The 1,153,433-nt window shown below is 41.7% G+C and overlaps 5 protein-coding genes, 1 non-coding gene and 6 pseudogenes across 24 annotated transcripts; 5 read left to right on the top strand and 7 right to left on the bottom strand.

Annotated features, from left to right (window-relative positions):
• Window positions 1-76,497: 76,497 nt before the first annotated feature.
• Window positions 76,498-76,959, bottom strand: LOC133773451 (MICOS complex subunit MIC10-like). Its single transcript, XM_062210794.1, has one exon. The coding sequence runs from the start codon at window positions 76,942-76,944 to the stop codon at window positions 76,498-76,500; it is 447 nt and encodes a 148-aa protein (XP_062066778.1). The 5' UTR covers window positions 76,945-76,959.
• A 101,869-nt stretch (window positions 76,960-178,828) lies between these two features.
• On the bottom strand, window positions 178,829-185,965 carry ZBTB18 (zinc finger and BTB domain containing 18). Of its 5 annotated transcripts, XM_062210716.1 has the most exons (3): window positions 184,508-185,077; window positions 183,167-183,250; window positions 178,829-180,792 (listed from the first exon to the last, which is right to left on the bottom strand). In XM_062210716.1, the coding sequence occupies exons 2-3, from the start codon at window positions 183,177-183,179 to the stop codon at window positions 179,210-179,212; spliced, it is 1,596 nt and encodes a 531-aa protein (XP_062066700.1). In that variant the 5' UTR covers window positions 183,180-183,250; window positions 184,508-185,077; the 3' UTR covers window positions 178,829-179,209. The 5 variants fall into 5 exon arrangements, with proteins under 5 accessions (XP_062066700.1, XP_062066702.1, XP_062066701.1 ...); XM_062210718.1 differs by lacking the exons at window positions 183,167-183,250; window positions 184,508-185,077 and adding an exon at window positions 185,874-185,965; XM_062210717.1 differs by lacking the exons at window positions 183,167-183,250; window positions 184,508-185,077 and adding an exon at window positions 185,680-185,765.
• Window positions 185,966-373,151: 187,186 nt separating this feature from the next.
• Window positions 373,152-373,315, bottom strand: LOC133774059 (U1 spliceosomal RNA). The gene has a single exon (XR_009868036.1). It is a non-coding gene; the product is annotated as a U1 spliceosomal RNA (small nuclear RNA).
• Window positions 373,316-389,383: 16,068 nt separating this feature from the next.
• On the top strand, window positions 389,384-698,682 carry AKT3 (AKT serine/threonine kinase 3). Its single transcript, XM_062210714.1, has 14 exons — window positions 389,384-389,574; window positions 401,435-401,592; window positions 544,498-544,623; window positions 587,137-587,248; window positions 593,545-593,689; window positions 602,056-602,187; window positions 622,759-622,824; window positions 624,127-624,195; window positions 641,986-642,108; window positions 654,700-654,828; window positions 667,385-667,599; window positions 674,135-674,222; window positions 688,741-688,843; window positions 695,169-698,682. Exons 2-14 carry the CDS (start codon window positions 401,547-401,549, stop codon window positions 695,252-695,254), a joined length of 1,440 nt encoding a protein of 479 aa, XP_062066698.1. The 5' UTR covers window positions 389,384-389,574; window positions 401,435-401,546; the 3' UTR covers window positions 695,255-698,682.
• On the top strand, window positions 421,387-440,724 carry LOC133773830 (protein LSM14 homolog A-like; annotated as a pseudogene).
• On the bottom strand, window positions 553,597-554,277 carry LOC133773829 (cyclin-C-like; annotated as a pseudogene).
• On the bottom strand, window positions 584,621-585,969 carry LOC133773828 (cytochrome c oxidase subunit 4 isoform 1, mitochondrial-like; annotated as a pseudogene).
• Window positions 677,317-677,481, bottom strand: LOC133774080 (U2 spliceosomal RNA; annotated as a pseudogene).
• Window positions 698,683-699,968: 1,286 nt separating the features above from the next.
• On the bottom strand, window positions 699,969-972,907 carry SDCCAG8 (SHH signaling and ciliogenesis regulator SDCCAG8). Of its 7 annotated transcripts, none has more exons than XM_062210712.1 (18): window positions 972,086-972,264; window positions 959,846-959,998; window positions 958,537-958,622; window positions 954,493-954,606; window positions 950,824-950,949; window positions 931,365-931,429; window positions 931,122-931,235; window positions 926,001-926,189; window positions 918,570-918,708; window positions 904,878-905,030; window positions 890,575-890,709; window positions 884,502-884,618; window positions 831,132-831,274; window positions 796,113-796,240; window positions 793,896-794,004; window positions 780,562-780,693; window positions 779,556-779,614; window positions 699,969-700,657 (listed from the first exon to the last, which is right to left on the bottom strand). In XM_062210712.1, the coding sequence occupies exons 1-17, from the start codon at window positions 972,150-972,152 to the stop codon at window positions 779,587-779,589; spliced, it is 1,998 nt and encodes a 665-aa protein (XP_062066696.1). In that variant the 5' UTR covers window positions 972,153-972,264; the 3' UTR covers window positions 699,969-700,657; window positions 779,556-779,586. The 7 variants fall into 7 exon arrangements, with proteins under 7 accessions (XP_062066696.1, XP_062066695.1, XP_062066691.1 ...); XM_062210707.1 differs by lacking the exons at window positions 779,556-779,614; window positions 972,086-972,264 and adding exons at window positions 711,050-711,176; window positions 972,789-972,907 and having other exon boundaries at window positions 699,970-700,657; XM_062210706.1 differs by lacking the exon at window positions 779,556-779,614 and adding an exon at window positions 711,050-711,176 and having other exon boundaries at window positions 699,970-700,657.
• On the top strand, window positions 782,592-782,937 carry LOC133773826 (large ribosomal subunit protein eL34-like; annotated as a pseudogene).
• LOC133774089 (U4 spliceosomal RNA) lies at window positions 784,146-784,208 on the top strand (annotated as a pseudogene).
• Window positions 972,908-972,994: 87 nt separating the features above from the next.
• On the top strand, window positions 972,995-1,119,853 carry CEP170 (centrosomal protein 170). Of its 9 annotated transcripts, none has more exons than XM_062210698.1 (20): window positions 972,995-973,297; window positions 1,004,555-1,004,700; window positions 1,005,542-1,005,631; window positions 1,021,667-1,021,748; window positions 1,032,431-1,032,486; window positions 1,032,578-1,032,740; window positions 1,034,121-1,034,258; window positions 1,047,693-1,048,172; window positions 1,054,419-1,054,582; window positions 1,054,769-1,055,062; window positions 1,066,090-1,066,239; window positions 1,070,182-1,070,308; window positions 1,074,146-1,075,978; window positions 1,082,916-1,083,042; window positions 1,099,862-1,100,039; window positions 1,102,501-1,102,668; window positions 1,106,660-1,106,748; window positions 1,114,573-1,114,666; window positions 1,115,557-1,115,608; window positions 1,117,539-1,119,853. In XM_062210698.1, exons 2-20 carry the CDS (start codon window positions 1,004,596-1,004,598, stop codon window positions 1,117,826-1,117,828), a joined length of 4,680 nt encoding a protein of 1,559 aa, XP_062066682.1. In that variant the 5' UTR covers window positions 972,995-973,297; window positions 1,004,555-1,004,595; the 3' UTR covers window positions 1,117,829-1,119,853. The 9 variants fall into 9 exon arrangements, with proteins under 9 accessions (XP_062066682.1, XP_062066681.1, XP_062066680.1 ...); XM_062210697.1 differs by having other exon boundaries at window positions 1,082,808-1,083,042; window positions 1,099,862-1,100,009; XM_062210696.1 differs by having other exon boundaries at window positions 1,082,808-1,083,042.
• Window positions 1,119,854-1,153,433: the final 33,580 nt, after the last annotated feature.

Genomic DNA, 1,153,433 nt, shown 5'->3' with positions numbered 1-1,153,433 from the left:
CCCTAAGGCCCGTGCAGCTTTGCCAGGAAACCCAGCCTTAGACACACCTGCCCAGCCTAGGGTGTGGGCGGCTTTGTTCTGAGAGAGACTTTGCAAGGTGGTTCTGTAAGCAGTGGCAGCACTTCAGGTGAGGACAATAGCCCCACACCCCTCTCCTCTGTGCGCACTGCACTGCTGCTGTGGGTGAAGGCCGAGCCTGCAGGCTCTGCCCGGGCTTTCAGCACCTGATGGAGTATTTCTCTGTCTCTCTCTGTCTCTCTCTCTCTCTCTCTCACACACACACACACACACACACACGCACAGCGTATACAAACCGAATATCCTCTGAGTGCCTGAAGATTATGTTGCTGGCTTTTTCTAAAAAAAAAAAAAAAAGAAAGATTCATTTGTATTTATTTTAGAAAGTTAGAGAGAGAGAGAGATCTTCTATCTACTTGTTTACTCCCCAAATAGCTGCAACAGCTAGGGCTGGGCCAGACCAAAGCCAGGAGCCAGGAGCTTCTTCCAAGTCTCCCACATGGGCAGCAGGGGCCCAAGCACCTGGGCCATCTTCTGCTGCTTTCCCAGGTGCATCAGCAGGAAGCTGGATCAGAAGTGGAGCAGCCGGGACTTGAACTGGCACCCACATGGGATGCCAGTGTTGCAGGCGACAGCTTTACCAGCTATGCCACAACACTGGTCCCGAGATGCTAGCTTTTCAATCAACCTGAATAGGGCCAAGGCTCCTACAAAGCCATAAGTCCGTGGCCATTTTATGTAACTGGTCTGTGAAATGGAGAAACTACCTCTCAGGGTAGCAAGGATTAGGCGCACTAATGCATAGCAGGCATCTAGCAGAGTGTCCAGGTCACAGCAAGATGGCAGCTGCTAGGAAAATCTACTGAAGGCTCATCTTACTAAGTCCTGGACTGCTGGGAGTTGGCAGCTCTGTAGCTGGTAGGTGCCAAATAGACCCTCTGTCCCAACTGAAGAATGTTTTACTCCTAGCTGGCCCGTGTTAAGTGTGAACACACACGCACACACACACAGAGGCTTCCAGCTCTGTACACTGCTCGTGGTGACAACCCTTGATGCCATGGCCTGTGCTTCACTTGCTCCTGGGGTCTGGCCACTCTTGCACGCTCAGCCCGACTCCTCTCTTTAGCACTTCATGGCCCACTTTTTTGTTCTCTCCATTGGACTTGGTGGTTCCCTACTGGTCTTTATTAAATTCTCGAGCACCTGAGACTTCTACTTGCCATGGGCATCATGCATTGATTAGTGGACAACACTGTGTCAGAGGGAGTGTAGCTCACAGGCTAAGAACACAGGATTTAAATTCAGTCAGAAATGGGTTCCAGTTCTACCACCCGTGAAACTGGATGCCAAGTTGTTTGGCCTGCTTGGATCCCAGTTTTCTGAACAGTGAAATGTGGGAAAAGCTAGCATCTAAGAGTTCTTAGAATGAAATTAGCAAGATATATGAACATTTGTAGAGCATGTAATAGATATCCCATAAATATAAGGTTTTATTAATTTTATCAGTAGCTTCATTAGTTTCTTTTATTAATGTAGTGCTAAAAATAAAACATGACAGGACTGGTGGTTTGGGATTTACATGAAGAAAGTGTCAGCTCATTATCTATGCAGCAGCCCAGGGTGCACCTGAGGCTCATCCTTACTGTTAAGGTGGGTACTGAGAAAAGATGGGGAAACGCCCTCCACTCTGGCCAAGAAGGAGGGACAAGGCCTTGTTACTCACAGGGACTTACCACTTTGTCCGGAACTCGAATGTTGCCTTGCAGCCAGTTCTGCTTTCTGAGATGCTTGACTGAATACTGTTTGTTAGGTTTTGGGGAAAGACATCAGATTCCTGCACGGTCAATAGAACTACTATTACACAAAGGAGGAAACCCACAGCAGGGCTCTGGATGTCATCCATGAGCATTTCTCCTTCTCTGTTAAAATTGTGTCTCTTGGGACAGGCCTTTGTCCCTGTGGTTAAGACGCCCGCATCCCCCATCAGAATACCTGGGTTTGACATTCCACCCTTGCTCCTGACCCCAGCTTTCTGCTAATCCAGACACCAGGAGTCTGTAGTGAAGGCTCAAATAATGGGGTTCTTGCCACCCACACGGGAGACCTGGATTCCAGCTAGGCACCAGCCCAGACCCTGCTGTTGCAGGCATTTGGGGAGTGAACAAGTGGATGGGAGCTCCCTGTCTCTTTCTCTGTATCACGACTCTTGGGATCATGTATGAACGCATGGTGGAGGAACTGTTTTTGCAAACACACTTTACCAGAAGAGGCTTCAGATGCCCTGTAGTCAGCACTGACTCGCTCCATGGACAAGGGGACCCTGACTGAGTAGCTGGCCACCTGCCTCCACCAGGACCCTGGTCTCTAAGACCACTACCCAAGAGTATTTTTGGGTAATGGGCCTGAAACAACACATGAACAACCAATGACGCAGTGACTTTCCCGCAGAAGGCCTTCCTGCTCCCCAGCTCAAAAATTTTGTATGAGAAGCACTAAAGACAGAAGGGGAAGGCACAGCTTTGTAAAAACAGATCTTGTGTGTTAGTTTTCTTTTATAAGAGGGTTGAGAAAGAGGATTGGTTGGGGTCAAGGGAAACCTATTTTAAAAAGTTTACTTATTGGGGCTGGAGCTGTAACATAGTAGGCAAGATGCTGCTTGCAATGCCAGCATCCCATATGGGCATGGGTTCAAGTCCCGGCTGCTCTACTTCTGATCTAGCTCTCTGCTAATGGCCTGGGAAAGCAGCGGAAGATGGCCCAAGTGCTTGGGCCCCTGCACCCATGTGGGAGACTCAGAAGAATCTCCTGGCCCTTGGCTTTGTATCTGCCCAGCTCCAGTCATTATGGCCATTTGGGGAGTGAACCAGCAGATGGAAGACCCCTCTCTTTGTCTCTTCCTCTCTCTGTAACTCTGCTTCTCAGATAAATAAATCTTTAAAAATTTTTACTTATTTACTTATTAGAGAGCGAGAGAGAGAGGAGAGAGAGACTGAAGGAGGGAAGGAGGAAGGGACAGATCCATTTGTTGGTTCACTCTCTAAGTGACTCAGATGACTGCAGTGACCAGGGCTGGACTAAGCCGAAGCCAGAAGCCACTAACTCCATCAGGTCTCCTATGTCAGTGACAGCAGCCCAAGCACTTGGGCCATCTTCTGCTGCCTTTCCAGGTGCATTAGCAGGGAGCTACATCAGAAGTGGAATAGCCAGGGCTCGAACCAGTGCTCTGCTATGGGATGCCAGCATCACAGGTGGTGGCTTAACCTGCTGTATCACAACACTGGCCCCATGGTTTGTCTTGTATTATCATGATGTTCAATGCCCTCCTCACTTTATAATCACCAATTTTCACCAGGATAAAAAGATGAAATTGTATCTCTCATACAGATGGTCTTTTCCCTTCTTGTTAGAAAAGAAAAGTCAAATCATACAGAAAGAAAAACAAGGAAGAAGGAAAGATGTTCACTCAAGGGCAGAAACCACAGGGAACATTTGGATGAACACCTTCCAGGACACCTCTCCATGCATCTTAGATGCTTTCTTTGTCTTATACTGTATTTTGGAGGCATCTTTCTCTGTCAAAATATATAAATCTTCGGCACATTTTTTCTTTACTTTCTTTTCCTTTTAATAGCCTTCAATGACATTCCATTGTGTGAATAACTCAGCCAACTTCCTCCTGGTAGACACACTGGGTTGTTTCCAACTTCCTGTTTTAAAGATTTATTTATTTGAAAGGCAGAGTCTCACACACACACACACACACACGCACACATACAGAGAGAGAGAAGGAAAGAGGGAGGGAGGGAGAGAGAGCCCAACTGCTGGTTTACTCCCCAAATGGCTGCAACAGCCAGGTCTGGGCCAGGCCAAAACCAAGACTAAGTACTCCATTTTGGTTTTCCATGTGGGTGGCAGAAACTACTTGGGCCACCTTCTGCAGCTGTCCCAGGTGCATTGGCAGGGAGCTGGATTGAAAGTGGAGCAGCCCGGTTTCGAACTGATGCTCCAATGTGGAACAGAACGCTGGCGTTGCAAATGGCCATTAATGCTGGCCCCATCCAACTTCCTGCTGTTGGGTAAGGTCAGACACGGAGGCTACTCTCTGGGTGTGTTCCAGGCAGCTCTTGTCCTGCCGGCTGAACCTTTCATCACCTATGGCATCATCATCTGGGAAATCCCAAAGCACCGTTGGCCAATAGTCCCCACCCCTCCATGCCCAGTGGGAAAACTGTGAAAAAGGCTCCCAGACTTGATATCCACCAAATCGGCTCTGGTCATTCCACCCACGGTACAGGGAAGAGGGCTTGCTTACTTATTTTTGTTTTTCTAGGAAAACTCAGCAATGCTCTTATATTGTTCTTGGCATCAATTCTTTGTGCCTCTTCAGAGCCCTTCTGGTAACAGCAATTCACAGGGAATTACCCGTCTCCTGCAGGATTCAGCTCATGCCATCCTAGGTGTGAGTGTGGGTAACAGCCAGCCCATACTTCCCTGTCTTCTCTCCTCGGCTCCGCTGGCTCCCACAGACTCTGGGTTCCAGGCTTGCAGCCCACTGGGGTTGGCAGGAAATCGCTCCCAAGACTGAGCAGTCTGCAGCAGGGAGAAGGCGCTGCGTTATCTCGGCGGCCTTAAACATCTCCTTTCCTTTGGGGCAAAGGTTTGAAATAATAAACGTCCATGTTATTATGTGTGCGCTTGCTTTTTCTTCAATTTCCTCTCATTTTGTCCCGTGGGTGAACTTCTTAGGGTGAATTCTCTTTGCTAAAGCCTGCTGCTGGGTTTAGAATGCTTCACTATTATTAACCTGTTCGACAGCTGAGGACGCTGAAGCGCCCAGAAGCTACGTGACCCGCCCAGGATCAAGTGGCAGCGCCCGGCAGAGTCCTGGGGCTCGCGCTGCAGGCAGAGCCGCCCGCGGGGCACGCAGCCGTGAGGGAGCCGGCTCGGGTTACAGGGCAGAATCGCAAGCTGGGGGCTGCTCTTTCTCTCAGTTCTATGGCAAAAACAGCCGTGGAAGGAGGTAGATCGGAGCCCGGGCGGTTCCGTTTTGGAGGGTCCCTAGCGGCAGAGTCTGGTGACGGGCGGTGACATTTTCATTAAGTCTGAGGCCGTCGCGGGTGGATTAGGAGGCCCCAGTAAGTAACAGAATAGTTCCCGGTGGCCCTCCACTGACAACGCTATGTACCCAAGGGTACCAGCTGTTCAGCTTAAGTTATAGGGGAAGAGGGGGCGGAGCCGGCAGGAAGGAAACTAACCCAGAGGACAAGTCAGGCTTGGGCCCTCCCTTAGATGGTTTTATTTATTCCTCTTATCGATTCCAAATGCAATCAACAACTTCCGCTTCTCGCCTTGTCCTCCTTTGGGTTGAGGAAATAAGATGCTCAGAGCTGCTAAGTAGAAAGCAGCTACTATCTGGGGGAGATAGGATTTTAGCTCATTTGATGATGAAGTTGCTCACTGCCCATGGGTGAGGCTGAGCTTTGCACCAGGTCTCTCTAGAGGGAGAAGGCTCCTGAGCTCGGAGCACTGCTTCATCTCCCACACGTTGTGGGCCCTCCTTGCTCCCTTTCTCGTGTATAGGTCATCATCAGAGGAGAGCAATGTGAGAAGTTGGCGTCTTTCTTTGAAACTCTTAGTTGAGTCTTCCTCCAGGCTGCGACTGGCTCAGGCACCATTTTGGCCGCAGTCCCGCAGAGTTTCATTTTCACGTTTTTATTGGGAAATCAAAATCTAGGGAATTAGAGCCTTTCCATATTGATCTTCCAGGGGCAAGTGAGAATTACATTCTGTACAGCCCCAAGAAAGTGCCACCTTGAGTGGTGACAAGGCTGACGTTGGCGATGACGTGGAGCACGGGGAGGTGGTCTCTGTGCTATTTGTCGAAGTGACAAAAACAAGAACGAGTTCTTGATCCACATAAAGTGATTTCTGCCATTAAAATTTGCCCTTGTTTTGGTTTTAGTTGAAAGTTGAGAGAGAGAAGCGAGAAGAACTTTGGGAAGCAAGGATTGTTAAGTGTCTCCTTGAAGCATGTAGGGAACGAGCCCCCTCCCCCCACCCTGGCCTGGTGTTTCAGTACTGGGCCGAGATTCAGCCAGAGTTCTGCATGATCCACTCACTTTGAGGCCCTGCTGTCACTTGTGGGCTCAGATCTTGCTCTGCCAACTTACTACCTGGATGGCCGTTTGCAGATTATTTAATTTCCTGAACCTAGTGTTTTCATCTCTAAAGAGGGGATAATAATAGAAATCACTACCTGAGGTCACCGCGGGGATTGATGGAACAAATATTAGCGGGCTGCCCAACTGAATAAATGGAGATAACCCTTGTGAAGCGCATGGGTTTGATAAGACGGTCACACACGCAGGCATTCGGGGTGGAGGGCACAGTTGAGGGGTGCTCTGATGATTCTGCCTTTATTTCCTTTCTTCCGCTCCATCAGGGTAGATGCCTTAGAGGTGACTGTGGCTAAAACCCCTGTCATGCCCCTACAAAGCTGCCTTTTGGGAAAAGACATTCTGTGAGTTAATATCCGGAAACAATTGGCTCTTCTCTCCCTGCCTCCTCTCTCCCATCCTCTTGAGCACCTGTAAAATGTCCTATCTTTTCCCTTTTCCATATGCAAGCTAATTGCTCACATCAGCCAAAGCCCGGGAAGTGATCCTGGCAGAAAATGAACAGGTGAGGAGCAGGCACTTTGGGATGGGAAGTGTGGGCAGCCCCGGGGGTGGGGGTAGGGGCTGTGTCGAACTGCAGGACACCTGGACGTGTCCCTCAGCCCCCCAGCTTTGAGGTAACCCACGGAGTCGGCCTCCCTGGGCCCTTCTGCTAGTTGTGTAGCTTCCCTGTTGCAAGTAGCTGAACAACTGCTTTGAAGATGAAAAGCCCTGGGAGCACGCTCAGTAGCATGATTATTGCCGCGTCGCCTGTGTCGCTATGCAGAGGAATCACATCCCAGCACTGTGCCTGCTCTGGAGTGAGTGAAAGGCAAACTCCGCCGGAAACACCGCGTGCCAAAGAGAAGCGAATGAAATGCAGGGGGCGGGAGGAAGGGGTAGCGGTGGGGGCGGTGGGGCCGCCTCTGCTTTGAAATCCTGCCACGGAAAGTTCTCTCCACTGGATCCTCTCCCAACCTGCCCGGAGTACAACAACTGGACGTGGCATGTGACAGGCGCTGCGGACAGATCCCGTTTCACACACGCAGCTGTAATATCTGGCGCGCAGGTGTCTGGCTCTGCTCGCCAGCTGCTCTGCGGAGGGGGCGGGGCCGGCGAGGCCTCCCACAGGCTGCCGCCCAGAGCAAGGAGGGGGCTGGACGTTTCTGGCCCTGGCTAAGTAAGTGTTCAGCATTAACGTCAGTGCCAGGATCTACCAGGCGCCTGCTTCGCAGGGTCCCCCAGGACAGGGCTGCGGCTTCAGGGGCGTGGGGCGAATCTCCGAGCAGGCTGGTGGGGGCCCAGGAAGCCCAGACAGAAAGGTGCTGAGTTAAGGGCTATGGAGCCACAAGGCCGTTGAGACAGGTCCCAGCTCTACCTCTGGGCCCTGGGAAACCTTTTTAGCCATTCTGGGCCTCAGTCTCCCGATCTATAAAATGGAGCAGGTCACACCTGATCCGCTGTCCTTAGGACTCCATAAGACGTTATGTAAAGCACTGAGGGCAGTGGGTCCCAGTGGGGAAGGCAGAGCGGCGACAGGGACTCTCCTGGCTCCAGGACCAGAGGCCTGCACCCCGTCATTCAGCTGTGGCCCAGGGATCACCAGCATGCAGGCACAGTCATTGGCTTCCTGCTTTTTTCCCGATCTTGGGAGGAAGAAGGGAGGCTCTTTAGGACACTCCAGTCACAGAAGAAAGGGGGACAGGAATTAGGGCGTGGACGCCCTGGCCAGGCTGTTGGTCACACATACCCTTTGCCGTTCTGGCGCCGTGTGCCTGGGATGCTTCCCTGGTGGCCCTTCTCCCCGCTGGACCCTCCGCCTTGCCCACTGTGCTGTCCCCAGCACAGACTCTGCACACAGTGAAGCCTTGAGAAATGGCTTGGAAAGGCAGAAGGGGCCACCCAGAGGCTGTGCTCAGCGCCTCCACTGCTTCTGGACCCACTTGAAAGAGAGGGACTATGAGCATTCAAAGAATAGATGCGGGGTCACATATGCAACCCTGGGTCCCCTCCCCGGTCCCCAGACCTGTCCCCTCCTCTCTCTCCCTCCACTTCTCCCCAGCTTCGTTGCCTCTTGGCCACTTGCAGGTCCCCCTCTCCTCCTGGCTGCCTTCTCCAGCCACACCTCCTTGCCTGTTGTTCCTTGTCCCTCCTGAGTCTGGGAGGAGGGAGTGCCCGGGTCAGGGCAAGTTTGCAGGAGGAAGAGAAGCCTAGGGAACCCAGGGCCAGAACCACGCCGAGCTCGGGACCTTGGACCTGGGGATGAATGATTGTCTTTCTGGGCTTGCTTTTGGGATGTTGCAACTTTGTTGAAGGGGCGCCCTCTGCCCGTGTCCCTCATATGATTGCTTTTGAAGAAATCTTGACAGTACCATCTCTATGAAGGAGAGTGTTCCCCTGTAGCTAATGCAGGCAGGCAGGGGTGCTCTCTCGATCGTCTTTCCCCTTGGGGGGCCCTGCTAAGCCAGAGCACCCCTCCCCCCCACCACAGGAGGCCCTCTCAGCTTCCCCTCTCCAGTCATGCTGCTTTCCGCCTTGACAGTCCAAGGAAGCTGATGTTGATACACCACTTCTTATGTGCCAGGCCCTGTGCTAACCACCCATCATCAGGAAGTCATTGAACTTGGTGCTGGCGCTCTTCCCACTTCACAGATCACACCACTGAGGAACTGGGACAGTCCGTCTTTCCCAACATCACACTGTCAGTCAGTAGCACAGCTGGAGCGTGCATCATGGACTGTGGATCCCCAAACCTGTGACCTTCCTGTGCCCTTCAGTACCACTGAGCAGCCTGGGTGATAAACTCCTGGCCAAGACCTCTGGGATGCACCCTTTCTTTCCAAGTGACAGTGTCTTCTTGGAGAAGAGTGCCTCTCATTTGCTCGGCCATTCACCCAACAGGTTGATATTAGGAACTTGGAGTTTACTTGGCTCTGTTCTAGCAGGTGGAGATAAACTTGATGGACAGAGTCTCCTCTCTCAAAAAGTTCAATGACTTCCTGATGATAGGTGGTTATCATATGATGCAGAGGCCAAGGTCAAATGGATATGCACACAATCTAATTAGTGGGTTGGTTATAGCAGTGTTTCATGCAGTGAAGGAAAAGTGAGCTATACTGGGAGATGCTTGTCAGGAAGAATCAAGGAAGGCTTCCCTGAAGAGGTGGTGTTTCCATCTTGGCTGATGACTTCAGGCCAGCATACAGAGCAGGAGAGGCCCAGGTTATCCCGATTCAGCTGGATGTTGGTGGACAGGCCTCCCACAGGTCCCCTATGCAGCTCTAAAAGGAGTTAGCAAGCAGGTTCCCAGACACCCAAGGAGGAGAGCCACACTCCAGAGTAGAATCAGCACGAGCTTGGCATGAGCTGGGCCCTGGACAGGATGGCCGCTGCTTCTGTTTGGGTCTGTATTTTTCCTGGTGCCTTAGGGACAGTCTCGGTGACCCTCCTCGGCCAGTCCACCAGCAATGGAAAATCACTTGTTGAAAACATAAACAGAGCATATAATAATTGGCAAGAACAGGCAGCTAATCACCATTCTCTCTCCCCTTGCCCTTCCTCTGATCCTGTTTATGAGACACAGTCTCCATGTTTCCGTCACATGTTTGCTTTTCTCCTGAAAACAGACAGTACAACGCCTGAATGCTTGCGGCCTTCTCCAGGTCAATTCTCCCTTTGGGCAGAGGCAGTGGCCCAGACAGGCCTCCATGGAGAGAGCCAGAGCCCCCCGATGCTAAGACAGACCCCAGAGAAAGGAGGCGAAGGGCAAGCCTTCTCCAGTCTCTCCTCCTTCCTTGAAAACTTTTGGAAGCTTGAGAACCCTCCTCATCCTCCTCCTCACCCCAACAACCAATAAGGCTGCAAAGAGTCCTTTCCTACCGCATGGAGAACTCCAGGTACTTGGGGCAAGGTGGACATCAGCTGTCCACTGATTTTGTTCCCATCCAAGACACGCCCCAGCCAGAGGGCAGATGGGATGCTTCTTTGGGGGTACTCAGGGCTACAGAAGAGAAAACGGTGCTATCCCTTCCACACAACTCCAGAAAAAGAGCAGTAGCTTTCTACTTTGTCCTTCCTCAGCTGGGTGTGCCCCAGGGGTCTGGCCCACAGACCAAACCAGGATGTCCCGCACCCGGGAAAGTAACAACTGCTCCTCTCCCTGAAGAGCCTGGGACCCTTGGTCTGTAGGTTCTGGACTTCCAGGCAGCCAACTCTCTGGCTGAGTGACAATGAGGCCCCTGGAAGGAAACAGGGAGGCTCGGGTTGGGGCACAGGCTCTCAGTGGCTAGAAGACCTAGCAGACTTAGGTTGTTCGCACACAAGGCGGTTCTTCCGCTGACTGGCTTTGCTCACATGATGCAACCACAACCAGACGAGCTGCTGTGTTCATCCTGGAGTCGGTGGCTCCGTTCTCGAGTGCAGCTGTAGTCAGATCCCCCGTCTTCTCTAGGTGGCTTCCCTCTTCAGCTGTTAGCAATCTTTTTCACCCTAGTAGCCTCAAGAGCCGCATCTTTCCTGTTGTCTTGGTTCATTTTATGTTGTTGTCGTGCAAGTCCACAGACTGTGGGATTTATTAAGAAAGCACACTTATTTCTCACAGTTCTGGAGATTGGGGATTCCGATACTGAGGGGCCAGCATCCGGTGAGGGCCTTCTTTGTGCCATCCCATGGTGGAAGGCAGAAAGGCAAGACAGCATGGGGGGTGTGGAGGAGACAGAACCACACTTTTTTTTTTTTAAAAAAAGATTTATTTATTTATTTGAAATGCAGAGTTACAGAGAGGCAGAGACAGATGGGGGTGGGGGGAGGGAGGTCTTTCATCTGCTGGTTCACTCCCCAAATGGGCACAATGGCTGGAGCTGCACCAATCCAAAGCCAAGAGCCAGGAGCTTCTTTTGGGTCTCCCACACGGGTGCAAGGGTCCAAGCACTGGGGCCTTTCCCAAGCCATAGCAGAGAGCTGGTTCAGAAGTGGAGCAGCTGGGACTCGAACCAGCACCCATATGGGATTTTGGCACTGTGTACAGCAGCTTTACCCGTTACACTTCAGTGCCTGCCCCCACACTTATTTTTATAACAAACATGCAGTTACTAAAACAAACCCGCTCCTGTGATAACAATGTTAATGCTAATTAACATTATTCATGAAGGGACAGTCTAATCAGCCATTAGTGTCCAGCCCCTCAACACTATTGCACTGGGGATCAATTTCCAACAGAGGAACTCTGGGGGACACATTCAGACAAAAAGCACCTCTGATGGTCAATGTGGGATGGCCGCTGCTTCTGTTTGGGTCTACATAAACCTTGAAACTGGAAGAGCTGATGGGAGGGAAAGAATTACTTTTTTTTTTTTTTTTTTTTTTTGCTATCCATACCCGGCCAATACAGTTCATGATCTGCATTAGGCAGGAAGAGCTCTGGAAGTCTATTTTCAGATCCTTATGTCTTCTAAGTATGTGTGTGTGTGTGTGTGTGTTTAAGCTTTTAGTTTGGCAAGTAATAATCCCAAACACCACACACAGTGGTACCCTTGGACTGACACGAAATGCCCCATTCCCTGGCATTTTCCAGCTCCCAGTGGGGAGAGGTCCATAAGAGGTTTTGTTTTTTGCACAGTCCCTTTGGAAATGAAGATTTGGAATTTTGAAATTGACCCGCTCCTTTCCCGAGAAAAGTGGGGTGGACCACTGTGCAGATTCTATGTCAAGGGAAGATGTTGAACACATCCAGATGCTGAAAGCCTCTTCTAGAAGCAGACTTTGTGATGCATTGAGATCACTGGAGAGCTCTTTCTTTTTGCTTAGGAAAGTTAAGAAGAGCTACTATCTATTGAAATACAGGTGGAGTTGATGTATAATCAACTCCCAGTAATAGACAGATCTGCACAATTATTATCAGTTCTCTGAGAGGTGTCACAGGTACCAGCAGTTTTTTTTTTTTTCAGTTCAATGAAAATTGAGCCAAAGTCCATAATTTTTTCAATAGACTCTATTTTTGAGAGCAGTTTTAGGTTCACAAGAAAAATAAGCAGAAAGCACAGAGATTTTGCAAATGCTCCACTCTGCCTACACTTCCGGAGCTTCTCCCACTACCAACATTCCCCTCAAGAGCAGAACTTCTGCTACAACTGATGAACCTATATGGACACATCATTATCAGTGGAGGCCCCAGCATCACTGACTATTAGCTCTCGCTGTGCTGTTCACAGCTTCAGAGATCAGTCCCCTCCCCCTCCCATGATTGCCCCTGGGTGTTGGTGATTGTCACTGTGTCTTCAAGGCCACCATGTACTCTTCTGCAGGACAGCTGTTGTTCCTGGGTTCAGATCAGGAAAAGGCGCCTTCCAGCTTTGCTCTTAAAACTTTTATGTATCTATTATGAGAGAGAGAGAGAGATTGTCTCCTTCCCATGGGTTCACTCCCCAAAATGCTTGGGACTTCCAGGAGTTAGAAGCTCAATCCAGGTCTCCTACAGAGTTGGCAGGGACCCAACCACTTGAGCCACACCTGCTGCTTCCCGAGGTCTGCCTTATCAGGAATCTGGAATCTGGAGCAGAGCTGGAACTTGGCCCCAGACACTCTGATATAGGATGTGGGCATCTTAACCAGTGCGTCAAATGCCCTCACCCCACCTCTGGCTTCTTTTTTTTGTTAAGATTTATTTATGTATTTGAAAGGCACAGTTACAGAGAGGCAAAGAGAGAGAAACAGAGAGAGAGAGAGAGAGAGAGAGAGAGAGATCTTCCATCTGCTGGTTCACTCCCCAGATGGCCACAATGGCCGGAGCCACACCAATCTGAAGCCAGGACCCAGGAACTTCTTCCAGGTCTCCCACGCAAGTTCAGGGCCCCAAGGAAGTGGGGCAGCCGGCACTTGAACCAGTGCCCATATGGGATGCTGGCACTGCAGGTGGTGGTTTTAGCCACTATGCTATAGCACTGGCTCCAGGAGAAATAAGCTGGCTTCTGATCTTGACCAAAAACTCTTAGAGCTTGCAGGATGTGCACCTGCTCTGTGACTCCAGCCCTGCTGAGCTTCCTTCCCGTGTTGCAGATAATTGAGAATTGATTATACAACCTTAACAACAGGTCTATTTGGAGGCCTGGGGTTCTCAGCTCCGTCTCTGGATTTCTGTGAAAAAGTTCGATTAGGGTAAAAACGTTAAGCAGAAATGTGAATGCAGGAAGACAGAAGTGGATGGGGGCATGCCCAGGTCATGATGCAACACCCAAGCAAGGAAAAGAGGAAATATTGGGACAGCCTTGATCCACAGAGTTTGTAGACAGGAGACCAGAGCAGTAACAGTTTTATTGACAGCTGTGTCCAAAGTCCTGTTGACACAAAGCCTCACAAATTGGGGCCCTTGACCAAGGTTATCCGGAGGAAAAAAGCAGTTCCTCATTAACAGGCCAAGGCGGGCCTATTACTGCTCTGAGCCAAAGCCTACTCCTCAGCCTCCCCATGCCTCTTTAGTAACGTGCCATTTGGGTTATTAAAGTCTGCAGTTTTCTCATTGCAATTACTTCTGTTTTTACTGGAACAGCCACTAGGAAGGACAAATTTTGTGCTACTTTTGGGCCTCATGGAGTTTTGGGGTAGCAGAGAGTATTTTCTGAGAGTCTCTAACAAGATTTCTAGTAAAGTTTAATGACACAAAAAAAGAGGTACAGGGCCTGAGTCATAGCACTTACCACCGGCAGAGCCTTGGTTGTTGTTGAAGGCAGCAGGAATTGCACAGTGCCAGGGGGACTGGAGGGAGGGACACACAACATGTGCATGCTCCCCCCTCCCACTGCCATAGCCCAGATCTCTCCTGCAGGCTGGGACTGTTGCCTCTGCTTCATCCATGTCTCCCTCTTTCTGTTCCCAATCTGCCCTTCGAGTAGCCAGATTTCTCTTGTTAAGATGTTGCTTTGGAAGCGAGGGTTTGGTACTCCACTTCTGTGGAGTGCCTGGTTTGAGTCCTGGCTCCTCTGCTTCTGATCCAGCTTCTTGCTGATGCACGTGTCGGGAGGCAGGAGATGGTGCAAGTGCCTGGGTCCCTGCCACCCACGTGGGAGACCCAGATTGAGTTCCTGACTCCTGGCTTGGCGCTGGCCCAGTCCTGGCTGCTGAGTGCATTTGGGGAGTGGGCCAGCAGTTAAAGGTTCTCTTTGTGTTTCTCTCTGTATCTGTGTCTCTCTTCCTTCCAAATAAAATGGAAATAAATAAATCTGTTTTTAAAGCATTGCTCTGAGCCTGTCACTCCCCTCCTCATTTGACTGTTAGTTTCCAGCAGCAATTTTTATATTCTGTAAGGATCAATGGGTATTCCAAGAAAAAGGGTTTTGAAACCAAATGAAATGCAGGATTTTTTCTGTGGCAGGACTTTTTGGTGCTTTATGAGCTCACAAACATTGTGAAGGTTTGAGCATGTCTCCGGCACTTACTTGCCTGGGATCCTGACAGGGAACAGATGGCTCCTTCAAAGGGGTAGTTGCAGGGACTATTAACAAAAGTGGAGGGGCCGGCGCTGTGGTGGCGCTGTGGTGCAGCGGGTTAACGCCCTGGCCTGAGGCGCCGGCATCCCTTATGGGCACCGGTCCTTGTCCCTGCTGCTCCTCTTCCCATCCAGCTCTCTGCTGTGGCCTGGGAAAGCAGTAGAAGATGGCCCAAGTCCTTGGGCCCTGCACCCATGTGGGAGACCTGGAGGAGGCTCCTGGCTTTGGATTGGTGCAGCTCCGGCCATTGTGGCCATCTGGGGAGTGAACCAGCGGATGGAAGACCTGTCTCTCTCTTTCTCTACCTCTCTCTGTAACTCTGTCTTTCAAATAAATAAAATAAATATTTAAAAAAAAGTGGAGGCAGAGGAAGGACACCAGCAAGTGGAGGATCAAGCACCCCTGGGGCAAGTCAAGGAGGGGAGAGATCAGAGCCCAGGATGGGCAGGGGCTTGGGAAAGGCAAGCGGAAGCCTCCTTCAGGAGCCGAGCAGCACAGGGTAGATACACTGGCCCCTTCTTCGTCTCATGCTCAGGTCACCTGTCAATCCCTCGCACCTTTTCTACCCACTCCAAACCCAAGGGACACAGGAGCCCAGGTCATACAGTTCTCCCAGGGGACAGGGCAGAGCAAGAAGGGTGGGCAGTAGGAGTCAGCTCCCCCCTCACCCCATGCAGCAACGGCCAACGTCCTGGTAGAACACTATCTAGGTAGCATGGACATAAGCCATGGACCCCAGGGCTGGGCCTCCCAGACCCTACACTCTTGGCTCATACCAGGTGGGCCACAGCTTTGTTCCCCGCTCCTGTGTTACCCACGCCCACCACTAGGTGACCCTGGGACTTATTCTGGGCTTCAGGTCTCAGCCTGTGGCTCTGGTCATTCTCTGTGCAGAGACCCCGTTGTCTGCGACTCCTTGGCTCAGTGCTCCCCCGCTTTGTCCTCTCCTCTGGGGGATTTCTCTGGCCACCCCTACCTGCGACCCTCCCTGGGGTCGCTCACACGGACCCCAGTTTCCAAGTTAGAACAGACACTGTCTGAACAATAAAAAAGAGTTTGTGTGGCTTCCCGAAGCGAGAGACAATCTGATAGATGCCGTATTTGTGTGTTTGTATCTATCAGGAGGCCTGGACAGTGTCAGTGGCTTACGAGGATGGAATATTTGAGATGAGGCTTGCCTTGGGGGACGCTGAAGCCTTGACCGTGGAGCTTCCAGCACTTTCCACCCAGGTTACCAGTGCTGTGCTTGCACTGGGACCCCACTTCCTCGCTCAAGTTCCACCTGGTCTCCAGGAGAAGCTCCGTGACCCTCGTCACTTTCTCCTTGTCCTGACTGTAGCCATGGCGTGCACGTGAGGAGTGGGCTCCAGCGGGGCGGGGGGCGGCTTGGGAAGAAGGGACGAGGTTTCTGTTTGGAGAATCATTTTTCTGGAGACCAGGCAGGCAGGCAGGCTGTGTGCAGGGGGCCGGCCAGGCAGAGTGGGAGGGCAATGTTCCAATCACAGGGAGTTCAGCCGGCCTGGCCGGGCGGCCCTGGGCTCTCACCTGCCTCTCGCTGGATCAGCAGCGCTCTTTCACAGCCAGCCCACTCTCCATAGCATTCTGTCCCCTCGGCTGAGTGTCAGTCGGACGACAGGCCACCGGACCTCTGGCCACTGCCTCTCCGCTCAGCAGGAGGCTGCTTGCAGGAGGCTGTGACGTTTTGTGGGAATTGAGGATTCAAGAATGTTAGTCTCCCTTTCCCAGTAACTTGTGTCAACACTCTGGCTTCTACTCCAATAATCCCCACATTATCTGAGCTTTTCCAGGCCATCAGATTGGTGGATGTGCAGCGGTTGGTGAGTGTACAGTGATTGGCAGGTGTGCAGTGACTGGAAGGTATGCAGTGACTGGTGGGTGTACAGTGACTGGCAGGTGTGCAGTGGTTGGTGGGTGTACAGTAACTGGCAGGTGTGCAGTGACTGGCGGGTGTGCAGTGGTTGGTGGGTGTGCAGTGATTGGTGAGTGTACAGTGATCGGTGAGTGTACAGTGATTGGTGGATGTGCAGTGACTGGAAGGTGTGCAGTGACTGGTGGGTATGCAGTGACTGGCAGGTATACAGTGACTGGTGGGTGTGCAGTGGTTGGTGTGTGTACAGTGATTGGCAGGTGTGCAGTGACTGGTGAGTGTGCAGTGATTGGTGGGTGTATAGTGACTGGAAGGTGTGCAGTGACTGGTGGGTATGCAGTGACTGGCAGGTGTGCAGTGGTTGGTGAGTGTACAGTGATTGACAGGTGTGCAGTGGTTGGTGGGTGTACAGTGACTGGCAGGTGTGCAGTGACTGGTGGGTGTGCAGTGATCGGTGAGTGTACAGTGACTGGTGAGTGTACAGTGACTGGCAGGTGTGCAGTGGTTGGTGTGTGTACAGTGATTGGCAGGTGTGCAGTGACTGGTGAGTGTGCAGTGATTGGTGGGTGTATAGTGACTGGCTGATGTGCAGTGACTGGTGGATGTGCAGTGACTGGCAGGTGTGCAGTGGTTGGTGAGTGTACAGTGATTGACAGGTGTGCAGTGACTGGTGGGTGTGCAGTGGTTGGGTGTACAGTGATTGGCAGGTGTGCAGTGGTTGGTGGGTGTACAGTGATTGACAGGTGTGCAGTGACTGTGGGTGTGCAGTGGTTGGCACATGCACAGAGCACCGTTGAGCTGCCACAGAACAGCTGAAAGGACCCTTGCCACCCAAGGCCCTATCCCTTTGAGGTAAAGGTCGGCCACAGGCTTCAGATTTTGAGGGAATTCACGAAAAGAATCGCATCCCTTACCACGTCAAGCTTTGTGAGACTCCAGGCCTTCAACTCCTCTCGGCTGTTTAGGGCCTCTTGTCTGAACCCCAGTCTTGCCGCATCTGAGGGAAGACCCCTGGCTCTGTAGTGAATTCACAGTGTCTGTGTGAGTGGCTGGGTGTTGGGGGAGAGACAAGGGTAACCCACAACACCTGGTATAGTCCCAGGGACTGACGTGCCACGTTGAGTCTCAATGTGAGTCCTTGCTACTTCTCCAGCTCCTCTCCAGTGCCTTCCTTCCCTTCAGATGAGGTGAGAGGAGATAAAGAGACCGGGCAGGGAGGGGCCGCCTGGAAGCACTTCTGCCTTCCTGCCCAGCAGGGCACCCTGGGACAGAGGAGAGAGGGGAAGGTGGGCAGGCTCTCTGCAGTGCACCTGCTTCCATTCTGGAATTCGCGAAGGGTTTGGGAACTTCTGTATCCTCCTCCATCGTCCTCACAAACCCCTGGTGGCGGGCCTGGGGATAGCAGGACAGCCAGGTGGCTCTTCCTGCACCTGGGCGGCGGCTCCCAATAGGGAGTTGACGCTCTCCTCCCCTCTTTGGATACCTGGCAGGGAGCCCTGGACCCACGCACCGGGCAGCCCCTCTTGCCTGGCCTGGCCACCTGCACAGCTTTCTCTCCTGGAGCTGGTACTGGGCCAGTCCAGCCCAGCCCAGCCCTCTCGGCACCGGAAGCCTTGTCTCCTCCTTCCGCCCCCTGCCCTCAGGACAAGCCCAGTTTCCACAGCACTGGGCCTGCCTCATCAGCCCCTCTCCCTTCCCTTTCCCCTTTTCCCAGCGCAGCATTAGCGCCTTCATCCAGGGAAAACCCTAACGAAACACCGTCTCCCTGGGCTGCGGGTTAAAGGCCGGCAGAGTCCGGGTTGGCTGCGTCCCGGCATCCCTGGTACTGCGCCAGATGGGCGGGAGAGCAGCAAGGAGGCCATTGCTGCAGCGCGTCCCCATCCCTTTTCAGTTCAGCACGCGCCTCGAGGGTCACCGTGTTTACAAGGCTCAGAGCTCAGAACTTCCGGGACCCCCGAACTCACTGGTGGCGCAGCAAGGCCGCTGATGGCGCGAGATGCGCGCGCTGGGAAACAAGAGCCTCCGTTTCTCTTTGCTGCGTGGCGGCATCTCCCTTCCTTGCCCAGCAAGTCCAGCGGTGCAGGGAGCTGGCCTTTCCATTCTCCCTCCAGAGACGCTCGCAGGCTGGCTCTGGCCTCCGTCTTGCGTTTGACACAGAATCTCCCCGAGGCAAACTGCCTGCAGTGGGATGGGGGGGAGCGACAGTGCCACAGCGCAGCCTGGAGCGTCCTCTGGCGCGCAGGCCCCGAGGAGGCTGTCTCTCAACTCCACCCCGCCCCAGGCTCACAAAGGCACACACTGTGGTCCCCTGACAGATCGGGGCGTTCTGATAGGCACCTGTGACAGTGGGCACTTTGTGCTTCTCCCTCTGCACACTTGGCAGGTGGAGTCAATAGCCACCTAGTCTCCTGGGATCGGTGCCTTGGTTCATCCCAGCCACACCGGAGCCTCCGCACCCCGCACTGCCCAGGGATTCGCCTTCAAGGGCAGGGTCAGCACCACCCCTGGGCTGGGGAGGGACAAGGGGCAAGGCTCTGAAGTCACCACAGGGTGGACTGAAACAGGAGGAAGAGATGGATATACATGGCCCCAACCTTCGTGAGTGTAAACAAAGAATAAAAGAAGAGCCTTGGACGTGAAAATGGGGCTTTGATTTAGTTTGATTATTTGGCGAAGAACTATTGACCAGGCAGAGATGAGCATCCTCCCTGGGACACGCGTACTTGCTCTATGTGAAAGAGGGCAAATGCGGCGGTGCCGATGTCTGAGAGCCAGGAGCCATGGTTTCTGGATCTCCTCCCAGCCTGCCATCCTCTCTGCTGCTTCCCCAGCTTCACCTGCCCACGTGCTCCCGAAAGCACTGCGTGGCGTAGACTTGTACGTTAGGTAAGAAGCTGTATCGTTGCGCGTTCCTGCTACCGACGCCCGGCCCACATTGAAACCTCGGATCTTTGGGGGAAGTCATTCAAATTTAAAGCTCAAAGGAAAACAACATTGGTGTTAAGACCTTTTTGAGAATTTCGGTACTCACTCATCCCATAATAATTAGATCTTCCCAGCTACTGAGGTCGTGGCGGGGAGGCTGGAAATCCCTCCCCTGGGATGGCACTGGGGGACACACACCCCCAACCTGCTGCCCCAGCAGTCTCATCCCAGCTGTCTCCGGCTGGAGAGGGAGCAGCTTCCCGGTACGCTGCTGTGTTTGTACTAATGAACCAGGGGCCAACTTGTTGGAGTCCCTGGCGTGCACAGATCCCTGAAAGAGGTACGCAGGTGCAGAGGTCTGTTGATTTCCACAGGAGGTCTCTCTCTAGACCCCTGCACAGGATCACCTGGGATCCCCCACAAGAACCCTGAGAGGCTCACAGAGCCAGCACACCTGTCCCGGTTTGCAAAGGAGGCCACCCAGGGCGGCTGGAACCCCCAGGTCTGAGACCCCTTCCTGAGTCAGCACAGAGTTGCCTGGAGGATCCTGATCGCCTTTGCACGCCACCCGCCCTGGGATGCAAGGCCGAGGCAGGCACAGACGCACACTGCAAACACAGCAGAGAAGCCATCGAGGGCAGCTATGCGGAGAAGTGTCTCGGAGACAGTGTCGGGCCACCCGAGGGCTAGTGGCATCATTGCAACAGATCGTTTGCATGAAAAGTCACCCCCCTCCTCCTTCCGTGCACTGCTTGGACTGAGTGCCTCCCTCCTGGGTCAGAGACAGGAAGGCCCAGCAAAGCAGGCATCTGTGCGGTGGCATTCCTGAGCTCGCACTGGCCACCTCCTCGCTCAGGCCCTGCGCCACCCGATCCTTTCCTCTCCCCTCGGGCTCAGATGACACAGGCATGACTTTCTGACGTCGCTCCTTGTGGCACGTTAGCTACTGGTTCCCGATGGATTTTCCCCCCATTAAAGATCTTGGCAGCGGTTATGGGCTCTAGTTTCTGTTTTTAGAAACAGTGAAAACAACTTGAAAGGACAACCCTTCTCTGATAAGGGCCCCACCCGATAAACGTCAGCTTCCCTGGGCGGCCTGCTGCAGGGGACAATGTGGGAGAACTCTGCACTGTTGGGGGGCAGGGTCCCTGAAGTCACGCCCCTTCCTCTGTGAGATGTGGGGGGCCCTCCTCTCCAACCATCTTGCCTAAGCTCGGGAACCTTGTGGCCCAAGGTCTGTATATGTACACATTGGCGTATACATATTGGTGTATATTAGATACACGGGTATATACACTGCAGTGTATGTATGCACACGTGCACTGATACACCTATGCACACATATATCCTCTTGCACACACACATGTACATACATGCAGACACACACCTGTATGCACGTGTCTGTTTTATTAATACTTATTGTGCACCTTGCTATGGATTGTGCCAAACACTTTACTTACTTTGGTCTCTTGCCAACTCTGCTGGAAACAGGGATGGACCATTCTAGAGACGAGGAAATGGTGGGGAGGAGATGTTCGTTAGCTACCCAGGCTCTGTGGCTAGAAAAGAGCAGAGCAGGGATTGACTGCAGTGCCTCCTCATGCCAAGGCCTGGGCTCTGCCCTGTGCTGTTCCTTAGCCTTGCCCTGCCCAGTGTGCGTCTGGTTGAAACCCTTCAGGCCACCAGGCAAGCACAGGCGTGGATTCCCTTTGGGGTAAACCAATGTGGCCACATTCTTGCTCTTTTCCCAGACCTGGAATTTTTTTTCCTTCCTACTCTCTAATGTTATCAAAACAAACAGAGAGCACGGTTTATGGTGCATGGGGTTCAATGTGACTTAATATATAGACCGCACATATTCCTCGGGAATCCATTAAGTTTAATCGAGTGCAGGCTGTAGACCACGTCTGAGGAAGGGCCCGGGTTCATCCGCAGGTCACGTGGCAGAAATGAGTGAGTCACTCGTCAATGGCACAGCCAGGACGGGATTACCCTGCAGCTTCCTTCCTAAAAAGGACAGAGATTCCAACTGCTGCATGAATAACAAAGCCCTTAATGTCCCACTGGCCGGTGGGGGCCAGGCCAGCGAGCAAAGGAACCGCAGCAGCTGTTTTTTTCCAGAGTGCTGAAGGCTGCAATCTTAGCCCAGCTCAGCTGTCACGGTGAACCCTTGTGGGGTCTGGCCGGCCGAGCACAGATGGCCCTGGGCCATCGGTCCCACCCCTGGAAAACCACAATTGGAATCTATGTCCTGTGGGCCAGGGTCTCCCAGCGTGCACTGTGGCCAGCTCCCTGCCCAGGGAGCATTGCTCTTTTACTGGAAGTGCAGTGACACTTGTTGGCATGCTTCGGGCACAGAATGACAATAGGTGAAACCGCACAGGGTGACAACCCTTTGGTGTCTTCTCTATGCCTCGCTTTCTCTCTCCTGCTTTTCGTGCTGAACTCCCCTTGAGTCTGTCTTTTGAAATGTTGGCTAAGCAGTAGGCAAATAGTACAGGCTGAGTAATCATCATACAATGCACCTCCTTGTTACCTAAGCTAAGGCAGGGGGATGCAAAAGCCTGCATCTACGTGAGGGTCACCCCCATCCCAGCTCCTGGTTCTTCCCTACATGAAGTGTAAGCCTCTGAAACACTTAGATTTCACATTCATTGTGATCACCTGATGAGCTCCTTCTTCTTCTGATGAGGAAGGGCAAAGGGTCAATAGCACAGCAAAAGAATCCTAAGAAGAGGGGGATTGGGATCAGACAGGCATAGAGGTTAAGAATGTGAGCTCTGGAAGCAACACGCAGGGCTTGGAAGTCTAAGTCGGATGCTTTCTTAGGAGATCGTGGGCAAGTCCCATAAGCAGTCTGAACCTCAGCTTTCTCATCTGTGAAGTGGGAACAGGAATACTGAGCCTCCCGGGGTGGTGGTGCTTACCTGAGGTGACATGGGGTGCCCTGTCGTTAGCAAGAGTTCAGGGAGCCGGAGCTCCATTTCTCTTTCTCCCGGCAGGAAGTATTGATATTTCCCAGCTAGAGTGCAGCTAGTGCTTGGACAGGCTCTGGCAGGCTGTGGAAGGCAAGCTGGCTGCCCAGTGGAATGTGCTCCCATTCTAGGGCCTCTCCATGTTAATGGGACTGATTGTGTCAAAGCTGATGGCGCCTTTGGGTCCTGGCCAGCAGGCAGAGGCAGGAGGGCCTCTTTCATGCTTATGAATGACTGCCTGGGTTTCGTGAGCTTCTTTGTCCGTGTTCAAGGGAATGGGGTCAGTGCCCCTTCCCTAGAAACCGAGCGTTCACATCGATGCCCCTTAAAGAGACTGCTTTGTTGTTCCTGCTGTTGTTTTACCTACACTTTCTTTAGATTGACCTCCTTTTCTGCACAGGATCTGCTACAGTAATTGGTCCCCTGATCCAGTGTTTCTGAAAGGAGCCTTTGGTGACTTGCCAAATAAGCAATTCTCGCCCTGGGGGGCAGTCTCCTGTGCCGGACCTGAAGCCTTACAGAGCACGGGGCACTGACCACCGTCCTCTCCACAGACAGAGAGAATCCCGAGTCTGCCTTCCCCTGAGGCAAGAGGCAAACACCATCTCCCCGCGGCTGCCGCCCCGCAAGGCTGCTGGTCCAGGATCAACAAACATGTTGACTTACAGTAAGCCCTCTTGGCTCCCCTGTCTCCTGCTCCTGCCCAGTGCCTGGGACTGGGACATGGAATTAGAATGTGGCCCAGCACACGGTGAAGCCATTGTGTTCTGAAGCCAGCGTACAGGACCTGATGCTCCAGCGGGTTGGATGGGGTTCGCTAGCGACCACAGAGTGCTTGGGGGTTATTTCTTGACATGGATTTCACCACATCAAATGACCTGCAAATGGGCACTGGGATCCCAAATGGAAGATGAACGAGAGAGAGAGGGAGAGAGAGAGAGGGAGAGAGAGAGAGGGAGAGAATGTGTGTGTGCAATCTGGAAGAGTACAGACCAAAATGTTAGCGCGAATTACATTTCTGGGGTGGCATTGGAGTTCTGTTTTAGTTTGCTGCTTAGCTGTACTTCCTAAAATTTTTCCTAAGGTCATATTTTGTTTTTGTCTTTAAAAAAAAAAAAAAGAAAATTTGTGTTTTAAAGTGAAGATTACTAAAACAGCGGTGCATAGATACATCACTCTTTCCTCCAACATGACTCAACTGCTGACAGTCTTTCCTTTTTTTCAGGTATAAATCATTATTTGCTCGGTTGGTGAGTGCTATTTACAAGGCTATTTTAAACTAACAAGCTTATTTTGGAAGGTTATGATAGACTTAGAGGGAATTACAGGATCGGAGTTGGGCAATGTTTTGGAAGCAGAGCGTGTTTTGATGGACGCGGAATGACTAAGTGCCTCTCTGGCTGAGAGGAAGCAGGAGCAAGCCACGTTAGGTTGACAACGGGTCCGAGTAATCACTGCGTTGATATGTCAGTTACAAATTCAACGCGTGGGTCATGCCTCTCTTTACCCTTCTGTTCCCCAGGTTGGCTCTGGGAGGAGCCTGGCTTGATTAGCAGCCTTTGTGCTTGCAAGCCTGTGTGCAAGGTCCTCCCTCGCATTTGTAACAAAAAGGAGGAGGCAAGCCAGGTGACTTTCTGGCCAAGCAGAACTCTGGCACCGCCTGTCCCTGGGGAGGCGCTAAACGCTCCCTGACCTGCAGCACAGCCTGCAGAAGAAAGAGGGCGCTGTGGTTGGAAGTCCCAGTTCTGCCCCAAGACCATGGCTGGGACAGCACCCATTCCTTCTGCTCCATGGCTTCTTCTCTGGCCAGGAGCAATGGGACTTGCTCACCCAGTGTTTCATGGTGTGCTTACTTGCTTGCCTCCCATACCCCAGAGAGACACAGACACCACTGCTGAGGGCTTCTGTGCACAGGCTGGGTGTTGTGGAGGCCCTGCTAGATGGTTGACTCGTGAGCTGGCCCTGGGCGCATGTCCAAGTGGGGCAGCTAGGTGTCTGTTGTGCAGGTAAGGGTTGATCGACCATGGCACTGGGCGGGCAGGGTGAGAGCTCCAGCATGGGAAGGACTGGGGAGATGTTGAGAGAATCTGGCAAACTCCAGGTCCATGCAGAGAATTGGTTCTTCTCCACCGTGTGGATTTGGTGAAGATTTCATAGATGTAGGGCCAGGATTATGACTGATGGGGCTTCCAGAATATCCTGGAGCTAACCCAAAGAAGAGCAGCTGGAGAGGGCTCTCTGGATGGCTAGACGGGGAGCCTTTGCTATTCGAATAGCAAATGATGGTTTGTGTGAAAGCACGTGGGCATCAGGTTACTGATAGGTGCGGCAAGTGGCTTTGTAAGGTGCAGCCAATGGGGCAGCTTGGGATCCAGTGCTGGGAAGAATCATGACTCTGATGCTAAAGGGAACATTTAATGTCAGGCACTGAGAAATCTCAATCAACCATGGAGTTGGTGCCAATAGCTGGCCCGATGCAGCCTGCTGGTGGAGCTTTGCCTTATGCGGTGGGGGTTTCCATCAGAGTCGTTTATGAATTGTTCTGGGTGCTGTGAGCTAAGCCAGTTGGTAATCAAGCACCATCTTCTTCCTGACTTACCCGGCAGGGTCACAGACAGCCAATATTGGAAAATAAATCCTAGTTTGGGCCGTTACGGGGGTGGAATTTGTGGTAAGTCAGACGTAAATCTCTGAAAGTCTATCTTTGTCTATTTAGCTGCTTCTTCTCAGAGAATACAAATTGATAGGGCAATGTTTAAACTCATTGATGACTAATGTTTAAAATCATTGATAAAAGACACTGTTTTCGAGGGCTCCCTTCAAACATTTTAGAAGAGCTAACCGTCTTAGATAAACACACATGGACAGAACTCTGCTGGTTGCCGTGGGATGGGGGTGGCGTGAGGAGATAAAGCTACATGAGGTCTCAGCTCCTGGTACTAACACTTACCTGCTCAAATAAACTGAACATGACAGGCAGCTTACACATATACATATATATTCCTTTAATTTCCAACTTTCTCAAAAGGGGAGATCACATTTCTTGCTGTCCCCCCTGCACCGTGTATTCAAAGCACAAATCTGAGAACTCTGATTTTTTAATCCTGCCGATCAAATGAAATACGTAACTTGGGCAGATCAGTAATAGGCAGTCAATAGCCCATCTTCAGTTCTCTTCTTGATTAAAATGGTAGTGGCATTCAATGCCATTGACTGCTTTTGACTTCTTGCTAAGCGATCACCTTTGTGTTCTCTCTCCTTTTGGGTTCCCAGGCCCTCACCTTTCTAAGGCTCTCCCTGGCTCTTCTGCCAGTCTTATAAGGTCACTGTTTCCCCCAGGGACCCATTCTCACTGTTTCTTTTCTCACCCTGGATGCCATCTCCAAATAAGCTCATATGCTCCCATCACTTCAAGCCCGAGTTACAGATACCACGACTGAGAAATCTGCCCGTAACACACCGACTTCTCCATGGACAAGCACCTAGAGCTCCTGAGCACCAGGAGGCATTGCACGGGAGAGCATTATCGCAGCAGGGGGAGGGGTGGTTGCATGGGTATGCAGTAGGGAAGCAGTGGGTTAGGAGCCTTTTGTGTCCAGGTGAGAGGTAAGGAGATGCCATGCACATCCTGAGCTATGGCACATTTACTTTATCCGTTATACCCCTAGCCACAATATCTCCAGTTACATGTTATATGTCTGCCCCTGTACTAGGCCATGAGCTATTTGAGAGGAAGGACGATGCTTTCATCTTTGTAACTTTAGTTGACAGTAAATATCGTAGCATAAGTTGCTTATCCCAATGGGGCAGCAGTGGAACTGGGGAAGAGGGAAGACGTTGACCAGCTGGATGTAGAGCCTGGGGGGCAGGGAGGAGTTGAGCACCCTGGGCATCAAGGCAGGATGGCTGGGGATAGTGAGACAGAAAAAGCAGACAGAGTAAGGGAGCAGTGCGGCCAACATGTTGGGTCTGCGATGCAGAGAGACTGTGGCACAGTGGAGTCGGGGTGTGGACATGCTCGGGAGGCAGGTGGAAGCACAAAACTGGGCTGGTCCACTGTGGGTTATTCCTGAAAGTGAAAGTAATGCAACTGGACATTTAATAGATGAGTGATGGCATCTCAGGTGTATGAAAGTCCTTAAAACCTACTTAGTTCAGGGGCCGATGTTGTGGCCTAGTGGGTAAAGCTGTGGTCTGCAAAGCTGGTGTCCCATAAGGGCACTGGTTCATATCCCAGCTGCTCTGCTTCTGATCCAGTTCCTGCTAATGCCCAGGTAAAAGCGGCAAAAGATGATTCAAGTATCTGGACCCCTGCCGCCCCTGTGGGAGACCCTGGTGAAGCTCCTGAGCCCTGGCTTCAGGTTGGCTCAGTCCTGGCTGAGACTGGTGTTGCCATCCGCACAGCAAACCAGAGGATGGAAGATCTCTCTTTTTCTGTCTCTCCCCCACCTCCCCATAACTCTAACTCTCAAATATATAATCTCAAAACAAACAAACAAACAAACAAACCCCACTTAGTTCACTTGTTTATTGACCCCCCCTTTTTTTTTTAAAGATTTATTTATTTCTTTGAAAGTCAGAGTTATGCAGAGAGAGAGAGAGAGAGAGAGCTCTTCCATCTGCTGGTTCACTCCCCAGTTGGCCACAACAGCCAGAGCTGTGCCGATCCAAAGCCAGGAGCCAGGAGTTTCTTCTGGGTCTCCCATGCAGGTGCAGGGGCCCAAGGACTTGGGCCATATTGTTACTGCTTTCCTAGGCCATAGCAGAGAGCTGGATCAGAAGTGGAGCAGCCGGGTCTTGAATCAGCGTCCATATAGAATGCCAGGTGCGTCAGCTCAGGGCGTTAACCCACTGCGCCGGCCCCTTATTGAACCTTTCTACAACTTTCCCACTGGCCTTCCAGCACTTCAATCTCAGTAAGCCTTGAGCTCTCCCTGTAGTTAGAATATTTTTCCTTTTTGGTTCTCTTTCAAAGACTTCAAAGTATCTTTTACTTCCAGTTTTAGGTTTCTCTGGCCTTTTTGTAAAAAATCATAACAGGTTTTTATCAGTCATTCATTGACAGAAATCTTTTCTTGAACATTTATTCACCTGGCTTGGGTGCCCATCATTTTACTACTGGGTAGTTCTAAACCCTGCAAGAGAAGCTTTAACTGGAAGATAAAGGTAAGAACTGGCTCAGCTCGCAATGACCACCTCTTCAATGGCTCTGGATTTGCTGACTCTGGAAGCAGACTTCCTGGGTGAGGGAGGCCCTTCCCTGCACCCCCTACCAGCTGAGAGAACGTGGGCAGGTTACTTCATCATTTAGAACTTTGGTTCTTTCCAGTAACTGGAGAGATTGGCCATATTAATCTCATAGGGTGGCTGGGAGGATCGGATGTGAAAGGCTTAACCGCCCTCGGCTGAGGAATACGGCATCGTGGATGTGAGCTCTTGCCATGTCCATCCCGGGCACACAGAGCACAGCCTTACCAGGAGAAGCATCGCAGGAGGAAAGATGCAGAAGCGGCGCTCGCCTCCTCTCACGACAAAGAAAGGAAATGACAGCGATCATGAGGGCTACATGTGAAGGGGAGGAAGCTTCAGCCAGGAGCTGAGTCGCTCTGCTGACAGTTCTCCGCGGGAGAGAATGACGGGAAGACAGAGTTTCCGGTATTTACAAGTGGGAATGTTTCCATCGTCATTGTGGGGCCTCTTTTCAATAGTTTGGCTAATTAGGTGATGATTAAATTGCGTTGCCCCTGTATGTTTGCACTTTCTTCTCGTGCAGGATATTAACTGCCTGAAAAGCTGTAGATGAGTTATGCGTCCTGAAAACGTGTAGGTAAATTGTGAAAGAATTCTTTGATACTTCGTGCGTAGGAAGCACTCGAATGAACTGAGTGGTAAACTGTTTTATAAAGCTAATAATAATAACAACAACAGCTTACATGTTTGAGCACTTCCTGTGTACTTCCCGTAATTATCTCATTCAAGCCTGTGAAGCCAGCACGTTCTTATTTCCAATTAAACGCTGAAGAGACTGATGTCTTGAGAGCAACGAATCCTTGGTGTCGTCGCAATCTCTCTGGCATTCCTTTGTTTGCGTGTTTGTGTGTTTGTTGGTGGGTATTTTTAGGACACAACGCACCTGCAGGAGAACTGATGGAAATGACTTTCAATGGATCTCTAAATAGACGTGACTGCTCAACCATCAGGAGGGACAGCATATGGCTCAGCCAAAGATAGGAGCCGTGGAGATGGTGTGGTGACTTCCAGAATGGGATGGGCTGGGAAGAGGTGAAGAATAGGAAGAAGGAGGAAGGAGTGAGTTGAAGCCACCTGTGAAAGCAAACTCACAGAGAGTCCTCGGCAGAGCAATTTCAGGTAAGCCTGAATGATGCTGGCCTTGTCTTCACCTAAGACGAGACTGAGTCCATTATAAACTGACCCCAGTCAGCCCATCCAGCCTCGGCTTGTATTGTTTTCTGCTCTGAAGGCCTGCTTTCCCGACACAGAAAACCACGTTCTGTTGCCGAAACAGCCCACTTCTTCACACATGTCTGGTTTCACATGTGGCATGCCCTGCCTCTGAAATGCCCTTGTTCCCAGCCCCATGGGGATAGTTCATAAAGCCCCCGCTTAGTCTGTGTCCACTCCTTTGCCAAACACTCAACACGGATGACCGCAACTCCCTTTACCAGTTCTGCAGAAGGAGAAACAGTACCGCCAAGGCTAGATAATGAACACAAGCTTACAGTTAGCTCCAGGACTAGAGTGTAGCTCTTTCTGACTTTCGAGGCTATCGCTTTCTCCTTTACCCGTTCCAGTCAGTATCCCAGGCGTAGCCCTCATGCCATTTCCTCCGTGAAGCTTAATAGAATTCCCAGGTAACGGCATACTCTTCTATAGTCCAGGGTACTCTGTATCCATCCACAGAAACAGTACTTATCCAGCTGTATTCTAATGAGATATCTACATGGCTTCTCCAGAATGGGAATTATATTTGTACAGAGAGGGGTGTATCTTTCTACGTCTTTATTATAATATCTTACCTCTCCTCCATCTTCCAAGCAAGCTCTCCACATTGCTTGCCATATCATGTGCCTTTAATAAATTACAGAGCTGCTTTGCAAAACTGAAAACTCCCTCCTCTTTGCTGGATTATGGATTCTGCATCTAAGTATGTTCTCTGTCTGTATCCCGCACTAGAACAATGAGCATTAACCAGATGGTTGGCCATGGATGCGTCCATCCTTGGAGCCCAAAGCCTGTTTCCCAAGCCAGTGTGCTGGAAATGATCAGAGACCACACCAGACCCTTGGCTGTCTTCTCTGTGGCCCCAAGGATAGCAGCAGCACCAACTCTGAAGATAACATGAAGCTGCATCACTCACCAGGATGTGGCCTGCCTGCAGAAGGCCTCGGTTTTCCTGAGCCACACTCATCTCACAGCATTTGCTGTGCCCCTTCACATCCACGTTACTCAGCACAGACAAAGGTCAAGTGCTCCTTTAGTGGCTGCTCTGGCCAAGGCCTTTTCCAAGTGTTTGTTGTGGCCAAATGCCCAAGCCCCAGCATTAATCTGCAGTTTGTGTTCAAATATAAGCAGAGTCATGGCCGGCACCGTGGCTTAACAGGCTAATCCTCCGCCTTGCGGTGCCGGCACACTGGGTTCTAGTCCCGGTCGGGGCGCCGGATTCTATCCCGGTTGCTTCTCTTCCAGGCCAGCTCTCTGCTATGGCCCGGGAAGGCAGTGGAGGATGGCCCAAGTCCTTGGGCCCTGCACCCGCATGGGAGACCAGGAGAAGCACCTGGCTCCTGGCTTCGGATCAGGGCGATGCGCAGGCCGCAGCGGCCATTGGAGGGTGAAGCAACGGCAAAAAGGAAGACCTTTCTCTGTCTCTCTCTCTCACTATCCACTCTGCCTGTCCAAAAAAAATAATAATAAAAAAAAACCCCACAAATATAAGCAGAGTCACTTAACTTCTGGGAGTGTCACTCACACTTGTCAATAGTTATCCAGCTCGGTCAGTCTTTGGCCTACCTTCATTTAGACTCCTATCTCTCCTCCTTTGGTAGATGGAGTGACTGATTTCCAGAATACTTCTCTAGGATTGAAAGTAATTGCCAGTGGATTGAACACGCCTCCCTCACTGTAGGGGTTAACGCATCTTCCCTGGTGACTGTCCGTGCTGAGTTGTGTTCAACAGGTGGAGAGCTGCCATTCCATAACAGCAGTGCAACAACACTTTGATCCAATCAAAACTGTGTGACATTGGACACTCTGAGTCCCAACGAGGCATTATCACTTGTGTCTTGGGCATATTGTGTAACCTCAATAAGTCGTTTAGCTTTGATTTTCAAGAGTTGTTCTACAAGGCACATAAATTTCACATCACATGTGCTTCTTTTTGCTAGAGTGACCATCCACCCTGTTTACGCCAATTTCTCCAAGTTTATTTTTTTTAAGATTTATTTATTTGAAAGTCAGAGTTACACAGAGAGAGGAGAGGCAGAGAAAGAGAGAGGTCTTCCATCCACTGGTTCACTCCCTAATTGGCTGCAACGGCCAGAGCTGTGCCAATCCAAAGCCAGGAGCCAGGTGCTTCTTCCGGGTCTCCCATTTGGGTGCAGGGGCCCAAGGACTTGGGCCATCTTCCACTGCTTTCCCATGCCATAGCAGAGAGCTGGATGAGAAGTGGAGCAGCCGGGTCTCGAACCAGCGGCCATATGGGATGCCAGCATTTCATGTCAGGGCATTAATCTGCTGTGCCACAGTGCCGGCCTGTCCCCAAGTTTACATATTAGGGTTTGTATTTGTCACAGACAGAGGTGTTCACATTTGGAAGGTTAAGGCTTTCTCATCCTGCTCATAAGATGCAAGTCCAGCTGTGCCTTAACTGTAGCAAGGAAGTATGTTGTGCCGTGCTCCTGGACCTGGGAAGAAGGTTGGCCGAGCGAGGGCAGGCAGCAAGGCGGATGTGTGCAAACACTTGGGAATCTGGTGCAGTCAGCCGACCTGGGGCACGGGCAGGCAGGCAGGCTGCTCTTGGAGAGTTAGATCTACCTAACCACCACCCCTGTCACTGGGCACGGCAGGCCCGCCCCAGAGACGCTCACCCAGAGCCACTTCAGAGCAGCCTCCAGGAGGTGCTGCACTTTTTTCTGGCTATAGACATTATGTAAATGCTAACAGAAGAGCCATTAGCTGATTGACAGATGAGTATAAATTAGCTTGTATGATTATGTGATTAATACCTATTGTGAACCGGCAGAATCTAAAGAGAATAGAATCTGATGAAATGACACTAAATATTTTGCTTACGCCATTTAACAGGCTTTTAGGTTGATGTGTGCCATCTCATTTTGTTGGGGTTTCTTTAATTATTTTGTCACATGGAAAGAAATAATGATGAAGGGGAGGGGAAACCAATCTTCCATTAACCTAGACTCATTGTATACATGTCTCAACCCCTAAGGTTGAGACAACTCTGAAAAGCAACCCCTTAGGATGTGGCTGTGGTCCCCACCTCACAGGTGAAATGATGGGTCTTGGACTAGCCGAGCAAACTGTCGGAGGTGGCAGAACAGAACCAACAGCCAGGATGGACTCCGAATCTCATCGTCTTTCCACAGAGTCAGCCTTCCACTGGTGATGAGAAATTTATAGGAAAAATGTGATCTGTTCTTGGATACATTGTAAGAATTCATGATGGCTGTGAAAATGATGACAAGAGGAGAATGGTGATGGCCATTTCCGATACTGAGCACCAGGCACCTGGCTAAACTTTGCGCATTTATGACTTTATTTAATCCTTATAGGATGCCAGTGAAGTAGGTGTTATGTACTTCTTCATGTCAGTGAGAAAATCAAGGCTCAGAGACAGTTACAGAGTGGTTGTGCAGGTATTGGAGCCCAGTCTATGCCCCTGGCCCTTGGTCTGCTGGACCCAAGCATAGATGGCATCTCCCAGCAAGAGCTGGACGCCAGCAGGTCTTGAAGTTCAACTTCTGGGATGGAGCTGGTGTAGAGCCTTACTCATTCTCCAGCAGGATTTCAACTCAGAAAGAAAAATTCTGGATAATTTGATATTAAAATAAATGCTAGCATTAAATTATCTAAAATAATGAAATACTAACTGGAAACATCAGTTTTAACTGAATTATTTTTGTAAGTACAGATTGGTGGTCACATTTAGCTAATTTAATGACTTGATATTGAGATGAGGAAAAACTACTCTTGTTAATGTCTGTTATAGGAAAAAATTGAATACCCAGTGGACAGTGCAAGACTTGAGTGTTGAGGGTGGGGTCTGTGAAGAGAAATCCAAGGGCACTGAAATGCAATGTGTCTCTTTCCAAAACTGCCAAAACCAAATCCAGAATATTTTGCTCGGGGAAAGCAAATCAGTGCTGAAATTAAAAAAATACTATAACATTGACTTTGCTTAAGTGACGTCAAAAATTGATCCAGGAATCTTAGTCATCAGCAAAATTAGGAAATAGGGGAACTTCTCTTCCATTCTTCGCTATTCTGGTGTTCCGAGGTGGGGGTTCCAGGGCTGCTTCTGGAGACCCCCGAAGCGTCGATGTGGGGAGCTTGGGCCCTTGGTCCAGGCGTCTTCTCCCCCTCTCCACATACTGAACCCCTGTCTTGGAGACAGTCTTCCAGTCAATTCATCAGATAAGCAAATCCATACAGATACTTAGTGACCGGTTACTAAACTTTAAAATAGGACTTGCTTCAACCACTGGACATGCTTCCAATGCTGAATATTTTTTTAAAAAAAGTTTATATATTTGACATGCAGAGTGATGGAGAGACAGAGAGAGATTTTGCATCTGCTTGTTCTTTCCCCAGATGCCCTCAACAGCCAGGGCTGGGCCAGGTTGAAGCCAGGAACTGGAATTCCATCTGGGTTTCCCATGTGGGGGACCGGTGAGCATTTCAGAGAATAGGGCAAGGAGCAAAGGGGCTATTTAGGAAGCGGGAAACTCCTTACTGGGATGCTCTGCATGGGCCTGGATGGGTCCCCAGGGAGGGACTGTGCAGCGGGCATGAGCAGGGACAGTGTCGATTCCCACCTGTACCTAGCCCTGGCCTCAGAGAAGTCACCTTGCTGACCCCAGTCTTCTTTCCCCTGAAGAGTTCATGTCAGAACTTGTTTGGATATGGGCTATGGTTTGTTTCCCCACATTCCTGCAGGAGTTTAACCTCCAAAGTCATATATCAATGGTATTAAATGGTATTCAAATGGATGAATAAATCTTTAAAAAAAATAAATAAATACACCGGTGGGAACTTAACTCAATTATGGTGTATTTTTTTTAAGATTTATTTATTTATTTGCAAGGCAGAGTCACAAAGAGGCAGAGGCAGTGGGGTGGGAGGGAGAGAGAGAGAGATCCTCCATCTGCTGGCTCACTCCCTAGATGGCTGCAACGGCCAGAGCTGCGCCGATCCAGAGCCAGAAGCCAGGAGCTTCTTCTTGGTCTCCCATGTGGGTGCAGGGGCCCAAGGACTTGTACTGCTTTCCCAGGTCATAGCAGAGAGCTGGATCAGAACTAGAGCAGCCGGGACTCGAACCAGTGCCTATATGGGATGCTGGCGTCGCAGGCCTAGCCCACTATGCCACAGTGCTGGCCCCAATTATCATGTTTTGAATGGAGTTTCCATGACACTTAGTAGCTTTATAAGCAGCAGGAGAGAGACATGAACAAGAGACACAGACACATATGTGCACTGCATGTCTCTTGCCACGGAAGAGCAGAAAAGAGGCCGTCCACCATGCAGTACAGCCAAGGGGGACCCTGACAGGGGCCTGGGCCATGCTATTTGGACTTTTAGCCTCCAAGTCTGTGAGCTGAATTAATCTCTTTCATGTACCCAGTTAGTCTGCCCCAGGTGTTTTGTTATAGTAATGGTAGAATGGGTGAATACAGAACTGTAAGGAAAAATCCCTATTCTTTGCTCCAAATCCCTGAACTTCTGGGAGTTCTGGGAGCTACGAGTGCATCCTACCCCACAGGGAGCCAGCAGCTCGCTCATGCAGGTACCGATGCATGTCACCAACACTAGTGAGGAGGAGAGCGTTTGGAACTCATTCATTCCCCAACAGGTTTTCGTATGTATCTTCAGGGCTCAACCGTATCCTCTGGATAACCCCATGTCCATATGGCGGCTGCCAGACTTGGTCCTTCCATCCGAATGTGCTGTCTCTCATTTTGTATGCACCTCTCTATATCGTTGCGTGGAATGAAATATGTATACATTCTTATCATCCACTTGTGAATGAAGCCAACGCACATGTGGACCAGGAATTGAAGCTGTCAGATTTGTAGGGATACCCTGAGCCATATTTAAGTCCCCTTTACAAGAAGCATGACGAGGTGGGTGTTTGGTGCAGTGGGGAAATTGCCACTTGAGTCTCCCACATCCCACATCAGTGTCTCCTCCGCTCCCAGTCCAGCTCCCTGCTAATGCACATTGGAAGGCAGCAGACAGCCCAAGCACTTGGGGCCCTGCTACCCATGTGGGAGATTCAGATTGGATTCCTGTCTCTTGCCTTTGGCCTGACCCAGCCCTGGCAGTTGTGGGCATTTAGGGAGTGAAACAGCAGATGGACAATCTCTCTCCTTTTCTCTCACTGTCTCTTTTTGTTTCTCTACCTTTCAAATAAAAATGAAAATAGGCAAATTAAAAAACTTTAAATTGAATGATGGAGGCTTTGCTTAAAAAGAAAAAAGGAAAAGAAACATGGTGATATGATGGGAGATCATTTACCGCCCGGGGTCTCTAGGAAATCTTTGTTTGGATCTCCTTCTCCTAACTGTACAGGATAAGTGACCACCTAGGCATCCGTGTGCTTTTCTTCCCTGACGGTCTTTGTAGCCAGGTACTTATTTTCTACACTTAACACTTTTAGAACCCTCTACTGCAGCCCTCTGACAAATATTAGCGTTCTGAATGCCACAAATGCATGTGAGCTTTGAATTCTTCAGTATTTGCAAATAAGGTTGAAAGATTGCTTACCCCAAGGGAAGGGGGCATCAATTGTGTGGAAAACTGGGGCACAACAGCATTAGGGGATCTGATCCCAGAGTCCCTGGAGCAGGGAAGCAGGTAAATCAGAGCCCAGTCTGTGCCCAGTGTTGGCCACGCTACCCTGTCACTGGGGTTGGGAGGCAGCTGAAGCCAGGTGGGCGAGGAGCAGAGCGGCTGTGATCTCTCTAAGGTAGCCAGATGGCAGGGAGCAGCCTGCTGGGTATGGTAATGGCCAACCGAGGCATGGGCACTTTTTGCTGGAATTCACTCTCTGTTTTCAGGGCGCCAGGTGACATGGGTCATCTTCCGCTTCAAGCCAAGTTACAGGACAACAGGAGAAAGCCACCACCTGGCCGAGACACCTTGGTGAACAGCTCTCACATGGACTGAGCTGCAAGTTGGTCCTCAGAAAACAAAACTCTTTCTTGTCTGTTCCTAAAGGGCTCTTCCTGTCCAGGCCTGTGCAGGAGCTTGGCCGGCTTCCGGCCTTTGCCGGCTGAACTTGAAAGTTCATTTTGCCTGCTCAACTCTTTGTCTGACCCTGAAAGGTCTCACGGTGGTGTTCGGCAGCCCGTAACTCTACCCCCACCCCACCATGCCCAACCCTCTGCCCTCCTGCCCACCTCACCGTTTCCCTGTGTGCTGCTGATTTAAGGAATGCTAGCAGCAATGCATTTAGCAGGGATTGAGCAAAATGACTTTACAGAGAGAGACACCTGCCTAGAAAAGAGACAGGCAGGCGGTCAGTTCAGAGTGAACGGTACTGCCTGACAGCAGGCTACCCCAGCCGGGGGGTGGGGGAGTGGGGGGGGGGTGTGTGAGCGGGGGCACGGGTAGGCTCTGTGATTTGAGCCAGGACGGGAAGGGTCTGGGTGAGATCTTCCTGACAGCTTGATCGCCCTTCACAAACAGAGACATACCACTTCTCCACAGCCAGGTTACTTCCCAGTGATTGGCAGGTGCTATAAATAGCATCAGAACCAAGGAACTGGAAGAGGATCTTTGGGTTGCTTAGCCCACCTCCTTGCACACCTTCTAGGGAACTGAGGTGGTGTGTGTGTGAGTAGTTGGTGTTTCTATTGGAATTCCCTCTTCTCCTCCCCCCCCCACCCCCTCCCTCTGCCGGTGGATTTTATTAATATTTGCATATGTATAGGGTACTCCCCCATCCTCTTCTACCACTGCCAGTAATTTGAGAAAGCCCCTGGAATGTGCAAATCTCAGCAGAAAAGAACGAAGACTTTTCATTTTCAGCCTACCTGAACTCCTGGGCAGCAGTTGTACAAGGATGAGATTGGGAACTTGCACCTAGAAGTCTTGACTCTTGGTCCTGTGAGGCAGCTCTTTGCTTGTTGCAAATACATCTTTAGGCATCTGCAAGCCAAATATCCTCGTGGGGCTAAGGTGAAGAGTCTTTGTAGGTGTTAATCAATCTAAGACTAATGCTAACAATGGGGACGATCTGAGGACCCCTTGGATAGTGCCCCGTGTGGGGCCAAGGAGAATTGTTAGGGGCAGAAGGGATCTGGAAACAGGAGAACTGCAGGACAGGAAAAGTCTTGCAAGGAGGACCAGGGTGCAAAGGCGAGTCTCATGTCTGCAGCACACATGTAGCTGGGCTCTGACCCAGGGAGGGGCCCAGGCAATGGACAAGAACGGGCGGAGCGGCCCTGTGTTAAAGCTGAAGAAGGAGGAACACGCAGAGTGGATGCAGGTGACGAGCTGGGGAGCCAGGTTATGGCCTGGGAGAAAGTTCTCAGCTAAGCAGCTCCTGCGGGAGCCCAGAGCCCTGCCCTGGCTCATGTCAACTGCCAGCTAAACAAGGCAGGCAGTGGACAGGTACCAGGAGATTTTAGGGACATTGAGAAGGTGGGAGCAGACCCACAAGGAGGCAGGTGAGGTCTCAGCAAAGAGATGAAGGTGCTGAAATATATGGAGATCCTTATCCGCCTATTCTTCCTGCCTCTCCCCGCCTCGCTCCCCTCCCCAAACTCTGTGCTACTGTGACTTCTCTTCCCCACCAACTTCCTGTTTACGCTCATGGTAAGCTGGCTTCTCCTTTTGACTTTTGGAGCTGGGAGTCTAGAATGAGGTGGCTCTCAGGACCCCTGGAGGCAAACTGCATGCTGCCTCATTCTGCCCAGCCCTGGCTTGGCTCTGGCAGGCAGGAGAAGGCCAGCTGGCAAGAGGTCTCTAGGGCCTGTCTATCTGACAGTCTCTTCTCCTATACACAATTCTATCAGTTCATTTATACTAGAGTGTAAATGACTGAAAAGTCGTCCACATTCTGGAAGGTTGATATTTTAAGAAGTACAGGTAGCGTTATATGAAAAGGCCCAAACACTTGTGTGTAGGGTTAGGCACATTCAAGGTGATCCTTACAGCTGAATATTGACCTAGGTGGGAGGGGGTGAGTTTTAACCCTATATGGAGGCAGTAGGGTTATGGTGTATGGGGTGGTGGAACTGGATTGGCAGGCAGATTACCTGGTTTCAGTTCTGAGCTGTGAATCGAGCAGTTTGGCAAAGGTGGATGCCATTTAAGAATTTTCTGATTCTTGAAGTCACTAACTCTCATCGCATAGGAACCCATCACCATGAACTGGAAGACTCCTAAATGCCAGGTCAGGCGCCACTTGGACAGTCATCCCCAAGGAGAAACCAGGGCCTTCCATAACAATGGCGCACACATACCTGACTTGGTAAACACCGGGGTAGGGGGGTGGAGGGGCCACCCCTGCGGCCCCAGCACGGACCCCCAGCCCAAACCCGGCCTCTGGGGTGGCATCTGTGATGTAAAGCTGGAAACCTGATCCTGTCCCTGGGAACAGAATGGGAAACCAGACTGAACAGGAATTAGCCTTCGCCAGCTGCCCCTGTAATTACATTAAACTAATTCCTTGCACTCGATAAAAGCAGTTGTCTTTGCAAATCCTTCTCAGATCCCGCCTATTGCAAACACAATATAAACAGATCCCACCAGGTGAGAGGGTCTTTCTCGCTGGGCCTCGGTGGCCCCTGGCTGGGATGGGGTTCAGGTCTGAGCGCTCAGAAAGCTGCCCTATTAGCATAAGATGCTGTGACTCATTCCCTCACAGATTGTAAATCAGACTAACAGTGGATTTTAATGAATTATATTAATTTTAGGGGAAACAACAAAACTGAAAAGTCTGCAGTGCTTCATTTACTGAGAAACTGAAATGTCTTTTATTTTTAGCAAGAGCCATAAAAACATCTCTTACCGAAATAATGTAAAAACCAAAGGAAGGGTTGTATTACTCAGCGTGATCGCGCCCTTTAAAAGCCTTTGACATTTTCTTTATTTTTGTAAGTTTTTTAAAGCAAAAAAAAATATGCCATATTCCATACACATCCATACATGCGTGCACTGTGGCAGACCCCTCAGGAGCGCTGCTCACTACTGACTGCAATTCAGGACAAGGTGTTTCTACCTGAGAGCCTCTCCAAGGGGAATTCACTACTGAGTTATCACAAAGAATTTGCAATTAGTTTGCTTCATTCGAAAGACTGCTCCATGGTAAGAAACTCTCCTTAATTCGCCTACACCCGCACAATTCACTTCCTGTTTATTGTTCATTTGCGTTTAGTCATTCCCTCTAGATGACAGAGGTGCCTGGCACCTGTGCGGGAGCTCGGGGCACTGAGGTGTACTGAGCTTTAGGCTGGAAGGGAAGGGAACAGGGCTCAGCATGGGTGAGCGGCACAAGAGGATTGTGAGGCAAGTGGGGAGCCCCTGGGAGAGGCAACACCGGCTTCCTAGAGGGCGACATGGAGGAAAGCCGACAGTGAAGGACGTTGTGGATTTGTTAACCAGAGGAGGGTACCTCAAAAAATCATGGGATTAGATTTAAAGGAAGGTAAGCTTATAGCCTGGGAAAGCAGCAGAGGATAGCCCAAGTCCTCGGGCCCCTGCACCCACGTGGGAGACCCGGAAGAAGCTCCTGGTTTCTGGCTTCGGATCGGTGCAGCTCCAGCCCTTGCGGCCATTTGGAGAGTGAACCAGCCAATGGAAGACCTCTCTCTCTCTCTCTCTCTCTCTCTCTCTCTCTCTCTCTCCTCTCTCTAACTCTCTGCCTTTCAAATGAATTAAAAAAAAGTAAGCTTGTTTTCATACAAAATTTTTTTTGAAAACTATACATTTTTCATAGTGCACATTTCTTCTCTCTTTATTTGTTATTTTTCATTTTAGCTGAAAGGCAGAGAGGTCTGAGAGCGGCAGAGAGGCAGATGGCGAGAGAGCTTCCATCTGCTGGTTCCACAGATGTCTGCAATAGCCAGGGCTGGGCCACGCCAAAGCCAAGAGCGGAGAGCCCAGACTCCCACGTGGATGGTGGGGTCCCCCAGTTCTTGAGCCGTCTCATGCTGCCTCTCAGAGTGTGCATTACCACAAAGGTGGATCAGAAGTAGGGGAGCCAGGACTCAAACCATGCATTCCTGTATGGGCTTTGGGCATCCCGAGCAGTGCCTGACCTGCCTCATCCAGTGCCTGCCCCGTAGGAATTCCTCTTCCTTTCAGCATCCTAGAGGGTCTCCTTCCCATCACTTTGAGATACTGGTTAGTCTCCTGATCATTTGTAGCGATTTTTCATTCCCAGCTGCTACCCCAGGCTGCATCTGGGCCACCTGATTGGTGTCCTCCCTTGCCCTGGACATGGATGTAAACACAAGGCCTCGAACAGAGGACTGGGTGGTCCCACCACCCTCACTCCACGGAGGGACTCAACAGTCACCAAGCTGTTTGGATCATGCAACTCCTCAGTGAAATATTTTTGAATATGCACAAGTATATAAACATTTACTTATTTGTGATTTTATACATGTCCTGCCATGTATAGATGATATGATATGATACAAGATGATATGATGATATGATATATATTGATGGTATAGGAACAATACAATCCATAGGCTAATGCAAAATGTTCAAGTGTAAATCCAATACATCTCAATAAACCAGAAGCAATGAATGACTATATATAAGTTGTTATGGTAGAGAAACAAATTACCCTCAAAAACTTACAACAACGTGGAGCAGGTGTTTAGCCTAGCAGTTAAGACATTCACATCCCACATCCGAGCACCTGGCCTCGATTTCTGGCTCCGGCTCCTGTCTCCAGCTTCCCACTAAGGCAGACCCAGGGAAGCAGCAGTGATGGCGCAGGTATTTCAGGCAATTGTAGATCTGGATTGCGTTTCTGGCTCCTGGATTCAGTCTCGATCCAGCCACAGCCACAGCCCTTGTGGACATTTTGGGAGTGAACCAGCAAGTGGGAGTTTTCTCTGTTTCTCTCTTAGTCTCTCTGCCTCTCAAAAAATCAAATAAATGAAACTTGAAACCACAAAAATGTATTACCTCTCAGTTTCTGTGTGTCAGGAATCTGGGCATGGATTAGCTGGGTGTCTCTGAATCAAGATCTCTTACGAGGTTCAAAGGACCATGCGGGACTGCCAGGCCATCAGAGGACTTGGGATTGTGGTAGGTAGGGGGGTACTCAGGTGATGGGTGATGATGGGTGATAACTCAGTCCCTGGCCATGTGGTCTTCCCATGGGATTACCTTATGATATTCCATGATGATGATTTCAAGAGAGAATAAGAGAGAGAATCAAAGGCACAAGTCACAATTTGACCGCAGGAGTGAGCCCACAGCCAAGGCTAAGGTCATGGGCCTATGACCTGGGCTATCACAGGGCCCTGTGCTTTGAAGGGCCCTCTACATTTGATTTAATGCTCTGTTGTGTCATCTTGGAATTCTTAATACTATTTTTTAAAAGATTTATTTATTTATTTGGAAGACAGAGCTACAAAGAGGCAGAGAAAGAGATCTTCTATCTGCTGGTCACTCCCCATTGGTCACAATGGCCAGAACTGAGCCAATCCAAAACCAGGAGCCAGGAGCTTCTTCCAGGTCTTCCATGCAGTTGTAGGGGTCTAAGGACTTGCGCCATCTTTTATTGCTTTCCCAGGCCATAGCAGAGAGCTGGATGGGAAGTGGAGCAGCTGGGACTCGAAACAGCATCCATATGGGATGCCGGCACTGCAGGCAGCAGCTCTACCCACTTCGCCACAGCGTGGGCCCCTAGTTAAACATTTACCAGCTCACAACCAGATTTCACCTTGCTTCAGGATGCAATGAGGACATTCCGAGGGACAGGGCTCAGCCAAAATGATGGGGGAAAAAAAAAAAAAGACAGCCCACAAACATAACAAGTATCTAAACTCTTAAAACTTGTGGTGTAGAGGCTGCCTTGTAATGACCCCTGTGCTCCAGACTCCGGTAACTATGAGTCCCTTTCACCCCAAATTATTGGACTAGGGGTGATGCATCCTCTGACATAGATCAATCACATTCTCTCTCTCTTGGCATTTCAAACCAGGACTCAGTAATTTTTTTTTTCAAGGTGACAGAATGAGGGGTAAACATTGTGGTGCAGCAAGTTAACCCACTGCCTGTGATGCAAGCATCCCATATCAGAGCACCGGTTCTAGTCCCTGATGCTTTGCTTCTGATCCAGCTCCCTGCTAACATGCCTAGGAAAGCAGCAGAAGATGGCCCAAGTCCTTGGTCCTTGCCACCCACGTGAGAGATCTGGATGGAGTTCCAGGCTCCTGGACCCCAATCCTAGCTGTTGCAGCCATTTAGGGAGTGAATCATCAGAACGAAGATCTCTCTCTGTCTCTCTATCTCTCTCTCTCTCATTTTGCCTTTCAAATAAATAAACAAATCATTAAAACTATGTATAGTATAATGATCACAAGTATTTGTTTCTCCTCCATTTAGACACTCCAATAGAATGCAAAGGAATCGGTTCACAAATATGAAGATATTTATCAAGGGGTGAGGTGTTTCAGTATTCTTCTGGAATATAAGGAGAATCTGGAAATCTATTGACAGGCAAAACAGAGGGAGGAAGCAGACAAAGGGGCTAATTTGCCCAACAGAGGCCTGGGGAGTCTCCCACTGAATGACAGTACCAGTTGTTCCTCCCCTTTCCTCTTCAGCCTCCCTAGGATGGCAGCCCATTTCTGTATCCATGAGCAAATAAAGGAGGGCCCAGCCCAAGGAGAATTAGGATCCTGATGGTAGACATCAATGTCTCAGAGTGAAGAATGTCCCATTCTTGCACTGGGAATCCCCCCAGCTCCAAATCTGGTACCCTACCTGGTCAGCTCCTCCTTTGCTTATTTTATAAGTGCACTCTGCCATCTGTTGAACCCTAATCACATCTACAAGTTTCCCAAAGAGTCTACTTATGAAAGAGCAAGACAACAGACAGCCATGTGGAATGGCAATGAAAATCCACCTAGCTACCCAGAAATGAATCAAGCCATTCCTCCGCCCTTCATTAGAAAGGGCAAGCAAAGTTAAGCAGACCTCAGAACACAGCGAGTAATGTGAAAATAAGATGACGTGCATGGAAACACAGTGAACTGGCTCTGCCAATAAATCAACAAAATAAATAAGAACACAAATGTTTGGTGGTCTCCTACGGGAGAGATGAAAAGTATCACATTCATATAACAAGAACAGCATGCTTTGAGAAAGGAATGGGCCAAGGGAGATACACTGCAGATGAGAAACAGTTTGGTGTGTCAAACGCAGGACTGATTGCCAAAGCGAGCTTCTAACCCTGGGTGGCCACTATCCCCAGGTGGGATAGGATTCGGGGATGTTTGAAAAGTAGGGAGCTGGACTTGCTATCTTCCCCATGTAGAAGCAGCAACACAGAAAACTGACCTCCAGAGTTATACAAAAGAACAGAACGAACAGCGAACGCAGAGAAGCCAGCAGAGCAAGACCATGGCCTGGGTTCCTGATGCCCTTCCAATTCCCATTTATTTTTTTATTTTTGACAGGCAGAGTGGACAGTGAGAGAGAGAGACAGAGAGAAAGGTCTGGTTCACCCTCCAATGGCCGCCACGGCCGGCGCACCGCGCTGATCCGATGGCAGGAGCCAGGTGCTTATCTTGGTCTCCCATGGGGTGCAGGGCCCAAGGACTTGGGCCATCCTCCACTGCACTCCTGGGCCACAGCAGAGAGCTGGCCTGGAAGAGGGGCAACCAGGACAGAATCCGGTGCTCCGACTGGGACTAGAACCTGGTGTGCCGGTGCCGCAAGGTGGAGGATTAACCTATTGAGCCGCGGTGCCGGCCCCGATTCCCATTTTGTCTTCTTGGCCAGGCCCCCTTCCCTCTGGCTTTTGTGAGATTTCCCAGTAACATTTTAATAAATTCCCCTCTTGGTTCAAACTAGGTCAAGTTGGTTTCTGTCAAAAGACAAAGGAATCTTAACTCAGACAAAGAGGTTGAGAAACTGGAAGGCGATCAAGTCTCAAGTCCCTTGGGATCAAGTGCAAGTGCACAGAGGGTCAGAAGAAGAATCGACTCCAGCGAGAATCGTGTGCCCTTGTTCTTGTAGTTAAAATTTTCTAAATATTACACTGACATTCAAATTATAAAGTTGGACGGCAGATGCCCCACATGCCGTGTTTCCTGCATTTACATTTATTTTCTTAACATCTTGAAAGAAAGATGGAGCTTAGCCTGCCAAATCTCTAAGCACCTTATAATAACCTATTCAGACATCATATGGAAGGATGAATTTAGCCATTTCACACATTAATACAGTGGGAAACAAACTAACCTCCCTTTTCATGTATCCAAGGCAGACTGGGAATTTTAAATGCAACTGTAGATTTACCTGAAAATAATATATTTTTATCCTTTAAGGCAGACTTGAGAGAAAGACAAAGACAAACAAACAAACAAGCAACAACAACAAAAGAACTTGAGAGAACGAATGAGAGACAAAGAACCCTTAACTGGCGATCTGAGTGGGAGACCATTATATCAGCCTCTACTTCTTTTCCTTCCTCCCCAGTCTGTTTTCCCCAAACGTCCCTTCCTTCTCATTGTCCTCTGGAGGGCATTGGGACTGAGGTGAGCGAGAGCAGATGAGAAGGGAACTGGTTATACTCTGAGATGGGGCGCTCACACAGGGCCCTGGTAGGGTTCCACTACAGAAGAGAAACATGGCTTTGGTGGGAAGGGGTGAGAAGGAAGAGGCAGGAAGAAAATGGAGACCTCACAAAAGCAAAGACACAAGTACTGGGGGAGATGGGTTTCCTCATCCCCCCAACCAGCTTTGTCTTTTTGCAAGGCACCGGTCATTTGGTTTCCTTCGTTGTTCTTTTGTTTGTATTTCGGGTTTCAGACAAGTTGCCTTCTCAACCTAGCCATGGTCCACGAATCTGTTGTTTAACCCAAATCCAATTGAGTGTCGCAGGAAAGAGAAGAGGAAACATCTCACACCCAAGTGGCCCACACCGTAAACAAAGAGGAGGCTCGCTCTGCCAGCTCTTGGCTCCAGCTACGCCCAGCGGGAAGCTGACGCCCTGCGCCAGGGTGAGGGCGGCCGCCGAAGCAGATGCTGGGCAACTGAGAACTATTGATTTCAGAAGCTCAAATTCCTCGGGGTGGCCGCCCGCCTCCTCCTTTGCCGGGAGGGTGGAGGTAGCTGGGAGCTGTGTCGCCCGCCGCTGGCTGCCAGCACAGCTCGAACTGGGAGAGCTGTCCCCAGTCGCTGGCTCCGGGCAGGAGGTTTGTTAGCACTCAGCATTGTCTACTTATGAAGATTTATGGAGAAGCCGGCACACATTAGGCTTTGAAACAGAACCCAGGTGAGCTCTCTGCCCCACACCGAGGATTCGGGAAGGCAGTTTGGATGATCAAGAATGATTTCCTCTCCTCTCTGGTGCCCGCTGGTCTTCCAACCCTGGGCCTGGCCCAGGAGGCAATGCGAGGGCGAGGCATCGCTTTCTGGCGATCCTGACTCTTCTTCAGAGAGAAAGAGAGAGACTGGCACTTTTTGTGGCATCTCACACGGAGGGGGAAAGGCCAAGATAAATGGATAGTTTCAAGGTCATTAGCTTCCTGAGTTCCCAGTTCACTTTCTCTGCCAGAGCACTGCTTCGAGAGGTTATAAATGTTTCGCGGGTGGACCAGGGGAGCCCAGTGTTGGATCTGGGGCCCTGGGCCCTGCTGCCAGTGGCAACTCTGAACTCTGGGGCTGTGTGGTGTGCCTACTCTCCCTGCACACGCTTGCCCTGGAAGAGCTCGGGGCATGCCATGTGGAGTCGGGTCTCTTGGAAAGCTCTGGAGCCTGCATCACAGGCAACCGGGCTTTGCGGAAGAGACCTGGGACAGACAGGCCAGGGAGGAGCTCAGATATGCTCCACTGGCCTTGGCTTTCTCACCTTAGAGGGGAAAAAAGGCATAAATAAGAAATGAAGCCTGTAAAAAGAAGAGGAGGTAGAGTCGGCAGCCTGGCGACGGGTCAGGTGGAGGTCAGGAAGGGGGCTGGCATGGAGGAGGTGGTCGCCCCATCCTTACTGCACTGCATGGCGTTCTGATTGTGATTTTTGCACATTGCCCATAGCTTAGCAGAGACCCCATTATTATCTCTTTTGGTGGGTGTAGAATAGGTGGTGTTATCCCAGCGGCTTGGTCATTGTATCCATGTATCTATATCTACAGTTTCCTCCCAAGATGCCTTCATCCCAGAGTAGAACAGTAACAGTCCATGAACCTGCATTGAACATCATTGTCACCAGAGTCCAGAGTTTCCATTAAGGTTCACGGTTGGTGTAAGCCATTCAGTGTGTTTGGACAAATGCACAGTAATGTGTATCTACCACTATAGTATCATATGGAGTATTTTTCCCAACCCTCAAAATCCTCAGCATTTGGGATGAATAATTATATTTACATAGTTACATCTGTAATTTACAATTCATCTTTGAATAGAGTCCATCCTTTTGTTTTGCATGATTTCTCTGGGTTATAGACTTGCAAGTTCAATGACTAGGTCAACAATAGAGATCCTCCACAGTCCTTATTAAGGACCACCACTTGGCTCTCCAAGAAACGGGACCCAAAGCCTGGGTCTCAGGATTGGTAGCAATGCACAGGAGAAGGAGCTTCCTCTCTCACAGTCGACTTTGGCGTTTATTGGTTTTCATTTGCTCTTGCGAGGGCTGCTCCCTCCGTGCCTTCTTTGCTTCCTCTGTATTCCCCGCGACACTCATTTGTCCAGCCGCCTTCATGTATGTCCTGTTTTCTCACCTAGTGAAGCATCTAGCACACTGTGCGCTTGGCAAATGGCTCTCCCCCGCACACCTGCCGCCCAATAAAATGCCTGGAGGGGTGCTTGCTGCCGGCCAGTTAAACAAGCATTCTGAGGCTTGACCTCCAACACTCAGGATTTCCGGCCAGGAAGGCTCCCTGGCTTCTGCTACGTGCTGAGCCCGGGTGGCTGCCAAACTCAGCCTCTCAGGGGTCTGTTAGTGGGGGGTGATGGAGGCAGAAGAGGAGGCACTAACCACAGTCCGTGGATTCAGGGGGTTCAGGGAAGCAAGAATGGCATGATTTCCGGAGGGATCTGACTCCCCTGGGGTTGGCTGCTCAGAAGACTCTGGGGGCCAGGTAACCCCTGTGGATGGCCATCGTTCCCTGTACCTAAGACCCAGGTGCCCTGCTGCCATGGGACCAACAAGAAGGGGTGGGTCTCTGTGCTTTCCCTGTACATTGAAAAGTGCACCTGTGTAGGTTTCTCTTGGGGGAGGGAGGGTGTGGAGTTGGGGAGCTTGGAGGGAGCGCCCAGACCAGAGCCTTCTCTCCAGGCTGTGCCCTCCCGGGGGTCTGCACCCTCTAGGAGCATCTCTGACACAGAGGTGATCAGTGTGGGAGTCCAGCAATGAGCAGGCACTGAGGAAATCAAAAGGAGACAACAAAAAATACCTAGGAATAGCACTCTGGGCCTCTCAGTACCTGTAGTGAGTAGCCATGGAGAGCTTGGGTCTGGAATGGGAGGATTGTGGTACCCACGAAAGGGCAACCTGAGCAATGTAACTTGGGGGTGCTTTATGGAAAAAACAGCCAGCTGGAGCCCCCACAGTAGCTGGAAAGGACCTGCAGAGCTGCCTCTGGAGCCGGCCCGTCGCCTTCCCTGTGAGAATCCCATCAGATCTGCCCACGTACTCCATGCCCACGCAGGGCGGGCGGCAGACGAGGCTGTGATTGCCAGCTCCTGAAGCAGCACTGGACAGCAAGCAGTGTGCCTACTGGGTCTCTTCGTGCACGAGATCTCCATGGAGAAAAAGCTGAGTGGCCTGCACCAGTGTCGTGGGAGCTTCCCTGGAAACCTGGGCCGGAAACAGGCCTACTGCCCCCGCCCTGGCTTCTCCCGCTTCCCTCTGATGGAACACTGACGACCACTTTTTGTCTGTGCTTTTACAGGACCGAATTGGAGAATTTCAGTCATGTAAAGAAGACCTTTTTCAACATTGGGGAGCAGAAAGAATATGAGCCTTTGGCAGCGGCGGATTCGGGAATCCCTCTCCCAGGAGAGATTTTTTTTTTTTTAAAGAACAGATCAGTCCTGTGTTCTGGACATACTCCCCAGCCACTGAGCACCCGCCTAGCGCCATGCTGTTCACAGAGCACACTGGCAGGACCTCAATTGGTTCTCAGAATACTTTCACAGCCATGGCTGTGAAGCAGCTATGCTTTGTCCAGGACCACACGGCCAGTGCCACGCCCAGACAAGATGGGAACACCCAACGCTTCCATTCAGCAGTCAACACTATGGCTGGGTCCCTGAGACTGTGGTGGCCTGGGTGTCATTTGTCATCACTAAGTCACTCAAGCCCTAATGTGGCTAACGTACTGTGTTCACATGTAGAATCTCACAGCAAGCCGGGACGTGGTGCTAGCCTCGTCCCCATTCTTCAGATGAGCAAATTGAGGTAGCGAGGAAATCGTGACAGATTCAAAGTTGCCCAGCCGGTAAGTTGCAGAGGTGGGATTGGATCCCAGAGGGCTGTCTTGTGTTGGTCACCACACGTGTCCAGGCAGAGGGGGAGATGCCTGGCGGGTCTGCCTGCTTGTCCAGGGCTGGGTGCAGAGTGTGCCTCCATGAGTCTCCAACAGCGGGGAAACATGTCACCCGCATAGGCATGAGTCTTGCCCACAGGGGCCTTTGTGACCTTCAGTCCCAAACTCCCCAGATCAGAGAGGAGCTGCCGTGTCGGAAGCTGAGCCACAGTGAGTGGGATTGCGCTGGGGAGTGTGGCCCTGCCCAGCCCAGCCAACAGCCGGTCTCCCAATGGGCAGGGAGCCTTGGAAGCAGCAGCCACAAGATGTGCTCGTGGCTTGGCTTTATGGCTTTTTTAAAAAAAATTTATTTGACAGGTAGAGTTATAAACAGTGAGAGAGAGAGAGAGAGAAACAGAGAGAAAGGTCTTCCTTCCGTTGGTTCACTCCCCAAATGGCCACTACAGCTGGCACTGTGCCGACCCGAGGCCAGGAGCCAGGAGCTTCTTCCTGGTCTCCCATGTGGGTGCAGGGCCCAAGCACTTGGGCCATCCTCCACTGCACTCCTGGGCCACAGCGGAGAGCTGGACTGGAAGAGGAGCAATCGGGACTAGAACCCGGTGCCCATGTGGGATGCCAACACTGCAGGCAGAGGATTAGCCAAGTGAGCCACGGTGCCGGTCCCGGCTTTATGGGCGTTGTGCAGGCTGTCGAGGGTGGGGTCCTGGAGCTGTGTGTGGGTCTGTGTGGTACCCCCGAGAGAGAACAGCAGGCAGAAGCTATTCCTGACCATTGCCTCCAGAGGCAGCCCTCAGCCAGCCACAGTGGAGGGGCTCTCGCAGCCAAAATAAAAGCAAAGACTTTTGCATTCTCCTTCTCAACTACTCACTGGGGGCTGGGAGCCGCCATCCCCCAAATGTCAGAGAGGGCCAGGGTCTGGAGAGCTGCTGGAGGAAGCCACTTGGCCCTTGCAGCAGAAGGTAAGTTGGCACGGCTCCGCCAGGCCTGGGCTGCACAGGTAACACGCATGACTGCTCCCGGCAGCAGCATGGGCTCTGACACCAGGCCCAGGGAGGCCTGGCGGCTCGGAGATTGGGGATTGGTGCCGAGAACCCGGGAGTTGGACAATTGGACTGCTCACAGTTGGGCCACTCCGGGCTGCTACTAGTTCCGGATTTTGCTGGATGCTGTTTCTCTTTTCAGACTCCACAGCGCCTTTCTCTTCCCTTCTGTTTCCATCCTGATTCTATACAAAGAAGTCCAAGCTTCCCCCCTTCCCCAAATCCAGGCAGTTAACTCATTCATTTATTAACTCATCCATTAACCAGTCAAGATTAATCATCCCATCGTTTGCTGACCCTTGTCTATAGGCCAGGCCTGGGCCAGGCACAGTACACATAGCCCAATTAGGAGGAAGACATGGCATCTCACCTCTGGAAGCTTCTCTACTTACTCTAGAGAGGTCAAAAGCCAAACATCAGCTTCAGCCAGAAGATCATTAAGCAAGGGTCTCTGAACCACGGTCGCTGTCAGAACCAGAAGAGAAGGCTGACTCTGCTTACCTAGCAGTCCCTGGGACAACTATCCCTGGTCATCATCCCATGATGCGGCCATCCTCCTACCTCCCCGTGTCTTCAGAGAGGAGCAGCGGTCGACACTGGAGCAGACTGGAGAGTGGTTCCCTGGCTGGCCTGGTGATCCCACCTGAGGTCTTTGCAGCTTTCCTAATTCACCCGAGGACTTCAGAGAAAAGACATTGTAGAAGGACAGCCCAGCCAGGCCCCACCAGGAGGAGGAATGCAGGCAGGGATGATAGCAACTGCCCAGGAGGAGGAATTCTTTAGAAAGCAATGTCCTTAATGACAGCATGGCTGTGTCTGCTCCACCCCAGGGATTTTGCAGCCACTCTCTGTGATCTTGGCATGAGCGTGCAAGGTGGGCACTGTTTTCTCCCCTCTTCACATGCAGCAAGCTGAAGCCAGAGAGGGTGAATACCCCAGGCCTCATCTCACAGCAAGCTAGACACCTAGCACGCATTTGAACTCACGCGGCAGACGTTCTCCAAAAATAGACAGGAGGCGCTGGTCGGCTGTTCGGCTGATGGTTATGTAACTACAGCCCCAAGATTTGGGCAGAGTCGCAACAAAGAATTTCCAAGCAGGAATTCTTGATGAAAGACAATGCTGCGGGTTTTGTTGTTGTTGGTTCTGGTTTCTGGTCATTTATTTAAGGAGAGGGAATGGCGAGCCAGAGCTTGGTCCTTTGTTCCTGCAGGGCTCTGGGTGAGAGGCTTTCCCGGGGTTACTTCTGTGGGTTGGCTGAGCACTCACAGGGCAAGGACCTGAAGAAGGAACAGGGGACTAACGACAGGGATGGAGGGGGCGCCTTCCTCTGCACACACACACGGATGGAAGCGGGCTACTGAACGGGGGTGAGAGACGGGCACGGGAGCCTGCGCAGCTCCACCGTGTGCTGCGAGCTGGTCTTGGAGGGAAGGAGGCGGCAGGGTGTGTCCTGTTCACAGACGTCAGCCTTTTAGTTCTTGAGGGGAACTCTGCAGACATTCGGCCCTCTCTCTTGCTCTGCACGTGGAGAGTCGGGGAGGTAAAGTGACACAGAGGTGATTGAAGGCAAAGTTGGGCCTTGGCTCTGCTTGGAACTCAACTCTCTTCCAAGGGCTGTTTCTGTCGTCCTGTGCTCCAGACCAGAGGCCAGCCCCTCTTTCGATGAAAGGTCAAATAGTAAGAGTGCAAGGCTTTGTGCACCATAGAGCACCTGGGCCACCGCCCAGCTCTGCTGTTGTAACCCCAAAACTTGTTCCAATAAAACTTTATTTAAGCAAAATGGGTGGCAGGGTCCAATCTGGTCCACAAGCCATAGCAATCCAGTCTCCCACACGGGTGGCAGGAACCCAGTTCTTTGAGCCATCACTGCTCCCTCCTAGGGTCTCTGTTGGTGGGAACCTGGGGTGAGGAGCCAGAGTTGGGATATGAACCAAGGTGCTCTGGATTGTTCTCTTCTTCAAACACATCCCCTGTGGCAAGAAAATAGTCATAGTTAGAACCAGGGATCAGCAGTTTGCAAGACAGAACTTCTTCCAAAATTCAGGGCATCAGAGAGCAGCCAAGGACTTACACTGCACCCTTAAAAGAGCAAAAAGAGGGGCTGCCGCCGTGGCGTAATGGGTTAAGCCTTCACCTATGGCGTCAGCATCCCATATGGGTGCCAGTTTGTGTCCTGGCTGCTCCTCTTCCAATCCAACTCCCTGCTATGGCCTGGGAGGGTAATAGAAGGTGACCCAAGTCCTTGGGCCCCTGCACCCACGTGGGAGACCTAGAAGAAGCTCCTGGCTTCAGATCGGCACAGCTCTGGCTGTTGTGGCCATTTAGTGAGTGAACCAGTGAATGGAAGACCTTTCTTTCTGTCTCTCCCTCCTATGTCTGTAACTCTGCCTCTCAGATAAATAAATAAATAAAATCTTAAGGAAAAAAAAAAAGAAGTAAGATGCCAGCTTTGTGAACTTGAACCAAAGGAGATCATTCGAGCAAAGAAAGCGTGAAGAGAGATAGCTCTGACAATTAGTACTTCTCAGCTCAGGAAGGGTCACTAATTAGGGGCGAGGTCCGATTCCGAGGCACGGGAATGCTGTCAACTTTCCAATTACCTCTAGCAAACTGCTTCTTCATTTTAGAAGGGGTTCAGATTGCAGTTGATTGAAGAACTAAAGCAAATCAATAATCATTGCCCAGAACCATCTCCTGCACCCTTCCAAGGGAAAATAGAGTTAAAAAAATTCTCAGACCACAGCTTGCAGGTGCCTGGCCATGTTGCAAGTCAGCCCTGGGCGAGAGGACAGAAGAGCAGTCAGGGGCAGAGACGGCAGCGGGCGTGGTATGAAGCCAAGAAGCCCTTTACCCAGCACCACTGTGTATTAAATAAGCGACAGGGACCCTTGAAGCCCCCACAGTGATAGGTTTCTGTGAGTCTTTCAGTTTGGAATCTCAGGTTCCTCAATGGGACAAATCTCTAAAGCAGTACTTTCCTTACATGTCATCTTTTTATAAAGAAAAAAAAAGTGTTTTCTTATTGGAGAGAGAGAGAAAGTTCCCCTCTGCTGGGTATTTTGGAGTTGATGACCAGGTTCCTGAGACGCACCACATGACAGACAGAATAGTTTTGTAGATAGGGTCAAAACAAACAATTCCACATGACTGCCCCGAGAGCGCGATGGAGAAGGGGCTGCCACTGCCGATCACTACCATTGCGAGCACCTGCTGCTGAACTGAGTTTGTGAGTCGGCTTCTCCCCAGGAGCAGTGATCTCTCTGCTGCAAGCCCGGGAGTCCATTCTGCTCGCGATCCATCTCTGGCACTCAAACCTTATCTGCTCCCCGTCTCCTCCGTCTTGGAACATTTTGGCCTCTCCAAGAGGCAATTAAAAAATGGTTGCTTGGCCCCATTAGGTTATCTTAACTTAATTTTTGGATTCTGTGAAATGAATTTTGAATGCTAGGAGCAGATTCCTTTTTATCCAAGTAGAAAGAACATGGAAACATTTCTGCCATGCCCTTCACATTTGATTGATACTTTTCACTTGGAAAGCTAATTATATCTGATGTGAAGGAAAAATGGAATTCAGAAATATGGGTGTTCTTTTTGTGAATTTTTCACTCTGAAAATTCTGGTCATCTGTTCAATTTTCTCATGCCTCAGTTTACTCGTCTATACTCCTGGCCGTCCATGAAGAGCGAGCCGTGGAAGCAACTCTTTACAAACCATGTTCTTACAGACTCTCAGCCAAGGAAGGGCCTCAAGGTCACCCTGGCTGACCCTTCTCTCATCCCAGGAATGCTCTCCACTGTGTCCTTGACAGGTGCACTCGGTTCCAGAGTGAGTTCTTCTAGGGGCTGGAACCGTCCATGCTCACGACAATCCTTTCATTTCTAAGTCTAATTGCTAGAACATTCTTCCTTCTACTCCTACACCATTCCACAATATCTACCTGATGGTTTCAGTTCTGACTTTTGAAGCAAAGGAAAACAAAGGCAATCAGTCCCACGTGTCAACTCTCAGGTCTGATTTCTCTTAGAGCCACACAATTGTCCCTCAGGAGCCTCTGAGGATTGGTTCAAGGTTCCCTCCAGATCCCGAAATCCACAGATGCTCATGTCTCTTGTATAAAATGGCACAGGATTTGAACATAACCTACGCACATCCTCCCGCATACTTTAAATCATCTGTAGATTACTTATAATAGCTAATGCAATGTAAATTCTATGCAAATAGTCATTATACTGTATTGTGTAGGGAATAATGACAAGAAACAAAGGTCTGAACATGTTCAGTACAGATGCAATATTTGTTCCAAATATTTTCAAGTCATAGTTGGCTGGATCTGCTGATGCAGAACGCGTGGTACCGACAGCCAAGTGTATTTCTTGTGCAGGGTATGCTGTAGAAGAGTATTTTGAGAACAAGAAATGTATCATCACATTTGTGCCGGTCACCCCTGTTATCAGTGAACTCCCAATCAAACAAACGGCGAAGGGACAGGAAGCCTTTTGCAAACGCTTGTTCCATACGTTTGGCATCTGAGACACCGACAACCCAATTTGTGTGCCACACATCACTAAGCCTTACCTGAATGCTGACTTTTCTCTCCTCTGCAATGTTTGCATAGCTAATGATATGGCTGCATATCAAGTCTGACCGGTGAGCAAAGGATAGAAAAAATTTGCAAAAGACTTGGAGATGAGACACTTTATGTTTATAAATGTTAGCACACCGGGAGACCACAGCACTAGTAAGGAGAGGATTTTATTTAAGCCCTTACCTTAGGGGTGGGAGGAAGTGTCATTTATTTATTTGTTCAGCAAATAATTGCTGAGTAGCTATCAGGTTCTGGATGTTTGTGTTACATCAGAGCACAAACACATACAAATTCTTGTTCTTCTAAAGCTTACATTGTGATGAGGGGATTTTAAAAAGCATGTTAGAACATTATAATAAGTAAGTAATCCGCATTGTAGGTTAAAAGGTGAAAAACCAAAATGGGGGGGAGGACAGAGAGCAAGTGTAGGGGCAGAAATACTGGGAAAGAGAAGGAGAAAGTTGCTATTGTAAAGAGGGCATCTGGGTGGGCTTCATGGAGGAAGACAATTGAATGACGAGACTTACTAGGAAAGACTAGGGAGGTAGGAGGAAAACCAAGAGAAAGTAAAACATAGATCTGCTATCTTGAGTGTTTCTTTTTTTTAAGAATTATCCATCTATGGCCGGCGCCATGGCTCAATAAGCTAATCCTCCGCCTTGTGGCGCCGGTCAAAAAAAAAAAAAAAAAAAAAAAAGAATTATCCATCTATTTTTTTTTTTTTTTTTTACAGGCCGAGTGGACAGTGAGAGAGAGAGACAGAGAGAAAGGTCTTCCTTTTTTGCCGTTGGTTCACCCTCCAATGGCCGCTATGGCCGGCGCTGCGCTGATCTGAAGCCAGGAGCCAGGTGCTTCTCCTGGTCTCCCATACGGGTACAGGGCCCAAGGACTTGGGCCATCCTCCACTGCACTCCCGGACCATAGCAGAGAGCTGGCCTGGAAGAGGGGCAACTGGGACAGAATCTGGCGCCCCGACTGGGACTAGAACCCGGGGTGCCGGCACCGCAGGCGGAGGATTAGCCTATTGAGCCACGGCGCCGGCCAACTTATCCATCTATTTGAAAGTCAGAGTTACACAGAGAGAGGAGAGGCAGAGAGAGAGAGAGGTCCTCCATCCTCTGTTTTACTCCCCAAATGGCCACAATGGTTGGAGCTGTGCTCATCTGAAGCCAGGAGCGTGGATCCTCCAGGTCCTCCCATGCGGGTGCAGGGTGCAAGGACTTGGGCCATCCTTCAGTGCCCTCTCAGGCCACAGCAGAGATCTGGATCGGAAGAGGAGCAGCTGGGACTTGAACCGGTGCCCATATGGGATGCTGGCACTTGACCCGCCACACCACACTGCCAGCCCGTCTTGAGTGTTTTCAAAGTCACGGTAGACACTATGGAGCATTACCTTTAAATGCTAAATGTGCTCCAGTCGTTGTGAACCATAGCTTTGAGAAAGGAGATCTTGTCTGACTGTGAGTGCAGCCATTCTTGTTGACAGAGGCAGTAGCTTTCCGCTTGTGCCTGCAAGTGAGGCCCAGAAGGTAGCAAAGCCACAGGGTGACTTGTGAAACTCTGGAAGCTTGTAAGAGGCAAATCTGCAAGATGAGAGCCACGCCCAGATGAGCTGTGGTTTCCGTGTTCTTTATTTATTTGAAAGTCAGAGTTACAGAGAAAGATAGGTCTTCCATCCACTGGTTCACCCCCCAGCTGTCCATAATCACCAGAGCTAGGCCAGGCCAAAGCCAGGAGCCAGGAGCTTCTTCCAGGGCTCCTACGTGGGTGCAGGGGCCCAAGCACCTGGGCCATCTTCTACTGCTTTCCCAGGCCATAGCAGAGAGCTGGATGGGAAGTGGAGCAGCCGGGACTAGAACCGGCACCCATATGGAAAGCTGGCACCACAGGTGGCTGCTTTACCCACTGCGCCACAGTGCCGGCCCCTCTCTAACACTTTTGATCTTGAAGATTTGGGACAAACTGATTTCAGCCATTAGGTATGAGGTGCTTAGGGAATCTCTGAAAATATTTGAGAATTGAAACATTTAATTTGCCTGACAGAAAACTATAAAATTTAAATTCATAAATATTTAATTTGCAGAAATGGTATTTTGATGACTTCTTTAATTGCTAAACTTAGTCTCCTCATCTTTCTGTATCCCCTGGGGGTTGTTTCCGCAATCCTTGAAATACTAAGATCTGAGGATGCTAAGTCCCTTAAAGAGAATGGTGTATCCTTTGCATATAACCCACATTGTGCCTTCCACAGACTTTTTTTTTTTTAAGATTTATTTATGTATTTATTTGAGAGGTAGAGTTACAGACAGAGAGAGGGAAACACAGAGAGAAAGGTCTTCCATCTGCTGGTTCACTCCCCAAATGGCCACAACAGCCGGAGCTGGGCCCATCAGAAGCTAGGGGCCAGGAACTTCTTTCTGGGTCTCCCACATGGGTGCAGGGGCCCACACACTTGGGCCATCTTCCACTGCTTTCCCAGGCCATCAGCAGGGAGCGGGATTGGAGGTGGAGCAGCCAGGACTCGAACCAGTGTGCATATGGGATGCTGGCACTGCAGGCAGTGGCTTAGCCTGCTATGCCACAGCGCCAGCCCCTTCCACAGACTTTCAATCATCTCTCCACTAGTGATAATACCCAAAACAATGTAAGTGCTATGAAAATCACCTACAATTGACAAGGACATGGTTAGAAATGTGGGAATCATGTTTGGGGAAGAATGACAAGAAAAGAGTTAAAGACTGAAGCAATTTTTTTTCCATTGCACAGTTCATTGAATCTTCAGATGCAGACCTTACAGACACGGAGAGCTAACTATACTCAAAAAGTGATCCTGGGGGCTGGTGCTGTGGCACATCGGGTAAAGCCGCCTCCTGTAGTGCCAGCATCCCATATGGGCTCCGGTTCGAGTCCTGGCTGCTCCACTTCCGATCCAGCTCCCTGCTAATGCACCTGGAAAAGCAGCGGAAGATGGTCCAGGTGCTTGGGCCCCTGCACCCACGTGGGAGACCTGGAAGAAGCTCCTGGCTCCTGGCTTCAGCCCTACCAAGCTCTGGCCGTTGCGGCCATTTGGGGAATGAACAACCAGATGGAAGATTCTCTCTCTCTCTCTAACTTTCAAATAAATAGGCAAATATTTTGATGAAAAAAAAAAAAGATCCTATACTTGAGAACAATGGCATCCATGAAGCTTATATCTGCAAGAATTCCTAAGGAGGTACAAGCACTGCCAGGAATCAACCACCAATCATAATTGTTACTCATAGCCAACAAAATTTCAAAAGCAAAATTATAATTTTAAAATATATTTTTATAGCAAAAAAAAAATACCCTCTGAATTTCATGTGGGCTGTGAGTACATTTTAATGTGTGCGACATGGAGTGAGGACAGAGCCTCCATAAGCAGGGGCGTCAAGGGCTGATCTGCCAGATGTCCGGGCACGAGCACCCATCGCGTTCCACAGACACATGAAGACAAAAGAGCCGTTCCCACGTGGGCTGTCCAGCAAAGCGCTCAGGTTCCCGTGCTGCCCCCCGCAGAGCTCCGGCTCCCGTGGGCGTGGCCGCCCTGCCCACCCGCATCCCTCCCCTTTCCACAACACGGCCTCCGCCCTTTTCTTCAGTAGCTCCTCTCAGAACACATTCTCCCCCCAGCAATCCTTTCCAGGATGCTACAGTAGCAGAGTTCCCCAAGGCTCTCGCTGATGGATGGGCTTTGAAACACTCTTTCTTTCTGGAAATATTTATATTTGATCCCTTCTGGACAGACGGCACATAACTAGAGCTTATCACGTTGCTGGAAATTATGGGCAGAGTCTGGGAGACAGGCAGCCCGGGTCGGCCGAGCCCTGAGAGCGAGCAGAGATGAATATCCATTTGCACTCTGCTGTCCTCAACCCCTGATCACCGTAAATAACGCTTGGAAAAGATCGGGGTGCATCACGAGCTATGACACGGTGCGCCGGTTCTGGTTGCTGCGTCTCCAGCAGTGATTTATCATTCTCTGCAGTGACACAAATCATGGGATTTGCTTGACACTCTGGGATGTATGATGCTCTGGCCCTAACAGTGATGAATCTGTCTTTATATTATAACAGTGTTAACCTGAGCTACACCTCACCTCCTGCACCTGTTGGAAATGCACTGAAAATGCATTTTTATGAATGTCCTCGGTTTAACCAGTGTTATAATAATAATAATAAAAATTTTTGTTGCTTTTTGAGGAGTAAACTTGTAGATGTTTTTTCTCCATTTTTGCCTCACCTGTTATCCTTTGAGCACAGATAATAAACTGAGCAGGAGATGGGGATGCACTTGGCTTGTTCCCATGACCAGCATCCTCTGAGCTACAGAGTGCAAGAAGACCTTGGTGGTTTGCTCTGTAAGGATCTGAACACCAGCATGAGTCTCCCAGCTCTCCCCTGGGGTCCTCGTCTGAAGGCTGTGTGAGCTTCTGTGGACAAGTGTTTGTGTCTCTGCAGACCCACACTCGTCCCAGCGGACAGGCAGGCGATTGAACCCAACCCTTGGAAGGCAATCGTCTTCTCCGGAACTTCAGAAGATCTGTGGGGATCTACCGTGAAAATGCTCTGTCTGTTTGGACCACATTCCCTGCTGTGAAGTGGGAGGGCTACGTAAAATATAACAACAACTAAAAAGAAAAGTAAATGTCTGAAGGGTGGGCGTGTGGCCCAGCAGTCGAGACACACCACGGAGGACACCCACGTCCCAGATCCGAGTGGCTGGATTCCAGCCCTGGCTCCACTCCAGCTTTCCAGCTTCCTGGGAGGCAGCAAGTGATGGTCCAAGGACCTTGGTCCCTGTCACCCATGTGGGACATCTGGATTGAGTGCTGGGCCCCTGGCTTCAGGCTGGCCCAGCCCTGCCAGTTGCAGGCATTTGGGGAGAGACCCAACAGATGGAAGATCTGTCTCTCTGTCTCTGTGCTTTCCAAATAAACAAATAAATAAATAAATATTTTAATTTTTTTTTTTTTGAGAATTTGATCATTCCTGTCTGGAATGAACTTCTGACTTATTTTCAAATTAATTGCTTGCTTCATTCATATCAGGAACCCATGGATCTTGAATTAAGAAATAGTATTGGAGTTGCAATTCTTCATATTTAAATAGGTAACTTCAAAAAGAAGCTACTGCCTGGTAGACTAAAGAACGTATTTTTAAAGTGTTTGTCCCAGATTCTCAGTTTTTTGAAGATTCAGTCATGCTGGCACCTGGAGAAGCAGCGAGGAAGGTGGCTTTCCCGGCAGGATCCCCTGGGATCAGAGCCCGCCCCCGCCTGGCCTCAGGCTCGCCTCACCTGATGCCCTCTCGCTCTCCTTGCTCGCGCACAGATTGTCCCTATTTTCAAATGCCTGTCATCGAGCTATGATGACAAATTTGCTTGTGATAATGCGCCGAAGCAACATGCATTTCCGCTGAAGCTTCCTGGAACCAACTCTTGCTGCACCACGGAGCCTACAGAGGCGCCGAGGGCGGGATAGCAGGTGACTGAATCTGGGCACGAGTGGAGGGGGGAAGGTTGGGGTCCCACAGTCACCTAAGAAGACCCCATCTCGATCTTTCTCAATCTTATAGGTCGACTTCAGAGTCACTCTCCCAACAACAGAAATTTCACAAGTCTTATCAAAAGGGACTTTGATCTGCTCATTTCAAAGCCAGATGAGGAGAAATGACAATGGATTTTGCACACATACTAGTCCTTTGTCACATACAGTGGGTTACGGATACCCTCCTGGAGCCTTGGCTAACATCACTCTTTGCTGCATTCTAGTTTTTTATTAACATCTCTGATGCAGCCTAACATAACTCCTAATACTTTATATAACTATGAAATTCAACACTCCACCTTCATTGGATAGTTCCTCTCTTCCAAAGCCTCATCTTCCTTATACTCACTTTATATTACAACCACATTAATTGCTATTTTATGCACATACACAGGCAGACTTCTTCACAACTTTCCTTCTTGGTAACTTCCAAGTGCACTGGTTGACAGCATCCTCAATTAGCAGAGTCATTTCCATATCCTGGACATATACATTGATCAGAAAAGATGACAATTTATTTTTAGACAGACGCAGACTGCATAATTTAAATATATTTCCCATTTGGCAAAAATGGTGTTGTAGCTAATGTATGTACAATATTTCCAAAAACATTGGTACTTTCCCATAAATATCTTCCATATTTTTTTCAGTGAGTAATAAAAAAGGTTGAGGTGGGATGTGTTTTATCCCACCACATTATATCATTCCTATTTTTCCTCTTTGTTGGATGGCAATCAGGGGCCCTGATGCCAAGCTTTGGAAGCAACAGCATCTGGCTCCTTGGCAGATCCTGCAGGCAGACTTGCTGCCAGCCTCTAAGCTGTGTCTGGGTCTGTTGCATGGTTTGGCTGCAGATGGACTCTCTGGGTTGCCTCGTGCTTCTGGAAGCCAGTCCTGGCTTTCCTTTGATTCTGAGGACTTTACTCATTTTTATTCATTTTGTGAAGATGGGCCCATCCAAATGCTTTATGAAACTAACACTGGAGAACATTAATGGATCAAATTTCGCCTTTGAAAAGGCAGGGGTCGGCGTGTGTCGGGGGCAGGAGACACGGTATGCTGAAGACGGGTCTACACACATGGGTGCCTCTTCCCATGAACTTCTCAGCTAAGGAGCTTGGAAGGAGGCCTGCTTCATGGTCTGGGCTCTTCCTCCCCCAGGATGAGGCTGCGTGGTTACCTGGACAGACAGACACACGGGAGAGCTCAGACTGCCTCTGGTCAGGAAGACCTCCGATTCCTTTTGTCTTTTCAAGAAATCAGACCCTGAGGAAATGAAGACAAATGATGGGGGTCCTCTCATCTTCTCGCCTGTGCCATATTATTGTTCACATGAGTATGGGTTACTCCATGGCCAGAAAGGAGAGTGAACATTAGGTCTTAATTTAGTCTAAACACAGGGACATCAAAGCCAGATCATTTCCATCAATGTTTCCTGGGGCTCTGGCCTCCACGGAAAGGCGTTCTAATTTTCTTAGAATTATGAAATCCTATCACTGTTCGTCTTGTTTATCATTCTGATCTGTTAAAAAAAAAAAAAAACCACACATACCCGTGCTTTCACTAAAATATACTTTTTGTTCTTAGGGTTACTACAAGAATTTCCTGATATTCTTGAGCACATTCACTCCACAGAATCCTTTGTTGGCAGCTGTGTACGGAACACCTATGATTTATCAAACACCAAATCCCACCTCCATGGGGCTTACTTTCTACTAGGGGAAGATGGAAAATGAAATGGTTATCAAATCAATTAGCAGATAATTTTAGATACTGATAGAACTGTTAGAAAAGTAAAGCCAAGTGATCTGATGAAGAATACTTGTGGGGTAAGAGCAGAGCTGAGATGGGTCAGTCCTACTTCTGGGAATATAACCAGAGCTGCACCCCCACATGCAGTGCACCATCATTCGCAAAAGCCAAGATACACAACAATCGAAGCATTTGTCTATGGATAAGGAAAATGGATAACTTGTTAATGGATAAGGAAAACACGGTCTACATAAATGCAATGGAATATTATTCAACCTTAAAAAAGAAGGCGATTCTGCCATTTGGGACAACATAGATGAACATGAAGGACATTATGTGAAGTGACACAGAAAGACAAACGTTGATTGCTGTCATTTATGTAGGAAATGTAAACAGAACAGAGAGAAACAGGGAATAGAAAGATGATTACCAGCGGCTGGTTGGAGAGCAGAAGAAATGGGAGATCTAAGGTCAAAGGATACGAACTTGCTATTACGAGATGGATAAATTCTGGAAACCTAATGCAGACATGCTGACCGGAGTCAGCAACGACGGACTGCGTAGGGGCAGCTCGCCAAGAGGGCAGACCTTGAGCTGTTTTCTTCACACACAAATGCAAAAGTTGACTAGTGAGGTGCCAGGCACGTTAACGTCATTAACCACGGCAAGACTTTCACGAGGAAGCTATGTATTAAACAACACGTCGTACACCTCGAGTACGTACAGTATTGATGTGGCGACTTTGCCTCCATGGAACCGGGGCTGGGGTGGAGGAGGTTGGCCCAGAGAGGATTCTGCAGAGAAGTGAGGCTAGACCCAGGCCCTAAAGGAAGAAAAGCAGCCAGCTCTGATCTGGGAGGACAGCGGTCCGGGAAGAGGGAGTAGCAGAGAGAAAGTATTACTGGGGGGATAACCGCAGCGCCTAGGAAACCCGGGCAACATTAGACACTACAAGAGAGGGCAAAGGGGAGAGCGCTAGGGGTCCTGTTACAGAGGGCGGCATCCCGCGGCGTGCTGTGCGCCTGTGCGTCCAGGGCAGGGACTCAGAGCTCATTCTAGAGTGAAGGGAAGCCCTCAGCCGTTCTCAATAGCCTTTACAATATAATTAAATGATACAAAAACTCACCTTGGGGCAGGCAGTATGATGCAGCAAGTAAAGCCACCACTTGGGACACCTGTGCCGCGTATTGGAGTACTGGGTTCAAGTCCTGGCTCTTCGACTTCGAATCCAGCTCCCTGCTAATGTGAGCTGGCAGATGAAGGTCTCCCTCCACCCCACCCCCACCATAACTCTACCTTTTAAATAAATTATTAATAAAAAAAAAAAAGAATGGTGACTACCGAGGCTGGGGAAAGTTAGGGTGAATAGGTACTGTGGTACAGCTACATGGGAGAAAGCAGTGCCGGTGCTCCATTGCATACGAGGGTAACTATAGATGACAATACTGCACTGAATCTTTTTTTCAAAGCTAGAAGAGACAATTTTGAATGTTTCTACTGGAAAGAGGTGATACATATTTGGAAAGATCATTATCTCTTCCCTGAACTGAACATTGCACAATGCATGGATAGAGACATCACGTGGTTCCCCTGAGATAGGTACAATTTTTATGAATCAGTTGGGAATGAAAATTTTAAGAGGTCACTTTGGTTAGTTTACAGCGGAATTAAGAATAGCAGTAGAGAATTAGTTGTAAATTTGTTAACAGTAGTGCAAGAGACGGTTTCAGATACCAACACGAGCAGTTCTACAGCTATTGAGCGTTACTCTGTGTCGGGCACTGGGACTGCTTTGCCTTCGGTGATGGTCACAAACCCCTGACTTGGGAATGATCGTTACCATCTAACAGGGAAGAAACCAGGGGGTTTCACCACATACATCTGATTCAGGGGGGCATGCCACCGCCTCATGCTATGAAACCAAACCAGAGTAGAAACACGGGATTTTTTTTTTTGGGGGGGGGGGTTGCCTTGGAATGGAGTCAGCTATCAAAGGCTTACGTGTCCACGGAATGAGCAAAGGTCTTTCACAAAGCTCTATTTGGGGTTGAAAAAAGAACAAACCCGAGCCCACACTGTGGTGTAGCAGGTAAAGCTGCCACCTGCAGTGCCAGCATCCCATTTGGGCACCAGTTTGAGTCCCAGCTACCACTTTCAATCCAGCTCAAATGTCAAGTGATGGCTACTTTTATACTGCTTCCCAATTCTGCTATCTTGTCACTTTCCGTAATGGCAGAATTTGTTCTAGTCAACTGATATATGTCATCATCAGAACCCCTCGGTGGGTCTGAATCAGCTAATCTAATTCATGTAAAGTCCTCATGACTACTGAGCAAGCAGAGCCCTCCACCAAGACACCGCCGTGTGCATTTGGACTCAAGTGGCCAAATCCTTTGAATAAAACAATCAGAAGTTTCTTCCTTTTAGTCAAATATGTTATGGACTCATCATTACAACTTACTATTGAAGGAGGTATACTTAGTTCTCATCTATGTTTGTCAATTTTCATCACAAAAAACAAATAAATAAAACAATAAATAAAACAAATACTCGAGAGAAATGACTTAAGGAAGAAGGTTTATTTTGGCTTACAGTTTTTGGGGTTCACAGTCCAAGATTAGACAAGAGCAATAACAATTACTTCTCTAACAAAAATACTACAAAACAAAAAAAGAGGGATGGTTTTGATGAATTTAACTCCCGTTACAAGAATTCAGACTTTCTAGAATATTTAACTTTCTGGCCTCAAATCTAACAGCTTCTGGACTTCTCCTTTTTCAAATGAGATTCTTTGAAAACCTGTATTTGAGTTACAGCGATTAGGATCAAGTCCAGAAGAGGGGTCTGGGCAGAGAGGGCCCTGTCAGGGCTTGCAGTAACCCAGAAGCTGTTTCTTTACTTTGATGGCAGCCTGCTGCTGGGCTACAGCACACTGAGCCACATTCCAGTGTTCTGGAGACATCCTTGCGACACAGTTTATTATGGTGAATCTTTCGGAGTCATTTGGTCTCCTGACACGTTCACTTACATAGGGTGACGACGGGCTTGAGCTGGCTGAACCTTCCTAATACAAACAAGGCAGAGTCTGTGGAATGTGGGAAAGATTTCCATCTCAACCTAACCACCAGCAAAGACTGGAGCAAAAGGTCAGAGTATGTTCCCACTAGCCCACTGCAGTGGTCTTAGTAAATGTTAAGAAACATCTGCAACTTTTCTTCTTGCTCCATCTGAAAGTTCCATTGGCTTCGTGATTTCATGAGTCCCAGACAATGCTCTGAGGACTCTGCTTCCCCCGTGCCTCTCTGGTGCTGCTGTTTTTATTCTATACCCAGCATACTAGTAACGTTGGCAATGCAGTGGGGATCCTGGCTCCCTTTGCTTCTTCAAAACCCTCCTAAAAACATCATCAAACTGCTCCATGGCTCCTGGCTCCTTCTCGTGTCACGAGCCTACCGACCCCCAGGTTCTCCTCCCACCCAGCGATGACTTTGGCACCATGGCTCACCGATCCTTTCTCCCACAGTCCTCGTTCCTGAGCTTCTTCCTCCACATTGGTGATCCAGCCACACCCTGGCCTCCTAGTTCCCTGATCTCCTTTGCTCGAACAATCTTGTCCTCTAGAAACCAGATACATCCTCTCTCTGCCGTGCCTTAGTCTTTGTCATCAACAACTAGTGCACAGCCGCCCGGATCTCAGTTTGGTGACCGTAGAGCTTTGCTGTTGATTTTCTGTTACCTCCTACAGCAGGACTATGACACTAGCGTGACCGATGGACAGCTGACACACTTCCCTCTTCTCCCAATTCATTATCGCTTCACCCTTACCACCCCGCCCACCCCCCTTCCCCATGTATATATTCTCCCTTCCTTCTTGGCTTAGATTCCTGGCCCAGCATACACATATTCTTTTGCAAATGCCCTTAAGAACTGTGCCTCTGTTTCTCCATCACAGTACTTGCTTAACCTACTTATCCACTTATTGTTCGCTGGAATTCGAGAACTGAACATAGCTGAACTGGAACCTCTGCTTGCTTGCTTGCTTTCTTTCTTTCTTTCTTTCTTTTTTTTTTTTGACAGGCAGAGTTACACAGAGAGAAAGGTCTTCCTTTTCTGTTGGTTCACCCCCCAAATGGCTGCTACGGCCAGCACGCTGCGCCAATCTGAAGCCAGGAGCCAGGTGCTTCCTCCTGGTCTCCCATGCGGGTGCAGGGCCCAAGCACTTGGGCCATCCTCCACTGCCTTCCCGGGCCACAGCAGAGAGCTGGACTGGAAGAGGAGCAACCAGGACAGAACCAGCGCCCCAACTGGGACTAGAACATGGAGTGCCGGTGCCACAGGCGGAAGATTAGCTTAGTGAGCCGCGGCGCCTGTCCCTCTGCTTTCTTTTTAAATGGATTTGTGCCTGCTTCTGTTGAAGACCAGCTCCTCCGCTGATGGTCTAAACCTCATTCCCTGTGCTCTTCCTAAGGACTTTGCACCTGCAATTATTTCCTCATTCTCTTCCTTCCCTCATTTCTCGCGGCCTCCTATTCATTTCCATCAGCAAACAAGCATGCATCAAAATCATCCATGTTAAAAACAAAGTCTCTTGATTCCTCTTCCCAGTCCAACTCCAACCTTGATTCTGTGCTTCCCCTGATAGGAAGATCTTTGAAGTGATGATTATCCCTCATTGTCTCCATTTCTTCTCCCAGTCTCTCCTAAAGCCGGTGCAATCAAGCTATTCTGTTGCACTGAAATAGCTTTGATCCTGGCTGCTGATGCCAGAGCCAGGTATCAGTTCTCTGCCCACCTCCCCTGGGTAGCATTCACTTGAGTCACCACCCCCGTTCCGGGACTGCTTTCTCCTCTGGACTTCCAGATGCTCTGGTAGCCTGGTTGTCCTCTGACATCGTTGGCTCTAAGGCTATTCCTCTTCACTTCTCTCCAAATATGTGGATGCCAGGACTCTTGTTTTTGACTTTCTAGTCTAACTACATTCTCCCCAGGCAATCCCATCCAGTCCTGTAGATTTAAGATATATTTTCGTGCCATTTATTTATCCAGCCCTCACAATCCTCTGGGCTCCTTTGAGACTCCCATGCTCAGGGGCCAACTTAACACCCCCACCGAGATGACAAGTAGGCGTCTCCGAGTCAACAGTGTTAATATTGAACCTTTTATTTTTTTTCTTCCCCTTGATCACTTTCTCCCCATTTCAACTGAACCTTACCCCTTTCAGTGGATATCATTACTGTCCACCCAACTGCTCAGACTCAGAGTCACTACTGATTCTTCTCATTTCTTTGAAATCTGCAACCAATTCATGAATAAGTCCCATTGGTGCTACTTCCAAAATATATACCCAAACTGACCACATCTCCACTGGAGCACTGGATGTAGTCTCAATTGCCATCAGCTCTCATCATCTCTCTGTTGCTCCTGTTTCTCTGCCTCCCTTCTTTCCCTCTATTGTCCATCTTGCACAGGGCTAAAGCATAATGCAAATTATGTGACTCTCTTGCCCAAAGGCCTCTGGTACCTTCTAATTAGGCTTAAATGACCACCGTGATCTGGATCCTGCCTCCTCCTCAAACCTTCCCCGGGACCCTCTCCCCATTAACTCTCTTCATGTGCCAACTTTATTGTCCTTTCAGTCCTATTCATTATCATGGTCTCTGTCTACCATAGCAAAATAGTATAATGTTTAATCAAAATAATGTACCTCTTTAACATAATTATTATCATCATCAATGCTTACACTCACAAAAACACCAAAAAAAAAAAAAAAAAAAGGCCCAGTGCCTTACCATAATGCTCAGGAAGAAATAGCAATAGATCATCAATGTGACTGCATGCATACAATTGGTATTCTTATTTCTGCATGGTTAATTGGCAGGAACAGGTGTCTGGAGCGCACAGCCTGCCTCTTTGAGAGCATTTACTTGGGTCTAAAGTTCCACTCAGTGTGGATCCTATGAGAAGGCTCCATCAAAGTGTGATCCAGAATGGGAGAGCTCTATGGCCTCTCAGGGACTTTGCTCACTTTTCGAGGTGCCTGGGACTTGGGAGTGAGGCCTAGGAGAGCAAGCACCTGATGATGGCACTCCCTCGGGTGTGAGACAACAGCACCTATGCCCAGGGACACCTGCAAATGGTGCTGGGTGACCAATCTCCAGGAACCACCCCGGGGGCAAGGCCAGTGTGAGCGATGCTGAAAGATAGGAAAATGGTATCATTTGGCAAGAAACACATTCATCAGAGCCTAAGAATGCTAAGAAATTTGAACTGAAGAACCAGGGGTAATGGCAAAGGCATTCAAAGAATCCCTTTGCACTGGGAGTATACACAGGAGGAAATCCTATCTGGGGGGGGAAGTGAGTCAGAGCTCACAACACTGGAGAAGGAGGACAAGCAGGTTCTAGAAGAGACTTGGTCATTTATATCCTTAGGCTTTCAAAAAAAAATTCTCAGATTATGTTTTTCGTGGTCCATTGTTAAATCTAGGAAAGTATCTCAGGAAGATTCTTTGGGCAGACCCTTCTGGGAGGCAGGAACAAGTCCGGGAGCTTGCAATGCAGGCCAGCCACTCTGGACAGCACTGGGAGGGCCTCTGGGGGGCGTTTCCGACATACCCAGGGCCCTTCTGGGGAGCTGGCAGCAGTTCAAGAACTATGCCTTATTCCATCTTGTTAGAATATAAACCAATGCTGGATATGGTACATTTAGGCAGGTGGTCTGTAGTTTACATGCTACTTAAAATTCCTGAAGCCACCTACAGTCAATGCTTGAAATAAATTGTGGGAAACCACTTGAATAATCTTGCAAACATCCATGTGAGGCTTAAACAATGGTCATCTAAAAGACCAAGAAAGGCCGCCAGGAGCCAGTGTGCACTTTACCTGGGAGGCCCCAAGGAGCTGTATGAGGAAGAGACTGAGAAATCACCTGCCTGGGTTTCAGGAAAATCCCATTTATTCTATTCTCTCTCCTTAAACTTTCACTCATCCAAATCACAAACTGAATCTCAGAAATTGAGGAAGAGGGACAGGCATTTGGCCTGGTTGGTAAGACAGAGGTTAAGATGCACGCCATACCCATCTCAGAGTGCTTGGTCCAGTTCCCGACTCCAGCTCTCTGTTAATGTAGAATGCAGGAGACCAGGGGAGGCTCAAGGAATTGGGTTCCTGCCACTCATGCGGAGACCTGGACTGAGTTCCCGAACCCTGGCCCTGGCCCTGGCCCAGCCCTGACCTTTCATCTGGGGAATGAAACAGCAGATGGGAGCTCTCTAGCTGTCTGTCTCTCCGCCTCTTGAATAAACAATTTTTTAACAATTAAAAAAAGAGCCGGCACCATGGCTCAATAGGCTAATCCTTCGCCTGCGGCACCGGCACCCCAGGTTCTAGCCCGGGTCGGGGCGCCGGATTCTGTCCCGGTTGCCCCTCTTCCAGGCCAGCTCTCTGCTGTGGCCCGGGAGTGCAGTGGTGGATGGCCCAAGTGCTTGGGCCCTGCACCCGCATGGGAGACCAGGAGAAGCACCTGGCTCCTGCCTTCAGATCAGTGCGGTGCGCCGGCCGCAGCGCGCCAGCCATGGCAGCCATTGGAGAGTGAACCAACAGCAAAGGAAGACCTTTCTCTCTGTCTCTCTCTCTCTCTCACCGTCCACTATGCCTGTCAAAAAAAAATTAAAAAAAGAAGAAACTGGGGAAGAATACCTTTTCATTATTCACAAGGTGGCCAACTAAAGCAGCACTCTCATAGGCAGTGGTTTGTCCTTACCAAAGCTATGCTGAAATTTGGTTGCCAATGTAGTGGTATAGGGAGGCGGGGACCTGTAAGAGGTTGTTAGGCTGTTAAGAGGGATTAATGGCCTTCTCTCGAGGCTGGATCAGTTCTTGAGAGAGGGTTGTTATAAAGCATCCACCTGCCTCGTCTCCTCCCTTCTGCAAGTGCCTGCTTGCCCTGGGGCTTTTCTGCCCTGCCTGGAGCTGCACGGCGCTCTCCCCAGAAGCTGCGCAGATGCTGAAACCGGCCCAGCCTCCAGAAACGTGAGCCAAAGCAAACCTCTCTTCTTTCTAACTTACCCAGTCTTGGGTGTTTTGTGACAGCCACAGAAAACAAGCAAGACAAATACCTGTGGGAACAATGGGGAGTTCTATTTTAAGAATCAACTCCAGGCCGGCTCAATAGGCTAATCCTCTGCCTTGCAGTGCGGGTACACTGGGTTCTAGTCCCGGCTGGGGCGCCGGATCTATCCCGGTTGCCCCTCTTCCAGGCCAGCTCTCTGCTATGGCCCAGGAAGGCAGTGGAGGATGGCCCAAGTGCTTGGGCCTTGCACCCGCATGGGAGACCAGGAGAAGCACCTGGCTCCTGGCTTCGGATCAGCGAGATGCGCCTGGAGGGTGAACCAACGGCAAAAAGGAAGACCTTTCTCTCTGTCTCTCTTTCTCACTATCCACTCTGCCTGTCAAAAAAAAAAAAAAAAGAATCAACTCCAAATATACCAATCCCTTCCTGCTGTGGAGGGCCCCGTTGTGACTCTCTCACGCGAGCCCTCCATGGGCTTGAAGGAGGGAAGGGTCCTGAAGCCACTGCTCATCTTCTTACCAGGGAGGTGGCAAACGAATCGTAAAGGAAAACAAACAAACCAACAGGTAGCGCCTGCCCTGTCCTTCCCTCACCACTGCTTAGCAAGGGGCCGTTGGATGCCGCCTCTCCAAGCCTCCTGGTTAGAATGTCCACGGTGCCTCATACGATTTCCAGGGACGCCAGGAAGCTGTGCATTACTCAAATGGGTTCAGACTCTTGATGTACACTACCACCTCAAAGGACTATTTGCAACGTGATTTAGTAGTGTTGGTTTCATAGTTTTTTCAGAAGTCACTTTCACATTCTTTGCAGCCCACCCTTGTGGAGACTCAGGGATCCAGAGAAGGAAGGGAGACTGCAAGTGGGAAGCTTGGATCAGCAAACCAGCGAGGGCAGTCCTGGGGTTATGCAGCTGGGAGGCATGCAAGGCACTCAGGGGTCACACAGCAGAATAAGGAGGGGTGTCTGAGTCAGCCTCAGGGGGCTCTAAATGAAATGCTTTGGGAGGAACACCTGAGTTTGCAAGGACAGATAGACGTTAGCCAAGAGAAGAGGAGTACACACCCTCCCATACCAGCACGACAGGGAGCCGGCAGGGAGCAAGGCCACTTCAGCAATGTGGCTGAAAGCAAGGGTGGGAAGGGCATGAGAACAGGGAGACAATGAGATGGGCAGGTGAGCGGGACAAGGACCAATGACGAAGCCTCTTCCAGGATATACTAAGGATGTTGCTACCTACTCTGAAGGCTGTGGGGAACTTGGCATGGTCTGGTGGGAATGTATGGTGGAAATTTTATTCTGGTAGCCATATTGAGGACAGAATGGAGAGGAGCAAGCCTATGGGGTTAGGATGCGGATGGGGGTATGGGATCGAAAGATACTTCATCAATAGAATAAAACAGAATTGATGACCCACTACATATAAAGAGACCAAAGGAGAAGGAGTTGGGAGTGATGCCCATGTTTCTGCTTCAGAGAAACCCAAACTTGCTTATAAATGCAACAGAGAATTGATATGTTTTAAAGGTGACAAATCAAGTGTCAGTGGTAAACTCAAACTATCTTTGTTCAAGTCTATTCTAGACTTGACTTTTAATCAAGAGACAGGGCTTTAAGCATCCAAGTGGAATCTGGATTGCAGAGTTGAGTTATGACGGCTCAGTGTTCTCAGGGTCTATTACAATTCCCATTGACATGGGGTGTGACCTCGACCACACAAAAGATGAGGATCCCAAGCTTAGAGATTCCATCGCCATTGCCATTTGAGCAAGAGATATAAATATGAATGTCGGGCCACTCCAATGCATGAAAGGCTTTCAAAATGCCCGAGAGCTCCAGAGTGCACAGAGCCTCCCATAAGCACAATGAATGAGAATGAAGGCAGCCGCTAGCAGAGGCCACCCACCAGCGGCTTGATTGCTGTAACCAGGAATGACGGGTCTCCCTGGAACTATTGACACTGGATGGCATTGTCATTTTTAGCACATGCTAACGCTGTGATTGTGAAAGGAATTGTCTCTGCTAAGCCGGCGCCAGACTATTTATGGGCAGCCGGGCTCCCCCCACATTCTTCTGCCATGGCCATAGGTAAGAAAAAAATGGAAAATGGCTGCTTGGTTGCCACACATTTCCCCATAAATTCCCTGTCTGTGCTTAATTAACCGAGGAAGAAATATGCTTCTGAGGCCTCTTTTTGGAAGGCCTTGAGCGTAAGTTCAGCACAGGCCCCTACCTTCCTATTCATTCCCTTATCTTCTGGCAAACCTTGGGCCACAGTCTTTGCTCAGGCCACCCACAACACCGTAGGCCAAAGGACAGCACTTAGCCCTGGTGACAGTTCTTTTCCCAACTCCACAGAGACATAGAATCCCTTGCTTTAGTGTATAGAATGCAAATAGCAGACAATGATGTCATTGTCCCTATTGAGAAGCATACAACACACACACGTACACATGTGTACACACGCATGCACAATCGCTCCCACAGTCTGCGCTCTAGGAAGTGGGCTCCAAAACTGTATTTGTGCCCATCTTTCCAGTATTGCATAGTTAAGAACACTGAGTGTGAAGAGTATGGTGAGGCTGTCGTGGCTGTAGGTCCTACTGGTGATCCTACTGGTTTCTCATCTTGTAGCCAAGTAGATAGACAGGCAGGGAGAGACTGAGGGCTGAGAGGTAAGAGGGTGATAAGTCAGCACAGTCTCTGGGGCAGGCCAGGGAAAAAGACTTTGGGTTCCAGTAAGTTTATGCTTTTGCTACTGCTCTAAGGAGTGCGCAAGATCTTCAACAAGCAGCCAGATATGGCAGCGTTAGTCACATTAGCCAGGAGATGGGAACAAGCTGTTCATCAGCACATGGCTGGATACACAGAATGTGGTATATATACACGCAATGGAATAGTATTCAGCCATAAAAAGGAATTCAGTTCTATCACACGCTACAGCATGGATAAACTATGATGACATTATGCTAAGAGCAAAGGGACAAATATTGTATGACTCCACTTATATGAGATACCTAAATAGGTAAATTCAGAACCACACAAAGGACAGAGATTATCATGGGCTGGAGGAAGAGGAGTTATTGCTTAAAGGGTATGGAGTTTCTACTTAGAATGATGAAAATTTCTATGTTTGGATGTCAAAGGTACATATTATGAAAGTACTTAATGTCACCCAATGTACTTCTTTTTTTTTTTTCTGACAGGCAGAGTGGACAGTGAAAGAGAGAGACAGAGAGAAAGGTCTTCCTTTGACATTGGTTCACCCTCCAATGGCCGCCGCGGCCGGTGCACTGTGGCTGGCACACCGTGCTGCTCCGAAGCCAGGAGCCAGGTGCTTATCCTGGTCTCCCATGGGGTGCAGGGCCCAAGAACCTGGGCCATCCTCCATTGCACTCCCGGGCCACAGCAGAGAACTGGCCTGGAAGAGGGGCAACCGGGACAGAATCCGGTGCCCCGACCAGGACTAGAACCTGGGGTGCCGGCGCTGCAGGTGGAAGATTAGCCTAGTGAGCCATGGCGCCAGCCACTCAATGTACTTCTAAAAATGGCTAAGATGGGAAAAAAAAAGAAAGTGACCAGAGTGGTACCACTTAGCTTTAATTATTTGGAATCAGTTCTTTGTGCTTTGTGTCTCTAAATTCTAACAAAATATCAGACTTCTCTCGACAAAGGGGACAGAGTGTGCAAAGCATGAACTGGGTGCAGGCATAGACCTGAACATTTCAGATTGGTGCATAGTATCACCAGGAGAGAGGGAAGAGGGTAGGAGCTGGGATTCAAATAAAGACACTAAGAAATTTCAGTGTTTAAAAAGGAAAGAATTAGCAGTGACAATGACAGTGATAAAAAAAAGAAGTGAATTTGGAAACTAGCTTGGAGTAACACTGGAAACTCTGTACGTGGCACCAGATGCATCTGACCCGTACATTTTCTTTGCTCAGTTCCTTGGGAAGTTGAAGATCTTGTTTTTCCTTTCAAACATCCAGTGCCAGTTTTAAAAACGCCACTGGGCAGTGGCTGTTTTAGTCTCCCCTAAACATTCACTCTTAGAGATCACATTATGTATTCAACACGGCCAACCCAGTTTTCTCTGGAAGTTCATCATGGATGAGCCCTCTGAACTTGGGAGACATTGCTAAGGAACTGCTCAAGATCATCTGCTTGGCCAACAAACTGTAATCATGTAGGGAAAAAAAATCCTCAATATGAAAAATGTGTTCCGGCCGACGACGTGGGTTAACAGGCTAATCCTCCGTCTTGCAGCGCCGGCACACCGGGTTCTAGTCCTGGTTGGGGCGCCGGATTCTATCCCGGTTGCCCCTCTTCCAGGCCAGCTCTCTGCTATGGCCCGGGAAGGCAGTGGAGGATGGCCCAAGTCCTTGGGCCCTGCACCCGCATGGGAGACCAGGAGAAGTGCCTGGCTCCTGTCTTCGGATCAGCACGATGCGCTGGCCGCAGTGGCCATTGGAGGGTGAACCAACGGCAAAGGAAGACCTTTCTCTCTGTCTCTCTCTCTCACTATCCACTCTGCCTGTCAAAAAAAAAAAAAAAAAAAAAGAAAGAAAAGAAAAGAAAAGAAAAATGTGTTCCAAACTATGGCTGTTTTCAGTGGTGCTCTTGGAGATGGTATCAAGGAAAAATAAAGTGCTAAGGACTGGGAGGAAGTACCTGATGCATCTTCAGAAGAGTAGTGAGCCCTGTATATATTAAATTCATGAAGTTGTATTCCTTAAACAAAATAAAAAGAATTGTAAAGAAAAATAGTGGTGAGCCCTCCAGCTAAACAGCCAACCAATTCAGCCTGCAGGGATACAGTGCTGAATGTTAACATAAATACTATGGGGTCACTGTTGTGGCGTTGCTGGCGAGGCCCATGCCTGAGACACTGGCTTCCCATATGGGTGCAGGTTCGTATCCCAGCTGCTCCACTTCCTACCCGACTTCCTGCTAATGGCCTGGGAAAGGAGCAGGGGATGGCCCAATTACTGGGCCCCGCCACTCACATGGGAGACCTGGATGAAGCTCCTGACTTTTGGTTTCGGCCTGGACCAGCCCAGGCTGTTGTGGCCTTCTGGGGAGTGAACCAACGGATGGAGGACAGACTTCTCTCTCTCTCTCTCTCTGCAACTCTGACTTTCAAAATACATACATGTGTGTGGGGGTGGGTGGGTGTGTATGTGGGTATAAACACAGCAAAAAGCAACAACTAAGACACAGGATAGGCATACACTGAAATCTAACAAAATTCAATCCAATACATTCTCAGTGGCTAACCGCTGTGCCTTACTCCTACAAATGTCCACTACCTGCCAGAAGGCAGTCAGAGAGGCAATAAATGTGGATGTCTCCGGGATGCTGGCTCCTGCTGAAGACGTTGGTTTGGGTGGAAAGGGCAACAGTGCCGTCAGGCAGAGTCAGGGGACAGAGAACTCCGGGAGAGCAGGGAGCCGGCTCTGCCCACTCAAGTGCATGGCTCCAGAGCTGGAGGCCAAGTTGGAAGGCATTCCAGTGCAGGCAAGTACAGGAGGAACACCCCTAAATTGCCCGCAGGCTCTCAGAGACACAACGCAAAGGGGTTTTGGAGGTGGCCCCTACTCCAACTGAGCTTGAGAAAACCCCTGCGTGAGCAGAAGCCCCCGTTTACACACAGACCCTTTGGGCTGGCAGTTGCAGCTGCGCTACCACAGTCCCGGGCAGCCCTGCCTGCTGGCCTGCTCTGCGCAAGGCTCAGGCGTCCGTTTGTTTCCATGGCCACGGCCACTGCTGCTGCTGCTGTTTCTCAGCTGCCTGACGCAAGGCTGTGTGTTTGAAGTCGAGCACAGTGTGTCTTTGAGGTGGCTCTGTGGCCCATTCATTGCAGCTGTCCCACTTGTGCTGGACAGCGCAGCTGCCGGGCCCCCTGCACACATCCTGCCCACAAAGCCCAGCACGGGCCACATGCCCTTGGCTTCGGAGCGGCTGCCCAAGCCACACCCTGCCATCTCCCGTGACTCGGCTCCCATGTCCGGCGCTGGCAGTCACCCTGCTGCTGGTTACTTAGCGTTACCTGGGCCAAGGTCATGAGTCTCATGTTCACGTGGGCTGGTTACTTATACCCATGTGTTCCGTGACTCCAGAGGGCTCAGCTCACCAGGGTTCTTGTAAATGGAGTCTCTGATCAGTCCCAGTGGAGACTGGACAAGACAGCACGGCTGAATCAACAGACAGGCATCACGTTTGCTATAGTTACTCAGAACTGGCTCTCGTGAACAGTGGGGTAGTGGAAGCCCCACTGTGTACTAGACAGTGCGGTGGCCAGATGAGCTCTGATGCTGAATTTTAAAGGCAACCTTCCCTCAATTAAAGGTTTTGCCACAGATGTCAGTAGTATAAAACCATATAGTCCGTGAAAACCACTGGTTATGTGGGGCATTTCATTGAAGAGGGCTGGAAATGGAGCTCAGGTTTTTTGTGTGTTGTTTATTTGCCCCAATCTAGCATATTGTGCTGAACTTATAAAGTAGACAAAAACTCTGTCTAGTGCAGACTTCAGGACATGGGCTGTTCCTCCAGGACAGACTTGTACCTACAGTGTATCAAGTTCAAAACACTTCCCACAGGTTCTGACCAAATTCTTAAATCAAGCTAGCTTCTAGACCACTTGTGTCTTACAGCCTGCTGAATAAAATAATATTTCTATTAACTTAATATTCAATCCTGCTGTATATAAGCACAGACTGAAACAGGAGGTCAGCCAGCTGATGAACGAGGTGAAATAGTTAATGAGGAAGCCATATTAATTAAAAAAATATCATTTTGGTGAAACTTGACCCTTACTTTCAAGGAGCTCACAGCATAAGGGGGAAGGTTGATAAATCACTGATAATTACAACTCTCAATTTGAGTTTTTCTGGTCTTTGCAGGGACTTAAAAATTAATACTTGAGTTATCAAACTTAAAAATGTGCCCCCTCAAAAGTCTAATTTTCCCTTATGTTCTTAGGTTCAAGTTAAAAAAATTGCTATTCCATTTATACATCCAATACATTTTTATAGCCACTTTCAAGAAATATTTATCTTCTTATTAAATCCCCTTAAAATTTTTTTTTTGGCTTCCTATTTAACTATTTCTCTTAAGACCATCTCCTTACAATTTCCAGAGAGAAAATACAAAACAAGAAACAGGCTGGTTTCGGACACAGCAGAGCGCTGGAGTTGGAAGCGTGGCGGCAGCTCTGGGGCGCCGCGGTGTTCCTGAGGAGCGAGCGGGGTTCCTCCCTCCCTCCGGGGCGCTCTCGGTGTGCGGCACTGCTCCTGCTCTTTGCCGTATTTCCCATGCAGGAGGTAGGGCGCCTGGAAGTCGTGCTGACAGTTGGAATAGGCCATGCCCAGGCCTATGCCAGAACCGAAGGCTAAAGGCCACGACTTTCTTTTAAAGAAGGTAAGTGAGAAAACGACTCCTAATCCAAAACCAGTACCTATCTTCACGACCGCATCCGCCATGCACTGGTCCCACTTCCTGCCGATGTCTGACTTGGACGTGTTCCCCACCCGCGGCTCCATCTTCCCTTACGGCTGGCCCCCAGACTCTCTCCCCTTAAATGTTTTAAACTTTTATAAAGACTTATTCATTTATTTGAAAGTCAGAGCTACAGAGAGAAAGAGAGAGAGAGAGAGCCCGAGAGAGATTTTGTATCTGCTGGTTCACTCCCTAGAAGGCAGCAACTGCCAGGGCCTGGCCAAGCCAAAGCCAAGAGCCAGGAGCTTCATCCAGGTCTCCCACATGGGTGCAGGGGCCTAAGCGCTTGGGTCATCCTCTGCTGCTTTCCCAGGCACATTACCAGGGAGCTGGATCGAAGTGGAACAGCCAGAACCTGAACCATCACTCATTTGCATTGCTGTACCAGCTATGCCACAACATTGGCCCCTTTTCTATAAAAATAATATACTCAATTTTTAAATGCTTCAATTATCTGGTATATAAGCAAGAGTTTCCCAAGTACCCACATTACTCTCTTTAAAAAAAATATTTATTATTTATTTATTTATTTGAAAAGCAGAGTTACAGAGAGGCAGAGGTGGAGAGTAAGAGAGAGAGACAGAGAGAGAGAGAGAGAGAGAGAGAGAGAGTCTTCCAAATGGCCACAATGGCCAGAGCTGGACCAACCTGAAGCCAGGAGCCAGGAGCTTCTTCCTGGTCTCCCACAAGGCTACAGGGGCCCAAGCACCTGGGCCATCTTCTACTGCTTTCCCAGGCCATAGCAGAGAGCTGGATCAGAATTAGAGCAGCCGGGACTCAAACCAGCGTCCATATGGGATGTTGGTACTGCAGGTGGCAGCTTGACTGCTATGCCACAGCTCAAGCCCCCACATTATTCTCCTAGATCTAGTAAAACCATATACCTTTTTAAAATCTTTCCATGTTATGCCGGTGCCGCGGCTCACTAGGCTAATCCTCTGCCTTGCGGCGCCGGCACACCGGGTTCTAGTCCCGGTTGGGGCACCGATCCTGTCCCGGTTGCCCCTCTTCCAGGCCAGCTCTCTGCTGTGGCCAGGGAGTGCAGTGGAGGATGGCCCAAGTGCTTGGGCCCTGCACCCCATGGGAGACCAGGATAAGCACCTGGCTCCTGCCATCGGATCAGTGCGGTGCGCCGGCCGCAGCGCGCCTACCGCGGCGGCCATTGGAGGGTGAACCAACGGCAAAAGAAAGACCTTTCTCTCTGTCTCTCTCTCACTGTCCACTCTGCCTGTCAAAAATAAAAATTAAAAAATAAATAAATAAATAAAATCTTTCCATGTTGTTTGCAACTTTAATGTTCTCTTATATTTTTAAATTAAAATCATGTCAATTTAACTAACTTAATTTTGCATTTTAAGTTAAAATGTGAAAATAGAATGATATTCTATTACATATTGAACTGTCCTCACTCCTTTTGAATTTCCAAGTATTCAAATATATCCATATTAATCCCAAATTTACCTAAAAATCTTAATATTGGATTGATTTTTTTAACATGTAAATATGCGAGGCTATGTGTTCCCAGAGCTTAAAGAAAACCACCAACTTACCCCTTAAAGAAACGATTTTGCCATCACATTCCAAGCAAGTATACTGAAGTTTCCTGAAGAGCTAAGACAGCCCTGGGACAAGATTCTTGATGCTACTTTGATGAGGGACAATGAGGTCTCTTGATTGACATGTAAAGAGGACACCAAAACTTGACAACTTGCTTGGTCTCTTGTCCATGTTACAGGATATAAATTCTACCATTACTTACTTTTCTGTCCATTCCCTGAAATCTGTGATCCCCACCAGGCTGTAACTACCTTCGTCAGTGGGATTTGTCTTTCTTTGACACTTGAGCACTGTACACATCATCTTATTGGATTCTGGATATTTCTGTCTTTCCCTGCCTGACCCTGTGTACACAAGCTAAATCATGCTCCTGGCCCCAATATGCCGTATGAAAGACACGTGCAGAGACGCCCTGGATAAGGGTACCTAGCTCAGCTTCATGAAGAGGAGCTGGCAAAGCGAGAATGGAAAGCTCTTGGTTAAATCTGTGTCTTATAGACAGCATCCTGACAGCAGCAGAGACAAATAATTTGACAACACTGAAGGCAGGAAGGTGGCGGCGAAACTCCTGGTCAGAGATGATGTCCGGCTGTGAGAAGTTACACACAAAAGAGGAAGGAAAATGGTGATGGTTGGTGATAGCTGGAAGGGAACAGAAAAGGAATCCACTAAGTAAGCGTCAAACACAGCTGAGCTTTGCCTGAAAGTTTCAACAAGTATCTGGAGGTAGATTTTCCATGTTGACACTTGAAGCAAGAACAGGAATTTCTGAATGACAGTAGTATCAGGGTTGGGTAGGAGGACAAAGCTGTGGTTTGGTGATGAACATCCAGGAGCCGGCCTTGTGTTTGCTCTCTCCCTGAAGGCCACCTCCTCTAGCTTCAGGATCACCCCTTCAGGAGGGACCCCCCTGCCCTCCCAGGCTCAGGACTACATCTTTCTGCAGACCCTCACAGCTCTCTAGACTTCCTCCAATCACATATCCAGTGTGTAATCAGGTCGTTTATTCATGTAGTTATTTGGACAGCATCCATCTCTCCCATTCCCTGAGAACCGGGATCATGCCTGTTTTGTTCATTGATAAATCCCCAGCACCTCGTGTTGTCCCACGGCTAGAAAGTACTCAATGGCTATCTGCTGAATGAGAAGACGAGAGCATGAAATGCTATACGAATGAACGGTACAGACGATCCAACATGCTCCTTTTAATGTGCGTTACATACCTGTAAGCGTGTGTGGAGCACTATGTGGTACTGATTGAGACTTTCAGGCTCTGATGTCATATATACTGCGTGAACTCAATTCATTTAACCCCATAAGGCTTTAGTTTTCTCATCTGTAAATGAGAATAATTATAGTCCAATGTACAAACGTATGTTTGGTGGTATTTTAAATAAGACAGGATTACACATGAAATACTTTTAGGCAAAGCAAAACTAGTTACTCACTGTTGCATTTTTTCCTACTTTGTCTTTTCTATAAAGGCATGGAAGGCAGGCAAGGGCATCAGTTTAAATGCTACGGTTAGGAGGAAGTAGCTCAGAGCTGGGTAGCCATTAGGCTCGGGCTCCCAGGCAACTCTTAGAACAATATGTGCAGCTCTTAATATAAGAAGAAGAAAACTAACTCCTTTGTGAATTACATTAAAATAATAATTAAAAGTAATTCTAGGGGCCCTGCGCTGTGGCTTAGCAGGTAATCTGCTGCCTGCCGTGCTGCCATCCCTTATGAGCGCCGGTTCGAGTCCTGGCTGCTCTAATTCCGATCCAGCTCTCTGCTATGGCCTGGGAAAGCAATAGAAGATGGCCCAAGTCATTGGGTCTCTGCACCCACGTGGGAGACCTGGAGGAAGCTCCTGGCTTTGGATCTGTGCAGCTCCTGCTGTTGCAGCCAATTGGGGAGTGAACCAGCTGATGGAAAAACCTCTCTCTCCCTCTCTGCCTCTGGCTCTCTGTAATCCTGCCTTTCAAATAAATAAGTAAATCTTAAAAAAAAAATTAATTCTAAGTCTGAAACATTTTAATTGGTATTATAATGTAGGACTTATGAATAATTTAACTCTAATGTTTCATTTAAACATTTACCACATACATTCAGCATCACAATTACTTTGGATGTTATGTTTGAGAAATACAAATAGAGGAAAATAAATAATTTTTTATCACTGGAGAATTCCAATTCCAAGATTTCCATGAAAATTTCCATTTTCAAATTTATTATTAGGTCTAAGATAGTTCTATTTATGGTAACATTTTTAAAATACAAATTATAGACATGTTTGGTATCACTAGGGACCTCTGACTCCTATCCTTAGAGTTAAGATAGCCTTTTAAGTTTATTGCCAGATTTATGATTTTATGATGCTCTGATTTATAGTAACTGCAAAAGTTACCATAAAGCATTGTTTCTTATCATAATCATCTTTGAATGTTTATTTATGATCATGTTAATGTTGTACTTTAATATTCTTGTGCCTCTGACAATTTCATGACCTGGGGACACCCGCTCTGCCAATAATTCCTGGCCTTCTGAAAGTAACTCCTCTCATCAGTTTGTATTCAGTTGATCCTATTACCTTGTTTAAGACTGTAATAAGGGGCTGTGAGGTTTCTTAAATTAAGCATGACTATGCCAATGACTAAGTCCATAAAATATTTCCAGGAATCACGACAAACATGGAAAGTAAATTGGAATCTGAAACCACTGGCTACACCATTGTTTTTTTATTTTAATATTTATTTTATTTATTTGAAAGGCAGGATTACAGAGACAGGTAGAGACAGAGAGAAAGAGAGAGGTCTTCCATCCACTGATTCACGCCCCAAATGACTGTGACGGCCAGAGCTGGGCTGATCCAAAGCCAGGAGCCAGGCACTTCTTCCAGGTCTCCCATGTGGGTGCAGGGGCCCAAGCAGTTGGAGCATCTTATGCTGCTCTCCCAGGTGAATTAACAGGGAGCTGGATTGGAAGTGGAGCAGCCAGGACTCGAACAAGCACTCATATGGGATCCCAGCGCCACAGGCTGGGGCTTTAACTGGCTGTGCCACAATGCTGGCACCTGCATCATAGTTTTGAGAGCTGACATTTTAGAGCTTTGTTTTAGTGACAGGAGGAAAGAAGGTCACACTGGAGCCAGGGTACCCAGGGGGCCCAAGGGCTCCTTGATGGCTCAATTTTAGTGTCTGTTGAGCACCAGTCCCACTCCATCTACACCTATCCACAGAGCCCTTCCTCACAGACAAGGGGTCCTGCTCAGTGCAAAAGTTCTGGAAAGTTCTGCAGGGACTCTACAGAGGCCCAGGTGTGAATGAAAACCCATGATCCTCCCCAATTGCCTTGATGACAAAGCAAACAGAACTTAAAATTCAGGATGTTCCCTCACTCTGCATTTTCAGTGAAAGGAGAAAGGCAGCGTGTTTGCCATTTTCTCCCAAGTGTGGGCTTTCCACAGATACGGCATGGGGTTCGCTTTCTTATATATGTGTGTGTTTAGTCATACTGAAGAGGAGTTGGGTTTTGAAATGTCAAAGCACTGGCCTCTAGCGAGTGGGCGTGGTTCCCACCTGCACAGCACAGACTCTCCGGGCAACAGGGCTCCTCGAAATGCGTGTGTTGAGCTGGAATCCCTGCTTGTTGTCTCTCACGCCTCGCCTCGGAGGAAACTGGTGCCTCTGCAGATTCCTTCATAAATAAGCAACAAAACTCCTCATCACCTGCTGGGTTTGAAAGGGAGGTGTGACCTTGAGCCTAAGGTCAGCTTCTGCAGCCTGCCTCCTTCCCATGAGACTCCTTCCGTGTGCCCCATCCAAGCTCTGGGTACCGGGTCCAGAAGCAGGTGGACTAGACGCACAATCAATCAAAGGAGGCAGCAGCCGCCACTCCCCTCGGCATGGAGGCCGGATTGACAGGCTGAGCTGTGGGCCGGAGATTCAAAGTCTGCATTTTAATCCCTGCTGTGCTTTGCGTGACCCGAGGTGAGCCTCTTCACATTCATTCTACTTCAGTGTCCGCTTCTGTAGCTGTGGAGGCCTTGGGCGCCGCAGCTGGTAAATGTTAGCAACGTGTTGCTGTTGAGCTGACGGACGGGAACCCCTCAAAGCCCTGTCACTCTCTTCCTAGAGAATGGGGAATATTTCTAAGACATGCATCCATCCAATGATTTGTTAGATCCTCCACCTAATGCCTCGTTCTGTTTCTAAACAAAGCCTTCCTAACCTCACTCCTTCACACTGGGAACCTCTGGCCAGGCAGTGCACACGCTGTAGTTGGCATTGGCCACTGGGGATGGGCTGGAACCCCAATATGGGAGACGCTGAATGAAGTGGACGGGAAACTGGGAAGGTCCAAGACAGAAGAGAGGCAGAAGCTCTTAATGTCTATGCGACACCATGGGAACAGACCTGTGACACTTAGAGTAAGACAGACCTGGGTTCGAAGCCCCATCAGCCCAGGCTACAGGGGCTCAAGGTCTTAGGAATTCCATGACTCTTCGAGTCAGGCAGATCTTGATTCAAACCCCCACGCGGCGTTCACTTAACTGCCCCACACCTCGTCTTACCCATCAATAAGATGCAGGTGGCAATAGTGCCTACAGCAGAGCAATGCTGTGAAGATGGAGACATAAGTGCCTGCCCAATCTTAGTACACAGTTGGCATAAGCAATTATGGGTATGATTAGTACTGTGCTCCACCTGCTGCTACTGCTAAATGTAGAAGGGGTTTGTTTCTTATATCCGACTTTGTCCCGTATTTGTTTTGAAGCCACAGTCGGGATCTATCTGGGAGACGGAGATCTGGGTTTATTTGCGTTCTTTACGGCACTTTGGGAAGTTGCCTCCCCTGTGTGTTTCAGGGTGACCCCAATTCCAATAAAGCATCCGCTCCGGCCCTAACTAGTTTCCTCTGAGGAAGAGGCACTGAGTGCACACAAAGCAGCCTCTGGAAGCAGCTGGGCATAAACTCACACATGTGCTATGGATGGAGCATACGTGTCTGGGTGACCTGCAGGGAGAAAGCCCACGATGCCATGGCATTGTCTGCTCCCCTCTCTGAGTTCCCAGCTCTCCAAAGGCAGGCAGCCTGCTTTGCACGGGTTTCAGGGAGGCAGTGCCCGTAAAGAGCTCGGCCTAGTGGCAGACAGTTCTGATGAAATAGTACCTTCTCAAAATTCAGGTGCTGCAGCAGAATTACGACGTTCGTGACATTGGCGATACTTCAGTTCTTAGCATTTGGCTTCTAGGAGGCACTCAATAAATGTTTGTCAAACATGCAAATGTCTGTGGAGACCATTTGAGCCTAAAAGCAGAGAACGATGGGGAACATTCCCTGTTGTCTGAAATTCCAGGAAATGTTGTGGCTCAATCTAGGGAGAAGGCTCCCATCACGTAAGACCAAAGAGCAAACACACAGGCGAGTTCTCCCAGCATCCCCTATGGCACCCAGCGTCTGAGACTTCTGACAGTGTTCACTCTCAGCAAGGTGAGAGTCCAAAACTTGTTTTACTTTCTAACGAACATGGCTCTTCTTTGTCTGTTAATGTTACACTGAACCAGTATCACGTTCCACTTTTTATAAGTCAAATATGGTCAGCTATGGACATTATAAGAGTGGAAGTGACTTTCACAAACATCTGAACATCTGTTGCACTGAAATAAGGGAAGCAATTGATGCCTGACATAGATGGATTTCAATATCTATTTTGCCAAATAAGAACCCTGCAAGATTCCAACAGCTCCCATTCTAAATTCACTAAGTTTTGACTAAAAGGAACCGCATTTCCTTTTTGCCAACAGCCTGTACACATATTTTTAAAGATGTTAACCATGGGGCCGGCACTGTGGTGCTGACATTCCATATGGGCACCGGTTCAAGTCCCGGATGCTCCACTCCTGATCCAACTCTCTACTATGGCCTGGGAAAGCAGTGGAAGATGGCCCAAGTCCTCGGGCCCCTGCACCCATGTGGGAGACCTGGAAAGAAGCTCCTGGCTCCTGGCTCTGGATCAGTGCAGCTCTGCCTGTTGCAGCCATCTGGTAAGTGAACCAGTGGATGGAAGACCTCGCTCTCTCTCTGCCTCTGCCTCTCTGTAACTCTGCCTTTTGAATAAAGTAATTAAATCTTTAAAAATAAATAAAGATGTTAACCTTAGTTTGGTGATTCATTGTTTTCTTGGGCTTTCTCTGGGAACTCTGTTATCACTGAACAAAAAAATAATCATTTAACAAAGACCCCCCCCCAAGCTGCCAACAGAGCTTATTGTAGGCCATGCACTGTTCTAAGCAATTCATACATATTAACTCAGTTACCATCCTGACAATGCTAATGAGATAGGTGTTAGTATTATTACTATGCACATTATACACAGGTGAGAAGTGAGACTCAGAGAAGCTAAGAAAAGTTTGCTTAAAGTCACACAGCCATTAAATAACAGTGGCAAGGTACACATATTCTCATCACCATATTGTCACTTCACTCCAAATATGGCTACTAAAATAATTACTTAAGAAGGTATGTACAACTTTTCTCCAAAGACCTTCTTAACCTAATCTTCCCCTACTTCTTGGCTGTTAGTGTGGGTTTTTTTTTCTTTAATCTTCTGTGAATGGTGTGGGGCGTTATCGTACCTATGCTTTTACAAGCTTCTGAAACCACTGTGTCCCTTTTTAAAGATGTTCATAAACAATTAAATAACAATTTCAACTCCCAAAATAGATGTGCCTAAGAGACATTGTATGGTTCAGGCCTTTGTAATTATTTGTTCTCTCTCTTCCTTCTCTAAAGGTGTTGGTTTTCAGGGTACTTAGGGAGAATCATGTTAAACTATGTGTTTACTTAGCTGACTGGATACATTCATTCCATGGTTTCTGTCTACATTTACAGTCCAAGATTTCCAATGTTGCTATTGAGCATTTAAATGGACTCTTGGTGAATACATTTAGATATGGGAAAGTTTGCATTTAACACAGATGCAAATCATTGTTTGGAAGATTGCATTTTAGCCTGTGGTGAGGGATAAACTCAAATAGCAGCAATAGCACAAAAGAAAAATTTCCAAATTTGTGGGCTGGTTGCAAATGCTGGAAGCTTAACTTAAGAGACAAGAAGCAACCGAGGTAGTCATCAAAACTCTTTGTTTGCCTTTAACGGCAACCCTAGCCTCTACCAGAATAAAGAGTCGATCTAATCAAGCCATGAAGCTTCCAGAACACCAGCCCCTGCATTTAACAAGACACCAATTTCTGAACAGCTTAATTGAATTAACGAGAAGATTATTCACTTGGCAGAATGTTGTGTGTGTGGTGGGGGGTGGTAGTTGTTGATCACAGAACAGACAGATTCAGGCACAATTGGCCACTGCTGTCAATTTAATTAGTAGTAGAAATCCTGTCTTCAATAATTCTTCCTTTCGGTATTTGGTGTTAAAAGAAGTATCAATCATCCTTGGTCTCTTTGGTTGAGTGCGTAACTTCCTTCTCTGCTTTTCTAAGTTATCATGCTCTTTTCTCTCCCATTCACTCATTCTCTCACTCAACAATGAGCACCTGCTCTGTAGTGAGGCCCTGAAGATGCAAGATGAAGCAGAGTCTTAAATGGTAGAAACATTGAAGGTCATCTAGATGCCCGTGAAGGAGACCTCACCACTTTTCCTTCAAAGAGATTTCCTCCATGTGTCATCTTCAGTTTTATTTTGAAAATATACAAATAACAACTTATTAAAATGTAAATGTCACAATCCAAGGATTTGAGAAACAATTGTTTAAACCTCTGGTCTGGGACTCTTAAAATTATGTTTCCTGTGATGCTATGAGTTATATATTTTTTTCTAGATTGTGTTTTCACGCAGTAGACAGCAGAGCTGGGGCTTTTTATTCACTTCATCCCGCAGCTGAAGAGGCTGGCCGCACAGGCTGCTGAGCTGGTGGGGCCAGAAGGACTCAATGACCAGGTCCAGCTTTCAAGTCCCCCAATTCCCAACTCTCACCTGAGTTTCACCACTATGATGTCATAATTTTGGGTCTCAGAAGCCATCAGGCATCTCTTTTTTTTTTTTTTTTTGGACAGGCAGAGTGGATAGTGAGAGACAGAGAGACAGAGAGAAAGGTCTTCCTTTTTGCTGTTGGTTCACCCTCCAATGGCTGCTGCGGCCAGCGCATCACACTGATCCGAAGCCAGGAGCCAGGTGCTTCTCCTTGTCTCCTATGTGGGTGCAGGGCCCAAGGACTTGGGCCATCCTCCACTGCACTCCCAGGCCATAGCAGAGAGCTGGCCTGGAAGAGGGGCAACTGGGATAGAATCCGGCGCCCCAACCGGGACTAGAACCCGGTGTGCCGGCGCTGCAAGGCGGAGGATTAGGCTGTTGAGCCACGGCGCCGGCCAGGCATCTCTTTTAAATGAGCAATATAAAGGACAGCAAGACTGGGACAGAAGCATGTGGGGTGCAGGTGAGGAGAAGGAACCTGGAAAGGGGAGGAGCTAGAAGAGCTATCAAGAGTCAGGCTCTGCAACCCACCGTCAGCCTGTGCAGGAGCCTCCTACTCTGAGATGTTTAGAAAAGAGGACAGCAAAAGATGTGTGGGTTCCCCTCTTTTGTTTCAGGAAAGGGGCTGTCTCTTCTGATCCTGGTGATGTTGCTAGCGCCCCTTGTGTGAAGACCCACTGGTGACATCTGCTTCTTTCCTAGCCATCGCACACATGAGCATGGGGGTAGCTCTTTACAATAATAGATGCATGCAAAGGATCTTCAAAAACTTTGTAGCAATGCATATTATGAAAAAACCATGCAAGGATTTCCAAAAGTTTGCACCAAAAAAAAAAAAAAAAAACCCTCAACTTTTTTTTTCTTTTTTAAATTTGAAAGGCAGACGGGGGTGGGGGGTGGAGAGAGAGAGAGCGAGCAAGAGCGCGCGAGAGTGAGTGAGAGCGAGCTCCCATTCTCTGGTTCACTCCCCCAAACACCTGCAATAGACAGAACTGGGCTGAGTCGAAGCCAGGAGCCAAGGAATTCAATTGAGGTCTTCCACAAAAGTGGCAGGAGCCCAACTACTTGAGCTATCATCACTTCTGCCTCCCGGTCTGCATCAGTAGGAAGCTGGAGTCACCCACTGATGACAGCCACGCACTCTCACGTGGGACACAGGCATCTTACCTGGTATCCTAGCCACTAGGCTAATCATCCACACCCCCCCCCAATAAGCTTATCTTTTAATTCCATTTTATATGAACTTTTGTATTTGATTAAGCAGAGCTTAGTCCATCAATTTCTCAACAAACCAGGCATGAAAGTTGCACCTCTGTGATGCTCTCTCAAGGATACTGCAATAGCCTCCTATGTTTGTACCTGCAAAAACAATTGTATGCATGCCGTCTTGATAGCAGCCCTATTAGTTTTTGATCCATAATTTCGATGTCTGCAAGCAGCCATGTTCTCCTACTCAGTGGTCCTCAGCTGCAATGCACATTGCTAAAATGAACACCTTTATTTGTAAATAGTAATTGATGCGAGTAATGTGCTTCAAAATAGAATTTATGATTTAGAGGACAAGCTATGCACTTACAACATTCCAGAAGTGTCATAATTAAGCTGTTAAGAGAATGTGATGTGGGAGAATGGCTTATATGGCAGGATGTATAACATTCGCTGTAGCCATAGAATTCTGTCAGATGTTCAAAGTGCAGCATGAGTATCAGCATGTGCAAGTGATTTATGCAACAGCATCCGTCCTTTAAGCAGAGGATGCTCTAGTGGTCCATGGCTGTTTACAAACCATGCATTAGTGGCAAGCAACACCAGCAGTCATTTGTTGTGATTATGATTGTCACAGGTTTGGGAGGTCGGCAGGCTCAGGTTGACAGTTCTCACTCTAGGTCGCTTGTGGCTCTCATCAGACCTGGGACTGGGGCTAGAGTCCTCTTGGAGGCTTCTGCACTCACAGGCTGGCAGGTGATGTCCACTGTCTGCTGGCGTGGTAAGCACATGTTTTCATTCTCATACTTTGACATGGGGGGCCACGCTGGCACTAGAGGGCATGCCCCTCCCAGAGCCACCTAAATCCTAGAGAGGGTAAGTGACTGTCATAGGCAAGCCAGCCAACGCAGAGCCTGTGCCCCAACGACCTCTTCAGTTGGTCTCTCATAGCCAGGGCCACTCTCAACCTGCTCTAATGACCCGGCAACCAGGTACCAGGTACCAGGCAACAAGAGACAAGCCCTGCAAGCATTGCCCCTCGAACCTCAAACAAGCCACTCCTAAGCCTGCTCACCCTGCCTGCCCTATTCTTTCCCAGAGAAACCACAATAAAGGCCTTTGCCCACATTTCTACTCACTCTGTCCTGTCTCCTGACTGATCGGGGGCCTCCCTGTGTGGCCCTGCCCATGGTGTAGGACACCCTCCACTTCCAAGGACCCGTGAGAATAGAAACTTCCTCCTTCATAAGAATCATTTCTGGCCCCAAGAGCCTGCATCCCAGAGAGAGAGAGAGAGAGAGAGAGAGATGAATAGAAGCAGCCTTACCCTTGTAGCTGAGTCTCTGCATGCCCTCTCTCCCATTCTTGGTGCCAAAGTACTTCCTGCCATGTTGGAAACCCATCCCCCACAAGATGGATTTCATTCATCATCAGTCCACAGACCCTGAAATAACTGATGATCCGGTTCAAGAGCAGCTTTGTGCGGTTCAGATATTTCCACAGGTGGGGTCTTGGCTCAACCTTCCAGGTGATGTTTTTCTCATTTACCTTTCACTATGTCATCACGACAATGCATGTATTCCTAAAAAGTGTAGCTTTTTTGATGTTTGATGACTCCTGACCCTGAGCTCTTGTGGCCTTAAATAGTACTACATTATTTAAAGTATTCCGAAATTGGGATTGGCATTAGCATGCAGGGGTTTAAGCCACTGCTTGTGATGCCTGCATCCCATATCAGAGCACCAGTTTGAGTCCCGGCTACTTTGCTTCTGATCCAGCTCCCTGACAATGTGCCTGGGAAAGCAGCAGAGGATGGCCCAAGAGCTTGGGCCCCTGTTACCCACGTGAGCGAACTGGATGGAGTTCCTGGCTCCTGGTTCCTGGCTCCAGGCTTCAGCCTGGCGCAGTCCCTGCTTCTGCAGCTATCTGAGGCTTGAACCAGCAGACGGAAGATCTGTGTAAGTGTGTGTGTGTATGTATGTGTGTGTGTGTATCTGTCTCTCTCTCTCTCTGTCACTTTGCCTTTCAAATAAATAAGCAAATCTTTTCTAAAAACTTCAAAATTATTTTAATTGTGAAACTTTATTTTTGCCTTCTTGTCAAGTAGCTTCTTAACACAATTTGGAGAAAAGTATTCATGTAGAGAACTGACTATGGGCCAACATTAAAAACAAAAGTATTTAAAAATCAATTAAAATTTAAAAATTAGGCTGTGTCAAGTGTGGAATGTGGTTATTAGGATTTTGGCTACAGTGTGACTTGACTGACAAGAATTTATGTTTTCCTAATCTAATTGTTGCTTTTATTTTCATTAATTTATTTGGGAGAACAGATTTGAAGCTAATAGTAGAGAGAGCATTCAGTCTCCTAACTGATGCATAAGTGATTGTTTCAAAATTCTTTTTATAAAATATTTATTTATTTGAAAGACAAAGTGTCAGAGGAGAGAGAGAGAGAGAGAGAGAGAGATCTTCCATAGGCTAGTTCACTCCCCCAAATGGCTGCAACTGCTAGGGCTGCACCAGGCTGAAGCCAGGAGCCAGGAACTCCGTCCCGCTCTCCCACATAGGCAACAGGGACTCAAGCACTTGGGTCACCCTCTGCTGCATTCCCAGGTGCATTAGCAGGGAGCTGGATCAGAAGCAGAGCAGCTGGGACTCGAACCAGTGCTCACAGGGACTGCAGACATCACAAGCAGCAGCTGGACCATCCTCACCATAATACCAGCCCCATAACTCAAAATTCTTGATGGCCTCTTTTAAGACCATAGCTAGAAGTCCCTCACCCCACTGCAGCTGGGCCTCACCGACAGACACGGGAAAAGGTGGAGCTTTTTAGCAATACCGCGGTACTCAGTTTAACAAAAGGATTGTTTTCAAATGGACACGTGCTGAAGTCTTCAACCCTGCAGGAAATGTTCAGATCCTTGTAGGGGGAATGGCTCTCCTCTTGGCAGCATGCTTTAGGGAAGAACAATTCGAGAAGGATCAGCGATGTGGACGGCACCAAAGGAAGTGAAAGGAGAAAGCTGTCTGGCAGCTCCAGGAAGGAGCACAACCATGCTCAGCTGGCTGGGCTGGGGCACCCTCCTCCTCCTCACGGCACGCTTGGAGGAGCTCAGAACACATCTGTCTTTTCTTCATTCAGCAAAACAATGAGTTCCTTTAGCCTTTCTTTATTTGAAACTGTCTTCATTTGCATTCCTGAGACATCTTTCTCCCTGTTTGCACTTAAATCGTGAAGACCAGCCCTAGTCTAGATAGTACTGATTCTCTCATGGTTTGCGCTTGCTCTGCCTGTTCAGGCACAGAGCATCCGGCTCCTGGTTTCCACTGCAAGGCTCCCGGCTGGGCTGAGTTTTGTCTTTAACCCATGGGACACTCTACTCCCTGCAAAACAGCCATATCCACTTCCACATCTCTTCTTGTACTTATGCATACAGCTTCTGTCCCCAACTTTTAAAATACTGTAAATTACAGAGTAATTTAGAGAAATTGATTCTACATTCTACTTTGCATTAGAGGAGTGTGTGTGTGTGTGTGTGTGGTTACATTTCCTAATTAATTAAAAATCCTACTGGCAAGGACTGTTTATGACTTGCTGGGTTTTGCATAGTGTTCAGTCAAGAGCTTTGCAAAAAACTTTATCAGCAGTACAGAATGTTGTGTCTACTACATGTCCATCATGCCACGGTGCAGTCATTACTTAGACTTTTCCGTCTCCCTAACTTGACTGTATTTCAGGTGACTTTGCATATACAATAACCGGCTCTTAGGACATGGGCAGAAAATAGGCCTGAATGAGTGGTTGCTTGAATAGGCCTCTGTTGGGTGCATAGAATGTCTTTTGCAGAAGAAATGCAAACTTAGGTTAATTCTTGCAGTTTTGCTTTTAGGCTGTCTTACATATGATTACATGGCTATGCGAAGTTCACTTATCCAAGTCAATAAAATGTTCAGGAAGGATTTCATTGACCAATAACGAAAGAGGGAAGGGCGGGAGGGGGAGGGCCTGTTCTACGTGACCACGAGCCCTCCCAGCCCTGCCAGACGCTGCAAGATTGTGAGCACGAAAATATCCACAGAAAGACATCGCTCTGTGCTCCTTGTTTTCCAAATAACAGCGCCAGACTGCTTTGGAAGAGGTCGTGAGCTGCTCGGAGGAGGCAGCGGATTTGTAACAGCTGAGGAGGTGGAGAAGCGAGCTAGGGAGAGCTGCGAGACCTCGGGAGACAGGGCTGAGACGCCAGAACTGAAAACCCAGCGCTCAGGGGCCATGCCTCGGCCACGCTGCAGTGCCTGGCTGAGCCTCACTTTGCACATTAGAGAAACTGGGGGGTGGGGGTGGGTTTGAGTTGTCCTGGTTCTGTATGAGCCAAAGTGAACGACAAATGGCATCCTTTAACACCTGTGTTCTTCTCAGTACCGCAGTGGGAAGGCGTGCAGCGTGTGTTCCCAGCAGGCAACTGTAGGGATCCCAGGCCACAAGCCATTCCTTCATCACAGGGACATTGTCTGAATTCCTTGTGAAAGTGGCTTACTTGTGCCCAGAGCAGGGTGTGCATGTGTGAGGACGAGTGAGGTGAAGGGAGGTCCTGGGTATTTGGACCATGATCCGTGCCTACTCAAGAGGACCGCTCTTAACACTGTTCCATTCACGATGTGGTCACTCGGTAATTTTCCAAACCCTATGGTATTTTAAGCACAAACATTTCTGAAACATTGCCTGCCCTTACTTCTTTCAAAAACTAAGGGAAGGGGGCTGGCACTGTGGCGCAGTGGTTTAAGGCCCTGGCCTGAAACGCCAGCATCCCATATGGGCGCTGGTTCTAGTCCTGGCTGCTCCACTTCCGATCCATCTCTCTGCTATGGCCTGGGAAAGCAGTGGAAGATGGCCCAAATCCTCAGGCCCCTATACCCATGTGGGAAACCCAGAAGAAGCCCCTGGCTCCTGGCTTCGGATCAGCGCAGCTCTGGCCATTGCAGCAAATTGGGGAGTGAACCATCAGATGGAAGACCTCTCTCTCTCTGCCTTTCCTTCTCTTTCTATATAATTCTGACTTTCAAATAAATTTAAAAAAAAAAAAAAACCTAAAGGAAGAATGACCTGCACCCATTTAATGGTCCATCCAGTGTGCTCTTCCTTCTCCTTTTTTTTTTTTTTAAAAGAGGTATTTATTTATTTGAAAGGCAGGGGCCAGCGCTGTGGTATAGCAGGTTAAGCCACCACTTGCAGTGCCAGCATCCCATATGGGCGCTGGTTCGAGTCCCAGTTGCTCCACTTCCGATCCATCTCTCTGCTGTGGCCTGGGAAAGCAGTAGAAGATGGCCCAAGTCCCTGGGCCCCTGCACCCACGTGGGAGACCCAGAAGAAACTCCTGGCTCCTGGCTTTGGATCGGCCCAGCTCCGGCCATTTCGCCCAATTGGGGAGTGAACCAACGAATGGAAGACCTCTCTCTCTCTCTCTCTCTCTCTCTCTCTCTCTGCCTCTCCTTCTCTCTCTGGGTAACTCTGACTTTCAAATAAATAAATAAAAACAGAAAGGCAGAGTTACCCAGAGAGAGAAAGAGAGGCAGAGAGAGAGAGAAGTCTTCCATTTTCTGGTTTATTCCCCAATTGGCTGCAATGGCCGGGATCAGGCCAGGCTGAAGCCAGGAGCCAGGAGCTTCTTCAGGGTCTCCCAAGTGGGTGCAGGGGCCAAAGCACTTGGGACATCTTCCACTGCTTTTCCTGGCCATAGCAGAGAGCTGGATTGGAGGTGGAACAGCTGGGACTCGAAACGGCACCCATATAGGATGCTGGCACTGCAGGTGGCGGCTTTACCCATTAGGCCACAGCACTGGCCCCTTTCCATCTCCTTTTGATGGATCCCACAGTGTCCGGGACAGGCATGCATTTTGCTGTGGTTGTCTTGTTTTTAAACTTTCTTAAAATACGAGTGAAGGCAAAGTGATCAACAGATTCAAAGAGAGGGAGATGCAGTTAACACTGAAGCTGTTGCTTTTTGGGGGCACTCACAAGTCTAAAATAAGCATCTTAAGTGCCATTTGCCTGGAAAAGAGAGTAGCAGGGGGACAGATGTTTCTCATTATTTTTGTTCAGAGACACCATTGCTGCTGTGACTTGTCACTCTCTGAGAGGGCCACCGGTGCTGAGTGGAACAGCTGTGTGGCACCTGGGGACTTCCACCAAAGCCCAGGAAAGGTGACAATAGGCTGCTTTTGTTTATTTATTTATTTATTTTTAATTTGTATACTGTCTTTTAGAATGAAGATATTGAGCAATATTGGTTCTTGATGTTGGATTTCTCATGTCCTGAGGTTAACCTCACATTCCTCTCTTTTTGAGCCAGTACCTCCGTCTTGCTCTTAGTAGGTAGAAGCTTTGTCAAAAGCTGAAAACTGAGCAGGGGAAATAGGCAAAGATGGGGTCGGAGGTCAACCTTGCCCCTCTTTGAGTCTGAGGCACACCTGCTACCTCTTGTTTCTGTATGCCACAGGCCCACCCAGTCCTGCAGGATTTTACGGCACACTAGCACCTTCAGACAGAAGAGTGACTCTCAGGGTTTCTTACAGGGTGAGGCTGTGAGCATCTTTTTCCTGGTCTCCACAAGCCCACCCTTGAGACCCAGATCAAGCTACCAACAGTCCAGGAAAGGCTGCATTCTTGTGTGTGTCGGGCAGGATTTCCTGCAAGGGGTCAAGAAAACATACTTTCCCATTGTCTTCGTTTAAACTGTACAAAGTCCTGGTGTCGGAGTGGGGACCCTGTTTGTCGCTGCCATGGTAACAAGGGAGCTGGACAGGTCACTCTTTGGCACTATACGCAAACCTCAGGGGGCCACCGTCACAATAAAGGTGAACAAGAAGACAAGGTGTCTCTGAGCCTGGCCCTGGATTTTCCAGACTCCACAGCTCACCCATACATCTCGGGAGTAAAATCGGAAAATACAGCTGGAACCGAATGGAAGCCACAAATATGCTCCAATCCACTGGAGGTGCAGTTCAGTGTATTAGCACTCTTGTTAATAGCATTTTTGCAATCCATCTCCTTATAGACAATAGGAAAGACTATCAATTTATAGGGAAAAGGGAGGAGGGGTCAGGAAGAATCCTGTGAATCTTGAAATAGCCTCCATTTCTTGTCTATAAGAGAATAAGTTCCAAAGAGGTTAGCCACGGGGAGTAAACAGATGGATTAATGATCTGGAATGTGGGATGCCAGTCCCAGGTTCAGTACATTGAGTTAGCGACAATAAAAATGATATCAGGAGCAGCAGGCAGGAAATCTTGCATCTGACGCTGAAGCTCGACAGATGTGAAGCTCTGCCCACCACAACCTGAGCTGCGTGCTTCCTGCACTGCAGGTAGCTGTCTGCTGGATCGCCCTCATTATCAGCCACGGACTCCCTATTCCCCTAGTGCCCTTTGTGCAGCTTGCACTGCCATGACTGTCGATGGCCATTTAGAGATGAACATCCACAGTGAACACCTAGGACCACCTGCTAGGTCAGTGTTTCCCAGAACGGCTTCAATTAGGAAGCTATGTTTCAGGGGCTTATTTCCTTATGTCTCAGAACAACCCATTGCCCATGGTCCTACGTGCTTAGTAGAAGTCAACGCTTATCAGAATACTGATTGAGAGGGCTTATAACAGGTTGCAGGTGAAAGCAAGTGAAAGAGAAAAGCGTTCTCAGAGGAGTAGCACATAGATTTTTGACAAAGAACTTGCCCAGCCTTTAGCAAGAGTCAATGGTGGCAATCTGGCAAGCAAACAAGCAAACAAGGACAATGGAATAGGTCACGGGTGTAAGGATCTTTTCATGGTGTTGTGGCAGCTGGGTGTGTCCCAGATTGGAGAGGAAGATAAACCATGTGCCACTTGATTGCCAATGGGACCCTGTGACATGTTTCTGTTAATAGAGTCAGCAGAGGCTGGCGCCGCGGCTCACTAGGCTAATCCTCTGCCTAGTCCCGGTCGGGGCACTGGATTCTGTCCCAGTTGCTCCTCTTCCAGTCCAGCTCTCTGCTGTGGCCCGGGAGTGCAGTGGAGAATGGCCCAAGTGCTTGGGCCCTGTACCCGCATGGGAGACCAGGAGGAAGCACCTGGCTCCTGGCTTTGGATTGGTGCAGTGTGCCGGCTGCAACGCACCTGCCATAGTGGCCACTTGGTGAACCAACTGAAAAAGGAAGACCTTTCTCTTTGTCTCTCTCTCTCTCACTGTCTAACTCTGCCTGACAAAAAATAAAGAAATAAATAAGAGAGTCAGCAGAAGGAAGTTATGAGGCCAAAAACCATTCACAGATAAAGCCAAAGGTTAGCAGTAAGTTAACTCCAGGCCATAGAACCCACCTCTATACCATTAGGGTGGAGAAGAACTTATTTCTTATTCTCATGAACACTTTCAGAAGTACTGGATACATTAGGTAGTGATAAATCAACTCCAAGCAATTTTATACACACACCCTCCTAGAGTGGTATCTGGGAATAATGACTAGCAGCACTTAAGAAACTGAGTGGGATGCCCACATGCCAGTATCTGGGACCTAGATTCAAGTCCTGGCTCTGTTTCTGATCCCAGCTTCCTATTAATATGTACCCTAGGAATCAGCAAGTGAAGGCTCAAGTCATTGAGTTCCTGCCACCCACATGAGAGACCCAGATTGAATCTGTGGCTCCTGGCTTCAGTCTGACCCGCCCTGAGTGCTGCAGGCATTTGGGGAATGCACCAGCAGATGGAAGATCTCTGTCTCTGTCTTTCAAGTAAATAAAATCTACTGGCCGGCGCCGTGGCTTAACAGGCTAATCCTCCGCCTAGTGGCGCTGGCACACCGGGTTCTAGTCCCGGTTGGGGCGCCGGATTCTATCCCGGTTGCCCCTCTTCCAGGCCAGCTCTCTGCTATGGCCCGGGAAGGCAGTGCAGGATGGCCCAAGTCCTTGGGCCCTGCACCCGCATGGGAGACCAGGAGAGGCACCTGGCTCCTGGCTTCAGATCAGCATGATGCGCCGGCCGCAGCGGCCATTGGAGGGTGAACCAATGGCAAAAAGGAAGACCTTTCTCTCTGTCTCTCTCTCTCACTATCCACTCTCCCTGTTAAAAAAAAAAAATCTACTAAAAATTAAATTTTTTAAAAAAATCTTTTTTAAAAAGCCAATTAGATCTTTTAAAAAATTAACATACGCAATTAGAAGTCAGGATAACAACCACCCTTATTTAGGAGTGGGTGTTAGTGATTGTAAGAGACTTTGGGGTGCTGTAAACTTTTTGGTTTGGGTGCCGGATGCACAAGGATACTCAGTTTTGCTGGCCTGATGTGCTCATAGATAATATAAAATTGGACTTGCTAGTATATTAGAATATCTCTACCAAAACTTTCCCAGCTAGTGGTGAAGACTGCAAACAAGCTATTTTTTTCATGATTGCATTCATTCACTCCTTCCATAAATTTTGAATGAGCACACACTATGGGGCTGCCATTGTTAGATAATTGCTCTGAGATTTAGATAGTAGTAGGGAAGATTAGTGAGTAATTTCTACCTCACATGGTTATCACAAGAAATAACCAACTCTTGTGGGGACAAAAAGATTGAAACTCACAAAGGAGTCCCATGTAGTGGGGAAAAGAGAAGAAACCAAATGAATATAGTAAGGTTTCCCAAGGGATATGTCAAGGAGCCTTAGGAGAGTTTTATTTTTCTTTGATTTCTCTTGTTGTTGCTTTGATAATTGCTTTCATTTTAAAAAATAGTGTTTACTACAACCATGTTATTATGGCATCATTTTGCTTCAAACAAGTGCAGAGTGGCAAGGGAGAGATGCTATTATACAAAGTCAAGTAAGGCAAAAAAAAAAAAAAAAAAAGGAAGAAAGAAAAGAAAAACCACCATGGCATGGCACTGAGGTTAGTTTCCAATAGATAATAATTAAACGAAATATCCCCCAACATCTCTCTCTTTTTACACAGGTCCAAGTTCAATGGGAGCAAATGTCATGGAAAAGCAACACAAGATAAGTTCTCAGCATCTTGGTTTCTACTTTCACTATTCAACATCATGGGGTACAAAAGCCACAGCGTTCCTGTGTGGCCCTGGTCCTCCCAGTGGAAACACAAAGCCAACCAAACTGTCCGTCCCCTCAACACATCAGGCAGGGTAGCTGTTTCTAGTTGGAACCTTACCAACATGCAACTTTGGTTCAACAGAAAAACTTTGTTCTCATACATCTCTCAAAGTGGCTTGTAATATTGCTAGGGAAAAGAATCCACACACAACTGTGAAATCATATGTTCTGGAAAACAGTCAAAAGACTTAAAGTTTGGAACAGAAAAGGAATATAAAACAATATCTCTGTCAAATAGAGGCATCTACTCCAGAATCACGAGCGTTTCTTTCAATCATTTGTAAAGGTCATGGAGGAGTTGGCTAATCAGCGGTTTCCCTTGAAGATAGTTTTTGACATCTTTCAATGCAGCTGGCTCTTGGTTTTTGTCCATTAGGTGCACACTGATGCTATCAGAGAATTCCTATTTCTTATCCCCTTTTGGAAACCTCAAAGGCCACTGACATCTCCAAAACTGTAAGTGTCTTTGCCAAACAAAAGTTTGACTTGGACACAAAATCTGGATACTGGGCTTAGGGAGCACATGCTATGCTTGGCTTCAATGCACCTAGTTTGATAAAGAAAGAAACACAACATACCATCATGTCCCATTGCTTTTGATATCGGCATGCACTCACGTCTAAGACTTAGCCAACAATTTTGAAACCGTGTCCAGTGCTGCTTAACCTTTGTCAATTTCATCAGCATCATAGCCTTGAACTATCCATTAACTATCTTAGAGAGGATACAACTCTCTTCCTTAACCTGTGTAAGTTCAGTGACTTTCCAAATGGCAGGCCTTGAAGCAGTTGGTTGAATCTCAAGCAGGAGGTGTTGTATGGTTGTTCAGTTGGTTGTATTGAGAAAGAAGGAAATTATCTCCTAGGCTTGACTGGCTTGCTGGTTAATTTTTCTGTAATAATTACATCAATCTGTGCACTCAAGGCCCTACTGTCTTGGTTATGGGTGCTGCCGTCCTGGAGGCAGAAAACAAGGGCAGACACTTACGTAAATGCGCAGAGTACTGCTGTAGTTGAAGTCAACAGGGCCAGCTCGTATCGGTGTGTGAAAGAAAAAAATCCGCTGGGTAGTAGCCTCTACTTTTTTAAAAAAGACTTTATTTATTTATTTGACAGGTAGAGTTACAGACAGTGAGAGGGAGAGACAGAGAGAAAGGTCTTCCATGTGCTGTTTCACTCCCCAAATGGTTGCAACATCTGGAGCTGTGGCAATCCGAAGCCAGGAGCCAGGAGGTTCCTCTGGGTCTCCCACACGGCTGCAGGGGCCCGAGCACCTGGGCCATCTTTTACCGCTTTCCCAGGCCATAGCAGAGAGCTGGATCAGAAGAGAAGCAGCCAGCGCCACAGGCAGAAGATTAACCTACTGTGCCACAGCACCAGCCCCAAGTGTGCTGGCCTCTAAAATGACCCTCTATGTCCTTATGAAGTCCCCACTTACAATAAATAGGGTGATCAGTGTGACTAATAGGGTACTACAGAAACGATATGTGCAATTTCTGAGACTAGCTCGTGACAGATGTTTGGCTTCCTTGTTCACTTCTGTTGATTCTTGTTAGCTCCCATCTTTATTTTTAAAGAAATATTTATGGGGGTCGGCATTGTGGTATAGCAAGATAAGCTGCCACCTACAGTGCCGGCATCCCATATGGGCGCCGGTTGAGTCCCAGCTGTTCCACTTCCAATCCAGCTCCCTACTAATGCACCTAGGAAAGCAGCAGAAGATGGCTCAAGTCCTTGAGCCCCTGTACCCACATGGGGGAGCCTGAAGAAGCTTCTGGCTCCTGGCTTCAGCCTGGCCTGATCCCGGCCATTGCAGCCGTTTGGGGAATGAGCCAGCAGATGGAAGATCTCTCTCTCTCTCTTTCTCTCTCTGTGTGTGTGTGTCTCCCTCTACATATAACACTGAGTTTCAAATAAATCTTTAAAAAATTTTATTTATTGATTTTTAGATTTTATTTCAGAGACAGAGAGAGATTAATCACCCATTCACTGGTTCACACTCCAAATGGCTACAAAACCCGGAATGGGCCGCATAGAAACCAGGAGCCAAGAACCCCATCTGGGTCTCCCATGTGAGCTGTAGGGACCCAAGTATTTGAGCCATCACCTGCTGTCTCCACGGGTATGCATTAGCCAGAGGCTGAAATGGAGCTGTGACTTAAATCTAGGCACTCAAATATGGGATGCAAGTGTCTCAAGTGACATTTTAACTACAGCACCCAACACTCACACCCCAGCTTCCATTTCTAAGGTGTATTATTTTATAACATTACTGCACAACTCAGGAGGTCTGTCCTTTCTGAGCCCTGCAGTTCCCAGTCGTGTTTCTGGTATCCACTAGAAGGAAATCAGAGAAACCAGCAAAAGAGTTGGAGAAAAACCAGAGGCTCCCACAGTGACTGAGGATGCTCAGGGACCCTGTCCAGTGACACAGAATCATGGAATTTCTTCTATGTGTTTTGAGTTGGGGTGAAAAATTTATTTCAAATAAGCACTGCGATTAAGAGTTTGGACCAGGATTTTATTAAACCTACTTTTTATGTAAAATAGGAAAAAAATGTTATCTGGATATGAGGTAAATAATTTTGAATCTTTCTCTCAGCCTGAATGATAATGAGATGTATTCAAGCTTCCCGTCTGACTTCCTTTATTAATTAGCAGGGACATCTGCATTACCACAGGATCATTAATTTATGATCTAGTGGGTCTTTTCCACCTCTAACTTTGCTGATGAAAGAGAATGAAGCAAAAAGGAGCTGTTTGATCAAGACTTCTCCCACAGATTTAAAAGATGGCCCTGAATAACATGAAAGATATTGATTTTGCTGTTGACTGGTTTGTTGTGAGGTAAACATATTAACCAAAAATGGAGGCATTGATGTCACAATTTTTATTGCTGCTTCCTAAATCACTGACACGGAAGCACACTATCAGTCTTTACATTCTAAATAAAATCCGACATCAGTTATGGAAATCCAAGGTGCACCATTGCTTGCAACTAAGATCACAGCTTCCTCTGGGGACCATCAGAAAACATAATTGAAATGACAGCTTTGTCGGATGTACTTCCTGCGGCCACGTCCGCGGCCTTCACGTTTCTCTCCTTCTCTGTCTCTGCTGGAGTGGTAGTGAGTTTTCCTGGTACGTGTTCTGGAGGCAGAGTCAGTCACTGATTCCAAATAGAACCCTCCAAAACAGAAAGCAGCACATACCACAGATGGGTTAGCTTCCTGCTGCTGCTGGAACGGATGAGTACAAACCGCATGGCTTAAAATACATGGATTGTCTTTCTTCCAGAGGGCCAAAGTCTGGCCCAGGCCTTGTTGGACCAAAAGCGTGGTGTCTTCGGGGCTCTCTGTTCCCTTCTGAAGGTTTTAATGGAGAACTCGTTTCCTGGACTCGGGCAGCTCCCAGAGGCGGCTGCCTTCCTCTGCTCATGACCCCCCTTTCCCACGTGCAAAGCCAAGCACCATGAGTCCTCATTCCCCATCACTCTGACCTTCTCCTGGACTCACATCTCCTGTTGACTCTTCTGCCTTCTGCTTCCTCTTTTTTTTTTTTTTTTTTTTTTTAAGATTATTTGAAAGGCAGAGTTACAGAAAGAGAGGGAGGGTCAGAAAAAGAGACAGATGTCTTCCATCCACTGGTTTACCCCCCAAATGACCACAAGTGCCAGGGCTGAGCCAGGCCAAAGCCAGGAGCCAGGACTTCAGCGAGATCTCCCATATGGGTGCAGAGGCCACGCACTTGGGCCATCCTCCATTGCTTTCCCAGGCACATTAGCAGGGAGCTGGATTGAAAGTGGAGCAGCTGGGACTCAAATGGGTGCCCGTATGGGATGTCAGCACTGCAGGTGGTGGTTTAAACCACCAGCCCCTCCTGCCTCCACTTTTTAAGGACTCACGATTACACTGGGCTACCTGGAAAGTCTAGGGCCCTTCTTCCCATCTCAGGACCCTTAACAAAATCATATCTGCAAAATCTCTTTGCTATGGATGGTAATATAGTCAGCAGGGAGGCCGGCGCTGGCATCCTCTGCCTGTGGTACTGGCATCACATATAGGTGCTGGTTCTAGTCCCGGTTGCTCATCTTCCAGTCCAGTTCTCTGCTATAGCAGTGGAGGATGGCCCAAGTGTTTGGGCTCCTACACCTGCATGGGAGACCAGGAAGGAGCACCTGGCTCCTGGCTTCGGATTGGTGCAACTCTGGCTGTTGCGGCCATCTGGGGAGTGAACCTACAGAGGGAAGACCTTTCTCTCTGTCTCTCTCTCTCTCTCACTGTCTATAGCTCTACCTGTCAAAAAAAAAAAATCTTTAAAAAAAAATATAGTCATCAGGTTAGAGATTAGGATGCAGACATTTTGGAAGGACATTATTATGCCTACAACAACAGGTTTTAGGACCTCTAAAATTAATTCTCTTCAGGCCAGGTAAAGCCACCTCCTGCAGTGCGCGCATCCCATATGGGCACCGGTTCATCCCGGCTGCTCTTCTTCCGATCCAGCTCTCTGCTGTGGCCTGAGAAAGCAGTAGAAGACAGCCCAAGTTCTTGGGCACCTGCACCTGCATGGGAGGCCCAGAAGAAGCTCCTGGTTCCTGGCTTCGGATCAGCGCAGCTCCAGCCGTTGCGGCCAATTGGGGAGACAACCAGCGGATGGAAGACCTCTTTCTCTCCCTCTGCCTCTCCTTCTCTTTCTGTGTAACTCTGACTTTCAAATAAATAAATAAACCTTAAAAAATTATATTCTTTAGGATGTGGTGCATTCTTCCTCCTGGAATACCGTACTTTGTAAGTTTGAAGAAGCAAATCAATTCCTCCAAGTCCATACCCACTGAAATATCATACAGACAGGCCAAGGCAGTCAACAGTGGGAATATCTGCTTCCTTTGCTGTGAACTTCCTGGTGATCTAACCACAAAAGGAAGACCAGGGAACGAACAATTCATGACACAGCTCCACAGAGGGTCTATGAGTTTCCAGTGTTCTTATTTCTGCTCTTTTTAAGAGTCCACCAAGGTGTCAACCACTAGTCCTATAAATTTTACTGATATATGTATATATAAGCTTTATATATACATATAAATTTTCACTTTTAAGAATATTTGATCCATAAGGAAGAAATGTATGTCTTAAATTTGTTACACATGGAAGAAAAAGGGAGGACAGCATGATTTCTTTCCATTTGCCATTGCTCTAGCCTCTTTCCAAGAGGCAGGAACATTATGCGTCCACGTTTTGGAGACTATTAACCATTTTCTTCCCAACTGTTATTATTTATGAAAATGAACAAATAATCCATATCTTAGCTATGTCCCTTTCCTACAAATCTTGCAATGTGTTTTCTTATTCTAATCCATGTTTTCTTATTTGCAGGAACTATATATATAACATATATATTAATTGATATTTTTAGAATAACTCTGACAGTACGGTATGTGCTAGTAATGTAAAACATATATGAAACTCATCCAATTTTGATCAGATTAAGGAAAACAGTGGAAATGAAATAGCTACAATTACAAAGAGAACATGTTAAACTAGCCAAAAGTTTCTGTCAAATATATATTCCATATGTGAATTTCATCTATCTGGAAGTGCTACCTGGAATTCCAACCATGAAATGAGATGAAATAGTAGCCATTTGGGTATCTTAAATAGAAACCAGGGCAAAAGTGAGTAAAGGAAGATTTATTTCTCTGCTGGGCAAATGGCACAGATTTCCTTTTGATGGTCGACTGTTTCTAACAGTCCAGCCCCACCCTTGATCAGCACCATCCACAAAGTTCCCATGGGGTAAGCGTAAGACACGTGCAGCCCACATTTTCCCAGCTATTCAAGCATCTTGAGCAAATGAGAAGGGAAAACAACAGGATTTTTTTTTTTCAAATCTTACAGGTGGTTTCAGTGGCTTAATGTGTTTGTCTAATTGCTCAAGTGTTACCTACGCAATATTAAGAGCAAAACTCTTATGTAAAGTTTCTTAATCAGCTTCCAAACGCTGCCTGCACCCTATTTAGCATAAAGCTCCTTTTCTGCATGCAAAAGCTGAAATACGCCGTGTTCTTGTGTTACCCTTTGCCATCCAGTCTCAAGAAGCTGGGTCTGACAAGCATAGCATTTAAAAAAAAAAAGAAAAAGAAAAAGAAAAAGAAGAAGAAGAAGAAAGAAAGAACCAGGCAGCGGACTGGCACCAGCTGTTGCTAATAAAACAACTGCAGCCCCCGCCTCGGTAGCTTCCTCCTCGAAATTCACATCCCGCGGTGGTGGCAGTAATTGGAAGGGGGTTACTAGGGGCATTTCTCTCTCAAGGGAGCCAATAAGAAAATTAATATTAATGCAATATCTGCTCCTTCAGACGAGAGTGGGTAAGATGAAATGATTTAAGGAAGGCTTGATCAATCGTGCCATTTCTTGGCAAGAAAATGTTGCTTTTGCATTTAAGAAAGAACATCTGGGGAGAATCACGGTGGTTAACAGCATCGTGAGGGGCTGGCAACCCCAAATCCCCCTCCTTGATAGGGTTAGCCCCCCCAACCCCCCCCCCCCATGCTCTGGGACTTCTGGTTCCACTGGGGGCAAAACTTTGAAATGCTTTGCTTAAAAGTCTGCGCTCATGTTTCGGCACCCGTGCGGCGCCCCTGCTGCTGCTGCTGCTGCTCACTGATTTATTAGCAGAGTCCGGGGAGGCATTCAGGTTTGCTGGTCAGCCTGTCTGATTCTGAAGAAAGGGCGGCTGCCCCCAGAGCTTTTTTGACTCTGTGACCCCGCGTCTGGCCCACGAAGGTCTTTCTGCTCCCAGGGTGGCTGGAGACAAGTTTGCAGCCAAGAGCTCTTTGCGGCTGTGTGGACAGTTTAGCTGAACCTTTCAAAGTCTGGCGGAGTCAAGAGGTTGCTGCTTGCTGATGACCAGGCACCGGCGAGGCTGCACAAAGGGACCTTGCATTTGGGCAGATAGGCGCAGATTTCTTAAGACATTAAGTATGTCGAGGTTTTGCTACTGAAAGCACAAGTGGAGCCTTGTGTGGGAGACAAAGATGTGTGGCTTCAGGGAGGGGGTGGGGACCCTCTGATCCCTCCACTGTTCTCTCTGAATAGTGACGGGCCCAGCATGGAGACATTTGTGACCTGCATCCCCCTTGCCAGATGCCAGACGGCCATTAGTTAACCAGAGAAGTGACCTTTGCGGTGACATTCCCACCACCCGTTCACTTCCCCAAGGAGGCTCTTGGGGAGTCGGCGCTGGGGCTACAGAGCAAGGTGGGGCTCATCAGGAGAAAATCAGCACAGAAACAATTTTGGAGGGTTACAGGAAGGCAAAGGCATGCAACTCCAAGTCAAAATAAAGAGAAGGTGGGCTCCCGAAGAATCTTCCAGCTTCGTGTGTTGCAAAGATTATAGTCTCATCCTAGCAACAGCCCAAGGGATACCTCCCATGAAAGAGTGTCCACTCATATAGAATATTTCCCCCAAGTCCTCCTGTTGATTTGTTAGACTTTAGTTGTCCAAACGCCCTACCACCCTTTAAGACAATGGGGTCCATCCTAAATCTACTCCATAAGTATCCCTGGCAGAACAACCTGGGAATCAGCGGTTGAAAGATCCTCAAAAAAGTTCATGGAAAAATGTGTGTTATGAAAAAAACTATGCATGAATTTTGAAAATTGTTTGCACCAAAGCAAACTTACTTCTTAATTCCATTTTCCAAAAACTTCTTTCTGAAGTCCCCTCATATTATTCCCAGCCTTCCCTTCCATTTGTCCTTCTTCTATACCTTTTGAATATGTTACTATTTCATGTTGTATTTCTGCAAAGTAAAAAAAAAAATCACCAGCATTATCAAGGAGCACTTTTCTATGCACATTTGCACATCATGTGGTCCTTTTGTATAAAAAGAATTTGCTTGTTTTCCCTTTTAGAAAGTCCCTTTCATAACGGACAGAGGCCCCCATGCCTAAAACTGTACTTGGCGTATCATCGATGCTTAATAGATATTTGAGTGAATAAATAAAGATTTATTTTCCACCCTTTAAGAGCAAAGACCCTAAGAAGATACCGTTTGGATGACCAAAAGCGAGAAGATTGACAGTTCTTAACGAGGCTGTAAAACATTGGCCAAGATTCATTTCATAAGAGGATCATTGATTTGATTGCTATTGTTCCATTTCTGGACCACAGGCAGGTGAGATGCTTCAAGGCCCTTCACAGGGACATGCATCCATACACGTGGTTTCTAAAGAAACACTATTCTACTCTTTAGTACATTATGTTATTGCTATGGAAACAGCGATATTTTAAAGAACACTGGAACTTTCCAAATACAGTATTTATTCTTCTTGTGCTAGCAAAATAACGTGTTTCGCCTAAGAACTTGTTAGGTGGCCTGCAGCTAAATATAAAGAGACAGATTCTCATCATGTGTGAGTCTCTGGAAAAATTTGGACCACCAGCTTTTCAAGATACATTTTAAAATAAACTCAGTGCAAAACTCCCTTCAATGAAACACTTAATATGTTAGATTTGTTTCTGAGTTAGAGAAACTATTTATACTTGAACCCAGAAACACCCTGTCTAGGTTACAAGCTGGCATTGCCTTTGGATTTTTCAGAGGACCAACTTTACTTATGACTTTTGTGTTTACTTTGTCCATGTTCAGCTGGCCAGTGGTCCTGGCTTTCCTAGGTTGATGTCCCATATTAAAGAACAGAGTATGCAACAAAACCTGGACCCACACCTAGGCTGTGGTAGTGTGAGAGAAGAGGAGCCAAACAGGATCAGATGAATGATACCACAGGCTCACCCAACTCCAGTTCACACACATGGAAGTCCACTATCAATTGATAATACTCACTGGTTGGAAAGAACGGGCCATCAAAGAAGGAGGTACCTTTCTCTGAAGGGAGGAGAGAACTTCCACTTTGACTATGACCTTGTCTCAATAAGATCAGAGTTGGCGAACTCAAAAGGCTTCCATAGCCTTGGCAACTCATGACAAGAGCCTAGGGTGATTACTGATGCCATAAACAAGAGTGTCAATTTGTTAAGTCAACAACAGGAGTCACTGTGCACTTACTCCTCATGTAAGATCTCTGTCCTTAAAGTGTTGTACATTGTGGATTAATGCTATAACTAGTACTCAAACAGTACTTTACACTTTGTGTTTCTGTGTGGGTGCAAACTGTTGAAATCTTTACTTAATATATGCTAAATTGATCTTCTGTATATAAAGATAATTGAAAATGAATCTTGATGTGGATGGAAGGAGAGAGGGAGCGGGAGAGGGGAGGTTGCAGATGGGAGGAAAGTTATGGGGGTGGAAGCCATTGTGATCCATAAACTGTACTTTGAAAATTTATATTTATTAAATAAAAGTTTAAAAAATACTCACTGCTACAGTTTTGCCTTCCATATTCATCTGTTTCTAAAGCAAACCTAGGTAGATGCATTTTTTTAAGATTTTTTTTTTGAAAGGCAGAACAATAAGGAGAGGAAGATTTTCCATTTGCTGATTCACTCCTAAAATGGCCAGGTCTGGGCCATACCAAAGCCAGAAGCCAGGAGCCCCATCTTGGTCTCCCACATAGATGGCAGGGGCCTGAGAACTTGGGCCATTTTCCATTGCCCTCCCAGGTACATTAGCAGGGAGCTGGAACAAGCACTCTGATATGGGAAGCCAGCATTGTAAGCAGTGGCTTAACCAGCTGCACCATAGCACAAGGGCTCTTAGAGCTCTCAGCAACTGAAAGATATTACAACCATGTTTCCATGAACATAGTTCACTTTAACCAAACATATTTCCAGTTAGTAATTTAATTTAGGGGAAAAATATACACTCATCTGACGAAATATGCTGCTCACATTATGATAATTTTTGATGATATGTTGTCTTCCATGCAAGAGCACAAAGGGATTTCTAACTAAAAAAATACTTGCAGGGCTGTTGCTGTGGTGTAGCAGGTTAAGCAGCCACCTGCAGTGCCAGCATCCCATGGGGCATCGGTTCAAGTCCTTGCTGCTCCACTTCTGATCCAGCTCCCTGATTGTGCACCTGGGAAAGAAGCAGAAATGGCCCAAGTCCTTGGGTTCCTGCACCTGCGTGGGAGACCTGGAAGAAGCTTCTGGATCCTGGCTTAGGACCAGCCCAGCTCTAGCCATTGTGGTCATTTGGGGAGTAAACCAGTGGATGGACGATCTCTCTCTCTGTGTGTGTGTGTGTGTGTATGTGACTCTCCCTCTGTGTCTTTCTGTAACTCTGTCTTTCAAATAAATCAGTAAACCTTTAAAGGAAAAAAAACTTGTAATCTATAAGGATATAGTTAAACAGTGTATTTTATGGATAGGTAATAATAACCAATTACATTATTTGCAGAAGATTTTATACTGCTTTGATGACATATCTAAAAAATACAAAACTCAGGGGCCGGTGCTGTGGCACAGTGGATTAACGCCCTGGCCTGAACTGCCGGCATCCCATATGGGTGCCGGTTCTAGTCCCGGCCACTCCACTTCCCATCCAGCTCTCTGCTATGGCCTGGGAAAGCAGTAGAAGATAGCCCAGGTCCTTGGGCCCCTGCACCCATGTGGGAGATCCAGAAGAAGCTCCTGGCTCCTGTCTTTGGATCGGTGCAGCTCCAGCCTTTGCAGCCAATTGGGGAGTGAACCATCGGATGGAGGACATCTCTCTCTCTCTCTTTGCCTCTCCTCTCTCTGTGTAACTCTGACTTTGAAATAAATAAATAAGTCTTTAAAAAAATACAAAACTCATATTCCATCTACACATAATGAATGGTAAGGGTATGGAATATGTTTCCCATTCTCCTCTTCTGTGCCTCCCCTACCATAGCCAATGCACTCTCCGCCAATTCTTACTGGTCCCCAACATTTCCCACACCGCACTCCAAGTATACCGCATCCAGCAGGAGGACTTGGTTTATTAGTTTAAAGTTATTTGCTTTCCTCGAGTTAGGCTGTTTCCAAGTGTAACAATGCATTCACCTAATGGCGCACCAAAGTTTACTTACACATTTCCTTTCTATTATTTTTTTTAATGTTCACTATAAAAAAAATCCTTGAAAATTCACTTATTTGCCATTTTTAATAGAATCAGATGCAACCAAATACCCAATACAGTAACCTTCAGAGAGAGAAGATTTGCTGAAAATCCTCCCTCTCTCTAGTCAGAAAAAATACTACCCATGCAGTGCCCAAAGCCTCCCTCCACCCCACGATGAGGCTCCGTCCTTGGTGCTTACTGAATTCTATCACTGATTGCATCTCTTCTGCCTGCTCCATGACCAGGCTCCATCATGTTTCCTCCATCTGTCTTCTCTCTTCTTGTCTCCTTCCCCTGGATCCTCCTGCACTCAGATTTCCGGAGGAGATCTCCCTCCCGGTCTGGCTCCGTCGCAAACACGTGACTCCTGATGTCAGCTGGGCCCCCAGCAGCTCCTCTGCAGAACCCCTCGTTGGCTTTCCTCCCCCACTTCATCAGGTCTCCTAAATCCTCCCCAGGACTCTGTCTCCACCCTGGCTCCCTTGACTCAGCAGATGCCAACCTGTCACGGAGAGCACAGATGCCAATAGGTGAGGATGACCGCCCCAGCCGCCCTGACTCCTGCTCGCACCTCTGCATGTTCTAGTTCTTGGCTTGGCCTCGCCTCCGCCTCCACAATGCCCATCCCTCCCCTCGGCCCTGTGGCCCTCATCTAATCCAGGACCCTCTGCCGTTACTTTCCTGCTCTCCCCCAACACACTTTTAAAAATCTTTTCTTGGACGAATTCCCTTAAACCCAGAAATAAGACCAAGAGTATTACTCACAAAAATACACTAACAAGCAAGCAACTATAAAAACCCAAAAAACAAGAACATAATGTGAGGCCTTCCAGAGAGCCTGGAGTTTCCTATAAATGTATGGGCTTCATCCCAATTCTGAGTACCTTCCCTCTTGCTCCCTGTGCCAAGGGTAAAATTCTGTCTACCTCTGTACCTCCAAACCCTGCCCACACTCTAAACTCCACATCAAATGTATTTTCCCTTCCCATTATCCCCAAATGCAAGTCATGACCTGCTTGCTTGGACATTGGCAGCAACCTGTGCCCCGCTTACTGACTCAATCTTTTTCCTCTTTCTTGTGTCATAAGTATGTGTATGTCTGATCCTCTAACAGCTGAAAGTTAAATAGGTTTATATGTGACTTATCTTTGTATTCCCAAAAGGGTTCAACATGTGATTATACAAGGGGTCTTCAAAAAGTGTACTGAAAATGTGTGAAAAAAGCTATGCATAGACATCAAAAAAATTTACAACAAAATGAACTTAGTTTTTAAATTTCATTTTTTCATTAACTTTTTGGAATACCCTGGCATATAGTAGATGCTTTCTCAGTCATGCCTATTGAAAATTTTTATTTATCTTTTTTGTTTGAAAGGTGGAGGTCAAGACAGACAGAGACAGAGATATCTTTCACCCATGGGTTTACTCCCACAACAGCTAGGGCTGGGCCAGCCTGAAGCCCAAAACCCGGGACTCAATCCTGCCACATGGATGGCAGGGACCAGAATATTTCAGCCTTCATCTGCTGTCTCCCAGGGAGCATATTAACAGGAAGCTGCAAATGGGAGAGGAGCCTGGACTGGAACCCAAGCACTCCCATCTAGGAGGCCGGTATTCCAAGCAGCAATTTAACCGCTGCACCAAACTCCGGACCCAGTTATGTCCACTTTGGAGAGGGAAAGCCTCTGAGGTACCAGGGTCTTAGTGACATGCCTAAATCACCAGGTTTGCAAATGGCAAAGTTGCCACTAATTTCAGGGTTCTTTCAACTCCTTATGCACGATCCTGTGTTCTTGAAATGCTTGCTTCAATTGGATTACAATTTACCAATTTTGTGGTCCAGGGTAAGTTTCTTTGAATGCCTAAAGGCTTTTCAAATACATTTATTTCATATTGCACATAGTGGGAGCTAAATGGACCTTTGAATACATAAGTGAATACGTTTTGGATGATGACATCTATAAAGCTTAAATTTGTTAAGGGTAAAAATCAGAAGTGTTTTGGTGTGAAGAAACACAATAGGAGGGGTGGTACTGCCCCTGCCAGCAGCATGCACACGGAGTCCGTTTTAGCCTTGCAGCAGACCTGGGGACCTCTTGTGCAAAGAAGAGTTGCCCCTGGACCCAAACACGGCATCCCATTCTTTTTCTTATGCTACATTTCCATGTTTAGGATTTTGACAATCTAACACATTTTTAAAATTATAATGTGAATGTCATTTATTTTGAAATCTAGCTGTCAAATTCTGACGCTGAAGGTCAAAGATAATACTAACAGACATAAGGAGAATATTAAGAGATGATTTACTTCTGCTCCTAAACTGTCTACCAAGGAACCATCGACAAATGTTGAGCTGATCAAGAACATGTTCTGTTCTTACTTTCTCTAAGGTCAATTGAAATAGAAATTCTAATATGTGTACAGTTGGGAACAAGTCCGCTAAAGAGAATCTGGGTGCCTTTGTTGCTTTCCAGGTTATTTACAGTAATTGATGTTCACCTGGATCTAAGTTCTATTATATTTGACAAGGATGGGATTATGTAAAAGCCTCACAGCGCCACAGGTATTGTGGGGAGATCAAAGTGCATCCCCTGGGTAATAAGTAGTTTGCAAGTGCTGAGGAATGTACGCTTTGTGACAGGATGGGACACTTGGTGATGCTGATGGGACTGGGGAAAACATTCACTTGAACCCAGAAGAAGGGTCTATTATTCCAAGAATGTAAGAACTCTATTGCACCTTAAAAACAAACAAGAAAAAGAGGCTTAGGAGCAGATAACCACACTCATACAAGAAAAGGAGAGTTTTAGCCCTCAGCAGAATTTTTCAGTAATTGCCTCTCTGAAAAGGCTCTAACTAGAGTAATCACAAAAAGGTAAACTTAATGACATAAAGAAGTGATTGAGCACATTTAGGTGGGACAACCAAAGCCTGGATGTATTTGTTTTTCATTCCCCACTGAAAAGCAGGAGCTGTGTTTCATATCTGTGGGAAGGAGCCACAGGACTGAATACAGAGATTAAAATACATCATAATTGCTTTAGTCAAATGAACAGACTTTATATATAAAAGGGACCTATGAGCATAATTGAGAAAGATTTTGCATGGAAATGAAGCATCAGTCACAACTCTAGTTCCTAACCACCTTACCTAACTTGTCTCCCCACACTGGATATTTTAATCTCTAATTTATTAAAAAGCAAAATGTTGGAATGTTGGATAGATGGAAATCATTTGTCAGATCACGAAGTCCTCATAACATTTCTCAGCCTTAATAACACATCTGCTCTTAGAATGTGGTCTCTTGATAATAGCTGTCTGAAAGTGCCTGAATTTAGGGATTATTTGAGACAACAGATTTCCTTCTATTTGGAATTGAATGAGGCATCTGCTCCCTCACCGTTAGCTTTGTGTGATGGTCTCAAGGCATTCATAAAAGGGCAGATCATTTTGAATATTATGAGGAGAAAAAAGACCTCTGTTGACACTATGAGATTCAGAAAGAGGAATTAAGAACCTTTAAGGGTAGTATTTTATGTGGAGAAATATTATTCTGTAGTTTATTTTCCCATCTGGGGAGAATGTGGGGCCTACAGCTAATGGAGTGATACAGTCCTCCAACACCAACAATTTAGGGGAAACTTTGATAGGACATTAAGCAGAAATACACAAAATTTTATCTGATTTGGTCCAGTATAACCAAGAGAACTCAGTGGAGATGGACAACCATGACCATTCCCAAGACCATATGCCAAATTAAGTGTCCAACTGCATGACTAGACTAAACAGAATGAAAAATAATACATCAAAATTACTTTTTCTATTTCCCTTCCAAGAGAGGCTAGTCTAAAAGATGGAACCATAACAGAATCGTCATGGAGTTCAAGGGTAAACTCCATATAGAAAGAAATGCCCGTCAAGAGCCCCAGCATCTTTGAAGGTTTTGACTAATAAGGAAAAAACAGCATCAGGTTCTTCTAAGCACATTTCATTATAAAAGTTGCCATTTATAGCTGAGCAAGTTCATAGTTAAGTGACAGTGTTGTCCTTTTATTTCCACACACACCCACAAAAATATTCTTTACATTTAGAAAGAAGTAAAAGGAAAATTTGCATATTGTCATCCTACAGATAGCTTCACAGATGGCATTAATGGATATGTGACAACGAGATAACATTTTTGCTTATAGAACCACACTCTTATGAATCAGTCCACATTACAAACATATATACAAATAAGATATATTAAATAAATGGATTCTGAAAAAGGCTAGATTCTCAGATTGTGTAACTGTGTGAATATGAATATAATAATTAAGCATACAACTTGGGCCTTGCCTGAAAAAATACAGCTGACCACATAGGACAACACCTAATTGTTTTCAATTATCAACAGGTGTAATAAGACACACCTCCCCAGGTGTCTTCTTTTTCTCAGGGTGTCCTTATGCCTTGATCTTCCTGTTACTTTTGGCACCACTGATTACTCAGCTCTTGGAAACATTTTTGCTTTTGGGTTTTCTTTATTTCCTAATTTTCATTTATTTTTCTGTTTATTTGTTTATGCATTTGAGACAGAGAGAGCATGCCCATCTGTTGGTTCGCTCCCAGATGGCCTGCAACAGTTGGAGCTGGGGCTGGGCTTGGGACAAGCCAGTAGCTGGATCTTACATTTGAGTGGCAGGAACCCTATTATTTGAGCCATCACCATTGCCTCTCAGGGTATGCAATGGCCAGAAGCTGGACTCAGAAGCCAGAGCCAGGTATTAAACCCAGATATTCTGAACTGGGATGCAGATCCCTCAACCACTAGTTCAACAGCAAACCCCTGCCTTTGGGTTTTCTGCTGCACTATTACCTCTTGGTATCTCTTGGACAATTCTTTTCTTGAATCCAGATTCTCTTTCTCTCAGAAGGATTTCTAAGTGGACCTGTTTGGAGGGTCAGCCACTCCATGGGGGTGGACAGGGGAGGATACTGGATATGTGTGGAATCTTTTCCAATTGTCCCAATGATTGGAACGTGCTACTGGCATTTGATGGAGGGAGATGGTGGAAAGGGAGAGGAGCAAGAACCAAAATTGTTCTGTGGGATACACAGGACAGTTTCATATGACAAAGATGGTAAAGACCCAATATGCCCAAATGTAGGCAACACTAAACTCTTGGGGAACACTGAGTGGTGAGAAAAATTCTTGCTCTTCCGTGCACTGGTGTTGAGCCGTGCTCTTGTGCCACTAAGGTCAAATCTCCCCTACATACATAAGACTGTGCCTAGCGTGGCTCTCCCACATTGCCATTCTTCAGTGCTGCCACCAGTCCTCAGCAAGCCAGTTGCTGTTAAAGATCTCATGGGTGGTTCAGGCTGAAATCCACCCAGAAGCTGGAAGATGTCTCTTTTTTTTTTCTGCTTCTTTTTTATTTCTCCCTACATCCAAAGGATTGGGTTCCACCAGTTTTCTTTCTTGTTCTCTTCCTGTGCCACAGCTGCTCCTTAGCAGACGCTGCTTCTCTTTGTCCACATCTATCCTAACTGCCTTCTCTACAGGAAATCCCTTGCCCTTTCCACCCACCTACACACAGCAACTATCATCACTTTATGGAACGTCCCTCACCAGGTTCAATCTCCCCCAGGGTGAATCCTGCGGGCTTGATCTCCCTGCCTTCTCATCCCGCCTTCAATGACTCGCAGATCTCTTTCCCGCATTTCACCTTTCACCTTGTGCCGTCCCCCAGCCTCCGCTTTCTGTCCCAGCCACACTTCTCTTTTTGAGAGAATTAAGTGAATCTTCCCTACCTTTCTGGTGATCACCAATGCTAAGTTCAGGTGCTCTCCTTCCCCACTTGAAGTCTCTTCAGTGAAGCCATCTCCCAGCCTGAAAAAATTAGGAAAGACCAGTGATACCCATCCATATTTAACACTTTGACATCTTGCTCATTATTAGCTTTGTAACAACTGGGATTTTTAAAAAATATTGCATTGAAATATTCTTCACCTTGAGCACTATGTTTTTGGTACACCCTTAAATTTGTAGCAGAGACAAATGCGCCCCTTGCCTCACCCTCGTCCTGCCCTGCTATGTGATTTCCTGTCTTCTCACTCTACTCCCCCCTGAAACGTGTCCCTGATCAAGACTCATGGTGCTCATCGGTCTGCAGTTTTAGCAGCGATCTGACCCTTGTCTGCTTTCAAGTATACGCAGGCACACGCTGCCATGGGAGAGTGATAGTCATTGGGAGGTTTGTGGTATTTGGCTTCCCTGTGGGACCAAGGCTCCTATGCTGTGCTCTTCACAGGGCTAAATACTGCACCCTCCCCTCGCTGGAGCTCAACAAAGATCCATGAGCATCCCAGAATACGGGGGTTGGACAGTGATTGATGCCTCAGATTATGCAATAATAGGAAGTCAACTGTAGAGAACAAAAGAGAAACAAATGAATGAAAGAAACCTCCTCACATCATTCCGCTATTACCTTGTTGTGAAAAGTATCTTGGCTAGGTTAGGTTTAGCTCATCAAGAATCCTGGAAGGGGCAGACATTTGGCCTAGCGGTTAAGACAGTGAAGATGCTACATCCAATGTTGGAGTGCCTGGGTTTAAGTCTTCTGCTCCAGCTTCCTGTTAATGCAGATCCTGGAAGGCAGCAAGTGATGGCTCAAGTAATGGTTCCTATATTGAGTTCCTGGCTCCTGGCTTTGAGCTCAGCCCAGAGCAGGCTGCTGCAGGCATTTGGGGAGTGAATCAGCATATGGTAGCGCTCTCTCTCTCTCTCTCTCTCTCTTTCTCACACACACACACACACACACACAATTTATTTAAAAAAAAAAAATCCTGGGAGAACATAGACAGAGAAGTAAAATGGACATGAGCTCTGGGACGGGGCTGTGGTCACGCGGGAGTGAGTCGCAGCACCCCTGGCTCGGTCTGGGCTGCCGCTCACCTGCTGCCCCACGGCTGCCAATCCCCAGTGCTCAGGACCTCCTGATTCCACTTCCTTCACAGTGAAGAAGAGTCGGCCCAGATCCTGCTACCCCAGGGTGAGAACACAGCGCCATCAGATTGCAAGGTTAAGCATTTCTGAAGCCTGTGGAGAATGAATTCACTTCATCTCACTGGAGAGAGAAGCCAGAGCCTGGTGGAAGATTAGCCCAAGTGAAGCCGGAGGTGGGACTTTGGGAAGGGCACAGGACTTGCTGACACCATCATGAAAATGAGTGCAGTCAGGTCTTGGGACTCTTGAACTTCAGACTTCTGGAAGTTCTGTTCTCTGTCCTCCCACCGGCACATTGTTGAGCTCTGATAATCAGAGAGGGGGCAGCGGGGCAGCTGGGCCAGGTCTGTGTCCCTCCTCCTCCTCCTCACTTTGTTTTCTCTATTTCCCCTTCCTCCTCTTACTCACTTCCTTTCTCTCTCTCTACTTCCCCCTCCTTTCCCAAACAAATCCCCTACCTCACACCCAATATGATTTATAGCCCCAACAGGAGAGCAAAAATCAAGCAAACTCGATGGCAGTAAGTGATTCCTCTGGATGTATACTTTCCCAATTAATTTCCACATCTGATAGGTTTTATGGAAAGCAAACACATAAATTACACATGGGCTGTTCCTGGCCCTTCTAAAATACAATCATTTCTCTAAGATTTGATTGTTTTGAACATTAAACAGGCATTCATAAGAAGAGTCTTTTCCAGCTAAAGAGGAAGAGGAAAAGGGATGTAAGTAAACATAAACTCTCTGGTTTTGTCATGTTCTGATTGGGTTATTCCAAAGTGGCATTACACATCCCTCCTTCATACAAGGTAGCAGGGTTAGACACGCTCCTTCCAGGCCATGAAGGCTGCTGGGGGCAGGGCCTGAGCTGTGTAGGCAGCTGTCCCTGGGTCTCTGGCTCCTCTCCTGCCCAGCAAGGTCTCTCCCTGAGCCATTAGTTCTCTGGATCTATTGGCATCAATAGAGTTTCTTGCACAAATATTTTAATTCACTGAACAAGAGATCTCCTATTTTAAAAATAACAGGTAAGCATTCTTGTACTGTCAATATTTGAAAAGCCGAGAAGGAAGACATTTGAAAATCATTATCTATCTGTCCAAACAATGTTTTATGTTTTCTGACCTCTAAATGACAACATTTAAAGCAACCAGTGTGAAGCATGGATAGCAGTTTGGCGAGCTCGGATGTTGTAATAAAACATATGGAATGTGTTTTATAGAAACATAAATAATATGTATATAGAAAAAGGAGGAAGGAGGAGCATACAGCCTGGGGAGACTGCATGGGAGTTTCAGAAACATCCAAGAGCAATGTAAGGCAGTGTTTTCTTTGCTGGAGCTGCCCTAGCAGATCACCAGCAATTGGGTGGCTTAGAACTGCAGAAGCGTATTTGCTCACAATTCCGGAGGACAGAAGTCCCAAAGCAGCATCACTGGGCCAAAATCACGGTGTTGACAACTGCCTGTTCCTCCATGGGTTCCAGGAAGACCCCAGCCCCTGCCTTTTCCAGCGTCAGGTGGCTGCCGCCACGGGTTGTCTTGTGTCTGCATCTCCCGGGGTGTGCCTGCATGGTCACACCGCCTCGGCCTCGGCCTCTGTGTGGAGTCTCCCTCCCCTCTTATCAGGACACTTGCTATTACATGTAGTGGCCACCAGGATAATCTCTCTATCTCAAGATCCTCAACGTAATCCCATCTACAAAGTCCCTTTCCCCATCAAGTGTCCCGTTAATGGGTTAGGATCTGAGCCTGTCATGGCCCAGCACGCATCCTACTATGGGAGGCTGGGACTCAGGATGAGCTTGGGGAAAACACAAGGACGACAGGCACAGCTCACAGAGGGAGATGACGGACAAAGAAGACATAGGCTGATTGCTGAAGGATGGAAAAAATGGAACCACTTGCTTTCAGTTTGTTTCCAGTTTCTCCCAAACACAAACGGACTTCACATTTGAAATGGCTGAGCATACACCATTGACAGACAATTAAAGATGAAGTTGAATGAGGAAACACTAAGTGTCCATAGAGCCATTTTTTGTGAAATCAGATCTGCATATGCGACTCAAAAAAGTGCCACTTGTGATCTCACGATTCCAGTGCCAGAAAACTTACGGTATTGCATCATTTTGCATTTTTAGGCCATGGGTTTGGGTCACTTTTTCAAAGAATCTGTCTCTTCCCTCAGCATCCCGTGAACTCCACAGGGTAAGGATTATTTTCCTTTTAGTCCTGGCACAGTCCTTGGTATAGTTCTTTATATTTTTTTAACTTCATAAGGAAAGAAGGAAGGGAGAAAAAACAGGGAGACAAGAGAGAAGATGAAACTAAAAGAGGTATGAGAAGACAGACACACAAATGTCTCCATTTTCAAAAAGAGGGGATAAGGGGCTGGCATCAGGGTGCAGGGGGTTAAGCCACCACTTGCAACAAGAAGACCAGCTTGAGTTCCTAGTTCCTGCCTCTGGCCTGAACCAGTCCTCGCTGCTGTAAGCCTTTGGGAGAAATGTAACCAGTAGTAGATGGACCATCACTCTCTCTATGTCTCTCTCTGTGTGTTTCTCCCCCTCTGCCACTATGCATTCCAAATAAATAAATAAATCTTTTTTAAAAAGATGAGGTGATAAGAACTCATGGAAAAACTAAAAATTGGTAAACCCCATGTTTAATCCAGATAAAAATCTCGAATGAATATGAAATAGAAAGCATTTGTAACATCAGATCACATCAAGCTTAGAACAGATCTATAAAAACACTTGAAGTTAGGTTTCCCCACACCTACTGTATGAGCACAGGATGAATGTAGATATAGGTGAAACAAATAAAAATGAAAACCTAAAGCTCTAAGCCTACTATGAGCTTAATTTGAGTTACCATTATGCCCCAGTCCCAGGAAAATGTGGTCACCATCTAACGCTCCCATCCTAGGTGCAGAGTGGCCCAATCATGGGCATAATAGAAACTGGGAAACACGGCAGAGTGGAAGGAATATGAATCAAGTCAACCTTGGTGATGTGAGAAAGTTATTTAAAATGTCTCAGGCTGTCTTTGCTTACCTATGTGATACATGCCCAAAAGGGTTATTACAAGAATTAAAATAAAGAATGAAGGGCCAGGCACACAGAAAGGTTTAAATATTGAGTTCACGTCCTCCTTTCATTTCTAGTGCAATCTGTACAAGATCAATAATGGATGACCAGTGAGTTCAGTTCTGGTCACTACAGTTTAAGGAACACAATGACAAACTACAGATATAGCCAGAGAAAGGAAACTAGATGGTTAATTAGCTAGAAACTACATCTTAATGTAATAATATCTTAGTTTTCCATAACATGGCAATTTTCAGAATTTGATCCCCCAAAACAATACCACCAGCTCAGCAGACAAGTGTCATTATGCCATTTTAAAAAAAAAAATTAGAAAGTCAGAGACAGGGACAGAGAATTCCTGTCCACTGGTTCACTCCTCTAAAGCCCACCACAGCCTCTAACTGGGGCCAAAGCCAGGAGCCAGAGCCAGGCATCAAACCCAGGCACTCTGATATGGGATGTGGGCGTCCTTACCAGCTCCTTAACAAAACACTCACCCAACATGCCATTTTTACCTGGATCTATAAATGACAAGGGTGATTATGTGGCCCTCTAAAGAGCACATCATTCATAATCACAAAGCTGATGCTCAAAAGCAAGTTGAGCAAGTCCTAGACCAACCCCCTTTTTTTTTCTCTCTCTCTCTTTTTGTTGCATGGCCTCCCTTATAAGCCATGGTAAATGGAACTGGGGAATATTATTCTGGAGATGCCTACAGGAAGACGTGGTAACTGTCTTACAATACCAGGATTGCCCAGCCCTAAAGGGACTATTCTGCCCAAAGTACAGACCACGATGAGTTGGGGGAAGTTCCAGCCAGACTTTGGCTCAGCATCAGGGACATGCGTGGAGCACGTCGGGGTAGGTGGTCCTAGACTTAGTGAGGTATTCAGGGATATAGAAAAGGGAAGTCTGCACTGGAATATCAGCTCAATTAGATCCACTGGTTCATTCCATTGTTCAATACACAACTAATTAGCAAAACACGGTGTTAGGCATCATGAGAGACAAAGATGCTGTCCCCGACTGTGTGTATCACCTCAAATGCCCCACAGTACTGGAAATCATATGAGGATTTGACATTTTTATTGAAACAGATTTTCAAGGCATTTGGGGAAAAACAATTGGCACCAACAGTGGAGACTTCAACGACTGACAGAGTAAGGTTCATACCCACCTCCATGTTGCTTTATTTTTCAGTGTTGAGTGGACATCTGAACAAGTGTGCACTGTCCTGTGAGGGCTGCGTTCATCTTTCTAAACTGGCAAGTGACAACGTGACAGGGTGACAAGTGTTTTCTGTCCCTCCGTCTTCTTTCTTAGGGAAACTTATTCTGGTACCATCTAGAATGCTAACTGTAATTGTTGGGGGAGATCAGGTCAGTTTAAATCTCTGTGCCTTTGAAAAATGTTAAATGTAACCATGTGCTATTCTAAAGCATTTCAATATTTGCATTTCTAATTCCTATAAATTATAAGCATTTATTTTGTGAAACTTGGAAAGATCACTATTTGTCTCGAATTATACCAGTTCTGCCGGCATCACACCAGAACACAGAATTGCGGAACATATGAGATAGAAACCTGACACTCAGTTCTCTGCGATGTGTTAAACAGAGAAAAAAAATTGTATTGCTGTATAAAAAGCTGGATAGTCAGTTTCAAATCTCAAATTAGAAGAACAAATCAATAAAGAAAACAATGAGAAAGGTACACTCCAATCAGAGCCTCTGAAGTGAGTCCAAGGGGGCCTAGGAGAGAGCTTCGTAATGAAATAAAAGCAAACACTCTTAGACTGCTGTTGGATTTGTAACCTCAATTAAAAATGGATTTTGCTCAAATCCTTGGCTCATATGTTTCTTTTGAAATAGCATGTTGAAGTAAGTATGTTTTGGGTGTTAGGAAATTTTGTTACAGTTTTTTCTTTCTTAAAACACACACACACACACACACACGACTATAGCACTTAATGGCACATGGTGAATAATGTTTTCTGTGGTTTTCTGTGACCAAAAAGAAAAGGACAATGATCATCTTTTCCGGCAAACCAGTTTGTTTGTTTTTTTTTTTTGTTTTTTTTTGTTTTTTTTTTTTTAATTTGACAGATAGAGTTAGTGAGAAGGAGAGACAGAGAAAGGTCTTCCTTCCGTTGGTTCACCCCGCAAATGGCAGCTATGGCTGGCGCCGCACTGATCTGAAGCCAGGAGCCAGGTGCCTCCTCCTGATCTCCCATGCGAGTGCAGGGCCCAAACACTTGGGCCATCCTCCGCTGCCTTCCTGGGCCACAGCAGAGAGCTGGACTGGAAGAGGAGCAGCTGGGACCGGGACTAGAACCCAGCGCCCATATGGGATGCCGGCGCCGCAGGCAGAGGATTAACCAAGTGAGCCACGGTATGCCCCACCCCACCCCCACCCCCGCCGCAAACCAGTTTTAAAAGCTAGATCTACTAGTCCACAAGCAATTTCCAAACCTGATTTCCCACGTTTTTTCATGTCAAAATAATGGTGCCCCTAGTGAAAGCAAGTCATGAGAGCCTCAAGAAGTCACCCTTAAAAGCGGCAGGCATTCGGCACAGCTGTCGGGATGCCTGAATTCCACATCTGAATCCCCGGGTTTCAGCCCTGGCTCTGCTCCTGATTCCAGCTTCCCGCTCATGCGCACTTGGGGGGACAGCAGATGAGGAGATAAGTAATGAGGAGGGAAACCAGGAATTCCAGAGATTAGCTACATTAGACAAGATTCCTAGACTTCTAAAGGGAAAAAAGCCTGCTAGGATACCCAGGGGCTACAGAGGAACTTGAGTGCCACTGTTTTACGGCACAGCCACCTTTCTGTTGATTAATGTCAATGAGGGGGCCCCAAGTGCTTGGGTCCCTGCCACTCATATGGGAGTCCTGGCTCTTGGTTTCCATCTGGTAACAGCCCTGGCTGTTTCAGGCATTTGGAGAATGAACAAGCAGACGGGAGATCTCTGTCTTTCTCTCTCTCTCTCTCTCCTCTCTGTAACTCTGCCATTCAAATAACCAAGTCAATCTATAAAAAAATGAGAGTTGCTATGGCAGGAGTGTGCTTGCGGGGAGGCAGTCAGCGTACCGGGAGAAGGGGAGCTGGAGAATGGTGAGGAGGCTGACTTCGAGTTGGCTCCTGATGCCGGACAGCACTCAGAAATGAAGGCTGAGGCATGGATACAAGAAAGGAGAGCCACAGAAGCATCATGGCAGCATATGTCGCGTTGGGGAGAGCGTGATTTCCACTCACAAGGAGCTCTTCCGGGTGTGCTGAGGTGTGCTGACGGAGGAGACACTGGCCGAGGTTATGCCTGTGCTCGCCCAAGCTTCCGCCAGCAAATGATGTTTTCCAGAATCTCTCCGGGGGACATCATATAATTGGGGCCCAGTACTTCTAATGTGCTAGGGAAGTGTCTTAGTTCCCCATACTGTGATGTTCCTGCAATATCTGAGTTCGGTGGCTGTAACAGACTCTCCCCTCGACCCAGGGACCATGATCTTGCTCACATGGGCACAGATGTAGCTAGGAGTCATCAACCATGCCTGCCCGCCTCCCCTTTATTTCCCTTCTCCCTCCTTCCTCTCTGCTCTCTTTTCCACAAGCAAATATCAAGCAGTTTCGCTCATTCTTTAGTTCTGGATTCTCTACAGTTGTTCAAGCATGTCTGAAATGCATGCTGGTGATAAGAATCTTATAAATACAAAATATTGACCATGCAGTGTTTATTGAGACTAGAAGGTGGTTTTCTAATTTTTAATTTTTGTTTATTTGTTTGCTTTATTTTATTTAAGAGACAGAGACAGACAAAGATCTTTCCTCCACTAGTTCACTTAGTTCACTCCCCAAATGCGTGCAGCAGCCCGGGCTGGGCAAGGAGCCTGTAACTCAACCTGAGTCTCTCACATAGGTGTTAGGAGCCCAATCACTTGGGCCATCTTCTGCTGCTTTCCCAAGGAGTGTGGGGGAGAAACTGGTATCCCACAATGGAGTTTCAGTTCAAGTCTTAGCTACTCCTCTTCTGATCCAGCTTCCTGCTAATTCACACATGGGAGGCACCAAATGATGGCTCAAGTGCATGGGTTCCTGCCACCCATGTGGAAGACCCAGACAGAGTTCTTGGCTCCGGGTTTCCACCTGGCCCAATTCTGGCTATTTCAGGTATTTAGGAAATGAACAGGCAGATGGAAGATCTCTCTCTGTGTTTCTGTCTCTGTCTCTCTCTACTTTACAAGGATAATGAAAATAATTTTTTAAAAGATTTACTTATTTGAGAGGCAGAGTTAGAGAGAGAGGGAGAGACAGAGAGAAAGGTCTTCCATCTGCTGGTTCACTCCCCAAATGGCCTCAATGAGTAGAGCTGAGCTGATCCAAAGCCAGGGGCCAGGAGCCAGGAGCTTCTTCTGGGTCTCCCTCATGGGTGAAAGGGCTCAAGTACTTGGGCCATCTTCTACTGCTTTCCCAGGCCATTGGTACGGAGCTAGATCAGAAGTGGATCAGCCAAGACTTGAACCAGTGTCCATATGGGATGCTGGCACCACAGGTGGAGGCTTAACCTACTACGCATAGTGCCAGCCCCCAAAATAATTTTTTAAAAAATTTCAAAGCATCTTCTGTGGGGAAATTATAGTTTACATGATTATGAAATGTTCTTCCAAGAGAAACTTCAGTAAAGGGGGCAAAATGACTGTGATTGACAGGCAAAATATCAAAAGGGTGGAAGCCTGAATTACCTACTCACTGGCGCCAAATTCTGACTTTAAAAAGAGGGCTCTTGGGGCCGGTACTGTGGCACAGTGGGTAAAGCCACCGCCTGCAGTGCTGCTATCCTTTATGGGTGTCAGTTCAAGTCCTGGCTACTCCACTTCTGATCCAGTTCTCTGTTATGGCTTGGGAAAGCAGCAGAAGATGGCCCAAAGTGCTTGGGCCCCTACACCCTCATGGGAGACCTGGAAGAAGCTCCAGGCTCCTGGCTTCAGATAGTCTCAGCTCTGGCTGTTGTAGCCATTTGGGGAGTGAACCAGGGGATGGAAGACCTCTCTCTGTAACTCCACCTTTTAAATAAATAAATAAGTCTTAAAAAAAAAAAAAGGAAGGCTCCTTTCACAGTCTCAATGTCCCATTTCCTGGACTCAGAGAGCTGGAAGGACCTTGGTATTCACTGGTCCCAGCAGCTGGTTTTACAAGGGGGACCTAAGACCTCCAGAGAAGGAGGTAATTGAGATCCCCAGTGAGCAAGTACCAGCTCCAGGGCTGCAAGGGGGTCTCTTAATCCAGTTTGATGCTTTTTTCTATAACATTGCATCTTCTCTCGACAGAAATGGAACCTGCATCAAAAGCCCCCAAGAGATGCCATGTGGGCTTTGTTTTTTGTTGTTTTTTTTTTTTTAAGTGTGATGCATTTTTTTCATTCCACTTTGAGAAAAACGCTGCCAAACTGTTCTCTAGGGAGTGGAGCTTCTATAAGGGGAAGAAGGCTTTCAGGCATGGAGATCACAATGCATAATCACTCCTTTAACACCTAGACTGCATCCCCAAGGCCACCATCGCCCTGGGGAAGGCGATCAGATGGAAAGCTTGTGAGCCAGGTGAGGGGGAGAAGACACCGAGGAGAGCTGAGCAGCGTAGCAGCCAAGGGATGCTGGAGTAGAATTGAAAAGTGAGCACGACTAGAGAATGGAAGAATACAAGCAGAAGAGGAGCCAGAAGCTGAGAGCAGCTCAACCTCGCGTAAACATAACCCCATCTGTACATGTATGAAATATCTCTTACACCATGAAGAACCCTGGGAAGAACTAGATAGAAACTTTTCAGCTGTGCTAGATGGGTTGAAATCCAGCATGTATCATTAAATTAATTTTTTTTTAATTTTTTAAAAATTCATTAAACCCTTGGGGAGAAAGGGACAGTGTAAAGAATAAAGGAGTCCGGGTGGGATCAGACAGAAATAAACCCATCGAGATGAGCAGAATTGAAACAGAACACAGGGACGGACAAGCTCAGGTGCTCGGTGCCCAGCTCAGAGGTGAAATGCTGATCAGGTTCCTTAAGACAGAAAAATTCTCAGGTTTTCTGCTTTTGTTCTAGAATAATCCTTTATCTTACCAAAAGGCTGCTTTGAATCAACCTAAGCCTATAAGATGAGTCTACATAGTCTACTTGGTATACCAAAGTTCCCGATATGACTTTGGAGACTTTATTTTCTAGATACTACTAGAGATTACAATATGTAGTATTGTTCTTCACCTACAGTAGGTGCTGGACAGATATTGACTTGGAAGCCATCCAATTGTGTGTTAATGGACTTATCATAGTATATGGGTAAGGCTGCTACTTCTATGTGCATATTCAGGAAGATCTTCATGTGTTTTCTTGTCTAAACACAGCCTCAGTGTCTAAGAAATCTGATGAAATCTCACATCTAATTGGTTTTGTTTTTCTTTCCTTTTTCGCCCATATTGACAAGAATCTTTTCAGCTGTTCCTAGGAATAACGCCGTTTGACACTTCTGAAGTTTTTCTCTGTGCCACCTGAGCACAAAACAATGCAATGATGGAAAAGATCACATTCTTTTCTTTGATTCATATTTCTTCTGAGAGCAAGCCCTCGGAGTGTGTGTGTAACCCCAGCGACAAACCCAAAGACAGTGCCACGAGGTCTCACTGAAGGGTCATTCTTAAATCTTTGTCTCTGACTGCAGACCGTCTGCATCCCTCCACAGACAACTGCCAACTGCCTGCTGCTGAGAGCGAGCTCTGAAATTACAAGAGCCTGTGTGTTCCTCAGACTTCCAGAGTGTTCCAGGGAGAGGCCTTGGAGTGTGATTTTCGCTAGAAGAGCAGTTCCAAGTTCTAACCAATTTTTCAGCTATGACTTCTTCAAAAGAGAGCATCTAAAAAAACAAAATCATTTCTACGCACACGAAAATGCATTCAGCAGAAAAACATTAAAATTTAAAAATTGTGTCCTGCTGGGTGTTTTGTTTCCATTATACATTTGACGAACTCATCAACGCCGTAGGTGGCTTCAGGCTGAGACAAGCAAAGTTCTGAGAGTTCTAAAGTGACCACACACTCTGACATTGAGGGATTTTCTAGGGAAAAAAAATTTGAAGAGGGCATCATATTTCATCCACAAGAAATAGGATGCTAGGCAAATTTTTTTCTTTGTCCTTTGAGATTCATGTACAATAAATTCCACTTCGTCTCTTTTATTTCGAACATGTACTTCTGAATAGAAAATTTCCAATTTTCAAATATAGCCTTTTAAACAGTCCTTGCCACGGTATTATTATTATTAACTTCAAATCCAAGAAACAATGCTTCCATCTTGTTTATTCGGAGGAACTTAAGTCTGGACTATCCCTGAAAACACCGCTCTGTTTTATAATCTGTTCGAATCAAAGTGCTTAGAATTCAGTATCACCAAGCAGCAAATGACCTTTTTAAATACACCTAATTTACTACGTCCATTAGGTTTATGGTAATAAATAAAACCTCTGCAACGCCTCATAATAACAATAATGCCTTTCAAATGATTCTGCACTTAATGGCCAATTTCAGAGCATTAAATGTTGTTAACAATCAATTTACTGGATATTATTGTGCTTCCGTTTATAAATATCAAATTATATAGGTCAGGATGTTACCTTTGCAGGCTGACTGCAGGGTTTATACTGGCGTTCTGTGGACTGATTGCTGCACATTTTTATCATGATGGTTTGAGAAAAGAAGAAAAATCAAATCACAATCTCAGCCACTCCGTAAGCTTTTGCACACGCACACGTCTAACTTTTCCCCCCTCAGGATCAGGTAATTAAAAGGGTATTGATGCAAGAGAAGCCGAGCACCACATGGCTTGGCAAAGTGATTCCATAAAGTTCTGTCCTGTAGCTGTGGATACAACTCAAGCTGGTCATGTGCAGAACTCCAGCGTGTGGAGCCCACTACCCCTCGGCACAGCCAAATGTTTCAGCAGCTGCCCTTTTGTCCTGTTTCTTAAATAAACAAAGAACAGATACAAATTAATGACCTAAATTTATGGCAAAACACACTGCCTTCCCAGAGCAAATAGCCTTAAAAGAACAGATGCTAAAATAACATTTCTTACTCACAGACCCCCAGAGAAGATACTTGTGTGCACACGTTGGTTTATATTCTATAGAAACTAATCATTTGGAGAAATGTAATCGCATTGTGCAATGTCACGCTTCTCCCGATGTCACGCGCTTTCAGGCGTGGGCAGAGGGCACCCATGGCCTCTTGTTGAGAGATCTGCTGCCCCATTTTTCCTATCCAGGGGTCTCCATCATTTTATTTCACTTTTGCATCTTATGTGGTTTTTTTTTCTTTCTTTCTTTTTTCTCCTCTTTTTTTTTTTTTTTTTTCCAAAAAAGATCACAAGATCATTTTTGCAGGGTTTGAAACAATACCTAGTGATTGGGTTTGGTTGACATCGTTGCTTCTAGGGTTTCTAAGGAATGTCAGGAATGTCAGGAAATCTTTGCTTTACTCAGAACCACAGGCTGGAGTTTTAGGAAATTGGGGTTGTTTCTGTCAAACTCAGTTCAGAATTTGCTTTCTGCTTTACCCCCCAACCCGTTGTTGTTGTTGTTGTTGTTGTTGTTGTTTTTAGCCAGCGCCAAATACGCATAACAAAATCCGATAGGAACAATGAAGACCTCGATGCTGACTTTGCATCCAGGGATTTAGCTGTGAGCTTCATAATTTATGGCACCTGGGTGCGAAGCTAGGTCACCTCCAGGCAGGCATTAGAATGAAAAGGTACAGTATGTTCATCGGCCACACGTTGTGCATCCTCCCTCTCCCACACTGTACAATATTTCCCATCTTATTCAATAATTTAATATACATTTTCTTGTCAAGCTTCTTGGCGGCAGGCTGTGCTGCTCGCAAGATGGACTGAGAATGCCACAGGTGGGCTGATTAGCGGGTGGCATTTCTGAATTCTAACAAGCTGTTAGCATTATGTCTGTTTGCTTTAGGTACAGATGTGAAATGATTTGACAGTAGATTTCAAAAGTGTGTGAGTACATTTTTGTATGTCAAACTATGGAAATAGGCTTTTTTTAATTTCACACATTGATGGTATGTATTGTATTTATTAAGTTCAGAAAGTATACGCCACTGACATAGCATAAAAATTAAAAAGCAGTATCCGTAATGTATAAAGTGAACAGATTGAATAAACACCCCACCCCCAGTTAATCAGAAAGTCTTATCTCGTGCTTCAGAGAAAGTCAGAGGTTGGAATATCTTAGCCAGGAAATAAGAGTCTTTGAAAAGTTTGTTTTAATTGGTTTTATAGTGTGATGGTGGTTTTTTTTTTTTTTTTTTAGGAGAAAAAAAAGAAGCAAAAGGGAAAACAACGACCACACGCAACAAATGGCGTGTGGAACACTTGCCAGTCACATTAAGTGACATCTGCCCTTGTCTAAAATTTCAAAGGTGATTTCAGGATTTATAGAGGAAAGTCTGCTTGACATACAAAAAAAAGCAACTCAAAATACATCTTAGAAATATGAATTTTGGGGTATGCTCAGGCTACAATACAGGCGTGAAATCAGAGACTCTCAGTGTTGGAGACACACTGGCTGGCATGGAAAGGTCATTCCAGATGGCCTGGGGGGAGGAGGCCTTTCTTTCTGGGCATGGGTCAGCCAAGGTGGGGGAGGAGATCCAAGGGGGCTATTCGTGTTCAGGCTGGAGGGGACATCTGCAGAGGACTGGGACGGCACCGCCCTTCCCCGTGCATTCTCCTCGCTGCGCGAGTCATTCCCTCTCCACCCATGGGAGACAATTCCAGGCGCTACAGATGGAAGTATGCCTCGGTCCTTTTCAAGGAGGATCTGCAACGTCCCTCAGTTACATGCCAGTGGGTCAGGAGAACCTGGGCAGAGAAAATACCCCCCCTATTAATCCCAGTGTATGCCCAGGAAGCTCCGCATGGAAATCAGGCAGTGTGAGAAACAGGGAACCCTGGGAGACACTGAGTCAGAATTCTGCCATGATCGGACCCCAGAGGCAGAGCCTTTGCCAGTCAGCATGTCCACCATCATTGCAGCAAGGTCAGGCGGCATGGAAGGGGCTCGGATTTCACCTCCATCATTACCATGGACGTGAAAAGCGCGAAACGATCTTAAAGGACAGCTAATACAACACTCTGGTTTTACGGATGAAAAACGGTGCTTAGAGAAGGACTGGGTCCAGTTGGTTTATAAGCAGAGCTCCCTTTTGTTCATCCCAGCAAAGCCGTGAGGTGAGCTGAGAAAGCTGGTGAGGAAACAGCCTTGGCATGAGCATCGTGCTCCTGACCACAGAACTGTGTTTCTAAATTCCAAGTCCACTGTCGCAAAGTGATCTCAAAGGGGTCTTCCTCTTTTTAGAAAAACAAACTTAGGTGAGCATCCCAGCCCATGGGAGCCACGTTCCAGTGGGAGAGACCAACAGCAAACAAACCAAGTTCTTGTGCTATATTTCAGAAGGTGAGGGCTCCAGAGGAAAATGAAGCCACCAAGAGTGATCGAAGCGTGGAGGGGGTGTCACAACCGTGGTCAGGGAAGCCCTTCCTGGAGGAAGAGTGGCCGCAAAAAGCCACACAGAGATGGACTGGGGACCGGCGTCCCAGGGAGAGGGAACCAGGGCAGAGTCCCGAGGTGGGAGCAGCCCAGTAAGATCCAGGAACAGGGAGTCAGAGTGGCTGGGACAGCAGGAGCTGCGGAAGAGTGGTTGTGAGGCTGCCTGAGGGAGGGGGTGGGTGGGACACAGGGTCCCAGGCCATTGCAGAGATGAGAAGCATTTCCAAGTCTTACGGTTGCAACGAGTCTTTGTATTCTTAAAAGTAGAGCATCCCAAATTCCACACAACAAGCTTCCAAGGCAGCGTTTAGAGCTCAACTCGTGTACAAATGGGAGGCTGCTTTCAAATATCAAACAGGCCAGAAACAGCATTGGGGTTTGGGTTCAAGCACTTTGCACATAAGGCTGGAACACTGTGTTGTACAATATGCGTCTTTTTACTTTTAAAAAAATGGTTTCTAGGGGCCGGCGCTGCAGCATAACTGATAACGCCACTGCCTGCCATGCTGGCATCCCATATGAGCACCAGTTCGAGTCCCAGCTACCCCACTTCCAATCCACTTTCCTGTTAGTGTACCTGGGAAAGCAGTGGAAGATAGGCCAAGTCCTTGGGGCCCTGCAATTGCATGGGAGATGCAAAAGGAACTCCAGGCCCCTGGCTTCAGATCAGCCAAGCTTGGGCCATTGCAGCCATTTGGGGAGTGAACCAGCAGATAGAAGACCTCTCTCTCTCTCTCTCTCTCTCTGCCTCTGTAACTCTGTCTTTCAAATAAATAAATCTTTTTTAAAAATAGTTTCTATTTATTTATTTTCACTTTTATTTGAAAGTTAGACAAAGACAGACAGACAGAGATCTTCCATCTGTAAGTCCCTCCCCAAATGCTTGCCACAGACAGGGCTAGGCCAGGCTGAAGCTAGGAGCCTAGAATTCAGTCTGGCTCTCCCACATAGTTGGCAGAGACCTAAGTACTTGGACCATCCTTTACTGCTTTCTAAGGTGCAAATTAGCAGGAAACTAGATCAGAAGAGGAAAAGCTTGGGTACAAACTAGGTATTTGGATACAGGATGCAAGAGTTTGAATCACTGGGTCAAACACCCACCTTGGTTCTTTTGACCTTTGCCACGCTTTTCCCTAGTGTGTTACGGCTCCTACTCTTACCACGTAAGGGTGTGCTCTGTCTTCATTTCCATCCATTTCAGCAATAAACAACTTATAAAATCATAATAATCTATTTCTTAGACCTTACAGACTATGTTTTCCTATCTTTTTAATTAGTTTTTTTCTTTTTTAAAGATTTACTTATTTATGTGAAAGGCAGAGTTATTGAGAGAAAGAAGGAGAATAAGAGAGAGATCTTCCATCTGCTGGTTCACTCACCAGATGGATGCAATTGCCAGCACTGGGCCAGACCGGAGCCAGGAGCTCCATCTGCATCGCCCACGTGGGTGGCAGGAGCCCAAGGGCTTGGACCATCTTCCACTGCGTTCCCAGGTGCATTAGCTGGATTGGAAGTGTAGCAGCAGGGACTCAAACTGGGGCCCATATTGCATGCCAGTGCTGGAGGTATTGGTTTTACCTGCTCTACCACAACACTGGCGCCTAATAAATTTTTTTTCATAATAAACCTTTGGCTAATAAAATAATGCCTTACATGTGCATGTAAGGCATATATTCTACAATCTCAAATATAGTAGTAATAAGAAAAAGGGTGTATATCATGGAAGCCACACGGAGATCCTTGATGACCCAACCCAACTTGAGGCTGCCCCAGTCCTCAGGGTCTGACATGTAGTAGGTGCTTCACCAAAATCTGTTAACTGCTGAGAAGCGTTTTCATCAGAGAAAGAAAGTGGCTAGCTCAGGAACATTGTTTTTAATGTTATCTTCAGTTGGAATGTGGGTTATTTCCTCCTCCAGCACACAACCTACTTCCAGGAATAGCACATTCGGGAGGAAGGTGGCGCCATTCTCGCAGGGCTGGGAGTTAGCAAAGACCTGTCTCTCCTGGGTCAGCATCTTGGGAGGGGGCTCAGGCGCACAAAACCCACTGGTGTGATTCCTGCGTGCTGGGCTTTGATGTATCCCACCATCCAGGGGCGCTTAAGAAGTCAGCGTCCACAAACACTGCTTGACCCCTTGCGTTTGTCCAGCTGCTTCGGGTTGTCCTAGCAGCCCCTCCCCAGTCCACCCCACCCCCAACACCACTACAGCCCAGCTGCTCTGGCTGCCAGTGTGTGCCTGACATCATCCACCCTCACAGTTGGTGCCTGTGTACCCAGCAAGTCCCCCTGAGCACTTGAAATTCATTCCTCCCCACCTGCAACATCACCGTATACTCTATCTTTAAAACACTGGAGTCAGGAAGGTAGGTACCAGTCCACATTTAATTATTTTCAGCACCAGGCCAAAAAAAAAAAAAAAAAAATGTTGCCCTTCAAAAGCAACATGGATGTTCGCAAAGAACATTTCTTTATTGCAACCTGCCCGTCCCTGAGCAGAAAGAGAAGGCTGCTGGTTTGTCATGTGGAGGCCCCGCACTTGAGTGATGCGTTTGGAGAGATGATGGATTTGCGCTGATCCATCCCTACTCCCAGCTTGCCTGGTCCCCCCTGTGACCAATGGCAGGCATTTGCGAGACAGCTGGCAGGGTGAGGGGTGCAGGCTGGGCTGTGCTACGAGCTCACTGGCCTCTGCACGGATCAAAGCCTCATTAGCATCCCGCTCTCACCAAATCAACTTATTGGCTCAGACAATCTGTATTGCTTTAAACCTTTAGACAGTTACAAAATTTATTTGTCAACGAGGCAGGGTTAGGATTTGATTTTTGACAGTTCCCTTCCAAAGACAAAAAAAAAAAAAGAAAAGAAAAGTACTTCTTCCCCAAAACATACGGATTGCATGTGTTGTAATTCTGGTTTTTAGGCAAAAATACAAATGAAACATTATTTCCCAAAGCATCAAAATAATAACATTGGGTTATAAAATATGACAATTCGACCACGAGAAAATATCTTGCCTGGAAGATCTGGTGGCAAACCACTCAAAATATGGCATTTCGTTTTGTGTTGTCTCCAGAATTTTCTGAAAGATTTATAAGGTTTTAGAATTTGCGGTGTGGCGGTGCATGTGTCCTGGTCTATGGGATACCAGTGCTCAGTGGAGAACAAAAAGACACTGAGTTCTGATTGAGATTGTACCCCTGGCTGGTGTGTTCTTTTACTTCTCTGTCTCCTAAATTTAACAAACAAAAAATGAGAATTATAACAGCCCGTCGTGCAGCCTTTGGGGAAAGAGGAGAAAGAAGAATTTTTTAACATCTGAGGAACTCCTTACAAAATTTGTGGGTGTAGCTACAGCGTAAGGAGCATTGCCTTTGTTTTTAAGGGGAAATTTGCTGGGGATGTGGTAAACTTTACATCCTGCCTGGGGACGTTCGCCCATTCTGGTGACTCTCAGCGTGGGCTGTCCAGCCTGCTGGAAATAGCAGAGGCACCAACCTCTGCTAGCATCCTCCCGTTCCCATTGCGCTGTTGCCTGGAAGGCGAGGAAGGCAGCAGCCTGTTTTGCAGTTGGAGCCTGATGCTAGCTGTGTGGTTCCAGGTACCAGGAGTCCAGAAAAGATGCAGGCTTTGTGACTTCCCAGCTTCCAAGGAGGCTGTGGCCACGATGTTGGCCGAGGGGCTGGCACCACAGCAAAGCCTGAAAGGGCTGTGCCTGCTGGCCCCTGCAGTGACAGGGTCTACCTGTCTAACTGGCCGAGACATTAACCCTGGCGTGGCCAGATGCTGGCTTTGGTGGTGTTCAATATTCAATAGTGGGAGAGGAAGGAAGAACAATTGTTTAGTTGGATCGTGGAAAACTATGGAAACACCTTTTTCGGAAAAATAGGCTTAAAAAAGGCTCCTTTGAGGGGAGTGTGAACAGGAAGCAGCTGTTGAGTGGAGGGGATAATGGATGGAGAGTCTGGTGAGCAGCTCGGAGGCGATGGCTCCGTGGTCCTGGGCAGGGGTGAGCATGCTCCTGCCAGGGAGAAGGGCAATCAATCAAGGCAGGGATGCCAACCACTGGGTTTGCAGGGAGGATTTGCTTCTCAGTGGGTTGCGTTTTCTCACTCATAATTCTCTTCAGTGGAGAAGAGAGATTAGAAAGGGAAACTTGAGGACTATTTATATCATGGCAAGCAGGGGCGGGTCGCATAGAATGAAACACTTCCTATATTAAAGCTAACTTCTCACAGAGAGATGTCTACCTTCTCTTCTTTTGGGGGCATGCAATTTCCTGACCAACCTATAATGGCTACACAATGAACACACAGTTGTTCACATGGTGTAATATTAAAACAGGAGCAGCTGGCTCCAGGAGTCTTTAGATGTTTCCTGAGCCTGGATGCTTCAGAGTTTACACCCTGGCATGACTGTCCTTCAGAGAGTGACTCCTTGTGTAGCATTTTATGCAAATGTAATAGTATGTGCACAGGCGTTTTAGCATTTTAATAGGTTAAAATCTTTCACTTGGGGTGGGCATTTGGCCCAGTGGTTAAGATGCCAATTGGGAAGCCAGTATCCCATATTAAAGTGCCTGGGTTCAGGTCCTGGCTCCATTTCTGATTCCTGCTTCCTGCTCTTGTGCACCTGAGAGGCAGCAAGTGATGGCTCAGATGCTTGGGTCCAATGACCCATGTGGGAGACTGGCATGGAGTTCTCACCTCCTGGCTTTGGCCTGATGCAGCTCTAACTGTTGTGAGCATCTCAGGAGTGAACCAGTAGTAGAAGATATGTCTGTCTGTCTGTCTGTCTGTCTATCTCTCACTCTCTGTCTCTGTGCCTTTCAAGTGAGTAAAAATATGAATAAAAATTAAAAAAAAAATTCATGGCCAGCGTTGTGGCACAGCAGGTTAAGCTGCTGCTTGAGATACCCACGTCCCATATGGGCACCACTTCGAGTCCCAGCTGCTCCACTTCCGATCCAGCTCCCTGCTAATGCACCTGGGAAAGCAGAGGAGGATGGCCCAAGTACCTGGGCCCCTGTTCCCACAATGGAGACTCAGATGGAGCACCTGGCTCCTGGCTTCAGCCTGGCTCAGCCTTGCCCATTGCAAGCATTTGGGGATTGAAGCAATGGATGAAAGATTTCTCTCTGTAACTCTGCCTTTCAAGTAAATAAATAAATCTTAAAAGAAAGAAATCTTTCCCTTGAGTATCATAAATTAGATTTTTTTAGATGCCTTACCTTGTATCGGTTACATTTCTATTAGACTAATAAATCAGTTCATTTCTTAATAAGACATGTATATGCATTTTTAGTGAATAGCATGCTTTCATATTCAGGTTCAATATGTTGCTACTGTTAGGTTGAGTTTTTTAAAAACTCCTATACATTTTACTAAAAACAGTTTACCGGAAGAAAAGTCAGTTTTAACCTAATTGTGATTAAAAAAAAAAAATCACCTGCCAGGAATTAGTTACAGTAGCATAAGAATTTGAAAGGATAGCCAGCAAGAGGAAACCCCAAATACACAAAATTTCGCCTTCAAAATGCAGACATCCTTTCGTGCAGCGGCCTTCCCAGGCTGGGTATGTCACAGTTAATGGAGAAAGGAAGGATCTGGAGACAACCTGGCGCTCTGTGAGTTGGGGAGGGGAGCAGCGCTGGACCCCGTGGGGTGACAGCCTCCTCTTGACACTGATACAGAAAGAAGGGTCATAGCCATGCCAGGACAGTGACAGCAGGGGCAGATGCCACCCCCCCTGGCACATGCCACTTGACTTCATGCCTAAAGATCACAAAACAGAGCCGTAGGAAAACAGAAGAATTCCATTAGCCAGAGCGCTCTTCCTCTGGGGGAGCTGAGCAGGCTTTCACCTGCCAAAGTTCCATGAGTAATGAACGCGCCCCGGAAAATCATGGGTTGCACAGTTTTCAACCACCCTACAAGGCTTCTCTATGCCTACCAGCAGTTTCCGGTGTATGCTTCCCTGTTCCTCCCACTGCCATACTGAACTGGCAGCTTGGAGAGCCGGACTTCTTTCCTGGAGGGCTTGCTTCCCACAGCGAGAAGAGCTGCATTAAACGTTTAGGAGAGAAAAGGAGAGAGAAAGGAAAACAGGCACAACGCCGCCAGTGGAGATGCAGAGGAAGAGGACATGTGGGACATTGAGGTTAGGCCCTGCAAAGCCAGGGACGGGACAGTGGGCAGTGACGATAGCGACCTTCTCCAGGAGAGATCCCTGACTTACTCAGGGAGAGCACATAGAAGGGAAACACGCAAGCACAAGGGAGAAGATCCCCAAGCGAAGCGTGACTGTGGCACCAAGACAGAAATTCCAGGGACACAAAGCCTGAAAATGTGAAGGACAACAGGGAAATCCCAAAGGCACGGTGATCTAGATATCTAAACAGGTAAGCTGGCAACCCAAGGAACAATGGAAGAAGCAATCAAAAGGAACTTAAATCTTTTTTATTTATTTACTTTCGGGGCAGAGTTACAGACAGTGAGAGGGAGAGACAGAGAGAATGGTCTTCCATCTACTGGTTCACTCCTCAAATGGTCGCAATGGCCAGAGCTGGGCCAATCCGAAGCCAGGAGCCAGGAGCTTCTTCTGGGTCTCCCACATGGGTACAGGGGCCCAAGCATTTGGGCCATCTTCTGCTGCTTTCCCAGGCCATAGCAGAGAGCTGGATCAGAACAGGAGCAGCTAGGACATGAACTAGTGCCCATATAGGATGCTGACACCACAGGTGGAGGTTTATCCCACTATGCCACAACACTGACCCCAAGGAACTTAAATATTAATTAATTAATCTAAATTCTTGGACAATATCATCCTCAGCTTACCTGAACTTGTGGATAATTCAGGGATAACTGGGAAACCCCTGACAGTCCCACTAAGCACAGATAACTGAACATAATTGGCTCTTTCCTTGGAAACAAAGGGATTCTCCTTGATGCTGAGTCCTCATGAATTTCTATTCTTATTTTTCACTAGAAACCCATTTTCTCCAGTTGCATGCAGTATGGTAGGGTATGGGTTCTGGAATCACACAAACTCAGGTTCAAATACTCATTCTTTACTAGTTGTAGGACTTGTTTTCTTAAAACTCACCTTTCCAAGGGGGATAATAATAATAACTTATTCATAGGATTGTTGTGAGGACACAATGAGATAGCAGATGTCAATCACTTATGCACAGTGTCTGGCACACAGTAAGCACTCAATAAATCCTGGTTGTTTATTTTTACTGCAATTTCCATTCTGCACAAGGAGATATAAAAGATCAATCCACTAATCTGCATATATTTACCCTAACATTTATTTCTGTTATAAGCTTGTTTAGTTGGGTTCCATTGTCTCTGCCTTTAAAATAGAATAAAGGGGCTGGTGCTATGGGGTAGTGGTTGAGCTGCCATCTGCAGGACGGCGTCCCATATGGGCACTGGTTCAAGTCCCGGCTGCTCCACTTCTGATCCAGCTCCTTGCTAATACACCTGGGAAAGCAGCAGCAGATGGTCCAAGTGCTTGGGGCTCTGCACCCATGTGGAGACCCAGATGAAGTTCCTGGCTATTATGGCTGTTTGGGAGTGAACCAGTGGATGGAAGGTCTCTCTGTCTCTCTCTGTTGCTCCCTCTCGCTCTCTCTGTAATTCTGACTTTCAAATAAAATAAATAAATCTTTTTTAAAAAATAGAATATACAGGAAGATAGGGTAGGCAGATCAGGAGAGGAGGGGCAATTTGACCAACAGAGGATTCCAGAGGGGGAGGCTGATTTAATTAAATTTCGTTGAAGATTCTGATACAATCAATGGACAAAGTCACATTTGTACATTTGCTGCTATAGTCCTAATCATCAAATGGAAATCCACTATCACCTCCTATTTTCTTGTCTCCCAACAATGAAGTTATCGTTTTTAAAATAACTGCACTTGTAGCCAGCTATTTCAGTTAAATTATTCTTATTTTTAATTATTTATTTATTTTCATTTTATTTGAAAGAGAAACAAAGAAATAGAGAAGGAGAGAGACATCTTCCATCTGCCCCTCTCCAGCCAGGACTGGGCCACACTGAAGCCAGGAGCCTAGAACTCCATGCAGGCCTCCCATGTGGGTGTTTGGGGCTCAGGTACCTGAGCCAACAACTGCTACCTCCCAGGGTGCACATTTGCAGGAAGCTGGAATCAGGAGCGGAGGCAGGACTCCAACCCAAGCACTCTGATGTGAGTTGGGGGCACCCCAAGTGGCCTCTTAACTGCTGCACCAAACACTCACCCCCTCCCTCAAATTAATTTTTGAAACATTGATTGCCCTTATATTACTTTCAAAAAATTACACAAAAAAGGTAAGCAAAGAACTCCAAATTTTTTATGAGCTACCGAATCAGAGTTGTCTCTGAGCAGCCAGGATTCCCCTCTCCCCACTAAGTGCAACTGCCAGGGACTGGAGCATAGCATGGGTGTGGCCAATATGGGCCAAGAGACCCAGAGTCAGCTGGAGCTGTGGCGCAGCGGGTTAGGCCGCCACCTGCAGTGCCAGCATCCCACATGGATGCCAGTTCAAGTTCTGGCTGCTCCAATACCAATCCAGCTGTCTGCTATGGCCTGGGAAAGCAGTAGAAGATGGTCCAAGTCCTTGGGCCCCTGCACCCGTGTGGGAGACCCAGAAGAAGCTCCTGACTCCTGGCTTTGGATCAGCACAGCTCTGGCCTAATGTGGCTAATTGGGGAGTGAACCAGCGAATGGATGACCTCTCTCTCTGCCTTTGCCTCTCCTTCTATGTGTAACTCTGACTTTCAAATAAATAAATAAAAATCTTAAAAGAGAGAGAGAGAGACCCAGAGTCAGGGCAGTGAGCTGGAAGCTTGTGGATGGACTGAGAGATGGTTGACACTCAGTGCCCAGACGTGTGCCATAGGAAACTGACTTCCCTCAGACAGGAACTCAGGAAAACTGCTTGAGTGAGCTTCAGAAAACCTAGATGTTTGCAGCCCCCATTTTATGTTCCTTTCAGACAACAGTATTTACCAACCCAGAGACGTGGAAGGTGCTACCAGGGGCTTACACCACCCCAGCTCTCAGGTGCACCTTCCTGCTCCTGCACCGGCCCTACTTAGCACCGAGGAGTTGACAACATCACAGCCCCACATGGCAATGACAGCAGCCTGATTAATACTGATTAGCACAGCAGATGGAAAACTGCAGGCAAAACCTCCCATCGAAGGAGTCTACCACAAAATCGCTTGACGAGACAGAAGGATGGTTAGCTCCCACCGAATTATTCCTTCCTGCGTGGAACAAAATTGCTGAATGTCTACTCACCCCTCCTGATAACTGCACAGACCTCCAGCGCCTTCCACTTGTGGGGTCTGCCTTGGGGCGGTGCACTGCGCGCTCCTCTTTCCACGCACGGATGTGCCTGTGTCCCTGGGACAGGGACTCCACAGGTATTCTACTTGGCAGCTCCTCCTCCCAAGGGAGGCGAACACTTGGACTTCTGCTGCGGGAACACGCACTTTACGCCTACCACCAGAATGTGGTTTGGTTTTTGTTTTACTTTTTTTTTTTAATCATTTGGGTTGTTTTGCTCCATCCCTGCTTTTTGTTGTTTAATTTCGTTTACAGTGCAAATACCCCAAGCAGACGCTAACCATTAATTGTGGAAAACAGAGCCAGCGTCTCTTTTTATTCCCTCCTTCCCCTCCGGCCCAGCTCAGCAAGGAACAGAAAGGGCTGGCCCTGGTCCCTCGCTGCTGCCGGAAGGAGAGCGGGTCCCTCGCCCGCTCCGTGTGCTGCAGGACACTGGGCCCACGAGGGCCTGGCGCACGGGCTGCGCCAGACAGACAAGGGCGCCAGCGCCAAGGCTGCCCAAGGCGAGGATCTGCCGGGTCCGCGGAGCCTTCCATGCTGAGCAGGCCGCCAGTCCGCGCCCGCCTCTTCAAACGCTCCCCACGCCAAGGGAGCCCCCTCCAGCAACTGTGCTTAATTAACCTGTCTGAGAAGCCAGGAAACGCCCTCGGCAGACTAGTCCACAAGGATTGCAGTCCGGTACACTCTTCTGAGTAACAATTGTTCTGTGGAGACTGTCCGCTCCGCCCCACCAGAACTGGGGCCGGGGCTGTGGCGCAGGGGTAACGTCGCCCGCCGCCTGTGACTCCAGCATCCCCTTGGGGCGCCCGTTGGCGTCCCGGCTGCTCCACTTCCAACCCAGCTCTCTGCTGTGGCCTGGGAAAGCAGTGGAAGATGGCCCAGGTCCTTGAGCCCCTGCACCCGTGTGGGAAGACCCGGAAGAGGCTTCTGGCTCCTGGCTTCCGATTGGCTCAGCTCCAGCCCTTGCGGCCATTTGGGGAGTGAACCAGCAAATGGAAGCCTCTCTGTCCCTCTCCCTCCCACCCTCCCTCTGTCCCCCTCGGCCCCTCTCTCCCTCCCTCCCTCTCCCCTTCTTTCCCCCCTTTCTCCCCCCTCCTTCTCTCTCTGCCTTTCAAATAAATAAATAAATATTTAAAAAGCACACACACACACACACAAAAGCTGGTTGCCGTAAAGTGGCCTTGGGTGAAGACAGAGGGCTCAGCCAGAACGCAGGGCAGAGGACTTGAAGTTCCAGCCTTCCCTCCTCACCACCGGCCTCTCCTCGTGCCCACCGGCAATGGGTGTCCCGTTGGCAAGGAATTCATGGGACTGTTATAAGGACCTAGAAGACCACAAGAGAGAAAGCGCGGTGTGAGCGGCGAGGCCCTTGACTACTTTAACACTGCACAGGTATGTTCCCCTCGATGTGAACAACAGCCGGCGGAGACGGGTGGGTTACGGGTGCGGGGCAGCGGCTCAGGCCATCCCTGCTTGACCGCTATGACCCGAGCTTTGGCTAACCTTGGCCTCACACAGAGTGAGAGCACCAAGCTTGGCCCGTGAAAAACAGTGCAATGTGGGTTCATCTTAACTAGGAAGATTCGGTCCGCTCGCGATTACAGGAGAGAGCTTGGGTTGAAAGCCTTTCTCTGTGCCTTGCTGTTTGACACTGGTGGGGCAGGCGACTTCACCTTAGGAAGCCTCCGTTTCCGCGGTTGCACAATGACAGAGATAACGACACGGCTCTTCACTGTCCGGTCATAACAGTTGAAAGACAGGATGCCCGTGAAACAGTTTTCCCAGTGCACAGCCCGTGGTCACGACAGTAAATGTCACCCAAGCTTTGCACCCGGGCGCTCATTGCACTATGTATAAATAGGGACTACATAAATATATGTTACATAAAAATTTGTAGGCATGATGTGAATTGGTAGCATGCAGTCATTTATTTGAGCTAGTTTTTATTTTTTAAATATGTATTTGAAAGGCAGAATTAGAGAGAGGGGGAGAAACAGAGAGGTCTCCCATCCTCTGGTTCACTCCCCAGTCGCAATGGCCAGGGCCAGCCAAGGCTGAAGCCGGGAGCCTGGAGCTGTTTCCGGGTCTCCGACGTGGGTGCAGAGGCCCAAGTACTTGGGTCATCTGCTGCTGCTTTCCTAGGGAGCTGGATCAGAAGTGGAGCCGGCAGGCATCGGTTTGGCCTGCTCTAAACACAACACCAGCCCCTTGAGCTACTTTTTCAAGCCATCCAATTCTGCATTCAAATGCTATCATCTCCGTAAAACCTTGCTTAACCCAGTCCCAAACCCTGATCCCCAGGTTGTACAAATCAAAGAATTGGGGTCAGGACCAGCTTCATTGGAATTTGAACTGTGCAGTCATAAAAGGCTCACACTAACAAAGGCCCCCACGCACAGTTGGCTGTTCCGCTGTCTTTTTGAATGCAGGACCCTGCATTTTCAGTTTGCACTGGGTCCTGAACATTGCATAACTGTTCCAGGCTACAATATTTGGGTATTGCCTCAATTCTGTCTTGTAAATATTATCATTGGTTAGCAAACCTTTTAGAACACACAGTTTGCCCTCAGTATTCAGAATTCCGTAATTGTGAACTTGCCTACTTGCTCCATTTGAGTCACCCCCAAATCAATGCTCACAGTGATTTCACTGTCACCCACAGACATGTGCAGGGTGGTGAGAAATTTGAATTGCCTGATGTTCATGTCCCCAGCTGAAGTGGAACAAAGCGACTCTGCCTTCTCGCTTCAGCCCTTGTGCCACTGCCCATAAACAAGTGACCTTCTCAGTACCTACTTAGTGCCACATTTTTCACATTTTTGTGCTTTTTGTTGGTGACTTTGCTGTTTACAGTGCCGTGCTGTCTTGCACTGGTACATGCTGCCTTACGGAGGAAATATGTGTGCCAGACAAGGTTCATTCAGGCATGAGTTATATAATGGTGTTGGTCATGAGCTCAATGTTAATGAATATTCAACATATACTAAATAAAGTGTTCATAAACAGAAACATATCCCCTAAGCAGATGTGTGGCACGGTGGGTTAAGCCACTGTTTGGGATGCCCACATCCCATATGGGAGTCTTTTCTCTGATCCAGCATCCTGTTAAGGCACCTGGAAGGCAGCAGATGATGGCCCAAGTATTTGGGTCCTTGCCATTCACTTGGGGGACTAGGATGAAGTTCCTGGCTCCTGGCTTTGCCCTGACTCAACAACCCCAGCTGCTGTGGGTATTAGGGGAATGAACTGGAGAATGGAAGATCTCTCTGTCTCCTTCTGTCTCTCTCTGTCTCTCTCTCAAATAAATAAATAAGTCTTTAAAAACAAACAAACAAAAACGTATTAAAACAAGGTTATGTACTGGTTGTGACCAGAGACTTACAGGAACCTAATCCTGGTGTTGTTGTTGTTGTTTTTAAGATGTATTTATTTATTTGAAAGGCAGAGTTACAGAGAAGGCAAGGCACAGGCAGAGAGAAAGAGAGAGGTATCTTCCATCCATTGGTAAACCACTCCCCAAATGGCTGCAATGGCCAGGGCTGGGTCAGGCTGAAGCCAGGAGCCACGACTTCATCCAGGTCTCCAGTGTGGGCACAGGGGCCCAAGGACTTGGGCTATCTTCCCTTGCTTTCCTAGGCATAGCAAGGAGCTGGATTGGGAGTAGAGCTGCCAGGACTTGAAGTGGTGCCCACCTGGGATACTGGCACTGCAGGCAGCAGCTTTACCTGCCACACCACAGCACCAGTCCCAGAACCTAACCCTGTTTTCCCCAGAAGTTCAGTATTCGCACACTTAATATAGTATTCACAGCGGCTTTATAGAACATAACTACCCCTTATAACAAGAACTGTTTGTAACTCCTTTGAGGGCAATGACCCTGTTTTAGCTATTTCCTCATTTTCCGATGGTCACTTTTGTCAAGCGCTGTAGACCTATTGGTATTCCAAAAACATTAACTGAATTAAGTAATGATTGTCCTTGAAGAAGCATGAGCAGCTGCTTGGTGACTCTGAGATTCCTTTGCTTGTTTCATATGAAATCAAAGCACCCTTGTGATTCTGTGGTTCTGTGAAGATTGCTCTATTCTGCAACAGTTGTTGACCACTCAGTTTATTCCTTGATACAGTGAGCAAGCTCACGAGCAATGGACTGATACTGCCAACTGCTTCAGGCAAAATTCTGAAGACCTAGACATGAAATGTGTTGGAAGAAAGTTGTCATGAAGTCCTACAAGGATGTGTAGACAACCAAGGGATCTCTATTTTGAAGAAAATTCTGGGTATAGGAGATATTCTTTCAGAATCCTCTCAAATGAACCATGTATAGGTTAGCTGGAATAAACAGCCTAGCCATAAATGGCAACTACTATTTAGGATAAAAGTTAAAGAATTTTAAAATAAGTAACCTACTTAGTATCTGCTTAAGACAGATGAGATTGGGATCCTAGGCCAGCAGAGCACTAGCGTCTGCCAATTACAGAAATGGGTGAAATGATTGTCTCAGTCATTAAAGATGATGATGGCAAAGCCCATTTGTTCATAGGTAACCTATGGTAACACACAGGTAAGCATGTTCCCTAAATACGAAACATGTTCATTCTCTACTTCCTCAGTCCAAACCCTTCTACTATGACCTGTCATGGTGGGGCAGGCATTGTGACACAGTTGGTTAAGCTGTGGCTTGCAGCACAAGCATCCTTCTCAGAGTGCTAGTTTGAATCCTGGTCACTCTGCTTCTGATCCAGCTTCCTGCTAATGCACCTGGGAAGCCAATGGATGATGGCCCAAGTGTTTGGATTCCTTCCTGCCACTCATATGGGAGACCCAGCTGAAGTTCTGTTTGGGGCCTGGCCTGGCCGTGGCTGTTGGGAACCAGCGGATAGAACTCCCCTCACCCCCTGTCTCTCTCTCCCTCTCTGATACTCTGCCTTTCGAGTAAATAAATCTTTGGGAAAAAAAGATCGTCCCCCTTGGGAGGAAATAAGGCAGTGAGGAATGACAGAGGTATCCAACAGGGTCAAAATGAATGAGGAAGCAGAGGTCTTTGGTGAGTGAGGAGAGCAGAAGGCTTTGGCACATGACACCTGGCTGCAGTTGCTCCTCCCCTTCGCCATTCCTCTCAGCGTCCACATTCATGCACTTCACCCAGCAGCTGGCTCTGTCTCTCCTCCTTAGTCTACCCCTCCTGCTATGAAAGCATGTCCACAGCTCAGGTGGCTTCTCCAGGTGTGGCCTTCTTCATAAGCAATCTGCCTGGGCCATTAGGAAAACGATTAAGGCTGAGTCAGACCTGTCCCCAAGAAAAGCAAAGTTCACAGTTGGTAGACAACCCACAGATGAAGCAGATGTAAGAGCATAGCAGGTCATGAAGAAGCTAATGATATGTCCTGACAGCTGATGACTACAGTGTGTACGACAATGTGTCTTTTGAGAAGAGAAATGAAAAGACCCTCAGCACTGTTGGTGATGTGTCACTTTGGGTTTGGCTAGGAAATGGCAGTAAGCTTATGTGAATGGAAAGACAGGTGAGAAAGTCCATAACAGCCTGGCGAGGGCGAAGAGTGGGTAACACATGAGGACCTATAAATAGCACACTTGGGTTAAAGTACAGAGGGTGAAGCTGAATGTGGAATGGGAGGAGAGACTGAAACCTGGGTTATTTAGTGGAGTTCCATGATAAAGTTCCCAGGAATGAGACAGGAAAGAGGAAGAGTTCCAGCAGGCAACAGGGATCCACTGATTGCCTCCCAGCAGGAGAATTAGAGGCACAATTGGAAAAAATGAAAGCAACAGTGGAGTGTAGATGCTTGGAGAAAGATGCCAACAGAGAAGCCAGCGAGGAGGCTGGGTGACCACGCACAGCAGGGAGGATTCAGGAGGTGGGCACCAGCGGGAAGATAAGAAGATTTGGTCTGCAGTCTTGGAAACTTAAGTAGATGGGGGCGGGGAGTACTGGGAAAAGGCAGACTCAGAGCTGGGGCTTTGAGCAGCAGAGACTAGGAAGTGGAGGTGGCTACAAGCGAGGTGAGGAGACGGCTCTGGCATGTGGTGTTTAAGATGCCGGAAGCATCTGAGAATTGGCAGAGTCTAGATATGACTTCATCTGAATTGCATTTCAGATATTAACGCGCCAACTGTTCTGGTTTTCTTTCTTTGTTACCTACCAATATTTCTCAAAGAAAGTATGCCCAAGCCTTGATTTCTCAGCCCTGGGATCATGTAGACAGAGTTCAGCCCAGATCTGATAGACTCCAAGGGGGTATTGTACCACCTTTAAACATTAGGTTACTTGGCCGGCACTGCGGCTCACTTGGCTAATCTTCTGCCTGCGGCGCTGGCACCCCGGGTTCTAGTCCCGGTTGGGGCACTAGATTCTGTCCCAGTTGCTCCTCTTCCAGTCCAGCTCTCTGCTGTGGCCCGGGAGTGCAGTGGAGGATGGCCCAAGTGTTTGGGTCCTGCACCTGCATGGGAGACCAGGAGGAAGCACCTGGCTCCTGGCTTCGGATTGGCGCAGCGCACCTGCCGCAGTGCACCAGCCGTCGCGGCCATTTGGGGGGTGAACCAACGGAAAAGGAAGACCTTTCTCTCTGTCTCTCTCTCTCACTGTCTAACTCTGCCTGTCCAAAAAAAAAAAAAAAAAAATAGGCTACATATGAAATTAGTAAAATCTTTATCTCATCCTTTTGCTCCTCCCACGTCGCCAGTCTTTCCCTTCTAATTTAGTACACACAGGAACACACATTATTGTTTCTACTATTCCCAGCCCATCACTAGCAACTGTGAAGAACAGAGATGGAGGAGAATAAGACACTGCTGTCTTCCCAGGAGCTCCAATCTGGTGAGGACTCCAATGGCTGACTGTGTCTGTGATTACTGGGTATCCACTATGCACCAAACACTGAGTGAGGAGGCACTGGGAGGCAAAATTGCCTAGTGGTTAGGCCGTATGCCACCATGGTTGGTGTTCAGGCCATGGAGCCAATTGGCTGTGCTCCAAGTTTACTCTACTGCTTATTCATGTGGGAATTCAAATTGTCAGAGGTCCTGACACCTCACTTTTCCTATCTGTAAAATAGGAGTAATAATTATTGCATGGAACATTATAAAGATAAAATAAGTTAATAAATATAATCTATCACATTATGTGTACTCAGTAAATGTTAGCTATTTTTGTTAGCAGTACTCTCATTAATAAAATATCATTTAATCTTTGTAACAGTTCTGCAAAATCCATTTTATTTTTCCCCATTCATGAATGAGGGGCTCAAGATGCAGACAGAATAGATGATTCACCCCAGGTTGACATGAAATGAAGAAACCACAGTGCGAATGCAGCTAAGTCCAGTTCTTAAGCAACAGCACGGCAGTACCATTTGTTACAGGGTAAAGAAGGATGTTGTAAATCTCAATCTGATCTATCATCCTTGATACAGGAGATAATTTTAAAATAGCTAATAATGAAGCAATCAATAATGATTAGACCTACTAATATAATTCCATAATTTAAGCTTAGCTCACAAATAACCATTTAACATTATTTGATTGTGATAATCAATTAGATTGGCCAGGTATTTTCCTCTTTTATTTTGTGAAATATCCCTGGAGACATGGCTTATTGAAAAAATTAGTTTCCAATTTCCTATGGCTGAAACTAGTTTGCTATAATTAATAAATAAACTGATGGATTTTTAGAAGATGTGAAGTTATAGTCAGGCATCAGATAGCTCTGTGTGGATGTTAACAAGAGATATACATGCACCAAGGCACGCAAGGTCAGCAATGAGGCTGCAAGGATGAGGTGTTCTGTTTTGTTTAAGATTTGTTTATTTATTTGAAAGGCAGAGTTACAGAGAGAGAGAGAAGGAGACGTACACAGAAAGAGAAGGGTGAGTTCTGTGTTGCACAAAAATGAATCATATTAGAAGGGCTGCTACTTCCTGCCCATCAAGTCAATGTAATGGAGCCCAGGCCAGGCCAGCTTTTCTTGCACAATCCATAGCACTTTCCCATTCCTCCTTAGAGGTTCCTTTCTAGCGCTCCTTTCAATCTGCCATCTGGTCAACCTCTAAGGGCTAAGCTTGGATCAGCCTCTTGCTCAAGCTAGGTCAGGTAAAATGTTTGCCTGGAATGGCCTCAAATCACATAATTCAAAGAGAAAATATCAACCTTAGCCAAAAAAAGGACAGGCTGAGGTCAGCATAAATATAGCTGTAGGAAGCATCAAGACAGAGAGACTAAAGTGAGACTACAAATGAAAAATGGGGGGTAAATCTGGGGTCAAAAGGATTTGGCATTGTCCAAGAAAGAGAATATTGTGAGTGTTACTAGGAAAATGCTCCTTATGTGCAAGAGAATTCCAGGCCCATTCTCGTTGGATGCTAGCCTGGGGCTGGAAAAGAGGGTAGCTATTCATCCATGTGTCTTCTCTTTACTAAACTGTAAGCCTTTGGAAAGGCAGATATCTTGTCATTTTCATGTGTACCATAGAGTCTGACATATGCTAAATACTTAGCAAACTTTTATTAAGTTGATGAAGGAATGGTGAATAGAGTTGAGAATGCTATCCCTAGCATTACTGTTACCTCAACCCCTGATACTCAAGACTGTGCTAAGCACTCCACAGAAATATTTATTTTGCTTATTTATTTTCATTCTGTTTGAAAGACAAAGAGACAAGGAGGCAGGTGGAGAGAGATTTTTATCCTCTGCTTTACTCCTCAACTACTCACAACAGGCAGGGCTGAGACAGGCCAAAGCCAGGAGCCCAGAACTCAGTTCATCTCTCCCATGTGGGTGGCAGGGACCCAAGTACTTGCACCTGATGTCTCCCAGGGTGCACATTAGCAGGAAGTTGGATCAGAAGCAGAGTAGCCAGGACTTGAACCAGACACTTTAAAATGGGATGTAGTTGTTCAAAGTCGTACCTTAACCACTGTGTCTAATGCCTACCACACACATTTTTAATTTAATCCTCATAAAAAGGTTATGAGGCAGATGCTCTTCTTAAAAAAAAATATATTTGAAAGGCAGAGTTACAGAGGGAGGAGAAGGAGGAGGAGGAGAGAGAGAAAGAGAGAGAGAGAGAGCTCTTCCATTTGCTAGTTCACTCCCCAAATGATCGCAAAGGCTGGGGCTGGGCCAGGCCAAAGCCAGGAGCCAGAAGCTTCTTCCAGATCTCCCATGTGGGTGACAAGAGCCCAAGTACTACAGCCATCCTTCACTTCTTTCCCAGGCCTTTAGCAAAAAGCTGGATCAGAAGTGGAGCAGCTGGGAGTTGAACCTGTGCCTGTATGGGATGCTGACACTGAAGGTGGCAGCTTAACCCACTGCACAACAGTACCAGCTCCAAGGCAGATACTCTTCCTAGCTCATTTTACAAATAAACAAACTAAGGCTTAGAGAAGTTACAAAACTGCTAACAAGTGGCAGAAACAGCAATTCTGTTAACCACCACCCCCCCCACCCCCCCCGCCGCCGCCCCATGAACTTGATGGCTTGGTCCTACTGTTTTGAAAGCACAACCTTGTTTGAACCTGAATTGGATTCCAAAGGTTGTGTAAGAGACACCCCTCTCCTCCCATGCAACCTCACCATCCAAACTGAGTTCATTGCCCCTCTCATGTCCTCTCTGGGCATGTGTTCACCAGTATGCTGAGTGTGTTGTCAAATAACCAAGGATCTGTTCTGGTGAGCATTTTGACAGCAAGGATCCTTGTTCGCTTATGCTCTCCTGTTGTGAACAAGCACAACGCCTGGAATATCATAAGCGCTAAATAAATGTTTGTGGGGTTGATTAATTATTGGACTTTGAATCAATGAGAGCCATTTAGAGGATCATGCTCAGTGGAGACTGCTTTGCATTTGACCCAGGGATCCCTCCTGTATGGGCTGAATGGTACAAGAGATAAGCTACCTTTGAGGCTGGGTTTATTGCCCTCTTGAGTGAAATGCTGGCCCTGAGCTGTCAAGAGCAGTGATTTTAGGTGTGTGGCTGTTGATTACCCCATAAGCTTCCTTTTTAAGTCAAAAGTCCCGCCTGGCACTGGAAATGAGAGATCAGTTATGAGGTGTTAACAGAAGCTCTGGGCCTCCAAGGAAGCATGGTTGGGAAGCCAGGAGAAATAGGGAACATAGTGCTACCAATTTAAAAATTAAAATAGTAAAATAGGGCCGGCGCCGTGGCTCAACAGGCTAATCCTCCGCCTAGCGGCGCCAGCATACCGGGTTCTAGTCCTGGTTGCCCCTCTTCCAGGCCAGCTCTCTGCTATGGCCCAGGAGTGCAGTGGAGGATGGCCCAAGTGCTTGGGCTCTGTACCCCATGGGAGACCAGGATAAGCACCTGGCTCCTGGCTTCGGATCAGCGCAGTACGCTGGCCACAGCGCACTGGCCGTGGCGGCCATTGGAGGGTGAACCAATGGCAAAAGGAAGACCTTTCTCTCTGTCTCTCTCTCTCTCTCTCACTGTCCACTCTGCCTGTCAAAAAATAAATAAATAAATAAATATAAAATAGTAAAATAAAGGAAGAAGTTTTAAACCACCAATTAAGGCTTTTAGTAAAAGATTAAAACAGATGATCCTGGAGTAGTCCAATTTTTTTTTTTTTAGTCCAAATTTTTTTAAAGATTTATTTATTTTAAAGTCAGAGTTACACAGAGAGGAAAGGGGGGGGGGGGATCTTCCATCCAATGGTTCACTCCCTAATTGGCTGCAACGGCCAGAGCTGTGCTGATCCGAAGGCAGGAGCCAGGAGCTTCTTCCTGGTCTCCCACATGAATGCAGGGGCCCAAGGACTTGGTCCATCTTCTACTGCTTTCCCAGGCCATAGCAGAGAGCTGGATTGGAAGTGGAGCAGCCGAGTCTTGAACCGGCACCCATATGGGATGCAGTCGCTTCAGGCCAGGATGTTAACCTGCTGCACCACAGCGCCGGCCCCATCAGTTCAAATTTTGTATTCCTCTTATTATCTTTGTTACATAGAGCAAATTACTGATGGCCTCAGTTATCTTGTCTGTGAAATGGTGCTGATGTCCGCCTCATGTGGTAAAGCAGTAGATAATGCATGCGAAGCATTTAAAACAGCACCAGTTTCACAGTCAAAACTTGATAAGAGATTGTTGTTTTTCAAACAATTACTGTTTATTAGCTCACTTAATATTTGTTCAGCACCTGCTGTGGGCCAGGCACTATGCTTCACCCTTGCACATGGAAGGGTGCACACAGAAACAAGATCTGTGTCCTCATAGCACAGGTGCCTCCCCTCTGCATCCAGGACCTCCCCACTTTGAACTCAGCCATGTAACGGGCATGACCAGTGGGATGTTGTTAGCCAACGTGAGGCATGCAGGGCCGTGAAAAATTCCCGTGCATTGTCCGGTCTGGCTGCTCATAGAACCTCTGCTGCTTCCTCCACCATGTAAAGAAGCCCACACCAGCCTGCTGGAAGGTGAGACACACATGGCCCGGTTGCTGCTGTCTCCCTCCCTGCATGACAGTGGCCAGCTTCTAACACGTGAGTGAGGCCATCCTGGGATCACTGCTCCATTCAACACACTGGCTGACCTCAGCTACAGCCGAGAGCCCAGCAGGGATCAGCTGCTCAGGCCTAGACCAGAATAACTACGCAGCCGCTCTTAGAATGTGAGCTCACTAAATGGTGGTTGCTTTGAACAATTAGCGCATGGTTGGTTTCTTTAAAAAAAAAAAAAAAGATTTATTTTATTTATTTGAAAGAGTTACAGAGAGAGGTGGAGAGAGAGAGAGAGAGAGGTCTTCTATCTGCTGGTTCACTCCCCAGATGGCCACAATGGCTGGAGCTGGATTGATCTGAAGCCAGGAGCCAGGAGCTTCTTCCAGGTCTCCCACATGGGTGCAGGGGCCCAAGGACTTAGGCCATCTTCCACTGCTTTTTCAAGCACATTAACAGGAAGCTGGATCAGAAGCAGAGCAGCCGGGACTCAAACCAGTGGTCATGTGGGATGCTGGTGCCGCAGGCCGGGGCTTTAACCCACTGCACCACAGTGTTGGCCCCTGGGTGGTTTCTTACACAGCCAAAGCTAACTGATACATGCTTACAGCCCAGCACAGGGGTTAATAGGCTTTTTCTGTAATGGGCCAAACAGTAAATATTTGGGATCTGCAAATTATGAGGTCTTTCTTGAAACTACTCAATTCTGCTGTTGTGACCCAAAAGGAGCCAGAGAGAATATCAAAATGAGTGGTCAGCACTGGACTTGGCCTGAGGGCCATTGTATGACAACCCCTGCTCTAGCACTCCATTCACACCAGAGAGAAATGTGTGCAGATACACTACGACAGCACCAGTGCAGGCCAGGCTCATCCTGCTCGCTGTGCCATTAGAAAGAACAGGGAGAGAACCTGTCCCAGCCTGGTGATTCAGGAAGTGTCTCAGCTAGCTCCCCCTACAAGCAGACCTTGAGATAAGGGTTCGAGGACAAGCAGCCTACGGAGGAGGTGATCTGTACTGGGAAAGGTGAGACAGAGAAGAAAACCAATAGGGAGCAAGTTCAGCAACTTAGCTATGGGCAGGTGAGACTTGGTGACATTCACAGTGTTTAGAAGCTTCATTGGAATAGGGATGTTCCGGTTTCCAGTGGAAAACGGGTTGGTTTTGTCAGGATTTGTGGACTAGCAAGGAATACTTATGGTGCTGTTGTCTCAAGGAAGCCAGTGTCTTAGGGACTCAATTTTCCTCCCTTAGGAAGGTCAGATAATCAAAGGATCCCAATGAAATGACCCAAGACCCATTTTCCCATCATTTCTATCCATTCAACATTTCCAGGGCTCCCACATGTGCCAGCAATTGCTCGTGGGACTGGGGGGCTGACATGAGCTAAGCATGATGCCCCCAGATAGAGAGACTCTGAGGAGTGGGCGGATCCCACGTGGCAAAGCCCTCCTGGTCACATGGAACTGTTGGCCCTGGAGATAAACTCGTGTGTCTGGGGAATGGTGATGCTTTAAGGAAGTCACTGGGACAGAGTCTAGGCAAAGAAAGACGGGGGAGAGATAAGGCCAGGAAGGCAATAATGATAGCAATAATAAAGAATATTTACGTGGCATTTACGGTTTACAAAGCACTTTTCTGTAATTTTTTCATTTAATCTTCACAACAGCCCTTTGAGAAGTAAACAGAAAGGCACTTTCCCCACATGGGTAGCTCTGGGAAAACAGCTCTCCCCAAACAGCAATATATTCAAAAGGAATCAAGTAAGAAATCTACCCATATTATGCTACATATTCATTAGACATGTCTGCTTGAATAGCGGTTGACAGCTTTTTGCCTAGTTTGGGGGTACTGTAATTTATCCTGTTTAGCCCAAGCAATGCTCCACAGTCTGTCTTCCAAGTTCCCAGCACCACCAACTGCGCTCTGAATGTAGAGGCACCATCCGCCCCCAGCCCTCACTGCTCCCCGTCTGCTTCCCAAGCCGGGACACAGCTACACCCCTTCCTGTTCCTTTGCTAACCGATCACCGCCAGTGTGGACATCAAGAACTGACCACTTCGGCCGGCACCGCGGCTCAATAGGCTAATCCTCCGCCTGCGGTGCTGGCACCCCGAGTTCTAGTCCTGGTCGGGGCGCCGGATTCTGTCCCAGTTGCTCCTCTTCCAGGCCAGCTCTCTTCTGTGGCCCGGGAGTACAGTGGAGGATGGCCCAAGTGCTTGGGCCCTGCACTCGCATAGGAGACCAGGAGAAGCACCTGGCTCCTGGCTTCGGATCAGCATGATGCGCCGGCCGTGGCGGCCATTGGAGGGTGAACCAACGGCAAAGGAAGACCTTTCTCTCTGTCTCTCTTTCTCACTGTCCAATCTGCCTGTCAAAAAAAAAAAAAAAAGAACTGACCACTATGACTGGAAAACTCACTTAAGTGGAGCCCTAACCATCTCTAACGATGAACTTCGTTCTTAAAGAACTCCCTTCTTTACGACCATGGTTCACTTGTCCACCCGTCCATTCAGTAAGTGTACTGAGTGCTCAATACATGCAAGACTCACTGATAGACCTTGTAAAGGACTCAGAAATGACCAGCTATGCTCAAGGTGCTTGGAGTCTACGCAGAAACATAAAATCAACATATAAGTCACTAATGTGTATGGAAGTGAGAGAGGGTAGCTAGTCCCCGCATTCCTTAACAGTCAGTTATTAAGCACCAATTATGGGAGAGGAACAAAACAATGTCAGGTTCTGTACTATTTGCTGCCTTATTTAATCCTCACTATATACAGGTGGATGCTCTTAGCTCCATTTTACAAATGAGGAAAGCCACTCTCCTTACTGCCTTCCAATGTGAAAGATTTCTTTGTTCGTGTTGGGGTTTTTTGGTTTTTGTTGTTGTTCAGGTTTTGAAGTTTGGATAGGATTTTAACATTTAAATCAAGGGGTATTTAACGTGAAGCTAATGAAACTTAACCTTCTGGGTTCCTGGCTCCTGTGGGTCCCTTTCCAGGTCCCAGGAGGGGGCACAGAAATGTGTTCACATCTTTGTGTTCTTTTGTGAAATGTCTATTCCTTTTCTTAAAGAGGCTGTTTCCAATTACGTGCACTTCAGGTCTCACAAAGCCTACATAGGCCCCAGTGTTGCAGGATGCATGGAAGGGCATCAGAGAGAAAACCATTGAGCCCAGGCAGTGAAGAGAGACAGACATGGGAGGGAGGAGATGTGTTCTTCCCGCCCACTTCCTGGCCCCAAATCCCAGGCTCTTCTGCACCTGCCTCCCCCTTTCCTCCACTCGGCCACAGGGCTAGAGGGGTCCCTCCTGCACCCATGTTCTCTCCTCCATCGTTCCCTTTCCCTCCTGGACCTGGATCTGCACCTGCTCCATCTCCACCAGCCCCTGCCAACAGGATGTGCTCACCAGGCCACCATGAAAACGAAAGGAGGAGGGAAGGGTCTCATACCTCCATCTGTGTTTCCTACCAAGGTCCCCAATGCCACGATCACCTCCTGCCTGCACTCCTTGAAAGTGCTTCTTAACGAAGCTCCCTTCCTTGCAGCCATTGCCCCAAACTGCAGATAGAACAATCTTCCTAAAATGCAGAGCTGTTCAGATTACCCTCAGGATCTCAGGATTCCTGGCAGATCTCTTGGGACTTTTGTAACCTGGACCCACCCCTTCCTGTTGTTACTTTTGCAGGCTGGGACCTCCCAGGGTCTGCCCATCCTCCCTTGCCTAAGGGCCTTTTCCTGGCCTACTCCTCTCATTCCCCTCTTTACCCTGTACCCACCCTCCCTTCCCTAGCTCCCTCCCGTGCCTGCTCCCGCAGCCTTCAGTGGTTTCGATAAACTGCTTTTCCAAGAAGCCCTAACTCCAGGGACAGGCTTAAGGGCCACAGCTTTGCATGCCCACAGCATCCTGGCTACAAACCCCTCCACCCTTCTAAAGCACCAGGGCTTTGTCTGCCGTGGTTGGGTCCACAGAGGGGACCCCATGCTTGGAACAGGGAGGAATTCAAGGATGCCTGTTGAATGACGTGAATGAGAGAGCGAATGGATCTAGATGACCCTGTGCATCATGTGCCAGGCTTGGGAGTCTGTGCTTTCTTCTTGTTGTTCCTTTTTTTTTTCCCCCTAAGATTTATTTATTTACTTGAGAGGCAGAGGCAGAAGAAAGGTCTTCCATCCGGTGGTTCACTCCACAAATGGCCACAGCAGCCAGAGCTGGGCTGATCTGAAACCAGGGGCCAGGAGCTTCTGCTGGATCTCCCACACAGGTGCAGGGTCCCAAGCACTTAGGCCGTCCTCTACCGCTTTCCCAGGCCATAGCAGAGAGCTGGGTCGGACGTGGAGCAGCCAGGACTTGAACTGGTGCCCATATGGCTTAACCTACTGTGCCACAGTGGAGGCCCCTGTACTTTCCTCTGTGAGCAACCTGGAGCCCCCGCAGGATTTGGAACAAGGGAAGTGCTGATGTCAGCCGTGCTTTCAGAAGTTTGCCGGTGTTCCCAGGAAACCCAGTCTGGAGGCTCTTGCAATGGTCTGCCAAAAGGCAAGGCACATGACACTGGGGAACAGGCAGGGCAAAGGCAGACAAAGGAGAAATAATGCAGACATCATGCTGACAGTTCCCATCAACTGGTTAGATTGGGCTTAGAACAAGTGGGGGCATGAGCAGAGCAGAAGACACGGTTATGGGTGGCTCTGGAAGTCAGTTCTGTAATGCCCAAGAGCCCCCCTCAACACAAACAGAGCTTATAGTCAGGAACTTTACAGAACCCTTAGCTTTTGCATGGAACTTCCCTGACAGCGGTCCTCTGCAATTTTAGATCTAAGGCGTCACAATTCTGTTCCCAGACCCTTATGTGGAGAGCAGATCTTCACGTAGGGTTCGGTTATCATTGTTGTTTGTTTTTGTCGTTGTTATTCACTCAAACAGAAAAACTATAATAGTGACAACGGTTTGCTTTGGTATTGCTTCACACTCATAGGGCAGGATTTAAACAATATCTGTGGCAGAGGACGGTGGTGGGTTTAGCTTGTTGCTTTGATTGGCAGTCTTAACAGCTCTCCTCTCAGCCTATGTCTGTGGAGCTACCTTCCCCGCTCACCTTCCCTGGACAGCTGCAGTGACCACCGCTAGACCACAGCTGGCCGGGGCACAGCAGCTGCCTTGCTGGCCAGAGACTGAAGCACAGTCGGGGGGCCCGGCAAGCTCCCCACAGGGTGGAATCAGCCAGGAGCTTGCGGCTTCCCCACTGTTTCCCACCGAAGGCAACCTTCAGGGCCCCAGGTTAATCTGAACACGATTTGTCATCCTCCAGGGTAGCCTCACTGGGGTTCCTGTGCTCAGCAGCTTCACGGAGCTCAATATTGCAGGAGCACTTATCCCTGTCGGACAAGCTGTTACTGACGGAAGCAGGAGGGCTGAGGAGGGAAACAGTTTCTCCAGGTTGAGGCGGACCAGGTTGTACTCACAGGTCCTGGTGCAGGACGCACACGTCTGTGATGGTCTTGGTGAAGAGTGTAGATGAGGGGGTCAGACCACCTGGAAAAAAACAGCTTTGCCACCTACCAGTATTATGGCCTTGGATATAACACTCTACGCTTTCTACACCTCCATTTCCTCATCTGTGAAATGTGTATCATAAGAGTAACTGTACCTAGGGTTATTGTGAGTGTTAGAGGAATTGATTTACATTAAGGCACTTCCTTAGGGGCCGGTGTTGTGGTGCAGTCGGTTAAGCTGCTGTATGCAATGCCGGCATCCCGTATGGGCACCAGTTAGTCCCAGCTGCTCCACTTCCAATCTTGTTCCCTGCTAATGGACTGGGAAAGCAGCGAAAGATGGCCAAAGCCCTTGGGCTCCTGTTCCCACATGGGAGACCTGAATGGAGTTCCAGGCTCCTGCTTTCAGCCTAGCCCAGCCCTGGCCATTGCAGCCTTTTGGGAAATGAACCAGCAGGTAGAAGATTTCTCTCTCTGTGTCTCTCTCTGTAACTCTGCCTTTTGAATGAATGAATGAATAAAATAAACAAACAAATAAATAAATTTAAAAAAGAAAAGCAGGTTCATAGCCCCCATCACACTGCAAACCTTGGCTGGTGTGAGTTTTCAGAGCTGCACTCCCTGTGTAGAGTAGAGGAGAAATTCTCATAGCCGTGGAGCTCCACAGCAACTCCCTAGGGGTCCTCGTCCCCAGGAACTGCCTCTCCGGATAGTCTTTTTTTTTTTACATTCTCGAGTAGATGCATTATTATTATTATTATTTTTTTTTTTTTTTTTGGACAGGCAGAGTGGACAGTGAGAGAGACAGAAAGGTCTTCCTTTGCCGTTGGTTCACCTTCCAATGGCCGCTGCGGCCAGCGCACTGTGCTGATCCAAAGCCAGGAGCCAGGTGCTTCTCCTGGTCTCCCTTGGGGTGCAGGGCCCAAGAACCTGGGCCATCCTCCACTGCACTCCCGGGCCACAGCAGAGAGCTGGCCTGGAAGAGGGGCAACCGGGACAGAATCTGGCGCCCCGGGACTAGAACCCGGGGTGCCGGCGCCGCAGCCAGAGGATTAGCCTAGTGAGCTGCGGCGCATTATTAACACCTGCGTAGCTCGGCTTCCTCCCCTAGAAGATGACAGTGAGGATCACAGGCTCCTAGTCTGGGTCCCTGTGTAGAATAAATGAGATGCTGCACAGTGTACTGTCAGCCGCCCTTGATATTTTCTATTACCCAAGTATGGTGGGTGAAAAAGATTTGGAAGGCACAGAAATGTGAAATTAAGAAAACAAAAATCAGCCATGTCACCTGTCAACATTGGAGCCCACGGCTTAGCTTCATGCTAGCCAGCAGCAGCTGCCCAGCCACGAGCCTGAGGGGCGAGTGGATACTGCATGCACTTGGGAACTGGGCACACCTGAACCTGCCTCCCTGAATGGTCACTCCAGGGAGTGGCCTCCTCCCACACAAGTCACTTAATATTCACCCAGGGGCCGGCACTGTGGCACAGCGGGTTAAGTCGCCACCTGTAGTGCCGGCATCCCGTATGGACGCCAGTTTGAGTCCTGGCCACTCCACTTCTGATCCAGCTCTCTGCTGTGGCCTGGGAAAGCAGTACAAGATGGTGCAAGTCCTTGGGCCCCTGCACCTATGTGGGAGACCCTGATGAAGCTCCTGGCTTCAGTCTGGCCCAGCTCCAACCATTGTGGCCATTTGGGGAGTGAACCAGAGGATGGAAGACATCTCTCTCTCTCTGTCTCTCTCCCTCTCTCTCTGTAACTCTGCCTTTCAAATAAAATAATGTTTAAAAAAAAAAAAAAGTTGAAATTCTCAGATCTCCTATTCCTCACCCATCAGGATGAAAGGGAAACAGCAGCTTTCTAACGCGACCACTCACAAGAGATGTTCTATTGTGACACACAGTAGGGTCGCAACAGGCACCTTCTAGCAACCAGCGGGAGAGGCAGCAGCTGAGCAGCATTGATGCTGCAGGGGCAGCACGGGCCCCGAAGGGCAGTCAGAGGGCTTGTGCAGGCCTCCGCGGGCCAGAGCGCTTTCACCCTCGCCGCCCATCACTCCCACGCCAGTGCCCACTCCCTCTTCTGCAGACCCTGCGCTCCCGAAGAAAGCGGGCTGTGGGTGGCGCAGAAGCCCCGGGAGTGCTGAGGCTCAATCATGGCGGGCACCTGGGTGGAGGGCTGCTGAGCACCGGGCACCGAGCCAAGCCCTTTCTCGCTTCCTGCTCACCTCCAAAAGAGGGGGCAGTGGGGACTTGTTGCTGTCCTCGCCAGCTCCCTGAGCTTCCGAGGGTGGGAGACCACAGAGAGGCTGCAGACAGACAGACAGACAGACTGGCAGGGCCAGCCTAGTCTCCACCAGACCGGTTTCCTCCCAGTCCCACTTGGAACCCAGGAACTCCACACTGCTGAGAAAGTGACAGGAAAGAAGGCAGCCGGCAGTGCTGGCGACTGGACTGGGGAAAGCTACAGCAAGCAGGTGGCCAGGTCCCTACCCTCTGAAACAACGGTAGGCCCAAGCCCCCATGCTCTTTTCAGCAGGCCAAAGCAAGGCCACCTCGGCTCAGAACGGGCCAAATTTCACTTAAATGTTATCTGATCCCTTGATGCCCAGAGGAGCTGAACCAGGCCTGAGATTGCTCGCTGGGCGCAGTCCTCACGGCACCAGGGAAGTCTGACTCCTGGGAGAGGCCTGCAAGCTGGCTGTGGGCAGCCCCCGCGCATGCCCCTGCCCGGAAAGAATCATACGGCAGCTCCCACCACCAGGTCACAGGCCGCTCTGATCTCTCCTGCTCTCCTGTGAGCCACAGGTGCTAGGGGCTGAGCCAGCTCCTGTGCAGTGCTGACTGGAACCAGAGAGCAGAAGGAGCATTGGAAAAAACCAAGCCTCATCTTGCAATCACTGACCAGCTGTGTGATCTTAGGCCTGTGTCAGCCTCTCTGGGTCTTGGTTTCCCTACCTGTATAATGGGACTCTTGGTGTGAGAATCTAAGGTCCCTTAGGGCTCTAAAATCCCTCTTTGAGCTTCCTCAATTTGGAATCAGCACATGAGACCAAAGGAGCTGGCTACCGAGTCTCCTAGACTGAGCAGTAAACACCCTGTGTGGCATGCTGGGATACTCCTGAAATGTGAAAGTAAATCCGCTGGCTGAAAACCATACCGTGAAAGTTCTAGAATCACTTGCGATTTAAAGAAGCAGTGAATTGGATTATTTTGAAAAAGGGAGGGCAATGTTGAAATGCCCTAAATTCCCTTTCATCTTTTGTTTAAAAGTCATTTTTTACTTTTCTTTCTTTTTTTTTTATTTCTTTTTATTTATTTATTTTTTTTGACAGGCAGAGTTAGACAGTGAGAGAGAGAGACAGAGAGAAAGGTCTTCCTATCCATTGGTTCACCCCCCAAATGGCTGCTACAGCTGGTGCGCTGCGTCGATCCGAAGCCAGGAGCCAGGTGCTTCCTCCTGGTCTCCCATGCGGGTGCAGGGCCCAAGCACTTGGGCCATCCTCTGCTGCCCTCCCAGCCCATAGCAGAGAGCTGGACTAGAAGAGGGGCAACCGGGACAGAATCCGGTGCCCCAACCAGAACTAGAGCCAGGTGAGCCGCGGCACCGGCCTTTTATTTTTAATTGTTTGAAAGGCAGAAAAACAGAGACAGATGCATGGAGACAGGTGTTCCATTCACTAGTTTACTTCCTAAAAGGCCCACAACAGCCAGGGCTGGACCAGGCTGAGGCCAGGAGCCCGGAACTCAACATGGGCCTCTCGGGTGGATGGCAGGGACCCAAGCACTTGAGCCATCACCGCTGCCTCCTAGATGCACATTAGCAGGAAGCTGGATCAGAAGCAGAGGAGCCGAAGTTCAAACTCAAGCACTGAAATGGGATGTAAGTGTTCCAAGCTGCACAACACACCCTCCCCTGCCCTCCTTATTTATTTATTTATTTTTAACTTGAATTTTCACAGGAGGATTTTTTTTTTAATAATTCTTTTTTTTTTTTTTTTTTTTGACAGGCAGAGTGGATAGTGAGAGAGAGAGAGAGAGAGAGAGAGAGAGAAAGGTCTTCCTTTGCCGTTGGTTCACCCTCCAATGGCCACTGCGGCCGGCGCATCTCGCTGATCCGAAGCCAGGAGCCAGGTGCTTCTCCCAGTCTCCCATGTGGGTGCAGGGCCCAAAGACCTGGGCCATCCTCCACTGCACTCCCGGGCCATAGCAGAGAGCTGGTCTGGAAGAGGGGCAACCGGGATAGAATCCGGCACCCCAACCGGGACTAGAACCCGGTGTGCCGGCGCCGCAAGACGGAGGATTAGCCTGTTAAGCCACGGCGCCGGCCCACAGGAGGATTTAACAGGCTTCAAAGACAGAAACCCAAGGCCAGCTCTGTGGCATAGCAGGCTAAGCCTCCACCTGGGGTGCCAGCATCCCATATGGGCACTGATTTATGTCCTGGCTGCTATACTTCCAATCCAGCTCTCTGCTATGGGCTGGGAAAGCAGTAGAGGATGGCCCAAGTGCTTGGGCCCCTGCCCCCACATGGGAGACCCAGAAGAAGCTCCTGGCTCCTGGCTTCAGATCAGCCCAGCTCCAGCTGTTGTAGCCATTTGAGGAGTGAACCAGCAGATGGGAGACCTCTCTCTCCTCTCCCTCTCTCTGTAACTCTGCCTCTCAAATAAATAAATAAAATCTTAAAAAAACAAAAAACCTGTCAGAAACCAGGTTGGCACCCTGGTTCTTGGGGAAGTTTACTCTCTGAATTCGGTTTCTTCATCTGTGAAATGGGTATTAATAGCTATCTCAGTACATTGTTGGAGAGCCTAGCGTTAACATAGAACAAGGCAGACCACACCTGAACCAAACGCCAGGTGTTTTGTGCTCTGCTCAGAGCAAGACAGCGGACACACGTACTTGCCTTTTTCCCTCTTCCTGGGCCTCCGGGATAGGGACAACCTCTTATGCTTGGCAAGCCCTTCAGTGCCTTGCACAAAACTTGGTGGAATAAACGAATTCATCAATTAGACAAATTGCTTTTGTTTTTCCCTGAGGTCCTGCCTTCCAGAGTTCACACCATTTCACATCTCGTTGTTTCTTCCTTCTATCACCCTCACAATGTCTTGGGGCAGTGGGTTTCAATCAGCCCCTCAGGACGGTGTCTGCAGGTCGCAGAGGCTGAAGAGGATTGCGCGGTTTGCATCCCCTGTGAGAACACTCAGGTTCACCCAAGTGTCCCCGCTAGGAAGTGTGAGAAGGTGGATGACAGAGGCCCTCGCCACTGCGGAAAAGCAAGCCAAGCGTCCCCCCTGTTAGAGCGGAATGTGGTGTGGAAGCCTCACACTTCATGCACGTCCAGTCCTGGAAAATCAGGCTGAACTCCTGAAATATCATTGTGAGTAAATCAGAGTGAAGCTTCCCAGGCCAAGAGCAATGAGAAGAGTTGGGAAAGTGGCAGAAAGAAAGAGGGTGGCGGGGGGGGGGGGGGGGGGGGCTGGGGGGCCCTCTGCTTTGTCGAGGAGGCTCAGGCGTCTGTCCCACCTGCTGGGCCCCTTCCTGCATTTCCCTGTCGGCCCCTTTGGCTGTCCTCCTGCGCCTCACCTGTGCAAAGTCGGAAAGCAACTGCATGGCATCAGTGTGTCCGGAAACTAGCAAGGAGGGGGACTTCTACACACAGAATCTGTAACCTGCGGGAGGTGCTAGCTGGAGCTGGCTCAGTGCTCCCGGAGCGCAACAAGGCCTAGCCCGCTGGAGATGGCTGCTGAGCGAGAAGACACAGGCACGCAGAAAGAGAGAAGTAAACACAGCGAGGACTACGCGAAGCAAGCACTCCAGAGTCCCCTCGGGGTGCTGAGTCCACCCATGTCCCAAGGCCTGTGTCACTGAGCAGTAACAAGCGAGAGCAGATCTGCTGCAGGCCCCGGGACGGCGGAGAGGACAACTTGTGGGCCGTTCCCAGGGGAGCCAGGCCACAGGTGGGCTGCAGCCAGCTGCCCCGGAAGCAGATGGGCAGCTGAAGCATGGGGGAAGTACCAGCAGGGCAGGGGGGTGGCTGAGAAGAGGCGGAGAAGGTGAGTGCATGCCGGGCGCCCACATGGTGCCCCACACTGGTCGTCATTTGGCTCTCAAAATCCGCATAAAGTCAGTTCTCTGGAGGGAAACAGTGGGGCTCAGAGAAAACAGGGAACGTAAAGGACAAGAAGCTGGGGAACCGGAGCCTGGCGATTTGAACGCAGGTTTCCCCAGTCCCCAAACCAGCATTCCCAGGGCTGCCTCCTGGGAAAACTTAACTTGGGGGACACAGACCATCCACCGTGACCCGTCTGCCCCCAATCTGCAGCTCGCTGTCCCACAACCAAGCATGTCCTGCTAACTTGTTTTCCCAAGCAGTCAGCCACCCCCTCCTGATAGTCACCCCACTTCCACCTCCCGGGCACCTTCCAGGGAACAAGCAGAGAGCACTCTCTGGGGGACTGGTGTGTGGCACAGTGAGCAAAGCTGCCTCCTGGGCCATCGGCATCCCATATTGGAGGGCCATGATCCAGCTCTCTGCTGATGCATCTGGGAAGGCAGAAGATGGTCAAAGCCCTTGGGCCCCTGCCACCCACATGGGAGACCCAGAAGAGGCTCCTGGCTCCTGGCTTCCAGCTGGCCCGGCCCTGGTCCGGCCCTGGCTGTTGTGACCATCTGGGGAGTGAGCCAGCAGATGGAAGATTTCTCTCTCTCTTTCTTCTCTGTCTCTGTCTCTGTCTCTGTCTCTATCTCTATCTCTATCTCCCTGTCTCTTTTCTGCTCTGCTTTTCAAATAAATAACTTTTTAAAAAAGATTTATTTATTTATTTGAAAGGCAAAATTACAGAGAAGCAGAGAGAAAGAAATCTTCCATCTGCTGGTTCACTCCCCAGATGGTTGCAACAGCTGGAGCCATGCCAATCCAAAGCCAGGAGCTTCTTCTGGGTCTCCCACACAGGTGCAGGGGCCCAAGGAGTTGGGCCATCTTCTGCTTTCCCAGGCTATAGCAGAGAGCTGGATCGGAACTGGAGCAGCCAGGACTCGAACAGGCACCCATATAGGATGCCAGCACTACAGACTGGGGCTTTAACCCGCTGTGCTACAGTGCCAGCCCCTAAAATAACTCTTAAAAAAAAGAGAGAGAGAGAGAGAATGTTCTGTCTGGAACACACGGAAACACTGCCGGCTTGCTCTGGGATGTGCTCCTGATTCCCCAGGACCTGGCCCTGCTGATCACTCTCGCGTATCTCTTGCTATCTCCCCTTCTGTAGTGGGGTGGCTTACGGCCCCCCAAAAGATATGTCCTCAACCTTCACACCAAGGTCCTTACATGTGGCCTTGGAAAAGGTTCTTTGCAGGTGTAATTAGGTGAAGGATCTTGGGTGATCTGGGTGGGCCCTAAATCCAATGACAATATGCAATAATCAATCTACCCCATCAGCGTGTTCCTACCCCTCTGCACCCTACTCAAATTGGCCTTCCCCTGGAAGGAACACACAGATAGATGGAAACTACCCCAATCCCAGACTTCCTGGTAAAATCTCCCTCTTCTGCATTTCGGCCTCTCACAACTGCCCTAAACTACCACCGTCTTAGAGGCTGGATTGAGGTTTCTGCATGGCTCCTATGCTCACCAGAGCATCGTTTCCCGCTTCCCGGGTCCCAGTGACAGGCGTGTGGATGAGTGTGCTGTGTAGGCCAGGGCAGAGTCCTTCCCTGGGGATTAACGCGCAACTGCTCAGAGGGCGCCCTGCTCTTCCTTCCGCTGGCACTCGCGGGATGAGGCCAGCCTACTGTAGTCTTCGTCCATGCCCAATCCCCCCATCACACGATGAAAGCCCATTTTCAGCAGGAAGTACAGAAGCAAACCCAAGACAATGAGTGAGATGGGGTGGAGGGAGGGGCAGAGGAGTCCTTGTATCCAGTCATCCCAAGGCCATTGCCACCCCCAGACTTCCAGGTTAATAATTCCCCTCTTGGAGAGAGTGCTTGATGCAGTGGTTAAGCCTCTCCTGGCTGGCCTGCATCCCATATCTGCTTCCAATTCTCCTGCTACTGTGCACCCTGAGAGGCAGTGGTGATGGCTCAACTACCTGGATCCCTGCCTCCTGTGTGGAAACCTGGCTGGAGTCCTGAGCTCCTGGCTTCGGCCTGGAGCCTTTGAGGAGTGAACCAACAGATGGATCATCTCTTTCCCTCTCCCCCTCTCTCTCTGTTTTACAGATAGATAAAAAATAAATAAATAAAAAATTTTAAAAATTCCCTTCTCTTTTCAAGCTAGTCTGAGTCCATTTGCTTCACCCGTGACCGTAAGGGCCCTAGCACAGATGCGCCCACTGCTTGCAAGGCAGCAACTCACCAGTTCTCATGGCTGCCAGTGTCTGTATTTCAGTGAGGAATCAGGGCTCAAGGGAGTCCCTCAAGTGCCCACGCTCACAGCATGGGGTGAGAGGCAGGCAGAGGGGAAGAGCAACAAAAGCTGGAAGAGAGGCAACTTCTTCGGTTGTCCCCAAAGTGCCCCAGATGCAAACCACAACCATCTGAGCTCAAACAGCAACGATAAAATCCAGCGCACCTGAAATGCCCATCTTGGTTTCCCACAGAGCCTGTGACACCCCAAGTCAGTGCTCCTCCACTTTGACCTTGAGGACCTCACTCCAATCAGCAGCTCCACTCGATTTCCTTTTTGTCTTTGTTCTGATCATTTGGCATCTTGAGTGACAGGAGCAGGAGTGCCCCAGGAACCACGAGCCAGTCGTCGTGCGTCTGCTGTTTGACCCAAGCTGTGTGCTTCTCTTCCCTCTGCAGGGGACAGCCAGGTCTCCGCGGGGCTCCGTGTGTCCTTCCAAGAGACAGCGCATGTCTAGACTGCAGCACCGGAAGTACCTGTGAGGGCTGACGCTGCTGCATTTGTAGCCAGTGCCGTGGCCGGATACCATTAGGGGCAAGGCTCCGAGGGCCTCATCCTCACCAGCCAAACCCGGTGCTCCTGGCCCCTCCAAGCTCTCACCTCATGAATTCCCGTGTCCCTAGGTGAAGAACATAAAGTGTTGCAGCTGCTGTGAATGTAGAGCTCTTGGTTGAACCAGAGTCCCTAAGGAGGAGAAAGGGGAACCGTCTCCTCTGTGACTGTGTTCTGTTGTGCAGTCACCCCCCACCCTCTCCAGGGCTTTTGGATCAGGCGGGGATAACAGAGGTGAGCTGAGCCAGGCAGGGCGTTCAGAGAACATGCTGCGAGATGCTGGCGGTAAGGCAGGGAGAGGGGATGACCTACGTCAAAGGAATATTTGACAGTACTTGAAAAAAACATGTATTATTCCACTTAACCGTTTGGCTAAGGGTTAGGAATAAACTGCTCTTACACCACAAGGAGAACATATTTTTCTCACTTGGGAATAAGTAGATTTTCTCCTAGTTTCCCTTTTCATCTAGAAGCAGGATGCTGCCCTATTATTTTGTCTCCTCAGCATCAGCCCTGTTTTCGGGGAATGATCTCCCCCTCTCCTAGGAACCGCTCGCCTGCCTCCCACCCTCTCCGCAGACACTGGCCCCTCTGCATGTACATGGCGCCACAGGAGACACTGCCTGTGGGGCCGGCGGCCTTTGCCCTTGGCACTGGCCAATGGTGCCGAGGTGGGCACCTGATCCAGACAGCCAATCAGAACCTTCCCCCAGGATTTAGGAACTGCAACTGACAAAAAGAAGTCAGTTTCTCCCCGGGTGTCTGAAAATGAAGACATGTAAATGCAGAAGCAGTTGGCAGCCCCGATCCACCATGTGGACTGAGGAATAGAAAATGCCAATCAGCAGAAAGAGAAGCAGAGGCAAGGAGAGGAGAGCAAATCCAGACAGCCTGTGGGCTCCTCGTTCTAGCAGATCCAAGGCCTAGCCACATTCCTCTTTTGGAGTCCATTGAGTCCAAGTAGCCTTATAATAAAATTCTTCTTTGGCTTAAACTAGCTTATGTTGGATTTCTCTTCCTTGCAACCAAAAGAGTTTGAACTAATGCGAGCACATAGCCCTGTTTCAGTCTTGCTTACATGCTCAGCTTGAATTCCTCAACCGTTTTACTTTGTGCCTTCAGAGCAGGAAGAAAAGTGAAAGTATTTGAGGTTAGACTGTACACATTTTCATCTGCAGTCATCCTCTTGGACTGTTCTGGTTTTGCTCACAGAATACGCGGGTATACTTGTCCTCCACGCTGGGACAGATCAAGGACATGCTAGAAACCTAAGGAACCATAAGTCACGGGTCTGGCTGTCAGTGGTTGATGACGGGGTATTTTGGGATCGTCCGTGAACATTTGGTCTTCCCCTGAAGTCCTTTTGCAAGTGTGACACGTTCTCTTTGGATGATCCACCTAAATTAAAGGATCTCTGATCTTTAGCTCTATTAACAATTGTCTGGACGCTCAGACCCTGTGACCCACGCCCATACGCCATGGTCTTTGGTGTAGTTCTTCCTGCAGAAACGGCCTACCTACCAGAATTAGCCTTCTCACTTGCAAGGCCCTGTGGTAGAAGGAGCGGACCAGACAGAAAATCACTGCAGGACTGACAGGGATGACGCCTTAGCTAGGAGCCCTCTCCGCCTGTTCATTGCTGGTTAAAATATTCAGCAGCAACAACAGAGGTGGTACTGTTCCCATCCACTTCCTTAAAAGTAGAGATTCAGAGCTAAGAATATATATATGGAACGAAATAAATTCATGCCTTACATGTATTTAGAATCTCTTGGGCTTCTACTAAAACATAACAGTTATCCCAAACCCACTGGACGTGACCACAGAACAGGAGGCATGTGTCTGGTCCATAGCCACTATGTGTAGACATAAATGTAGCTGCAGGTCAGCACAAATGCTGCCCACTCCTGCCCATACCCTCCCTTATCAGCACCAGTGTGCCTTTGGTCACAGGCAGCCTCAGCAGAGCAGTGCATCCATCCCCATTGCTACTCTAATTGGAAAATATTTCCTTGCTCCCAGTCCATGTTCGGTTAGCATTTCAGTTAAACAGGTTAAAAAAAAAAATACCCGAAAATGTAGAGCTGGAAAGAACCTCAGAGTCGGTTGGCCCAAAAGGTTTATTTTAAAGATGCAGAAGTCCAGTCACTTGGTCAAGGCTGCACAGCCAGTTAGCCGAGGGCTGCACCACCTTGGCACCCAGCTCCAGGCTCTTAGAAACAAGCACTCTGCAGAATGCTCCCTATGCCCTCCTTCTGCCCCTTGCTGCTCCTGGACAGCTCCGCACGTGTCGCGGCTGTGCGTGTCCAAGAAATCAAGCGCAGTGGCTTTTCTGCACCTTCCAGGGAGAATTGCAAAGCCCTGGGGGCCCGTGTGGCGGGTTTACAAAGGCCTGCAGTCGGAGCCCTGCCCGCAGGGATGCGGTCCAGACGCCCTCACGTGCCTCCAGCGCACGCAAGCCTCACACGGCCACAGTGGCCGCCACGCAGCCGCAGAGCCGAGCGCCTGAGGCTTTCCCCGGCCCCCAGCACCACATTCAAAGCACACCTAGCGATGCCACTGCCGAGAAGCCCCGTCTGAAGGGAAAGGCAGCTGCTGCAGGGCCGGGAGACAGCAGCCGGGTCTTTCTCCTCTCATCCAGGGCTTCCTCCCCGGGGCCAGTTACCGTGGCGGAGCAGAAGCCAGCAATGAAATTGCAGGGCACACCGAAGTCAAACTGACACATAACTGCACTCAGAAGGGAGGGCCCAATTGCTAGGCAGCTTGAGTGAGAATGTGAGAAAATCGTGGGGTTTCGCAGAGCAGGTGGAATTGAGCACAAACAACAGGGGTGGCTTGCTGATCACTCGAGATGGCACCTTGCTTCCCTGGGAGGAAGGGCAGGTTTTTCTTTTTTGGAAAGGGCATTGTGCAGACGGTCTAAACTTGTCAAAGTTGAAGATGGACAACAAACTGACGTCATGTGTCCTCCGGCCTCTGCTTCCCAGGTGAGGAATAGAGGTGTAGCTGAGCAACACCGGAAGCCGAGACCCACCTAAATAGAAGGACTGCGTGTTAGTGAGTCCACTTAGGTCTCTAAAGGTGAGCGTGATTCCAGTAGATTCACACACACACACACACACAGTTCTCCTCGCCTTGCCCCTGACCCTCTAGTGAACAATAGGTGTACCCAGGACAGGTGGAGTTTAGGGCTGCCGTCAAGGGGAGTGTGGGGAGGATTTCTTGATCCTGTTGTTTTGCTCTCTGGGTATGGTTTACATGTCAGTTGCTACCTGAACAGAGGTGGCAATTCCATCCAGGCTGGCTAAGAGAAGAAAACTGTTCTCACTCTGGTTCTATAAATTACCCGTATTCTCACTTTAATATCAAGCATGATATGTATTAGAGTGCATGGTTTTGGCTAGAATTGATTTGGAAGGCTGTCAAATAAAACACAAAATAGAAAAATAAATCCAAAGTAAAATTTATGACATGATTTTACTCCCATTACATTCCACTTAACAAATGCATATGTTTTACAATATCTTTAATAATAATTATTAAACATAGTAAAATACTTCCAAACTTGGCTCATTGCATAATTGTACTTTGGGTGAAAAAAAAATTATCTGAAGCCTTGTCAATATGCCACTTCCTCCTCCCCCAGCTTTTAACAGAAGCAGCCTCCAGTGGAATAATCCAAGCTGTGTTCAAGAAGTTGGCAAGTAGGTCCAATTAAATGTGGTTTTACTGTATTCTGGCGTTTGCATATCTAGTTTGCCAAGAAGTAATCTTTCACAAAAAAAAAAAAAAGGAAAAAAATCTGTACTGGCCCAGACACAGCCTGGATGGTGCAATGCATCACATAAGTTTACCCCATGAGTAAGATCATCTTTTTTTCTTAAATTGCTGTGGCAAATGTATCATCCATCCATCATATTCCTATGTGGATTGCAAAACACCATCCTTTATGGAGCTTCTTGCATTCATACATGACAAACTGAAATTCATCTTAATAGCTCTGTTTATTTTAATTATTAAACTCAAAGGGGGTTAGCTTTTAGCCACCTGAGCTTGATGTATTTATTCAGGTGTCCTCCAGTCAGATTATCTGAATGAGGCTATAAATGATCCTATTGACTATTAAAGCTCCGGTTCTCAAAGCTGCAGTCATACACATTCACAAACCTGGGAACCTGACCCTCAGGGAGAGAACTGCTTCTCCGAGCTTTGCAAATGAGATGCTGGGCAGGCCTTTGCTGATGTTTTACACACTCCTGATCCCTTATGGAAGAGCTGACTCGCGTAGCCCCTTCCAGCGAGCCAACAACGCTCTACGTGAACAATCAGCCGTATCCAAAGTCCAGATGGAAAGCTGTCAACAAAGGGACTCCTTCCGCTCTGCCTAGTGCATGATTCATCCCTGGCATGAAGACAGGCCCGGAGATGGCCTCAGCACCTTGACTCCCATAGGTGAGCCAGAAGAGGAGCCCAGGTGCCCACTCCCCCGGTCAGAAAAATACTGCAAACCGCACAACCTGGCCCTTGTTACCAACCATCATGAGCTCATTAAAAACACATGCAGAAATGGTTAAACAAAATCCTCTAAACCTTTTACAAAATTGCCAGTCTATTAGAAGGACTGAGCTCACAGCAAACTCTCCCTTCCAATGTGTGCAATGGAGCAGCTAATGTCCTTTGGACTCTCGTCTATGGCATCAAGCAGAGGGAAGTTTGGGAGGGGGGGAGATGGAGAGCTTGTTTGTTTTTGGTTCTTGTTGTTGTTTTTTTTTTTTTTTAACTTTTAAAAAAATCAAACTATTAAATACATCAACCAAAAGAACTGTTTTACCAAACATGTATTGTTAAAGTCATTACCTTAAAAGAAAACTTATGAAAATTATAAAATAAAAAGGAAGAGTTGTGTCGTTATAGCAAGGGGAAAAGAAGGGAACAAAAAATAGATGACTGTGGCCCGAATGCTTTTGTGAAGTGGCATCGCATCAAAGCGCGCAGGGGACACGCTGAATGGGGATTCTGAAGCCATCCAGCACTTGGCCTTGTTTTGTGAAAAAGTTGGATCATAACTTTGATCAGTGCGGCACTTACTCAAAGTCTCCTTCTAAGCGGCAGTGCACCTAGCAGCATCGCCCTCCCCCGTGAACTCTCCCACGTGCATCTTCCTCCACAGGGCTCTATTCCCTATGGTACTACATGGCCATGGGTTTGCCTTGGACCACAACGTGGCTCTCACCACACATAAAACAGCACCAAGATGACGTGAGGCCTGAGGCTGAGATGCTCTGAGCGTCGATCTGGCACGTGCCACCTGCTCCTGGTGAGATCAGAGTGCAGCGTTTAAACCTCTGGGGAAATCATTTTAGCCTCTGTGCTTCCCTGGGGGCTGAGCTGGTTCATTATTATTGTGTCTATTAATCAAACTAGTGGTTTTTTTGGTATACATATAGTATAAGAGGGAACATAAACCAAAGCTTTCAGTGTTGGTTTCTTCAGACTTAAGACAAAAAAAAAAAAAAAAAAGTCTATATCCAGTTTAGGCTTTTGGAGTAGGTTAAACAGAGATCTGAAAGGGCTTTGAGAAGTATATCCAAAGGAACTGAAAGTCTCATATATGTTATATGAGATTCCCATAGCTCGACACCTACACACCTGAGAACATGCAATCTTTTTCATTATTATGGTACTCTGATTTTTCACAATTCATAACACTTGAAACTGAAATAAAGCGATACCAATTAGTGCTCAGGGAATGTAAATCATAAAAATTCCACATTGGAAAAAAATCCACATTGGGAGGAAAGCTTTATGATATGGAAAAACTTCCTCTTTGCTATTAAAAAGATAATGACTATGATTATAGTGGTGCCACTGCAGATTTATATAGCACCTTTTCCCTGAGAGCTTACTGCTTTGCACACTCCTTTTCGTGGCATTCTAAGGCAAAAGGTCGGATGGGTATTGCTATTATTCTGGCCTTGCAGGTGGAGAAATGCAGGCAGCAGGGTAGGCTTCCTCCAGTGTTGCATTGACAGATCTTCCCCAACTTTCTCTGGAGCCTTCTTTCGAGTAGATGATGCTGAGAGGTGAGAAACAGTCCAAGAAACCCAGGCCAATGTTCAGATAAAGTGGGAGCATGTTCACGTCTCTCATTTCAGCAGCAGAGGGGTTTTGAGGTCCCTGTTTGGATACCTTCAGCCATGCGTCCGTGTTTTCTCTCTGCCTCCTGCTTGTCCAGCCACAACTCTGACAGCCCTGCAGTTTTGAGCCTGCAAGGAGCAGTGCCTCGTTGTGGTTGAACAAATAACATGTTTTGGAAACCCAAGCAACCCTTTCGTAGCTGGGAGCAGAGAGCGAGCGAGCGTGTCAGTCAGTAGGAGCCTGCCAGGGTTTCAGCTCTTGGTGAGGGGGAATGAGAGAGACCAAAGCTTGTGCCCCTCTGACACGAGCAGAGAACAGTGTGCCGCACGTACTTCTTAAACAGCTTATAAGGTCAAAGTCATGGAAAGGAATAGGATCGCTCGTGTTTTAGATTCCGTTCGTCAACATATATAGCAGACAATGGCAAGTGTAATCAAGGTAGCTATGTATTTGCATAACGCAAATTCTCTCTCTCTGACATAACCAGAATGTTGATTTCCAATTCACACTTGATGGAAGATGTGCACCGGCAAGCAATGCAACCTCTGCATGCCTCTAAAGACAGAGAAACCTCTGAAACAATAGACTCCTAGGGTTTGGGGAGTATCTGCAGGACCTTTGGGCCTCTTCGCTGGCCCACGCCCAGCCTTGCCCCTGCTCTCTCACGTTTAGGATGGATGAACTGTAAGTCACTTTTGAACCTTGCAGCCCTAAGTTTTTGCGATTTTAGATTAGTGTCTATGTGGAAAGACGGGTGATGCAGCCAAGTATGATGGGAGAATATCAGACACTCATCACAGGCCTTCAAATAATGGAGAGTAATTGGGTCATTCCAACCATTCCATTGTTTATAATTTGAATAACAAAATTAGTTCATTATTTCAAAAGCAACCAGTCCAGAATGCAAACTTTCAAATTCAGGATACAGATGTAAGCTTGGAATTGCTTTGTTTATAAGGCGTAAAAGTGATGTTATTTTAGGAGGGATTAAAAAAAGGCTATACATAGCACTAGACATAAATAACAATATGAGGATCAATTGCCTCGTTCTTCCAAGGTGTTATCTGACTGACTTTGAAACAGAAACACTTCCATCATTTAAAATCCTTCCATGCTGGTCATGCCTCCAAACCGCCTGTTGTATTTTGACTAAAATATCACTTTTACAGCAAGATAAGCACCTTTACCAAGCAAAATGAGTACATGATGACAAGCCCTGCCTCCCTCCCCCTTTGCACAGATTCTGGGACTGCTGTGAGGCATCCCTCAAGTAAAATAACATATAAATAGAACGTGAGAAACCACCGAGCTTCCTAGACTTCACACTTACTATGAAAAGCAAAACTTCATTGTGCCCCAACATACCCCTTAACACGTTGTGTTGTTTTTTTTCCTTTGAACCTAAGAATTTCAAAGTCGTAATGAGTCCCTGGAAACGCCTCAGTTCCTTCCTCGGCACCCTCAGGCCGCCCTCAGTGGATCCATGTGGCTTGTTGGTGAGAGTGGAAAGCAGGGCCAATCACAAATGTACTTTTCATTTCCAATTTGTTTCCTTTTTTTTTTTTTTTTCAAAATGGTAGAAAGTCAGACACAAAAACAAGTTGGCTGCAAAAGTCAGTTGTGCAATGGTGTCAAAATCACTCAATGCGGCAAATTTACCCTCCTGTAGTAAACAAAAGGGCATTGAGAGAAATACAGAGCAGACTATCAAGAATGGTTTTAGCTTGAGTCTCAACAAAAATCAGAACCCTAAAGGAATAGCACATTTGCCAGACTGCAGGATTTTTGCTATTTTTTTCTGCTTTTTTGTTCTTTTGGTTTTTGGTTTTTGTTTATTCAGCTGCAAAATCTAAAATCTGGGGGTTTTGGAGCAATCCAGAAATTTTACATTAAGACCTTTCAGATAATAACTTCTTTCGATATAAACCTGTATCATTTCTCCCTCCTGTCACATGTTTAAGAATGAGACCCTCTTTCTCAAAGCCAGATGTTATAGAAATAACTTTATATACTTGATTTTCTTGGGATGTGATCCTATGCTCAGATTTCTTCTAGTTGATGAGGATTTTAAGTGATACAGAGAAATCATAATTAGAAAAAATTGACTTTTTAAAATATTAAATACAAATAGATGGCACAAATGTCTATGGTTCACATCAGTGAATACTTCTCTTAAACGTTTTAATTATCTGTTATTATACTATTACACTTTCCCAAAAATTGTCCAAATAGACATTCTTTGGAAGTATTGCTATCTGTCTAGTTAAACATGTAATTGATATTGCAATATTACCAAACAGCTCATTTACGTGACTTTGTCCCAAAGCAATGACCCACAAGAAGAAGGTGTGTACATTTTGGGTGTATTTCTTAAAAACCAAATTTTAAGAAATTCAGATGAAGAACCTAAATGCTCCTACTTTAACCAAAGATCATTTCAGAACATTAGACATACAAAAATGGGAAGACCTCCGATAATCCTCTCAAAGTGAAATTGCATCAAGTATGCTTTCTTTAAATGAAATGAACGTGTCCCTTTTCATAGTTTTAGGTAATATAAAGTTTTAAATTATACATGATAAGAGATTCATTCTTTTAAGCTCTGTCACATCTCCTAAGTTAGCTCTGTTTGGCATAGCACACACAAAATGGGTTATGCCATTCTTTTAAGTCCAATACGTAGGCATTATGTATTGAAACAGCAGATTTATTCTCTCCTGTCAATGTTTACCAATATTCAAATACATTTTCCCACACTCCGTATCATACTACAAATGTACTTATTACAAACTAGAGTAGCTGGAGCATTATGACTTTGTAAAATTCCAATATAGTCCTACTAAGCATGCATGTTGACACCTAATAGCAGCTGCTTGATTTAATGATTAACTACAGACATGATAACAGCTGTAAAGGAGTCATTTCCGTGAATGGACTCTCGGGCGTCACGCTGCCTCTCAAAGCCACTCCAAGTATCCTCGCTGAAACTATTACTGACTAATGTGCTATGTGTTAAAGTCAGAATGGGTTTTCACTGCTCTCTTGCCAAACTGACTAGAGAGAAATCTTCCTACAGCAAATTGCAAGCTTAACTGCAAACCCATTCCTGAAGATTAGAAAAGGAGATACCTTATTTAGGAACAAATGCCCCCAAATTCAAGAAAATGTACGGAATGGTTTTTGTAGACTACCCTTCAGCCAAATGAAAGTGACTTGCTCACCTCAGCCTAGGGATTGTAATATAAACAGTATGATAGTAAGTATTAGAATAGAACCAGGAAAGTTAACTAGAGAATTCATAGAATTCATCCTTCTGCCCAAAAACGCTGCTTTCAGGTACTCGAATATTTTAGGGAAAAACTGTTCTCTGTTCTGAATCATCTGCATATTTAATCCAACAATGCATTTAGTGTAAGCAGAGACATGGTAAGGTATTTGGACTCAGAGACCTTTGCAAGCCATTGTCGCCTTACTGTGATGTCACCCTTTCTCATCGCTTTAAATTTGGAGCTCAGCTTCCTTCACTTACAAAAGTTAATTACTAAAGACTTTATAAGGGGTTGGTTTGCAAAAATACCAAAAATTTAATTTCCAAAGTGTCTCCGATAAATGGATCCCTAGTTCTAAAAAACCCTCCAGTGTCATCAGCAAGATCTGGCTGATTTAGTTGCCCATTTATAATATAAAGAAAATTAAGCAGGGGTCGGGAGGGCCAGAAACAAAACGTGTCTTTTAATGGAACTAAGGCGACGGAGTCAAAAGAGAAGTGATTCTGCATTTCAGAACAAAGGATCACATCTAAAGATAGTTCGCCGTGTTTCCGTAGGCAAAGGGTAGAAAAATCTTAACATAAGGGACAAAATCCTGTCGGTGTAATAAACTTGGACCGGAGCCAAAGTGAAATTCTGAAAAGCTATTTTTGCTTTAAAATAATAAAGTTATCGCTTTTATTTTTCAGAATGGTGTTACCTGCAGGATTGGAATGGCACCTGCCTTTCCCGAAAAGGAGGGGCTTTTCTGTCCCACACGTCCACATCCAAGTTCGTACCTAACTCCATTCCTCCCACCTGAGCTGTGGTGTCAGACCCAGCAACAGTTACAACCAAAAGTGAGATCCCTATCTACAAATCCACGTCCAGAGTTCTCCGAGCTTCCCTTCGAGAGGCACGTCAAAGTTTTCATCATTATGTTAGAAATTAGAGAATGTTTTCAGCTTTACAGGAATAAAACGGTCATGCAAGGCATGGAGTTTTGAGATTTTAAAGCCTCTTTTAAAAAAAAAAAGCCTCTCATCTGATCCAATGAGATTTCTTAAGTCAACTTTTTATGTGGTTTGTGTGTGTGTTTTATACAACACTTGTAAGCTTAAGATTTGTCAAATGATATCTTACTTCTTGGGTTCAAAAACTATTTTCTTTGAGGGTAGTTCAAACCAAAAGATTTATTTGGGAAATGAATTTTAATGTGAACTATTATCGAATTTGAACATCGTGGTCACCTTTTCCTAACGTTCCAATCTGTTTACAGATGCTCGTGCTCAGTTTGTTAAAGCAAGTTTTTTTTTTACTTGATTCACCTATTAATCTCATAGCATAATTAACTAGAAAGGAAATGCAAGACCAGTATCCGTAACATTTTACGGTTCTTAGATAGCCTGAATGGGATACCTAGTGCACAGGGCTAGGCCCACAGCCATTCAGGGTATAATTGTATGTACTAGAAACAGGTGTTTTCAAGGGTAAATGAAACCACATGTATCAAAATACACTTATGTATCAGCCAGATGTCAAAGGAGGGGTCCATTTTAACGGCTTCCAACATGACCATGTGACAAATTAATTTTTTTGAAGTGTAGCAAATAAGTGATTTCTTCATGTCACTTATCAAATGTAGTAATTTTTGCTAATTCTGTGCTAGTTTCACAAAGAACATTCTAAGAAGTTATTTCTCCTGAACCACATATCAAGTATTGTTCTTCTAAGTATATCCAGATAGGCTTAAGATAATGCTCCACATTTAAAATTAGACGGTCAGGGGAGCTAAATTAGAAAGTGACCTCTCTGTATTTCCAGGAAGCTTTGGGATACTTTCATCAATTACTAGATACTGAAAACACAAGGCCGGCTGCCCTCCGCCTCCATCCTTCTCTCATCAAGCTTGGAACTGCTCAAGAAATTATTTGGTGGGGGTCACACATCCCCCTTTCATGTGGAACCATGCTTAACTGAGTTGCACGTAGTAGAAACTGTTTCAACAAGGTAGAATTCGAAATTATTTTTGACTGTGCTTTACGGTAAAATCTTTGGAAGCTCTAGACCTCGTACCTCAGCTTTTGTACAGGAGTTAGTAGTAATATGAACCTCACTACAGGACACGATCTAGACGTATTTTGATAGTCTGGATGTTTGAAACCTCTCTCGGGCCAGCCAGGGCCTAGCCCTGCTGGCCTCTTCCGCCCCTCTGTGACAAGCCCTCTACAGTTCTACCCACATGTGAGTGCTCCATCAATTCCTCAAGTTCAACCAGCAGTGTCCGTCACTCAGACATGGACCCACGAGACAAGTCTCGAGTCCTGACAGTCAAAAAGTAGGGAAGTTCTTTCAGTGGTGCATGTATGTTAACATTTTAAAATTAAAACTTGAGGACTAAAACCTGGGGACTTTCAAGTTCCACCCAGCAACAAAAGGGGTGTACACAGCTAACCTTGACAATCGAATGCCTGCTAACTCAATTGCCAGCATTCCAGTCATTAGCCAAGCAGTCTTCCAAATTAAGACATCCGGTCTCCTTCAATTTTCCACTTAAACCAGAACACAGGAGAATACATTGGACCAATCAGCTTAGGATATAATTACACATGAAAGGTGACTTATGGATTAATAGGAGGTATAGAAACAGCGCTGTGATGAAAAACCTATGGTGTCACTTGGAAGTTTCGTGGAATCACAAGTTTGTGGGGAATTACTTCGGCGTTCTGGATGGAGATTGTAGAAAATGGGTCATTTAAAAAAAATCCTTAAATGACAAGAATGTTTGCCCATTCCCACTTGGGTAATTTAAGGCGTTTTAACAATTTCATCGACTCTGAATAGATTTGGTGTTAAAATACAGGTGCCATGCCCTATACCCATATTTAGACTCCATGAAATACATGACCACAACACAAAAAACACACAAGGGATTCTCAGTTCATATAATTTATTGCAGTTAGCACACAGTTTAAAAATTCACCAACACACCAATAGTACAAAACTAAACAGCATTATAAGTTATTCCCCCCTCAGGAAAATAAAACATACTATGATTGTCAAAGCTAGATGTCAGTCTAAGTTTTAGAACAAAGGAAGAATGTGAAACTAAGAAAAGGAAAAAGCAATCACTCACAATGACCACAAAAAAGAAAATCCAAAAGAAAGTCCGTTTTCTCACAGACATTGATTGTCTTCTCTAAATTAATAAAAATTATTTTTAACATAAACTGTATTTAAAAAAAAAAACTAGAAACTCTTCAAGTAACTAAAGATAATGCTCCAAGGCCATTTTCACAGCTTTTTTTGTTTGTTTGTTTGCTTTAAATGCCATTACAGCCAAATTAATACACATTTGACCAAATATTTTCAAAACAGTCCAGCAACACACAATGGAGTTTTCCATTCAGTATCTTAAGCACAAAAATAGGCTATGTTTACAGTAGTTAAGGCGATCAAATTTTAAACAAAAGCAATTAAAAAAAAAAAAAGGGAAAAACAGCAAACGTTTTCCATGCTACTCCCATAGACCTTATTTGTAAGTGCAAGACAGGAAAACAAACACTGTGCAAAATGCTTCTGCCCTGTGTGCTGGTCATTACAACCACACGCTGGGCCGCAGCCTCTGCTGCCGCGATACACATAGTCTACTAACCCCCTTCCCCATGTCAATCAAGGCAGCCCAGTCCTTTCAGCCTGGGGCTTTTTTTCAGTCCATAGAATCTTTTCATGAGTTTTTTTTTTTTTTTTTTTAAGGGGGGGGTGAGGGAGAGGAAGGGAGGGAGGGTAAGGAAGAAGGGGAGAAAAAGAAAAAAAAAGAGAATGACCTATTGTCAATTTGTGCAGTAGTTATTCTAAAAATGCTCAACCGGGTAAATGTGTACACCTAAACTTTGAGCTGGCATGGGTTTTGTGCAATTAGAAGTTTGTTATAAATGCACACTGCACATGCAAATCTTTAAGCCGTTTGTAAACATTTATATTTTCCTTGTTATATAGCAAAGTTATCAATTTGCAGCTTAAGTTTTTATTCAGCTTAACAGTTTCAACTTAAAGACAGTGGGAAAGTCAATTTAAATTATATAAAATAAAAATAAAAACAGTGCATTTACGTTCTTCATAACACCAGTTTTTTTCCAAATGGTGCTATTTTTCTAAGGAAATTAAATAATTTTAAACTCACTCATTAAAGTTATACAATGCAAACAAAGACAAAAAAATACATTGAAACTCATGCATTTCTGTAGCGTTAATATTTACTTTTCAAGCCTCAACTAAGAGCATCAACACAACCTGTCAAGTTCTGTGACCCCCCCCCAGCCCACGTAATCAATTACAGTATACAAGAACAGTAATTCACATTTTTAAACACACAGTTCAACACTGCTGAAGCTGCAATATCCTTGTCATCCAAGCAAACCTTCACAAAGACAGTGTCCCAGTGATCCCAGTGTACTTTCAGAATTGCTCTCATTGGGAACTGTCAGAAAACCAGAAGTTGCCACAGAAAAGTTGAAAGTCAACTGCTTGTTTAAAAATAGATAATCCAGCATTTCAGAAATTTTCCATTTGGGTCTAAAAGCATTCAGGTTTCCAACAGCCAGAAAAGATTCATGCAATTCGAGACATATAAAGAGGCTAATAAAACTGGAGGGAATTTCTACTTTAAAAAAAAAAAAAAAAAATCTGCTGTGTGTGGGGGGGGGCGGGGAAGAGCTCAAAAGACAATGCAGTGTTGACAAAATGAAGCCATATGAGAGCATTTTGTGATAGGACGATTTGTTTAGAAGGTTCTCACTGGCTTATTTCCCTACCCCCTCAAAACAAAAACACCTCCCTATTCTCGGACTTCCTCTAAAGTTTCTTTTATCAGAATGCTAAATTAGTGAGATTCTCATGCTATTCTAAAGTGCAAAAACAAGTTAATATCCCAACTTTTTAGTTCCAGGAAACAAGACTGCTTTTAGACCGTACCACAACTATATAGAGATCTATTTATATATATGTATATATATGTATATATATATATTATTTATATATCTATAAAATTATTTCCAAAGTTCTTGAGAGCTATCTTCTAAGGTCCAGTCTCTGACAGTAGGCAAGCTCAGTGCTTCGCTTTTGACGGACAAGGAGTTCACCAACTCACAGTGGAACTTGCGAATGTGTCTGTACAGGTCTCCCGACTGCGTGAACCTGCGCTCGCACCACTTGCAGGCGTGCGGCTTCTCGCGGGTGTGCACCACGGCGTGGCGGCTCAGGTTGTGCGAGTACTGGAAGCTCTTGCCGCACTGGGTGCACGTGTAGGGCTTCTCCCCCGAGTGAGTCCTCTCGTGGCGCTTGAGCGTGTACATGCAGGAGAAAGTCTTCCCACACAGCGAGCACGTGGGCACGTTGACATCGGTGGCGGGCTTGCTGCGGATGCCGTCCTGCTCGCGGAAGTGGGTGCTCAGGTGGATCTGCAGGATGTGGGGGCTGGGGAAGACTTTGTTGCACAGAGGGCACATGAAGATCTGGCCCGCGGGGCTCAGGATGTTGGAGACGTAGGGGAGCAGACTGCTCTCCATGCCCCCTTCCACCTGGACTCGCTCGCTCTCCGGGGTCATCATTTCGTCGTCGCTGGCTTTGTCCTCCCGGTCCAGCTCCCGCAGGACCGAGTCTTCCCTCAGAGGAGCCAGATGGGCCGGCTCATACTGTACCCTGTTATTAGTGCTCACACTCTCCTTCACAGTGCTATGTTCCATGTCATAGTCATTAGTGCCAACATCACTCTCATCACAGGAAGCCTCTTTCTCCACCTTCACCTGCACCAGGTTGCTTCTCAGCACGTCCTGTGAAGAGAAATAAGAGCTGTTCAGATTTTCAACTCCTGAAAGGCTGGACTTGACAGACAGGTCCAGCACACAGTCAACATCTGCCGAATCCCTCACGGAGGTGACAGACCTCTGGGACAAAGACTCTGTTGAGCTGCAGGGGCTGGCTACTGTTTTTCCAGCTGCTGTGGCGTGTGGCTCTGCCTCTCCGCCAGCCTGGGGGATGCCTGCTGAGTCTGAGGGCAATCGCATCCACATGTTCCCAGGCTCGGCCGCCAAGTCCCTTTTGCTGGGCAGGATGTTCAATTTTTCATCTTCTCCGTCGTCTTCATCACTGGGCAAATCGCCTGCCAAGTGGCTGCTGCCATCGGAGAGACTCTCAACTTTGTCCGAACAACTTGAAGCATCTTCTTCCTTTTTGGTGCTGTCTGCCTCCGTGGTGGCTTTCTCTTTCAGCTTCTTTTTGCAGACTTTGACGATGTCATACATGTGGAGGTAACTGGCAGCTGCCAGCACGTCTTCAATGGGCAAGTCTTTGAACTGGAGTTTCCCTTCATACATGAATTCAAGCAGGAGAGCGAACGCGGGGGCTGTGACAATGTCGCTGTTCAGATGAACAATGTCCCTTTTGTCCAGCTGGTCCTTGTAAAAGAGGTGGAAATACATGCTGCATGAAGCCAGCACAGCTCGGTGCGCTCGGAACTGGGCATCTCCCACCAGAACAGTGCAGTCACAAAGAAAGCCCTGGTGCCTCTGCTCGCTCAGACACTGCAGCAAATGTCTGCTGTGGTCTGGAAACTCCATACTGTCTTCATAACCTGGGAAGAGAGGAATTTCTCATTAGAGCTGGGTCAGGAATAACTTTTCAGCGCTCTCGTCCCCATATAAAAAAACACACATAATTCTGCTTTGGCTGCCGAGGTCCATGTCCCTGAATTTTAATCAGGCTCGTGACCCGAGGACTACCAGATCACGCTCCCCAGACCTAAATGCGAGAAGAGAAATGTGCTCGCACTTTGCGAACTTCCCTACTCAGGCCAAACAGCCTCTGACACGTCTCCTTCTCCACCTGCCTGGACTTTTAGTCAAGCTCTAGAAACCTTCATTTAACTACGGCCTCGCACTGAGAAATGTAGACTCCTTTCAGAAGGAATGTAACTCCACTCACCAAAGTTCGTCCCATACAACCACTTTAATTTCAAAGGGGAACACACAATGAACAAAGATTCTGAAAGATTTTTAAAAAAAAAAAAAAAGCTCTGTTCAACCATCCTTTGTTATTTTATTACTTTTGATACTTGACTGTACTTAGAAAGCACAGTTTACACGCACACACATTGAGCTGAATCAAGAAAAAAATGAAATCGCATAATTAGTCCAGAAATTAGCAAACAACTTACTTTTAAAGTCAGAGTGTTACAACAACAAAAGCCCTGTGTATAAAAACAGATGTTCATGCCTTAAGAGTTGCAGGTACAGCACACATGTACGAGATCAGAAGGAACTACACCAACAGATGGAAAACATCATCTTTACTATGAACAAATCCCAAGATTTCAAAAAATGAACTGAGAAGAAAAATGCTTCTATTTCTTTGCAGAATCCCTTACTTCTGGACTATGAGCAGCCAGAGGGGCTTTATTTAACTCTGAAAATTCTCTCATCTAAACTTTGATCTGTGGCAAGGTAGAATGAGTCCCGTATTACAATGAATTCAAACTTTTAAAAAATAAAGGCATGCCACGCTTAAATGAAACTCAAAAACTTTACAGGTTTACCTTAAAAAAAAAACAAAACAAAACAGAAAAAAGCCTTTCTAGAAAAAGAGAAACTATTTTCTATTTTTTTCCCCTGGCTCTGCCTTACCTCCACAACAGAAAATACTTTGTTTCAACATAACTTGATATATTTTGTTTTCTCATCAGCTTCTATTCTTTCAAATATGCATCCTTGCCCTTGTTTCCTGGTGAGGGGAGGAGGAGGGAGAGGAAAGGCGGAGACGGCCGGCCCAAGGGTCACAGCTCAACCTCAACGGGGAAACTCCTCAAAAATAAAGAAAACCTGACTTCCCCTTTCCTGCAACCAGCAGCAGCACCATCCGACTCGGCAAGTGCATTTTGGGAATGGGTACACTTTAGGTTAATATTCACAAATTACTTCCCTGCTTCCATACTTTGCCCAAGATGGATTCAAGAACTTTCATCCTAACCCCAAATATGCTCTGCAAGATGTCACTGCTAGAACACACCAAGATTTACAATACAATCACTCTAAGTGCCCCACAGCTAACATCAATCCTAATCCTTGAGAGGGCTAAAAATAAAGATTGGAGGGCAGCTCACAAGGTAGCCGTGATCAAATTAGGAGGCTGAGAGGACAGAGAGGGACGAAGAAGGAAGCTTATAAACATCTGATCCAGCTGACTGTGGCCATATGGCAGCTGCTGCCCAGATAAAGAGATTAAGAATAGAGGAGTGCGATTACAGCTGTCTGGCCAATTCAGGCAGCTCAAATCTACAAGTTCTAAATTAGTCGCTAACACAAAAACTCCTGCAAATAATTATTGTTATGCTGAAATAAAAGATCTCTTAAATATATATTTGAAAGAGAAATGAGGAAACCAGTCAAACTATTCTCCTGGGGACAAAAGTTTTTTTTTCCCCCTTCTTAAAAAACCCTCGGTTTCAAAAGCACTACAGCTGTATGTTTCAGTACTGCTGCAGAACGTTGGCAGAATAAAGTTTCACAGTGGAATTAATCACACAACAATCCAGCTCTTAACTAGAATAATCTGCTCCTGTAAGTTTCAATGCTGGATTCCAGTTTCCTATATCTCTCCCTCCTCCCCCCACCCTCAAAAAGCAAAAGGAATCTCAATAGCAGTGAACAACGACAAAAAAAAAAAAAAGGCATTTAAATCCAAAGTGATCTCCAAAAGCAGTATTTCAAAGCCTTTCTTAACATTTCAAAACTTCAAACATTTGTGTATCAAAGTTATTTACTCAAGTAAAAGGGAAAAAAAAATTAAAACAAACAAGCCCAAGACTTTCAGCTCCAGTAAGATGTTCATTTAATACTCAGTTTCATATATTATTCCTAAACTGGGTTAGAAAAGTAATGTGATTTTTTAAAATCAAATAAACAAAACACCAAAACAGAAATATGTTCAATCTAATCTCTTGCTACTCCTACCTTTAGGACACATAAACCTGATTAAGTTCTTTCCTCTGAGTCTTGCTGGCTCCAGGTCTGTTACATCGGTGGAAAAAAAGCAGACTAAGAGAGACAGATGCAAAGTGGAGATGATGTTAGAGAGGAATGAGATACCTTCTCCACCACAGATCCGCACACACTAACTCCCTGTCTGTGTGTTAGAATAAAAGGCTGAGGGATGGCAGGCTGTCAGCTGCTCTGACATCATGTTCAGATGGAAATGCTACCTCCAGCTGTGCTCCTTTTAATGCCATATGCTACTCCTCTACACTCCTGCCACCAGCTTTTTCTTAGGAGAACTTTTCTCTTCTGTTAGTATAAACAAAATACTTCAAAGTCTTCCTTTTTTCCCCCCAAACTTTCTAACAGAAGAAATTGAAAAACTCAGCATATGGAGTTCTCCTGTATTTATGGAATAGCAACACTTCTGTCGTAAGTTGGTGGACTGGCTCACACACTGCCGGCACACTCAAGCCACGGTGCTATTCAGGAAACCCAGACACACTTTTATCCAACTGCAACGTCTGGTTTCACAGGCAGTTTGGGGGCATTTTTGACATCTCCCGTCCCACCCCAACATTATCACGGCACTTTCTTTTTTTCCTGCTGGGGCCATGGTCTGCACAGCTCAGAAATGCTGGCAAGAGCCACTCACGGCCATCACTCCGGGCCCGGCTCACCTCCTGAATCTGCTCTTACTTGAACTACTTATCTAACAACGACCTGCTCAGTGCAGTTTCTCACCCCGCCACGGTCGATGCAAATTTCAAGGCTCACTATCAACAAGCTGAAACTGCACTTTCCGCAGTCCTGGAAAGTACTGCAGTTCAGGGAGACGCGTGAACACACGGAGAGCACTGGCCACCGATCACTGAAAATGAATGCTGCACCTGCCTATCTGATCTTTCTGCTCCGAAAAGGCAGAACCTTGGCTTCCCCCTTGATCTACGGCCCATAACAATCTCTCTCTCTTTCTGGGTCACTCTGTAATGTTCATGATCACAAGAAAATCTTGGGGGTGCGGTGGGGGGGGGGGGGCGTGGAGAGTCAGGTCTAGTAAGTTTGGGAACTTTTTGGCTGCAGTGGGTCTTGGCAAACGGCTGATGAAACTGTACTGTAACCCGGGCCGGGCTGACCGGTGCCCTGCAAGGTGCTACGCCATCTCCACGGCCTCGTGGGAGGGTGAGGAGCAGCACAGGAGCTGGGGCCCGAGGCGCAGGCGGCCCAGCCCCGGGGACACCCGCTCGGCGCTCCCCACGAGTTAAAGAGTAACAAAAACCCGACTCCTCCGTCCTGTCTCGCTCGCCCAAAGTCACACACCTAACTTTCTCCAACTTGGCGGGGAATGACATAATGACGAACGCCTAGTTCACGACACACTCCTCGGAGACAGCTTCCCTCCGCAGCCACGCGGCCTCTGCTCCGACAAACACCCTGGGCCCCGCTCCGATACATCGGGCGTTAATCACCCCACTTTCCCAGCGGGGTAGGGGGGCGAGTGACACTTTAACGAGCCCCGAGCACCGCCCTGGGCCAGCGGCTCCCACTCCACAAATCAACGCCTTCCCTTCTCGCGGCGGACCCACAGACGTTCTGTGAGGCTGGGGCGGTGGGTGGTGGGGGGAAAGAGTTTGTCTTAGGAGAGGGGGCAGGGGTGACGAGTTTGGGGGTGGAGGGGGCTGGGGAGAAATGCAAATCTCGACGTAGTCCGCCGTGCATTAAGACGCTCGGGGAAAGAGGAAGGTTAAAAACCACAGGGAAGGAGGAGGTGGAGGGCGTAGAGCCGGTGCAGCAGGAAAACACCTTAAACAACAGCCGAGAAAACAGACCCGGGTCACGGCAACAACAAAAGAAAAGTCGTAAGAAGCAGCCGGGGGAGGCGGTGGTTGCCAGCGCTGCCCCGACGCCGCGGCGCGCGAGCCCCCGGGGCCTCCAGGCAACTGCACCAGCCTGGGGCGCGCGGGGAGTGGGGCGGGGGGGGGCCTTCCCCGCCGCCCCCTCCCCCCGGGCGCCACTGCAGCTGCACCGGTCCCCGGAGCCGCGGCCGTCCCGGGCGCCACTGCAGCTGCGGCGGCTCCCAAGCCCCCTCCCCCAGCCCGCCGCCCTCCGCACCCGAGAGGCGCCACCGCAGCTGCACCGGCCGGGAGCCCGCCCCGCGCCGCAGCTGCACCGGCCCGGGCTGGGTGGGGGGGTGGTGCTGGTGAGGGGGGGTGGGTGGCGCGGCACGGAGCCTACGAGTCCGCACCCCGCCCGACCCCGCAGCTGCGGCGGCCCCGTCCCCGCGCCCGCGCCTCCCGCAGCTGCGCCGCCCCCCGCCGCCCCAACAGCTCCAACCACACAAACTAACTCCGCTGGCGGGGGGCGCCCCCGGCCCGGCCCGCCCTCCGCCCGCACTGCCCTGCCCAGCCGGCGAGGGCCGCACAGCTGGCGCCCCCCGCCCGCCAGGGGGGCCGGGGCGCGGAGGGGGCGCCGGGTCAGGGGCCGGGACTCACACGGAGCGGCCCTAAGTCACCGCGTCCCCGCCGCCGCCGCCGCGTCCGCCGCCTCCTCCCGGCCGCCGCCGCCGCCGCCGCCGGACTTGGTGGGCTTCCTCCTCCTCGTGCCCCCCTCCCTCCCGGCCCCCCCCACCCCCCAGCCCCGGCTCCGTCGCCCGCTCCCCCCCGCCCCCTCCCTCCCTCCCACCCACCCCCGCTGGCAGCCGGAGGAGCGCGGCGGAGCGAAGAGGGCCCCACTCTCAACGGCTCCCCATGGCAGCAGCCCAGCGGCGGCCGCAGCCTGCCAGACACAGCGAGGGAGCGAGCGAGGGAGCGAGCGCGGAGCCGCCGGGCCGGGGTGGGGGGGCGGGGAGGGGGGGCGGCGCGGGGGAGGGGAGGGGGCGGGAGGACGCACCACGCACGCACGCGGCGGCGCCGGCCAGATGTTCCCCCCCCTCGGCCCGCCCCTCTCCTCCCCAGCCCCCTCCCTCCGGGCGTGGGGCTTCTGCGATTGACCGAAAGCGGCTGGACCGGTGCTCCCCGCCCGCCCCCAGTCCTCCGGCTGCTCCAATAGAAAGCCGGCTTCTCAGGAGGGCGGAGGGCGTGGCAGGTAGTCGTCGGACTGACATGAGGAGCTAGCCAATGAGAAGGGCGAGCCGGAGCTGCTGCCCGCGTGTGCCAATCGCAGGCAGCAACTGTTGGGGTGGGCGGGGCCCTGGTGGGGCGGGGGCCGGGAGCGGAGCGGCGCGGGGCGGAGTCCGCGGGCGCGGCGGCGCCGGTGGCAGCGGCGCCCCTCTGGGTGACTTGGCCGTGAGAAAGTGAAAGGAGCCCGCAGGCGGTGGCGACAGCTGCGCTGGGAGGGGCTTGTTTCCAAGCTCCGAGGCCCCGCGCACCCTGGGGTTGCGGAGTGCGAGGTGCCGACCGCAAACGCACTCTGAGGAGTGGCAGGGGAGCGGGTCGGCCCTGCGGTGTCCCGCGCGTCCCGGTGCCCAGCGGGGCGCAGAGGACGCCGCAGCGCCGAGCGGCAGTGTTCTGGGCGGCGTTCTCCTCCCGTCGCGGGCCGGCTCCCGGCGGGCCGGAGCGCCTGCCATTCTCGCGGAGCCCAGGTGTACTTAGGCAGTCCCAAGTGGCCACATCGCATAGTCTCCCTGTGAGGTCGATCGTTGTAGGTGCCCCAGCCTGAGTGCACAGTCGGTTGCGCAGCAAGCCACAACTTTAAAAGTACTGAGGGAAGAGGCAAGACTGTTGTGTAATTTTTTTTTCCCGAATAAACTTTCACTCGGTAGTTTGCAATTAAACTCTGTTCATCGTGGCCACAAAGAAAGGTAGAAAGTTTTCTGTCCTGGGGATATTGGAATCTTGAAGCAAGAAATACAGGTTAAAAAAAAAAAAGTTGGCTAACAGGTGGTGGTGGGGAAACAGGGTTCTAGAAAGCTGTGAGGAAGTGAGGAAGGCAGTCCGCGAGTGCCTGTCTAATGAAACGTGTTTATTCTTGGCTAGCTGAACCCGGACTGGCAAGCCTGTTGCTCACCAACTTGCCAGGGGACCTTTCAACCGGGCAAAACGTGCTTTCGCTTTGTTCCAGGTCAGATGAGCAAAGGAAAGTTAAGAGTGTTGTGTGGGCACATTAGCCATGTGCAACTGCTAATGACGTTTAAAACACACACACACACACTCAAAATTTCCTGGAACTGAAATACCGTTGGAATATCCTGTTAGAAACAGCAGGGAGCCTCTCTACTCTTGGCTCAACCTATGCCCTGGTGCTGGATCCCTGAGGTCAGGGCCACCCCGTGGTAGCTAGAGCTTTTCATTCCGTGAAATCTGGTGTTGCACCCCTACCTTTCCTCAACTCTAGGTTTGTCAAGCCTTTTAATAGAAGGCCCACTTTTAGGCAGACCTGTTTCAGGTGAGAGGAATTGATAAATGTTCTTGATGAATGAAACACACACACACACACCCAAGATGTCAAACGGAGGGCATGTTTCACCAACAAATTTAGGAAAATAGAAAAAGAAGAGATGGCACACTCGAGGCTGTTTCCCACCTATTAAAAGCTAAGCATCTCTGGATGAATAAACTTAAAAGATAGTGTTAGGATATCAAACAACACATTCGTGAGAACATAAGAAAATTCATACTATCCATAAAAAGCGTAGGCATCCAGCCATATGGTATGGAGGGCAAAGCCACAGCTCTGACAAAAGGTTTTATGGACTGAACCTGAAAGTAGAGTAACAGCCCGAGATGTGCAGGGCTGGGAGGACACTATATGTCAAAAGTTACTGCTCTCTTGTACTAGGATCCATTTGACCAGGAAATAGACGTGAAATGGGTATTTTAGGAAGCAAGCCTGTCCCTTGATGGCTTTACCTGTCATATCCCTGGTCCTTGGTGTGATTGCATTTTCCCTGCCCTATTTTTTACTTTGAAATTTCTGTGTTTGATACTCTATTTTAGACTGTCTCGTAAACTTACTGTACAAGTGATACTTTGAGTCCTCTCTGGAAAGCCATCAACCTACAAGTTGTAAATAGAATAAGGCTGCTGTCCCTATTTTCATTCAGCACCTGTTGGAACCAAGGAAGGTAAAAAAGAGTCTAAACACCTGCCTCAAGTAGGTGCCTCAGAGGAGGGGCTGTGTACCTCTGCAGTTGCCCTAAGCAGACTCCCATGATAGAAGGCTACTTGACAGGAGGTTTAGTTCTTTTTTGAGAGCCAATAACCTTTTTTTTCCCCCTCTTACATTGAAAAAAAAAATAGTGAAATAGGTACAGATACTGATCTATTGAAAAATATAACACTGCTTTCTCTGTGGAGGACTCCTGGTCCTGTACACTTCGAGTTAATAGTAATCCCTACTTTTCTGGGACTCCTGAGATTAAAAACTATACAAGTCAATCTAACCACTCATGTTTAAGTTTCTTGCCAGGGAACAAGTTCCGTGTTTTACTTACACGCATGTTGACCCAATAACAATTTAATAGTATAAGATGTTGACAGACTAACTAAAATTATATTTGATGAGCAACCCTGTAAAATGTCTGACTTTTAAAATGTGAATCACAGGCCAAATCTGTGAAAAGCACCAGTGTGTTTATTAAACTTGATGCAATAGACCATGTTGAAAAAGTTATCTGTGAAATTAATTTTTGAATATTGGCTTTGCTGATAAACTTGCTTACTTCCTGTATAATTGGAACTTTTTTCATAACAATTTAGAGAGGCAAATGATAATAGATCACATATTCCAAGGTCTGATATTCATAATACAATAACTATAAATTGTGAGTAGAGATCACTTCATTTTTAATCTAGAGAGAAAAACACACTAAAATCAAAAGTTTCTTCAAGCTTCTATTAAGCCTACTCACTTCCAATGTCATACAGAAAATTCCATTAACTTATTTAGATTTTCCTATCTTTCTTTCTCTTGTGGCTTTTAGAAATGAACAGGTTGAAGTGGCCTAAAAAGAGGAGGAGACACAGAAACACAGCTGAGACAATGATAAAAAAAGTAAATGAACAAACTGGAACGCACACAATAATGAAATAAACAGGGAGCAAATTTCCTGCTGCATGATTTTTAAAACTATATATACTTCAACAGAGCGCATAACTTACCAAGAAGCCATTCCTTGAGTTATAATTTTGGTGAAACTTGAATGTATTAATTGAAGTCCTAAACTCTGATAAGTCCTAAGCTGCACAAAATTCAGCCTGATTCTCAGCTCTGGAAGGCAGAAATCAGGTTATCACACACTCCAGAGGCTAGGTTCCTGAAGCAGCTTCGCACGGGGCATTGGGCTATAACCCTACACTGAAAACACAAGGAGCCTACACCAGTCACCCAAACTTGTTGAGGGTTCAGGGCAGAGAGAGGCAAATGACACAGTCATCCCAGACTGTTTTTCCTGTGTATCCAGTTTTCAGTTGCTTACTGTAAATGAATGCTTTTACACACAGAGTGGACTAAGACAGCCAAGTCAGAGAATCTAGGAAGAAAGCAAAGAGGTATTTCAGCAGCCATGCAAGCCACACCTGTTTTTCTCTTAGCTTCTCTCTGCCGCTGCCCCCACCATAAAATGCATTATACCTTACAGCATATGGAAGTAAAAACATGCATACAAAAATGCTTTTCATAAAAGTTCGAATATATTCATCATCCACTGTATGCGCCATCTCAGGCACCTTTTCAACCCCAGGCTGACTGTCTCCCTTGCTGCACAGGATGCCTTCCTGCCATCCGTTTCTGAGAGTTCAATCAGTTAAAAATCACTGAAATGTCATCCTAACAAATCAAATTTATATAGATAAGTCTTCCATCCCTGCAAGTCACAAACACCTCCCCGAACCAGATGTTGGAATTTGTCTGTTGTGTTGGAGGTTGCATTAATTTGGACCATTAAAAGGTACTTTCCTTTTATCTGTGGTGTTTTTTAACTTAATCTAAACCTGTTACTTTTTCAGATGAGTAGCCTCCGTTAAAGAAAGATTGAATATGAACCTGTGACTTTCATGCTCCTTTATTCTCAGTAATGTCTTTAGGGGGTAATGGTTGTTCTAAAGTTACATATAGTAAATGCAAGTGGTTTGTTTTGTTGCAAATGAAAGAATAAAGCTTCTAACTCCTTAAATGTTAATATTCTTAATTATGTCAAGTGCTTAAATTGGGTTTTGTAGAAATTCAGGGTGGACATGAACTTAGAAAAGATGAAGAGAACAAGAGTGACTCCCAGTGGGTACTGACCCTGCGCACCTACTGTGTTAGGTGCTGTGCTTCTGACCAAATGATAGACACCTTGCCTATCTGCGTGCATTCCAAAACAGGGAGAGAATTTTCCCTTCCTTCTGTGCTTGCTCCACTCTTGAATGCAACACCTGCTTGGACTTTAAACCAGCAGAAGGAAAAATGGTGCATCCAGAAGTCATTTACTGAGACGTATAATACATTAGAGAAGCAGAACCACATTATCACAGGGCTTGTAGAATTTCCATCGTGTGCTGGATGCCAACAATACATGAAATATCATTCCCCATTATATTATGACTTTGCTATGTGTAAATGTCACTGGGAACCCACTGGACAAAGGTGAGATTTCATATTGTTGGTGTTTAATAAATTCATACCAGTTCGAACCATTGTTAATAACATAAAAGTGTCTTAATAAAAATCTTTGGTTATAAAGAAATTGTATAAATTTAACACAAAATCTCAGTACATACCAAGTTCAAACTATTCCCGGTAATAAGAGCAGACATAAGGTTAACTCTCACTCCAGATATTTACTTTGCCCTTAGCGATAACAGATAACATGCAACTCAGGAAGTTACTTCCCTTACAAAGAACTAGCATTTATGCTTAAGACTAAAATGATTATTTTTAAAGTATCCATTTTACAATGCAAATGTGTATCTAAATTAAACTCAGTAAAAATAAGCATTTTAAATTGAAGCTGCAGTAATGGCTTTATGGGAGACAATAGGGAAAGTGGTTCTTGAATGCAAACTCAGAGCAAACAGATTTCAAATTCCTCTTAGGGGACTTAACACTCTCTTTGTTCCCTGTCTGTGAATGTTAATGTGTAGGCAAGTGTTTGGAAACCCATTGCCCTGAAGTTGTTTACAAAACTGAGGCTTTTCAGGGAGGAGGGTCAAATGTCAGAGGCGGGGCGGGGTTGGTGGGGCAGAGGAACAACTAACTGATAACAGGTCTACCTTTCCAACCCACGCCTTAACAACTCGTGCGGGCACAAAGGCGTGCTAAGACACAACAGCAATGAGAATTGGCATAGCGAAGACACATCCACAGCAGAACATTTAAATAGAATGACAGAGAAGAGCAATACAGGGTACAAGAGTCTCCCAGAGGAGAGGGAGAGCTTTTTAAAGAACCGTGGGAAGATGTGACTCCATGGAGAATTAAAGACCAGGGCAAGCATTTTCTGGTGGGGATGGTGGTTGAAAAGGTGACCGCAGTAGCCAGGTACGCAAAGCAGAGAGGCCAGCCCTCCTTCCTGGCTCTGCAGATCTGTGCCCCCATTTTTGGTCAAACTATGCCTTCCTAACTGTCCTTAAATAATGCTTTATGAAATACTCTTAAATTTCTTTTACACTAAATAAACATCTTGTAATTCGATGTTTCCACGAACTGTTTGAAGTATCCTCTTAGCCCAAAAGTAGAGGGCTAGGATACACCTGGTATTTCACTCTTCCCAGACACAGTCACAGCAACTACATGTCCATGCCCTTGTTTAGGTCATGAGTTTGTTTGTTTTTCTCATGAGACCTTGTGACAAACTGTAGTTTCTTAACATAGAGTCAGTTTCATAGAATACTCATTAGATTATTTTAGATTGACCTTATTGGGAAAATGTGGGGTTGTGTAGACTTTTCAATGAGGAATATGAACTATTTGTTTAACCCAACTAATCATCATTTATTCATTCATTTATTCAACAGTCACTGAACCCTGACATACACAGGGCCTAGCACTGACACATGGATCTGGCTGGTACCAAATGCGTGAATTGGCATTGGAAAGAAACAAGAGTTAAACTACTTTGATAACGTGAACCAGGAACATTCCCATGACCCAAGGTACTGACTCCATTTTTTGTTTCCTATCTTACGGTGTGCAATACAAACTCCCTTGGAATGGGGACTTTTTGTATGATATTAGTGCCTGTATCCTTAGTGCCTAAAAAGGTGCTTGGCAGAATAAACATTCAAAAAATATGAGAAGAGGGCGGGGGGGTGGGGGGAGGAGGTAACTTGTGCCTTTGCATCTCTCCAGAGGCTGGAGGGACTAAGCAGTGCTTTATATCTTCCACTTCCCCTCAAAGTGAGCAACAGAGCTACTATGAAGACAACCAAAAAAGAGTGCCCTGACCCAGCAAAGGGAGTGCTCCTGTAGGCATGATGGAAACTTTACTCCTGGGAGAATCATATGTAAAGAGTGTTTCGTCTTTGAGGCATGTTAGAGATGACAAAACACTTCTCACAGGCCTACGATGTGTTGTTTTTGTACTTGGAGAAGGTTGGAAGAGAAGGTTTAGTAACTTGTCTAAGGTACCAGATTAAGGTGAGTTGCAAAGCCAATTTGTTTTCAGTGTACTAAGTCATTGTTCCTCAGATATTAGGCCCCTTTGAAACCAAAAGAGAATTCTGTTGGCTTTTTTTTTTTTCCAGGTTATTTATTTTATTTGAAAGGCAGAGTTACAGAGAGAAAGGGGAGGGGAGAGAGAGAGACAGAGAGAAATGAGAGATCTTCCATCTGTTGGTTCACTCCCCAAGTGACCAACAGGGCTAGGGCTGGGGCTGGGCCAGGTCAAAGCCAGGAGCCAGAAACTCCATCCAGGTTTCCCACGTGGCTAGCAGGGGCCCCAGCACTTGCACTATCTTCCACTGCTTTCTCAGGTACATCAGCATGGAGCTGGATTTGAAGTGGAGCAGCCAGGACTCAAACCAGCACTCATAGGGCATGCTGAAACGGCTGCATCAGGAGGCCAGCCAGAGGATCCTATTGTTGAACATATTGGAATCTGCCGTGCTTTGAAAAACACAGTCTATCAGATCTTTATCCTTGAACCACATAGACAAGCTAAAAAGATAATGAAAGAAATTATTCCTGACTTTTCAAGTGCAGCTTCAACTAAAGACATCCACTGTTGGTGGCTATAAATACAGATGTCTCCAAGCAAAAGATGCTTTCCCTGTGTGTGGATCCTGTTAAAACAGTAGGGTCCCAGTAGCAGTAAATCTGGTGCAGAGGAATCGATAAAACTGTATATGGGTGCATCCTGTGACTATGAGAAATAAAAGATTATATTTTCATTTGCATGGTTTGCTGGGTTTTATTTGGCAGATATAATAACACAAGCTACGCAGAGCCCATAAAACAAAGTGAGAACAGCAGCTCATTTGGTGGCAGAATGTAACAGTTATGGCTAAAGGGCTTACATAATTCATCTCAAACTCTTATGCCTATATTTATTGTTGTTTAAATGAAAATTAAACTCTCACAGCCATAAGGAGGGATCTGGTCAGGAATTTGATTGAGGTCCCTTATTCCTATACTGTTTCTAGGATGATCAATCTGTGACATTTAAAAACAGCTACAGAAATATCCAAGAATGAGCATACTTACCTAAGCGCATGAGTACTGCTTTCCTCCAGTCCTGCTGTTGTCAACAACTCGAAAACTCCTGCAGAATGAGAGGGAGTAGAGCGAGAGGCCCTGTTCACTATTCCGCCTTGGAATTCCTAGTTAGAGCAATTGTAAGCCATGGTGAAGAGCTAATGCTTCGCATTCACATGGTGTTTAGTACAAGATAATATATTTTATGGGGCTGGAGGGCAGCACAAAAGCAGGGCTGAGCCTGTGATATTGGCCCAAAGGCAGAGAAGAGGGGCTGGGTCTAATAATCTCAGACATATCTTTCACATAGACGTAGAGCCTTTTATACAAGTCAAAGTGTTTTTATTATATCATATTACTGTAAGATTTTTAAATTCTTGATTTTTAAATTGCTTTATTATAATGCTATATCAGAGTAAAAACTTTGACTCCCAATTGTGAATGGATTTGGCCATTGAGGGATAAGGGTTTTTGTTTATTTGTTGTGAAGCATCAGATCAGGAATATAGTTAAAGAGAAATCTGTGCCATGTTATTATGTGCACATCTGGATAAGGTTTAAAAACACCAAGGATTATTACGCGAACTTCATGAAAATGGGACTATAAGGCTTAAAACAGGTGTGTAAAATAACATTCTGATTTGTCAGCAGATCTCATAGAGGTAACATATATTAATATATAAACATGTTTTGTAATGTTAATTAAAATCCTATGCCATTTAATCAGTTAGAAATGTTTAATGTTTCTGGACTATTGTCTTAAAAAAATAAAAGCAACAAAGTAACTCAGTCATTTTTAAATGACCAGCATATCCTCTCCAGAGATGTTAAGTAGGCATGAAAATAAATAAAAACACATGGCCCAAATTTTACCCACCATGTGCAAGTACACAAGTGGCTATTTTCGAAACTGGGTTATCTCTCTTGATTTTAGAACTCCTTCCTTATTTTTAGGTAAATTAATATGGACACTAATGTGATTATCTTGAACTTTCCAAATTTGAAAATTTTATGCCATTTAGGTTGTTATTATATACATACATGAACCAATTTGGAGAGAAAGACAAATGCAAAAAGAAAATTATTTTAGATGACTATTAAATGCAAGTAAATAACTCATTTTCTAAATAATGAGATAATTGACAGAATTCATCTTGTTTTGGTAACAAGCCCAAAGGGTTTGTAAGAGAGTGTGTGAGAGAGAGGGACAGTCTCTCTCTCTCTCATGCTAGCTTTAATTACACATTCCTCAATTTTAATAGGAATCAACTACAAGCAAAAAAAGAATATTAAAATAGAATATTACCCATTTTCATTTGAAACAAGAATGTTATTGTCACAAATATCTTATAGCCTTGTGTATTTCTTTTCAGGACTACCTTCATCTTTTAATCTGCTGATTTGATAGCCTTTGGTCAAGAAGAAAGGGAAAAAAGGGTAAACCAATCTGATTCAGATAGTTTCACAAAGAAGGAAAAGTTTAAAAAATGTTTTAGGTAGGGGAGAGGAGAATGGAGAGAACCAAATAAAATTAGGCAAAGGTTTAGAAAGAATATTATGTAAGCTTTCGATAGGTTCATTTATTTCCCTAATACACAATTTTTCAGATTGGAAATGATATATTGTAATATTTTAACTTAAAAAAAGAAAATTCCATTCACTAAATTAAAAAAGAGATCTAGTGCTTTGCAAACATGAATATTCAATGTATAAATCTTGGTAGCCAAAGGAGCCCCTGTTAGTCTTTGGGGATGGCATGACACTGAGAGACTTTTGAAGCAAGAGAGCCAAGTAAGGAAACAAAGATCATTTTTTGCTTTCAAAGACATTCTAGCACAAACAGGAATCACTTTCAGAACTGCCTGTTACCAAGGCAAGTGGGCATTGGTGTGGTCAGAGTGAATATCCACATTCTATCAGCCCAAATGACCGAATGGAATGATTCATGTTTTTCCCCATCCTCCATGCAATGTGCCTCCAGACCTCACCTCCATCCCAAATGTTTCTCTTTACACTTTTTGCTTGTGAGTTCGTCAAGCCTATTATTATTATTTTTAGGGTTGCAATCTCCAATAGTCCTTATTTTCACTCAAAATTACAATACAGGGGACTATGGCCAATGCTATGCAGATGGCCAAACAGATAATAAAGACTCAGTTCATGAATAATATCCACTCAGAAAGAGGACAAAAGCAACAGGAAAAAAGAGCTCCAATTGGACAAAATGTGCATGCTATATTTAAAAAAAATGCACGCGATCATTGTCAGAAATCATTAAGGCTGCCCTGTAGTTTTAATTATATGCCAGTGGCACCAATTTGATCTGACTGTTTGCTCTTATAGTCAATAAAAAAAGTCATAACTGCCATCAAATTTAAATTTAATTTATTTCCTACACAGCCCTTTCTGTTTTCCTTTTTTTTTTTCTCTTATAACATTAACACTTTTTTTGTTAAAAAATGTGTGAAAGATTAATTTGTAGAATGAGGGGAGCTGTGGGTGCACAGCACAGGACAGATGGAGTGGGTGGGACATGACAGTTTTCGTCTGTGGCATCATTTTGTTGTTGCTATTGCAAGTGAGCAAAATAAAGCTACTGCTACCAGGAACCCTTTCTTCTGGGGCCCCTCAGAGAAGGTATGTGGCTTTTGCCTCACGAGTGATGCTGCTGCATGGGGACAGAGCCACCCTCTCCCCTGCATCTCCAGCCCGCTTAAGAGCTCTGGGAGTCAGCCTGAAAGCACTTTAATTCAAAATTGCATTGACATAGAATGCTTCCCGACTTTTGCATGAGACAGAATGAATACTTTTCTACGTAAGCTATGTTGAAATGAATTAATGATCTTCCCTTTCTGAGATCCCGTATTGTAAACCCAAGTGCATGAAACTACATGAATAATAAAAAAAAGAGTTACTTTTTTCAAATGTTTTCTTTTTTTGGCACCAGTCAAAAATTTTACTCACATTCAAGGGGAATTTTTTTTAATTGTCAAAAATGACGATGTACAACTTTCGATTTTTGCCTTGGAACAGCCCTAATTTACACAGAAGAATTGTAGGAGTTCGCTATTGTAAAGGTTCTTACTGAAGAATAAAGCAATTACCACAGAAAATCACTGTCATATGGCGCACACAGACATTCCAAGAAAAAGTAAAACTTTGAGAAAGAAGAAGAGGGGAATTCAGGACAGCATGTGGGAGTTCTTTTTATGCACAAAGAGATCCATTAACAATATCTTTATCAGTTTCCTTCTTCCTTGTTAACTGAACCAACTGCAGTGCCCAGAATATGCGAACGTGATTGCAAATAAATGACTTGAGGTGGGGGGAGAAAGGAGTGAGTGTGTATGAAAGCCGTTGGTGGTTAATTCATGGCAAGACAAGATTCGCCTGGAGAAAAACCTCCCCAGAAGCTTTGCCTCCAGCCAGTCCGTCTGTCATCCCAAGGCAAGGCAGCCACAGAGCTGCACCCCCTGCTTCTTGAGCCTTCTGCAATGCCTGGAGCCCATCAACCTGGGGCTTGCTGTGTTCTGGAGGGTAGGGGAGGTGGCACTCACGCCGTTTTCTATGTTGACACTAGCTTCCTAATGAGACTGTGAGCTTTCCCAGGGAAGGCTGTGTCTTTGAGCAGAGTGTTCTGCACAGGGCATTTGTGCCACAGATGCACCTGTTGACAAGGCTCTAAAGGGATCATGGATGTCATAAGGGGCTACAACAGAGGCATCAAGGCATGATGATCAAAAGCCTGGGCTCTGGGGGCAGACCGTCTGCATTTGCATTTGACATCAGGCTGTCCTAGCTATGTAACTTACACAAGTCACAACAGCATACCCAAGCCATACTTTCCACTTTCACAAAAACAGGATAATAATCGTAGCATGGACCCTGATTATGGGGTTAGTGGGGGAATTAAAAGAGACTGCTTTACATGTCTAAAGCATTTAGATGGTGCCTGCGCACATGCTTAATTAGCCCTAATTTCCTGATGTTAAATTTGGATATTCCCAACACCTGATTCCTGAGGACACTTGGGACGCCAAATCTTTGGTATGAAGCACTTCTTCTCCTGTTTGATTAGGGGGTCCCATGAGCAGATACAATGTCGGGATGGACTTGGATGGGTGAGCGATGAAGGAGAAGGATCGCTATAATTTAAAAACCAAATAATATGGGCCAGTGGTGTGGCAAAAGTGGGTTAAGTTGCCTCCTATGAGGCTGGCACCCCATATGAGTGCAGGTTTGAATCCCAGCTGCTCCACTTCCAATCCAGCTCCCTGCTAATGCACCTGGGAAGGCAGCAGAAGATGGCTCAAATGCTTGAGCCTCTGCAGCCCATATGGGAGACCCAGATGGAGCTGCAGTTTTAGGGGAGGGGGAAAGAGAGTAGACCAGCAATAGAAGATATCTCTCTTCTCTTTCTCTGTTTCTCTCTCTCTCTCTCCCTCTCCCTCTCTCCATAACTCTGCCTTCAAATAAATAAATCAATAAATCTCTTAAAAAAACAGAAACAAATGATAGATGATCATATTCTGGGGAAGAGAAGTTTTCATTGGTGTCATTGGAAATACTGAGAAAATCTAATACGAAATGCCTATAAGGTAGAATACCCAGAATGAGACAATGATAAGGGTGTCTGACTTTAAAAGTTATCTATTTTATATTTAATCCTATCAGAATCTCTCCATAATTCTATATGGTGGTGGAAGGTGTGGCAAGTTCTTACCGTTTGCACCATCACAAGCACTGACATAAACAGAGATGATCTATCCCTAAGTCAACACAGAGATCGCAACACCAGCCCTGCTTATTCTGTAACACTTTCAGAGCCTGTTATTTATACTCATGTGCATGTAATTACTTATTTCCATGCAGACTGCTTCACAAAACGTAAAATATCCTTACCCTTCCTTTGTTGTTTGATGCAGTTCACTTATGCCCAAAACTCTGGAGAGTAGCTGATTCACAAACTACAGTGGAACTCTGATGGGCTAGGACTAGGGTAAAAATGGTGAGCTCTCTATAATACACATTTTTAAAAAGAAACAAAACAGTGTATCCATGCATACAGCTTTAAGTCTAATTGCAGCCAGTTTCTCCTCCACAGTAAGGAACTTACACTTCCTAACTGTCATAGTCCCCTGGTCGTCGACCCCAACAGCTGTCCTTCCTGTCTTCTTTAATGATAAAGCTCTCAGTTTTTACTAGCTACATAACCACTCAAAATAAAAATTACATTTCCCAGTTTCCTTTGCAGCTAGATCTACCCATGGGATGAGTTCTGGACAATGACATGTAAGTGGAACTGTTCTGTGCCATTTACAAGAAGCCACCTGCATACCATATGGGTGCCGGTTCAAGTCCTGGCTGCTCCACTTCCGATCCAGCTCCCTGCTAATGGCCTGGAAAAGCAGTGGAAGATGGCCTGGGTGCTTGGGCCCCTGCACCCACATGGGAGATCTGGAAGAAGCTCCTGTCTCCTGGCTTCTGATTGGCCCAGCTCCAGGCACTGCAGCCATTTGGGGAGTGAACCAGCAGATGGAAGACCTCTCTCTATATATATATATCTCCCTCTCTCTGTCTGTAACACTGCCCTTCAAACAATTTTTTCTAAAAGATAATTGATTTCCCCTTATTCCCTCTCTTACCTATCACGTTCTGCTGTCTGGAATTTGGGTATGATGGCTAGAGCTTGGGCTGACTGATGTAATGGACCACAGGATAAGAGTCACACTATAGGAGGCTAGAGAGAGAACTTGGGGGAAGTTTCTGAGTTCAACAACTTCCTAAAGTAGCAGCTCAGGACTTGCCAACTTTGTTTCCATAAGAAATAAATCATGTTGGTGGATGTCAATAGGACTAGCCATGATCAAAAATGGTATTAGAGATTTCTAAAAAAATTAAAAAGAGCACTACCATGTAATACAGCAATCCCACTTCCGGGGATATATATCCAAAAGAAATTAAATCAGCATGTTGAAGAGACACCTGAACTCCCATGTTCACTGCAGTGTTATTCACAAAAGTCAAGATACATAATCAACCTAAGGGACCGACAACAGACAGATAAAGAAAATGCAGTATATAAATATTAGGGTGGAATACTATTCAGCCTTAAAAAAGGAAGACAGCCTGTCATTTGTGACATGGAAAGACCAGGAGGACACAGTGTTAGGTGAAGTAAGCTAGACACAGAAAGACAAATACTGCATGATCTCACTTACACGCGGAATATTTAAAAAGTCAAATTCGTAGAAGCAGAGAGTATAATGGTTGTTAGGGATGAGGGGATAAGATGTAAGTCAAGGGAGGGCACAAAGGTGCAGCTGTGAAGGAAGACTGCGTTCCACAGATCTAATGTGCAACACGGACACTAAGTTTTACCAATAGTGTACTGTAGAGGTAGGCAGTTGGCCTAGCGGTAAAGATGCCTGCAACTCATGTAAGAGTACCTGGGTTCAATAACCGCCTCGGATTCTAGCTTCTTGTTAATGTAGACCTTGGAAGACAGCAGTGATGGCTCAAGTTTTGGGGTTCCTGTCACCCACAAGAGACACGTGGACTAGGTTCCTGGCTCAGCTCCGGCCCTGGCCATTAATGGATGTGTAGGGAACGAAACAATGGTTGGGAGCTCTCTATGTCTGTCTGTTTCTCTCTCTACCTCTTGAAATTTCAAAGAAAAAAATAAACTTGTGTGCATACTTGACATTTGCTAAAAAGAGTAGATCTTATGTGTTGTCACTATACCAGGGGGAAAAATTATAATTATGTGAAGAGGTGGAGTAACAAATTAACTTGATGATAGTATTCAGCTCACTAGGTAAGTGTGTATGAAAAATCACGTTGTATACATTAAATATACAACAGTCTATTTAAAGATAAAAATAATTTGCAAATAAATTCTTTTTTTACAAAAAGATTTATTTATTTATTTATTTGAAAGGTAGAGCTATATAGAAAGATGGGGAGATAAAGAAAGAATGAGCTTCCAATCTGCTGGTTCACTCGCCAAATGGCTGCAACGGCCAGAGCTGGTCCCATATGGAAGTCAGCAGCCAAGAACCCAGTATGGGTCTTCCATATGTAGGGAAGGGGTCCAAGGACTTGGGCCTTCCTCTGCTGCTGTCCCAGGCCATTAGCAGGGAGCTGGATCAGAAGTGGATCGGCCGGGACTCGAACTAGCGCTCAAATGGGATGCCGGTGTCAGAACCCCACAAATAAATCTTTCAAAAAGCAAATATGGGGGCTGGTGCTGTGGCTTAGTGGGTAAACCATTGCGTGTCATGCCTGCATCCCATATGGACACAAGTTCAAGTCCTGGCTGCTCCTCTTCTGATCCAGCTCTCTGCTATGGCCTGGGAAAGCAGTAGAAGATGGCCCAAGCCCTTGAGCCCCTGCACCTGCGTGGGAGACCTGGCAGAAGCTCCTTGCTCCTGGCTCCTGATCAGCGCAGCTCTGGCAGTTGCAGCCAACTGAGGAGTAAACCAGTGGATGGAAGACCTCTCTCTCTCTCTCTCTCTCTCTTTCTCTCTCTGGTTCTCCCTCTCTTTCTGTGTAACTCTGCCTTTCAAATAAATAAATAAATCTTTAAAAGAAAAAAAAAAAAAGCACAGGGCCGACGCCATGGTTCTCTTGGCTAATCCTCAGCCTGTGGTGCTGGCATGCCATATGGGTGCCAGGATCTAGTCCCAGTTCCTCCTCTTCCAGTCCAGTTCTCTGCTGTGACCCGGGAGTGCAGTGGAGGATGGCCCAAGTGCTTGGGCGCCTGCACCCGCATGGGAGACCAGGAAGAAGCACCTGGCTCCTGGCTTTGGATTGGCGCAGCGCCAGCCGTAGCAGCCATTTGGGGAGTGAACCAACGGAAGGAAGACCTTTCTCTCTGTCTCTCTCTCTCACTGTCTATAACTCTACCTGTCCAAAAAAAAAAAAAAAAAAAAAAAAGGCAAATATGGGCCCATGTGTGGCTCAGTGGGTTAAGCCACCGCTTGCGACACCAGCATCCCATGTTAGAGCACCAGTCCGAGTCCTGACTACCCAATCCAGCTTCCTGCTAATTAGTATGCCTGGGAAGCAGCAGAAGATGGTCCGATATGGGAGACCATGATGGAACTGCTGGCCCAGCCCTGGCTATTGCCACCATTTGGGGAGTGAACCAGCAGATGGAAGATCTTTCTCTCCCTCTCTCTTTCTCTCTGTCACTTTGCCTTTCAAATAAATAAATAAATCTCTTTTTTTTAAAAAAAAGGTAAATATGTGCTTTTACCTTTTTTGTTTTCCAGGTGATAGGAATATGGATGATTTGGGTTTTCTTTGTACTTTCTGAAATTTTAAAATAAAAGTTGGCCGGCGCCGCGGCCCAATAGGCTAATCCTCCGCCTAGCGGCACCGGCACACCAGGTTCTAGTCCTGGTTGGGGCACCGAATTCTGTCCCGGTTGCCCCTCTTCCAGTCCAGCTCTCTGCTGTGGCCAGGGAGTGCAGTGGAGGATGGCCCAGGTCCTTGGGCCCTGCACCCATGTGGGAGACCAGGAGAAGCACCTGGCTCCTGCCAAAGGATCAGCGCAGTGCGCAGGCCACAGTGCACTGGCTGCAGCAGCCATTGGAGGGTGAACCAATGGTAAAGGAAGACCTTTCTATCTGTCTCTCTCACTGTCCACTCTGCCTGTCAAAAATAATAATAATAATAAAAGTAGTAGTTCATTTTTAAAAAGTAAGTCATGTCTACCTTGTTTAGGATCTTGTTATTTGTAGTCTTTTCACTTGCAGCTAAATGTAATTTTTTTTTTTTTAAAGATTTCTTTATTTACTTGAGAGGCACAGTTACAGAAAGAGTGAGGGAGAGAGGTCTTCCATCCACTGGCTCATTTTCCAAATGGAGAATTCATCCAAGCTGGGCCAATCTGAGCCAGAAACCTAGAGCTTCTTCTGGGTCTCCCACGCGGGTGCAGGGGCCCAAGCACATGCTTTCCCAGGCCATCAGCAGGGAGCTGGAACAGAAGTGAAGCAGCCAGGACTCGAACTGGAGCCCATAAGGGATGCTGCCACCACAGACGGATGCTTAACCTACTATGCCTGCCCCGCAGCTAAATGTAATTCTAACTGATGCTTTATCTATGCCCTTACGTATGTCTTTAGGGCAAGGGTAAGTAGAATATTTACCACCACCAAGGTTCGCTGTTATTATGTAAGTATAGCACTGTAACAGAGGGTATATTTAAATAGGATATTCTAATGTATTTAAAAAACACATACTTAATTCATGAAAAAATATTAGGGTAAGTCATGTTAGTTGTTCATAAAAGTTCATCAACCCCATAGCTCAGTCACTTAGTAAACAAAGGCTTATTTCCAATGTAATAGCCTAATGTGGGCTGGTTAGGGTGGGGCAAGATGTGAGCCTCTGTTCCATGCAGTTATTCAGGGACCAAGGCCTTTTCTATCTTGGCCATCAGAGACTTGGACATGTTCTGCTTATGGGCTCCCAAGTCCTCACAGAATAGAGTGCGTCGTACATGGGAGATGTTAAGTGGTCCGGGCCTAGAGTGGCGTTTGCCACTTCTGCCAACATTCCTTTGGCCAGAACTCAGTCTTAGGGCCCCAACTAACTACAAGAGAGCCTGGGAAATTCAGTTTTGCTGTGTTCCCATAACGAAGAAACAAGAGCACTAGTTTTCTCTTACCCAATACATAAACACTTAAATAGAGTTTTCAATACTCCAGTTTTTAACTTCTTTTCTAGAGGGCCACTTAACAAGGATCATGTATGTGCAGCTCAGTATGTAGTGAAATATTTTTCCCTAAATCATCTTGATATTGGAACACCTAAGACTCAAACATTTCTAATAATGGAAGATGAACTCCCCCAAAAGCTACGTCTTCAATCGCTACCTCTGGTCAATCACTCTGCTCTTGATTCCTGCCGCTGCTCTGTCTCCTGTTCATGTGCTTTCTCCATGATGAGGGGTGATTTTTTTAAACATCTATAGAGGACATTAAGAGAAGCTCCTATGGGGCTTTATATTGTTAAAAATGTTTTTAAGAGGTGGGCTGAGAGTATATTGCTGACAACAACAATGCATCACTGAGGCAAATAGAGTTTTTCCATTTTCTCTAATACTACTATTGTGCATTTTATAGTCAATTGTGATTATGAGCTGCCTGCTACTTCTGCATCAGGGTATTTTTAATGAGGGTTAGACATGCCAAAACAGACAGGCAGACAGATGGACAGACTGGTATGACGATAGATGGATGGATAGATTTCTATTTTCCTCTGAAAATAAATGATGATGTTTTTATTGAATCAATGTTTCCCTCACATTTTGGTCAATTATCAAAGACAATCTATTTGAAGAAACATGATTGGAGTTAAAAAAAAAAAAAAAAAACTAGCTCCAAGAAGAAGAAAGTCCAAGATTCTCTATTAGCTTAGTAGCAAGTTTGTGGCCTGCCTCATGAGACCCGTTATTGTTCATCACATTTCATCACGAAATCCTTTTTCCTGTATTTTTATTAAAAATTTTAAAATTTCTATAATTCAGAATTATCCAGAAAATTCTGCTGCTGTTAACTGTTGTTTCCTTTGACAGTTTCTTTGAAGTTTGGCTCTTTTCCAGAAGTTTGAGGCCCATAATAGACAGAAGGTAACTTTTTAGGAATTTGTCTACTTCCTAAATAAATATAAAGGAAGTTATCATGCTTTGCCCAATTCATTGGAAATACAAGAAGTTAATTAAATAATTTTTGTGTTAACTAAAGAAATTTGAGGTATTGATGTTTATGTACAGTAAAACGAAATTGTACAAACATGCTTTTGTGAAACCAGGAATAATTTTCGGCTAAGAATCAAAAGATCTTCAGATTTGGGGCAAAAGCAAGCAAGAAAGAAAAAAATATCAACTGATTTCTGTGTGTTTTAAGGAAGCCCCATTTTTTGATTTTTGGGTTTAGTATTAGTGAAAGACCACGTCTCACATGCCTGGCACACAGCAAGCACCCAACTCGGTTTGCAGTGGTCAGCATGAATGTCCAGGACACCAGTAGGCTGCGAGAAGCAGACAGCAAATAGGGGGACTAGATCCTCAGGGTGGTCACCTCCTGTGAGCACTGAGAGGGCACCTACAACTGCCTGTTCTGCAGGGACGAAAGCCCACCTGGACAAAGGGAAACCCAGCAGCCCTAGAGTCAGAGAGAATAAGGTTCCAAACGCAGAATGGTGGGTGGAACTACTCCACTCTCATCTACCGCAAGATTGCCAAGCGGCTGCCAGAGTTCGGTGGCTTCAGGAGGGAGGAGGCCTTTCTTAGTTGGCGAGTGTGTCTCTGAGCTGTAGCAAAACCTTCGGGAATTCGTCAGCCTTCTCGTGCTCTCTGGTGTGGAGCCAGAACTGGATTAGTCCCTTTTGTTTCTCCAAATCTTCCTCCATGTGTCTAGACTTGGAGATTTGACCACTGGCCTAGGTTACTAATCCACAACCTTTAATGCCCATCAGAATCACGTGGGGCTTTCCCCAGTACTGCTGCCAGGGCTCCACCTTAGACCTCGTGAACCTGAATCTCTAAAAGCAGGGATGAGGAGAGAGTGTCTTCAAATCCCTCCCTGTTCAGTCTATTGCTCACCACAGATCAAGAGACCCTGACTGATTTTCCTTTGCAGTTAAACAAAAGGCTTTTTAACTTGGTGCTTGCTTGCTTGGTTTTTTGAGATCTATCTCTCTCTATTTACTTAAAAGCCAGAGTGACAGAGAAATGGGAGAGAGAGAGAGAGAGGAGTTGGGGAGAGGAGAGAGAGAGAGAGAGAGAGAGAGAGAGAGGGAGAGAGAGAGAGTTCTTCTATTTGCTGGTTTACTCCCCAAATGCTTTAACAGTTGTGACTGGGCTGTGCCCAAGTCAGGGGCCAGGAACCCATGTACCTGGGCCATCATCTTCTGCCTCCTGGGGTGCATTAGCAGGGAGCTGGATTGGAATCAGAGGCAGGACTCAATGCCGGGCACTCGGGCACTCCAGTATGCAAGGCAGATATCCTAAGCAGTGGCCCAACCTGCTGTGCCAAAAAACCCAACCTTGTTACTTGGGGATTTCAATGCAGTTGCCACAGTCTTTGGTCACCAGCTTGATAGGAAAACACTAAATCCCTGTTTTCAGTCACCAGTGATCTGAGAGATGGTGAGTAAAATGCTTCAACTTAACCTAAGTGCAGTCTCAGCCTCTGCCTCTAGGAGGCAGGAAATCGTCTGGGCACCTTTAAAACGCGCCACTGTATTAAATAACTTACCCAACACCTAACCATTTGGACTGAATTCCTGTGAACATATGAACACTCAAAAAAAGAGAAAGACTGAATAGGTACAGGTGGACTATTAACAATTAGAAAACCGTAACTAGCAGTCTGGATACTCATTTAACACCATTAAAATAATTAACGCATTTCTTAGTAAATAAGAGGCTAGAGTATGATGAAATATGATTATGTTGTTTTCCTTTTGAAAATACAGAAAGTGTATCACATCCAGTTAAGAACAATCTGGTCTGCACTCGAAGACACTTTCAAACAAGAGGCCAATCAAAGTCAAAATACTGGACTGAATGAGATTATGAGATTATTAAATAACTCAACAGTGGGATCATCATTTTTCAGATTCCTTTATTATCATTAGCACTCTAAGAAATTGCAGACAGAAAGAAGAAAAGACTAGTTAGGATTAATGTTGTGTGGTATTTTTTTATTTAGCCTGCTGTCTTTTTGAAATACCGGTTTCTATCTACTGAGTCTTTTGATATAGATCAGTTAAACTTGAATGATCAGAGTCTTCTCATTTAGTTGTCCTTGTTCTAATAACAAGAATGGAGTGTGCTTCCCCTCCCCCTTCAGTAGTTTATAAATAGTCTGCATAAAATTGCCTATTACCTTTTCATACATTCTCATCTCGTTATGGAAAAATTGCACCCTCTTTCACCCCAGGCCTTTCCACATCTAAGTGAGACTCTTTGCACTTAAATGTATATGGCAGGAAAAATCAGCAAATACGAATGTTCAAACCCCAAGGGGGCAGCCTGCACACAGATGAAAATATGACCATACACATGCACAGTTTTGTTGTATGACACCAGGACTAGAAGCGAAAAACCCAGGCTTGCAGCAGAAGATTGTACTCAGAAATGTAAAAGAGCCCTGTAGTCTTGGTGCACCTGCATTCAAATGTAAACTCAAACAACAGTCAGTAGAAATCCTGGTGTTGCTTCAAACCATAGCATAAGATTAACAGTGACCTAAGATGCGTTCCACACATTTTTGTTAAATTCACATTTACTTAATAATATATCATCACCAACTTTGCAGTCAAGTGGCAATGCAGCAGGCAAAACAAGTTTTTCTTTTCCTTTTTTTTTTCTTTTTTTTTTCCAGGAATCCAGCCAAGGGTCATTTGCTCATTCATGAGACTGTGTTCTAAGAAATTCAAAGCCAAGATAGCAAGATAGGGCCATTATCTGGGCAATGGCCACAGGGCCCAGCTACCTCACAAGGGGCGTGTCAGTGATCAGCCAGGGGAACTAGATGAGAGACAACATGTGGTAAACACAGGCCCATTTCTGTTAGGACAACACCAGGACCGTAAATGTTGATGGTGGTCACAGCCTGTTTTACTCGGAGGATGCTCGTGGATTGACTAAACATTTGGCCAGGGCATCTACCACGCAACATTCATCTCTTATTTGTTTCTTAGGAAAGAGATTCAGATAAGGGACACAAGATAGCAGCAGTTAATATCCACAACACAGATGCACCTTACCTGGTTCCTCTTGCTTCCTAACCTCCAATAGAGCTGTAAGATCTTAGCCTCCAGTTCTCACCGAGATGGATCGCAGCAAGGAGAAGGGATGCTAGGCTTGTGGAGTTCTTTCTTGATGTGATGGGACAGGAATCTGCTGGGAAAGAACAGCCATAGGAAATGCCTGGAAATTAAGGACGCAGAACACAGGGTGCGTTCTTTCTGTTGTGCACGCCAGGTGCTGGGCCAGGTATGAGGGATACCAGGACCCACACAGCGCTCTCTCTGGGAACTTCACATCAGGGCTGTCATTTATGAACGATAATAATGTAAACTCCACTCTGAATGTGATTGCCTGAATCTACCCTAAGAGGAAAGGACTGGAACCTGTGCATTTTTGGATAAATAATTCTCATTTTGATGAGTACCACAGTGTTGGTTGCCACGCTTTGCCTTAGGTGGGGCCGATACAGATAATTATGTCCTATGGGTTGTGTGGGCGTGTGACGCTGACAGGTCAAAACCTAGCAGAGGCAGTGGCCAATCCTCCAGCCGTCTCCTCTGGTGCCTCTCCCGCTGCGGTTCAGCGCTACAAGATCAGCCTTGATTGCCCAAGTTACAGTACTGACAGCAGACACCCGGGAGGGTCTCCCGGCCCACAGCGGACTTCCTGAACCCCGAGACACTTCTGTTGCTGTGAAGCCACTGAGATCTGAGGGTTGTTTTTATTTACTGCAGTGTAACACAACCTAGCCTGTCCAATACCATTAATAAATGTCTGTTTTGCTTAGGACTTTTCCAGGGGACAAGAAATCACAGGCTCTATAGAGATGAAAGGAGCCTTACAGATTAACAGACTCACCCAGTGCAGTCAATCTCCCACTAGAAAGAGATCACCGTCTCCCCGCTGTTTTCTCCTCTTTTCTCTCCGTCAGTGTGGCTGTGACACTGACGCTGCCCAAACTACTAAGCTGTTGTAAGTGCTGCCTCCCTCAGGCCTGGTTCCTGAGACACCCAAATACATCTCAGATCTTCAGCCTCAGTATCTCTTCCGTTCAGGGTAGCAGAGATAATATTGGGTTTTCCCGGAGTGAAACTTCCTTAGTTAGAAACGAAGGAAAAATAAAAGTAACAATGTATAGAAATAGAATTTGCTGAGACTGCTAATCAAAGCACATTGGCTTCTCTTCTATGTGATCCTTGCATCCTGCATCCATTCACGTACAGCACACCTAGATCACCTATCAGAGATACAATACAGAGGGGAGATGGGAGATACAATACAGAGGGGAGATCGGAGATACAATACAGGGGGAGATCGGAGATACAATACAGAGGGGAGATCGGAGATACAATACAGAGGGGAGATCGGAGACACAATACAGAGGGGAGATCGGAGATACAATACAGAGGGGAGATCGGAGATACAATACAGGGGGAGATCGGAGATACAATACAGAGGGGAGATCGGAGATACAATACAGAGGGGAGATCGGAGATACAATACAGGGGGAGATGGGAGATACAATACAGGGGGAGATCGGAGATACAATACAGGGGGAGATCGGAGATACAATACAGAGGGGAGGTCGGAGATACAATACAGGGGGAGATCGGAGATACAATACAGAGGGGAGGTCGGAGATACAATACAGGGGGAGATCAGAGTTACAATACAGAGGGAGATGGGAGATACAATACAAAGGGGAGATGGGAGATACAATACAGGGGGAGATCGGAGATACAATACAGAGGGGAGATCGGAGATACAATACAGGGGGAGATGGGAGATACAATACAGGGGGAGATGGGAGATACAATACAGAGGGAGATCGGAGATACAATACAGGGGGAGATCGGAGATACAATACAGAGGGGAGGTCGGAGATACAATACAGGGGGAGATCGGAGATACAATACAGAGGGGAGGTCGGAGATACAATACAGGGGGAGATCAGAGTTACAATACAGAGGGAGATGGGAGATACAATACAGGGGGAGATCGGAGATACAATACAGAGGGGAGGTCGGAGATACAATACAGGGGGAGATCAGAGTTACAATACAGGGGGAGGTCGGAGATACAATACAGAGGGGAGATCAGATATACAAAACAGAGGGGAGGTCGGAGCTACAATACAGAGGGAGATCGGAGATACAATACAGGGGGAGGTTGGAGATACAATACAGAGGGAGATCGGAGGGGAGATCAGTGATACAATACAGAGGGGAGGTCGGAGATACAATACAGAGGGGAGATCGGAGATACAATACAGAGGGGAGGTTGGAGATACAATACAGAGGGGAGGTCGGAGATACAATACAGAGGGGGAGGTTGGAGATACAATACAGAGGGAGATCGGAGGGGAGATCAGTGATACAATACAGAGGGGAGGTCGGAGATACAATACAGGGGGAGATCGGAGATACAATACAGAGGGAGATCGGAGGGGAAATCGGTGATACAATACAGAGGGGAGGTCGGAGATACAATACAGGGGGAGATCGGAGATACAATACAGAGGGAGATCGGAGGGGAAATCGGTGATACAATACAGAGGGGAGGTCGGAGATACAATACAGGGGGAGATCGGAGATACAATACAGAGGGAGATCGGAGATACAATACAGGGGGAGATCGGAGGGGAGATCAGTGATACAATACAGAGGGGAGGTCGGAGATACAATACAGGGAGAGATCGGAGATACAATACAGAGGGAGATCGGAGGGGAAATCGGTGATACAATACAGAGGGGAGGTCGGAGATACAATACAGGGGGAGATCGGAGATACAATACAGAGGGAGATCGGAGATACAATACAGGGGGAGATCGGAGATACAATACAGAGGGAGATCGGAGATACAATACAGGGGGAGGTCGGAGATACAATACAGAGGGGAGGTCGGAGATACAATACAGGGGGGAGATCGGAGATACATTGCAACTTCTTCAGATGCTGGCTTTCCTTATCCACCCCCGAAATGAAGACAGTATATAAAACACAGGTCTCCCTCCCCACCATGGAACATTCATATTCTCTACAAACAACATAAGTTTTCAAGAGCAATATTCTCATTAACAATTAATTTGGGATTTTAGAACACTCAAAGTAGTCACTCTGGTATTGTGAACAATCACAGTCATCACCATATTTTAAGCCTATTCATGCACAGAAGAGAGTAAGGAAGTTCTTTATCATGCAAATGATCCCTAAGTTCTAGAAATTCAGTTTACCCCTATAAACATGACTTAATTTCAAACTCTTCTATTAAAAGACATCATTGTTGGGGCAACAATCTCCATATTGAGTTGCCAATTCCATAACTATACAACGATACTGGATCTTATTTGGGGCTAGAGGAAAGTGACCACAGATGCAAAGTTTAATGATTTCAGGCTATAGTTCAATCGACTGGAAGAAGTAAATGGTATTTATTAATTTTAAAAAGTTAAAATGCCTTTCTCCGTGTGTAAACCCTATTGTAGCCCACTGTAAATCCACTGTTTAATAGGGAAGTGTGGTACAGCAGTGAAACACACAGACTCTGAAGTTAGACTCCTGTGTCTCAATTCCTCCTTTGCCTTTTCTTGCTGTGTGATCTGGAATAAGAAACAACAGGGACAGAAACTGGCTGTTTGGGAAGCTGAGCTTCAGAGGGCTCTCACAGACTTTGGCTAACTACATGTTGACAAATCATGTCCTTAAACAGGCCATGGTTGGGCTGTATCAATGAACTGTTATCACAGTGAAACACTTAAGGCAGCTAGCCTTACAAAGAGAAGAGGTTTGTTTAGCTCACGGTTTTGGAGGTTCATGGTCAAAATCAGGTGACCACCTTGGTTTGGCCTCTGAAGAGGGTGGTGGATAGGAATGGTGGAGCACACGTGGAGGCAGGATCGTATGAGGAGCCAGGAAGCAGAGGGAGAGGTTGATCCCAAACTCAGGCTCTCATCACAGCCTCCTGGCAACAATTACCACTGAGTATATGGTCCCCATGACCTTTGGCCTTCTCGCTATGCCCAACTCCTAAACATCATACTTGGATTACATTTCTACCATCTTAGTATCATTAATTTATGACTTTGTGGTTTAAATTCCTTTGGGATTCAAAAACCTGCATGAGTCCAGGAGCCACGTCATATTCAAACCATGAACCAAAGGTTTCTTAGGACATTTGGGCTCTACTGGGGACACCACTGGTGGGGTGAGTGCTGCCTGAACCCTGGCATGGGTGTTACAGATCCACACTCACAGCACTGCACTTACAGAATCCACAAGCTCTGATTTTTAATGAATGAAGAGCAAACTCTTATGGTACTAGTCTTAGTGCAGTTTCTGTTGCCATGACTGAATACCAGACACTGGGTAATTTATAAAGAATAAAGGTTCAGGCCGGCACCGCGGCTCACTAGGCTAATCCTCCACCTTGCGGCGCCGGCACACCGGGTTCTAGTCCCGGTCGGGGCACCGATCCTGTCCCGGTTGCCCCTCTTCCAGGCCAGCTCTCTGCTGTGGCCAGGGAGTGCAGTGGAGGATGGCCCAAGTGCTTGGGCCCTGTACCCCATGAGAGACCAGGAGAAGCACCTGGCTCCTGCCATCGGATCAGCGCGGTGCGCCGGCTGCAGCGCGCCTACCGCGGCGGCCATTGGAGGGTGAACCAACAGCAAAAGGAAGACCTTTCTCTCTGTCTCTCTCTCCCTGTCCACTCTGCCTGTCAAAAAAAAAAAAAAAAAAAAAAAAAAAAGAAAAGAATAAAGGTTCATTGAGCTTGCAGTTCTGGGGTGTGAGAAATCCAGGATCAAAGGGCCATATCTGCTGATGACCTTCTTGCTGGTGGACACTCTGCAGAGTCTGGGGGTGGTGCAGGACATGGCCTGGCAGAATCAAATGGGCTCCTATAACTGACCCACTCTCAAGACAGCCCATCAAACCATGAATGGGACCAATCTATTCTTTTTAAAGCTAGTTGCTGCTTCTTCTTTTTTTTTTTTTTTTTTAAGATTTATTTATTTATTTGAAAGTCAGAGTTACACAGAGAGAGGAGAGGCAGAGAGAAAGAGAGAGAGGTCTTCCATCCGATGGTTCACTCCCCAGATGGCCTCAACGGCCGGAGCTGCACCGATCCAAAGCCAGGAGATTCTTTTGGGTCTCCCACGCGGGTGCAGGGGCCCAAGGACTTGAGCCATCTTCTACTGCTTTCCCAGACCATAGCAGAGAGCTGGATGAGAAGTGGAGCAGTCGGAACTAGAAATGGCGCCCATATGGGATTCTGTTGCTTCAGGCCAGGGCGTTAACCCTCTGTGCCACAGCACCAGGTCTAATCTATTTGTGAGGGTGCCATCAAGACCCAATAACCTCTTAAAGGTCTTATCTTGTCCCACGCCTTCTTACTTCATGAAGAAGATTAAATCTCAACATGTGTTTTGTGGGGACACTCAGTGTCAAAAGAGCTGAGACAAAGCTATTTTGAATCTCACCTAGTGCACTGGATGCCAATCTTCATGTTTCCAAAACATTAATGCATTTGCTTATAGGTATTTCCCCAGACCTCACTAGGATGTATGTACCATATTACTTTCTAAAAACTGACTAATTCTGAATCCCAAATCCCATCTGGCCTCAAGGATTTCAGAGGTGGGCCTATGGACCCACACCTTATTATGTGTGATGCTTTCTGGTTGGAAGCAGGGAGGTCCTTGACAATGCTGTGTTTCTCCCAGTAATGGAATGTGAGCTCCATCCACTCTCTGCTCTTGCCATCTCAAGGCCAGAAAGTGGGAAAGAGAACAAAGCTTCCAAACAGAGGGAGAGAGACAGACAGACAGACTTAGACAAACTAGTAGACCAGTTCGGGGAAGCTTTTTCCTTAGGAACTGCTGCTATGAGGCTTCCTGTAAAGATTTACAAGATGGGGTGGCTGAATGATCAAACCCTCAAGGCTAAGGAACAGCCCTAAGTCCCTCCATCAATAAGCTGTGAGCCGTGAGCCCTAAGGAGGCCCAGGGCCCTTCCTGTGATGAGTGTGAGAACATCAGCTAGACACAGACCCCAAGGAGGTCTACTGCCACCCTACCCCACCATGTCCATGTTTACACTTGATCACTCCTCCAATCTCACCCACCTTACTTACAGCATCCCTGTAGGCGGCCCAAGAATCAGAATGATGGGCGGCCAATTCCTTCTGCACTATATGAGGGTTTGCATGCTGTCACTGCTGATCTTGGGGACTGGATCAGGTGTCTTCTATACTTTTCACTATAAACTCCTAAACCTCAGTGGGTACTGCTACTTCTTGAAACAGATAATTCAGGCTCAGGGCCCCAAATCCACACCCTGGAGAAGCCAAAACCCTGCCTAAGGAATCCATGACTCCCTAATGGAGAAGGTTTGAATTTCTCATGAAAACCTCTTCCCACACAAAGGCTGTTTCTGCCCTGTGTTAGTGACCCACATTTGAAAGTTAGTTTTTGCTCCCAGAAAACACTCACATAGGGAAAATGAAGTCTATGGTGGACTGGAGGAGTGATCTGGAGGATCACTAGTGGCTGTAACTAAAATAACTTAAAATTGAATATTCGACAGCACTGTGCCTAAGAAGCAAAATCTGGGACTGGCGTTGTAGCTCAGCGGGTTTAGCTGCTGCTTGTGATGCCGGTGTTTCATGTCAGACAGCTGCTCTGTTTCGGATCCAGCTCCCTGCCAATGCACCTGGGAAGGCAACAGAAGACAATTTAAGTACTTGGGCCCCTGCCAGCCATGTAAGAGACCTGAATGGAGTTCCTGGCTCCTGTTTTTCATCTGGTCCAGCTCTGGCTGTTGAAAGGCAAAGTTACAGAAATAGAGAGAGGTCTTCCATCCGCTGGTTCACTCCCCAATTGGCCGCAACGGCCAGAGCTGGACCAATCCAAAGCCAGGAGCCTGGAGCTTCCTCTGGGTCTCCAACGTGGGTGCAGAGGCCCAAGGACTTGGGCCATCTTCTACTGCTATCCCAGGCTATAGCAGAGAGCTGGATCAGAAGTGGAGCAGCCAGGACTCAAACTGGTGCCCATAAAGGATGCCAGCACTGCAGGTGGCAGCTTTACCTGCTATGCCACAGTGCTGGGCCAGGCTTTAACAATTTTTAATTCATTGAAAGGGTTTGCTCTTTAGGGACATTAACTAAAGCCACACTAGACTTTTGAGTTCCTTAGAAAGAAAATTAAGTGTATTAAATGTATCACTGCAGTTTAAAATATTTAAAGGAAACTAATAACATGAATGACAGTAACAGTTTAAGGGGATTTTAGTCCTTTCAAATTGGGCCAATCAAAAACTAATCAAAAAGTGTTTCTTTAAATTTTACATCAAATTTACTAGATTTATAATTAGAAAAACTGGAGTTTTAACATCAATTTAAAAGCTTTAGGGAGCTGGGCTTTTGAATTTGTCACTCTAATAAACTGAATACTGCATGAAAACCTCCAGATCTTGGTGGAGGAGATGACTTCTCAACACTTCAAAGGCGTCCATGCCAGTTTTACATAGGAAGCCACGGTCAGGATGTGTTCCAGTGGCAAATGGTGGGTTGATGATGGAGCAGAAGAGGGCCCAGTGGAGCAAAGGGGACAGGGTGGAGCAGAGGAAGGTGGGCTTCCCATCCCGGACCCCCAGTGCTAGGAGGTGGCTTCTACCAAGAGTACCCTTTGTGCACACACTTGGGCTTCATTTTGTTCACAGGCCTCTCTCATCTGCTCTGCTGGACACACTGTCATTGTCATCCAGCCATGCATGGCAAGGGAGTGTTGGTGACACACTCAAAGCCCAGGCCCACAGTGTTAGCCAAATAACACAGTCTTCTCTGTGACACCAGCTATGCCTCAGACATCATCTTGGGCTCTGCCCTCCCCTCCCCCCGCAGCCATTGCTGGAAGCCAGGTGACCACATGGCCCAACCACAGGTATCAGCTCTACTCCCACCCTAATGGGATTCACTGTTCCTACTTCTTTGTTCCCCCTACCCCCAGCCCACCCCCTCCAACACACACATACCTCAAAGGTTTAACAAGACCTGTTCCTGAACACGTGCTCTCCAGATCTCTCTCACACTCTTGCCCTCTCCCTCTGGCCCAGTTGAGCCTTATACACAGGGGCAGGACCTGAGCTGCACTCCAGGCTTCTGCCTCCACTGTCTAGAGAAACCAATCACAGACTTGCATGAAGAAGCAGACAGGCCCTACCCTGCCAATCAAATCCAAAATCATAGATTCCCCGACTATCTTGAGATAAGGCCTGAAAATATTTGCCAAGGCCTCCGTGCTTCTATTCAGTGAATGTGGCTATTGTCTCCCTTTTCATGGGCTCTATTTTAATGACACAGCACTGTCCCCAGCAGGAGACTGTCTGGCGAGTGCAAGGAGGGCCACAGTATTTAAATCACATCTGACATCACAGACAAGGAGCCTTCCCTCATTAGAGTTTCGTTAGGTGACTGTCTGAATGTCACCAGCTTCATCAAAGACAAGCTTCCTGGTAGCAAACACCTGCTGGTGAGGAAAATGGGGAAGGGAGGAGAGGGTATTTCAGAGGCAGTTCATGCAATAAGACACAGAAAAGGAGTCAGGGTGGAAACAGACCAGTGAATCCATCCATGGTGTTGTTTGTTTCAAACCAAAAATAACTAAGGGACGAAATAGAAGATTTTCCCACTATCTATTGTCATTTCAGTCATCAATCCACAAGTTCATCATGCTTCTTTGACAATAGCTGAACACAAGAAGTGAAATAAGAATGAATAACTGCCTTATACTGAAAAAAAAAAAGGGGGTTTCCTCTCCATTATTGCTAACCTTTGTCACTTATTTGAGTGATAGGAACAAGAACATTATGCATAAGATTGTTAGGTTTAGCAAACTGAATTTCAGAGAAATAATAAAAAATGTTTTCCCATAAGTATATTCCAAGTACTGCATAGGATCATATAGTAAATGCAATATTTGGGATATACTTATACTAAAAAATTATTAAAAATTTCTCATTGTCTAGATTAAATCAAGTTTAATTGGGAGCTCTATATTTTTTCTGCCAGCACAAGTTGTACACTCACTGTGTTTATGGATGTTTAATATGTATTTTTGGGGCCAGCAGTGTGGCGTAGTGGGCTAAGCCGCTGCCTGCAGTGCCAGCATCTCAAAAGGGTGCCAGTTCGAGTTCCAGATGCTCCTACCAGCTCTCTGCTATGGCCTGGGAAAGCAGCAGAGGATGGCCCAAGTCCTTGGGCCCCTGTACCCACGTGGGAGACCTGAAAGAAGCTCCTGGCTCCTGGCTTGGGATTGGCTCAGTTCTGGACATTGTGGCCATTCGGGGAGTGAACCAGCGGATAGAAGACCTCTCTCTCTTTCTCTCTCTGACTCTCCTCTTCTCTCTCTGTGTAACTCTGACTTTCAAATAAATAAATAAATCTTAAAAATAAGTGAGAGAGAGATAGAGAGAAAGGTTTTCCTTTTTGCCGTTGGTTCACTCTCCAATGGCCGCCACGGTAGGTGCGCTGCGGCCGGCGCACTGCGCTGATCCGATGGCAGGAGCCAGGTGCTTCTCCTGGTCTCCCATGGGGTGCAGGGCCCAAGGACCTGGGCCATGCTCCACTGTACTCCCTGGCCACAGCAGAGAGCTGGCCTGGAAGAGGGGCAACCGGGACAGAATCCGGCACCCCGACCGGGACTAGAACCCGGTGTGCCGGCGCCACAAGGCGGAGGATTAGCCTATTGAGCCGCGGCGCCGGCCCTGGTTCTTTTGAGTATTTACCCAGAAGTAAAATTGCTGGATCACATGGTAATTCTATTTCTAATATTTTGAAAAACAACCACACGGTTTCCCACAGTGCCTGTACCTTTCTATATTCTCACCAACAGTGCACCAGAGCTCTGATATGCCACATCATTGCTGATATTTGCTCTTTTCTTCTTTTTAACCATAACAGTGCTCCTAAAGGATGTGAAGAACCACTGTTTTATGTCTCCATGAAAAAATCAAATGTTTTCAACTTATTTGACTATTTGAATTGTTGGAATCTGAAGAGATTATTTTATGGAGGCATTTATTCTTTCAAGTACAATAATTAACACTAATATCAACTGTTATTAATAAAAATGACTAATATGTGGGGCTGGCGCTGTGGCATAGCCGGTAAGGCCACCACTTGCAGTGCTGGCATCCCATATGGGCACTGGTTCGAGTCCCCGCTGCTCCACTTCTGATCCAGCTCTCTGCTATGGCCTGGGAAAGTAGTTAAAGATGGCTCAAGTCTTTGGGCCCCTGCACCCGCATGGGAGACCAGGAAGAAGCTCCTGGCTCCCGTCTTCGGATTGCTGCAGCTCCAGCTGTTGCAGCCATCTAGGGAGTGAACCAGAGGACAGAAGACCTCTCTCTCTCAGCCTCTGCCTCTCTGTAACTCTGCCTTTCAAATAAATAAATCATGAAAATCTGATAATAATGACTGATGTGTACTGCATACCGCTGGGCCATCTGTACTGAGTGCAGTACAACTCCTCTCATTCAGTCCTCACAACAACCCTACGAAGTGGGTCCTCACCATTACAAGAGGACAGCAAAAATTCATGGAAAAACAGAATCAAAAGGCAAATTTATTTTGGTACTCAAAAATTTAAAACCTATGCGTTGGGCTGCATTGTGGCACAGTAGATTAAGTCACCAGTTGCCATGCTGGCATCCCAAGTTCAAGTCTTTGCTCCTCCGCTTCTGATCCAGCTCCCTGCTAATGCACCTGGGATGGCAGCAGAAGATGGCCTGAATACTTGGGTCCCTGACACTCAAGTGGGAGACCAGGATGGAGTTCCAGACTTCTGGTTTTGGCAGGCCCAGCCCTAGCCATTGTGGCCATTTGGAGAGTGAACTAGTGTATGTAAATCTCCCCTGCACCCGTATGGGAGACCCAGAAGAAACTCCTGGCTCCTGGCTTCGGATCAGCTCATCTCTGGCCATGTGGCCAACTGGGGAGTGAACCAGTGGGTGGAAGACCTCTCTTTCTGGCTCTACCTCTCTCTGAACACTGTCTTTCAAATAAATAATAAATCTTTAAAAAAAAAAAATCTCTTTGTCTCTCCCTCTGTCACTCTGTCTTTCCAATAAATAAATAAATGTTTTTAAAAAACATCCTGTGGTGTTATAATACTTTTCCGTAAAATGCTGCAGACTCTGCATCTCTTGCTATAGTGAATAAGACCTGGGCTGCGTCCCAGCTCTGTGTGCACTGGAGAGTATGACCTTGAGCAAGTTACTTAATCTTTTTGTGTAGAAGTTCTTTCTTCTGCAAAATGAGAAAAGACAAGCACTTAGACATGTATCTAGCAAACAGTAAGCATTCAGCACACATTAGCTCTCACTGCAAGAGCGTGAGATCATATCTTATGTGAGAGTGATTTGTGCTTAAAGCCTTTCAAATGACTTCTCATTGCCTATGGCGCACGCATTTGAAGCAGCAGTAAGGTTGCTTCTTGGAACGCCTGCATCCCATATTGGAGTGTCTGTGTTCCAGTCCCTGCGCCACTTTCCATCCAGCTTCCTGCTAATGTGTATCCTGGGAGGCAGTGGTGACAGCTCAAGTAGGTAGTTAGGTCCCTGCGCCCCTGCTCCAATGTGGAATACCTGGATTGAGTTCTGGGCTCCTGGCTTTGGCCTGGCCCAACCCTGGCTGACGTGGGCATTTGGGGATGAACCAACAGATAGAAGATCTCTGTCTGTCTGCCTCTATCTCTCTGCCTTTCAAATAAAATGAAAATAAAGTTTTTCAAAGAAAGAAACAAAGGTCTTCAGGATGGCTCACAGGGCACAAGTTGGAGTTGTGTTTTTTTTTGAAGATTTATTTATTTTATTTGAAAGAGTTACACAGAGAGGAGAGGAGAGGCAGAGAGAGAAAGAGAGAGAGGTCTTCCATCCGCTGGTTCACTCCCTGAATGGCTTCAATGTCCAGAACTGAGCCAATCCCAAACCAGGATCCAGGAGCTTCTTCCAGGTCTCCCATATGGATGCAGGGGTCCAAGGACTTGGGCCATCTTCTACTTTCCCAGGCTATAGCAGAGAGCTGGATCAGAAGTGGAGCAGTTGGGACTCGATCCGGCGCCCATATGGGATGCCAGCACTTCAGGTCAGGGCGTTAACCTACTGCGCCACTGCACTGGCCCCACAAGTTGGAGTTTTATCTACATCTCAAGTTCTCTCTTTCAGTGGTCCAACTTCAAATTTCAGCTGTATTAACATCTTAACATCACGCTGCTTGTGGTTTCTCCAAATACCTTTTCTTTTCATATCTCCAAGACTTTGATCGTCCAGTCCCTCTGCCTGGAAGCCCTCTCCAGTTTTATTTGTCCAGTTTATGGATACTAAGTTTTCAGGATTCAAGAAGCTTAGGTTAGGGGCCTCTCTTCCAGACTTTCATTGCTTCCTCCCTACTATTTTAAATTGAAATAATCAAGTTAGGCTCCTGTCCCTTTCAATAAACAGAAAATACCTACTTTGTTCCTGACAAAATGCCATCCTTTGAGGGTATAAGGAAGAGCACCATGTATGGTTCCTGCTCTTACTAAGGAGAGCTTGGAGGCAGACAGGAACCATGTGTCTTGAGCCTCATTATATCCTCAAAGCATAGTGCATGCTGGGCACTTAGTAGGTGCTTAAAAATTTTGTCAACCATGGGGCCGGCGCTGTGGCACAGTGGGTTAACGCCCTGGCCTGAAGTGCCGGCATCCCATATGGGCGCCGGATTGAGTCCCAGCTGCTCCACTTCCTGTCCAGCTCTCTGCTACGGCCTGGGATAGCAGCAGAAGATGGCCCAAGTGCTTGGGCCCCTGGACCCACATGAGAGACCCGGAAGAAGCTCCTGGCTTTGGATTGGTGCAGCTCCGGCCATTGCAGTCATTTGGGAAGTGAACCATCGAATGGAAGATCTCTCTCGCTTTCTCTCTCTCTGCCTCTCTCTCTGTGTGTAACTCTGACTTTCAAATAAAATAAATAAATCTTAAAAAAAAATTTTGTCAACCCAATCAGAATCTGACACATGGAAAAAAGATAGCCTAACCCTGTACTGAACTTCTTCCTAACAAACACATGCTTTTTTTTTTGAAAAACAAGATTTATTTATTTATTTACTTGAAAGTCAGAGTTGCAGAGAGAGAGAAGAAAAGACAGATCTTCCATCCACTGACACACTCTCCAGATGGCCACAATAGCTAGGCTGAAGCCAGGAACCAGGAGTTTCATCTGGGTCTCACACATGGGTGGAAAGGGCCCAGATACTTGGGCCATCTTCTATTGCTTTTCCCAGGCTACTAGCAGGGGAGCTGGATCTAAAGTAGAGCAGCCAGGACTCAAACTGGTGCTCATATGGGATGCCAGTGTTGCAGGAGGCAACTTTATCTGCTATGCCACAACACCAGCCCTAATGCTAGCAATTTCTACAAGGCCATACGGAGAAACATCATGGAAGACTGAGAAACTTTTCAGCATCCTGAGTTTCAGCCCATTTGTGTTTTTCTGACATCATTGGGTCACCTTATATATGTAACACTAGATCAAATATGTAATAATATGTAATATTTCATTGGATGATATGGCCTGACTTATAAAATTCAGAGTGCAGGCTAACAAATAGATATGGTTACCTCTAATGACTACAGCCATATGATACCTAACCCATGAGTTACTAGTAAACAATTTCCCAATAAATAGCCTAAGAGAATCAGGAACAAGCATGTGCCTTGTTACATAAGGATGCATATCTAGTCTCTACTGGTGTGTGAATTCTACAGAGCCAGGGCCTCTGGCTCATTCATGTCTGGTTTGATAGTGCTTGCTATGGTACTAGGCCCAGAGAAAGAACCCAGAAATTCTCACTGGATGGGAAAGGAAGAAGGCCAAGAAAGAGAGGGGTAAAATAAAACCAAGAGTTACCTTGGTTAGTATAGAGTTGGTCTTCTGTGTATAAAGTTAATAAAAAATGGATCTCAGTGGAGAATGGGACTGGGGATGGGAGAGGGAGGAAGGGGAGGGGTGGGAGAGTGGGTGGGAGGGCAGGTATGGTGGGAAGGATCACTATATTCCTAAAGTTGTACTTCGGAAATTCATGAGGTTTGTATTCCTTAAATAAAAGGTTTCTTTGGGGGGGGGGGTAGAGTTACCTTGGGTCCCATTGGACCACAGATGGTACTTAGGGAGAAAGTTAGGAACAGTTAGTGGTATCCTTTGTGACAACAAACTGCACATGGGATTCCCTTTGACCAAGAGATACAACAGGTGAATAACATCAGTTTCACCCAGAACTCTTGTCATTTCTTCTGTCTTGTCAGAAGTTGCATAGACTTCTTATCAGCTACAGGAGCAATTAACGTTGTTATGACTATAACAGTGGTCATAAAAACCATTGTCCAGTTGTTTATAACTTCCTAAAATTTCAGTGTTTTGGCCAGTATTTTCTACATTTGTTATCAATCCAAAGGCAACTTTCAGAAATTTGAGAAGTAAATCTCGTGTTATTTCTAATTTGGTAAAAATTAAATCCTCAGAGCTGGTGCCGTGGCTCAACAGGCTAATCCTCCGCCTAGCGGCGCCGGCACACCAGGTTCTAGTCCCAGTCGGGGCGCCGGATTCTGTCCCGGTTGCCCCTCTTCCAGGCCAGCTCTCTGCTGTGGCCAGGGAGTGCAGTGGAGGATGGCCCAAGTCCTTGGGCCCTGCACCCCATGGGAGACCAGGAGAAGCACCTGGCTCCTGCCGAAGGATCAGCGCAGTGCGCCGGCCGCAGCGGCCATTGGAGGGTGAACCAACAGCAAAAGGAAGACCTTTCTCTCTGTCTCTCTCTCTCACTGTCCACTCTGCCTGTCCAAAAAAAAAAAAAAAAAATTAAATCCTCATTATCTCTCTCTCACAATAAAACACAAAATAGAAATAAAATATAGAACCAAATATCTTCTGAGAGTAAGTCAATAGGAATTTGGCATCCAAGTTAGGAAATACTAATTTTTCCTTTCCTGAACTTTCAAAAATAACATTTTTATTATATACACTGTTTCCTTTTTGCAAAGGGATAATACATTTTACCTTTAAACAATCCAAAGTTCCAAGGCCAAATTGTTATCCTTGAAGGAGAATATATAATTTCATAAGCATTTTTAAGTTTAGCAATCACATTAGTGGAAGGAATTATTATCATCCTTTGATTTACAATCCCTCTTCTCTACAGGAAACGACAGAATGAAACGGAAGGGACCACTTCAAGGTGAGGGAAGCAAGATGGTAAAGTGAGTGAACATGGATGCTAAACTTTGAAAGCACTATTAATACTTGCTGTGCTTTGCATTAATAATTAGTATCACTGCACGGAATGGAGTTATCTCCAGACTTGAACTTTTGCATTGCTTACATCTGGAGTTCAATTTTGCAACTTAATCTTTGTTGGCACTCTGACTGAGCTTGGCTAGTTTATGGCTGGCTCCATGAAACAATAAAAGTAACCGTTCAAAAAGTCAAACAACAGGGGTAGTTTTTACAAAACCAGCAGCCAAACAGCTTCACCGGGCTGGCTGCTTTCCCAGGGATAGAGAGAATGGCTAGCTAGCTGTTGTGGCAGTTATAGTGGTTGAGAGCAGAATGGTTACTTGTAGGATTCCCAACTGCATGGCTGGCCAGGCAACTTCAAGAATGTCTAGGATGAGAGCAATTGTGGAGGTGGCTGTGGGCTGGAGCAAGACCTGAATTAAGTTAGTACATTCAAAGTTGCCATAGAAACCTCATCTGAACATCCCCACTTTTGACAGTTAATTTTACATTTAAATGTCAATATGCCTCCTTATAGTTAATGATATAGAAATGAAAGACGATGAATATGGAAGAAAGAAAACACACTGTAATGTCTACACCACTCAAGACACTGAATAACTTTCCAATTCTAAGTTGCCCTTTTGAAACGGTGGACTAGAGAGAGGTGGCGTGGGTTGCCGCCACTGGGAGCTGTTGAGCAGAGCCTTTATGCCTTTACGTCAAATGCTGCACTCTGAAAGGCACTGCTGTAATTCAGCGAACCCGGTTTGTACTTGAAGCCAAATGAAATGCAAAGTTGCTTTTCAATAGCAAACCTCGCTGAGGAAATGCCAATTCGCAATTGTGGGAAGTTTCAGCTACTGTATTTTCACAGATTGAATTTTACCACTAAATGTCCGTGAGAAAACATTGGGAGTCTCTATAAAAGTGGTTACATTATCAATTAATCTATAGTATGTTTTAAATAAATATTTCTAGTAAATGTACAAAAACCCGCATTTGTATGGCTTGCACCTAAATTATCATCATCATTGCAAAGCAGATGCGGAATGCAGGAGGAGACGAACAATCGGCACTGTAATTTGCCCAGTAACATTGTTTTAGATCTAATTAGTGCTTATGCAGATCCTTTACAAAAATGTGAAAACTGCACCAGGATGTAATTGTTTAATGAATTTAGTGCAAAGCACATCTGCATAAATTCCATTTTAGCTGAAAAAAACAAGTTCAACTGCTATTTGCTCCAGAGCCAAAACATTGTGAATTGTGCCCACTGTGCTTTACCCTTGCTCTGCTGGCTGGGAGATTTCAAATAAATACTACAAAGTTAAAGCCTCCAGCTGCAGACCGACCCATCTGTAGATGTTTGTTATATTTGGCAGTATTGTAGAATGATTGTGCTTTCCTGCTAGAAAAAAAAAGGAGGGGAGGACTGGGGAACAAGGTTTTGTCAGAAAAAAAAAAAAAGTTTGGAATATTCATCACCCAACAAAAAAGTAAAGTTTTGAATCTGCATCTAGTTTACCTAGCAGTGAATTTTAAACACCTGTTCACATTGAGCTACCCATGTACATTGGGATACTATCCTTTCCCCTGTTCTTCTTAACATTCAATTTCTGTTCAAATCACTGCAAATTGAATTGGACACAACTTTACTGAGATTGGAATTTGAGTCTCTCCTTGAACTTCTCAAAATTCCCTTGCTACTTTTTCTGATCAGTGTTTAAATCCAAAAATCTGTAACTCCTACAAAAAGCGATGAGTTAGTTGGGGATGCTCACTTGATTGGCTGGAAAAGGAACACTTCTCAGTGTTTGCTTTGCTTTGTTTTCTCTCTGTTTTGGCTTCTTCCTTTTTCGGTGCAGGACAAATGAATGGTGGAACCAAAAGTGCTTGTCCTGTTCATGGGTTCCAGCACAAAGCAGCGTGGGGTGGGTGGCAGTGGGTGTGGAGATATTCAGGCTTGAGTTAGAAGACTTCTGTAAAACTACCAACTGGAAATACCATTTTTCATCATTCCTAGAACGTTCCAATTTAGGCTGTTCCCCCTGAACCAACATTGTTGGTCTGTTCCATTGGTCATCCACTATGGATCCAGTGTTGGGCTGCCTGCAGCACAGTGATGGGGAAGACCTGAGCAATCCTTGCCTGGGAAGGAGGGAGAGCGCAGCCCTGAGTGGAGGACAAGCTGACTCGGTGCAACTGCTGCCTGTGGCTGTCTTTGAACTACATGGCTACTCCTTTTCCCCAATCCCACTTCTGCTCATTCCACATTCCCTTCACCTGCAGGTATCTCCTCTGCTGACACAGACTTGGTGGGAATAAACCTGAGCCTCATCTCTTAGCCCCTGGTCCCCCTGCACTTTTCAGGTTGTGCAGGCTGCACCTACATGTTTACTGTCAAAATTTTGGCAAAGGGGCATCAATAGACATTAACCCATATCACCCGGCACCAGGTATATTGTCCCCTGCCTCCTCCTGACAATCAGAATTAATAATTCCTACCAATCCCTTTCCCTGCTGGATAGGTTCTGGATAGAATCTAGAAAACCTGCAGTAACTTTTTTAAAAAATTAATTAATTTAAAAGGCAGAGTTACAGAGAGGCAGAGGCAGAGAAAGAGAGGGAGGTCTTCATCAGTTGGTTCACTCCCAAAATGGCTGCAGTGGCTGGAGCTGGGCTAACCTGAAGCCAGGAGCCAGGAGCTTCTTCCAGGTCTCCAATGTGCGTGCAAGGGCCCAAGCACTTGTGTCACCTTTTACTGATTTCTCAGGCCATAGCAGAGAGCTGGATCAGAAGTGGAGCAGCTTGGACTTGAACTGGCATCCAAATGGGTTGACAGCACTGCAGGTGGCAGCTTTACCTGCTATGCCACAGTGCCAGCTGCTCAGCAGTAACTCTTGTATGTCTTCCTTATGGAAGCATTCCACACCTTGGGGTCAAATCCTCTAACCCAGCAGTACCCAAAGTCCCGAAAATGATGACCCGAACTATGCTCATTGCTTCCAAGACCCATGTATTTTTTCTTACTGGGGATGCAGTACCATTTCATGGTCATTGACTTAGAATCTTTGAGGATGGTGTCCCATACTTGCAAGGTATCCTCTCCAATGTGCTGCTAAAATTGCTCTTTGATAAGCCTGCTTCATCTCTCCATCAGGCCAGCAGCCTCTTGGTAGAATAGTAGCAGATAGGACTAGTGGAGCCCATGGTCAAACTCTTCCTGCTGTATCCCCTTTGTTACAGAGTGAATTTCCTGATCCAATGCAATGCTATGTGAACTCCCATGCCTTCAGACAGTCAGGAAAACTGAACTCATACCTAGAATAAGCATCCATTCTAATCAAGACAAATCACTTTTATTCTGAGATGAAAAAGGTGCAGTGTAGTCAACTTCCCACTAAGTAGCTGTCTGGTCTCTTTGAACCACTATTGGGGTTCAGCATTTGTATGTGTGGCTTGCAGGTTAGCCATTCCACCATGCCAGTGACTGAGTCATTGATGAGTGGGAAGTTACGTGGCTGAGCCCATACAGAGCCTTCATTCCAGAGGTGGTAGATACCAGGCTTAGGGACTAGTTGTAGCAGAACTTAGGTAGCCAATGACAGAAGCTTGCTGACATTGACTATTGCATCATTTCGTGTCTTTCATTGATGACTGTTGCCTGTGTAGGATAAACTCTCTGATGGCCCTTAAAAGGCAACACAAAGATCATGACTGTTTATGCCTATCTCTATAGCTCTAAACACGGTCTTTCTTCCTGATATTTCCAGTCTTGCTCCTTCCAGACCCCTGACCCAGGCTTTTACCATTGTCCATGGGTCTCTATATGGGACAGTTCTTTTCCTCTAAAGTGGATAATCAAGTCTGTAGCTCAAAATCGCTCCTGCTGAGATGAGCATTTTCCTTTACCTCTATCTTTCATGGCCATTCTTAGGAGGGGCTATGATGCAATTGCTGTCCATTTTTGTATCCACAAGTGCATCTGACTCTTCCATGTTCTAAACGTGACCTTTTTCTTCCTCCATCAGTTATCAATAGAGACCATGTGGCACTTGTGATGATACAGGTGAGCATCATAGATGTGAGGTGAGGGAGAGGAACTGGAGAAACAGTGGTGGGTGATGTGGGAGTTTGAACCATCTGCTCATGCAGCTTCCTTGTACCCAGGTGCCCTGCTCATGTCTGATACTGGATATGCCTCTTCTGTCTTATGACGGATTCTTCTAGCCACACCTGATTCTATGACTTGGTGAATTGGACAGAATTGAGATTATCATGGGCAGTTCTGGCCACATGGTCACTTGTCCCAGGATTATGCACTCCATCTCAACCAGGGTTCATTGGCATGCCAGGGGCTATTCTTTCAAATGGTATATAATTCTCTGCTGCAGATGGCATGGCCTTGCTCCAGAACCCTAGGGGTCCACATTGTGAATCTCCTATTGGGCCTGCCATAACTCCACATGGCATCTCTCCCACCACAGATACCACTAATAACAGAGGGTCTGCTTGTCATGTGGTTCAGGCAGCAGGGCTGCCTGCCTCACAACCTACTCCTGATGCAGAGCCCTTTCTTGCTCTGGGCCCCCCTCAAAGCTGACAGCCTTCTGTGTCCTTTGGTAAATATGTCAGTGTAGTATTTCCAAGGAGGGAAATACTGCTTCTAGAATCCAAAGATGTGCTGCCTTCTTAGTGAAGGGAAGTATGACATGCATTAGGCTGCACTTTACTAAATATCCATAGATATGAGGATTCCTGAATACTCACAAGGCTTTTCTCTTGCCCTCTGGAGCACATGTTAGCAAGGTCTGTACTTACCATGTCTTGTTCATGTGGGCTCGTTAACTTGATGCCAATAAATCAGTGGACCAATGCAATGTTCTCCAAATGTCCAGACAGTCCAAGCTCCCTTTGAACTAAATTATTGCAGGGAGCAGAAGAGTTAACACAGATCTGGGGCAAGATGGTAAATGTATATGGCTGTCTGCCTCTTTGAATGTAAACTGCTTGTACTCTCTTCTTACAGGGAAGGAAGAGAATGCATTTGTCAAACCAAGGCCACAGGCCATTTTTCTGTTCTAAGGAAACAACAACAACAAACCATGTCTGTAATAATAGCAAGAACTGGGACTGTTGTTCACTTGGGTTTAAGTTTGCAGTAGATGACATTCACCAGATTTTGCTTGGTTTTTGTGATGCCTGGAATGGTGAATTTAATGAACGCTATATCAGTCAGTTTTCCATTACTTTAACAAAATAGTTGAGGCAGGGTGACTTTATTTTTTTAAATAGGTATTTATTTTATTTGAAAGGCAAAGTTACAGAGAGGCAGAGGGAGAGAGAGGTCTTCCATCTGCTGGTTCAATCCCTAGATGGCCGCAGTGGCCAGAGCTGCGCTGATCCAAAGCCAGGTACCTGCAGCTTCTTCCAGGTCTCCCATGTGGGTGCAGGGGCCCAAGCCCTTGGGCCATCTTCCACTGCTTTCCCAGGCCATAGCAGAGAGCTGGATCAGAAGTGGAGCAGCTGGAACTCGAACCAGCGCCCATATGGGATGCTGGCACTGCAGGCAGTGACTTTACCTGCTACGCCACAGCACTGGCCCCTAGGGTGACTTTATTTTTTTAAAAGAGGTTTATCTAGTTCATTATTTTAGCATGGCACTGGCATCAGCTCAGCCCTGGCAAGGGCCTCCAGCTGATGGCACCACAATGGTGGAAGCAAATGCAAGAGGACAAGATTCCCATCACCAGACAGACAGCCCAAGAACAACTCAATGGTCAGTCTTGCTCTTATAACAATTTTCTCTCTTGGAACTAATTTGAGTACCGTGAGAACCACCTCAATTCCTTCCAAAGACAGGGCTCACAATGAGCTAACTAACTCCCACCAGTCCTCATCTAGGTCCCATTATCTCTGAACATAACCACACTGGGGACCAGTGTTGCAACACATGGACTCTTGGAGGGAAAAACCATCTCTAAATCATAGCAGGGGCCCTGATTAGAACCACTGCCCCTGGAACTTTAGGTCTTTATGGGTGGTGCTAATCTAGCATTTTCCTTGGGATGCAGTATTTTTTTCATCTCCGCTAACTTTTTTGATTGGTGTAGGGAGCAATTTTAGAGACTTCCTATTTGACCTGTAACAGTTATTCCACCACTCACAAAGCAAGGAATCTAGGTGAGGTTCTGCCAAAGACCAAGTATGTCCATCTCAGTAATACAAATGACCATTTGGTTGGTTCATGGGCCCAGTGGGCCCACTGTGAACCAGCCCAGGTCCAGGTCTCAATTTATTACCTGGTCCCCATATACATATTCCTCTCCTACCAGGAGGAACATGATGATGCTTTAGAGCCTCAGATATTAATGTGAACTCAACCCTGTCTCCAGCAAGCCTGGAAACATCTAGGTATCCCCCTTTCCCTGCTGTATGATTACTGAGTAAGTGAATCATTATCACTTGCTATAGTGATGTCAGTGATACAAGGTCCTTTCTCCTAAGCATGCAGGTTCTCCTTTAGTTAATGGAGTCCAGGCCTGAGAACTGGCCTAGGTATAGAAACTAGACAAGGGATTGGGATGTATTCTGAGGCAGCTACCCTCAGCACACTGATCATTCATTCACTCATGCTTTTTTTTTTTTTTTTTTTTTGACAGGCAGAGTGGACAGTGAGAGAGAGACAGAGAGAAAGGTCTTCCTTTTGCCGTTGGTTCACCCTCCAATGGCCGCCGCGGTAGGCGCGCTGCAGCCGGCGCACCGCGCTGATCCGACGGCAGGAGCCAGGTGCTTATCCTGGTCTCCCATGGGGTGCAGGGCCCAAAGACTTGGGCCATCCTCCACTGCACTCCCTGGCCACAGCAGAGAGCTGGCCTGGAAGAGGGGCAACCGGGACAGGATCGGTGCCCTGACCGGGACTAGAACCTGGTGTGCCGGCGCCGCAAGGCGGAGGATTAGCCTAGTGAGCCGCGGCGCCGGCTTTTTTTTTTTTTTTTTACAGGCAGAGTGGACAGTGAGAGAGAGAGACAGAGAGAAAGGTCTTCCTTTTGCCATTGGTTCACCCTCCAATGGCCGCTGCGGTAGGCGCATCGCACTGATCTGATGGCAGGAGCCAGGTGCTTTTCCTGGTCTCCCATGGGGTGCAGGGCCCAAGGACTTGGGCCATCCTCCACTGCACTCCCTGGCCACAGCAGAGAGCTGGCCTGGAAGAGGGGCAACCGGGACAGGATTGGTGCCTTGACCGGGACTAGAACCCGGTGTGCCGGCGCCGCAAGGCGGAGGATTAGCCTAGTGAGCCGCGGCGCCGGCCCACTCATGCTTTCTTTTGATGTATATATTGAATAATATCCTTGACAGCTATATCTATCTCACTCCTAAGAATGCCACGCTCTATTAACCATCACCCTTCCTTTCTGTAGATCATCTCCCTCTGTCTTTGATGATTATTACAAAATTATACCTACCTTGACTCTGAAGGCCAAACTTACCACACAGGCTCCGCATTATTCTGGGAACTTATCATCCTGAGTGCTGTCAGGGAGCCTACTTCTGTTACAATATCCCACCATGAACTACTGCATGCAGAAGGCAACCAATACTGAGCGCCTCAACAATGCTGAGGCCCCTTCCACCAGGGATTACACATACGTTTGGAGGGAATATGCTGGTGTGACTCAGAGGACTACATCCCAGCAAATTCCCTGTTGTGGCTCTGGATCCTCAAGGACTTATCTTCCACCTTCTAAAGTGTCCTCCAAGGCCTCTCACATAACAGAGTCAGCTGATAGATTTTGTGGATTTTCATGGAGTATCCAGTCTATCAGCTCCTTTTATATAAGCCTCTTGATCCCTTTCTCCATCATTCTCTACAGAAGTTCTAATAGTTCTACTTCACTTGGTGTAGCTCTTAGCTTTTCTCATGCTTCGGAGAGCCAAACTGGTAAGTGCCTTCCCAGGGTGTAATCTCCCAGGTCCTTAACAGGATACATATTCCTCAGCATGGGAGAGGGCTCCCATATCAGCACATCAGCATGGAGCCCAGCCCACACATACTTTCCCAGCTTTTGCTAGTGCCTGCTTGCTAGTTCCTGCAGCTTCCTCAGAATACAGTTCCTATCCTTACTCACCATGTCCCACACTTCTTCAACTAAGTTACATTTTTACTTGATCCCAGTTATTGATATGTTGGGGGTTGGATGTGGGAGTAGATCCTGGTAGGAGGGAGGGGAGCAAGTGTTGCCTTGCAAGGCAGAGACCTCTGCATCGTCCTCCTAGCAGCGAGCAGTGCTGGTCTCTAACAAGGAGCAGTGGGCCACTTCTGAAGGCCCAAGTGTTCAGAGGAATCCACGTTGTCAGGGCTCTTGAGTGACAAACTCAGATATCCCCCATTCTAAGTCTCAGGTTCCCACTTCCTCCCATGATTGTGGCATCACAAACTTGCTAGGATTGAGAATCCCATCTTCCCTGGATCTCACCTTAGTCAAGTCCTAGGCCTGGTCTTCAACTCCTTAAGACATTTATTATTTTTAAAACTTCTGGGGCCAGCACTGTGGCGCAGTGGGTAAAGCCACTACCTGCAGTGCTGGCATCCCATATGGGCACTGGTTAGAGTCCTGGCTGCTCCACTTCTGATCCAGCTCTCTGTTATGGCCTGGGAAAGCAGTGGAAGATGGCCCAAGGGCTTGGGCCCCTGCACCCGCGTGGGAAACCCAGAAGCTCCGGGATCCTGGCTTCACATTGGCTCAGCTCTGGCCATTCCAGCCATTTGGAAGATGTATCTCTCTCTCTCTGCCTCTGCCTCTCTGTAGCTCTGCCGTTCATATAAATAAATAAATCTTTAAAAAAAAAATATTGCCATAACATCGCTTCTCTGGGGATCTGGGTAAGAGATGCATAGAAGGCTCAGAAAAGATCCTTAGGTGACTGTTTATTTGTTTGATTGTTTCATTTTTTGTTTCTTGTCTACACTGATGAATAAAAGGAAGAAGTAAGACGCAGAGGTACTGGAAGGAAGCAGCAATTGTACCCCAGCGGAGTCTCTAAGTTTATATTCCTTCACCAAACTCAGCTCTACTCTCTGCTAGGAAGCAATACAGCTCACTATGTGGTCCGCTGTTTTTGTTTGGTTTCTCCTCTTGAACAAAGTCTCCCCTGAACATCATTCTGTTTCTCAGGAGTGCAACCTGGCGTCATAATTTAGGGGGTTCACATTATGACAGGACTTACCCTCCCTCTCATTCTCACAGTTCTTTCTTGTCTTGTCTTGGTTAAAAGAGAAAGCAACCATGGTTTCTATTGATGTTTGTCCCTATTTAAATATATTGAAGTTTTACCTATTTTATCTTTAAGGATTTTATTCTGCCTAATGTTGAGAAAGACTGAGGGACCCAGACTGCCATACAATTATCTGTAAACAATTATTTCATAACCGATTAGGTCACATTACTGCAAGCAAAGAAATAAATAAATTCTAGCATTGTAACTCAATAACATGTACCACCATTTGGAGAGACTGAAATGGACAGGACGCAATAGCATTATCAGACCGTGGCATTGCAAAGCTAGTTAGGGCCCCTGACGGAGGAGAGGCTGTTGGTGCACATGTTTTCTACATTTTTCTGATGAAAGCAGAGGGAAAAATGTTTCTGTCTTATCAGATCTCCATACGGGTCCCGAGAATGGAATGCAGATCTGAAAGCATTGCAACTAAGTGCCTCCAACTAGCCCAATGCAAGGAGCAGGGAACAGTGCCAAACAGCTTTCCCCATTCATTCTGAGAGAGGAGCAGACTTATCGTGAGTAGGAAAGCCATTAAGCAGCCACTGAAAAGACAAGAGAAAAATAATATGCCCGCAGCTTAATATAGAACCCTTAAGGATTAACTTTCAAAATGACTTGCACAAGTTCAGGGAAATGGACCCACAAAGAGGATGAGATGCAAAAAAGACCTCAGTGCTGTGTTCAACCCGAGGAGGCAGACATGCCCACAGCCCAGGTAGGAAGGACGCTGGCTTTGCTTTGGCTTGCAAAGCAGCATGTCAGTTGTCAACCTTGCCCTGGCGACTGGCAGAGCCCAGCTGGGTTCAGATGTCTCCATCATCCTGTCCCTGTGAGCCCCTGTGGTTATCTCTCGTGCGCATTAGGGACTGTCTCACAGGCTGGTATGTCACCAATTCTGACAAGTAGTCTCCAAGGAAGACCTCCTGAGGATTTCTGGGGAAAGGACCCTTACTCTTTCAAAGAAACATAATGAAAAGTAACTGCCTACCTCCTGCCTGTTGTTGCCACATCTGCCTGTGTCATGGGCACCACAGTGACCTCTTACAGCCATAAGACAGAGCAGATCTGATTGAAGGTGGAGGAATAGGGAGGGAGCTGGCTGCTCTAGTCTAGGAGACAAGAGTTAAAAAAAAAAAAAAAAAGAGGAGAGAGTACAATATCAGGAAAGGGCTGGGGAGAAAACGGCAGAAGAAACTCCACACAAATTGGGGGAACACTGTGGACCTACGTGGAGGGTGTGGATGTGCACAGCTCAGGACCCCAGCAGCTGAGAACCTCAGCACCAGCTTTGGAGTGAGGTGAGACCAGACTGCAGCAGCCCAAGCCACTGGCAATACAGCTGCGGGAAGAACCTGGCACGGGCCCGGCTCTGAGCCCTGTGGGGGACAGTGTATCTGCCAACCTAGAGGGGAAAAAAAGGGAGGCACGTTCCTTTCTCTTCGACCACCTGGTCCCGTGTCCTGTAACTAACTGAGAGAGGGCGGGTGCCATTTTGGACATATGTAATAGCTGCTCCAGCTCGTGTCCATGCACCCAGCAACCAGCAGAGAGGGGATGCCTGAGTCTGGCTGGGTGTTCGTGATTTTGAGAGCTTTGTGTCCTGGGACTGTGAAAACACTGTGGCTACGTGGGAGGGTGCGGGGTGTGGCTGGGACTTTGGGCAGTCACTGTGGATGGCTCCACATGCTCGGGGCTCCCTGATTCCCTGGTGAAGGTCATTGCTGCAGGATCCATGTTCACATCGAGGACTACATGGATCCTTTCTGCAGTTCTTGTGGCAGCGTGGAGGAAAACTGTACCCACTGGGGCCAGTGCCCAGGCATTGGTCTCCTGTGAGGAGAGGAGGTCAGTGTGAGAATACACCAACAGCTGAACACAGCTCCCCTCTGATAAAAACAAAAAAAGATTTACCACGCCCAACTTGGGTGTCACCCTGGGCACTCCCCTCACTCTGGAGCACTGAACAGAGCTCCCTGACCACACACAGCACCCCAGCCTCTGTGTATTCACTGAAAGAGCAGACAATCCACTAAGTCACAGAGGCACAAACCAAAGATAAAAGCCATCACTGTGGAAAAAAGAACCAACAAGTATCTCCACAGATGCTTAATAATAAACACAGAAATTGGAGAACAAGAATAAGGAAGACAACATGACACCCCCAAAAGAATACAACACTTTAATACTAGAATATGAAGATGAAGAGATCAATGGAATGCCAGAAATGGAATTCAAAAAATTGATCATTGGATTACTTAGAAGTAATCAGAAGTGGCTGGTGCTGCAGCTCACTAGGCTAATCCTCTGCCTGTGGCGCCAGCACCCCAGGTTCTGGTCCCGGTTGGGGTGCCAGATTCTGTCCCGGTTGCTCCTCTTCCAGTCCAGCTCTCTGCTGGGGCCCAGGAAGGCAGTGGAGGATGGCCCAAGTGCTTGGGCCCTGCACCCGCATAGGAGACCAGAAGGAAGCACCTGGCTCCTGGCTTCGGATCGGTGCATCACGCCAGCCGTAGCGGCTATTTGGGGGGTGAACCAATGGAAGGAAGACCTTTCTCTCTCTCTCTCTCTCACTGTCTAACTCTGCCTGTCAAAAAAAAAAAAAAAAGTAAGCAGAAGCAAATTTATGAACTAAAGAAATGTGTATATGACATGAATGAAAATTTTTCCCATGAAATTGAGATTTTAAAGAAAAATCAAAGTGAAATATTGGAAATAAAGAATTCAATAGAACAAATAAAAGAATAGGGTGGAAACCATTAAGAACAGACCTGGGGCCGGCATTGTGGTGCAGTGGGTTAAAGCCCTGGCCTGAAGCACCGGCATTCCATTTGGGCACCAGTTCTAGTCCCGGCTGCTCCTCTTCCAATCCAGCTCTCTGCCATAGCCTGGGATAGCAGTAGAAGATGTCCCAAGTCCTTGGGCTCCTGCACCTGTGTGGGAGACTTGGAAGAAGCTCCTGGCTCCTGGCTTGGAAGAAGCTCCTGGCTCCTGGCACAGCTCTGGCCATTGCGGACATCTAGGGAGTGAACCATCAGATGGAAAACCCCTCTCTCTCTCTGTCTCTACCTCTCTCTGTAACTCTGTCTTTCAAATAAATAAAATAATTCTTAAAAAAAAAAAAAAACCCAGGAGGGGTTGATGCTCTTCCCTCTTAAAAAAACAAAAAACAAACAAAAAAAAAAAAACAAAAAAAAAACAGACCCGACGAGACAGAAGAAAGAATATCCCAGTAGTTAGAAGACCTTTGGAATTTATATAGTCATACTGGAAAAAAAAAAAAAAGAGAGAGAGAATAAGAAATTAGAAAACTAAAAAATAGTGTTGGAGACTTATGGGATACTATCAAATGACCCAACATAAGGGTCTTTGAGTTCCTGAAGAGATTGAAAGAGAAAACAGATTAGAAGACCTTTTTAGTGAAATAATTACAGAAAACTTCCCCAATTTGGAGAAAGAAAGGGACAGGAAGCACACAGAACTCCTAATAGACATGACCAGAAAAGGTTTTCAACAGGGCTCTCCACAGTAAAACATAAAGAAAATATTCTAAAATGTGCATGAGAGAAACACCAGATTACTTTCAGAGGATCTCCAATTTGACTCACAGCTGACGTCTCATCAGAAACCTTATAGGCTAGGAGAGAATAGCGATATATATTCCAAGTCTTCAAAGGAAAAAACTTATCAACCCAGAGTAATGTACCCTGCAAAGCTCTCATTTATGAATGAAAGTGAAATAAATACTTTTCATAACAAACAGAAATTGAAGGAATTTGTTGCCACACATCCAGCACAGAAAGATGGTCATCACTATGAAGGAAGGTGAAGGCAGAAACTCTCCCAGTAAAAGTATAAAGGAAATCCAAAATAAACAATAGGAATACTTATGGAAAAATGCTGTGGTCAAGTCATTACTTATCAATAGTCACCTTGAATGTAAATGGCCCCAACTCTCCAGTTAAAAAAATACAGACTGGCTGAATGGATCAAAAAAACAAGATCTGTCTTTTTGCTGCCTATAAGAAACACATCTCACCAACAAAGATATATGCAAAAAGAAAGTGAAAGAATGGAAAAAGATAGTTCATGCTAACAGAAACCAAAAAAGAGCTGGTGCAGGGCCCAGTACTGTGGCATAGCGTATAAAGCCGCCACCTGCAGTGTCAGCATCCCATATGGGCGCTGGTTCAAGTCCCAGCTGCTCCACTTCTGATCCAGCTCTCTGGTATGGCCTGTAAAGCAGTAGAAGACAGTCCAAGTCCTTGGGCCCCTGCACTCGTGTGGGAGGTCTGGAAGAAGCTCTTGGCTCCTGGCTTCGGATCAGTGCAGCTCTGGCCTTTGCAGCCATCTGGGGAGTAAGCCAGTGAATGGAAGACCCCTCTCTCCCTCTCTCTGCCTCTGTCTCTCTGTAACTCTGCCTTTCAAATAAATTTAAAAAAAAAGAAAGAAAAAAAGAGCTCAGGTAGCAATCATAATATCAGACATAGCAGACTTTAACACAAAGACTGTTAAAAGAGACAAAGAAAGGCACTATGTAATGATTAAGGGATCAATTCAACAGGAAGATACGTCTAAAATAAATGTATATGCACCTAATTACAGGGCACCTAGCTATTTAAAAAATGTTAATGTATATAAAGGAAGACAGAACTTTTCATCTTACAGTTGCAGAATACATATTCTCACCAGTGCACGCAACTTTCTCTAGAATAGACTACATGCCAGACCATAAAGCAAGTCTCAGCAAATTCAAAAAAATCTATATAGTATCATGCATCTTCTCTGACCACAATGGAATGAAGCTGGAAATCAACAACTCATGGACTCCTAGAACATATGCAGACACATGAAGACTGAATAACATGCTCCTGAATAAACCGTGGGTCATAGGAAAAAAATCAAAAAAGAAATAAAAAAAATTCTGGAAACAAATGAAGATTACAATACAACATATAAAATTTCTGGGATACAGCAAAAGCAGTGTTAAGAGGAAAGTTTATAGAATTGTTGCCTACATCAAGAAATTGGAAAGGCACCAAATAAATGAGTTATCAATGCATCTCAAGGACCTAGAAAAGCAATAACAAACCAAGCCCAAAACTAGTACAAAAAAAGAAATAATTAAAATTAGAGAAAAAAATTGAAACAAAAAAATACAAAGGATCAGCAAAATGAAAAGCTGGCTTTTTGAAAAAATAAACAAAATTGAGACACCATGGGCCCAAATAACAAAAAATAAGGAGAGAACCTGAATCAATAACATTAGAAATGAAGAAGGAAATGTAACAACAAACATCACAGAAATAAAAAGAATCATCAGAAACCACTACAAAGAGCTGTATGTCAACAAATTGGGACAAAACCTAGAAGAAATGGATAGGTTCCTGGACCCATATAACCTACCTAAATTGAGCCATGAAGACATAGAAAACGTAAATAGACACATAACCAAGATGGAAATTGAACCAGTACCCAAGACCTTCCCAGAAAAAAAAAAAAAAAAAAAGCCCAGGACCAAGTGGCTTTACTGCTGAATTTTACCAGGCATTTAAAGAACTAACTCCAATTCTTCTCAAGCTACTCAAAACAATTAAAAGGAAGGGAATCTCCCCAAATTCCTTCTATGAAGCCAGCATCACCTTAATTCCCAAAACTGAAAAAGATATAACAGAGAAAGACAACTACGGATCAATTTCCCTAAAGAACATAGACAAAAAATCCTCAACAAAATATGAACCAAATGAATCCAACAACACATCAGAAAGATCATTCACCCAGACCAAGTGGGATTTATCCCAGGTATGTAGGGATGGTTCAACATTCGCAAATCAATCAATGTGATACATAACATTAACAAATTGAAGATCAAAAAACATATGATTATCTTAATAGATGCAGAGAAAGCATTTGATAAATACAACACACTTTCATGATGAAAACTTAAAGCAAATTGGGCATAGAAGGAACATTCAAGACAATTTATGACAAACCCACGGCCAACATCCTATTGAGGGGTAAAAGTGGGAAGCATTTCCACTGAGAACCAGAATCAGAGAAGGATGCCCACTCTCACCATTGCAATTCAATATAGTCCTGGAAGTTTTAACCAGATCAATTAGGCAAGAAAAAGAAATCAAAGGGATACAAATTGGGAAGGAGGAAGTCAAACCATCCTTATTTGCAGATTTCATGATTCTATAAATAGGGGATCCAAAAGACTCCACTAAGAGACTATTGGAACTCACAGAAGAGTTTGGTAAAGTGGCAGAATATAAAATCAACACAAAAAAAATCAACAGGCTTTGTATACACAGACAATGCCATGGCTCAGAAAGAACTTCTAAGATCAATGTCACTTACAACAGCTGGAAAAAAAATGAAATACCTTGGAATAAATTTAATCAAGATATCTATAATGAGAATTACAAAACATTAAAGAAAGAAATAGAAGAAGACACACACAAAAAAAGAAAAATCTTCCATGCTCATAGATTGGAAGAATAAATATCATCAAAATGTCCATTCTACTGAAAGCAATTTACAGATTTAATACAATACCAATCAAAATACTAAGGACATTCTTCTCAGATATAGAAAAAATGATGCTGCAGTTCATATGGAAATACAGGAGATCCCGAATAGCTAAAGCAATCTATACAACAAAAACAAAGCCAGAGGCATCACAATACCAGATTTCAAGACGTACTACAGAGCAGTTATAATTAAACAGCCTGATACTGGTACAGAAACAGATGGATAGACCAATGGAACAGAATAGAAACTCCAGAAATCAATCCATGCATCTACAACCAACTTATCATTGACAAAGGAGCTAAAATCAATCCCTGGAGCAAGTGGAGTCTCTTCAACAAATGGTGCTAGAAAACTGGATCTCCACATGCAGAAATATGAAGCAAGACCCTTACCTTACACCTTACACAAAAATGCAATCAAAATGGATTAGAGACCTAAATCTACAACCTGATACCATCAAATTATTATAAAGCATTGGGGAAACCCTACAACACATTGGCATAGGCAAAGAGTTCTTAGAAAAGAGGCACAGGCAATCAAAGCCAAAGTTGACAAATGAGATTACATCAAATTGAGAAGCTTCTATACTGCAAAAGAAACACTCAGCAAAGTGAAGAGGCAGCTGACATACAGGAGAAATTACTTGCAAACTATGCAACTTATAAAGGATTAATAACCAGAATCTTTATAAAGAGATCAAGAAACTCAACAACAACACAACCCAGATAAGGAATGGGCAAAGGAATTAAACAGGCATTTTTCAAAAGAGGAAATCCAAATGGGCAGCAAACATATGAAAAAATGCTCAGGGTCACTAGACATCAGGGAAATGCAAATCAAAACCACAATGAGGTTTCACCTCACCTCTTGTTAAAATGGCTTTATTTATACAGAAATCAACAAACAACCAATGCTGGTGAGGATGTGGAGGGAAAGGTACCCTAATCCACTGTTGGTGGGAATGTAAACTGATACAGCCACTGTGGAAGACAGTATGGAGATATCTCAGAAATCTGAATATAGACCTACCATATGACCCAGCCATCCCACTCCTAGGAATTTACCCAAGGGAAATGAAATCAGCTTATGAAAGAGTTATCTGTACCCTCATGTTTATTGCAGTTCAATTCACAATAGCTAAATATGAAATTAACCCAAATGTCTGTCAACTAAACACCAGATTAAGAAATTATGGGATAAGTACACCATGGAATACTACATAGTGGTAAGAAAAAATTAAACCCTGTTATTTGCAACAAAATGGGTGAAACTGGAAAACATCATACTTAGTGAAATAAGTCAGTCTCAAAAGTCCAAATACCATATGTTCTCCCTGATCTGTGACAGCTAATAGAGCACCTAAAAGGTAATCTATAAAGGTGAAATTAACATATTTATATGTAATGACTTTGAACAGACTTTGCCTCTACTGTTGTGGAACAGTTTTTTTTTTTTTTTTCATACTATTTGTTGAACTCTTCACTTGGTATAGAGCTAACCATATGTGTGTAAAGTTAACTGAAAATAGATCTTAATAAAAAATAAGACTGGGAATAGGAAGTTGAGGAGGAAGAGGGATGGGAGTGTGGATGGGAGGGCAGGGATGGTGGGAAGAATCATTTTATTCCTAAAGTTTTATTTATGAAATACAGCTGAGGTCAGTGTGTGTCAGAGGTCAGAGCAGATGATGGACAGAACGGAAGCCACCTGCATTGTAGATTTGCCCAATCAATCAGCTCCACCTGTCCCACCTGTCCTCTCTTTCATGTGAGATAATACTTTAACAAAATACTTTTTAAACTGTTTTTAAATATATAGAAAAACTGAGAAGATAGTAGAGTATTCCCATATATACCTTGCCCAGTTTCTCTCATTATTGAAATCTGGATTAATATTGTACATTTGCTAAAATTAATGAGCCAATATTGATATGTTATTAGTTATTTATTAGTTAGTTATTAGTTAAAATCCTTAGTTACTACCTAATATCCTATTTCTGACCCAGGATCGCATCCAAGACACCAAGGCTTCATGTCCCCTTAGCCTCCCTGGCCTGTGACAATTTCTTAGACTTTTCTTGACAGGTTTGATGGCTACTGGTATTTTTTTTTTTTTTTTTGGACAGGCAGAGTGGACAGTAGAGGGAGACAGAGAGAAAGGTCTTCCTTTTTGCCGTTGGTTCACCCTCCAATGGCCACCGCGGTAGGCGCGCTGTGGCCAGCACACCGCGCTGATCCGATGGCAGGAGCCATGTGCTTCTCCTGGTCTCCCATGGGGTGCAGGGCCCAAGAACTTGGGCCATCCTCCACTGCACTCCCTGGCCACAGCAGAGAGCTGGCCTGGAAGAGGGGCAACCGGGACAGGATCGGTGTCCCGACCGGGACTAGAACCCGGTGTGCCGGCGCCGCAAGGCAGAGGATTAGCCTACTGAGCTGCGGCGCCAGCGGCTACTGGTATCTTATAGGATACCCCTCTACTGGGACTTATCTGATATTTTCTTGTGATTACACTGGGGTTCTGGGGTTTGGGGAGGAAGACCATCTGTACCCTATTATACCAAGGGTACACACCTTCCACATGATTTATCACTGTGACTACTGATCTTGACCTCCTGCCTGAGGTAGTGTTTTTCAGGTTTCTCCACTGTACATTTACTCTTTTGTTCCCTTTTCTGTGTCACAACAGGCAGCCCCAACTTAAAGAATGGGAGTTGTCTTCCACCTCTTAGGGGTGGAGTATAGACATAAATTATTTGGAATTGTTCTGCAAGGAGATTTGTCTCTTCTCACCTATTTACTTATGTGTTTATTCAATCATTTATTTACAATGGTATGGATTTGTAGATATTTATTTTATGCTTTATGTTATAATCCAATATTACTTTCTTATGTTGTTAGAATTGGTCCCACTTTGGCCATTGGAAAGGACAATATATTTTTTAAAGCTATATTCAGTTGTGTTTTCTGGGCTTTGTAGCCAGAAACATCCCAATTGGTATAGCTTCCTAAAAGAAGATCTTGCTAGATCATAAGTCTACAATAAGAAAACAGTGTAGGGGTGTTAAAAAGAACTTGTAGCAGGGTGTGTACAGGCAGACACACTGCATGGAAAACTCACACCTTTACTGCTGGGTCCAACCTGTGAGAGAAAACAACTTCATCATCCCACTCAGCAGCTGAACACTGGTCTTTGATCTCCCAACTGACCAAGTGGCACCACAGATACCATGGGCAAATTAATGAACCAGTCAATTCCACTGTAAACATGCAATCACTGGTATCGATGTGTGGATTAGTGAATCACTTTTACTAAGAATAAAATCACAGGCACAGGGGCCCCTGCAATGACATCTTTGAATGACTGACAGCAGAATTTCTTTGGAGTCCTCCACATGTCAGAGCCCAAGCCTCAGCATCATTGAGCAAGTCTCCAAGTCTTCCTGCCTTGCCTGTTCTCATCTGTTCAAAGCAGATAATGATGCCTCACTGGGGGAGCCACAGGGTCTACTTATACAAGTAAAAATGAAGTGGTAACAGCAGCAATGCTTTCAAACACCTTGCATTATGTATTACAAGGTGTAATGATTATAATACAGTTAACTCCAGATAATGCAAATTTGTGGACAAAGTCGAGTATTGATATAATTCAGTATATACCATTCCTGTAGTCCTGTTTGCCTCCATGGAAACCCCAAATACACTACAGTTTTTGTATAGGTGAAAATGAACATCAAAAGCAGGTGAGAAGAAGAAAATGTGTCAGGACAGCTCTATGGTATGTGTGTGTGTGTGTGTATGTGAAAGAGAGAGAGAGAGAGAGAGAGAGAGAGAGAGAGTCTATATGTGTCTGTATATTAGTCTCTGTGTGTGCCTATGCATGAATCTGTGTGTGTGCCATGTGAATATGTGTGTGTGAGTCTATGTGTACAGAAGTATGTATCTCTCTTTGTACCTGTGTCTCTGTGTGTTTGTGTATGTGTGAGTCTGCATGTGGATGTATTTGTAGATATGTGTTTGTGTGTGCCTGTGTGAGTGTACATGTGTGAGGTTTTTTTTTTTTTTTTTTTTTTTTTTTTTTTTAGAATTATTTTGAAAGACAGAGGAGTTACAGAGAGAAACAGAGCCAGAGAGAGAGAGAGAAGTCTTCCAATCTGCTGGTTCACTCCCCAAATGACTGCAATGGCCAGAGATGAGCTGATCCAAAGCCAGGAACCAGGAGCTTCTTCCACGTCTCCCATGTGGGTACAGGGGCCCAAGGTGTTGGCCATCTTCTACTGCTTTTCCAGGCCATAGCAGAGAGATTGGTTTAGAAGTGGAGCAGCAGGGACTTGAACCAGCGCCCATATGGGATGCCGGCACTGCAGGCGGTGGCTTTACCCACTATGCCACAGCGCTGGCCCCACATGTGTGAGTTTAACATGAGATGAGCCACGTCCAGCCTCTCCTGGTGCTGTTAGAGGCAGTGCAAGTGCTGGGCTAACAGAGAGAGAGAGGGAAAGTGAAGAGTGAAAAGGGGAGGAAGTAGACAGATGGGGACTAGAATTCAGCTGCTTCAGTGGGCAGATCCACCTCTTTCCTGGTCACCTGAGCCATTGTCTAGGAGCCAGTGGCAAAGCGCAGGGCCAAAGTAAATGTGTTCCAATTCACTTTTTCTCAAGAAGCTTGCAAGGAGCCAGGACTCAAATCTAGGCACTCTGGAATGGGACGCAGGTGTGCCAAGCACCGGGACAAACACTCACTGCCATTTACTCATTGAAAATACCTGTCTGGGGGCCAGTGCTGTGGCACAGGGTTAACGCCCTGGCCTGAAGCGCCGGCATCCCATATGGGCTCCATTTCAAGACCCAGCTGCTCCACTTCCAATCCAGCTCTTTGCTATGGCCTGGGAAAGCAATAGAAGATGGCCCAAGTCTTTGGGCCCCTGCACCCATGTAGGAGACCCAGAAGAAGCTCCTAGCTCCTGGCTTCAGATCGGCACAGCTCCAGCCGTTGCGGCCAACTAGGGAGTGAATCAGCGGATGGAAGCCCTCTCTCTCTGCCTCTCCTCTCTGTGTAACGCTGACTTTAAATTAAATAAATAAATCTTAAAAAAAAAAGAAAGAAAGAAAATACCTGTCTGACCTCAGTCAGTATTTTGAATTTACAAAGCTTCTTTCTATGAAAAGAACAGTGATGAGGAAAGCAAACGATGATGAGAGGTGAAAGAAATACCAAGGGAGCTGAACAAAGGAAGTAGGTTTACAGAAGAAAGAGAAGAAAGTAAAATAGTCCATTGAGAGAGGATATCTGGGCCATTGCTGTGGCACAATGGACTCAACCACCGCCTGCAAGGCCAACATCCCATGTGAGTGCCAGTTTGAGAGCCAGCTGCTCTGCTTCTGATCCAGCTCCTTGTTAATGTGTCTGGAAGGCAGTGGAAGATGTCCCAAGTGCTTGGGCCTCTGCCACCCACAGGGGGGACCCAGATGGAGTTCTGGGTTCTTGGCTTCAGCCAGTTGTGGTTGCAGCATGAACCAGCAGATGGAAGATTCTCTCTCTCTCTGTCTCTCTTTCTCTCTCTCTCTGTAACTGTGCCTTTTAAATAAATAAAATAAATATTTTTAAAAAGAGAGATAAATTTATTGGATAACTAATACAAACCAGATATCGGGAAATAATCCTGACTAGAGATTTTTGAGAAAAAACTGGGGGAAATCCAACAGCTTTATTTCTGTGGTTCTTAAGCATAACCACCAGAGGATGAGCGAGATATGCTTTGTAATGAAAGAGTTTGCAAAGCACACATTTACAGAGTTTAACAAGGGCTCAGGATTCTAACAAGCTCTGGAACAATTCCTGTACTCTGAGATATTACTGTAAAAACTCTTTTAAAATTACCCTGAGACCATTTTCCTATGTACCATTCAGCAGTGGGTTCAGTTCAATAGGCTATGTTTCAATTTCTGTCAGGAAAAAAAAAAAAAAGGAATCTACTTAATGTACATCTCCTTATCTGGAAAAAAAAAACTGGTTAAATGCCAGTCCTAGGTATTAGAATTATTAACAAATGTAATGGGGAGAGATGAGTTTCTCCAGAGGTAGCTAAATAAAACAGCCCACTTTGATTTAAAATATTCCACGTATGCTCCCAAAACTGTTAATATTTAAGAATCAAATTACTGCAAATGAATTGGAGCCACATGTGGCCAGAGAGGCTGACAGGGAAGTCAGCGAGATACCGCTTATTCAGCCTCTTCACACAAAAATGAATTGTTTTCATGAATGAGAATTCTTTAATGAATTACCATATGACATGCCAGTAATTTTTTCAATGTCAAGCAGAGAAAGTTTTCATTTGTCTTTTGTTCGGCCACCGCAATTTAAAAATAATGGAAGGTCAAGGCTGGGGAGGCTACCATTCTGTTATGGCCCTGGAGAGGCAGGACGTGCCTACACTAAAGCCCAGGATAGGTAGGCGGGACAGATAGGGGTCTCCACCGATGTCCAAGCCGCAGGCTTGATCTTTTTTTCTCGAGGTTGAGAGAAATCCAGGGGATGACATTTGGATCATAGCAGAGTTATACGTTCCACATGGCCAGCGCACGTGTTAGGTGGCCACCTTTGAAACTGTGGGCCCCAGCTTCAGGGCTAGTGTCTGAAGCGCTTAGAGGATATCACAGCCATGAAGCCAGAGTGGGAAAGGCACACAGAAGAGCATGTGAAGGTCATGGCTCTATTTTCTTTACTCTCACACATTTCACCTTTGACAGTGAATCTGTACATTGGGGTAGGAAGGGATTCCCACACCAACCAACTCTCCAATTCTTATCAAATACAGACTAGGAGTTCTACAGTTTAACTGAGATCTGACATTGACCGCCCAGAAATAGCACAGACCCCACACATTCAAGCATGGTCCTACAAGGCTTTGCTCCTACAGATGCCAAGGGCTGGTCTCCTCTGGGCTTCCCACACTTTTGACTGATGGGTTCCAAACCACAGTGTTGGGCCGGCGCCGTGGTTCACTTGGTTAATCCTCTGCCTGCAGTGCCGGCATCCCATATGGGCGCCAGGTTCTAGTCCCGGTTGCTCCTCTTCCAGTCCAGCTCTCTACTGTGGCCTGGGAAGGCAGTGGAGGATGGCCCAAGTGCCTGGGCCCTTGCACCTGCATGGGAGACCAGGAGGGTGCAACGGGGCTCCTGGCTTCGGATCGGCACAGCACACTGGCCGTAGTGGCTATTTGCGGGGTGAACCAACAGAAGGAAGACCTTTCTCTCTGGCTCTCTCTCTCTCTCTCACTGTCTAACTCTGCCTGTCAAAAAAACAAACAAACAAAACAACAACAACAACAAAAAACAGTGTTCCCTCTATACTCCTTCTATGGGTTTGGGAATTTTCCAGAATGGCTCACAAAACTGGGGAAACATTTACTTACGTTTACCAGGTTATCTTAAAGGCTAGAACTCAAAAAAGAAGAGACACCTAGGGCAAGGGAGGGGAAGAGCAGAGCTCCCAGGCCCTCTCTGGATACCCTACCCTCCCAGGACGCCCAGGTGCTCTCCAAACCCCATTGTGCAGAGATCCTATGGAGGTTCCATTAGCTCCACTACCAGGTATGACTGATAAAGTCATGGGCTACTGGCGGTTGAGTCAACTGCATCCCCCTTTCCTCTCCCTGGTGGCTGGGGCTTAAAACTCCACGCCTTGAATCATGTCAGCGTTTCCCTGGCAACCAGCTCCCATCCTTAGCTGCTTTCAAAACGTTGCCTCGGGACACTTTAGTGGGCTTTAGCGGGTAAAACCACTGCCTGCAGTGCCGGCATCCCATATGGGTGCTGGTTTTAGTCCCAGCTCTCTGCTATGGCATGGGAAAGCAGTGGAGGATGGCCCAAGTGCTTGGGCCCCTGCACCCGCATGAGAGACCCAGAAGAAGCTCCTGGCTCCTGGCTTCAGATTGGCGCAGCTATGGCCATTGTGGCCAATTGGGGAGTGAACCAGCAGATGGAAGACCTCTCTCTCTCTGCCTCTCCTTCTATTTCTGTATAACTCTTTCAAATAAATAAATAAATAAATAAATAAATAAATAAATCTTTTAAAAAATACATAGACATAGGCAATTTGGGAATCCTGATCTTTGAAAGGCTTAAACCTTGACTCCTCTTTAGTGCTCCAGTGGTCTTTCCTGCCCCATACATACCTCCCTCCCCAGTTCACCTGGTTTAGTGGGGATGGCCACAACCCTGGCTCCTGGCTTGGGCACGAGACCTCGACTACTGTGCAGAGCCCCACTTAACACAGTCAATGACATCAGGGTGGCCAGGACACCCAGGCCAGGCCAATGGGAACAAATAGCATTCAATTTCTAGACTTCACTGGCACTGCTGGGGAAGGGGCACCCTTTCTACTGGGAGTCCTGAGAAGGTAAGACTTGGTAAATATAGCTATTGACAGGGATGTGGCACAGTGAGAAGGGACCAGAACTTAGCAGACCCACAGGAAATGTGAGGGGGATTCTTATGTTGAAACCAAGCTGTGGAGACCAAGGAATCTCTGAAATAACATGGTTTATGGAGCCATTACAGATGTCAGCCAATGGACAAGTTCCCTGAAACTACCAGAAGCAGGGGTAGGTAGCAGTTGGAAAAATGCTTACTGCACCAGAACTAAGCACTTTTTATAATAAAAAATGCGGGGAAGGAAGACACAGGTTGTTTTCACTGACCCCACATTGACTACAGATAAGAAGAGCAGGACATAGCAAAGTGGGAAAATCTTGAGGCAGGAGGGCAGTCTACAAGTGGCTTCTGGATTGGGCGGGGGTAACAGCTTAGAAAGTTTATAGTAAACAGAGGTTGAGGGGATTTAAGTCAAGGTTTCAACATAAACACTCTTTTTGCTGGTTGCACCTGTAGCTGTTAACTGATTACCTTCCCTTATCTCTTTTCCTTCTCTCCTCCATCCTCTGGCCCTTATCATTAAGTTTAAGACATCACTGAGGTGATCAGCTGAATCCTGCACCTTGTCAGACTTGACATCTGCCCTCTCCTAAAGGAAGCTTGAATGCCCATCTTTGCTAACTAAGAGTGTTGACTAATACTTGCCTTACAGCCATGGACTCACGCATGATTCAGGCAACAGTGGCTAGAGAAATGGGAAATTCACAGTGGGTCTGAGAGTGAGATGAAAACACTTGTGTATTGTGTGCCGTGGGTCATCTCCATGGGTCTGCCTCTCTGCAGAGGGAGTCTTCATGATCTTACCCCCCTCCCTTTTTTTTTTTTTTAAGATTCATTTTTATGCATTTGAAAGGCAGAGTACAGAGAGAGAACGAGAGGAAGATAGCGAGTGATCTTCCATCCATTGGTTCACTCCCCAGCTGGCCACAATGGCTGGGGCTGGGCAAGGACAAAGAACCAGGAGCTTCTTCCAGGTCTCCCATGTAGGTGCAGGGGCCCATGTAGGACTTGGGCCATCCTTTGCTGCTTTTCTCGGTGCATTAGGAGGAAGCTAGATTGGAAGTGGAGCAGCCAGGACTCAAACTGGTGCCCATATGGGATGCTAGCGTCAGAGGCTGAGGTTTTATCTGCTGTGCCACAATGCCAGCGCCAGATCTTATACCTTTATAAACCCTTGCTCGGGGCCAGTACTGTGACGTAGCAGGTAAAGCCACTGCCTGCAGTGCCGGCATCCCATATGGGTGCCAGTCTGTGTCCTGGAAGCTCCACTTTTGATCCAGCTCTCTGCTGTAGCCTGGAAAGCAGTGGAAGATGGCCCAAGTGCTTATGCCCCTGCACTTGCTTGGGAGACCCAGAAGAAGCTCTTGGCTCCTGGCTTTAGATCGGCACAGCTCCTGCTGTTGTAGCCATTTGGCAAGTAAACCAGCAAATGGAAGATCGATTTCTCTCTCTCTCTCTCTCTCTCTCTCTCTCTCTGTTTCTCTGTAACTCTGATTTTCAAATAAATAAATATTAAAAAAAAAAACAAGTGAATCCTTGCTCTACACTTCATTAGGTTCATCAACTCACTAAACCATCAGCTTTAACAGCCGACTTTCATATATGAAGGTTAATAAAAACAATAACAGTAGAATAAGACATAGTTACCAGTTATCTGTGAATTATTTTCCCAGTCGTTAAAGACAAGGTAATTATTAAATTAGGTTGATAACCTAGTTAATAGAATACACTGATAAGTAGACAGTTAGAAATTGCTGTGCAATAAAATGCCTTTAAACTGGACTTGAATACACAATTCAGAATATATTTGATTCTTTTCCCCCTCATTTATTTAACATATCTTTACTAAAGAGCTATGATGGGAAGGGCATCAGTCAAAGAGCTAGAGATACCACAGGGGAAAAACAATGGGTGATTTTTTTGCCCTCATGATGCTTATATTCTAGTGGGAGGAGACAGGTGACCAAGAATTTTTTAAAACTGTTAAGTGCCATGCAGAGAATAAAAGTGAGCCAGTGGGACAGAAAGTGAGTAGGTGACAGGAAGAATTTCTGTAGAAATTGTCAGGTGGTTTTAAATGGAAATATGAAGGACCTATAATAGTTAAAAACATTTTGCAAAAGAGTAAAGTTTAAGGACCTAACATTACCAGATTTCAAGAGAGATTCTCCTTTCTGGTTGTCTAATTTCTCACAGAAATAGTACATGGACAAAGAAATGCCACTTTTCAAGGGAAAGTCCATACAGATCTCTGGAAAGGCTTTTAATAAAAAGTGTAGCTTCCTGAGTTCCATCCCTAAACTACTGCATCAGGCTCTCTGGAATGGGACCAAGACATGCATTTAAACAAGCTCTGCAGATGCTTCTGGTGCACAGCAAATCTGTGCCTAAGAACTTGCCCAGGAATGCAGTCATGTTGAACAATCTGCCTCTCAAATATCCAGTGTCCAAAGTGAACCCTGGCTCTTTGTTTTCATTAATCTTTGCTTATTTTATTTGAAAGGAAGAGTTACAGAAAGAGAGGAATAGAGAGAGATCTTCCACCTGCTGGTTCACTCCCTAAATAGCTGCAATGGCTAAGACTGGACCAGGTTGAAGTCAAGAGCTTGGAACTCCATCTGAGCTTCCCCAAGGGTGGCAGGAGCCCAAGTACTTGAGCCATTTTCTGCTGCCTTCTCAGGCCATTAGCAGGGAGCTGGATCGGAAGTGGAGCAGCAGAAACTCCAATCGGTGCTCAGAGGGGATGTTGGTGCTGCAGGTGGTGACTTAAACTGCTATGCCACAGCCTGGCCCCACATTAATTGTTGACTACATTTCTAACCACTGACTTAGTGCAAGGGTTTGGTGTGGTTGGTTAGTGTCAGAACCATATGCCTGGAAACCCGATGTGAGGGAGGCAAAGTCATCCGTGTGTTGTGAAAATTTAAGAGGATGTGTATTTTCCCTGAGACAGAAGTGGGAACCCATGGAAAGAGCCAGTGTCCCTGAGGGGAAGCAGTTGGTTCTCCCCAAGGTCTTGTACAAGCTCTGGATCAGCCTCTGTGGCACTCCTCATAGAAGAGATGTCTGAACAATCTATCACAGGGATTCTCAACACAAGGTGCTTTTGCCCCCCCGGCCACACTTGGCCATGTTTGCAGACATATTTGGTTGTCACAACTACAGGACAGGTGCTACAGCATGTAGAACAGAGAGCTGGGGATCCTGCAGCACATCCTATAGTGCCTGGGACTGCTCTGCCCTAGCAAGGGATTACTGGATCCAAAACATCAATTATGCTGCTGCTGAGAACACCTGAGAAAGTGCTCATCCAAAAACACACCTGCTGGGAGGGGAGTAGACGATCCAGTGCTGGGGTGTGCATCCTCCACCACTGGGGAGCCAGGGTGGCATGGCGGGACACAATGGAGATGCCAGGGAAGCAGAAGACTCTCCGTGTGGTATTTATTAGGGGTCTTGCTCATTTTTCTACTGAACTGAAAACTCTTAGGACAGTTTGCTTCATCTCCAAGTGCCCACAGCTATCCAGTTGTTCATTCAAAGGATATGTGTTGTATGACTATTTTGTGTTAGATACCAGAAATGCAACCACTAGTAGTGCTTGGCTCAGAGGCCACAATCCATAAAATTTCATTAAATTATTTGCTATTAAATTTGAGAATTTTTGCTAGGTAAGAATTTATGATGGACAAGGTGTTTAGGGCAAATATTGGATTTTGCTATGTAGCGATACATATGTTTACAACGTACGAAACATAGATGAATATGTACAGATCCAATGAGAGTTAGCAAACAAAGCTGGAAATCCTTATTGTAAGAATACAGAGAAGTGACTTAAAATTCATGTGAGAGCAGGTGCTAGGAATTGGGTACAGGACCACTGGACCCACTGCCATCTACTGACCTCTGAATCTAACCCTTCACCTCTACCCAGGAAGCATAGCCACGAGCAGTTTACAATGTGACATCACCCACGGCTGCTTCAGTCCTGGTTATAGCCTCTGAGAGATCTTCACAATGTTCAGGGCCACAGCACATAAAACAAGGATGGTGGCATACAAAGGCGTGGTGGAATGGAACACAGTAATGGCAAGTGTACCAGGGCAGAGAGAAGACGACTGAGCCAGCTCAGAAACCACAACCACCACCTGACCAGCTCTCAATATCCATTTGTCCCTTTTCTCCTGTAATAAACAAACTTCCTAACGTGTAGCTAGGTAATGGCTCCCCAGCCAGTGATTTATTTCCTCCACCTTCTGGGCAAAGGGTGTGTTTGGTTATTTGAAGAGATCCTGACCAGTGGGATGTGAATGTCAGTGACCGTTAGGTCATTCATAGGCAGCTGATTGCTCCCCTCCCTATTCTCTTTCTCTGGGCTGGAACCCTGACGGGGGGCCAGTGAACTGGTTTGCATTGGGAGCGTGGGACAGTTCAAAGAAAGCAGGGAATGAAAGAGAGGAGCCTGAGTCTCTGGAATACACCGTGGAACAGCATCAGTGTAGCCTTCCACAGCAAGACTTTTTATACCAAAGAAAATAAATCCATTGGGTTGAACCCTCTGCTTTTCATCTCTTTTAAAATAGCAAAAACCATGTATTAACTAATAATAAAAAAAAAGTCCAAGCTGCCATTATAATGAAAGTGCACGGGGGCCAGAGCCATGGCTCCCTTGGTTAATCCTCCACCTGTGGCACCGGCATCCCATATGGGCGCCGGGTTCTAGTCCCAGTTGCCCCTCTTCCAGTCCAGCTCTCTGCTGTGGCCCGGGAGGGCACAGGAGGATGGCCCAAGTGCATGGGCCCCTGCACTTGCATGGGAGACCAGGAGGAAGCACCTGGCTCTTGGCTTCGGATCGGCGTAGCTCTGGCCACAGCGGCCATTTGCGGGGTGAACCAACAAAAGGAAGACCTTTCTCTCTGTCTCTCTCTTTCTCACTGTCTGTAATTCTGTCAAATAAACAAATAAAAAGAATTTAAAAAAAGAAAGTGCACATATATTCTAGGTGGCCCGCCCCATATCTGGTCTTTATACAGACTGGCTCTCATCATATTGTAGAACTCAGCAGTGCTTTCCAAATAATGACCTCCGGATCCTGGATCACCTAGGTCAGGCACAAAGTAAGTGGCCAGGAAATGGTATTCCAAGCCCTTGCCTCAGTTTCCCACTGTTACCCATAGAGTTTTCATGACACTTCAAAAAACATCTCGGGGGGGGGGGCAGGTGGTCTGCACTGTGGCATAGCTGGTAAAGCCACTGCTTGCAGTGCCAGCATCCCATACGGGCACCAGTTCAAGTCCCAGCTCTCCTCTTCCAATCCAGCTCTCTGCTATGGCCTGGAAAAGCAGTAGAAGATGGCCCAAGTCCTTGGGCCCCTGCACCCACATGGGAGACCAGAAGAAGCTCTTCAATCCTGGCTTCGGATCTGCCCAGCTGTGACTGTTGCAGTCATTTGGGGAGTGAACCAGCAGATGGAAGATTGATCTCTCTCTTTCTTCCCCTCTCTCTCTCTCTTTCTGCCTCTACCTCTCTGTAACTCTGTCTTTCAATAAAATAAATCTTTAAAAAATTATTGTTTAGATAAAAATATTAAGAAAGAAATCTCAGGGGCCACCAGACCCTGTATGTTGACTGACTCCTTTAAGATTTCTAAGTCCCAGTGTAATGGCAAGCCCTTATCTTCTTAATTTACCCTGTGACTTCCTATAAACATTTCTACTTCCAGTTTCCTGTGATGAACTCACCTGCTAGTCAGAGGGGAGAAATTCCATTTTCTCTGAAATTGCACACAAAGGGGCCCAGAAGAGGTTTTCCAGGAAGGTGTACTTATAACTGTCATGATTTATATCAACAGTTGACTTGCCCAATTGCCAGATCCAGTAGTTCTTCCCCATGAAAAAGTGAGAGGAAGAGAAGTAGCCAAAGTCTGCTAAACTCTACCTCTAAACCTCCACCACCCCCAGTAGCTGGGGCAGGTATTTGGTGCAGCTGTTAAGCTGTCACTTGGGATGCTAGTATTCCATATTGGAATGCCTGGACTTGAGAGCCTGCTCCATTTCTAGAGATGTACAGGTACAGTGACAGAGAGGGTGAAGGTCAGAGAGAGATCTTCCATCCATTGATTGACTCCCCCAGATGGCCACAACAGCCAGGTCTGGGCCAGGCCAAAACCAGGAGCTGGGAACTCCATCTGGATCTCCCACATGGGTGGCAGAGGCCCAAGCATTTGGGCCACCATCTGCTGCCTTCCCAGATTCATTAGCAGGCAGTGGGATCAGGTGCATCAGCAAGATGCTAGGACTGAAACTGGCACTCCAATATGGGATGCTGTTGTTGCAGGCAACTGAACCTACAACCTTGGTCCCTCCATTCCATTTGTGACCCAGTTTCCTGCTAATGCAAACTCAGTGTGGGAACAGATGATGGCCCAAGTACTTGGGTCCCTTCTACCCATGTGGGACACCAGGAAAGGGTTTCCAGCTCCTGATTTTGGCCTGGCCCAGGCTGGCTGTTGTGGGCATTAAAGAAATAAAGCAACAAATGGAAGATCTCTCTATTCTTGCCTGTCTCTCTCTCTCTCTTCCAAATAAATAGATACAATTTTAAAAATGATTAAATAAAGAGTAAAGCAAGAGGGTCAGCACTGTGGTGTAGTGGGCTAAGCCTCCACCTACAGCACCGACATCCCATATAGGTGCTGGTTGCAGTACTAGCTGATCCACTTCCAATCAAACTCCCAGCTAATGGCTTTGGAAGGCAGTAGAAGATGGTCCAAGTCCTTGGGCCCTTGCACATGCATGGGAGATCCAAAAGAAGCTCCTGGCGCCTGGCTCTGATCAGCCCGGCTCCAGTCATTGTAGCCATTTGGGGAGTGAACCAGAGGATGGAAGACTTTTCTCTCTGTCTCTCCCTCTCTCTCTGTAACTCTACCTCTCAAATAAATAAATAAAATCCTTTTTTAAAAGAATTATTTTATTTATTTGAAAGACAGTTACAGAGAGAGGTAGAGCCAGAGAGAGAGAGAGAGAGAGAGAGAGAGAGAAGTCTTCCATTCATCTGGTTCATTCCCCAAATGACCACCATGGCCAGACCTCAGATGATCTGAAGCCAAGAGTCAGAGTGGGCCTCCCACATGGGTGCAGGGGCCCAAGGACTTGGGCCATCTTCCACTGCTGTCCCAGACCATAGCAGAGAGCTGGTTCGGAAGAGGAGCAGCCAGAACTCAAACTGGAGCCCATGTGGGATGCCAGCACTGCAGGCTGGTGCCAGCCAGAATAAATAAAATATTTTTTAAAAAAAGAGTAAAGCAAGACCCCAAGCACCTCCCTCTGCTACGCTCTCAGCTTTTGCACATGGAACCTCCTGAAAAACATCCCTATATCCCCCTCCCCTTCCCACCCCGCTCCTGCAGCTGCAGCTCTTCAGGAGCTGATTGTAAACCTGTGGACTGCTCAGCCATTTTGCTTCTACCTTTGCCTTTCCTGGGAGCCATTTCTTTTTTACCTCTTCAAAGCACTAGCAGAGTGTCGTGTACACAGAGGAGTCAATAAATATCAGTGTCTGGCTGAGTAATGTCTTTTGCCTGCCTTTTTGACATTTTTCTGTTCATAAATTCCAGGGGAGTCAGAAAAAAACTGAAGTCAGAAAAAAACTGAAGATGCTGAAAAGAGCCAGCTCTAATATATGTGTGGAAGGGGTTGGATGAGCGGGTGGTAGAAATGGGCTTTTGAAGCCAGAAAGGTTGATGGCGGTGCCCTAGTAAGCACTGTTAAGAAGTTCCAGGACTAAACCTCCCAGGTTCTTTCCTTCCCAAGGTTGCTAAGGTAGGAATTGGAGCTTTCATGTCTCCTCCCAAGCATTCTGCCTAATGGCCTTCCCATATTGGTCACCAACTGCTTTAAAAAACATTTCTCCCTACAGCAGGGCTCTGGGCAATGACTCAGTGCCCTGTGGAGGTAACATAGTGGCCTACTAGAGGCACAATGACCAACTGGAGAGCAGAAAGAAGCCGAGAAAATGGCTTCACTGTAAGCTTCACAGCTCATCACCTACCCTCTTCCGGGATTCCCTCTTGGAGTGAGTGGCACCATCATGCATCTAGTTACTCAATCCAGTAATCCAGGAGTGATTTCTCCAGCATCATGTTCTACCAATCCAGTGTCACCACCTAAATGTCTCTCACACCTGCCCACTTTCCCTGACTCCGCCCCACCCTGCTGCAACCATTGCTTCTCACCTGGATACTGTGATAGCTCCTATCCAGCCTGCTTGCAGCAACACTCATCCCCCTCAGTGTTCCCTCCACACTGCCACAGAGTGGCCTTCCCACATGCCAGCTGGTCATGCTGCTTCTCTAACTCACCCAGTCGCTGCCATTCGGTTTCCAGGTAAAGACAAAACTTCCCCTGGCCTAGATGATCTGGCGCTTTGCCTACCTCTCCAGTCTCACCATCGATGCAGTGCCTGATACACAGGAGACCTTCAATGCTTGTAGAGTAAGAAATATGCTGTACCTAGCTGCTGATTAAGCAAATACATGAACAGGTGAACAAGTGTGCCTTAGGACTCTTATGACTTCACAAAACCATCTCTCCAGCCATCAATGAAAAGGTCCTCAACGCCTTTCTCTGAAGGGAGGAAGGAACCTCCACTGTGACACGGCCTTGACTAAACAAGTTCAGAGTCGGTGAACTCAAGGGACTTCCATAGCCTTGACAGCTCATAGCAAGAGTCTCGGGTGATTGCTGATGTCATAAATAAGAGTGCCAATTGTTAAATCAACAACGAGAGTCACTGGGTACATGCTCCCCACGTAGGATCTCTGTCCTTAATGTGTTTTACTGTGAAACTTAAAGACACTACTAGTCAAACAATACCCTATACCTTGTGCAGTTGTGTGAGTGCAGCCTGTTGAAATCCTTGCTTAGTATATACTAAGTTGATCTTCAGTATATGAAGGTAATTGAAAATGAAACTCGATAAAGGGCAGGATGGGAGAGGGAGAGGGGAGGGCCACGGGAGGGAGGGAGGTTGGGGGGGAAGCCACAATACAAAAGTTGCACTTTGTAAATTCACATTTATGAAATAAAAAATAAATAAATAAATAAAAAATAAAAGGTCCTCAAGAAAAAAAAAAGTTCCTCATGCCATGACAACAGACCCCAGACACAACGCTCTAATTACAAGTTCAGCTCTACTGTGGCCCACTGTTGTGGATCTCAGCTCATTTACCATCCCCTCTTCACCTATCCCAGGCCTCAGCTTCCTTTTCTATCACCTCACACAATTATCTTAGTAAATCATCTTATTTCTCAGGAATTAGGACCTCAGCTGTCTTCTGAATGTGTTTTCATCATCTATTATGGCTCCTGAGTCCTTCCACTGTTGCCCATCCCCTGGGAATCTCCTTTCCATCTTCTCACTTGGGCAATCTCCTCTTGGTCTTCCCTAAGCTTACAGGGGAGAACCACACATAGCCAAGTTCCTGAACTTTTCAGATGTCTCTGTCTCCAACCCCAGAGACACTAGTTCAGTATCTCTTGAAATGATTCTGGAATCTGTATTTTAACTAGCTCTGCAGATAACCTACAGTGCTGGGTCTAGGCCACAGTACCTATCCCAGGTATTTGCCAAGGAGTGCCCTCTGCTAATTCTCCACTCTTAGCTCCCTGTGTCTGAGTTCATGATGTCATCTTTTTCTATGACATAGTCTAAATGGGATAATCAAGAAATAGGTATCCTTGCAATACAGTGTTTCTAAAACCATCAAAGTACTTTTGAACTACAGTTGCAATGGATAACACAGTTCAAATTTTATTACAGACTCAGAACTTCAATAGAACAAGAAGACAATAGGATCTTTTCTTCAGACTCTATACCCATTGTTAAACATGTCATCCATTTATACTTTAAAATTCTGAGTACCCATCACATAAAAGAATGTCTTATAAAGATTGTACCATAGGCTGGCGCTGCGGCTCACTTGGCTAATCCTCCACCTGCGGCTCTGGTACCCTGGGTTCTAGTCCCGGTTGGGGTGTCAGATTCTGTCCCAGCTGCTCCTCTTCCAGTCCAGTTCTCTGCTGTAGCCCGGGAGTGCAGTGGAGGATGGCCCAAGTGCTTGGGCCCTGCACCCACATGGGGGACCAGGAGGAAGCACCTGGCTCCTGGCTTTGCTGCGCCAGCCATGGCAACCATTTGGGGGGGTGAACCAACGGAAAATAAGACCTTTCTCTTTAAAAAAAAAAAAAGATTGTACCATAGGTAGCAACACAGTATAAGTGCTTAGTAAACATTTTTTTTTGAATGAAGAAGTGAATCAAACTTACTTCACCCCACCAAAAGTCACCTTCTTCACTAGTTACATTAATGGGCTGTCTTTGAAATGAGGACTGGCGATCGTACAGACGTGTGTCCTCATAAGCAGGTTTCCATTTTCTATATTTGGAAGTTGAAGGTCATATGTCAACTGACTGAATCTTATCTGACTGAAAGCAGAGTTACTGCTTGGGCTCAGTGTCTCGACTTCTACAGAAATGAAATATTAAGCAGACAACTGATCGAATTTTGGAAGTCTCCTTTGTATCTAAATGCTAGTAAAGTACTCCTGAAATTCCATAACTTACATATTTTACTCTGAATTTCTTACCAATCAAATTTTAGGGTAGTCTTGGCTTAAGCCAAATTAACATTTCTTTCCTATTTGGAAAGACAAATGATAATATGCTAAGACTAAAAAGTAGCAGAGCAGGGTAGGATGTTGACCCCTCCTCTTATTCTAACTTGGGACATGTCACAGAAGAGACAGAAGGCTGAGACTGGGGAACCATAGAGCTGAGCCCAGCAAGTAACAGTGCACTGTGGACTGCAGCGGTGAGAGCCCCTGGATTCCTCCCTTCTGTTGTTCCCTTCCTCCCCTGCCCTCACACCTTGTACGTGCCTGGGCAGAGTTTTGTGCAGGAACACTAATGCCTAGGAAAGGCAGAGCTGGAGAGGTATTGTGGGGGCAACACCAGTGCCCATTGGAATAGGAAGCACAGCAGAGAGGCAGGCGGGCAGGCAGGAATCCGAGCGCTTCTCCCTGGCAGACAGCAGTCCTGGGAGGTTCCCTTGAGGGTGGATGATTCTGAAGTAGGCAGGGATATAGGTTAAAATCGATTAGGTTTGTGAGCTGGAAGACCATGCCTTTGTCATGCCCCTGTGTGACCTCATGCCCCTACCTGGCCACACCTGGGTGCCCACCAGCCAATCAGGTTAATTAACCACTCCCCTTTGGAAGTGGATTAAAAGCCTGGGACATGGTGTGTCTGGCCCCTCTCTTCTTCCCTGGCCTCTTGCCAGGTTCTTGCTGGTTCACTGCCCAATTGGCCACATTGGCCAGAGCTGCACAGATCCGAAGCCAAGAGCCAGGAGCCCCCTCAGGGTCTCCCACATGGGCGCAGGGGCCCAAGGACTTGGGCCATCCTCCGCTGCTTTCCCAGGCCACAGCAGAGAGCTGGATCAGAAGTGGAGCAGCTGAGACTTGAACCAATGCCCACATGGGATGCCAGCACTGCAGGCGGCGGCTCCACCCACCTCGCCACAGCACTGGCCCCCTTCTCTCTCTCTTTCTCTCCTCATTTCTCTTAACTTTGCCTTTCAAATAAATGAAAAAAAATCTTTAAAAAATAAAGTTAATTGATGTGGAAAACACAAGTAAAACTAGCACTAGTTGCATAATAGAAGTCTTCAAGTAACAGAAAAAAGGTTGGCCGGGGGCCGCAGCTCACTTGGCTAATCCTCTGCCTGCGGCGCCAGCACCCCGGGTTCTAGTCCCCCCGGTTGGGCGCTGGATTCTGTCCCGGTCGCTCCTCTTCCAGCCCAGCTGGAAGGCAGTGGAGGATGGCCCAGGTGCTTGGCCCTGCACCCGCATGGGAGGCCGGGAGGGGGCGCCTGGCTCCTGGCTTCGGATCGATGCAGCGCTCCGGCCGCCATTTGAGGGGTGAACCAACAGATAGGAAGACCTTTCTCTTTGGCTCTCTCTCACTGTCTAAATCTGCCTGTCAAAAAAAAAAAAAAAAAAAAAAAAAAGGAAAGGGAGAGAAAAAAGGTAAATAAGGAGGAAAATAGTTGAAAAAATAATTTTCCAGCATCAGAGAAAGAATGTTTCAGACCGAAAGGTCTCCCAAAACTGCTAAACAAGATCAAAAAGGGAATAGAAAAAACACAAATACATCATAGTGAAATGCAAGAACATCAACGATGAAGAAGACATTCTAAAAGCCTACAAGGGGAAGAAGTAGATCACCTTAAAAGGAACAAGAAGTAGATTGATATCAAGGTTGGTGATAGCAGAGGAGAAATATCTTCAAAGTAAGTGAAGATAAGGAACTTGGAGCCTAAACTTTTAAATTCAGGCAATCTTTTATTTAAATGTGACTGCAAAAGGAAAATGTTATCAAGAATACTGGATCTAAGGAACTTTATGCCATTGTTTTATGCTGCTTTGAAAGAATTCATGGGGGATACACATCAATAAGAGAAATAAATCCAGAAAGCAGTCACAACAAATTAGGAAATTAAAAAAAAATACATGCTGGAGTGTAATGAACCTTGAAAACATTATAGATTAGTGAAAGAAGTCAGTCACCCCAGGCCACACATCTATGACTCCATACAGAAGAAACATCCAGGATAAGACAATTCATAGACACACAAAGTAGATCAGTGATTGTTAGGAGCTAAGGCTGGTAGGTGGCCAAGGACCTCTAAAGGCTATGTGTTTTATTTTGCTTTGTTTTGGGGTGATGAAAATATTCTGAAATTAAAGTGGGGTAGGGATTGGTGCTGTGGCATAGTAGGCTAAGCTTCTTTCTGCCTGCAGAACTGGCATCCCATATGGACACAGGTTCTATCTATTCCTGGCCGCTTCTCTTCTGATCCAGCTTTCTGCTATGGGAAAGTAGTAGAAGATGGCTCAAGTGCTTGGACTCCTATACCTACGCGGGAGACCTGGAAGAAGCTCCTGGCTCCTGGCTTTGGATCAGCCCAGCTCTGTAACTCTGCCTCTGAAGTAAATACATCTTAAAAAAAAAAAAAACAAAAAACAACAACAACAAAAAACCAGTTCTGTGTTTGATGGGGTTGAGGATCAAGCTCTTTAAACCATCTTTTTTTTTTTTTTTCTTTTTTCTTTTTTTTTTTTTTTTTTTGACAGGCAGAGTGGACAGTGAGAGAGAGAGACAGAGAGAAAGGTCTTCCTTTTGCCGTTGGTTCACCCTCCAATGGCCGCCGCGGTAGCACGCTGCGGCCGGCGCACCGCGCTGTTCCGATGGCAGGAGCCAGGTGCTTCTCCTGGTCTCCCATGGGGTGCAAGGCCCAAGGACTTGGGCCATCCTCCACTGCACTCCCTGGCCACAGCAGAGAGCTGGCCTGGAAGAGGGGCAACCGGGACAGGATTGGTGCCCCAACTGGGACTAGAACCTGGTGCGCCGGCGCCACAAGGCGGAGGATTAGCCTGTTGAGCCACGGCGCCGGCTCTTTAAACCATCTTTGTGTTACCAGTTTACTAACTAGCGGTTCTCTTATTTATTCTTCTGTGTATTTTTTTGTTGGTTTGTTTTCCACCACTAGAAGGTAAGCTCCACGGAGACACAGTCTCCCATTGCCCATCTTGTGATCCACTCAATCCCACATACCTATGATGGTACCAGGCACATGAAAGGCTTGGTGGCTGGAATCTGTCCCACCCTCCATGCTGCTGGCCTATGCCACCACAGGGCCTTAAACTTCTCCCAAAGAGCCAGGCTAGTTCATCTCAAGCCGCCCAAAACTAAGGATGAGAGGATTGACAATTTTTATCTCAAAAGGCTTCCACAAATATAACAAGGAGTGGGTAGCACACCCCTAAAAACTGACCAACATTGAAGAAAGTGCAGAGGGATGTGTGGCTGCTCCAGCAGCACCTGCTCGGCACTTTGGCTGGTTCTCACAGCAGTGTCTTCCCAGTAAGCATTGTTCCCCTTTAGCAGAAGGTACATCAAGATGCCCCCCAGGCCCCACCCACCTGTCACCCCTGTGGGAGACCAGGTTGGAGTCCCTGGCTCCTGAGGCTTCAGCCTGGCCCAATCCTGGCTGTTGTGGGCATTTGGGGAGGGAACCAGCAGATGGGAAATTTCTCTTTTTGTCACTCTGCTTCTCAAATAAATATAGTTCTCTCCCCCCTCCTTCTCTCTCTCTCTAGATAGATAGATAGATAGATAGACAGATAGATAGATAGATCTGACTCTCTGTCTCTCTTTTTGCTTTTCTAATAAATACATCTGAAAAAAAAATCCCTACTGAGCAGGTTAGAACCTTGACACAAACAGATCAGCAAGTGGGGCAATGGGACTCAGAGCAGCACAGTCCTGGGACTGAGTGTCAGTGCATTATCAGCAGCTCAAGCTGGCCACACAAAGGTCATGAGAACTCCTTCTTGGAGCTTGCAATCAGGGTGAATGAAAACATCCAGGAGGTCTGGCGCAATGTCAGCAATCAGTAACCCATATGGGCACTGGTTCTAGTCCCAGCTGTTTCTCTTCCCATCCAGCTCTCTGCTATGGCCTGGACAAGCAGTGGAAGATGGTCCAAGTACTTGGGCCCCTGCACCCAGGTGGGAAACCTGGAAGAAGCTCCTGGCTTCAAATTGGCTCAGCTCTGGCCATTTCGGCCATTTGGGGAGTGAACCAGTGGATGGACGACCTCTCCGTCTCTCCCTCTTTCTGTCTGTAACTCTCTCTCTCTCTCTTTTTTTTTTTTTTGACAGGCAGAGTGGACAGTGAGAGAGAGAGACAGGGAGAAAGGTCTTCCTTTGCCGTTGGTTCACCCTCCAATGGCCGCCGCGGCTGGCGTGCTGCAGCCGGCGCACCACGCTGATCCGAAGGCAGGAGCCAGGTGCTTCTCCTGGTCTCCCATGGGGTGCAGGGCCCAAGCACTTGGGCCATCCTCCACTGCACTCCCAGGCCATAGCAGAGAGCTGGCCTGGAAGAGGGGCAACCGGGACAGAATCCGGCGCCCCTAGCAGGACTAGAACCTGGTGTGCCGGTGCCGCAAGGCAGAGGATTAGCCTGTTGAGCCACGGTGCTGGCCTGTAACTCTATCTCTCAAAAAATAAATAAAATCTTTTTTAAAAAGTGAAGATTTTTATGTTTCAAGAATCTTACTTAAAAAAAAAGAAAAGAAAAAGAACGAGTGTGCCTAGACCAATGCCCAACGCACTTGGCTGCCATGCAGTCGAAGGCAGCTCTTGAGGGAGGAAAAAATGAAGCTATTGAGGAGAAACAGAAGAAGAAATCAAAGGCAGCTCAGCTTTGGAGGTGGACAGTCAAGAACAGCAAGGATGCCAGCGCTGTGGTGTAGTGGGCTAAACTTCTGCCTGCAGCACTGACATCCCATATGGGTGCTAGTTCATGTCCTGGCTGCTCCTCTTCCAGTCCAGCTCTCTGCTATGGCCTGGGAAAACAGTGGAAGATGGCCCAAGTGCTTGAGCCCCTGTACCCGCGTGGGAGACCTGAAAGAAGCTCCTGGCTTCAGATCATGCCAGCTCCAGCCGTTGTAGGCATTTATGGAAGACCTTTCTCTCTGTCTGTAACTCAGCCTCTCAAATAAATAAATAAAAATAAAAATCATGAAAATTTTTTAAAAAGAACAGCAAGGAACTGCTGAGGGATCTCTACAATATTCTTGAAAATAAAATATATAAAATAAAATTCACCCTGGGAAACGTCTCTATTTGATAAAGCAGTTCCTTAGTCGATAAAACATTCATCGATAGAATTACTTTCAAAACAAAATCTTCTTCGAAATATCATTCCACATTTCACAAATTTATTTGCTCTCCACTTCTCTGAGCAAATCTATCATTGCAGTAAGCCACAGTTGTATTAATATTTTACAATTTTTTAAAAAGATTCATTTTATCTATGTGAATGGCAGAGTTACAGAAAGAAAGGGAGAGACAGAGACTGAGAGAGCCTCCATCCGCTAGTTCATTTCTCAAATGGCCACAGTGGCCAGGCTGGGCCAGACCTAAGGCAGAGTTAGGAGATTCTTCCAGGTCTCCCACTTGAGTGCAGGGGCCCAAGGAGTTGGGCCATCTTCCACTGCTTTTCCCAGGCGTATTAGCATAGAGCTGGATGGGAGCAGCCGGTGCTCAAACCCACACCCATATGGGATGTCAGCATTGCAAGTGGTAGCTTTACCTGCTATGTCACAATGCCAGTCTCTAAGTATTTTAATAATGTTAGAAGTGGTGAATGGATGTTTACTCCTTCAGTGGGGAAAATGAGAAGAAATGAGTCTCATTACAATAAGAAAGGCTTATTGCAGGCACGAGGAAAAGCCTATTGTTATTTAGGACAGTCAAAAACACAAAGAAACGCCCAATTAAATAACATGTGAATATCTTCACATTAATCATTAAAGTCATCAAAGTAGTTGGGGCCGGCGCTGTGGCTCACCTGGTTAATCCTCTGCCTGCAGCGCCGGCATCCCATATGGGCGCTGGGTTCTAGTCCCGGTTGCTCCTCTTCCAGTCCAGCTCTCTGCTGTGGCCCGGGAGTGCAGTGGAGGATGGCCCAGGTGCTTGGGCCCCTGCACCCCCACGGAAGACCAGGAAGAAGCACCTGGCTCCTGGCTTCAGATTGTTGTAACTCTGGCCATAACGGCCATTTGGGGGCTGTACCAACAGAAGAAAGACCTTTCTCTCTGTCTCTCTCTCTCACTGCATACTCTGTCAAATAAAAAAAAAAAATAGTATTTAGTAGTCTATAACTCTACCTGTCAAATAAAAAATAAATAAATAAAGTCATCCAAGTAGCCCTCCCTCTGATTTTACTGGGCTATTCAGGAATCAGTAGAGCCAATTAGTGGAGAGCCCCTGATATTCACAGCTCCTTTATTTCACAAATGCACTCCCAAGCTGATCACTGCAAATGTTTCCATCTGAGAGGAATCTGAATGGTCATCTCCTTGAATGCTGTCATTTTCCCAAGGGCAGTCTAAGACCTCAGGAGGGTGAACTTGTCTGAGTTAAGGGCTATATCTTCTCAAATAGCACTTTTGATGGAAAAAACATTCAACATGTTTAATAATAATATTTATGATATTTGATCCTAGGAATGAGGTGTTGTAGGTGTAACTCACGACTTTCACCAGTGAAACCATAATTTTTAGAAATGGGAAGAGAAGTGTGGGAAAATATTCTCACCACTGGTGAAAAACCACGTTTTCACAGAGTTTGCAAACAGGGAAATATTTGTGGTTTTTGTCTCATATGTTTTGCTTTTTTTGGCAAAAGCAAAAGGCAGTTTTCTTTGCAATGAAAACGGCCTTTCGTTTTCGCCAATGCTTCACATCCATTTTTGCCAAGCAAAAAGCTGTTTTCCCAGGAGAAAACAGCTCAAGCTGAAATAAAAGTGAAGCACAATTTGTACAATTTTCCTCGTTGAAAACAAAAATCACTGCACTCAATGCAAATGCCACCTGAGGGGCTTTGCATGGAAAAAGATAATAGGGGAGTCAAGGTTAAAACAGACATGTTAACAGGCTTATCTCAGACATAGAAAAATAAGCCCAAGGTCACATGCGGGGCAGTTTTTAAATTATGCCCAGAATTGAAACTAAGAGTCCAGTGTTCACCTCTGTGATCCAAATGTGCCTCCAGCATAACTCCTCAAATGCCGCCTGTTGGTTCCCTCAGCGCCCTTTACTCTGCATTGTTTCTGTATTAATAACAACATTTCCTTCTCAGCACCACACCCTGAACCATATCAATATGCAACAGCATCCTGCAGATCAGGAAGAGCAGGCATGATCTGCATCTTACTGAAGTCCACCAGATCATGGAACGGAAACCAAGGTGTGCTGCTCACTGCTCACGGCGCTGGCTTACATAAGGGGACTGAAGCTCACTAGGGTCCTTTGCCAGAGTCTAGACACAACCCAAGCGTTCTGATTCTACTTTCCTTGTGCCCCAGAGCCCTCTATAATAAACTCTGATCAACATTTCCCAAAGTGGTCATGGAATTTGTTTTTATTTATGATCTATTCTGTTTCATTTGGCATTTCCCTTAGCATGTTATTCTGCAAATCTTTTGAAGTATCATAGCATATTCTTTAACAGGCCATCTCTCTTATTAGAAGAAAATCTCTATTTAGTTTTGGGAAAAAAATGCAGAAATTTCCAGTAGACATGCCAATTGTAAATAATTGATAGAGTAACTGTCAACTTTAGAGAAGTGGTTCATTTATCACATTGAAAAATGGAAAAGCTGATACCAGTTTTGATGAATAGCAATATTTAATGAGCTATTCTTTGAGACTGAAACTGGGAAAACTTTTTTTAAAAAAAGATTTATTTTATTTATTTGAAAGACAGAGTTACAGAGAGAGGTAGAGAAAGAGAGAGAGGTCTTCCATCTGATGGTTCACTCCCCAGAACAGCCAGAGCTGTGCCGATCCGAAGCTAGGAGCCAGGAGCCAGGAACTTCCTCCGGGTTTCCCATGCGGGTGCAGAGGTCCAAGGACTTGGGCCATCTTCCACTGCCTTCCCAGGCCATAGCAGGCAGCTGGATTGGAAGAGGAGCAGCCGGGACCAGAACCAGCACCCACATGGGATGCCGGCGCTTCAGGCCAGGGTTTTAACCCACTACGCCACAACGCCGGCCCCGAAACTTTTTTTTATTCTATGAATTAAAACAAAAACAATAACCAGACTGCAAAATGACCTTCAAGTTATAAATCTGTTTAACATAAGATTTTTTCATTCTAAAGACCATATTTATCAGAATTATTATTTTATAATTAATTACTTCATATTCAAGAAGCCACAAAAACCAAGAGCAAATATCCTGCTTAAATTTCAACCTAGATATGGACATGCAGGCAAATCCTTTTGGTGGATAAGAAAGAGCTCAAGCCACATCTTCTTGGAGAACATCAGATTCCTCTGATCTTCCGACTTCCTCAATTTCCCCATTCATTCTAGACTGCCTTACAAAATTTAGCACTTATGCCACAAAACTGTGCCCATAAACATGATACATTTAAATGTATATTTATTTCAAAACAATTCAGAAAAAAAAAGCATGGGTTTATTTTAACCAAGGATGTGTCTAAGTCTAAAGAGCTTAAAAAATAAAGCACTTATGTAATTTTTAACTTGAAAAATTTACCACTTAATTATATATTGCTTGGATTGTTTCACATGCACACATTAAGTCTTCCTAACCAGATTGATTATAAATTTCCTGAAAGCTTCAATCATGTCTAAACCTTTTCTAGGTCTTTCTCAAGACTTATAAGAGTGTTGTAGCCGGCGCCGCAGCTCACTAGGCTAATCCTCCGCCTTGCGGCGCCGGCACACCGGGTTCTAGTCCCGGTTGGGGCACCGATCCTGTCCCGGTTGCCCCTCTACCAGGCCAGCTCTCTGCTGTGGCCAGGGAGTGCAGTGGAGGATGGCCCAAGTGCTTGGGCCCTGCACCCCATGGGAGACCAGGAGAAGCACCTGGCTCCTGCCATCGGATCAGCGCGGTACGCCGGCCGCAGCGCACCTACCGCGGCGGCCATTGGAGGGTGAACCAACGGCAAAAGGAAGACCTTTCTCTCTGTCTCTCTCTCACTGTCCACTCTGCCTGTCAAAAAAAAAAGAGTGTTGTGACACAAAAGATCACAAATCAATGACTATTAATTGGTTAAGAAGGATTTTTCATGTCATTGAACACACCTCAATTTGATGCTTCCCTTGAAATCTTAAAAAACATAGGGAAGAAAGCTTCATGGAAAGTCAAAACATCTCTTTGTAATGTATTTTATCTCAAAATCCTTTATTAATGCTACTTAGTCACTTTACTTTCATCCATGCTTATCCTTTATATCAATAGAATATAAGGAGCAGATTTCACAGGAGAAAAATGATGTATACTTTCTGGTGGTACACAGTAATTTTCAGTAACTAACTCTGATACCTTGGACAGCACCTTAGCGTGCTGTGTGATTCGACACTCATTCAATCAACTGAATGGGATATTAGATTAAGTGAGCCTTCAGAAAGCAAACAACTCAGAGGAGTGGGCCGGGGTGGAAGCAGCATGAAAGACGGCAGAACGCTGATGCTCAAAGGCTGCATTAGTGCACTTCAGAAACCCCCAGGGTAGCACGTGGGAGCTTTGGACTTCCTGTCTCTTTGTATATCATAGGAGGTAGAAGCTCCCCAGAGTCTGCAGCAGCCAGATGACGGCAGGACATCTGGACCGTGTCTGCGGGTGCTGAGTCGTCCCTGACAAGGGGGAAGGAGGCTGGAGCCAGCTCCTGTCTATGTGGCTCTACTGTGTGGAAGCTGCTAGTCCTCCAGTGTGCTCTGCACAAAGGCCTTTAGTTCAGCTAGGGCAGGGTCCCTATCCGTCACCCTTCCTTCTCCACAACGAATGTTAAGAAGCTGACATTTATCAAAATGAACAAGTGATGCATGCCCTGAATAAAGACATACAGAAGAGTATCCTGAAAGTCTGTAATGAGAACCAGAGGTGCTTAATCCTGAGTACCTCTAAAGTCAAGCTGTGCATGGCATGGGTTACAACCAGCTACACCCTTGTTTCCATGCTCCTACTTTAGAGAGGTAAAGGTAAGAAAAAGTGTGCACGTTTCTTCCGGAGCTATGCCCAGAGTCTCAGCCTCTTGTTTCTTAGTTCTCATATGCAGCACTTCATTTATATTCTACTGGGCTTCCGCACATAAAATTCATCTTGGCGTGGGTGGAAGTAGCCCCAACTTACTTCCGTGCTTTTCACAGAGTTATTTTCATTATTGGTACATTATGTGCTATCTCTGTAACTTACTGTACTTGGAGGAACAAATGTTGGGCTCTGGAGGAGCAAAATCCAGTTTAATCACCTTAACTCTCTTGTTGCCATCAGGGTAGGCACTGATTGCCAGCACCCCTCTTCAAGTGCCTACGGCAGTAAACCCAGGTGTGTACCTTCAACAAGGTGAACTGATGTGGATTTCTGTGACTTAGAACTCAAATTGTGCTCCATGCCCTCCATTTCTATCACACAAATGCAAACTGGCAAATAAATTGGGTGTGTTTTCCATAACCCCTTGCTGAAAAACGCACTTGGACACCGTCCGAGATCTTAAAGATCTTAAATCATTTACAGGAAAAGGAAAAGACTTGGTCTGATTTAGGACAGAAGGAGCTAATACTTGTGGACTCCTTGCCACGTTCTAGACACTGACCCATGTTTTAGCTCATTAGTGATGCCCACCGTTGCTTTGGAAGTGAGTCTTGCCAACTTTTTCTGTGGATGAGAGAACGAAGGCACAGACAGGTGAAATCACTTGTCAGAGGTCAAGTAGCAAGTGAATGTAAGGGTCAGGATTTAAATCCAGTCCTGCCCCTCTCCCTGCCCACATCTTTGCTGCTCTGCCATGCCACCTCTCCCAGCAAGGGCAGGACCTCTAGAACTAGTGCTGAGGTCACTCACCATCTGGAAGGAGGCAGAAGAAAACTGCAAGTGGATCCTGTTTGGGCACCATGAATGCATTTTGTTTATCCCTAAATGCAATGCTGCATGATTGCAAGAACAAGTGAGCCCTATTCCCATCGAACCTTGTTGGAGGCAACTGAGGTACGGCAGGTGGATGCCCATTCTTTTCAACATGTATCTCAGGCATTCCAAGTCCCTATTAGCTTGAAAATCCTCCCTAATATCCAACTTTGGTTTTCCTGCTTCCCAAGGAACAGGATAAACCTGTGAGGGTTGGAAAAAAAAATTCCTCCTTAAAACAAGACCCAAGAAACTCAAGACAAAAGAGCATGCACACTATCAGTCTCCACAAGCTGGGACCAGCCTGTCTAGGTTCAAATACGGACCCTGCCACTTACTAGCTGATTGAATTTGGGCCAATTGCTTCCCCTTTCCATGTCTTAGTCTCCTCATCTGTCAGAATGGAAATAACCATGTCCATATTTGATAGGCTGTGGTGGGTATTTCATGAGTTAAAATATATACAGCACTGACATGATACCTGACCCATGAAAAGGGCCTTTGCTGTCTTCTGCATAGGTTTCCCCCTTACCCTTGTAGCAATGACCCTGGGAGAGATGTCTTTGCTTCCTCTAGAACTATGGCATGGCTGGCCAAAGGTCCTTATGCATGCTTTGAGCTTGGGAGAGGCAGTTTTTGTTTTCTGTTTAATAAACCCTAAGAACAAGCCTAGGCTCTTTCTTTTCTATCCCTGGATGTATTTCTCTTACAGGTGTCTGTGATTTGGGAAAGGAAAGGGGGCAATTTTTGTGCCTTGTGGTGCCAGTCATGCATTCTGAGGACGGAACTTTCATCACATCCCCATCGTTGGCCTTTCGCTGGCAGCTGTCTTGACAATACTCCATCTCACTGCACCCTTTCCACAGACTGGGGATGTGTTCTGTGTCCTACACTTGGCTTTAGAGGATCCCAAAGAATCATTGAAAAGAAGGCTCTTGGCCTCAAGGACCTTCCAGCCTGCATCCTTTACTTAGTTTTCTAATTTACTTTGCATCTGCAAGAACCCAGCCTAGGGTCTTGTTGCCTTTCTTATGGGAAAACCATGGCAAATTTGCTGCAGTTGGAATGTTTGTTAAATCCTGACAGCTTGACACAGTCCTAGCTATGAAAAACACCTGAGTATATTCTAAAAGTATTATCTTTTTTTATTTTTTTTTTTATTTTTTATTTTTGACAGGCAGAGTGGACAGTGAGAGAGAGACAGAGAGAAAGGTCTTCCTTTTGCCGTTGGTTCACCCTCCAATGGCTGCCGCGGTAGCGCGCTGCGGCCGGCGCACCGCGCTGATCCGATGGCAGGAGCCAGGTGCTTCTCCTGGTCTCCCATGGGGTGCAGGGCCCAAGCACTTGGGCCATCCTCCACTGCACTCCCTGGCCACAGCAGAGAGCTGGCCTGGAAGAGGGGCAACCGGGACAGGATCGGTGCCTCGACCAGGACTAGAACCCGGTGTGCCGGCGCCGCAAGGCGGAGGATTAGCCTAGTGAGCCGCGGCGCCGGCCTAAAAGTATTATCTTAAAGGTCTCTTTTCTCCCCACTTCCTACAAGTAGAAGTGCTTGAAAAGTGTGCAATGAGATCTTGCTTTAAAATTGTGTCCTATATTTAAGGACTATTGGCCCACCTTTTGGAACAAACACTGTTTCCAGTATTGGAGAAAATACAAAGAACCAAGTGAATCCATCCTGTGTTCTTGTGTTACGTGGAATCCAGGGAAGGACACAGCCAATAGGTAGGGCTGAATAAGCATGAACATATATGTTGAGTGCTAGAGGTGGGAAGGAGGTGGAGGAGGCAGTGGAGGGAGCCTGGGGTGGGGGATGGTACAGGGAGCAGGTGATATAATAAATTGAGAAAGAGTTTTAGAAAAGGTGGTAGCATTAGGGCTGTTTGAGATTGAGTACCTGGGAAGCAATAACATTTGAGACCTAAGGAGAGGAAAAATCTAGCATTCAAGAGTTAGGGGAAGTGCATTCCAGATAGAAGAACAGCCAGCATTAAGCCGGCGCCGTGGCTCACTAGGCTAATTCTCCACCTTGCGGCGCCGGCACACCGGGTTCTAGTCCCGGTCGGGGCACCGATCCTGTCCTGGTTGCCCCTCTTCCAGGCCAGCTCTCTGCTGTGGCCAGGGAGTGCAGTGGAGGATGGCCCAAGTGCTTGGGCCCTGCACCCCATGGGAGACCAGGATAAGCCCCTGGCTCCTGCCATCGGATCAGCGCGGTGCGCCGGCCGCAGCGCGCCAACCGCGGCGGCCATTGGAGGGTGAACCAACGGCAAAAGGAAGACCTTTCTCTCTGTCTCCCTCTACTGTCCACTCTGCCTGTCAAAAAAAAAAAAAAAAAAAAGATATTTAAAGAACAGCCAGCATAAAGTCCCAGAGACAGAAAACAGCACAGTGTTCAAGCCAGAGAAATCATGCCAGTGTGGCTAGATGGTCCATGACATTGGAGATCCGGAAGTGAGCATGTGGTACAGCGGTTATGACACCACTTGGGAGACCCACACCCCATTCTGCAGTGTCTAGGGTACAGTCTCCATTCTGCTTCCAATCTAGCTTCCTACTGATACGCACACCAGGAGGAAGCAGATGATGCTCCAAGTACTTGGGTCCCTGCCACCCACGTGAAAGACCCTGATGGAGTTTCAGGCTCTCAGCTTCAGATTGGCCCACATTAGGGTATTGTGGGCATTTGGGGAGTGAACCAGTGAATGGCAGCGCCACGGTCAGGAATTTGTATTTGGTGATGAAAATAAGAGCTTTTCTGCCTTTCTTATGGCAGACATGTCCTTGAACTTTTAACAGTTGGCTACACCAGATTTTTTTCAATGATGCTAAAGTGAAAAAGAGAAGGCAGAGGAAGAAAGCAAATTTTGAAGAAACTTTGCCAAATATAGATGGAAAGTGGGGTAGGCAGGAGGGGAAAAAGATCTTTCATGCCAGTCCTCCTATTTTTAAAGCTGTAGTGGCTCTCAGCTGGTTGGTTACAAAGACTGGTCAGTGGACAGCAATTTGAGTTCCTTTGAGTCACAGCTTTATTGCTTCAATGTGAATTATTGGGATCAGAAAAGGAAAAGTTATCTGTTATAGATGCATTCAAAATCCCAGACATGATCCATCAATTCTTTCACTTCAAGAATACGGCTTTTTCCTTGTTGCATGATATGAAATTAAGTTGAGATAAGGCTGGAGCAGCTGATTTCTCTATGTGCTGAAAAAAACCAGAGTCCAGTGTCATGAAGCAAAACCTACAGGAAAACGGTAGCATCAATCCCTTAGATAAACTACATATAAAATGATACTTTAATTGCTCTGTGTAATTTGTTAGCTTAGGCATTAAATGTTATTGTCTCATTAAGAAAGTTTCTATTTCTTCTAGAATGTGATCCAAACTGTTATTTTAAAGATCTGATGAAATAGTATTTAGTATTTAGAAAATCCATGCCATTTCATTTTTAAGGTTTTTCCTTTTATTGTTTGCTTTAGCTAAAGATAACGCTCTGCTTTTGGTAACACTGGAAATGAAAAGAATCTCTAAGAAGACTACATGAGGAGCCAGTGCTGTGGCATAGTAGGTTAAGCCTCTGCCTGTATCCCATATGGGCGCCAGTTTGTGTCCTGCCTGCTCCTCTTCCGATCCAGCTCTCTGTTGATAGCCTGGGAAGGCAGTGGAAGATAGCCCAAGTGCACCCATGTGGGAGATCCAGGAGAAGCTCCTGGCTCCTGGCTTCATATCAGTCTAACTCCGGCTGTTGCAGCCATTTGGGGAGTGAACCAGAGGATGGAAGACCTTTCTGTCTCTCCCTCTGTCTGTAACTCTCCCTCGCAAATAAATACATATTTCACATACACACACAAAAATAATAAAGAAGAAGAAGAAGAAGAAGAAGAAGAAGAAGAAGAAGAAGAAGAAGAAGACTGCATGAGAATGAATACTTTCTCCATCACAGTGGAAAGATAAGACAGAAGAACACCCTGATTTAGGAATAAGAACTCGCTCCAGGTAGATTTAATCAAATACCTATATGTTAATACAGCATTTGTCAGTGGGCTTTTTAATTACTGTGAAGGCAGTACACTCTCCCGTGTTCATTTTCCAGGTGAGAAAGTTGACAATCACACTGATGTGGGCATTAATCTCCAGGACAAGGTCATTTACAATCTCTAGTCAGAAAGAAATTGCCTTACCTTCTTCTCTTTTCTGCAGAACCAAAGTTAATCATATTCCTTCCACATATTTGAAGCCAGGAAGTAAAGAACTCCCCAGATTTAGAGAATAAAATCGCTTTTGAAACAGTTGTTCTTAAAATGGACTCCAAATTGCAAAATAAAAAATACAGCATACATCTCTGTATTTATATCTTCTGTATTTACATCAGAAGTGAATTTTAATTTAAGAAGCCCAGCAACTTGTATTTTAAGAACAAATTAGCCTCATTAGTGAGTACAAAATGCTGATCCTCCAGCTATCATTTTGAGATTTTTTTTTTAATTAGACTTATCTTTCCTTTGCCATCAGAAGTCAACGTTCAGATTGAATGACAGCTTCCAGCCACACACAGAGATAACACGGCAGGTCAATTGTTGCTTTTGTTACTGCCTTTGCACATATTCAGAGAACCAAAAAGGAAGGAAATGCTTAAGCCATCTGACCCAAGCACTGGGATGGGGAGTAGTACATGAAAACCAAATTTAAAAGTGGTCACTCTGCATGGAACTTTGGACAAAAACAAGCATCCAGAAAGATTTCTGGGGTTCTTATAGATAAGCGTTTCTTCTTAATTCTTCAGTGTAGAAGGATCATGCTCAGAGTAAACTTAATGAATTTGGAATGAAAACATGCTAATGATAATGCATGCTCATTTTTTAAAAAGATGTATTTATTTTAAAGTCAGTTACATAGAGAGAGGAACACACACACACACACACACAGGGACGGGGGAGTGGGAGGGGGACGGGGAGAGGGAGAGATCTACCATCTGCTGATTCACTCCCAAATAGCTGCTATGGCTGGGGCTGGGTCAGGCCAAAGCCAGGAGCCAGGAGCTTCTTCCAGGTCTCCCGGGTGGGTACAGGGACTCAAGGACTTGGGACCATCTTCTGCTGCTATCCCAGACACATTAGCAGGGAGCTGGATCAGAAGTGGAGTAGCTGGGACTTGAACTGGCACCCACGTGGGATGCTAGCCAGCCCCGAATTCATATTTTTTTCAGCCATGACCCTTCTTCAGCTCTCCTGAAAAGATACTTTAATAACCTCACATCTTTCATTCTCAGAAAGTTTTCCTTCTTATAAATTTTAGTCCTCTATTTTAAACTATAGCATATATTTGATGCTAATCAGACTTCAATAATTCTTGATGCCTATAGGCAAAAGCTCAGGAAAATACTCTTAAATTTAAATACTCATGTGACTTCTTTAAGCCAAACCACACACTCTAGTTTCCTCATAACTCAGGCAGCAGTGAGGGGCACTGTGATGCATCAAGCTAAGCCCCTACTAGGGACACCTACATCCCACATCGGAGTCCTTGGCCAAGTCCTAGATCCTCCATTTCTGATCCAGCTTCTTGATGAATGATGGCCCAGGTATCTGAATCCCAGCCACTCATGTGGAAGACCAGGATGAAGTTCTTAGCTCCTGGCTTTAGCCTGTCCCAACCCCAGATGTTGCAGGAATTTGGGGAGTGACCCAGCGGATGGAAGATTCTCTGTCTCTCTCTCTCTCTCTCTCTCTCTCTCTCTCTCTCTCATTCTGCCTTTCAAGTAAATACATGAATGAACAGTTTTTCTTTAAAAGTTCACAATTTAAAAAATCATCCCAGCACATGCTATTCACTTTTGTTGCTTTATGCTGACTTCCCTCCAGCTCTTCTGTCTCTGTCTGCTCCCCAGATACACAGACCTGAACGCAATATTCCAGGTGTGTTCTTGCCAAATGCACTAAATTAGTCCACCTCTCCCTCATGATGGGATGTCTCTACACATACAGCCCCAAATCACATTAGTGCCCACGACATATTGCAAACACATCTAATTTGTCGTCCACTCTTCTCCGAGTCTCTCTGGCATTACGGTTTACTGTACTTTTCCCTCTAGCTGCTTATTGTTATCCCCTCCAAAGCCTAGATGTTATACCTGTCTGACTTAATTCTCATTTCATTTGACCTTTTCCATATTTTTAACCTCAAAAGCTCTATGTAGCATTTTTCCTTATTCACTGGTGTGTTTCCAATGCTTCTTGATTTAATTTCATCTGCAGATCTAATTAACATGCTGTTTACTACATTTTTTTTTTTTCCAGGTTACAAATGGACATGCTCAGAAAAAACCGCACCAGCAGGGATTCCCGGGGCCCTTCCTCTACTGGGACAGCCCGAGAAAGTGCAATTAACTTTCCCCAGCTAGGGGACTGCTGTTTTAGCCACTTGACACCATTTGACGGACAGCTGGGTCTCTCCCCTAATCAGCCAATTTGGAGACAGAACAATTGCAAAAGATAGCAATTATTGAATGCAGTCTGTCATGGTGAAGATGGAGGGTGAGAGGAGAAGGAAAGGAGAAATAGCCCAAATTTAGAGTCAGATCACACACACACACACACCCACACACCCCTCAACCCTACTGAGGGGTGGACCCAAACAGACTCCCACAAGAACAGAGACTCTTGAGATTCAGGGAGGTGAAACATAGGTTAATTTTCCAGCAAGTCTCCAGTTCACCTCCCAGTCCTCTACTAATTAAAGACCCATGATGACTTTTTGTTGTTTGTGGTGTTCTTAAATTTACAAGCATTTCTTAAAGTCATGCTCTGATATTTAAACACTCTGTAAAAAAAACCTTTTGCTTATTTTACTTATTTCAAAGGGGAAAGAGATTGAGGGAGATCACCCATCTGCTGATTCACTCCCCAGATGCCCACAACAGCAGGTTGGGCAAGGTCAAAGCCAGGGGCCAGGAACTCCGCCTGGGTCTCCCATGTGGGTGGTAGGCACCAAGTACATGAGCCATTAGCTGAGGCCTCTCAGGGTACACATTAGCAGGAAGTTGGAATTGGGACCAGAGATGGGACTTGAACCATGATCTGGGATGCAGGCATCCCAAGTGGGGTCTTAACCACTGTGCCACACACCTATTCTTAAACAATAACCCTTAAGGTATTCTGTTATACTCAATTCTGGCTTTTAGTATTATGATTTAAATATAGTTCACTTTACTTTTGTGAGTAAAATGACTGGCAAAATTTTTATAAAATTGATTTTGAAGTGCTGTCCTTCCACTGTTATTTTTTTGGACTGAATACTTCCAAGTTCTTAATTTTTTCAGTAAATTCACTTTAGCTATTGTCTCAAAAGCACTATATGTGTTCTTTATATCCAGTGAAAAGATTCAAAAATGAGATTCTGATCAATGAGAAAATACTATTTCCCAATTTTTGTGGCCATAGTCTTTTTAAAGACTTTTTAAAATCACAAGAAAATATATATCTCTTCTTAAACATGTATTCAATTAGGAGCACCAGTTCTAGTCCCTGATGCTCCACCACCAGTCCAGCTTCCTGATATTGGGCCTGGGAAGGCAGTGGAAGATGGCTCAAGTGCTTGGGACCCTGCACTCACGTGGGAGACCTGGAGGAAGCCCCAGGGGATCTGGTGCAGTCTTGGACGTTGCAGCCATTTGGGGAGTGAACCAGTGGATAGAAGATCGCTTCTTTGCTTGCTCGCTCTCTTGCTCTCTCTCCCCTTCTCTCTCTGTAACTCTGACTTCCACATAAGTAAAATAAAACTCTTTTTTTTTTTTTTTAAATCAGGTCTCAGGCAGAAGTCATGTTGAAAACTTTTGGGGCTTAATAAAGAAATTGCAGAAACACCAAGGAGAGAGAAATGAATTAAAACAATGGTTGCCAGGGAAAACTTTTTCATATTTTGGGAGGAGAGAATTGCATTAGAAGATCTTATGAATATTTTACAAAGCTCTTATACCTTGTTTCTCTCCAACTGTTTTCTGTTCTCATAAAATAAGGCAAAGGAAGTGGAAAACTATATAAAACCACAGTTTTTCTATGATTAAAAAAAGGGGAAGAAAAGGATTGTAGACGGAGATGCCTGAGAGAGATGAGAATGATGAGGGCAGGCAGTGTCCTCTGTCAGGTATACGGAACAGACTGTGGGAAGCTTTCGACAGCAAAGCTTCCTGGAGCCCCAGAGCAGGTGGAATATGCTCTAACTGGAAGTTCCCACAATGCCTCAGACAGGTTCAGGCTTTATAATATCTGTAGGTGAAAGTGAATTAAATATCTTTCCTAGAACAAAATGAGCTAAGTCCACATTGGATTAAATACTGGCCTTGATTAACGACTTTGTTCTTTATTGGTTGTGTGAACTTATAAAGGATAGTTGATATTTCCCTATCTTAACTTTCTCATCTACTCAAATATCCTCTCTCATCAGGCTGTAGTAAGGACCAAAGGAAATGATGGAAGTGAAATTCTCAACCTGCATACAGCAAGAAGACATTGTTCATAGTTAAGATTTCATAAAAACTTGAAATATTTTATTGTTCCTAAGAGTGTTCATAGTTACTATCAATCAGCACTGGAAAAAGCAATCCACTTTTTATCCACTAATCCTAAGCCAGTGATATTAACACTTTCATTGTCAAATAGACAAGGAAACAGGTAAGAGTTAAAATATTAAAATATTTGAAGTATCTATTAAATACTTAATTGAATATATTTCTGATTTTAGTTATTCAGTAACAATCTATTTTAAACAATCAAATTTGGTATGTGTTTTTTCATAGGATTTCAACTTTATATTTTGGAATTATTCTATCATTTAATTATCTCAAATATTTTTCTATATTTTCATTTATTTTATTTCTTTACCAAAGACAGTAAGTAAAAAGCACATGGTGGAATACCTATCAAATTGAAATTATCAAACATTTGATAATCACAGTGATGAGCTGCTTAGCAATGAATACTATAGTAGGATAGTTCAAATCATTTGGGCATTAGGGCTCCTGAAACAACTGGACCAATCATTTGTGGACTGGTTACATATCAATGGACAGTTAATCTAATATGGTTACAAATATGGCTAAAATTAACCAGACTAAAAATATTTTCTAAGATCATTCAAATTGCAAACTGATCATTCAGTCATCTAATTTATTGTTCATTGATCAACCTGCAAATAGCCCATGAATTTGGAAACATAAAGCATGTGGTAATTTTGATTTACCCTCCAACATCATGTAGGCAAAAGAAATACATGTAAAACATGCTATGGAAAAATTCCAGGTGTGTGTGTGTGTGTGTATACAGTTACTTTATCCATTGCCAGTTCACTAAGAAAATGAATATCAAGTAATATTTGTTGGTAATTGAAGGACTCCCTGTTGATTATACAAAGATATTGAGATAAAATTAGTAGTGTCTATATGTGGGAATATCAGTACCACTGAAAATTAATAGATACCCATGATGTACTGCATTAGGAGGTAACACAAGACCAACTATCAAGTGTTCTTTCCTAAAATTGGACCTGAAACTAAACACCAGTTTATAGGAAATTCAGGGGATAGAGGGCCAGGTTAAACATCTTTACAAGGAAGCCACTGGCCAAATTCAGACTAAGACATGCTAAGGACAAACGACCTGGTTTATCCAACTAATCAATGAAATGAAAAAGAAAATAGGGGCCGGTGTTGTGGTGTATAGCAGGTAAAGCTGCTGCCTGTAGTGCCGGCATCCCATATGGGTGCTGGTTCTAGTCCTGGCTGCTCCACTTCCGGCTGTTGTGGCCATCTGGGGAGTGAACCAGTGGATGGAAGACCTCTGTCTTGCCTTTCAAATAAAATAAATAAATCTTAAAAAAAAAAAAAAAGAAAGAAAGAAAAGAAAATGATAGACTGAGGAGACATAATCAGGATCCTCTTTTTTTTTTTTTTAAGATTTATTTATTTATTTATTTGGAAGTCAGAGTTAAAGAGAGAGAGAGAAAGAAAGAAAGAGAGAGATCTTCCATTTACACCCAAATGGCCAAAGCAGCTGGGGCTGAGCCAGGCTGAGGCCAGGAGCCAGGAACTTCACCCAGGTCTCTCATTTGGGTGGCAGGGACCCAACCACTCAGGCCATTCTCCAGGAGCTGGATCAAAAGAAGAGTGGCTCAAGTTGAAGACACAGTGAAGTAACAGCCTTGCTGGTGTCCATTTCAAAAAATACCCACCAGTGGTAGGTGCTGTGGCATAGTGTGTAAAGTCACCACCTGCAGTGCCAGCATCCCATATGGGCACCAGTTCAAATCTCTGCTGCTCCACTTCTGATCCAGCTCTCTGTTATGGCCTGGAACAGCAGTAGAAGATGGCCCAAGTCCTTAGGCCCCTGCACCCATGTGGTAGACCCAGAAGAAGCTCCTGGCTTCTGGATTTGTATAGGCCCAGCTCTGGCTGTTGCAGCCATTTGGGGGGTGAACCAGTGGATGGAAGACCTCCCCTCTCCCTATAACTCTGCCTTTCAAATAAATAAATAAATCTTTAAAAAAAAATACCCACCTAGTCTCACCTGTCTCTCCTTCCCTCCCTTCTCACTTCCAAAAGATGAACAAAAGGGGGCCATTTTACAGCTGTGTTCTTGCATTTGGTAATCATCACTCTACCTTCCATGGTGAAGTGAGGGTAGAAAAACATTGCCTGCCTTCACGCACACAAGTTCAGTGCTAACATAGCCAACTCATGAGCAGATGCTCATGACTCTAAACGGGAGCTGTGGCTGGGTTTTTGTTGTTGTTGTTTTAAAGATTTATTTGAAAGACAGAGTTACAGACAGAGGTAGAGACAGAAGAGAGAGAGAGGTCTTCCATCTGCTGGTTCACTCCCCAGATGGCTGCAGTGGCTGGAGCTGAGCCAATCCAAAGCCAGGAGGAGCTTCTTCTGGGTCTTCCACGTAGGTGCAAGGGCCCAAACACTTGGGCAATTTTCTACTGCTTTCCCAGGCCATCAGCAGGAAGCTGGATCTGAAGTACAGAGCCAGGACTCAAACCAGTGTCCATATGAGATGCAAGCGCCACAGGCAGATGCTCAGCTTACGACGCCACAGCCCGGGGCTGGATTCTTGATAGGAATCTGTAGCTGATATATCACGAGAATGCCAGAAGCTGGAAGCAGCTGACGTCTGAATATAAAATTTCCTACATTCCTGACATTAATATATCAATTTCCCTAGCTATGTTCTGCATTTGTAAATTGCTTTACTCTAGGTGGACGTACTTTATTTTTGTTCACCATTTCTCCACCATAACATATTTTTTTTTTTTGTAACATATTTTTTTAAGCCTAGGAGAGACTATGTATCTCAGGTTGCCTTGTGCAGAGAAGAGAAGCTGCCCCACATGAAAGAACCCCTGTTCTCATCCCATCCCCACAAACCGCTGCTCATGTAGCTCACCAGAGCCCTCCAGGGAGAGCACGGAGGCATAATGTGGAGCAACTGTTTGAAGGGTGGAATAAAAGCACATCCTGATGTCTCCCGGAGCTAAGAGAAAGAAAAGGATATTTACATAAAATGAGACGCCAATGAATTGGAAAGTTCAATGTGCTTAGAAATAGACAGTGGCTGGGACAATGATAGAGGAATCAAATTGCTGCAGCAGATTGCATCTTTCATGTTTAATTTCCATTTAATTCCTAAAGATGACAGAGGCTCAAAGGAATGACTCACCCTCATCCTCACTCTTCAGAAACACTTTTGCCAACCCTTCAAATGCCAATGTCCACAAGCACTCCTATTTGTTACTCCCCTGAATTGATAAGTTTTCCTAAAGTACTTATTGATTAGAAGTGGCATTCATCTGACGTTTGATCACAAAGCGGTGTTTCAGACCAAGGGGAGAGAGACGTTTTAGCCTGTTCATCTGAACTGACTCATTTGTCTCACCCTTGTGCCTAGAGGGAACAGGAAGCCCTCTTGTCTCCTCCTCCAAGTCTTAGTTGCTGTATGTCACAAAAGTACACCTAACACATAAATGTGTTTTATCTGTCTTAAGCAGAAACATTTTTGTCAGCTCAGTTAAATAAACTTAGGTGACAGCACTAAAGTTCTGAATAATAAGAGTTTAGTTGGGTTCAATATGAGGTTGTAATAAATGAGAAGTAATAGAGAAATAGAAATCAGATATATTTAAATGACTTTAAATGGTTGTTTTTATTAAGTCTTAGTAACAATATGCAGGGCCATTTGGAAACAGAGCTGGTATATGTTTAATGGTCATGAACTTGACATCCAGCAAGAAATAATTGTAGTGGTTTCCTCAAAATCTCAAAATACATATAAAACATTCACTATGTTACATTGATGATGAGTGGAAGCTGACATTATTATGATAATTTTAGTTCAAGATTCACTGGAAAAACCTAAAGAATTTTGAATTTACTTGGAGACACAGAGTAGATGATAGCCAGTTAGGCTTTCTCATCTACGATTTCTCTCAGGGGAAGAAAGTTGGCAGAAATGTATGTGAAAATTTGAGGTTTTAGGGGGGACTGAGGCCCAATTTGCTTTGTTTCCTCCTAATAGAAGATTACTTATTAATACAGAGGATGGTTATTAATTTTCTAAAAATTCTGAATACTGATATTTCTTAGACTATAGGTTCATTTATTCAACAAAAATTGAAGGAGCACCTATTAATATTTGAGAGTCTGCTTAGATATTTTAAGAACCCATTATTTAATCCTTTGATATGTTCTTTTTTTTTTTTTTTTCTTTTTTTGACAGGCAGAGTTAGACAGTGAGAGAGAGAGCCAGAGAGAAAGGTCTTCCTTCCATTGGTTCATCTCCCAAATGGCCCCTACGGCCGGCGCTGCGCTGATCCGAAGCCAGGAGCCAGGTGCTTCTTCCTGGTCTTCCATAGGGGTGCAGGACCCAAGCACTTGGGCCATCCTCCACTGCCCCCTAGGCCACAGCAGAGAGCTGGACTGGAAGAGGAGCAATTGGGACAGAATCTGGCGCCCCGACCGGGACTAGAACCCTGGGTGCCGGAGCCACAGGCAGAGGATTAGCCTAGTGAGCCGCAGCGCCGGCCAATATGTTCTTATTGTTTTATAATTAGGCAATACTTTTTGGCTTTCTCATGATATAAATAGACTGTAGCTGTAATAAGAATATTAGAAGAAAACAATGATTTCTCACCACTAACAAACAAGTTGCTTTGTTCCTTCAACTTTTTATCTGATATTAAATGTTGTTTCCCAAAATATTATACTATATTGTACTTTTAATTCAAGCTCCAAATTATAACATTTTAAATGAAATTAGAGCCAAGTCCCAGTGGTATTTGAAAGTGGCAATATCATGATTTCTCTGTATTTTGTATTCCAGCATTTTTTTTTTTCATCTTTTCCCAACCTGTTCTGTAGTCAGGTTTCCAACTCTGTACCATATATTCAAGTGTGATTCTACAGGAAATTTCCTATAATTTGGAAATTTTACTACACTTCATAAAGATCCCTCTAATTTGATAACAAATAATTTTTGTTTAAATGCAAAGTATAGTTTCATTTCCCAAAATCTGACCTTTATTTTCCACAAAACTCCTATGAAGAAATTCCATTCATGAATTTCATCTATACCAGAACAAAAATATCTAATTGCCTCTTCTATGAAATCTGTATTTATCAATTATGGCTTTCTCGGGGAAATTCTAATTTGCAAAAATGTTCCATATTCCAAGCTTTAACAGTTGGAGGTGGATGTCCTTAAGGATGGAGGGGAAAAAAGTTCTTTTTTAAATGGCACATTTACTAATTATAAAATGCTCTTATCTTTCTGCAGCCAAAGCCAAAATGAACATGTGCCTTGTACTAAGAAATCCCAGGATTGTCACAACTTGTGCCAGCTGTTGAGGTTATGACACCTGTGCCAGCATCGCCAGCTCTGCCCACTGTCATCTGTTCCAACTGCTCCATCTGCACTGTTTGTACCAATTCTCCCATTTCTGCATCTGTACCTTCTGCAGAAACGTTTCCAACAATGCCAGCTGTGTCATTGGTGCCAAATATGCCAGATGTTCTATTTGTCCACCCTGGGCCAAATCAATGCAGTTTTGTGCTCATTAGTTTTAGCTGGTAGATTCTATTTTACAATTTTTTGAGATGTATTTAGATTGAATCCAGGCAAAATCTCCCTTACAATGATTTTTACAACTATCTATCCATCCTTTTGCAACCCCACTTTCTGACAACAAGAACTCTGTCAACATTATTTTGAGCATATTAAACCAGCTCATGGAAAACTAGTTCAAAATTAATCATGGCAGACCATTTTCTACAAGGTAAAATTACATATTGCCAAAGTCATGGACCAAAGCAATAAATTGGCAAAGTCATTATAAGAGAATAAACTTTGTTCTGATAAATAAATTGAGCATTCTCAGAAATCAGTATGTTGAGCCGATTAGCGTAATCTATGGCATAATGTCCTATTAAGCCATTTGTTTATTGGTCTTTTAATCGCCAAGAGTTATATGTGCCGATTAACATGTATGTCATATATTCCCAATTTCTGGGTTCTGCTCCAGAGAGTATTAAACAAGGGTGCACATGGGTGGTACGGCCAGACCTACTGCACTCGCTGCTTCCTGATAGAACTAAGCAAACTCAGAATTTGGTTCTCCAGCTAGAAGCTAGCTCCTCTCTTCTCTCCCAAATGTCAGTTCCGCCGGTGCCAACACAAACCATTCTTATTCATATGCTCCTCCAGCTTTAAAGTTGGAGGGGAAAAAAAAAGTATTTTCATACTCACAACCTCAACGCTGTATATATCACCACAAATAAAAAAAATAGTGTTTTTCTCTTTTCTCATTCAGGAAAGTCTTTTCAAAGAGCTCTAACACTTAATATCTGTATTCAATCCAAATTCTTTCCTCTCAAACCATTTTCAGATGTGGAGCTCAGTGTTTGTCATTTGAAAACCCACGGCTTACGAGGAATGTGAGATCCAGAGGGCAGGAGGCTACCTCCAATTTAATCACTCCAGATCATTTAATTTGCCCTTTCCAACAATGAAAGTTGAGTTTGTTCACTAATATATGAAAGTGTTAATGATGAAATTCTTGACAGTGAGTAACATTTCAGCCCACAGTCACATGCAAAGACTTGCACTCAGTCCACATATGCAATAAAATTCAATGACGAAATGTCTCAACAGCTTTGTTAGGTTTTCAAAATCCGCACAGGAAACACTAAGCTTCCACCTTGAATCGCAAAATTACCCTGAAACTAATGAATTTTTCTAGGTGTTAGCCTAAAAATTCTAGAAATATCACGTCTCCCCAGACAAGGGTCTGTATTTTGAGATGCTTGACCCACAAGGAAAGAATTCAGATTAAAATTCAGAGGGTGATGATCTGAATGTGTTCCAGTATTCAGAATGGATAGAACATTCTCCATTCAACAAACTCTTCCTTTACAAGGTTATTCATTATTTATTGGTATCTTAAGTCTTTAACTCTCCTGTCCAAGTTTAATCTGTTTCTGATCCTTTCATTCTAAACCTTTTTTTCTAATTTTTTCTGAGCAAGGAAAGGAGACTAAATAAATATCAATTTTTGGTGGCTTTTTGTCAAAATATTCTGGGCTCCTAGCTTGAGGACGCCCAGCTGAAACGCCGACCCTACTTCTAGAAATGCCACAAACTCTCTGATTCTAATTCCTTGTATTAAAAGGTGCCAGGAAAGAACATCCTTAATTAGGATTAAAATAGTTCTGTGACTGGTTGGGAGTGCACCCTGTACCTTCTCAGAACATTTTAATTAATAGAACTTCTGCTCCCTGCTGACAAAGATGTTTCCGATGGTGTTTTGGCCCAACATATTTACCGCCTTCGTTGATATGACTCACTCGAATACTTACAGGAATCCACAAACTTCATGGTTGTATGTGAAATAGAGAACTGAGTGTTAGATCTGCCAGGTGGGCACACACTGCTGAGAACTGCTTCATCATCCACCAGTGTTCTGTGTAAGTTCTTCAAATGGTGACCATAGAACCCCCAGATTTGCAGATAAACAACAGAACACCACATATGGAAAGGTTCCAATGGCAAAGCAGAGGAAAAAAAAGCTTTTTCCTGAGTATTTTAGAATTTTCTAGCATTATATTTAGCTTCCCCTATAGAATACTGGTTTTTGGAAAAATACCATCCATTGATTCTCTCACTATTTAAACAGAAAACCTCAGTTCCTTTAAATTTCTTGAGTATTCTTTACCTACTTTGCTAATCTCACACCCACACTTTCAAATTTGGAAGGAGAATGGAAACTTTTTAGTTGCATCCTTATTGGGTATATTAGTATACTATGAATATCATTCTTTAAATCACAAATACGGTGGCAGTTGTATGATCAACATTCATGAAAATAGCATAAAAAGAGGCATTAACTTACACTAAAGTGCCATGACCAACTCATACTTCAGTTACTACTTTGCCATTTCTTTATTTTCTCACTCAATTTTATACTGTGTTATTTTCAAGAAAATTAGATTACTGGATTCATTAATGTTCTAAAACTTATATTTGGCTCCTGAGTGGCAGTGGACAAATGATATATGAAGATGAGCTCTCTACCTCTAGAAGTAAAGTCTGTTGAAATGGAGAAGAGTTTGAGGGAGTGCAAATGAAAATTCATAGAAAACAAGGAGGGGCCGGCGCTGTGGTACAGTGGGTTAAAGGCCTGGCCTGAAGCACTGGCATCCCATATGGGTGCCGGTTCTAGTCCCAGCTGCTCCTCTTCTGATCCAGCTCTCTGCTATGGCCTGGGAAAGCAGTGGAAGATGGCCCAAGTCTTTGGACCCCTGCACCCACATGGGAGACCTGGAAGAAGCTCCTGGCTCCTGGCTTCAGATCGGCGCAGCTCTGGCCATTGTGGCCATCTGGGGAGTGAACCAGTGGATGGAAGACCTCTCTCTCTGTCTCTACCTCTCTCTGTAACTCTGTCTTTCAAATAAATAAAATAATAAACTCTAAAAAAAAAAAAAAAAAAAAAAGGTTGGGCAGAGAGAAAAAGAATAAGTCACTGCACCAAATCAATGTGGTAACGAGCAGAAGAGGACCATTTTGGTTATATGAAACAAGGAAATCAGAGATCTTTAGGAACTGACAGTTCACAAAGCTACTGAACCATAGATTAGAAAGGAGTTGTAGCAACGCAGTGATCCAATCAGAAACTGCAATCCTGAGAGGTCAAATGGCGAATCCAAGATCACACAGCCAATCAATGGCAAATGTCCTCTGCAAAATGGGAATGATAACAATAGTACTTAACTCATAGAGCTGCTGTGAGATGAGTTGATAAATATAAATCACTTGAAGTGGTCTGACAGATAGTAAACACCATGTATCAGCTATCTTTAGCATCATCATCATAGTTATTAGGATACTTGAAGCTGTGTGATTTTTTTTTTTTTTTTAATTTTTGACAGGCAGAGTGGACAGTGAGAGAGAGAGACAGAGAGAAAGGTCTTCCTTTGCCGTTGGTTCACCCTCCAATGGCCGCCGCGGTAGCGCGCTGCGGCCGGCGCACCGCGCTGTTCCGATGGCAGGAGCCAGGTGCTTCTCCTGGTCTCCCATGGGGTGCAGAGCCCAAACACTTGGGCCATCCTCCACTGCACTCCCTGGCCATAGCAGAGAGCTGGCCTGGAAGAGGGGCAACCGGGACAGGATCGGTGCCCCGACCGGGACTAGAACCCGGTGTGCCGGCGCCGCAAGGCGGAGGATTAGCCTGTTGAGCCACGGCGCCGGCGAAGCTGTGTGATTTATTTATTTATTTATTTATTTTTTTGACAGGCAGAGTGGACAGTGAGAGAGAGACAGAAAGAAAGGTCTTCCTTTGCCGTTGGTTCACCCTCCAATGGCCGCCGCGGTAGCGCGCTGCGGCCGGCGCACCGCGCTGTTCCGATGGCAGGAGCCAGGTGTTTATCCTGGTCTCCCATGGGGTGCAGGACCCAAGGACTTGGGCCATCCTCCACTGCACTCCCTGGCCACAGCAGAGAGCTGGCCTGGAAGAGGGGCAACCGGGACAGGATCGGTGCCCCGACAGGGACTAGAACCCGGTGTGCTGGCGCCGCAAGGCGGAGGATTAGCCTAGTGAGCCACGGCGCCGGCCGAAGCTGTGTGATTTTAACTTCTCTAGGACTATATTTATAAATCTCAACCTCAGGCATAATTTTATCCCGGCTATATCATATTTTATGTGTTTTTTTTTTGACCATCAAATTTGTATTATAAAAAAGGAAATCAGAATATGAGTCTGAAGTTAAGCAATGGTTCAGTGAGTCAGTTTTCTGCATACTCCCTGGCACATGACACAGATATTAAGTCACCATGACGCTCTGAAGTGCCCAGGTTAATGAAAGGGAGAAAAGGCATGATTATTTTGGCTGATAAGTGACACAAACGCGGTAGAGTTCGGCTTTAGAAAGCAAGTACACTCTCAGTTGGTAGCACCCTCACATGCCCCCATGCAGGTGCCTTCCATTTACCTCTTTTGTCTCAACCACAGGTATGTGGGTCCTCACTGAGCAACTGAGAGAATGAGACCACAGGAATTCCAGGAAGGAAAAAAAGAAAACAACCCCACTCAAAATGAGTTAGCCATGTTGGGAAATTAGGAGAAGAAGGAAATATCATTAGTTATAAGATGAATGTCTCATATTTGTAAAGCACTTTCTACTTCTCAGTGTTTTACCACCACCTTCTGCTTCTAACCCTCAGCATTTGGTGGCACACTGGAAATCACTTGTGTGAGGGGCTTTCACAGGACAAGTGATTCAGAATCTGCTTGGGATCAGTGTTTTTAAGGATCACACCAGGCTGGTGCACTGAGAAGGTTAAGAAATCACTTTCCCAAGCTCAGTGAGTACTCTTTCCTCTCCATTAAAGCAGCCTCCTGATAGAGAAATGAATTGACGTAAATTATTTAACTGCAGAAATCTGACCTTTAAAAACAAAATGTTGCTTCATTAAAAAGGTCTGGATTACACTGGCTTAACATTTCCTTTTGAGTCCTCTGTTTTCAGAGTCATTTCTTGCCTGCTCTTGATCCATTCAAGTTGGCCTGAATCACAAAAGCCAGAGATAGAACATCAGCTCCTGAGTTTGCTCCATATGCTCCTGGAGGAGGTTGCTTCATTGTTAACCTCGTTACAACTCAAGATCCATCATAACAAGTGTAGTGATGAGTGATGACACAGACGGAAATGTGTTAGAGAGGTTACCACGCTGGTACTTAGTGCCTTCACCAACACATAGTGATACCTAAATCTCTGAGTATCATAAGCAGGAGTTCATAGTGTGTTAGGCAGATACTAGATAACTTTTTTTTTTTCCCAAGCAAATGTTTCAAATCCTATCTAAAGCAATTCACAGCATTTTTGAGCTAGAAAGCAGTTTCCCAGCCAATGGACCATGGCACAATGGTGTGGCCCAAATGGCTGGCTCAAGGGAGTGCCAAGACAGTGAGCCCTTCGTGTTGGGGACAGCCAGAGTTTCTGGCCTCATCACCTTCAGACATCAGCAGCCTCATGCCATTGGCCATACAAATTATTGTCATTTTCTGTGAGTGCATGTCACAGAGAATTTTGGAGAACACTGTCTGGCACAAGCCAAACACTGGAGCAGCACTTTCTAGACATCCGGATTTCCGGACCAGTGCATCTTAAAGAAAGGGTCAGGCATTTGGCACAGCAGTTGAGATACCCAGTCAGGATGCCTGGGTCCCACATCCCTAGATTTTATATCCAGCTCCCTGGCAATGCAGATTCTGGGAGGCAGTGGTAGTGGCTCAAGTAATTGAGTCCTGGCCATCCATATGGGAGACCTGGGTTGAGTTCTTGGTTCCCAGCTCCTGGTTTGCACCTGGCCCAGCCCTGGCAATTGTGGGCATTTGAGCAGTTCAGCAGCAGAAGAGAGAGCTCTGTCTGTCTAGCTGTCTGTCTCTCTGACTCTCAAATAAATAACTTAAATAAAAAAGAAGAAGGGGGAGAAAGGGAGGAGGAGAAAGAAGAGGAAGAAGCAGCAGCATCCATGTGGGGTTCCTAAGTTTTTATTTGGATATTAACAGAAAGCAACTATTGCCTATGTCTGTAATTGCATAAAAGAAAGAGGATTGCTGCATTATTCATTTCTTTATTTTTAAAAAAGATGTATTTATTTATTTATTTGAAAGTCAGAATTACAGAGAGAGAGGGGAAGACACAGAGAGATAGAAAGAGCTCTTCCATTCTCTGGTTCACTCCCCAGATGGCTACAATGGCCAGGGCTGGTCCAGGCTGAAGCCAAGAACCAGGAGCTTCTTCTGGGACTTCCAGGTGGGTATAGGGGCCCAAGCACTTGGTCTAACTTCTGATGCTGCCCCAGGCACATTAGCAGCAAGCTGGTTCACAAGTGGAGCAGCCAGGATTCAAACCAGTGCCCATATGGGATGACAGCGCTGCACACGGTAGCTTAACCCACTACGCCACAGAGCCGGCCATGCATTATTTATTTCTAAAATGGTTTTTTTTAAAGTCATTTATATCATTCCAGGGAGCACAGCCCAAACACACTGTACCAATAAAACATTATCACAAGAGGAACTGAATATTTTCCTCTTGATCTTTATTCTGAAAAATTGCTATCTTGTTAAAAAGTACACTTAACAACATCACAATGAATATCAATATCCCCTTGACCTAAATTCACAAATTATTTACATTTGACTGTGTTTGCTCTATCCACCTAACTTTTCTTTCTGCAGAACCATTTGAAAGTTGTAGAAGTCATTCAACTTTACCCTAAATACTTTCTCATGCACTCCAAAGGGGGAAAAACCTCTCTAACAACCACCAAACATTGTCCCACCTAAGAAAATTGGCATGAATTCCAATAATCTAATAAACACTTAATTCGAATTTCTAATTTCCCCAGTTGTTTCCCAAATGCCCTTTATGGGCTTTTTCCCATCTGAGATTTAAGCCAGTTCAATTCATTACACTTGGTTATTATGTCTCTCTAGTGTCCTCAGTCTAGGATATCCCCCCACAACAAAAACACAACTTTTTCATGATGTTGACTCTTAAAGAAAGACAGGTTATCAATTATAGATTGTTTCACATTCTGGGATGTCTGCTAACTGATGCTTAGGTTCAGCTTAATGTAGAGGAAAGGTAAAATCTCAGACCAAGTGAATACAGTGAATGACATGGAGAAACCCCTCCGCCAGAGTCTCTAATTTATTCCCACACAAAGCTAGCATTAGGGACTCACCACCCTAGTGAATAAAAATAATTCTCCTACAGCCCATTTACCAACCAATGATGTCATTGATAAAAGTCCCTGGATCTCTAGAAGAGTGGCCTAAGATTCTTCCAGCATTCATTATAGAGTTGCTAAGGTGGTGGCATCTTCCCATAAATTTGTTACACTGAAATGGTCTTATCTTACCCTGTGTGTTGCCTATGACCACAGTAAAATGTGCTGGGACTTAGGGTCCACTAAACAGTTAACATAGGCTAGAATTCAGCCCTCACTGATTCACAGAAGAGCCTCATGCTCCAGTGATGTCCTGTCACCTACCTCCCAGCCTCATGAACTTGCTCGATGCCAGGAATGTCCAAATTATTCTATGCCCCATTTATTGCAGAGCTTTTCAGTCATGCAGAGTAAAGTAGGAACACATTCAAACCTGAGCAGAGCTCTACCAGGGTACCCTGACTCTCAGCAAGGGACTTCTTTAGTTATGCTGATTAGGATAGGGACAGACTCCAGGCAGAGCCACTGTTCCTTCCCAGAGGCAGAGGGACGTCAGACCCACCCACCAGCCTTTGTGGGGTGCAAGTGTCTTTCTCCTGGGGCAGGGCTTCAGCCCCTGGGGTGTTGCTTTCTCCATTCCATCAGCGCTTTCCTTTGCACGTCAAGGGTGTTTAGTGGCAGGGGAAGAGCGGCAGCCACCTCTCTCATAACGCAGGTGTCACTCCGCTCCCCTCCTGAGGTCGCTCTGCTCCCTTTCTACGCCTGCACTTGTTCAAGGGCAGGGCACACGCGTACTTCACCATTCAGAGACCCATTTCTTTTCAGAGGACACTCATCTGCTTCTCACAAAAAGGTGGATTACAACAGTCACCACCTCAGTTAGCCCACTCCCAACTCCCCCATCGGCTTTGTGCCCATCCTGAGCTCAGTGCTTCTCTATGTCCTCACAGCTCCTTCTCAGGCCAAAGTTAGCCAGGGACAGCACACATCACCCTTCCCCCAGCCTCGCCACAGTATGGTCCTTCCTTTCATTTCACCGTCATGTTCTCACCATCCAGTGTGTCTCACTAGAATAGAAACCGGGACCATAATATTCAGAGATGAACTATGGGGTTTTTGGCTCAGGAGGTTTTAAACAGGCTGGGAGACGTCTAAACCATGGTGGTAGAAGGCTGTACTTTATTAGAGGGGTGGACTCAAGCTGTCTGGAGGAGGTTGGGAAGACTTCACCTGGTCAGGTCAGGTGGTTGGGAACCACCAAGTCCCCACCTTTCTGGCAGACCAACTGGTGTGGTACAATTTTCAAGGAACAGTAAACAGTTAACTGGATTGATATATGGTGATCAATGAGACATGAATAGCATTAGAGGATAAAATCAATTGATTCAGAGGTTCCCAGCTTGACAATGTAGTAATCTAAATGTTAGGGCCATTAACTAATAAAGGAAATTCTGAGCAATAGGATTTGGGTTGGGGCAGATAAGCCATTTATTCATTTATTGTTCAAAAATATTTTTTAAAGATTTACTTATTTGAAAGATAGAATGACAGAAAGAGAGGGAGAGACAGAGGAGACCTTCTACCCACTGATTCACTCCCCCCAACTGCCTACAACAACCAGGGCTGGGCCACGCCAAAGTCAGAATCCAGAAACCCTATTCAGGTCTCCTACATGGGTGGTGGGGGCCCAGGTACTTGGGTTATCATCAACTGCCTTCCAAGGCACACTGGAAGGGAGCTGGATAGGAAGCAGAGCAGCTACGGAGCTGAACAGGCACTCCAATATCGGATGCTGATGCCACAAGCAATGGCTTAACTCACAATGCAAGCACCTCAAAAAAATTTTTCAGAGCCTAGTGTTTGCTGTGATCTATGCTAGTTTAGGACACACTGATTTTGAGGTATGCAGAGTATCTAGATGAAATTTTAATTCAACTCACTTTATACATGAATCAAACTCAAAGGAACAACAGAGGATGAAGGTATCCATTTACAAGTCAACAATGTTCCTCCCAGGATAATTATACTTCTTTGGACCCTATTTTCTGTTTTGATCATACCCTTTAGGTGGACACAATATCTCTCTCACTGGATTATTACACATTTGTTTAGAATCTTTAGTCACAGTATAGCCCCTTCTCTGTGGGCCTGGAGAAAACTTGTATCTTATTATATCTGATGCTCTGAGTTCTAGATGTACGCTACCATCCCAGCCTATGGTCTCCAAATTCATTACAGATTTTAAAAAGAGAGAAAAAAAGTGGAGCAGGCACTTAGCCTAGTGGTTCAGATACCCATATCCCATATCGTAGTACCCAGGTTTGATTCCCAACTGGGGGTCCTGTCTCCAGCTTTCTATCAGCACATATCCTGGGAGGAATTGGTGATGGCTCAAGTAATTGGATACTTGCCACCCACTTGGGATTGAGTTCCCAGCTCCTAGTATTAGCCTGGCCCAGCATCAGCTGTTGGTAGACTTTAGGGGAATGAAAGAGCAGATGGGAGCTCTGTCTCTTTTTCTCCCTCTTTGCCATTCTCTCCGCCTTTTAAATAAGCAAATAAGTAAACAAATTTTAAAAAGAGAGTCTGAGTACAAAATTCAGATTTATCTAAATACATAATGTTTAGGAATTGGTTATATAAGAAAACTGAATTATATAGATGAGCTTATTTTTTATCACCTGCTTTATGATTATTAACTATATTTTTAAAATAAGCTGTATTTCTTTTTTTCTGATTTCATAATTTTGTTTTTTTTTTTTTTTATATGAGACAGACTAAGAAAGAGACCTCCTATCTGCTGGTTCACTCCCCAAATGCCTACAATGGCTGGAGCTGAGCCAGGCTGAAGCCAGGAGCAAAGAACTCAATCCAAGTCTCCCATGTGATTAGCAGGGATAGAACTACTTTGGTCACTGCTGCTGCCTCCTAGGTTCTGCCTTAGCAGGAAGCTAACATCAGGAATTGGAGCTGGGACTCAAACCCAGGTACTCCAATATAGGACACTGACATCTCAGCCAGCATATTAATCAACAGGGCAAATGCCTACCTCTATCACTCTGCTATTTTATGGCCAGGATATTTCTCTGTTGTAATAATGACTAATTTAACTAAATAAGATAAAATGTGGTTGTCATCAAGATCTTGGCTAGAACACACATGAAGGTACCTCGAAAAGTTCATGGAAAATGGAATTAAAAGTTTATTTCTAGGGACCGGCACCGTGGCTCACTTGGTTAATCATCTGCCTGTGGCGCTGGCATCCCATATGGGTGCCGGGTTCTAGTCCCAGTTGCTCCTCTTCCAGTCCAGCTCTCTGCTGTGGCCCGGGAAGGCAGTGGAGGATGGCCCAAGTGCTTGGGCCCCTGCACCTGCATGAGAGACCAGGAGGAAGCACCTGGCTCCTGGCTTCGGGCTGGCGCACTGTGGCCATTTTGGGGGTGAATCAACAGAAGGAAGACCTTTCTCTCTCTCTCTCTCTCTCTCTCTCTCTCTCTCTCACTGTCTAACTCTGCCTGTCAAATAAAAAAAAAGTTTATTTCTATGCAAAAAATTTTGAAATCCATGTATATGATGAGTCTTCAAAAAGTTCATGGAATATGCGAATTATAAGAAAACTTCAAAAATTTTTTGCATCAAAATAAATTTATCTTTTAATTCCATTTTCCACAAGCATTTTGCTCAGCCTTGTAGGTTACCATATGAATGCTGAGACACCACCAGCCCACCCGGTGTAACCTGTCACAAATGCAGGAAAGAATGAGAAGGAGAGGCCAGTACAAGAAGTCTACCAACTGGCAAAACTACAAATTATAAACAATAAAATTGTTTCCAATACTAGTTCTCTTTTAGAACAATCATTAAGCCAATGGTCAAACAAAGGAGCCACATTTGTTGAAGATAAACCAGGCAACCTTTGTTGAATCCCTTTATTGAATTCAAGAAGATCAGATGCCGTGTTATGGAAATTCCCAAGCTATTAACATCACAGCCGCACTACTTAGAGGGCCTGGGTTCCCGACTTTGGTGACAAACACCACTGTAATACTCCCTGAGTCATCCCTTAGACTGTGTCACTAAAGCCCAGTAAACAGACACTTTGGCTTTTGGCTGCTGACATACCTCCAGGCTTCCGCGTGTCCCATAGACAAGGAGTCATTTGTGCGCTCTGAGCTGTCTGCCTCAGACAGAAGCACAGGTGTTGATAAACCTTCAGAAGGCAAACACTGAATTAGGGACCATCAACCCAACTGCTGAATGGAGGGAGATTCTCCAGCTCCTATTGAGTTTATTGAGGAACAGCTGAGCATTGCAATAGCAACACACAGGACCTACCGTATTCAAGGACATTAAGGCAAGGGGAAGTTTTTAAGAACAAAATGAGGAAGATTACATACATTGTTTTGAATCAATTGTCCTTGACTGCAAGGATCAACAGAAAGGTTGATAGACAGCTTTAGGATGGACATTGCTAAAGAAGTATTTTTTTTATGTAGGTTGTGTAAGACTGTGATTCTAACAAGCCTTTTGTGACAGTTCTTGACATTAGGCATTCATGCATGGGATCCTTTGCTTTACAACTTCTCAGATTTTTTTAAATTGTTTGTTAGGCTTTAACACAAGCAACTCCATTTTGATTTAGACAATCTTCACGGGGACTCAATAGCTAGGATGCAAGTTTAGGGGAAGGAAGGTGTGTTCATTTCCTATGAAAGTCCCTCAAAGTGGGTGGCTTAAAACAACAGGAATTTTTACTCTCACAGTTCTGGAAGCTTGTAAGCCCAGCCTGAGCTGTGTGCAGGGCCATGCTCCTTCTGAAGCCTCTAGTGGACGAGCCTCCCCTGCCTTCTTAGCTTCTGCTATTTGCTAGCCTTGGCTTGTATGTTGCCTTGTATGTCTGTGTCCAAATTTCCCTCTTCCTTTTCCTTTAAAAATGTAATTACTTGAGAGGCAGAGAGAGATAGACAGAAAGAGCATCCATCCACTGGTTCACTCCCCCAATGCCTGGAACAGCCAGGGCTAGGGCCAGGGCCAGAGCCAGGCACCAGGAATGCACTCCAAGTCTCCCTTGTGGATGGAAGAAATGCAATTACTTGAGCCATCATTGCTGCCTCCCATGGTTTGCATTGGCAGGAAGCTGAAGTAAGGAGCCAGAGGCAGGAACCAAATCGAGGAACTCTAATGGAGGATGTGGGTTTAATTATTTAATCAACAGGGCAGGCTAAACGCCCACCTCTGAATTTCCATCTTCTTAAAAGGACACTTTTTATTGAATTAGAGCCCACGCTAATCCAGTAAAACATCTTCTTAGTTTCTTTAAATTCACAAAGACACTATTTTTAAAAATGGTCATGTTCAAAGGTAGTGGGGGTTAAGACTTGAACAAATCCTTTTGGGGAGTATATTTTCTTTAATAGAATTTTTTGCCTTTGTTTTCTGTAATGAAAGGAGACATAAAAATGTGAGTATGTGTGGTTTTCTTTTTTAAGATTTCTTTATTTGAAAGAGTTACAGAGAGAGGTAGAGACAGAGAGAAAGAGGTTTTCCATCTGCTGCTTCACTCCACTAATGGCCACAACAGCTGGAGCTGAGCCAATCCGAAGCCAGGAGCCAAGAGCTTCTACCGGGTCTCCCATGTGGGTACAGGGGCCCAAGCACTTGGGCCATCCTCCGCTGCTTTCCCAGGGAGCTGGATTGGAAGTGGAGTAGCCAGGAGGTGAACCAGTGCCCATGTGAGATGCAGGAGCTTCAGGTTGGGGCTTTAACCAGCTGTGCCACAGTGCTGGCCCCAAGCGTGTTTGTTTAAATAAATCCAGAATGTTATAATTTTTTAAGAAAAATAAGTTCTAAAGTTACATAAACTAGGTATCTTCATTATAATTCTAAAACAGTGGGATGAATGTTTGTTACAGTGGTTAGATCACTGGGGTGTCCATATCCTGTATCAGAGTGCCTGGTTAGAGTGCCACTACCCTGCTCCTGATCCACCTTCCTGCTAATGTGCACCCCGGGAAGGTGGCAGTGATCGCCCAAGGACTTGGTCCCCTGCCTCTCACGTGGGAGACTCAGATTGAGTTCTGGGCTCCTGGCTTCAGTCTGGCCCAGCCCCAGCTGTTGCATGCATTTTGGGGAGACCCAGCTGATGGAAGATCTCTGCATGCCTGACTCTGTCTCTGTGTCTTTCAAATAAAATGAAAATAAATTTCAAACAATTTTAAAGTAAAATACATCCTAAAATTAAAACAGTCACAAATTTAAAAATATTATTGGCATTACTTCATTTTATTTTGAACTTTAACATATGAGTGAAACATGCTAATAAGACTGATGAAGACTTACGGTGACAGAAGCACCATATGGTGGCAGTTGGGTAGATAACCACGCAGACATGAAGTCTTTGGGTCCCCCCAAATTAGGTATTGGCAGTAGTGCTTTTAGCACTTTCATAGCCTATCACTCATGTCAAACATTTAAGATTCTCATCGCAGAAACATGACATACAAAGAAAACTAAGCTTACATAGATACTTGCAACCCGATAAGTATCCTAGTGTCAGGCACAAGAAATTCAGTAGATGTCTCACGTAACCAAACACTGGGCGTGGGTATCCCAGTAAGACTTTGTGATTCCAGTTAGCAAACACAGCACTCTACACTGCTTTGAAAAGAGCTGCCATAGGTGTTACTTTTATACAACCATCTCTTTCAACAAGACCAAATTTGCTCTATCATCCTTCAATTCAGATGCCCACAGTAAAATGTTTTAAAAGTAATTTGCAGGCTTTCATTTCTCCAGCCTACACCCTGCCTGGGCAGTCACTTTTACAGTCATCATTTTCTCATGGAGCTAAAAGGGTGAGCACTAGGCCCAGGATACTGGAATCTTGAACGAGTGGATTTACAGCCACTCTAAAATTGCAGGTTCACTCTAGCACTGCGACTATTACCTACAAAGCACTGCAAATATAAAGGGCAACAGGACTCCCAAAAGCAAAACCTTGACAACAGTCAGCTTTGCTGTGCAACTGCTCTCCACCAAAACAGAAGTCAAAAAAAACTAGCAGTCACTTTTTATGCCATTCATCTGGGCTCCCATGAAATTTTTCAAACCTAAGATTTACCCAATTAGGAGTAGGAAGAGACCCTCAGAGAACATCTGGTCCAAGGAAGAAAATACTCAGTGTTTGTGATCCAAAGTATCCCAAGCCAGTGACCAGCACCTTGTTAAGTCAAGCCTCCCTAGGGCTTTCCACAGGCTGTCATGTGAAGGACATGCTAAGACCCTCAGTCCTAAAGAGTGTCCCCTGACAGCTTGAACCAGTATTGCAGATTCTCAATATTTAGCAGTCATTCTGTGCTTTCTTCCTCCAGAATACTCTTTCTAAATGCCCTGATTGTCCTCTGTGTATCTCCAAGTCTGCTTTTCTTACAAGGTAATGGATACCTGCAACTGGGAACTTGCTCTTCATCAGCCTGTATGCCCCCAACACCTAACTCAGTGTCTGGTGCACAGTAAGTGCTCAGTAAGCTTTTGCTCAATAACACAAAATAATTCTAGAAAAGATAGTACAAGAGGCTTACCTTTCTAATCAGGGCATAAAGTCATGGCATTGAAGTTTATTAAAGTCACCAAGGGAATGAGATGTGATTTGTGATTTCATGGGGTCAGCAGGAAGGATGGAATCAAAGCATAGGAATCAATTTAGGAAAAACGTAGATGTGAAGGCAAATTCCAATCATCAACAGGGCAGGCTGAAGGGTCTGGCTTGAGATCGCTGACCACTACTAGGTATGGCCAAGGGTACTAGGGACCTGGAAATGTTGGGGTCCTGATACAAGCATTTCCCTACTTTTTTTTTACTTTTTGACAGGCAGAGTGGACAGTGAGAGAGAGAGATAGAGAGAAAGGTCTTTCTTTTGCCATTGGTTTACCCTCCAATGGCCGCTGCGGCTGGCGCGCTGCGGCCAGCGCACTGCGCTGTTCCGAAGGCAGGAGCCAGTTGCTTATCCTGGTCTCCCATGGGGTGCAGGGCCCAAGGACCTGGGCCATCCTCCACTGCACTCCCGGGCCACAGCAGAGAGCTGGCCTGGAAGAGGGGCAACCGGGACAGAATCTGGCGCCCCGAAGCATTTCCCTATATGTGACTTAAGGCAGTTCCTACTATTGCTCTCCTCAGTGGATTAAGTTCAAAGGTGATGGAATTTTGTTACATGCACTGTACTTTGTGTGGCCTACGGTGTACCTACCACACGCTGATTACCAACAAGGATGACAATGTCTTTTTACATGTGAAACTAATCACAGGCCTTACGGGGAGAAAGGTGCCATTTAGCAGAGGTGGCGGAAGACTTACCACATGTCTGGCTCAGCTCACTCTCTTCATCCTTTTCCCACAGTTCTGCCCTGATGACCTCTCAGGCAATGAATGTTGGCCTATCTGGTTCTTTTCCTTTTTCTCTAGCACAGCGGCGACTTTTCATGTGATCCACATTTGGTGCCTTTTTCCTATGTCCAGTAAACTAAGTCACATGGCATGTATGAGAGTTCTTGCACACAGGCACGAGAGACCATGAAGTGCATGCAGTTTAAGATTCAGGGCCCCTCACCTGCCCAGGAATCTTCTGAGGTTCTGAAAGAGTCCTTCACAATTTTGTATTTGTCATTGCATATTATTCTTCATTTGTGTGTATACCTTAGACACACACAGACAGACATTGTATAAACTTTGTACTCCACATCAGGATCCATGATCCCACAGAAAAACCCTACACAAACACAGTGCCTCCCATATTAGCTGTCAGGCAGCCTAACCTGGCTCAGAAAATTCCATTCTCCAAATTCAATCCCTTAGACTTGTCCCAGGCCCCACCAAGGACAACAGCTCTCTCTGTCTCCCCATCTGTTTATCACAGATTAAGACTCATCTCTGATCTCTCCGAGCTTTTCTTGACCAGGATCTGGGGTTGTGCAGATAAGAGCTTGGTCTTTGCCTTGGCTTGCTTCTTATGTGTGTGTGTGGTTTTTTTTCCCCTAAGATTTCTTCTTTCTAATCATTTTTTTCTTTTACCATCAAGAATACAATTCTCTCCTGCTTCTAAAGGCACATGTCATGATGCAAAATAGAATTCCACTTGGTAGTAAAAATCATTGTGCTACTGAAAGTCTTAACATAAAACCAAGCAGCAGAATTCAAGGTCAGTCTGTTAAAGACAGGTTTCTGAATATTTTTGTCACCCCCCTCCATTTTGAAATAACTTGGATTAAACTCCAGATTACTAATAAACTTCAGTTCCTCAATTAGTCCAGATTTAATTGGGAACTTCTCCTGTCATTGGGTAATGTTGGGGACACAGCTCCTATGACTTGAGGGCTTCAAGTTCATCAGAGCAGCGAGCTCTTTCCTGCCCCAGGGTATTGGAACTCATTTTTCCCTCAGTCCAAAGCACTCATAACTCCTGATCCCACGAAGGATGATTCCGTCTCACACTTCCTAAGTCACTATTAAACACTGCCTCTGATAAGAGGCCTTCCTCGACTTTCTAAAGGAAACCCACTGTCATTCCCTCTGGGCACATTTTGTTTCCTTCCCAGAATATGTAATCATATATGGATGTATTTACTTTCTTTCTTTCCTTAGATCTAGACTTAGATCTGCCTTTCTTCTCTTTTTGTTATTCCTTCTTAAGATTTATTTATTTGAAAGACGGGGGTGGGGAGAAGAGGGAGGGAGGGAGGGAGGGTGGGAGAGAGAGGGAGAAAGAGAGAGAGAGAGAAAGAGAGAGAAAGAGAAAGGGAGGTCTTCCTTTTGCTGGTTCACATTCCAAATGGCTGCAATGGCCGGTATTGAGCCAGGCCAAAGCCAGGAGCCAGGAGCTTCTTCTAGGTCTCTCACATGGAAGCAGGGGCCCAAGCACGTGGGCCATCTTCCACTGCTTTCCAAGGCACATTAGCAGGGAGCTAGATTAGAAGTAGAGCAACCGGGACATGAATGGGCGCCCTTATGGGATGCCCGTCCAGGCGGTGGCTTAACCCTCTGGGACATGGCGCTGGTCCCAGACCTGCCTTCCTTCGCACCACAAGCTCATGAAGGTGGGAACCATGGCCATCTCTTTCTTCATTGCATCCAGAGTGCTGAGCACAGGCCCAGGTTAACACTCTCCACCAACCTCAGAGGAAGGGTCATTACGGCCAGATCATTCCACTTGCCCTGGATTTTCTCACAGCCCAGACAAGGCACAGAACTCATGTTTACGGCGCACGGCAGGCTCTTCCGAAACAGGCAGGAACAAGGAAACTTGGTTGTTATCACTACCTGTTTCAGCGTTCAGGGGATGGCATGATGGTGTGGCAATTCCAAGGCCTCTACTTCCTCTCCCACCCAGGAGTTGCCCAACAGGCCAGCTCTCCAGGGCTTGCCTGCTGACTCAGAAAGGATGGGCCAGGGCAATGGATACTACATCCAACCGAATGGCCCCACCAAGCCCTGTGGAGGGCTCCGCTCCACCTGGGACAATGCAATCCCCAGACATGTGTGTCATTTACATAAGTCTTCCCCCACAGAGGAGACAGGTAGCAGATGGTCGCTTTGACACTCGGGACAGCTCCTCTGTGTCTGAGGGAGGCAGGGAGACTTCATCCACCCTGGTGCCCAGTAAGGTTTCCTGGATTCAGCCCCCTGCTCTACTCGCTCCTCTGCTCTAGCTTTCAACCCTTTCTCCTCTGCAAAAACCTCAGAGGTTCAGAAGGCCATGGGAAGGTTATATTGGGTTCAAGGCCAGGCTTCACGCAGCCCTGGAGCTGAGGGGCTTCCCCTTGGAATCCACTATCTCGGACTTCAACCTGGGTACATTGTTACTATAGTGTAGGTGGGGTGTAGAAGGGATGGGAGTATGGGAGGGAAATTCCAGCTTTTTCCTTCAGGAATCTACAGTCTGGTCCAAGCTGGGTTAGTCTTGGCAAAAGATTAACTTGGAAGTTATTTGTTCCGGCTGCCTTTTCCTTCTGTTCATCCCTTCAGAATGGGCTATCTACATGGATGCTGGCTCAGGACAACTCAGAAACTGGATCTTGTTTCTAAGATTAATGGAAATGTCTTGGGAATCTTTCAGAGCCCAGTCCTGCATTAGCCTTTAAGGATTTGGCCATGCTTAGAGATGTGAAGTCAAAACACGCTCAAAAACAAGGCCTGTTCCATTGCAACACTCATCACAAGGCAGTTGTGACAAGCTTAGTGGCTCTGAGGCCAGTACAGTCCCTTAGTCAGTTTGCCTTGAGACAGCTGTGAAGGGGTTAACCCTGATGCCCCCTACGCATTGTAGCTAGCACAGGTTCACACTGAATGCAGAATGAACCCTTCCTGAGGAGTTTTGCCACTGCAGGCAGAACACTGCAACCCAAGGAAGTTAGCAGATCCAAGAGCAGGTTAGGGCAGAAAATGACTGCCAATTTGGACTTACTTGGACTTTAACATTGCACTGTGTTTGCACTTGTATTTTTGGCATCCGTTGATTGATTGAGAAGATACACAGTGACTAAAAGATGCTACGAATTCAGCTATGCTTTTAAATAAATCTATGTCTAATTAAATTAGATACGGAAGTATCTACACACATTTTCAAAACATAATGAGTGTATTTCTATAAGACATTCCACATTCAGTCTCCAGACAAGGCTTGGCAGACATATGGATGCCTGGATCCCTTACAGCACTCCAGCATCTACAGCCCTCCTATTCAAACCATTGGTCTAAGACACTGTGTCAAAGGACCTGGCCCATCAGGCGAGAGGCAGGCGGTCATCGACATGCTCTGTGCAATGCGGCGACAAGTCCAGGCAGTAGTCAGGCCCTCATGAGCAAGTAGGGGGAGGCAGAGGGTATGGATCAGGTCCAGAGAGAAAGGCTAGTAAGAGCTACCTGCAGTGTGAAGAAATCCGTCCAGCACAGAGGCTCAGGGAAGGGCTCTGCTTTGTAGAGAATATTAGAGGTAGGGGTGCTAAAACGAAGCAGGCAGCCACTGATGGATGGAATCACAGGGCACGGTGGGATGCAGTGATTTGGGGGCATACAGGAGATCAGGGCTTACCCTTGGAGCTTGCTGGCAGCAAAGGACATTGGCAGGTATGGAAAGTCAACAGATGTGGCACAGCATGGCATCCTGAGTCTGGAGGGGCATTTGAGAAAATTCTCAGAGCTACTGGATGGTGGATAGGGCTGAGCCTGAAGACATATTTCTATCATCAGCATTGTTTCTTCAGTCCTGGGGTGAGACTGAGCCTGCCAGTAGTGCCATCAGAGCATTCAGCTTTAGGAACTGAGGACGGCGACATCACAGGCAACAAGGTGCCGCAGACAAGCCTGAGAAAATGGCAGAACCCCCCACAGCCTTGAAAAACCAACATCACTCAGACTCAGAATATACCAGCACACATGCCCCAAGATTCTGGGCACTCCAGTAAGCTATTCAGAAAAGAGAGAGAGAAAGAGAGTGAGAGAGATGCAGAACAATTTGAGTCTCTCCCTTTTTTGCACTCTATGTGCAAAATTGCATTCAGTGGGGGGAAAACATTAATACTTGGGGCCTCACTTCCAAAAAAAGAAAATAAGAGTGAAACAGCTTTATGGGCAGAATCTTTGTGGGCTCTCTTGATTCCAATCCTTATTGTAATTCAGGAGCCAAAGCTTTTCCACACCACCCCCACAACTCAGACTGAGCTGCCTCTGCAGCCTGGAAGGATCTGCTCCTAGAAACAGCCCCCTCCCCAAGCCCTATGGAGCCACTTCCACAGCTTTTGTCTATGCATCAAAAACAGGATGATTCATGTAGATGGCGGTGATGCTTAAAAAAGGATCACTGAGACCCAGGGATGTTATCTAACTGCAAGTTTCTCAAAAATGCTTTTCACAAACCTCAAAGCACTACCTTTCAAACACACCCAATGGAGCAGCCGAGGAAGGCCAGGACAATAAATTTAGATGAGTAGTGTTCAGAATAGTAAAAAGTTCTAGCAATGGCCAGGAGTCAAACAATGCATCGTGGTGGGGAGGGAATTCTGCCCTGAGACTAGCATTCATGGATGGCAATAAATGCAAGCTTCAGGAAGAAGGCAGATCACAACCCAGAAAAAGGGCAAGCGCATAGCCGGGTGGGAGCCTCGTTATTACTGTGACAGGTGACGCACGGACAACCCCACCTGAAAAGGATTGTGTTTTGTTAAGAGAGGATTATGATTAATCCAGAAGAGAATTTTCAGGTGAAGCCTCTAAGCTTCCTTCTGTTCCAGGCTCACTCATAGTGGCCTAAGGATTCCTGCCCAGACTGGGAGGTTCCACACAGATCTTACCCTGATACAGGCACCCAGCTCCACCCCTACCTTGACACCGGCACCCCTTCTATAAATCTGGTAGGGTAGCCTCTGTCTTTTCTTTCCTTCTGGCCTCTCTCATCATAAGACATAGTTTCCATAGGCAGGAGGAGGTATGGCTGGTCCCTTTCCTATTTCATCCCCGGCCCAGGGTAATTTTCAAAGGTATAATTCATCCCACAATTCAACAGTCTTTAATAAACAGAAGAACAGCACATAACATCTGTGCTATGTGTTTCACATGTGAAGGTTACTGCCTATTGGTTTCTGGTGTGAGGGATATGTTTGCTCTTTTACTTACCTACCCACTCCTCCCCTCTTTTTAAAAAAAAATATTTTTGTTTATTTATTTGAAAGTCAGAGTTACACAGAGAGAAGAGAGGCAGAGAAAGAGAGGTCTTCCATCCGCTAGTTCACTCCTCAATTGGCAGTAACAGCCAGAGCTGTGCCGACCTGAAGCCAGGAGCTTCTTCCGGGTCTCCCATGTGGGTGCAGGGGCCCAAGGATTTGGGCCATCTTCTACTGCTTTCCCAGGCCATAGCAGAGAGCTGGATTGGAAGAGGGGCAGCTGGCCACGAACCAGTGCCCATATGGGATGCCGGTGCTTCAGGCCAGGGTGTTAACTCACTGTGCCACGGCGCCACCCCCCACCCCCTTTCTAAAGGAACCCTGATCAACCTCTGCTCCTTGAAACTCAAGTGATACATAGGAAATTGACCCCATCCCTATCTCAAAAGGAAGGCTCTGATGGCTCTAAACGGAACAGGCTGAGCCTTTCTCCCTGATAGATTGGCCCAGTGAGGCAGAGACACAGCTTGCAGCCTGACTTAAGCAATTGTTACCCATCTAGAAGCACGCATGTGACTAAGCTGGCCCAATCAGCTTGAAGGGAGGGTTTTCTCTCTTGCTCTCTCCATCTGGACGTGAACAAAGAAGCATATTGGTCCCGCTGCAGCTGGTAGTCATCACCGTACCCAGAGGGGAGCCACTCTGAGAATAATGCTGATAGCTGGGCACCTGAAGAAGGCTGGGTGTTCAGAAGTCACCAAGAAGTGGGATCTGAGCCCTAATCGTACTGCACCTGGATCCTGCCCTACCCTGGGTCTTCCTGATCTGTGAGATGATAACCGCCCTTATGATGTAAGCTAGTGTGAGTGTTGCTACCTGCATCCACAAAGCATCCTGATACATCTTGAGTGCAGCTCTTCCTCTCTTTTCTCCCCTTACTTTCTTCCTCTGAAGCTGTCTTGCTCTGCCACCTTTCCAGCTGTGTGGTCTTGGGTAAATCCTTTGACCTCCCTGGGTTTGATGTCCTCAGCTTTAATGAAGGAGTTCAGGCTAGAATGAGCTATAAGATCCCTTCAAATTTTAACACTGATAGTAAAAAAGATCATATAGTATCTAATACATCTACTAGAAAGACAAGTGTAAGTAGGTAGGCCACTGAGATTAGTTGAAACTCGTTCAGTCTTCAAACAAAGAGTTGCCAAGGCAGTAAAAGAGACGGCTTGAGAAGAAACCTCCCGTCAACAGCAGGCTTCAAGTCAATGAACACAGAAAATCAATGAGGCGAAAACCGTGGACCCCTGAGAATGAATGAAGTGAAAATAAATTGTCCACAAAATCGTATATTTCCTTTTATATTCAGCCAAATGTACACTATATTCCCAGGCACTCCATTGTGCCTCCTGGCTCTGTCTACCCAAAGAAGATAAGGAGAAAGGACCCTCATGCCTTTTTCATGAGAAAAGGCCAGCTGAAAACTCTGGAATGATTAGAGGAAAGAAGAAATGTTATATGCGTCAGGAGGCTCTGAGTCAATTCTGCAGGCATTTGTTTCCTTCTACATTCCTGAGGATGTTTTGTGCAGTTTGAGTTTCTAGTCACCGTGCACAGAAATGGCCAAAGATGTTTCAATTCAAAGAAGTGTTGCTTCAACAAAGGATTGTTTGCAGAGGCCTGCTGCCCCTACACACCTACTGCCTCCAATAAGTCAAGGATGCAATAAAGGAATCATGATGAGTAGCAGTCAATTTGGGAGTGATAACAGGGGAACAGTATTCTTAAGAACCCAGTGACAAGCAAGGCATTCTATGTCCCAGGGCAGCAATGACAGTGAGAGCTTGGTAGCAGAGCTTTTAGGACCCAAATCAGGGAGAGGAGAGGATGCTCATTTATGCTGTCTGGGATCCACTCCGGAGGCCCTCCATCATATAGCATCGTATTGGTACAAAAAGAGATCTACAAATAGCCATTGTATTGATAGGTAAATTGTATGAAAACACATCTGAGTGAAAATACTTTATGCAACATGGTATAGAGGAAATTGAACAAAGGTAGGAGCAGTTGGGGATTGTGTCAAGGTAGAAGCAAAAATGTGTATACCATTGGTTCTCAGCCTGAGTTGTCCTTAGAATCATTTGGGGAGATTAAAAAATACCAGCCATGATGCTCGAACCCGCTCCAAAGACATTTTCATTCAGCTGGTATGCAATGGGACTCAAGACTAGAGGTGGTGGCTTTGGCCTGGCCAGCTCTCGCTGTTGTAGGCATTTGGAAAACCAGAGGATGGAAGATATCTCTCTCTCCTCCTCTTCTCTCTTTCTCTCCCTCTGTGTGTAGGCCTTTCAATTAAATAAAAATAAATAAAAATCTAAGATACATTAACTTTTTTATGCAAGGATTCTTGCAAAGTATTTCACTTTATTCTCTTTCTGAAAAAAACTCATGCAAAGGAGTATTTTAGCAAAAGAAAAAGTAAATTGAAACAAAAGTTTCTAGAAAGAGGGAAGAAAACTTGTGAGAATTATGGTGAGCAATTGATTAAGTGAAATTTACAGTTAAATAGATAATAATGTTACCTCTAATATAAAAGGAGACTTCTTAAAATGGAAGCATGCTGTAAGAAAAAGCAGCACTGTTTTCTCTATTCTCCTTCGTGATATCCATTCCCTGTGGTTTCGGAGTATGGCAAAATGCCTTTTCCCTCGGGCAGCACCAAGGCTTCAAGTACTCTGAACTCATTCCAAAATATGGCACTTCATTGGAATAACCCTAAAAAGGTGGTCAAAAAGTAAGAGATTATAGTAAGGATATAATTAGGAAAATGGCCATTCTCTTAGAGTTTTGGTTTCCTAATCTCAGGGCACTGAGAAAAATGAAAAATATTCAATTCCTCCAAAATATCTTCCATATAGGTGACAAAGGAGAAACTGTTTCCCACACACTGGATAATTTATGCACTTTTTTGGGAATGAAATTAAATAAAAGCAACTTAACTGATTTGTAAGAGGTATACATTCCCTTGCAGTGATTAGTAATAATATGTTTGTAAGTAACACACAACCACAGTCAGTAGTTGTAAGGACACCTATTCACTGATTTGTTAGAAGTCACAGAGTGGCCAGCGCTGTGGCTCACTAGGCTAATCCTCCGCCTGCGGCGCCAGCACACCGGGTTCTAGTCCCAGTCGGGGCACCAGATTCTGTCCCGGTCACTCCTCTTCCAGTCCAGCTCTCTGCTGTGGCCCGGGAGTGCAGTGGAGGATGGTCCAAGTGCTTGGGCCCTGCACCCGCATGGGAGACCAGGAGAAACACCTGGCTCCTGGCTTCGGATCAGCACCAAAGCGGCCATTGGAGGGTGAACCAACAGTAAAGGAAGACCTTTCTCTCTGTCTCTCTCTCTCACTGTCCACTCTGCCTGTCAAAAAAAAAAAAAAAAAAAAAAGTCACAGAGTAAGATCTGAGAGCAGTAACCATACTCATGACCACACATCCATGAGATCTAGAAACCATCATGAACGCTGAGGACACCCAGAGCCAACTTACCCTGGATACTGTGCTGTGTGGAACATGGGTGGCTTGAAGGTGGTAAAGCTTTTTTATTATTATTATTATTTATTTATTTGAAAGTCAGAATTACACAGAGAGAGGAGAGGCAGAGAGAGAGAGGTCTTCCATCCAATGGTTCACTCGCTAATTGGCAGCAATGGCCGGAACTGCACTGATCCACAGCCAGGAGCCAGAAACCTCTTCTAGGTCTCCCACGTGGGTCCAGGGACCCAAGGACTTGGGAGCCATCTTCCACTGCTCTTCCAGGCCATAGCAGAGAGCTGGATAGGAAGTGGAGCAGCCGAGTCTTGAACCGGTGCCCATATAGGTTGCCAGTGCTTCAGGCCAGGGTGTTAACCCACTATGCCACAGCACCAGCTCCAAAGGTGGTAAAGCTTTTGACACCTGAGATTGTGTTTTCAAATACAATCACTCAATGGAACAAAGCAGTACATTTTGCTCAAGCACAATTCATTTAACAAATGCTCATTGAGCCTTTAGGTACTACAAGCAGAGTGCTGGGCACTCAGTCTCTTCACATCTTTGGAATGGTTTTCATCTATCATCACAGAGACTGTGAGGGAAACATGGATTATTACCACCTTCACAGAGGAGAACATTGAGATCCAGAATGAATTCTGTACAGCCAGGATCGAAAGGTGGATCTTCTGACACATTGGCCAATGGTTAAAAGAAAAAAAAAATCAAAGAATATAGAAGAGTTTGTAAGTGACCCAGGTACCCACTGACCTGGAAGAGCTGCCAAGAAGCTGGAAGTGAAGGTATACCCAGTGCAAGCCTCCAGTCTCCAGCCATGCAGCCCTCCCAGACAGGGTTCCAATGAGTAGTCCATCACATTCTACAAGGCAGGGACAGTGCCAAGGAGTTTCAGTGCAGTTTTTCGTTTAAATTAATAGCCACTGTAAATCTGTGTGGCTTTCCTTTGTTTCTCTTGAATGTGTCAAGCCCTTTCCTACCTTTACCCGTTCCTAATTATGTTAACACTGTGCATTGATCATTTGGAAAATAGTAGTTCACTGACTTACACAGATCTTTCAAATGCTGACACATTTCATTTCACAAAGTAAAAAAAAAAATCACATTCATTAATATCAATACTGATCTTATCATAAGAATGTTTAAGCAATGGGGACCTGTCAAGCTCCAGGTGAAAGAGACAACTTTTTTTTTTTTTTGACAGGCAGAGTTAGTGAGAGAGGGAAAGGTCTTCCTTTTTTTGTTGGTTCACCCTCCAAATGGCTGCCACGGCCGGTGTGCTGCGCCAATCCGAAGCCAGGAGCCAGGTGCTTCCTCCTGGTCTCCCATGCGTGTGCAGGGCCCAAGCACTTGGGCCATCCTCCACTGCCTTCCCGAGCCACAGCAGAGAGCTGGACTGGAAGAGGAGTGACCAGGACTAGAATCCGGGGTGCTGGCACCGCAGGCGGAGGATTAGCCTAGTGAGCTGCGGTGCCAGCCAAAAGAGACAACTTTTTGAGAATTCTAATCTTCACTTCAAAGCTCAAACTTCATTATCAGCAACAAATACTGTCAGTTAATCTCCTTAAAGTGCCAGGCTCACTTCATTTTTTGGTAGGATGGATGACAGGGGGTGGAATGTCTACCAATTATCTAAGTTTGTATAATAATAACTTTTCCATGAATCAGTTTGAAGCAAAAGTGATGTTCCATGAAAAATGCAGCTAGTTTAGCTGGCAACTCAAACAACTGCACAAATGCTTTTCCTCAAGATAACTATAGTATTTTGATATGGAACACAAAGTGTTTTACGTTTACTTCCAATTTTCACACAAAATATTTTAAAACATCTATTCAAGGTTCAAGATTAAATGTATTAAAATTAATACATTTTACTGCTTCATCAAGAAAGTTTTCAGAAGTGAAAATGGTATTTGTTTATTTTTACAAGTGTGAGGTGGTCAAGAATATAGTCTCTACTAGTAGAGTTTGATGATCTTGCTGAGTGACAAACAATTCTACCTGCCATGGCTTTTACCTCATCTGTGCAAATGTCAATATAGTAGTCTCCCTGGTAAATACTTAAAACTGTGGATGGTACCAAATCTTAGATATGCCATGTATTTACCCTTATATGTACATATCTATAATAAGGTTTAGTTTATAAATTAGGCATAGTAAGAGATCAATGATAACTTATAATAAAACAGAACAGTTATAACATAAACCACAATAAAACTTCCAGTATCACTGGTCTTGTCCTTTGGGGCCATAATTAAGTAAAATAAGGATTACTTGAAACCAAGCACTGTGATACTGCAACTGTTAACCTGATAACCAAGCTGGCTACTAAGTGACAAACCAGCAGGTCACCCATACAGCAGGAATACACTGGAGAATGGGAAGATTTACATCCTGGGCAGGATGGAGGAGCAATGGTGCATGATTTTATCACTCTACTTAGGATGGTGGGCATAACCAGAGCTGGCGTTGTGGCACAGAGGGTTAAGCTGCTGCCTGTGATGCCAGCATCCTATATGGGTGCCAATTTGAGTCCAGGCTGCTCCATTTCTGATCTAACTCCCATCTGGAAAAGCAGTGGAAGATGGCCCAAGTGTTTGGGTCCCTGCCACCCATGTGGGAGACCCAGATGCAGTTCCAGACTCCTGGCTTCAGCTTGGCCCAGACCTGGCTATTGCAGCCATTTGGGGAGTAAAAGAGTGAATGGAAGATCTTTCTCTCTGTCTCTTCCTCTCTCTCTCTCTCTCTGTAACTCAACCTTTCAAATAAATTTTTAAAAAAAGAAAAAAGAAACATAGGCTTAATTTAAAACTCAGGAATAGTCTACTGCTGAAAATCTCTAGTTTGAAAATATGGAAAGCAAAACCATAGCTATGGGGGGAATGACTATAGAATGAAAACAGGAAAATAACATCTCAGCATTATTATACAAAGAACCTTGACTTCGTGGACTCCCTGAAAGGGTTATAGCCCCTACTCCTACCTCCTGCCAAGGGTCTGGAGACCACATGTTGAGAACTGTTTTCTTCTCCAAATGGCTCACTGTAGCTTTCCATCTCATTGGCCTGGTCACTTCTTCAGTTTTTTTTTTTTTTTAATCTAAGGGAAACAAATTTCATGTTTTTCATGTACACAGTTTTAAGAGCATAATGATACTTTCCACCCTATCCTCCTCCCTACCTCCTTTGCTTTCTTATTTTTCTTTTAATTTGTTCGATGACATACTTTCAATGTACTTTATTTTTTTTTAATTTTTATTTTTTATTTTTGACAGGCAGAGTGGACAGTGAGAGAGAGAGAGAGACAGAGAGAAAGGTCTTCCCCTGCCGTTGGTTCACCCTCCAATGGCCACCACGGCCGGCGCGCTGCGGCTGGCGCACCATGCTGATCTGCAGGCAGGAGCCAGGTGCTTCTCCTGGTCTCCCATGGGGTGCAGGGCCCAAGCACTTGGGCCATCCTCCACTGCACTCCCTGGCCACAGCAGAGAGCTGGCCTGGAAGAGGGGCAACCAGGACAGAATCCTGTGCCCTGATCGGGACTAGAACCTGGTGTGCCAGCGCCGTTAGGCGGAGGATTAGCCTATTGAGCCCCGGCGCCGGCCTCAATGTACTTTATAATCATAAGCTTAACCTTCCACTAAATAAAGATCTCAACAAGTGGTAAATAGAAAAAATCCTGTTACTCAAGAGTATAGACAAGGGCTATAAATAATAATCAAATCTCAGAAGATCAATTTTATTCATATATATTACTCTTTTTTATTCACAGTATATTAGTTACCATAAATCAGGGAAAACATGATATTTGTCTTTTTGGGACTGGCTTATTTCACCAAGCATAATGGTCTCCAATTGCATCCATTTTGTTGTGAAAGACAGGATATAAGGGCTGAGTAGTATTCCATTGTATATACATACCACAATTTCTTTATCCAATCATCAGCTGATGGACATCTGGGTTGATTCCATATCTTAGCTATTGCGAGTTGAGTTGCAATAAACATAGGGGTACAGATAACTCTTTTTTAAGATTAATTTATTTATATATTTGAAAGTCAGAGTTTCACAAAGAGAGAAAGCAAGGCAGAGAGAGAGGTCAGTTTTCCATCTGCTGGTTCACTCCCCAGTTGGCCGCAACAGCTAGAGCCATGCCGATCTGAAGCCAGGAGCCAGGAGCTTCCTCCAGGTCTTCCTATGATGGTGCAGGGGCCCAAGGACTTGGCCCATCCTCCACTGCTTTCCCAGGCCATAGCAGAGAGCTGGATCAGAAGTGGAGCAGCGAGGACTCAAACCAGCGCCCATATGGGATGCCGGCACTGTGGGTGGGTGGCTTTACCCGCTACACCATAGTGCCAGATAACTCTTTCATATATTGATTTCTTTTGGTTTGGGTAAATTCCCAGGAGTGGGATGGCTGGGTCAAAAGGTAGATCTACTTTCAGATTTCTGAGGAATCTCCACACTGTCTTCCACAGCTGTGGAGCCAGTTTACATTCCCACCAACAGTGGTATCTTTTCCCCCACATTCTCACCAGCATTTGTTACTTTTTGATTTTTAGATGATAGCCATTCTAACTGGGGTGAGGTGAAACCTCACTGTGGTTTTTATCTGCATTTCCCTGATGACTAGTGATCTTGAGCATCTTTTCATGAGTCTGTTGGTCATTTGTATTTCTTCCTTTTAAAAATGCCTGTTCATATTCTTAGCCTATTTCTTAACCAGATTGTTTGCTTTGTTGTTATTGAGTTTCTTGAGCTCCTGGCCTGGTCACTTCTACCATGACACTTGCCATAATATGTAATTATCTTTATGTTTGTTATATGTATCTGTTTCTCTATCTTGAATATAAGTTCCATACAAGCCCTATATCCCCAATATCTGTCTCAGCGACTCAAACTGTAGGTGCTCAATGAGTTTTAGTTGATCAATGAATTTTCCATATAAAGTAGCCAACACTAGCGGGGTTGGCTCCTATCCAAGATCAAGAAGGGAGGAAAACACAGGACTAAGGTTTGAACTTAGCTTCCTGCTGACTCTTCTGCACGTATCATCAACAAGGGAAAGAAAGCTCACTAGAAAGGAGCCTCCACAAAACAATATTTGCTTTTTGGCTACAAGAAAGAATAGATTCCCAAATTGCAAGATCTACAAGGATAACTTTCTGGCTTTGGTTTGACTTGGCTGCTTTTCTTATTTATGCCCAGGGCCAGTGCTGTGGCACAGCAGGTTAAGCCACAGCCTGCAGTGCCAGAATCCCATATGGGCACTGGTTTGAGGCCCAGCTGCTCCACTTCCAATCCAGAGCCCTGCTAATGTACCTGGGAAAGCAGTGGAAGATGGTCCAAGTGCTTGGGCCTCTGTACCCACGTGGGAGATCTGAAAGAAGCTCCTGGCTCCTGGCTTCTACCTGGCCCAGCCCTGACTGTTGCAGCCATTTGGGGAGTGAACCAGCAGATGGAAGATCTCTCTGCCTTTCAAATAAATAAATAAAATATTTAAAAAAATATATTATTATGCTCAGCTAGAACGCTGGTCTTTGGAGGCAGACATTTGGCACAACCACCAAGATGCTGCTTGAGGAGCTAATAAAACCCTGCCACAATAATTGCAGAGCCTTTATCCAGGCAATGAATAAAGAAATAGCTCATAGCCAGTGACTTCCTTGGCTCATCCTCTGTGCTTAAAAAATAAACCAGGAGGTGGGCATTAAATGCGAATGAGACACCTTCATCCCAAACAGTGTCTGGGTTCAAGTCCCAGCTCTGCTTTCCATTCCAACTACCTGCTAATGCATATCCGAGGAGGCAGCAGGTGATGCCTCAAGAACTTGGGTCTCTGTTACCCACATGGGAGATTCAGACTGAATTCCAGAATCCTGGTTTTGGCTTACCCCAACTCCAGCTATTGCAGCATTTGGGGAGTGAACCAGTGGATAAAAGATCTCTCTCTCTCTCTCTCCCTTTCTAATAATAATAAGAATCTTTAGATGTTTGGGGGAGGAATCTGTGCTCCACAGTCTGGAAAAGGCGGTTATGTGCCCAAACACACACTTTACTCTCAGCCCCTCCTGGCCACACCCTATTGCCCACAGCTCCCGGCACGCAGCAATGGTTGTAAGTCATTGACTTATTTCTTCACACCACTCATAGACATAAATAGGTTACCTTAAGAACCTGATTCTTTAGATACACACACCCCTCCTCTCCCACCCATTCCCACGCAGGCGCAATATCCCACTGCAACATCCGAATCATCAAAGCCCACAAGGATCTGAGCTCACTGGGCTCCACCTGACTACCCTTCAAACTCACCTACATCAGTGAGGGTAACAGACAGCCAAAGACCAGGGTTCCAATACTATCCTATTCCTCAGCCTGGGTCATCTCCCCTGTAAAATGACCATGTACCTAAGAGGTCTAGCTGCAAGTATGGCTTCCATTCCAGGTCGCAGAGAGTCAACCACTATCCCATGAGCCCCACAATCTGCCTTTTAAAATAACTCAAACATATGCCTGGAGTTCCCGATTTTGCTCATCTCCATCTACCTGTCCAGAGGAGCTGCATAGCTTGCCGGCACCGTCAGCCTTGAAACAGCATGCCCTCTCCTCGCAGCACGGGGAGGCCAGAGGTGGCTCAGGAGCTGGCGCACACGTGGGCTCCGCGGGCTCCGGGCAGGCGGGTTGGCCGGCGGCGCAGGTGGGGCCTGCTGGGGCTGCTGAGCTCCCATCCCTGGCTCAGAATTGTTTGCCTGTGTTGCTGGCGAAATCTTCAAAGGCACGAGAGGAATGAGCCAGGGTTCCAGCCGCGCATTATCAGCAGACACGCCCCCCTTTCCCGCAGCCAGGGCCATAATCCCCTCTTTGTGCTCCGGGCGAGCGCCCAGTCATTCGTAATTCCTCTCCCTTTTCCAGGTTCAAAGACATCCCAGAGACCTGTCTCGCTTGCTAAGTCCCTTTCGGCCGCCGGGTGCTGAGTCCAGCGAGCCCCTCGGTCTGGAGAGCCCTAGGAGCGGGGATGCAGTCTGCTGGGCGGAAGTGGCCCAGTCAGGTCCTGGGGCATCCCGTGGCAGCCCCGTAGAAAGTGAAAGTGGCTCTGCTTAAAGGACAACACAAATCCCTGCGTCTGGGCCGAGGTCCCAGGGGAAAGGATTGGCATGAGCTCTGGCTTTCAGACGCACTCACTGCCCAGGAGGCCAGGAAGTGGATGCAAGAGTAGACTGGAGGTACTGGGATTAAAATGTCTACGCCGGGGATGTCTATGGGTCCCTATCATCCCACTGGATGTGGCAAGGTCAAATTTAGAATCAGAACGGTCTGTAAAAGAAAGGAGGAGATTCAGCGCAGGAAAAGTAAACCTTCAGTGACTGTGAGCTGGGGGCCAGGCGCGGCTGTAAAGGGCTCAAAGGCAATGCAGCACTCAGTCTTAACACAAGTCTCGGAGATGTGTAAGGTTATTACTCCCAATTTGCAGAGCAGCTCATCAAAGAACAGATATTAAACAAGCCTGCAGTCGAATACAGAGACTTCCCTGAGTGCTACTCGTGTTTTGTTTTGTTGTTTTGTTTTTGCAAAAATCCTTGGGATTTACCTGGCTATGGGTGAATTCTAGCTCCACTGCTTAGCCAAGTCACTAAATCCCTCTGAAGTCCAGTTTATTTATCAGAAAGGGGGCGATCATTGAAGACACTTCAGGAATGTTGCAGAAATCAAATGAGAGCATGTGTTTCTACAGACTTTGCAAAGTAGACACACCTAGTCCTTGCAGTGGGATGGTGCTTTACATCCATCTCCTACGAAGGGCATGGGGTGCCTCTCATCACCCACAGAGAAACTTGCACCCTACTGTTCCTTGTGTAGGCATTGGGAAAACCTCTATTTCAAGCAGGCCTCCTTCTCCTTTAACAGCATGTGTTGAATATACTACTGGACTCAGGTTGCTTCCCCCCAAGCATTTCTTTGAAACTTGGAAACAAATGACTAGGCAGCATATTGGCTCAATGGCTAATAAATTAGTCTAGGAGAAGAAAAATAAATGTCGGTCTTCTTTCCTTTTCCCCTCTCTCTCTTCTTTTTCTTTTGAGAGGCTCTCTGCCTGGTTCATTCTGCCAAGTGCCTGAAATGGCTAGAGAGCCTGGAACTCAATCCAGTTCTCCCATGTGGGTGGCAGGGACCCAACTACTTTGAGCTGTCACCACTGCCTCCCAAGGTGTGACTTGGTAGGAAGCTGGAATCCAGAGCAGAGCTGCACTTGAACCCAGGAACTCTGGTACAGGATGCAGGTGTCCCAGTTGGCATCTTAACTGCTTGGCCAAACATCTGTTTCTTTTTTAAGCCACTGGCTATTGCCTTTGTCTTTATTCACTGCCTAGTTAAGGCTCTGAGATGATTGTGGTGGGGTTTTCTTAGCTCCCCACACCTGTTTTTAAAATCCTATTTGAGGAAGTTCTGCCATCAATCAGAAAAGCTGAGTTAGGATCCTTCTGGAAAGGAAAAGGGAGCATACAAATACTTCTTTTGGATTCTAGAATCAGGAAGCAATGTCTTTGGCAAGGCACGCTGTGGTATATAGAGGCTCTGGGGTCTACTTCAATTATCTGTGAACAGTGCTCTATGCACAGCACAGTAGGAAGTTTGCTCTTGAATTTATTAGCCAAGGTTGTTGCCTGTGGCCCGATAGCCTATGAAGATGCATACCAGAGCTTTCACTAAGGCCTGAGAATCAGGAAAACGCATCTTTCCAAAAACTGGAATGCCCTCTCCCTATGAAATTATGAATTCTGAAAATGAGAATATTTTCCTTAATTTTATAATTTATCATATTCTCCATTTTGCTCTGAAAACCAGAAAACTTAGACTCAAATTTGTATTTTAGCACCAATGTTAACTTTTATGATCTAGGTATCTTTATACCATCTTGGATTGTGGTCTTCCAATCCTATCTATATTTTCTCTAGCCCTGATGCAATATTTTTGCTATTGTTATATAGGATATATTCTAGATACTGCATCCAGTCCATTGTGGAACATGGTAAGGAATAGAAATATGTTTTTCTAAAAACCCTCTCAGATCCACACATTAACAAGTATCTAAGGAAGAGTTGCTGGTACTGTGATCCTGGTTCTTGCGTTTGCCTGTAGAGACAGTGTTATAGGAATTCAATGAGAATTAACGACAAAGCTGCTCCAGAGAACATTAAGCTCCTGCAGAAGCAAAGACTATATCAATAAGGCCACAACAACCCAAGAAATAAATATTCTTCTAAAACCAAGTAATGCTTTAGCTCTTGAATACTGTCTTCCCCAGGCCCTGCCTTGCCTTGCTCAGCCCCTATGGCTCCTGTTGCTTTATTTTTGCAAGACTGTTTTTGTATTTTTCAGATAACTTACAGAATTGCCCCTTAAGATTTAAATTCATAATACCTCGTTGGCAAAGCAAAAGCCAAATGATCAGATGTAATAGTATTTATCATTATCATGTGTTCAATATATTGAAGAGTCTGCTTTTATTCTGTATTGGAAGACCAGGAAAGTAAGGTATTTCTATCCAAATATATTCAAGTGGCAGGAAATCAGACAGCACCAGGGCTGATGCCACCTGAAGCTAAATTATCACTTAATATACATAGCGAGCAGCTGATGTCCAGAAGTGAGCATCAAGCTTCTTGCTAACATGATGAGCAATGGCCATCTGTCCCCACAAAGCCAGGCGGCATGACCTTCAGGCCCAGCATTGCTAGCACTGCTCTTCCCCATGACAGAGGATGAAAGAGCTGCTCTAATAATTTTCTGTGATTAGCAACAAAAACCAAAGTGCTCATCCCTGGTTTTATTACATATTTTTTCCTAAAAATAAAGAAATACAGGAAGAATCAACAGGAACCTGGACAGCAAGTGAAAGCTTAGAGCTGTGTGATTCTATTTTCTTAGAAGGAAGATGTATGCATATAATTAATATGCAATCAAAGAGCAAAGCAGAGCACATGCATTATACTCGAAACTCCTTCATGTTTTATTAATTTAAACTACATGGAAAATATCTAGCTGGAACAAAAGCCATGGCTCAAAACCTCAGGCCACTAAACCTCTCTTGACAAACAGCAATCATCGTTCTAAACTCTCAGACTACTGCTGCTGGCATAAAGAGAGTAAACAATAAGAGAAGCAGGTGAGAACAAATCATGACAAAGATAGAACCTTGCCAGTGAAGAATCTGTAATCTAGATTGACTGATTAAGTCCTTCTGTGAATTGAATGTATCCCCCATTTGTCTCCTGCATTCTTTTCTCTGTCATACAAGGGATCCTGAGCATCACCAGCACAAAATGGGAGGGGGAGGGAGTGAGTGGCTGCTTCTCAGTGGGAATCCATCACTTGACAGAGAGTAAGATAGCCATGTCCAAGATCAACAACACCAGACATTATAAAATGTTTCTCTAAGCCTCAGCGGTTCTCACAATATCAAGCAAATATGTATGCATGTGTTATTTTTGTAAAGAATTCTGTTTTTCCATAACCTTTCACTTAGCTCTCAGGATTTTTTTTTGTAAAAAGTTATTTTAAAAAAAATGTAAGTAATTTCCTAAGAATTTGGTTCAACAGACTATTTAAAGAACTAGGAAACACAAAATATAGGAGTTAGTTGGAGTATTCCCTTAGTACGTATTAGACCAATTAGCTATGGTGTAAGCCATAGGATCACTGTTGCCCTCACAAGAGTGTGGGGTCCTGGGCGGCTTCGGGGTAGTTCAACAACTCAAGGTTACCTTTATGGGCCCAAATGCTTCCCATTCCTTGGTTTCACTGTGCCTATGTATTAGTTATTCAACCTAATATTTGTCAGCTCAGAGGCCCCTGTTGGCTAACAAAACGTTGCGTCTCATAGTCTTTGGCTGGCACCCTTGCAGGAAAGAGAGGGGCAGAGACAAAAAGTTTGCCCTTGCTGGGAATCTGATTTATTCCAGAAAGAAAGTCCTCAGTTGACTTCCCCTTGTATATTGTTGGCAGCATTGGGTCTCAAGTCTATCCATAGACCAATTTCTGGAAAAATGAAAACAAGTTTAGGTCAATCATGAGTCACTCCTGGAGTGAAATCTCTGCCCAGTACCTGCCAGAGGAAGAAATATGGGAACATGGCTATTGGGTAGGCAAAGAAAACCATCCCAATGTCTGTCCCAACAGGCCAGGTCTATTCTCTTCCCCTTCTCTGAAACCTCAACCATCACGTAAGATTTCCTTGGCTTTGTACCAGGAATGGTCCATGTGAAATAGCTGCCCATCAGATAGCATATCATATTCAAAATCTGTTTCCTTTATGTCTTTCTAGGCATCTCCCTGTTATTTTTCATTGTTCTATGTATATAATTTTTCTGCTGGAAGCATCTGTTATTATGTTTGTCTTTAAGCCTTCTCTCCTATCACTTCCCATGTTTCAATAAACTTGTACATGTACTCTCCCAGTTCTACTTCACTAAAAATAAAAACCTCACTGAGTCTGCTTGTTGTTCCTATATTCAGGGTTATCAGGTTGAAGCTGGGATTCGGTCTCTGGGAGCACAGCTGCCAGTACCCAGGCAAGCTCCCTTAGCAAGTTCTGTCCACAGCAGCAGAGAGCCAGGTAGAAGGCCAGAAGACAGAACTCATTGTGTGCTCCTGTGACTGGGCTGTGGAGTCCGTAAGCCCCTCAGCCACACGTGTCCCTTCCTCACCCATATTCTATGAGCAACCACTGGATGCATTTAGTTGAAAAACAAAACAAGCCAATCTTCTTTAAAAGAAGAGTTCCTGTCCTACTGTCCAGTCACCAACAGCTGCTTTCTGCCCCTTCCCCAACAGCAGGGTCTGTCTCCTACCAGGTCTCAGGGACAAACTAGACCTAAGGCAGGATAAGCTTAATCAGCTCACTACAAGGATTTAACTGACCCCAAATGTGAATAGTGCTATGGTTGAGAAACCCTTTCCTCTAGGCAGACACTAGCCCATCTTTGAAGAAAAAAATAGGTGAGTAGGGTGATTGTGGTGTATTAAGTCACTACTTGAGTCACTGCTTGTGATTCCTACATCCCATACTGGAGTGTCGGTTTGAATTCCAGCAAATCTACTTCCACTGCAGCTTCCTATTAACGCATCCTGAGAGGCAGCAGATGATGACTCAAGTGCTGGGGCTCCTGCCACCCACATGGGAGACCCAGATGGGATTCCTGGCTCCCGGCTTTGGTCTGGCCCAGCCCTGGTGGTTGTGGGCATCTGGGGAGTAAACCAGCAAATGCAATATTACCCTCAGTCTCTTTCTATGTTGCTCTGCCTTTCAAGTAGACGGGGGAAAGTAGTCAATAACTAAATAACTAATGGGGAAGCATGGGTCTGGCTGTGCCAGCATTAGCCTGTCACCAACCTGGAGGCTTAAGAAGAGGGACAAGACACTGTGTACTGGAAGTCATTGGTGCTCTCTGCAGCTCAAGGGAGAAGTCAGGAATGCCTCCTCCTGATGAAAGCCTGAGTGAGAGACTTCAAGAAATCCACCCTACCAGCTTGAGATGGGTCCTCTGGAACTTATGGGAAACAGGAGCTGGTGCTGGCTCTTCTAGGGTACAGATGTAACCCCAAGAAGCTGGCTAGAGTGGCCATGGCCAAGAGAGGAAGGACGGTATAGGGAGGAAGTTACACTTCCACCCATAGCACAAAAGGGCAGGCCTGGGGGCTGCCTTTAAAAGAGAAAGAGAGCGAGTGAGACCTTACCTACAAGTCCCTTTATGAAGAACAGGCACAGAAGGTTAGGAATCCAGGAGTGAACATGAGTAGGAACAGGAAGCAAGAGGAAAGGCCTTGCCAGAAATGGAGGCCAAGAAGGGATTCCTAAGAAACCCACAAAGGATGCCAAGAGAAAGTCATTTGGGACAACAGTGCCACCCAGGGAGGACCAGTGCCAGATGTCAGCGGTGTCTCCCAGCTCTCTGCAGCCCACCCTCTGTCTGACCCTCAGGAGCCAAAGCAGTAGCCAATGAGTGTGAGAAGGGAAACAAGGACAGGAGCAGGAACCAGCCCTGGCCCTCCCTGACGGGTTTCTGAGAAACAGGCCCACATTGCAGAAGACAGAAGCTGTTGTAATGGAAAATTAAACGTTTTGAAATTGCACTGGGCAGAACAATAGATGTGTGGTTGGGATTTTGGTTATTTAAGAATCACCATCAAGCAATGTAAAATGGTGTAATGATTGCAGAAAATAGTATGGTGGCTTCTCAAAATGTTAAACACATGTCCACATCCCAGTCTTCTTGAGGGCAGAGACCAAATCAAATACTATGTTTTTGCTGGACACAGGGCTTAGCACATGATATATGCTCAACACACAGTTGTTCAGCTGTGATAGCCATGCATGGAGCAATGTAAGAACAACAGACTCTGGTATAAAAGCTTCCAGTGCACAGCTACACCCCTGCCAATGACTGCTGAGCTCTGCCCACTTCCTTGGGTTGAAAACAGGCCTTTAGGCCTCTTTAAAGGAGAAGATCTAACTCCCAAGCAAGAAAAGAATCAGATCATTTCTCTGTGGCAGCTACATGATGAAATTTAGAATTTTTAATGTCAACTTTTATTGGTCTACAGAAGGATGTGACTTCCAATCTATGAAAATCCATGCTTATTCACTAATTTGACAAATATTATTGAACAATTACTATGTACTAGAGTCTGGGGATACATTGTTGAGCTTGATACAGAAGGTCTCTGTCCTCAGTTTAAGGGGAGTGAAAAGGAGAGACATTAAATCAGCACTATGTTGACGGTAATTCAAGGGAACACTTGCCAGTGCTAAGGGAGTCAAGGTCTGTGTGAACCTCACTGGTGGAGGATCAGAGGGAGGTTCATGGAGGAGAGCTACTTAACCTTAGCACCAAAGGGGGAGCTGACGTTCCCTTACTTAGAAAAAGTTCTCCGGAAGCTTAAATATAAGAAAATCTTTGCACGCAGATATGACATTAAATGTTCATGCAGATGCAAGGAATGACTTGTTTAAAACATGAGCAAGGAATTAAGCAGAAGGCAGAGAAAAATAACCAGGAGTGACATATATTGCTGTAGTATTTGTAAGAGGGCTTGAAGCTTTAATTGTGAAACGGAAAATCAAGTTTGGTTATCTCCTTAGTTGAGAAAATTAATAAATCTATTCTTATATTTCAGTGCTCTGTGTTTTTGGCTAGCTATGAGGCTTAAAATAGAAAGAGTTGGTGCTTACAATTCAGTTCTGGACAATAATTTCCCCCCCAAGCATCTTGAAGGATTTTTATATGAAAAGCCTTTATGGGTACAAATTTTTATAATGAATCTGCAAAGTCACTGTATTTACTTATAAAAGTAAGTACTCATAGATTAGTCAAGTTTTAAAAATGAGAATTTACCTTTTATCTAAGATTCTGCATATGCTCACTTGCTTATGTATTGTTGGAGAGTGGCCCTAAATAGGTACTACACTATGTTTTTATTCCTCCTTGATTTTGTTACTAGAGTAATAAAAATGTCAAGCTAAGGGAACAAATCACTTCTAAGTCTTCTACATAGTGGTTGCAGAAATAGCAGCTGTATGCTTTGGGGATAAATGGTTTAGCTACTCACTACTGGCAAAACAGGGTCTGCCTCCCAGCTGTCCCATTAGCCCCCAATGGTCTCCCTCCCACAACCACTGCTACCTATCCTTTCAGTGGGGCCCAAGGCTCAGCTGACCACCAGTGAATCTGTTAAATGGCTTAAATACAGGTTCCCTACCCCACCCTCAAATAGTATTCAGTAGGGAAGGGGGGTAAAGGAACATGAATATTTGTCCCCTCCCTACATGCAAAGCACAAATTGGGCCCCACTGCTAACAACTTCTTCCAGAGCCACTTTGTAGTGGAGGCCTTGCCTGAAGCTCTGTTGCCCTCCCTGAACTCCCAGGCATCACATTCTTGCAATTTGGACCACAGCGCCCAGCATCCTGCAATGCCGGCTTCCCTGCCTCTCCTCCTCCCTTCCCCTTAGGAATCCCTCTCCAAAGCAGGATATCCATCATATTACTGGTCCTGTTCTAGCAAGAGGCACAGAATCGTGTAGTCATTCACACATGGTTATGGAGTGAAGCAATACATAAGCAACTCAAGAGAAATGAGTTCACTGTTTATTGAAGTTAAGGTTAAGATGAGGATGGCCCTTTCTTTCTCAGCTGTATCTACTAGAACCTTCTTCATTTCTCCTTGCAGGTGGGCTATCGTCTCCAGGAGCCAGCCACCTCCTTCCAGCCCCAAAGGGAAGGCCATTGCTTTATGGGCTCTGACTAGGCTCAGCTCCACAATGTTTCTTTTCTTTGACATGGAGAGGAGTTACAATATTAAATTTCACCATTGGGGGCCAGCATTATGGCTCAATGGGTTGAGCGGCTACCTGGGACACCCGCATCCCATATAGGAACCAAGGTTCAAGTCCTGGCTGCTCCACTTATGTTTCAGCTTCCTGCTAATGCACTTGGAAAAGCAGCAGAAGATGGCCTAGGAATTTGGGCCGCTGTCACCCATGTGGGATACTTGCCTGAATTCTAGCCTCCTTGCTTAGGTGCCCTGACTGTGGGAGGGAATTTGAAGAGTGAACCAGAAAATTGAAGATCTCTCTCTCTGTGTGTCTCCTTCTAACTCTGCCTTTCAAATAAATAAATCTTTTTAAAAATAAGTAAGTGGCCGGCGCCGTGGCTTAACAGGCTAATCCTCCGCCTTGCGGCGCCGGCACACCGGGTTCTAGTCCCGGTCGGGGCACCGGATTTTGTCCTGGTTGCCCCCCTTCCAGGCCAGCTCTCTGCTATGGCCCGGGAAGGCAGTGGAGGATGGCCCAAGTCTTTGGGCCCTGCACCCGCATGGGAGACCAGGAGAAGCACCTGGCTCCTGGCTTCGGATCAGTGAGATCCGCCAGCCACAGCGGCCATTGGAGGGTGAACCAACGGCAAAAGGAAAACCTTTCTCTCTGTCTCTCTCACTATCCACTCTGCCTGTCAAAAAATAAATAAATAAATAAATAAGTAAACTTCACGCACAACAAATGTTTAATTGCACCAAATTCCAGAGTGGCGGTACCAGGCTCTGAGAGATGCCAAATTTGAGTGGAAGAGAAGCATCTGCAATTTGGTGGAGAATTCTGAGTGCACACACAATAAAAAATGTGCCATTTTCGGAGAATTTACTGTTAAATTAGACACTGAGGTAGTAACGATTTTCTGAGATCCTCCCCATAACTGGAGGGCAAAAATGAAGGCAGAAGAAATGAAACGGGAAATAAACGCGCACTCAGGGCACCCCTCAAGAGCTACATGGGGTTTGGGAGGGCAGACCCGCGGCGTGGAGTGCGCTCCCGAGAGGCACTGAAACCGCTGCTCCGTGCGGGACCAGAATCATGCGAGGCGCAGTGCCCCTTCCAGAAAATGGAAGAGAAAAAGCCCCTGAAGGCCGTAGCTATTTAGGAATGCCCGCATCGCCGCTCTTATTTACCAGCGCTGGGCTTAAGCCGCGCCGCCTACGCTTTCACAATATAAACAGGAAGGATTAGCGTGACCCTCGTCCCGAAGGGCCGCAGCAGGCTGGGGAGCGCCCAGGCGACCTTGCATCCTGAGCAGCCTGCCCCTCGATGACAAACGTCCCAGATTCGCGCATTCTTTTGTAGTCCATGGGAAAGCACGGCTAATCCGCGCAAGCCCGCGCGCACACGGCCCGGCCCCATTCAGCTCGCAAGCACAATGCGCGGGGCTGAGCGCCGACGGCTGCCCGCCCCCCTCCGTCCCCGGCCTGGCCCGCGCCGCTGGGACTCTCCTCCACGTGCAGGCGCCGCCGCGAGGGCCTCCGTGCGAAAGCGGGGCGGCCAAATCAGTACAAGTGCGGCAGAAAAACAGGGTTGATCCGGTTGGTCTCTCTCCCCCACCCCGACCGCCACCAACAGGTCTCCCCGGCGTGCCACCTACTTGGGAATACCACTTGCTCTCCTCCCCTCTTCCATTCCCGAGGCTCGTGCCCGGCTCTAAAAGCCTTACAGGGAGCGACTGGCTGTCCTAACAAACCCTGTTTAGTGGGTGTGTTTTACAGACAGAGACACTGAGGCTCTGCCCACAGGCACAGGACACAGCAGCAGGCTTCCGGGTGCAAGATCTTCACCACGGAGCTACGCCTTGCTGTGGCTGCCCCAGCACAGAATCCCTCTGCACCCTGCCCCGACATAAGCACATCTGCGTTTCCCTCTCAGCTGCCTCATTTGGAGAAAATGCACGTGCCAGTCAAATGAAGCAGAGCTGGGAGAGATGGTTCCCATCAAGACGGGTTTTCCCCAGGCAAAGCCTGGCCCTGAAGGAAGTTCTCAACGAGGGAGAGTGTCCATTGGCATTGGCTCTGGTTTGCCCATTAAAGAGGTTGGGGAAGGATCTCCACCTTGGAGAAGGGGTTCACTTTTAATTATTGATTTGAGAGGCAGAGAGAGCAAGTGCATTCCCATTTGCTGCTTCACTCCCCCAAATGCCTGTGTTGGTTAAGGCTGGGCCCACATGAATGGCCAGAACCCAATTACTTGAGCCATCACCATTGCCTCCCAGGAAGCTGGAGTCAGGAGCCCCAGCAAATCTGGGCCGTCCAATATGGGACGCGAGCGTCTAAACTACGGTGCCAAACACCTGCCTTTTGAACGCATTAGAGACCAAGGATACACTGCAGATGGGAGTACAAGTTGGTTAAGGAATGATGTCGAAATACTTATCAAAAGCCACCAAAAGTGTGTTGTTTTTCCCCAACAGTTCTACTTAGGAGTTTTATCTTAAGGCAATGAGTTACAAAATGCCAAATAATTTGGATAGAAGAGTTAATATAAAGTAAAACTACTAATAACTCATAGCACCAAAAGAATGTCCATCTAGGTGTCCACTGGAAAGTGTTGTGATGCAAGGCTTGGTGTCCATCTCTGGCAGACTACATAAACTGTGATAAGCCATACAAAGGAAAATCATTTACAATATATTAGAAGCAGAAAGAAAGCAAATTTTAAAAGAGGATGCATATCACAATTCTGTTTTTGAAAAAATACATAAAGAAATAGGTTTAGAAGGGCATACCAAATGCTAATTGTGTGTTTAATGCCCAATGGTTTTGAGTCCATTTTGTTTTCTCCTTTCTTCAATGAACGTGGATTTTTTTCTGTCATTAAAACATGTATTTGAAACAGCTCACTGTAAACAAAGGAAAATAAGGGAAGTGTGATCAGTGAGGCAAAGTTAAGTCTAGGAATAAATCCAACTAAATTTTCACCCACTTATTTTCCCAGTCATTCACAGCTGGATCTGCTCTTGCAAACTGGGAGCCTCAGGTGCCCTTTTGCTATAGAAAATTTATTTTTAATTAAAAATATTTTATTAGCTATAATTATACATATTTATAGAGTACAGTGTGACATTTCTTTTTCCCCCTTTGTGTACCTAGAAGCACTTTTAAAATTTAATATTTAACAATTTTTAACATCTTGCCATATTCACTTCATATTGTAGGTATTATATGCATACCTATATACTATTTTTCTTGAGAATGGAGATATTGATATCACATGTGGGAATGAATGTGTATAACATGAGTAACGATGGAAAACAAAACATTTATTTTTAAGGAAAAAGTAAACTTCTCTCTTTCCTCTGTAGTGATCCAATGAATATAGCCTCTGACTCAAAGAACAGTCTTCCAAGTAGGTTAGTATACTCATCAGACTTCAGGACTTTCAGAATGGAATGAGAATCTTGCCACTTGGGTGTCTGGAACCCAAGCACAAGGCTGTCCTTCAGTCAACAGTACAAAGGGTGTGGTCTCAAGCTCTCAAGGGGGAATTTAACTGGAAAGTGTTGTGATGCAAGGCTTGGCAAATGCCCATTCAAGAGAAGTGATAGTCAAAGAAGACTGTCCAAGAGGCTTGGGCCCACCAGCTCCTGCAGAAATACTTAGTACAATGTGACTGGACGCCAGTTAGATCATTAGCTCTGCACACAGACCTCATCAGGACTCCCCAGGAATGCCTGAGCTGAGTTGCATTTTCCTGTTTTGTCCTTGGCTTCCACCTGGGCTTAAAGTGAAATGATCACATGATGCATGCCTTTTCTATAAATCCTTTGCTGCAGATGTTTTCTATGTTGTGCAATTTCTCTGTGCATTGACTCTCTTGATTAATAAAAATCTCTCCAGAACAGTGTTACTGAAACTGAGCTCCAAGGAGCTACTGGGAGTGGGGGTGGGGAAGCTAAGTGACCAAGCTCTGCTTCCAGTAGAGGCCTCTGTATTTTTTCCTTCTGCCACAGCTGCCAAATATATATGGTGATCTCACCCCACCAAGTGAACCCACAGAAAAAAGGAATTCCTCTTATATTTAAACCCTTAAAAACACACTTTACAAAGACCTAAACTAGGCCAGCGCCGTGGCTCAACAGGCTAATCCTCCGCCTTGCGGTGCCAGCACACCAAGTTCTAGTCCCGGTCGGGGCACCGGATTCTGTCCCAGTTGCCCCTCTTCCAGGCCAGCCCTCTGCTATGGCCCGGGGGTGCAGTGGAGGATGGCCCAAGTGCTTGGGCCCTGCACCCCATGGGAGACCAGGAGAAGCACCTGGCTCCTGCCTGCGGATCAGCACGGTGCTGCCGGCTGCAGCGCGCCGGCCGCGGCGCCCATTGGGGGGTGAACCAACGGCAAGGGAAGATCTTTGTCTCTCTCTCTCTCACTGTCCACTCTGCCTGTCAAAAAAAAAAAAAAAAAAGGTATACATAAAGTACTTATTCTGGAATATAGTAGGTACACAATATATGTTAGCTTATATTAACATGTTTAAAAAAATAATGACAGTGAACCTCCCCCCTCCTTTTTTGAGAGGCAGATAGAGTGAGACTTCTTATTTGCTAGTTCACTCTCCAAATACCCACAAGGAAGCCAGAAGCAGGGAAATCCATCCAGATGTCCCACATGGGTAGCAGGAACCCAATTACTTGAGCCATCACTGCTGCTTCCTAGGGTTGCATTAGCAGGAAGCTGGAATCAGGACCCAAGAATTAGACCCAGGTCCTATGGTGTGGGATGTGTTAGCCAGTGGCTTAACCAGACTAAATGCCCCTCCCAATGAGTGAATTTCTTGAATAGAACATTTGCTATTCAAACAGGAGAGAAGAAAATGAATAAATTTATTTTAAACCATTCCAATGAATGAGAATATGATACATAAGGAATCAGGCACATTTTAGGATGCTAAACTTTATTCCCATGGTCAGTGCACTAAATAAGGTTTCTAGATAACTATTTTCTTTTTAATCTCAGAGAATACATCAGAATAATTTATTAAAGTTTCAAATTATGCCTTTTTTATAGACATATTTATTTATTTGAAAGGCAGAGTTACAGAGAGGCAGAGGCAGAGAGAGAGGTCTTCCATCCATTGGTTCACTCCCCAGTTGGCCACAATGGCTGCAGCTGTGCTGATCCGAAGCCAAGAGCCAGGAGCTTCTTCCAGATCTCCCACACAGGTGCAGGGGCCCAAGCACGTGGGCCATCTTCTGCTTTCCCAGGCCATAGCAGAGAGCTAGATCAGCAGTGGAGCAGCAGGACTCGAACCAGCACCCTTATCAGATGCTGCAGGCGGCGGCTTTACCTGCTACGCTATAGTGCTGTCCTCTTGATATTTCAGCAACATATGCTTGCATATAGAGATACAGAACCTTCAGGAATCAGTCCTCAAAACATTCCTCCAAAAAGTTCATGGATTTAAAGAGATAAATATATTTACCCTGATTGGACTTTACACAATGTATACTGAAACATTACAGAGTACCTGATAAATGTATATGACTTTTATGTCTGTTAATTTAAAAAACATTCATGGAAAATTAACATAATATTTTAATTCCCCTTTCCAAGTCCCCTTGTGTTACAAGCTCTTGTGACTAGTCAGCACACTCATAAACATTCAAAATTCAAGTTTGCTTCTCCTGTTTGTAAATGTCTCTATTAACGATTCTCACAAGTTTCCACAAAAGAATTGAGTGCCCATGGTTGCTCCAGGTGTTCCTAGGGCAGCCTCTTACTACTCTTTTGCCTCTCTTATTAGGAACTTACACCTTAGCTTTTCAAGCTGAATCTTTTTACAGCTAACAGAACCAATGCTTATGGTCAATCATAAGCATAAAATCAATGCTTATGGTCAAATCAGCTTGCACTAATAAATATTAGTCTTTTGGAATTTTTCTTTATGAAAACCACAGCAGACATAAAGATAATAGTAATGTAATAATCTTTCATCTGAACTTAGCATCTTGTGATACTCCTTATAAGAAATTCTGAATTTTTGTGCAAGCTATTACTTTATGGCTTGACAAGGCTGTTATCTTTTTCTGTATTATTTAATCCTACAATCTGTATAGCAGTAGTAAGCTGTGCGTAGTTGTCTAAATAATTCTGCTAAAACATTTTGAAAGTTCTATAAATGCCTTGACTTGAGGCAAAATAACGAGAGTGTTAATTAGCTTGGAAGCATGCAAAGGGATATCATCCTTATTGAGTAGCCAATAGTGTTTGCTCAAGTTAACCTCTTTTCTGTAACCAGCAACCAAACCCAAAGAGCCTGATTAGTAAAAGCCCTCATAAGGACAAACAAAAGTAGAGCACAAAGATTTAAACTGCAGCACTGGGTAGCCAAGAATGAGAGTCCTCACTCATTGTCCATGTGAAGGTGTTTCTAACAAGGAAGATGATTTGTTCTTTAGGCAGGGAGCTGCAATGCAGAGTAGTATTTGCAACAGAGCCAGAAAAACACTGAGGAGTAGAAGAGCAAGTGACTTAAGGATAGATTCGCATAGACTATGCAGAGTTGCTAAGAAATCAGTTCTTGGGAGGAAAGGTTTCCATTTAATTATGAAACTGATTTTGAGAGCTTTGGTCAGTAAGTAACTCCCTTCTAAAGTCAATAGCTATTTGGGGTTCTTTAACAAAATTCTGTTATCAAGGAAAAAAAGGGAGACTGCAGGCCAAAATTGTGCAGGAATCATTGTGGTGAAGTTTATAATTTCGGCCTTTGGATACTAACATATTACTGGTACTTCTCTGAATAGAATGCCTTAGTTCTTCTCATTTAATATAGCTAGGGGTTGGACTATAACTTTACTTCTATTTATTTGAAGTTGCAATAATTTTTATTAAAATTACTAATGGAAAATCACCTACACTGAAGAACTTGCATCTATGTATTAACTCCAAAACTTGGCTCTCATTATCCTGAAATTCTAAAAAAAAAGTTTTCAAAGGGTAAAGTCAGTGGCTTGAAATATTTTTCCTGTTCTGTTAACATTTATGTTATTGAATATTCTCACAACTGGGTAGGAGTGCAGTTACAATTTCATTTGCTATTTCTAACATGTTTAGGTTCCTATTCCCTTTTTATGCTATCATCTCTTGATCTTTTTATGCTTTTTAAGGTTTCTTTTATTCAGGCGCTACCTCTTTTATACTCCAAAGCTCATTTCTTTCTTTATTCTTGTTATTTGGCATTTTTAAAAAAAAAACTGTGCTTTGAAAATATCCTCTTCCTTTAGACAAATTAGTTTTCATAAACACAAAAACTTCTTCAGGGTAGTGATCTGTCAAAATAGCGTGCAAGAGGTAAAAGCACAGAGACTGCAATTTATCAATGGGAACTGCATGTCGACTTGTGTAGAAAGATTTGAAAATTACCCCTAAAGAACAGTGGGAGTCTACGCTGAATATAGATATGAATCCGTGTCAGCATGATTGCCGGGGAAAGGATTCATTTAGATGCAATGTTAGCAAGAGAGAAAAACAATTTTTTTATAGCATTAAGAAATATTTGGTAAATTCTCCTTGTTTGCAACAACTCCTTCTGTGAAGTATGTAGATTGTGTAGATTTTTTTTTAATTTCATTGTGTCTGACATTAAATATCATAAAATAAGACAAAATGGGAGCACTGTAAGATTCTTTGTAATTCTTAGTGCTTGTTTTTGTGGGGAGGCTTGCTGTACTTACAACAAGGATCTGCTATGTGTTGAGTACTATAAGGCTGCTACCTCATTCCCTTTTGCAACCTGTGGACAGCACAGAGACAATGAATAAACTGCTAGTACATAACACTGGGGAGGAAAAGAACAGACTGGAACCTGGGCTGGAACGCCTCTGTTCAAAACCCATACCCTTTGCGGTCTGCATTTATTTTAATAAACAGACCCTGCAACTATTTTCTTTTTTGCCCAAAGCCATTTCTATCTTCTGTGATGAAGAGTGTATTCCTGAATTATGTTTGCATCACCAGGAGAATACATTAGTCAGGTCCACCTTGGGTTTGTTGTTTATAAAGAACGATAAAGTGTTATTAATAAAGTTTATAAAGTGTTATTTATAAAGAACGATGCCTAGGATGGGTAATAGAACCATCCACCGAGATGTGAGTGGGGAGTAACAGATTTGGTGAGGAAAGTCAAGAGCTCTGATGTAATAACTTTCAGATATTTATTAGACATTCAGCTAGAGGTGTCAGGAAACAGTTGGCTCTGAAAATCTGGAGCTTTAGAGGAGGGGGTGGACAGTAAAAACCGTTCAAAGAAAAGAGACAAGTTTATAATATAATAATATGTATGGGTCTAATAACTACTCTAACTTTGAAGTTGCCATAAAGCATAAATGCTATTTACTGTATTTGCAAAACTGTAGTGTGATAGCAAAACATCTGTGATATGTGTGGCTGATAAAGATGAAAGTCTTGCTAATATTCTGTAGCTTGGCTGATTAGTGAAAATAGAGATGTAATATTTTTTCCATCTAAATTCATAAAACTCCAGAACTGTCTCCATGAATCCCTTGTAGGTCTGTGGACCCCAAGTTAAAAATCTGGATTTTATAAGAGCTGGGAAAGACATTGCTAGAGTGACAGAAAAGATGAGTGCTGATGCAAGCTGATGGATACATTTGTTGGCTTCTGGTTTCTCTGGGAAGGTAAGGTCATCAACTGAGTGAAGGGAGGAAGGAAGGGGTAAAGAGGTGCATGGAATAAAATGCTGAGTTCTGATAGAGGGAAGCCAACTTTTAAGGAATAGTAGTAGGTTTGAAGGACTGCTGTTAGTTAAGAAGGTTCAGAAGGTGATTATCCAAGGTTTGAATCCAGGCTCTGCCATTTACTTACTGTGTGACCTTTAGAATGTCACTTAATGGCATGTGACTCCACCTAAAGCTGATAGAGAACATGTCACTTGTCTAAGGTCACTCAGTTTTCAAGTATGGATCCGGGATTTGAGTCTCTGGTGAGGCAGTTGAGATTCTTAGCTACAAAAAATAGATACTGACTAGCTGGTTTTAGGAAAAAGAAAAAAAAATACTAAAATATCTTAGGCTGCTTACAGAATTTCTTGGAGGGCTACAGAAACAACCATGAGAAAATGGGCAGGTGTAAAGGGAGGCTATGCCGGTACACCCACAGCCAAAATCATGCCTTTAAACCAGCTTGGCTGATTCCACTGTGTAGCCACATCTGACATGAGACACACAGCTTGCAGCCCCAACAGTGCCAGGATTGAACACTGGACCTTGGTGCCAACATTATTGCTCTTGACCCTAGAAACTGAGTTGTACAGCTATCACTGCTGCTACCAGGTAGAATCTTTCACTCTACTTGTTTATTTGAATCCCCAGAGCCTAATCAGAAGTCTGGGGTGGGTAAGTCTAACGGGCTGATTCTAGGTCATATGCCTGGGCCCCAGCTGCAGGGCAGACTGAGAAATAAGAAGCCTAATCTTTTAAGCTTCTCAATAGTGGCTCTATCAAGATTCTCAGGGTAAGAAATTTCCCCCTTGGAAAAAAATGACTATGATCTTTTTTTTTCATTACCCTATCTCAAACATTTTGCACAATACCTAGCCCTAAGTAGATGTTCAATAAGCACATACGAAATGAACAAATGAATGTATGATCCAGTTGTCTCTTGGAAGAGTTTAAGAAAAAGCAGAAAAACACCATCAACAGTGCATATCACTACTGACACAGCAAACAGATAAACCACACTCAGGTGAAGGTTCTGGGTACCAGATGCTTTAGAATGGAGCCCCTACTCCTGAACATGAAGTTGAAACTGACAAGACCAAGACTGGGCCACTTCCTGGACACATCAGCTCTCCTGGGTTCCAGATACTCTCTGCCCTTAAAACAAGAGGGTAAATCTAAAGAGCCCCAAACCCTCTGTATTCACGATGGCAGCTGCTGCCCACTTGGTCAGAAACAATTCATTTGAACATAAGGAGAAAGTCATGAGTGCCTGAAAGGAGCTATAGGCTTTACGGGTGTTAACTCATGTGATTCTCACAACATCCCCTTTGAGAAGTAGCCACTCTCTGTAGCTCCGTTTTACAGATGAGAAGAACTGAGGCTTAGGGAGATCAACCTGCTCCAGGTTATGGAAGTAGGACCCAGCAGAATGCGGTTTTGAATCTACATCTTACTGACTCCACATCTACTCTCTTAAGCAACACACAACTGAAACTTTATGTATAAAAATAGGTCACTGCGGAAGGCATTTCTGCTGCAGAATTTACGAGCTTCACTGTCAACTGATCTCATTCTTTCTTAGTTCACATTTTTACCGGAGAAATCAGCCTACACTTGAGCTGGCTCCAGTGAGGGAAATGGGGGTTTGAGCTTGATGCTCTCCAAGGTTCTGAAAACCAATGACTGCATTTTAGAATTTAACTGCCAGAGTAAAGGTAGCATCATTTTATATTGGCTCTTCAATTTTTACACCCAGGGCAAAGCCATCTGTGAGCGGATGAAAATGAAATAATTATGAAATTTAGGCAGTTCTTAAGAAACTAAGTTTTCAACACACCCACATCCATTCACTAAAATTAAGGGATATGAACTCTGAAAACAGACTTCCTTTATACATTTTGGCTTCCCTCCACAGTTATGAAAGTCAATCCATGCCAGTAATGCCTACAATCACGATGGGAATTTTTTTGAGTTGCTGCAGTAAATATATTCTCCTAGATACGCATCATCAGTCCTGGAATGTTACTGGGGCCAGAGGAAGCATCTGGAACCAGGGTACCTGGTGGCATAGGCAAGAAACAGCCACTGGGGTGAGAAATGGAGTCAGAATTGGCAGCCAGAGACTCTGGAATCAGAGAGGAAATCAAAGAGGAAAGGAGGGGAGGAAAGATCTGAAATAAAGAGGGAAAAAAAGTGCAGAGCTTGAATGGGGCCAGTCAGGAAGGAGATGAGGCTGTGGCCAGTGGCAAGTAGTGGCTTTCAACTCGTGGGGAGAAAGGTATCATCTGCTGCCTCTTTACTCCTGTACCGACTGCAGCGATGCCGTTTCTTTCCAAGTCTTTCTACATAGCTCCACGGGGGTTGACATTGGGCTGGACTGACATCTGCTGCTACTTCTTGCTGCATTCTGTGCTATTTGGAGATATTCTATTGATATCATCCTTCTTTGACCTTGCTTCACTCTTCCCCCTCCCAACTCTCCTTCCGCTGTCCTATTTGTAGCAACTGCTTTAGTCCACTAACAACGGCTCTTTTATCTATTGGTCCTGCTCTCGCTTTTGTTTCTCTTGTCTCTTTGGAGTTAGCTTCTTGATATAAAGCCAGCGCGAATTCTCTCTTGTCCTTGGGAAACTGTTGAACGGAGCTGACTTGCTGGAACCAGAAGGTAAAAGTATAAGCTAATTCAATATTCCATAGGTGTCTGTTCAGCAGTCCTACACTTGAGCTAAGCAAACAACCATTTTCCTTTGCAGACGTTGTCGTCCTGCCCTTTTAATCAGAATCCCAAGCCACTGAGTTGCACAGACCACATGTGTTTAGAATAAATAAATAAAAAGAACTGAGCTCCTGTCATATGGATTCTGGCTTAGGCTGTTTGGATCCTGCCATTGCAGCTGAAGATGGGCCGCTGCTTACAGAATACTAATTGCTATTACTATTCTGGACTGATCACTCTTGTGAAGGAAAAAATATGAGAGAAAAGCTAATCTGGGGGTGGTCACTCAACATCATTAGCTCAGTTGGGAGAAATTCTTTGTGGCCACAAACATATGTATATGAACGTGTGCACACACACACACACATCTATGTGGGTTTGTACCAAGTCTGAAATATCTTACATTTTTTATCATTTAAGTTTTTTGTGCTAACTTTGTCACAGCAGTCTGTCGACAATATTTACTAAGAGTGTGTGTGTACACAGAACAGTGGAAGGCTGTTCTTATTGTTTGTTTTACTCTATTTGGATAGAACAAATTGACCTAAGAGTCTGTTTACCAGAGATTCACCACTGATCATGTATTCTTTGATGTACCTTCTCTTTACTGGACTAAACATCAGATGTTAACAAAATTGAAGATAAGAGGAAAAGTATTAGTCCTTGTGCCTAATCTTTCCATCTTTTGGTGGGAAAGCCAGGGGTTTGTGGTCAGAGGACCTGGGATTGAACCCTGGTCCTATATTTACAAGAATCTGGTGTGTAAGCAAGTCACTTACTATTTTTAAGTTCTAATTTACCATCTCTAAAATAAAGACAACAACCTTGCCCTGACTGTCACACGATTATTGTAAGGATTAAGTGAGACCATGATGTGAACCACCTTTGTAAACTGTAAAATGCCCTACAATGTACGAGATTAGCAACTGTGATAATAATTTAATACAGTGACTATGAAATGGTACAAGCTGTCAGGATTAAGGCTCACAGCTCAAAGGATGGCCACATTAAATTATTGTCAACCTCTTTCCCCAAGTACAAGTTAATACTATTATAATAAATTCAAAATACGCTGCAATTTTCTCCTGCTGGGATTTCATCCCATTGGACAAATTATTCAAAAATGAAAAATCATTAGTAGGGGCAGGAAGTAATTTGGTTCAACAAAGGTATTTCCATATTAACAATATCTCTTATGAAGCATGTACTGTGAAGAATTACCCTTAAAATTATTTGGAATATATCTGAATACAAGCCTTGCCAAAAAAATTTAAAAAAAAGGGAAATGCCCTATATGTTTTCTGATTTATTACCTCCTTCTAGGTCCCAAATTCATAATGATACCATTAGCGGGGAATTTTAGGGAAGTACATCTTCAGGGAAGAGCACTCAGATGTTCCAGCAGACAGCAAGGAAGGTTATGAGAGCCTCCTCCCCAGATACACATTCCCTGTTCCTAGCAAAAACTAAATGGACTCACCACGGAAGAACTGAGGGTGGTCAGATGCTAGGCAGAGGACTGGGCAAGATCAGCAGTTCCCATTTTAGATTTGCCCACCTTTCCCTCAATGTTTAAAAAATATTTATTTATTTGCAAGGCAGAGAAAGAGAAAAGAGAGCTCTTCCAACAATTGGTTCACTTCCCAAATGCCCACCAAGGCAGCAGCTGGGCCAGGCAGAAGCCGGGAGCTAGGAACTCAATCCAGGTCTCTGATGTGGCTGGCAGGGTACCAACTATATGAGCCATCCAAAGTGGGACACAGGTGTCTTAACTACTAGACCAAAGGCCCACCCCTCCCCCAAGTTATCAAAAATAACTTTAAAAATAAAAATAACTTAAAATTAAAAAATTAAAACTTAAAAAATAAAAAAATAATAGCATCAGTTATCACCATACTTTCATAAAAAAAAAAAATACTAAGAGGGTCATATGAACACCAGAAAAGCAGGATGGCTATTATCTAAGAATAAAGAACCGCCTGGCAAATATAATCATTCTGTTTATGGAGAAATTCCATCTAGACTTCTCATTTTATGACAAACCAGAAAAACTGCCTCTGAGGCTGGCACCAGGAGTTGGGCCAATACTTGGTAGTAGTCTACCAAGTCCTTTCAACCTAGAGAAACTATGAACACATCAGCACATATAACAAAAGGATTTGTTCTTCTGGTACCAGGTAATACTTCCCAGAGTCTGTAAGCAGCTGTTTGTCAGGATATATATATATATATATATATGATTATATATTACATATAATCATATATATTATATATGTTATACTATATATTATTATATATGATATATTATATATTACAACATATATAATATATGTTATATATAATCATATATATATATGATTACAAATGTTGAGAGCCTCAACTGTCATTTAGCACTTAGATTTGAAAAAGTGGTTCGTTCCTTTTAACACTGAATTCTGGTCACTCACCATCAGTGAATTCACTTCAATAGCTAACAGAAAAATAGGAAAAGAAAATAAACTAGGAAAGAATATCAATTGCAGACCATCTGCATTGATACCACTGCACGAGTAATGCAGGTATTGCAACACAGGGGAGTTGCTATCTGTCCCCAGGTGTAAGGAGGTGGCAGGTTTAATTTCTCAGGATGGTGCACCAGTGATTTCAGTAGCTCTTTGCCAGAGGTGTGGGATTCATCTGCTGTTTCTTATTTCCATTAGCTGTGAGCTTCTCTACATTCAGGTTCCATCTGAGAACCTGACTAAACTTAGCACATTCCAGACAGAACAGCTCCCACTGGGAAGGTGTCACTGGATAAAGTCAAATGAACTAGGAGTCTGAGAAATACAAGTTCTGCAGTTTTGTTCATCATGGGAGAGGAAAAATATATTACAGTATCTGATTTTGTTTCCACTAGATATCATCAGATGTTCACCAAGCTGAACCATTTTCTATGGAAACTCAAGAACCAGGATAAACTGTTTCTTAACAGAACAAAGAATTTTTTTAAACAAGCGATATGTCTCCTATAAATGGAATGAACAAGATGTGGCTGAGCAATAATATTTCAAAATTTTATAAATGTGCTATACATAGATTTCCCATTTAGTGTTTCAGGCATTCTCTGCCCGGTAAAGTGGCTGAAATGCATAATAATTGTTTCTGTCTAAATCAGGTTTCCTTTTTTAAAGCTCCTGGAGGGCCTGAGTTGATTTCTTGTCCTTATTTTCTCCCTGTATCATGGCCTATCCTGAGCATCAGCAAATGTAGGATAATGAGTTCAGGGAAAATTAACCCCTACTACATTAATAGTCATACATCAATTCACTCATTTGTTTTATGAGCATCTGCTTTAGGTATACTCCATATCAAGACACAATGCTAAATTCTGGGATTCCCTAGAGGAAAAGAAGATTTCCCAGTGTGAAAGGATCTAAGAAAGCATGTAGCAACCCAAAAGTGGTCCAGCCAGTGCTTTTCAAAATTAAACATTAAAAAAATATTTATTTATTTATTTATTTATTTTTGAGAGGCAGAGAGGGAACGAGAGAGAGAGAGAGAGAGAGAGATAGAGAGAGAGAGAGAGAGAGAACAAGCTCCTACCTGCTGGCCCCTCCCCAAATGCCTGCAAAGGAAGCCAGGACTGGGTACTCAGTCCAGATCGCTCACATGCTGGTAGTGCAGCCTCCCAGGGTGCACATTAGTAGGAAGCTAGAATCAGAAGCAGAGCTGAGACTGGAGCCCAACCACTCCATTTTGGGAGGCGAGCTTCCCAACCAGGGGATTAGCTGCTAGGCCAAATGCTCACCTCCAAAACTTTCTTTAAAATCATTATCTACAGTAAGAAATAAACTTTCTATCCCAACTTGGTCATCAGATACAAGTACACTCACCTTCAGAAAAACATGAATGACAGTTGTGCATTCAACCCTGAACTGAAACAACATTTTCACAAAGCAAGTTTACTCTTTCTATGTGTAATACATGGTAATATCTTCTATTTTATTTCATTTATTTCTTTTTGAAAGCTGGCAAGACCAACTGAATTGATTTTGTAGCCCACTAATGGATGGTAATTTGCAATCTGAAAGAAGTCTTTTGATCTAGCTCTATACAGTCAAGAATATCAAGAAAATGGTCCAGAAACATATTAGGAATAAAAACAAGACATTGCTAAGATGTCAAAAGTATTTAGGCTGGGCTGGCATTATGGTTTACCAAGTTAAGCTACCGCCTACAATGTCGGCATCCCATATGAGCACCAGTTCGAATCCTGGCTGCTCCACTTCCAGTGCAGCTCCCTATAAATGTGCCTGGGAAAGCAATAGAAGATGGCCCAAGTACTTAGGTCACTGCCAACCACATGGGAGACCTGGATGGAGTTCCAGGTTCCTGACTTCGGCCTGGCCCAGTCCTAACCATTGCAGCTATTTGGAGAGTGAACCAGCAGATGGAAGATCTCTGTCTCTTCTTCTCTTTCTGCAATTCTGCCTTTCAAATAAAATTAATAAATCTTTTTTTAAAAGTATTTAGGCTAATTTACCTGAAGAAAGATATGCTCACCAGAAAATACAGGTCATTCTTTTAACTGGAAGCAGTAAGCTCAGATTTAATAAAGTACTCCTCTATAAAGGGCATTAACTAACGGGTAGTAAGTTGAAGTCTTCCAGTATGTGGCAAATGGTGGTAAATATGGCAAAAAAGAGAGAGAGAGAAATTATTTGAATTTAATCTTCTGTTCTAGTTTCACTCATTGCACTTGCATATTACAATTTTCCAGTCTAAAGAGAAGATAAAGGTAATGCAAATATTTGAAAATAGCTAGAAGTTTTCAGACATACAAAGGTACCTTATGAAGTTCATGGAAAGAAGAATTTAAAAGCTGAGTTTAGGGGCTGACATTGTGGTGCACCATGTTAAGCTGTCATCTGCAGTGTGGGCATCCCACGTGGGCGTGGGTTCAAGTCCCATCTGCTTCACTTATGATCCAGCTCCCTGTTAATGTGCCTGGGAAAGCAGCAGAGGATGGTCCAAGTACTTGGGTCCCTGCACCCACTAGGGAGACTCTGGGGAAGCTCCTGGCTCCTGGTTTCGGCCTGGCCCAGCCCTGGCCATTGCAGCCATTTGGAGAGTGAACCAGTAGAAGACCCCCCTCCCCCCGCCGCCCCTGTCTCTTCCTCTTTCTCTCTGTAATTTTAACTTTCAAGTAAATAAGCAAATCTTAAAAAAAAAAAAAAAAAAAAGGCTGAGTTTAGGGAGTAGGCATTTAGCCAAATGGTTAAGGTGTCAATTCAGACTCCCATATCATAGTGGGATCAATTCCCAGCTCTGGCTCCTGACTCCAGCTTCCTGCAAATGTAGACCCTGAGAGGCAGCAGTGATGGCTCAAGTAATTGGACTCCTGCCACCCATGTGGGTAACCTGTATCCAGTTCTGGGCTCCTGGCTTTGGCTTCTACCAGGAGTCACTGTGGGCACTTGGAGGAGGAAACAGCAGATGGGAGCTTTCTTCTCTCTCTGTGTCTTTTATCTCCCTCTGCCTCTCAAATAAATAAATAACTTTAAAAAAAGATTTATTTTGGTGCAAGAAAATTTTTAAAATTCATGCATAATTTTTTAATAACATTCATTTTAATGAAAAATTTTAAGACTCCCCCATATGCCTATATCTCATTTTTTGCACCAAAATAAACTTATCTTTTAATTCCACCTTCTACAAACCTCTTAACTTTATACTTCCAAATCTTGTAGCAGCAGCAGAAAACTAAATGGAGATGTAAATATTCTAATTATCAAATACATCCAGAGCCTAATTGATAAATTACCTCGTAAATGTCTACAATGCAAGTGCCTTCACTGACCCATATTTTTCCCAGGGATTTAGCTGCCTGGTTACTTCACCTCAGTTTCCATTGGCTCGTCTACCTTGGCTCGCTCTGCAGATTCCTTTTCTTTCTGCTCTGATCATTTTCCTTAGGTGATCTGTCTGTTCTGTCACTTTGAGCTTTTTCCTGGACGCTGAGTACTGTCAAACCCAGGCTCCTTCATCAACTACCTACTGGGCAGATCAGCCTGGAGTTCTATATTTACCAAACAACAAACATCCAGAGCCAAGCTGCTCTTGTTCTCCATGATACATCAGCTGCTCCTCTTCTGATGCTTCCTAACTCACCAGATATTAGAACCAGCCTGGGCCAGCACTGTGGTACAGTGGGCTAAGCCTCCACATGTGGTGCCAGCATTCCATATGGGCGCCAGTTTCTGTCCAGGCTGCTCCTCTTCCGGTCTAGCTCTCTGCTATGGCCTGGGAAAGCAGTAGAAGATGGCCCAAGTCCTTGAGCCCCTGCACCCACGTAAGAGACCTGGAAGAAGCTCCTGGCTGATTGGCCCACCTCCAGCGTTTGCGGCCATTTGGAGAGTGAACCAGTAGATGGAAGACCTCCACCTCCTTTCTCTCTGTCTGTAACTCTGCCTCTCAAATAAATAAATAAAAACTTAAAAAAAAAAAGCCCATATATTAGAATCAGCCAATTTCTACATAGCAGTCATGCTTTCTGATATCCCAGACTTAATCAGTCAAGTCTTCAAGTTCTGCCAATTTATTTGAAAAGTCAGAGTTAGAGGGGGAGAGAAACAGATCTTCCGCAGGTTCACTTCCCAGATGGCTGTCACAGCCAGCGCTGTGTCAGGCTGAGGCCAAGAGCCAAGAGCTTCGTCCCACATCATGGGTGGCAGGGACCCAAACCCTTGGGCCACCTTCCGCTGCTTTCCCAGGCCATTATTAGCAGGGAGCTGGGTCAGAAGCAGAGCAGCCGGGAATCAAACCAGTGCCCTCGAGGGATGCCAGCACTGCAGGCTGCGGCTTTACCTGCTGCCCACAGCGCCGGCCCCAAGTCCTGCCAATTCCACGTGTTGTCTATACATATACATCTTCACTCACCCCTTCCTTACCATACACACTGTCGCTTTGTTTCGGCCCTCACCTCTTCTCATGGGTGCAAACCCCTTTCAGCGGGCCCTGCGCCTGAGTCAATGAAGAGCGAGGCCCACAGCGGGGACCTGTTTGTTTGCTTTCTGTTGCACAACGGAATATGGGCGGTGGGCCGCCTGACGACGAATTTAAGTTTATTTACCTCATGGTTCCGGCTGCCGGGAAGTCGGAGAGCGGGCGGGTGCGTCCAGTGAGGCCCTCGTAACAAGGTGGAGCAATAACGCGGAAGGACAAGCAGGCATGCGCAGGGCTAATTTTCCTGAGAGAACTCCCCCAAATGCCTCGGCTTAGGCCCCGCCTCCCAACCCCAGCCGCATCCAGGAATGAAAGTGTCAATTTTGAGGGCCTAGCAGGCCTTTCGGCTCCACTTCTGTGAGACGACACCGCAGTGCCTGCCGCGCCGACGGCCCCCTTCCCGCGGGCTTCTTCCACCGCGTTGCTTCTGTGTTACCAACAAGCCCCACACCGGGCCATCGCTGTGCCAAGAATCAGACCAAGAACATCTGGTAGCCTGCCTAGAGGGAGATCCAGCCTCTGAGGCCTGCCCTAATGGAGGTAGGTGTAGGGTGCTCTGCTCTGCGTTAACAGTGGCTACTGCTTATCAGACCGCCACTCCCCCCTTTAAGGTGCTGAGATGCACAGAGAAGCTACGCAGAGAGCCGCGTCTCTGTACGGGGAGGCACTGGAATTGCCTCAGACTGAATGAGCAGCAGGTCACACAAGGGCCAGAGTTGTGCAGAACCAGAAGCAACACTGCTCCCGGCATTTTTTTTTTAAATACATTTTTTTTAGTATTTTCATTTTATTTGAAAGCCAGAGAGAAGAGAGAAATCTCCAATTTGCTGGTTCACTCCACAGATGCCTACAACAGCCAGGGTGGAGCCACGCCAAAGCCACATAAGGTGGCAGGTCTCCCACATGGGTGGCAGGGACCAAAGTATTGGGCTATCATCTGCTGCCTCCCAAGGTGCACATTACCAGGAAGCTGGATTGGAAGCAGAGTAGCCAGGACACAAACCCTGGCATTGCAATATGGGATGTGCCTCACACAGGCTGCCCCATGCCCCCATTTTTAAGAGGTCTGGCTGCGTGGTGGTTGATGGGGTCACATGTCGTCCCTCCTCTCCTCATGAACCCATCCAGCCATCCCCATGAACTAAACAAGTCGCTGTTACTTAAAACTCCGAAGAGCCTGACACTGCTCACCTGTTCTAATTCATCACCCTCGTGGTTGCAGATGATTCTCCAAAAATGCAAGTGCGGATGCATTTCTGCCTCACAGTTCTTCCCTTCTGCATAGAACAACAACCACAACATCTCAAGCCCTGTGTCATGACAGCTGGCCCTGTCCTTTCTCCCTGGGCCTCTGCTTGCCTCTGCTTCTACCTAGGCACCCACCAACCCAGGGAAACTCCAGCCTGAGCCAGGTTCTCTGTCATGCCTAACTACACCCACCCCTCCCCGTGCCTCAATCCCACTGCGTTGTCCCCCTGATAAACTTACTCATCTATCTCAGCTCATACACTCTTCCTTCAACTATGCCTTTCTTGTCTCCCAGACAGTTCCTTCTACAAACTTCCATGAATGCAGTTAGCATGTGTACCAAAAGCCTGTAGTTGCCCCAGCTAGAATGGGCAGGGCTTTGCTTGGTAATTCCTAGCAGTCTGTAACTCTCTCCCTTTTAAGCAGCTACATGTTGGACACTTACATGGATGAATCTTTGAAGATACAGCTACCAGCAAGACAGGTGGGAAGCATGTAGCCCCACATTCACTAAAATACTTGCATGAGGAGTGGGGCTCAGCAGGACAGAGTTGGGAGTTTTGTTTTAGATTTATTTTATTTATTACAAAGGCAGAGTCAGAAACAGTGAGAGATTTATCCTTTTTTTAAGATATATTTATTTATTTGAAAGTCAGAGTTACACAGAGAGAGAAGGAGAAGCAGCTCTTTTTTTTTTTTTTTTTTGGACAGGCGGAGTGGACAGTGAGAGACAGAGAGAAAGGTCTTCCTTTTGCCGTTGGTTCACTCTCCAATGGCCGCTGCGGCTGGTGCGCTGCAGCCAGCGCATCGTGCTGATCCAAAGGCAGGAGCCAGGTGCTTCTCCTGGTCTCCCATGCGGGTGCAGGGCCCAAGCACTTGGGCCACCCTCCACTGCACTCCCGGGCCACAACAGAGAGCTGGCCTGGAAGAGGGGCAACCAGGACAGAATCCGGTGCCCCGACTGGGACTAGAATCCAGTGTGCTGGAGCCGCAGGCGGAGGATTAGCCTAATGAGCCATGGCAGCAGCCAGGAAAAGCAGCTCTTAAGATAGAAAGAGGTCTTCCATCCGATGGTTCACTCCCCAAATGGCTGCAACGGTTAGAGCTGCGCCGATCCGAAGCCAGGAGCTAGGAGCTTTTTCTGGGTCTCCCATGCAGTTGCAGGGGCCCAAAGACTTGGGCCATCTTCTACTGCTTTCCCAGGCCATAGCAGAGAGCTGGATTGGAAGTGGAACAGCCCAGTCTTGAACTGGCACCCATGTGGGATGCTGGCACTTCAGACAATTTGGGGAGTGAATCAGCCAAAGATATGTCTATCTCTGTCTCTTCCTCCCTCTCTCTGTCACTCTGCCTGTAAAATTAAGAAATTAAAAAAAATTAAAGCATAAAATAAAATAAAAAAGAATAGTGAAAGGAATGCTCACAAAAAAGAACAAATGGAGTAAGAAGAGAATATTGTCTTTATTTATACTTACTCTCCTATTTTTCTTCATTATAATTTAGTTTTTAGATTAACAAAAAGTATAATGTTATGTTGCACAATGTGATATTTGTACACATACATATATATTTATTGTGGAATGATTAAACCAATCTAATTAATATATATATATCACCTCACATACTTACCATCTTTTTGTGTGTATTGTGAGAACATTTAACATCTATTCTCTTAGCAATTTTCAAGATAAGATACATTATTAATTGGAGTCATCATGCTGCATGATGGATCTCCAGAACTTATTCTCCTGACTAGCTGAACTTTGTACTCTTTGACCAACATCTCCCCATTCCCCCAACTGTTAACCTATTTTTATGTGTCTGATCCTGTTTTTCTAATTCATTGTGTCCTGAATTCTTTTAGATCTCAGGCCTTTGGATTATAGTGCTCTTTTTCCAAATGACAGTAGCCTAGCAATGTGTCCAAATGATCATATCTTTCAAAATGGGCTCATTATTCTAAGGGAATAATATACACTTAGAAAGCCTGTCTTATTACAAAATGCTCTGGAGAATTCCTCGACTGTTCTAAATAAATAGTTGCGTGACTCTCATTTGCACATTCTCAGTTTCAATATCCAGATTCCAATATCGAAAGAACCCACCCCAAAGCCCCTTTAATAAATTTTAAGAATTCTACACAATAAAAATCTTAAGCCTTAGGTTTCCTTCCATAATCTTTCATGGAGTGAAAATATTACACGGTCCCAACATCTTTCATAAGAAATAGTTCAGTGTCACTGCTCTGCATGAGACAGGCAGACTCAGTTCTCATGTTTTCCAAGGGGAAAGGGATCACAGAAATTAGCTGATATGTGGGAACACAGTAAGCGGCTGTGTCAAAACTGTAGTTTATGACTTTAAATTCCCAATACTCAGGATGTTCAAGTCACAGCCCTGCAAAATCTGCTTTTCCAGTAATAAATGCCAACTATATTATATATCTGAATTGTAAAATGAAATCTATAGAATTCCATTTACTGTCAAAACCAGAAAATTGGAAAACACAGACCACGAGAATGCAAATATTAAAACAATAGATAATTTTTATCATGTATTTCTTTTATAAAGAAATGCCAGAGAAAAGGATTTTGAACATTTTCACCATAAAGAAATGACAAATGCTTAAGGCAATGGCTATGTTTACATTGAACAGTACATGATGTATAATATCACTTGGTACCCCATAAATATGTACAATTTTTATGTGTCAGTTTAAAAAAACCTGTAGATAATCCTCTTACAAGCTGAAAACAGCTTAATTAAATCAACAGAGCAGGTAAGGTGATTTTGTTATTTAATGACAGTCCTCAGCTGTTTCAAGTAACCGTCTTAATAATCAATAGCGTGTTGAGACTTTCACCTAGCATTTATTTTAAGGGATGTCTTGTTTTGAACAATCATTTTAAACCCTAGTAAACTGAAGAATTAATTAGCAGGCACGGAGGCTCAGCAAACTAATGCTTTAGTCTGTCAAACCATCTGCTCAGGAGCACCCTTCTCAAATCTTGGCATTATTGAGGATGGGGGAGCAGAGTACTTTTGATGCTTATGCTGGTAGACAAGTTGCTCCTTGATATTTAACCCTTCTGTCTTCCCGGTACACATGGAAAAACTCCATCTCAGAAGTAAGCTTATAGAAGTTCTGGCTCCTTTTGCATGTATAGTCAGAACCGCAGCAAACCCAAGTTTTCTGTAACAGCAAGGGCTTTGTTAAAATGGTTTATCTACTCAGAGGCTAATGTCCATTTCAAAATAAATGCTTTGGTGATTTTACTCTTCCATCCATACCACTTTTAAAATTCCAGTTTTAGGATTCTTTTTTGCATTATTTTGCACACTGTCTTGCATATTTATTCTCAATCAGTGGAAAAGAAACCTACTCTATTTAATATCGTTAGATTTTAAGTTTCCTTATTTTTAAAATTTACCAATTTTTAACATTTTGCCACTTCCTGTGTAAAAATTACATACATATATATATATACTATTGTTTCTTGAAAACAGGAGTATTAATATCACAAAGTGAGAGATTCATGACAATGATCATAACATGGGGAAAAAGTATATTGTGATGTATGTGGTGGATTTTTTTCATGTAAAAATATTATATATAAAATGAGATATTTTTAAATTTATCTATCTTATTTATTTGAAAGGCAGAGAGACAGACAGATGTCTCCCATCTTCTGGTTCATCCCCAAAATGCCAGCAAAAGCTGGGCTAGGCGAGGCAGAAGCCAGGAGCTTGGAATTCAATCTGTGTCTCCCATATGGGTGACCGAGATGCAATCACTGGAGCCATCTCCTGCTCCTGCTGCCTCCCAGGGTGCACGTCAGCGGGAAGTGGGAATGAAGAGCCAAGCCAGGACTTCAGCTGAGCACTCGGAAATGGGGTACATGCATCCCAACCAGTGTCTAAACCATTTTGCCAAATGCCAGCCCCATAAGACAAGTTTTATTTTATGACTTTTAAAACTGAGGATGCAATTTAAAACAGGAGTGCCAAATATTTGGTAAGTCAAAGACATGATTTGCATCTGTAGCTTCCCAAAGGGACTTGTGTTGTACCCATACATCTCTGTCATTAAATTTGGTTTGCTGTCTTCTATTATTTGTATATTTGAATTTTCAACTTCATAGCTGCAAAAAGTGATTTTAATTTTTAGCATATTTTATAATGCTGGAGATTAAGTGGTAGGAGTTGGGAGAAAAAGATAGTTTAACGCTTTGGGCTACTTTCAGCAGTGACCCCTTGAGTGGAGTATAATGATTTTAAATAAGATATTAGGTGCTTCACGAGTTTTATGGAAAATGCACATTATCAGAAAAGTAGGCATGGATTTCAATTTTTTCCATATCTATCTATTAAACAGAAGATTTATTTTACTCATATAAAGTAACTGTTGGAAGAGCAGACAGACAGACCATGGATGAATGGCAACACCCACATCTTCAATGTTCTAGGCTGTTGCTTCTGCTTTTTAATTTATTATATTTTTTTAGGGTTTGTTCATTTGAATAGCAGAGTGACAGAGAGAGATGGAGGATCTTTCTTCCACTGTTTCACTCCCCAAATGGCCACAACAACCAGGTTTGGGCGAAGTCCAAGCCAGGAGCCAAGCGCTTGGGCCATCTGCCTCTGCCTTTTCAGGCCCCTCAGCAGAGGAGCTGGATGAGAAGCAGAGGAGCCGAGACTTGAGCCAGCGCTCTGATAATGGGAAGCTGGCATCACAAGTGGCAGCTTAACCTGCTGTGCCATGACACCAGCCCCTAAACTGCTGCTAATCTCTTCCTCTGTGCATGCTGGGCACATGGGAGAACTGCAGTAGGAGATTGCTCAAGGAAGCGTGTGTCTCATAAACTTATCTTAATTGCATTTCCTGATGAACTTTTTGAAATTCCCCCGCTTATCCACAGTCAGAAATGCTACCTTAGGAGGTTAACAGAATTTAAGGCAGAAATCAACCATGACATCTTTAATGTTCCCATGTGTAACAGTCTTTCCTCTGCCACGCGGGTCAGCCACCCGTTGGAACCTTTCTGGCCAGATAGTTCCTGGTTATCATAAAAAACAATCCTGGCCCAGGACATCTTGGCACAGTAAAGCCTCTCTAGGCTGTTTTTCTCTCAAAATCTGATCAATACCACTGTCTCCCCAGGGCCAGAGAGAGAACAAACAGCAGGACCTGGTGCCTCCTCCAGCAATGCTCATTCCCTCAAAGGCCATACATGGTACACACTTTGTACTTGAGTCCTTGGGGCTAGCTAGCACTGTGGCACAGAGGGTTAAGCTGCTGCTTGCAATGCCAGTATCCCATATGGGTGCAAGTTCCAGTCCCGGTTGCTCTACTTCCAGTCAGCTCCCTGCTAATGTGCCTGGGAAAGCAGCAGAAGATGGCAGGTGCTTGGACCCCTGCCACCTACGTGGGAGATGCAGATGGAGTTCCAGGCTCCTGGCTCTGGCATGGCCCAGCCCCGGCCATAGTGGCCATCTGGGGAGTGAACCAGCAGATGGAAAATCAATCTCTGTAACTCTGGCTTTCAAATAAATAAATAAATCTTCAAAACAAAACAAGCTTGAGTCCTTGCTATTAGCCAGTCGTTCCTGGGGAAAGCTGAGAGCTCTAAACCAGGCTGAGCAGCTCTTTCCTGATGTTCAGGAAAATCACCAAGAGCGCCTCAGGACCCATTCCTCCCCACGTATGCCTTTCTGTCCGAAAATCTGAACCCAGGGAATTTGGAACAAGTGGGCTTTTCAGCTACTGTAACTCATTCCATGGCTCTGTAATAGCTCTTATCTCCTCACAGGGGAAGGCAGTTACCTTTGAAGAATTCACTCAGGAATTCAGTTCCACATCAATCCAGTCTCCCGGAGGAAAATTACAAGGCGGATCACTGCAGACCCAGAGAGCCATCAAAAGTAGGTTCGTAACCAAGTCTGTTGCTAGAGATGCCACAATACTCCCACTCTCTATGCAGGGAGTCAGAAAAACATTATTCTTTCAGGTCCTTGGAGAGAAATGAGCGTGCTGTTGGTTAGATGTTGCACTGATTCCTCAGCCCCAGTGCAATGATGTGCCTAGGATCAGCACCTGTTCCTTTTCCTGTGGGAAACCCAGTCTCCTGGTCCCCATTCCCAGTGAAATTTGCCCCTCCATGCTTTCTCTCTGTGTTCCCTTCCATAGCAGTATTCTGAATTGTAGCTCCTTCTCAGAGACAATGAATAGCTTTAGTCAAATTTCCAAGAAGAATATTCTGGAACTTTTGTGAAAGAGTTTCAGAAAAGTACTGTTACAAGTGGTTTTTTTGTTTGCTTGTTTTTAAGATTTATTTGCTTGTTTCAAAGGCAGAGACACAGAGAGAGAAGAGAGAACAAGTGAGAGATCTTCCATCCACTGGTTCATTCCCCAAATGTTTGCAATGGCCTTGGCTGGCTAGGCCAAAGCCAGGCAGCAGGAGTTTCATCTGTGTCTTCCATATGGGAACATGGGCCCAAACACTTGGGCCATCCTCTACTGCTTTCCCAAGTGCATTAGCAGGGAGCTGGATCAGAAGAGAAGCAGTGGGACTTGAACCAGTGCCCATATGGGAGATGCTAGAACTGCATGCATGCAGAGGCTTGATGTTTTACTCCATAGCGCTGGCCCCCTTTACAACTTTTTATATGAGGAGCTTAACTAGACTCAACCTTAACCAAGTAAGGCTACCCTAAGGGGATGACCTGAGAAGAAAAATATGTGTATCTGAAACTACTGGTTCTGTCTTGGAGTAATCACTAGCTGTTTGAATAAGATGATAGCTGGAAGAGGAAGATGGAAATCTCTGAAAAGTATGAAAAGGACATAGTTTTTCTAGAATATCCTATTCCCTTTAAGTCTATTTTTGGAAAGGTGTGTGTGTGTGTGTGTGTGTTGGAGGAAGGTGCAAGTTTTACTTAAAAAGTGGATGTTGATACAAAACATAGTTGAGGAAAGCATTACTCAATTGAAAAGTTGTTTCTTATTCTTGAATTCATTGCAAACAAAACTCTGTTTAAGATCTTTGAAAGAAACAAACATCACATTAAATGGCTTGAGTTTTCTTTTGTCATTATGTAATTTCCAACGTTAAGGAAAATACTAGCATTCATAGTTAGCAAATTATGCAAATCAAAAGTAAGAGACCTTTGGTTGCAATGTTCACATCAGTATAGAGTGATCAATTTTTCCAAATTAGTAAAGGAAGTTAGAACCATGAGTCAGTGAGTGGGTCACTCTAATGAATGAAAATAAAATGTATGCTTCTTCCAGATGGACTGCATTTTATTTTTAAAATATTTATTAAGGTTAATTAGTTTTGCATCTGAATTTTGTTAAAAGTTTTCCTCCATATGTGCTTCAACTCTTCATAACGCTATAGTGTTTGGTACATGCGCAATCTAATATTGAATCATAGATATTGAGTGGACTTGGATAGGTAACAGGGACGTGCAAAGAGTTACAGTACATTCTAGCTCATTTGGAACTATAGATGGCCCCCGACTTCTCTTGCCACATATGAGAACCATTTTAGTCTTTAATGCAACTTTTAAAGCAAGAAAATAATTCTATGATTGCTTTTTTTATTTTCCCCAGAAACCTTTTATTTAAGGTATACAAGCTTCATGCATTTCTTAAGTACAACTTTAGGAACACAGTGATTCTTCCCACCTGCTCTCCCACCAACACTTCCACCTCTCTTCTTCCTTCCTCTCCTATTCCCATTCTTATTTTTTACTAAGATGTATTTTCAATTAACTTTATACACATATGATTAACTCTATACCTAGTAAAGAGTTCGACAAGTAGTACAAAAAAAGAAAAACTGCTGCTCAACAGTCGAGACAGGGGCTGTTCAAAGTCATTGCATCTCAAAGTGTCAATTTCACTTCTATAGATTACCTTTTAGGTGTCTTAGTTATCACATATCAGGGAGAACAAACAGTATTTGTCCTTTTGGGACTGGCTTATTTCACTAAGTATGATGTTTTCCAGTTTCATCCACTTTTTCTAAATTATTAGATTTCATTTTTTTTTACCACTGTGTAATATTCCATGGTGTACACATCCCATAATTTCTTTATCCAGCCTTCAGTTGACGGACATTTGGGTTGATTCCATATCTTAGCTATTGTGAATTGAGCTGCAGTAAACATGGGGGTACAGATAACTCTTTAATATACTGATTTCTTTTGGTTTGGTAAATTCCCAAGAGTGGGATGGCTGGATCATATGGTAGGTCTATATTCAGATTTCTGAGTTATCTCCATACTGTCTTCCACAGTGGCTATACCAGTTTACATTCCCACCAACAGTGGATTAGGATACCTTTTCCTCCCACATCCTCTCTAGCATTTGTTGTTTGTTGATTTCTGTATGACAGCCATTCTAACAGGGGGTGAAGTGAATCCTCATTGTGGTTTTGTTTCATTTCCATGACAGCTAGTGATCATGAGCATTTTTTCATAAGACCATTTTTCATATGGTCATTTGGATTTCCTCTTTTGAAAAATCTGATTGCTTATCCAAATGTCATCTACTAAACTAGAAATACAGTGATGCAATCATTTATATGTCTATTTTTAGACTTTGTCAAACTTTACATGTAATTAGATTTCTGTAGTAGCTCTGACTCTCTGTTAAGGAAATAGTACTGTTCTAGATGGCAGTAGTTGTTTGAATACTCTAGTACATTGTTTATTTGGGGATGCATATGTCTGGCACTGTTCTAGGCGCTGTGGCAGCCAGAGATAAAGGTACAGTTTCTGCAATTGTATCTAATATAGAAGCAGCTGAATGAACAGATACGAGATTGGAAGATCAAGGTTAGGGTTTTCCAAAAGTGTTAAGGAACAGCTGCTGCTTGAATTACTCACAGACTAGAAAGTAGAAGGCCCTAGTTTTAAAGAGCAAAGAGATAAAACCAAGAGGCATAGTTGGACCAATGATGAATTAAAAAAAAAATATTCTCATGACCGACATATAGAGATTTATAATATGGCTACAATCTTTTCCTGGAGAGACAAGTCGGTATATGAAGGGAAGGATGCTAAAAACCTTCAGGGAATCACTTAAGCAAAGTGCTGTAGAGGACGAGCATGGGCATCAAGTGCTACGGAGGAGTCTGCAGGGACTTAAATATGAAGGTTCAGAAGTTGTGCTGAAACCCATGTATATCTAAGACAAAGCTAAGCAAATGAGTGTGGTGGGATCAGAGAGAATAGTATAATCACTTTAATTAGGGTAGCAGAGTTTTGGAGCCCAGAAATCTTTTAATGCCAACCTGGCTTAAAGTCTCTGAAGTCCTTTAGAAGTGGTTTGACTCTGAAAGAGATTAAGGATGAGTTTGAAATCCTTCTATTGTTTCTTTTTCAATTCTTAAGAAAAATTGAGACTGAGAGAAACAGTGATTAGAAATAAATTAATTTTAAAGGTACTATTTTGCCTGGATATTTATATTTCTTTTTTTTTTAAGATTTTTTATTTATTCATTTGGCAGGTAGAGTTACAGGTAGTGAGAGGGAGAGACAGAGAGAAAGGTCTTCCTTCCGTTGGTTCACTCCCCAAATGGTCACAACGGCCGGAGCTACGCTGATCTGAAGCCAGGAGCCAGGTGCTTCTTCCTGGTCTCCCATGCGGGTGCAGGGGCCTAAGCACTTGGCCCATCTTCCACCACTTTCCCAGGGCACAGCAGAGAGCTGGACCAGAAAAGGAACAACCAGGACTAGAACCGGTGGCCATATGGAATGTCGGCGCCGCAGGTGGAGGATTAACCCAGTGCACCATGGCGCCGGCCCTGATATTTATATTTCTTTAAATTTTGCTCTGTTACAGTCCAACTGGCTGTACTATTTTTTCAACATGTGTGCAAAGTCAGTGCAAAAGGAAATCTATTTGTATAAAAATATATGTAATTGAAAAGAGTGATCTTTCATGCTCTGTTAATTTTGCTCCTGGGATGCTTGGATCTTTGGGACCAGACTACCATAAATCAGCACTCTCTTCACACACATACCTGTAATGACAGCTTATGTTAAATGCAGACAACATGAAATAATGAGAAGAGCTAGTATCAGTTGATTTTTCTTATGTACCATACACTATATTAAATATTTTGCATGTTGTATGTTAATTAATTCTTTCAACTACCTTAGAATCTAGTAGCTATCATCATCTTATATATGAAGAAACCAAAAAGAAATTTAGACAAGTTTACACAGTTGGTAAGAAATGGAGTGAGATTTGCAGACTAGAAGAAATCTGATCCCAAAGCCTACTGGGCTGGTGCTGTGGTGTAGCAGGTAAAGCACCTGCAGTGCCAGCATCCCATATGGATTCTGGTTGGAGTCCCAGCTGCTCTACTTCCAATCTAGCTCTCTACTATGGCCTGGGAAAGCAGTAGAAGATGGCCGAAGTCCTTGAGCCTCTGCACCCACGTGCGAGACCCAGAAGCAGCTCCTGGCTCCTGGGTTTGGATCGACGCAATTCCGGCCATTGCACCCAATTGGGGAATGAACCACCAGATGGAAGACCTCTCTCTCTCTCTCTCTCTCTCTCTGCCTCTCCTCTCTCTAAATCTGACTTTCAAATTAATAAATAAATCTTTAAAAAAAAAAAAAGCCTACTCTGTCAATAATCACACACACAGAAGTTTGTCTCTTTTTTGGAAGTTTAAGCAGCAGGCGGTTACTCGGTTACTATCTCCCGAGGAGGAAAACAGAAAACTGATATGGGTTAGAAGCATGAAAGTGGAATGGGAATGAGCGTCATGAAAAAGAGAGAGACAAAAAGTAGACACCCAAAAAAGCATATAGCAGAACGTCACAGAAAATAATTGTGGTGAAGACTTCCCTTAATTAATCAGGATTCTCGAGAGAAACAAGCAATGGGATGGACAGATGATGAATGGATATTGTGAGGGATTGGCTCACACAGTGATAGAGGCCAAATCCCACAGCCTGCCATCTGCAAACTAGAAGACCAGGAAAGTTGATGATGTAGTTCTGGTTCAAACCCATAAGGCCCCAGAACCAGGAGGCCAGTGTTTGCAAATCCTTGTCCACGTCCTGAGGCCAGAGAACCAGGAATGCCAAGGTCCTGGGGCAGGAGACGGGTATCTCAGCTCAAGAAGTGAGGGCAAGTCTTCCCTTCCTCCAGCTGTTTGTTCTCTCAGGCCCACTAGGGACAGCTGGACGGTGCCACCCACAATGGTGAGGGTGGATCTTTTGTACTCAGTGTATGGTTTCAAATGCTGATCTCTGTCAGAGCCATGCAGAAATAATGTTACCAGCTATCTCTGAGTGTTTCTTAGCCCAATCCAATTGGCACATAATATTAACTATTTCATTCCCTGATCACTTTCCTGCCTTCTCATCTTATTCCCCATCGCTGAGCTCTTCATTTCCTTCAAAACAACACAATCTATATATTTTTTAAAATAAGGATTTTTAAAAGATTTTATTTATTTATATGAGAGGTAGAGTTACAGACAATGAGAGGCAGAGACAGAGAGAAAGGTCTTCCATCTATTGGTTCATTCCCCAAATGGCCACACAGGAGCCAGGAGCTTCTTCCAGGTCTTCCATGAGGGTACGGGGTCTAAGCACTTGGGCCATCTTCTACTACTTTCCCAGGCCATAGCAGAGAGCTGGATTGGAAGTGGAGCAGCTGGGACTAGAACCGGTGCCCATATGGGATGCCAGCACTGCAGGCAGCCGCTTTACCCGCTGTGCCACAGCGCCGGCGGCCCCATATATGTTTAATCTTGATGGCCTCCTAAGAAGTCTGCATTTCCCCTACAGTATATATGTGGGTGCTTCAAAAACTTATGGAAAACTTACATTCTCTTTTTTTTTTTATTATCTGTTTTCATTTTATTTGAAGGCAGAGACACAGATGGAGACAGAGAAAGATAGAGGAAGATCTTCCCATGTGCTGGTTCACTCCTCAGATGCCTGCAATAGCCAGGGGCCAGAAACTCATATGGGTTGCAGGGACACAAGTACTTGGGCCATCACCTGCTGCCTTCCTTGGTGCACATTCGTAGGAAACTGGAATCAGAAGTAAAAGCAGGATTCAAACCCAGGTAGTTCTGTACGGGAGTCCCAAACGACATCTTAACTGCTGTGTCAAATGCCCATCCCACATTATCTTTCAATTCAATTTTTCCATGAACTTTTTAAAGCCCCCTGTAGCACTAACCAATGCCTAGCATGTAATTGGCAAGCATGAAGCATTTATTAAATTTGTAACTGAATCTATCTATTAAATAATATAATTTTCAGAACTGGATGGGGCTGGCGCTGTGGCACCGGTTTGAGACTCGGCTGCTCTACTTCTAATCCAGCTCTCTGCTATGCCCTGGGAAAGCAGTAGAAGATGGCCCAATTCTTTGGGCCCCTGCACCCGCATGGGAGACCCAGAGGAATTTCCTGGCTCCTGGCTTCGGATAGGTGCAGCTCTGGCCATTGTGGCCAACTGGGGAGTGAACCATCGGATGGAAAACCTCTCTCTCTCTCTCTCTGCCTCTTCTCTCTCTGCATAACTCTGACTCCCAAAAAAATAAATAAATCTTTAAAAAAAAAAAAAAGAACTGGAGACTAAATTCCCAATAATATTTCTCACAAGTCACCTAAACCTTATGTGTGTTCTTCTCTAATAACAGGAGAGATACTACCTAGGACTTCTTCTCAGAGGCTCAGTCTCTGCCTCTGAGGCTCACATGTCCTTAGTAATCAAGATGCAGGCACATATGGAAAGGAGGAGGTTGTGCTTTAAGAGGGAACTTTGGATCTCTTTTAGATCAAGGAGAAATATTTTGGTTAGTAGACTCAGCGCTGCTTAGATTTGTCTTTAAGGCAGTTTCAGAATCACCTTCCCAGAAGAGGTGAGCTCTGTTGGAGGCATATGTGGGGGAAAGGTGGTGTCAGATGGAGAAGAGCATCTTGTTTCCAGCACACAGGGCCATGTGGAAGCACATGAGGAGGTGGCGGGATGAGGGAAGAGTGGGCGTGTTTAGCAGTTGTGATTTAAGAGAGTGGAGGTAGCGAATGTGGGAAGAGGAGGAAATGACAGCACTCAGTTGAGCAGTGGGCTTAACAATCTGGCAATCAACTGGGAGCTAACAAGGCCCACCTGGAGTGGTTAGTGACAAAAGAAACATTTGTAGCTCACAGAGAAGATTTAATTGAGGATAAAATAATATGATGTTTGGCTAGCATGAGACTCATGCTGTATCCTGGACCCAACTTCTTTTGGAATTTTGAAATGGGTGAGAAGTGACTGACATGTTCGTGCTTCTGAATCAAAAACTCTTTTCTTTGGTGACATTTTAGTATCCAAGCTAGCATTGTTGTTATTTGCTCATAGTGATTTTGTCTTGACTTCCCTATTCTTTTTTTAAAAGATTTATTTATTAATTTGAAAGTCAGAGTTAGAGAGAGAGAGAGAGAGAGAGAGAGAGAGAGAGAGAGAGAGAGAGAGGTCTTCCATCTGTTGGTTTACTCCCCAATTGGGTGCAGCCGTTGGAGTTGCGCTGATCCAAAGTTAGGAGCCAAGAGCTTCTTCTGGGTTCCCACAAAGGTGCAGGGGCCCAAAGATTTGGGCCATCTTTTACTGCTTTCCCAGGCCATACCAGAGAGTTGGATTGGAAGTGGAGCAGCTGGGACTCAAACCAGTGCCCATGTGGGATGCTAGCACTGCAGGCAGCAGCTTTACCCACTACACCACAGCACTGGCCCCTTCCCTATTCTTAATATGAACCATTTTGTTCCTACTGTCTTTCTTATTAAAATTGTTTTATTCTGTGATTAACTTCTTGGCACGGATGCTAATCATTGACTTGTACCTTTTAACTTTCACTGTTTTTCATGATAGTTCAACTTTGCTTACATTTTTTTTTTTTGCTTTATACTTTTAAAACCTGTGTTCCATATTTAGTCATAAAAGATTCATTCACCTTAGAGATTCTAGTATTCGTTTTTTAAAAGCCTACAGTCCATCTGTTACCATCTCCTCAGATATTAAATTTTATTACCCTTTGTTGTTTCCTCCAACTTTTGGCAGAAGAAACTCTTCTCCAATAAGCCCACTTGCTTCATATGGCAAGAAATGTATTGAGATTTTGTCAGCTCTCTCTGCAGACAAATCATTAAGCATGTCCAAAGATATTTATATTTACCACTTGTTTATTGAGGCAATGGGGGTGGGGAGCAGATCAGAGATATGCAGCAATGACACAGAAAGTATTAGTTTTCTATTGCACAGTAACAGAATATCACACATAGTGGCTTAAAATGACATGCATTTAGTATCTCACAGTTTCTGCACAGCTTAGCTGAGTCCTCTCTTCAAGGCCTCACAGGCAATCAAGGTGGCAGCCAGGTGAATTCTCTTTTGGAACTCTTCTGAGCCCATGTGGTTGTTGGCAGAATCAGTTCTTTGGAGCCATAAGACAGAGGTCCTCATTTTCCTGCTTGCTGTCAGCCATTCTCTACACCTAGAGGCTACGTGTTTCTCTAACGTGGCAGTTTATCTCTCAATGGCAACAAGAGAATCTCTTCTATTCTGATAAGGCAAGTCCTAGATAACTTAATATGATCACAAAAAACCTATCCCCACCACCTTTGTGATGCTAGGAGTCACTGAAGACCACTCTACTCTATAGTAATGAGACAGTCCTCCCTCTCCTTTCTGTGGTTGTATCAGAGGAGGCCTAGAGAAGATTCATACTCCATGTCTATCCATCATGCTATGGGCTGAATTATGTCCCTGTGCCCCAGACTCATATGGTGCAGTTCCAATCCCCAATGCATCTATAATTGTAGATAGAGCCTATAAGGAAGTTGTTAAGCTTAAGTGAGAACTGGAAGGTAGACCTCTGATATAATAGGATTAGGACACTTACACAGAGTGAACTCCAGAGAGCTCTCTCTCTCTCTCTCCTCTCATCTTCCTCCCTGCCATGTGAGCAGTGATATAGTGAGAAAGCAGCTATCTAGAAGCCAAGTGAGAAAGCAAGCCAAGCAGATATCCCCCCTTGGAAACTTTGCTAGAACCTTTGTCTTGAGCTTCTACCCTCCACAACTATAAGAAAGTAAATTTCTGTTGTTTAAAGCACCCAGTCTGTGGCATTTAAAATAACTTTTTTAAGAGGCAGAGAGAGAGAGAGAGAGAGAGAGAAAGCGAGCGAGCCAAAGAGATCTTCCATTTGGTGGTTCAGTCCTCCAATACCTGTGACAGGTGCGGCTGAGCCAGGTCAAAGTTGGGAGCCCAGAACTCAGACTGAGTTTCTCATATGGGTGACAGGGGCTCAAGTACTTCAGCTATCACTTGCTCCCCTCCCCCAGGGTGTACATTAGCAGGAAACTGAAATTGGAAACAGAGCCAGTACTCACACCCACGCATACTAATCTGGGATGTGGGGACCCAAAGCAGGATTTCAACTACTACATCAAATGCCTGCCTCCATGGTATTTTCTATGGCAACTTGAGCAGAATAAGACACAACAGTAACAAAGCCAACTGTTTCCCATCCTGTGGTGTCAAAGGAAGCCATATAGGAAGTAATGAGGGGCCAGTGCTGCGGCATAGTGGGTAAAGCCACTGCCTGCAGTGCTGGCATCCTGTATGGGCGCCAATTCAAATCCCGGCTGCTCTACTTCTGATCCAGCTCTCTGCTATAGCCTGGGAAAGCAGCAGAGGATGGCCCAAGTGCTTGGGCTCCTGTACTCACATGGGAAACCTGGAAGAAGCTCCTGGCTCCTTGCTCCGGATCGTCCCAGCTCCTGCCATTGCGGTCATCTGGGGAGTGAACCAGCAGATGGAAGACCTCTCTCTCTGTCTCTACCTCTCTCTGTAACTCTGTCTTTCAAATAAATAAAATAAATTTTAAAAGATTGATTTATTTATTTGAAAGTCAGAGTTACACAGAGAGAAGAGAGGCAGAGAAAGAGAGGTCTTCCATCTGCTGGTTCACTCCCCAATTGGCAGCAATGGCCGGAGCTAAGCCCATCCAAAGCCAGGAGCCAGGAATTTCTTCCGGGTCTCCCACACGGGTGCAGGGGCCCAAGGACTTGGGCTATCTTCTACTGCTTTCCCAGGCCATAGCAGAGAGTTGGATCGGAAGAGGATCAGCTGGGACTCAAACCGGAGCCCATATGGGATGTCGGCCCCACAAGTTGCGGCTTTACTCGCTAGGCTACAGCACCAGCCCGATATCTGCTTTTCTGATAGTAATATAGCCATTAATTTTTTCATTCAATTAATGTTTGTGTGGTATTTATTTTCCCATTGTTTTACTTTCAACTTACCTACATTAGTATATCTGAGATGAACTTCTAGTATAGAGCGTATATTTTGTTTATCTACTCTGCCAAGCTCTTTCTTTAGTTGGTATATTTAGACAGTTTATGTTTATAGTACTTACTTGTATTTCATGGGTTAACTGGGAAGTGAGCCAACGGATGGAAGACCTCTCTCTTTCTCTCTCTCTCTCTCTCTGCCTTTCCTCTCTCTGTGTGATTCTTTCAAGTAAATAAATAAATCTTTTTTTAAAAAAAGAAAAGTAGATCTCAGAGCAAATTTCCTATGAAATATGTTAAAGTAAACTTAAGAGCAAATAAAATTATAAAGAACAAACAGGGGCATTACAGATGATCCACCATTTATGATGGTTCAACCTCACAAGGTGCAAAAGCAATACACATGCAGTAGAAAGTGTCATCCTGGCCGGCGCTGTGGCTTAACAGGCTAATCCTCCGCCTTGCAGCACCGGCACACCGGGTTCTAGTCCCGGTTGGGGAGCTGGATTCTATCCCGGTTGCCCCTCTTCCAGGCCAGCTCTCTGCTATGGCCCGGGAAGGCAGTGGAGGATGGCCCAAGTCCTTGGGCCCTGCACCCCATAGGAGACCAGGACAAGCACCTGGCTCCTGCTTTCGGATCAGCGCGATGCGCCAGCCGCGGCGGCCATTGGAGGGTGAACCAACAGCAAAAAGGAAGACCTTTCTCTCTGTCTCTCTCTCTCACTATCCACTCTGCCTGTCAAAAAGAAAAAAAAGAAAGTGTCATCCAGATTTTGAATATCTTTTCCTGGGATGGTAGTATGCAGAATGACACTCGGGAAATGCTAGGGAGCAGCAGCAAGCAACAGCTCCACTCAACCGCACAATCACGAGAGTAAACAACTGACACAATGATGTTTGGTGGGCCAATTCAAGTCCTGGCTGCTCCACATCCCATCCAGCTCACTGATAATGTGCCTGGGAAGCAGTGGATGTGGCCCAGTATTTGCCACATATGTGAGAGATGCTGATGGAGTTCCTGGATTCTGGCTTCAGCCTGGCCAAGCCCTAGATGTTGTGGCCATTTGGGAGTGAAACAGTTGGTGGAAGACCTCTCCCTGTCTCTCTCTGTCTCTGTCTCTCTGCGTCATTCTGTCTTTCAAATAAATTGTTTTTAGAAAAAGACTCATGACTTTTATTTTGTTCTCTTTGATTTTTCTCTTTTTAAAATTTTCTTTTTATTTGTTTGAAAGGCAGAGCAACAGAGATAATGAGACAGAGAAACAGAGAATCTTCCATCCACTGATGTTTGCTCCATAACTACCCTCAACAGTCAAGACTGGGCCATATCAAAGCCAAGATCCAGGAACTCCATCCAAGTCTCTCACGTGGAGACTGGGTGGCAGGGACCTAAACACTTAGCCAACATCTACTGCCATCTGAGGTGCATATTTGCAGGAAACTGGATTAGACGTGGAGGCGAGACTTGATCCCAGTCACTCTGGTATTGGATGCAGGCATTCCAAGTGGTGGCTTAACCGACTATGCCACAATGGCTGTCCTAAACAAATTTGGAAGCCAGTAATTTAGGACAAGAATATTCATGTTTTCATATCCTTGCCTTATTACCTACTCTGTGTATTGATGGGATCACTTGAGTGAACTCTGTGTTTCCATAGTTGTAAAATTGAGATAATGATACTCCATGTGCCACCAGTTTTTTATAAGGATCAAACAAGTTACCATATGTGAAGACTCCAGCACTTTACCCAGCAAATGACAGATATTCAGTAAGTATTCATTGTTTTCCTTCCTTCTTTTTTTACTTTCTCTTTGTGTTGCACTACTTATCAACTCTTCTTTCCATTTGGGTTTCAAGTACTTCAGACTCCACGATATCATGTTTTTCCCCCCTTCTCTATGATAAAATGTATTACTTTAGTCAAGATACCTTCACTGAGACAGTTTCTACAATTGCAAACTTCTTCAAGAGGACTCACATATTTTTCAAGACAGTACTTCACAGCCCAGGTAGGCAAACTTCTTGACAAAATCCTATGGATAAAAGCACTAAAGCTACTAGTACAAATATTATTTCAGAGGATGGTATTGTGGTGTTGTAGGTTAAGCCACCATTTGCAATGCCATCATCCCATATGGATGCCAGTTTGCATCCCAGCTGTTGCACTTCTGATTCAGCTTCCTGCTAATATACTTGGGAAAGCAGCAGAAGATGGCCCAAGTCCTTGAGCCCCTCACCCATGTGGATGACCTGGATAAAGCTCCTGGCTCCTGACTTAGCCGGGTCCAGTCCTGGCAGTTGCAGCCATTTGGGGAGTGAAGCAGAGGATGGAAGGTCTGTGTGTGTGTGTACTTCTTTCTCTATAACTCTGACCTTCAAATAAAAATAAATAAATCTTTTTTTATTTTTTAAAGATTTATTTTTATTTATTTGAAAGATGGAGTTACAAAGAGAGGTAGAGACAGAGAGAAAGGTCTTCCATCCGATGGTTCACTCCTCAGGTGGCCGCAATGGCCGGAGCTGTGCTGATCCGAAGTCAGGAGCTTCTTCCGGGTCTCCCATGTGGGTGCAGGGGCCCAAGACTTGGGCCATCCTCTACTGCTATCCCAGGCCATAGCAGAGAGCTGGATCGGAAGAGGAGTAGCCGGGACTGGAACCGGCGCCAGTATGGGATGCTGGTGCTTCAGGCCAGAGCGTTAACCTGCTGCGCCACGGCGCCATCCCCAAAATAAATAAATCTTAAAAAAAAGAAAAAAAAAAGAAATGTTCATTCAAATTCTGGGTCAGGAAATGTCTAAGATAAGCTTTGAATGTCTTTTTGAATAAGAAAGTTGTCAAGAAGTTACAGGATCAGGCCTACAGGACATGGAAGCCTAACTGAATGCACTTGCACTGGTCTAAAATGACTGAAGTAGGAAATCAAAAGACTGAGTGAGAAGGTGGCAGCAGAGGCAGTATAATTTTTGTCCTCCTAACTTCCCCTAAAAATACAAAGAGCAACTAACACAGTAAAATAAAACATTGATAACTGATCTCTACAACAAATCTAGACGATGAGGTATCCCCATGATACCTCAAGTACATAACAATCTTAGCCATGAGACTTGAGTAGTGCCAGCATTTATGTTGGAGAAAAAAGAGGAATGACAAATGAGTTTCTCATAGTCCTGAGATCAAGAGAACCACAAAATCACTACAAAGTGTAAGCCAATCTGAGAACAACAGCTGACACTGGGAAGTGGTTCTGGAGGTTAAAGTTCATGGGCAAGTTCAAGGGGATCCTGTTGTAATAAGATCTAATGTAGCAGTCTGGGGTCTTAAAAACTCTCCACAGAAGCAAGCCAAATCTCTCTCATCAAACAAAGTCCCACACTGAGGATAAAATGCTGAAAGGAGAATCCAAGTTGAGCAAACTATAAGGAAAAACAAAGAGAAGATCTAGTTAAGGAAACAAATCTTAGAAATTACTTTTCATCACTTTTGAAGAAAAAAAAAATATCCTACCACAGATCTTGATCTATACAGCAACAGAATCTCTTCTGGTCCACTCCTGAAAGTACAGGAAAGTGCATTTCCTTAAAATAAATGAATATCAGAAAAAAGATTATTGTTGAATCTCATACAAAGTTATTATAAGAAACAAAAGAGAATGAGTGTAGAATAAAATCTATATAGACAATAAAACTATGCCAAAAAATAAGACCATAAAACATGAAACTATAATATTTTAAAAACTTAAAACATGGTTGAAATTATGAAAAATAACACATTCAAAATTAGAAAAATTTAGAAATCAAGTGAGTTAGAAACAAATATTTAAAAACACACATGACAAAACTCAAAGAATTAGAAAAAAAGACAAATTTTTTAGAAATAAAAACAAAACCACAAGGGATACATAATGTATAATATTTTAGGAGACATAGAAAAGTGAAAGTTTTTAAAATCTAAAAAGACATATAGGATTTGAAAGAAAGAGAGATATTCAAGATGGACAAAAAACAAGTAAAAAAATATACTAGGAATGGAACAAAACAAATATTAAAAATTGCAATTCGAGGAAACTTCCTCAAAATAGAAATTGATTTAACCATACATTGAAAAGGCAAACCAGCTCCTGATGAGAGACTAAATTGTTGTAAAATTCTGGTAAAAAAGAAAAGTTGGACTTTAAAGCAAAGAACTATCCTCCGGACATCTAGCAAAAAACTAAAACTACTGTAAGGAAAAATAAATTGTCATTAGACTTTTCTACAGCAAAGCTTTATGCCAGAAGACAGTAAAGCTAAATATATAAGACAGAAGAAAATGTGAATCATGGATTTAATATCTAAGCAAAATTGTCAAAAAATTTTTATTTACTTATTAATTTCAGAGAGAGAGAGAGACAGAGAGCTCCCATTTGCTGGTTCACTCCCCAAATGATGGATGAGCTAAGTCTGGGTCCAGCTGAAGCTGGGGGCCTGGAACTCAATCCAGGTCTCCATCGTGGGTGTCAGGAATACATTCCTTGAGCCATCATGTGCTGCTTCTCAGGTGTGTACATTAGCAAGAGGCTGGAATCACAAAAGGAGTGGGCTTTCAAGCCCAGGCATTCCAGTTTGGAATGTGAATGTCCCAAGTAGCATATCAACCACTGTACCAAACACTCACTTCATATAGGAGGGTATTTATAATGAAGGATTAACTCATGACGTTGTGTGGCAAAATAAAAGTCTCCTGATCTGTTGTCTACAATCCAGAGACTCAGGAAAACAGTGGTATAATTCGTCCTGGACCTGCAGGCTGAGGAGGTGGGACAGGAGTGAGGGTGGGAGATGGAATTACTAGTATCAGTCTTGGATTTTGAAGGCATGAGAAATAGGATGGCTGATGGCCAAGAGCAGAAGAAGGATGTCCCAGTTCAAGAAAAGAAACTGAGCTCACCCTTCCTCCACTTTTTGTTCTTACTCAGCCTTGAGGAGACCTTGGTGAGGATGAGCCTTTTTTTTTTTTTTTTTTTTTTTTTTTTTTTTTTTGACAGGCAGAGTGGACAGTAAGAGAGAGACAGAGAGAAAGGTCTTCCTTTGCCATTGGTTCACCCTCCAATGGCCGCCGCGGCCGGCGCGCTGCGGCCGGCGCACCACGCTGATCCGAAGGCAGGAGCCAGGTGCTTCTCCTGGTCTCCCATGGGGTGCAGGGCCCAAGCACGTGGGCCATCCTCCACTGCCATTCCCAGGCCATAGCAGAGAGCTGGCCTGGAAGAGGGGTAGCCGGGACAGAATCTGGCACCCCGACCTGGACTAGAACCCGGTGTGCAAGCGCCGCAAGGCAGAGGATTAGCCTGTTGAGCCACGGCGCCGGCCGAGGATGAGCTTCTTTACTCAGCCTCCTGGGCAAACACCAGACACACCTGGAAATGACACCTTACCAGTTACCTGGGCATTCCCTAATCCATTCAGCTGATAGGTAAAATTAACTTCACACCAAACTCTTTGCGAAGTCTGTCATGTTAACTTTACAGTAACCATTGATGTAAGTACTAGTAGTGAGTTAATTTTACAGATGACAAAATTTAAGTCTTATTACTTATTTTTCCCAATTTTACATAGCTGTTATAAAGCAAAGCTGGGACTCAAACCAATATCCCAACACTTCCAATTCCTCATTTGTTCCACTCTACTGTACAACTATATACAACCTTTTCTAGAAAACCTATTAAGTCTTCTTCCTTAATATTCTGATAAAATTAATGAGAAAATGACCTCAAGCTACATTTAATTTCCTTTTCTCATATCACTCAGTAAGAATAATATGAGGGGCCGGCACCATGGCTCACTTGGTTAATTCTCGCCTGTGGCATCAGCATCCCATATGGGTGCCGAGTTCTGGTCCCAGTTGCTCCTCTTCCATTCCAGCTCTCTGCTGTGGCCCAGGAGGGCAGTGGGGGATGGCCCAAGTGCTTGGGTGCCTGCACTCGCATGGGAGGCCAGGAGGAAGCACCTGGCTCCTGGCTTTGGATCGGCGCAGCACCAGCTGTGGCAGCCATTTGGGGAGTGAACCAATAGAAGGAAGACCTTTCTCTCTGCATCTCTCACTGTCTATAACTCTACCTATCAAAGAAAAAAAAGAATAATATGAAAACTCTAGGAGAGGGGGCTGGCGTTGTGGCACAGCGGGTTAAAGCCCTGGCCTGAAGCGCCGGCATCCCATATGGGTGCCGGTTCTAGTCCTGGTTGCTGTGCTAAAGCCTGGGAAAGCAGTAGAAGATGGCCCAAGTCCTTGGGCCCCTGCACCCACATGGGAGACCTGGAAGAAGCTCCTGGCTCCTGGCTTCGGATTGGTGCAGCTCTGACCGTTGCGGCCAATTGGGGAGTGAATCAGCGGATGGAAGACCTCTCTCTCTGACTCTACCTCTCTCTATAACTCTCTTTCAAATAAATAAGATAGATCTTTAAAAAAGAAGGAAGGAAGGAAGGAAGGAAGGAAGGAAGAAAAAAGAAAGGAAGAAAGGAAGGAAGAAAGAAAGAAAACTCTAGGAGATATCAGCATACCTTCCCTTCTTACTTAATGAATTTTCAGTGGGTATTAACTCACTCCTGAATCCAAGTTTTGTTCCTTAGAAAAGTCTTACGATTTTCCTCTTTTGTTCTCACTAGATTATAGCCTCTTACCTTTTTATATCAAATTTTATTTTTTAATAGAAAGCTTTTATTTCATAAATATAAATTTCATAACTACAACTTTTGGATTGTATCAGTTCTTCCCCCACACCCGCCCTTCCACCCCTAAACCATCCCACCTCCTACTCTCTCTCCCATCCCATTCTTCATTAAGACTCATTTTTAACTATCTTTATATACAGAAGACCAACTCTGTACTAAGAAAAGATTTCAAGTTTGTACCCCAACACACACACAAAGTGCCATTTGAAGACTAGTTGTACCGTTAATTCACATAGTACAACACAGTAAGGACAGAGGTCTTACATGGAGAGCAAGTGCACAGTGACTCCTGTTGTTGATTTAACAATTGACACTCTTGTTTATGATGTCAGTGATCACCCAAAGGCTCTTGTCATGAGCTGCCAAGGCTATGGAAGCTTCTTGAGTTCAAAAACTCCAATCTTAATTAGACAAGACCATAATCAAAGTGGAAGTTCTCTCCCCCCTTCAGAGCAAGGTACCTCCTTCTTTGATGGTCCCTTCTTTCTACCGGGATCTCACTCACAGAGATCTTTCCTGTAGGTCATTTTTTTGCCACAGTGTCTTGGCTTTCCATGCCTGAAATGCTCTCATGGGCTTTTTAGCCAGATTGAATGCCTTCAGGGCTGATTCTGAGGCCAGAGTGCTATTTAGGGCATTTGTCATTCTATGAGTCTGCTGTGTGTCCTGCTTTACATGTTGGATCATTCTCTCATTTTTAATTATATCAATTATTGTTAGCAGACACTGGTCTTATTTATGTGATCCCTTTGACACTTAATCCTATCTTTATGATAAGTTATGAACTTAAACTGATCATATTAACTAGTACGATGGCATTGGTACCTGCCAACTTAATGGAATTTGGAGTCACATGGCAAGTTTTTTAGCTTTACCCTTAGGGGTAAGTCCAAAGGAATTTGTGTATCACATATTATTATATACAAGAGTAACAAGGCAGCCAAGTCTAAAGGATAAAGAAACAAAATATTATATAATTAATTAATATCTTACCTTCACACAAATGAAGGTGGATAACTGGAAAAGGAGATCCTTATGAAATGGTAAAATAAGGCAAAATAATACTCATTAATAAGACAATTATAACAACTTATCTGTAAATTGTTATGCTCATAAATATGCATATGCATATGTGCTGCAGAGTTACTGTACTCAAAACAAACTTGCAACTTCTGAATATGTTTCTAAGTAAGAATTGTCAATCAACTTGAAAGAGAAAGTCTCCTGCTATGAAATACAAAGTAATTACAGAAGTTCTTGTTTCCAGTAAAGGTGGGTCTCCACACAAAGGAAACTACTTGGCAGCAAAGTTGAGCAAATAAATACCCATGACAACATTTCCATTCTTGGGTTTTTACCCAAAAGAAATGCGTTCATATGTGTACCAAATGACATATAAGAATGCTCACTGAAGCATTATGTATAATAGTATCAAAGTGAACATGATCTAAATGGCCATCCACAGTGAAATGGGTTTTTATTTTAAATTGTGACATATTCACACAATAGAATACTATGGGCAACAGCACTGGAATCTCACCATCACAATATTGAAAAAATAAGCTTGATTTAAAAGTACATATACAGTATAAGTGTATGCACAGTGGTTAAGACATCACTCAGGATACCTGCCATCCATGTTGGAGCACCTGTGTTCAAGTCTCAGCTCTGTAACTGGTTTCAGCTTCCTACCAGTGTGTACCCCAGGGAGGCAGCAGGCAGTGGTTCAAGTTGTTGGGTCTCTGCGCCCCATGTGGGAGACCTCGATGAAGTTCCCATCTCCTGGTTTCAGCCTGTCCCAGCCTAGTTCTTGGGAGAATTTGGGGAATGAACCAGCAGATGGGAGATCTCCCTCTTCCACTGTGTGTGTGTGTGTGTGTGTCTATCTCTCTGCCTTTCAAAAAAATAATACAAAGAGTATGATAACAGTTACATAAGTGTACTTTAAGGGGTCAGTGCTGTGGTGCAGCAGATTAAGCCACAGTCTGCAGCCTTGGCATTCTATATGGGCACTGGTTCTGGTTCTGGCTGCTCCACTTCCAATCCAGCTCCCTACTAATGTGCCTGGGAAAGCAACAGAAGATGGCCCAAGTGCTTGTGTCCTAGACCCATGTGAGACCCAGAGTAAGCTCCTGGTTCCTGACTTTGACCTGGCCCAGTACTGGCTGCTGTGGCCATTTGGGGAGTGAACCAGAAAGTAGAAGATCTTTCTTTCTCTATCTCTTGATCTGTAACTCTGACTCATAAATTTTTTTTTTTTAAAAAAGTCAACTCTCTTGGAAAAAAGTATACTTTAATCAGTTTGAAAAAATGGAATTATGAGATTTTTATCTTGGTGTAACAAAAATTTGAAATCCATACATGCAAGAGACCTTCAAGGGGCAGTGTTGTGGTGCGGTGAGTTAAGCTGCTGACTGAAATGCTGGCATCCCACGTAGGCATCAGTTTAAGTCCTGGCTACTCCAATCCAGCTTCGTGCTAATAAGCTTGGAAACTAGCAGAAGATGACCCAAGTCTTTGGGCTCTTGCACCTACAGGAGAGACCTGAGTGGAGTTCCTGTCTCCTGGTTTGGCCTGGTCTAGCCCCTACCATTGTGGCTGTTTGGGGGAGTGAACCAATGGATGGAAGATCTCTCTCTCTCTCTCTCTCTCTCTCTCTCTAAGTATGCACTTCAAATAAATAAGTCATTAAAAAAAAAGAAGTCTTGGAAAAGTTTATGAAAAATGCATGTTATTGGAGCCAGCGCTGTGGCGCAGCGGGTTAACACCCTGGCCTGAAGCGCCAGCATCCCATATGGGCGCCGGTTTGAGACCCAGCTGCTCCAGTTCCTATCCAGCTCTCTGCTATGGCCTGGGATAGCAGTAGAGATGGCCCAAGTGCTTGGGCCCCTGCACCCATGTGGGAGACCTGGAAGAAGCTCCTGGCTCCTGGCTTCGGATCGGCTTAGCTCTGGCTGTTGCATCCATCTGGGGAGTGAACTAGCGGATGGAAGACCTCTCTCTCTCTCTCCCTCTCTCTCTCTCTCTCTCTCTCTGCCTCTCATCTCTCTATGTAACTCTGACTTAAAAATAAATAAATAAAAATAAATCTTTAAAAAAATGCATGTTATGAAAAAACTGTCCATGGATTTCAAATTATTTTTGCACCAAAATAAACATATCTCTTAATTCTGTTTTCCATGAGCTGTTTGAAATACCCTTGTATATACTTAAAAAACAGGCAAAACTAATTTTAATGTTAGCAATTAGGAGCATGGTTACTTACCTCTGGAGAGAAAGGCAGAGGTGATAACTGGAAGGAGTCTGAGGGGAATCTTAATATAGATGGGGATTATATGAGTGGGTTTGCTTGATCATAATATATTGAGCAATACACTTATGATACATGTAATTTCATGTATATATAGAGTACTATCACAAAAGAGTTATTTGAAAAAAATTATTTCAGACACATAAAAGTTAAGAGACAGGATCAGCATTATGGCACAGCAGTTTAAGCCACTGCTTGCAATGCTGCATCCCATATTGGAGTGCTGGTTTGTATCCTGGTTGCTCCTCTTCTGATCCAGCTTCTTGCTGGTACACCTGGGAAGGCAGCAGAAGATGGCCCAAGTGTATGGGCCCCTGCCACCCACGTGGGAGAACTGGATGGAGTTCCTGGCTTTTGGCTTTGGCCTGGCCCAGCCTTGATTGTTGTGGGCATGTTGTGGGCACTTGAAGAGTCAACCAAGGGATGCAAGATTCTCTCTCTCTCTCTCTCTCTCTCTCTCTTTCAAATAAATAAATAAATAAATTTTTCAAAAAAAAAAATCAGAAGAGGACATTACTAGCAAGTAGGTTGTCACTATGTGAAGCGGTTAGCAATGGTACTCAAAGTGAGGACCACAGACAAATGCCTGGCTGTGAGAATTTACTACCAGTCCAGACGAACCAAGTCCAGGGACTGGCATAAGCATTCAGGTAATTTTATAGCTCTTTGACAGAGTGCTGTCACATCTATTGAAGACAACAGAAGCATGTGGGGTTGTATTTTGTATGCCTTTCGGTTTTGCATTTCATTTTTTCTAGCAATTCATGTTACTGTATTTTTGACAAACATTAGTCTATGATGATTAAAAGAAGGAGGAGAACAGGTCTTTCATCACAGAGAGCTTAAGAAGCACCCAGCTAAAGGGTGTACTTCTGGAAGCATGATAAAAGATGCTCTTTAAAGGAATGGAGAGCAAAGAAAATGTAAATATTTGGATAAATAAAGCAATCACTGTACAAACAGTAATGATGTCTTGTGGGGCTTTTTAAAAGATTTAATTAGGAGAAACTACTGCAAAAATATATTAATTTGGTAGGTGTGAGGGATGGAGTTTGAGCATCATTTGTTTGTTTTTGTCCCTTCCATCACTCCAGGAGGCTGAAGGTAATGAACTTAAGGCTTTGAAATTTTAATTCTGTATGTCATAATTTCTTTCTTTTTTTTTTTTTTTATTTTTGACAGGCAGAGTGGACAGTGAGAGAGAGAGAGAGACAGAGAGAAAGGTCTTCCTTTGCCGTTGGTTCACCCTCTAATGGCCGCCGCGGTAGTGCGCTGCGGCCGGCGCACCGCGCTGTTCCGATGGCAGGAGCCAGGTGCTTCTCCTGGTCTCCCATGGGGTGCAGGACCCAAAGACTTGGGCCATCCTCCACTGCACTCCCTGGCCACAGCAGAGAGCTGGCCTGGAAGAGGGGCAACCGGGACAGGATCGGTGCCCCGACCGGGACTAGAACCCGGTGTGCCGGCGCCGCAAGGCGGAGGATTAGCCTGTTGAGCCACGGCGCCGGCCTGTATGTCATAATTTCTAAACTAATCACTACAATGAGAGACAGAAAGTAATTGTCAAATCAGCAGAGGACACAAAGATGATAATAAAAAAGTAATCGGACAAAAAGAAGATAAGAGGAGCTAGTGTTGTGGTGCAGTGGAATAAGTAGCTACTTGTGATGCTGACATCCTGTACTGCTTCCAGTCTACCTGGGAAGCCAGCAAATGATGGCCAAAGTTCTTGGGGACCCTGCCACTGATATGGGAGAACAAGGTGGAGTTCCTGGCTCCTGGCTTCAGCCTGGCCCTGATATGGCTGTTGCGGTCATTTGGGGAGTGAACCAGTGGATGGAAGATTCTCTCCCCCACCTCATCTGTGCCTTTCAAATAAATGAACCTTTAAAATAAAAGAAGATAAGGAAGGTGCTGGGCTAAGGTGCATGCACATATACCACAAGCATTACAGGACATAGGGGTAAAGTCAGGTTAATCAGAGAATCTTGAAGGCAGAGGCAGCAGGAATTACCACATAGGCCCCATTTCTCATCATCCCAGAGAGAGACTTACTTGACGAGCTAGACTCCAGTAGGACTCCTTCCTGTGCAATTGTAAATGTATATGAGGGAGCTGGTAGAGAGCAGGGGATACAAATTAGAATCTATAACTTAATTAGGAATCTAATGGTCAAGAAAATAATCCAAAATGCTCCCCACCCCATCAACCTCCCTTGGTAGTATTTGCTAGAGCTAATGTCCTTCTACTGAACATCTTCCAAATGAACATCTTGTTAAGCTATAGAGAGTAAAGGTGGAAATCAGGGCCCTATCTGTTAAAAGAAGAGAAAAAAGAAGCCCAGAACAGGAAAATAGGAGCCATCAAATAGAATAATAGACTTTTTAAAAACTCTGTTTTGTCAGTTGTTATACTAAATATAAATGAACAAAATCCTTTATTAAAAGACACAATTTGTCAGAGTTCACTTCCAAAAAACTATATGAAAGTACAGTCAGCCTTCAATTCTGGGGGTTCTGCAGCCACAGATTCAACCAACTGCGTATCAGAACATTAGGGGGAAATTCCAGAACTTCTCCAAAAGTGAAACTTGAATTTGCTGTATCAAATTCTACGCTGGATCCATGCAAAAGAAATAATATATCAGAATTGGATTAGGTATTAAAAAATAATCTAGAGATTATTTGAACTATGTGGGAGGATGTGAGTAGATTGTATGCAAATTCTAGGATATTTTATCTAAGGATCTTGAGCATTCATGGATTTTGGTATCAATCAATGTATGTGTGGCAGGGACACTGAAACCAATCCTCTGTGGATACCAAAGGACATCTGTATAAAAGTGTAATGTATGCATATATCTCTCTGTTTGTATAGGTGTCCATATCAACTTTCTTTTAAAAGCTCCATGAACATCCTCTCTTGTCCTTTTACTTTAAACTTTTCTTGTCTAATCCCTCAGTATCCAAGAGGGATTGGTTTCAAGTTGTCCACTGGTACTCAAATTCACATATGCTCAAGTCCCTTAGTATTTCATACAACCCGTGTACATCATTCGATATACTTTAAGTATACTTAATCTCTAGATTAATTACAGGGAAAAAAGTCTGTTCAAGTCCAGTATAGAGACAACTCTTTCTTTTTTCTCACATATTTTCAGTCTGTAGTTGGTTGAACCCACAGATGTGGCACCCACAGATAGAGAATGCACTGTATATACATATTCATTTGTTTTTGTGTCTGTATATGTTTCTATAAGGCTCTATGTCTCTTTTTCTCTTTACAAACACACACTCACACGCAGCTTTTTTTTCTAAAGATGTATTTTATTTATGTGAAAGAGTTACAGAGAGAAAGAGAGAGAGAAAGAGAGAGATTTTCCATCTGCTAGTTCACTTCCCAAATGGCCACAATGGCCGAGTCTGGGCCAGGCCAAAGCAAGAAGCCAGGAGCCTCTTCTGGGTTTCCCACATGGGTGCAAGGGCCCAAACACTTGGGCCATCCTCCACTACTTTTCCAGGCCATTAATAGGGAGCTGGGTCAGAAGTGGAGCAGCCAGGGATGCCAGTGCTGCAAGTGGGCCCAACCTACTATGCTACAGCACTGGCCCCTGAGAGGGTATTGATTGACAAATGGGTTACATCAAATTGAGAAGCTTCTGCATGCAAAAGAAGCACTCAGCAAAGTGAAGAGGAAACCAACAGAACAGGAGAAATTATTTGCAAACTATGCAACTAATAAGGGATTAATAACCAGAATCTATAAAGAGCTCAAGAAACTCAACAACAACAAAACAAACAACCCAGTCAAGAAATGGGCAAAGGACTTAAACAGACATTTGTCAAAAGAGGAAATCCAAATGACCTACAGACACATGAAAAATGCTCAGGATGACTAGCCATCAGGGAAATGCAAATCAAAACCACAATGAGGTTTCACCTCACCCCTGTTAGAGTGTCTTTCATACAGAGATCAACAAACAACAAATGCTGGCAGGGATGTGGGGGAAAATGTACCCTAATACACTGTTGGTGAGCATGTAAACTGGTAGACAGTGTGGAGATACCTCAGATATCTGAATATAGACCTAACATATGACCTGGCCATCCCACTCCTGGGAATTTACCCAAGGAAAATGAAATCAGCATATGAAAGAGTTGTGTATACCTCCATGTTTATCACAGCTCAAGTTACAATAGCTAAATATATAATCAACACAAATGTCTGTTAATTGAAGGCTGGATAAAGAAATTATGGGATATGTACACCGTGGAATACTACACAGAGGAAAAAAATGAAATCCTGTTGTTTGATTACTCTTGAGGGAAGAGCAGTTTTCAGGGAGGAGAACACATTGGATTCCAAGATACTGCTTAGATTCTGTTTGCTGGACCCAGATGGTGGTTACATAGGTGTTTGCTTAAAAACTATTGGTCACTTGACATATATGTATATTTTATGTACTTTTGCACAATATTCTATTTTGCAATTTAAAAAATAAACTAAAATGTCCACATTGAACCAAATAATTATGTGTTTTTCTTATCATACATGTTAGTCCTGTCTTCTCTCTCTCTCTCATTCTCTCGTTTTCTCATGCAAATATAATACCTTGCACATTCCAACTCAGTAAAGCTTTCTTTCCACTTATTTGTTTATTTATTTATTTTTCTTTCACGGGAGAGCGTGAACGCAGTCCCCCACTACCACAAATTATGCAGTCGAGTTTCCCACATTTGGGGAAATCGCAGAGGTCAGCACATCCAGAGTGCAATGGATGAGCCTCGCCCTGGGAAAACCACCTTCTTGATCATGGTATCTCCCCTGCCAGGTAAGTATCCTTTTATTTATTTTTAAAGATTTATTTATTTATTTTAGAATCAGAGTTTCACAGAGAGGGAAGGAGAGGCAGAAAGAGAGAGGTCTCCCATCTGCTGGTATACTCCCCAGATGGCCACAACAGCTGGAGCGTGCCGATCTGAAGCCAGGAACCAGGAGCTTCCTCCAGGTCTTCCCACGCGGGTGCAGGGGCCCAAGGACTTGGCCATCTTCTACTGCTTTTCCAGGACATAGCAGAGAGCTGGATCAGAAGTGGAGCAGCTGAGACTTGAATGAGCACCCATATGGGATGCCAGCACTGCAGACAGTGGCTTTACCCACTACACCACAGTGCCACCCTCAATAAAGCTTTCTTTTCTAAAGGATTGGTTCATGTAATTATGGAGGGTGAGACATCTTATGATTTATTTTTCATCTGCAAACTGAACACCCAGGAAGGAAGAGGTATAGTTTGAAGTTCTGAGAGATGATAGCCCATGGCGTGTGTGTTCCAGTCCTCGGGTAAAGGCCTGAGAAACAGCAACACAAAGGGTTATTCTACATCAGGCAATCAGGCAGAGAATGAGAAAATCCTCCATTCCTTCACCTTTTTTATTTTATTCAGACCTTCAACATACAGGGTGATACTCACTTTGGGGAGAATCAATTGCTTTACTCTGTCTACCGATTGCCATGTTAATCTCTTCCAGAAACTCCCTCACTGGCACTCTCAAAAATAATGTATAACCAGCTATAAGGGCATACTGTAATTGAGTCAAGCTGACATACAAAATTAACTACCATGGCAGTTGAGCTCATTTTGCTCCCCTTAGAATTAGAACTTTGATTGTCCTCAAAAGGAAGCGTATATTCCATATAGCTATTTGTCTAAGGCAGTCTTTTTAAATCAGATTTTATGAAGACAACAAAAGACTCTGTTAACTTAAGCAGATGTTAGAGTTTTAATGTTAAATCTCAATTTTGCTTCACTAAGGAGTTGGTGGAAAGCCTTAACCCAGTAGAGCTAAAATAAAGCCCTTTCATAGACTCCAGTCCGAGTCATTTTCCTCTCTTGGTCAAGGTTCTGCGGATGCTCTTCTAACATCCCTCACCCTGACCGATCCACACCTGTATTTGAGGGGAATGCCCCTGATTTCTGTAACTGCTGACAGACACCTATTTTAAAAACCTTTTTGGAAGGAAAAGAGTTTCTAACTAGAAGTGTAGGCAAAGAAAATGTTTTTCTATTGGATGCAAGTGTGGTCATTATGACACCTTGGCCCATCGTTAGCTGTCCCCTCCAACCTTTCCACTTTCACTGTCCTGTCGGCTCTACCGCAGCACACTGGACTGACAAGTTGAGCTTTGTTTTTACATGCATTAGTCAGGTATTAGGAATCACTTGAATGGAGGAAGACCTCAGGTTAGTCATGAAGAAAACAGAGAGAAAAATGTGAGTTATTTAGAAAGAAGTTTTGAATTAGACTACATTATATTATTGGGATATGTCCTTTAAGTCTGAATTAAAGGAAGGGACTCTGTTTTGTGTCAAATCGTGCTTTTTTTTCTCTTCAAGGTCAGGACATTAATTATGTGATTGTAAATGGATTTTAAAAATACTGTGCAAGGCCGGCACCATGGCTCAATAGGCTAATCCTCTGCCTGCGGTGCCGGCACACCGGGTTCTAGCCCTGGTTGGGGAGCCAGATTTTGTCCCGGTTGCCCCTCTTTCAGGCCAGCTCTCTGCTGTGGCCTGGGAGTGCAGTGGGCCCTGCACCCACATGGGAGACCAGGAGAAGCACCTGGCTCCTGGCTTCGGATCAGCGCGGTGCGCTGGCCGCAGTGTGCTTGCCGCAGCGGCCATTGGGGGGTGAACCAACGGAAAAGGAAGACCTTTCTCTCTGTCTCTCTCTCTCACTGTCCACTCTGCCTGTCAAAGAAAAAAAAATTACTGTGCAAAAGAGGATATTTCTGAAAAAGTCCATGAAATACACATATATGCCAATTGACCAGTAATTTGTAAGTATCTATGGTCTGGGTCCAGCAAACAGAATCTAAGGACACCAGAGGCTTCTGGTGAACATTGAAACACAGAAAGATCAAGTCAGAGACAGAAGTTCTGGTCCCAGTTTTAAATCTGATCTTCTGGGAAAGAGCTGCCCGTGGGTGGGGTGGCAGCCCTGTGAGCAGGGATTGGGCAGTGAGGCGTGGAGGCCTGCAGACATGCCCTGACAATTCTGGAAATAATTCTGGAGTTCACAGTGGAATAAAGTACTTAATGGGAAACACATTTGCCTCCCGTTGTTTCTCACGGCATGGGGACATCAGTTTAAGAATAATTAGCGATAGAATAATTATTATTTAATTTATAATGATGTTTTTCTCACAGGGATTTGAGTTGATGGATAACTTGTATGTTTAAAATCTCATCTCTCCTTCTTTCTGAAGTTATGACATTATGATTTGAAAATACATTGATTGAATCCGGGGCAGTCCTCCGACACAACCAGAGTCAAACGCTGAGTAGATGAGTTGACAAATGAGGACACTGTTACCAGTTTAATCCCCATATGGGCCAATTAGTTTCACATAGAGAAGAACTCTGTTCCAAAGCCACAGATTGCACCATTAACCCCAGTCAGCCGTCTCCAAATTGAGTATCATTGATCACGAGAGGCCCAGGTATGAGTGTCAATAGCTCTGCACAAACTCATCATCACCTTTGAGAGCACAGCCATCCTGCTACCTTAGTCACCCTTCCTCTCAGACGTGCCAGGGAATATTACAGTAGGATGGAGAAGGTGAACGCTTCTGTGTCTCCCGCTTCCTGCACCCCATCCTCTGAACTAAAAAAGGTGAAAAATTACAATTGCATAACTTCCATTTATGTATGAAAGCTGCATGGTTTAGAGGGAACTGATAATGGCATTTTTGATGAGCAAGGACTGGTAAGCAACAAATGTTGTCTGAATTCATTTTGTCAGTACTTAATGGTACCTTGGAAATTCTCACATTGAGCCAAACAAATGCTGAACACAGTCATGCTCCATGTAGCAATGTTTTGGCCAGTGGTGGACAGCAAATATGGCTGTGTTCTGATAAGATGACATCATCTGGCGACATCATAGCTGGCTTTGTTGGTGTAAGTACACTTTATGATGCTCAAACAAGGATAAAATCATGGAACCACATATCGATCAGAACATGTCCCCATCCTACAGTGATGCACAGTTGTATATGTTTTTTAATTCTTGGAATCTTCTTACTTCTGATTAGTTTACAGAGTAGCAAAAATTAATGCCAGAAGTAGAATCATATTAAATGTGAAATCTGTGAAAGGTGGCAACATAAAGCCCTGGAGTGGTGCAGAATGTAGATTTTTCTGAATCTTGTTTATCCTGTAAACAACTCAAATCTTATTTAACTTCTTGCTATGGAAAAATTTCATAGCTATCCTGAATTTAGGACTAAGCCTGAAAAATTATCTCCAAGGGTAATCTGGGGTAAAATGAGGTCAAATTAAAATAATTTAAAAATAGGCATTCATAAAAATAGTGTCATCTTTACCATCCCTTCTGCAAACCTATAATAGATGTTTTGATATGTGGATTCATTTAGCATACTTATCTTTTGGTAATAAAATGTAATTAAGTTAATGGTAAAACTGATTTTAGCAAAAAAAAAAAAAAAAAAAGCTGATACAGTTCTTCTTTGTAACAGAGCCAATACCCTTGTTTCTTCATGAATCCTTTGAATTAAGCCCAAAATTTGGAGAATAAAGGAACAATGACAAAACTAATGACTGGGTGTCCGGGTAGAGTCCACCCCTGATTCACTGCTCAGGCAGGAGTGGCTTTGCCTATGGGACTAGAGTTGATGGACATTTTCTAAATGTTGGAACTATTACATTCTTTATCTTATACTTGACATCATGCTTATTTTTCATATTCCTTGTTTCTTTTTGTCATTTTTCACCCAAACACTAAATCGTGCTCCTTTCCTTTCCAAAACTGCTACATGGTAAAGCACAATCACTGCCCCCTCTGCCCCTGTGAATATGGAACCCAGTTGTGGAACCCAGCGTCGCGGTGTAGCGGGTTAAACTGCCTCCTGCAGCACCGGCACCCCATGTGGGTGCTGATTCGAGTCCTGGATGCTCCACTTCCAATCCATCTATCTGCTAACAGCCTAGGAAAAGCAGCAGAGGACAGTCCAAGTGCTTAAGCCTCTCCACCCACTCAAAAGAAACTCCTGGCTCCTGGTTTTGGCTTGGCCTAGTGTTGGCTGTTGTGGTCATTTGGGGAGAAAATGGAAGACCTCTCTATGTATGTATCTCACTCTGTCTCTATGTAACTCTGCCTTTCCAATAAATTTAAAAAAAAAAAAAAAAGATGGGCACTGGAAGCTAAATCAGCTCTAGATTAGTAAAAGCTGCTTTGGAGATATGTGCATAAGGCCTGTAGACAAGTGAGCTTGTTGATCCTTGCCATAGAATCAGAAAATCACATCACTCCCACAGGGCTGTCTTCTTTGAGTATGGGAGAAGCAATTGGCCCAACTTGTCCTCCACAAGGAGGGACTGCAGAATGGGCTAAGGACCCAGTTACTCCTCTATCAGGTAAATCTCTGGAAGAGGGAGTAGGGAGGGGAGAGGCCAGAAGTGGTACTTTAATCCACATGGATGTAAGAGGGCAGGAAGGGGGATGCGCTACGCCACTCCTGACCAGCTTCTTGCTAAAACATATCCTGGGAGGCAGTAGGTGACAGCTCAAGGGCTTGGGTCCTTGCTATCCACATGGGAGGCCTAGATGAAAACAAGAATTGAGTTGGGCTACCACAGAATAAAAATCAGACCCCTTTTTGTGTTTTACAGCAAGAAACCTGGAAGAGCAAAGTGATCTAGTGGGAAGACCAGCCCCGGTGGTGTGAGGCAGATCCTGGTGTAAGTCCTCATGAGTTTCTAGTCTGTGGAAAATTTCTTAACTTCTTTGAACCTCTTTCATCATCTGTAATCCGGGAGTGCTAATTTCTATTTTATGAAGTTGCAATGAGGATGAAATATCATATCATAGAATAGATTCAGTGGGCTTGAATTTAATTTCCCAACTCAAGAGTGCTGGAAATGTAGCTGTAGTTCTGGAACTCAACTTCATTTTTATTTTGAACCTCCAGTTCGCAGGGTGGTTGAAACACCCTTTCTGCTTGAGGTTGTGATGAAGTTTGGGAGAGAAATGGTCGGGTGAATGGCTTATAGCGTGGCAATTCATCTGACTAGAGCGAGCTACTGGTCCTGGTTATCCTTGAACACTGGCACTCTCGTTCCAATTTTAGTATATGTGCTGCCAAAGTAAGCACAAACACTGGCACTCTGTGAGATGTCAGTCATCTCAGTGGCCCTCGGTTTTTGGTTCTTGAAAGTCACACTGCTGAGCTGTCCCTCAGTCTCTTCATTTCCATTTGCTGCTCTGCAGGAATTGCAATGCTAAGCCTGTGCCACGGTAGAGCATGGGAATCTCATGAGCCTGCCTAAAGCCCTGAGTAAACTCAGAAATTCTGGTCACAAAGGAATCACTGGGTTGCTTCCCAGGGCACACTGGGCTCCAGGAGACTAGGTGGAGCCTGCATACTTTCATTAACTATGAGGACAAGTCTGTATCTTGTCCTACACTGCAGCCAGGCTCTCACAAGGAAAGGAAACACAGTGTCCTTCTTTTGGAATTCTGGAGCCTGTCATGTTGTTGGCCCGTTTTTCTCACTCCTGCTGGCCACACGGGCAGGGCATGGAACTGAATCTTCCCCTGAAACCCCTCCTGTTTACTCCTGCAGTCTCTTCATCCTACTAGCCTGAGGATCCTTTCTGATGTTGCAGTGTACATTGTACATGAAACCTTGTTCTTACAAAACTACTTGCTCTCCCTAACGTGCAGGTTGGAGCCCTAACGTAAATTTCTATTCCCCGCTGCAGGCTGGGCTTTTGAAACCAAAAGGCTAGGAAAGGGCCCCTTTTTTCCACCTCTCTGCAGTCATCCCTTCCTGGAGGATCTTCTAGTTCACTGAATGGCTGAGAAGGGCTACGGGAAATCAGAAACCAGAGAACAACGGCGACTACTTAAAAATACAGTGTATTTTTAATACAATGTATGATGCAGTTATGTTCTCATAAACTTGTTGTTAAGTTGAGAATACCCTAAGTTGAAAATGCATTTAATACATCCAACCTACCAAACATTATAGCTTAGTGACAGGGGACCCTGTAGAGCATCACTTGTTTCACCTGATGATCACGTGGCTGACTGGGAGCTGTGTTCACTGCCACTACTCAGCATTGTGGGACAGGATCGTACCACATCTTGCTAGCCTGGGCAGAGATCCAAGTTCAAAACTGCAAGCAGGGCTTCTGCTGAATGCATGCTGCTTTTGTATCATCCCAAGTTAACGGGAAGTTGAACCACTGAAGGTCACTGACCCTCTGTAGTGTCCTGCTTCATTTCTGGTACCAGTCCAGAGCTTGGCTCCTAGAAAGTTCTGATAAATATGAGTTCTTCCTGCCATCTCTCCACTATCCCCTCTTCTTCAATTTGCCATTTTCTCTTTAACTCAGTTCAGTGAAGCTTCTAACTCCATTAAACCATGAAACCACTGCAGCCACGGGAACAAATTGTAAAATTCAGTAAGCATTTATCAGATTTTATCTTTTATTTGACTTCTGCGTACGATGCACACTGCTCAATATTGCCCCCCCCCCCTTTTGAGATTCTCCTCTAGCTTGGCTTTCATAACTCCTGTTCTCTTCTTACTCATTTGACTATTTTTACCACCTCTTTCTGCTCTCTGAAGTGAGTGCTTTCTCAGGCTCACTCCTTTTTTTTTTTTTTTTAAAGAAAGATTTATTTATTTATTTGAAAGGCAGGGTGATACAGAGAGAGACAGATAGATCTTTCATCTGCTGGTTTGCTCCCCAAATGGTTGCAACAGCCAGTGCTGGGCCAAGCTGAAGCCAGGACTGTAGAACTCATCTGGGTCTCCCAAGTGAGTGGCAGGAGCTAAAGCATTTGGGTCATCTAACGCTGCTTTACCAAGTACATTAGCAGGAAGCTGGATGGAAACCAGAGTAACCCGGCCTCAAATGGGCACTGTGTTTGGGATGCCAGCATTACAAGCGATGGCCTAACCTGCTGCACCACTGGCTGACACCCCAACTTCCCCCACCCGGGCTCCATATCACATTGCAGCTCCAAGCCATGGACACCATGCTCCAAAGCAGACCTGTTCTTCGAGCAAGTCTTGTTGTCAGGCCTCCAGATTTCCAGATCTCTGAATGCCTCTGACCCTAAATCAGTTAATGCTGGGGAGAGGGTTTAGTATGTAAAGAGTGAGCACTCAGTCATGTTAGCTACTGTGTGCAGTGCTGTAGGGAACTGGAAGTCTCACAGGTGTAGTTCCATTTTAACAAGTTAGCTCAGCTTCTTCATTGTAGCCAGAATGGCTCATTGTCTCTTGTCCCTTCATAATCTTGCCTCTTAACAACTCCCTTTTCCAAAATAAGCAATAACCACCACAGAGCACACTCACATACTCCATGCCTCCTCCCAGTGCTAGAAAGGGGGAATTCTGGGCTCTGTATTTCATTCTTCACCTTTCACCAGCCTTCTGCCCACCATCTGACCATGGCATCGTGCCTCATAAATTGAGCTGGAGAGTCTCTGTTTCTCTCTCTCTCTGCTGCTCTTGCATTCACATAGTCTTCTTTCCCCTCCCAATCATTCTTCAAGTCCAGCTCAAATGCCACTAAAACCTTCCTTGAGCTTATCTTCTACCTTGGAGTTCCTGTGTCACTCTCTTCCCTTTTTTGGTGTTCTTTTCCTTGCCTGGAATGTCCTCTCCTTCCCCCTCCCAGCCCCGCCCCTGCCCCGAAGGATCAACTTCTGACCTCTTTAACTCTCAGCTCAAATGTCATTAACTTCTCTTTAGGATGACCTGACTCATTTCCTCCCCTCCCACTGTTAATTGTTGCGTGTGGTGTGTTCTCTTATCCCTTCATTCATGTTTCTATTGCAGCACTTATTTGCATTACAGTTGCTTATTTATGTTGTTTTCTGATACACATGGGGCATCTTGCAAGTAGGCTCCATGTTGTACTCACACCTGTGTTTACACCCCTGTACTGCACGGACCTAAGATGAAGTTCACATTAAACTGTGTGCCCTGTGATCTATCAATCAGAGATTTAAAACATTTTGTCAGGGAAGACAATGGGTCTAGGTAAATATGCAGATAAGTTTTATGAAGCCCTGACTGGACATTTGAGAACAAATAGATTATGGCACTTCATCACTAAAGAGTAACACAAGTTGGAGATTGCTTTTTTCTTCACTCTTCACACACTCCCCCTAATGGATTACCTCAAAAGCTTCTGCCCATGAGTAAGAGTTCTGCACGTCCTGTAACTGGATGACTTTCTCAGAGATTTGGAAGAAATGGCTTATAAGGAAATAATTTTCCAAAATACGAGCGATGGAAAGAGACTGAAAGTAGGGAAGCGTGACATGTGTTTAGTAATTGTGATTCTCTGAACCTCGTAGGTGCAGTTCATAATGTGAGCAATTTGAATGGAGCCAGAAAAAGTTAAGGAGTTTAAATTAGACATCAAAATCCAGTCTTTCAATGAAGTTTTAGTATCTTGATTCAGAACAAAGGAAGACAGTCATGGGAATCATGTGAGCCTTGAATTGTTTATACAAATAAATTCATCGGATTTGTGATTCATGCCTCAACATATCCTTTGTTCAAGCAACCAGCTCTTGTACAAACTGTAATTCTATTCTTTAATGTTTGATTTTGCGGCATCTATATGATAGGATCCTCAGAATAAAACTTTATAGTGTTCAATGTTAAATTTTTAAGGGAAAAAAATTGAGGGAATTAAACAAGGACAAGAGTTCCTAAAAATACATAATACCACTAACGTAGGTAATAGTGTATATAAAGGCAATTTGTTGGCACATATTTCTCAAACAGAAATACAAACAAATGTAGAGAAAATATTATTTTAATTAATTTTGTGCCTTGAACACCTGTTAACCCAAATATATTTTATTTGATAATGGTTGATAATTGTTTTATGCATATGAACACTCACCTAAATAAGAAACAGAAAATATTTATGCCACAGCAAGAATATGCTTTTCAATAGGAATTTAAAATTGAAGTTTCAGGGAGTGAGTATTTAGCTTAATTAAGATGCCTGTATCCCACATCTGAGTGCCTGGATACCATTCCCAAATCTGATTCCTAAATACTCCAACTTCCCACCAGTCTAGACCCTGGGAGACAGCAATAATAACTAAAGTAACTGGCTTCCTGCCACCCAATGGGAGACCTGACTTGCTTTCTCTGCTTCTGGCTCTGGCCCCAACCCAAACTAACCGTTGTGGGGATTCTGGGAGTGAAACCAGAAGATGGGAATTCTGTCTGTCTGTTTCTGTCTCTTTGCTTCTCAAACAAATTTAAGAATAAACTTAAAAGTGAAATTTCAACTGAAATCCCAAGATTAAAGACTATGAAATTTAGGGTAGGTCATTATTATGGAAGAAAATTGTTTAAAAGCTAGTCTCTAACTCTCATGTTCTAATCCACCTTAAGAATATAAAAGAGTGCAGAAAATTATAGATAGATTTATGAAGGGATTGTAAGTGTGAGAATACTTTTAAAAGTTTGTGGAAAAATGAAATTAAAGGATAAGTTTATCTTGGTGCAAATTTTTTCTAAATCCACGCATAATTTTTTCATAATATACATTTTTATAGGCTTGCTGAAGACTCCCTCCTGTGCATGGATTTCAATTTGTTTTTGCACCAAAACAAACATAATTTTACTTCATTTACCATGATGTACCCATGTTAGGGAGGGCTGTGCTCTTTGCCCTCAATGGGGAGGAAGCGGAGCATGCTCTTCAGCCAGGCAGCTTCCCTGGACTTCCATGTGGAGAGTGGAATGTCCTGTGTATGGGGGTGAGAGGTTCTGAGGACTGGGGTCTGACTTCCACTCAGAAAATAGGGAAATAAGCTACCCAGCTGTCTCGATGACCAAACCAAGAGGGAGAGAACCATATGCCAAGCAAAGTGTGTTTGAATGTTTCTTGTGGTCCAAAGTCTCAGGGGAGAAAAAGAACTGGCCTGGAGCCATCTTGAGTTCTGCAGAGGAGACCTTCTGGTAGACGGTGAGAGGAGTCCAACAGAGAGACCCCCATAGGGCTGAGGAGACAGATGCTGAGGGGTAATCATGTGCAGCCTGAAGGAAAAGGTGCATTGCCCACGACATAGGAACTGGAGTTACAGAAGCCCAGAGGTAACTCTCCAGACAGTCCCTGGACAGGCAGCCATAAGCACATGTCAGCAGTTTCATGCACATGCATGTGTGTAGCACTTGGTTCACTGCTGTTGTTACTGTCTTGAAATTCTTAATTCTTCTCCAACGAAGGGCTTGGCATTTTCATTTTGCATCCGGCTCTGCAAATCATGTAGCCAGTTCTGTGTGCTGAGAGAGTGCAAAGCTGATCGACAAAGGTACCAGCTGGGTAGGGGCTGTTTTGTGCTCAGCCCAGAGACTGATGGGAATGGAAGAGGAAGACAGGATGGAGAACTAGAGAAGCTGAGCCTGCCTGCTGTCCTCCTAAAGCTTTTAGCCTAAGAAGGCTTGAATCTTAAATCAAATTCAAAGTTTTGGTTAAAACCTAAATGCTGAATTGAGATACTGTTTGAAATATAAAGTTGCCATCATTCTGTCTAGTAACTAAAGATCAATAGAAAAATTCTAAATTGGATCTCTTCTTCCTGAAAAAAACAAATCAGTATTGCCTGATGAAATAGTATAGAATTAACAATAGAAAGAGTTCATAATAGATTAAGAAAAAAGGCAGGTATAGATTTCATGTTGTACAAAGTTCTTTCATTATTAGTAGAAACTGTTTTTAAATGGATGGTGAAACTTTCTGGGGTTTATTTTCATGGGGGACTGTATTTACATGAGACAACTGAGGAAGGAGTAGACGTAATTACCCATGTGAGGGTTGGAAATTTACTACTATTGTTTCACTGCTGGCTGTGGCATTGCAAAATTCAGTCTCCACAGAGCAAATTCTGAAACAACTAGAAATGCATGCCACCTCAGAAAGTTAAAATTATATGCTAAAATGAGGCTCTGGGATTATTAGGTATGTATTATTTTTACTACATACCATGATTCTACCATCCAGTTTATTATAATAATTATGTATACTTGTTGCTTTGGAATTCAAACATGAATTCTGGCTTTTTAACTAACAGCAGTTATTTGAGATCAGTAACTTTCTACAACCCACCTGTCCTGAAACATGAAGTATAACGTTGAGAGATGACTCAAGCTGCTAACACACGTAGTTGTCCAAGAGAGACAGTGAGAATGGGAATGAGAAAAATTTTCATTCATACTATAGTAATATTATATGAAAAAAAAAAAAACCTGCCAACGATAAAGAGGAGGAGCCAGCACCATGGTGTAGTGGGTAAAGCTGTCGCCCGCAGTGCTGGCATCCCATATAGGCACTGGTTCGAGTTCCAGGTGTTCCACTTCCAATCCAGCTCCCTGCTGATGTGCCTGGGAAAGCAGTGGAGGATGGCACAAGTGCCTGGGGCCCTGAACCCACATGGGAAACCTGGAGGAAGCTCCAGGCTCCTAGCTTCAAATCTGCCATTTGGGGAATGAACCGTGGATGGAAATTTTCCCTCTCTCTCTCTCTCTCTCTCTCTCTCTCTCTGCCTCTCTGTAACTCTGCCTTTCAAATAAATAAATCTTAAAGAAAAATAAAAAAGAGGAAAGTTTTCCCAGGGCTTTAAGTAACTCAGTTTCATGTGTCAATACAGGCACATGGTCTATGCTTTAAAAAAAAAAAAAATCTGTGAAGAACCAAAAGAATTAGTATTGATAATTATTGCAATGGACTCTTGGTCTATGTCTTAGTTAGGACTGCTAATACAGAAATACAGACTAGTGGCTTAACCGACAGAAATTTATTTCTCGCAATTCTAGATGCTGGGAAGTCCAGAATCAAGTTGCCAGCTCAGTCAGTGTGTGGTGCGGGCTCAGGTCCGGGTTTGTGGCGGCCCTCTTCATGTATTTTCCCACGGAAGAAAGTAAGGAGAAAGGAGGAAGCAAATTCTTGTCTCTTTTTATACAGTCACTAATCCCGTTCTTGCAGTTTCCACCCATATAACCTATTGACTTCTTTAAGGTCACACCTAATAATAACCTGAGGTTAGGCATAAATTTGGGGGGACACCTTCAGTCATCTAGGATATTCACTAATTACAGCTGTAGACTTACCATAGTTATTTCAGAAACCAAGTGTGAGAGAAACTGGCTAGCTGTTCAGTCTTTGGCTTCTTGACTTATACTCCATTGCATGGTCTGCCTAGCTGGGAGACGGCTTGGGAGAATTCTAACTGGTGGAATGTGAGTGGAAGTGATGTACATACACTCTTCCTTGAGCAATCCTTCATGCTTTTCCCCATCTGCCAACTTGATGTTGTGATTATCAGAGCTCTAACATGGAGGAAACTTGGGATCATGAATTAATGTTCAGTGGAGACTTGCCTGCCATTCAGTACTTTACAAGAATGAGAGATACAGTTCCATTGTTATGTGCCAATCTAGGCTTTTCTTCTTGTTTGTTGTAGTAGCTAATGTTATATTAACATGAATATATTCACATTTGCGGTTTAGGAATTTAGCTTGCTGATCACTCACACTGTATTTTAGGTACCAAGATTTTATAAAACTTAGTTTGTATAGTAAGTTGTTGAAGTAGTTGTAATTGTCCTTTCACAGAGGAGGAAATCAAGGCTTAGAAAAATGAAGCGAGTTGCCTGAGAAGATACAGAGTATGTAGAGAGGATCTGAGCTCAGGTCTGCCAGGCTCTGAAGTGTGTTATGTTCTTTCCAATAAACTGTTTTGTACTCTAAGAGGAGAGCACTGTAGAAACTGCACATAGTGCACAGTTTGTACATCTGCTTGTTCATTCACTTTATTCCACAAACATAGACTCTGTGCTTACTTGGTGCTACATGCTGTCCTAAGACAAAACACCCTTTCTATTGAGACAGAGAAGCAGCAACTTATATTTTGCGACCTGATGCTCTGGTCTGAGTTCCCCCACATTCAGATGTTGAAATTCTAACTTCCAAGGTAATTGGGGCTGGGGACGGGGAGGAGGCCTTTGGGAGACATGCCTTGGAAGGAACCCTGAAGAATGGAATTAGTGCCTTTATAAAGGAGGCCCAGACACCAAATTTGCCAGTGCCTTGGTCTTGGATTCCAGCCCCAGCACAGGGACAAATAAGTATCTATTGTCCATAAGCAATCCAGGGTATGGTAGTTTGTTATAGCAGTCTGAATGGATTAAGACATTTATGTCTTAGAATTCTAAATGTGCCTTCTTGTTTAAGTTATTCACAAGAAATGGTAGAAGTACTAAGAAACAGCTTTCAGTATCTAATTTACTCATTGGTTGTATAAAGAAGAGTTGAACATGTTCCTTAAAGGTATAATAAAACCACTATAGAAACATGTTAATCTTAAGAACATCTGGCTTAATAAAGAATGAGGGATTTCTCTTGGAATTCCCATGGAAGAACATACTGTTGCACCCCATGTTACTGGGATACGAGGAGAAGAAAAACGAAGAGAAATCCAATATGCCCTCTCTATGCAGTACTATCGTACCACAACTGGCAGATTCTGCCAAACTGTAATGGCAAAGTCTAAGAGAAAGTCTGATGCTATTTCAATAAACAATAGCTTAATTAATAATAATCTGTAATAAAATCTCATGTGCTTTTTTATGAATTCATGAAACTACTATAGTACAAAAGCAAAAATAGAGCTGAAGTTGACAGTTTTTCAGAGTATATGATCCATTATGATTTATATAACTTAATCTTAGGATCTAATCCAGCTGAAATTTAATTCAATCTGATGAGACTAGGATAAATATTCTGAGGCAGCATGGCTCATGAGATAAATTTAGTTCTCACAAATATGTCAAAAGTGAAAATCTTATTGAAAGGAGGTATCTAATAATCTGGAATAGCACAATAACTCTCAGAGTTAAACATTTGAAAGAGCTTGACACTCTTCCTAGTGCTGCTGTTTTGAGGGACTGTTTTCTTAAAGTGGATTGGGCTACTGCAGAACCAAAATTGGATCCATTTTTGTGTTTTACAGCAAGAAATCTGTAGCCAAATCATTTTGCCAATAGCTAATGTTTGAGGTCTGATGAATAAGTTATGTTTATTTTCTACATGGAGAAAATGAGGAGAATTAGCCATCTATGTTTATTAATCAGCCTTTTCCATGCTGGAAAATACGGTAAAGCAGCAACAGAGACCTTTACTCTGAGCTGAACAGTGTATCCTAATATGGCAAACTGTGTTCTAGAACGGTCAAGGAAACAGGTGTCTCCTAACGAATATGAAAAACTGAATTGAAACATCTCCGAAAACCTTTCCCTTCTTATTAGGTTACCTATTCCTGTGCATTTTCTAAGAGAGAAAAGACATGGACCTAGATGGATTAAGATTAAGAAACACCAGGGGATACAGAAAGACTTTCATCTCAGTTAGGTGATGGCGGCACATGGAAAAGCAGACGAGCGACCATCAGGAGAAGGAACTTTTATACGGAAAGAAGGCAAAGATATGGACAAGAATCTTGCAGGGGGAACAAATAACAGGTATTATAAACAAGACTGGAGCCGCGTGGCAGACTACTAGCATTTGCCAGATGTTTCCAGAAGCGATAAAACATGGCCTAAGAAAAAGTAAACTTTCTGGAGCGTCATGGATGGTAAATACGGCCATTTTGCAAAAGAACAATCTATTATCAAATATTCGCAGAAGCCATGAACTTCGAAAGAAACGCTTTCTGGTTTGGTCGTTATGAGTGTGAATACATCATGGCTGCCCCAAAGTCAATGAAAACTAATATCCCCCCAAAGGGGCGTGATGTTAAGGGTGAATTACAACCCCAATATAGCCAGTACGGCGTGAGAGCCAGCAGTGTGGGGGGCTCTTCGGGGAGGTGTTCCTGGGCTGGACGGTAACGTCCCCGGGGCCAATTAGGGCTGCTTCAGCGCTTGGTAATAACGGCCCGGAGCCCTCTTCCCGCAGGGGCTGCGACTGGGACGCCTTCCCGACCCGCTCGACGCCGCCGGGGCTCCCTCCCCACGGGCACCGCCCACCTCGGGGGCTTCCAGGTGCGGGCCCTCGAGCGCGGCGCGGGGTCTGCAGCCTGGGCGGGCGGGTGCGCGCAGGAAGGCGCCGGGAGCGGAGCCATCGCGGCCGGCCTCGGGTGCCCGCCAAGGGCCACGCGGGCGCGGGGGAAACCCAGAACTTCCCGCCCAGGAATGACTGCCCCCGCTCTCGGCTCTGGCTGGCTGGGGGGGGGGGGGATGTTCTCGCGAGAGGAGAGGGGGCGCCGGGCGCCGCGGGTTCGGGGGGCGCGGGGAAGCCTGGAGGACCAGGGCCCGGCCAGGAGGGGAGCTGAGGCGGCGGGCAGGGCCGGGGACGCGGGGAAGCCGCTCCCGCCAGTCGCCGAGAGCCAGCCCCTGACGTCAGGAGTTTTCCTCAAAGTCAACAACAAGCCCCGCGGCGGCGGCGGCGGCGGCGGCGAGAACCGATCGGCGGCGGCCCCGAGCGGGAGGAAGGAGGGGGCGGGGAGGCGGCGGCGGCGGGGTCTCCCGGGCGAGGCGCGGCCCTCGAGCGGAGGCCGCAGACCCTCGCCCCGCGCAGGGCGCGCCCGGGGGCCCGGCGCCTCCGCCTGCGGCCGCCCCGCCGGCAAGATCCGGCCCCCGCCCGAGCGGTGTTTTCTGGTGATGAATTGAATTTGTAGCCGATATCCGATTCCCATGTAGAGTCTCCGCCTCCTCCTCCCCCCCCCCCCGCCGCCGCCCTCCCTCCGCCCTCCCCCTCCCGCCGCCGCCGCCGCCGCCGCCTCCTCCCGCTCCAGCTCCGCGGCCCGGCCCGGCCGGCTCCCTCCCTCCCCTGCAGCCCTTCGCCTGCCCTCCCGCGGGCCGCACCGGGCTCCAGGGGGCCAGAGGCTCTGCGGGGTGGGGGGAGGACAGGAGGAGAGGAGGAGGGAGGGGGGACCCCCGAGTCGCCCCCTCTCCTCCCCCCGCCCCCCAACTCCATCCTCCGCCGCCGCCCGAGCAGCTGCGGGGCCGGGGCCGCCGCCGCCGCCTTTGCAGGTAACAGCCACCGCCCCCCACTCTCGCCCCCTCCCCGCCTCGCCTGCATTCCCCGCGGGCCCCGGGCCCGGGTCCTCCCTCTGGCCTCCCTCCGGCGGGGGCGTCTGGGTTGTCACCGCGCCGGGGGCGTGGGCGGGGGCTGGGTCGCCGGCGGCTCTGGGTGTGGGCTGGGGAGGCCGGGGGATGCCCGGCGCGGGTGACACCGACGCCCCCTCGCTTTCCGGGGGAAGCTGGGGGGCGGCGGTGCGCAGGGGGCCGGGGAGGGTGTTCCCGGCCTAGCGGTACCGTCTGTGTCTGGGCTGCCCCGGCCTGGCGCCTCCGGTCTCTGCGCAACTCGCGCTCCTTCCCTCGCCCCTCCCCGGCGGGGCCGCGCGGCGTGGGGAGGGGGCGCCGCTCGGACCGGGGGTGGCGGCGAGGTTATGTAACGCGTGCGGCGCCCGGGGTCGGTGTGTGGGTTGGGGGAGGGGGCCGTCTGCGCGTGGGGTGGGGTGAGGGCGAGGATGCACCGGCGCCCTCCCCGCACCCCCCCGGCCCGGGGTCTCCTTCCTCTCCCACCCTGCGCCGCCGCCGGCGCACAGGAAAAGACGGCACCGGTGGGGTGGGTGTGTGTGGGGGGGTGGGTAGCGCGCTCGTCTGTGTTTTTAATAGTAGTGGGGTTTTGATCCGCTTGGGAGTTGTGTGCTAAGAATAGAAATGTGCGGAAGATGCTGGGTTTGGCTGATCCACTGATGCTGTCGCCGCTGGCGGCGGCGGCTCAGGCTGCAAGTAAACAAACCAGCCTCTTCCTCGTCCACCTCCTCCTGCGCATCGGGCTGCATCAGCCATGATGCTGGTGGGGCCCTACCCAGCCCAAAGTTGCAGCCTCGCTGGCTGCGGCGGCGTTCACCCTGACGCCGAGGCGGGGTCACCCTTGTTTGGGATTTCCCGGGAATCTACGGTTAGGCTAGAGCTGCTGAATCTCTTTGGGGCCAGGTTTTTTCCACTAGTGGTATTTACTGTTGATCTGAAAGCAGACGGGGTGCTTACCCATAAGTCATAGGATGCTCCCTTTTCTTCCATCAAAGAAAAATAAAAACAACTGGTTTCACCACTGTGGTATTTTGGTTGAAAGCCGGATAGCTTGTAATCGATAGTTTCCAGGTAGAAATCCAAAAGTGAAAGCTGTGCGTATTGGTTCACTTCTAGTACCTGATAAGATCCCCGCACTTTCTTTTTAGTTCATCTTTAAGTTACAGGATATGAAATAATGGCTTTGGCAGTTGGTCCATTGCCAGTTGTCTCAAGTCATCAGTTGAGACACGTGTTCATATTTGGTAATGCATGGTCATAGTCTATCTTGTAGTAGACATATAAATAACTAAACAACCACTGCATTTCGATTTTGAAGTTAAAATACAGGAATACAAAGCCCAAAGTAGAAAAACCCAATAAAGATGGTTTAGAAAATGGAGATTAGTCTTCAGAAATTGAGCATCATTTGCAAAATTGGTGCAAAATGAATACAGATACTCCAGGAGGTGGTCTAAGACATGACAAAGTCTTTATTGAAATGTCTACTTATTAGTAAATTGCTAGTTTTCCAAGGTATATGACACAATTCTGTGCAAAATATGTGTCAGGACTGTACTTTTTTTTTTGAGACAATCCATCATCTTGACATTGAAAGATTACAGAGGAAATTGTATTTGAAGATCGACTTTTTGTTTTTGTTACTGGGGTTGACCCCAATGTCTTTGATTGGCTTGAACTTCTGATTTTAAAGCAAGGGGAGTGCATCTGTGGAATAAATGAGCCAACGTTGACATTTAGATGGTTGTACAGTTTTTGTTTTAACTTTTAATGTTTGTATTGTGTAGTTGCAGTGGTATGTTTTCTTACAGGGTTTTAAAACTAGTATGTAGTGTAAAGTAATTGTGTAGGACTTGTGAGGACCGTTAAACTCACTTTGTCCCTGACAGTTTGCCTTTTGTAATGATTAGTGAATTGTTTTCCGACTTCCCAGTTTAACATGTGTATGTCAGAGGGCTCTTGTGTATGTGATTTTATAGATGTAAAGTGTTTTTAAATAAGGTTTCACTCACTTAACAAATACTGAGTGTGAACTGTATGCTAGGAAGATGGTTTGACTAATAACTTTCTAATATTTACTTTTCATTGAGGATTACTGTCATTAGAAAGAGAATTTGTTTTGCACATCACTCCAACTCTAAATAAACATGTACTGGTTAAATTTATTGTGGGACAGATGTACTTAGCCTAGAGTGTGGTGCAGAGTAGTAAGTACTTAGGATTTTTAAACTCTAGCTTTTGATGAAACACATGGAAATTTCCAACTGTTGGGGTTTCTTTATGAAGAGGAACCTATTTTTTAAATTGATTTTGTGGAAGTTTAGCACTTATCCTTTGCATGTGTTTTGTGAAAAGATGCTACACTTTCTTTTCTTGTTTTACCTTTCAATAATTTAACCTTGAGAAGATAAGGCAATAACTGTTAACAGTGTGTTAGATTTTTATCATGATTTTGTAGATTCTTTATATTGTGATTAAATTTACAGCTTTAAAAACTAAAGTTTAGATTTGAGCAACAAAATCCAAGGACAGAAAAACCATTTCATTTTTAGACAACATCACTTCTGTAATTTGACTTGGATTTTATAAATCGATGGTGCACATACTTTTTGTGAATTTCTGCTAAAATATTTAATTTAAAATCGCTCTTTTGGTAACTCTACTTTACAGCATGTGCTTTGCTATGCTAACTACTGGTTTCACACAGCCTGCACTTTTCTGGAAAGATAAGTCTGGATCTAATGATGTTAAGAAATGTTTTATCCTCATCTTTTGTGTATGATAGGGCTAGATTCAGTTTTGAGTTAAGGTCAGCCAATGCCTTGTGAGCCCTTGCCTTGTGTGCAAGGAACTGTTGAATGTGCTTTGCGTGTATTAATTCATCTAATCTTTACAACTCCTGCTATACTTTTGAAAGTGATTTTCTATTGAGAGAAGCGCTTACTGAGGCAGTATAGAAATGTACTTCAACTTTGCTAATGCTGAAACACTTTTTGTTTCAGTGAGTTCCTTAACTTACTTACACAAGAGTTTCAAATCACAGTGCTAAATTTGGATAATTTAGTACAACAATTTCCATGGAATCAAGTTAATATAGTTAAAAAAATTGACCCATTAACATTGCTTTTCATTTTAGTTGTTTCCAACTAATTCAATGCCTCAAATGCTTGTGTACTCTGTAGCAGCATGGTCTTTCATCAGATTAGATGGAAGGTCATTTTCCCTGCCAAGTAATCTTCAAATCCTAGCTTGTGAACCCATTAATGTATTCTTCTTGACCTGTAGATGTGATTTTTAGTTCCATTTCTTGTCAGTACTCTGTTGATATTGTTGATATTTCACATCCCTAAATGTTAAATTTTGCTAGTATTTTGAGGGGAAAGTAAGGAGGGTTACTAGAAGAAAACACTGTAATATTTTCACATGAGGCTTTCTCTCCCTCATGTTAAGTAAGATTGATTATATTTGGGGGAAAGGAAGGTGGTGTTTTGCCAGTAGTGGAGTTTAGCATAGATTTTGTTTGAATGTGTGATCTTCCAAACTATATACTAAATTTTTGAGGACAGGAGCTGTGTGTACTCACAATACTATCACCTGTGATACCATCTATATATGAAATAGAAGAGCTTTTCTAGTGCTCTACTTTGTAATTTATGGCTGAGGAAGCAGGGACAGAGCATTAGAGCGACCTTATACAGCATCACTTTGAAGGGGCAGAATTGGGAACAGAGACCCAAGTTTCTTGGTCTGTCCAGTGCCCTTTCTGATTGACTGTTGTGATGAAGTTTGTTACAGGATTCCATACTTACTTACTGGTTAACTCTTCCTTTAATCTGGAGGGAAGCCTGTCAAGCTGGTCAAGCTGATTCTTGGCCTTTAATGGACCATATATACATTGTATTTTATGTATATGTAGGCCCCCTCCCCCATTTTGTAATAGAGAGGTCTGCAAGGCAGGTTGTAGGTTTTTACTTGTTATCTTAGGAAAATATGGCTAACTACAACTGAAATTTCTTCAGCAGCAGACCTCAACCTATGCATGTTGTTAGGGATGCCTTCATGCAAAGAGAAGTCACACTCTACATGGGAAATGGAAGGGATAATTTATCAGTAGCTTGTTCAGTGGATTATGTGAAGCAGAGCAATCTAATAAGTATTTTCTTGGTTTCAAATTAGAATATTAAACGTATCACCTAATACAAGTTGCTTTTTTATTTTTAATAATGGGTATATTGGTTGAAAATGGCTCTAAATGGGAGTAGGGGAAAAGGAGAGGAAATACTTTGTGGGCTGGCGCCGGGGCTCAATAGGCCTTGCAGCGCTGGCACACTGGGTTCTAGTCCCGGTCGGGGCGCCGGATTCTGTCCCGGTTGCCCCTCTTTCAGGCCAGCTCTCTGCTGTGGCCCAAGTCCTTGGGCCCTGCACCCCATGGGAGACCAGGAGAAACACCTGGCTCCTGCCTTCGGATCAGCGCAGTGCGCTGGCTGCAGCGCGCTGGCCGCGGCGGCCATTGGAGGATGAACCAGCTGCAAAAAGGAAGACCTTTCTCTCTGTCTCTCTCTCTCTCACTATCCTCTCTGTCAAAAAAAAAAAAAAAAAAAAAAAAAAAAAAGAAAAGAAATACTTTGTGTTTTTTTGGAGATATATTTTAAAGTTTATAGAGTTAATTTTTAAGAACAGGCAGTTTGGAAGAACTGATATTTTATCTGAAAGTTAGGGAATTCACCCATGCTTAATTGGATATTTTGCTATAATAGTCTGGATCTCAGTGAAGATAGCTGTAGAAGGGGCTTTAAGAGAATCCCACAGAGTTTGTTACTGTCCTCTGAAGGGAGGAAACACCCAAAATGCATAGTTTATGTGGCTCACTTCCATGTAGGACATATTTTTGCTATATATGATAACAACTCTTCAAAGGGACAGACTTAGAATTATTTGAAGTACAGAGCAAGTTGCCTTGAATTTTCTCTACACTTTAGTATGCTTCCTTTCCCAGAAATCCTTTTAAAAGTTTGATATAGCCCTGGATATTTATTATGACATATATTAACTTTAATTGCTTTTTGAATAAGAAAATGCCATAAAATTATATTGTGGTTGCCCTTAACAAGCATTTGTATATCAAAGTTGTAACATTTTGTTGTATTTGAACATTAGTTGTTCCTGATTAATTCAGTTTGGGTAGCATCTATAGAGTACATAAAAAGTTGTGAAGAAGAAAGAAATGCATTCTACGTGGTATTAATTACAGCCCAGATTTGTAGTTTAGAGAAAGTTTATTATTGAATTGTATTCTGACTTATAACTTAGAAATGAACATACTGAAATTTGCTAACCTATGACTTTTGTTCTTAATTATAAAAATAATTTCTGGCTGACTTTTGACTTTATATCAACTACTTTGTCTTTTGTTATAATTTCATTTGTGATGTCTCAGTTATATTTTTCATTTATTTAAAAACACTGCACTGGATTTTTGAAAAAAATCTGATTTTCTTGATAATTTGATAATTTAAGTTTGATAATTTGTTATAATTTTATTTGTGATGCCTTAGTTTTATTTAATTTTTAATTTATAAACACTCTACTGGACTTTTGAAAAATAATTTGATATAGCAGTGTTCAGAACTCTGCACATGTTGGTTACATTTTTAAATTACATATTTTTGAGAGTTCAATGTGATAGAAAGCTTGAATTGCAAGTAGTCACTCTTTTTACTTGTCATTAACTTGTGACTGTGGGGAAAAAATGTCATGAGCAGTGGTTGGTGACCATTTTCCTAGGTTCAGAATCGTGGATAGAATAGCTACTGCTCAAATTTGTTTTTAGAGTCAAATAGGATGATACATGTGGAAGCTCTTTGGTAAGAATTTATGTCGTAGGGTTGGAAAAGTCTTTAAAAATACTTTGTTTTGTCTGCTTCCCTGTAGCTGAGTGTAGTCTTATCACAGAGTAGACAGTCTACTTGTTGACTGAGTAAAATATGTATGTTACATATTTTTTGAGTGACTGTCTTAAAAGATATTTGAAGAACTTTCTTTGATTAAAATTGAGCAGTTAGTTACCATTTAAGTAAACAAATGTCTTAAAAATTCTTGGAAAATCATTAAGAAAATATCCTATTCTTTTGCTTTTTGTCTCCATAAAATTGGGTAAGTTGATGCTTGTTTTATTTGGAGTTGAAACTTAATGATCTCAGCAAAAATTTTCAAGAAATGTCAAGAAAAAGAATAATTTTAATGTGCTCTAGTCCTTGGACTTAATGGCAGTATAGAAGAAACATCCTTTAATGAACAGGGAAGAGCATTCCTTATAATTCAGATCGTTTCTTTACAGGTATTTCCATAATGTTTAAGTTCAGTTTTTTCTCTAAGATGGCATAGTACTGTTCTCCTTGTTGAATTACAACATTTGTTTGCCTAGCCTGTTTATTATTTTTATCTAAAGCTGCATCTTCATTCCTCCATTCATTTATTTATGCCATATTTGTTGAGTATCTCTCCATTTGCCAGGCACTGTCACACATTGCTTGATTAAATTATATTGTGATAGAGTGAAGTAAAAGATGTGAAATGTTTTGTAAATTGTAAAATGACATTCAAATGCAGTTATCAAATTCTCAATTTTGAGTGAAGATACCTTTAGCTTAACTGCCTTATAAATTATAAATTGAATCTGCCAAGAATTTTGTGCAAAACCTTTTATAAGAATGGGAACATTTTGATTATCTAACAATGAAATGTTTAATACAGTAGGTTTTTGGAGAGAAATAAACCAAATTTTGTCAGTTACAGCTCATTGGGTAGAACCTAGTCTTAGAGAAGTTAGGACTGTGGGAGGAGATGAAGTTTGCTCTACCCCAGGAAACACATGATAGAGTCCCACCTCAACCTGCAGATCAGTGTGTTTAGTTAGGGGAGACTGAGTGGAGCAGAGAGCCATTGCAGGAAAATAAAGTCAAAGTACATGGGTTATGGCTTAATGAGTTAAGAGCATTTCCACATGTAGGTGACTGCATTTATTTCTAGTTTATTGATCCTAACTCAGATTACGTTCAAAGGATGTATCATTTTAGCCAGTAGCGACCCAAGAGCAATTTTAAATCTGAGATTATGAATATGAATAGAATTTGGTGACAGTTTCATTTTTTATTTTACTTTTTAAAAAGATTTATTTTATTGAAAAACAGATTACAGAGAGAGGTAGAGAGAGGTCTTCCATCCACTGGTTCACTCCACAATCACTGGCCAATCTGAAGCCGGGAGCTTCTTCCTAGTTTTGCACAAGGATGCAGGGTCCAATGACTTGGGCTGTCCTCCACCGCTTTCCCAGTTTGGAAGTGGAGCAGCTAGGACTTGAACCAGTGCCCATATGGGATGCCTGCATCACAGGCAGCAGCTTTGCCACATAGGCCACAATGCCGGCCCCTCTGTAATATATTTTTATTTGAAAGGCAGAGTGACGCAGAGGGTGGGAGATACGGAGAGATCCTCCAGCTATAGTTCACTTACTAAGTGTTTCAGTAGCTGGGGGCTGGGCCAGGCCAAAGCCAAGAGCCAAGAACTCCATTCTGATAGGCTACATGGTTGGCAAGAGCGCAGGTACCTGAGGTATTACCTACCTTCCAGGCGCATTAGCAGGAAGCTGAGGCAAGACAGGCACTCTGTCTGATATAGGATGCAGGCATTGTAATCAGCATCTTAACCTGCTGTATCACAGTGCCTGCCCTTCTATAATTTCTTTATGGAGATATTATAGTATAGATCGTTTTAATAGGTGAGCATGTGATTTGTGTGTGTTTATTGTGTGTATATTGTTATGATTAATTGTTAATTGGCTTTACCCAGGTTATATTAGGTTTATAGTCTGAAACCAAGAATGACCATAAAGATGTTAGGCCTTTTGCTGCATGTACCACTGAAGAGAATGGCTACAGTGCAGCTCTGTAAAGACATTTTGCATGAGTGCTCCCAATATTGAACTTACGATCGTTTATGTACTGTTAAGAAATTAATACTTTCACCTTGGCCATTTCTGTATTGTATAGCCAGTTGACCACGTTGAGTTCTTTAGGATGTTATATCAGTCAGATGAAAATGATAGGATTCTTTACCAGAGATTTTTTTTTTGTTTTGCCCATTTTTTTTTTTTTTCTAAAGGGAAAGGGTTTATTGGTTGAAACTCCACAGACTGGAGGGAAGGGGCGAAGAAGAAAAACAGAGCATAAGAGCGTGAGGGAGAGCCATGTGTTTAGAATCAGGTCTTGTTAAACCTTTGCCCGGGAGTGGGCAGGGAAGTAGCAACAGCGAATCCCATTAGGGTGGGGGTGGAGCTGACACTGGTGGTTGGGCCATGGGGTCACCTGGCGTCCAGCAATGGCGCTGGGGGCTAGAGCCTAGGATGGTGTCCAGGGAGTAGATCACGCCATAGATAAGACTGCGTCATTTTACTAACATTTTTGTCTTGTATTTTATAAAACAAGAGTTCTGTTGGGGTTACATTATCCCAGAAGTCCAGGATGGGTAGAGGGATTACGATCTGTCTTTAGAGCTACTTCCTGCTGACATGGGGACACAAGGTACTTTGTGCTGGTGTGGGGTGACGTCTCAAGCTGCTGTCTCCTGGGTGGGGAGCCGAGTATGTCCCTGTAGCAGCATTTGGTTGACTGCCTGGTTGGTGAAGGCCTTGGTTCATTCCATTATCAACTCCTGTAAACACTTCAACAGACACTGTAGTATGAAAGACAGGGTGACAATAGCAACCAATGATCCTAAGAGTGGCATTAATGAATGAGAGGATTTCATAGAGGAGAGGAAATGAGGGGGGTCTCTGGACTCTTGTGAAGACTGTTGATGGGTGTGGTTTAAAGCTGATCATAGCCAAGACTAGGAGAAAGGCCATTCATCTTTTGTAGGTAGAGGGGTTTGTCTGGAGAAAATTCTGAACAATCATACACATTAAGTGGGGGAGAGGACCATCAATACACACAGGTCAGGAGTAGAGCCATTGATGTATGAGTAGAGGCTATGATTTTAAGATTTTATTTTTATTTATTTGACAGGTAGAGTTACAGATAATGAGAGACAGAGACAGAGACAGAGAGAAATGTCTTTCTTTCGTTGTTTCACTCCCCAAATGGCCGCAATGGCTGGAGCTGTGCTGATCCGAAGCCAAGAGCCAGGTGCTTCTTCCCCGTCTCCCATGTGGGTGCAGGGGCCCAAGGACTTGGGCCATCTTTTACTGCCCTCCCGGGCCACAGCAGAGAGCTGAACTGGAAGAGGAGCAACTGGGAATAGAACCAGCACCCATATGGGATGCCGGTGCCTCAGGCCGAGGATTAGCCAAGTGAGCCACAGCGCTGGCCCCAAGGCTATGATTATAAAGGAATGAGGCCCCAAGTGGGCTAGACAGGATCTAGAACAAAGAGGACCTAAGAAAGCTGCTGTCTAAACATGAATAAGAAAATTGAGAAACTTGAATTGGAAAATTGAGAGGCAAATAGAACCTGACAGAAGGGGCCTGATAACAATCAGGTGGGCTTTAAGGCCTTGCCAGTTATGAGACCTAGACCTACCTATCTCTTCACATGGGGTACGTCATAAGGAAGGTGTGAACCTCCTTGGGAAGGCACCCTGTTGACTTCCATTACCTAGTTGGCCTGGGAGGAGAGCTTTTGCCCATTTTTAATAGTGAAATGGATCTTGTCTTGTGTTATATAACCATTTTCTATGGTAGTAATAAGTTTAGTCTTTGCTGAGGTAAATTAAGTGTTTTTTTTTTTTTTTTTTTTTTTTTTAAGATTATTTATTTGAGAGGCAGAGCTACACACAGAGGGAGAGAGAGAGGTCTTTCACTGGTTCACTCCCCAAATGGCCACACTGGCCGGAGCTGGGCCGATCCAAAGCCAGGAGCTAGGAGCTTCTTGCGGGTCTCCCTCGTGGGTGCAGGGCCTAGGCACCTGGGCCATAGCAGAGAGCTGGATTGGAAGTGGAGCAGCTGCGACTCAAACAGGTTGGTGCTGCAGGTGGAGGCTTAGCCTACTCTGCCACAGTGCTGGCCCTGGTAAACCAAGTTTTACCTGTTTTTCAGAGCCATTAAAGTGTTAGTAGTGATGTTTTCGGAGGACATGGCTTGTAGACTCTAGGCTTTATTTGACTTGTTTTTCTTTTCCTTATTCTAGTCCCAGAATGTCTCTAGTTGAGTATTCAGATAAACATAGTTTGGGAGGATAAGCCTAGATTCTAATATGCCTTTTTGATTCTCTGTAGCCACAGACTCCTCAGTGATGACTTTGAGTAGTCTTGTTCTTAACTGTGCAGGTACTGCCCTTGGCCCTTTGGCACTTCAAGGGGATGGTCTTCTGTTCAGCCACACAGCCTTGTCAGGCTATTGAGACAGCTTAGAGGGTGTTTAGTCTTGATTCCTGACTGCTGAATGATGAGGCCCTGCACTTAATTTGCATTTGAGAAAGACATATAATCTGGTTTAGTACTAAGGAGGGAGTTTAACCTTGAACTTACTGCTCTGCCTAATTTAAAAGTAGTATGGTTGTTTAGTTCAGCTGTTCATTTTTCTGGTTTTCCAAAAATTATGCCTGTGTTCCTGGACCATGAAACATGGTATACCTGGACCACATTTTTGGTCCCTTTCTGTGGAAATGCTTTTACTTAATTTAGCTAACATTTTCCTTTTTAGGTAAAAAGGGACAGCAATAGCCTTATAAAGCCCAGCTGCCATATATGAGGCCGATTTTGAGGATTTTGCCGATTACACTATGAGGTATTTTGTGGAGACTCATGGGCTGTCTAGTTCTGATTTTTGTCCCAGGAAGTATTATAGTCCATCTGAGTCCAACTTTTTTTTAAATTTATGGGTGCTGTAAATAGGGAAAACTATTGTGTTTCTTCATTTGGATTGTCTTCCTGAAAACTTCATGCCTGATTTGTGGCTTATCTTTCACAAATAGATAGACTTTTTGCTCTGGCTTCTTTTTTATCTTAAGGCAGTGTAGTTTTGGAACTAAGAATGTGCGCTCAGGAGTCAGGCAGCCTGGGTTCAGATCTTGACTCCATCATTTATTAGCTGTTGCAGTCGGGCAAACTGCTTAATCTCTGTGAACACCCCTCAGTTTCCCCATTTTTGAAATGGATTTAACAGTACCCTAATAGGATTGGTGTGAAGATTACCTGAGGAAAATAAGTGTAAGGAACTGTAGCAGTTCCTGGTACATCTTGAATACTCAGCAATTTTTCCACTTTCATATTCTCTTTGTATCACTTTCTTTGTCTACTTTTGAAAATAGCTGATTTTATATTATGTACTTGTTGTGATCTACCTAAAATATTTCTTGGAACACGCAGAGTAAGAATACACATCCATTTCTTGGCACCTGTTTTGTAAGTACAGTAGTTACAAATAGTTAGAATTGCTCTGCCATAACAGTGTTTGAAATTGCAGGGATTTAGTTCACTTAAGTTTCATTCTCTTCCCTCGTCACCTTAAACACACACACTATGGAATGATTTTCCTGTGTTACTTGTGTTGGTGCGACAGTGGTTTTCTTAAGACATATTTTGTTGCAACCTCTTAGGTTAAAAGTTGTTCTGTCATTTGAAATCTGTCACAAGACTAAGGAAGTGCATTCAAAATAAGTTCCCTAGTTTGAAGAGCTAGACTTTTATGCGAGGTCAGGCCGGTTGAAGACATTTACAAAGAATTAGTTGTTTGTTATTGCTATGTGAGTTGCAAGAATGGAAAAAAAGAAATTCTTTCTTCAATACTTCCTTCCAGGCTGAGTCATCACTGGAGAGTGGGAAGGGCAGCAGCAGCAGCAGACTCCAGACCCTGAAGCTGCTATCACAGAGTACCATTTCTGCAAGGTGGGGGCTCAGAGGGAGCCATCATGAGCGATGTTACCATTGTGAAAGAAGGTTGGGTTCAGAAGAGGGGTAAGTGCTCAACAAACCAAAAATAATATGGTTGGTAAGCTTGCTGAACAGTGAGTGGTCTCTTGTAAGCTGATCTTTTTGCTGATGCTGTTAAAGTAAACCATGATGTGCTATGTCTTCTAAGTGAGAAATTATATTGAATTAATGTGTTAGGAATTTGCTCGTTATTTAGGGAATTTCTTAGTAATTCTTGATTTTGAGTTAGAAAGTTAGGTTTGACTTTGTGATATGTTGTGTGCATACATGTTATAGAAAGTTAGTGTTACATTTTTCTGTGGTATTCATAGATTTTACAGTCTGGAGACATCCTTTAGAATAATGTCTAGAAAAGTTCTATTCTATGTGCATTTAAGATAATTTAAATATATAGATAACATATCCATTTAAGCTAATTTGGATCATGGCAGGAAAAGGGTTTAAAGTAGTAAAGGGGGAAGTGTTTACCCTACAAATCCATGGACAAAACAGCTTCATAAATTAGGTAAGTAGAGTTCTGAAGTAAAAGGCCAAATTAAGACAAGGATTTTTGTGTATGTTTATGTTTACTTTCATATTTTAATTTTTTATTATTTACTTTTAGTATTGTTTACTCTACTTTAGATAAGCACATGCTTTCTTTGTTGTTAATAAAGGAAGAACTCTTCAGTGTAAAGCTTAGCTTATCATTTGTGAGATCACCTGCTTGTGTGGTCAGTGTGTTTATTAGAAAGCTAGAGTGTAGACTGGTTGCTAGGCAACCGATATTTACCCTCATGGACAAGTTGAGTAGGAAGAGGACTGTTCCATTTTCAGGACTTTTTCATTCCTGTATATATATTTTCCGGGTGAAAGTTTTGTCTTAAATACTGATTTTAACATTCTTTGAAGGTCTGTAGGTAATATGTATTCTGAAAAGCTGTTAGTTTTAAGTGTGATTATCCATTTATTGAGTGTTTACATCAGCCATTTTGAATTGAAATTTACATACAATAATGTTAGACAATTTTAAGTTACAATTTGATGAGTTTTCCTAACATGTACAGTGGTGTAATAGACAATTCTAATCATGATAGGGAACATTTCCATCTCCTCAGGAAGTTCCTTCATGCCCCTTTGTAGTCCAGTCCTCCTCCCTCAATCCTGGCAACCACTGCTCTGTTTTCTGTTTCTCTGTTTTACTTTGATAGATTTTTATACCAGTGGTGTCATGCAACATGTAGTCTTTTTCATTTGGTTTCTTTAACATGGATTAATAGTTTGAAGACTCATTCATGTTGTTGCATGAACCATTAGTTCCTTTTTATTGCTGAGTAGTATTTTATGGTGTGTATAGATCATGATTTATCTAATAGCTGATGGACATTTCAGCTGTCCCTAGTTTTTGACTACTGGTATATGACTTTGTATGATTTTTTTTTGTCTTGAATAAAATAACCTAGGATTGAGATTGTTGGGTTGTATAGTAGGTGTATGTTTAAATTTTAAGAAGTACGTGTTTAACTCTTAAAAACTACCAAAATTTTTCCACAGTGGTGAACCATTTATATTGTTTTATTTCTTTTATATTCTCAAAAATTTGGAAACCATTTTCAGATTTCAGTGCTTGTGAAAGTGGTTCTTTTTATTGTTATTATCTTTTTAAGCTTGCTTATTATATGTAATTTTTCCTACTGTGTCTTTTGGGGGATGACAAGCCATTTAAATAAGCTTTCTGGAGTTTTACTTTACTAACTGCTGAAGTCTGCTCTCACAAGGTTATTCAGCAGATTAAATGAGATAATGGATGTGGCTATATTTTGATAGTTTGTGACACAAATACAGCATATTGCTATCTTTACATGTTTAAGAAGGGTTTGGGGTGGGCCCTTAGTCTGTTTAATTAATTGTATCTTGTCTGAAATTCTGTAACAGAAGATTAGTCTTCAGTCCATGCAATATACACAAGAAAAAATTGGATAAAAATTTCTCAAGTGTTTTTCTTAAACTAGTAAGGGACCGTGGATTTTAATGAGTTTGTGTTTATTTTGAAAGTAGTAGTCTCATCCTGAGCACTGAATGTCAACCCAATTCAGCAACTTTTTTCAATTACTTGAGTTTCAGGAACACAGAAGTTTTCTTTTTCTTTTAAAAATTTTCTATAGATTGTAGACTCATGAGGGCAAGACAGTTTTAGAAAGAGACTGACGTAGGTCTGAATTCTGACTGCATTACATAAGAATTGTATGATCTTAGCCCAATTCTGTAGTTTCTGATTTTCAGAGTATGGAAGATCTCTATCTCTGTCGAAATATCAGTATTTGTGTCTAATAAAATCAGGATAATAATTCACACACAAAAAAAGTTAAATATTTAAATAAATTTAAAAAGTGCTTAAATTGTTAATATTTTTATCAATAATGACATGTATATTGAGTACATTGTGACATTTCAACAAATGTATAAAATATATTCTGATTAAATAAAAAAAAGAAAGTAATAGTCATGTAAACATAAGAGTGTGAATAGTACTCAGTGAAACAGATTACAAAATGAAAAGTAAAAATATTTATCCCCTACTTACTATTTTTTTTCCTCAAAGGTACTAATTTTAGACCTTTTCTATTATTCTGCTGTTCGTTATCTCAATACATAATATGCTGAAGTTTATTTGTGATTAACTATCCTAAGTAATCTAATGCTTTCCCACTGTGAAAAATGAAGAATTTAACTTTTAATACCTCTTCTGCCTCCCTCACCCCTTAACCCCCTGCTTTTATAGTTAAACTTCAGGCTGTTGGAACATTAACATTAGAAAATATTTAGACATTGTCTCTAAACAAGCAGCTTTGTAAGTTGTGAATAATTAGTACCCCTCACTTTCTTTCCCTTGAACTCCCTGTAGTTCTCTTCCCAATTTATGTCAGCTGTAACATTTATAGTGTCAGGGTTTGTAATAGTTATTGTTGATCTGAAAATGGTCAATATAAATATAAATAATTTTGCCAAAGCAAAGTAGAGGACAGATGGTTCTCTTGTATTCCACTGGAACTTAAGATCATGCCATATTTTAGTTTGACTTCTACTTGCCATATTTTTCCTGTGTTGGAAGGAGAGTGCCTAACTTTATTGTATTACTTGACTATTCAGCTTTTTAATCGTACCATTTTTTGCAGTTTTAATATGAACTGAATTGCTGGATCTGATGCTTAGCCAATGTTAGTTAATTCTTGGACAACTTCTGTGCTTTCTTAGATCTGTGTCTTTCCTCCTTTTGTTTTGGATTTACTTTATAATTTCTTTTTTTTTTAATGATTTATTTATTTATTTGAAAAAGTTAGAGAAGGAGAGAAGTAGGGGGAGGGAAGGAGAGAGAGAGAGAGAGAGAGAGAGAGAGAGAGAGAGAGAGAGAATCTTCCATCCGTTGGTTCACAATTGGTCACAATAGCCAGGGCTGTACGGTTCTGAAGCCAGGAGCCAGGAGCTTCTTCCGGATCTCCCACTCGGGGTGCAGGAGCCCAAGGACTTGGGCCATCTTCTTCTTTCCCAGGCCATAGCAGAGAGCTGGATTGGAAGTGGAGCAGCCTGGATTGAAACTGGTGTCCATATGGGATGCTGGCATTGCAGGTGGCGGCTTAACCTGCTACGCCACCACGCCGGCCCCTTTACAGTTTCTAGAGTACCTCCTGAATCGATTTTTCTCCCCAGGAGTAACGTGTGTGGGTGCTTGTCAGCATAATGTTTTACACCAGGCACATAAAAGCAGACCTCGGTGGGGTATAGAATTCAAGTTTAAAATAATTTTCCTTCAAAATTTCCAAGGTTGTGTTACATTACTGTTTAGTAACCAGTTTTATTGCTGAGAGGCTTGGTGTTCATTTCTTGTAGGTAACCTGTGTTTGCTCTCTTTTTGTGTTGACCCCTTTTTATCCTTAGAATTATTTATTTAGAGCTTCTGTATTAAAGTTCGTTTTTTTTTTTTTCTCATTTTCCATGTCTTTTTTTTTTTTTCTTTTTCTAGGAGATGTATTTAATTTTTTCTATTAGCCCTTATTATTTACTTCAGTTATTTATATGTTTGGGTACTTTTTCTAGTTCATAGTCATCTGCTCATGTAGGTATAATATAATTTTTTAAAAGATTATTTATATGAGTTACACAGAGAGAGAAGGAGAGGCATGCGAGAGAGAGAGAGAGAGAGAGAGAGAGAGAGAGTTCCTCCATCTGCTGGTTCGCTCCCCAACTGGCTGCAATGGCCAGAGCTGCGCCTATCTGAAGCCAGGAGCCAGGAGCTACTTCTGGGTCTCCCACGCAGGTGCAGGGGCCCAAGGAATTAGGCCATCTTCCACTGCCTTCTGAGGCAATAGCAGAGAGCTGGATTGGAAGTGGAGCAACCGGGGATAGAACTGGTGCCCATGTGGGATGTCAGCACTGCAGGTAGCTGCTTTACCCGCTATGCCACATCGCTGGCCCCATAATCTTTAGGCCCTAACTGTTTTTTAAGTTGTTTTCTTCTCTTTGAAAAAAGCTTGTTTATGAGGGTTCTTTTTTGTTGGTGATAGTTTTCTTCAAGCGTTTTGTGATCCAAGTTTCCCCATGTAATTATGAAAGGATTAGGTTTACTGGTAATATCTGTACTTATTTTTTACAATTTTTCTCAAGTTTCTGATAAGATAGATTCACTGAATAAGGATTTATGATGGCAATATATTTAACTGTTCTCTTAAAAGCGTAGTTGAAATGCTAGTGCAACCAAATTTTGGATTTTTACCCTCTACTTTTCTTAATTTATTCCCTTACAGATTTTCAGTATTATTTGAATGATACTTTTTGGTTATTAAAAGATAAATTACAGAGTTAGATGAATTGAAATAATATTAACCAGACTTATTGTTATTTATAAAATTCATTTGCTTGGTAACTTTTTTTAAAGATATATTAATTTATTTGAAAGTCAGAGTTACAGAGAAAGAGACAGAACTTCCATCTGTAGGTTCACTCCTCAAATGGCCTCAATGGGCGGGGCTAGGCCATGTTGAAGCCAGGAGCCTGGAACTCCCTCTGTGTCAACCATGTGGGTGCAGGGAACCAAGGACTTGGGCCATCTTACCTGCTTTTCCAGGCCATTCCCAGGGAGCTGAAATGGAAGTGGGGTAACTTGGACTCGAACCAATGTATATCTGGGATGGTGTTGAGAGTTCCAGATAATAGCTCAACCTGCTATGCCTCAAATCTAGCCCCAGTAATGCTGTTTCATAGAAATCTAAATAGTAGTAAGTGTGGATATCAAGTGAAAATTTAAAGTATCATTAGTCAATTCGTAATGCTTCTATTTTGAAATTGATACATATCTAAGTTGATTTTATCATGAAAAGCATTTGATTGATGAAAATACGGCATATGTGTTAATTTTGTGCACTTTTGTTGTATTAATATCTGATAAATTGAAATTTCTGTTGTGTTCTGTTTGTATAACCAGTTTGTACTTTTCAATAACTTTTTCTCCTAGTTTGTCTTGTATTTAAAATTTCCAGTTTGGGGGTATCCACAGACTTTGTTCTTTAAACACTGTTTGTATTGTACAAAATGACTTACTTAAATTAACTAGAGTGTTTAGGAATCTAGTAATTCCAAATGAGAAATTTTATCTGTGTGTTGTTTCACAAGATAGTTATTCCTCCAATCAAAATATATTTTAGCAATCAAAATATATTTTAGCAACATAAACATTGTGAACCAGGTTATGTTGTAATGTGTGATTGTTGTGATCTAGTGAAATTGAACAAGTTACAGAAAACAAAATTGTTTTTGGCTGCTTATCTAAGTGCAAAGACTTTTTCCTTCTCATTTACTTTGTGCATACTTGTGTTCTTTTTGTTCATGTTTTATTCACAGAATGACTATAGAAATAACTTATAAAGCAATTAAGGAGAAAGAAGATGACAGTATGATTTCCTGTTTACTACCCAGCAGCATGCTTTTTCCATAAAGAGTAAAGAGCTGTGGTAGTGGCTGTGTAAACCACATGGTAGATTAGAGAAGCTCACTTTGACTGTTGAAGTTGTAAATGGAGAATAAACATGGGAAAATTAAATTTATTTTCTGATGGTATTGAAACTGTGAGATTTACAAAAATATGGAATTTGTTTTCCTTATCATAATTTCAATATATTAGCTTTGAAAGTCTTAACCAAGAGAACCCTCAGGTGATAAGCATTTATGTACATTGTAGAGTTACTTATTGAACTGTAAGTTGTTAGTATGTGGACACTTATTCCCAATCAACATTTTTTTTTAAAAGATTTTTTACTTATTTATTTGACAGGTAGAGTTACAGACAGTGAGAGAGACAGAGAGAAAGGTCTTCCATCCATGGTTCTCCCCCTAAATGGCCACAAAGGCCAGAACTATGCTGATCTGAAGGCAGGAGCCAGGTGCCTCTTTGTGGTCTCCCATGCGGGTGCAGGGGCCCAAGCACTTGGGCCATCTTCCACTGCTTTCCTAGGCACATTAGCAGGGAGCTGGATCAGAAGCAGAACAGCTGGGACTGAAACTGAGGCCTACATGGGATGCTATGACTGCAGGCAGCGGCTTTACCCGCTATGCTACAGTGCCAGCCCCACTAATCATTTTCTCAAAAGATTTTACTTATCTGTTGAAATGACCACATGATATTTGCTTATATTCTGTTAATATGGTGATTTACTTTCATTGCTGAAATGAATTCCTATTTGGTTATGTTGTTATTTTTTATTATATTACAAGTTTTAATTTACTATTATTTTACAACTGATTTTTTTGCATTCACAAAATATTGATTTATATTTTCATAAACAGGTTGGGAAGTTTCATTCCTCCTCCATGTTTGAAGGAATTTGCTAAGATGGGTTCTGTTTTTTAAATTAAATATTTGGTGAAATGCACCAGTGAAATCATCTGGGTTTGAATTTTCTTTGTGGGAAGATTATTGATAATATGTAAGGTTTCTTTAATAGATGTGAGTCTCTGCATATTTTCTATTTCATCTTCTTTTAGTTTTGGTAAATAGTATTTTTTAAAGATTGTCTATTTTGCCCACGTTGTTTAAGCTTTTGGGCATAAAGTTATTGGTAATATCTCCTTAGACTTTTTTTTAAAACTATTTATTTGAAAGAGTTACAAACAGAGAGGGAGAAACAGGGAGAGATCTTCATTCCACTGATTCACTCCCCAGGTGACCACAACAGTGAGGGATGTGCTAGGCTGAAGCCAGGAGCCCAGAGCTTCCTCCAGATCTCCTGTATGGGGCCTAAACACTTGGCCCATCTTTTGTTGCTCTTCCCAGGCCATTAGCAGGGAGCTGAATTGGAACAACCAGGACATGGACTGGCACCCATGAGGGATGTGGATTTATCTTACTGCTCTGTTTAACTGTATCTTACAAGTATTTTTTAAAGATGTATTTATTTTACTATTTGAAAGGCAGAATTAACAGAGAGGCAGAGGCAGAGAGAGAAAGAGGTCTTCCATCCACTGGTTCACTTCGCAAATGGCCGCAACGGCTGGAGCTGGGCCAATCTGAAGCCAGGAGCCAGGAGCTTCTTCTGGGTCTCCCACACAGTTGCAGGGGCCCAAGGACTTGGGCCATCTTCTACTGCCACATCAGAAAGCTGGTTCGGAAGTGGAGCAGCAGGGACTCAAACCGGTACCCATATGGAATGCCGGCACTGAAGGTAGCAGCTTTACCCACTACATAACAGCGCCTGCCCCTACAAGTTTTGATATATTGTATTTTCATTAGCATTTAATGCAAAATGTTTTCTAACTTTCTTTTTTTTTTCCCCTTTGAATCCTGAGTATTTAGAAGAGTGTTGTTTAATTTCAACTATATGGGCTTCCAGATATCTTAGAATCATTAATTTCTGTTTTCTGTTTGGTGGTTTCTTTTTAAGAATAACTTTTTAAATTTATTTTAAAGGCAGAGTTACAGGGAGAGGAGGAGTGACATAGAGAGAGAAATCTATCCGCTGGTCCACACCCTAAATGGCCACAATGGTTGGGGCCGGGCTGGTTCAAACCAGGAGCCCAGAGTTTCTTCTGGGTCTCCCATATGGGTACAGGGACTCAAGGACTTGGGTCATCCTCTGCTGCTTTTCCAGGCTCATTAGCAGGGAATTGGATTGGAAGTGGAGCAGCTGGGTCTCTAATCAGCACCCATATGGGATGCTGGTATCACAGGTAGAGGCTTAACCTGCTACACCACAATGCCGACCCTGATTTGGTGGTTATTGTAGAAGATACTCTTGAGATTTCAGTTATGTGAGCTTTTTTATGATTTATTTTGTATGGCCCACTGTGTGACATATCTTAGTTTTCTGCTGTTGTGGATATATATATAATAATTGGAATATGTATAAATATATATAAATAACTGGAATTACTGGTTAAGATGGTTAATGTTGGTTTATCTTCTGTATCCTTATTAACTTATTTTCTATTTTTGTCACTTACTGAGTGGATGTCAAAATCTCCACGTATGATTGTGAATTTGTTTCTCTTTTTAGTTCTTTTTTTTTCTTCATATTTTGAATCCTTGTTACTGGATGCAGTCACATTTATAATTGCTATATCTTCTTCTTCTTCTTCTTCTTTTTTTTTTTTTCTATAGGCAGAGTGGTCAGTCAGAGAGAGAGAGAGAGAGACAGACAGAGAGAAAGGTCTTCCTTTTGCCGTTGGTTCACCCTCCAATGGCTGCTGCGGCTGGCGCACCGCTCTGATCCGAAGCCAGGAGCCAGGTGCTTATCCTGGTCTCCCATGAGGTGCAAGGCCCAAGCACTTGGGCCATCCTCCACTGCACTCCCGGGCTATAGCAGAAATTGGCCTGGAAGAGGGGAAACCAGGACAGAATCTGGCGCCCCAACCAGGACTAGAACCCGGTGTGCCGGCACTGCTAGGCGGAGGATTAGCCTATTGATGTATGTCCATCATCTCTGGTAATAATGTTTGTCTTGAAATTAACTGTGTCTGATAGTAATATAAACTTTTCAGATGATTAATGCTTGCATTTTTTAAAAATAGAATTTGGTACTAGTGTCTTCATTTGTTTATTTGAAAGGCAGAGAGAGAGGGAGATCGCCCATCTGCTTATTCACTACCCAGGTGTCCACAGCAGCTTGGGCTGGGCCAGGCTAGAGCCAGGAGCTAGGAACTCAGTCCAGGTTTCCCACGTGGGTAACAGGTATCCAAGTACTTGAGCTGTTATTACTTGCTGCCTCCCAAGGTGCACATTCATTGGCAGCTGGAATTGGGAGTCAAGCTGGGACTTGAACTCAGGCACTCCAGAATGGGATGTGAGCATCCCAAATGCATCTTAACCTCTGTGGCAAATGCCTACCAATCACATTTGCATCTTATGTTTTTCAAAAGTAATTTTTCATTTAACCTATCTGTGTTTTATATTTAAGCTGCCTCTCTTGTAGGCGCAGCATATGTTTAGGTCTTGCTCCCCTACCCCCAACTTTTTGGTGATCTTTACCTTTTAATGGGGCAGGGGAGGGAGTGACATCCATGATATGATTGAATTTATCTGTGCCATATATCCTTTTTTCCTATTTTCTCGTGACTTGAAAAATATACTATCTTTTAAATCTATTTTATGTCTGCCTTTTTTTTTTTTTAAAGATTTATTTATTTATTTGAATGAGTTACAGACAGAGGGAGATCTTCCATCTGTTGGTTCTTTCCCTAGATGGACACAATGGCTAGGGCTGAACCAGGCTGAAACCAAGAGCCAGAGGCTTCATCCATGTTTCCCACATGGGTAGCAGGGGCTCAAACTCCTGGGACATCTTCTGTTGCTTTTCCCAGGCCATGAGAAAGGAGCTGGATTAGCAGTGGAGCAACCAGGAGTTGAACCTCATGTGGGATGCCAGCATTGCAGGCGTGAGCTTTACCCGCTATGCCACAATGCTGGCCCGTATTTTATATCTACTATAGCCTTCCTTGTTGATAATACACTTTAAAATTTTTTAAGAATTTATTTTTAATATTATTGTTGATATGGTTGAATTTGAGTCTGCTGATTTGTTACTTGTTTTCTATTCTGTTTTTTAAAATTTCTTTTTAAAAAAATTTTATTTGAAAGAGTTACAGAAAGGCAGAGGCAGAGAGAGAGAGCAAGTGAGCGAGCGAGTGGTCTTCGATCTGCTGGTTCACTATCCAAATGGCCATGATGGCCGGAGCTGAGCTGATCTGGTGCCAGGAGCCAGGAGCCAGGAGCTTCTTCCAGATCTCCTGTGCAGGTGCATGAGCCCAAAGACTTGGGCCATCTTCCACTGCTTTCCCAGTGATGCAAAAAAAACATAAGCCTCAGTCATTCTTCCTCATTGCCCAAAAGATAGATAAACATTAGAATTTATTCCTTGCCTGTGAATCTCAATTGGGTCTCATACCCTATTGCCTTCATACTCTACCCCTCTATGGTCACCTGAAAGACCATTTCCAGGAATTCAGTTCTGCTTGCTTTCCCCTACCCCCACCCCCTTCCCTAGCCCTCCTGAAATATAAAAAGGCCTGGCCCTTTGCGGGTCAGGGCCTTCTGCCACATGTTCCATCATGTCCATGCCAGCAGTTGGTCACCCATCTCTGCAAATTTATTTTCTCTGGATAAATTTGGTCTGGTGGTAAATTTGTACACTGCTTCCTCTCTATTCTGTACCTCTTTTCCTAGCATTTATGGTGCCCCTGTAGGGAGGCACCAATCTGCAACTCTTTTCCTAACACCCAGGCCATAGCAGAGAGCTGGGTTGGAAGTGGAGCAGCCTGGACTCGAACCAGCATCAGTATGGGATGCTGGCACTGCAGGCAGTGGCTTTTCCTGCTATACCACAGCACTGGTCCCTATTAATTCTGTTCTTAAAAGAATCCTTTTTGTACTTTCTGGCCTTCTTCTGGGTTAAGTGATTTTTTTTTTTTTTTTTGGGTTAATATTCTACTTACGTTCCTCTGTCGCTGTATTATGTATTCTCACAATTGTGCTGGTGTTTACCCCAAAGGACAATAATTGTTCTTAGAGAAGAGTGTGAAAAAGCTTAGAAATTTCAGTAATCTGTGGCTCTCTAATGGGCCGCTTTATATAAATAGATAAAAGTATGTCTTAGTGTATTAAAATTCTATGTGCAGGGAATAGAGTGAATAGGGGGAAAGAGTTTGAAGAGCATCCTTATGCAGGCCAAGGGAAATACTTTGAGGAACACGGCGCTGTTGTCAGTTTAGCTTGTCTTACTTCTGCAGTGGTTGCAGGGTAGCTGCGGGCTGTGTAAGGCTGTGAACTTGTTTGGTCTGGCCCTGTCAAGGCAACTGCAGGCAGGACTTGAGATTTACTCATTTATTTTAAAGGCAGAGTTACATAGAGGTAGAGACAGAACAAGAGAGCTCTTCTGGTTCACTCCCCAGATGGCCACAACAGTTGGGACTGGATCAGGCTGAAGCCAGGAGCCAGAAGTTCCATCTGGGTCTCCCAAATGAGTGGCAGGATCTAAAGCACTTTGGCCATCTTCCACAACTTTCCCTGCTGCTTTAGCAGGGAGCTGGATCAGAAGTGGAGCAGCAAGGACTGGAACCTGTGCCTATATGGGATGTTGGCATCGCAGGCAGGTGGCCTAACCCACTACACTGGCCCCTGGAGTCTTTTTTTTTTTTTTTTAAGAATTTTTTTTTTTTTTTTAAATTTGTGAAGGAGTGATATTGTATGTGTGAAATAGAGAGGAAGAGAGAGAAAGTGGGGGGGGGGGGGGGACAGAGATCCTATCTACTGGTTTACTCCCTGAATGCCTACAGTGGCTAGGTCTAGGCTGGGCCCTGGCCAGGAGTCAGGAACTCAGTCTGGGTCTACCAGGTGGGTGGCAGGGTTACAGTTTCTTCAGCCAACACCTGCTACTTTCCCAGATCCATATTAGGCAGGAAGCAGGAATCTGGAGCTGGACTCAGACCTGGCCATGGGACCTGGGTGTGTTAACTGCTACATCAAACTGCTGTCCCTGGAGGTGTTTTTAACGGACACCTTATGGTGGGTTAGGATTGTTACTGGCATCTAGAGCACGGAGGCCAGGAATAGTGCTAAATGCACTGTCAGTACACAGGTCTCATATAACAAAAACGTTTCCAGTTTCTAATATTGGTAGTGCTGAGGTTTAGAAACTTCTCTGGGGATTATAATATACATTCTTAATTGATCACAGTGGATAATAGCATTAATATTTACTGCAGATAAAATACAAGATCTTTGTAGTATTAGAGTTATATTGACTTCTACCCCAAATGTTGTTTGCATATGTACCGATGTTAGGTGTCCCACAATATGAATGTGTCATGATTTTTATTTTAGTTATATGTCTTAGAAAAGAGCAGGAAAAAAATATTTTTTGGTCTCTATTTAAAATATTTCAAATATTGTAGCAAAATATATAGGGTTCAATGAGCATTCTAATCTTTCATATTTATATAAGCTGATTTGCAGTTTTAAAATTTCTTCCTGGCTGGCGCCTGGCTCACTTGGCTAATCCTCCACCTGTGACACCGGCACCCCAGGTTCTAGTCCCGGATGGGGTGCCAGATTCTGTCCCAGTTGCTCCTTTTCCAGTCCAGCTCTCTGCTGAGGCCTGGGAGGGCAGTGGAGGATGGCCCAAGTGCTTGGGTCCCTGCACCCGCATGGGAGACCAGGAGGAAGCACCCAGCTCCTGGCTTCAGATCGGTGCAGTACCAGCCGTAGCGGCCATTAGGGGAGTGAACCAAAGGAAGGAAGACCTTTCTCTCTGTCGCTCTCTCACTGTCTATAACTCTCTCTCTGTCTCTCTCTCTCACTGTCTAACTCTGCCTGTCCAAAAAAAAAAAAAAAAATTTCTGCCTATAGGTTTCAGTTTCTGTCTTGATATTTTCTTTATGCTTGAAGAAGTTTCCTTAGCACTTCTTTTAGAGCATATCTTTTGGTTACTAATAACTCGTTTTTTTAATCTGAAAATGTCTTCATTGTATCTTCATTTTTGAAGGATTTTTCATTGTATACGGAGTCCTGATTTGATTTGTTTCTTTCATCTCTCTTTTTTTAAAGATTTATTTATTTGAAATAAAGTCCTGTGCACTGAGTTACACAGAGAGAGAAGGAGAGGCAGAAAGGGAGGGGGGTGTCTTCCATCCGCTGGTTCACTCCCCATTTGGCTGCAATGGCTGGAGCTGCGCTGATCCAAAGCCAGGAGCCAGGAGCTTCTTCCTGGCCTCCCGTGGGGGTGCAGGGGCCCAGGCCATAGCAGAGAGCTGGATCAGAAGTGGAGCAGCTGGGTCTTGAACTGGTTCCCATATGGGATGTTGGCACTATGGGTAGCGGCTTTACCCGCTAAGCACCGTCCCCTCTTTCATCTGTTTAAGGATGTCCTTTCATGTTCCTTCAGGCCACTATTTTAAGTTGTTAACTTTGTGTTACTGTTTATACATAGTATGTCATTCTTTTCTGGATACATTGAAGACTTTCCTGTCTTCAATTTTCAGCCATTTGACTATAATGTGCTGGGATGTTATTTTCTTTGTATTTATCCTGTTTGGGATTTACTGAGCTTTTTTGATTAATAAATTCATGTTTTTCACCAAACTTGAGAAATTATTGGCCATTATTTCTTCAGAACGTTTTTTGCTGTGTCATCTTCTCTGCTTGGGGAAACTCCTGTTAACACCTGTGCAGAACAGGTGATAGTGTTCTGCAGCTAAGTAAGGCTCTGTTCATTTCTTTCCATCTTTTTTCTCTCAGTTCTTCAGACTGGATCATTCCTGGTAATCTGTTAAATTCACTGGCTCATCTGCCATCTCTAGACTGTTAAACCACAATTAATGTTTTCTAGTTGGTTCTTTTAACTTTTCTGAGTCTGTGAATTTTTTTTTTTTTTTTATAATAGCAGGTTTACAGTCCTGATCTGCTAATCCAAACAGTAGGATTTTCCAGGAGTTGGCTTCTGTTAACTGCTGTTTTTCTTTGCCTAAGATTATACTTTCCTGTTTTGGTCCATGTCTGATCGTTTTCAGTGTATACAGTTCATATGATGATGTGTTATAAAGATTCTGAAGCTGCTGTTTTCTTCAGAAGACTTAGTTTGTATTCTAGCTGGTACTTTGATTCTTTTCAAACTCTATATTTTATTTCCCTTGTTGGAAAGAGCAGTTGAACTCTGCCTTTTTACCACATTTTACTCTTTATTGCATGCTCCTAGGAATTTTTCCTATGCATCCACAGTTCAGAGGTTAGTCCATTTGGGCAGAGCTTATATTCTCTCCATATCTCTCTGATAACCCTCCACTTTCCAGCCATTTTAGCACCTCTGAAATCCAGCATCTGACTGTTCTAGCTAATACAAGTGTGACTTCCTCACGGAGTTCCACTCATTCCACCCTAATCCCAAGTACTGGGAGGGCTCCTCAAGCAAAAAGCCTTATTCATGCAAATCTCACAAAGTGCAGCTTTCTTCTTCCAGGGTTCTAATTCCCTTCCTCCCTGCTTTTGGTGTTTTCTGCTGCCTTCAAATGCTGGTTTTTGTTTGTTTTGAACTTCTATATATAGGTGCGTTAATCTACCAGTGGAAGTGGGAATCTGCTGTGTATATTTTTTTTTTTTTTTTTAAGATTTATTTATTTGAAAGGCAAGAGACAGAGAGGCACAGAGAGAGAGAGAGAGGTCTTCCATCTGTTGGTTCACTCCCCAGATGGCCGCAACAGTGGGAGCTGCACTGATCCAAAGCCAGGAGCCAGGAGCTTCTTCCAGGTCTTCCATGTGGGTACAGGGGCCCAAGGACTTGGGCCATCTTCTACTGCTTTTCCAGGCCATAGCAGAGAGCTAGATCACAAGTGAAGCAGCCGAGACTGGAACCAGCACCCATATGGGATGCCGGCACTGCAGGTGGCAGCTTTACCTGCTTTACCATAGTGCCAGCCCCAATGTATATGTTTTAATGTTTAGATACAAAAATTTGGTTCTGCTTTATAATGCACAGTATTGTTACTTGTTATCTAATCTAATGCCTAAAGTAAGTGATGAGGAGTAGAATTTTATGAAGAGTGGCTGTACAGTTTATGCGAAATGTATGAGGAGTAGGAAACTAACAGTTTAAACCAGCTGAGTTGCAATCACTTAGCTGGAAACATAGCTGAATCTTTTTCCCAGGCACATTTGTAGAATTTCAAGCTTGGAACTGTTAGGCAGGAAGACTTAGAACCCTCTGAGTGGAAAATGGGGAGTGGCTTCCATTTGGCTGAATCCTCATGTTATTTGAGTGACATCACTCACTGCTCTGTGAACCAGTGGGGAATGCTGAAAAGCTGTACCTCTTGAACTTGAGTTGTCTCTCTCTAAACAACTATCTTCGTGGTTTCTACATCCTTTGATATAGGGAAGCTTTCTTTAATTACCTGTTGGCATATCTGTAATCATTATCTTCTGATGTGATAACAGTGTACCTACTACTGTGTTTTCTTCCATGTTTTAGGTAATGCTAGTTTTCTGCTTGGCATATCCCCCACCCCCTCTGTCTTTGTCAGAAGAAATCTCCTGTGTGCTTCAAGGCCAAATTATAATATCACACCGGTGTTTTCCCAGATCACAGTCTTACAAAGTTAGAATGATTCCTCTGGTCTGTATATATTGCAACTTTTTTTTTTTAATCATCCTTAAAGCTTTCTACTGATTAGTCATTACATAAGTACTTTCTTTCTCCATTATAAACTCTCTGAGAGCCGGAACTGTGTATCTAATGTAACTTTTTGTTTTTCACATAGCATCCACCAGTACTTTTAATATAGGAGTCTCTTAATCAGTATTTCATTTATGAATGGGGAGAAAATAGCAGTTGTAGAAGTTCAGATAGCAGTATGTCACAGATTTTAGGGCAAGGAACTATAATTGGGGTAGACAAGGCAGCAAACACAGGATAGATCACAGCTAGGAAAGCAGTCCGTGTATATGATTGGATTTTGGTGAGGGCAAATCTGGGATTCTGTAACTGTATTGCACATCTGTCAAGCTTTTGTATATAACAGATAGAACTAAGAGGGTAGGGAACTGGTATAACTAACTCAGTATTCTTGGCAAAGGTGAGTGGGCAGTATGCTGGTGGTCTCAGAGTGGACTAGTATATAAGGTTACGCACACTTAGGTTACTGTGAGAATGTGGGTGTAGTGTTCCTTGTTCTGGAAGATTTATGCCCATTTTAAGGGTAATTTTTGTTTTACTGTTAGAACTATAAAGTACTTTTGAGTTAGTGAAGCTTAACTTTGCAAGCCTGTAAGAATCTTTTTGGGTCCCGTGCTGTGGTGTAGCAGGTAAAGCTGCTACCTGTGATGCCGGCATCTTCTGCAAGATGAAAAAAGTTGTGGAAATGGATGGTGATAAATGGTAGCACAATAGAGTGACAATACCATTGAATGGCATACTTAAAAATGGATAAACTGAAGCCGGCACTGTGGCTCAACAGGCTAATCCTCCGCCTTGCAGCGCGGCACACTGGGTTCTAGTCCTGGTCGGGGCACCGATCCTGTCCCGGTTGCCCCTCTTCCAGGCCAGCTCTCTGCTGTGGCCAGGGAGTGCAGTGGAGGATGGCCCAAGTCCTTGGGCCCTGCACCTGCATGGGAGACCAGGAGAAGCACCTGGCTCCTGCCATCGGAACAGCGTGGTGCGCCTCCCGCAGCGCGCCTACCGCGGTGGCCATTGGAGGGTGAACCAGTGGCAAAAAGGAAGACCTTTCTCTCTGTCTCCCTCTACTGTCCACTCTGCCTGTCAAAAAAAGAAAAAAAAAAAAAAGGATAAACTGAGGCCGGTGCTGTGGTACAGTGGGTAAGGCCACTGCCTGTGACACTGGCATCCACATGGACACTGGTTCAAGTCCTGGCTGCTCTGCTCCACTTCTGATTCACCTCCCTGGTAATGTGCCTGGGAAAGCAGTGGAAGATAGCCCAAGTACTTGGGCCCCTTTACCCATGTAGGAGTCCTGGAAAAAGCTCCTGGCTCTTTGCTTCAGCGTGGCTCAGCCCTGGCTGTTGCAGCCATCTGAAGAATGAACTGGTGGATAGAAGATATGTCTGTCTGTCTGTCTGTCTGTCTCTCTCTCTCTCTCTCTCTCTCACACACACACACACACACACACCCTCTCAGTAGTTCTTTCAAATAAAAATAAATCTTTGAAAAGTCAGTTCTACTCTTTCTGATGAATCATTCCTCTCAGATACTGTGGTAACTAAAATTGAAATATAGAAAGCATATTTTGTTACTTAACACTTCTGAATGCAAGTGGCCATTGATTGGCCCTCCTGAGCTACGTAAGGTAAGTTCTGCTTTCTGTTTGATAAGGCTTTCAGATACTGCAGCATTGCTGTGATGCTTTCTTCCAGTGTTCCTTTAAAGCAAAATGTTCTCAGTTCTTTAATTTGTTTATTGCATTATGTGGTTTCCAGACTACTCATACATAGTGCTGGTGTCCTCCTGTGCAAGTATCTGAGTTTGTCCATGTTTCTCTTAAAGTGTGGTGCATAGAAGGGAATGTAATACTGTAGTCGTGGTTGGTGCTGGGAAGGGCACAGTGCACCCATCAGCCTCTGCTGCAGTCCTTCACCCTATGGTGAGGACATAAGCATAGTTGGAGATTTCAGTCACTTTTTCCAGTTATACTCTTTAAATAAATTTTTTATTATGTGTCTGTCTTATTAGACACACACAAAGACACACACACACACAGAGAGGGCGGAGAGAGAGAGCATTCTTGTCTTCTGGTTCACACCCCAAATGCATGTGATGGCTGGGTCTGGGCCAGACTGAAGCCAGGATGGAGAATTCAGTCCGGATCTCCCCTGGGGAACCCAGCTACTTGAGCTATCGTCTACTGCCTCAGACTTGAACCCAAGAACTCTGATATGGGATGTGGATGTCTTAACTGGTATCCCAACTGCTAGGTCAGATGTCCGCCCTGTTTCTTGGTTATATAAATCATTGACATATGTCAATTTGTCCAGATGTTACCAGTTTATATTCCTAGCATTCTTTTTTTTTTTTTTTAAGATTTATTTATTTATTTGAAAGGCAGAGTTACAGAGAGGCAGAGGCAGAGAGAGACAGCGAGAGCGATAGTGAGCGTGCGAGGTCTTTCATTTGATGGTTCACTCCCCAAATGGCTACAACAACTGGAGCTGAACCCATCCGAAGCCAGGAGCCAGGAGCTTCTTCTGGGTCTCGCACAGAGGTGCAGGGGCTCAAGGACTTGGGCCATCTTCCACTGCTTTCCCAGGCCACAGCAGAGAGCTGGATCATAAGTGGAGCAGTTGGGACTTGAACCAGCACCCATATGGGATGCTGGCACTGTAGGCGGCGGCTTTACCTGCTATGTCACAACTCCGGCGCCCCAGCACTATTCTGTAAAGGCTTCTACTTTGTTATACTGTAGACATCCTTGCATGTAATTCTTAGTTTTTCTACTGTATGGCTGCTTTATTTTAAATTTCTCTGTTACCGAGATTTAACTTCTTAAAAATGAGTTGAATATTATTTTCCTAGGTTATTTTTTATATATGAGGCCTATTCTTGGTTGTTTATAAATTCTGCTTTTGTTTATTTTTGTTTTATTTGAAAGGCCATGCATTTTAATTGCAGTCCCTTTTTCCTCCCAAGGAAGTATGAGGGTCACACTTAGAAACTTGTTCCTTCTTTTTCCTTTTTTTTTTTTTCCAGCATCTTCATGATTCAGACTTTTTGTATTATCTTAGTGATATATGAATTCCCCTTATAAAAGTTCAAGCAGGACATTTGTAGAATATGATATGATTCCTCCACTCTGATTTTCTGTCTCAGAAATAATCCCTGTCTTGTCTAATATGCTAACATAAAGCTAAAATTTTAGTTAAGAACCAGAAAAATACCCATCAAGCTAAAAATAGTACTTACCTCATATCAAGAGATTGAGATTGAAGAGATCAGGCATGGGGTAGTGACTGGGATGCTTGACCCTTTAAAGTTTATTCATTTTTTAGAAATCCTTCTGGTGCTTCTCTATTGCCAAGGTGAGTGATGCTGACTAGAGCTCAGAGTGGTGAGTTCAGTGCTAAGGATTTTGTTTGATGTCCGGGTTTCTGTTAGGTTTCTCTTTGAAAAAGACACTTGTGAAAGAAGAGTTATCAGTTCACCTTTCGTGTTATCTGGCCTGACTGTTGTGTTCTCTTTTTCAGGCTTCATCTTTTACAATTTTAAAATTAATACTTGTCCATAGTAGTTTTTTTAAAAAATATTTATTTGGAAGGCAGAGTTTTACAGAGAGAGAGGAAGAGACAGAGAGAAGTCTTCCATCCACTGGTTCACTCCCCAACTGGCTGCAGTGGCCAGGACTGGGCCAGGCTGAAGCCAGGAGCCAGGAGCTTCATCCAGGTCGCCCACATGGGTGCAGGGATTCAAGGACTTGGGCCGTCTTCAACTGATTTCCTGGGCCATTAGCAGAGAGCTGAATTGGCAGTAAAACAGCCGGAACTCAAACTGGCGCCCATATAGGATGCCAGTGTCACAGGGAGCAGTTTTACCTACTACTACTCCATGGTGCCAGTTCTAGCAATTTCTTTTTCAATTCATTATAGGATTTCCAAGTTCCAATAGTTATTTTCAATATTTGTTCTTCATTGTGATAATGTCTGTCTATTTCAACAACTTTTTCTTGAATTAAATAAATTAATGTCGAAGCAACAAGTAAGTATTTTTTTCTTCATCATTCAGAATTGGGTAAAGCCACGTAATAGTCACATTTTAATTCTGTGGGTAAACTTAACTGGAGCAGACCTTTGTCCTCATGAAGATGGTGATTTATATGAGAACACTGGGGTCCCACATTTGGAGTACCTGGGTTCGAGATTCTGGGAGGCGGTACGTGATGACTCAAGTAGGTGCATTCCTGCCACCCACATGGGAGTCCCGGCTTCAGTTCCTACCTCCTGGCTTTGCCCCTTCATGGTACTGGCTGTTGTATGCATTTGAGGAATGACAGTGGATGGGAGCTTTCTGTCGCTTTCCTTCTCAAATTATTTAAACAAAACAAAACCCCACAACTTTATGACTAAATATGTTTGCAATAGAAGAACACTTATTTCCCTGTCGTAGACAATTGGGAGCCTAGGACATTCTGTATAAATGTGATGGTCAAGGAACAGAGGCTTAAGTGCATTTTTTTAAAAATAAACTTTATTAAGTCACTGTGATTCTTTTTTAAGATTTATTTACTTATTTGAGAGGCACAGTTATTAATGGAGAGCGGAAGAGACAGAGAGGTCCTCCATCTTCTGGTTCACTCTGCAGATATCTGCAACGGTCATCCGAACCCAGGAGCCAGGAGCTTGTTCCAGATCTCCCACGTGGGTGCAGGGGCCCAAACAGTTGGGCCATCTTCCACTGCTTTCCCAGACTGTTAGCAGGGAGCTGGATCGGAAGTGGAGCAGCCAGGACTCAAACCGGCACCCATATGGGATGCTGGTGCTGTAGGCAGAGGCTTTACCTACTATGCCATGGTGCCGGACCCTTAAGTGTATTTTTTAATGTAATATCAGCTAGTAGGAAAACCAAAAATGAAAGTGAAAGTAACAAAAACTGGGAGAAAGGGCAGAGGAGAGCTTGGTTTTTCACTTTCATAGTAGTTGATGTGGTTTTAGGTGATAAACTGAGCAACAGTGGCCTAATGCCAGAAGTACTAGAGGTGGCTATTTTTGAGAAGTGGGATGGAGAGAGAGAATATGTATGATGAAGACACTTTTTCTTTTTTTTAAGATTTATTTATTTATTTATGTGAAAGGCAGACTTACAGAAAGGCAGAGGCAAAGAGAGAGGTCTTCCATCCGCTGGTTCACTGCCCAGATGGCCGCAACGGCCGGAGCTGCGCTGATCCGAAGCCAGGAACCAGGAGCTTCTTCCAGGTCTCGGGCCCAAAGACTTGGGCCATCTTCTGCTGCTTCCCCAGGCCATAGCAGAGAGCTGGATTGGAAGTGGAACAGCTGGGACTCAAACCGGCACCCTGATGTGATGCTGCCACCACAGGCAGCAGCTTTACCTGCTACACCACAGCGCTGGCCTGGATGAAGACACTTTTAAGTCTTACACCTTTGCATAGTCTACTTTATTTATTATTTTGTGCCTATATTAATAATAAAATATGTGTGATTCCAATTTCTGAAAGTAAAAACATAATTTTATATATTGGTATGTTCATAAGAGTTGATTAAATAGATGTATACCAAAACTCTGAAAATGCTTATCTCTGGGTAGTGAGATTTTTTTTTTCCTCTCTCAAATTTTGTAAACTCTCTATATGTATTACTTGTTATAGTACATTTCATAGAACATTAAGGGAAAATGTTTAGGACCTCCTGGAATTGTCACTTACATGATATGAGTATGACTATTTATTGTTTATGCAACTACTGAGACTTTTTAAAATTAAAGATATTGTCCACCATATTTTTTTTTTAAGATTTATGTATTTTATTTGAAAGGCAGAGTTACAGAGAGGCTGAGGCAGAGAGAGAGGTCTTCCATCCTCTGGTTCACTCCCCAAATGACCACAATGACCAGAGCTGTGCTGATCTGAAGCCAGGAGCCAGGATCTTCTTCTGAGGTCTCCCACACAGGTGCAGAGACCCAAAGACTTGGGCCATCTTCTGCTTTTCCAGACCATAGCAGAGAGTTGGATTGGAAGTGGAGCAGCCAAGACTAGAACTGGTGCCCATGTGGGATGCTGGCACTGTAGACAGTGGCTTTACCCTGCTATGCCACAGGGCTAGCCTCATTCCATATTCTTTAAATGTTTGTAAATGTATTAGTAAGCTGAAAATATTTTCTGCTGAAAATATCAGAAAACCCAGTCAATAGCAAAACAAAGATAGAAGTTTCTTTTTTCCACTTAAGGATAAAAGATACATTTATTGATCAGATCAGGATAGACTCATCAAAGATTCAGCCTCTCTCTCTGGCCATCCCTTTTATTTTGTTGGCTTTTCTGGTTTTCTGCTTGTTGCTTCAAGGTTTCATGATGCTGCAGTAACAAGCATTACACATGTCTTCAAGGCAGACAAATGGAGATGTCTGGGTGTCAGCCACCTTGTCTCTTATGATAGGAAAACAGAAACTTTCTCTCACAGCCTCTGTCAGACTTCTTTTTATGCCCTATCATTTGCAACTAAGTTATGTGCTGCCTCCGGCTGTGAGAAAGCTAGTATTTGGCTTTCATTTTCTGTGGTGGGGATTTCAAGGGTAAAGGAATTTGGTAATTGATGTTGTGTTAGCCAACCAGCAATGTCTGCCACAAAACGTTTTGATATATATACCTGTGTGTGTACTTCCATTCTCATTCAGATTTCTAGGAAAAACAGTAGCCTTTCTAGAAGTCAGATTGAAAATTTAGTACACAAGCCTTCTCTAAGATTCTGTTTCTGTGGAGATTATTCTAAAATGCAGTGGTTTCGTCTGGTCCTAGGAGTAGTGGATTTTTCCTTCTTTGAAAAAAATAAAAAGTAGATTGGTGTGCTGACATGATAGTAAATTAGAGGAGACATTTGTAAATTGATCCCTAAGTTGTCTTTATTCTTGAAGATTCCAAAGTGCTTTTTCTAGTCATTCATCTGGATTGTGGATTTTAATGTACCAAGTCAACTTTGTAAGAATTTTAATTCTTATTGTTAAGTCAAAAAATGCAGTAAAGCTGGTAATGACAGGTTTTATAACTTTTGATTCCAATTCTGTCAACCAGATAATAGTGGATCAGCCAGAAATTACCAAATTATGTAATTCAAAGTGTTTGGTGTTATATATACTTAGATTTTCTGAAAAATATATATAAAGGACCTATATATATATTTACTATATATATGTATATATAAATTAGCTAGAGAGGCAGAGTTCTCATCTGCTTGTTCAGTCCCCAAGTACCTGCTACAGTTGGGTCTGGGCCAGCGCCAGATGTAAGACATAAGAACTCAATCCAGGTCTACCACATGGGTGTCAGGTATATAACCTTGAACATCACCTGGTGCATCCCATGGTTTATATTGGTTGGTAGCTAGAATTGGAAGCTGGAGCTTGAACCTGAACCCAGGCACTCTGATATGGTTTGTAGGAGTCTTAACTTGCATCTTAACCACTAGGGCCAACACATGTTCCAATCCACATATTTTAATGGGTGTTGTCTCTACTTTTTTATTCTTTTGTCACTGACTTCAAAAATTTTATAATTCAGGCTGGCGCCGTGGCTCACTAGGCTAATCCTCCGCCTTGCGGCGCCGGCACACCGGGTTCTAGTCCCGGTCGGGGCACTGATCCTGTCCCAGTTGCCCCTCTTCCAGGCCAGCTCTCTGCTGTGGCCAGGGAGTGCAGTGGAGGATGGCCCAAGTGCTTGGGCCCTGCACCCCATGGGAGACCAGGATAAGCACCTGGCTCCTGCCATCGGAACAGCGTGGTGCGCCGGCCGCAGCGCAACTACCGCGGCGGCCATTGGAGGGTGAACCAACGGCAAAAAGGAAGACCTTTCTCTCTGTCTCCCTCTACTGTCCACTCTGCCTGTCAAAAAAAAAAAGAAATATATAGAACTGAACACACACAAACACACACACACACGAGTCACACTCACGACATTGACGTTTCTGTTCCCTTACCCCTTCCATCCTCAAAAAAAAAAAAAAATTTTATAATTCAGATTTTAATAGTTGACACAAATAAAATATTACTGTCAAATTAGACTTGCTTAAAAAGGTTCTTAATAGTTTTATTAGCAAATAAAATTTTATCTTAGATTAATTTTTCTTACCAATATAGAGATTTATTTAGTAGCAAGCCATTTTTCTTAGTTTATAAGGTATTAACTTATGCTTTTGAAGAGCGACAATTTGTTCTTATAAAATAAATGAGAATATTCTTTTCCAGTATTGGAACAGACTAACTATTTATAGAGAAATGTTGTATGTGCCAATAACTGGATAGCAGGTTAACCCCTGTTCTCATGCAGTTTAGAGTCCAGTAGGGGAAAAAGACTTAAAGATTTATTTTATTTATTGAAAGAGTTACAGAGAGAGGTGGAGACAGAAAGAGAGAGAGAGAGAGATATACCTTTTAATGCATGTTTAGACAGCTAATGCAGTGATAACTCAGTCACATTAGGAAGGCTGAGAAGACAAAACCTGCAATGATGACAGGTGGTGGGGGCAGGGAGCGTTAAATGGACAAGAAGCTGAGTTCCCTGATTTTAGAAGTCAGGAAGCGTTAGGATCATCAGTGACTGTATGCCATGGAAAGAGATGTAAATGCCAGAGTATTCATGTATGTCAGTTCTGTTGGACACTGCGGAAAGGAGTTCTCAGACCAGAGCAGTTGTTGCCCCTTCTCTGTGGTTTCTGTTACCTGCAATCCGCTGCAGCCTGAAATACCAGCTGAAAAATTCCAGAAATAAACAGCTGTTCTGAGCAGCGAGAGGAATCTCAGCCTCCTGCTCTGTCCTGCCTAGGTTGTGATTACACCTTTGTTCACTGTGCTGGTTCTATACCAGCCACCTGTCAGGTGGATACTTGGTAGGCATCCCAGTTGTCAGATGAACCTCTCCAGTTTCACAGGGCTTGTGTTCAGGTAACTCTCGTTTTACTTAATCATGGCCCCAAGGCGCAAGAGTAGGGATGCTGGCAATTTTAATAGACTATATTGTTTATTATTATTATTGTTAATCTTTTACTCTGCCTAATTTATAAATTACACTTGATCATCAGTATGTACGTATATATAGGGTTCAATTCTAGCTGCAGTTTCAGGCATCCACAGGGGTGGGTCTTGGAATGTACCCCCAGTGGATAAGGGGGACTGCTGTATATTAACTTGGGCCTCACAGTTGTTAGTTTTATCTGTATTTTGCAGTTGAATAAACAGAGGCATAGAGAGTTTAACTCGTCTAAGGTTACACACCTAGTGAATGGGAGGGTCAGAACTCAAACACAGCCACATCTGGTCTCCAGGGTATGCTCCTGACCACTGTGCCGTTGTGGTGGAGATGCGATTGCTCAGCCAACATGTGTAAGAGGAGGATGAGAACAGAACCCTGGAGAATGCTGACATTTGAAACCAAGTAGAGGAAGTAGAAACTTGGAAAATAAGGCAAAGAATAGGCACCAAAAAGAGTGAACTTTAAACTGTATGTAATTGAATTTTGTGATTTTTATTTTTCCCTCCAAGAATTGTCCTCATTCTCTTTTAGCTAAAAGGAAATATTTTTTTACTCTTTAGTAGGTACCCAAAGTACTACATACTTTCCCCTTGAAATATAGTAAAGGAGCTTTTATTTAAAGTAAATTTTTTTAAAGATTTATTTATTTGAAAGAGTTACACAGAGAAAGAAGGGTCTTCCATCTGCTGGTTCACTCCCCAATTGGCTGCAACTGCTGGAGCTGTGAGACCGGAAACCAGGAGCGAGGAGCTCCACGTCTCCCACGTGGGTACTGGGGTCCAAGGACTTGGGCCATCTTCTGCTGCTTTCCCAGACCATAGCAGAGAGCTGGATGGGAAGTGGAGCAGCCAGGTCTTGAACCGGCACCCATGTGGGATGCCAGCACTACAGATTTTGGCTTTATCTGCTATGCCTCAGCGCCGGCCCCTAAAGTAATTTTTTGATGTTTTGTTTCTAAGTTTAGTGCTATTTTCTATTTTTCTTAAGTAATGGAGCTCAGACTTTTTAAAAAGCTTTTGAAAACCCATCCTAATTCATTTATGACAATTTCCTTCATAGATCTGAAGGTTGATGTTAGGGATTATACGGAGCCTTCTTACCACAGAATCTCCAATCCTTGAGTGTTTCTGTTCCAGCCCATTTCATGTCGACTACAACTTTACTCTGTTCCTTCACCACTGGCTTCCAGTCTCCCCTCCAAAGCTGGAAGCTGAAGAATGTTAAAGTATGGTACGGCTACAATGAGTAGTACTTTCTAAAACTATAAATGTGCCTAGTAAGTCAGCAGTTATACCTGTCGTTAACAGGATGAGTTTTACAGCCAAAGCTTTTTTTTTTTTTTAATTTTTTATTTGACAGGTAGAGTCATAGACAGTGAGAGAGACAGAGAGAAAGGTCTTCCTTCTGCTGGTTCACTCCCCAAATGGCCGCTACAGCCGGCTCTGCACTGATCCGAAGCCAGGAGCCAGGTGCTTCCTCCTGGTCTCCCATGCAGGTGCAGGGCCCAAGCACTTGGGCCATCCTCCACTGCCTTCCCGGGCCACAGCAGAGAGCTGGACTGGAAGAAGAGCAACCAGGACTAGAACCAGCGCCCATATGGGATGCCAGCATGGCAGGTGGAGGGTTAACGAAGTGAGCCATGGCGCCGGCCCCACAGCCAAAGCTTTAAGGGAAATGTACAATTCTCAGAATTTTAAATGTAAATGTTTAATGAAATTAAGTAAAACAAAAAAGCCCCATGAAGTAGGTAGCATTGGTTAGATTTACCAAACATGAATGCACATTCTACTCTTTTCTGCTTTGTATTTAGGGATAAGAAGATGAGTAAAACTGTTTCCTCTGTTTCCTTTCCTTTCCTTTCCTCTCTGCTTTCTGTCTCCTCCCCACTGCTCCTTCCTCTTTCCTTCTCCTCTATCACAAACCTTTATTGAGTGTCTATTGTGTACCAGAGTATTTGAGCTCAGAGATAGAATGATGAATGAGAATTGGGCCTGTTCTGGTTCACTCTGGAATGGCAGAGCAGTCCCTGAGTTCACCAACTCAGAAAAGTGCAGTACATGATGAAGCCAACTTTACACCCTGTCCTGGCTGGGTCTCTGTTACCTTACTCTGCATTCATCCTTAAGGATGAACAGAAGAATTTAAGTCCCCTGGAAGGAGGAAAAGAACTTCGGCAGATGGGGAAGTGTGATAAGCAATGGAAGGAGAGGAGCTCCTAGGGACTGCTGAGAGGGCAGTTGCTGTGGTAAGGGCTTGGCAGCCATGTCAGTTACCACAGAATTGACGGTTGAGGAGTGAATGGGAAATGAGAGAGAATTCCCAGAAGCTTACTGTGGTTGAGAGGGAAGAGAGGATTGGAGGTTGAGTATGTAGTAAAATCAGGCAAGCAGATTTTAGAATGAGGAGATGAGTACATTTGCTGCCTACAGCTGTGTTATGGAACTATCTGGGTGAGACTGAGAGATGAGAAGTTAAGAGAACAAAATCCTGTAGGAAATTAGAAAGATAGTATCAAGAATATAAATAGAAAAGTTTATTTTTTATTGCCCATTTGAATCACTTAGTAGGTCCTTGGGCATTTTTAGGATATGGAAGTTCTAATAGGTCTATGTGCTAAATTATTTAAATATGACTGTGTTGAATTAAAGGAATTATGTTACCATGTTATCAGGCATTCCTATATGAAAATGTTAGAAACTCCTCTTTTATCCCTTCTTTCTTTATTGTTTCATCTTCTAATCCAAAGCAAATGGGCCTAAAAATGTTAGCATATCTAACACTAAGAACAGAGAGTATCTGTTTTAAGCTCAGTTACATCACATTTTCCTGACACTGTGGGATGGGAGTGCTATTTAGGTTGTACTTAGCAAGTTTTCTCTTATAAATTCACGTCTGAGAATCCCAGGGTTCTCATTCAGTAGGTCTGGGTTGGGACCCAGAAACCAGTTAATTCATTTATCCACCAAATGTTTATTGAGTGGCTGTCATATCCTTATTAACATATTGTGTAGGTAGTATTAGAAGGTGTCCCGGGTGTCTTCTCTCTAATTGGAGGGTAGAGATAATAAACAAGTAATTAAAACAACAAGGTAATTTCATGTAAAGATAAATGCTTTGATGGCCCTAAGTCCTTGTATGTGTTAGAGAGTTACTCTGGCAGGGATGGAGGTAACTTGGTACAGAGTGATCTTGGAAGGAGTCTGTGAGGAGGTAACTTTTATTTTTTTAATCTTGCTTAAAAAATTTATTTATATAATAAAAATATATCAGTCTGTCCATTTTGTTTAAAGATCCATTTTTATTTATTCAAAAGAATTACACAAAGAGGGGAAGAAACACACACAGAGAGATCTTCCACCTATTGGTTCACTCCCTAAATGGCTAGATGGCTAGGGCTGGGCCAGGAGCTTTCTCCAGATCTCCCATGTGGGTGCAGGATCCAAGCACTTGGGCCATCCTCTGCTGCTTTCCCAGGCCATTAGCATTAGCAGTGAGGGAACTGGATCAGAAGTGGATCAGGGGCCAGCATTGTGGTTTAGTGGGCTAAGTCTCTGCCTGTGGTGCCAGCATCCCATATGAACACTGGTTCAAGTCTTAGCTGTTCTACTTCTGATCCAGCTCTCTGCTATGGCCTGGGAAAGCAGTGGAAGATGGCCCAAGTCCTTGGGCCCCTGCACCTGTGTGGGAGACCGGGAAGAAGCTCCTGGCTCCTGGCTCTCAATTGGTGCAGCTCCAGCTGTTGCGGCCATCTGGAGAGTTAGCCCCGGATGGAAGACCTATTCCCTCTCCCTCTCCCTCTCCCTCCCTCCTCTTTCCTTCCTCCCTCCCTCCCTCTCTCTCTCTCTCTCTCTGCCTCTACTCTCTGTAACTCTGCCTTTCAAAAAAAATAAATCTTTAAAAAAAAAAAAAAAAGAAGATAGCCCAAATGCTTAGGTCCCTGCACCTTCATGGGACACCTGGAAGAAGCTCCTGGCTCCTGGCTTCAGATTGGCTCAAGCCGTTGCAGCCATTTGGGGAATGAACTAGCTGATGGAATACATTCTCTCTCTCTCTTTTCTCTCTCTCTGCCTCTGCCTTTTTCTAACTCTGCCTTTCAAATAAATAAATAAATCTTAAAAGAAAAAAAGAAAAGAATGAAGTGGAGTATCTGGGACTTGAACCAGCCTTGATATGGCATGGTGGTGGGCACCTGCTATGCCACAGCTCTGGCACAGTTTATCAAGTTTTTAAGTATATCGTTCAGTGATATTTGCACTCTGTTGAGCAGTCATTCATCATCCATTTCTGCAACATTTTTCATGTTGTAAAACTGAATCTGTACCATTACACAATTAATCCCTGTCCTCTGTCTCTTTTCCAGCCCCAACAACCACCATTCTCTTTGTCTGTATGGACTGGACTAATCTAAGTATCTCAAATAAGTGGTATTGTATAATGGGTATCTTTTTGTTATCAGCTGATTTCACTTAGCATAATGTCTTCAGGGTTCATCCATGCAGTAGCTTGTGTCAGAATTTCCTTCTTAAGGCCGAATTATATTCTACTGTATGGATATACCTTATTTTATTTGTCCACCTTTGAACCAAGATCTACAGAATGAGGAGCTGAACAAAGAGCCAGAAGAATGTTACAAACAGAGGAATGAGTGATTGTAAGGCTCTGATGGCATAAACTTGTTTGTTAAGGAGTAAACAGAAAGCCAGTAGGGCTGGGACATACTTGGGAAAGGGGCAGACAAAATGGGATTAGTTGGGGTCAGAGGTAGACGTACATAACTCGCATCAAGTCTTTCAAGCTTTGAAAGACCTTAGCTTTTATTCTAAGCGCAGTGGGAAGCTGCTTATTAGTGTTAAATAGGAGAGTGATTCAGTCTGATTTTTATTTGAAAACAAAATTAAAAAAAATATTCAGGTTGCTGTATGGACAAGCAAGCAGTGGATTCTGATGCAGGTGTGTGATCACACTTTGGGAAGCATTAATTTAGCCCTTGTGATGAGCCCTAAAATCAGTGTCCTGAGGTAGCTGATCTCAACACTCATCAGAGTGGCCACACCTTCCATTCCACGCCCTCCCCAGCCCCTGCTGGAATGGAGGAAACAAAGAGACTGGGAGATAGTACAATAGGAAGCAGAAATTGCTATACTTTTGAAATAAGAAAGCAGAGCCAGGCAGTAAGTGATGGGGGTGGGGTGGGGAAGCAGCCCGATACCCATACCTTTAAGTGCACAATGATTGCTTCTGGTGCTCCCAAGGGCTCTGCATTGGGAGGTGCCAGATACTGATGCTGGGAGGGGTCCTGAATGTGAGGAAATTGGTTGGAACACTAAAGGGTGGAATTCCTCAGTTTTTTCCCTGTGTTGCCTTACAAATGGGTGACTCCCCTGAGAAATGCCTGTTTGGCCTCAGGAACCAAGGTTTATTCTTTGCATGATTGAAGAGGTACCTGGGTTCTGAAACCAGGAGCAGTTCAGTGCTGATTGTTTTAAAATGGGTCAATAAAAGAAAATCTACATCTGGGCTGTGGAACTCTTATTTATTTATGTTTTTAAATTTTTTTTGACAGGCAGAGTTAGACTGAGAGAGAAAGAGACAGAGAGAAAGGTCTTCCTTTTTCTGTTGGTTCATCCCCGAAGTGGCTGCTACGGCCAGCGCGTTGCGGCTTGTGTGCTGGACAGATCTGAAGCCTGGAGCCAGGTGCTTCCTCCTGGTCTCCCATGCAGGTGCAGGGCCCAAGGACCTGGGCCATCCTCCACTGCACCTGGGCATCCTCCACTCTCGGGCCACAGCAGAGAGCTGTCCAGCCCTGGCCCTCCTTTTCAGGGCCTCATTCTTAAATATGAAGTGACAGTCCAGGACCATTGGGCATTTGGGGGAAGCCTCCAAAATGAAAAGGCCAAAATAAACAGAAAGATATGGAGGAGGGAGTGATAGTTGGAACAGTGGGAGAACACACATCATAAGGGATCAAAAGGCCAGTGCTGTGGCTCACTAGGCTAATCCTCCACTGGCATTGCCAGCACACCGGGTTCTAGTCCCGGTTGGGGCGCCGGATTCTGTCCCTGTTGTTCCTCTTCCAGTCCAGCTCTCTGTTGTGGCTCGGGAGGGCAGTGGAGGATGGCCCAAGCCCTTGGGCCCTGCACACGCATGGGAGACCAGGAGGAAGCACCCGGCTCCTGGCTTTGGGCGCGGCCATTTGCGGGGTTAACCAACGGAAGGAAGACCATTCTCTCTGTCTCTCTCTCTCTCAGTCTAACCCTGCCTGTCCAAAAAAAAAAAAAAAAAAAAAAAAAGGATCAAAAGAGAACTTTAAAAAAAAACCTATAGGGTCAGAGAAGACATGTTTTTCTCTACCCATACATCTGTGAAGGTAAAGGGAACTGCATGAGTGATGACAGCCAATGAACAATGCATTAAATATTGGAAGCTGAGAACCTGATGCATGAGTGGTAACTGATTCGGCAGAGCTGAGAAAGCACACACTTAGCCCTATGGTGTGGGTAGCTGTATAATCAAAAATTGATTTCAGTTAATGATGTGCTTTGTTCTGTTTGACCACTGCATCTTACTTTGTTAGTAGTATGCTTTCCCCCAGTTGAAGCTGTTAATGGCCCATCCACCAATGGAGACATCAGAATTACTAAAATTTTTTCTTATGGTTCTCATAAGCAATCATGCATTATAGCCTTCTTTTTATTGTGTGTGAGCCCACATTTCATAAGAGAGGTTAGCTAATGCTTTTCTGGGTATCACAGACAGTGGATTTCAAAAGAAATATGAAAAATATTCAATTTAAGAATGTGTTCCAAAGTTTATAACTTAGTTGTTTAAAACTTGGTACCTCCTTTTGAAATAATTTAGTTAAATGATGGTTAGATTTCAGACCATGCTTTAAAAGATGTATCATCAGGAATTAAATGGACATTGAATTTGTGTAATATTATGAAAAAATGCTTTTTGTGGAAAAATGTTCATACTGACTTAGAATCAGACTTGAATTCAAATCTTGCCTCTGCTATAAATTATTTGATATTTCTATATCTTAGTAAGGTGAGAATTACTTAGAAGATAGTTGTGATGATTAAGTAAAATTAAAGTATATAAGCCACTCAACCTAGCTCCTAGACCGTAAGGTATCAATACATTTTCCTCACTTTCACCTGTTCGTGGCATGTGGTAAGAGGGAACATTACTTTTTAGAGCCTGAGGCAAGCACAGATCAATTGAAGATTATACAATTTTTGAGGAATTCTTGTATTTTAAAATTTTGCCTTACGAATTTGTAACCTGTGTGCTCCTTGTCATGTGATACATTTGGTAGCAAGCGAAAAGGCAGTGGATTCAGGTGATTCAGGCTCTTGCTAATGTCTTTTTCTGCTACAGGCAGATGGATGATGTATATGCTTCCTCCCACTTTTGAGTCTCATTATTGATTTTCAAAGTGAAACTGGTTTTTTTTTTAAAGATTTATTTATTTATTTGAAAGGCAGAGATACAGAGAGAAGGAGAGAGAGAGACAGAGAGGGCAAGGTCTTCCATCATTGATTGACTCCCAGTATGGCTGCGCGACCAGTGCCGGGTCAGGCTGAAGCCAGGAGCCAGAACCTCTTCGAGGTTTCCCTCATGGGTAGAGGGGCCCAAGCACTTGGGCCATTCTATGCTGTTTTCCCAAGTGTGTTAGCAGGGAGCTTTGTTGGAAGTGGAGTGACCAGGACTTGTACTGGCGCCAATATAGAATGCCAACACTGCAGGTGAAGGCTTAATCTTCTATATTGCCAGCCCTGAAACTTTTTTAACAAGAAGATTTTTGAAAGCATTTCTGCTTTAATGTTGTATGATCCCATGGTCTGTGGAGCTAAAAATATTTTTTGGAGGACCTGGATTATTTCAGTTGCTAAGGCTTATGATAAATATACATTTACTGTTATAAACTCAATGTGTTTGGAGGACGTGATGTGATTGGAAATTACTGCACTGACAGCTGATGATTGGCTTTAGGAGTATCATTGGAAAATAGCTCTAACTATAAAACCCATTTTTGAATGGAAACGCACATTAGTGGCCATTGTTTAACTTCCTGCAGAGATAAGTGATCTATTGGCGGTCATGTGAAGCTATCCCTTTTTTTCCCCAAAATCATGTGGATTATACTTTTTTTTTTTTTTTTACCTCTTACATACCTCTGCATAGTTGTAGATCTTCTTATTCTTCAGATGTTATGGTATATGTGTGTTTGTGCACTCCCGTGTGTGTGAAATCATGTTTAATAGATTGTAAAGTTTATTTCAGTTCAGTTGTCATTGCTAAAGGAATCTTCAGACTCCCAGACGAGGTCATCACACTTTTCACCTTCTGGATTATATCCATGTGCACTTTCACAGTGTCTTCCCAACTGAGCTGAAAGCTCTGGGAGGGCAATGACTACATCTCTTTTGCTGACGTTTATCCATCTTGTTCAGCCAAAAAAAAAAAAAAAGAAGACGACGACACTCAGGACATTTTTTGAGTAAGTGAATAAACTGAGCTTTGCTTCCCCACAAATAATAAATGAATAGAATTATAATGGTAAATAGAGGATCACAGTGGTTTTAGGATTATGAATGTAGCATTTGCTATTACTGGTGAATTTAAAAGGAAAGAATAATTAAGGTGATTGTTTAAATGACTTTTATTATTGTTTGTGCAAGAACAGCGAACATTCCCTAGGACAGGAAGCAACTTGAAAACTCCTGGCAGAACTAAGAAGTAAAACTGTCCTTGACCCCTGAGATCAAAGGTTTTAGAGCCTGAGTTTCCTTAAATCTTCATTAGTTGAGAATAAACATTTTGACACAATGAAACATTTTATTCTACTAATTTTTGGTTTCTATAAACAAAGCACCTAACTAAATTTGCCTTAAAAACTTTCTAAATTTTACTAGTTCCATTTTAGAAAAAGTTCATTTCCTGTATTAGCAGATAAACATGTTGATTCATTTAGCCCAGAGCTACTGAATGAAGCCTGGAGAGGGGCACAGTTTGTTCTTTACCCCGCCCAGTGGCAGAATGTTTTTCTTCCTTTGTCCGACTGAGGGTAGGGGATTGGAATAAATGACTCCTTATTTAGGTTCACCTGAATTGTTCAGGAGGGAAGGGAAAAATTATTAATTTTTTATTCTCTGTTTTACTTTAATCTTTATTATTAACTTATAATGAATGTATAAGCTCATTATAGTCTGAGTGCTGTATAAGAAGTACAGCATTCCCTTCCTATCCAGCACTCATACTGTAATGTGCTTTTAAATTACTGTCCTATATTACTTGGCAGTTTTTACAAAGCCATTTTACTTAATACTGTGCTTTGAGTAGTTAATCTGTTGTTTAAAGACATGTTGGGGTGTCTTCAGGTGTGTTGCGTTTTGAGGATGGATTTAATTCTGGAAGTCTCAAAGAGACGTATGCTGTGTATCCAGTATAGTTGGGATAATAGATATAATCACATATAATTAATTTATTGTAGAGATTTTATGAAGTATATATAGAAATGTAATGACAGCCCAAGATGATACTTGATATTTTGGAATAGCTTTTAGAGTGTGAACAAAAGATGTGGCATCTACTATCATTAGGATGATGAAGGTGACCTTGGTTCTTGTCTCACACTGAAGAATTTCTACATGGACAGGGACAGGAACCAAAACAAGATGTCAGAGTTACAGAGAGGAGAGACAGAGAGAGATCTTCCATCTGCTGATTCACTTCCCAGATGGCCTCAATGGCTGAGGCTGCGCCAGACTGAAGTCAGGAACTGGGAGCTTCTTCTAGGTTCCCCATGTGGGTAGCAGTGGCCCAGGCACTTGGGCCACCTTCCACTGCTTTTCCCAGGCCATTGGCAGGGAGCTGGTTTGGAAGTGGAGCAGCCAGGTCACGAACTGGCACCCTTATGGGATGCCAGCATTGCAGGTAGTGGCTTTACCCATTATGCTGCAATGCCAGCCCCACAGTAAATCATTCTTAACAGTTTGTTTGATAAAGACTTAGAGTATGATAAAACACTATATTTTCAGGAAAACTGATACACAGGGGCGTTTCTTTTTAAAAAAATTTTTAGTCCCCACAAATGAGGGAGAATATTTGGTATTTGTCTTTCCATGTCCAGCTTGTTTCACCCAACATGATGAGCTCTAGTTGCATTCATTTTGATACAAAAATAGAATTTCACTTTTTTATCAATGAATAATATTCATATAAATGTCACATTTTATTTATTCATTCATCTGATGATGGGCACCTTGGTTGCTTCCACATTTTGGCTTTGTGACTAGTGCTGCAGGTTGCAGGTCCTCTTTGATACATTGTGTTCATGTCTTTTGGGGGAATATACCCAGTAGTGGGATTGCTGGGTCATATGGCAGGTCTGTTTCTAGTTTTTAAATAAGTATCCACTCTGTTTTCCACAGTGGCTGTACTAATTTACATTCCTACCAGTATCCACATCCCTGCCAGCATTCGTTACTCTGTATTTTGGATAATAGCCATCTTGACAGTGATGTGGTGGTATTTTTTTGTGGTTTTGATTTGCATTTCCTGAATGCCTAGTGATGTGTAGAGTATTTTTTTTTTTTTCATATATTTGTTGGCCATTACTGTTTGCTCTTTTGAGATTGTTTATTGAGGTCTTTTGCCCATTTCTTTCTTTCTTTTTTTTTTTTTTTTAAGGGAAAGGGTTTATTGGGGAACACCCTACGGACTGGAGAGAAGGGGCGGCGAAGGAAAAAGAGAGAAAGAAAGAGAGTATAAGAGAGAGAGAGACAGAGGAGAGAAGATAGAGTAGAGAGATGAGCCAAGAGAGAGGAGAGAACGCAGGAGAGAAGGACCAAGAGAGGGGCCAAGAGACCAGAGGAGGAGGCTAGAGAGAAGAGTCAAGAGAGCACGTGTTCAGAAACAAGCCCTTTTAAAACTTTGCCTGAGGGCGTGCAGGGAAGCGGGAGCAGCGAATCCCATTAGGATGGGGGTGGAGCCTGGCTCAGGTAGCTGGGCCACTCGTTTTGCTCATTTCTTAATTGGATTGGTGGTTTTTGATGTTGCAGCTCAACTGAACAATAGAAAAGAACCAATACAGTTGGAGTCGGAATTTTTTTTGTTTCATTTTATGAATTTGAAAGAGAGAGATCTGTCTGCTGGTTTACTTTCCAAATGCCTATAACAACCAGGGCTGGGCCAGGCCAAAGTGAGAAGCCCAGAACTCAATCCAGGTTTCCCACATGGGTGGCAGGGACCCAAGTACTTGAGCTGTCACCTGCTGTTTCCCAGGGTGTGTATTAACAGGAAGCTGGAATGGCAAGTGGAGCCAGGATTAGAACCTGAGCACTTTGATACAGGATGCTCTGCTAAATGTTCATCCCTGGAGGGTTGGGGAGACAGCAGCCGTAATATACTTAAGAGGAGGAGGGGGATCCATGTAACATGGCACGCTATTTGGGAAACATTGGACTAGAACAATAATTCTTATCTAGCCCATTTTTCTGAATGCTGTCTTCACAGTTTAGCATTTTCTGCAGAGTCTCTTTTCTGGATGAGGGCATTGCTGTTTTGATTGAATAGTAAGTTGAAAGCAAAAATTAGTAAATACAAAAAATGGCACTTGTCATCTCATTTAGCTTGTCTCAAAGCAACTAATACTTTTTTTAAAAGACTTATTTATTTGAAAGTCAGAGTTACACAGAGAGAGGAGAGGCAGAGAGAGAGAAAAAGAGAGAGAAGTCTTCCATCCGCTAGGTTTACTCCCCAATTGGCCGCGACAGCCGGAGTTGCGTGGATCTGAAGCCAGGAGCCAGGAGCTTCTTCCGGGTCTCCCACGCGGGTGCAGGGGCCCAAGGTCTTGGGCCATCTTCTACTGCTTTCCCAGGCCACAACAGAGAGCTGGATCGTAAGTGGCAGCCGGGATTAGAACCAGCAACCATATGGGATGCCGGCACTTCAGGCCAGGGCATTAACTCGCTGTGCCACAGCGCCGGCCTCTACAACTAATAATTTCTAAGGCAGTTAGATCTTGTAGCTTTTATATTTTGATTATGCTGGTTTTTTGTTTGTTTGTTTTTTGACAGGCAGAGTGGATAGTGAGAGAGAGAGAGACAGAGAGAAAAGTCTTCCTTTTTGCCGTTGATTCACCCTCCAATGGCCGCTGCCGCCGGCGCATCGCGCTGGTCCGAAGCCAGGAGCCAGGTGCTTCTCCTGGTCTCCCATGGGGTGCAGGGCCCAAGGACTTGGGCCATCCTCCGCTGCACTCCCGGGCCATAGCAGAGAGCTGGCCTGGAAGAGGGACAACCAGGACAGAATCCGGCGCCCCAACCGGCCCCAACCGGGACTAGAACCCGTTGTGCCGGAGCCGCAAGGGGGAGGATTAGCCTGTTGAGCCGCGGCGCCGGCCTGATTATGCTGTTTTACTCCTTTTCTGGGCACTTAAGCTTCAAAACGCAGTCATTGTTGACCTTTTACGAAGTTTTACCCAACCTACCCTCAGATCTGTAACCAAGTATTTCTTTCTTTATTTTTTTTTTTTAAAGATTTATTTTGGCCGCCGCTGCTGTTGCCACGCGCCGGGGCTTGAGGGCGGGAGGCTGGGGAGGGTAGCGCAGCCGGCGCCGCAGCCATGTGGGGTCTGAGCCGGCTGCTGTAGGTGCCCACGGAGGGAGTGGGCGTGCGGAGCGGCTACAGCGGCACGGGATCTGCCTCTCTGCGAGCGGCCCGGAGCGGGGGCACCCCTTACATCGGCAGCAAGATCAGCCTCCTCTCCAAAGTGGAGATCCGCTACGAGGGCATCCTCTACACCATCGACACCGAGAACTCCGGTAGCCCTCGCCAAAGTTCTATCCTTTGGCACAGAAGACAGACCAACAGATCGTCCAATAGCACCTCGAGATGAAGTCTGAATACATCATATTCTGCGGGAGTGATATTAAAGACCTCACCGTTTGTGAGCCACTGAAACCATAGTGCTCTTTGCCTCAGGACTCCGCTGTCGTGCAGTCCGCACTAGGTTCATCTGCGTCTTCATTCCGATCAGTGGGTTCCTACGGACCTTTCGGCAGGATGCCGACATATAGTCAGTTCAGTCCAAGTTCATTAGTCGGGCAGCAGTTTGGTACTGTTGGTGTTGCTGGAAGTTCCTTGACATCATTTGGAACTGAAACATCAAACAGTGGTGCTTTGTCCCAAAGCAGTGCAGTTGGTTCTGCCTTTACACAGGATACAAGAGCTATAAAAACACAGTTATCTCAAGGTTGGTCAAGCCCTCAGTTAGATCCTTGAGAAAAAGCCCAACCATGGAACAAGCAGTACAGACCGCCTCGGCCCACTTACCTGCTCTGGCATCTGTTGGGAGAAGGAGCCCTGTATCAACCAGGTCTTTGCCATCTACCAGCCAAAAAGCAATAGAGAATCAAGAGCACAGGCGAGCTGAATTACACAGTTTTGAGATCAGAAAATGAGCAACTCAGAAATGGTAACAAGAAGAGACAAATAGTTCCAGGTGCTCCTTCAGCTCCCAGGAGAGGGCGTCAGGGTCATTGAGGTGGCAGAGGAAGGTTTGGTATCTGGAGCAATGGTCCAATGAAATTTGAGAAAGACTTTGACTTTGAAAGTGCAAATGCACAATTTAACAAGGAAAAGATCGACAGAGTTTCATAACAAACTTAAATTAAAAGAAGATAAACTTGAGAAATAGGAGAGGCCGGTGCCGTGGCTCAATAGGCTAATCTTCCGCCTGCGGCGCCGGCACACCAGGTTCTAGTCCCGGTTGGGGCACCGGATTCAGTCCTGGTTGCCCCTCTTCCAGGCCAGCTCTCTGCTGTGGCCCGGGAGTGCAGTGGAGGGTGGCCCAAGTGCTTGGGCCCTGCATCCCATGGGAGACCAGGAGAAGCACCTGGCTCCTGCTTTCGGATCAGCGCGGTGCGCCCGCAGCACGCCGGCCACAGTGGCCATTGGAGAGTGAACCAACGGCAAAGGAAGACCTTTCTCTCTCTCTCCACTCTGCCTGTCCAAAAAAAAAAAAAAAAAAGAGAAACAGGAGAAACCTGTAAATGGTGAAGATAAAGGAGACTCAGGAGTTGATATACAAAACAGTGAAGGAAATGCAGATGAAGAAGATCCTCTTGGACCTGTTACTATGACAAAACTAAATCTTTCTTTGACAATATTTCTTGTGATGATAACAGGGAACGGAGACCAACCTGGACTGAGGAAAGAAGATTAAGTGCCGAAACGTTTGGACTCCCACTCCGTACAAACCGTGGCTGTGGGGGATACAGAGGCAGAGGAGGTCTTGGTTTCCATGTTGGCCAAGGGCGTGGTAGCAGTGGAGGTGGTGACTTTACCACCCCTGGAGGATTTCCTGGTGCGTTCAGAGGAGGTCGTGTGGGCAGAGAGTTTGCAGATTTTGAGTATAGAAAAACTACAGCTTTTGGACCCTAAAAGGTCTGGGTTGATCAAACTACTTTCTGAAAGAAAGACAATAAAGTTGCTGCATAGTCTACAAACCAGTCTTTGAAAATAAGTGAATTTCTAGCTCTTCATGGTCCTGGAAATTGGTTTCAGTCTTCGCGAAGAATGAAGAAGTGAATTTGCTGTATATTTGTCACCAGCACTGGGTTTTTGTTAGTTTATTTTTCTGCTTCATTTCAAAGATAAAATGCAGTTACTTTTGGAGGGAGGAAGACTCATCTTTAAAAAATGAGCATTAAGTATATTTGGAATAGCAGAAGGTTAAGTAATTTATGGATAAACTAAAGCAGTACTTCAGTGGGACTTATAAGTATTTTTTCATCACTGAAAGGATTATTGTCATCACTAAATTGTATTTGGCAATTATTGCAGGTTACCTGCAGATAGGGCCATGATACTGTGTTTTGAGCCACGACAGGTTGTATGTGTGGGTGTGTGTGTCTATATCTTTCTCTCTTTCTTTCTTTTTGGAAATCCTGTAATATGAGGTAGCCTATTTTGTCAGTTAATTAGGGTGCTGAATGGTAGAGAATTTTGTCAGTCAACTATGTACACACAGTAAATACTGTTTCTTAGGCAAAGGTAACTTTTATATAGTTGTAAAATTCCATTGCCAAAGAAGCATTAAGAACTTTGTATAGCTGTATAAAAAATAACTAATTTTTTTTAAAGAATAAACATTTTAAAGTCAGCAAAAAATTTTTTTATTTTATTTATTTGAAAGAGTTACAGAAAGAGAGAGAGAGAGAGAGAGGTCTTCCATCCGATAGTTCACTCCCCAGATGGCCGCAACAGCTGTAGCTGCGCCGATCCGAAGCCAGGAGCCAGGAACAACTTCTGGGTCTCCCACATGGGTGCAGGGGCCCAAGGACTTGGGCCATCTTCTACTGCTTTCCCAGGCTACAGCAGAGAGCTGGATCGGAAGAGGAGCAGCTGGGACTAGAACTGGCACTCATATGGGATGCTGGTGCTTCAGGCCAGGGCTTTAACCCGTTGCGCCACAGTGTCGGCCCCTAAATTTTTCTTAAAATTCATCGTTCCCCACCCTTTCCCAGTTCCCTCTGCTGGTCATCTAGCTATGATTCCCATGAAGTAGGTGATCAGTAAATATTTGCCGCATGATTGAAACTGTACTACTATAATATGTGATTCTAGGCTCTCCCTGTTTTCAATCTTGTACCATGTTGTTTGTGTTACACTGAGTGATTTATGTTAACTTTCTGCTCTAGGCGCTTAGTAGCTCTGTTGCTTAGGAAAGTGGTCCAGATGTCCTAACTGACACTAAGGTCCAGCACCAGTCTACCATTCCAACTTTAGAGTCCACTACTTTTTGGTTTGTAGCATATATTCTTTTCAGATGAGGCTGCTACTCATTATTTCCCATGCATTTTTAAAAATATATATATTTATTTATTTGAAAGTCTGAGTTACACAGAGAGAAGGAAAGGCAGAGAGGCAGAGAGAGAGAGGTCCTCCACTTGTTAGTTCACTCCACAGTTGGCCGAAATGGCTGGAGCTGTGCTGATCTGAAGCCAGGAGCCAGGAGCTTCTTCCAGGTCTCCCACATGGGTGCAGGGACCCAAGGACTTGGGTCATCTGCTGCTGCTTTCCCAGGCCATGGCAGAGAGCCGATTGGAAGAGGAGCAGCCAGGGCTCAAACTGGCGCCCATATGGGATGCCGGCACCGCAGGTGGTGGCTTTACCCACTATGCCATAGCGCAGGCCCCCTCTTTTACAGTTTTTACTTTTACAGCTACCGTATGGTGTTATATGTCATTCCTCCTACTTGTAATGAGTTTTTCTTGATTGGGGAGGAGGGTCATATAATTATTTAAATCCTGTCTTTCAACAAAATTCATTTTGAGGGGCCAGTACTGTGGCATAGTGGGTTAAACTGCCACCTTCAGTGCCAGTGACCCAAATGGTCACTGTTCCACTTCTGATACAGCTCTCTTTTAATGAGCCTAGGAAAGCAGTGGAAGATGGCCCAAGTGTTTGGGCCCCACTGCTATCCACGTGGGAGACACAGATGAAGCTCCTTGTTCCTGGTTTCAGACCAGCCTATCTTCGGCTGTTGTGGCCATTTTGGGGGTCAACTAGTGGATGGAAGCTCTGTCTCTCTGTAATTCTGACTTTCAAGTAAATAAAATAGTTAAAAAAAAAAAAAGTCCATCAGATATGCTTTACACTGGTGTTGAGAGGCCTACATGAAGGCACATCCCTGTGACCTTTAAAAACTAGTTGTATAAAGGATCAGAGTCAGAGTGGCTTTAGACTTCCCCAACAATGGTCAGAGCAACAGTGCAGCAAAGCAGTAGTATCTTCAGAATTCTGAAGAAAATGATATACAGACTAGTCAAACTGAGATAGTAGTCAAATTTAAGAATGGAATATTGGGGCTGGCGCTGTGGCTTAGCAGGTTAAAGCCCCGGTCTACAGCACCAGCATCCCATATGGGCTCTGGTTCGAGTCCTGGCTGCTCCACTTCTGATCCAGCTCTCTGCTATGGCCTGGGAAAGCAGTGGAAGATGTTCAAAGTCTTTGGGCCCCTGCACGTGCGTGGGAGAAAGGAAAGAAGCTCCTGGCTCCTAGCTTCGGATCAGCATAGCTCCTGCCATCACGACCATCTGGGGAGTGAACCATTGGATGGAAGACCTCACTCTCTTTCTCTCTCTCTGCCTCTCCTTCTCTCACTGTGTAACTCTGACTTTCAAGTAAATAAATCTTAAAAAAAAAAAAAAAGTGGAATAAATATTTTTTCAGAGAGATAGGGTCTCAAAAAGACCATCTCCCACAAACCTTTTGAGGAGCTGGGGTATTTACTTCTTCAAAAAGAGGATATTCTGAAAGGAAAGGGTGAGGGGAAACCTCATGAAACCCCCCAATGCCCTCTTCTAGCCAGAAGATGGAGACCCAGGGCAGGGCCAGCACTGTATTGCAGTGGATAAAAGCTACCCGTACGAGGCTGGTTTTCCATATGGGCTCCAGTTTGGATGCTGGCTGTTCCACTTCCAATCCAGCTCCTTGCTAATGCACCTGGGAAAAGCAACGAAAGGTGGCCCAAATGATTGGGTCCCTGCCACTCACTTGGTAGACATGGATAAAGCTTCTGACTCCTAGCTTCCCATTGTGGCTATCTGTTTAGTGAAGTTGGAAGGCTCCTCTCCGTGTCTTTGTCTCTCTCTCTCTAGCTTTGACTTCCCAATACAAAAACTAAATCTTTAAAAAAAAAGATGGGAGATTTCAAGGAGATTTAATTGACAGAAACCTGATGGGAGTGAATATATTCAAAAGAGAATCTGGGGTGACTTAGGGATAAATAATGGTAGAGGGGTAATAGTGATACATGTGTAGAAAACTAAGGAAATGAGAGACCATTATTAATTCCAGAAGGGGGAGTTATGAAGGAAAAGAAAGGTAATTATTGTTTACTGCTTGGCTTAGCTCTGCACACCTTATGTAGACATAATGACTAAGCCTTAAATATTGTTCTAACCACAGTTAATATAAACGTGTATACAGACCAGGAGAATGGGAAGTGTGCCAGACTGGAAACAGAGCTGAATGGTAAGCTTCTTCAACAGGCAGTCATGGAATAAACTAAAGAATTCTTTTGGGGACATGATATGTTGGAGAGGGGGCTGAAGGCTAGTGTTCAACAGAATGTGTTGATCTAGTTGATTTAAAGAAATGATATGCATGTGTAGCACTTAATTTTACCTTTAGTCAATTTTCTTCTAGATTAGAAATTTTTTGATTGTTTTTGCTTCCTGCTTAAAAATTATCTTTCGGCCGGTGCCGCAGCTCACAAGGCTAATTCTCCGCCTGCGGCACCGGCACCCTGGGTTCTAGTCCCAGTCGGGGCACCGGATTCTGTCCCGGTTGCTCCTCTTTCAATCCAGCTCTCTGCTGTGGCCCGGGTAGGCAGTGGAGGATGGCCCAAGTCCTTAGGCCCTGCACCCGCATGGGAGACCAGGAAGAAGCACCTGGCTCCTGGCTTCAGATCAGCGCGGTGCACCGGCCGCAGCACGCCGGCCGTAGCGGCCATTGAGGGGTGAACCAATGGAAAAGGAAGACCTTTCTCTCTGTCTCTCTCTCTCTCTCACTCTTCACTCAGCCTGTCCAAAAAAAAAAAAAAAAAAACACAAAACCTTTCTAGGCTAACGTTTCAGTAGTGTGTAATTGGATTTGGAATGTAAATCCATGTTGTTTTTATCTTTATTATTTAGCTATAAGCATCTTAAGGATGAGGTAATGACTGTAAGTTCTTCCACACCAAGGTTTCCCATATTAACTCATTCCTACAATGCTTTTATTCTATTTCCTCCTAAATTTAAATATTCTATGTGTGATGCTCTTCTGTGTGTGTCACATTATTCTGTGTTCTTAATTCTTATATGGACATCTTTTTTTCGCTTTTAAAAATATTTCTTTATGTGAAAGGCAGAGTTACAGAAGAGGAGAGGCAGAGAGAGGGAGACAGTCTTCCATCTTCTGCTTTACTCCCCAAATGGCTGCAAGGTCCATGGCTGGACCAGACCAGAACCAAGAGCCAGGAACTTCTTCTGGGTCTCCTACATGGGTGACAGGGTCCCAAGTACTTGGACCATCTGTAGGTCCAAGGTACATTAGTAGGGAGCTGGAGAAGCCGGGACTCCAACCAGCACCCATATGGGATGTTGGCGTCACAGGCGGTGGCTTAATCCACTGTGCTACAATGCTGGCCCTTAATTTCTTCTTTCTTGCAGCTTCTTTTCTTTAGCATTTAGTAACGGATACTTGTGCAGAGTGAGATGCACTGTGTTTTTCTCATGATTCCTCTTTCCAAGCCTGGATCTAAGAGTAGATCTTGGGTGAGTCGCAGGGGCTAAGGAATGCCAGCACCCTGTAGCATTTCTGGTTCCACAACTTATTATCATTTTTGCCATCTCCACTTACAGTGCTTTCGGTAACCTTTCAGGGTTCATGATTGACTGACTGGTTTACCATTATTTGCTTATTGCATGCTTAAATGTTAGATTCAAAGTTTTTAATTGTTTGTAAAAGCTAAGTTACAGTTAAGTTTTGCTAAATTAAGCAGAAAGGGGATTTTTTGGAAGATACTGGTGACCTCCCTGAACTGAAGAAAGGACCAGGAGGTCGAGATTGGGGCTACACATCTAGGAACAGTGCCTCCATTCCTAAAATAGCTGTTCAGGAGCACTGCGTAACTGAGTATCCTGCTTTTGAAGGTGCATTCTCTATTACATTAATATAGCTGTTATGCCTTTTAATGATAAACTTGTGGGTTGAGAAATTAGTACTTGTATTTTCAAGTACAGGTCACTGGAGTGGAAATCATGGAAGACAGGGTTTATACATCTTGAGATTTTAAGTTCAGAGAAAGGAGAGAGGAAACTCAAGTTTTCAGGAGTCAGAAGCATAACTTTGTTCTGCTCTGTGCTTGGATATCCTTACTTCAGTGCATTTCTCAGGGTGTACTTGTGGTTTTTTTTTTTTTTTAAGATTTTTTTTATGTGAGAGGTAGAGTTACAAACAGTGAGAGAGAGAGACAGAGAGAAAGGTCTTCCTTCCATTGGTTTACTCCCCAAATGACCGCAATGGCTGGAGCTGCATCAGTCTGAAGCTTCACCGGTCTGAAGCCAGGAGCCATATGCATCTTCCTGGTCTCCCACATGGGTGCAGGGGCCCAAGCACTTGGGCCATTTTCTACTGCTTTCCCAGGCCATAGCAGAGAGCTGGATTGGAAGAAGAGCAGCTGGGACCAGAACCGGTGTCCAGATGGGATGCCGGCACTGCAGGCAGAGGATTAACCTACTGCACCATGGTGCTAGCCCCGGCAAGGTTATACTTTCAAAGGAGTCTTTTTTTTTTTTTTAAATTTATTTATTTATCTGAAAGGCAGAATTACAGAGAGGCAGAGGCAGAGTGAGAGAGGTCTTCCAACTTCAGGTTCATTCCCCAGAGGGCCACAATGGCTGGAGTTGCGCTGATCCTATGCCAGGAGCTAGGAGCCTTCTCCAGGTCCCCCACAGGAGCCTCCTGTCGGTCTCCCACACAGGTGCAGGGGCCCAAGGACTTGGACCATTTTCTACTGCTTTCCTGGGCCTCAGCAGAGAGCTGGATTGGAAGTGGAGCAGACGGGATTCGAACCAGCACACCTGTGGGATTCCGGCACCACAGGTGGCAGCTTTACTCTCTATGCCACAGTGCCGGTCCTTCAAAGGAGTCTGTGACTTGAGTGTTGAAGATGGCTTCAGATTCTAGATGGAAACATATTTAAAGAACCTTTTTGTAAGCTTGCAAATAATCTGGAGTAGCTTCAGCATGGAGAATTCATGACTCAAAGTGAATCAAATAGGAGAAGAAAAACAGGGACAGGTTGTGAAATCTAACCTTCTAGTCTAAGGAATTTAAATGGTGTAGGCAGGGTAGGATATTGAATGCTTTTGGACAAGGATTTTTTTTTTTTTTAATTTATATATCTGAAAGGCAGAGTTAGAGAGAGAGAGAGACTGAGAGAGAGAGATACTGCAAGAGTGAAGAGATCTTCCATCCACTTCTATACTCCCCAGATGGCTGCAATGGCCAGGACTGAGCCAGGCTGAAGTTAGAAGCCAGGAGCTTCATCCGGGTCTCCCACATGGGTGGCAGAGGTCCTAGCACTTGGACCATCTTCTGCTGCTTTTCACAGGCTGTTAGCAGGGAGCTGGAACAGAAGTTGAGCAGCTAGGACACGAACCAACACCCATATGGGTGCTGGCATTGCAGGCGGTGGCTTTATCTACTATGCCACAGTGCTGGCCCCTTTGGCTCCTTATATGAACACTAATGCCATCAGTATGGACCCTGTCTTCATGATCTCATCTAACCCTTATCTGCTTGCAGAGGCTCCATTCCCAGATACCGTCACACAGGGTTTATGACTTCAGCTTTGGAATTTTGGAGGGGCGCAAATGATCAGTCCGCAACTATCTTATATTGTAGTTAAAGTAGTTAATTTTTGGAAAGCATTCATCACTGTGGCTCCTAACATAAAAGTGCTGTATATTTCACTAATTGTTATCATTGTCATTATTTTGACTAGACATAAAGTTTGCATATATGATGCTGGAGGGAAATTAAAAAAATAATTTGGGGATTTTGCTCCTCATTGATGGCAAGTACATGATAACATTAAGAAGGGAAATGTAAAAAAGAAGAGTAGGGATGCTTTTGATAGATTTTTTTTTTTATCGTATCTGTAGAGAAGATGATGAATGGGAATGCCAGGTTTATTGATATTTCCTAACTATGCTGAGTGTAGAAAAAATGAGAAGTATTAATGTTTTTATATGTATGTGGCCTTTAAAATGGAATTCCTTATTTGTTTTTATTCAGAATTTTTTTTCTCAGATTTCATTAATTAAGTTGGTTTTTTTTTGTGAGCCTGGAAAAGCAAAAGTACTGTTTAGAGCTTATATGCAAATAATACTAAATTTACTGGAATTTTAAAAGTTATATTTTGAACATTTTGGATCTTAAACATATTTTAGAGTATATATAATCTATTCCTACTTGCCAGTCTTTGGATTTGGACTTTGTCCTAAGTTAATAAATCAAGGGATGATTTTCTTAGCCTTTCTGGATCTATTAAGAATATTCTTTCATTTTTGGCAGTAATTCTCTCCACATTTACTTTAGAGAGTCCTCTTTGGAGCACACTGGCAGAGAGGAAGTATAGAGTTCATAAAATGGTGGACGAGTAAGTGAGAATTTGGGCTAGAACATGGGGGAGAAAGTGGTAGTGGTTGCTCCTCAATAATAGAAATAAAATGAGAAGTTTTAGTTTGGACATTACATGTTTTATGAGGCCCATAAAGACAGTATAATAATTTTGAGTTTTTCTTAATGTAAACTTTATTAATACATATATGATAAAGCCATCATACTGTCTGTACTATGATTTTATCAGAATTGACACTGTGACTTGGCACACAGTCAACAGTTTGGGGAAACAGAGCAAATTACATCCCAAGGCACATCTTTTCTTCGGTGATTGTAGTCAGAGATCTATCATTTCATTATGGTTTGGGGCTTTTCTGTTTTAATAGTTAAAATTTTAATGCTTAAGAATAAATACTGTTTTAATTAGGACAGGCAGGGAAATCTGCTTCTGGAACCACAGAAATCAGACTTGAGAGATGAAAAAAGTGAACGATTATAGAAGTGTAGTCACTTCTAACTAATGAAAACATAAAATTGTCAAATGACAAACATTTCCACTTATTTATACAAACTCAAAAGCTGTGATTTTAGACAATAAAATTAGTATTGCAGCAATGGTGAATACAGGAAAAAAGAGACAGTCACTTGTAGTCATGGAAGAAGTAGAGCCTGTGAAAGTGAAACTATATACAAAAAGAGAAAAGTCCGTGGAATCTGTATATAGGGTAGGCATGTTCGTTTCCTGATAGAAATACAAGCTCAAATCGTACACTGGATTACTGGTGAATTCATGAATTTTCTCTGAATTTATGTGTTGGTTACTTTGTTAGATGAGTAATATCACAAAGGAGAAAATGTTTCTATCTAACACCCTTGTCAGGCATTTTTCCCTTCTTTATTCAACCTCTTCATGTAGTAGTGTTGATGCAGGGGCCTTTTCTTGTTTTTTCATTGAGAGAGATACAGTACCTTTACACTTTGATCAGTTGTTTTTGTAAAGATGAGTAGACACACAATATACCTTACTTGGAATTGGTGCTTTTGAGAATACAAACAGAATTCCCTCATGGTAGAATTTCAAAATTGACATCTGTTGGGGGAGATATTTTTAGAGAAGAGGATGTTTGGAGTCTGCCTCTTGAATCACCTGTTGCCAAGTTAGGAAGGGAATTAATATTGTTCTAGGGACCGGTGCTGTAGCGCAGCAGTTTAACGTCCTGTCCTGAAGTGCTGGCATCCCATATGCCAGCAGACCCAGCTGCTCCACTTCCGATCCAACTCTTTGCTATGGCCTGGGAAGGCAGTAGAAGATGGCCCAAGTCCTTGGGCGCCTGCACCCACATGGGAGACCTGGAGGAAGCTCCTGGCTCCTGGCTTTGGATTGGGGCAGCTCCGGCCATTGCAGCTAGTTGGGGAGTGAACCAGCAGATGGAAGACCTCTCTCTCTCTCTGCCTTTCCTCTCTCTGTGTAACGCTGACTTTCAAAGAAATAAATACATCTTTTAAAATAATAAAAGTAAACCTTTAAAAAAATATTGTTCTAGCCTTGCTAAATAGTAGAGTCAAAGTATCTGGGCTGGCCTGTTTATCTCTGTGATATCCTATGATACTCAGAGTGAGCTTGTGAGATTAACATTCTTGTATTTTATAAAAGATGGACTAAAGCTGATCTTCCTTAAGAGGTCACAGTGGAGGTATGTTGTGAAATTAGGACTTGCAGACCCCAAAGCCTTTGCCTTTGACATTGTCACTATTTCATGGGCCTTTTGTTTTGTTTTACCCATACTTGGTGACGGTGACACTGTTGCTGTCAGGAGTTCCTCCGCATCTCTCTGCTGAGCAGAGATGGTTTCTCCAGTTATCCTGCTGTGATCCCTCTTACTTGAACCTTTAGTTATGCTTTTGGTAGAGTATAGAAATAATTTATTAGAGCCGGCGCCGCGGCTCACTAGGCTAATCCTCTGCCTTGCGGCGCCGGCACACCGGGTTCTAGTCCCGGTTGGGGCACCGATCCTGTCCCGGTTGCCCCTCTTCCAGGCCAGCTCTCTGCTGTGGCCAGGGAGTGCAGTGGAGGATGGCCTAAGTGCTTGGGCCCTGCACCCCATGGGAGACCAGGAGAAGCCCTTGGCTCCTGCCATCGGAACAGCGCGGTGCGCCGGCCGCAGCGTGCTACCGCGGCGGCCATTGGAGGGTGAACCAACGGCAAAGGAAGACCTTTCTCTCTGTCTCTCTCTCACTGTCCACTCTGCCTGTTAAAAAAAAAAAAAAAGAAATAATTTATTAGAGAGATGAGTGACAATGACAGCATTCAATTCTTAATATTTTGGGTTAGGGTTTTTTTTTTTTTTTTGGTTACTATTGACTGAGGTTGATACTTAAGAAGTGTTGGTGAGTTAGGTGTGAACTGAAATGTTTGGGATTAGTCACAAATAGAATTAAGAAATTTCTTGTTATTTACACTTTGAAACTATTTATTCAACAAAGAGTTATGAGGTGCTTACTATGTGCCAGGGTTGTGCTAGATTCTGTACTGAGTAATAACACTGAAAACCCGTGGTCTCTGCCCTCAGTTAGAGGATAGTTTAGAAGGGAGACAAACCTGGGAGTTAATTATTGGAAGAGACTATGATAATTATAGTAATGGAGGTGTGTAGAAGGAAGAGGAGGGCACTGGGAAAGGAGTAGTTAACTGTACCTGGAGGAAACCAAGGAAGCATTCAGAGAAGAGGTTGTACTTTAAACTGAAGCTTAGGTATTTTCTTGACTAAAAGAAGATTCATATAGTCTGGTTGTACATATTACACACAGCATTTGCTCATGCAACATTTGTCTCACATGTACTTGTGGGTGCAGTATTAGTCTTGATTTCTTGTAAAAAAAAAGGGGGGGGGGGGAGTGTCTTTCTCTCTTGGACTCCCTTCCTGGCCACTTCAGCAGGAGGTTTCCAACTTAAAAAAATCCTCCTTTTCTCTCAAAAAAAAAAAAAAAAAAGAAGAAGAATCTTGAACAGTTAGCCTCTCCCAAGATCACACATAGTCATGTGTATATCCTCCCCTCAAGGCCCCCATTTGTCTTACGGAAGGTTTCTCTTATAGCTGCTCATTTGTTTTCCTTTGTTATTCTGCTCACCAGCCCTTAAATTTCTCTGACGTTTGGAGGTGGACAAACACTCATTATTTCTGCATTCTTTAAAACACGTAGTGTTGAGTGAAGGAACATAATTGTGGTGGAAAATTTGGATGAGAGTAAGGTAATGGATCTAGGCACTTGATTGCTTTTAAATTTTTACTGTTACACAAATGATTTTATTTAGAATAAAGACGAAATGTGACTAGCTGTGTTCTTTAGCTAAAAATTGGATTGAGCAATGATTTACTAGATTTGATACCAAAAGCACAATCAGTGAAAGTGGACTTCATCAAACTGAAAACTTTTGTATGTTTAGGAACACAATTAAGAAGATGAAAATAATACTCTCAGAAAATATTTACAAATCATGTATCTGATAACAGTTCAGTATCCAGAATAGATTAAAATCTTGTAACTCAGTAATAAAATGACAACGTGGGGCCCTCACCGTGGCGGAGCAGGTGAAGCCGCCATCTGCAGTGCCAGCATCTCACATGGGCGCCAGTTCGAGTCCCGGTTGCTTCACTTCCGATCCAGCTCCCCTGCTAATGTGCCTGGGGAAGCAGCAGAAGTTGTCCCAGATGCTTAAGCCCCTGGACCAACATGGGAGACCTGGATGAAGCTCCTGGCTCCTGGATTTGGTCTGGCACAGCCCTGGCTGTTGTGGCCTTTTGGGTAGCGAGCCAGAGGATAAAAGATCTTTCTCTGTGTCCCTTTCTTTCCCTGTCTTTCAAATAAACTTAAAGACAACCCAACCTAAAAATGGGCACAGGATTCGAATAGACATTTCTCCAAAGGAAATATACAAATTGTCAATAATCCGTGAAAAGGTGCCCAAAGTTAGCCATCAGAAAGATGCAAATCAGAATCACATGAGATAATGTGTCATACCTATTGGGATAGCCAGAATAAAAAAGGCGGATAACAAAACATGTTGGTGAGGACATGGAAAAATTGGAATCCTACAATAGTGGTGAGGTTGTAAAATGGTACAGCTGACTGTAAAACAGTTTGGCAGTTCCTCACAACTTAAATATAGAATTAGATGACAGTAATTCTACACTGAAGTGTATGTCCAAGAGAATTGAGATTGTTTACTTGTACAAAACCTGTATGTGAATGTTTGTAATGGCATTGTTCATAATAGCCCCAATCAACTGAAATGTCCAGCTGTTGAATAAGAAAAATATGGTATATCCATAAAATGGGTTATTTATACAGAAGAGGAATAAAGTACAAACTCCATAACATGTAGCTTTGAGAACTATAGCTAAATGAAAATAAGAACATACTAAATACCATAGGTTGTATGATTTCATTTCTGTGAAATGTTCAAAATAGGCAAATCCATAGGCCCAGAAAATGGTTTAGTGGTTGCTAGGGCCTGAGAGAAGGAGGGAATGAGGAGTGACAAAGTTTCTAATGGGTTCAGAATTTCTTTTTGGGTGGCAGAATTAGTGTAGACTTTAAAATTGTGATTTTTTAAAAAAGATTTATTTATTTATTTGAAAGTCAGAGTTAGAGGAGAGAGAGAGAGAGAGAGAGAGAGGTCTTCCATCTGCTGGTTCACTCCTCAGGTGGCCGCAACTGCCGGAGCTGCGCCGATCTGAAGCCAGGAGCCAGGAGCTTCTTCTGGGTCTCCCACTCGGGGTGCAGGGGCCCAAGGACTTGGGCCATCTGCTGCTTTCCCAGGCCATAGCAGGGAGCTGGATTGGAAGAGAAGACGGGAATAGAACCGGCACCCACATGGGATGCCAGCGCTTCAGGCCAGGGTTTTAACCCGCTGGGCCACAGTGCCGGCCCCAAAATTGGGATTTTTATGGTATGTGAATTACATCTCAATAAAAAATATGTGGCATTTAACTAAAATGAACTAATTATAATAAGGATAGGTATGATTCTGTGAGAGGATACAGGGTGACATTTTGCCCTACTATATGGGGCTAGGGACAGAAATAAGTAATAGTTGCTTAAGCACAAACCTGAAGAATTGAGTTACTTAGGGAATAAAGCCAGTAAAACATTGGAAATGAAGACATGGAAAAATGCATGTTAGATTTAATAGCTTAAAACCACTTTCATATGTAATAGGTACAACAAGCTCCTGCTTCTGTCATTATATAAGACTGTCAGATACCTTTTGCCTTAAGTAACTTAGTTATCTGTCTCATAGAGAATCAAAGCCATATAATATTTATAATAAATATTACATATAATTAAACAGAATATAAATAAATTATAATCATAGCAATTCATATAAAATAAATATTGAGTGTTACTAGTAATCAGTAATATAATAAATGACAGTATTTATATAAACACTGTATATTTCTGGAGAAAACTGCACTTGCATTCCATGATTTGATACTAAATATTTTTACATTTTTGTCTTTGATGTTTTATAATTTAAAATTTTCATGAAACTATAGATAAATTTTAGGACTTCTTTTTTTTTTTTAAGATTTATTTATTTATTTGAGAGGCAGAGTTAGAGAGAGGCAGAGAGAGAGAGAAGGGTCTTCCATCTGCTGGTTCATGCCCCAGATGGCCGAAACGGCTGGTGCTGCGCTGATGCTCAACCAGGAGCCACTAGCTTCTTCCGGGGTGCAGGGGTCCAAGGACTTGGGATAGCTTCTACTACTTTCCTAGGCCATAGCAGAAAGCTAGATCTGAAGTGGAGCGGCTAGGACTTGAAACGGCGCCCATATGAGATACCAGCACTGCAGGCAGTGGCTTTAGCTGATACACCACAGCATTGGCCCCCTAGAGTTTCTTGATGCTACATTTTTTCCCTCCCCTCTCTGGGTTTATAAATTTTATGTCAAGTTTCCAACCTTTCATTTTATAGAAACTTTGACTGTTTTCACTTCATTTTGACAGTTGGAGGTTATTTTCAAGCCCTGTGAGCAAATTTACTGTAAAATCAGGAAAAATGCAAATATTTATTTCTGTTTGCTGTCAGGTTAAAAAACATATTAAGAGAAAAGTTCAGGGGCCAGCGCTGTGGCGTAGCGGGTAAATCCAGTGCCGGTTTGCATCCCAGCTGCCTTTACCTTGCTTTGCCTTCTGGATGTGTGTCATTTAATATCACTGATTAACAATTCCTTACTGAAACAGACAGCTTCTCTGATGCTTTGATTTTCCTAGTTCATCCTCATATTGGTGTGCCTTTTCTTCTGATACCCATAGAGCCTGACTATATCCCATCCTTACTCTGTTCTTGAACCTGTTCTGCCATCTCTGCAGGTTATTAGCCCTTCCGGTGTCATGACAATAAGTCTTGTCTTCTTGTGGGTGTCAGTGAATCCTGCATGTTTAGGGGCAGGTGTTGTGGCTCAGTGTATTGAGCCACTACTTGAAATACCTATACTGGAGTGCTTGGGTACAAGTCCTGTCTCCTCTTGTGATCTAGCTTCCTGCTGATGTTCCCTGGGAGGCTGAGGATGATGGCTGAAGTATTGGGTCCTTGCTACCCATGTGGGAGACTGGCTGTTGGCAGGTATTTAGGGAGTGAACCAGTGGATGGATGGAAGATGTCTGTGTATGTGTGTGTCTGTGTGTCACTCTGCCTTTCAAGTAGATAAAAAGAAACATTTTTAAAAAGAAGAAAACAATTTTAATTTTGAAGATCTAGATTTTTGATGACAAAAGAATATCCATGGTAAAGTTTTTTTTTTTTTTTTTTAAGGGAAAGAGTTTATTGGGGGAAAATCTGATAGACTGGAGGGATAGGGTGAAGAAGGAAAAAGAGGGAGAAGGAGAGCGTAAGTGAGAGATCAAGAGAGAGAGAGAGAGAGAGAAAGATCAAGAGACAGATCAGGAGACAGAAAGAGAGCCACGTGTTCAGGAACAAGTTCTCTTAAAACTTTATGGGGTTGGAGGTGGGCAGGGAAGTAGGAGCTGTGAATCCCATTAGGATGGGGGAGGAGCTGATACCAGTGGTTGGGCCATGTGGTCAGCTGACTTCTAGCAATGGTGGCAGGGGCTAGAGCCTAGGATGATGTCCGCTGTGCAGATCATGCCATAGATAAGACTGTGCCATTTTACTAACATTCCCCCTTTTTGTTTTTTATAAAGTAAGAGTTGTATGGGATTACATTAGCCTCCAAAATCCAGGAGGGGTAGAGGAACAATGATCTGTCTTCAGAGCTACTTCCTGCTGACTTGGGACAACAAGGTACTCTCTGCTGGCATGGGGCAATGTCTCAAGCTACTGTCTCCTGGGTGGGGAGCCAAGTATATCCCTGAAGCAGAATTTGGTTGACTGCCTGGTTGGTGAAGGCCTTGTTCGTTCCATTATCACCCCCTGTAAATACTTAAACAGACACTGTAGTATAAAAGACAGAGTGAGAATGGCAACCAATGGTCCTGGTAGTGGCATTATTCAAGTAATGAGAGGATCTCATAGAAGAGGGTCTCTGGACCCTTGTGAAGACTGTTTGATGGATTTTTTTTTTTTAAGATTTATTTATTTATTTGAAAGTCAGAGTTACATAGAGAGGAGAGGCAGAGAGAGAGAGAGGTCTTCCATCCACTGGTTCACTCCCCAATTGGTTGCAACAGCTGGAACTGTGCCTATCTGAAGCCAGGAGCCAGGAACTTCTTCCTGGTCTCCCACGCTTGGGCCATCTTCTACTGCTTTCCCAGGCCATAGCAGAGAGCTGGATCAGAAGAGGAGCAGCCAGGACCAGAACTGGTACCCATATGTGATGCCAGTACTTCAGGTTAGGAAGTTAACCTGCTGTGCCACAGCACCGGCCCCGACGGATGTGGTTTAAAGCTGACCCCAACCAAGACTGGAAGAAAGGACCACTTGTCTCTTGTGATCTGATATAACATTAAGTTGTACGTCTGTACATCAATACAGACAGGTCATGATCATGGTAAAGTTTTAAATATTCAACTGGAACACTAAAGAGAAGTTCTTTCATTCACTAATTTAATAAATATGGAATTTAAAAAACCTTATGAATAAGTTGTTTATGTGGTCTAAATGCTCATTTATTTTTACTTATTTGAAAATCAGACTGACAGAACTTCTGCTGGTTTTTTCGCCAAGTGCCCTTAACCAGGTGGAAGCCAGGAGCCAGCCACTCCACTTGATTGCACCTGTGAGTGGCAGTGAGCTCAGCAATTGAGCAGTCATCAGCTGCCTGTGAGGATGCATTACCAGGGGATGAATTGGAAGTGTAGTAGCTGAGTCTCCAGTCAGCAATCTTAAATGGGATTTTCTTCTTAATTGTGGTTTTCCCCTGACTGGAATATACTCTATGATGGTGGCGAGTATCTGTCACTCGTTTTTGTGTTTTTTATTATAATTATTCAATATAGTTATAGTAGGATCTTCTTAAATATTTATTGAATATGAGCAAGTACTCTCCACCCTATTTGAGGGCAAATGCAATATACATAATAACAAATAATTTCACAGTAGTTAGAAACCTTAGAATTTGAATCTTTGCTCTGTTGCTACCAGATTGATATTTCTAAAGGAGTGCTTTTAAAAATAGGAAGTCTAACTAAACTCCTTCTTTGCTAGACTTAGGTTTTGGGACTAGAAAGGTGAGTAAAAACATAATTTCTGTTTTCTATGGAGCTTAGAAATAAAGAGAAAGAAACGCTTAATTGTACTTGGAGAAGCCAAAGAAGGCTTCTTAGAGGAGATCTGGTATCTCTTAGGTTCTTTTCCGCTAAAAGATTATATAATTCACAGGTGCCATTTTCCTAGATAACTGCAAAAACAAGACTGATAGCTACCAGCAGGCTCACGCTGCTCTCGTTCTGCTTAACTTGAAAATTTACTTCAATGGGCCGGCACTGTGGCGCAGCGGGTTAAAGCCCCAGCCTGCAGTGCTGTCATCTCATATGGGCACCGGTTGAAGTTCTGGCTGCTCCCCTTCCAACTCAGCTCTCTGCTTTGGCCTGATAAAGCAGTAGAAGATGGCCCAAATCCTTGGGCCCCTGCACCTACGGGGAAGACCTGGAAGAAGTTTGGCTCCTCGGATCAGTGCAGCCTCTGGCTGTTGTGGTCAGTTGGGGAGTGAACCAGTGGATGGGAGACCTCTCTCTGCCTCTGCTTCTCTCTCTTTCAAATAAATAAAATTAAAAAAAATTCATTTCAGCTGAAGTAACTTTTTAAAAAATTTTTTATTTAATATAAATTTCAAAAGTACAACTTTTGGATTATAACGGCTTTTCCCTCTATAACCTCCCTCCCACCTGCAACAATCCCATCTTCCACTCTCCCATCTCATTCTTCATCAAGATTCATTTTCAGTTATCTTTATTTACAGAAGATCAACTTGGTATATACTAAGTAAAGGTTTCAATAGTTTGCACCCACACAGATACACAAAGTAAAAAGTACTGTTTGAGTAGTAGTTTTACTGTTAATTCGCATAGTATAACACATTAAGGACAGAGATCCTACATGGGGAGTAAGTGCACAGTGACTCTTGTTGATTTAACGACACTCTTATTTATGATGGCAGTAATCACCCCAGGCTCTTGTCATGAGTTGCCTAGGCTATGGAAGGAAGCCTCTTGAGTTCACAAACTCTGACCTTATTTAGACAAGGCCATAATTAAAATGGAAGTTCTTTCCTCCCTTCAGAGAAAGGTACCTCCTTCTTTGATGGCCTGTTCTTTCCACTGGGTTCTCACAGAGATGTTTCACTTAGGTCTTTTTTTTTTTTTTTTTTTTTTTTTTTTTGCCAGAGTGTTTTGGCTTTCCATGCGTAAAATACTCTCATGAGCTCTTCAGCCAGATCCGAATGCCTTAAGGGCTGATTCTGTGACCAGAGTGCTATTTAGGACATCTGCCATTCTATGAGTCTGCTGTGTATCCTGCTTCCCATGTTGGATCATTCCCTCCCTTTTAATTATATCAGTTATTATTAGCAGACACTAGTCTTGTTTATGTGATCCCTTTGACACTTAATCCTGTCATATGATGAATTATGAACTTAAACGGATCACTTTGACTAGTAAGATGGCATTGGTACATGCCACCCTGATGGGATTGATTTGGAATCCCCTGGCATGTTTCTAGCTCTACCATTAGGGGTAAGTCCGAGTGAGCATGTGCTAAACTATACATCTCCCCCCTCTCTTATTCCTACTCTTATATTTAATAGGGATCACTTTTCAGTTAAATTTAAACAGTTAAAGAGTTCAACCAATGGTATTAAGTAGAACAAAAAAAATACAAAAAGGAATAATATAGTAAGTTGTTCCTCGACAGTCAGGACAAGGGCTGATCAAGTCATTGTTTCTCATAGTGTCCATTTTACTTCTACAAGTTTACTTTTAGGTGCTCAGTTAGTTGCCACAAATCAAGAGAGAATATACAATATTTGTCCCTTTGGGACTGGCTTATTTCACTCAGTGTGATGTTTTCCAGATTCCTCCATTTTGTTGCAAATGACCAGATTTCTTTTCTTTCTTTCTTTCTTTTTTTTTTTTTTTTACTGCTATATAGTACCCTATAGAGTACATATCCCATAGTTTCTTTATCCAGTCTTCTGTTGATGGACATTTAGGTTGATTCCATGTCTTAGCTGTTTTGAATTGAGCTGCAATAAACATTGAGGTGCAGACAGCTCTTTTATTTGCCAATTTAATTTCCTTTGGGTAAATTCCAAGGAGTGGGATGGCTGGGTCATGTGGTAGGGCTATATTCAGGTTTCTGAGGAATCTCCAAACTGTCTTCCATAGTGCTTTACCTGTTTGCATTCCCAACAACAGTGGATTAGTGTGCCTTTTTCCCCACATCCTTGCCAGCATCTGTTGTTAGTTGATTTCTGTATGTAAGCCATTCCAACTGGGGTGAGGTGAAACCTCATTGTGGTTTTGATTTGCATTTCCCTGATTGCTAGTGATCCTGAACATTTTTTCATGTGTCTGTTGGCCATTTGGATTTCCTCTTTTGAAAAATGTCTATTGAGGTCCTTGGCCCATCTCTTAAGTGGGTTGTTTGTTTTGCTGTTGTGGAATTTCTTGATCTCTTTGTAGATTCTGGTTATTAATCCTTGATCAGGAATTAAAAAGGAGAGAATGATCCAACATGGGAAGCAGGATACACAGCAGACTCATAGAATGGCAGATGTCCTAAACAGCACTCTGGCCTCAGAATCAGCCTTTAAGGCATTCGGATCTGGCTGAAGAGCCCATAAGAGTATTTTAGGCGTGGAAAGCCAAGACACTCTGGAAAAAAAAAAAAAAAAGAAAAAGACCTAAGTGAAACATCTCTGTGAGATCCCAGTGGAAAGAACAGGCCATCAAAGAAGGAGGTACCTTTCTCTGAAGGGAGGAGAGAACTTCCACTTTGACTATGACCTAGTCTAAATAATTAGATCAGAGTTGGCGAACTCAAAATGCTTCCATAGCCTTGGCAACTCATGACAAGAGCCTAGGGTGATTACTGACACCATAAACAAGAGTGTCAGTTGTTAAATCAACAGCAGGAGTCACTGTGCACTTACTCCCCATGTAGGATCTCTATCCTTAATGTGTTGTACATGTGAATTAATGCTATAACTAGTACTAGGTAGAAGCTGGTTTACATGGTTGATGGTAGCCTGGGCTTGTGATTCAAAATCAAACAGGAAACATTCAACAGGGAAAATTCAAACACGAACATTTAAGCTGGTGCCTTCAGTGCCCCCACCTCATATTGATTATTGGAGTCCCAGCTGCTCCACCTCTGATCCAGTCCCCTACTAATGTGCCTGGGAAAGCAGCAGAGGATGGCCCACGTTGGGCCCCTGCACCTGTTTGGGAGACCCAGAAGAAGCTCCTGGCTCCTGGCTTCCACCTGGCCTACCCCCAGCCTTTGCAGCTATTTGGGGAGTGAATCATCAGATGGATGATCTCTCTCTAAAACTGTTAACTTTCAAGTAAATAAAATAAATCTTAAAAAAAAGAGGGCTTAAAAAAATAGAAATATTGTTGGATGTCTTGTTATTTTTGCCATTATTGTTTTCCTTTTGAAAAATTTGATGGTAAAGAAGGTCTTTATGTAAATATTCCTCTTAATGTCTTGTTTCTTTATTACTGCTGGTAGCTGCAAAGTCTTTTTAAATTAACATGTTCTTTTAAGTTTCTTTTATTAATTAAATAAGTTTTATAGTCATTGAATTCTTTTATTGCTCTAAGTCATTTGTTCTAAACTAAATATAACTTTTTAGATTTTTAGAGAAAGTAAAAATTTTATGTTTTTTTCCCCTTTAACTTAAATACAGCTGTGAAATGCTGGATCAATAAGTGGCCTTAGAACTTAGATTACTTTTATTTTAAAAGTCACTTAGTAAATATGCACCCAAAGTAAATATATGTGTAAATGAATTTACATTATTCAGAATTCTAGAATTTGACATCTGTCTAATGAATGCTGTTCTAAATGTTGCTAAATGATTAACAGTAATTAAAAGGTTAAATACAAGCTGAAGAAAAGCTTTGAATTTTGAAATGTTTGCAACAGCTAGTAATCTGACTGATGCAGACGTTTTTGTCAAAGTTGAAAAAGTTAGAGCTAATTAATTTCTTGGGAGACATATGATGAAATTGTAGGTGTGATAACATATTTGAGTAACATATGGTAGTTACGGGGCACCTTTCTAATGACTGAGCAGCCAGTTAAATATAGCCTTTGTTGGTTTCTTTTCTTTCACTGCCATTCTTTGTCACTGTGTATTTTTAAACTAATTTTGTCTTCTAGAGGTCAGCACACAGGATTTAATGATTTATATTTAACATGTTAATATGAATATGTAATTCTCTTCTAGATGGGCATAAGTTTAATACAAGTTTTCATAAAAATACAGCCATTTCCCCCCAGTTTATATGTTTATTCCACTTACAACATTAATAAATAAGTGTGTAGGAAATTGTACTCTCCATACACATTGTTTCACTCAGATTACCCTTGAATTTGGACTAAAATAAGTGCTACTTTTACTATATAACATGGGTGTATTTTTTCTTAAGGATTCACTGCTTGCATTTTCTTAATTTTCTTGTACAGAGTTAAAATTTCAATTTTCTAAGCATTGCTTGATAAAGACTCCATTTCACAAAAGGAATTAAAATTATTTTCATGCCACTGTGTTATTAAATAGTATGTAACACCTTGGTAGAAGACATTTTGAAATAATGTTGTGAACAGAGGCAATTTAAAGTAGTGGCATAATTTATGGTTTCACTGTTTAAAGGTTGGGATTTTACTGAAGTTTCTATGATTATAATCTAGTATATAATATTTTAGTCCTAACATTCTAAAATATCCACAGTGGACCGAGTTCAAGGTGTGGATGCCATTGTGCTGCAGAGCCAACTGCCAGAGTGCATTTATGTTCACTTCTCTTATTCTCACTGTTCCTGCTGATTAGAGTGATGAAATGAAAAAGGAAGTGAAGACTGCATTTGTAAGTCTTCTGAAATAAAAGCAAAAGTAGTATTTGTGTATAAAATTGAAAGGGAAATAGAATTTTTAAAAATTTTTTTCCATTGTATAGTTCAACCTTTTGACCATCTCACCTTTTTCTCCCTCCCTCCCTCCCTCCCTCCCCCCTCCTTTCCCCCCTCCCTCCTTTCCCCCCTCCTTCCCTCCCTCCCTTCCATTTTATTTGAGAGTTAGAGTCACAGTCAATGAGAGGGAGAGACAGAGAGAAAGGTCTTCCTTTCGTTGATTCACTCTCCAAATGGCTGCAATGGCCAGAGTTGCACCGATCCGAAGCCAGGTGCTTCTTCCTAGTCTCCCACGTGGGTGCAGGGACCCAAGGACTTGGGCTATCCTCCACTGCTTTCCCAGGGCATAGCAGAGAGTTGGTTTGGAAGTGCAGCAGCCAGGACAAAACCAGAGCCCATATGAGATGCCGGCGCCACAGGCAGAGGATTAACCTACGGTGCCACAGTGCTGGCCCCAGGGAAATAGAATTTTAAACCTTAAAGGAAATATAGTAGATAAATTCTAGAATTATTAATTTAACATTCCTTTGGTTTCTACTCTGACACACTAGTCATAATATTAGTATATTCTTAAATATACTTTTTTTTGGACAGGCAGAGTGGATAGTGAGAGAGAGAGACAGAAAGGTCTTCCTTTTTGCCGTTGGTTCACCCTCCAATGGCTGCTGCAGCCGGCGCATCGCGCTGATCCGAAGCCAGGAGCCAGGTGCTTCTCCTGGTCTCCCATGCTGGTGCAGGGCCCAAGCACTTGGGCCATCCTCCACTGCCTTCCCGGGCCACAGCAGAGAGCTGGCCTGGAAGAGGGGCAACCGGGACAGAATCCGGCGCCCCAACCGGAACTAGAACCTGGTGTGCCGGCGCCGCAAGGCGGAGGATTAGCCTGTTAAGCCATGGCGTTGGCCTATTCTTAAATATACTTTTAAAAAGTTGCATAGAGTTACAAGATTCTAACAAGTTTCAGACATCTCAAATTGTTTTAAGAAAAAAGCAAACGTTTTTGATATTACCACAATTGTTGTCATTTATATTTGAGTGTCCTGTGATGAATTTTGGAACAGACATCTGTTCTGTGATTACTTCCTTATTTTAAATCTGTTGAAAATTTCTTCTGATGATTGATATGCTTTAGCCAGTGGTGATAAAGATGGTCACTCATGAGATCTGGTGGAGTATTTTGGCCTGAAGATAAACTTTCAATTGATTTACAGTAAAGCCCCAGCTTCTCATTTAATGATAAAATTTATAGTTTAGATTATTACCTAGGTATCTGTGAACTCTCAGGTTGAAAGATAGCAGGAATCTGAAAAAGAGATTATCAGCTTGAAAAATGACTTTATTCTGGGACTATATACTTTAAATAAATTGTAATAAATGAGATTGTTATGATTAGAGTCTTATGAAAGCAATACTATCGGAGTTACTGTGAGGTAAAAAAATAGTATAGAGATAGATTGGTTGTAATTTGATTATCAACAGTAAAAAAAAGCTTTAAATTGAATCATTTTTCTTCATTAGAGACATAAACTATACGATTCTGTATAACTAATAGGTAATATTTAATAAAGATTGGGAAGCTGGTAATTTTTATTTAGTAGAAAAATTTGATACTTGATTTGATTTCATAGTTGAATAATTAGACTTATAAATATCAATTTTTTGCTTTCATAAGTTGTTAAAATATTTCCTATTCGGATAAATCTGTCTTTATGTCATAAAGTAAGTAAATGACAGATATCAGATCCATAAGCCAACATTTGAAAATCACTCTAAAGTACTTGGCCTCAATCCTGAAAGCTATGGTACATTCTAGAAGCGTTTCTGGAACAGTGAGTGAATAAATGATTTTGGAAGGTTAGAAGATTCACATTTTAAATACAGTATCAACAGTTTTCACCTTACCATGTATAATTTGCATTGTCAGATATGCAGAGGTCCGTGTTTTAACAGCTCCAGTAGTTATTTTCTGAAATTACTTAGTTTTGTAAAGGACATAGGACTAGAAAGAAGGGCTTGAGAAAAAGTGTGTTGATGGCCTTACTAATACTACGGAAAACAGTTCGCTTTGTGGAGCATGATGCACTCTGTCACATAGAAACAATTTTTTGGATGCTTTCATAGCCATCTGTAGAGGGTAGATCATTGATTATACATCAGTCAGATAAAAAAGATAACTTTGACATTATCTTTCCTTTCCTAAATACCTTGCTTCTGTAAAATATGTTACTTGATCAAATCATCAAAAGGACTTCAAAAGGGGGCGGTTAAAAAGTATATTACATAGTAAACTTATTGTCTATGATAACTGTTAGTATTTTGGGTTGACATAAAAAATTTTAAAAACAGATGATCCAGCCCAAGGAGAATGATTATTTTTTTGAAAAATTAATTTTACTAAACATTTAAAATTATCCATCTCACATAGTTTAGTCACTAAATATAAATATATACCAAAACTTATTAAAAACTCAGAATTATTAAATTTATTTTGAAATTTGGGGATAACTATGGATTATTTTACTTATTCACAGTTACTATATATTCTGACAAAATTCTGGCTGTTTTGACCTTTAGAAATTATCCTAGCATCATATTTTCTTGTAAGATACTGGGTTTGCATCAGTGGGAGTGGTTGAGACAAGAGAGATTTCAGGGTAAAGGAACCGAATTTTGTGTATTTTTGTTTCAGTAACAAAAAAACTTTGTGTATTTCTTAAAATACATATATATTGTAGTTCTTAAAGTACAGATACTACTTTCCTTGAATAGTATTTAATGTCTTTAAGTTAACTGGTTTTAGTACTCATTGTATAACAAGCATAGTGCTCTGTTCTTTGCATATAGTTCACATTAATGGTCTTAAATGATTAAAGGTAAGATACCTAATGTAAGTGGGATCACACAGTATTTATCTTTTGTCAATGGCCTATTTCAGTTAGCATAATGTCTTTAAGGTTCAGCCCATGTTGTAGCATTGTGTCAGAATTTTCTTTTAAGGCTAAGTAAAATCCTGTTGTATGTGTGTATCACATTTTGTTTATCTGTTGATGTCTTTTAGTTTTTATTTGTGTGGAAGTGTGTTTATTTTGTATACCTTCTTGAAGGGTAGTTTTACTGAGAGTTCCAGGTTGGGATTTATTTTCTTTTACTGCCTGAAGGTATCATTCGTGTGTCTTTGAGCTTGCATTATAATTGCTTGAGAATAGGGTGACTTTTGTCCAGTGGGAGATGATCTCTTTCTGGTTTCTGCTTTTTCCTAGGTGTAGGTTTTTCATTTATCTGCCTCTGTATTCATTACCTATCTTGAATCCAGAGGTTCTTGACTTTCAGCAATTCAGGAAAAATTTTAGGCATTAATTCTTCAGGTAATTCCTCTGCCCTATCTTCCCTTGATCTTCCAGCATGCCAGTGAAAAGCTTGTGAAGTCTTCTGCATGTGTACTTCAGGTATCCTATCCCCTCCTGGTGTTTTCCATCTTTTTCTTTCTTTCTTTCTTTCTTTCTTTCTTTCTTTCTTTCTTTCTTTCTTTCTTTCTTTCTTTCTTTCTTTTTTTTTTTTATGCTTTATTCTAGGTAGTTTTGCTCTTTCTCTGTTTCTTGGTATCTAATTGATATTACACCTGTCTACTGAATTTTTACTTTTGGTCACTGTATTTTTTTCTGTTCTCAAATTTCCATTTGTTTCTCTGAAATTATCCATGTCATTTGTGAAGTTTGGAATTTTACTGATGAAAATTTTATGTTTGTTTTTTATTTATTTTGTTGAACTCAGAGTATGCGTAATTACTGTACTTGTACTCCATCGTACTTGTTCCTTAAGTATCTGAAGTCCCTGTAAGTCTGTTTCCATAATTCGTTGTTTCTGTTGGTTCTTTTGCTTCTGACTATATTGACTCATCTGGTATTGGTTATAAACACTGTTGATTCTTGTTTTCACGCTAAGCTGTGTTCTATAAATTTGCCATGAATACTAAAGCATTGCCTTTAGGGAAAATAGGGGATTTAGGTTTCTGTAAGTCTCTGATAACAAAATTTTCAGCAGCTGATCAATATATGATCTTGTTTTATGTGTGTTTCTATTTAAAGACACATTTAATACATACTCTTGATTCATTCATATTAAACTCATGGCCACCAGCACTCTTAACTCATACTTGAATGAAGCATATTTAAACAAATGTTTTTTCTGTAAGGCACATTATAGCATTCTTGCACTGAGGCACACTAAAACACATCATTAGCAGCGTACCTGGGGCCATTTTAAATGGTGAAATCCCCAACAGAAAGCACAACAATATGAAAAGGATGTTGTGGGAGAGCTAAAGCAAGAAGGCAGAGCAACACACCTTGTTTAACCTAATCTTGAAACATGGTCATTGAGCAATTCAATTTTTTTGCCACTCTGTACATGTCTGCAGATGGCCACAAAAGCACCTGGAGTATTGATTTTTGGGTTATAAGCAATTTTTGGTGAACAGTTGAATTTGCAAATACAGAATCCTCAAATAATGAGGATTGACTGAGTTTGTGGGGCATGATGTTTGAAAATTATTTGTAGAGATATGGATACTTGAATTGAGTTATCTTCCCCCGAGGGGATTTTATTTTATATGTAGGTACACCATGCCTTAGAGGCACTAGCAGTACATACTCTAATTCAAGTTCAGGGCCCAAGACTTCCTAGTCTACTCAGATGTTGGGAATGTAGGCTGCAGATCTGTGCAATAGCTAGTTAATTTTTTATTTCCCCATTACCATTTGAGAATAGCCACTTGTTATTCCAGCTTAATGTGGGAATTGATTTATCAGAGTCTTCATTTTTGTCCAGCATTTAAATTGTTCTCTGTGGAGTTCCATCATCTGACATTTATAGAAGTAGAACCTCCCTTCTTTTTTCCCTTTACTTACTTTTAATTTCTTGTGCCTTATGATTTTCTATTCTACCTCTTTCTTTCATTTTTTGAAGCATTTACTATATTTGTTTTATGATTTAAATAATGGTTCTCATTTAAGTATATTTTTTAGACTTACACTAAAATGTAGCTTTCAGGTCACTTCAGTAATATGGAAAATCCATTCACTGATTTTTAAAAAATGAGGCCTGAAAATTGGAACAAGACTGATTTTTTTTTTCTTTTTAACTCATACAGTTAATTCTTTTTTTTTTTTTTTAATTTTTTTGACAGGCAGAGTGGATAGTGAGAGAGAGAGACAGAGAGAAAGGTCCTCCTTTTTGCTGTTGGTTCACCCTCCAATGGCCCCTGCGGCCGGCGCATCTCGCTGATCCGAAGCCAGGAGCCAGGTGCTTCTCCCGGTCTCCCATGCAGGTGCAGGGCCCAAGGACTTGGGCCATAGCAGAGAGCTGGCCTGGAAGAGGGGCAACTGGGATAGAATCCGGTGCCCCATCCGGGACTAGAACCCGGTGTGCCGGTGCCACAAGGTGGAGGATTAACCTGTTGAGCCACGGCGCCGGCCGTTAATTCTTAACTATCATTTTATTTTGCAAAGGTATAGTATAAAACATTATTTCTTAATTTAGCTTCTGCTTATTGCTTTTATTGTATTTTATCATGAGACTGGCCAGTGTGGAGAAGTTAAATTTGATTGGTATTGGCTTTCTTTTTCTTGCCAAATATGCCCTTGACTTTATTTTCTAGGCAGCAGAGCCAGTGATCCTATGAAAACTTAAGTCAGATGATGTGGCTTCTCTGCTCAGAAACCTCCCGTGGCTTCCCATCTCACTGGAAGTCAAAGCCCAAGTCCTTTCCAGGATCCACAGCTCTAGATGATCTGGCTCCTCCTTATCTCTGACCCAGGTTCCTGCCAGGGCCCTCCGTGTTCTCTGTGTTGAAACCGCCCCAGCTTTTATACTTTGCTGGAACGTGTCAGACATTTTCCGATCCCAAAGTTTGCTGTGCCCCCAAATCACTGATTAATGATTACAGTTATTCATTTTGATTTTTCTTAAAAACTACCTTCTTGGGCCAGTGCTGTGGCATAGAAGGCTAAGCCTCCGTCTGTGGTTCCAACATCCCATACAGGCACTGGTTCGAGTCCTGGCTGCTCCACTTCTGATCCAGCTCTCTGCTAATGCAGCTGGGAGAGCGGTGGAAGATGGCCCAAGTGCTTGGGTCCCTCTACCCATGTGGGAGACCAGAAAGAAGCTTCTGGCCTCAGCCTGGCCCAGTCTGTGCCATTGTAGCCATTTGAGAAGTGAACCAGTGGATGGAAGATCTCTCTCTCTCGCTCTCTCTTTCTCTCTCTCTCTTTCACCTCTCTTTCTGTATCTCTGCTTTTCAAATATAATTTTTTAAAAAAATTATTTATTTACTTGAGAGAGAGAGTTATAGACAGAGGGAGAGACAGAGAGAAAGGTCTTCCATCCTCTGATTCACTTCCCAAATGGCCTCAACAGCTGGAGTTGGGCCTATTCAAAGCAGGGAGCCAGGAGCTTCCTCCAGGTCTCCCACATGGGTGCAGGGGCCCAGGCACTCACATCATCTTCCACTCCTCTCCCAGACCATGGTACAGGGCTGGGTTGGAAGAAGACCAGCTGGGATGTAAACCAGCTCCCATATGGGATGTTGGCACCACAGGCAGAGGCTTACTTAGCCTTCTATGCCATAACACCAGTCCCTCAAATAAATTAAAAACAAAAACAAACAAAAAAACTACCTTCTTAATGAGGCTTAATTGATGACCTTATAATTGAAAACTTTAGTCCTTTGCAAAACTTTATATTCCCTTCTTCCTGGTTTCCTTAAAGTAGTTGATTTTTGTCTGCTTTTTCCTATTGTGCTCCCAGGGCCTGTAAAAAGAGCAGGACTTTTAATATTTGTTGAATTGAATAACAAATGAATGGGTGAAATTTATTATCCCAGCCTATTCAGCTAAGCCAGGGCTTTGCCAGGCTGAAGCCAGGAGCTTCTTCTGGGTCTCCTATATGGGTGCAGGGGCCACTTGGGCCATCTTCCACTGCTTTCCCATGTGCATTAACAGGGAGCTGGATCGGAATTGGAACAGCCAGGACACAAACTGGTAGCTTTTATGGGATTCCAGCACTAACCTCCTGTATCACAGGGCTGGCCCTTGTTACTATTTTCTAAAGAGGTAATTTGAAAAAATGTAAATATTATGTTCCCATATAACTTGCCCATTAGTTTTAACATTTAAAGGTGTTTCTTGGGGCCAGCCTTGTGGTGTAGACAGTAAAGCCGCCACCTGTAGTGCTGGCATCCCGTGTGGCCACCGGTTCCTGTCACAGCTGCTCCGATCTAGCTCCCTGCTAATGTCCTGGGAAAGCAGTGGAAGATGGCCTAAGTGCTTGGGCCCCTGCACCCACGTGGGAGCCCGACAAGAAGCTCCTGGTTTCGGTTTTGCCCAGCCACAGCTGTTGCAGCCATCTAAGTGAAAAAGCAGGTGGAAGATCTGTGTGTGTGTGTGTGTGTATGTATCTCTGTCTGTAACCCTTTCAAATAAATTAATAAGTAAATATGAAAATCTTTAAGAAACATTTATTTGTGTTAATTGGCACTAAGACAGGTATTAACTGTTAATTTTCTAATTGCTTATTTTTCCACGTTAATAGGTTAGCAATCTTCAATAAGAAATCTCCTCTTTTGTTGATCCCTTTTTTTCATTTATATCAATATGAGCTCATGGGTTCTTGTTTTATTTAAGGAGTTTTAATTCTTATTACATATGTGATACACAAATTGTTTTGGGTTTGTCCAGTGAGAGCCTCTTCAAACTTCTTTTCAAACTTCTTGTGCTTTAACATGTCTGTATCACTTGAGCATCTCCTTACTCTCTGACACAAGAATATGTTTAGTCTCATCTTGCAGTATCCCTACCTGTGCCATGTAATCAGCTGTTTTCCAAGGAATCCTAAGTTCTTTTTTAAAGATTTATTTATTTTACTTGAAAGAGTTACACAGAGAGAGAAGGAGAGGCAGAGAGAGAGAGAGGTCTTCCATCTGCTGGTTCACTCCCCAGTTGCTGCAGTTGCTGGAGCTGCGCTGAACCAAAGCAAGGAGCCAGGAGCCTCCTCTGGGTCTCCCACGTGGGTGCGGGGCCCAAGGACTTGGGCCATCTTCTCCTGCTTTCCCAGGCCATAGCAGAGAGCTAGATGGGAAGTGGAGCAGCTGGGACTTGAACCGGTGCCCATATGGGATGCCGGCACTGCAGGCAGTGGCTTTACCTGCTACGCCACAGCGCTGGCCCTCCTAAGTTCTTTTATGTGTAAAAAATGATATTTAGAACCCTGAATCTGGATACTAGTTTTGCTCACTGTATAATGTCTCTTTTCTCAGTTCCTTTCAGTAAATAGAATTGGGAAATATACATATGTTGTACACATTTATACTTCTATTAATTTCTGTATCTGTATATTGAAAACTGTGGGATTACTATCTAACAACAATTGGTTTATTGTAGCTTCACCCTTTCCATATTTGTAACTTAAAGTGAAAAATGGGGTGCAGTTTTCTGTAGCATCAGTCTGCTATATGTAAGCAGTCTCTCTCTCTTTTAGTGATACACCTGTTTTTTTCTTTAATGATGTATTTATTTGAAAGACAGAGTTACAGAGAGAGGGAGAGAGATCTTCCATCTGCTGGTTTAATCCCCAGATGGTGGCAATGGCCAGCGCTGGACCAGGCCAAAGCCAGAAGCAGCTTCTGAGTCTCCCACATGAGTGCAGGGGTCCAAGCACTTGGTCCATCTTCTGCTGCTTTTCCAAGGTGCATTATCAGGGAGCTTGATTGGAAATGGAGCTGTCAAGACTCGAACTGGTACCCATATGGGATGCCAGTGTCACAGGCAGCAGCTTTACCTGCTGTACCACAGTGCCAGCCCCTGTGAGCAATCTCTTAATCATGATGGCTTCTAGTCCTTGTGGCCACTGCATTGATGAAGCTTAACCGCTCCCCTTGCTGCCCGCTGTTGTGCCTGCAGCTTCCTAACTCTCTTGGCTGTGCCTGATGACTTAAAGAAGAAAAGAGGCACCTTCATAATGTATAATTTGGGATTATAAAGCCTCATGGTGTGACCTTTTTGGTGAAATTGCTTGTAATATGGGCTTATTTTGGTGTCTTTAGTTTTCTGAACCTAATTAATGGCTAAATTAAAAGCCAAGGTTATTATAAAATTATACTATATAAAATAATAGTGTGGAGAATCCTGAGAGTTTTTATAGTAATTTAATTTATAATTCTGTTAACATAGAAAATATGCTTAACATTAAGCTTATTTAAATATCTAAAATGGTTTTACTCTCTTTTCAGTATACTGATAATTGAAACATTTCAAAGATATAATCTTTTTTTTTTTAAAAAAAAGATTTATTTATTTATTTGAAAGTCAGAGTTACACAGAGGAGAGGCAGAGAGAGAGAGAGATCTTCCACCCAATGTTTCACTCCCCAATTGGCCACAATGGCTGGAGCTGTGCCGATCTTAAGCCAGGAGCTTCTTCCAGGTCTCCCACATGGGTGCAGGGGCCCAAGGACTTGGGCCATCTTCTACTGCTTTCCCAGCTGCATCAGCAGAGATCTGGATTGGAAGCAGAGCAGCTGGGGCTCAAACCAGTGCACAAATGGGATCTGAACGTTACAGGCAGCGGTCTCACCTGCTATGCTACAGTGTCGGCCCCATATTTTCTTTCTTAATAATTTTATTATTTATTAGAAAGGCAGAGAGAGAGAGAGACAGAGAGAGCGAACTTCCATCTGCTGGTTCACTCCCCAAATTCTTGTAACAACTAGGGCTGGAGCAGATTGAAAGCAGGAACCTGGAACTCAGTCTGTGTCTCCCTCATGGGTAGCAGAGACCCAAGTACTTGAGCCATTACCTGCTGCCTCCCAGGGTTCCCATTAGCAGGAACCTGGAATCAGAGTAGAGCCAGGACTCAAACATGGGATGTAGACATCACAAGGTGGCTCTCAACTGCTATTCCAAATGTCCTCCTCCAAGGTCCTATAAATTATAAAGTTTTTAGTAGTTGATGCTAACTAAAAATAATTATCTTCTTGAAGATTTGAGCATGTTCTTACTTTTTTGAAGCAGTTGCATTTATTATTATTATTATTATTATTATTATTATTATTATTTGACAAGCAGTGTGGACAGTGAGAGAGAGAGAGAAAGGTCTTCCTTTTCTGTTGGTTCACCCTCCAATGGCCACTGCAGCTGGTGCGCTGTGGCCGGCGCACTGCGCTGATCCGAAGCCAGGAGCCAGGTGCTTCTCCTGGTCTCCCATGCGGGTGCAGGGCCCAAGCATTTGGGCCATCCTCCACTGCCTTCCTGGGCCACAGCAGAGAGCTGGACTAGAAGAGGAGCAACCGGGACAGAATTCGGTGCCCTGACTGGGACAAGAACCCGTGCCAGCGCCGCAGGTGGAGGATTAGCCTATTTAGCCGTGGTGCCGGCGCAGTTTGCATTCTTGCTGAGATCAGATGGTAGTGGAGTAAAGAATTTAAAGATGTGGGACATTTGGGGAAGTGATGGTAAAAAGATGTTCTGACACAATGGAAAAATCGTGAAGTCCCCGAGACTAGTAGAAATAAAAAAGGATGAGGGAGAAGAGTATGTATTGGGAAAGGAGGTAGAATAAGTCCAAAGGTCTGATACCTGCTTATGGCCAATTCTGTGCTTAGAAGATGAGATGAACACTTACATTTCCTTTCCCTCACCCATTCCAAGGGCCTAAACTCAGAGATAGGGTACCTGATACTGACTAGTCCTGTTTAACTGAGGTATATTGTTGTGACAGCATTCTCTAAGTGAACAATTGTTTCCAGCATTATTCTCTGGAATAAAGCATTCAGAGTTAAGCTGTTAGTGAACATAAAGGCTGTAGACACTTAAAAACCAAAGGAATACATGCAAAATGCTTTAGTTACTTAAAAATTTAAAAATCTATTTGAGTGTGAAAGAGTAAACTGAGAAGTTGAAAATACTAAATCCAAGATTTGTATGTAATTGAAATGAGGTTGTTTTAGAAAATTAAATTTGGCAAGTGATTAATCCTTAATAAGGAGTAATTGTTTTATCTATTTTAGGGAAAAATTAATTTAACAAAGCTATTATTATGTGAAATTTAGGTAATGAACATGGGAAGTACATAATTTTCGTAACATTTATAGCATCGACCACAAAAAAGGCCGAATTAATTGCATCAAATACAAAGAATGTTCATTTCTGAATCAAAGCTGTTCAGAAAGCTCTGTTTGTGGTTCTTATAAGTAATTCAGCATTTCAAGGCTATTTAAAATTGCTAGGCTGTGTCACTGTATTAGATAACACCTTTTAGGTACATATGCTTGATTTTTGTATCTTTTCCTCCCTACTTTTAAGAATTGAGAAGGTTTTTTTCTTAGTTAAAAATGTTCTCTCATCTAGTGATTTCTGGTGTACCCAAAATAAAGAAACTTTTGGTTGTGTCAGATACTAAAACAGAGCCCTTCTGAAGACACTGTTTACGCCCCATGCTTGACATTGACCCAGCTCAGCAGCTGGCTGTGAGCTAGTAGAATTTTGGTTTGATGTGAGTCATAGGTTCGCTAGTCTGAGTGGTTTTAGACAGTCGTAGGCCCAGAGCTAAGGACCCTGTGATACCTAAGACCTCGGTCTTGATCATGTTCTGCTGTTCTGTCCTCCTCCCCACTTCTCTGTTACTATGGGTCCTGTTTCGGTTCTTCATGTGTGCCCCAGGCCTATTCCTCTAGACAAAGGTCGTCCATTCAGCAGTGTTTCTGTCTTCTCTGTTTTGCATTTCTGAATCTGAGCCTTCTTCTATCCAGTCCCACCCCCGCCCCCCATATCCCATCCTTCCCCCACACCCTGCCTGGATCAAAGTGTTTTTCCCCCCACAGCAGTGGACAGGGCCACCTAGCAGAACGACCCTGCTGTGTGGTTCATTCTGACTCTCTCTTCACTAGACTAAGGAGAAAAAGAAAATAAAAAGAGTTTCTTTAAAAACATGAAGATAGGTGCCACAGCTCACTAGGCTAATCCTCCACCTTGTGGCGCTGGCACACTGGGTGCTAGTCCCGGTCGGGGCACCGGATTCTGTCCTGGTTGCCCCTCTTCCAGGCCAGCTCTCTGCTGTGGCCAGGGAGTGCAGTGGAGGATGGCCCAAGTGCTTGGGCCCTGCACCCCATGGGAGACCAAGAGAAGCACCTGGTTCCTGCCATCGGATCAGCGCGGTGCACTGGCCGCAGCATGCCAGCCACGGCAGCCATTGGAGGGTGAACCAACGGCAAAAAAGGAAGACCTTTCTCTCTGTCTCTCTCTCACTGTCAACTCTGCCTGTCAAAAAATAAATAAATAAATAAATAAATAAATAAATAAAAACATGAAGATAGCACACTCCTTCCTCATAAGAAGAAATGAGACTGTTACATACATAAAATTTAGAAAAAATATTGTTTCTTATAATATTTAAGCTTTTTGATACTTAAATCAAAATCCAAGGATTTAGCAAGAATGTCCACATCATTTATTATTATTATTGCATATTCTTTAAACAGCCTGTTACATTTGGTCTAGGAACGTATTTTTTCAGACTGAAATTTACCTTGTGGCAAATGTCTTCATATTATAAAAGTTGTATAGATCCTTAAAATGTGTTGAAATTCACGGTTCTGCTAGTAATTTTCTAGAGGGGTATGTCTTCCATTTTATAGTCTTTCTGAGAAGTGGTTAAAAATATATTTTGTTGGGTGTAAATTAGAACTGTCACAAGTTTTGAGGCTACTTCATAGAGATCATAGAGGGTGAATGCTTAGAACTGCGTGAGGATGCTGTTTGGGGTGCCTGAATTGCATATCAGGGTATCTGGGTTCAGTTCTCAGCTCCGCTTCCATTCCAGCTTCCTGCTAATGTGCACGGGGTCGGAGGATGGGGCAGAAGGTGATGACTCATGGGGTCCCTACCATGCATGTGGGAGAAGCGGATTGAGTTCCAGGCTCCTAGCATTGGCCTTGGTATTTGGGGAGTGAAGCAGTCATCTTTCTCTCTGTGTCTCTTTCTGCCTTGCAAATAAAAATAATACAAAATTTTTAAAAAGATTGTGGAAAATGAAATTAAAAGCTAAGTTTATTTTTATGCAAAAGTTTTTTTTTTGGAATCCATGCATAGATTTTTCATGATGCATAGTTTCTGTGAACTTTTTGAAGATCTCTTGTAAATTACAGAGCAACACTCACAAGTAAAATTGGTCCAGTTAGCTCAGAATTAGAATTTTTTTCTAAGCATTCTCTTACTTCCTATGGTTTATACTCTGATAATATTAGTGCCAACAGCTAAAGCCAAAGGAAGTCAGTTTTTTTAAAATATGATTTCTATCATTTATATTTCTTTTCTTCCTTCCGTTCTTTCTTTCTTTCTTTTTCTTTTTTTTTTTTTTTTTGACAGGCAGAGTGGACAGTGACAGAGAGAGAGAAAGGTCTTCCTTTGCCGTTGGTTCACCCTCCAGTGGCTGCTGCGGCTGGCGCACCACGCTGATCCGAAGCAAGCCAGGAGCCAGATGCTTCTCCTGGTCTCCCTTGCGGGTGCAGGGCCCAAGCAATTGGGCCATCCTCCACTGCACTCCTGGGCCACAGCAGAGCTGGCCTGGAAGAGGGACAACCGGGACAGAATCCGGTGCCCCGACTGGGACTAGAACCCGATGTGTCGGCGCCGCAGGCGGAGGATTAGCCTATTGAGCCGCGGCACTGGCCTATCATTTCTTTTTCATGAATTGACCAGGTATTCAAGTACTAGCCCTAATCAATAAACTTTACTAGGAACCTGCTACGTGAAGAGTAGTGTTTCAATTCAAGGCATTTTGAAGAAATACCCAGAATTGGAAAACAAGAGCATTAAGCTTGCTGCCTTCATAAAATACAGTATGTATTTGAGAAGGGGGAGGAGGGGTTATACATACAGTGGCACATGGTATTTGCAAGTAAACATATAGAATTAAAAAAGATGTTAGGGCAGATCCAAAGGTGACATAAAATACATGTTAATATAGAATTCAGTTCATTACAGACAATGAATTAGGAATGACTGGACAGTGATAGAGACAATGATTGGAAAATTATCAGGGCAGGTTTAAATGAAGTAGGTTTGAAGCAGCATTTTGAAGAAAGGAATGGTAGATTAGCAGAATGTAAATTTGGGATAGATTCATAGAGAAATTAATGTTTACTTAAAAACTGAATCACTTTGACTGAAGGAATAAGACTTCTGTGGGACCGGCGCTGTGACGTAGTAGGCTAAGCCTCTGCCTGCAGTGCTGGCACCTCATGTGGGCACTGGTTTGTGTACTGGCTGCTCCTCTTCCAATCCAGATCTCTGCTAATGCCCTGGGAAATCAGTAGAACATGGCCAAAGTGCTTGGGTCCCTGTACTTGCCTGGGAGACCTGGAGGAAGCTCCTGGCTCTTGGCTTTGGATCAGCCCAGCTCTGGCTGTTGCGGCCATTTGGGGAGTGAACCATTGGACGGAAGACCTTTCTTTCTGTCTCTCCTTCTGTCTGTCTGTAACTCTGCCTCTCAAATAAGTAAAGTCTTTTAAAATTTTTTTTTTTCATTGCTGCTGCTTTTTTACCGAAATATATGAGGCCATCTTGCGTTTAGATAGTATGAGAAGGAAAAATAGGCAAAAAAGGAATCATGAAGGAGATAGAATAAAAGGATTGCTGCATTGTAGAAACCAAGTAAGACAGCAATTATTGCAACATCATGTAAGGATTCCAACAAAAGGAAGCTATTAAACAGGCCACTTATGGCCTCACTGGTGACTTTCTAGAAGCCAATGTCAGTAAGATAGTGATGGTGAAAAGCAAATTATTAGAAGTTGAAGAATTAATGGATATTGAAGAGAAAGAGGACATCATTATAGATTTTTTGGTTATTTTTTGACAAGAGGAAGACAAAGAGATTATAGCAGGTTAAAGAAAGTAATTTTTAGGTGGGGTGTGTTAAGCATGTGCTCATAGGTTTTAGGGAAGCAGTCAAAATGCAGAGGGAAATTACGAAGATTAAAGAGAGATACAGTCATTGATATTACCAAATCCTAGAGATAAATAACAGAAAAAAATGAACACAAGGAAAGGGGTTAGTCCTTAAAAAGGAACATATGCATGTTTTCTTTGACATAAGGAAAAGGGGGTATTCTAAATAAAGAGTCTTTGAAATGGAGAGCTGGTAGTTAGAGGTTATTTACATTTAATAGTTTCCATGTTTCCTATGAGGTGAGATTGTTATAAAATAAGAGAAATGGGGTTTGATAAAGAAAGGCTTGAACAGGATAAAGAAGATATGGCATGACTGCTTTGGAAAAATATGATATGATTATGTCAACTAGAAATGAATGAAATAATTTCCCAAGGTTGCATGAATTATGATGGATTCATTTGGCTCAGTCTCCTGATTTAATAGAGGAATACTCTGAAGAGTTACACAGAAAACAGATAGTATAATATACCTAGGGTGGAAATTGGTAAAATGAAAGAAAAAGATGAGAAAAACGGACTGATCATGGATTCTATAGGAAATGATACTTGTACACAGAAACCTGTAGACTGCAGAACTAGAAGATATAGGACTAGAGGTGTTAAGGAAAAGGAGGAAACAAGAATTTCGGCAGTGGGGAAATTGAGAAATCAGCTTAAAATACTAGAGGTAGAATATTTACGCAGTGCTATTTGCAAGAGATGGAGTACCAAACACTCACTGTTTGTTAGAGTTGCCACTAGATGTCACTCTGACTCATATGCTAAGGCTAGCTTTGACACACACTGAAGATTCAGGACTTTGAGAGACACACTCACATACACATACACATACACATACAGTGTATACAGGCAGTCTCGAAGGGCCTTTGTGCCTTACTTTTGAGAAAATGCCTCCTTTAGAACAAAAGTAAACCCTTAAATTTAAAAAGTTCATGTGATTAATACTATCTTTGCATTGTTGACTTACTTTTACTTTGCTAATCACACTGATATTAGTCTTCTAGTGAACTTTAAAATTTAACAATTTTATGAAACTTCTACATATAAGATTATTGAGTTATTTTCTTAATGTTATTTTAGTTAATTGCTAAATTGGTTATGGGTAATGAATTTTAAAAATTTTATTTTTATATTTTATTTATTTTATATTTTTTATTTCAGAGACAGAGGGAGACTCAGACAGATACCCTCCATTTTCTGATTCATTCCTTAAATGCCTGCAATAGCCAAGGCAGTGCCAAGCTGAAGCTGGGAAACTTGGAACTGGATCCAGGTCTCCTACATGAGTGGCACGGACCCAAACCTTAAACCTCAGTTACTGCCTCCCAACGTGCACCTTAGCAGGAGACTGGAATTGGAAGCAGAACAGGGATACAAATCCAGGCCCTCCAATGTGGGATGAAAGTAGCTCAGGTGGCATCCTGGCCCAAGGGTGTTTCATAAGCACTAATAAAGCTGCTCATTTCTGAGTGGGCAAATTGTGCATGTCAGCACCTGGGCTGTGGGTGTAAAATGTCACTCTGTCACCTTTCTGTCCTCAGCTAGAAGGAAGAATTTTTATCTGATTCTTGTTTTCTATCCTGATCGGTTTAGTTTTGCCTCTTTTGTCTTCATGTTCAAATACAGGGCTCATGTTTAGAAAGCTAACCAGACTTCTTCCCTCCCCACAACTTTTTCCAACTTGATTTTTTCAAAACCTCTGAACAATTGCGGATGACTGTGCAATGTAATTATTAAACAAACTGTGGAACATAATTATTAAACAAGCATGCAGAAAACCAGACAAACCAACAAACAAACCAAGTTGATTTCTTTAAAACATATATAAACAAGATAAAATATTCTATGCATTTTACAACATGTGTTTATGTCCTTATGTTTTTATATGTGTTAACTTTTCCTTCACTTGACACAGGAGGGATGTGAGATTATACAGCATTGCTAGAACTGTTGGGTCCCACATAAAGCAATCTGCAGATTGTGGTGGTGGCAGAAGCACGGTGTCACAGTTTTTGCATGTGATGGGCTTAACCACGTATCCCTGGCTTTGTGCAGAACTCATTTCGTTGCCAGCTAAGTAGCTTGTGATTCGTTATTCTCTGAAATTGTTTTTAGTCAGTTTACAAGAAACCTATAGTATATGTTAAGTGAACTTTTTTGCCCTTTGAGTTTTGTTGTGTTTATGGACAAGTCAGCTTGTATTTTGTTGTGGTTTTTTGTGGCCCTTTCAGCGTAATACCAGACCTTTCATTTGGAAAGGAGTCTGTTTGCTGACATCATTATAATCTGTGTAAAAAACAACTATGAATTAGGAAAGCCCTTTGCAACAAGTGGCCAGGAGTAGAACTTGTGGCACAAACCTGGTAAACCCCAGTGAAGAGAAAAAATACACTATTGGGAGTAGGTGGCAATAGATAGTTGCAGATGCACTGCAACCTGTTTTGAGAATTGCAGGTAAGATTTTCTCGACTCCGAGAAAAGAATGTCTCATTGACTTTTAAGACCAAATGTTGGGTAAAATTTTGATATGTTCGTTGCTGATATTTTTCTTTAATCTCTTCATTGTCTGTTAGAAGAACATCATTTTGCTTTTTGTACAAATGAGCATAAATATGTTGCATTTGCTGAGGTGCACTAAGCAGAATACAAAAGTAAGAGGTCAGTGGAAGCTGAAACAGTGCGTCGTAATTCTTTCCCCAAAGTGGGTTGGAACAGTCATTATGAATTACATAATAAGATAAAAATATTAAAATACAATGTCTACATGTTCCAGTAATGAAATTTCTCTGCAGTTCTCTTTATTGTCAAATTCATGTTGCCATATAACTTTCAAAGTAAAGCATCTTTCTGACATTTATTTTTCATACCTGGAAAGTTCATATCATTTCTGTAGAGTTTTATAGTGAAAAGATATTCCTTTTTAGGAATATATCCCTTTGTTATGTTGGGAACAATGCTTTTTTAGATAATAGCCATCTACATGCTCCGTCTTTAATCCTCAAAGGCCTTAACCTCCATTAGGAACAAATGTAGATTTTTGTTTGCTTGAAATAGCTTCCTGGGCGTGTAAAAACCCTTTTGACATCATTATTTAGGGGCTCCCATCCTCCCAGTGGAATCACAGCCTAATACAAAAACTTTGCAGCTGGTGAGATCCCAAAGCCCCTTTTGATGATTGTTGTTGAACTCAGCATGGCCACTTGCAGTTGTGCCTTTCCTGTGCTGGCCCACCCCACCCTGGTGTTCATGTTCCTAGTGACAATAAGATTTCTTCTGAGGTAAAACACAGGGCTGAAAATTTCTGATGCCTTCTTTGTCCTATTTTCCTCCTGATTTATTTCCATTCTAAGCATATTCATGAAGTTTACTGGAGGTGATCAAGGGAAAAGACACCCCCCCCCCCATTGTCTCTGATATACACTCATTTCTTAAAATAAAATGAACTACTGGATACGGAATCATTAAATTTGCAGAGATCATGGAATTCCTTAAGTTTTCTGCAGAGAATGTTAGTTTAAAATACAAGTATACCAGGAATCAGAGGTTCAGTCTGCATTCCACCTGTGACCTAGTTCTTCAAACTTGGAAGTTTCTTCTTTTCTTCCTGTGTACTCTTGATAAAATAAGGGTAGCAAATATTCAAGCAAGTAACAATGAATGATTTATTAACTCAGTGACACACTGTTTGCCAAGGCATTGTCTATATTGAAAAATTTTCTCTAACACTTCTAACTTTATCAAATATATGCTTATTTTGCTGTTATTTAGAGGAAAGACGTTACTGATGATGTAACATGTTTAGCTCATTGAAATGTATAAGGGTACTTCAAGAAGATCATGCAAAGTAAGATTGAAAGAGAAGTTTATTTTGGCACAAAATTTTTCCAAGTTTATGCTAATAGAGGATCTTCAAAAATCCATGAGAATAGGTATTCTGAAAAACTGTGCAAGGGACTGATGATGTGGCATAGCGGGTAAAGCCACCACCTGTAGTGATGGTATCCCATATGGGCACTGGTTTGAGTCCTGGGTGCTCCACTTCCGATCCAGCTCTCTGCTGTAGCCTGGGAAAGCAGTAGAAGATGGCCCAAGTCCTTGGGCCCCTGCACCCTCGTGGGAGACCCGGAAGAAGCTCCTGGCTTCGGATAGGTGCAGCTCCGGCCGTTGCAGCCACCTGGGGATTGAACCAGCGGATAGAAGACCTCTCTCTCTCTTTGCCTCTCTTTCTCTGTGTAACTCTTTCAAGTGAATAAATACATTTTTTTAAAAAAAGAAAAATTATGCATTGGTTTCAAAATTTTTTGCACCAAAATAAATATATCTTTTAATTTCAATTTTCCAAGAATTTTTTGAAGTACCCTCAAAAAGATGGAATACATTTTAGTCCTGCAATTAAATAGGATGAGATTTAGGTATTATAAAAAATAACAACCATATTGAGAAAGATCTGAAAATACAGAGGACTGAAAGGCCAACGTAGTGAGGGATGTTAAATTACTGAAAAGGGGCCAGCACTGGTTAGTGGGTAAAGCCACTGCCTGCAGTGCTGGCATTCCATATGGGTGCTGGTTTGAATCCTGGCTGCTCCACTTCCAATCCAGCTCTGTGCTGTAGCCTGGGAAAGCAGTAGAATATGCTCCAAGTCTTTGGGCCCCTGCACCCTCGTGGGAGACCTGGAAGAAGCTCCTGGCTCCTGGCTTCAGGTGGGCACAGCTCTGGCTGTTGCGGTATCTGGGGAGTGAACCAGCAGATGGAAGACTCTCTCCCTCTGCCTCTGCCTCTGCCTCTCTGTAACTCTGCCCTTCAAATAAATAAATAAATCTTTAAAAAATTACTGAAAAAAGATACAGAGAAACATTTTAGAATATCGAGAATATATACTTAAGTTTAAGTTTAGTAAACACCAAAATAGAGCTAACTGGAAATAGAAACAAAGTAAAATAAAAAAAAAAAAAATCCAATGAATCTGAATTTGTGTCATTGCAGTTTGTTCAAATTTCGATTTGAGTTGTAGAGATTTTGCTATGTTAATTTTTTGAAAGTCTACATAAGGCATTGGTTTTTGGAGATTGTTTTCCAGATCAGTAAAGCACACACACACACATACACATACACACACACACTCACTTTACATAGTGCTTATCTCTTGAATTAACTAAATCCAACTTCAATGGCATGCTATAGGAAATTTTTTTGCATAGTAAAACCTCCATACTTGGTGTCAGAGATTCAGTGGGCAGGAGAACAGGTTAAAGGACAGAGTAATAAGTTCTCCTTCTGGGGAGCTGTCTGCTAGTACCATCCATACCACCACTTTTGTGACTCTGGGCAAATCACTGCACCTGTTTTTTTTTTTTTTTTGTAAGATAAGTCAGATAGACCTTAACTGTTTTCTGAAATCTCTACATGTTTCTGTTTTAGAACTTAGACCATCAAAAAGAACATTATAAGAAATTTTAAGTCCTAGGCCGGCGCCGTGGCTTAACAGGCTAATCCTCCGCCTTGCGGCGCCAGCACACCGGGTTCTAGTCCCAGTTGGGGCACCGGATTCTATCCCGGTTGCCCCTCTTCCAGGCCAGCGCTCTGCTGTGGCCCGGGAAGGCAGTGGAGGATGGCCCAAGTGCTTGGGCCCTGCACCCGCATGGGACACCAGGAGAAGCACCTGGCTCCTGGCTTCGGATCAGTGAGATGCGCCGGCCGCGGCGGCCATTGGAGGGTGAAGCAACGGCAAAAAGGAAGACCTTTCTCTCTGTCTCTCTCACTATCCACTCTGCCTGTCAAAAAATTTAAAAAAAAAAAAAAAAGAAAGAAATTTTAAGTCCTCCCCCATTACTTGAAAAATAGTAATGTTTGGAGAAATTAAATGCTTAATTTAATTTAATTTAATGTTTTTTAGTGAGTGAAGATCCCTGAGTACAGTTACCACACATGAAATTCCCTCTTGGTGATCAGAATAGCCGGTTCAAACATTACCTTTGAAGCTAGTAAGGGACTGCTAAATGGTGGTGCAAAATGAGGTAAATCAAGATTCTGATTTTGTTACCTGTAATCAGTTTTTAAGGTAACTTTTTCCTTCAAGTGTGAGAACATGCAAACAAGCAAGCAAATCATAAGGATATAGCTCTGTGAACTTTTACAAGGTGAACACACCATGTAACTAGTGCCCAAATAAAATAACAATTATAATTAGCCCCTGCCTTCTACTTGAGACACTGTGCCCAGCCAAGTTGTCAGGGGGACTTCTACTTCTACCCCATCTATGAGTAGTACTTGGTGTTAGTTTCTCTGGTTTTTGAATATGGAATCATAGGGCTTCCTTTGTTCATCATTTTATTTGTGAGATTTATCCATGTTGTTTCATTCATGCTTGTTATATTTTCACTGTGTGTCTAGACTACAGTTTATCTGTTCTGTTTGGCATTTGGGTGGTTTTACTTTTGGGCTATATGTTTTTCAGGATGTTTACCTTCACATTTGTATTGGATATAGGTCTAGAAGCGAGATTACTGGGGTTATAGAATACACTTATTATATTCAGCTTTTATAGATACTCCTAGGTGTTCCCTGAAGTGTTGGTTCTTCATATTCCCACCAGCAGTTTGTGAGTTTCATTTGTTGTGTATCCTCATCAATACTTGAGATTGTCTTTTTCATTTTAATTATTCAGGTAGATGTGTTATGAAATGGCATTGTGGTTTTAACATTTCTTGATGACTAATAAAGTTATGTATTTTTTCATATGTTGTTATTTGTAGTACTAAATTATTTTATGATACTTGCATTTAAAAAACTAGACTTTCTTATGTGAAGTAAGAGGCATCAAAAATTAGATATTTTCTAAAGCATTTGGCATAGTCACTGTATCTCTGTATTTGACAAATTGTGAAATTTTTTGAAAATCTATTCCAACTTAATGAAACTACTCTCTGAATTTCAAACATAGAATGAACTTCACATGGTTATTTTTAGTGTTATTAAGATTAGTTGTTGCTATTTTGGAAAACTCAGCTATCAAAATTAGGTAGTTTAAACAAAGGATTTGCTTTTTTCCTGCCAGGAAAAAGATACTGTACATTGTAATATATATAATGAAATTGATCTATCTAATGAATTGTGGTTTAGAGGTCACTTAAAACCTAATCTTTTAACACGCAGCTTGCAATTTCCTTGAGCAGTATTTGAAAGTCACTTTTCTGAGGCAGAGATCAGCTTTTCCACATGCTTTTGCATTTTTCCATCTTTGCATGCTGTTATGTTGTGACTGTAATAATCTGTTTCTGGCCAATAGACTAAGAGTAAACTTACTTTGTGTCAGTTGGGAGAGGCAGTGAAGAACGGTAAACCTCCTCCCTGGCTTCTCCTACATGGTAGGGTGTCTGTGTTCTACAGGGTGTGTAGCAAGCTAGCCTTGGTCTGGCATTGCAGTTTGTGTTAAAGACTCTAATAAAGCTTCATTTCAGTAGATGGTCCACTTATAAATTTTAGTTATTTTAGTCTAATGTGTTTGTTTTTGAGGTAGCCTGGAACCCTTGACTTCTTTTTGCGGCCATGATTTCTGTGGCTGTGAGTGCTTGCTCTCTTTCTTGAAGACGAGGACTCAGAGAATATCCTTATGAAGAGAAATAGGTTTATGATGGGAAAATAAGAAGCTTGTTTTGCTATCTCTACTACCAAATGAGAAACAAACATAAAAACACATGTCTAAGCTTTCTGATCACCGAAATTTCATATTTATTATTTACATGGAATCCCATGGTTTTCATAGCATTAAGAATGGGTTCTAACTATGTAGTTTTACTATTTTAAAACCTTTCTCTTTGGGAAAGTAAATGGGACAGCCATCATAGGGAGGCACATTACTCCAATTAGACCAAGAAGTATGAAAAAGATCTACAAATATTTTGTCAATACTGGGAATACAGAGTACTTAAAGCTTAATTGGGATGAAATGTATTTAGAAAACTCAAGTAATTTTAATTTTCAATTCCTTTCATTTTTAATTGCACAAAAGTAATTTTTCTGAACAGGGTTAATTTGCTTGTTTCTTAGCCTTTGTTTTGTTCAAGAAACCAGCAGTTAACCTGAGTGATTACTAAGGTAGGAAGTCCTTTATAGTCCATCATATGTGCTGCTCTTCTTTTCTTCAGTTGCTTAAACAGTTAGTAGAAAACTTGGAAATGTGAGATATGTAGCACAAAGAAATGCTCTTAAGTAGGACAAAATTGGTTAGGAAATTAAAATGAGTAAGAAGTATGCAACGGAAACATGAAACACTCTTATTGACCTAGTTAAGTATCTTATAAGACTATGTCCTATGAACTTATAAAAGAAAAATTTTGATTCCCTCTGTTTACCATCTAGTTATTATCTAGTTTAATAGTCTTACCTATAATTTTTAAAAATATTTATTTTATTTGAAAGGCAGAGTTAGAGGCAGCAGCTGAGAGAAAGAGAAAGAAAGAGAAAGGTCTTCCATCTACTAGTTAACTCCCTAAATGGCTGCAATGACGGGAGCTGCACCAATCCAAAGCCAGGAGCCAGGAGTTTCTTCTGGGTTTCCCACATGGCTATAGGGGCCCAAGGACTTGGACCATCTTCTTCCACTTTCCCAGGCCATAGCAGAGAGCTAAATCAGAATTGGAGCAGCCGGAACTCAACCGGCGCCCATATGGGATGCCTGCACTGCAGGTGACAGCTTTACTCGCTATGCCACAGCACTGGCCTAGATTTTCAAAAGTATGTGTGATAGATAGTCATTTTTAAAACTTGATTTTAGGCTGGCACCGTGGCTCAATAGGCTAATCCTCCGCCTTGTGGTGCCGGCACACTAGGTTCTAGTCCCAGTTGGGGCGCCGGATTCTATCCCAGTTGCCCCTCTTCTAGGCCAGCTCTCTGCTATGGCCCGGGAAGGTAGTGGAGGATGGCCCAAGTGCTTGGGCCCTGCACCCGCATGGGAGACCAGGAGAAGCACCTGGCTCCTGGCTTCGGATCAGCGAGATGCGCCGGCCGCAGGGGCCATTGGAGGATGAACCAACAGCAAAAAGGAAGACCTTTCTCTCTGTCTCTCTCTCACTATCCACTCTGCCTGTCAAAAAAAACAAAAACAAAAACAAAAAAACACTTGATTTTAGTTTAGAAAATATCAGCATGATGAATGTACCTTAATACCTTATTGGAATAGTTTTTTATTTGTGTAATTGGAAATAGCTGTTCTAGTGCCACTTTTTACATAGTAGTGACTTGAGAGAGGGAAACAGAGCATTCAAAGAGACAAATCACAAACAAATCTGCAGAAAATACCGATATTTGTTTTCATGAAACAGGTCATAACTTGAAAACGTTGAAGGCTTTGAAGAATGCAGCTGTAGTTCATACTGCTAGTGTTCTTTATTGATGATATAAGAGAGACAGATGGTGCCGGCACTGTGGTGCAGCAGGTTAAGTTGCCTTCTGAGGTGCCGGTATCCCATATGGATGGCAGTTTGAGTCCTGGCTGCTCCACTTCTGATCCAGCTCCTTGCTAATGTGCCTGGGAAAGCAGCGGAAAATGGCCAAGTGCTTGGGCCTCTGCACCCATGGGGGAGACCTGAAAGAAGCACCTGACTCCTGGCTTCAGACTGGCTGGCTGTTGCAGCTGTTTGAGGAGTGATCCAGAGGATGGAAGATCTCCCTCTCTGTGTCTCACCCTCTCTCCCTGTAATTCTGACTTTCAAATAAGTAAATAAATAAATCTTTTTTTTTTTTTAAAGAAACAGAGTCAGTACATGTGTGAAGTTAATATTATTTGTGTTAATTTCCTAGATACAGGGCTAACACTTGGTTCAAAAAACAGATTTCTAGGTATCTGAAAAAGAGACCCTTCCCCTCAGATTTCATACTCTGGGACTTTAATAAAGATGGTTAAAATTTTATATAGATGAAGTGTTGATGTTTCTGGAGGACATAGTAAATAACTACTCTTTCCTACCTGGCCCTCTGTGCAATATTAGATACAAAATGAAAAGTAAAGAGGAAGGCCAAAATACATCTATTGTAAATACTCTAATAAGTGGAGGATATGCTGACTGAATGACTGAAACTATGGATAGTACTGAATCCTATGTATACTGTTGTTTTTCCTATACATCCACACTTACGATAAAGTTCAATTTATAAATTAGGCACAGTGAGAGAGTAACAGCAATAGCTGATAACAATAAATTAGAACAATTATAATAATACACTGTAGTAAAAGTTATGTAATTGAGGTCTCTCAAAATACTGGTTTTACTTATAGGAAGCACTTTACAACTTCTCTTTGGCGTATTCAAATTATCAGAATCACTACTCTTGTGATTTGGTCAGGGCCATTATTAAGAAAAATAAGGGTACTTATTTTCCTTTGCTACTACAACAGATGACTTGATAACTGAGGTGTTATCACTTAGTAGATTAAGTGATTAATGGGTAGGTAGCACATACAGTGCAGATATTCAGGCAGTAGAATAACACAGTGCCATAGAGCAGGGATCTTATTCTGTAAAGAGCCAGGGAGTAAATTTCTTTGCGTGTGATAAGACTTTGTTGCAATTGCAGCTCATCAATTCTGTGATCATACTGCAAAGGAGCAGCCACAAACAAACTAAAGGCCATGGTTGTGTTCTAATAAAACTTTATTTAGAAAAACAGGCTTGGACTTAATTTGATGAGCCTTTGCTGTGGAGGAACAAAGGCAGATTTGCACTTAGCTGCAGCTTACTAGCTTCAAAAGGAAGAAAAGGGGATGAACTGAATTCTGGGAACAAAAGATTTTCCCCTGAACTTGCTCAAGGGATATTAAAACACACACACACACACACAAAAAAAAAAACAAACCAAAAAAAAAACTCCATTTAGCCAGAATTAGAGTAAAAGAGAGAGAGAGAAACCTGGGATTATACCAGTGCACCCCACTGGAGGAAAAGTATTCCAACGTGCTCCATGGGGGAAAAAGCTTTCCTCACTAGACTTTTGACCCTAGAATTTACTCTAGATTTTCAGATGTCCTGTCTGCCAGTGGATTCACAAGAATCTATTAGCATTTGAGAGTCTTAGTATTTCAGTGTTGATTTTGGTATGGTTTTCCTAATGGTCAATCCATTTTTGGTTAGTAGTGAACTCCCAGAAGGGTCTTTATAATTCTGCATGTATGACAGCATGAGATCTTCAGCACATTTAGGGTAGCTCAGGTTATTCTGTGTATTGAGTTGTATTTATTGAGTGGCTATAGAGTGCCAACATTTTGAGAAATGCTCTGGATACAACAGTGATATCATTCCTGCCCTCCCAAGTTGCTTGTGTGACATACTCATTTTTTAAAAAGAGAAAGTGGCTGGAGTGAACATGTTGGCATGGTGGTGGAAATGCTGCCTGGCGGGGCTGGCACTGTGGCGTAGTGGGTAAAGCCATTGCCTGCAGTGCCGGTATCCCATATAGGCATCAGTTCAAGTCCCAGCTACTCCACTTCCGTTCTGCTATGGCCTAGGAAAGCAGTAGAAGATGGCCCAAGTCCTTGGGCTCCTATACCTGCCTGGGAGACCCAGAAGAAGCTCCTGACTCCTGGCTTCAGATCAGCCCACCTCCGGTTGTTTTGTCAACTTGGGGAGTGAATCAGTGGATGGAAAACCTTTCTTTCTCTTTCTCTCTCCCCCTCCCTCCCTCTCTCTCTCCCTCTTCATCTCTCTCTCTCTCTCTCTGTCTCTCTCTGTCTCCGCCTTTCTGTAATTCTGCCTTTCAAGTAAATATATCTTAAAAAGAAAAAAAAAAAAAAAAACGCTGCCTGGAACGCCCATATCCGCCTGCCTGGGATCAAGTCACAGCTCTGTTTCTGATTCCAGCTTCCTGTTAATGCTCACCCTGGAAGGCAGCAGGTTATAACTCAAGTACCTGGATCCCTGACATTCACGGGGGAGAAATGGATTGTGGTTCAGGTTATTGGCTCTTGTCTTTGACCTGCTTGTTGTGAGCATTTGGGTAGTGAATCAGCAGATGGAAGATCTCTGTCTACGTCTCTCTGCCTTTCAAGTAATAAAATAAATAAGGATCTCCAAGTTGAAAGCTGAGGGATGAGATAGAGGTGATGAATTGACAGGGACAGGGAAGAATATGGCTTAGAACTAACAGCACATGCCAAAGGGAACAGAGCCTAGCATGTTCCAGGATCTGGAAGGAGCATTGAGTGTAGGAGTAATGTGGAGATAGGTGAGGCCAGAAGAGGAGCAGAGATCCAATGTTATGGGACCTCTCTAAGACTTCAGGTTGTGTGAGATCAGTGAGAAGTGGTGGAAGGTCATTTTAATTTTTTAAAAGATTTTCATTTATTTATTTAAAGCAGAGTGACAGAGAAGGAGAGAAAGAAAAAGGCAACTATTCAATTTCCTGGTTGACTCCTGAAATGACTGTAACAGTTAGGGCTGGACCAGGCTGAAGCCAGGCCGAAGCCAGCAGCTTCTTTTGGATTCAAATACTAGCTCTGCTATATTATCAGCGTTATCTACATTAATCCCATGAAATGCCATTTCTTTTGCTATAAAATTGGGTAACAGTATAACAATGCCCACCACATGAAGTTGTTAAAAAGCTTAAATTGTGGGGCTGGTGCTGTGGTGCAGGTGGTTAAGCCACTGTCTGCAGTGCCAGCACCCCATATGGGTGCCAGTTTGAGTCATGGCTGCTCCATTTCCAATCCAGCTCCCTGCTAATGCACCTGGGAAAGCAGCAGAGGATGGCCCAAGTGCTTCAGCCCCTGCACACACGTGGGAGACTCAAAAGAAGCTCCTGGCTCCTGGCTTCAATCTGGCCCAGCCCTGGCTGTTACAGCCATTTGGGGACTGAACCAGTGAACAGAAGACCTCTCTCTCTCTCTCTCTCTCTCTCTCTCTCTCTCTCTCTCCCCTACTCTCTCTCTCTGACTCTCTCTCTCTCTCTCCGACTCTCTAATTCTTTCAAATAAATAAATAATACAAAAAGAAAGGTACTAAAGAAGGTTGAAGGAGCACAGTCCTGGAAGAAAATAAAAGGCAAAAAATTCAGGGGAAAAAGGCTGTACACAAAATCAGGCAAACAACCACTAACTATACAGTTATTTTGTTCTTAAAGATATTGCAAAGGCAAAACAAAATAAGAATGGCGAATATCACATAGGAGAATCTTCAAGAAATTAGAAGGCCTTAAAAAAATTAAAGTGCCAAGTAAAGAAATGAAAACCTAACTACAGAAATCACATGAAGGCGTAGACCAGTTTAAAACAAGTCAGAGAGTGTCAAGTCTTTGTCCAATTCACCTGGTTCTAAAAACCTTCCACTAAGTACATCAATCCCCTTCAGACAGATGTCACCCACAGGTTACTTCTTTCTGCCTTCCCAACACAGAATACCCATGGAACTGGATGCTCACAGACACAAGTCTTTAAAAAATGAACTACAGCACACGTACATAGTCCATGTCAAAATTATCTACACACTTAGGAGTTCTCTCTCCAGTAGCAGTTCTCACCAGTGCCTTCCTCACAGACTGGTTCCAGTCTTACCAGTCTACTTGAACGCCCCGAAAGTTGCCAGATTTATCACACTTGTGTTGCTTCCCTTCCCTACCCTGGGCTTCCATTCACACTGTGCCAGGCAACTCTGACTCTCCAAGTCTCACTTCACCTTCCCAACATCTACAAAGCCTTTCTTGACTCTGCAATATACAGAGTGTATAATGAGCTTATGCACGTCATTTTTATTTCCCTGTGCCTTGGTATACACATCTGCCCAATGGGATAATAGTGCTTGCCCCATAAAGTTGTGAAAATTAAATGAGGTATTCCATGTAAAGCACCTAAAATAGTTATTGGCACACAATAATTGTTCAACAAAGCACAGCTATCACCGTTATTCCCTAAGTCCAGATTAAGGGGCCCCTCTACTACTGCTAATCCTACTTTCACTATGACTACTTCCCTTTCCCTGCAGCATTCACCAAAGTGTGGATTCTATTATATTTTGCCAAGGAAGATGAAAAGTAGAAAAAGAGAAATAAAAACTAAGAAAGTAGTAGAAACCAAAAGGAAAGGTAGACACTCAAGACAAGAATGAAGAGTGAAAAAGAAAAGGACAACTACAGCAGTCCTTCAAATGTCAGTAAAATAAAATTTAACCCCTGTTTTAAGGATTTCCATAGCTTTATACTTGAGCCCACAAAGATTCGACATTAAAGAAGACAATTTTGAGAGTCTACTGGGAAAGTTACTAGATAGCTATGTTGAGAAAAAAAAAATTTTAAATCAAATGAAATAAAATCAAGGCAAAAGGATCTCCCATCCTAACATGGAAATAAAAATCACATATAAAACTGATGCAGGCTACATACAGGACACACTTGTAAATTTTGAAATGATCCCAAAACACTATAGTACTCTGGTCTCTTTCTGCAAATTAGCTATTCATTTTAAATTAATACAGAATGGCAATTATGACCAGAGATTAAGATAACATAATATAATATACTCAAATTGCACCAACTACATCTAGGCCCAGAGAAGTTAAACACAAGAAAGCAACAATGAATAGACTCTTCACCAAAAAAAGAAATGTTTGTTTTTGCAGGTTAGCTCCACCATTTTTTTCACATTTGCATCCTAATAGTTCTACTTGGTCTCCCCATTATGCAACAGTTCTTTACAATACAGCCAGCTACCCTGACAACTGGGTTCCTTTGCCAGGGTGGCTTTGTCTAAATCCTAAAGCTGTGCTTGGCTTTGCACTGAGCCCAGTGACTGCCTGTGATCTGAATGCCAATGAAGAGTCCAGGCCCTGCTGTCTAACAAGCCAGAGACTCAAAGGTCTCTCTGGGGTCAACAAACTGTCTCGACTACTTTCATAAGCTTAAGAGACTGGAAAATGAAGCTAGAAACGCATCTTATTTCTTAGGAGAACAATGGGGGGAAGTATTAAATGTTTAATGGGCATCGGAGAATTTAGGATTTTCAACTTTTGCGTTTTAGTAAACTTCACACATAAATAAGTACTTGTTCTTTAAAAAATAGAGAAAATCATAAGAAAAATGTAAATAAATTTCATATTATCAAATTGGTAAATGTTTAGAGAATTCACATACACAGAAACACATATGTAAGCCTTGAGTCTCATGTCCCAGTTGGTAACTGGTTCAAGAGATGAAAAAACAATGATAAAGAAACAAAGGTGGTAAACCATTAAATCACAAAATTTAGTATTGAGCAATAATCTAAGAAACGCAACATTATGTAACTCTAAAGAACCACTTAAGAGACGTTTGCTGTTTAAATATCCCCCAAAAAAACCAATGACAGAATACTGCCTTAACTATATAATTTTAGCTAAATTGAGGTTCACTCCTCAAATGGCCACAACAGCTAGGGCTAGGCCAGGCCGAAGCCAGCAGCTTCTTTTGGATCTCCCACTTGGGTGGCAGGGGCCCAGGTATCTGGGCCGTCTTCCACTACTTACCTAGGCTGTTAGCGTGGAGCTGGGTTGGCAGCAGGGACTGGACATCAAAGGTGATCAAAGGTAGAGGCACAACCCAATACTCCACAGCTTTTTTTGCAAATTTGAAATTATATACAAAGGTATTTCAAAAGGTTCATGGAAAATAGAATTAAAAGAGAAATTTATTTTAGCACAAAATTTGTTTGAAATTCATGCATGCTTCTGTGGGTATCACATTATGTATCTATTAGACCACTCAGCCCAGAAATCAGTTAGGACCTGTTAGGAATCTTTTTGAGAAATCATCATTGTATGAACTAGGATTGTGGTATTTGGGTAAGGTGAGTGAATTTGAGAGCTTGAGTTTTTATCTTCAAAGCAGCACATACACACATGACCCCATGTCAAGCCTTTTGACTGGTTCTTGTATTTTCTTTTACAGTTTTTTTTTTTCTGATAATAAATATATGGCTGATGGTTTAGGCTTAATACGGTCAATGCTCACTGCCTAAATTACCTGCTATTGTATATATTATTTATTTAGGTCATGTTCTGTGTTTAACACTAGCAAAAGGAACTAACTTTACATTTTAATAATCCTTGAAGTCTTTGCAACCTCAGAATCCTTCTGTCATTCTCATTATTTTTCCCATGGTACCATGTCATAGACCTATCATTTTTTTTCCTCTCCTTATCAATATTTCTGTCAACCCTTTAACTGGATTTACACTTTTACACGTGCGACTGTGTTAAACGTGCCTATTTCTGCAATTCAGTCTAATAAAAAATTAAAAGAATAGGGATAGCTGGCCATCTGGTAAGAGTGACCTGTATGAGTGTGGGAATGATAATGATTGTGAAGAAAAGAGATATGACAACTTCTATGCTAAAGTTTGCTGCTGGGTATGCTATAGTAATCTCCAATCATGAGTAAAATGGTGAAAAATGTTATGAGGGGAAATAAGACAAAATGCTTCTGTGGCCATAAAATATATTACTAATTATTTTCCATATGAGTTAGCTGTTGTAAAAGCTTCAAATATCTTGGCCTGTGCCGCGGCTCACTAGTCTAATCCTCTGCCTGCGGCGCCAGTACCCCGGATTCTAGTCCCGGTCGGGGAGCCGGATTCTGTCCCGGTTGCCCCTCTTCCAGGCCAGCTCTCTGCTGTGGCCTGGGAAGGCAATGGAGGGTGGCCCAGGTCTTTGGGCCCTGCACCCGCAGGGGAGACCAGGAGAAGCACCTGGCTCCTGGCTTCAGATTGGCACAGCGTGCTGGCCATGGCGGCCATTTGAGGGGCGAACCAACGGAAAAGGAAGACCTTTCTCTGTCTCTCTCTCTCACTAACTCTGCCTGTCCAAAGGAAAAAAAAAAAGCTTCAAATATCTTACTCTTTTAAGAAGTCTTGTTCTGTCTGACTTTCATATTTCCTGGGCTTTGTATTAATACATTTTAAAAATCTGAGTTTAGAATGATATTTACAGTTATATAGTTAATTTAATTGCCATGTTTTTATTGACAGTTAGCTTTTTGTATTGGCATTCTGAAATTTCCTTTATTTCATTTAGTATTATGTTTCTGCTCTGTCTGGCCTATTGGAGGGCCATGCCTTTTTAACTGCCGTATAGTATTCCATTTAAATATGTAGGCTCCATTTTATTTATTCTTTGATTGGTGGACTTTTAGACTATATCTCCCTTTTCCCATTGGTTCAGTCAATACTGTAATTTGGGTTTCTTCCCAGTCAAAACTTTAAGGAGCTTTTTTTGGGGAAAAAAAAAAAAACTGTTTTGTCTCCATACTATCTGGTTTAAAACAGAAGTTTTGAGTATTTCGTATTTTGCAGTTCACTGTTTTGCAGAAGCTTCTGGTTAAATTAGCTTAAATTGTGTAGAGTTTGTCCTGATTCTGTACCTAAGAATGAAAGTCCTGAACTGATCATTTTACTTGGAGTTAAATTGACATAGGCAGTACTGAACAGGTAAAAGGAAACAAAGTGTAGGAAAGCAGCTAATTATAGTAATTGCAGCTGGTTTCAAAGTACTTCTAACAGTTTGTGCATAATGCTTACTTGAAAGCATCAAATGGGTGTTAGTTGTGAAATAGAACACCTGTTTGTTGTTGAGCATGTGTTGATGCAGATGATTGTTGTTGTCAAAGCACCTTGATGTGGAGTAGTCCTGTTTACATTTACATTCTCCCCAAAGGATTAACAGTGTTCTTGCAATAAATTTGCAGTCTATTCTCCTCTCAAAGGCTGCTGTTTGGAGGGTGGTGTGAAAGAGGCAACAAGTGCTTGCTAATCACTTGAATATACGTAATTAGCTACAGTCTGGTGCACTGGTTTCTTTGTAGAACCATAACAATACTGATGGACAAATGCACCCAACAATAGATGTGTCACCATATAGTGGTTGAGAGTACTTGTTTGTTCATTGGTATTTACTCTTTATTTTTCTGGACTTGAGTTTTTATCTTCAGTACACACACTCTTTTCTTAATTCTTTTTAATGAACCCCAGTGTCAGTTATTTAACAGCTTTTTAAAGTCACCACTAAGAAGTAGTGTTCCGCATTTCTAGACTAAGTAGTCTGAGGTTATTTAAAAATCATTTGACATATTTAGTAATTCCCAAGATTGAGAAACACCAGTTTCCAAGTATGCTGAATAGCTCAGCTCAGTCCACACTGGAGGAGTTGTAGACGAGTGAAGCAACAACAACAAAACACCAAAAAACAAACAAACTGTAGATTGTATATATCTATCCTATAAGCAAAGAAGTAAAATACATTCTCTTATTTCCTAATGATTTAGCTTTGCATTAGACTGGAGTGGCTCTGTTTGTAGAACTATTTAGACATTAAACTTTGCGTCTTGAAATATGGGTGCAAACAAGGGTCACTGGCCTTCTATAAAAGCTGTTAGGCTGTGGTAATTGTTTTCCTTTCCCATTCCCCATTATAATCAGATCCACTCAGGCTTTAGGGCCCAATCCCAAGAAAGTTGTGCACAGATGGTCAGTACTAACTTAGCATTCTGCAAGTCTGTGTATTTTCTCCCTCCAAAACTTTTTTTTTTTTCTGATAAAACTGTCAGACTTTGAAAATTCTGCTTTGGATCTATTAGGGAAGATGCTTTGTATTAGAAGAGAGGCTTGTTATCTTTATCTCTTTAGAAGATTGTATTGTTGGCCCCTTTGTGAAACCTACAAGTGGCAGGCAAGCAGCCTTAACTATAACCTAAGTGCAGTGTAGTATTTCTTAAAGTGTGATGTTTGAGATTATTTTAGGTAGTACATAGGGGAAATTTGCCTGTTATTTATTTTCATGTATTAGAAGAATCTGACTAGCCTGTTAAGCCTGGCCTTTCATGGTGTGGAGATCAACAGAGGCATCACATGAGGACACAGACTATGTATTCAGGGCTTGCAGAGCAAGAGACTCAGCCACCCAACATCACTTCTCTTTGGTCGGGACTCAAAAGGGAGGCAAGAAAACTTTATAGTGGGAAAAATGGAAGACTTCAGGAGTGCTGTGATCAGAGGCTGCTGGCCTGGGCACACTGCAGGTGGGCATCTTACGGGACTGGTTTGAGGAGAACCTTTAGCTTTCTGTGGTTAAACTTGGGAAAGCTGGCAGTCCTTGCCCAAGTCCTGATGGTTCTAGTCTTTTTGCTGCAGAGCTTATGGTTTGGCTACCTTGCAGAGCCTGTGGGTCAGAGTTCTGTTGTCCAATAAGGTCTGACTGTTCCCTGTTACTATATTTAGCCTGCCAGTTCGTCCTCTTGTTAAGATGAGGCTAGATCGATTGAGGAAAATATGTAAATCTATATAAAGAAGAATATTAAGTGAATAATCCAATGATATGACTATGACAAAAATTGTGAAGGTGGTAAGTAAAAGAAATTTAGGGAAGTAAACTAAAAAAACTGTTAAACTTTATGTATCAGGATTTTCATTAAGTGTTTTCTAATTTATTTTATTTCATCTTTTAAAATTTTTAAAAGACTTGTTTATTTGAAAGTCAGAGTTACAGAGAGAGGGAAAGAGAGCAATCTTCCATACACTGGTTCACTCCCCAAATGACTGCAATGGCCAGGGCTGAGCCAAGCTGAAGCCAGGATCCAGGAGCTTCATCCAGGTTGTCCATGTAGGTATCAAGAGCCCAGGGACTTGGGCCATCTTCTGCTGCTTTCCCAGGCACATTAGCAGGGAGCTGGATCAGAAGTGCAGCTGCCAGGGCTCAAACCTGTGCTCATACTGGATGCTGGCCTTGCATGTGGCAGCTTAACCCACTGTGCCAAAACACCAGCCCCTATTTCATCCTCGTAACAGCCCTGCAAAGAGGATACTAGAATCCCAAAATTCATACTGAGGGTTACAAGGGTTAGGGAAATACTTGGTTTGTGGGCATTGGGTTAAGCCAGAGCTTTCTGACTCAGAAGACGTTAGTCTAATATGAGGCATGAATCTTTAGACTGCAAAGGTGTTAACTCCACAAACTGAGGCATTTGACTGTAAAAAATAATCTTTCAGCTTTCTCTCTCTCTCTCTCTCTTTTTTGGATAAAGGAAGCTTAAACAGTATTCTCTCCATTAATTTTTAAAAACTGAGAAGGCTGTGTATTTCCTTGTTTGAAGTTGACCTTTCTATCTGCATGGAGAAAACTTTAGCTCACCGTTACTACTATTGCTCTGTTGACTTCTTCCAAAAAGAGTGACACATCAAGTCAGGTGTTCTCTAAATTTTTGCTGGTTCTGTGTTCTCTGGTACCTTATTATTGGTGATAATACCATGCCATTCAAATTAAAGATGTGAGTGGTAGAAAGCCTAAATGAACTGCTGCAATAATGTCTGTGTCCTAGAGAGCAATGCATTACTTTGTTTTAATTTTGGCTTGTGGTGCATGACTTTTGATGTCCCAGATATTTACATATAAATTTTTATGCTATAAACAACGCAAAAATGTTTCTGAAATATAAAAATACTTTATACTCTTAGGAAGGGATCAGTAAAAAGGAGACATTGAAAATATAGGTCATATGAAAATGAGTTATTTTATTCTTTCATTAAAAATGATTCATTCTCACTGGTGAAGATTAAAAATATAAGAAAATTATTTTTTAAATTTTATTTATTTGAAAGAGTTACAAAGAGAGGTGAGACAGACAGACAGAGAGAGAGAGAGATCTCTTCTATTTGCTGCTTCACTCCCCAGATGGCTGCAATAGCTAGAGCTGAGCCCATCCGAAGCCAGGAGCCAGAAGCTTCTTCTGGGTCTCCCATGTGGGTGCAGGGGCCAAGGACTTGGGCCATCTTTTGCTGCTTTCCCAGGCACATTAGCCAGGAGCTGGATAAGAAGTGGGACAGCTGGGACTCAAACCGGAGCCCATATAGGATACTGGTGCTTCAGGCCGGGGCTTTAACCTGCTGCACCACAGCGCTGGCTCAAAAATTATAATTTTATAAAACATAAGTTACTTCACATTTCATTCATCTTTTGTCTATCTCCATACTTTCATAAATTTGAAACTCAGCATTTGAAATTTTGTATTTTTTCTCAATACTGTAAGCATTTTCTTTTATCATTAAGGACTTTTCATAAGCATTTTAATAAAAAATTTATTTAACAATTCTCCTTAAGTACTGGGTAGTTAAAATGGATTTCAGAGTTTTAAAATTAATTTGAGAGGCAGAATGACACACAGAGTGAGCGAGCAGTCCCATCCTTCGGTTCATTCCTCAGAATGCTTCTAACTGCCAGGGCTGGGCTGGGTCCAGAGCCAGGAACATGTCCAGGTTTCTTACATGGGTAGCAGCAACCCAGTTACTGCTGTGTCCCACCTGGGCACTCCCAAATGAGACATGGGCCTCTTAAACCACCCCCCCCCCCCCTTTTAAAGATTTATTTATTTATTTGAAAGTCAGAGGTACACAGAGGAGAGAAAGAGAGAGAGAGGTCTTCCATCCAATGGTTCACTCCCCAGACGGCTGCAACAGCTGGAGCTGAGCCCATCCGAAGCCAGGAGCCAGGAGCCTCCACCGGGTCTCCCACATGGGTGCAGGGGCCCAAGGACTTGGGCCATCTTCCACTGCTTTGCCAGGCCGTAGCAGAGAGCTGGATTGGAAGTAGAGCAGCTGGGTTTCAAACCGGCTTCCATATGGGATGTCCGCACTTCAGGTCGGGGCGTTAACCCTTAAGCTAAATCTCCGCCCTTGAATTTTTTGCTTTTAGGTGGATTTTTAATGGTCTTTTGAAGAAAGATTATTTTATTTATTTGAAAGAGAGAGGGAGAGAGAGAGAGATCTTCTATCTGCTGATTCACTCTCCAAATGGCCACAAAGGCCAGGTAGAGGTCTGGCTGAAGCCTTGAGTTGAGGGCCTCACCCTGGTCATCTCCCACATGGGTGCAGGGGACCTGGGCCCTCTTTGCTTCCTTCCTAGGTGCAGTTAGCCGGGAGCTGGATCAGGAGTGGAGCAGCCGGGACTCAAACTGGTGCCCTTGTGGTATGCCGAAGTTGCAGGTGGTGGCTTAACTCACTGTACCCCAGTGCTGGCCCCTTTTGGTGGATTTTAAAAGTAGCTGAAAGGATATAGTCGTTTGCATGGCTCTTTTAAATCTATAAGGAACTTGGTATTTTTTTTCAGAAAAGATTGTACAAATTTAAGTTCCCACCATATTCTGATGCTTTAAACTCTGTTCACATGCTCTTCCTTTCACATGCCTTTGGATTCCTTCCTTTCTAGTCATCCCATCTCTTGCATCACCAGCCTCTGTCTCACTTTATCGTGCATGTTGGTGTCTAAACCTGATGTAGTATTTTCCATCCTAAAAGGAGAGGCCCTTCCCTGACATCTTGACTCTCTTTCCAGTGTGTTTTAGCATGTGGCATTAACACATACTAAAAAATTCAGTAGTGTTAAAGGGGTAGAACCACCAGCATTCAAGCAGTCTTGTCAACTAGGCAATAGATATTTCACTGAATTTTTGTCTAATTATTACACATACTAGCAATTTAGAAATGAGAAAAGGAGCATTCACTCCTTTTATTTTCTGTTTAATACAGAACACAAAACTAACTTCATCACTAGCTTTTTATACATTTACAGTTTAAAAGAACATCAATTATGCAAGAGAAGGACTTAAGAATGAAAAGTGGCCGGCGCCGCGGCTCACTAGGCTAATCCTCCGCCTTGCGGCGCAGGCACACCGGGTTCTAGTCCCGGTCGGGGCACTGGATTCTGTCCTGGTTGCCCCCCTTCCAGGCCAGCTCTCTGCTGTGGCCCGGGAGTGCAGTGGAGGATGGCCCAAGTACTTGGGCCCTGCACCCCATGGGAGACCAGGAGAAGCACCTGGCTCCTGCCTACGGATCAGCGCAGTGCACCTTCGCGGCGGCCATTGAAGGGTGAACCAATGGCAAAAGGAAGACCTTTCTCTCTGTCTCTCTCTCTCTTTCACTGTCCACTCTGCCTGTCAAAAAAAAAAAAAAAAAAAAGAAAAAGAAAAGTGTTTTACAGACACCAGCCTTAATGGTGAGTGGTCAGTAGCAGCAGAAGCCACTTTGTAATTACTGGCGGTAAGCAGAGGTGCAGAATTCTTTGCCAGATGTTTTAGGAAGTCATGCAGATAGCCCAACAGTAATGCAAGGCTCTTCTCATCAAGGGATGTGTAGGCCAACATGGCTCCAGCTCTTACAAATAATCCCAGGAGGTGTGGTGCTCCATAAACTGGGGACAGTGGCACATAAGGATGAGCCAAGAGGATTTTGGCTTACCGGGGCCTTTCAGACTTGTGGAGGTGCTGAGTGCCCAGCGTTGCAGTACTGAGTCTTACCACAACCTTCCTGTCTGCGTGTCCCTTATTACCTACATTCCCTGTGCTGTCTTGGAATTTGCCTCTTCCAGAATGGCATGTGCATCCTCTTAGCAGGAAGTTGAAACAGCTGCTTCTGCCTGGTTACCAGTTCTCAGTATTCAGTCAATGAAAGCCACGGCTTTAATTCTTCAGGAATCTGCCCCTCAACTTCCATTCTACTCTTAAATGCCTCCTCGCTCTACACAGTGGATTCATGGCTTTCAAGGGGCTTGGGGTGCTTCTCTGGTACTGCCACCATCTGTTTCCAGGAGGCGTCTGCTTGTTCTTTCTTGTCTTCCTCACTGATCCTGAAGGGGGGGCCACTCAGCACCGCGACACCCTCCATCTCCCTGGGTTTAAGATGCTTCTTCCTGAGGATGCTCCTCTCCTCACTTTTCACCTGTTGCTCTGGTTGGCTTTTTGAAGTCATCTGAAAGAACTGACATGTGATCCAGAACAGTTTTTGTGCACCAGCATTGTGACTGTCTCTGTAGTCCTAACTCTTCTAAGGTTTCTGGTAAAGGAAGAGGTTTATGATGTAAATTCAGTTTCTAGTTTGATGGGATTCCAAGCTGCAAGCACACAAGAGCCTCTTACATAATTTTCTGAATGATGAAAACTTAGAATTGGCATTTAGCTGCAGGTGCTGGCTGTCCACGTTTGTGTTATAAGCGGTAGATAAGAGAAAGTAGAGTTTGTTGAGGCTCAGAAAGAAGGAGAAGACCACGTGTTCCGAGTTTTGGCGGGGTGTGTGTGTGGGGGGGGGGGGGGAGGAGAAGGCAAGGTCAGTATGGACAGAGAACCAAAGTGTGGTTAAGGTGGGTCTGGTCTGATTCCTGAGTGTGTGTGTGTGTGTGTGTGCGCGCGTGCGCGCACCCACCCGCATGTCTGGTTAGAGTTGGGTAAGGAGCTTGACATGACAGCAAGGATAAAGACTCTTAGGAAGGGTTGCTAGTTTCCACTGAATAGTTGAGTCTTTGAGGAGGCTACCAGAGCACAGTCAAATCATTTGCCAGGGCAGGGAGTTTCCTGGAATAGTAAAGCCATGTTACCATAGACAGGGAGTCGGTTGGGGAGCTGGTAGTTTCAGTCTTTAGTGTTTAAGTTTTGTATGGTTTGTATTAAACTATTGACGTCATAGTTAAAATATTTTACTTCAACTGTTGGAGTGGTTATTTTTCATTTCGTTTAGAAAGAGGAAGCCAAGTACTATGTAGTTAGGTCAGTTTTTTTTTTTTTAATTTATTTTTTTTAAAATTTTTTTTAACTTTTATTTAATGAATATAAATTTCCAGTGTACAGCTTATGGATTACAATGGCTTCCCCCTCCCATAACTTCCCTCCCACCTGCAAGCCTCCCCTCTCCCGCTCCCTCTCCCCTTCCATTTGCATCAAGATTCATTTTCAATTCTCTTTATATTCAGAAGATCAATTTAGTATAAAGATTTCAACAGTTTGCACCCACATAGAAACACAAAGTGAAACATACTGTTTGAGTACTAGTTATAGCATTAAATCAAAATGTACAGCACATTAAGGACAGAGATCCCACATGAGGAGCAAGTGCACAGTGGCTCCTGTTGTTGACCCAACAAATTGACACTCTAATTTATGGCGCCAGTAACCACCCTAGGCTGTCGTCATGAGTTGCCAAGGCTATGGAAGCCTTCCAAGTTCACCGACTCTGATCATATTTAGACAAGGTCATAAAAGACAGAGTGAGGATAGTAACCAGTGATCCTAAGATGGCATTTACCAGGTTTGAACAATTCTACAGCATTAAGTGGGGAAGAGGACCATCAGTACACACATGTTGGGAGTAGAGCCATTGGTGGTAGAGTAGAGGTTATGATTACAAAGGAATGAGGCCCAAGTGCACTAGACAGGGCCTAGAACAAAGGACAGAGTCATTATTAGCGGAGTTAAGAAAGGTGCTGTCTAAGCTACAATTAAGTTTTCTGATTGAGAGGCAAATAGAACCTGATAGAAGGGGCTTGATAATAATCTGGTGGGCTTTAGGCCTTGTAAGTTAAGAGGCCTAGAACTATCTATCTCTTCACATGGGGTATATCCTAAGGGAGGTGTGAACCTCCTAGGGGAAGGCAGTCTGTTGACTTTCATTACTTGGCTGGCCTGGGAGGAGAGCTGGCCAGGTAAAGGCAGGGGGCATCTCTAACAAGAAATTTACAGTTCTGCCTGCAATGTTGCTGACCCTACTTGACCATCCCCTCAGCTGCAGTGGTCACTTTGGAAGTTGGGCTGAGTGAAGGGCTTTTCAGCTTAGAGCCAATAAGATCTGTGGCTCTGACCTGGGCATCCTTCAACTCCAGGGCAGGTCCATTTCCAGTGATCCAACTCTTGGCAGAGCTGCCAGGGCTCTTCACAAGCTGACTTCTGCTGAAGCCCAGGCTTACCACATTGAAAGCCACTGCAGTGGACTGGCCTGTTTGGTCTCCTTGAGGGCAGATCACTGTACAGATCAGCCATTTATAGGCCTGCCACCCATTGCTTCTGATGCCTAGCTTTCTTTTCCTCCTGGTTTGTGTTCACGCAGACCAGAGGATGCAAGTCAAGGGACTGCCCAAGTCCCATCTCTAATCTTCAGTGGCCTGAACTACAAGTCTATAGTCACAGGCATGTTCTGTAGTAGTTTTTCTAAGGTAGACAATGCCCATGAGGAAAAGGGAGGTTTTTTCTACTTACTGTATACTTCGCTGATGGCAAAGCGAATCTAGCTATGAGATTATTATTTAAGTTCTTATTTTGGCTATGCTATTACAGAAAAATGTTAGCCATCTCTTTTATAAGGTCTAAGGATTAAATTGTGCGTCCTACAGATTCCTTCATAATAGAATTAGTTTCCTACCTTGAAGAGAATAGAGAAATGAAAGAACAAGTTGGGCTTAGAATAGAGAAATGAGGGAGCAAGTCCTAGATCGCTTGCTGACAATAGCAATATTACATGAATACTTAGCAAACCGTTTCAACCATTAGATAACAACTTAAGAAAACATTTACCAGAAGGTCCAATGCCTTCTATAAATTTTAAGAATCATGTATTTGGAAACACCTATTAAATATCTAACATGGTGTAGTTTGTTTAACCAGTAAACTTAAGCACAACCATATAAAATGTTTTTTAGTTTCTTCCTACCAACAAGTTTAAAACATATGATACACAGATTCAGGTCACACAAATTGAAATGTATCTTTGATTTTAGCAGCTTAAATTTATGGACTTCTCATCAGAAACCCTACAAGCTAGAAGGGAATGGCGAGACATAGCCCAGGTACTAAGAGAGAAAAACTGCCAGCCCAGAATATTATATCCTGCAAAACTCTCATTTGTGAATGAAGGTGAAATTAAGACTTTTCATAGCAAACAGAAACTGAAAGAATTTGTTGCCACTCATCCTGCCCTACAAAAGATGCTTAAAGATGTGTTACACACAGAAACACAGAAACATGGTCATCAATATGGAAGAAGGTAAAGGAAGGAAACCTCACAGCATAAGATCACAGGAAGCTCAATTTCTCTTTGACATAGAATTAAACTCTGATGCTCTGTTAAAGCAATGTGTTAAACTAATCTATTATGTTCTCTTGATGTCTGTTAAATTCTAATTGTTCAAAAACAGCTGAATTTTTATTAAGAGCTATGGGTTATTTAAATATGTGCTTATTTTCAAAGATTTGAATAATCACCTTGTAACAATGATCAAATGTGGTCTATGTTATGTCATGATTTTAAGGAATCTTATTTCAACCAGATATTTTGGATTTTGAGCCTTCTTGTATTCTTGACAGGCATTCAAAAAATCAAAGTTTCAAACAATCTGGACTCTAAAATTTCCAGTAAATCCTGGACTTTGGTTTTTCCAGTTTGGGCCCAACTGAAAAAATTGAAGGACCTATGTCTCTCATCTTATAGAGACACCAACTAATCAGGCTATTTGGATTATATTAGAAGTACTGTCAAGATGTGATGTGGTACCAAACTTTAAGTTTCTATAATAGAAAATGCTATTAATACAAATGTTTGAGAATTAAAAAGTCTAATGATCTTGCGTTACTAGACATGATAGTTATCTTAATGAGAAAGCCCCAGAGGCCTAAAGGGTTAAATACTTGTAAAATCCTACAGGTGCTTTCAAAAATACTGTGAAGTAAGCAAGTGCCTCTTGTTGGTTGATGAGTTTATCATTTTAAACATGGCGACTTAAAGTCTTTTGTCATCCATAGTTATATATGATTTGCTGTTCATAAAACTAAAGCGTTGTTGGTTCTGTGTTTAGCTGTCCTCCTATAGGTTCCTATGGACTTTTTCCAGCCACTTCTATTGTATTCAGTACTTTGGGATGGCTCTGTAAACAGATGAAGCCAATAATGTATTAATAGTACCAACTGAGAGAAAGTATGGTTAACTGAGGTTACTAAAAAGAAAAAGCAATTCAAATCAATTGGCAATCTACAAAAAGAGTTAAAGATTTTAAAAGCTATTATTTTTTTTTTTTTTATTTTTGACAGGCAGAGTGGACAGTGAGAGAGAGACAGAGAGAAAGGTCTTCCTTTTGCTGTTGGTTCACCCTCCAATGGCCGCCGCGGTAGCGCGCTGCGGCCGGCGCACCGCGCTGTTCCGATGGCAGGAGCCAGGTGCTTCTCCTGGTCTCCCCTGGGGTGCAGGGCCCAAACACTTGGGCCATCCTCCACTGCACTCCCTGGCCACAGCAGAGAGCTGGCCTGGAAGAGGGGCAACCGGGACAGGATCGGTGCCCCGACCGGGACTAGAACCCGGTGTGCCGGCGCCGCAAGGCGGAGGATTAGCCTGTTGAGCCACGGCGCCGGCCTAAAAGCTATTATTAAAATTGCTATATTGGTCTATTATGTTATGTTCTATGTGTGTACATATTGTATGTCCACATGGGGAAATTTTATTAAGAGTTTTATTTTAAATGGCTTATAGTTAGGTCAGTTTTTACAAGAGGTTTACGTCTCCCTCTGGCTAACTATCAAATCAGTATTATTTTTTTAAACTCCTCATGTCAGATCCATTAAACTTTTGACTTTGATGCTTATAAAATAGTTATTATGCTTTATTTTCTCGGTTCTCTTATCTGCTAAAAGTACTTTGCAACATAAGCGTGGAGGGTCCTCTGGTGTAGACTGAAAGGAGGTGAAGCTTCGCTCCATGACTTCCAGATACATCCACGTTAATTGTTTGAAGAACAGGGTTTTCGGCTTCGCATGTTTCAACCTACGATTTACAATTAAGGGCAAGAAGTCTTAGCAAACTTTTCGTACTCTAGGCTATTTATGAAGACTGAGAATAGAATTAATTACATGTTGACTGCTGTTTGTCCTTTAGTTTGCCTCCCTTAACAGATGCCATGTCCAGCATGGATTCTGACCACTAACGTGCATTGAGCCTCACTGTGTACTATGTATGATGTGCTCCTTTAAAGTGGTGATGTGTTCACATTCATACTTGCATGAATTGCTCTTTTTTTTTTTGTTTTTTGTTTTTGTTTTTAATTTTGTGATGACCTGGGGCATGGAAGGAATCTGTTGCAGAAGGAAGAGGCAGGTTTTATGGCATAGCTGACATGTTCCTCTCAGTTCAGACAGGGAGCCTGACTGCACCATCAGTGCACTTGCATAATCTTACCTGCTTTTTTGACTCCATTTTGCTCACTTTGTTGAAGGATCCTGAGTGTTTGGGTAAAACAAGCTCCTTTTTGCTTTCTGTCTGTGTCCTACCAAATCCTTACCTGCTATTTATTTATTTTGGGGGATGCTCTGGCCCTTAAGGGCTGTGAGAATGTTAACAGAGGACAACTTTGACTCTTTTTTTGTTTGTTTTAAAGATCCATTTATTTATTCGAAAGAGTTACAGAGAGAGGGAGAGACAGAGACTGAGAAGTCAGGAGCCTCTTCCGGTCTCCAACGTGGGTACAGCAGCCTAAGCACTTGGACTGTCGTCTGCTTGGACCATCGTCTGCTGCTTTCTCAGGCCACCAGCAGGGAACTGGATGTAGAAGTGGAATAGGCAGGACTCGAACCATTGCCCATATGTGATGCCGGTGCCACAGGTGGAGGCCTAACCTACTACTCCACAGCAATGGCCCCAAATTTGACTTTTTTTTTTTTTTATTTTTTTTTATTTTTTGACAGGCAGAGTGGACAGTGAGAGAGACAGAGAGAAAGGTCTTCCTTTGCCGTTGGTTCACCCTCTAATGGCCGCCGCGGTAGCGCGCTGCGGCCGGCGCACCGCGCTGTTCCGATGGCAGGAGCCAGGTGCTTCTCCTGGTCTCCCATGGGGTGCAGGACCCAAGCACTTGGGCCATCCTCCACTGCACTCCCTGGCCACAGCAGAGAGCTGGCCTGGAAGAGGGGCAACCGGGACAGGACCGGTGCCCCGGCCGGGACTAGAACCCGGTGTGCCGGCGCCGCAAGGCGGAGGATTAGCCTGTTGAGCCACGGCGCCGGCCTTTTTTTTTTTTTTGACAGGCAGAGTGGACAGTGAGAGAGAGACAGAGAGAAAGGTCTTCCTTTGCCATTGGTTCACCCTGCAGTGGCTGCCGCGGCCGGCGTGCTGCTGCCGGCGCACCGCGCTGATCCGAAAGCAGGAGCCAGGTGCTTCTCTTGGTCTCCCATGGGGTGCAGGGCCCAAGTACTTGGGCCATCCTCCACTGCACTCCCGGGCCACAGCAGAGAGCTGGCCTGGAAGGGGGGCAACCGGGACAGAATCCAGCGCCCCGACCGGAACTAGAACCTGGTGTGCCGGCGCCGCTAGGCGGAGGATTAGCCTGTTGAGCCACGGCGCCGGCCCCCCAAATTTGACTCTTACTCAGAGCATTCTGGCCCATTTTCAGCATTAAACCCCTGATGGTTTTTTTTTTTTTTTTTTTTTTTTGACAACTTTTATGGCTGTGGGACTGAGTGCTGCTAGCTCACAGATAAAGAAGTTTCTCTTGGGTTGAGAAAGACAGTGTTGATTGATAAACTTAATGACTGCAGACTGTTTTTTCAGGAAGTTAGTATTTTGTTATTTTGAGAACTTGCTGTTTTAAGTTATCACAGAAACTCAGATATTACTTAAAAACCATGTTAAACATTTGCTATGTTTGGTTTGTTACCTGCACTAATTGATTTGCTTTATTTGTGTAAAAATATTTTTTACATTTTTAAGTTAGGTTTAATGATATTAACTCCTTGTTTCACAGATAACCATATGATTTTACCAGTGGTGTTTCCTTAAATGTCCTTTAACCATGTGTAATGAATCTTGTTTTGTTCTTACCTGTTTTTCATAAATAATTGAAGTGAATTTGGCCAACATGCTGGGGAGTGGGTTATCCTCAAGTTGAAGTTCCAAATTCCTCATTGTATTATTTATTTTGCTCAGGAACAGAGTAATCAAAAGGCCATCAGCACCCACCCGGATAATGCACATGTTAGCTTTTGAGGTGTTAAGCTCCAAACTCGCCTTCAGATCTTTTATAAATACTAACCTTTTAAAGAGGCCAATAGCTTTCCTAGTCTCTTACTAAATAATTGCCTGAGAAGTGAATGAGTGCACACAACCAGCTCATTGTGTATACTTTGTCACTATAAAAATTCCAATAGAATACTTGTAGTAAATACTTAGTATTTCAGTAAAATGAGTGCTTATATGTAAGTAAATGTATTGCTTATTCACTTTGATTCAATGGTGACTTTTTTTAGTCAAATATATATGGCATGTACGAGTATATCCTTTTTATTAGTGTAGCCAAATTATGTAAGCCAATTATCATTTTCACTGGTTTTTCTTGGTGATACTTTAGAAGAATTAAATGTATCTGAACTGTATATTGAAGAAGCCAAAGTGGCATTCAAAAGGAATATTAAGATAATCTCTTAAACATGCTATTTTATTTCATTTAGTTGCCGTTGAAGACTTGATTTTGGTAGTCGTGCTCTCACCAGCAGCCCTTGCAAATTGCTGGGAGTTGTGAGCAGTGTCATTGCTGGGGCATACTATTCTTGTATCTGAAGCAGAGACACAAAAAGTGGCTCAGTCTGCTGTTACCTAGGCAGACTGATCACCTTTTCCTGGAGAGTGACAAATTCTTTTTGCCTGTCACCTTTGCAAATAGCCCTGCACCCACATGGAGGCCTTCTTTCACTCAGGTCAGCTGGTGAAATTGTATCCATTTATCCTTTAAGGTGGAGCTCAAGTTTCACCTGTTTTATCACCTGTTTCATCAAGTGTCCCCCTGCCCCCATATGAAGACAATTTCAGGCTTCTGGAAATCTGCCAGAACTTATCTGGTTGCACTTAGCATAATTTTGTTACTTGTGATTGTTATTTTTCCTGCTATATTTTAAGATATTTTGTATCAGTAGTTTCCTTGTATTCATCCTTTTCTCCCCTAGTACGTTATATTGTTGACCAGAGATTTGCTGAATGAATTAGTGTGGATTGTAATTTAACATTCCAGTTTCTTCTTCCAGGAGAAATGTACCTCCTAAGTTAGTATTTTTTAAAGGATGGGTTGTAGTCAACCTGCTTTAGAATCTTCTAGAATGCTTCTTATAAGTGCAGTTTTCCAGAAACTAGAATTAAAAAGTCTAGATATGGGATCCTGGAAAAGGCTGTCTGTGGTAAGTCGTATTTACACTAAAATTCTCTTCAATTATGATGGGAACTAAAAAGAAAATGTAGTTCAGCTTGGAAGTATTTATTTTACACACAGTTTTGTCAAATATAACTAACAATAAGGTACCATAAGTTTTATAATGTTGAAAAATTTTCCTCATTTTTATACTTAGAAAAATGTCTTTGGAAAACTAACTTTGTTGAGTCTCGGTTTTTGGTCTTGATTACTGATTGCTCATCTAATGTTTTTCTGGGGTTTGTAAAACTAAAAACAGGTGGAACCAACTGAACTTGTTGCTATGTAAAGTAGAAGTAGTAGGGACTACATACCTAGTGGAGAGTAGGCTTAGCATCTTTCCCTGAATTATTCTTGGGTTTTTTTTCTCTCAGTTTTTTATTTTATCCTGTTTTGTATCATCTCATTTGTTTAGTGGCTATAGATATTTTCCTTTGAGGACCTCAGGGACAAGGGCCCTGTTAACCTCTCCTGTCTAAAGCAGCTATGTTACAGTGGCTTTAAAAAGCATCTCTTAGTGCAGTAATTTGAGGATCATTTATACATTATGGAATGGAATTTTATAGCATCTGACTTAGAAAATCAGAATGCACATTTTGTAGAAACCAATTTTTAAATGAAGTCACTTGAGAGACAATGTTATTTAACTTGAATTTTGCAGTGTTACCTAAAAAGAAGCCAGGGAAAACATTTTGTTCTTTGTTGTGTGATTTTTCCATGGGAGGATTGTACTTTGAGTATATGGATCAGATCCTTGAATCAGTAACAGTATAAGATGAGAAGTATTAATGTGACATAGTGAGTTTATCTTATAATTTCTAGAAAAAATTTAACTTGCATTCTGAGATCTGGATTTGGAAGGGACAACTGATTCATAGTAGACTTCTGCAACGCAGTAAATTTCATGTTCACCTCTAGCAGGGCTATAGATGAAGAAAACAGCTTTCAAAAGTATGGCTTTCTTTCTTTCTCTCTTTTCCTGAATAGTGACAGGCATCTATGAATAGTGATGAATTCAGGAGACTCCTAGGCTAGACATTATCTTGACAGTTGGTGGACAGATGCTCCTAACTGAGTGTGAGACTGAGGTATTCAGAAAAGCACTTCAAAACATGCTCCTATGCCAGCCAACATTATTTTTGATAAATTGGGATTCAGTTTTTAACTGCTTTGTAACAATGTTTCTTGATATAGGACCTGGTAAGAACTGGGTAAAATATTTATGGTTTATTGTGAGCATAATAGCATCTAGTCATTTTACAAATTGTTTTAAAAGTTACTGTGGCTTATAAACATGTATCAAAAAAGAGAGAACACATAGAAATCCACAATTGTACCATGCACATTTTGAGAGAAAATAAATGTGAAAAATGTCTTTGATAATTTTGGAAATGTGTACTCAGATTTTTTTTCTTGTGTTACTTGAGAAAGAATAATTCCTTCTTAGATATCTGTAGTGATGTTTGTTTTTATGCTGTTAATGTATAATGAAATACATTATTTGAGGTATAATTTTCATTTTTTTTCTTAGTTGATGTTTTATTGAAGAAATGGATCTTTATGTCATTTCTTTGGGTTTAGAAAGAAGTCTTCTACCTTTTCCAGTGGGAGTTGGGAAGGTCATTCTCATCCAAGGTTCTCCGGTTTGGAATTTGTTCTTCTTATGAGTTGGGGAGAATATTCTGACTTTCTGTGTTCACCTTTAAAGGCCTTCTTTGAGTTTAGTCAGGCTTTGGTCTCGAGGTATGATGGTCACCGGAATGACGATGATATATGGTGGTGGAAATTTCTTCTATAAAACAGATTTTAGCAATGATGTTTTGTCCTTGGCATTTCATTCATGTGTATGCACTCAGAAACATGCAAGGAATGTTTTAAAATTTAGATGGAACTGCTTTTATGGAATTATGACTTTATATTATAAAGTAAGTTGTTATTTTCAGTGTATGTGTGTGTGTGTGTGTGTTTATAGTGTTTTTCTTTTATGGAAACCAGTTCAAATATAATAAGAAATTAATGCAGAAGTCTAGTACTTTCAACATGAATATAGCAGATGTGTCAAAATACATGAATTGTGGCTGGTGCCGTGGCTCACTTGGCTAATCCTCTGCCTGCGGCACCGGCACCCCGGGTTCTAGTCCCGGTCAGGGTGCCAGATTCTGTCTCGGTTGTCATTCTTCCAGTCCAGCTCTCTGCTGTGGCCCGGGAAGGCAGTGGAGGATGGCCCAAGTGCTTGGGCCCTGCACCCACATGGGAGACCAGGAGGAAGCACCTGGCTTCTGGCTTTGGATTGGCGCAGCGCGCCAGCCGTAGCAGCCATTTTGCGGGTGAACCAATGGAAGGAAGACCTTTCTCTCTGTCTCTCTCTCACTGTCTAACTCTGCCTGTCAAAAAAAAAATATGAATTGTTCTTAATGTTAAGCATTTTGTTGATGAGAATAACAATACCTGCTATGATATTTTAAGCTGTATAAATTCTGGAGGCTGTAAAGTTATAATGTATTCATTTCTGAAATGTTTTTGGAAATTATTTATGATGTTTTTTATGCTTGGATGTTTTAGAAATTTTTATTATATAATATATAGAGATTTAAATTTGATATAAAATTATAATGCCTAGGTTACTTTTTATCTTTTTTCAAAAGTTATCTGTAGGGTAATTTCACCTCTGATGAACCTGATCCATGCACTGCAAAGCTACAGTAGTAGTAATATCTGTTTTATTTTAGCACTGACATTCTTTGATTCTATGGATTATTAGATAGAATTCCATTGTGATACTAAATTTCTCAGGGTTATTAATTCCCTGTTCTTTGCAAAATGTAAATAATAAGAACTATAAGGGTACTACATATTTATATTTGGTAGTCCTGTTTTCCAGTGTATCATATTGTGGCGTATACTTTAGAAGAATGGTTTACATGCCTATTTTTCTGAGAGATACACTGTTAGCTTTTGAGAATAGTTGGAACAAGGGGGAAGATACAAAAAATGGACAAGATGTGCTAGCATTTTGATCCCAATTTGCATTTACTCTTGATGTTTATCTACTTTATGATTTTTTTTGTTTTGTTTTGTTTTTTGTTTTTTTGACAGGCAGAGTGGACAGTGAGAGAGAGACAGAGAGAAAGGTCTTCCTTTTGCCGTTGGTTCACCCTCCAATGGCCGCCGCGGTAGCGCGCTGCAGCCGGTGCACCGTGCTGATCCGATGGCAGGAGCCAGGTGCTTCTCCTGGTCTCCCATGGGGTGCAGGGCCCAAACACTTGGGCCATCCTCCACTGCACTCCCTGGCCACAGCAGAGAGCTGTCCTGGAAGAGGGGCAACCGGGACAGGATCGGTGCCCTGACCGGGGCTAGAACCCCGTGTGCCGGCGCCGCAAGGCGGAGGATTAGCCTAGTGAGCCGCGGTGCCGGCCTTACTTTATGATTTTAAAAAGACATTCATACTTGAGTATTTTCTTAGCTGATTTAATTCTTGAATTAAGGTGATAATGTTGTCTTACCAAGTTTTTGTTTTCTGTTCACATCTTTTAGACCAGATCAGTTAGGCTAAGTCAGATTGAGGGAAGAAACTATTTAGGATCAAAATCATGGAATGTTATGTAGTATGGTAAAACACATGAATATTACTCCTTTACATGTTTTGACACTTGCTTATATATTAACCTATATTTTACAAATATATGTATATATAGTCTCACCAAAAGGACTGTAAGCTCAGTAGCAGAAACTGCTTTTTTCTTTTGGTAAAAAATATATATAACACGAAGTTTACCATTTTAATCGTTTTTAGATATATGGTTGCTTTCATTTCTTATGTGTCTCTCATGGCATCATGGTAGTTAAGTGAGAATTTATTTGAGAACCTGCTGTCGATTTTCAGTGCAGCACAGACTGGCTCATTGTTTTCTAAATCTCTTTTCACCTTTTTGTCCCTACTGCCATCCATGCGCCAGCACAGATCTAGACTGTTATTTCTCAGCTGCCTTGAAGTTGGGTAAGATTGAGTTGTGGCCATTGAAATATGAGAATTCATGCCATTTCCAGGCTTGGCTCATGAGCATCTCTCGTGTTCAGCCTCCTTTTTCTTATTCCCTTCTGATGGCATTCAAGAAACCAAGGAAATGGAAAAAGCCAGGGTGACTGAACCACCTCTGGGAGAGAACCACCCACTGAAAAGGAGCACTTGTTTTCATTTTACATGGACCAAAATTAAAACTTTATTTGAAAGGCACAGAGACAGGAAGAGACAGAGAGATCTTCCATCTGCTGGTTTACTCCCCAAATGACTGCAATGATTGGAGCTGAACCAGGCCAACGCCAGGAGCCTGAACTCTATTTGGGTCTCCCACATAGGTAGCAGGGTCCCCAGTATGTGAGCATTCCTTTGCTGCCTCCCCAGGTACATTAATGTGTAGCTGGATCAGAAGTGGTGCAGCCAGGCCTTTTACCAGTGCTCAGATATGGGAAGCCAGCAGTGTAGGTAGTGACTTAGTCTGCTAAGCCACAGTGTTGGCACCCAAAATTAAAACTTTTAAGCCCCTCAGATCTCATGATTTGAACTTTCAGCAGCCAGTATTACCTTCAGTCATACTCAGCAGTGGTTAAAGTGAATGGTTTCCCCAAAATTTAGTTCCCATTTGTTAGAAATTTGAAATGGAAGTCAAGAGATCATATTTAAATTGTGGAATGAGAAATTGGGTGTGACTCCAGTTGGAGGAGGTGTCTGTGTGAAACACAGTGAGGGGAGATGAATGAAGGATGGTGAGAGAAATTCAGAATTTGTGGAAGAAGGAGGGGATTGCCATCTAAACATTCAGAGAGCAGTCCCTGGGAATTGGTGGAGTAATGGCCATTTAGAAATAAGAAAATTGAGTATCTGAAGTTGGACAGGATTTTAAAAACTTTAAAGATTTTTGGAAGTTTATGTGAAAGGCAGAGATATGGAGAGAGGGATATATATGTATATAAATGGGGAGGGTGAGAGATCATCCATATGCTGGTTCATTGCCAGATGGTCTTAGTAACCAGGGCTGAGCTAGAAACTCCATCCCAGTCTCCTATGTTGATGGCAGGACCCCATGCACTTGGGCCCTCTTCCACTGCTTTCCCAGGCCATTAGCAGGGAGCTGGATTGAGAGTGGAGCAGCTGGGACTGGAATCGGCACCTGTGCTGGCACTGCATGTGGTGGCGTAACGCTGACCACTAAAACCACTTTTTTTTTTTAAGATTTTTTTTAAAAAAATTTATTGACTTGAGAGGTAGAGTTATAGAGAGAGAGAGGGGGAGACAGAAAGAAAGGTCTTCCATCTGCTGGTTCACTCCTCAGATGGCAGCATTGATTCTGGCTGATCTGAAGCCAGGAGCCATGAGCTTCATACTGGTCTCCCATGTAGATTCAGGGGCCCAAGTAGTTGGGCCATCTTCTACTGCTTTCCCAAGCCATGTCAGAGAGCTGGATTGGAAGAGGAGCAGCCAGGATACGAACCGGCACCCATATGGGATGCCAGTGTTGCAGCTGGAGGCTTAGACCACTATACCGTAGTGCCAACCCCTTAAACTACTGGTTTTTCGAAGAGGAATTTTGCTCCATTCCAAATGCAATTTGCTTAAGTGACTGTCTTGACATAGATATTTAGAAAAAGGATAGAATGTTTAAATGAACACATTTGGAAACCTGTATGTCTTGGGTGCTGGGGTTTAGATTATTACTTGAATTATTTTCCTAATGAATTGTTCTTTTAGATACATAAAAAGACTTGTATTATGGCTGTGTTTTGTACTTGTATAACATCCAGTGGATTTCTTTTTTTTTAAATTTTTTTATTTAAGGTAAATAAATTTCATGTATTTCATGTATACAGATTTAGGCAGCATATTATATTTCTACAATGACTAAATATGAGTGAAATTCCCCTTGTGTTTTGTATATGTAAGATATTTAATAGGATAGAATATTAAATGGAATACTCATTAGAAAAGAAAAAGTCATCAATTGAGTTTACTAACATTTATTCTTCATATTTGAAGTTGAGACCATTTAACCATTTAGACATCAAAAGTGGATTTGATCAGACAACTTTTAAAAGTAAAATAAGGTTTAGCTGTAAAGAAAACTTTTAAAGGGAAGTATTAATAACAGCTATAAATTACAAAATATGCTGCATGACTGGTCTGGTATTTCCAATTTTTATTACCTATGAAATGTTAAGTAAGGTTATAGGTGCAATCATTGACTTAGGAATATCCATATCTCAAGTTGTGTTTATGGTGAGAGGGGCTATAATATGTGGGTTTTTTTTTTAAAGATTTATTAATTTATTTGAAAGACAGAATTAGGGTGAGAGAGAAAGATCTTCCATCTGCTGGTTTACTCCTCAAATGGTGGCAATGACCAAGACTGGGCCAATCTGAAGCCAGGAGCCAGGAGCCAGGAGCTTCTTCAGATCTCCCACATGAGTGCAGGGGCCCAAGAACTTGGGCCATCCTCTGCTGCTTTCCTAGGCCATTAACAGGGAGCTGGATAGAGAGTGGAACAGCTGGGACTTGAATCCATGCCTATCTAGCAGTGGTTTTACCTGCTATACAACAGTGCCAGCCCCAATATGAGGGTTTTCTGACCCACTGTTCATAGCTACCTGAGCTGCAGATAAAAGCCCCTTTTAATTAAGTGATAAGAAACCATCTTAACTGAGCCTTGAGGACTGTTGGGGAAGTAGTTGCTATCTTTTACCGAGGGAGGGAAGTTCCCCTTAGTTGGGCATAGCATCTACTGTAAAAGGATTAAAACTTGCTTTTTACCCTGTGCTCACACCCATGCTTTTATAGATGTAGAGAATCCTAGATATGTTATTTATTCTCCATTAATTGGATTCTAACTTACAATTCTTCTTTTTAAAAAAAAATTTACTTATTTGAAAGAGTTACAGAGATCTTCCATTTGCTGGTTTACTCCCCCAACTAGCTGCAACCCCAGGGGCCAGGCTGAAGCTGGGAGCCTCATCCAGGTCTCCCACATGGGTGGCAGGGGCCCAAACACTTGGGCCATCTTCCACTGCTTTCCCAAGGCGTTAGCAGAGAATTGGAATGGAAGTGGTGCAGCCAGGACTTGAACTGGCACCCATGGTGGTGGCTTTATCTGCTATGCCACAATGTGCACTTCTGTAATTCATTTTTTAAAAAGATTTATTTATTTGAAAGTCACTTACACAGAAAGAAGAAGAGTCAGAGAGAGAGAGCACGCGCGAGCGCGAGCGCGCTCAGTCTTCTGCCTGCTGATTCACTCCCCAGATGACCAGGCTGAAGCCAGGAGCTTTTCCAGATCTGCTATGTGTGTGAAGGGACCCAAGCACTTGGGCCGTCTTCCACTGCTTTCCCAGGCTCCTTAGAAGGGAGATGGCTCAAAGTGGAGCAGCCGGGCCTCGAACTGGCTCCCGTATGCAATGCCTATGTTGCAGGCAGTGGCTTTACCCGTAACCCTGGCCCCTCTATAATTCATTTTTAAAACCAAAATATTAAAGATGATTTGAGATTCTGGGATTTCATACAAGTATAATGTAGAATGCATTCTTATCTAAATTAGCCATAACAGGAAGTCAAAAGAGCTGATTCATGGGCATGTCTCTTAACTCCAAACACTGGTTTCATAATTTATGAAATAATAACCTAGAATATTGGTGTTGAAAGTGAGAGGCAGTTCACAGCTTTTCACTGAAAACTCAATTTTTTTTTATACTGTCTTTGCTATATGGCCATGCAGTGGTAGGAAGTTCAGTATTTCATTCTCATCTTTGGTCACTTACAAGTTTAATACCCTAGAGCTCAGCATCTCCCCACTATTCTGTGTGTGCCATCTACAGGACCAGGGAATACTGATGGCCATGGTCTGTCACAGGGTGAGGGGAGGAGCAGAGGAAGTAAGGGGAGTGGAAGCAAATTGGTGTGTTGTAAACACAACCAGCATTATTTTTACAACTGAGCAGTGCTTTTTCAGGTAATGATTTTTATAAGAATTAACTACCTTGGCCGGCACCGTGGCTCAACAGGCTAATCATCCACCTAGCGGCGCCGGCACACCAGGTTCTAGTCCCGATCGGGGTGCCGGATTCTGTCCCGGTTGCCCCTCTTCCAGGACAGCTCTCTGCTATGGCCCGGGAGTGCAGTGGAGGATGGCCCAAGTCCTTGGGCCCTGCACCCCATGGGAGACCAGGAGAAGCACCTGGTTCCTGCCATCGGATCAGCGTGGTGCGCCGGCCGCAGCGCGCCGGCCGCAGCGGCCATTGGAGGGTGAACCAACGGCAAAAAGGAAGACCTTTCTCTCTGTCTCTCTCTCTCTCTCACTGTCCACTCTGCCTGTCAAAAAAAAAAAAATTAACTACAATTTGGATTAATAATACTTTTCTGTGATGAACTAAAATTTAAGTCTTTTACAAAGTAAATGAGCAACCAAGATAAGTACAAAGTAAGCCTTTTGAACTCTCAGGTGGAGTCTAGCAGTGCATCCAGTTTTTTTGATACTACATAGTCCTTGAAAATGAAAAACTGACCCAGAATTTAACAGCTGCCACATTAGATTCTTCTTCAGGAGACATTTAGATTACCTGAATATATTTCTAGAAACTGAAAGATTATAATACAAAGTATATGTAAGTCACACCCTTCTGCCCCACATTTAGTATTATTCTTCAGTGTGTAGTGGGTGCTTGATAAAGTTCAGGAAACATTAAATTCAAAGGTAAGTTTATTTTGGTGCAAAAAATTTTGACACCTGTACATAGTTTTTTTCATAATACACATTTTTCCTGAACTTTAAAGACCTCTCATGTGCCTGGCTTTCATTTTTTTTTTTTTTTTTGAACCCAAAGCAAACTAGCTTTTAATTCCATTTTCCAGGAAAACTTTTGGAGTACCTTAGTACTATGTGAAAACTATTCACTAGTTTAAAAACATGACCTGTTTTATGTATTAGCAATGAATAGCATACTCAGATGAGTTCTGCTAATAAATCAGTTTTTTGATAAAAATTTTTAAAAAACATATTACTGACTTATTCCACAAAACCCTCAACTGTTAATTCTTCCAGTTGTTGGGATTAATCCAGTAAACTAGAAATCCATTTCTTGAGCCAATTTCTCCTCCTCTTCCTCCTTCTCTTTGCTTCTCTTTCTTCAACCAGTATGAGTGAGTGTACTTGAGATACAATGATTTATTGCTGTATCCATAGCCCTCTCATAGTGGCCTGTCCTCCCCCCGACTGTGTGTACAGACAGGACTGCTGGACAAACTGATTGGTGGACATCTGGTCCACAAGCTCCTCTGGAAGGAAACTGGGGAAGGTGAAACCCTGAAGCAGCTAAGAGATGAAGAAGCTGTCACATTGGGTCTGGGATAGAATTGCCAGTAATGGCTAACAGCAAGCTGAGCCCATGAGGGCACAAAGCCTGCTAGCAAGCTGAGGGAGCTGATGGGAGGGAGGGTGTGGAAAGTGGTGTGGATGGGCTGAGACAGGATTCAGGGTTGGTTGGGGTGGAGAGAGGGAGAAGCTTCAGACAGATGCCAGACCTTGCACAGTCATGAACAAGACAGAAGTGATTCCATCACTTTCCAGATGTTACTTGCACAAGGTCTACCTATCCAGGTTTTTTCCTTGGATAAGGTGGTTGCGTTCTTTGAATAAATAGCCTTTTACTTGTATTAGCTTTAGTGGGTTTTGTTTGTTGGAACCAAAAGAGCTCTACTAGAGCACTGAGGTGAAAGACAAGTATCAGTGCTATATCACACCCATGACTGAGGCCTGCTTCTGAGTACTAGATGTGACCTCGCGTCCTTCTATTCTTTCCTACATCCTCATTTCCCAACAAAATAGTAAGTGACCATTTCCATTTAACTTATGGGCCCTCTGAGGTTGAGATTCTATGATCTGTATTCTTATTGCTCGATTTGCTCTCATTATAGAAATGAAGTTTCTTGTAAACGAATGCCCTGCTTGAATTTCTAGTAGGAAGGCCATATGAATATGTTAGTTTTCATGCATCTCAGAGTCTTGGATCAGATTTTGCCATCATTGTTCGTGCATCAGTATACCACTCATTTTCTTAGTGATACATCACAGTCCTTGCCCAGTATTTGTAAGCATGAGTATTTAAGATTGCCCCATGCATTACAAATTATATTTGATACCTATTACAACTTTTATGAACACTTCATTTTTTTATATTTAACAAAAAATACTGACATTACTTTTGTAACAAGATAAATTGCAACTATGTCAAAGTAAGAACATTTACTGGACCTACTAGAATTATTTGGTTCTATAATTCTGTTATGAACATTTTTTACAACTATGTTATCTGAATTTAGTCCCTCCCCATCTTTTTAGGTAAAGGATATTAGAATTAGTGATTGCAGAAAGGAAGTATTCTTCATAAAACCTATTTGAACCCTTGGCAAATGCTTCTTACTAAAACTGGAAGCTTATAAAGCAATCCTAATTTGTCCCTGTAGACAGTTAGGCTTTTTGCATTATTGTCATTGACAATGCAAAAATGGTTTCAGATAGTTTATTAGATTTAGCCTAGAAAAACTTGATTAAATTTTATGAAGTGAAATTCGTTTTCCATTAAATTTTCAATCTTATAGTAACATACTATTCACCCCAAGTGTTACAACTAAACCATTCACAAATACCCCACATATTATTTCTCAATAGAATCAACTAGTTTCTCCACTAAAAATGGCTTTTTATTGTTGTATGGCAAAGAGATGAGTCACGTGGTTACATCTTTGAAACTGTTTTCTAAATAATGCCATTGCTTTTTTTGGTCAGTTAGTTAATCAGAATAATTATATAGTGTTTCTCTATATATTTATAGGAAAGTAATGACTTTTCCCTCATTTGTAGATTGGTCCTTTTTGGTTTAACACTAGAGTGTCGTGACCTTGTTAATATAGTAGGATTCATTACCTGGGTTGGAAATACACAGACATGTGTTGCTGGCCAGATATTTCTCCAAGAAAATGTCTGTATATTTAAAATCAAGTCTGAACCAGCATAATGAGCTTTTAAAATTCATCTTAGTGCTTGAAGGTATATAATAAAGTGTTACGTAGTATACAAAAGTGAAATATTTTTATATAAGGTAAATTGTCCTATGGCATTGTACTAGTATTGTAAAGGGAAGGGAAGCGACTTTACCAGTAGGGGGTGATAAAGTTCAGTTCTTGAAAGCGAAGGTGGAGATTTGTTACAGAAAATCACTGGTGCTACTTGTTGGATCAGGCTGTTCCTTCTGAATATAGTTATGCTTCACTTTCGGGGTTGGGTCATGATCTCATAGAGTATTATTGAGATGTCATTACCATGTTTTGTAGACACAGATTACCTCAAGCTTGAGTAGGGAATCTTGAATTGTGGATTGAACCTTAAATTCCTTAAAGTAATTTTAGTTTTTCATGTCCCCAAAAAGATGGATCATAAGGGTATTTGTGGTCACATTTAATTGTAGAAATTCAAACTGAGGGTTTTACTTCACTTGAAATTTTTAGGGACTGGGGCAGGTGTTTGACGCAGCAGTTAAACCACTGTGTGTGGTGCCTGCATTCCATATCGGAGCCCTTGGTTCAGGTCCTGGCTCCACTTCTGATTCCAGGGAAGCAGCTGGGGAGAGTACAAGTACTTGGGTCCGATGGAGTTCCCAGGACATGTCCTGAGCTCGGCCCATCTTGCCTGTTCAAGGCATTTTGAGGAGTCAACTAGCAGTTGAACAATCCCTCTCTCTCTCTCCACCCCACTCTCTCTCTTTCCCTCCTCTCTCCCTCTCTCTCTTTCTCCCCCCCCTTCAAATAAATAATAATAAGTAAATAAAAACTGGAAAGAAGATTTCAAGGATTCTTACGATTTTGTAGTTTTGTCATAGTGTTTAGTTTATAGTAGGTAAACATTTGATAACAGATAATATTATCAGAAGAGGCATACAGCTGGTGGTTAGATTTACTTCTGATTAATCTTGTAATTTTCCTGTAATTTTTGTCAGAAAAATGTCATTTTTTTGTGTTGAGCTTTGATAAGCAATGCACTGTTATTGAAGTCCTTTTTCAAGTGGTAGACAGTTTTACAGAATTTTGAAGTAGATAAAAATATTAAGTGGGTTGATGTTTAGATTTTTTAATAAATATGAAAACTTTATTATATCCTCCTCCCTGTGCCTAGCACAGGAGTTGGCACTTAGTACTTGATAACTATTTAATAACTGACAGAATCTCTTGAAAAATTATTTTAGGACACATACAAGGAAATTCTGTTAGATTTACTAATAGATTCGAAGAGAAGTTATGTCTGCTTCAGTGAAATATAGAAAAACCAGATGGTCTTAATGAAAGGTTATTCTCATGCTGTTACAGTAACTTTGAAATTTCTCAGTAGAAATCATAGCAACAGCCACAGTTTATCTGAATTTTTGAGATACATTGTATCTCAACTCCAGTGATCCTGTATTCATTAATTTTTTATTGAGTTAAAGGAAAAACACTTTATAAAGTGGACACATTGTTTAATTTTGTTGTGTGTTTTACTAGATTGCAGTGCAAGTCCAATAAATTAAACGTAGGCAGTTCTGTTGCTAATTACACACAACTTCTCTTGAGTATCAGATATTCAAATCCGTTTTATGAATATGGTAGAGAGAATAACAACTGTAAAACAAAGCAGTGTGCATGTAAGTGACTGTTAGCGTGCATTTCAGAAAGGATAAATGCTCACCATATGGTACAATTACTGTGTCCAAGTTTTCAAATTAGCTTCTCTCATCCTCCTTATTACTGTCTTTAAAAAGAGAGGAAAAAACCCAACATGATTTATCTACTTTGCAGCAGAACTCTTGACGCAAAACAGCAGCCCAGTTCTGTCCAGTTTTTTTTTTTCCCTTAGCATAATAGAGGCTGTCGGACTTTTTTATACTAATTACTGTGTGAGCCTCAGATGAACCCCCTTCAATTCACAGGGCTTTGTTAAGGGAGGAGCTGTCAGTGTGTCTGCCCGTGTGCAGCTGTGCTGTGGCTTTAGCTTGCTTAACATTATGCTGCTTTTTAGACTTGACAGAAGGGATTTTTTTTTTTTTATTATTAAGGCAAAGCAGCCTTGTAGCGAAATGGTTTAAGCAGCTGCATTGTAGGGAAGCACAAAGAAGTTATTATTGTGTCTGTTTAGGGGGGTAGGATGGAGGGGGAGATATTCGGCTGCTGTTGATGCCGATTGTTGACTTGCCATCTGCCAGATAGGGAGAAGAAAAAAATGACAGCTCCAGCAGGGTGTTCAAGAGGTTGTTTGGAGAGACGCATAAACATGTGCAGATGTCGAACTGAATAATGGCTCGAACTTGAGACGGTTTATGATGCTGCTGATGTTTGTGCATATACAGAATGAATGTATGTGTGGATTTGGTTAACCAAGGGTACATACTAATTATCATTGTTTCCCTGCGTGTCCCCTCCCCCTTATTGTGTTAATTAGTTTAGAGGTTTAATACTTCCTCTTCCCTCTCTTATTCATGTCTAGTTTTAGAAAGAAAGTTCTTCTTTAAATGGAGTACAAACTTTCTTATTTCTTCTTATAGATGGTAGCTAGCCTGTTTGGTTAGTGAGAAATGTGGACTGGTAAAAGGCTTTTGATAAAGAAATCTGGTGAATTGCTATGCTCTTAATGCAAACATTAATGGTTTAACGCTAGTCAGTATTTCAGCTGTACTTGAAAGTGAATTGATTTGTTTTAAGCCTACCACTAGGGGTGAGATAGAGAGTACCACATTTATTTTTCCAAGTAATTCCATAATACTTTGAACTTAGATGTTCCTAGTCATGAAAGAAAGTTTGGAGTAACCCAGTCTTTTTGGTTAGCAGTCTTTTTTTTGTCTGCATTGCCCTTGATTTTGTAAATGTCAGGCACTAGTGAGCTATATATACAATTTTTTTCTGATTCATCCTTGCTATTAGGTGTTAGAGTTTGACATGTGCAGTGCAGTGTTTGTAAATGCTGTGATAACATTTGTATTTAGGTAGAAGTGAGTACATTTGTTTAAATGCCTGTTTTATTGCTTTAACCTTAAATAATTTAGAAGAAACAGCGGTATTAAGTAAAATTTTCCAAAGGTGCTTATTTTCTAAAACAAGATTTTTGTGAAATTTCAAAACCAATTGCAATATGAATGAAATGACTCCAAAATAGAAGGGAATCCTTGGCTTCTCTGAAATATCAAAAAAAAAAAAAAAAGGATTAGAGAGTGTTTATTTTGACTTTTGATAAACTCATGTCTTCTTTAAACATCAAAGTTTTGTTGCACAATTTCCAAGCAAAAATGTTTTAAGTGTATTATCAAAGGCCAACATACTGACAGAGCGTAGTGCTCTCTGAAAGGATTAAAGGAAGGTAATCTGTTATTTTCCGATCCTCATAAAGAAACAGAGGTCAGATCTATCTAGAAAAACTTTGTCAGGCTTTTCTCTAGTGACTCTAATCCATGTTCGCAGAAAAGGCATAGAGAATCATTAGCTACCTTGAACCTTTCCTTTCTCTGTTTTTTCCTTTCTCTGGAAGATCATGAATAGGTCCATAGTTTTGTATGTAGAGTTATGTGTGGATATTTTAGTTTCCTGGTTGATCCTGATTTCTTTGCTAAGTGTAGAGGGGGAAGCAACATGCCATTTTCCAGGTAGAGGTTTGTTAGAGAGTGTGGCTTGACAGTGGTGAGGATGTTAATGAGTGGCTGACAAAAGCAAGCTTGTTGAAAAGTAGACTTTCAGGTCTCTGCTTGGCTAATCATGTAACTTTTCATTTCTTCAGAGTTATTTCCTAACTCCTAGTTGTACAAGAAGTATAAAAATGGTACTTTTTAAAAGTTCACTGAAAATGGAATTAAAAGCTGTTTATTTGGGTACATTTTTTGAAAATCATGCATAGTTTTTCATAGTATGCATTTTCCAGGAACTTTTTGAAGCACCCTCAAGCAAATTAAAGTGATTGAGGACAAAGTGTCTTTGAAGTTACACAGACTAGATTTAAATATCACTGAACTTAGATGAGTTAGTTTGTGAAAGTTGCTTAAACTATATAAGCATGAGTTTCTTCAGCTATTAAAAGTTGGAAACAACTTTCTCAAGGATCTTCTGAGGACAAAATGAGATAAATATTTAGATATCTTCAATGAGCTAGCTTCTTATAAAAGTATTTTAATCTTTAATAGTACATGGGGATGGATGTCAATATTTGTTGCACACAGATAACTGTTAAAATTAAATTTTCAGAAATGTTCACCAGAAACAATTTAGAGTATCAATATTTTTTGTCTGTAACTATTACAGTTGGAGTATTTATGTAGTGCTCTGACCATTGCAAAATCAGCATACAAAGTTCTAGAGGCCTTTTAAGAGAATGAATAGTCACAATGAAGGGCTATTTTCTTGGAACTTTGTTTATCTAATGATTTATAATTCTTTCATAAATTTGGAAAGAAATTGATTGTTTAAACAGAATTTAAAGGAAGCTACTGAGTATAAATACTTTGGAGGTATGGTTTGGAGCAGTTATTCACTGATCACAATTTCATATTTAACCCTATAAAAGGTGTCCACTTAGAAAATTCAGGATGAAATAATTGAAGAATTGTGTTCATTCTTTTAGTTAATTATTAATCGCAAATTATTTTGGAACTACACTTCTCTCTGCTGTAGCCAATACTTAAGCTGTGTTTGCGTCATAAACATTTTTAACCTAAGACTTTATAATACAGTATAGATAATAAATACAATTATAGTGACCAAACGATGCTACAAATGATGTTCCATCTTCTTGTGGAGGTTTAAACATTATTTGATTGTCACAACTCTTTATTTTGCAGATGAAGAAAGTGCTGAGATCAGGGCAGTTGTTTTAGAGGGAAGTGGTTTTGGTTGACCTGGGAATCAGTAAATTGAGTAGTCTAATTCCCATACTGATGGAGGTGATGCTTCCTTGAGGTCTTTATTTTTAAAATGCTGTTTCTGCCAAACAGTCTACTAAATATCACTCAATAATTTTGGATGAAGAGTTCAGAGATGTTGAACCTGAGAGTATTTCATAGGACTGTGCCTTGTGAATAAGGCCTTTTATTTTGGTCAGAAAATGAATTAGTTATATTAGAACAATGAACTTCACTTTGAATACAGAAATAGCTTCTTATAAAGATATTTTAATCTTTAATAGTGCACGGAGATGGATGTCAATATTTGTAAGCAAAATGTTAACAGTTTAATCTTAAACATAGTATGTTTACCAAAAACAACTTGGAGTATCAAAGACGTGGAAATATCCCAAAGCCTCTGAAATGTGGTTTCATAGAAGAGATTGTAATTATGTAACTCTAAGGACATTTTTATAAATGCACGAAATTGTTTTTTCAGGATAATTAAGTAATTCAGGAGCATCTAGCTTTAAGGGTACATAACTGAATTTGAATTGTGTCTCGGAAAGATCCTGCATGAATAGTAATTCTTAAAAATATTGGCCAGTATGTTGAAAACAGAAGAGTATTTCACTCTCTGACATATTCTTTAAAGCATCTTGTTAAATGTTTTGGCTTAAAATTTTTAATGTGTTTTATTTCGAGAAAATCTGATTAAAGATGTTGGTAAACTTGGTAACACTTTTTAGAACAGAAGATGATTAAGATACAAAGGCAGGAAAGGCATAAACCGTGAAGTTTTTTTTTTTGGCTAAGCAAGTCACTTATTTGCTTAAGACTGGAACACAGCATCAAAGTTCATAATTTTGTACTTTTAAGTGAAAGCGCATAGAACAGCAGCTGTTGTTTCCTGGCATCTTTCTCTAGAGATATTTAAACTTAAGTGTATATATTTATTATGGAAAAGAATTTTATGAAATGACCTTCTTTCTCTTCTTTTCATTTGTACTATGTTCAGCTGACTCTGTGATTATTCTTTTTTAGAAATAAAAATGGACTTGTATTTAATTTTAGATTTTTCACCTTAACCTTAAAATACTCATAATATTGTCCACTTTAAAAATAATAAAACTTGACTCTCTCTCTCTTCTCACTGTCTAACTCTACCTGTCAAAAAAAAAATAATAAAACTTGAATTCAATAGTACAAATACAAGAACCCGATTGACTCTTTAGTTATGCTAGATAATGGCATAGCATCTGAGTGGAGAGTTATAAGTTAGAGAGACAAGTAAGTACGAAATAGAAATAAAAGCACATTTCTACTAACTGGCATCAGGTGTCAGGTGATCTTGCTATGTAAAAGGAAATTTGCCTGTTTTCTTGAAATAATTTTTGTCTCTATTTAGTAATCACTTTCTATAAAGATAGCTCTTTTTTTTCCTAGAAAGTTTTGTTGGTGGTTGTTACAGGGTAGGAGAGTGGAAAGGAAAATTTTGTGTTTAGAATTTGATAATCATTAACATATATAAAACTCTGATATGAAGATCACTTTTTATGTTCTTAAATGAAAGGTTTATGGTGCTGCTGGAGTATATAAATTTAGTTATTCATTTTTTTGTGCTTCCACAACAATCTTTGATAAGTGAACAGCAGAAAACTTTTTTCTTAATTTTTATGACATACATACTTTGTGAGGAAGAGGAATAAAACTTTTACTCTGTGCACATTGATCTAGATTCTAGAAAGTAAATTGATGATCCTTATGTTTTGCAAAGATATTTACACTTTCAGGGTCACTTTTGAAAACTAGATGGGTGCTTGGACCCACACTGCTAATTTGTCAATTGAATAATTTTATTAATGAATGAGTAATTCATAACAAGTGAGCCTATTGGCTGGTGGCTGCTTTAAGAAACCTAGGGGTTGAATGTTTATCTCTGAATTTCTTTACCTTCATTGAAAGATTATGTGGTTTGATTTCCTGCAATCTTCTAAAATTATTTTACTGAGAACATTACAATAGGAACTTATTATACAATGGAGAATCACTTAGGTAATTTTTAATTTCATTGTGTTTTGGATAACTTCCATTATACTGAGTCATTAAGGCATTTTTCCTTCTTTATGCATTTTTTTTAAAAAAGTGTTCCTTTTCAGAGTTACTGACAACACTTGAAAACAGGTGTTATTATGCTTTTAGTGTTACAGATAATGATGAAAGAAATGTTTATGTGTAATAAGCATATATGCTTTCAAAAATTTTATTAGAATGGTAGGTAAAGATTGCTTTGAAATTTCTATATATGTGTTAGGTAATACTGCCCTCAGAGGGCCAAGGTAAGTAAATTCTTTTTTAACATTGAAACCAGCTTTTCTACTACTTGGCATGTTTGGGGGAGGAGGATGGACTTACTGAATGGTATTTGTTTTTGTATTTCTTTGATTTGTTCAGTTCTTTTAAAAATGTTAGATGTATGCATGCTCGTGAATTTGCTGATAACATTAAAATACACACAATTCTTTTCTAAGAAAGTGGTTACAAATGATGGGCTGTAAATTGCCAAAGTAGATTGGTTTACAAACAGGATAAGAAAATTACCTGGGAAAATTAAGATGATCTTACTTGAGTATGTTTTACTTTTTGTGCCTTTGACTGCAGATATTATAGTATTCAAAGTTACTTGAAACCACTTTTGAATATTTAGCAGCATTCATTGGGGTGGAAACATTCATATTCCCTTCTGTTTTATGAACTTAAGCATAATCACGTCTTTTGCATACAATATAAATCAATAATGATGTATTAAACTGGATATTCAGTGGTTACATATAAATTTACCAGACATTGAAATATACTTTTATTTCTAGGACTTACAAAGCCTAATAAACTACTAATGAAGGTAATTATACTGCCTTAATAGCACTTGCAGTTATTCCTAAAAACTTACAAAAACCTAATAAACCAGTAATACAATGTTTAAAATGTCTCAGAAATCGTGACATTTGAGATTAAGTGATGATTAACTTGTATAATAAAAAAGGAAGAATTGGAAAGTTTTGATGTCAGACTAATGAGATGTGTCCTTTTTTGTTTATTTTTGTATTTAGTGACTTTCTTATTTGAATGAAGTATTTAAATGCTGAATAGTAAATTCAGAGAAATACTACTTTTTTTTTCCTAGAGTTATTTGGAATTGAATTGTGAAGGATGATTTCTGAAGCAGTATTATTTTTTAGCATGAGATTTCAGTTGGGTGCATTTAAGTGATAGATTACAATAGGACATAAAGTGAATAACAAACAAATTTTATCCACAAAAATCCGACACCACCTTTCCTCAACTTATGTGGAGCAGCAATAGCCTGGACAAATAAAATTAACAGATTTCCATTTTATTTTAAACGCTGGCTTTACTTTTGTGTAGTAGTCCAATATGTTGTAAAAATTAGGGATGTTCTACGCTTCTTCTGATTGGTTTCCTTAACCATACTATAGGGTTTTTGTGAGTCAGATGTTTTACGTGCTTTGCAAACGTTTTTTCCTTTGTTATTACTGTCCTCTTTTGCCAGAGGAGGCAGCTGAGACACCGAGAGCTTAGATGGTGCGCACCAGAACTAGCGTCTGAAGCTGGGCAGCCTGGCTTCAGGGTGTGCACTGCCAGCCACTGCAGTATACCGCTTGAGTGAAAGCTTGAGCAGTGTGGTGTGGTAGGTTGCGTTGATGTGAGTAGAAGTCGCTCTTCCCAATGCAGCTCTGCCCTGGACTGGGTGTGCCCAGTGTCTCAGGCCTCAGTGTGGCTCTGAGCAAAGAGAGGACACTGCCCCACCAGTCTCTCTTACTGTCAGGAGGTCTCTTAGGGAAGGCAGCCTGAGCACAGAGGCTGGCTGAGGACATTCAAGTTTCTTTTTCTTCCTCACTCACACCACTTCTTCCTTTTACCATTTAATGCACTAGCATACAAGTGTCAATCCGTTTATTACTTAAGGAAAACAAAGGAGCAAAGAGATGAGTTAGGAAGGGCAAGAATTCATCCTTAGAATAACAGAGTCTGTGGTTGATGTGGTGTCATTTTTGGACATCATAGTACTGGAAATTGATGACTGGAGACCTAGTGCAGGTCCACAGTAGCATCCAGTCTTACTAATGTTTCTTCTGTAAGGCAGTGACTTTACAGGTGTGAGATGGGGGGTTGGATTACCTGGGAATTTTTTTCAAATGGTATGGGGTTCTTGATGAGGAAGCATTGCAGCCTCTTCTAGCTCCTAATGCCCGCCATGGGGAGAAGCCATTACGGTTGTGTTGCATGCCCATAGTGTGTTCTAATGGGAAACCAGATTGAGCCACAGGAGGCTTTGCTATAGTGAGATTTCTCCATGAAAGAGTGTTTCTGACATGAGCATAGTCCTTGTTTGGAATTGTGGTAGGTTTATTTATCCATTTTATTAATGGTTATCCCAGTCTGCCCTGTGGTAGGTACTGGAGATAACCTGGTGAGTAGCTTTGTGTTATGGACTCTCTGCTTCCGTATTTGGTATTCATTAAGGTTATTTACTGCAGTGTTCATATAGCATAGGATATTCCTTTAATTCATACACATAGTATGTTGTGGTAAAGTGGGAAACATTTACAGTAAGTAAGGAACTGGTACAATTTTAATGAAATTATGCCTTTAAGTTGGTGCATATCTTTACAATAGTTTAAAATTCGATGACTGCATTTACCTTGTTAAAATGCAGCAGAAATGATTTTATGTTCAATGCCATGTGTGGGGTTGGAGACTTTTTGCTATAATGCAGAAAGCAGATTAAAAAGAGAGCGCTGCTTCTACAATCTACAAGGGCGTAAATGTAAGCAAAATAATAATTTAGCTTACAGTTAACCCAGCAGGAAGCTGGGTACAGATTGAATAATTCTCCACAACATATCTACTGCTATGTAAACTGATCCCATGATTTTTTCTTTGTTAAATTGCCCAGATGCTATTTTTCCATGGGCCAGTTTGTATGGATGCTTTGTGTTCCTCTCTTACCATTCACCTTGCTTTCTCTGGGAGTAAAACATGATACTGTAATTCTATGAAAGTGTTCTTGGACTTAAAAGAATAATTTTAAAGTATCACTTTTTTGCTTTAAAATGCATTGCTTCGTAAAAACAAGGGAAATTAGGGTTTGCTTAAGCAATTTACAGCATATCAGAAAACAAATACAAGATGTTTAAAGGTAGATGGTAATTAGGCAATTTTCTGGAAAACAAAGGAAAGTGCTAAAGCAGATAAAGTACTGGAGAGCAGCCATGCCGAGATCTTAGAGAAGGTGGCACTATAACATCTTGTGTTCAGTGTACAGGTATTTTTCTCATCACTGCTTCAGCTTCAAAGCAAAACATGGACCTCAGCCGTGCTGCTTTAGGAAGTAGATATGAAAACTATACTTAATGTAAAAATGACAAGTTCATGTATTATGCAGTGGGAGCAAAACTTCTTGACTATAATATGCTTTTCAAAATAATTGTGAAGGAACATATGTGGTAAAGCAGAAGAATGTGGGTACATCTGGAAAGCTTTCAAGACATCTTTGAAAGCACAGTGGGAAGTCATCAAAGTTGTAAACAACTTCCATGTGGCCAGTTGCAGTAACATTGACCAGTCTAAGGCCAAGTGTGCCTTTCCATGATCTGTACAATAGCAGGCAACCTGAGAGAAATCATCATAAAGAGAAATTTGGGTGTTTTGAAATATGATCTCAGAAATCAATACTTTGCACAAGATGGTGAGAGAGAGAAGACAAGCATGTATAGTATCTTTAAACCAGAAAGGTGAAGGTATATCACTTGTTACACCAGGTGAAGGTCAACTCTGTTTCTGTGCTTCTGCTTCTGTTGTCATGATGCTTTCAAGAGGAATGGATGAAGTGCCTGTTACCTTGGAGTCAGTTTAATAGCAAACTTGAAATCTTTCATGAGACCTTGAAAGACCTTATGCTGATATCCCTCTGTTCATTTCCTCCAGAGTAATGTATTATATCAACAAGCACCTTTTTTCAGAGTACTTAGGAAACCATTTAGAAATATCAGGAAGGGGCCAGCATTGTGGCACAGTGGGTTAAGCCACCTTCTGTAACACCAGCATCCCATATAGGCACTGCTTCGAGTCCTGGCTGCCCCACTTCCAGTCTAACTCCCTGCTAATGTACCTGTGAAAGCAGTGGAAGATGGTTCAAGTACCTGGGCTCCTGCCTCCCACATGGGAGACCAGGATGGAGTTCTAGGCTCCTGGCTTCAGCCTGACCCAGCCTCTAACATGATGGCCATTTGAGGAGTGAACCAGTGGATGGAGGTTGTCTCTCTCTCTCTCTGTCTCTCTCTGCCTACCTCCCTCTGTAATTCTGCCTTTGAAATAATTAAATAAATCTAAAAAAGTAAAAATAAAAAAAGGAAAAGGAAATATTACCATTCCTTAAAGTGTGACATTCTGTATCACCAAGGATGATTAAAAATGGGAGAAATTTTCATTTTGAATTTAGTGGCTCAATTCATTATCTTTTTTCCAATTCTTCACTCTTACAGCTGTCCATAGAATTAAAGCTTCATTAATGTGGGGCCTATGCCGGTATCATCTATTGCTGCATTCTTGGTACTTACATGTATTTTGGCACTGTTTGAATGAGAGGATCTCTTAAATGCTCATTTTTCATTCTAAAGGAAAAGATTTTAAAAAGATTATCATTTGATCTGTGGTGCTCACTGAGCTGCACTTTAAAATGAGCTATCTGGACAGGAGTCAGTAATGCTGTTGATGCGTTTTGTAGACGTCTCTAAGTTTTCAGAGGCTGTCCAGACTCACACACATCCAGATCTGGTTGATAATAAGTACTCGACATTGCAGCATGGACATCACAATAGAATGTAGCACTTTGTAGTTTACCCAAGGGCAAGGAAAAAACAGGTATGAAAGATTCAAAGGGAATTGATAACCTAAATATTCAGGTTCGCTGCTGGGAAATCTAAGTAATATATCTGTACAACATGCAAAGGGCTTTTATTTTAAATTTTATTTATTTTCCTTGTATTTGAAAGAGAGAGAAACAGATACAGAGAAGTATCTTTTATCTACTGGTTCACTCCTCAAATGCCCACAAAAGCTGGGATTGGGCCAAGCCGAAGCCAGCAGCCTGGAACTCGATTCTGGACTCCCAGGTGTGTGTGGGGGCCCCAATACTTTAGCCATTATCTGCTGCCTTCCAGGGCACACATTTGTAAAACAGGCAGGACTTGAATCCAGGAACCCCAAAATGAAATGCATCACGAGGAGTGTCTAAACTGTGACAGATATCCACCCCATTTCATATTGTTCCTGTATAGTTAAGTTATACTACTTCATTGTAGCATAGGGGAAAACTGACCTCTATAAAAGGATAATGATAAGTTCAGTGAGAAACACATCTCTTCTACTCCCTGAGAGGCATCAGTAGGCTTCTACCCAGAACTGATTGGACTCCTATCTATAAAAATGGACAATTTTAAATACAGACTGCAGATGTTTTATTATACTTATCATCATGAATTTCTCCAGTAACTATATTTGCTTTTTTAGATAGATGTGTCGCATAATTAATGAAATACAAGTTGAGTATTTATTTGTGGTGCTAATATTTCATCATGAATCTACTAGTTGAGAAAAAGATTCTGCCATATTTTCTTTTTGGTAGTTCATATGTGTAAACTTGATTTGCATCTGTCAACAAATAACTAGAAATTTGCTATTTTGTGAATCGTGAACTTTGAATAGGTTTTTTTTTTTTAAAGCCTGGACATAAACTAGCATTGCAGGTGGTAGCTTTACTTGCTTTGCCACAACACTGGCCCGAGTTGGATATATTTTGTTCTGGTTAATACTATTGGTTGAACTCTATAATTAACACACAATTATTCTTAGGTGTTTAAATTTAACTGAAAAGTGATCCCTGTTAAATATAAGGGTGGGAATAAGAGAGGGAGGAGATGTACAATTTGGGACATGCTCAATAGGACTGGACTTGCCCCAAATGGTGGAGTTAGAAATGTGCCAGGGGATTCCAATACAATCTCATCAAGATTGCATGTACCAATGCCATCTCACTAGTCAAAGTGATCAATTTCAGTTCACAATTGTTCACACTGATAGGTCTAAGAGTCAGAGGGATCACACAAACAAGACTAGTGTCTGCTAATACTAACTGATAGAATAAAAAAGGGAGAGAATGATCCAACATGGGAAGCGGGATACACAACAGACTCATAGAATGGCAGATGTCCTAAACAGCATTCTGGCCTCAGAATCAGCCCTTAAGGCATTCAGATCTGGCTGAAGAGCCCAGGAGAGTATTTTAGGCATGGAAAGCTGAGACACTCTGGCAAAAAAAAAAAAAAAAAAAAAAAAAAAAAAAAAAAAAAAAAAAAAAAAAAAACAACAACAACAACAACAACAAACCTAAATGAAAGATCTCTGTGAGTGAGATCCCAGCAGAAAGAACAGGCCATCAAAGAAGGAGGTACCTTTCTCTGAAGGGAGGAGAGAACTTCCACTTTGATTATGACCTTGTCTGAATAAGATCGAAGTCGGCGAACTCAAAAGGCTTCCATAGCCTCAGCAACTCATGACTAGAGCCTAGGGAGATTACTGACGCCATAAACAAGAGTGTCAAATTGTTAAGTCAACAACAGGAGTCACTGTGTACTTTCTCCTCATGTGGGATCTCTGTCAATGTGAAGTAATGCTATAACTAGTACTGAAACAGTATTTTACACTTTGTGTTTCTGTGTGGGTGCAAACTGATGCAATCTTTACTTAATATATACTGAATCGATCTTCTGTATATAAAGAGAATTGAAAATGAATCTTGATGTGAATGGAATGGGAGAGGGAGCGGGAGATGGGAGGGGTGCGGGTGGGAGGGAAGTATTGGGGGGGAAAGCCATTGTAATCCATAAACTGTACTTTGGAAATTTATGTTTACTAAATAAAAATTTAAAAAAAAAGAAAAAAATTAACATTAAGCCTTTTTTGATCTGTAAGAGCTGACTCATGGAGACTCTTATTTAAGAGTATGGCTATGGGGACCAGCACTGCGGCGTAGCGGGTAAAACCGCCACCTGCAGTGCTGACATCCCATATGGACTCTGGATCCAGTCTCGGCTGCTCCACTTGCAGTCTAGCTTTCTGGTATGTCCTGGGAGAGCAGTAGAAGGTGCCCAAGTCCTTGGGCCCCTACACCTGCATGGGAGACCCAGAAGAAGCTCCTGGCTTCGGATCAGCGCAGCTCCAGCCATTGTGGCCATTTAGGGAGTGAACCAGCGGATGGAAGACCCCTCTCTGTGTCTCTCTGTCTCACTCTCGCTCTGTAACTCTGCAACTCTGCCTCTCAAATAAATATATCTTTTAAAAAATGGATTGCTAAACATAGTTTCTTAAAGCAATTATTTTCACTGAAAGCTATTTTTTCTTTTTTTTTTCTTTTTGGCAGGCAGAGTGGACAGTGAGAGAGAGAGAGAGAGAGAGAGAGAGAAAGGTCTTCCTTCCGTTGGTTCACCCCCCCAAATGGTTTCTCTGGCTGGCGCGCGGTGCCAATCCAAAGCCAGAAACCAGGTGCTTCCTCCTGGTCTCCCATGTGGGTACAGGGCCCAAGGACCTGGGCCATGCTCCACTGCATTTGGGCGTCCTGCACTCCCGGCCCACAGCAGAGAGCTGGACTGGAAGAGGGGCAACCAGGACAGGATCGGTGCCCCGACCGGGACTAGAACCCAGGGTGCTGGTGCCACAGGCAGAGGATTAGCCAAGTGAGCCACAGAGCTGGCCTGAAAGCTACTTTTTAAAAAATTTATTTGAAAATGAGAGAGAGAGAGAGAGAGAGAGAGCGAGGTCTCCCATTTATTGATTCACTCCCCAAATGCTGTTAACAGCCCAGCCTGAAGCCAAGAGCCAGGAACTCCAACCAGGTTTCCACATAGGTAGCAAGGACTCAAATATGTGAGTCATCCTCTGCTGCCTCCCATTGTACTCATTAGCAGGAAGCTGGATTGGAAGTGGAGACAGGACACATATTCCAGCATCTGATGCGGAATCCTAAATAGTAGCCTGACCACTGTGCATCACGCCCAGCCAAAAGCTGCTATTGTTTGGTTTAAATCTACTCTTTGAAAATTCTTAAACTATTTATATTTTCATGGCACAGTTCATTCGTGCATATTAATTACTAAAATAATTCAGAGATATCTCTGGAGACTTAGCACTCTGATCTCTTACCTCTGTCAAAATAAAGGGAAAAGTATTAATCAAATTAATGGTATGTTTTAATAATAGTTGCCCAAATTATCATTAAGATAATCATGCACGTTTTTATATACCTGCCATTAGCTAAAGAGACTGTTTTTGACTGATGGAATAAATAAATTGATTACAAATTATAATTGGCAATGGTTCCATTTAATAACAAAATCTAATGCTTGATATATGCCACCTAGTAATGTTCTGAGTGCTTTTACATTATGTCCTTTAAAAAAAACCTTTCATGGAGGTAATAGCATGATGACCATTTTTTAGATGAGGAAACCGAATTGTAGAAAGACTGTGCAACTAAAAAAAGGTACAGTTGAGATTCAAACCCAAACTGCGCGGCTCCAGAATCCTTGCTGTTAAACTCTACGTTGTTCTACCTAGAGGATTTCAATTATGACGCGGAGTAGGAAAAAATATTGAAGTGTAATTTGAGAAATTTATTAACTTCATATCAATCACCACAGTTTGTTTTATTACAAAAAACATTTATTTGAAAAAAGTTTATCCTGAAAAATGTGATCGCATGTCTTAACAGTGAAATTATGACCAACTTTTTTGCATAAATACAATGATTCTCTCTGTTAATAAAGATAGAAGTTGTTTTACTATTACATTCATTAAGTGTATATGTCATCTATTCATTTTTTCTTCAGATATGTACTGTACAGACATTACTGTATTTTTTTTGAAGATTTATTTATTTGAAAGAGTTACACAGAGAGAGAAGGGGAGGCAGAGAGAGAGAGAGAGAGATCTTCCATCCGCTGGTTCACTCTCCAGTTGGCTGCAATGGCCAGAGCTGTGCTGATCCAAAGCCAGGAGCCAGGAGCTTCTTTTGGGTCTTCCACGTGGGTGTTGGGGCCCAAAGACCTGGGCCATCTTCCACTGCTTTCCCAGGCCATAACAGAGAGCCGGATCAGAAGTGGAACAGCCGGGACTCGAACCGGCACCCATATGGGATGCCAGCACTGCAGGCGGCGGCTTTACCCTCCACACCACAGTGCCGGCCCTATTAATGTATTTTTTTTTTTTTTTACAGGCAGAGTGGACAGTGAGAGAGAGAGACAGAGAGAAAGGTCTTCCTTTTGCCGTTGGTTCACCCTCCAATGGCCGCCGCGGTAGGCGCGCTGCGGCCGGCGCACCACGCTGATCCGATGGCAGGAGCCAGGTGCTTTTCCTGGTCTCCCATGGGGTGCAGGGCCCAAGCACTTGGGCCATCCTCCACTGCACTCCCTGGCCACAGCAGAGAGCTGGCCTGGAAGAGGGGCAACCGGGACAGGATCGGTGCCCTGACCGGGACTAGAACCTGGTGTGCCGGTGCCGCAAGGCGGAGGATTAGCCTAGTGAGCCGCGGCGCCGGCCGCTATTAATGTATTTTTAAAACTTAGATTGTGATTAAACACGGAAATAAAATGTAAGAAGCTTGGTATTCTCAGGAAAGCTAAGCTTTAAATTGTTTCAGCCTCAACATAAAACAGTAGTGCTTTTTCCTGACAAGTGAAGAATCTTCAAAAAGATAATGCATATTCTGAAAAAACATCTGCATGGATTTAAAATTATTTTGCACTGAAATAAGCTTATGTTATTAAAAATGTTACTTTAGAAACACACACAGAGATGGAGATAAAGAGAGAGAAAGCCCTTTTCTACTGGTTCACCCCCCAGATGCACGAAACAGTCATGGCTGAATGGCAGGAACTCAGTTCCTGAGCCCTAGCTGTTTCTTCCCAGGGTTTGCATTTTCAGGAATCTAGAGTCAGGAGCTGGAACTGGGTATCAAACCCTGCTACTCTGCTGTGGGATGTGGACTTTCCAACTGGTGTCTTAACTACTAGCTAAATGCCTGCCCCTAAACTTATCTTTTAATTCCATTTTCTTAGGAGCTGTTTGAAGCACCTTGTACATATAAAAACACTTCTACCTTTTCTTGTGGAGTGATTAGCTTTTGAAGCCAGTGTTATCACAAGTGTGCATGCCCACTGGTAACTTAAAAAAGAATGTCTTCTGCTAAATTTCAGTTTGTTTGGTAATATGGCAATTTACAATTAGGGTCTTCCATTTTTTTTATATTTTACCTTAGAAAAGTAGCATATTTTTAAAGATGATGATTGCATGTTTTGTCTATTTGAATTCCAAAAGATCATCATAGCAAAGTTTGTGAAAAACAGTGCCACAGTTAGATTTTTTTTCAGTTGGGTTGCATCTGTTTTTGTGCATCTAAATTAACTCACCTACTTGTGTTTTAGCATAGTTGATGACAGTAGGGAGTGGGTCTCCAATAAATGAAAAGATACTGCTGTAGAATTTAAGTCGGCACGTACTTTACCTGACATCTAAATTTCTACCTTTTATGAAGTTAGAGATAGGAACAGGTTCTGTCTGGAACACAACCTAGCTGTGAAGTGTAATCTGTATTCATCAACATAATATGTTTGTGAAGACACAGGCCAAATTATTTCTAAAGGTCTTTTCTAAAATCTAGATGTTTTACCATTATTTAGATGAAATACCATTTGCACATCTTCATCTATTTTTAGTCCATAGTCAAGCACCCTTAACTCCTGCTTTGGGAAGTTCTGATTATCGTCTTTAAAAAACCAAAATGTGATTCTTAGTAAAGTGTTATAAGAAATAAAGTCAGAATGTGTAGACTAATTTAAATAAAAAATTATTAAGTAAAAGTACAGTTTGACATTAGATGAATAATAGACAATGAGCTGTGAATCTAAATATGCCCTGTCTCAGATTGCTATTAAAGACTAAACCTGACAGCCAAAATAAAACTGTGTGTGTGTGCGCGCGCACGTGTGTGCCCAATTGGGGAGCTTGAGTATGTTTTTTAGGGCCACCATTCACTCAAAACTATTGAGAATGTTTATTTCAATAAATTATAGAGGGGTGAGCATTTGGTATAATGGTTGAGATGCCAATTGGGATATCCATATTCCATACTGGAATGTCTGGGTTCATATAGCAGCTGTGCTGTGGTTTCTAGCTTCCTGCTAATGTGCTCAAGTAGTTGGGCCTCTGCAATCCTTGTGAGGGACCTGAATTGAGTTTCTGGTTCCTGGCTTAGGCCTGGCCCATTATGGGCTGTAGGGGGAATTTGAGTGGGGAGTCTGGGAGGTGGGAGGTAAGTTAGTCAGCAGGGGTGAGATCTCTGTCTGTCTGCTTGTCTGTCTCTTTACCTTTCCAATAAATAAAATTTAAGAAGTAATTCATAGGAACTACAGTATTAAGTAAAGTGAGAAAGTTGGCAGATGTCTGGAATCTGAAGTCATAACTAAGTAAAACTGTGAACTCTGGAAAACAGCGTCTTCCAGCCCCACAATTCACAAATAGGATTCTTTACCATTTATAGAAGTGATGTGGATTTTTCTCTTTGCATTCAGAAGGTGTTAACCAAGTCTGGATATCTCCCCTGCCAAGAACTTAATGAATCAGTAAAGTTGTTTTTTTTCCCCTATACAAAAAGGCCTTTGGGAAGCTGTATTTGTTTCCCAGGGCTGCCCTAGCAAATTACAACAAGGTAGGTGGCTTGCATCAACAGAAACTTATTCTCTCACTGTTCTGGAGGCCAGGAGCTTAGAAATGAAGGTGCTGGCAGTGCCACACTCCCTCCGAAGGCTTAGGGAAGAATGCACTTCTTGCTTCTGGTGGTTCCCGGTGTTCTTGGCTTGCGGTACATCATTCCAGTCTTTGCTTCCGTTATCCTCCATGTGTCATGCCTGTCTAACGTGGACATTTGTAACTGGGTTTAGGGCTCACCAGCCTCTTCTCAAAAATCCATGTTGATTTTTGCCATAGAAAGTAATACTCCTTGTTTTTCACACATAGCTTAACAAATTCAGGGACCAGGATGTGTATATCTTTTGAGGGCACACTGTAAGCACACTAAAATTCCTTGTTGACAAATAGTCGTGAGTCACATACCATTTCTGTAAGCAATGAGACACTTATACATCAGTGGTCCCATGAGATTATCATGGAGCTGAAAAGTTCTTGGTGCCTAGTGATGTTATCATGGACTTAATGTTGTAACACACCACACTCCCCACATGCTTACCATGATGCTGATGTAAACAGACCTACTGAGCTGCCAGTTATATACAAGTATAGCATGTACAATTACGTAAAGTACATAATGTTTGAAAATAAGTGGCTGTATTAGTGGCTTATTATTTACTTTCATTTCTTTATTGTATATCTACTTACATAAAAATCGTACTCTAAAACTATGTAAAAATATAGCCATATACATCAAGCTTTTACTGTATCTGTTGATTACATTATTCTCTTGCACTTGTTTTGATCTTTGTTTTGCCCACCGTGACCCCAGTAGCAATGGACTCTACCACATAGCCTAGGTATGTAGTAGGCTATATCACTTAGGTTTGCCTAAGTGCACTCTGTGATGTTCATATAACAACAAAATTGCCTAACAGCACATTTCTCACAGCATAGCCCTGTCATTACGAGACCTGTGTTTTGGTATTGGTAACATCATAAATCAAAATAGATACAACTTCCAGTCAACATAGAGAAGGAGATGGAAGTACCCATTAAGGAGATAGAAACTTGGGAAGAGGTTGTGTGGGAAATCTTTACTGCAGCAGTTACTGAAGGTTTGTCATGACAGTGCATGGAAAATCTGGAAGTACATTGGTGGATGTGCAGACAGCAATCTCTCTGAAAGACTTGATGTGCCACAAAGAGTTCCTTTTTGATGAAACTTTCTCTTGATTACAACCAGGCTGTCACTTAAATTAGTTGAAGTATATAAGCCAAAAGTATAAAAGTATGAGTAGTTTTATGCATCAAGTATAAATTGAAGAGGCAAATGCTATGTTTAGAATGCTAAAAGTCAACCATAATCCTACATTTTGTCTTAAAAGGATTAGTTGTAGGGGGCCCCCTTTGTTTGGCCCCAGAAAGGCCAAAACTTTGTAGTTTTAGAACAACCTGAGAACTTGTGTCTTCCATGAATTCACACTGTCTCAACCTCCTGAGCAAGTGAAGAAAGCGTTCAGTTTCTTTCTCGTGGTCAGCTGGGCACAATTCAGCTTGGAACCCCTAGGTTGCAGGAACAGATCTATCCCCTTATTCTGTTACCAGCCTTCACTATTCTCCTGCCGGGGTGTTAGGAGAAGCTATAATGTTTTCTGTTCTTTTGTACTGGGAGTCTTCTCTTCACACACTGGGTCTAATAGGTGGCAAGAAAGCTTACTTCTTTGTTCTATTCTTAGTAAGCTTGCATCCTCTCTGACAGCCATTCTTGTAGAGGTAAAACAACTACTATGTTCCACTTTTTGAAATAGAAAATAAATATTTAGTTAGGCCAACACATCTGCTTTCCTATGAATTTTACTTCAGAATTTTAATGGGAGCCTATGAAAGAGGTGGTTGTTTCAGAAAATACTTAATGCTGTTCTCTACATATTTCTTGGGTATCTGAAATCTTGTCTGATCCTGGATTAAATCCCATGAAGTTAGAAACGTTGTTCTTTTGAGTTGAGATTGCAGAGGATGATGACACACTATTCTAGAACAAAATTAAATAAATAAATAAATAAATGTACCCTAAGCATCTTCTCAGAAAGCCAATATTGTGGATGAAAATGACAAGATGATCTAAAGTGGATTCAGGACTCTGTTGAAAGTTTGATATCTACTTCGTTTAGTTTGACAGTAGAGTTGTTGAATCAGCTCAAATTTATTAATGAAATTTTAAGAGAAATAATGCTTATTTTTCTTATACCAAGAAGGGAAATTTTGACTTCTCAGTTTTTCTTCTGTGTAAGTATCTTGCTCTCAGTATAATGTATTGTGTTTAAAAGATGCATAATAGAATTATTTTTAAAGACCTTTTTGCAACCAGAATTTTGCTGTATACCCACTTGCCATATTTTAAATTTCATAAGCTATGCTTAAAAAAATGTAAGATTTTTGTGATGATGATGCTTTTGTATCTTTTCATCTGAGGATGTAAATACTTAGGTGATGAAGGGAAATCATACTTAAAATAAAAATTGGACATTTATTTCTTTTCATTTCTCAAGTATATCTAGTAGTATTTTAGAATTTGAAATGGTATTTCTTTTTCAAATGAATTCTCATATTATTTTGGTTTCATTATCAAATTATTATTACTTAGCTTGACAGATACATTAACTTTTGGTTTTTTAAAAACACCTGCAAAATAGCTTCTTAGTAAGGAATAAGGTTTATTTTGGCATGCAGTTTTGGAGGTTCACAGCCCACAACTAGGTAACCCTGTTAGTCTGTTATCTAATGAGAAGGGAATGCATGTGGAGGGAGCAGCATGTGAGCCAGGAAGCACAGAAGCTAGGCTGAATGGAGCTTAAAAGATCAACCTTCTCATGAGAACTGCTGTCTGAGGCCAGCCCTTAGTGATCTGAACACTTGCCATTGGCCTCACCTCCTAGATGCTATAATTAGATCAAGTTTCCACCTTTAGTCTATTCACTTTTTTTTTTTTTTTAGATTTATTTATTTATTTGAAAGGCAGAGTTACAGAGAGGCAAAATAAGAGGCAGAGAGAAAGAGAGAGAGAGAGGTCTTCAATCCACTGGTTTACTCTTCATATAGCCACAACGGCCAGACCTGTGCCAATGCGCAGCCAGGAGCTTCTTCCCAGTCTCCCACACGGGTGCAGGGGACCAAGGACTCGGGCCATCTTCTTGTGCTTTCTCAGGCCATAACAGAGAGCTGGACTGGAAGTAGAGCAGCCTATATGGGATGCTGGCACTGCGTGCGGTGGCTTTGCCTGCTATGCTACAGCGCCAGACCCCTCCATTCACTTTTTTTGTTTGTTTGTTTTTAATTTATTTGACAGATAGAGTTAGACAGTGAGAGAGAGAGACAGAGAGAAAGGTTTTCCTTTTCTGTTGGTTCACCCCCCAAATGGCCACTACAGCCGGCGCTGTACCCATCTGAAGCCAGGAGCCAGGTGCTTCCTCCTGGTTTCCCATGCGGGTGCAGGGCCCAAGCACTTGGGCCATCCTCCACTGCCTTCCCTGGCCACAGCAGAGAGCTGGATTGGAAGAGGAGCAACCGGGACAGAATCCAGCGCCCACTTGGGATGCTGGCGCCACAGGCAGAGGATTAGCCAAGTAAGCCATGGCGCCGACCCCTCTCCATTCATTTTTAACTTAAGAATTTGGAGACAAAGCTTCTAGTACACAGGCTTAAAAGTTATCTTTAATTCTATTTTCTGTAAACTTTTTTAGAAATATTCTTGTTTGATATAGACATTAAAGAGATTTGCAATACTGCAAAGCAGTGTTGCTCTTCTGTTTGTTTCTGAAATTAGTTTTTGTAAAAATTTTATCTGTTGTATGCAGTGGTTATTTAATAAAAAAATTCTGTTTTCAATTCCTAAAACAGTAAGTACAGATATAATCTACATAATCAGGAATTTACTGGGTTACCAGTTGTATTTAAGGGTGTAAAGAGAATCTGAGACAAGTTGAGAATTGAGAATTGCTGATTGAGTGAAATGATTCTATAACTGAAATATAAGTTGGAGAGAGTATATTTTAAGGTAAGAGACTTGGCCTGTACAGTAAACAGTAAGGAGTCACAGAATATTTTTGAGCAGATAAGTGGTAGAAATCAAAGTGGTGCACATACAGAGAAGATTTGTCAGGAGGGGTGGATACATTGGAATGGAAGAAGGGATGTGTACCGGGGAGAAGTGGTCATAGAACATTAACTCAAGGGCAGATGGTTAATCTTATGTGAGAGACTTGTAAAGGCAATATTATCATAGTTACTGATAGAATAAGGAGAGAGAGAGAAGTTAAATGTTAGGTGTGAGCTTTGGTTAAGAGTCTCATTTGTAGGAAAAGTTGAACTGTTTATAATTCTTCTGTGGTTTTGTTATTACACATTTGTGATTTAATTCCCAGTAGAAATATCCAGCAGGGAAGTAGAAAATGAGGCCAGATAGCCTTCTAGCTATTGCAGTATCATGAAGTACTTGTATTGCTTAAAATTAGGAGGAGTATTTGATAAGCAAACTGTGATGCAGTTGCAAAACAAAAGCAAAAGTGAGGGGCAGTGCTGTGGTGTAGTAGGTGAGGCCGCTGTCTGCAAGGGCTGGCATCCCATATGGGCGCCAGATCAAGTCCCGCTGCTCCGCTTCCAATCCAGCTCTCTGGTATGGCCTGGGAAACCAGTAGAAGATGTCCCAAACCCTTGAGCCCCTGCATCCCTGTGGGAGACCTGGAAGAATCTCCAGGCTCCTGGCCTCAGATGGGCCCAGCTCTGGCCGTTGCGGCCATTTAGGGAGTGAATCAGCGGATGGAAGACCTCTCTCTCTCTCTCTTTGCCTCTGCCTCTCTATAACTCTGCTTTTCAAATAAATAAATAAATCCTTTAAAAAAGTGTATTGTGTTGGCTAGATGATCATCTGTATCAAAATCTAGTAAAGTATACATTTATTAACTGTTATGTGCTTGACATTGTGGCTCCTGTTTTTCACAGTTACTGTGTGTGTGTGTGTGTGTGTGTGAGAGAGAGAGAGAGAGAGAGAGAGGAGAGAGGAGAGAGGAGAGAGGAGAGAGGAGAGAGGAGAGAGGAGAGAGGAGAGAGGAGAGAGAGGGTCTTAAGCCCTATTAACCCATGTCCTTTAATTTTCCTGACTTATTTACAGCATATACAAAAGGTTATTTCCCTGTGAAGAGTAATAGAATGTTGTCTAAACAAGTTCTAGTCCAAACTTAATGAAAACGGACTTTTCTTTTTTTAAGGAAGTGACAAAATTAGCCAGCAGTACATGGAAGAGAAACATGTATTTTATATCTCTCTTAACAGAATTGTTTTTCCTTGAGATTTATTGATACTGTGTGGATGATTTACTAAGGCTTTTTAAAACAGCTGAAAATGCACTCCCATCTGATAAAATGAGAAACTGAACAAAATATCTATTCAGATGAGTGATTTGCGGAAGGAATAATGCTGCAAATGAATTATCAAAGTGTGGCATCATGAAAAACAAAACATGTTTGGACTGTTACTGAATCTTAATTGTAGGTTTTTGTATTTTCTTTTGTAAGTAAGTTAAAAGAAAATTGCTTAACTAAAATTTGGAGGCCAGAGCTGTAAGACATATATTAATATTTATATCATAATTTATGTTTTACATAAAAGTTGCTATTCATTTCTTTCAGCATTAACTTGCATGCTTTCCTCATGTAGGAGAATATATAAAAAACTGGAGGCCACGATACTTCCTTTTGAAGACAGATGGCTCATTCATAGGATATAAAGAGAAACCTCAAGATGTGGATTTACCTTACCCCCTCAACAACTTTTCAGTGGCAAGTAAGTTATTTATAATTGTTGATCGAACTTACTTATTTGCATGATTTTCTGTGTCAGATATTTTGGGATAAGATATATGAAAATTTCAGTTCATTAGCCTAGGAATTAGTGAGAATATGTGGTTATGATACAGTGCAGTTTGATGTTTTTAAAATTTAGAACTTGAATGTAATAAATATGATTCTACAGATTATGTACCTCAAACACCTTTGGACTTGGTTGCTAGGTTGAACTTGGCTGTAAAATGTTACAGTACTTACTGTATTTCAAATCAAAGTTTTGTTTCATAGTTTTACCTCTTGGGTGACTATGTGATGAGAAGCAAGTGATTTACATTCAGAACTGTTTTCTGGGAGATTTATATTTGTAGTTAAAATTTTTTCCCTTATAGTGTTTATCAGCAGTGTTTATAACTTCTATAGAAATTTATTTGCTTGAGCATAGCATGAAATAAACTGAAAGATAACAAGGTGGTGATGGTGATTATTGTATTATTAAGACCCAGGTGCTCTTCAGACTGTTGCAATTTACCAGTGAATTGATAAAAGGATCTTCCTGAGCTAATTCAGAAACTAGAACATTTTAAAAGTTATTTTAAGTTAAAATAATTTTGTGTAAGAACTAGTTGTGTTTCTGAAATAAAATTTTTAACTAGGCAACATCCTTACATGGGGAAACGATATGAGAGAAAGCTGAAGCTGAAAAATACAGTAAATAGCAACAAAACTCAAGAAAACAGCAGTCCTTGAGTGTTGTAAGAGATTTATTTTATCCTTATAAGATTCCATGTGTCTTTTTATCTGTACAGTTTTGTACAGGTTAATCTTTCTCAGTAGGTTAGAATACTGCTTTTAGAATACAGTCTTGTTTCACCTTTTACTTAAGGGACAAAAAAAGTAAAAGGTTTATTCAGTCATTTGAGTGACAAGGATGTTAACTTTAAAAACAAATTTGAAAGCGCTCTCAATGTTAGTGGATTTTGTAGAGATTTTAATTTTTTTTTACAGAGACCACTAACATGTACATACTAGTTAAGGATAACATCTTTTCTACCATCAAAATGTTCATTTGATATTAATGACTTTCTTTCAGTGGAAATTATTTTTTAAAATCCTGTTGTGAGTTGTAGTAATATCTTGTATTTTGTATGACTTAGGAATGCATTTTCATTCTTCAGATCTTTGCTTTTAAAGTAATAGAAATTAACTTTTAAAAACATTAGCTGCATACATTATCATGTCCTACCCAAAGCCAGTATTTGTCCATGTTACTAGCAAATGCTATTGGTTTGTCTGAAATAATTTGTAAAAGTACAGAATTTCTGTATCTGCTGATCAAAATGCAGCATTTTTTGACCTTATGAAATTTCACACCCCAACAAGTTTTAAAGACATACAGTATGTCACAGTCTGCCAACATCTGCTCCAACACTTCCACTGGCAGAGGCTGAAATAAATGCTGCACTCTTGGGGAGGGATCCTATTTAGTGACTGACAGTCATCTTATCCATGAAATAAATATTAGTTGACATCTGTAATCTTGTGTGATTTAGTAGTTTGAAGGTACTTGACTCAGATTCACAAGTAAAGTTATAGATCAGCTCCTTAGTTTTTAGAACTATTATTAACATGAATCTTGCACTGAATAAATTATTTTGAATTTATTATTTTTAAAGCTTGATGTACTGTAATCTTAAATTCAGTAAATAAAATCAACTGAAGAAGGAGTGTAGTAAAATGGGAACTGCTTGAAGAAGCGGTGCAAGCTTCAGCTTTCCTACAGGCCATGAGCATGACCTTAGGCAGGTCATTTTCTGAAATGCTCCCATCCTTAGTTCCTTCTTTAGCCTAGTGGAAGTATTGAATTCAGTGGATTTATAAGGCTATTTTAGCCCCTGGCATTCTGTGATTCTGTGAGGTGGACTTTGAGCAGGCCCTTGGAGTAAGGAGGAAGGAATTAAGTAAATTAGAGGAGAAGGATGTTCCAGACTAAGGGTGACAAGAATGTTTTTATTGAGACATTACGAGAAGGAACAGTTGGAACAAGAGAGGGTTATTTCACCAGTATTTTCCCTTTTTGCATAGCCACCTTTATTTAGTATATTAAAGAAAAAGAATGGTTTACAAGGTTTTTCTAAGGTTATGTTGGTAAATACTGTATATGCTTACATCTCCTTTGACAGCTACAGCGTGAGTCCCTATTTTCTGATAATTAAAAATGTTACTGCACTTGTGATCTTTGTGGACTTTAATGAAATTTTACCAAAATAGGCTTTTTATCCTGATGAAAAAAATAGAGTATGAAAACTGGAAGGGATTTTCAAATTGATCTTCACAGTCTTAATTTTGAATTGCTTCCTGTATAATGTAAAATTTTCAAAAAAATAGTCTATACTTGTTTCTGCTTCTTAATCACTGCAATGCAGATTTCCTCTCTTGCCCACTTGATTAAAACCACTTTTGATAATTTCTTTAGTGACCACTTAATTTCTAGTGTGGGGCACTTTTCTTCCCATGTTAGGTTCATAGCTAAAGTTCCTATAACAAAAGATGAATTAACAAGAGAAAAGCATGTGAACTCCTTATTTTTTTTTTTTTCAAATGTTTCTTTTAAGTTTTACCTGCTTGAAAGGCAGAATGGAGCTTGGAAGAAGATGTCTTCCATCTGTTGGTTCATTCCCCAAATGCCTGCAACAGCTACGGCTGGGTCAGACTGAAGCTAGGGGCCAGGAACTCTAACCTGGTTTGCAGTGGCCCAAACACCTGAGCCAGCATCTGCTGCTTCCCAGGATGCATTAGTAGGAATCTGGATTGGAAGTGGAGACAGGCCTCAGTCCCTGACATTCCAGTATGGGAGATTGGCATTCCAAGGGACAACTTAACCTGTTGTACTGCAAACATCTGCCCCTGTACATTTATATATTGTAAATTTTACACGACAGTGAGGCTTTAGAAATGAAGACCCAAGGAAACACATAAACTTGCGTTTGTTTATGCTTAGGTTTGATGCAGAGGGGAAAAAGATCACAGAGACAAAGTAGGTATCATGTAGTGGTGATGAACTGCGGGAACTCGGCCAGGCCTGTTTGTTCAGATTCTTCTCTGGGCAGCATCTTTAGAGATAAGCATGTTCCTTCCCACAAGGTATGTCCTCCAGTGAGCAGCTTACTGCTTGCTTCAGGGGAAAGTCAGAAAATGCTTCCTAGGTTTTCTGAGGAGACAGGCGGAAAAGGGAGATGAGGCCTTGCTGCTTTCTCTGTGTTCTCAAATGCCAGGCTGCCGTTATCCCGGGGGAGTGTATGCTGCACCCCATCGTTTAGTAAACATTTTTCCTGAATTTACATCTGGATTGCATGTTATACTGCTGATCTCATCTCCTCCTTGAGATAATCACTGCCATAGTGTTGTGGGGTTCCTCTCCTGGTTTTTCTCCCTTGGCCTCATGAGTAATTTTGATATTTATCCGGATTCTGGCCTAGTATTCCTCTCACTTTGTGCGTTCTCCCTGGGTGGGCACATTGATTCCTGAGGTTTCATCTACAGCCTGTATGCAGCTTCCTCCCACGTGTTGGCTCTTTGGGCCTGGCAGCTCTCCTGAGCATTAGCTTATTACATTCAGTTAACTGGTGCACATACCTACCTAGGTATTTTTTGTACTTTGTCCTGAGCCAAGCCCAAGATAATTTCCTTTTTTTTTTTTTTTTTACATTCAGCATCTCAATTCTTTATGAACAGAAATCTGAATCCATTCCATGCCTTATTTTCCTCTTCGTATCTTCACCCCACTTCCAGTCCCTTTCTAGTCCTGCTGATTTTGCTTCTTATTTCTTGACCCCATTATGTCCTTTCCTATAATCAGACTTAGAGTAAGCTCTCATCATGTCTGCCATAGATGCTTAACTGGTTTCTCTGCCTCCAGTTTGTACAACTCATATTCTGCCTTCACATGGCTGTCAAAGTGATCTTTCTAAAATTACACCCTAACTATGCCATTCCCCTGTGAAAGCCCTGCCTTGGATCTTCATTGCTTACTGGATAAAGTCCAGCTTCCTTAATGTATCAAATGTATCATACAAGAAGCTCTTCAATCTGGCCTCTACTTCCAACTTTTGCTTCATTCTCTTGTGCTCTGCTTTTGTGCTTCAGCCGTACTGAACTCTCTATAATTCTCTATACAACCTATGCTGCTTTTTTACTCTGAACCTTTGTTTATGCTGTTCCCTCTTCCTGGAATGTCCTTTCCTCTAGTTGCCTGGATAGTTTCTTTCAATAAAGATTTAATTCAGATTTACATTCCTATCCCCACTCCTTGCTAAGTTACTCCTCTCTGCCCTTCTCAAAGCTGTTATTTTGTTATCATCATTTGCTTCTTGGTTATTTATGTTCATGTCTCATGCAGAAATCTGTGATTTTAGGAAAGAGCTTAGTCTTTTTCTTTTTTATAGATTTATTTATTTATTAGAACGAGTGACAGAGAGGGAAAGACAGAAAGATCTTCTTTCCTTTGGTTCTCCCCCAGATGGCCACAACAGTCAAGTCCGGGCCAGACTGAAGCCAGGAAGCTTCTTCTGGGTCTTCCACCTGGGTGGCAGGGGCCCAAGCACTTGGGCCATCTTCTGTTGCTTTCCCAGGCAATTAGCAGGGAGCTGAATCAGAAGTAGAGCAGCCAGGACTCAAACCGGCACTCATATGGGATGTCAATGTTTGTAGGCAGTGGCTTTACCCACCATGCCACTGTGCCGGCCCATGGTGCAGGCATTTGCTTGGTTTCTCACAAGGGCCTTGTTCTGTGGCATAGCACAACAGGAAAGTAGAAGGGCAAGCACGGTATATGCGGGAGAGGCAAGACATAAGGAGTGGTCTCACTTTATAATGACTGACTCTTGTGATAATTCAGTCCTGTGAAAGCATGAACTCACTACTGTGAGAATTAACCCAGTCCTATGAGAACAACATTATTCCATTACCCACCCAAACTGTGGGTGTGCTTCTTGGTGAGAAATCAAAGCCCTCATTGGAAGTAGTTGGCAAAATAATTTAAAAAAAGATTTATTTATGTATTTAAAAGGCATAGAAACATGCAGAGAGAGAGAGAGAGAGAGAGATAAAAAACATAGACATCTTTCATCTGCTGGTTTATTCCCCAAATTGCTGCAACAACTGGGGCTGGGCTAGGCTGAAGCCAGGAGCTCATAACTCCATCTAGTCTCTCATATGGGTACAGGAACCCAAGCACTTGGGCCATCTTTTGCTGCTTTCCCAGGTGCATTAGCAGGGACCTGGATCAGAAGCAGAACAGCTAGGTCTTGAACGTGTCCATATGGGATGCTGGCATCACAGGCAGAGGCTTAACTTGCTGTGCCACAAAGCTGGCCTCACACAAAGTAGTTTTTTTAGCAGCAAATAAAGTGACCATGGAGAGTCATTTCAAAGGTGTATTCTCAGGTCTGTTAGAGCCACCTGTTTTCTCTTGGCTTGAAAGACAGCTTTTGATGAAATGCTACTTTGTGCCTGTTATCCGGGCACAGGAGTTCTTCTCAAGCTCTTGTTCTGTGGGTTGTAATTCTGTTCCTTGTGGTGCTCTCAGCACCTAATGGCTTCATAAGACTCACCTCCCGACACTTCTGAAATGGCAGTCAGATTTCGATTGGTTTTTCGGAGGGGACAGACTGTATTGAAACTGTAGAAAGGTAAAAACTAAAATCTGTACATTACTATTAAATCTAATTTCCATCCTCTGCCCCTATACTGTGACATTTATTCTTGATATAGAGCTGTGAGACCTGATTTTGGGTTGCAGTGCCAGTATTTAAATGGCCAAATCTATTTTGGCATGCAGATTAGAAACTCTCCAAGCCCTATAGAATGTTGATAATAACATCTGACCTTTACCCTTCGTTGTGTCAAATATGAATTATTTAGAAAGGTACCTTCTAAATATAGTGCTGTAGAGATATGAATAAAAAGAGTTTTCAAAGTATATCTTTCATCAGAATTATGATGTGTTGAATTTCTAATGTTTTGTAGCTTGAGATAATCTATGCACAAGAAATGGACTTTTTGGTTGAAAAATAACGTAGGATATACACATTGTTTCAAGTCTGTGTATAAAGGACTTTGAGCAAGAGTAGTCATGGTTTCTAACCGTTTCACAGTTGTCAACTTCTCTGAATTCACCAGGTTGCTCATTTCCAAAGTGGGAATTATTGCTCTGCACAGGAGTTGAGTATTTGCCCACACGTCTTGAGGTGCCTCCTACTTAGGATGGGAAGGAGACGTGCCAGCCTGTGTCCCAGGAAACACCTCCTAGACTCCTCCCTTACTCTTTGCTATAATATTGGCCCACTTTGACAATATCCTTTTTTCTCAAAATCTGTCTTCAATCTGTCCTATTGACAAAATGGGTCAGTTTGCATTTCTTAGGCCAGTTTTTAAAACATGAAATGTTTATTCTCTAACCTATTTTTCTCCTTCTCCTTGAAAGTAAGGAAATTACTGTCTTTAAATCTACTAAAAGTGTGTTTATCTCTGACTAAATATTAGACTCAGGTTTTAAATATATAGAAAAAAAGTTGATTCCTATTAACACTTTCACTGAAAATACATGGAGAAAACAAACTTACGACTTGATTCTTAGTTTTACATAACACAAAATCTAACTTAGAATAATAATCCTATAAATCTGTGAAAACCATAAACCTATATTAATATGTATGATAAAATATATGTGAATTATGTAAGAGCATACTAACTCAGTTTTAAAGGTTTATGAATCATTTTACCCATACTAGATACTAAAATGAATATATAATACAGGTTTTTTATGTAGAAATTTGTCATTGGCTCTAGAAGAAGTTTATATAGAACAATGGGAAGAAAAATAGGGTGAATTGCCAAAATGAATTATACAAAAAAATAAATGCTGTAGACATGGAAAGAAGCAATAGGTAAAGGTAAAGTAGGTAAGACTTTATTCATGAACTGAGACTAACATGTACCCTGAGGATGAGTGGTATATAATTAGATTTTTGGGAGAGGAAAGACGTTCTCAGTAAAACAAATCCAGAATTAGAGAGTAGCTTGTTTTGTGAACAGAATAGGCGGTGTCTTAGACTATGGATGGAGAATCTGTGTCGGAGGGGAGAAAAAAAAAATAAAGCTGTGATGACTTTGTAATCAGATTGTGGAAGCTCTTAAATAGCAGTTTGATGATTTTAGTGGAAATAAGAAACCATGAGAAGTTTCGGAGAACTGGGTGTCCAAATCAGTATGTGATTACGAGCAAAAACGAAAAGACCTGTCTGGTTGTGGTGAGGGATGGGAGGGCATGAGCTTAGAAAAACAGACCCATTGCCTTCTCACTCTGTCACTGTGGCTCAGTTGATCAGTTCTCCCCTGGATGATTTTGACAGTCTCCCGGTGAATTGCTTTTACCTTCAGATGCTCTTTTCTAAAATGTTTGGAAACAGTTCATCTTTAAATTAAGTTCCTTTGCAAAGACCATCTCCTTGCTTAGAAAAATCTTATCTTTTCTCCATTTTTCACAAGTGGAACCAAATTACTATTTTTTGATGTATTATATACCCCAAAACACAAAATCATAACTATGTTTATATTTTGTATCTTTTCAATTTTCCTTTTTTTGAAGTCCTTAATGTTCCATACATTTTTGTTTTTGAAGTAAATTGCTACATTCTTTTAGATTCAGTAATATACAAAATTTCTAATCCTGTTTTTGCTCTGAGTGATTTTCAAACCCTAATACTTTTCGTCATCTGAAGATTTGGTACTTTATTAACCCTAATTGTGACCAGATTTTGAGATAAACAGGAAGTTAAGTCTGGAAATAGGTGCATTTCACTGCAGAGAATAGATTGCCTTATAAACTGACTTACTGTAAAATGAATCAAGTTTCTCCCTAGTTTTCATTATCATGGGTGGTGTTTTGTTTCTGTATTTGAAAAATTTAACCCATAAACCACATCTAGAATTAGGAATGCAGATTAAAAAGCCAATTTAAAAAGGATTTTTTTTAAGGAAAGTTACAGGATAACAATGCCATATTTAGTCTCATATGAGGGTACTTCAAAAAGTTCATGGAAAAAGGAATTAAAAAATAAGTTCATTTTGGTGCCCAAAATTCAAAATCCATGCATATGTTTGATATGTACATTCCATGAACTTTCTTGAAGTACTCTAAGATTTTCCTTCTCTTGTTCAAATCACACCCCAACTTTACAAGAAAAATAATTTACACAGAATATCTACTCTCCTCTCGTTTTTTCTCTGCATTACACACAAATGACCAAAAAAGAAAAAGGATAATTCCATTACAATGGAAGTGGCTGTGGTAGTCGAGTTTTCTAATGTGGCTTCCAGTGGTGAACGCACCGTGTGCATCTGTGGGAAGATGTCCTCAGCCTCACAGCGATAAAGCTGGTGTGTGTCATGTGTGAGTCTTCTGAAAGGACTGCTCCGTTCTGTGACTTCCCTCGTTGTGGGCACCCGGTGTGACCTGCTGTCATTCTGTGTGAGAGCCTGCACCAGTACCAGTGCCCTCCCTGGGAGCCTTGTGCTATCTCATGCCTCTGTTTTGGGTTTTGTTTTATTATTATTCCACAACCTTGTGCTCTCACATAGACCACACAATCTGGAAGTTAGTGCCCATATACACCCCAAAAATGTAAATTAGGGTGTCATTGTTATTACAGATATCACTCATCATAGAGATTAAATTCATTGGAACAAATTCTCTATAAAATTAAATTGTACGTATTAAATCATATTCCTACTATTTAGGAAATTGTTCATCTGAAGGAAAACAACAACAAAACTTGTTGTCTGAAGGCATCATAAAATCATATGTAAATACAACTAAAACTGAAAATACCAGTAACTATGGCAACAGGAGTATCACCTTATCTTGTCTGCCATCGTCTTGCAGCTTCAGGCCCTGCCTGAAGTCGAGAATCACTCAGGGGACTTCTCCATACTCAGAAATTCCAGCAAACCACTGCCTGGTGTTCCTCTGCTGTACCACACAGGCTACACACAGGCACGCTGAAACCATCATGAAAGGAGGCTACCTGTAGCACAGGTTCCTCTTGCAGGTGTTGGGGGGAAGCAGCGTGTCTTCTTGGGCCATATCTCACACATACCACAGCAAATGTCTCTAAGAGAGACATTATCAAACAACAGTGAATTAGTTCTGAAAGACAGAATTCACATTCTAATTGATGATTTATCCTGGAAGAGAATTCCTTTGGAAAGGTATATGAAAATCTGGTTTCTAATAAAGATGCAGCAGCAGAAATTAATCTTGTATTTGAGGCCACTCCAAATTCTTCTACTTTGGGTGCCAAAAAACACAAGTTGGAGCCATTAATATAGGCTGTATACTTTTCCGAGAATACCTAGCATAGAATCCTTTGAAATAGACTGCAGCAGTGGCAATAACCTGTTGTCTTAATTTAAGATGTTCACTTAAATCCTTGGATAATATTTGTTAAAAAGAAAAAAAAAAAGCCTGTAATTTTCAATACTCCTCTGAGAGAAACTTTAAGTCCTTTTGATACTCCTTCAGCAGATCTTGTTTATCCAAAATCCATTGCGAATAGTGGGAGCTCTGACAGAAGCTCCCTGCCATGGAATGTAGCTTGCCCGGATCTAGAAGCACTAGTGGGGCCACTGGCCATCTGATATCCCTCACCCTCCTCACTGCTGCCCTCCAAGGCCGCTCTCTGTAGTTGCAGTCTTTGTCTTCTTGAGCCCCACTTGGGCTTATGTAAAATCCAGGAGAGTGGTAAACTCCTAGAAGACAATGGCTGTGTATACTCATTTAAAAATCTTCCCATAGCATTTATTCTAATTTCAGGAACACTGGGACGTCACTGGGGCTTGCAGTCAGAAGACCTGAGTTTGAGTTTTGGCTCTAGTGCTATGCCAGCTATTTGACCTTATGTGCATCACAGGACTGAATTGATCTTCCTGTCTCTTGTCCTTGAACAATAAGGATAGTAACCCCAACATCTTAGGGTTGAAGTGAAGATTAAATTAGATGGTTTATGTGAAAACACTTTGTAATTCATTCAGTTCTGTGCAAATCAGAATATTAATGTAAGGTAGTAGATGCTTAGTACTATTTGTTGATTGTATTAAATGATTGTTATTTCCTCTTGTTAAGTAAATTATACTGCAGTGAGGAGGAAATTGCTTTACTGAGTTTTCTTTAAACTGTTACAGGTTTTGTTTTGTTTTGTTAAAGGTTTATTTACGTATTTTGCAAGGCAGAGTTACAGAGAGAAAGATCTTCCATCTGCTGGTTCACTCCACAGATGGCTGCAATGACCAGGGCTGGGCCAGGCTGAAGCCAGGAGCTAGAAGCTTCCCCTGGTCTGCCACATGGGTGCAGGGGCCCAAGAACTTGGCCTATCTTCACTGCTCCCCCAGGCCATCAACAGGGAGCTGCATTGGAAGTGGAGCAGCCAGGACACAAATCAGGGCCCATATTGGATGCTGACATTGCAGGCAGTGGCTTTATCCAATTTGTTTCTTTAATTTATTTGAAAGGTGGTTTATGTGAAGGGGAAAGAGAGAAGGGGAGAGACTGAGAGAGATGAGGTCATCCATCTCCTCAGATGGCTGCAATGGCCAGGGGTAGGCCAGGCTGAAGCCAGGAGCTTCATGTGGGTTTTAAGAAGAACCCGTTTACAACAATGTCTAGTAGCTCAAACCAGCTGCTATTGCTTGGTTATTGGGGGAAATCCTAATTTTACTTAGTGTCACAGAGTTTGATCCATTGGCGCTCACTCTTCTTATGACCAAAGTGAGACAGCCCCGTACCCTGTTCTTGTCTGTTCATGGTCTCCTGACCGTTAAGGAAGACATCCCTGTGGATAAATGGGCAGCAGCATTGGATTGGCCTGAGGACTTCAGGTGAGGGCTGGAGGAACTGGATGATGACCTAATGCTTCAGCCTCCGCCTCTGGAACACATTGTGGGCTGAGAAAGGCCTGTGACTATCGCCCCCCCCCCCCTTATTTTAAAGATTGATGTATTGATTTGAAGGATGTTGTTTACAGAGAATGGGAGACAGCACGACAGCACACACAGATCTTTTGTCTGCTGGTTCATTCCTCACATGGCCGCAATGACTGAGGCTGGGCCAGACTGAAGTCAGGCAGCTGGATCAGAAGTGGAACAGCCAGGACACGAACTGGCACTCTTATGGGATGCCAAGCAGCTTAACTCATTGCTCCACAATACCTTCCCCATTGTTACTCCTTTAAGTTGAAAGTTGATTGGTTTATTAATGAAAGTATTGATAAAAATATTAATCCTCATATCTTTTTGGCTATTCTATTAAGATTCCTTGGTTACCATTCATTGTGGGTAAAAATTAGGTTAATTTAGCTCTTAGATTACTACTATTTTTGTAAGGTGGAGGATACAGTAGGAATTGTTTTTAGGGGAGAGGCAAACAAGGAGTGATTAGCTTCAATAGCATACTTAAGTAATAGGAAAAGGCACAAAAGAGGTACCAGCATAACCAATCTTCCTTTTCACTTGCTTCATTTCTTTCTTATTCCTTTCTTCCCTTCTTTTATCTTTTCCACTCTCCCTCCTTTTTTTCCTAAAGTCAGCAATCTATTGTTACTTGCCCATAGATGCTTAAGTAAAGGAACATTATACGTGTAATTATTATCTTTGAATTATTTTCAAGTACCTCTGACTTGGTCCTTGACTTTCATTCCTGAACATCCCAGACTACAATCTCACACCCTTTTTTTTGTAATTTCCAACTGTGTGTGTGTGTATGTGTGTGTGTGAGAGAGAAGGAGAGAGAGAGAGAGAAGGGGAGGGTAGGGGAGAATATTTAGGTAAACAATTCAGGGACAGAAGTCCTCAAAAGTAATACCTATGTATACTTTTAGGAAGTCTGAGTTCCAGTGAGTATTGAGAAAGTTCTTATTGAGGGTTATTATGTTCTCAACATTGTACCAGATACTGAGGGGGGAAAGAAGGAAATAAGGAAACAACTTTTCTTTGAGCATTACTCTGTGCCCAGCCCTTTCACATATGTTATCTCATTTAATCTTCACAAGAGCATGTGAGGTGAGTATGATGTTCCCCATTTTAAAGAGACTCAGAGAGCTTGTGTGACTTGCTTTAGGTGGCTCATCTGGCAAATGGCAGAGCCAGAATTTGTTTTACGAAGTATTAACTTTGAATCCTGCGTTCATTATTCCACAGATAGAGCTGACATAGCCCTTGGCTTTGGAGAATTTATAGTCCGGTGGGAAATGTCTACCACAGAACTTTACAGTTGGTATTTTGAGATGTTTTATGGTTGAGCTCTGAAGTTTTGTAATTACTATGTTCAGTTAGTTTAGGAACTGGTGCGATCATTAAAGACTGGATCATTAGGCAGGCTTCCTTGGAAGCTGAGATTGTTCTAAAAAACAGTAAGATTTCTAAAGAAAAGTATGTCCCAACTAGCAAAACGAGCATTACTGTGAAAAGGTATTTCTGAGAAACTTTGGCCGAATTTCTTCTTGTTGAAGTAAATGGGTATGAAATCCTCAGAAATGAATGAAAGCTGCAGCTCCTGTGTTACCTCCCTATCTCGGCAGAGAGTGGAAAACGTCAAAGGAGGAGAAAGGGTGACTGATAGGAATACCTGTGGTGCTTGAAATACTGAGCAGAAGGCCTTCGTGCTGTCAGACGGCGTGTTCTGCTCCCAGGGTCTGACTCGGCCCTCGATAACCCAGTTGCGTACCTGTGTTTGCAGTGCAGCTTCTGCAGTGACATTGCGGTTTGTCTTGTCTGCTGGCTGAATGTAAATGATTTTACTGGGGTAAATAAGTCTTCCACTTTAAAATCATGCCTTAAAGGTATTTTTAAGCTATAAAGATTTTAAGTTGTAGCTGTTAGCTTAGAAAGAAAAGAATGTGGTTATTAATCTACTTATTAAGAACTCCTTTTCTGCAGGCAAAGTGGGGTGAAATGGGTTGCCACACGCAGCTTTTGCTTGATGATGAAGCAGCGGTGGTGGAGTTACTGTAGGTTTTTTGCATTAAATTATTTAACAGATTAACATAGCTCAATTTTTTCAGTTTAAAAATTCCTGAGTATGTAATCCCACTCAGCCCCAGCCAGCCTTTGTTTTATCTATTACTGACCTCAGCTTTGTCCTCCACGATACCCTTCCGTGTCTGAGGGGTACTGCAGATTGCTTGCTTGCCTTTCTGGCAGTCCCTGTGTGTGACCCGATTGCATTTTTAGGTCATTTTTGGTTATGTTAAATGTAGATAGCCTCTTGAATTTTTTTGTTGAATATTTATTTTTAATATGTCACTTCTTAATTTAATTTTTTAAAGATTTATTTATTTATTTGAAAGGGTTACAGAGAGGTAGAGGCAGAGAGAGAGGGGGGGGTCTTCCATCCACTGGTTCACTCCTCAGATGGCCACAATGGCTGGAGCTTTGCCGATCTGAAGCCAGGAACCAGGAGCTTCTTTTGGGTCTCCCACGCGGGTACAGGGCCCAAGGACTTGGGCCATCTTGCACTGCTTTCCCAGGCCATAGCAGAGAGCTGGATCAGAAGTGGAGTAGCTAGCTGAGACTTTCATCAGCGCCCATATGGGATGCCAGCACTGCAGGCGGCATCTTAACCCACTATACCACAATGCTGACTCCTGTATGTCCCTTTTTAACTTAAGTTTTTAGTTCCTAGAAGGTAGAGGATTGTTTGTAATTTATTTTTAAAATTGTAATTAGAAAAATAATTTTATTCTTGTTATATTTGGTTCTTTAATTCTGTGTTGAATTAAGACATAGAAAATTAGATGAAATTTAAGGAAGAAAAGACCTGACCTTTTTTAAGAGCTTGCTGTACGGCTGGCACCATGGCTTAACAGGCTAATCCTCCGCCTAGCGGTGCCGGCACACCGGGTTCTAGTCCCGGTTGGGGCGCCGGATTCTATCCTGGTTGCTCCTCTTCCAGGCCAGCTCTCTGCTATGGCCCGGGAAGGCAGTGGAGGATGGCCCAAGTCCTTGGGCCCTGCACCCGCATGGGAGACCAGGAGAAGCACCTGGCTCCTGGCTTTGGATCAGCGCGATGCGCCAGTCTCAGCAGCCATTGGAGGGTGAACCAACGACAAATAGGAAGACCTTTCTCTCTGTCTCTCTCTCTTACTATCTACTCTGCCTGTCCAAAAAAAAAAAAAAAAAAAAAAAAAAAAAGAGCTTGCTGTATACTAGATACTTGATTTATATAATTACATTTCATCATCACAAGAACAGCATGAAATGAGTTGTTGGTTCTTAAAAAAAAAAAAAAAGAAAAGAAAAAAGAAAAACTAGGGAATGAAATTGAGATATAGAGAGATTAAAAAGAAACTGCCAGAGTCTCATAGCAAGTAAATGCAAAACTGTGATTGGAACTCTGGTCTAATATCTGAGTTAAATATGTTTAATTGTATATGGAGTTCAGGGGTAAGAACTCTCTTCAAGAAATGTTTAGTTAACAAAAAGACTTAGTGGCATGCCAAGTGTCATACACAGAGATTAATAACAGATTTAGTTGTTCTAAAGAAGTATTTTATGTGAAGTAATACTTGTTTGTGCTCAAGTAGAGGGACAGTATAGCTGTGGTGGCTAAGTCATTGATTGTTTGATAGAAATTTATTGTGTAATGTTGAGCCAGCCACTTAACCATCCTGGGACTTCAAATTTTGTCATCTGTAAGAGTGAAGGAGTTAAATTCAAGGATCTCTAAAATCCTTTCTTTTAAAATTCAGTGGCTTGGCTAACAGTAGCGGATAATAATTTCTTGAGAATTCAGCCTATTGAGGAGTAATGATAATAAATTACCACTTGTTAAGCACTTGTGTGCTATGTACTTTACTTACATGTTATTAATCATGCTAACATTCTTGCAGGATAAACAGTCTGTTTCGTAGCTCATGGAATTTCCCAGTGATACTGAATCTCTTGAGTAATGGAGCTGGCAGCTAGCCCCACAATGTTCAGGTTTGGGGGCCACTGCTTTTTCCATATTCTAACTTTCCTACCACAGGGCTGGAATGGAGATTTTCTGGTGTGGACAGTCAGTAGGTACAAAGTGGTTTGTCTGTAGCATGGATCACATCTTATCCTTCCCAACTAGCATATGAAAATAGATTTTAGAGCGTTTGGATACTTCCATTTAAAGAAATTAAAGCTTAATACAAAGGATTCATTATTATATGAAGATTTTAGGATTGCTGCTGTAATTATTTTTCCCCTCATTCTGCCATTTATTTTTATCTATAGTTTGTGTTTAATATAATTCAGTTCTATAACACAAGAAGTTACTGTGAATCAAAGCATAAGTACACAAACACAGTATACAACCCAAAATGGATGTTCCACAGTTAGGTGTGAAGCAAAACCTTGCTTATTCATATATGTGGTAGCTTCAGATCCAGCCAGTCTGGTTATTTTCTTGTAGATTCCTAAAACTGGTTAAAATGACAGTAACCTTGGTTATCAAGACAACTATGGTTATTTTAGATACTGCAATATCTAAATATCAGTGTTTGACCATGCAAACAAAAGATTTCACGGAGTGTCCTGTTTCTAAAAGGTTTGTAAGTATCAAGGTAGTTATATAAAGTTTACTGCAGAACGAAACCCACTTTTAAATATAAAGCTGTCAGGTTCTAACTACCTGAAAATGCTGATTGTTAGCACAAAGTGTCCCAAATGTGGCTAATTCTGATCTGCAGGGTTTTTTTTTAAGTATTTACATAAAGTGTACAAAAGTTTTTATGAATTTAATGCAACTTACCTCCAGTTTTTACTTCCCAAGTGCTTTTTTATTTTTACATATTTGTCTTCACATATTTGCCTTTTTATTTTTAATTTCAAAATATGTTATCTTACCTTCAAAATAGACCATTTTTTAAATTTAAACTACTCAACATATGTAGAAATGAAAAGCATTTTGAAGTTAGTTGGAGTGAGTGTGATTCTTCTCTTTAGAATCAGTCTAAATGAATCTGATGCTCTTGTTGAATAAAAACAGGTGGTGGAGGACACCTACATTTGACTTTATGAAGATAAGCAAGATTTATGCATGTTGGGACTTAGGGGTAGATTCTGACCCATTATTATTATGCTGGCTCAAGTCAGTTACTTCATAAAGGGTCAAATGTCATGTCAAATCCAAAACCTCAGAGGGAGGAGTTCAATTCTTGAGAGAAGAGTGGAAGCATTAACAGTATGAATTGGTACTGCTGAGAACAATACACTGAAGATCTACAACAATACCTGGAAGTTCTTCTAATGCACATACCTGTTTCATCACCTTTGCATTTAATGAACCAAATGGGAAATGAAACACCATTCCACATCCCACCCTTTATCTCTGGAGTAGACAAAATCTATTCTTATTTTCAAGGTAGAGTTTTAGATGTCTTTGCTTAAGCCACATTCAAAGAAATCATGTCTTTAATTTTTGATGTTGTCTTTCTTCCATCTTGTACATAAAATTCCAGCAGATTTAATATTGGTATTCATTGCCTGATTAGACCATCTATATGTTCTTCAAACCAATCAAATTTGAGATCTCAGCACTTTCTTTGTCAACAAAACAAGGTGTGGAATTAGAGGATTTGATGAAGATCTGTTGTTTCCTTCCCACACTGTACTTCCAGTTGACATTTGGATTGGATTTAGAAGATGAGCGGGTACTGATGTTTCTTGGCCTGAGTCTCTTAACACTTCCAAAGTAGAAGAGAGGGTGAGACCATGAGAATTTTGGCTGTGACCTCAGGGCGTTACCATTTGCCTTGGTGGTAATATTAGTTGGATTTGGGGCAGCGAGGCATTCTGGGAGGACTTACTGGACAGTGTTGTAACAGTTGTTGTACATGCCTGAGTAGGAGCCGTGCCAGAAGTAGCAATCCCAGGACCATTGCCCTCCCCTTGTCCTCTTAGTTGGTGAGCCGTGTGTCTCACAGGATGATGGGTATGTGAGGATCCATGGCTTTGGGGCAGGCCCATGCTAGGTGAGCATTGCTCTTTTAATTTGTCAAAAAAGCCATTGGGGAAACACTAACTTTAGGGGGCAGAATCCTCTAAATATTTGCTATAAATTAATCATTGCCTTTTGAACAAGTTGGACTTGAGAGATGCATGTTTTGTTCCTCTGAGCTGTTAAATGCTGTTAAAAGCTTTCTGCTCCCCCCCCCCCCCCGTGTTTGTGTTAGTTTGAAAGTACTTCGTTTGAGGGCCAGTGCCATGGCTCACTAGGCTAATCCTCTACCTGTGGCGCCGGCACCCCAGGTTCTAGTTCCGGTTGGGGCGCCGGTTCTGTCCTGGTTGCTCCTCTGCCAGTCCAGCTCTCTGCTGTGGCCCGGGAGGGCAGTGGAGGATGGACCAAGTGCTTGGGCCCTGCACCCGCATGGGAGACCAGGAGGAAGCACCTGGCTCCTGGCTTCAGATTGGTGCAGCGTGCCGGCCATAGCGTCCATTTTGGGGGTGAACCAACGAAAGGAAGTCTCTCTCACTTTCTAACTCTGCCTGTCAAAAAAAAAAAAAAAGAAAGAAAAAAGAAAATACTTCATTTGTGTTGAGTAAGGTTAAATGAGGCTTAAGGCACAGTAAGAGGAAGAACCTTTAAGCCTTTGGATTTATAAGAAATATAGAGAAATTCTTTAGGGTTGAAAATACTACATAATCAAGCAGATGCTAATGAAAAAATGAAATGCAGGGGAAGAGAAAAGAGACGAGAGTGCCTGTTTGGAAGTTTTGTAGAGGAGAGTACATTGCCCCTTTATTACAATAATGTTTCTGCACTATAATAAGGTCTTTCATTGCAAGTTCAGCTTTTTTCATTCATTTGTTTTGTGCTCCGCTTCCTCTGTTACTAATTGTCAGCACAATAGTCTTCCAACTATGAAGTCTCAGTGTCCTTTTGGACCAATTTGTCATTGTCTTTTTCCCTCACTCCCCAACCCATGCACTCAGAATCTATTACCATGGTTGCATTTTTAGACATTTTTTTATGTTTTAAAATGGCAGTGCTTTTGAAACATGCCAGAATAGTTCATGATAATTGAATCACCCAACCAGCAACAGTTACTGATTCCAAAAGCACATTGATAAAGTTTCTGTCTCTAAAGGGCATTCTTAGAAGGTAATTAAAGATAAACATGTATTACTCTCCCTGTATGGTATCCTGACATACGCTTGTATCCTTTGAACTTCACAGTAGTCCTGTGGAAATAGGACATTTAAACATTTTTATTGACATAATTTTACATGTTGATGGGTACAGTGTGACATTTCATTGCTTGTAAACAGTGTGCTGTGATCAGATCTGGTAACTGGCAAAGTTACTTTAAAAAGTTCATTGAAGATCAAAATTAAACTTAGTTTGGTGCAAAAAACTTTGAAAACCATAGGTAGCTTTTGATGATATGTACTTTCCATGAACTTTTTGAAGTATCCTCTTATCTCTCTCCTCAGATATATATATATATATATATATATATATATAATTTTTTTTAACAGATAGAGTTAGACAATGAGAGAGAGAGAGACAGAGAGAAAGGTCTTCCTTTTACCGTTGGTTCACCCTCCAGTGGCCACTGCGGCCGGCACACCATGCTGATCTGAAGCCAGGAGCCAGGTGCTTCTTCCTGGTCTCCCATGCGGGTGCAGGGGCGCAAGCACCTGGGCCATCCTCCACTGCCTTCTCAGGCCACAGCAGAGAGATGGACTGGAAGAGGAGCAACCAGGAGTGGAACCGGCGCCCATATGGGATGCCGGCGCTGCAGGTGGAGGATTAACCAAGTGAGCCACGGCACTGGCCCCAGATATATATAATTTTTTTTGTGTTGGGACTATTCAAACTACCTGTTTTGAAATATTCAAATTTTGTTGTCAGCCATGGAACTGATACATTCTATAAAAATTTTTTTGTTGCAATGCATTATTTATAGATTACTTCATAAATTCTTTGACATTTCTATAACTTTTCCCAAGTTCTATCTTTATTCTTTTCCTGCTAATGACTCTTTGTTCTTAGAGATAGACAATTTTATTATGACTGGTGAATTTTTTTGATTAGCCTGAACAATTTCAGCAATAATCTGGTATTAACAGAAAGACTTCTTTGGATATAATTTCCATAAAAGAATCATGAAACAGTATTATTCATTGGTTCATTTAGAATTTCCCCTATCTTGTCATTTGATTGAAGTTCATTGCTTCTAAGTGTTATGTTCTCAAAGTGATGATTATTGTTAGTGCATGAATACTAAATAACAAGTTTGATAAAATTTCTTCAAGGGAAAACATATTTCAGTACCCTATATGTTATGTGTTTTTATTTGTACAAAACTAGAAAATTAAGTATATTAGGCTTATGATGAAGATGCAAAGCTTTATCTTTCTTGTAAGCTATGAACAATCCTAAAAGAGTTCAGAGCTAAAAGACCTGGATTTGAGATTCAAACAGCTTCCCTTTTAAATGTGTATATTAGAAATTGAAAATACTTTAGAACTTTATTGAGAGGATTAAGTGAAAACTGATGTGGTGAAGCAGCTGACAATATGCTGAAATAATTATTTACTAGTTAGTTTTTTTAAAAAAAAATAGAGAATATAGTACAATATAAACTTTTCCTACTGACTTCCATTGGCCAATATTTAAGATGAGATTTCCACCCCTCCCACCCCTGCTTCAGGAGTTCAGTGAATGAGCTGATTATTCTGGAGGGTTCTTTTTTTAGCTTGCTATGTATCAGTTAAGCCAGATTTTTAAAGGAAATGAAAGTGTTTTTAAGGAAGTATGACCCAGAGACCTCTTCATTGCTGCTGTTGAAAACTTTTTTTTTTTTTTGACAGAGTGGACAGTATGAGAGAGAGACAGAGAGAAAGGTCTTCCTTTTTGCCGTTGGTTCACCCTCCAATGGCCGCTGCGGCCGGCGTACCGTGCTGATCCGAAGCCAGGAGCCAGGTGCTTCTCCTGGTCTCCCATGCAGGTGCAGGGCCCAAGCACTTGGGCCATCCTCCACTGTACTCCCGGGCTACAGCAGAGAGCTGGCCTGGAAGAGGGGTAACTGGGACAGAATCCGGCACCCCAACCAGGACTAGAACCCTGTGTGCCGGCGCCGCAAGGCAGAGGATTAGCCTATTGAGCCGCGGCACTGGCCTCTGTTGAAAACTTTTCAAGCCAGGCTACTCTATGAAAAGTCAGAATTCCTGAATGGAAAGAAACATTTATACCCTGCCCTCAATGTTTGGAGAAGATAGAGGGTATATGCCAGAGAAGTCAGATTCTGATAATGACAGTTTAACTATGTGTATATATGGCTTTAATGAAATTATTGTTTGGTTGTATATAATCTTCCAAAATTCAAATGTTTGGATGGCTTTGTGCCTCACTGTGGATGTGCAGTCCTAAGTTTTACTGTTTACTTTTCTCCAATGGAGAGAAAACTCATTTACAAACGTGGTCCTTTCTACTATTTTCCATATAGAAAGGAGGTTATCTCTTAAGTGTTAGAGTTGTTGCTCTATAATCAAGAACGTGATTAGGGTTTTACTATTTTTTTCTAATTGATGTTACTGTATTAAGATTTATTTAAGCATACATATACACAAATATGTTTAAAGCTTGTGTTTTTCCTCTAAAATGTTAATTTTCACTGTTATCACAGGTGATTTCAACAGTTTAGATTTTAGAGAAATACCTTAGATTTTAAGAGGGAAAAAATTATCAAGTATTATTTTAAAATTTCAGTATTTAAAATATTGAAGTCATTTTACAAGAATAGAGAATTGTGATATACTGTGTCTGAAATATTTCATGAAACTTAAAAAAATTCAGTTTGTGTATGCTGAGATTGTAATGAATATAAAAGGACTATGAGTATTCCACATTCCCTGAAGCTTCCACTTAAGGAGATTTACATGGGAGAGTCAAGTCGGAACAGATGAACGAATACCAGCATATGGGATCTAAATATTAAGTGCAGTAGGTCTTTGAGAATAAGGAATATGGATTGGAATAATTAGAGATCTTTTTTTTTAATTTTTATTTTTTTTTTATTTTTGACAGGCAGAGTGGATAGTGAGAGAGAGACAGAGAGAAAGGTCTTCCGTTTGCCGTTGGTTCACCCTCCAATGGCCGCCGTGGCTAGCGTGCTGCGGGCGGCGCACCGCGCTGATCCGATGGCAGGAGCCAGGTGCTTCTCCTGGTCTCCCATGGGGTGCAGGGCCCAAGCACTTGGGCCATCCTCCACTGCACTCCCTGGCCACAGCAGAGAGCTGGCCTGGAAGAGGGGAACTGGGACAGGATCGGTGCCCCGACCGGGACTAGAACCCGGTGTGCCGGCGCCGCAAGGCGGAGGATTAGCCTAGTGAGCCGCTGCGCCGGCCTAGAGAAGATCTTAAATTGCTAGCATCTAGCTAAAAAGGAAGGAGAGTATTTTAAGTAAGAGAAACATCATGAGTTAAATCTTGCAGTTAAGTATGATCAGGGGATCGCTTCTTGGCCTTTTGGCTAAGATCAAGTGTAGAATGATCAGGGAACGTTTAGAGGATAGTAAGGGGACATGTTTATCAGCAGAAAATATTCAGTTTTTGATGGGGAAGAATAAGGTTTCAATTTTTTTTCTTTTTAATTTTATTTAAGTTAAACAAGTTTCATGTATTTCATATATACAAATTTAGGAACATAGTGATACTCCCCCCCCACCCCCCCACCCCCGTTCAAACTCTTTGAAATGTAGCTTAAGGAATTTGAACTTTGTCCTACAGACAGTAGACTATTTTTGAGGAAGAAAATGACATATGGAATAAGAATTTGGGTAAGACTAATCTTGCTAGTAGTATGTAGGACAACTTGGAGAGGGGGAAGGCTGGAGAAAGGGAAGCCATCTGGGAGGCCATTTCAATGATCCAGATTTTGGTTATAAGTTCCCGGGTTGTGTGTCAGCAGTGAAAAGAGATGGTTGCAAGAGACACACACAAGAACTGTTAGTATGAATGCTGTTGGCTTAGCCATGTGGGTTGAAAGAGAGGGATGAGTCAAAGATGACTTCAATAAGTGTTTCTTGGGTGATCAGTAAAATTAGACAGAAATAAAATGAATGGAGAAACTGTGCTGGTGTAGTAACTTTCAGCTTGGAAGGTTAAAAAAATCAAAAAACCCTTTTGGGATATGTTGAGTGAGGTAATAATGGGACATCAAAGGAGAGATGTCAGTTTTGCCATAGGGGATAGAGCTTGATCAAGAGCTGGGACTAGAGGAGCATCTCCCTAGGATTAAATCTGAGGTCTTTACCCACTCGCTCATTTAGGATGGTTCTGTTCTCATCCCTTACCATTTTCCTAACTGGACTCCGATCACACTGGACTTTTTCTCAAACATGTCTGTAGGCACCTGCCCACTGTGGGCTATTGTACTTCCTGATCACTTCTCCTGCAGATGGGAGGTCTGTCAGTTGATTAAGAAACACCCTTTCTAACTGTTACTTCTAAGATAGTGCCACCTCCTTGCTACTCTAAGTTGCCCTGCCTAAACTTTCTTCATAGTACTTACAGGTACTTACTGTGTTTTTAATTAATATTTCCTTGTTTATTGCTTCACCGCTCATCCCCTCAATAAAATACAAGCTTTACAAAAAATAGGGACTTTGTTTTATTCACTGATGTATCCTCCATATCTTGGTTACTGCCTGGTATACAGGAAGTGCATGGTAAACACTTACTTTGTTCAGTGAATATCTTAGTTTACTGACAGCAGAGTTATGAAATACAAGCATAGCACAAAGGTTTGAGCCTAAGGGAATGAGAAAGACTAATGAATGGTCAGAGAGATAGCAGCACCAGGCAAGTCAGTGTCATGGGATGCGGGGGAGGAGGGAGTGACTCGAGGAGCAGGGAGCCAAGAACATCAAATGCAGCAAAGGAAAACGAGGAGAAGAAAGAAAGATTTGATGAGAAGATTTCAAGACAGAGTGATGGTTTGGTTAGTTGATGAAGGGATGGGTGACCAAAGACCAGTCTTACAGGTAATGATTTTGAGTGATTTGTTCATGTAATGAAGGAGAAGAACAGAGACAGTTAGAAGGGGAAGCATCATTCAGTGCAGGTGCTTTAAAGATGGACTCTGAATCCGAATCATGGTCTTTGTATGTAGTGTTTATTTTATTCTCACGTGCAACGTTGAAGATAAATGAGTAGAAATTGTCCCAATGATACTAATGGAGACTGAGGCATTTTAAGTTATGAATTAAATTAGATATAAACAGATTCTTTCCAGCACTGGTAACATGTTTCAATGCCCACTGCAATATTCTGAAGTTTAACTTGAGTCAAACAAGTTTCATTAACTAGAACTATTTTTTTTTTCAGATATCAGTCCATGTATTTTACTTTAAAAAGTAATTTCCAATTCCACATTCAATAGTTTAAATCTTTTCTGGTTTATTTTGGTGTACATTTTGAGTGAGAATTTAATATTATTTGGGAAGGGATATCAATTTTTGACTTTTTAATAATGAAAAATCTCAAACATTTGGGTATACTCATTACCAATATATAACAGCTAACATTTTACCATATTTGCACCATCTTTTTATTAAAATATTTCAAGGAAATTTTGATGCCATGATATCTTTATGTCACAGTTCTTCAGTATGAATCTTTTTTTTAAATTTTTTTAAATTTTTTGATAGGCTGAGTGGACAGTGAGAGAGAGAGACAGAGAGAAAGGTCTTCCTTTGCCGTTGGTTCACCCTCCAATGGCCGCCGCGGCTGGCGCACTGCGGCCGGTGTACCACGCTGACCCCAAGGCAGGAGCCAGGTGCTTCTCCTGGTCTCCCATGGGGTGCAGGGCCCAAGCACTTGGGCCATCCTCCACTGCCTTCCCGGGCTACAGCAGAGAGCTGGACTGGAAGAGGGGCAACCGGGATAGAATCCGGCACCCCAACCAGGACTAGAACCCGGTGTGCCAGCGCCGCAAGGCGGAGGATTAGCCTAGTGAGCCACGGCGCCGGCCGAGTATGAATCTTTAAAAAGGATATTTTCCGCCGGCGCCGCGGCTCACTAGGCTAATCCTCCGCCTTGCGGCGCCGGCACACCGGGTTCTAGTCCCGGTCGGGGCGCCGATTCTGTCCCGGTTGCCCCTCTTCCAGGCCAGCTCTCTGCTGTGGCCAGGGAGTGCAGTGGAGGATGGCCCAAGTGCTTGGGCCCTGCACCCCATGGGAGACCAGGATAAGCACCTGGCTTCTGCCATCGGATCAGCGTGGTGCGCCGGCCGCAGCGCGCTACCGCGGCGGCCATTGGAGGGTGAACCAACGGCAAAAGGAAGACCTTTCTCTCTGTCTCTCTCTCTCACTGTCCACTCTGCCTGTCAAAAAAAAAAAAGAATAAAAAGGATATTTTCCTGTATAATTCACAGAACTACAGTCACATCTAATAAAATTTAGAAATCTTCAGTATTACTTAATACCAGTTTATATTCAGTTTTGAGCTATTGCCTGAATTATCTTCCACAATGGGTTTGTTTAAATCAGAATGTATTGGAGACTACACATGATATTTGGTTGTTAAACTCTGAAATCTCTTCTGATCTAGCAGAGAATGTGTCCTGTCTCACTATGCTCCTTACTCCCTTTAAGTTACGCTCCTCTATTAGCGACAGACCAGGCCAGTTGCCGTGATGAAAGTCTTCTCTTCTGAGATTCTCTTGTTCTACAAGTGGTACTTAACTTTTGCCTCTACCTCTGCATATGTTATAAAATGGAAGCTGAGGCCGGCGCCGCGGCTCACTAGGCTAATCCTCCGCCTTGCGGCGCCGGCACACCGGGTTCTAGTCCCGGTCGGGGCACCGATCCTGTCCCAGTTCCCCTCTTCCAGGCCAGCTCTCTGCTGTGGCCAGGGAGTGCAGTGGAGGATGGCCCAAGTGCTTGGGCCCTGCACCCCATGGGAGACCAGGAGAAGCACCTGGCTCCTGCCATCGGATCAGCGTGGTGCGCCGGCCGCAGCGTGCTACCGCGGCGGCCATTGGAGGGTGAACCAACGGCAAACGGAAGACCTTTCTCTCTGTCTCTCTCTCACTATCCACTCTGCCTGTCAAAAATAAAAAATAAAAATGAATCTTGATGCAAATGGAAGGGGAGAGGGAGCGGGAGAGGGGAGGGTTGCGGGTGGGAGGGAAGTTACGGGAGGGGGAAGCCATTGTAATCCATAAGCTGTACACTGGAAATTTATATTCATTAAATAAAAGTTTAAAAAATAATAATAATAATAAATAAAATAAAATAAAATAAAATAAAATGGAAGCTGGCTCTAAAGATCCCATTAGCTTCACCCTCACTGTCCGACAAGGCTCTTTCCTTGGTCATTGTATGTACCTGATACTGCATTATGTCAGGAGGTTCTTATTATTTGCTTGACCAAAGTGTTAGTGACACTGTCATTATTCTCCAGGTTAAGGTGACAGTGGCTTCATATCTGCCTGAAGTTAAATTTCATCCCTGTGCTTGGCAGATAATCTGTGGGTTGATATGTTGGCATCATTTTTCAGTTCTTAACCAGTTATTTACTCAATGATTTTAGTATTAGTTGATGATTTGTGCCTAAATCAGTTATTTTATTACAAGCGGATTATCTCACAACTGTTTTCAAAAATGAGATTTTAGTAGACCAAGGCATACACTGACTACTGAATTGAGCTGGAGTCAGTCATTCTGCCTGTTTCTTTTTTTTTTTTTAACTTTTATTTAATGAATATAAATTTCCAGTGTACAGCTTATGGATTACAATGGCTTCCCCCTCCCATAACTTCCCTCCCACCCGCAACCCTCCCCTCTCCCGCTCCCTCTCCCCTTCCATTTGCATCAAGATTCATTTTCAATTCTCTTTATATACAGAAGATCAATTTAGTATAAAGATTTCAACAGTTTGCACCCACATAGCAACACAAAGTGAAACATACTGTTTGAGTACTAGTTATAGCATTAAATCACAATGTACAGCACATTAAGGACAGAGATCCCACATGAGGAGCAAGTGCACAGTGGCTCCTGTTGTTGACCCAACAAATTGACACTCTAGTTTATGGCGCCAGTAACCATCCTAGGCTGTCGTCATGAGTTGCCAAGGCTATGGAAGCCTTCCAAGTTTGCCGACTCTGATCATATTTAGACAAGGTCATAAAAGACAGAGTGAGGATAGTAACCAATGATCCTAAGAGTCGCATTTACCAGGTTTGAACAATTATACAGCATTAAGTGGGGAAGAGGACCATCAGTACACACAGGTTGGGAGTAGAGCCATTGGTGGTAGAGTAGAGGTTATGATTACAAAGGAATGAGGCCCAAGTGCACTAGACAGGGCCTAGAACAAAGGACAGAGTCATTATTAGAGGAGCTAAGAAAGGTGCTGTCTAAGCTACAAGTAATTTTTCTGATTGAGAGGCAAATAGAACCTGATAGAAGGGGCTTGATAATAATCTGGTGGGCTTTAGGCCTTGTAAATTCAGAGGCCCAGACCTATCTATCTCTTCACATGGGGTATATCCTAAGGGAGGTGTGAACCGCCTAGGGGAAGGCACTCTGTTGACTTTCATTACTTGGCTGGCCTGGGAGGAGAGCTGGCCAGGTAAAGGCAGGGGGCATCTCTAACAAGAAATTTACAGTTCTGCCTTCAATGTTGCTGACCCTACTTGACCATACCCTCAGCTGCAGTGGTCACTTTGGAAGTTGGGCTGAGTGAAGGGCTTTTCAGCTTAGAGCCAATAAGATCTGTGGCTCTGACCTGGGCATCCTTCGACTCCAGGGCAGTTCCACTTCCAGTGATCCAACTCTTGGCAGAGCTGCCAGGGCTCTTCACAAGCTGACTTCTGCTGAAGCCCAGGCTTACCACATTGAAAGCCACTGCAGTGGACTGGCCTGTTGGGTCTCCTTGAGGGCAGATCACTGTACAGATCAGCCATTAATAGGCCTGCCACCCATTGCTTCTGATGCCTAGCTTTCTTTTCCTCCTGGTTTGTGTTCAAGCAGACCAGAGGATGCAAGTCAAGGGAGTGCCCAAGTCCCATCTCTAATCTTCGGTGGCCTGAACTACAAGTCTATAGTCACAGGCATGTTCTGTAGTAGTTTTTCTAAGGTAGACAATGCCCATGAGGAAAATTATATTCTCACTTTAAAACTTTCTTTCCCTTTGGTCTGAAAGGGAGGTTTTTTCTACTTACTGTATACTTCGCTGATGGCGAAGTGAATCTAGCTATGAGATTATTATTTAAGTTCTTATTTTGGCTATGCTATTGCAGAAAAATGTTAGCCATCTCTTTTATAAGGTCTAAAGATTAAATTTTGTGTCCTACAGATTCCTTTATAATAGAATTAGTTTCCTACCTTGAAGAGAATAGAGAAATGAAAGAACAAGTTGGGCTTAGAATAGAGAAATGAGGGAGCAAGTCCTAGATCGCTTGCTGACAATAGCAATATCACATGAATACTTAGCAAACCGTTTCATCCATTAGATAACAACTTAAGAAAACATTTACCAGAAGGTCCAATGCCTTCTATAAATTTTAAGAATCATGTATTTGAAAACACCTCTTAAATATCTAACATGGTGTAGTTTGTTTAGCCAGTAAACTTAAGCACAACCATCTAAAATGTTTTTAGTTTCTTTCTACCAACACGTTTAAAACATATCATACACAGATTCAGGTCACACAAATTAAAATGTATCTTTGATTGATTTTAGCAGCTTAAATTTATGGACAATCTTATCTATAAGCCATTTAAAGTAAAACTCTTAATAAAATTTCCTCATGTGGACATACAATATGTACACACATATAATATAGCATAATAGACCAATATAGCAATTTTAATAATAGCTTTTAAAATCTTTAACTCTTTTTGTAGATTGCCAATTGATTTGAATTGCTTTTCCTTTTTAGTAACCTCAGTTAACCATACTTTCTCTCAGTTGGTACTGTTAATACATTATTGGCTTCATCTGTTTACAGAGCCATCCCAAAGTACTGAATACAGTAGAAGTGGCTGGAAAAAGTCCATAGGAACCTATAGGAGGACAGCTAAACACAGAACCAACAACACTTTAGTGTTATGAGCAGCACATCATATATAACTGTGGATGACAAAAGACTTTAAGTCGCCATGTTTAAAATGATAAACTCATCAACCAACAAGAGGCACTTGCTTACTTCACAGTATTTTTGAAAGCACCTGTAGGATTTTACAAGTATTTAACCCTTTAGGCCTCTGGGGCTTTCTCATTAAGTTAACTATCATGTCTAGTAACACAAGATCATTAGACTTTTTAATTCTCAAACATTTGTATTAATAGCATTTTCCATTATAGAAACTTAAAGTCTGGTACCACATCACATCTTGACAGTCCTTCTAATATACTCCAAATAGACTGATTAGTTGGTGTCTCTATAAGATGAGAGACATAGGTCCTTCGATTTTTTCAGTTGGGCCCAAACTGGAAAAACCAAAGTCCAGGATTTACTGGAAATTTTAGAGACCAGATTGTTTGAAACTTTGATTTTTTGAATGCCTGTCAAGAATGCCAAGAAGGCTCAATATCCAAAATATCTGGTTGAAATAAGATTTCTTAAAATCATGACATAACATAGACCAAATTTGATCATTGTTACAAGGTGATTATTCAAATCTTTGAAAATAAGCACATATTTAAATAACCCATAGCTCTTAATAAAAATTCAGCTGTTTTTGAACAATTAGAATTTGACATCAAGAGAACATAATAGATTACTTTAACACATTGCTTTAACAGAGCATCAGAGTTTAATTCTATGTCAAAGAGAAATTGAGCTTCCTGTGATCTTTTGCTGTGAAGTTTCCTTCCTTTACCTTCTTTCATATTGATGACCATGTTTCTGTGTTTCTGTGTGTAACACATCTTTAAGCATCTTTTGCAGGGCAGGATGAGTGGCAACAAATTCTTTCAGTTTCTGTTTGCTATGAAAAGTCTTAATTTCACCTTCATTCACAAATGAGAGCTTTGCAGGATATAGTATTCTGGGCTGGCAGTTTTTCTCTCTTAGTACCTGGGCTATGTCTCGCCATTCCCTTCTAGCTTGTAGGGTTTCTGATGAGAAGTCTGCTGTGAGTCTAATTGGAGATCCTCTGAGAGTAATCTGACGTTTCTCTCTTGCACCTTTTAGAATCTTTTCTTTATGTTTCACTGTGGTGAGTTTGATTACAACTGTTATTAGGGGTTCTATAAGCTTCCTGTACTAAGATGCCTCTGTCCTTCTCCAAACCTGGGAAATTTTCTGCTAGTATCTCACTGAAAATGCCTTCTAATCCTTTCTCCCTCTCCATGCCTTCAGGAACTCCTAGAACTTGAATGTTGGGTTTTTTAATACTATCCTGTAGATTCCCGACAATATTTTTTAGATTTCTAATTTCTTCTTCTTTTCTTTGGTTTGCCTGTTTCCTTTCCTGTTCTCTGTCTTCTAAGTCTGATATTCTCTCTTCTGCTTCGCCCATTCTGTTTTTAAGGCTCTCTAATGTGTTTGTCATTTGATCTATTGAATTCTTCATTTCATTATGATTTCTAGTCACTATCAGAGTTTCTTGTTCCACTAGTTGTTTCATTTCATTTTGATTCCTCCTTAATATTTCATTTTCACGAGAGAGATTTTCTATCTTGTCCATGAAAGATTTCTGTAGTTCAAGTATTTGTTTTTGAGAACTTCTTAATGTTCTTATCAATTTTTTGAGATCCGCTTCTTGCATTTCTTCGATCTCATCATCTTCATAATCTTGAATTGGGGTGTCTTTTTCATTTGGGGGCGTCATAGTGTCTTCCTTGTTCTTGTTAGCTTGGTTTTTGCGTTTGTTGTTTGGCATGTTGGAGATATTTGGTTTCTTCACTGTGGTGTTTTTTCTTGTTACACTATGGCTCTATATTAAGTGGACTGTCTGCTTTCAGTGGAGCCTTAGAGGCTTGAGATGAGTGTGGCCTGAGAGCTGTGTTTGGTTCCTCAGGGTTGAGGGTGTGTCAAAGATGACACTCCCAGGTTAGGTGTGGTAAATCTCTCTTTCTTTTTTTTGATTTAAAAGGGAAGTAATTCCGCACAGCTGAATGTAATTGGAGGTAGTTAGCAGGCAAATGATATACCCACAGGAGCCAGAGATCGGAAGCTCTTTCCCAAGGACCCCACAGGGAATCTCTGCTGCCCTCAGTGTGGGCTCCAATTCTCCTGCAGTCTCCCACTGGGTTGCCAAGTTAGATGCTAATCTCCTGTTATTTCACCCCTCCCTCCAGAGTCAGGTTTTTCTGCTAGGCTCAGGGCTGGTGCAGACCTGAGGTCGCCCTGCTTATGACGTATGTTCAAAATGGCGCCTGCTCTGTCTTGCTCACCTTTGAGAGGTGAGCGGAGAGAGAGAAACTTGTGTCTGTATCGGTCACTTTTTTTATTTTTTTCCTCTCTCTCTTCTAGTTAGCCTGGTGAACTTTTCCCCACGGAGTTTCAAGCCTCGTTCCCTCTAGTCTCCTCTTTCCGCTTGCCCGCTGGTGTCTTGGGCTGTTGAGGTTCGGCTCACCTCGCGTTCCAGCGCTGGTGCGTTGAGTCTGCCGCTGGTGTCCCGAACTTGGGCTCCCACGCTCTCCACGCAGGTCCACTGTGAATCACTAGTTCCGGAAGAGTTTCCTCTGCTGTTTCATCCCCTACTCTTCCTTGACCCTGCAGTATCTCCACTTATATTAAACTTTCTCTCCCCCCGGACTAATAGTGTGCTCCCTGCCTATTCCGCCATCTTGCCGCTCCCAACTTTTTTAAAAGATTTATTTATTTGAAAGTCAGAGTTACACAGAGAGAGAAGGAGAGGCAGAGAGAGAGAGATAGTGAGAGAGAGAGAGAGAGAGAGGTCTTCCATCCGCTGGTTCACTCCCCATATGGCTCCATTCTGCCTATTTCTTTGAGACCAGCTGTGTGTAGATGTGGTAGTAGAGCACCAGATAGTATGGACGTTGTCCTCAGGGAGCTTTCAGTTTAATTTGTATTCTTATCAGAGCATGTAAAAATTTTGTTACCAAATCTCAGCTTCATAATACTTTAAACATGAATTAGTTTATCTTATTTAATTAGAACAAAAGTAATGTCTGGTTATTTTTCAGATTTTAGCACATTATGTAATCAAGTATCGTGCTGTACATATCTGGATAATTTGCTTCTGTTTACTTTGTGAATTATGATTACATATGGATAGCTTACGCTGGTTTGTGAGTGTAGTGGAGTTTCATGCCACCATTAAGTATGATGATGTGATTTTTATTGAAATAGAAACTACCCACAACATATTCAGTAAACAAAGCATTGAGGATACAGTCAGTTATGCTCTCATTTTTTTTTTCTTCAAATAATACTTAGAAAAGGGCTGAAAAAGTTTACATTAAAACTTAAACAATGCTGGAACAGACACTGTGGCGTAATAGACTAAGCCTCCACTTGTGGTGCTGGCAGCCCATATGGGTGGCAGTTTGTGTCTCAGCTTCTCCTCTTCTGATCCAGCTCTGTGCTATAGCCTGGAAAAGCAGTAAAAATGTCCTAGGTGCTGGGGCCCCTGCACCTGCGTGGGAGACCCAGAAGAAGCTCCTGGCTTCAGATTGGCCCAGTTCTGGCTTTGAGGCATTTGGGGTGTGAACTATGGATGTAAGACCTTTCTCTCTGTGTCTCCATCTCTTTGTCTATAACTCTTCCTCTCAAATGAATAAATAAAATCTTTAAAAGTTTATACCCATATGGTGGGATTATGGACATTTTTGTTTTGCCTGTATTTAGGTGTGGGTTTTTCTATATTAAATATGAATGATTTGTACAATAAAGTAAGTAAAGAGATATTTTTAAATATTTAAAAACCAACTTGCCTATAAAGCAATGTAAATTTTTAGTGTCATAAAACTGTACACTTAAACATGTTTAAAAGTGTAAATTTTGTTATTTGCATTTCATCACAAAGCTTTTAAAGTCCTTGACTAATATATTGTAAAGAAAGCAAAAGCAAAAAATTGGGGTGAGCATTGTATCACAGCAGCTGCTTGGGATGCCCACACCAATATTGGAGTGCCTGGTTTAAGTCCTGTGTACTCTGTGTTTCCCATCCAACTTCCTACTAATGTGCCTAGGTGGCACTGGATGATGGCCCAGGTGCTTGGGTTCTTGCCACCCATGTGGGGGACCCGGATGGAGTTCTTGGCTCTTGGCATTGGTCTTGCACATCCCTGGCTGCTGTGGGCAGCTTGGGAAGTGAATCAGAGGATAGAAGATAAGATCTCTGTCTCTACTGCTGTCCGCCACTCTGCCTTTCAAATAAATAATCTTTTTTTTTTTTTTTAAAGTCCAAGGTATTTTAAAAAGCAATAAAATAGCTTCCGTAATCAAATACTTTGAGTTCATGCAAATATGCATACCTCTTGTGTCTGTTAGTAAATCCCACATCATTTTTGTATCTCTATTATTGTCTTAAAGTGACCAAAGTGTTTTATCATTCGGAATTTCAAGTATGCAGAGGGTCTGCAAAGAACAGTTGTTTAAAATATTTTTTTTAAAAAGGTTTGTTTTATGTATTTGAAAGGCAGAGTTATGGGTAGAGGTGTGGGGAGGAGAGAGAGACCTTCCATCCATTGGTTCACTTCCCAAGTTCCTGTAACAGCTGGGGCTGGACTAGGCCAAAAGCCAGAATCTAGGAGCTTCTTCTGGGTCTTCCATATGTGACTGCGGGGGCTCATGTACTAGAGATGGAGCAGCTGAGATTTGAACAGGCAACCATATGGGGTGTCAGTGTCACAGACAGTGGCTTTACCTACTATGCCACAGTGCAGGCCCCTAAGAGATTATTGAGGTGTGTGTTTAATTAGAGGCAGTATTTGGTAGACAAATGAGGTAGAGAGATGCTGGCTCTGGCAGTGCACTTTTGGTAAATGGTGGTATCTGTGGTAACCATATTCATCAAAGAAAATGTATTAGGAGAAGTTCACATAAACATGTCATGATTTAAGTTCAATTTAAATCCACAGATAGTATCCCATGTTAATACCGACATGGTATTATGGTAATTAAAAGATCAGAATTTGGAATATGGATCATAAAATCTAAAATATCTTCTGTGGACTATATAATGTTATTAACCTGATCTTACGCCTTTCACTTACCAAATTCTTTATATTATGAAATACATTTTAAGAACCTAGGTTTTCTCTCTTATTTCCTTATGTGGAGTAAGATAGATTGATTTTGGACAGTGTAAATAGTTCAGTCAAAATAAGTAGAAATGCAGAGCTGCAGTGATGCCGGTTAGTATTGGAACATTCTTGTTATAATTAACTGCATTGGTAATGTAAGGCGAGAGGCTCAGCAGTGAAAGGAACCAGAAGTTAGGTCACCTTCCTTTCTGCTGTCCTCTTACCTTCTTCCCTTCCGTTCCCGATTCTGAGCCACCTGCTTGCTACATGCCTCCTTGGAGAAACAAGAAGGGCCAAGAACCAGGATCCTGCTAGGGGATAATTCTCATCACTGTGTGTCCTTACGCTGGGGTCAGAGCAGGAGCAGTCGTGGTGGGGGCCCCCTCTCCTGTCAATCTTGAAAGTTGTCCCGGATTTCCTCATCAGAGAGCAGGTGTCACTGATGGAAGAAGGGCCAAGCACGGAGAAGGTTTGGGGGAGATGCGGAATGGCGAACAGGCAGTTCCACTGCTTTGACAGGCAATTGTGAATTTGTAAGGCTGTTCTCCCAGCAGTATATTCTCTTCAGAAGAGCATGCGAACTGGATTCAGATGGACCCGAAATAAATCCTGATTCAGTCACCCGCACACTATGTGTCTTCAGCAAGTTATTTAGGTTGCCTGATTCCTTTCTATTCATTTATAAAGTAGAGGATAATAAAATAACACTTCCTGGGTTTGTTCTTTGGAATTAGTGAACAACATTTATGAAGCACGCAGAGCATGGTGCGCTCTACATATTGATCACTGAGCAGATGTGTCCTCCCTGAATTTCTCTGCCAGGGCACAAGCCTCATGTAAGGCATTCATCACTCAATAGATTAAATTAATCTCTTTAAGGTTGGTGTATTGAGTCTTTTTTTTTTTTTTTTAAAGATTTATTTGAGAGATTTACAGAGAGAGAGCTATCTTCCATCCACTGGTTTATTCCCCAAAAGGCCATAATGGCCAGAGTTGGACCAATCTGAAGCCAGGAGCCAGAAGTTTCCTGTGGGTCTCCCACACCAGTACAGGGTCCCAAGCACTTGGGCCATATTCTGCTGCTTTCACAAGCCATTAGCAGGGAGCTGGAGCAGAAAAGGAGCACCTGGGACTCAAACGTGTGTCCGTGTGGGGTGTTGGCCCTGCAGGTAGAGGCTTAACCTACTATGCCACAGTGCCAGCCCCAGTGATTTGAGTCTAAATTGGGCAATGTGTTTTTGCCCCCAAATAGTGAAAACAGTCAACGAAAGAAATACTTGTACTTTTAAAAGACTGTATTCAAGAAGTAGTGTTATATTTAGCGACTTCAAAGTAAACTTGATTTATGATCATCATAACCCACGGTTGGAATTTCATTATGTGATTCAATTCTAAATAGAATCATTATGACTGATTCTCACATTGAGTATTAGTATGATTTATTTTTAAAAGAATAAAATTAATATTTAATGAGTTTAAAAGATTGAAATAAAATCTTCAGGTTTTTTTTTTTTTTTTAATCCAACCTGCACAGAAAGTTTTTTGTGGGGGATACGTTTTCTTGTTCTGGCATTGGCTTTCAAGTTTGCAGAGTAATTACAGCATTGGACAGACTTTGTCATCTGTGGTTTGGAATGGTATAAAGTAAGCAGAGTGTTCGAAATACAACTTTTAGTTCAAGTTGCTCAGCAGAATTAAACTAGTGCTAACTATGTAAAGTAAGTATCAGGACTAGGTATGTGGCATTTTGTATAAAAACAATTTATTGATGCTTATTAAATGATTCCAGAAATCATAGTCATTTGTTAACAGCATTTTTAAAAAGGCCTAATTACAGAGAGGGGAAGAGATTTCTTCCATATGCTGGTTCACTCTTCAAATTGCCGCACAGCTGGGGCTGGGCCAGGCAGAAGCCAGGAACTTCTTCTGGCTAACCCATGTAGATGCAGGGGCCCAAGGAGTTGGGCCATCTTTTGCTACTTTCCCAGGTGCATTAGCAGGGAGCTGCAGTGGAAGTAGAGTACTGGGACTCAAACCAGCGCCTATAGGGGATGCTGGCACTGCAGGCCGCATCTTAACCCACTGTGCCACAGCACTGGCCACAAGTTAATAGCTCTTTAGACTCTCTGTCCAAAGTTTTCATTTCTTTTTTAAATTGTCATAGATTGATTTGAGAATCTTTATATAACTGGAAAAAAGCAAACTATTCCTCTAAAAGTATTGGCTAATCCATTTTTTAACTGCCATCCCCTTTAAGAATTTGCTTTAAGAATTAGTCCTCTTTAAACTTTTCAAGTGATGAGCCAGTGTGATATGCACACTTGCAACTTTGGTGTTGTATTTTCTTCATTTTACAGAGAACTGTATGGTGCATTCATGATTCCTTATCATGGCCTAACATGGAGGAACCCATTGTTTTTCTGCTTACTGGATCATTTCTTCTCAAGTTTCAGCTGTTTTGAATTTAGGTTCAGCTTTTTAAATTACACATGTTATATACAGCATAATAAGCTGTACTCACTGTGTTTCTTAGCAAATCCCAAGACATTGTGGTAGAGTATTCATTTCTCTTGGTGGTGACACAACTAGCCCTTGAATACCTTGGTTGTCACTTCTCTCTTCTATAATTTCAGTTAATGGGTATAAGTTTGGGAATTGGATGCATTTGTAGAGTGTTTCATATTGAGATCTACAAAATATTTTTTATTCCTATTACTTACTTATTTGTAATTACATTATAACATGGATTGGAGGCTTCACAAGGACTTGTTTAAGCCTTTATAGTATTAGTGAAATATTACTTCACGTTTACACGTGGAGAATTTAATAATAGTTTTATATGTTTATATAAAATTTAATTAAGAGTTTAATAATAGAGTATGATATGTACTGTGAGCTCTTAGCGTTTCTTACTCATTGTGTACCCAGAATTTTTATTGTGCTTGGCTCATAATTGACATTTAGTATATGTTGTTGAGTCCGTGAGTACTTAGCAAATTCAGTTAACATGTCAAGTTGTGTGTAAATACGTAGATCACTAATATTTTTAACATTTTCCATACCATTCCATATATACATATACATTTTATTCCTTTCTGGACAGTTTTTTTTTTTTTCCAGTGGACTGAGAATTATATTTAAAGTTGTGTTTTTATTAACATTATTAGCAGCCTAATAAATTACAGCAGTTGATAATCACTTGAAATATGATCATATAGTATCTTAAATAGCTTTTAAAATTCTGTTGTTTTGAAGTTACTGAAATTACAGTACTTAAACTTCATCTGGGTATAGTATTGAAATGCTTTCTTTAAAATTATGCTTTAACTCCTAATGAAAAGATTGGGATCCTGAGGGATTAGAGAGTCAGAGTAACTTGACTAGCATCACACAGCTGACAGTGCCCGAGAGACCCTGGATTTGAACCTAATATTCTGTTTTCACAGTCTGTATCTTGATTGTTTCAGTACTACCACAGTAGGAACCTTAAGTAAAACTGAAACAGGTTGGTTGGGCGTTTACCTTTCTTCTTCTGCTCCTCCTTCCTATTTCCCTACACTCTTTAGTTCATCCTTAAGCATTTCTATTAGGCTTGCCCCTCTTTTAAATCAGTGTCTTGTATTCTTTACATTAAAAGCCACTCAGTCAATGACTCAACCATTAAGTATTTACTGTGAGCACTCAGGTGCTGTCAGGGTCTTAGGTGCCACGGGAAGAATTACTTGTAGCCTTTAAGTGTTTGAACTGGAAGATCAAATTAACAGATATTAAGCACCACAGGACTGTGTAGTAAACTGCTGGCTGGGTTTAATAGCAGCTTTGAAAAGAAGGAGGTGCGAAGGAGCAGTGGGCTGTAAGGAGAATTGGATGACTGAGCAGAGTAAATCATAAGAAACTAGGTGGTGCTCTGGTGTATGTTAGATTAATATCTTTGATATTTTAAAAACTTTGTATTTTTGATAATACAAACCCACATATTTGTTATTTTTAACTTTCACATTTCAAAAAAATGTGTAACATTGCTATACAAAGTTTGACTATTATGAAATTGTATGATCTGATGACTCTATTTTTCATTAATTTACATACCACCAAATTGCCACTTCCTTACATGCCCATTTTAAATTCATTTGTTGATAAATAAAATCTTTAAGATACTTAACAAATTAATTTTTTTAATCTCTCCCTTGCTTTGCTTCCTCTATTCTATTCTACTTTCTTTCTTTGACAAACTTAAAGACAGCCTTACCTAAATCTAATTCTTTGTATTCTTGCACTCATATGTCTGGGGAAAATATATAATCCTGCTCTGATATTACTTTAATTTCTTTTTTAAAAAAATATGATTGGGGATGGTACTGTGGTGCAACAGGTAAAGCTGCCACCAGGTAAAGCTGCCACCTGCAGTGCCAGCATCCCATATGGGCACTGGTTCAAGCTCCAGCACTACACTTCTGAACCAACTCTCTGCTATTGCCTGGAAAAGCAGTAGAAAATGACCCAAGTCCTTGGGCCTCTGCACCTACATGGGAGACTCAGAAGAAGCTCCTGGCTTTGGGTCAGCCCAGTTTTGGCTGTTGCAGCCATTTGAGGAGTGAACCAGTGGATGGAAGACATCTCTCTCCCTCTCTCCCTCTCTCCCTCTCTCCCTCCCTCCCTCCCTCCCTCTCTCTCTCTCTCTCTCCCCCTCTCAAATAAACAAGTACATTTAAAAAAATTATTTGAAAGGCAGAGTTCATTCCCCAAATGGCCACAGCAGCTGGACTGGGCCAAGCTGAAGCTATAAGCTTCATCCAGGTCTCCCACATGGGTGGCAGAGGCCCAAGCATTTGGGCCATCTTCTGCAGCTTTTCCAGGTGCAGTAGCAGGGAGCTGAATTGGAAGGGGAGCAGCCAGGACTGAACTGGCACCTATAGGAGATTATGGCCTTAGGCACGGCTTAACCAGCTACTCTACAGTGCTGATCCCCACTTTAAATCTTTCACTTGTTAAATATTTATTTATTTGAAAGGTATAACATTACAAAACGAAGGAAAGACACAGAGCTTCCATCTGCTGGCTCACTCCTGAGAAGGATACAATAGCCAAAACTGGGCCAGGCTGAAACCAGGAGGTTCTTCCACATCTTCCATTTGGGTGGCAGGGGCCCAGAGACTTTGGCCATCCTCCGCAGCTTCCCCAGGAGCATTAGCAGGGAGCTGGATTGGAAGTGGAGCAGCCCAGACACAAACCAGTGCCCATTTGGGATTCTGGCGATGCACGCCACAGCTCATCCATCTATGCCACAACACCAGCCCCACTTTAAATTCTTTTTTTTTTTTTTTTTGACAGGCAGAGTTAGACAGTGAGAGAGAGAGGTCTTCCTTTTCTGTTGGTTCACTCCCAAATGGCCGCTACGGCTGGCGCGCTGCGCTGATCCAAAGCCAGGAGCCAGGTGCTTCCTTCTGGTCTCCCATGCGGGTGCAGGGCCCAAGCACTTGGGCCATCCTCCACTGCCTTCCCGGGCCACAGCAGAGAGCTGGACTGGAGGAGGAGCAACCAGGACAGAATCTGGCGTCCCGACCGGGACTAGAACCCGGGGTGCCGGCGCCACAGCTCACTAGGCTAATCCTCCACCTAAATTCTTAATCATTAAATTCAACCAGACCCTTAGTGCTTCACAGCAGTAATGATAATAATTTTCCTAGTCTGTATGCTCTTTTTCTGAAGCACTATTTTATATATTCTTCTGAACTCTCCAGGGCATTTAAAAAATCTTAATCTTTGATCAATTTGTATCTTTTTATTTATTTATTTATTTATTTTGACCAACGGATGGATGTCATTGGCATAAACATTGTACAGCAGCCACAAGACCAGATCACTTACATGTGCATAGCTAGGATAAAGACATAAAAAGGATATTACCTAAAGCCAACCCCGCTGCTAAACTCCCAGCTTTTGCCTCTGTAGCTGTATGAGCTCCTTCCCTGAGACAAAGGAGGAAGTATTTTGGAGCATGAACCCTTGCTTCCTTTTGCTTGGCCATGCAAATATAATTTTTGCAAAAGACTGGTATATCCCAGTTTGGATTGCAGGATGCTTGAGTTGATGAATTCCTTGTGCTGGTCTGACAATACTCACGTTATCATTTCTTGAATCTGTTGGCTTCTCAACGAGAGTTTTGGAAAGCTTTGCTCAGGCAAGTGGTATGATTTAAAAGTTATTCAAGCAGTCTCATCAGAAGTCTTTACCCCAGGGTACATGCCCCATAGTCCTTCTCGTGGGTCTCAGAGGGCCAGTCCTTTGTTGTAGACAAGCATTTGGACCTATAGCTGACTGCAGAAGTTTCCAGGAAAATATCAGACTGAAATGATAACTGTCTTTTTCTAATGTGGGCCGAGCTGTCTCAAAGCCATGATGGAGTCTCCCTGGGGCAGTTTAGAGAGGGAAGCTCCTTGTTCACCATGGACCTTGCCCAGTTTTTTGCTAGCCTGCCGCCAGGCTCTGGAACTCCTACCACCAACTGCAAGGAAGCAGAGGCGGCGTGTTTATCACTGCGGCTGCTGGCATGTACCCATGGAATTAAACCCGCTTTATATCTTAATTCATGGAAAACATAGAAGCAACAAGAGGACACTTTTTTTTCTTTTCCACGTAAACTGGTCATTTATTAGGACATAGGGGTTTCCAGTAAATACCTGGCGTTGCAAGAAGCAACAGCACCCAGGAAGGCTCAGTTCTGCAGCAGCGAGTTCTTACTTCCTCCACTCGTTCTTGTTTTAGTCCCACTTGGCAGAGAAGCCTTGGGTGGGGCTGACCTTCATGTTGAGCATCCTCTTGGTCTTCATGGCCACCCCACTCTTTGTCAAAGGTGTGTGGGATGGGGCTGTACACGTCGTGCTTCTCCTAGATGAGAACGAGTGCAGTGAAGCCGATGGAGAACAGGGCTGTACCCACCACTGTCTTCCAGTCGTTCATGCCCCTGTGCATCTCAGCAAAGCTCTCGTTGAGCTGAATGCTATACAGCTTGATCTTCTCATCCCTGGTGAGGCTGCTCCAGGGGGCCTTCTCCTCTTTCAAGGCCTTCTGGCTGGCAGATGGTTGCTTTACACGGACCACGCCAGGCAAGGGGTAGTTACACCGATCCACCTAGCTTGGGAGAGCACAGTCTTCACTCTTCACAACACTGCCTGTACCTGCATACACACTGAGGCGGAAATTGCCTGCTTGCCAGTTAGGCTAAATACCCTGTGGCCAACATCCTCCACTGCTGCCGACCCTGCCTGCCGTAACCGCTCTCGGAAACCTTCTGAAAGGACTTTTTTTTTTTTTTTAAGATTTATTTTTATTTGTTTGAAAGAGAGAGAAAGAGAGAGGGAGGGAGGGAGAGAAGGAGGAAGAGATCTTCCATTTGCTGGTTTACTTCCCAAATGTTTGCAATGGGCGGGGCTGGGCCAAGCCTGAGCCAGGAGCTTCTTCTGGGTCTCCCATGTGGGTGGCAGGAGCCCAAGCACTTGGGCCATTCTCCACTGTTTTCCCAGGTGCATTAGCAGGGAGCTGGATCGGAAGTGGAACAGCCAGGACATGAACTGGTGCCCAAATGAGATGCCTGTGTTGCAGGCAGCAGCTTAACCCTATCTTCTCTCCTGCTCTGTCACGTAGCTCTACTAACTCCTTACTAGCCTCACACCTTCACTTGTCCTGGAAACCCCATCCCTTTTTGTATTTACAAGAAGAGTGCTCTAGAAAGTCTTTGTTTCCTGTGTTAACAAGATTATTTGTTGGATTATTACTGTCAGAATGTATTCAGTTGGGAAATATTTTGTCTCCTGGGTGTCAGGTGCAGTTTTCAGTGCTAAGAGTACGATCTCAAAAAAAAATATAAATAAGTTAATTATCTCATATTGTAGAAGATGAAAACATGCTGTGGAAAATAAAGGTGGAAGAGATAATTACTGATGACTTGCAAGTGGCTGCTTGGAGTGTTAGATTGAGAAGGATTCTGAGGTTGGGTCTGTGTAGCTCGGTGAAAAAATCCTATGGTGGGTCTACATTGACTGTCTCCACTGCTGAAGAGGGAGCAGCAGTGCACACTAGGAGCCATCTCAGTTAACTGCCGACCAGAGAGGTGAACTTTTCCAAGGTTTTGTATCGGCTAGAAAAGAAACTGAACCTAGGCACACTGGTGTCAGCATCCGTACTTTGAGCCGTTACACTGTGCTTCTTTCCATTGACCTTTTCTTGGCTATTACCTGATAGAATTTAATGAGTTTTTGTCTAGCTGGCTCTAGGGGCTGTGAATACTAGGTTAAAGCAGCTGTCAAAAGCCTTACAATGTAGGTGTGGATATGGATGCTTCTTTAAAATGGTAGTACAATAAGTGTCATGCTGAGTGAGAGCCAGGAATATGGTGATAAATAGTGAGGCTATCAGGAAGCAGTAGTCTAGGAATAGGTGTTACAAAAGGCTCCATACAAGGACTCAGGCTTGTTCTGGACTGGTAAGAATGGGTATATTTAGATTTTTGATGATTGCTTGTGGATAAATATAAAAATCAATGGATGGCATTATAGAGAGCAAGAACAGCTAGAGCAGAGGTATAAACATAGAAAGGAACATAGACTATTTGGGAAAAATTAAATAATCCAGTTTCACTGGTTAATGTGTCGAGAATGGGTGATGGAGTGGTAAGGAATACCAAGGTCAGATTGTGAGCAGTCTTGGGTGGAGATCCACAGAACACTGTGCATTTGCACTGGGTTTTGTTTGTAGAGTAGAACTACATAATTCTCAACCATTTATATTTCTTATTTTAAATTTATATAACTTGGGGGCAGGCCTTGTGGTGCAGTGGATTAAGCTGCTGCTTGGGACAGCTATAGTCCATATCAGACTTTCTGGTAAGGAGTCTTGCCTCCATTTCCCATCCAACTTCCTGCTGATGAGCACACTGGGAGGTAGCAGGTGATGGCTCAAGTACCTGGGTCCCTGCCACCCTCCCACCCACATGTGAGACCCTGATGGAGTTCCTGACTCCAGGCTTCAACCTGGCCAGCCCTTGCTGTTGTAGGCATTTGGGGAGGGAACCAACAGATGGAAAAATCTCTGCTCTCTCCCCAACTCCTTTCCCTTCCCTCCTTCTTCCACCCCCCACCTCATTCTTCCTGTCACTTTGCTTTTCAAGTCAATAAGTAAACTTTAAAAGTTTGTGTCTTGATTTATATGTGTCTTGATTTATATCTATATATTTAAAGAGACATTTTATTTCTAGAGTGCCAGTTAATGAAAACAGAACGACCAAAGCCAAACACATTTATTATCAGATGTCTCCAGTGGACCACTGTCATAGAGAGAACATTTCATGTAGATACTCCAGAAGAAAGGTAAGAAACTCAGTATTTTATATTTTGTGAAAAAGTAATAATCTAAAGATGTATTTGTATTTGACAGTACCATTTGTAAACATATATATAAATTTATTTGTAAAATGCTGCCATCTCTTAATTATTTTGTTTCTGATATATGTGTGTCATGTGGGCTTGCAAAATACTTAATGAAAATATTTGGGAAATGCCATGAGAAATACTTCTTCAGAGTAAACAAGACATTTACAGGATAAAATATAAATTATGAAAGACATTTTTATAACCAAGCTACCTTTTTTTTAAATTATAGAATTGATTGTATTCATATTTGGAATGCTGAGACTAGTGATAGCAAAAGCTAGCATGCCAGCATAGATTAATTGTAAGTGGCGGTCTGTGGTATTAATTTGAGAAGGGTTCTAAGACTGGATCTGACTAAGCTCTGTGGAGGGAAAAATACTAGGAACGATCGTCACTGACCATCACCATTCTAAAGGGAGGATTGCATTAGTAACCTGCTCACCAACTTTATCAGGGTTACTTTTTTTTAAAGATTTATTTATTTATTTGAGAGGTGGAGTTACAGAGAGAGGGAGAGACAGAGAGAGAGGTCTTCCATTCGCTGGTTCACTCCCCAAATGGCCACAACGGCCGGAGCTGCACTGATCCGAAGCCAGGAGCCAGGAGTTTTCTTCTGGGTCTTCCACGTGGGTGCAGGGGCCCAAACACTTGAGCCATCTTCTACCGCTTTCCCAGGCCATAGCATAGAGCCAGATCAGAAGAGGAGCAGCTGGGATACAAACCAGTGCCCATATGGGATACAGTTCTGCAGGCCAAGGCTTAGCCTACTATACCACAGCACTGGCCCCAGGGCCACAACTTTGAGCTCCTGAACTACCACCAGCAACCATGTCCTCACTTCCCACTTCTATTTAATATTTTTTTATTTTGTGACTCTGACACTGAGTTAGGTTGGTGACTATAATCACGAAATCATTTTCCTGTGCGTATGTTATCATGTTTGATCTTAATCAGAAACGTGGAAAAGTTAGGTATTATTAATCTTATTTTCCAAATGAGTAAATGAAGTTTTAACAGACTGGTCTGAGATTTTAATGAAAACAGCCTCAGCCTCAAAAAAGTACCCTAAGAAATGGTAAAGTATTAGTTTAATAATACTTTTTGATCAATAGAATAAATGGAAGTACATAAGAAATACAGAAAATAAAAAAATAGAAATTAGTCATAATTCTAATTCTCTAAGCAGAGTTGAGCACTGATGTTTTCTTTTGCACACTGCAGTCTTACTCTGTGCAGCTGTGTACAGTGCAGGCAGTAATTCTGTGTGTCCTTTTTGGCCCCCAACCTCCACCCCACCTTCGCTGGGTCTTTTCATATACTGAGTTATCTGTGTGCTTATACCCTCCACCCATGCCCATGGTTGGGCTAATTTCTATGATCTTTCAGATGTGAGCTTAAAGTGTCACTTTTCCTACAAAGCCACTGTGACCCATAGACTGGATAGGGCCCCCTGCTCGATCTTGTACTTTTTATGTCAAGGATACCCTGACTACAGTCTTGGTTTGCCTTTCTCCCTGAACTGTAAGATTCTTTATAGCAAGGATCATGTCTTCCTTACTCTCTCTTTTTTTTTTTTTTAAAGTACATAGAGTCCAGAGCCCAGCAACACAGTATTGGTTGACTGGCTGTGGAGTGGAGGTTTTTTCCCATCAATATATATTCTCTGAAAATGTTATTCGTAGTGGACTTGGAACATCTCATTGAAGCATGATTCATCTTGCCATTTGAGTTTACAAAGCTGGATTTATGCCAGATCTTGAGATTCTAAAATCTTTTGCTGTTTCCACAATAATACCACGCTACTCTTCTGAAAAATCATTGTTTTCCATTAGCATTTGTGACTAGAAGATGTAACAGTTTTAGTAAAAATGAAAAGCAGCATATTTATATTGGCCATTAGAATGTGCATTTATTTATTTATTTATTTAGACAGGCAGAGTGGACAGTGAGAGAGAGAGAGACAGGGAGAAAGGTCTTCCAGGTGCTTCTCCTGGTCTCCCACACGAGTGTAGGGCCCAAGGAATTGGGCCATCCTCCACTGCACTCCCGGGCCACAGCAGAGAGCTGGACAGGAAGAGGAGCAACCGGGACAGAACCGGCACCCCGACCAGGACTAGAACCCGGTGTGCCAACGCCACAGGTGGAGGATTAGCCTTATTGAGCCGCGGTGCCGGCCTATTTATTTTTTAAAATTTACTCATTTATTTACTTGAAAGGCAGAACAACAGAGAGGAAGAGACAGATCTTCTATCCAGTGGTTCACTCCCCAGATGGCCACAACAGCCAGGTCTGGACCAGGCAAACTTCTTCCTGGTTTCCCCACATAGTGGGCAGGGGCCCAAGCACTTGGGCCACTTTTCCGATGCCTTCCTAGCTCATTATTAGGCAGCGGGATCAGAAGCAGAGCAGTTTGGACTTGAACAGGCACTCTGATATGGGGTGCCAGCGTCACAAGTGTTGGCATAACCAGCTTTGGGCCTCAACACCAGCCCTTGGAGTATGTTTTTCAATATTGACCTTGAAGCTGATTTTGGAAATTCTGTTTTTAATCTAATGTCAGCAAGGACTTAGGGGAGTCTTAGTCAAAGTTAGGAAAACTTACTCTCTTTAATATTCTGCCCTAGTCTAGAGTCTTAACCGGTTGTATACTCAGTCTTAGTTGTTTTTGTGCAGGTTATAAGGTTGAACTCTTTTTTTTTTCCTTAATGATGAGCCTGTTGCCTCAGCTCCATTTATTGAATATCTGTTATTTTCTTACTGATTATAGATAGCACATACATGAGGGAACTTGGAAAAATTTGTGGAGGGGCCAGTGCTGTGGTATAGTGGTTTAAACTGCTCCATGAGGTGCCAGCATCCTGTATGGGTGCTTGTTTGAGTCCATGGTATGCCATTTCCAGTCCAGTTCCCTGCTAATGTGCCTGGGAAAGCAGCAAAGGATAGCCCAAGTCCTTGGGTCCCTGCACCCATGTCAGACCTGGATGAACCTTCTGGCTTTGGCCTGGCCTAGCCTCACCTGTTGCAGCTATTCCAAAAGATGGAAGATCTCTCTGTCTCTGTCTCTCTCTAACTCTTCTCTCTCTCTCTCTCTCTCTCTCCTCTCTCTCTCTCTCTCTCTCTCTCTCTTTCTGTGACTCTGCCTTTCAAATAAAATAAATAAATCTTTTTAAAAGAAGGTTTCTGGAAAGTCAGGGCAAATGTTTGGCCTAGCAGTTGAGACTGCAGTTAGGACAGTAGCATTCTGTGTTACACAAATGCGTGGGTTTGGTGCCTGGTTCTGTGCTTGACTCCAGCTTCCTGCTAATACAGACCCTGGGAGGCACTGGTAGTTGCTCAAGTTACTGAGTTCCTGCTACCCCTGTGGGAGACTTGGACTAAGTGCTGGGCTCATAGCTTTGAGCCCAGCCAGGAATTGTTGCAGGCATCTGGAGACAGAATCAACAGATTGTTCTCTTATACAGTTGCGCTCTCTGTCTCTCTCTGTCTCTCTCTCTTCCTGTCAAATAAAAAAATTAAAAATTTTTAAAAACATTTGTGGAAAGTAGAATTAAAAATTAAATTTATCTTGATGCAAAAAAATTTGAAATCTGCACATATAAAAAGTCTTCAAAAAGTTAATGGAAAAAATACGTGGGATTTCTTTTCTTTTTTTTTTTTTTTTTTAATATTTATTTGTTTATGTATTTGAAAGCCAGAGTTAGAGAAGGAGAGACAGAGAGAGAGATCTATCTGGTGGTTCACTCCCCAGATGGTTACAAAAGCCAGGGCTGGGCCAAACTGAAGCCAGGAGCAAGGAGCTGCATTCAGGTCTCTCATTTGGATGCAGGGGCTCAGAAACTTGGGCCATCTTCCGCTGCTTTCCCTGGTGCACTAGCAGGGAGCTGTATCAGAAGCGGAGCAGTAAGTACTCAAACTGGCACCTATATGGGATGCCAGCGTCGCAGGCAGCTCAACCCACTATGTCACAATACTTGCCCCTGTTTGTTTCTGTTTTTTAAAAAGATTTATTTATTTATTTATTTGAAAGTCAGAGTTAGAAGGAGAAGCAGAAAGAAACTATAGTGGATTTCAAAATAAACTTAGCTTTTAAATTTCATGTTTTTTGTGAACTTTATTTCTTTTTTTTTTTAAGGTAGTTTTATTTTTCTATTTTTTTTAAATTTATTTATTAATTTGGAAGGCAGAGTTACAGAAAAGCAGAGGCAGAGAGAGAGTCTTCCATCCATTGGTTCACTCCCCAGATAGCCACAATGGCTAGAGTTGGGCTGATCTGAAGCCAGGAGCCAGGAGCCTCTTGCAAGTCTCCCATGCCCTTGCAGGGGCCCAGGGACTTGGGCCATCTTCCACTGCTTTCTCAGTCCATAGCAGAGAGCTGGATCGAAAGTGGAGCAGCCAGGACTCAAACCGGTGCCCGTATGGGATGCTGGCACTGCAGGCAGAGGCTTTACCCACTAAGCCACAGCACCAGCCCCTTCGTGAACTTTCTGAAGTACCCTAATACATAAGTATCAAGACATTTCGATCTCCCCTTCATCTTTTTGTCATTCTGTCACTAACAACATGCAGCTTTAATGACAAACTGTCGATGCTTTTATCTTCTAGTAAGTACCAACACTTCCTTTATCACTTTTTAATTAAAATGTTCTTGGGTATTCTTGTGCATTTAAAAAATATGGTTAAAAAATATGTAACATGAGATCTGTCCTCTTAAATTGTAAGTGTACAGAACATTACGATGTGCATTTTGTTGTATGGGGGTCTCTGGAAATGTTCCCTCTTGCATGGCTGATCCCTCAGTCGTGCAAGTCAGTCCCATACCTGCTGAACAGCAGCTCTCCCTGGCTCCCCTGTCCCCATCTCCTGGCAGCCACTGTTAGACTTCTTGCTTTTATGAATGTAACTACATCAGAGTTCCTCCCATATGTTGAACCATGCAGTTTTTATCTTATGACTGGCTTGTTTTACCTAGAATAATACCCTAATTCTAATAGTTTCCTAATACTACCCTACTATTCTAATACTTAGAATAACAATTTTCTTTTTTGAGGCTGAAGAATATTCCATTTTATGTATTTACCGCATTTTCTTTTTCTGTTCATTCGATGATGGATATTTAGGTTGTTTTTATTTCTTGGCTATTGCAAATAATGCTTCTGTGAAAGTAGGAGGGAAAGTGCTTCTTTGAATTCCTAATTTCAGGTATTTTGTCTAAATACCCAGAAGTGGGATGGCTGGTTCATCTGGTGAATGTTTTGAATGATTTAAGGAAGCTGCATACCATTTTCCACAGCAGGTGCAGAGGTTTACATTCCAGTCAACACTGCATACAGTTCCAGTTCCTCCATATTCTTGTTGCCACTTGTTATTTTCTGCTGTTTTTTTTTTTTTTTTTTAATGGTTGCTGTCCTAGGAGGTTTTGACTTAGAAATAATCAGCAAAGCTGAGCATCTTTTTATGTACTCAAGGGTCATTTGTATATCTTCTTTTTCTTTTAAAATCTATCTATTTATTTATTTGTAAGGCAGAGTTACAGAGAGATCTTTCATTTGCTGGTTCACTCCCCAAACAGCCACAACTGCCAGGGCTGGGCTGGGCTAGGGGGAAGCCAGGAGCCAGGAACTTCTTCCCCATCTCCCATGTGGGTACAGGGTTCAAGTGCTTGGGCCATTTTCTGCTGCTTTCTCAGGGACATTAGTAGGAATTGGATCAGAAGTGGAGCAGCTGGTACTTGAACCAGCGTCCAGATGGCAGGCCAGTATCGTAGGCAGCGGCTCAGCCTGCTGTGCCACAATGTTGGCCCTGTATATCTTCTTTAGAATTTGTACAGACAAATAAAAATTCATGCTTTTAAATGGTGTTAACGGAATTCTAAAATACAAGAACACTTCAGAAAGTCTGTATAAAATGAGATTGTTAGATTATATTGGTGCAAAAAATCTGAATCCATCTGTAAGTTTTTCATAATATGCACTTCTCATGAACTTGTTAAAGACCTCTCATAATCTTTTGTTTCTCTTTTCTTCCTTAGTGTACCTCCAAATAAACACTACCAGAGACTTTAAGCTGCAGTGAAGATGCTCTTAAGGTTTCTTTTCTCCTTAGGGTGACAGTAAAGGGAGAGAACGAGATCTGAGAATAGATCATAGTTGTGTTGATTTTATATTTTGTTAAAAGAACACTATTTGAATCATTTACTATCTTACATTAATGGCAACTTTTACTCATTTTTATAGGGAAGAATGGACAGAAGCTATCCAGGCTGTAGCAGACAGACTACAAAGGCAAGAAGAAGAGAGAATGAATTGTAGTCCAACTTCACAAATTGATAATATAGGGGAGGAAGAGATGGATGCTTCTACAACTCATCATAAAAGAAAGGTAGAAAGTAATGATATGTTACTAATAACTTATTCAACATGACACACACTTGTCAGGAAGCAGTGCTAGAAGCTGCCATTTGCAGAAAGATGTTCTCCAGTTTTCTTACAATTTATAAGCATCTCAGTGGTTTGCAGTCATGTGGATTTGAAATATCTAACACTATTTCAAAGCAGGTAGCCGTGGCTTCATTTCAGTAGCTCAGCACTTCAGCCCCGAGTGCCCAGGGGTCCGTGGCTGAGGTGCCATTATACTACTGATAATCTGCATTTTTCTCTTACTATTTTTAATACTATTTTACAAACTTGGAAATAATATGCTACTTTGAATGACCTACTCTTGTGAACCAGTAGCTATTACATGTTTTCCTGAAAGCAGGGCAGAAATGGCTCTGCGGCCTTCCTGCTTAGTGTTCTCAGCCTCAGTAAAGTCAGCTGGAAAGTGAGCACACCTGGAAATAAGAGCTTTCGTTTTAATAGCTGCTGCTGAGCTAGTGAGGGAAACAGACCTTTCCTTCTCTCAGTGCTCCAGAATAAGAAGTACTAATTTCTCTTTTTATGAGAGTTATAAATTATGTTTTCCCTTGCCATAGAAAATTGAAAAGCCACTTCCTTATAATATAGGAAATTATATTAACCCAAAGAAAGAGGTATTGGAAAGAAATAAGCATACCCTTTATCATTATAGAATATTTGCCATATTAGGTTGTAAATTCACCTTCAGGTGGGAATACGCAAATTTTGAAGATACTATCCATGAAATTTGGGAGTTAGCATGGTAATTAAAATTTTTTTTCAGTTTGAATTCAGTTCCTCCTCCATCTACATTCTAAACAGATGAACTTGATGAAGTTAAAGAGTCAAACTTAGAGTGAATTATCCTTACATGAAGATTCTGTCTCAATATAATAGACTATGCATGATGTTGGGCAAACGTCTGAGGACTGTTTCTGTCATCTTTGTAGATTTAAGTCTGTTTTGAATTGAATCTGCCTTTGAGTCAATCTTACCTGCTTTGTTTTACTCAGTCAAAAGGAAAACAAAATGTAGCTTTACCCACTTATGTGAAAATATGATGAAAGACTGTCCCATTCAAAAAAAACTACATTGGCTCTTCTGTGTTTTAATTCTGTGGAATATCTACAATTCTGCTTAACAAATTAATAAAATACAATTAGAGATTTAAAATGGTGAGTTTTGAACACCTTAAGGTAAAGTGCTCTGATTGGTAGATGGAAATGAATATGGAAGTTTACTGGAAGAACGTTGAGTGAAGAGTCAAAAGTTTGAAAGATATAAAAGTGGAAACACATAGAGGCTGGTTATAAATTATATTAGGAGTATCATATGTCTTCCTCTTTTTACAGTTACTAGTGTGTGTTTTCTTGGAATTCGTCCCCGTTACTAATTATCACTTGTAACCATGCTTATTTTTGCTAGACTCTGAGTGGTATTTCTGTGCATTGTTTAGTTCATTTAAGAATCATCTGAGGTAGTTACTATTACCCCGTTAGGCAGTTGAGTCATCTGGTAGGCCAAGAAGGTAAATGTTGTAAGCATAGAGGTCTTTCAGTTGTGTACTGTACAACTTCAAGGTGCGAATTATTTCCTTTTTTTGGTTCATATATTTTTATTCTCTACTTGAATAATGTGTAATTATTAGAACATAATCAAGCCATACTGAAAGTAAAATTATGCAGATATTCTCTCTCATGATTATAGTGTTTCTCAAAATATCATGGAAAACTGTTGTACTACCACAGTGCTTGGATGTTAGTTAATTTCATTTTATAATAAAATTTCTTGGAAAAATCAGTAGAATTTTAATATTATAAAACAGTGGTAGAATATGATTATCTCAGAATCTTACCGCCTGGATTCAGATCCTGGCTTCACTGTAGATGTAATTGAGGCAGAAGTTTCTAAACCCTTCCATTCTTTCCTTTTCTACAAAAAGGGGATGGTAGTGTACTTAATATAGCTCATATATTCATCAGCTTTAAAATAAAGAAATGTGTGTGAAGGGCTTAATAGTAAGTGCTTAGTGAATATTAGTTACCATTGTTAGCTAGTATTCTACTTTGTCCACATAATGGACAAAGTAAACATCTTTTAAAAGTAAATTGTCGGGCCCGTGCTTCGGCTCATTAGGCTAATCCTCCACCTGCTGCGCCGGCATCCCTGGTTCTAGTCCTGGTTTGGGGCTGGGTTCTGTCCCGGTTGCTCCTCTTCCAGTCCAGTGCTCTGCTGTGGCCCGGGAAGGCAGTGGAGGATGACCCAAGTGCTTGGGCCCTGCACCCGCATGGGGGACCAGGAGGAAGCACCTGGCTGTTGGCTCCAGATTGGCACAGCGCCGGCGTAGTGGCCATTTGGGAGGTGAACCAATGGAAAAAGACCTTTCTTTCTGTCTCTCTCACTGTCTAACTCTGCCTGTCAAAAAAAAGAGCAAATTTTCTTAGAATTCTTTTTTGAAACTCAGTTTCCAAAATGAAGAATTGATAGTAGCATTTTGAATTTATTTGGGTTGGTCTTAACTGTAGCTAATTTGTTACTGTCGTTCTATATTTCATTTTAAATGAGATAATTTAAAATGGTTTAAAAATTAAAAAGTACAGGAAACGATAGGACCATTTCTAATACTGCCTCTTTTATAATGGTTCTAATGACTTAGAAGTGGCAAATTGCTACTGTCACTTCTGTAAGGTAAATAAGTCTAGAACTGTACCTTTTGTGTGGATCAGTTTTCCTGAAAGGAATTGTGGAAGTTCAGATTATTTTTAGTTTTAGACTATAACACATACTCTAACATAAGAATATTCTCATAATTTATAGATTACATTTTCTTCTTTGCTCACTTTTCTTTTAAAAAAAAATTTTATTTTTTTGAAAGGCAGAGTTACAGGGCCGGCGCCACGGCTCACTAGGCTAATCCTCCGCCTGCGGCTCCAGCACCCCGGGTTCTAGTCCCAGTTGGGTCACTGGATTCTGTCCCAGTTGTTTCTCTTCCAGTCCAGCTCTCTGCTGTGGCCCGGGAGTGCAGTGGAGGATGGCCCAAGTGCTTGGGCCCTGTACCCAAATGGGGGACCAGGAGGAAGCACCTGGCTCCTGGCTTTGGATCAGCGCAGCGTGCCAGCCGTAGTGGCCGTTTGGGGGGGTGAACCAACGGAAAAAAAAGGAAGAACTTTCTGTCTCTGTCTCTCTCTGTCTAACTCTGCCTGTCAAAAAAAAAAAAAAAAAAGCATAGTTATAGAGAGGCAGAAACAGAGAGAGAAGTCTTCCATCCACTGGTTCACTCCCCAAATGGCTGCAACAGTCAGAGCTGAGCCAATCTGAAGCCAGGAACCAGGAGCTTCTTTTGGATCTCTCATTTGAATGTAGGGGCCCAAGCACTTGGGCCATCTTCCACTGCTTTCCCAGTCCACAGCAGAGAGCTGGATGGGAAGTGGGGCAGCCAGGACTTAAACTGGTACCCATATGGGATGCGGGCACTGCAGGTGGTGACTTTACCTGCTATGCCACAGTGCTGGCCCCGTTTACTCACTTTTGATAAATGGGTAATAGCATTCAGAGGGTAGTTGCTGACTCTGGTGGCTGTGCTGGGAGTGGTCTTGACTGGTGCCTTCTGCATGAAGCTACAGGCAGGCAGTCGCTAACTTTAGTCATAGTGTATTGCCACTGTGGCTGTTCTGTCATTCAAAATCTGTCTTGGGGGAGGGATGAAGGGGGTAGAGAAAAGTGAGAGAGACCGCTCAGCAAGGTTTGGATGCTGTGTCCATGTGTAGATTAAATGATGATATTGTGCAGGAATTTGATTAAGAGATTCGAAAGTGCTCGATCTTGGTCTGCCAAGCGGCCCTTCTCATTTTGTCTGATATGGGAGGGGGCTCAGTGTGAAAACATAAAAAGCCAAATGAGAGTTGAAGTTTTACTGAGCTTTTAACTGTCTAATGGAGGCCTTTGTGGGAGCAGCTGGTTGAGTCCAGTTCTTGAAATGTTTTCACCTAATGCCTTCCTGCAGTAACTCAAAGCAGTGGCTAGTAGGCACCATAACAGAGAAGAAGAGATGGTGGGTCATCCTGAAATAACGGGCTCTAGCACTCAGGAGGATGGAGAGGCATAATCGACGTTGCATAAGTTGATTAATCAGATTAGCTCCTCTTCTCCTGTGGGAATGGCACAGAGATCAACTTCAGAAGACTACTTCTCTTCTTTTAATCTCCTTGGTTTTGTTCTTATATGGTAAATGTATCTAGAATTTACCTTTTTGGAACAAATATTGCTAATACTTTTGTGTTCTTTTCTGAGAAGTTCCTTTTATTTCTCACCAATTGGGTGTTCATTTATTTATTTGTTTTGAAGATTTATTTACTTATTTAAAGGCAGAGTTACAGCGAGGCAGAGAGGGAAAGGGGAGGGGAGGGGGAGGAGGAGAGGGAGGGAGAGAGAGGGAGAGAGAGGGAGGGCACAGGGGAGGGGGAATCTTCTATCTGCTGGTTCACTCCCCAGTTGGCCACAACGGCTGGAGCTGCGCCAACTGAAGCCAAGAGCCAGGAGTTTCCTCCGAGTCTTCCATGTGGGTGCAGAGGCCCAAGGACTTGGGCCATCTTCTACTACTTTTCCAGGCCATAGCAGAGACCAGGATCGGAAGTGGAGCAGCTGGGACTCAAGCTGGTGCTCATATGGGACACTGGCACCACAGGTAGCATCTTTACTGGCTACTCCACAGTACCAGCCCCATGTATTCATTTAAAAAATTCAATTTATTGACTAGACAGTCTCTTTCTTAATTCTAGTGTGTGTGTGATTTTAATACATTTATCTAGCATGCAATTCTAACCTAAAACAATTATGTTAACATGCAAAGGAAAAATATAACTATGTAAAATATTTCCCTTATTGATTCTTAGTATTGGACTTTGAGGATTAATTTTGCATGGAGAATATCCATGCTCTCACTATTTAAAAAAATATTACTTGAGATTTTATCCCCATCACTTTCTTAATATTATCCAGAAGAGGAAAACATTTTGTAATAATTTACATATCATTTGTTGAGACTAGATAATTATTATATTTACCACTGAACATAAGCATTTGGTGTCAAGATATTTTTAATTTTCTGAAGTTTTGTCAGAACAGATAATAAAATTTATTTCTGGTTATATCACATAGAATGCTTTTTAACCACTAATTTTTTTAAAGATTTATTTATTTGAGAGGCAGAGACTGAGAGAGTATGTGTGTGTGAGCTGCTCCAATCTAAAGCCAGGGGCCAGGAGCGTCTTCCTGGTCTCCCATGTGGGTGCAGGGGCCCAAGGATTTGGGCCATCTTCTGCTTCGAGTCCTGGCTGTTCCACTTCCAATCCAGCTCTCTGCTATGGCCTGGGAAAGCAATGGAAGATGGCTCAAGTCTTGTGGCCCCTGTACCCACATGGGAGACCTGGAAGAAGCTCCTGGCCCCTGGCTTCTGATCAGAGCAGCTCCTTCCGTTCTGGCCATCTGGGTAGTGAACCAGTGGATGGAAGACATTCTCTCTCTCTCTCTCTACCTCTCTCTCTCTCTGTCTCTTCTCTGCCTCTGTGTAACTGCCTTTGAAGTAAATAAATAAATCTTTAAAAAATAAAAAACTTTATTGTCCCTAAGAATTTAATACTTCAGGCTTACAGTAATGTTTAATAATGATATTACTTTTCATTTGAAAATGTCATCAAGCAATTTAAAAATTGTTTTCTAGTTTTTACCCCAAGAATTCTTTTTTATTCTCTATGGTATTTGGCAGTAAGACAAAGTGTCATTTCCCAGTGCTGTTAGATGAAAAGCGAGGAAAGTACTGCCCAGGTGAAACAGCAGTAAGATGACACTGTGGCCTTGTTGTGAGAATAGCCTCTCAGTGTTTATTACCATGGAACCAATGACCCCAAATGTAATGTCTTAAAATAATAGCAGTGTATTATTTCTTAGGATCCTGTGGTTTGACTAGGCAGTTCTATTGGTCTCACATGGTTCTCTTAAACAGCTGCCTTCAGCTGGCACCTGGCCTATGCCGGCAATCCAGGAAAACCTGCCTCATGTCTGGGGTTTTGGTGCTAACTGCTGTTGGCTTCTCTTGCTGCAGCAGGATAGTCTGGGTAGGCTTTTTAGTTCCCAAGAGGCAGAAAGTGTAAGCTGCTGTAAGGCTACATGTGCAGTTGGTAAAGTATTGTTTTGGTAACAGACTGTGTTCAAAGCATGACATGAGACCAGCCCAAGAAGAGAGAAAATTGATTCCACCTCTTCATGGAAAAGTGGAGTGTGCATACAGAGAGTAGGGATTATGGGCAGCTATCTTTGGAGACTGCCTAGTACCAACAGCTTTGTGGTTATTTCATATTCCTTGTTGTTGTTTTAAATCTATTAATGAAATTATATCTACCTAATACTATCTGTTATTTGTTCAGATGACATTATTACTATATTCCAGATACTTAGGTTGAATTGATAAGTGTACTGTGTTATTTTCCTAAGTATCTCTTTGCTACTTATCATTTCATTGAACTAGTGATGTTATTAAATAGTTTAGATGTTGTAACTTGATATATCGGGAATATCATCAAAAATACAGCAGCAAATAATGTGGAAAATGAAAGCAGGCGTTCGTTTCTGAATGTTTTAGAATTTTTACACATGTGTACATGAGCAGTGTTGGCCCACAGTTTTCGTGGAAGGTCTTTGTCTAGTTTGGGTGTCAAAATGCTGTTGGCCTCCTGGAGTATCTTGGGAAGTGTTTCCTCCTTGCAGTTTTCAGGAAGAGTTTGTAGAATACTAGCATCAATTTTTTTCTTTAAATGCTTGTAGAGTTCTTCAGGGAAATTATCCAGGCTGGAATTTCCTTGCTTGAAAAGTTTTTGACTGCAAACTCAATCTCCTTAATTTAGGGCTGTTCAATTCATCTTTCTTTTTGAGTGGGCTTTACTAGTTTGAGACTTTGAAAGAATTTGTTTATTTCATCTAAGTTGTCAATCAAATGGCATAATGGTAGGCGTTTATACTTTTCTTTTATGTTCATTTTAATATCTGTAGAGTCTACAGTGATGTCACCTCCCTCATTCCCAATACTGGTAGTTTATATCTTCTGTCTTTATTTTTTTGACCAATCTGGCTAGGGGTTTAATCAATTTTTATTGATGATTCTTAGAGAATCAACTTTTAGCTTCATTGATTATTTTTCTCTACCATTTTTTTTCTTCTCTTAAAAGACTTAGTTGACTTCTGCTCTGATCTTTATTTCCTAATTCTTTTTCTTCTAGTCATTTTGAATTGAATTTGCTTTTTGCCTTATTTCTGAAGCTGGATGCTAAGGTTTCTGATTAAGACATTTCTCACATTGAATTCAGATGGATGGTAAAGAGGGAAAGGTTACAAAAGGCCAAGAACTTCTCAGTGACCTCTTAATGTGTGATGAGACCCAAATACTGAATTTGTTACTTACAAACCTCCAAACTCAATTTAAGAAAGTAAACGGAGCATACGGTGTTCTCGCCCCTTCCATCCAAAGCCCATTAACATGGTAGTAGAGGAATTTCAAAACAAGACAAGTGTGCCAAAAATGAGAAGCTGTCTGTGGGAGGGCTTTCGTGGGGAAATAATTTCAAAATGTTGGGAGTTTGTGGAAGAATGTTACAGGTAAAGCAAAGCAGGAAGGTGCACTCAGAGAGGGCAGAGCGCACGTGACGGACGGGGCTGCCTGGCAGAATCCTGGGCAGCTCCCTGGCTCCGCAGTGAGAGGTGAAAGCAGATGGGTCAGAGACGCTCAGAGCTCCCTGCCCTCCTGTTCTGAATGGCACCAGTTGCTTTCTCAGAAGCTACGACTGCTGTCTTTCTTAGATTTATTTTCCCTGAACTCTGGGGTTGTACTCAACATCTCTTATAAAAAATAACTTTCTTGCATTCCATACATACTTTGGAATACATTCTTAAATAGTTCCTTTAAAATATTGACTACTTAGGCATATTTAGAATGTTTGTGTGGAGCATTTCTAATTACCACATTGTCTGCAGGTAGGAGCATTATTAAATCCTTGAAAACTTGAGTTCTTGAAAATGAGTAGTGGTGATTTTTTTCTCCTTCTGTCTATGGGCTTTTGTTTAGCTGATAACTTGATCTGAGGAATTGGAAGTTTAGAGTCGCTTTCTAAAATATCTGAGAACTGCTTAAATTATTTTCAGCATACTGAGTGCTGATGAGGAGTCCAGTGCCGATCTGATTCTTTTTCATTTAAGGATATATAGATATTGGTAAACTTTGTTTTTGGATGAATATTATAAATCTGTGTTTATATGCAATACATTGCATCAAATATTTCATATTTTTTAATTTGTATTTTTCAGACAATGAATGATTTTGACTATTTGAAACTACTAGGTAAAGGCACTTTTGGGAAAGTCATTTTGGTTCGAGAGAAGGCAAGTGGGAAATATTATGCTATGAAGATTCTGAAGAAAGAAGTCATTATTGCAAAGGTAACTGTTTATTAGAATTATTTACTAAATTGTTACTTGTGATGTGTATGTGTGTGTGTGCTCATGAATATATACCTTTAAAAAATCAAAGTATTGACTGTAGGGTTCCTCAATATTAATGTCTATGTATTAATATTTGTTATATTAAGGTTTTCAAAAGTTAATACATGAATATTTTATGCTCAAGCTATTTTTTTAAAAAGATTTATTTATTTATTTGGAAGGCAGAGTTACATAGAGAAAACTTCCATTTGCTGGTTCACTTGCAAAATGGCTACAAAGGCCAGGGCTGGGCGAGGTGAAAGCCAGGAGCTTGGAACTCTATGCAGGTCTCCCACATGGGTGGCAGAGGCCCAACTACTTCAGCCATCTTCCTTTTCTCTCCCAGATGAATTAGCAGGGAGCCCAATTAGAAGTGAAGTAGCCAAGACTTGAACTGGTGCTCATATGGGTTGCCAGTGTTGCAGGTGGCAGCTTAACCTGCTGTGCCAGAATGCCAGTGCATTTCTTTAATTTAAAAAAAAAGTCTGTCTATTTTCTTCTATTTGAGAGACAGAGAAAGAGAGAATCTTGTGTCCATTGGTTCACTCCTTAAATTCCTGCAGCCACAAGGGCTGGGCTGGGCCGCGCCGTGCCACAGACAAGAACCGGAACTCCATCCATGTCTCCCACATGGGTGGCAGGGGCCCAAGCAGGTGAGCTATCATCTGCTGCCTTTTCAGGCACATTAGCCCAAAAGTGGATCAGAAATAGAGGTTGCCAGGACTTGAACCAGCACTCCAGTATAGGACGAGGGTGTCTGAAGTGGCAGCTTAACCCGCTACACCATAGTGCCTGTCCCATTGAAGCTGTGTGATTCCCTTGAGGAGGCAAAGATGTGCAGTCAGTGTGTGTGCTTCAGAGAATGTTTAACTGTTTGTGATATATATCACTAGTTATACTAGTGTTGCTCTGTAGTATTTCCCCTCGATGTTTTGAATTTCTTATTAAAGATTGAGTAGAATAGTGTGGATGATTTTGTGCTGTAAATTACAGAGCTTTTATAACATCAGATGGGACAGCATCCTAAATAGATTAGAAAATATTAGAGTGATAAAACTAAGATAAATCGAGTTTGAAATTCTTTTTTTTTTTAATTATTTATTTATTTATTTGAAAGTCAGAGTTACACAGAGAGAGGAGAGTCAGAGAGACTCATCTGGTTCACTCCCCAGATGGCTGCAACGGCTGGAGCTGTGCCGATCCAAAGCCATAAGCCAGGAGCTTCTTCTGGGTCTCCCACGTGGCTACAGGGGCCCAAGGACTTGGGCCATCTTCTACTGCTTTCCCAAGCTATAGCAGAGAGCTGGATCGGAAGAGGAGCAGCTGGGACTAGAATCGGTGCCCATATGTGATGCCGGCGCTTCAGGCCAGGGTGTTAACCTGCTGACCACAGCGCTGGCCCCTGAGTTTGAAATTGTTTTAGGAGGTTGTAACCCCCACTCCCAGGACTTTATTCAACTTAGATCTTTACAAATAATTTAAAAACTAATGTCATTTCTCACTCAGAGTTCTGAATTTAGTTTCAGTTCCCTCAAGAGACAAATTTGACTTCTTTACAAGTTGGTCCATGCTTTGTATTTGATTCAGTTCAGCAGATGACTTAGCACAGTGTTATAGTGTCATACTTTAGCAACTACTTTTTCAGGTACTTTCATCCATATTTTCCTCATTTGCAGTACATTGCTCCATGTGCTTTATAAAACTATGTTCCCCTTGACTTTGAACATTTATTTTAATCTCAGCTCCTTCACAAGTTGGTGTCTCTTATAGAAAGAATATTGACTTTGAAGTCATGTAGGCCTGGGTTCATACTGCACGTGATGACCTATTTGTGATGGTACATTTTTGTGTATCTCAGTGTTTCAAAGGATAGAATACTTCTGACAGTTACCGAGCAGAAGGCCAGCCCACCAGGTATCCTATAGTGTGGTGGACAGCTCACCAGAGCCTTAGTGTTTTTATTTGTAAAGTTGGCAGAATAAAACCTCCTAGGCAGGAATACTCCCAAGATTAGTATACATATTTTAGTATAGTACCTGGCATTTCCTGATAATTGAACTATTTTCAGGGAGGTAGTATAGTGTAGCATGTAGACTCTGCTGCCTACCCTCTGATCCTTCCTCAGAGTCACTCAGCATTGTATACCTTTGTTTCCTCACCTGAGAAATGAGGAAAATACTACTACTCACGTCATAGGATTGTTGTCACGATTAAATGAAGAAATGAATTTAATTATATTTGCCATCATTAGTAAATAAATTTAATAAATTATGTATTGAATATAATTAGACTTAAAGTACTGTTAAATAAAAATAAACATCAGTATGATAAATATCTCCTGTTACTACTACCTACTTTTTATTGAGCATTGGTAAATTATTACTCTGTTTTCCCTTTTACATACTAGTTTCACTTGCACTTCATTATTTGCTTTCTGTTTATTGAGATTTGAGAACATCCTATTTGACACTGTCTTATCCCACTAATTACTATACCTTTCCGAGTGTGCAGAATTGGGTATATTTCACAAATGATTGACTATTTTGATTGATGTAGTTCCTTTCTGCCTTGTGCAGCAAATCCATTTACCAGTTTCTTGAGAGGATTATGGTTATTCATAGCAAAATGATGAACAGTGTGAAGTTTTGGAGTGTGACAAGGCCTGGGGTTTGATTCCTGAGGTACCCTTGAGAGCATCCTATCAGGAAGTAAATGATGTTGACAGGTCTTACTGTGACATTCATTTTCGACACTTGACTAACTTGGGTTTCTCCACTGTAAAGTTACTATTTACGCCTTTGTAATAAGTATCTTAGGGGAAATACTCTGAGACTATGCAAATCTGTTTCTTAAACTTTGGTCTAATAATTGTACTGCTCATCAGTGGCTCTTGTCTACAGTAATGATTATTGTGGTGTTCTCATGGTGCTTTTCTGTTTCCCTCATTCCTTATAAGTATTTGTTCTTTCTCAGTTTAACTAGCTGTGTCAATTTTGTTAATCTTTTCAAAGAACCAACTTTTGTATCAGTTGATGTTTATGGGTTTTCTGTTTGTTTTAATCTTTTTTCTTCCATTTGCTAGGTTTGAGTTTACTGTGAAATTATAAAATTAGGTTGTTGGTTTGAGATCACTGCTCTTATTTAATGTAAGCACTGACAGCTATATGTTTCCCGCTTAGCAATGCTTGTGTTGCCTTGCATAAGTTTTGGTATGTTTTCATTCATCTCTAATTCCTTCCATTATTATTGATTTCCACAGATCTGTGAGTTTTTCTATTTGTTTCTCTGTTACTGATTTCTAACTTAATCCCATTGTGGTACCCAGAAATAGGAACCCATGTAGGCAGAAAGAATTCTTCCAGTCTGCAAGGGATGTGCTGAACCAGATTGCCTGCAACAGTAGTTTACCAGGTACCTTTCCCTCAGTCTATTCTCATTAGACAGAAAGAGTTGCAGGTTGGATTACATAGGTACATGCTGGTGAGCTGTCTTTTTTATTTATTTATTTGAAAAGCACAGAGGCAGAAAGAGAGAGAGATATCTTCCATCTGCAGGTTCACTCCCCAGATGGCCGCAATGGCCAGAGCTATGCCAATCTGAAGCCAGGAGCCGAAGCTTCTTCCATGTCTCCCATGCGGGTCCAGGGGCCCAAGGACTTGGGCCATCTTCTACTACTTTCCCAGGCCATAGCAGAGAGCTGGATCAGAAGTGGAGCATCTGGGACTAGAACTGGTGCCCATAGGGGATGCTGGCACTGCAAGTGGCAGCTCTACCCATTGTGCCACAGTGCCAGCCCCATGGTGAGCTATCTTGATCAATCCATTTTCCTAGATGAAATGAAGGCATAATCCATCGCATTGGACTCTCAGTTTGACATAATGGTTTAAAGGTAGAATTTCTTGCTTAGGAATTGTCTCTGCTTCCAGCGCCCACAGTTGAGGCCCTGCCCATAGGACACTGTGGCAAGTAGGAAAAAAGAAAGTAGAAGTGATGTAGGGGAGAACTGTATGGTCATGAAAGTGTCGTCTTCTTCCTGCACGTCCCCACATGTACCAGAAAATCAGAGGAATCTATTGCAAAGGCACCTTCCCTTTGGCCCTTCTCATGTTGAGTGTTACCTGTGAAGGCATGTGTATCAGCACTTCCTGTCTTTATCCCCTCTCATTTTAAATAATAAATGTTTCAGCTTCACATGTCAATTGGCTGTCTGCTGTCTGCTGTCAGACTTAACAGTCTGAGGGTGATATGATACCTTAAAATGCTGCGTCGGGGCCAGTGCTGTGGCATAGCGGGTTAATGCCCTTGGCCTCAAGCGCCGGCATCCCATATGGGAGCCAGTCCTGGCTGCTCCTTTTCCGATCTAGCTCTCTGCTGTGGCCTGGGATAGCAGTGGAGGATGGCCCAAGTCCTTGGGCCCCTGCACCCACGTGGGAGACCCCGAGGGGGCTCCTGGCTCCTGGCTTCAGATCAGCACAGCTCCAGCCATTGCGGCCATCTGGGGAGTGAACCAGCAGATGGAAAACCTCTCTCTCTGTCTCTGTCTCTCTCTGCATCTCTGTCTTTCAAATAAATAAAAATAAATCTTTTTTTAAAAAAAATGCTGCATCCATTTGACATGGTTGTGGGCTGTGAAGTGTGATCCTTCGTCTGATGACATGTCACTAGGTCAGATGGTGGGCATATGGTGTCTTCTGTTCCAGTCCTCTTCTGATGTTTTACTGCCAAGTACGCAAAGCCCAATCCAGAACCTCCAGAGGATATTGTCAGTGGTCCGATGCAGTGTGTTTGCCAGATACGTTGGAGGGGTACTTCCTCCTGGGAAATCTTCCCCATAGCCACCTGCAGTTTCTTTCTGTCTTATTGGCAGATAGGACAATTCTCATCAACATTTTGTATCTCGGAGGGTGCAATAGGTGTATGTTCATGGTCATCCCATCTTTGTTTTGCTGCAGCTCTCCCGTATCTGTTCATTTGATGGATCCAGGTGGCTGCGTCAGGCGAGCGCTTGCTGCTTTCAGTCCTGCTCTGATCCTGAAGGAGGGGAGGTTCACATGGGTGTCATCCTGTCCTACTTGAATGTTCCCTTTATGTTCTATAATGACTGTCACAGGGCCATGCCTCATTCATTGTTCATCCCTTCAATAGGCCTGATTCCCATTGCCCATCAGCCCACTTATCAGTGAACCCCCAAATATCGGTGCTTTTATTGTTGTTTGCTTCACTCTTCATTGCAAGGAAAACAGTGTGCAGTTGAGCGCCCTAAGCTGATTCAGTTATAATGTGGTGGCCTTTGAAAAAGAAAGAGGTCTGTGCCACTTTGGAACTGCCCTCCATCTGTAGACAAGCCACTTTTTTGATGATGAGTTGACACCTCTCCGTTGAACACTGCCCTGTGATGTAAGATGTGGCGCTGGGTACTGGCTGCTGCTCAGCTCCATAGTTTGAGTAGTGAGAAAGAGCCTGCTGTTTCCAAGTATGGTAAGGACCTCCTTACTAGTCCTCTCCCAGCACTCTTCCTGTAGACTGTGTCCATCTTATTATGGGACTCTTCTGGGCAGTGCTTTCTTAGAGTGTTTCTTAAAGATTATAGTATATCCTTTAGTTGTAATGGTAGTTTTAATTAATAACAGCAACCAATAATTGTCTCTGTAAACATATGTACTGTATTTCCATGTCTGGAAATTTTCTGGCCCAAGATCCCAGTGGTTGGTTCTGGGCAACATTAATGGTCTTTGGTTTGGCTTGGTTTGATTTTGTTGTCACCCCAGTTTCACATAAGTATAATTTGCAGATACTCCTAAAATCACGCAAGAATGTGGATCTTTAGGATCAAAAGGACCTACATGCATTGACTGAGCTTCTGCAATTGAGATCTAGCCTGCAGGTACTTTGGAAATGTCATGGAAATGTGCATTATAGAAAAACTCTGGGTATATACCAGAATTTTCATGTACCACAGTATACTTTTAAGTCCATTTTATTTTTCCACAAACATTTTGAAGTACACAGCACACATCCTATTTGAGTAGTGTTGTGAATGAAAGTTAACCCTAGTCCCAGGTGTGGAATTTTGTTCTCTGAAACCCAAACAACTTGATCAGCTGTGGTGTTTCTCACTTTTGTGGATAAGCAATAATGACTCTTTATTTTTAATTGTCTATGGAATGTCCATAGTGGCTCCTGCCCAGGTGATTCCTTGTATTTTACAGTTTGGGTAGGTCCTTGGGTATTTGTTGGATTTATCGCCTTGTCTGATATTCATGTGTGTTACCACTACATTCTAGTCAATTGTAGCATAATCTAGCATGACAGTAAACTGGTGAATTCAGATGACCCTATGCCAACACAGTAAAAGTAAATTGTGATTATTTCCAATTGAAGGGATACTGTAGTTTTTTGTTTTGTTTTTTTGTTTGTTTGTTTTTTTTTTTCTGAGACTGGGACCAAGGCAAACACCTGAACTATCAGTAACTGAATGTCTGTTTTTATGTGGTTATATTTTTTGCACTGTAGTAATGATATTAAGAACTGCTGATGCTGTAGGTTATATATTAGTCTACACAAGCCATCCACCTGTTTTGTGGGATACACAGTTATTATTACAGAGCATTTGTAAGTAAAAGCACCCCAACTTCTCATCTGTTAATTTCAATGATAGTCTCTTTTTGTTCACCATGTTACAAATTAGCAGTTTGTGTGGACTCTGGAAATACTATAGGTTTCCATTTAGCATGTGCAGTTGTTACAAGAACAAATCAACATTATTTCTGTAGTATAGTAGCTGAAGTGTTCTCTAGTCAGATATAATATCCTTCCTAGTAGCATATTCAGGTTAAGTGGATGTGGCCACTCATGTAGTCTGTTCCAGAATTCGCCCTTGAATCCCATCAGTGACCAACTCCCTACATTCCCCCCAGTCTAATCATAGTCTTTGCTAGAATTTCACCACCAGGTTTTGCAGTCACAGTGCATGGGATTCTCTTGTTGGGAAGCCCCTGGCATGTTTCTTCTTAACCTTTATTTTACCTGTGGCTTTCATATAATTTTTAGTCCCTAACCAGGGATAGGTCCAAAAAGACGTAGCTTCTCTGTCCATCCTAATCCTGATTACTTTGATAGACCATCACCTCTGGTGATGTGAAGAAAGCCTCCTCATTGTCCTCTCTACCTCCTAGTTTTTTACATTCCTTGAAGTTAGAGTGTAATTTTTTAGGACTCTTCAATATTGAGGGACATACAAGGTATCCCATTGGTTCGCATAACTTCTGATAGTGCTGTATGAAGACCTTGGCTCATCTCTATCAATGTCCACTTATTCATAACATACCTTAGCAACTATTTAAGGCCTTGCCTAGTTTGGTGATTTTTATTTTTGTATGTAAGTTTTGCTTTATTATGAGCTAAATCACACTCTTTTTCAGTACGTGCTTGAGCCAAAGAAGCAAACATTGGTGCAAATATAAGTGAGATATCTTCATATTTCAATCTTTAATACAACTTGCCTTTTATTGTCCCTTCTTTAGCTTCCATTGTTTTCTCTTAACAACTTATTATCTCTCAAGAATCATCTCAGGCTACAGAGTGCTCCTCTCTGCTGAAAACAGCATCATTTCAGTTCGGGTATGTTTTTATTAATAGAGATGATGAAGTTAAACTTGAGTGTTGGGTTTTTTGGTTTTTTTTAAGATTTTTTTTTTTATTTGAAAAACAGAGAAAGGCAGAGACAGAAGGAAAGAGAGAGAGAGGTCTTCCATCCGCTGGTTCACTCTCCATTTGGCCACAACAACTTAAGCTTGCCGATTTCCCATGTGGGTCTCCCATGTGGGTGTGGGGCCCAAGGACCTGGGCCATCCTCCACTGCTTTCCCAGGCCATAGCAGAGAGCCAGATCACAAGTGGAACATCGGGGACTCGAACTGGCTCCCATATGGGTTGCTGGCACTGCAGGCAGTGGCATCACTCGCTATGCCACAGTGCCGGCCTAGGCTCTTAATTTTAAATATCTGCCCTGCCCACCGAGAGCCCTAAAGTTTAGAGTGAGGGTGACAGACATGCCAGTTAAAACCATGAATCCAGTGAAGGCTGTTGAAAGAAGTTGTTCTGGCACTTGAAGGAACTTGATCATGTAGTCCAGTTCCTTCATTTTATAAATTGAGGCCATGGAGATAAAGAAAATATAAAGGATACAGAAATTAGTGCAGAATTGGGACAGTTGTTAAGCAAACAGTGAGACAGCAAATCTGACATGGCTTCTTGAACTGTTGCTTGATTTTATGGCCATTAGATTGTGTCAGGCACCTGTGTAAAAAGGCCTCCCTTGGTCATGGCATTTAAGTAAATGCACATCCCGATGATGGAGAAGCCAGTGTGGCATGGCTTGCATGTGCAGCTACTCAGGCACTTCTGCTGGGGAGTGCCATGACATTTACAGGAGGGAGGGGACAACTCTCCTTTCAGGATAAACCTTGCTGTGGCCCTTATCCACTTTGCTAGGCAGTCTATCCCCTTGGGAGCACCCTGTTGTGTGTTTGGATAATGTCCAGGTATCTGTGGGTGTTCATTAGTGAGCTGTGGGTCTTGAATCCACAGAAGCAGACTTCACTCTGTAGCACTCAGAACCAAAGATATGGTCACTCATAATCCAGTTCAATAAAAGTTTTTGAGAAACTTTTTTTTTTTTTTTTTTTTTTTGACAGGCAGAGTTAGACAGTGAGAGAAAGAGACAGAGAGAAAGGTCTTCCTTTTTCTGTTGGTTCACCACCCAAATGGCCGCCATGGCCGGCGCACTGCGCCAATCCGAAGCCAGGAGCCAGGTGCTTCTTCCTGGTCTCCCATGCGGGTGCAGGGCCCAAGGACTTGGGCCATCCTCCACTGCCTTCCCGGGCCACAGAGGAAAGATGGACTGGAAAAGGAGCAACCGGGACAGAATCCAGCGCCCCAACCGGGGCTAGAACCCAGGGTGCTGGCGCTGCAGGCAGAGGATTAGCCTAATGAGCCACAGTGCCAGCCTGAGGAACCTTTTGATACTGATCTGTAAATTAAGAGAACTTGTTGATACTGTGGCCTCTGGTTTCTTTAGTTTCTTGGGTTTCTACCTGGACCACATTTTTGGTATCCAGAGGCCATAGAAGTGCAATCTGTTATTTCAGCATAACCTTTTCCTATCCAGTAGCCCTGGAACTAGCAGCCATGGCTTAGATGGTCAAATATCCAAGCTTTATGAGCTCCAGGATTCACCGCTACATATTCCTTTGCTTTCATTTTAGCTTTTAAAGATATTAAAAATACCAATGGGTTGTTTGCTTCTTGTTATTTTGTGTTCCTTTATCCAGTAAGCTAAATCCTTGAGATTTGGGTATATCATTTTAAGTCCCATTGTCAAGTTTCATTATTAGCAACTTATTACACATGGGTGGTTTGTTATTCTTTTAAGCATCAAAGATTTGTCTTCACCTGCCCTGTCATCCTTTCTTTTTCTAAAGAGTGATTTTGTCATGTTTTGGTGAGTCAGAGTTATTTTCACAGTCCTGTTACTTCCGATGCCAGCTGTGTCAGGAGTCACTAAGACCACCTTGAGCTTCAGTGACGCAAGAATCAAAAAGAAGCAAATGGTACATGTAACACCTGGGTATGTTTGTTAATTGTGAAATGATACAGATTAAAATCAATAAATGGAATGCCACATGAGGCAAAGTCCAGGAGAAATCAGGGGCAGGCTTTCTGGTGCCCTGTCCCTTGAAGTCACAAAGATGCACTTATTTCTCTCAGCAACAGTGTGTAACAAGACTTGTGAAGTATTTGTCAAAGACTCCAGCATTTTTGATGGTCAGTTACAGGCAAGTGGCACCTGTGTGGCTCTTCTGACTGAGCCCCCCCAGAGGGAAATCTGGCACACAGCAGTCAGTATTCATCCTGGTGTTACAGTAAACCCATCTAGGCAGACTGTACTTTGTGGTCCAAGATCTCTGACAAAAAAATGCCAGAATTCGGGCAGAATATTCTAAGTGATCAGAGCTTACTTCCTAGAAGCTAGCCAAAGGTCAGTCCTGAATACTCGCCTTTGGGGGAATGTGCAGTGTTTGAGCAATCCAGACCTTCTATGCTAACCCTTTCCTGCATATAGATCCTTTAAAACATGAACCTAGTGCTGTGGCTTGGCCACATGTTCATGGCCAGCATGTTCATCTTCTTGACTTTGTCAGTAATTACTGGGGGGTACAGCTAAACGCTCTTAACATCATCTGGTAGCTTCTTTGACCTAGTCTCAGATTTTCTAATCTTCTAGAACTTGTGTATTAAATATTTTCTGTTATTGTGGCTTATCAGAATAATGGTTTTGTCTGCTGTACCTTCTTCATCAGCTGTCATTGTGCTGTTTTGGTTTGTATTCTGGATTTGCTTCTTAAAGTGCATGAAGACGCCCTCATTCATCAGCACTATGTACCAGAGCTGTCATTCACCATTTATTCATCCATTCGTTCTTTCCATGAATACACCTGGACAACATAATTATCTGTGAGATGATACTCTAAGCACTGTGACCATATGAATGAATCGAACTCTCTCTATTTTGGAAATTATATACTAGTCAGGAGAGAGACAAAAACAATATACATACATGAATAAATCACACAGTCTGTAAGAAATTAATACATACTGTAGAAAAACTGATGTAGGGGAAAAAGGAGTAATGGTGGTAGTGATTATTGGTGGTTTTCTGCTTTTAGATAGAATGATCGCCGAGGAGGTGAAATTGCAGTAAGCATTGGAGGGAGGTTAGGAAGCAAGCCTCTCCAGATTTTCTGGAGGAAGATTGCTCCCTACAGAGGCAGCAGCAACTGAGAAGGTCCCAAAAGGAGCGTAGTTAGCATGTGCTTTGAGTAGCCAGGAATCTGGCATGGCTGGTATAACACAAGAATATGAGTAATGTGGGATTATGTAGATACTTACAGATTTGCAAAGATGTTGGTTTCTACTCTGAATGAAGAAGGAAATCATTGAAAATTTCTAAGCGCTATGATAACATGATCTGGACTTCATTTTACTAATGTCACTTTGTCTGCAGTGTTGAGAATACACCATGAATTGCCTGGCAGATTGAATGTAGAGAATGAGAGAAGGAAACGATTTGAAGATCATTGCAAGGTTTTTGACCTGAGGAACTGAAAAAAAAAATGGGGTTCCCATTCACTGTAATGATGATGACTGTAGGAAGAACCAACATTTCAAGGAAAGATTATGAGTTAGGTTTTGGATATGTCAGATTTGATAGTTCTGTTAGATACCCACGTTTAAGTCACCTATTAGACATCTGTGTCAATTAGACATTTCTTGAATTTAGGAAAGAAATGTAGGCTGGAATTAGAAATTGGGAAGCCTTCTAGCATATGGACTATTTTTTGAGCCACAATCTGAAATTCACCAAGATACGGAGTATAGCTAGGGAGGAGAAAGGGGTCTGAGAACTGAGTCTTGGGTACACTTCTAGAATAAGGGTTCAGAGAAAGAACTAGCAACAGAGACTAGGAACATGTGACTACCCAGGAGAGGGGGAAGTCAGTGATTGTGACGCCATAGGAACTAAGAGCAGAATGCGTTTTCAGGAGGAGGGAGTGATTGGATGTGTGACATATTAGTCATAGCTTCGCTTCTGTGTGGGAATTAAGTTCACATTCTGAAAGTGTGAGGGGGTGAGGTTGAGATAAAGAGAGACAACTTAATGAAAAGCTTCTGGGCTTGCGCCGTAGCTCACTTGGTTAATCCTCCACCTGCAGCATTGGCATCCCACATGGGCACCAGGTTCTAGTCCCAGTTGCTCCTCTTCCAGTCCAGCTCTCTGCTGTGGTCTGGGAAGGCAGTGGAGGATGGCCCAAGTCTCAGATCCGCATGGGAGACCAGGAGGCACCTGGATCCTGGCTTTGGATTGGCACAGTGCCAGCCATAGTGGCCATTTGGGGAGTGAATTAACGGAAGGAAGACCTTTCTCTCTGTCTCACTGTCTATAATTCTACCTGTCCAAAAAAAAAAAAAAAAAAAAAAAAGCTTCTGGACTTGAATGGAAGAACTGACCTGAGTTCCAGTCCCCAGTCCTCAGTACCTCAGTACCTCAGTAGCTAGGTCTGGCGTAGCAGTTAAGTGTATACATGTCAGCATGTACACCAAGAGGGGAGAGTTTTGAAACAACCTTCCTGAGGACTGGAATCATGACCTTGTAGGGATAAGTGATGACACCTGAGAAGACTCAGCTGCACTTGGAGGGGAATGGCAATGCTCTAGTCAAGATGCAATTTATTTATTTATTTTTTTAGCTATAGAATATAGAGGTGAGAGAGTAGAGATGAACTTGTCCCAATACTGGGAATCGAGAGAGGTAGAATATAGAGGTGAGAGAGTAGAGATGAACTTGTCCCAGTACTGGGAATCAAGAGAGGTAGAATATGGAGGTGAGAGAGTAGAGATGAACTTGTCCCAATACTGGGAATCGAGAGAGGTAGAATATAGAGGTGAGAGAGTAGAGATGAACTTGTCCCAATACTGGGAATCGAGAGAGGTAGAATATAGAGGTGAGAGAGTAGAGATGAACTTGTCCCAGTACTGGGAATCGAGAGAGGTAGAATATGGAGGTGAGAGAGTAGAGATGAACTTGTCCCAATACTGGGAATCGAGAGAGGTAGAATATAGAGGTGAGAGAGTAGAGATGAACTTGTCCCAGTACTGGGAATCGAGAGAGGTAGAATATGGAGGTGAGAGAGTAGAGATGAACTTGTCCCAATACTGGGAATCGAGAGAGGTAGAATATAGAGGTGAGAGAGTAGAGATGAACTTGTCCCAATACTGGGAATCGAGAGAGGTAGAATATGGAGGTGAGAGAGTAGAGATGAACTTGTCCCAATACTGGGAATCGAGAGAGGTAGAAAGAACAAGAGAATGTAGTGAAGAGCAAAGCAGCTAAGAGATGCATTCTACAGTTTAAGAAAGACTAGGGTCCAAAATGCTTACACTGTGATGGAAGTCACAGGAGTTCATGTAACCCTCCTTCCTAGTAACATCTGAAACAGCGCATCGAACCAAACTTTCAAAGGTAATACTTGAGAAAGGTGATACAGGGCTCACTGATAATAGAGAACAATTGTGCCTTCACTTATTCCATCAAGATGAAAAGTCTTCAAAAAGAGAATAGAAAGCAAAGAACAGTGAGAAGACAGTGTGACCAATGGCTGCAGCATCAGAGAGGTATTAAAAGTTAACCTGTGTCCCACATTGTGGTACCTGGATTCATTCCCTGGCTCCAGCTTCCTGCTAATGCAGACCCTGGGAGGCAATGGGGATGGCTCAAGTGTTGGTATCCCTACCCCCACACAAGAGAGTTAGAGTGAAACTCCAATTCCTGGTTTCTGCCCAACCCAGCCTTCACTGTTGGGGGCATTTGGGGAGCAAATCAGCAGATGAGGCCACTCACATGTCTCTGTCTCTCTGCCCCTCAAATAAATAATTTTTTTTAACAATCTTGTCATCTGGGGAATTGGCACTGTGGTGCAGCAGGTAAAGCTGCTGCCTCCAGTGCCAGCAGCCCTTATAGGTTTTGGTTCATGTCCCAGCTGCTCTACTTCCTATCCAGCTCCCTGCTAATGACTTGGGAAAAGCAAGTGGAAGATGGCCTAAGTGTTTGGGCCCCTGCCACCCGTGCAGAGACCTGGAAGTAGCTCCTGGCTTCAGCCTTGCCCAGTGCTGGCTGTTGCGACCACCTGGGTTGCAGATGGAAGATCTCTGTGTTTCTGTCTCTCCCTGTCTCTCTGTAACTCTGACTTTGAAATAAATTAGTTTTTTAAAAAAGTTTGGCATCTAGGCCAGTGTTCAAGTTTTAAAAGAGCAGTTAGAACCTCAGATTGAGAGCTTGATAGGTATGACACACTTCCTCTTAGGTAAAAAAAAATAAAAAGTATAGATTGCTAGCACATGGCTTGTTGAGACAGTAAAACACTAATAATGATCACTGGTAGTTATTGTGGTCTTCTTGAAAATGAGTGTCCTGGGGCCGGTGCTGTGGTGTAGCGGATTAAGCCATGGTGCTTGGCATTGGCGCCCGTTCGGGTCCCGGCTACTCCGCTTCCAATCCAGCGCCCTGCCGGTGTGCCTGAGAAAGTAGTGGAGGATGGCCTAAGTCCTTGGACCCTCTGCATCCACATGGGAGATCCAGAGGAAGCCACAGGCTCCTGGCTATGGCCCAGTCCCAGTCATTGGAGCTATTTGGGGAGTGAACCAGCTTATGGAAGATCTCTGTCTCTCCTCTCTGTAGCTCTGCCTTGAAATAAATAAATTAAAAAAAAAAAAAAAGTGTGCCGGGGTGACATTTCTCTACCTTCTTCCTTGCATTTACCCTACTTGTTCCCACTCCTTTGTTAGGTCTCTGTTACTGCTCTGGATGCGTGAAGAAAATGTTTCAGACATAATGTGTCTTGATTTCAACTTGCTTCTGATGGAGAAAATAATATGAGCAGGGTGGAAGTACCTAGTTAAGTAGGTGCTAAGCTATCTGAATGTGGGAAAGACCATTAACACTGGATTTAGACATGGGACCAGTACTAGCTTCTCCACCTGCAGCTTGAATAATTTGATTTCTGTGTTTACTCATGAGAATCTCAGTTTACTCTTAAAATGGAAGTAATAAAACCCAACTTGCTGAGCTGGTGTGGGGATTGAAGGAGGTAGCATCCTTGTTGCTCTTGATAGTGGAGTTTTTCCTCCTCTTTGTGGCCTACTCCTCACCTCCATCAAAAAACCTACCTACCACAAAACAGAGAAGAGGGTGAGTGATAAATTGGAGAAGATTGGGAAAACAAATATAAGAAGGACTGTTCCTCTGCCTCCTGTCTCAAGAAATTAAATCTCATTTCCTTTAAAATTGAAAAATGAAGTAAATTAGATTTATAAATTCATTATTTAGTATTTTGTCCTGGGTGAATGTAAGTAGATCTGTATTTCAAAGTCATTTACATGAAAACATTATACTTCTGTTTTATACTTTATTAGTCAGCTTTTCATTATTTCACCTAAAATACCTGAGAAGAGCAACTCTGGAGGGAGGAAAGTTTATTTCAGCTTATGGTTGTAGATTCACAATTGCAGAATGGGCAGCCCTTTTGGTCAGACATGTGGTAGAGCTGGTGTGGAAGAAGAATCACATGGTGAGCCAAGAAGCAGAGAAAGACATGGGAGGCAAGTTCGACTTACATAACCAACCCTCTTTTGAGGGTACCGTCCAAGGGCAAGCCCCTGATGACTTAAGACCTCCTACTGGGCTCACCTCCTAGCCACCATAATTAGATCCTGTCTTCACCCTAGTCTGGCAAGCTCTAGACTTAACCCATTAGCTGTTGTGAGACTTCACCATTCAAATATCTGTATGAGTTTGGACAGCCAAGTTCTATAATCCATAACATCCACCCAAGCATTTTTAAAGCTCTTCTTTTATAATTATGATCAACAAATGGATTTTTTTAAAAAGTCACATTGTTTAAGCCACTAAATTTTATCACTGTTATTTTTAACTTTTTGTTTTGACATGTTGCTTTTAGCCGCAATTAAAAATTATTGGCATCTGTGTTTACTTTTTAGCTTGCGCATACCTTCATAGCAAAGCTAATTAGTATGTGTAATACAGTACCATGAAGTTTGCATTAATGGGAAAAATTGTAATCTGATCAGATGTAAAATATGGTAGAAAATACATTTTAATATTTGAGAGATACATGGTATTCCAGTTCCATTCTTACAACAGAGAAATACAGTTTTAGCTTTTATATACATAAATGTTTACTTGGCTGCTTTGATAGTATTAGGCAGATTACAGAATTTAGTGAGTTTTTCTAATGAAACTTAGCCAAGTGACTTAGAAAAATAACTGTTCTATATGATGGGCCTATTTTAAGAAAATAGTATGAAATACTTTCTAAAGCCTTAGGAGGGCTTTGCTTGTCCACAGGTGTTTTGTACTTAGCTTTCTTCAGTCTCTCCCTAAGTTACTGACTCAAATCCCTTAACATGCTGAAGTATAGATGGTATCTCTTTCTTGCTGCCTATAAAGACATGTATCTTTTAATCCACTCTGATATTGGAAGCATGTGTAGCTTTTTTTTAAAAGCGTGTTGACTATTAAGTTTGTATCTCAGAAATATCTCAAAACTATTCCCTTCTTTAACCTGTTCCTTCCCCCATCATAGTAGTCCAAGCCATCCTCTTATCTCTCTTGGAGAACTTTGATAGTCTCTAAATTGATACCACCTGTTTTTTTCTTTCCTGACCCCAGAGAAGCATGAGTAAACTTTTTAAAACTTAAATGAAATTGTGTTCTCCCCTTTCCCCCTACATCCCACACTGTCACATTACCCTCCTCCAGAAGCACTGGTTTCCTTCACTGCTCCACCTGCGATAGTGTGTAACCTCTTTTTTTCCTTAATATCACTTACCAGAATTATTAATTATTAATTTGCATATTTATTTGTCTTCTCTCCTAGCCTGTGAATTCTGTGAGTGAAGGAAGCCTATCTTTTTTATTAAAACAGTTTGCGCCAGCACCGCGGCTCAATAGGCTAATCCTCCACCTGCGGTGCCAGGTTCTAGTCCCGGTCGGGGCGCCGGATTCTGTCCCGGTTGCTCCTCTTCCAGTCCAGCTCTCTGCTGTGGCCCGGGAGTGCAATGGAGGATGGCCCAAGTGCTTGGGCCCTGCACCCACATGGGAAACCAGGAGAAGCACCTGGCTCCTGGCTTTGGATCAGCGCAGTGCGCCAGCCACAGCGCACTGGCCGCAGCGGCCATTGTGGGGGTGAACCAACGGCAAAGGAAGACCTTTCTCTCTGTCTCTCCCTCTCTCACTGTCCACTCTGCCTGTCAAAAAAAAAAAAAAGTTTGTAAGACTTGCACCATCCTAAGCATTTATTAAATGCACGTGAGGGATTTTGGTTTTTTATTGGGTGGATTTGGTGCTATATGTCACAGACAACCAATTACTGTTTATAGCTTTGTATTTCACATTTCCTGTGTGATGTGTAGCTTTGTTTTTCATATTCCCTGTGTGATGTTCATGGACGCAGTGTCCCCTCCCTGCTCTGTTTTTTCTGTTAACACTGGTCACTGTCCGGCCAAGTGAAAGGTGTTCTCCATAAGAGCAGGGACTTCTGTTTTGTTCAGTGCTGGGTCTTCACTGTGTAGATGCATATCCAGAACACATTTTTTGAAGGCGTCTGGGAATTCATCCCTATGATAAGCAGTTCAGTTCAACACACATGTATTAGTATCTGCTAAGGGCTCACCATTTTGCTAGGCTTTATGAATTCTAGAATCTGAAAGATCAAGTGTCATTTCTGCTTCTGATTTCTTTAAATTATTATCTATCATTCTAATTGATTTAGGGGGGCTTTCAAATTGAGCAGCTAGGCTTGGTTCCTATAAGATTAATAATATGGCTGATGTGGTTCCATTGATTTAAAACTTTTGATTTCATTGGTATTAAATATTATGTTTTTGGGGCTGGTGTTGTGGTATAGCAGCCTAAGCCACTGCTTGCAAGGCCATCATCCCATAACAGAAATCTGGTCCAAGTCTCAGCTGCTCTGCTTCCCATTCAGCTTCCTGCTGATGGGCTTGGGAGAGGATGGCTTGGGGAGGATGGCGCTAGCATTTGGGCCCCTGACACCCACGAGGAAGACCTGAGTGGAGTTCCGGGCTCCTGGCTGCAGCCTAGCTCAGATCTAGCCAATGAGGCCATTAGGGGAGTGAGTCAGCAGATGAAAGATTTCTTTCTCTGTCTCTCTCAAGTAATAAATACTTTGTTAAAAAATACTTGATCTTGGGGCTGAAGCTGTGGCATAGCGGGTTAAAGCCCTGGCCTGAAGCGCCGGCATCCCATATGGGTGCCAGTTCTGGTCTGGCTGCTCCTCTTCCAATCCAGTTCTCTGCTATGGCCTGGGAGAGCAGTAGAAGGTGGCCCAAGTCCTTGAACCCCTGCACCCACGAGGCAGACCCGGAAGAGGCACCTGGCTCCTGGCTTCGGATCGGCGCAGCTCTGGCTGTTGCCGCCATCTAGGGAGTGATCCAGTGGATGGAAGACTTCTCTCTCTGTTTCTCTCTCTCTAACTCTGTCTTTCAAATAAATAAAATAAATCTTTAAAAAAAAAAAAAAAAACTTGATCTCACATTGCTGGAAAGGCTTTATGATCTTTCTTTGGTCTGTTTCACATTTGTCTTCCAGGCCTAACTATTAAGGTGAGATGTTTCTATACAAATGCTGCACATCAGATGGTATCCTGATTTTTTTTTTTTTTAAGATTTATTTACTTATTTGAAAGGCAGAGTTAGACAAAAAGAAAGAGAGAGGTCTTCCATCCTCTGGTTCCCTCCCCAAATGGCCACAATAGCCTGAGGTGGGCCAATCTGAAGCCAGGAGCCTGGAGCTTCCTCTGGGTCTTCCACACGGATGCAGGGGCCCAAGAACTTGGGCCATCTTCTGCTGCTTTCCCAGGCTATAACAGAGAGCTGAATTGGAAGTGGAGCAGTTGGGACTCGAACTAGCACCCATGTGGGATGCCAGTACCTCAGGCAGCAGTTCTACCCACCATGCCACAGTGCTGGCCTCATTGTATCTTGATGTTGTGCTCTCTACATCTTTCTTAGTTTTTTTTGCTTTGCCAATTGTGTTAAGAAATTGATCTAATTAGGGCTTTGTTTAGGATCTTGAAAGAAGTAATGGATGAAGATGGTGTGTTTCAGCAGTTGTCTCTCTTCTTTAATATTGTATTTGGAAGTATAAAAAAAATTTTCTGCTTCTCCATATGTTGAAGAAAATCTTTTCTAGTTCACTTTTGATGTCCAGGTGAAATTTATGTAAAAAAGTAGGGAGATACATTCTTTAATGTATTTTCAGTTTAAAATATACCCACATTTAAAAATTGTTACTTAGACTAAAAATATTTATTTAAAAAGAGTAAATTTTTAAAACTGCAAGCAGAAAAATATACTGGAGACAACCTTGGGACTCCTCCATCCCATATGAGAGAGCCCAGGCTCGAGTTCCAGCTCTACTTGTGATTCCAGCTTCCTGCTGATGTACACTTTTGGGGGGATGGAGCAAGTAATGGTGCAAATATTTGGGCTACTGCCCCTGATATGGGAGACCTGGATTGAGTTCCAGGCTCCTGACTTTGGCCTGGCCCAGCCCTAGCTGTTTCAGACATTTAGAAAGTAAACTAGCAGGTAGAAGAGTCTCTGTCTGTCTGTCTGTCTCTCTCTCTCGTCTTTCAAATGAATAAAACATTGTTTAAAAGATAGGTTTGGGGCCGGCACAGTGGGTAAAAGCCCTGGCCTGAAGCGTTGGCATCCCATATGGGCGCCGATTCTGGTCCCGGCTGCTCCTCTTCCTATCCAGCTCTCTCTGCTATGGCCTGGGATAGCAGTGGAAGATGGCCCAGGTCCTTGGGCCCCTGTACCCACATGGGAGACCCAGAAGAAACTCCTGGCTCCTGGCTTTGGATCAGCGCAGCTCTGGCCATTGCAACCATCTGGGGAGTGAACCAACAGGTGGAAGTTCTCTCTCTCTGTCTCTACCTCTCTCTGTAACTCTGTTTTTCAAAAAAATTTTAAAAAAAAGATAGGTTTGTCAAAAATATACTTTCATAAGTTCTGCAGCTTTCTGTTCCCAAAATGTGAGTTAAAATTAAATTTTATGTTTGTTTTATGTTCTGCTTTTCAGTAACTGATTTCTAAGTAGGGAGTTGTGGATTCTATGATCTTAATTGGAATATAGCCTCCTTAATAAAATGTATTAAACATGTGGAAATACTAAATACCTTGTTGTCGATTAGGCTGATAATCTTTGAGGTGAAAATCATTCTGTTTATATATATATATATATATAATGATTTATTTATTTATTTGACAGTCACAGTTACACAGAGAGAGGAGGAGAGGTAGAGAGAGAGAGAGAGAGAGAGAGAGAGAGAGAGGTCTTCCATCTGCTGGTTCACTCCCCAGTTGACCGCGGTGGCCGGAGCTGTGATGATCCGAAGCCAGGTGCTTCTTCCAGGTCTCCCAAACAGGTTCAGGGGCCCAAGGACTTGGGCCATCATCTACTGCTTTCCTAGGCCATAGCAGGGACCTAGATCTGAAGAGGAGCAGCCGGAACTCGAACCAGTTCCCATATGAGATGCCGGCACAGCACGCGAAGCCTTTACCTACTACACCACAGCACCAGCCTCCCCCTCCGCCCCATTTAATTTTCGTGCCTCTGATAATTTTTTTTATTGGTCTTTGTGTCATTCTGATGAGTTTATAACTTACTATCATCTGAATTAAATTATTAATGTGGTTTATTTATTATTGGTGGAGGGAAATCTGAGCAGTAAAGGAAGCATGCCACTGTCATTTTTAAATCCCTGTGTGTCTCTAGGCATAGCCTCATGTAATTGTGGAGAAAGTGAAATTTGTGTATTATTGGTGCTGAGAACATATTTTAAAGGTTTGCCTTTTTCTTTTGTAGGATGAAGTGGCACACACTTTAACTGAAAGCAGAGTATTAAAGAACACTAGACATCCCTTTTTAACAGTAAGTGACTAGAAGAGAGATACTGCAATCAAAACATTGAAATTTTAGAGAATTTTATTAAAGCAACTAAAATATGAAAAGCATCATTTTAAATAGCAGATTACTTGTGGCATTTTAAGGAGGCCTGAAAAAAAATAGTAGATTTGGAAAAGTTTCTAACTTCTAAATGTAATGATTTTGTTTTGTTTATTGGCTTCTGATAGATTCTTATGTTATGAAGCAGCATTGTCTTCAGATATAAAAGGCAGAAATCTTTAATGAATCCATTTCACAAAACGGGACTGCTGAAGGAGAGAGTACTTTACAGATGCAGGAATGCTGAATATGTATTTTCTTCACTTGATAAACTGTGGTTTATATACATTTATTTAACTTGGTTATTATGATACAACATGAGTTTTATATCCTGTTCTTAGATTCTTTAAGATAGAGGGGTAGTTTGCAAAGTTTCTTTATTTTCCTGGTTCTGTGGAAGCACAGCAAGATTATAAACTAATAACTATACTTTTTTAAAAATTTTTTTTCTTTTTATTATTTGATGGGTAGAGTTAGAGAGAGAGAGAGAGAAGAGCCAGGTGCTTCCTCCTGGTCTCTCATGCAGGTGCAGGGCCCAAGCACTTGGGCCATCCTCCAATGCCCTCCCGGGCCACAGCAGAAAGCTGGACTGGAAGAGGAGCAATCGGGACTGGAACCCGGTGCCCATATGGGATGCCGGTGCCGCAGGTGGAGGATTAACCAAGAGAGCCACGTCGCTGGCCCCAACTATAACTATACTTTCAAAGAGAGGAACTTTTAATGCTTTAGCGTTCTGTGAATTGATATTTTCAAAGGTATCACTGGATACATTGTCCAGTGTAATAAGATCTTTTTGTATAATAATCTTTTTGCAGTCTGTAAAGTTAGACTCTGCCTGATTGGGTCATGTAATACAACTAGTATCCAAAAACTGACATTGGAACTTCGGTAGAACGATTACATTTCTAAGAAACTTCCAGTAGAGTAATTTTTAGGGTACACTTTGAGCTGCATGGGTGAAAACTTTGAGGACCAACACAATTTCAAACAGATGACACAATAGACTGAGAAGAACTCGCTGTTTAATTAAAATTTGAATTTTTTCCCCAATAATGCCTATTACTGAACTAAACAAAATTTGTTTTATGTTTCTTTTAAACTTGTAAACTCTTAAGGAGTAGTAACAATTCGTCTTGCCAGTCATGCTTATTATTTCTAAGTGTTTTGTTTTTGATAATATAAGAATGTAGGATTATAATACCACATTTGTTTCTTTTTCATTTCAAGTCCTTGAAATATTCCTTCCAGACAAAAGACCGTTTGTGTTTTGTGATGGAATATGTTAATGGTGGAGAGGTGAGTCAAGAAACAAGTTGGCATTTGCATGGTGTTATTTTCATTATTTTTAAAACATGGTTTAAAGTATAAATTATAGTATAGCTGTTCTCTACCTCTTGATGGGGATTTGTGGTTTCTTTCTGTTGCTAAGTAACTCCTAGTGAACTGCAATGATGTTTTTATATATAAGTACTTTTATATATTTGGGAAGCACAATCATACTTTTTCTATATTTCTTAAATATAAACAGTTTTGCCACAAATATGATTTTTAGGATCGTGTTATTTAAGAATATAATATTTACTATGCTCTTGCTTGCTTATGGATGCTTTCAGTGAAACTTTAAAACTATTTTAAACTCAAATAAATAATAGTCCATAGGCACATTGTGGCAAATTTTTCTTTTCTCCTGTATATAGTTAGGGATCTTGTCATTTTGAAGAGAAATTTAATCATGTTGGTAGTACATTTTGCTTATTTCTTTGTTACTTACCCTTTTTTCTTTTTATTTATTATCAAAGTCAGTGTGAGAGAGAAACTATAATTTACACACTTTAGAATATTCTCTTATAGATTCTGATATGTAGGAATTAGTTCATTGCAATACTTCATTCATTCATTCATTCATTTGGTGAACATATTTTGAGTATCTAGGTTTTATCAAAATGTGTAATGACATTATCCTCACTGTGAAAGAGTTTGCAGAGGACCTAAATGCTAATAAATTGATAAAAGAAAGTGCTTTAGCAATGGTCTAGCCTTAGGGTGGGCTCCGTGAGATTTCAACAGGGTTACTGACATAAGAAGGTTTTCAGGTGGTGGTTGAGCATAGTGCAAGGAGAATTTGTGTCCTCAATTGTCTATTATCATCATCATCATCATCATCATCATCATCATCATTGGGTGATACTAACCCAGGTGTGTGGAACTGGATGCTTAAAGCTGGTATCTGAGGAAACCAGAGAGGGTGGGTGTTGTGGAAGTGTGAGATGGGTGCATCTAAACAGCTAGTTAACTGAATGTGGTTAAAACAAAGGAAAGACTCAAACATGGTTTTTGTTTGGAATCAGGAAAAATTCGCAAATGTAGTGAAGTTAGGTGTAATATGTTAATGATAAAATTGTAAATTTGGTTTTGAAAAGATTTTTCCCTAAGGTTCTAAGGAAGTACCAGATAGTAATTAAGAGGGGGAGAACTGTGAATGCAAATTTGGGAACTGTTCCCATAAAGGTGATAATTTAAGCTATGGAGATGGAATGAAGTTAATAAAACCTCTGTGTCAAGATCTATGAAGATGAACAATGTGTGCATTCTAGGACTCAGCCATTTCCCTTCCAGGAATTTATCCTCCAGATATACAGATATACCACAGAATAACACATGGTAACTGCAGCATTGTAACACCTTAAATGAACATTTAGTAAGAAGATTCATTAAATAATGTTATATCCATACAGTGCAATCCATTAAAAAGAATGAGGCACTTCAATATGAGTTGGGAAAAAGCAAGGTGCAGTGTCTAAAGCATGCTACCATTGTGTGAAATGACAGTAACAGTGTGTGTGTGTGGGTGTACATATGAGTGTGGATACATTTACTGTCTCTGGGATGAGACACTGACTGTTCAAGCTGTCTTTGGGAGGATAAACTTGAGTGTCTCAGGACAGGATGGAAGGAAGACTTTTCACTTAAATCTTCTCCTGCAGCTTTTATATTTTGTGTCATGCACATATATTTATGTGTTTAATAGCCAAAAACAGAGATGGATGGATGACCTGGGGAGAAAAATAATACAGAGAAAATCATAAACTGAAGACAGAAATTCAGAGATGTCTTTTTGTTTTTAGTGTATTATCATGTATTCACATTTATTATAACATCAATCACATTGTTTTATAACTACTTACTTAGTACTTGTGCTTCTTTCCCATTTGGCTTCCTAAAGGGCTTGTTCGGTGGCTTAACCTCAACTCCTGACATACTACATACTTGACAAGGACTTTCTGGGTTGTTTGAATGAATAAACAAATGAGTGAATAGATGAACCAGTTTTGTCAGGGAGTGTTGATAAGAGCAGTTAGCAAAAGTGGCAAGAAAGGAACTGCTGAGGAGTAGGGAGAAAAATAGAAAATAACAGACTACAGTATTTTGGAAAAATACCTGAAAATGTATTCAGAAGAGTGTTTTTATAAAATGCATGTGAGCTTTTGTACACAGAGCTCTGATGGATACTGTGAGGCATAGAAATCTGAATTAAACACTGATCTTACCCTCCAAGAGTTTATAATCTAGAGGGGGAGGATAACGGATGCAAATTACACAGATTATAAAGTGGAAATTATCGCTTGTATCCCAAGTACAGTTTGCAGGGCTGTGAGGCCTCCCAGGAGAGAGAGGAAACTGCTGCAAGGGGAGGAGGAAAGCTTCCTACAGGGAGCTAGCTGGCACCAGCATTGTAATTCTAAACCTGTAGTACTTAAGAGATTAATTAATTGATGATTGTTGAAAAAATTTTACACACAAAAGCAGATTTTCAGACTAACCAGATGGTTTCCCTTAGCATTAAAATTCTTACATTATTTCTCCTGTTTGGCATGTCGCCTTTTTTTTTCCCCCAGAATTTCTGTTTTTGGGTTGAGCTATAGGTAACTAAATTTAATTTAAATTTGAGTTCAGTTAAATTTAACTATTGAATGTTTTGAAGTAGGTCAACAGATTCTATGAATTATATGTAAATTTAAAGTACATAGATAATAATTATTGCATTGCCATATATAAAGGGAGAAGCTATTTATATTTAGCAATTTTAGTAAAAATGTAACATTTATACATATAATCTCCCAATTTTTGGTTTCTTTAGATTATGAAAAATACTTTAGGGGCAGGCACCGTGGCGCAGTAGGTTAATCCTCTGCCTGTGGCACCAGCATCCTATATGGGCGCCGGTTCTAGTCCCGGCTGCTGCTCTTCCCATCCAGCTCTCTGCTGTGGCCTGGAAAAGCAGTAGAAGATGGCCCAAGTCCTTAGGCCCCTGCATCCACCTGGGAGACTGGGAGGAGGCACCTGGCTCCTGGCTTCAGATTGGCCATTTGGGGAGTGAACCAAGGGAAGGAAGACCTTTCTCTCTGTCTCTCCCTCTCACTGTCTGTAACTCTACCTTCTCAGATAAAAATAAATAAAATTAGGACATATAGTATTATTTTACTTTTACATTTAACATTGCTAGGGAGGAAATTTGTGTGCATTGTGTTCTTATATTTTAGGTTAAATTTGAGTTTATTTTAGGTTCATTTTGCCTTTATTGTGCTTAGGAATGCTACCTGGAAATGCAGAAAACTTATTTACTGTAGAGAATATACTAAACATAACAGTTATATTGTTAAAGGATAAAGAAAGCTATAAACTTACATAGAGGATATACACTTCTGGGTGCTCAGTGCCTTACCCAGGGGGAATATCTGTGTGGTGTCTAGGACACTTGAGTGGAGACCAGCTGCCTGTTGAAAAGTAAACACTGGTAAACTGATGGTGCATCCTCACATCTCTTCCTGTTTAGTTTTTGCATGGAGTAGGCTTCTTTAGTATATTCATTGAAAAAACTAGCCCACTTTTTACTCAATTTGTGCTTATATCTCATTGATTTTTAAGTTAGTAACAGTATCATTTTAGCCTATGTTCTGGTGTTTACCTTGACATAATACAACAGTTGAAACATTTTCTTCAAATTTGTGATTATCTGCACTTCCTTTAGCCTAGTAGATGACCCAGGAGTTTAGCATGTTCATAGCCACCCTTACTGTTACCCCTGTGTTTGCCAATGTTATTTAAAGACATAAAATTTTGAAGGAAGTGGATTGTGAGAAAAATACTAGTTGTGAAAAATCAACACTGGGCTCTTACAGGCATCCCAATATAATGGAATTGCATATAACTTACATAAATCTAAAGATAAGGGATCAACAAGATAGAGCTCTAGGTAGCTCTAGGTAGACTTAAGAGGCTTTTAAATGCCATTCTAGTGTGAGGGAAGGAAGGGGAAAGGTTGATTCATGGGTGCTAAGTCACCGCAAGAAGAACTCCTGGGGTTCTTATAGATGATGTACTGTATATTTCTGCATAAAATAACAACAACAGCAAAAAACAACTGAAAGAGAATTTGGTTGTTTTCACCATAAAGAGGTGTTAAATGTTTGAGGAGATGGATATATTACCATGACTGGATGTTGCAACTATCTGTACATGTATGGAAACATCACATGGTGCCCCATAAATATTTACAATGTTTTTCTGTTAATTTTTTTTTTTTGACAGGCAGAGTGTACAGTGAGAGAGAGAGAGAGACAGAGAGAAAGGTCTTCCTTTTTGCCGTTGGTTCACCCTCCAATGGCCGCTGCGGCCAGCGCATCTCGCTGATCCAAAGCCAGGAGCCAGGTGCTTCTCCTGGTCTCCCATGGGGTGCAGGGCCCCAGCACTTGGGCCATCCTCCACTGCCTTCCCGGGCCATAGCAGAGAGCTGGCCTGGAAGAGGGGCAACCAGGACAGAATCCGGTGCCCCAACCGGGACTAGAACCCGGTGTGCTGGCGCCGCAAGGTGGAGGATTAGCCTGTTAAGCCACGGCGCCGGCCTGGGTTTTAAATTTTGTCAAAGGATTTTTTTTAATTTGTTGTGATGGCCATATCGTTTTTCATGTTAATTTTGTTACTATCTTGACTTTCATTGTTCTATTTTTGAATGTTAAATACCAACCTTGCATTTGTTGGTTAAACCCCACTTGGTTATAATATATTACCCTTAAGAATTTCAGGTCCTTGATCATTAAAATATCCATTCTGTAGGTCTTTTTCCCATACTACTTCTCTCGAAGTGATCTTTCTATGTTTGGATTTAAGGTAATGTTGACCTCTTAAAATGAATTGGAAAGCATTGCTTTCTCTTCCATTTTCTGGTAGATTTCACCAAGTTTTGATAGCAAGAACATCTCTGTGGAAAGTTTTAACAGAGAATTGAAACTTTAAAAATGTGTATTAGGCTATGCATTCCCTTTATGTCTCTCGAGTCAGCTTTGGTGGTTTGTTTTATGGGTTTATCTGTTTATGGGTTTATCTGTTTCTCTGTTCAGGATTTTACTTATGGTGTAATTTTTTAAAAAGCCAATGCCAATCTGATCATTTTTGCCTTTTTAATTTGGAGTGTTTAGAGCACTTACCATAAGTATGGTTTGGGTCAAATATTGCTATTTTTTTCTATACTTCATCTCTTCTTTGTTCTTGTTAAAAGATAAACCTCCTTCAGTGTTTTATATTAATTGACTTTTAAGCAGCTGATTATCACAGAAATTACATTTTAATGAGAAAAACTTTTTTTTTTAATTTTTAAAATTTTTTTTTTGACAGGCAGAGTGGACAGTGAGAGAGAGACAGAGAGAAAGGTCTTCCTTTGCCCTTGGTTCACCCCCCAATGGCTGCTGCGGCTGGCGCATCACACTGATCCGAAGCCAGGAGCCAGGTGCTTCTCCTGGTCTCCCATGCGGGTGCAGGGCCCAAGCACTTGGGCCATCCTCCACTGCCTTCCCGGGCCATAGCAGAGAGCTGTCCTGGAAGAGGGGCAACCGGGAATCCAGCACCCCAACCGGGACTAGAACCCGGTGTGCCGGCGCCGCAGGCAGAGGATTAGCCTCTTGAGCTACGGTGGTGCCGGCCGAAAAAAGCTGTTTTATATTTATTTGTTCAACTGCTCTTTGTTCTTTTGTGTAGATGCACATTTTCGTTTAGTACATTTTCTTTTGCATGAAGAATACTTCCTATAACATTTTCCTGTAGTGAGGTGATAGCTATAACTTTTCACAGTTTTTGTTTGAGAAAATCTTTTGTCTTCTTTTCTTTAAAAAATCTTTCCTGGAGTATAATGATAAATTATAAATAAATTTGACTACTTGAGGAGTACAATTTGATAACTTTTGCCCTATGGACCTATGGGGTCATCAGTGTAACACAGATCATGAGCATATCAGTTATCTGAACAAGGTCTCCCTGGTGCAAAAGATTTCAGGTGGAAAGCACTTTTGAAATAAATCTTTATGGTCAAGGATGATCTCCAGATAAGCTTAGTTTGTGTATCCAGAAATGTTTATTAGAAGTTTATTATGTCTCATTTGTAGGGGCTCACTAGGGTGAATGAAACAGTCATGACTCCTAAAAGGGATGTGTGTTATAATAAAATGGCAAAGCCAGAGAATGCCCAGCAAACGCCTTATTACCATAGCAGTGAACGGAGTGCTCAGGTGTGCGGTAGAATAGTGGAGAGCCCACTGGGAATTGACTTGTATCTTTAAGGAAGCACCATTGAGGATGAGACTTGATGGCAGACTATGGGGAGAAAACTGCCTGTACAGCGGCACTGATGAACAAAACCTGTCGAGAGTGAGCCAGGAGCATACAGCAGGAACTGCTGTATTTTCCCTAGATGGGATTGCATATCTACCCCCTTGCAGACCTGGGAACACAGCTGTCCCCTTAAGGACCTTGCTCTCATGCCATTCATATTAGGTATTATGAAACAGACTTAGGGAATTTCTTAACAGAATGACTTACACACTTGACTCTCAGATTAGCAGGAACTGTATAAAAGTGACACAAAGAGGGTATGGTTTACAGCCAGCTGATCTCAGTTTGATTTACCAGGGAATGCTGGGCAGGTTTCACAACATCTTTAAGCTTTAGTTTTCCCACTAAGAGGAGGGAGATCCTAATGGTGCCTGTCTATAAGGTTGTTTAAAGGAGAAAGGATAAAATATTCATAAATTATGGTACCAAGGAAGTAGCAGCACTCAAAAACCAGTGCTTACTGTAATAGAAATAGTAATAACTTATTACAATGTCTGTAATATAGAGATAGAAATATGGCTTTTATTATCAGGCTGTGAGACCCTTAATACTCAGAGCTGAAAGTATTTACTGTTTTTGTTGTGTTAATATCGAGCATATTGCATAAATATCCTGGATACAGACATGTTTCATAATAGATTTAAATATTTTAAAATAATTACTTTGAGAATTTTGACCTTTTAAAAGTATGTATGCTCCATATGAAGAATCTATTAACATTTAATGTGGTAGGAGTGAGCAATCTCTTTTTTTGACTATGTTGGTATAGTTTCAGTGAATTTTTAAAATTTTATTTATTTGAAAGACAGAGTAATGGAGAGGGAGAGGGAGTAAGAGGAGAAAGAGAGATCTTCACCTGCTTTTTCACTCCCCAAGTAGCCACAATGGCCAGGGCTTGGCCAGGCTGGAACATGGAGCTCCATCTGAGTCTCCCATGATATGGGATGCCAGTTCTGCAGGCAGTAACCTAACCCACTGTGCCACAGCACCAGCCTATTTTAATGAATTATTTTATTTATTTATTTTTGTTAAGCCTTTATTTTGTTTACTTGAAAGTCAGAGCTGGAAAGAGAGAGAGAGAGAGATTCCATCCAGTGTTTCACTTCCCAAATGGCCTAATGGTTGGGGCTGGCCAGGCCGAACCCAGGAGCCAGGAGCTTCTTTTAGGTCTCCCACATAATTGCAGGGGCCCAAGCACTTGGGCCATCTTCCACTGCTTTCCCAGGCCATTATCAGGGAGCTGGGTTAGAAGTGGAGCAGCCAAAACTTACACCAGTGCCTATGTGGGATTGCTGGCATTGCAGGCAACAGCCTAACCCATTACACCACAACTCCAGCCCCCGATATAATATTTTATTGCAAATTATTTTAATTGTAGAAATAGATTAGAAATTTAAAGTTATTTTCTTATTTTTATACTCAATGTGATTGCATATTTTCATAAAGTGACTGTTCTATGTTTGCTTATTCTCATACATTTGAAAGCCAGAGTAACAGAGAGGGGAGAGAGACAGATACAGAGAGTGCCCACAGCAACCAGGGATGGGCCAGGTCAAAGCCAGGAGCCTGGAGCTCCATCGAAGTCTCCTATGAGGAAGGCTGGGGCCTAAGCACTTGGGCCATCTTCCACTGCTTTCCCAGGCATGTTTGCAGGGAGCTGGATCAGAAGTAGAGCAGCCTGGACTTGAACCAGCGCCCTGGTGGGATGCCAGCATTGCAGGCCACCACCTAATCTGCAGTGCCACAATGCTGGCTCCAGTATTTTCAAGAAATTTTATATTCAATTATGTTATCAAGATAAGACATTTTAATATTTATATCTGTTTTGCTATCCTTTCTAAAACAACTTTGCTTCATTTTGCATTAATTTTTCTGTGTAAAGTGCATGCAGACTATGAGAGCAGATTGTGAGAAAGATAAACATTATCTAGAATGTGATTAATATGAAATACTCTGTTAAGTATAAGAATAATTGATCTTGAAAACATTCTAATATTCATGTCACGATATAAGTACTACTATTTCACTTGTGTATTATAGTAATTTTGGTTAATTTCCCTATGAGTTACAGTGATTCTTTTTCTCTTGGGTCTTTTTATATACTGAAGGGATCTGTTAATCAGCATTAATGTACAGACTGCTGTGTTTTATTGCTTAATTAATTAGTTGTCTTTAGGATGCGCAGGTTTTAAGCTCAGTCAGTATCACGATCATGAAGCTAATCACTGAAATTGATGAGAACTGTATTAAGCATATTTTGTAATTCTTTAGGCAGCCCATTTTTTTCTGTTAGGAAGGAATGCCTAAAAGTTATTTAGGCAGTGTTTGCAAAAAAAAAAGACGGTAGAGTTTAAAGCCTTAGTTTACAATGTATTTCTTAGGACCTTTTAATTCCTGATGTTTATATTTTTGGAAAGCTTCTTGCACTAAAGATATAACTACTTTTCAAAATACCATTTATTTTCCAAAAACAGCTTTCTGAGTTTGTGATGTAACAGAGTACATATTTAGTAGTTTGAAATAATCTGTTTACATAACTGTGTTCCTATAGCATAGCTAAGCACACACAGGAAGAAATAAGTGTGTAGTCTTTTCCTAAAGGATATTTCTAAATATATCCTTTCTTCTTGAGCAACAAACAACTCATTTTTCATTTTGAATAAAAGCAGAGCTTTTCCATCATCTCTTATAAAATATTTACCTTCAGAACGTTACACCAAAGCTTGACCAGAAGGCTGAGAAGCAATAAAAACTTTAAGCATAATTTTCCTTACAAATAGTTTTTTATAAAGGATTCTTTGAATTTAACCTTATTCATTGAAGTACATATTTATTAAGCTGATAATACTTACCATGAACTAGTCATGGTATTAAAGATGCAAAGGTATAGAGTACTTGCATAGTCTCTCTCTTTCCCCTGTGCCTCTATCAAGAAAAATAAATTGAGTATAAATGCTAAACCAAATGCCTACCCCTATCTTTTTAGTAGTTGCTTTATTAGGATATTCCTCTAACTCTGTCATCTGTATCATTTTCTGAGTCTGCTTCTATTCATTGACTGTCCTCCTAGTTACATTTTCTTCATTCTGTTTATGTCTTACCACTTTTTATTGGATGCCAGATACTGAATTTTACATTGTTGGATGCTGGAATTTTTGGAGTTAAAAGTTTAAATTTTTAGGCCTTGTTCTTATGTATAAACAGTGTGATCCTTTTAAAACTTGCTTTTAAGCGTGGTTAGAATAGTTGGGAATGGCTTTTCCTCCAGCACTTAATATTAGTATGTGATGGAGATAATATTTTAGAACATTCTGTCAGTTGCTGTATTTCTTAGGAGATCTTCCCAGTTTTCCTGGCAAGGACAATGAGTAATTTTGCTGCTGTATTATCTTAGTGATTGTTTTACCTAAATCTTCCCAGTGGATCTTTCCCTTACCTCAGTGTTTACCTCACATACATGTGCTCCTAAACAAGGCTCCAAGGCAGTCCATTGCAGATTCTTGGAGCTCTCTGTCTTTGAAACTCTGTTCACTATGGTTGCTTGCCTCATGAATTGTAGCTACCTTAGACTCCTCAGTCTCTAAACTCTGTGTCCAAGTCAAGAATCCCATGGTAGTCTCTTATGTGGTCTTCCTTCCCTGTGTTGCAGCCTGGATATTCTTTTCTTGCAATAAGCTAGAACACTATTAACTATCACCTTACCTGTTTCCCTTTACTGTGGGGCTGCTGTACTCTGAAGCCTAATATTTAGCATGTGAAAATCCTTGTTTCACTTACTTTGCACATTGTTGAAGAAGGTTATATAAATCTGGTCTTAGTTAATCACAAAGTAGAGCTCTCTTACCTTCCCTTTTTATGGAAATCTCCACTGGATATAGAATTTTAGAATGCCCTCCCCCATTTTTAAATACTTGCAAGGACAAGCATTTGGCCTAGTAGTTAAGGTGCTGCCTGAGGTACCCACATCCCATAACGGAGTCCTGGCTCTGCTTCTGATTCCAGCTTCCTGCTAATGCACACTTTGGGAGGAAGCAGGGGATGGGTAAGTTGGATCCCTGACATTCACATGGAGGACCTAGATTGAGTTCCTGGCTCCTGGCTTCAATAAACCAAGAAACAGCCTTGGCTGTTACAGGAATTTAGGAGTAAACTAGAAGATGAAAGCTTTGTCTGACTCTCTCAGGGAAAAAAAAAAGTTTCTTTGTCCTCTTGTTTATTTTGTCTCTGGAAAGTCTTGAGAGATTATGTTGTATTTTCCTGTTTCTGTAAAGAGATTAAAAGATTTTCCCCCTTTTGCTTATTTTTCAGTAATTTCAATATACTTTTGAGTTTTAAAAATTTTTTTATTCAAATGTTTCAATTGGAGTTTATTGAGATATTTAGATGTGTGCTATTATTGTTCTATCCAACTTTAGAAAATTTTCAGGTATTGTTTGCAAGTTCCTTCCAACCCCACTTCAGTGATAGATGTTAGACCCCTTGATTTTCTCCAACAGGTCATTGTGACTTTGTTTTTCAGTTGTAATGTATATAATGTCTTTTTGCTGTGATTTCATGTTCATCGGTCCTTTCTCTTGCAGTGTCTAATCTATTGTTATTCCCACCTGGTGATGATTTTACTTCAGAAGATTTGTTTTATCTGTGAAGTCCATTGTTTCTATTATTTTCTTTTATTGCTGCTTTATGTTTATGTACTATTTTGAAATGAGTGTCATTAACCCCATTATCTTTGCTGCCTATTAATATGTTTCTAATGGCAAATTTTTCTCCTCATTTTGAATCTTATCTTCCTGGATTTTTCCACATCTAAAAAATCTTGATTTGATGCTAGATCATTTGTTTTGGAAGAAATTTTGGTTTTTTTAAAGGTTGTTTTCCTGGCTTTATTAATGTGTAATGAGCAAATGAGAGGGGCTGGCAGTGTGGCACAGCGGGTTAAAGCCCTGGCCTGAAACGCCGGCATCCCATATGAGTGCCTGTTCCAGTCTGGCTGCTCTTCTTCCAGTCCAGCTCTCTGCTGTAGCCTGGGATAGCAGTAAAAGATGGCCCAAGTCCTTGGGCCTCTGCATCCACGTGGGAGACCAGGAAGAAGCTCCTGGCTCCTGGCTTCGGATCAGCACAGCTCTGGCTGTTGCAACCATCTGGGGAGTGAACCAACAGATGGAAGACCTCTCTCTCTGTCTCTACATCTCTCTGTAACTCTGTCTTTCAAATAAATAAAATACATCTTAAAAAAAAAAAAGAAAAGAGAGTATATAAGTGTAGGGTATACAGTATCATGATTTGATACATATATATATTATAAAATGATCACCACAATTGAATTAATTAACACATTTATCACTTCACAATATTTGTTTGTGTGCATGTGATAAGAATACTTAGATCTACTGTTAACAAATTTCAAGTATACAGTGCAGTCTCATTAACTGTTGTCACCATGATATTCCTTAGATTGCCCAGAACTTATTGATCTTGAAATCAGTAAGACTCTGGTCCCTGTGATCAGCATCTCCCTGTTTTATGAACACCCCCCACCAACATGCAGGAAATGTCACTCTATGTTTCTATCCAGTTGACTTTTTCAGATTCCACATGTAAGTGGGATCATATAGTATTTGTCTTTCTGTGTCTGACTTACTTCATTTAACACAATGCCATTCAGGTTCATTTGTGTTATTGCAAATGGTAAGATTTCCTTGTTTTTAATGAATGAATAATATTTCCATAGATATATCATATTTTCTTTATATAATGTTCATGTCATTGTTTATTTCTACTTCTTTTCTTCTTCTTTTTTTTTTTTTTTTTTTTTTTGACAGGCAGAGTGGATAGTGAGAGAGAGAGACAAAGAGAAAGGTCTTCCTTTTTGCCGTTGGTTCACCCTCCAATGGCTGCTACAGCTGGCGCATCTCGCTGATCCAAAGCCAGGAGCCAGGTGCTTCTCCTGGTCTCCCATGCGGGTGCAGGGCCCAAGGACTTGGACCATCCTCCACTGCACTCCCGGGCCACAGCAGAGAGCTGGCCTGGAAGAGGGGCAACCAGGATAGAATCCAGCACCGCAACCAGTACTAGAACCCGGTGTGCCGGCGCTGCAAGGTGGAGGATTAGCCTGTTAAGCCACGGCGCCGGCCTTATTTCTACTTCTTAGAATAGATATATCTTCACTCTTGACTTAATTGCCATGAATAATGATACAATGAACGTGGGAGTGTACATGTCTCTTTTAAGCTATGATTTCTTTTCCTTCACTCACATAACCCAGAGGTGAGATTGCTGATCGTATGGTAGTTTTATTTTTAACTTTTTGGAGAGCCTCTATACTGTTTTCCACAATGGCTGTAACAGTGGACTTTAACAACAAAAGTGCACAAGGATCCCATCCCCCTTTTTATGCATCATCATCAACACTTGTTGTTTTGATAGCAGCCATTCTAAGAGATCATAGTATCTCATTATGGTTTTGATTTGCATTTCCCTGAAGATGAGTGATTTTGAGTACCTTTGCATATACCTATTGGCCATTTATAGGACTTTGGAGAGAGACTAGTCAGATCTTTTGCATATTTCTTAATTGCTTTCTTTGGGTTTTATTGCTATTGAATGCTAAGGCATTCCTTAGGTATTTCGAATATTAACCCCTTATCAGATACATCAGTACATCAGTTGCAAATACTATGTCCCACTACGCTGCTTTTTCACTCTGTTTTTATTATAACTGCCCTGTAGTATGTCTTGAAATTTGATATTGTGATGCCTCTGGCTTTGTTTTTACTGCTTCAGATTGCTTTGGCTATTTGGAATCTTTTGTGTCTCCATATGAATTTTGTGATTTTTTTTTCTAGATCTGAGAAGAGTTTCCTTGGTATTTTGATTGGGATTGTTTTGAATCTGTAAATTGCTTTGGGTAGATTGGATATTTTGTTGATAATAACTTTTCCAATCCATGAACCTGGAAGATTTTTTTTCTCATTTTTTGTGTTGTCTTCTATTTCTTTTCTTAGTGTTTTATAATTTTCTCTTTCCTTCTTCAGATACTAGGTTCTTGATTCCTTTATTATTTCATTTAGCACTGCATCTCAGTATTCTGTACTGTTTCTTCTTCCTGTCCTGATAGGTAGTAGTACCTGTGACTCTGTACCTAGAAGTCTTCTCAGTTTTTACTGAATTTCCAGGTTGTACTTGGCTTCTTTGTTTTAACTATATCCTCTGTACAAATGACTCATGTTTAGTTCCAGAGCTGTGTTATTAAATGTTAGTTTAAATATCAGCACATCAAAATAAAACCCATTGCTTCTCTGTCTCCATCCTCATTCTTTTCCTCTGTGCTGTTGGCAGCAAATTCTGTTCAACCTCAACGTTGTTGATGTCTCTTTTGGCTCAAGTGGTATAGCATAGGTCTTTCTAGAATATTGATACTCTTGAAATGTTTGTTATGGCCACCCTGACTGATGCCCCAGCTCTTATCCTGCTCAAATGCAACTTCTTATGTTACCAGATGTACCAAATACTGAAACATGTTTTGTTTTATTATAATTGCTATAGCTGTAGTAGACTAGTTTGTGTATCTGGTTGTCCTAACCAGATAGTGATATCCTTGCAGCTTAGTACCACTTCTCCCCTGTCTGCAGCTTTTTACAAAACTCATATGAAATCCGAGTTTTGTATGATCATTACCATTTTTGTTGCACTTTATGAATTGTTTAGCTGGCTGTATTCTCAGATCTTTTAAATTGATTTCCTAATTGCTGCAGAGTTGTCTTTCAAAATTTATGCTAATTTTTAAGACTGGAATCTTTTCACACTCTCCTTGTCTGTGGAATGAAATTCACACTCATATCATGGCAGTCAACTCTCTTACCAATCTGGCCTTTTTTTTTTTTTAATGTCCTGTCCTTGCCCTAAATGTATATTATTGTTTAGCTACATGTGTTTTCTGTGGCACAATGAGTTAAGCTGTTAAGCTGCAGTGCTTCCTAATCAGCTTCCTACTAATGCATCTGACAAGACAGCAAGAGATGGCCCCTGCCACCCACATGGGAGTCCAAGATGGGGTTCTTGTTTCCTGGCTTTGGCTTAGCCCAGCCCTGGCTCTTGTACCCATTTAGGGAGTGAACCAGCAGATGGGAACTCTGTCCCTGTTGCTCTGCCTTTCAAAAAAATAAAGCATTAAAAAAAAAAATATTGCAGCTCTCTCTCTGTTTTTAATCCATATGTGTGTCTCCTCAATTGGGGTGGAATTCATTAATGACAAGGATTATGTCTTTTCTTTTACAGTGCATTATTAAAGTATGATTAATATAAAAACTGTATATTTAAAGTATGCAGTTTGATGAGTTTGGAGATAAATGTACGATCTGGGACTGTCAACCACAACCAGGGCTGTAAATATAAGTGCTTAAGTTTTAATCACCTGGGCCCAGTATTTGGCCTAGGGGTTAAGAAGTCCCCATCTGATATCAGAGTGACTGGGTTCAATTCCCAGCTCTGGCTCCCAGTACCAGCTTTTTGCAGTGTCAAAGTGAGAGGAACCAAGTTACAGCTTGAGTAGCTGGATCCCTGTTAACCTACATGGGAGACCTGGATTGAGTTCTTCCTGGCTCCTGGTTCCCAGCTCTTGCAAGCATCTGGGAAGTAAAATCAGTGGAGAACAATCTGTCTCTGTCCCCAGTCTCCCCCCTCAAATAAATCAATAAATTTTTAAAAAGTGTCATCAGTATAGTCCCTTTTTCTTTTTCAGTACCAAATACAGTGATTTAAAAATAATTGATGCTTACTAAAATGAGTCAGGAATTCAAAAGTTGGTTCAAAATCAAGGTGGAAACTGAGGAGGACTATCCAGACAGGAGTAGAATTAAAAGAGTTCTATTACCACAGTCAAGGAGTATGTTTTTAGAGAGAAAGTAAAAGGGGAGGGAAGAGATGGAGAGAAATAGGTGATGGTCTGAGCTCTGGAATAACAAGAAGGGGTACAGACAGTGAATAGACCATTGGATTTGGCAATAAAGAACTTGTCAATCATCTTAACAAGAGTAAGTTTCATAAGTAGCAAGGGTAGTCATCAGATGGCAGCATTTTGAGAAATAAATAGAATTCTTCTCCTTAAATATATTTTTTAGCTGATACTTTTATGGAAATTGGCTGGCAGACAAATTGAACATATATGATCTAAATAAAGATCTAGACTCCTGAATATATTATATTTATTTAGGGAGGCTCTGTATCTTTTATGAAGTGGATTATTTTAAGAAAATTTAAATATTTAATTATTATTTTCTTACCATTAAAAGGCTACTCTAACTCTACAGACGGATCATAGTGATTCCTTCATCAAAATTACTGATATTTTGTATAAAGCATGGCAGAAATTATTTTAAATTAGAAATTTTTCAGTGGTCTTATTGATGGTCTATACTCTTTGTACTTCCCTATTCTTGTTCAGATGTTAATACATTGATAATACATATCTGCCTATATAAAATGAATGTCTTTTTAAAAATCTACATACTAGGATAAATTGGTTTGAATTTTGGCAAACCATATTTGATCACTTAAGACATATTTAATATTTCTGGAATCGAAATGCCTTTTGTGGTGGATAATGTGTCATTGTTTTAAGGGTTTTTTTCATAGTTTTAAATAACATTTTTTCGTAATGTTATATAAAAAGACGTGGTCCCAGTTAGTGTCATTTTAGATTTTATTAAAATATGACACTATAGTAAAGAGCATTAGATACTGCCAGATATTTTAATTTTAATATGGATGGTATTCTTGTTTCTCTCTCTCTTTCTCTCTCTCTTTCTCCTGTGCTAGTTGGTAATACACAGTTTATCTTAAAACAGTAACAGATTGCTGAATGGGAAAGGAGGAGAAGGAAGCTATAGGAAACCTGTTTTGTGTTATCTGAAATTATGACTTGTTGTGTGCAGAACAAATCTTGGTTAACCGTAATTCTTTCCAGTTTTGTAGAAGCATTCAGACCCATTAGTGACCCATGTGAAGGCACATGGTTACCTTATTTGCTCCATTTCTTACATCACAGACAAGTATTGTGTACTTACCGTGATACTGGCAAGGTACTCAGCACCATAAACCAACTTTCATTGTTGTTGGCAGGTTTTATTTTATTTTATTTTTATTTTATGGACAGGCAGAGTTAGACAAGTGAGAGAGAGAGACAGAGAGAAAAGTCTTCCTTCCATTGGTTCACCCCCCAAATGGCCACTACGGCCAGCGCACCACTGCTGATCCGAAGCCAGAAGCCAGGTGCTTCTCCTGGTCTCCCACATGAGTGCAGGGCCCAAGGACTTGGGCCATCCTCCACTGCCTTCCCAGGCCACAGCAGAGAGCTGGACTGGAAGAGGAGCAACCGGGACAGAACCGGCATCCCAACCGAGACTAGAACCCGGGGTGCCGGCACTGTGGGCGGAGGATTAGCCTAGTGAGCCACGGCGCCGGCTGGCAGATTTCTTAATATAGTGAAATAATACGACCAGGATTAATAGTCAATTCATAGTGCCTGAAACCAGCTTCTTCCTCGAGTATGTTGTTGAACTTGAAGATGAGATTTGGAGTTTGTTAAAAGCTGCTGAACGAGAGTGATGTGTTTGGTTATAGTAAACACGAGAGGGCTTCCAAATGTTCTTGTAAAATTTGCTTTATCTTTTAATTCCATTTTTTCACTAACTTTTTGAAGCCTCTTCATGTGTGTTGACTATTGAAAGAGATACCTTATACGTGGTTAACTAGGAAATGGATGAGTTTACAGTTTTAAATGATTATATGAAAAAAGTTGGCATTTGTGATTAATTAGTCTTAAAAATATAAGGAATATACACTTAGAACTATGAAGGCATACTGGAAACTTCTCAGTCTGTTTTTGACATTACTAAAACAATTTAGAAATTATAGTTTCTCATCATAGAAAATGTTGATTAAAACTCTGAAAATACTTCTAGAGATATCATCAATCAACAATTGTAAAATAAAACATGTTCATATAAATCAGTTTAAGCGAATCAATTCTTTGAAATCAATTGTGAATTAATTCAGTAGAAAGATTGCATCTATGCTTGTGTTCATTCATTTTAGTAGTGTCTCAGTGCCTCATCCTGGGAAGAGTGAAGCAACAGTGAGTGAGGGAAGATGCTTTTCCTCTGGTAACTGAAGGTTAAATGGGTAGCAAGCAGAATGCCTTGAACAAGATTGGTGTATTGATTAAAACGCTGATGTAACAGCTCGCTGTTTCCCCTTGGAAACCTGGAAAAGATAAGCCAGCTGCTGTCTAAGAGTGCTCAGTGTCCACTGAGAGTACACTATCTATCATCACAATATGGTGATGAGAGGTGTTTTATGTTTGTGTTAATTTCCCCCACTAAATCAGTAATTATTACAATCCTGTCCCTGCTGTTTACCCTGCAGCTGTTTTTCCATTTGTCGAGAGAGCGGGTGTTCTCTGAGGACCGCACACGTTTCTATGGTGCAGAAATTGTCTCTGCCTTGGACTATCTACATTCCGGCAAGATTGTGTACCGTGATCTCAAGGTAAAAAAAAAAAAAAAGTAATCAGAATTTGTTTTTGCAGAGACTATAGGGACAAACACAAAGTAATTACAAAGTTACACAGTTTTGAGAAAAGCAGATTTAGTTGGGAAAAAAAATCAGTGTGTTTAAGAATATAGTTCACTGCCTTTGACGGGAAATTTCATTGACATACATGTTGTTCCTTGATGTCTGAGTTTTTAATGTGTAAAATGATTTCTGCTTGACTGGTCCATGAAATATGATAGATCTTTCTGTAAATGTTAGAATTAGAGAAATGTTAAACATCTGACTAAAGGTTAAATAACTTTAAAAGTAACATTTTAAAGCAAATTTCATTATCATATCCTATCATCATGATGAGTTATGAAGAAACTTCTATAATAAAACTACAGGAAATAATTTAGTCATTTTATTTTCAGTCTAAATAGTTATGAGTCTAAATACCTGAAACATTATAATATAGCCTTTTATTAATTTTTTAATTTTCCATTTGTAAAACCATATATGTTTTATTGTTAACACTTTGAGGTTTTTTTTAAAGATTTTATTTATTACTATTTTTTTAAAGATTTTATGTATTTGAAAGGTAGAGTTACAGGCAGTGAGAGGGAGAGACATAGAGAAAGGTCTTCCATCCACTTGTTCACTCCCCAAATAGCCACAACGACTGGAGCTGGACCTATCCGAAGCCAGGAGCTGATAGCTTCTTCCTGATCTCCCACATGGGTGCAGGGGCCCAAGGACTTGGGCCATCTTCTACTGCTTTCCCAGGCAATAGCTGAGAGCTGGATCGGAAGAAGGGTAGCCAGGACTAGAATTGGTGCCCATCTGGAATGCCAGCGCCACAGATGGAGGATTAACCTATTGCACCATGGCGCCAGCCCCTATTTATTATTTGAGAGATACAGTTACGGCCAAAGAGAGGGAGAGACAGAGAGAAAGGTCTTCCATCCGCTGATTCACTCCCCAAATGGCCACAATGGCCAGAGCTGGGCTGAACTGAAGCCAGGAGCCAGGAGCTTCTTCCAGGTCTTCCACTTGGGTGCAGGGGCCCAAGGGTTTGGGATATCTTCTACTACTTTCCCAGGCCATAGCAGAGGTGGATTGGAAGAGGAGCAGCCGGGGCTTGAACCGGAGCCCATATGAGATGTTGGTACTGCAGGCTGGGGCTTTACCCACTGCACCACAGCGCCAGCCCCCATGCATTGAATTTTTAAGTTTTTCATGATGATACCCTTGGAGCTGCTCAAGGCTGGCAAATGTGTAAAAGTCAGATAGTAAATAATTCTGTCTCTGCTGCAGCAACTCCACTCTGCCACTTCTAGTGGAAACAGTCACAGACATCACAAAACTGTCCCAGTAAAAACTTTATTTAAAAGTCACACAGTGGGCTTTTTTTTAACCACAGACTAGAATTTGCTGATCTGTGGGATAGTTCATACAAGATAATAGTAAGTCTGATGACAGCCTTAGGAATTTATTGCTTATGTTAAGGGAATTGGTACCATAATGCAATTTGAACAAATTCTAAATGTTACAGTTCTGCTTCCTTGAAGAATAAATTATGTAAAAATCTTGAGCTCTTAAAATTTGATACAGAATTACTTTATTGATCAACTACTCGTTCATTTAAGATTTGATTTCTATGGCTGTGGCATTGTAGTGTAGTGGGTTGAGCCACTACTTGTGATACCCAGATCCGGTCCCAGCTATTCTACTTTTCATCACACTTCCTGTTGATGGCCCAAGTAGTTGGGTTCCTGCCATCCTTATGTTCGACTAGGATAGAGTTCTTGGTTCCTGGCTTTGGCCTGGCCCAGACCATTTGGGGAGTGAACTAGCTGATGGAAGATGTATCTGTATATTTGTCTGTATCTCTTTCTCTCTCGCTCCCTATCTTGCAGAACTTCTTCTTGAACACCTGTGATTCTTTTTTTTTTTTTAAAAAAAAAAAAAAAAGATTTATTTATTGAGGCGGTGCTGTGGTGCAGCGGGGTTAACACCCTGGCCTGAAGCGCTGGCATCCCATATGGGCACCGGTTCTAGTCCCGGCTGCTGCTCTTCCAACCCAGCTCTGTACTATGGCCTGGGAAGGCAGTAGAAGATGGCCCAAGTTCTTGGGCCTGCACCCGCGTGGGAGACCCAGAAGCTTCTGGCTCCTGGCTTCGGATCGGCGCAGCTCCGGCTGTTGCGGCCATCTGGGGAGTGAACCAGTGGATGGAAGACCTCTTTCTCTGCCTCTCCTCTCTCTGTGTAACTCTGACTTTCAAATAAATAAATAAATGGAAGATGTATCTGTATATTTGTCTGTATCTCTTTCTCTCTCTCTCCCTATCTTTATAAAGATTCATTTATTTATTTGAAAGTCAGAGTTACACAGAGAGAGGAGAGGCAGAGAAAGAGGTCTTCCATCTGCTGGTTCACTCCCCAGATGGCCGCAACGGCTGGAGCTGCGCCGATCCGAAGCCAGGAGCTTCTTCCGGGTCTCCCACGCGGGTGCAGGGGTCCAAGGACTTGGGCCATCTTCTACTGCCTTCCCAGGCCATAGTACAGAGCTGGATTGGAAGAGGAGCAGCCGGAACCAGAACCGGCACCCATATGGGATGACGGCGCTTTAGGCCAGGGCTTTAAACCGCTGTGCCACAGCACTGGCCCCACACCTGTGATTCTTAAGTTATCTAATTACTTAACCAGTTGTCTAGATTATTTCAGGGTGTTCCTGTCATGTACTTTTATTCCCAGGGGCTAACTCTTATACAAATGTGACTTTAAAAAAAAAAAGATTTATTTACTTATTTATTTGAAAGAGTTGCAGAGAGAGAGAGAGAGGTCTTCCATCTGCTGGTTCACTTCTTAAATGGTCGCAATGGCCGGAGCTGTGCCGATCCAAAGCCGGGAGCCAGGAGCTTCCTCTGGGTCTCCCACACGGAAGCAGTGGCCCAAGGATTTGAGCCGTCTTCTACTGCTTTCCCAGGCTGTAGCAGAGAGCTGGATCAGAAGTGATTAGCCAGGACTCGAGCCGGTGCCTATATGGGATGCTGGCACTGCAGGCCGTAGCTTTACCTGCTACGCCACAGCGCTGACCCACAAATGTTTTTTAACGTAATGGCAGCGATAGGTAGTATGTATGGCAAATATGTTACTATTTATTAAAATTCTAAAGAAGCTATATGATACTATATTTCAGGGAAAAAATGAACATAAAACTATAACACATCTAGATTGGGGGTGGCCAGCAGTCTCAAGACCATGTGTGAATATATTTAGCTTGAAACTTTTTTATAATTAGGAAATGGTAGAATCCCACATTCCTGTATCTGATGTCTATATGGAAAAATAATCCTACAATGTTTATTTGTCTTAAATATAGATTTTTAGAAAGAAATCAGCTATTATGGTATGACAAAATACTGTTTCCAAGTATAGTTAAAGTTATGAGCTTTTCTCTTCCTGAGTCCACTCATTCCCTGTCTTATGAATCCTATTTGTAGGGAAGAAGAAAGGGAGGGATAGAAGGGGTCTGGATTTGAGGAAATGAGTTGTTTTTTTTTTTTTTAAGATTTATTTATTTATTTGAAAGTCAGAGTTATACGGGGGGGGGGGGGGGGCGGAGGAGAGGTTTTCCATCTGATGGTTCACTCCCCAATTGGCTGCAATGGCCAAAGCTGTGCCGATCTGAAGCCAGGAGCCAGGAGCTTCTTCCAGGTGTCCCACGTGGGTGCAGGGGCCCAAGGACTTGGGCCATCTTCTACTGTTATCCCAGGCCATAGCAGAGAGCTGGATCGGAAGTGGAGCAGCCAGGTCTCGAACCCGTGCCCATATGGGATGCCAGTGCTTCAGGCCAGGGCTTTAACCTGCTGAGCCACAGCGCCTACCCTGGAAATGAGATTAATTTTTGATGTAATGAGCAGTGTGTCCAAAATGTTAAAAGGCACAATATAGAATTAGTATCTTAAAGAATCCTAAAGAAAAGAATGTTTATTTGATTGCATACATTTATTATGGAGTGATATAAATAGGATAGTCTTGATCATTATTCTCTGTTAATTGATCTGTATTCTTCATTAACCATTTCTCATCGAATGGAATAGCATGTTGTTATGTTGGCATTCATTACATAACAATTTCTTTGCCACATTCTTTTTGATGATGGAATTAAATTTATTAAACTACAATGTAAAGTACCTACTTTATATATGAATACTAGTCATATAGTTAGCGTATATGCACAGACCACTAACTTTATTCGTTAGTTAGATTATCTTGCTCCCTAAGTTTATATTTTATGAACACAGATTAACTTTTAAAGGTCAAAAAATACATAGCGTAAGGCAGAAGCTATAGGAATATATATCAGTAAAATATGAACAACATAAGAAACCACATAGTCCAATACAATTCCAATTATTATTTGTATCCATAGCTCACAGGATTATACATAACAGAACAAGACCTTTTAGGTGGGATCATTGAAAGTTAGAGCTGGTTCACATTTTATAGGTGACATCCTTCCAGCCTAGAAGCTTGCTAAGTGTCTTACTGAGAGTAGTGGATGAAATAGGCGGCCCAGTCATGATTATTAGAACCTGTGAATCGTAGCTCCTGGTCTCATGTTGTCTTCACTACATCTTTCTTTGCTTCCAGAGTTGAAATGAAGTCAGATGGAGGGATGTATTTGGATTAATTCTGGGAGAGCTTGTAACCCTAAAATTCAAATGAAGCTCCCTAAGATAAAAGAATCAATATCCGAGATATATGTATGCCAGACGTATTTAAAACAACGTCATCAAAAACTGATTTCACATCCGTTTCATTGATCTCACATTTTTCTTTGGCCTCAGTATTGATACCTGTGATTGTATTCAAATGCAAATCTGTTGGAGAAGCCTGTGGCAGCTACACTTCTCACGTAACTCCTTACCTGTTTGTCACTACCCTGCTGAATAGTACAAGCAAAGCCTTGCAAGCTAGGATACTTTATTAGTTTCTGTTACCTCATAAATTACATACATAGCAATAGATAAATTGCTGAAACTTTTTAAATTTACTTTAGAAAGTAATATCAATATGTATTATGATACAACATTTTGTTTTATTAAGGACCCATTTTTTTTTTATTACTTAAGAAAAGCTAGGGTTTCTTCATGATAGTGTGTAAAAATTCAAAGAAATCTCTTCAGAGACTTCTCCCAGATGACATGTTAACCACTCTCCGCTCAATTCTTCCTGGCAAGGACCACCTTTCTTTCCCATGCGTATGCCCTTCCAAGGACATAAGAGACTGAACAGGGACAGTTGTAAAGGTAAATGTGATAGATCCTTGAAAACATTAGGCAGTAATTTTTCCAAAAGTTTATGAGTAGAAGAAGGAGGGGGGAAGCAATATATAAATTGGCTCTAGGTTCTGTTTGTGGAACATCCAGTCTTGTTTTCTAGGTAATCACAGAATATTTAACCATGCACACTGAAAGCTTGAGAAGCTCCCATCTATGTAGATGGAGACAATTTTAAGTCCTAGTGGTGGCACAAAGAGTGGCTTCAGAGTCCGACTACAGTCCTCCCAACCTTCATCAGCTCTTCCATGTTCCTCTCAAGTAAACACAGACTTAATGCAAACACATGTTGGCCTTGCCTGCTGTTCCTCCAGACATTACCCCGCTTCTGCTTCTGCCCGGCCTGGCCCTCTGCATTCCCTTTATTACAGCGATTTTATCTCATTTTGTAAAAAGATTTTTTTATTTGAAAGGTAGAGTTTGAGTTCAATTGAGAGAGAGAGAGAGAAAGAGAGAGAGAGAGAGAGAGAGAGAGAGAGAGAGAATCTTCCATCCACTGGTTCACTTTGCAGATGGCTGGGACAACCAGGGCTGGGCCAGGCAAAAGCCTGGGACCAAGGACTTGGGCCATATCTCCCTGCATTCCTAGGTGCATTAGCAGAAAACTGGTTCAGAAGTGGAGTAGGTGGGAACTGCCACTTCAGTAATGGGATGCCCCAGCCACAAATGGTGGTGGCATGACCATCTACACCACAGTGCCAGCCCCCGGAGCAAATTCTTAAGTAGTATGACAACCCAGCTGGGGTCTCCACTTTTAGGTATTATGAGTGCTCTTCCAGATTAGGAGGGTTGAAAGAGAAATTTTCCCTTCAGTATTCCAGCATATTCTCTTAATCCTATGGTTATTCGATTCCCATAGCTCAGCTTGTAACATTTTGGCTCTTGAATGTGTGTAAACTTAAATCTGCAGTGTGCAGAGTGGGAACTTTTTACAACATTCATGGCCTGAGGCAGACTCAGTGTCTAAAACTGTGTTTGATGGACCTGTGCTCAACTCTGGGTGTAACAGTGACAGACCGACGGTGCTCAATGATATTGCCACAGTAATCATCAGAGCCCATAGGAGTGATTGTCTTTATCACTTTAATTGCAGTGTCAGTCATTTAAATTAAACAATAGTGTGTGTGTGTTTTATATGTAAGTTTAATACTATATCTAGGATTATATATACAGTTGTTTTAAACTGTGTGATCATTAGCCTGTTGCAGTTGGAGCCTTATAGCCCATGTTCTGCTGGTGGGTGAGAAGTGTGCCCAAGCCAGGGCTTCCCTCTGCCTGGGAAAGTGGTCAGAGGCACCTCCAGGCTGCTCTCTGTGGCCCTGAGGCCCTGAGGAGACTGCTGATCCAGGTGTGCCCTGAAAGTTTCATTTTTGTACTGCAAAGTGTAAAATGTTGGAAAACAGTGATTAGAGATAGGTAGGAATTTTAGAGTTTAATTTTATTCTTTTTTAATATTTATTTATTTATTTATTTGAAAATCAGAATTACAGAGAGAGAGAGAGAGAGAGAGAGAGAGGTGTCTTCCATCCTCTGATTCACTCCCGAGATGGCCGTAGTGGCTGGAGCTATGCCCAAGTCAGGAACCAGGAGCTTCTTCCGACTCTCCCACGCGGGTGCACAGGGCCCCAAGCACTTGGGCCATCTTTTACTGTTTTCCCAGGGCATAGTGAGAGCTGAATCGGAAGTGGAGCATTGGGACTAGAACTGGCGCCCATAATGGTATGCCGGTGCTGCAGGCAGAGGAGTAATCTACTGGGCCATAGCACCAGCCCCCATAGTATTGTCTTGTTCCCATTTTTTTTATCCAGAAGTATAGAGGAAAAATGATGTAAAAACCTCCTGTTTCTTCTTAGACACACTGAATTATCCTCTGTCATATAACGCCTGTCCACTTTAACTGGACAAAAGAAATGTTACCAGTGTTTTGTGGAAATTCTATTATGATGTCTGCTATATTTTGTCTCTCTTAAAAGCATGGAGTTTTAAATAACAAGCCTTTAACTTACACAAATAGTAAGCATTACCCAGATTTTGATGTATAGTCTATATTCTTATAACCTCCTGTATGACGCCATCACTGCTTTTATCAGTGGACATTACAAATAAGCATGTTCTCCCACCTTGAATCTTAGAGACTAAAACTGACTGTGGAGCTAGAGCAGATGTATCTGAAGTTGTAACAATACTCATTTTGCATTTTGTGGCAAATGAAGGGAAGAAAGAAAATGATTTAGGAGAAAGAACCAAAAATGATCATTTGTAAATATCTTTTTCCTTACAGAGTAGAAGGGTGCTTAAAAATGCATGACAAAATATCCATATTACATTAATATAAAATGTGCTAAGGAAGTAATTTCCTGATGGTTTTTTAAAAAGATTTTTATTTATTTATTTGTTTGAAAGGCAGAGTTATGTAGAGGCAGAGAGAGAGAGAGAAAGGTCTTCCATCTGCTCATTCACTCCCCAAATGGCTGCAACAGCTGGACATGGACCGATCTGAAGCCAGCAGCTTCTTCTGGGTATCCCACGCAGGTGCAGGGGCCCAAGGACTTGGGCCATCTTCTGCTGCTTTCCCAGGCCATAGCAGAGAGCTGGATCAGAAGTGGAGCAGCTGGGATTCAAACCAGTGTCCATATGGGATGCCGGCACTGCAGGAGGCAGCTTTATCCTCTACACCACAGTGCTGGCCCTTCCTGATATTTTTGATGTCTCAGCCATTGATTGACTTTGAAAAGACTTTTAGGTGATTTTGTGCTTTCTGCAGGTTTGTAACTCACTCTGGTAATAGTTCGTGTATTGTTAAGAACACCCTCCTAAATGTACTAGAGGAAGTGCCATGGAACCTCAGAACAGGATCCAGCATCTCATATCTGCATCTGAGGATTGATAGGCCTCAGTTTCAGTATTATTGGAAACTTTGCTGATGCATCATTTGCAAAATTATCATTTTGTAATGATATCAGACATTTAATGTTGATTTATCTTTACACAAGGTTAGATTTTGGGGCATCATTTTTAAAGGTAGCAAATCTTCATATTTTTGGTGGATAAGTTATTTTTGTCATTCCTGCTCAGCAAAATGTCATTTTAGGATGGTAAGAAAGGAAAAATGATGAAAGAATATGAACACTATTGTTAAATAACTGATTGAGCATCATGAAGTATTTCTTTTGCCTTATTCAAAAGAGAGAAAGCATTACATACTAAAAATGTTTAATGAAGTCATTGAGCTAACTAAAGTATTTTATGAGGTTCCTGAACTTTCCTGTTTGCTTTAAAATGAAGTGGTGACTAGAGGAATCCACACTATTTTTTTTTATATTTTAAAGATTTTTTTATAGAAAGCTTTTATTTAATAAATATAAATTTCATAAGTACAACTTTTAGATTACAGCAGTTCTTCCCCCCATACCCGCCCTCCCACCCCCGAACCATCCCACCTGCTACTCTCTCTCCCATCTCATTCTTCATTGAGATTCATTTTTAATTATATACATAAGATAAAGTCTATACTAAGTAAAGATTTCAGCAGTTTGCACCCACACAGACACACACATTATAAAGTACTGTTTGAAGACTAGTTTTACTGTTAATTCACATACTACAACACATTAAGGACAGAGATCCTACCTGGGGAGTATAATTAAAGTGGAAGTTCTCTCCTCCTTTCAGAGAAAGGTACCCCCTTCTTTGATGGCCCGTTTTTTCCACTGTGATCTCACTCACAGAGATCTTTCATTTAGTTGTGGTTTTGGTTTTTTTGTGTGTGTGTGGTTTTGTTTGGTTTTTTTTTTTTTTTTTTTTTTTTTTTTTTTTTTTGCCACAGTGTCTTGGTTTTCCATGCCTGAAGTGTTCTCATGGGCTTTTTAGCCAGATCTGAATGCCTTAAGGGCTGATTCTGAGGCCAGAGTGTTTAGGGCATTTGTCATTCTATGAGTCTGCTGTGTGGCCTGTTTCCCATGTTGGACTGTTCCCTCCTTTTTAATTCCATCTATTTTTATTAGCAGATACTTGGTCGTATATATGTGATCCCTTTGACACTTATGATCAGTTATGAACTTAAACCGATCACTTTAACTAGTAAGATGGCATTGTTACCTGCCAGCTTAATGGGATTTGGAGTCCCATGGCAAGTTTTTTAGCTTTACCCTTAGGGTCAAGTCTGAGGGAATGTCCACACCATTTTGATGACTTAAAAATCAGCCATTAAAATTTCTATGAGTTTTTAAACATGATCTGGTCACTTATGGAGCTATTACAGTCTAAGTTGTACATTCAGTGTCTCATTTAATCCTCAAAACTATCACACTGGACTGTTACTGATACTTTTTTTTTTAAGATTTATATATTTGAGAGTGCGAGACAGAGAGGTCTTCCATCTTCTTATTCACTCTCCAAATGGCCACAAAGGCCAGAGGTAGGCCAATCCAGAGCCAGGAGCAGGGAGCTGCTTCTGGATCTCCTATGTGGGTGCAGGAGCTCCAGCACTTGGGACATCTTCTGCTCTCCCAGGCTATCAGCAAGGAGCTGGATCAGAAGTGGAGCAGCTGAGATGCAAACCAGTGCTCTTATGGGATGCCAGCCTTACAGGCGGAAGCTTAACCTAGTATGCCATAGCACCAGCCCCCTTATGAAACTGAGGCACATAAAAATGAATATGTCCAGGGTTTGCAGTGTAAGTGAAAATCTTGAATTTAATTATACACCCTCTGATTTGACCCCTTATCTTAACCCATTTTGCTGTCTCTTGGCTCCCATTCAATGTGTTTCTCATCTCTCACACTCTTTAGACTTACTTTATTCCTTACTGTATTACTGTAACATTTTGCAAAGGTAACTTTAAAAGCAAGCAGGGTGACCAGATGTCTTGGTTTGTCCAGGACTGCCCAGCTCCACACAAGTTCTGTGTCTTGGAAACCTCTGTGTTCTGGGCAGACTGTCATCTCCAATTTATTCCTTCGCCAATAGTATCCTCGCATCTCAATGTATTCCTGATCCCTTAACCCTTGATGTGAGGCTCAGAATGGAGTTTAAGGGCAAGGAATTATTTATTGTAAAGGATTCTTCTTTATATGGCCATTTGAAAACATCTTTGTCATAATGTAAAAATACTACATACTTTCCTGTGTGCCTGAGTACTTTCTCGTGCTTATAAAGTATACGGAGAGCACTGGAATAATACTAAACTAGATGAGAGTGGGAATGGAATGGAGTACAAACTACATTCACATTTTGTTATATTGTTATGCATTTGAAATTTTTATCAGAGTTTTAAATGTATTAATAAAAAACGAGCATTTAAAAATATTTTGCAGCATTTCAAAATATGATGTTAATGTGTTAAAATAATAAGCTCATAAATTAAGACCAGAGCATATGTATTTTTTAAAGATTTATTTTTATTTATTTGAAAGAGAGTTACAGAGAGAGGTAGAGCTAGATAGAGAGGTCTTCCATCCGTTGGTTCACTCCCCAAATGGGCACAACAGCTATAGCTGCACTGATCCGAAGCCAGGAGCCAGGAGCCAGGAGCTTTTTCTGGGTCTCCCATGTGGGAGCAGGGGCCCAAGGACTTGGGCCATCTTCCACTGCTATCCCAGGCCATAGCAGAGAGCTGGATTGGAAGAGGAGCAGCCGGGAGTAGAACCAGTGCCCATATGGGATGCTGGCACTTGAGGCCAGGGCTTTAACCCACTGAGCCACAACGCCAGCCCCAGCATATATATTTTTGTTCAGTTATACAATAGAAGCTGTAGTCTATACATCTCTTTCTCATTATAGCCAGATAGGGGAGGAAGGAAGCAGAGGTGTGAGGGTGAAACAGAGTGTGGCAGAGAGAAACAGAATAGAAGAAAAAAGTCACAGAGAGACTCTGGCTTGGGTATTTGGATTTCTTATTTAAGACTTACTGTCATTTGTATAAATTGGGTTTGATTTCTGGGTTCTAGTTTGTAGAGAGTCATAGGGAAGTTACAAGATATATGAATTAAGATAAAATAACCTTTTTACTTTTAAAAGGTTCAACAATGTATTTATGGTTTATTCAGCTTTGTACAAAGAAAGACTTCACCCCTATGAAAGAGGCTGCACCTGAAACATGTGTTAACATTTAGTTCAGTTGAAAAGCACGTGGAAGTGCTGTCCAAAGGGACTTAGGTCTGTTCTGATCTCAGCATCAGTAGTGCATCTTGCTGAACTGTATTTGGTGTCTGATTTAGCAGACATTTGATAATATGGCAGAGTTTGATGTGATTACATTTTCTATGATTGGCATACTGACCACACAGAATTCAGGTAAGCACCTTCAAATGTCATCACATTCAGGAGTAGAATAAGTGCTACTTTAATAAAAATTACTTATCATTAATGCTGTTAATACATGTTTTCAGTTTGTGTATTTCTTCTGTGAGACATGGGCGGTCTTTAGGCTGAATCTGCTTGACTAAGCAGTTAAGGGCTTTGACTAAATGGCTTTGCAATCACAACTCAGAACTCATAACGTAGCTTCACTTGATGCCAGCGATAGCTCATATGGGGGTGGGGAGAACTGGTGATTTAGATTGTTGTTGTTTTTCATTGTGTTGGCTTCGCACAAACTCTGGCTCACTTGGCACTTGTAATTTTCATTCAAGGCAGATGATTTTACTATTTGGTTTAAATCTTTAAGATCTTTGTTGGTGGTTTGCAATGACTTTGATATTCTTTTTCAATTTATGTTAAAAGGGTTGGTATTTCTTTATTACAAAGAACTGCAAAAGAGGATATTGCCTTACCTTACAAAAATAAGATTTATGTTTGATTTACAACTAAAAAACCAAAAAACATTTCTGTAAGTCTATATTTTATAATAGCAGTAGATCTCCAAGAGAATTATTGTAAACCATCTGTATATCCATATATCTAGAAGAAGATGCTCACCTTTTGGGATTATTTAAATCACATTTTATTTTTAAAAAGAAGATTGATATTTGATTTAAAAACTCACTTAGGCTTTAGTTCTAAGAACTTACACAAGATGGCTCTTAAAGCTGTAGTACTCTTTGGAAAGTCAATAATCTTATCATCATGAAATGTTTGATAAAACATGTTTCTTTTTATAACTGAAGCTATGGGGTTTGTAAGTACTGAAACTTCTATTAACTATAACTTTGTTCTCTTTCCAAAATACCCTATTGAGGAGTCGATAATTTCTGAAAACAAAATTTTCCTACTGTTGAAGAATATTGAATAACTGTATCATTTTTCTTTTAATATACAGTTGGAGAATTTGATGCTGGATAAAGATGGCCACATAAAAATTACAGATTTTGGACTTTGCAAAGAAGGGATCACAGATGCAGCCACCATGAAGACATTTTGTGGCACACCAGAATATCTGGCACCAGAGGTAGGCTTCAGTTCCATTCATAGCAAAAATCAAATATACATTACATTTTGGAAAGAGAGCTATTTAAGCATTATAAAAAAATTGTAGTACCTACTACTTTTACTTGTATTTCATCATGAATTAAACTTATTTTATGCTCACTTATTTAATATGTTGTTATAGGGTCAAGAATATAGAAATTAAATATTAAAACTTTTATAAGCACAAAGGTGCTAATTAAGGTAGATAATATCAATTTTATTTCTTGATTACACCCATTTTGATTTACTAGAATAAATTGAGTGAATGACTTTAGCAAGAATATGTGCAGGTTTTTAAGCCACCTTTGACCCTCCTTAGAAACAGATTATAGTGATTATTGGGCTCATAATATTGTGGGTTTGTCATACTTAATTATTAGAAATTGTGTCAGTGTGAAAGTTATTGAGATAACTAGCTGCATCTTGGAATTCATGTCAAAGCTAGCTTCAAACCGCCAACCTTGTACTAAGGGTTCCATGCTAATTTATTAATTTGTTTATTCAACAAATATTTATTGTCTATCTACTAAATATTGGATATTTTTCTAGGTGATAGGATTACAGGAACAAGGCAGAAAAGGATCCTACTATTTAAAAAAAAAGATTTATTTATTTATTTGAAAGGCAGATTACAGAGAGGCAGAGGCAGAGAGAGTGAGAAGTATTCTATCCGCTGGTTCACTCCCCAGATGGCCACAACAACTGGAGCTAAGTCAGTCTGAAGCTAGGAGCTTCCTCCTGGTCTCCCACGTGGGTGCAGGGGCTCAGGGACTTTGGGCAATTTTCCACTGCTTTCTCAGGCCATAGCAGAGAGCTGGATCGGAAGTGGAGCAGCCGGGACTAGAACCAATGCCCACATGGGATGCTGGCACTGCAGGCCTTACCTGTCACATCACAGTGCCAGCCCCAAGGAACCTACTCTTAAGTTTGAGTGGAGGAAAACAGTAAAAATGAGTAAATAACCCAATGTTTTACATTGCATGGAGGAAAACAAAAGGCAAGATAAAAGGCAAGAATGTGGTATGGTGGTTATTTTGGTCTGCTCCAGTTACTATTGCTATGTAACAACAAACAACTCCAATACTGAGTGGTGAAAAACAGCTACTTTATATGATTGTGAGTTTTCTGAATCAGGAATGCAGATAGGAATAGGTTAGGGGTAGCTTATTTCTGCTCCACTTGTATACGGAGCTCCATTGGAAAGTCATTACAGTGAAGTGACTGGCTGGAGGCTGGGCTCATCTGGAAGCATCTTCCCTTGTGTGTTGGCCCTTGCTGCTGGCTGTGCATTGGTACCTTATTAGGGCTATTGAGAGGAGGACTTGCAGGGGCCCCTCCATTGTCCTGGGACTCCTCATTATGACAGCTTCAGTTCTTTGGCTGTGACTGGTAAAAGTAGACATTCTTGGAATGACTTAGAAGCTGCATTGCCCTCGCCCCCCCCTTTTTTTTTTTTTTTTTTTTTAAATCTGGTAAGCAGTTAAAAGTTTATTAACTTTTCAGGAGTGTATTTTCATGGTATGTTTTTTAGAGTTGGAATACAGTTCACATACCATCATATTCATTCTTTGAAAGTATGCAATTTGGTGATTTTTAGTCTGTTCACAGAGTTGTGCCACCGTAATTGCTATCTAATTCCAAAATATTTCTTCATTCCATCAAGAAACCCCACACTATTAGCTCCTGGTTTCTCCCTTCCCCCACAGGCAGCAATTGATACGCTTACATCTAAGATTTGCCAATTCTGGATACTTCATTCAAATAGATTTGTGCAATGTGGAGTTTTCTCTGTCTTGTTTTTTTCACTTAGCACATCTTCAAGGATCCTGCCTGTTTTGGAAGTATACAGCTACTTCATTCTTTCCCATGGCCAGGCAATACTTATTGTATGGACATACCACACTTTCTTTATTCGTTCAGTAGTAGACAGATGTTTGAGTTTCATGCTTTTTTTTTTTTTCTATCATAAATCGTGCTGCTAGAACAATCGTGTGTGCATCTCTTTTGATAGCCTGGTTTGAGAAGTCACGGGGCATCATTTGCGTCATGTGCTGATTCCTTGAAGCAGTTATAACCCTGTAAGGATTCACAAGATGGAGACCTAGGTCCTGCCTCTCCGTTGTAGGAGAGCATGTGAACTGGGAGACAGCCCTGCAGCCATCGTTGGAAAGTAAAATCTTCCACAGACATGGTGATCAGAAAAAGTGATATTTACCCACAGAGCTGCATGATTAGGAGATAACTATTGCTGAGATACAGAAGAAGCTCTTGCTAAACAGAGAGAAACCTTACGCAAATAACCAACTCAGTTTTGCCCCGAAACTCCAAGGTTAATGTGGTTAGAGCCAAATGGGGAAGCCTTAATCTTCGATGGGTGAGCATCTACTGTGTGCCACATGCTGTATAAGTGCATTGCATCTATTATTTTGTTAAAATTTGGAATAACCAGCCGGCGCCGCGGCTCACTAGGCTAATCCTCCACCTTGTGGCGCCGACACACCGGGTTCTAGTCCCGGTCAGGGCACCGGATTCTGTCCCGGTTGCCCCTCTTCCAGGCCAGCTCTCTGCTATGGCCTGGGAGTGCAGTGGAGGATGGCCCAAGTGCTTGGGCCCTGCACCCCATGGGAGACCAGGAGAAGCACCTGGCTCCTGCCATCGGATCAGCGCGGTGCGCCGGCCACAGCGCGGCAGCCATTGGAGGGTGAACCAATGGCAAAAGAAGACCTTTCTCTCTGTCTCTCTCACTGTCTACTCTGCCTGTCAAAAAAAAAAAAAAAAAAAAAAAACATTAAAATTTGGAATAACCTTTTGTGATAGATGACAAACCTGGCTTCTTTTTAAAGATGAGAGAACAAAGTATCAGGATTATAATTTTTTTTTTTTAAATTATGTCTTTACTTACTTTTTTTTTTTTTTTTTTTTTACTTTTTGACAGGCAGAGTGGACAGTGAGAGAGAGAGACAGAGAGAAAGGTCTTCCTTTTTTGCCGTTGGTTCACCCTCCAATGGCCGCCGCGGTAGGCGCGCTGCGGCCGGCGCACCGCGCTGATCCGATGGCAGGAGCCAGGTGCTTCTCCTGGTCTCCCATGGGGTGCAGGGCCCAAGCACTTGGGCCATCCTCCACTGCACTCCCTGGCCACAGCAGAGAGCTGGCCTGGAAGAGGGGCAACCGGGACAGGATCGGTGCCCCGACCGGGACTAGAACCCGGTGTGCCGGCGCCGCAAGGCGGAGGATTAGCCTAGTGAGCCGCGGCGCCGGCCAGGATTATAATTTTTTTAATGATATCTATATGCAGCTAAGAGGAGGTGGTACAGGAATAATCAGGCTCATACTAGGTTTGACCACAAAGCCCACTGTTTTGTTTTGTTTAGATTTATTTATTTATTTGAAAGGCAGAGTTAGAGAAGAAGAGAGAGAGAGAGAGATATCCTTCATCTGCTGGTTCACTACCCAGGTGGCAGTGGCTACCATGACCGGGGGTGGGCCAGGCCAGAGCCAGGAGTTTCGTCCAGGTTTCCCATGTGGGTTCAGGGACCCAAGGACTTCTGCCATCTTCTGCTGCTTTCTCAGGCACATTAGCAGGGAGCTTGATCAGAAGTGGTGCAGCCGAGACTAGAACTGGACCCCATGTGGGATGTTGGTGCTGTAGGCTATGCTTTTAACCCGCTGCACCACAGTGCCAGCCCCACAGAGCCCACTTTTTAAACTAATACACAATGACCTCAGAGTCTCATTTTCAAGGCTACTTACAGATATCAAATTCCTAATTTTTTTTCTTCATTTTATTTGAAAGGCAGAGAGACAGAGCCATCTCTTTGATCTGCTGGTTTACTGTCTAAATGCCTACAACAGCCAGTGCTGGGCCAACTTGAAACCAGAAGCCTGGAAATCAATCTGGGTCTCCCTTGTGGGTGGCAGGGACCCATCTGCTTCCTCCCAGGGTGCACGGTAACAGAGCCAGGACCCAAAGCTAGGCACTCTGAAGTGGGGTGTGGTTATCCCACTGCACTGAATGCCTACCCCAGTAATTGTAATTTTGAAAATAGATGTTTTGGGGGTGAGCATTAATGCATGTCAGGTGAAAGCTGCCATTTTTGATGCCTGAAACCCATATTGGAGTGTCTGTTCAAGTCCCATCAACTCTGTTTCTGATTCAGCCCCCTCTTAATGTTTCTGGGAGGAGTTGGAAGGTAACTCATCTACCTGCCACATGCAGATGGAGTCTAGGCTCCCAGTTTCAGCCTCGCCCAGCCTTGGGGTGTGGCCCTTTGGGGAGTGAACCTGTTAATGGAAATTTTCTTCTCTCACTCTGCTTTTCAGTCAATCAGTAAATCTTTAAAAACAAACAAAAATATGCTTTGTAAATGCTTAGCAGGAAAAGTTAATTAGAAAGTAGGGTAAATTCGCAATATTAGCATTCTTATATAGATAATAACTCATGCTGGCTTACTACAGGTTTTTTTCCAACTAGGAATTAAATTTCCATTTCAAAAACATTGAGTTGTAAATAAGTGCTAATATTTAAGACAGTAAATATCCAACTATTATTTCCTTGCCAAAAATATCATTTTATCTGTTATAAAAACTAGAGTTTAAAATCCTCTATTTTTGTGGTTGAATTAGGTAGAATTTTAGAAACACTGTTCGTTGTTTATTCAAATACAAGATCATATTTTCTGGAATAGGATTGTTTGTGTGAATGTCATGAAAAACAAATCTTTTGTTTCTCTGGAGTTCAATTACCCCTACTATACATTTGCCATGAATGATGATATCCCACATTTAGCACACCCAAATTAGTTGTGTCACAATTAGGGGAAATTATTTCTGAAGAAGATAAATACATCTCATTTCAGAAGCGGATAATCTCCTACAAAACAAAGATCCTATTTTCTATGCAAATGTCATCTTGTGAAGAACAAAACGAAGAATGTAATGCAAGAAGAGTTCAATTGTTTCTAAATAGGAAGTTTATAATTCACAAGAAATTGTCAGTTTCTTTTTGAAGAAAAACATTTCTGTATACCTTTTATGAAAATACTACAAAAATCTGGTCTTTAGAAGCAGTTTGTATGCCCATCCATGAAATGTCGATTCACAATTTAAATCTTAATACCTTATTTTTATAAGAGAAAGTAATCAGTGTAGTTACTCTTTGCGAATGGCAAATCTCAAAACTAACTTTTCATACAATTTTAACTCTCATATTTTAAATATTCATGTTTTTATACTGCATTTATTTAAATCAGGGTCCCTTGAAGTGCCTGTATTCTATTTTGAAAAGAATTTAAACATTTCACTGAAGAACATTCCATTCATTAAAGAAATACTGATGAATACCTGTTAAATGTTAGGAATTATGTTAGATGCTAGAACAGGAAGGAGGTAAGAAATGACTTTTGTCCTCATGTAATTTTCTGTATACTAAGCTGATAAGATATGGGAAATGATTATTACTGTGAAAAAAAGACAAACAAACAAAACCACAGCTTTGCTGGAGTTTCATACAGTGGGCTGTGAGGAAAGGTGCGTAAGCCTGCTGGGAGGGCCTGGCAGTGAAAGGAGGCAGGAAGACGGATGGGCATGCAAGTGGGGCTGGAATACAAAGGCGATTGGTTTAGGTTTGATCCGGTGGGCCCGGGAAGGTCACTTGTGAACTGCACAGTGATGCTGTGGTGCCGGGTCCATGGTCAGTATCAGGGAGGGACTGGCAGGATCCCAGGCTGGTCTTTCCCTGTGCTGTCAGGTGGTGGCTCTCACTTTTTTTTTGAGCCTTGAAGTTTCTGTATATGCTGTAATTAATGCTAATCTTTTCTAGACAGTGGTTGTACGTAGTAGTTATGTCTCAGATCTGGTGAATGACTGACTCGATACTATCCCTTCCCCTACTTTTGTTCTTGGAGAGTTGCTTACATTAGATAGAGAGGTTTTTTTGTTTTTGTTTTTGCTTTGTTTTGTTTTGTTTTGTTTTGTTTTTAAGGCATAGAAATCAGTTCAAAGCCGATTTACTCAATGTCCTGCTTTTCAGCTTCTTTGCAAGTCTTTAAATTGACTTGTTTTAAATGAACTCAGTTCGCTTCTTATAGTAGAAATCACCAAGAAAGATACTTTTACAGGAGACATGGGCCATTCTCTAAAAGCAGTATATTTTACAAAGGATTTGTTTCTTAACCTCTTTTGGTGAAGAATAGGGCTTACAGTGCCACTCTTCCAACTTGGGAATTGTTTTAGTTGGTTCCTTTTGTTTGTGTTTTCAAGAAGCAATACAGGTTTGGTCCTCACAGACAGATAAACTGTTTTTACTGTGCTGTCTCTTAAAATGAATCTGTAGGTGTAGTTAAGCAAGTGTGGCTTTGTTCTTCCTTGAAATAAACTTGACCTGTAATAAACTGTGCACCATAAGTTATCTTGAGGGGATTTTGGTTTTGTAATCTGTGCTGTATGTTCACACTTAGAAATTATAAAAGAAATCAGAAGTCACATATAAACTCTTGCTGTTAAATTTTATTATTTGATTTGGCTCCTATTGAATCCAAACCATTTTTATGCAGTGCTAATTATTTAGAGTCTCAGCTTTGCTCTTGAGTTAGCAGTACCTGATCAACTTTCCAACTGTAAAACAGTTTGAAAATCAAATGTAGCTTACATGCAAGACCCAACAAAATTAAAAGTGTTAAGTACGTTTTGGCAGTTCACTTTTATTATGCCCAGTCCTCAAATGTACCCGCAGATAATCATCTGAATGTTAGTTATTTTTCACATGCTTATGTGATCACACAGAAAGTACATGCTAAAAAGAAGCAGATGGTGACAGATGGGGAAGGTTGAATAAGGTGGTTTTGGAAACCTAGAGAACTGCACTTCTGTAATAGTGTAAAAATAAAAATTATTTGATAATCAAGTTAGAACTAACAAAAAGATTGCAAAAATTACTTGATTGTTGGGAAATATATGTTATCTGTGGTTACAGTTGAGGAAAAGAAGTATATAGTTTTATTTTATCTAAGTGTAAAGTGATTTTTTTCCTAGTGTCTAAAAATGCAGGTTTTGATACATTTTTCTTAGTTTTCAGAACCTCATTTTTAGAAGACATTCACTTGCTATATTTTATACATTTGTTGAAATCTACTGTTTTTAATATCTCTTATGTAACATCAAAAATATCTGAAATAGATCAGAATTTTTTGATAACTCATTTGCTACAAAGATTTCTACAAGTTTTGGTGATGGATTATAACAAAAGTAGAAACTACATTATATGTGGATTTAATGTCAGAATTACACAATAACTTCCAAAGAAGTTGTTAAAAGCAGCAGTAAAGGCACTGACTACTGTGGATGGGGAAGATAGCAGCTATCTTGATTTAAAAATATTAAATGAATTTCATTTATTTGTTTTTAAATCCAACAAAGAGTTAATGTAAAAGATGCCATTTTGTAGGATCCATCATTGTCTTTAGGAGAAAGAAAAATGATAAGGCTGAAATAAAATATGTTTGCACATGGTAGATAAAAATAGTAGCATGTATAATTAAATTTTGGCTATTCCTTGGACAAAGTTGCAGTGTGTCAGTTTTGGAACTTCTTTTGTTTATTTGTTTTGTTTAAAGATTTTATTTATTTGAAAGGCAGAGTTGCAGAGACAGAGAGGTTTCATCTGCTGGTTCACTCTCCAAGAATTGTTTTTAGTAGCCTTTCTAAAGCTGATTCTGTAAACCTCAAAGTTTTATTTAGTTTTTAATACTTGATGTAGCATCTTCCCACCCGAGGTATTTTTGAAAATCTTCTTCCTGATGGTTCTGTAAAGGTCTCATCACCAATATTAGGGAGAAATTAAGGTGGATAGTGATTAGTTTGATAGAAGTTGTCTGCTTTCATAGTTAGAATTCATATTTAAAAACTCAGTAACATGAGTTGGCTTACTATTTAATGGAGTATGTTCAAATTACTTCTTTATTGTGGTGCCATTTTATATTATTTCTAGATAATATTAATAACTATCCATTTTGTCTTAAAATTGGATAATGTTTAAATATGAATTGGAATGGAATTAATGCCTCTCAGTGTTTGTAGGTAGTAGCTTTACTTAGGGATCTGTCAGTTCTTGTGGTAGATGTTTTCCACCTAAACTTCTTTTCAGTGTTACGTGGTCAGAATATTTGCATTCAGTATTTTTGCATCAGTCTAGTTTAAGCACAATGTTTAAGTTCTCTGAATCATGAAAACATACATGAAGCCAGCCCTAACTGGGAGCACTAGTGAATACATGTAGTATTTCATTATAACTGTTTGTACTTGGGTTACAGTGACCCAGTTTCTTGGAATCCCATAATGTCTTTTGTTTCATGATAAAAAGGAAGTACAGAAATCTCTAGGAATATCTGTGTGATTATGATTTAATTACAATCATTGTGTCCATTTAGCTCTTGTAAAGAGTTTGTGCAAGAGTTTACTCGTGCAAGAGCTTTCTCTGCTCTGGCCAGAGTTTGCTTTTGAAAGTGCAGTGTTAGCTGGATGCAAGTTACTGTGTGTGCATCCTAGGAAGTGGCCGTCAAGCTTGGACCAGCATTCCCATGCATAGTGAGCAGCATTTACAGCTGCTGTCTGGAGTTCCAACAGCAGATGAGAAGTAGTTACAAAATATGCGTTTATTAAGAAAATGTCAAGAAACCATGGAATTCATTGAAATACATACTTTTCTCTTAAAGGTACAATTCGTTTTAAAAATCTGAATCAGAAGAGTTCTGGGCCATTTTATTTAGCAGGTACCTGTGATGTTAAGAATATATAAAAAGACTTCCAGAGATAAAGGATGTAACTGCATGTTTATGGATGAAACACACACGTACCAGTTACCTGAAATACAAGGTTACCAGAAAAACAATTTTTTTTGAATTAGCGGTAAATTGGTTCATCCAAGTTCACAGTTTACTTTCACAACATAGGTGTGCAGACAGTTTGTTTAGATGTTTAATTTTCCCCCCATCTGTTCTGTCAGGATTATTGATTGAGCAGTAAGCCACTCCAGGGTGTACACAGCCTCCTGTAATTGCTTGCCTTGGGTGCATTGTGAAGCCTGGCTCGAAGGCTGAGAGAGGTGTCCATTCCGCCTCTCAGTAAATTCTAATTGGTAAAAGAATCTTAGAATGATATATTTTATGGAAATGCCTATTAGCCAGTTAAATATGCACTTTGGAAACTTTAATAATATTTTAAAATATAGACTTTGTTATTTAGTATCATTCTTTGAAATTAGTAACTATTCAGGTACTTGTTCATGGTGGTGGGTTGTGTTTTTTTTTTTTCATCTCACTTGGTTGCTATATGTGGAAGGATCCTTATCAAGTATTCCCAAATTTTAATAATGTTTAATGTTAATTGGTGTTTTCTGTGACCCCCTTGGATCTTCAGATTTTATTATATCCAAAAATTAAACAATTTCTGACTTCTGGTAGAAAAATTGAAACTTAGCCTTATTTCCTCGAGTTTATACCCTATTTGGGTTGGGGTTTTGATTTGACATCATCTCATCTACATGTTTTAACATGTATTTATGCTTTACTGTTCCAAATCCCATCTTGTCCTTTGTCCCTGGGCACCTGTGGTTAGTGTATATATAAAGTACAGTAACATCTGTGGCTACAGAGGATAGGAACTGAAGGAAATAAATATCAAATGTTGACATTTGTATTTAAACTGTGAGTTTAATTTCAAAATCCCTAAGACTGATTTTGTTGAAAAAAAGACAGTTTAGATTAATTAAGGTAAGTCTTTCACTAGATTATTTCTCTAGCAGCATGTTTTGACCTGCATATAAACCCAAGTTGTGACGAATTCTGTTTTAATGGAGTTGAAATGAACTTAAGCATCGTAGTACCTTCATGTTACATCACTGTGTATCATACCTTTGGATCAGCTCTCTCACCGTAACCATGACATCAGTTAGCCTTTTTGCTAGCAAGGAAATTCATCAAAAGCAGCTTAAAAGGATTGTAGTAACCCCGAAGTTAAAGAATATGAACTTCATGTTACAGTAATTAAAAAAAAGTACTAAGGAAGAAAAATTATCTTCCAAAAATGGTCTAAAAAAGCTATTGGATTTGAATTCTCTTGGGGATTTCCAGAGTACTTGTGTTTTGAAATGTTTTAGATTTAAAGGAAAGAAAAAGAGATAGTAGAAAATGGGGACATATTTTCTATTATATATTCATATCTCATAATCACTCTTATTGTTATTTTCATCTGATAGCTCTTTGGAGGTAGGAGTTGAATGAAAAATCTTCCCAGATTGATTGATAATAAAGTCTTTAGATAAAGAAGGGTGACTGAGGTGTTTTCCTCCTCAGCATTGCTTATGTTTATGTATTGATTAGACAATACATTGCATCAGTATTGTTCAGTACCAAGTGATATGGCAAACAGTTCTAATTATGGTGTCTTGTATCTGTATATCAATTAAAGCACGTATGTTCAGAAGCAAAGCCACTTATTTGAGAATCAGTGTTCATTTTACAAAGCTAAAATAAAATTTATTATGTCAGATGGATTTTTTTTTACAATGCAGTTTTATTTTTCGGTTGCTTATTTCTCTTCAAAAATAAAAACCCTCATTTTATGTATTCACTTTCCCTTCTGGCTGCAAACCAGGTATTTAAACAAAAATAAAGGATTGCCAGTTTTGCCAGCTGGGGATGAGAACCCGGCTGGTGAAATGTGGGTTCGGGAGGCAGTTAATCCAGCTTTTATGCTTTTTATGGTTTTATGAAAAAAGAGGTTAAAAACCACATTTGGCTCCTTTTTGTGTTTTTTTTTTTTTTTTTGTATGCAGTTAGAGCTTACTTAGATTTTAAATGTTTAGTTATTAGGTAAAGTCTAAATCAATTAAATAAAAGCCACAAACAGTACTTTTTACTAATTGCCTATGAGATAGTTCCTTAAATCATGAAGTCACTGGTATTTCAAAATAACGTCTGTGTATAGCAATCCTTTTAGCTTAAGTGGATAAGTTGAATTTCTTGTGCTTTTTCTAAGGTTACTTCTTATTTTCTATTTATTTTCATATTAACCATTTCAACCAAGTAGAAATTTGAAATATGTTTTTGACTAATGATGAACGCTAAAATTTATTCTTTCAGAGTATTTTCCTTGGTTTGTGATTCAACAGAAAATTTCTGGAAAAATATAGGAAATGGATGTTCAGCTCTTACCAGTGGGATTCCTTGTTTTCTTCTGCCTTGCAATAAACTTTGATACTTTAAAGAATATAATTTTTCTTAAATTATATCCTTCATCTTTAAATACCCTATCACAGCGCCTTTCATAGTACTTATACTTATAATGTAACTCTTCCAGATATCTATAATTATATGAATTTTTTGACAAATTTTAAATGAAAGTCATATAGGAGTAATCATCAACAAAGAACTTGATTAAAAAGAAAAAAGTTTGGAACATGAACTCAGTTCTGCTTTGCTCTTACCAAATTTCTCTTATGTAATCAGTTTTTTTTTTTAAATGGATAAAATTCATGTCTGTAGTTTTCTTGATCTGGCTTTACCCAAGCTGAAAGGATCAAATAAAGTAAGCTTTAAGATACTTAAAGTGAAATACTGATAGCTCTGTATAGATGAGGAATATTTCATGGGAAAAGAACAAATGAAAAAAGATAAAACCAAACTTTTCTTGGGAGAAATGGTAAATTACCGCTTACCAATTTGAATGGGTTGCTCTAATATAGCCAAACTGATGCTTTCCTATCTGATGAAATTTACTCGCATGTAAAGTATTTTGGGGAAGAAATGTAAGGCTATTATACCACACAGATCTCAGTTAAGTCATGATTTTTGTTGTGTTTGACAGAAATTTTTGTTGTAAGGTACTAAAGCTTTGAATATTGAAATTTATTGTAACCCAACAATAACCTTCATATTCATGTTGTTGATTAGAGAGTTCTGAAAGAATTTAAGCCTGTAGGATCCCACATTATATGGTAATGTCATCATTCTTCATTCTCTTCTCTGTTACATTTGTTTCTTTACTCCAGTCTTTCACTATGAAATTTGTATTCATTAGTTCTTGTGTGTGTTTCCCCCCCTTTTGATTTTAATGCCGAAAATATGTACAGTACATTATTTACTCTGAAATCAACACAGCCGAGCTCCAAATTGTTGTTTAAAGCTCACATTCATGGAACCAGAATGAAACATTAAGTAGGCCTAACAGAAAATATGCAAATATACAAGCTAAAATTTTCATTTATTTATTTATTCAACTTCTTGGGATTTATCACTTCTTTTGGTATGCCCTTTCCCCTTTACTGTGCACTGATCATTTAGGCATCTTTATTGAATAGTCTACAAATTTGGTATGATTTCTCTAGGATACTTCATAGGTTAAATGTCAGAATCTCAGAGTAGACTTTCTAGGCTTTCAAAGTTGAAGCTCATTTTTATATAAAACTCCTGTGTGTTATAAATTATGCCTTAAAAGTTAACCAAATATATAATAATTAATCTTTTTACTGGTTTCATTTTTAGGTGTTAGAAGACAATGACTATGGCCGAGCAGTAGACTGGTGGGGCCTCGGGGTTGTCATGTATGAAATGATGTGTGGGAGGTTGCCGTTCTACAACCAGGACCATGAGAAACTTTTTGAACTGATACTAATGGAAGACATTAAATTTCCTCGAACACTTTCTTCAGATGCAAAATCATTGCTTTCAGGGCTCTTGATAAAGGATCCAAATAAACGGTAAGTCTCAAACAGTTCTCAGCGAGTTACTGATGAATGTAGTTAGGAATTGTGATATGGAAATTAATTCAAATATAACTAACTCCAAGAAGCAATGTATTTGATGTAGACATCTTCCAACTGAGATACTGACTTATTTTTAACTGCATAATATAGAACATTTAAAAATTTTCCTCAACTCTTTCCTAACTTGGAAGCTTTATGCAGATTTACCAAATAAGGATTTTTGAGAGTTTCATTAAGCGTATCATGGGTGAACAGTGTCTTCATTGCCTTATTGCATGGCACTGTGGAGATCGGAGGCTTCTTCTTCTTTCTTTGTCTCCTGGCCTTGGTATTTCTGATTATTAACAGTTTACAAAAAGTAGGCCTGTTTCTATACGTCCTTCACACAGCTGACCCATGTGAGCATATTGAACTACTTTGATTGCCCTTTGAAAGTATTCTTTTTCCATGGATGTCTCAAAGAATTGATGGCAAAAAATAAATAAATAAATAAATCTTTGTACACTTTGTTTTTGTAGCTACAACTATGACCCAAGGAATCTTATAGCCTTGGCTGCTTTGCTGAATGAACCACACGACTCTTAGTTCATGTTTATATGTTCAGTCACACACGAGCTATAAATGATATATGAAAAAGACTGTTGGGGCCAGTGCTGTGGTGTAGCAGGTAAAGCCACCGCCTGCAGCACTGGCATCCCATATGGGTGCTGGTTCAAGACCTGACTGTCCCACTTCTGATCTTGCTCCTTGCTGTGCACCTGGGAAAGCAGCAGAAAATGGCCCAATTGCTTGGGCCCCTTCAGCCATGTGGGAAACCTAAAAGAAGCCCTTTACAGCCATTTGGGGAGTAAACCAGCAGATGGAAGACCTTTCACTCTCTCTCTTTCTCTCTCTGTCTCTCTCTAGTTCTGCTTTTCAAATAGACAAATAAGTATTTTGAGAAAAAAAAGAAAAAAAGACTATTAACTTTTCAGTATTCCTTAATGTATATGTTTATATGTATGTGTAAGATCCATCCTTCCAAATCTAGGTATCAGTGCATACCAGTATTTCTCTGAAAGGCTGTTAGTTTTTAAACATAGAGGATAGATGAATACATGTATTATTGAGTTCTCCTTCACACCTCACATAGTGTTTTGTTTAGGATTGATGTCGGTCATTTTTATTTGATTGCATTAATGAATGAAAGAATGAGTGACTCCTAAAATTTGAGCTATGGCTGCTTAGAAATGATTTCCATTGAATGTTTCAAGATTTTAAGTTTATAAAGAACATGATTTTTCCTTCTGCAAAAATAAGCATGATAAGAGATAACAGCATCTTTTTCTTTGGAAAGTGTATTTTATATTCCTAGGAACTGAGATAGTATCTTAGATGAGTATTTGTAAGGTCATATTGCTTTCATTTTTAGGGCACTTTCACATCCATTATTTCCCTTGCTTTTTCAGTTGCTTTATAGGCTAGATAGTATTCTCAATTCCATTTGGTTAAGGAGAGAACACAGGTCTACAACGGAGTTCATTGATTTTTCCAGTGTCTCACAGAAAATTCATGTAGCATAAGAAGAGAAATTAAATTTCTTAGTCCCTGTTTGATGTTCTTATGTATATTATTTACAGTTTCTCTGTTTAGATTTTGAAATGTGGTTATTTAATATGGTTATTTCACAGTTATGTCATGAGCAGTACACGTTGATATGTAGTTTAAATTGAGGAAAGATTTCCATTTTATATATTTGACTTTGATACCAAAGGTTTGACTTGATTCAAGGACAGAGAATTTTTCTTTCCTGAATTTTTCTTGTAACTTTGATCACCCTTTCCTTTGAGGTCTTCTCTATGAGTGGCTGGTAAAGTAGACTTGTACTTGCTTTTCATGGCTATATCTCATTCATTTTTTAATTATCAGCCCATCCTCCATCCCCTAGATAGAATATAATAGGTGGTTAAGAACTGTGAATAGATGTGAAGTAAATTTCTAGATTATTAGTGGCCTTATATATATATACATATATATATACATATATATATATGTCAGACAATTTTTGATTATTTTTCCATAATAATAATTATTGTTCAAAAGAGGAGATGCAGTGTTTTCTGCTGTCTGAGATTTTCTTTGATAATACATGGCACTGTGCTCCTCCACTATTGCACTGAAGTATTGGGAGTGCAAGGATGCACAGGATGAGCAAGTTACTGCTCTAGATGTTCGTAGAAGAAAGTGGGACACAAAACATGTTCACAGATGCTCAGGTCAAATTATGTACAAATTGTAGTGAAATTATTGAGCCTCTCTAGGGGTTTAGAGGACTAGGCTGGTTCATGGAGGAGCTGGAGTTTGCAGTGGTATTCAAGAAGACAAATTTACATGTACAGTATAGCTAGAATTGCAAATGAACATGGCATTTGAGAAATTCAGTGCCGCAGTGTAGAATAAGAGTTGGGTAACACTGGAAGTGGAAGCTGATATGTTGGATTGTTAGGGCCTTATGTTTCTTTGAAAATATTTAATCTTCATTCAGAAGAGAATAAAAAGCTGCAAGTATTTAAAGTGAGGGGTGGTGTAGTTAGATTTGTGGTGTTAAAAGGTGACTTTGGTGACTTTGCCATGGAAGGGAAGGCTCAGGGGTAGGCTGGCCCAGTAGTTAATAATACTTCTGAGTTGTCTGGTTAAGAGATGGAGTCCTTCCCAAAGCAGTGATAAAAGAGCTGTGCATGGAGTTGAGTGACTGAGGTTGAGGAACAGGGTGGACTGGAGAGTAGGGTGTCATTAACAGATGGAATGCACGCTAAGGCGGAGGCTGGATAGAGTAGGTGTTGATAGTAACTTTGGATTTGCTGAGTCTGAGGTTTTAGCAGTAAACCAAGAATAGAAAAGTTAGGTAAGCAGCTGGAAATAATAATAGCAGTGCTTAAAGGAAGCAGAGTAGTGGAATATGTGGCTGTGGAAGCCATAGACATCCAGGAGGTAGCTAGAGCCAGGAAAGTATTGGAAAAGGTGAAGTATGAAGAGAAGATGGCCCAGGGCACAATACTGGGGAAAATCACAACTCACAGGTAAAGAAAGAAGAGAAAGCCAACAAAGGCCTCTGGAAAGTCTTTGGAAACATACTCCAAGCTAGCATTACAATGTACCTTTATTTTTCCTACTCAGCTATTTGAAATACTGCCTGCATTTTTCTGGAATTCTTTACTGGATTACTGTCACTTCTCTTTAAGTGTCAAGGATCAGTTTGCTTTTATTTCTTAATCCTGATTACTTCAAAGCATGATCTCATGTTGTATTCTGTATACTAGGAGAATGTGAATTTTGTGATGTTTTTAATGCTAAAGAATCCATAGCATCGGAGGGTTTAGCTTGGCATTCTGATATTGGAGTTTAATATTCTGAAGCACAAATGTCTCAGTTCAAAGCATATTTTGATATTGTTTTGAATTCTTAAATTGTATATTAGAGAGTCATTGACATTGAAATTTTTGACACTTTCACACTTTGAGAAAGCTTGTGTTAAAGAATCTTTCCCAGCTTCTGAAATGGCAGTCTTAAGATTGTATTCTTAGACTTTGCATAATATTCATGGCCGATGTTTTAGTTTTATTTGTATTTGATAAATATAGAAGAAATGCTGGCTATGTCCAAAGCCAAACTATTGCTAGAGAACTGAGGTGTTACACAAAAAGGAATAACTGAAGCTGGATAAAACCTTTCCTATGCAGAATGATGGTGATTCTGCTCTCCAGCTCCTCCCAAATGTACCATCTGAAGTACACTTCAGCTGAACACAGTGTTGAAATAAACTATGGCATGAAATATGATGGAATTCTGATCTTTCTCAAGCAGACTACTTTGATGCATACTGTCAAATATTAAATTCTAAGAAATGTGTTCCGGTGCTTGTGCTTTTCTGAATGCCTTTGGCTAATCCTGTACTGATTTCTACCTTCCCAGGAGTTTGCCTTCCGCTCGGGTAGAGATGTGTGCAAATTAAAGTAGAATGAAAAAGAGTGAGGGTGGGGACTAGTGTGCTAAACATGAACTAAATACAGAATTGCTGGGACCTGATCCCATCCAAAAGTCCCATCTCTGGGATGGGTTCATTTAGAGAATTCACCCAGCTTGTGGGAACCACTGAAGATACTCAGGCAGCTGATTGTTTCATTTTCTATTGTGACAGTGCTTCAGAGGATCCAAGGTCCTTCCCGGTGGTGGGTTTCTTATACTTGACAACCAGAATTCATTCCAATTATGGAATTATTTGTTTTCTGTGACCCATATAAAAGTTTTTCTTCCTAAATAGTGGGGTAGAAGTTGGTATATACTGGCTTATGAGAAACAGTTGTTAAATTTTCAGGAACTTTGTGAGCTGGATGTTTAATATATTCATTATTAAAAATTAAGTTATGTAAACATGTAAAATAAGTCAAGAATAACAGAAGTATAGGTTAATAAATACTCAAAATTTATCAGCCCTTCCTTAATTTGTTTTGTTACATTTTACTAAAATCTAAGTTTGTGAAGTTGTGTCTACTGTGTCTGTATGGAAATAATATATAATGGTTTATTATTGTGCATCTCTTCCCACCTCTGTGTTGAGTGATGTTACATTGGTAGCTTAAAATTAGCCAGGATGGGGGCATTTATAACACCAGAATTGGCCAGTGCTATAAGCTAAGGGTTTTTTTTTTTAAGGTTTATTTTATTTATTTGAACAGTAGAGTTACAGAGGGAGAGAGAGAAATACAGAGAGATCTTACATTCACTTGTTCATTCCCTGCATGGCCAGGGCTGTGCCAGACCAGAGCCAGAAGCCAGGAGCTTCTTCATGGTCTCCCTCATCGGTACAGGGGCCTAAGCACTTGGGCCATCTTCTGATATTTTTCCAGGTGCACTAGCAGGGAGCTGGATCGGAAGTGGAGCAACCAGGGCTCAAAAAAGCACCCATATGGGAAGCTGGCGTTGCAGGTAGCGGCTTAACCCACTTTACCACAATGCCAGCCCCAGTAAGTTGGCGTTTAATTTGTTGTTTTGTTGGTTGTTTAGACTTAGGAAAGTGATGAAGAAGTGTTAATATTGCAAATTAAATTTAAAAGTATGTTGAATTTACATCTGTTACATTGTAAATGACCAAAAAATTGAGTAAATACTTTACACTGTTCTAAAAGCATTATTTATTTATTTATTTATTTGAAAGGCAGAGTGACACAGAGGGGCAAGAGATATATAACTTTTGCTTGTTCACTCCCCAAATGCCCAGAATAGCCAGAGGTAGGCCAGCCTAAGGCCAGGAGCTTGGAACTCCATCCAGGTCTTCGATGTGGGTAGCAGGGGTCCTTCCCTGCTGCCTCCCTTGGCACATTAGCAGGAAGCTGGATCAGAGGCAGAGTAGACAGTACTTGAACTGGTGCTCTGATTTGGGTTGTGGGCATCTCAGCTGGCTGCAGTGTTCACCTCCTACTGTTCCAAAATTATTAACCATTCAGCAAAAAAAGTGACTCTTGCAATTAGCAAATAAGTGAGACTCTGATATATGTCTCTAATGTATCCTTAACATTAAAAAAAAAAAAATCAATCAATGTTCACATCATAACATAAGTGGCTTTGGAATTCAGCCAAAACTTACAAGTTCTCTGTGTGAGTCAGTTGGCCAATTTACAGTAGAGAGTGCTGTGTATTTTACTGTCTTTGTAAATGTGCTTCATCTCCTTTATATCAGTAAAAGATTTGATTAAGTTTCCTGTACTTTCTTTTCTTCTTTCTTCCCATGTTGTCTTTTTTCCTCCTTCTCTCCCTCTTGGTTTCTTTCTTTCATTTTTAGCAACTAATATGTACTATGGTAAACCGAGGAGCCTGAAAACACTTGAATTTCTTTCTGTGTCAGATACTGGTTAATAAAAATAGGAGTTTGGGGTCTTTTTAAGTTTTTTAATTTATATTGCAGGTTACATTACAAATTACATTGTAATGATATTTAATAGATTAATAATAGTGTTTTGGTGGAACTCATTTGTGGTATGATAAGTAGTCTGTGAGTTTCTGTCTATAGCATTGTTCCACAGGTTATGTTTATGACCAGTCATTTAATTATTTCAGATTTATATTCACAAGGATACAGTTTGACTTGAGTTGTTTAAAAAGGAATTTGATTTATAGAATTGTCAGTGATAATGCCATTTGTTTTGCTAGGTGTTTACCTATATTACTTCTAACTCTTTGATATTGCATGAGGTAGGTACTGTGATCTCCACTCTACAGATGAGAAAACTGAGGTTAAATAACCTTTTCATTGTCAGTTTCAAAGTGGTTTCCTCTTTCAGGTCTGCCTCCAAAGCCTCTGCTCTTTTCCAAATACTGAATTGTGGTGAAGTTAGTTCTTAATAATAGCATGTTAAGGAAATTAGATCCCACAGTAAGAGCTTTACATTTTATTGTTATTTATCCCAAAAATATTGCACTTTCATAAAACTTTATTCTGTATTGGGCTTATGGAAATTTTTTTACTCATTTGATTTTATTTCTGTCCTCATAGCCTTGGTGGAGGACCAGACGATGCAAAAGAAATTATGAGACATAGTTTCTTTTCTGGAATAAACTGGCAAGATGTATATGATAAAAAGGTAGGATATCTTCAAGGCATGGTGTATGTATCTCTTAGCTACTGTGCTAAAATGAAAGTATAGAAAAAAATGTATAAGATAAAATGTAATAATATAATAGTGTTTTCTGTTTTAAATCTGATGTTTAAGTGATTGAAATTTGTAGCCTAATATTTTATCTATAATTTTGACTTCTCAAATAACTCTTGAAATTGTATTCAAAGTAGTTAAAGAATTTATTTTTCTCTTTTTTCCTCTATAATAATTTATTTTTCCTTTTTTAATTAAGCAAAAATTAACATCCAATGTTGTATTTTTCTGTAGAAAAACTTCATAGCAAAGAAATCACAATTTTAAAATTTACTTTTATCTTTAATTTTAAACTGAATACTTCAGATTCATTTGTACAAGTATATTTTAAAAAGAATTTAAAGACATTTAGTTTAATATTTTAACAAAATTGTAAATTTATTGTTTTATTTGTGACTTGTTATTTTTAGTAATCTTATTGCTTGCAAAATGGATGCTGCTAAGTATATATAGCTTTATTTTTATTATAATCTGCTTATTTGTCTTTGGGCTACAATTTTTGCTTAATTTCAGGAACAGGAAATTGTGTTCATTCCATCTTTTTTAATTCCTTCAGATGTTGTTAATATCTGTTGATGTTGATCTTCAAGTGTTTATATAAAGTTATTACTATAAGATTTTTATTAATTATTTTTAGTTTTCAGCTTATTCAGTTTTCCATATTTTTCTTTTAAATATTAATCAGTAAACACATTTACGTAAGGTGTGTTTGTGCCAAGTATTTTTGTCTATATTAACTCCCAAAAGTAGAATAATAATCATGTGAGCTATGAGGAAGTAACACACATAACCTCATTTCTCTGTCATATTATTGGTAACAGGGAGTATGGTATTTTTCATATTTCATCTTTCTTTTTCAGATTTATTTATTTATTTATATGAAAGGCAGAGTTAGAGCTTCCATCCATTGGTTCACTTCCCAGGTGGCCATGAGGGCCAGGGCTGGGCTAGGTGAAAACCAGGAGCTTCTTCTAGGTCGCCCACGTGGGTGCAGGGGCCCAAGCACTGGGGTCATCTGCTGCTGCTTTCCCAGGTGCATTAGCAGGGAGCTGATCAGAAGTGGAACAGTTGAAGCTGGAGTGCATGTGGGAAGCTGGTGTCACAGGCAGTGGATTTACCTGCTGTATACCATAACACATGCCCTTATTTTTGTCTTTTTAAAATTTATCTTTAATTACATATTCTGCAAAGTTGGCTTTTTTTAAAGAATTGATTTTGTTTATTATTGATTTATTTCATTTGAAAGGTAGAGTTCCGGGGTGGGATGGTATCTTTCATCTGCTGGTTCACCACCACCCCCCCCCCCCAAATGGCTGCATGGCCAGGGCTGGACAGGCCAAAGCCAGGAGCCTGAGCTCCATCCCAACCTCCCATGAGGGTGACAGGAGCCCCATGTATGTGAGCCATCATCCGTTATTAGGGAGCTGGATCAGAAGTGGAGTGGCTAGGACTCAAACTGGCACTCTGGTATGTGATGCTATCATCACAAGCTGTGGGTTAACCCACTGTGCCATAGTGCTGGCCCTAGGAATATGGTATTTTTTCTTTCCATTCTTTGTAACTAGGAGTTTAAAATGGTTCTATCATATTAGCACCTGACATATCTTGTGTTTCTACCATGTGGTGGGGGTTGGATCCTTCATAATGTGTTTGAGAAGCAAGTAACCCTTTTTTTCATGTTCTAAGTGTTTCTTAACTTCATGTGGGCAATTTTATGTTCTCTGCCTGTCATCCATGATGTACTCTAAATGATGCATGGATATGTGGAAAGCCTCAAGCTGTTTACTGTTCTCATCAGATCAGTACACTTTGATCATACCTGCAAAGAAAGATTGAGGTTTTCTTTGGTACACAGAACTGTAATCTGCAATTGAGTATCATCCCCTCAAGGCACGGGTCCTTCCTTTTGCATAGGCTGGAGGGGTGGGGAACCACATTTCTTTAAGAGATAGTGGTTGGAGCATCATTTAAAGAAGGGGCAGAGAGGGTAGACGTTCAGCGTATGAAGAGAGTAAGTTAGCTACAAAGGTTTCCTTGTTAACATTCAACTACTCATGATGCTGTTTGGCAGCATTCAGGAAAATCGCTGAAAACCCAGCCAGCGTCCCGGGAAAGAAGCAAGGCTGTCCCATCTCTGCCCCACCTGGCTTCACATGCCCAGAGGAAGGGTGTTTGATGTGCTTGGCCTCTTGGCAGCACCTGAATGAGAGGAGCCTGCAAGTTGGGCAGGGAAAAAGCAGTTGCCACAAGAGACCTACAGATCAGAGAAGCTAGCTGAAGTTGTTGCAGTTGATAAAGTTAGGTGCCACTTCATTTGAGCAAAGATGTTAAGCTGGTATTTTTTATAATGAAGCACAACTGGGAGACGGCCATGTTTCCTTGAACAGTGTGTTCCTCATGGACCAGTACCTGTATAGGCTTACTCATGGTGTCCTGGATGTCACCTATGCGCTGGTGTTTCTGCCATCCTTACCTACTTGCAGCATGGCAGCAGCATCCTCACATTTGGAGTCTCTTTCTAAAAAAGTGATTGGATCGGGTCCATTTGGCTTTTTTTTTTTTTTTTTTTTTTTTTTTTTTTTTTTTTTTTTTGGACAGGCAGAGTGAGAGAGACAGAGAGAAAGGTCTTCCTTTGCCATTGGTTCACCCTCCACTGGCCGCCTCGGCCGGCGCGCTGTGCTGATCTGAAGCCAGGAGCCAGGTGCTTCTCCTGGTCTCCCATGGGGTGCAGGGCCCAAGGACTTGGGCCATCCTCCACTGCCTTCCCGGGCCATAGCAGAGAGCTGGCCTGGAAGAGGGGCAACTGGGATAGAATCCGGTGCCCCGACCAGGACTAGAACCCAGGGTGCCAGCACCACAGGCGGAGGATTAGCCTAGTGAGCCGCGGCACCGGCCCCATTTAGCTTTGTATCATACAACAAATAAGAAATTAATGATGGGAACTAGTCTGATTCCAGTAGCTATTTTAATGAATTCAGTAAAAATTCTCGAGTGCTTTTTGACAGTGTAAGTTATGAACTAATTTATAAAATCAAATATTTTATAGAGCCCTGTATCTTTAATTATATGTAACATTGATGAGGTCAACTCATTTCTGAGATCAGGTATTTTTATCAGTAAGCATTGGGAAATTTATTATTTTGCTAGATTTATACTACACTTGATCTTAGCCAAAAGGCCGAGAAGCGATATTTTGCTAGATTTATTACATTCTATGCATTGCAGCAAATCTGGAAACGAAGGCCCATCAGGAGATACTGGTATCTTTAGAAGAGATCTAAGTCATTCCATAGGCAGAGTGGAAGGCGGACTGACCTCAGTCACAGGAGGCCTGTGGTCCAAATGTGGTGGAGCCGGGCTCTGGTCCTGACTTTGCTTCTTGCTTCCTTTGTGGAAGTGGACAGTTGTTTGAGTCATGTATGAGATTAGGATCCTTTCAGTACCTTCAGGTTTAAGTTTCTCTGGCAGAATATTTTATAGTATGGATTTATCTACATAGATTTCTTTACAGATCTCATTATACGTTTTCTGTCCAATTTGTCAGTCTGGGGTTTTATGTGAGATTGTGTTGACTCTAATGGTAAATTCAGGGAGACTTGACATCTAAACAATGAGCCTTGTGTTGTTTCTAGAGTTTACAATAAACACATTTAGCTTCCTACAGTCAACCTGGAGTGATTACCACCTCACTGTGTGCAGTGGCATGTGCTTCTCTTTTCCTTTCTTTATGCTCTCATTTCCTAACATTTTACTTTAGCATATTAATAAATATCACAATACAAGGTAATTAGGTCCTGTTTTAGATCATTTTATTTTGAAATGACTAAAAATGCTACATCCTTACTGTTAACATTCTCCCTTCCTTTACATAGACCCCTACTTGCATCATTTTTTTCTATATTATTATTTTTTTAAAACATGTTTCTAATTTTTTTATTTGACAGAAATAGAAAAAGATAGTTTCTGGGTCTCCCATGTTGGGTCATAGGAACCTGTCTACTTAAGCCATCACGTACTGCCTTCGAGAATCTGCTATAGTGGAAATCTGGATTAGCAGCAGAGTCAGGACTTAAACTGAGGGACTGCAGTATAGGATGCCAGTACCTCAAGTGCTGTCTTAACCTCACCACCAAATGCCCATCCCATATTATTTTTCTAAGGCTAATTTAGCTATTCCTCAAAGGCATGATCTCCCAGGGTTTGGAAATGGTGGTGCAAAAATGCATTTGAAGGAAATACAGAATTAGAAATGGGACACATGTGACATTTCAGAAAAGGAGAAATGCAAGAAAAAAGTAATGATGAATAAAATGCGTGAAGGTCTTCTGATTTCAGGAACCAGAAATCCATGGTGGATAGAACCTAGATGCAAAAAATGAAGAGTTGCCTGTACATATAGTGTAGTTTTCTGGAAAGTTTAGTGCTTATGTTGGCTTGACCCATTAAGGAAATGGCATGAACTGATTAGACCACTTAGTTCTTTGGGGTATAGATTTACGGGAAAAGAGTCTGGAAAAGAGAATCTCATTTAGAGACTACTGCAATGATATCCAAGTGTTACATGACAGAGGCGTTGGAATTCCATGGATATTGTAAACAGGAACTGGTATTTTAATCTGACAATACTAGAGAAAATACTTGGAGATAGAAAAAGGAGGAAGATTATAGCTGGTTTGGGTACTATTGAGTTAATGTTTCAGTTGGAATTGTCTTAGTGCTAGAAATAGACAGTACCTTGGGAGTGAGAGCAAGAATGAATGTGGCTGTCTGTAAATTCTGAGGCGACTTAGAGTTGTGGAAATGGATTAGGAATGAGAGAATGGTTGAGAGAGGGGGAAGAGGAAGTTTGTTGGCAGGGAAGGAAGAACAGGAAGGGCTTGACTGAGTGTTGGAAAATATCCATGGTCAAGAATGGAAGTTGGTTGTGCAACATATACCAGAATCCTTGGTGCAGTGGCATACAGATGTTGCAGTGGAGCTCCTCTGAAACTTGACATTCTACTTTGTGGTTGAAAATTCTAGTCAGAGTTTGGTGACTGGTGGAAGTTACGCGGATGTTACAGTGACTGTTCATTGTCTTCATAAGTGAAGCCAGGCTGGAGGAATATACCAGGAACACTAGCAGAAGAGAGATGGCAAGGGTTTTTTTAAAAAGCCACAGAAATGGGAAATTAATTCAGTGCCATATTCTTCTGCCTAGTGCCAATCCTCCTTCAATACCTACATCTTTTTAGTTGTTTCCCAGAAGCTTCAGGTAATTTTTCTTATTTTTTCCAGAGTTTATAACTGTCTGTTGGAGGGTTGATGCCATCAGAGCGGCTTGGCCATTACTAGAAGTAAAGCTAGTGTTCGGCTGGCACCGCGGCTCACTTGGCTAATCCTCTGTCTGCGGCGCCGGTACCCTGGGTTCTAGTCCCAGTTGGGGTGCTGGGTTCTGTCCCGGTTGCTCCTCTTCCAATCCAGCTCTCTGCTGTGGCCCAGGAAGGCAGTGGAGGATGGCTTCTCTCTGTCTCTCTCTCACTGTCTAACTCTGACTGTCAAAAAAAAAAAAAAAAACAACAACAAAAAACCAAACTTAGTGTTTGCTAATTACATGTTGTTGCATGCCAAACAGGACCTTTCTCTTCCTATGGCATACTGATGTTTTCTTTCTTTTTTTTCTAGTGTTTATTCAGCAAACTTTTAGTGCTTACCCGTCTTTATCAAATATTATACTAAATCCTGGGCATGCAAATATTACTAAGATAAGGTCCCTGTCCTCAAGTTGCTCACGGTTTAGTGGAGGAACCCACAAACAAGCAGGATATTTACATTTCTGTTTGATGAGTGCCGTTTCAGAAGTGGTAGGGGATTCTCCAAGTGGACTCCTTACCCAGGCTCTCAGACAAAAGTACCTGCCATGGAGCCTACACTTAGGAGTGAATTGAAACTCACTGGAATTTGAGTCATATTATTGTGCTTTAGGATAAATTTAGTATGAGATTTGAGAACTTCAGGGTTTTTTTTTTTTTTTTTCTTCATTTTAAAACAAGAAACAGATTGGATCTGTAAGGTTTTTTCAATGCATATATTTTGTAATTCAACTGAAAAACATTGAAAAGAGATATCAAAAAACCCCATTTCTATTGTACTTCTTAGGGAATAGAGTATTTCAGATCATTTAAAGTTACATTTAACTGAGAATTTACCAGGATAACAGATAATACCATTTGTCATTTCTTTGCCTTTTACCATTCTGATTAGCTATCCAGTACCCACCTACAAGGAGAGCCTCTAGTGTCCTACCCAATTGAGGGAGGGTGTGAGGGTGTGAGGGTGTGTGGGTGTGTGTGTGTGTGTGTGTGAGAATTTCTGCAGTGTTCTCTCCATCTTTTTGTCCTTTTGTGAAGCCAGAGCCTTGAAAACTTAGTTTATGTCTTCCAGATCCTTCGTAAGATTCCAGTTGGTTTTCATCACTCCATTAATTAGTCCACGGCTGGGCACAGTAGCTCCCAGTAAATACGGGTCTCTTCACCAGTGGCTTCCTTGTGTATCTTAGAAATGACTCCCTGTGTTTTCTGCCCCAAATCGAACTGTTACTTCTTCCTCTTCAGCTTTCAAAACCCTTAATTTTTTTTCCTTCTCACCAAAATCTCATCCCCCAGCCCAGATGTTCCCTGTCACTGGTCTTCTATGCAGAGGAACCTGTTCCTGGTAGATTACCGGCTGCAGAGAAAGAAGTCACACTGTTCTTTAGCAGCCATTACCAGCTGGTAACTGGAACCTGCATTTGGTTCCATCCCCGAAAGAGACCTTGCAGTCACTGTGGACATGGCGAACAAAAAGAATGACAAAAAAGCAGAGACTTAAAATGCTCTGTAACATGTGCCATAAACTAAAATGTGGTCCTTTGTTTTGAAAACATGCATTTTTAACTGTGCTTGACCTGATTTGTTAAAATGTACTCTTTCTAGACAGTAACTTAAAGATTTTTGCCTTATTATTTAATGTAAATTGGTGACAGTAAGAGTGGGAAAATGCATTGATCTAAAGCCAATCGTGTGTGGCTGTTTCTGCAAAATTGCTCCACAACATACCAGTTTCTGTGACTGTGAGACTTGTATTCTAACGCAGCGTGCACGTTCAGTTCTGAATGGCACCCAGCAGAGCTTGTGCTCTGCCTCCAGGTCAGACTGGGCATTTATGTTAAAAAGAAACCTGTAGACCTCACCTGTTCCTTAGGGCTAGAGCCCTTAGAAGCAGGAGCTCCTTCTTGGCTACTGCTCCCACCCAGTCATCCGAAGTGTGCGTGGGTCAGACATTTGTGACCCTGGGCAAGCCAAGACCTCCTTCCCCCAACCTCACCCCCATGCCTGCTGCAGGACCAGCACAGCTGAGTCCAGCACTGTCAGTCCCCGGGGCAGTTACTCGAATCCCTTTTGGGTCACAGTCACCTCCAAAGATCCCTTTAAAGCCAAGGACAAAATTTTGTGTGTAACACTAGGGGATGCCAAGAATCCCCATTCGAGTACATCAAATACTGTCTCAAGTAAGCAGAGTTGTTTGTGAGTATAAGACAGTAAGGATTTAAAATACAGTTTAACTAGGGTCCAGTGCTGTGGCTTAGTAGGTTAAGCCTCTGCCTGCAACGTCGGCATCCCAAATGCACGATTGTGGAGTTCCAGCCACTCCACTTTTGGTCCAGCTCCTTGCTAATAGCCTGGGAAAGCAGTGGAGGATGGCTCAAGTGCTTGGGCCCCTGTACCCCCATGGGAGACCTGGAAGAAGCTCCTGGTCCTAGACAAAACTCGAAACTCTGAACTCCATCCGGATCTCCCACATGGGCAACAGAGGTGTGTTAACAGGGAGCTGGATCAGAACCAGAGCAGCCAGGACTTGAACCAGTGCTCTGATATGGGGGGCTAGCATCAAAAGCAATGGCTGAAGGTGCAGCACCATGACACTGGCCCTCTGCTTTTGGTATCAAGTAAGTACCAGCTTCACAGAATGAGTTGAGATATATTCGCTCATGTTCCGTTTCCTGGAAGAATCTGTACACAACTGATACTATTGCTTAAATGTTTGGCAGAATTAGCAGTGGAGTCATACGAGTCTCAAGTCTTTTATGAGGGAGTTTAACCACAAACATAATTTCTTCAGCAAATACACGTTATCTGTAATCTCTATTTCTTCTTGGTAATTTGTATTTTTAAACAATTTTGTCCATCTCAGTTAATTTCTTAAATTTATTGGCATGAAGTTGTACATAATAATTCTACATTATTTACTTAATACCTATGGGGGGAGCAAAAGAAAAAGAAAAAAAAATACCCATCAGATCCTTAATAGTATCACCTCTCTATTTCATGGTATTAATATCTCTCTTGTCACTCTTTTATACAGTCAGGTCAGAAATATGTCAGTTTTATTTTATTATTTTTATTTTTTTTTGACAGGCAGAGTGGACAGTGAGCGAGAGACAGAGAGAAAGGTCTTCCTTTTGCCGTTGGTTCACCCTCCAATGGCCGCCGCGGTAGCGCGCTGCGGCCGGCACTCCGCGGCCGGCGCACCGCACTGATCCGAAGCCAGGAGCCAGGTGCTTCTCCTGGTCTCCCATGGGGTGCAGGGCCCAAGCACTTGGGCCATCCTCCACTGCACTCCCAGGCCATAGCAGAGAGCTGGCCTGGAAGAGGGGCAACTGGGATAGAATCCGGCGCCCCGATCGGGACTAGAACCCAGTGTGCTGGCGCCGCAAGGTGGAGGATTAGCCTGTTGAGCCATGGCACCGGCCGGAAATATGTCAGTTTTAAAGATCTTATCAAAGAACCAGTTTTTCCTTGCATCGATCTCTATTATCCTGCTTGCTTTTCATTGATTGATGTCCCAATCTTTGTTTTCTTTTTCTACTTATGGTACACTTAGTCTTAGATTTTTTCTAGTTTCTTAAGATAGAAGCTAAAGTCACTGACATTAGGTAGGCCTTTTTCTAACACAGTCATCTGGTACCATAAAATTCCCTTGAAGTACTATTTAAGCTATATTTTACAGTTAAGTTTTGTTTTCATTTCTAGCCAGTTTAAACTATTTTCTGATGTCTCTCTTGATTTCTTCTTTGACCCATGGATTGTTTATAATCTCTATAGTCCTATAGTCTCTATTAAGTTTTGCATCATATATTTTGTAGTATGCATAACTCATTGTTAGATTCTTTATGAAATGACCTCTTCTATTATTATTAATTGATTCTCCTTATTTCAAGTAATATAACTTGCTTTGAAATCATATATTAATGCAGCCACCCTATTTTTTTTTGTTTAGAATGAGCATGGCATATAATTTTCTATTCTTTTGCTTTTAATCTACTTTTGTCTCATATTTAAAGTTGATTCCATGCAAGCAGCAAATAGTTGGTTCTTCCTTTTTACTCAGCATGGTAATCTCTGTCTTTCAATTGTGCTATATAGATCATTTACATCTACTGTCATTAGTGATATGGTTGGTATTAAATTTATCATATTGCCATTTGTTTTCCATTTGCCCCATATGGGACTTTGTCTTGAACTAATGCTATATCCCCAATTCCTAAAACAGTTTGCCACATAGTAGCAGTTGACAATATTGGCTGAATAAATGAATAAATCACTCAATATTGAAGCTGAGTGGGATGTCAGAGAACATGTTGTCTACCTTTTTAGAGATGAGGAAATTAAAGCTGACACTGGTAAAAAGGCTTGCCAAAGATCAGACACATACAGCAACTGAAGTAGTAAAAACCTAGGCCTCCTGATTTCATGGTCTTTCTGACTGCAGCACTTTGGATGAAAACTGCTTTTGCTTCTGATTGCTTCTGCAGACATTAGTAAAGTCAAGATATTCATGTTGGAAGATCCCCCCGCCCCCCGCCCAATACAAACACACGCACACACAGAAAGGAAGACAATCTCATAAGATTTACACATTTATAGAGGGAAGTAAAGACCCTACATTGTATTTATGGGGAAAGTTAATGGGTAAGGCTTGAAAGAATTCATCCAGCATTCGAATAGAGGCATTCCCACAGAAATTATTAGGGATGCCCAGATGTTGGACTTTTTTGCAGATTCCCAGCATATAGTTCATCTTTACAACAACTGAGCAAATTTCAAACACTGTATTACAAGGGGCTAAATTGTGCCCCCTCTTCCATTCATATATTGAAGTCCTAATCCCCAGTATTTCTTTTTTTTTTTTTCTTTTTTTGACAGGCAGAGTGGATAGTGTGAGAGAGAGACAGAGAGAAAGGTCTTCCTTTTTGCCATTGGTTCACTCTCCAATGGCTGCTGCGGCCGGCGCATCTCGCTGATCCGAAGCCAGGAGCCAGGTGCTTCTCCTGGTCTCCCATGCGGGTGCAGGGCTCAAGCACGTGGGCCATCCTTCACTGCCTTCCCGGGCCATAGCAGAGAGCTGGCCTGGAAGAGGGGCAACCGGGACAGAATCAGGTGCCCCAACCGGGACTAGAACCTGGTGTGCCAGCGCCGCAAGGCCGCGGCGCCGGCCAATCCCCAGTATTTCACAACAGATTACATTAGGAAATTGAGTGTTTAAAGAAGTGATTATTAAAATGAGATCTCAGGGTGAGCCAACTTGACAAGTGTTCTTAACAGGGAATCTGGGCACACAAGCACTAAGGAAAGAAGATGAAGACATTAGTAGAAACCAACTTTGCACACTTTGTGATCTTGGACCTCAAGCCTCCAGAGCTGTGAGAAAACAAATTTCTATTGTTCAGAGCACCTGTCTGTGGTATTTTGTTATTGCAGCCTAGCATACCACTACATTAGTTTCCTGTTCTGGTTTTAAACCAGTATCTTTCCTTTCTTCTTTCTTTCGTCTGGCACTTCTTTTGAAACACTCCTGCATCACCCAACACAAGGTAAAATTCCATTTAGAAATGATAACCGGCGGCTCGGCTCAATAGGCTAATCCTCCACCTGTGGCGCCGGCACCCTGGGTTCTAGTCCCAGTCGGGGCACCAGATTCTGTCCCGGTTGCCCCTCTTCCAGGCCAGTTCTCTGCTATGGCCCCGGGATTGCAGTGGAGGATGGCCCAAGTGCTTGGGCCCTGCACCTGCATGGGAGACCAGGATAAGCACCTGGCTCCTGGCTTCAGATCAGCACAGCACGCCGGCCACAGCAGCCATTGGAGGGTGAACCAACGGCAAAGGAAGACCTTTCTTTCTGAATCTCTCTCTCTCACTGTCCACTCTGCCTGTCAAAAATAAAAAAAAAAAGAAAAGAAATGATAAAGCATGTATTAAGTCAGAAGCATTTAACTGTAAATCTCAGCTTTTATGTACTAAATTAATGAATAGCATCATTAACTGTAAACATATTTTCCTGACAGATTAAACGGAAACATATTAAACTGAATAGTTCTCAATAATTCAAGTAAGAATCATAGTTCTCAATAATCCAAACAGGAAAATCAAAGTTCTGCACTCAAGCCATCATTTTATTTTACTGAAAAGACATGTTTAGAGCTGGGTTGACGTGTGTAGCCTCAGGTGCATATAATGGCAGCAAACTGGCAGCTCCTTTAATTCTTCCCACACTGATCCTCTACCAAACTTTCAGTGTTACCACATCACTATCATTCACTATATTTCTAAAAGTAAATACTGTGTGCTTTTTTACAGTGTAAATAAAAGAACAAAGAGAAAAGGAGGTCTCTTAAATTTGTTAGAATTTTGAGAGGCAGGCGTTTAACTTAGCAGTTAAGACTCCTACCTGCCGCATCTGAGCACCTGGATCCAATATCCAGCTCTGGCTCCTGATTCCTGGTTCCTGTTAATGTAGATCCTGAGAAGGGAGCACAAGAAACCGGGATCTGGACACCCGCTTCAGAGACCTGCACTGAGTGCCCAGCCCTGGGCTTCAGAGCATCAGTACAGAGAATCAGCAGATGGGAGCTCTCTCAACCTGTCTCTGTCTATCAAATATATTTAAAAATTTAATTTATTTGAAGGGAAGAGAGAGAGAAAGAAATGAATAAGTCATTTGATATTTCTCATATGATTGTAATGGCAACATAAGAGTATGAAAACAGTCTTTGAAGGTCAGTCTCCCCAGATCTTCAGCAACAAATCATATGCTGCTACCAGGTATTTATAGTGTTTCCTGAATTTCCAATTCCAGGTGCTTACACAGTAGAAAGCAGGACTTAAAATTTTCCAGGAAAGCTGACAGAGAAAGTGATTACAGTACTTTAACTGACTTAGAAACCGTGCTATCACCATCACCCTGTGTTGGCATACATGAACCAAAAAACTGGCAACACAGATATTTGCATGCTTAGCTTTGCCACAGACAGTAATCTGGTGCTATGATTTTCACCTCTTTGAAACTACATGAGAGAGCAGCCAAACTTAGGTGGGGATTCTGGCTTATTTAATCTCTTTCTCCTGAAAAACTGACTTCATCATGTGGGTGTGGAAAAGCATGGATAGAAAGCACATTTATTTCTAACATGTCTGAGGCCAGACGAATTATGTTATTTGAAGACCTCAGTTATACTTGAAGAGGATCCACTTACAAAGATCAAGGAAGTTTTCAATAGTGAAGCATAGGGAACTTTTTTGAAAGGCAAGGCAGTAAAAAGACATTGTTCCTATGGAAGTGTATCTAAAACTTATTTACTCATTTTCACTTTATTTGAAAGCAGAGAGATGGATCATCCATCCTCTGGTTCACCCTCCAGGCCCCTGCAACAGCTATGGCTGAGCCAGCCCGCAGCCAGAAGCACAGAACTTGATCCAGGTCTCCCACATAGGTCGGAGGGACCCAAGTACTTGACACATCCTCTGCTGCCTCCCAGGGTGTATGTCTGCAGGAAGTCGGATCAGAAGTGAGGAGCCACAACTCAAGCCAGGCACTCCAATATGAGATGCAGGCAACCCAAGCACTGCACCAGTTGCCCAGTCCTCTAGGGTGGTGCTTATGGAGAAGCTGCACGCATTCTAACTCTTAGGACCTCACTTAAGAACCTAGTAAAACAATCAAAATTTTTCTCCTCCAGCTGATTTCATACACATTATGTAGCATGGGCAGTGTGGTAGCCATTAACCACTATTTCTGCTTAAAAATGTTCAAGAGCATAACAAAAGTTGAATGAGTATATAAACTGGGGAGAAATAACGTACAGACAATTCCCAACATATTAATTGGTTTTGCTACAAGCCTGCAGGTAAGCTGGACAGAATTTAGGCCTTATTTCTAGAGACCTCCAATCTGCAAAAACAGTTATATAATATGGGTAGTATTCAGGCAATAAAACTAAGGCTTATTAAACCTAAAATACTGGGGAGCAGAATCCTGCTGCTCTATTAGGATGGCTGGACTCAGGTCACTCCCCTGATGGACAGAAGCCGTCGCTCTTCCATGCAGACATAAGTAAAGGTTCTTTGCCAGCGTCACACACATACACACAAGGACACTGGGGCAGTGAACACTGGAGAATTTATGGTTTTCTTTTTAGAAAACTCAGGTGGTAATTGCCCATACCTGGTAGGGAACTGGGAGACTGGAATTCTGGTTGTGATTTCCTTCTGACTCCCCACTGTACAGATGTTCACAAAGTAGATCCTCATCCTTCTGGCCAAAAGTTCACCCTGAGAAATTCTTTTAACCTAAATGGACTTCTCTGGGGCAGTGGGAGTGGGTGTTGCTTACCCCTGCCCTGCTCTTACCATGGGCTTCCTTTTGAGACCAAAAATCTAAATGTGCCTTCTAGTAAAGGAAAAGCTGAGACAGATGAGAGAACGGTACCTGTAACTTAAAAAAGCTGAAATCCATCTTAAAACACTTTTCAACAGATTACAGGAGAGCTTAAAGCCTCTCCAAATGTCACGTTGCTGCCCAGGGTGTTCCTGGCTGTGCGAATCACAGGCTGCCCTCTGTAGCATTGTCTGTCCTCATCTGCTTCATTTTTCTGTTCACTTTCTGAGTCGGAGACGCACAAACAACAAACACACCCTTGTCGTCATCATTACACCTCCCCCACAGAAACACCAGCACAAAGGCAGCACTCCCGTCTGTGAGGTAGGGACGAGCTTACTAACTTGTACTCTTCAGCCAGGCACCAAGAAGAGAACCACAGGAAAGCCAGCAAGCTTGTGCTTTTGCTGCACCAGGACGAGCCTGTGTCTTGTCACGTGTGGTTTGGCCTGTATGTCACCAGAAGAGAAGTTAGGATGGATTTTCAGTACCTTCCTTCAATGGTTCACCATTGTTCTGTTTGACATGGTCCCTCAAACTTTATGTGGAACCAAGTCCCTACCACCGTGTGATTAGGCTATTGTCATGTCTGCCTCACACAGAGGCTCAGCCTTCAGTCTTTTGTACTATTCATTTCATTATTTGCTCTCTAATTTTAGCCTGGAAATGAGTTTTTCTGGGTTGAAATTGGTTAATAGTATTCTTCTTTATTCTTACAGCTTGTACCTCCTTTTAAGCCTCAAGTAACATCTGAGACAGATACCAGATACTTTGATGAAGAATTTACAGCACAGACTATTACAATAACGCCACCTGAGAAATGTAAGTAGATCTAGAAGGCACTTGATAACATTCTAATGTAACTGGAAAACAAACTTCCTGAAAAAAAAAAGCATTTGATACTTTCTAGGTCAAATTCCACAGTGACTGACTTCATTCCATTTAAGAATGTGGAGTTCCCAGTGTGGAAATATCCAAAGGTAGCTGTGGGAAAAGCTCATCTGGGTAGAAAAAATTACATGGAGAAAACTTGTAACAGAAATCACAGGCTAATTTGTCTTCCGCACTGCTCGCTAGCAGGACTCTGACGTCAGCTGGTAGGTTCTGCAGTGGAGACTCCTCTGTCCCCAGTCTTGCTGTTTCCCATGCCACCTTCAGAATGCTGCTGGTCTGGTCTCCTACTGAATGGTTTTAAGATTCGCATTAAATTGAGTCACTCCTTTTTACTGAGCTTTCTCTTCAGCAGTAATACCTGTGAAGACATAACTTGCTAGTAATTTTTGATACATACAGACTCTGATTTATTAAAATTGTTAATGCACCACTTCAGGTTGTTCCATATGTAGTAGTATGTGCCTCGCAGTATGAGAAATACCATAAGTAAGTGGACTTTCATGAAGGAAAGGTTATCATCTGTAATTTTTAAACATTCTCATGCTGACAAAGGTCTGTGTCTGTCATTGACTTAGGAGTGTAGATAGGATTGAGCTGGGGTGATATTTGGATCACCGAAGGAATTTGAATGTCACACTTTTGGTTCACACAATAACATCATATTTTTCTTTTTTTTTTTCCTTTATGTTCCTTTTTTTTTTCCCCTCTTTTGCCTTTTAAAAACTTTTTGAGAGGCAGAGGGAAAGAGTAGGAGAGAGAGACAGAGAGAAAGAGAGACAAAGAGAAAGCACACTGGTCTGGGGCTAAATTTAGAAGCCAGGAGCTCCATCCAGGTCTCCCACATGGGTGGCAGGAACCCAGTCACTTGAGTTATCAGTGCTGCCTCCCAGGTCTGCATTATTAGCAAGAAGCTGGAGTCTGGAGCCTGAGCTGAGAACTGAACCCAGGAACTCCAGTGTGCCATGTGGGCATTTTAACTGCTAGACTAAGCATCCATTCTCATTTTTTTAATGGACAGTTTAGTTGATGGTGCTACTACATATTGAGTATCCGTGAGAGGGAAGGTTGACATGAAATACTGTTTCAGTTATGATTGTAGTCTGTAAATTTTAGTGTCAAATGGCAAACGAGGAGTCCTGGGGCCAAGAGTTCTTCATCTGGAACCATGAGCTTCCATCAAGGGAACTCTGACCACCCTGAAAATGTAGACACAACTGTGTGCATATGTGTACTTTTGTTTCTTTAGACTTGCAAAAAGGCAAGAACTGTTCATTTGATAAGTGAAAGAAAGTGAAACCCCATGAGAAGTCCATGAGCAGGCTTCCCAAGTTGGCTGATGCCCAGGCCAAGCGGTGGAACCTCAGCTTGTCGCAGTGGGCTGCGGTGGTGGAGCGGTTGGCTTCCACTTTGTCTGGTGTGCTGCTGCAGAGATTTCAGAATCACGAGGAGTCAGGAACACCCCAGAAAAGCCGGTGAAGTCCCGGGCGAGCAGCTAAGGACCATTTGAGCAGAAATAATGGGCACAGGCCTTGGCCTCAGGTGCCCCTGTGGACTATGGCAGTGTAATGGTCCAGAATGCTGGGCCACCCCAGGGAGTGCTCGGATCAGCCCCTGGGCAGTTTCCACCGTAGAGCATTTGCTAGGCCCTGTCATTTGGGCCTGCCCCTATCTGTAACCAGACCACATCATTTCTCTGCTTAAAAGCTTCCAGTGGCTGCCCATTGGACTTTAAATCCAGATTACTCACACCGGCTTGCACTGTGCTGTCTGATCTGGGCCTCGTCCGCTGCTCTCACCTCTCTCTGTTGCATCTTCGCCGCTGCCCGAGTGTTCTGACCACACCTTGAACGTGCCCCACTGTGCGGTACTCTGGGATTTGCTGCTCCCGCCGCTAGGATGCCCTCTGTCCTGGGTGTCTGCAGGAGGAGCTCCTTCTTCCTCTTCAGCCGTCAGCTTAAGGGCTCGCTTATTGGAGACCCTTCTCTGACCTCCCAGTCTAAAGAAGAGCGGGGTCTGCCGACACCCGCCACCCCCAACTCTGAATTCTCCACGTTAGCACCTTTGCCGGCTGCTTTTTCTCTGGTTCTTCTGTTACCTTGCTGTTTCCGCCACTAGAACATGACAGTTGTGCAAAGGCTGATCTAGTCTGTCTCATCGCTAGCTCAGCTTCCCGCCAGACACCTGCCCCAGGGCAGGAGTCCGGTACACACTTACTCCACGAGCGCGTGAAGAAGCTGGTGGCGAGCTGCTGGGAGCTCAGGGTGAGGGGAGGCCCAGCCTGTGCAGGTGACACTGTCCCCAGTGGTGCCTGGGTGTGCTTTGTTTGCCTCCTCTCAAAAGCCGCAGTGGGCCTTGGGATACGAAAGTCCTGATGTGAAACCTGCCTTGTGCCACGTCTGCCACCAACCGGATCTAGGATGTGGTGGACACATTGTCCTCTGAGCAAAGGCATTGTGGTGCGAGGCCAGGTCGCCTCACAGCGCCCAGTCTTTGTGCAGCCGTGAGTGGAGGCTGTGGGGACTAAAGTACCCTGCCAGCAGGGTAGGACTAGAAAAGCCAAAGGAGCGCCCTTTAACGATGGGCTACCAGTAAGGCATTACGCGTACCTCCTTAGCTGGGCGGTTCCTGCCGCGTGATCGATTGGAATTCCAGAGCCCTGCCAAGGACCTGATCTTTGCAGAATTCGCTTTACCCGCTGTAGCCTTAACTCCAGGCCTGTGTGGCACTTGTCTTGATGAGGATTCGTCATTTACTGGCCACTTTTTAGAACTTCTAAAATGAGATTCGGGTGCTAGAAGGTGCTTTAAGTCCCCAGCACAGTTTCTACAACATAACTTGAACCTGCTTTCTCAGCTGGTTCTCAACAACGTAAAAGCTGTCCGAGAGTGTTTTCCTGGCGTGTCACTAACGGCACTTCTGTTCTGAAACGAGCGTCTGTCATTTCAGACATGGTTCCTGCTGTGTGTAGCTCCCCTCACCGACCTCAGTGTCTGTAAAGGAAAAGTCCATTTCTAGATTGAAACAGGGCTGCCTGCAGGAAGCCCATCCATGGTGGCAGCTTCCAAGGTGGGGATCGACCCACCTGCAACGGTAGGGCCCTCTGTGGGCATTGCAATGGGGTGTCGCCCATGCCTGCCCCTACATAGCACCGTCCAGGGGCAGGCGGGCCCCATCGACTCGCCCTCATTTCCCTGTTCAGGCTCTCCAGAGGGGAAAGGCGGACGAGAGCCTCCTGGAGGGCAGCGGGCAGCAGTGTGTGCAGCCGCTTTTCTGTCGTGCAGCCTCTGCTGCTGCCTCTGTGGCTCAGCGCACCACAGCCCGGGACGTGCTCTGGGCTCCTGGCTCTTCGCAGCAGCTCCTGGTTCTGCCAAGGCACGCAAGGCACAGGAAGCATTTCTAGTTTGACAGTTTCTGGCTATAGGGTAGATTGCCTTATGGGGCAGATAAAAGGAGAATCCGTGAAACCTTGAACTGTGATGACACTGAACATAATCTGCTCTTCGTGCCGCTTTGAGGAGTGGGGTGGTGAGAAGCCATTGCAGCTCCGTCACTGCTCACACACACAGGTTTGCTCACCAGAGTCCACAGTAGTACCATTCGTGAGCAGTTGTCTTTCCACTTGCCACCTTGCTTTTATAAAACAGAATGGAGTTATTTTTTAGAACAAATCAGCAGTTAGGCAGAATGTTCCCTTTTCTACAAACAGCTGCAGTAACAGGCCAGATTGTCCTCGCTGGTGTTAATTAATTAGAACAGATTTTAGAATGTGTCGTCTTTCGTTACATCCATTAATGGTCCTCTGCCTTCCCAGTCTATTTCTTGAGATCTGGTGGCTTTTGTTGCATGTTATTACATCTGTTAAGTAGGTGCTGTAAGAAAATGAGGCGACTGATGCTCCTTGGATCCAGCGATTGTATGCAGCTTGTGGCATTGGATATCGTTTTTTTTTTTTTCTCCAGAAAATGTTTTTAAAAACATAGTTCATGTTCTTTGTCATCATTGTACCCTATGAGGGTCTTTTTATAGCAGAAATTTAGAATTATTTATTTTTAAAGTTTCATTTATTTGGAAGAGAAGGTAGAGAGAAAGAGATCTTCCATCCACTGGTTCACTACCCAGATGGCCGCCATGGCTGAGGTTGGGCCGGGCTAAAGCCAGCAGCTTGGAACTCCATCCGCATCTCCCACAAGGGTAGCAGAGGCCTAAGCACTTGGGTCATCTTCCCCTGTCTTCCCAGGCCATTAGCAGGGAGCTGGATCGGAGGCACAGTAGCCAGGACTCGAACCAGTGCCCCTATGGGATGCTGGTGTCGTAGGTGGCCTTGGAACTTGTTTATATACATTGCCTGGGTGCATCAGACTGCGTCTGGAGACAGCTGCAGTGCCACCTGCCATTTCCTGTAGCTGCCCTCGCCACAGCCCATGCCCTCCTGCCCCGCCTCTCAGCTCCTTCTGGGACTCTGTTCCTTAGATATTTCCCCGACTCTGCCACCAAGCCTGAGGCAGCAAAGGGGAGCTGGAGTGATTGAGTCATTTCATGGGTTTTACAGAAAACCAAGGCACGGGCCCTAACTGGGGCTGTCTGTGAAATTCAGATCTCTTTGTATTCGGAAATGGAATGAATTTGTTCCTGAAGTGACAGAGTGAAGCATGTCTTTTCATTCTCAGCCGACACCCAGCCATAACTGCTCTTCCTGCGGCCATGTTGAGAGCCGGGCTGAGGCAGGACAGGCACCAGGCTTCCCTGACACGCCGTCTGGGCCCGCCACACGTTTGCTGTGCGGAAACACTTGGCAAAACAAAGCTGGTAGTGGGGGAAAACTGTTTCTTTGAAATGTGATTGGCACCTGTCAGTATGTGAACATTAAGATTGCAGCTGCCTTTTCTCTAGAGAGTTTTAGACTCTGACTCCACAACAGACACGCCGCCGCCCCCAGCTCCTACTGTCTCAGTGTAGCTGGAAGCACTGCTGAAGGCGTTTGATGGGAAAGGGTGTGGTTGCTTGGTAGGGAAGCAGTATTCTGTAAGGGGGCGGGGGGCTCCCATGTGGAAACAAATGCTGACTTCGGTTACGGTGGGCTCTGTACAACAGAGGCCCTCAGAGCTCAGTGCGCGTGGTGTGGGGAGCCAGAAAAAAACTTCTGCCTGGAGAATAGAATCCTGAAAAGAGCAGAAGAGAAATGTTTGTTCTTCAGCTGAAAGCAAAACACCCTCATTTGTTAAGGTGCACAGCACAGCGGGGTCTGGCCTCTGGTCTTTCTCCCAGGACATGAAATCCATGCTCCGTGGAGAGGATTGGTAATGTACTGCCCACGGGAATCTGGGGAAATAGAATTCTTTGGCTTGAAGAAAAAATTGAACATTTGAAGGACTTAAGTCCACTGCAGGAGAATATATGAGTATATGTAGAGCAGAAGAGATTGCAAATGGAGCACTTCCCACACTGGACAGAGTCTAGGGGGCTATGGGAACATTGTTCAGAACTCTGGCTGTGAGGCCTGTGTGGTAGTCAACCCAGTGCCGATACACATGGGGCATGTGTTGATAGAGTGACTGAATGGTGGCCCCATAGGAGAACAGCATCCTGACAGTGCAGGATTGTCATCACAGGACAATTAGGGGGAGAACGCGTCATCATCTGTGACCTTTTAAATACAGAAAAACAGGAAAGATGCAAGGAGGAGCAGCCTGATTGTACGCTCTTCAGTGCCTTTCAGGTCTCTTCTGCATGTTGGTTTCCTGATGGACTAGGACTTAGATATTGAGACCTTTTCCTCATTTTCTTTGTTTATTCTAGTTTGAAGTCGTATCGTAGGAAAATTGGGAATGGTGAGTTAAGGCAGACGGTAGATGTTGAATAAAACTTCACAGGAAGCATGATTGCAACCACACCCAAAGTGCCCTGTGAAGAAGAAATGTAAGCACTTGAAGGTATTTGATAGTGGGTACTTTGAATGCTGTGGAATTCATTGAATTTGATAATTTTGACACATAGGACTTTATAAAATCAAAAGTTATTGAAGATTATTCCTTCTTTTTTTCATAGTTAGATTGAGTCTTGACATTTTGATATCTTAGAAAGGATTTTATGGTAGTATTCTTGATAGCATGTGTGTTTATGGAAATAACTTTTAAACATAAGTTTATGGGAGCTATCACCTCTTTTAATTTCCTTATGTTAGAGGTAAGAAAGACCAGAGATAATGTTGCAGCACCATAAATGTAATATTAAAATAGCTGTTTCCTGCCCACAGACGATGAGGACGGTATGGACTGCATGGACAATGAGAGGCGGCCGCATTTCCCTCAGTTTTCCTACTCTGCCAGTGGACGGGAATAAGTTCCTTCATTCTGCTACTTCACTGTCATCTTAGATTGATTACTGAAAATGATTCTCGGACATCACCACCAGTCCTAGCTCTTAAAGACAGCAGGGGGCACCTTCCGACATCCCAGACTGGTCAAGGGTCTTCACCCCTCGCCACCTTTCACCCACAGAGAACACACATAGACGCAAACACACTCCAGTTTTTGTTTTTGCATGAAATTGTATCTCAGTCTAAGGTCTCATGCTGTTGCTGCTATTGTCTTAATATTATAGCAACTTTAAGAAGTAATTTTACAATCTTTGGAAGTCATGAGCCCACCATGTTCATTTGTGCACCAGTCGTCATCTTTTATCTTTTAGTTTTTGTTTTTCCCCTAACAGTGAAGGCTAAATGAGATACGCTGATTTAGGTACATTTTTTTTAACTTTCTAGAAGATAAATCAAAAACTAATTAGACTAAGAAGAATTAGTTTATAATTCAGAGCAAGCACCTGTGGAAGGGTGGTGATGTGCACGTGGAAGCTTCTGGAAAGCACATCAGATGAATGCACACCGTGGGGTGGTGCATCACTGAGATTGGGCTGGGACTCGCTAGGAAGCATTTGGGGGAAGGACTGAACAACTGCTGAGATACAGATGCTATTTTTTTTTTAATTCTTGTCGGACACTGCAGAGGAAGCCCAGTATCACACGTGGACATCCAGACTTCACGGGCAATCATGGGCAAATGAACATTGCTGCACCGAGAGATGAAGGTATTTGCGCAAAGTCATGTAAAGGGTCTTAGGATACAGTTTGCGCCAGAGAGCATTTTTTCCCCTGTGCTTGGAAACCTTTTTCCCTTCTTGATAATTATCACCTCTGATGGCTGAAGAATGTAGACAGATACAATGATCCTGCTTCTCACCAAAATTTGTTCACCAAGGTAAACAGTGTTTGCCTTATTAGTTTTCATTTTTTACTTTCAGTTCTACGTGAATTAGTCTTTTCTCAAACGTTAAAACTTTGAATGTCCTTTTATGATTTTGTTTATATTGCAGTAGTATTTATTTTTTAGTGATGAGAATTGTATGTCATGTTAGCAAATGCAGCTCCAACATATATAAAATAGACTTACTGCAGTTTCTTTTGACCCATGTGCAAGGAATGTACATGCCAATGAGAATCAAATGCACTTTTTCTCCTGTGTTTAAAGAAAATGATACGGCTCTGAAATTACATATTGGTTAGAATTGGTCTTTGGGAGAAGAGATGCTATCATTTGACCCCTTGGTGCTGAAAATTAGAAAATCCATGCCAAGGGGTTAATGAAACAAGTAGATCTTGATGTTTACTCACTGAAGAACTGAAGTGTTATGATGGCCTGGCAACATAATGCAATGGAGAAAATTAAGACCTGAATGATGATAAGAAATGAACTTTCCTTGGCAAAATGAACACATCTTGAATATTCACTAAGTAGGCAGTAAAGGATTAGAACCTGTTGTGTTTATTCTGATCATGGTACATTTATCACTCAATTAAGCCATCAGGGAAAACAAAACAAAACAACACCTCCAGCTTTTCTTTTTCTGTATATATTCATGTCCCCAGATTCCAACATTTTTCACTGAAAGGGGACATGTGTGCAAACCTCATCTTTCTCCTTCATTAATGATGATCTTCAGATTCAACCCTTTGGTGCTAGGAGCTGACATTTTCCAAAGCAGCCTATGAAGTCCAAGGGGCTGGGGGCATTCCTGTGGCAAGCAGGAGGCCACCCCACTCCATGGAGTGATCATGGAGATGTACTTCAGTTAATCTGACAGCTCCCAAATGGAAGACTACAGCGTGACACAGTGTTATGATTGCGTTGCATGCAAGAGCAAGTGACTCTCTCAGTAGGATGAATCAGATTCATAATGCAGATGTCTTAGCCTCTTGACGCTGGAAGTGTGGCTTTACAGCTCTGAAACCACTGCAGGCGGTGGGTGGGCCTCTGGCACTGATGGGGGATTAAAGGGCATTTTACTAAGGCAGCTAAGACATATTCAGACATAGATTTTATCATAATTTTTCATATTTCTACCTAAGTAGAGTTCATCCTTGGTATTGAGTAGGAAGCTACAGTAAATGGTAGTTCACTCTTACACATTTAGCTTGACCTTTTTTCCCCCCAATCTGGAATTATGTTGAATGTTTCACATTGACAAGAAAGTAGGCTTGAAGGTTTGTCCTTTAAGTTGTCCTGCACCCATCATATAAGAAGGAAACAGGTGAGGAAGAGAAGGAAACTGAGACTGGCTGATGTTCAGAGCATTTATTTCTTCAGAGGGAAACCGCGACACTAAAGCTCATAGCTTCCTGTGGTTTTGGTTTTTTCCCCCTAAATCTCAAGTTGATTTCCATGACCTTGGCCAAGGATACTTCCTGAAGATGAATGACAGTGCTCCAGGCTGGCTGCTACCCACAGCTGGCTCTCAGTCACAGCTGGGATTTAGTCGCTCAACCCTCAGATTCCGTTAGTGTCTTTCTTCTTGGGACTCCCCGATTTTCACTCCAGATCTCAGCTGGCATGGAAGAATAACAGAGAAACAGAAATGTATGTAGAGGGAGATTACTAAAACTTCCCTTGTGTTGCCCGTAGCTGTAGTTTGGGATCCTGGCAGGTAGAAGACCTGAAACCTGAATCATCGTGTCAGAACAGAGTTCAGACTGTGCAGGCTCCGGCTCGCACTAACCATCATGCAGTTTGAACCTCTTGTCAGATACATAGCCATCTTGGAGGAAATTGGCCAATTCTGCTGGGATTGTTGGCAGAGTTGCTAATGGCTTTGCTTTCTATACACTAATTACATAGCATTATTCCAGTATTGTTTTCCATTTCCCATACTGATTTCCGGCTTCTTAAAGCTGACTGTTCATGCAGGGGCCACTTGCTTCTCCTAGAGTACAATAGTAAGGGCCTTCCTTACTAACTGCAGGGTCTGTATATTACACCTCAGTGTACACACTTTGCTGCTACTGTTTGTACTGTCTACAGTAGAATGTCCTTATCTTGCTCCTGGTAGTGCATTACAGGCAAGCATGAAATGTAAAGTATTTATTTAAATAAAAAAGAAAACTTCTAAATTGGTAATTGAATTACCTCCCTGTAGCTTTATAGTTTGTGACATTTCTTGACCTTGCTAGTTCTTTCCTTAGATCCGCGCAAGATCTAGTTATCTGGTTAAGGATTTTAAGCAGAAGCAACTATGAACCCAAGAAACTGTATTACTATTACTGTTGGTCATACTAAAACTGTTTATTTCCTTAAGTATATGACCCACAAGGATGTGAAATAACTACAAGAAACTGTTTTTGTACACTGTACATCCTTAGTATTTTTACACGTATATGATAGGGATGCACATTATTTTCCTTCGTACAGACAGCTTAAATAAAGCACTATGTCAATCTGCTACTTCTCTGTTTATTGTTGTTGGACGTGGTTCTGTAATCACAGCAAACTGAATCTTCCTTTCTGGAAAAGAAATTGTTCATAGCTCCCACCTGCTAATAGTGTACCCCGTATACGATGTGACAGGAAAACACGTGAATTCCTTGTAGCTCAAAACACACGAGACTGTTTTACTTCAGTAAAATGGTAATAGTGCACCTGTATAAACTTTGAGGAAAGGCTGCTTCCAGAGGGGGGGCTGCCAGCCCCCTTAGCACTGGGTATGAGACAGAGCTGTGAGCAAGGGATGCAGTAGGGCTCACTCCAGACCTTAATCTTCATAACAACTGGTTTGAACCAGGCTTCTTAAGGAATGTAGCTCATCATTAATGTCTTCCTGAGAATGTACTGCTCGGCACACTTGCTCTCTACAAGTGTATTTCTAACACTTCATAGCCCATTCACAAACTCAGACATGGGTAACGGAGGGGTAGGATGGCTGGCCTACAGTGTGATTTCTGTTGACTCCTTTTGGATGGGGCTTGTCTTGGATTTTACCTCAGAAAAGCTATCACGGAAACATGCCTTCCTTTGCCCCGTGACTCAATCAGTGTGAGGAGTGGCTTTGGGGACCAGAGTCAGTCAGGCACGCCTGTCTCTGTCACACAGCCAAATCTGAGGGCATTCTTACTTGTGTTCTTCTCTCAGAACCACTGGGGGTGACAGATCCAGGAGGCTAAAATAAAGTAACCTCTATAATTCCTTAAAGGTGCTATTTTTAGAATATTGTATAATGTATTCACAGTATACCTAAAAGAGAACCAAGGACAATTAAAATATCTTCTGTGACAGCCTTCATGTCTAGCACATTGGATGAAATGAGAAACTTCTGAATCGGAATAGAAGTTCTACTATTTCAGGCTTGAACCTTTTACATACTCGAGAGACTCAAGTGTTCTCTGTGTGTGTCTCATGCCACTGATCCTCATCGATTCCGAGAGGCAAGGCTGAACATATGGTCACATCGGATCTGTGTTGAGATGATGATGGTGACTGGTGGTGGTGGCGGCTTGCTGGCTAGGGAGAACCGCCTGAGGTCAGGGACTTGTTCCAATCACAGCCTTGCCTTTAGGGTTTCATTGTCATCCTCAAACACAATGCAAAAATTTCAGCATCCATCATGTTTATTACTTTAAGCATGTGAGGGCTTAACTGTGTATAGTAGAAATACTATTTTAGACTAAAATAATGATCTGTGTACAGATATTTGATAAACTCTACGTAAATTTTCTAATTTCACTAAGTATGTTTTTAGGCTTCTCTCAAATACTGCATTATCAAGGAAAAAAAAAAAACCTGACGCCATCGAGCCAAAGATGCTGTACTGTCAGTCTGTGTGAACAGAATGGAAAGAATAGTACATAGTGCTTCCTGGTGTCTCCTGATTGTGCACAGAGAAGGATGAGGAATAATAATGGAGTCTGGCAGGATGCTAATTAAAGGCAAATAAAGGTGAAGAATGATACACAGATCACAAAAAAGGAAGAAAAATGAATGGCAAGGAAAAAGTTTGGTCCTTAATACACTCTGGCCTCGGGAAAATGTGCCTTTGGGGTGCGTTTTGTTCATCTCTACAAGGCAAAAAGGAAACGTCATGATTCAAGTCTTTAAAAAGTTCATTTACTGAAATCCATGTGTATCACATTTCATATACATGCGCAGGTTCAGGACACATCACATCAAGCCTTTTCTGGAAACACCCAGGCGTTCTCCTCCGCTAGTGTCACTTCAGCTCTCTCCCTTCCTTAGGACAGGGCCAACAAACCTGGCAGTGAGGACCAGCCCGCTCGAGTCCAAGGCGGCGTCACCCCGGGAAGGTCGTGGTGCATTGTGACATACTAAGAACCAATTGGATGACTGTAAATACCTCTTTGTAAATCATTTATTTCACTCTGTTTCATCCAGGTCAGCAATCAGATTGTGGCATGCTGGGTAACTGGAAAAAATAATAAAAAGTAAGTTTAAATAGATCATGTTCTTCAAGGTGATTTGTCTTGATCTCATTTGCTGGTTTAGTCACCTTTTATGACTTTACAAATTTTTGGAGAAAAACATTTCTTTGGCTTTAAATGGGGAAATGATACATAACTAATATGGAACTGAACATTTGTATCTCGTTTTTAACCCTAGATCAGAGCTCTCATCCAGGATGAATATGAGGTTAATGATTTTGTGTCAGTGCTTAGAATCTGAAAACCACCTGTCCTCCACACCTCCGTGTGCCTCTGAAATCCGGGCAATCTGATGTGGGAACATGGCCAAAGAGCCGTTTCTCTCTTCCCCTGTCCAGGAAAGGAGACACTAATTTGTGCTAGAATCGGTTTTCTGAAAAGTCAGCTGACATTATGGTACGTAAAAGTAGAAGGAAAACAAGGGGTAAGAGATTTCTAGACAAAGAGTGTCAACTGAACTGAAACCCAGACTCTCAACTGTGCACAGCTTCCCATAGCGTGCCATTAGGAAATGACATTTTCACATGGAAACCTGGGCCATGCCAGAAGAGGGAATTTGGTGTGCTGTGGTCTCTTATTTTTAAACAGGTTGCAAAACTATTTCATACAAATTGGGTTGGGGGCAGAACCAGAAGTCAGCCTCTGCTGCTGTGGCTGTTCAGATGAGTTTACACACCAGGAGGAAGTGACGTTCCACAAGGCGTTCCAGTCCCTCTTGGACAACACAAGCCTCCAGTCCAGGAGAGCGCTAAGGTGGTATTTTCCAAATCCCAGTTTTCACAACAACAGATGAGGAACACAATGCAGTGGTTCCCTTGCTGGGAACCACTTTCAAGAAAAACATGGGCGTTGACACAGCCCAGCATGGTTCCCTGCACTAGAAGAACAAGGGGCTCTTGTCAACACTGCTTACACCATGGCTAGCTGGGGATTTCCATGCCAGGACCATGAGTGAAACTGAAGTCAAAATTCACACAAAAGAAAACATGAAGATAAGTGTATTGCCTTTAAAAAAAAAAAAAAAAAAACTAAAACCCTTATCTGAGAGACAAAGCTGCCATCTGTTGGCTCACTCCCCCAAACGCCCTCAGTAGTCCGGGCTGCAGTCAGGAACCCAGAACTCGGCCCAGGTCTCCCATGACCTGCACAGAACCCAGTTACTTGACTCATCGCCTACTGCCTCCCAGGGTCTGTATTAGCAGGAAGCTGCACTTAAGGAGCTGAGGCCCCAGGTACTCTGATACGAAATGTGGGGATTCAGCTGCTAAGTTCCAAGGCCACTCCCTGTTGCCTTTTTCATTTTAAAAAACAAGGTTTCATTTCCATTTCAAGTAGATTCCTCAGTGTGAGACACTGCTGAGGAAGCCTGAATGGAGAAGCACATGGTAATTGGGGTATTGTGAGTGCGGCCCAACCCCACACTATACACGTGGGGGCTACTGCGGGAGGCACCCTTGGCACCAAGTCAACTTGTGGCATGATCACAGCCATCAGGGCTGGGCAGAGATGGAGGCCTGCCTTAGAGCACACAGGTGCACGTGTTCTCTGGGCCCTTTCGGAGCGAAGAGAACAAATGGAAGGCAACCACTGTCTCCCCACAGCAAATCGGCTCTTGCCGTCCTTGGCAGTTTTGAGGTTTGGCTGGTTTTGATGAAAAGCCCCAAGTTCAACCTTTCTTTTACATCCAAGTACTCACTCAGTGCCCCATGCCCAGGGTTCTCAGCCCCATGCCAGACACACACCAGTCCACTGTGCTAGAACCTGCCCACTGCAAATGGGACCCCTTGGGTCCTCAGGCTGCTGCCCACTTGATGTGACCATCAAACACATGAGCTCCATGTAGAACTCACCTGCCTTTACTCTCACCTGGACTGGCCCAGGGCAGAGCCACCAAATGGCTCCCCTTGCTGCCAAAGTGCTGGCAGCCTGAATGCTCCCAAGACGGGGTCTCCCATTCTCCTGTGACCTCGAGTACGAGACAAGCATAGAACACAACAGGCAGACATGAAACGAAGTCTCAGGCTGAACCTTGGTAGAAGACACTTGACCTGTACACCCATGATTCAGAACACAGACCTGAGCTGGAAGTAAGAGGTGCTGCAGTTGTGTTGTGTTGTTTTTAATCAAGCACCAAGCAACTGGCTTTGAGCCCCATCGTGCCTGTAAGTTATCATCTTCGGACTCAGACCACTCTGCTGAAACCAGTGACCCCCAGCTTCTGTGGGCCCCTGTGAGCTGAACCTATTTGAGGAACTCAACAGCAACAAATGGAGGGCAACCCACCGTCCCCCCTCAGCAGATCGGCTCTTGCCGTGACAGCCAGCGCCCCCTTGGGCCCAGTCTGTAGTAAGGCACGTTCCTCAGGGCTTCCCCCCTTGCTCCCCTAGGTGTGCCCAGAGGTACAGCATGGCTCACCCGCTCGGAGGCATCAGCAATGCCTACTTCCAGAAAGTGCTCGTGGGCCTGGTGCGCCCCACCTGCAGCTGTGCCCTCAGCCACCGTCCCCCTTCCCAGGGGCCTGCGTTCCCCATCACAGGGAGGGGCAGCTGACCGGCGCCCCAGCAGCTGCTGTTCTCAAACGCCCGCTCCGCGAGCACGCTGCCGCTCACCCATTGTCTCTGCTCTCATTTTCACTCCTCACAGCCTGCGCTCCACAAACCCCTGACTTTTGTGCCTAATTTATTTCTCAAGTTTGACTTTAAGTTCCAGTTGAACAAATGAGTTGCTCGGGTGACCTGAATTGTTCCCCAGGCAACCACGCGGTGGGGGGTCGGCCTCAGCGTCTTTGTTCCCAGGCAGGCAGGGCCCGTGGAGACCGAGGTTGCACCTTGTCCCGCTCTGAGCTCCCTGCCCATAGCCTCAGGCCTGTGCTGCTTCCATTTGTGTCTGCACCCAGCCCCCGGCAGCCCCTGCAGAGGCAGCCTCCTCCCTCTCGCCCTCACGGGCCTCCGTTGTTCCCAGGCACATGCCTCTCCTTGCCTGGCCGGAGGCCAGAGCTCCGGGAACCGCCCCTGCAACTCCTCCTCGCGTCCTGGGAGCGAGCCTGCTGCCCAGCATTTGTCAGCAAGGGCCCTTCTCCCCCTACCCACCAGGCTACCCAGCCCCTTCCATACAGCGCAGGGCCCAGGTCACTCGAGATCAAGTTCCTTGCCCAGCCCCTCCGTGTCACTTCACCGGGCCTTCCTGTGTGTACAACAGGAGCACTTCTTGTCTCAAGAGCCCCTCCAAGCCTTCCGAGAGCCGGGAACCCTGCTAGATTCAGAACCATTTGTGCTGGGCTCCGGGGAACGTGAGGAACTCCCCGTTAAAGAGAAACTGGCTTTTGTTCGTTTTGCCAGAAGCCAAGTGCAGAGGAAGCGAACAAGTCGGCCTGAAGTGGCCCGGAGCTGAGGTTTGCCATCGTCACCCTGCCAGCCTCTAGGCAACCCTGGCGGTTGGGCGCCAGGCCGTGAGCGCACGCCGGAGCAGCCAGGTTTGAGATTCGTGACACTCAGAAGTCAAGTTTGGAAGGCAACCTGGAGAAAACGGCCCCAGGAACCCCCAGTGGTCACAGGTGCCCGAAGAGGGTGCCCTCACGGGGGCTCGGAAGAACTGTGGCCCCAGAGCTAGGGTGCTCCCCTGGCGGGGGCAGTGGCGCTCCACCAAGCCACAGCAGCGCTCTGGCCCCGCCTCTCCCCTGCTCCAGAGGACGCTCTCGCCCCGGGGCATCGTCCCTGTCCCTGGCAGCAGAGCTGCTGTGGGAATCTGGCCGTTGCCAGCTGCTAAGTGGGGCAGGAGTTCATGGCGAGGTCACCGAGGGCCAGCTCATTCTTCCCTCCTGGCTGCCTGGCTCCGCCCATCAGGACAACAAGCCCTGCAGCAGCCAGAGCTCAAAGCCTGGTTCCCCGGACCCTGGGCCTGGCCTTGCTACCCCTCAGCTCACAGAAAGGAACAGAGCCATAGAAGCTAGAGAAATGAAAAGGCAGACACAGGGCGAGGCTGCCCAGGAGGTGAGAAAGGGCTACACGGGAAGCAGCGTCTCCAAGCCGGGCTTGGCACCTGCCATGTGACCAGGAGGCATCCCCCTGGCAGGCCAGGGACAGGGGGTCCAGCGTGTGCGGCGCCACCTTGGAGCTCACTGACAGGAGTGTTCCTTCTGTAACCAAGGGACCCGAGCCTGGAATCTTCCAGCCGAGTCCCACGAGTCAAGAGAAGGTCCTCTGCCCGTGGGCAGGTGTCTGTTTTATATGAACCATGTCTCCATAGTAAATAGATTTTAAGAATTCCCAAAGGAGAGACAGTGTCACCAACAGCAGAGAGTAGAGCCTCTGGCTGCCTCGTGTTTGAAAGCGTTAAAAATAAAGACAACATTGACATTTGGGGTTGTAATGTGACGGAATTACAGTCTTTTAAAGGCAAGAACCACTTATCTACACTACATGTAATATTCAGTGTTTTGTTCACTTGTCTAATTGGATTAAAATATTTAGCTCCCTTTAAAATCTCGATTGTGAATTTATATTGCAAAATGTACTGTCTGACTCAGGAAGCACTAAGTGGAGTGCGTCTATCTGAAGCAATATAAAATTCAACTTAGTTTTCTTCCATGATTCTTATTCAGAAAGTATTCGGTCTTGGACAAAGTGAACTGTTAGCAGAACAGCAAGTCTGGCTTAAATGAAGTCCTGTGTGCTTTTCAATATTAATCACAACGCAGGCCACTCGGTTAAAAAAAAAAAACAAAACAGGAAGTTAACCTACGCTGCCGAGTGATGCGAGCAAGTTTCTCTGAGGGTCACAGGAGCCTTCTGGTAGAAGCGCAACACCCGGGGTCTTATGTCAGGCCCGAAAAACACCCAGGCAGCAGGGAGTTAATGACATTTTAGCTGCATATGTTCAAGTTTGTTTAAAAAAATATGCAAGTCACTTTGGTTGACAGTGTCTTGTACACAGTTTTGAAAGAATCAGGGCAAACTTTAACAGAGTCAGTTTTTATTTGAAAAATATTTTCTGGGAATGTATCAGTGTTTATTTTTGAGACTGACAATTCGGGTGAAAATCAGGATAAAAACAAAAAAACAACAATTTGGTTGAAATCAAATTGTTTGTTTTCATCTATTTAGAATTCTTTCCAAAAAAATCTTGGTTCAGGAGAAGGCCTTCTAATGTATTTTATTCAGTGTATTTGCTGTTCTATCCAAGCACCATCTGTCTTGCAGGTAGCTAACTTGGTGGGAGCTCTTAAGTCAGCTGGGTGAAGCCCCCAGGGGTCTGGAAGGATCATGGCAAACACGGTGACCACCTCTAAGTCTCTACGTGGGCCACCCGCACAGACTCATTCCTGCAGGCATCCCTAAGCCAAGCTGCTCCAACCAGAACTGCCCCGTCCCCGGGCCTGCCTCCTCCCGCCTTGTTTCTGGTCCATCCTTTCCTCCCTTGATCAGCATCTGCACCTCTGCTTCCCGTGTGCATTCGCAGCTCTAGTCTCTGAGTCCCCTGGTGTAATGAGATAATCTCGATGATCCTGAATATAATCACATATGGCTGCTGGATCCGTGCACAAGTACAAATCAAATTAGAAAGTGAATCTGCTGCCAAGAATGCTTAAAAGTCACAGGGCCAGCTGATTCACCACCGACAAGTCAGTTTCAGACTCTGTTTTCTAAACTGTAAATGACTCATAGGAAGGGACTAAAAGAAGTCACTCCCCAGACTGAACCCTGAGGACAGCTGAACCACTCAGCCTATTGAGGGTGACAGCTCTCCGCAAACGCAAGCCAGCTGAAACCATCATCACTATCGAGTCCACATATAAACACACCCCACTTCCTGATGTCCACGTGGGCCTCCACGTGGACCCACAGTTTCTGTCTTTCTCCCAGATGCCACTCTCCCCCACAGACCAGTCTTTATTTCCTTACCAGCTGGCTCCAGCCTTCCAGGCCAGATGTTCAACCCCCAGGCTCTGGGCTGCAGACCCCCTGACCCTGACCCTGCTCAAGCTGTCAGGCCTTGCCCACCCTAAGACCAGTGTCTTTCAGCCCAGATGCCACCCCTTTTGACTCCCCCGCTGGCTGGCTGGCTGGCGAGCCTCAGTGTACCTGCACAGAATAGCAGGGAACTGTGTTAGGGGTAAGGCTGGATCGGGGCCTCCGCATCTCTCTGTCTCCATAGGAACAGGTTCATCATTTCATAACATTTTAAAAGACATTTCCACCAAGTTTTTCCCCCCTAGAAATGGCATAATATTGATAAAAGTCAGTTTCCACTCCTAAACTAAGGACAAGTCAAGAAAACCAGCCTCAAGCCGAGAGGTCAGTGCCCGGAGCTCTGCCCCACGCAGTCTGGCTCACTACACCACAGCTCAGTGGGCCAGGGCCACGTGGGAATTATGGCTCAGGAGAGTCACCAGGGTATGGCTGTAGCCATGACTGGCTCCCTCTGCTAGACACGTGTGTGTCTGTTTCAGAATTTAAGCAGAAACAATTGAAAGTAATCAGGCCTCTGAACAGGCTAGATGTTTCCTGTCAGGGGCCACAGGCCAAGCCCCAGGCCCAGCACCCCCTCCCCCCATCTGCTGCAGGGCAGTGGGCTCGGGACACAGGCGTGAGCGAGTCAGGGGGATGTGACTCAGCTTCAGAACAGCTGCCTGTGCCAGAAAATAGCCACTCTTTTGGGTTCTGCATGCATAGATTTTTAGTTTGACTTGTAAAATTATAATGCGGAATTTGTCCAGGCTAAAAAAGCAGATGCCTTTGGCTAAAGCAGAGATGGAAGCTGCTCTAACAGTCGGCTGCCCAGGCACTGGGGCCACAAAACCCCCAGGAGGCCAGAGAGTGGCTGGGGGACAAGAGGGCTGCATCCTCCCGGATACTTGTTTAGGGGGCAAACAGCCGGCGACTCACCTCCAGACTCACTTAGAGAGAGAATTACACGCGGGTGACAGGGGAGGGGCCGCAAGACCCTCCTCCACGGGGAAACCAAGGCCTCTGCTCTCCACCAGAGCCCACTGCAGACCACTCATTGTGCGATTTAACTTGTGGTTGGAGGGGTGGGGACCATCAAGGCCATCTAAAGCCCTCAAGATCACTTGGCCTGGCCCTGCCAAAGGACCAGAGGTGGGAGTCAAAATTCAGCAAATATAGAGCAGGCTAATGTTTAAGCTGATGATTGTTATAAACACCCAGATGTTTCTTGGCAGGTAAAAGGTTCCCTATCCCTAGGGCTATCCCGGTGCAATGGGAGCACAGTCAACCCAGCAGTCTAGTTGCAGCCACATGTGCCGAGTACAAAGGTATGCAACTCCCGAATGTCGGTCACAAATGCCAACCATGAGCGTCATAGCCACATCACCAGCCCACGTGCCTCATATTTTAGGGATAAAAGCTCCAGACCAGGAAGAAAGAGTGCCTCGTGCTCTCTACTTGGGATTACTTCAATGAACTCTTGCTCTCCTACCCCTACTTCCCTATCTCATCTATAATTCATTACTCTGTTGGTGAAAAGGCATCGAGGTAAGCCAGCCACCACCAGTGACAATGTTAACCCCACCCTAGAACTCAAGTTTATTCCATGGCAAAAAAACAAAACAAAAAGCATCCCTCGTCCACAGACAACCCCTGTGGGGAGGCTAAAGTGATGCATGGGCAAAAACAGGCTCTAGGTTTGGGTCTTCAGCAGAGACTTGACAACACTGGGCCCCTCCTCCTCTTTGACCACTAGCATTTGCTACTGAAAGCCAACATTTCCCACTACCAAGTTTCTTTTGTCCCATTTACACTAAAATAACTTCAAGGGTAGCAAAAGGTCCCTTTCCAGTGGGGCCAGATGGGCCAGTATCAGATAGCACAGGAGGATGGACAAACCACTTGTTGCTACAGGCAAGAGAACAGACTTGCAACGCTTTTGGGTTTTGGTTTGAGGGGTTTTTTAAAAATGCATCTCGTGGCCGGCGCCGCGGCTCAACAGGCTAATCCTCCACCTTGCGGCGCCGGCACACCGGGTCCTAGTCCCGGTCGGGGCACCGGATTCTGTCCCTGTTGCTCCTCTTCCAGGCCAGCTCTGCTGTGGCCAGGGAGTGCAGTGGAGGATGGCCCAAGTGCTTGGGCCCTGCACCCCATGGGAGACCAGGAGAAGCACCTGGCTCCTGCCTTCGGATCAGCATGGTGCACCAGCCGCAGCGCACTGGCTGCGGCGGCCATTGGAGGGTGAACCAACGGTAAAGAAAGACCTTTCTCTCTGTCTCTCTCTCTCACTGTCCACTCTGCCTGTCCAAAAAAAAAAAAAAAAAAAAAAAAAAAAAAGCATCTTGTGAAGATTTTGCAATTCACTTGGCAATTACCAGATTTTTAAAGTCCTGGGAAGAGGCTTCTAAGCATCAGTGCTCTGTGTTAAGCTCTGAGTGTGCTGTAGAGTACGCAGATGGGGAGTTAGAAGGCAAGGCCTGCGTTACAAGGATGTGATCCAGAATCCAGAGAAAATGGTTATGTGCTCTGACCTCCTAAAGCCTCCCTACACCCAGCTCTGAAATACGTGGCTCTTGACTCTTAGAAACCAAAGATTCACTCATGTCATGAGTCACACTCCTTTGTCAGAGAGGACAGGAGCCTCATCACCTCCCTAGGGAACCTGTGGGCTCTGTGACCTGGACCTTTGGCTGGCCAGGCCCAAAGCTGGCACAGTCTGGGAGATCCAAGACCCCATCCAGAGAGCTGGATTCTGGCCTGAGCGGGCCGCTTCGGGGGAGGCTGAGATTAGGCACTGCGCATATCCAGGAAGCAGGGGACAGAGAGCTGAAGCTCGCTGGTCCTGTCACTGCTGGCTGGCTCCGCAGGGCCTCTGCCTTGCCCGGGTTTCTCCCTGAAAGATCACTTCCCAAGTCCCTCTCAAGAATAGGGAAGGCGGGCAGAGGCCCCGATGCTGCTTTAGCCTCCCATGAAAACCTGGCGAGCACCTCACAGCTGCACCCACTTAACACTTCCAATCTCCCCGAGTTAGGCGGGCACAACGCCCACCATACAGAGAGGAAGACCGAAGCTCACAAGAGGCTGAAGTGACAGTGCCCGTCTGGGATCATTCTCTCCATTCTGGCTCCAAACACTTCAGAGGCTCTCAAAATATACTGTCCTCAAGAACCTGTGATATCTTAAAACATGCAGGTTCCTGCCTTGGTGTGTGTGTAGTGCAGCACGGGCCCAGACTTGGGGCAGCTGCCTGCACCTGCTGACAACAGCAGAGGCGTGTTTGCCTCTGCAGCCTTAGCTCAGTGATGGGCATCCAGTTGTGCTCACGAGCTGCGGCTGGATGAGCGCTTTGCGGAGGCAAAAGTGGGCTGAGTGGTGGGCTGAGCTGTGGGGGGGGGGGGGGGCAGACAGCATTGACAAACTCCTCCTAACGCTTCAGCACACGGTCATTTTGACAGGACAAGAAGATTCCTCCCCATTTTTATTTCCAGATGCATTTTCCCCGTTAATCACTCCAGGCTCTTACTGAGGGAAATCCCCAGGGCACTCACGGAGCACCTGGGTGCAATCCTAATTAAAGGCAAGCCCACAGCCAGCCTACGGACCACCTCATTATTCTAACAAATTGCTTGATGGGGCAAAACGCACAACTTCTCTGACAGGGAGAAGCCATTTAGAAAGAGATTCCAGTTCATTCTCCAAACTCACCTGGACACTTGCCCTCTCTTACTATCCCTGCTGCTGGCCCCATATCTAACCTGGACGGGTCATGTCCTGGCTCATGGAATCTGACTTAGGTTCCACCTGCCATGTCCCTACTTGCCCTTGTGTGAGCCTCGCCTTTCCTATCCGTAAAATGGAGAGGATAATGTTAGTTGTGGTGACTTGTTCAAGGGTAAAGAGAGAGAATGCATGGCCTGTGGGTAACACTGCCAGGTCCTCTGCGTGCGTTCAGAGCACCAGCCCCATCACCACCAGCTGATTCAAGACAAGGCGACTTTCCTAATCGGAAACACCTCCTTCCTCAACCAGTTCAAACCACACGCATGTTGCAGGGGTAGCTCTAGGCCATCGTCCTGCAAGAAGTCCATCCTGACCACTTCAGTCCTGCTCCCCTCTTCTCACACCCTCCGCTGTGCTCTCTGTAGGATGCACTCAGCACCTGGTGTGGGTTCAGTTCACCTGCACAGAGTTTAGCTCCTTTATGAGGGCAGGCCACGGTGCACACATCTACGTCCCCCACCAGGCAGCGCACAATCTGGGATTGCCCTCCTAGCTTATGAGCTGCCCATCGTGGTCAGTTGGAATTTTAGCCTGCTCAAGATGCAGATCTAAAAAAAAAAAGACTGCGATAAAGGCTGATCTACAAGCCCCCGTGTGTTCTCTGCTGGCCAGCCCCAGGACTCCCACCCCCACGCTGGGAAGCGCAGGTACCTGGGTTCGCAGCCGGTCCACTTCTTCTGACAGGCTCTGTCTCTCCAGGAGAAGCTGGTTCTGCTTGTTGAGCAGCTGCACCAGCTGCTGGGCTGTGGCCTGGCCATGCCTGTCCAGCTGCCTGAGCCTGGAGAAAAATCCAGAATTAGAGCTGGGCCTGAGAGGTGGGGGTTTCAGCAGACAGAGGGGGATCTGGCAGATGGCAGCCCTTTGAGCAGGCTCCACCGTTCAGTGTATGCGAGGGAAGGTCCCGACACTGAACCATGACCTGAAGTCCAAGGTGACCCTGAGGTGCCAGGCGCTGGCTAGCGGTGGCCCTTGGTGAGCATCTGCTTAGCTGAATGGCACTGTTATCAGATGTGCAAGGGAACTGGAGCTTTCAGAATACACCGCCAATTAGAAAAACACAGAGGTAACTCGGGGAAGTAGAAGAAAAACTGAAACCCTAAACTCGCAAGCAGAGGTCAAAGGCGAGAGGCCTAAATGGCTCCATTGTTTAGCTGGAAACATCTCTGGCAGGCTAGGCAGACGGCCGGCCCTGGCTGGGGAGTGGGCGAGGGACGCAGAAACACTGAACTAAGGGTTTTCCATTATTAATCACTCCATCACGAGCGCCGGCATCGCTGACCAGATGTCTTTAAAGACCCTAAATTTGTCATTCTGCTGATGGGCTCTCCCCTCCAGACTTGCTAATTCAGCCTATTAGCCTCGTGTGTCCACAGACGGCTCCCTACAGCCAGCAGCACACTCACCGTGGAAACGCAGGCTTAAGTTCAAAGTCGAACAACCACTCAGAACTGTTCTGGAAAGTGGTCTGATGTGTGCCCTGCTCCCTGCTCCCCCACCCCGCCCCCATCCTCGCTCATAAGCACGAGAAGTTCACTTGTATTTTCACAAGGATTGCCAAAGCTCACAGTGTATTTCAACCTGCAGACCACAGCGTCAGACTCTGCAGCCACCAGTTCTGTGGACGCTGGCCGGGCAGGCGCTTCCGGTGGGCGCAGAGCACAGCTGAACGATTTGGGCTTATAGGGTCGGGGTGGGTTGGCTTAACCAAAAGCCACGCTGCCTCGCGGGAAACTCAGCTGCACTCCACTACCTTTCTAACACTCTCCGCAGACTCCTCCGGGAAGTTCACTTTTCTTCACCCCCCAGCCTGCTCTCCCGACCACCTGCAATCGCTGAAGGGCCTCCAGGCTTTCGACCACAACAGCATTGCGCCGCTTTTAATAGAGGGCGCCCTACACCTGCAGGGCGAGGCCCCGCACTGCGCATGCTCACACGCGCCGGCCCTGCGGGGAGTGGACGCCCGTGAGCCACGGAGCCCCTTTCCAGGCACCGCGCCGCCTCCACCCTGAGCGAAGTGGGAGCGGCTCCCTGCCTCTGCTTTGCGTAAAAGTTCGAAAGTCCCCGCTCCATCTTTCCTGTGATCTGAGAGGAGGCAAAGTCCGTTGACTTTGGGTGAAGCCCCGCGTGGGCAGCACCGTGAGGCCACGTGTGTCCGCGCGCAGGTCTCCAAGCCACCCTGCAACCGAGCGGTTGGCCAGGGCGAGAAGGCGCGAAGGGGCCGAGCTGGCCGCGGAAACTCCAGACGCTACTTTTCCCCTTTTCCCCGTAACAAGCTGACAACTCGCTGCTTCTGCGTTTTCTTTTTTTTCTTTTTTTTTTTTTTTAGATTTATTTATTTGAAAGCCGGGAGCTTCTTCTGGGTCTCCCACACCGGTGCAGGGGCCCAAGGACTTGAGCCATCTTCTGCTTTCCCAGGCCACAGCAGATAGCCGGATGGGAAGTGGAACAGCTGGGTCTTGAACCAGCGCCCATTTGGGATGCTGGCGCTTCAGGCCAGGGCGTTAATCCACTGCACCACAGCGCCGGCCCCTGCCTCGGCGTTTGACTCAGGCGAGAAGGATTATCATTAGCAGCTGAGCTCTGTGGCCTAAGGTTCGCTTCCCATTAAGTCAGGGTGTAGAGACAACCACAAGCTCCGCTTAGCGGAGCAGGGACATGCGAGAAACGACACCACTGAGGCTCAGTGGCAAGAGGTGCCCTGAGCGGCCATTCTCCACGTACTCCGCTCAAATGGGTTACAATCCCACAGACTGATGGGTTCAGTACGTGTTTTGGGGCTCCTCAAAAGCCATGGCTGCCCCATCCAGGTCAACGAGCAGACTCCAAGGCTGCTCTGGCAGGAAGAAAGGCCAGCCACGGCGGCCAGGCCACGCTTGCTCAGCGGCCAGAGGTGGGGCCAGTGGCTGCCCCTGACAAGACTGGGGGCGGGGTGGGTTGCAAACCGTAGGCCTCCGACGCTGCAGCGGTTCTGGGGGAGGGGGGCACGCGCCACCCAGATGGGCCTGGGTGTGAGCCCAGGACAGACGCCCCCTTGCTGCAGGAGTAGGATGCTGGGAAGTCAGTCCTCCCCCCAGGACACAGACCCTCACTCCTCTGCAGAGCTAAGGATGGAGTCCAGTTGGCTCATTTTTTAAACCAACTTCACTCCAAGGAGTTGCTCTCAGGGGTGTCTCTCTCCCTTTAAAAAAGACGCCCCTCGGTGTGGGGGTTAGCCTCTTCTGTCACTCCGCATACAACGATGCAGTCACCAGCTTGGAAAGGAAAAACAACAACAAACCCAAACCACGCTTGTTTGTTTTTTAAAAGCCAGACTTTAGATAAAAGAGACTATGATGTTGAGGAAACACATTTTTGTCTCAGCTCTTTCATGGCCTATTATGAAAATTGGGCAAACAGATTTTTTTCATTATGAAGTTATTTTTGGAAAGGCCTCAAACCTTGCACAACCCACCCTGCACTCTATTAATGGACATTTCATTACCATCAGCTAGATCTCTCGGGGTGCTCTATAAACACTCAAGTTGTGTTTTTATTTCCCATGGTGGCTATTAGTCTCATTTTTGCTTTCCTAAGTGCATGTCTTCAAGCAACCACAGCTGCCACTACCACCAAGTACCTCAGCTAACACTTACAGAGCCTGGAGCTAACTGTTCCACACGGATTATTTAAGTAAAAGTTCACAACCCTCCTATGAGGTATGGGCTAACATTCCCATTTTACAGATGAGAAAACTGTAGCAAAGTGGTTAATTAACTTGGTTGCAGCCAAATCCATGCAGTGCCCAGGTATTCTTAAGCATTGTTCATGGTTGGTTAACTCACGGAGTTACTTCATCAAAGAAACGACTTCTTTGAGGCCGATGCTGTGGTACTGTGAGTTAAATTGTCATCTGCAGTGCTGCCATCCCATATGGGCACTGGTTCAAGTCCTGGCTGCTTCACTTCCAATCCAGCTCCCTGCTAATATACCTGGGAAAGCAGCAGAAGTACCTGGGCCCTTGCACCCATGTGGGAGGTCCTGAGGAAGCTCCTGGCTCCTGGCTTCAGCCTAGCCCAGTCTCAGCCATTGCCGCCATCTGGGGAGTGAACCAGCGGGTAGAAAATTTCTGTCTCTCTCCCTCTCTCTCTGCAATTCTGACTTTCAAGTAAATAAATAAATCTAAAAAAAACCCAAAAAACAAAAAAACCGAGCCCAACCCTTGATAAATACTTCTTAAAGGTCAAGTACTAAAGTGGATACTGGGAACTACACATAGCTCTTATTCTCAGGGAGTTTCCCAATTGAGGGGAGACTGACCTGGAAACAAACAGCTGCAGAGTTCAGATAGGGCGAGGTTAAGGCATGAATCCAAGTGGCCAGGATGGCAGGCAGCCTGGGAAGCCGAAGGCGTGGCTCATCATCATCACAGCTGAGCATTTGCTCTGCACTAGACACTGTGCTAAGTGCTTAGTACTTAGTGTTCACGATTCAGTGAGGCAGGAACTAACTATGATGCTCACTTCAGTGGGTTAAGCCTCTGCCTGCAGCACCAGCATCCCATATGGGCGCCAATTTGAGTCCAACTTCCAGTCCAGCTCCCTGCTAATGTGCCTGCAAAGCAGCAGAGGATGCCCCAAGTGCATGGGCCCCTGCACCCATGTGGGAAGACTGGAGAAAGCCCCTGGCTTCTGCCTGGCCCTGTCCTGACCATTGTGGCCATTTGTGGAATGAACCAGCAGGTAGAAGATCTCTCTCTGTGTCTCCCACCCACCCCCAATGTAACTCTCTTTCTGTAACTCTGCCTTTCAAATAAATCTTTTAAAAAACATCTTAAAAAAAAAGGGGGGGGTGAGGAAACTGAGGCACCAACAGGAGAAATGAACAGTCAGTCCAAAGCCACTCAGCCCACAAGTGGGAAGTGGGAAAATGAGTGGGTGCTGCTCTGGCAGGGTCGGGGCGGGGTCTTCTCCCATGGGGGAAGCACTGCAAAGGCTATAGTGTGTCTGCAAACAGAGGCTGTGGGCGGCTCAGCAGGCAGAGGTGTTGTGATTTACTGAGAGGACGGGAGGAGCGACAGGTCTGGGGTAGAAGAGAAGCTCTGGGGACAGGTGGGCACAGTTCTGAGGCTCAAGGCCTAGGAGGAGGGACAGGGCACAGCTCCAGCTGTGCAGGCCAGATCTGCTGGGAGGTGAGGCAAGATTTGTCAGGAAGAGGCTGCCAGGGACTTTCAAACAGGACAGTTTTTAAAAATGCAGACATCTGAGCCCCCACCACCTACTGGGTGAGAATCTCAGCCGCAGTGACAGGAAGATGCCCAGGGCAGGGCCTTGAGGAACAAGCACTTTCAACAGCTGGCAGAGGACTGGAAGCCAACAAGACCCTGGGAAGGGAGGAGACCCAGGAGGCAGAGGGAACCGGGGAGAAGCCCACCCCAGAGGTGCAGGGAGGAGAGGCTGAAGGAGGTGTGGTCAGCCTCTGGGAGCTGTCACCACGCAGGGGAACTGGCTGGGCAGGAGCCTTGTTTCAGGGGCTGGAAGAGGAGACAGCTCCTTACGGTGAGGGGCTGGGCTGGGGAGAAGCAGCGAGAGGGGGTGCAGAGGATGTGAGTGTCTTGAGCTACTGGGGAGCAGGCACTGGCAGAGAGAGGGAAACCCTCAGGGCAGGCCTGGTGAGCTTCCCAAGGTTAGAAGGGGCCCTGGGCAGCCCTGTCCGCCCTGAGGCAGGAGAAGGCAGGCACCACGGAGCTTGGCAGCCTCCCCAGCCCCACCAAGGTGGAAGGCTCTGCTGTTGCTGAGAAAAGGAGCAAGGCAGCAGGTGGCATCAGGGGCGCTCTTAGAAGGACAAGAGTGCCGGCCTGGGGCACAGACAAGTGCCAAGCGGAGGGGGCACCCTCTTAGGAAGACACAACTCCACATGACCTTGGTCCCTCTCCTGCTCTTACCTCTGGCCAGGGCTCCTGCACACCCAGCAACCCTGTCCTTCTCCCGTCGCCTGTGACCTCCACACCTGCCACAGCTCTGCCTGCAAGGTCACTCCTCTTGGTCCTCACAGGGCTGGAAACTTCTTCGCAGGGCTCAGGGCTGTGTCATTACCATTTTGAGAGACTGTAATTTCTTGTTTTTAGCTATGTCCTCTGCAAGGCCTTAAACATCAAAAGAGCAAGCAGGGTTGCCATCCTTCTGCAAGGAGCCCCAGCATTCTACAGACCCCAGGAGCTCCCCACAGCAGGAGAAAGACTGAATCGCCAGACTTCAGGGCTTCACTCTAATTTAGAGCTTTTTGTCTCCAGACATACGTTTATCTTGGAAACAGAGAGCTGTCCTATCCCAGGGAGACCTTCAGGACCAGCTTGGTATTTGCAATGTGTTGTCAATGTGGCTATGCCTCCTGCCCCTGTCCCAGGCCTCATCCCTTTCCCATGAAGCAGCTGGGCTCCCCTGCCCTCACAGCGGTCAGCTGGTCCATGAGGAAGGGCTGCTGCCCCACGCTGGTGTGGAGCAATCAGCACAGGGCCCCATCCCGCCCCCTTCTGTGCCAAGGCCTCAGCAGGTATTCTTGGTGTGGAGGGGGCAGCAGTTACCATGGGAACAAACAGGCCCAGGTTTATAAAGGCATCAACATAGATAAAATCGCAAAAAACTCATATGGGTGCTGGGTCTTGGGCACATCTCTATTGGACCAACAGCAATCCTCTCAGCCACACCCCGTCAGCATTGTCAGAACCACCATTTTTCAAAAAATATGCAAGGTTTCAAGATAAGATGGAGCAAGTGGTGAAATACAAAACAACTTTATGGAGCTGAGTGGGCTGGGGAAAATATCTTATGCAAAACAGAAGCGGTGCAAGCTGCCAGCTCTGGTCCTATGCTTCAGACACTCATTTGCTATGAATACTGTGAAAGCAAGTGAATACATATATTTAAATTTTTATGTTGTATGTGATACATACAAAATATATGCGGTGTATAAATAAGTGTGGAGGTATAATAACCAAATGAACACTTGTGAGCCCACTGTGGCACCCAGGGCCACTATGGGAGTTTCTCCTCCAGGCCAGCCCTCCCTTCCCCCAGTGCCCGCAGGTTTTTCAATGAGGAGGTTTTAGTTTCACACGGGAACTTGCCACAGCCTGCTGTAGGGTGCAGGGTTTGTTTGCTTTGGTTTCCTTTTTGGTTTTGGTGGTGGTGGTGGTGGTGGTAAAATGTCTTTGGTTCTGAAATGTTTTCAGACCACACCCTCTTCCCTGTGGTCACTCTAAGGCAAAGATTTTCCTTCCTCTTCTAATGTTCTCAAAATGCACAGATGCACGGTTTCCCTGGGAGAGGGGCCCCCCTGTAGACACGAAGAACGTTTTTTCAAACATCTTATGGATTAAAAAGGTACAAATGTTGTAACTGTAAAATACGCACTTCCTTCTCTACTATTCCCAGTAGTGCCCATAAATATTTGCTGCTGCATCTACTATATGCCCAAGATTGTAAGCTGTTTACAGTCATTAACTAATTTATTGTGAGCATTTTACACTCATTCACTAATGTAATCCCCATAACAATACCACACTGCAGGTATTATTATTATCTGTATTTTGTGAATGCAAAAAGCAAGGCACAGACACCCAGGTGCCCTGTGTGCTACTTATCACTCTCCTTCGACTCTCCTGGTTACAGGACCTCTACTACCCGGACTCTCTTCCTCCTCCATCAGACCCTCACATGCTGGTGTGACCCAGAGCCGGGCTCAGCAAGCTACTCCCTGGAAGCATTCCACCTGCCAGGTTTCCTTCTCACACCCAGGGCTCCAGGAGCCTCAACACTCAGTCCCTGCCTCCCGCTGCCCCTCAGCTGCCCCTCAGCATTTCAGTCCCCTTGGCTCTCGCCACGTGACACACTGGACACATCTCCCAATGCTCCTCCCTGTGTCCCTCTCACATGGTGAGACCACTCCCAATCTCTCATCCTCCCAACTCCTCCTTGCCTCCTCCCTGTCCCTTACCAGGGATGAGCCCTCTGAACCTCTCCCCAGCCTGCCCCGTCCAACCCACTCCCCTTCCCTCTGTCAGCATTCCTCATCCACATGCCTACAAAGCCTTCCCATGGGGCTGTAGCTGTTGGCTTCCACTTGGCCCTTCAACCCATACTCCCCACAACAGCTAGAGTAGAAGGATCCTTCTGAACACAATTCCATTCAGGTGATGGCTACCTGTATATCTAAGCATAAGGCCAAACTCCTTTGCAGGGGTGATCAGGCCCTTCCACCATTTGGCTTCTGTGTAATTCTCCCCAGCCTACACACCCACATCCTATCCTTTCCAAACTGCTCTGCCCAAAGGCCCCACACTCCCTGCCACTGCTCATGCTGTGCTCTCTGCTTGGAATCCCTTCCCTCCTGTGGCCAACTCCTCCCCTTGCTGGCCCTTTAAGACTCAGTGTGACTGTTCCAACCTTGCCTCTCCTCTGCACTTCTGCTGTGCTTGTCTGCCACTCCCATTGAGCTACGGCTTTCCCAGGGGCAGGAACGCCATCTTGTTGGGCTCCGCTCCTCTAGCACGCAGCAAGGTGCCCGACATTGAGGTGACTGGAATGAGCAAATGACTTATCCCAGCACAATATTTGTGGTAAGTGTAAGGCCTGTGATGCCATTTATGGTACAGGTTACTTCTATATGCAATAACTTTGTTCCTGAAAAAAGTGTAACATTTAAATTAAATAAAGTATGCTACTGGAGTCAGCCATTTACTTGAAAGAATCCTGTAATCGGTCAACAAGAACGGGACTTGGAAGTGGGAGGCAGGAGTTCAAAATCCCATCACAAACACATCGGGCCAGAGGTTTGATCTCTCCCAACCACAGGTTCTGCATTTGTTAGACAGAAAATCCTGCCTCCACAGCTCCTGACTGGAAAGGCCGGGGGTGGGCCCAGCAGTCTGCATTTTTATAAGCCCTCCCTCTTGGTGATTCTGATGAATTCTCAAGTGTAAGCACCACTGGTACATTATAATTCACAGTATTAATCACACATACAAAATGAGTTCTTCTGGAGAATAATTTTTATGTGGCTTCAATTTTGATCATCAAAACAACCAACTGTCTAAATGAAAACTTTCCTAGTCTGCTCCTAAAATGTTTTGGCATCAGTCATGAGAACTTAAGCAAATCCTGTGATCACTTTGAATTTCAGTTTCTTCACATGTGAAATGAGAGGATAAGCTAGAACTGGGTCAGCAAACTTCAGACCACAGGCCAAATCCAAGCTGGCCCACTGCCCATTTTTGTACGATCTGCTAGTTAAGAGTGCTTTTTTCATTTTTCAAATGATTGAAATTAAAATCAAAAGGGGAGAGAATAATGAGTGAGTGTCATATGAAATTCAACTTTCAGTGCCCCTAAGTCAACTTTCAGGGCAATGTGGTCATGCTCATTCATCCACGTATTGTCTGTGGCTGCTTTCATACCACGAGGCTAAGCGGTTGCAACGGTAACCACATGGCCACAGAGCCTAAAATATTTCTTACCTGACCTTCTACAGAAAACACTGAGGCTAGAAAATATCTAATTTCTCTTCCAGTTCCACATTTCTACATTATGACTTCATAAAATTTTACTATGTTTCTATCTTCAAGTATCACCTTCAAGTATCTAGGTGACCCAAATTGAAGTTTTAAAAATCCTATTACTCTAATTAGTGGTCTAGGTAATTTTTATAGATACCTCAAAGTTGTATGCTTTGATCCAATACTTAGAAATTGTTACTGTATTTTACATATTTCCATCTTATTAATGCAGTCATACAGAATTAGCCAGAATCAGCAGTTTTCTTAGGACTCTAGAACACAATTCCAGCACCTCGTCCTCACTCACAAAGTTAAGGTACTTTCAATGGCTGCTTTGCTTTTTAAATTTCCTTTGCCTAAATTCACCCTAGTCAATAATGATTTCAATAGAGTTAATTCATCCTGAGGCTCATGCAATACTGGGAAGAGTTTACACTGTTAATAAAGAGAATTTATTTTCCTGTAATGCCCTTTAAATTTTTCATTCTTTCAAATTTCCAGTTAGCTTTGGCTGTCTGCAGAGGTAAAATAGTGGGCTTCTTGGGAACAGACATAGAGGAAAGACCACCCCCACCCCGCTCTTCTCCCCCGAACCATCAGGTCATGTTTGAGCAGGGAGCTTTTCAGACCTTTCATTTCAGCCCACTGTGGTCACACCGAGGCCCAGAGAGGACAAGAGACTTGCCCACGGTTACCCAGCCTGTCTAGCAAATCTTACACTGGAAGTGTAACTCTTCAAATCCAGTGATGGCAGCATTTCAAAATGTTTTTTAAAAAGGTTGGCCAAATCTTCAATCCTTACTAAAATATACAGATTTCAAGAAGGATCTTAAGAAAGATAATGTCCCCAGGCAACGTTCTGGGAAACGGCTAAGGTGTAAGGAAGAGGACATCCCCAGCCTAGGATTCTCCCACTAGCTCGGTGGGAACCAGATTTGGTTTTGGTTTTTATTCCTTTCAAATTTCCAATCTATTACAGACTGATGGTTTTGTGATGTGCAATGGACATGAGATCGCATGGTCCAACTACTCTCAAAGTCTCTGAACAGTCTTGATTTCATTTCTCATTGTGTCACAGACCAGTTACAAACAGCTTGAGGACCGGCTTTGGGCTGGAAGCCACACTTTGGGCAACACTGACCCAGTCCACAGCCTGGTACAGCACAAATGATGCAAAAACAGGGGGCCTAAAGCTCCCAGGATCACCTTGGAAAGCTTCTCACTGGTGGCTCCCACAGTGCCACAGTGGCCCTCAGTGACCGCTCAGTGCTTGGATGAATGGCCAAAGCAACACATTTAGTGTTTTAGGTAGCAGAGCCACTGCCTCCAGCAGGACCCTGAAGCCTCTGACAACGCCACTGAGGCTTTTTCACAGACTGACTGCTTAAAACTGCGCTTCTAACAGAAAGGTGGCACAGTTTCACCTTAAGTCGATGAGGAACATCTGTTGCATCCCTACCTTGTAACCTTCTGAAGCCATCTGAGAGAGGTGGAGCTTGTAATACAGGGAATAAGGGATCCTCACAATGTGAAACAGGGACATGAATGGATCTGGCTAGAAGACTTCAACATTCTTTTTTCTTTTAACCTATTTTAAGGGGTATCATTGTGGTGCTGGGGATTAGGCCGCTGCTTGTGATACTGGCATCCCATATCGGAGTGTCAGTTTGAGACCGGGCCACTCCACTTCTGATCCAGCTTCCTGCTGATGCATCCGGGAGGACAGTGGAGCATGGCTCAGGTTCTTGCATCCCTACCACCCATGTGGGAGATGAGGATGGAGTTCTTGACTTCAGCCTGGCCCAGACCAGACTGCTGCAAGCATTTGGGATGTGAACCAGCAGATGCAAGATTGTTCTCTCCACCCTCCCCACTCTCATTCTGTCTTTCAAGTAGATGAAAATAAATAAACATTTTAAAAAATTGCTAAGGATCCAAGACACTTTTTTTTTTATGGGCAGAGTTAGACAGTGAGAGAGAGAGAGATACAGAGAGAACAGTCTTCCTTCCATTGGTTCACCCCCCAAATGGCCGCCCAAAGCCAGGAGCCAGGTGCTTCTTCCTGGTCTCCCATGCGGGTGCAGGGGCCCAAGGACTTGGGCCATCTTCCACTGCCTTCCTGGGCCACAGCAGAGAGCTGGACTGGAAGAGGGGCAACTGGGACAGAATCTGGCTCCCCAACCGTGACTAGAACCCAGGGTGCCGGCGCCGTAGGTGGAAGATTAGCCTAGTGAGCCACAGTGCCGGCCTCAGAATCCAAGACACTTTAAAAGAACTCCACCCTGAGCCATCATCAGCTGCCTCCCAAGGTACACATTCCTGGGGAGCTGGAATCAGAAGCTGAGGCAGGACTTGAACCCTGGCACAAGGATATGGGATGCAGGCATCTCAAGCAGCATTTTAACCCCAATGTCAAATGCCTGCCCTAAGAACCTAGAAGACCATCTGTCTCAAGCCTAAGCTACCTCAACCAGCTCTTTTGAAAATAAAAGCAGAGTCATGGCAACTGCAGCCTATTGTTCAAAGAAAATGGGGCAGAGGAATGGAAATTGCTGAAAATCACAATCATCACAGAGTAGGATCCAGGGTACACTGGGCTGAAGGCCATACAGAAGCACTAGCAGAAAAGCCCACACTGCTTTACGTTTCATATCCTTCCCTCATCCCAAAGGTATGAATCCTTTTGGTTTATTTGGAAATAATGCTAAGCTGACAAAAAGTTGCAAGAATAGTACCAAGAGTACCCACATATCGCTGAACTGAATTCAGCTGTTGTGTTAATTTTGCCCCATTTTATTTATTGTACTTTTTTCATGTGTATACAAGTAAATAGTACTTTTTTCTGAACTTTTGAGAATAAGTTGCATATACCACTGCCCTTTTTCTCCTAGATGCAGCAGTGTACCTCCTGTGTATAAAGATCTCCTCTTACAAAATCTTCTCTTATGGCATACTATCTACTACAGTAAATTTAATATCAATATAATGCCTTTATCTAACCTACTGAATTCTGGTTTTGTCAAATGACCTAATAATATCCCTTTCCTCTTCTACAGAAAATATCCTTTGCACTTAGTTGTCCCACCTCTGTGGATTTGTGGATTCTGCCACTGGGAAGAGCCAAAGACCCGTTTCATTGGGATGAGTGCTATTTGCAATTAAAGCAACACCAGTCTTAAAGATACAAAGCTATAAGATGCAGGGCAGTCCTGCTCAGCCACCCTCAAACAGGTGTTCATGGACAGGGCTGTGCTTTCACAAAGACTCTGTTCTAGTGAGGTCCTTGTGGTGCTCCCAGGACCAAAGCCCTCTGAGAGGGGTTCTGGAGCACTTGGAGCCCCCCACTGTTGTGAGATCCTCCTCGGTTTCCTTCATTGCTGACCATCCCTGGAATAGCCAAATCGGTCACAGAGGTATGATGGAATAGGAGTGAGCCCATGGCAGCTAAGTAATAACCAGATTCAGTCACTACAGTGCACTTATTGGCACACATCTTAATTAGGTTTTAATGCAAGTAATTTGATAACAACTCCTGGCCATCTACTACAGAACTGTCAATGCCGAAAGCTTTTTTATTTAGCTTCTCTTCCCTCTATACCGACACAGCCTCCCTGCTGACCCTTGTCAAAGAACCCCATCTGCTGGTTGCCACGGTAACTGAAGGCGACCAATTGAGCTGAACAGAGTGACTCAGAAATAAAATCTGCCGCCAAAGGAATTCTGCTAAGAGTAATAAATCATTTAGTAAAAGGGGGTCCTCCACACAGTGCTGAGTGTTGGGATTATATGATGGCATAACTCTTCCAGCTAGAAGGTCCATGACAGATCAGAGTGATTAGGTCTGCTGGAGGGCTCATTTTGGTTTCCAGCGGGCTCCAGCAGCAGGAGAGCCCGATTCTGCCTAGTTACGTGCCACTGTGGGGGAGAAGAAATGAACTTAGTCAATGTTTTAATATTTGGGATGCAAATTTTTGAATTTTAATGAGTGGCAAAAGAATCAGTGAAGGCTTCCAACAGTCCTCTCTCTCTCTCTCTCTCTCTCTCTCTCTTTGTTTTGTTTTGTTTTATCATCGCAAGCTAACATGGTGCTTGGGTAGCCCAGGGAATCACTGTGGCACTGAGGAAGATGGCAAAGAGAACAAATAGGAAGACTGCTCTGGGATATGCCGGTTCAGTACCGCCTCCCTGTCATCAATCAGCTTTTAGGTGTTCCAACCAGAAAGTATCTATGTGCACAAGACGTGCAGTCCTTGAGATGGATAGCAAGGGGGCCTTAGAGGAGCAGCAGCGTGCTCCAGCGACAAGACAGTGTTCCTTGTGGAACATTATCCTCATTTTCTCCTAAATTAAGATTTCCTGGATAAGAGGGACAGAAGGGAAAGGGAAGGAGGGACCTTCATCTGGGTCTGCTCCAGGGGACAGTAGGCAGTCCCTCCCTGCACAGGCCCCAGCTCCCAGATTTCACAAAGAACCCCTGCCCCACCTTTCATGTTAAATCACGTAGGGTTGAATTCCTGGGTGCCGGTTCCTTGGTGGTTGTTTTGGGAGAAATTAGGTTCCAGGGCAGTACAAGCAGCCGTCCAGACGGCAAAGCACAATAGGAGGAGAGGGGCCGCAGGGCCTGGTGGGCTGGGGGGCCAGCTCCTTGCCCACCGGCTGCAGACTCCTATTTTAAAAGATGCACGGGCAGGATTCCGGCCGACTCCCCAGCCCCTGACCCATGTGGCAGTGGGAGTACCCATGCACTGAGTCATCCACACAGAGAATTTCCTGCTTCAGAAAAAGAGCAACTGCCAAACAGAAGGTAGAATATTTTCCCCCTCCCGATGCTTGCCAGTAAAATGCTTAAGTCTTAAGTTTGATGGAGTTAGGGAGCGGCTGTGCGCGCTCCGGACGAGCCCTTCCCTTCCCGTATTCAGCTTTTCCGCGAGCGCACGGAGCACGGCCCTGCAGTGCCACGCCGCGTCCCGGGAACTCCCAGCCGGTATGCTACCCCAGGCTGGGCAACTGCTTCTGCAGGCTGAGCAGACAACAGGGCTCCGGGAGTGCCTCCGGCACGCCTGCACCTGCTCTCGGGCCACCTCGGAGCGCGTTCCGGGCCGGAGGCGCCCCACTCCGCGGCAGCTCCGAGCTCCAGCTCTGAGCGCCGCCGCGCGCCGGGCCTCCCCGCCGGTGCCGACCTCCCGCCGGCTCCACCTCTGGACCCTCGGCCCTGGCTTGCCCAGCGTTCCGCCGTCCCCCGGGAGGGCCCCGAACCTCCGGGCAGGCGCCCCGCACCTGGAGGGCGGCGAGCTCAGGCGGTGGGGGGCGGGAGGCTGGGTGCGGAGCATCTGGCTCGGGAGACTCCGCGGGGGCTCAACGGGCCTCTGGACTTTGGCAGCAGGAGAGGATTAAAGAGAGATGGCAGTTGAGGGAGGGAGATGGGTGAAAGCTTCATTAACTCTACGCTCACGTCCCAGTTTCTTTCCCCTGAGAAGAAACCAGGAGAAAGGTTGATTTCCTCGTGATGAGAAAGGTGCTGCGTGGTTGTATTTGCTCATCTTACTTTTTAATTCCTTATTTGTAAACAAATAAATGAAACGCTGTTTGTTGATGATCAGGAAGGACTCAAATTTTAATTAAAGAGGGGAAAAAAAATCTTGGCCTATAGGCCAAGGGAGTATTACAGCCTGTTTTGATTTCTACATTAGAGGTTTTGCTTCTCATGGGACTTAGTTGAAACTCGCAAGGACTCAAACAAGGTGGGTGAAAAGGTGCTGGGTATGGCATTGCCTCCACCTCCATCCCAATAGCTACAATGAATTATAAGATCAGTCCTAAAACGTGCTAGGGAAAACAGGACTTTGTGATGACAATACTGTCAGCCAGAACTGCTTTATGACACAGTTGTTCATACTTGAATTCTCTCCCCTTCTTTACAAAGTTACCACGAGTTTCACTTCTAAGCCCTACTTCCAATTCTTTGTCTCTGCTCACTCTCCCAATTTCTCCTCCATATTTCAATTCCCAGACACTCTTGAACTTTTGCACACGCTGCCAGTTTGAGCCTGCATAGAAGAATCAGTGTATTAATTCCACTCGGAGGCAGTGCGATTTTTCTAACACAATCTGCCCAACCTGAACTCTTTCCTTCAGAAACACTTTGCCTTTAAAAAGAAACTCCCAGCATGAACCTCATAAGAAGCGACATGTAACAGACAGTGCATGTGGCGCTGGGCATGCAGCTCAGAATTAAAAGAGAATTTTTTACTTTGTTTCTTCAGTGCCATGTGCATAATGTACATGTGGACGAAACTGACATCAGACATTTAAAGCAAAAAGGGGTGGGGGAAGGAGGATGTGATGGTGGCGGGAAAGAGAGAAAATATGTTGATAAAAACAGTAACTTCTGTTAATCTACATTTTTCAGTCACTGTCTTAATTAAGAATGTTAGGAAATATGTTGCAGTTTAATTGCATTGTTTCAAGAGATTCTAAGGCTGACAAATTTGGGACCCTGTGCACTTGGAAGGTAAAAGAGAGTAAAGTGGTAATTTCTTCCATGTGGTAGATAACAATTAAAATTATGCTTTCCATAGACACTCCACCCCCACGCAGATCTCAGACTCAGAGGACAAAGTAGGAATACTCTAACACTTCACATGTGCAGTATGAAATGAGCTCTTTAGAAAAGCAGTGTTTCAAACCTAGAAGAATAAAATTTTAAATACAAAGAATGCACAAAAAGGAAACAGTGCTTTATTTGAAATGTTTGAGTGACATCTTATCCTTGCAGAAAACAGTTATCAATGAAGGGAGTTACTAACAGTCTTCGGATGCTTTTTTTCAGATGTCTTTAAGATAGTAAAACTTGCTTGCCTGAGCTGCAAGTGCATCCAAATGATGACAGTCTGAAGACACATTCCCATTTCTAGGTTCTGTGCCCTTTTCTCCTACTGGAGCCCAGTCAGCCATTCTGTAGCTTTCATTTCTCTTTTTGAGAAGGCTTTGCATCATTATGTAGTAAATAAATTAGAATGTATTTTCATTGCTCCAAGTCCCTTTGAGGGAAGCTATAACAGACATGGCTAGCCTCCTATTTCCTAGAGTTGAGCACAGGTAACTCATATTCATCCCAAATGCTGCATTTTCTAGTTGCTCCCATTATGGTGACCTGTGTAGTTGGAGTTATTGCCTATGAGAAAGAAGGTGTTGGTACTCAGTGCACTCTGCTCGTATAATGTGCAGCCTGAACCAGGCACTAACCAGCCAGCCCTCACTGACCCGCACTGACCACCCACTTCAAACTTATTTGATGTCAGGTTCTTGGAACAGATCCATGAGCGGAGCCATTTCATCTTCCATAAGCACAATTTCTGATACACTTGCTATCTTATTCCAGGAAGGAGGAGGTAACTTTTAACTGCTAACTTTTCTAGCAGCTAAAGATGTTGCACTGCATGCACAATGAAACTACCAGAAGATAAGCTCTGTCTGACTTAGAATGTAGCTGGACCGTCCAAGCAGCTAGGCTAAGACAACAGGCTCAGCAGATCTGCTCTAGCTGCAAGGTCTCAGGGTATCTTCTGCCTCTGGCCTCTCAAAATAAGAATGGTCTGAGGACTTGACCATAGCTGAAATACTGCCAACGTGCTGCCAGCATCACAGTGTCTCAATTCTCAAACTTGTGTCTACATTTTGTATTAGGGAGGACAGTCCTGAGGTCTCAAATTGCTTAGTAAATGGCAGTCCAATGAGTTCACTATAATGGAGTTACTGTACGTGTGTGTGTGTGTGTGTGTATAAATGATACACACAAGGCCCCAAAATAGTGAGGAGACATACCTCTTATGTGTTCAACACCTAGGATCTCATAAAACTCAGCTCACTAAGAAATGAAAGGTTTTCCATCTCCTGGGGTTTCTGGGAACTCTGGTGGGAGGGACACATCCCCCCCAAATAGCTGGATAACCTCCTTTGTCAGAGGCTGAGCCTGGACCCCCTGCCGAGGCCTGAGGGAGCAGATACTGAGGAAAACATTATTAATTACCAAATTAGGGAGAGAGCATTCACCGGGACATTGAGGCGGGAGAACCCGGAGCATAATTCTAAATGGACAAGTTCTGAGTCAATCCTGCGAGTCGGAAGAACACTGAAGAAGAAAACATAACACTGGGGGAGCAAGGGAAGCAGCACCCGCCCGAGGGCCAATTGCCTCTCCAGCAGCGGCAAGGCTGTTCCTGGGCTCGCAGGACCATTTGTTCCATTACACAATCTCCTGAAGCCATTTAGAGAGAGCTCAAACAACTGCCTGTACCAACACGACACATGGCTTCCCATCCCGACTCTTTGCTAATCCAGACGCTCCAACCATCTTTCTTTAAGATGCCATATGGTTGGCAGAAGCCTGTAGATCTAGCAGCACATCTGCTTGTACGTTTCTTCTTCCCTCCATCCCCCCAACAAAAGAGGGATAGAGACAGACCGAGAGGAGGGCACGCTTGTATACCTCTGCCCAGACAGATATTTTTTTAGGCGTTCTAACAAAATAAAACCATTAAAGGGATGGCCAGGAATTATTCAAGGTTCAATCATTTTTAACTAGATAGCCAGAGTTTTTTTTTTTTTTCTCTTTAGCTATTTAAAACAAAATTAAAAAAAAAAAAAAACAAAGAATGGATGGTTTCCTTTCTCCAAGGGATGATTACTTTAAAACCAGTTCAAAACTCTCTCTTTCTCACTCTCCTTGAGAATCCTCGGACAGCATCCTTGCCTGAGGCTATTTCTTCTTTTCGGTCAAGGAAGCCCGACAGGCTGAGAAACTAGCAGATACCCAGAGCCTGCTTTGTTAGCAAGCACGGCACGGCTGTATGCTAATGAGTCGGCACCGACACAGGGCTTTTTTGGTATGATGAGCAAAGATTGTTGACACTGTTGAAATCCTGGCTCTCCTGGCCTGTGAGCACACGGGCTGCCTCCTTGGAATCCGGCCCCCAGTGAGACAGGCTGCAAAAAAATAATACATTCTACTCTCCTGATGACTGAAATCTGGCCATTTGTAACTTAGAACAGTTGGGGTGGGGGATTATTAAAAGACAAAAAAAAAAAAAAAAAAAAAAATAAAAGCAACCCAAACTCTGTAAGGCCAAGGATCAAAGACACAGGTGAAAATAGGGGCTTTCTTCCGAACTAAAAGCAAAACCTGGTAGACACATGTGAGTGATGAAGGCCAAGGTGCTGGCTTCAGGAGCAAAACTGTGAAGGGGGGCGGGTAGAAGAAATTAGTACGACCTCAGCCACATCAGGGCCTGCGGGGACATTTCCTCCACATCTGGGCAGACGGCACTCTGCATTTGTGACAGCTCCATTGGTGGTAATTTTGGTCACAGGTAAAAAGCCAAGTGTCTGATCTCCATGTAAATTTTCCTGTACCTTGTATTGGTTAACCAGAAATGGTTTTTCATGTCCGTGGAAACATAATGTAGCCAGAAAGCAAATATTCCTTTGTTGCAAAAGTGGTCGGATTTTTTTTTTTTTTTTTTTTTGACAGGCAGAGTGGACAGTGAGAGAGAGAGATAGAGAGAAAGGTCTTCCTTTGCCGTTGGTTCACCCTCCAATGGCCGCCGCGGTAGGCGCGCTGCTGCCGGCGTACCGCGCTGATCCGATGGCAGGAGCCAGGTGCTTCTCCTGGTCTCCCATGGGGTACAGGGCCCAAGCACGTGGGCCATCCTCCACTGCACTCCCTGGCCACAGCAGAGAGCTGGCCTGGAAGAGGGGCAACCGGGACAGGATCGGTGCCCCGACCGGGACTAGAACCCGGTGTGCCGGCGCCGCAAGGTGGAGGATTAGCCTACTGAGCCGCGGCCCCGGCCTGAATTTTTTTTTAAGACAAAGAGGGAGGGGCCAGCACTGTGACATAGTGGGTAAATCTGTTGCTGCAGTGCTGGCATCCCATATGAGTGCCGGTTCAAGTCCTGGCTGCTCCACTTCCAGTCCAGCTCTCTGCTATGGCCTGGGAAAGCAGTGGAAGATGTCCTAAGTCCTTGGGCCCCAGCACCCATGTGGGAGACCTGGAAGAAGCTCCTGGCTCCTGATGGTGCAGTTCCGGCCATTGCAGCCAACTGAGGAGTGAACCAGCAGATGGAAGACTCTCTCTCTCTCTCTTTCTCTCTTTCTCTCTTTCTTCCTTTCTTTCTTTCTCTCTGCCTCTCCTTCTCCCTCTGTATAACTATGACTTTCAAATAAAAAAAAAAGTTTCTGGTTGCTTAAAAAAAAAGACAAAGGGTTGGGAAGAGAAGTTACATGTTTGTTTTTATGCATTTTATTTACTTGAAAGGCAGAATGACAGAGAAACAGATATTCCATCCATTGGTTCACTTCCCAACTGGCTCCGACAGCCAGGGCAGGGGCAGGTGGAAGCCAGGAGCCAGGAATGTTATCCAAGCTCCCATATCAGTGAGAGGGTCCCAAGTATTTGGGCCATCTTCTGCTTTCCTAGGTGCATTAGCAGTGAGTTGAATCAGGAATGGGCATCAGGGACTTGAACTGGTGCTCATATGGGATGCCAGCATCACAGATGGTGACTTAACCCACTGTGCCACATCCGTAGGCCCGAGGAAGTGCATGTTTTAAATGATGTGCAATTATCTGTAATGTCCCTTTATTTGCCCAGAAGCTCTAAGCGACAGGTATTATTCCAATGTAATAGATAAGGAGAATGAGATTTAAAAGTTAAACACACACACAAACACACCATTCAGCAAAGCAAGGCGTTTAGGAAGGGGCCAAACTCAGAAGCCCACACCTATCTCACTACAGTTCACCAGGCACGCAGGTACATGTGTACGAGAGATATTACCTCAAGGATACGCCCAGGCTGAAGTATGCCAATCTGAGCAGATCACTGTGTGCTGGTGAGCAATAAGCTATTTATCATTAGTATGCAGACAGGGGCATCACATTGTAAATTCAGTTTCTTTTGTAATCTACAACATGAATGAAAATTCATGTAACTGACATGTAAAAACATGAGGAGTGACTTAAAAAGCATTGAAAATTGCAATTAAAAGATCAGAATTTGGCCATTCAAACAAGTGTATGCCCTTCCCTTGATTTACCTTGAAACCTGCATATGTATTTTGATGTTGTCATTGTCTAGAACACTGCTGCCATAATCTTTTTTTTCTTTTTTCTTTTTGGAACTGTCTTCATTGCTTTGGGCTAAGTAGTACAAAGATCTATCTTTTGTGGATGGATATATATGCAAGTTTGTGAATGAGGATATGCTAAGTGCATTTCATTAACATCATATATTTTATTATAAAATACATGCAGTGGATGCTATACTATTCCAAGGTGAGATATCAGGTCAAACTAGATACTAGAATCCAAATTCTATCATCCATAAGAAAAATAAGCTATGATAACAATTCACAGGGCTATTATCATTGAGATGTGGCTGTGCAGAATGCCAAGTGGGATTTAAAATAAAACAGATCTCGTTTGAGATCTAAGCATGATCCTAAGCAAATTCTTTTAAATTTTGTATCTTCATTTGCAACACAGAAGAATGCTACTTATATCACAGGGCTGTCGAGAGTTAGACACAGTATGTAAGGTGACTGTCACTTAGAGCCTGAATAAGTGAATATACATCATAATTGCTATTATTTTACTTGATTACATTTGAGCATATACAAAGTGCTTTTTCATTAGCCCATTCAACTCTCAAAAAGCTCAGTTATGTAGGAAGTATTTCCTCTACCTAATGAATGGGTAACCGAGATTCAACAACGTGAATAACTAAATAAACAGTATCTAGTGAGCCCTTTCTGTGTGCCATTACTGAGCTAAGCAGTTTTCCAGCCATTTAAAAATCTGAACACAAATGTTTTGGAGAAGATATTATTGATATTATTATGATCCTCATTGTATGGACAAGGAAACCAAGGCTAAGGGAGGCTATATCTTGCCTAAGTTCATATAGATAGTAGGCAGCAAAGCTGGAACACAATTCCAGGTCTGTCTCAGAAACCCGTGATCACAATGATAGCTGTAAAACAGTGAAGATGGGAAGCAAAGCCAGACTTCTCTATTTAAAATTCAGTGTCCTCCTGTCCATGCCACATTGTCACTGGGTGGAACTTACCTAAAGCTACTGTGTATTTGATTTCCTCGTCTTGAACCAAATCTCTGTATATGCCACCAATTTCTACAGCATACATGGTTCAAGCATCATATGCATGTACATGCATACTCATATGTAGCCTGAATGTTATATTAATGAGGTGCTCCTGACGACATAAATAAAAGTTAAGATAGCATTCTTTATAAGATGGCAGGACTTGACTGCATCCACATAAACATATACCAACAAAGCTGTCACCATATATTTAGGATATGGTTGAACTTTGCTAAAATTACCAGAAGTTTCTTATCAAAAGAATAGTCTTTCAGTAAGAATTAACTATCAGTAGAAGGCTTCCAAATCAAAATCATTTGCAAAGGATGGATGCTAGGACATCTGGAGGTTGCTGATCAGACACTGACATGAAGAAATGTGAGTGGGTGTAACTAAAGTCTGGATTTATGGTGCACATATGTGCTCGACCAGACAACTCTCTCCAAACAAAGCCACCGAGCTTCTCCTGTGGACTCTCCTCTTATTTCTGATGTAAGGAGGTAAGGATGATGTAATCTCAAGTGGGTTTTTCTCTGTCACTCTATCACTCTGTTTGTGCCCCCCTCCCCCTGCCGCATCTCTCCTTTATTTGATTGGAACCGGATGGATTTCCATAAGCCAAGACTCTGTCACTGGTTTCCTCCTCTAGCACCCTTGTTTCCATGCTCCTGATTTCATTGTTAATTTCACATTAGAGTGGAGTAGCACTTAAACAAATAAAAGCATTTGTTACTGTTCCAGTGCTTCCAAGTTCATAAACCTTTGATCACTTTGTCAGTCAACAGGTAATAGCAGCTCCCAGGAAGGTCTGAGAACAATAAATTGTGAATGGAGATGTTTTACTTGGAATTCAATAGTGTTTAAGCACCAGGTGCCCCACAGGTTTCAAACTTTAAGGGTATGAAGCTTGAAGGCTCACAGGAGTATTCTAGAGTGCACCATCATGAAACAGCCCACTTCTTAAAACTTCTTAAAGTTTTTTATTAATTTTCATTTTTATTGGAAAGGCAAAGGGACAGACGAAGAGAGATATTCCTTCTACTGGTTCACTCCTCAAATGCCTACAATAGTTGGCCAGAAGCCTAGAACTCCATCCAGGTATCCTCAGTGTGTGGTAGGGATCCAAGTACTTGAGCCATGACCTGCTGCCTCCTAGGGTGCATATTATCAGGAAGCTGGATCAGCAGCAGAGGAGCTGGGACTCAAACTAGGCAGTCCAATATGGGATGTAGGCATCCCAAGTGGCAACTTCACTGCTGTGTCAAATGGTAGCACTCCTATCTTACCAAGAGTGAAGACCAACGGCTGCTGTTGAGGCGTGGTGGGTAGAGCTGCCACCTGTGACACCCACATCCCATATGGGTGCAGTTTGTGTCCCACTTCCAATCCAGCTCCCTGCTAATGGCTTGGGAAAGAAGCAGTGGAAGATGACCCAAGTGTTTGGGCTCCTGCCACCCATGTAGGAGACCTGGATGAAGTTCCTGGTTCCTGACTTTGGCCTGGCCCATTGTGGGCTGTTCTGGCTATCTGGGGAGTCAACCAACAGATGGAAGATTCTCTCTCTCTCTCTCTCTCTCTCTCTCTCTCTGTGTGTGTGTGTGTGTGTGCATGTGTGTCCGTCTGACTTTCAAAATGAATAAATAAATCTTATAAAAAAAAAAAGAGTGAAGAAGTGAAGATGAGCACATTAACTGTCCTGCTGAGAGACTTGGTTTCCCAGAGGCAGACATTTAAATTATTTGTCTTTCATTAATTTCATGGATTGCAGTGGTCCCATGGGAGCTAGAATTCTGTTTGATTTTAACTTTTCCAATGGTGTGAATCAGATGGACTTAGCCATCCTTAGGCGAGCTTGTCTACTCTGAATAGGACCTGTTAAACAATACACACTCTGACTTGCTCTTGCACGTTGTTGCCAGCGCTGAGCACTTTAGCAACTCACATAACTAATGTTTGTTGAGTAATTTCTGTCAGGCCCTGTTCTCAGCACGTCTGTGAAACAACTCACTGAGTCCTCTTAAGGACCCTATAAGGTAGATGACATCATTGTTAGACTTTTACAGATGAAGAAGGATAGGCCCAAGCGAAGTAGCTTGTTACAAACTGCACAGAACAGAAGTGACACAGAACAGAAGTGTTAGTTGGGATCTGTACCCAAACTGCCTGGGTGCAGAACCTACATTCTTTTTTTTTTTTTTTTTAAGATTTATTTACTGGAAAGCCAGAGTTACACAGGGAGAGAAGGAGAGGCAGAGAGAGAGAGAGAGAGAGCTGCCATCTGCTGGTTCACTACCCAGTTGGCTGCGATGGCCAGAGCTGTGCTGATCTGAAGCCAGGAACCAGGAGCTTCCTCCAGGTCTCCCACGCGGGTGCAAGGGCCCAAGGACTTGGGCCATCTTCCAGTGCTTTCCCAGGCCATAGCAGAGAGCTGGATCAGAAGTGGAACAGCTGGGACTCGAGCCAGCGCCCATATGAGATGCTAGCACTGCAGGCAGCAGCTTTACCCACACCACAGCGCCAGTCCCAGAACCTACAATCTTAATCACCCTTCCCTAAGATGAATCTCAGAGTTAAGTAAGAAAGATAGGAGGCCCAGTCTATAAGCCATGGGAATTTGTGACATTTAGCCTCTCTCAGCTTGAATTTCTTCAAAATAAAAAGAAATTTTAATACTAACTTTTCTATCTATAATACAAGATAGTTAGGAAATCATATGTCATATATTATGTCAAACGTTAGTTATCACCATCTTCATTATGGTCACATAGACTGCCATCCTTTGAGTGTTAACTAGAGTCTCCAAAATGAAAACTCAAGGATATTTTCCTTTGCCATTTAAATATGGGGCACAGACTTGTTCATATTTGCAATATTGGATACTTCAATGCCTTTATCAAAATATTCTCCAATGAAATCAAAAGGGGGTGAAATTAGCCAGCCATACTAGGACAGGAAGAGATGGTTTGACCTAGAACAGACTTGGGCAAAGTGAGTGGTATCTTCTGGTCTGGAAGTCCCAGAGGTCCCCGCCAGTCACATGCCCATGGTGCACAGGGATATCAGCAATAATAACACAACAATACACTGAACACAGGATGTTAACAGGATGAAAGGGTAATAAGATTATATATATAAAAAAGAAATGTTGCCTTTCTTCTAGAGACTGAGAAAATTGTTAATACAAATGAACAGCTGTTTAGGAAGAAAACATTATTTCCAAAACCCAGACAAAGCTCTATTTATTACATTTCAGAGACATTTAAATTATAGTGTCTGAAAACTATCCTATCATGGATATCAGTGACACTTAAATTATCTGAAAATCTGAAAGGTTAGGCCAAAATAAAGGCTTTACTGTGGGAAAGACATACATAGAGAAAGTTATTTTTCCTCAACTGATCAGGTGAATAAACATGATGTGTGGGATAACAAATGGATACTATGTTCCAGGACTAAATTTTTTAGAAAGTCAATAAAATTATAAATTCAAAATTTAATTTAATATATGCCATTTTAATATCCCTAAATGTAAATTCACTACTCTTGTTGGTATACCAATATCCTTGTGTTCATGCTGGTGTCTTGGCAGTATATTGCATCAAGCTTCGGGCCTGCCCCAGACACTCCACAGGAGTTCTGGTAGCTCTGTGCTCACTGTGGTAGGCGAGGCCTATCATGGACAGTGTTAGGCATGGCAGCCACTGAGGCAGGCCTGGGCTTGAGTTTGTTCCCATCAGTCCTGACTTTCTCAGAGGTGGCCAGGGCTCACCCACACCTTTCCCACTGGTTAGCACATGATTGGCCATCTCTAGGCACTTCCAGAGCATGGATGCTTACTCTTTGTTAAAAAAAATTCTGGCCAAGTAAGAACAAAGGAAACTGCATTTATTGGGCTTATGGAAATTTAAGCAACTGATCAAACAACCAGATTAGGGGTCAGTGTCGTAGTCCAGTTTGGATTTAACCTGTACCTTTGTCCTGTCAGCCCAATTCAAAGTAAAATCCAGACTTTAGACTAGAAAACAACACATAAAAGCATACTAAAGTCAAGAATCATCTGTAATATTTACAGGTACAGTCTGTGTTTCCTTATTATGGGGAGACCTGAACTTGAATGCCAAGGGGCTATCCAGCAGGAGTGCTTTCCTTTCTCCCTTCAACAACTTCTTGTTTATTGTTCTACCTTCCTTCCTACACACCTCACAGGGTGTTGTGCAGCTTAGTCAGTTAGTGAAGGCTTGAGATTTTTCTAATGAAAGGTGTTATGGTGTTATGTAAATACACAGTATTATTTTGTCTTTATTCCAGGATTACTGCTTTGAAATAGTTCAGTGTGTGTAAATATGTTTAATAATGTGTATTAATTTGATGTTTTTTAGTAATTCCTTGGCATCCTAGCAAACTTAAGTGGTAATAGTGTTTCTTTTTTTTTTTTTAAGATTTATTTATTTATTTGAAAAGCAGAGTTACAAAGAGCATGAGGTCGTTCATCCACTGGTTACTTCCCAATTGGCCTCAACGGCTGGAGCTGGACCAATCTGAAGCCAGGAGCCTCTTCCAGGTCTCCCACGTGGGTACAGGGGCCCCAAGCACTCGGGCCATCCTCTGCTTCCTTATCAGGTCATTAGCAGGGAGCTGGATTGGAAATGGAGCAGCCAGGACTCAAGCCAGCACTCATATGGGATGTCAATGCTGCAGGTGGCGGCTTTACCTGCTATGCCACGGTGCTGGCCCCAGCAGTGTTTCTTGTACAAGGAAATATCAAGTACGGTCTCAAGACAACCATTAATTGATCTTATCCCTTTCAAATCAAGTTTTAGCTGGATGAATGCACTAATCACCTGTAATCATTTACTTGAATGTTAGGTGGGCTCACTGAGACCTCCTATGAATATAAACAGAGACAAATGAAAAGTTCACAGCACAGCAATAAGCTCATACCAAAAAGAATGACTGTGTAAGCTCCCTGCAAACAACTGGCATAACAGAAAAGTCCAAGTGCACAACAAGAAAGCACCACCAATACCACCATATGCTTTAAAGTGGAATTTATAAAAATAAATAACACTCCATGGATCAAGGCTCAGCGAGAACCACCTTAGCTCATGATAGCCACTTTTGCGCTCCTCTAGGAACATCCACCCCCCATACAACCATGTTAATAATTTCAGGCCATGAGGATCTGACCATGGTAATCCAACTTTCTACACAAGGCTCTGACTGAGGGGTCATTTCCAGCCTTCTCTATAGCCAATAGGCACCTACAACTGCTGACTCTCACAGGAGCACTAAGAGTTTACATCAATTACTTGGCTAGGTATTTCCAAGAGGTACCACTATGTGAATAGCCTGTGTGGGCATGTGCTCATTTGGTAGAATGGCCTCATTATCCTCCCCACCAGAAACAGCAGCAAGTGTCTCCCATGTAAGTAGAATCGAGGTCATGGACTCCTGTAAGACTTCCATAAAGATGGTGAGAAGACATCAATGGATTATTGGAAAAAGAAAACTCATCAAATGGTGAGCTTAGTAAGTATTGTTACCACAGATGACATTTTTTGTCATGCAAATTACTTCCTCCCTCCTATGAAAATTTATATAGGCCTATTTACTCATGCTTGATGGATAGTGCCTTACAGGCACTACAAGACATGAATTGCGTGAGGATGGTTGAGGGGCTGCACAGTCATAGGAGCATTCCATGGTGGCTGGGCAGTCAGGAGGTCCAGCAAAGCACAGAACTCTGTCATGCTACTGAGGATATAATGGTGGTCAACCAGAAGTCATGTCTGTTTCTCATCTTGGGTCTTAAGACTAAAATATGATATCCAAAGAATATTATAAGAGAAATTACATTATCTTACTCTGCATATATATAAATATATGCTTCATGTCTGTAGGAGCCAAATGTCACTACTCTATGATACTTTTCTGGTCTCTTCCTACTTGTTCCTGCTTCTATGTATTATATTATGGATCTTATCACAATGCATTATGACTGCCTATCTCCAGCATTAAAATGTTAGCTTCTTGAGAGCCCAGGCTGAATCATACTGATACAGTGTCAACTCTAATCCCTGCTGACACATTTAGGTGTTGAATAAGACAAGGAATTTGAATGATAGCATTGTCATGGACTTGACTGTGCTTCTAAAGAATCCACCAGCACTGGATCGGATGGCATCACAGGGTTTATGTACAGATTTCTTTATCTTCTTTATGTATATGGCCTTTAAAGAATCACTGGCAAAAGCAACCATTTCCAACTTTAGTTGAAGTACAGAGGTGATTGCATTTGTGGCAGTTGTGTTACTTTCGCCTTCAAAAAGCCTGCACTGTTATTTTTGCTAAAAGAAAACTAAATAAAAGAAGGTAATGTCTTGGTGTAGAAAAGGCCACAGGGACTTTTTAAGAAACTAAATTCATCGGCAGCAGTTGAAGATCCCGGAGCACTATGATTTTGCTAAAGCACATTAAACACAATATAGACCACAGATGCTGGTATGACCAAAAGGTAGGGACTTAAAGGCAATGTGAAAAAAGTATTCTGTTAGTGTGCACTATTTTTTTTTATTTTATTATTTTTTATTTATTTGACAGGTAGAGTCGTGGACAGTGAGAGAGAGAGAGAGAGACAGAGAGAAAGGTCTTCCTTCCATTGGTTCACTCCCCAAATGGCTGCTATGGCTGGTGCTGCACTGATCCGAAGCCAGGAGCCAGGTGCTTCCTCCTGGTCTCCCATGCGAGTGCAGGGCCCAAGCACTTGGGCCATTCTCCACTGCCCTTCTGGGCCATAGCAGAGAGCTGGACTGGAAGAGGAGCAACTGGGACTAGAACCTGCTGCCCATATGGGATGCTGGCTCTGCAGGTGGAGGATTAACCAAGTGAGCCATGGCGCCGGCACTATTGTGCACTATTGTTATTCATTTGTTCAGCAAATAAATTATGAGCACTTTACAATGTCTTCTCTACTAGGTACTGAGATACAATGGAGAACAAAACAACAAGATTCCACTCCAAAGAGGTTATGTAATTGTTAGCATTTGTGGGAATTTTGCAAAGATTCATCTATGATAGTACTAGGAAAGAAAACTCACATGTCAGTTTTTTCACCTCCATAACCACATTGACTTTTACTTAAAAGGATACTGCTTTCTTTCACATCTCTACATGCTTCAGTTGCATTTCGCTATCATTTGTATATTTAAGCGAGGGTTATTTTCAGAGACAGGAGTGATGGGGCAGAAAATGCTAGAGCTCCTCATGATGCAGGTTTCTCCTCTGCCATCACGTGTCTGTGCTCCTTGTAGTTGAGGGGAGCCATGTGAGTTCTGGCAAGTGGAGTAAGCACAGAAAGTGGTGGGCCCCACTTCTCAGCTTGGGCCCCTCCTATGAGCCTTGTCAGTCCATCTTAGCTACACTGATAAACTGATAGTGAAAAGTGATAGAGAGGAGGCAAGGCAAATCTAAACCTCAGAATAAGGAATCATTCAATGTGATGAGACCACATCCCTAAAGGTACCATGCTTCAGTTACCTTTGTTTAAACAGAAGCCCACATGCTTTTATGAGCTCTGGATACAGTGGCTACCAACATATAATAGTTATTGGCCCCTCCCATCAAAAAGTTGATTTCCCATTTGGGCCAAGAAAAGCTCTTTGCACATGAGAAACAGAAAGCAGTAAATAGGCGTGTGAGGGGAGTGGTCCAGGTGGAAGTAAGAGATCTTAGACTTGAGAAGAGGAAATCATTCAAGAAAATATCTCTATGGATGCTAAAGTGTTGTGTATTATTGACTTAAAAATGCACAATGGTACATTGAGGTGCACCAATAACTCAGAAATAAGAAAGTGGATGGAAATAAAATAGACCAAATCATTGGTAACAAAGACTTCAACAAATTTCAAAGCACAACAGCAATGTGGTAAAGTAGCTCAACTATGATGGACTGTTTCAACAAACAGTTCCCATTAATTCACATTTTTGTGGAGACTAAGAGGAAATCTCAAGCCACGCCACAGACAGTTGCAAGGAACTGGTGACTCCTAAAAATGGTAATATAAGATTAAAACAAACCTTCATTTGGTGCTCTCCCCAACCAAATTTCATGGGGACCATGAGGTCAGGGCCACCCTTCAGAGCACATACTGGAATATGACTGACCCAATGTACTTTCCCTTTGATCAACCTTATATTTGACTGTATTTTAGTAAATTATCCATGTAGTTGTATTTTGACAGCTCTCTTTACAGCAGTAAAACAAAATGTGTGCATCGCAAATGGCAAAGATTCAAATTTCAGCTATGTTTATCCAAAATAGCACTGAACTGCTTCTGTACTTATGCTATACTGCCTACAGCTTTACGGAAGGGAAGACAGATGGGATGAATTTAGCAGGGAAACAGCTGTGGCTTGAAGAAGAGACAAGCTAAAGTTTTGCTATCAGGCTTCATTATGTATCAAGGTACCAGTAAAATGTGTATCCGTAAGGCAGCCAAAAAAGTGTTTTTCATTTGACTAGTGATAATTACCTTTTCTCAACAGCTGACAATGTTCTAAGTAGCATTAAATAGGTATAATAATTAAGCAATAAGACACAGCAGGCAGTGCCTTGCTGGGAACTGTGGTTTCTTTCAGGTGTGCTGGGAGGCACCAGCCAAGGGACCATAGACTTTAACCTCCTGAGGAATGGAGCAAGCCAGGCACACAGCTGGTGGGAGTGTAGGCCTTTTGGAAAAATGGAGGAAGAAACCAACCAGGGAAATGGGAAGTTGAGGGCTTCTGTGTATGACCAAGACAGTAGTGCAAGAGAGTTGGTAAGTTTCCACCTCCAGCATTTTTACCTTTCTTAATAATAGACATGTAGTATTCACATCTTGTTCCAATCAACTGGAGCTGCAATACCTTCAGCTTATGTAAACAAACAATTGGGACTTTTTTTACCTTCTATATCATTTCCATCAGATGTTAAAATGTACCATCAGATGTTTTTCAAAACAGCCTGTTTTGACTGTTTGAGAACAGGAAATGTCCAGTTTTTACAGTGCTGGGGGTGGTGAGTCAGGTGCAAGTTATCATGCCTGGCTGGCACCAATGCTATCCTCACAGGTCGCCTCAGGGAAAACTGACAAACATGCCACTGGGAATCCTCCCACACATCCTCCTAAATAAAGTAGTGTTCACTACACAGACTTTGTGTTTAAAAGAGGAAACCATCCATTTTGTGGGAAAAAAATTGTGCCTCTTCATTAATTACCTTAAGTAGAGGCTTCTATATGGAGAGACCAAAAAATGTTACAACATAGGAGCATTATGAACACCTGAGGAATTGCTCTATTAGCTCATAAATCTAATGTATGCCACACTGGTAAATAAAATCATGTTGCACCCAGATCAATAACATTTTTATTGCCATGGTAACACATAGGCGACAGGTAGCGAAGACAGGGGCCAGCCTTGTGCTCCTGCTGGTTATGCTGCTGCCTGTGACACTAGCGTCTGATTTGAGAGCCAGGTTCAGGTCACAGCATCTTCACTTCCAATCCAATGCCCTGCTAATGGGCTTAGGAAAGCAGTGGGTGATGGCCCAAGTACTCAGGATTCTGCCAGCCACGTGGGAGACCAGGATGATGGAGTCCCTGGCTCTTGGCTTTGGCCATTTGTGGAGTAAACCCTAGTGGACAGAAGATCTCTCTCTGTCTCTCTCCCTCTCTATGTAATTCTGCCTTTTCAATAAATAAATAAATGAATAAGTCTTGCTTAAAAAAGACATATATGTAATAAGCCCTAGTGTGTCAGTGAGAGCTGGCAGTACAATATTTTCCTAAAAAGTTTGGAATTATCACACCAGCAAGGGTGGAAATAAGTGAGGAACACTGGCATACTCGTAAGGCATGTGAAGCTGATGATAAACCCACAAGCTTCCCAAATTTTTACTATCACCCTCTCCTCCTATTCTTTCAAATGGATATACATTTCATGTACAATTTCCCCTTGAGCCTTTCTGTACTCTTTTAACTTTTCAGTGACTTTTCCCAGCAGTACTTGCTGGGCCTCAGACCTCCACCAGACTGCATCTCCCCAGCCCCCAACCCCAAGATTTATTTATTTATTTGGAAGGCAGAGTTACAGAGAGGCAGAGGCAGAGAGAGAGAGCAAAAGGTCTTCCGTCTGCTGGTTCACTCCCCAAATGGCCACATGGCTGGAGCTGGGCTGAACTGAAGCCAGGAGCCTGGCATTTCTTCCAAGTCTCCCATGTGGGTACAGGGGCCCAAGGACTTGGGCCATCTTCTACTGCTTTCCCAGGCCATAGCAGAGAGCTGCATCAGAAGTGGAGCAGCCAGGACTAGAACTGGGTCCAACAGGCCATCTTCTCTTCAGAGGTAGAAAGAGTTTGGTATTGCAGAGAAAGCACAAGATTTGGAGTCAAGCAAACCTGTGTAAACTCTAGCTCTGTCTCTTACACACTGTGCAGCTGAGTGAGGTCACATTTCCTTCCTTTGAGCCTCAGGATCTTCAAATTCAAACTGGAATGACCCTAGGACGGCTATTGGCGGACACTTAGTATAGCCTTAGAATAAACCGTCAATAACTAAGAATTACCTTTTTCATTATAGGAAGAAGATATATCTATTTTTAAGATTTATTTATCTACTAACTCAAAAGGCAGAGTGATGGAGAGACAGAGAGATCTTCCATTACTGATTTACTACCCAGATGGCTGCAACAGCCAGGGCTGGGCCAGGCTGAAGCAAGGAGCCAGGGACCTCATTTGGATCTCCCACATGGACAGCCGGGACCCAAGTGCTTGGGTCATTCCCTGCTGGTTTTGTAGGTGCACTAGCAGGAAGCAGGATCACAAGCGGAGCAGACAGGATTTGAACCGATAACTCAATAAAGGATTCCAGCATCATAAGCACACTGTACCACAACACAAACCCCAGGAATAAAATATATTGTGTAACTGCCCTTTCTGCCACTCCTCTTTTCCTCTCATTCTGCATCAATCTGCCTCAATTAAAGATAACTTAAACATACTTGAAATTGTAAATATTTGTCCACCCCCATTTTATCCCATCAGAACAGAGGATGCTCATATTTAAGAAATATGTGCAATAAGCTTAAGGCAACCACGTTGGGACTCAATTCAGAAACTGATCAGGTGCTCCCTACAAAACAATATTGGTGGTTTAATGGTGGGAAATCAGCTCTAAGAGAATACAGATAATGGGAACGTTAAAAAAAAAATCAGATGATGCCACATCTGATTGAAACTAGAGTTAGAATTTAATTCTTTTTGTATTATTGGAACTAAAATATTCATAAGATTCTTTACATCATATCCCTTCTTCATAGTCTAAGGAGCAATACTAACCAAGTTCAAGTTTGCCATCTGTCATATAGCAACTATGTGACCTTGAGAACCATTTACTTAATCTCACTGTGTTTTAGTTTTCTCACTGGCAAAATGTGGATAATGCTAGTACCTGCTTCATAGGATTATTATGAGATTAAATGGGTTCACAATGGTGAATGCTTAGATCAATGGCAGATATCTAGTAAGCACCATGTAAAATGTGTTCCTGCAATACTAATTACAATGTCAACTATCATATGTTTATTATGATATAATTATGTTATTTAATACAATAGAAATTACTAAAGATTTATTTATTTATTTGAAAGAGACAGAGGAGAGAGATATTCAATCTGCTGGTTCATTCCCCAAATGCCTGCAACAGTGAGGGCTAGGCCAGGCCAAAATCAGGAGCCAAGCAGGTTTCCCACATGGGTGGCAGCAACCCAAGTATTTGAGGCATCATCCAATCAGTGCCTCCCAGGTACTAGCAGGAAGCTGGATTGGAAGCAGAGGAGCCAGGGTTCAAACTGTCACTCAAAGATGGGATGCAGGCATCCCTAGTGGTGGTTTAACCTGCTATACCACAATGCCTGCTCCAATAACAATACTTATAAAAGATTTCAGGACAACTTTACATGGTAACAGAAGACTTAATTCAATCATACCCAGCTATGGAAATTGAGGGATCAAGAAGAGGGCCAAAAACCAAGAAAACTTAAAGCACAGTATGATATCAGGGACAGAGTCTGGGCCAAGAAGGCTTAAGATATGGGGAAGCTTTTCTTATTGCAAAGTAAGATGGTGCATGTTGAATAGTCAGATACTTCCTTATGACTCCTCCTAAAATGAGTAGCTTGCTCTGACCCACATGAAAATTAAGATCAGACAGAATTTAGTATTGTACCTCCTAAGCCTCAATTTAGACCAGTCCCAAAGGTTACTACATACTGTACTAATCTATCCATATCAGGTACCTGATAACTATATTTCTGACACAGAGACATACCTTGGGATATAGCAGCCAATTTTTGTTATCTATTTTGAAAAGAAAACATACAACAACAAACTAGTAGCAATGCTCTCTCAGAGTATAAGTAAGTCGATAAAACATGGTTTCCTCATATTATAAATAGTAATAACTATCCTGGTTGTAGGGTGTCAACTGAAATTCTTAAAGCAAGCTTGAGGTTGCAATTATGGAAACACAGAAATGATATCTCTCTTTTTTTTTTTTTTTTGACAGGCAGAGTGGATAGTGAGAGAGAGAGACAGAGAGAAAGGTCTTCCTTTTTTGCCGTTGGTTCACCCTCCAATGGCCGCTGCGGCCGCGCATCTCGCTGATCCAAAGCCAGGAGCCAGGTGCTTCTCCTGGTCTCCCATGCGGGTGCAGGGCCCAAGCACGTGGGCCATCCTCCACTGCCTTCCCGGGCCATAGCAGAGAGCTGGCCTGGAAGAGGGGCAACCGGGATAGAATCCGGCGCCCCAACCAGGACTAGAACCCGGTGTGCCAGCGCTGCAAGGCGGAGGATTAGCCTGTTAAGCCATGGCACCTGCAGAAATGATCTCTTTTTAAAGAGTGAATTCTGAGTGGTTTAAATCAATGTGTTAAGAACAAGAGCTTTATAAAACAAGTGAAACATTAGATTAAATACTGTATTCTAACATCAACAATCAACATTACAAATGTCAAGTTTGCACAAGGACTGCCATCAGCAGAAAGTTCAGAAATAAACACACTGTATTGGAACAACTATCTCTCAATGCATGATGCCAGTCAATAATGAGAAGTCATTGTAAATACGGAAACTGAGAGGCCAAGCCAAACAAATACGTTTTTACTTAAAGAGTAGATTCTTTCTGAATATTTTCTGCAGGGATCTTATATTCCCTTTAAAATTATTATCCCTGAATAATCAATTTAAGAAGAAATAACTGAGCTTTGGATCTAAAATCAATTATTAAACAATGTAGACATTTAAGTGCATGATTCCGGGGAGTGGGCATTTGGCCCAGTGGTTAAGATACCAGTTAAGGGGCCGGCACTGTGGTGCAGCAGGTTAACGCCCCGGCCTGCAGTGCCAGCATCCCATATGGGTGCCAGTTCAAGTCTCGGCTGCTCCACTTCTGATCCAGCTCTCTGCTATGGCCTTGGAAAGCAGTAGAAGATGGCCCAAGCCTTGGGCCCCTGCAGCCACGTGGGAGACCCGGAAGAAGCCCCTGGCTCCTGGCTTCAGATAGGCCCAGCTCTGGCCGTTGTGGCCATTTGGGGAGTGAACCATTGGATGGAAGACTTCTCTCTCTCTGCCTCTCCTTCTCTCTCTGTAACTCTGTCTTTCAAATAAATAAATACATCTTAACAACAACAAAAAAGATACCAAATTAAGTGCCTGTTCCTAATACAAGCTTCCTGCTATCATGTATCTTGGGAGGCAGCAAGTGATGGTTCAAGTAAAGGGATCCCTGGCACCCATTTGTGAGACCTATATTGAATCCTCAGTTCCCAGCTTTGGCCTGGAACATCCCTGGGCTATTCTGGACATCTTGGGGAGAGACAGAGAAGGAGTTTGTCTGTTTTCCTCCCTATTTCTCTGCCTCTAAAATAAAATAGAATGAAAATGAGTTATTTCTGGTTTTATTATAATTTTCTCTACTGATCTGACAATGAGAATGAAACTCATTTTATGTCTTAAAGATCAACAGAACTGGTACATCCTGAAAATCAATATTTATAAGATTTTTCTTCATAGAGAAACATTGTAATCAATAAGTAACTGTTACAAAGTAGGTTGCTTTGACAGGAGAATAGAAGGTCCATTTACTGCTCACAAAGCATTAAGGTTCCTAGCATTTGTGATAAACAACTATGGTTCTTCTACCCATTTTCCTTTTTGGGAGTTCATCACTGTATATTCTATGACAATCTGTTCCCCTAGAATTTGAAATTTGAATAAAACAGATTTTGTTGCTTTTTTATCCACCTAGAGGAATATACAAGGACCCTTAGATTTTTTTTAAAAAAGATTTGTTTATTTGAAAGGCAGAGCATCAGAGAGGAAGAGACAGAGAAAGGAAGAAGGAGGGAGGTAGAGACAGAGAACCTTCCATCCACTGGTTTACTACACAAATGGCCACAACAGCCAAGGCTGGATCAGGCTGAAGCCAGGAGCCAGGAGCTCCATTCTGCTCTTCCGCATGAGCGGTAGGAGCCCAATCACTTGGGCCATCATTAGCTGCCTTCCCAGGCACATTAGCAGAAAGCTGAATGAGAAGTGGAAAACCTGACTCAAACCAGCACTTTGATATGGGATGCTGGCATCCTGAGTAGCAGTTTAACCAGCTGTGCCACAACACTGTCCCCAAAACAAATGTTTTCTAAAAGACGCTTAAAAATATTTTTTTTGAAAGAGACAGGAGTGTATTTAACATTTAACATAAATACAGCATTTATCAAAAGATCTTCAAGCTGAACTTGAGCTTTTCCAGCCAATCCTACAACAGAAAGTTAAATATGAACAAAATACAAGGTATAGGAAAAGCACAGTAGGAAAGAGATAAAGATGGAAGACCGTCTGAAAGAAAAACAAAAACAAAAACACCCTACCCTGCCATCAAAAACAAACCATTCCTCGCTCTACATGTGCATATACACACATTTTTTTTTAATGTTGAGATTTACTTTGACCTAGGCTTATTGGCATAAAAACAAAATCTCAAAGACTAGTTCTTCCTTATGTTTTCACATGGAAACAATTATAGGCACAGCTAACAGTTTACTCTGTTTAATTTCTCTCATCAGGTTTCTCTAAGCAGATTATCCCACACTGGTGTATCAAACGGTTTATGTCATTACAACTGGAGTCATCAATTTTTAAAAATATCATTTATCCTGATACTAATACCTTAATTTGTCATCTGACTATATTTCTTTAGTTCCCTTTAACTAATTCATTGAAGTGTCCTTTTTTAAATAAAAAGCCTTTAGCCTTTTTTAAATGAAAGATTTAGTTATTTGTTTGAAAGGTAGAGTTACAGAGAAAAGGAGGGAAGGACAGAGATTGGGGGGGAGAGAGAAAGAAGGAGAGAGAGAATCTTCCACCCTCTAGTTCACTCCCAAATGGCAGGCACAGCTATGGGATGTCATTGTCACAAGCAGTGGCTCCACACTGCCCCATAACCCAGGCCCCAGTCTTTTAGCTTTCAGTAAACTAAATAGTCCATGACCATGGGTCACCTTCATGACCTGGCCCAGACACAGAGCTAATAAGTGAATTTTGCCACTGGCCAGAGCATGATCAAGTATGAGAACAGAGATGTTAACTCTGCTAGACCTAATTTTTTTTAAAGATTTATTTATTTTATTTGGAAGGCAAAGTTAGAGGAGGGAGGAAGAGAGGGAGAGAGGGAGAGAGGGAGAGAAGGAGAGAGGGGGAGAGGGAGAGGGAGAGGGAGAGGGGGAGAGAGAGAGAGAGAGAGAGATCCTCCATTCGCTGATTCACTCCCCAAATGGCTGCCACAACAGCTGGAGCTGGGCCCATCTGAAGCCAGGAGCCAGGAGCTTCTTCTGGGACTCCCACATGAGTGCAGGAGCTAAAGCACTTGGGCCATTTTCTTAATGTGCTTTCCTAGGCACGTTAGCAGGGAGCTGGATCAGAAGTGGAGTGGAGCATTTGGGACCACAGGCGACAGCTTTACCCACTGTGCCACAGAGCCAGCCCCTGCTAGACCTCATTGTCAGGCCTTCCCTTTCAGCGAACCATACCAAGCAGAGAAGGCTGAGGAGCAGGGCTTTCCACCAAAAAAAAAAAAAAAAAAAAAAAGAGAGAGAGAGAAATTTTTATGCTCCTGACTCATCTAGTGGACAAGAGGTTGGAAGACACTGAAAACCAAGATGGTGAAGATAAAGAAAGCAGCTTGAGTTCTGAGCTCTCTAAGCCCCTGGCTCAGCAGCTCCCTTCCCCTCCCCCACCAGTCCTTGTTCCAGAATATGCATGCCTTAGATTAGAGACCATTCTGAGCCATTTGTTTCTTTCCTCTGAGCCTAGGATCATGCCTACAAAAGAGAAACAGCTGGATTGTTGAGTAGCATAAATACACCTTGCACTTAAACGTGCATAGAGGGTTCTAATAAACTGGACCACATTTATAAGCACTACAAGGGGAAACTTACTACAGCAAATTATGTTGCTAAGTGAAGAATGACCATTTAATTAATCCTTTTTGTAAATTTGGATTTAACATGTTCAGTTTGTTTAAAGTGAGTTATGGTGGCAACAGCTTGGCTTTCTATCAAGCTGAGTTTAGAGTAAGACATTTTGAAATAGGGTCAGTTATTAAATTTCAGAGTCTCTAGTCTCTTAGTGTAATAGAGTGTGATCAAGATATAGAAGTGAAGCAATTAAATGTTTAGAAACAGGCTTACTTTGTCAAGTTAGGGTAAAATAAAACCTCACAGTTTCCTAGGAGTTTTGGTTAAAGCTGTAAAAAGTTTTCACTCCTTCAGCCTGATTGGAAAGAGTCTTTCTTCTTCTTTTTTTTTTTTTAAGATTTATTTATTTATTTGAAAGTCAGAGTTACACAGAGGGAGAGGGAGAGGGAGAGGGAGAGGGAGAGGGAGAGGGAGAGGGAGAGGGAGAGGGAGAGGGAGAGGGAGAGCAGAGCGAGCTGTGCTGATCCGAAGCCAGGAGCCAGGAGCCCCCTCCAGGTCTCCCACGTGGCTGCAGGGGCCCAAGGAGCTATCTCTGGGTCTTGCATGTGGGTGCAGGGGTTCAAGGACTTGGGCCATCTTCTACTGCTTTCCCAGGCCGTAGCAGAGAGCTGGATTGGAAGTGGAGCGGCAGGGACTTGAACTGGTGCCCTTATGGGATGCCAGCACTGCAGGTGGCGGCTTTACCTGCTATATGCCACAGTGCTGGCTCTGAGTCTCTCCTCTTAAAACTGTTGTACTTCTCTTTTAAAATATGTCCCCGGTTTTTCTTGTCTTATGAATTGTGGCATAAGAATTGTATATAACTTTAAAATTAATATTGATTTTTGTTATTGAACCCAAGTGAATACTGTTACAAAGTTATATGATCGTGAATTCTATTCATTTCACCTACCATTTCATTTCTACTTCATCTAGGAAATTTTTTCTGATCCCCCCAAGACACCCAGCATAGTGGATGGCACATTCACTGTGTTTTGGATCCCTGGTTTATTGGCTCACTTGCAAACAGAAATTGACAAGAGGCCAATGTGCAACCCAGACAAGGTGTATTAGGGCAGCACTGCAAGCAGAGGTCTGGCTGAATGGCTCCCTGACAGGAGCTGAACAGGGGCCTTTATGGGGCTGGGGAAGTGTGGCAGTTGCTCCTTAGCACACAGCACTTCAATCTCCACCTGCCTTGCACTCCGCCTCACCCACCTTTGCACACAACACTTCAGTTTGCATCTGGCTTGGTGTTCTGCATAGCTCTGTTTTTTTTGTTTGTTTGTTTGTTTTGTTTTGTTTTGTGTGTGTGTGTGTGTGTTTTTTGCACACAACATGCTGAAAATGATGGTGTTGTTATACTGGGCTATTTTGGGCAAGTGTGTGGATTGGGATGGCCCTCACAGGGCAGTAGAGGGTCTTGCTGTTAGGATCTGGTACTTCTTGCTCCTGATTGGCCTGATTGGTTTGGAAATGAAAATACAGAGTCAGGTCACAAGGTAGACACATGTTAGGATTAGGAGGGGCTTGATTCAGTAAGTCCTGTTTCTCTTCTGTCTCAACTATATGCACTGAAACCTGGACTAGGAGAATGGCCCATCTGTTGTGAAGGTCTGCACTGCTTCCTGTGCAAGATGCAAAAACACATAAAGGAATTCTCTCTTGTGCTACTCATAGTCAAGTGGGGAACACAGGAAGATGGTATAGGTCACAGAAAGAGCATAGGTTTCAAATATCTCAGTTATTGGGGCCGGCTCTGTGCATAGTTGGTAAAGCCGCTGCCTGCAGTGCCAGCATCCCATATGGGTGCCGGTTTGGGTCCTGGCTGCTCCACTTCTGATCCAGCTCTCTGCTATGGCTTGGGGGAGCAGTAGAAGATGGCCCACGTCCTTGAGCCCCTGCACCCACATGCGAGACCCAGAGATAGCTCCTGGCTCCTGGTTTCGGATTGGCACAGCTCCAGCCATTGCGGCCATCTGGGGAGTGAACCAGCAGATGGAAGACCCCTCTCCCTCTCTCTGCCTCTGCTTCTCTGAAATTCTGACTTTCAAGTAAACAAATAAAATCTTTTAAAAAAACAAAACATCTCAGTTATTGAATAATTTAACTTCTCTAAGTCTCATTTTGCTCCTTTGGAGGACAAGATTATTATTATTTTAACAATAATAATGCACGAGATAACATATTAACTAATGCTTAGCTGGAGCCAAATCCACATTGGCCGCTCAAAAATGTTACTTCTTTTCTTGCTTATACTGGTTCTAACACTCCCAACAGGTACAAAGATGCAGACTGTGGTGCATTGGGAGCTTAGGGGAAGGAGAAATGCATTTAGAGTAGATATATCACCTCCCACAACTCCAGGAGGAGCAAACGTGAAGGAGGCCTTTTTGCCCAACTGACTAGGAGTGAGCCCCGTGAACAGGAAACCCTGGAAGTCAATCCCAGGACAGTTAGTTTCCAGCTGCTCTGTTTGGCCTGTGTGTCTCAGAATCAGAGGCTCACAGGGAAGGCAACACTAATAATTCATCTTGCATAATAGATAGGAAAAGAAATATCTATTTCATGTTTTAAAGGTCATTGAATATATAACAGCTAGATAGTTGAAGCAAAATACCATATTCATCAGTGAAATAGAAAAGTTTAGCAGCATTCATCTGTTCTCATTTTAAATTTACCACAGTATGTAAATTAGAGGATTTAAAAAAGCATCAGGCAAAAATCTGAGCTAGGTGCGAATGAAAAGCACAATCAGAAGCAAATTTGTGACTGCCTGAAGTGTAAGAGTTTGCCAAATGGGATGGTACTTAGATTTTACTACTAATCTGAGTTTATATAAAACCAATAGAAAGATCTCAATTATTGTTAAATACCCAGAGCAGGAATTTTCTGCTAAACTGCTGTATTGTATCGGTCTCAGGTTGGCTTTTGTAAACATCTTACTTTATGTACTGAAATTATCACAGGAATACCACACACAAAGCTGAACTTTAAACATACAGTCCCCATCACATATATAGTCTGAAGAAAATAAACCAGACAAATTTGGATGAGAGGCTGAATTACCTGGTTTTAAATTTTTTTTTTCTGCAGTAGAGAAAATCTATTTAGCTAGGAACAGCAGTTATTCTACCAACTTAAAATTTCAAAATATGATTGATGGCAAGATGTAATAACCTGATCATTCTTCACAGGATTTTCTTACATCCAGTACATTCACACTATATCAGAAATGTACAGAGGCGGGTTTGTGATTCACACTCTTGTAGATCTCAGTGGGCCAATATGTTACACTGATACATCAGCCTACTATTTAAACAACACCCTGTTTGGTTTCCATGGAACAAACTACCTTCAAAAATGAAGGGAACCTATTCAATGAAGGCAAAGTAGAAGTCAACCCCAGGAGCCGAGCATCATTAGATCTGGGCTTTTAAGCTGTGTTGACCTTCAGACTTGGGCTAGAGCCTTGAGCTAGCCAAGAAGAGGTGATTTAGAGACAGATGGGGTCTAGCTATGCTCCAATCAGAGTACAACCTGAAGGAGAGGAAGACAGATGCTCAGTTGGGTGACAAATCAAACTCAGCTACAAGACCAATTTTGGGACCCCCTGGTCTGAATTACCAGAGTCTTAAAAGGCTTTTGATTACTTCCTGGTCCCTCAAGAAGCTCAATGCTATTTAATCAACTCTAAAACGGGGAGGGTAATAAACTCTCCTATCTAGTAGGATGCTTTTGTAGGAAGCTGGATCAGAAGCAGAGCAGCCAGAACTCAAACTGGCTTCCAATATGGGATGAGGGTGTCCCAAGTGGCAGCTTAACCTGTTGCGCCACAATGCCCACCCCAGAGTATTATGATTAATTGGCCAGTCCCCCTACTAGATTACCTTCCTGTGCTAGGTGGTGTGACGGACATTTTTTCTCCAAGTCCCATTAGGGCAAGGATTACATTGGATTTTTTAGGAGAAAAATGAGATTCAGAAAACTAATCATTCAAAACAGTATGCTGTGTGAGGACCTACTGTATTCCAGGCACTATTCTAGGTAATAGGAAATCAGTGATGAGCAAGACAGGGAAAATAAACAAATGGGATAAGTACAGACAACAGTGGCTTTGGAGTTCTTAAATATTTTGAGAGGCTAATGAAGGATCAGAACTAGAATCTTGCCTGGCATAATAAAGGCACTCAAAGAATAATTGGATCTGCTTCCCAGAAAATAATAAACATTGAATTTTGTATACATTTTCTGCAGGCTCAAAGCCAATTTATGGATTTCAGCTTAAGAATCTCATTGCAGGGGTAGACTCTGCAGTATAGCAGGTTAAGCCACTGCTTGAGATATCTACATCCCATATTGGAGCACCAGTTTGAGTCCTAGCTCCCCTGCTTCCAATCCAGTTTCCTGCTAATATGCCTGGGAAGTTAGTGGATGATGGCCCAAGTACTTGGGGTTCTGTCACCTATGTGAGAGACTCAGATGGAGTTCCTGGCTCCTGGCTTTGGCCTGGCCCAGCTCCATTTGTTGTGGGTATATGGGGGGAGTCTACCAGCAGAAGGAAGATCTTCCTCTTCCTCCCTCACTCTTCCTCTCCCTTCTCCCTTTCTCTCTCACTCTGCCTTTCAAACAAATAAATAAATCTTTCAAAAAAAAAAAAAAAGAGAAAGAATCCTATTGCAGAGAGAAAGGAGAAGACGTTTATGACAACGATGAATCAAATTAACCCAGGGGGAAGGGTCTGAGAAGTAAGAGGAAAATATGACAAAACACATCATTATAAGGCAACGATATAAGTTCAAAGCTAGAGAGAAATCAAAAAGACAAAATGGAAAATCAGACAGAGGGATCTAACCCTGTTTGGAAGGGCTAGTCAGGGAAACTTCTAGAAGAAACAAAACCTGAAGTGAACACATTGTTTTACTGTTTACAAAAGTATCATATGCAGTATAGAAAGCTTAAGTTATTAGAGAGTGCAAGGGAAGAAAACACACCAATAATTTCACTGCCTAGAGATCATGTACACTCTAATGCACGTTCTAGTGTGTGTGTGTGCACACACACATGCATGCACACCCCCATGTAATGAAGTGACAAACATTTTATTGCCAGAAAGAAATAATTTGGTGATTTGAGAGGTGAGAATCCAAAAGGGTGTGTTAAATTTTATGGGCATTAGACAGCCTTCTATGGCAGGTTTTCAAACCCTGCGTTTTGACCCACTGGTAGGTTATGAAGTTAACTTAACAGCCAGCAGTAAGCTTTTAAAAAAGAAAAAGAAAAAATATAAAATACATATTGAAGAGTCCATAGTAAGGGTAATACTGTTTCATTAAACTTTCGTTTAGTGTGTGTGAATGTATGTTTGTGCATGTGTACAGTTGCAATGTTATTTCTTAATGGAGGTTCAGGTAGTTTGAATCTACATACATTTGAAGCAAGAGCTGGGACAGAGTTGGATTATGCCGCATTATAGAAAGGTAAGGAGTTTAGTATTCCCAGGAATGTAAGAAGGTAAAGAATTAGAAAGTTATAGGGGAAAGAGACATCAGAAAAGAGGAAAGGTGTTCCAGAATGGGAATACAGCCTAGAAAGGATTGTGGAGACGAGAACTAGGCTTAATGGGGATTTTGACATTGTATCTAAGGGTTGTGCTGTATAAATGTTCTCATTTTCTTATAATATCTTCAGTAAAAGCAGTGGTTTTCTACAATTGAAGTCTTTTGGGGAACTCAATGTGATGCTGAGTTCTACGTACAAACTGGCAAGGGAAAAATTTGAGTCTACCTGTGTGAAGTAAACAAGATAGATATCTATCTACATTTTATGTGTGTAACACAGCAGGATCATATAATATACATGGATATTCAAAGAGCTCGTGGAAAAATGGAATTAAAAAATAAAAAAATCTAAACTTTATTTCTGAACATAAGCTCCATCAAATTCAAAGCACTTTTGCAAATGATAGTACCAACCATTTATTTCATTCCTAAAAGAACTGTCTCCTGGGAATTTAACCATGTCAATGTAGTCCCTTTTACATTATTACACAGAGATAAATTGTTATCCCTTAAAGATTTTATAGTTAGGAAACAAAAACAAGTCAGAAACACCAAATCAAGACTGTAAGGTAGATAACCTCATGATTTCCCATAGAAATTCATGTAAAATTGCCCTTGATGGGGGTGATGCTGTGGCATAGTAGGTTAAGCCTCTGTCTGCAGCACTGATATCCCATATGGGCACCAGTTGAGTTCTGACTGCTCTACTTCCAATCCAACTCCCTGTTAATGGCCTGGGAAAGCAATGGAAGATGGCCCAAGTATTTGGGTCCCTGCACCCACATGGGAGATCTAGAAGAAGCCCCTGCCTCCTGGCTTCAGACCAGCCCAGCTCCAGCCATTGCAGCCATTTAGAGAGTGAACTACTGGATAGAAGACCTCTCTCTCTCTGTCTCTCCCTCTCTCTGTCTGTAACTCTGCCTCTCAAATAAATAAATGTTTTTTTAAAAAATTGCCTTTGATGGCCAGCACCACAGCTCAATAGGCTAATCCTCTGCCTGCGGCACAGGCACACTGGGTTCTAGTCCCAGTCGGGGCACCGGATTCTGCCTCAGTTGCTCCTCTTCCTGTCCAGCTTTCTGCTGTGGCCCGGGAGTGCAGTGGAGGATGGCCCAAGTGCTTGGGCCCTGCACCCCATGGGAGACCAGGAGAAGCACCTGGCTCCTGCCTTCGGATCAGCGCGGTGCGCCGGCCACAGTGCGCCAGCTGCAGCAGCCATTGGAGGGTGAACCAACGGCAAAGGAAGACCTTTCTCTCTGTCTCTCTGTCTCTCACTGTCCACTCTGCCTGTCAAAAAAAAATTGCCTTTGATGATAGGAATTAGCAGGGGCATTGTTATGATGGAGAAGGATTCTCTGGTAAAGCTTTCCCAGGCATTTTTTCTGCTGAAACTCTGGGTAACTGTGTCAAAATAGTCTCCTAATAAGCAGGGGTCACTGGTGTTTGGCCCTCCAGAAAGTCAATAAGCAAAACATCTTGAGCATCCTAAAAATTATCATGACCTTTGCTCTTAACCAGTCTGATATGGCTTTGACTGGACCTCTTCTACCTCTTGGTAGCCATTGATTTGATTGTGTTTTATCTTCAGGATTGTATTAATAAAGCCATGCTTCATCTCCTGCTACAATTATTCAAATAAATGCTTCAGGGTCTTGATCTCATTTGTTTAAAATTTCTGTCAAAAGCTCTGCTCTTGTCTGTAGTTTGATCTTTCTTCCTACCTTCTCTCTCTACTCCCTCCCTTTCTATCTCCCTTCCCTTCCCTTTTGTTTTCTTTCTCCCTCTCCCTCTACTCTCTTTACTAAAATAATTTAAGAGAGACAGAAAGAGAGAGAGAGAGAGTCAGTCTAGATCTGAGTCAAACCCAAGGCACTCTGATTTGGGAGATGGGTATCTTTTTTTTTAACTTTTATTTAATGAATATAAATTTCCAATGTACAGCTTATGGATTACAATGGCTTCCCCCTCCCATAACTTCCCTCCCACCCGCAACCCTCCCCTCTCCCACTCCCTCTCCCCTTCCATTCACATCAAGATTCATTTTCAATTCTCTTTATATACAGAAGGTCAATTTAGTATACATTAAGTAAAGATTTCAACAGTTTGCACCCACATAGAAATACAAAGTGAAACATATTGTTTGAGTACTAGTTATAGCATTAAATCAAAATGTACAGCACATTAAGGACAGAGATCCCACATGAGGAGCAAGTGCACAGTGACTCCTGTTGTTGACCCAACAAATTGACACTCTAGTTTATGGTACCAGTAACCACCCTAGGCTGTCGTCATGAGTTGCCAAGGCTATGGAAACCTTCCAAGTTCGCCGACTCTGATCATATTTAGACAAGGTCATAAAAGACAGGGTGAGGATAGTAACCAATGATCCTAAGAGTGGCATTAACCAGGTCTGAACAATTATACAGCATTCAGTGGGGAAGAGGACCATCAGTACACACAGGTTGGGAGTAGAGCCATTGGTGGTAGAGTAGAGGTTATGATTATGAAGGAATGAGGCCCAAGTGCGCTAGACAGGGTCTAGAACAAAGGACAGAGTCATTATTAGAGGAGCTAAGAAAGGTGCTGTCTAAGCTACAATTAAGTTTTCTGATTGAGAGGCAAATAGAACCTGACAGAAGGGGCTTGATAATAATCTGGTGGGCTTTAGGCCTTGTAAGTTAAGAGGCCAAGACCTATCTCTTCACCTGGGGTACATCCTGAGGGAGGTGTGAACCTCCTAGGGGAAGGCACTCTGTTGACTTTCATTACTTGGCTGGCCTGGGAGGAGAGCTGGCCAGGTAAAGGCAGGTGGCATCTCTAACAAGAAATTTACAGTTCTGCCTGCAATGTTGCTGACCCTACTTGGCCGTCCCCTCAGCTGCAGTGGTCACTTTGGAAGTTGGGCTGAGTGAAGGGATTTTCAGCTTAGAGCCAATAAGATCTGTGGCTCTGACCTGGGCATCCTTCGACTCCAGGGCAGGTCCATTTCCAGTGATCCAACTCTTGGCAGAGCTGCCAGGGCTCTTCACAAGTTGACTTCTGCTGAAGCCCAGGCTTACCACATTGAAAGCCACTGCAGTGGACTGGCCTGTTGGGTCTCCTTGAGGGCAGATCACTGTACAGATCAGCCATTAATAGGCCTGCCACCCATTGCTTCTGATGTCGAGCTTTCTTTTCCTCCTGGTTTGTGTTAAAGCAGACCAGAGGATGCAAGTCAAGGGAGTGCCCAAGTCCCGGGAGATGGGTATCTTAATTTCCAGGCTAAATGCCCACTTAGGGCTCTGTTCAAACTGATGTCTTAACCTTCTTAGTACTTTAAAGTCTAACAAGTTAATATAAGTTTTTTTGGCAAAAAAAGTTTGAAACTCAGTTGTAGTTTTTCATATCATTTTCATGAAGCTTTTGCAGATTCCTCATATACTACTTTCATCCTGTTTCTTTGGAAATATATTTTGTCCTATAAGTAAATAGTTTTTTCAACAATTGATTTAGAGAGGGGGAGAAGGGGAGAGAGAGAGAGTGAGTGGGCAGACAGAGCATGTTCCCATCTGCTGATTCACTCCTTAAATGCCTAAAATGTCCAGGGTTAGACTAGGAAGCCAGGGACTCATTTCAAGTCTCCCACATGAATGGCGTGAATTCAATTATTTAGGCCATCAATTATTGCCTCCCAGGATCTCCATTAGTAGAAGTCTGGAACTGGGGCTGGAGCTAGGACTCAAACTCAGGTACTTAGATATGAAACATGGGCATCTTAAGTGGTATCTTAAGCTAGCCTAAATGCCCACCCCTTCATACATTTTAGAATTCCATGGGAGGGAATTTATGTAACTAATTTCCTGATGGTATTTTGATTATTTAATCTAAAATTTTGATTTGACTATTTTCAGTTTTCTTCCCGTAAAAACAACAATACTGTTTGGAATAATAATTAATAGAACTGGCTGAATAGAAGTAGTATTGTGCTTCTTATGCTGTGTATTTTTATCTGTTTAGATGCTGGGTCTATAAAGCAGGACTTCCTACTTAGCACTATGGACACTGCTAGTTGTAGCCTAAGTGTATTACATAATGAACTGTACAAATGAAAAACACTATCACAGTGCAAGGATGATTGGCACAGGGGTTATGCAAGGCTATTGCAGTGTTAGAAGTCAGAGAGAAAAGTCAGTAAGTCAGATGCAATCTCTCCTCTGATATCGTTCTTGACATTCATTTCCAGGGACTTTAAATAATACTTATAAAAACCATAAATCTAGTTTGAATGATCATAGAATTAAGGGACATGTAGACTTGAAAATAAAAACATAGATTTGCAGAGCAGGTGTTTGGCCTAGGCAGTAATCCTCCAGCTGGAATGCAGCAGCCCATATTGTAGTGCCTGGGTTCGAGTACTGGCTCCACCTCTTCCAACTTTCTGCTGATGTGCCCCTGCTTGACAGCAGATGTTGGCTCAATTAGAAAGGTGTCAGCCACTCACATGAAAGATGTGAATTGAGTTTATGGCTCCTTTGCTGTTGTGGGCATTTGAGGGGTGAACCAGTAGATGGCAGCTCTCTGTCTATCTCTTTCTGTTTGTCTCTTTGCCTCTCAAATAAATTTTTTAAAAAATTTAAACTGTTGAAATCTTTACTTAATATATACTAAACTGATCTTCTGTATATAAAGAGAATTGAAAATGAATCTTGATGTGAATGGAAGGGGAGAGGGAGCAGGAAAGGGGAGGGTTGCGGGTGGGAGGGAAGTTATGGGGGGGAAGCCATTGTAATCCATAAGCTGTACATTGGAAATTTATATTCATTAAATAAAAGTTAAAAAAAATTTTAAACCAAATGAAGACATGATTAACAAATGTCATTTTAAACTCATTGGTTCTTCAGGCACTCTGTAGCTTCAATCCTAGGGATATAAAGAATGCTACTAGGAATTAGACAAAAAAAGTACAACAGAACCAGAAAAAAAAAAAAAAAACTCAATTCCTTTCTTTTCCTCACTTTTCATATTCCATGAGCTGCTAGTCAATTTTACCACCTAAATATTCCTCCAACCCGTCCCATCCATCCCCTTCTCTTCATCCCTATCCAGGCATGGATAGTTAGTCAACCTATCTAGTTAGTCATCCTATCTAGATAGTCATCCTATCTAGTTGCCCTGGCTGGGTCCCTGAAGTCCATCCTTCATGATGCAGCCATAGTGAGCCATTCAAAATGTAAATCTACTATTATGTCATGTTAAAGTCCTTCACTGACTCCCCAACATCAATAGGATAGTCAGCTCCCTGCAATTTTGATCTTCAGTGCAACTGTTTCCAATCTCCTACTCCCTGAATTTTTACCTGATTATAGTTCCTCCCCAAAGCTTGTCAGTTTTCTCCTCCAGAATTTTCCTCTAGCTTTCCAGTCTGCCAAGAATGCATCCTTGCGCATCCTCTAAAGTTGCGTTCTGGCATCCCTTCCTCCAAGAAGTTACTGAACATCTCCCAGGATGGATATGTGCCTCTGTATTGTGACATCATGTCATTACATGCATATGTACTAAGTACCTATTACTACAAGCATATCTCTTCTAAGACAAGCTAGAGGAAAACCTTTAAACCTCTCTTTTCCCTATCAGAACAAGGATTCCTAGAAGTCAGGCATTGTTTCATTTTCTATACCTCCAAAGCCTACAGAGTTCCTATCATGTAATAGATATGCAATCTCCTTTGGATATATATATATATATATATATATATATATATATATTTTGCTTGTTTTGTTTTGAATGGACCAAGTTATACTGAGCTTAAAAGGGTTGGAAAATAGCTAATAAAGCCGACTGTGTTCAAATCCTAAAGGCTTGGTGAACCAATAGGAAGTTATATATATAGAATCAGCCTATATTAACATTAACCCATTACATAAAATTAAAGTAGGTCCTAGAGAATTATTCATTAATTCTACACAGATTTATATACTGGAACTTTAAAGATTGATAATGCATGGTTCACAATCTCATGAGGAAGAAGGACATGAAATGCCATGATACAGCGCTAGAAAATAGATATATTTACTATATAAATAAGAGGGAGTGACTACCAGCCTAAAATTTGGAAATGTTGGCATCTAGTAAGAGCTCAAGATTTTATTAACTCTACTTTACCCCATATTCTGAAAGAGTTGTTCTTATGTGAGATGTCTAGAGATCAGGTCCAAATACATTTTCAAGCCTTTCCTTGGAGTCCTTTATTCTCTGTGTTGAAGTGAGATCTAGAATCCCAAGATGGGACTGCGGATCTGTAGGAAAAGGGCTAAGGAGCTGCCTGGGCTATTTCACTTGCTACCTCATAGTCCTCCCTGTTCTAGAAAAAAAAAAGGAGTCAAGTACTCTTGTGATCCAGTCAGTCCCAGCAGGAGAGAATCCTTACCACAGTGGCAAATTCAGAAACAAGAAATATGAAATGCAACACTAACATGATGAGTTAGGGCCAAGTGGAAAAACTGAAGCGTTTCTAGACATGGGTCACAAAAGTAATCATTTTAAAGTAGAAAAGATTCAGAAGTTAAGGATGTTTGGTTTGGACAAGAAATGATATTCTCTTTCCAAGGATCATCTTCCAGGGTTTGCTCTGCCTGACCACATGACAGAATACAAGTGTTTCTGAGCCTCAATTCTATATTATCCTTTCATTTATGATAAAGAAACTATTAGCATTATACAAAAAACCAAACTTTGTTGATTAAGAAAAAAAGTCACAAAAGTTGCACATTAACAGTTATTTTTAAAATATATTGCGGCTGGCGCCGTGGCTTAACAGGCTAATCCTCCGCCTTCCGGCGCTGGCACACCAGGTTCTAGTCTTGGTTGGGGCACCGGATTCTATCCCGGTTGCCCCTCTTCCAGGACAGCTCTCTGCTATGGCCCGGGAAGGCAGTGGAGGATGGCCCAAGTCCTTGGGCCCTGCACCTGCATGGCTCCCGGCTTCGGATCAGCATGATGCGCCGGCCGCAGCGGTCATTGGAGGGTGAACCAACGGCAAAAAGGAAGACCTTTCTCTCTGTCTCTCTCTCTCACTATCCACTCTGCCTGTCAAAAAAAAAAAATATATATATATATATATATATATATATATATTGCACCAGTGTGGAAACCAAAAGCTTGGAAACTATATAAACTCATTCGAAATGACTGTCATAAAATATGTAAATTTAAAGTCATTTATATAACTGCTAATAACCTTAGCTCCATTAAACATGACCTACAAATTTTGAAAAATAAGGACCAACAATAATGCCATGAGCTGTAAAATGGCCTATATAGACAGAGGGAACTGTTCTAGTTTTAATGAGATCAAAGCATATTTAATTGTTGTGATTAATATTTATTGAATGCCCATGGGATGCACATGATTATGCAAACTTCAGCTTTACATTATTTTTTTTTAATTTAAGATTTATTTATTTATTTGAAAGGCAGAGCTACAGAGAGGCAGAGACAGAGAGGTCTTCCATCCGCTGGTTCACTCTCTAATTGGCTGCTATGGCCGGAGCTGCATAGATCAGAAGCCAGGAGTTAGGAGCTTTCTCCAGATCTTCCCATACAGGTGCAGGGGCCCAAAGAGTTGGGCCATCTTCCACTGCTTTCCCAGACCATAGCAGAGGGCTGTATAGGAAGTGGAGCAGCCGGGACTAGAACCAGCATCCATATGGGATGCTGGCACTGTAGGCGGTGGCTTTACCGGCTGCACCACAGCACCAGCTCCATGTATTCTTAATGATACTAATTAGATACACATATACTCATTCTAAGTAGGTGTCTCAAATATTAAGAATATAGATGAAAAGTTGTACAATATTTTAAAAAGCTGTAGTCCCATATCAAATTATGCTTTTGTACTATTTTTGCTCTTCTACAGTTTTGGAAAACTATAAAAGATTTATTTAAAAAAATGATAAAAGATGATAATAAAGAAGATAAAAAGGATTACAAACTCATTCAGTGAGTATCTTCTAAGTTCTAGGCACAGTGCTACATGAAAGAGATACAAAGATGACTAGGATATGGTTTCTGTTCTTAAGGAGTTTATAATCTAACATTCAAAGAATAATTATTACATCTTATCTGTGTGGTCAAGCTATTCTTTCAAAGTGTTAAGTAATGCAGATAGAGTAGTTAAGGAAAGCTGTGCTGGAGAAATGACAGCTAACCTGGTAAGTTCAGGCAAGAGCACCTGGGCGGTGAATTCTCAAGGTCAAGGATTAAGTCTCACGCATCTTTTTAATCCCTAAGGTTGCCAGAGGTCCCTGTTTTTCACAGTCGAAAATCAGTAAATATCTTAAGATTGCATATACGAACAGTGAATAAATGAATTATCACCCATTTTCTATTTATATTCAGAAATTATTCCTAAGAAGAAAGAACACAACCACCACCACCACCACCACAACAACAATATCTTTTAAGAGCCCATGAACCATTGGAAAAACAATGTTTACTCTCTTTGCTTGTTATAGTCAGGTAAGTGGTAACAGAGAAAACCAAATCCTTCGACTGGTTTCTACACAAATCCATTCCTGACACAGTTCTGGTAGTTTGGATTAACCACAGCTGAAGCTTCACCTGTGGACAATAGGCTCCCAGGGTTGGGCAGAGTGGGTGTTTGCAACAACCACAGCCAGGAGCAGCAGCATGAGTCAGAAATCAAGGGCTTGGTAATCTCGCCACACACTAGACTGTAAGTGAAGATAAAAACCAAGATCGGGATAGGATGGGTGAAAGATGATCAAAAAGTCAGGCAGAGACTATTCAGCTCCTCTGTGCAGTGCCACACAGGGCCATTTGCATGATTGAGTTGCTGACATGTCTCCAGCAACAGCCCCACAGGGAAGTTCGTAGCCATGTATGCCATAAATGCTCTCACATTTATCTGTAAGATTTTACATTTTTACAAATGTTTTTATGTACATTATTTTAAGTAAAACTAACTCAAACTTTAAAAATATTAATAATGCCTAAAGGTGGCCGGTGCCGTGGCTCAATAGGCTAATCCTCCGCCTTGTAGCGCCAGCACACAGGGTTCTAGTCCTGGTCGGGGCGCCGGATTCTGTCCTGGTTGCCCCTCTTCCAGGCCAGCTCTCTGCTGTGGCCTGGGAGTGCAGTGGAGGATGGCCCAAGTGCTTGGGTCCTGCACCCCATGGGAGACCAGGAGAAGCACCTGGCTCCTGGCTTCGGATCACTGCGGCGCGCTGGCTGCAGTGCGCCGACCGCGGCGGCCATTGGAGGGTGAACCAACGGCAAAGGAAGACCTTCCTCTCTGTCTCTCTCTCTCACTGTCTACTCTGCCTGTCAAAAAAAAAAATATAATAATGCCTAAAGGTTTTAGTATGGTAATATACACCCTGACTCTACAAAAAGTAGATAGCTTACACACTATGTCAGAAGATTTAAACATCTAGGCACTGGCATTGTGGCATAGTGGGTTAAACCAACACCTACAATGCTGGCTCCACTTTCGACCCAGATCCTTTTTATGGCACTTGGGAAAACCAGCGGAAGATGGCCCAAGTGGTTGGGCCCCTGCCACCCACATTGGAGACCCAGAAGAAGCTCCTGTTTCCTAGCTTTAGTCTGGCCCAAACCTGGCAGTTCTGGCCCCCGTTCTCTCTGGGGAGAGAATCAGAAATGGAAGCCCTCTCTCTCTGTCGCTCCTTCCCTCTCTGCAATTCTTTCAAAGAAATAAATCTCTTTCTTTTTAAATTTTTTTAAAGATTTATTTCATTTATTTGAAAGAGCTATGGGGATGAGGGGGTAGGCAGAGAGAGAGAGAGAGAGAGAGAAAGAGAGAGAGACAGGTTTTCTATCCATTTGCTCACTCCCCAAATGGCTGCAATGATCAGAACTGTGCCAGGCTGGAGCTTCATCTGGGTTTCTCAAGTGGGTGCAGGGGCCCAAGCACTTGGGCATCTTCTGCTGCTTTCCCAGGCCATAGCAGGGAGCTGGATTAAAAATGGAGCAGCCAGGAATCAAAACCAGTGTCTATATGGTTTGCCAGCACTGCATATGGGGGCTTAATCCACTATGCCACAGTGCCGACCCTGCAGCTGCTCCTCTTCTGATCCAGTTCTCTGCTATGGCCTCAGAAAGCAGAAGATGGCCCAAGTACTTGGGCCCCTGCACCCACATGGGAGACGTGGAAGAAGCTCCTGGCTCCTGGCTTTGGATCGGACCAGCTCCAGCTGTTTCTATCTGGGGAGCGAACCAACGGATGGAAGACCTTTCTCTGTCTCTCAGTCTGTGACTCTGCCTCTCAAATGAATAATATCTTTAAAAAAAACCTAAAACACCATGCTACACTCCACCACACCCACCCCCCCTTTGGGCACAGCAAGTGTAGCAAAGTAATGAACAGGCAGCTACAGAGAACTCTGTGTGTGTGTGTGTATGTGCACATGTGCATGTGTATCTGTGTGTATGTGAGGCAGTTGTGTGCTATAGCTATCTGGATAAATACTAAGACCTAATTAAGAAAAGAAAATGAAATTAATGTGCAGACCCCTTCCCTCTGCAAAAAACAAAGATAAAATGAAGAGTGGAAAGACTATATTCAGACAGTTCAAGAAAGAGAAAAAGTTGTTCGTTCATTATTTAGGAATGAGACTTAGTGCACTGATTCTTTGTTATTTTTTATTTTTAAGATTTATTTCTTTATTTGAAAGGCAGAGTTACAGAAAGGCAGAGGTAGCGAGAGAGAAGTCTTCCATCCGCTGGTTCACTCCTCAAATGGCTGCAACAGCCAGAGCTCCGAAGCCAGGAACCAGGAGCTTCCTCCAGGTCTCCTATGTGGGTGCAGGGGCCTAAGGACTTGGGCCATATTCCACTGCTTTCTGAGGCCACAGCAGAAACCTGGATCAGAAGTGGAGCAGCTGGGACTTGAACCGGCACCCATATGGGATGTTGGCACTGCAGGCAGCGGCTTTACCCTCTATGTCACAGCACTAGCCCCAGGTATAGGTTCTTAATCCAAGAATTTAACTGGATCCATTTTGAAACTATTTGCGTTTTAAGCAGTATAACCTAAGAAAGCAGACTTTCCATGACTTTCAGCCAGGAGCAGATTAGCTTCCTGAGAAATCATGGCTACAGCTCCAAGCATCCCTAACTGGGCAGCAGGTCACGCAAAACTGCACCTGAGGGTGACTCTTTGGCTGCACAGTGGTCACTGCTTTCACCAAACAGCTGTGATGAATGTGTATGGTGTAAGAATGATTTGCTGGCCCTGCTTCTAGGTAGGGTGGGGCTGGCATTCTTAACCTAGGGATGGAAAAAGCAAGTAGAGAACAAAGTTCCCATTCTCCTGCCTCCAGGTCGGCTTCTCTCTGGGACGAAGGGAAAGATTATGCATGGAGAATGGAATGCAGACACTGATGAAGCCACTTCTTCTGCTGTACATCTTCACTTTTCTGACTCTAGCAGTTTCTCCCAAAGGACCCTAGAGGTTCTCTGAGTAGACTGCCACTTACCCTGGACACTTTCCTTCTCTCTTTTCAAATCTATTGAGTGGTGTCCACAGCACACCCACCATATTGACTGCTCAACTCTCCAGCACAAATGGGCATCTCTGCTCCCCCCGAGTTGTGGTATACCTCATATACCTTCCCAAGTCAGCTGTGTTTTTTTCCCAAGCCTGTTTATGCTGCTTACATAAACATAATTTAATGTTTAGTGAACTAAAAAATATGATTGTTAAAAAAAAAGAGTTGCTGATTCTATGAAAACAAAATGGGATGATTTAAAAGATTCAACAAAGCTGAATTTTTAAACACACCAAAAATATCTGTCAAATTAGGTGTGTGTGAAATAAATGTCAAAGACTTGATGGGGAGAAGGTCATTAAAAGAGCGAAGTCTGCACAGAGGCTGCTTTCCAAGCTCTTTACGTCCTCAGTTGGTTTACAGAGACTCACATCAGGTGCAATTTGGATGTGGTTTATGCAGGAAAAACAATGTGACATTACAAATCAGGTGATCCACACGTAAAATTTCCTGTCATGATTTCTTGATCTTTGAATTAAGTATCTAACTCTGGTGTCAAGTGCACTGGAAAAGACACCTTCTGTTAAGCATTTCATTGTTTATGTCTACTTAGTATTTTCCTTTTGATTGTTAGTTCTAGCCCATTTCCCTACGTCTGGGAACATATAGATTATTGAGTGGGTATAACAGAAAATCACTAGACCAGAAGTCAGAAAACAGAGTCTAGTCATCAGCTGAACTGTAGTCTTGGAGGAGTAATCGCATCTCTTTGAGCCTCAGTTTCCTCATCCACAACGTATGTGTTAGGGATGGGGATGGAGGATGAGAGTGCATGACAAAAGAAGTAGGACCAGATAACATCTCGGGTCTCCTGAGTCTACAAATAGCCACCCTAGGCTATTTGGCTCAAAGCACAGGCAAGCTTCCTTAAAACATTTTATTGGCCTTTAGGAACACACTAGATAGAAAATGTTTGAAAAAAACAGATAAATTCATCTATTAATGTTGAAAATAAGTAACTCTCCTAGAGAAAAGTAAAATCTTTGAAAATTTTAATTAGAAAGGAAAATAGAAAGTTACTTGTCATATAAATAATACAATAATATTGAAGCTATCAACATAAAATTGATAGTTGATATCTTTATAATTTGAACAATGAGAAAAGATCTATATTCTGTTACATTTTGGAGTGGGCATTTGGCCTAGCTATTAAGATGCCAGTTGGGGTTCCTGCAACCCACATCAAAGTACTGTGGTTTAATCTCTGACTTCAGCTCCTGATTCCAGCTTCCTGCTAATATTGATTTCCCGAAGTAGTGGTGATGGCTCAAGTTATTGGATTTCTGCCATCTAGGTTGGAGACCTGGATTGAGTTCCCAGCTCTCAGCTCTGGCCCCCAAGCAATTGCAGGCATTTGGCAAGAGAACCAGCAGATGGGGGCTCTCTGTCTCGCTGGTTCTCAAAATAAATAAATAAGTAAGTAAATAAATAACTAAAGTTTAAAGAATGATGTTATACCTTAAATGGCAGTGCACTCTATTGAAAACAGAAAGCTTCTGGAACAAACTATTTTTACTTTATAGTTGCAAAGTGAATTACAAAGCTATAGTTTTGACAATAGCATGCCATATAGAATGGTTTAAATAATTTCCAACATTAATTCTAATTTGACAAATATAAAATTAAAACAATTATAGATCGGAGAAAATAAATTGTCTGATGAAATGAGTGCCATCTTCTTTAACATCTTTAATTCTATAACAGAACTAAAATAAAGTTAACCTCAAGAGTCAGTTTAAATCATACCTGACTGCATTATCAGAAATGTGGCTTTTCATAAATATATGTTTCTAGCTAAAAAGAAAATTATGGGAGCACACTGTTTTACACATTATTCTTATATTTATTTCATCACCATTATTAATTAAAACCTCCTTTTCAGCACAGAAATTATACAAGCTAGATGCATATATAAAGATAAGAGATTTAAATCTAAGTACACATCGTCTTTTAAAAATAACCATTTGCCATTTGTGAGTGGGGAAAATAACACAAGTGTAACATCCAGCTTAGATGCTGCCTTGGAGTCTATGTCAATTCAAGTTTTCTTTTATGATTCAGCTATCCCAAGAGTTCCAAGAATCTGAAAATATTTCATTAGAAATTAATGTGTTATCCACACAAATGGCAAATATTGAAAAGTAGAAATATAAATAAAAAATAATAAAAATAGTAAGTCTACTAATACTGAAGAAGCAGGCAGACAGGGTGGGAGGAGAGCATGTGAAAGGGAGAGAGATTTTAAACATCCGGTTTCGATTCTGGACCGTTTATGGAAACAGACAGACACAGTAAGCGGAAGCCAAATATATTCTCGGGCTCTGACAGGATTTGTTTTCTATCTTGTCATTATTTTTACTATATTTCTCCTAATAATGTTTCTCCATCCTTCTAGATTTCCTGACCGACAATACCAGTCTCATTATGGGCTTGCAAATGAGAACAGTGGAGGATTCAGGCGTGTTCCTGGGGATCGGCTGTCTTTCCAGGCTTCTTGCTGGGGGTGTGAAGCATTCCCAGGAACTCTTCAGGCACACAACCATGGCAACTTCACCCCCACCCTATGCATCCTTCCCAAATCTCTGAGCGTGATTTTCTTGGGATCCAACTCAAACCCCTGGCAGAGCAATAGGTACCTGGTCTATTGCAAAAAGCTCAAGATGAATGAATGATGCTCATTTCACTAATGCTGGCATAAAGGCAACAAATCAGCGTGCATCTGCTTTGTCTGCCTTTTCTTTATATATAAGAAGTAGTTTATCTCAACCCTTTTAATTTAAATGACACTGAGAGAGTCTCATCGCTTATCAAACATGCAGCCATGAACACGCACTTGTTCCTACATCACCAAAGATAATGAGGGAACTATTGTGAAAATATGAAAGATTTGTTTAATGCAGACTATAAAAAAACACCTCTTTGCATCAAAATAAGTGTCTCTCTTCATTGCACAACTGATTATTTTCTATAGAATTTAAATTGTACATAAAATTATAATTGTGCCTTGTTTAATGTAAATTGATTGTCTTAATTATTGGGAAAGGATTTGAATTTTAATGGACTACTTTGCTGGAGCTATGCCAAGCAAATCAGCAAAAACTCTAACAGCTCTAACTGGAGGTATACAGCCACACATTTACAGAAATCAAGAAGACTATGTGGTCTAAAGGACTGATCCTAAAGTGGTCTGAAAAGGCTGGAAAGCTTTAGCGTAAAAGCTGTAACTTCCAGTATTAGGAGATTCTGTGACTGTGAGGCTGTTATTTGGTTTCTCTTTCTGAAGAAAAATCACAACATCTACATATTAATAGAAAGCAGTTTTGTTGTGACTTTAATGTCCTTTCTTCCTATAGATTAGATAATCTGTGAAAATCAGGGCTTTAATCTGAAGGCAGCACCAACGTACAACCCTGCAGGAGTGTGTCATGCAGGCATTCAGACACACTTGAACGCTACACTTGAATATCCAAGGAAGGCCACCCCAGGAAGTTGGCTGCAGACACATCCCGGCTGCCTGCCACATAGTCACTGCTTGACATATCTCCTTTTTATAAATCCAGTGTATACGAAGTCCAACAAATCTTCTCCACACTTACAATCACAGGCAAGAGCAGACCTCAGCCGTTTTGCTACCCAGATGGCTGCAACATTTTTATAGTTAAATTACAACCAGTGATGCCGGAGGTATAGATACACATCTGCCCAAAACTGCCAGTCTTCTAGGATCTTTTTTCACAAACCCTCAGCCTCAAGAACACTCTTGATAAAGGTGTAAAAATCACCTCTGGGTATAATAGGAACCATTTACTACACAGCCAAATTCATTCCTCAGCTATTAACCATCAAAGATTTACTTTAACTGCTAGAAGTTTGAGATATTTTAGGAATTGAAAATACAAAGTTTTAATAGTTTCAGTCTTGAAAGAGCCTCTTTTGCCATGGAAAATTATAGTATTAATGTAGACATATATACAGATGCTAGGTATAGAGTATAAATTAAGATTTGGACTGGTGAATACAAATTTCTTCTGTTATTCATCAAACTTTCTTGAATGAATTTCTATGGTGATAAAGAATCAAGTTGAATTAAATATTTATTTCTATATCAAAGTTCAGAAAGTCTAGAAAAGTTCATACATTTTTATCAAGGACAGTTATGATTGATTTCTTTCAAAGTGCTGATCTAGCTTGTATAAAACAATTTCAGTGTTAACATAATTCAAAGTCTACAAGATATATCTGTATCTATCTATCTATCTATCTATATATATATTTAAAAGAACTCAGAGTTTTCTAGCAACTAGATAGCTCATTAAAATTCCATGATTCATAATTAGTAAGCCTCAGATTTTGGATTAAAGTTGAATAGTGTGAATTTTAATTAAATGTCATTCCCAAGGCATACCATTTCATTGTATAAGAGTAGGGAATCTGACCAAAGATTTCATTCCAGAAATGAAGTGGATATTCTGAAAACTAAGAGCCAGAGCAACACAACCATGAAAAGAGAGAGGCGAATAATGTAAAGTGAGTGGGAGGATAAGACAAAAAAAGAAGAAGAAGAAGAAATAGCAAATAAGCAGTGCTGACTGGTTAGGAAGCAGCATGAATGGCATTTTTGGCATCTCAGTACCCATCCTTCCCATACCCACATTTGCAGAGGACTGGATGAGCTCCACTTAGCAGCCAGAGTCAGCAATACATCAGCTAGATAGAGGCCTACTTTCTTTTCGTGACACATTTGCCCAGCATATGAACATTACAATTTATATTTAGTGGACAAGAGTGACTCAAAAGCTACTCTAATGCTGTTTTTCCGTATTTATATAAAATGCCTTTTTAATAACTGTTCTTTAACCTAATGTATATTTTCCAAGGATGATAAAGAAAAAATGGTTTTTCCCATGTTCACATACCAAAAAAGTTATTTCATGGATAATAGCTATTTTAAAAAATCAATTGATTTTTGTAAAACAAAAGTCCCTCAAGTATGATTTAACAAGGTATTATTACCATAAAGCCAAATATTCTCTTTAATCTGTTAAATTTCTATCACCAGAAGACTGTATATTATACATGATCAAAACAATGCAGGGAGTTGTTTTTTATCCCCTGCATGTATGCATTCAATTAAACAAAGAAAAGCACTTTTTAAAAAGCACTGAAGGCTTGCTCTCCTTATGTAATCACTTCAGAAGTTATTTTATTCAAAATTACCAAAGAAAAGTCAAAAGACATGGTATCCTACCAAGTAGCTAATTCATTATGTTCAACTTAGCTTGGATTTCAATCTTTTGTGCAACATCAAAGAGCTAAAAGAGCACAATGGGGCACTGCTGCCTAAAGGGCCTCACAAACAGGTTCAAGTCCAAGTCAATGGCCTTTTAGCCATTGCTGAGAATTTCGGCAATTCTTCAAACTGACTCACAGGCACTCTGAGAGGCACACTGAACTGCTCTTTCCAAGCCAGGTGAAATAGGTCTACCATGGAACAAAACTCTACAAAAACAGCCTAAAACTGAGCATTTCCAAAGAAAAGTGATGATTTTACAGTCCTATCAGTAGAGCTGATTTAATTTTTATTTTTTAAATATTTACTTATTTATTTGACAGGCAGAGTGAATACACACACATACACACACACATGAGGGAGGGAGGGAGGATGAAAAGGGGAGAGAGAGAGAAAGAGAGAGGGAGAGAGAAAGAAAGAGAAGGAGAGAGAGAGAAGGGAGATACAGGGAGGGAAAGAGAGAGAGAGAGAGATCTTCCATCTGCTGATTCATTCCCTAAATGCCCACAACAGCCAGAGATGCTTTCAGTCCAGGCTGAAACCAGGAACTCCATCTTGTTCTCCCACATGTGTAGTAGGGATCCAAGTACTTGGGTCATCTTCTGATGCCTTCCCAAGCACATTAGCAGGGAGCTAGATAGGAAGCATAGCAGCTAGGACTTGAACCAGTGCTCTGATAATGAGATGCATGTGTTACAAGCAGCAATTTAACCTGCTGTACCACAACACTAGCCCCTGGAGCTGTTCTGATTTTAAAGGAAGACTTGATAGTTTGTGTTTTTCTTTTCCTTTGGTTTATTTTTAAATTAGTAATGATTTATCATTAAGTATGTATTGCAAAAGTAAACTCAAAAACTGTGTTATTTAACAAAAAAAATATATAATTTTCTATGTGCCAGGCAGACTCCAGATTCATTTAAGTATCAAAGCAACCCTAAGATGTGGGTGTATCCTTTCTCCCTTTTAACAGATGGAGCACCTAACTCATTGAGAGGTGAAGTAACTTGCCCAAGGTCAACAGCAGGCTCAGTGGTGAGGCTGGGATCAGAACCCAGGCAGAATGGCTCCAGAAGCCCCATTTTCTTAACTGTGCACCATATGTTCCATTAGTAATTAAAAAGTCTTTTTAAAAGCTCATTTAGTCTTGTGGCAACCTGGGGAGATCTCTAAGGCACATTAGCCTGAAAAGCCCCTAGCAGAGAATTTGACTGTTACATGTAACACTGTCACTAGCAACTTGGAATGGGAAAATCTGCCAGGGAGCTTCATGGACTTGGATTCTGGGAACCTGGAGTCCAAGCCCAACTCAGAGGCTGGCTTACTTAAGGGCAGCAGCACAGTGGTCAAAAACACGGGCTCTGGAAACAGACAGCCCCTACATTCCTAGACTTGCAATGCCACACATTAGCTACGTGAGCTTGGGTACATTCCATAACCTCTTAAAGTCTCAGTTTCCCCTCTAAACTGCTCTCATGATGAAATTTAAAATTGCTTCTCTGCTACAGATTCTTTACTTATAAAAGTGCAGTCTTGTGTTACAGATCACAAGGTCCTGTTATCTACCAGATACTGTGATGCTATGATGCTGATTATAATATTTATATTGATTACAATAATATTCTATTTTTTTTTTTTTGACTGGCAGAGTGGATAGTGAGAGAGAGAGAGACAGAGAGAAAGGTCTTCCTTTTGCTGTTGGTTCATCCTCCAATGGCTGCCGCGGCCAGCGCGCTGCAGCTGGCGCACTGCGCTGATCCGTAGGCAGGAGCTAGGTGCTTCTCCTGGTCTCCCATGGGGTGCAGGGCCCAAGCACTTGGGCCATCCTCCTCTGCACTCCCTGGCCACAGCAGAGAGCTGGCCTAGAAGAGGGGCAACCAGGACAGAATCCGGCGCCCCGACCGGGACTAGAACCTGGTGTGCCGGCGCCACAAGGCGGAGGATTAACCTATTGAGCTGTGGCGCTGGCGACAATAATATTCTATTACATTTATTTAGCACTTATGTTTTCCCCAAAATTTTCATATATGTGATCTAACTTGATGCTCATAACTTTTCTGCCTGGTATTTAATTCCTGTTTTATGGATAAGGACATTGAATCTGAAAAAGTTCATTTGGCTTACACAACTTACAAACTCAGAGGTTTTGCCCCCTATCCAAAGTTCTTTGTTATGATAACTTGAAATGGTCCACCACAGACACAACACCTCTCTGCAATAAGCTTACAATATAATTAAGGACGTAAGATAATTTGAAAAAATAGAAATAAATGCTAACTGCTCCAAGATCTTGGAGAGAATGGAATAGCTCTCCATGGTTTAAGTTTTCAGGCAACTCATACCAAAGGGGAATCTTAGGCATGGAATGCAGAGTGCAGGCTTGGTCAGAGCTGAGAAGCCAAAGTAGGATTCTATGGGGAAAATAAGGAAAATAAAATAGACAGACATTAACCAAAGACACAATTGCAGGAACATTCACAATCAGTGACAGGTAATCCATGGCTGTGGAAGTGAAGAGAAGCAAAGCAGTACAAACGATGAGGACACACAGGAAGTCTGTCTGTCAAGCTGTCCCTGAGGCTGCTATCATCTAATGTTCTTATCCAGGACAGCTTTATCAGGTCCCTCCTGGGCCTTGCTGCTGGCTGCTGCTGGACGGACTGACTCCATGGAGACCTTCTTGGTTCTGCCACCTGCAGCTCACAGCACACACCAAGTCTTGGTGTTCTTCTGCCAATTGGAGTCCAATGACACATTAAATCCTAGGATTTAGGATTTGCTTCCTGAAGCAGCTGCTGAAAGGACAGGCTAATGTAATCTTAAGTGCAGGAAAATCATTTCCCATGGGGAAAATTTGGAACCCAAGAGATGGGAAGAAGCTGAAGGAATAAAGTCTCTCTTATTCCTGCTCCAGTGAGCCGTTTGGAGGCAGTTTCTGTTGCAGCCTCTCCAGAAACATCTGTCTGACTATGACTCTGTGGCTTATCATGGAGCAGTTGCCAATTTGGTAACACATGATCTCATGCTTTTCCATTTTTCCTGGCCCTTTCCTTTCCTCTCATTGCCCTGAGATTGTAGCCAAAACAAATATTAGCACTTAATCCTTGCTTACATTCTCTGACAATAGGACAGAAGGAATTGGTAAAATCTACACTGAAATCACCCACTAGTTAAAACAGGTATAAAAAGATACAACCACAGGAATAAGTCATCATCTGGTAATGCAAGCAGAGGAGTGAAAAAGTTCATAAACACAAGTATCAGAAACAAACTATAAGTGGGATGGGCTATGAGAAGCAGAAGGCTATCAGGGAGCCAACTCAGGCTCAACAGGTATGAGACCTACTAACATCACATAAATGTCTCTCTCCTGGTTAAAACTCTTCAAAGACTCTCTTCTCACAAGGTTCAAGTCCTGTTCTACTTCTGATCACAGCTTCATGTTAATAAGCACCCTGGGAAGAGCAGGTGATGGTTCAGGTACTTGGGTCCCTGTCCCCATGTAGGAGACATGGATTGAATTCTTGGCTCCTGGCTTCAGCCTGGCCCACATTCATGTGTTGCAGGCATATAGGGAATGAACCAGCAGACAGAAGATTTCTCTCTGTCTCTATTCTCTTTCAAATAAGTTGAAAAATCGAGTATATTCAAACATGGCTCCTAGTCTTCCTAAGGATTTATTAATAATACATACGATAACTGTATTTTAGAGTATGTGTTAAGCCCAATTGACTTATAATTTTGGTATAATTTTGGGGAAAGGGATACATTTTCCAAGATATTTCTGGTTTTCAGTGATTTTTCCTTTCTTCTACATACTTTAGATTGTCCTTTAACTATGTAAGTGAGGCTGCCTACCTAACCCATACATTTCCAGGGACTAGTGAAACAAATTAGTGCTAAAGAAAAATTTCAAAATCAACAAGTTACATATTTTCTAGCAACATATGATCACTTACTATTTTCTTCATGAATATAATTTATTTTTAGTTTATAAAACAATGGCATATAAATAAAAATAACAGCAATTTTGTTAATTTACTTTTTAAAAATTCTATTTATTTGAGAGGTAGAGAGACAAAGAATGACACAGAGAGGGAGAGAAAGAGAGTGATTGAGCTTCCATCTGCTAGTTCATTCCCTAAATGCTTGCAAAGACTGAGGTTAGCCAGGACCAGGCTCAGAGCCAGAAGCCAGGAGTCAGGAACTCAATTCAGGTCTTCCATGGTGGTGGCAAGGACCCGACTACCTAAACCATCACTTGTTGCCTCCCAGGGTCTGCATTAGCAGGAATCTGGAAGCTGTAGTTACAGCCAGGAACTGAGCTCAGGTACTCTAATGTGGCACGTGGTCATCCTAATTGGTGTTCCCATTTTTCTTTTTAAATGATGAAATAAAGGTCGAGATTCAGACTTTTGTTCTCAAGCATCTCTATGAAAATAGCAAACAGTTGTAATTTCTCAAAATTAAAATGTCAAATTAGATAAATAATCCATACTATATTTCATATTTAACACTGGCTTTTGAAGAATAAATTTCTATTAGGGAAATAGAACTTAGAGATTTGTTAAATATCATTGTGAGGCTAATTTGCAAAGTTATTATCAATTTTAAATTCATTACTAGTTACGTTTCAATCAAAAGCTTAATGTCTCTAGAGAATTATTTTAAGGTATATAATTAAAACAGTACATGCCTATACGAAAGGGAAGAAAGGATATAAAACTGCCAAACTGACCTGACAGCCAGGGTTCCTGGGGTTGTTGACACAACTCATCGCCCAGTGGTGCTCCAGAGACCCTGGGACTCATAATCTGTTTGCATTTTTTAGGATTCCATAAGACCTCCTCCCTTCCTCTTCTGTTTTTTTTTTTTTTTTTTTCCCCTCTATGGGACCTCATTCATTCCCAAGTTTTGGCCAAAAGAGATTTCTGCCTCCAGGCTAGATCTGTCTGTGAGCTCCATCTACTTTTTTTGTTTTTTAAACATAACCATTGCAACAGTTTGAACCCTAAATACAACATGACCAAAACGTAACCTTCCATCTTCTCCCAAACCCAGGGCATCTCCCTCACAAAGATGCTGCTTTGGAGTGTGCTCTAGTTCTCAGTAAGTAGCATCACTAGACTCCCATTCTTCATGTCAGAAAAACCAGTGCCATCCTTCACATCTCCTCTCCTCTACTGAACACCAACAGCCATCAAGGAAGTCCTGCTGAATCTCCCTCCTCTCCATTCACCAGTCTCTACTTCTCTCCTAACTATTACGATCACTATCGTTTAAGCCTGTATCATCACTTGATTACTCCAGTAACTTGCTAACTGGTTTTGCATAAATGCTAATGGCTCTGCTCCAAACCGTTATCGAATTTGTAGTTAGAATCCTATTTTTAGCCGGCACCATGGCTCAACAGGCTAATCCTCCACCTGCGGCGCCAGCACACCGGGTTCTAGTCCCGGTCGGGGCGCCGGATTCTGTCCCGGTTGCCCCTCTTCCAGGCTAGCTCTCTGCTATGGCCCGGGAAGGCAGTGGAGGATGGCCCAGGTCCTTGGGCCCTGCACCCCATGGGAGACCAGGAGAAGCACCTGGCTCCTGTCTTTGGATCAGCGCGGTGCGCCGGCCACAGCGGCCATTGGAGGGTGAACCAATGGCAAAGGAAGACCTTTCTCTCTGTCTCTCTCTCACTGTCCACTCTGCCTGTCCAAAAAAAAAAAAAAAAAAGAATCCTATTTTTAAAATGAGAAACTGATCACATTTAAAAAAATTTTTTTTTATTTCTTCCCTTTAGTAATAGGAAAAAAAAAAAAAAAAGGTCTCTTAAAAAAAAAAAAAAAAGAAAGGCCACACATTTAGGTATGGCCCTTACCTACTTCTCCAACCTAATCATATGCCACTCTTTTCCTTATTCTTTATATTACAAACACACTTTTTTCTCTTCCTCAAAAGTTTATATATCCTACCCCAGGATTTTTAGTTTTTTTTTTTGTTTGTTTGTTTGTTTTTTTTTTTTTTTTGTTTTTTGACAGGCAGAGTGGACAGTGAGAGAGAGAGACAGAGAGAAAGGTCTTCCTTTTGCCGTTGGTTCACCCTCCAATGGCCGCCGCGGTAGCGCGCTGCGGCCAGTGCACCGCGCTGTTCCGATGGCAGGAGCCAGGTGCTTATCCTGGTCTCCCAAGGGGTGCAGAGCCCAAGCACTTGGGCCATCCTCCACTGCACTCCCTGGCCACAGCAGAGAGCTGGCCTGGAAGAGGGGCAACCGGGACAGGATCGGTGCCCCGACCGGGACTAGAACCCGGTGTGCCGGCGCCGCAGGCGGAGGATTAGCCTGTTGAGCCAGTAGAACAGGAGTGTTGCCGTTGATTTCTCAACAATGTTGCAGTGGATTCCTTTCTGAAAGGAGCAGCGTGGTGGGGGCAAGAGGCCAGGAATCACCACACAGACTCCGGGAGTTGGGTGAAAGCAGGCTTGAGGCGAGCAGCCCGCAGACTCGTTTATTACAGTTGGAACAACATCTTATATAGCCAAGACCAGCCAATCTGGTCAAGGGGCGGTCTATGCCCCAACCAATCACAGCCTGTTGCCAGGCAGGCTCCATTGCCAGGTGGGTTTCAAAGCCATTCCTGAGTAACTGACACTCACTTGCCAGTGGCCACCTTGGCATGGCCTTCTCATTCTACCACACAGGAGTAGCCAAACTTTTTTAGAACAGGATCATATGGTAAAAACGTCATGCTCAAGTCAAGAGGTCACAGTCTCTGACTCAGCTATACGACTTAGACCTTGTGGCACAAAAGCAGCCAGAAACAACACAGAAATGAATGGGGAGTACTATGTTTCTGGGCCATTAAAACTGAGTTGTGGGCTAAGGCAGTGTGTGTCCATTTCTGCTCCAGAAAGGTAATACTCCTTACCTTCTTGTTTACAGATTTAAAGTTTTCCTTGACCAGAAGTTAGTTCCCTTCTTAAATGTATCACAAAGCGTTTCTCTTTTATAGAACTGATCGTTATTGTAGTCAGCCATTTGTGAGATCCTTTTGTCAGTAGCCACCTTTCCTATAAGGATGTAACCTCCACTAGTGTGGGAACTACTTGGCTATTTTATTGCCAGCATGTAGCACAGAACATGACACACAGTAGCAATTTTCAATAAATATCTGTTGGATGAATGAATCATTACTTTACTCTCTTAGCTTCACTTGGCAAGTTTATCTTTTTGAGTTAATTCTCCATATGGAAATGGAGATGATAACAATAGCTACTTTCCAGGTTTGCCTCAAGGTATATAAGACAACATGCATGAATGCATTTTGTAAACTCTAAAGCAATATGCAAAGGTGAAATATGAAATGCTAGAAATCATGCCTTGGTTCCCTAGTACAGGAAGCAAACTAAGGCCCAAGGCAAACTATGGCCCTTGTGTTTTGGTCTTCCACCTAAGAATGGTCTTCACTTTTTTAAAGGGCTGTAAAAATAAAAAACCAAAAAAAGTATACCAGGTGAGGCCTGCAAAGTCAAAACTATTTACTTTCTAAACCTATAGAAAATGAATGCTGAGCCTTGGCTGAGAACAACATCTGGGTTTAGTAAATATCTTAATGTGTGAGTGAATGAATGATTATTACTTTATGAATATACTCATATTTTAATATTTTGGTAACTGAAATATGGTGTCATTTTCTGACTGCCCTTATTCAATGAAGCAAGTAATCAAAGTTGTAAAAATATCTCCCCCTCCCTAGGAGGAGAAATTTACTTTGAGTCTTAAAAAGTAAAAGGAGTCTATCACATTTTCATTTATAAAAATGTATTTATTTATTTGAAAGGCAGAGTGTCAGAGAGAGAAGGAAAGTGAGAGAGTGACAGAGTGCACACTTCCATCTACTGGTTCACCCCCCAATGACCACAATAGCCAGGGCTGAACTGGGACAAATCCCAGAGCCAGGAACTCAATCTGGGTCTCCCACATGGGTATTAGGGACCCAAGAACTTGGGCCATTATCCGATGCCTTCCCAAGTGCAACAGCATCAAGCTAGATTGGAAGTGGAGCAGCCAGGACTCAAACTAGCACTTGGATATGAGATGATGATGTGACATGCAGCTGCTTAACCTGCTGCCACAACACTGGCCCTACCATTTTCATTTTCCCTCAATTATTCAACAACTGTTTTGAAACAGAGACAGCATGGGGAAGCTAAGGAATAGAGTGGGGATGGAAAGTCTGAGGTGAAGAAAACCATTTTTACTGGAAGGTTCACGGCTTCTGTAATACATGTGATTGCTGCGTTAAGGTCCAAATCTACAGAAACCATTCATTCTTGGCTATATAAAGCTCAGATTTTTATTCCTGGAAGATCCACTACTATACAGAAATTAGAAATGGCATATTCATAAAAGATAAAAGGGATTGTATTTACTACCAAAAACCAAAAAGAAAAACAAATCCAATACTGCATAAAAAGGAGAAAGAATTTGGAGTCAAAATTAAGATTGAAGTTTAAACTCCACCTTTATTCCATTGTCACGTTGAGTAAATCCATCAGTTTCTCTGAGTGGAGTTTCTTTCTCTAGGAAAAAGAGAGTAATAAATGCTGACATGTAGTATGTGGCTAACATGAGCCAGCTGCTTTAGTTGATAGTTATATCAAAGTGGATATTATTACCAATATTTGGGTGAGGAAACAGACAGAGAGGTTGAGTGACTTACTCAAAGTAACACCACTGGAAAGAAACAACTTTTGATTGTGACCAAGTACTGACTCTAGCAGTACTACCAGTACAACTTCTGATAAGACATTTAACCTCTTTAAGCCTATTACAAGTTTTATCTTACATACAGCACATAAAACCTAATTTCTAGAAGGGAAGTTGTGAAATTCTTCCATATTACAATATTATCAACATGTACTATAAAGATGGATGGCTTTTTTCCACTGTTCTACCTAATTTTATATCATTAGAGAATAATAAGAGATGTGCTCTCCTCTCTGTACATAAAAAGAACAACCTAAATTAAGGAAGCATAAATAAAGTATCAGAAGGGGAGGGTGTTGTGGTAGAGCAGGCTGTGCTGCCACTTGGGACTCCTACATCCCATGTTGAAGTGTCTGGGATCCAGTCCAGTCTCTGCTTCCGATCAAGCATCCTGCTAATGCTCCTAGGAGGCAGCAGATGATGGCCCAAGTGCTTGGGTTCCTGCCACTTATGTGGGAGACCCAGATGGAGTTCCTGGCTCCTGAATCAGCCTGGCCCAGCCCCAGCTTTGTGGGCATTTACGAAGTGAATCAGTAGAAGGAAGATCTTTCTCTCTCACCTCTCTCTCCTCCTCTCTCTCCTCCTCCTCTCTCTCTCTCTCTCTCACTGTTTTTCAAATAAATAAATCTTTTTAAAAGTATAAGTTACTGAGTATCAGAATTATCATAAATTCCATTTATTCCACAACAATTCCTCCTCTGCTTATGAACTAAACACATGCAATCTATAGAACATCAGCTGATTATTAAATCTTTATTACCTTTGCTTCATTCTTTCATGTAATCTCCCATGCTGGACACACTGCTCCTCCAATTCATCGTTTCTTCTCTGTAATTTTTCCAGTTTGTCATAAGTATACCTTTTTTCTTGAATGAGTTGAGCTTTCATAGATCTAGAGATGAAAACACAGAAATAACGGATGTTAAAAAATTCTTATATTAGAGTATATTTTATTGTATAACCTTAAACTTATCTTAAACTCTAAGTATAATAGTGTAATAAAGCTTAAATATAATAGTGTAAAAAAGTATAAACATTTTTTTCCAGAAATTGCAAAATCTAGTAGAAGGATATATGAATTATAGGGACTCAAGTGTCAGACAGAAATGACTTTTCTAAAGAACAAGACTAAAGTGGTAATGATTAAATCTTTTTTAAAAAGACTATCACTCATTGAACAAATATTTACTGAGTGCTTACTGTCCAGTCACCAGAGAGCTAAAAAAGCAGCTCAAGGCTTTATTTCTATAATAGTTTCTTTTAGTTAACATAGCCAATTTAAGCGCATATGGTTAAAATCAAACAGTTCCGTGATGGTTAATTTTATGTATCAACTTATCTGGGCCCAGAAAATTGAGCAAGACTCCAGCTACTGCAGAGTAGCACAGGAGAGGGAGCTCCAGAAGTTACCTTGGAGCACAGAACTGGGTTCACACCAGATAAAGCCCAGAGCACTCCACCTCCAAGGCTTGTGCTCTGGGACAGACTCTAGACCTTTACAGTGTCAGGAGAGACCTGTGCTCTTATTTCAGTACACTGCTCCAACATTCAAATAGATCTTCTATCCAACCCCGGGACACTGTAGGGCCCACTGACTAACAGACCCAGGTATGTGTCAGTCTGGGTGGCCAAGAGACTACCTTTATCACTGTCCTCCAACCTTGAGCAGACAGCAAAGTACTATAGGACTGTGTCTTGGGACTCAGTGCAAGGCTGTTAAAGACCAACACTGGGCAGATCCTACTAGTCCCTATCCTCAGGAAAGTGCCTATGAATTGAGTTTCTGGACTTGCCCCAGTATCAGATGGGGACCTGTATTCTGGTGGGAAGGACTTGCTTTGGTGTATGTTACCACTAGCTTCATCTGGGCCTATGAGCACACCCAAGATTGCACAGTGCCTACAGTTGACTGTAAGACCTATGTGTGACCCACTGAGTGTCTGTCTGTTTAGCTGAGGAGTTTCCTCAATTATTCCTACTGTAAACTCAGACAGACAGCAAGAAACCACAGGACTGTTTTGGGACTCAATATCAGGATGATAAAACCCAACATTGAGTAGAGCCTAATGACCCCTCTTTCCAGGCCAGCACCTACAAACAGAGCCTCTGGACCTGTGTTAAGACCAAGTGGAGTTCCATGACCCTAGTTGATCAATCTTACACCCTAGCCAGTATGACAGTTGTTTGTAGGAGCAGCGTCAAGCAGTGAGTCCACCTCAGCAGACAGATTACAGCCTACCCTTAGACTGCATTGGTGTCTGTAGGCTCATGATCTAGCATCATGGCATTTGTAACCATAGGACTAGGAGCGTGGGTTGACCTTAGCCACAAAGAGAGGCTCCTAGGAATGCATTATCCCTTTTTGGGCATTTCTCCAGTTCATTTTAAACAATATATTAACTGAAGTTTGGCATAAATCTAATCTTGGGGAATATTGTAGGCATGAAACGAGAGAATAAACATCAAGAGAAGACCCAAAGCAAATCTCAACTTTGAGAACTATCTAGTGCTGAAATAGCATGTCTGTGGATTCAGACAAACTTAGCAGACTGCTTAGAATTTCTAGAAGGACAGCCACAAATTAAGCTAATTATTATAACTAATCCTTCAGTGTGCAAATGGTATCATACACCGACAAGTGTCAAGAACTTCCAAGGAACTGCAACCACACCTAACCAATAAAATAAAGTACAAGAAACTAACCATGTAGGAATTAAAGTTTTCAAATGTTTACATAGAAATTTCCAAATAGCTATTTCTCATCTGGGATGGTGCTTAGAGGTGGTCACAATGGTCCAGCATTTGACATACTGCTGTAGGCTCGCCTATAATATAGCCTCCAACAAAACCAGACAGTTGTGAACTCTTGGTAGCAAAATTGTTCACCTTTATACTAAGAGGTTGGGAAGGCACCAGAATCAGTATGTGGTGTTTACCCAGGAAGACTTCGTGGGGTTCATACTGTGAGACCTAAAGTTCTGATGAGACTGTCTAAAATGAAAAAACATGTCAACAGGGCCTGTGGTGGTTCCATGTGTGCTAAATGTGTCCATGACAGATCAAGCTCACTTTCCTTATTGAAGAGCAGAAAATCATTGTGAAAGTGTTGAAGGCACAAGCAGAGTCTGAAAGCTAAATAAAAACATGAAACTTTTGAGTAATTAAAAAAACAAAAACCAAAACCAAAATAGCTGATTTAAGGAAACTCAAATGAATTTCAAGAGAAATGACTTAATAGTCTAACAGAGAAATGGAAGTAATTTAAACAAATAAAAAGAAAACTTTCAACTGAAAAGTACACCAATACAATTTAAAAGGTGGGGTGGGTGTTTGATGATGTTGGGATGCCTACATCCCATATCAGAATGCCTGGGTTCAAGTATCAGCTCCATTCCTGATTCCAGCTTCCTGCTAACCTGGATTCTGAGAAGACACAGGTGATGGCTCAAATAGCTGGATCCCTGCCACCCATGTTGGAAGACTGAGTTCCTGGTTCCCAGCTTCATCCTTAGCCCAGCCCCAGAAGTTGCAGGCATTTGGTGAGTGAACCAGAGGATGGAAACTCTCTAACTCCATCTGTCTGTCTCTTGCTCTTGCTCTTGCTCTATTTCTCAAATGAATGACATTTAAAATTGTGATAGAGGGCATCAATAGCAGAGTAGGTGAAATAAAATAATCAATGAACTTGAAGACAGACTACCTGAAAACACACAGCTGGAGGAGAAAAAGGTAAAAGCAATTAAGAGGAATAAAGAAAAGCATATGGAAACTTTGGGACATTATGAAAAGAGCAAATATCTGAATTATTGGGGTTCAAAGGAACTTGAGAATGTCAAAGAGATAGAAAGCATATCCAAAGAGCTAATAACAGAAATTCCCAGTGCTAGAGAAAGATACAATTATTCGGGTATAGGAAGGTCAAAAGCTCAGATTCAACTCAACCAAGTCTATCCAAAGACATATTATAATAAAGATCTCAAAGCTTAACGATAAAAAGATGATTCTCAAAGTTGCAAACAACACACAAAAGGGTTCCAATTCACTGCTATAGACTTCTGGCTTCAGATTGGCCCAGCTCTGGCCATTGTAGCCATTTGGGAAGTGAACCAGTGGATGGAAGACTTCTCTCTCTCTCTTTCTGCCTCTCTGTAACTCTATCTTTCAAATGATAAATAAATAAGTCTTTAAAAAATACTTATTTTTTGTTTTGAATTGTGCTTTGTGTCTTATCTATCTTACTAGATTATATATGAAGGCATAGATCATTGTACTTTTAAGTTCAGATCAACTGCTCAATCTATATTGCTTTTCCTGATAAGAAACTACCCATATTTGAAATAGTCCAGCTTTGTACAGTGGAAGTATTGTAGCCAATGAGGTTTATCCAAGGCACAATTATTGCTAATGATTTAATAATGATTTATGTTTCTCCTTTGAAAAATCACAAACAACGTAAATAAATAAGAGGGAGCTATAATACACTTTACATTTAATGTTCCTTCTAAAATTACTATCTCCTTATCATATCAGGCAATAATAAAAATTTAAAATAAGACAATATATCTTTAAAGCAGATTAGCATAAAATACAGAATACCTAAATATTCTCAGGTACTTTTTAAGAAAAATGTACTTTTAAAAAGAAAAATCACACAAAAATCAATTTTATAGTATAAGAATATAATAATTTTACAAATAAAAATCATGTATTTGAAAAAAATCTTGTAGCTGTGTGGGTATGAAAAAAATCTTGCAGCTGTGTGAGAATACTTATTATGGCATTTTTTCTAGGAAAAGAAAAACCTTGCCTGGAAACTTATCCAGATATCTATCAATAGATCAGTTATATCGCTTTTACAATGGAAGATCAAGATGCTATCCAGATAATGTGGCTATTTATTAGTGTTACTATTGACCTAAAATATGATATGTTGTTAAGAAAGAAAAAATATTAAAAATTAACACATATAATGTGATTCCATCTTATAATTAAAAATATTTTGACAAGTATACCAAATATTATTTATTTCTGAGTGTTCAGGATTAGGAATGTTTTTCCTTTTCTTTATTCATCTTTTCCCATGTTTTTAAAAGAGATTTATTTACTTATTATTTAAAAGTTAGAGCATTAGAGAGGAATGGCGAGAGTGAGCACGAGAGCGAGATAGACAGAGAGAGAGGGAAAGACTCCTTCCATACATTGGTTCACTCTTCAAATGGCCACAAAAGCTAGCATGGGCCAGGCTGAAGCCAGGAGCCAGGAACTCCAACCTGGTCTCCCAAGTGGGTGTCAGGGGCCCAAGTACCTGGGCCATCATTCATTGCTTTCACAGGGACATTAGCACGGTGCTGGATCAGAAGTGGAACAGTTAGGACTCATACTGTTGGCCTAATATGGCATGCCAGTATCCAAACAGTGGCTTACTCTGCTTTACCACAACACTGGTCTCCCTTTTTCATATTTTATGAATTATAACAATGAGTATGCATTGAACTTTTTAAGTCATTTTGATTTTGAAAAAATTCATAATATAAATGTAAATGTTGATAGTATGGGTGGTTGGACATATATGGTGACAGAAGATACATAGAAACTCTTCAATTTTTCTATGAACCTAAAACTGCTCTAAGAATAAATTTTAATGATTAAAAAATACAAAGGATGGGAATGTTTTTACAAAAAGGTAACAAAAATAAAAATTAAAAGCATCAATAAATAAAGCACTAACTCTACTCTTCAACAAAATCCAATTCAGTAAAGTATAAGGAATCTGAAAAAAAAAATTCATGGAAGAAGAAACACAAATTGTCAACCAATATTTATAAAATATTCAATTTCATTATTGTTTAAAGAAGTACATAAAAAATCAGATACTAGCTGGCGCCTCAGCTCACTAGGCTAATCCTTTGCCTGTGGCGCCGGCACCCTGGGTTCTAGTCCTTGTTGGGGCGCTGGATTCTGTCCCGGTTGCTCCTCTTCCAGTCCAGCTCTCTGCTGTGGCCAGGGAGTGCAGTGGAGGATGGCCCAAGTGCCTGGGTCCTGCACCCACATGGGAGACCAGGGGGAAGCACCTGGCTCCTGGCTTTGGATCAGTGCAGTGCACCAGCTGTAGCAGCCATCTGGGGGGGTGAACCAATGGAAAAGGAAGACCTTTCTTTCTATCTCTCTCCCTCTCGCACTGTCTAACTCTGCCTGTCAAAAAAAAAATCAGATACTACTCTCAAATATTTATTGCATGTCTACTCTGTGCCAAATAGTTGAATCCATCCTTTACATTAATGATCTCAATCCTACAGGTAATTGTTTATTTTCATTTCTTTGTAAAGTAAATACGAAGTTTAATGACTGGCCTAAGGTCACCCAAATGGTGAGTAGACAAGCCCAGACACAAATATTAGTCTGTCCAACTCTAATGGAGTAGTTTCAACTGTTGTGCAATACTGCCTCACACTCTTTGAGAATCTAATGAATTATTACACATACAAATGATTCAATTAAAATTTTGTTGGGGCTGGCGTTGAGGCACAGCAAGTTAAAGCCAGTGCAGGTATCCTGTCTTGGCTGCTCTACTTCTGATCCATCTCCCTGAGAATGTGCCTGAAAAGCAGCAGAAGATGGCCTAAGTAGTTGGGTCCCTGCCCTCCTGTGGGAGACCTGGATGAAGCTTTGGGCTCCTGGCTTCGGCCTGGCCCAGCCCTGGCTGTTGCACCCATTTGGGGATTGAACCAGTAGATGGAAGACTTCTCTGTGCCTCTCCCTCTCTGTAACGCCACCTTTCAAATAAATAAATAAAGCTTTAAAATTTTTTTTTTGTTTCCAGTGTATTTAGTAATGTGGAAAAATTTGTTATAATAGATGATATTAGGTAAAAAGCAGATGCATGTGGCCGGCGTCATGGCTTAAAAGGCTAATCCTCCGCCTTGCGGCGCCGGCACACCGGGTTCTAGTCCCAGTTGGGGCGCCGGATTCTATCCCGGTTGCCCCTCTTCCAGGACAGCTCTCTGCCATGGCCCGGGAAGGCAGTGGAGGATGGCCCAAGTTCTTGGGCCCTGCACCCGCATGGGAGACCAGGAGAAGCACCTGGCTCCTGGCTTTGGATCAGCACGATGAGCCGGCCGCAGCGGCCATTGGAGGGTGAACCAATGGCAAAAAGGAAGACCTTTCTCTCTGTCTCTCTCTCTCTCACTAAACACTCCTCCTGTCCAAAAAAAAAAAAAAAAGAGAGAGAAAAGAAAAAAAAAAAAGCAGATGCAAAACTGTATATATTATATAATCTCAATCACAGTATGCATACCTAACATATTTACATACACACAGAAAAATGACTGAAAGGAAGTATGTCAAAAATTGACAATAGTTATCTGGATGGTCATGTTACAGAAAAATTTTCCTTAATTCTTTGTATTTTCCAAATTCTCTGCATTAAGGTTGAATTACATAATCACAAAAATGCAAATGCTACATGTAAAGTTCATATTACTATAAGTGTGTTATTGCAATAATCTATTTTTCACTTTGCATAATTTTGATATTCTCTTTATAATTTTAATTTGCCTATCAATCTCTATAAAATAAATAAAAATTTTCTTTATGTGCACACATATCATCCTTTATCTGTGTAGGCTTCCTGATATAGTCATAGAACCAGTAATTTGCAAAATTCAAAGAGTAATGTTACAAGTTTCTGTGTTAGTTTTGAGATCCATTTGTAGCATGGTTACCCGAGGCTCATTTAAAAGGATAATTGACTCTAATCCATTTTTCATGGAAAATTTAGGTAATTGCTGGCTTTATAGAAGCATGAACTTTTCTCTGATTTTTCATATACCAGCTATATTATGTAATTGCACTTGCATGAAATATTTTACTACTATAATTCAGATTATAATGATAATTGATTCTAAAGTAAAACATGACACCTTAATTTTTTATTCCTTTAGGTTCTGGTTTGGCTTTTGTTAACAACTAGCAGAAGGCAATATTAGTCTCCTATTGTAGAGTATAATTTTTGTAGTATCACAACCTACATCATCTAAACATGCAAGGGAAAAAAAAATAGTTCAACCGGGTGGTGTGTTCTTTACTTCAATTAAACTCACACAGTTGGATACCTACTGTTGCCAAAACAGTAATATAATTTATACATTATAGTCCACACAGTAAAACTACACTAAAAGTCATTTAACAATATTTATAACACCATAAAATACAGTGTTAAAATATATGAACTGCAATATGTACCAAAATTATAAAATTTGTTTCTCATCATCAGTGATTAAAACCAGGATCATTGCTCTAGCCTCAATACTCACAACCCTGGTGACAGATTAGAATTCAAATCTTAATGATCAATTTACAATTAACAAGATAGAAGTGAAACAAATTAAACCAACCATTATATATAATGAGACCCCATGGACTCCCATTGTTCCTCTTAATTACAAAACGCAAATCACAAATACACCATGGGCAGTGTTAGACATCAATCCACAAGCCTAGCAACCCAGAAAGTGACAATGACAGAAAAGAAAGAAGGGAATCAAAACCACACAGATCTTGGTTGTTCTGTGCTCTGTTCTGTTCTTTTCAACATGAACGTGGGGAGAGGCTAAAACCTAGCACATTCTTGCTCTCTAGCACATTCTTGATCTTCACTCTGCTGGCAGAGGCTCACTCCCAGCCAGCACCCGACCTTTCGGAGCTCTTCCAAGGCCAGGTTTTAGATCGCACTGTGAAGCCAATCACACTGCAACATTTTACTGCTGATTGATCTAAGCGCCTGGGAAGAGGGAACACTTCCTTCCTTTGATAAAGAAAAATCACAGTTGTACCAACGATATTTAAATATCTACATTTACCTCCCTCAAAAACAACCCCATAACTGTAATAAGCTTTCAGCATACTGGGGAGTACGTACAGACGGAAGGGGTAGCTAAAGTTTATATGAGCTTCAACTAAAATCACAGAATGTCTGCCTGGTGCCAATTAAAAGCAGAATGGAATTAATTCTCTTGCCTGATGGTCAAAAACAAGCTATATAAAATGCATGGAATCAGCAATTCACTTTTAGTTTTAAAATGGGATGTGCCATTCACAAACCCTAGGGTTGCAGACACCACTCCACGCACAGTGTGGAATACACACAGTGCAGAAAGTACTGTGCGAACCACTCTGGAGGCTTCCAGAGAACAGAAGCAATCGTCACTGTCATAATGCAACTTGCGCTCTACTTGGGGAGAAAGTGTTTTCAGCAGACACACACACGGAGGTACCATTTCAAAACACTTTCACAGAGCAGCCTAGCACGAGGCTGGGGCAGAGAGTACGAGCACGCGGGCACGGCAAGCCCAGACTGTCAGCTTTCCCAGTGATTCCGCAAGGGCTCCAGTCAAATGACTAGATTTGTGAGTTAAAAAAAAGCTTATTTGAAATGGTAGGAAACCATTTGTTTGGTATGGCATTTTGAATAACATAAAACTCTTAGAGAAATGTTGCTAGTAAGGAAAGGAGGGCAAAAAATGTGTTTTAAATCACTGATCAATATAAAATAAATATACCTACTTCCAGGAAAAATTTTACTGTAGCACCCCGAGGGAAATTTAGACAAAAATTACCATATGGCTCAAACAATTACTGTGGAGACTGAGTTTCCAGAATGACAAAACTTGAGACACTCTAAGATTTTCCTCACACCAAAGCACAGGGAAAATTCTTTTTCCCTAAAGTTCAAATGTGCAGAGGCACACTCCTGCAGTGGTTCTACAGGGCTTATGTCATTTATAGATTTTATTTAGAAGTACTCTCAGCCCTTCAAGTTATACAGGTGGCTTCAAAGTCGAAGATAACATCAAAATGGATGATAAATTTGGCATGAATAAGTCACTTGAAAATGTCATAGTAAGAAAGGGAGACATGAGACTGAATTGATAAGAAATTAAGAGCAAACAAACACATAATTCTAAAACCACAACATATTTATTACCTTCTTGTGAGGTACAAAAAGTGTACCTTTATAACTTTAGGGGACTCATAAAAGTTTTAAAAATAATAAGCAGCGTTTTACTGAGTGTTTACTACTTGTCAAACCATTGTGTTGAGTCCATTAGTATATTTTTACTGTAGGTGCCTATTTAAATTCACCAGATTTACAAAACCAGCTACCAGAGCATGACCTGAAACATAAACACAACCATTTTCCTGATTCTGTTTTGCCGTTAATAAGGTTTTCACTGTGATACAAACTTTCCGTTTGAAAATAGCAATCACACCTTCCCTGGCAAAGACAATAATAGTTTGGCAAAGTGATATCCAAATTACCAGTCACAATGCTAAAAACCGAGCCACGGATGACATGGGCAGCTGCGGTGTCTTACGATGTATAGTGCTTTACGTGCTCAGCCCCTGTATCCACAGCTTCTGGATAATGGGGCCACAGACTGAAACAGTGCAACTGTACTGAATATGTACAGACTCTTTTTTCTTGTCATTATTCTTTAAGCAATATAGTCCAACTATTACTTATGTGGCATATACATTGTACTAGGTATTCTAAGTAAGGTGGAGATTATTTAAAGTATATGAGAAGAGGTGGGCATTTGCCCTATTGGGCAATTTCGATGTCTTTGTCCCACATCAAAGTGCCTGGAATAGACTCCTGGCTAGGGTTCCTGACTCAGGTTTCCCGCTAATGCAGACCTTGGGAGGCAGCAGTGATGAACCTAGTAGTTAGGTTCCTGCCACCCATGCAGGAGATCTGTACTGAGTTCCCTGCTCCTGGCTTCAGCCTTTATGGCCACTGCAGGAATTTAGGGAGTGAAGCTGTAGAGGGGAGATCTCTCTCTCTCTCTTTCTCTCCCTCCCCCCTCCACTCCTGCCTCTCAAACAAATATTATTAAAAAATAAACATGGGTCCAGAGTAATGGCCCAGTGGGTTAAGCCACCACCTATATACCATTATCCCATATGGGTGTGAGTTTGAGTCCTGGCTGCTCTATTTCCAAGTTGGCTCCCTGTTAATGCATCTGGGAAAGCAGCAGAAGATGGCCCAAGTCCTTGGGCCCTGCTGCCCACATAAGAAGCTGGGATGAAGCTTCTGTGTCCTGGCCTCGTCCTGGCCTAGCCCTAGCCATTGCAGCCATTTGGTGAGTGAACAGCAGATGGAAGATCTTTCTCTCTCTCATTCTGTATCTCTGCCTTTCAAATAAAATAAAAAAATTAAAAGAAATTAAAATTTAAAAAGTAAAAATGAAGTACATGGGAAAATGTGTGCAGATTAAATGCAACTACTATGCTACTTTATATGAGGGTTTGAGCACCTGTGGATTTTGATATCTGCAAGGGGTTTTGGGACCAATCCCCTGAGAATATAAAGGGAAGACTGCACACATGGGTAGGTAGGTGGGTATGCATCTTTACATATAGTTCTAATTCCCAACACAATCCTGCAAGGTGGCTTCAGATTTATTTATTTATTTGAAAGGCAGTGTAACACACACACACACACACACACAGAGGGGGGGGGTGTCATCCATTCACTGGCTCAATTCCTAAATGGCTGTGACAGTTGAGACTGGGCCAGATGGAGCCCAGAACCCCATCTAGGTCTCCTACATGACCCAAGCACAAGGGTCACCTGCTGCTGCTTTCTCAGGTACATGAGCAGGGAGCTGACTTGGAAGTGGAGCAACTGGGTCTTGAACCAGCACTCAGACGGGATGCTGGCAGCACAGGCAATGGCTTAACCTGCCGTGCCACAATGCCAGCCCCTTGAGATGTTTTCACAGATGGAGAAAGTGAGGTTTCTAGAGATTAGGCAATGTACCAAAGGTTTTGTCACTAAGTGGCAAAATGAGAAGATGAGCTGGAGAGCTGCTGAGTTAATTAAACGAGAACAAGGTAAGTCAACAGATCTAGTGTAAGAAAAAGAGGGCTTAGGACACACATACAGGTTAGCCTTGGCTTGTGGGTCAACACTCACCTGCCAAGTATGCCTACTTATCCTCTGAATATATTTATTTTTATTGTATTAATTTATTTATCTGAGAGGCAGAGTTACAGACAGAGAGGGGGAGAGAAACACACACACACACACACAGAGAGAGAGAGAGAGAGAGAGAGAGAGAGAGGTCTTCCATTTGCTGGTTCACTCCCTAAATGGCTACAATGGCCAGGGCTGGGCCAACCCAACAACAGGAACCAGGAGCTTCTTCTGGGTCTCCCACGTGGGTACAGGGCCCTAAGCACTGGGCCATCTTCCACTTCTTCCCCAGGCCATTATCAGGGAGCTGGATCAGAAGTAAAGCAGGCAGGACTCAGAACTGGTGCTGTTGATATAGGATGCCAGTGGTACAGGTGGAGGCTTTAACTTACTACGCCTCAGTGCTGGCCCCCTCCACTGAATTTAAAGGTTAACTTTGCCTTCCCAAACTTTCTCATCATAATTACTGTGGCTTGAAATTTGGATGTAAAATACTGTGATTATTATAAGAAAAACTATATGAGCTTTCAAACCTGAAACAGGTTAGAATGCTAGCTCACCACTCACCAGTTATTTAAACAGTTTTGGTGCTCTTGATGTGAAAGAAGGTATTTCCTGTCTTGAGACTTCATGAAATTAAACAACTTATATTATGCACAATTATATGTTTTAAAGCAATGTATATCTTTTAAACATTTCAATTTCCCTAACTACGTTTCTTTAGAGAGCAAGGTATTAGTTAATAATTACACAAACTAATCTTAGAGATAACATAATAATATAGATCACAGATTAATATCATTTTTCTCTAAATTATGTGATCTAGTTGGTTTTTAACAAATTGTGTGACAAGTGAACTATTTCTAGTTAGGAATAGCTACTGTTGTTGGTATTTTATGAGAGTCTCCTTCATGATAAAATAATTTGACTTGCTTGGTCAAATTTCCTGCAAGTATCTGGTATTTTGGCAACTCGGGGTCTTCCCCTAGGAAAATAACACATATATTAAGGTGTGCATTTCAGAGCACATTCTGGTTGGTGATAGAAGCCGCTGCCTTCTTGTGAGCAGAAAGAACCAGGCTCCTGAGTTCTCTGATTCCCCCAAAGCTTCAGGATGTGGATTTTAGCAGTTAGGATAGCTTGTAGATGCAGGAATGCTAGATGGGACTCAGAGTGATCAGATACACTCTGATCTGCCTGAAATTTGTTCTGAATGAGACATCTAAGTCAGTAGTTAGCTGAGCCATATTTTTTGCTCTGTGTAAATCAAACTGAGTTACAGAAAAATAAGATACCCAGGCTATTTTTCATCATGTAATGTGATATTTGCCTTCTGTTATGTGAATATTGCCTTTTATATTTCAATTCAAAGTGATTCTGTTCGATGTCATTCATTCATTTACAAAAGAGGAAACTATAGTTCAAGTAGGTCAAATAAATTTGTCCAAGATTCCACAGATACTGCCAGAGCTGAGATGAGGACTCAGGCTTCTTGCAATTTAGAATATAAAATAATTTATTCATTGAGAAAAACTGATAAGAAAATGCATAGAAAAATGTCATTAAGATCTGAATCAATGGTTTTAAGAGAGGAGTATACCTATAAAATGAACAATGGCTGTCATATTAAAGTAATTTTATAAGAATTAAAGCATGATTTTATTTCAAAATATAATTTATTTTCATTTTTATATATACACATTTCATCTATCACCATTTGACCTAAAGATAGCTTTTCTGTGTTCATGGAGAACTATGATAATATATCAAAATGTGTTAACTTATCAATATAACATTTTTAAAGTGCTTGATTTATCTGTATCATTTATTAAACTAATTGCTATCTTGATCTTTGTTTTCTGGAATTTCAGTCTTCAATTCTATACATTAAAAAAATCAAACAATAGTACACTTCAATAATCATGCAAAAACATCAAAGTACCTGTATGGACAAACAAGAAAATGTCCACATAGTGAAAATATTTTCATAGAAAACTTGTATCAACAGAGAATAACTTTTATTATTAGACCACAGCATAGTGAAGATGCTATTTTTAAGGAGAAATTACAGTAATCATACAAACAGTGCTCTGAAAATATTTTATAACATTACCTACCTGCTTTTTTTAGAGATCTGATCCAGCTTCTTGGCTAATGTACAGTACTCTTCCTTCAACTTTGTCAAAAATGCATTCTGGGAGGTCATCAGTGAATACTGTTCATTTTCTAGAAATAACAATAAACCCCCACCAACATAAGATGTTTGTGGTTGTAGCTGTGCAGTGCTTCCACAGGTAGAGTGGGACAATGCCTTAGACTACTACACATTTCCTGTTAGCCACCAGATCACTTTCAATGTCCTCAGTTAAAGGACTTATCATCTGGTAAGACATTAAATCTTGTGAGACATTTATTTTCATAATAATTATATACCAGAAACACTTTTGATCATACCAGCTTGGTGTAAATGTTTTAGCATGTTAATAAATTGTCAAATACCTCAAATGGAGTACTAGATGCTTATATCTTTGTAATATGCAAGATATTATATTTTATTTTGACAATTTTACTATAAACAGTGTCAAAAATTCTCACCACCAGACAATTAAAACCTAAAATAATTGAGGAACTTTCTTCTACACTATAATCATTGCTTTATTTTTCTTATTTGCTCGCACAGTTTACCACCCCTTGCCCAATTTTGCACATATTTCTTTTATTATGGAGGTGAACTATGGAAGTTTCCCTCAGATTTTGATTTTATTGTCAACAGCTTGCACTTCAGTGAAAATGTAGTCAAAGAAATTGAAGGCAGTGTGCTTTTGTAAATCAAAATAAAAGTGTTCTTAAGGTGGTTTTAACAGTTAAAACTTATTTAGCCCCAGATCCTGCTCAAGGCTCTTTGATCATTAGAATCCCATAGCAGTGGGGGCAAAGAAAAACTTCTCCTATAATTTCCTCATTTTGTTTTTAATGGAAAGATGTCTCCTGAACCTGGTGAAATTTCATTTCTTCTGACTCAATGCTGTTAGAAGAAAATCTCTACTGAATGTGCTGGAGAGAATTATGAGAGTCAATATGACATTTCCTCCTTACAAGTTAGTAAATTATTTAATAAATTTTATGTTAGCAATTTTTCACCTATAGGATAAGAAACTATTTTTTACTATGTCATCAAATATACATTAAGTCATGAGAAAGCTATCTCCATGTGTAAGTTTTAATAGGTCTTTTATTTCTTTTCAGTTCTAGCTAATGATTGGTGAAAAGCATATAGCATACAAAGCAAAATAAATCAAAGCACTAAAATTAAGCAACATTTTTTTCTGGAAGAGAGAGGATCAATTAAACTTTTGTTTTAATAGTACAATCAGCATGGAGTATGTGGTGTGGAATTATAATGACTGACACTGTCTTGTTTTGACTAACACTGTCTGTGAACACACAACTCAAAAGTGAAAGGAACTACATAATGCTCTGACTGAACAAATCAAACTGCCTATTTTCAAAGTGCATTTTACTTTCAAATTAAAGGTAAAGAGTTACTGGCCAACTCAGTCTGCAGAAGAGTGCCAATGTGATGAAAGATGGCAATTTTTAGCCAAGCTGCCAGCTGTGGTCAATGCCTTGTATTAGTGAATTTTAACAGCAGTTGTGAGAACTTGAAGAATGCAAAGGATTAAACATCACTCTAGATTGGATTGGGGGAGGTGGGGAAATCATACAAATGCTAAAAATGTTCGAAGCTGCAAAGATTAAATAAAGGAACATATCAATTTGGAGCCACTGAATTACATCCAGCTGCGACAGTGAATTAAGAACCGATTAATGGCTAAAGCTTTTCTCCAGTTTGGATGCTGAAGCAAACTCATTAGGCTTTTAGAGTAGCTATAATGTGTGTACTGTGGGAACTGTTCAATGCTATTCAGGAGACTCTAACTGTAAGCTCAGAGCATTTCCCGCAGAGCTTCTGATGCTATTTTCTTTATATAACATGTGTGCCTGAAAACCCAGCCAAAAACAAGCCCTTTGTTTTTCTACTTTGTTGTGGTCTCTCTCAGCTTTACGTTTCTTGAACACAGGTAAATAAACTCATAATCCAGATGGTGCAACAGATGTGAGAGCAGCACTCTGAAATCAACAGACAGTGGGCAATACTTTCCATTTTCTCTTTTAAACGCTAACTAATATGTAATTCGGAATCTCCGGTGTAGTTAGCATCTGCTCCCTTCGGCCAGCCAAAGGTTACAGGTGTTCCTGATGTCATTTCACAGTAAGGCGTGGGCCTGGCTTGTGAGCGAGTGCCCAGGCTCTAATCTTTCCCTACCACCTACCAGTTTTGTCATGCTGGGCTTCCATTTGCTGTATCTTCTGTGTCAGCTCCTGCTCTCTTTGCAGGGCCTGAAGGGCTTGGGCCTTTGCTTCGTTGCTAAAGCTCTGCTGCATGCTACCTTTTTCCAGTCTGCAAAATAGAGAGGAGACATACAGAAATGTCATCTTCAGAAGCACAAAAGACTGTCATTTCCCCTATAAAACATGGGGAGCTGATATGTAGTAAATTGTTAAGCTAAGAAGACAACACTCCACAGATCACCTCTTTAGGAGGAAAATCCAGAGGGCCATGCTAAATATATGCTATCAGCCCAAATGGACTACGGTTCACGGCTTCAAACATCAAAAACATCATGACCACTGACTAATGGTATTTTGTGATTTTAAAGCACAGCCACCTTTTCCCTGCAAAATTCTTAATGTTTTACACTACCAATTGATCTTTCATAGCATGGAAGATCACTATTTCCTAAAGACCCTGAAATTCCAGGAATAGCATGACTTAGTTGTTAAATTAGGCAAAATTTAAATTCTTAAAACTAAGCTTTGTAAACCACTTTTCTTTTTTCTCCAAGATATAAAATGGAATCTCAAATATAATGCAAGAGACTTTATACATGGACAAGTAAGTGATTCTGCAGTACCACGTGCATATTTTCATTAAATATTTTTGCATATCAGGCCATATAATGTAAATATAAATATGAATATGGAAGTGAGTAACCTCCTTCAACACTTCATAATGAAATTCTTCTTCAGTCACCTTGAAAAACTTACAGAATGATAATCTTCCATAGTCAAAGACATTATCCCATCCCACTGTGATATCCCATTATCCCATTGGGTCACTATCCAATCACAGTGGCTCCTAAAGACAGAAAGTTCCTGAAAATTAGAACCTGAGCAATGCAAAGAGCTTCACTGCTGGCAGCACTATGGATACTTACTGTGTGTGTGTTTGTGTTTGTGTGTGTATCTGTACCCCCCACCCTGCACAAAGTTGGTTGGTCAAACTCTAAATATGGGTAGGTGATATTGAGGCTTCCTTCAATTAACTGACTCAGTTATTTTTTTTAACTCCTGATCTCCTTGTGGGCACTTCTCATCCATGCTGCTTTAGTTTACTAATTGAGATATTTACTGCCTAGCCTTTGCCAAACTAAAAATAAACAGTTCCATAAAGCTATCACTACCAGTCTATGTACCGCTGTGGAACTTCAATTCACTGGCTTCTAATTATAAAGCAACATAAGGAAAGCCTGTATTGAAATTGGTCAATGCATGTGGTAATGTTGTAGTGTAAAATTCTAGAATGAAAATACTCCCACACCTCACTCAAATGGAATCATCAGGGGTCCCTGCTAAATGTGACATGAGGTCCCTTCTGGTACTTCTAACAACAACACCCCCCAGGATGTGCTCCAAGGTCTTGTCTCACACTCAGTTCCAAACTAGTATATTGCAACAAATGGACAGTCAGACGAGGCTACTTTTTGCCTCCCTAGTCACACCTTGCATTTTCTGGCCATAGACCATCGCACATGTCCCTTCTTCCTGGAATGCTCCCTCGCCAAGCCAATCTCCTGTACAACATTTACTGCCCCTTTAAAGCCTACTCAGATTTTCCTCTTTCCTTTTTCTCTTGCCTAAATTATCTAGTCTTTCCTCAGTGACCTGAATACATGGGGTTTTCAAAATGTTCATGGAAAATGCACATTATGAAGACTACTATGTATGGATTTCAATTTTTTTGCACCAAAATAACTTAAATTTTAACCGAATATGAATATGTTGTATATGTTGTTTACTACCAACAAAGATAACAATTATCATGCTTTAGTTACAGGTTTACATGTCTGACTCTTGTCATTGTTTCTCTACACCCTTAGCCCAGCTCTGTATTGGACATATAGGCAGTGGGCAGTGAATGTTTGATGATTCTTCTATCATTGCCATAGGAGAAAGGAAAGCCGCAGTCTTCAAGAGAAACTGGAGAATTTGCATAAGTGTTATATGAGGGGGAAAAAACTTTTCAGACCCATTAGAAAAGAGTGCCTAGAAGAGGATGGCGCTAATGGCTCTGCCAGGTAGAAACCATGTATTTAAGGAGCACTGTGGACTCTTTCACTGAGTAACCATTCCCAAGTCAGAACTCCTAGAACACGGAATATAGGCAGGGAGAACTAGGGTTCTGAGAACCCCCGAGAAATTGAGTGACCACAAAATGCATTGTCCAAAACCCATTTGATAATGAAAGGGGGAATTATTAATAATTACACCAAGATTCTAGTCTTACTCAACTACTCATTACAAACTGGGACTTCACACTTCCCCACCTGAGGAAGGGGGCTGATCTTACAATCAAGTTTTAGAATGAGAAGCTGCCTAATTAGTAATTCTGTAAATTGACCCTATAAAACCACTTCTGTCTTTATTGTAGTTTTCCTTATAAAACATAAGTTTATGTTTCTTGAATCCTTCACGAAGTTTCAATTTATTTGAGAAACTATTCTTTTTCATTGCATAAAAGCATGACATATTCTTGTTTTCCTAATTCCTTTTTCTTGCCCCTTTTCTTCCATGTTGTGTTCTCCCCTTGTAGGTTCTTTCTGACTTGGTAGGCTTTTTATAAACTTCAGGATTTTATAACAGAAAGGGAACCACAAATCTGTTTCACCAAATGCTCTTACTTTAAAGCTGAAATACACATACACACATACAAACACACACACACATACATACAACCTCTGAGGCCCATAAAAATTTTAAAATCTTTTCATCAGGTTATATTGTGAATGATTTACAAATAATGACAGAGGTGAGATTAAAAATATTTATTATTCAGGAGACCTATTTTATAAGACTCCAGAGTTAATGCAATAATTGGGAATTAATAAACTATTTCATGAAATAATGAATTAATAAAAACCACTTAGTCAAAGAAGGAGCTGGAAAAGAATCAAGATCAATCCATTAAATATTTGTCATAACTCTATTATATTAAAAAATATTAAAAAACACCCACTGCTAGGCCTTAGGTCAAATGAAGATAAATGAGGCATAGACCTTGTTTCTACTCAGGAGTTCAAAATGACCTGAACAAACAGCCAGGTAGATGGTAAAGTATACCCTAAAAAAGGTACAAGGGGAAAAAAACAACCAAAGCATAGAAAAATGAGGGAGTCAATTCTAGCTGGGAGTGTGAGAGCCTCAGGAAGAACAGCTAAGCCCATCTCCCCAACTGGGTTTCTTTCAGTTCTCACTCAAAATATTGATGATCTCAATTAACCAACTCATAAGTAGCTCTATTTTACAACTTGGAATAAAAGCAATGACAGTAAAGAAGAATTTCTTGGTAGTTACTAAAATGGGGCAGAAGCATTTATTCACAATTGCTGAAAACGAAAAACAACTTAAATTTCTATTAATTATGAAATGAATAAACAGATTGTGGTATACCCTTACAATAGAGTACTAGGAATACTAGCAATGAAAGGATCTAGTAGGGTGGGCACTTGAACTAGCAGTTACTATTTCAATTAAGATATCATGTGTCATATCAGAATGCCTGGATTTGATTCTCCGCTCCTGAGTCCAGCTTCTTGCCAATGAGACCCTGGGGGGCAGCAGGTTTTGGTTTAGGTATTTGGGTCCCTGACACTCATATGGGAGGAGACCTAGACTGAGTTCCCAGCTGCTGGTCCCATCCATTGCTCAGTCCAAGCAGTGGGCATTTGAGGGGTGAACTAGTGGTTGGGGGCTCTGCTATGTCTCTCTGTGCCTCTCAAAAAAATAATAAAAGAATAAGCTACTGTTAATGAAACCTTTGTATAAATCTCAAAAATAGTATATTTAAAAGAAGCTAGACACCAAAGACTTATTTTCTGATTTCATTTACATGACATTCTAGTAAAGTCAACAACAGAGTGACACAGAATAGATTTGTGTTGCTAAGACCTGGAAGTAAGGAAAAGGCATGAGGAAACAGCAGCATGTGGGAACTTCTTTGGGTTGATAGAAAATGTTTTATGTCCTCTTTATGCTAATTTTATATAACTGCATACATTTGTGAAGACACATTTAACTGCACACTTAAAATTGGTGACTTTGGGGCTGGTGTTGTGGCACAACAGGTTAAAGTGCCACCTGCAATGGTGGCATCTCATATGAACACTAGTTCAAGTCCTAGCTTCTCCACTTCCAATCCAGCTTCCTGCTATTTTGTCTAGGAAAACGGAGGAAGATGGCCCAAGCCCTTGGGCCCCTGAACCTATGTGGGAGACCCCTGTGGCTCCTGGCTCCTGGCTTCAGCCTAGGCCAGCCCTGGTTGTTTCGGCCATTTGGGAAGTGAACAAAAATTAAAGATCTCTCTCTCTCACATGCACACATTCTGTTTCTTCCTCTGTGTAGCTCTGTCTTTAAAGTAAATAAATATTTTTTAAAATGCTTTTGAATAATTTACATTCCTGATCCTCAACTTTTCCATATCATTTGTTATTTTAGATCTCACTATTTAAAAAATGTCCATATCATAGATTTTTTAGGTAGATAGAGAGACCAAGAGTTTTTGATGATTCTGAAGTTCAGCAGTGAGCCAGCACAGAAATGAGGAAGCTTCTTCAAATCTGAGAACCAGGACCTGGAAGTGGCAGTGACTGTGGCAGCAATTCCACCTGCTGAATTTCAACTCCCAGTTTTACGCATGTCTGAAGTGCTAGTATTAGAAATATAATCCTCCAGGCTAAAGGGTATCCTCCTTTCAAAAACTTTTGTTTATTTGTTTTTATTTAAAAGGGGGAGAGAGGGAGAGAGGAAGAGATGGAGAGAAGGAGAGAAGGAAAAAGGGAGAGAGGGAGAGAGAGAGAGGGAGGGAGAGACTTCCTAATTATAGTACAATTTGAGGAGATTTTTATGGCAGTGCCATATCGTTTGTGGCAAAACTTTCAGGAACATTTATAGCACGCTTACTAACTGAAAACCATTCTTGAAGAAACAGAGAAGCAGCAGGGTTGGCGTGCTGTTTTGAACTCAGACACATGATAAACATTGGTTTCAACAATGGTGACATTAGTTTTGACCACTCAGCATCACTAGTGTCCTGGAAAATGTTTAAGAAGTGATCTGAGGAAGGGGAATTCCCTCATTCATACTATTTAGCAATTTTTAATATAGGCACTTCCCCCATGGCCTGCTTTAAGCTACACAAATTGAGAGGACTAGATGCCATGTTGGGAAGAAATATGTACAATCAACTCAAGAGCTGCTATGAGCCAGCCCCAGCACAGTACTGGTTAGGTGAGCCCTCCACTACTGTTTTCCCCTGTGTATGTAAGAGGTAATATGTAGGAAGATGCCCAGCCAATGCAAACACCCTCTTTCTTATCAAACTCTTCTTACCCACTATCATTTTTTCTCTATTTCTTAGTTAACACTGTGCTAAAAGGAAGAGCTTTCCTTTATTACTCAGTTATTACCTTATGAATATAGCATTTATTTCATTTAAATGGGTATAATCTATTATGACCAAAATTTATTTTCATATTCAGCTTAACCTGAAATTGGCCAATGGGGACCCTTGCAAGCTGCTTCTTGTGTGACATGTCTCCACTATTGCTGTGGAGACATTGCATGCTGATCTATTACTGTTCCTGTATAAATCTTGGAATCAGCATTTGTCCAAGGAACTCTTTTTTGTGCCTTTCAATAGAGAACAGTATTTATAAAACAAGATCTCTCACTAGTTGATGCTCACTGCTCCTAGGTTACGCTAGTAGAAAAAGTCAGGATATCAACATGCATACAAATGTATAAATAAGAATATAAATATTTGTCTAAATATGTCTAGAAGAGTATATATATTTACACACATATTCATAATGATATTTCAGATTGAAATCCAACAATACAGAACCTAGTCTTTTTTTCAAAATTGTTATTTTCTTCATCAATAGTAAGTGTCTTGGCTCCTATTATCCTTAACATATTTACTCATTTGCTCAAACTTGGAATACACAGAAAACAATTCCAAGATTGTTAATCTATGGAAAGAAAATCTACAAGTAACTAAAATTTGCTTACTGATAGGTATGCATTTGTGGAAAAAAGCAAAATAAGCCAAAACAGTAAGCAAATTTTAGTTACTTGTAGATTTTCTTTAAACTTAGGGCTATCCATCTAAAAAAAAGAAGTAGAAAAAAATCCTGCCTTAAATGATTGATCATTTTAGTAAACTCCCACTTATTAATGTTTATTATAAGCTAAGCTATTTCTACATATTCTTTGTGTGTAGTGGGGAGCAGGAGAGGCAAAGAGACAGGGACAGACAAAGAGAGATCTTCCATCTACTGATTGACTCCCCAAACATGTTTAATAGCCAGGGGTAGACCAAGTTGAATCCAGAGCCAGGAACACAGTTTGTCCAAGTTCCCCAGTTATTAAGGGTATAGGCAGGAAATCCAGGGCTCTATCACTCCACAGTTCACACTGAATCACTATACTCCAATTGCTTGTTTTATCAGGGATGCAGAGAAATAAGAGAAGGTTGAAAGGATAATGAGAGTCTCATCTCAATTATCTGTGTGCGTTATTTAATACCCGTATTATCCATCTTGACAGCTAAATCCCAAGCTAGTTCTCCTTCACCATTCGCACTTGTTCCAGATGCAATTGAATACATTCCCACTTCAACAATACCATCAATTGGTTGTATCTTCCTCAAAGAAATACACAAGAGCATGGAAAGACACCAGAATTACATCTCCTGCCTCAAGCTGATATGGACTCCTAGGAAAGCTAAGACATGGGCATCTATCTGGACTGTAAATGCATGGAGAATAGGGATCCTCTTTTTTTTGTTCACTAATTTATCTTAAGAACTTGGAATGGTGCCTGGTATATAGTTGTACAGTAAACAAATATTTGATGAACAAATGAATAATTCATAGGTGTATGTGTCCTCCTGTCTACTGACCAGAAGAAGATAATGTGATAAAGTAACCTCTATTTTAGCCAAGAATTTAACTTACTTTTATTATTATCATTGACAAGAATAACAAAACAAATAATAAAATAAATAGCATGATGTCTTCCATGTTTGAGAAGAACTAAAAATCCTGTGCTTGTGTCCTGTTAATTTGAACAAATATAGGAATACTGGAAAGGAACACACAGGAAAAGGAAAATACAAGGGACCAGGATTTTGGGATCCCTACTTTCTCAAGTATGAGAAGAACTTAAAGGCATCATACGTATTTCTAGAGTAAATTATGTCCATTCGCCACACTGCAAAGTATGTCAGAACTTTAAGTGCAATGTTGAAAAATGAGTTACAAGATCAGAGTATGAATCACTTCTAGGAAAGTAAGCAGAAACAGAAAGGGGGTTAACTTCTTTCAAAGGAACACAAACAAAGGGAAGGGAACATCTGACACAAATATCCCTAAAAATAATTCTCCATTCATCAATGTTCTCATAGTGTTTCCAAAATAATATGAAAACTTACTGTCAAGGCAAAGGAAGGTACGCGCGACTAGATACTGTCTGCTTCTACTACACCTGCACAATTGCCATGTACTTAAAGCAGAGCCATAGACCTACTATCACATGTCTGTGCTTTCTATTTTAATTACAAGGCAGATTCAGATGCATTGATCTTTCTTTTCTTCATTACAAGTCTGTGAGACAGGGAGTTGGAGCAGATATCCCTGTTAGATACACAAGGCATCTCAAACTCAGGGAATTAAGAGATTTGCCTAAAGTCACACAGCTAGTAAGTGACAGAGCTGGAACCAAAACCTGTCTTCTCACTCCAAGTCCAATGTTCTTTCTATTCCATGGCACCACCTCACATGAGGTGTTTGTTTAATCAAACTGTGCAGTGCTCATCAATACTTAAGCAACTACCATGTGTCAAGCACTAAAGTATAGGAATACATCAGTATTTAAGACACAGACCATGCCCTCAACAAGTTCATGGTCTAGTGAACAAAATAAACAAGTTTAGAAGAGAGAGCTTGAATAGGATGGTAAGTATTAAAATAAGTTTCTGTTATCATAGAACAGGAGCTAAGGAGTAGCTAGGGACAGTCAGAGATGAATTCAGGAAGCATAAAAAAATTAGAGGCTTAAAATGTGAGTGGGAATCAGCCATACAAAGAACAAGGAGAAAATTGTTACAAGTGAAGTGGACAGCGTGTGCAAAGATCCAGGGAGGAGAGACAACCAGGTGCCTTTGGGAAACTGCAAACAGTCTTGGCATGATTGGAGGCTGGAATATATATGTTGTGGGATAGCAGTGAGCAGTTGGTGGAGGAGAGATTATTGAAGAAAGATGAGACTGGAGATGTAGGCAGAAGCCAGCACATGAAGCTATTTTTAAGGCCCTTATCCTGAGGGAAATAGGGAGCCAATGTAGGGTTTTAAGCAGGGGAGTGTTGTGATCACACCCGTGCTTTAGAAAGATCACTCTGGCTGCAGTGTGGGGAACAGATGGGGAAGGGACAACATTAGAAGCAAGGAAAGCACTTATTACTACGGCAATAGTAAGAGCAATTTCTGTAATGGTTTCTTTAGATTTGGTTGATACCATAGGTAGCTACTGAGAGTGAACAGCCATCAAATACACACTCTGCTGATTTTCAGTCAGAAATTTTTTTGCAACAGCTCAGGGGTGTCTGATGTATTAGCAAAGTTCCCATGAGATAGTAAAGCATTCTCACATCCTATTTTGTAATGCCACGTGCCCAATTCACCACACTGAAAAATCAAGACAAATGTGCAATTCCATAAAATAAATTAGAATATGATTTTTGTCTTTGCATCTTCACGTTCTCAAAAATTCACATTTTATCTCTTGGTTTGCCTGTGTGACCTGATGACTGTGGTCCATTCTCGCGCTTCTCTGAAAAACATCAGCTTATCGATGTAGTCTTAGTAATTAATTCCTCTGATGTGTAACTTCAATTCATCTATCAGTAGGATTAATAAATACTATAGTGGGATTTCTATAATCTGTCAATAGAGACACATGGCTATCAAACGGTAGTGTAACTGTTGTAAGAATTTCTATTATTAAATTATTTTATAAACTACTTTTTAGGAGACATTATTAAATGGGGAACATATTGGCTCCTTTGTAGGTATTAAATTTACTCAGCAAATCTAAAACAGTAAGAATAGGCCGGTGCCGCGGCTCAATAGGCTAATCCTCCGCTTTGCGGCACTGGTATTCCGGGGTTCTAGTCCCGGTCGGGGCGCCGGATTCTGTCATGGTTGCTCCTCTTCCAGTCCAGCTCTCTGCTGTGGCCAGGGAGTGCAGTGGAGGATGGCCCAAGTGCTTGGGCCCTGCACCCACATGGGAGACCAGGAGAGGCATCTGGCTCCTGGCTTTGGATCAGCACGGTGCGCTGGCCGCAGCACGCTGGCCACAGTGGCCATTGAGGGGTGAACCAACGGAAAGGAAGACCTTTCTCTCTGTCTCTCTTTCTCACTGTCCACTCTGCCTGTCAAAAAAATAAAATAAAATAAAATAAAATAAAATAAAATAAATATAACAGTAAGAATAATGTTATTTAGTATACTTTATAATATCTTATTTCTATTGCATGGTAGAGTAATATTTCATTTTTCTGGCATGCTGGGAGTTGAGGTGGTACATATAACAGGATTTTCTAGTTACTGGATCCATCAAGTTCTGATCATTTGTAGTAAAATATATAAAAAATATAAGGGTACTTTAAAAAGTTATTTTGGGCCAGCGCCGTGGCTTAACAGGCTAATCCTCCGCCTTGCGGCGCCCGCACACCAGGTTCTAGTCCCGGTTGGGGCGCTGGATTCTATCCCGGTTGCCCCTATTCCAGTCCAGCTCTCTGCTATGGCCCGGGAAGGCAGTGGAGGATGGCCCAAGTGCTTGGGTCCTGCACCCTCATGGGAGACCAGGAGAAGCACCTGGCTCCTGGCTTCGGATCAGCGTGATGCGCTGGCCGCAGCGGCCACTGGAGGGTGAACCAACGGTAAAGGAAGACCTTTCTCTCTGTGTCTCTCTCTCTCACTATCCACTCTGCCTGTCAAAAAAAAAAAAAAAAGTTATTTTGATACAAGAAATTTTGAAAACCCATGCATAGTTATATGCATTTTTTCCTGAATTTTTCCTTTTTTTAAAATTACCAACATTTTTATTGGCTTAAAAAAAAGATTCTTGGCCACTTAAAGGAATGTGGGATGGCCACCCAGTGTCATTATCTGATGCTAATACTTCAAAGGCCCCAGTCACAGACCAGGATGCAGGGAATGCAGCACCCTTTGTACATCCCAGGAGCCCATTAACCCTTTCAGCTTGTACTCCTCCTGGGAAAGTATGTTTTAGTAAGTTTCTTTGTTTGTTTTTACTAGAAACCTTTTATTTAAAGTATACAAACTTCATGCATTTCATATATACACATTTAGGAACAGAGTGGTTCTTCCCACCCCATCATCCCTCCCACCCACACTCTTACCCTTCTTCCTCCTCTCTCTTCTATTCCCATTCTTATTTTTTACAAAGGTCTATTTTAAATTAATTTTATACACATAAGATTAACCCTACAATAAGTAAAGAGTTCAACAAATAATATGAAAAAGAAAAAAAAACTGTTCCTCAACAGTCAAGACAGGGATGTTAAAAGTCATCACATCTCAAAGTGTCAATTTCACTACTATAGATTACCTTTTAGGTGCTCTATTAGTTCAGGAAGAACATATGGTATTTTGTCTTTTTTGTATTGGATTATTTCACTAAGTATAATGGTTTCCACTTGCATCCCTTTTGTTGTGAAAGAATTTCAATTTTTTTTAATGCTGTGTAGTATTCCGTGGTGTACATATACTATAATTTTTTTTATTCAGTGTTCAGTTGACAGATACCTGGGTTGATTCCATATCTTAGCTATTGGGAACTGAGCTGCAATAAACATGGGGATATAGATAACTCTTTCATATGCTGATTTTATTTTCTTTGGGTAAATTCCTGGGAGTGGGATGGCTGGGTCATATGGTAGGCTATATTCAGATTTCTGACGTGTCTCCACACTGTCTTCTTCAGTAGCTATACCAGTTTGCATTCCCACCAACAGTGGATTAGAGTACCTTTTTCCCTACATCCTTGCCAGCCTTTGTTTGTTGATTTCTGTATTTCATGAACTTTTAAAAGATCCCCTCATATATTATGTCTCTGCTTTCCTAAGCAAACTACATAAAATTTAATAAACTCTTCTTGATAATTAAAGCTCACAAATTATAAGTTAGGTCTATTCACTGCTACTATTCCCTCAGCCAGGAAGCTCCTAGGGATCATTGTTCATTATTGTATTTTCAAGTACCTAACAGAAGACCCTAAATAATATTTATTGCAAGAAAGGGCCCAGAAGCTATTTTAAAGAACCAATAGAGCATGCAGAAGCACATTGATCTACTTTCTTTTTTATTGATCGTTTTGGTATGCCTTGCTGTCTGCTTTGGTGGTTGTTGTTGTTGTTGTTGTTGTTTTTTTTTTTTTTTGACAGGCAGAGTTAGACAGTGAGAGAGAGACAGAGAGAAAGGTCTTCCTTTCCATTGGTTCATCCCCCAGATGGCTGCCACGGCTGGTGCGCTACCCTGATCTGAAGCCAGGAGCCAGGTGCTTCCTCCTGGTCTCCCATGTGGGTGCAGGGCCCAAGCACTTGGGCCATCCTCCACTGCACTCCCTGGCCACAGCAGAGAGCAACCGGGACAGAATCTGGCACCCCAACCGGGACTAGAACCTGGGGTGCCAGTGCTGCAGGTGGAGGATTAGCTAAGTGAGCCACAGCGCTGGCCTGCTTTGGTTTTGCTTTTAATATTTTTTTGCTTGTTCTTTTTTTTTTTTTTAAGATTTATTTATTTATTTGAGAAAGTGAGCGAGATCGATTCTCCAGCCAGTGGTTCATTCTCTGAATGGCTGGGCCAGTCCAAAGCCAGGAGCCAAGAATTCCATGAGTCTCCCATGTGTGAGGCAGGGACCCAAGGACTTGGGCCACCTTCTGCTGCTTTCCCAGGCACATTAGCAGGAGCTTGATGGGAAGCAGAGCAACCGGGACTTGAACTGCTGCTCCCGTATGGAATGTTGGTGTTGCAGGTGGTAGCTTAGCCCACTGTGCCATCCTGGCTCCTTTTTGCTTGTTACTTGAACATCTAAAAGTGATGTCTTAGGATGTATCTATTGATTCTGTGTAGAAAAACACAAGGGCTCTTAGTAGTTACTTGCTTCCTAGAAGTGCTTTTAAAATTTATATCTCAGTTAATAGTACATTCCAAAAGGCTGAATTAGCCAGAAGTCTATGTTTGAGTAAGTAGGAGATTGCTGTAATAAAGACAGTAGTAGCAGTTTTCATTATTGCTGAAATGGTGTGCCTTTAGTTAAATAGTCAACATGTTTGTATGTAGAAATGAATCTCGTGTTCTATGACTATCAGTCTTGGCTTGTTAACATAGTTTTTTTTTTTTTTAAAGATTTATTTATTTACTTGAAAATCAGAGTTACACACAGAGAGAAGGAGAGAGAGAGAGAGAGAGGTCTTCCATACACTGATTCACTCTCCAATTGGCCGCAATGGCTGGAGCTGTGCCGATCTGAAGTCAGGAGACAGAAGCTTCTTCTGGGTCTCCCACACAGGTGCAGAGGCACAAGGATATGGGCCATCTTCTATTGTTTTCCCTGGCCATAGCGGAGAGCTGGAATGGAAGTGGAGCAGCCAGGACTCGAACCGGTGCCCATATGAGATGCTGGCACTGCAGGCAGCGGCTTTACCTGCTAAGCCACAGCACTTGTTCCTGTAGTAGTTCATTTTTAAAGTTTGCATCTTTGCACATTCTGGAACTGATAAGTACTGCACTACTAGTATTTACAAAAGAGAAAACCAACCTAAGTCTAAGTTTTCAGATTCCTATTCCAGTGTTCTTACTCTCTTAAGGAAATCATTGTTCTACCATAGTAATTAGGTCACTTTCTTCATTAAAACATTTCGCCTTTTAGTCATTTTATCATGGTTTCTACTTAATTTTGTAATACTGGAATGGAACTATTTTATGCACATTACTAACTGTGACCTCTGTCTCAGTAACATAAGTGCTAGATTTTCCTCTTACTCGAGCCATTTCTCAGTTATTTGTCCTCATCATTCCTATAGAGTAGCCCTTTTCATTCCTAAAGATTTCATTCTTCCTTATTTTGAATCTATCTTCAAACTCATTTATACAAGGTAACTGCCCTGAGCCTACTCAATCAAGAATCATGCCATCAGAAAAAGAATGTAGGTAACTGGAATCCTAAAAAAACCTCCATGACAATGACACACTGTCATTGTCAACTCATTTGTACAAGAAGAAGCAGAAATAGAACAGGTTTTGGTATACCCCAGAGCTGATGTCTAGCTCCCAATTCCTCCATTTATTAGTTATGTGCCCTAAGCAAGTCACAAACTCTTGAACCCAACTTTCTTGAATGACAAATAGAGTCAGTAACACTACTACTCCTTATAACATTGTGAGGATAATGCATATATTCTTTTTGTTAAAAGATTTATCTATTGATTTGAAGGTCAGAGAAATGAGAGAGAGATTTTTCATTCACTGCTTCACTTCCCAAATATTTGCAACAGCCAAGGTGAGGACGGGTCAAAGCTGGGAGCAAGGACTCCATCCTGATTTCCCATATAGGCAGTAGGAGTCCAGGTACTTGTGGCATCATTAGTAGGAAGTTGGATGGGAAGCAGAGTAAGTGGAACTTGAACTTGCACTCTGATAAGGAATGCAGGTGTTCTAAGCAGTAGTTTAACTTGCTGTGCTACAATGTCTATCCCTTTAAAGTATTCTTAGTACACCACACTGACAATAGTAAATTAAGACATGGCTCTGAACCTTTATTGTTCCTGTTGTTACTTCCTAGAAGACGACTATGGAAAGAAACTGCCGGCCAGTGCCGCAGCTCACTTGGCTAATCCTCCACCTGCGGCGCCAGCACCCTGGGTTCTAGTCCCAGTTGGGGCGCTGGTTCTGTCCCGGTTGCTCCTCTTCCAGGCCAGCTCTCTGCTGTGGCCCGGGAGTGCTGTGGAGGATGGCCCAAGTCCTTGGGCCCTGCACCCACATGGGAGACCAGGAGGAAGCACCTAGCTCCTGGCTTCGGATCAGCGTAGCAAGCCGGCGGCATAGCCGTAGCGGCCATTTGGGGGATGAACCAACGGAAAAGGAAGAGCTTTCTCTCTCTCTCTCACTGTCTAACTCTGTCAAAAAAAGAAAAAAAAAAAAAAAAAAGAAACTGCCAACATAATTATCTAAAATAAATAACCTTGAAAAAAAAACAATAAAAATTTCTTCAATTTACTGACAAAAGCTATGCAGGGGGGCCAGCGCTGTGGCACAGTGGTTAAAGCCCTGGCTTGAAGCGTCGGCATCCCATATGGGCGCCAGCTCTAGTCCCGGCTGCTCCTCTTCCAATCCAGCTCTCTGCTATGACCTGGGATAGCAGTAGAAGATAGCCCAAGTTCTTGGGCCCCTGCACCCACGTGGGAGACCCGGAAGAAGCTCCTGGCTCCTGACTTCAGGTAGGTGCAGCTCTGGCTGTTGTGGCCATCTGGGGAGTGAACCACCAGATGGAAGACCTCTCTCTCTGTCTCTACCTCTCTCTGTAGCTGTCTTTCAAATAATAATAATAATAATAATAATAATAAAAGCTATGCAGGGGAGATGGTGTTACCTAACGGATGTGAGCTTGGGCTTTGGACACATACAGGCTTAGCTTTGACTCCTGCCTCTACCGAACTAGTCCGAGTGGACTTCATCCCAGTTTAAGTCTCAGTTAACTCACTTAGAAGATGATATTATCATGACTATAAGAAATGTTCCACATAAAGCAACCAGCAATGTCCAGCCCAGATCACCATTTGAAAGGTGTCTAAATTCAATTAATGGACTAGCATTAGATATTTAATTGTCAAACTTATTTTCAAAAACTCTTGACATGTCAAGGCAAAAATGGGATAGCAAGTTATAGAACTTACTACTATAATGCAATGCTGTTATAGTTTACTGTTCATCTGCTCTTTGAATAATGGCCAGCAAGTGGCAGCTTTTTCTACCCTCCTCTTTCTTCTCAAAGTGACACTTCTTCAGCAAAGGACTAATCAAAGTGAGTCATGGCTGTTGCCTCCAAAATTAAAGGAAAAGCAGACATGATCTTCTTGTTTTAATAAAATTCTTTCCATCCTTGTAGAAATAGGACTTGAGGTTGAAACTCATGAGAACTCAGCTGCATCTACAATGGCATTGTGGGGAAGCTGGGAGAACTGAGTAATGAAGGTCTACTGCTGTGATGCTTAGTACAGAACTAGCCACACGTGGCTGTTGAGCACTTGCAATGTGGCTGCACTGAATGGACATATGTGGTAAGTATAAAATACACTACAGAGTGTGAGCATTTAAAAAAAACAAGGTAAAAAAAATTTCATTGATAATTTCTTACATGAATCACATGCTGCAATGATATTGTTTTCTCTATAGTATGTTAAATAAATCATTAAAATTACATCTATTTCCTTTTACTTTTTAAAATGATGCTATCTGAAAATTTTAAATTATAGATGTGTTTGCATTTTGTGGCTCCCATTGTATTTCTATTGGACAACACTAGTCTGAGAATAACTCCATTGTCTACCTCCCTATATTTTAACTACCATTTTAAATTGCAATGTACCACAAGTAAAAATAGCTATATTGACAAAACCAACTAAATCTAAGTGCCTGGTGAAGATGTCAAAACTTGTAATTTTTATAAAAAGCAAGAATTATTAAAATGACATTGTTTTTTATCTTGATAAGTTTCTCATTTAAGTCAACCAGTCATCATTGTTTGAAAATAGAAACAAAGTTGAAGAATTCTGATAAAACGCTGAGAACAGCTGAAGCAGCTACCATATTATACAAAAATAATATCCGTCCCTCTTATTTTTTGTAAATAAGATCTAGCTTGGGGTAACTCCCCAAATGCATATTCATATTTAAAATTAAATTATAAAGCATATGAGAAAGTTATATCATACAGAGAGGCTGGAAAGTTATAGACAAATTTTCAGTTACATTCATGGACTGCAGATTGCTGGTAAGTTAATGTACATACAATTCTCTGAGAGATTTTTTTTAGCCCCTATGGATGTCTTTCCTTAATCTCCAGTGACTAACCTTGTATCATTCATTACATCTTTCTAGAAAGAAATTCAACACTTCCAAATTCATCAAGAGGACCATGTAATCATTTTAGTTAGTCTGTCAATGTGTCAATCAACTTAGTAAAGTATCTCACTGCCTGGCGAGTTAATCTGTTGCCTTTGTAGTTTTCACTTATTGCAAAACATTATCTTCACCTTAAGGAATACAAATAAGCCACACAATGGTTTCAAACTTCTATTAGAAATTGCCAGAGTTGATCTCTTGTAAGATATACAATTTCAGGATCCAGAAAGCAGGGTGGGTAGCAAAGCCAGGACCACACATCCTAATGCTCCTTGAGAATCACCATTCTAGTCAAATTATCACTCCACAACCATTATTTATAGAAAATCTCACCAGTTCCAAGCTGTCGAAAATAATTACAAATTATTTCCACCTCCAGTGTATTTACAAAAAAATTAACACATTCTCAGTGCTCAGCTTCACGACTTCTAGAGTTTGCTACCCAAGAGTCACTCCATTTCTTCAGAGTACAGGAAAGAATCCATGCAGAAGGGATGAATGTTGGCATACCAAAAATTGAAGAGAAATAAAATCTCCTGCAGAGAATGATTTAGGGGCCCATACTTTACATCTGTGCCAATAATTCCTGACAGGAGGTTTTCTAAAAGGATTTATATATAAAAGTATCCACAATAACATCTTACATTTCAAGATCTTATTCAAAAATTTGAAACATGTGCTAATTCAATTAATGGACTGGCATCTAGTTATTTGTCAAATTTATTTTTAGGAAGTATTGGGACCGGCGCTGTGGTGTAGCAGGTAAGGCCGCCGCAGGCAGTGCCAGCATCCCATATGGGCACTGGTTCGAGTCCCGGCTGCTTCACTTCTGAAAAATATCTCTGCTATGGCCTGGGAAAGCAGTAGAAGATGGCCCAGACACTTGGGCCCCTGCACCCGCGTGGGAGACCTGGAGGAGGTTCCTGGCTCCTGGCTTCAGATCAGCATAGCTCCGGCTGTTGCGGCCATTTGAGGAGTGGACCAGTGGATGAAAGACTTCTGTCTCCAGATACGGAGGACTTACTGTTCAGCTACTCTTCAGGTAATGGTCAAAAAATGCTTCCCTGTCCCACAGCACCACTTTTGAAGACTGACTAAATTGAAAGTTATCGACTTACCTGCTCTTCTTATGAACTACATGTGCTATAATGAAAGTGATGTAGGGGGTGGTAAAGAGGGTGTGATGTTCCAGAGGCACTGATGAGATACAAAAACCACATAATTCACACATGATACTTTTCTGTTGTCCTATCACAAATTAATTTAAATCAGTTTTTCCTAAAGTGTATTCCTACAAACCTGATTCCTAGGAGGCACGTGGTGATTTAACAGAAAAGTTTCCATATGTCATATACATTTGGAAAAACTGGAAACTATATTTATTTCTAAGAGATTCACAATGTACACTAACAGATTAAAGGCTCTGAGAAGTCCTACTATCCAGAATCCTGTTTGGACTGTTTACTACAACTTGCTAAAAATTTGTAGCAACCGCCAGCAGAGACAAGAGTATGATGGATAAAGCTGTAGTCTGGAGGTTAACACCATAGGTTTGAATCCCAACTCCATCGCTTAGGAGCATTGTGACATTGGTCAAGGTGTTCACCCCTGAATACATCAATTTTCTTAACAGTAAAATGGGACTTATAGCAGAATCTACCTGGTAGGGTTGTATGAGAACTAAGCCAGTTAATGTATGTAATGCATCTATCATTGAGTAAGAATTCTGTATGGGGGTGGTGGAGTGCTGTCTATGTTATACCCCCAAGAAGGAATGCTTCAAGGAGTAGATTTAGTAATTGCTGTTTATAAGCAAGAGATCCTCTGCTTTTTTGTTTTAAGAATTATTAACTATATGCTAAAACTCCAAAAAGAACATATTTTTTCTTTTTTGCATTAGGTTTTGAAAGACTTCCAATGAAGGACTTCTAATGGATTTATCCATATAAGTCATATTATCACTGAGAACAAACAGGAAGAACATTATGTTTAGAGCAAGGACATGCAGATTCTACTTTTGGCTGCCCCTAAAATACTGTTGGCCTTGAGCAAGTAACTTAGCTTTTTGGCAATTCAGTTCCCACAAGTTATAATGAACGTTGTATTAAATGGATAGGTTCATGAATTCACTTATTTAATCTGTGTTGAGGAACATTTATAAATCTATAGATCACTTTCTATAGATTTTATACACACACATATACACACACATATATATGCATTTAACTATAGAAATCTTGTCTGCTAGGAAGTAGGATACCTATAAAGAAGGATTATGGCTTCTTCATTTTTAAACTGTACAATGTACAGTATAGCTGAAACAGAACATGTGTTCAGTAATTGCTAAATGAGTACCTGCTTAACAGCAATAAATCTGTTATCTCTTCATTCAAAAAAAATTCAAGACCTCTACTATATAAAATACCATACTGGGTACAACTAAGTTTACATAGTGCTGCCTATAAACAGTTCTACCTACAGGCTACAAATGAATTTATGGTATGAATGTCAAATGATGGCACTAATTTTTGCAGTTTCTTTCTCTTATCTTTCAATTGGAATCCATTGTTCACCTTAGTTTTATGTTACTATTTCACACAGCAACATCATGCTAGTGGCATTATTCTATAAAGGTATTCAGTAACTATGATGGAAATGGCAAAATCACTTCATTACATTTAAAGCAAGCACACTCTCAATTTTAAGTGAAAATTTAGATCAATAAAAATAGTTAGATGAAAATATTTTACCAAGTGAGAGAAAGAGGCACATTTTGGAGGTGATTTTAAAATACAGCTTATCAATTTCCTTTATTAGAAGAAATAATTTACTACTTTTCCTTCAGAATATTTATATAAAGACTTACCCAGAATAGAAAAAAAAGAAAATGACTAATAGTGTTGATCTCCATAAATAAGTGAAATGGAGTATGCAAACATCTTCTATAACTGCTAATCAAATTTTAGTTATTAATATTTACAACAAAAGCATGCCATGGATCACAGACATCATCTTGAAATTCAGAATGTGCCAAAATATCTATCCTTAATCAAATGTAACCTATTTGATCCTGGCTGCTCTCAGAGGGGAATGTGAAGATGGTATAATTTAATTCACTTGGGGCACTTAACCTTGTACAGAAACTTTTGTGGAAAAATTAATGAATCTTTTAAATTTCAAAATAACTGCATTTTCATAATGTTTCTTTGTGATTGCTTCCTAATAGCTCATCTTCCACTGGCATTTCTTTGTTGGCAATGACATATTAAAAAAAATTGTCAATGATAACTGTGATAGACAAGATCCCAAGTAAGTAGCAGGCATTAGGAAGGATATCGTTGGTTTGTGGAAGATAAAGTTTAGTTTTAATAGGTCTAAGAAAAAGAGAAAGTATTTTTTCCTTGCCCCACTGTATTTGTATACACTGTTCCCATTGTCAATTGGACTTGAATTTGCAGGTGTCTGCCTGAAGGCAGGTCATTGAAAGTCAATGAAAATCAGGGCAACCTCAGCAGCAGAAATTAACCTCCAGATCATGGCAGGCACGTGTGTATTTTAAAGAGCATTACTCCTATTGCAACAATCATACTGGACTTCACAAAATGAACAGAGACTCAGAATAACAAAAGCAACCAGCAGAATCTAGTCTAACTTCACAAATTTCTTAGATATTACAGATGTCACCCAACAGTGCATGCATTTGCTTCCCATATGTGAACAAAACTGAGGCATCACAAGATAAATTTGAATGGAATGTTAACCTTCACTTAAAATTTTTCTTTTCTTAGCTGATGACACAATTTTAATATAATAACAGAGCTTCTTGGTGGAAAAAAATTAGTGGATGGATTTTTTAAAAAAAGCTTAGAAACTTAAAAAAATAAACAACTTTCAAATATCTATACTTCATGGTGTCAAGAGCCAAGATGAATGTATTTCAATTGCAACTTCCAAACTAAACTCACAAATTACTACCATTATGCTAAGCGTTAGCTACCCCACTGTGCAGTTTTGCTTTGTGAATTTTTACCTTCCTCTATGAACACTTTTAGCCACTGATCGCACAGCCTTTCAATGTTTTCTGCCTTTTCCTTTAAATAAACTGGCTCTGGCTCCTTCCATCTGGTTCCCCTTCCGTCAGCAACCCTGCACCTGTTCACACCTCCTCTCCTGTTGGATTCCACTGAACATTTCCTCCTCTGCCAGGGCTATTCTGGCACTCGCAACCTTTCTGTCATTCAATCCATCTGTCAGAAGTGAACTTTGTTTACCGCAAGCTTCTGCTTTCTTCTTCAAGAAGCAAAGCCCCTCAAGGTCATTGTCAAATGAACTGTCTGCATGGATTTAAATCCTCTACTGCTAAGCAGCAGAAGATGAAGTTCTGTTGTGTAATGTACTTGTGAAAATTACTTTGGGTTCGGGAAGACAATAATTTGGAGTCAAAGGAATAAGACATGGTGATTTAATGATCATTTGTAAAACCAGACAGCTGATATGTATTTTCTTCATGTGTGTCTGCACTTCTCATTATATCGAATGAACTATACGGTTAAGAAGCAAAATAAAAGTTTTAAAGTGAAATCAAAATATCACAAACAAGTTTACACTATGTAAAAATTGCTTCATACTATATAGCATTAACTTGAGGAATAAATATTTTCACTAATGAATTAGCCAAGGGAGACAGTATTCCAATTAAGAAATTTCACTGAAAGGCTTAAAATGTACAAATATGTACCATTTTGATTATAAGCTATATATTAACACATAGCTCCACTGCTGTTTTGAAAAACTTAACCCATAATATACGAATAAATTCATGTATATTTCAAGTTTCATCATTTAAAAAATAAAGCTCTGCTTAAGCATTCAAATACATGTTGCCAAACAAACACAAAATCTATCTAAAGACATTTAAGTTGCATCAATAGACCAGTTCTGTGAAAAAAATCAAGCCACAGAAATTAGGTAAAAATTATACTCTCAAATGAATTTACTCTGTGTCATCCACAGCCATCGAGAGCTCACTCTCCCTTCACAAGTCGGACATGAAATCACTTCAGACTGAATTATTTACCAACATGTTGGATGATCACATTCTTTAGGAAAAAGGAAAGCCAATGACTCAATTCAAATTTCTTTTAAGAAAGGGAAGATAATTTTTTGAGGAGAAAATACATGGCAAAAAATTGAAAGAAGGCCCTATTATAAAAATGAAACTAAATATGTACACAAATGGTGCTTTATAAGGTTGCTTTTATATTTTGAATAATTATTCCAAGATTTAATATTATTGTATGTGCTTAGATTAAGTAAAATGAATAAATCCTGTAAAATTTTCTAAATTTTTTTTAGAAAAAATAAAAATCAAAGCTTTTTTCACTGACATAAAATTTAAAGAAAATTTTTCAATAAAATAAAATCAGTACAGAAAACAGAGAATTTAAGTTTTGAATCCTAAAGTTCTGATTTGTCAAATATTAACAACTGCTAAAAAAGACTTTCACAAAACAATTTTCAGAAATGTTAAAGAAAATTATTGTGCCTCTAAAGTAATATATATATATATATATATATCTTAGAATCCAAGTGCAAAGACATTTTTTAGCTGTAATTTCAATTTTATTACTAATCTTCAGTATATCTAAATCATATAAATCATACTATGTAACACTTAATTTGATATGTGAATTCTGAATCTAAAATATGAATTCTAAGAGACGCTTTCTTTTTCATCTTCTCAAAACATAATTTCTAAAGAGTTTCTTTTCAAATGGAGAAAATTTCAAAACTACAATTTGCCTAGCAAATTGGATTTTTTTTTTTGGATATTTTCTGGATATTGGGCTTTTCTGGATATTTTTCCTCTCAGTATGATCTGTGCTTAATAGTGGTTTGGTCACCTAGATCCTTGCTTCTGAATAGCTTTGAAAGAGTACTGGTAATTTGATCACTTCCACGGTCTGACTTGCTATATAAAAGAAAGACATGTTAGCTCAATGCTAGTCTATTAAGAGGCTGCTTAAATCACCATAAAGGAACTCTTCCTTCTTAGTAAACTGTTTTAAAAACACACTAGTAAATTTTGTTTTGGAAAATTTGTATGATAAAAACATAAGCGAATGAAAAACCACTGAGTTTTAACATCACTTACAGTAACACACACGCACACACATGCGCGCACACATACACTTTCCTGTTCCATAAATTCGTAAGGAAAATGATAGGATATTATGATTATTTTCACAAATGGGCTAATTAAGGAATTCAGAGAATAATATTTATCTGCTTAATGTATAATATGCTTATTTATCTTTCAGGTAGAGAAACTAGGAAAAAGTTTATATAGTTTATACCAACACCTGAAACATAAATTTTACAGACAAGAGAAGGCACTGGAAGCAACGTTGCCAGGTTACACTGCACAAGAGTGAAGCCGTTTCTAAGGGCACTGCCAGGTGACAATGAAGAGCTGATGTCGCTCACATTCTTTATATCAGTTTTACTAAAACTGCATATGAATGTATATGCAAGGTAAACTATTTCAGCTTCTTAATAAAAAGCAGACCTAAAGTTTATTAACATTCTGAATGAGATTCGCAATTCTGCTTTTCTAAGAACTGCAAATGATGAAAATAGTATTATTTTTCTCTGGTTTATTGATCTTTTTCCCTGCCTCTATATTCATGAAGTCTTTTAATAACAGAGGATTTTCATTTTCTACCCCATTCCTCAATTTCCTTAAGGCAAGACCTTCTTTCAGATGTGGAAATATTTGCAGGACTGCAGGACAAAGAACAGACATTTTCACAGAGTTGATCAAGGGGGAAAATGGATTTGCGAGATTGTGTTAAGAGTTAAGAAGAGACTAAATGACAACTTTAAATCTGCCACGATCATTTACTAATGTGCTGCTATATCAAATAAGTCTAATTTTTTGACAGCACCAAATTAGATTTATTGCAGAAACTGCTGCATAAATAGCATATGGCTATGTTATACCACCTATTTCAAATCCTGGTCATGTTCCCCCTCCCCCTTCAAAATGAATGAAGTGAGCCAAACTATAAACCTTCTGCACAAAAAAAAAAAAAAAAAGAAGAAGAAAAAGAAAAAGAAAAAAAAGAAAGACACATACAAGTTCAAAAACAGATGTAAGAGATCTGGATTTCTTTTTAAAGTTATAGTTTTAGAATAAATGTCTGAACTCTATATTTCGAGAATCCTAACTCCTTAGTAACTTATTAAATTTATCGGGTCAGTTTCCTGTTTCATTTCTTGCTGAATGATTTGATTTTTCTTTTAAGGCTTCTGGCTCCAAATTATGCTTATAGTTTGATGTTCAATCCACAGTTACATGGGGAAAAATGAAGGACAAGTGGCTCTGAATCAAACATAGCTTACATTAGGTTATGAAAAATTATTAAGTAGAAATGCATATATCATATGGCTGTTTTTAGTTTTTCATTTGTGAAAGACATATGTGGTAGAAATCATATCAAAAAGTCTTTTCTAATTTTAACCATAGCCTTGATACTGAAAAACCTTTGATGCATAAAATGTAAAAAGTGATCATTCCATGTGCCACATTGTACACACTAGAACAGAAGATCATACAAACAGCAAAAATCAAAGTTCCACAGAGGCTAGGATTGAAAACTCACACAACGAATTCAGAGATGGGAAATTCTTCCTTTTCCATTTCTACCCTAATGCCCACCTCCACTTCCCCAAATTTGACAGAATTCAACTCAATTTTCCTTTTTGAACAAAAGTTTAACTTCTTCTGTAGATGGGAAAGACATTGCAAGGTCTTATCTCAGACCAATGGGCACACCACTGCAAACATCATGGCACTCGGCTACCCCGCAGACTCCCTCTCTGTGGTCAGTCTTCCCAGCTGCCCTATCTGTTACTGTCTGATTAGTTCTGCTAAGGAGCCCCTCCCCTGCCAGCTTTCGGTGCCATCTGTTCTACACAAGATGGCTGCTGCCCAGCAACCTAACACTGCCCTCCTACCTGGCACCCGGCTACCATCCTTACCCCAAAGTGCTAACACAGGTTCTCACTGCTGGCAGAGTCAGGATTTCATTACTACTACTTTGACAAGTGCAGGGTTGTTTGTAATTTCTCTTTTATCCTGATTTTGATTGTACAACCACCTCCCACTGATTCAGTTTGCTTCAGTTTTGTTGCTCACAGATTTTACTCTCCACATTAATCTCCCTCTGGCATGTTACTGCATCTGTTCCCTTTTTTATTATTAATTTTCAAATTCCCACCATTTTTGACAAAAAGGAGGTAATCTACTCTCTGTTTCTGCCCATTTCATTTTCTTTAATTTGGAAGATAAGTATGAAAGCATGCCAAAGAAGTTAATTCTCCGTTAACAGTTTATTTTCTGGCACCCCTAAGCCTTTGTATATGAAAAACAGATAGGAATAAATGTTGACTGAATCACAACAACATAGTCACAATCATTCCTGAATTTAATGAAAAGCAAACATATGAAACAGCATCTAAAAAGTTTATTAGTTACATGAGTTGTCTCATGCTGTCACTCTTTCTTCCACTTTTAACAGATAATTCTTTGTGTAAATCAGTCTGAGTGCAGGATCTGAATTTGGGTTCCTCTGTAGTTCTAACCTGAGCTGTATTTTCACTGTAGATGAATTTTAATAATCCTTAATATAATTATCATCTTTCCTCAACCCAAATGAAGGCAACCAATTCAACAGCAAATGATTCCGAATAAACGCCTGATTTTAGAAATGGGTTAAGAATGCAGAATTGCCATCAGTGCGACAAAGCAGGACTTAAGAGAGCCCCCATGTTGAAGAACTGCTGCCATTAGATATTATTTTGACAGACACCAATATAACAAATGGCCGGATGGTTTTCCCAGTAAAGACAAAAGAGGAATATTTAAGATTTAGGAAAAAAGGAAGTAACATACTTAGCAATATATTCTTTGCATCCCTAATATGTCAATACCATAGCCTTGCCAAAAAAGGCTTGAGTAATTGGATGATGCCTTCAATTATCCTAAAGTTTTCTAGACTGATCAAAGAATTGTTCATTTGAAAAGCACTGAAGTCCCTGAATAGATAACACTTCAGATACATAGAACCCTGAATGAGTTACAAAGATTTTGCATGTTTATATACTGATACAACCTCATAAAATTACAATTAAGATCTGTAGAAAATAAAAGTACAGTAGAAGATTTTTTTCTCCAAGGTGACAGAGAATAATAAGAAACAGACTAGGACAAATGTCAAGATCAAGCAATGTCCAGCCTGGCACATCACACTTTCAGCTCTGCTACTAGAAACTGGGAAATCGCTAATACTGCCAAAGTCAGAATTTAAGACCCCATGTTGAACACTGCCCACTCTCCATGCCTTGCATGAATTCCAGTGGTGACTTATTTTATTTTGTACACTTCTTTTGTGGGTATGGATATATTTTTAATAACTCCTTCAACACTAGGTACATTCTTTTGTTAAAGCCCTTGGTTGGAAACAGGCTTCTTGAAGTTAGACACAATAAAGGCACCAGAAGGATAAACTGTTTATTCACTGCTATCTTCCGAAAACTCCAACAGCAAAGCATCCTGCATCGCTCCTTGCTTGAGAGGTCAAGGCAAGAGATACCCAGTCTTCTCAAAGGTGGCCTTTGCCACTGGGGACAGGTCTCATCGACACAGGTGGGACAGAGTCCTCCCCTAGGCTAGATGTTGGCTTTACAGGCTGCTTCTGATCTACTTGAAGTCTACCCTGAGTTCCTGGGCTTGAATATATCTCCTGCTTATCTGATCTAACATATTAGTAGGGTCATAAAAAATGTTTACTTGAATTGGGTCCCAGTTCCCCATGAAACATGGCTTCAGATGGGTCACTGAGAAGACTGAATATTCTCTAAGCCTTTTACCTTCCTCCGGTACCTTAAAATGAGCTTTGATTCCAGTATTTACAATGATTCACTGCATAATACACTTGTCGGTATCAGAAAAACATGGAATAATGAATTGTGCCTAATACTTGACTTAGTGAACATATCTAATTAGGAGGAGGTAGATAAAAACAAATAAAACATCATGAAGTAGATTTTTTTCATACTCCTTTTCCTCTAAAATAATATTGAAGACTAGAACTTCCTTCAAAAAGAAAACTTTGACTTAAGACTACTGTGATAATAGTTCTCCATTTTTTGCTTTTCACTGAACTTGAAGCTCACTGTTGTTGAGTCAGGCAAGTGATGTGGGCAATACTTTCTCAGTCTCCTCTGGGCTTCTTCAGAAAATGAGTTGGCTGCCGCCGCCACCATGCTCCAGGCCGTGGGCCTGGGTGGCAGGGGAGAAGAGTGCATCCCCAGCGTAGATTTTCATTGCACACACATTTGGGCTTCACAGAACTGACAGGAGCGAGCCAGGGAACGTTAGGCAGAACCTGCAGACACACATTTCCTGGCAGCCTCTTGATTCTCTAACCTCTCTGGTCCCCAGGGTCACACTGAGACCAGGGGTTCCTTGTCAGTTAAACAGGTGTAGCAGAGTGGGCTCAGGCAGTGTGGTGTCCACCAGAGCAAAATAAAGCGCCTTTTCTTTCCTGGCTCTCCGACAGCCTGTTTTCTCCAATACGGGTTGGGGAGGGAAAAGAAGATGCAATTTATAACAGCACCAAGGCCATCTATTTCAAGGCTTTGAAGATGTTGCTTGCACATATATCCATTTAAAATTATTTTTGACACATTCTCTGTTTAATTTATTCATGAAAGGAGTACAAAGAAAAAAATGAGCTTAACTCCTAAATGGAAACTTTAGGCTAAATATTCTTAAATAAAACTCAGGAGAAAAGAAATGATCAAGTTCACTGCGGAATAGCAAGGACACACGTTAATGTTATCGTACCCTCTTCAAATGAACAGAGAGCAAAAGCTTAGGTTTTTTAAACCTGTTCTTGGTGTTACCATAAGATGACTTCCGTTCCTTCTTAATTTACCCTGACAATAAAGAGAGCAGAGGTAAATCTATTCAATGTATTTATAGGGAACCTGCTAAATTCCTGAAGCCAAACTTGATGGGGGAGATGGAGAGATGAAAGAGGCCTGATCACTGGCTCATGGGCTGATTTATTGTAATCCCCCAAGTATTTCTATCTAGTTCTGAAATATGCTTTTGTATTGATTTGTGACAATGGCACCAATGGACCCCGTTCAAACCTCGCTTACTTTCCTCCCTCCTGGCTGCGTGATTGTAAAGTGTTGCCTTCTGAAACTTGACTTCTTCCTCTATGAAGTGCTGCTCTTCTTCCAGCTCGCTGTAAGGACTGGGAAGCAGACTGTATCCAACTTCTTGTGGTAAAAGATCAGTTTATTGTTTGTTTTAGCTTCTAATCCTTTGCAATGCACTAGTTTTGTAAAATGCAACAAAATGTACTATATGCTAGAAAAATTTAAAAGATACTAAAGAAACACTGATCAGAGACTTGGAAATTATGGCAATTTTAAATTGAGGTGAGTTTCTGAATGCACACGCTCAATTCTGGGCTTAGCTTATTGCAGACAAGTAACAACCAGCTGCCACGGACCAGGCTTCATACTGCACTGCTATAGGGAACCAAGCACCGTGCATGGCATGTGCTAGTTATCTCTGCATCCTTACATGTCACTGTTTATATTCTTGGAGCTCTTTAATAAAACAACAAAGAGACCCTGAGGATGTGAGGATGCTTCCTTGGACTTGTAACATGTTGGCAGTGGAGACTGTCATACTCAAACCAACATGAACAGAGGTATACTCTTCTTCCTTCTCTCTTTGGTTCAAATCACTTCTTAGTCAAATGAAAAATCAGAGGGGTGTGTGTGTGTGTGTGTGTGTTTTATAAACAAGAGGGGAAAAAGGAGAGACCCTGTTGTTTTACTTCTCCAGGACCCCCTGACACTCTTCCCATGGTCAGAGCATGTACCCTTGTCTAGTTCAACTCTCTTCCCTTACTCATTGTGGTATACTCAAGCTACAAGGAATAGCACCAAAGGGCATGCATGTACATGACTCAGGTTGGTTGCAAGGGACAGTCCTGGAAATGAAGGTTCTGAAAGTGGAAGTGGGTGGAAGGGCAAGGAAATCACATTCTTACAGTTTGAAAACAAATACATCTTCATTATCTTCACTTTCAGAATGAAGGAGGTGAATCCAAAGGGTGGAAAAATCTCAATGAGCCAAGCTTTAGACAGAAGGTGACCCATTCTATAGAAAAACAGAATACCACACCATACTGGTACTTCCTTGAGTCGCTGGATTCAAGAAACCCAGGGCCAGCTGTACCTGGATTGTATATAGTATGTTTATAAAAACAAATGCTTCCTTTTTGAGTTTCTATCACTCCATTTAAAAGTCCTGACTCATAACTGGTAGTCAGAGAGATCAAACAATTAAATTTAAGGAAGCATTTACAATAGTTAGTATGTGGAAGTTAAATATGCTGGAATGCTTCTGGAAAGAAAGCCTTCATCGCCCCTCGTCAATTAACCTGCCCTTTGGCCGGCGCCGTGGCTCAACAGGCTAATCCTCCACCTAGCGGCGCCGGCACACCAGGTTCTAGTCCTGGTCGGGGCACCGATCCTGTCCCGGTTGCCCCTCTTCCAGGCCAGCTCTCTGCTGTGGCCAGAGAGTGCAGTGGAGGATGGCCCAGTCCTTGGGCCCTGCACCCCAAGGGAGACCAGGAGAAACACCTGGCTCCTGCCATCGGATCAGCGTGGTGCGCCGGCCGCAGTGTGCCAGCCTTGGCGGCCATTGGAGGGTGAACCAACGGCAAAGGAAGACCTTTCTCTCTGTCTCTCTCTCACTATCCACTCTGCCTGTCAAAAAAAAAAAAAAATTAACCTGCCCTTTATAACAGCATAATCTCGTGACTCTTCTGCTGTACCCTTTCTCATTTTCAAAGAGATACAATAACTACAGTTCAAGTTGCTGTCTCTCTAGGTCGGGGTCATTTCTCCCAATTTGGGTCACAAAAGAGGGTCATAGCATAATATCCAACTTATGGATTCCTGTTCTGAAAAATTTTTGAAAGTACATATCATTGATGACAATGAGATACAAGGAGATGAGATAGAAGGAATTCTAAAAGTAGCCATGTTGATATAAGCCGACAGCTTCAGGCTTGGATAGGTTGGTCTCCCTTTTGTGCTCAGGACAATTCAAGTTCTAAATTCTCTTGAAAATAAACAAAACAATACTTCCTGCAATAGTTCCTCTCCAGACAAGATCTAAGAAAAATGATGCAGGATTCTAAAGAATATGTTTCCATATATGTATAATAGGTTTGGGGTAGGTATTTGTCACAGTAGGTAGTTAATAATGGTCACATAAACATTCAGAAAGAGTTGCTTTAGTAAGCCATATATAACTTTACCTGCCCACCCACATATCTGCAAATGGTAATATTAGAGGGGATTTAAATTCTGTAGGTCTTCAAAGATGTTTGGCCATGTCAAAAACAAACATGTGAGGGCATTTTCACTTTTCTGTCATAGCTTCTCTTTCCTCTTGGTAAAAATGAAATAAAGAATAATAACAGTTATATTATAATATGCTAAATGACTAAGGAAAATAAGGTATCAAAGGAAACTATATTTCTTAGGAAAAACTCGAGCCAATACTAAAATTCATTGACATATTTATATCAGTACATAAAGGAAGAGCTAACAGATATTTCTATTACAAAGTTATATTACTGACTTTCTCAGCTGTCTTTATGGGAATGATTGATTTATCCATTTCCCTAGTAATTTATAAAGAATTACAGCCTCATGGATGGGAGGTAAGATTTGCTGGTTACGTACTGAGGCTAAATGCCCACTTTCATAATGTATCTGCTGTGTGACCTTAGATGACTCATTTTACTTCTCTGTGCTCTAGTTGTCTCAGCTGTAGAATTGGGCAAATAAGTGTCTGCACCTTATAGACCTATTGGAAGGATTCAGTGAAAAACACTCAGTTCACCTCCCAGAACATAGTAGGGGCTTGGTAAATATTAGCCACTACCTTTGTGATTTTTAAAGAGCAGATTCTAAGATGAATATATTCTAAGTGGGAAGAAGAATTCAGAGAGAGAGAAGTGCTTCCTTCTGACAGGAGGTATCAGGGAAGGTTACAGAGGGGAAAAATAAAAAAAAAGGGGGGGGGGGAGAAAAAGCAGGATTTCAGGGAAATCTTGATAAGTTGATTAGCTTATAAAAGGGCTAGAAGAAGGTCAAAAAGGTAAAAGTCCAAAACCACAAGAGGAGTTGTATGCACTTACATTTGACTCCAAATCAGCATGTGAGAGGACTGGCAAGGCTGAAAAATGGCTGGAATGTTGGGAGCCTATGGAGAGGATTTGAAATGCCATGCTGAGTCAGTATGGCAACATGGAAGGTTTTGAGAACAGGGCAACAGAGTCAAGGTCCTGGCATATGATTGTTCATAGGGCAGTGATTAGCAAAAAAAGAGTGGAAGGGTGTCAGGGGACTATGTTTCATGACCATTGGGAGATGGCAATAGAGCCTGAGTTACAAGGAACATAGGTGATGTTTCCATGAAACCTCTCAGAACTTCAAACTAAGGAAACATCTTAACCAATGGATGCTCCAAATAACTTAAATGACTAATATGCAGAAATGGTAACTTAATAATGGCTTGACTTAAATCATTGTGAGGATCACTGAGTATGAGAGCTAGAAAGGGATTTAGAAATCATCCATCCTCATGTTATTTTATAGGTAAGTAAGTAAGCCAAAGGAGTTAAATAATTTGTCCAAAGTTGAAAAGATAGTAAATGGGTAGAGAAGGTATTGTAACTCAGTTTCTTAATCCTAGGCTGCTTGGGGACATCCTCTAATAACAGCATATGGTTTTAGTAGCATTTGGTTACTTCACCAAAGTGCCCTTTGGGATAATTCTTTATTCTTTTCTTATAGGAGGCAGCTTCAAAAAGTTTGTGGAAAATACATATTTTTAAAAAAAATACTCATGGATTTCAAAAACTTTTAGCAAGATACACTGTGTTTTAATTACATTTTCCATGAACTTTTTGAAGTATTTTCATATATCTGAAGTTCCCGTTTCAGTTTCCTTGGCTGGTGGCTCTTCTGCTGAATTTTAGAAACATGGTCCTATGTGTTTTCTTCTGTTCCCTTGGCTCCAATACCTTTACGTAAAAGCATCTAGAATCTAAGCCAAGTCACAACCTTTCTTCCCCCACTTAACCTATACTGGACATCTCCACAAGAGTTCCAGCATACAGTGTTTTTCCTCTGCTTCTTCTTTCAAATCCCCTAGATGGATTAAAGGATCACTGAGTCAGTTTAGGCCAGAAATGTTAGTCATGTTTAATTCTATCCTTTCCTATTTGCTACTCTACTTATCTCTTGAAGATGCTACTGCTTTTCCATTTTCCTGGTAAAACCATGGCCCAGGGTTTCATTATTATCTCCCTGGACTACTGTGCTTATATTTTAATAGGGGTTCCTGTCAATCATCTCTTCTTCAACCAGTACACCCATTTTCTCAATGCTTTTCAATTACCTTCTTAAATTGTGAGGATCACTGAGTATCAGAGCTAGAAAGAGATTTCTACCTGTCATAGTTCAAGCTCTCTTGACTTCTTACTTTAACTAAATAACCTCCTTACCAAGAAGCTAGTTAACTTCATCTGTAAATGGTTGGGCAATAAATATTTTAGATCTTGAGTACCACAGTCAGCTCTGCTGTGGTCATACCATACATCATCCTCTAGTCCCCATTTCTTTTCTAGCCTTATCTCCTAACTTGACTGAAGAGATATGTGGTTGCCCATCTTTATGTCTTTGCATATGTAAAGCATCTTCAAAAAGTTCATGGAAATATATATTATGAGAAAAATTATGCATTTCAATTTTTTTGCACTAAAAAGTATCTTGTCTTTTAATTCCATTTCCACTAACTTTTTGAATATCCTTATATTGGTCCCTCTACCTGGGGAATTCATCCCACCTTTTTTCCACTCTTGGAACTCCTACTCATGTACTTAATATTCAAGATCACTGCCAAACATCTCCTTCCTGACTCTAGTCTTTCACTACCAGCTTTCTTTGAATATCACCTTTACCTTCAGTGCAGAATGAGCCAATTCATCTTACTTGCATTTGTGGTCATCTTTACTTCTATCATTGCACTACTGTCATATTCTATTATGAATGCCTATATAGATCTGGCTCCTAGAATAGAGCATAAGAAAAGCAAAGGTAGAAGTTGAGTCTTATTTTTCTCCCTATGCCTAGGGGCAGTCAAATATTTAAAAGAGAGTAATACACAATAAATATCTGTTACACAGGTGAATGTTATATTCACCAGCTGGGTCCTGCAATAAATGCTGAATTTCTATTTTCTATTTTTAAATCCAATAAGGACAAACAAAAAATGATAGATTTTTTTAGATCGATCTACAGATACTCCAGTTTTTAAATTTTCTTTGCCCCTGAACATTGGCATCCTTATTTCATCATTCTTTATAACATGGTTCTCATATTCAATTTTAAACTTTGTTTACAATAAACTATTCAAAATGTTTAGAGGCTAAGTGATGAGATGCTAACTGTATTCTGTATTTCAGGTGATCTATATTGAAATGAAAACCCTATAATTATATACCTAATTGAATGAATAACAGTAAAGGGTAACAAACTCTTTAAAATGTCAGAAATATTTAGCCCAATGACCAAGTTGCAATTTCAGTTGCAAAAGGAAGTTACACACAGTTTGCTGCATTTTAGTTGTCAGGTTTAAGTTTATGAAAGTGCATTTTATAAAACATGAACATAGACTGAGCATAAAATGCATACAAAAGAGTATTGCACCTAGAAAACAGGTAACTAAATTTTATTTCCTGTAAAAGTAGATTTAAATTTTTATTGAATTGGTGTAAATAAAGCTCAACTAGAAAAAGCTTTTCACAGAAGCAGGCAAAATCATTTTTCCTAAGAACAAAGGAATTAGTTACCACTCGTCCATGTTCAGCAGTTGCTGCACCTTACTACACTCTTCTCGCAAGAAACTGATCTTGTCAAGCAGTACAAACTGATACTGCATGGGAAAACTCTCCTCGGACTTTCAGAAATTAACTCTGAATAAGGAAAAAGGCAAATGGGGCAAAGCTGGCATTAATATTTATTTACTGAAGTTCAGCCACACTGAGACATTAAAAACTGTCTTACTTCTGTGGTTTAGTAGTGCTTAGCACACAAACGGTTGGTTCTCAGAATTGTGACAGAAAAACTTATTAAATTATCATGATGAAGCTAAATTCTGAAACTTCTAAGAAAAACCAACCACGGGCACTATGTCAGTATTATGTTCTCAGTTCTACAATGACAATACTTTTTAAAAGAACAGCTATTATTTTTTCATTGTAAAAGTATTTAATTTACTGTGATTTCTTTATCACACAGTTTATAAGTGATTTTTTCTTTCCTTTTTCTCTTTGTTTCTTTCTTCTTTTTCTTTCATTGTTTAAAAGGGAAGGTGTCAAACCATTTGGAATATTATCATAACAAAATGTTTTCAACAAAGTTTGAATATAACAGAACTAGAGGCATCTTAACACTAACCTAAAACTTTGGGAGGTTCACCAACCTCTAGAATATTTTTTTCTCTAAATGCAGGCTGTTCAAGTGGTGCTTTTCTCCATCTGTTATCATACCGTGCTCAGAATTACATTGTCATGTTTAATGTAAAAGGGATCAGTCCCCTTTCATAGTTTATTTTCAACATATCACAATGATTGGAACACCGGTGTTCTTCTAACTTATAAACTAAACCAATTATCATAAACTTATATGTGTATTTAAACAAAGATCTATTTAAAAAGCTAAAAAAACCTCTAACCACTGAACAAACCTAAAGGCTTCATCTGACAATTGAAAAATCACACTAAAATTCAAAGTAAGAAGAAATACTTGTATAGTACAGTGAAATATCTATTATCTTTATTTGGATTTTTCTCTGTGTATCTGTGTGCTTGTGTGTGTGCATGTACATGTGTGTGTGTGTGTGTGTGTTTCTAATACAGAAAATTCAAAATGCATGCACCCTAAAGATTCTTATTACAATTTAGGGCTGAGCTATATGTTTACTAAAGTTCATGACAATGATGATCATGCTGTAGTATCTCATGATGAAATAATGTAATTTGAAACCTGGATGGTATAAGCATGTTTATAATGATCTGAATATGAACAGTGCCAATCAATTCCATCTCTAAATTTTACACCTCCTTAGGACACATATTTCTTATTTTGTATCAGTTCGATTTCAATTTGAATCTTAGGATTTCTTGCATTTTGTCGCTTTCACCACTGACATTATTTTCCTAAATATATCCTTAAGATCCTTCAGTTCAACATTTTTATTAGATATGGAATTAACAGGAGAGGTATTGGTGGTGTTAGGAGAAACATATCATTTTGCTTTTATTGATAGAGAATCACCTAAATATTTGAGCATTGTAGATGAAAGGTTTTGTAATATATCAGTAATTCCCTGCCACACTTATCATTCACATGTCTGGGTGTTTTGCTTGCCACATCTCCACTTTTCTTAATATGCCTGAAAGCTGTGTGTGAAATGAATGACTTAGAATAACTCTAACAACTGTTTGGAAGCCTGTGGCAAAAATCAGTGGAATGAAATTGGTGCTATGGTGCATAATGGGATTAGGGAGTACCTGGTGAGGTGCAGTTGGTGTTCAGATTCGCCCAGCAGTTCTGTTAGTTTCAGGCATTCCTCTCTGGCCCGGGCTGCTTTCTGCTGCTCCTGTTCCAAGTGCTGCTCGCTTTCACTCAGTTCTATTCTCAATTTCTCGATTTCCTTAGGTAGACAGAAAGGAGAAAAAGCATCCTTATAAAATGAATGCACTTGATTTCAAAATTAGCTCATTTTAATTTTTGCCATGAATCTTAATGTGATGAAAAATTATTAGAAAATTTAGGCTAGCTTCCATTTATGACAAAGGGAATTAACACATCCAAGAATGCATATTAGTGAGGTTTTGTTGGATTGTAAGAAGTCCTCTAATTTTAAAAATGAAATGATTAAATGAGAGTGGTCAAAATGGGATAATCTGAATTTTCATTCTAGGGCTCATTCCCTTTAAAAAGTAACAGTGACTTAAAATGCTATTATTTTTAAAATGTAAAATTTTTCTTTAAGAGATTTGCTTAGATATAGGCAGTGACTTACCTCAAATATGTAACTTTTTATTCTGAAAGATACATTTATGGTTTAATTTGAATATTTTAGAAACCAAATTAAAGGCTAAAATAATTTAAGACATCTATTAGAAAAATGTGAGGTATAAAAGAAGGTATCAGTATGATGCTCAGTATTACTTGAAAAAAATTATTCAGGAAAAACTACAGCATGAAAATGTTTAAGCTGTGTATGAGATTTCTGAGTCAAATTAATATTACCTTAAAATTTGTACTTTAAAAACAGCAAAAGCATCTAAGAAAGTAAATATGAATATCCAAAACATAGAAAAATTTATGACAGTTTGTTGTTTGATTTCAGGATGAAATTATATTTATCGTGGTGAAATTCAAATCTTTCAAAGCAAAAATACCTTTTATTCTACATAGATTTAAATAATTCAATATTAAAGAATAAAAATTGTTTTTCATAAAACACCTATAAATTAAAGAAAGGAAAATGAAAGAGACGAGCATTTAAAATGTTTATACTATTAATTCAAGAAAAACATAAAAAGAAGAAGAAGAAAGGCACAAATATTTTCAAGTTCAGCAGAAACCAAGAAGCAATTTTGATGCACAAAAATGCAACCTTCTTTTGGAAAATGAAATTGTATTTAAGCAGAGTGTTTTAAATTTAGTATTTAAATACATCTTCAAATTTCCTCACATTATTACTTGATAATCTGCACCATCTCCAAACACATTAAATACATCATGCAAGATAAATAAACAATTTACATATTTTCCTATATTTCTAACATCATATTGAGTTTATTCCAATTAAAACTACACATTGATAACAATATAATAAAATAACTAATTATAGGTTCTCAAACATAATTTTTTAAAAATGTAATAAGAAGTAGATATTTTTCATTCAAAATAGATTTTCCTTATTTCTAGGTTATTAAAGCTATATCAATATACTTCCACTCTCATAATTAAATATAATTATAGAGATGTAAATATAATAGGAAAGGCAACTTTTTCTTATGTGACATTTATGGTATTAAAAAGCAAAAAGGTATAGAATTGGGTTATATGTTACTTTTAAAACTTCATAAATTAATTTATTAATTTTTAGCACAATGCTGTATGCAAGAAAGTATAATATGCTGTGATGACTCACAGAGTTCCCATTTCTACACTCAGAAGATAATAATTCATCTAGAAAGATGACATATATACACAGAAAAAGACTATCAAAATACAAAGCATAATAAAATATCCAATGAGTTATAGAGAAAATCTATTCCTCAATAGTTAAAAGAGGGCTATATCAGCATGGGCAAAAAGAGGGAGAAAGAACATAAGGGCACAAAAACGTATACAATGATAAGTTATATCACATTATGAAAGATCTTGAGTTGTAGATTAATAAAGCTGTATTTTTATTATAAATAATAATGGAAGATAGTAATGGCTTAAACAGGTATGCAGTATGAGAGACGCTGGGTTTAAAAAAAAACTTGATCAAAGTATATGATCAATTTGAGGTGGCAGAAAGGAGACCAGAAAAGGCAGTTGCAGTATTACAGCCATAAGGAGTAGACAGACTTTAAAAAGAAATATAAAGAACACATAGTGATTTCATGGTAATAAAAGAGCTATCAGGAGACCAAAGATGATTCCAGAATTCTGGAAAGGACACAAAAGAAGATATAAATAGAAAGCATAAAATTGTAAATTTTCTTAAGAAGACACAACTTTATAAACTGTATACAAAAGTGACAACAACAATAACCTATGTATCTTCTATTGGTAACTAGGTTTCAAGTACAAATCAGTTGCTTTCTTATTCTCATTTAAGAAAAAGCCAGAGGCTACACTGAAAGTCAGGCCAACACAGGTAAAGATCATAGGTCCAAAGTCAACAGAAATCAGGGCTCAGGTACAGCTCTGGCACCTTTCAGCTCTGTGACCTTGGGCAAGTCATTTCCGACTATGAAACAGTCATCTCAGTCTCAATAGAGTGATAACTGTAGCAAGGTCCTAAGAGTGTTATGAGGGGCTAGGCCTGCAGCACCGGCATCTCATATGGTTGCCAGTTCAAGTCCTGGCTGCTCCACTTCTGATCCAGCCCCCTACTAATGTGCCTCTGAAAGCAGTGGAAGATGGCCCAAGTGTTTGGGCCCCTGTCACCCACATGGGAGACCTGGAAGAAGCTCCTGGCTCCTGGCTCCTGGCTTAGGCCTGGCTTAGGCCTGGCTATTGTGACCATTTGGGGAGTGAACCAGTGGGTCAAAGATATCTCTCTCTGTCTCATAAATAAATAAATATTAAAAAAAGATTGTTTGAAAGTTAAATGAGATAATGAATGCTTGGCAGAGTGCCTAGCACATAGTAAGAGCTGAATAAAAGGCAGTATCATTATTATCAATTTTCCCTACTTATGTTGCAAGAATAACAAAGTGATAAATAGAAAAGTGACATGCCTAAGGATATATGACATGGAGATCCTTAAAGAGCTCTTGATTTAATTCAGTAACCACCCCTCTTTCCTATAAAGCAATATTTCGGTGAAAACTGAATAAAACTTTTTTAGGTTGTAATTTCAAAATACAAAAAAAAATTTTTGTTAGGAAGCTGGAAAATCACTGCCTGCTTTTGATTATCTGTGCCAGCCATAGAGTTTATTGGTGCAGATAATCAAAATCAACAAATAATCTAACCAGCTGGACCAGGGCTCAACACTTACTCCCTGAGTCAGGAAAATCTGCCATGGCACCAACTCCAACAGTTAAAAGAGAAATCTCTTGCCAGTAATGCCATGTTCCCACTGGCAGGATAACCCTTTGCCTTACCCAACTAGGTCAGGACTGCTTCCTTGGCTGTATACAGTTGCTCAGGGATGAAAGATCAACAACAGGCACAGGCCAATTGTACATTACTCTCAAAGCACACTGTTAACCTACATGCCTACAGTGCAGTTCAATGAGACCACATTTTGGCTAACTGAGCAGAGGCAGGTCCAGATTGCTTTATACCTCACCAAAAACTATACTTAATTTTGTGAATAAAACCATCAGAACAACTAAAGGTAGAAACTGTTAAAAGTGTTTACCTTGGGAGAACAGTTCAAAGGATGGGATATGCCAAAAGGGAAACTTGTTACTATTTACATCCTTCAAGAGCCTGCACAGTAACTTCATTTTATTATTGATTAAGTTTTCTTATCCACAGTAATGCCCCTAATGGAAGTCAAATAGTACTCAACTGCTCATAACAAAGAATAGCAGTGCCCATTCTCTACCCCTCACCAATCTCCAAACCTACTCTCCAATGGTGCACACCTTCAACTCTTCTTGCATTGGATCTTCACATTTTAAAATCACATATTTACATCGTTATTTCTTGATTTTTCACTATTAAATATTTTCTATGGATTTCCTATACTAAAAAAGGTAACAATTTAAGACATTTATACTACCCACCCTATATAACCACCTAATGCTCCCATATAACAATTTAGATTAAATAACTAATCAGTAGCTTATTTATATCATAATGATTATGGAAATTGTGTTCACTACTGAGACAAGCATTACTTTCTTTAATTTTCTTATTCATTGTTTCTGGAATTAACTACATGATTTTTAACAGATTAATTTTCTGGGTAACTGACATTTTCTCCAAGTATTCAAACAACTTTGTCAAACATTCATCAATATTTTTCCAAATAACCAAACATCAGATGAATTATAAGCTCTTAAATTTTTTCCTCCTAGGTACCTCTTTGGTACTTTATGTCTGGCCTGGCTGATTTCTGTCTTGTGTCAACCCTCCCCTGTGCTCTTTTTGAGTTCCCTTTCTTTGGGTCAGAAGTCATCCTATTTCTTGGTTTACTCCTTTTTTTTTTTTTTTTTTTTTTGGTTGCAGTACAATCTCTAGGAAGCTTTCATATGAAAACATCCATGAAAAATACATTTTAAAACATTATCTAAATGCCTACAAATGTTGTTACTAGGGGCACATACTTGACAGTTTGGTTATAAAATTCTATTTTGAAACTAATATCCACTCAGGAATTTTAAAGGACTGCTCCACTATCTCCAAGATCCTATTATACAACTGAAAAACCCTACACCATTCTGATTCCTAATACCTGGCATATGATTTGCTTTCTTTCATTCTGGAAATATTTATAGTCAACTTTTTATCCTTGTCATTTAAAAATTTTACAATTTTGGATCTTGGATTGGGGCTGTTTCTCACTCTTTGTGCTGAGTTCTCAGTGGTTGCTTTTCAATATGTATTTTAGTTTGAGGACATTTTCTTTTATTACTACTTTAAAATATTTTGATACCATACATTTTAGTATTTCATCTCCCTAGAATTCCTGGAAATTGTTGTTGTCTTTGTTAGACTGATTAACATTTTCACATTTCTCATATTTTTCATCTTTTTGACTTCTAAATTTAACTTATGGAACATTTGCTTTCTTTGTCTTCCAAAGATTCTATTGATTTTAAGGAAAAATTGTTCAATAGTTTTTAAGAGAGATTATTCAATTTTTATTCAACATAGTATTGGAAATCCTTGTTATAGCAATTAGGCAAGAGAAAGAAATAAAGGGCATCCAAACTGGAAAGGAGGAAGTCAAACTGCCAGTGTTCACAAATGATATAATCTTTTTTTTTCCATTTTCAATTATCTTTATATACAGAAGATTGATTTAGTATATATTAAGTAAAGATTTCATCAGTTTGGACCCACACAGAAACACAAAGTGTAGAATACTGTTTGATATAATCTTATATACAGAAAATCACTAAAGACTCCACCAAAAAGCTGATAGAACTAATAAACAAATTCAGCAAAGTACAGGCTATACAGTCAATATACAAAAACCAGTAGCATTGCTGTAAACCAATAGCGAATCGTGCAAAAAAAGAAATTAAGAAAGCAATTCCATGTCCGATAACTAAAATAAAGAAAAATAAAATACCTGGAATTAAATTTAACCAAAGAGGTAAAAGATCTCTACAATGAAAGCTATAAATCACTAATGAAAGACATTGAAGAGAATTTTTACATTTGGGATTAGCATTTAATCTTTGTAGTTTTATGGGCTACAGTTGGGTATTTCAACTCCCATACTCAGTATAAACTGATCATCCCAGACAATCAAAGTTCCCAGAGATCTTATTTCTTCAAAACTTTGAATTCTTGTCTGGTGTCCTGTAGTTCAGTCTGAAAGACTCCCTTCACGCAGAGTAGGTCTAGTAGTGACAAATGTCCATGTCCCTCCAAATTTCATGTTCAAACTTTAGACTGAATGCCACAGTGTTAAAAGGTGGGAATCTAGGAGGTGATGAGGCCATGAGGGCTCCACTCTTCTCTATAGGAGAGCAAACTTCTTTTCCTTTTTGTTTTTCTTAAGGTGACTTATTTGAAAGCAGAGTTACAGAGAGGGAAGGAGAAGGAAAAGGAGGGAGAGAGGAATGGAAAGGGAAAGAAAACATTTCCATCCACTGGTTCACTACCCAAATGTCTGCAAAGGCCAGGCTGGACCAGGTCAAAGTCAGAAGTCGAAAACTCCATCCAAGTCTCCTATGTGGGTGGCAGTGGCCCAAACACTTGGGCAATCTCTGTTGCTTTCCTGGGGCACATTAGCAGAGATCTGGATTGGAAGCAGAGCAGCCGGGATTTTAACTGGCACTCATATGGGATGTTGTTGTGGTGGATGGCAGCTTAACCTGCTGAACCACAACACCAGCCCCAGGATGGGTGACTGTCTAAAACGGCTTGACAGAATGAGCTCTTTCCTTTATAACATCTGAGGACATCCCAACAAGGCATTATCTTCTTTTAGGTTTGGATTAAGATAGACTTGGAATTTTTTAAAGGGCTGCAATGCAACTTTTCAACACATATTCATAGCTTCAACTGACCATACCAGGATCCCAGCCTTTCCATTCCCTTATTTTCCTCTGTGAAGGCGGCACCATTTTAGAAGCTGAGAATGAAATCTGTACAGACATCAAGTCTGCCAGTGCCTTGACCTTGAAGACTTCCCAGCCTCAGGAACACTGAGAAATAAATCTGTTCTTTTTTAATTACCTAGGTCAAGGTATTTTGTTATAGTAGTCCCAAAAATCTAAGACAACTGGAAATGCCCTGATTTCTCCCTACTATTAGCCTAAGAACATTTTGGGAGGACATAGCTTTCTCAGATGACACTTATTCAGCCTTCCATCTGTGGACTATATCAATCCCACTGCCCACTACCTTCTGGTCTTCCAGGTTTCTGATGAGAAATCTGATGATAATCTTAGAGGGAAATAATAATGAAAGTTACCTTCCTGGCAGCTCTGTAGATATGAACAATGTCCCTGATGGTGTCTTGGGCAACAGAATATTTTGTCAGTATCATGATGCCAAAGAAGTTGTGCCATCATTTTGAGATCTACCATTCAGAAGTTAAAGGAAAAGGAATGGATATTTTGAATATAGACATTAGGAGGTCTTCAAAGGAGCCAAAAGTTATTATCACTTTATTAAAAAGATTTACTTATTTATTTGAAAGTCAGAGTTATAGAGAGAGAGAGAGGGACAGCCAGAGAGAGAGAGAGAGAGAGAGAGAAGAGAGCGAGAGATAACTTCCATCCACTGGTTCACTCCCCAAATGGCCCCAATAGCTAGGGCTGGACCAGGACAAAGCCAGGGGCCTGGAACTCCATTGGGGTTCCCCATGTGGGTGCAGGGGCCCAAGCACTTGAACCATCTTCCACTGTTTCCCAGGCATATTAGCAGGGAACTAGATGGGATGCTGGGCATCACAGGCTGTGGCTTAACCTGTTATGCCACAAAGCCAGCCCCTAAAATTAACTTTTAATTCTACTTTGTGTGAACTTTTGGAAGTACCTTCATACAATGAGAGAGCTCATATTCAAAATTAGGTTATTCTGATTTTAAGCCCCATCATCTTTCCATTGTTGCCCTACACAGAAAATAAAGAGGAAATTACATGGTGTACTTTCTAAAACCTCTCAGCCTACAATATTGCATAGGAAGAAAACAAAACACAGACATCAGGAGAAGGTACAACTCAGACAGTCTGGATCCAATATCCTACAGGTCACAAGGATGTCAATTTGCAAAGCTATGGATAAGGTTCACTTTGAAGAAGAATTTCTCCATGAGATTTCAAGGTTATTGATTCAAAGAAGTCTAAGAGCCTGGACTTGCTTAGCCCCAGGCTTTGTAGTCCACAGATAACTTCATGACATCACAGCCCCATACCAACTTAAGAGTCAATATGCGAGTTGAACTTTTAGATTTCCCAATAAAATATGTAACATTTTTGTAAACTTCTTCAGTTTTCCAATTGCTACTGAAAAAATTCCTAGCCTAAGAACACACTCTTTGAAGAATTTTAAGAAACATTTTTCTTCCTTTAATGTTAAGAGAAGCGGCATCAACTGACCACTTAAATTCAGAAGCTAAAGTAACTCTCAGCAAAGACAAGTGTTCAAAAGAGGTTAGATGGGACTATGGTAGAAAAGAAATGCCTTTCCTGAAAGTATATATCTAAAGATAAGAATTTAAGACTTCTAATGTAAAGCTGATTCTATTATACTGTGACAATACAGCAGATTTTTTGGTTAAACCAAACTTATACGGCTATTTTGTCATGTCAGGTGGTTCAGTGGCAAAAATAAGGATCATTGCAACTCTGCTCAGTTTACAAAAAATAGTTTAGGTGAGAGCTGTACTTTTTAAAACTGGTTTAAAGTGGAGAGAAGGCTTGCTTAGCACTTACATGAATATGTTTCTTCATATCATTGACACAAATATCAGACTATTGATGAAGTCTACAATATGTTCTGTAAAGTATTGAAGTGTTGAGGTGAGCATCTGGACTAATGGATAAGACACTGGGTAAGACATCCTTGTTGGGCTAGCACTGTGGGGCAGTAGGTTAAGCCGCATCCTGTGATGCCAGCATCCCATTTGGGAGTGCTGGTTTGAGTCCCAGCTGCTTTGTTTCAGATTCCTGCTATTGTGCCTAGGAAAACAGCAGGAAGATGATCCAAGTGCTTGGGCCACTGTCGCTCATGTGGGAGATCTGAATGGACTCCAAGTTCCTCGCTTCAGTCTGCCTCAGTACTGGCTGTTGTGGCCATTTGGGAAGTGAATCCATATTTAGAAGATCTCTTGCTCTGTCAGTTTGCCTGTCAAATAAATAAAATCTTTTTCTTCCTTTTTTTTTTAAATTAAACTTTTATTTAATGAATATAAATTTCCAAAGTATGGCTTATGGGTTACAATGGCTTCCCCCTCTCAAAACTTCCCTCCCACCCACAACCCTCCCCTTTCCCACTCCCTCTCCCCTTCCAATCACATCATGATTCATTTTCTATTCTCTTTATATACAGAAGATCAGTTTAGTATATATTAGGTAACGATTTCAACAGTTTAACCCCATATAGCAACACAAAGTGAAAATAAATACTGTTGGAGTACTAGTTATAGCATTAAATAAGAGTGTACAGCACATTAAAGACAGAGATCCTACATAATATTTTTTTAAAATTAAATAATTTTCTATGCCATTTCCAGTTTAACACCAGGTTTTTTTTTTTTTCATTTCCAATTATCTTTTTATACAGAAGATCGATTCAGTATATAATTAGTAAAGATCTCATCAGTTTGTACCCACGCAGAAACACAAAGTGTAAAAATACTGTTTCAGTACTAGTTATAGCATCACTGCACATTAGACAACATACTAAGGACAGTTCCCACATGGGATGTAAGTACATAGTGACTTCTGTTGCTGACTTAACAATTTGACACTCTTGTTCATGGCGTCAGTAATCTCCCTAGGCTCTAGTCGTGAGTTGCCAGGGCTATGGAAGCCTTTAGAGTTCGCTGACTTTGATCTTATTCCGATAGGGTCATAGTCAAAGTGGAAGTTCTCTCCTCCCTTCAGAGAAAGGTACCTCCTTCTTTGATGGCCCCGTACTTCCCACTGGGATCTCACTCATTTAGGTCTTCTTCTTTTTTTTCTTTTCCATGGTATCTTGGCTTTCCATGCCTACAATACTCTCATTGGCTCTTCAGCCAGGTCCGAATGCCTTAAGGGCTGATTCTGAGGCCAGAGTGTTGTTTAGGACATCTGCCATTCTATGAGTCTACTGTGTATCCCACTTCCCATGTTGGATCGTTCTCTCCCTTTTTGATTCTATCAGTTAGTATTAGCAGACACTTGTCTTGTTTGTGTGATCCCTTTGATTCTTAGACCTATCAGAGCCATCGAATGTGAACTGAAATTGATCACTTGGACTAGTGAGATGGCATTGGTACATGCCACCTTGATGGGATTGTATTGGAATCCCCTGGCACATTTCTAACTCCATCATTTGGGGCAAGTCTGATTGTGCATGTCCCAAATTGTACATCTCCTCCCTCTCTTTTTCCACTCTGAAATTTAACAGGGATCACTTTTCAGTTAAAATTTAAACACCTAAGAATAATTGTGTGTTAATTACAGAGCTCAACCACTAGTACTAGAACAACAACAACAACAACAACAACAAATACTAAAAAGGATAAAGTATTACATTGTACATCTAGAGTCAGGACAAGAGCTGATCAGGTCATTGTTTCTCATAGTGTCCATTTCACTTCAACAGGTTTCCCCTTTGGTGCTCAGTTGTCGCCGATCAGGGAAAACAAATGAAATTTGTCTCTTTGGGACTGGCTTAATTCACTCAGCATGATGTTTTCCAGATTCCTCCATCTTGTTGCAATTGACTGGGTTTCGTTGTTTCTTACTGCTGTATAGTATTCTATGGAGTACATGTCCCATAATTTCTTTATCCAGTCTACTGTTGATGGGCATTTGGGTTAGTTCCAGGTCTTAGCTATTGTGAATTGAGCTGCAATAAACATTAATGTGCAGATGGCTTTTTTATTAGCCAAATTAATTTCCTTTGGGTAAATTCCAAGGAGTGGGATGGCGGGGTTGTATGGTAGGGTTATGTTCAGGTTTCTGAGGAATCTCCAGACTGACTTCCATAGTGGCTTAACCAGTTTGTATTCCCACCAACAGTGGGTTAGTGTCCCTTTTTCCCCACATCCTCTCCAGCATCTATTGTTGGTAGATTTCTGAATGTGAGCCATTCTCACAGGGGTGAGGTGAAACCTCATTGTTGTTTTGATTTGCATTTCTCTGATTGCTAGTGATCTTGAACATTTTTTCATGTGTCTGTTGGCCACTTGGATTTCCTCTTTTGAAAAATGTCTATTGAGGTCCTTGGCCCATCTCTTAAGTGGCTTGTTTGTTCTGTTGTTGTGGATTTTCTTGATTTCTTTGTAGATTCTGGTTATCAACCCTTTATCTGTAGTATAGTTTGCAAATATTTTTTCCCATTCTGTTGGTTGCCTCTTCACTTCCCTGACTGTTTCTATTGCAGTACAGAAACTTCTCAATTTGATGCAATCCCAAATGTTAATTTTGGTTTTGACTGCCTGTGCTCCTGGGGTCTTTTCCAAGAAGTCTTTGCTGGTACCTATATCTTGCAGGGTTTCTCCAATGCTCTCTAATAATTTGATGGTTTCGCGTCGTAGATTTAAGTCTTTAATCCATGTTGAGTGAATTTTTGTGTAAGGTGATAGGTATGGGTCTTGCTTCAAGCTTCTGCATGTGGAAATCCAATTTTCCCAGCACCATTTATTGAATAGACTGTCCTTATTCCAGGGATTAGATTTGGATCTTTGGTCAAATATAAGTTGGCTGTAGATGTTTGGATTGATTTCTGGTGTTTCTATTCTGTTCCATTGGTCTATCCATCTGTTTCTGTACCAGTACCATGCTGTTTTGATAACAACTGCCCTGTAGTATGTCCTGAAATCTGGTATTGTGATGCCTCCGGCTTTGTTTTTGTTGTACAAGATTGCTTTAGCTATTCGAGGTCTCCTGTCTCTCCATATGAATTTCAGCATCATTTTTTCCATATCTGAGAAGAAGGTCTTCGGTATCGTGATTGGTATTGCATTGAATGTATAAATTGCTTTTGGGAGAATGGACATTTTGATGATATTGATTCTTCCAATCCATGAGCATGGAAGATTTTTCCATTTTTTGGTATCCTCTTCTATTTCTTTCTTTAAGGTTTTGTAGTTTTCATCGTAGAGATCTTTAACATCCTTGATTAAGTTTATCCCAAGGTATTTGATTGTTTTTGTAGCTATTGTGAATGGGATTGATCTTAGCAGTTCTTTCTCAGCCGTGTCATTGCCTGTGTATGCAAAAGCTGTTGATTTTTGTGGATTGATTTTATATCCTGCTACTTTGCCAAACTCTTCGATGAGTTCCAATAGTCTCTTAGTAGAGTTCTTTGGGTCCCCTAAATAAAGAATCATATCGTCTGCAAAGAGGGATAGTTTGACTTCTTCCTTCCCAAGTTGTATCCCTTTAATTTCTTTTTCTTGCCTAGTAGCTCTGGCTAAAACTTCCAGAACTATATTGAATAGCAGTGGTGAGAGTGGGCATCCCTGTCTGGTACCAGATCTCAGTGGAAATGCTTCCAACTTTTCCCCATTCAATAGGATGTTGGCCATGGGCTTTTCATATATTGCTTTGATTGTATTGAGGAATGTTCCTTCCATACCCAGTTTCCTTAGAGTTTTCATCATGAAAGGGTGTTGAATTTTATCGAATGCTTTCTCTGCATCTATTGAGAGAATCATATGGTTTTTCTTCTGCAGTCTGTTAATGTAGTGTATTACGTTGATTGTTTTGCGAACGTTGAACCATCCTTGCATACCAGGGATAAATCCCACTTGGTCTGGGCCAGAATTTTATTGAGTATTTTTGCATCTATGTTCATCAGGGATATTGGTCTGTAATTCTCTTTCAATGCTGCATCTTTTCCCGGCTTAGGAATTAAGGTGATGCTGGCTTCATAGAAAGAATTTGGGAGGATTCCCTCTTTTTCGATTGTTCTGAGTAGTTTGAGAAGAATTGGAGTTAGTTCTTCTCTAAATGTCTGGTAGAACTCAGCAGTGAATCCATCTGGTCCTGGGCTTTTCTTTGTTGGGAGGGCCTTTATTACTGTTTCAATTTCTGTGTCAGTTATGGGTCTGTTTAGGTTTTCTATGTCTTCCTGGCTCAATTTAGGTAGGTTGTATGTGTCCAAGAATCTGTCCATTTCTGATAGATTTCCCTGTTTGCTGGCATACAAGTCCTTGTAGTAATTTCTGATGATTCTTTTTATTTCTGTGGTGTCTGTTGTTACGTTTCCTTTTTCATCTCTGATCCTATTGATTTGGGTCTTTTCTCTTCTTTTTTTTAGTTAGTTGGGCCAATGGGGTGTCGATTTTGTTTATTTTTTCAAAAAACCAGCTCCTTGTTTGGCTGATTTTTTGTAATTTTTTTTGGATTCAATCCTTTTGATTTCTTCTTTGATTTTAATTATTTCTCTTCTCCTACTGGGTTTGGGTTTGGTTTGCTGCAGATTTTCTAGATCCTTGAGATGACTTGAAAGCTCATCTATTTGGTGCCTCTCCAATTTCTTGATGTAGGCACCTACTGATATAAATTTTCCTCTTAACACTGCTTTTGTTGTATCCCATAGGTTTTGGTATGTTGTGCTTTTATCCTCATTTACTTACAGAAAATTTTTGATTTCTCTTTTAATTTCTTCTATGACCCATTGTTCATTCATAAAATCTTTTTCTTTAAGAAAAAATTCCTTGTCTCATGTCGGAGTTCCTAGGTTCAAGTCCTGGCTCTGCTTTTGTTCCAGCTTCCTCTTCCTGCTAATGTAGACCTTGGGAAAAAGCAGGGATGGCTCAAGTGATTGAGTTCCTGTTGCCCACTTGGGAGAGCTGATTGAGTTACTGTTTCCTGATTTTATTTTTTTTTTTTTTTTTTTTTTTTTTTTTTTTTTAACTTTTATTTAATGAATATAAATTTCCAGTGTACAGCTTATGGATTACAATGGCTTCCCCCCCCAATAACTTCCCTCCCACCCGCAACCCTCCCCCCTCCCGCTCCCTCTCCCCTTCCATTTGCATCAAGATTCATTTTCAATTCTCTTTATATACAGAAGATCAATTTAGTATAAAGATTTCAACAGTTTGCACCCACATAGAAACACAAAGTGAAACATACTGTTTGAGTACTAGTTATAGCATTAAATCACAATGTACAGCACATTAAGCACAGAGATCCCACATGAGGAGCAAGTGCACAGTGGCTCCTATTGTTGACCCAACAAATTGACACTCTAGTTTATGGCGCCAGTAACCACCATAGGCTGTCGTCATGAGTTGCCAAGGCTATGGAAGCCTTCCAAGTTCACCGACTCTGATCATATTTAGACAAGGTCATAAAAGACAGAGTGAGGATAGTAACCAATGATCCTAAGAGTGGCATTTACCAGGTTTGAACAATTATACAGCATTAAGTGGGGAAGAGGACCATCAGTACACACATGTTGGGAGTAGAGCCATTGGTGGTAGAGTAGAGGTTATGATTACAAAGGAATGAGGCCCAAGTGCACTAGACAGGGCCTAGAACAAAGGACAGAGTCATTATTAGAGGAGCTAAGAAAGGTGCTGTCTAAGCTACAATTAAGTTTTCTGATTGAGAGGCAAATAGAACCTGATAGAAGGGGCTTGATAATAATCTGGTGGGCTTTAGGCCTTGTAAATTCAGAGGCCCAGACCTATCTATCTCTTCACATGGGGTATATCCTAAGGGAGGTGTGAACCTCCTAGGGGAAGGCACTCTGTTGACTTTCATGACTTGGCTGGCCTGGGAGGAGAGCTGGCCAGGTAAAGGCAGGTGGCATCTCTAACAAGAAATTTACAGTTCTGCCTGCAATGTTGCTGACCCTACTTGACCATCTCCTCAGCTGCAGTGGTCACCTTGGAAGTTGGGCTGAGTGAAGGGCTTTTCAGCTTAGAGCCAATAAGATCTGTGGCTCTGACCTGGGCATCCTTCGACTCCAGGGCAGGTCCATTTCCAGTGATCCAACTCTTGGCAGAGCTGCCAGGGCTCTTCACAAGCTGACTTCTGCTGAAGCCCAGGCTTACCACATTGAAAGCCACTGCAGTGGACTGGCCTGTTGGGTCTCCTTGAGGGCAGATCACTGGACAGATCAGCCATTAATAGGCCTGCCACCCATTGCTTCTGATGCCGAGCTTTCTTTTCCTCCTGGTTTGTGTTAAAGCAGACCAGAGGATGCAAGTCAAGGGAGGGGAGTGCCCAAGTCCCATCTCTAATCTTCGGTGGCCTGAACTACAAGTCTATAGTCACAGGCATGTTCTGTAGTAGTTTTTCTAAGGTAGACAATGCCCATGAGGAAAATTATATTCTCACTTTAAAACTTTCTTTCCCTTTGGTCTGAAAGGGAGGTTTTTTCTACTTACTGTATACTTCGCTGATGGCGAAGTGAATCTAGCTATGAGATTATTATTTGAGTTCTTATTTTGGCTATGCTATTGCAGAAAAATGTTAGCCATCTCTTTTATAAGGTCTAAAGATTAAATTGTGCATCCTACAGATTCCTTCATAATAGAATTAGTTTCCTACCTTGAAGAGAATAGAGAAATGAAAGAACAAGTTGGGCTTAGAATAGAGAAATGAGGGAGCAAGTCCTAGATCGCTTGCTGACAATAGCAATATCACATGAATACTTAGCAAACCGTTTCAACCATTAGATAACAACTTAAGAAAACATTTACCAGAAGGTCCAATGCCTTCTATAAATTTTAAGAATCATGTATTTGAAAACACCTCTTAAATATCTAACATGGTGTAGTTTGTTTAGCCAGTAAACTTAAGCACAACCATCTAAAATGTTTTTAGTTTCTTTCTACCAACAAGTCTAAAACATATGATACACAGATTCAGGTCCCACAAATTAAAATGTATCTTTGATTGATTTTAGCAGCTTAAATTTATGGACAATCTTATCTATAAGCCATTTAAAATAAAACTCTTAATAAAATTTTCCCATGTGGACATACAATATGTACACACATATAATATAGCATAATAGACCAATATATCAATTTTAATAATAGCTTTTAAAATCTTTAACTCTTTTTGTAGATTGCCAATTGATTTGAATTGCTTTTTGTTTTTAGTAAGCTCAGTTAACCATACTTTCTCTCAGTTGGTACTGTTAATACATTATTGGCTTCATCTGTTTACAGAGCCATCCCAAAGTACTGAATACAATAAAAGTGGCTGGAAAAAGTCCATAGGAACCTATAGGAGGACAGCTAAACACAGAACCAACAACGCTTTAGTTTTATGAGCAGCAGATATTCAAATTTTTGAAAAAAGCACATATTTAAATAACCCATAGCTCTTAATAAAAATTCAGCTGTTTTTGAACAATTAGAATTTAACAGACATCAAGAGAACATAATAGATTACTTTAACACATTGCTTTAACAGAGCATCAGAGTTTAATTCTATGTCAAAGAGAAATTGAGCTTCCTGTGATCTTTTGCTGTGAGGTTTCCTTCCTTTACCTTCTTTCATATTGGTGACCATGTTTCTGTGTTTCTGTGTGTAACACATCTTTAAGCATCTTTTGCAGGGCAGGATGAGTGGCAACAAATTCTTTCAGTTTCTGTTTGCTGTGAAAAGTCTTAATTTCACCTTCATTCACAAATGAGAGCTTTGCAGGATATAGTATTCTGGGCTGGCAGTTTTTCTCTCTTAGTACCTGGGCTATGTCTCGCCATTCCCTTCTAGCTTGTAGGGTTTCTGATGAGAAGTCTGCTGTGAGTCTAATTGGAGATCCTCTAAGAGTGATCCGACGTTTCTCTCTTGCACCTTTTAGGATCTTTTCTTTATGTTTCACTGTGGCGAGTTTGATTACAACATGTCGTGGTGAGGATCTCTTTTGGTCATGTTTATTAGGGGTTCTATAAGCTTCCTGTACTAAGATGCCTCTGTCCTTCTCCAAACCTGGGAAATTTTCTGCTAGTATCTCACTGAAAATGCCTTCTAATCCTTTCTCCCTCTCCATGCCTTCAGGAACTCCTAGAACCCGAATGTTGGGTTTTTTAATAGTATCCTGTAAATTCCTGACAATATTTTTTAGATTTCTAATTTCTTCTTCTTTTCTTTGGTTTGCCTGTTTCCTTTCCTGTTCTCTGTCTTCTAAGTATGATATTCTCTCTTCTGCTTCGCCCATTCTGTTTTTAAGGCTCTCTAATGTGTTTGTCATTTGATCTATTGAATTCTTCATTTCATTATGATTTCTAGTCACTATCAGAGTTTCTTGTTCCACTAGTTGTTTCATTTCATTTTGATTCCTCCTTAATATTTCACTTTCACGAGAGAGATTTTCTATCTTGTCCATGAAGGATTTCTGTAGTTCAAGAATTTGTTTTTGAGAACTTCTTAATGTTCTTATCAATTTTTTGAGATCCGCTTCTTGCATTTCTTCGATCTTATCATCTTCATAATCTTGAATTGGGGTGTCTTTTTCATTTGGGGGCGTCATAGTTTCTTCCTTGTTCTTGTTAGCTTGGTTTTTGCGCTTGTTGTTTGGCATGTTGGAGATATTTGGTTTCTTCACTGTGGTGTTTTTTCTTGTTACACTATGGCTCTATATTAAGTGGACTGTCTGCTTTCAGTGGAGCCTTAGAGGCTTGAGATGAGTGTGGCCTGAGAGCTGTGTTTGGTTCCTCAGGGTTGAGGGTGTGTCAAGGATGACACTCCCAGGTTAGGTGTGGTAAATCTCTCTTTCTTTTTTTGATTTAAAAGGGAAGTAATTCCGCACAGCTGAACGTAATTGGAGGTAGTTAGCAGGCAAATGATATACCCACAGGAGCCAGAGATCAGAAGCTCTTTCCCAAGGACCACACAGGGAATCTCTGCTGCCCTCGGTGTGGGCTCCAATTCTCCTGCAGTCTCCCACTGGGTTGCCAAGTTAGATGCTAATCTCCTGTTATTTCACCCCTCCCCACAGAGTCAGGTTTTTCTGCTAGGCTCAGGGCTGGTGCAGACCTGAGGTCGCCCTGCTTATGACGTATGTCCAAAATGGCGCCTGCTCTGTCTTGCTCGCCTGTGAGAGGTGAGCGGAGAGAGAGAAACTTGTGTCCGTATCAGTCACTTTTTTTATTTTTTTTTCTCTCTCTTCTAGTTAGCCTGGTGAACTTTTCCCCACGGAGTTTCAAGCCTCGTTCCCTCTAGCCTCCTCTTTCCGCTTGCCTGCTGGTATCTCGGGCTATGGAGGTTCGGCTCACCTCGCGTTCCAGCGCTGGTGCGTTGAGTCTGCCGCTGGTGTCCCGAACTTGGGCTCCCACGCTCTCCACGCAGGTCCACTGTGAATCACTAGTTCCGGAAGAGTTTCCTCTGCTGTTTCTTCCCCTACTCTTCCTTGACCCTGCAGTATCTCCACTTATATTAAACTTTCTCTCCCCCCGGACTAAGTGTGCTTCCTGCCTATTCTGCCATCTTGCCGCCTCCGTATGAGGTTTTTTTTTGTTTCCTGATTTTAGCCTTGACTGGCCATTGCAGGCATTTAAGGAATGACACAGTGTATGGGAACATTATAAAAAAAATTAAAGTTTCTTTTTGGTCCCTAATTCTATTAAGTTCTTTGAATATTCTAAAAGGGTAAAATATTAACAAAGTTTAAAGGCATTATATGCTTATACAATTTATTTATTAAGATTGACTTATTTATTTGAAAGTCAGAGTTACAGAGAGAGACAGAGGAAAGACAGAGAGAGGGGAAGATCTTCCAGGTGCTGGTTCACTCCCCAAATGGTTGCAATAGCCAGGGCTGTGCCAGGTCAAAGCCAGGAGTCAAGTGCTTCCTCTGGGTCTCCCATGTGGGTTCAGGGGCCCAAGAACCTGGGCTATCTTCCAATGTCCTCCCAGGCAAATCAGCAGGGTGCTGGATCAGAAGTTGAGCAGCAGGGACATCATGGCTGGGAGGTTGGCACTGTAGATGGCAGCTTTAAAACCCACTGAACCACAGCACTGGCACCTACATTTTAAATCATGAATAAAGAGATCTTAACCTTTCATATCTGCTCATAATTTTGGCTGCAGTATTGTTAGCAATACATTAAGATGACCCTGGATGAGCTAAAATTTAAAATAAGATGTGATTGTTGAAAAGCAATTTTAAAAAAGAAAGAGGTGGTTAATTTTTCAAGTGATGCTTTGGTAAACAGTTAGGGTACAGTTGACTAAGAATGATGGGGAAAGATAGGTTCCAGTCACAGACTGAAATGAATGACAACCCCAAATTAGTGGTAAAAGGAGGTGAAGTTAAAGAAGCTAGTTGTTGAAACAAATGGAAAACTCTAAAAATGATGAAGGAATTAAATACATGAATCTACTAATTATTTCCCACATCAGTTAGCATCTGTCAATGATGTGGAGTTTTTAAATTATCTGAAAACAAAGTTTCCATTATCAAGAGCTGAACTATAAAACGATGACCATGAATCATAATATTAAGAAAGAAACTACCATTTCAGAACACCTGTTTTCTACCCAGGTTGTATCTTCTGTTTACTACTTTAAATGTCCTTTTTTCTGTCAGTGGCTCTCAGTGGATACAATCTCACACCACTCTGCTTTGTAGTATATTTTATCCTTGTCTTCATTCATTATGATCATGAAATTAAATGAATCATAGTTAATTTTAATATAATGGGAATATATAGTAGAGCTGGAATGCAGGAAGACAGAATGGAAGACTGTGCAGTGACTTGCCACTTTCCTCAGCAAATACATGTTTTTGAGCAGGAAGAGTGAAGAATGCATCTACTGAGCCTTCATCAGTAAAAACACATGTATACCTCTCATGGTATGAATATAAGCATCTCATCATACTAAGCACAATCTCATCTAATAAACAGGTATATATCTCATACAAAATCACAACCAAACACAAGTCAGCTTGTTTATCTGGTCCCTAACTGAATCAATAAGCAATGTATCCCAATAGTAAAAATAAAATTGATATGTTAACAATTTTGAGAAACGGTATGTATGTAAGTGGGTCCAGTGTGGTAGGAATAGATGGCTCCTAGATATATAAAATAAATACATACAAGTTCAAGTTCATGTAGATTAAGTTATGACCAACCTATGAGTATTTTTAGGAGTAATTTTACTCATTTGAAATATTTACCTGTCAGGGTGAATTTAGAAGATAACCTTCTTCTGAAATGGCACTTCATTCTAATGAAATATACCAAGCTTATTTTAGTATTAGGATTTGTGAGGGAGTTTCAAAAAGTTTATGGAAAATGTACATTATGAAAAAACTAGGAATGGTTTTCACATTTTTTTTGCACCAGAATAAACTTATGTTTTAATTCCATTTATGCATTAAACTTTTTGGAAATCCCCCAGTACTTTCACAAATGATTTTTGTTCTATGCTTACAAACATTCTAGAAGTTGAATCGGTCAATTAGACTTCACTGCATTTAATAGGAGAAGTTAATTGCTTTTGTTATCCTATGTGAAGATCTTGGGGATTTGTACCTGTAATTGTCAAAGGTCTGTTGTAACTGCAAAGATTTGAAAACCACACTCCAATACTACTACCTCTCCTTCCTGGATTCATGTTGACTGTATCAGTAATGACAGCATGAGAACTACTAAACTTAATGATTCGACAAGTAAACATTTCCTAGGAATGATGCTCAACTGCTCACAAATACATCTAATTGAACTCTTATCCGAGACAATATTTCTATGTTTTATTCATACCTATATCACAAGAGCTTTGATAACGGAGTTAATAAATTCAAAACACTTTGAATCTTAGGCAGCTTCTAGTTTTATAAAGCTGGCAATCTAAAGGCATTTATTCTATTACATGTAACATAAAAAATTAACACATCAGAAAAATCATCCACCCAGACCAAGTAGGATTTATCCCAGGTAGGCAGGGATGGTTCAATGTGTGCAAATCAATCAATGTGATACACCACATTAACAAACTGCAGAAGAAAAAACATATGATTCTCTCAATAGATGCAGAGAAAGCATTCGATAAAATTCAACACCCTTTCATGATGAAAACTCTAAGCAAATTGGGTATAGAAGGAACATTCCTCAATACAATCAAAGCAATATATGAAAAGCCCACGGCCAGTATCCTATTGAATGGGGAAAAGTTGGAAGCATTTCCACTGAGATCTGGTACCAGACAGGGATGCCCACTCTCACCACTGCTATTCAACATGGTTCTGGAAGTTTTAGCCAGAGCCATCAGGCAAGAAAAAGAAATTAAAGGGATACAACTTGGGAAGGAAGAAGTCAAACTATCCCTCTTTGCAGACGATATGATTCTTTATTTAGGGGACCCAAAGAACTCTACTAAGAGACTATTGGAACTCATCGAAGAGTTTGGCAAAGTAGCAGGATATAAAATCAATCCACAAAAATCAACAGCTTTTGCATACACAGGCAATGACACGGCTGAGAAAGAACTGCTAAGATCAATCCCATTCACAATAGCTACAAAAACAATCAAATACCTTGGGATAAACTTAATCAAGGATGTTAAAGATCTCTACGATGAAAACTACAAAACCTTAAAGAAAGAAATAGAAGAGGATACCAAAAAATGGAAAAATCTTCCATGCTCATGGATTGGAAGAATCAATATCATCAAAATGTCCATTCTCCCAAAAGCAATTTATAGATTCAACACAATACCAATCAAGATACCAAAGACATTCTTCGCAGATCTGGAAAAAATGATGCTGAAATTCATATGGAGAGACAGGAGACCTCGAATAGCTAAAGCAATCTTGTACAACAAAAACAAAGCCGGAGGCATCACAATACCAGATTTCAGGACATACTACAGGGCAGTTGTAATCAAAACAGCATGGTACTGGTACAGAAACAGATGAGTAGACCAATGGAACAGAATAGAAACACCAGAAATCAATCCAAACATCTACAGCCAACTTATATTTGATCAAGGATTTAAAACCAATTCCTGGAGTAAGGACAGTCTATTCAATAAATGGTGCTGGGAAAACTTGATTTCCATGTGCAGAAGCATGAAGCAAGACCCCTACGTTATTAAGAGCTATGGGTTATTGAAATATGTGCTTATTTTCAAAGATTTGAATAATCACCTTGTAACAATGATCAAATTTGGTCTATGTTATGTCATGATTATAAGGAATCTTATTTCAACCAGATATTTTGGATTTTGAGCCTTCTTGGCATTCTTGACAGGCACTCAAAAAATCAAAGTTTCAAACAATCTGGTCTCTAAAATTTCCAGTAAATCCTGGACTTTGGTTTTTCCAGTTTGGGCCCAACTGAAAAAATCGAAGGACCTATGTCTCTCATCTTATAGAGACACCAACTAATCAGGCTATTTGGATTATATTAGAAGTACTGTCAAGATGTGATGTGGTACCAAACTTTAAGTTTCTATAATGGAAAATGCTATTAATACAAATGTTTGAGAATTAAAAAGTCTAATGATCTTGTGTTACTAGACATGATAGTTATCTTAATGAGAAAGCCCCAGAAGCCTAAAGGGTTAAATACTTGTAAAATCCTACAAGTGCTTTAAAAAATACTGTGAAGTAAGCAAGTGCCTCTTGTTGGTTGATGAGTTTATAATTTTAAACATGGCGACTTAAAGTCTTTTGTCATCCACAGTTATATATGATTTGCTGCTCATAAAACTAAATCGTTGTTGGTTCTGTGTTTAGCTGTCCTCCTATAGGTTCCTATGGACTTTTTCCAGCCACTCCTACTGTATTCAGTACTTTGGGATGGCTCTGTAAACAGATGAAGCCAATAATGTATTAACAGTACCAACTGAGAGAAAGTATGGTTAACTGAGGTTACTAAAAACAAAAAGCAATTCAAATCCATTGGCAATCTACAAAAAGAGTTAAAGATTTTAAAAGCTATTATTAAAATTGCTATATTGGTCTACTATGCTATGTTATATGTGTGTACATATTGTATGTCCACATGGGGAAATTTTATTAAGAGTTTTATTTTAAATGGCTTATAGATAAGATTGTCCATAAATTTAAGCTGCTAAAATCAATCAAAGATACATTTTAATTTGTGTGACCTGAATCTGTGTATCATATGGTTTAAACTTGTTGGTAGAAAGAAACTAAAAACATTTTATATGGTTGTGCTTAAGTTTACTGGTTAAACAAACTACACCATGTTAGATATTTAAGAGGTGTTTTCAAATACATGATTCTTAAAATTTATCGAAGGCATAGGACCTTCTGGTAAATGTTTTCTTAAGTTGTTATCTAATGGTTGAAACGGTTTGCTAAGTATTCATGTGATATTGCTATTGTCAGCACGCGATCTAGGACTTGCTCCCTCATTTCTCTATTCTAAGCCCAACTTGTTCTTTCATTTCTCTATTCTCTTCAAGGTAGGAAACTAATTCTATTATGAAGGAATCTGTAGGATGCACAATTTAATCTTTAGACCTTATAAAAGAGATGGCTAACATTTTTCTGTAATAGCATAGCCAAAATAAGAACTTAAATAATAATCTCATAGCTAGATTCACTTCGCCATCAGCGAAGTATACAGTAAGTAGAAAAAACCTCCCTTTCAGACCAAAGGGAAAGAAAGTTTTTAAGTGAGAATATAATTTTCCTCATGGGCATTGTCTACCTTAGAAAAACTACTACAGAACATGCCTGTGACTATAGACTTGTAGTTCAGGCCACTGAAGATTAGAGATGGGACACGGGCACTCCCTTGACTTGCATCCTCTGGTCTGCTTGAACACAAACCAGGAGGAAAAGAAAGCTAGGCATCAGAAGCAATGGGTGGCAGGCCTATTAATGGCTGATCTGTACAGTGATCTGCCCTCAAGGAGACCCAACAGGCCAGTCCACTGCAGTGGCTTTCAATGTGGTAAGCCTGGGCTTCAGCAGAAGTCAACTTGTGAAGAGCCCTGGCAGCTCTGCCAAGAGTTGGATCACTGGAAATGGACCTGCCCTGGAGTCGAAGGATGCCCAGGTCAGAGCCACAGATCTTATTGGCTCTAAGCTGAAAAGCCCTTCACTCAGCCCAACTTCCAAAGTGACCACTGCAGCTGAGGGGATGGTCAAGTAGGGTCAGCAACATTGCAGGCAGAACTGTCAATTTCTTGTTAGAGATGCCCCCTGCCTTTACCTGGCCAGCTCTCCTCCCAGGCCAGCCAAGTAATGAAAGTCAACAGAGTGCCTTCCCCTAGGAGGTTCACACCTCCCTTAGGATGTACCCCATGTGAAGAGATAGATAGGTCTGGGCCTCTTAACTTACAAGGCCTAAAGCCCAACAGATTATTATCAAGCCCCTTCTGTCAGGTTCTATTTGCCTCTCAATCAGAAAACTTATCTGTAGCTTAAACAGCACCTTTCTTAGCTCCTCTAATAATGACTCTGTCCTTTGTTCTAGACCCTGTCTAGCGTATTTGGGCCTCATTCCTTTGTAATCATAACCTCTACTCTACCACCAATGGCTCTACTCCCAACCTGTGTGTACCGATGGTCCTCTTCCCCACTTAATGCTGTATAATTGTTCAAACCTGGTAAATGCCACTCTTAGGATTATTGGTTACTATCCTCACCCTGTCTTTTATGACCTTGTCTAAATATGATCAGAGTTGGCAAACTTGGAAGGCTTCCATAGCCTTGGCAACTCATGACGACAGCCTAGGGTGGTTACTGGCGCCATAAACTAGAGTGTCAATTTGTTGGGTCAACAACAGGAGCCACTGTGCACTTGCTCCTCATGTGGGATCTCTGTCCTTAATGTGCTGTACATTTTGATTTAATGCTATAACTAGTACTCAAACAGTATGTTTCACTTTGTGTTTCTATGTGGGTGCAAACTGTTGAAATCTTTATACTAAATTGATCTTCTGTATATAAAGAGAATTGAAAATGAATCTTGATGCAAATGGAAGGGGAGAGGGAGCGGGAGAGGGGAGGGTTGCGGGTGGGAGGGAAGTTATGGGAGGGGGAAGCCATTGTAATCCATAAGCTGTACACTGGAAATTTATATTCATTAAATAAAAGTTAAAAAAAGAAAAAAAAAAAAGATCTGCATTAGCAGGCCGGTGGAGTGAGGAGCTGGAGCAAAGAATTGGACTGGGATATTCTGATGTGGAATATAGGCATCTTAATTTCTAGGTTAAATGCCAGCTCCCTTAAAAAATTTTTTTCCATAGAAGAATGACTATAATGTGTTGTACTGTGGATCTTTTCTGGTAATATCTGTAAGGAGTTCTATGTGCTTCCTGTATTTGGATGTCCCTTCCTTTCTCCAAATTCGGGAAGTTTTCTGTAATTATTTCACTAAAAAGGCCTTCTAATCCAGTCTCTCCTTCCACACCTTCAGGAACTCCTAAGATCTGTATGTTGGATCATTTGATAGGAACCCACACATCTCCAACACTGTTTGTTTACTTTTCTAGTTTCTTCTTCTTCTTCTTTTTTTTTGTGTGTGTCTGACTCAAAATTTCCAGAGATTTGTCTTCTAATTCAGATATTCTTTCTTCTGCCTCACCGAGTCTGTTGTTAAGGCTTTCTACCACATTTTTTATTTGATCTATTGAAGTCTTCATTTCCAGGATTTCATTTTGATTTATCTTTAAAAACTCATTCATGTCATGTATGGATTTCTTTAATTCATGGATTTGTTTCTGATGACTTCTAAGTAATCCTATGATCAATGTTTTGAATTCAGTTTCTGGCATTTCTTCAATCTCCTCATTTTTCATTCTAGTATTGAAGTGTTTTGTTCCTTTGGAGGCATCATGTTTTCTTCTTCCTTCTTGTTTCTGGAGCTGCTGTGTTTATTTTTGGGCATTTGTGGGGATACTTCTTGTTGTTTTCCCTGTGATGGCTTTTATCTTTGGACTATGCCTCTGTCGATTAGTGGTGTCTGCTCCTTCAATGACTACCCTGAGGCATGTGCTGGGTGTGACCAGGGAGCTCTGTTCAGTGCTCCAGGGTGAGGGGGAATGTCCAAGGAGACACCCAAATTGGCTTAGTCTCACACTCATCTCTCTCCTGCGAGGAAACCTATGCCTGGTTGCTAGCCCATGGGTATAATATTCATTCTCCCTGTCACAAGAACCATACAAGGGATCTGTGCAGTCCTCAGTCCGAGCACAGATCCCACAGCAATGACACTCACCAAGGAATCAGGGAGCTCTGAGCATGTGGAGCCACCCATGTGACTACTTGAAGACCCAGCCACACCCTGCACCTTCACATGCAGCCACAATGTTTTTACAGTCCCAGCACACAAGGCTCCCACAGTCACGAGTGCCCAGCCCCCTGCCAATTATCCCAGCCAGACTCAGGCATCTCCCCTCAGCTGGCTGCTGGGCACGTGGACACGAGCTAGTACAGCTGTTACAAATGTCCCAAATGGCACCTGCCCTTTCACAGCTAGTTAGGGGATGCTGGTGCTGGGTGGTTGGGGAGAGAGAAATCTGCCCCCCTTTTTTCTTTTAGGTTGGAAGGTACACTGTCCCCCACAGGGCTCCAAGCTGTACTCATGCCAGGCTCTTTCTGCGGTTTTATCGCCACTGGCTTGGGTTGCTGCAGCCTGGTCTCACCTGATTCTCCAAAACTGGTGCTGAGGCTTTTGGCTGCTGGGGTCCTGAGTTTTGTGTATCCATACCCTCCATGTAGATCCATAGCATCTGTCTAATTTGCATGGAGTTTCCTCTACCATTTTCTTCCTAACTCTTCCCTGAGATGTGTTTTTTTTTTTTTAAATATTCTCCTCTAGACTAGAGCAGTAAGCTCCCTCCCTATTCCGCCATCCAGAAATTCTAAATTTACTTCATGTTAAAAAAAAAATACACCTAACTCTGATCTAATCTTTTTGGAGACAGTTCAGAAGTATTTTGGTTGGTGGCCAGTGCTGTGGCTCAGTGGATTAAAGCTGCAACCTGTAGTACTGGTCATCCCATAGGGTCATCAAGTCCTGGCTGCTCTACTTCAAATCCAGCTCCCTGCTAATGTGCCTGGGAAGGCAGTGGGGGATGGCCCAAGTTCTTGGGCCCCAGAATCCCCAAGGGAGACCCAGAGAAGGTTCCTGGGCCCTGGCTTTGGCCTGGCTGAGCCTCAGTTCTGGTGGCCATTTGGGACATAAACCAGTAGATGGAAGATATCTATCTCTCTCCCTGTGTTTCTCCTCTTCTCTCTTTAGCTCTGTCAAATAAATCTTTAGAAAAAGTATTTTGGTTGCTGCAATAACTACACTAACAAAACAAAGTAAAATAAAAACCTTGGAGTCATTTCTCTAGAATAAATTGTAATAAAAACAGAAAGCACTCTTCTTTTTCTTAATAATTATATATTTTTTGTGTAACATATCGTTCCTTTTTTTTTTAATTTTAGAGAATGACAGAGAGGCAGAGATAGAAACAGAGTTCTGATTCAGTAGTTTACTGCCCAAATGCCTGGAATGGCCAGGCTAGACCATAGACAAAACACACAGCTGGGGGATTCAATCCAGGACTCCCATGTAGGAGGCAAGAACCAAACCACCTGAGCCAGTATTATTGCTGACTGAGGTCTGTAAGAGCAAGAAGCTGGAACTGCAAGGGGATCCAGGACTTAACCTAAGCACTCTGATATCAGTTAAGCACTTCATAATCATAAGGCTAAAAGCCCACCCTAGATAAGATCTCTTTTCAGGAGATTCTCATATACAAAAAGTGGTCCTTTCAAAGGCCAAGAAATTTTTCTGTATGATTTTTTGTCTTATTAAGCAGGAACAATTTAACAAATTCAAGAGCTGTAGATAAAATAATTACTAAGGAAAAACAATCTATAAACAGTTATCCCAAGTTCAGGGAAACATATCACAATGCAACAAAGGGAAAGTTGATTCTAATCATTGATATTATCATTATTTGAAACTAATTTTATCATTAATTGAACACAAAAATCCAAATAACAATAAAATTAATTCCAAATTAGGAAAACAAACTGTTAATTTATTCTCTTTTTTTCCTCAAACAATTCCTTCCCAAGCTCTCAGTTCAACAAAATAAATATTTTTGAATATATAGCATATTCCTGATACATGCCAAAATTACACAAATTTTTAAAAACCCTATGTGCAAAATATAATTAGAAGATAAGTTTATTTTGGTGCAAAAAAACCTGAAAAATTTCATTTTTGCATAATATATATTTTCTGTGAACTTTTTGAAGATCCTCATATACATATACACATGCACATATATTCATACACTTCTATACATAAAACAATCTCATTCTTTTCATTTCTTGTCCTTCATATAAAATACAATATGCTTCTGTATCACTTTGATTTTAAAAAGCAAATGAAATGATACATCTAGTTTTTTATATCACTTCCCCTTTAAATGTCAATCATCTGTACTTTACAGAAATTATTACAATGCTGAGTCTTATAAAAAAGTTTATAAAAGGGAATGTCTCATAAACATTAGTATTAAATAGGCTCCAGGATTCAGGTAAAATGAAGTCTAACTATTATTTTCATATTATGTTACTATATTTTAGGATAATTTTATTCATTTTACATGTATAAGCTATTGATATTTTCCAATAGAATAATTCAATAGAAAATATACTGAAATATAAGAGTAAAATAACTTTGGTCACATTGTTTACTACTAATTGTAGTGTTGCTGTCACTATAGTATTGCTCATATGCAGAAATATGACTGAACAAAAATAAAAATAAGACTCAATGTGAAAAACACACTAGAACAATTTTAATAAACAAGAATGAAAGAAATTTTTAAGATGAAAATGTTTTCAGTATCTATAATAGTAAAATAAACTTAAAAGGACTAAAAATATTCCTATTTCTAAAGTTGTAGCTGATCTTACCATAAGAAAATTTTATAATTGTAAACAAATGATGTTTATTATTTATTTTCTCTTTAGAAGATATCTTTTTATTATTAGATGTATTTATGGTTCATGTTCTCACTATGAGATTAAAAACACCTAAAAGACAATAAAAATACTATTCGTAATCCTGAAGTAAATAGCTTTTGAAAAGGTTCATTCCAAATTGAGATTACTAATTTAAATAAATAGAAGCCTAAAGGTCACTGCAATGTAGAGTTTTAACAACATCTTATATTTTTTATTTATGCTTCAAATGTAAAATTTTCTGATATTATAATTATAGGAATTCAGTATAATAAGCAGATATGCTTTTCAAATTCAAAACATTTTCATTTTTAATATAGACAGGAAAGTATTGACAACTACAAAATCATAATTACCAAAGAAAGCTAAGCAATTAGTTTGCTATTGCAAATTGAGCACAGATTTTCAATAATGGTATCAGCTATCAAGTTGTTGTGTACAAAATTTGCCCATTTTTTTCTTAACCAGAAAAACAGGTGGTTCTAGCAAAATAATTTTATCTTTTTGATAATGCTCAGACTTTTAAAACCCTTATACTCAATGCTACTTTTATTGGAGTTGCCTGTAATATAATTAGTTCAATATTCTTATTCCTCAAGAGAATATACTACAAAACTTTTGTATTATTTTAGACCTAACTTTTATGACTTCATTGTACTTTTTTTAAGTTAGCAAGTCAAATTCCATTTCCTTAAATATAGTGCTGGTTATATGTTTTTAAAAGTATACTCCTACAAAAAAGGTTCTGAAACCTTGTATTTGTTTAATAAAAATGCAGGTCTTTAGAGAAAAAAGTTAACATTTAGGCCTAGATCATACTTCAATCATCATCTCAATTTATTCCTTTTGCTCTATAGGTGAAAACACAGGGGTCCAGTGAAATTAAACCACTCACTGAAGATCACTCAACTGGGTGATAACCTGAACTCCAGACTCTTCCTTGATACTCATATCCTCTCAAAATGTGGAATGATGCCAAATCACAATGCTAACTCAGTTTACAAGAATAAACAAGCTTTGACTGACAATAATTATTTTCTTAAATGAGATAAAGAGAACATATCATGTGTTTCTCTTCTGACATGAGCTATTCAACAAGGTTTTCTTTTTGCTCTATGCATTCTCCTATTGGTTAAATTCTGTCAATTTATTGCAATCAGAACCAATTTAAGACTCAGAGGCCTTTTAAAAAAATTAGTTTCATAAGATCATACATATTACTTCCTATTAAGAGAAAAAACACATTTTTGTGAGTTTGATTTTTAACATTACTGCTCAACGCAGGTGCTGGGGCAAATATAATATTTCTCTTCCAAATTAAGAAAATCTTAAATGTTTTACTCATTCAAGATCTCCCAGCATTTCATTGAAAACTGCATAATTTTATTTTAGAGAAAATAATATTATAATTTTTAACTACATCAACTTCACACAACTGAGAAACAGATGGCTCAATGCAGTCTGGTCATGTAAGAGTAAAGACAATGGAACATAGTTCCCCTTCTTTCCTGTACAAACATACTAGACTTCCCTAGGCCACCCCTCTTTATCCCTACCCAGTTTCTGTTAATCCTTGGTATACCGAGAACAGAGAACATCAAAACCAGTGCTCTGGCTCTAATACCCTAACGACAGTAGGAGAGGTAAGAGCATTACTGAAAGCATTCAAACCTGAAGCATTCAAATTCTTTTGCCTGGATTCACAATTTTCTGACCCCCTAAACAGCACGTCTGATTCATCTTACCTCTTAGCTGTTACTTTGCTCACTGATGACATAAAATGCATCTTTCTCCACTGGAGCACTGGACATATTAACCTTGTTTTGTTGGAAGGCTTTCATCAAAACTAATGAGATGTTCTTATGTGAAGAGGAAATTTTAACAACAAAACTAGGTTTATTTATAGAGTCACAACTGATTGAAAAAAAATCCTTCTGTACTGAGACTTGGTGTACGTGATCTCACCTTATGGAGAATTTTTAGAAAATTCACTTTAGCTGTGGATTATATAAATATTTCTGTAAAACTCTATTTGAAGAACTTAAGAATGCATTGTACTTTATTTTAACTAAAAAATAATCTACATTTTTCTAACTTATTTTAGGAAGCAGCTCCCAAATGTGAAACAGATGCATTAGTTAATAAATATTGAGTGTGTTTTTTAAATTAATAGCCTCACCGTACAAAGGAATAATCTATTTAATTTATTAACCATCTATTTATTATAACAGTTTTATGTTTCATAGTTTAAAAATGCTTTCATGTACATTATGAATTTATATGCTGTGCCAAGTAGAAAACTAATATAATCCATGCTTTTACTTATTTTCATAAATAAAAACAAAATAGACATAGAAAGATACATAGAAAGATAGAACCCTTTTAATTGGAGAGTAGGTCAATAGAATAAATAGAAGAAACCTCAAAACATGATTTTTTAAACTTTAATTACTCAAATATCTAGGTTAGCCCGTTTATTGAGATTGCTTAGATGGACAAGTTGGAATTTCAGGCAGACCTACTCCTATTTTCTAAACTTACATCTGGAGTTTCCCAGCCCGTGTTTAAATGCTACCAAGTACATATTTGCTTCTTATTTATAAAGGCATTTATTTCCTAGCCTTTCAAACCCCATTTCTTCATTATGTGCCATCAGTGTAATCTCTGTCACATGATATGTAAACATGCTACTTATATATTATAGATTTAAAAATGCTTCTCATTATGACTGTAATTATTATTATTTGCTTTTTCATTTATTTGAAAGGATAGGAGAGTAATAGGGAGAGGAAGATGAGGAGAGGATGCCGGTGCCATGGCTCAACAGGCTAATCCTCCGCCTTGCAGCGCCGGCACACCAGGTTCTAGTCCCAGTCGGGGCGCCAGATTCTGTCCCGGTTGCCCCTCTTCCAGGCCAGTTCTCTGCTATGGCCCGGGAGTGCAGTGGAGGATGGCCCAAGTGATTGGGCCCTGCACCCCATGGGAGACCAGGAGAAGCACCTGGCTCCTGCCTTCGGATCAGTGCAGTGCACCGGCCACAGCGCGCTGCCCACAGTGGCCATTGGGGGGTGAACCAACGGAAAAGGAAGACCTTTCTCTCTGTCTCTCTCTCTCTCTCACTGTCCACTCTGCCTGTCCCTATCCACTGGTTCATTCTTCAAAAGTCCCCGATGGCTGGGTCAGACTGAAGCCAAGATCTGGGAACTCAATGCAGGTTTCCCACGTGGTTGACAGGGATCCAACTACTTGAGCCATTACCTGCTGCTTCCCAGGTTGTACAGTAGCAGGAAGATGGAATCAACAGATTAACCAGGATTTGAACCCAGGCCCTCTGAGAAGGATGAGGGCAACTTGACCGCACCTAACTGCCACGTCACACAACTAGAAATATCTTGAAGATAAATGTTCTTATTGCAAAATAGGAAAACAAACATGGTTTAGTTCTTAACCATCAGTTAAATAAATCATACAGAAGGCAGAATAGAAAATATAAAACCATCTGGACATCTTTAGACACAGGTTACAAGAATTTGTCTTGCTCTTCATGCTGTACTATTTAAATCATTGACATTAAAAGGATACTACAGGGGCCAGCACTGTGGCATAGTAGGTAAAAACAGCAAATAGGCCGGCGCCGTGGCTCAACAGGCTAATCCTCCGCCTTGCGGCGCCGGCACACCGGGTTCTAGTCCCGGTCGGGGCACCGATCCTGTCCCGGTTGCCCCTCTTCCAGGCCAGCTCTCTGCTGTGGCCAGGGAGTGCAGTGGAGGATGGCCCAAGTGTTTGGGCTCTGCACCCCATGGGAGACCAGGAGAAGCACCTGGCTCCTGCCGTCGGAACAGCGCGCTGCGCCACAGCGTGCTACCGCGGCGGCCATTGGAGGGTGAACCAACGGCAAAAGGAAGACCTTTCTCTCTGTCTCTCTCTCACTGTCCACTCTGCCTGTCAAAAAAAAAAAAAAAAACAAATAAAGCAAATACATACAAAGGAAAAATACAATTAATAATAAACCTGAAATAGCATTAATGTTAAAAAAATTCTCATAAAAAGTGGAGGTAACATTCCAGGTATCAAATTACAGGGGCTGGTACTGTGTCATGAAGGATTAAGCCACCATCTATGATGCTGGCATCACATAAAAGCACCAATTCGAGTCCCAGCTGCTCCACTTCTGATCAAGCACCACACTAATGTTCCTGGGAAAGCAGCAGCAGATGGCCCAAGTCCTGGTGCCCCTTCACCCATATGGAAGACCTGGATGGGGCTCCTGGCTCCTGGCTCCTAGTTTCAGCATGGCCCAACCCACGCTGTTGCAGCCATTTGGGGAGTCAACCAGTGGATGGAAGATCTCTTTCTGTCTCTTTCTCTGTCTTTCTCTCTGTAACTCTGTGTTTCAAATGAATAAAATAAATATTTTTCCTTTTTAATTTTTTTGTTTTAAATATTTATTTATTTATTTGAAAGTTGGAATTACATAGAGAGAGAAGGAGAGGCAGAGGCAGAGAGAGAGCGAGCGAGAACAGTCCTCCACCCGCTGGCTCACTCCCTAGTTGGCAGTAACAGCTGGAGCTGTACCCATCCAAAATCAGGAGTCAAAAGCTTCCTCCAGGTCTCCCATGTGGGTGCAGGGGCCCAAGCACTTGGGCCATCCTCCACTACTTTCCCAGGCTATAGCAGAGAGCTGGATCAGAAGTGGAACAGCTGGGACTCAAACTGGCGCCCTTATGGGATGCCAGCACTGCAGGCAGCGGCTTTACCCGCTATGCCACAGTGCCGTTCTCTAAAAATAAATTTTTTTAAAAAAGAAAGTATCAGGGCCAGCGCTGCAGCTTAGTAGGCTAAGCATTTGCCTGTGGTGCTAGCATCCCATTTGGGTGCCAGTTCAAGTCCAAGTTGCTCTTCTTATGATCTAGCTCTCTGTTTATGGCCTGGGAAAGCAGTAGAAGATGGTCCAGGTCCTGGGACCCCTTGAATTCACATGGAAGACCTGAAAGAAGCTCCTGGCTTCAGATCTGCCTAGCTCTGGCCATTGCAGCCATTTGGGGAATGAACCAGAGAATGGAAGACTTTTCTTTCTCTTCCTCTCTCTGTCTGTAATTCCACTTATCAAATAAATAAATAAGTCTTAAAAAAAAAAAAGAGGCTACTACTGTATTGCTGATCATATTTGCCTGGCACATAACTTGAGAGGACTAATTTATTATGGCTATATATCAAAAACAGTATCAAAAATGGTTCAGACAAGTTGACACTATAGGTCTAACCTTAAATGACCAAGTTTCAGAGAGGTAAAGGCAAATACCTCTATTTACTGCCCAATTGTAGAGCAGTAGATACATGCCATTCATGGTTTTAACTGAATTTAAGCTCAATATGGAGTTTACAATGAGAAATATTTGATAAACACATTTCCAAATGATAACTGGCCCTGACGCTAGACTAATGGGTGATAGTCCCATTTTTACAAACTGGACCATTTATAAGTAAAGTATTATATTTAGCTCTCATCATGTCTCTGGAATGGAACCAGATAACATCTAATACAGGAGGTGGGGGAGAATGAAGAATGTAAATAAAAATCATAGAAACACTAGTAAAATAATGATTATTAACAATTATGAAGAAATTAATAGACATCATACACTGTGCCATGAAGGTAACATTGAATATCTCAAATTTTATAAAAATCTATAAAATGAGAGTTATATCTACCTCATTTTAAAGAGAAAATTTACAGGAACCATCAAATAACTTGTCCAAGTTTACCACATGGTAGCTATTAAAATGAAAATTTTAATCTAGGCAGCCTACTTTTGGGGTTTAATCTCCTGGCCACCTATTCACACTTACATACATTTATCTGATCACTGTGACCCTAATCTACATATTAGGCATTGGAGCACTGGAACACAAAAGTAAACAAGACAGGTAAGAGTCTCTTCCCTCAAATAAGTCATATTCCAATAGAAGAGGTAGATTTTTAAAGATAAATAAATGGCAACTTAATGCACTCTAGTAAGTTCCATGAAGAAAACAATGTACTATGAGAGCGTAACAGAAATGGAGACATTTAACTGGAAACCAAAAGAAAGAAAGAACTGGCTAAGTAAAAGAAGAGTGGGGAAAAGCATAGGAAGCAGAGTGAGGGGGAGAGAAACAGGAAATGAAGGGTCAGACTGTTTAGCGCCTCGTAAATCACTGTTCAGGACTTGTCCTTTGACCATGACTAAGACAGGGAACCACTGGATGGTGCTGATCAGAGGAGTGACAAACTGAGTAGGTATTACCAGGATTCCTCTAGCTCTTACGCTGCTAGGGGGCTAAATGGGGAAAAGTGAGGAGGCCAGTTAACAGATTATTGCAGTATCACAGGTGAAGATGATAGTACCTTGAACTGGAGAGTAGCAGTGGATATGTATGAGGAAGATATATGGAAGACAAATAAACACCTGAAAAGATGTTTAATATCATTCATTCATCACTAGGGAAATGCAAATTAAAGCCACAGTGAGATATCATTACATACCCATCAGAATAGATAAACATTTAAATGACTGATCAAACCTTTTAAACAAATATGATTGTTAAAATATGAATGCCATTATAGAAGATGCTATTTTTATTTTGGTTCTAAAACTCTTTGCCTGACACAGCACAACAAAGATTGAAATAGAAGTAATTAGATCTGACATCTAATTTAGGCACTATTATTAGTTATATAAAGTTTATTCTTCAGCTTTGTTATGCATTAATTCACTCATTCACTCAATGGATAGATAAATATTTGTTGCAGGCCTTCTCTGTGCTGAGCTCAGAGATAAAATGGGGAGTAAGATATAGACCTTGAATTCAAGTACTTCACAGTTACTTCTAGCAAATAAAGTTTTTTTGCAGGGGGGGTTCCCTCTTTCCATTCTCATCTGTTGTACTTATACCTTCCAGGTTGACAAGGAATGGTACCTTTCCCTATTCTTTCCATTTTTTTCAGAAGGGACTCTGCTTCGTAGCCTCCCTCTGCTCTCTTCAGAAATTTATGATGCCATTTTTTTCTAAAATAACAACTTCATTCACATAATTCACAAACCACAGAATCACCTATTTCAAGTATACAATTGTGATTTTCAGTGTACTCAGCATTGCACAATCATCATTACAATAGATTTTAGAATATTTTATACTTCCAAAAGAAACCCTGCAGTCACTCCCATTGGTCTGCAACCATCTCAGCCTTAGATAATCAATAATTTTCCTGTCTTTGAAGATTTCCTATTCTGGACATTCCAAAAAATGCAACCATATAATATGTCATCTTTTGTAACTAGCTTCTTCACTTAGTATCTATGTTTTCAGGGTTCACCTGTGCTATGGTATGTATCAGTACTTTACTGTCAATTGATCATATAATGTACACATACTCCACATTTTATGTGTCCATTCATAAATTGATAGATAGTAAGGTTGTTGGCTATTATTAATGCTACTATAGTACTCATGTGCAAGCTTTTGTGAGGGCCCTTCTTTCATTTCTGTTGGGTATACACCCAGGAGTGACATTCCTGGGTCATATGATAACTTTGTTTAACGTTTTGAGAAACTACCAGATTGTTTTCAAAAGAGCTGCACTGCAGAATCCTAACAGCCATGTATAAGTGTTCATATTACTCCATATCTTCACCAATATTTGATATTATCTTTTTCATTATAGCCACACTGGTAGGTGTGAAGTGGTATCTCATTGGTTTTGGTTTGCATTGCCCTGATAGCTAATCGTATTGAGCATCTTTTCATGTGCATATTCACCAATTCTAAATCTTTCTTTTTAATGATTTATTTTACATTGTTTGAAAGGCAGAGTGACAAAGAAAGAGGGAGAGACAGAGAGAAAGAGATCTCCCATTCACTGGTTCACTCCCCAAATGACCTCAATAGTCTGGGTCGGGCTAGGGTGAAGCAAGGAGCCAGAAACTCCATCTGGGTTTCCTTCATGTGTGGCAGGGTCCAAGTTATTGGGCCATCCTCCATTGCCTTTCCAGGTTCATTAACAGAGAGCTGGATTGAAAGTAGGGTAGTTGGGACTCAAACCAGCATTCATATGGGATGCCAGCATCACAGGTTGTGACTTAACCTGTTATGCCACAATGCCAAACCCTCTAAATATTCTTTGAAAAAATGTCTATTTATGTCTTTTGTTCATTTTAAAAATAGTTCTTTATTTGAAAGACCAAAAAGAAGAGACACACAGAGAGACAGAATTTCTATCTTCTAGTTCATGCAGTCAAATGCCTGTAGTAGCTGGGGCCAGGCCAGGACAAAACCAGGAGCCAGGAACTCCACTGGAATCCCTCATATGGTTGGCAGAAAGCCAAGTACCTGGGACACCATTTGTTACCTTCCAACTGCATTACTAGGAAAATAGATCTATACTAGCCTTCAGGGAAATGCAAATCAAAACCACAATGAGGTTTCACCTCACCCCAGTGAGAATGGCTCACATTCAGAAATCCACCAACAACAGATGCTGGCGAGGATATGGGGGAAAAGGCACACTAATCCACTGTTGGTGGGAATGCAAACTGGTAAAGCCTCTATGGAAGAAAGTTTGAAGATTCCTCAGAAACCTGAATATAGCCCTACCACACGACCCAGCCATCCCCCTTGGAATTTACTCAAAGGAAATTAAATTGGCAAATAAAAGAACTGTCTATACTTCAATGTTTATTGCAGCTCAATTCACAATAGGTAAGACCTGGAATCAACCCAAATGCCCATCAACAGAAGACTGGATAAAGAAATTATGGGATATGTACTCTATAGAATACTATACAGCAGTAAAAAAAATGAAATCCAATCATTTGCAACAAAATGGAGGAATCTGGAGAACATCATGCTGAGTGAAATAAGCCAGTCCCAAAGGGACAAATGTCATATGTTCTCCCTGATCTGTGACAACTAACTGAGCACCTAAAAGGAAACCTGTTGAAGTGAAATGGACACTATGAGAAACAATGACTTGATTAGCCCTTGTCCTGACTGTTGAGGAACAACTTACTATTTTATTCCTTTTAGTATTTTTTTTTGTTCTACTTAATACCATTGGTTGAACTCTTTAATTAACACAATTATTCTTAGGTGTTTAAATTTAACTGAAAAGTGATCCCTATTAAATATAAGAGTGGGAATAAGAGAGGGAGGAGATGGACAGTTCAGTAAATACTCACTCAGACTTACCCCAATGGTAGAGCTAGAAATGTGCCAGGGGATTACAATTCAATCTCATCAAGATGGCATGTACCAATGCCATCTTACTAGTCAAAGTGATCAGTTTAAGTTCATAATTGATCATAATGATAGGATTAAGTGTCAAAGGGAGCACATAAACAAGACTAGTGTCTGCTAATACTAACTGATAGAATTAGAAAGGAGAGAACAATCCAACATGGGAAGCAGGATACACAGCAGACTCATAGAATGGCATATGTCTTAAGCAGCACTCTGGCCTCAGAATCAGCCCTTAAGGTATTCAGATCCGGCTAAAAAGCCCATGAGAGTTTCTCAGGCACGGAAAGCCAAGACACTGTGGGGAAAACAACAACAACAACAAACAAACAAACAAAAACCCTAAATGAAAGATCTCTGTGAGTGAGATCCCAGTGAAAAAGAATGGGCCATCAAAGAAGGAGGTACCTTTCTATGAAGGGAGGAAAGAACTTCCACTCTCACTATGTCCTTGTCTAAATAAGATCGGAGTCGGTGAACTCAAAAGGCTTCCATAGCCTTGGCAGCTCATGACAAGAGCCTCAAGTGATTACTGACATCATAAATATGAGTGTCAATTGTTAAAGCAACAACAGGAGTCACTGTGCACCTATTCCCCATGATCTCTGTCCTTAATGTGTTGTACTATGCGAATTAATGGTAAAAGTAGTATTCAAGCAGTACTTTATACTTTGTGTGTCTGTGTGGGTGCAAACTGTTGAGACTTTTACTTAGTATATACTAAGTTGATCTTCTGTATATAAAGATAATTGAAAATGAATCTTAATGAAGAATGGGATGGGAGAGGGACTAGGAGATGGGATGGTTGTGGTGGGAGGGACGTTATGGGGGAAAACCTGCTATAATCCAAAAGTTGTAGTTTGTAAATTTATTATATAAAAGTTTAAAAAAAGAAAGATATTTGTGAGCGAGATCCCAGTGGAAAAGAACGGGCCATCACAGGAGGAAAAACCTTTCTCTGAAGGGAGGAGGGAACTTCCACTTTAATTATGGCCTTGTCTAAATAAGATCAGAGTTTTTGAACTCAAGAAGCTTCCATAGCCTTGGCAGCTCATGCCAAGAGCCTCAGGTGATTACTGACATCATAAATAAGAGTGTTAATTGTTTAATCAACAATAGGAGTCACTGTGCACTTACTCCCCAGGTAGGACCTCTGTCCTTAATGTGTTGTACTATGAAAATTAACGGTAAAACTAGTCTCCAAACAGTACTTCATACTTTGTGTATGCGGGTGCAATCTGTTGAAATCTTTACTTAGTAAATACTAAGTTGATCTTCTGTATATAAAGATAATTGAAAATAAATCTTGATGAAGAATGGGATGGGAGAGGGACTAGGAGATGGGATGGTTTGCGGGTGGGAGGGTGGTTATGGGGGAAAAAACTGCTATAATCCATAAGTTGTACTTTCAAAATTTATATTTATTAAATAAAAGTTTTCTAAAAAAAAAAAAAAAGAAAAGAAACTAGATTTGAAGCAAGGGCAGGACTGGATCCCACACACTAAAATATAGGATGCAGAATTCCAAGAAGTGGCTTAACCTGCTGTGCCCCAATACATGCCCGATTATGTCCATTCTCTTATTTTTCTAAGGAATTTATTAATATGTTAGATTTTCAGGATCACAGCAAATGCAAGATAATTACTACAACATAATTCTCATCAATTGTCATGTTAATGTGATATTAACACAATGAGAACACATTCAATGTAGCTCATAGATACAATTCTATGAATAAAATTATACTTCCATCGCTTCTTGGCTTTTTGGCTAAGATCAAGTGTAAAATTATACTTCCTCTTTTCCCTTCCCCTTCCCTCTCCTTTTCTTTCTTCCTTAAATTCATTTAAAATATCCTAAATACAAGTTCCTTATCAGACATGATTCACAAAACTTTTGTTCTGTGCTTTGTCTTTCACTTTCTTGATGATATCCTTTGAAATTCAGAAGTGTTTTTTTAAAGATTTATTTATTTATTTGAAAGGCAGAATCACAGAGAGGCAGAGCAGGGGAGGGTGAGAGAAAAAGAGAGAGAGAGAGAGAGAAAGAGGTCTCCCATCCGCTGGTTTACTTTCCACACGGCCACAATGGCCAGAACTGTGCCAATCTGAAGCTAGGTGCTGGAGTTTCTTCTGGGTCTCCCACGCAGGTGCAGGGGCCCACAGACATGGGCCATCTTCTACTGCTTTCCCAGGCCATAGCAAAGAGCTGGATTGGAAGTGGAGCAGCGGGGACTCGAACCAGCACCCATATGGTATGCCAGCACTGCAGGCAGCAGCTTTACCTGCTACGCCACAGCATAGGCCCCCAAAATGTTTATTTTTGATGATGTCCAATTTATTTAATTTTTCTTTTGTTCCTTGTATTTCTCATGTCATACCTAAGAAACCACTGCCTAGCCCAACATCATTAGAACTTTTGTCTGTTTTCTTCTAAAAGTTTTATAAGCTTAGCTTTTACATTTAGGTCTTTCACTTATTTTGAGGTGTTTTTTTTTTTTTCTTTTGCAAATGGTATGAAGTTGGGACTCTTCATCTTTCTACACAAGGGTATCCAGTTTTCGTAGCAGTATTTGTTAAAAAGACTGCTCCTTATTGAATTTTATTAACAGCATTGAAAAGCAATTGACTATAAGTGTGCAGAACTTTCTTAACCCTTCCCCATCATAGTAGGCTTTTCCCTCCACTAAAAGCTCATCACATTTAACTTTCTCACCAGAGTATAAGAGCACTACATGTATTTTATTCCTCATTGCAACCCCTCTACCTATTTGCGTATGACACATAATAGCTTATGGATAAATATTAAATGAATGAATAGAATGAGATTACTCTCAGCTCAGCAGAGTCTAGTCATCTGAAAAAGGAAGAGGGCAGAGTAAATCATTAAAGTCCTTTTGGCTCTTAGTGCCCATCAGGCCACTGCTCTTAATTATACGAGGCCCTTCATCCAGTCCTTTATGTTCCGGCCATTGAAATAAGAGAAACTAAAGACAAAAGTTGTTTTCATAAATTGCATTGCTTTGCAGTTAAAAAGTATACTCGTAGTTTAAAAAAATTCAGAATTGTGGTTCCCTTCTGATCCTGATAGATTACCCTGATGAATCTGGGGCCATGTTTATTTCTTCTGAATTATGGTTTCATGTGAAGTAGTATAAATAAGGGAAAAAGTTCAATTCTTCTCAATGTAAATGTCTTTAGAATAAATTCTTCTAAAACCTTTCTCATTATTGTGGGTGTTGTGCAGAGAGTTAATCTGGCATCACATATAGGAATGCTGGTTCAAATTCTGGTTCCTCAGCTTATGATCCAGTTTCTTGCAAGAGTACCCTGGGAGGCAGTGGAGGATGGCTCAGGTGCTTGGGCCCCTTCTACCTACGTGGAAAACTTGGATGGAATTACTGGCTCCTGGCTTCAGTCTGGCCAGCCTTGGCTGCAGTGGAATGAACCAATGGGTGGAAGACAGTCTCTCTCTCTCTCTCTTTCTCTCTCTCTCTCTCTCTCTCTCTCTCTCTCTCTCTCTCTCTCTGCCACAGTCAGGTGGATAAAAATAAGCATTTAGAAATCTTTATCTTTCCCATTTACTCTTCCCACTTTTTTCCTCTTTCCTTTTCTATTCTTGTTTTTATAGTTAAGAAGACAATTCTTGGTTCCTTCTTGTTCTCTTTGCTGTTGAGGTGAGTCTAAAGTCTGCTAAATTCAGCATTTAGATACTTCAAACTTCAGGCTCTGATTCTAAGAAAAATTATCAAGTAATATTTCTGAGATTATAGATTAGTAAGATATTAAGAGAAACATTTCCATATGCAGATATTAAAACATAGATATAAACAGATATTTGGTCCACCTATCAAACGGTCTTGGATCCTCCTCTAGATTAAAACATGTCTGGTTCTTGTTCTATAAACTTTTGCATGTGACAAATTACTAAACACATCTGATATTTCTACTATTCTATGACAGAGATAAGGTGAAAATGACACCTTAAAGTCTCTTCTAATGTAAACTAGAATATGACCATCACTTCTTAGTATGAGTGAATTCAGATTTCTATGCAGAAAGTTCTGGCCAAGTCAAAGAATAATACAACAGAAAAAACAGCACTTGCAATAATGGGACAATCATTCAGATGGAACCATTCTTTCCCTTCCATCTTCTTAAGTTTATTTTTACCTCCCTCTTTTCCTTGGCTGCCATTATGTCTGAAAAGATGAGCAATTCCCTTGTGCTTTAATGGGAACTTTCAGTCATACGATGACTCGTGAAGACAGGGTAATGCCCCTATTTACATGATTTATTAAACAGAGCAAAGGAATGAGGAAAGAAGGAAAGGAAGGAGGGAGGCAGGGAGGAAAAGGGAAGGAGACAAAGAAGGGGGAGACAAAAGGAAGGGAGGGAGGGGGGGAGGGAGAGAGAGCAAGAGCAAGAGCGAGAGAGAGGAGGCATCTAAAGTTTAGTTGTTAAGTAGAGACAGTATGAACAAAGAATTTTCCGTTCTTCACAGAGAAATCCAGAAATTCCCAGGGATGGCAGAAGGCAGACCAGAAAGAAAGACTCTACAGCTTTCTTGTCTTTTCCCTAAATATTGGTGTAACTAATGTACTTAAGTACATATGATAACATCAGAGAGGTTTAAATTGGGGTCAGTGTAGTGGGTTAAGCTGCCATCTGCAGTGCCAGCATCCTGCCAGTCCTGGCTGCACCACTTCCCATCCAGCTCCCTGGTAATGCACCTGGGAAAGCAGCAGAGGATGGCCCAGGTCCTTGGGCCCCTGCATTCACAGAGGAGACCCAAAAGAAGCTCCTGGTTCCTGGCTTTGCCTTGGCCCAGCCCTGGCTGTTGCAGCCATTTGGGGAGTGAACCAGTGGTTGGAAGTCTCTCCCTCTCTTTCTGTGATTCTTACTTTCGAAAAGAGAGAGAGAGAGAGAGAGAGAGAGAGAGAGAGAGAGAGAGAGAGAGAAAGGGTTAAATTAACTTGACCATCTCTTAAGAACATAACATGAAAATGTAAGCATCTTGTAACATATTGGGAACCATGAACAAGCCAGAGTTACATCTAGAATCTCTGAATAGGGCAGTCTGTCTCACACTGGACTTCTGTGTGTGAGTGCAGAAAATACGCTGGGGATCTGTGTAATCCATCAGATAATTATAAAAAATTATTTTCATTTTAATTTTATAAAAACTCAAAACAAAAAAAATTATTATGATGATATCTAGGTCATTTATGTCTCAAACTGCCACAGTATTTCATTCTAAGACTGCATTTATAAGGCCACTAAGGGAAAATAGATAGTGAAAGCATGAACAATGCTACATTTCTCAAACAAGAAGCCACTGATAGGGTTCCTATGATCCTGAGTTCACACATGTGAGAAACTGAGCATATCTAATTTCACAAGTTTTTGTAAAAGCCTGCTTCTCCTCCCAAATACTACCTTTGACAATTTTCTCATGCTTAAGACCTTTTCAGTAGAACTGAATTCTTAATTTAGAGATGGATTTTAATACTTATTATAAATTAAATGATATTAGTCATATAATTAATCCAGCTGTTTAAAAGGCTAGACATTTTATTAGCATATTAATCGTAGTAAAAGAGAATATGATCTAAAATTGCTGATGACAGTAAAAAAATTAATTCTTATCATTTTTAACAGATGTATCACTTTTATACAATGAGTCAATAACTGGAAATACAGAATGGCAATTGGTATTCCTTGTAATTTTTATGATTGTTATTAAGAAGAATAGAAAACTATTTTCTATGTTCCTAGAAATAAAAAAATTAGAGTTAGAGAGAACCTTAGTTATCATTTATCCAAATTTCTCACTTCACTGGGAAAGAAATTGAGGCTCTGAGAGGCTTGCTTAGGAAGTTAGCTGATGACACAAATCAAGCTTAGAGTCAAGTCTTTGGATTCACAGTCCACAGGTGAATTACACCCTGTATACTCTGTGTTTCACCTTGTATCATAAAGGTATCTCTTCATAATCAAGATAACTATAAATCCTTTTTTCCAGGCCAGCAATTCTATTTGACTCTAACACTGCTACTAAAATGACATTTTGTTATGTTCCCAGAAGTCTGAGAATCTTAAAAATTTTCTATTACATGGAAAATAATATTAAGAAAATGAAAAACATGCAAATACTCTCAGAACAGAACACAACTTCAGTGCCTGACTGCTGGGCATGAGGTATGTTATAAACAGTCAATTACACTGGAATTCTGAGAGTTATAAAAGCTCACTTAAGATGGGTAATCTATTACAAAAGAAACATGGAATTTGATACTAAGGTAGGTTATACAAGAATACCCTGGAATCAAAAGACACATATGTTCTTTGAATGCATTCTCCTTTCTCAGCCCTTCTTTTGCTCAAGCTGCCATGATGGACCTTCTAATCAAATGCCTTCATCTCCCATCTAGGCTGGGCAATATCCTACCCATCCTAATTGATGTCCTCTTTCCCTCTTCTAAATCCCTACGCCCTTTAGTAGTTTGCTTATGGCCATTATGATCTCTCTGACAGACTTCCATGTATTTGTATGCATATTGATTTTTGACTTGTATTTATCCTGCATCTTCCTTATTGACAGAAATTCACTATAGGAAAGCACAGTGCATATAATACATGGTCACTGAATTTAAAAAACTGGAATTAGGGTAAAAGTGTTATAACTTGTAATAGGGTCCGTCCTTTCAAAATAGGACTTAGGAGAGCAGACTTTCACATGTGAGCATGCCTGCCTCTGACATTGGAGTATCTGGGTACATTCCCTGGCTCTAGCTGTTGACTCCAGCCTCCTGCTAATGCAGACTTTGGGTGGCTGTGGTGATGGCTCACATATTTGAGTTCCTGCCACTCACATGGGAGACCTAGATTGCATTCTTGGCTATTGACTCTGGTCCTGATCCAGCTCTACCATTGTGGGCATCTGGGGAATGAACCAGTGGATGGGGGTGTTCTTTCTCCCTCTCCCTTGTCCTTTCTTCCTCTCTCTGGAAGAAACTCCTGGCTCCTGGCTTCAGATTGGCCCAGCTCCTGCCATTGCAGCCATTTGGGGAGTGAACTAGCTGATGAAAGATCTGTCTCTGTCTCTCCCCCTCTCTCTCTCTATCTCTGCCTTTCAAATAAATAAATAAATCTTAAAAAAAAAAAAAGATGAGGAGCAACACAGAAAAACACTTAAGATAATGTTAAATGAAGAAAATAAAAATTACATCCTAGGCTATGTTTGCTACTTGTTAATATTATATATGCATATGGACAAAAAGTGGAAGGTAAGACAGAAAATGAAAACAATTTGCTCTGTATTGGGTGATGAGACTATTGGCTTCTGCTATGTGTTTATGTTTATACAATAAACATTTTAAAATGTATACAAATGTAGCAATTAGTAGCATTCATACTAGATATTGGTACTAATATTCATGGACTGTAAAATAAAAGCATATGTAGCTGTCCTATGACTAAATGCCTTTGGGTTGGCTAGACTTCATGGATACAAAGAATTGCTGCCACCTGGTAGCTCCCAGCACTGCAGACTTAAGTACCTGAGAAGATATTCTGCAAAACTGGCAGGTTGGTCTGGTGAATCTATTTTTAAAGTCACAATACGCATGCAAAAAAAAAAAAAATTTAAAGAACCAAAATACATATCAGTCACTACAATTGAAAACACAGCAAAAATTTCATTTATTTAAAGCCACTAAATACAAACCCTGACAACATACAAATATCCCTTGAGTTCAGTTTATAGTTTTGTATTCCTTTCCAAAAACAATCATTTACTCCTAAATGTTTATCCCATTAGGCATATTATCTCTAAGTGGGCATGTTTTGTTTCCTATTGTGCCCTTGCATCCTAAATAGCTCTATTGTTTCTGCCTATATGTTTGATTTTTTTAAAATAAATCATTACAGTAAATAACATTGTCATCTTTGTTAGAGAATCAAATTAAAGGAAAACTTAAGAGTCTCTTTTTGAGCACAGTGTTTCTACAAACGAATTATACACATACTGGCCCTAAAAACAGTTGCCCAAATCACTGTGAAGTTTTTAAGTGCTAAATACCCCAAGACCTCTAACTTGGTATTAAGTCGCCAGATTGATGTGGAGCTGTTCCTTTGTGTAAAAAAAAAAACCAAATTGATTTTTTACTGCTAAGTTTGCAACTCGATCAACATAAAGATGATTTAAAGTGAAGAAACTAATTTGGCATGTTGTTTTAGAGAAATAGTAAGTTCAGTAATTTAAGACTTTATTAAATGGAGATATTTTAAATTATCTGCATAATCCAGTAAATTCTATTTGTCCCCTTTAAGCATCACCAGGACAAGAACAAAAGAGACTGATTTATTAGACATATGCCAAGCAGAAGAATTTTCTCAGAATTCTTGGTTAAGCTGTGATAAGAACACAAATTTATCTAAGTATGCTGAACAATGCTTTAGGGCATACTTAGAGAAGATGCTATAAAAAAAAAAAAAGCTTTATTGCATCACACACATGGAACTCGATTCTCCCTCTCATGGGCTGTAGCCAGCATGAAGTTCACACCACATTAATTTGCACTTGTCGAGATGCTGCAAGTAATCTCAAGGCATGTTCAGATGTGTACCCTGACTCCTCGACTAGAATATAAACTCCCTAAGGGCAGGACCTGGGTCTTCTGGTTATTACCCTCACGGTGTCAGTGTCCAGTGGTATACTGGTCAGAGGAAACCAGGCCCCCTGAACCTACAATTATCCGAGTAAGGAGCAGGGATGGGGACATGAAAAGCATACAGCACAGAAAGAGAGTGTGAAGAACTCCGGAGAGCAACTCTGTCATCACTGGGACAGAGTGATCACACATGCCAAAGGCATGCCCAAATGGCCCCTCTCCCAGTCATCTTTTAGAGAGCAAAGTGAAACTGCAGGTGGTGGTTGGATAAGTCTCTGCAGCCTAGCTCTTGAGAAGCCGTCCACTATCTTAGTATACTCTCAAAAGCCTTCTGAAGAAACTACATAACTTTAATGACACAAAGCAGAGAATGCAACCGAACAGAGTATAATATTAATCTGTAGGCACTAGGTCTCAAGTAGAAAAGACTGACACCACTGTTACCCACTCTGAACAGATAAAATACTCTATTTCTAGGATGCTTCTAGAATCAAATAGAATAGAGTGGACTTCAAAGATCCATTAGCTGGGTCTTCTGGTAAATCATATTGCTCCTAGTATTTAAAACTAAAATTTCAGGGAAGAAAGTTACATGGTTCCATGACCTGTTGCCAACAATCTATTTCCATTTTCTTACTGTCAAAAAATTCTTATTTTAGGCTATTGTGATTTCCAGTTACTGTAATTAAATCTGTTGTTAAATTAAATTGTTCTTGTTCTTTTCATATCGAAGATCAAGATCAGGTGTTTAACTTTCCTTTTGAAATTACCTGTCAAATTCTTGAAGACAGTGAAGTAATATTTCAGTCTTCTATCAGTAAAAAGGTAAAAAGGTCTTCAACTTTCTATAGTGATTTTTATTGCTCTGGCCTTGAACAGAGCTTACTTTCAAGACTTCCAGGGCTTCCTCTCATCTTTACACAATGCCATATAAAACAGATGCACTTCTTGGGGACTGGGCGCTTAGCATAGCAGCTAACACACTCCCATCCCACATCAGGGTGCCTGGGTGCAATTCCCAGCTCTAGCGCCTGACTCCAGCTTCCGACCAAGGAAGACTCTGACAGTAACTGTGTTCTTGTCACCCATTGGTTACATTCCTGGTTCTTGGCTCCTGGCTGTGGCCCCAGACCAGCCCCAGCTGTTACAGACATTTGGGGAATAAACTAGGGGTTGGAGCTTTTACTCTCTGATTGCCTTGCTCTCTTTCTACCTCTCAAATAAAATAATAAAAGATGCATTTTTTTTCCCAACAATGTAAGTAAATTTCATTTAGGAAATAATTCCCATGTTGATACAGTACATGCTTAAAATTGGTATTAAAGTGCTGATTCCTGGCACCAGTGCCGTGGCATAGTGAGTAAAGCTGGCACTTGTAGTGTTGGCATCCCATATGGGTGCCAGTTCGAGTCTTGGCTGCTCTACTTCCTATCCAGCTCTCTGCTATGGCCTGGGAAAGCAGTAGAAGATGGCCCAAGTCCTTGGGCCCCTGCACCCACATGGGAGACCCAGAGGAGGCTCCTGTCTCCTCGCTTCCAATTGGCCTAGCTCTGGCCATTGCAGCCATTTGGGGAGTGAACCAGTGGATGAAAGACTTCCCTCTCTTTCTCTCTGCCTCTCAAATAATAAATAAATCTTAAAAAAAAAAAATGCTGATTCTTACTGCTGTGGATACGAGCAACTCTTAAATCCTTTTCTGACCTAATTTCTTCAGCTAATTTTTAAAACCTATATATTTTTAAATCTAAAGATTTGCCTTGATAATTCCATTAAGGTAATTTTGAATTGCAACATTTTTTACTTAATAGTAGCCACAACTCCAAAGTTATAACTCATACAATACTGCTAAGAAAAGCTTTCTATGTGAGTTTTCTTATCTCTGAAAAATAAAATTAGTACCAACCTAAAAACAAAACTGAAAATTTAAACCAATACTGTACCCCATCCAAGCCATTATCCAGACTTATGCCACTAATAATAACATGGTAACCAGAGTTACACTCAGAAATACTGTTGAATAAGAGACCAGAGATATGGAAAATTCAGCAATCTATAACATATTCTAAAAGCACTAAGTTATAATTTAAGATTGATGGGTCTTCAGACTAAAAGTTCTATATTGTAATAGAGCAGAGGAAACTTAAAAATACAGTTGTACTTCTATACATAGGGAAGGAGTTAGAAAATCTTTCAATAAATGGTTGGAGAAAGGACTTCAGGCTTTGTGAGATACATGGTCTCTGCTGCAACTCTTCAATTCTGTTGTAGCAGGAAAGCAGCAGTAGTCAATACATAAACAAATTGGTATGGTAGTGCTCTAATAGAACTACAGTTGGCTACTCACTTTTCATGTACATTGGGCATGTATGTTGAATATGCATACGTGTCTGTATATGTGAGTAGGAGTTTATATATGTATGTGTATTAGTGCACTGCATCTGTTTGCCTATTCCCAGAGTCAAGGCAGCTTCTTGGGCATGTAATCAGTGTAGTCACACATGCGCTGTTTACAAGGGCCCTGAACTTGTAGTTTTCACTCTCTGGAGTCACTGTCTTGAAATTCTTAATGACTCTATCTTGTAATCTGTTTTGTAAGTATGGTCAGGGCAAAGGAACCTCCTTGGCTCACTGCAGCCCTGAGATAGGTCTCAGAAACATGTGTCCTTCAGCTTCTTCTTTCCTGCCCTTGTCTTGCTGCTGCTGCTGCCGCCGCCGTCCACCCAGGATGAGACCAGGTCATGTCTGGGTAGAAGCATGTGTTCTGCTACTGTCTTTTGCTCATGGCAAGAGCTGAATGTGACTTTAGGAAGGGATGGTGTCAGTGTGCACACCTGTGGTATTTTAGGGAAGACATGGAGGTGACTGTCCCTGCCCCGTGCTGGTAGCACCACAGCACACTCAATGGACTCCAGGCAGAGCTCCTTGCCCACCCCTGATCTAGGAACCAGATGTGCACCAGCGTGCGGGATGCAATCTCCTGGGGAATGCCTATATGACCTCCTTGAGATGAAGGAGAGTGACTTCTTTCCCTTCCTGTGGGGCATAGTGTGTAGGCTCAGTGATTGGAATAAGGGAAAACCCAGCAATGGATGGGCTACAAATGTACATCCAGTCATGACTGTAATCCCCCATGAGCAGTCCTGTATAAGAAGCAGCTTGGCATTAACGAGCCAATTAAAAAGCACATGACCAGTAAAAGGAGAGAGAGAGAGAGAGAGAGAGAGAGAGAGAGAGAGAGAGAGAGAGAGAGAAAGAAAGAAAAGAAAGGCTGAGGGAAAAAAAGAAAAAGTTTACTAACTTTGACACACACCCTGTATTTACTTTGCTCTGGGCCCTCATGAAAGTTTATGAGATATAAAAAATCATCTGATGAGATTCATCTGCCCAAATGGAAGCTGGCAAAGAAAGTTCCACTATGCACCACTCATTTAAGAACAGCCAACCCTTGCAATGCAAGGGGTTCCTGTAGTACCTCAAAATCTTAAATAGAAAGCTCTGGAGTTAATTATGTACTTTGGTTTCAGATTCATATGATGAACAGGAATGTTGCATGGTAGTTATTTCCCTCAAAGAGTGTACTTGTTTAGAGTGATCATAGGGTATTTTATAAATATAAAACACAATAAAAACGATTATATGTGAAATTTAATAAACACCAAAGTTGAAACTTTACTAATATGTCCTTTATTTTCTACTAAAGAGGGTAATATTGCAGCACTCTAACACAAAAATGTACTTGTCTTCCTGAATTAAATAAACCAACTTCAAATCAAGCACATATTTGAAGACAGCCTGGCATTATTTGATATTAAATAATTATTGCTAATATTATTTGGGGTAATAATGACATGGCAGTTATGGAAAAAATATTCTTCAGAGATGCATAAGGGTATTTATGAATAAATATAAAAAAAGTAAAGAAAAAGGTAACAAAGAAAATGAAGCAGGAAACAAGGAAGACAAGGAAAGAACTGAGAAAAAAATGTGAGATGGGCTAGGCAAACTGATGACTGCAGGCAATGGAAATGTGGGGGTGCATTATAATATTCCCTTTAGCCTCATGAATGTTTTTAAATTCCCATGATGGAGTGAGTTATGCGTGTACCTGTTGGCCACAAAAATTCTCTCAAAAAAATCTAGGCACCTATTTCTCTTTCTTTCCCATACTAACTGTCTTTTTTTTTTTTTTTTTTTCCCCAAGCAATAAGCCTCCTCTGAGGCTGACAGGCATCCTCTAAACTGAAGAGATACAAAGGAGTTCATGGGAAGGATAATCTGCCTATCGGGTCCTGACACAATATAAAAAAGAAAAGAAGAAAGTGGGTGGAAGAGCCTGCCATTGTTATTCTCCTAACCTTTCCTTCTAATTATGCCAGAGTCAAGGCTCAGGTCACAGGGAAAATTATTTTGGTGGTCAACCATTTGCCCTATTTTGTATACATCAAAAAAGCTCTTGTTATCACCACATTCCAATCCCACAGTTTCCCACCTACTTAAAAAGTATATTGAGTGGTTAGATGAAAATATGAATAAAATGACTAGATTATGAAGAACACCTTGTTTGCAAACCTAGAGATAGGCTTTCTGTTATGCTGAATTGTATGATATATATCACCTTAAAATTAAATATGCTTTATGTTATGGTAACATTTCAGATAAATGTTCAATATAGCAAGCTTTTAAAAGTTAAATGTAAATTTTTCTCATGAGTGCAGATGGTGGCCAAGCAATGTAGCTCTTTGGTCTTACAGACAGAAGGTCAGGTCATGGCTGAAAGACCAAAGAACAATTGCTGCTTTGCTACTTCAAATCATCCATGGAATGAGACACCACTTCTTTCTTTTCTGAAACTGCCTGTTCAATACAAAATAGTTATAAAGAGTACCTATAAGATTTCCTCACATTCTGCCCAAGGGGGGAAAAATGGTAACAAGCACATAACAGCACAAACATCTCATAACTGTTCAGAGTTTTTATTCCTAACGCAAAGACCTGCTAAAAAGGCACATCTCTATCAAATGACTTATCACTAAAAGTCACTATGAAGAGTGCTAATATTTCACTGGTATCAGGATTTGTTATAAACAAAAACTCCTCCTTTTAAAATCCTGCAACTTGAGCTTCCACACCATCACTAGTTAACTAAAATGAGATACACTGCAAAAAGGAAAATATTATAAATATTTCTAAACAGTTTATTCATTTATAAGCTATATATAAACTCTTCTTATTACTATAGTGTTTTTATCTTCTAGAACATTCTAAGGTAATTATAATAATTCAGAAACTCTTCCCTGCTATATTTTCTCATTCTAAAATATGCTGGCAGAATGTTATAATACAATATTATATAATAATCCTAGTGAGCATGCCAATATGGTACCTTTAAAAAATTATAATATGCCAGGAAAAAAGTTCTCTATGTGTTTGACTTAGTCCGAGGCCTTCAGCTCCTGATAGAAAGGATTTTCCATTCCACTATCAGGTACGCCCCCAACTGGATGAGATAAAATACTTTCATTATTTGTACATGCTAATAATGAAAAATCCATTGAAAATTTAAACCTCATGACACTTTGAATATACTGATATAAAAGCAGAATTTTATTCTGCTTGTCAGTTTTTAAAATAGTACTAACAATTTTAATTGTGACTTGAAAAACTTTGTAGTGAACTTCATTATCACTTTCAATTCCAAGTACTTTTTCCCAGTTGTCCTTGCATCAGTTGTCATGAAGAGTTGATTAGATTGAAAGGGAAAATTTGTTGGAAGATGCAATAAAAAATCTTGAAATATCAGGAAAAAAATGTACTTGGAGCTACCCATTTCCACACTGTATGTTTCTTTAAAATATTGACACTGGGGCTGGTGCTGGGGCGCTGCAGGTTAACACCCTGGCCTGAAGCGCTGGCATCCCATATAGGCACCGGTTTGAGATCTGGCTGCTCCACTTCTTATCCAGCTCTCTGCTATGGCCTGGGAAAGCAGTAGAAAATGGCCCAAGTCCTTGGGCTCCTGCACTCACGTGGGAGACCCAGAAGAAGTTTCTAGTTCCTAGCTTCAGATTAGCAGGACTCTGGCTGTTGCAGCCAACTGGGGAGTGAACCATTGGATGGAAGACCTCTCTCTCTCTCTCTCTCTCCCTCTGCCTCTCCTCTCTCTCTCTGTGTAACTCTGACTTTCAGATAAATAAATAAATCTTTAAAATATTGACACCAAGAATTCAGTTTTATTATTTTAATTGAATAAGTTAAACAACTATTCATTAAATATAAAGAATATAAGTTTTCATGTCCTGTACTACTATGTCTGTATTACAGTATAAAAACAGAAAATCAAAGTCAGTCTACTAGAATTGTCTCTTTAAAAACTTTATCCAAATTGTCAATTAAAATTGGAGTCAATTAAAATTATATCTCAATAAAGATATAACATAAAACATCTGTTCAAGTAAGCAGCATTTTCTTCTCTAACATTTCTAGTTTCACTGTATTTAGGCTTCGTGAGCAAAAGTATTCATGGTTATCTTAGTTAAAACTGGTTTCACTCTGCCAACAATCAATTTGATTGACATATTTACATATCAACTCATCTCATCTTACAAATTTTTAACTTTTTCATTTAAAATTGGATTCAAGTTGGCATCTTTCAAGAACTTCATGTACGTATATTTTAGGTTCAAACTGTGCATTAGAACATTTTTTTTAACTTTTGTAAGTAATAGATACACATATCCAAATGTATATTTATGACCTGTCAGATTGGAATTTCATATGCACACAGTTGTACTCTCACCATTTCATATTGAAAGGTGATAATTTTAGGCAACTATAAATGAAATTCTTTTAATAGGATAACTGGGTCATTGCATTATTTATAAATAATATAATAGAAATGCATAATTTAGGAATTAAAGTACATCAACATTAGAAAGAACATGAGATTTTTAACTGCTGCAGATATACTTGTGCCATCTCTTACCTGATCTTTAATTTCAAGATCCATTTTAACTTTTGCTTTGTACTTTCTGTGTTCCTTTTCTGCCTCATCCCTCTCCATTTTGGTTTTATTCATCTGAAAGCGCATTTCTCCACACACCTGTTGGATTGTAAAAACTAGATCAATAGCTGCTGGAATTTATCAGGCAATGCCTGCAAGTAAATCCTATAGTGCCCTCTAGAGGTCATATACATAAATGCCAAAGAACTTTCCTAAGAATGGCATTTTTTAAATATCAATATAGTCTATTAGAGTTGGAGGCACTATCAAGGATTACTGAATCTAACAATTCTAAATTACAGATATAGAGATGTATAACTAAGAAATTTAGGTAATATGCCCAGGATTACTTTATGTTATTGAATTGAACCTTATCTAAAATGGAATATCATCAACTAAAATGTACTATCATCCAAATCTTAATTAGGTAAAATTAACAAATAAAAATATTAATCTATGTTATTAACTCAAATTTTATGGTTAACTATTTAGTCTACATTATAAAATCTTCCTTTAAGGCCGGCGCCACGGCTCACTAGGCTAATCCTCCGCCTTGTGGCGCCGGCACACCAGGTTCTAGTCCCTGTCGGGGCACCGATCCTGTCCCGGTTGCCCCTCTTCCAGGCCAGCTCTCTGCTGTGGCCAGGGAGTGCAGTGGAGGATGGCCCACGTGCTTGGGCCCTGCACCCCATGGGAGACCAGGATAAACACCTGGCTCCTGCCGACCGCGGCGGCCATTGGAGGGTGAACCAACGGCAAAAAGGAAGACCTTTCTCTCTCTCTCTCTCTCTCTCCACTCTGCCTGTCAAAAAAAAAAAAAAAAAAAAAAAAAAAAAAACTTCCTTTAAAGACTTATCAGATAGGCTTTATTTAAGAAAATTTAGAAAGTAATTTTTCTAATTTAAGTTCAAAGAACTTAATATGTACTGTAAGCTTTGCAGAGAACTTAAAACTCATCACGTGTAATGCTATAAATTCGAGTTAAAGAATATTTTCTGACGAAATTCATAGACTGGAAATAAGCATACTTTGTAACAGCGAATATAACATTGAAGGAAAATATACATTTAAGTGAAATAATTTTAAAATATCATTAATAAGCATATATAACATCTTCAAAATGTTTTGTGTCATTCTTTATACAATTTATTATTATTTCTTCCCCAGTTCAAGGCTATTGAAGATGTAGAAATATATTTGAAAAATGCAATTACCAGATAAATCTAAATAAATGAATTACAGGCTTTGCGAGATAATTGAGAACCTGTAGAGATCAATTAATATACAAATCTGCTGGCCGGTGCTGTGGCTTAACAGGCTAATCCTCTGCCTTGCGGCGCCGGCACACCGGGTTCTAGTCCCGGCTGGGGCGCCGGATTCTATCCCGGTTGCCCCTCTTCCAGGCCAGCTCTCTGCTATGGCCCGGGAGTGCAGTGGAGGATGGCCCAAGTCCTTGGGCCCTGCACCTGTGTGGGAGACCAGGAGAAGCACCTGGCTCCTGGCCAGCGAGATGCGCCGGCCGCAGCGGCCATTGGAGGGTGAACCAACGGCAAAAAGGAAGACCTTTCTCTCTGTCTCTCTCACTATCCACTCTGCCTGTCAAAAGATTTGGTATTTCTCCAATTAGCATGATTGTTGAAAATTTTAGAAATTCGTTTCATCATTAGAGAAGTATTAGAATACACTAAACTATAAAAAGCCAGAATACCCTAAACTATAGAACCTATGTGCATTTCCTATATTCAAATAAAAGCTATCTTAAAAAACAACCTAATTGAGGTTCAAAAGTTGTAGTGGAGGTGGGTGTTTAGTCTAGCAGTTGAGATGCCCACGTTCCATTTCAGAGTGCCTGGGTTTAGTAGCGAGCTCCAGCCCCCAACTCTGCCCTCCTATTGATGAAGATCCTGGGAGGCAGCAGGGGATGGCTCAAGTACTTGAGTTCTTGTTGCCTACTTGACAGACCTGGACTGAGCTCCGCCTACTTGACAGACCTGGACTGAGCTCCGATCTGCTTCAGCCTGGTTCAGTCTTGGTCTTTGAGGGCATGTCAGAGTGAACCAGCAGATCAGAATCCTCTTTTTCTTCATCTGTTCCCCAACCCCTCAGGCCTCATCCTGTCTTTCTGCCTCTCAAATAAATAGATAAAAATAAGTCATAGTGACAAAAAATTCAATAAGCTTCTTCCCAATGGCCCTCAAAAAACTAAAATAAGAATGAAATTACTAGAACTTCTATTTGAAAATTAAATGCCTTCAACATGTGAAACTTGATTCTTCCCATTTTAAAAAAAAAGGTAAATTTACAAAAACTATTCATTTTCAAGGCAAGTCAAATTTTAAAATTGTTAGAAATAATGAGAAGGGCCTTAATTTGTTTTCTTTCTCAATTCTTAATTATTCCAACCTACTTTATTTATGTTTATAAATAAAATGGAAAAACCCAACTTGAAAACATCAGAAAATAACTAATTACACACCCATGATATTTAAAACCCAACACCAATACACACTCATTATGTAACAAATGTAACAAAGGTCCTATTTAAAATTAATTTAGCCCTTAATTTTACTTTTAATGTTCCCTTGCCTTACTGCTTTCAGTTCAGCATTTGCTAAGTTTATCCATAGCACTTAAATTCCATCTAAAATAAGTCAACAAATTAAGTTGAACTAGAATTATATTATCTCAGGATTGGAAACAATCTCAAGGCCATTTACTGTAATTACCCCTCTGATGAGTAAGTCTTTTTGAGTAGTTTTAAAGAAACAGAACTCATTCTTTGTTGCACCACACTTTAACAGAAAGTTGTTTGCTTATAATGAGTTGAAAACTTTTTTACAATAGCTTCCATCCATAAATACATCCATCCATAAAAACAGATTAAGCATCTCCATCACTCTGTAATAATTCCTTTACCTCCATACAGACTTACAGGAATACTGACAAATAGGAGCTTCCTAAACTTCTACATTAGTCTGTTTAAAATCTAGAAAGCAAATAGACAATTACAGAAACTGATAAAAGAAAAAACGAACAGTGGTCTCTTTACTTAACAAATGCTAAAATTATTTTTAATTCACTGAATAATACAGCAAAAGAATAGCATCAATGGGCCGGCACTGTGATGTATGGGTAAAGCTGCTGCCTGCAGTGCCGGCATCCCATATGGGTGCCGGTTCTAGTCCCAGCTGCTCCTGGCTTCAGATTGGTGCAGCTCCAACCGTTGTGACCAACTGGGGAGTGAACCAGCAGACGGAATACCTCTCTCTCTCTCTCCCTCTCCTCTGTGTAACTCTTTCAAATAAATAAATATATCTTTCTTTTTTATATAAAAAAAGGATAGCATCAAAAGTATTAAAACTTAGGAAAACATACTGAGGAGTAAAAGGCAAAATGGAAAGGGTTTGTATTTTATTGTAAATTATTTATATTAAATTTATTTATTTAAAGTTTATGTATTTGAAAGGCAGAGAGACAGATCTTCCATCCACTGGTTAATTCATTTTTTAAAAAGATTTATTTATTTATTCAAAAAGCAGAGTTACAGAGAGGCAGAGAGAAAGAGAGAGAGAGGGAGAGAACAGCCGGGGCTGTGCCAACCAATCTAAAGCGAGGAGTCAGGAGCTTCCTCCAGGTCTCCCACATGGGTGCAGGGGCCCAAGGACTTGGGCCATCTTCTACTGTCTTCCCAGGCCATAGCAGAGAGCGGGATTGGAAGTGGGCAGCCGGAACCCGAACTAGCGCCCATATGGGATGCAGGTGCTGCAGACCGGGGGCTTGAACCCACTGTGTCACAGCACTGGCCTTGATGGTTCACTCTTAAATGCCCTCAGCAGTCACAGTTGAGCCAGGCCAAATATAGAAGCCCTAAATTCAATGCATCGCTCCCACTTGGGTGGCAAGGACCCTGCTACCTGAACTGTCAGCTGTGCCTCCCAGTGTGCACATGAGCTAGAAGCTAAAATCAGAAGTGGAGCTGGGACTCACAGGTACTTCTATATGGGCTGTGGGTGTCCCAAGCAATATCTTAAATATATGACAAATGCCCACCCTTAAGTTTTTATTTATTTTATTTACTTGGGAGGCAGAGATACAGAAGGAGAGAAAGAGGCAGTTGAGAGAGAAAGAGAAATCTTTTATCTGTTAACGATTTATTCCACCAACACCTCCAACAACGAGGGCAGGGCTAAGCTAAAGCCAGGAACCAGGAATTCAATCCAGGTCTCTTGTGCAGGTAGCAGGGACAACTACTTAAGTCATCACTGATTCCTCAGCATTTGTATCTTTTTTTTTTTTTTTTGACAGGCAGAGTGGACAGTAAGAGAAAGACAGAGAGAAAGGTCTTCCCTTGCCATGGGTTCACCCTCCAATGGCCACCACCTAGGCCACAGCCTAGCCAAAGCCAGGAGCCAGGTGCTTCTCCTGGTCTCCCATGCAGGTGCAGGGCCCAAGGACTTGGGCCATCCTCCACTGCCTTCCCAGGCCACAGCAGAGAGCTGGCCTGGAAGAGGGGCAACTGGGACAGAATCCGGTGACCCAACCAGTACTAGAACCTGGTGTGCCGGCGCCGCAGGCGGAGGATTAGCCTATTGAGCCATGGCGCCAGCCAGTATTAGAATCTTTAAAGATTAGTCCAAAAAGGAATGGGAGGGGCCGACATTGTGGCACAGAAGGTTAAGCCATGGCCAGCACTGCTGGGATCCATTATGGGAGCCGGTTTGAGTCCCAGCTGATACACTTCCAATCCAGCTCCCTGGTGATGCGCCTGAGAAGACAGCAAAAGATGGCCCAAGTAGTTGGTCCCCTGCCTCTCAGGTGGAGTACCTGGTTCCTGGCTTTGGCTAGCCTAGAATCAGCCATTGTGGCCACTGGGGATGTCAAGTGGATGGAAAATCCATCTCTGTCTCTCCCTTTTTCTGTAACTCTGCCTTTCAAATAAAGTAAATCTTTAAAGAAAAATAAAAAGGAATGGAAAGTGGGAATTTTTTTACATTAATCACACTTTTCAAGTTGAAAATATAAGACTTGGACAAGTATCATGAAGATCAGTGCTATTCTATGCTATCTCTGGCAAAAAAAGATATCACTACTACTACAAATTTTATCAAGTATTTAATAATTACAGCAATATAACTCCTAATTACAAGTCCGACTCTGCTACTTAACCCTTAAGCTCCTTGAGGACACTATCTGTGTCCAGCTCATCTTTGTATTTATAGTAACTGGTTCCCTCCTCAAGTGGCCACAATGGCTGGAGCTGGGCTGATTTGAAGCCAGGAGCTTCCTCCATGTTTCTCATGCAGGTACAGGGGCCCAAGGATATGGGCCATCTTCTACTGCTTCCCAGACCACAGCAGAGAGCTGGATAGGAAGTGGAGCAGCCAGGACTCAAACTGGTGCCCGTATTGGATGCTGGCACTGCAGGCAGCGGCTTTACCTTCTATGTCACAGCATCGGCCCCTAATTCACTATTCTTAACCATTGGTTTGACAAAGGTATAAAACAAAGTTTTACAAAACTATATTTGTAGCAATACTGATACACACAGACATTTCTTTCATTTTTCTGTTTGCTTTTAAATTTTAGCTCCCAAATATAAGGAAAACATGCAGTATTTTTCTCTCTGGGTCTGCTTTATTTCATTCAACATGGTGTGCTCCAGTTGTGTTCATGTTGCTGCACATGTTAGAATTTCATTCTTATTTTATAGCTGAATGATATTTCACTGTGTATATATACCACATTTTCTTTATTCATTTGATGATGGACACCTTGGTTGTTTCCAAATTTTGGCTACTATGAACAGTGATGCTATGAACATATGATGCAGGTATCTCCTTGATACACTGTGTTCAAGTCTTTGCGGTATATACCCAATAGTGGTATTGCTGGATTATATGGCATTATTTGCATTATTCTTGACATAATAAATTTTTTCTACTCTAAACTTCTTCCTGATAACAGTAACAAGTTTGTACATTAAGAAAAATATTTTCAAAAAAATATTTAGTTATGTGATTATTACACTAAAATCTCTTTTTAGTGAAAAGAGTACCTTTGTGACATCCTTGTCCTGAGAAGCAAGCTGGTTTTGAATTTCTTCTAGTTGATTAATAGCTGAAATCTTTTCCCTTGTAGCCTTTTCCACCTGGGTCTCTAGTTCAGCAATATTCTGAGACAGGATTAACATCTATAAGAGAAAATAAAAACCCTAAATTATAATGTCACTTAACAAAATAAATACCAGAAAAATTCTTGAACTAACAAAGTCTTAGCGTAGCTACTGGACTCAATCTGCAAATCATTCCTCTGGATATGTCCAACTCTGTACCTGCTCAACTCCGCTATCTCTTGACTTGAAGTATGTACTTCCCTCCTGTTCATTCCCCTGATTTCTAAATGTATAATAAGATGATAAAATCAAGGTCTGCTGACAGCGATCAAACACCCAAGTAAGTTATGGAACAGACTGTCATAGATAAATTTCGGAAGTGGTGTGGAGGAATCAGACAACTCTTAACATCTTCTCCCACATGGAGAGCATAAAATGATTGATCGGGAGAATTAGAAAGGAAGCTAGTATCTTTTGCTGCCATTTCCACTCACCTTACCTAAATACTAACCAGGAGGAGGCTCTGCGCATTCCCTTTTCTGAGAAAACCCTGTCTATACTCCCATTATCTAGCTCTCCCCTACCCTCAGCCATTACTTCCTCTCTTCCCTCTCTTCTAGGAATCTTTTCTTGACTTCCAGTTACCAGCATAAATCAGGTGTCACTTCACATACTCACAGTTCATATTCAGCTAACATGCATGGGACAGTGCTACAGCCTGTTGTTTGGAGCCCACATTTATTCTCATTGATTACTGCCTATGCTGTACTGGTTGTTTAGTATTTTGGGTATTACTCTGGCATACGGTTCCACAACAACCTCAGACTGCGAGTAGATATTTTCATCATACCCAAACCTCTGTGCACCTTTATCAGAGGTAGTTGTCTCTTTGTTTCCTCATTAGACTAGAAGTTTTTCAAGGATATGTTCCTCAAGTATTATCAAATGCTTGATGGATAATTGAATAATTTTTTTTAACTTTTATTTAATGAATATATATTTCCAAAGTACAGCTTATGGATTACAATGGCTTCCTCCTCCCATAACTTCCCTCCCATCCGCAACCCTCCCGTCTCTCGTTCCCTCTCCCCTTCCATTCACATCAAGATTCATTTTCAATTCTCTTTATATATAGAAGATAAGTTTAGTATATATTAAGTAAAGATTTCAACAGTTTGCACCCACATAGAAACACAAAGTGAAAAATACTGTTTGAGTGCTAGTTATAGCATTAAATCACAATGTACAGCACATTAAGGACAGAGATCCTGCATGAGGAGTAAGTGCACACTGACTTTTATTGTTGACTTAACAAATTGACACTCTTGTTTATGGTATCAGTAATCACCCTAGGCTCTTGTCGTGAGTTGCCAAGGCTATGGAAGCCTTTTGAGTTCACCAACTCTGATCATATTTAGACAAGGTCATAGTCAAAGTGGAAGTTCTCTCCTCCCTTCAGAGAAAGGTACCTCCTTCTTTGATGACCTGTTCTTTCCACTGGGATCTCACTCGCGGAGATCTTTCATTTAGGTCATTTTTTTTCCCCCAGAGTGTCTTGGCTATCCATGCCTGAAATACTCTCATGGGCTTTTCAGCTGGATCCGAATGCCTTAAGGGCTGATTCTGAGGCCAGAATTCTGTTTAGACATCCGCCATTCTATGAGTCTGCTGTGTATCCTGCTTCCCATGTTGGATCGTTCTCTCCCTTTTTTATTCTATCGGTTAGTATTTTCAGACACTAGTCTTGTTTATGTGATCCCTTTGACTCTTAGTGGATAATTGAATAATTAGAATAAATGGATGTTCTGAGAGACTCTGGATATTGGGTTCTCAGTTTTTCTTCTCAGGATTAGAAATGCCTTTTAGACCTTAGACATATCCTTTATAATTTCTTAGTTATGTTTTGCTCTGCTCCAGCAAGTCAAATGTTTCTAGGTTCTTAATTTCTTACTTACATTGGTAGTTTTAAAATGAAGAAATGCTACCATAGCCCACAGCAAAACATAGTTACTTAGCAGTTTTATCTGTTGAAACAAGAACTAGTAATAAATTTCAAATATATTGAAAAGTGACATGTGTGTTGAGTTCAGTTTTACAACTAAAATAAGTAACAAACATTTTGTGATAAAATCAACATTGATAGGTAGGTATTTGGCCTAGTGGTTAAGATGCTAGTTAAGATTTCCAAAGTCCCAAATCCGAGTGCCTGGGTTAGGGTCCCCATCTGGTTCTCGACTCCATCTGGTTCTTGTCCTGCTAATGCGGACACCAAGAGATGGCTCAAATGACTGGATTCCTGCTTTCAGTGTGACAGGCCTGGATTGAGTTCCCCTCTGGCACCCAGCTTCAGCCCTCAGCCTAGCCTGGGGATCTGTGTGCATCTGAGGAGTGAACCAGTAGATGGGAGCACACACTCTCTCTCCCTCCCCCTCTATTCAAATAAATAAGGAAAAAAATTATAAAAATCAGCACTGGGGGCTGGCATTGTGCAGCAGCAGGTAAAGCCATAAAGCCACACCTTGTGCAGCTGGCAACCCCTATTTTCACTGGTCTGCATCTGGGCTGCCCTACTTCCAATCTAGCTCTCTGCTGATGGCCTGGGAAAAACAGTAGAAGATGGCCCAAATGCTTGGGCCTTTGCCACCCACTTGAGAGATCCAGACTAAGCTCCTGGCTCTAGGCTTTGGCTTGGCCCAGCCCTGGCTTAGTGGCCATCTGTGGAGTGAACCAGCAGATGGAAGATCTCTTTCTTTCTCTCTCCCTCTCTCTCCATAAATTTGACTTTCAAATAGATAAATAAATCTTTTAAAAAAGCACTGAACCAAAGTTTTGGTAAATTAAACTTAAATCAATAAAACCAAGAAAGATGCTTGCCTTTGAATTATTTAACTAGCTACAAATGACCCATATAAAAATAATGAGCCCTTGTAGTTATTTCCCAATTTAGGCAAATGTATTAATTAATGTTTCTGGGGACTGCAGATAATTGTATATTTGACTTATGATTGTTTACATATTCTTATCATCAAGATTTTCTAGAAAGCTAATTTGCATATAAAATTAGTTTTACCAACAATAAACTGCCAAGTATCTTCGTGCACATTACAGTCTGAACCTAAAACTAAAGGTCCAAGAGGAGCTGGCACTGTGGAATAGCAGGTAAAGCTGCCGCCTGCAGTGCTGGCATCCCATATGGGTGCCGGTTCAAGTCCTGGCTGTTCCACTTCTGATCCAGCTCTCTACTATGGCTGGGGAAAGCAGTGGAAGATGGCCCAAGTCCTTGGGCCCCTGCTCCCACATGGGAGACCCGGAAGAAGCTCCTGGCTTCAGATCAGCACAGCTCCGGACTTTGTGGCCAACTGGGGAATGAACCAGAGGATGGAAGACCTCTCTCTCTCTCTCTCTCTGTCTCTCCTCTCTGTGTGTAACTCTGACTTTCAAGTAAAATAAATAAATCCTTAAAAAAATAAAAAATAAAGGTCATTAAATATAATCAATCAAAAATATCAATTTGAATTTCCTTAATTTAAAATTCAAGTTCATGAGCATCTATGAGAATAATTATAATAATTATAGTTTTTCTGGAATCAGACAATAGAAACAAAGTTTAATTGATAGCTATTAAAATAATAGATTACTTATGTGGAAATATATCTGAGAGTAAACATATTAACACTGGTTTTTGAAGGAAATATGCACATTTATTTTGCTCATGGTAAATTATGAGTCAGTTTCTATTCCAAGGCATGTAACAAATCTCTCCCCTTCCTATGATTTCCTCCGTCTGCCACCCATCATTTCTTTCCTCTGCTCACTACCTGTCTTCTACCTCCTGTCACCCACTTCCTGAGGTCTCCCCTCCTGTTGTCACACCTTCTTTTTCCCCATGCCCACCATCTGGAAGTCAACATTACACTGCAGGAGCTTCTCCATCCACATCTGTTGCAGAGCCAGAAGTAACACAGACACAGCTGCAACACTGCTGGATGTCCAAAGAGTTGACATCAGGTAAGTCCTTTAAACTTTGACAGGGGCAAGGAAGAGACAAGGACACCCAGGTTGACAGAAATTTCTGCAAAGCAGTCCCTAGTGTATTGAACATGGTATGAATTGGTACTCCCAATCCGAGACATAAGAATAAAGGATTATAGCAATGGGCTACTGTTAGGGGAACCAACTGAGAAAATGTGTGGACCAGAGGGAGTACTCAAAAAAATATGTGATGGATAACTGAATGAAGTAACAAGCCTGAGTGACTCAGTACAACCACAGGCCATTACAGAAGACCACAAACAAACCCCTCAGCAAGAACTGTTTGTGGGCAATGATTCAAATTTATCCAGGTAAAAGGCATATGCTATCCTAGAGCTTCCCACAAAAACAGGATTATTTTTAAAAACAAGAAGGAGAATGAAAAGAAATTAAAAAAAAAAAAGAAGGAAAATCAATTTATTGCGCAAGTGTTCCTTGTGTTACGAAAATAGGGATTTTTGTATTAGTACTAACTGTAACCACCTAGCACTTACAGGATTATAACTTTTAAAAGTATTTATTTTTATCTACTTTCAAGGCAGAGAAAGAAGAGAGAGGAGAGAGAGAGACCGAGAGAATATCTTCCATCTGCTGTTTCACTGCCCAAATGCCCACAAATCTGGGCTGGGCCAGGCTGAAGCCAGGAGCCTGGAAATCCATCAGAGTCTCCCAGATGGGTAGCAGGGGCCCAAGTACTTGAGTCATCTTCTGCTACTTAGGATGCGTTTGGAGGAAGCTGGATCAGCAGCAGAACAGCCAGAACTCAAACTGGCTTCCAATAAGGGATGAGGGTGTCCCAAGTGGTAGCTTAACCTGTTGCACCACAATGCCCACCCCAGAGTATTATGATTAATTGGCCAGTTCCCCTACTAGATTACCTTCCTGTGCTAGGTGGTGTGACGGACATTTTTTCTCCAAGTCCCATTAGAGCAGGAATTACACTGGATTAATTTTTTAGGAGAAAAATGAGATTCAGAAAACTAAGTAAATTGCTCAAGTTCATTAAAGTTAATAAACAAAGGGCAAAACTGGGCTTTTTATTCAAATGTGCTTTTTTTTTAAACACGAAGATCCAAAAAAACTATCCCATATGGCAACTTCTTTCTCTAAAAGCTAAAATTCATTAAATGCCCAAGTTAGCCAGGCATTATGTTAGCTATTTTCAAAATATCATATTGTTAATCCCATCAATTCCTTGAAGTAAGAATTGTCAACTGAACTTAGAGAGTTAAGTGAATTGTCCAGGATCACAGAAATGGCAAATTGGATTCAACCCTAAATCCTGTTACTCCAAAGTCACTTTCTGCCATTTTCTAGTTAGAACACTTACCTCAATGCTAGGGCCATTGTGAGTGCTTTGTTCATAATCTTTATTTACTGGGGTAAAAAAAAAAATGACTCAGGGTCATAAATGTACTGTAGTTATGTTGCCATCTTTAGTCATGAAATAATTATTAGTATAACAGGGACGCTCTATTAGATATAAAAGCATCTGGAATACTGCCAGACACATTTTAGTCTTTCTCCCTTTTTATTAGGAATTCTCATCAACATATTTTTATATAGAACTACTCAGCTAATGTTTTCCATTTAAACAATGTTTTCCATTTAAACAATCCCAAAATAAAAATCTAAGTGTGAACAGTAGCTAATAGTTGCAATTAATACCATTTTCTCTTACACAAAATACTCAGTTCATAATTTCACCTTCTAGATACCTTATTTACATTAATTACAGGCAGCATTCCTTCCCATATTCTGCATTTCTAAATCCTATCTATTGTTCAAATGCCACCTTCCGCACAAAGCCTTCCATGATCTCTTACAGACAAAAGTCAGTATGGTGGGGGTACAAGGAAGAAAATTGAAGGGAAATCAGACTGGAGAGCCAATGAGAGGAGGAATAATTAGGGTCTTTATGCCATGCTAAAGGATCCTAAATTTTATACAAAGTTGCAGGATGAAATAAAAGGATTTTGAAGCAAAAACTGACACATTGAGATGCTCATTTTAGAAACAAGGTTTAGACAAAGATGGGAAGGAGAGGAGAGGAGCAAGGACCCCACAAGGGACTGTAGGAACCATCCAAATGATGGTTTGCAGTAGATAGAGAAACAGGGCAATAAAAAATGTTTAGGGAACTGAAAAATCTAAAATTTAGTGATTATGAGATGTGTAGGATGAGAGAGAGGGAGACAAGGATGATAAAATTTCTGTACTAGGCAACTGGATAAACAGTGGTTCCATTGGTATAGGGAAGATGTGGAACTCAGAACAGAGCTAGATTCAGGCATCAAAACCATATATATGGAACAAAAGCCACAGTAGTTCTAAGACTCAAAAATTTACTATAGAACCTTCTATCAAGCTGCTTTTTTCTTTTCTAAAATTTATTTTATGGGGTCGGTGCTGTGGCACAGTGGGTTAAAGCCCTGGCCTGAAGCGCCAGCATCCCATATTGGCGCTGGTTCTGGTCCCAGCTGCTCCATTTCTGATCCAGCTTTCTGCTGTGGCCTGGGAAAGCGGTGAAGGATGGCCTAAGTACTTGGGCTCTTGCACCCACGTGGGAGACCAAGAAGCTCCTGGCTCCTGGTTTCAGGTCGGCTCAGCTCCAGCTGCTGCAGCCATCTGGGGAGTGAACCAGTGGATGGAAGACTTCTCTCTGTCTCTACCTCTCTCCGTAACTCTGTCTTTCAAAGAAATAAGGTAAATCTTAAAAAGAAAAAAAAAGATTTATTTATTTGAAAGACACAGTAATAGAAAGGGGTAGAGACAGACAGAGAAAGAGGTTTTCCATCTGCTGGTTCACTCTCCAATTGGCTGTAACTGTTGGAGCTGAGCCGCTCTGAAGCCAGTGAGCCAGAAGCTTCTTCTGGGCCTCCCACATGAATGCAGGAGCCCAAGGACTTGGGCCATCTTCAACGGCTTTCCCAGGCACATTAGCAGGGAGCTGGATTGGAAGTGGAGCAGCCAGGACTCAAACCAGCACCCATATGGGATGCTAGCACTGCAGCCTGGGGCTTACCCCACTGTGCCACAGCACCAGCCCCATATCAAGGTACTTTCTAAAGCTGTCTCCTCACTGTCTCAAAAGCACTTTAAATTCAGAGTAACCCAAAAGGCACATATCACCATTCTCCAAAATTAGGAATATGATTGAGAGAAATCTAGATAAGAGTGCCTTTTAAGGAGAATAAAACCTAAAAAAATTCACTAAATATAATACAAGATCTTCAGTGAACATAGCAATGGGAATGAAATGCAGTAGGCTCAGGAGTAAAAGGGAGGTAAGATAATAGAGACATCACGGATGAAAAAAATCTTTCAAGAAACTACTACTGAGGGAAAGAGCAAAGAAATATACAACAAATGGGATCATTGAAGTGGCTGCCAAACTTGGCTGCACATTGGAATCACTGTGGCAACTTTAAACATTACTGACACGTGGTTCTTACCTGTGGGCATTTTGATATAAATGGTCTGGGGAGCAGTTAGGGCAATGCGGTTTCTAGAACTTCTTGTGTCGTAAAGATTGAGAACCATTAGATCAGAGGAAAGATGATTTCTTTGAACAGGTAAGAGAAATTTGAGAGTATTTTAGGAAACAGGTCATAGCTGCCCATGTTGTGGCATAGCAGGTAAAGCAACCGCCTGCAATGCCAGCATCCCATATGAGTGCTGGTTTGTGTCCCAGCTGTTCCACTTCTGATCCCTGCAAACGTGACTGGAAAAGCAACAGAAGATGGCTCAAGTGCTTGGGCCCCTGCTACCCACATAGGAGACAGGGTTGAAGTTCCTGATTCCTGGCTGCAGCCTGGCCTAGTCCTGGACATTGCAGCCATTTGGGGAGTGGACCAGCAGATCTAAGATTTCTCTCTCTCCCTTTCTGTGCCTCTGACTTTCAAAAAAGTAAATAAATAGGGGTCAGCGCTGTTGGGCAGTGGGTTAACACCCTGACCTGAAGCGCCAGCATCCCATATGGGCTCCATTTCAAGACCAGGCTGCTCCACTTTCAATCCAGCTCTGCTATGGCCTGGGAAGGCCGTAGAAGATGGCCCAAGCCCTTGGGCCCCTGTAGCCATGTGGGAGGCCCGAAAGAAGCTCCTGGCTCCTGACTTTGGATCGGCGCAACTCTGGCTGTTGTGGCCAATTGGGGAGTGAACCATCGATGGAAGACACCCCCCCTCCGTGCCTCTCCTCTCTCTGTGTAACTCTTTCAAATAAATCTTTTTTTTTAAAGTAAAAATAAATCCTTAAAAAGTGAGAAAGAAGTAAGCCGTAATGAAAGAAAGATTGAAGATCAGATGAGATGTGGACAAATGGATGTGCTCCCTGAGGTGGAAAAAAGGGATGCGATCAAGGGGAAGTAGAAAGAATTAGGATAAAGCTTTCCCAATTTGACAGGACTGGGATACCTGTGAAAATTGGCATATAGGCAGAAATGGGAGGGAAGATAAATAATTAAAGTGTTAATCAACTAACGGCTTCAATTTCATTGGTTAGATAAATAAGGCTTGGAGGCAGCATTGTGGTGTAGCAGGTAAGGTCACTGCCTGAGATGCTGGCATCCCATATGGGCAACAGTTTGGATCTAGGCTGCTCAACTCCCAATCCAGCTCCCTGCTAAAGTGACTAGGAAAACAGCAGAAGATGGCCCAAGTGCTTGGGCCTCTGCTTTCAGGTGGGAGACCCAGAAGAAGCTCCTGGCTCCCGGCTTTGGATTGGCCCAACCCCAGCCACTGAGTGGATCAATGGGGAGTGGATCAGCAGATCCAAGATCACTTTCTCCCTCTCTCTCTGTATAACTCTACCTTTCAAATAAAATTTTTCTTTTTAAGGTTCTTTGCTGAAAATGAGGGGCAAAGTGTTTTGGTAGAGAATTTGAAGTGAGTAAAAGTGATTTGAAACAGTCCTTGAAAAACGAGTTTAAGGGGCTGCAAAGTGGTGCAGTCGGTTAAGCTGCTGCTTGTGACATGTATCAGACTGTGGGTTCAAGTCACGGCTGCTCCACTACTGATCTAACTCCCTGCTAATGTGACTGGGAAGGCAGATGATGGCTTGAATACTTGGGCCCCTGCCACCCAAATGGAGTTCCTGACTCCTGGCTTTGGCCTGGCTCAGCCCTGGCTGTTGCAGCCATTTGGGGAGTGAACCAGCAGATGGAAGATATCTCTACCTCTTCCTCTTTTTTTTTTTTTTTTTGCCACTCTTGAAAGGCCATCACAAAGTACACCAAATGCCAGAATAAGGGAAAAGGTTTATGGCAGGGGCATGTGGAAACCCGACAGGCTGGAGGCAGAGAGTGAAAAGAGAGAGTCTGTGCTGTGATGAGGGAGTAGGAGCAGTGAATCCCATTAGAGTGTGGTGGAGTTGACCCTTGTGGCTGGGCCATTTGGTCACCTGACTCCTAGTTAGCCAGGTTGGATTCTGGAGAGGCTGAACTTACTGTACAAGATGGCGCCTCAGATAAGATGGGACCATTTCACTAACAACTCTGTCATTCAAATACATACATACAAATTTTAAAAAACGATTAAAAAAAAGAAAAATGGGTCTAAGGAATCATCACTTCTTATTTGGACTACTAAAATCAACTCACTTCATCTTCAGGCATTTATTTTTTTAAAAGAAACCTTTTTTTTAAGATTCATTTCTTATTTATTTGAAAGAGAGTTACAGAGACAGGCTGAAGCAGAGAGAAAGGTCTTCCATCTGCTGGTTCACTCCAAAAATGTCTGCAATGGTCGGAGTTGAGCCGATCCAAAGACAGGAGCCAAGAACTTCTTCCGGGTCTCCCACATGGGTGCAGGGAACCAAGGACTTGGGCCATCCTCTGCTGTTTTCCCAGGCATATTAGCAGGGAGCCAGATTGGAAGTGCAGCAGCCAGTGTGAGGAGTCAGATGGGCTAACAGGCAGTCAGGTTGGCTCCAGTAGAAATTTAGGGTGCAAAATGCTTGCTTTCCCCAAAAGTTATCTTTAGCAAGGTCAAAAGTGCCTGCCTGCCCACTCCTTGGAAGCTTCTAATTTTATCATAAGAATAGCAAGGGAATGGCAATTCCATCCTCCTAAGCTCATAATTTATTGTGAAAACAAGTTACCTATCCCACCCTTCTGGATGGCTTTTTTGTTTTATGAGCAAGACAGGGCAAAAAAGATTGCAGATCAGGTCTTTTGATGGGTCTTGTCCCCACCTTGTAACTGAATGTCAAGCTGCTAAGTTCTTTTTTTTCTCTTCCCCAAAATTGTGCTTAAAATTCCCAGTACCACCAACCCCTTTGGGTTTTTCCTCTCTTGGAGCCTCCCCAATCTATGCCACTCTGGCTGGAGGGCTCTGACGCTAATAAATCTTTTTTTTTTTTTTTTTGTTCTAACAAAATTTATTATGCAGTAATTACAAAGGTTAAAGACTCTTCCATCTCAAAAAAAAACTGTTATAATTACACACATAATATAGTACTTTATGGAGTGATTCCAATAAATATCAGAGGAAATACAGTGAGTGCATTGTGAAATTGGAGAGACAGGTACTTTCTCATTCACAGTGTTTGACTTGGGGAAGCCTGTTCACATAATGGTTTGTATAAAGTCATGCTCTCAGTCACAGTCCACACGGAGCTGTGCCAACATAGTTCTTTCAGAATGTGAAGTACCGGGCAAACCACTCCTGGCGCTGGGGATCTGGAGAAGCCACCGGGGAAGCATCACTCTGAGGAGGACTAAATTCATAAAAAGAGAGACATGTAACCCAGCATTAAGCTGTTTTGCAAAATGAAGGGAAAAAGCACATACCACATCAGTGTAGAGCATCAAAAACTGGGTGCCCATGTTAGAAGCTGTGTTTCAGACATCTGGCACTCCATCTACACTAGTTCCAGTTCTCCATCCCATGAGAGCATGAGAGTGCATCAGCTGCTCAGATGAATTCAGTTAAAGAGCAGCCCGCTAATAAATCTTACTTTTAAATCTCTCTGCTTGTCCACTTGGAAATTCTTGTTTCATGTGAGACAAAGAACTGGGGTAATATTTTCTCCACTGCCATTTCATCTGTAACACCAGGACTCAATCCAGTGCCCATATGGGATGCCAGTGCTGCAGGCCAGGCCTTTAACCTGCTGTGCCACAATGCTGGACTCCAAGCATCTATTCTTATGTTTCTTCCAATTTGCTGATAACATGATTTTTCTCAAATACATAAATGGCATCATGACACTGTCCAATTTAAAGTCAATCAAGTGGCTTTCTCACTTTTTAAATAAACTTAAAAAATGCACACAAATTTTCGGGCCATTTGCAATTCGGTCCCTACATAGTTCTTCAAAGGTACCCCCAGTATTGTCTGCCTCAGGTCCTGAATCTTGTCTAAATTCCTAGAAAGTACCATGTTTTCCACCTTCAGAGTCTTGGGCGTGTCGTTTTCCCAGACTGAAATTCTCTTCCCCCCAACCCTTTAGCTGACCATTCCTTCTCAACTGTTTCAAGTCTCATTTTCAAACTCGCCTTTTTTTAAAAAATAGATTTATTTTAGAAGGAGAGTGCTGAGAGAGGGAGAGAGAGAGAGATAGAGATCTCCCATTGACAGTTCACTCCCCAAATGGCTGCAAAGGCCAGGGCTGGTCTGAGGCCAGGAGCCTGAACTCCATCCGGGTTTCCTACAGGGTTGGCCAGAGCCCAAGTCTTTGGGCCATCTGTTGCTCTCGTGGGCCCATTAACAGGGGGCTAGATTGGAAATGGACTCCAACCAGAACTCACATGGGATGCCAGTGTCATAGGCAGCTTTACTTGCTGTAAACAACATCGGCCCCCAAATCTTTCTTAAGAAAATCTTTCATGATTACCTAGACTAGATTGGATTCCTCTGTATGTTATACTTAAACTTTATGGCTTTATCACCAAGATAATTAAAAACTCATCTGTGAAAATATTTAATGTCTACTTCCCCATCCAGTCTGTATGCTTCATGAAGGAATTGCATTGTTCCTATGACTATCACATTTCAAGTCCTGAATTTTAAATGAATGGGAGAGAGAGGAATGCATGGGAAGGCTGCTAGGAAGCCCTGGAGAATTGTGGACACTGAAGTCCCTGAGCAGGGCCATCCATTTTGGGATTTTCACCAGCTGACACCACTAATCCAGGGCATACAAAGTAAGTTGTTATACTGATAGTAGGGTTTTGACAATTTTTCAAAACAGAAGATAACAAGGGAGTTAATTATAAATGCCTCGGTTTACTCATACACTTTTCTCTTTCTATATCCTTAGGATTACATACTGCCTTGCACAAGCAGCTACTTGTTGACACTTGTCAGATGAGTTAATTATCACACATTAGAATATTATAACAATGCCACAGCAAGGATACAAGTTATAAATCATCTTATTTTTTTTAATGTTTCACAGTTGTTTTGGTTTCTTCCTCTTGCCCAATTTCACATTCCTGTAGCAATTTTAAACCTAGGTTCCATTCTAGTTTTTTATCAATGGAGCAAGGACAAAAGCTTTAGATCTATTTTGGCCTCTCACTTGTATGATGGAAGCAGGCCTCCAATTCCCTGTGTTCTCCTTCAGCTGCCTCAGCCCTGTCCTGCCTCTACCATTGGCCACACCACTGTCTTAGGAGTCCAGCTATTAATCCAAGTCCTCCCCACTATCTTAAGAGTTCAGCTATAGTTCAAACTCTCCCAAGCCACACCACTCTCTTGAGGGATCAGCCACTAGCCCAAGCTCTTCCCACCATCTCCAAAGCTTAGCCCCAGCCCAGACCCTCCCAAACCTCTCAGCTACCTACACTATATAAGCCACTAGTTGTGCGAGCAGGGCCTCTCTCTGCTGTGTGTTCACTGGGAGTGAGCCCCTCTCAGTGAATAAGCCTGTTCTAGCTGTGAGTCCGTGTTCTGTCTCCTCTTTGTCTTGCTCTCTTATCTGTACATTGTCCTTTTTTTTCCCAAAGATTTATTTATTTATTTGCAAGTCAGAGTTACAGAGAGGAGATGGAGATGGAGATGGAGATGGAGATGGAGAAGGAGAAGGAGAAGGAGAAGGAGAAGGAGAGAGAGAGGGAGAGAGAGAGAGATGTCTTCCATCTGATGGTTCACTACCCAATTGGCCGCAATGGCTGGAGCTGTGTTGATCCAAAGCCAGGAGCCAGGAGCTTCTTCTGAGTCTCCCATGCAGGTGCAGGGGCCCAAGGACATGGGCCAACTTCTACTGCTTTCCCAGGCCATAGCAGAGAGCTGGATCGAAGTGGAACAGCTGGGTCTCGAACCGGCGCCAATATGGGATGCTGGTGCTTCAGGCCAGGGCATTAACCCACTGTGCCACAGCACCAGATCCGTTACTGTTTTTCAAACAGTGCCCATTTCATGTTGTCTGTTCCTTTTGCCTTTAATTTCTTTCTTCCAATTATTTAGCTGAGTATGGTCATTATTTACCATGATTTGTCAGAACTGATTTCACTTACTGTGTGTAATCACTCTTTCCTGGTTACTCAGTTTTGTACAAGTGTTTTATCTGCTGCATATTTTATTTAGGGGCAGGGAATAGAGTGGGAGAATCATCTCTGTTGATTTAGCGAAGGTTAAAATAAAAGCTGGGTATCTTCAGAACATGTGCTCTTCTCTGGCAAACATGAAAGGAAATCCAATAGAATTATGGCAGGATTAAAATCAACTCACAATTTCATATTATGGAAATTGATTATTTTAAGAGGTCAGAGAATAGGCTTCCTTGAGAAATACATGGAAAAATAGAACATTTACAAATTTAAGTAAGAGGGGTCGGCACTGTGGCTCACTTGGTTAATCCTCCACCTGTGGCGCGGCGCCGGCATCCCATGTGGGCGCTGGGTTCTAGTCCCGGTTGCTCCTCTTCCAGTCCAGCTCTCTGCTGTGGCCTAGGAAGGCAGTGGAGGATGGCCCAGGTGCTTGGGACCCTGCACCCACATGGGAGGCCAGGAGGAAACATCTGGCTCCTGGCTTCGGATAGGCATAGCTCCGGCTGTAGTGGCCATTTGGGGGGTGAACCAATGGAAGGAAGACCTTTCTCTGTCTCTCTCTCTCTCACTGTCTAACTCTGTCAAATTAAAAAAAAAATTTAAGTAAGAAATTTGGCTACTTAGAAAGATTCTACTATTTAAGTTCATTCAAAACCACAGCTTATGTAAGTGTTAACACCACAGCATTTCTTCTGCAAGTTGGACTATAGTTTTTAAGTACCTTTGATTCCCAGTCCTGCCTCTCCTTTGTTATTTCTTTTTTCATTCTTTCTTTCTCTGAGGCCCTTTTCTCTTGCTGAGATGCAAGTTCTTTTTCAAGGCGATCTGTCTGCCTCTGCAGCTCATTCTTCAACTGCTCACACCGGATTAAAGCCTGTCAGAGAGAGAGAGTGAATGAGTGAAACGGTGATATGGGACTGATCAAGGAGTTAGATTAGGTTCATGAGCTGGAGGCCACACACCCCTCCTTCCTCCCATGCACTCTCACCTGTATCCACCCACCTGTCAATCAGACTATGTAACCACGCCCTCTTGGAAGTGACTAAGAGGCCTGCAGAGCACTGGGCCCGCCCCTCTCCTGCCTGACCTCTTTTTTTTTTTTTTTTATTAAACTTTTATTTAATGAATATAAATTTCCAAAGTATAGCTTATGGGTTACAATGGCTTCCCCCCTCCCATAACTTCCCTCCCGCCCGCAACCCTCCCCCCTCCCGCTCCCTTTCCCCTTCAGCAAACCAAACCCAAACCCAGTAGGAGAAGAGAAATAATTAAAATCAGAGAAGAAATCAACAGGATTGAATCCAAAAAAACTAATCCTGCCTGACCTCTTGCCTTCACTCTCTCGCCTGCCTGTGTACCCTCTCACTTGCAGCCTCTGGCCTGCTCCCTGGAAATGACTGGTATGCCAATGCTTAGAATTCTCTAACAGCAAGAACTTGAAATGTTAAATTCTGGCTTAAGTTAGCCCAACAACAATGGGAGTTCAGATTTTGGAAAAAATAAGGTGAACATAAGACAATCAAGCTTTAATTTTGTTTAAAATAATTCAGACTCCTTAGAACAATTCTGTATTTGCTTATCACCCTATTTACTGATGTAAAATAATATCTTCAAATGTTATGTTTATTAACAAAATTCAATTTCCACAATTAAGGTTAAATTAACGAACTAGAAAATTCTGGTGACAGACCTTGAGGACCACAGCTCAGAATTTTGAAAAAAGGGATCAGAAAAACCAAGTGTCTTAATGTAACTGCTGATTTGAACCCTGAGAACTTTTTCTATCGATGACAAAGTATGTAGAAGATTAATGATTACCCATTCCTACACCTGATAGACCAGGCAGGTGTCTCAATAAAGGGCTGACAGCTCAGTCTGCATTCAAATGGGGGTGGGGGGTTATGGATGTGGGTATGGGGCCCTCACCCATCCTCTTCTTCTCCCCTCCTTTGGAAAAGTTTGAGTGGGGGATTTTTGGATGTGTAATTTCCCAAATAAACCCCACTGAGCAATACTGGCCATCAGAGTTCTTATCTATTGGGGAAGAAAATGACTCCTTCAGACCAGTGTTTATAACCTTGTATGACCAGCTGTATCACTCCCTCAACTCAGTGAATTCCTTTTGATAAAGGACAGATAAGGACACCTTAGGCTAGGGGAGACAGATAAGAGGCGGAGCCATGCTTTCAAGACTTGTTTCCTCATTCTATTACATATAAATTTATTTTCTTTGGCCCATCCTACACATACAGGCTAATATCTACCTAGCTGCCTTAACATTAGTTAATACTATAGTGACATATATAAGTATTTATAAACATATTAATGGATTTCTCATTTTCTCGTGGTTAAAAATTATGTAAATATTTTAAATGACAAGCAGATCCAAAATTTAAAATGAGGCATTGAATATTACCATTACACATAAACATCTGACATAAATTAACATAAATAAAATAAGTTAACATTTATGTTAATAACAAAGTAAATAAAATTAGAAGCTGTTTTAAAATGTGGAATCCTTGGGTATGCTGATAACCAGTTTTAACTCTTATTCAGTATGTTATTTGTCCTTTCATATTCATCATCACCCCTTGTTGGTAACTAATGAAAAGAGTGTCATTCACAAAACTAATTATGTTAACATAATTGTTATTTATATAACAATTATATTATTAACAAAACTAATTATGTTAACATAATTGTTAATTATGTTAAACTAACATAATTAACATAAATCTATCATTTAACATTATATAATAACCAGATTTCTTTCTAAATCTAGCTGAAATTTAGTTCACTCCCCTAAAACACACAACTAGAGCAAAAATTAGGTAATGAATCCAAAGGAAAGACTCAAAACAGCATTCCCTACTTAGTTTTATGAGAATCATCAGCTTCCATTGTAGGTAGAAGCCCATTATTGTCCTTCAACCTAAATTTCTGAATTTCCAGAAATAAAACTCTCTAACCTCCTTTTAGCCAAATTTATAATATCTTTATGTATAATAACCAGTAATAAAATATGAGTTCAACATCCCAATTCTTAAAAATCCTAGTAAAACTAAGGTGCTATCATACCAAACTCTATTTTCCCATATCTTATATGATTTATATTTATTGTGTAATTATGAGTTCGATAGTCACATGTGTTGTTAATTGAGAAGGAACTAGCCTTAGAAAGCAGTGTAAGTTTTATGCATACATATGCTTCCTTACGGTGAAAGCTATAATAAACACAGACAACAAATATCTAGAATATGAAAATCTTCCTCTCTTAATCTGGAAAGCATTAACCTTCAATTTCTTTTTGTCTCTTTTGGAAAGTTTCTGTATTCCTATGCATAAAGTATGAGAGTAAAATTCAACTGTCTCAGATTAAATGATAAACAAAAACAATGAATAAAAATGTATGCTCCTTGGGAGTTAGTCCCAAGTCAAATTCTAGATGAGAATGCCTGGAAATGGAAAATTTAAATTGGATTTTAAAAGCATAATTTTTCTACAATTTTAGCCCTTGGAGATTGAAATACTATAAATTAGTGACTTTAATGCTTTAAAATGCATTTTTATTGTGAAAAATATTTTATACAAATCTAATAAAGGTATTTACAATTTTTGCTGATATAAACAACACTTTTGGTATGAATGACTAAAATGATCATTGAAAATAAACCAGTATATCCAATTAGAAAATTTTCATTTTAACAAAAACTCATGATTCAATAGCATTAAGCACAGGAACAGTGAAAGAGACTGCTGAAGATCTAAAAGTCAGGCTACATCGAAGAGAAACTAAAGAATCAATTCAGACAATTCAATCAATTCAAGAACAAGGGCCAGCAGTGACTGATCTAATGCCAGGATAAGATGATAAGCCCAAAGTAAGACATGTACATCACATAAACAAAACCAATGCTGAACCTGGTTTTGTGAATGACATTCTTTTCATTAGTTACCAACAAGGGGTGATGATGAATATGAAAAGACAAATAACATATTGAATAAGAGTTAAAACTGGTTATCGCCAGCACTGTGGCTCAACAGGCTAATCCTCCGCCTTGCGGCGCTGGCACACCAGGTTCTAATCCCAGTTGGGGCACCGGATTCTGTCCCGGTTGCCCCTCTTCCAGGCCAGCTCTCTGCTATGGCCAGGGAGTGCAGTGGAGGATGGCCCAAGTGCTTGGGCCCTGCACCCCATGGGAGACCAGGAGAAGCACCTGGCTCCTGGCTTCGGATCAGCGTGGTGCGCCGGCCGCAGCACGCCAGCCACAGCAGCCATTGGAGGGTGAACCAACAGCAAAGGAAGACCTTTCTCTCTGTCTCTCTCTCTCTCTCACTGTCCACTCTGCCTGTCAAAAATTAAAAAAAAAAAAACTGGTTATCAGCATACCCAATGATTCCACATTTCAAAATAGCTTCTAATTTTATTTACTTTGTTATTAACAAATATGTCTAGTCACAATGAAAATATTAAGATTTAGCAATACTTGGAATTAGAAAACTAAGTATTTCTAAAGATAGCTCTCTTACTAGAAAAAGACACAACAAAGAAAGAGAACTATAGATCAATACCCCTGATAAACATAGATGCAGAAATCTCCAAACAAAATACTAGCTAATCAAATCCAACAACACAGCAGAAGGATCATCCACCCAGACCAAGTGGGATTTATCCCTGGCATGCAGAGATGGCTCAACATATGCAAATTAATAAATGTGATATGTCACATTAACAAATTAAAGAATAAAAACCATATGATTATCCCAATAGATGTAGGAAAAGTATTTTATAAAATACAACATCTTTCACGATAAAACTTTAAGCAAATTGGATACAGAAGGAACATGCCTCAAAACTATCAAGGAAATATATGAGAAACCCACAGTCAGCATCATATTGAATGGTGAAAAACTGGAAGCATCTCCACTAATCAGGAGTTAGACAAGGATGCCTGCTCTTGCCACTACTATTTAATATAGTCCAGTAGGTTTTAGCCAGAGCCAGTAGGCAGGAAAAAGAAATCAAATGGATACAAATGGGAAAGGAGGAAGTCAAATTATCCCTGTCTCAGATGATATGATCCTATACACAGGTGAACCAAAATATTCTACCAAGAGACTACTGGAATTCATAAAGGAATTTGGCAGATTGGCAGGATATAAAATTAGCCACAAAATCAATTGCCCTCCAATACAAAAACAATGCCATGTCTGAGAAAGAACTTACAAAATCATTCCTATTCATAACAGCTACAAAGAATTTAAATATCTTGGGATATATTCAACCAAGGATGTGAAAGACCTCTAAAATGAAAATTGTAAAACATTAAGTAAAGAAATAGAAGACATTTAAAAATGGAAAAATCTTCCATGTTTGTGGTTTGAAAGAATTAGTATCATCAAAATGTCCATCCTTCTCAAACCAATATACAGATTCAATGCAATCCCAATCAAAATACCAAGGACATTCTTCTCAGATCTAAAAAAAAGGACCTTAAAGTTTACATGAAAACACAAGATACCCTGAATAGCTAAAGCAATCTTAACAAAAACAAAGCTGGAGCTATCACAAAACCAGATTTTGGAGACAAACTACAGGATAGTTATAATCAAAACACCCTGCTACTGGCACAAAAATAGACATGTGGACAAATGGGATTGATTAAAAACCCAGAAATTCATCCACACATCTACAACTAACAAATCTTTTTTTCAAACAAGCTAAAATCATGCCCTGGAGAAAGGACAGGTTCTTCAACAAATAGTGTTGGGAAAACTTGATCTCTGCATGAAGAAGTATGAAACAAGACCCTTACTTTAGACCTTGTATAAAAATCAACTCATGGGGCCGGCGCTGTGGCGCAGCAGGTTAACACCCTGTTCTGAAGCACTGGCATCCCATATAGGTGCTGGTTCTAGTCCCGGCTGCCCCTCTCCCAATCCAGCTCTCTGCTATGGCCTGGGATAGCAGTAGAAGATGGCCCAAGTCCTTCGGCCCCTGTATCCACTTGAGAGACCTGGAAGAAGCTCCTGGCTCTTGGCTCCAGATCGGTGCAGCTCCGGCCATTGCGGCCATCTGGGGAGTGAACCAGCAGATGGAAGACCTCTCTGTCTCTACCTCTCTCTGTAACTCTGTCTTTCAAATCAATAAAATAAATCTTTAAAAAAAATCAACTCACAATGGATCTAAATCTATGACTTGATGCCATGAAACTACTAGATGAAAACAAGACACTGGCATAGGGAAAAATTTCTTGGATAAGACCCCAGAAGCACAGGCAATACAAACAAAAACAGACAAAAGGGATTACATCAAGCTAAGAAGTTTCTACACAGCAAAGGAAACACTCAACAAAGTGAAGAGGCAACCGACTGAATGGGAGAAAATATTTACAATGATATTTGTATGATATTTGTGTTTTGGGGACTGGTGTATTTCACTAAGCATAATGGTATCCAATTGCATCCACCTGATAAAGGATTAATATCCAGGATCTATAAAGAGCTCAAAAAACTCAACAACAACAAAACAAACAATCCAGTTAAGAAATGGGCTAAGCACATGAACTGGCATTTTTCAAAGGATGAAGTACAAATGGCCAATACACATATGAAAAGATGCTTAGTATCACTAGCCATCAGGGAAATACAATTAAAAACCACAATGAGGTTTCATCTCACTGCAGTTAGAATGGTTATTATCTAAAAATCAAAAACTAAATGCTAGAGAGGATGTGGGAAAAAGGTACTCTAATACACTATTGGTGGAATTTAAACTAGTATAACCATTATGGAAGACAATATACAAATTCCTCAGAAATCTGAAAATAGATCTACCATGTGACTCAGCCATCCCATTCCTGGGAATTTATCCAAAGGAAATACAAAAAGCATATAGAAAGAGCTATTTGTACCTCTATTTTTATAGCAGATTAATTCACAATAGCTAAGATATGGATTCAACCCAGATTTTCATGAACTGATGACTGGATAAAGAAAATATATCCCTGATGGAATACTACTTGGTCACTGTGGCATAGTGGATTGAGCTGGTGTCCCATATGGGTGCCAGGTCAAGTACCAGCTGCTCCACTTCTGATCCAAATCCCTGCTAACATGCTTGGGAAAGCATTGAAAGATGGCCAAATTGTGTGGGCCCCTGCACCCATTTGGGAGACTCAAAAGAAGCTCCAGGCTCCTGGCTTTGGATAGGCCCAACTCCGGCTGTTGCAACCATTTAAGGAGTTAACCAGTGGATGGAAGTTCTTTCTCTGTCTCTCTAACTCTGCCTTTCAAATAAACAAATAAATCTTAAAAAAAGAAAAAAAGAAAGAAAAAGAAATCCAGTCTTTTGCAGAAAATGGCTCCAATTGGATACCAGTATGCTTAGTGAAATATACTAGCCTCCAAAACACAAATATTATATGCTTTGTCTGATTTCTGGTAACTAATGTATAGGGGAAAAAAAAAAAGAATGCACATTAGTAAAATTGACATCTTGAGATTTGCTTATTTATATCCCTTGTCTATACTCCCGAGTAACTGTGGTCTTAGTACTTACTACTTGTTGAACTCTTTATTTAGTGGAGATTAAGCTTGTGATTAAAGTAAACTGAAAGTATGTCATCAGGGCCAGCACAGTGGTGTAGTGGGCAAAGCCGCTGCTTGCAGTGCCGGCATCCCATGTGAGTGCCAGTATGAGTCCCAGCTGCTCCAACTTCCGATCCAGCTCTCTAATACGGCCTGGGAAAGCATTAGAGGATGGCCCAAATACTTGGGCTTCTGCACCCATGTGGGAGACCTGGATTCAGAAACTCCTGGCTCCTGATTTTGGATCAGTGTACCTCTGACAACTGTGGCCAACTGGGGAGTAAACCAACAGATGGAAGACCTCTCTCTCTCTGCCTCTGCCTCTCTGTAACTCTGCCCTTCAAATAAATAAATAAATCTTAAAAAAAAGAAAGTCCATAAAAATGATTATCAATAATGTTAAGCATTTAACTTATTAATAATGCAAACTATTGATTTTTTATTTATAAATTCCTGCTTACCAAAAACTTGATAGTCTATGCTTATCTCCTCTTTTCAAGATATTAATTTTTGTTTTGTGGCAGACAACATATATTACTTTGTGTATATATATATATATATTTATTTTATATATATATATATATATATATATTTTTTTTTTCCCCCTCAGTTCCTCCTGCGAGGCTCTCCCTTCTGTCCGGTGAGCAGGGGAAATTGTGTTTGTTTGGTTTTTTTTAAAGATTTATTTATTTGAAAGTCAGAGTTACACAGAGAGAAGAAAGGCAGAGAGAGAGAGAGAGAGAGAGAGAGGCCTTCTATTCCATGGTTCACTACCCAAATGGCTGCAATGGCCAGAGCTGCGCCAATCCATATGCAGGAGCCAGGAGCTTCTTCCAGGTCTCCACATGGATGCAGGGGCCCAAGGACTTGGGCCATCTTCTACTACTTTCCCAGGCCATAGCAGAAAGCTGGATCGGAAGTGGAGCAGCCAGGTCTCAAACTGGTGCCCTATGGGATGCCAGTGCTTCAGGCCAGGGCGTTAACCCGCTGTACCGCAGCACTGGCCCCTGTATATCTTTTTTTTTTTCTTTTTTTTTTTTTTTGACTGAGTCAGACAGAGAGAGAGAGAGACAGAGAGACAGAGAGAAAGGTCTTCCTTCCATTTGTTCACCCCCCAAACGGCTGCCACGGCCAGCACGCTGCGCCAATCCGAAGCCAGGAGCCAGGTGCTTCCTCCTGGTCTCCCTTGCAGGTGCAGGGCCCAAGCACTTGGGCCATCCTCCACTGTACTCCCGGGCCACAGCAGAGAGCTGGCCTGGAAGAGGGGCAACCGGGACAGAATCCGGTGCCCTGACCGGGACTAGAACCCGGTGTGCCGGCGCCGCAGGTGGAGGATTAGCCTAGTGAGCCGTGGCGTCGGCCCTGTATATCTTTTCAATGCTTTTTGATTTTTTTACTCTAGGTTACTATTCATTGTCCTTCTGATCACATTATAATCTAACAAACAAAATAATTTGGCAATTTGGGATAAAAAGTTTTGGAACATTTACTAGGTCTACTGGGTTGGTATTTAAAAAAACATAAACCCTTTAATTAGCAAATTATCTCATTTAAACACAAAATCACTTCAAAAGGGTCATGGAAAACAGAATTAAAAGATAAGTTTATTTTGGTGCAAAATGTTGTATAATTCTTGCATTTGAATATGCTCCTGGTAACTTCATGCCAAAGCCTGTGCCTCAGGCCATCCCATGCGCCATTTCATACAGGCAGGCAGGTCCCAGGCAGGTTAACTATTTCATCTGTTTCTTGTAGCTTTCCCAGGAGGTCAAGGAAAAGCTTCTACTTTTCCATACTCATTTACTGAAAGGTCAATTTTTTTCTCTTTTAAAGTTATCCCTAACTGTAATAACTTACAACTTTCTAAGAAAAACATTGAGCATATATTATAAGCCAGATATTTTCAAAAATGGCTTATATGGCTTAGCACTTTTAACTCTCTCAATAAATTTTAAATCATTCTTGTCACTCAATTGAAGAAACGGGCTTTCAGTGATAAACTTGCCCAACTCAGAGACCTAGAAAGTCGAAGAGTGGGAATTTGATCCAAGGTAGTTTCATGTAAGAATCTATTCAGACTGGCACTGCAGCTCACTAGGCTAATCCTCCGCCTGCGGCGCCGGCACACCAGGTTCTAGTCCTGGTCGGGGCGCCGGATTCTGTCCCAGTTGCTCCTCTTCCAGTCCAGCTCTCTGCTATGGCCTGGTAGTGCAGTGGAGGATGGCCCAAGTGCTTGGGCCTTGCACCCGCATGGGAGACCAGGAGAAGTACCTGGCTCCTGGCTTCGGATCAGTACGGTGTGCCGGCCGCAGCGGCCACTAGGCGGTGAAACAACGGAAAGGAAGACCTTTCTCTCTGTCTCTCTCTCCCTCACTTTCCACTCTGCCTGTCCAAAAAAAAAAAAAAAAGAATCTATTCATGGCATTGTAATCTTCTCATGTTAAAAGTTTATTTTCTCATGAAAGCTTCAGGTATTATTGTTAAATCAACAACAGGAGTCACTGTGCACTTACTCCCCAGGTAGGATCTCTGTCCTTAATGTGTTGTACTATGTGAATTAACAGTAAAACTACTACTAAAACAGTACTCTATACTTTGTGTGTCTGTGTTGGTGCAAACTGTTAAAATCTTTACTTAGTAAATACTAAGTAGATCTTCTGTATATAAAGATAATTGAAAATGAATCTTGATGAAGAATGGGATGGTTACGGGTGGGAGGGAGGTTATGGGGGGAAAAAGCCGCTATAAGCCAAAAATTGTACTTTGGAAATATATATTTATTAAATAAAAGTTTAAAAAAAGCTTCAGGCAATTTTACTTTCCTTATAAATCCTCATTTGTATTTAATCCCTATTTACTGAACATGCAATACACAAATGGCACACTAGATGGCAACAGATACCAAGAAGTAAAGACCAAAGTAATCATTTCATAGCTCAGTAATAAAAATAGTTAGGCTTTAAATTAAATTGTGCCCTCTTAGTTCCTAATGTGTTTTACCCAATCTCTAGATACAAGCCACTTCATAAACTGTTTTAGCAATCAATCCTTGTACTGATTAGTATTAATTCAGTGGAAATGCTATAAATTCCCAATACAACAGCCTTGCTTGTCCTTCATTGTTAAGTTTTAAAAAACATCAATTACAAAACTTTACAGTAATAGTTCAAACTGATAATTTGCTTTAATTTAATTGAACAAATGTTTATTGTGCAATTAATATGCAAATGGTCATGTCAGGAATACAATAGATGTCGCAGTTGACTTTCTAGGTCTTTTGGTAGATAAAAGTGCCTCCACATTTTTGTGCAATATCAATATGAACATAGAGAAGGAAGAGATTCGTTCAAAAAAGGAGGACTGGGGAAAGTCTGCAGGAGAAGTGCCACTTGAATTAAGCCTCACAGAATGAACTGGATATTTCACAGTATAAATACTCAAAAACACAGCATATTCAAATGCAAGAATTATACAACATTTTGCACCAAAATAAGCTTATCTTTTAATTCTACTTTCCATGACCATTTTGAAGTGATTTTGTGTTTATAATGAGATAATTCGCTAATTAAAGGGTTTATGCTTTTTTAAAAACACAGGATAAATACCCAATAGGGCAGAAGAGTACAGAATGAGTAAACACATGACAATGGACATTTGTAGCTCATGTTCTGGAAAGCACATGGACTATATGGAAGAGTAAAGCAAAAGGTAAGTCTAGAAAAGGGCAACCAGAAAAATCTACAAGGTCTTACTAAAGAATCTGTCTTGTCTTCTATTACAAGAGGGAAGCTAACTGAACAGGGAGACTTGGTACAATTCAGGAAGACTACAAAAACAATGTGAAAGAAGACACAGTGGAACTGGAAAAAGCCAGAGGGAAACCAACTAGAAGGCTATGGCAATAGTGTACAAAAGTTGCAGTGTGTGTGAAGACTTGCACCAGGACAGGGATTATGGGAATTGAAAGGTTGGCATTGCAAAGTAGTGGACTCTGATGAGAGAGCGAGCTTGGCAACTGATTGGATGTCAGGAATGAGGTATGAGAACGAATCCATATATTTTAAAGGATATAAGCTAGGGCTGTGGGTAAGATAGTTATGCCAAGTTTTGAAAAAGATAATACAGAAAATAGTAGAAAAGGAGTGGCAAGTGAGAAGGTAGAGAGTTTTAATTTTGTTGTGTATAGTTTCAGATGTTAGTAGGATAACATCTCCATAAAGAAACAAAGGGAATGACAGCAATGTGGCAGGTTCATTTGTATAGTGTGTTTCACCTGTTCATTCCCCAAGTGCTCACAAAGGCCAGAGGGCAGCTGAAGCCTGGAGCTGGCTGCCACTGTTGTCTCCAAGGGTCTGCATTTGCAGGAAACTGGAGTCAGGAGCACAGTCAGGACTTGAACCCATTCTGATATGAGATGCAGATGTCTTAATCAGCAACTAACTACTAGGCCAAATGCCCACCTCCAGTCCCAATATTTTAATGAAACACTGATGTTACTAAAGGTTGAGTATTCCTTATCTGAAATGCATAGCACTAAAAGAATTTCATATTTCACAATATTTCAAATTTTAGAATGGACTTTGTCAAATGCATAACCCTAATATGAAAATCTGAAATGTGCGAAAATCATCAGTTTTTTTGAGCATCATGTCAGATTCAAAGATTTTCAGCTATCATAGGATTTGGGATCTCAGATTTTCAGATTAGTGATGCTCAACCTAGATAATGCTAGTTAATAAAAATTTTGATAATGATGAAAATGTTCTCTTGGGGCTGGCACTGTGGCGTAGCGGGTTAACACCCTGGCCTGAAGCACCGGCATCCCATATGGGTGCCAGTTCAAGACCCGGCTGCTCCACTTCCTATCCAGCTCTCTGCTATGGCCTGAGAAAGCAGTAGAGGATGGCCCAAGTTCTTGGGCCTCTGTACCAACATGGGAGACTGGGAGGAAGCTCTTGGCTCCTGGCTTCAGATCAGTGCAGCTCCGGCCTTTGCGGCCATCTGGGGAGTGAACCAGTGGATGGAAGACCTCTCTCTCTCTCTGCCTCTCCTCTCTCTGTGTAACTCTGACTTTCAAATAAATAAATAAATCTTAAAAAAAAAAAAAAAAGAAAACGTTCTCTACCTGCACTGTCCAATATGGTAACCATCAGCCACATGTGGTTATTGAAGTACTTGAAGTATGTCTGGTGTGGCAGGGGAAAACACACAGTAACGGTAATGATTAAGTTGTGTTTCTTCAAAATGGAGTGACAGTAACCTCCTATTACTAAAATAGCCTGGAACACTGATCACTAGGTATTCATTATTGTCATCATCATCATTAAACATATCTAATTAGCTTATGATGAATCCAGACTTATAGCTAATGATGCTATAAATATATGTATATGCTGTCATCTTTTGCTTATTTGTATATTATCAAAATTTCCATGTATGGCAGGCACCGCGGCTCACTAGGCTAATCCTCCACCTGCAGCGCTGGCACCCAGGGTTCTAGTCCTGGCTGGGGTGATGGATTCTGTCCTGGTTGCTCCTCTTCCAGGCCAGCTCTCTGCTGTGGCCTGAGAAGGCAGTGGAGGATGGCCCAAGTGCTTGGGCCTTGCACCCACACTGGAGACCAGGAGGAAGCACCTGGCTCCTGGTTTTGGATCGGTGCAGCGCACCGCCGTAGCAGCCATTTGGGGGGGTGAACCAACAGAAGGAAGACCTTTCTCTCTGTCTCTCTCTCTCTCTGTCACTGTCTAACTCTGCCTGTCAAAAAAAATTTCCATGTACAAAAAAAAATATTTATCTTTAGTTATGCATGAACATGTATAAACCAGCAACTGTGGGTGTTAAGATTTTCAGAGCACTGAAAATTATCAGCAATTAAAAAGATTAAGTAGGGACCAGAGCCGTGGCATAGTGGGTAAAGCCCCAGCCCGCAGTGCCAGCATCCAATATGGGCACCAGTTCGAGTCCCGGCTGCTCTACTTCCAATCTAGCTCTCTGCTATGGCCAGGGAGAGCAGTAGAAGACGGCCCAAGTCCTTGGGCCCCTGAACCCATGTGGGAGACAAGGAAGAAGCTTCTGGTTCCTGGTTTCAGATCAGCATAAATCCAGCCACTTCGGACAACTGGGGTGTAAACCAGTGGATGGAAGATCTTTCTCTCTCTCTCTGCCTCTCCTTCTTTCTCTGTGTAACTCTGCTTTTCAAATAAATAAATAAATATTAAAAAAAAAGATTAGGGGCCGGCGCTGTGGTGCAGTGGGTTAATGCCCTGGCCTGAAGCACTGGCATCTCATATGGGCACCGGTTTGAGACCCGGCTGTTCCACTTCCTGTCCAGCTCTCTGCTATGGCCTGGGAAGACAGTAGAAGATGGCCCAAGTCCTTGGGCCCCTGCACCCACGTGGGAAACCTGGAAGAAGCTCCTGGCTCCTGGCTTCAGATTGGCACAGCTCTGGCTGTTGTGGCCATCTGGGGAGTGAACCATCGGATGGAAGACCTCTCTCTTTTTCTCTCTCTGCCTCTCCTCTGTGTAACGCTGAATTTCAAATAAATAAGTAAATATTTAAAAAAAAGTTTAAGCACACAATCTCTTAAAGTACTCTACCATATTATACTACATTCTCAGAATAGTGATCTAACAAGAATACTTGCAGAAGAATAAGACTTCTTCAAATAGCTAATTTGTTTGGTATAGAAAAGTCAACATTAGATTAGTATTACTTCATGCATTCAAAAAACAGAGTTTAGCTATCGAAGAATAACCAAAGACCAATTCAGAAGAAAAGAGTCATTCTGTAATGCCTCCATTTTCATCTTATTAACTTGCCTTGGTTTTTTCAAAATTGGCTTCTTCGGTCATTTGCACAGCTTGTTTCACCTGTTCATACGCGCTTGCTTCTCTTTGCTGCACATCTGCCAAGCTGCTCCTTACGGAAACTAATGCAGACATTAAGTCATCTCTTTCTCTGTCAGCACAAAAAGAACATTCAAAACAAGAAATGATCAAACGAGTATGTACTCTTACATCAGGAGGGGAAGAGCATTAATACGTATTAGCAGAAGAGCCGGGTGGGCCGGCTCAGCACATACTAAAGCACACTCCAGAGAAAGACCCTCTGTCCTGACTTGGCGAGCAAGCAGAGCAGCCAGAGAGGCTGAGCGCATTCATGGCAGGACTGCATCTGCCTAGGACAATAACCTGTTGTGGAGAGAACTGGCACATTAAGGACTACAGAATCAAAGCCAGAAAACAGCAAATTAACTTAAAAGCAGGGCTGGGGTGACATTTGTGGGGGAGGAGGAAAAGGAAAAGTGCACCCAAGTAGGAAAGTTAGGTATTGTATTTAAAAAGTCAGTCTTTTAAGAAAGAACTAAAGCTATGTTTATGCTGCTGGTTCTCCTCTCATTTATTTGAACAGCAAATACATATCTTTTCATTTTATCTTCCCTTATAGTTTTCTTTTTGCCTTTCTCTTTCAATTCTTTCAGATATTCATAAAACACATTCTTCTCTTTCAATAAGCACTGGTGTCAAATCTGTGAAATTCCTTGGTTACACATATAACATTCACAATTTAACAAAGTCTCATCCCTCTGGGTTTGATCATCACCAAGTCCTACCCCCACTTCAGTTATTCTCAATAGTACCCTAAGCTAAGCTGTTTCTTTGGGGGTAAAAGTGAACTGAATGCCAGCATGCATTCAGTTGCCTGTAACATAGCAAGGATCCATTCTGGTAGGTTAAATAAATCCCATACAAAATATTCCAGGATAATTGGAATAAAAATGTTCAGGAGGCCAAAGAGAGAGAAAAGTGAGAAACTTTCTATACACACAAAGCAGAAAAATCTTTGTTGGACCATTACATATTCTATTCCATGTTTTGTTAAAGGACTTAAGTTTTAAAATGTGATTTCAAATTCAATTGAAACAGTTTCCTTTTCATTGCCATGTTCTAAACTACCATAAAATAGCCAACTGCGATTAAAAAAAAAAAAAAAACAACTTAGCAAACTTCAAAGAATCATAGAGTAGAAGCTTATAAACTTTTGGATTTGAAATGCTTTTAGAATTAACCAAATTAACTCCATTAAAAATGTGGTGAAGGAAAATAATTTCAGCTATTTGTAGTATTTGGAAGGCAGCCACATTTTAAGAACACTTAACACTGAACAATGTTACAATTATTAGCAGTTTCATAAAAGCTCTTTTTGCTAGAAAAAAAAAGGGTGAAGTGCTACAAATATAAAATTCATGGGATCATGGTGATCTTTAGAATTTCCTAATAAGAGCAAATTTTTTTGATAAAGTACAATAGATTATGTGAAAAAGTCTAAGAATCAAAGCAATGTTAAGTTACTCTAGTTAAGTAAGAAAACATATTTATGTTTAACAGTTATATTTGAATTTGTATTTATTTACAATTCCAAAAAAGCACAAACATAAAAGGGAATTAGCTTCGTCACAGATATGCAATCCAAATAGGACTTAAATTTAAAAGAAGAGCAAACTTTACTCTTTAAAGACAGCAAATCAATACAGGTGTCTTATAATCACCTCTCAGATTTCTAATACTCACTGAAAACCAAAAGTTACTACTCAGTTATATTCTTTTATTAAAAAAATACTCATTTATGGGGCCGGTGCTGTGGTGCAGTGGGTTAATGCCCTGGCATGAAGTGCCGGCATCCCATATGGGAACCGGTTCAAGACCCAGCTGCTCCACTTCCTATCCAGCTCTCTGCTGTGGTCTGGGAAAGCAGTAGGAAGATGGCCCAAGCCCTTGGGCCCCTGTACCCACGTGCGAGACTGGGAGGAAGCTCCTGGCTCCTGGCTTCAGATTGGCACAGCTCCAGTGGTTACAGCTAACTGGGGAGTGAACCAGAGGATGGAAAACCTCTCTCTCTCTGCCTCTCCTCTCTCTGTGTAACTCTGACTTTCAAATAAATAAATACATCTTTAAAAAAATACTCATTTATTTATTTGAAAGGCAGAGTTAGTGGGAGAGAGTTAGAGGGAGGAGGAAGGAGGGAGGGAGGAGGAGGGAGGAGGGGAAAAGAGAGAGAGAGAGAAGGGGGGGGGGAGAGATCTTCCTTCTGCTGGTTTACTCCCCAAATGGCTGCAACAGCTAGAGCTGAGCCTGTCCAAAGCCAAGACCAGAAGCTTCTTCTGGGTCTCCCATGTGGGTGCAGGGGCCCAAGTACTTGGGCCATTCTCCGCTGCTTTCCTAGGTACATTAGCAGGGAGCTGGTTTAGAAGTGGAGAAGCTGGGACTCTCACCAGTGCCCATACTGGATGCTATTACCCACTACACCACAGTGCTGGCCTGTCTACTCAGATATATTCTAATCTATTTCTGATTAGAATTTCTGGCATCATCAAAGACAAAATTCTAAATAAAAAGAATGGACAAGAAAAGCTCCAACACTTGAAAGTATGCTAACAGAAACATCACAACAGGTCAAAATCTAATTTGTTTGTTATGGTAGACTCATATTTAATAAACTTAATCTCTTTCCACAATATTCTCTTGCCAAGAGTAGAGTTTGTCATCCACTATATACTCAATGACATAAACAACAAAACTGAGTGGATAAAGAATCTTCTCTAAGAGGGCATCACAAGAAGTAAACTAAAGCTTCTTCCCATTCCTAATATTTTCTGATCTAAATTGAAAAAGTCATCTGACATTTAGAACTGGAACCTAAAGAATTTAGTTGCTCTGGTTCAAAAATTTTTCAGAATATAGACTCAATAACTTTAGATTACTGAACAATAGAGAATCACCAAAGATAAACCCCAAAATACAGATGTCTGTTAAGCTCAACATTCAACAGACCACAAAGTGATTATTCTAAAAATCTGGGTAACCACTGGACTGACATACTCCACTTTTCTGTAAGATAAACAAACTACATGCTTTAAGCTAGTGCCTCAGACAAATTGAGAAGCTTGGAGGTAGTCATTTTGACAATTTGGAATTATCCATTCAGTTACTGCATTTTGGTTATGGTTTTAACTCTGCCAGACCATATACCAAATTGCAAGCATTGCAAAATTTGGGGAAAGGAAGGAGGGCCTCTAGGTTCAGTCAGATGCAGTCCTGCTCTACAGCTCAGAGTCCCTAAGGCCAGCCTAGACCTAGGCCTGAGTGAGAATCTAACAATGGGAAGTTACACAATACAGATGATATATAGAAGTGAGGGTGGGGGCAGCTCTACAAATCACCATTTTTCAATGCAAAAGCTCAGTGAGTGCTTGAAAATACTATGAAAATGTTTTGATGAATGTGATCAAGGGGTTTCTTGAAGCAAAGCAAGCAAAACAGCATTAGTCCTGCAAAATGCCATGATCCTGCCAAAAGTACACTTGATGACGTGAACAGCATGAGTTCTGGGGTGAAAGAGCATGCACTTACACACATTGATGAGCATGTGATATTTAAGGAAATCAGTGTAACAGAGCAAAAAGTACTGAGAAAGTTCCTTTACCATCTCAGCCAACTATTTAAGCAAAAGGGAGAATTGGTCTGATACATGAGTATGTGCATGAGTCTTAACTTGAAATACATAGTGCCTAAGAAATGCCTCATAATTCTTAAATTCTCCCATGATATTATCAATTTTATGCAGCATTAAGTATTAGTAATAAGCATTATTACTACTTTTTTAAAAAGAAGATCTAGAGGGATGACTACAACATTTCTTTGTTCCTCATTTCTGGGAAGTTCCTGCTGTAGTCTTTCAAAGCCAACTATACAGAACACTGCCAATGACCCACTCCAAAATCACAAGCTGAACTCAAGTCTCTGGACAGTACTGTGGTAATCATATCACCTTTTCAGAAAGTACACTGAAACTTTTCCAAGGTATTATGAGCTCAGAAAGCAAGTTAAAATAAAGCAGCTCCATCCTGATTACCATTTGAAGGTGTTTTGATCATTAGGCAAGAAAAAGAGGTTACAGTTACTCTTATATACATTATGGTACAGAGAGGCTTGAGTAAAAGGCAGATGTTCAGAAACACCATGAGGACTTCAAATCAAATTTAAAAACAGACACAATACCATAAACAGTTAAATATAGCCTTCAAAAACTCCCTGAGATCCCAAAATTGTGTCCGACCCTCTCCTTGTGTTATTTATTCAAAACAGGACATGATAAAGGATGCAATGAGGGAGCTTAGAGCAGGTGTCATAATACTTCTAGGAGGCCATGAAACTCTTGATTGATCATTTTTAGGGTTTTAATTCTATGCTACAATCATATATGGATATGATACGATAACAGCTTATTACAGGGTCAGGCTTTAACTACACATAAAACTGGAAATCCAAACCTGAAAAGTGCTGAGAGCTTTTCAAAGTCAGCATAGCACTCAATATTCAGCATTCTGCATTGATAAGCTGAAAAAAGCTTAAGGCCAGGGAATCATATAGACAAAAATTTTCATTTACAAAAAAGCAGCAATATTTCATTGTGTTCTGTTACTAAAACAGAACATGAGACAGTGATATATTGACAAAGCAGAAAATTGAACTAAGTAGTTGACATTTACTGTAAGCGGTTAAGAGATCAAATTTAGGATAGAGATAAAGGAATACATGACTGAGCAAGAATTTAATTTCTAAATGACTGCCAGACTTGGAATCTAACATTATAGCTTCCTTTTAAAATCTTTTTCTCATTAGGTAGAAGAATAATATGAAAGACAACAGGAGAGGAAACTCTGTTTCTCTGTTTTTCATTTATAAGTTGACTTTGCTATGCTACCTGTTTTTAAACTTTGCCTCTTTCTGTAATTTGGTTAAGCTTTTTTTTTTTTTTGACAGGCAGAGTTAGAGAGAGAGAGACAGAGAGAAAGGTCTTCCTTTTCCGATGGTTCACCCCCCAAATGGCTGCTACGGCTGGCGCGCTGTGGCCAGCGTGCACCAATCCGAAGCCAGGAGCCAGGTGCTTCCTCCTGGTCTCCCATGCGGGTACAGGATCCAAGCATTTGGACCATCCTCCACTGCCCTCCCAGGCCACAGCAGAGAGCTGGACTGGAAGAGGAGCAACCGGGACAGAATCCAGCACCCCAACTGGGACTAGAACCTGGGGTTCCGGCGCCGCAGGTGGAGGATTAGCCAAGTGAGTCGTGGCACCGGCCTGGTTAAGCTTTTTTCACTTTTAAATTATTTTTTATTACATCCTCTTTCTGAAATTATCAATATAAAGACCCATTTGTTATAAACTTTTTTTTTAGGTATAGACTCTGCTCTTTTATACTTTTTAAAAAAGATTTCTTTCCCTTTCTCTCTCTCTCTCTCTCTTTCTCTCTCTCAATTTGAAAGGCAGAGTTACAGAAACAGGGAGAGACAGAAAGAGAGGTCTTCCATCAACTAGTTCACTCCCCAAACGGCAGTTAATGGCCAGAGCTGGGTAGATCCAAAGCCAACAGCTTCTTCTGGGTCTCCCGTGTGGGTACTGGGGCCCAAGGTATTGAGCCATCTTCTGCTGCTTTCCCATGCGCATAGTGGGAATCTGGATCAGAATTAGAGCAGCTGGGACTCAAACCAGCACCTGGATCAGAAGTAGAGCAGCTGGGACTCAAACCAGCACCTATATGGGATGCCAGCATTGCATGTGGCAGCTTTACCTACTATGCCACAGCACCCTGTTATACTTTTTTTTTTTTTAAGATTTATTTATTTATTTGCAAGGTAGAAGTAGAGTAGAAGAAACAGACAGACAAGTTTTCTATCTGCTGGTTTACTCCCCAAATGGAGCAGCTGGGACTAGAACTGGTTCCATATGGGATGCCAGCACTATAGGCAGCAGCTTTATCCATTATGCTATAGTGCTGGCTCCCAGTTATACACTTTCAATTCCTGTGCCTTCTCCCATCTCTGCAGTGCATATCACTATTAAATACTTGATGCTTATTCTTTTAAATCTTTTTCTATATATATTATGAACCTACAGAAATTTTGTACTGTGATTGTACATGGACTTCAAAAATTACAATTTCATATAAACTGGGTGTATCTTTGGATATCTGGTATGTTGTTTACTTTCAGCAATATGTTTTAGAGACAATCTCCTGCAGAACAGAGATTCTATTTCATTTAGACTATATATAAAATTCTACAGTTTAACTAAAACACAACTTACTTTCACAACATTACAAAGAATAATGCAAAAATCTTCCTTTTAAAGGCCCTGGGGTCAGTGATGTGACCTAGCATGTTAAAATCACAGCCTGCAGTGCCTGCACTCCATATTGCTGCCGTTCAAGTCTCGGCTGCTCCACTTCTGATCCAGTTCCCTGCTTATGCGCCTGGGAAAGCAGTGGAGGATGAACCAAGTCCTTGGGCTCCTGTACCCAAATGGGAAGCCTGGAAGAAGCTTCTGGCTCCTGACTTCAGCCTGGCCCAGCCTGGTCATTGCGGCCATTTGGGGAGTGAACCAATGGATGGAAGATCTCTGTCTCTCCTCCTCTCTCTCTTTAATTCTTTCAAATAAATAAATAAATAAATATTTAAAGGCACCACTGTACATATGAGTTTTTTTTTTTTTTCTTTAGGGTAGATTTTTAAAAGTGAAATGCACAATTTCAACAGTAATCGATAGTACTATATTATCTTCCAAAGTAGTTGTGCCAAGTTATAGTTACACCAGCATAGCATGCAAATACTCACTAACTCACAATCTCATCAACTACTGTGATTATCAGTTGTCCTAATTTTTGTTGTTCTGATGGATTGTGTTTTGAGATTATATTGATTTCTTCTTTTATTGCTCACCAGTTCCTATTTTTTTACCCATTACATAACTGAGCAGTTTGCCATTTTTGTTTCAAAAGAAAATCTTTATACATCCTACCAATCTTGTTACATCTGACAAATACTTTTTCCTGTCTTTGAATTTAATTTGTAGTATTTTATCACACTGAGTTTTAAGAACAGTGCAAGATTTGTAATTTGAGAATTATCAAACTAGAAAGAATTATAAAGATTACCTAGTTCAACTCTCTCACTCAAGATGAGATTGAAACCAAGAAATAAAAGTTATTTGTCCAAGGTAACATGGTTACCACAGTTGGCAGAGACAACCAATTCTGTCTTCAAGAAAGCTACAATAAAGCAAACTTTTAGAATTCATTTTATTTGAAGCTTAACATCAATCATATGATTTAGCATAGGGATAAAAGAACACAATCTCCCTTTGAAGACACAATTTTCCATGTTGCCACAGGCTATGCATGGCAGTGTACTTACTTAGTCAGTCTTTCGATGGTCTGCATGTGAACGTTACTATGGGTTTGGGAAAGGACAGCTTCATGCTGAGCACATTTCAAACAAAGACCACCAACGCGGTTAGAAAGATTAGCAGCAAGAAGAGACTCTTTATGCTTTAGCTGCTCTTTAAGATCTTCATAATCTTTCTGAACTCCAGCACAGTCTTTCCTAAAAAGGGAAAAGAATGGTAGGGAAAGATCAGGTAAAGCACTAATTTCAAATGACTCATCATAGTGATAACTACCACTACCATTTAGGAGTGTTTACCTTGTGAGATGCTTTATATAAAAGACATTATAAATTCTTTTTTTGTTTGTTTTGACAGGCAGAGTGGACAGTGAGAGAGAGAGATAGAGATAGAGAGAAAGGTCTTCCTTTGCCGTTGGTTCACCCTCCAATGGCTGCCACGGCCAGCGCGCTGCAGCCAGCACACCGCGCTGATCCAAAGGTAGGAGCCAGCAGAGAGCTGGCCTGGAAGAGAGGCAACCGGGACAGAATCCAGCACCCCGACCGGGACTAGAACCCGGGGTACTGGCGCCGCTAGGTGGAGGATTAGCCTGTTGAGCCACGGCGCCAGCCAAGACATTATAAATTCTTAACCACAACCCTGAAACGCAGGTGTAGTTCTCCTAATTGGCACATTTAATATAATAAAATTTCATTATCTTAGGCCAAGGCCGGAGCTCAACAGGCTAATCCTCCACCTGCGGCGCCAGCTTACCGGGTTCTAGTCCTGGTTGCTCCTCTTCTAGTCCAGCTCTCTGCTGTGGCCTGGGAGGGCAGTGGAGGATGGCCCAAGTGCTTGGGCCCTGCACCCGCATGGGAGACCAGGAGGAAGCACCTGGCTCCTGGCTTCGGGTCAGCGCAGCACGCTGGCCATAGTGGCCATTTGGGGAGTGAACCAACGGAAGGAAGACCTTTCTCTCTCTCTCTCTCTCTCTCTGTCTACTCTGCCTGTCCAAAAAAAAAAAAAAAAAAAAGAAAAGAAAAGAAAAAAAAACCAAAAAATTTCACTATATTAAATAATTAGCTGTGGTTCGTATAAGATTTTATACAAATTAGAATCTGCCTGATATTGGCTGTCTTTTCAAAGGATCTTACCTCTATCAACAACATACATACAAAGGCATGCACACACACAGATACACACACAAACTCCAAATACAAATCCTAAACTGTTTCTCTTAATAAAGGGGTACAGTAACATAATAGGGCATGCTTAAAATAGGAGAAATAACCTATTTCAAAAATGTAACTTGTTAAAATGTACAGAGTACCTCAAAAGTTCACATAAAGAACACGAGTTTTATCTGCATCTAATTTACTATTGTCCATTTTTCTTAAGAAAAACAATAATTTTCCAGTCATAAGATTGCAAAAGTAGCAGCTATTTACTGGAAACATGTAACTTACTAAAGGGCTGCGGAATGAGGTGGGTGTCAGGTGTGTATTTGAGAGAGCTTAGAAAAGTTCATAGACAATAAATTAAATGACAGTTTTATTTTGGTACAAAAACTTTTTTTTGAAATCCATGTATAGCTTCTTCATTTACATACTTTCTATTCTATTAAATGTTTATTTATTTTTACCTACTTAAAAGAGTGGCAGAGAGACAGAAAGACAAATGTGGAGTGGGAGAAGGAAAGGAGAAATAAAGATATATTCCATTAGCCCAAATGCCTGCAACAGCCAGGGCTGTGCCAGGCCAAATTCAGGAGCCAGGAAGTCCATTTGGGTCTCCCACTGGGGCAGCAGAGACCTAAACACTTAAGTCATCATCTGATGTCCCCCTGCATTAGGAGGAAGCTGAATTTGAAGTGGAGCAGCCCCAATTCCAATCAGATTAACTTGCTGTTAAGCTGGCTCCCACATACATATTTTCAATGAACTTTTAAAAGACCCATCATGGATAGCGTGTGAATGTACGATTTTTGCTCTTTGTTTTTTACTTTGTGGTCTTGCCACCCGACTGCTCCCCTAGAGGTTTTTCTCCCAGTTGACTGTCCAAGGATTAAGTGACTAACAAATGGGTTGTATATTGTCCTCCTTCGGAATGCTTCGGTAAAGTCAACCTGGGTAACTGAGCTTGCTTGTCTAGACAGCCCTATCCTAGTGTGTGTGTGTGTGTGTGTGTATTTAAGATGTATTTATTTATTTGAAAAGCAGAGTTATAGAGAGGCAGAGGCAGAAAGAGAGAAAGAGAGAGAGAGAGAGAGAGAGAGAGAGAGAGAGAGAGAGAGAGAGAAAGAAAGAGAGACAGGTCTTCCATCTGCTGGTTCATTCCCCAGATGGCAGCAACAGTCAGAGCTGTGCCAAACCAAAGCCAGGAGCCAAGAGCCAGGAGCCAGGAGCTTCTTCCAGGCCCCCCCCCCCCCCCCCCCGTGGGTGCATGGACCCAAGGACTTGGGCCATCCTCTACTGCTTTCCCAGGCCACAGCAGAGAGCTGGATTGGAAGTGGAGCAGCTGGGACTCAAACTGGTACCCATATGGGATGCCGGCACTGCAGGTGATGGCTTTACCCTCTATGCCACAGTGCTGGCCCCATCTAGTGCATATTTTTTTTTTAAAAACCAACCTCATACCTCATACAGGAGACAGTTGCCCTTAAGTTCTTGGACTAATGAAGGAAGCCACTTTATCTCCAGCACTATTTTTCTTGTTGTCAGAGGTTCTATGCCCAGGGATCTACAGCTCTCTTAACTTGCTCAGTGTCACAGAGAAGTCAACAAGTCAATATCTGACTGTCATACTCTTGGGATTTTCAGGGCTTTCAAGCAGTTCAGAGAAAGTGGAAAAGATCCATAGCTGCATAAGGGTTAAAAAAAATCTAATGGCAATTTGAAGTCGGAAAAAAGAAAAAAAGTCTGATTTTTATGAAAAGAACTTTGGAAACACATTCCAAAGTCTAAGGAATTTTTGTCAAGTTCAAACTGATAAAAATTCCAATAAAAACTAGAAATGTCAAAAGAGAAAATTAAAAATAAATAGCTATGTTACAGTCAAGAGTTTCTGGGAATGGTGACTTTAACAAAATGCCTCTTTTTTTAAAAGGTTCATTTATTCATTTGAAAGTCAGAGTTACAGAGAGAAGGAAAGACAGAGTGAGAGAGATCTTCTATCAGCTGGTTCACTCCCCAGATGGCTACAATGGATGGCGCTAGTCCACGTTGAAGCCAGGAGCCAGGAGCTTCTTCCAGGTCTCCCACATGGGTGCACAGGCCCAAGCACTTGGGCCATCTCCCGCTGCTTTTCCCAGGCCATTTGCAGGGAGCTGGATTGGAAGTGGAGCAGCCAGGACATGAACCAGGGCTCATATGGGATGCTGGCCCTGAAGGCAGCAGGTTGTACTGCTGTGCCATGATGTCAGCCCCAACAAAATACCTCTTAAAATAATCATATATTAAGCTAAAAGTAGATGAAAAAACAGAAGAGTGCAGAGAACACAATTTAGTCTATGGCAAGTTTTAATATTTTAATGTAATTAAACTGCAAGTTTGAATTCTGAGAAAAAGTAAGTCACAGTCTCCTGACTAAAATGATCTAGACATAGATTATATTAAAAACTAAAGAACCAAATCACAATAGAAATCAAAATGTAGCAAAGTAAGATAAAAAGCAAGAAAACAAAAAAATTGGACTTTTTAAAATGCTAGGTTTCTTCATAAAAAACAAATCTTGAAAGAAATACTACACTAATCACGGTAAGCTATGAAAAGCCAAAGAGTATATTAAAATTAAATGAGCTGGGTCAGCATTGTGGCACAGCAGGTAAAGTGGCCACCTGTGACTCTGGCATCCCATAAAGGGGCTGGTTCGATTCTCAGCTGATCCACTTTGATCCATCTCCCTGTTAATTTACCTGGGAAAAGCAGAAGAAGATGGCTCCAGTGCTTCTTCCCCTGTAGCCAATGTGGGAGGCCTGAACAAAGCTCCTGGCTCCTGGCTCCTTGCTTCCACCTGGCCCAGCCCTAGATGTTGTGGCCATCTGGGGAGTAAACTAGCAGATGGAAGTTTCAATCTCTCCCCCCCCCCCCCTCTCTCTGTAATTTTGCCTTTCAAATAAATAATAAAGATCTTTAAAAAAATAGCAATATTCTGTGCAGTGAAAGCCATGAGTTCTGGTTTTTAGTATAATTCTACTTAGGGGTCTAGATAGCATATGGCCTGGAAGATTTTATAAGGTTGGACTTATTAAAATAAAATTTTAAAATTTATTTTAAAATATATTTGATTTTAAAATATTTTTTGTCATTAATTTAAAATAACCTGGACAGGCATTTGACACAACAGAAAAGCACTGCTTAAGATTCCCATATCTCATATTGGAGTGGCACTTCCAATCCAGCTCTCTGCTAATGTGCGCCCTAGGAAGTGGAGATGAAGGCTAAAGTGTTTGCGTCTCTGACACCTATGTGGGACACCCAGATTGACATTTAGCTTGGCTCAGTCCTGACTGCTGTGGGTATTTGGGAAGCAAACCAGAGGACAGAAGATCTCCCTGTCTCTCTTTTTGTCTTTCTGTCATTCAAATAAAATGAAAATAAATAAATAAAAATAATCTTTAATAGAAAAATGATAAATTGATATTGGTGTCTTTTTCTACTCATTATACATGAAGCACCAATGCTTAACCTATAATTTTTGGGCTTTATTAGGATTTATAACATAGATTTTACAAAAAGTATGTCTACAGAGAAAAAAATTATTTATAATTTGAAAACTTAATTATTTTTAGCTATTTTACTTCAAACACATGATTTCATAAGGGCAGCTAGTGATTCTTACTTCCATGAGAAAATACAAATATTTTACAACAGATAACATGAATAAGTGGGATTTGGAAAAGGACTCACAATTTTACAACCTTTTACCCTTTAATAATCTGAGAAAATGTTTTCTATTGCATATACAATTTCATCAGGTACTTCTGGGAGTGTTTATCCTAGTGGTTAAGATGACCATGTCATGATGGAGTGCCTGTGTTGTTTTCCCAGCTTTGGCTCCTGACTCCGATTTCCTGCTAATTAGCTAATGCTAATGCCCTGGAAGGCAGTGGTTGATCACTCAAGTAATTGGGTTTATGTCACTACAGGAGAGACCTAGATTGAGTTTCTGGCTCCTGGCTTTCGCCTGGCACATCCACAGCTGTCTTGGTTCTTTGGGGGAATGAACCAGTAGATATGAGTTTTCTGGCTGTGTCTCTGGCTGTCAGTCTGTTAAATAAAGAAAAAGTTGTCAGGTAATTCTAAGATTGAGTAAAACTGACAGTTCAGTGAACATTCAAATATATTTTCAGATCATTATACTTTTGCTACAATTATAAAGGTTTCAATTCACTTTACCTTAAAGATTTCAATTGAGATTCTAGGAATTCAGACTTTTTTTCATAGCAAAGTTTTAGTCTCACCTATAGAAAAGAAAAAAAAGTAAACTTTTTTCATGTTATGTATTTTACAAGCAGATTTAAACACTAACATTAAACTCAATTGTTTTTCTTTTTACGTAAGAGGAAAAACAATGTGTGCTCTCAGGAAATTCTTTCTCTAGTCCATCCTAAGTTTTCTAATTTTACCAGCAAAAAATGTCTGCAAAGAACTACTAACTCATAAAATGTTGTTTACTGATAAACTTTCTTTTATTTCAAATTTCACACACCAGGTCTTACCCCTCAAAATATGACTCTGGGAAAAACTTATTGTAACCTGTAAGATCCTAGGGCACAAAGATCAAATCTTCTTGGAATTCCCCATGTGACTGCTGCAAACAATATGTGCTGGGTGAATAACAAAAAGTAAAGCTATGGGGGCCACTGCTGTGGTGCAGAGGGTTAACGCCCTGGCCTGAAGCATCCCATATGGGCTCCAGTTGGAGACTCAGCTGCTCTACTTCTGATGCAGCTTTCTGCTATGGCCTGAGAAAGCAGTAGAAGATGGCCCAATTCCTTGGGCTCCTACACCCGCGTGGGAGACCTGGAGGAGGCTCCTGGCTCCTGTCCTATAATTAGCATAGCTTAAGCTGTTGTGGCCAGTTGGGGAGTGAACCATCGGATGGAAGACCTCTCTCTCTCTCTCTCTCTCTCTCTCTCTCTCTCTGCCTCTCCTTTCTCTATATCATTATGACTTTCAAATAAATAAATACATTTTTTAAAAATATATATAAAAATCTATGACCACAGAATGATAGGGCATGGCCGGTGCAGTGGCTAATCCTCTGCCTGTGGTGCCGGTACCCAGAGTTCTAGTCCCAGTTGGGGCACTGGGTACTGGTCCTGGTTGCTCCTCTTCCAGTCCAGCTCTCTGCTGTGGTCTGGGAAGGCAGTGGAGGATGGCCTAAGTCTTGGGACCTGCACCTGCATGAGAGACCAGGAGGAAGCACCTGGCTCCTGGCTTTGGATCAGTGCAGCGTGCCAGCCGTAGCAGCCATTCTGGGGGTGAACCAACGGAAAAGGAAGACCTTTCTCTCTGTTTCTCTCTCTCTCACTGTCTAACTCTGCCTGTCAAAAATAAATAAATAAATAAATAAATGAAGAGGGAGCATGCCACTTGTGGGAAAGGGAGCATGCTGCCTGGAAGTAGGGGGTGTTTCCAGAATCCTCTGGGATCTTTCCCCAGGGGAAAAAAAACATGAAAAAAAAAAAACATAAAAGAAAGAATGATAGGGCAAACTAATACACTACAAGTCTCTGTGATTATCCAATTATTCTCTCATTCAACAAATAATTATTGTATGTCTAAGGTAAAGATGCCTTGAATCTCAGGGAGCTTATTTTCTAGGAAGAAATGGAAAGACAGTTGAATAATTTCCTTTACATGTAATTTCTCAAATGAAGAACACAGAAGGTAAAATGAAATCAGAGAGGTAGAAACTCCTAATTTAGCCAAAAATCAATAAAGAAATCTTCACAGAGATCTAAGATTTGAAGAATAATTTCAAGTAAAGCAAAAAAACATGGATGCTAAAGAAAGCATTCTGTATGTTTGGGCAGTAAATAGGTAAGTATCATTAGAACGTAGAATACCAAAGGGCTAATGTTATGGTGCAGTGGGTTAAGCTGCTGTCTGCAATCCTGGCATCCCACATCAGAGCACTGGCTGGAGTCCCTGCTGGTTGGCTTCCCATCCAGCTCCCTGACAATACACCTTGGAGGGCATCAGAAGATAGTCCAAGTACTTGGGCCCCTGTTACACATGTGGAATACCTGGATAGAGTTCCAGGATCTTGGATTTTTCCTGGCCCAGCCCAGGCCATTGTGGCCATTTGGAGTCAAACAGCAGATTGAAGATCTCTCTGCTTCTCCCTTTCCTTCTGTAAGTCCACCTTTCCAACTAAATAAAATTTAAAAAAATAGGCCGGCGCCGTGGCTTAACAGGCTCATCCTCCACCTTGCAGCACCAGCACGCCAGGTTCTAGTTCCAGTTGGGGCACCAGATTCTGTCCCGGTTGCCCCTCTTCCAGGCCAGCTCTCTGCTATGGCCCGGGAAGGCAGTGAAGGATGGCCCAAGTCTTTGGGCCCTGCACCCGCATGGGAGACCAGGAGACGCACCTGGCTCCTGGCTTCGGATCAGAGCAAGGAGCCGGCCGCAGCGGCCATTGGAGGGTGAACCAACAGCAAAAAGGAAGACCTTTCTCTCTGTCTCTCTCTCTCTCACTGTCCACTCTGCCTGTCGAAAAAAAAATTTTTTTTTAAATAAAAAAGAATGTAGAATGTTAGGTAAAGTAGTTGGAGATGGGCCAAACAGATGAGATTTAGCCATGAGAAAAGAATAAAAACATTAAGACATTTATCTGGTAAACAAGATTCATCTGGCCGGCGCCGTGGCTCAACAGGCTAATCCTCCGCCTTACGGCGCCGGCACACCGGGTTCTAGTCCCGGTTGGGGCACCGATCCTGTCCCGGTTGCCCCTCTTCCAGGCCAGCTCTCTGCTGTGGCTAGGGAGTGCAGTGGAGGATGGCCCAAGTCCTTGGGTCCTGCACCCCATGGGAGACCAGGAGAAGCACCTGGCTCCTGCCATCGGAACAGCGCGGTGCGCCGGCCGCAGCGCGCTACCGCGGCGGCCATTGGAGGGTGAACCAACGGCAAAAGGAAGACCTTTCTCTCTGTCTCTCTCTCTCACTGTCCACTCTGCCTGTCAAAAAATAAAAAAAAAAATAAAAAAAATAAATAAAAAAAAAAAGTAAATAAATAAATTAAAAAAAAAAAAAAAAAAGATTCATCTAAACTTCCTGTAGTAGAGGTTCTAGATGACTAGTGAAAGTTTTTAATCAGATTTGAATCTTTTTTCTTTTAAAGATTTATTTTATTTATTTGAAGGGCCGAGTTCTAAGGGTAGGGAGAATGGGGCAGGGGGGAAGGGAGAGGGAAAAGGAGAAGGAGGTTTTACATCCGCGGGTTCACTCCCTAAATGGCCACAACAGCCAGGGCTAGGCCAGACCAAAGCCAGGAGCCTGGAGCTTCATTCAGGTCTCCCGCAAGGGTACAGGGGCCCAAAGACTTGGATCATCTGTTGCTTTTCCAGGTGCATTAGCAGAGAGTTAGATTGGAAGTGGAGCAGCTGTGACTTATGGGATGCCAGCACTGCAGGCTGCAGCTTAACCTGTTATGCCACAATGCTGGCCCCCAGATTTGAATCTCTCTCTTTTTTTTTAAGATTCATTTATTTATTTGAAAGGTAGAGTTACAGAGAGGCAGAGGCAAAGAGAGAGACAGAGAGATCTTCTACCAATTGGTTCACTCCCCAAATGGCTCTAACAGCCAGAGCAGGCCCTATCCAAAGCCAGGAGCCAAGAGCTTCTTCCAGGCTTCCCATGTGGGTGCAGGAGCCCAAAGACTTGGACCATCATCTGCTGCTTTCCCAGAAGCATTAGCAGGGAGCTGGATCAGAAGTGGAGCAGCTGGGACTTGAACCAACATCCATATGGAATGCCAGTACAGCATGTGGCGGCTTTACCTGCTTTGCCACAGCACCAGCCCCCTAGATTTGAATCTTATATCAGTCTTGAAGTATGGAGAAAGGGAAACCAGTAAAGAAATAACTTCAAATAGTGAGAGATGAGACAAGCATATGAATAAAAGCAACTAAGCAGTAAAGATTGGAAAGAAAGGATTTAAAATAGGGTTGTGTATCTAAAAATAAAGTGTACAGAAAAATGATGGAGAAAAGGACACTAAAATTAATTCTGAGTTTCTGAATTGAGCAACCAAGTGAATGTATATGCTAAAGATATTTTTTCAGACCAACAAAAGGAAATAAAAGGGAATCATAAAAACATTTTAATTAATTCAAAGAAGATAGAAATAGATGAGAAGGGGAACAAATAATAGATGGTAAAAAAAAAAAAAAGAAGGCAAATAGAAACATAGTAGATTTAAACTCAACTATGTTAAGCATATTAAATGTCAATGGCTAGGGCTGGCGCCGCAGCTCACTAGGCTAATCCTCCACCTGCGGCACCGGCACACCGGGTTCTAGTCCTGGTTGGGGCGACAGGTTCTGTCCTGGTTGCTCCTCTTCCAGTCCAGCTCTCTGCTGTGGCCCGGGAAGGCAGTGGAGGATGGCCCAAGTGCTTGGGCCCTGCACCCGCATGGGAAACCAGGAGGAAGCACCTGGCTCCTGGCTTTGGATCGGTGCAGCTACTGGCCATAGTGGCCATTCGGGGGGTGAACCAACGGAAGGAAGACCTTTCTGTCTGTCTGTCTGTCTCTCTCTCTCTCTCTCTAACTCTGCCTGTCAAAAAAAAAAAGTCAATGGCTAGGATAACCAAATTTAAAAACAGATGTTAGACTGGATAAAAAGCAAAAAAACCTAACTCTATACTTTCTATAAGAAATCCACTTCATATATAAAGATACAAATATGGGAAAAGTAAAAGGATAGAAAAAGGTATACCAATCTAATGCTAATCAAAAGAAAGTGGGAGTTGATCAAAACACAAAAATCACATACTTTTCTCTACACCAACAATGAAGTGTTAGTAAATGAAAAGTTGAAAAAATATATAAATTATATGTAATTATATCACTCTCTTTAGCTTGCCTTATTAACTTTTTGGTAATTTGCATACAATAGAATAAATTTTTCATTATTGCTTGCTTATGATATAAAAAGGTAACAGATGAGGAACATTCTAATTTAACATGTACAAGAGCTTTACTCAGAAAATTGTAAAAATTATTGGTAAAATGTAAAGATGATTTAAATAAATGTAGTGATATGCAGTTTACAAGGATTAGATGGTATAATACTGTTACAGGTCTCAAATCACCTATAATTTAAAGTGAATCTCATTCAAAACTCCATAATAACTTTTGGGAACTTGACAATTCTAAAACACATTTGAAGATGCAAAAGACCAGAAAGAATCAAGACACTGCTGAGAACAAAGAACAACATTGGAGGAATTGGTCTATCCAGATTTAAGGCACAATAAAATATAACACAGGTAGAAACAGACCCACACATACATAGACAGCTAATTTATGACAAATACACTGTCATAAAAGCAAGGGACTATCTTTTCAACAAATGACACTTGGATATGTAGATAAACATAGGAAAAGAACAACATGTGAACCATACACTTTACATCATATACAAAAATAAATTACAGGTAGACTGTAGATCTAAGTGAAAAAAGAAAGACTCATTTCTGGAAGACAATAAAGAGAACATCATCATGGCTTTGGGGCATGAAAAAACTTCTTAAACAGGACACCAAAAATTTCCACAATTAATAAATCAAAGCTAAAATTCTAGTGATCAAAACAATTAAGTAAGCAAGCAAATTAATAAGGCAAGCCACACAGTGGAATACATGTGACTCATAAAAGGGCTTACACTCAGAATAAAGAACTTCCAAAAATAAATGTCAGATATCTTAATAAAAATAATCAGCAGGATTTTTGAACAAATTTGTCAGAAAAGAGGGCATCAAATTACCCATAAATATAACTTACTCAATCACATGAGTAATTAGAAAAATACAAATAAAAATCAAAAGACAGCAGTACAAGTCCACTAGAAAAAAAATAGCAGTACCATATGTTGGCAAAGATACAGTGTAACTAATGTGCTGTTGGTAGGAGAGTAAAGTAAGAAAATAATCTTGAAATGTTGTCATCATCCACTCAAGTTGATCACAGACACACCCTAAAACTAACAATTCCACTCCAAGGTACACATACATACAACATAAATGTGTGTGATATACATTTAGAGACACATAAAAGAACGTTCATAGCAGCAATGTTCACAAGTGGTTCAAGCTGTAAACACAAATGTTCACCAACAAAAAATGGATAAATAAGTTGTGGTATATTCAGATAATGAACTCACCAACAAAAATAAACTTCTGTCAAATGCAACAACATAGATGAAACTAACAAATATAATGGTGAATAAAAAAAAAAACCACACAGAAATGAATACATACTATATGTTTCTATTTATATGACATTAACACAAACAAGCAGAACTCAGTTAGCTGAAGGATGTATAGCTCAGTAATTCTCCTAACAGTTAAGAAATGATTAGCTTTAAGGGAATGAAGGGACAGTGATTAAGAGGGAGCACAAAGAAGACTTGTGGAATGTGATAATGTTATATATCTCAACCCAGGTGATACTCGAGCGGATGTTTGATTTAGAGATAAGTCATTCAGCTATACATCTATGCTTCACGCATTTTACTAAAAGTATATCAAATTGTGTCATTAGAAGATGTAAAGGTGGAAGGCATAACTGAGTGTTTGCCAAGGTAGAGAAAGCTGCTGCAAAGCTTAAAAAGATAAGGACTGATATGTAGAGTCATTAATGACCTTAAATTGAGAATACCATAGTGGTCTGAAGCTCAACTAAAGAGTGCGGAAGTAAAAATAGGAGCTAAGAAAAGGAGACATAAAGACAGGTAATTTGAAAAAGTCTCAGTATAAAGGAAGGCAGGGATGATGGGAAGGAAGATAGGGTTGAGGAACGGGATAAACTGAAAAAAGTATCCGTCAGAAACCACAGATATCAGACTAGGAAAAGGCTTTAAAGTAACTCTTAAATACACTCAGTGTTAACAGAAAAATATGGTCAAAGAATGAAAGGACATAAATAAAACAATGATGAAAATTAGGAATATTTTTGGAAAAATGGCAGGACAAAGTCATTGCTTATCAATAGTTACCTCATGTAAATGGCCTCAACTCCCCAGTTAAAATACACAGACTGGCTGAATGGATTATAAAACAAAACACAGCTATTTGCTGCCTAAAAAAAGACACATCTCACCAACAAAGACACATGCAGATGGAAAATGAAAGGATGGAAAAAAGATATTCCATGCTAACAGGAACCAAAAAAGAGCTGGTATAGCCATCTTAAAATCAGAAAAAATTGGGGAGCCCAAGTTCGGGACACCAGCGGCAGACTCAACGCACCAGCGCTGGAACGCAAGGTGAGCCAAACCTCAATAGCCCGAGACACCAGCGGGCAAGCAGAAAGAGGAGACTAGAGGGAACGAGGCTTGAAACTCCGTGGGGAAAAGTTCACCAGGCTAACTAGAAGAGAGAGAGGAAAAAAAAAAAAAGTGACCGATACGGACACGAGCTTCTCTCTCTCCACTCACCCCTCAAAGGCGAGCAAGACAAAGAGCAGGCGCTATTTTGGACATACGTCATAAGCAGGGTGACCTCAGGTCTGCACAGGCCCTGAGCCTAGCAGAAAAACCTGACTCTGGGGGGAGGAGTGAAATAACAGGAGATCAGGATCTAACTTGGCAATCCAGTGGGAGACTGCAGGAGAATTGGAGCCCACACTGAGGGCAGCAGAGATTCCCTGTGTGGTCCTTGGGAAAGAGCTTCTGATCTCTGGCTCCTGTGGGTATATCATTCGCCTGCTAACTACCTCCAATTACGTTCAGCTGTGCGGAATTACTTCCCTTTTGAATCAAAAAAAAAAAAAAAAAAGAAAGAAAGAAAGAGAGATTTACCACACCTAACCTGGGAGTGTCATCTTGACACACCCTCAACCCTGAGGAACCAAACACAGCTCTCAGTCCACACTCATCTCAAGCCTCTAAGACTCCACTGAAAGCAGACAGTCCACTTAATATAGAGCCATAGTGTAACAAGAAAAAACACCACAGTGAAGAAACCAAATATCTCCAACATGCCAAACAACAAACGCAAAAACCGAGGTAACAAGAACAAGGAAGACACTATGACACCCCCAAATGAAAAAGACACCCCAATTCAAGATTATGAAGATGATGAGATCGAAGAAATGCAAGAAGCGGATCTCAAAAAATTGATAAGAACATTAAGAAGTTCTCAAAAACAAATTCTTGAACTACAGAAATCCTTAATGGACAAGATAGAAAATCTCTCTCGTGAAAATGAAATATTAAGGAGGAATCAAAATGAAATGAAACAACTAGTAGAACATGAAACTGTGATAGTGACAAAAAACCACAATGAAATGAAGAACTCAATAGATCAAATGACAAACACTTTAGAGAGCCTTAAAAACAGAATGGGCGAAGCAGAAGAGAGGATATCAGACTTAGAAGACAGAGAACAGGAAAGGAAACAGGCAAACCAAAGAAAAGAAGAAGAAATTAGAAATCTAAAAAATATTGTCGGGAATCTACAGGATACTATTAAAAAATCTAATATTCGGATTCTAGGAGTTCCTGAAGGCATGGAGAGGGAGAAAGGATTAGAAGGCATTTTCAGTGAGATACTAGCAGAAAATTTCCCAGGTTTGGAGAAGGACAGAGGCATCTTAGTACAGGAAGCTTATAGAACCCCTAATAAACATGACCAAAAGAGATCCTCACCACGACACATTGTAATCAAACTCACCACAGTGAAACATAAAGAAAAGATTCTAAAAGGTGCAAGAGAGAAACGTCAGATTACTCTCAGAGGATCTCCAATTAGACTCACAGCAGACTTCTCATCAGAAACCCTACAAGCTAGAAGGGAATGGCGAGACATAGCCCAGGTACCAAGAGAGAAAAACTGCCAGCCCAGAATACTATATCCTGCAAAGCTCTCATTTGTGAATGAAGGTGAAATTAAGACTTTTCATAGCAAACAGAAACTGAAAGAATTTGATGCCACTCATCCAGCCCTGCAAAAGATGCTTAAAGATGTGTTACACACAGAAACACAGAAACATGCTCACCAATATGAAAGAAGGTAAAGGAAGGAAACCTCACAGCAAAAGATCACAGGAAGCTCAATTTCTCTTTGACATAGAATTAAACTCTGATGCTCTGTTAAAGCAATGTGTTAAAGTAATCTAAAAACAAAAAGCAATTCAAATCAATTGGCAATCTACAAAAAGAGTTAAAGATTTTAAAAGCTATTATTAAAATTGCTATATTGGTCTATTATGCTATGTTATATGTGTGTACATATTGTATGTCCACATGGGGAAATTTTATTAAGAGTTTTACTTTAAATGGCTTATAGATAAGATTGTCCATAAATTTAAGCTGCTAAAATCAATCAAAGATACATTTTAATTTGTGTGACCTGAATCTGTGTATCATATGGTTTAAACTTGTTGGTAGAAAGAAACTAAAAACATTTTATATGGTTGTGCTTAAGTTTACTGGTTAAACAAACTACACCATGTTAGATATTGAAGAGGTGTTTTCAAATACATGATTCTTAAAATTTATAGAAGGCATTGGACCTTCTGGTAAATGTTTTCTTAAGTTGTTATCTAATGGTTGAAACGGTTTGCTAAGTATTCATGTAATATTGCTAATGTCAGCAAGCAATCTAGGACTTGCTCCCTCATTTTTCTATTCTAAGCCCAACTTGTTCTTTCATTTCTCTATTCTCTTCAAGGTAGGAAACTAATTCTATTATGAAGGAATCTGTAGGATGCACAATTTAATCTTTAGACCTTATATAAGAGATGGCTAACATTTTCTGTAATAGCATAGCCAAAATAAGAACTTAAATAATAATCTCATAGCTAGATTCACTTCGCCATCAGCGAAGTATACAGTAAGTAGAAAAAAACCTCCCTTTCAGACCAAAGGGAAAGAAAGTTTTAAAGTGAGAATATAATTTTCCTCATGGGCATTGTCTACCTTAGAAAAACTACTACAGAACATGCCTGTGACTATAGACTTGTAGTTCAGGCCACCAAAGATTAGAGATGGGACACGGGCACTCCCTTGACTTGCATCCTCTGGTCTGCTTGAACACAAACCAGGAGGAAAAGAAAGCTCGGCATCAGAAGCAATGGATGGCAGGCCTATTAATGGCTGATCTGTACAGTGATCTGCCCTCAAGGAGACCCAACAGGCCAGTCCACTGCAGTGGCTTTCAAAGTGGTAAGCCTGGGCTTCAGCAGAAGTCAGCTTGTGAAGAGCCCTGGCAGCTCTGCCAAGAGTTGGATCACTGGAAATGGACCTGCCCTGGAGTCGAAGGATGCCCAGGTCAGAGCCACAGATCTTATTGGCTCTAAGCTGAAAAGCCCTTCACTCAGCCCAACTTCCAAAGTGACCACTGCAGCTGAGGGGATGGTCAAGTAGGGTCAGCAACATTGCAGGCAGAACTGTAAATTTCTTGTTAGAGATGCCCCCTGCCTTTACCTGGCCAGCTCTCCTCCCAGGCCAGCCAAGTAATGAAAGTCAACAGAGTGCCTTCCCCTAGGAGGTTCACACCTCCCTTAGGATATACCCCATGTGAAGAGATAGATAGGTCTGGGCCTCTTAACTTACAAGGCCTAAAGCCCACCAGATTATTATCAAGCCCCTTCTATCAGGTTCTATTTGCCTCTCAATCAGAAAACTTATCTGTAGCTTAAACAGCACCTTTCTTAGCTCCTCTAATAATGACTCTGTCCTTTGTTCTAGACCCTGTCTAGCGTACTTGGGCCTCATTCCTTTCTAATCATAACCTCTACTCTACCACCAATGGCTCTACTCCCAACCTGTGTGTACTGATGGTCCTCTTCCCCACTGAATGCTGTATAATTGTTCAAACCTGGTAAATACCACTCTTAGGATCATTGGTTACTATCCTCACTCTGTCTTTTATGACCTTGTCTAAATATGATCAGAGTTGGCAAACTTGGAAGGCTTCCATAGCCTTGGCAACTCATGACGACAGCCTAGGGTGGTTACTTGCACCATAAACTAGAGTGTCAGTTTGTTGGGTCAACAACAAGAGCCACTGTGCACTTGCTCCTCATGTGGGATCTCTGTCCTTAATATGCTGTACATTTTGATTTAATGCTATAACTAGTACTCAAACAGTATGTTTCACTTTGTGTTTCTATGTGGGTGCACACTGTTGCAATCTTTATACTAAATTGATCTTCTGTATATAAAGAGAATTGAAAATGAATCTTGATGTGAAAGGAAGGGGAGAGGGAGCGGGAGAGGGGAGGCTTGTGGGTGGGAGGGAAGTTATGGGAGGGGGAAGCCATTGTAATCCATAAGCTGTACACTGGAAATTTATATTCATTAAATAAAAGTTAAAAAAAAATCAGACAAAAATTGACTTAAACACAAAAACTGTTAAAAGAGACAAAGATTTAACATGAAGATGTAACTTTTATAAATGTATAAGCACCTAATTACAGGGCACCTGGCTATTTAAAAGAAATGTTTAGGGATTTAAAGGGAGACTTAGACTCCAATACAATAGCACTGGATGATTTCAATACTCCACTGTCAGCAATGGACAGATCAACCAAACAGAAAATCAACAAGGAAACAGCAGAGTTAACTGACACTATAAACCAAATGGATCTAACAGATATCTACAGAACTTTTTCATCCTAAAGTTGCAGAATACACACTCTTCTGGGCAGTGCATGGAACTTACTCTAGGATTGATCACATACTAGGCCATACAGCAAATCTCAATAAATTTAAAAAAATCAAAATCATACCATTCATCTTCTCAGACCACAATAGAATGAAGCTGGAAATCAGCAACTCAGGAATATCTACAGCATATGCAAACACATAGAGACTGAACAACATGTTCCTGGGGCTGGTGCCATGGTGCAGTAGGTTAATCCTCTGCTTGCAGAGCCAGCATCCCATATGGGCGCAGGATTGAGTCCTGGTTGCTCCTCTTCCAATCCAGCTCTCTGCTATGGCCTGGGAAAGCAGTAGGATATGGTTCAAGTCCTTGGGCCCCTACACCCGCACGAGAGACCAGAAGAGGCTCCTGGATCCTGGCTTAGGATTGGCTCAGCTCCAGCCGTTGTGGCCATTTGGGGAGTGAACCAGCGAATGGAAGACCTTTCTCTCTGACTTTCCCTCTCATTGTCTGTAACTCTACCTCTCAAATAAATAGATAAAATCTTTTTAAAAAATGCTCCTGAATGAACAGTGGGTCATAGAGATAGAAAAAGAGAAATCAAAAACTTTCTGGAAACAAATGAAGATAACAAAACATAACAAAACTTATGGGATACAGCAAAATCAGCATTAAGAAGAAAGTTTATAGCAATAGGTGCCTACATCAAGAAATTGGAAAAGCACCAAATAAATGGGCTATCAATGCATCTCAATGATCTAGAAAAACAACAGTAAACCAAACCAAAAACTAGTAGGAGAAAAGAAATAATTAAAATTAGAGAAGAAATCAACAAAACTGAAACCAAAAAACAATGCAAAAGATCAGAAAAACTAAGAACTGGTTTTTTGAAAAAATAAACAAAATTGACACACCATTGGACCAACTAATCAAAAAAAGGAGAGAGAAGACCTAAATCAATAAAATTAGAGATGAAAAAGGAAATGTAGGGGCCAGCGCTGTGGTGCAGCAGGTTAATGCCCTGGAATGCAGTGCCAACATTCCATGTGGGCGCCTGTTCAAGACCTGCTGTTCCACTTCCAATCCAGCTCTCTCCTGTGGCCTGGGAAAGTAGTAGAGAATGGCCCGGATCCTTGGGTCCCTGCACACACATTGGAGACCCAGAAGAAGCTCCTGGCTCCTGGCTCCTGGATTTGGATCGCTTCAGCTCCGGCTGTTGTGGCCAATTGGAGAGTGAGCCATCGGCTGGAAGACCTCTCTATTACTCTCTCTCTGCCTCTCCTCCCTGTGTAACTCTTTCAAATACTTTTTTTTTAAAAAAAAAAAAAAAAGGAAATGTAACAACAGACACCACAGAAATAAAAAGAATCATCAGAAATTACTACAAAGAGCTGTATGCCAACAAACTGGGAAACCTGGAAGAAACATATAGGTTCCTGGACACATACAACCTACATAAATTGAGACATGAAGACATAGAAAACCTAAACAGACCTATTACCAAATTGGAAATTGAATCAGTAATAAAGACCCTCCCAACAAAGAAAAGCCCAGGACTGAGTGGCTTCACTGCTGAATTCTACCAGACATTTAAGAAAGAACTAACTCTAATAATTCTTAAGTTATTCAAAACAACTGAAAGAGAAGGAATACTCCCAAATTCTTTCTACAAAGTCAGCATCACCTTAATTCCTAAACCTGAAAAAGATGCAATAGAGAAAGAGAATTACAGACCAATTTTCCTGATGAAAATAGATGCAAAAATCTCAACAAAATTCTAGCCAACAGAATCCAACAACACATCAGGAAGATCATTCCCCCAGACCAAGTGAGATATATCCCTAGTATGCAGGGATGGTTCAACAATTGCAAATCAACCAATGTGATACATCACATTAACAACCTGAGGAACAAAATCCATATTATGATCTCAATAGATGCAGAGAAAGCATCTGATAAAATACAACACCCTTTCATGATGGAAACTCTAAGCAAATTGGGTCTAGAAGGAACATTCCTCAACACAATCAAGGCAATTTATGACAAATCCATGGCCAGCGTTCTATTGAAAGGGAAAAGTTGGAAGCATTCTCATTCTCATTGAGATCCAGTTCAAGACAAGGATATCTACTCTCACCATTGCTATTCAATGTAGTATTGGACGTTTTAGCCAGAGCCATTAGGCAAGAAAAATAAAAGTGATACAAATTGGGAAGGAGGAAGTCAAACTATCCCTATTTGTAGATGATATGATTCTTTGTATAGGGCATCCAAAGAATTCCACTAAGTGACTATTGGAACTCATGGAAGAGTTTGGTAAAGCAGCAGGATATAAAACCAATACACAAAAATCAACAGCCTTTGTATACACAGACAATGGCACAGATGAGAAAGAACATCTAAGATTAGTCCCATTCACAATAGCTACCAAAATATGTCAAATACCTTGGAATAAACTTAACCAAGGATATAAAAAAAATCTCTACAATGAGAATTAAAAAACTTTAAAGAGAGAAATAGAAGATAAGTAAGTGGAAAAATCTTCCATGTTCATGGACTGGAAGAATCAATATTATCAAAATGTCCATTCTTCCAAAAGGAATTAACAGATTCAATGCGATACCAATCAAAATACCAAACACATTCTTCTCAGATTTAGAAAAAGTGATGATGAAATTTATATGGAGGCACAGAAGACCTTGAATATCTAAAGCAATCTTATATATAAAAACAAGCTGGGGGCATCACAATACCAAGCTTCACAACATACTACAGGGCAGTTGTAATCAAAACAGCCTAGTATTTGTATAAAAACAGATGGATAGAAAACTGGAGCAGAATAGAAATGTCAGAAATCATTCCAAGCATCTACAACCAACTTATATTTGACCAAGGAGTTAAAACCAATTCCTGGAGCAAGGACAATCTCTTCAACAAATGGTATTAGGAAAACTGGATTTCCACATGCAGAAGTATAAAGCAAGACCCCTATCATGTACCTTATACAAAAATCCACTCAACATGGATTAAAGATCTAAATCTATGACCTCACACAATTAAATTATTAGAGAACATCAGAGAAACCCTGCAAGATGTAGGCACAGGCAAAGACTTCTTGGAAAAGACCCCAGAGGCACAGACAGTCAAAACCAAAATTAACAATTGGGATTACATCAAATTGAGAAGTTTATTATCGCCATACTGCAAAAGAAACAGGAAAGTGAAGAGGCAGTCGATAGAATGGGAGAAAATATTTGAAAATTATGCAACAGATAAAGGATTAATAACCAGAATCTACAAAAAGATCAAGAAACTCCACAACAACAAAACAAACCACCCTCTTAAGAGATGAGCCAAGGACTTAAGCAGACATTTTTCAGGAGAAGAAATCCAGATGGCCAACAGGCACATGAAAAAATGTTCAGGATCACTAGCCATAAGGGAAATGCAGATCAAAACCACAATGAGATTTCACCTCACCCCAGTTAGAATGGCTTTCACACGGAAATAAACAACCAATGCTAGTAAGGGTGTGGGGAAAATGGTACCCTAATCCACTGTTGGTGGGAATGCAAACTTATAAAGCCTCAGAAATCTGAATATAGTCCTACCATATGACCCAGCCATCCCACTCCTTGGAATTTACCCAAGGGAAATGATATTGACAAATAACAAGCCATCTGCACTTTCATGTTTATTACAGCTCAATTCACAATAGCTTAGGCATGGAATCAATCTAAATGCCCATCAATGGAAGAATGGATAAAGAAATTATGGGCTATGTACTCTATGGAATACTACATAGCAATAAAAAACATGAAATCTAGTCATTTGCAATAAAATAGATGAACCTGGAAAATATCATACTTAGTGAAATAAGACAGTCCCAAAGAGACAAACATCATGTGTTCTCCCTGATCTGTGATAACTAACTGAGTACCTAAGAAGAATTATCCAACCAGGGAATCGGGCCACACAGCAGACTCAGAATGACAAACAACCTAAACAACATTCTGGCCTCAGAATCAGCCCTTAAGGCATTCAGATCCGGCTAAAAAGCCCATGAGAGTATTTCAGGCATGGAAAGCCAAGACACTGTGGCAAAAAAAAAAAAAAAAAAAAAAACAAAAAAAAAAACAAACAAACACAACTCTGTGAGTGAGATCCCAGCAGAAAGAATGGGATATCAAAGAAGGAGGTACCTTTCTCTGAAAGGAGGAGAGAACTTCCACTTTGACTATGGCCTCTCTAAATACTGACGAAGTTTGTAGACTCAAAAGGTTTCCATAGCCATGGAAGCTCACGACAAGAGCCTCAGGTGATCACTGATGTCATAAATAAGAGTGTCAACTGTTAAATCAACAACAGGAGTTGCTGTGTGCTTGTGTCCCATGTAGGGCCTCTATTCTTAATGAGTTGTACTATGAGAATTAATGGTAAAACTTGTCTTCAAACAGTACTTTATATTTTGTGTGTCTGTGTGGGAGCAAATTGTTGAAATCTTTACTTAGTATAGAGTTGGTCTTTTGTCTATAAAATTAATTAAAAATGAACCTTAATGAAGAATGGGATGGGAGAGAGAGTAGGAGGTGCGATGGGAGTGGGGGTGGGATGGCGGCTATGTGGTGAAGAATTGCTATATATATTCATAGCTGTGCCTATGAAATTTATATTTATTAAATAAAAGCTTTCTCAAAAAAACTATCAATGGGATACGCAGCTAAGAATCTGAGTAATTTATAATACAATGAGAACTAGATATCTATATTAACTCAACAAATAAATACTGAATTATTGATAAGGACAAATATGATAGTACTCACAAGGGAGGACAGTCTCCAAACACAGAATCATATTAGAGTGTCACAATCATGCTAGAATGTGGTAAACTGAATTCATCCTAAGTAGTATTCTGAGATTCTATTCCACAGTCTTCTGAAGTTCAGCTTAAGGCAAACATTTGCATAGCATCTGACAATGCTAAGAGCTCAGAGGACAAAAATTAGTAAGATCAATCTTGGTCTAATCAACACTCTGTTCTTTCACAGTCAGCTTTTAAAATCTTGAATGATATTTAATCAACACTTTATTTAAGTGCATAGAGTTCTTGAAGATCACTGAAAAATTTTTATTTACTTTAATTGAGGGGAAAGTTGGTAGTGGTAGGGATGAGAACAAACATGGAAAGAAATGGCTCAGAAATTTCCTACTTAGAAAAAAATTTTTTTCTTAGATCTTTGAGCATACATGACAAAATTTATGACAACTAGTGTATCTTAGTATTATTATAAATTTTAACCTAGAGAAAAGCTTTCCATGAAGAGAAATTTTATAATAACAAAATGTGATGAAAAATTAAGACACAAATGAAATACACTTTGAATGATTTAGTTTCAAAAAGAATCCTCTGCTTGCTTCTAACATTTAGGTCATAAACTAGGCCAAAAGATAAAAGTCTTATAGGCTATCATCCAAGTCCAGAGCTGAAAGTAAGAGACAATAAAAAGGAAGCTCTTTCTCTTTCCTGGGGAATGTTTCTATCCCCTGCAAACAAAAATAGCTTGGCTCAATATTGACAACTTTTTCCTAATTTATGTATAAAGGCAGTAAAATTTGGGGATAGGTAGATAGATTTAGAGTCAGACAATCCTGGGTTTAAGTCCTTGCTTTGCCTTTTTTTTTTTTGCTCTGTGATATTTGGCTAGTTACTGATTTAAGAAAGTGCTTGATACAGTGCTGAGCATACTATAACCATGCAGTCATCAGTGTTACTTATTAAAATGTTAACTGTTTCAATTATTTTTCGAAAGAGGGCATTATGAAACACTGAAAATCTTTGTTTAAGTCAGTCAATAGCTTTGGCTTCAACATTTTAACTGACTCATTAAAAAAGCCTCCCTCCTTTAAAAGATGATCAATTGATCTACTTATATTTAAGATATTCTAAAAAGCTTTAATCACATTAAATTCTCAATATAACACCATGTATGCATTGTTGAAATGCCTCAATTCGCCTATAATTGAAAAGTAAGGGTAACTATTTCATAACAACTAATAAGATGAAGACTAACATTAAAGTAAATGTCAAGGTCAACTGACATATCTGTAACAATTATTTCAATATTCGCATTAGATTTTAGCTCATGTGAATGCATAAAAAACCCTCACTATACTCTTGTCCTTTCTATGATGATAACTAGTTTTCTGTAGCAAACTTCCTTTGCTCGTGCTGTGAAGCATGTGAGCTTTGACCACCATTTCCTTCCTCTTTTGCATTACTCACTTCTCTTGCTCTGATTCACTTGTCTGCCTGATTTCCTTTCTCACTTTACTTCCCCTTCTCCTTCTTCGCTATTGCATAAATATTGAAGACTATGAATAACTGAATCATTCTTTGTTAAGTGACTATACAATTGGAAGAAAAGCAAAAGAATTTATTAGTTTTTTAATGAGCTACTTCTAAATACTTTCCATATGGTGATATCTTCAAGTTGATATTAAACTAATAAGCAACTAAGATGGATTTTTAAACACTAATACCAATAATTATGTAAGTCTTTAGACAGAACTTACACGGTAAGCAGAAAATAACAGATCACAACTTAAATGTATTTGCAGAAAAATAACTTTTTTATTTTTATTATTTTTATTTTTTAAAGCTCTTCCTTCCGTTGGTTCACTCCCCAAATGGATGCAACTGCTGGAGCTGCGCCGATCTGAAGCCAGGAGCTCCCTCCCAGTATCCCATGTGTGTGCAGGGGCCCAAGCACTTGGGCCATTTTCTACTGCTTTCCCAGGCCATAGCAGAGAGCTGGAATGGAAGAGGAGAAGCTGGGACTAGAACTGGTACCCATATGGGATGCCGGCACTGCAGGCGGAGGATTAACCTACTGTGCCATGGCTCTGGCCACAGAAAAATAAACTAAAATACTAATCAGCTCACTTTATTTTTCAGAATTAACACAATCAGATATTTCTCAACAGCAAATTAACATATAACTCAAGGATTATAAATATCAGGTCAGTTTAGAAAAAGCATCTTCAAAAAATTAGTGGATATTGAGGTTAAAAAAATTAAAAACTGTTTTCTTAACTGAATGATTTATAATGATGACTGAATCAAAATCACTGAAGTTCAATGTAAAGCAAAGCTGCAACAGGCAAGTATTAGGACTTCCCCATGGAAAGCTGAATTTGTCTCAAAAAGCAGAACAAACCATGATAAACTATGTCCCACAGGCAAACAATGAAAAATATTTTAAGGCCAAAGTATCTCTAACAAATCATAAGATACTAAACACAGTTTAAATATCATCACAAGAATTTTGTGTCACAGAATTATAGAAATAATCTAACCACTGTTCTTCAAACTGTGGGACACTTATAATCATGTAGGCAATTTGATAGAAGTTCATGTTCCCAGGACTCAACCAGACTTACTAATTCAGACTCTCAGGGGAATGAAGCCGAGGAATCTGTATTGTCAATTCCTCAATGTGCTCAAATTACCAATAAATACAGGACTCATATGGTTAAGCAATACAAAGTCCTATAAAACTACTTGTCAATCTAGTTTCTTAGGGACATGGTAAGATTAATATTTTGATTCTTGGACCCTCAGGCCAATGTTCTTTCTGCCACACCATGTTGTTAGACTTCAAAGTACAAGGAAAATCTAGAGAAATTCAAACTAAAATTTTGAACAATTTTTACATTTGACAACGTCCATCTTAGATACACAATTCCTACTTTTGGACCTGCTCTTTCCATATGGAAAAAATGTAAACGGCATGCTCAGAGAGGAACTAGAGTGAATTTCCAGCATGGTTACCCTACATTTCATCGGAGGATGCTTTCTACCACAATGAATTTTAATTTTTGAGGCTTTAAATAAATACCAGCATAGTACTTTAGCCAAACTTTAAGCAGAGATTCTAAGCAGCTCATAAGTTTAGGGGAGAGGATAGGAAATATAATATTCAAAGTAAAACATCATTATAGTTTATAAAAATGCTCACAGATTCATCCAGAAATGTTTGTTCCCTCATTGTCTCCTCTTGTCTTTGAGACTGCATTTCTTGCAGGAGCCTTTCATTTTCAAGTACAACTACTTGTATCTTATTTTTCATTCCAGAGAGTTCCTCCTATAAAAACAGAAATGAAGAAAGTTAGATATTTTTAAGCAGTGCTTTTATTTGTTGATTAAGAGAGAATCAAGCATAATATTAACTATGGAAGACTTACATTCTCTAACCATTTCCTTAAATATAAAATCATATTCAGACAAACAAGGCAATGCACATACTAGTCAACAAAGAGACAGCCTGCAGATGGTCATTCACAAAATGTAGTTCCTGACCTTTTCTCCAAGAGATAGAGGCTCATAGAAAAGCATTAATTAAAGGGATTATCTAAAAGATTTTTAAAAATAAGGGAGATTGCTGAAAAATAAAGTAAGATATGTTATCACTAGTGACCAAATGCCAGTAACTTGTTGAAAACTGATATAGGACTAAATAAAGGGAGACCATGACATATAAAACTACAGAAACAAAGATATTGTGATACTAGCAAAAGAATAGACAAGTAACAGAATACTAAAACAGAATAGACAGCCCAAAAGTAGACCTACAAAAATATAGTCAAATAACTTTTAACAATGGAGCATGGGCAACTCAATGGACACAGTCTTTTCAAAAATGGTAGTGGAACAAATGGATGCCCACATGCAAAAGAGAAAAAGTGATTCTAGAGACAGATTTTACCACTAACATAAAGATGAATTCAACATGGAATACAGACTTAAATGTAAAATAAAAATTATAAACCATTATAAAAGTTAAAAACCATGCACCCATATGGGATGCCAGCACTGCAGGTGGAGGCTTAAGCTATTACCTCACAGCACCAGCCCCAAAATACACCATTAAGAAAAACAAAAGACAAGCCACCACGCAGGAGAAAATATTTGTAAAAGCCATGTTTCAGAAAAGACTGTCATCCAAAATACATAAGGAATTCTTGAAATTCAACAATTAGAAAACAAATAATCTGATTTTAAAAATGGGTAGGGGAATCTGGGTGTGTCTTTTTAATTGTGCCAAATGTCCTAATATAAGATGTTAACAGAGGAATTCGGTGAGGGCTATATGTAACTCCTTATATTACCAACCCACAATTTTTTTTTTTCTAAATTTAAAACTACTCTGAAATTAAATGTTGAAAAGCAGAGTTAAATATCTGAACAGAAAACTTACAAAATAAGATATATAGATGACAGGTAAAAATATGAAAAGATGGTCAACATCATATCATCAGAGAATTGATAAGAATATAACACTGCCTACCAATTAGTTAAAATCTAAAATACAGCCCACAACAAATGCTGTCTAGGATACACAGAGTACTGGGAACTCTTAATCAATGCTGGTGGGAAAGAAAAATGGTATAATCACTTCAGAAAAGAGTCTGGAAGTTTATTACATAGCTACACATGTCTTTATCACATGATCAAGCAATTGTAGTTCTATGAGTCTGCTGTGTGGATGGCTTCCCATGTAGGAACATTCTCTTTTTAATTCTATTATTATTACCAGACATTTGATCTTATTTATATGATCCCTTTAACACTTAATCCTATCCATATGAGCACTTTAACACTTAATATGGTCACTTTAACACTTAAGGTGGCATTTTTAACACCCAGTTTAATGGGATTTGTGGTCCCATGGCAAGTTTATAAACTGTGCCCTTAGAAGTAAATCCTTGGGGCTGGCACTGTGGCATAGCAGGAAAGGAAGCCGCCTACAGTGCCAGAATCCCATATGGGCTCTGGTTTGAGTCCCAGCTGCTCCACTTCTGATCCAGCTCTCTGCTATGGCCTGGGAAAGCAGTAGAAGAAGGCCCAAGTCCTTGGGTCCCTGCATCTGCGTGGGAGACCGGAAGAATCTCCCGGCTCCTGGCTTTGGATCCGCGTAGCTCCCTCCAGTTGTTGTGGCCATCTGGGTTGGTGAACCAGTGGATGGAAGACCTCTCTCTCGCCTCTCCTCTCTCTGTTAACTCTGACTTTCAAATAAATAAATAAATCTTTAAAAAAAAAAAGTCTGTAGGAATGTATGCAGAAGTATATAGCTTTACAGTTACAAACTTCCTCCTCCCTCCCTTATTCCCACTCTTTTATTTTTACTGAAATATATTTTCAATTGACTTTAGACACATATGATTAACTCTATGTTAAGTAAAGAGTTCAACAAATAGTACGAAGAGGCTGGCGCCGCAGCTCACTTGGCTAATCCTCCACCTGCGGCACCGGCACCCTGGGTTCTAGTCCCGGTTGGGGCGTTGGATCCTGTCCCGGTTGCTCCTCTTTCAATCCACCTCTCTGCTCTGGCCCAGGAAGGCAGTGGAGGATGGCCCAAGTCCTTGGGCCCTGCACCTGCATGGGAGATCAGGAGGAAGCACCTGGCTCCACGCCAGCCGTAGCGGTCATTTGGGGGGTGAACCAATGGAATGAAGACCTTTCTCTCTGTCTCTCTCTCACTGTGTAACTCTGCCTATTAAAAAAAAAATAGTACGAAGAAGAGAAAAAGAAAAACTGTTCCTTGACAGTCAAGACAGGACAGTTCAAGTCATTGCTTCTCAAAGTGTCAATTTCACCACTAAGCTTTCCTTTTAGGTGCTCTATTAATTATCGCAGATCAAGGAGAAAATATAGTATTTGTCTCTTTAAGACTGGCTTATTTCACAAAGTATGATGTTTTCCAGGTTCATCTATTGGGAAGGTCTTTATTACTGATTCAATTTCCAATTTGGTAATAGGCCTGTTTAGGTTTACTATGTCTTCATGTCTCAATTTAAATAGGTTGTGTGTGTCCAGGAATCTATCCATTTCTTCTGGGTTTCCCAGTTTGTTGGCGTACAGCTCTTTGTAGTAATTTCTGATGATTCTTTTTATTTCTGTGGTATCTGTTGTTATATTTCCTTTTTCATCTCTAATTTTATTGATTTGTGCAATCTCTCTCTCTTTTTTTTTTTTTTTTTTGGTTAGTTGGGCCATTGGTGTCAATTTTGTTTATCTTTTCAAAAAACCAGCTCTTCATTTTGCTGATCTTCTGTATTGTTTTTTAGTTTCACTTTTGTTGATTTTGTCTCTAGTTTTAATTATTTCTTTTCTCCTACTGGTTTTGGGTTTGGTCTGCTATAGTTTCCTCTGCTATTTTCTCCCTAACTCTTGCCTGAGATTGTACTCTCTTCACTTTTTTCAAACTATCTTCTCCTAGACTAGAGCAGCATGCTTCCTCCCTACCCACCATCTTAATTTCCCTCTATCAGATAAATACTTTAAGTTTAGATTCACTCACTCATTCATTCATTTGAAAGGTAGAGTGACATAGAAAGAGAGATCTTCCATTTTCTGGTTCACTCTAAATTGCCAGAAGGACAGGAGCTGGGCTAGGCCAAAGTCAGGAGCCTGGCATACTATCCAAGTATTCCACATAGGCAGCAGGGACCCAAATACTTGTACCATCATCTGCTGCTCTCCTAAGCACATTAGCAAGGAGCTGGACCAGAAGCAGAGGAGAAGAGACTTGAACAGGCACTTTGGATTTACATTGCCAGTGTCACCTGCTTACCCCATTGTGTCACATTGTTGGCAGCTAGTTTTAAATTCTTAATGAGAAACTTACCTTGCAGAATTTAACTTCTGCCTCTAAATGATGAATGTACTGAGATTGGTCATTAATGATAGGTACAAGGTTTTGCACTGTAGGTATACTGGTTTCCTCATATTCTGATGATCTCTAAGATAAAAAAGCCAAATTAATCATATCCAGTTACAGCAAAGAATCAGTTGATAGTATCTCCATATTCAAATTAGCATGATGTGATAGACATATGGAATAGCTACCAATATAGTTAATAGCATTTATTTCTCTATCCTATATACTCCACAGATATACAAGATTCAGAAATTTGCTTCTTGTTTTTTAAAGATAGAACATATAAGTGTTTATAAAAAGCATATACAAAAGGAAAAAGGTTGGGGTGGTGTAACTGGTTTGGAATAAAATGCCTATTTGAACTGTCTGAAACTGTGACATCCCATTCACTAATGAGACAGAAGGGAAAACTGTGTCTAAGAAACTGCCATGGAAGAAGATTGCTACCTAAAACTGCAGATGAACTCCCTGAAAAAGAAATTCTTCAGGCAAGTGTTTGATGCCAGTTCTGTGTCAAAAAAAAGTCTGTTAGAAAACCATGCTTTGGGTCAGCGCCGTGGCTCAATAGGCTAATCCTCCGCCTTGCGGCGCCGGCACCCCAGGTTCTAGTCCCGGTCGGGGCGCTGGATTCTGTCCTGGTTGCTCCTCTTTCAGTCCACCTCTCTGCTGTAGCCTGGGAGTGCAGTGGAGGATGGCCCAAGTCCTTGGGCCCTGCACCCACATGGGAGACCAGGAGAAGCACCTGGCTCCTGGTTTCGGATCAGCGTGATGCGCCGGCCACAGTACACCGGCCGTAGTGGCCATTGTGGAGTGAACCAACGGCAAAAGGAAGACCTTTCTCTCTGTCTCTCTCCCTCACTTTCCACTCTGCCTGTCAAAAAAAATAAAAAATAAAATAAAAAAAACCCAAAAACCCCAAAACCATGTTTTGGATTTTTTTTTTAACATAGTACAAGGCAATTTGAATCTATGCTGTTCTAGAGCACAGAACCTCCAAGCATAGAGACCTAAAGAAGAGGTATACAGAACTAAGTGACACACTACACCAAGAGATTTCTGAAAAGGTAATAATGCTATTTAGTTTTGCAGTGTTCCTGGAATTTTGAATGCATTATTACTTTATATTAAAATAATTGTGAAATGGTTTATAACATTAAATGCCACATCATGATATTGAAAAAATACAGGGAGTGGTGCTGTGGCATAGTAGGCTAAGCCTCCACCTGTGGCACTGGCATCCCATACAGGCACTGGTTCATGTCCCAGCTGCTCCACTTCTGATCCAGCTCCCTGCTAATGTGCCTGGGAAAGCAGTAGAGGATGGCTCAGGTCCTTGGGACCCTGTACCCATATGGGAGACCTGGAAGAAGCTCCTGGCTCCTGGCTTCAGAATGGCCCAGCTCCAGCTGTTATGGCCATTTGGGAAGTGAAGTTAGTGGATGGAAGATCTTTTTCTCTGTCTCTCCCTCTCTTTGTCAGTAACTCTACCTCTCAAATAAATAAATAAAATCTTCAAAAGCAAAAAACACAAAGATGAGGAAATCAAGAAAAGGGGAAATGAGGATCAACCAGTTAAACAAATATAGAGGAAAGCTTGAGAGGATACACAGTCTTTTTGTCATTCTGTTTCTCAGTCCAGCAGAAATCCTACCAATGATGGAGTACAGTACTGGTTCTCATTGCAATCATTTGTCACAGTTGCCCCTCTTCCAGTCCAGCTCTTTGCTATGGCCCAGGAGTGCAGTGGAGGATGGCCCAAGTGCTTGGGTCCTGCACCCACATGGGAAACCAGGAGAGGCACCTGGCTCCTGGCTTCGGATTGGCGCGGTGTGCCAGCCACAGCACACCGGCCATAGTGGCCATTGTGGGGTGAACCAACGGAAAAAGAAGACCTTTCTTTCTGTTTTTCTCTCTCACTGTCTAACTCTGCCTGTCAAAAAAATATATAGCTTTGCTGTTGGTAAACTTAAGAAATCTGAAAACACAAGTAACTTTAATTAAATGAACTATCTGTGGTGAGTAGAAAGCAATTAATTGTAATCATTTTATATATTTAATAAAAATAGAAAGTAGGCAAATGTGAATTAAATATTGCTGTGCATATATGGAGAAAATAATGGGGAAAATAAAAAACTTTTATATTGTATAAAGAATGTTCACATGTACTATTTATACATACTTGGAAAGGTTTATTATAGCTTGAATTAACCACATAAGACTTGGATATGTTTTCCATCTAAAGAGTGCCTAAGTTTTACTTCCAAAATACCCACATCTTTCTGATATGCCCCATTGACTATGAAAATGCATTCAAAGGGGATAAATCCTAAAAACTGACCCATTATTATGACTTACATTCATTCTGTATAGTCTATATAAAGATCCAGTCTTTTACATAGTTCCGTGCACGTTTCATAGACTACGTATGTACTAAACTTGATGCTCTTGATGAATGTCTTTATGTCTTTTCTCATTGAGTAAGCTCTGTAATATCATAATCAAGTTTTAATTTAAAAAGCTAATAAGCATATTCAACAGATAGAAAAACTTTGTCTAACAGAATCAAAAGCACTCCTACTGCATGCTGAAGAGCATCGTATAAACTAGCTATCAACAGTAATAAATTCACTGAACAACATGTTTTGATATATTACAATAATTTGATATATTACAATAATTTGATAATTATAATCTATATCCATAAATATTGAATATGAATAGGAAGTATATTTCTCTAAAGTGGAAATTAAGCATGAAAAGAATGTGTGAGGCTGAAATGAAATGTTAATATGTGGGAACTATTACAACATTGCAGGTATAAATAAAAGAAAGCAACATGTCTCAATAATTATCAGCATGTGGGTATTCAACTACCATACACATTGAAGATATAAGATTGTTACTTCTGCTATGACATGTTATATTTATAACATACTTCATAGGTGTAAAAAGAATTATAAGTATACAACCTTATCTACTTATTGCAAAAACTCTGTGAGAAACGCACATACACAGACCTTAGGGCTAGGCTATTACTCTGGTCATGTAAGCATGATCCAGAGTTCTTTCCCTCACACCTATCACAGCCTTTAGGTGAGACAGAATGAAAAATAATGCTCTAATTAGGAATAAAATATTTTGTCTAATCAAATCAAAACAACTTCAGAAGAATATAACTTTTCATGTTGTACAATTTTATAATCACATATTTTAACATGTAGAATAATGTTACATACTTAGGGTTTTTGTTTTTGTTTTTTTTTTTTTTTTTGACAGGCAGAGTGGACAGTGAGAGAGAGAGACAGAGAGAAAGGTCTTCCTTTTGCCGTTGGTTCACCCTCCAATGGCCGCCGTGGCTGGTGCATTGCGTTGATCTGAAGGCAGGAGCCAGGTGCTTATCCTGGCTTCCCATGTGGGTGTAGGGCCCAAGGACTTGGGCCATCCTCCACTGCACTCCTGGGCCACAGCAGAGAGCTGGACTGGAAGAGGAGCAACCGGGACAGAATCCAGCACCCCGATCGGGACTAGAACCCTGTGTGCTGGGGCCGCAAGGCGGAGGATTAGCCTATTGAGCCACAGCGCTGGCCACATAACTTGAGTTTGATATTCAGAATCCAAAAATGTTATAAAGGAGGGCTATAATTTATTTAAATATAAAAATGATCAAATATAGACATAACCCTCTAAAACAAATTACTACATTATATTTTACATTATTGTTCCTTTTACATATTTGCTAACAGCTGCAAAATAAATTCTCCAAACTGTTCTCTTGCTCATACTTTCAAGTGAATAATAAGTCTAAAATATTAAGATTCCTTTATTATGGAAGTCTCTATTCTTCAGCCTAAATAATCAGAGGCAAGAGAATTTCTTTTAATGCCTTACACTATTAGCATGCCCTACTTAGAATCTTTCTTCAACATGTGCTACTAAAATGACAGTACAAAGTAAAACAGAGACAGAAGATGACTGCTTTTCGTTTTCTCTTTTGCAAAAATTGACACTTACCAAAGGGGACATTTTTTGTCTTCGTAATGAAGATGCCTCACTTTCTTTACTTTCTTGTTGGCGCAACAATGTCTTGAGCTGAATAACTGAAGAGCAAAAACGAGCTTATTAACCTATCTGACATCCATGTTTTAGTACACTCATCCATTCAATACACAGTGCCTAAACATATATTATACACCAAGAACTGTGCTACTGACTGGTTATACAAAAAGAATAAATAAATAAACAAAAAACAGCCTCTATTCCTTAAGAGCTATGAATTCAATAAGCAAGAGGGATACACTGATAAAAAACAGCATAGTAATTTATATATAGACTTAGAGCTATGAATAGTGCTACAAAAAGAGAAAGTACTTGATTGCGTCTATTTCCAGAGAGGAGATAACACTTAAGGAATGAATGGAGATCATCAAGCAGAAAAGGGTGAAAAAAGGCATTGCACATAAAAGCATGGAAACACAGCCAGAGGGTTGGAATAAGGAGCACATGGCTCATGAGATCAATGAGTAAAATGAGAATAGAAAAATGAGACTATGGAGGGAGGTTGGAGTTATCACAGGAAAATGTTATCTTGTTCTAAGAATTTCAGACTTCGGCATAAAGGTGTTGGAAAGTCAAAAGAAAAATTAAACAAGGGAATTATAAGAGTACTTCACAAATATGGAAAATTGTATTAAAAGATTATTTTGTACAAAAACTTAAAATCCATGAAGTTTTTTTCATAATATGCTTTTTCCAAGAACTTTCTGAAGACCCTCATATGCATGGATTTCAAAATTTGCACCAAAATATATTTATTTCATTGCCATGAACTTTTTGAAGCATCCTTGTATATTACCTGATTTATTTCAAGAATAACATCCTAGAAGCAGAATGGGACAGACTAGAGTCCTTATTCTATGAAGTTTAAAGAATTCACTATGGGGCTGGCATCATGGCATAGCAGTAAAGGAGCCACTTGCAACACTGGCAAGCCATATGGGTGCTAGTTCATGTCCCAGCTGCTCCACTTCTGCTCCAGTTCCCTGCTAATGCACCTGGGAGAGCAGTGGAAGACGGCTCAAGTGTTTGGGTCCTTGTACCTACACAGGAGACCCAGATGAAGCTCCTGTCTCCTGGCTTCTGTCTGGCTCAACCCTGGTCATTGTGGCCACTTGGGGAAGTGGATGGAAGATGGAAGATTCTCCCTTCCTCCCTGTCTCTCCGTAACCCTGACTTTCAAATAAAGAAACAAATAAAGAAATCTTTAAAACAAACAAAGAATTTGCTGTATGTCACACAGACTGAGACTGACATTCACACTCACCAGCATGACTGTGTTGCAGTTCGTGCCAGGCTGCCTCGGTGCCCTCGTTTCCTGCACTGATGCTAGGGTCCGGGTCCGGGGCATCTTCTCCAATCGCACCATCACTTTCTTTCAGCATACATTTCAGTTGCTGGATGCTTCTACTGGCACGTTCTGCAACAACAACCCGATGAAAGTCAGGACAAATAAAATCTGGGAGACAGCAGGACTCAAGAAGGCAGTCTCTAACTATTATTTCTGGTACACTGGGGGGAAGGGGCTGTGGAAGCAGAGTTCTGTTTCTAGCTTACTGAGAAATATGCCAGAGAAGTGAGAGGATTAAGTTCGTGGGGTTCACGGAGTAGAGGTTGGACCTGAGGATCTCTGAGGCTCCTCTCAAGACAGTGGTTCATATGGATTCGATCTAGCACCACCAGCAAGGAGGATTCATTCAAAGGCAGAGCTTTCCCTGCTCCCCTCACCCCTGAAAAGTAACTGACCTGGGGAAACATTCTCCTTCTCTTCAGTGTCTAAGACTCCCCTGGTCCATCCCTGGAGACACTGGGGAGGAGTGCCAGCATGTACAGAACTAGTAAGAGGGACACAATCACACCAAATTCTGCCCGGGGAAGTCTCACTGTCTCTGTGGGCCTGATACCCTTTCCCCACCAAGCAATGTGGCACTGCCTGACCTAGCTGTGACCAATACTTGCATAGCTGAAGTACTATAGTGGCAACCCGTGTAGCATAGTCTTTCTTATACAGTGCTGGTGGACTTCATATAGAGTCTTGGTTAGTGCAGCTGACTTCTCCTAGAATTCAAACTTAAACTGAATAACACATGGGAAGCATCTTCAAACAGTTCTTGGGAAATATTTGTACATTATCTTGTAATTCCATTTTTTCCACAACCGTGTTGGTGCCATTATACATTTGTATAACATCAGCTATCTAAGTTAATGAAGCAATGAGGTGCATTACTAAGAGAGTTCGTCTCTAAAAATAGCTCAGCCTCATGCCCTTGTCCTCCCCCAGTTTGAAAATGAGTAGGCCTGTACCTTGCATTAGCAAATAGAATGCAGTGGAAGTTACACCATGCCAGACCCAGGCCTCATCAGTTAGTATTAGCAAACACTAGTCTTGTTTATGTGATCCCTTTGACACTTAATTCTATCGTTATGATCAATTATGAACTTAAACTGATCACTTTGCCTAGTGAGATGGTATTGGTACATGCCACCTTGATGGGATTGAATTGGAATCTCCTGGCACATTTCTAACTCTACTATTAGGGGTAAGTCCGATTGCAAGCTCATGAATTTCAAAGTACAGAACAGAAAAACAATAACCATATTACTCAGAAGGAAAAATAATACCCTATTACAAAATACCTAATATAATTTCTTCACTCACAGCAACTCATTTTCTATCTTGATTAAACTAGCAGTTGATCAAAGTTGAACAATGAAATTTTTTTTTTTAAATTTTTTACAGGCAGAGTGGACAGTGAGAGAGAGAGAGACAGAGAGAAAGGTCTTCCTTTGCCATTGGTTCACCCTCCAATGGCCACCGCGGTAGGCGTGCTGCGGCCGGCGCACTGCGCTGTTCCGATGGCAGGAGCCAGGTGCTTATCCTGGTCTCCCATGGGGTGCAGGGCCCAAGAACTTGGGCCATCCTCCACTGCACTCCCTGGCCACAGCAGAGAGCTGGCCTGGAAGAGGGGCAAGGCGGAGGATTAGCCTACTGAGCCGCGGCACCAGCCTGAATAATGAAATTCTATTACTCAACAACACAAGAGTGTCAGTGAATTTATCACACTTTCTTTCATACCAATCCAATTTCTGCATGGATCTTTCTCTGATAGAAATTTGATGTTGATTACTAGCCAGGTCTGACCTTCTTTTACTCAGTTCAAGTTTAGGAATGTCCAGAGAAGATGCATTTCTTGGTTTTAGCAAAATAAGCAGCAGCAATAGTTTCTCAATATCTCAATATTTTCTAAAGAGATTTGTTAATGGAAAAGGAAAATCAGAGCATTACATGATAAGCAATTTAGCTCACAGAGCTTTAGATTTATGCCCATAAATCTATGAATGAAGCACTTATCTTTATTACATCCATTAGAAAGGAAACACAGGGTTTGATTAACATTAAAAGTGTGCTCCATGGAGCTATCAAATGAATGCACTTCTAAGACAAGGGAAAATTATTTATTTATACGTAGTCTAAAAGCTAATAAGCTAAATTAGGAAAAAGAAGGGAAATATGGAGAAAAAAAACATAGCTGAAAATCCCTATAGGTAGAGTTCTTTAATCAGGTTATATTGATGGTAGGGTTTAAAAAAAAATCCTTTCAATAGTTTTTAAAGTATTCCTGTTTAATATTTTAGAATTTATAACACACTAGGACTATATGTTAAATTGCACTATGAAAACAACATGTGAAATCCTGAGATTTTGAACTTAACAGCTCTCCCAAAGAAAAATGACAGAAAAGCTTTAGGTATTTTTGTAACTACTGGCTTCACTTATGAAAGAGAAAAAAAGGGGGAAGTTGCAAGGACAGTGTCCCAAAACTAGAACTAAGGAGGTAAATATTTTAGGTCATTTCAAAACTATATTTCAAACATGCTAAGTACTTTTCAAATACATACACAGCAGCATAATTACAAACTGTAACAGAAAGAGTTAATTTTAAGGAATAAAACCATTCGGTTGATTCAAAACAGATGGAATCCTATCATTCTGCAACTGGAGCCATCACAACCTAACCAAAGCACACATAATCATTATTAAAAGAACACTACTCCCAGGACCAGCACTATGGTTCAATGGGTTAAGCTGCCACCTGCAGTGCTGGGATTCCAGACAGGCACTGGTTCAAGTCCTAGCTGCTGCTCTTCCAATCCCGCTCCCTGGTAATGTACCTGCTAATGCAGATGGTCCAAGTACTTGGGCACCTGCACCAACATGCGAGTCTCCTAGCTCCTGGCTTCAGCCTGGCCCAGCCCTGGCTGTTGGAGCTATTTGGGGAGTGAACCAGAGAATGGAAGATTTCTCTCCCTCTCTGTCACCTGGCCTTTCAAATACATAAGGTTTTTTTGTTTTGTTTTGTTTTGTTTTTAAGAACACTACCCTCCAAATGCAGTTGCTTACTGCTTATATTTAAGGAAATCACATTAGACTGGGGGTTCCAGACATCATTTCTACTGCTAATGGGACATAGCTTTATCTGTCTAAAACCAAGAGAGGCAACGAATATTCATTTTCTCTTTTCTTCTGGGAGGACATTAAGGTTACTTCAGACTGCACCCCGACTTCTTTTTCCTAGCAGCAATCAAGGGGCTGATTATAAGCTTGATTATGAATACAAATTCAAACAGGACCTCTTGAGTCCTACATATCACTTGGACATAAATACAAGTAAATAATATTTCTCCTGATGCACTATCCAAACATTAGTCAGTACGAGGAGCACTTAAAAGGTTCCTGGGCTGATGACTGTCAACAAAATTAAATCTTTTTAATGAATTTTTTATGCCAGTTTTCCTATTCCTCATTCTAACTCCCAGCTCATCACTGAGCCTCTCTTTATCAAATGAGTTATTTATTTTTATTTTGGAAGAAGTGCAAGGATGTCTCAGTCTAGGAGATCACCACCTAGATACATATTGTGAATTATTAATATCTATATTCTCCATCTGTCCTGGGAGATGAGAAAGAGAATTGTCCTGGTGACAGGGAGGGGGAACCACTCCCTGTGAAGCATCCAGCTGTCTGAGAAAACACACACAATCCTGGACCAGGGCAGAGAAGCGGAAAAGTGAAGCAACAACAGGATAAGGGAAACGTGTCTGTCCACACTTGAGTAGGCCTCAGCCTGGTTCAGAAGATTGCTGTCAATGTTTACAAGGGGGTCGACAGGTAGAAAAAACAAGATATACACAGCAAAATCCATAGTTAGACAAAGCCAGCTTTGTAAATGGCAAGGACAATAGAGAAAGCATTTAAAAATACTACGCAGTAACACAAAACAAATCTCAAAGAAAATATTATCCCAATCTTCTAATAGCTGAAAAAGATGCTAACGTGGTTGGCATCAATAATAAAAGATAATCTGAAAAAGAACATAAACATCTTAAGAAAGCAGTGCCTGGAAGATCACTAGTGCTGAGTCGGCACCGGCAAACCCAGGCAGTTGGCTATATGCGCTCTGAGGCGTGCACCTGGCATTTTATTGGCATCAGCTGAGAGGACTTATGCACCTGCCACTTTCCACTGATGCAGGAAATAATCACGGCCAGCCTGGCAGAAGTTTGGAGGTAAAATCGCCAGTCAATACAATCTGTATCCTTAATTACAATCACTTTCAAGTATGATTCCCGCAGAGCAGAGGCAGTAAGCAAAAGTCTTGCCACTTCTACAGAATGCTTTCTCAACCTCAAGACTGTTGACATTTTGGACCTGCTAATTCTTTGTTATACAAGGTTATGTTTAACAGCATGCTTTACAGCATCCCTGGCTTCTACCCACAGGACACCCACAGCACTCCCCTTCACCTCCAGTTGCGACAATCAAAAATGTCTCTAGACATCCTAAATGTCTGCTTGGTAGAAAATTTGTCCCTATAAACATTATACATACAGCAAAATGTTAAAATTATTAAATCTATGTGTGCTCAGTGAACTCTTCTGTGTACTTCTCTGTACATTTGGCATATTTTTAATAAAAAGATCCATAAAAAGAAAAATTGCCCCAGTTGAGAACCACTGATTTAGATCAATAAAACAAGACAACTAGAATTGAGTCATAAGGACAGACTTCCCATTACACTTACATTATTACAGTACACTATAACTGTACCTATCCCTTGATGAAAAAATGTGCACCACAGTGATATATTTTGTCATAGTGGTAGTGGCAGGCAGGGTAAAACCTGAGACTGATGGGATATTTAGGAGACAAGTGCCAAGAAAGGTGTTATATCCATTGTAATCAAAGCAGAGAATTTATATTTAGCTTAATTTCATTCCAAGAAGTGGTATTTCCCTAATACCATTCTATTAAATATTCAAGTACTTAAAAAAAGGTGGGGAGGGGGCACTGCAGCATAGTAGGCTAGTAGGCTAAGCCTCCACCTGAGGTACCAGCATCCCATACGGGTGCTGGATGGTGTTCCAGCTGCTCCTCTTCCGATCCAGCTCTCTGCTATGGCTTGTAGAAGCAGTAGAAGATGGCCCAAGTGCTTGGGCCCCTACACTCGAGTGGGAGACCAAGATGAAGCTCCTGTCTTCACATCAGCCCAGCTCTGGCCTTGGGGAGTGAACTAGTGGATGAAAGACCTTTTTCTCTGTCTCTCCCTCTGTGACTTTACCTCTCAAATAAATAAATAAAATCTTTAAAAAAAAAAAAAATCCAGTGGGCTTTGATGAAGTTCCATAATCAGGGCTGTTTTGGCAAGAGCTCGAGTGCATTTCAGGCTACCTTCTGTACCTCTAGAATCTGAGAAAGGTTACTGATGGAACAAAGACATAAGCCTCAGCTATTCTTGCTCATTGAGCAAAAGATAGATAAACATTGGAATGTATTCCTGTCCTTGAATCTCAGTTGAGTCTCACACCCTATTGCATTCTTTCCCAGGTTCCCAAGGCCCCCCGTACCGCCACCTGAAAGATCAGTTTTCAGGAATTCACATCTGCTTGCTGTCCCCTACCCCTATTCCCACCTCTAGCTCTCCTAAAATATATAAGGCCCAGCCCCTGGGGTCCGGGCCTTCCGCCTAGTGTTCCATCAATGTGCATGCCAGCAGTTAGTCAACCACCTCTATGAATTTATTTTCTCTGAATAAATTAATAAATTCAATCTGTTCTTTGCCTCTGTTCCTAACAGTTATCACCAAGTAAAAAACGGAAAAATGTTAGCACAAACTGGTGATGTGATCAGAAAATGTGTTCAAACATTGGAGCACAGAATACAATATTCTCAGTACCTCAATCACTTGAAAACAACTTAAGCTATGCCTTTTTCTGTCCAAGAACATGTGCAGTGCCCTAACAATTTCCTAACACTGAACCATAGCTGTCGCTCTGGACGATCCCAGGATGCTCACTGATTTGTTAATGCTCTATTTCTGGCTCCTAGAGCCTATCTTTTGTTTATCTCACCTCAGTAGCTGGAAAGGAAAATTGAGATTCTACTGTCTTTTTTATTCTGTAAAAGAAAAGATCATGAAAGTTAAAACTACTTTTATAAATTTTTATAATGAAACAAAGATAATTAAACTCTATCATTGGGGTCGTCACTGTGGTGCAGCAGGTTAATGCCCTGGCCTGAAGCACTGGCATCCCATATGGGCCCTGGCTGCTCCTCTTCCGATCCAGCTCTCTGCTGTGACCTGGAAAAGCAGTGGAAGATGGCCCAAGTCCTTGGGCCCCTGCACCCATGTGGAAGACCTGGAAGAAGCTCCTGGCTTCGGATCAGCACAACTCCGGCCGTTGCAGCCAACTGGGGAGTGAATTATCAGATGGAGGACCTTTCTCTCTCTCTCTCTGCCTCTCCTCTCTCTGTGTAACTCTGACTTTCAAATAAATAGATCTTAAAAAAAAAATCAGCATAAAAAACCTTTGATGTTTATGTGTGTATGCAGAATACCTCAAAAAGTTCATGGAAAATGAATTTATTTTGATGCAAATTTTCTTGAATTCCATGAGTAGTTTTTCATAATATACATTTTCCACTAATTTTGAGAAAAACATTCTTGCATCAAAATAAACCAAACTTTAAAATCTGTTTTTCCCCCACAAACTTTTTTAAGTGCTCTTGTATACACTACATATGGCAAGGATTATTAAAAATTCCAGGAAACATTTGAGAAAAAGAAATAAAGAAAACAGAAGAAAAAGTTTTATGAATAAATCTAAGAAAAAGAAGAACTTTTACTACAGCTGCACACAGTTTATTAAGTCTGCCAAAGGTCCAGATGAGATCACTGCTGGCTGATATCCTGACAAAATTATTAACTAGTAAGATTAACACAGCCCTTCTACAGATGTGAGCCCCTGCTGGCAGGAGAAAAACACTTTGCAGGAGCTGCCAACTGTACACAGATAAAACACAGAGCATCAATGTAAAGTTTTCTCAAACTACAGTAATTTGTAAAGAAAAGGATCATCCCCAAGATGATATATTTTCTTACCACATTCACCCTCTCTACACCTAGTTTCACTCCTAATTCTCATTTCTGTACCAGAAAATCAGCCTGCATCATTCACCTGGGCCAGTGAAGTGCTGATATAAGGGATATTAGCAATCTAGGCATTAAGATGTGTGCTTGGTTGAGGAACATGGCTCCCAGATGTGTGTGTTTGGTTCTCTGAGGAAGAAAGGGAGGAAAGGTGAGTGAAAACAGGTGGGTGGGTGGTGGTGTGGGGGAGTACAGAAGCAAAGAGAAGGAGAGCAATGAAGAAATGGAAATGTTTTTAGAAAAAATATCATCCAGTTTGGCCATAAGCCTCACCATTCCCTAATGTATTGCCTCGACTCCATCACACATTTTGTCATTTTCTTGGCTCCCAAAGGCAGTAATTCTTATATCTACTCTCAATTTTTTTTTAACAGATAAGGAAACAGGAACCCAGGTTTATTAATTTGCCTAAGGTCACATCGATGCTTTTCAGCAAAGCAATAGTAAATTCAGTGACCTGACTCCTGACTCTACATTCTCTGCTCTGACTCCATCAGATTTTCCCCCACAGATTCAATCTAGAAGTGGAAATACCAAAATGTTAAAAGAGAAAAGTGCACAGGGTCGGCTGGGAGCAACATATAAAATGTACATAGAATATAAATTCTGTGCTCCTGTCATACTACAAGTTTGTTTTCTTTTTCTTCATGGCCAACCAAAAGTTGGCTGGGAACTAGGTTGAGGTATACAGGCACTGTTGAGAAAGCTGTCTTCCATACCCAGCCCTGCAGCAACACAGGAGACACAATGCTGATAGTAAGATGAGGACACTGAATTCCCAGTAATTTCTCCCCTTTCTGATATCATATTCCAACATTCAAATGTGGGCAATTTTATTTTTTATTTTTTTGACAGGCAGAGTGGACAGTGAGAGAGAGACAGAGAGAAAGGTCTTCCTTTTTGCCGTTGGTTCACCCTCCAATGGCCGCCGCGGCCGGCGCATCGCACTGATCCGAAGCCAGGAGCCAGGTTCTTCTCCTGGTCTCCCATGGGGTGCAGGGCCCAAGCACTTGGGCCATCCTCCACTGCACTCCCGGGCCACAGCAGAGAGCTGGCCTGGAAGAGGGGCAACTGGGACAGAATCCGGCTCCCCGACCGGGACTAGAACCCAGTGTGCCAGTGCCGCAGGTGGAGGATTAGCCTATTGAGCTGTGGCGCCAGCCCAAATGTGGACAATTTGAAACAGAGCCTGGATTCTGAGTTATTCTGGCTTGTCTTGCCCTGTTTTCGCTATAAACTAGCTTGTTTCATACTTTGCGGCCTTGTACAAGGATTTGTTGAATTTAACAGAGAAAGGGTATCTTCCATCCTCCCCAGTTACAAATGTAGTTCTCAGCCATTCTGTGGGTTTATTGAGTAAATTAACACCTAACCATACTGCTAGGAGATACCCAAATAATTTCTAGTTCTAGCTCCCAGGACACCAAGGATACTCCCACGTTTTACTACACTAGAAATGTTCAGATTATTTACCATGTACAAATATTATAAATCTAAGCAACAAGTCTTCACTTTCTCTGCCAGAAGTCTCATTTTAAGAGAGAATCAGTTAACCTCTCCAATATCTTACAGAGGGGACACAGGCAACCCAAACTAAGAGATATTTCCAGAGGGCTCAAAAAGTGCACACAACTGACGAGTATAATGGAAATGATGAGAGGTGAGTGTGGAGTATGCAAATAGGGTTCCTACTTCCATGGCTGCTTAAGATTGCACTTAAGTTTTTAAAAGTGAGAAAGTAAACTGTGGCTTTGTTTTCCTCATCAGAATGTCAAGTTCTTAATACACTATAATTATAAATGTACCAGGATTTTATTTAAAGTAATGAGGAAAATCTATGAAAAATGGAAGTACTAGCATGGAAAGCTGTGAATGCATTTTACATTTTCATATGGCTACTTCCTGACTGACTATAAAGGTGGGGATGTCAGTAATGATGTAGGGATATATTTTGAAGCCAGAGGAATAATGGAGGAATGAGCGAGACTGTTTACCAGCTTTCCATTAAACGTGAAATAGATGATGCTTGGGAAAGTATTGGTGGATAGAGGAAACCAAATACACCAATAAAACTGAACCAAAGACAAATAAATAAAAGAACTTTAAACTGCATTTTGTCTGTATAGTTACACAACTCTTAAATTAATAGGCATAAACACTCAAAATAATGAAGATCCACAAACAAAATAACTGTACCATGCTTTGTGTATTCAGGAACAAAAAATTTTACCTTAAAGGGAGCTATCCTATTTAATAGCGGTAACTTACATTTGTGAAGAACTTCTTTTTGTGCTTAAGTTCAGAGTTAATTCTGCTTTTTTTCCTTCTGAAGCTATTGTATATAAATGCACATATAAGAATTAATGCTACTAAACAAATAATACATCCTGAAAACCCAAGAAAAATTTCAGGTTCTGTTTCTTGACTCACAAATTAAATAATGACTAAAAATTTTTTTTTAGTCTTTAGTTTTCTAAATCTCTTCTATTTGTTCTTGGTGAAGTGTTTTCACTATCTTTTACTGCTACCACTTTAAATTTTAAATTTATTTAAATTATCTTTGAATGAAACTCTTCATTCCATAATCACTGAAAACAGTAGCACTTGTATCAAAAATATTACCATAAGACTGTTTGAAATGAATCCTTTTACTGCATGAAGATACCTAATACTAAATAGTCCTCAATGGTGACAGAAAGGCTCAGAATAAGGTCAAAGGAGAAGCATTAGGAGAAACTATCAATGGAAAACAAACATCCTTTACCAGTCTAAAACATAGGACAAAATCATTCTTATAATCATGCACAGGACTTTTCTTGCTTACAAATAAAAAACGTAGTGCTTATTTCTTAAGAACTTTTGAAATGGTGAACAGCTGATGCAGTTATTCATTAAGAGAATTCCCTGGGGCTGGCGCTGTGGAGCAGCAGGTTAAAGCCCTGGCCTGAAGCACTGGCATCACAAATTGGCGCAGGTTCTAGTCCCGGTTGCTTCTTTTCCAATCCAGCTCTCTGCTGTGACCTGGGAAAGCAGTAGAAGATGGCCCAAGTCCTTGGGCCCCTGCACCCACGTGGGAGACAAGGAAGAAGCCCTGGCTTCTGGCTTTGGATCGGCGCAGCTCCGGCCATTGTGGACATCTGGGGAGTGAACCAATGGATGAATGACCTCTCACTCTGTCTCTACCTCTCTCTGTAACTCTTTCAAATAAATAAAAAAGAAAAATAAAAAAAAAAAGATAATTCCTTTACTTCTGCAACTTGACTATTGAGAATGTTGAATTTTTTAACACTATTGATAGATGTAACAATAAATAATAACTAACAAAGTCTAGAGTCATAGGAAGATAAACTTGCTAATCTCAACACAAATCTTCACTTGGCTGCAAGCACCAAGCATAAATAGTAGCTGACATTTTGAGTGTTTGTGTGTCAAGCATTGATTTTTACTCTTATTTTCCAGCAAAATCATCTGTAATTATTTTATTGTTTTCTCCCCTAGTAATGCAGGGGCTCTGTGGGGACAGGAACTCTGTCTCGTTCCTTATTTGCAGTCCCAGCACCTACTATGCCTAACACATAGTAGACACTGAATTAATAGTTGCTGAATAGCGTCCCACGTGCCTTATATAATTTCTCAAACTTGGGTCATTATGTAGAGGGTTATGAAATTGCCACAAAACAGAAAATAAAGTGTATTAGATCTGGTAGAATAAAAATTCTTTGATGAGATCTTTTCGTTTATTTGTATGTGTCCTATATACAGTGTATATAGTCTGTGGGATCCATTTTAAAACAGCATGAAAATCAGTTTTTACATGGATTTTTTTTTTTATGGATTACATGGATTATTTCATTTGCTCCTCACGGTAGCCCTGAAAACAGCACTGTAATTTCCACTATAAAAGAACTGAGATTTCTAGAGGTTACATGTAATGTCCAAAATGACAGAGCTATCAACAAGTAAGGGCATTATTTCAACAAATAATCACTTAAAGTGTACCATACTGAAAAATTTTGAATTAATAACAGAAGGTTTCAGTAACAGTAATTATACCTTGGTTAACAAAGAAAAACAGGCTTTGAAGACAGACAGGCCTTAGTTCAATACCGAACTCTGTCACTAAACAGCTGTGTGGGCTTTGGTCTTTTATTTTTTACCTTTCTGAACTTTGATTTCCCCACGTGCAAAATAGGGGATACTCGTCAGTTTTAAATGATTTGCTGCATGGAAACAGCCTAACCAACCAATCGAAGCTATTGCGGTTAATTATTATGGAGTTTCCCCCTTAGTCATATAAACCATATTCAGTCCAGTATGCCATAACCTGAATGTGAACGTGTAAATCAGGAATTCAGTGGATTCAAAAGCAAAGCATGGGAACTGAGCGAGAGTTGCACAGAGCGGTACTAAGTTTCAGTGGGCCTAGGCTGAGAAAGATGCCCAAAGTGGTAAGATCTGGGGTTTGTTCAGGTTAAGTATGGCAATCAAAGACAACAACTCTGGCACAGCGGGTTAACGCCCTGTCCTGAAGCAAAACCAAACAGGGACGCCGGCATCCCATAGGGACGCTGGTTCGAGACCGGGCTGCTCCACTTCCGATCCAGCTGTCTGCTAGGGCCTGGGAAAGCAGTAAAAGATGGCCCAAGTCCTTGGGCCCCTGCACCTATCTGAGAGACCCAGAACAAGCTCCTGGCTCCTGGCTTTGTATTGGCACAAGCTGTTGCGGCCAATTGGGGAGGGAACGACCAGATGGAAGACCTGTGCCTCTCCTCTCTCTGTGTAATTCTGACTTTCAAATAAATAAATAAATTTTTTTTTTTTTTAAAGACAACAACTGTTTAATCATAAAAACAGCAGTAAACTAGTTCATCCTTGTCAAAGACCAGAGTAACATCCATCTTCTTCCTCTGCAGCCTGGCTGGGGCTGAACCGAGGTGTCAGTTAAGGCACCTGGTCTGCTCCCGCCCAGTAGGCCCTGGGTACCTAGGGCCTAGGCACAGAGGTGCGGAGCAACTCACCCCGGAGACTCCGTTGATACTTCCCCAGAATCTCCTCCAGGGAAGAGTTCCCTGGGGACTTCGCCATGCACAGACTCTGGGCCAAGAGATGCGAGTTACGTGGGTTATCGTCCAGTGTTCTCCCTTCCAACAACAGGCCTAGCGCCGGGGTTACACCCGCCCGCCTCCTGCCGCAACTGTCACTGGGGAGCCTGGAGCCACGGACGCAGCTCGTGGGGTCTCTTCCCACCCTCGAGCCCTCGTGATGGACTTTGGGAGATGTAGTTCTAAGGCTCTGGCCCTACAGCCTCGAGAATCCTAGGAACCGTCCAGCTGCACTACATTTCCCAGAGGGCACCTCGCTCCTGGCGTTGGCTTCGGCGGTTTGGCTACCACAGATCGTTGCCACGAGACCGGTTTGCGGACTCCTCCCTTTTCCTCTCAGCCAGCCTGGCTAGTCCCGCCTTCATCCTGTCCTGCAGCAGTCCGGACCACCCGGCTGACAGAAAGGACTTTCTGAAGGCCCGGACGCTTCGATCTTTACTAATATGCAATTGATCCTTCAGGCTTCTCTGGGAAGCGAATAATCTCTGAACCCTCCTTCGGTCGCGACATTTGTCAAAGCGGTCCAATTCTTAAGAATTAAGAAACTCTAACTCTCCCAAACAGCCTGGCTTGTGAAGGCGGCCAACACTACAACTCCTAGCATGCCAAGCAACCCGACCTCCTCTTGCAGTTGGCGCACTGCCCGCCGGGAATTGTAGTCCTCGTTGGTTGCGGGTCCCCCGCTAGAGCCAGGGTCCTCTTCATTGTTCAGGCCGGTCTTTGGGGACACGCCTGCGCAGTGGGCAGCAGGCAAGGCGTGTGAGACCCTCCGCACAACCCCCTTTCATTGTCTGTGCCTGGCGCCTGCGCAGTAAGAGATCGCTGGGACTGGGCTGGAGGAGCGGATAGGGCCCAGCACCTCGCCCTTTCCCCAGGCGCCTGCGCAGTCAGCGACCGCTCTTTGCCGTTACCGCTATGTGTGGGGCGTGTGTGGAATAACGTTATTGCCCGGCGGAGCCGAGGGGCCGGGAGCTCGACCGCAGCGGCAGCGACGAAGGCAGCAGCGGCGGAGACGAAGGCGACGACGACGACGACGACGACGGGGTGGGGGGAGGACGGCGTGCGAGAGACTCACGGGACGCGCCGCGCCCCGCCTCCCCCGTCCGGTCCCTCTCTTCACGGTGAGGGGTAAGTGATGCGCTCCGCCGCCTCCGGGTGGACGCCGCCGCCGCCTCTGCTTTTCCACAGCCCGCTCGGATTTGCGCCGGGGGCTCGGGGTGCGGCCCCTGGCGTGGCGGGGGTGCACGGAGAGCCTTCCCGGACGCTCGGCGCGGCGTCACCACCCCCAGCGCCCAGGACCTGGGGCTCGGCGGGGCCGCTCCTCCCATCCCCCCATCCTCGATGGCCTCCGGTCCTCGCTCCCCACCCTCGGCCGTCGTCTGGGTCCTCCCGGGGCCCCGGTCCTGCAGCCCCCAGCTTTCCCGGGCCCGTGGCCGCGGTCTCCGCCTCCCCTAAGTGTACTGAATCGCTTGCAGCTCCCTCCCGGCTTTGTGCAACCCTCCCCCATCGTTGGAGCAGTTTGCGAGGGGTGCGGGCGGAGCATCGGAAGGAATGGCTGCGCTGCCGCTGGGGAAGGGATTTTTTTTTTCCCCCAGTGGGAGCAGCTCCCAGGGCCGAGTCTTTTTGTGTGGTTGGATTTTGGGGTGTGAGGCAGTCGGGGGAGGTCAGGCGAGGGCCCTTTGGACGCGTTGGGAGGGCGTGGAAGACGCGGTGTCACGCACCCTGCCAGGCGACTGCACCCGGGGTACATCTCTAGCTGGCTGGATTGTGGACCCCGGGGAAGGGAGAGCGACTTCCTGTCGGCTTCATTGTCCTAAGATTCAAATATAGCGTTTTGGGTCCGCTTCCCTTCCATTTTCTGCGAGGGGAAGAAATACTAGCAGTGTCTTAACACCGGGCGGGAAGACGTGGAGACTCGTATCCCAAGTCGCAGCATCTCGGTTCTCTGGCGTTCGGTAGAGTTTGATTTATTTTGTCGAAGAATGTGGGGGAAGACTCGGACCGTGCTTGCCAGAGTGCACGCACTGTCAAGGTGATCAATGTAAAATCACTAGATGACGTTGACGGCTGGGCGAGAAGGGGCCTGACAGCCGAGCGGCTGTGTAGCAGGGAAATGAACCAGCAGAATTGTTTTTTTTCCACTGGGTGGGTAATGCATGCACGGGTCCTAAGGGAATAGATGAAGCTACGTCTTTCCCTTTTATGTTTTAAAGCAATCCAAACAAAAATAAGGATTGGTGTATTTGTTTCTGAAGTTGTTTGCTCATTTTTATTCTCTTCATGGAAATTCAGCCGTTTGGGAGGAATTTGGTGAAGTGGATGATCCATGGGATTGAAAATGCGTCTTTTAAAATGATTTGCTTGTTAGGATTGTAATGCTTGTAACCATTTGCTGGCGTCTCTGTGTAAAATAAGCCCAAGAAAGAATGAAGTAGGCTGGGGGAGAAGATGGAGGAGTAGTGTGAGTTACATTATAAATACAGTTTCTAGATCTTTACTGATACAACCCTAATTGGGTAAACTTGAAAGCCAGGAGGAAATTCAGCTATCAAATTGTTTTGTAGTTTTCTGCCATTATTTGTTTGAAAAGTAAAAACCAGGACTGTTCTTAGTTCTTCCTAACTTCATAGATACTGTAGAATTTTGCTGTTTTTGTTGTTGTTGTTGTTTTTTAAACGGAACAGTCGCTGTGCACTTGAAAAAACTAAAACTCACTGATTTGTCTGCCCAGGCCAATGTGCTAACAGAAAGCACAGCCAAATAAAACCAAGGTCTGTTCTACAGAGTGATCTTTCCTGTGTGCCCTCACCTTCCACCCTGTGAACATTTGTGGAAAGCTTCTGTACTTTTTAATTTGTGTGTGAGTAACAATAAACTTAATTCTCTCCTTGTATTAATCTAGTCCTTGTTTTTGTGATGTAGAAGTAGTAATTCTACTGAAACGGAATTTCAGCTTTACAAAGTAACTTACTAATAAGGGAAGATATCCTAACAGTTCTTTTCCTGAAAACAAACTGTTGGAATGTTTTCACTTCTACTTATTAGTAACCATATTTTAATATTATTTCTTGAAATTTAATAGTATTTTATGATATTATGTTCAACTATGAACTGTTAAAATAATATTTCTCCATACTAAAAAGCTATGGAGCTTGTTTTTCTATGATTAATGAATTTTATTATTTTCAACTTAGAGTTTGCCTTTTGAGAAATGTCATCTTTCTGTTTTTAATTGGGTTGACTTTATCATAAAATAGGGGTTTTTTGTCAACTCATAATTTCAGTTCTTTAATTCTGCATTGCATTTTAATAGATATTTTCTTTAGAATTTATTTCACTTTAATTTCAATTTAAGAAGCCTCTGTCACTAAGTTCAGTATGTGGAATCATATTGAAACTTTAAATACATTTTGCTGGTAAATTTCATGGTGTTCCAAAATTATTTTGTATGGAAATAATCTGCATGTTTCCTATCCTATTTATCTGTAAACATAAGCATACACAGTGTGTGTGTATGTATGTATGTATGTATGTATTAAGGTGCTTTCTGAAACTGTACTTGGTGATTTGTTTCATTTGTTCTAAGCATCAGTTTCATGTTCCTTTTTATCTACCGGAAAAAAGTTTTATTGTTATATTTGATAATAATTAGATAATGCTCATACCAAATACTGTATGTATTTAAGGTTTTGTGAACATGTTTTTTATTCAATAGAAATCTGTTCCTGAAAAATATTTCATACTGTTTTAATCAATGGGTAATGATTTTTTTCTTCTGTATCTTAAACATCTTGGGGTTAAATAGTGTGCTAGTGTAGTAAATATCCAACTGAAACTGTGATATTTCATTACCAACTAAAATGTCTTTCCAGTTGGAGATTATTCTGCAGATGTAATAAGAGAGTAGTTACATATCATCTGAAAAATTATTGATAAGTAGGTAATATTGGCTTGATCACTAAATGTTGATCTGCTTCTGTAAGAAATTTCTCCCTACTAGGGAGACCAACTTTATTTCATTATACATTGTTAATAACAAAAAATTTTAATAATCAACTATCCTTGGCAAAATGGGATTTGATTTATTTACTCAAATGTTTCATAAAGAGTGCATTCAGCAGTGAGAACCATTGTGAGGGGAAAAAATTAATAAAACATGTCTGGTAGAGTGGTTGATTAACTGGATATACCATCCACTTTAGTTAAAATGATTCTGCAATTTTTTTTTTTTTTAGTTGAATGTGTTGTTACTGCAAAAGCCCACTTTTATGTCAGCGGTAGAAAAGAAACCAACAAAGGCAAAAGGTTAAAGCTAATAAAAATTATTTTATATGAAAAGGGATTGCACGGAGCACACAAGTGAAAAAGAAGTCCAAGGCTGCCTTGTTTAGATTTGAAAAACCAATGAGACATAGCACAGAACAAGTCATTATTTAGGTATATCAATAATTAATAAATGATGTAGAAAATATTTATTTTCAAAGATTTATTTATTTATTTGAAAGGCACAGTTACAGAAGGGAGAGGCAGAGAGAGAGCAGAGAGAGAGAGGTCTTCCATCCTCTGGTTCACTCCCCAGATGGCTGCAATGGCCAAAGCTGCATTAATCCGAAGCCAAAAGCCAGGAGCTTCTTCCAGGTCTCCCAGGCTAGTGCAAGGGCTCAAGAACTTGGGCCATCTTCTATTGCTTTCCCAGGCCATAACAGAGAGCTGAATCGGAAATGGAGCAGCCAGGACTCGAACTGGTGCCCATATGGAATGCAGGCTGCAGCTTTACCTGCTAAGCCTCAGCACAGGCCTTGGAACATGGTATTAACAAATGAAAAACACATACCATGTATTGAGTAAGTGCCAGGCATTGTGTGTTTATGTGCATTTACATTTTATTTATTCAGCAGTCTTCTAAGATAAGATGTTTTACACATTCAAAGTTGAAAAAATTTGAGGAACAGAGTTAGAGTTAGTGAACAACTTTGCCTGTGTGTCACATACTACTAAGTGGGAGAGCCTATAACAGAACTTTTGTCATTTTGACTAAACACAAAATTGTACTCATCATTTTTACTAAGTTAGATGGGGAACATTTATCCCTTATTCTGATGCATAAAATTTTAGAATTGAAGGCAGCTGTGGAAGTCATGTTATACAATATGCCACTCACTACTAATAGCTGTGAGATGTTTCTGAATCCTGCTTTTCTGTGAACACTTCCATGAGCATAAGAAATCTTATTTAGTTTTCACAAAGTTTAATACATCTTGCTTAGCTTGAACAGGCATCTGCTTTACTACAAGTTCCTGCTAGTTGTAGTTCTGTCTTTAGGAGTAAGACACATTAAGGTGTTTTTGTTTGTTTGTTTGTTTGTTTGTTTTTGTTTTCTTTTTAAGATTTATTTATTTGAAAGAGTTACAGAGAGAGGTAGAGCCAGAAAGAGAGAGGACTTCCATCCACCGGTTCACTCCCAAAATGACTGAAATGGCCAGAGCTCAGCTGATCCGAAGCCAGGAGCCAGGAGCTTCTTCTGGGTTTCCAGAAGAAGACGGGTACGGTCCTTGGGCCATCTTCTACTGCTTTCCCAGGCCATAGCAGAGAGCTGGATCGGAAGTAGAACAGCTGGGACTTGAACCAGCACCCATATGGGATGCAGGCATGCTGCAGGCTGGGACTTTAACCCACTGTGCTACAAAGGTGGCCTCTAAGGTTTTTCTTATTAGGTCCTTGCTAGTTTTCACTCTTTTAAAAAGATTTGTTTATTTGAATGACAGAGTGAGTGAGAAAGAGAAAGAGATCTTCCATGTGCTTGTTCAATCCCCAAATGGCTGCAATGGCAGAGGCTGGGCTAGGCCAAAGCCAGGAGCCAGGAAATACATTCATGACTCCCAGTTGGTGGCAAGGTCCCCATGCATTTGATCCATCATCTTTTTGCTTTCCTATGCTTATTAGGAGGGAGCTGGATCTGAATTGGAGCAGTTAAGACTCAAATAGGAGGTCTGATTTGGGACTTTGGTTTCCCAAGCAACGACTTCACCTGCTGTACCACACCAACCGGCCCCGTTTTAATATTTTCTAAATTAACATTATAGAACCTACACCTTATCATAATCAGTTTTGTCAGTACTACTCTTTTGGTTCTGATCTGGTTTTCATATTTAATTCTTTAGTTATGATCTAAATGCAGAGTGTGGGTAAGTGTATTAATTTCAAGTCATATGCTTGTTTTATAGTCTAAAATTGTGTCAGCTCTTCAGTAACCACATTAATATCAGGGCTAGTGTTATGATGCAGTGAGGTTAAGCCATCACTTGTGACTCTGGGATCCCATATCAGATTTGAGTACCATCTGCTCCACTTGCAGTCCAGCTCCTTGCCAATGTGCCCAGAAAGCAGTGGAAGATGGCCTTGCTTTGGCCTGTCCCAGTCCTGGCTGTTACAGCCATTTAGGGAATGAACCAGCAGATGGAAGATCTTTTCTTTCTGTGTGTGTCTCTCATTTTCACTCTGCCTTTGAAATAATAAAATATTTAGACAAATATAAACAGTAATGTTTTTACAAATTCTAATGGGGGAGAGAGAGGAGAAGTGACATGGGGGGTAGGGACCCAAGCACTTGGGCCATCCTCCACTGCCTTCCTAGTCTCATTGGCAGGCAGCTAAAATGGAAGCAGAGCAGCAGGAACTCTTGGGAAGTTCCATTGCAGTCAAGACTTAACCGGCTAAACCATAGTGCTGGCTTCTGTTAGTCTGCTTTTCTAATGTTAGAATACAAATGACCTTTCTTTTTGAAATAGTAGTTTTAGTAGATGGCAAGTTTTCTCTGATATTGCTCATGGGTTTTTCTTTTGGTTTGGTTCATCATCTTAATTAATCTATAAGACAGCCATATATTGTTTCTGGACCTTTGGAAATTATGTCTGGAAACCACTGATTTAGTCAATATAAAACAATATGTTTGCATTTAGGTAGGTCTCCCATTAGTATTTACCCCCTCTTAAATTTCATCACCTTCAATGTAGCCATAGTTAAAATATATTGAGATTTCTTTGAATCATGATTCTATCATTTAGGGGATTGATTAACTTCCTTTCCTGGCTTTTTGCAGTTTACAAATTTAATAAAGCCAGACCAGTTATGTCTTCATCCTGGCCATGTACTGGATATAGCCAAGGACAAAGCCATGCAGCTTTATAAATAGAATAAATGTTACATAAATAAAATATCTTGGGGGGGGAGGTGATGCAAAAATAATTAAAAACTATTTGCATATTTGTTTTGTTTTGATTAAGGAGAATACCATTGTGTCCTCTGACAGTAAAGTAGTTGGATGTCAATTGATGGGAAATATGGATAATTATGTAATTATATGTTATAAAATAAAGAGAAGTTGCCATGAATAAAGTCAGTGTAGAAGGATAGTGGATGATAGAAGATTGCTATTTTGAAAATTTATTTTCAAGTAGTAAGTACATTCAAATGGTACAGAAAATTAAAAAAAAAAAGGAAATGTGAAATGTCCTTTTACTGTTGTACCTTATCTGACTAACCACTTCCAATCCAATAAGTTAATTTTTCTTATGTATGCTTCCAGTGAATTCTTTTCAATTTAAACAAATAAAAGTATATATTTTAACCCACCTCCTTTTTTAAACATGAAAGATAATCTCTTTTTATAGTATCCTACATCTTAATAGTTACTATTTTATAGTGGTTAGGGAATTCCTCTCTTTAGGAATTGATATTTAGCTGAGAACTGCATTAGGTTAGGAAGGGAGCATTATAGGCATCTGGGTGGAGGGTATTCTACTCAGGGCAGTGGTTCAAAGACAGGAATGGATTGAATGAATTCAGGAAACAAAGAGGCCATTGTGAATGCTGGTGAGTGAGCAAAGGGAAGAGTAGGAGGAAATGAGATTGAATAGAAATTTTATTGATTTTATTTAAGTGCTGTGGGAGTTAATGGGAAGATTTTGAGCAGCAGAATGACAAAAGAATTAATTTATATTTTTAAAGGGAGCCTCTGGGTATTTTGTGGATAACAGACTTTAGGGCTAGCAAGAGGGGACCTAAGAAATTAGTGGAATAATCTAGACAAGGTGATATTAATGGTTTAGTGACCCTCGTGAAAATATTGAAAGATGCTAGGTCTGATTCTAAAAGGTCAAGAGTTTGGATTTGTTTAGTTTGAAATGTCTGTAAAACATCCAGGTGGACATAACAAGTACATGTAGGTCAAGATTTCAGAAGAGAGGTTTAGAATGAAGCAAAGCAAATTTCAAGAATCACCAGTAGACTGAAAGGGATCCCTTAGGTAGGGAGATAATTAGATTGAGAAGAGGTCCAAGGGTTGAGAACTGATAGTCTCCAACATTCAGACTTTAGCAAAAGAGAGGTAACCATTAAGAAGGATTGAAAGGAAGTGGCAAGTGAGGAATAAGGAAACTAGAAGAACATAGTTTCCTATAACCCAACTCAGGAAATTATTTTTAGAGATAAGGAGTGATCAATCACCTGTATTGCCTTTTGTCACATAAATACTTCTTATGTCAGGTAATAATCTTGTACTTTATAAAAGATCTCTGAAAAAAACAATTTCATTAGATCTTTCTTCATTCTGATTTAATTAACAGGAATGTTCAGGGCACTATTAAATCTGAAGCCCTGTACAGAGTTTTGCTCATAAATAGACCACTGCTGTTGCCTAGGTGAAAGAATAGGTATGGCTGTTGCTACTGCTGCTGCTGCTGCTACTGAGATTTGAACAAAAGGGACAGTGTTGTTCAGAAGGAAGATGTAATCAAAAATTGCCTTAGAATAACTGGAATATTGAGCACATCACTTTTTTTTTAAATAAGAGTTATTTATTTATATCAAACTCAGGATTACAGAGAGAGGTGCTGTGGTGCAGTAGGTTAAGCTACTGCCTGCAGTGCCAGCATCCCCTATGGGCACCAGTTGGATTCCTGGCTGTTCCGCTTCTGATCCAGCTCCCTGCTGATGGGCTTGGGAAAAAGCAGCAGAAGATGGCCCAAGCGCTTGGGCCCCTGCTCCGCGATGCGAGATCCAGAAGAAGCTCCTGGCTCCTGGCTTTGGCCTGGCCCAGGCTGGGTTGTTGCAGCCGTTTAGAGAGAGAGCCAGTGGATGGAAGTTCTGTCTCTCCTTGTCTTTACTCTCTTTCTCTGTAACTCATTCAAATAAATAAAACTTAAAAAAAAAAAAAAAAAAACTACAGAGAGAGGGAGAAAGAGAAAGAAAATCTTCCATCTGCTGGTTCACTCTCTGAGCGGCCACAGCAGTTAAGGTTGAGCCAGGAGGAGCTTCATCCCAGTGTCCCATGTAGGTTCTGGGGCCTAAGCACTTGGGCCATCTTCCGCTGCTTTCCCAGGCCACTAGCAGGGAGCTGGATCAGAAGTGGAGCAGCCGGGACTTGAACCGGCCCCCATTTGGGATACAGATCTGCAGAAGGCAGCTTTACCTGCTATGCCACAGCACTAGCCCCTGAGCATGTCACTTAATAACAGAAGTTCAGGGATCTCCTTCCCCTACTGTCTCAAGCATGATACCAACTCCATAGTTTTAGATTTGGAGATAAATATATAGTGGTTAGCGTGACAAAGAAAAATGTTTCTAATTCTGACTCTAGAAGAGTAGTTTTTTACTTTCTGGATTCTGTCTTCATGGACAGTTTTGCGCATCATTTCTCAGTCTTTGGGGACTGAGAAACTGGCATGATGCTAGGGAGAAGAGAACAATATAGGCTTTGAAGTAGTACCTTTTTGTAATCCTAGACTAATCCTTTCATTCTAAACAGCATGCTTAAATAAAAATTTAGGCAGGAAAAAAAAGCAAGAAGCAGACCTACTTCGATTTTTTTCCAGGCCTGGGAGGAAAACTTTCCTTTTTTAACTTAATTTTTCTTCCTCCTCTAAAAGAGGAGTTATACTGGATACAGTTTGTGGCAAGATTTGTCACATTACTTGGATTAGAAAAAGTGCAGATTCAAAGCTGAGTGCAGTCAGCTGGAAATTGATTTAAGGAAACAAGAGGGTAGGAGGATGAGCCTGTCTGATGATACAAAGTGGGCAATGTTTATTTTGGTGAAAAGGAAGGCTGCAAATAGAGGACTTTGTGTGGTAAGCTTTTTGAGGCAATAGAACTTCAAAATATTTATATTGAAGTCTTTATGTAATATCACTTGCCTTGGTTGCTCAATATATACTTGTAATTTGATACATAATGCATTGGGAATTGAAAGCTACTTTTTTTTTTTTTAATTTTTAAAGTTTATGCTCATAGTACAACTCAATGAGGACAAAGGTTACATGGGGAGCAAGTACACAGTGACACCTGCTGTTAATTTAACAATTAACACTCTTATGTATTATGTCAGTGATCACCCAGGGCCTGTGACATGAGGTGCCAAGGCTATGGAAGCCTTTTGAATCCACAATCTCTGTGAGTATTTAGACAAGGCCTAAGCAAAGTGGAAGTTTTCTCCTCACTTCAGAGAAATCTACTTTGTTTTTTTTTTTTTTTAATACTGTTTTCTTCTTTTACAAAGTGGCTCTTGTAGCAGAAAATTTAGGAAATATTATCAAGTCAAAGAGGACACATTTTTATAATCCCAGTAGCCAGAAACACTACCATTACATATTCTAGACTATTTTTGTTTAATTTAGTATTTTAACCTTATAACTTATAAGGTTAAACTTTCTCATTTTAATTTTTAATGGTGTTAGGAATCCATGTTATCAATTTACTTACATAAGTTTACAGTTGGTGGAAATGTAAGGATGTCTTTAAAATTGTAAACAACATTGCAGTGGGCATTTCTAACTATTTCTGTACAAATCAATGATTTTTTTTTTTTTTACTTGAAGAACTTAATTGTTAAGATACAAAGGAAGAATTCTAAAACCTTTGAAAAATGTTTTAAAGAAATTGCTTTCCCTCCTCCCAAGTGTATACCAACATATATCATTGTAGATGTTCCAAAATTTGTATATATGAAATGCATGAAGTTTGTATACCTTAAATAAATTTTTATAAAAAAAGAATAAAAAAGTTGTTTTTGTTCAGCCCTTCAACAATGCTGGGTATTACATATCTTTTAAATATTTTTGCCAATTTGATAATCAGAAAACTTTATTAAATTTCATCAATAATCCTTAAGAACATTTAAAAACACATTTTGGCCTTTGTATTTCTATTCTGAATTGTATAGTATATGTGTTCTTTGCACATTTTTTCAAAAGAAGTGTTCATTGTAGTAATTAACCTGTAACAAGTTTGTCATATAGATTGTAACATTTTTCCCAGATATTTTCCTTCTAAATTTGTTATTTTTACCCAACCACAGTTTTAAAGTGTATAGCCACATTTTTCATTCACCTTTCCTTGTAAAGAAGTATCACTGCACAAAATTTTATTGAATTCATATTTATATTTTTATGATTTAAATTTTTACATACAAATGCATTTATTTGAAATATATTTAGGTATTTATAGGCTATTGTCTCAGTATCATCTCGTACATTATTCTTTTACTATTTGAAATGATTTTTTTAAAAATCTCAGATGTTGGGTGCTTTTTTCTTTTTCTTTTTTTGAAAGATTTACTTATTTATTTGAAAGGCAGAGTTACAAGAGGCAGAGGCAAAGAGAGAGAGAGAGAGAAGTCTTCCATCTGCTGGTTCACTCCCCAGATGGCTGCAACTGCGGGAGCTGGGCCAATCTGAAGCCAGGAGTCAGGAGCTTCTTCTGGGTCTCCCACATGGGTGCAGGGGCCCAAGAACTTGGGCCATCCTCCAATGCTTTTCTCATTAGCAGGGAGTTGAATTGAAAGTGTAGGAGCTGGGACTCGAACTGGCGCCCATATGGGATGCCAACACCTCAGGTGGCAGCTTTACCTGCTGTGCCAGGGCGCTGGCCCCTGAAATGTATTTTTAATATAATAGATTTATTTTTGAATCTTTTTTAAAGGTTTATTTATTTGAAAGAAAGAGGAAGAGAGAGATCTTGGGATCTTCCATCCACTAAATCACTCCTCAAATGGCTATAACACCCAGGGCTGGATCAGTGGAAAACCAATAGACAGGAACTCCACTCTGAACTCCTACATTGGTTATAAGAGCCCAAGTACTGGATAATCTGCTGCTTTCTCAAGTGCATTAGCAGGAAGCTTGGTTGGAAGTAGAGCAGCCAGGACTGAAACCAGCACTTTGATCTGGGATGCAGCATTGTAAGCCAAACCTTCTGTTTTAGCACATCTACTTGTTTGCCTTTTTGGCCCTGTAAATGTTACTACCATGTTTTTATAACATAGATGGTTTACACTATCTGTTTATAAATGGATAGACTGGTCAGTTCTCCATTATTGTTCTGATTTTTCAGAATTCATTAGTTATTTTTATATGCTTATTTTTGCAGATATATTTTAGAATTATTTTGTCAAGGTCATTGAAAAACACTTTTAGGGTTTTGTTTGAGATTCCACCAAGTTTATTGTTAGATTGATGGTTTTTTTTTTTATGATTTATTTATTTATTTGAAAGGCAGAGTTACAGAGATGCAGAGAGAGGGAGAGAGAGGTCTCTCCTCGGTTCACTCCCCAGATGGCCACAACCGCCGGAGCTGTGCCAGTCCGAAGCCAGGATCCAGGAGCTACTTCTGGGTCTCCCATGCAGGTGCAGGGGCCTAAGGACTTGGGCCATCTTCTACTGCTTTCCCAGGCAATAGCAGAGAGCTGGATCGGAAGAGGAGCAGTCAGGACTAGAACTGGCGCCCAAATGGAATGCCAGCACTGCAGGCGGCGGCTTTACCCGCTACGCCATAGTGCTGGCCCGTATTATTATATTTATGATCTGAAAGATGACATGAGAACTCTGGAACAGCTTTTGGGTCTTACTAGTTTTTTGATAATAGTTGTAAGATGTGTTCAAATTCCTACTTCTTTTTTAGTCATGTTATGGATATTTCAGGTTTTGAAACACAACGTTGTAATTATTTTAAATAAAAAATATGTCTGTCATTATAACCTTTTATTATAAAGCCAAATTTTTGAGTGACAAAAAAAGAACTTGCCAGTGATTTATGTACTTTATCTAAATGAACATTTTATCAGTTTTCTTTTAGGTATTTTTAATTTTTCAATTTCTGTTTCTTTTTAGTAGTTTTCTCTACTGGTTTGATTATACATTTATTTTTTTCAGTTTAGTAGAAAACATCTCTAGGGCTGTACATTTTTTGTATAGGTTTGGGTGTATTCCTTAGATTTTAGACTTTATTCATTTTTTACTCTCTAAACTTATTATTTTAAACCCTCTTGGTATTAGAGTTAATTTGGAAGATAACTTTTGAAGGTTGTTTTTTGTTCCTTTGTGTTTTGTCCATAAAGGCTATGGGGAGTGTGATTTTTATTATTCAATATTTTCTTGTTTTTTTAATAAAAATTTTCAAACATAAGCAAACTTTTTTTTTTTTTTTATTAATTTGACAGGTAGAGTTATAGACAGTGAGAGAGAGAGACAGAAAGAAAGGTCTTCCTTCCGTTGGTTCACTCCCCAAATGGTCCCTGTGGCGGCGCTGCGCCGATCCAAAGCCAGGAGCCAGGTGCTTCTTCCTGGTCTCTCATGCGGGTGCAGGGCCCAAGCACTTGGACCATCCTCCACTGCCCTCCCCAGCCACAGCAGAGAGCTGGACTGGAAGAGGGGCAGCCAGGACATAGGGGATGCCGGCACCGCAGGCGGAGGATTAACCAAATGAGCCACAGCACCAGCCCAAGGAAACTTGAAAGAATATCATATTCACCACTTATCTACCCACTGCCTTTATTCTACTACTAATATTATATACTACTTTCATCTGCCTATTGCATTCATAAATCCATCTTGTATTTTCCTGCATTTCAAACTAAATTGCAGATATCAGTGTTTTTGTGTGTGTTTAAGGAAACACTCTTAAATTATTTGGGGCTAGCTTCATTTTTAAATTTTCTGAATGTGCTATTGAAATAGTTTCCAACACATTATTGTTACATTAAACAAATGACAGTTCAAAAATGAAATGTACTGTATTCTGCTCCAGTAAGTGTTGGTGAAATGAGTTTCATTGAACTTATTATATCCTATGTTATAGATGCCTTGAAAGTAATCCTGAAAAGAAAATTTTAGGCAAGTATACTTTTAGGGGATGTAGGATATTCACTTGGGCTCAGAGTTTTTTTCCTAGTATTAATTGTTTTTAAAATTATCAGTGTTTGAGCTGGCACTGTGACGTAGAAGGTTTAAGCTTCCACCTGCAGTGCCCAGCCAATTTCGTGTTGTTTCTTTGTTGTTGAAAAATCATACAAGCTCATTGCAATGAGCTGAATTGGAAATGGAGCAGCTGGGACACGAACTAGTGCCCATATGGCATGTCAGGGTCACAAAGCTGGCCTCAATGAATTAGATCTTGATTTTAGATTTGGCACTGTTTCCCTCTAGCTATGTGACATTGAACTAGCCGTGTAGTGTCTTATTTTGCTCATTTGTAAAAATAAGAGCTTAAACTATATAATTTCTAAGACTACTACTAACCTTTGATTTTGTGTATATGAGACATTTAGAACATGCTTCAGTTTTATGTGTATGGTCCTTTGCGTGACAAAGAAATAAGAATAAAGGTCAGAGGAATTGAAGGATGTGTTGTATAGTATGCAGTGATACCTAGAGATGGAAGGAAAAGAAAAAGGAAGAAGCCTGATTAGAAAGAAAAGAAAGGTAGGATAAAAGAAAGTTTGGGGCAAGTAGATTTTTAGGGGATGTAGAATATTCACTTGGGCTCAGAGTATTTTTTCCTAGTAATAATTATTCTTAAAATTTCCAGTCCAGTATTAGAGCTGGTGCTGTGGCGAAGAAGCACTGGCCTCCCGTGCATCCCATGTGGCACTGGCTCAGGTCCCGGCTGCTTGGCTTCTAATTCAGCCCCCTGCTAATGGGCCTGGGAAAGCAGTCCTTGGGCCCCTACACCCACTTGGGCGGCCCGGATGAACCTCCTGTCCCCTGGCTTCAGCCTGGCCCATCCCTGGTTGTTGCAGCCATTTGGGGAGTGAACCAGAGGATAGACGATCTCTCTGTCCCTCTCCTTTTCTTCTTGTTCTGTATTTCTGCCTTTCAAATAAGTAAATAAGTCTTTTTTTTAAAAAAAAAAACTGCTAATATTTTCCCCCATTAATAATGTGGTAGAATACACTTAACATAAAAGTTACTATCCTAACCGCTTTTAGGTGTGTGGTTCAGTAGCATTTAACACATTCACAATTTTGTGCAACCACTGCCACAATCCATCTTCATTATTTTGCATCTTGTAAAACTCTTGACACTCTGTAACCATTGAAAGACTCTCCATTGCCTCTTTCTCGCAGCCCTTGGCAGTCACCCTTCTTTCTGTCTCCGTGATTCTGACAGTTCTTAGTTACCTCATTCAGTTGGAATCAGACAGTATTTATCCTTTTGTGACTGACTTATTTTACTTACTTTTTGGTTGAGCTTCATCCATATTGTACCATATGTCAAAATTCCCTTACTTGTTAAGAATGAATTAAATTCTGTTCTGTGTATATATACATATATATTTCACATTTTGCTTATACAGATGGACACTCCCATTGCTTACAGGTTTTAGCCATTAAATACCAATAAATGTTTATCTATTTTAGTTAATTTTTACCCTCAAAATTATAGAGACACTTTCCAAATGAAATAATATGTCAGGCCGGCGCCGCGGCTCAGTAGGCTAATCCTCCGCCTTGCGGCGCCGGCACACCGGGTTCTAGTCCCGGTCGGGGCACCGATCCTGTCCCGGTTCCCCCTCTTCCAGGCCAGGCCAGCTCTCTGCTGTGGCCAGGGAGTGCAGTGGAGGATGGCCCAAGTCCTTGGGCCCTGCACCCCATGGGAGACCAGGAGAAGCACCTGGCTCCTGCCATCGGAACAGTGCGGTGCGCCGGCTGCAGCGCGCCTACCACGGCGGCCATTGGAGGGTGAACCAACGGCAAAAGAAGACCTTTCTCTTTGTCTCCCTCTACTGTCCACTCTGCCTGAAAAAAAAAAAAAAAAGAAATAATATGTCAAATTTCACTAGTCAGTCTGTGCCTGGGATTCCCTCTTAGTAAAATTTCTGTTTTTCACCTCAGAAATAAACACACTACAAAATATTTGCGCTGAAGACCATGCCGTGGTTTTCTGATAATGGTGAGCCTAATCACTTTAAACATCTGTAATCTCTAAAGAATTTTACTATATGAAATAATAGACTTACAGATATTTTAACAGTTGAAGTGAATATTTAAAAATTTTAACCAAAAGGTAGACTTGATTGTTTAATTTACTATGGAAGCTATAATGATGCTACCTTAATAAATTTTTTTTTTGACAGGTAGAGTTATAGACAGTGAGAGAGAGAGACAGAGAAAGGTCTTCCTTCCATTGGTTCACCCCCCAAATGGCCAGCACAGCCGCCACTGCACCGGTCTGAAGCCAGGAACCAGGTGCTTCTTCCTGGTCTCCCATGCAGGTGAAGGGGCCCAAGCGCTCAGGCATCCTCCACTGCCCTCCTGGGCCACAGCAGAGAGCTGGACTGGAAGAGGAGCAACTGGTACTAGAACCTGGCGCCCATTTGGGATGCTGGTGCTGCAGGTGGAGGATTAACCAAGTGAGCCATGGCGCCGGCCCACCTTAATAAATTTTATCAGCTTATTCTACATGTTTAAAGGCTGTAGGTATAAGATATTGAAAGCCATTTTTAATGTAAATAACCATGTGATTTCTGTTTGTGTAGAGCTGAACTAGCTAGAATAGCCACTAATCGTCTGTGAATATTTAAATTAATCTCTTGAGTTGTATTAGTCATATTTCAATTGCTCCGTGGTTAACATGGATGTTGGCTAATGTATTGGACAATGTAGCTACAGAACATTTCCGTTGCATAGTGCTGATATAGAATATAAGCACTAAAATTTAACATGAAGGTAAAAAGGAAACCTGCATAACTTAGGCTAGTAATTATCAATATATTATACAATAAAGTGCATTTGTGACATAGTCATAAAAAACAATATTCCTTAAATGTACTGAGACTTTTTAGTTACTACATACTTGGATGTTTCCCGTTCAGTTGTCATGTGTTAGACTGATGCTGTGATAGACATTTTATACATATCTCCCAAACAGTTTAAATGAATAGTGGATGAGAAAAAGTTTTGAAGATTAACAGAAACCACTTTTAAACGCCATATGAGGCAGTGATAGACAAAAATTAATTGCAGACATGGCAGAAATAGAAATTGTTGTCATAGAATGAGCTAAGAACAGCAAATCAAAAACATTTGGCTTTAGAGTCTTTTTTTTTTTTTTTTGACAGGCAGAGTGGACAGTGAGAGAGAGAGAGACAGAGAGAAAGGTCTTCCTTTTTGCCGTTGGTTTACCCTCCAATGGCTGCTGCGGCCGGCGCATTGTGCTGATCCCAAGCCAGGAGCCAGGTGCTTCTCCTGGCTTCCCATGCGGGTGCAGGGCCCAAGGACTTGGGCCATCCTCCACTGCACTCCCGGGCCACAGCAGAGAGCTGGCCTGGAAGAGGGGCAACCGGGACAGAATCCGGCACCCCGACCGGGACTAGAACCTGGTGTGCCAGCACTGCAAGGCGGAGGATTAGCCTGTTAAGCCACAGCGCCGGCCCGGAGTCTTAAACTCATAGACTGTTCTCAGTTCTTTAAGGCACACTTCTTCACCTTTCTCTGCTTCTGTGCCCTAAGATTTGACAAAGTAGCTCAGGTTTATAGTTGCTCAGTGAAACTAGAGATAGTTTATTATTCTTTCAGATTCTAGGTTTCTGGTCTGTGCTGAACCCTGAATTACTGAATTTACCTCTTTCTTCTAGATTGGTCAGCTGAGTTTTGGTCTTTGGTTTTAATAATTGATTGATTCTTCTCTAGGAGCTTCTTAGGAAAAAGAGTCTTGGAGATTGCTGGTGGTCAAGCCAAAGGTTAAGAGGTAGATTGAAAAATGAGGCCGGCGCCGTGGCTTAACAGGCTAATCCTCTGCCTTGCGGAGCCGGCACACCGGGTTCTAGTCCCGGTTGGGGCGCCAGAGTCTATCCCGGTTGCTCCTCTTCCAGGCCAGCTCTCTGCTGTGGCCCGGGAGTGCAGTGGAGGATGGCCCAGGTGCTTGGGCCCTGCACCCGCATGGGAGACCAGGAGAAGCACCTGGCTCCTGGCTTGGGATCAGCACGATGCGCCGGCTGCAGCGGCCATTGGAAGGTGAACCAACGGCAAAAAAAGGAAGACCTTTCTCTCTGTCTCTTTCACTATCCACTCTGCCTGTCCAAAAAAAAAAAAAAAAAAAGATTGAAGTTTGCATTAACTATAGAATGTATGGCCCAAAAAGAAAACAATGTTATTGGGCAAAATACATTGCTTATCAGTGATAGTCAAACTCTTTGGCCAAATCTGAAACTGAAGGAATTGGTATCACCTGCTTCATTTTAAGTGGGAAAAGCCTTGTACTTTCTATCAGATGGCCCAGGTATGAATCTAGATCTTTCCTGTTTGCTACTGTTGGATTTGTGACCTTGAGTAAGACTTTGACTTCAGCTTTCATAAAGGAAAATATTTCTTACATGCTTGTTTTGGAATTAAATGAAAGAATGCACATGTCATCATCTGGCATGATTACTGGCACCAAGGAGTTACTTGATAAATCTTTGAATCTGAGCCTTAATCAGTTTGTTGGTGTAAAACAACAGAATGTTGTGTGTGCATGTGTTTTAAAGATTTATTTATTTATTTTAAAATCTGAGTTAGAGGGAAAGAGAGAGATTTTCCATCTGCTGGGTCACTCCCCAGTGAACCAGATAATTGCAGTGGCCTGGGCTGGTCTAGGCTGAAGTCAGGGATCTGGAACTTCATCAGGTCTCCCCTGTGGGTGGCAGGGGCCCTAACACTTGGGCCATCCTCCTCTGCTTTCTCAGGCCATTAACAGGGAGCTGGATCAGAAGTGGAGCAGCTGGGATGTGACCTGGTGCCCATATGGGATGCTGGTGTCTCAGGCAGTGGCTTACCCACTGAACCACCACAAACACTGGCGCCAACAGAATTGTGTTTTAACAGGAGTTCTACAGTTCTTCAGAAGAAAGCAATTCAGACTAAATTTTCTCTTAAGCTAGCAGAGTAAACTTGGCAAGAATTTCTAATGCCTAGATAATTTATGGGAAAGTATGATGTGTTTTCTCTTACAGATTTTCTTTAATCATTTTATACAATGATTTGTATGAAGAATTGTTTTGCCAGGGCTGACGTTGTGGCTTATCAGGTAAAGCTGCCGCCTGTCATGCTGGCATCCTGTATGAATGCTGGTTCAGGTTCCAGCTGCTCCACATCTAATCCTGCTCCCTGCTAATGGCCTGGAAAGAGCAGCAGGTGATAACCCAGGTAGTTGGGCCCCTGCACCCAAGATGAAGCTTCTGGCTTCAGCCTGTCCCAGCCCTGGCTATCGTGGCCATCTGGGGAATGAATCAGTGGATGGAAGATCTCTGTCTCTCTGTAACTCTGCATTTCAAATAAATAAATAAATAAATTTAAAAAGATAAAAAAAGAGCCGGCGCCTTGGCTCAACAGGCTAATCCTCCACCTTGCGGCGCCGGCACACTGGTTTCTAGTCCCGGGGCGCTGGATTCTGTCCCGGTTGCCCCTCTTCCAGGCCAGTTCTCTGCTATGGCCCGGGAGTGCAGTGAAGGATGGCCCAAGTCCTTGGGCCCTGCATCCCATGGGAGACCAGGAGAAGCACCTGGCTCCTGGCTTCGGATCAGCGCAGTGCGGCGGCCGCGGCGGCCATTGGAGGGTGAACCAACAGCAAAAGGAAGACCTTTCTCTCTGTCTCTCTCTCTCTCACTGTCCACTCTGCCTGTCAAAAAAAAAAAAAAAGGTAAAAAAAGAAATGTTTTATTAAATCACTCTTTTCCCCATCAACTTTAGCTTTTCTTTTGAAAATAAATAATAGATTCAGATATAGATACACTATGTAGCTTGATACATTTTTTATTTTTTAAAAAAATTTTATTTAGTTGAGAGATAGAGTTACAGACAGAGAGAGGGAGCGACAGAGGGAAAGGTCTTTCATCTGCTGTTTCACTCCCCAAATGGCTACAAAGACCAGAGTTGGGCCAATCCAAATCAAGAGCTAGGAGCTTCTTCCAGGTTTCCCACGTGAGTGCAGGGGCCCAAGCATTTGAGTCATCTTCTTCTGCTGTCCCAGGCCATAAGTAGAGAGCTGGCTTGGAAGAGGAGCAACTGGGACTTGAACTGGCACCCATATGGGTTGCTGGCACCACAGGCGGAGGCTTAGCCTACTAAGCCACAGCGCTGGCCCAAATATTTTTTTTAAAAGATTTATTTTATTCATTTGAAAGGCAGAATTACCAAGAGGGAGAGACAGAGAGAGGTCTTCCATCCACTGGTTTACTCCTCAAATGGCTGTAACAGCCTGGGCTGGGCCAGGGTGAAGCCAGGAGCCAGGAGCCCTCATCCATGTCTCCCACAGGGGTGCAGGGCCTCCAGGACTCTGCTGCTTTATCAGGCACATTAGCATGGAGCTGGATCAGAAGTGGAGCGGCTGAGACTTGAACTGGTGCTCATATGGGATATGAAGCTTAATCCTTCATGCCCGCAACACCAGCCCCTGCAGCTTGATACCTGGAATGGTACCTCCACTTTTTATGAGGATTCTTTGTTTTAGCAATAATGCTATTTCAGGCTAGTTGTAATTATAGTTTTTCTTGGTATGTATTTACTTTATTTGTTGTTTTTAAAAGAATTCACAGTGTGTGTGACAGATGATGAAAGTAACATTTGGAGCACTTATTTCAAAATAATCATGAATAACTGAAAGCAGAAATTTCCCTGATACTGAATTTGTTTGTGTGAACATACAATAAGTAGCTTGGTAGCTATCCAGAAAAAGCACAGCTGTGGAGGCATTTTTTGAGTAACTATACAAATGGGGGTGGGGTTGAAAAGAAATAAATTGTTCCCAAGTATATACTTCATTAGCTGTCCCAGATCAAGTTAATTATACAGTGGACTGACTTTTTAAATATTTTCTAAGTACACGACACTTTCTCAGATATTTCAAAGGCACCCAGCCTAAAGAGCACCACCCTAAAAATGTTACATCATCCTCTTTGTTTTGTCATGTTTCTTCTTTTTCACTTATCACTGATGTTGTTTATTAATATATTAGCTATTTGTCTATTTGGGTGTAGGGACTTTTTCTGTCCCGATCTTCACTCTCTAGTATTTATAATGCCTAGCACCCATGAATAAAGAAAAAGATGCATTCATTCTAGTGCTCTATAAAATGGAGTTCTCTTCTGTAATTGGTGTATAGTGTTTATGTTCATTTTCTGGAACTTACAGAATTATTGTAGTTAAAAAGAATTTATATATATGAAGTAATAGTTATTGATCATATAACACACCCATACTTCAAAAGTTTGTGGAAAATTGGATTAAGAGATTTATTCAATGCAAGTAAGCTCTGAAATCCATGTATAGTTTTTCCAAAATACGCATTTTCTATGAACTTTTTGAAAAAAAATTTAAAAATGCTACCATTTTTTTTTTGACAGGCAGAGTTAGATAGACAGTGAGAGAGAGAGAAACAGAGAGAGAGTTACAGACAGTGAGAGAGAGACAGAGAGAAAGGTCTTCCTTCCGTTGGTTCATTCTCCTAATGGCAGCTACGGCCGTTGCTATGCCAATCCGAAGCCAGGAGCTGGGTACTTCCTCCCGGTCTCCCATGCGGATGCAGGGACTCAAGCACTTAGGCCATCCTCCACTGCCCTCCTGGGCCACAGCAGAGAGATGGACTGGAAGAAGAGCAACCAGGACCAGTACCCGGCGCCCCAACCGGGACTAGAACCTGGGGTGCCGGCACCGCAGGCAGAGGATTAGCCAAGTGAGCCACGGTGCCAGCCACAATGGTAGCATTTATTACTTACTTATCATGTGTCTAAGAACATTACACATACTCTACATATGAAAAAATGCTACCATTGTAAATAAAAGGACACAGAAAATCATGTCTCTCTGCTTTCATAATCTACATTTTGGTAGGTCCTGAGTTACTATAATATGTGATCTATACCATGGTTGACCCCAAATCTAGCTGAAATGCAACCCTGATTATTTCTTTCATTTTCAGGATTTCATGATATCAAATAACAGACACTTGTAGTTTGGAGGATATTTTCTGTTGGGGCTTAGTAAGGAGAGAAATATGAAATAGGAATCCTGAATCATTTAACATATTTTTCCCTTTTAGATACTTGGTATTATGGGTAAAAAACAAGTAAAAAAGATTGGTCTGACAGTTGTTATAATAGCTTGTATTTATTTTAGTTTATAAGTTTTCTTGCTGGTTCAAGTGATAATTTTGAATGGGGAAATTTATAACTTTCTCCTTTCTTGAAAGTTTTATTTATTTTCATTAGGAAAATCACATCTTTCTCTTACATTTATTGTTTCAGGAAGCAGAGCAAGGCAGTGGGCCAATTCTATGGAGATCATTGTCACCCTTTCATGCCTCAGAGTAACAGGAGAAAAGTTATCACATGGATACATAAGTAGATTATATTTTATTAAAATGAGAAATACACAGATGAGAGGAAAGCATTTTCCACTGTATATAGTGATAGCCGTTATTAATGTGAGACTAGCTATTTCTTTCTTTGCAATAACAGGGGTTGCTGGGTAAGAGGAGGTTTATTCTCTGCAAAGCCATCTGGTTATGACTCAGCTAGTTGATTGCAAAAGCATAAAGATATGTTGCCCTTAATATGTGTTCTAGTTAAAGAAACTGCATTCACTTATTATCATTTATGTAATAGGTTTCTTTTCCTTTTGAATGTAATAATACAAATAAACTAGCTTTTGCTGTGGGTTGTAATGTAGCTATTCTGTAGTGATGTTATTTGTATATAAAGTATAATATTTATTATTACTTGTCTCTTAATTCTGGTATTACAGTAATTGAGATCAGACTCCTCTTGCCATCTTTTCTTAACTTGAATTATATGTCACTGGAAGGAGTCTTTTTCAATGTAAATAAAAGCAGTGAAATCACATAATGTTGAAACCTATGAAACGTGTAGTAAAGCTGTTTAACTGCAAAGGTTTTTTTTCTTGTCTGTTTTTTATAAGAATTTAAAATTTAGTCCATCTGATCCTCGAATGAACTCTAACCTATCAGAAGAGTAGGATTTTAGAGTTAATTATAGCTCCAGGAACATGAAAATAGAACTATGATGCTGGGTTGGTGTTCATATCCGTCTAATTGCTATATGTTTGGGCCTTTTTTTTTTTTTTTTTTTTTTAAGATTTACTTATGTATTTGAAAGACAGAGTTACAGAGAGAAGGAGAAACAGAAAGAGATCTTCATCCACTGGTTTATTACCCAAATGGCTGCAACAGCCCAGTCTGGGCCAGGCCAAAGACAGAAGCTTCAACCTGGTCTCCCACGTGGGCTGCAGGGGGCCAAGCACCTTGGCCATCTTTAGCACTGCTTTTCTAGCCACGTTAACAGGGAGCAGGATCAGAAGTGGAGCAGCTAGGACTCAAACCCTTGCTTATATGGGATGATAGCACCGTAGGCAGCAACTTAACCCACTGTGCTACAACACCAGCCCCTGTCTGAGCTTTTAAACTTTGTCAGATAATTGCTGAAAGCAAACACAAGAGGTTAGAGTATAAGGGAGACAACTGAAGAGGGATGTGGATATAAAAAGGATTTGATGGCTAGATTTAATTGATAGCAAAAGTTAGATGATTAATGTTTCACTTCCTGCCTCTGCAGATTTCCTTCAGATAGCCTTACTTCAAGACTTGTAGTAATTCCGAAGCTGTACATTCATTCATTAAGCATTGCCAGCCAACACTATATGTAAAGTGTTGGCCTACTCTCTGTGCGTACGGAGATTAAGAAATGTTTGTTTCATCCCTGGACTGACTTGAATGAGATCATTCCAGGTGTCCCCATCCCACTCTGGAATAATGACAATCCCGTTTGTTTTAGTATCACTAAAAGCCTTAGACTTGGCTGGCGCCACGGCTCACTAGGCTAATCCTCCACCTGCAGCGCCGGTGCCTCAAGTTCTAGTCCGGGTTGGGGTGCTGCCTTCTGTTCCGGTTGCTCCTCTTCCAGTCCAGCTCTCTGCTGTGCCCCGGGAGTACAGTGGAGGATGGCACAAGTGCTTGGGCCCTGCACCTGCATGGGAGACCAGGAGGAAGCACCTTGGCTCCTGGCTTCGGCGCAGCGCGCCGGCCTCAAGGCACCAGCCGAAGCGGCCACTTGTGGGGTGAACCAACGGAAAAAGGAAGACCTTTCTCTCTGTCTCTTTCTCTCACTAACTCTGCCTGTCAAAAAAAAAAAAAAAATAGATGAAACAAGCGTTAGGCTTATCTCTTGTCAAGGGGTCTACTGACCAGATTCCCCTACAAGACTAAGTTCCTTGAGGGAAGATATTCTGTTTTACCTTTGTGTCTTAGATCCTTATACTGTCTGAATTTGTAGGATGGATGCTCAATCAGTTTATTGAAAGGATAGTGTTGTTTTGCTCATCAACTTGACACATAATCATATAATGCAATATCATTACTAAAATTATGGTTTAAATTATAGTATAATCAATGTACAAAGTATTGTAGGACTACTGAGAAAAGAATGGCTAACTGTGCTTTGGGGAAATGGGGGTAGAGTTACAGAAAAGCAAATCTATTTTGCTCTTTGTCATGCAACGGAGTTTCTTTTTTATTTTTAAAGATTTATTTAAAAGGCATAATTATGGGGGGAGAAAGAGAGAGAGAGAGAGATCTTCCACCTGCTGATTCACTCCCCAAATGGCCACAATGGCTGGAACAATGCCAATCTGAAGCCAGGACCTTCTTCTACATCTCCCACGTGGGTGCAGAGGCCCAAGCGCTTGAGCCATCTTCTGCTGCTTTCTCAGGCACATTTGAAGAGAAGTGGATTGGCAGTGGAGCAGTCAAGACACAAACCGGTGCCCATGTGGGATGCCAGCGCCACAACTGGCAGCTTTACCTACTACACCACAGTACAGGCCCTATGATTCTTTCTTTATTGAAAGTAGGCTATTGAATTTACCAACTCTTCTTGTAGAACTATCCATTTCTCCCTCCAGTTCTGGTTGTTTTTGCTTCATATATTTGAAATTTTGTTTACGTTTGTTTTTATAATTTCATCTTTTCTTGCTGTATTGAACCTGTTATCAGTGTATAATCTTTTCTTCTGTTTTGTCTCCTACAGTTGTTTTTGATATAAAGTCTTTTGGAATGATATAGCCAGTTACCTCATCTCTCTTTTAGTTACTCTTTGTATGGAATATATTTTTTCTTCCTTTTGCTTCCAACTTCTTTTAGTCCTTATATTTACAGTGATATTGTGTATAGCATGTAGATGCATCCTGTTATTTTATCCAATTTGCCTTTCTCTGTCTTTTAATAGGGACTTAATCCATTTATATTTAATGTAATTTCTGATAAAGAAGACTTTGGCATTATCTGTTTTCCCTAAGTTATATTTTTTTTTCTCAATTCCTCCATTATTGCCTTTTAAAAAACATTTAGGGACTTTTTTTTTGTTATACACCGTTTTAATTTTATTTTCTCCTTTGCTTCATATTTTTTGTTTTCTTAGTGGTTACTCTGGAGATTACAATTAACATCTTAAGCTGAATAATATCAACCTGGTTTTGAGAGTATACAAATATTGCTATGAATTTCCATCCATTCCTCTATGTTGTAATTATATACATTATATTCCCAGGAATACATTTATAATTAGTTTAACATTTGCTTACTAAATCATATAGGAAAAAACAAAGTAGAAACAATTTAAAAAGTATAATACTGGTTTATGTTGTATTTATATAGGTTTAACATTGTTATTTTTTTCTTACAGTTTTAAGTTCTTGTTTAGTGTCCTTTCAATTCAACACAAAAGTTTTCTCTCTTTTTTTTTTTTTCTTTTTTTGACAGGCAGAGTAAGTGAGAGAGAGAGAGACAGAGAGAAAGGTCTTCCTTCCGTTGGTTCATCCCCCAAATGGCTGCCATGGCCGGCACACTGCGCAGATCTGAAGCCAGGAGCCAGGTGCTTCCTCCTGGTCTCCCATGCGGGTGCAGGGCCCAAGCACTTGGGCCATCCTCCACTGCCTTCCCGGGATACAGCAGAGAGCTGGCCTGGAAGAGGAGCAACCGGGACAGAATCTGGTGCCCCAACCGGGTCTAGAACCCCGGGGCGCCAGTGCTGCAGGTGGAGGATTAGTCTAGTGAGCCGTGGTGCCGGCCACTCATTTTTTTTTTTTAAAGATTTATTTATTTGAAAGTCAGTGTTTGAGAGAGACAGAAATCTTCCATCCACTGGTTTATGCCTGAGATGGCCACTAGAGCTGAGGCTGAACTAGGCCGAAGCCAGGTGCCAGGAATTTTGCCTGATTCTCTCACACGGGTGGCAAGGACCAAAGCACTTGGGTCATCTTCCAAGGCTGCTTTTCCCAGGCCTTTAGCAGGGAGCTGAATCAGAAGTGGAGCAGCTAAGACTCCAACTTCCGCCCATATGGAATGCAGGCACTGCAGGTTAATACCATAATGCCAGCCCCATTTGTCTTTCATTTTTTTGTAGGACACTGTTCTGAAAATGAATTTTCAGATTTTGTTTAATTGGAAATGTCTTAATTTGTGACTCATTCTTGAAATATAGCTTTGGTGGATAATATAATCTTTGCTTGACAGGGTTTTTTAAATTTTTTTGGAAAGAATTACAGAGATAGAGCCAGAGAGAAAGAGGTCATCCATTCCACTGGTTCACTCAGCTAGAGCTGAGCTGATCCGAAGCCAGGAACCAGGAGCTTTTTCCAGGTCTCTTAATGATGGTGCAGGGTCCCAAGGACTTCGACCATCTTCTACTGCTTTCCCAGGCCATAGCAGAGAGCTGGATTGGCAGTGGAGCAGCCGGAATTCAAACTGGCGCCTATATGGGATGCAGGCACTGCTGGCGGGGGCTTTAGCCTGCTGTGCCACAGCATTGACCCTGACAGTTTTTTCTTTCAGGACTTTAAATAGGCCATTTTAGTGCTTTAGGCCATCTTAGTTTCTGACAGGAAATCCACTCTTAATTTTATTGAAAATCCTTTGTACTTGAAAAATTCCTTCTCTCTTTGTTTTCTAATTTCTTTATATTTCTTTGGGTTTTTGGCAATTCTGCTATAATGTTTCTTGGTTTAAATCTATTAGTTTTATCCTGCTTGGGGTTTGCTGAGCTTATTGGATGTGTATATTGATGCCTTTCATCAGATTAGGGGTGGTTTTTTCTCTTACATCTTCAGATATTACCAATTCCTACTTGTTAAAATGTCTGAAGCACATCTGTTTTTAATTTTTGCTTACTATTTTTGTGGAATATTTAATCTTTATGTTCTCTAAAGTTTCTTCTATCATCTCTGCAAGTCAGCCAATGACTTGTTAAGGATATCTGTAAATATCTGTCTCCAAAAAGAAGAAATAAAAATAAGCAAAGAAAGATTGTCTGTATAAATTTCTTGGAAGCTGCTTATGCTTATTGGAATGGAAGCAGTGTTAGCCAGCCTTTGTGCCAGCAATCAGAACACACAATGCATTATCTGAAAGACTTAAGTCCTTATTGTTTACCTGGACACCAGGAAGCTATTGCAGGAATGCATGAAGCTGTATCCAGTCTGCTTGAAGCTCTGGGTTAGTGGACTAGTGGATGAGGAATAGGTGATGATAGCCACTAGCAAGGGAGAGATTGAAATTCACTGAAGTATACCAGTCTGTGTACTGCACATCAGACTTCCGAATTAGTTACTTCCGATAATTCCTACCAGTTATATCTTCTTATATATTTTTTTCTTTTTATAGATACTATACCTGAACTGTAGAAATATTGTGTGTTGTGTGTGTGTGTGTGTTTACAGTTACTAAGAAAGTGTGAGACACTGAGATTTTAATTCTGATGGTCAGATGTAAAACCCATGCCTTTTTGACTGATTCAGAACTCGAGCAAGAAACATAAGGTTGCTGTCATATCTGGTTAAGACTTGGTCATATTTTGTACAAATTGCAAATGCAAGGGCTTGCTTTCTCATTGTTAAAAGAACCTGAGTTGGGGTATCTATCATATCTACTGAGGAAGCTACAAACCAGGTTTCAGTTTAATCTGTATGTAGTTATTAGTAATACTCTGAGTAGAAAAACAATTGACAGATCTGAGGGAAAGCTTTCTTAGAGAGAGTCCTGAATAAAAACGTCTTTGTGTTATATTACATTCCCACGTTTATCAGAAGTGTTGTAAATAGGTGGACTCAAGGTCATTGCTCCTGCCTAGGAAAGAAATACCTCTTTTTTTTTTTTTTTTTGTAAAGGTTTATTTATTTGAAAGGCAAACAACAGAAAGGGGAAGATAGAATGATCTTCCATCTGCTGGTTTGCTCCCCAAATGTTCTCAACAGCCAGGTCTGGGCCAGACTGAAATCAGACGCCAGAAATTCCATTTGGGTCTCATGGGTGGCAGGGATCTAAGTAGTTGGACCATCTTCTGCTGCTTTCCTAGGCACATTAGCAGGAAGTTGGATCAGAAACAGAATAGCCAAGACTCAAACCAGCATTCCCATGTGCAATACTGGCATCTCATTCCTGTTGTTCCATCTGTTCTAGTGTTTTAGTTTACTGTATTTAGGCTATATAGATTTTCTTTTAATATGTCTCTTTTTTTTTTCCAAATTCCCTTGAATAAATGAATAAGTATTAGCCTCATTATTCATGTCCTGTTTTAAAATTGTTCTTTGAAATTGCAGCAGGAAAATTATATGCTATATTTGGGTTGGGATTTTCTTATAAAGTTTTAATCCTCTCTTGTCTTGGTCAGGAATGATATATTCTGACTCAAGCAAAGAAATACTGAAAATCAGTTTGACAGGCAGTAGTTGGAAAAATAACCTTATCTGCATTAAGGAGTTACATAAATGACTATAACAATTAGATAAACTGAGAAGGGAATAATACTTAATTGTTTTAGCTTTATGGAAGATTATTTGCTTCTAATTCAAGTATAGCAGAAAATACCATTTCATAGAAAAAATATGTTTACAACTATTTTTCTTCTGAATTATTAGAGAAAAAACTTGAATAGATGATGTGATCCTCATTTAATAGAAGAGGAAACCAAGGGACATGAGATAAATAGTTTGCCCAAAGTCATGGAAAATAAATATTAGAACCAGAATTTAAACTCTTTATCTGTCATGCTGACTCTAATGCTAATATATATATATATATAATGCTTTTATATATATAAACATTTATATATATATTTATATATATATAAAAGATTTATTTATTTATTTGAAAGAGTTGCACAGAGAGAGAAGGAGAAGCAGAGAGAGAGGTCTTCCGTCCTCTGATTTACTCCCCAGTTGACTGCAACAACCAGATCTGTGCCTATCCAAAGCCAGGAGCCAGGAGCTTCCTCTGGATCCCCCACATAGGTGCAAGGGCCTAAGGACTTGGGCCATCTTCTACTGCTTTCCTAGGCCACAGCAGAGAGCTGGATGGGAAGTGGAGCAGCCAGGACTTGAGACGGCGCCCATATTGGATGCTGGCACTGCAGGCAGCAGCTTTACCCACTATGCAACAGCACTGGCCCCTAAAGCTTCTATTTTTTTTTATTTTTTTATTTATTTTTTGACAGGCAGAGTGGATAGAGAGAGAGAGAAGGGTCTTCCTTTTGCCGTTGGTTCACCCTCCAATGGCCGCCGCGGTTGGTGCGCTGCGGCCAGTGCACCACACTGATCCAATGGCAGGAGCCAGGTGCTTCTCCTGGTCTCCCATGGGGTGCAGGGCCCAAGCACTTGGGCCATCCTCCACTGCACTCCCTGGCCACAGCAGAGAGCTGGCCTGGAAGAGGGGCAACCGGGACAGGATCGGTGCCCCGACCAGGACTAGAACCCGGTGTGCCGGCGCCGCAAGGCGGAGGATTAGCCTAGTGAGCCCCGGCGCCGGCTAAAGCTTCTATTTTTAAAGATGAAACTACATCCCCTAGTTTAATTGTTCTCAGAGCTCAATCCACAGGTGTCTGGGAGTCTCTGAAACCCTTTTATTTTGGTTCTACCAGGTCCAATTCTTTCTTATTTGGGTAGCAAAGCAAATTTTTTTTATTGTATTAACATCTGCACTGATGTATGAAAGTGATAGTAGTTAAGTTGCTGGGATAGCATAGATCAAGGTGGTGACACCAAACTATACTAGGAGTAATTGTACTTAATACTGCTATACATTTACAATTTTTTTTAAAAAAGCCAAGTTTGTTTTGCTTAAGAGTGTCCTTGATGAAGCTGTAAAAATTATTCATTTTATTTGTTGAATCTTGACCCTTGAGTTACATCTTTTTAATATTCTATAAGACTAAATGGAAGTAACCATAAAGCACTATGCTGTATACCGAAGTACTGGTTGTCTTAAGAAGAAGCATCAATGTGCCATTGTGTGAATTATGACATGAACTTTGTACTTGGTTTCATAAAGCAGAATTTTTATTTCAAATAATGATAGGCAAATAATAGTTACGTACTCTTGGGCATTTGGCAAAGTGAATAGTGTCAGTCAAGGCAAAGAAATGACAGATTTTTTTTAAGATTAATGATGAAATTTGAGCTATCAGAAGAAAATTAGTATTTTAGAAAATTGATTGTTAGCATGAGCTTAACAGTTTGCTGCCCAATAATTAAACGTTTTCTTTGTGAACTGGGTGGTGTTATTAGTGAATGTGATGTTTTAGTATAGTTCAAGGAAATGCTTGGAAGACGCACATAACTCAGAAAACCAGCATTTTCAAAGGACCAGTGCATGGTGTTACAAAATCCGTCAGTGTACAAAATGGATTTTCATGTGACATAGTATGAAAGATTGATTGATAAGGATTCAAATTCCATATTGCAGATGACCTTCAAGAAATTACCTACCTCTTGAAAAATTTTGATTAGTAACAAAAAATTATCTACAATTATTTGAAAAGGCTATTCAAGTACATGTCCCTTTTTCAGTAATTCATGTGTGTGAAGCCATGTTTTCTTTATATATTTCAAATTAAATGGTATATGGCTATGGATTGAATAAATATCATATATGGGATCTTCTATCAAGTTAGACATTAAAGAGATTTGCAGAAAGTTAAATAGTTCTTGCTAATTACTTTTGTTTTGGAAATATTTTTTCATAGAAGCATTAGTAATTTTTTTAAAGATTTATTTTATTTATTTGTAAGACAGAATTCCAGAGAGAGGTAGAGACAGAGAGAAAGGTCTTTCATCCATTGGTTAACTCCCCAGAGTTACTGCTCCCCAGAGTAACCAGAGCTACTCTGATTCTGAGCCAGGAGCCAGGAGTTTCCTCCGGGTCTCCCATGTGGTGCAGGGGCCCAAGGACTTGAGCCATCTTCTGCTGCTTTCCCAAGCCATTGCAGAGAGCTGGATCCAAAGAGGAGCAGCTGGGACTTGAACCGGCATCCCATATGGCGCTTCAGGCCAGGGCCTTAACCCGCTGTACCACAGCGCCGGCCCCAGCATTAGTAATTTTTAAGTGAAATTGGATTACTGTTCTTTTAAGGAAATTAATAAATGAGTATTAGCTTCTTAGTTTCCATTTCTCTATAAAATTAATAAACAAATATAATACATGTAACCAAATATTTTTAAGGGTTCATATTTTCAAGAGTAAAAAAGAGTCCTAAGAACAAAATGTTTAGCAATTATTGTTCTAAGGAATTAACAATTTGGGAAAGTGAAACTGAAGTGGTTCTGCACTTGGTAGATGAATAAGCAATTTCTTTAGTCTTCAAATTTAGTTCATACTGAGACATCAGATACGCTTAATTTTGAATTCAAGTCTTCCTTAAGCCATTTACAGGTAAGATGTCTATTTGTACAGTGTTATATTTTTTGATGTTAGTGTGATAATGTTAGCATTTAATTTTGGATGTAGACCATTATAAGCTATGCTGAAAGCCTTTCATAAATATGATAAAAATTTAGTAGTTTACTACCTACTTAATTACTTAAATTTTTTCCTTTGTAATTGTATACTTCCATCAGTAGGCTTTCTTCACTGATTAGAATTTAGTAATTATGTCATTTCCTGGACCTGTGGATGGTTCATTTAGTCAGGTATAAATGTTGATGAATGCGTTCTATTCTTAGGCCTCTTCACAGGGTTTGGTAAATAGATAGTAACTAACAATACCTAAGTATATGTTTTTCATTATATTTTCCTACAGGATGACGTAGCTTTGCCAAAGACTTAAAAGCTAAGCAGAAAATGAGCTTAACATCCTGGTTTTTGGTGAGCAGTGGAGGCACTCGCCACAGGCTGCCACGGGAAATGATTTTCGTTGGAAGAGATGACTGTGAGCTCATGTTACAGGTAATTCTGTCAGCCTTCCTTTATATGGATCTGCTCAGAACCTGGAATTAGTAAAAACTGTTTCTCAACTCCTTAAGAGAACATCACTATTTAGATTTGAAGTTTCTGACCCTCCTTTTTTTAACTTTATTTATCATTTCGATTAAATTTTCACACTCGAGTCATTCTAAAAACCAGTTCTAATTCTTTGAGATTATTATGTTTTGGAAAAGTAGAGCTCAGAATGGATAAGTGTATTTTTAAGTATGAAGTTTCACCTTGTACATTTTAAAATGAGATTTGTACATAATTCATAAAATTAGCATAGCATTAATTTGCTTCATATCTAAATGTATCCCACAACATGTTAAAAACTTAAATAAACACAGTAGAATTTATTTTTAAAAACACCAACAATATAATTATGTTTAGTTTCTGGTAGGCATCATAATGACTATTTCTAAAAGAAGCAGTGAAACTAACTTTAATATCACTGAAGTATCCAGGATTAAAATTCAGTTTTACTCATGCTGTGTATGCCAAATTTCTTGGGCCATGAATATTTAAATAAAATATTATAATTTGATATACTCAACAAAGTCAGCTCATTTAAATTGTCTTAAAAATAGAACATGTGAGTTTAGTGGAAAAGGATATCTTAATATTGGCTGCTTTCCTCTGGGTAGTGATACCAAATTTCTTGCGGATGGTAGCGCAGTTTATGGTCCATTAATCCACTTGTGATTTGCCTCTTCCTTATATTTATCTCTTGTCCTGTTACTATTAGTTATCTAGGCCAAAAACTTTTTTGTTATTTACTCTGGTATTTTCTTTATTTATTAATTTAAAAAATTTCTTTCAGTCTCGTAGTGTGGATAAGCAACATGCTGTAATCAATTATGATGCCTCTACAGATGAACATTTGGTGAAAGATTTGGGCAGCCTTAATGGGGTAAGATTTTTTTGTCTTATTTGGATATATTGTTTTAATATTATGAGAAGACAGATCAATCTGTTTATACTTCTTTTCCTTTAATTTGTATTTTACATTAAATGCATACTAAATATAGAAGTATAGCATTCCTACTCTGCCAGATACATATAGAAAGGCGAAATGAAGAAATAAAAAAAAAGAATTTAGCACTTTGAGGACTATAAAATAGAATGTGAAACTAGCCTGTATTCTGAAGAAACTGTGTAAGCAATAAATACAAGAATCCAAAAGGTGATTGTTTCTTGTTTGTAATGGTTAAAGATTTATTTATTTATTTGAAAGGCAGAATGATAGATAGACTGACACAGAGATCTTCCATCATCTGATTCACTGTCCAAATGGATGCAATGGCTAGGTCTGGGCCAGGCCATAACTAGCAGCCAGACACTCTATCTTGGTCTCCTACATGGGTGGCAAGGACCTTGGACCATCTTCCATTACTTTCCCAAGCACATTATCAGGAAGTTGGATCAGATGCAAAGCATCCGGGGCTGAGCCAGTATTAATATGGGTTCCTGGTGTCACAGGCGTCAGCTTAGCTCATTGGGCCATGACACCAGCCCCTAAAGGAGACGACTTTAAGGAGATGAAACCAAAGCTTAACCTTGCTATATGGCTGGAATTTGTAATTTGAGGATATTTTGTGTTTCTGGAGTGAATGTTTTCTTACTCCTCTGTTTGGTCTTTCTACATTTGGCAGGATATAAGAGAATGCTGAAATAATAAATGATTCATCTGATTTCAATATCTTAATTTTCCTATGACTCTGGCTGCAAGCAAATATTCCTATCTATGCTGTTGAAATTCTTTTTTTCTTAAGATTTATTATTTATTTTAAAAAGTTAGATTGATTTTTCCATTTACTAGTTCACTCCCCAGATGGCCATAATAGCCAGCACAGGGCTGGACTGAAGCCAGGAGCTTCATCTGGGTCTCCCGTGTGACTGGCAGGGGTCCAAACACTTGGGCTATTTTCTGCTTCTTTTCCCAGGCCATTAGCAGGGAGCTGGATGGGAAGTAGAGCTAAGATAGGAGCTGGTGCCTATATGGGATGCCAGAGTCTCAGGCAATGGCTTTACTTGCTATGCCACAGCACCAGCCCCCTATTGAAATTCTTAAAATGAATTTAGCAGAAAGTAAATGTATCCCAGGTGCTTAAAACTGCTACTGTTTTTCAAAATATATATTAAGGAAGCAGGCATTTAGCCTAGAGCTTAACATGCCTGCATTGCATTTTGGAGTGCCTAGGTTTAAGTCCTAGTTTCAGCTTCTGACTCCATCTTCCTGCCAGTTAAGACCCTAGGAGGGGCTGGTGCCACAGCTCAATAGGCTAATCCTCTGCCTTGCGGCGCTGACACACCGGGTTCTAGTCCCCATCGGGGCGCCGGATTCTGTCCCAGTTGCCCCTCTTCCAGGCCAGCTCTCTGCTGTGGCCCTGGAGTGCAGTGGAGGATGGCCCAAGTGCTTGGGCCCTGCACCCGCATGGGAGACCAGGAGAAGCGCCTGGCTCCTGCCTTTGGATCAGCATGGTGCGCTGGCTGCAGCGCGCCCGCTGCAGCGGCCATTGGAGGGTGAACCAACGGCAAAGGAAGACCTTTCTCTCTGTCTCTCTCTCTCACTGTCCACTCTGCCTGTCAAAAATAAAAAATAAAAAAAAAAAGACCCTAGGAGGGAGTGGTGATGGCTCAAGTGATTGGGTTCTTGCCACTGACATAGGAGACATGGACTACATTCTCAACTCCCAGATCCCAGTTTTGGCACCAGCCGAGCCCCAGCTGTTGGAGGCATTTGGGGAATGAACTAACAGATGTGATGTCTTTCTCTGTCTCACTGCCTCTCAAATAAGTAGATAAAAATTAAACAGTATTAGGGAAATATTTGCAGAAATTCCACAAATACAATAGTTTTTTTAGTTGCAAATTGGGCTGATGCTGAAAGAATTTTCTGTTTATTCTTTGAGACAGTTTGTTTTGGTAGTCATTTTTTTATGGTTTATATAGCACATAAAATTAAGTCACTATTTCTGTTATTTGTACTGAAATTCCTCAACGTTTCATATTACCATCTTTGCACATTTGTACTCCATCACATTTTCTCTCACCATACCTCCAAAACAGTAGTCTTTATACTGTCTTCTTCTACAATTTCATTTTTTAGCTAGTTCTCTTCAGGCTAGTAGGTCTTCCATCTCCCTTGCCATTTATAAGACTTTTACGTATTTTTATAAGCAAATCTCAAATTCTACTTCATCTTAGGAACAGAGAGAAGGCCCTTGCACTTAGGAATATGAGCTTGCTAATGTAGCTATGTTGTTGAAAGATTAAAAATTTATTGTTGGGCAAAGTAGGTACAAACTGTTTTAGCATGAGGTATGCAAGATTATAATTTTGATTCCTAGCTCCTGTTTGCTAAATTTGCTCTCTTCTTTCTCCACACCGGTAGAACTTTGTCTTAAACTCTAAAAAACTTTGTATTTTATTAGCTTTGTATCAAGTCTTCAAATCAAAAAGTTCATAGAAAATGCATATTTTGAAAAAAATGCATGAATTTCAAAATTTTTTTTGCCTCAAAATAAACATTTAATTCCATTTTCTACAAACTATTTGATGTATACTCACATTAAATCCATTTTTATATCTCTGTTGCTGTTCTGGATAACAAGCTCTTAGATAGTTCCTGTACCTTTTGTATCTATAATTTTATTTAAAGTGCCTAGCACAAAGCTTTTTTCAATGTAATAAACCCAGTAACAATTTTTTGAATAGTGTTGAATTAACTTTCTGTCTGATGAACTTTATAGATAAAAATTTTAACCTATTAGTATGTGTGGAATATTTTGTATTACAGTCTAAAGAGTTTTCATCTTGACTCCAGTGCTGTTCTTTTGTGTCTTGTATATTATCATTTTTGGAAATAATAAGTAAGAATTACATAGTTTTTAGTCTTTTTTTTAACTTTTTCTTTTTTCCCCAGAAACCTTTTATTTAAGGTGTAGAAACTTCATGCATTTCGTAAATACAACTTTAACAACATAGTGCTTCTTCCCACCGTATCCACTCTCCTACCTTTACTCCCATACTTCCTCCTCCCTCTCCTATTCCTATTCTTATTTTTTATTAAGATCTATTTTCAATTAACGCAGAAGATTTACCCTCTACTGAATAAAGCGTTCAACAAATAGATTGGAAAAAAAAAGAACTGTTCCTTCCTCCACAGTTTTTTGGTTTTTCATTTGCTTGATTTTATGACCCACTGTTTATTCAGGAGCATGTTTTTCAGTCTCCATGTGTTTGCATGTACTCTAGAGATTCTTTTTTTGAAGATCTATATATTTATTTGAAAGGCAGAGTTACAGAGAGGCAAAGAGAGAGAAATAGGTCTTCCATCTACTGACTCACTTTCCAAATGGCGCGATGGTCGGAGCAGGGCCAATCTGAAGCCAGGAGCCAGGAGATTCTTCCAGGTCTCCCACGCAAATGCAGGAGCCCAAGCACTTGGGCCATCCTCTGCTGCTTTCCTAGGCCATAGCAGAGAAGTGTATTGGAAGAGGAGCAACTGGGACTTGAACCTGCACCCATGTGGGATGCCAGCACTGCAGGCAGCAGCTTTACTTGCTACGCCACTGTGCCAGCCTACTAGAGATTCTTGAGTTGTTGATTTCCAGTTTCATTCCATTGTACTCAGAGAAGATGTATGGCATGATTTTGATTTTTTTTTAATTTGCTGAGAGTTTATGGCCTAGCCTGTGGTCTATCCTAGAGAAAGTTCCGTGCATTGGTGAGAAGAATGTGTATTTTGCAACTATAGGATGAAAAGTTCTGTGGATATCAGTTAGGTCCATTTGGTCCATAGTGTCAATTAACTCTTGTTTTCTTGCTGATTTTCTGTCTGATTGATTTGTCCATTGCTGAAAGTAGAGTATTGAAGTTCCTCATTACTATTGTATGGGAGTCTATGTCTCCCTTTAGATGCATTAACATTTCTTTTAAATAGCCAGGTGCCCTGTAATTAGTTGCATATTTTTATGATAGTCACATCTTCCTGTTGAATAGTGCCCTTCTTTGTCTCTTTTAACAGTTTTTGTGTTGAAGTATTTTGTCTGATATTAGGATGGCTACACCAGCTCTTTTTTGGTTTCTGTTAGCATGTACTATCTTTTCCCATCCTTTCACTTTCAGTCTCCTGTATCTTCTTTGGTGAGATCTGTTTTCTTGTAGGCAGCAAATAGATGGGTTTTGTTTTTTAATCCATTCAGCCAGTCTGTGTATTTTAACTGGAGAGTTGAGACCATTTACATTCAATTCAAGGTGACTATTGATAAGTAACGACTTGGCCCTGCCATTTTCCATAAATATTCCTATTATTTACTTCGTATTTCCATTGTACCTTTGCTGGGAGATTTATCTGCTTTCACTTTCTTTCATATTGATGACTATGTTTCTGTGTGTAGCACATCCTTAAGCATCTTTTTTTTCTTTAAAGATTTATATATTCATTTGAAAGAGTTACACAGAGAGACAGGAGGCAGAGAGAGAGAAAGAGAGAGAGAGAGAGAGGCCCTCTATCCACTGGTTCACTCCCCAGATGGCCACAACGGCTGGAGCTGCACCAGTCTGAAGCCAGGAGCCAGGAGCTTCCTCCGGATCTTCCACATTGGTGCAGAGACCCAAGGACTTGGGCCATCCTCCACTGATTTCCCAGGCCATGGCAGAGAGCTGGATAGGAAGTGGAGCAGCCAGGTCTTGAACCAGTGTCCACACGGGATGCCGGTGGTCCAGGCCAGGCTGTTAACTGGCTGCACCATAGCGCTGGCCCCTTTAAGCATCTTTTTTAAGGCTGGACGAGTGGTAACAGATTCTTTAAATTTCTGTTTGTTATGAAAGATCTTTATTTCACCTTCATTCATGAGAGCTTTACAGGGTGCAGTATTCTGGGTTGACAGATTTTTTTTCTCTTAAGACTTGAAATATATCTCTCCATTCTCTCCTAGCCGGTAGGGATTCTGTTGAAAAGTCGGCTGTGAGTCTAATTGGTAATCCTCTGAGAGTAATCTGGTGTTTCTCTTGTGCACATTTTATAATCTCTTCTTTATGTTTTACTGTGGACAGCATTCAGGAATTCCTAAGACCTATATTTTGGGTCATTTGGTAGTATCCCATAGGTCTCCATCACTGTTTTAGTTTTCTAATTTCTCCTTTTTATTTTTTGTCTGACTGTAACATTTCCAGAGATTTGTCTTCTAATGCAGATATACTTTCTTCTGCCTCATCGAGTCTGTTGTTAAGGCTTTCCACCACATTTTTATTTGATCTATTGAATTCCTCATTTCCAGTATTTCATTTTGATTTCTCTTAAAAATCTCAATTTATTGGGAAAATTTTTCATTTATGTCATGTATTGATTTCTTTAATTCATATTTTTGCTTCTGATTACTTCTAAGCAATCTTACAATCAGTTTTTTGAATTCCATTTCTGGCATTTCTTTAGTATCTTCGTTTTCACATTCTGATATTGAATAGTTGTGTTCCTTTTGAGGTGTCACATTGTCTTCCTTATTCTTGTTTCTTTAATTGCTGCATTTGTTTTTAGGCATTTGTGGTGATACTTGTAGGTTTTTTTTCCCCCTGTGATGGCTTTTATCTTTGGACTATTTCTCTGTGGATTAGCTTGTGCTGGATGTGGCCAGGGAGCTCTGTTCATAGCTCCAGGGTGAGGGGAGTGTCCAGGGTGACACCCAAATTGAGCGTGGTAAATCTAGCTTTTAAAAATTTTTTTTTTTTAATTAGAGGAGCGGTTTAATCTGCTTTGTAGTCTTACGTTCACCTTTCCTCCACGGAGACAAATGCTTGGTCACTAGCTCCAGTGGGTACAATATTTGTTCATGCTACCACAAGAACTACACAAAAGATCCGTGCAGTCCTCATTCTGAGCACAGATTCTGCAGCAGTAACTCTCACCAGGAATCAGGAAGCATGTGGAGCCACCCACAGTAACCGCCCAAAGACCCAGCCACTTCCTGCACCCTCCCAATCTAGCCAGCATATTTTTACAGTTCCAGCACACACAGTTCCCATGAGTACCCAGCCCCCTGTCAATTCTCTCAGCCAGATTCAGGTCTCTCCTCTAGGCTAGTTGGTGGGTGTTGAGCTGACACAACTGTTATGTATGTTATGTATGTCCCATATGGCAAAAACCCTCTCTTGCCTAGTTACAGGATACAGGTGCCACATAGTTGGAGAGAGAGAAATGCTCCCTCCCCCCTTTTCTTATAGGTTGACAGGTACACTGTCCTCCATAGGGCTTCACGTTGGTCTACCCACAGGCTCTACCCACAGCTTTATTGCCATTGGCTTGGGCTACTCCAGTCTGGTCTCACCTCACTCTCTAAAGCTGATGCTGAGGCTTGTGGAAGCTGAGGCCCTGAGTTGTGTGTGTCCACAGCCTCCACGTAGAGCCATAGTGTCCCCCTAATTTGCGTGGAGTTTCCTCTGCAATATTCTCCCTAACTCTTCCCTGAGATTGCACTCTCTCCATTTTTTTTTTTTTAAACTATCTTCCCCTAGTCTAGAGCAGTAAGCTCCCTCCCTATTCCACATCTTGGTCTACGCTGTACATACCTAGTATTTAGTCTTTTAATAGACTCTATTACATATAAATTTTTTGTTTTAAAAAATTCAGGTGCAGTACAAACTTCCACATTTCTTTCAGCTGACTTCTCATAATTTGATTATTTTCAGTAGTTTTGTGAAAGCAACGTGGAGAGCAACATCTGCATTTTGGACTTAAAATTAGGACCTGAATTTGATGATCATATCTGTAATTTACCTATGCTGTAACCTAAGACATATCATTTAATACTTCTGAAATTCAGTTTTCTTACATATGTTCACAATGCTTTCCATAGTATGTGAAAATGTAAAGAATTGAAGTTTGTAAAAGTAAAGATGCAGTGCAAATTTAATAAATTCGTGTTCATTTTTAAAAATTTTTTTGACAGAGTTAGTGAGAGAGAGAGAGACAGAGAGCAAGGTCTTCCTTTTTCCATTGGTTCACCCCCCAAATGGCTGCTACAGCCGGCGCCTGCGCTGATCTGAAGCCAGGAGCCAGGTGTTTCCTCCTGGTCTCCCATGTGGGTGCAGGGCCCAAACACTTGGGCCATTCTCCACTGTACTCCTGGGCCACAGCAGAGAGCTGGACTGGAAGAGGAGCAACCGGGACAGAACTGGCGCCCCAGCCGGGACTAGAACCCGGGGTGCTGGTGCCACAGGTGGAGGATTAGCCAGGTGAGCCGCTGTGCCGGCCAATTCATGTTCATTTAATAGAACAGTACATTTGAGTGTATGCCTGTTATAGAACCAAAAGACACTGCACGAATGATAAATATCTGTTACCCAAATGAGAGACATGCCTGTGACATTGGTAGTCAAATGATGCCCAAAGTCTATGAATAGCTCACTGTTATATATTATATTCCCAAAGAACTATAGACTTTTTATTTATAGTTTGTTTGTTCTTAATATTCCTATAATTCTATAGGTTTGAGTATCAGCTTGAAATTCCCAATTTTATCAACTAGACAAAAAAAAAATAAGCAAAGAAACAACAGAGCAAATCTACACTGTGAACCAAATGGACCTAATCAGTATCTATATCTACAGAATACACATTCTTTTCATCATTGCATGGAATGTTTTGTAGGATAGACCACATGCTAGGTCATAAAACAAGTCTCAAAATTTTTTTTTTAAAAATTGAAAGCATACCATGTATGTTTTCTTATCACAATGGAATTATGCTGGAAATTAACAACTTAAAAACTCTAGAAAGTGTACAAACAACATGCTCCCAAAGAACAATGGGTCATAGAAGAAATCAAAAGGGAAGTAAAATAAATTCCTAGAAATTAAGGAAAGTAATAACATAACATATCAAAACTATGGGATACAGCAAAAGCATTGTTAAGAAGAATGTTTATTGCAATTGGTGCCTACATCAAGAAATTAGAAAGGCATCAAATAAAGGAGCTGTCAATCCATCTCAAGGACCCAGAAAAACATCAGCAAACTGAACCCAAAACTAGTAGGAGAAAAGAAATAATTCAAATTAGAGAAAGAATAAATACAAAAATCAATACATAAGATCAGTGAAACTAAAATCTTTTTTTTTTTTTGAAAAATAAGCAAAATTCACACACCATTGGCTCAACTAACCAAAAAGGGGGGTGTGTTTGGTAGAAGAAGCCCCAAATTAATAAAACCAGAGATGACAAAGGAAATGTTAAAATGGATACCCCAGGAAAAAAAAAAAGTCATCAGGAATTACTACAAACAGTTGTTTGCCAATAGATTGCAAGATTTCTAGATTACAAGATCAAGAAGAAATGGATAGATTTCTGGGCACATACAATCTAACAAAATTGAGTCTTGATGTTAAAAACTTAAATAGACGAATAACCAAGATGATGAATGAATCAGTAATAAACACTCTCCCAACAAAGGAAAGCCTGGGGCCAGATGACTTCATTGCTGAATTTTACCAAACTTTTAAAGAATTCATTCTGGCTGGCGCCGCGGCTCAATAGGCTAATCCTCCGCCTAGCGGCGCTGGCACCCTGGGTTCTAGTCCCGGTCGGGGCACCGGATTCTGTCCCGGTTACCCCTCTTCCAGGCCAGCTCTCTGCTGTGGCCAGGGAGTGCAGTGGAGGATGGCCCAAGTACTTGGGCCCTGCACCCCAAGGGAGACCAGGAGAAGCACCTGGCTCCTGCCATCAGATCAGCGTGGTGCGCTGGCCGCAGCACACTGGCCGCCGCCGCGGCCATTGGAGGGTGAACCAACGGCAAAGGAAGACCTTTCTCTTTGTCTCTCTCTCTCTCTCACTGTCCACTCTGCCTGTCAAAAATAAAAATAAATAAATAAATAAAAATATAAAAAAAAGAATTCATTCTGATTCTTCTCAAACTATTCAAAACAGTTCAAAGGGAAGGATCTTCCCAAAATCTACGAAGCCAGTATCACCTTAATTCCAAAACTAGAAAAAGATACAACAGAGAAAGAGAACTATAGACCAATATCCATGATGAAAATAGACACAAAAATCATCAGCAAAATATGAGCTAATTGAACCCAATAACACATCAGAAAGATCATTCATCCAGACCAAGTGTGATATATCTCAGGGATACAGGGATGGTTCAACATACATAAATCAATATTAACAAGTTGAAGAATAAAAACCATATGATTATCTCAGTATATGCAGAGAATGCATTTGATAAAATATAACATCCTTTCATGAAAAAATTCTTAAGCAAATTGGGTATAGAAGGAACATGTCTCAACAAAATCAAGGCAATATATGACAAACCCACAGCCAACATCATATTGAAAGAGGAAAAGTTGGAAGCATTTCCACTGAGACTTGGAACCAGACAAGGATACCAACTCTCACCATGCTATTCAATGTAGTTCTGGAAGTTTTAGCCAAAGCCATTAAAGAAAAAGAAATAAATGGGGTACACATTGGAAAGGAGAAAGTCATATTATCACCATGTGCAGAAGACATGATCCTATGTGATAGGGAAGCCAAAAGACACCACCAAAAGACTATTGGAACTACTAAGAGAGCTTTGTAAAGTTGCAGGATATAATATCAACACATAAAAATCAATAGCCTTTATATACACAGACAACACCATGGCTGAGAAAGAACTTCTAAGATCAGACCTATTCACAATAGCTACAAAAATTTTAAATATCCTGGAATAAATTTAACTAAAGATATGAAAGATCTCTACAATGAAAATTACAAAACATTAAAGAAAGATGTAAGAAACACGAACAAAGGAAAAATCTTTCATGTTCATAGATTAAAAGAATTAATATCATCAAAATATCCATATTACCAAAAGCAATTTTCAGATTCAATGCTACCCTAATCAAAATACCAAGAACATTCTTCTCAGATCTGGAACAAAGGATCTTAAAATTCATATGGAAATGCAAGAGACCCTGAATAGCTAAAGCAATCTTAGACAACAAAAATAAAGCCAGCAGCATCACAATACCAGATTTCAAGACATAGTACAGGGCAGTTATAATCAAAACAGCCTAGTATTGGCACTAAAATAGACATGAAGACCAATGGAATAGAATAGAAACCCCAGAAATCAATCCAAACACCTACAACCAACTAATCTTTGGCAAACGAGCTAAAATCAATCCCTGGAGAAAGGGCAGTTTCTTCAGCAAATGGTGCTGGGAAAATTGGATCTCTGTGTGCAGAAGTGTATAACAAGACTCTTAGCTTATACCTTATACAAAAGTGAACTCTTAAAAAAAAAAATGAACTCAAAGTCGGTCAGAGATCTAAATCTGTGGCCTGATACCATCAGTTTACTAGAGTTAAACATCGGGAAACTCTGCAAGACATTGGTATAGGCAAAAAATTCTTGGATACAACCCCAGAAGCACAGGCAATCAAAGCAAAAAATAGACAAATGTCATTATATCAAGCTAAGATGCTTTTGCACTGAAAAGGAAACACTCCATAAAGTGAAGAAGAAACTGACAGAATAGGAGAAAATATTTGCAAACTATGAAAGATAAACGATTAATATCCAGAATTTAAAAAGACATCAAGAAACTTAAGAGTAAACCAATTTATTTGAGAAATGGGCAAAGGACATAAGCACACATTTTTCAAAGAATGAAATCCAAATGATCAACACACACATGAAAAATGCTCCAACTCACTAGCTAAATCGTAACCACAGTGAGGTTTCATCTCATTCCAGTAAGAATGGCTATCATCCAAAAATAAAAAAATAAGAAATGCTGGTGAGATTTTGAATAAAAGGTACCCTGTACACTGTTGGTTGGAATGTAAACTAGTACAACCATTATGAAAAACAGTATGGAGATTGCTCAGAAATTTTAAAATAGATCTGCAATATGACCCAGCCACCCCACTCCTGGGAATTTACTCAATGGAAATGAAATCAGCCTGTGAAAATGTTATTTGTACCCCCATTTTTTTTTCATTTTAATTCACAATAGCTGTTATGGAATTAACTCAGATGTCCACCAACTGATGATTGGATAAAGAAAATATAGTGGGTAAAGATCATGTAGTATATATGCAACACTATGGAATACTACTCAGCCATAGAGAATGAATCCTGTCTTTTGTAACAAAGGGATGCAATTGGAAACCATTATGCTTAGTGAAATCAGCCAGTCTTAAAAGGGCAAATATATTTTCTCTGATATGTTGTGGTCAATGTAGAATACAAAAAAATGTGTGTGGATAAAGTGGACATCTTGTGATTTGATTTTAACTGTGGTCTTTCTACTTTTTACTTGTTGAGTATTATCGTTAATGGTGCTAAGCCTGTGATTATGTAGTGGATTTAAATCATGTTTTTGCAAAAATTAAAGAAAAGGAAGGAAGGAGGAGGATTGAGGGAGGAAAAGAAATATGGTTACCTTCTTAGAATTGATTGCGTGAAATACATTAAATCTGTTCTCTTTATATATAAAGTTATTTAATTTCTTTGTTCCTCAGCTTTTTAACATAGAAACAGCAAACTGATATTCATTTCACACATTGTTGTGAATATAATTAATAGTTTTAAATTAGGTCAAACACTCAGTACATAGTAAACATTCAATAAGTGCAAGTTATTGTTACATCAGGTAAAGCGGTTTAGATAAGTAGATAAGTATAGCATCCTGTACTGGTATACTTTTCAAAGTATATACACACACACACACACACCCCTTTTTTTTTGACAGGCAGAGTGGACAGTGAGAGAGAGAGACAGAGGGAAAGGTCTTCCTTTTTTCCGTTGGTTCACCCCCCAATGGCCAATACGGCTGGCGTGCTGCGGCCAGCGCACCGCGTTGATCCGAAGCCAGGAGACAGGTGCTTCTCTTGGTCTCCCATGGGAGTGCAGGGCCTAAGCACTTGGGCCATCCTCCACTGCACTCCCGGGCCACAGTAGAGAGCTGGACTTGAAGAGGAGCAACTGGGACAGAAGCCGGCACCCCGACCGGGACTAGAACCCAGGGTGCCAGCGCTGCAGGTGGAGGATTAGCCTATTGAGCCGTGGTGCTGGCCAAAGTATACACCCCTTTTTAAGATTTATTTTATTTATTGATTTGAAAGGCAGAGTTACAGAAGATCTTCCATCTGCTGGTTCACTCCCCTAATAGCCACAGTAGCCCGGTGGGGTACGGCCAAGCCAATGCCAAGAGCTAGGAGCTTCTTGGTCTCCACATGGATGACAGAGACCCAAGCCTCTGTGTCAGTAAATCAGATACGAAGCATTTTAATACATGAGATATGGAAAATTGGTTCTACTTCTGGACATTCAGTGTAATTCCCCAGAGTAAGAGTTTAATAGTTGGTGGTTATATGATTTTATTTAATCAATCATAGGGAAGTTTTGGAATCTGGCTTAGCCTAGGTATGTAGACTTTACTGATGTGAAGAACCTGTGGGATTTGTAGTTCAGAGATCTAAGTTTGAATCCCAGCACTATCACTTCTGACATCTGAGACCTTTCTTGTTATATCACTCTCTGTGCCTCATTTTCCTCATGTTTCCTGCCTGCCATTTAGAGATAAGATCCAGTGGCTTTGGCATATAAACAAAACCAATTTTCCATATCTCATTTATTAAAATGCTTTATATTTAATTTACTGAAATGATTTTTTCCCTTAATACTCTTATGTATTTTCTCTTTGTTTTACAACGTTACACCTTCAGGAGACAGTTTTCTCCCAGATGTTTTCACTTGCATTTTTGTGAGTTGAATCTTTTCTGACTCATATTTCCTAAGCCTTTTTAGACCTTCGAGAATATTTGCCATAAATTACAGCATGTTAAAATTATATTTCTCATGGTATCTGAAAGTGCCTAATATTTTTGTTAAACACAATCAATGCTTAATATTTACATAGTTGTGCAATCTTGAACTTTAAATGGACTTTACAGGTCATTATAGGTATTTTGAGTAAATATGGTACATTAGATTATTAGTGACAGTTTTATAAAAGTATTCTCAGAACTGCGGCATTCCTCTGAGTTGTGTACCTAGTTGTTTATCTTCTATATCTCAAATACCAGTGAACTGGTATTTTCTTTTTTTTTTTCTTATATTTTCCATCATTTCCCTCCGCTTTTCTTTCCTTGTAATTAGGACAATTTGGTAAACTCAGGGCATATAGTTTGAAACATTTTGAAATCTTCATTTTGGAAATGAATCTGAAATTAGAATTTATAAATTTCAGAAGCCTTCGACTCTTCTTTGCATTACAGTTTCAGCCTTCTATGAAGCATATTAGAATCTTGTAATTTAGGATTACTGATAAATCTGCTGAAGTGGTATCTAGAGTTCTAGTATGTCTCAATCTATTATAGCCACGGGGATTCAATAAAATAGAAAGTTGAAGAAATTATAATTGAAAAGGAGAAAGTAAAATAACTTTTGATGTTTTAGTTTATCAAAGAAAATCTTCTTGGTTATTTATGTGATGCTTACATTCTAGGTAATTAAGTATAGCATTTGTTCTGTGTTCCGTATCTAACAAGCTATGGTTCTTTAATTCCTAGTATACCAGGAAAAAAAATACTTACCACCATCACTATTTACTATCTGTGTCCAGTAGACCTTTGTTACATATATATGTATCATATAACATATATGTATGCATATGTAAGTATTTGTATATGTAAAATTTGAAAACAACCTGAAATTTTAATGAAAAATTAGATATGACATTTCAAATTTTTATCCCAAGTTGTCCTGATTTTGAAAAGTACATGGTATACAAAAGTGGTCAATTTATTTGACTGCAGCTAACTGCCCATACATTGCCATATATTCACCTGGGGCTCACATACATCCATTTTGTAAATACTGATTTCCATATTTCAAAGACAGTTTTAATTGATTCTAACTTATAATTTATGGTTATTCTTGGCTCTTGCATGGTTAAAGTACAGCTTTTTAAAAACTTTAACATCTTCCCATTTTAAGAGGATGACCGGCTTCTTTTTTCCATAATAGTAAAACATTTCTTATTTTTTATTTATAAACAGAAGGTCAGTCTAGAAGATTCATCTATTATAATCTTCATCTCTCTTTTTTTGAGATTATTTATTTATTTATTTGGAAGGCAGAGTTACAGAGAGAGAGAGAGACAGAGAGAAAGGTCTTCCATCTGCTGGTTTACTACCAATGGCTGCTATGGTTGAAGCAAGGCCTATCTGAAGCTAAGAGCCAAAACTTTTTCTCGGTCTCCCATGTGGGTACAGTTACGCAAGCACTTGGGACTTCTTCCACTGCTTTTCCCAGGCCACAAGCAGAGAGCTAGATCAGAAAAGGACACGAACTGGCACCCATACGGGATGCCAGCACCACAAGCAGAGGCTTAGCCTACTATGCCACAGCACTAGCCCCTATCTTCACCTTGAAGCAGTCCGAGAGTTTTGCTTATGATATTAATTTCATCATTATCAGTTTACAGAGCTGGTATCTCTTTGTATTTATGTTATGATTGTGAAATATCTGTCTCCTTCTATTTGCCTTTATGGACATTAAATAGAAATTTCAAATTTTCAGCTGTGCTCTTGGATCACTCAAACAAGAAAAGATAGTGTCTCCAGAGGTCTTTTATATATTCCTGGAAATATGATAGAGTATTTTGGGTATTGCAATATGAAAACTGAAGGATGATATTAATTATTTGTGGAAATTGTATTAATTTTAGTATTTTGGTAAAATTAAAATATCCTGTATAAAACCAAACTTCATGGGGCTGGTGCTGTGGCACAGTTGAGTTAAGCTGTGGCCTGTAGTACTGGCATTTCATATAGATGCTAGTTCAAGTCCTGGCTGCTCCACTTCCAATCCAGCCCCCTGCTAATGTGCCTGGGGAAGCAATGGGAGATGAACTAAGTCCCTGGGCCCCTCCCTGCACTCAAGTGGGAGACCTGGGAAGAAGCTCTGGCTCCTGGCACTGGCCTGGCACAACCCTGTGCATTGCAGCCATCTGGAGAATGAAGCAGCAAATAGATCTCCCGCTCACTGTCTCTCCCTCTTTCTGTCTCCCCTTCTCTCCCTCTATAACTCTACCTTTCAAGTAAATAAATTAAAAAAAAAAAAAACTCACCATTTTCTTGTTTCCTTTTTTTTTTGTTGTTGCTCACTAAAAGGTTTAATATTTTATGTGGCTTGATTTGTTGCTTGCAATGTTATTCTGTTGGATAGCACTGTTCTGAGTAGCTCTGTTATTCTTTTATTATTTTGGTCACTTTCAGCATTGTTAGAAATAATTGTCAGGATGATGCAATAACAGAATTTCAACATACAGGGAAAATATGTATCTTAGATTCATGAAGGGATCCGGAGGACCCCTATGGCAAATGCAAAACACAGTGTTCCATTCTTTTTTATAAGTTAATTTTCTTTCCGTTCTCTGAAACAATTCTAAGAATATGAATGTCAATTCTCACAGGTAGTTGGTATTTTCCAAAAGAAGCTAAAATTGTATCCAGTGAATTCTGATGATGTATTAGGAGTTAAATATTTTACATTTTATACTTACCAGCTCCAGTTGGAATTTTCCAAAAGAAGCTAAAATTGAATCCAATGAATTCTGATGGTATATTAGGAGTTAAATATTTGTACAGTTTATATTTACCAGCTCCAGAGTAGGAGCTTTTGTTGGCATGATTTTTAGGGATGATTCTAAGTGCCTAAATTTATCTTGGTAGCACTGGGTTATTTTTGTGTTTTCAATGAGAGTGACAAAAGGGCTTAATATGAAATAATTTATCAGTCTATAGGATGCATGGCACATCTTATGGTACACAAGATGCATTAGCCACCATATGTGTATTTTTAAATAGATTTGAAAATATATTTCTCCAATTGTAAGAAATAATACTGCATGTGTAACTGAGCATCTTTTCTTTTTTCCTTATAGACTTTTGTGAATGATGTAAGGATTCCAGAACAGACTTATATCACATTGAAACTTGAAGATAAGCTGAGATTTGGATATGATATCCTTATATGGCTTTGTGTATTTATTAAATTTATTCAAAAATATGTACTCTGGTGTAAATGAACATTTCTTTAGACATAAAAATTCATAGGGTAGGTATGCTAGAAATCTCTGTTTATTGGGTACCTCCCCATACTAAAGCACTATCTATTTTAAAATGATATTTTTGTTGTTGTTACTATGCCTGTTCCTAAAAATAATCCTGGAAAAGTTGATGACTCTATTTTCTCTGAGTCGCCGCACCTCCCCCATTCTGTGTAGTTTCACTAACAAGCTCCCTGCAGTGCTATTGCATATATAATTTGGGTATCAAGAATACAGCTGGGGTTTGTCCAGCCCAGGGATTATTTTCAATGCAATCCACCCCCTAGGAGAAATGTAAGAATATAAACCTACTTTTTCTTCCATTCCTACACTTAACTCTGTTTTACATATTTTACAACTAAACTGCCTATTGAATTCAGACTTTTCATTATCCCAAGTCTTCTAAGATAGACTATTCCCGATTAAGCACATTGTACCTTCAGTGTGTATTTAAGATTTCTTGTATTAAAAATAGGAGTCTGAAAACATAGACATGACTGTATTATGGAATATAAGGCAGAATAATTGGTCACTAGTGAAGATAAAGGATGTGATTGAAGAAAAATAAAAATATAATTTTTGAACAAGAAATTTTGTGAAAAGAGCCTGTTTATATATAAATATATTCTGAATTTCTTTCTTAGCTTTTTAATTAACTATGTTTATCTGGACTTTCAAAATGAAGAATGTATTTAACATATTGACAGTTAGAATGAGCATTTGTTAATCTAGTAGAGAAATATCTCAAATATCATTGTTGCTCAAAGTAAGAAGTGATTCCTTGAAATCTTTGGAAAATAAAAATTTAAATAAATGTTTAAGGTCAAGCATTTGGCCTAGTGCTAGACACCAATGGGAACATCTACATCGTGTATCAGAGTTTCTGGGAGTCCTGGTTACACTTCTGATTCTGGCTTTCTGCTAATGCACACCCTTGGAGGCAGCAGGTCATACTTGTGTCCCTGCCGTGAACAAGGGAGACCTGGATGGGGTTCCGGCTCCTGTCTTTGGCATGGCCCAGCTCCAGACTTTGCAGGTATTTGAGGGGTGAAGGAGCAGATGGAAGTGTCCCCCTTGCACCACCAGTTTGTCTGTCTCTATCTCTGTCTCTCAGGTAAATAAACAAATAGAAAATTTTAAAGTTTGTATCACATTTTACAGTGTTTCTACTTGTAGAGCCAAACAAGTATACTAAAGGACAACTAATGCTTATTTTTTATATACTTTAAATCAGGAAAAAGTCGCATAAAATGATTAAGAGCACCAAAGCCTGATGAATGAGTCATTTTCTACCAGTTTAAATTTCAGCAGTAAACAATCACAAATATAATTTGAATTTCATTACTTTTGCTATCTTTGACATCAGCTATTTCAAAACATGAGCAAACATTAGGAAAGTTTGGTTTTTAATAAAGCTATAAAGTTAACTTTGGATTTTAAATCAAGAAAAGGCTATTAAATAATAATTTAGGGTTTTCCGGATTGTATAGTAATTTTTTAGTTGTGAACTAAAATTTCTTTTTTATATACCAACTTATGTATGTTGAGAGTTGCTAAAACACTTGTTTTGTCCCAAATTTTCTCTGAGTTGTACAGAGTTGAGCCAGAGCTACTGTTCAAATGCCCAGGTGAGGCTCAATTAATTTCATTAAAATAGCATCCTATATTGCTTCTGATTTTGAGTCTTAAAATTTAATCCCATGGGATGAATTTTAAAAGAAAATTATATATATATATTTTTTACATGTTTCTTTTTAAATTTTATTTTTATTAGTATAAAGAGAACAGATTTCATGTGTTTTATAGATACAGTTCTAAGAAGATAGCCATACTTCCTTTGCCCCTCTCTCCAACCCGCCCTTCCTTTTTTTCTTATTTCCCCTTAATTTTTGCAATAACATATATTCTATCTCCTTTATAATCACAGGTATATTTATCTGTTTCTATATAAAGCTATACTACAATGAAGAAATTGTTGTCCTTTTCATTGTAAAATTAATCTTAATAGCCAATCAGTAAACTGTTGTACCTTAGGGTGGAAAACTAACTAAAGTGCTTTAACAATAGAAAGAACACTTTAACATGAATTGAGAATAGGATTAGGAAACATAGTTTATCAGAAGTGCTTTTTCATAACTAGAAAAGTTAAATGATTAAGAAAAGCATGTCGTTAGTAAATATTCAAGTTTTAAAATTGATAAACTCATAAGGGGTACTGAAATGCTGCTATAATCAGGATAAACTTCAGAGAGTGGTAATAAATTTACAAGTGGCCAAAAATCTGGCAGATAAGTAATAGGGCCAGAATGCATCAACCCTAATAAGCTATTATAAGGATTTTGACTTTTATTCTGAGTGAAATAGGACGCTCTTGTAGGTTTTTGATCCAGGGAGTGATAGGATGCGAGCTGCATATCTAAGGAGGTCATCTGGCTAATCCTTTTTAAAGAAGACCAAGGCGGAGATAGAGATGAAAAGGGAGACTAGTTAGGAAGCAATCGCAGTAGCAGAAGTAAGAATTAAAGGAGACTTGGACCAAAGAGATAGAAGTGGCACACGGTCATGCTCATTACTTTTTACATTTCCATGGCTGCTTTCCCTCTATCACAGCAGAATTGACCAGTTGGCAGTCGAGACCATGTGGCCTTAAACTTCTAAAATACTTAATATCTGGACTTTTTCAGTTTCCTAACCTCTGCTGTAACAAGTGACTCATGAATCATGAGGTTGTCCAGCCTGACTGTGGGTAGCTGGTACTTTTTCTGATCTTTTGTGAGAAGTGAGCATTCTCACTTCTACTACCATCAGGTGGCTCTTGTGGAGCTCTTGGTAATTTTTTAAAATATCCTGGTTAGTACCCTCAACTGAACAACTGAGTAAGGCTCTGAAGATCTTTTCTTCAGGACCCAGCCTTGTGAGCTCTCATCATGTTGGTCCACCTGGACTTTCAACTTCGTTTCTAAGAAAATAACCATCCTTACTTCCAACTTTACTTCCTTCACAGCTCAGGGAGTCTGCTAGGCTCTGCCTCGATTAGGATTTACAGTGTGACCCAGAAACCCTCAGCGTAGTGAGTTGAGGCAGTGATTGGACTTACCTTGATTTGTTTCTTTTCTACTAGAGATTTTTCTTTGTTACTTGATGCTAATTGTTTTGTAAAACATGGCTTAATATACTTTACCCATATTTTGGTTGTTTTAGGTGGAAGAATAAATCTTAATTCTTTTTCTGCATCTTGTCCAGAAGCAGAAGACTGAGAAGTTGGTTTTAGACATGTTGGAAATTCAGGTTGAATCTAGAGGGAAGCATAGGCTAGAAACAAGCACTGGAAAATTCTCATTTTGTAAATAATATTTAAAATCTTGAAATTGAATAAGCTCACCAAGGGAATGGATATATATCAGTAAGAGGTGCAAGGATCTAAACTTGCTACATTCTAATGTTAAGAGGTACCTGGGATGGCCAGCGCTGCTGCTCACTTGGCCCGGGAAGGCAGTGGAGGATGGCCCAAGTGCTTGGGCCCTGCACCCGCATGGGAGGCTAGGAGGAAGCACCTGGCTCCTGGCTTCAGATCGGCGCAGTGCGCTGGCCGTAGCGGCCATTTTGGGGAGTGAACCAATGGAAAAAGGAAGACCTTTCTCTCTCTCTCTCTCTCTCTCACTAACTCTGCCTGTCAAAAAAAAAAAAAAAAAAAAAGGTATCTGGGATATGGAGACAATAGGGAGGAACCACTGATGAGCTAGGAGGAAAAGCAGTTTAACTTGGTTTCCATTTTTGGTGATAAATCATTCAAATATCACTTAAATACCTAAAATCTCAAAATCTTCATCATCACCCCAATCATATAAGTCATGATAAGTATAAAATCCAATACCTTCTTTAAAATTGGGATTGGTATCTTTCACCTAGAAATGCCTGTTATAACTATATTATGACCCACAAATGATTGAGTTAGTCTTCTTAGAAACAAAGTGGAAAAAAAATACATTGTCATAGCATCTGAAATCATGATTAATCTATATTTTGAATATTACATGTAGCACTGTTTGCCAGGAAGTCCAGATTATAATTCTAATGACCCGGGGGAGTGAAACATAAGTAAGTATTGAGGTAGGCCTTGTGGTGCTGTGGGTTAAGCTACAACTTGGGATGCCAGCACCCCATATCAGAGATCCGGGAATCAAGTCCTGCCTCCGCAGTCCAACTTCCTACAAATGCACATGCAGGGAACCAGCAGATGATGGCCCAAGTACTTGGGTCCCTGTTATCCACCTAGGAGACCTGGATGGCATTCCTGGATCATAGCTTCAACTTGACCAAGTCCTGGCTATTGCAAGCTTATGGGGAATGAACCAGAGGATGAAAGATCTATCTCCTTTTCTCTTTAAAGTAAGCAAAATAAACTTTAAGAAAATCCAGGATTTTCCTTGCATGCATTAAGATATTTTTCTGATTAGTGTGACTGATACCCATGACAAAATATGAATGTACTTTCCAAATTTCATAAAAGGAAGTTATTTCTCAAAGCTTAAAATAATAAAATTTTAAAAATTAATGGAGATGAACTGTTGGATCAATAAATGAGATGACAGAAGAAAAGTTAAAATCCATTACTTTAGGGGGCCAGTACTGTGGCACCGCTGGTTAAGCCATAGCCTGCAGCGCCAACATCTGGGTTCAAGTCCCAGCTGCTCCACTTCTGATCCAGCTCCCTGCATGTGGCCTGGGAAGCAGTGGAAGATGGCCCAAGTGCTTGGGCCCTGCCTCCCATGTGGGAGACCCAAAAGAAGCTTCTGGATGCTGGCTTTGGCCTGGCTCAGCCCTGGTCATTGTGGCCATTTGGGGAGTGAACCAACAGATGGAAAATTGATCTCTGTCTCCCCTTCTCTCCCTCTCTCTAACTATGCCTTTCAAATAAATAAATCCTTTTTTTTTTTTTTTTTTTTTTTGACAGGCAGAGTGGACAGTGAGAGAGAGAGAGAAGGGTCTTCCTTTGCTCACCCTCCAATGGCTGCCGCAGCCGGCGCACCGCGCTGATCCGAAGCCAGGAGCCAGGTGCTTCTCCTGGTCTCCCATGGGGTGCAGGGCCCAAGCACTTGGGCCATCCTCCACTGCACTCCCTGGCCACAACAGAGAGCTGGCCTGGAAGAGGGGCAACCGGAACAGAATCTGGCACCCCGACCGAGACTAGAACCCAGTGTGTCGGCGTCGCAAGGCAAAGGATTAACCTATTAAGCCACGGCGCCGGCCATAAATAAATCATTAAAAATAAAAGTCAGTTACTTGGAAAAAAAAAAACAAAACTATGCTTCTATAGAAAAGCGTCTTCTACAAGTGGAAAGATGTCCACTTCCTAAAAAGAAATAATTTGATAAAATTTTAAGAAAAATTAAGCAGCTACATAAAATCTTCCCCTTGGAAAGTTTTTTGCCATTAATTTTCTTAACCAGTGGCATTTTCTAGTACATGCCCTGTTAATACAGTGTGGAATGTAATTTAGCATAATCATATTTTATTAATTATAATTAAATAAGAAATTTTCCAAATTATGAGGAAAAACGAAAGAGAAAAATATTTTGGATATTTTAAGAATTTTAAGGATAGCTTTAATATATATTTATGTGTGTAATACATTAACATCAGTTGGAAAAATGCATTTTCCATTTTTTTTGACAGAGTGGACAGTGAGAGAGAGAGAGAGAGTAAGGTCTTCCTTCCATTGGTTCACCCCCCAATAGCCGCTGTGGCCGGCACGCTGCGCTAATCTGAAGCCAGGAGCCAGGTGCTTCTCCTGGTCTCCCATGCGGGTGCAGGGCCCAAACACTTGGGCCATCCTCCACTGCACTCCCAGACCACAGCAGAGAGCTGGACTGGAAGAGGAGCAACTGGGACAGAAGCTGGCGCCCTGACTGGGACTAGAACCCGGGGTGCCAGCGCTGCAGGGGGAGGATTAGCCTATTGATCCGTGGTGCCAGCCTCATTTTCCATTTTTGCATCAAATTTTAATCAAGTCTTCTCATTTAACGTCAGTATCACAAGAGTCATGATTATTTAGTAGTGTCATAGTTTTTCAGTATCTTTTTTTTTAAAGATTACGTATGTATTTGAGAGGCAGAGTTACAGATAGAGACAGGGAGAGAGAGAAGGTCGTCCATTGGCTGGTTCACTCCCAATATCGCTGCAATGATCTGAGCTGGGCTTATCTGAAGCCAGAAGCAAGGAGCTTCTTCCAGGTCTCTCACATGGGTGTAGGGGCCAAGCATTTGGGCCATCCTCTACTGCTTTCCCAGGTCATAAGTAGGGACTTGGACTGATGCCCCTATGGGATGCTGGTGCCATAGGTGGATGCTTAGCCTAGTACGCCACAGCACCAGCCCATAGTTTTTCAGTGTTAATGCTCATGTAAATTATTTGACTGTGTGATACTTTTTAAAATTGTTTATCCTAAGCAACAAAGGCTCATTAGGTAGTATTAGGAAAAATTTTAAAATGTCACCGTTTCTTGTGATAGATATCACCCTAACGCAAGGGTGGGGAACTCCCAGTCTGCAGAGCATAGGGGACCTACAAAATAATGGTCTTGCCCGCCAAGGCAACAGCAGGCAGAATTTGAAATTCAATAAATCTATTAACAGAGTAATTTTTAAATCAATGTTGTATGCAAATGATGTTATAACTATCCAAATGGCTCATGGCAGAAAGTTCCCCAGTCCTGCTTAATGGAATAACTTAATGACTTAATTTTTAAAATGGCTTTTGACACTGTGTTCACTATGATTATCTATCACTTCACGTTTTAAGGCCATACCCCTAGGAAAAGCTAAAATTGTCATTACAATAAAGAGGGGGTGTCCAAGAGCATATTAACAGAATGCAGGTGTACCTCCATGATCTTTCTTTTAGAGAAACATTTACTGAATGAATTGAACATAGGGATGACTTGGAATAGCAATCATCGTCTTAAATAAGTGAGGGATTAACCAACAAAGTTGTTTTTTTTTTTTAAGATTTATTTATTTATTTATTTGAAAGAGTTGCACAGAGAAGAGAGGCAGAGAAAGAGAGAGAGGGTTCTTCCATCTGCTGGTTCACTCCCCAATTGGCTGCAGTAACCACAGCTGTGCCGATCCGAGGCCAGGTGCCAGGAGTTTCCTCTAGGTCTTCCCACTTGGGCTTGGGCCATCTGCTTTCCCTTGCCATAACAGAGAGCTGGATGGGAAATGGAGCAGCTGGGACTTGAACTGGCGCCAATACAGGATGCTGGCACAGCAGGCAGCGGCTTTACCCACTACCTCATTTTTTTTTTTTTTTTTTTTGACAGAGTGGACAGTGAGAGAGAGAGAGACAAAGAGAAAGGTCTTCCTTTGCCGTTGGTTCACCCTCCAATGGCTGCCGTGGCTGGCGCACTGCGCTGATCTGAAGCCAGGAGTCAGGTGCTTCTCCTGGTCTCCCATGCGGGTGCAGGGCCCAAGCACTTGGGCCATCTTCCACTGCACTTCCTGGCCACAGCAGAGAGCTGGCCTGGAAGAGGGGCAACTGGGACTAGAACCTGGTGTGCCGGCGCCGCAAGGCGAAGGATTAGCCTATTGAGCTGTGGTGCCGGCCTAAAATTTTTAATAAATAATAATTTTAACTTTTTTAGCATTGCCATCATGAGCACTTACACCTCAGTTTTCATTTTTCTTGACTACTGAGTTAAAAACAGCTATCTAGCTCTGTGCCCACTGAGAAAATACCATCTTTGTAGATAAAACGGAGTAGAGCAGTCTGGTCTCATAGTTACATCTGGTCCTCAGGAAAATTCATGGCCTGATCAAAAGGATTCTTGAAGTTTCAGTTCCAAACGGCAGGAACCTTCCTGGAAAATAAGTGTTTGATCCTAGGAAGGATGACCCTTTTCAAGCTCTCCATGATGTGGAAGTGTCTGGGTATAGAGTAGACTAACCCTGGTGAACAGACTTTAAGCTCTGCCAGGAGGTAAATGTGAAACACCAGAAAGCCCTCACATTATGCTAAAATTATTAGTGTTTTCCATTGAACAACTACAAATGACTCTCAATTAATTCCAGGTAGCCACTGGTTTTTATTTCTGTTTTAAAGATTTACTTATTTATTTGAAAGGCAGAATGACGGGGAAGAGAGAGAGTGAGCAAGCTATCTTCCATCTGCTGGAGTCCCCACATGGTAGCAACAGCCAGGTCTAAGCCAGACAGAAGCCAGGAGCTCCATCTAGGTCTCTCATGTAGGTGGCAGGGCCCCTGTTATTTGGGCCATCCTCCACTGCTTTCCCAGCACATTAGCAGGGAACTGGATCAGAAGCAGAGCAGCCAGAACTCAAACTGGCTCTCTGATATGGATGTTGGCATTGCAGATGGTGGCTTAACATGCTGTGCCACAATGCCAGCCTATCAATTTTTTTAAAACTGTTTTTCTTCGAAAAATGTAAATGCTATTAATCTTCTTTAGCTGCTAATGTATTTCTTTCTTTCTTTTTTTTTTTTAGATTTATTTTGTATTTATTTGCAAGACAGAGTTAAAGAGAGAGGTAGAGACAGAGTGAGAGGTCTTCCATCTGCTGATTCACTCCCCAGATGGCCACAACGGCCAGAGTTGCGCCAATCCAAAACCAGGAGCCAGGAGCTTCTTCTGGGTCTCCCATGTGGATGCAGGGGCCCGAGGACTTGGGCCATCTTTTACTGCTTTCCCAGGCCATAGTAGAGAGCTGAATGGGAAGAGGAGCAGCCAGGACTAGAACTGGCGTTCATATGGGATGCTGACGCTTCAGGCCAGGGCTTTAACCTGCTGAGCCACAGCGCTATCCCCAGCTGCTAATGTATTTCTTGAGGGTAAACCAGAGTTACTAGACATCATTTTTTTTTTTTTAAGATTAATTTTATTTGAAAGGCAGAGTGAGAGAGAGGGAGAGATACCATCCATCTGCTGGTTTGCTCCCCAAATAACTGCAACGGCTGGGGCTGGGCCAAGCCAAAGCCAAGAGCTTGGATTTCTATCTGTTTCTCCCACGTGGATGCAGATGCCCAAGTACGTAGCTCACCAGTCACTGCTTTCCCAGACACAGTAGCAGGCATCTGGATTGGGAGCAGAATAGCCAGGCCTTAAACTGGCACTCCAATATAGGATGTTGCTCTGCCCTAGATATTTTTTCATTAAATATACTGACTTATGTGGATGTATTTCCATAATGTACAAGGAAAAATTTATCAGCACATGTATGTGAAAAAAAAGGAAAATTTTTATACATCAAAGCTTCAGGAAGAAATAAAAAGTGATAGCAAGTCTTGAACTTGAGATTTTGTTGATTAGATTCTTTTTTTTAATTTTCTCTCTCCAATTCTCATGCACTTATCTATAGAACTGGGAGAATTAATGGAATTCTTAAAAACTGGCTTTGTCATTTTTATAAGTAGCAACATAGACAAAATACTTGTTAGCAAGTGTAGTGCTTCTTTATGCTTATAAAGTCTTTTCCTTCAAATAGTCATGATTATTACAGCTTTTTACCCATGAGGCTTTTAATTGGTAAAGAAGAATAGAATTTCATACATGGTTATGAAAATCCTTTCATTACACAGTTAAGTAATGGTAGGAAATGCTATCTCTACTCTTTAGTGACTAGTTCATTCTAGTATATAGGGGTATTGTTCTTTTTGGCTTAATAATGAAAGCATTCATTATATCTAGCACTTGGTTCTAATCTGTGTAGAGTCAGTTGTTTTATAATGTAATATGGCCCTGATTGCAATTCATGGAGGAAGTGGGTGGTTGTATTTGCTTGTAAGGACCCTAATTATACCATTTATTTTACACTTGTAAAACAAACTTCATTTTTATCAATGTTTATGAATCTGAATAACCATATTTCTTCAGGATTTGCTGTTGGGAAATCACTGATGAGGTATTTCCTTTAACATTTTTGTGATTGTTTAGCAAAATAATATGATCCAGGTGTTTTTTCTTCAAAGTAGTCATATATTATTGTTGGTGAGAACTGAAAATGTCTTTTTCTTTTGATTAATTACCCAATTATTTGCTTCTTGAATGCCACTATTACTTAAGGGTAAAAATACATTGTGAGGGCAGTTATTTATCCTAAGGGTCAAGATGCCACTTGGGCTACCCACATCTCTTTGAAGTACCAGGGTTCAAGTTCTGACTCTACTTCTGATTCCAGTTTCCTGCTGATATACATCTTGGGAATGATGGTTTAAGTAGTTGGGTCCCTGCCACCCATCTGAGATAGCTAGAGTGAGTTCCTGGCTCCCAATTTTTGGGTTAATGTAGTCCAGCCTTGGCAACTGGGGGAGTGAACCAGTAGATGGGAGGTCCCTTGTCTCTCTCTGCCTTTCTACCTCTGAAATAATTTTTTTAGAAAATGAAGAAAAAGAAATAACTGATAGATTTTAAGGTTTTCGTATTTAAAAGTGAAAGTTTTGTAATTGTGAGAATATTTACACATTTAATTATTAAAGGAAATCTCATTCTATAATTACATGTAGAATTAAGACAATTTCTCAATTATGTAAGGTGACCATTTTAAGTTTTGTTAAAATTATATTCTTCCTTATCCCTGTTTACATACAAATCTTTTCACTGTAGTACGAGGAGAGATGAGGGTCCCTGAAGAAGCTCTTAAGGTAAAAGTTTTTCCTTCTTTTGTACACCCATCTTTAACTAGAGTGGATTTTACTCATGAATGTATCACTTGCATTTTTAAATGTTTTGTAGCATGAGAAGTTTACCATTCAGCTTCAGTTGTCTCAAAAGTCTTCAGAATCAGAATTATCAAAATCTGCAAGTGCCAAAAGCATAGATTCAAAGGTAGCAGATGCTGCTCCAGAAGTTCAGCACAAAGCTACAGAAGCCCTGAAGTCTGAGGAAAAGGCCACAGGTGAGTTCGCCTCTGTGAAAATGCCGTATTTAATGCTTGATTTTGAAGAAGTTGCATACTTTGTTCTTAAAAACTCGGCGATGCCCATATAAAAATGTTGTATATTAAAGGTTTCAGAGTATATTTCAGAACAGCCAGTGCTTTCATAGAAGGACATTAGTTATATGAATATAGAGTAGTTTTATGTAGGTATAACTTAATGTTTAAATATTTGAGAGAAGTATATAAAAGTATTTGAGGGAAATAAGTAGTTTGTTTTTTACCTTCTGAATTTTTTTCATGTTTGTATACATTTTCTTCTGAATTATAATAACAAATGAATTGAAAGGAAAAAAATTCCAATCCTAAAAATGCAAAGTCATCATAATATCACATAATTTATAGTTCTTGGAATTATAAAAATTACATTAAAAATCTTGTTCAGCCAGAAAAAGTTTTTTAAATTGATTGACATTTCCGTATTTGCCCAAATAAAAATCTGTTAACCATTACTTTAAGTGTGGTTACTATGTAGTACCCCTATACTTAAAAAAAAATAGAAAATGATTACTCGTGCCAAAATTTACTTTGGTTTAGCCTCAGTGAGCCGTTTCTGATCATACTGGTTTCATTCTTCCCTGGTTGATTATTGCCTGGTTTCAACAAACTTGTTCTACTAAGGCAACTGCCTGTTCACATATTCAAGTCAAAGGCCAAGTGTTATAAGTGGTTCAGTTATATACTAAAGAACTTAGAACTCTTTAACCAAAAAAACTACTGACATATAGTAGGTTATATTACTTAGATAACTAGCTAATGCAAATTTTCATTTATTTAGTCATATCAACATTGTGTAAAGTCTTAGACAAACACCAAATTACTCATCATAGAGTACTTTTAAGGTATCTAGACTACATTTGCTTTTTCATTTAATTAACCAGGCAGAAAATCCTAGCATTCTGCAAAAGTATATATATGGGGCCAGCGCCGCGGCTCAATAGGCTAATCCTCCGCCTTGCGGCGCCGGCACACTGGGTTCTAGTCCCGGTCAGGGCGCCAGATTCTGTCCCGGTTGCCCCTCTTCCAGGCCAGCTCTCTGTTGTGGCCAGGGAGTGCAGTGGAGGATAGCCCAAGTGCTTGGGCCCTGCACCCCATGGGAGACCAGGAGAAGCACCTGGCTCCTGGCTTCGGATCAGCGCAGTGCGCCGGCTGCGGCGGCCATTGGAGGGTGAGCCAATGGCAAAGGAAGACCTTTCTCTCTGTTTCTCTCTCTCTCACTGTCCACTCTGCCTGTCAAAAAAAAAAAAAAAAAAAAGGTATATATGTATATATATATACATATATATATATATATTTGTCTATTTCATCTGCTTTAGATAGACTTTTCCCACCTCTTTGCAGATATTTCTGCTGTGCCTCGTGGTACTCCGTTGTATGGACAGCCATCATGGTGGGGGGATGATGAGGTAGATGAAAAAAGAGCTTTCAAGTCTTCAAATGGCAAACCTGAAGAAAAAAGTCATGAAACAGGAGCATCAGGTAAAAAAATCTGACTATGACATAAAATGAGTATTTTGGTAATCATTTCAAATCTAACTTTATAAAAGAAATGACCTACTACTCCCATTTGGTAGAAAATAACTAATGAATATCTTAATGGCTTTGTTATTTTAATGTTACTTTCTTTGTTATGAATAATTATCGCATAAAGTATTAATTCTGGTATCTTTATAAAGCACACTAATTTAAAATATTTTTTGGCTTATGAAATTATTAAAATTGGAAAAATGGGTTAATTGTGTAACTCAGCATTTCAGGTATTTTTTAAAATACTTTTTAAGTGCATCAATTAGACAAAAATTATAGGTATGAACTAATTTTTGTTTTCATTGGATTCAAAAGCATGTATTTTTAAATGAATAGTTTCTACTGTGTTCAGAAATATAATATGAAATTACAACTGCTTTAAAACTTCATTCTGCCCAATTTGTTTGCTGTAATCCTGTTACAGCGACAGGATTAGCTGAGTTCAGCCAGAATGAAGACATAGTCCTGTGTCAAATTCTCAGATTAAGGAATATATTCTTTGGTTCATGGAGTGTTTCAGTTGTGAAGCCAGAAAATCAAGATTTGCACGAAATAAATGGAGATATCAGCTGTCTGTTACATAAGCACCTTGCTAAGAAATCATAGACGGAACAGGCAGTTTCGGTGATAACAGCAGATAAGGATCCAGAACTGATGGAATAACAATGGTCGTATGGAAGACTTAGTCTGACCTTGAGGCAAAGAAAAATGCAATCATAATTCTCATTTTGCTACCTTTGACCCAACTGTGTAAGATAAATAAGACATTTTTCTTAGCTGGAGAATAAGAACACTTGTTCTTTAGCTATGCTTTAATTTCAAGTCACATTACCAACTTGATCTTAGAGTGCACAAAACTGAATTTATCAGCTTTGCAAATAAATTGCATCACAGCTTCCCTGTTTCTGTCACCAATGCAGTTTTGTTCATGTCCAAGCATGAAGTATAAGTATTTTTATTTAGTATGCCTTCAGTTGAAATAACAGAAATGATATCTGACACTAAATCGGAAGGAAATGTTTTGATTCACATAACTGAACTCTGCCAGGGTTGTTCGTGCAACTTCTCAACAATGTGGTTGGCTAGCCAGTTTCTCTCCATCTTGATCTTGCTGTCCACAGTCGCTGCAACTCACAGGCTGTTTACAGACTGCAGTCAGAGATACGTGCTTCTTTGATCACATCCAACAGACAAGAGCAAAGGTTGCTTTCAGAAGACAGCATATAGAAGAAAAACTTTCCCAAAAGTTCTCAACACATTCCCCTCTTCATTGGCTTCTTACAAGTTTAGGACTGGGTCACCTACTTATTTCTGAACCAATCCCTAAGGCTTAATAAATTGCTCTTACACCAATCTTGCTAACCTTAAGGCTGAGTGTAGAGTTAGTTTTACCCTAGTGCACATGAACTGTGTCAAGGAACACCAGAGAATGATGGAGTCCTTTTAATAGAGAGAAAGAGGAAAATTATTGAATGGCAATCTAGAAGGTTTGCTTTATTTTGAGAATTTTGTGTCTTCCCATCCCTTTATCTTGTCTGAATGGTGTATTACCTATTTCTTCTTGCCTTTTTTCCCACTAAGTCATAATTTTACTTCCAGCCTCCTGTTTCAGCCCTCTGGCATTTCATTTTGTGTAACAGACTGAACTGATCTTTATTCTCATATTTTCAAGAAACTACAGTGATTGTCTCCTGCCAGCCAAACGGATTTTAAACTTTTTAAGTCTTCTATGTGGAAGTTTTCTGATTTGTTCCACTTAATCTAGTGATCCTTATATTCATAACCAGTTGATTTAATGCTTTCTCCTTGTGCATCCCCACATAAATTATGCATGTCTTGCCTGCTTTGCAACCAAAGACATAGGTACACATGTACCTATGTGGTACAGAATTCTAATGATATATCTGTGAATACAAATTGCTAATGTCATACTGTTTCATGCATTTTTTTGTGTGTATGCCTTCTCTACAACCAAAGTATAGATTTTACTTCAAAGACCATATGATGTACTATCATTGTGCCATTGGTACAGAGAGGAGGAAAAAGACTCTCTGTGAAAACACATCTGATTGTAATTATTTTCTGATTCTGAAAATAATTGTGTTAGTGGTTTTTACCCTTAAGAATTTATCCTTCAAAAAAAAAAGCAAAGTTATCCCTCCCCATCACACATTATTTCTGAAATCTGTAACTTCTAGAATATTATGAAGTATATATAATAGTCTTTATACAGAAAGCACACCATGATTTATATTAACACCTAACACTTCAGTGCTATTTACTTTATCCAAAAACTCTTCTAAATACTTTGTATACATTTAATTTTAAGATTTATTTTGAAAGTGTTAGAGAGGGAGAGATAGAGATCTTTAATCCACTGATTTACTCCCCAAATGGCCATAATGGCCAGCTCTGGGCCAGGTTGAAGACAGGAACCAAGATGTTCATACAGGTCTCCCACATAGAAGGCAGGGATCCAAACACTTGAGCCATCTTCTACTGTTTTTCCCAGGCCTTTTGCAGGGAGCTGGCTTGGAAGTGGAGCTGCCAGGACACGAACCAGTGCCCATGTGGTATGCCAGTATGGCAGCTGCAGCTTAATCTACTTTGTCACAATACCAGTCCTTTAATACATTTTTTTTTAAAAAAAGATTTATTCATTTATTTGAAAGGCAGAGTGACAGGTAGGGAGAGGCAGAGAATGATCTTCCATCTGCTGATTTACTCCCCTGATGGCCACAATAGCCAGGTCTGGGACAGGACAAAGCCAGGAGCCTGGAACTCCATCTGGTCTCCCACGTGGGTGACAGGGACCCAACCACTTGGGCCATCATCAACTGCCTTCCCAGGTCCATTAGCAGGGGAAGCTGGATAAGAAGCAGAGTAGCCACTGCGGGGAGTGGCACTTAGATATGGGATTTGGACTTCTCAAGACGCAGCTTAACCTGCTGAGCCACATCACCTACCCTGAAGTTAAACTCTTAAATAATTATCAGCTGTGTGTCTCAGCTTGTTGAGCATCATTTCTGTCAGATGACCAAAAGCTGTCTCATAATCCTGGGATTGTTTTTGATTAATAAGGAATTAAGCGGTTTATGTCTTGTGTTAAATAGTTTAAAGTGCCTTATCAGATACAGTTGATTAATAGCCTTCTGCTATTCTTTTACTTTGCTCTTTTTATTAGTACAAAGATGTTATTGTTTCGTATTTATTACTTGAATTTTTAAAAAAATACAGGATGAGGGAAACAATTCACTGACCTAGAATAATTTATAAAACAAGCAGAAATTGTACAATCATATTCAGAATATATGCCAACTGATATTTGATCATTTGAACACTTTTTTTTTTAAAAAAAGATTTACTTATTTATTTGCAAGTCAGAGCTACAGAGACAGAGACAGAGAAAAGAGACAGATGGAGAGCTTCCATCTGCTGATTTACTCCCCAAAGGGCCACAATGGCCAGGGCTGAGCCAGGCCAAAGCCAGGAGCCTAGAGCTTCATCGCGCTCTCCCAGGTGGGTGCAGGTGCCCAAGCACCCACTGCTTTTCTCAGACCGTTAGCAGGGAGTTGGATCAGAAGTAGAATAGCAGAGACATGAACCGGCACCAATAGGGGCTGCTGGTGTCATAGGTGGTGGCTTTAGCCACCATGACACAGCGTCAGCCCCTGAAGAAAGATACTTTAACAAACTTTTTAGAAGTTTTGAATTACAGAATATAGCTGGTTGATTCAGTAACTTATGTTCTAAGCATAATGTTTCAGTGAAAAAAAATTGATTTGCTGCTTGGATACCAATTTTTAGAATTGAAAAATTTAATACTTATAATGGAAAGTGAATATTCAAGAAAGGATAATAGAATGTTTACTATTTAGTAATTTTTTGCATTCCTCTCTGTGGGTCTCCATGTACCCAGAATCTCCATAATATTTACCATATAGCCAGAAAACCTCTGGAAGTAAATAATTACATCAAAGCAATTGAGTTCTCTTAAAGTTATGTGAATATTTTAAATTCTATTAAGAAGAAAAATTTGTCTTCAATTTAGCTACTATTACATTTTTCTGCCTGCTATCTTGGTATCAACATTAATTTAGGTTACAGCTAAAGGCTTTCTAAATTTGGAAACTTTCAAGTTATATTTCCTTTTTTAGCAAAAGGGATTTCCCAGTCTGTATTTTGAAGTACTTGAATAGACTAGGTTGGACATATGTCTCAAGCAAAATGAGACATCATAATTACAGTGTTTGTCTCTTTATTTTTTTAACTTTTATTTAGTAAATATAAATTTCCAAAATACAGTTTATGGATTACAATGGCTTCCCCCCCCCCCAATAACTTCTCTCTCACTCGCACCCCTCCCATCTCCCGCTCCCTCTTTCATTTCATTCACATCAAGATTCATTTTCAATTATCTTTCTATACAGAATATTGATTTAGTATATATTAAGTAAAGAGTTCATCAGTTTGCACCCACACAGAACATAAAGTGTAAAATACTGTTTCAGTACTAGTTATAGCATTACTTCACATTGGACAACACATTAAGGACAGAGATCCCACATGAGGAGTAAGTACACAGTGACTCCTGTTGTTGACTTAACAATCTGACATTCTTGTTTATGGCGTCAGTAATCTCCCTAGGCTCTAGTCATGAGTTGCCAAGGCTATGGAAGCCTTTTGAGTTCGCCAACTTCGATCTTATTCAGACAAGGTCATAGTCAAAGTGGAATTTCTCTCCTCCCTTCAGAGAAAGGTACCTCCAACCTTGATGGCCCTGTTCTTTCCACTGGGATCTCACTTGCAGAGATCTTTCATTTAGGTCTTCTTTTTTTTTTTTTCTTTTGCCAGAGTGTCTTGGCTTTCCATGCCTAAAATACTCTCATGGGCTCTTCAGCCAGATCCGAATGCCTTAAGGGCTGATTCTGAGGCCAGAGTGCTGTTTAGGACATCTGCCATTCTATGAGTCTGCTGTGTATCCTGCTTCTCATGTTGGATCCTTCTCTCCCTTTTTGATTCTGTCAGTTAGTATTTTCAGACACTAGTCTTGTTTATGTGATCCCTTTGACTCTTAGACCTATCAGTGTGATCAATTGTGAACTGAAATTGATCACTTGGACTAGTGAGATGGCATTGGTACATGCCACCTTGATGGGATTGTATTGGAATCCCCTGGCATGTTTCTAACTCCACCATTTGGGGCAAGTCAGATTGAGCATGTCCCCAATTGTACATCTCCTCCCTCTCTTTTTCCCACTCTTATATTTAACAGGGATCACTTTTCAGTTAAGATTTAAACACCTAAGAATAATTGTGTGTTAATTACAGAGTTCAACCAATAGTATTAAGTAGGTAAAAAAAAATACTTAAAGGGATAAAGTATTAAATTGTATATCAATGGTCAGGACAAGGGCTGATCGAGTCACTGTTTCTCATAGTGTCCATTTCACTTCAACAGGTTTCCTTTTTGGTGCTTGGTTAGTTGTCACTGATCAGGGAGAACATATGACATTTGTCCCTTTGGGACTGGCTTTTTTCACTCAGCATGTTTTCCAGATTCCTCCATTTTGTTGTAAATGACCGGGTTTCATTGTTTTTTACTGCTGTATAGTATTCTATAGAGTACATGTCCCATAATTTCTTTATCCAGTCTACTGTTGATGGGCATTTAGGTTGATTCCAGGTCTTCGCTATTGTGAATTGAGCTGCAATAAACATTAATGTGCAGACAACTTTTTTGTTTGCCAATTTAATTTCCTTTGGGTAAATTCCAAGGGGTGGGATGGCTGGGTTGTATGGTAGGGTTATATTCAGGTTTCTGAGGAATCTCCAGACTGACTTCCATAGTGGCTTTACCAGTTTGCATTCCCACCAACAGTGGGTTAGTGTCCCTTTTTCTCCACATCCTCGCCAGCATCTGTTGTTGGTAGATTTCTGAGTGTGAGCCATTCTTACAGGGGTGAGGTGAAACCTCATTGTGGTTTTGAATTACATTTCCCTTATTGCAATTCCCTTATTTTCATGTGGCTGTTAGCCATCTGGATTTCCTCTCCTGAAAAATGTCTATTGAGGTCCTTGGCCCATCTCTTAAGTGGGTTGTTTGTTTTGTTGTTGTGGAGTTTCTTGATCTCTTTGTAGATTCTGGTTATTAACCCTTTATCTGTTGCATAGTTTGCAAATATTTTTTTCCCATTCTGTCGGTAGCCTCTTCACTTTCCTGACTGTTTCTTTTGTAGTACAGAAACTTCGCAATTTGATGCAATCCCAATAGTTAATTTTGGCTTTGACTGCCTGTGCTTCTGGGGTCTTTTCCAAGAAGTCTTTGCCTGTACCTATATCTTGCAGGGTTTCTCCAATGTTCTCTAGTAATTTGATGGTGTTGGGTCATAGATTTAAGTCTTTAATCCATGTTGAGTGGATTTTTGTGTAAGGTGAAAGGTAGGGGTCTTGCTTCATGCTTCTGCATGTGGAAATCCAATTTTCCCAGCACCATTTATTGAACAGACTGTCCTTACTCCAGGGATCATGTTTTTCCGGCTTAGGAATTAAGGTGATAATAGAAAGAGTTTGGGAGGAATCCCTCTTTTTCTGAATAGTTTGAGAAGAATTGGAGTTAGTTCTTTAAATATCTGGTAGAATTCAGCAGTGAATCCATCTGGTCCTTGGATTTTCTTTGTTGGGAGGGCCTTTATTACTGTTTCAATTTCTGTCTCAGTTATGGGTCTGTTTAGGTTTTCTATGTCTTCCTGGTTCAATTTCGGTAGGTTCCACGTGTCCAGGAATCTATCCATTTCTGATAGATTTCCCTGTTTGCTGGCATACAAGTCCTTGTAGTAATATCTGATGATTCTTTTTATTTCTGTGGCGTCTGTTGTTACATTTCCTTTTTCATCTCTGATTTTATTGATTTGGGTCTTTTCTTTTTTTTAGTTTTGCCAATGGGGTGTCAATTTTGTTTATTTTCTCAAAAAAACAATTCCTCGTTTGGCTGATTTTTTGTAATTTTTTTTTATTCAATCCTATTGATTTCTTCTCTGATTTTAATTTCTCTTCTCCTACTAGCTTTGGGTCTGGTTTGCTGCAGATTTTCTAGATCCTTGAGATGAATTGAAAGCTCATTTATTTGGTGCCTTTCCAATTTCTTGATGTAGGCACCTATTGTTATAAACGTTCCTCTTAACACTGCTTTTGCTGTATCCCATAAGTTTTGGTATGTTGTGCTGTTATTCTCATTTACTTCCAGAAAGTTTTTGATTTCTCTTTTGACTTATTCTATGACCCATTGTTCATTCAGGAGCATGTTGTTCAATCTCCATGTGTTTGCATATGCTCTAGGGATTTCCAAGTTGCTAATTTCCAACTTCATTCCTTTATGGTCTGAGAAGCTGCATGGTATGATTCTAATTCTTTTGAATTTGCTGAGACTTGCTTTATGGCCTAGTATGTGGTCAATCCTAGAGTAGGTTTCATGTACTGCTGAGAAGAATGTAAACTCTTTATGTGTAGGATAAAAAGTTCTGTCATATCTGTTAGATCCATTTGGGCTATAGTGTCATTTAAATCTACTGTCTCCTTGTTGATCTTCTGTCCGGTTGATCTGTCTATCTCTGAGAGTGGAGTATTGAAGTCCCCCAGTACTATTGTATTGGGGTCTAAGTCTCCCTTTAAGTCCTTTAACAAGTCTTTTAAATAAACCAGTGCCCTATAATTAGGTGCATATACATTGATAATCGTTATATTTTCCTGTTGAATTGATCCCTTAATCATTATATAGTGCTCCTCTTTGTCTCTCTTAACAGTTTTTGTGTTTAAGTTTATTTTGTCTGATATCAAGATGGTTATGACTGCTCTTGTTTCATTCCTGTTGGCATGGTATATCTTTTTCCAGCCTTTCACTTTTAGTCTGTATGCATCTTTGTTGGAAAGATGTGTTTCTTGTAAACAACAAATAGATGGGTTTTGTTCCTTAACGCAATCAGCCAATCTGTGTCTTTTAACTGGACAGTTCAGGCCATTAACATTCAATGTGACTATTGATAAGTAATAACTTTGCCCTGCCATTTTCCCAAAGATATTTTCTAAAACATGCTTTGAGATTCCTGTGATCTTTTGCTTTGAGATTCCTGTGAGGTTTCCTTCCTTTACCTTCTTTCATATTGATGACCGTATTTCTGTGTGTAACACATCTTTAAGCATATTTTTGCAGGGCTGGACGAGTGGCAACAAATTCTTTCAGTTTCTGTTTGCTATGAAAGGTCTTTATTTAACCTTCATTCACAAATGAGAGCTTTGCAGGATATAATATTCTGGGCTGGCAGTTTTTCTCTCTTAGTACCTGGGCTATGTCTCGCCATTCCCTCCTAGCCTGTAGGGTTTCTGATGAGAAGTCTGCTGTGAGTCTAATTGGAGATCCTCTAAGAGTAATCTGACGTTTCTCTCTTGCACATTTTAGAATCTTTATGTTTCACTGTGGTGAGTTTGATTACAACATGTCGTGGTGAGAATCTCTTTTGGTCATGTTTACTAGGGGTTCTATGAGCTTCCTGTACTAGGATGTCTCTGTCCTTCTCCAAACCCGGAAAGTTCTCTGCAAGTATCTCACTAAAAAGGCCTTCTAATCCTTTCTCCCTCTCCATGCCTTCAGGAACTCCTAGAACCCAAATGTTGGGTTTTTTAATAGTATCCTATAGATTCCTAACAATATTTTTTTTGATTTCTAATTTCCTCTTCTTTTCTTTGGTTTGACTGTATACTTTCCTGTGTTCTGTCTTCTAAGTCCGATATTCTCTCTTCTGCTTCACTGACTGTTTTTAAGGCTCTCTAATGTGTTTGTCATTTGACTATTGAATTCTTCATTTAAGTTTGATTTCTCTTCACTATCACACTTTCTTGTTCTACTAGTTTCTGCGTTTCATTTTGATTCCTCCTTAAGATTTCATTTTCATGAGAGAGATTTTCTGTCCTGTGCAGTAAGGATTTCTGTAGCTCAAGCATTTGTTTTTGAAAACTTCTGAATGTTCTTATCATAAATTTTTTGAAATCCGTATCTTGCATTTCTTCCATCTCATCATCTTCATAATCTTGGCTTGGGGTGTCTTGTTCATTTGGAGGCATCATAATGTCTTCCTTGTTCTTGTTTCCTCAGTTTCTGTGTTTGTTGCTTGGCATTGTGGAGATATTCTTTGGATTCTTCTTCCCTCGCTGTGGTGGTTTTTTTTTTTTCTTGTTATACTATGACTGTATTAAGTGGACTGTCTGCTTTTGATGGAGCCTTAGAGGCTTGAGATGGGTGTGTCCAGAGAGCTCTGTTTGGTTCCTCAGGGTTAAGGGTGTGCCAAAGGTGACACTCCCAGCTTAGGCGTGGTGAATCTCTCTCTCTCTCTCTCTCTCTCTCTCTCTCTTTTTTTTTTTTTCAGAAGAGAAGTAATTCCACACAGCTGAGCAGAATTGAAGGTAGTCAGCTTCCGATCTCTGTTCCTGTGGGTATAACATTCAATTGCTCTTTCCCAAGGACCACACAGGGAACCTGTGCTGCCCTTAGTGTGGGCTCAAATTCTCCTGTAGTTTCCCACTGGGTTGCCAAGGTTACCGAATTGTAGCATCTCTGGAGAGTATTCACCCACTGTCTCTTTTTTCACAGTGTCAGTTCATTAGCCCCACACATTCATTAGGTCCTAATCTCCTGTTATTTCACACCTCCCCCCACCCCCCACCCCCCAGAGACAGGTTTTTCTGCTTGGCTGAGGGCGGGTGCAGCCCTGAGGTCACGCCGCTTTTCCATGTGTCCAAAATGGTGCCTGCTCTTTGTCTTGCTCGCCTTTGAGAGGTGAGTGGAGAGAGAGAAACTCATGTCCGTACCAGTCACTTTTTTTTTTTTCCTCTCTCTTCTAGTTAGCCTTGTGAACTTTTCCCCACGGGGCTTCAAGCCTCGTTCCCTCTAGGTTCCTCCTTCCACTTTCCCACTGGTGTCTCAGGCTATTGAGGTTCGGCTCACCTTGCGTTCCAGTGCTGGTGCGTTGATTCCGCCGCTGATGTCCCGAGCCCTGGGCTCTCACACCCTCCACACAGGTCCACCGTGAGTCACTAGTTCCGTAAGAGTTTCCTCTGCTGTTTTTTCCCCAACTCTTCCTTGAACCTGCAGTATCTCCACTTTTATTAAACTGTCTCTTCCGGACTATCAGTGTGCTCCCTTCCTATTCCGCCATCTTGCTGCTCTTAATATTTATAATTTCAAGTATGTTTAAGTTATCTTAAATTGAGGCAGATTGATGCAGAATGAGAGGAAAAGAGGAGTGCCAGAAAATTAGAGTGGCAGAAAGGGCAGTTACACAATATATTTTATTCCTGGGGTTTGTGTTGTGGTACAGTGTGCTTATGATGCTGGAATCCTTTATTGAGTTATCGGTTCAAATCCTGTCTGCTCCGCTTGTGATCCTGCTTCCTGCTAGTGTACCTACAAAACCAGCAGGGAATGACCCAAGCACTTGGGTCCCGGCTGTCCATGTGGGAGATCCAAATGAGGTCCCTGGCTCCTTGCTTCAGCCTGGCCCAGCCCTGGCTGTTGCAGCCATCTGGGTAGTAAATCAGTAATGGAAGATCTCTCTGTCTCTCCATCACTCTGCCTTTTGAGTTAGTAGATAAATAAATCTTAAAAATAGATATATCTTCTTCCTATAATGAAAAAGGTAATTCTTAGTTATTGACGGTTTATTCTAAGGCTATACTAAGTGTCCGCCAATAGCCGTCCTAGGGTCATTCCAGTTTGAATTTGAAGATCCTGAGGCTCAAAGGAAGGAAATGTGACCTCACTCAGCTGCACAGTGTGTAAGAGACAGAGCTAGAGTTTACACAGGTTTGCTTGACTCCAAATCTTGTGCTTTCTCTGCAATACCAAACTCTTTCTACCTCTAAAGAGAAGATGGCCTGTTGGACCCAGAGAATCAGTAGCCATCATGGGCTTTATCAAGATGCCAACCTTGGGTCTGATGCTGTGGTGTAGCAGGTAAAAGCTACCACTTTCAGCACCAGCATCCTATATGGGCACCAGTTCTAGTCCCGGCTGCTCCACTTCTGATGCAGCTCTCTGCTATGGCCTGGGAGGCAGTGGAGGATGGCCCAAGTCCTTGGGCCCTGCACTCGCATGGGAGACCAGGAGGAAGCACCTGGCTCCTGGCTTTGGATTGGTGCAGCACCAGCCATAGTGGCCATTTGGGGAGTGAACCAGCAGACGGAAGACCTTTTGCTCTCTCTCAGTCCCTGCCTCTTTGTAACTCTGCCTTTCAAATAAATAAATAAACCTTGGGGGCCGGGGGGGGGGGGGATGCAGTCTGGTGGAGGTCTGAGGCCCAGCAAGTACTGCTGGGAAAAGTCACTGAAAGGTTAAAAGAGTACAGAAAGGCTCAGGGGGAAATTGTACATGAAATGTATATCCATTTGAAAGAATAGGAGGAGAGGGTGATAGTAAAAATTTGGGAAGCTTGTGGGTTTATCATCAACTTCACATGCCTTACGAGTATGCCAGTGTTCCTCACTTATTTCCACCCTTGCTGGTGTGATAATTCCAAACTTTTTAGGAAAATATTGTACTGCCAGCTCTCACTGCCACACTAGGGCTTTTTACATATATGTCTTTTTTAAGCAAGACTTACTCATTCATTTATTTATTTATTGAAAAGCAAAGTTACAGAGAGAGGGAGAGACACAGAGAGAGATCTTCTGTCCACTAGGGTTCACTTCACAAATGGCCAAAGCCAAGAGCCAGGGACTCCATCCTGGTCTCCCACGTGGCTGGCAGGATCCTGAGTACTTGGGCCATCACCCACTGCTTTCCCAAGCCCATTAGCAGGGCATTGGATTGGAAGTGAAGACGCTGTGACCTGAACCTGGCTCTCAAATCAGACGCTAGTGTCACAGGCAGCAGCATAACCAGCAGGAGCACAAGGCTGGTCCCTGTCTTCGCTACCTGTCGCCTATGTGTTACCATGGCAATAAAAATGTTATTGATCTGGGTGCAACATGATTTTATTTACCAGTGTGGCATACATTAGATTTATGAATTAATAGAGAAATTCCTCAGGTGTTCAAAATGCTCCTATGTTGTAACATTTTTTGGTCACTGCATATAGAAGCCTCTACTTAAGGTAATTAATGAAGAGGCACAATTTTTTTTTTCCACAAAATGGATGGTTTCCTCTTTTAAACACAAAGTCTGTGTAGTGAGCACTACTTTATTTAGGAGGATGTGTGGGAGGATTCCCAGTGGCATGTTTGTCAGTTTTCCCTGAGGCGACCTGTGAGGATAGCATTGGTGCCAGCCAGGCATGATAACTTGCACCTGACTCACTGAGTGATTGATCACCACCACAGCACTGTAAAAACTGGACATTTCCTGTTCTCATACAGTCTTGCTTGCAAGAAAGCATTCTAGTCATTTTCATTTATGTATACAACACGTATTTTATTTACATATGCATCAGATTTTATATCTTAATATTAGTTTCTGAGACAACAGAAGGATAGTAATAGTGTTTCAAAATTGTTTTCTGCTGCCAATTTTTATTGTTAATCTGAGATTTGCAATTCAGCATTCCTCCAAGGATTTTAGATGCTTGTGCACATCTGCTGTATAGAAATATGTATTGATTTTTTTTTCAGAATTATTGACTTCCAAATAAATTTTCTATTTTTACCTTATTTCTTTCATACTGCTGCTTAGATTGCAATTCAGCAAGCACTACATTTTCTATCTTTAACTACACTTTAAGGCTTACATGTGTATCTTTTTGTAAAGATCACACATCAGTAGTAGTATTTTGGTATTCTAAAAGTAATATCTGCAAATGAAATGGTGAAGGCTGGTAAGTGGAATCATTATTTCCGAAACATTGCTTACTTATTGACTTCATGTTTACATCTTCATTTGAGCACCTGTTCTCCTTTGGAGCTCTACGTGTGTTTGTGGGTGTTTGTCCTATCTCATCCTATTGACTTGATAAAGAAATTCATGCTTTTTCTATCATTCTAGATATAAATTGATGATGCATCTCCATCTCCATTTGATTTCAATTCTTTTGCACTTGAATGATTTCTGAATCCAAATTGTGAATATTCGGACCTAGCCATACCCTGTTTATTTCTTAACTGCTTTGCTATCCTTTGTCTTTGCTGCTACTTACCTTGCATTTTCTGTTGATGATTGAATGACATGTTTATAATTCAGATTCTTTCTTCTCTGTGACATTTTTTGTGATATAAATGTCATTGCTTTTCATTCAGACTGATCTACTTTCTGATTTTCATTGATTAATACAAATGGCCATTTCCAGACTTTCTAGTGCTAGAAGTTCCAAAATATTTTGAATTTTCTCTTATTTTTCTTATTAGGGTGCAGCGTAGATGCCAAGCAAGTTGAGGAGCAGTCTTCTGCAGCTACAAATGAAGAAGTACTTTTTCCTTTCTGTAGGGAGCCAAGTTATTTTGAAATTCCTACAAAAGAGTTCCAGCAACCATCACAAATAACAGAGAGCACTATTCACGAAATCCCAACAAAGGACACTTCGAGTCCCCACACAACAGGTGCAGGGCATGCTTCATTTACCATTGAATTTGATGACAGTACCCCAGGGAAGGTAACTATTAGAGACCATGTGACAAAATTTACTTCTGATCAGCGCCACAAGTCAAAGAAATCTTCTCCTGGACCTCAAGACTTGCCGGGAATTCAAACAGGAATGATGGCACCAGAAAACAAAGTAGCTGACTGGCTAGCACAAAACAACCCTCCTCAAATGGTATGGGAAAGAACAGAAGAGGATTCAAAAAGTATTAAAAGTGATGTTCCAGTATACTTGAAAAGGTTGAAAGGTAAAGTGAATTGATCATTTCAGAACTTCCTATTTTAGAAAAAAGAAAATTCGATCTTTATACCAAAAATTATTAGATAATTATGTAGTAGAAAATTCTTATTTTTTTCAAGTTCATATTTAGCTTTGAAGCATAATTGCCACATTGCAGTATGTAACTTACTCATTCTTTATTTTGTCTGTCTTCATTTTTTTCCACCAAAACCAGTTTGGTTTTATGAATTAAATTTATGTCATTAAAAAGTTTCTTTTTTCTTGTGGCAATATAAAATATAATCAGTTCACCAGTGAAATTCCCTGAAGATAACTCTCATTTGCTTAATTTAAGGAAAAGATGTATTCAATTCTGTTCTTCCTTATGATGCTTCCAGTAAAATGCCAGTATCTAGATTTTGGAATGAATTTTAAAACATTTAGTATGGGCAAAAATTTCCATGTGGGTAATACAGTCACATGATTGATTGAGTGCTTCAAATTGTTCCCAGGGGTTACTAATAGAACAAAGACTTTTGGTTTAGAAATATTTATTGAGAATCTAATAATCTCATTTAAAATATTTTAATGTTATGATTTTATGAAAATCATTGTTGAATGTTCTTTTGTGAAAGTTATATATGATTTAAAAAAAAGATTTATTTGAAAAACAGAGAGATCTTCCATCTGCTGGTTCTGTCCCCAAAAGGCAGCAACAGCTGGGGCATGGTGAAGCCAGAGCCAGGAGCCATTAACGTCATCTGGGTCTCCCACATGGGTCGCAAGGACTCAAGTATTTGAGCTAAAATGCAGGTGTCCCAAGTGGTAGCTTAACCCGCTGTGCCAAAACACCTGTCCCTACATATGCATTATTAATAGTGTTTTGCTTGTCCAAAATTGGTAGTCTTTATAACTGTACATTGAGATAACAGCTGACAATTTTTTCCCTACTGGCTTTATTTTATAATTAACTGGATACAGATTTGTATCACTCTTATTTTATTTAACAAATTATCTGTAAGAGAAATGGTTTTGAACAAGCTATAATTGTTTTTTTTTTTTTTTTTTTTTTTTTTGACAGGCAGAGTGGATAGTGAGAGAGAGAGAGAGACAGAGAGAAAGGTCTTCCTTTTTGCCGTTGGTTCACCCTCCAATGGCCGCTGCGGCTAGTGCATCTCGCTGATCTGAAGCCAGGAGCCAGGTGCTTCTCCTGGTCTCCCATGCGGGTGCAGGGCCCAAGGACTTGGGCCATCCTCCACTGCCTTCCCGGGCCATAGCAGAGAGCTGGCCTGGAAGAGGGGCAACCAGGATAGAATCTGGCGCCCCAACCGGGACTAGAACCCGGTGTGCCGGCACCGCAAAGCAGAGGATTAGCCTGTTAAGCCACGGCGCCGGCCTATAATTGTATGTTAATCTAATCATTCTGTTACTCTGTTAGGAACTAATGGACTTTCAAAAAAATACTCGTGGAGGTCAGAGACCATATATTACTTACATTGCATCCCTAGCACTTCAGCTGGTACTTGAGCATGTGATCAGTGCTCAGTGATTTGAATAAAAATGTGTGACTTCAGTATCAGTGACCAGAGAGACCTGGGTTGCCCTATACCTTATGCCCTGGGATTCTAATCAAGTAATAAAGAAGTAGTAGTCTTACACTTATTTCTTATTTGCTTTTAAAACAAATAGTCTTAAAATGCTTCATCTCAGAATAGTGAGATGATGTTATTATCTAATTATTCTTTGGCACCTATTATAGTATTATAGTCATCAACAAATAACTTGGCATTCTTATTTTTGATGTGTTCTTATGACTTTTTAGTTCTACTAGACAATATTAACATATAACTGAGATCTGTATATGTATGAATAGATTAAAGCTTACATTTACAAACTGACCATTTATATAAGTTGAATAAATAAGATTGATGTTCTAGCATAAATGACCATATGGACCTTAAAACTTAAGAAATAACTTAGTGTTTCTTAAACTATTCTTAATAAATGTACAAAAAGGAGCTAAAAGTCCTTTTAAAGACACCATTGAAAAAATACCTTCACTTAAGTACTTAATATATTTTATTTTATAATTTCTTTTTAAGTCATTATAGCTATTTTCTTTATCAGCTGTTATTTTTAAGCCATCATTTTAAGAATTCTCTGTTTTTGAACTAGGCCCATTTTTGACCCTAATTCCAAATGGAGATATTGATATGCACAAGCACACTGTATATGTGCATTAATATTTAAATACGGTTCAGAAGTTACATAATTAGATAGTAGTTGTCCTTCAAAGTTGACTTATAGGTAGACCTGTATTCCATTTTGGTCTGATTACTAAGACCTTTCTTTAAGATTTGCCTGTAGACGGTTTGAGAAACCATCTAAGAAAATGTTTTTGTGACCGTAATTCATTTTCTATCCAGGGTAGATCCATTTTATTTTCCAGTGATATTTGTGAATGACATTTGACTTTTTTTTAAAGATTTATTTATTTATTTGAGAGGTAGAGTTTCAGACAGAAAGAGGGAGAGACAGAGAGAAAGGTATTCCATCTTCTGGTTCACTCCCCAAATGGCCGCAACAGCCAGAGCTGGACCCATCTGAAGCCAGGAGATTCCTCCAGGTCTCCCACGTGGGTGTAGGGAAAGTCCTTGGGTTAGCTTCTGCTTTCCCAGGCCTAGCAGAGAGCTGGATCAGAAGAGAGGCAGCTGGGACAAGAACGATTCCCTTATGGGATGCCGGCGCCGCAGGCGGAGGCTTAACCATAACTATGCCATAGCACCAGCCTCAACATTTAACTTTTTATAAAAGGCTGCCACCTTTTGTAACAATTTTCCACAATTTAGGACATTAAAAGTATACACCCAGACTCTAAGTAAATGGAATTATAGCAATTAATAACAATTTTATAAAAGTTAGTCTTCCAGCAACTGTTTAGGTCAGACAGAAAAATGGAAAGAAAGTAGGCAAAACAAAAACCAAAAATATTTGCTCCTACAAGAGTAAAGTGCATGCGCTTTGGGACAGTGAGGAAAATAATGTTCACAAAGCCCATACACTTTTACCCTTTGGGAGAGTTGCAGCTTCTTTTGGCAACTACTACTTACTTGGTACAGCTAATCCACCCTAAAAATATTATAAGAACTTGAACATATTTAGGCACAGTTAATGATGGGCAAAAGGGAAAGAAACTTGGTGAGGCAAGTTTACTAGAGACTCTTTTGGAGTGAAAACAGAAAACTGTAGGTCAGATCAGATGTGTCACCTTCTGCACCATAAGATGTATAGAAGAAATAGTAATTTCACAAAAAAAGAAAACCAATCTCTGAAAGGAATTTTAAATAATAAATAATAAAAAGATAACTTGAAAGGGCCTGATACCATTAAGTGTTAAATTTTATCTGTTGAAACGAGAAATAAATTCTGTACTGGTAGTGTTTTCTTTAAAATATTTGATGTATGTTTAGCATGAAACAGGAAATGTTGGAATTTCATTATTTTCAGCTCTTACAAACTGGATTCCTTTTTAATAAATCCAATAAATGAATGAAGTAGGTTGTGAAATAGAGTGTTTTTAAAGAATTTTGTATTTGAACTAGTGGTTTTGTTTTCTATCTACCAACCATGATTCCTGGCTTAATTACTTAAAGCAGAGATTCCATTAACACTTGTGTTTTTCTTTGCAGATTGCATTTTGCATAGTTAATAATTTGAAGAAAGTTTATTCCAGTTGTTTGTATCTGACTGTTTTAATATTAATCGCTACCACTTTGATGGAAACGCTTTCTTTATCACTGTTCATTTTCATCTTAATTCACTCTCTGTCTACCTTGTGTATTACTTTTCCATATGGCACCCTTTTCTATGTGTTCTGCCATTCTCTCTTCTGAATCTTACCATTCCTTTTGACATTTTATTATTTCTTTGTGAAACAGAAACATACAAACACACACACATATATACATACACACACATTCAGAGGGAGAGAGAACTCTCATCTGCTAATTATTCCCCAAATAACCTGCAACAATATTGGGAGCCAGAAACTTCAATCTAGGTGTTCCATATGGTTGGCAAGTACCCAACCACTTGCGCTAATTTTTAGAGTGTGCATTACCAGGAAACTGGAATTGGGGGCAAAGCTGGGATTTAAACTCTGGCCCTCTGATATAGGGCACAGGTATCCCAAACTATGGTTCAAATGCCAACCCCTCGTGTACTACTGTTTTATAGCCAGTACTCTTGTGTACTATTAGCACACTAACTAGTAACCTCTAAATTCATTAGGACAAACCCATGAACATTAGACCTCATCTTTTTCCCTAGACATATGTCTCCCTCCTGCCAAGTGTTCCATTTCTGATTATTGTCTTGCTCAGTACCATATTATTCTACAGGTGCTCACATTAAAATTTATAGCTCAAGGAAATTTAAAAAGTAGATTTAGTTCTAGAAGCACCAGAATGTACCAGTCTACATTCCAGTGCACGAGATTCATGTATAGTTTCTAAAGAAGCCATAATTTAAGCCCTGATTGTGACTTCATCTAAAACATACTAGAGAACTCTTAATTTTCTAATAATTTTACAGTATAATCATATAATTATTGTCTCATTTTTTCTAATACATTCATTATTTATATAATAAGACATTTATTTTTGAAGATTGATGTACTTATTTTGAAAGAGTTGCAGAGAGTAGGGGAGGGAGTGAGGCAAGGAGAGAGAGAGAAAAGATATTTTTCCTTCACTGGTCCACTTCCCAGATGGCCACGAGGCCAGCACTGGGCCAGACAAAAGCCAGGAATCAGGAGCTTCATCCAGGTCTCCCAGGTGGGTGGCAGGGACTCAAACACTTGGGAAGTCTTCCACTGTTTTTCCCAGACCATCAGCAGGGAGCTGGATCAGAAGTGGTTCAGCCAGGCTACGACCCATGCTCATATAGGATGCATATGTCTCAGGTGGTGGCTTTACCCACTGTGCCACAACACTGGCCCAATAATAAGAAATAAATAAGTAGTTTTTATAATGTCACATTCAGTCCCTAGAGAGGTACCTACTTAGTGGTTTTTATTTGCTCTGGTGGAGAAAAAGCTTTGTTAGGAATCTGATGTTTCAAAATTGATTTCATATCCTTTATAGAGAAAACATCTGGCTATATTTGGCATCATGCTGTTTGCTGGATAGGTTTTTAGATTTATGTAAGGATTTAGTAGGCTTCTGTTTTACTTAATAAGCTTCTTAGCAGCCTTTTAAAAAAACTTTTTGAAGCTATAATAATTCAGAGCACAAATACAATTTTCAAGAATAATCAAACATTTGGAAAAAGTTGTGCAGTCATTAGTAGTGACTATAAATTTGAATATTTTTATTAAAAAGGAAAAGTATGTGTACCTTTTTTTTTTTTTTTTGACAGAGTGGAAGTGAGAGAGACAGAGAAAAAAGTCTTCCTTTACCATTTGTTCACCCTCTGATGGCCGCCGCGGCTGGCACGCCCTGGCCGGCGCACCGCACTGATCCAAAGCCAGGAGCCAAGTGCCTCTTCAGGTCTCCCACATGGGTGCAGGGCGCAAGGACCTGGGCCATCCTCCACTGCACTCCCGGGCCACAGCAGAGAGCTGGACCGGAAGAGGGGCAACCGGGACAGAATCTGGTGCCCCGACCCAGAATCCGGTGCCCCAACCAGGACTAGAACCCTGTGTGCCGGCACCACAGGCAAAGGATTAGCCTATTGAGCCATGGTGCTGGCCAATATGTCTACCTTTTGAAAGAATTGAACATCCTTTAAAGTTGAGATTCATTACATTTTTATATTTGTATTTTCTTTGTAATCATAAGTACCTCAGTACTATCACCCATTTTCTTGTCTTCTTCCTCTCTGATGTGAGATCAAGTTCTTAATTGTTTAAAAAACTGTAGGGTTTGAAGATAAAGATAGTGTTTACTGGTGTTTTGAATACAAACTCTCCCAGATGATAGAACATCACTTAACTGATAAGGCATTGATGGGCCATCATTTCAAAATTGAAATTTAGAGAAAGAAAGGCAATCCTATTCACTTGTTTATAAAGGGCCTCATTGTTGGTTGGTAAAATTTGAATGTAACCATTGCAGTTGAGGGAAGTTTGTGGAGCCTGTTACTGAAAAGAACATATGACTTTGGATTTAAAAGGGAGAGGGGTTCAAAACAAATGGCACTTTTGTGTATGCTTCTAATTCTCTACCTGGGATTCTTTTCTTCGCTGTTATATGATTTCTTTTTTTGTGCCCAGGAAACAAACATGATGATGGTACACAGAGTGATTCAGAGAATGCTGGGGCTCACAGGCGCTGCAGCAAACGTGCAACTCTTGAGGAACACTTAAGGCGCCACCATTCTGAACAGAAAAAGTTGCAGAAGGTCCAGGCTACTGAAAAGCATCAAGACCAAGCTGTTGTAAGTCAAACTGCTTTTATGATTGCATTCTTTCATGAAGACAGTCCCAGAAAAAGAAGGTCATATTCTTTTACTCAAAGTATGGGAGTCTTGTATCAGGAAACTACTTATTCAGCACCACATACAAAACTTGAAAAAGCAAAATCTCCAACAGCAGATGCCAAAGTGGTTTCTTTGTCTTTACAGACTAGCTCTGCGCATCACAGAGGGGGGCATGGTGTTCCACATGGGAAATTGTTAAAACAGAAATCAGAGGAGCCATCGGTGTCAATACCCTTCCTACAAACCGCATTATTAAGAAGTTCAGGGAGTCTTGGGCACAGACCAAGCCAGGAGATGGATAAAGTGTTAAAAAATCAAGCTACTTCTGCTACTTCTGAAAAGGATAATGATGATGACCAAAGTGACAAGGGTACTTATACCATTGAGTTAGAGAATCCCAACAGTGAGGAAGTGGAAGCAAGAAAAATGATTGACAAGGTAAATAATTGAAATTTGGGCATGATATTAGTTGTTGTGTGGTATGTTTGACTGTTGAAAATTATTAGAGAGTCAACATAAAATGTTCTCATGAAGCTAGTGATATTGGAACTATTAGCGTTTTGTTAGGGAACCGCCAGACTAACAATCAGAACACAATGCCTTCTGATTTCATTGTTTATTTTCTGAACTTGCCTGAGTTTCATTTGTAATGTCCAGTACATGTAAACTATACCTTCAGATATTGTGTAAATTTAGGATAGGTTTTAAGGCAATAGTATACTTTGGACATTCTTGCTTTGAATTTATTTAAGAACCAAAATAAATCAGTAAAACCATACAAATTGCTACAATCTCGTTAACATAAATGTAAATAGTAGTTGATAATAGTTAAGTGTAAGTTTCCTGCCTACTAACTTCATGTTGGAAGCAGATGAAAATACATATTTTTAAATTAATTTTGTTCTCTGTATTTTCTTAATGTCCTATAGTGCACTGCTGTCTTTGATGATAAAAATGAAGTCTATGAAAACAAAAGCAGGTTTTTTTTATATTTGCAGTTTAACCCATTCATGATAATTACCTACATTTCACTTGAGTTCTTTGGTGTTATTTGTTAATATGTATCATGACCATGGTAATTAAAGTTGACTTTAGAATCAATTTCTTCTACCTCCTGGGAAATAGCAGCATAAATTTGACTATAAACATTACTCTCTTAAAAATGGATATTACTCCAAATGTGCTCCATGGATGAACACCATTAATATTAGTCTGGTGCCCATTAGAAGTACAAACTCTCAGGCTATCCCATATGTGCTGAATCAGAATCTGCATTAAAAAGATATCAAGGTGATTTGTATGCATAGTAACATTTGAGATGCACAGGTTTAGATGATGAATTTTGAGAGTGGTCTTGGAGTAAGCCAGTAACCCCTTGAGATGCAGAGAAAATAATAAAACTTATGTTAACTTTTGATTTCCACTATTTTATTTCCATTTTGGAGTGTGTTCTATAATACATACAATCAATTACTACATTAATACACACATATAGTATCTAAATACATGTGTTGAGGAGTATATGCTGAAAATCTTTCGCTTTTGGAGTACACAACTCCAAATCTTTGGAGACCACTTTGTCTAGGAAATAAGTGTAGGTGAGCAATATTATTATAGTTGTTAATAAAAGAAATATAGGATTTAAGAAACTCATTGTTTTTTTTTCATTAAAGATTATTTTACAATCAGAGGTTATATATATTACAGTATTTAAGAACAGGGACACGTGCACAAATACAGATCTGGGATTAAGTTAAGCTCTACATGTGTCCTTAGGTAAAATAACCTTTTGAAGCCTGTTTTTTATGTATAAAATGTAAGAAATTTACTAGGCAATTAAATTCAATAAAACATATAAAAGACTTATCATAATTCCTATTTTAAGAGCTCTATAAAATTTTATAGTTTTCTTATTGCCCTTACTAGAGGTTTCCCCATATGAATATCTATGCAAATTACTGACAAATCCTAGAAAGTACTTACAGTGTTGAAAGGGTCAAATATGAAGCCCAGGTGGAAGATGGAGTGCAGATGAGGCTCTTTAGTATCTGCCATTCTTAGTTTATATAAATCAGAAAAACAGAGCTGAGACCACGTTGTAGGGAAGACATGTTTCTCTACATTATGCTGTGACTACCAGAGAAAAAGAACTCAGATTTCATTATCTGTGGTTAGAGCTGGAAGTCAAATTCAGGCTATTTAATGCCAGGCTCTGGAGAAACCAAAGCAGGGCACCAGGAATCAAATGTCTGAGAAAAATGAAGTAAGTAACCTTTGGGTGTGGAGAGAACAAAGGCCACGGATAGCCAGGATGGAAGCATTAAAAGCACTTGGGGAAGAAAGGAAACATAAAGGCATCCTATCAGATTGCCTGGATGAACTCTGTCATCTGTCTTCTCACTTTTGGAATTTGAGTGTGTGGTATAGAATCAAGGCCATCAACAGTTGTCCTTCTGAATGTAAATGTTCTTTGTCCTGAAAATTTTCATGTTGTCTTTTTTCACTCCATCATTTGAGAGCAATTTTATTTTCATTTAGTTTGCATTCAATTTTTTTTTATTTTATTTTTTTGACAGGCAGAGTTAGAGAGAGAGAGAGAGAGAGACAGAGAGAAAGGTCTTCCTTCCATTGGCTCACCCCCCAGATGGCCACCACGGCCGGCATGCTGCGCCAATCCAAAGCCAGGAGCCAGGTGCCTCCTCCTGGTCTCCCATGCGGGTGCAGGGCCCAAGCACTTGGGCCATCCTCCACTGCCTTCCTGGGCCACAGCAGAGAGCTGGACTGGAAGAGGAGCAACTGGGACAGAATCCGGCGCCCCAACCAGGACTAGAACCCGTGGTGCTGGCGCCGCAGACAGAGGATTAGCCTAGTAAGCCGTGGTGCCGACCATTTAGTTTGCATTCAATATTGACTTATGTACCAAGTGTTGTGTTAGGAGAGAGTTATTCAAATTGAAAAGATTGAATTCTTTCCCTCAAGAAATGAGGTATGTACTGGTTTATAATTATATAAGAAGAAACAAATGGATTAAGAATAGTATGTTGAATGTTTTGATAGACTTAAGTTGATGTGCTCTCTTGACTCTTTTTGTCTGCTCTCCTCTCCTCCTCTCGTCTCTCTTCTCTCCTCGCTGGCTCCTCTCTTCTCTGTCTCTCTCTCTTATACTCTCCCTCTCTCTCTTTTCCTTCTTCATCCCTTCCCTCCAGCCTACTGGGTTTCCCAATAAACCCTTTCCATTAAAAAAAAAAAAAAAGACTTAAGTTGTTGGAGCAAAGGTATCAATAGCTTCTAAGAGGAGACGACAGGTTAAACATCCCTTCCAGAGACGAGTCTTTAGGTATCCAATCTAAAGAAACTCCTGGGGTGCTGTCATCAGCTTGTTTCATTTTAAGCACAAGCTTTGTCACTACTTTACTGTTCCCTGTTTATTTATTTGCCTCTTCACTCCCCTAAAAAGACACACATATGCACACATGCACATACATACACAGATGAAACTTCATGAATGCCGGAACCTAGGGTCAGCATATAAAGTATCCTCAATTTGATTCCTAACTGGGCTAACTTTGAAACATCTGTAATTATCCCCATAATAGGCATGATAGAAGTATTTTCTAAAAATATGGAATGATCTGTTTAAATGCACAGGAGTAAGTGGGATTTGTTGAGGACCACAGTTACTTTTTTTAAAAAAAATTATTTAAGTTATACAAGTTTCATGTATTTCATATATACAGATTTAAGAACATACTGATACTTCGCCCCTACCCTCCCACCCAAGCTACTTCCTCCTCCCTCTCACATTCCCTTTTTTAATTTTTACAAAGATCTATTTTCAGTTTACTTAGTGATTGTGTAGTTAACCACACAGTAAATAAGAGTTCAACAAATAGTATGAAGAAAAAAAAAAAACAAAAAAACACTGTTCCTCAACAGAAGAGACCAGTAAACAATCAATGAATCTCAAAATGACCATTTCTCTCATAGACATTACATTTCAAATACTCTGTTAGTTACCTCGGCTCAGGGAAAACGTATGATATCTGTCTTTTTAGGACTGGCTTATTTCACTAAGTATGCTGGTTTCCAGTATCCCTGCCTGTCACAGTTACTTTTGTGAGATGGGATTAGACTAGATTTTATGTCCCTATTTATCCAACCAAGGACTTTAGATTTTTTTCATGCTGAATGCGATGGGGAATCACAAAAACTTTTTCTTTTTTCTTTTTTTTAAAGATTTTATTTTATTTATTTGAAAGGCAGAGTTACTGAGAGAATCTTCCATCTGCTGGTTACTCCCCAAATGGCCACAACAGTCAGGACTGGGCCAGGCCAAAGCCAGCAACTAGGAGCTTCTTCCGGGTCTCCCATGTGGGTGCAGGGATCCAAGTTCTTGGGCCATCTTCCAGTGCTTCCCCAGGCACATTAGCAGGGAGCTGGATCAGAAGTAGAGCAGCCAGGACTTGAACCCACACCCAGAATGGGATGCTGATGCTATAGGCCGGGCCCATTCCCAGGCATTCAGGGAGTGAGACAGCAGATGGAAAATATCTCTCCGTCTTTGTCTCTCTTGCTGTCTCTCTGTCTTTCAAATAAGATAAAAATAAATAAAAGCTTTAAAGAAGAAAATGCTGCTGACACCCTGGATTAAAGGCAGTTACCTCCTATCGTAAAAATAATATTCCTCAGTCTCCCTTCCCCCAACATCTTTATAATAGCCACCTTTCCAGAGAGACCATCACAGTATGAGTTTCTCCTCCTCACTCCTTAATCCAAATAGATCCCACTGAGGGAAGAAGAGCCCGTCAGAAATACTTCTAGCCTTCTAAGTTGAACGAGAAAATAACTTATAGTGAGATCAGAAAGCCAAATGCTAAATGGACAAGAAAAACAATTGGTCATTATAGAGGGTTTGAGGCTCTATCCTTTGAAGTATTTCTCCTCATACATTTCCAGTCATAGACAAGCTCTACCAGATACTTCTTCTGTGTTGAATTTTGATTCCTGTCCATTGTGTCAACTTACCTCCTCTCAGATGCTTCTTGTTAGCATTTTTTGTTGCCTTATAGGTCCTGGTCTTTGCTGGTTCTATAGGCAACAGGTAGTAGGAAAGAATCCAGAAGCAGGAGAGCTATAACAGGAGGGGAAACACAGGATAAAGTACATCTACAGCAGTGAGTCAGACAGTCCAAGAAAAATCTGTGCTCAGAATCTGAATCTAAACCCTAAAGGTTATATTTGTACTTAAAGAAACAAAATTTTTATTTACTTAAAACGTACAGTTTTGTACCTGATATGTGATATAACCTAAGCTTTTTTTTAATAATAAATGTTAAGCCTTTTACTGTAATATAAATTTTAAATGTTAGCTCAAAAATTAAAAAAAAAAGAAGAAAAGAGGGTGGGAGGGAAAAAGGCAGAGGAAAGGGAGGGAGGGAGGAAGGGAACATCATTATTACATTGAATCTGTTAAAAACTAATTAGAATTGGGGCCAGCGCCATGGTGCACTAGGTTAATCCTCTGCCTGCAGTGCCGGCATCCCATATAGGCACTGGTTCTATTCCTGGCTGCTGCTCTTCCAGTCCAGCTCTTTGCTGTGGCCTGGGAAAGCAGCGGAGGATGGCCCAAGTGCTTGGGGCCCTGCATCCACATGGGAGACCAGAAAGAGGCACCTGGCTTCTGGCTTCGGATCAGCGCAGTGTCAGCCATGGCGGCCATTTGGGGAGTGAACCAACGGATGGAAGACCTTTCTCTCTGTCTCTCTCACTGTCTGTAACTCTATCTGTAAAATAAATAAATAAATAAATAAATCTTTTAAAAAAAACTAATTAGAATTAAAAATAAAATAAAAAATAAGTTGGATACAAAAAATACAGATTGTATAAGAAGAAAATGAATTGTTTAAGTTGCAGCCGATTTGCCTTGATTAGAACACTAGAGTTGCCTTTCAATTTCTAGCAATACTCAGCTAAGAAATTTCAGTTTAAAAATTGGTTTGGCAAGAAAATGAGAAGAGGTGATTGATGAGCAGCGAGATTGCAGGGATGGAAGGACAGAGTGCATGGCAAGGAAATGAACCATAGAAGAGAGGGAAGTCAGACACTTTAACTCTAGACTCAATAGGTGAGATCTGGGTGTAATTTAAAGACATGAAAGAAAGAGCTAAGAGAAAAAGATGAGGAAAGGGAAGAGACTGTGTTGTAAGGTTAAGGAGTAGGAAGAATTAGGGACACCTAATCAATTAAGACAGAAGACAAAGGTTTGAGAACATGTTTTTACTCAGAAGTACACAGAAAGAATAGAAACAGATGGTTCCATTTTTTCAAAAAAAAGTAGGTAAAATTCATAGGATATAAAACTAAACATTTTAGCCATTTAAAATGTACAATTCAGTGGCTTCTAGTACATTCAGAATGTTTTAAAACATCAGCCTTTTTGTAAATTCAGGACGTTTTCATCACTACCAAAAGAAGTCTTATACCCATGAAGCAGTCACTTCCCATTCCTTTCTCCGCCAGCTTCTTGGCAGCCACTAATCTACTTTTTGTCTCTGGATTTGCTTTTTCTGGAAAGGAAGTCATACTACATATGGCCTTGTATGCCTGGCTACTTTCCCTGTGAATAATGTTTGCAAGGTTCATCTGTGATGTTGCATGGATCAATACTTCATTCTCTTTTTTATGGCCAAATAATATACTGTTGTGGGGTAAACCACATTTATTACCCATCCATTGATGGACATTTAGGCTGCTTCTATCTTTGGCTATTGTGAATAATGCTATTATGAATGTTTATATACATATATTTATTTGTGTGCCATGAAAAGTGATAAAGTACTTTCCCTCACCTGTTCTGGAACTCAAACAATCTTATCTGGACTTTAAATTGAAAAGTTAATTTACAAGCATGTTATGATATATATCCTCTTAAATCATCTTGATTAGTCCCTTGACATTAGTAAATAGAATTCTGGATAGTTCTTACAGTAATTTTTTGTCAAATGATTTTCATAAACCAGGAGAACCTCTACTATTGTTATACACTGATAGCAAACTTGTTCTTATTCAGGGAAGTCTTTTGTTCACTGAAGACAGAGATGTTCTGCTCACCTGAGTTGAAACTTCATTTTTTTCTTAAATACCTTGACAAGATTCATACAATGATGTAACACTATTCTTCAGTTGTTATTTTTAAATAAGTCTATAGAAGTTTGGTGTTTAATCTACCATTAGTTTCTCACTTCTGTGAGAAGATAGATTTTAGAACTCCCAACTGATTTTGATATTTTTTAAACTGATTAAAAACTATTGCTGTTGAATTACCATTTATCCTACATTTGTATTTGCATACTTCTATGCACAAGCCTCTTTCACACCAGTCTCTGACTTCTATCACAGTAAGCAAATGTCCTCTATCTGATGTTACTATATGTAATTTTATTCTTTATTATTTTTAAATAAGTGGGATATTTACCCACAAGAAAGCTGGCCCTGTATTCTTTAGTTTGATATTACACTATTGTCCCTTTCCAGGCACTCCAATTTGAGAATTGGTAACTGTGAATTTTCTCTGTGCAATATAAGTTTTTAAATGATAATGATTTAATCATCATTTAAATGATAATGATTATCATTGAAAAAGTCAATGTTCAGCTTTCTTAGGCTTGGCTTGTACTGTATACACTAGTCTGTTATAATCTGGAGAATGTGTAGTTTCTTTAAATTTAAAACTAAGGTCTGTGAATATAGTCTAGTTCTTATAGAAATTGGGCTTTAATTATAAAACACGCCTACATGATTCTTTTAGGTGACTTTTCTCTCTTTTATTTTTTTTAGAAAACTCTTTTTACAGACTTAACCTACTCAAGAATTAAAACACACATATATATATTTTTTTAAATGTTAAACAATGATTATACACATTTATGGGCTATGGTGGAAACACACACAGTATATACTAAACAAATCAGTGCAGTCATTGACACTATTTTATGATGAGCCTTGGAACTCCTGTCTTCTATTTGCTCATAAAATATAATAAGTTATTGTGAACTATAATCACCTCGACTATGCTGTGTAACACTAGGAACTTATTCCTGTGATCTAACTCCAAGTTGGTATCTGTTATCCAACTCCCTCATATAGATCTTTAAATCCCCTGTAAAGTCTGTAGGCCTATAGATAGTAACTACCATACTTCAGTAATAAGTTGTTAAAGTTGTTTAGAGGAACCACTGAAATACAGGTGTGAAATCTCAAAGTCAGGTGCCAAATATCATATGCACATAATCCAAATAAAGGATTGAGACCATGTTGCATAGTACTTGGTGAAGGGTATTATTACCCCAAGTCCAGAGGCCATGGGAAGGATCACAGGTCACTCCCCATACAGAAGGTTATCTATCTGGATCCAGGCAACTATAGGAAAGAGGGCCACATGCAAACTGCTCCCTACCCCCAAGATAAATGAATTGTCTTTAAACATCTGCCAGGTCCAGAGAACTCTGACAATGCAAGTTCAAGAAGAAACTCTCTGTTCCTGTACCAGCACTCTTTCCTTTTAGCTCCACCGTGGAAGAATTAGAAACTGCCTGATGAAATTGGGGTGAGAGATTCTGCTGGAGAGGAGGCATCAAAATTTGGTGTCTGATCCATTCCTTTTCCACTACAGACTTCTAGAAACCTAAAGAGGTCCCTAACTGGATGAGAGACCAAAGTTTTGTATTATATCAAGTGTGGGAATTTGATTTGAGACTGAGTCACAGTGGGAAAGAGAAGAGAATCATGACTCTGTGGCTAACAAGCTGCATTTGAAATATCTTTTCAGTTGTCCATAAAAGAGCACATGTTAACAGCTATCTATAGTTGGTAATTGAAGTGAAGCCCAAGGGATACAATCTAGAATGAAAGATGAGAGAACCTAGCAAATTTGATCTTGGCTTTGAGGAACTCAGGTTCTATTCAGTTATTAGCTCATATATCAAATTGTACTTTTAAAAAAAATTTTTTTTTATTTGTAAAGCAGAGTTAGAGAGAGAGAGTGAGAGAGAGAAAGGGAAAGATCCTCCATCTGCTTATTCACTCCCCAAATGGCTACAATGGCTGAGGCTGGACCAGGCCTCCACCAGAGTTTCATCTCGGTCTTGCACATGGGTGCAGGGGCCCAGGCACATGGGTCATCTTCCCATGCTTTTCCAGGCACATTAGCAAGGAGCTAGATCAGAAGTGGAGCACCTGGGGATTGAACTGACACCCAGATGGGATGCTGGCTTCATAGGTGGTGGCTTAACCCACTACATGGCAACACTGGCCCCTATTTGTACTTTTTTAAATGTGGAAAGTATGATAGCCTTAAAGTGATAGACATTTTAAACTGTTTACATCCTCTTATTTTCACATGAAAGCTGTCACAAATGTATATTTTATAGCTAGATATTTGAATAGATACCACTTTTCAGAGTTAATTTTTCAAAAATGCAGATATGAAATTTGAAGGCTTCTCTACCCATAGTAATGTAGGCCTTAACATTTATTTAAAAGGGAAATAAATATTAACTTCTGTAACAGAGATATTTATAGCTATCACTAATACTTTAAAAGGAATGTTCAGTTTGACCCCCTTTCTCAATGCATTCTTTGTATCTTTTATTATTTCAAGATTGTATCAGAAATGATTGGAGAAGTTAATTATATTTTATTTGAAATGGCTGGTGTTTGGATGTTTGAGCAAATCAAATTTTGAGTATGGATTAGAATTAAATATCACCAAATCATAAAATCTCTTAAAGTTTCCAAATTACTGTGCCAAAGAGAAACAAAAAAATAATCATATATGGCTGTTTTTACTTTCTATTGCCAAACTTGAGTTAAATTTTTTCTAATAATTGTAAAAGGAGGTAAATAAACTTCACTGAGTTTGGAATCCAATGACTTAGAAATTATTTTCAATTTTTTAAAGACAGACACCACTTGAATAGCTCTAATTTGTGTCATTTACAAATATAATTGAAGGTTGAGGACATAGGTGTGCTAAATTTTTTTTTTACTCTCATTGTTAAACAATTCATTCTCATGTTTAACAAAGTAAAGCTATTTTTGTTTTTTCCTTTTCTGTACACTGTGCATCCATATATTATTAAGATTCTTCTTTGATTAAAAAATATAATATACAATGTGCTCTTAAAGCAAAGATAGAGCATTGAGTAGTTCAACAGAATATTAAACCGTGATTCTTAAAAATTAGTTTTATTTGAATTAAGTCCTATGTAATAAGGCCATCTAGTGGTTAAATTTTTAAGTGAGTAAATTTAAAAATCTAGTATCTACTAAATGTAAACTTTAGAATTTATCAGATTGCAGTACTCTCTTATCATTGGAAAGTTCTCCAAAACATTGTGTACTTTAAGGCATTTTTCTCTTACAGAAAATGAAAGCTCCCTGCTTATATTACAAAGATCCTTTCAACAAATTGCTAATTCAAGTGCATATTTTTTCTTGATTTTAGTCATCAGAGCTATAGCTAACAGTTATAAAGAACCAAGTCTACAGTTTATTATGTATTTCTAAATAACTAGATGAAAAGAGTTTGAAGAGGTTCTAATACATATAAATGCTAAAAGTTTGAAGAGATGGAAATGCTAATTACCTTGATTTAATCACCATACTTTGTATACATATATTGTATCCTTTGTATACATATACAGGGTACACCATATCCCATAAATATGTATGAATATTATGTGTCATTTAAAGAAGGAAGTAGCATTGGGAAGAAAATGGAGATGGAATTTTAAAATAGAATGTTAAAGTTTATGTAGTTAAATCTTTTTTCAGTCTATTTGGCAAAATCCAGGGCTTATGTGCCATGAAATGAGTAAGATTGAAGCCCTTCACATAAGTATAGCACATGGTTGTTGATCTCTGAATGTAGATAATTGGCAACCTGCTTATGAAAAACCTGATCTCTTTGAGTAGGCCTAGGAATCTGTATTTAAAACAAAGTTCATTAAGTAATTATTAGGCAAATAAAGTTTTGAGAATTATGCTATACAATATAGATCATACAATAAAATCTGTTGATATTTTAAGGAGATTTTATGTATACGTTTAATGCATATACATATAAATGTTAAACATCTGATGGAGAAAGAACAGATAAAATGACTTTATAGTTTTTCAACATGCTTCTGAAAAATTATAAAGCAAAGAAATAAGCTGAAAATAAACTGAAGTACTCTTTCCTAACTTTTTGCCTTAGTGTAATATCTGACAATATTATTAGAACTTTTAACACATCCAATATCATATGCTGTATATTTTTAACATATAGAACATTTGCTACATATTAAAAAAGGATTGTTAAATTTATATGAACTATGACTACATGTTTTCCTCTTTGACTCTCTCTGTACTTGGATCTGGTGCTCAGACTTTCCATTTTCATTTGGAAAATATTTTCCTCCTAGGTGTTTGGAATAGATGACAATCAGGATTATAACAGGCCCATTATCAATGAAAAACATAAAGATCTGATAAAAGATTGGGCTGTCAGTTCTGCTGCAGTAGTAATGGAGGAGAGAAAACCACTGACCACACCTGGATTTCATAGCTCAGAGGTATACATTCCTTCCATGAGCTTTTCACATGCATGAAGTATAAATTTTTATTATTTATAAATTGCATTATTTCAACTAATTGGTATATCTCCTTGTAAAATACTTCTAAAAACTAAATCTTCACACATTTTTCATTTCTAATGAACGGCTAAAGCAATTTTGTAGTAATTCAGTTTTAGTTTTTGTTATGTTCATTTAAATTGGTTTCTTTTGTCAGTGAGGAAAACAATACATTTCAGTAAACAATGAGCTCATTGTTTTATTTGACCAAACAAGAACTACACACTGTGTATACTTGCTAGCAAGTATGTATTTGAAATTAGAAAGCCTGTACACTATCCTGGAAATATGTGTAAGTTGCTGTCTGGTAGATACAACTTATATTTCTTTTTCTTTTTCTTTTTTTTTTTTTTTTTTTGCCAGGCAGAGTTAGACAGTGAGAGAGAGAGAGACAGAGAGAAAGGTCTTCCTTCTGTTGGTTCACCCCCCAAATGGCTGCTAGGCCGGTGTACTTCGGCCTGTGCCGATCTTAAGCCAGGAGCCAGGTGCTTCCTCCTGGTCTCCCATGGGAGTGCAGGGCCCAAGCACTTAGGCCATCCTCCACTGCCTTCCTGGGCTGCAGCAGAGAGCTGGACTGGAAGAGGAGCAACCGGGACAGAATCCGGCGCCCCAACCGGGACTAGAACCCGGGGTGCCGGCTCCGCAGGCGGAGGATTAGCCTAGTGAACCGCGGTGCCAGCCACAACTTATATTTCTTAATAAGTGCCAGGGCAGAACACCTCATGATGTAATTTGTATAATATACAATTAATTAAAGATGGCATGGTTAAGATAGCTATGGAGTCAGTGTGGTATTTGAAGGATCATCAGAAAATTCATGGAGTATTCGTGTTACGGAAAAACTGCATAAATTTTAAGTTTTTTTGTACCAGAATAAACTTATTTTTTGACTCCATTTTTCTTTGAATGTTTTGAAGTACCCTCATAGCAGACCTAGAACCACCTGGATGCAAATCCCAGAACTCTTTCTAGCTGAGTACCTTTTACTTAGTCACTTTTCTTCTGTTTTCAACTTTCTTCTCTATGCAAATGGTATTTTTGATAAAAACTTGTTAATGGAATATTCATTGACGTTCATAAAGCACCCAGCGTGGTACTTGCTGATGTAGTTAAGCAGTATTTACTCTCTTACTGGAAATGATACTAGAGTTTCATTCCACATTAATGTGTCAAAAAGAACTATAAAACATTTATGTCAGAAATATTCATTATTATGTATTCAGATAAGAGTTAACTTTCAATGGAAATTTTGTGTGTGACATGAAGAAACTGAAGTCCATAGAAGTTAACTTTGTCAAGCTCTTAAATTATTCTTAAAGAATAGCCAGAATTTGAACCTTAAGCAACCTTGATTTTTCAACTCGTTCTTGTACTCAAGCTATACTGCCTCTCAGAAAATGAGCTAATTAGTAATACATAAATGGTAAATAAAGTATAAATAAAAGAAATATTAAGATAAATATAAATCATACATTCCATTTACATGAAAAGTAAATAAATACTGTATAAATAGGTAAGTAATCCTTTGTGTTTCATTATCCATGTAAAAATTGTTCTACCATCTGCCATCTCCTGAAAAAAAGTGATTACTATATTTTCATCTTGTTTATCTTGGTTTCTGTTTCACAGAATGTTTCATTTACTTACTGATAGAAGATGACAGTTGTTGAGGTATTCTGATTAATTCAGGACCAGCACTATGAATGTGACTTTAAATAGACTCTCCTCACTTCTCTTCCCTTAGCCCATACTGGGTAAAATTTAAATAGCTCCAGGATATTCCTGCCTTTGCAGCAGTCATCTAACAGACCATGAGAACATTCTTGATGGAATGATTGTATATAAGTATGTGTCAGTGAAACCCACTCTTGTGAATATTTTTAGAGTGAGTAGCTTGGTACTCACATATGTGGGAAGGTAGCACAAAACCTTGAAGGAAAAAGGATTCAGCAGCCTTTGGTATCCTTAGACTTCATTGTATATATATCATGCACTGTACTTTTTTTTAAAAAAAAGATTTTATTTATTTATTTGAGAGGCAGAGTTACAGACAGAAAGAGAGACAGAGAGAAAGGCCTTCCATCTGCTGGTTCACTCCTCAAATGGCCACAACCGCTGGAGCTGGGCCAATCCAAAGCCATGAGCTTCTTCTGGGTCTCCCATGTGGGTGCAGGGGCCCAAGCACTTGGGCTAACTTCTACTGCTTTCCCAGGTTATTAGCAGAAAGCTGGATCAGAAGAGGAGCAGCCGGGACATGAACCGGTACCCATATGGGATTCTGGCACCACAGGCAGAGGATTAGCCTACTATGCCACAACACCAGCCCCTGTACTTCTATTTTAACCTACTATTCTTAAAATTGTACATGTATTCTGAATGAAACCTTTACATTAATTGTATGCTTTGTTTAAAATATTTGCTTTTAACAGGTCAAAATAAAGATTCTATCATAGCTTTCTATCCCCTATTTGTCATTCTAGCTTCAATATGAAATCATTTTTAGTGAGATATTTATAGTGACTTTTTTTTTCCTATACTCCTCTTTGATATTAAATGTTTAGAGTACCCTGGTCTTAAGAATTACCAATGTATATCAATAAGTCTTTGGGACCATATAATAAATTAAATTCTTTTAAAAATATTTATTTATTTATTTGAGGCAGAGTTACGTAGAGGGAGAAAGAGGGAGTTCACTCCCCAGATGTCCTCAATGGCCACAACTGGGCCAGGCAGAAGCCAGGAGTTTTAGCTGAGTCTTCCATGTGGTGGCAGGGGACCAAGTACTGGCCATCTTCCACTGCTTTCCCAGGTACATTAGCAGGGAGCTGGATTAGAAGTGGAGTGACCAGGGGCCGGCGCCGCGGCTCAACAAGCTAATCCTCTGCCTTGCGGCGCCGGCACACCGGGTTCTAGTCCCTGTCGGGGTGCCGGATCCTGTCCCGGTTGCCCCTCTTCCAGGCCAGCTCTCTGCTGTGGACTGGGAGTGCAGTGGAGGATGGCCCAAGTGCTTGGGCCCTGCACCCCATGGGAGATCAGGATAATCACCTCGCTCCTGCCTTCGGATCAGCGCGGTGCGCCTACCGCGGCAGCCATTGGAGGGTGAACCAACGGCCAAAGGAAGACCTTTCTCTCTGTCTCTCTCTCTCACTGTCCACTCTGCCTGTCGGAAAAAAAAAAAAAGAGTTGGAGTGACCAGGACTCAAACCAGTGCTTATGTGGGATGCCAGCGTTGCTGGTGGGGGCTCAAACTGCTGCACCACATCATCATCCCCTTAAATTCTATTTCATGTTTGACTGGGAGGGAGAGATCTAGACAGGGGCCAGTCTAGGTTTAGACTGTTGTAGAATTCTCAGATTGATTTCTAGCTTCTTCTGGAAATATTAAAGTGTTTTAGAGAGAAGTCTGAAGTTTTGTTTTTGAAATCCCTGAGGATATGAACAAGACAGTCTAATACTTCCTGAGACCCTGGAACCAGTCTTCCTTCCTAGAAGGTTGAAGAATCATTTGGGAGTCGACCTTTAGACCTCCTGTTCCCCACAATGGAGCAGAACTAATTCTGCTGCTCTGGCCATAAACCTGTGATATACAGATAAGCTTATCTAGCAGTCCAGTAAATTTTAAGCTACAAGGGTTCTAGCTGTTAGTATTTAAAAAGTAGATAAAATTACACTATATTTATAGTAATAATAAAGTATTGTTAAAAGGGATACCTAGATAATCTTTATTTTATATATGAGGAAACTTAATAAATGATAAAATAGCAAGGTGAGATTTAATTGTGGCTTTGTATGATGTGTTAATGGGACTAAATGAAATGTTCTTTTGTGAGAATCAAATTTGACCAGACTACATTATTTCATTGTCTTATTTTTTACCTTTAGGAAGGTACATCTTCATCTGGAAGCAAACGTTGGGTTTCACAGTGGGCTAGCTTGGCTGCTAATCATACAAGGCATGATCAAGAAGAAAGGATAATGGAATTTTCTGCACCTGTTCCTTTTGAGAATGGTATTTTCCCTCCCTGCCTTCATTTATCCTTTTCCCCCCACCCCTTTCTTTTGTGAATCATATATCAGAGTTTTGTTGTTGTTGGAAAGCTAAATCTATATAGTGAGCAATAAACTAAGCCTAAATAAAAATTTACTTACTGTAGTGCTTATACTAGGTGTATGGTATTTGTTAGAAGTGAAAAGCTGATTTTTATTAGGTATTTTATATTTTAAGGGAATTTAAGCAGGGGGAAAAAAACCTCTTTCTTTCCTTAAAAAAATTTGTAGACTTCATAAGTTGAAACTTCCTAAAGACGGATGTACAGTTACTGGGATTTAATAGTTCACTCTGAGGTATGATTCCTTTTAGTTGCAAATTTCTGTTATTATTTCAAGCTTGACTTTAAAACCTTGTAGTTTTAAATGAAAATTTTTATTACCCTTACATTTGAGAATAATATGCTTTTATTTTGATAATGTTGCAAATATTGAAGTATAATCCTAACTGAAGATAAGGAAATAATTTGTAGCTGAAACATTTATATTATTTTATATATATATTATATATATATATGAATGAGAATTTTAAAATAAGACCAAAAGTGATCTCAGCTATTGCTTTCATAAATACAACAAATATTCATGCATTATATTTGATTAAAAATTATACGATTTATCTTACAAATTTGTGTAGTGTGATTTATATTAGTTACATTTTTGTGAGCTGAAATACAAAATTTATCTAAAAGAAGTGAAATTACTGGGGCCGGTGCTGTGACATAGAAAATTAAGCCCCTACCTTCAGCGCTGGCATCACACAGGGGCACCGGGTCAAGTCCCGGCTGCTCTGCTTCCCATTCAGCTCCCTGCTAATGCACCTGGGAAAGCAGCAGATGATGGCCTAAGAGATTGGACCCCTGAACCCTCTTGAGAGACTTGGAAGAAACTCCTGGCTCCTGGCTTCGTCCTGGCCTAGCTCTGATGATGGTTGTGGCTGTTTGAGTAGTGAACCAGCGGATGGAAGATTTTCTCTCTCTCTCCTCTTTCTCTGTATCTCTGCCTTTCAAATAAGTAAATCTTTTTTTTTTGAAGAGTGAAATTGCATGCCTGTAATGATTTCTATTTTAGAGTAATTTAATTACATTCTTAATTAAAAATGAGACCCTCAGGGGAAAAATGAGATTATAGTCAAAGGGTACAAGATCTCTGAAAAAAGAAATTTAGATATTTTTAGATATCAATTTCATAGGATAGTGACCAGTTAGTATTAGAGAATTGTACATTTCAAAATCGGTAAGATGAATTTTAGTTGTTTTCACTATAAAAGATTTAAGTATTTGAGATGATGTATATGTTAATTAGCTTGATTTAGTCCACATTGTGGAATAAGTAAGAAATTATTAAGTATTAGATATGAGAAGCAAAATTCTTAAAAAAAAAAAAAAGAGAAGCAAAACTCTACCTTTGTTATAAAAAAATAATGGACTAATTCTTTTTCATGCTCACATTTTCATTTTATAATGCCCTAAATGAATTTAGATAAACTGGTAAACCCACTTAAATTCTAGAAGTATTCTTGTTGTGCATACTTTGGGTGTGTATTTGAAGCATGACCTTGTGAGGAGGACTAGAAAAATAGAGGTGATATTACACATGCAAGAATAAACAAAATAGGATATGTTTAATTTCTAACTTAAATTAAACTTAAATTGCCAATTTGTTAAGTATTTTCCTGTATTTTACCCATTGTATCGCAATGATATTTAAATGTTACATTTTCAGAATTATAATGGGAAAAAAAGACACAGAAAAGCTAGATTTAGTGTTTTCCCCTCATTTATACCTAGAAGATTAGAATGCTTTATATGTTAATTTATATTTTCCTGAGAAGATGTGTCTGTTTTATCAGGAATACATTATATTTTTAATACTAAGAATCTCCTGATTGATTCTCAAGTGGAAATATCAAAGTATGTATTTTCTCATTGGCATCTACTTATTTGAATAAAGAAAGTGGTTGTTTCTGTTAATGGTCTTAATATGCCATAACACTATGTAAGACCCACAATTTCTAAAATTAGGGCATGTACTATCTATTATCTTTATTTATACTTAAAATTAAAAAAAATATTTTTAAGGCCAGCATTGTGGCATAGCAGGTAAAGCTGCTGCCAGCAATTCCGGCGTCTCATATGGACACCAGTTTATATCTAGTTGCTCCACTTTTGATCCAGCTCCCTGCTAATGGCCTGGGAAAAGCAGTGGAGGATGGCCCACATGCTTAGGCCCCTGCTACCCATGTGGGAGACCTGGAAGAAGCTCCTGGCTCCTGGCTTTGGCCTGGCTATCTAGCTAGCAAACCATCAGATTGAGGATCTCTCTCCTTTTGTGCCTCTCCTCCTCTCTATGTAACTCTACCTTTCCAATAAATGAATGAGTATTTTTTAGAAAAAAATGTTTAAAAAATTTTAGTTAGCTTTAGATTGAAAAAAGTTGTTCAAGTTTTTCATTTTCCATTTTACTTAAGAAATCCAAACTTGTCATTTTTTTCAAGTGGATAGCAATGCTTGCTAAAAACTAAATATGTTCTTCTCTACTATCTAATTGAAATTATAGAAAATAAATAATATTAGGCAGACTCTGCAATTTTATAATATGAATATGCTGTTGGATTCTGTTTTCTTGAGCCAACCTCAAGGGTGGAAAATTACAAAGCAAGAATGCACATATTATTCTTTCCTTCTATAAAATATATTAAAATAAAAAGCACCAAAGGGAAAAAAAAAGAAAAAGAACCACATATGTGGGTTTAAGATCAGATGGCATTTGTATACCTGGTGCCTATGATTAATAACAATGTATTATTGTATGCTAAAAATTGCTAAGTAACTACATTTTAAATGTTCTCACCACAAAGAAAATGATAAGAATGTGGTAATAGATATGTTAATTAACTTGAGTTTGCCATTCTGTGTATATATATTTAATTAAAACACCATATTGTATGCCATCAATATATATATATATGTTTTGTCAATTAAAAATAAAATGTTAAAGGAAAAGTGATCAGATGATTTAAAAAAATTTTGAAGATTTATCTATCCGTTTGAAAGAGAGAGAGTGGGGGAGAGAGAGAGAGATCTATCCTCCATCTGCTGGTTTATTCCACAAATGGCCACAAAGGCTGTGGCTTGGCCAGGCCGGAGCCAGGAGCCAAGAGTTCTACATGGGTGCGGGTCCCCAAGTGCCTGTGCCATCCTTTGCTGCTTTCCCAGGCTGATCAGCAGGCAGCTGGATCAGAAGTGGAGCAGTTGAGACTCAGTGCCCATATGGGATGCCAGTGCAGCAGACAGTGGCTTTAACCCACTGCATCACAGTATTGGCCCCAATTTTTAAGTTTTATTTCATACAGTTTGCATTTTTAAATCTTCTATGAATAGGCAGAATATTAACCTATGCACTGTATTGCTTTTTTATTCTTTTGTATTCGAAAGGCAGAGAAACAGAGATCTTCCATTTGCTGGTTCACTTCCTAAACATTTGCAACAGCCAGAGTTGAGCTAGACCAAAGTCAGGATCCTAGAACTCAATCCAGGTGTCCCGCATGGGCTGCGGGGATCTGAGTACTTGGGCCATCACCTGCTGCCTTCCAGTGTCTGCATTAGTAGAAAGCCAGAATCAGAAGAGCTGGGACTTTAGCCCAGGCACTCTGATAATAGGATATTTTTTAAATAGCTTGGTTACAGTGCTAGTTCCTGTGTCATTTTAAAACTTGTACTGAAAAATCTAATTTAATATGATCTTTTAGTTTTTGTTTTTTGTTGTTCTAATTCCATCTGTGATTTTTATCTTATAGATACGGATATCAGTGAATCTGGCATTTCAATGAGAAGTACAGGCTCTGCAACTTCCTTGGCTAGCCAGGGAGAGAGAAGGAGACGGACCCTTCCCCAACTTCCAAATGAGGAGAAGTCTCTTGAGAGCTCCAGAGCAAAGGTTATAACACAGAGGTCAGAGATCGGAGAAAAACAAGACACAGAACTTCAGGAAAAAGAAACACCTACACAGGTGCACCAGAAAGATAAACAAGATGCCGACAGAAGCCTCAGTAAAATGAACAGGACAGTAAATGGTGAGACTCTTAAAACTGGCGGAGACAATAAAACCCTGCTTCACTTAGGACATTCTCCTGGAAAGGAGAAAAATGAAACTGATAAGGAAACGTCCTTGGTGAAGCAAACATTAGCTAAAATTCAACAACAACAAGAACAAAAGGAGCAAGCACAGTGGACGCCTACTAAATTGTCTTCAAAAAGTGTTTCAGGTCAGATAGATAAATGTAGGGAAGAATCTTTGAAACAGGAGTCACAATCTCAAGAAAAAATTACAGGACATTCTACAAGCAAAGGAGAAAGGGTGACACAAAATGAGAGCAAGAGAAGAAAAGCTGAGGAAATTCTGAAAAGTCAGACTTCAAAAGGAGGAGAGAAAAAGGAATCCTCCAAGTCATTAGTGCGACAGGGGAGCTTCACTATAGAGAAGCCTACCCCAAACATACCCATAGAACTTATTCCCCACATAAATAAACAGACATCATCAACTCCCCCTTCCTTAGCCCTGACAGCTGCAAATCGGTTACGAGAAAGAAGTGACTCTTTGGATACTGATTCTAGTATGGATACAACCCTTATTCTGAAAGACACAGAAGCAGTAATGGCTTTTCTAGAAGCTAAACTGCGTGAAGATAATAAAACTGATGAAGGCCCAGATACTCCCAGTTATAATAGAGACAATTCTATTTCACCAGAATCTGATGTGGATACAGCTAGTACAATCAGTCTGGTTACTGGAGAGACTGAAAGAAAGTCAACCCAAAAACGAAAGAGTTTCACTAGTCTCTATAAAGATAGGTGTTCCACAGGTTCTCCTTCCAAAGATGTTACAAAATCATCATCTTCAGGTGCTAGGGATAAAATGGAAAAGAAAACGAAAAGTCGATCCACAGATGTAAGTTCAAGAGCAGATGGTCGTAAATTTGTGCAGTCCAGTGGAAGAATGCGGCAGCCTTCAGTAGATTTAACAGATGATGATCAAACCTCTAGTGTACCTCATTCTGCCATCTCTGATATTATGTCATCTGATCAGGAAACTTACTCTTGTAAATCTCATGGAAGGACTGCACTTACCTCAACTGATGAACATGGTCCTTCCAAACTGGAAGGCAGCAAAGTAACAAAGTCTAAGATTGCTCCTGTAGCATCTGGTTCATCCAGTAAATCAACCACCCTTCCGAGGCCACGACCTACCAGGACTTCCCTTTTGCGCAGAGCACGACTGGGTGAAGCTTCAGATAGTGAACTTGCTGATGCCGACAAAGCATCCGTTGCTTCTGAAGTATCCACAACAAGTTCTACATCAAAACCTCCCACAGGAAGGCGAAATATCTCCAGGATTGATTTGTTAGCTCAGCCTCGTAGAACAAGGCTTGGCTCGTTATCGGCTCGTAGTGACTCTGAAGCAACAATATCTAGAAGTAGTGCCTCTTCACGAACTGCAGAAGCCATCATTAGAAGTGGAGCCAGATTAGTACCATCAGATAAATTTTCTCCTAGAATTAGAGCTAACAGTATCTCTCGACTCTCAGACTCCAAGGTCAAAAGTATGACCTCAACTCATGGCTCTCCTTCAGGTAAATTGGATCCAAAATTTTAGTAGCATTAACATGTTCTATGTTTGGGGCTCCTTTTTAAAAAAATTAGATTTCTAATTTTTGTCTTTCCAGAATATTCAATAGAAAGTTATGATATAGATAATTTTTGTTATAAAAATGTTATTTAACTTAGTAACTGGAAAATTCGGAAGTTGCATTTTCAGTCCAAGTTCTGCAGTAGAATAGTGATTTCAAAATTAGAAATTCATTGACTAATTTAAGAATTTTAATTTTCCAGTTGGTCACAACTGGATTTGTGTGTCAAAACTAGATTGGGAGTTATTAACTAGTTTTAATAGGAATTAACATTGTGCTTCTAAAAGCATGTGTTAACCTCTAAATATCCTCACATAATTCAAAACACATGAACCTGAAGAAAAGCAGTATATCCTTTGTTAGTCCTTTCAGAGTAATTGAAATAATTGATATTTTACTTTTTTATCTGCTTATTTTGAAATATATTTTATCCTTTACTTTCATTTTCAAAAGTTAAGTCTGTTTATGGTTGGTGAAGGTGAAAAACTAACTCTTGATTTATTTCAGTGAAAGAAGATTGATCCGTGGGGCGATTACTAAGAACATGTGGGTCAAACTGGGCTGTAGAAATTTAACTGGTTGTGAGCATTTTCTCACAAAGTGTTGTTACACTACTTAACTGTAGTAATTAGCTGTAATTGAATGCAATAACTGCAGAAGCCACTTACTCCCCACCAGAATTTAACTGCTTTTGGCTTATTTGTCTGTCTATGTACTACCACATATTATGAGTTGAAACCATTGAGAATACATATGTGACCAAAGAGTAATGAGGTGGATTTTTATGTATCTGCTGTGAGCATGGTCTCATTACTTCATAATCAGCCTTGTGTATGGGCGTGGCTGAAAGGACCCATGGGGAGTCCAGCTGTTATATGACTTGGAGATTTATGACTATTACCAGTCAACAAACATCTGAGTGGTCCCTAAGTCTTAAGAGTGGAGGGAAAGGTGGTACATAGTCTTGTTTTTTTATTTTGGTTTGGTTTTACATCTACCACGATACATCCTAGAAGACTCAAAAGTAATGGTACTTTGCATATGTTATTATTTTCCTTTTTATTCCTTCCCTCTCTGCTGCCACTTTCCTCCACCCCTTTACCTTTCCTTCTCTCTGTTGGTCAGTAGGTTTGGTAATGATAGTTGTAGTCTGTGGTAGCAGTGGCATATAGTGTGAAGCTACATATCAAATAATGTTACATGTAATCGTGTTTCCAAAAAAGAATATATAACACTTTCCTTACTATCACAGTCCTTTTAGGCACACTGTAAACTTTGGTTTGTGGTTCCTGAATTTATTGCCAAGTGTTTTCGAACGGACTGCTGTCTTTTGGTTTATGTTTACCCAGTATTGTTATTTTGTTGTTCCTTATGGCTATACCTCTTCAATTCACATTTCCTTTGTGCTGCATTTTGTGGTGTGTACTCTGATAAAATTTCATCTGCCACACCACTTGTGTTTTATCAGTTCATCTCATTTAAGCCCATTAAAATATTTATTCACCTGTCTTAACATATGTCATAGTTTAAGTTGTATATTAGCTAGTTGCCTGGAGCAGCTCTTCTGTACTGGTTGACTAGCTCTGGTTTTATTCCTCAGTGTTTAGCATGAGGGGTTTGAGGTGCAAGCCAACCATGATTATTCCAGCAAGTCTAAGAAAAAACTGTAAAGTGCTGTGTATGTGTATGTGTATGTGTATATATATATATATATATACACACACACATATGTGTATATACATGCATATATATAAATGTAATTTTCTGCTTCTTGAATACAGAACTTGATAAACATTCAGATTTCTGTGTTCAAAAAGAATCTTGAATTTCTTAATGAAATTCTCTAGGGAAAATTAAGGTGCATGATTTTGACCTTCTTCATACTTATTTCGCAGTATATTAAATAATTAGAATCAAGGATTTTTAAGAGCTGGAAGAGTTACTCGCTAAAGAGAACTGAGGCCAAAGGATGAAATAACCTGCTCTATTAGTCAGCTTTTCATTAATACAATGAAATGCCTGAGGCAAAGAATCTCATAAAACAAAAATGTTTATTTGGCTCATAGTTCTGGAGGTTTAATTCCAAGATTCGGCAGCTCCATTGGTTTGGTGTTGGTGAAGGTTACAGAGGCAATAGTGTGCATTCATAGAAGGATCTCATGGCCAGGAAGCAGAGAGAGCAGCTGGGCCCAACTCAGTTTTTTATAGCTAGTCCGCTTGTCAGAACCTTCCAAGGACACAACTCCAGTGGCCTAAGGACCTCTCTCACAAGGCTCACTCCTAAATATCATAATTGAATTAAATTCACCCTCTTAGTGCCATTAGCTTATGACTTTGGGATTTAAAGTATGCATTTGGAAGCCAAATGATGGTCAAACTATAGCTTCTGCCTTGGTCAATCTTGTAACTTTGGCAGGGCAGGAAGAAAATTCAAGACTTTTTTTTTTAGTCCTCAGCCTCTCGCTTTTTAGCCACATTTATTTTAGGTCTAAGAAATAGTCTCAGTGCCTAGTTACATACATGCTTTCAGAAAATGGCCGGAATCTATTATATTATTATTAGGAGTATATACAAAATCAGTATATACATACAATATAAAGATTTTAGTATTATTCACTATTTGTAATTCTGATGTTTTACCCAGTGCATGTTCTAAGTTTCACCTTGTGTGCCTAAAGTTACATTTTGACCCAGGGTTATGTATTCAGATTCTCTCAGGAAGCCTTATATTGTATTGTATCTTATGTAGAAAGGCAGTGGTGAGGATCTTCCAGTCAGTGGAAACATACCACAATAATTACATGAAGTATATAGCATTAAAACAAAAAAGCAAACATACCTGTTTGATTTTGCTACTTGAGGTGTCCTTGTTATTATGTCATTTCTACTTAATTATGTTGTTTTGAATAGAAAAAAATAAAAATTTTAACTTTTGAAATACTATTTAAAAGAATGTAAATTATACTGATCTGTGTTGCCATATACAGTGTATACTTTAAAGGTTTTGCAGTTATCTAAACCTAGCACCTGTGATATTGTGCAACTTGGCATGTGTAAAAATAATTATGTAATATTTCAAATGCCATATTTTAAACTATGTCTTTATGAAATATTACAGAAATGTATAAGGTAAAAAATAGAAGATTAGAAGTCTATATTATAGCAACATTAAGGAAAAGAGTTCTTTTATGTTTCTCTAATGTAATATGCTTCTAGAAGTTTAACTGGTTGTTTTCTTTCCTTCCAAATTCTTTCAGATTTTTCAATTTCAAGTTATAATTGAAATATCCAGATTTATTTTTAAAAAAACAATTAAAATTAAGTACCCTGAATTATCCAAATAAAATAGTTGATTTTCATCATGTATTTACTATATATTTTAGAAAAAAATCATTATGTTAACATCCTTAGAATTTTTTTTTAAATGTTTGCTGCCTTTTTTTATACCAATCTTCAAAATTTATAGACAGTAGAAATTAAGGATTGATAATGCATAGCTTGAGTTAATTCTTCTTGCAGGACAAAGGCCAAAACAGAACATTGTCAGGGATTTTTCCCCTAAAATTAATAAATAGACAGGGGCAGATTGTGTGGCATAGTGGTTACAGCTGCTGCACGCAACGCACATGCTCCCTGATTCCTGTTCCAGCTGCCCTACTTCTGATCCAGCTCCCTGCTAATGGCCTGGAAAAAGCAGTGGAAGATGGCCCAAGTGTTTGATCCCATGCCACCCACATGGGAGATAAAGCTCCTGTCCCCAGCCCTGGCTGTTAACGATCATATGGGAAGTGAATCAAGGGGTGGAAGATCTCCATCTGTCTCCTCTCTTTCTGTAACTCTTTCAAATAAATACACATCTAAAAGATAAAGCAGGGAATGAGTTTGAACTCTGGGAGTGAGTACAACTTGATTATTCTTTGATTAAGTAAGGGAAGGCTTCTCTGAGTCTTTCTTTTCTGTAAGTTGAAGAATTTAGATGATCTGGTATCTAAAGGTTCCAAATTCTGTGAAATATGTAGATTTGGGGAGAAAATTAAAACCATTCTAACATGAAGTTTTGTCTACCTAAATTACCAGATAATAAGAAATTTTCTTCAGATAAAATATATAGCTGATAATAGTTTGGAAGCAAAGATTGGGAAAGCAAATGTTTCGAAAGAAATTCTTTGAGAAATAAAGGGTTAGAGGTCCTGGCATTAAACTTTCTTGGTCAGTTCTACTCTTTGCCTGTTACACAGGCTAAGTGGCGTACAGAGATAACATGAGCTGTTCTTTGTGGTACGCCATGTGTATGTTTTCCATTGATAAAGATGACCCTTAGTAAAACACTTGAAAGTTTATTAACATTTTCATTTTTCCGCTATATCCTGCTCTTTTTATCCTGAGTTGTAAGAGAATAACACCTAATGATGTTATCTTTTAATTTTTAAAATACATACTTTATGCTTTAAAATATATTTCTAAGATATTATTAAAAGCTTTACTCTTCTGACTTCTACATAGACCTACATAGGAGAAAAGTTTATGTAAAGGAAATTTACTTTTAATTTGTTTGTTTAAAATGTAATTGCTTTAGAATTCTCAAGACTCAGACTATTAAAAGTTAATTCTAATCTAGCCATACATATATATGTATATGTATATGTATATGTAGTCATCTGACATTTACCATACATTAATAGCACATCTACTTAGTTTTTATTATGAGTTCTTGTAATGTGCTATTCGTGAAATGTATCAATCATTGATACCATTCTTTCTATATTACCTGAAAATTAGCTACCTTAGTTTCATCAGATTTACTTAATGTTTTCATTTATTCTGAAATTTATTAAAACTCTTTGTTATTGGTTTTATTTTTTATCTCCAAACAATATTCAATTAGTAGGTATGGTGACCATAGTTCCCAATCAAAAAAATGAAATTTGATCTAAGAAATGACCTTTTTTATTGATGAATAATAACATAAGATGTCAAACACATATTTATCATTTAATGAAGTGCCTTTATTGAAAAACATACAAATTTGCTGTGTTTCTGATTTTTTTCTAAAATGCCTTTTCTCTTGTTTCTAAACTTTTTTCTGAAGTTGTGTTCTAGTCTCAGGGTTACTTTAATTCATGGGAATTTTCATATGTCCAGAAATGAGTAACTTTCCACCATGGTAAAAGTTCTGTCTGTTGATTATCTTACAGTGTTGAAAATATAAATTATATTTAAGTCACCATTCAAATAATCATTAATTACATAGAATTCTGTGTATGTGTTTATATACACTTTAAGAAAGAGCCATAAACTTTTTGCATTATGTTCATGCTCTGATACCTATGGAACTAGTTCCAAATAGGATAGTGAATCAAAAAAAATGTGTAGGCTCTCATTATGGCATATTCTGATTACAGATTTTTCTGTTGGCTGTATATGTAAGTTTTATCTAAGAGTCAACTAAGTCTTAGAGAACCCTAGGCAAAATAATTTTTAGAAAAAACAAAGACAGGAAAGCTTCAAAATTCTAGTGGAGAAAGTTGAGGGAATTGTAGACTTCACCAACTTAGGCAAGTTGAAATCTTTTTTTTGTTAAACAGAAGGGATGGAGAGAAAAATCTCATAGTATTAATGGCAGTTGGAATTTATAGCAGGTGTGAAGCTCTAATTGCCAAAAATATCTCATGCTTTGAGAACATATGATCTGTGTATAGGTATTTCTTCATTTATTGAGAACTGTTTCTTAAACATTAGCTAGCCAGATACTCACTAGGTGGTAGGTATATAGATAGATTAAATAGACATGGTCCCTGCCCTTGTAAGGTTTACTATGAATTAGCCATTATCTTTGTTTTTTTTTTTTAACCTCTATTTATATTTCACAAATAGCTGTATGTTTGATTTTCATAGTACAGTAGTGAAATGTGTGCATTAATTTGTCTTCTGACTTTCTAATGTGTCAGCAAAACCATTTTTAAATGTCTTTATTAATATTAAAGAAGAAAGTGCCACTTTCTTTATGTGACTCTCCATAATGTTTCCTGTGCCTTAAATGTCAATGGTTGTGAGACTAGCTTGTAGTTTTGCTCTGTAGATTTTATGCCATTGTCTATTTTCACCATATGCTTTCAGTGTCAAAGCAGCAAAGAGTTGTACTGAAGATGCCTTGTTGTGTTTTTTACCATGTAAAAAGATTTTTTCCAACCATAGCATAACAGGATGTTGAATGACAGAGGTAATGTTTTTTTTTCTGCCATAAAGGCATAATTTCCACAGAAGGAATTATGCATATTTGTATGTTGGGAAAAGAGTGTATTTTTTATCATCTCCATGTTGAAAGTCCATGTGGCATGAGGAAATCTTTTCCCTTGTTTTTATTTTTGTTGTTGTTGATGTTGTTGCTGTCAATTTTTTTTTTTAAATCCATATCTTCACTCAAATGAAAAATATTTGCAATTGGAAAGTACTCAAGTTAAACATTTATAAATAGAGCTTGCTTAGTTTTTTATCATTAGTGAAATTTTTCATCTAAATGTTGATTCACTACACTATGGAAAACACAGTCTTTGATTGTTTTTAATTATTCATTGTTTTTAACTCTCCAAAGTGTAATGTTTCTATCTTTAAGGAGTAGTAGACTATGGTTTTTGTGAGGTATGTGTATGTCAGTTATTGAAAATCGTGCTGTGTGTGCGCTCTCATGGTGTTTTTGAAGTCATGATTTTTATTTTATCTCCTTTAAAATGATAACATAATAATTCTTTTTTTAATAATTAAACTAATTTAGTAAATTCAAGATGGAGGCGCTTTCCTACTGATTATGCTTCCACCTCAGAAGATGAATTTGGATCAAACCGTAATTCCCCTAAACATACCCGTCTACGTACTTCTCCAGCCCTGAAAACCACTCGCTTGCAGAGCGCTGGATCAGCAATGCCTACTAGTTCTTCATTCAAGCACCGGATTAAAGAACAGGAAGACTACATCCGAGATTGGACTGCTCATCGAGAAGAAATAGCCAGGTTGGTTTCAAGGAGTTAAATTTAAGACATGAAAATTTGTCATCATTTCAAATTAGTGACGAAGTTTAATTTTGTATTTATTTGTTTTTTCTTTTTAAATAATAGTGCTTACAACATTTTGTGGAGTTCATTTAGTCTCCCTGCCCCCCTTGTAAAATATCTAGTAGAGAAGCTAATGAGTAAGCATAACTTTTGAAAGGTAGTCAGTATCCGCTCTGCTTACTTAAGAGCACCACAGGCAAATTACTGATTATTTTCCTTTTTGACTCTTAAATGAACCTGTTTTTTACTTGTTATGTTTAGATTATGTACAGAAAGTAAATTCATGCTTCAGATGTGATTTTTAATTTATAACTTACTGTAGCTGGACAATGAATAGAAATATACCATCTGTCACTTCAGTATTTTCACCGCATACATGTTAAAATTATTTTCACTTTTACTTGCAGACCCTAATCTTTCTGCAACTAGTAAGGAACCTATATATAGTTGTCTGTAAATGCTTTAAAAAACTGACAACAAATTTTTACTGTAATTGAATGGTGTTTATCTTTTGTTTGTTCACTTTTGTGAATTGTGCTTTTTCTGGCTCATTTAGTGTTTAGATATTTTTGTTTTTAATGACTATTTACATGTAATTTCTCTTATTATTGGAGAACATGCCCCTCTTATTGCATGCTGCTTAAAACATGTTTGCTTTACCATACAAATAGCTTTTGATGAGACTAGTTTTTGAAGCATTTTAATCCAGTTGTCTTAGAGAAACTAAAGTACTTTGAAAGGTTCAGAGAAAATGGAATTGATGGATAAGCTGCAAAAATTTTTTGAAAGCCAGCATAGTTTTTTCATAATACACATTTTCTGTGAACTTTTTGAATACCTCTCATTTACTTTTGGATCCATGGATCTTTGTGAACCCACAAAATGCTTGTAGACAGAAAATCTGGATACATTTTTGTTCTTCTGGGCACAGCTGGTGACAGCAGGTCTTGCTTTGTTTCATCATTTATTCCCCTTTCAGTGGAGGAGAAATCAGTGGCACAAGGTCAAGCGGTGCCTTGGGCACCTAGATTATGTTTGGGGACATCACAGCATTCATGGAAAATTCACATTATCTTCCATTTTTATTCTTCAGCAAACTTTTTAAAGCCCCCTGGCATGTCTACCTGCACTCAAGAGGTCTCCCATCTTGGGCTTCTAGGCCAAACATACTTCCTTTTTCCCAAATAGAAAAGAGTTATATTACAAAGGGAAGAAGGGATTAGGGGCTGAACATTATATTTTCACTTGGTTCCATTTGTTGCACACATGACATTACTATTATCTCTGTGTATGTTGTTGAAGGTCAGGCTATTTAATCTCTTAATAATTTTCATGCCTTTTCCTCCTAGTTTGTTAGTGGTGCTGTGCTAATAAAACTTACCTTTTGGACTGAAATTTTTCAAAGTGTATTCTTCAGGCATATATCTCAGAGAACTGATTGTTGTTTTGTTTTTATGGAGAATAAAAAGAGGGGAGGATGGAAGGATAGAGAAAGTATAGAAGAAAAGAAAGTTAATGTTGATGTTTAAAGTTAATGTTGATGTTTAAAGTTCCTTCAGAGCAGTGTCATTTGCTTAACATGAGAAAATTTATTTTCAAGGGTCCAGGACTCACAGATTATTCAAATGTTAGAAATAATTTTACTTCTTTAAATGGGCTACTACTGACAACTTAAGACTCATATGCTGAGAGCAATTTTATTGAAGAGTAATAGCTAAGGATACTTTATTTGAAAAATGTAATGAATTTTTGTTAACTACAAGAATGTTTTATGTTTTTACATGTTCATTTTCTTCCTTTTTTTTTTTAAGATTTATTTATTTATCTGAAAGAGTTAACAGGGAAAAAGAGAGATCTTCTATCATCTGGTTCACTCCCCAGATGGCCTCAACAGCTGGGGTTGGGCCAGGCTGAAGTCAGGAGCTTCTTCCAGGTCTCCCACATGGGTGCAGGGGCCCAAACACTTGGGCTGTCATTAGCTGCTTTCCCAGGCACATTAACAGGGATCTGGATTGGCAGTGGAGCAGCTGGGATTCAAACTGGCACCCATATGGGGTGCTGGCGTTGCAGGCAGCAGCTTTATCCCTATGCCACAGCGCTGGCATATTCATTTTCTTTCAAATTTAGGGCTCTTTAGCTTGACCAGCCCTTTGTTAATCTGTCCATAGTAATTATTTATCTACATTTAAGTTTAAAGCAGAAGAACAGTTCAGAATATAAAGTAAATAAGCAACATTACTGTAGTTGGTATGTCAATTTGAAGAGGAAACTTTTCTTCAGAGTTCTGCTGATAGATGTGCTTTGGTAATTCCTGCCTCAGTTTTTCAAACACATTTTAAATTCTTCCCCCTTGAATTGGGTCTGAAAAACACAATTTCCGTCTCCAGCCCAGAGACAGACAAACTTACGGAAATGAGCATTTATCTTGATCAAGTTGTGCACCTGATTAGTGCACAGCTCAATGAAGCACTTAAAGCAAGTTGATTTATTATAGAAACCAAATTTACACTGACATATGTGGCATAGTTTCTTTTTTTTTTTTTTTTCTTTTTTTTTTTTTTTGACAGGCAGAGTGGACAGTGAGAGAGAGAGACAGAGAGAAAGGTCTTCCTTTTTGCCGTTGGTTCACCCTCCAATGGCCGCCGCGGTAGGCACGCTGCGGCCGGCGCACCGCGCTGACCCGATGGCAGGAGCCAGGTGCTTCTTCTGGTCTCCCATGGGGTGCAGGGCCCAAGCACTTGGGCCATCCTCCACTGCACTCCCTGGCCACAGCAGAAAGCTGGCCTGGAAGAGGGGCAACCGGGACAGGATCGGTGCCCCGACCGGGACTAGAACCCGGTGTGCCGGCATAGTTTCTAAAAGGCACTTCACATTTGAAATTTTTCTTATTAATTTTTTAGGTAATGTAAATATCTGGTTTTGTATTATTTTTTGACGTTCACTGTGTTTCAGTGTTACCACTATAGTCATTTTCTGCAGGGAGAGCTGTCTGTGCAGTACATGATGGTATCTAACTGCAGCAATAAAGCTGGTCTTTGCAGAGGAAAACATAATGTATGAAATTTTGCACAGATATGAGATAGAAAAGCATATAGTTAACAGGTGACCAAACTGAAGATAGGGCAAAGCTGTCTAAATAATGGGGGACTCTGAGTGCCAGCTAAGGAGTGCATGTATTATTTTATGTGCTTTGAAGATGTTTTTGAACAGAACAGTAACATCATATCTGTATTAAAGGATGATAACTGTGAATGTGTTGTATAGAATTGTGTGTATGAGAGAGAGTTTATAGAGAGATTGTAGTGACCTGTTTCAAAAGTTAATGTGCAAGATACCGAAGACCTGAGATAAGATAATGTTAATGAAGGCACAAATAAATGAGAGATGTGAAAGTGTTACAGCTGACAGCATTGAATGTTTGCCATAATGGTAATGCAGAATTTAAAATGATCCCATGGTTGACCAACTGAGAGATTGTTAAGAGTAGGGAACAGAAAAGGCAAGGAGGAATAAAAGAGGCTGTATCTTAAGCCTGCTGATAGAATGGGAGGCAAACTATGGCTCTGAAGCCTGTGCAGCCAATGAAAGCTAAGAATCATAGTTACAAAGCTCATTCACAGAGAAACAACACTGGAAGCTGTGATAGAGGATATTGTCATCAAGGATTGGTGATTAAACTACAGATACTGCTGATTTATGAAGGCTAACCTAAATTGCAGAGAGGCAGTATAGACAGATGGTCAAGATTATAGACTCTGGAATCATACCATCTAGACTCAAACCCGGTTGTACCACAAGATCTGTGTAACTCTGGAGAAGTTAATTAACTGCTGTAGTGATCTCATCTGTAAAATGGACATCATGGTTTCAACTTACAAGAGTTGGCACTTTTTTTTTTTTAAAGGTTTTATTTATTTATTTGAGAGGTAGAGTTACAGACAGAGGGAGAGACAGAGAGAAAGGTCTTCCATCTGCTGGTTCACTCCCCGGATGGCCGCAATGGCCAATCCGAAGCCAGGAGCCAGGTGCTTCTTCCCAGTCTCCCATGCGGGTGCAGGGGCCCAAGGACTTGAGCCATCTTCTGCTGCTTTCCCGGGCCATAGCAGAGAACTGGATTGGAAGTGGAGCAACCAGAACTAGAACTGGTGTCCATATGGGATGCTGGTGCCGCTGGCGGAGGATTAACCTACTGCACCACGGCACCAGCCCCAAGAGTTGACACACTGAAGCTTGTATTTAACCTAGTGATTGACATACAGGGTATGTCATAAGTTTATAAAATTGTGTTTTATGTAAAAACTGTAAATGGATTTCAAAACCTTAACTCCCATTTTTTTGCAAGTGTGCTTGTACAATAAGCTGTCAGTATAATTAGTTATGTTTAAAGAAGAGTACCAAGAAAACAGTGATATATGAGTATAACTAGAACTTTAAGATTTCAAAAGTTTTCTGTGTCTCTCATAAATTTAGATTTATGAGAATCCAGATATAACTGAGTTTAAGAATCAACATTAAGTTCCAACAATTTAGAAAATATTCCCTGAGCCGGCACTGTGGCACAGCAGGTTAATCCTCTGCCTGCAGTGCCGGCATCCCATATGGGCGCTATTTCTAGTCCTGGCTGCTCCTCTTCCGATCCAGCTCTCTATGGCCTGGGAGAACAGCAGAAGATGGCCCAGGCGCTTGGGCCCCTGTACCCACATGGGAGACCTGGAAGAAGCTTCCAGCTCCTGCCTTCGGATTGGCACAGCTCCGGCTTCTTCCAGGTCTCCCACGATGGTGCATGGGTCCAAGCACTTGGGCTATCTTTTGCTGCTTTTCCAAGCCATCAACAGGAAGCTGGATAGGAAGTGGAGCAGCTCAGACACGAATAGGAACCCATATGGGACGAAGGTGCCATAGGTGGATGCTTAACCTACTGTGCTACAGCAACAGCCCCTTCATTAAGGTTTTGTAATATTGAATGAAACTGTCACTAGAATCTATCACAAAGGAAGAGGAAGATCTTTCCTTTTGAGTAGGAATCTTTTTTTGTGAACGTTTGTTGTAGTTGGAATTTTGGTTAAATATATGAGTTAATCTTTTAAACATCTTGAGGCCTAACCTTATTCTGATTCTTGTTGTATTATCAGAACATGGAATCATCTACCATTACGTTGTCGATGCCAAATTAAAGTTTTGGAATATAAATAGTGCCTAGATTCTCTGTTAACTTACAATCTCCATTTCATTTAGGATTTTCTTTAATATCCTGTTATAACTCAATATTGGTAATCCCTGAGTATTTTAAATTCCTGACTCCAAATTTAGATTTTTAAATAAAACTCTAAAATTTTTTGGTTACCTTACACCATTTTTATCTAGCTACAATTAATTTTCTATCTGGAAAAAGAAAATATGAGAAATCATGTGTCTGCTATAAAATTATACAGTTATAAAACATTTCAAGGATCCATTTATGGATCATTCTTGCTTGTTTATATTCAACCTTCATATGTTAGTCTTATTTACTTATTTATTCATTTACTTATTACTTTAGCTCATTTTAATTTTTTAAAGACTTATTTTATTTGAAAGGTAGAGTTACAAAGAGAGGTTTTTTTATTTATTTATTTACTTATGTATTTGAAAGTCAGAGGTATTGAGAGAGAAGGAAGGACACAGAGAGGAAAATCTTTCATCAGCTGGTTCACTCCCCAAATGACTTCAGTGACTGAGGCTGGGCAGGCTGAAGCCAGGAGCCGGGTGCTTCTTCTGGCTTTCCCACATGGTGCAAGGGCCCAGGGACTTGGGCCTTCTGCTGCTTTCCCAAGCATGTTGGGCCAACTTCCGCTTTCCCAGGCCCATGAGCAGGGAACGGGATGGGAAGTGGAGCAGCCAGGACTTGAACTAACACCCATATGGGATGCTGGCACTGCAGGCAGCAGCTTAACTGCTGTACCACAACACTGGCCCCCTTTACCTCATTTTAAGATTCAGAGTTTAAAATGTGGAATTCATGCTGAACCACATTTCTTTGAATATTTAACTGAATTTATTAGGATCTGCTTAACCTGTTTGTGGTGGTAACATATGTCTCCTGTATTAAAGTCTTACCAAGAACTGAAGATGGACATGTGACTTCATAACAATCCAAAGATCTCATTAAAACTATGTGCTTTCTAATACAAAAGGAAGAGGAGATCCAGTTAAGTAGCAGAGTAGTAATATAAACGTGCTTATGTTTACTGCTTTTTTTTTTTTAAAGATTTATTTATGTATTTGAAGGCAGGGTTACAGAGAGACAGCAGCAGAGAGAGAGAGAGAGAAATCTTCCATCTGCTAGTTTATTCCCCAAATGACCGGAGCTGGGCCAATCCGAAACCAGGAGCCAGGAGCTTCCTTCTGGGTCTCCCATGTGGATGCAGGGTCCCAAGGACCTGGCCCATCTTCTGCTGCTTTCCCAAGTGCATCAGCAGGGAGCTGGATTGGAAATGGAGCAGCTGGGACTCAGGTGACGGCTTTACCTGCTACACCACAGCACTAGCCCCACATTTACTGCTTTTAACAGCTGAGAAAAATCTCAAAACCAGAAGTTTTTTGGGTATATAATTATGAGATTTAAAAACCAAACAGATGTTTTAAAATTGCACCTTTATGACATTGAAGCCACATCTGGGTACTTATTTTTGTACTAATAAGAATTGTGTGTGTGTGTATAGTGTAGTAAGAAGAAAACTGTATTTTGTTTGTAGACAGGGCATTTTCAAGTATCTTTGGTCTTACTAAGCATTCATACTCTGGCTAATGATTTAAAATTCATTATTTCTCATCTTCATCTTGAAATGAGGTTAACAACAGTTCTTCACTGATTGGAGAACATGTAGACTACTCCCTCAACTATAGATGATGACAAAGTTGAAAAACTTACATGTTCTGTTTTATAGTTCCAGTTGCCAGCAAAGAGATAACTTTTTAACTTGAGTCTTATCCTGTCTTTATATGATATCTTAAAAGTGAGTTTTTTCCTAAGTTGTTATGAATAATACAAATTTTAAATAAGATATTGGTGAGTCAGTTTGCTAATATTCCATGTTGGTTTTTTTGTTTTTGTTTTTTCTTTCTTCCCATGCCTTGTAAACAATCACTGTACTTGTTATTTTGTTTGAAAAGAAAGATAAAGCTAATCACTGAGAAGCAAAAATAATAGGATAAAGCAAGTGGATCAAAATTTGTTTTTACTCTTTACCTAGAATAGAGTTAATCCTCTGTTTATAAAGTTTTTTGTTTGTTTTTAAATATTTATTTATATATTTGAGAGGCAGAGGCGGGGGGTGGGGGTGGGGTATTCCACCTGCTGGTTCACTCTCCAGATGGCTGCAATGGCTAGAGCTGAGCTGATCTGAAGCCAGAAGCCAGGAGCCTCTTCTCAGTCTCCCACATGGGTACAGGAGCCCAAGGACTTGGGCCATCTTCTGCTGCTTTCCCAGGCCATAGCAGAGAGCTGGATTGGAGGTGGAGCAGCTAGGACTTGAACCGGTGCCCATATAAGATGCTGGCACAGCAGGCTCTACCCACTAGGCCACAGTGTTGGCCCCTGTGTATAAAGTTAAATGAAAATAGATCTTAATGGAAAACAGGACAGAGAACAGGAAAGGGAAGAGGAGGAGAGGTAAGAGAGAAAGTGAGAGAGCGAGTATAGTGGGAAGAATTACTATGTTCCTAGTGTTATATTTATGAAATACATGCAAATAAATAAATAAACAGATGAAATCAATGAAAAAACAACAACAAAACTTGTTTTTAGGGGCTGGCATTGTGGCATAGCAGATAAAGCTGCCGCCTGTGACTCCAGCATCCCATACAGGCGCCTGTTCATGTTCCAGCTGCTCCACTTACACTCTGGCTCCCTGATAATAGCCTGGAAAAAGCAGTGGACGATGGTCTATGTACTTGGGCACCTGACAACCTTGTGGGAGACCCTGAAGAAGCTCCTGTCTTTGTCTTGGCCTAGCCCATGCTGTTGTTATCTGGGAAGTGAACCAGCAGATGGAGGATCTCTATCTCTCTCTCTCTCTTTCTGACCTTAAAATAAATAAATAAATCATTAAAAAAACAAAACAAAACAAAAAAACAAAAACCAAACACTGGATTTTAGCTAAATGCATATAAATGTTTTCTTCATACCTGTTTTTGTAATTTCAGGATCTGATGCAGGCTCCTTGATTCTTAAAAAGAATTATTGTCCTTTATTATTTGTCTTACTGGAGATTAGATAATTTTTATTAATCACTCACCATACATTTATTTGTCACTGTTGAGGCGATATACTGACACAGAACTTGTGTTCTAAAGGATTTTATAATTGGTATAAGGGTTGAAATCTAACCTAGACCTTTGGGGAAACTGGGAAAAGGGCACCCTAGATCTCTATTAGTTTCTATAACTGCATGTTATAGAATCTGTAGTTATTCAATAAAAATTTCAATTAAATAAAGCTAATTCATAGAAATGGCAAAATGCCTAAATATGATGTAATGTTGTATTAAACTATGTACAAATTTTAAGTGCTAATGCAGTTCACAGGTCAGTGAAGATCAGAGTGCTCAACGAGATCTCCAAGGGGAAGAAATTGGAATCCAGCTTGGAAGGTTGTCTAGAATCTGGAAGGTGAAAGAGGAAGGGAGCCGGGCATTCCAGTGAGGTGTTCTTTATAGACAGATGCACACGCCAGAATGAGTTGTACGTGCCTGGGGAGTCAGGTAGTCTATACTGACAACAGTAGGAGTGCGTAGTAGGGAAGAACAGAAAGTCAAAGTGGCAGGTGAAAATAAGCACTATTGAATGTTAAATTTCAGCAAAACAGTGAGGGAAAAATGGATTTAAAAGTTTTGATAGGTGATTGAAGTGAAATTGTTCCTGAGGAGTACTTTATTTCATATATCAGATACTTTCAGAAAAAAAAAAAAAAAAAAAAAAGAATGATCAAGTAAGCTAGGAGTGTGTCAGACTAAAACATTCATGAACAGGAACAAAGATGTTAAGTGTTCGAAGAAAAGACAAGGGGACCAAAGTGAAGGAAAACTTGATAGAACTTGGTGGCTGTGCAGTTAAAAAGAATTGAAAACTTTAATCAGTATATGCTGGTTAATCAAGGTTAACCAACATATATTGATTGTCTTAAGGATCTTTAAAACACATTGATGTTATCAAATGTGATATTGTGAAATATTTTCTTTGACACATCTGTTATTACCTTTTAAATTCCTTACAATTATAAAACCAGTAGAGAATAGTATAAGGTTTTATCTTTTCTGTCCTGTGTTCCTTGTAAGTTTCAAGAGACCCGGGAATGAGATTTACTTCATTTACTCAAATGTGTCTTTATAATAAAGTGCGTTTATTTCAAATTGACATTTATGCTGATCTTAATCTGTGTTTGTTACTAAAGCTCTTCTAGAGAGTGTTTTTTTTAAATGACCTTAAGTGTCTCTCATTGTTAAGCTAAATTTATATTTTATCACTCTTATTATGTAAAAACTAGAATAGATTATTTCTTAAAAGCCAAGTCATTAGAGTAATGAAGTGTTAGCTAGTTTTAAGATAAACAGAAGGTTTGACTTGATGTCATTGGCTTCAGTGTTAGGAATCCAAAGCTAGTTTTCTTCCTTAGTAGGCCATGAATTGCTTTTTTCCAGTAATATCAAAAGAAACTTTATTCTATATAATGGTTTATGTGTGTACCATTTGGGACTTTAGCTACATGTAGAAACTTGAAACTTCATATTCCATTAAAAAGGAAGCAAATTTTTAGACTTAATTTAAAACCTAAAAGAATGTTTGTTAGCAGTATAAATCAATAAAATCTGATAGTTTGCTTATATATATTGGTTAGTACATCTACTTGTAAATATTACATATTTAATAGATATATAGGATTTTTAGCTTTTAATATGTCCTTTTAAACTTTTAACATAACCAAAGCCTATAATTAATATGTATTTTCCAGAATGCAATCCTTCAATGAAAAGTAACCTTGATGTAAGTAAGAGGAATGCTATTACTGAAATAGGTTACCTAGGAAAGTCATAAATTTCATGACTGGAAGTACATACTTCATGTTATCTTACCCCCCCCCTTTTTTTTTTTACAAATAATATCTATACTTATTTCTGTAAAATTATTGAAATTGGATCAGTGATTCCGATAGGAAAACAGACTAGTGTTACAGAACTTATACTTTGTACCTTTGAGCATTCATATTTTGTAATAAGGGACACAGAATTAAATGTGAAAATGTTAGGTTTTCAAATTAGCAAGCTTGAATTTTTATTGGTATTGCAAGGAACTCCAAAGAATATGTTTGTGTTATTTTAGAATTTCATCCACTAGCAGATTTAAAAGAAATGAAGAATGAGAATAGAAACAGAGACTGCAGGCTTAAGTTTAAAGAAAGGGTACAGATATAAAAGATGGAAAGAAATACCTGATTATAAAATACTGAGTAAGTGTAAAATGGAAGTGCTACAAAATTAATTTGGGAGCTTAGATTTAACAGTCCTATGGTAGATCGTACTGTATGTTGATTTGTAAAATCTTCTGTTTCTCTTGGAAGACGTGTAACTTTGGGTTTTTTTCCTTGATAATTTTATTTGCCTTGTTAGAATTACTAATATTAGTTTTAATAGATGATGAGATTTTTTAAAAATGTGGATAAATTATTTTAGTGATCTATATTATTGAGTCAACTTTTTTTTTTAATTTAATGAATATAAATTTCCAAACTACAGCTTATGGATTACAATGGCTTCCCCCTAAAACTTCCCTCCCACCCGCAACCCTCCCCTTTCCCACTTGCTCTCCCCTTCCATTCACATCAAGATTCATTTTCAATTCTCTTTATATACAGAAAATCAGTTTAGTATATATAAAGATTTCAACAGTTTGCCCTCACATAGCAACACAAAGTGAAAAAATACTGTTGGAGTACTAGTTATAGCATTAAATAACAGTGTACAGCACATTAATGACAGAGATCCTACATGATATTTTTAAAAAAAAATTGATTAATTTTCTATGTAATTACCAATTTAACACCAAGTTTTTTTTTCATTTTCAATTATCTTTATATACAGAAGATTGATTCAGTATATACTAAGTAAAGATTTCATCAGTTTGCACCCACACAGAAACACAAAGTGTAAAAATACTGTTTCAGTACTAGCTATATCATTACGTCACATTGGACAACACATTAAGGACAGATCCCACATGGGACGTAAGTACACAGTGACTCTTGATGTTGATTTAACAATTTAACACTCTTGTTTATGGCGTCAGTAATCTCCCTAGGCTCTAAATGAGTTGCTGAGGCTATGGAAGCATTTAGGGTTCGCCAACTTTGATCTTAGTCCGACAGGGTCATAGTCAAAGTGGAACTTCTCTCCTCCCTTCAGAGAAAGGTACCTCTAACCTTGATGGCCCCGTTCTTTCCCCTGGGATCACACTTGCTGAGATCCTTCATTTAGGTCTTCTTCTTTTTTTTTTTTTTTCCAGAGTGTCTTGGCTTTCCATGCCTAAAATACTCTCATGGGCTCTTCAGCCAGATCCAAATGCCTTAAGGGCTGATTCTGAGGCCAGAGTGCTATTTAGGACATCTGCCATTCTATGAGTCTGCTGTGTCTCCCACTTCCCATGTTGGATCCTTCTCCCCCTTTTTTGGTTTTATCAGTTAGTATTAGCAGACATTAGTCTTGTTTGTGTGATCCCTTTGACTCTTAGACCTATCAGTGTGATCAATTGTGAACTGAAATTGATCACTTGGACTAGTGAGATGGCATTGGTACATGCCACCTTGATGGGATTGTATTGGAATCCCCTGGCACGTTTCTAACTCCACCATTTGGGGCAAGTCTGATTGAGCATGTCCCCAATTGTACATCTCCTCCCTCTCTTTTTCTCAATCTTATATTTAACCAGGATCACTTTTCAGTTAAGATTTAAACACCTAAGAATAATTGTGTGTTAATTACAGAGTTCAACCACTAGTACTAGAACAAAAAAATACTAAAATGGATAAAGTATTACATTGTACATCAACAGTCAGCACAAGAGCTGATCAAGTCACTATTTCTTATAGTGTCCATTTCACTTCCACAGGTTTCCCCTTTGGTGCTCAGTTAGTTGTCACCGATCAGGGAAAACAAATGATATTTGTCTCTTTGGGACTGGCTTAATTCACTCAGAATGATGTTTTCCAGATTCCTCCATCTTGTTGCAAATGACCGGGTTTCATTGTTTTTTACTGCTGTATAGTATTCTATAGAGTACATGTCCCATAATTTCTTTATCCAGTCTACTGTTGATGGGCATTTGGGTTGGTTCCAGGTCTTCGCTATTGTGAATTGAGCTGCAATAAACATTAATGTGCAGATGGCTTTTTTGTTTGCCAATTTAATTTCCTTTGGGTAAATTCCAAGGAGTGGGATGGCTGGGTTGTATGGTAGGGTTATATTCAGGTTTCTGAGGAATCTCCAGACTGACTTCCATAGTGGCTTAACCAGTTTTCATTCCCACCAACAGTGGGTTAGTGTGCCTTTTTCCCCACATCCTCTCCAGCATCTATTGTTAGTAGATTTCTGAGTGTGAGCCATTCTAACCGGGGTGAGGTGAAACCTCATTGTGGTTTTGATTTGCATTTCCCTGATGGCTAGTGATCTTGAACATTTTTTCATGTGTCTGTTGGCCATTTGGATTTCCTCTTTGGAAAGATGTCTGTTGAGGTCTTTGGCCCATCTCTTAAGTGGGTTGTTTGTTTTGTTGTTGTGGATTTTCTTGATTTCTTTGTAGATTCTGGTTATCAACCCTTTATCTGTTGCGTAGTTTGCAAATATTTTTTCCCATTCTGTCGGTTTCCTATTCACTTTCCTGACTGTTTCTTTTGCAATTAAGAAACTTCTCAATTTGATGCAATCCCTATATTATTGAGTCAACTTTAAGATAGGAATTGCCATGTAAAGAAAGAGCTGGCATATGCACATCATATTGGGAAATGGAAAGAATGCTTCTTGGGTGCTTAGCTCATTTCAGTATAGCTTTTACTGCATAACCTGCAGAGATGCTTTCTAATGAACACACATGGCTTTCCACATTATCAGAAACTAAATTATACAAATGTCTGCATAAAACACTTTAAAAATAATTTTTTGATAAACAGATACTTGTATAATTTTTATCTTATCAAGTTTGGTTGTACTGTTTTAATTTATTGTAGTTCATATATTTCAGGAAGCTGCAAAAATTGTACAAATGTTTAATTCGTCCAAAATTCATCCAAAATGCTTAGGACTTGTAGTGTCTCAGATTTTTAATTTTTTTTTAAATTTTGGAATATTTGCATATGTATAATTACATAATATCTCTTGGGGATGGGATCCAAGTCTAAACACAAAATTCATTTATGTTTCATATATGCCTTATATCCATTATATATAACATATAATTTTGTGCTATGTTTAGTGCACCTGCATTTTGACTGTGACCTATTACGTTATGAAGTCAGGTGTGGAATTTTCCGCCTGTGATGCCATGTTGGTGCTCAAATGTTTTTGGATTTTGGAGTATTTCATGTTTCAGCTTATCATATTAGGTATGTTCACTCTGACAAGGGTGGGAAATATCCAACCCTCAGGCAGAATAAAGCCCACAAAACCATTTGGTCTGGTCCTGCCAAAGCAACCACAAGTAGACCTAAAAATTCGGAAAATCTATAGCAGGCTAATTATTTTTTTAAACTTTTTTTTTTTTAATTTTTTTTTTTTGACAGGCATAGTGGACAGTGAGAGAGAGAGAGACAGAGAGAAAGGTCTTCCTTTGCCGTTGGTTCACCCTCCAATGGCGCTGATCCGAAGCCAGGAGCCAGGTGCTTCTCCTGGTCTCCCATGGGGTGCAGGGCCCAAGCACTTGGGCCATCCTCCACTGCACTCCCTGGCCACAGCATAGAGCTGGCCTGGAAGAGGGGTAACCGGGACAGAATCCGGCGCCCTGACCAGGACTAGAACCCAGTGTGCTGGCGCTGCAAGGTGGAGGATTAGCTTATTGAGCCACGGCGCCGGCCTTTTTTTTTTTTTAACCTTTATTTAATGAATATAAATTTCCAAAGTACAGCTTATGGATTACAATGGCTCCCTCCCCACCATAACTTCCCTCCCAGCCGCAACCCTCCCCTTTCCCGCTCCCTCTCCCTTTCCGTTCACATCAAGATTCTTTTTTTTTAACTTTTATTTAATGAATATAAATTTCCAAAGTACAGCTTATGGGTTACAATGGCTTCCCCCTCCCAAAACTTCCCTCCCACCCGCAACCCTCCCCTTTCTCGTTCCTTCTCCCCTTCCATTCACATCGAGATTCATTTTCATTTCTCTTATATACAGAAGATCAGTTTAGTATATATTAAGTAAAGATTTCAACAGTTTGCACTCACATAGAAACACAGAGTGAAAAATACTGTTTGGGTACTAGTTATAGAATTAAATCACAATGTATAGCACATTAAGGACTGAGATCCTACATGAGGAGTAAGTGCACAGTGACTCCTGTTGTTGACTTAACAATTTGACACTCTTGTTTATGGCCTCAGTAATCACCCCTGGCTCCAGTCATGAGTTGCCAAGGCTATGGAAGCCTTTTGAGTTCACCGACTCTTAACATATTTAGACAAGGTCATAGTCAAAGTGGAATTTCTCTCCTCCCTTCAGAGAAAGGTACCTCCTTCTTTGATGACCCATTCTTTCCACTGGGATCTCACTCGTGGAGATCTTTCATTTAGGTCTTTTTTTTTTTTTTTTTTTTTTTTCAGAGTGTCTTGGCTTTCCATGTATAGCAGGCTAATTTTTAAGTTAATAATTTTGTATGGCTCATGAGTGATATGTTAAAAATACCCAGATGTTCCTTGACAGAAACCTAACCCCTGAAAGGAACACTTTGAACCATCCTCAAAAGAATTGCATCAGTAGGTAACAAATTAGAAAAAAAAAAATTACATATTCAGTGATGTGAAATATAGCATGGCATAATGAAAAGATCTGATTATACCACATCAATATTGTGACCTGCGTCAGAAAATAGTCACATGTACAACAAGATGATTAGTACTTCTATTACAGGGTAGTTGTGACAGCGAAATGAGTTGATGAGTATAAATCTTCTTTATTTCTGTAGCTAATTGTGCTCATCATTTTTTAGTATAAAGGTGCTTATGTTCTAGTGGTGCTTACTATTTATTCTAAGCTCCATGGGCAGGGACCCTCATTGCTGCTTCTTCAGTGCTATAGTCCTTAGAACCTAGCACAGTACTTGGCACATAATAAGTGATCAGTATACGTTTGTTGATGTTCTTCCTACCTTTTACTATTGGTAAATAAAAGAGAAATTAAACATCTGTCATTTCTTGTAAAATTTATATTTGACCACACATTGCTTCTGTTGGTCCATAAGCTTCACTTAGTATCTCTTTTTAAATCTCATTAAATTTTTATGCACTAGGTGCATTCCTTGAGTTTTGTAGGCTCAGATATTGTGTAAGTCAAAAAAATGTAATTTTGTACTTGTTTTGGATTTTGAAGTTGCAGATACTTTCCCATGTACTTTTGAAAATATTCACTCATTCTTAAATCTTTCCTGTAGAAGTAGCCAAATTGAGTATATGTATTAGGGATGCCTAACTTAGAAAACTCGTATGTCTCCCTGAATTGAAATTTTTTTTTTAAGAAACATGGATATATCAATAAAAGTTTTTGGGAGTTTCCCCTCTTAAATAGTGAATGCTAAAGAAGGTATTTATTTTCTCTTGATTACCCCTAAGTTGTTTCTTTGGTTTATATGGCTGAAAACACAAATGGCATTATGGAAATAAGTGCTAACCCTGGGATTGGTCCTGCCTTACCTACATCTTAAGTTTTGTAAGCCACCCAACTTCTGTAAGATTTTGTCCTCAATAATAGAAGCAGGTACTTCCTATCTTTAAAGAACTTTGTGAGCCTCAAATGACATAATGTATGTTAAAAGTGCTATGTTGGACTTCTCAACTGTTGGAACCATAGGCACCTTTGGCCATGGGGTGAAGCTTATGGAGCCCTTCTCAGAATATTTCTAAATGCATAAATGTAAAATACTTGGAATGGCAAAGAATAAAATACTTAGAATGATATTACATTAAAATACACTTATCAGGATACTTTAAAGTGATAATGTGGTATTTATTAACATATTAAATAACAATTGTTGTGAATTCAGTGACTGCAATAATTTCGAAGAAATGATCATAGATTGTGTTTCAAGGTACCTGTAGCAACTGTAATGTGACTTCTGTTGGTGTAAATCACCAGCCCTGCTAATTTTACCCTGGTTTGTTGACTTATTTATAATTGAAAGAAATGCTAAACATCGATTAGAGGTTAGTAATTGTTCTTTCATTGCCAAGTTCAGGGATTCCTTGGCTTTTCTACACCATCTCCAAGTTTAAGAATCCCTAAAATATATTAATGCTAATCATTACATTAACTGTATTTTAAAGGTAATATCTAATAGATTACTTTGAATTGTTTCATTAATATTTTTGGAATTAAAGACTAAGACTTCAAGTATAATAATAGTTAAATAGCATTTTTAAAGAATGTTAAGTTCGGAGTATGAATCTTAAGTTAGACATAAAACTTACATAAGTGACTCTATCATGAATGGTTGTTTCTGGAGCTGTTATTTAAAAGGTATTAAACTTCTTTTCTAAAATTGTTACCAGGATCAGCCAAGATCTTGCTCTCATTGCTCGGGAGATCAACGATGTAGCAGGAGAGATAGATTCAGTGACTTCATCAGGCACTGCCCCTAGTACCACAGTAAGCACTGCTGCCACCACCCCTGGCTCTGCCATAGACACTAGAGAAGAGGTAGGAGATCTTCATGGAGAAATGCATAAGGTTCTTTCTTTTCTTTATTTCTTTTGCTTTTAGCTTTTTGCTTAGTTTATTTTAGTTACGTCCATCCTCAATGTTTGCATGCAGCTCTGCATTTTCCAACTTTGCTTTAGCAAATTTCTTTTATGTTTTTGTAACAAAATGAGTAAAGGCTAACCTTTGGTCTACTATTAACATAAAGCTGTAAAATCATTTGGAATCAAAACTTTGCCTGCTAATTTCTGGTCCATATCTTCACTTGAAATGTGAATAAAAATTGTATCTGAAAGTGAACCAAATTTTAATAAATAACTGAAAAAGTTTCTATACAATTTGACTAGGAATATACTTCAGTTAAAAAGGTATTTTCATTGTTAGCTAACTAGGAGACATCTTGATAACAAAGAAAAAAATTATACAATTTCACTAATTCAAATAATAATTATGTTGAAGAATACATATACAATGATACTTTGAAAATTGAGTAGTATATATATATATATATATATATAGATACAAAAAAGCATAAAATTTCAGAATATTCTTATAAGCTATGGAACATTAAGTTAGCATATGAAGCCCATTGCCTATCCCAAACCAAGACCTCTCACAATACAACTGAGGGGGCACCATTTGTATAACATTGTTACAGAATATACCTTTAACATATAAAAATTAATGGTTCCCTTGGAAACCACAGGGACTTGGTTCTTAGACACCCCACAAAGAATACAATCTGAGCCTCCGGAAGTCCCTTATAGAAAATGGGATGGTATTTGCATATAACCTATGCATATCCTCTTGCCTTCTTCAAACCATCCTAGACTGCTTATAATCACTAATAACAATGAAATACCTTATGAACAGTAATTATACTGTATTGTTTAGGTAATAATGACAAAAAAGTCCATATGTTCAGTACAGATACATTTTTTTCTGAGTATTTTTTATGTGTGGTTGATTGAATCCTTGGATACAGAGAACTAAGTGTACTCTCTGGCCATGTCAGCTGTTTTGATCTTGGGCAGAAATGCAAGCAAAGAATTAACATTTAACAAAGAAGTTCCTGTAGTTCAGGGGTTGGCCAAACTGTGATCTTTCCGCCTAGTTTCATTTGGCCTAAAAGCTAGGATGGGTTTTGCATTTTTAAATGGCTAAAAAAAATCAAATAATAATAATAATCTATGATGTGAAAATTACATGAAATCCAAATTTCTTCATCCATAAAGTTTTATCAGAACATGGCCTTACTCATGTGGCTTACTATCATCTATGACTCTATCAATGCTACAGTGACAGAATTGAGTAATTGAGGTACAGATTCTAGCTGCAAAACTTAAAATATTTATTATTTATCTCTTTAGAGAAGAAGTTTGCCAGCCCCTGGTGTTGGTTATTCTACTTTGTTACTTTTACAAAATAATATTCTAACTAGTAGCCAAAAATGGCTAGTCTTTTTGAACAAATTTAATTGTCATAAACTGTGCTTGATGTTTTATTCAGTTGCTTTTTGTTACATTTCCTTCTTTAATCTGTTGTTTAATGGTCACTTTCATTTGTTTTTCCTTCATGTGTTGTCTAATAAGTGGTATTTCATCAATCTGTGTAGAGTTTTGTTACCACACTGATCAATTGTGACTATATATAAAACCATCCTTATTGGTGAAAAACAAAAAGATCTTGGTGGCAAGACATACACAATTCTTCTGGTACATTTAAAATGATATTATGTTTTCACATTTCTAACTAAATTTATCTAACATAAGTATACATTGACGCAGACTCAGTAAAATTACTCAAGCATTTCATTGAATAGACTTCCATTTTCCTTTTCTGTTTGATTTCCGAATGTTGTACTAGACTTTACTCCTTCTTCAGTAAACCCATGTTACTTAGTATTGCATTATGTAATTTGCACTGTAGATGGCAGTATGTCATTTTTACTAAAATATGTAATTTCTGTAGCATTGTTAAAAGCTTATTTGACTAATTTTATGGATTTAAATGTTTTTCCCTTTGTAAACTTAATTGAAATCTGCAATTAATATATCTTGTGGAGAAATTTGGATTTGGGGAGGAAAAAAGGAAAAACAAGATAGGAAACTAAAAGAAAAAGAAACATTATTTTACATTGGTAAGGCAATGTGAGTAAAATGAACTCATTGTCCATCTACATGGCTCAGGTATTTTATTTACCATCTGATTTTCATTTGGAGATCTTATTCATGGCAGAATTGGATTTAAAATAATTGTATATTTTGAATTTTGAAAATAAAATCTATGTAGATGAACATCTAGTTTATAAAGGAAATACTTTTGAAACTTTTTTTAAAAAAAGAGTAATTGGTTTATTGAAGATGTTGTGCTTCTGTTACTACTTAAAAATGAAATAACTTCTGTCTGATCTTAAAAACTGTAATGCCAAATATGTACTTTTTCAAATTACTCTGTTTCTCATAAGAGTTTGCTTTTGTTGTCCTATTAGTTGGTCGATCGTGTTTTTGATGAAAGTCTCAACTTCCGAAAGATCCCTCCATTAGTTCATTCTAAAACACCAGAAGGAAACAATGGTCGGTCTGGTGACCGATCTCAACCTGCAGAGCCTCCTGATCACTTAACAATTACAAGACGGAGGACCTGGAGCAGGGATGAAGTAAGTAAATCATAAACGTGAACATATGGCAGAAGTGGGAAAAGGAGAGAGCATTCAATTAGTAGGGCTAGGGAAAAAGTGCTTATCCTTATATAGATAGAATGAAACTTCCCCCCAACATTACATCATATACAAATAATTAACCCCAAATGTTATTAAAAGGGGAAAGGCAAAACTGTAATACTTTAGTAAAATATATAAGTGAGTAGCTTGCAGCATTACAGTAAGGAATGATTTCTTAAAAGACACAAAATGTTTTTATTTTAAAAGATGATAAATTTGGTGCATTAAAAGTAAGGACTTTTTGTCCAGTGATGTTGATGATAGTGCTCGTATCGTTGACTAAAAGTAAGGACTTTTGTCAAAAATACTTTAAGGAGGTTAAAAAAACTAGTTATAAACTTTTGCAAAACATATAGCCCATAATTAATACATAGTATATATAAGGAACTCCTACATGTCAAAGAAAAAGACAAAAACAGCTTGGTAGAAAAATCTATTAAAAACATAAACAACATTTCATCAAAGAAAGGATACTAAGGCATATAGAGTATGAAGAGATTCAACTTTATGACTGTTCATGGGAATCATTTCAAGACTGAAGTGAGAAGATGTGACAATAACCATTCAGTTGGTGGCCAAAAGTTTTAAAATTGGAGAGGTACAGAGGTTGTCTTAAGTGTTGCAAGGTTAACTTTGCTGCCATCATTCTGAAAAACAATTTGATATTATCTCCTAAAATTGAACATAAAAATATCCCATGATCTGACAATTTTCCTGCTATTGTATGTACAAAATAAAACCTTTCCCTTTGACAAAAGAAAGTTTGCGCAAGAGTAATTATACAGTAGTGCCTCCTTATCTAAGAGGAATATATTCCAAGACCTCTAGTGGATGCCTGAAACTGGATAGTACCAAACCATGAATGTACGGGAACTTCAAAAAGTTTGTGGAAAAATGGCATTAAAAGGCAAGTGTATTTTGGTGCAGAAAAAACTTTAAAATCCATGCATAGTTTTTTTTTTTTTCCTTTTAAGATTTATGTATTTACTTGAAAGTCAGAGTTACTTGAAAGTCAGAGAAAGAAGGAGAGGCAGAGAGAGAGAGGTCTTCCATCCGCTGGTTCATTCCCCAGATAGCCGCAATGGCTGGAGCTGTGCCAATCCAAAGCCAGGAGCCAGGAGCTTCTTCCTAGTCTCCCACATGGGTGCAGGGGCCCAAGGGCTTGGGCCATCTTCTACTGCTTTCCCAGGCCATAGTAGAGAGCTGGATTGGAAGTGGAGCATCTGGGACTCAAACCGGCACCCATATGGGATGCCGGCACTGCAGGTGGTGGCTTTACCTGATATGCCACAGCGCCAACCCCAACTTAAGTGTTTATCTTGGCATAAAAGTGAGTTTATAAACTGGTATAGTCATAAATTGAGTATAGAGTAATCAAAGAGAACTATGTCAGTATGCAACTGTATAAAATGATTTTAGCAATATCACGTTAAGTGACAAAAATAAATTTCAAAATATTATATATTAGATGGATCTTTGTCATAAATATTTTTTTTAAAGATTACAGAGAGAGAGAAGGAGAGGTAGAGAGAGAGAGAGAGGTCTTCCATCCGCTAGTTCACTGCCCAATTGACCGCAACTGTCGGAGCTGTGCCGATCCAAAGCAAGGAGCCAAGAGCTTCCTCCAGGTCTCCCACATGAGTTCAGGGGCCCAAGCACTTGGGCCATCTTCCGCTGCTTTCCCAGGCCATAGCAGAGAGCTGGATGGGAAGCAGAGCAGCTGGGACTTGAACCGGCGCACAAATGGGATGCTGGCACTGCAGGTGGTGACTTTACCTGCTATGCCACAACGCTGGCCCCTGTCATAAATATTTAAAAATGAAAATATATACCGAGACAGAAATATATCTCAAATGATCTAAAAAAGGAAAACAATGGAATAATGAATGGAATTCAGGATATTGTTTACTTTGGGAGAGGGAAGGAAAGATAATGAGATGGAGTAGAGGTAGATACATCAGGCCATTTTTTTCTATTACAAATAACCATAAAAGTCTCAGTGGCATGCAGCAATAAGAACTCATTAGCCATCTGCTGGTTAATTGGTTAGGTGGTCTTAGCTAGACAATGAAAAGTTGCACATTGGATCCAAGTCTGCTCAATTTGTCTTTTCTTGTAATGGTATTACTAGAAACCCTTTAGAGAGCAAGCCCCAACATGCAAACATGTTTCAATCTTTGTGTTGTGTCTGCTAACATCTCAGTGGCAAAAAACAAGTCAGATGGCTAAGGGCAAACGCAAGGGGTAGAAAAGGTGTTCTCCTGCAGTGATTATTGCTAGGTCTTTGGCATTGTTTTGGTGATAGATTCATTATTAAATTATTAAAAAGACAAAGCTGTCCGAGTTGGACCAATGAGGTGAGTATGTTGTAAACCAGGAATTATAGCTAGTTCTATATACCTGCAAACCAGTATTGAAAAAAAATTACTGCCTTTTTAAAAAAAATGAATGTGGCAGTGAGAAATCAAAGAAAGAAGTTTATTGAAAATGTTTTTCTTTAAGATTTATTTATTTATTTTGAAAGAGAGAGATCATCCATCCTGTGGCTCACTCTCTAGGTGGCTACAATGGCCAGTGCTGGGCCAGGTCTAAGCCAAGAGTTTCTTCTTAGTCCCTCATATGGGTGGTAGAGTCCTAAACATTTGGACTATCTTCCCCTGGTTTTTATCAAGCCATTAGCAGTGAGCTGGATTGGAGGTGGAGTGGACAGGACATGAACCTGCACGCACATGGGATGTTGCCATCGCAGGTGGTAACTTTACTTGCTACACCACAGTGCCAGCCCTGAAAAGATTAATTCATTGGAAAAGAGATGAAAGGAGTTTGGGAGAAAATTCAAGGATATAAAGGAGTTTCTTCCTCAGAGAATAGTTACTTCAAATAGCTCCGTGGAAAAAACTTAGAAACAACATACAGAACTGCTCGAGCAATGCGTAGAGGAAGAGTATAAAAAGGAGAAGTTTACAAGAAGGAATTAAAACCCTGGGATTAAGAAATAGGATCTGAGGGGCTGGCACTGTGGCGCAGCGAGTTAATGCCCTGGCCTGAAGCACCGGCATCCCACATGGGCACCAGTTCGAGCCCCAGCTGCTCTACTTCCAATCCAGCTCTCTGTTATGGATTGGGAAAGCAGTAGAAGATGGCCCAAGTCCTTGGGCCCCATGTGGGAGACCCTGAAGAAGCTCCTGGTGGGGCCGGCGCTGTTGCTCACTTGGTTAATCCTCCGCCTGTGGTGCTGGCATCCCATATGGGCGCCGGGTTCTAGTCCCGGTTGCTCCTCTTCCAGTCCAGCTCTCTGCTGTGGCCCCGGGGAAGGCAGTGGAAGATGGCCCAAGTCCTTGGGTCCCTGGATCAACATGGGAGAACAGGAGGAAGCACCTGGCTCCTGGCTTCGGATGGGCACAGCTCCAGACATTGAAGCCAATTGGGAATTGAACCAGCGGATAGAAGACCTCTCTGCCTCTCTTCTCTCTGTGTAACTCTGACTTTCAAATAAATAGATAGATAAATCTTTAATAAATGAATAAATAAATAAAAAAGAAACAGGATCTGAAAGTTAGTGTGAAAGAGTATGTGTGTTTGTACATATAAAAAATCTACCCAAGAAAAACATATGAGTATGAGACACAGAACCGTGATAGTAATTGAAGATAAAATAAAATGCTTTTGAAAATGGTCTGACCACAATAATATGAAAACTTAGCAAGTTATTTAACAAAGGAACTTCTTTGTTTAGCAGTTTGTCTCTCTCTTGCTCAATTTTTTTACACATTACTCTAATTACTTTCTTCATTTTATTTATAGCTAAAATTAGCATGAATACTAAATGCCTCTAAATACTACTATATTGTGCTGTGACTAGTGTCCTGGTAATTATATAATGTCATGGGAATATTCTAATATCTACTTTTTTGTTTGGATGTTTCAGGTCATGGGAGACAATCTGCTGCTGTCATCTGTCTTTCAGTTCTCTAGGAAAATAAGACAATCGATAGATAAAACAGCTGGAAAGATCAGGTACTTACTACGACAGCCTCCATGCCTACATGAACAGTTACCTGTTACTGTTTTCCAAGCCTGCTGTCACAGTTTTTAGGAACTGGTGAAGTCAGTGAAACTGAGTCTGACTTGCTGCCACTGCTATGCTCTTAACTTTTTAGAAGTAATAACCAAGCCGGCGCCGCGGCTCACTAGGCTAATCCTCCGCCTGCGGTGCTGGCACCCCGGGTTCTAGTCCCGGTTGGGGCGCCAGATACTGTCCCGGTTGCTCCTCTTCCTCTGCTGTGGCTCAGGAAGGCAGTGGAGGATGACTCAAGTGCTTGGGCCCTGCACCCGCATGGGAGACCAGGAGGAAGTACCTGGCTCCTGGCTTCGGATCAGCGCAGCCCACCGGCTGTAGTGGCCATTTGGGGGTGAACCAACGGAAGTAAGACCTTTCTCTCTGTCTCTCTCTCTCACTGTCTAACTCTGCCTGTCAAAAAAAAAAAAAAAAAAGAAGTAATAACCATATTCTAAATACATATCCTGGATAGTCATCCTCTTTATAATTGAGAATAAATAGTCATAATCACTTAGATTAATTTTAGTAATAGCCAGGTATATTTTGCTTTTCTATGGAATTATGATAAATATTTTAGATTAACAGATGTTTAGGACCTCTTTTATAGGACCTCAAATTTTAATTTTTTCTTCATCATCAGTAAAGTAGACAATATGAAACTTGTAACATTCAGAAAATTTATTTAACAGCTCCTTGAAAATTAAAATGCTGTTAAACTCTGTAGCTTCAGTTTTATATTTAAAAATACTTTTACTTACATATGTTAAATTCCTATAACTTTTTCAATATCTGACCCCTTTGCAGTCTGAATCTTGCTCATAGGAACTAAGTTGTATTGGACATTGTATCTTTTAGTTCTCTGCCATGAGGTATGACTTCATAAATACTGGTTTAAAAGAACTGTTGAAGTAAATAGCTTTATTTCATTTTAGTTTGACTACTCCCAGAAAAATCACTGAAAAGAGAACTGGAGAAAGTAAGGACTTTATTAATTAATAAGCTTTTGGAGAGGGAAAGACATAGAAGAAAAAAGGATCTAATAAAATATAGAGAGAAGAGGATTAGTTTAATAGGCAGAAAACTTGAGGGTATGTTTCAGTTTTGCCACTTACTGTGCGACCCTGAACAAGCTATCTGTTGTCTCCCAAACTCAGTGTCATCGTGTTTTGCAGGTGTACTTGTATGCTCTAGAGTTGTTGTGAGAGGAAAATAAAATTACTTCTCATTCCCATATACACACACACACCTGGTTAGTTTTTAGACTATAATGTTACTTTTTGCTTTTTGTTGCTTTTCCTCAAGTTAAATTTCCATCCTTAGAATGAAAAATTTGTCCCCAAATAATACCTATCAAGTGCTATCATGCAATTTTAAATTCACTAAAAATTTAAAACATAGACATATAACAGAGGTTCAAAAATCCATTGATGTTATAGCTTGATTTATTTCTAATTACTATAATTAAAATTGTAAAATACAATAAAGCCATGTTTAAGCATGGTATGTGAATTATAGCATCCAACAGAAATCTAATATTATATTGCTTATATATTGAAATAACATATTTCATTAGTAGTATTGATGAGTACCAATGAGTATAGTAAAAACACATTGAAAGATTGGGTATTTAGCTTATTGGTTAAGATACCTCTGTCCTACATTGGAATGCCTGCGTTCTTTTCCTGGCTCTGGCTCCTGATTCCAGCTTCCTGTCAATGCAGACCTGGGAAGTAGTGGTGATGACTCAAGTAATTGGGTTCCTGCCACCCATGTGGGAGTCCTGGGTTGTGTCCTTAGCTTCTGGCTCCAGCCCCAGTCCAGCCCTAACCATTTGTGAGCATTTGAGAAGTGAGTTAGCAGCTCAGGGTCTCTATTTGTATCTCTCTCTCTCTTTGTATCCTCCTGCATCTCAAATAAAAAATAATAAAAAATTAAATAAATTGAACATATTTTTATGGAATTATAAGGCTAATTACCTAATTTAAAAGAAGCCATTAAGTTAATTTTTTTCAAGAATCACTTCAATAGTATTTAAAATGTAAGTTTAGGCGCTATGTCATAATAGACTAAGCCTCCACCTGCTGCGCTGGTATCCCATATGGACACCAGTTCATGTCTTGGCTGCTCCTCTTCCAATCCAGCTCTGCTTATGGCCTGGGAAAGCAGTGAAAGATGGCCCAAGTGTTTGGGTCCTTGCATCTGTGTAGGCAACCCAGAGGAAGTTCTTGGCTCCTGACTTTGGATTGGTTCAACTCCAGGTGTTGTGTCCATCTGGGGAGTGAGCTAATGGATGAAATACCGCTCTCTCCATCTGTAACTCTGTCTCTCAAATGAACAAAGAAAATATTTTTAAAAAATAAAAATACCATCTTCCAAAAACATTTTAAGTTACTAAAAAAGCAGTATATGTCATCTTCCAAATTTAGAAGGAAATTCAGAATAGTGGCCTAGGTAGCTAATTTTTACATGGCCCCTTAAGAAATGGATTGAGCTTTCCTTTGAATCTTGAGCTTACTCTGTATTCCTGAAGATATCCATGAGCCTCTCTTCACATTGCTACTTTGAAAAAAAAATGCTTATCTAAGAAAGATTCCTTATGTTAAAAGGAATAGTTTGATCTGCGATATTTAGTCCTGCTTATCTTTTATTTTTTAACTTATTTAGATAAATATATGTTTCTCTCAAGGAAAATTTTATTCAAAGAATACATATATATATATATATATATATATATTAAAGATTTATTTAAAAGACAGAGATACAGAGAGGAGAGAGGGAGAGAAAGGGGGGGGGGAGCTTTCATCCGCTTGTTCACTCACTAAATAGCTGCAATGGCCAGAACCAGGAGTTTCTTCAGGATCTTCCACATGGGTACAGGGGCCCAAGTACTGCCCTCCCAGGTGAATCAACAAGGAGCTATATCAGAAATGGATTCGAACCAGCGCCCATGTGGGATGCCGAAACTGTAGGCGAAAGCCTAACCCTAAATTTATATTTAAATTTAAAATTTTTAACAACAGTAATACGTGAATATCATTTAAAATATAAATATTTCATAAAAATGCATATTCACATAGTATCTATTGTGTGTGTATATATGTATTTTGTTTCTTCAAATTCTTTTTTCAAAGGTTTATACAAATAGTATCATAGTATATTTGTTCCTCTGCATCTTTGTCTTTTAATCATGTCTTTACTTTTTCTAAAATAGTAAGAAGTGAAATATTAGTCTCTGAATAGCCTCTCCAAATATGATTGGAATATGAAGCATACTCCTTTAATAATTGGGAAACAGTTGAATTTTTGGCTTTTCTCAAGGTTCACCTTGTACATATAAGTTGCTTTAAAAGTGATTTTAATGACTATTAAAATATATGCTTTCACTCATTGTTTTTTCAAGATAATTCACCCTATCAATTTTAGCATATTCTTGTGAGCTTTAAACAAATTTAATTTCCACAAAATAAGAACTTAATATTTATACATTAACAAATAATTATGAAGTACATTCCAGACACTTTATAACTAGACATTAACAAAACAAAGCCCCCTTCTGTCATGGAATGTACGTTCTGGCTCTTCAATTGAATGAGTCAACTTGTGTTAAGTTAGCTGTGATTTGTCTGATTTTCATTATTTCACTTGAATATTATCTGCATTTTCAAATTTCTACTCCACTGAAGCCCTTTGATTCCCTTTTCCTTTTTATTATTATTAAAATTACCTGTTACAGGGAAGAGATTTTGGTCTTCTGTGTGTAAAGTTAATTGAAAATAAATCTTAATGGAGAATGGAACTGGGAGGAGGAGGTGGTGGGAGGGTGGGTATGGTGGGAAGAACCACTGTATTCCTAAAGTTGTACTTATGAAACTTGTATTCCTTAAATAAAAGGTTTCTTTGGGAAAAAAAAAAAAGTATAGTAACAATACTAATTTAAGGTATGTAAATTAAAGCTTCATTAGAGTTAAGGTTCATACTTGATTTTACAGATATTAGATATGTGCTATTTTTAAATCACATATTTTATGAAGCCTGGCTGGCCTTATACTCAAAAAGTAAGCAGTGAGCACTCTAATATCATCCTAGCTGAAGTCTTATACATGTTTTCCCTTAGTGATTTTGTCATTCCTGAGTTTACTGAGCCCATCTTCTTTCACAAGAGAGTTCTTTTTCTCTGTTATAACCCTTCCACTTAATATGTGGTCAGAGACAAACAATCCACCATTCTCTGAGCTAGAGCCCAACTTAAATTTGTAGGGAAAAAATATTAGGCATAGCTAATCAACTATTACCAACGTATCGTAGCTCCCAATCACATGCCTGCTTATTAATACCAGAAGTCATGTATCAGGTTTGACTTAAGTATTCAATACAGCTGAAGGTTATAAATAGTTATTATCATTTTAGATTCCACTAAAATTATAATCTAAAACTGGAATATTATAGAAGGATTATTAACCGAAGGGGTAAGTAAGTGAAATAAACATTTTTAAAATAATCGAATAGGAATAAAGTGTCTAAATTCATTTGTTGATTGAGTAATTTTTGACTACATTTTGTTAGCCCAGCACTGTATTTAATGCCTTCATAGATGAGTCCAGATGGCAGGCAGGTAAACTGGTAATTATAATTTGTTGTGATAAGTATAAAAAGGAAATTATAAGATGAGATACCTTTGGGCCCAGAGATGGTTTTTGGGGAAATTGCCACGCCTGTTCTGAAGGATGGGAAGAGGAGTTGGTGGAAAACTAAGTGGTGAGAGATGACGCTGGAGAGATTAGGATGGATCAGTTTAGACAAAATTAGGAGTCTGGACTTTATTGTAAAAAGCTGTGGAGAACTAATATATAAAATATGGTTCCTATTGATATACCAGTTTTATCCATAAAAACATCATGAGAATGTGCTTGTGTGGTCATGTAGCTCACTACTGGAATACATTGAAATCTCTTTACCTGTAAAAGAGTATGTGATGCTATTTCATCCCACCTGCTGAAACACAGATTTTCCTTCCCTGTTGACTGGGTCTGTACTCACCAGTCATTCAGCACATTTTCAACAAGTATCTGCCTTGTACCGTTTTCTTCTTACTGACTATTCCTTACCATAGAGCTTCTTTCCCACAGTCTGCTCTGAACTCATCCTTAGAAGCCCCAAAAGAAAATTAATTTTTATAGTTTTGACATTAATTAAAAATGAGATCAAATTGGCGAGATGAGCACATTGATTAAGTAATTGGTTGTGCTGTCTCACATTTGACAGGCTAGAAAAATTTTAAAAGTTATGTGTAAAAATTGCTTCATTTGTTATATTAAATATAGAATGTTTGCTATATTTGAATTGCCTTCAGTTTGAGTGCTGAGTTTTACTACGTATAACACACCATGGCAGCCTTTAATTCTTGACCTGTTTTTCTGCTTCCTTAGTATTTAAATTTTGTGTTGAGTTCAATTCATAAGACCAAAATGATGTTTGACTTTAAATCTATACCAGAATATGTATAAATAAGCTTTATATCCCTTCAGTGGAGTCAGGAACCTTCGATGATCATTCTAAGCCATATCACCACAGGTGAAATGACTATGGTTAATAGAAATCTAAGAACTAAGTAACCATCCTCTGACAAAATTCACTGAATTTTTGGCACTGTGCAGCCAAGTGCAGACTTCTGTTGTTCATTGAACTTCTCAGTTGGCTATGAAGTAGTCATTACAATTTTCCCTTTGTATCTTTGAGGGACTGGTTCCGGGCCCCTCTCCTCACACAGAAACCAAAATATGCAGATGTTCAAGTCCCTCATATAAAATGTATAATATTTGCATGTAACACACACACACACATCCTCCTGTTTATGCTCTCTAGGTACTTATAATACCTGATATAATATAAATGCTTTGTAAATAGTAATTACATAGTATCATTTAGGGAAGAATGACCAGGGGAAAGTCTAGACATGTTCTGTATAGATGCATTGTGTTTTTTTTTTTTCAAATGTTTTTGCTCTGTGATTGGTTCAGTCCTGGTTGTGGAACCACAGATCCAGAGAGCTGACTATTCCTATTTAAACCAGTACTAATGCTTTAAGTATTCTCCCACAAAAACCATCATAATTTTCATAAGCAAATTATTAATACTGTAGTAATTAGGATAACAAAAAGTACCTGGTGAGGATGTTTAGTTTTTTGACTTTTGAATATTTAATAGATTAGAAGATACTCTTTAAAATTTTTTTATTGACAATATTTGTACATATTTATAGCTTCATTGTAAGTTCAACACATGTATACAATGTGTACTGAAAACATGGGAATCAACATTTCCTATTCTTGGACATTACTGGATGATTGGAAGCCTGGAATTTCTTTTGTCTGCTTGTTCATACAATATGTATTAGAATATTGTGAGCTATAGTCTCCCCACTATGTGATGTGTAGCACTAGGAATTTGTTCCTTCAATCTGACTCAGATTTGACACCCATAATCCAACTCCCTTTATCTACCATCCCCTCCCAGCCTCTGGTAATCACTTTTCTGTATTCAGCTGGAGGTTTTTTGTTTCTTTTCTTTTTTATTTTTTTCTTTCTGCACCAGATGTAAGAGAGAACATACACTATTTATTTTTCTCTGTCTGGCTTATTTCACTTATTGTTTTCCCTGATTCTAGACTAATTATTGCCACCTTTAGTATAATTAAGTGTGATTGCAGTTATTCTAGACTTGATTTGATATTGATGAATGTTTTTAAATAAGATGTGTTTAAATTATGAATTTTTAAAAATAAGATGAATCTGGCATATTGACAACTGAAGGAAATACCAACAAGAATATTGATTTAGCTTACTACTTAAATACTAAACAGCTTCTAGTAGTTATAATTTACTTTTTAATTTACAGTGTTTTGTTACATAAAGCAGTTAAGCTAGAGTTCCAGATGACTCAGTAAAGGAATTTAAAAGGATACCAAAAAGGCAGTGAGTCTTTACATGTTTCTAAAACTGCTCAGTCATGTCTCATAGATTCCAGAGAATATACCACATCAGAAAGACATCAAAATTCTGTGATAGTTTATAAGTTACAATATTTGAATTTAGTTTCTAACTTAGGATATATTATTGGAAATTGTTTTTATCTACAATTTATTGGCAATTTTAATAAAAAGAATTGTAATTTAAATTCTAGTAGGTTATTCTATATAACTATACTGATGTGAATTAAATTTTTAAAGAAAAGCACATTAAATACTTGCAATGTTCAGTCTTTAAAAGAATGTTCACACTTTGCTCAATTAGGTGCTTATCTTATATAAACAAGTCTTAACAGAAAAAATTACTCATAGCTAAATCAACCTATTTTCATACCTAATTCAATATATTTTCATCTTGTCATCCCCATAATGCTTTTCCATCAGAACAAAATTGCATTTTCTTTGTAAGAAACAGTTGCAGTATTAATTACAAATATTATATAAAATTGTGGGGTTGTATCATAATCTGTTTATTTTATATTAATTTTCAATAGAGAATGAGGAACATTAAAGAGTTTATATGTTAATCAATGTATTAATGCATGTTAGTTACCTTTTAAATATGGATCTCTCATGTGCTTGAATCATCGGTAAAACTGGCTCTATGGCTCTATATTTAATTCTAGTTAATGTAATGGTTCTTTTATTTTTCCTTGCATAGCTTTGAAAAGATACATTTTGTATTTGGTGTTATCATTAACAGAAATACAGTAAATTTTAAAATATGAAAATAAAGTTTATTTTTTGCAAATTCTAGAATATTATTTAAAGACAAAGATCGGAATTGGGATGAAATAGAAAGCAAGTTAAGAGCTGAAAGTGAAGTTCCTATTGTGAAAACCTCAAGCATGGTATGATAATTTTCTTGAAGATTAAACCATTTTAATAGAGTTTTATATTAATGGAAAGATAGCATACTTATTTTTAAGCTATTTATTGATTTACACTTATAAAAGAATATGTAGATAAACAGATTTCCTTCAGCTGATCTCACAAGAGTCCCAAATGTTGACTGTTTCCAAGTTGCTAGGGGCATGGAGAGGGGATTTTTATATTTCTCACTATTACATATTCTTATCTTGTAATAACTGTACCTTAAAAATATTCAATTTTGAAATAAGAACTGAACTTAAATATCAAGTTTACATGAATTGTTTCCATTTACTTACTATAGTGCTTGCCTTCTTTTTAAAGAATTTGTACAGATTTTCAATGCTCAGAATGTAATCCTAGTATTAAGATTGCGGTTCATATATTTTTACAAAGAAAACCCTTAAGTACTGTGTCAGAGTTACTGCAATGTTGATCAATACAAATATTTCAGAATCTTTCTTTATATAGTACAGGTTAGATATCCCTTATCTGAAATGCTTGATACCATCAGCATTTCATATTTCAATATTTTTGGATTTTGGGATACTGCATAGACTTTACCAGAATTTCCAGTCATTTCATATTTCCAATATTTGGACCAGAGAGACTCAGCCTGCAGTAAATTACCTTGAACTCTTCATCTGCTATCATTACCTCATTGAAAAAAGTTACTCATTTCATTATTAAAGATTTTTAAAATTTGTCTTATTTACTGGATGTTGTCATTTCATACCATGCTGCTACTAAAGTAGTAAATCAAATAGAAAATGTTAAATGCTCCAAATAAAATGAAAGTGAGATTCATTACTTGTCAAATCAAAATGTTTTAATTAAAGTAAGCTAATTTTTGTTATTGCTTTCCCTGCAGGAGATTTCTTCTATTTTACAGGAGCTGAAAAGAGTTGAAAAGCAGCTACAAGGTAAATTTACTACTGAATTGAATAGAGAGCTGTCATTTTAGGATAAGTGCATTCTAATGGTGTTCTCTTAAAATATTCATTTTATTTGATTAAATATAATGTCATGTAATAAGTATGGAGTTCAACATACCCAGATCACTTATTTTTTAAAAAAAATTTATATATTTTAAAGACAGTCACAGAGGGGTGGAGAGAGAGAGAGAGAGAGGTCTTCCCTCTGCTGGTTCACTCCCCAAATGGTTGCAACGGCCGAAGCTGCGCCAATCCAAAGCCAGGAGCCAGGAGCTTCTTCCCGGTCTCCCACATGGGTGCAATGGCTAGGACTGGGCCAGGCTGAAGCCAAGAGCCAGGAAGTTCATCTGGGTCTCATGTGGGATGCAGGGGCCTGAGCACTTGGTGCATCTTTTGCTACTTTCCAAGGTGCATTAGGGAGCTGAATCAGAAGTTGAGCAGCCAGGACTCAAATCTGGCTCTAATATGGGATGCTGGCATCACAGGCAGTGGCTTAACTTGTTGTGCCACAACTCCAGCCTCTCAGATTACTCTTGAAAAGGAAATTGTACAAACCTAATATAAAAAATTAAAGTTAAATCTTGGGCATATTTTAGAGTGTAGATTTGACAATAGGCTAAGTGTTACAAACTAATTACATTATTATATATATTATATAAATATATAAAATAATGATGTATATATCTATACAGCTTAAAATGACTTGCTAATTAGCATTATTTATTTGATTTGATAATTCTTAATTTATATTGGTAGTATAACCTCAAATAAACTTATATTCTAATACAAATAATAGTTGCTTCGATGGACCATAAAAAAGAAGTGCATGATAGCTTTAAAGACCAAAAGAAGGAGAGAAGAAAGGGAAACAGACTCTGTTTGCCTCCTAAATTTTGACAGACTTTGTTTTAGTTCTTAGAAAATCCAAATCATGCATTAATGTCTGTGTATCTCTTGACCCAGAACATCCCCAGTTGCAAACAAGCAGGACTGAGTCAACTGTTAATTCCTCCCAGTATTTATTTGTTGAATAATTATAGGCATAATATGTAGATCCCACCTCAGTGATTCCTAACCTTTATTCAACACTACACACCCAAGGGTTATGCCATAAGTAAAAGTGGCTTGCTAACACAATCTATGAGCTGGTAGAATGGGGGTATACTTTTAAAAGGAACCCCTAAATGATTCTTGGAACTATGGTACCTCCTTCTCCCAACTTCCTGTTCTGACCAGTATCAAGGTGAAAATCACAGAGAACTTTCCTTGTCCACATAAAGAACTTTTGTATTAAAAACTGGTCTTTAACTGGCTCCTTCCATGGACATAGCAAGGTCTCTTTGGCCTGCTGGGGCTGCCCTGGGATATTGGTTATGCATGGACCGTTAATAGGTCAGTGGTACATGATGCAGTTGTTATCATAGCACTCCAACAGGATCTATGACAACGTGCTATGCTAAAAATCAAAGTATATTATGTTCTTCTGACCTCACCAGCCTTGAGGATATTCTGAACCTTAGCTATAAAACCACAATTCTCTGATAAATAGGATTAGGGGTGTTTATTAAAAATTAACTAACATTTTATTATCTTCTCACAATAATGAAAACAAATTTCAAAAAGATATCTACTGAATTCCACATCTCCAGATACCAGTCTTACTCTCTAAAATGTCCATAAGTGACTCATCAGAGAAAGTATTCGGGATTGTTTAATCTACAATATAGATCGATATTAAGAGTGAGGTTTAAGTACAATGTTGTTGGAAGGATTGGCCTCATTTAAAATCACACAAACACACAGGTAGTTAAACTGTCCAAACTAAATAATGTTCATATTCAAATTTAGCTGCATTTACAGTTATGTCCTATTCCTTTTACATTTTAATTATACCTTTGCTCCTTTTTCTTTCCTTCAGCAATCAATGCTATGATTGACCCAGATGGAACTTTGGAGGCTCTGAACAACATGGGATTTCCCAGTGCTATCTTGCCATCTCCACCAAAACAGAAATCTAGTCCTGTGAATAACCACGGCAGCCCTGGTCAGACACCAACACTTTGCCAACCAGAAGCGAGGGTTCTTCATCCTGCTGCTATTTCAGCCTCAGCTGAATTTGAAAATGCCGAATCTGAGGCTGATTTCAGTATACATTTCAACAGATTCAACCCTGAAGGGGAAGAGGAAGATGTTACAGTTCAGGAATGACTTTCTCTTGATTGTTAACAAAAAAAAAAAAAAAAATTACCTGTGGATTAACTAGGAATATTGGAGGCAGCATAGTGTTGACTTACACAAAACAAGACAGCTTGGTCAAACTACAATTTTGTTATCTCTGTCTTCTTAATTTTATTTATTTATTTTTTACCTATAATGTCATATCAATCTTTTCAAACCATTTAGATAACCACTTGATGCACACATAGGAAAAAGCAGACTGTGCAGTTTCAACTTTTGTGATTTTATGATGTTCAATATGGTGTTATATCATTGCATCCTTTCCCTTCACAGACCTTTGTTTTTCTTTTAAGCCATGCTGTGACCGACAAGCAAACTAAATACCCACCATTTCTGAGTCCCCATTGTCTCCTGTGCCAAGCTGCTCCTTGAAATGAACTTCTACTTCATCTGTACAGATTTGTTAAACCATTCTATTTGCTTCTTAATGATAGGATTTATATTAGTTCTCATTATCATTGGACACAGTGACATAATACTCTCCACAGTAAAGCAGACCTTTCACAAGAGTCATTCTGTGTCCTAAAATTTTCCAACATAGCTGTGATTTATATAACTTTGTTGCTACGTAAATTGTCTTGGGGTTTACGGAGATTAACTATTATGTTTGCACTAAGATTTACTGGGAGTGGTAGGTGGACATATCTATATATCAATAAGGACTAACCGTCTTTGTACATAGGCAATTGATAATACTGTATTTGTTTTAATCCCACAGTGTTTTACTCCACTTTCCAAAAGATAAATTTGGCACTTTTTTTCAATTTTTTAACGGAAATAAGATTTTGTCTCTCATTTTAGGTTAAATGATAACTAGAAAGATTAGACAGATAGTTTAGGTGGAGTATATTTTTAAAGCTAAGAACACGTATATTGGTCCTGTGTTACCAAGTTTATATGTGACAGTTGAAAATAAAACTCCCCTGAAATGATCATGAGGTTAAAATTTTCTTCATTAGGAGACTTGGAGAACCAGTAGTCATAAGATTAGTTGATAGTTTGACTCCCAAGCAATGAATTGCTTCTGTGTGTTTCCCTGTAGGACCCAATAGTAAATCTTGTCTCAGTCTGACGCATTTCTAAGGACCCTGCAAGACAACAAGGACAAAGGCTTTGGGCCTATGCTACTAAACAGGAAGCCTATGAAAAATATATTCTGTAAGCTTTTTTGTTTTTTTCCAGTAAGTTCATATTTGGATAAGTTTAAAAGAAAATACTTATCTTTGTGTTTCCAGAACACTATAATTTGGATGAATCTTAATTCAGTTAAATATTACTATTAGACCTGGATTTTCCCCTTGACCCCATCAGTCTATAAAGGTTAAACTGCAGCTTTGATGAAATGGTCTTTAATATTTCAGCAATAATCCTGTGCTACATGTGTTCTAAGAAATGCAGTAACTCTGTACACTTCAAAACCTTACAGGATTTAAGATATCCTGTACTGTTGAACCAGTTAATAAAGATGCAAAAAACGTTTTTTTTTTTTTTGGTAGAGATGTAAAAACAAGTCTGTTATATAATGGATCTCATATTTTTCTTTAAATTAAAAAAAAAGTAAATGAACTATTCTCCTTGTAAAGCTAAATTTCCCATTCTATCTCATAAAGGAAGATGGAAAAAAGGGTTTAAGAAACATAAATGGAAAGATATAAATGCTTTGATGAAATGAATGAAATATTAATACAGGGTCAAACCATTTGAAGAAAAAGTTGGTCAAAATAATCACTATTATTCCCCTTTTATTTAGTATTTGGATACTGATTATATCCACATGGAAATGGAAGGTAAGGAGTTTAGGAAAGCATTAGCATCTACTCTACTTACATTATTGTTTAAGTGTTACATAGTTTTGTTCAGTTACAAACATTTGGCCTTTTACTATGTTATTTTTATTTTGTATGAATACATTATTCTCCTTATTTATTTTTGTTACATTTATTACTTATGTTATTTTGTTATGCATTTTCAACTCCCATTTTTAAATAAAGTGTTTCTGGAACTTTATACAATGTATATTTTATTTATTTTATCATCTGGCTTGCTAATACTCCATCAGTTTCCAAATAACTATTTATAAATCATTTTCCCAGGATTAGTAAAGAAAAAATCTAATCTAATCTAAAGTTCTAATTAATATGTGATCATTGTGAGACCTCAGATATTTTGATTAAAGAAAAATTTTCTAAGCAAATTATAGTAAACATAATTCACTTAGCTTAAACTTTATTGTGTATATTTAAGTTCTTTATTTTTAGACAGCTTTGGGGAACAAAGTTGAAATTTAAAATATCTTGAATACCTTAAATTTGTGAAATATTAGCTTAGACTAGTTTTCTTTCATTGTATTATTCAAGCTCAAGTCTCTTGAATGTCTTCCTACATACAGTTCAACATTCTAAGTATCCTAGCGTGACCTTTGGAAACTTCGGATGATCTGTCCCTTTTCTAAAGTATTTATGTATTATGTATAAAATCTCTGCCACCGTTTACACATTTCCTGAGCAGCTTGAACCTTTCATCCCCTAGTGCCCTCGCATCTTTCTCCCTCCTCTTCTGCTTAGCTTCATGCCTTCCCTTCTTCAAGGTCCCGCTGACCTTGTGGTGAAGCCTCCTTGCTTGACTGCACCACAGCAGAGGGCTATGCCACGTGCGTAGATTTTCTCTTCTTTTCTCTTACCAGAAGAATCTTCATTTCCTAGTCACATCCTTTACTTTGAAACTCCTGTCATTTTGCTGCCTTCATTTATCCTTGGATTTGCTTGCCATATCTCTGCTTGACAGGTTTGTAACTTTTGGAGAGGAAGCTAAGCCTAGAAGCTTCAGATTCAAACTCATTCTCTGTTAGCTATCAATGCATTTCTGCTTTGTTTCTGATCTGCACAATTACAGCATTATTCTTATTATCCAAGCCTCTTCTAGTCCAAGGGGCTTATGACTTTATGAAATGGTTCTTCTAAAAGCTTTCTATGATCCTTTGTCATATAAAATTTTCCTCTTGTTTTTATTTACCCTGTGTAATCAATGTACACCAGGTTGGATCTATTCAGCAAATAAATAGTAATTCACTGGCACATATCAGACACAAAGATTACTGGCAGTGAACATAAGAAAACCATTGCCCTCACAGACCTTTGAGTTTCTAGGAGGGAAACAATTAAAATTATATAAATAAACAGGTAATGCCAGATAGTGAGATCACTTTGTACCTTATACTGAATTCTTTACAAGAGTATCTCCCAGTTGACTGAGGTTCTTGAAAGTACATAATGCTTGATACATACTAATTCAAGTAAATACATTTTTTTATTCTGGTTTTCAAGAAATTTCTGTGGTCCAACTTCAAACCTCCCTTTTCTCCCTGGCTTCCCCCCCACTTCCTCCTGCTTTGTTCTAGTTAGGCCTGTAGTCTCTTGATTCACGTGAAAGTCATTTTCATTCGATCACACACTTCAGTGCTGGATTTTAGATAGAGTTGAAAAGGCTTCTCCCATGCTGTGCTGCTGCTACCAGAGCCCTGAAGGATTCCAGTAGGCAGATAAATCTGACCTAAGGTAACATGCAAGTTTCCAAGAAGTGGCTCCAAGGAGTTTCCTAGTTTTTGGAAAATCCATGTTTGGTTTTTTTGGGTGTTGAGATGATCAACATACCGGAAGTCCTACAGTGGAATATCTGAACTCTCGCTGTCAGTATAGAGCTTTGTTTAAAGTCTTTCTTGAGCCAGCCTAAATGAGTTTACTATTCCTACCTCCCTTGCAAGCATAATTAGCTTTATACCTGCCCTTTTCCTGGATCTTGACCATAGGAAAAGCTGTATGCTGACCCCTCTCTATCTTGCACAACACTTCACCACTTGGAACCAATTTTTACTTAGTACTGTTTTTAGTGCTTTTGTACATGCTGCAATGTATAACAAACATTTATTAATTGAAATCTTTTGGCTCTATTACCATTATAATTATTGCTATTAATACTGCAAAGTCTAACCTTGACCTGAAAGATGAGCAGCTGTTCATTTCAGGGCATGATATATGAGATCTAAAACTGTTAGACATCATGTAATCTGACACCTCATCCATATTTTAGGTAATGGAAGCATAAATACAAGGGTATTTCAGAAAGCTAATGGAAAGATGGATCTAAAAGATGAATTTGTTTTGGTAGAAAAATTATTTGAAATTCATGCCTAGCTTTTTCATAACACATGAACTTTTTGAAGATCCATCATATAGTGATAGTATATTAAATGTTTTGTATGTATCATCTCCTCTTCCTCATAATTTCATGGTAAACAAGCTTTAAGTTAGAGATGAAGGAACTGGGGTATACTGATGTTAAAGGACTTAGGTAGAGGCCCAGTCCTGTTTTGGGAGTCCAGATTCTCTAACCACCTTCCACTGGTGCTCACTCAACAGGCAACTGATAGGGCCAGGGCAAGACAGTGATGTGCACCTACTTGCCATTGCTTTGTCCAGTGCCAGTGACCGCTACAGACCCAAAGAGTCATTGGGTCCTTTTACTTTTGAATAGAACTTCTGAAACTGGAAATCTTGCCATTTTTCCTAAGAAACTTCTCCAGTGGCAATAAGCAATGAGCAGTTTTTAGGAATGTCTGTCTTATGTGGACCACAAACCCTTTGAAAGCAATAAGCTTTCTCTCCTAGAAATCTGGATGCTGAGTGCTTGAGGAAGAACACTATCAAGAAGTATGTCAGTTTATAAGTTGGCTGTACTTTTCTCTTATTTTAAGAAGCAAAACCCCAGAACTACAAAATGTCAAACACTGGCAAGTCCATATCTGAGTTATGATTGGTGAACTGCTGCCTAAACCATTTATTACAATACCTGTTTCCGAGCAGAGCAAATTAAAATGGAGGAAAAGAAATTCTCTGTGAGCCAACAACATGATTTGAGATTTTTCAAGACAATGGTGGTTGGAGTGCCACAAGAATTAGGATTTCCTCATTGGTCTAAAGGAGCATGATTTTAACCTAACACATGCAGGTGAAACAAGTGTAGGACAACTCCTATGCCAGTTGGCAGTGTTGAGTAAGGTGACAGTTGGATTTTCCTCAATGAGAAGTTTTCACCAAATTTAAAGTGAAAGAAATATGCTCACACAAATTACTCGGTGCTATTTGCATTGTAAGGTTTGTGTCCAGGTCTTTGAAGCTCTGACTCTGTTCACTTCCCACTTGATTTTCAAAAGTGTCTCCCTAGTGATGAAAAGAAGCCTTCTATGTCATTCTTAAAGACCATTAGGACATGTGGAAGACATGTAGAGGACACATGAATTTTTCCATGTCTTCTTTCCCTTACCAGTCTATGTTCATGGTCATATCTCAGAGTCTTCCCTTCCAAGAGAAAAAATATATCCACTGGACTTGAATTTTTAATTATTTATAAGACTTCTTAAAGCAAACATCACAGAGAAAAATGGCACAAGTACTTTGGAAAACTGTAGAAACTCCTGATAAAGTTCAACATAGATCTACCATCCAGCCATCCTACTCCTAGATATTTACCCAAGAGAGACAAAATCAAATATCCACAAAATACGTGTACACCACACTTAACAGAGGCTTTCAGTTGTACAAACCAGAGGCAAGAAACATCAATGTTCACCAACAAGTAAAAAGATGAAACAAATAGTGATACATTCATCAAAAAAGATTTTCCTCAGTAATGGAAGGGAACAAGTTACTAACACAATAAGTGGACCAATTTCAAAAACATGTTAAAAAAAAAAAGAAGCTGACACAAAAATATATGTTTTATGATTCCTTTGATGTGAAATTCCAGAAAAGGCAAAACACCTGTAGTAATTGAGACCAATCAAGGTTAGAGGAAGAAGACATTTACTACAAAAGGGCACAAGATAACTCTTGGGACATAGTGGTAGCTATAGGAGTAAATAACATTTTACAAAACCCATCAAACTGTACCCTTAAAATGATGCTCCTATTATATATAAATTATTTCTCAATTAATTTGATCTATATTAAAGGGAATGAATATGACCCTATAAATTGAATGGATATAATTATTCCATCGCTGTTTTTTTTGAGGGGTTACTTCATCCTTCTCTCGTGCCTTTCAGCACTGGTGGTTGGCTCTTCCAGGAGTCCCTTAACTAGGACATGTCAGTGTTGCCTCAGCAGATATGCCCACTTCCCTCTTTGGAGTCAGTCTCAGAGTTAAGCAACCTTCTAAAACTGACTTTCAGGGAAGAAGTTGGGTTTTTACTGGGCAAAAATAAGCAACAGCCACTAGAAAGGGACATCACTGAGATAAATTCCTTCTTCAATTAGCAACTGGTGTAATGAAGTGTAATACCGTGCTCTGATACACGATACCCAGATTGACTTTTGTGGTCTATTACCACACTGTAGAGAGCCCTGGTTTCCAGTGAGGCTTCCTCATCCATACCACCAACAGAGATGGGCACATGCTGGATTTGGACATATATGCATTCAGTCCTTTATTCTTTAAGTATTCCACTGATCATCTAGAGATGACAATGGTCCTTGCTCTTACAGAGGTGGAGATGCAAAGTTGGCCAAGGGAGTGGGGGATAAGTGATTTCAGTACTGTTTGTTGAAAAGTTTTGCATCCGGCTTGCTCTCCTGTCCCTAGCACTAGGCTTAAAGACTGAAAAAATTGATGTTAAATGAATGTTGGATGGCTGGATGCATAGTTGAAAAAGGAGTATGTAGAATCCTAATCTCAACTGTGCCTGAACTAAGATTGTGCACTTGGTTTTACTGGAGAAGCTTCAGGGAGCCCCACTTAATAGAATCTGGCTACAAGTCATATGGCTCTTTCCTTGGGCTGCTTTCTAGAAGCATAAACTAATCACTAATTTCTTTTTTTTTTTTAAACTTTTATTTAATGAATATAAATTTCCAATGTACAGCTTATGGATTACAATGGCTTCCCCCTCCCATAACTTCCCTCCCACCAGCAACCCTCCCCTCTCCCGCTCCCTCTCCCCTTCCATTTGCATCAAGATTCATTTTCAATTCTCTTTATATACAGAAGATCGACTAATCACTAATTTCTTACATGGTCTGCCATGATGTTCCCTCATTTGAAGGAGGGGCCTATAGCCCCGAGGAACAAGGAGGCAGCCAAGGAAATGATGTCTACTCTTACAGCTTTCTGAGAAAAACCAAGAAGAAGATGAGTGAAGGTGAAACTACCTTATTTTCTTTTTCTTTCTTTCTTTCTTTTCTTTTCCTTCTTCTTTCTTTCTTTCTTTCTTTCTTTCTTTCTTTCTTTCTTTCTTTCTTTCTTTTTTTTTTTTGACAGGCAGAGTTAGTGAGAGACAGAGACAGAGAGAAAGGTTTTTCTTCCCTTGGTTCACTCCCGAAATGGGCACTATGGCCGGTGCGCTGTGGCCAAGCCACGCCTATCCGAAGCCAGGAGCCAGGTGCTTCCTCCTGGTCTCCCATGCGGGTGCAGGGCCCAAGAACTTGGACCATCCTCCAGTGCCTTCCCGGGCCATAGCAGAGAGCTAGACTGGAAGAGGAGCAACCGGGACAGAATCCAGTGCCCCACCCGGGAATAGAACCCGGTGTGCCGGTGCTGTAGGTGGAGGGTTAGCCTAGTGAGCCACAGCACCGGCAAAACTACCTTATTTTCTTTAGGCGTTTCTAAGCACGTACTCCCATACCAAACCTCAGGCCACGGAATGATATGGTAAAGTTTGGCTGATGGTTTCTAGGGATTTTTTGTTTTATGCTTTTTTAGTTGGGAGATTCATAAGAGTCTGCTTTGACTAACAATGGAAACTGGCAATGGCTGAGTGGAATTTACTTCTAATCAGATTGTGGCAGCCTTATGGAAGCAGATATAAATTGCAGGCAAAGAATCAGAAGCCAATAGTATTGGAGCTCATGGCTTAGAGTGGAAACTGGCACTTGTAACAAAATACTGTTCTGGAGAGACTGAAAGTTTGAATCCATTAGACAGTCCTCAAAGTTTCCCATATTTTCCTTCTCATGAAAAATAACTCACTAAATATATAATTAGCATAAGAAAAATTGGACCATACAGTGGAATATTATTTAGCCATAAAAATAGATGAAGTACTGATACATGTTTCAATGTGTATGAATCTTGAAAAACAAGGCAAAGTGAAAGAAACAAGTCACAAAGGAACACATTTCATGGTTCTGTTGACATGAAAATGCATAATATGTTTATAGAGACAGAAAATAGAGTAAGTTTTGCCTATGACTGCTAATGAGGGGTGATATAGGAGGATTTAAGGATTCTGGTTAAAGGGTGCAGTCTCTTTTTAGAATGATGAAACCATTGAGAAATGATTGTGATAATGGTTGCACAGATAAGTAAATATGTTAAAACCATTTAATTGTACAGTTCAAACAAATGAATATATATATATACATTTATATGTGTATATATACATATACATATTTTATACATATACACAAAAATGCCTAACAGTTACACATTGTGAAAAATGTATAGTTGTGGAATTTCATTGTTGTGCAAACATCATAGAGCATACATATACATAAGTCAATCACTTGATGTAGTCTCTTGATACAATTAAGAGATGCTAATCCCAAAATGTATGAGATTGCTGCTGGCATAACTGTCTTGCTGTTTACTACAGTATATACTAACATATATATTAATATATATATATATGTATATATACACACCTTACGTATAAACACAAATATACATATGTAAAAGTAGTAAAATCCAAAAAATTATATAAAGTACAGTAAATACATAAACCAGTGGCATAGCTTAGTAGATTTATTAATATTATGTTCTATGCATAATTATATATGATAGACTTTTATGAGATTTGCCAACACAGTAAGTTTTTTTAACCAGCATAACCAAAAACATGGGAGTAATGCATTGCACTATGATGGCTACAACATCACTAGCAATAGGACTTTGTCAGCTCCATTATGATCTTGCACTGTTGTATATGAAGCTCATTTTTGTTAAAAATATTACTATGTGGCACAGAGTATATGTAACAGTATGTGAATTATATCTCAATAAGACTGTTGCAAACAAAAAAGAGAAAAGAATGAGAAAGAAGACAAGTGTGACGTGTGTCCAGTGAAGATGTGACTTATGACTGTGCCACGGGACAGGCCAGTTTTGCCTTGATTTGCATTCCTCATTTATGTCCTGTGGATTTTCCTTTGTATTGGTTTCTAAAATCTTAGTGGTTGCCTTGTCAATTAGTTAAATAAAAGCTTTTATATGTATTCTTTTAAAAAGAGAAAGAAAATGGAATATTTTTCATGAAGACTTCTAATTAGAATAAAACATACTGGGGGAACTGGAATCCAGGACACACTTACAGAGTTGTGTTCTTACTAAAGAATCTTAACATCATTACACTATTTTTTTTAAGATTTATTTATTTATTTGAAAGAGTTACACAGAGAGAGGAGAGGCAGAGAGAGGTCTTCCATCCAATGGTTCACTCCCCAATTGGCTGCAACGGCCAGAGCTGCATTGATCTGAAGCCAGAAGCCAGGAGCCTCCTCCGGGTCTCCCACGTGAGAGCAGGGGCCCAAGGACTTGGGCCATCTTCTACTGCTTTCCCAGGCCATAGCAGAGAGCTGGTTCGGAAGAGGAGCAGCTGGTACTAGAACTCGTGCCCATATGGGATGCTGGCACTTCAGGCCAGGGTGTTAACAAATGCTGCACTACAGTGCCAGCCCCAACATCATCACTCTAAAATGAGATGCTTCTATGTGCTGACGCTGTACTATTCTTTACTACCTCATTTAATCTTCATAACAACCCAGAATTATAAATAATCATTAGTCCCATTATACCAAAGTGTAGGCTTGGATCAAATAAGATTCTAGATTACCAAGGGAGAGAACCAGAATCTGAACCCAGGTCCAGCTGACTTCTTCAAACCTTTCTTTTTAGTCATAAAGATACAACATAGTGTAATTATAGTGAAAAGCCTCTCAGTGGAGTCAGGAATCCTGCAACTAATCTCAATGTGTTATTGGCTTTGGAAAGCCTATTTTGACTCTAACCTCATTATCAATAAGACAGAGGAGTTGAGTAGCAAATTTCTGATGTATCTTCTGACAATAGTTAATATTCTGTGGCCTCCAGCTATTGTGTTCTTCCTCCAGCTTTCTGGCAGAAACATATTTTTATCTCTACCATAACCTGCCACTCTCCCTATCCTCCTTAACAAATATCTCACCAGATTCTCACCTTTGATTTAGATGTTATGCTTCCTTAAGCTGCTTCTCCCAGAAATGTTCCAGTCCTATTGCTTCACTCTCATGTATTTTTCCTTTCACTTTTACCCAAAGACTGAAAAATATTTGCCCACACTAAGGCTGACCCAGCGTATCCTAGTGGTGATAGCACCATTCCCAGGCTAAAAGGCTGAACGCTTCCTGAAGCCAAGACGTGTGGCCAGGGTGGCATTTTGCAAGTTTGTTTTCCCCGTTTTTCTCTCTTTGGCCAACCCAATTGTGAAATTCTTAGAGGAGGAATGTGGCAGGTTAGAAAGCAAAACTGAATTGCAATTCTCTCTGGTTTTGAGGTTTTCAAAACCAAAGCTGTCTAAAGTTTTAGTCAAAGCTGGAATTTGAAAAAAGGATTTTTCTCATTTTATTTTTCATTTTTTTAAAAAGGAACTTAATCTTGGGGTCATGGCAAATGCATGATAATTATAAACTGTGTTGAAGAGAGTTTTTTTCTGTACTGGAAATGAGGTTCCTGGATCCTCTGAGAGGCATGGAACCTGCCTTCGCTTCTTAGCTGGGTCACCCAGGAGACAGTGGCCTGGAGGCAAAGCTGCTTCAGGTGTGTCTGGTCAGGGCTGCAGGGGAGAGATTTCACTCCTCTCCATTGCTTCATGCAAGCAGCAGGGAGCCCTAAGACCTTGGGGCCAGGCTTCCAGGGGATAGGTCTCTCAGAGGTTGTTTTTGTGGGTATTGCAGATTTTCTCACACTGTGGGATTTTGCAATATACCCTGATAGAGACAACAGGATCCCTCAAAAAGACTTAAGTCAAATATCCTGCCCACCAGCAGTGATGAGGAACTTCAGTATTTCTTACACATCCAACTTATGTGATCTCATGAAGTTACAGAGCAATGAATTTCTCTAAGTTTCTCTTGTTAGTCTATTATCATGGACTTACTGAAGATATTTGCCTAGTTTATTGCCTCAATTCGCTTCCAGAATTTTCTAATTTGGGGAAGTATTCCCAGAAAACAAGTGTTGAGGGAATCAGAAGAGTGACCCAGGGAAGGAAGGAAAACCAATAGGGTACAATCTCAGCTTGGCTACTCTTGCAGGCACTTAGGGGTACCTATTTCCAGAAATCTTTCATCACTCCAAACTCTCCATTAAACACCAACTCTCCATTCCCCCGTCCTTCAAGCCCCAAGAAACCTCTCTTCTGCTTTCTAACCTCTATGATTTGGACTACTTTAGGCATACCACATCAGTGGAATCACACTGTATTTCTTTTTTTGTGACTGGCTTATTTCACTTAGCATAATGTCTTCATTATTCATCAAACTTTCAATCATTTTAAGGCTGAATAATATTCCATTGTGTGTGTGTGTGTGTACATATAAAATACATTTCACATTTTATTTACCTATTCATCTGTTAATAAACATTTGAATTGTTTTGATCTTTTGACTACTAAGAATAATGCTTACAATGAATATTCATGTGCCAATATCTGTTTGAGTCCTTGCTTTCAATTCCATTGGCCGTATAAGCAGAAGTGAAATTGTGTAAGTGAAATGGATTGGATCATGTGGCAATTCTATGTCTAATTTGTGAGGGATTGCCAAACTGTTTCCCACAGTGGCTGCACCACTTTGCATTTCCTTTAACACTGCACAGTGGTTCCAATTTCTCCACATAGTCTCTAACACTTATTTTTCTTTTTAAATAAGTCTTGCTAATGGGTATGAAGTTTGCCCTTGTGGTTTGATTGGCATTTCCCTGATGGCTAATGATGTTTAACATTTTTCATGTGATTGTTGGCCTTTGTTATCTTCTTTGGAGAAATATCTATTCAAGTCCTTTGCACATATTAAGATACAGTTGCTTGCTGTTGATTTGTAGGATATCTTTTTATAAATTTTCTTTTTAAAAAGAAGAAACACTTATTAAAATGATTATTTTCATCTACTTGAAGGGCAGAAGGAGAGAGAGAGAGAAAGAGAGACAGAGAAAGAGAGAGAGATATCTTTATCCACTGGTTCCCCACAAATGACTGAAAGAGTCAGGGCTGGCCAAATGCCAGGGGTTTGGAACCCTATCCAAGTTTCCCACATAAGTGACAGGGTCTCAAGCACTTGAGCCATCCTCTGCTACCTTCTAGGGTGCATATTTAGCAGGATAGGTTGATTTGTATGTCTATCCTTATGTCCCACACTGTTTTGATTACTGTAGATGGGGATGCTGGCATGATCAGGTTCTGATGAAGGCCCTCTTTCTGGCTTGCAGAGGAAGCATGCTGTCTTGTGTTGGATATCACTTCTTATAAAGGCTTTAAGTCTATTATTAAGTTCCCTCTTCATGACCCCCTGAACCCTAATTAACTTTCAAAACCCCCAAGTCCAAATAGCATCATATTAGTAGTTAGGGCTTTAACATATGAATGTTGCAAGGGGCTTAAAAAAAAAATCAGTCCATGACAGAGACCAAAAGTATCTTTCTAAATCTTAGAGCTGAATTCTGTACTCCATACTTCTGTTTCCTGCTTACAAACCCCCTTGGCTTCCAACTGCCTATGAGCTAGTGAGAATTCACACATTCCTGAATGCTGCTTACAGGATCCTTCACATATGGTTTCTGCTTATTTTTGGCTTAGCCAAATCCCCCATCTCAAAGCCATGCCCAAGTCTCAGTCCATCATTCTGGACTCTCTCATTTTTTTTAAAGATTTATTTTATTTATTTCAAAGACAGAGTTACAGAGAGAGGTAGAGACAAAGAGAGAGGTCTTCCATCTGATGGTTCACTCCCCAGATGGCCGCAACAGCCGGAGCTGTGCCAATCCAAAGCCAGGAGCCGGGAGCCTCCTCCAGGTCTCCCACGCTCGTGCAGGGGCCCAAGGACTTGGGCCATCTTCTACTGCTTTCCCAAGCCACAGAAGATAGCTGGATTGAAAGAGGAGCATCTGGGACTAGAACTGGCACCCACATAGGATGGCCAGTGCTTCAGGCCAGGGTCTTAACCAATGCTGTAGCACAGCACCAGCCCCCTGGGTTCTTTCAAGCCTCCAAGCCTTGGTATTTATTCTTCCTCAGGCTGAAACACCCTTATTTTCTCCATGTTCTTTTGAAAAATCTCCTGCTCCCATGTCTTAGGCTAGTGGGCCAGAAGTATGCCTTGAGGTGAGATTGTATGGGCAAAGGACTTAATAAGGGAGCATTCCTAGGAGAAACTGATGAGTGGAAGAGTCAGAATAAGGAAGGGAAGGAGCCAAGTGGAGGGAGGATTTCAAGTAAAGACCCATAGAGGACGACTTCAGCCTGAAGCTGCAGAGAACTCTGGGGCATGAGTGGTGGTCTGGGGTTGTGCCAGCCTGAGACAGAGATCTGGACCCTTGGTTATGGGTCCATGTTCAAATAGCATCATATTATCAGTGCTTGGGTGGGCACTTGCAGTTACCTTTGTGAGAAAGCAAAGCAGGTCCAGTGGCCTGGGGAAATTGCTCTGAAAAAGAACCAGAGGAGTGAATGTTAGAAGCAGAAATATGGAAGCCAGGAATGGGGCATCAAAAATGGTAAAAGGGATTGAGGGTAGAGAGGGGGCACCCCCATGCCCACAATACCAAGTGTGACATCAACCACTGCTTCCTTTCTGTAGCTCATCCTTGATTCTGCTCAGCATGGTCAGCTTTGCCTACAGACCCCTTGCAGGTGTGAGGATGCTTAGTTCTGCCAAGGGCCACTTGGATATTTATAACACCATTTGCAGGCCATACAACATTAGGAACTTAAAAATAGGCCTGCTATAGATTCATTGAATTTCAAGTCCCACTTGTGGCTGCCTTGGCAAGGCCAGACCTGGTAAATTCGCCAGACTTTTTTTTTTATTATTAAGATTTATTTATTTATTTATTTATTTGAAGGGTAGAGTTATAGTCAGTGAGAGGAGAGATAGAGAGAAAGGTCTTCTGTCCATTGGTTCACTCCCCTGTTGGCCACAATGGCTGAAGCTATGCCGATCTGAAACCAGGAGCCAGGTGCTTCTTCCTGGTCTCCCATGTGGGTGCAGGGGCCCAAGGACTTGGGCCATCCTCCATTGCTTTCCCAGACCGCAGCAGAGAGCTGGATCAGAAGAGGGGCAGCCGGGACTAGAACCAGCGCCTATGTGGGATGGGGGCACCGCAGGTGGAGGATTAATCTACTGCGCCACGGTGCCAGCCCCAATTCTCCAGCCTTTTATGCCTGTGGGCCAGACCTTCCCCACCCTGTTACCTTGCCTCACAGTTGCATTTATCTGATTCTTTTCCTGACAAGGATGTAAGCTTCATCAGCTCAGGAATTGTGAATGATTTCTGGGTTGGCTGTATTAGGTGTTCAAAATGTGTATTCAAAGGATGGATTATGTTAATGAGGTCATTTACAGTGAATAATTAAAGACACACTCCTCATTCTTTTGGTTTTGTATTCTTGAGGAGATGTTGAAAGACTTTTATTTTCAAAGGAGTAGTAAGTTCACACAGGAAAAATAGCTGCTCCATTCAGAATCACATTTACGCATTTGCATCATTCTCACTTGGGTGCTAGGATTTTAACAAAATCAGGTAGCACACAAATTCCAGTTTGGCTCAGTAGCTGTTTACTAACACTGCTGAGCAATTCCCACTGTTGGCAGTGCTAGGGCCCAACCCCACCACCTCTTCTCTCCTCGGACTGCATAAGATCCAATTCCTTTTCTGAGAGTGGCCTGGAGGGAGCTTTTATGAGAGAAAGTGTTGGCTGGCTGTCCTCAAAAATTCAGGGCAATAGATAACACTGTCAGTGGGTCCATCATTCTTGAACACAGTTAAACCCTGTTCAGAGTTGATTCGTGTTTTCACTCGGTGTCACCTCTTGGTATCAAAGCGAGGCGTTGCTATATTAAACAATATAAATTACACTCTCCAGAAATTCTCTCACTTAGCAAATCCAAGTGCTGGCTTTGCTCAGGGCGTGAGATAGGTGTTGATAGAATTCGATTCACGGGAAGGCTCATGACCCAAAGAATGAATAGCCTAGCTGGGGATATAATAAAATGACACACAACTGCTAGAATAAATGGAAAGTTACACATGTCTCAGAGAGGTACAGCAGTGTTCTGTGTATCTATTTGAAATCTTTATTTACCAAATTCTATGGGGATAGTTATCATTTATGCACTTGAAGAGGATTTTTGGTTTTACAAAAGAAGCTGTCATAGGATCTCCCTAAAGGACCAGCTTCCTGAGACAAAACTGTCATTTGCTTTACCACAATCGAAAGAAAAGAAAGAATATTCTTGGTGGTCGCATTGTGCGATTTGTCTGAGAAGTGAAAAGCCCTGGCTTTCCATTATCACACCTTTCTCCTAGAGCCCCGAAGTGAAAGCCAAACACCAGTGTGCTGATGTCTAAAATCGCCCATTTGTGACTTAACTCCTCTGCAACCTCCTTAAGCTTCATGAGCCTCAAACAGGCACCTCACATCCTACTACAGCTTCCTCCTCCTGAGCAGCCATTAGTCCTTTCTCCAAATGCACTTGTGTCAAGGAGCAGAAAGCTCGCCAAATCTCGGTAGTGCAGGTCTCCAGCCTGTAACAGACGGGCTGCCTGTTTCCTGACAGATGCTCGCTGATGACCTTGGACTGTCCCCTCACACATTGACCCTCCGTGAGTCCCCACCTCTCTGGGCTGCCTGTAGGGGGCTGGGTGTTCTGAAAGTTCCTCTCTCTGAGTACTGCAGAGGAGTGTAAGAAGGGTGAGAAGGGGTATGACTGGGGTCATTGCTAACAAGCAAAACCTGGAGCCGAAATTTGAGACCCCGGATCACCTGGAAAGAGGAACTTGGAAATAAACTTTGGAGTATCGAAGACAGAACACTCTGGGTTTCTTAGGAACTCTTTGGCCCTCAAATGCTCTAACACAGGTCTTTGCTCCTTTGTCAAGGCTTCTTCATTTGAATCCTCTCAAACCTTAGAACTTGAAGTCCTTGTTGTTGCAGAGACCCCTACCCCTTTGATGGAGGTCGTGGTAGGGATGGGCTATGTGTGTATTTCTTCCGGGTTCCCAGGGATGCTGTTCTTCACAGCAGGTCTCTAGACTCCTTCTTTTTTCTTATGTTAATTAATTAATTTGAAAGGCATAAGAAGCAGGGAGAGAGAGAGAGAGAGAGAGAGAGAATCTTCCATCCCCTAGCTTACTCCCCATAGCCAGGGCTGGGCCAGGCTGAAGACAGGAGCCAGGAACTCCATCCTAGTCTCTCTCATCCAAGTGTAGGAGCCCAAGCACTTGGGTCATCATCTGTTGCCTTCCCAGGCACATTAGCAGGAATCTGGATTGCAAGCCAAGCAGCTGGAACTCAAACTGGCACTGAAATATGGGAAGCTGGCATCCCAAGCAGTGACATGACCCACTGCACCACAGTCGTCTCTAGCCCCTTCTGTCGCTGCCTGGTTTTGATCAGGTGTTCCTTCACCAGCCATGGTGCTCCTCCTCTCAGACTATCGAGGGTGGGCAAAGTTGTTTGGAGTTGCTCTTGCTGCCACAAATGGAGCTCTGTTGCCGATGTATCTGTAGAGAACTCCAGCCTCCACTCTTAGCAGTTTTTAGCAGCCCTGAAACACTGAGGCCCTAACAGCTTTTCTAGACCTTCTCCTCACCAAGGAAAATGACCTCTGGGCCATACCCTAGGAAAGATCTGCTTATCTCTTATTCTGTCACCACTGAGCTCTTTTCTGGATCAGACTCAATTAACCTCCAGAACTCATGCTTGGAAAAAACATTCTTTTGAGGCAACTGAGATTCAAGTTCATGAACTATTTAATCTTATCCTGGCTTGCTCTGCAGTACCAGTATCTTCTTTGGAAGAGTGGGTACCCTCACCTCTTTCCCCATGGCCTTGAGTGTTGCAGGAGAAATTCTCTGGGGATGGACACTTTGTTTGGCATTACTTAATGGCTTGGTGTTCTCTGAAAAATCTTTTTGTTCCATGCGTGGCCTCTCCTTTAAAAGGCAACTGAGTCACATAGTGGATTCCTCACAGTTTTCTTCCAGGATTTCTAAATACAGCGAAAGGTGACTGCCAAACAATTCATTATGTGATAAGCTGAGATAGAGCACCCCCAGATGTGGTTTTGATTTTGGTTTTAATTGGGGCCAGAACCAACATGGGTAATTGTAAGCCTCTGCTCTCCCACAAATGCTTTTTTCCTTGCCACAGTGGTTTTTATTTAACTTGTATTTAACAAATATAAATTTCCAAAGTACAGCTTATGGATTACAGTGGCTTTTCCCCCCTGCATAATTTCCCTCCCACCAGCCACAGTGGTTTTTTAATGTCAGCTTAGCCTGGCTGAATTACATTTACCCCCAATTCCCTTTCTGGTTATAGAGACCCACAAAACAGATTATTGTGGGAAACTTGTGGGGAGTGAGTATGCAGCCATGGGATATTTTTCTGCTTCCCCCAGCTTTACACCCATCTTTCCTTCCCAACTGCCTGCCCCACACACCTTAAGCCCCAGTGCTGGATCAGGAGACAACAGCCTTTCACAGATGACCTAGCCAGCTCCTACCTTTGTATAAGGTTAAATCACTCTAACAAAGTCCTATATGTTTCTGTTCCTATTTCTAGCTCTATCACCTCCATCTCTGTATTTCTGCCATCTCTCTCTTGCTCTCCATCAATTTTCTCTCTCAGTCTTTCCTCCTTCCCCCTTCTATCTCCCCTCCCTTCCTCTCTCTGTCACATCAATATCTTTACCAACTCCATCCCTCTCATTTCTATCTCCATTTATCTCTATTCTCTTTTTGCACCTACCTTCGGTGACATCTCCTAGTGCTTGTGCTTCACTAATTGGCCTTGACGGATAGATTTGTTGCTCAGTTGCCTCCCCACCAAACCATAGCAGCTATGAAGAAAAAGTATTGAGAAGGAGAAGCCAAGGGAGGCATTCTGGGGTTGGATACTGTGGCACAGTGGATTAAGGGCTACTTGGGACGTCTGCAGCCCATACTAGAATGCCTGGAAATGAGTCCAACCTCCACTTCTGCTCCAGCTTCCTCTAATGTGTACCCTGGGAGATAGAAGGTAGTGAGCCTACCAGGGGAATGATTTAAACTTATTTGTCAAAGATCAGTTGCTTGTAGACACATGGATTAATTTCTGAGCTTTCTCTTCTGTTCCATTGGTCTACATGTCTGTTTTTGTGTCAATACCAGGCTGTTTTGATTACATCCATCCTGTACTATATCTTGAAATCTGGTATTGTGCTTTGTTTTTATTGCTTAAGATTGCTTTTGCTGTTCAGAGTCTTTGTTTTTTTAGAATTGCTTTTTTTCTAGTTCTGTGTTCTACCTTCATAAATGTATGAAGCATAGATTTTTTTAAAGATTTATTTTATTCATTTGAAAGTATTAAAGCATTACACAGAGACAGAGAGAGGTTTTCTACCTGCTGGTTTAGTCCCCAAATGGCCACAATGGCCAGAGCTGAGGGGATCTGAAGTCAGGAGCCAGGAGCTCCTTCTCGGTCTCCTATGCAGGTGCGGGGGCCCAAGAACTTGGATCATCTTCCACAGACCTTAGTAGAGAGCTGTATAGGAAGAGGAGCAGCTGGGACTCAAACTGGCACCCAAATGGGATGCTGGGGCTGCAGGCTGGGGCTTCAACCTGCTGTGCCGCAGTGCTGGAACCCGAAGCATAGTTTCTTTTTTTTTTTTTTTTAACTTTTATTTAATGAATTTAAATTTCCAAAGTACAGCTATGGATTACAATGGCTTCCTCTCCATAACTTCCCTTCCACCCGCAACCCTCCCCTTTTCTGCTCCCTCTCCCCTTCCATTCACATCAAGATTCATTTTCAATTCTCTTTATATGCAGAAGATCAGTTTAGTGTATATTAAGTAAAGATTTCAACAGTTTGCACCCACATAGAAACACAGAGTGAAAAATACTGTTTGAGTACTAGTTATAGCATTAAATCACAATGTACAGCACATTAAGGACAGAGATCCTACATGAGGAGTAAGTGCAGTGACTCCTGTTGTTGACTTAACAAACTGACACTCTTGTTTATGGCATCACGAAGCATAGTTTCAACAGCAGTTTATACCCTTTGTCTACACTTTCTACCATCATTGCTATTTTGGGATCTCTTCGTATTGATTAGCTTTTCTTGTCAAGAGTCACACTCTTCTGCTTCTTTGCATGCTTGGTAATTTTTTGACTGGATGCTAAACATTGTGATTTTTTTGCCTTTTTGGGAGCTGGATGTTTTGTATTCCTATGTGACAGCAAATTATTTCTTAGCTGTCTGCTGTGCACAGACTTAGTTACTTTTAGTTCCATCCGCAAGAAATACTCTACAAGCCTTGTAGTATAAAGAAACAAGTAGTTTATTTAAGTAGCAAATTTTAAGAAGCAGGGCAGAGAGAGAGAAAGAAGTGGGGGGGGGGGGAGTCCCTAAGAGTAGGGACTCAACCCGGGAATTTACCACTAGGCAATCTTGACACAGCACCGGAAAAGCATCAATACTGAGAACAAAACATCATCAGTAATCATCATGGGCAACAAACAGCACCGGAAAAGGATCCATACTGAGAACTAAGCACCATCAGTAGTCATCACAGGCACGTTCAACGTCCAGCAGGACTGCGTGTTCCCCCGGGATGGAACAGCAGCAGCAGAGGCTTGCTCTGGCTCCCTCTTAAAGCCCCCAAGGACAAAGGGGGCTCATTGCCAAGATTTAGGCAAGCAGTGCGTCCCATCTCGGATCTTGGCCAGAGAGCATGCCCACCTGTTTATCAGAAACATTCCTTTATCCTCCTCCCTGGGAACTGGCCAGGCTCCCAAGGAGCAGGAGAAGGTCATCCGGCAGACAAGTTACTTGTTTACCAGAGCCGAACCTAGATACAAGCCTCTTCATCCTAAAAATTTGTCCTTACATCCTATAACATTTTTTGAGCTTTGTTCTTAGATACACTTGGTTTCTTGGAAACAGGTTGATTATTTTGATTCTTGCTTGCATTAGGTCGAATCAGCAGATTTTAATTCAGGGCTAACTTTGCCCTTCCATTGAGTCAGAACCCTGCTATTTTTCAACCCTTTGTCTTATAAATTATGATATTTTTCTACTCTGGGGGAGAACCAAACTATTTCTAATCCTACGTGAACTTGTAGGGTAGTTTTCCCACACATTCACTGCTCGATATTAGGCCAACAAATCCAGGGAGAACCCACTGCAAATCTCCTCAACTCTTTCTCTGTTCAATTCTTTCTTCTTTGCTGTTTTGCTCTGTGAACTTTTTCTGCCTTGGTTTACTTGGACTCCCAGTTCTTTTTTGTGTCTAGAAGACTAGGTGTGGTAGATGTGGCCTGAGATTCCCCCACTCCAGGCTGCAACCTGGAACGTTTCTCCAGATAGTCTAGGGCAATTTTTGGAGGGTAAACCACACTCAGGTATCACTCTCCTGCACTACCTGATGTCCACTGTCTGAAAACCATTTTTTCCTTAAAGATTTATTTATTTGAAAGTGTTACAGAGAGAGGTAGAGATAGAAAGAGAGAGGTCTACCATCTGATAGTTCACTTCCCAAATGGCTGCAACAGCTGCAGCTTAGCTGATCAAAAGACAGGAGCCTTTTTCGGGTTTCTCATGTGGGTTCAGGGGCCCAAGGACCCAGGACATGCTCCACTGCTTTTCCAGGTGCACCAGCATGGAACTGGATCAGAAGTGGAGCAGCTGGAACTCAAACTGGTACCTATGGGAGATGCTGGTGCTGCAGGTCAGAGCTTTAACCCACTGTGCCACAGAGCCAGCCCCTGAAAATCATTGTTTTATATATTTTTTCTCTCTCTGTGTGTGTGTGTTTTTAAAGTTTTTAGGTAGGATAAGTCTGGTTCATATTATCTGGGTGAAAGTAGAAATTTCAGGTAAATTATTTTGGGGATTTTTTTTTCCTGCTGTATCTATTTAACCTAAAACTATTCTGTAATTGCAACTTAGTTACTAAAACAACAACAAAAAAATTTGAAATAAAACAAAATACCTAAAAAAGCCCTGCTATCACACACACACACACACATAAGTTGTGGCCTTTTAATGCTTTAACAACTAAAAGCATAAAACCCAATTACATGCTAGGAAAGAGGTAAGATGGCTTTGAATGTCTATGGTCCCCACTTTGGGATTTTTTTTCCTTATTTTATTTTTATTTTTTAAAGATTTATATATTTTTTTGAAAGACAGTTACAGAGAGAGAGATAGAGAGAGAACATGAGATCTTCCATCTGCTGGTTCACTCCCTAAATGGCGGCAACAGCCAGAGCTGGGCTGATCCAGAGCCAGGAGCCAAGAGTTTCATCTGGGTCTCCCTCATGTGTTCGGGGGCCCAGGAACATGGGCCATCCTCCACTGCCCTTCCAGGTACATTAGCAGGGAGCTGGGTTGTAAGTAGAGCAGCTGGGACTTGAAGTGGTGCCCATATGGGATGCTATGCCACAGCTACTGACACTATTCTCCTTATTTTTATTAGTCATCAAACCCAGAGGTGAATAAATATATACATTGAGAACAAAATGGTAGTAATAACATGCTGTTTTGATCTGTTATGTAGAGAGGTAGCAGTTTTCAATGAGAATTCATTTTTAAAATGTGCTCCTATGCTTTAATAAAAATTTAAAAAAAAAAAAAGCTGTTTTACTCTGTTAGAGGCTACCACAAAAAGATGTAGGGTGGGCCCTTGTGGATAAAGAATGAGGTAAAAGATAGTGTTAGACAGAAGGCAGCCTGGGGTGGGAATTTGGCACGGTGGTTAAGATGCTCACACGAAGCTCCTCGATCCGTGTCAGTGCCTGAGTTCAGCCCTCGCTTAGCTTCCCACCCTGCTTTCTGCTAATGCGCCCTCGGAGGCAGCAGGTAATGGGTCCCTGGCACCCCCGTGGGAGAATCAGATGGAGTACCTGGCTCCTGGTTTGGGCGCAGCCCAGTCCAGCCCCAGCTGTTGCAGGTAATTAGGGTGTGAACTATGGGATGGAAGGTCTCCCTTTCTGTCTCTATTTATCTCTTTCAAGTTAATCAATAAATAACTTTAAAAATAATTTTAAAAATAGCTTAATCCCAGAATAATTTCAAGTAGTGCCGTTTGGGTTAAGGCTTTTAATTGTATTGTGTTCCTTTTTTCCACACTAGCATTTCCTGAAATATGTTTCAGGAAATTTCCAAAACACAAGTTTCAGGTGATTTTTTAAAAAAGATTTTATTTATTTATTTGAGGGATACAGTTATAGACAGAGAAGGAGAGAGAAGGAGAGACAGAGAGAAAGGTCTTCCATCCACTGGAAGAAGCCAGGCGCTTCTTCTGGGTCTCCCACTTGGGTGCAAGGGCCCAAGCACTTGGGCTATCTTCTACTGCCTTCCCAAACCATAAGCAGAGAGCTGGATTGGAAGAGGAGCAGCCAGAACATGAACCAGTGCCCATATGGGATTCCGGTGCTGCAGGTGGAGGCTTAGCCCCTTACGCCACAATGTTGGCTCCTCAGGTATTGTTAATAGATACTTTGGGGATAAAAGAGTTTCAGGGAATATATAATTTTGGGGAAAATATTGAAAAGGCCTAAAAAAAAAAGTCCTGCATACCATATGCTATTCTTGAATATGCATAATGCATATTAACAATGGATGATCTGAGAACTTCTATTTCATTTTGTTAATCACACATGTTATTAAGCTTAACATTTCCAAAAGGAAAAGTGTTATTGGGAAAATAGCTTGGGAAACTCCGTTCTAGATGTTGAAAATATTTTTAATAATATGTATCATTACAATAATTATTTTTAGGAACTTACTATGAGCTGGATACTTTAAATATTAAATGCTTCTATTTTGTCATTGTTCTAAGCTGCACTGTGTGATATGTAGCCACTAGCCAACATTTTTAATTAATTAAAATTTAAATAATCAGGGCCAGTGCTGTGGCGTAGCAGGTAAAGCTGCTGCCTGGATACCGGCATCCCATATGGGCACCAGCTTGAGTCCCAGCTGCAAAACTTCTGATCCAGCTCCCTGCTAATGTGCCTGGAAAAGCAGCAGAGGATGGCTCAAGCACTTGGGCCCCTGCATCCACATAGGAGACCCAGAAGAAGCTCCTGGCTTCTGGCTTTGGCCTAGCCCAGCTCTAGTCACTGCGGCCATTTGGGGAGTGAGCCAGATGATTGAAGATCTCTCTCTTTCTCGTCTCTGCCTCTCTGTAACTCTGCCTTTCAAATAAAGAAATAAATCTTTAGGCTGGCGCCATGGCTCACTAGGCTAATCCTCCTCCTAGCGGCGCCAGCACACCAGGTTCTAGTCGGGGCGCCAGATTCTGTCCCGGTTGTCCCTCTTCCAGGCCAGCTCTCCGCTATGGCCCCAGAGTGCAGTGGAGGAAGGCCCAAGTGCTTGGGCCCTGCACCCCATGGGAGACCAGGAGAAGCACCTGGCTCCTGCTTTCAGATCAGCGGCTGCGGCGGCCATTGGAGGGTGAACCAAAGGCAAAGGAAGACCTTTCTCTCTGTCTCTCTCTCTCTCACTGTCCACTCTGCCTGTCAAAAAAAAAAAAAAAAAAAAAAAAAAAAAAGGCATCTGTTTGTAGACTGAGAGGTGGGCCCTGAGCTGGCACTCTGATCTTGAACTTGCTGTATCCAGACTTGTGAAGGTGTAAAGTTTGCTTTACATCCACAGTCTATGGTATTTTTAAACTAGTGACCTGAGCAGCACCCAGGTAGCATGTCCTAAGAGCATGTTATCATTTCAGCCTCATCACAACCCTTTGATGTTAACTGGGATGGATATTCATGTCTCTTTGGCTCTTAAATTTTAATCTCCCTGCTTTCTTTTCCTGAATGTTCTTGATAGATGACCCTCCCCTCTTAAAGGCTCTCTTTGCTTTGGGTTCCCTATGCACCTAGCGGTATGCTAAATGTAAACATCTTCAGCTTCCTCTGTTGGGTCTGTCAAGTCCTCTTCCAACCCGCACAGTCCCACTCGTCCTTTGCTGCCTTATTTCCCATCCTCTTTCCTTGGAGACGAGCCTTGTGTATCTTCTTCCAGTGAAGTGAATTCCTTTACCTGGCTTTCTCCAAAATTCTGCACCATAATTTCTCTCTCTTTTTACCCCACCCCCTCTCTCTGAAACCCTTCCTTTCCACTGCCTCCATGTCCTTAGTGATGAACCTGATTGGTTCTCTGACACAACCCTGCTGGGTCCCCCCCCCCCCCCCGACCCAAACCTCTGGTAAAGTTCTGTAGCTGTCTGTCCTTACTAGGTTTGGGATGCTCACCCCTCACCCGTACACTGCTAAGTCTTAAACTAAAACTAATACCAAACACAACCTTATCTCAGGGTATATCTTCTTTGAATGCTAGGTGGTGTCCCACTCCTATGTAGGAACCAATGCAAATAAAACATAAGTAGGTTAATTGTTCCTGTTGAAATATGAAAAGATTTGTACTCCTATCCCTTTTGCTTGAGAATTTGCTTTAGACAAGTTGTAATGATAAATTCTTCTAGGCCAGCACCTTGGTGTAGTGGGCTAAGCCTCTGCCCCAGTCACTGGCATCCCATATGGGTGGCCTCTCAAATAAATAAATGAAAATTAAAAAAAAGATAAACTCCTCCTCTAGCCTGTAATGTATATAAATGGTTTTGAAAACTACATAGTGCTTTCAACTTTATGATTTAGAATAAAAGTCTTCATTTTTTTTTAAAGATTTGTTTGCTTATTTGAGAGGCAGAATTGCAGACAGAGGTGAGACAGAGAGGGAGGTCTTCCATCTGCTGGTTCACTCCTCAAATGGCTGCCAACAGCTGGAGTTGGGCTGATCCAAAACCAAGAGCCAGAATTCTTTCAGGTCTCCCACGTGGGTGCAGGGGCCCAAGCACTTGGGCCATCCTCCACTGCTTTCCCAGGCCATAGCAGAGAGCTGGATTGGAAGTGGAACAGCCAGGAGGTAAACCGATGTGAACCAGCGTCCACATGGGATGCCAGCGCCCTAGACAGAGGCTTAACCTATGCCACAGCACTGGCCTCAGAAATGTCTTTGTTAAGTAGCTGGAGGCCAGTTCTTGTAAATGTTAAGGGAGATAGCACCCCTCTTCCCAGGTTCCTTAGCTGGTAGGAGCCCAACTTGGGTGGTGGTGGTCCCTTGTTCCAATTTCAAAGCTACCTCTTGTCATAAGATATGAAAAGTTTATTTTCCTTTGCATGAAGCTGGTTACCTGATGGAGGTGGTCACCCTAATTACTGGTCTAATCAAGGATTATGAAAAATGGTACTGTCAAGCCATCTCTGTTGAGGACTAGTTCTGTCTTGGGGCCATGTGTGTAATGGGTTGTATCTGCATGACTGTGTAGGAGGCTGAGATTTCTTTCTGTCTTAGTGACCTGCGGATCTCTTGAGGATGCCTGCAGTGCACATCACGTTCTGTTTGAATGCTTATCCAATAATAAATGTTTGCCTTTAATTATATTTTACCAACACAGATTTGGAAGGCCTCTTATCCTGGCTAACTTTCCTTGGCTCATCTCTTAAACAAATTGTCCTCCTGGGTTCCTACCCAAGTTCCATTCTTTCTTTTTTTAAAAAAAAACTTTAATTTTAATGTTAATTAGTTTTTAACAGATTCAATGTGATTTATAGTTGCAATTCTAAGAACATAAAAATAATCCCTTCCTCCCTGCCTCCCCCTCAGTCTCCTTCCTCTCCCAACCTCTTTCCTTCTCTTTTTTTTTAGTTTTTGAAAGAACATATTTTAAAATTGCATTACAGTAAAAAGGCTTAACACTTCACTGAATATGAAGTTTAACAAGTAAAAAGCAAAAAGACCCAAGTTTAATGGAGATATAGACAATGGCTATAAACAATAATTGAATAGAAAAATGACCATTTCACCCATGTACAATAAATTTTAAAGACAAATTGTTAAAACTATAGTAGTATAACATCCTTAACCACTGGTTTGACAGAGGTATGGAACAAAGTTTTACAAAGCTATTTTTATAGTAATACTGAAATACACAGGCATTTCTTTTTTTCCCTTTTTAAAAAAATTTATTTATTTATTTGGAAGGCAAAGCCATGGAGAGAGAGAGAGAGGGGAAGAGGGGGGCTTTCATTCATTGGTTAATTCCTCAAATGGTTGCAATGACCAGGGCTTGGCCAGATCAAAGCCCGAAGCCAGGAGCTTCTTCCAGTTCTCCCAAGTGGATGTAGGGGCCCAAGCACTTGGCCATCTTCCACTGCTTTTCCAGGCACATTAGCAGGGAGCTGGATTGGAAGTGGAGCAGCCAGGACTTGAACTGGTGTCCATATGGGATACAGGTGTTGTAGGCAGAGGATTAACCTGTTATACCACCATGCTGGCCCCTTTTGTTTGTTTTTAAAATTTTAGCTCCCACATATAAGGGAGACCATGCAGTATTTGTCTTCCTGGGTCTGGTTCATTTCACTCAACCTGATGTCCTTCTGATGGCAGAATTTAACTCTTTTTTTTTTTTAATAGCTGAATAATATCCCATTGTATGTGTGTGTACACACACACACTACATTTCTTTATCCATTCATCTGATGATGGACACCTTGGCTATTGTGAATAGTGCTGCTATAAACATGGCCATGCAGCTATCTCTTTAATACGCTGTGTTCCAGTCTTTTGTGTATATACCCAGGAGTGGGATTGCTGGATCATATGGCAAGTCTATTTCTAGTTTTTAAAGAAATCTCCACCACAGTAGCTGCACTAATTTACATTACCACCAACAGTGTATGAGTGTTCCTCCTTGCCCTTATCCTCACTAGCATATGTTACTCTCTGTGTTTTGGATTTTAGCCATTTTGACAGAGATGGAGTAACATCTCATTGTGTTTTGATTTGCATTTCCCTGACGGCAGCAATGTTGAGCATTTTTTTTTTTCGTATATTTGTTGGCCATTTGTATGTCTTGAGAACTATCTATTGAATTCCTTTGCCCATTTCTCAACTAGATTGGTTGTTTTCTTGTTGTTGAGTCTTTTGAAGTTGCTGATGTATTTGGGATATTAATCCTTTGTCAGATAGGTGGTTTGCAAATGTTTTTTCCTACTGTGTTCCCTTTCCTATGCAAAAGCTTCTGAATTTAATATAGTCCCATTTGTTTGGTTTTGCTTTTACTGCCTGTGCTTTGGGGACCTTCAAGGAGTGATTATGTTGTTAAGAAGGATTAAAGTGTTCTCTTGGGACTGTATTAGTTACTTCAGAGCCGGGTGTTATAAAGTCAGGGCCCCCTCAGGTTTTCTCTCTTCAGCATGTGCCCTCTTGCCCTCTGCTTTTCTGCCACATCAAGACACAGCGTGTGGCTCTCACCAGAAGGTGAGCAGAAGCCAGTGTCATGCTTTCTATGAGCCAAAATAAACGTTTCTTTATAAATCCCACAGTTTCAGATACTGTATTACAGCAACAGGAAACAAGGACCCTATGAAACTGAGCACACTCACAGGTTTTGGGGATTAGGAAGTGAACATCTCTGGGAGACCATGTTTCAATGCTCCCATGTACAAACTCGGGGATAGTGCTTATCACGTGGTATGGTACTCATGCAGAGTAATCTGAAGATGGATAAGAACGAGCATTTCAGAGACTTGACTGTGTGTGTTAGTTTCCTCGTTTGTGGAATAAGAAAAATAGTAACAATTTCATTATGTTGTCATGAGACTTAATTTATATCACAGAACAATCAACAGCACTCTGTAGAACGCATGGTACAGAGCAGCTGCTAAATAAGTCATCACGGTGCTGTACACAATCAGCCAGCCACAGCCGGAACCGAGTTAGTGCATTGAACATGTACGGATGGCATTCCTCTGCCCTGCCTCCTCCTCCTCCATTTGCTCTGTTTCTCCCCAGGGGATAGAGTAGTGGAGGAGAGGAGGAAATGCTGCCGCATTCATGCTGGCATGGAGATCCAAGAAGAAAGGGTTTCTAAGACCAGGTGTCAATGTGATGGACGAAAACAGTGCAACTCCCCGGTGCAGTTTGAGTGACTGAGCATCGCCCACGGCCACTAATGGGCTGCCGGTGTGTATGATGTGAGTGTGGAGCCCGGATCACAAACCTAAATAAAATACAGAGGAAGCGTGTAGCTTTCAGAGTTCCCTGAATAGTCTGAACATCCGAAGATGGCAGTTTTTGTACTCCAAAGTGATCTGAGAGCTACTCAGTAATTGGCAAGCGGGAAATGGTCAGAGTCTGTTCAATAGGCCAGGAGCAGGTGGAGAATGTGAGAAGCATTGGATTAACCAGGTGTGCTATGATGGCCAACAAGTCTCACCATGGTAATCCAGAAAGAGAAGAGTCAGGTTAAGACTTTGGCACAGGAGGAAGAGTAATCCTATAAAGAATGCCAGCCCTAGTGTTTCTGGCCTCAGAGAGAACTTCCTACTGGAATGGTGACAATTTTTTGATTTAAGACAAAGCCCTCTGCTCTTTTGACAGCTCTGTGTTCCACAGGGAGAGTGTCCACTTGCCTGGGAAGATAATTTCAGTTCTAAGAAATATTAAAATCTGCCAAAGCATATATGTTTCATCAAAATATCTTTAAAAACTGACCTGTGCTTGAACACATGTCAGTATATGTGCATGTGCATACACGTGCATGTTTGTGTGTAGGTGGGAGAAGGGGATATTTTAAAATTCTGCCTAAGTGGAAAGATTGGTCCCCTTTTTCTATGAGTGCTTTAGTAAAGACTTAAGCAAGCAACACAAAACATGGGGAATAAATAACTAAGCAAAGCAATCCAATTCTGTTGTGATTTAGCACCCTTCTGAGTATGCATCCCATATTGAAGTGCCTGGGTTCGGGTCCCAGCTTTGCTTCCTAATGCATACCATGAGAGGTGGCAGGTGATTACTTAAGTACTTGGGCCCCTGCCACCTATGTGAAAGACCCAGACTGAGTTCCAGCTCCTAGATAGGCCTGTCTCAGCCTGGGATGTTCGAGGAATCAAACAATGAATGTTCTCCCCCTCTTTCCTTTCTTTCTCTCCCTTTCAAATAAAATATAATCCTATGAAGATTTCTTGGTGTACCCCGGATTATTATGTCTCAGTAACATTTGTAATGGAAGAGATACTTACATCAATTACAGTTTTAAGGTATTATTTCTAAAGACTTTTTTGGTTATTATTGCTGTTACATAGTTTTCAAATACATAGCTTCTTTGAGTATTTGCAGAACTGGATAGGTGGTAAAGAAATGCATTTTAAGATTGGCTGTTGGTAACTGTTGGGTAACAGTTGGGAAAGTCACTTGAAGACCTGTGTGTCTGTCTCTTTTGGTAAATAAGAGTACCTACTCAAGAAGTCTTTGATTAAGTCAAAAAAATAAGTGAACTTCTCTCTAAGGCTGTCTCCATAAATACATATTATAAGCACATCATTACTTTTGTGTGGGTTTAGTGATGAGTAGCTTTGTCAAATTTATATGATCAATCTAATGCTATTTTTTGTTTTGCATAAAGCAAATGTTATTCTTTATTTCTGAAGTGTGTTTCCATGCATAAAATGCCTTATTGTTCTCAAATATTAAGTTTCCCAATAAGGCTTACCTCCAAGAATTATTGTGCAAATTAAATGTGACAGAGTATAAAATGTGCTGAGGACAGTGCCTTGCACATAGTACATACTCAATGGCAGTTTTCATCAATTTTACAATAATATATTTTTTAAATTGACAAAAATTGTACATATTATGGTATACAATGTAAGTTTCTATGACTACCTATGTGTGTACACTGTGAAATGGCTAAATCGATTAATTAGTAAATGTATTACCTCCCATATTTTTTGACGTTGTGAGAAGACTCAGAATCTACTGTCTCAGCTGTTTCCAAGGACACAGTGTATTCTTATTAACTGTAGTCACCATTATGTCTCATGTAACTCGTGTACTTATTCCTTCTTTCTCATTGAAATTTGTATTCTTTGGCCAGTGACTCCCTAATCCTTCCACCTCCAGCCTCTGATAACCAGCATTCTACTCTGTTTCTATGACAATAACAGCATTTTTTTTTTTATTAATTGAGGGTACTGGTACATGTCTCAGCAAAGTAATATAGGAGTGTCAAGGGGAGATTTCTGTCTCTCTTTGTTTCTGTGATGAGGCTTTACTTCCTTATGTTAAGTGATTCACTACCAATATACTAAGTAAATTTGTTGGAAAAAAAAATATGGTTCACACTCTACAAGTAATTTTCACAAATAAGCGGAGCTGAGAGAGGCTTGATCTGAGACCAGTGAGCCCACTCTGTGATTGAGTGTCTCTTTAGGAATTTCCTTTAATAACTGATACCACATTCACTTCTGGAGAGATCATAGCTCATTACCTATAGTGAATATAGAAGAAACAAATTTCAAAAGTTTACTTTTTGAATGAGTAACAACTGGTTGTCCTGGAACTCACATCAATGCCTGGTTCTGCTGCTTTGCTATTTGTGTGATGTTGGAATTCAGGAGTTGATATGTCTATCTATCAAAACACTCTTTTATGACTTTATTTCATTGTGTTGAAAATGGATTAACCCAGTTGATCTAGAACAATAGGATTATAATAATGAAATTTTTCCACAGACTGTTCCCTCTGTACCTAGGATTAAAACTTACCTGTAAAGAATTTCAAAACTAAAAATATTGTATGAATGCAAATGGGGAGCATGGATTTTTGAAGGCATTTAAAATCCTGTAAAATCTGTAAGCATATTAACTTTATACAATCAGAGATACAAAAAGGAAAGTGCTTAGCTTGCAATATTAAAGTGATGCAATTCTAATAGCACAATGGAATAGAAATAATAAGAGAAGCCTTGATAATAATACACAGCACATAAGAAATAAAATTAATCTCACTGGTGTCTGACCTTGGGTAATCAAGCCCTAACATTTATAGAAAAGTTGCATTTAAATGTAGGAGTGAATAAAAGAAGAAAAAACGTCTAGTTTTTCAAAGAACTGAGGAGAGTTAGAAGGTATAAGCAATATGACTCTAAAATCAAGTTAAGATGGAATGGTGGCTGGCGCCGCGGCTCAATAGGCTAATCCTCCGCCTGCGGCGCCAGCACCCCGGGTTCTAGTCCCGGTTGGGACACCGGATTCTGTCCCGGTTGCTCCTCTTCCAGTCGAGCTCTCTGCTGTGGCCCAGGAGGATGGCCCAGGTCCTTGGGCCCCTGCACCCGCATGGGAGACCAGGAGGAAGCACCTGGCTCCTGGTTTTGGATCGGCGTAGCATGCTGGCCGTAGCGGCCATTTAGGGGGTGAACCAACAGAAGGAAGACCTTTCTCTGTCTCTCTTACTGTCCACTCTGCCTGTCAAAAATAAATAAAAGATGGAATGGTGTACTTATGAAAGAGCCAAAAAAAACAGAACTTGTTCAGTCTTGAAGTTCATTCCTTGCCAGAGTTTTGGAACACACATGACCCATTAACTTTACTTGTAGTTAAAGGAACATGTTCCCACCCACCCCCCCCACCAAAAGAAAGAAAGAAAGAAAGAAAGAAAGAAAGAAAGAGAATTGGAGTAAAGAGAGAGGGGGGAGGGAAACAAAACAAAGAGGGGGAAGGGAGATTTATAGAAAGATCACAAAAACTTACTTGCTTCAAGATTGGAGAAATCCTCTGTCCCATTGGCTAATTCTCCACTGGGCTGTTTATGACGTACCAAGTGCAGAGGAGGCTTGTTGTTGCACAGTGGTTTTTAAAAAAGCAGACACACTTTTACTCAGTTTTATTGTTTTTAAATTCTCTATATTCTCTTGTTGCTCCCTCAGGGGCTGACGGCTCCCTCCACCCTGCCCTCGGTATGCGACTTGGTACTTTTGGTTTTATAAAACAAGTCATTTCCCCTTATAATTGCATAAGGGAGCTTGAGGAGCAAAGTGGAGCACAGCTTCATTTCAGAGGGTAACTAATTATGTGTTTTTTTTTTAAAGGCCACTGCTTTTCCTGATTTGCTCTTTGTCTTGGATAGCTTGTCCTTTCTGTTTTGAATGCTGATATAATTGAAATCACTCCTGCAGTTCATGATCCATGAAGCTGCTTCAGCAGTGAAAACGGCAGAATTGAGACAGAGTTGAAATCAACACTATTATGTCCCCTGCGGGGTCAGAATGCGAACTAGGGAAGAAATAAGGAAACGTCAATCTTCCAAAGCAGTCAAGTTTTCTAAAAGTCCAGGAGCCACACAGTTACCTAATCTGACTCTTTCAACAAATAAAATTAAAAATTACAAAGATATTTTTTCTTGTTAAAAATACATGTTTATGGGGGAAAATGAAGTAAGCAAAATGAAGAAAATAGAAGGCAACCCTAATTCCATTAATTACAGATAACTGGGGTTTTTTTTCTTTTTTTTTGGATATTCAAAGCATTTTTAAAAAATTCATGCAAAATGCATATTATGAAAAAGCTGAAGATGGATTTAAAATTTTTTTTTTTACCAAAATAAGCATATCCTTTAAAAATGTGTATTTATTTGAGAGGCAGAGAAATAGAGAGAATCATATACAAAGAGAGGGCTTCTGTCCACTTTTTTCACTCTTCTAATGCCTGCAATGGAGCTGAGAGACAAGAATTCAGTTAAGTTTTCTCATGTGGGTGGCAGAAACTAAGTTACTTGAGCTGTCACTGCTGCCTGCCATGGTCTGCATTAGCAGGAAGCTGGAGTCAGTAGCCAGAGCCAGATATGGAACCCAGGTACTTTGAAGACACCGGTGTTGCAGCTGCTAGGCCAAATGCTTGCCCCTAAACTTATCTTTTAGCAACATGTTCCATTAGCTTTTTGAAGTAACTTTTTATATGTATTTTTAAAATTTATTTAAGTTATACAAATTTCATGTATTTCAAGTATACAGAGTTAGGAACATAGGACATTTCTCCCCCTATGCTCCCTCCCACCCATGCTTCATCCCACTCTCCTCCTTCCTCTCACATTCCCATGCTTAATTTTTACAAAGATCTATTTTCAGTTTACTTAATGATCATATAGTTAACTTTAACAATAAGTAAAAGATTTCAACAAATAGCATGAAGAAATAAAGAAAACACAAGAAAACAAAACAAATAACTGTTCCTCAATGAAAGAAACAAGGGCTGTAAACAATCATTGAATCTCCAAATACCTATTTCAACCTTTCAGGTACTCTGTTAGTTACCTTGGATCAGGGAAAATATATGATCTCTGTCTTTCTGGGACTGGTTTATTTCACATACTATAATGGTTTCTGGTTGCCTCCATTTTATTGCAAAAAACAGAATTGCATGTTTCTTTTTATAGCTGAGTAGTATTCCATGGTGTATATATACTGTAATTTATTTTTCCAGTCAACAGTTGGTGGGCTTCTGGGTTGATTCTACATCTTTGTTATTGTGAATTGTGCTCCAATGAACATAGGGGTATAGATAACTCTTTCATAAGCTGATTGCTTTTGGTTTGGATAAATTTCCAAGAGTGGGATGGCTGGGTCATATGGTAAGTCTATGTTCAGATTTCTGAGGTACTCTATACTGTCTTCTACAGTAGCTGCACCAGTTTACATTCCCACAAACAGTGAACCAGGCTACCTTTTTGCCACATCCTTGCCAGCATTTGTCATTTGTTGATTTCTATATGAGAGCCATTCTAACTGGAGTGAGGTGAAACCTCATTGTAGTTTTGATTTACATACCCTTGATGGCTAGTGATCTTGACCATTTTCTCAAGTGTCTGTTGGCCATTTGAATTTCCTCTCTTGAAAAATGCCTGTTCAAAGGAGTGTCAAATTGTTAAGACAGCAACAGGAGTCACTGTGTGCTTACATCCCATGTGGGATCTGTCCCTAATGTGTTGTCTAATGTGCAGTGATGCTATAACTAGTACTGAAACAGTATATTTACACTTTGTGTTTCTGCGTGGGTACAAACTGATGTGATCTTTACTAATTATATACTGAATCGATCTTCTGTATATAAAGATAATTGGAAATGAAAAAAAAAACTGGTGTTAAATTGGAAATGGCATAGAAAATTAATTAATTTTTTTAAAAAAATATTATGTAGGATCTCTGTCTTTAATGTGCTGTACACTCTTATTTAATGCTATAACTAGTACTCCAACAGTATTTTTTTTCACTTTGTGTTGCTATATGGGGGCAAACTGTTGAAATCGTTACTTAATATATACTAAACTGATCTTCTGTATATAAAGAGAATTGAAAATGAATCATGATGTGATTGGAAGGGGAGAGGGAGCGGGAAAGGGGAGGGTTGCGAATGGGAGGGAAGTTTTGGGAGGGGGAAGCCATTGTAACCCATAAGCTGTACTTTGGAAATTTATATTCATTAAATAAAAGTTTAATTAAAAAAAAAAAGAAAGAAAAATGCCTGTTCAAGTACTTTGCCCATTTCTAAACTGGATTGTTTGTTTTGTTGCTGTTGAATTACTTGAGCTCTTTATAGAGTCCGGATTTTAACCCCTTATCAGTTGTATAGTTTGCAAAAATTTTCTCCCATTCTGTCAATTGTCTCTTCACTTTGCTGACTGTTTCCTTCCTTCCTTCCTCCCTCCCTTACTTCCTCCCTCCCTCCCTCCCTCCCTTCTTCCCTTCCTCCCTCCCTTCCTTCCTTCCTTTTAAATAAGCACCTTTGCTTTATTTCTCTCTCTCTCTCTCTCTCTTTAAAGATTTATTTATTTTGAAAGTCAGAGTCACACAGAGAAGGAGAGACAGAGAGAGAGAGGTCTTCCATCCACTGGTTCACTCCCCAGATGGCCACAATGGCCAGAGCTGGGCCAATCTGAAGCCAAGAGCCAGGAGCTTCTTCAGGGTCTCCTGTGTGGATGCAGGGGCCCAATGACTTGAGCCATCTTCTACTGCTTTCCCAGGGCATAGCAGAGAGCTGGATTGGAAATGGAGCAGCCAGGACGCGAACTGGTGCCCATATGGGATGCTGCACTATAGGCCACAGCTTTATCCACTATGCTACAGTGCCAGCCCCTTCTCCTTCTTCTTCTTCTTTTTCTTCTTTTTTTTTTTTTGTTTTTATGTAGTGCAGAAGCTTCTCAGCTTGATCCCATTGTCAATTTTGGCTTTAATTGCCCGTGCTTCTGTGGTCTTTTCAAGAAATCTTTGCCTATGCTAATGCCTTGCAGAATTTCCCCAATGTTCTCTAGAAATTTGATGGTATCAGGTCATAGATACAGGTCTTTGATCCATTTTGAGTGGATTTTTGTGTAAGATGTAAGGTAGAGGTCTAGTTTCAACCTTCTGCATGTGGAAATCCAATTTCCCCAGCACCATTTATTAAA

The sequence above is a fragment of the Lepus europaeus genome, chromosome 14 (genome assembly GCF_033115175.1).
Source record: "Lepus europaeus isolate LE1 chromosome 14, mLepTim1.pri, whole genome shotgun sequence".
Taxonomy (NCBI): domain Eukaryota; kingdom Metazoa; phylum Chordata; class Mammalia; order Lagomorpha; family Leporidae; genus Lepus; species Lepus europaeus.
The sequence above is the reverse complement of the archived record's forward strand: the minus strand, read 5'-3'. Positions and strand labels throughout refer to the sequence as shown.

Bases quoted from the DNA above. Each gene is read 5' to 3' on its own strand.
- LOC133773451 (XM_062210794.1), bottom strand. From the start codon at position 76,944: ATGGAGCCGCGGGTGGGGAACACGTCCAAGTCAGACATCGGCAGGAAG.
- ZBTB18 (XM_062210715.1), bottom strand. From the start codon at position 181,871: ATGTTGAAACAAAGTATTTTCTGTTGTGGAG. The intron at 180,793-181,840 runs GTAAGGCAGAGC...CTCTCTTCCCAG, and splicing joins AAGTATTTTCTGTTGTGGAG to GTTATGAAGACAGTATGGAG.
- AKT3 (XM_062210714.1), top strand. From the start codon at position 401,547: ATGAGCGATGTTACCATTGTGAAAGAAGGTTGGGTTCAGAAGAGGG. The intron at 674,223-688,740 runs GTAGGATATCTT...TTATTCTTACAG, and splicing joins AAGATGTATATGATAAAAAG to CTTGTACCTCCTTTTAAGCC. The intron at 688,844-695,168 runs GTAAGTAGATCT...TCCTGCCCACAG, and splicing joins AATAACGCCACCTGAGAAAT to ACGATGAGGACGGTATGGAC.
- SDCCAG8 (XM_062210706.1), bottom strand. From the start codon at position 972,152: ATGGCGAAGTCCCCAGGGAACTCTTCCCTGGAGGAGATTCTGGGGAAG. The intron at 931,236-931,364 runs GTAAAGTGAATT...TTTATTTAACAG, and splicing joins TCTCAATTGAAATCTTTAAG to ACTGACAGCCAGAGACACAG. The intron at 700,658-711,049 runs GTACCTGCGCTT...TATTTTTTCCAG, and splicing joins TGGACCGGCTGCGAACCCAG to TTACCCAGCATGCCACAATC.
- CEP170 (XM_062210696.1), top strand. From the start codon at position 1,004,596: ATGAGCTTAACATCCTGGTTTTTGGTGAGCAGTGGAGGCACTCGCCAC. The intron at 1,083,043-1,099,861 runs GTTGGTTTCAAG...AATTGTTACCAG, and splicing joins CATCGAGAAGAAATAGCCAG to GATCAGCCAAGATCTTGCTC. The intron at 1,114,667-1,115,556 runs GTATGATAATTT...CTTTCCCTGCAG, and splicing joins TTGTGAAAACCTCAAGCATG to GAGATTTCTTCTATTTTACA.